The sequence below is a fragment of the Manis pentadactyla genome, chromosome 14 (assembly GCF_030020395.1).
Source record: "Manis pentadactyla isolate mManPen7 chromosome 14, mManPen7.hap1, whole genome shotgun sequence".
NCBI lineage: Eukaryota > Metazoa > Chordata > Mammalia > Pholidota > Manidae > Manis > Manis pentadactyla.
The window spans coordinates 12,713,169-13,794,218 of NC_080032.1; the positions used below are offsets into that span (position 1 = coordinate 12,713,169).

The window sequence follows — 1,081,050 nt, forward strand, 5'->3', positions numbered from 1 at the left end:
ATACTTGGCTTTTTTTTTTTTTCTTTTCAGTTTTGCCTTTCTATTTTGATGAAAAATATGTGATGCTTGATGTCACTGCAAACAGAAGTCTGGCTAACTGCACAATTTAGATTGCTGATACTTTTGGTTGTTCAAGCATTTTGGCAATACTTAAATTTTCTTCCCTTTACAAAATTGCTGGAGGGAGCAAATGCCCCCTTCCCATACCTTGAGCCGGGATTCCCAAACTACCCCTTGAGAAGCACAGGTGGACTCCTAGGGTCAGGGGCTCCCTTAGGCAGTCTATGCCCCCACCATGAGCCCCTGCCAGGATGGGATACAGATCTTGGCAGGGGTATCCCCCTGAAACCTGTGAGTGTGCACACACACAGAGCTACTCTCAGACCTGGACTGATTAAAGTCAGAAGGGTACATAAGGGCCAGATTAAATATGTGTTGATTATGAGAGCTTGCATTCCTGTTTATTCTCATAAATAAGACATGAACCCTGTTTTCTACCCTCCAACACACACACACACACACACACACACACTTCCTGGGGGTGATATTTTGTTGTATGCAAATCAGAAACTGAACTGGGAGAAGTAATCACCTGCTTATCAGATGGCAGGTGGATCAGGCAGAAAATAATAACCCTGGGTAATGGCTCCGTATCTATTTGAAAGTAGACCATGTAGACCTGTCTGCATTTATTGTACCTTGAGTCAAGGGCTGGACCTGGGACCCGATGACCCTCTGCCTGGTCAGGCCAGCCGGGAGCCCTCGGCTCCACCCACTGGTATTTTCCAGGTCATCGTGGGGAGAACAGCACAGGCATTCACAAAGCAGAAAGGTTACCTGAGCACAGCGGCTGTCTGCAGGCAGGACAGGCAGAGCAGGTTCAAATGCATGATCTGCTGCTCCTAGCTTTGTGACCTTGAGCACGCTGCTGCACTTCTCGGGGCCTCCATTTCTCTATCTCTGAAATGAAGAGAATCACAATTCCAGTCTCACAGGGTGTTGGGCACATGCAAAGATTCAGGCGTGTCTGGAGCGAGGCCCTTGGAGTCACTCTAGACCTCTTTCTCTTTCTCACGCCCCATTTCTGCTTGCAAACATTTCTTGAATGTGAACATTGCCTGGCACCATGGAAGAGCCTGATAAATGCTGTCATTGTTCGGTCTTTGCCCTGGTGTCACCATCTCTCCTAAACTGACCATCCTGGCTTCCCTGGCTTCTCTCCATCTCCTCCTCCATTCCTTAGCCTCCATGGCAGTGAGAGGGCTCTTTCTAATGTTAAAATCCCATCATCACATTGCTCCTCTGCTCAAAAGCCTGCTGTGGCTCCTTAGTGCTCTTGACACAGAAATTTCCACACTCCTCCTGGTGAGCCACTAGGACCCCCGGCCCAGGCCCGGCTGACCTCAGCAGCCTTGCTGGCGGCCTCCTTCATACTGCTCCAGCCTCTTGGATCTTTTTTCAGGTCCTTAAACAGACCAAGCTTGCTTCTTCCCCAGGGCCTTTCTCCTTGTTGTGCCCTTTGCCTGGAACTTTCTGCTTCTGGTTCCTTTTCTAGGAAGCTACTTAAATGTCACCTCCCCAGGGAAACCGCTCTATCTAAATTAGGTCACTGCTGGCTATCCACTCTCTCTTGGAACCTTGTCAGTTTCCTTTATGACACCGATCACAATTTGCCCTAATGTTATTTAGTTGCGTTTAGTGGGTTGTGGCTGTCTCTCCAGCCAACCTGAGCTTCAGAGTGCAGACACTGGGTCTGCTTTGCTCACCAAGGTGGTCCGGCTCATCTGATGTTTCATCAGAGTAGCTGCTGCACGGATGCCCTTTGAAAGGCCATGGGTATGACTAGAGAGGCAGAAGGGTGCTCCAGGCTGGGGGCCATGTGCCCAGAGAGGCAGGGGCTGGACACCTGGCACCCTGCCAACTCCAGGGGCCCCCAAGGGATGTTTTCCTGCCTCTCCCTAATGACCTGACATACAGGGTCCTGGTGATAAACCTCCCTCTGATAAAAGATGCAAAACTAACATCTGGCGGTTAATTAATAAAGAGCAGCAGTGTCTGGCTGGGGCACGTGGTGTGCTGACGCTGGCATTTTCTTTGCCGCCCCAAGAGATGCTGATACCATGTTTGAAAATGGGGGAAAAAGATCGATTTGGAGCAGGCCCTGCTGACAAGGCTCCTCCCAAGAGGCAGGACACTCTCTCGTCCCCTCTCTGGGGGGCTGATGTTTGGCCTTCCACCAAAGGACACTGGGTGGTGGGAGGGGAATCTCATTGCTTGAGGACCTGTTATGTGCAGAGCTCTGTATCTCACTCATTCCTCCCAGCAATCTGGAGAAGTGAAGTTCCCATCTACATAGGCTCAGCCTGTCCCAGTACCTAGGCTCCTCCTACCACACTAGGAATAGGGGGTACTGGGCAGGGTCCTCTGGGGGAAGTCACTGTGGTTGCCTGCCACAAATGCAGATTCCAGGGCCCCAGCACCCTGGAGTAGCACCCAGGAGTCTGTATTTGCAATAAGAGCCCCGAGGGATTCTGAAGTAGAATGGGCATCTCATCTTGGAAAGTATTGAGGTCTTATGAATGCAATCAAACATTTATTGAGTACCTACTATATGCCAGACCCCAGGCCAATCCCAATCAACACTGAGGAAGGAAGAACTATGTCTCAAGTTACAGACAGCGGCTTAGAGAGGGCAAGGGATTTGATCAAAGCCACACAGCGATGCAGGCAGGCTCCAACCCTGATCCTCCGACTATCCCTGGCCTCAGAGCTTAAGGGATTGCCTTCCAGGTCCGGGTCACTGAAATATTCAAAAAGCCAGTGTTTTAATTAATGCCCGGGCAACCTTAGCTGAATGTGAGCAGCAGGGTAACCTAAAGCAAGTGGGTGGGGTCCCACCTAGGAGCCTGTGGCTAGTACCTGGGGCTTCTTGGGCTGGGCAAGCAGGTGTCAGAAGTCCTATTTGAAGGGATGGGAGAGGTTGTAGCCAGGCAGCTCTCTACGTTGACTGGGAGGCCATGGGACTGGGGTAGGGTAGAGGGTGGACAGGAAAGTGGGCTTGAGTGTGGGTCTGAGGTTTCGGAGAGGGGCGGACAGTGGGCTGCATGGGATTAAGATCAGAATGACTTATGTCAGAATCCCGGCTCCTCCAACTCTCTGTGGGGCTATGCAAGGCCTCACCCTGAAACGGCACCCAAGGAGCTCCCAGAGCTGTGGTGAGAAGGCCAGGCACCGGCTCCGCCCTGAGGCTTGGGTGTAGCCCTGAGTTACTCTTGGAGGCTTGCGGTGCAGGCAGACAGGTTCAAACCTTAGCCTTGGGTTGCATGAACTAGACACCTCACCTCTCAGGGCCTCAGTTTCCCCATAGTCCCTGCTTATGGGGTTCTTATGACAGTTATAAGATATAAAATGCCTGGTACAGAATAGAAGCCGTAGACACTGTCAGACTGACAAGTGTGCTGTTGGCTTATTACTGCTATTCCGATTGTTATACTGAGAGCTCATAAGCGCACACTGCCTACCTGTTTGGGGGTTTCCTGTCCCATCTGAGCCCAGGTGGCCCACTTTGTGGCTCTCCCTGCTCCAGGACACCTGCTTGCTTGTGCCTGAAGGATGGCATGGTTATCTGCCATGGGAGGGGGCGCCAGCCTGCCCAGAATCCCTCAGCTTAATTGAATTGTTACTGACTTGCCCTTGTGACTCTGGTCCACAGACATGATAACGCTCCCAGGGGCTGAGCCAGCTCTCACCTTGGAGACCTCTCAGCATCCTGGACGGCAGCCAGATCAGGCTAGGAGCTGGGGGCCCGTGGGAATAATAAGATAGGTGTGGACTTGGGGTCCCTTGCTGCCACCGACTTGCTGTGGCATCTTGGCCAAGTCCTTTACCCTCTATGGGACTCTGTCTCTGCCTCTTAAGTCATCTCCTACATCTGGGACAGGGGCAGGAAAGGGTGGGGGGGAGGAAAAAGGAGCCTTATTTTGGGCTTTTTTGAGGCTTCTCTCCCATCTCCCCCAGCCCTAACCCATTTTCCTCCTTGACCTATTCTCAGTCCTACCTCGCAGAATCCTTTCCTAATCATAGCAGCTAACATTTCACTGTCTGCAGAGTAGATCTCGGCACTGACCCCATTTTTCAGCTTGGCTAACTGAGGCTCAGAGAGGTAAGGTAACATGCTCAAGGCCCACAGCCAGGAAGTATCAGATCTTGGACTTGCACCCCTGTCTGTCTGGCTTTCCAACCTTTCTTCCTACCCTCCCTACTATCCTGCCCTCCTTTCTGCCCCATCTACCTTGGCCTGGCCCCCTGCCCCGCTTTCCTGCTTTCCTAGCCACCTCCCTCCTCCCCCTGCCCCCTCTCAGTCCTGCCCTGGGCAATCAGTTTCTTCAGAAATGATTTGGGATTCTAATGAACGGAATGATTTGGCATTTAAATAATTATCCACTCTCTGTTAGCGCTGCTGAGTCGGGAGAAATTTCCGCATCTTATTTATGAATATGTTTTTTTTCCCCCTCATCAGGTGGAGATTTCCCAGCCCACCCCCTCCCAGCACCTCCTCTCCTAAATGCCTTTTCAGCAAGCATTTCCAGTGGTGCTGTCCCCACACGAGCCCCTAAGTGGCTATTAACAACTTTCCCCTTCCGCTATCAGCACCCGTTCACGCCCCTTTTTATCTTTACATTTCAATATCATTACAAATCCTAGTGTTATTCAAATTGCATCAATTATTCAATTTCTCCTCCCGCAGTGGAGGCAGTGGCTTCCCAGAGGCTGAGCAGGAAAAAGCAAAAGGCCTTTCAAGGAGGGTTTGAAATCCACCGGGGAGTCAGCCCTGTTCCATTAACCTGGGCTTTTTGGCTCCCACAAACCATGGAATTGATTAAAACACACACACAGCTTCAAATTGGTTTGGGGAGAAAGCCTGCTGCCGAGAAGCACTGAAGACCAGTTGGGGAGATCAAATGCTTTTGCTGCCCCGTAATATTCATTCGCTGAACATTTATTGAGTTTCTGCTGTAAAGAGCAGCCACCATTTATTGAGCACTTAATAGGTGCCAGATACCACTTCAAGGTCTTTATACAAGAGCTCCTCCAATCTTTGAGACAAGCTGGTGGGGTAGTTGTCACTATACCCACCCCCATTTTACAGATGAGGAAAAAGACTCAGAGAGGGAGGTCTCTAGCCTAAGGCTGCACAGTGGTAGGAACTGGTTTTGTCCTCAGCACCCGGTCTCTTAATCATTATACCATCAACCATGGTTGTAGGGTTTGGGTGACCCCAAGGGATAGCCAGGGAAGAGACTGAGGGAGCAGAAAGAGCATTAACCCTTCTTCTCACAGGGCCCTTTTTTGAAGAACTGCATGAGAAATCACATCTTCTGATCAACAAAAGCCAGTTTTTTTTTTCTTTTTTCTTTTGGTATCATTAATCTACAATTACATGAGGAACATCATGTTTACTAGACTCCCCTCATCACCAAGTCCCCCCCACATACCCCATTATAGTCTCTATCCATCAGTGTAGTAAGATGCTATAGAGTCACTACTTGTCTTCTCTGTGTTGCACAGCCCTCCCCGTGCCCCCCCATTATACATGCTAATCAGAATGCTCCCTTTCTTTTTCTCCCCCTTATCCCTCCCTTCCCACCCACCCTCCCAAGCCCCTTTCCTTTTGGTAACTGTTAGTCCATTCTTGGGTTCTGTGAGTCTGCCGCTGTTTTGCTCCTTCAGTTTTTTCTTTGTTCTTATACTTCACAGATGAGTGAAATCATTTGAGACTTCTCTTTCTCCGCCTGGCTTATTTCACTGAGCGTAATACCCTCTAGCTCCATTCATGTTGTTGCAAATGGTAGGATTTGTTTTCTTCTTATAAAAGCCAGTTTTTTAAAGCAATTGGTAGCTTCTCTGTTTATGGTCACTAAGAGTCATATAATGGTCACATTTCTCTTTGCTTTGGCTGCCAGGAAACTCAGAACCAGATGTGCAGGCCACTGCTTACAGGGCCTTACCCCACCATGCCATCATCCTGGTCCTCTCACCTAGGTCCTCTCTATTTTGGCATATAATGTATATTTGTAAACCACTTCTAAGCCTTTTTGAAATGAGGCCAGATAAAAGCACCTTCAAAAAAACTTCTAAGCATCCATTTTGAAGTGTGCATTTTACACAAGTTCTCATTTAACCTTGGCAAAGGGTTTATTCCCATTTTATAGATGATGAAATTGAGGCCCAGGGAGGTTATGTGTCTTGCCCAAGGACACACAGTAAGTGGCAGAAGCAGGATGGGAACATAGTCTTCAGGCCTCTAGTACTGCCCTCTTTCCATGGCCCAGGGGAAACAGAAGGTCAGGGAATGTGGTCTTGCCACAGGTCCCTGCTCTAGGTCTTAGTGTGACGTGGAAAGGGCATTCAGTTGAGAATTAGCAGACATGGATTCCACCACTTCACTGTGTGACCTTCATCTCTCTAGGCCTCAGTTTCACCACTGAACAATGATGGGCTGCCCTCCAAGGCCCCTTGCAGCTCTGACCTTCTGTCACTCTGTTTCTGCCTGTTTTCCCAGGACATGTGCCAGCATCTGGGCCTCGCTGCACCTTTGAGTCCCAGCCACCATCCCCTGAGGCAGATGCAGCCCTGGGGAGCTGTGCCACCTGGTTCCCAGGGTCTCCTTAGCCCACAGACAGGTGGAAGGAGTAGCTACAGTGGTGACAAGGCTGGGACTCGCACCTCCCACACCAGCCACCTGCATGCTGTGTGATCCTGGGTCCCCAGGCAGGTAGCACCTTCCTGGCAAGATGGAACCTCCCAGGATGGGGACGGAGTGGGGATGAGGATGGCAAGAAGCTTAGATATGGGAGGGCCTTATCTCTTCCTGAAATCTAGGGCTCTAGGTCTTGGGTCCTGGGCTCCAGCCCAGCCTAGAATGGTCTGACCTCCAAGCAGGCAGGTGGCGACACAGCGAGCTGAGGGAGAGGCCTGGAGACCAGGGACAGAGAGCAACTCCCAATGAAAGGGCGCTCATTTATAGAGCACCTACTAAGTGTGGTGCATTACTTTCCCCCAGAACTACAAACTGGCAGTCCATAGGTCAATTCAGGCCATGAACATGGCTTCTTTGTGTTGTTAAAAGATTGAATTCATTTCCAATACTTACAAATAGGGATATCCTACATAAAATCAGGATTTAAGGTTCTCTTGAGAAGTTGGACTACCAGGCAACACTGAGCCCCCTTTTCCCACGGGGCTGCTGGGGGTAGCTGCCCTTCAGGTGGCACTTGCCTTTTCCCAGTGCCACAGTGCCCCACTGGGCCCTTGGGGCATCTGAGTGCTGACTGCCTCTTATAACCATGAGTGCCTTCTGGATGGGTGCTATTACTCCCATTTTACAGATGAAGAAATTCAGTGCCTCAAGGGTACATCCATCAGACCAAATCCCACAGCAGGGGGGCATTGGAGTCAGGATTTAACCCACCCCTCGGCCCCTCAAACCCTTACTGCTTCCACTGCCTCGCCATCCCCCACCCAAGGAGCCAGCTCAGGCAGCCCCAGTAGCCTCCCTTTGCAGTGGAACTCTAAAGTCCTCCATGCTCCTGTCTGTAAAATGAATGGCCTCTGAAGTCCCTTGCAGCTTTAATGTGGCGTGTGGCTAATTGAATTTGGCCCCCAGGAACCAGAATCGAACCAATCATCATGCAAGACAATGCTATTGAGTACTCAGGCTCTGCTGGGAACTTGAACACACCATCTTAACCCTCACAGCTTTTCAGGAGGGGGAAACTGTCCTTTCCTTCCCTCTCCATGGTCCAGGGCCTCTGGCTTGCTTTTAGCTCTTTGATGGTATCCTGCCCCGTTCCTACCTGAGGGCCTTTGCCCACACTGTCCCTTTCACTTAGAATGCCTTACACCTGCCCCCATCATGCCTTCATCATCCTTCAGCTCTGCCATGGCTCTCTGAAAAAGTCTGGTCCCCCTGATATTGCCTCTTGGAACTCCCCATACACTTCATAGAATTAATAATGATAGTAACACTAGCTAGGACTTACTGATCACTTTCTATGGGCCAGGCACTGTTCTAAGCCCTTGAGTTACATCATCCCACATAATCCTCTCACAGCCCTCCAAAGTGGCTATGATCATTATCTTCAGTTTATAGATGAGGACATTGAGGCACAGAGAGGTTAAGTAGCTTGCCCAAGGTCACACAGCTAGTGTTGAAATTTTTACCTTATGTTATATGACTGTTTGATTGACATCTGCAGGGACTATGTTCTAGGAAACCGGTTCTTGATAAATAAATATCCTTTAAGTGAATGAACACACCAGGATATGGTTCCAAATTCCATGCCCATAACCACAATGGTATATGACTGTCACCTCCATGCCCTGTCAGAGAGTCTCACCACTGGAGCTTCGCTCAGCCCCCACCTGACTTCCAGGGAAGTGCTCAATTTGAGGCTTCCCCTGCCTCACACCCAGCGTCACCAGAAAGAGGAAGGTGCCAGCAGATTCAGCACCACGGACAGAGTCACACCCCATCCCCTCCATGTAACTGCCCCTCTCCCCTAGCTGGGGCTGTGAATTAGCCTCTGGGAAATTCCCAAGGAGCCCTCCACTTTCCCCTTGTACCCCTCCTTCCTCAGTGCCTTCCCCCGCACCAGCTTACTGCCAATGACATTCAGATAAATGGCTGCTGTCAGCCAGGCCGGTCCCAGGGAAAGGCGTGTCGTGTGATGTATGGCACCATCTTCTAGAACCACAGGACTCACTGCTCAGGGGCTCTGAGGGGGTGCTCCACACCCCCTGTCAGCCTCTGACCCTGGGCCGCATCTGGGCTTTGGGGTCCTCCTCCTGCCCAGCCCTGAGGCTGAGGCCCCCATCAGACACAATTACTAGGGTCTTTAATCACATGCCTGGCCCACTCCCCTACTCTCAGGGCTGCTATGCAATCCCAAACCCAACCTGCATTCCTGTCTTTTATGAGTATGCTCTTCTGGATTGTTCTGGGACTCAGGCAGCTGTGTGGGCAGTGGCCACTGGGCTTTCAGCTTCTGAACGCAGAAGGAGGAAATCTAGTCCAGCCACCGGTAGGGCAGCTAATGAAACCCTGGTTTACAATTGGGTATCCTTTCACTCAACTCAGCTGATTGTGGGGAGATTGGGGCAGGTAATGAAGCTGCTACCCCTTGGGACCTGCCAGAAGCTGATGTCTGAAGCCACCCTGTGCTCACACCTCAGGGGGCGCCAAAATGCCCTCTCTTGCCCCTGGGCTTCTGCCAGCTGCCAGCTCTGGTACCAGGTTTGTCATCTTTACAATGGGATTAATAGCTAACACTTCATAGCACTATGCAAATACTTTATATGCAGTAAAACCCCTGTCATAATATTTAAAAGTGATGCCAAAGTATTCAATTGCATACAGTACAAAGTCACAAGGATTGTTCACCAAATGACAACAGCTGGCCAATAGGGAGTTCTGGGGAACCAATTCTATTATATTCAAACACACACCATTGTGTTTTACATTTGGTCCTCAGAACAACTATCTGAGGTGGTTACCATTAGCCCATTTCACGGATGAGGTAGAGACCCAGAGACTTTCACAAACTTGCCCAAAGACACACAGCCAGGAAGTTGCAGGGCTGGGATTTGAATCCAGGAGACCGGGCTTCCGAGTCCCTGATTTTGCCACCCCCACCCCAGGCTGCCTCCTGGAGCTAGAGTGACAAGTCAGTGAGAACCAGCAGGGACAGAGGCCTCTTTCCACCCTGACCCTGGGCACCGATATCACCAACAGTAGATGCTCCCGTGGTCCTCAGTGGCCAATCTAGCCTAATCTACCCCACACCCCTCTGGTAGAACTGAATAGCCTTTTGTACATCCTGGTCCTGAACTGTGGGGGATCTGTTTCCTTGCACCACTGCCAGGGTGCCGAACTGGTCACCCACCCCTTACTGGCAGAGGTGATGATGAGAAAAAGCATGTCCATAGCTTTTGATTGTGCCAGTGAAAACCAGGGAGAACCTACCAGGCAGGCAGGCAAATAAAGACAAGGGCCCCCCAGATCTTGTTCTTTATAAAAGTGACTTATTGAGCACCTACCATGTGCCTGCACTGTGCTGATGGGAAAGGGGAATGCAAACAGCTCTGAACTGCTCCCAAGCTCACCATGTGCTTCAGTCAGCTTGAGCTGCCACAACCAAATACCAGAGACCAGGGGGCTCACGCAACAGAAGGGTCTTTTCTCGTAGTTCTGGAGGCTGGAAATCTGAGATCAAGGTATCAGCTGGTTTGGTTTTGGGAGCCTCCCTCCTCGGCCTGTAGATGGCCATCTCCTCCCTGAACTCCTACATGGGCTTCTCCCTATGCATGTCTGTCCTAATCACTTCTTTTAAGGACACCAGTCATGTTGAAGTAGGTCCATCCCATAAGACCTCATTTTACCTTAGTTACATCTTTAAAGGCTCTATCTCCAAATACAGTCACATTCTGAGGTCCTGGGGGTTAGGACTTAAACATAGGGATTTTGGGTGGGGGCACAGTTCAGCCCATCACAGTGCCCCACCCATACCAACTGGGTGCACACTAGTCCAGCCCCTAGCTACCAGCACCTACATTTCTCTGCCTGAAGGCTTTCTCTGAAGCCAGCTTTGCCATCTGTATAGCAAGCCAGAAGTTTCAGGAAATCCGTGTTCCCTGGAGCAATCTTAATGGTGATGGAGTTGATGTGCAAGCACCCGGCTCCCAGCTCCTTAGGCGGCTGCGTGTGCCACACGGTGTCTGAGAGTACCCTGGCAGGATTCTGCCCCACTCACCCCAGGGAGAGCTGGGCTTTATAAGGCACTTATTATTGGCTGTCTCCTCCCTGGACCCTCACCAGGGAGAGATCCTGGTGTGAGCCTCACTTTCAAAATCAATACTTGCAGACTTGCAATCAAACACTTGTCTCACAGTCTGGGGAACCAGCAGATGACTTGTCCCTCCATGCCCATGGGAGTCTGGGGACAGTAAGTGTTGAAGACTGTCATGGAAAGGGGCAGGCCAGAGTGAATGGGTCCTGATAGTAAAGCAATAGTCAGAGCGACCATTTGTGGAATGTTTCCTTTCCCCAGGCATTGTGCCTAGCACTTTAGTGGCCTTCTCTTCTTAAGGTGGCCCAACAGCTCTGGGTAAAGCAAATTCTCTTCTTAGCTCCCTTTTACAGATGGGGAAAATGAGGCTCAGAGAAGTGGAGTCACTTCCCTGAGGATACAGAGCTAGGTTCTCAGCCAACACTCTATCTGCCGTCCTGTAAGGCTGGGATCTCAGTCGCCCTATGTCTCAACTTTCCTAGGGTGACAGCTGCCCGGGGCCCTCTTGGTGCTCTCCAGGGCCCATACAAGTCCCTGCCCCACGTCCCCCCCGCACTGCCAGGACCCGTTATCTGTTTTGCGCATGGCCTGCACCCGTCAGGGTAATGGACTGTGCTTGTCCTAGCGGAGGTGGCCTCTGGCAGGGATGATGTATGAGGCGCTATTGTTTGATATGAATGCATTAGGCGACATTCCCGATAAAGACTTTACCAGCAAAGCTGTACTCGCTGGCAGCAACCCCCGTGGAGGGAGGCAGGCAGAGACAGAAGCCTAAGTCCCCACTGAGCAGGACTCCAGGGGGTCTGGGCATGGGAACCAGCCACCTTCAGGGAGGCAGAAATTGTCTGGTTCTCTCTTGCTTTCAAACTGCTGGGTCCTGAGCCCCGTGTCTCACACCCTGACCAGCAGCAGAGTGTAGACAGTGGATTTCACTTCAGAAAGCAATGGAACTGACTTGGGATCTGGCTAAAAAGGCAGCGTCCTGGGTCCCAACTGGGGTCCATTGAAACAGAACCTCCTGAGCAAGGCCTGGGATCTTGCCTTTTCAAACCAGTTCCCATGGTGAATCTAACATCACAGGGTCAGAGCCTGAAAGTGGTCCCCCAAAATGGTGTGGGATGAACAGAATGGGGTTTGACGTTAGAAAGCCTTGCATTTGAGTCTGGGCTCCTCTGAGAAGCATGAGGGAAATCTTAGGCAAGCCACCCGGGCCCTCGGGGTTGTGATCTCCTCCTCAACAAATAAGCCTCAGTTTCAGAATCTGCAACTTGGGTATAGCGGCATATCCAGAGGCACAGCAGCGGCTGCCTCCCAGAGCTCAAGGGGACAGGAGCCTACCTGTGCTCTGTCCACAAGCTCACAGCTCCCTGGGGAACAGAGCAAGTCTGCGGTGCCTGCAGGAGAGGCCAAGTGACCAGCTGGACACGTGGCCCTGGAACGTGGGGGTGAGCTGAGGGCTGGGGATAGAAGCTGGGGCATCCCAGCACATAGATGGTAGTTAAAGCATGAGATGGGATAAGATTCCAGGGACTTGTCAAGGCAGAGAGAGGGGTGAAGAGGGCAACAGCCCAGCCCAGGGCCTTCCATCCACAGCAGTGACATGTCGTCTTTGTATCTCTACAAAGGGAGAACTCCAGCTCTTTTAAAAATGAAAATCTGAGGTTGCCATGTGTATGAGTTTCCTGTTGCTGCTGTAACAAATGACCACACAGCTTAGCAACTTGGGACAACACAGATTTGTTATCTTACAGCTCCGGAGGTCAGAAGTCCAAAATGGGTTTTATGGGGAAGAATGAAGGTGCAGACCTGCCTTCTCATCTGGAGGCTCTAGGCAATTCTACTTTGGTGCCTTTTCCAGCTCCTATAGGCCTTCTACGTTCCTTGGCTCATGGTCCCAAATCATTCCAACCTCTGCTTCTGTCAGGGTCTTTCCCTGACTCTGACCCTCCTGTCTCCCTCTTATAAGGACACTTGTGATGGCATTGGGCCCATCTGGATCATCCAGAATAACCTCCCTATCTCAGCATCCTGACCTTAACCATAACTGCAGAGTCCTTTTGACATGTAAGGTAACAGAGTCACCGGTTTGGGCTATGAGGATGGGACCTCTCTGGGGGGCCATGATGTGCTTAACATTCTTCTGCTTAACATGCCCCAAGGGCTTCTCTTGTGGTCAGAAGGACATCAGAGCCTCTCATGCGGCCTCCAAGGCCAAGAGCAATCTCCCCTGCCACCCCAGCTCCATTTCCCGCTTCTCCCCACAGCCCCAGCACCGACTCTGCATGTTGAGAAACTGCCCACCTTTCAACCAATAATCATTTAACAAACATGTATGGTGCAACTGTAGCATGCCCGGCCCTGTGCTGGGAGCTGCGGGTCAGCACGAACCAGACGGCACGGTCCTTGTGCTCAGGGAGCCACTTCCCAAATGCCACCTCCTGGCAACCGACCTCCTTAATCTCTTAGGACACTAGCCCACAGTCTGCTGCCCAGTTTGGCTGCTCCACAGCTGCCTCCCCGACTAGAGAGTGAGCACCTTAGGGTCGGGGACTGTGTCTCATCCATGTCGGGTCTCCAGTGCCTGGTGTGGGGTCTGGAGTATAGTAGGTGCTCAAGAAATGGCCTGGGAATTTGAATGAAAGAGTGGGTGTGTGGCTGTTAGGGTAAGTGCTGGCCCTGTATACAGTAGGTGCTCAGTACTGAGTGACACCAATCCAAGGCAGCCCTGCTGATTGGGCCAGGTGGGGAAGAGGAGGCCCTGGTTCCTACCCTCTGACCCCGGGTTGGGGGAGAGGCTGCCCCCACCCCACATTCACAAAGACACTCTCACACACACATGCACCCTTACACTCATCCATACACATATGCTCGCATGCACACACTGTGCAACACCCTTTTTTGATTGAGTGTAGGGCGAGACAGCAAGGAGGAGTCAAAGCCCCTGGTTTGGGTACTGGGCTCCTAGGAGCCCAAGATCCTCAGATACCCCCTAATGGGAGGGTCTTAGCCCCTCAGTTTCTCCATCTGTGAAATGGGGATGATACAAACCATCCTCACAAGAACATGGTCAAGATTAGATGAAGTGAAATGAGCTACTTTATGTAACAGTCTGGCGCATGGTGGCCCCGGGCTCCCCTCCCACCTGTCTGGCTCTGGGTCTCCCAGCTTGGTGTGAGGGCAGGTGTGTGGGGGCACGTGGGTAGCTGGCTCCTGCTTATGCCCCACTTCCGAGGCCCTCTTAGCCACTCGGTCCTGCCCCCAATTTCCTTCACGCCCAGGTGTCCCACTCCACCTCCTGCACCTTTCAAAGCACATCCCTTCTCGGTCCACATCTTCACATGCTGATTCCACGACTTGGGAAAGAATTCCCTGTCCAAGGGTCACGAGCACAAATACACTTCAGCTGAAGCTTCTAGATACAGCGAAGCTCACGGGGTGGTGTTCCGGGCCTGTGCGGAACCAGCTTTGCCCTCCCGCCCCGACCCCAACCCCCACTCAGGGTTCGGCAGGAAACAGGCTGCAGCGCTGCGGCTGCAGGTGTGGTTGTGAGCTAATTTATGCTCCGTTTACACAGGCTCCAGATGTCACGGGCTCCTCGGCGCATTTATCCAAACGCCGGGGAAGGGGGGAAAGGCCGGGGGCTGAAGCTGTAGCCCCCTCTCCCCTGCCTGCCTCCTTTTCCTAGTCCAGCTCTGAGGGCAGCAATCCGGTGGGGGTTCCTCAGGCCCTCGTGTGCCTGCTGGGCCCCAGCCCTGTTCGCCAAAGCTTCTGCTATGCGTTTTGGTTATGGACTGTAGGCTCGGGGGGACCAGGAGCCTCACACCTGGGCCAGCTCCCAGGGCAATGAGGTGCTTATTAAATGCCTCTAGTGGTGAGATGACAGTGGGCCAATGGCTATGTTGGGCAGCCGTGTCCCCCCAAAATGATAATGTTGAAGTCATGTAAATGTGACTGTATTTGAGAAAAGGGTTTTCACAGACGTGATCAAGTTAAGATGAGGTGGTGTTGGATCTGCGTGGGCCCTAAACCCAATGATTAGTGTCCCTGTGAGTTGAGGGAAATCTGGACACAGACGCAGAGAATGCCGTGTGATGACAGAGGCAGAGACTGGAGTGCCACAGCTACACACCAAGGACGCCAACCATCACCAGCTACCACGGGAAGCTCGGAGAGGGGCATGGAACGGTTTTGACCTCAGAGCCTCCAGGAGGAACGGACTCCGCTGACACCTTGACTTCAAACTCCAGCCCCCAGAACTGTGAGGGAGGACGTTTCTGTTGCTTTACGTCGCCCAGCTTCCCGTGCTCTGTTACAACAGCCCTTGCAGGCTCATGCGGTGGGAACGAGGGGGAGCTGTCCGGGTGGCCAGCCCGGCCAGGGGCTCTTCCTTTGCGGCTCCCAGGCCCCTCCCTCAGGCCTCTGCCCTAGGTGCAGCTGCCACTGTCCTCCACCAGCCCCCAGGTCCCCCCACCTCCAGCCTGCCGGGCTCAGGTTTGTCCCCTCCGCCTGTTCCCCACCCAGCAACCAGGGGAAGCTTCCCAACTCCCAGCCTGGTGCCTTCACCCCACTCTCACCTGCCACTCACTCCCCAACCTACTGCGATCTGCCCCGGCCTCCTGTCCGCTGAGGTATCGCCTCCAGCCCTAGACATGCACCAGCCCCACCTCCCGGCCTCTCTGTGAGGTCGGATGCCGCTCTGAGTCAGGCCTGGCAGCCCTCTCCTCCCTTTGGGTCTGGGATGCCTTCTGTCTTTTCTCCCCCTGCCTCCCTAGACATGCTGCCCCATCTTGTATGTACGCAGCCTCACTCCCTCTGCCTGCCTCTTGAACGCAGGTGCTCCCCGGGGCTCTTCCCTTCTCCCTCCTTCCTTCTCCTCCCACACATGGTAGCGGTGACGTAGTGATGGTGGTGATGGTCGTGGTGGTGATGGAGGTGCTGGTGAGGGTTGTGGTGGTGACGATGGTGTTGGTGGCAGTGGTGACAGTGGTGGTGGTGACGGTGATGGGGTGGTGGGGAATGACACTGGCTGTGATGCTCATGGTGGTGGTGATGGTAATGATGGTGGTGATGGTGATGGAGGCAGGGGTGGCACTGGTGACAGTGGCCATGGTGGTGCTGCTGTGAAGGGACTCTCTTGATACAGCAAGTACACTGAGCCAGGCTGTGCTGAGGCCCAGGCACTCAACCCTTTGTGTTTGTGCATCTCCTTCTCTGTCTCTCTCCTTTCTTGTCTTTCCTCTCTTCCTTACACACATGTGTGTGCACCCACTATACTAGTTTGCTGGGGCTGCCATAACACACCAGGTGGCCTATAGTACCAGACATATATCTCTCGCAGTTCTGGAGGCCAGACGTCCAAAATCAGGACACCAACAGCCATTCTTCCCGTGAGACGCTTGCCTTGTGCTGGCTCCTGGGGGCAGCCGTCAATCCGTGGCACCCCTCGGCTTGCAGCTGCATCTGTCCAGCCCTGCCACTATCATCACATGGCGTTTTCTCTGTGTCTTTCCTCCTCCTCTTAAAAGGACACCAGTCCTGCTGGGTTGGAGCCACCCTAATGTCTTCATCTTAACACTATGACCTCTGCAAAGACTCCATTTCCAAATAAGGTCACATTCTCAGGCACTGGGGGTCAGAATGTCACATAGCTTTTGGGAGAACACAGTTCAAGTTCAACCCATCACACTCACACACACACAGCTCTTTTCCCCTGCACCGTTCTGTCAGATTTCTGTCATTTCCACCCCCCATCCCTGGTACCGTCAGACATTTGCTTCTTTCTGCCAAGTTCTGCACAGGGGAACTGGAGACACAGAGACAAAGGTGACACACATGGTCCCCGTCTTCAAGGAGCTCACCGTCTAGAAGGGAGGGTGAGGCTGCACAGGCCATTGGCCAAGCGGTCCCATGAGGGTGTGGACAGGGGCTCAGGGGACTGTGGGCACACTCGATGCAGCCACACCAGCCTGCCCTTGGTTCTCTGTGCCCCTCTCTCCTTCCTGTGCCATCTCATCTCCGGCCCACCTCCAAGACATGGCTCCTGAGGCTGCTCGGATACCCACCTGCCTTCTGGATGGGTCCGTCCCCTCAGGCCCAAAGGTTCCTGGGGTATGGGCACCTCATCTTGTGCATGCGCACTGCTCTGTCTCCCACCTCCCACCCCCTCTGCGCATCTCTCACTAGAGAGGCTGAAGATCGCCCAGCCTGTCTCTGGGCTGTTCACTGAAAGGGCTAAATGATATGCTGACACCTTAATTATGGGCCATTGTCACGGAGCGCAGCAGAAATTGCCTGAGTGATCCCTGGAGAATGGGCGCTAAACAGGCCCGTCAGAGCCTTTGATTCCCTGTGGCAGATTGGAAAATGACACAAACGGTGGCTTGCTCCAACTGTGGTCCGTGGGTGACAGATGTGGACCACCCCTCTCACACACCTGCCTGCGTGGTTTCCACAGGCAAGGAGTCCCGTGGGCGAATAGTGCCAGGCCCACAGCACAGCCAGGGGGTCTGCCTGTGGTTTCATTCCTCTGACCCGCCTGCCCGCTTTGGTCCACTGCAGGGTAATTCCCCAAACCTCCTCTACCCATCTCTTCCATGGCCTCCCACAGCTGGCCTCAAGGCTGGGAACATTTGTTGCTATTTACTGAGTTCTGCTCTGAGTCAGGCACAGGACATGGAACCCCAATATAGATCCTCACCACAGCCCAGTGGGGTGAGGACTGTCATGCTCCCATTTCACAGACGAGGAAACAGAGGCTCTGAGTGTTGAAGTCATCTGCCCCATGTTCCCCGCCTCTCGTCAGAGCTCCCAGCCTGGGTCCTGGCCACTGCAAGATATTGCCACTGTACACATGCGACTCAGTGCCTGGAGGGGTGGGGTGTGCCAAGGCCACTGGGGCCACCCACAACAGATAGGAGCAAGGCTCTCCCTCCCGCTCCATGACTTCTTCCACCAGAGCAGCATTTTGTGACGTGCATCTGTGGGGGACGTTGACAATAATAATAACAGGAACAGCAATGACCTGTCATAGAGGTTGACAAAGCATGGGCTCTGAGGCCCTCAGCCCCAGGGGATTTCAGCTCTACAGTCACTGTGCTGTCTTTGTGAGGACTGTGTGAGCTGGCGTGGGGACAGAAAGTCAGAACGGGAGAGGCCTGGTGCCCCCTCCCCACCAGCTCACAGCCCACAGAGGGCAGGGGCTGATTCCTGGCAGAGCAGAGCTTGTCCACAGGGGAACAGAAATCACGGCCCCCTCCAAGCCAGGCCCCTGACCAGCCCACCTTGTGGGCACCCCTCCCTCTCCTACCATTTCTGGGTGGGTGAGGGGTGGCACTGGGCACCCGGTACTCTGGACTTTGAAAATCTGGCTGTCGTAATGCCATCAGAAGTGAGAGGACCTCCTGACACCACTAACTGGCCCCATCAGCTAGACAGTGAGTGAGGGCATCTCTGTGCAGAACAGACAATCATTCAGCACCCTGAGGACAGGCAGAACCACGGGGCCAACCCTCTAGATGGCTGCGCAGGAGAGGACTGACAGCACCCAGGCTGGGAACAGGCGAGGGCAGCAGGAGATGTGCCCTCAAGTTCTGCGAGGGCAGGACCTGCCATGAGCATGTCTGCCGCCTCCACTCCTATCTGCCCCCAGCACTATCCCCATGGGGAATAAGGGCGAGGCGGGAGCTCTGTCTAGAAGCTTAGGCCCTGCACGTCTTCACATTTCACAGATGAGGAAATGAAGTCACTGAGTCGTGCATCCTTTCTGAAAAATTACTGAGTGCCCCCTCTATGCCATGGGCTATTCTGGACTCTGGGGCCACCTCAGGAGACAAGATAGACACAGCCCTCAGGAGACGCACACCTACAGAGGGAGCCTGGCTTCCTGCTGCATCATATCCAGCCAGGAGGAGGCAGCACCAGGCTGGCTGCAGGTTGAGGGAAGGGACTTAGTCTGACAGGTGCAGGCTGGCTCTGAGCTCAGCAGGCGACTTCACTTCCCAGCTTCCTCGGCTGCAAAATGGGCACCACAATGATGCCTCCTCCCAGGACAACACGGTCAGAGACCACAAAGGCTGGCTCTTCCCTCTCCAGCCCCTGCTGGACCAGCAGCACTTGACAAGTAGTCGACACAGCATTTCCAGGGCCCTTCCCACACCTGGGCAGGAGAATGGTTCCGAGTGGGACTACTCCCCCCGTCTGTCATTCTGTGGCTCCCAGCAGCCGTGGGAGGTGCCTTGATTGTCCCTGTTTGGCAGAGGGAGAGGCCAAGGCTCAGAGATGGTCGACTTGCCCAGGTGCCATGGCAGGTGGTCCCCACCTCCTGCTCTGTTCCTCAGATCCCCCAGCCGCGCCACTGCCTCTCAGCACGGGCTCCTCCCCCGCCACCCAGGTGAGCTGCCACGGTGCCATCATGAAACCCAAGCACACGTCCCAGCAATTCCGCTCCTCACATGCTCAGAGCAGCATTATTCATTAGAGCCCCTGAGTGGAAACAACTCGAATATCCACCACCTGAGGAACAGGTAAACAAAATGTGCTCTGTCCGTACAACAGAATATTATCCAGCCTTAAACAAGAATGAAGCACTAATACATGCTACCACGTGGGTGAACTGTGAAAACATGATACCAAATGAAAGAAGCCAGGCACAAAAGGCCACACAGTGTATGACTCTGTTCCCACGGAATGCCCAGAACAGACAAATCCATGAGACAGTAAGATTAGTCGTTGCCAGGGGCACAGTGTGTGTGTGTGTGTGTGTACGTGCTAATGAGGAGATTCCTTTGGGGGGAAATGATAAAGATGTTCTGAAATTGTGGCACAGATTGCAAACCTTTGTGAATATACTAAAAACCTCTGAATGATTCACTTCAAATGTGTGAATTACATCTCACCAAAGCTATTGCAGAAAACAAAGACCAGGAATGCCAGTGAGTAGACCCCTGCCCAGAGTCTCTGTGGTTCACACTCTGCTCTTGTGCCAAAGGGACAGCCCTGCTGGAGTGCCCCCAGGCCCTCAGACACCCCATGAAGCTGGGCAGGGCCTGGTGGCACAGCCCAGGAAGTAACATAGGGAACCACTGCCAGAGACCAGTCCCGCACCCGACCTGCTGGTCAAAACCCATTCAGCGTTCCGGGCCCTGTGCTGCGGCTGCAGTCCCGGTGCGGAGCAGGAACTGTGCGGTACCTCCAGGAGGCCACAGATGGGTGGTGCAGGGAGGGTGGGCGGACGAGTAGCAGAAATGACAGCCCAGAGTGACACTGCTGCCACCGGGGCCAGCACAGAGAGGAAGGGGCCCTTAACCCACCCAGGTACAGGATGGTCTCCCAGGGAGTCAACACTGGGGGCAGAGACCCAAAGGAGCTAAGAAGGAAAAATAAAGCGACTCAGGGACAGAAAAGTATTTCAGGCAGAGGGAACAGCAGGGGTGAAGGCCTAGAGGTAGAGGTTTGGGAGAGAGTGGCATTTTCAGAGAAAATGAGGGAGGGACTCAGGAAGACCCCATGACTGTGTCAAGAAGGGCAGGGTAGGGGAGATGAGGTGGAGCGGCCCACAGGCCTGCCAGCCAGCCCTGGGCTCTAAGCATCCCCTTCCCACAGGAATAGAGTTATATGCTTCGGAGCATGGTAACAGGCCACTTAAGGTGGGGTACTGGGGCCAGGACAGACAGACCAGCTCCAGGCCGCCTCCCCTGCCCTATCGGCCCTTCTTGGGCTGGGTGTCAGAGACCCCACAGGAGAAGGCATCCAGCCTGCACAGCTGGGGCCCCCTGACCTGCCCCCCAACCTCCATGCCCCCCTCACAGTTGTGTCTCCCATGCCCTGTGAGCACCGATCACAGAGGCTGGAAAAGTCAGACTACATTTTAATGAAACATCTCTGGGATGTCTTAAGCTGCGTTTAAAAGCCCCTAAGCTTCCCGTGACAGGGGGACCCATGTGAGGCAGGGTAAATACTTACAGCTCTACCTGAAAACCAGGCCCATTTTTCATGCAGGATTTTAACAATATAGATCACGCCTTGAGTGAGACACAGAGGGAAATGAAACCTTGGGCAGTCATAGTGCCAGGGCCCTGAATTATGGAAATGAACCTGTCCCCAACTTCTTATTTTTAATTAAAAAGCCCTTTTCAGTAATTCCATTAAGAGGCAGCAGCAGTTTGAGAGCCTCTCGCTCGTTCCCTTTAAATTATGCAATGTCCCAACAGCTCTTCCAGTTCTAGGGCTGGAGGACAGAGTTAGGGGACCTTGAGGATTCAGGAAGCCACAGGCCAGGCCCAGCAGGGGCTCTGGGCCCTGAGACCTCCCACTGCCATCCTGCTCCTCCTCTGCCCCACACTTCAGCCAGACTTGTTCCAGTGCACCTACTATGTGTGAGGGGCTCCCCACTCCCGTCATCTCTCCCCACTCACAACAGCAGCGTGAGGTCAGGAGGAGAGGGCCTCGTTTACACAGTAGAGGGACCTGAGTCTCAGAAGGGGAAGGGACAGGCCTGAAGTCCTCTAGCAGGTAGGGCTGGAACTCGGACCCCAGGCCACCTGACTCAGTCTCCTGCCTTTGCCACCCCCTCCAAGGATGGAGGGGGACCAGAGTTCGCATCCCATCCACCAGAAGGGCCTGGTGAGGGATGGGACATGCTGGGGCCTGGATTGGCACAGACCTGGGATCCAGGGAGAGGGCTTCTGCCTCGGCTGCTGTTAGCATAAGAACATGCATCAGTTCAGTAAACAATCTCTGAGCACCTATCCTGTATGGAGTCCCAGGGCTGTATTGCCTGCCTGTGAGGAGCACACAGCACCCACTTCTCTGCTGATCTATAGCTCACCTCCTCTTATAAGTCTTCCCTGACTACCCTGGCCATCGTTCCTCCTTTCATCTGCCATTCCCTTCCCCCTGCTACCCAGACCCTCACCTCATACTTACCCACCTCTCCATCCTGCCACCCACCATGTATCCATCCATGCGTCCATCATGAAAAGGCACTGACACATCTCCAGCCATTAGTATGTGTCACTGCACGTGTCTCCCTCATCTAATTCTCATAGCACCTCTGCCAAGCAAAGTCTGTCATCTCCATTTTACAGCTGGAGAAACTGAGGCTGTGAGTTGTTCACGTCTCTTGCCCAAAGGCAAGGGAATAGAGTTATATGCTTTGGAGCATGGTAACAGGCCATTTAAGGTGGGGTTCTGGGGCCAGGACAGACAGGCCTTCCAAAGCCCACAATGTGGTGGGCTGCCCATTCCCCTTCAACCACCTCCATTCCTGCGCCCTTTGCTCCCAGGCTGGGCATGGCTGCCAGGGCCATCCCTCACCCCAGGGTGGTGCAGGGAGAGGCGGGTCCCAAACACAGGGTGCTATTGTGCCCCTCCCAGGAGCACAGGCTTCCATTGTCTAGAGGAAGCTGCAGGTGGGCGCTGAGCTCCTCCTGAAGCCCAATGTCTGGCTCTGGCTTGGACAGTCACCATTGTGTGGCCACAGCAACCTTTTGTCTCTGACAGCCTCTCTGCCTTCCCAGCCCTCCCCAACCCCATCATGGTGATTTGCACTCAGGAGGGTAGAGAGGCTGGGGAAGGGTGGGAGAGAGCACTGGCTTGGGAGTCCAGAGACTCCAAAACATTACACCCTCTCTCTGAGCCTCAGTTTCTATCTCTGTAAACGGGCTGATAAATTCCTGCCATGCCTCATCCGTATTGGACACACTGGAGGGGATGGAGGGGTTGTCCTGAATATGGATTTGTTCTGTTAGTCTCTTGCTGTGGGGCCTTGAGCAAGTCGTTTGCCCTCTCTGAACCTGTTTCCACATTGGCAAAGTGAGAACAGAAGAGGGCCTGCCTCCAAGGCAGTTCAGCAGCAAACCCTGGACCCAAGACCTGGGCTGAGACAGGAGCTGCCATGTCCACGGTTACCAATGGCGCCAGCAGCAGCCCTCTGAGCACTGCAGAGCTCCAGGCCATGCAGGGCATTCTGCTGTTTCTGCTCATTTCCAGATTGTCACGCCTTTTCTTAGGTCATGACATGTCTCAGTCCAGAGAAGTTATTAAGCAGTATATCCAAGGTCACACAGCAAGGGGTCGCCAGGCAGGCTCATAGATCCTGTCCCAAGTTCCTTCTCCTCCTATTCAGGAGGCTTCAGCTGCGCTGTGGGGCAGGGGTGGGGGCCCCAAATCTGAGGGTGGCCTAATGGGGGTGCTCCTGGCCTGAGCACATGGTGCTCAGTGAGGGCAGGGACTTGACCGAATCTCCTGGGACAGGCTTGGCTCATTGGTAGAGCTCGGCAAGTGGATGCATGGAGGGTCCTGGGAGTCCCACAGCGGCATCACGTTAACAAATGGCTGGGATGACGTCTAGCCCACGATGGAGGGCCCTCTGCTGCTGCCCCTGAGGACAGAGAGGTGCTGGGGAGAGGTGCCCCCTGTGTGGAGTCAGCCCTGCCCAGCCACAGGCACCATGGTCTGTGTGGCCGAGGACCACGGCCTTTGTGGTGGCTTCCCCTACTCCAGGGCCCAGGCCTCAGCATCCAGGAATGGCCAGGTGGGTGGACAGAGTGGCTGGGGTTGCAGAGGTGGACCCATCAGTCACCAAGCTCTGCCAGCACCCAGGGCCCAGCATGGACTCTCGGCCCTAGAATGTAGTTCCACCTGGACGGCAGCACCTGGACAACAAGGTCACCCAGCAGGGTCAGAAGACATGGATAGATAGTGTCACACAGATAACTTGGAGTCACACAGCCATGTCCTAGGGTCATGGATAGACACAGTGTAATGAGACCATGTCAACCCAGGGGAAGCAGTGCCCGTGGTATCCACTGGTGTGATTTGCCAGACACATTATCATACAGTGTGGGACATAGCCCCTGCCCTTCAGGAACACGTGGTCCTGGCTCATTCCTCCTTCTGTTTCCCCCTTCCCGCTCTGAGTCCCAATCTCCTCCTCTGAGAAAGGAACAGCCATCCACCAAGCTTGAGTGAAATAAAGTGCCCACAGGGCCTGGCAGAGGCTGGTATACTACAGGTGCTCATGAAGATCTGCTACTTCTAGTGTGACTGGCTGGGGAAGGCCCAGCCAAGGCGAGGCGTATGGGCCTCTGGTTCTTCCTGGCAGGCTGTGGGTGGGCAGTCCCTATATGGTCACCATGTGAGGGGCCCCTTGGGGACTTCAGGGACTGGCCTTGGGCAGGGAGTGGGGTGGAGGGGAGTGAGTCCAGGGCACCCACTCACTCCACTCCCAGGAGCAAGTCTGGTAGGATGGCAGCACCACCTTGGACCAGGGCCACCTGTGTCTTACAGGGCCAACCACATCACTTCCCACCAGGCAAGGAATCTACAGGCCAAGGGCACATGCCCACCAGGAGCTTGTGTCTCTATTAGCCACATTCAGGAAGCAAGGGTCCTGTTTCTGAGGCGTGAAAGGCCTCTTCCCAAGGCCCATCTGTGGTCCATCCTCCCAGGACAAACCTGCCACTGATGTGAGCACCCCCAGGCCTGAGGTGTGGGCAAGGGACGACCATCTGAGGGGACTAGTGTAGATCCAGCTTGGCCTGGCAGGCTGGTGTTTCTGCTCAAGGCCCTTGCTGTTATGGATACAGCCCAGGCTGGGAAGAGAAGGCCGGGGGTGGTGGTGCTGGGGCTTCCCTCTGCACCTTGATCCAGACACCTCCAAGTGTAAAGGGTAGGCCTTGTGGGGAGCTAGGCCCAGGACTGGAAATGGCAACCCTCAAGCTACTCTGCCTCCCAAAGACCGCACGAAGCTGTCAGGGGCAAGTGACATTCTGGGCCTGGGACTCTGTCCAGCCTCAAATCCCATCAGGCTCCTGGCCCCTTAGCCCTGCCATGGGATCCCCCCCATATGACCCGGGAATTCCAAGTCTGAGCCCTGGAGCCTGCAGTCAACCCAAACATGGCGCACAGAGGATGTGAATCTAGAGTTAGTCTGGAAGCCCTGGGCCATTGCTGGAAAAACTTGAGACTCAGAAACCATCAGGCCTGGGTTCCAATCCCTGTTCCATCTGGTAGTGAGTGTGCAACACTGGAAAATCTGGGGGGTCTCTCTGAGTCTTCGTTTCCATTCTTTGGGAAGCTGGAGATAAAATTTGACTCCCAGGGGTGTTGCTAGGATCAAATGTAATCATAGCTTTGAATCTTCCCTGTACCCAAAGCCTACACACATGCCTTTGGCCAGTCCCAGGGAAGTGTTTGTTGAATGAATGATTTTGAAAGACAATCTGGAAAGTGGGGCCAAGAAAGCCGTACATCTCTGCCCAGCCTCCAGCTCCCGAATCCCTCCCTCCAAGCAGCTGCAGTCCCTTCCTGGGGTGGGAACCCCCTGCCACAGCTCAGAGCCCCTCCCAAGCCACAGGAGGCCCAGACGCATGTTCGGAGGGGGCATTATCTGTGCTCAGTTGACTGTAAACGTTTAAGCGGAATTGACTGTGTACTCAGCCACTTTCAAACACAACTAATCTTCATCGGGGCGACGGGAAGTGAAATATGTTATTGTCGGCAGCAGTAAATTACCCGTGCCAGAGCTGGCTCGTGAGGCATTACGGGCCTTGGCCGGCGCACTCCTTCACCCGGCCGCCACCCACCCTCAATCCATTACCGCAAACTGCCCCGGTCACCTCCTCCCAGGGCCCAGGGGTGTGAGGCCAGCTGCCAGCTGCCCAGGCTGGCCCCCACCCACCCGGGGCAGCAGAATGAGAAGGGTGGGGGAGGGCCTGGCTTTGTGCCCATCTAGCCTCTCAGATGCCTGGCAGGAGACATGAGACCTTTGCCCAGTGGGCTCTTAGAAGATTGGGAGAATAAGGCCCCATCAGGAAAAGGGATTTGGTCCAAGGCCTTCTGAGCTGCAGTTTCTGCATCTGTAAAATGGGAGCTTCATTCATTGTTTTACGGTTTTGCAAATCTCTTCAATGTCTGGCTTAACAGAAGGCAGCTGGATTCTCACATCTGCTTTGGCATTCAATCTGTTGCAACACGGTGTTGTAGCTGAAGTATGTAAAGACTATCTGGCCTCTCACACAGATACGCAGCTAGAAAAGGGAAGAGTATTTTAATAGCCCTCAGAGATCATTATGGATATTGTTCTTTGATACTAAACTCAAAACTGCCCCTGCAGTGGCTTTCTAAGGGTCAGCAGTCTGGCTCCTGAAACCACATCAACTAACTCACACTCTGTTCATGAAAACCCATCAGTCTATTTTGCACTGAGAATGGACCTTCTACTCATCTTGTAACACATTATGTACTGGCCGTTGGGAAAATATTAATTTCCTGAGTTATGCAGCTCTTCCAAATGTTGACATATTTCATTATACAATATCAAATAAAAGTCACATTTGCTAGTATTACCACCAGTCTCTTCAGGAAAGTATTTCAGGAGAAAGCTGTCAAACCCACAGTGGCAGGTACAAGTTCTCCAAAATTCTAATTTTTGCCTGAAAGTCAGATTTTATCATTGGTAACAAATACTGTCAGTTGACAGGCAACTTTGTTCACTTTCAAGAAAATATCTGCCAAATAGCTACACCTGAAAGGCTAGCCTGTCGGTCGTTATTTCAAGCAAAAACGGCATTCAATGAGCAAAGAGGCTGGCGCAGCTCACCACCAGTCACATGGTGCTTCTGGAGCAAGGGGATGGCGATGGCCTTTATGTATGTACTTCCTGTCTATTACACAGAATATTTAAAAGATGAGCAGTCAAAGGCGGAGATTTTTTTTAAACATTAATAATTCTCACTTTTCAGCAGGAACACACTTCAGTGAAACTGCTTTTTAAATTTTTTAATTGAGAGGGGGTTTGGGGAAAGAACCCAATAATCTCTATTACGGTTTGGTACCATTGCTGTGATTCATACTATGAGACCAGCAGTTTACCCACCCATTGCGTTTACACCGTCAGTGCAAATGCCAACACGTGAAAAAGGCAAATAATGTCTTCGTATTATTAGGAAAAAGGTTTTGATCTCACAGGCACTCCTCTGGTCAATGCCCCAGAGCCAACAGGGGTGTTTGGAAGACATGGATAAAGTCTGATGGCTGAAAAATCCCTACTGAATAGTCCACGTCATCAAGTACCATCAACCCCACCTTTACCATCTGGAGCCTCCTCCTCATTCCTGGGGGCAAATGCACCCCATCCCCATGCCCAGATCCTCCCCCAATCCCAACTCTGACTGAGGCTGCTGAAGAAAGCCCTGGGGCTCTTTCAAAGCCCAGCTCAAAGTCACATTCTTCCAGAAGCCTTCTTGAACATAAGCCTTCGGCGGGGATCATGTTTCCGTCCTCCTAACCTCCTGTCCCCTCAGCATCTCCCTTCCAGCCTCAGCGCATTCCCAGTACTCTGCTGACACAATAAGCCCTCAACAGACCCAGGCCAATCTAAAGGAATGAGATGGAAAGCGTGGGTCGGCCAGTGGTTGGGGCTGATTAGTGACACTGGCTAACAGTGCTGAGCAGGCCAGAGTGTTCTGGGAGATCCTGCTATGAACCCCAGAACATAGGTGTGTCCCCAGAAGCTGAGCACGAGGGACCAGCACCCTGTGCGGACAGGGATGGGTGGGGCCTGGAGGACAGGAAGGAGTCGCAAGTTCTCTGAGGGGTTAAGTTTCCTGACCTAGACAAAAACTGTGACCTTGAGGAAAATCAGGGTCCTTCTTGCTTTTGCAAGTCACTAACCTCTCTTGAGCCTCAGTTTCCTTATCTGTCAAAGGAAGAGTTTGGACCTAAAGATTCCTTATAGCTACCAAATTCTATGAGTCAATGATATTCACATGCTAACAGTCCATGATGTTGATGGTCCAACTTCCTAAGAGAGGAACATCCACGCTTATGGATCCACTGACTTTTGAATGTAGCATGATGCTGACATTCAAATGTTCTGTGACATCATCCAATGACATTGACATCAAACAGTCTATAAGGCTAACATGTGAAAAGGTCCAGTATGCTGACACTCAAACATGCTGTTGCTGATATCAAGGTTAATCGAGTGCCGGTCCCTCCAACACCCTGGGAAACCTAGGAGTCCATAAACCACCCCTTCTCAGACCTTTCTTCTCCAGGTATCTAGACCCCCATGATGGTACCCAGAGAGTGAGTGGCTTAGGGAGACTTTACCTGCGCCCATCCCCCACAGTCCATTCTCTTATATGAAGGATGGATGTCATCTCAAGTAATGCAAATACAACTTTAATACAAGTCCTAGGGCCCTTCTTCCAACCAGATTCTGCCCCCCAGAAGTTCAAAGCCATCAGTGCTGTAGCCCCAGTTCTGCAAGATTTCCCTGATCCCTACTTTCTACCCAGGGCCTTGCCAGCTAGGACATACTGGTGAGAGGGCACTGAGGAGAAATCAAGGCTCAGGGAAGGACCCACAAAGGGCTGTGGGAGGAAAGCCCTGGGACTGTGGCTCAGCCCTCTCTCCTGCCCCCTCATCCCTCTGGCTGAGGCTGGGGGCTCCTGGGGGCTTCAGGAGCAGTCACCACTGCTCTCTAGGCTGCTACCTAGACAAAGATTCCAGGCCCTGGACTGGCTTTGCCTCGCCTGCCTCTCTTTAAAAAAGAAAAGAAATTCCTGCAAGTTGAACAATCCTTGTGTTGGATTTGGGAGATGTTATTCCTAGTGACAGACAAGGGCAATTATCTGCAATCCGCCAGCAGTTTTAGCCTAATTTCATTACTGCTGTGCAATTCTCCCTGAGCTGCTAGTCTATCAATGTCTCGCAGAACGGATTAGCGGGCACTTTCTTCATCTTCAAATGAATTTTAGTTGTCATGCCCTTGATGAATAGAGCAGGGACAGGCAGCTGACCTGGGCCTGGGAGTGGCCAGGGGCAGCAGGCAGGTGGCTTCAGGGCCAGGAAGGTGGGGGGCAGCCCCATGAGGTGAGGGGATAGAGAGGCACCTGAGAGATCCAGCCTTCCTGGGCCCCTGAATGCCCAGGATATAGGGCTGCTTAGACCCATCTACTGGGGTTTTGCACACTGAGCCTGCCATCCACGGACAGCTTCTCAGGTCCTGGGATGAGCATACAGGGTGGGGGTTCCTTCCAGACTGATGCCAGGGCCCCCAGCCTGCAGCCCTCTGAGACACCCCCACCATAGCACCCAAAACCCTGGAAACTCCAGCTTCAAGCTTGCCTCCCTGAGACACAGTGGACCCCACAAGAACAGAGTCGGGTGCTGTCTTGTCACCGCCATGTCCCCAGAGCTCGTAGGAGAGATGCTCCGTCAGTTTTCACTGTAGGACAAATGAATCTCAGTTTCGCTGCAGTTTGCAGTCAGGGCCTGGCTCGCGCCTGGCACATGACAGGAGCCCAGTCACTGGGAGATGAATGGGTGATGGCACCGGGCTTATTTGAAAGAGGGTGGGAAGGGGGAGGAGGTGAATGCACTATGGAACACCTACTATGTGTCAAGCACTGTGCTGACGCAGCCTCGTTTCATCTCAGAGAGGGTGAACCCACTAAGCCCAAGGCACAAGCTAGCAGGGAACCAGAGAACCCAGGCCTGTCTGGCCATCCCCTACAGCACCCAACGAGCATTCTGCTTTGGGAGCACTAGATTCGAAGCAAGATCCTTAGGAGCAGGGTGAGCCCAGTGGAGAGAGGTCACATGGGGCCTCCTGGTGTGGCAACATGGGGTGAAGACCAGGTCTGCTTCGGATCCCCTGGGCCCCACTTCCACCCAGAAGCCTCCTCTTCCCCTCTAAACTTTTCTAAATTCCTGGGAAGAGGGCTGTGTGGGTTTTGTCTTTTTTCCACCTGTCCCCACTTTCTCTGCCTGGCTCTGCACCCTGGGAAGCTGACCTCCACAGGCTTTTCCACCCTCTGGCTTCCAGGAGGGATCATCTGATGGGGGATGGGAGGGGTGGGAGAAGGGAGAGGGAGGGGTACCTTTGCCCTGCTCCGCCTGCCTCCCCTAACTACTGGGCTCTGGTAGCTCCATTTATGCCCCTTGATGTCTAAGTCCCTCCTGTTTCCAGGCCCTGGAGGTCTCAGTGTCTCTGGCTGGCTTGCACTTCTCAATACAGAACCATCCAGCCCTGCTGGCGTGCCAGCAGATGTGCACGTAGTGGGAACTGGAGTTCACTGTGCAACAGCAGCTCCCATTCACCCACACCTGCCCTGCTGAAATGGCGGGGAGCCAGGGTTTGATCTGAACTTTGTCCACCTGACCCCCAGCCCTATCCTCTTGACCCCCAATCTGCACACACTCGGCTCTGCCCCAGCTAGAAGCCAGAGCCAGCAGAGAGCTCTTGCTGTACATTGATGACTCTTTGGAAAGACCGGGTATATCCCCACAACCTCGAAAGGCGGACATGGTGAGTCTTTTACACTTCCCTGGCCCCAGCAGGCTTCCACACCAGCAAAGGGAAGTCAAGCCCAAGAGAAGAGTAGTTTCCTCAACAGCTGCCACTCCACCAGCCCCTGCATCCCCAGAGAGTCTGGGAGCAGAAGCCCAGCCCCCATTCTACATGTAGGGAAACCGAGGCACAGAGAGGCAAAGGGACTTGCTCAAAGCTGACAAGGTATCATGCAGAGCTGGGTTTCAACCCAGGGAGCCGAGTGGCCTTCTCCAGGGCTGGGAAAGAAGGCTCAGACCTGCCAGAGCTGGGCTTCCTTCCCCGCTTTCAAGTTCTGGTCCTTTCTCCAGGCGCCCAGGAGCGTCTCCCAAGTTTATTGATCGCCAGGGCAGCCTTGAGTCAATATGGTGCAATTTGCTAATTAATCTTTTCCAGGTAATTGCAGGAAATTGGTTGGTGTGCAGCGGGGGTAGAGAGGTCACCTCTGCTTCCCCGACTCCCAGAGTGGCTTCTGGCAGAGCCCGGGACACCAACCTTGACCCTCTGCACAACCTCCTGCCCCTTACTTGCCTCTCTCTGCCTTGAACCTGGTGCACACGAGCCCTGTTCCCTCCTGTTCCCTACCTAGCCCCCTTCCAGAGTCCTCAGCCCAGGAACCCCACCAAGCCAGCTCTCCCAGTGTTGCTCCAGCATGCAGGGGGAAACACAGGTAGCTGGGATGGTGCTGGGTTCAAATTCCGACCTCGGCAGTTATGAGCTGTGCAATCTTGGGCGAACTGTTTAACTCCTGATCCTCAGCTGAAAAACAAAACAGTTCATGATCTCTGCATCACAGGCTGCTTCTAAAGATGAAACAAAAGGTGCCATTTTAATACTGCCCTATTATGACCTCTACGACCTATAATGACTCCAACAGCAACAGCCAGCACTGAATGGGGCTTTGCCACATTCCGGGTAATGTTCAGTGTCTGATGGGTGCTGTTATTATCCCCAATTTACAGAAAGGGAAGCTGAGGCCCCAAGCGGCGGTCAGACAGCGAGGGGCTGGGACTGAATCCTTGCTCAGCACCTGGGATGCAGATCTCTGCCTCACGCAGCGTCATCAAGCCCAGCAGAGTGCCTGGCATAGAACCGTGTCACCAGGAGCCTCCGTATGCTCACCTAAGAAGCCAGGGGACACTAGCCCAGGGTGGGGAGGCTATGGGGTGGGATGCCAAAGGCACCACAGGCCCCAGAGGTACCCACAACCTCCCACTCCAACCTTCCTTACCTGCAAAACCCTGGGCCCACCTCAAAGGGCCTGAGGGAGTCACTGGGCCAGTGCGGCCTTCGGAGGCCCCGGGACCTCCCTTAAGCCCCGTAATAATTAACGAAACTGGATATTCCTGGATAAACTTTCCCAGCCCTTTGAGGTTTCTCTCATTCTCCCAGATATCGTTTAATATATCACCTCATCGGGCTGTATATACCTGTTCCTAATAAACCTCTAAGACTTTAATGAACTAAATAGCAAATTACTTTTTTATTCAAGAATGAAATTTCATCATATTCATAATTCATATTTTATTTCAGACATCTGCTGCTGATTACATTACATTTAACTAAAATTAGATGATGCTCAGAATGCAATTAAGGCTCTGCCAAATTCTTCGGCCCACCAATGCCGGCGGAGCTCAGCGGGGGCCGCGAGGAACCTAATATGTAATTAGGAGCTATTTTCTAGCTGTTTTTAAAGTCTGAAAATTAGCTGCCTTTATTAATCACACAGACAAATATAAAGTGGAACCAACGCTTGCTGAAATTTCTAAAAGGGATTTTTTGTTTAATTATACACCACAGAGCGCTGTGACTCGTTTTGCATGTTGATTTATTGTGCACTGACATTTTGACAACTGGTTCTCAATTTGTCTGTCGTAGTTAGGCAACAACAAAGCCGACGGTAATACTTTAACTTTCAAAACCTTCAGTGCGCCGGGTAGAGGGAGAATGGCATTCCTCGCTGCGGGCCTGTGGCTCGGGCTCTCGAAGCCACGGGGGCCAGAGACCCAGGGAGAAGAGCAGGTGAGGGCTGGAGGGGACTCAGATGACAAGCTGGGTGGGGAGGTGGCTGGAGCACTGGACCAGCAGTCTGGAGGCTGAGGAGCCATACCCAGCTCTGCAGGGTGGCTAAGAAAGGAAGCCTTCCCCGATCCAGGCCTCAGTTTCCTCCTGGGCACCTATGGGGGTTTGGAGTCAGAGGTCTTTCAGGAGCTTTTATGTGCTGAAACTTTGTCTTCTTTCCTGTGTGCCAGACCCTGGGCTAAGTACTCTCTATGCGCTACATTTAGCCCCTTGACCCAGCAAAGGGGACCTTTTCTTATCTCACTGTACAGAGGATAAAACTGAGTCTCAGTTGAGACTTGTCACCAGCCAGTAGGTGGCCACCCCAGAACTCAAACTCAGATCTCATTGACTCCAGAATTCATGGTCTAAACAACTACGTTCACCTGCCTGGCTCGCAGCCCTAAGCAAGGTTGGCTCTCTGGGCCTTGCTTCCCATTTGTGCAGCTTGGACACAGTGAAGCACCTTTGTAAGGCCTCAGTGTGATGCTATAGCCAGTTGACCTTGCCCGCTAGGTAAGTGACGGCTGTACCCCCAGTCCTGTAGGGGCCAGGGAAGGGGTGCACAGAGGCCATGGCATGGAGCGGGATAGGACCCCTGACTGGGTCCTCAGCCCCTGTGCAACCACTAGGCTTGCTCCAGGCCTCAGAGGCCCCCTGGGCCAACACCACCCAGTGATGTCTGGAGAGTCCCAGGGATGGGAAGGCTGCCAAGGGTCCAGTTCCAGCCCAGCAATGATAATGGTGGACATCACTTCCCCATGTGCCTCCCGGTGCTGCGTGACACTTTACTGCCTGCACTCTCCCACAGATCCCACTAGATGGACTCACAGCCGAGCCTGGAGCCTCACAGCCGAGCCTGGAGCCTCACAGCCTGGGTTCAGTCTGCTTTTGCCAGTTCCCAGCTGTGTGGCCTTGGCCAGGCTGCCTCACCTCTCTGAGCCTTGATTTCCACACCATTAAAGTGAGGACCCTGACAGCACCCAGCAATGTGGGCTCTGGCGGGGACTGAACCGGACATGGGTACCCAGCCCAGATGAAGCCTCAGCCAAAGGGAGCTGTGTTACCAACCCACCTGACAGATGGGGCCACTGAGGATCTGCAGGGTGAAGCCCTTGTCCTAAGGTGCACACGGCTGAGCTGAGAGCTGCACCCAGGTGGTCTGATTCCATGGCGCATGCTCCCTCCCCAGCACCCTGGGAGGGTGGGAGAAGGACCTGAGGACCCGCCATGGGGGGTCGGGCTGCCTCATCTGGCTCCCATGGCTATTTTCAGGGGCCCTCAGTGCACGCTCCTCTCCTGACACTCATTTCCCTCCCATATGGGAGGGGATACGGAGCAGTCTTTGGTACTCATCACCACAGGGGTCCTCTGCCCCTTGGTGCCCCAAGGCTGGCAGAACCAGCACCTCCCACCTAACAAAACCTGTTTTCAGGAGCCAACCCCACATCCTCCTCCTGCCCCCAGAATCACCTGATGAAAATGCCAACAGAGAAAACGCTTTTTTTTTTGGTGCCAGTGAAACTGCCAATAACATCTCAAAATACGGGGACCCCCAATGACAATTTCACTTACTCTGACAGTTTAGATTTTGCAGGAAAATGAAAGTGACAGGCATCTTCTCACATCAACACCGCTTCTTTCTGAGAACAACCCACGGGAAAGGTGGCCCCGGAGACTTCCTTGCCCAGATGCCCTTTGTCAGGGTGGCCGGGGGCAGCCGTGGAGAGGTTGGATGCCCTCACTCTATCCACTCATTTGCCCATCCCTGACTCCCCTCTGAGCATTGACATATCCCAGGCTCTGTGCTGGGGCCAGCAGGTGCAGAATTGAAGCAGAAAAACTTCTGCTTGTAAGAGTGCTGTGAGTTCAGTTGTGTCCCCCAGAAAGACACGGTCAGGCCCTAACCCCTGGTACCTGTGAATATGACCTTATTTAGAAATAGCAGATGTCATCTTAGCAGATGTCATCAAGTGAAGAGGAGGTTTTAGGATGGGCCCTAGTTCAATGTGACTAGTGGCCTTGTAAGAGGAAATGTCATGTGAATAAAAGACACACAGGGAGAAGACGGCCGTGTGATGACAGAGGTAGAGACTGGAGGGTCACAACTGTGAGCCAAGGAATGCCAAGGACTGACGCTACCACCGGAAGTTGAAAGAGGCAGGTAAGGATTCCACCCAGAGTCTTAGAGGTAATATAGCCCTGCCGACATCATGATTTCAAACTCTGCCTCCAGAACCATAGGGAATACATTTCCTTTGTTTTAAGCTGCCCAATTTACGGCACTTTATTACAGTGGCCCCAGGACACTAACACAAGGGGCATCCATGCCAGCTAAGAGGCCCTGCCCTTGGCAGCAGGCTACCAAAAAAGAGGTGTACCCACCTGCTCCCTGGACAGGGGAGACAAGCTGGCCTCCGAAACTGAAAGGCCCCTCTAGGTCCCTATGTAATCCTCCCATCTGTCACTTCCTCTCCATCCATCCCTAATGCCATTGCTCCCTTCCAGCCATAGCCATCTCTCCCCTCCCACTGCCCCCTTCCATCCATCACACCATAGCCAGAAGACTTTCTAAAGCATAATTGTGACCTCCCTTCCATGCCCAATTCCCACCATGGCTCCCCAGGGCCCTCAGGCTAACCCTCGCTTTGCACGGACCCAGGCCCGCCCTGCTTCATACAACAGATACCATCTGAATGCCGTACTATGTGTGGCTTCCCTGCACTGTAGCAGTGCTCACCTCAGTGCATTTGCTGCCTGGAATGCCCTCCCTGACCTCCCAGCTCAGTCAAATCCTGCCTGGGTACCTCCTCCTCCTGGAAGCCTTCCCTGACTCTCTTCCCACACTCCAGTTCAGATATGTACCACCCTTCCCTGGGTTCCCACGATAACTTGGAACCTGCTGCTCTTTACTGTCATTGTCAGTTTGCTTCATTAGCTCTGCTCTGTGAGCCCTACAGGGCAGAGACAGGTCTCATTCACACCTGAGACTCCAGTACTCAGCACATAGTTTGAGCTCAGGCAGTACCTGGGCCAGAGAGCCTCTCATGCCTGTGACATTCTGTTAAGATTCCCAGAGTCAGGGGAGAGAAACTGGCTCTGGGGTCAGAGGGCTTGGGCTTGAGTCCCACTTACCAGTTGACTGGTCTTGGACATGCTGTTTCCTCTCTATGAGCCTCAGTTGATCCTTATCTGTGAAATGGGAAGAGCAAGACCTATGATATGGGCCTAATTATAGAGATTATTAATGGTTATTATCATTATAATGATGACTGATTCACTGTAATTGTAAGATTATCATGTGGACTTCTGTTTCCAAAATCCATGTGTCCTTCAAGACCAGCCTCCCTGACCCATTCCTCAGAATTATGAATCATACATGCACCCTGTAAGAGTGTCCAAATGTTACTGGGCACTGGATTGTAGAATTCCTCAGTTCTTGTGTTCTTGAAGGAAAGAATTCAGTCAAGAGACCTGATAGGGGGTTAGAGCCACAGGGCAGGGTGGTTTATTTAGCACACCTTAATGGCAGGAGTAGCAATCCAAGTCACAGCACCAAATATGTGTGGGTCGAGTTTGTTCTGGGTTCTCCTGCAAAAACAAAGAATTGAAAGACAGAGACACAATAGCAGAGGGGAAGTTTAATTTAAATATACTCCAAGGGAGGAGTGGGTGAGAGTCAAAGTAGACAAAGGCCCCAAACTTTTAGGGGATGGTCTATTTGTCATATCCTAGCTGGGAGACACCTCTTTGATTTACAGGGTGAGGTCATTTGTTGACAGTTCTGGTTGTACACCCCTTCCTCTTGTTGTGCATGTCTTTTCCCTAAACGTACACAAAATAGCCCATGGTGGGGGGCGAGGAGCAAAACTGCAAGTTTATTTTAAAGAGATTATGATGAGGTGTGGTTTGGGCGGTTCTTAGTTTTGCTTGACTGCACCTTCACTGGGATTTGATTGGGACCTGTTTGGCCTGGTCCCAACAGGCAAGGAAGTTATCTCCCTGCAAAGCCTTTGTTGTCTTCAAGTGGGATCCCCTAACTGGGCAGTTTTTTCCTTGAAGCTTATCTTCCCCTTCCCCAGCTGCTCATGTCTATCTTTCCACCTAATACAAAGATTCTATTTGTCTTTTAACTTTAGTAACTCTTTATATTAACATGTTACCCACCCTCTCAATTGGATGACATCTCCCTTACCAGTACGAACAGTGTCATACTTCAGGGCCTCTTGAGGGGCTTAACAATTGCTGCTTGATTGATTTGACACCTCACAGCCAACCCAGGGCCTAACACAAATCTAGGCACTCAAGCTGAGGAGGAAACTGCAGAGTAGATGCTGCAAACTAGATTGGAAGTCAGGCAGACCTATTTCTACCTGGCTTTGCCTTTAACAGGCTGTGAGACTGAGAGCCAGTCATTTCACTTCTCTGAGCCTCAGTTTCCCTTCTGCAAAATGGGGGTCCAAATATCCACTTCTCAGGACATCAGGAGACAATGTATTTGGAGGTACCTGGCACACAACAGATGTAATTAAGTATGAACAGGTATTTAACCTCAAAGTCTTGGGTTCTATCTCAGTTCCACTCCTTCCTGGCTGATGATGTGGGGCATGCCCTGCCACAACTCTGAGCCTCACTTTTCTCTTCTGGAGAATGGAGACAATCCCCACCTCTGAGAACTACTCTGAGAATGAAATGCAGTCATGCATGTCAGGCCTGACATGAGGAATGCATGCAGGAAGGAGTGACTCTTATTTTATTACACTGAATTTTGTAAATGTTCAGACCTGCACCCCCCCAGAGCCACTTTGTACCCCCAAAGTCTGGTAAATGGAGTGATGAAGCATCAGCCCCTTCCCCAACAATGAGGACATTTCCTATGCCTGGGGCCTTCCAGCCCCACACTTCAAAGGACTTTAGAAATGCTGTTTGTCTCACCAGCCCCCTGGCTGCTGGGAAAGGGAAGGTCTGTGGAGGCCCTTTCTCTTTGAGTGAAGAAGGGATAAGAATGGAAGTACCCACCCCTTTCTGACGGAGACTCCAACCCTGCTCTATTCTGAAACCCAGCAAACCTCTTTGGAGGGATGGAAAGGTGGGCTCAGGGCAGCTAGGTTTCCTGAGCTGAGCAGGTAGGCATATTGCAGGCAAGAGAGGCCACTTTCTGTCTACTTTCCTTATTCATTCATTCATTCATTCATTCATTCAGAAGACGTCAAGCTCTTATGTGCCAGGCACTGTGCTAGATGTGGAGAGACAGCAGTGAGCCAGCCAGCCATGATAGCTGCCCTGGGGGGCTGGCAATTTACTGGGGAGACAGGTGACATAATGGCATACATAATGGCATAGGACTGCACAGTTTGGAAATAAAACAAAGGGAGAGATCGGGTGGAGGTGGGGGTGTTCCAGGCAGAGGAAACAGCAGAGGCAAAGGCCCTGTGTCTGTACTTGTCTCTATCATCACCACTACCATCATCATCTTTGCTCTCATCAGCCCAGCATTCCATGTACTCATGTACCACCATCAACGAGTCCATGTTAATTTTCCATCTCCTGTACTGGAATATGAGCTTCCTGAAGGCAGGCACAGGGTCAGTCTGCTGGTCCACCATTACTTCCTTGGTGACTCAGACCAGAACCTGACACTGAGTTATCACTCAGTCATATTTGTTGAGTGAATAATCATAGTGAATACACAGACACTGTGCTAAATGCCCTATACCTGTTATCTGGATTCCCACCACCACCCTACTAGTTGGTTGTCTGATGAAAAAACTGAAGCTCAGAGAGGTAAAGTTGCTTACCCAAGGCCACACAGCCAGCAAGTGACAGAGCTGGGATAAGAATCCAGTTCTGTCTGGGCTCTTATTCTCAACTGCCCAGGCCCAGAGTGGGGGTTGGGAGAGTGTGGGTGTGCAGCAGACAGCAGGGCCCCCGGCCTCCCCAAAGGAAGCAGATCTGAGAGGGATGCAGGCTCCATAAATAACCTGGATCCCTGGGCCTTGCTGGCGGTTTAGCAGCCTGAGAGTGTGTGTGTAATACAAACAGCTCTAATCCCCTGTCAGTTAAACTGGATATCAGAGGAGACAAGCTTCCGAGTGGCGAGGCCTAATTGAATCGAATTGAAAAGGCGGAATGGGCAGCCAGGCCACAGAGGCGGGATGCTGGGGAGAGCAGGCCGCAGTGCAGCTGTCTGGACCTCCCCGGCCCTGGTCCAGGTGCTCAAGCCCCTGCTGCAGAGAGCCGGGCCTTGGGGGGGGGCATCACAATAACGGTGGGGGGCACCACAGCCAGGGCACTCCACCCCTCTCGCCTCCCCTTTATCTGCTGGCTCTGCCATTTTCTCTCCATTGCTGACCCTTTTTCTGTTCCCTCTGTTATCTCGAATAATGTCACTGCCTCTTTAGAATCTATTCATCAGAGCAGAAAGAAGCCAATGCTGACACTGATAAAAAAAAATACCATCTGTGCCTCACAGGGAAGAGCTCTCAACCCAACCTCTGGCGCCCCCGCCTGCCCCCGCCCTCCTGCCATTTCATGGGGGCACCCAGGGGTAATCAGATTCCTCGCGGGCAGGGTGCCCTCCCACAGGTGGGGCCCCACTCCTGAGCTCACCTGCAGAGCAGGGGGAGATGGTTTCTGAAAGAGGGCTCAACCCTGGGCAGTTTTCTGTCTGCAGAAGAGCTTGATTTGGCCACTTGGGCTTTTTTTTTTTAACTGTTTTTTTAAATTGTTTTTTTTCTTTATTGGCTGATGATACTTAAAAACCAGGGCATTTTACAAAAAAAATCCAAAAACTAGATAGAAAGGTTGGGCGACAGTGGGTCCATCTCCCCACAGGACAGTTTGTCTGGGGCTTGGGAAGGGGGCCCTGCATTCTCCCCGGACCCTGATCTGTGTCACCTGCCTGGCCCTGGTGGCTGTGAGCAGAGGACCTCTGAGTGGGCAGGGCATTTTTCACAGGGCTAGAAATAATATCCTCAGAAATGATAGGAGACCAAGGCCCAGAGAGGGGGAGCCACTTGCCTGAGTCACACAGCATGTCAGAAATCTCCCACCTCCTGGACCATGCTCTCCTCAGCCACATGAGGCAGGTGGGGAGATGGCCGGGGGTGGGGGAGTCCTTACTCTGGCCCCACCACACCTCCCCTCCCTACTCCCCATTCAAGCCATTAAGATTCCTGTGTCCATGCACATGCCGTCAGCCCTCCTGGGAGCAGGCCCTGGCCAGGGCTCCCTAGGGGCACGGGCAGAGGTACGAGCATCTACCAGGACAAGCAAGGATACATCAGTGGCCCTCTTGCTTCCTTTCCTGGCCTTGGAAGGCCCCATCTCTGCCTGTACCCTCAGCTGGTCGTGAGGCCTCAGTTCGGGCCCCAACTCTGTAGCAAACACACTGTGGGACTACAGGCAGATCATTTCCCTTCCCTGTGCCTCAGTTTCCCCATCTGCAGATGTAGGTCCTTGTGGCTCTATCAGGGAATGCTCTTGATGGAAGGACATTCCTTCTCAAATCCCTTCTCTCTGAGGCAGATGGCAGGACCTGGGAACCTGGGGTTAAGGAAGTGTCCTTCCCACCGATGCCTGCTAAGGACAGGCCAGCTGTGCACACTGCAGGGTGACAACGTGGGCCTGTGAGAGGGTCATTTCATGTGCCCCCACCTCCAGGCTGGCTGTGGTGAAGAACTTGCCCTCCCTGTGAAAGTCAAAAGGGGTACAGAGCAGATGTGGCTACTGTCTTGGCACCAGAAGGCACATGCTTAGTTCAAGGGGAGCCTCTTCCTCCAGGGTCATGTCCCCCAACTGCCAGACCCATAATAATCACTGGCTGGCACTGTGGTCTCAGGGACCACAGCATCTGCGGCAGCTCAGCCAAACCTGCTTCCTCACCCAAGTCCCACCCAATCTTCTCCCTCTTAGGGCAGGACGTCAGCAAAATCCAGCCTGGCCTGGTGAGGGAAGCAGAGGAAGCCCTGGGCTTTGGAGTCAGGCACCGCCTGGTTCCCACCCCAGCGTGGCCACCTACCTCCAAGCTGTCACCTGAGACACCGCCTCTCTGAGCCTCGGTGTACCCTCTGATAATAGCAGCAGCTCCTACCTACCGTGCTCACTCTGTGCACGAGGCTCCCAGTTCCATGTGCGATATACATTGTTTTGTAGTATTTCCACTTTACGCATGAGAAAGCTGAGGCTCAGAGAGGTGATGTGGCCAGCCCAAGTCACTCACCTCTTGGTGATCAGGCCACAGAACAAGGCCAGACCTACCTGCTCCCAGAGCCCACAAAACAGTCACTACTGGGAAGAGGAAACAAGGACACAACGGCCAAGCTCCTGGCACAGCAAAGGGCACCATTATTTCTCTGGATGGGGAAACCAAGGCCCAGAGAGTGCAAGAGACCTACCTAAGGTCACACAGCGAGCTGCCTTTTGGGTTTTCTCCTCATAGCGAGGAAGAGCACTGTGCTTGGAGTCCAGAGACCCATCCCAGGGCCTAGCTTCTGCATTTGCTGAATGTGTGGATTCTAACTACCCACAACGGACCATCCATGCGGCCGACGCTGAAGACCACTGCCCTTGTCTGTTTCAGCTGTGAGAAGACACAGGGTGTGCTGCTTGATGAACCCAGGGCCCAGGCTTTCCCTGGATGTGGGGACACGGGGGCTCCTGGCACGCTGCCAGGAGAACACGTGCTCTTCAGCATTCAGTCGGTCTGTCCATCTGTGTTGGCAGGACCACAGGAGCCTGAGGGATGGGCAGCAACGAAGGCGAATACATGCACATACACACACCACTACTCTTTTTTCCCTGGTACGTGGATCACCCGAGAGGCCTGGCCAGTCGCCCGACAGAGCGTCCAGTCTTTGGCACTGCTCACTCAGTCGAATCTCTCCCCACGAGCTTGCTGGCTCCCAATCCCTAACAGGCCATCTGAGCACCTGCTCCATGCCCAGCCGGGCTCCTACAGCTTTATGTGCCTGATCTCTGGTAGAATAGGTATCATTCTTACTCCCATTCTGTGGATGAGTAAACAGAGGCCCAGGGAAGGGAAGTGACTCACCTAAGGTCACAAGGCAAGCAAGCAGCACAGTGGGGCTCGATCCTAGGTCTGTGTGTCTTCAGAGCCCTGCCTCTCAGCCACCATTCTGCACCGTTTCTCCAGAAGAGAACCATCGACCACCAAAGCCCCCTCCTCACTTCTGCGTAATTGTCATCACTGAGTTGTTGTTGCGTCTGACCCAGAGGCCCCAGCTCAGCTCACCTGCCCTGCCCCCCACTTAAGTCCCAACAACTGCCTGGTGCAGGTAGGACAAGACCACAGTCCCTTACCAGAAACCCTGGGGCCAGGTGTGATTTGGAATTCAGAATTTTGCAGTTTTTGGGATAGATACCTGTGTTCCATCCTTCGTGATGTCTGGGACAGCAGCTCTCCAGACTCTGCAGCAAAAGGTGTGGGGAGTTAAGGTCATGGTATGTCAATCCCTGTTGCGTCTGCTCCAAAATGAGTTTTGGTGCCAAGCTTCTGGATTTTTGTGTCTTGGGATTTGGGGCCTGAATGATCTTCCCATATTGCTAAGCAGCAGACAGATGCTCCTTCAGAGGGAAGTTCACTGCATTGCCCAAGGCCATGGAGCTAACAAGGGGTGAAGCCTAGGCTGGAACCCTGTCTGTCAGGTTGGCTGTGACTCCCCTCACTGCAGAGTCTGACCAGGGCCCACTTTTTCTGTCAGGGTGAGGGGTCTTCGCATCAGCTGTTGAGGGCCTAGATGCTCTCTTGCTTGCTTGGTGCAGGCTGAGGGCAAGGGGCACTGGGCCCCGGGCCCCGGGTACACTGGCTCAAGCTAGTTAAGCCAGAATCATCCATCTTATTTGTTTTCCTACCATAAAGCTTGTAATGTGACAAACAAGACCACCTGAAAGTGGCCCATAATGGGCCCAGGCCTCCGGTTGCAGGGCCCAGGCCCTCTTTGGAATTTGCTTCTTCCTGCAAAGCAGGGGTAGAAACAGGGAGCCACAACCAAGGGAGAGAGGAGAGGCCTCCTTTCCTCTTGGGCCACCCCAGCCCAAGAGCAAGCAGCGGGAAGGGGTGGGAGGGCCCAGGGTGTCAGTTCTCACCACAATCGTGGGCTAACAGGGAGCAGCCTAATCACACACACAGGGGAACAGACAGCAATCGGGCTGCTTTCGCAGGCTGCACTGCCAAACCCCTGGCTCAGGAGATTAACTGGGTCTGTTCTCATCCTATATTTTAAATCTGATAAGGAAAATATCTATTTTGAGGCATTAGCATAATATATCAGCTGAGGCCAAGGTATGGCCCTGGATGTTGATGGGGGCACCTATCCTCCTGGCATCCTCCCTGCCCGGAGAGAAAAGGGGTGCTCTCTAACCCCAAACTGCCAAGGGCCATGGGCAGATCCTGGCCCTGAGCTCACAGACACTAGTTATTCAGCACATGTGCACCTACTACATGCCAGGACCTAGGCATGGGGCTGCGTCTACGCTGTGGGCACACTGGCCTGTGGCTCTGGGTACTTTCACATGTGTTCTTTCCACTCACACCCACAGCAAGCCTGTGAAGCAAGTGTGCTGAGCTCCATTTTACAGATGAGGAAACTGAGGCCCAGACTAGGGAGTCCCTACTCTAGGCCACACATTCAGCAAATGCAGAAGCTAGGCCCTGGGATGGGTCTCTGGACTCCAAGCACAGTGCTCTTCCTCGCTATGAGGAGAAAACCCAAAAGGCAGCTCGCTGTGTGACCTTAGGCAGGTCTCTTGCACTCTCTAGGCCTTGGTTTCCCCATCCAGAGAAATAATGGTGCCGTTCGCTGTGCAGGGAGCTTAGCCATCGTGTCCTTGTTTCCTCTTCCCAGTAGTGACTGTTTTGTGGGCTCTGGGAGCAGGTAGGTCTGGCCTTGTTCTGTGGCCTGATCACCAAGAGGTGAGTGACTTGGGCTGGCCACATCACCTCTCTGAGCCTCAGCTTTTTCATGCGTAAAGTGGAAATACTACAAAACAATGTACATCGCACATGGAGCTGGGAGCCTCGTGCACAGAGTGAGCACGGTAGGTAGGAGCTGCTGCTATTATCAGAGGGTACACCGAGGCTCAGAGAGGCGGTGTCTCAGGTGACAGCTTGGAGGTAGGTGGCCACGCTGGGGTGGGAACCAGGCGGTGCCTGACTCCAAAGCCCAGGGCTTCCTCTGCTTCCCTCACCAGGCCAGGCTGGGTTTTGCTGACGTCCTGCATGTGTGTGTAGCATCGCTATGCTAGATTAAAAGAGAATTTAGGACTATAACAGCCAGATGTATGGTCCTGGACAGGATTTTGGACATTTTGGAGATAAATGGGGAGAAATGTGACTATGGCCCGGGGAATTAAAGATGAAAACATATTGTAGGCATGTTGCTTAACCTCTCTGGGCCTTGTTTTCCTCATCTAAGACAATGATTGGGCCTGCCACACAGGAGGTGCTAAGAAACAGCCAAGAAGCTGGCCCAAAATTAGCTGGAAGCCAGGAAGGGCTGGGGGAGGAGGCACCTGCTAGGTGCTGGGCCCCAAGTGAGGTGCATTATAAAATGAATGAAATGAAATGAGAATGGAGACCTCCCTCGAGAGGCAAAGGGATTGGCCCAAACACACTCGGCTGGAGGACAGGGCCCCGACCATGCCTGCTGGCCTGCAGCCAGCTGCCCACCTCGACAGGCTGCCAGCAGTCCAGGGGACGGTCTCGGGGAGAAAAACTCACCCACAGAAAGAACATGGGTGTCACCGCAGCAGCTACTCTGTCTGGTGTGAACCACAGTATTTGCTGCCTGTGTGCCAACACGAAACCTCTGCCAGACCAGCGGAGTTCTCTGTGAACTTCAGGCTGTGAGGGTGGGTGTTAAATCCACAATCAGCTGCAGAGGCTGGATTGCAGCTCCAAATGCAGCCTGGAGAAATTGCTGCTTTCCAGCCGGCAGAGGGCGCCGGGGCTCTGGGACCAAGTGCCTCTTGGGGAGGAAGCCAGGAGGATGGAGAGCCTGTCGGCGTGTTTCTCCAACAGTGACCCCAGGGACCTCAACAGAGGGTCTGGACAAACTGGGCTGGGTGCTTCTACCCAGCTCTGAGCACCATTACTGAAACTGCTGGGCTCTGAGAGACACCCTCTCTCTCAACACAGGACAGTTATAATAATGAGCTTTTACGAGTACTTACTATGTGCTAGGCACCGTGCCAAGGGCTTTACATGCATTTTCTCCCTCAGTCTTCACGAAACCTCTATAAGGTGGATATTACTATTATTTCCATCTTCTAGACGAGGAGACTGTGGCCTCCAGAGGCCGACTGGCTTGCCCAAGGTCACATGGCTAGTAGGTGGCACAGCTGAACAGGAGCCCAGGCAGACGTGAGTTCTCAAGCACAATGAGGGCCTGTGGATGTGACGTGAGAGGTCATCCAGCTCAGGGTCTTCAGCCCTAGCTGCACATTAGAATCACCTGGGGGCTTTTGACAACTACTCCTGACCAAGTCCCGCTGAAATTAGTTAAATCAGAATGTCTGGGGCCAGGCATTCCTGCGTGGTCTTGACTGGGAATGAGAACTAGTTTGCAGGCAATGACAAGGGGCGATGCTTGCTGCAAATACAAATTGCCTACAAATGTAACAGCAGAGACAAGTGGCCAGGACTGGGTGCCAGCAGGCCCATGGGGTGGCCGGTGGTGGTACTTGGGATGAGGTCGTGCTGGCCAAGGCATGCAGATGGCTGCTTCACTGGGGCAAGAGTCACAGGTTGGCCTCTGCTCCAGGAGTGACACCTGGTTCTCAGGGAGTGAACACGAGGAAGCATCTCTGGATGCTTCCCAGGAAGCCCTGGACACTGCCATGGGCATCTATGTGATGCCAGGGAGCTCCCAGGCCTGCTTCCTGCAGTGTGACAAGGCTGTCAACCAGCACCATCCTTGAGAAAGCACCTTTAGGCCCTGGCTGCTCATTCAAATTGTGCGGGCAACTCTGGAAAAACACCCAGGCCCAGGACCTACTCTGACCAAGTACATCAGAATCCACGGGCAGTAACAAGGGCAAGGATGGAAAGCCACAAGAATCACAACAAACCTGTCCAGGCAGAGGCTTGGAGGGGCTGAGGGCAGGCGCTAGAGTCAGGCCATCTGAGCTGGAATCCTGCCTCTGCTGATTAGCTGTGTGGTCTTGGATGAGTTGTTCAGCCTCTCTGAGTTTTGGTTTCCCAATTTGTAAAATGGGGCCAAGACTAGCAACCACCCTGCAAAACTGGAGTAGATTGAGAGATGGTGTATGTACAGTGCCTGGCACATGGTAAGTGCTCAGTATTAACACTACCATTTCATGCATTTTGGGTTTTCAAGAGTGGAAGCAGGCAACCCCCTCTCCCCATCAGTGACATCAGGGCCATCTTTTCCAGACAGCCTGGAGCAGACAGCCCTCAGGACCCTGGCAGCAGCAACCCCAGGCAGAGCCCTGAGCGGGGAGAGAGGCCTGGCCGAGGGGGCAGAGCTCAGATTCTGCTCTTTCAGCCAGTTCACCCTCCCTATGAGAACGCTGGGAAAGGGGCCAGCTGCCCCCTAGTGGCCAAGGGTAGAAGCGCACTGAGCCATTTTAACCAAATTCTGAAATCCTGGTCCCAGCCCCCAACTTCCTGCCAGGACTCTCGCAGGTCCAGGGCTGACCTGCTGGAACTTCTGCTGGCAAAATATTATCTACAGGGTTTTTTTTGATGGATTCTACCATTTTAGAAAGAGCCTGGACTGGTAATATAAATTTCAAATAGGACCAGGTGGGTGCCAGGCACTGGGCTACAAGCACTTAAGTCTCTTGGCCACCCAGGCAATTTCAGAAAGTTTTAAGACCTACAGATTTCTATTTCCAAGGCTTACAAAAGCCTGTGAATTAGTAGACGTTCATGATTCCAGGAGACAGGGAGCTTAAAACTTGCCATTTTTGGAAAAGCGGGCTGGAGATGTGCTGGTGGGCCAAGAGCCTTAATATCCTGACATCAAACCGGTCCAGCCAAAGCCCTTTGGGAAAACCCCACACCATCTCTGAGACACACAGCCAAGGGAACCAAAGCCCTCCTTTTTGCCAATTTCCGAAGAGCTCCACTAAGAGAGTGGCTGGAACAGGGACTGGAGCAGAGGAGTCAGGTGTGGGTGGGTTGCCTCTGCTCCAGGAGTGACACCTGGTTCTCAGGGAGTGAACACGAGGAAGCATCTCTGGATGCTTCCCAGGAAGCCCTGGACACTGCCATGGGCATCTATGTGATGCCAGGGAGCTCCCAGGCCTGCTTCCTGCAGTGTGACAAGGCTGTCAACCAGCACCATCCTTGAGAAAGCACCTTTAGGCCCTGGCTGCTCATTCAAATTGTGCGGGCAACTCTGGAAAAACACCCAGGCCCAGGACCTACTCTGACCAAGTACATCAGAATCCACGGGCAGTAACAAGGGCAAGTATGGAAAGCCACAAGAATCACCACAAACCTGTCCAGGCAGAGGCTTGGGGGGGCTGAGGGCAGGCTGAGACACTCTGCTGTCTTTGCAAGGAGTGAAGTATTGTTTACTCAAGAACTTTTTATTCCCCTTTTGCTGTCTTTTCTGCAAACCCCTCAGGTACAGACAGGCAGAGACTGCAAATCAACCCTGCTTTCAGCCAACCCTGCCTTCAGCAAGCAAAGACCATCACCTGAATGCCCCCTGGGGGCCCATGGTCTAGCTGGAGAGATGAGGAAGCCACCAAAGTGCTAAAGAGTTCAAACAGATGGCAGGTGTGCAGGGAGGAAGGCACAACAAGGATCACCCTGCCAGGGGTCAGGAGGACTTCCTGCAGGAGGTGGGAGAGGCCGGGGACCTGGGAGACGGGTGGAAGTACAGAGGTGGAGGGTGGGGAAAGGCACGTTGCTCCAGAAACAGACCCTTGCACCTGGCACCCAACTAAGTGGGCCTGGGGGTTGAGGCAGAGGCCCAAAGCAGATTGGGTCTGTGGGAGCTTCAGAGAGGACAGGACAGCCCCTCACTTCTCAGGTCTAAAGTCTCTGAGGACCCCACACAGCCCCACTGTCTGGCCAGCTCAAGAGAACGCAGAATACACCATGTCTTCTGGGCAGCCCAGCCACTGCAGGTTCCAGGCCCCAGTGCTGGGACTGGAGGGCCATGGCCAACAGGAGAGGCATCAGAGGCTGGGGGCCTCTCTGTCAGTTTCAGGAGCCGCATGCCCATTGGCCAGCGCAGAGGCCAAATTCAGTACCCATAATAATCCAGGAAGGGGCTTCTTGGTGGGGCTGCAGCATGGGCTCATCTCACAAGCCACCCAGGGCTTGCTGGACGGGGGTGTCCAGGGAGGTGTCCAGGTGGACGGAGACACCAGAGGCACCAATGCTAGTCTCCCAGCAGTCAAACCCACAGCTGGTCAGCGCCTGCTTCGTGGCCTCTACATCTGGCAGCTCCAGATCTGGAGGGGAAGAAAGGAAAGCAGCAGGTCACCCCTGACAATCATCCGCTACCTTGGAGGATGTTTATCCCCATTCAAAGGCCTGGGGACCAGGACTTCCTGTTGGAATGCTGAGCCTTGCATCCTCTCTGGGGGAGTTCTGGAGCATAGTTAAAATCATGGGCTCCGGAGTTACACGGACCTGGCCTTGTCATGTATCAGTCATGGGGACTCAGACAAGTAACTGCCCCTCTGTAAGCCTGTCTCTTCATTTGGGAGTGGGGCTAATGATGATACCTACCCTCAAGGGTCACTGCATGGCTTACATGGGAAAATGCAGGTAAAGTGCCTGGCATAGCACATGGTACACCACACACGCTCCAGAAATTTCCTCTCCCACCCTCATCATTGACCCTGAGCTATGAACCAACAAAGTCTGCTGAAGTCATGGTGTGGTGACTGTCTGAGGCCTGGGAGTCCCAGTGAGGGGAGGGGAGGCCTCTGCAGCCACTGCGGGCATACAGCAAAGCAAACGAGAAAAGGTGGGGTGACAGGGGGAGAAGGTAAAGAAGGAGAGAGGAAAGGCAAGAGGAGGGGACAAGCACAGAAGGAAATGCAGGTGGATGGGGGCATTTAGTGCCAGGTCCTGAGGCAGGTGTGGTATGTTGATTAAACACACCGGGAGAACCTTGCTGACCCCAGCATCAGTGCAGGGGCTTCTCCAAGCCCATCACATGGCCCTGCTCTTTCCCTAAAGACTAAGGGGAAAGAAAACCATTGGGGTTTCTTTTAGGCGTTTTTCATTTTGATTCTTTAGAAACCCCTTTGTTTTAGAGCAAGTCGGTCCCCATCCTGGCCACATCAAGAAGTGAGAGCAGGGCATGTGAGGCTGACTTGGGTAGATGGGTGGTGATGATGTTCTGGTTATTTCTCAAGCTTGTGGGAGGCTTGGCAGGTGGAGAGGCGGTAGGAACAGCCACTACATGAGCCCCTACCACAGCCTAGCCCTGCGCCAGGCTCTCTACATGCATGCTCCTCCTTGAATCTGGACAATAACCTTACAAATTAGATGTTCGAATTCTTTACCAATTTAGCAACAAAGGCCTAGAGAGTTTAGTTAACCTGACCAGCGCCACAAAGAAGAGGGGAGGATGACTGTTAGCAGACTTCCTCCTCCCCAGGGAATTGCCCGGGTAGAACCTTTGTACGAGCCCAGCTGGCAACCCTGCCCATTGCCCCAAACCCGTACCTGGCCTGAGGAGCGTGATGCCACAGCCCCCGCCGCCCGCGCCAGTGAGCTTGCTGTGCAGTCCATGGGCCATGGTCACCCGGCAGAGCTGGTCCAGCGAGGCATGGCCTACACCGAGGGCACTCAGGTGGTGCTGGTTCATGTCGATGAGCTCCTGGAGGAGGAGGCTCAGTCTGTTTCTGCTTGGCCTGCCTGAGGCTGAGGTCCTCTGTTCATCCCAACCACTGGACAAGCCACTGGTTTGGGAGAGCAAGTGGATTTGCCTACCAGCACACTGGAGAGGAGAGTCCCTCTCTGTTGGTAAATGGACTTCTCTGCCCTGCAGCACTTCCCATGGGACTGGGATGGAGCTGGTGGAGAGCCCGTGTCCTGGCCTGGCCAGTGAAGCCTCTGGCCATGGTGACTGGTCAGGGATGGGCCAGTGACCCAAGCTGGGCAATCAAGGCTCTCCAAGGGTTTACTCTGCCTCTTTCCACAGGAGCTGCTAAAACTGACTGACTTCAAAGGTAGACAGCCAGAGTTATCTGCCCTGCACATGCTCAGAGACTACACACAAGATGGAGAAATTTCAGACTAGACTGTTTTGGCCCCTGGATCCAACTATGCCTGAAGCTGTTCCCTCTGGTCTTCTCAATTATGAGCCAATAAATTCATTTTCTGCTAAAGCCTGTTTGAGATGGATTTCTGTCATGTGAAGAAGTTTTAAGTAATATGCCATCCTACAGCTGCCTCTGGTACTGATTTTCAGAGTAAGACCTGCTTTGTAGTTCCAGCATGGTCACAAGTGGACAAAACAGTTAAATGTTCAGATTGCTCTGATTATGCATAATAAAATTCCTGCTCTCCCAAGGACCAAGTGAGATGCAGGCTGATGGAATAATAAAACAACCTCTATCTCTGCCCAGGCACCCCTTATTTACATTTCATTTACTCCCTCAGCATTTGCCAAATAACCTTCAATGTGCCAGGTACTGTGCTAGATGCGGAACTTTCAGAATGCACACCCAGCTATGGTCCCTGCTGCTGGGAAGTTAAGAATGTGGGACCTCGAGTCAAGTAGGCCTGAGTTTGAGTTCCAATTCTGCCACCTCTTGGCTGTCTGTCCTTGGGTGTACGTCTTGGTCTTCCACTCTGAACCTCAGTTTCTCCCTTTGTAAAACAGGGATTATAAGAATATCTGCCTCATTGCTGCAAGGAAGAGATGAAGTGCGTCTTTCACACAATGCCAGGTGAGTACTCAGCAAACAGCAGTTGCTATAGAACATTTATGGTTACATCACCATCATTCCGTTTTACAGAGGGGGAAACTAAGGCTCAGAGAGGGAAGTGGCTGCCTGAGGTCACCGAGCTAGTAGAGTACTGAGCTAGCACCAGAAGCTGGATCTGCCTGATGTAAAGCTCACATTACCCTGCCTCTGAGAGGGCTCTCAGCATTGCTGCCGCCACCTGCTTCTTGCATAGGTGGCTTGACGGTGTGCGGCCAGGAGTGCCCATGTGCCGTGAGGGTTGCCAGTCACCGAGCTGTCTGCTGAGGCCCACACAGTTCTCCCACTCAGAGTCGTCAGGCAGGGTCGGGTTAGACCTCCCCTGCAGCCCGCCTCACACACCCCAGCACTTCTGACAAATGGGCAGACAGGCGTGATGGCCCAGTGGTGGCCCGGGATGCCTTTCACCAGCCCCGAGGGCTGGATGTGAGGGAAAATTTCTGGGGGCCTCTCTCTGCGCCTGAGCACCAGGTGTCACGTTGCGGAGGCAGGTTTCAGACACCTGTCATATTCTGATCCAAAATCTGTCAAGGATCAGATGACAGGTTGTGACACTGGAGAACTGCTCGCTGGTTGGAGCACAAAGCTGTCCAGGAGCTGAGCTGCACACTTCAGCGGCTGCCACAGCTAAAAATATACACAATGTATAATCAACGTGCTGTTCTATGCATTCTCTGGAGGCTCAACAGGGTATATTTTAGGCAGTACTCTATCATTATTAATTTCCTACTCAGGAGAACTGTGTTCCCTCTTTTCTACGTGAACGGAATTGAGAGCCAGCGAGGCAAAGGCTGGGGGAATGGAGGCCAACGGCTGGGGGGATGAGGGCAAAACCACAGGAGGTAGATGCAGTCCCTGCCCCTGGTCCACAGAAGGTGCTCATTAAGGACTTGTTGACTAAAAGAATAAACAAAGTCAGTTTGACCCTGGCTCGGCCACTCACTGGAAACCCTTGGAGAAAATTGCTCTCTGTAGGTCATTTTTTGTGTCTGTAAAATGGAGGCAACATACCTACATTTCACAGGTAGGTTGTTGTAGGGATCAAGTGAGAAATCATTTGTGAAAAGGCTTGGCAGAGCAGTAGCTTCCATTTATGAAAAAGGCTGCAGGTCAAATGTATACAAAAGGACAGGGAGGCACCAGGCGACAACTGTGGCAGCTGTGGGTCAAATTAGGGAGTGGTGGGGACTGTGGAGAAAGGAAGCCTTCAGGCCTTTCTCGAGGGGGCACTTTCTGCACCTCCAGTTGACTGCGGATGCACAGCCATGCCAGCTGGGACTGCCTGGTCCTCTGACTCCTAAAAGGAGGCCAGATGGCTTTTTAAACATCAAGCCACATTCACCAGGCCAGATGGCCCGTATTGAGGATGAACCTGAGCCCTCTGCATACTGAGCTGGTGGCTCATCAGGCATTGTGCTGTGTGTCACCCTCAAGACCTCACTGCACCCTTAAGACGCTCCAGGGAGGCCCGCAGGGGTGGGGTCGGGATTCAGTCCTGGGCCTCATCAAATCCAAAGCATGAGGTCTCGACCTTTACGCTAGAATTATGCAAAGGGTGGTGGCTGGGGGAAGACGCTGAAAGAGCACTTTTAGGATATGTCCGATCCAAAGCATGCAGGTGATACTCACTGAATGAACAAATGCAGTTAGCAAAATTAGCTGAAAAGAAGCGGCCAGGTCAATCACTCCTGGGCCTATGGAAGGTGACGGCAGTAATATCCCAGTGCTCCTTACACGTGTGAACCCAAGCTTGGCCCATGGCATTCAGCACTTCATTTTAGCTCCCAGGGATTCTGAATGCAGACTGGGGGGCCCCTGTCTTAGACAGTGGTGCAGGTGAGTGACCCCAGGTCCTGCAGATGGGCTCTTACCTCCAGCACAAGGTAATGCTCTGGGGCCGGAGCCGCTGCCATCTCTCCCAGCACTCGCTCACACTCCAGGGAAATGGCATCTATGGAAGTCAGGAGGGGGGCCACGATCTCTGGGAACTGGAGGGAAAGGAAGCAGGGAATGTGAGGCCTAGGGACAGGCAGACACTGGACAAGCTGCCCTGGCAATGGTCGATGCCTGCCCCGAGGAAACCTCCTCTCCTTCCAGCCTGGTCTCTGCCTTGCCCAGCTGCCCCTGGAGGGGATTCTTGCTGCAAAGCCAGCATATCTACAATCTCCATCCTGCCTCCCAGCTGGGGTGTCAACAGATACCACCTCCTCTTCTGCAAAAACTGCCTCCCCAAGTTCCCACCACCCCATCCACTCCTCCACTAACCCAAGAGGCAGAGGGAGAGCTTGAACACCCAAACGGGACTGCCACGGCTCAGCTGGAAACCCGCCTAGGAGTGGAACAAGAAGCACCTTAAGCAGCCTGCTCCTGACAACTGCCACCAGGGCCTTGGTGCTGCGAGGGACTCTGGTGTTGGTCAGCAGGATCTGTAGAGCTGGTGGCCTGTGGGGTGAAGGGGGTCCACAGTGAGCTCAGGATGGAGGAGATGGGTCAGGGGTGGCAGCAGTCCTGGACTCCACCTCACCTCACAGCGGGGCAAGCAGAGACCCAGGGAGGTGGCATCATGGGGGAGCTGGGGGAGCATGGGGCTCCTGACGCCCAGCCCAGTGTGCCTGCCGCCGACCCCAGAAGCGCCTCTGCTTCAGCCCCTAGACAGATGGCCATTTTCCCTTGGTTTGTACCTGCTCACTCACTCAACTTCAAGTGGGCACACCTATTATGTGCTAGGCACATGTCAGGGGGCCTAGCTCAGCCTGGTGGTGGTAGAACATTCCACATTCATGGAGTCGGACATTCAAAGTCACCACATCAGGGTATAAGAAGGAGCCAAGCTTCTGTCATGGAAAACTCTGGAGATATAGAAAGAAAAAGCAATGGGACCCAGATGGTCCCAGAGGGGGTGGAAGGGGAAGATGTCCAGGTCAGCTGGTGGGGTCAACACTGGCGCAACAAGAGAGGGCTTGCAGAGATGCCGGCATCCCAGCATGCTGAGCCCATTCCTGCCCAGCCTCAATGTGCCCAGACCAGTGGCTCTGGCACAAATCCAGTTGAGGTTAGAGGGAATCAGTCACCCATCTGGCTGCCCTGGGTAAGAGAACAGAGGATGCAGGGTAGCATAGCAAGCCCGCTCTTTGGCACGACCCCACTGCCCTCATCTGCCCTCTGAGCGTCATGATTCCTCCTAAAGCCACAATCCCAATTAGCTACCTTTGGGGATTCAAGCCACCATTTATTTTCATCCCAACCTGTCTTTCCGGAGACCGGGGATAGAGGGCAGAGAATTTGGATGAGCTCTGGGCCAAGACCACTGAACACAGGCAAATCCCTTGATACCTTTATTTGCTTTTCACAATTCAAGACTGTAAAACCCAATAGGGCTGGAAAAGGCTGCCAGAAACCTGCTTGATCTCACCGCCCATAAACCCATGAAATTAATATTGATTCTCAGCCTCGGAGGCCAGCTCTTTTCTTTTTTTTAACTTTACAAAAGATGAACATTCTGTTTGGCTTTTCTCTTCTCTTTACAGATAAGCCATTCCTCAGAAGGGCAGCATTCTGGAGGCCACATCTTGATCCACTTCGCAAACAATGCATTTTTTTAATGGAGCGGCACCATGTGTGGTTTGGGGAGAAAAGGGCTCCTCCTTAAGCCATCGGCTGGATTAATGTGGAGTCTGACCTCCTGCTTTTCGGAGAATCCACCATCTGCACACCGTGGCAGCTGCCACCAGCAGCGACAGTGACCTGCTCTGTGTTCCCATCCATCGGGGCAGCAGCTTGCTTCATCTTTCTTAGACAAGCCCCCTGCAAATGGGCCTGCTGCCAGCCCTGCCCGCCCCACAAAACCAGGGTTCCTATGACAACCAGTGATCACCACCCAGGGCCATGCCCTCCAAGTGCTTGTGTGCACTCAGCCCGGCTAATTCTCCAAACACACCTCATCCCCACCCTCCCTGAGTGCTCACTCCACTCAGCTGCTCTGGCCTCCTAGCTGCCACTCAACACGCCAGGCAGATTTCTGTCATGGGGCCTTTGCACTGACATTTCCTCTGCCAGGGACTCACCCCTATCTTCCATGATTCACTTGTATTTCAGGTATCTGCTCAAATGGCATCTCATCAGCGGCCTCCCTGACCATCTAGCTACTCCCTCCTTCCCCTCCGGCCCCTTGCCCTGCTTTCTCTGAAGGCACTTACGACTGCCTGACATACTCTTCAGAGCAATTCATTTGTTGGCTGTCTCCTCCCACAAAATGTGAACTTCAGGAAGGCAGGACTTTTTGGCCCCTGCTAAGGCCCCAGCAGCCAGCATGTGGTAGTTATCGCAATAATATTTGTGGAACAAATGTCTAAACTTAGAAACGAGCTAAGCACTTTATCGATACCATTTCTGATTTCATGCTTAGGATGAAATCAGAAAATTTCAGAGGCCTCAGGAAATTTGACTCATCCAAGGGCACCCAGCTGCCAAGTGGCAGAACTGGGCTCAAACCCAGGCCTCTGGACCCATCTCTGTCCAACATACATACCATCACCAAGTAGCCACTAAGAACGCCTTAAGCCTTTCCCTGTCTCCCTCCACCATGGAAACCCTCCACCACTCATCTCTTGATTCCCCCAAGGGGACTGGGGATGTGCCCGGGCCATGTCTTGATTGGTTTTCTATTCCTGGGGCCCAGTTCTCTGCTTAGGATATACAACAAGTCCTCAGGAAACACTGAATGACTAAATGCTACCTCCCCAAGGAAGGCCCCCAGATCTGCAGCCTGACCTATGATACCCCTCACTGTCCTCCACAGTGGCTTTAGAACCCTCGGTATGCCTTCTGAGGACAGTCTGCCTGCCTCCTCCAGGAGACTGTGAGCCCCAAGGGGCCCAGGCCTACACATCGCAGAATCCTGCAGACTTCTACTCCTGCTGCACGGGAGGGATTCAGTCCCCCGGGCAGAGCTGACCCAGCCTGGGCCCTAGGCTCCAATGCCACCGATTCCAGGAGCAGCCAGAGGAAGCTGTCCCATGCTCCTAAATGGCTCTGCTTCCTTCTCTATATAGAGCAGATGTTGTCAACCAGGGAGATTTTGCCCTCCAGGGGATAAGTGGCAATGTCTGGAGACATTTTTGGTTGTCACAACTGGGAGAGAAGGGAAGTGCTACTGGCATCTAGTAGGCAGATGCCCAGGGATGCTTTTAAACATTCAATAACGTACAGGACAGTCTCTCTGTATAAATAATTATCCAGTGCACAATGTCAACAGTACTGAGATTAGGAAACCTTAATGTAGAGCCTCAGAAAGGCAGCCTTAGCTACGGGAAGCCAACAGAGCTGAGGCAGGAAGATCTCAGAGGTGCAGGTGTAGCAGGAACGCAGCACCATCTCATGCCAGGTCGCTGAGCCACTAACGGAGTGGCCCAGCTGGCGAGGGCAGCGGGCCAGGACCTGCTGCCCACCTACAAAGAAGACTGCCTTGGGTAAAGACGTTGAGAGAGGGCCCTGGGACCCTCATGGCTGTGGAAAGACCCACCAAGGCTGCAAAGTGCCCTGGGACAAACACCATTACCCAACTTTATCTAAGGCTCAGGAATAGCCCCAAAGCACCTGCCCCTGCGTGTCCCCCAGAATGCAAATAGAACAAAGAATGTGGAAATGTAAGATGCATGTCTGTAATTCCAATTACTCCAGAGGGAGGAGGTAAAGAAACAGAACAGGCTGAAAGTTGTTAACTGTCACCCCAGCTTTCAGCTGCTCAATCCTCCCTCGGGCTTCAGCCCCAGCCCTGCCTTGAATGCCGGCATTATGGCAACTCTCACACTGTCTTGTAGCGGCTTTTGTGTATATTGTCTCTGCCTCTCTCCTCCCCAAAATTGTGTCCAGGATCTCTTTATACCCTCACGCCCTAGTACTATACCATCAGGAACGCAGGAGGACATCAATTCTTGTTTGCTAAGTGAGTAAGATGAATGAATGAATAAATGAATGAGCAGCTAGGGTCTAGGGCAACAGCCACTTTCTGGAAGGCAAATGACATGGGCATGCATGACTCCCCCCTAATCTCTTGGCAATTTAAGAGCTGAAGTGGAGAAGGAAAGAGCAGGGCTTCCTCACAGCTGATGGCCTAGGAGGGCCACATCGAGGGAAAGCCTGTGGGCATCTGCCCCCCAGGTTACTTCACAAAGAAATAGAGCTCCGCCGTGAGATGCATCACTGCAGTCACGATGCGAGGTGCTGCTCCGCCCCAGGGTTACCTCTTTAGGGGTGAAATCTTCCCTTGTTGGTACCGGAGAGCTCCTCCTAAAGAGAGAAGGCAGCGGGTCAGAGCTGCAGGTGCTGTGTCTCTGCCTCTTGGGGGAGAGGCTGCATTCCAGGTGGGGTTAGAGGTTTACCCCACCCAGGGATAGAATAAGCACTGTAACTAGTCATTTTAGTTACAAAAGGTCCGGCAGGGCACGGAGGCACTCCTCACCGCACCGGGGAGCCCTGCTAGGCCTTGGGCTCCAGGGTCTCTCCCATCCCTGCCAGCTTCTCTCCCACAGGCCATGTGGTGAAGGTGGGGCTCAGAGCTGTGGCCAGGTCCAAGAAGCAAGCGTCCTCACCAGAGGGCAGCCATAGCTTGGGCGGTTTGCAAACTCCGTAGCTGTGGCTCTTTGGCTTTAATGTACACACCCTCCCCAGCCCCACCCCAGAGCTCACTGAAGCTGTAGGTTCGCAGGCCCCGGGCCAAGCCCCTAGAAATTCGGATTTAGGAGGTGTGATGCAGAGCCCTAAGATTTCTCCCATTCCCCCCCAAACAGGACAATACTATTTTCCTCAGAATGCATAAGTTCTAATCACCCAAACCAACAGAGCCTGGGCATGTACGATTGTCATTAGAATTTTTAAGATAATAAAAATAAATAAGCCTGAGGCAGCACCTACCCCAGGTGCTGACTGCGTTGTCCACTCCGGAGGGGTTGCCATGAATCACCCTCTCCCCCTGGAAGGCCCACTTGTTGATTAATTCCAAATCCTCCGTGGCCCACCTGAAGAAGACACAGAAATTCACCTTTACAGTGGTGGTCAGTGGGGAGCCAAGTGGTCACCATGGGCAACAGAGAGCAGGGTCCACAGATTGGTGGGGACCAAAAGGCAAAGGGGCTTGGGTCCTTCAACTCAGACAGAGAAAAACATGGCTCAGAACCTTCAGCTATAGAACATGCCACACATTCCCTTCCTGTCCCTTCCAGCTGGCAGAGTGGAAGGCGCCATGGCTTCCAGACATACGGTCCTTTTTGCCTCTTACTAGCCGAGTGGCTCTGAGCTCATTATCTAAGCTCTCGGAGCCCCACTCTGTGCATCTGTAGAATGGAAACTCAAAGGCCAGTTGTGGGTGTGTCAAATGACAGCAAGGTGCCCTGCAAACAGCAGCCAGCAGTTATTGCTATAAAACACTCCTACCTAAGCACAACTGCTCTGGAACCTCGCCCACCTTTAAGAAGAGCAAGCAGAGGCGTGACTTTCCCAGAGCCCTGCAAATAGCTCAAAAGAACGACCATTATCAACTGCATTCCAGGTGCCTCAGACACCCCTGGTGGGCCAGGTTTGCTCTGGCCATCTCTGGATCTCTCCCAAGCCCGTGGCCATGCTGCCTTCCCTGGAAGGGGTGTAGGCTCATTAACAGTTTCAGCGAACAGATCTAAACACATGAGTGTCAAACAAGGCCAATGATCATCCCACTGCTGGCCTAGCTCTCTCAGCTTGTTTCCTTCCTGTTGATCCCTTGCCCATGGAATAGCAGAAGCCAGCAGTGGGGTTTTGCAGCCTCTGAGTGCAGGGCTCAGTGGCAGCCCCTCGGTTTTCTTGTCAGTAAAATAGGGACAACAGTGCCTCCCTCACAGAGGATATGTGAGATGGAAAGAATATGCAAGTCCTTTGTAAAATGCCCAGGAGTTGGTATGTGCTTTACATAAAAGAGGCCACCTAGGAACATGGCTCCCATATTCACTCCAAGCCCACTCCAACCATTCATTTGCTGTGGACCCTTAAGCAAGTCAATCATCCTCTCTGAGCCTCTTTCCTCATCTGTCAAATGAGGATTTTATGGACCTCCAACTCACATGGTGGTCGTGAGGCTGTGACTGATCATGAGTTACACTGCACGTGTTACTGACTACCAAGTGCCAGGCATGGTGCTGTTCTCAAATGGGCATTTGCTGTAATCCTCACCATAACCCTGCAGGGAAGGTCAATTACTATCTCCTGTCTTACAGAAGAGGAAGCTGAGGCTCAGGGGGGTAAAATCGTGTTGCCAAGAGCACAGTGCTACTCATGGAGACTCACTCATTTGTTCAGCATTTATTGACCATCTACTATGTGCCTGTGATAAAGTTCACAGCAGGGAGCGAAACAGACAGGGCCCCTGATTGCCTGAGCTTGAAGTCTAAGGGAGAGAGTGGATGTCAGTAAGCATCAGTGTTTGTGCCTCAAGAAGGGCACTGCAGGCTGCGTGGAGGACGCCCCATTCTGACAGTGGGGGAGCCAGTGGGTCAGCAAGGCAAAATGTTGGGGGAGAGCATTCCAGCCCTAGGCTAGGCAGCCAGTGTGGTGTCTGGGACTGGACAAGAGCTGGCCCTTTCCAGGACCTAACAGTGAGGGAGTGAGAAGGGGAAGGGGCCCTTCAACAAACACAGGTCTGCCTCCAGCTCTGCTCTGCTAGCACAGTGTGTCCCTCAGGGGGCTCACACTCCTAACCGAGTCTTCACAGAGACCACATTCCAGCTCCTGATCTGGAAATGCTGGGGTTGGGAGGGCAGAGCTGCTCTCTGCAAAGATTCTGAGAATGACTGGGTCTTCGGGGAGGTGGGAGAATTGGTTGGAAAGAAACAGCATGAGAAAGACCTCACCCACCTACACACACACACACACACGCACGCACGCACGCACGCACGCACACGTCAGCTATGTCTCTTGAAAGGCAGAGCTGGTCTGTTGGCCTGCAGGTAGGCTGTCTCTGCAGGGGACCTGGGGCGACCAGCCCTGCATAATGCCAGTTATAATCAGCCATCAGCACACAGTAACAAGCAGCTGTCCCAAAGCCTCTTTCCTGAGTCACCATGTTAGGACAGGATCACCAAATGTCAAGGCTGGAAGTGGAAGGTCCCCTGAGGGATCATCAGGTGCAGTCCCTCACTTTCAGATGAGGAAACAGAGCCCCAGAGAGGAAAAGGGGTCACCCAAGGCCATGCAAACCTTTTTTGGAATTCCTGAAAACTGGCCCCTCCTGTCATCACCCACAGGTCCCTCATCCTGCTGGATCCTGTCCCCAATGAACAGCTGCCTCTTCCTGCCTCTCCCCACCCCAGCTTCTCTCCATACGCAGCAGCCCTTCAAAGTGACTCAGGGGAGTGCTGCCAGACATATAACATCAGCAGTCTCCCGACCAGCGGTGGCCACGAGGATCAATTCAGCCGCCGGGCTTAATGTGAATTCAACTGTATTTTGACCTCCATGTCTCAGAAGAGCAATGACTGGCCGTGACAGGGTGCCCAACAGGGCCTGGGGAAACAAAACCACAGTATTTCAGTGCAAAGGAAGAACACCTTAATTCAAAACCAAACTCAGGAAGACACAGTTCTCCAGCCTCAGGCCAGGGCGGCGTGTTCTCTGGGTCTTGCTCCTCTCTGTGCATGGAGGGCCCAGAGGTGCTGCTCTGAGTAGCAGTACACAGTCTGGCAGCCAGCACTGTCTAAGCAGGTTTCTCTTCTGCTGGCCATGCTGGAGGTGGATGAGGCATGGCACATGGGCTCCACACAGCTGCTATGCAAGGTCCCCAGCGGAGGGCTCCCTTGAGACAAGTGGGTCCAGAGACAGGCCTCCCCAAGAGGCTGCCAGGCTGGACTCTGGGGCCTCAGACCCAACTCTTGGGGTGGAAGGGGGCCAGGGAAAATTGCATAACCCCTGTGCTCAGGGTGGTTTCTCCAGGTGCTTTCCCCAAGTGACAGAAACGGTCTGCCAGCAACCCCATCCTGACAAGCCTCACTGACTCCCAGTGAGAACTGCTCTGCCTGGATGAGGGCTTGTCAGAGGGGAGATGCCCTCAGCTAACGGACACACCCTTGTGGTTGTTCCTTGGCACATGAAAGTTCTTTCCCATGACCATCTGGTATTACCTGGCGACCCCCATCTCAGCATTATCATCACCATCACAGAGGACACTGAGGCCCCGAAGGGGCAGTGGCCCGGCCAGGTCCACAGCGAGCTGAAGGTGGAGGTGGGCCCAACGGCCCATCTAACCCACTGCCCCCTATGTCCGGGCTCAGGTCCTGAGCCCCTGAACCCAAAAGAGGCAAGGTCGGCATGGAGAGAAATGGGGGGTGGGTGGACAGAAGAGGTTCAGCACAGGGGTGGAGAGCTCAGGCTCTGGATTCAGACCACCTGCGTCCAAGTCTCGTTCTGCCATCACTAGCTATCCTGGGAGAGCCGTCTGGCCTCTCTATGCCTCAGTTTTCTCATCTGCAAAATGGCCACATGACACCTCTCACCTCACAGGGTGGCGGCAAGTTCTCAGTCCAAGGACCTATACTCAGGTCGTGGCGCTCAGGAAAGGCAACAAGACCAGGGTGAGGGCCAGTTACCTGCTGGTGGACTCCCCACCCCTCAGGGGGTTGGGGATCTCCTCACACGCAGTCAGAAGGGCGGCTGCCAAACACACGGAGTAGGCCGCGCTGGAGCCGAGGCCAGCGCCAGTGGGCAGCTCCGACCACACGGTGATGTCCAGGCTGGGCAGGGCCCTGAAACACAGCAGGAGCAGGGCAGGCAGTGAGGTGCCAATGCTGAAACACGGCCCAGGAAAGGACGTGGGCAGGGCCCGACTCCAAGCAGTTGGCTTAGTTTTCTGAACTCAGGAAGATTCCCCAACCCCAAAAGCATCCCTACTGGATGGCAGAAACCCATGGTTAACAGACAACTTGAAAACAGGTGCCAGCATCATTTAACATGCTATACTGTCCAGCCAGAGCTCTTCCTAAAGTGCCTTGGGAACCACCAACCATTTCTCTATAAACTCCTGCTTCTCCACACAAGGGAAGCTCTTTCATGGCCCTGCTCAGGCTGGGCCGCACACGGGCTGGTCCCCCTGCCCAGGATGGCTCTGCTCCTCTTTACTCCCCCAGGGAAATTCCTACCCACCCTGCAAGGCCCTTCTCAAATGTCCCTTCCACTGTGCGGCTTCCCCTGGCCACCCACAGAGGCCTTTCCAGCAAGCCCAGCATGTACTCTTTCATAATCTTTCTCCACCTTGTCGCAGTGTGCTGTGTGTTCAAGGATGCCCCACCACCACCCCTACCCTGGGCTGGAGTTTCCCAGCTGCAGGTAATCCTGGCCTGCTTATGTTCACTGGAGAGCCTAGAATCACTGCCTCCTACTTTCCCCCAAGTGAGGACTGTCAAAGTTCGTGTTCTGTAACTCCCACTGAGTAATTCTCCCATTTTCCAAACAAAATTATAATACTAAATCTGCCTTTTCAAACTATACATGCCTACCCCACCCAACTCAGGGGACTCCAAAGTGCCTGCTGCTTCCGGAAGGGGACATGCCCCCCCTCAAGGTGAAAATCGTGGCACTGGACAGCAAGTGTAGAGACATTTATGAATGTGTCCCCTGCACAGTGCCTGGCACCTGGTGCTCGCTTAGCCAGTGTGTGTCTGCTGCACAGGTGAAGAGCTGCCTCTTGAGGTTTTCCCTTTGGGTTCTGGACAAAAAGTAATTTTTATAACTAACATATACCAAGATATGTGCCGGGCTCTGTGTCACTTAACCTCATAAGAGCTGTACAGGGTAGGTACTATTACTACCCCCATTTCGCAAATGAGGGCACTGAGGCTCAGGCCGGGGAAGAACTTCCAGCAAACTAGTAAGTGGCTGCCTTGGGGTTCGAACCAATATCTGACTCTCTGCCCTGCTCTCTACCACAACATGACATGCCCCAACAGTACTGCCACCCTCATAGAGCTGGCTTCCAAAGGGCAAACAACCCAGATCTTATCTCGAGGGGTGAAGTAGACACAGGCCTTCTCTCTGCTGATCATGGAGTTTCCCTGGAGCCTGTGGAATGTGGAACAAGGGTGTCTCTGTGGACATGGCACAGGAAGAGCCACACGGTGTATCCAAGAATGAAATCCGGCTTTGGTTCTCCTGAACTGAAGAGGCCAGAGTCGTCGATGTTGGGTTAAGAATGCAAGTGTTGGTATTAAAGTGAGTTGATTTCTCAGCTCTGCCACTAACTAGCTGTGTGGCCCTAAGTGTATTGATCTGAGTCTGTTTCTCCCATTGCAAAATGAGGATAGTGCCTCTCACATGCGGTGGTTGTGATCATTATTAAAAGCAGACCGTATATCAAGTGTCCAGCATGGTGGCCAGCACATGGTGATGGCCAATGGCTACTATTACTAGAAACCAGGAAGGGAGGGTGAGCATTCTCCAGCAGCCCAAACAACAGAAACCTTAGCCCATTTGCTAGAAGAGACTGAACCAGGACTCCTCCCCAGACCACACACCCACCTCTGCTTCCGGCAGATGGACAGGTACAAGTACAGGAAGGCCAGCACAGCCAGGCCCTTGTGGTTGGCAGAGTCCTCGGGGAGGTCCACCACCTCCTTCAGCTTCTCCACCTGCTCTGGGGTGGGTGTTGTGACGTCACCTGGCTCTATCACATACGCAAAGAAGCGACATGGATAGGTGAGAGGGCCTCAGGGGCTTGGACAGTCACCAGAACACACAGAACTGTAGTTTGACTCCCACAAGTAGTCATGGGAATCAGACTCTAGATGCACATGGTCTGAGCACCACCACCAAGTCTGTCAGTGGCCTTCAGGCTTCAGAGGCTTTGTGGCCTTAAGCACATGACAACCTCTTTGAACCTCAGTTTCCCTCCTTGGTAAAAAGGGACCACAGTGCCTCTTCACAGGGTTGTCAAGAAGATAAAGGTAAATAAGGTGCACAGAATCCCCAGAATGGCTCACAGGAAGTGCTTAGTTAACAGTTGTTTTAAAACACACATACACAAACTGAACACTAGCTTCATTGCTCAAAGGCCTGGACCTCCACTGTACAAAACGAAAACCAAAGGCAGTATTACCTTATTCCCCAAATATTTTCCTCTCCCAAACACAATTAGCAAGAGCAGGATATTCAAATAAAACCAGTGAATGTGAAATATTGAGATTTGGGCAAGAGGCAAAGGCCAGGTAACAGTTTCTTTTCCAGGGCACAGAGGAGGCGGAACAAGTCGGACTGGCTTTTCTTTACAGAACACTCCCTGGGCCCCAGTCAAATTCTGAAGGGAACATAAAATAAACCGAGCTGGGTGTGCCTGTGTTAGGAAATTTTGGGGTGGGGCACCTATTAAGTACTGTGTTTTGACTGAATTAATGACACATGAAAGGCCAAAAAGTGTTCCTAGGGTTCTGTGATGGAGATGCAATGGTTTGTTAAGAGCCTAGGCTTTGGAGTTCAGAAAGATCTGGGTCAGAATCCTCTCTGTATCACTGCCAAGCTGGGTGACTCAAGGGGTTTGGCCCCTAAATCTCAGTTTTTTCATCCATAAAATGGGGATGAATACCTCCACCTACTGCCGAAACAGTACTAACATACATAACACACTAGGTCAGTAACATTTTCATTGCATGAAAATGCCCTATAAATGCAATTGTGTTTATTTCTATTAGGAGGCAACCAAAGAACAATGAAGAAAAAGACAGCAAATCCTTGCAATCTAGCAGAAAACATGTCTTCAAAAGTCTCTGATTTCTGTCGCCTCCTTAGAAAGGTAACTAACAAGCCCCCCACACAGGTACTGCTCCCAGCAGCACAGGCCTGCACCCACCTCTGATCCTGCCAGATCCTCACAGCAGGCCTCCCAGGCAACACGACTCTGCTCAGCTAAGCTCAGAGGGTCAGGTGACCTGCCCGGGCCCACCCAGGCAGTCAGAAGTGGTGAGACATGTGTCACAACACCTGGCTGCTTCCATTTATGCTACTTAGACATAAAAGCAGCAGCCAGTCCTTGGGGAACATTTCCAGCCTGGCTGGGCAGCCCTGTACACCACAGAAAGCAAAATCCAGGTTGTTCCGGATGGCTGTTTTCTGAGGCATGCTTCAAAGAAGTAGCCCTTAATTGAAGGCGTCCCTGGAATCACCCAGGGGACCTACTTCAAAATACACATGCCTGGACCCCTACCACCACTCCTGATTCTCAACAGGAGAGGGGCAGGGCAAGGAATCCATCTGTATTGCTAAAAAAAACAAAAACCTCTCGAGGGGATCTCAAGGCGGGATGGGGTTGAAAATGATTGCTCAAAAATGGGGGTTTTCAACTGACTCCATCTCCTTACAGCAGTGGGAGTGGCTGAGTGGCTTGCTCTGGACTAATTCTCATGGGGGACAAGGAACAGTTTGGAAAACAGCCCTAGAGGATTATCACTGGCCTGGCCTATGCTGCCTAAGAAACACTTTTCCAAACCACGAGGCATCAATCCAGAGGAGACAGCAAACTGAGAACAGAAAACACACTCCAGCTTCGGGGCAGGTTTTTTCTGAGCGGACACAACATTCCCGATGTTACCAAAAATGAGCATGGAGGTCTTTATTTATTGGCATGGAAAGAGAGTCCTGATATACTGAAGAAAACAAACTCCTACACATTTCTGAAGAGTTTCTGTGGCCTGATCTGATTTTGGTTAAAAAATATTATCTCCATATGTCAAAGAAATAATCAATCTTCCCATGTTTTCTTCCGTCTGCTACCTCTATAGCTTTTCCTCTTCCTTCCTAATTACAAACCTTAAATAGAATTCGTGCCTCAAATCGAATTTACCAAGTATCATAATTCTTCCAAGTGGCAAAGATACCTCAAGACAAATGCTGGGCATAGAAGCCACAGGGCATAAATCTGCAAAGAAGTAAAAAGCTAACCTTTTCAAACAATAAGGCTTCTCTCTCACTTACCAACTTTACATTTCCCTGTATGGCCCCGGAAGATGACTGGTTAGCCAGAGACGGGTAAGATTCCTCAAGGGAGGAACAACCTAAGACAGGCACAGTCGCAGGGGGGCCATCAGGTGAGAAATTGGGGATCAACAGAGGTGAGGCTTAGAATCTCACCCCCCCTGTTTTGAGAGAAATCTTCTGCATCCATGGATGTTTTATTGTCCTTGTCTAGCATGGATTAATACTTAGTCTAGAGGCACAGACCTGATCATCTACATTTGCTCTCTTACAACACTAAACTATGTTTTCTACCTTTATCTTGTATCTACCTACCACCTCAGCATTTTATTAAAAATAATAATAATAATAAGGGAGAAATGTGGGATTCACATATAAATCAAGTATAAAAATCAAACGAATATTCATATTTGACCTGATTGTTTGTAATTCACAATGCATGATCAAAACCTAAAGTTTCTGTAATGACTGCCCTTGTACTGTTCACCATGTAAGAACTTATTCACTATGTAAGAATTTGTTCACCATGTAAGAACTTGTTCATTATGCTTCAGAAGATTGGAGACTGACGAGAATTAGGCTTGGGGTGGATTAATGATTGTGCATTGAGTCCCCTATACAGAATTTTATTGTTGTTAACAACCATTTGATCAATAAATATGAGAGATGCCCTGTCAAAAAAAAAAAATGTTATCTCCATATCCGAATCAATCTAGACATCTACAGAAAATAATCCAGAAGGATTAACACCAAAATGCTTACAGTTACCATGGGGGTGGAGCTGGGGTAGGGAAGAGGGGTGGGCAGCGATAACAGATTAATTTTTTTTACTAGCAATGTTTCAGTATTGACTGTATTTTCCAATAATAAGCAGGCTACTTTTATTTTTGATTAGTACAAAATGTCAAGACATTCTCCTTATTAAAACATCATAGAAGGAAGGTTCCCTTTCTCCATTGCATGAACCTAAGGACCAGGGGTAACTAATCACCAATGTCAGTTGAATATATGTAATCCCAGTCTTTTCTTATGCACTTACAAACATACTGATACTTAGTTTCATTCCTCAGCATACGTGTTTTTTGCATTTTGCATTTTTTTCACTCAGCAGTAAGCCTTGATGATCTGTCCACAACAGTCCACAGAGACCTAGTGCCTCACTTTATGTTTTTACATTTTTAAAAATTATAAGTGCAACTAATTTTATGGGGTCAGGAGAGAAAACACCCCTAGAGTGGATGGCCTCTGGCTCCCTTGGGGACAGCCATCCTCTTTCAGGCCCCAACCTCTTCCCACACCTGGTTCCTTCTCCTTGCACTTACCCAGAAAGCTTGTGTCCAGCAGCTGAAGCCTGGCCACATCCCAAACCCGCTTGATGCCAGTGTTTGGTAAGTTAAGGCCCACTTTCCCATTGCTGTGGGGCTGAAGTCGGAGGAATGTTCTCAAGTTCAAGGCCACAGCCAGTGCTACCTGTAGGATTAAGGGCAAAACCAATTAGCTCCCAGGGGTGCAGGTGGGGGGAACGAGCATGGCTCCTGTCTTAGGAAAAAGAGAGGTCAGAGTCAGTGTGCGGAGAACAGAGAGCATATCCTAGCAGCACAGGCCACTTCCACTCATGCCTTTGTCAGACGCTGCTAAGCAACGTTGGCATGCTCTCCCACTAGGCCTGGCTACTAGCCACTACCAGTCAACCAGATGTCAACATTTATTTATATCTGTCCTCTGAGTGTAAAACTTCAGAGGTTCTCAACACCAAGGAATGGTTTCCCCACAATGACCATGTTACAATCAAAGATAAGTATGTTAAGAACATAAAAAGTGACAGAGTGGAAGAGCAGAAAAAGCATGAGCTTTGGGTTCAGACAGACTTAGGTTTATTCCTAGTTCTACCAAGATGTATGGGACCTTGGTCAGGTTACCAATCCTCTCCTAAGCCTCAACTTCAGTGTCCATAAAAATAGGATAATAAAGTTTAACCTCCAAAGGTAGAGATATTGAGATACATTAAATGAGCTAATGCATGCTTCAGACTCTGCTGGATCCTACTCATCTTTCCGGCTTCTAAACGTTGGACTACCCCATAGCTGGGCCCTCCAACCTCTTTTCTTCTCTCCTGAAGATCACTTCCTAGGTGATCCCATTTCACCTGCAAGACTTTACAAATCATCTTTTTGCTATCTTACTGAGTGAGGCCAGAGATGCCCTTTAGTGGACATAAGACCTGACCTTTCCTTGCCTTGCAGAGGAGAAACAGACCTCCGCTCTGATATACTCCTAGGTTATGCCTCAAGGCTCCATTTTAGCTTCTTTTAAGGTTAGCATCAGGGAGAAGTGATGCCCAATCCTGGAAGGCTCTGGGGGCCTTTTACCTTGCCATGGACCACGGCATGCTCTCCATGGAGGATGACTTTCCCTGGAGCAGACACCAGCAGGGCTTCTGACAACATGGCTCCCAGGAATCCTGAAAGGGAAGCCAAAGAGAGGGTGGAAGGTCCCCAAATCTTAGAGAATGCTTAGGTCAAACTCATCATTCCAACCAAAAAGGGAGCTACCATTCAGCACTTGCTCTGTGCCCACAAGACAGTGAGTGCAGCTGTCAACTAGACATATTGGGAAGACCAGGGTTCAAATTGCAGCTCTCCCAACTCCCTGGTGATACCATCTCGGCTAACTCCCTCAAAAGGCTATGCCTCGGTTTCCTCATATGTTATAAGGGGACAATAACTGTACTCACCTCAGAAGGTTTTGGAAAGACAAATTAATGCAAGAGAAACAGTGTCTGACATATAATCATTCTATTACTGATAGCTATTTACTACTGGCTCTGTTCTTGGTTCCAGCTTATATTATTACTTCTACAAAAGGTAAAAAATCAAATGAAATCATGGACCAGAAAGAACACCTTTCCGGATAGTTGGGCTGTTTCCAATGTGTCACAATTAGAAACAAGCTGCAGAAAACCACTGCCACACCCTTTTTTGCACACTTATGCGAGGACCTCTGCAACACGAGTCCTAGAAAACAGTCCTAGCAGTCTCCCTGCTGGGTCTAAGGGTGTGCGCACTTCTGGCTTTTATACATAATTCAGTTACCACCCATCAAGGATTTACGTGCATTTCCTCAACATAGTAACACCTAAACAGCACTGTGAGCTAAGTACTATCGTGATCCAGTCTCAGGCTGGGAAACTGAGGCTCGAAGCGAGGAACCTATCTATTGCTTGTCCGAAACTCACAATCACCGCAGTTAGATTCGAGGTCGCCGACCCCTCAACAGGGAGTCTCAAGAGTTGGAGAAACTGAGCCAGGGCAGCCGGAAGCCCGCCCGGGGTCGCCCGGGGTCGTCCTGGGTCGCGGCTTCGTACCTCGCACCACCCGGCCCCGCGATGACAGCCTCTCTCCTACTGACACAGCAACTCTACGCGACAGCCGAAGTAGCTCCGGGACTTGATAACCAAGAGCCGGAGCCTCGGGGGCAGGTGGCAGCTTCCTTCCATCCAGCCAATCAGAGTGCGCAAGCCCTTTACCAATTGGCTTGAGCATTGGCCAATAGGAATTGCAACCAAGCCGCCACTGGTTTCCCCGCCCAGCTCCTCCCATGAACCGATGGAAAATAAGCCTCTGGGACTGTCCCTCCCTCGGGCGAGAGCCACGGGCCAATGGAAAATGGTGGTTGAAAGGTGGTGCGGCCGGCGGTAGGTGGAGTCTCCACGACCCGGACGGGAGCCGGGCGGGGTCAGCCCTGACGCGCGACGCAGTGCATGGCTGTGTGGGGCCTCGGAGGCCACCTTGCCCTGCGCAGGTGCCTCGGCGCCGGCAGCGGCAGGCTACTATATCCCCGTTTGCAGAGCCACGGCCCCCAGGGCGTGGAAGACGGGGACAGGTGAGTTCCTGGTTGGGAGGGTAACTCAGACACCTGCCGTGAAGTGTGGTGTCGTCGCCACGGTCACGTCACACCCGTTAGGTCACTGCAGCAACGGCCAGGTGACGTCCTCGCTCAATCCTGTCGTCACCATGGCAACGTCGCTGCCGTGGAAGCCAGATACCGAGATATCTTTGCACTGGACAAGTCCAAACGAAGCCCAGCTGTCACCCATAAGGGCAGGGCATATCCCATGTGGCCAGGAGGGGCCTCGTTCAGATTTTGACCTGTCTTCAAAACAGTTTATACTTTAAGACACAGAGGCACCAGCATGATCTAAAGATGGCTGTCATCATAGACCCTGACACTTCCACCACCTTCCCAGACCTGTAGAGTACCAGAATAATGGATTAATGTATCTCATAGATCCAGTAACTTAACCTCCGAATAACTTTGTAATGTCTTATTTTAATGTTGAAGTCTGTATTAAAGGTATTATGTAACTATTTGAAAATGCCAGTTTTCAATCCCCGTTTTGGCAATTCTTCATTTCTGAGTATACTTGAAGCTTCATAGAATGGAAATAGCCCAAGTACTTTTCCGTTCGAGAGACCCTGACTTGGTGGAGGAGAGGGTAAGAGTTTCTGAAGGGTAGCGGGTTAACAGTTTGGGATCAGGAGTAAGATGGTCTGGGCATGACTTCCAGCCCTACCTCTTCCTGCCTGGGTGACCTAGGAATGTTGAGTCTCATCGACTATTAGCTACAGTTTCCTCAACAGTAAAATGAAGGTCATACGTGTGCCTACCTTTGGGGCTGAGAGATGATTCCAGGGATAATTCCAGGAGATAAAGATGGTAGTCCATTTAGTACAGTGCAGGGACTATGGAAAGTGATCGATAAATTCTTTCATTGAATATTTAGCGCACATCTGCATTGAGCAGGGCACTATATCAGCTGCTGTGGAGATGCAGATATGGGCGAGACAGAGCTTGCCCACAAAAGGCTTAAAACTAACTGAGATGGATGGGAAAGGTGTCAGGTCCAAGCACGGGGGAGGAGTGCTAGGTGCTACCTCAGATTACAGCAGGCTAGGACCTGTTGAAGGAGGAGCTTCATTGTGCAAGCCACCCCCACTCACCATCTCTTGATGTCTATTTCTCATTAGGCCACAGATTTCCTCGAAGACACCCAAGATACCCAAGATTTATACCAAAACAGGAGACAAAGGTAGGGTGGGATCAGGTGAAAAAAGCAAAGAAAGACATGGCAGACTGCCTTTTAAAGTTCTTCGAAATTCTTTGCAGCCATTAAAAAGTATGTGACAGATCTCAGTATACATCACCAAAATGTGTGTGAAATGAAAGATGCTCAAGATATATTAAGTGATGATAAAAGCAGATTGTAGAAAAATCCAAATAATCAGAACCTATTTGGAGAAAGTTGTGTATGTGTGTATATATATGTGTGTGATCAGATGTGCACAGAACAGTCTGAAAGGTTCTATATTGGACTATTACCTGGGAGAGAGGTTGAGCTGTGGGAGAGGGGAATGAACAGAAGGGCTTTTGTTGCCTGTATATGCTTTTCTATTCTGTTATTTTTTATTATGAGCATATATTACTTTGGCAATTTAAACAATACAAGTATATAATGTACCCACAAAAGTAAGATATAGAAGAATATATCAGGAGATGTATTTTTCTAAAGTTTAAAACCATGCAGGTCACTAGTATATATTGTTTCTTGGATATATACTTAAGTGGTAAAAGTATAAAAACACACATAGGATGTATTTAATGTTTTTGAGCTATATACTAAAAATAACTAAAATGGTAAATTTTATGTATATGTTACCACAATAAAATAAAAGAAAATATGCATAGGCGTGACAAACAGAAGGTAGTGTTGATGCCTTCCATCCAAAGACCTCCAGAGATTATCTGGTCAGATAAAGTTGGCTCATTACAGCCAGGGAGATGGCACACCATGGGAACAGTGCAGCAGCTCAGAGGGTGTTGGAAAGGACTTACAGGAGTGGGCTTGCATTAGGAGATGTGGGGAGAGTTCAAGGAAGTGGGGCTTTGCTCTGGATTCGATGCTGTCAGGAAGCTGGGCTAATTCTGTAATTGGGTATCTTAATCACTTTTATCTAGGAGGTGGGCGGGACAAGGAGAGACTAAAGCTGTAATTGATAAAGCAGCAGCAGCCACTCACATTAACCAGGAAAGGGGGATGTTATGTCATTTTTATAGTTTGGACAGTGTTGTGGGCTCAGATTATGATTATGGAGTGGCCTTGATTCATCATGGTCATAGATAGAGTGGCTTGTCTGATGTTCTGTGAAGTCATTCAAGTTCAGCAGCACCTGGCAGCCCCATAGCCTTCTGACTAGTTCTAGGCCAGCTCCTGGGCTGTCAGGAGGAGGTTTTCTATTTCTCAGTGGTTGGGGGAGAAAGGTGAGAAATGTGAGCTAGGGAGAGATATAGAGGACTTTGATGTTATGTGAAATATAATCATAATGTGTACATATATGTACATATATCTTTTGTTATCTCTTTAGGAGGATGGTTATTACATGACTGTTAAGTTTAAAATGAAAGCATATCAGGAAACAAGTGAGGATAGTGGTTACTCTTGAGGGGGTAGAGACTGAAAGGGGGTGCATGGGAGCCTATGGGTGCTGGTCATATTCTGTTTCTTGGTCTGGGCGCTGGTCACTGAGGTATATTCAGTTGGCAGCAATTCATCAACTTGTACTCTTATGATTTGAGTGCCTTAATGTGTATATGTTATGCTTCAATTGGAAAGTTTTTTTAAAAGAGTATATTGGGGGAAAAATTCTTAATTTGGGCTGCTAAACATTCTTTCACAGGGTTTTCTAGCACCTTCACTGGAGAAAGGAGACCCAAAGACAACCAAGTGTTTGAAGCTTTGGGAACTACAGATGAATTAAGTTCAGCCATTGGGTAAGGAGACAGGATTGGCCTTGATGTTGAATTTGAATTGGGTATTAGTAAATGTGAAGCTCTCGAGAGTGTTGGCTAGCCCTGGGGACTGCCAGCCTTCAATGAACCTGCCTTGGCCTGGAAGCACAGGGCATCTGGTCAGCCCCACAAGGCTGCTGGGCTGCAGATGCCATTCCCTCTGGCCTGTCTGCCTCTGCTGTCATTTGTCCCTTGTGGTGTGAAGATGTCTGGCCCCTCGATCCCTGGCTCCTCTCAATATTCAGGTAAGTATGTGTGTGCCATTTGAGGCGCACATTTCAGTTGAAAGAGGTAAGTTGAGCACAGTACACAGGACATTAGTTGTGATCCCTTTTGTGAGTCTTGTGCTTTAAATAACTATATCCACAGCCAGAGTTTAGAAGGTGAACTCAGGGAAATAGTCAGGATTAGCCAGGCTGTGCTGAGGAACAAAAGCCCCCAAATCCCATGGCTTATGGTATAGTTCTTGCTCTTTCTTTAAGCCCATCATGGGTTGAATGTGTTTCTGCTCCATGTGACATCATTCTGGGACCCAGGCTGACAGCCTCTGTCTAGAACAATATCAGCAATTGTGGCAGAGAGAGAAGAGATCATGCATGCTAAAGCTCATAGAAGTTTCCACAAAGGGACACATCACATCTGCTCACATTTCATTGTCTAGTCCCAGTCACACAGACACACCTGACAGCAGTGGGGTGTGAGGGGCAGCAAATGTTTGAGAACAGCAGTGTAATCCACCATGCTCAGCAAGCTGCCAACAGTGTGAGCGGCAGTTATCTCAAACGCTGGTTTGCGACCTCTGACATGGCCCTGTGGATGAAGGTCATGGGAATCTGGCAGACCTTGTTCAAATTCTCTACCACTGTTGACTGGCTGTATGACTTCAGACAAATCACCTGGCCTCTGAACCTCAGTTTCCTATTCTGTCAAATGACCACAGTAATATCCACCTCATTAGGTTTGTATGAGGACTGAATAAGATAATTCCATGTTTCACCCTTAAGACAGTGCCTAGCCCAAGTAGTAATAATGCTAGCTGTTCTTATTAAAATTATTGCTATTACTGAAACTTACTGTTCCTGGCTACCTTTTCTTAATAATGGGCCTGCCTAGGTGAGATGTTCAGGACAGATAAGGGAGACAGTCTGCCAGCAGAGTAGAGAAGCCTGACCCTTGGTGTGTGTAGGAAGGTGTGTTCTGGCATCAGCTGTTTAGAATTAGTAAACCAGCAACCATCACCTCTCAGTTGATGTGGGGCAGGAAACTGGGGACACCTCAGTGTGGATTCTTCCTTTGTCAGGTACTGATTGAGCATCTCCATGTGCCAGCCCCTGCTAAGTAAAGAGCCTCAGCCCTGCCTTCAAGGGGCCTGGAGTCGGCAGGGTCAGGGCTGGGCAGACACTAAAGGGGCAATGACAGGTGGTGGAGCTGGGATGGAGCAAGCACCAAGGGGGGCCTGCAGCTGGCCTGCAGTACAGGAACATCCTCAGGGAGCGGATATTCTCGAGCACCTACTCTGTGCCGGGCATGAGGACACTGCTGTGATGAAGACAGACCGTGTCCCGGCCTAGCCAGCCCTTCTCTGCAGTCCAGAGGGGAAGACCACACCACATCACTAATTACATTTTTGCTTAGTTCTAACTGTAAGACAGGCTGGGAAGATGCCCTCCCTGATTTTCTTTGCCCTTTCAAAGCTATTTTCCACCCTTCGTTGCCTCTGTGCCCAGGCTGGCCTTTATCACCTGGTGAGTCTTCCACCTGCTTCCCTGTCCTCTGCTCATGGGCAGGTCCGGCCTTGGGAGGCATCAGCAGGAGATCAGACAGTGGGTGGAGGGAGGTGTGGGAGTATTTACTGCCCTGGTCCCCAGCTGTGTGTGGCTCTGGCACTGGCTGGGATCTCTACCTGCTCTTGGCTAAGCTGCATGGCTCCCAGAGGGGGCTCCCACCAAGAATCCAGCTCTCCAGGATCCATAACACCTTTGACCCCCACTCCCTTCCTCCTTCAGGCTTTTGCTAACTTTTGTCAACTTTTGCCATCCATTGCCAGTTTCTGTAACTTCCACACTGTCAGTAGTCCTGTCACAAAGCTTTCCTCTGGAAACCCTTTGGATGCACCACTGTCTGTTTCCTGCCAGGGCCCTGACTGGCACAGAAAGGGAGTGCAGAGCTCTGCAGGAGGGGGAGCCAGGGTCCCAATTGGCATCTACAGCACTTTGCTTTCCCCACATCCCCTGCAGTGCCAGGGAACTCTTACTCAGCCTTCAAAGCCCCACCTCCAGCATCACTTCCTCCAGGAAGCCCTCCCTGAGCCCTAGCTGAGGCCATTTCCCAAGACTTGCACCCTTCAGGTCACTGACCTCAGTTTGAAGCATCACATTCAGTCATGTGATCCCATTCACGGCTCCCTGTCCTGTTGAACAGAGCCTGTATCACTTTTCCTCACCACTGAATTGCCTGGGCCTAGCCAGAGCAGGCTCTGAAAAAGGAATTGACCAGATGAGTTAATGAGTATAAGAAAAGGCATTTTGAGAAGCAAACTCCCCTAACCAGAGAGATAGAAGGTTATGATATTCTTATTGTCAATAAGAAAAATAACACCAGGGCTGTTGAGTTAGCTAAGTGACTTACCCCTGAGAATCTATTGTCTTACAAGAAGACAGAACCTTGGGGACATTACATTAGAGGCAAATTCTTTTTATGTCTCTTCCTAGGTTTGCTATGGAATTCATCACAGAAAAGGGCCACCCATTTTCTGAAGAGCTTCAGAAAGTGAGTAACAGCATCTCTCTCCAAGTTAGGATTTGTTATCCCTGAGGTGGCTGGAACTGGATTTGGCATCTGACGATCACCTCCTCTCTCTGTGACCTGAAGCTAGTCACTCTCCCTCTGTGAATCTCAATTTCTTCACCTATAAAATGGGGACATAGAGAAATAATCCTTTACAGGCGAGCAGTGACCATGGCACTAGAGAGGGAAATGTAAAGCACTGTGGCCTCAAACTGGGCGATTCTCCTTCCCAAAGGACACTGGGCAATGGCTGGAGTTATTTCTGGATGTCATAACTGGAGGTAGGGGTGCTCTCCCCACCCCACCCTCCGCACAACCCCTATCCTGCTGGGCACAAAGTCAGAGGTGGTCATTTGTCATGCAGGGCCTGGTGTTCTTTCAGGAGAGCTTAGCAGGCCACCTCTGTTCCAAGCAAGCCTGTTCCATCCTATCCCTCATGGGGTAGAGCACGGGCCTTACCCAGTCATGCATCCTGCCCCAGAACATTCCACACACCTCAGCTGAACATGTTCTCATACATCCTTATCCTTTATGGTTTAGAAAGCACTGTCACATTTGGGCTCTTGGCCTAACTGTTACAGTTTAGGAAACCAAAGCTGTCAGTTTAGAGCAAAGAAAAAGACCTCACAGGGCCTAGGTGTGTGGGAGAAGAGGATTGGGGTGACCATCACTGGGCACTTGACTCTCACTGTATGTGTAACTCAGATGTCCCAAAGGAACCAAGCGCCCTCTCCAGAGGGCTGGTGTCCAATGCAGACATGCTGAAGGTTCAGACACAGTTTGTTAATTAGCCTTTACATGCTAGCTAATTAAAGGTTCTAACAGTCCCCAATAAGCCAGCAGCTGCGCGCCTTGCCAGCGTGTCAGGTGGCACCTCTGCACAGGGACACACGTCATTGCTACTTGGCCCACCACGAATAGATCCATTTGTACCTTCTGTTGCTTTCCAGATCCAGTGCTTGCTGCAGGACATCGGCTCTGCCCTGGCGACCCCGCAGTCCTCGGCCAGGGAGGCTCACTTAAGTAATTCTCTCTGTGAACCTGCTGTGTGTGCTTTTGGGGGCCTGGGATGGGGCTCTCTCCCGGGCGTCACCTGGGACCCCTGTCAGCCTGGCCCATAGACCCTGGGCAAGAAGGTACCCTCTGAGCCAGCGGAAGTGGTTTGCAGGGACCCAGGCGAAGGCATGTGGGGGGTGTTCTGTGACAGTCCAGTGGGTTATGTGTCTCACGGAAGTGTCCTGCCCCTTGACTCCTCAGAACACACTGCGTTCAAGGCAGGGCCCATTCTGGAGCTGGAGCAGTGGATCGACAAGTACTCCAGCCAGCTCCCTCCTCTCACCACTTTTATCCTGCCTGTAGGTACTGGGTAGCCTCAGCCTGGGGCCAAATGTATTGACAGAAACACACGGGGGTTGAATAAGTCCCCCCCTTTAATTTTTAACAGTGATGGGAGTCTCCCCCTGTGCCCCAAGTCCCCTCCAAATACCCTCAACTTTCCTAACCCTGCCCACTTTGGAGGGGGTGCCCAGTGGGTGCGCCGGGCAGGGCGCCCTGGAGGCAGAACACTGCCCATTGCAGGGCAGGTCCCGTGTATTTGTCCATCCAAAGGGCTCCCCTGCAGTGGGCACAGCTGCCCACCCCTCTGCTCCAGCCAAGGCTACTACTTCTCTTTCAGTCTGGAGGCAAGAGCAGCTCCGCCCTGCATTTCTGTCGGGCAGTGTGCCGCCGAGCAGAGCGACGGTAAGGGGGCGGGGCGAGGGGAGGGGCCGACGGGGGCGGGGTCAGCTCCGTGCCGTCCAGCCACTCCGGGACCGTCCACCGTCACGGTGCCCGGTGGACGCTAGGCGAGACCAGGCTCTTGCCCTCGGTGCCCTACACTGTGGAGGGCAAACAGTGATCTGTGACCAGATGTCAGATGATGTGACTACACATCAAGAACAGGGCTTATGGAGAAACGCAATTACAAGTGAACAGGTCGGGGAGGTCCTAGTGGGTCTAGCTGATTATTTATTACACTCAATGTGGTATGAAAGTCAAAGGAGTATTAACTGAAAATTCTCCCTCCCCTGTGCCCCAGCGCCCCCCACCCCTGGGGGTGAATGTAAATGCAGTGACATGAGGTGAGCACCCCTTATTGGGAGAAGGGCTGTGAGAGGGGCATGGGCACGGGGCAGGGTCCCTCCTGGTCATGCTGTGTGAGCCAGCTGCTGAAGGATTAGGGGGGCAGGGTGTGTTGAACAGTGTCCAGGACAAGGGAGCAGCAAGGGCAGAGGTGGCAGTCTGCACTGAAAGGACAAAGGAAGCTGTGTCTGGATCCCCATGCGGGGCACGATGAGGCCAGGGGCTGAGCCCAGGCCAGGCTCAGCAGGGCCTCTAGACCCAGAAGGTCTGCCTTCATTCTGAGAGTGACAGAAAGCTGTTGGCGGGTTTTAGGCCATGGGGTGACATGAAAAGACCCTGCTGGCTGCTGGGTAGAGAAGGCCCAGAGGGACCTGTGTGGTTGGGGATGCCCAGGTGGAAGCTGTCAGGAGACAAGCCACCTGCTGCCCAACACCCCTAACTCAAAGTCAGGGAAAAGAAGGACCCTCTAAAGCTACTGGCAGCCTTTTAAGGAAACTTTAAATCAGTTATTGCAAAATCTCCATCTATGCCACTCATAGACCAGGCTGCCCCCCAGCTTTACGAAAAAATGGAAGTAAAGCCTTACTTTTATATAACAGGTAGGGCTGTGCCAGGCACCTTATATTCATTATTTCATTGATTCCTCGTGATAACCTTAGGAGAGCAGTGATGGCAGCCCCCAGTTACAGGAGACAGGAATTTGAGGCTTAGAGAGGTGACATCATGACCAGGGCCACCCACATGGTCTGACAAAGCCCAGGTCTATCTGGTCCAGACCTGAGCTCTGTCCAGAGCCCCATGTTATAAAGGCTTCCTTCTTCATGAAAGGCTCTTGGGCCCAAGTGGTTCCCAAAGGGATCCTGGGTAAGAGTGAGCCTTGGCTTCAAAAGAGAGCAACAGTCATTTGTACAAAGCCATCCATATAAGCAGTGGTCATAACAGCAAAAAACTGGAGACAACTTCAAAGGCCTAACTGTGGAATGGCCAAGCAGAGGCTGGGTCCTTAGTACCCCAGGCAGGGAGGTGGAGGCAAGCACATGGGACCCTGAAGGTGGAAAGCTCCTTGGGCAGGGACTTGGGTTTGGGGAGCACCTGCCAGCAAGGGTTATGTAGCCGAGGGTAGGTGCCTGAAGGGCACAGCAAGGGCCTGCCATGTCGCTGCTTGGCAGCCAGCACTCTACTGTCTGGAGGGTCTGTGCACAGACTGCCAGGAGCCCCAGGGCAAGCTGCAGTGCGCTGTCAGGTGCTACCTTTGGACATAGCCCTGGGTCCCATGGTGTGGCCATCCCGTGATGCTCTGTTTCCTGCCTTTCCAGCGTGGTGCCTCTTGTCCAGATGGGTGAGACGGACACAAACGTGGCCAAATTCTTAAACAGGTACTTTGATGGAACTGGGAGAGTCTCTCTCATCTGAAAAACTAGGCACATTGTGGGAAGTAACAACACACGGGCCTCCTGCACTCATTCATTCCTTTTGTACTCACTGAGGATCTGCTATGTGCCAGGCAGGGGGACATAGCTGAGGGCAATGCAGGTACCATCCCTGTCCCTCCTAGTGAGCTGAAGGTCTTGGGAGAGGCTGCTATAAAGTGTAAGGACAGATGACAGCATGGGAGCAAGGGGCCCACTTGGAGGCTGGGTGACCCGGGAGGCCTCAGAAGGTACTGTGGCTGTGACTTACCAGGGAGCCCAGGCAGGAGTCAGGCCCCCTCAGGCCCCCTCCCTGCATGGCGGCGTGGCAGTGTGAGCTGAGAGGAGACAGCCCTGCAAAGCCAGCTCAGACCACGTGGGCCCAGAGCCCTGGTGCAGGTCCCGGTAGCTGGGCTGGAGGAGGGAGGCTCCTGCAACCTCATGGTCAGCCTCTGCAGCAGGGCCATGGCTCGGTTGGCCTGCTTTGCTGGACTTTGCTCCAGCCTTGGCTACAGCAGCTTGTGTGGGCAAGGCTGGGAGCTGAGGGACCCCTGGCAGCTGTCCTGGGTGTCCAGAAAGTGACCTCACAGCTGGCATCTGGCCTGTTAACTGGGGTCACTCCTCCCACTGTGCTTTCACGGGACCTGACCTGCTCCTTTCTTCCTGGGAGGGGACTGGGGCCCATGGAGATTGGGGAATGTTCCATTACTACCACAGCAGGAACCCCTGATCCTGTAGTGTATGGGCCAAGTCAGTTCGTTCCCTCAGCAAATAAGGCATCACTGAGCAGCTGAGAATCAAGCATGTCACCCCCCACCCCAGAAGAGGGAGACAGCCAGGGAAGAATCTCTTCCACTGTCCCTCCTCAGACAGCCAGGTGTGAGGAGGAGGGACACCTAATCCCGGCGGGGGTGTGGGCCAGGGACCCACAGGACCTGGTGTGGAGCTGGCCCCGGGGGGTAGGGTTGGGGCAGGGAGAGATGGAAGACAGTGGGGGTGAGTGCTCAGCATGAAAAGAAGGAAGAGTGTCGGACAGCCAAGAGGTGGGGGCTTCGTGAGCTCACCGCAGGCCCCTTCAAGGCAGGCATCTCCTCTTCTATTTCTCTCTACCCTCACCTGTGCCCTGACACCCCATCACTAGTGGTTCAAAGACACAAGGGAGAGGGAGACCAGGGTCTAGCCACTAGAATATTCTAGGCCAGTGCTTCTAAATGGGACACGTGGCAAAGTCTGGAGACGAGTTTGGTTGTTACAGCTGGGTGGGGCTGCTCCTGGCATCGAATGGGTGGAGGCCAGGCATGCCGCTCATTGTCCTACACTGCATGTGACAGACCCTCTACCCTACCTTGATTATCCAGCCACCAAGAATGGTCCTGAAGGTCATAGTGCCAAGGTTGAGAACCCTGCTGTGAGCCCCCTCTAATCAAAGCAGGGTCTCTTGGGTGCAGTTTAGACCTGCTGAATCCCAGGCCTTGCCCAGCCCTCCCAAATCAGAATCTGCATGCCACTGGGGTCCCCAAGTGACTTGTGTGCATGCTTCAGTTGGGGAGGCACCAGTCCTGGTCACTGGAAGGGGCAGAAACCAGCCCAGGGAGTGGCCTAAAGTCGCCAGCCCTGTGAGATCAGGTGGTAGCAGCCTTGTCCTACAGGAACCATGGGCCCTGGTGCCAGAGTTGGGCGCTTGGCTCTCACAGAAACTGGCCCTGCGTGTCATCCATCAAGCCCAAGTTGGCCGAGCAGCCGCTGTCATGTCCGGTGCTTCTCGGGCATGTGATCTATATTTCCTCCTCGAAGGCTAATGTGGGAAGGACCCAGTTAGCATTGATCTCTCATTTCAAATCCTTCCTTTTGCTTCTCTGTGCCCCTCCAGACTCAGTGACTATCTCTTCACGGTAGCCAGATATGCAGCCATGAAGGAGGGGAATCAAGAAAAAGTATACAAGAAAAATGACCCGTCAGGCCAAGCCTGAGGTGCTTGGAAACAATGGAAGTGGGGAGCTTTGTGGACCCCACCCCCCGGCACCGTGGTGACAAGTGAAGAGAAGAGCTTGTGCGTTGAGTCCTAGTTCCTGGAGCTGTCACCCAGCGGGGGCTGGAAGCTGCTCTTGCCCAGACTGGGCTTCCTGTCAGACCCCCTGCCACCTCTCTCAAGGAGCCTGGTTGTTGGACGATTCTGCCCCAACCCTGCGGATCTCCTTGGTCTTGGAAGTGGGGATAAATCCAGTATTGCAGAAAAGGAAAGTGAAATGCTGCAAATAAAGCCACGTGGGAAAAAGTAAAGTGGGAAAAGCTTGAGCTGTGAGTGTGTGTGAGACAGAGAGAGAGAGAGAGAGAGTCATCGCGCCCTTCCACTGCCAGCTTGGGCTGGGCATGGATTTGGGATGGTAACAGTGGCCCTTGGAAATGTAATTGTGATTTACCTGTGCCAAAGGGGCTTCAAACGTCCTTTACAGTGGGAAGGCAGACAGGATTTGGAAGTTCAGTTACCTCTGCGCCACCCATCACCACCTAAATGTGGGGGGAGGACAGCTGAGATTGACAGGTGAAGCCTCAGGAACAGTGACTTGGATTGAAGTGTGCGTGGAGGGGGGCCCAGCCTAGGGAATTCTCTCAAAGGGGAGTCTTCCTCAAGGGATAGAGACCCCTGGCAAATGAAACAGTGCCGCTCAAAGGAGGTCATGTCTTGCCAGGCAGACAGCGTTCAGGGTCTGAAGTGGAGTGGATTCAGCGTGAGACAGGATCTTCAGTTTCCAGCAAGGCTGACGCAGACAAGACATTTCTCTGCTGTTGCAGCTTGGCTTGCTTATGCCTCTGAGTTCCGTGCCACGGCTGTATTTCATTTCAGTTGTCACCACTGCTCCCTCCCACTAGGAAATGACACTGCCAGTGCCAGCTGTGTCCTTGGGAAGGGGAATATTTATGAAGGGCGAGGAGGCAGTCCTGAAGAACTGAGGAGCCCACGCTGCTAACTGCAGGAAGTGACTTGGGAAGGGCAGGCTCTCGCTGACTGGCAGGGCTGCGATGCCTGGTGCACTCCCTGTGGCGGCATTTATTTACTGAGTGTCTGCTTAGCACGAGGCACCCACTAGGCTCAGGAAGCGTGGTCACTCTGCCTGTCCTTGCAGGCAAGGCAACAACCATTAAAATGACCAGTCACATGCAGGTTTTTGCTTTCATTCTTAACCACCCCGCCTGCTGATTTTCCTGGAGGAACAGGTACATTTCATCCATCTGGCTCCCTTGGTTCCGGGCAGGCTGCAGTGACCCTTGTAAGCCTGGGCAGAGCAGCTGAGGTGCAGGTGAGTGTGAGTGGAAGTGGAAACTCTCCTGGACACAGCCATGTCCAGGCCTCCCCTGCCTGCCCAGATCTGGTACACAGCAGGTGCTCAGAACTGAAAACAGTAAAAGCCCCAGCACTGCAGGAGGGGCCAGAGTGGCTGACTGCCCTGCAGGCACTCAGGCTGCACAGGGAAGAGTTTGTTCTGACAGTTTGCGGCGAATCCCTCAACTCCCTCAATGCTGCCTACTCCTCAAAATCTTTCTAGAAAGAGCAGGACACACATAGTAAAACAGTTCTGTCCTCTTAGCCATGGTAAAACATATCCTACAAAGGACGAGAGTAGCTCTTTAGTAAATACAGCATCCTGAGGTGATGACTTTCAAAACAACGCAGCTGCCTTTTGCCAAATCCTGTCCCCACCTGCCCTTGCTGGGAGGGGCTGTCCCAGGCCCTGCCTCTGCATCTGCTCTTTCACCAGCAAACATTCCCAGAGAAGCAGCCCAGGTGCAGGCCAGACTTGGCATTTCTGGAGGCAGGGGGCTCTCCTGTCTTGCCAAAACTTTGGGGCCCAGAGGATGGGTTGGTTTGCAGTGTTTGCTCTTCTGCAGTGCCTTGCAAAGCCATACTGGAGTCTGAACAACAGAAACAATGTGTACCCCTATGTACACTTATCAAAATATCCTCCATGTCTTGAACCCAATGGGAAAAGTTAATGCAAGCTCCACAATCCAAACACGATTATATATAAAGGCCACATTACCAGAGCTCTCTGCACACCACTGCCAACCCTCATAAATGATCATCCCCTTGCACAGCAATGCAGGGTTGGGAAAGACAGCAGGCTATTTTTATTTAAAATTATTGATACCTTATTGATCATAGATCTTTTGCATAATTTTGATTTTTTAAAACACTGCATGGGGGAGGGGCGGAAGATGGCGGCGTGAGTAGAGCAGCGGAAATCTCCTCCCAAAACAACATATATCTATGAAAATATAACAAAGACAACCCTTCCTAGAATAAAGACCAGAGGACACAGGACAATATCCAGACCACATCCACACCTGAGAGAACCCAGCGCCTCGCGAAGGGGGTAAGATACAAGCCCCGGCCCCGCGGGAGCCGAGCGCCCCTCCCCCCAGCTCCCGGCGGGAGAAGAGCAGGCAGAGCGGGAGGGAGACGGAGCCCAGGGCTGCCGAACACCCAGCCCCAGCCATCCGGGCCAGAGTGTAGGGCCCTCGATACTGGGAAAACAGGGCAGCAAGAACAGTGAGCAGGCACTGGAGGCTGGGCGACAGAGGACATAAGAAAAGCGCGCGACCATTTTTTTTTTTTTTTTGCTTTTTTGCTGCTTTGTTTTGGCGAGCGCTGTTTCGAAGTCTTAAAGGGACAGGGACCCCAATATTAGGGAAACAGGGCAGAAAGACCGGTGAGCAGAGGCCTGAGGCTGGCACCGGAGAATAAAGAAAAACGAACGACCACCTTTTTTTTTTTTAAATAAAAATTTTTTTTTTTTTTTAATTAAAAAAAATTTTTTTCTTGTTTTTTTTGTGGTCGTTGTTTTGTTTTGGCGGGTGCTTTTTGGAAGTCTTAAAGGGGCAGGGCGGGCCACTTAATCCAGAGGTAGGGAATCCGGGACCTCTGGGCACCCTAACCCCTGGGCTGCAGGGAGCAGGGAGGCCCCTTACGGAGATAAATAGCCTCCCAGCAGCTCCTGCTCCAACGCGACTCCACCATTTTGGAGTAGCTGCCCGAGCCAGGCCACGCCCACAGCAACAGCGGAGATTAACTCCATAGCAGCCGGGCAGGAAGCAGAAACCCTGTCTGCGCGCAGCTGCGCAGCACAAGCCACTAGAGGCCGCTGTTCTCCCAGGAGAGGAGGGCCACAAACCAACAAGAAAGGAAGTCCTTCCAGCCGTCACTCGTCCCAGTTCTGCAGACTATTCCTATCACCATGAAAAGGCAAAGCTACAGGCAGACAAAGATCACAGAGACAACACCAGAGAAGGAGACAGACCTAACCAGTCTTCCTGACAAAGAATTCAAAATAAGAATCATAAACATGCTGACAGAGATGCAGAGAAATACGCAAGAAAAATGGGATGAAGTCCGGAAAGAGATCACAGATGCCAGAAAGGAGATCGCAGAAATGAAACAAACTCTGGAAGGGTTTATAAGCAGAATGGATAGAATGCAAGAGGCCATTGATGGAATTGAAATCAGAGAACAGGAACGCATGGAAGCTGACATAGAGAGAGACAAAAGGATCTCCAGGAATGAAACAATATTAAGAGAACTGTGTGACCAATCTAAAAGGAGCAATATCCGTATTATAGGGGTCCCAGAAGAAGAAGAGAGAGGCAAAGAGATGGAAAGTATCTTAGAAGAAATAATTGCTGAAAACTTCCCCACACTGGGGGAGGAAGTAATCAAACAGACCACGGAAATACACAGAACCCCCAACAGAAAGGATCCAAGAAGGGCAACACCAAGACACATAATAATTAAAATGGCAAAGATCAAGGACAAGGAAAGAGTGTTAAAGGCAGCTAGAGAGAAAAAGGTCACCTATAAAGGGAAACCCATCAGGCTAACGTCAGATTTCTCAACAGAAACCCTACAGGCCAGAAGAGAATGGCATGATATATTTAATACAATGAAACAGAAGGGCCTTGAACCAAGGATACTGTATCCAGCACGACTATCATTCAAATATGACGGTGGGATTAAACAATTCCCAGACAAACAAAAGCTGAGGGAATTTGCTTTCCACAAACCACCTCTACAGAACATCTTACAGGGACTGCTCTAGATGGGAGCACTCCTAGAAAGAGCACAGCACAAAACACCCAACATATGAAGAATCGAGGAGGAGGAACAAGAAGGGAGAGAAGAAAAGAATCTCCAGACAGTGTATATAACAGCTCAATAAGCGAGCTAAGTTAGGCAGTAAGATACTAAAGAGGCTAACCTTGAACCTTTGGTAACCACGAATTTAAAGCCTGCAATGGCAATAAGTACATATCTTTCAATAGTCACCCTAAATGTTAATGGGTTGAATGCACCAATCAAAAGACACAGAGTAACAGAATGGATAAAAAAGCAAGACCCATCTATATGCTGCTTACAAGAAACTCACCTCAAACCCAAAGACATGTACAGACTAAAAGTCAAGGGATGGAAAAACATATTTCAAGCAAACAACAGTGAGAAGAAAGCAGGGGTTGCAGTACTAATATCAGACAAAATAGACTTCAAAACAAAGAAAGTAACAAGAGATAAAGAAGGACACTACATAATGATAAAGGGCTCAGTCAAACAAGGGGATATAACCATTCTAAATATATATGCACCCAACACAGGAGCACCAGCATATGTGAAACAAATACTAACAGAACTAAAGGGGGATATAGACTGCAATGCATTCATTCTAGGAGACTTCAACACACCACTCACCCCAAAGGATAGATCCACTGGGCAGAAAATAAGTAAGGACACGGAAGCACTGAACAACACAGTAGAGCAGATGGACCTAATAGACATCTATAGAACTCTACATCCAAAAGCAGCGGGATATACATTCTTCTCAAGTGCACATGGAACATTCTCCAGAATAGACCACATACTAGGCCACAAAAAGAGCCTCAGAAAATTCCAAAAGATTGAAATCCTACCAACCAACTTTTCAGACCACAAAGGCATAAAACTAGAAATAAACTGTACAAAGAAAGCAAAGAGGCTCACGAACACATGGAGGCTTAACAACACGCTCCTAAATAATCAATGGATCAATGATCAAATCAAAATGGAGATCCAGCAATATATGGAAACAAATGACAACAACAACACTAAGCCCCAACTTCTGTGGGACACAGCAAAAGCAGTCTTAAGAGGAAAGTATATAGCAATCCAAGCATATTTAAAAAAGGAAGAGCAATCCCAAATGAATGGTCTAATGTCACAATTATCGAAATTGGAAAAAGAAGAACAGATGAGGCCTAAGGTCAGCAGAATGAGGGACATAATAAAGATCAGAGAAGAAATAAATAAAATTGAGAAGAATAAAACAATAGCAAAAATCAATGAAACCAAGAGCTGGTTCTTCGAGAAAATAAACAAAATAGATAAGCCTCTAGCCAGACTTATTAAGAAGAAAAGAGAGTCAACACAAATCAACAGTATCAGAAACGAGAAAGGAAAAATCACGACGGACCCCACGGAAATGCAAAGAATTATTGGAGAATACTATGAAAACCTATATGCTAACAAGCTGGGAAACCTAGGAGAAATGGACAACTTCCTAGAAAAATATAACCTTCCAAGATTGACCCAGGAAGAAACAGAAAATCTAAACAGACCAATTACCAGCAATGAAATTGAAGAGGTAATCAAAAAACTACCAAAGAACAAAACCCCCGGGCCAGATGGATTTACCTCGGAATTTTATCAGACATACAGGGAAGACATAATACCCATTCTCCTTAAAGTCTTCCAAAAAATAGAGGAGGAGGGGATACTCCCAAACTCATTCTATGAAGCTAACATCACCCTAATACCAAAACCAGGCAAAGACCCCACCAAAAAAGAAAACTACAGACCAATATCCCTGATGAACGTAGATGCAAAAATACTCAACAAAATATTAGCAAACCGAATTCAAAAATACATCAAAAGGATCATACACCATGACCAAGTGGGATTCATTCCAGGGATGCAAGGATGGTACAACATTCGAAAGTCCATCAACATCATCCACCACATCAACAAAAAGAAAGACAAAAACCACATGATCATCTCAATAGATGCTGAAAAAGCATTTGACAAAGTTCAACATCCATTCATGTTAAAAACTCTCAGCAAACTGGGAATAGAGGGCAAGTACCTCAACATAATAAAGGCCATCTATGATAAACCCACAGCCAACATTATATTGAACAGCGAGAAGCTGAAAGCATTTCCTCTGAGATCGGGAACTAGACAGGGATGCCCACTCTCTCCACTGTTATTTAACATAGTACTGGAGGTCCTAGCCACGGCAATCAGACAAAATAAAGAAATACAAGGAATCCAGATTGGTAAAGAAGAAGTTAAACTGTCACTATTTGCAGATGACATGATACTGTACATAAAAAACCCTAAAGACTCCACCCCAAAACTACTAGAACTGATATCGGAATACAGCAAAGTTGCAGGATACAAAATCAACACACAGAAATCTGTGGCTTTCCTATATACTAACAATGAACCAACAGAGAGAGAAATCAGGAAAACAACTCCATTCACAATTGCATCAAAAAAAATAAAATACCTAGGAATAAACCTAACCAAAGAAGTGAAAGACTTATACTCTGAAAACTACAAGTCACTCTTTTTTTTTTTTTTTTTTTTTTTAGATAATTATTTTTTATTGAAGGGTAGTTGACACACAGTATTACATTACATTAGTTTCAGGTGTACAACACAGTGATTCAACATTTATATACATGATAATTCTAAGTACCAGCTATCACCATACCAAGTTGTTACAATATTTTGACTATATTCCTTATGCTATACATTACATCCCGGTTGCTTATTTATTTTACAATTGGAAGTGTGTACTTTTTCTTGGTTGTTGTTGTTAGGGCATCTCTCATTTTTATTGATCAAATGGTTGTTAACAACAATAAAATTCTGTATAGGGGAGTCAATGCTCAATGCACAATCATTAATCCACCCCAAGCCTAATTTTCGTCAGTCTCCAATCTTCTGAAGCATAACGAACAAGTTCTTACATGGAGAACAAATTCTTACATAGTGAATAAGTTACATGGTGAACAGTACAAGGGCAGTCATCACAGAAACTTTTGGTTTTGCTCATGCATTATGAACTATAAACAGTCAGTTCAAATATGAATACACATTTGATTTTTATACTTGATTTATATGTGGATACCACATTTCTCTCTTTATTATTTTTAATAAGATGCTGAAGTGGTAGGTAGATACAACATAAAGGTAGAAAACATAGTTTAGTGTTGTAAGAGAGCAAATGTAGATGATCAGGTGTGTGCCTGTAGACTATGTGTTAATCCAAGCTAGACAAGGGCAATAAAACATCCACATATGCAGAAGATTTCTCTCAGTACAGGGGGGGTGAGGTTCTAAGCCTCACCTCTGTTGATCCCCAATTTCTCACCTGATGACCCCCCAGCGACTGTGCCTGTCTTAGGTTGTTCCTCCCTTGAGGAATCTTACCCGTCTCTGGCTAACCAGTCATCTTCCGGGGCCACACAGGGAAATGTTAAGTTGGTAAGTGAGAGAGAAGCCTTATTGTTTGAAATGGTTAGCTTTTTATTTCTTTGCATATTTATGCCCTGTGGCTTCTATGCCCAGCATTTGTCTTGAGGTATCTTTACCACTTGGAGGAGTTATGATACTCGGTAAATTTGATATGAGGCACGAATTCTATTTAAGAATTCGTTGTAATTAGGAAGGAAGAAGAAAAGCTATAGAAGTAGCAGGCGGGAGAAAACATGGGAAGATTGATTATTTCTTTGACATATCTTCTTGTAGAGTAACTTTACAAGTCACTCTTAAGAGAAATTAAAGGGGACACTAACAGATGGAAACTCATCCCATGCTCGTGGCTAGGAAGAATTAATATCGTCAAAATGGCCATCCTGCCCAAAGCAATATACAGATTTGATGCAATCCCTATGAAACTACCAGCAACATTCTTCAATGAACTGGAACAAATAATTCAAAAATTCATATGGAAACACCAAAGACCCCGAATAGCCAAAGCAATCCTGAGAAAGAAGAATAAAGTAGGGGGGATCTCACTCCCCAACTTCAAGCTCTACTATAAAGCCATAGTAATCAAGACAATTTGGTACTGGCACAAGAGCAGAGCCACAGACCAATGGAACAGACTAGAGAATCCAGACATTAACCCAGACATATATGGTCAATTAATATTTGATAAAGGAGCCATGGACATACAATGGCGAAATGACAGTCTCTTCAACAGGTGGTGCTGGCAAAACTGGACAGCTACATGTAGGAGAATGAAACTGGACCATTGTCTAACCCCATATACAAAAGTAAACTCAAAATGGATCAAAGACCTGAATGTAAGCCATGAAACCATTAAACTCCTGGAAGAAAACATAGGCGAAAACCTCTTAGACATAAACATGAGTGACCTCTTCTTGAACATATCTCCCCGGGCAAGGAAAACAACAGCAAAAATGAGTAAGTGGGACTATATTAAGCTGAAAAGCTTCTGTACAGCAAAAGACACCATCAATAGAACAAGAAGGATCCCTACAGTATGGGAGAATATATTTGAAAATGACACATCCGATAAAGGCTTGACGTCCAGAATATATAAGGAGCTCTCACGCCTCAACAAACAAAAAACAAATAACCCAATTAAAAAATGGGCAGAGGAACTGAACAGACAGTTCTCCAAAAAAGAAATACAGATGGCCAACAGACACATGAAAAGATGCTCCACATCGCTAATTATCAGAGAAATGCAAATTAAAACTACAATGAGGTATCACCTCACACCAGTAAGGATGGCTGCCATCCAAAAGACAAACAACAACAAATGTTGGCGAGGCTGTGGAGAAAGGGGAACCCTCCTACACTGCTGGTGGGAATGTAAGTTAGTTCAACCATTGTGGAAAGCAGTATGGAGGTACATCAAAATGCTCAAAACAGACTTACCATTTGACCCAGGAATTCCACTCCTAGGAATTTACCCTAAGAATGCAGCAATCAAGTTTGAGAAAGACAGATGCACCCCTATGTTTATTGCAGCACTATTTACAATAGCCAAGAATTGGAAGCAACCTAAACGTCCATCAATAGATGAATGGATAAAGAAGATGTGGTACATATACACAATGGAATACTACTCAGCTATAAGAAAAGGGCAAATCCAATCATTTGCAGCAACATGGATGGAGCTGGAGGGTATTATGCTCAGTGAAACAAGCCAAGCGGAGAAAGAGAAATACCAAATGATTTCACTTATCTGTGGAATATAAGAACAAAGGAAAAACTGAAGGAACAAAACAGCAGCAGAATCACAGAACTCAAGAATGGACTAACAGGTACCAAAGGGAAAGGGACTGGGGAGGATGGGTGGGTAGGGAGGGATAAGGGGGGGAGAAATAGGGGGGTATTAAGATTAACATGCATGGGGGGGTAGGAGAAAAGGGAGGGCTGTACAACACAGAGAAGGCAAGTAGTGATTCTACAACATTTTGCTATGCTGATGGACAGTGACTGTAAAGGGGTTTATAGGGGAGACCTGGTATAGGGGAGAGCCTAGTAAACATAATATTCGTCATGTAAGTGTAGATTAGTGATAGCAAAAAAAAAAAAAAAAAAAAAAAAAAAAGGGCAGTTCCTGTGTGGTAACCTCCAACGAGTTCTACACAAGGGTATAAAGGGCATATAAAAGTGTAGGCAAAGGGTCTGTTTGTGTTTATACAGAGGATCAAAGCCTAATTGGGCTACCCTGAAAATGAACTAAGATACGATATGAAAAAGAACTTCCAACATCTGCACTCTCTGGAAGACTCATGCCAGAAGATGATCATCAAAAAACCCCAACAAAGATCCACGCACTGCTACAGCTGTAGATGCACTCATCCCACCAGTTCCTGGACCTGCCATGGGAATGAGGAAGGAGATATCTAAGCTGGCCTGTGCATACAGTAAAACAACAAAATTGGACTGGATCTATACTGTTGGAACTCAACCAAGAATTTGGAGAAGTGCAAATTGTAGCGCTCCAAAGTCTTACAACTACAAACTATTTACTGTTAAAAGAACATATGGCATGTGAACAGTCCCCAGGAATGGGTTGTTTTAATTTGTCTGATTTCTCTCAGACTGTTCAAGTTCAGTTGGACAATATCCACCATATCATAGATAAGTTTTCACAAATGCCTAAGGTGCCTAACTGGTTTTCTTGGTTTCACTGCAGATGGCTGGTAATTACAGATATGCTTTGGTTATGTAACTATACTCCTATTATGTTAATGTGTGTGTGCAATTTAAGTAGTAGCTTAAAACCTATACATGCTGAAGTTACTCTACAAGAAGATATATCAAAGAAATAATCAATCTTCCCATGTTTTCTTCCGCCTGCTACTTCTATAGCTTTTCTTCTTCCTTCCTAATTACAACCCTTAAATAGAATTCGTGCCTCATATCAAATTTACCGAGTATCCTAATTCTTCCAAGTGGTAAAGATACCTCAAGACAAATGCTGGGCATAGAAGCCACAGGGCATAAATATGCAAAGAAGTAAAAAGCTAACTTTTTCAAACAATAAGGCTTCTCTCTCACTTACCAACTTCACATTTCCCTGTATGGCCCCGGAAGATGACTGGTTAGCCAGAGACGGGTAAGATTCCTCAAGGGAGGAACAACCTAAGACAGGCACAGTCGCAGGGGGGCCATCAGGTGAGAAATTGGGGATCAACAGAGGTGAGGCTTAGAATCTCACCCCCCCGTTCTGAGAGAAATCTTCTGCATACGTGGATGTTTTATTGCCCTGGTCTAGCTTGGATTAACACATAGTCTACAGGCACACACCTGATCATCTACATGTGCTCTCTTACAACACTAAACTATGTTTTCTACCTTTATCTTGTATCTACCTACCACTTCAGCATTTTATTAAAAATAATAATAATAAAGAGAGAAATGTGGTATCCACATATAAATCAAGTATAAAAACCAAATGAGTATTCATATTTGAACTGACTGTTTATAGTTCATAATGCATGAGCAAAACCGAAAGTTTCTGTGATGACTGCCCTTGTACTGTTCACTATGTAACTTATTCATTATGTAAGAATTTGTTCTACATGTAAAAACTTGTTTGTTATGCCTCAGAAGATTGGAGACTGACAAAAATTAGGCTTGGGGTGGAATAATGATTGTGCATTGAGCATTGACTCCCCTATACAGAATTTTATTGTCGTTAACAACCATTTGATCAATAAATATGAGAGATGCCCTCACAAAAAAAAAAAAAAAAAAAAAGGACAGACTTCCAATGGTAAAATAAATTAGTAACCGGGATGTAATGTATAGCATAAGGAATATAGTCAAGATATTGTAACAGCCTGGTAGGGTGATAGCTGGAACCTAGAATTATGAATATAAATGTTCTACCACTGTGTTGTACACTTGAAACTCATGTAATGTAATACTGTGTGTCAACTACCCTTCAATAAAAAATAATTATTAAAAAAAAAAAAAAAACAAAAAAAAAAACACTGCATGAAAATACTATCTATCTTGATTATTAGGGTTTTTGGCACTCTACATTCTGCACCCAAGAAAGTGCCCCACCTGACTCCCCCAGTGCAGGTCTGGCTCTTGCGAACACACTGAATACCCTTGCCAGAGACGAGCTGGCGGTTGGATATCTCATGGGCGAGAACCTGACAATAATGCCAGCCAACATTGTGGAAGGGCTTGCCTTGTGCCTGGCCCCCTGCCAGGGCTCCACAGACAGCATCCCATTTAAACCTCACTACAACCCGAGAGAGGCACTTTCTATGTACTCTCTCTTTGCAGGTGGGAAACTGAGGCCCAGGTGAACCAACTGGTGCCAGGGAGTCAGCACCAAGATGTGGGCCCAGGACATGGCCTTGGGACTCCAGTCCCAGTACTCCTGCCTCCCTCTCCACCGCCACTTGACAGTCGCTTTAATCACGACCTGGGCCACCGAGAACACTGTCAGGAACTAATAGATTCTGCTGTCTCATTTCTCAACCTAGTTTCCCTTAACTGATATTTCATGGCTATTGTTAATGTGCATTTTTCACTGAGTAATTTTCACAGCCCGAACTTGTAACATCCCAATGACAAACGTTCTGGTTCCGAATCCCATCAGCTGCAATGTCACCCTCTCCTCCTCCCTGACACCTTTCTCCGACAGCCCATCCAGTTTTATGATTGCTCTGTCCCAGTTATCACTACTGAACCTTTAAGAATCCAGATGCACTTCAAGTTTAATTGAATAAAATCCTTTGTATAATAAATTGCACATGAGTGCTACATAAATCAGTGCCTGGAAGGATTTGTGGCCCGTCCCTCCCTTCATCCAGGCCCCAGAATCTTGTTGGCAACACTGGACCCAGGCTAGTCCAATCTTGCTTATCCAGAGGACTGAACTTACCTCTGCAGCTCAGCACGGGGTGTAGTTTTCATTTGTCTTGGCCTGTGGCTTTTGTTCTCTGGGAATTGCTTCTGGAAGACAGTGCTTGAGTCTGAGCAGAGGCAGGGGATGGGCAGGCTGGGGGCAGTCCTCCCACTCCACGGAATCAGAAGCTTCTGATGAAGGCTTCATGCACATTCTCCATAGATGGACATACACACGTGTTCACGGTTTGCATTTGAGGAAGTCCATGGAAGCCCTAGGGAAGAATCCATGTTCTGAAATAACCAGTGCAGCCCGCTCCTCAGGAGCTAAAAGCATTCACAAGGCTGCCTGCCCCGGTGGCCTCTTTGTGGAGTTCTATAGCTCCAGCCTTGAAGTGTGAGGAATATTGAGGCTGGCTGGGGAGGCTGTCAGATGACCTTTGATGCTTGCAAAACTGTAGGGCAGTGAACAACAGTCAAACACACAACTTGGGCATTGGCCTCAGGCAGACTTGGGTTCAAGACCAGCTCTGTCACTTGCTAGTATCGTGACTCTGGGCCAAGTTATTCCTTCTTTCTTGGACTTCGTCCTTCATCTGTAAAATGGGACTAATACCATCTATCCCATAGGGCCACTAGGAGAGTCTAATGAGGCAGTATTTAAATAGACTTAGCACAACATATCTCCTCGGGTAAGGGAAACAAAGGCAAAAATGAACAAGTGGGACTATATCAAGCTAAAAAGCTTCTGTACAGCAAAGGACACCATCAATAGAACAAAAAGGTATCCTACAGTATGGGAGAACATACTCATAAATGACAGATCCGATAAAGGATTGACATCCAAAATATATAAAGAGCTCACATGCCTCAACAAACAAAAAGCAAATAATCCAATTAAAAAATGGGCAGAGGAGCTGAATAGACAGTTTTCTAAAGAAGAAATCCAGATGGCCAATAGGCACATGAAAAGATGCTCCACATCACTTGTCATCAGAGAAATGCAAATTAAAACCACAATGAGATATCACCTCACACCAGTAAGGGTCGCCATCATCGAAAAGACAAACAACAACAAATATTGGCGAGGTTGTGGAGAAAGGGGAACCCTCCTACACTGCTGGTGGGAATGTAAATTAGTTCAACCATTGTGGAAAGCAGTATGGAGGTTCCTCAAAATAGAAATACCATTTGACCCAGGAATTCCACGTCTAGGAATTTACCCTAAGAATGCAGCACTCCAGTTTGAAAAAGACAGATGCACCCCTATGTTTATCGCTGCACTATTTACAATAGCCAAGATAGGGAAGCAACCTAAGTGTCCATCAGTAGATGAATGGATAAAGAAGAGGTGGTACATATACACAATGGAATATTACTCAGCCATAAGAAAAAAACAGATCCTACCATTCGCAACAACATGGATGGAGCTAGAGGGTATTATGCTCAGTGAAATAAGCCAAGCAGAGAAAGACAAGTACCAAATGATTTCACTCATATGTGGCGTATAAGAACAAAGGAAAACTGAAGGAACAAAACAGCAGCAGAATCACAGAACCCAAGAATGGACTAATAGTTACCAAAGGGAAAGGGACTGGGGAGGACGGGAGGGAAGGGAGGGATAAGGGTGGGGAAAAAGAAAGAGGGCATTACGATTAGCATGTATAGTGCGTGGGGGGTACAGGGAGAGCTGTGCAACACAGAGAAGACAAGTAGTGATTTTACAGCATCTTACTACGCAGATGGACAGTGACTGTGAAGGGGTATGTGGGGGGGACTTGGTGAAGGGGGGAGCCTAGTAAACATAATGTTCTTCATGTAATTGTAGATTAATGATACCTAAATAAATAAATAAATAAATAGACTTAGCACATTTCCTGGCAAACATTCGCTGCTATTATTTTAGTTGTTATTATTATTGTTGTTTGAACTCAAGTTCCGGCTCCACCACCTCCTAGCTGAGTTACCTTGAGTAAATCATTTAACCTCTCTGAGCCTCAATCCTCATCTTTTACAACTGAGAATGATACCAACTCCCAAGTATTCAGGGAGTAAGCCCACAGGTCTGGCACACGGCAGCAGCTCAAAAAAGAACAGCTATTGTTCTTGAATCCTGTTGTATTCTGTTCAAAGCATTTGCAAATAGCTCGGGCTCAGGTGAAGCGCAGAGGACCACAAGCAGTGCCTCTGGTTTGTTTAGACTTGCTGAGGGCTGGGGGAGACAGCTGGCCTCCAGAGGAGGCTAGTCCCAGTCAGACCAGGGGCACATGGTTTCAGGAACACCATGCCAAAGTGAAGGGAGTGGTGACTCAGTCCCAGAGCAATGAGAGCCAAAAGGGATCTCAGAGATCACTGACCCCATTTTACAGGTGAGAAAACTGAGGCTGAGAGAGAACTAAGTAAATTTTAATAATGACCATAAATTGGAGCATTGATTGTGACCAGGCATGTTGCTAAACCCCTTACATGCCATAGTCTATTTAATTCATTCCACAGCCCATGAAGTTGATATTATGATACTCCTATCATCCCCAACTTAAAGATGAAAATACTGAGGCCCAGAGAGGGGAAGTTGCTTTCTCAAGGTTGCACAGCTCTAGGAGGTGAAGCTAGGCTTTCAATCAGGGCTCTATACTTCCAAACACCTCGACTAGCATTTACTCAACACTCAGCTGTGTGTTCAGTCATACCAAAATGCCACGTTTTTTAGGCCTCTTGTTTCTCAGAACTCCACGAGGTATGTAGTTTTTCTCACCAATTCACAGGTGAGGACATTGAGGCTCACAGAGGTAAAGGCACTTGCTCAAAATCAGGGTGTCTACTGGGGTGATGATGATAGTTATCATATAATTAATAGCTGACATTTATAGAGCTCTTATGTGCAGAGCTTTTTAAACCATGTCACCAGAGCAATACAAGAGCAACGTCTGTAGGTACTTAGCATTTACTCCCCAGACAGCCCCATCATGTAGATATTAGTATCTCTGTTTCAGATACAGACATGGATACTGAGGCACAGGGAGACGTGTCATGCAGTGAGTAAGAGGCCACACATGAATGTGCACTCGGATCTGTCCCCAGCATATTCTTACCTTTCCATGGCAACTCACGCTGCCTGAGGTCTGTGAGTAGCAGCAGAACCAGGACAAGGACCTCAGTCTTCATTTTCCTATGTGGGAGACAGTGGTGATGAGGACGTGATCGACAATTAAGTGGGGTGGGGAGAAGTGGGTTCCATAAACCTGTCAGGACCCTACTGACCCTGTAACAAGCCATCTCTCCAAGGGTGAGAGAAAGGCACCACTTCAGGGTGGCACAGGGGCAAAGGCAGCCTGGAGAACAGATGGAATAAACAGCAGAAAGGTGTCCAGCTGACTCAGGACCCGGGGGTCGCCAGGTGGCCTCCCCTACCATTCCAGACACTCCCAAGTCACAGATCCTTCGGCCCTCATCACTGGCCATCTGCAGCGCCCACATCCCTCCCCGGCGAGCAGGTGCCTTTATTTACGATCACCTTGGAACAGTCGAGCAGACATATGTTGCTAAGGGTCGTTTATTCTTGTTTATAAAATTTATGGCTTCACCTCGATTACACACTGTCAAAACGGGGAAGGATTGGCCCCAAAGTCTCTTGCCGCATGACTGCCTCAGACGTGCGTACATCTGTTCACTCTGTAGGAGCTGTAGAGGGAAATAAGGTTGATGATAACTCAAAAGCTTGCTGTCCCATCACAAGGGTGGGCAGCAGGCCTCAAGGAAAGACATTCAGGCATCTATGTGGAAAGGCGGAGGTTAGGGTCTGTGAGCCGCCACGCCTGGTGACAGCAGGACCCTGCACCTGGCTGGCAATGGACTCTCTCAGGGCACTTTGGGTCGGGGAGTGCGGGAGGAGGAACTTGCTTCCTATGGCCACAGGACGTGCCGGCTGGAGAGTTCTGAGCCTGCGGATCCCCACCTGCAGCCGTCAGCAGGAAGGAGGAAACGGTGACTCCACTCCTCGGGGACGGACATAGGCATGATCTTTCAGGAGGGCAGTTCGGCAGCGCATACCAAAGTCCTAGAAATCTGTGTCCTTTTGGCCCAGTGACTCTGTGTCTGAGATTTTCTGTGGAGGAAAATAGATACACTGGTGGAGCCATAAGAATTTTTTTGTTTTGTGTTTTTTTCAGGGCAGTCCTGCTCATTACAGTGAAAAATTATAATAGGGAGCTAACTATTTAGTAAGTAAAATATATAACAATAAGGCACCATAAGAAACATCATAAAACAACTGAAAACGATGGTGCCTATACATTACTATGGAAAAGTGTTCGTGATCTATTAAGTGTGGAAAAAAAAAAACCCAAGTTATAAAATGATACGTACAGAATAATCCACATCCTTGAAAAGAAATGTGTGTAGGTATATATACCATAGGAAAACAATGCAAGGCTCAGTTCCACATGTTAATAATACTTATCTCTAAGTCACTGGGTTATGGGTGATTTTAACTTTCAGTTTGTTTGTCAGGATTTTCTAATTTTTTTTTTTACAATGGATTTTGGGGTGGATTTGACAAAAGCTCACTTGTGAAATAAATGAGTGAAACAGAAAAGAAAGTGACAACTGCTTTCCCTACCTGTAATAAATCATTTACCTCTCTTGGGAAGGGAGGGCGCCGTCCAGTAGCCAAAGCCGTGGGGCCCCTGCTAAGTCCAGGAGGCTGGAGAATCTGCCCTGTGTTCGTTCTGTTGGAGAAGCAGGCTACCTGGAGGGCAGCCCCCGGCAGCCGGAATGCGGATGCTTGGCTTCCATTCTAGAGCAGCAGAGGAGGGAAGAACAATGATCACAGCCCCGTGAGGTCAGCCCCCGGAGGGCGACCACACCAGCTTTCGCAGGAGGCTCAGGATGTCGGCATCCCCCTTCTCCTCTCTTGGCTGCTGCAACTTTAACTTGTAGCTTTGAGAGTAGACAAAGGACTTTTACCTTTTTTTATCTTATACAGATTTTCATCCTGGATTATCACCCTAACTTAACCTGGACAAACTGGCGCCCCACCCAGTACCATGATGAGTTCAGTGTGCCACAGTCAGCAAGTGGCAAAACTAGCATTTAACCTGGGCTTTCTTATCAAAATCCAGCTTTCTTTCCTAACTTTGTTCTATTGGAACAGCAAAAGGCTTTTCCCAGGGGTCAGAAAGAAATGCCAATTTTAATGGACTGGTAGTGGCTTCCCGCGGGGCTATATTCAGAAGGAGCCTGAGGCTGGATCCAGGTTCAGTGGAAGGAGTTCGGTGACCCATTAGAAATGGATCACGGGATGCAGGTGATGCCATCGCTTCTGATGGAGGTAGTGGAACAAATGGTGTGTACTTGACATTTCTGGATTCCTGGGCCAGAGTCCTCACAGATTTCAAAAGGGTGGGGACTTCAGAGGCAGGTAGAGCCTCCAGGCTGCTTGCGAGTGGTCAGATTGTTCCTCCAAGCCAGCCCTAAAAGCGGCTCTCCGACCCCACAGCTCCCCAAGAGAGGAAACTGCCAGGACGGATTTCTCAGAGCTCTGAGGTGACACATCAGAGTCATAGGGCTCTGAGGACCAAATACTTATAAATCTAATTGATTAGTCAGCCCTGACAAGCTTGCCACCATAATTCAGAATCTGTAATTACATTTTGCATTAAGCACGCAAAATTAAGATTAAAGCCAGTGAGAAATGGCATAGTACTTCCCACCCTCAACCCACCTCCAACCTCTGCCACATCATCTGTCCCTCCTCCTGCCAGCAGAAGGCCTCCTAAGCGCAGGGGCTGTAGCTCTAGAAACCACTCCCCTTTGGCTGCTTTTTCTTTTGGTTCCCCTGGTGTAATTTCCTGCTGTGCCAGGCACCAGGTCCAGCACCCCCTCTTAGGTGCTGTGTTTGAAGCAAACACTTTGTTCAGGGGAATACTTCGAAGTTTATAATACCTTTCCACTAAAGGCTGTTAAGAACACACCTGTAGTTGAACAAAGTCCGAGTGACTGCCTTGTTGCAATGAGAGCACACATCATGGGGACCTGGTTCAGAAGGTGTTAGAAAGGACGTAGGGGATGTTGCCTCATATTGAGGGGTGCATTCAAGGAAGCAGGGATAGTTCTATGATTAGGTCTCTTAACAAATCTTACCTAGAAGGAGGGAGGAATGAATGAGGCTAAAACTGTAATGGACTACTCCGGCGGGTCAGGCAGCCATAGCCCCCCAACCTCGAGGACCTGGCTTGGATGATCCATGTATGTATACAGACACACACACCCAAGATGTGATCGAGTATTTGGCATGGGGAATAACTCACTCTATGCCAGGCATAGCATGCATGACCTCCTCAGACCTCACAGCACCTCTCCAAGGGAAGATCATCCCTATTTTGCAGGCTTGGAGAGGTTAGGTGACTTGCCCCATGTCACGGTAAGGAAGTGGCTGAAGCTAGATTTGAATTCTAGTCTAATTCCAGTACCTGAATTCTTACCACCATCCTGCAGGCCAGAGCAGGATTTGAAAGCCCTGAAAATGGCAGGAACCCCCTCAGGGATATTTGCTATATTTGGGGACCCAATATCCTGTTCCTCTTCTCTTGATAGCCATGCCTCAATTTCCTTTAGGGGATTTACTTTTCCCCATGGGGTAAATCTCCATGCGGCTCTTATTTCAATACATCAGAAATTATCTTATTGGTTTCCTGTTTCGTGTTTGTCTCTCCCAGAGGAGACTGTATCTCAGTGCCTAGAGCAGTGCTCAGCAATGTTTACTGAGTGACTAAACGGAAGAATGACACCAGTGCCCTCTCCATCTACTTTCACTCCCTGAATTTCCCTGAAGACTGTATGATCCAAGCGATGACAGGCTCCTGGCTGCAGCTGAGCCATCCATGCCCACAGAGTCCTGAGAAGACCCAGCTGCAGCCTGCCACCCAGGCGCCCTGAACTGCCCTGGCTCCTGTTCTGGCTCAGGCCTGGTCCTCTAGTCTCAGTATCTGCCAGTAAACATTTCTGTTTATGTGAGGCTGAGCTGGCTTCTGCTGCGTGCGGTTCAAGAACCCTAGTTGATAGAGACTACCCTTGATGGTGGCTGGAGGTGGGCAGTTTCTAACTTCCCAGCTTCACAGGGTGAACATCTCCTGGGACAAGCCAGCCAGCTTGTTGACCAGGAGCCAGTTATGGTAAATCAAGAGGGAAGACCAAGGCCCTGTGGCCACTGCTGTGGAAGCAGTGGCAAGTTCACCATCATTATCAAGATATTTTGGGGGCTGAAGGCTCAGGCCTTCAAGAAGCAGACACTGCCGTCTTGAATGCATCATGTTCCCAGATGCACAAGGAACCACTCTGGATCCCTGCCTGGGTCCCTGCCTCTGCTGGGGAGGAGAGGGGCTCAGCTCACTGGGATAGGAGGGATGGGCTAAGTGGTGAGGGTCCTAAAACACCGGCAGACACCTTCCAGGTGGGGAGCTTTGATGGGTGGAGAGAGGTTGGGGGATGGTAACACAGCAGAGCAGGTCACCCCATGGTCAGGCCACTCCCAAATCCAACTCTGCATCTTTGGCTCTATAGCTGGCTACAAGTGCTGTTCTGCACATTGTCACCTCTCCTGGTTTTGCCAGGACTCAGGGAGACCACAGTTCTGGGGTTTAAGCAAGTCCTTAAAAATGCTGCAAGGTCTTATTTGCAAAGCAGGCACAATTTTGTCTCCAGCAGCCCCCTCGAGAGTAGTTGAGACAGAAACAGCAGGCTTTGGAGGAGGGACAGAACAGCCCCAGAGAGCTGCTCAAGCTTGGCCTACAAGGCTCTCCCAGCCTGTTCTGCCTGCTCAAACTTGGTAAGGGCTCTGGAGTGTGGCAGACCAGGGTTTGAATCTTGGCTCTGCCACTCACTGACTCTGGGACCTTGAACAAAGAGCTTACCATCTCTGATGCTCTCAGTTTTCCCAGCTGTGAAGTGGGCATCCTAACAGTGTCATACTAGGCACTGGGGATAAGTTATCAGTTTGTGGTCAAACATCTTCTCGGATTAGTTACACCTCTGTCCCCTCCCCATAGTGAGCTCTTTGAGCCTTAACTCCTTGGCAGCCTGGCTTTCTAGGCCAGCTCTTACTGGGACACCTGCCAGCTGCCAGGCCCATCTGGCACCATCTGCAATGGTAACAAAGCCATCCAGGCTGCATGGTGGAGTCCACGCAGCCCCCCACTGCCCCATGCAGGGTGATGCCCCCTTCCCTGAGTTCCTGGGTGGGACAAGAGCAGATCAGGGGGAGTCAGTGGGGAAAGGATCATGGAGCCTGATATCTGGAACAGGTGCCCAGGGCAGGCAAAATTGTCAAGACAAAGCATCACTGTGCCCCCCAACCTGGTCTCTTTGCTCTCAGCTTCTGACTCCCCTGTCTCCCCCTAGATGTCCCTCTCCTGAGCCCCCCTCAGTCTGTACCCAGTGACTTCTAACCCTGCCTGGCTCCCTCACCTCCGGCACCCCCCACTCACGGAATGTCCAGCACAGATGCTTCCCTGTGCCAGCAAAGCTAGTGCAGCTTGAAGGGGGGCCTTCTTAGTTATAGATCTAGGGCCAAATCCTGCCTCTAGCACTGTCTAGCTGTGTGGTCTCATGCCAGCAAACCCATCTCTCTGAACCTACCTCCATGTCATCTACTCCCAGTGCCCTGTGTCCCTTGTGGATTAAATGTGACCACTTGTGCAGAGGCTGAGCACAGCACTTGGCTGTGGGATGGCAGCTACTGCCATTGCATTTATGATGACACCCCCAACTCCTGTCCTTGGTGACACATATCTTCTAATTCCCACCATTCACTGTCTCTACATTTTGGTCTGCTTGCTTCCTCTGCCCTGAATGCCTCCCTTCCTGTCTCCAAAATGCAAAGCCTCTGTTCATGTGAAAACAAAATAACACATCCTTTATGGCCCCTTCTCCCTAAACAGATAGGACCCCTCTTCTCTGACCCCATACTTGTCCCATTACTATGAAGATGCTTTTTAAGGTGTGATACATGATGCCCATTTCTCAGATGAAAGCGAGGCTGGGGAGAGGTGGCCAAAGCTCCCACAGCCAGTGAGTGGAGCCCATGTTGCAACCACTGCCCCAGTGAAGTTGATTCAGGGCAGTTGTTATTATTTTGGGTGGTGGGACAATTTTACTGATGAGGAAAGAAGGTTCACAGAGTTGGACACTTGTTCTGGGTCAGTGTTTGATACCAAGTTCACAGTCTTAACTCACCTGCCTATAACGCTGGGCTGTGGTAGACAATGTGCTCTGATCCTTGCATCCCAGAGTATGGTCTGTGGTGCAGTGCAGCCTGTCATGAATGCAGGATCCTGGGCCCCACAGAGACCTGCTCAGTCAGGGTCTCCCTGGTGACTCGTATGCACAGGGCTGGGAGGCTCTGGTTTGGGTTTACATACCTCTGGCTTCCTCGGCAGGCTTCTTGCGGGGCACATCTTTGGTGGGACTTCTCCTGCCATCATGGGGTGGATTCTCACAGTCTGGCTCTCCTGGTAAAGGGTCTGTGCACTGACACAGACGCCGTCCCATCCACCAAGGCTTTGAGTCTCCTGATGGCTCAGAAACCACCCACTGCCAAGGGCTGAGAAAAACCACGAAGGGAACGTGGCTGAGAGTCCAGGTTTGGGGAGATGCTACATCAAAGTGCATGTGGGAGCTCAGGGCGTGGCAAGGGCTCAGGCAGAGGAGCAGCCAAAGACTGGAGGCTGAGGGTGAAGCCAGGCAGAAGCTCATTGGAATGGCCTGCTAAACATCTGAGGACACCAGTAACAAGGAATCTGAAAAACAAAGATAACTCCAGAGAGGACATCAGTTAGGTTCCTGGAATAAAATCATGATGACAGTTGTGACGGTCGTGAGTCCCTGAAGGTCAGCAGAGCCCAGCGCAGGCTGGGGCTTTTCAGGCAATGCTGTGGCAGCTGCTGCCACTACCCCCATTTTATGGAAGGTGGAACAGTAGCCCAGAGAAGCCAGGGGCATTGTCTTTAGCCTTAGAGCCAGTGAGCGGCAACACTGGGTTGCGAACACAGTTCCAAGTGCTCCACAGCCCTGCTCTCTCCAGAGCCCTCAGTTGGATCTACAGTACTCAGCTTGGGGTCTGCAGTCAGTTGTGACTCTTGAAACGAAGGCTAGCTCTCAGGATGGTTAGCACGAGGAAGCTTTCGTTCTGGCTGCACGTGCCACAGGCTGTTGACAACTGCGGATCCTGTCTGGGCCTCTGGGCAGCCTCTTCTCCCTTGCAGTCTAGCACTGAGTGTGTGTGTGTGTGTGTGTGTGTGTGTTGGTTGGTCACAGTTGGGGGACACAGCGAGGCACAAGCCTGGAGCCTCTGGCAAAAGAACTCTTTGCTTGTGTCTCTCCCACTCAGCTGACTCCCCACAGGCAGTACAGACAGTGTGCCTTTCTCCCATTCTGCAGAAGGTCCACAGGGGAAACAGGTGGCCCTTCCCCATGTAATTTCTCTTCTCCCCGCTGCAACTGTTGGTGGCAGCAGAAGCTACTCTGGAAGCTTAGCTAGAGCCTGATCAACAGGTCGTGGGCAGCTCTGTTTGCTTAAAGCGGAAGGCGAGAAACTGCAGGAAGGTGACTAGCATCTGAGTGCCGACTCGGAGCCAGAACAGAGCTCGGCGCACCGCATACATTACTTCACTTCATCTCAGGTGCCGCTGAAGTAGGTGTGACTCAGGAAACATGCAGAGAGGCTGCCCCACGGGACTGAGAGCCAGCAGGTGAGGGACTGGCTTGGCAGCTCCCCTCTGCCGTCCACAGCCCTCACTCTGCTTCTTGGAAAAGGGCACCCCAAGAACCACTTTCCATGGTTCTTCAGCCCCTTACCAATTTAGTAAGTTTCCAGGAAGTAAGTCTGAGCCTAAAGGAGCCCTGGATCTCCATGTTAACCAGGCTGAGTGTGACCTATCTGTCCAAGCCCTGTCACTCGATTTTAGCAGCGGGGTAGCTGTTAAATGAACAGGACAGAGATAGCTGATGGCTTTGCTGCAGTCAGAAACATAATGGACACCAGTGTTTCTCAGACTGTGTTTTACCTAAATATTCCTAAGCACTTGCAAGTTCTGTCAGTATGTTAAAATTGCCTTCATCTTAATGATAATTCTAAAAAACCCATTTTTCCTACTTACAGACTTTCTCTTTGCAGTGATGACTTGTAACTAAAGGCCTAATGTCATGGAATTGCCTTTAGGCGTTTAGGCAGGCACGCCTCACACTGGAGGCTCTGAGGCGTTCTGGGTCTTGGCGGTGTTTTCTCCTTCCATGGCATAAATGCTCCATGTTAAGAAAGCCCAGCACAGACGAATTCCTCAAATGCCAGGCATCCAAACTGTTGTAAAAGGGCTTGTCAGGCTTTCAAAACCTCTTTCCTGAATCCCTAGATTTCAACAGGCCTGACTTGTGCTCAGACCCTGAGGTGCCCCCGGGCCAGGGGAGGTAGTGAGGACTCACAGGGTGCCATGGGTGAGGGATAAGCCCTTCAGGGTAGAGTTGGAACAACTGGCCGGCCAGAGGTGGGTTTTTTGCTGAGTGTAAATCTGGGCTTGTTAATGGAATGAGACAGGGCTTAGTGTCCTGCAAGTAAGGTCCTCAGTGAAGCAGAAAAGCAGAATATACCCAGTTGTAGCTACAAAATTTTACTTCAGACACTTTAAAACTATCTGGGTTCTTCTCAACACACACCTATTATTTTTATACATTACTGTGTGAAATACATAATCCAGGGTGATGGCTGCCTCCAGGAGGCAGGTGCGCGGAAGGGACAGGAGCATGGATGGTGCTGAAGAGGACTTAAGCTTTATCTGAAATGTGTTACTTCTTTAAACAAAAGTGGAAGCAAATGGAAATGACAAATTGTCAACCAGCTACTAGCTCTGGTTAGTCAGTGCGACTTAGATGTCTGTTATACTATCCTTTGTATCTTCTTTCCACTGGGGAGCCCATGTGTTCCTTAAGCCCCAGGTGCCCCATCTCAAGCTATCCACAGGCACGTGGTGGGAACATGCACCCTCTTCAGACAAAAGGAACACAGCCATCATGTGCTGAAGTACAAATTTAATAAAGCCTTTGATCTATAAGTTATCTATGAAACAAAAAAGCCCACAGCGTTTTAGAGCCATCAAGAGCCATCGAGGTGTGAATGAACACCAGCTATAAAAGTACAGGTTCAGTGTTTTTAGATAGTGCAATATTTCCAGCTGTTGAAGAGAAGAACTTAAATGAAATTACAAACTACCCCTCCTCGTCAAGAAAACTAAGTTGATGTTGGTGTTTAGAAACTACTCTCTCCCCATTCCCCCACTGGCTGATTCTCAGGTAATAAAAACCGAGATGGGATCAAACTTCTTTGTGCAGGTTGACAATTACTTGGCCCCTGCATAAATGTACAAACCTGCTCAATGTACACACACATGTTCAGAAGATATCATCAAAGGAATTGAGTGTTTCACAAAAAGTGGCAAATCCATAGAATCAGAGGTACTAACAAATATTAAATAATGTAAGTAAATTCCTGTTTGTCTTTAGATTCCGTGTCATCTTCTTCCATCAAAGTAAAACACGCACTCTGTTCTCCAGAAGCCAGGGACTCTAACGCAGCCAGGCCTGCACCCTGGAACCCTGCTGAGGTCCCCTTATGGAGGCGATGGAAGACAGGTCTTGCCCACTTTGCTGCTAACATGAAGTTTCTTGCTGGAAGGTGTCTGGCTGCTTGGAAGAGAGCTGCAAGCCCTCAGCCGGCTCCGCAGAACAGGTGGGGACCTGGCCCTCCTGGCTTTTATTCTAGCTTCACTCTCAGTGATGGAGACGCACAAGGAGAATGACAAGGCAGGTGAGGGTGGATGACTGTCAGCACAGACCACCAACTGGCCTCGGCCTCAGTTCCCTGGATCTGAAGTTAAGTTCTCATGATAAAGGTGAAGAATGAGGGCAGAGGAGCACAATGGATTGAGGAGAAAACAGAGTAAAAAACAGCAACAAAAAAACCCAACCCAGAGGGTGCATGGGTTTCCTCAGCCTTGCGAGCCTCCTTTGGTGTAAAGGGCTCCAGGTTCCCTGACAGGAGGCGAGACCCAAGTCTCCTGGAAGTTTACACCTACGGAGTAGAGCCACTGCCCGCATGCCCTGGGCCTAGGTACCTTCAGCTAGTGTTTGTTCCTTACTAGATAACAAGCAGGCAGACAAGCAGGGGAGAGGCAGCTGCCCCTGTGGGAATCAGTGAGCTTTGGGTGACAGCCAGTGCCTTCTGCTTTTTCTCCCAAACCCAGGATGCCAACGTGAATGCACAAGATGGGAACGAGCCAGTGGAGGCCCCCTGGCAGCCTGGCCCGCGGAGGCCTCAGAGCATTCGCTGCGAGAGTGAGGGGTCGGTGGGGTGATTGAGTGCGGAATGCGTGGCTTTGAGGTGGGGCGGTGCTTTAAACTTCCTGCAAGCAGGCACCTCTGCCTCCCTGGGGCACAGGCGAGCCTGCTGTCTGCAGCGAGGCCACTGCGATGGGACGGAGGCAGAGCTTTGTCGGGTGCATAGAGGCTTGGCAAGGCCTGACCTGAGTAGAGTTTTCAGAAACGGAAGGAGAATGACTCATGTGTAGGAGGCTTCGTGCACTCAGGCCCACATCACAAAAACTACTCTGGACCCTTGGAGTTCCTGGGCCTTGTTCATGAACAGCTCACGCAGAAAGTTAAGGAAAGAAAAAGACTCACAGACCCATCCATCAAAAAGACCAGCCCCTCTGCAATCACAGGTCTGGGCTTCCAGCCACTGCAAAGGAGGAAGAAGGACTGATGCTGGCAGAATCTGGAGGTTTATTTTCTACATTCCCTTTCCACTAGTGTCACCTGGAGAACGCTCTGTAGAGTCGTCATGTGTGTCTAAAGTTCTTGAGGCTGCAGGGGAGTCTCATGGCTATAGAGAGGTCTGGGGGCTGACATCACTGGGTCTGTGGGTCACACTCCCAGGGGAAGGCTGCTTCCCGAAGCTGAAGGTCCCTGGTAGCCCAGGAGTCTGTGCGGGTGGGTGCACTGTAGCGGGAGCTAGGAGAGCTCGAAGCCCGTGTTCATGCTGATGGCGTAGCGCAGCTTCTCCCGGAGGACGCTCTTCTTGCTGTAGTTGGGCAGCTTGAGCAGGTTGAAGCAGGTGGAGGAGGTGGGCAGACGGCCACCTGGCTCCCGCTTGCGGATGGTGAAGAAGCCCCGGAGGACACTGCCCAGGGTGTCCCCAGTGTCCTGCAAGCACACACCACAGCCTTGTTGAGAGGTACCTGGGCTGTGCTGTGAACGTGCACACCACTGCCTGAGGGCACCCCCAAACAGAGGACAGCTGGCCTTGAGAGTGGAGTGCACAGAAACAACCCCAGGGCCTCAGGTCCTACACAGGGGAACCTTTATGCACTCAGAAATGGGGCCTCTGGTTAACCGCTGATTATGGGTTAACCAATTTTAAAAAAGCAAGAATACTGTAAAAACACTTGAGGTACCAAAACATTTCTGAATGCAGCCTAACATTTCCTCCCTGCCCTTGCCGGTGCTGTGGCCTGTGGCAGACTGTAACTTAGAGTGCCTTCTTTAATTAGGCAGGGGCTGAGGATTGTCTAGCATGAGAGTGACGTGGAGCCCAGACTGCAGCATCCTAGAGAGCAGCTTTGCTCAGGCCACTGGGTTTTATGCCAGGGATGGGGGCCGGGGTGGGTGGGAGGTGAGATACTTTTCACAACAGCTGCTATTTGAGCACCCCCTACACAGCACAGTAACCCCTACGGCATTCACTTCCACTTTACAGATGAAGAAATGAAGCAGCTGGCCCGGATGCGCACCGCTAACAGGCCAAGGAGTTGGCATTCATGTCTGAGCCTGTCTAATCCTTAAGCCCTCATCCTTACCCCTCTCCCACACTGCCTCTCAGACCAAAAGCTCCTAAAAATGCCCCCCAGGTATTCTTCCTAAGTGAGAGCTGAGGCCCCAGCGCAGGCCGAGGCCGTGGCAGCCTCTGCGGGGCCAGCCTGGCCAGAGAGCTGCAGAACCTTCTCACCAGCTCTGGGGAGCCGAGCTGCTCACCCTGCAGACATAGACTCAGGGAAAGGCCTACCTGGTGGGCACAGCAGAACACAACCAAGAGGGACCGCCTCGTCCCCCAGCAGTGGTACCTGATCGTCTGACACTTCGACACAGCGGATGGAGAAAGGAGGCTTGAGGTAGGCGAATCCCAGGAGAGGGGGCCTGGAGCAGCTGGTCACAAACTGCAACACAAGGCAGGGTCGGGGAAGGAGTGGGGCGCATGCTCCCTCAGTGGCGGGCCCTGTACAGCCAGGCTGTGCTCTTTTGCTTCTCTACCCACTATCTCATTAACTACTGCTCAGCTGGCAGGATGCGTGATAGAGGGTCTGCTTGGGCCAAGAACGGAACACAACCCACATCTCTCTTCAGCATGCTGTTCTCTGGGGCTAAAACACATGAGATCCAAACCCACAGATAGGACTAGTCATTTGTGGGAGTCAACCCAGGGCTGGTGGAGAATGTGTGGCTGAAGAGTTCAGGAACAACACAGAATCCCATCCACGTGACTGAGCTCCAGTGGGACTGTCATGTAGGCAGCAGGAGTGACATCTGCTGACTGACACCCTTCCTTAGAGACACACCTTGCAACGAGACACTGGGAGGAGAGGGTGAAGTAGAAGCCAGTGGTGCCCACTAAGTGTGGCACCAGAGCCTCAGGCCCTGGAGCTGGGGCACAGGGAGCCCTGGGGTGATGACACCACCAACCGCACTTGCTCGCTTTGCAACTGGCTTCCTGCTCAGCTTCTTAGCCACACAGGGAAGGATGGGCAGGCGTGCCCACCTGTGTACTTTGTCCTGCTGGTTTGCAGAGCTGTCTCTGTGAGCTTGGCTTCTGGGGGCCCTTCTCTGACAGACTAATCTGCTCTTGGCACACTAACAAAAACCAGCCTTAGGAGCCAGTGAGGCTCGGGGGCAGACTAAGATACTGGGCATCTGAATTGGGGCCTATGGGCGGCAGCCACACTTCCCTGCTATACTTTTGGAAGTCCTTGCATATTCCAGAGGGCAGCACCTGTGTTATGTCCCCAGATGTGCTAGCTCACACCTGGACAGGGGCATCTGAGCAGCTTGGAAATTCAAGTGATAACTGGCATAAGAAGTCCTGAGAAACAATTCACTTTCTTTAATTGAACATTAGCCAAAAATGCTCTCCCTTCACTAGGGATAGTAGGGACCCGCTACTTATAACATCAACCTGTGCTTCAAAATTCCATGGCAAGTTGAGTGAGTGAGTCTTAAAATAAGGAGTACCATTTAAACAATGTTGTAAATGATTGTGAGATTCCTGAGATCATTCAAAGACAGTTGATTAGTACCATGCTTCAAAAGCAGTTTTTACAAAAAGTATCAGCAAGATATATTGCTATTCTAATATATTCTATTTTCCAACATAAAAACCATAGCAGCAGTTTCTATTTAAAACGCACTGCTGAGTTGCCACCCTGTGCTGAGTACTCTGTGAACCGACCTCATCTAACCAGTCCGTGGATACTGTGTGACACCACCTGTTTTAAGGATGAGGACACAGAAGAGTGCACATCCCGATTCGGGCTGCTGAGACCTGCTGCTGGCCAGGGCTGGTCAGAGGACGGAGGGCTGCTTCACCCCCATGGGGTCACCCTCCTGGGACCAGAGGAAGAACAGGGGGCACTGGAAGCCTACTGATGCTCTGCCATCATGATGTTTAAAGAAAGCAGTCACATCACTCCTGTACACCTGTTCTGCTTCTGCCACCGGGCTCTGGGGCCTGTCCACACCTGAAGAGAAGGGCAGGCACACAGCAAAGAACTGCAGGTTTAGTGACAGACTATTCAGAGACAGAATCGCACCTGCTGTGTGGGGCCAGGGCCGTGTGGGTGCGAGATGCTAGCCTTCCTCTCTTTCTAGGACAGGCAGGGGTGACCAGTTTACATGGCGGCAGAGACTGTTTTGCCTACAAGGGGCACTGCTGGAAAAACTGGACCAATTCTCCTAAAGGTCAACTTCTGAATTTTGTCTGCCTGCCCGCCCGGCTTTCAGATCTGCACGGATGGCTGGTGCATGTCTGCATCTGTGGACTGGAGTGAGGGCCTCGATGGGAATGAACTCTCCTCAGAACGAGAAATCAAGGAGAAAGACAACCTGCTGCCATGGCTTTCTTGCCATGTTGCCTCAACAACTGAGATCACACGAGGCCATTCTAGAAACCCAAATGTCCAAAAGAAAGTATTTCAAGACACTTACGTTTACCACCAGAATATGATAAAATGTTCATGTAAGACATCAAATAGGAGAGCAGATGGGAAAATGGTATGATTCCATTTTTATAAAAATACACACATGCCTAACACACACACAGACAAGTGTGTGTGTGTCACCCAGTGTCATATAAAACACTATGCCAATGTCAGAAATAAAAAACAACTTGAGGGCATCAGGGGCACATTTTGAACATTCGCAACTTTAAAGACGCCACTACAGGAGAACTGGTTAATGTCAGCCACTCTACCTGCACATTTCACACTACTGAGAAAAAGGGTACACAGAGGTAGTCCCTGGTGAGCAGGAATGGAGACTGTTAAGTTTACTTGTCTGTATTTTCTTAAGGAAAGGTAATAAACACCATTGATTTCTACCCTGAAAGCCAAGGAATGACATGCTAGCGAGGCCAGCACGGGTGAGTGGGGGGATGGAATGCTGAGCCCGACATGCGAGCCTGCCCGTGCAGGCCTGTCTCTGCGGAGTGCTGTCCCGGTGCTCTCCCGCTCTAGGCCTCTGCCTCACCTCGAGCCCCTCTCTGGTTTCTGCTTGACCTACAGAGCCGGCCCACTCATGGGAGAGGACATGCTGATATGAGGTCCTCTGGATCATTTTTTTTCCAATGTAAATCTTATCATCTGGCCTTCTAGGTTTATGAGAATATGTACGCATGAACGCATGTATAGGTAATGTGTAAAATACCTTCAGAAACATAGCTCTCTCGTCAGGTGTGAAGTCGGAGGCCAGAATATCCCAGAGCCAGATAATGACCCTGTGACTTCCATGAAAACCACCGTAGTACACTGTGTGCTTCCTGAAAACAATCCAGACAGTGGGGTCAGCCACACATTCTGATGGGCACGAAATATGAGACATCAAATAGAAAAGTAGCTGGCGAAGTGGTATGATTCCATTTTTATTGCCTTCAGCAAGGCAGCACAGAGAACTCTGGTAGGTGTGGGTTAACTACTAACTTCTACTAAAACCAGAAGTCCATGTGTTAATAACCCCATACCCCTGGAAGCTAAATGCGCAGGAAGTTCAAAAGCTGGCCCTGCTATTCCCAAGAGGAAGCTAACAGGAGATTTTGCAATACTGCTTCCTAGAACTTCCGAGTGCCCAGCAGTCTTCCATTTGCTTCCACTTCTCAGCCTCTAGGCAGACAAGTGGTTGAGCTTTTATTCTAAAGCAATTTACCCAGTGATCAGGGAGGAGTACATCTGGAGATGGGCCCCTGAAAAATCCCTCCAAAGGGAACCCAGAAAGGGAGCAGCTTGCTTTTCAGGAGGCCTGAGGTTCCACCGCCACCCCCCTTGCTTCTTACTTTAAATCTTCTAGATCAATCTCAGCATTGTCACCGGAGATGAGTCTCTGTAGCTCAGGGGTTGAGAACATCCGGGTCCACTCAGGCTTAATAATGGAGCGGAATCCACTAATGAGGGCAGCTGTCTGGTTTTTGATTTGAGTGTGCATTCGAAAATGTGCCATCAGATGGATGTAGCTAATTCTGTTGCCAACATGAGAAAACAGTGGAAATTAAAAGGACAGGGCAGGCTGTTACCAAAAGACTGAAAGATGAGTCCAGTCATTTCTGAACCATCTTACAAAAACTAACAGTATCAGAGCGTTTCACCGGAACAATGGTGATGCCAGTGATGACAGCTCTCCTGAGTGGCACATTGTTGCCACTGTCGATGCCTTAAGCATTCAAGGGCATTACCTCATTATTTCTCCCCAAAAACCAATGGGTACACCATACAACAGGATAACACTCCGCTGTGTCAAGAATTAAAGTAAGACATTCTCCAGGTAGGGAGAGGACCTGTCTTAGTATAAAGGGTGCTTTTTGGACTTCTATTTAATTTCATCCTTTTGGACATAAACCAATTAAGATATAATTCAATCATCTACATGTGCTCTCTTACAACACTAAACTATGTTTTCTACCTTTATCTTGTATCTACCTACCACTTCAGCATTTTATTAAAAATAATAATAATAAAGAGAGAAATGTGGTATCCACATATAAATCAAGTATAAAAACCAAATGAGTATTCATATTTGAACTGACTGTTTAGAGTTCATAATGCATGAGCAAAACCGAAAGTTTCTGTGATGACTCCCCTTGTACTGTTCACCATGTAACTTATTCATTATGTAAGAATTTGTTCTACATGTAAAAACTTGTTTGTTATGCCTCAGAAGATTGGAGACTGACAAAAATTAGGCTTGGGGTGGAATAATGATTGTGCATTGAGCATTAACTCCCCTATACAGAATTTTATTGTCGTTAACAACCATTTGATCAATAAATATGAGAGATGCCCTCACAAAAAAAAAAAAAAAAAAAAAAAGGACAGACTTCCAATGGTAAAATAAATTAGTAACCGGGATGTAAGGTATAGCATAAGGAATATAGTCAAGATATTGTAACAGCTTGGTAGGGTGATAGCTGGAACCTAGAATTATGTATATAAATGTTCTACCACTGTGTTGTACACTTGAAACTCATGTAATATAATACTCTGTGTCAACTACCCTTCAATAAAAAATAATAATTAAAAAAAAAAAAAAAAAGATATAATTCAGTCCTTCAATAAGCTTTAAAGCAGAGAAAAATTATTTCATGTTGAAACTTCAATCAAAACCTTGCTAATCCTAACCAAGAGTCTAGGCTGTGAAAAGGTAAGTGTTTAGGAAGTTTTACCCAGAGGCAGCTGGCTTACATTTAGGTTCTACTGGGAAGTCAGGGCGCTAACAACAGTTCCAAGCAGATGGTCTTCTGGGTCTGCTTTTATGAACACAATGACCTCATCTACAACTGTATAACGGAATACAATTATTTTGAACAGGGTAAATACATTCTAATAGGCCTGCTAGTATCACCGATTTCTTAGCCAACCATTTACTTAGAAGCCAGAAAATGAGGCCAGCCCAAATAAATGTTTACTCCACAATTGCTCAGATCTAAGTTATTGACCTTGAAAATATCTGTATTAAAAAAAATTATCCGGCAGCAAACTTGCACACTGATATACCTTAAGTATAACCTCTTCTATTATTGCTGTTCCTTTTGTGCACTATTTGAAGCAGGTAACTAAATACTGTTCCTCAAGAGAGAGGGGCTGTGGGAGGCTTTCCCATTGAACACCCAGCAAGTGCAGGATCACGTATCACTACCAAGGAGGGGAAACTGGTGCTGCCAAGCCTTTTAAGGTAAGTCTGCAGAACTGAGCACCTTTGTCCTTATACTGAGGTTTCGTGCTAAGAACACATCACAGTTTGTGAAAGACTTTCCACAAAGGAGGTTTCCAGGGAACTTCACTCCAACACAGGCTGCATCGACCCTCTTCCTCTGGTTCATACACACAGCTCCTCCCACCACCCACCTGCCATAATGCCTGGCAAAATGGGGCCAATTTGAGGGTGGTGGGCTCCATGTGACCTGTCACATATCCAATGACAGTAACAATCACTGCTGTCCTTTAAGGCCCTCCTTTGAGTCAGACATCCTGAAGGTGTCTTACATGTGTTATCTCCCATGAAGCCCTCTGAAGGCATGGCTACAGGGCACATGGTGAGTAGGGTCAGGATCTACCCCTGCTCTGATGCCCTAGGCAGCTGCTCCCAACCTGTGCTCTCTATTCTCAGTTGCCAAACCAACGCCCCGAGGCCAAGCGGCAAAACTGGTGCATTTCAATCATAAGAATCGGGTCTGTTCTTCTGGCTAGACTGGCAGTCTAAATAAAAAGCTCCCTAAGCACGCAGACTGACCAAACCACCCGACCAGAGAGGAACACAATGCTTGGGAATAGTGGGCTATAATATGCACTGGATCCACACGACTCACCACATGAGACTGAGCTCTCAGTTGTCATTGAAGAGAGTGATGTTCAGATTAACAGTTCAGATGCTCAGCTGAGCCTGGCCATAGAGATTGACAGATTGACGAAAGGGCCAAGATCTACTCCTCCAGCCAGGTTCTACTGTTTTAATTTGGTAAGAAGAGAGCTGGGTAGAGACAGTACATTGAGGGGTTTTGCGTCTAGGGACCAAAGAGGTTGACATTTATGATAGATTCCTAAAAGCCTGTTATCTGTGACAATAGCTGCCGGGTCTCAGACTCTCCCCATGTCTAAGGACCTGTCTACTTTATTTGAATTCATCACTGTGCCTTCTCAGGAACGGTGTTTTGTACAACTGCCACATGTTATCATTCCAAGATGACCTGCCCCTCCAAGGTATCTTTCCGCCTCCATGCCCTCTGGGTTCAGGACTGTGTGCTTGAATGGCTCAGAATCCATCTGTCTGCATCTACAGCCGTCATTAAATTCCTAGGAACACTGTGACCTGGGTGCCTCTGACCTTAGAAGTGCTACTGCAAAAAATAAATCGTCAATTCTTATTTTGCAAATCGAATTTAATACGATTTTGGCCTATGAACTGTAACCAGTAAATTCCATTATGATATTTATGGCCTCTTTCTACTTCAATTTATCTTAATAAATTCTCAAAGTAAGCCTAGAGAGCCAGAATGAAGTCCTTTCAAGTGGTGACCTTAAAAATCGAATTGCTATACTCACTTATTTTCATTCGTAACAGGAATGGTCTTCCCTCCAGGAATCAGTTCATGGCAGACAAGCTAGGGGAGAAGATGGGGAGCAATTATTTGAGAGAATTCCAATGGGCAAATAAAATTTTGATGCCAACATCTGTAATAACAACAGAACTAAGAAAGGACATATTTGGGAACATTTTCACAAAAAGCCAGGCCTTAAATATCAACAAACAGACCCTGCACAATCAATATGAAAGGTTTCTTCTCATCTGGTCCCCCGACATTTGTATTATGCCTTTGGGATGTCATGGAGGCGGACGTGTTAGCGTGTAAGAACACAGTGGTCTGTTTAAAAAAATGCCGGTATAACCATACCCTTGGAATACTATGCAACTATTCAAAAATATGATGCAAATGTGTATTTATTGAAAAAGTCGGGGGAAAAGCATATTATTATAAACAGCATAGTATGCTATTTCTGCAAACAAGTGTGTTTGTACACCTACGGAGAAAAGTCTGGAAGGACACGGTCACATTAATACTGGTACTCTCCTGGAAACATCCTTGTCGGTGGTTTTCACTTTCATCTTTATGTTCATATTAGAGCTGAACTTTTTCTTAGGAGTTTGCATTTTTTTTTTTGTCAGGAGAGAAAATTAAGAATGTCAGGAAGCAGGCTCAAGATTTGATTAAAGATTTGAAAATGCTACAGAATCAACTGCTTTTCTCAACTCCAAGAACTGTGGGTCACCTGAAAATCAAAGAAAGCCTAGTTTTAAAGCTAATTTTAATAAAAATTCTATCAATATAGTATGCTATCATTCTACAGATGTAGAGAGGAGAAACAGTGACCTCTAAACCCACTGCTGTCAACCCCTGGGGGCACCCTGAGGGATTTTAAGGCTGGAAGGACCTTTAAATCACCCAGCCTGGTGTTTCCCACGAAGGGCTCCAGCAAACACCTTGTCTATGAGCTCTCATTTGCAGAATCACTCTGTGAGACAGCACTCTCTCTTTCTTTGGAAGAAGACTTCCACAGTCAAACGAGCTGGGGAAAGTCGAGGTTAATGCCACTACAGCAGGTTTCCTTCCCAGACTCCTCAGAGCCCTGGTATGCCAGCATGCTCGGTGGCACAAGCAGGTGTTCACAGTGTCTGTGACGCGGATCTCAGCAATGACTCACTCAGCAGACGGTTGCTTGTGTAAGATAAGGAGTGTGGCTCCGGGAGACTGAGTGACCTCTCTGAGGAGACACAAGCAGGGCTCCACGAAACCAGCTCTGCACATATGAACTCATGGCCTGTTTCTCCAGAGCAGCCCTCAGAGCACGTGCAGAGGCTCACTCAGGTCACGGGGGTATAACTGGAGGGGGCTGAGGGCACTTCAGAGAAAAGCTGAACAGAAAGCTCTGGGAGAAAACCCCTCTGCCACCATGATTTCAGGGGCCTTTTCTTCCTGCTCTGCCCTCCATGGCAAGTATGAACACGGACGGGATTCTGTCACAGGCTCTTCTTTCCAAGTGGCTTCATCCCCCTCTTTAAGTCACAATCTTCCATGTGTAACAGCTAATCTTCACCATGGCAACAAAAAGCCATGTTACAAACAGGGAATTACAGCTTCCATCAGGAATGACCCACTGTGCCATCTAAGCAAAGCAGGGTCTCTGTGGGGAGCTGCCTGAGGGGCAAGCAGGCAAAGGCCAGGTCAACTGGGAATGAAGTAGGGACGCCCTCCCTCCTGGATATGCAGAGGAGGAAGGGCAAGGGAGACCATGGACTAGAGGACACAGCCTCAGTTTGTGGCCCTCCTAGGGAAAACAGAGTAGGGCAGGTCTCAGGAAGCCAATGGAGGAAGGGAAGAGAGCTCGGCCAGAGGCTCACCTACCTGACCCATGACGTCCTCGTCATATGACAGCGTCAGGCCCAGGTCAGCAATGTCCCCATCATAGCGCTAATGCGACAGAGAGGGGGAAAGTGTTGGTACTAAGAAGCGCCAAAGTCCTTGAAGGCTTTAACACCTCCCCTTGGTGGGCAGTAACTACTGTGGCTGCACTACAGCTTGAAACCAACAGAAAGGCCCCTCATCACTTCAAGGAAGGAGGCTGTGTCAGGCCTGAGAGGAAGTGCTTAGAAGGGGACGTGGGGCCTGCAGTGACTACCAGGTGGGTCCCTTTGCCACAGCAGAACATCTCATTCCACCACACGATGATGAGGTAAAGTTGAGCCTTATAGGGCTGCACTTCACTGACTTCACACAAGTACCCAGCACCCAGCATGGCTCTCCTGACATTCCACAGACCTTAATGGAGGTGAGGTTTTTATAGAACTCAGAGTCCAGGGAAGGAAGTTCGTCCACAGAGCTGTAGAAGATACTGTGGTGGTGCCCAAGCAGCTGGCTCAGGAAGAAGGATGCAAAAGGCACATCTACCACAATTCCCTGGGAGAGAAGAGAGACAAGCTTGCCGTCTGCCACCAGGATTCCCTCTTAGGGATCCATCGGGGGCGGCACTGACTGCAGAGGGGGGCTCTGACGACACCAGTGGCATCTCTAGGCACTTCCTACACTTCAGTCTGAGGAGCACTACCTCCCCATCACTTAACAAACACAATCAAGGGCCTCCTGGGGACACAACAGCAGAGTGAAGGACACAGGCGTTGTAGCTACACAGCTGCAGGATCAAATCCCAGCTCCACGGCTGCCAGACCATGGGACATCAGCTTTCTCCTCTGTAAATGGGGACGGGCACAGCCCCCCAGTTTTAGGATTGAACAGGCAGGTTGCAGAGGAGCACAGAGGAGAGGCTCTCTCCTGGAGGCAGGGCAGGAGGAGGTATCCAAGCTAGTCCTAAAGGAGTGCGAGGCCCACAGGCCTGCTGTAGGGCTAGAACACAGCCCAGTGTGTGAAGAAGGGAAGGTGACTGATGCAGCCGGAGGCGGCAGGGCCGGACCAGGATGGGCCTCATAAGCCCCCAGGAGTCTGAATTCTACCCCAAGGGCAGCAGGGAGCCCTGAGAGGGCGCTAGGCAGGGAAGTGCCAGGTTTGTACTTTATGCAGGAAATGGACGGGAGGAGGAAAACAGGAGGCAGGGATACAGGCAGGAAGCCCTCATGAAATGCCAGGGAGAACCACTGACAGACTCCAGGTGGAGAGACTTAGAAGGGACAATCACACTCAGTGAGGGCCTGTCACAGAGGTCACGGGGTGAGTGAGGTGAAGCGTGCTGCTCCTCACACAGGGCCCGCACCTCCTGGTTTCTGTCATCTGTACTTTACTGTAGGAGAGGGAGCAGAGACTGGGCCCAGGAATGGGGGAGGATGTTCACAGAAGCCAGGAGGTCATGCTTTTCTGGGTCTCATCACAACTGCATGTTTAAAGGGAAAACATGGCATGTGCCCACGCAGGTTCTCAGGGATTTTTTTTACAACAGGGATCAACTGAGAAATTGTTTCCATTTTCCAGACATGGGAACAGAAACATAAAGAATGAGCCCAGCACCAACCAGTCTGGGGCAGGAGGGCAGAAGGGTGCTTGGGCAGGGCCCCACTGGGGCACCTGACTTCCTCATGGCCAGGGCTGAGCCCGTGGCCAGGGGCTGCTTACCAGAAAGAATGATGGATTAGTCAGGAGTCAAGGATGTTCTCCCGCCCCCTTTATTGCCCCTTTTTGCTGTGGTCTGGAACCAAAGTGGCAAGTCTCTGAGGTGTGCCTGTCCTTCTAACATTTTATTTTCCGTTGCAGTTGAACACTTCCTAAAGTGCCTACCTCATACACAGCCTTCCCCAGCATCTTGCCCACAAACTCAAAGAGCTGCAGGTAATTCTCATGAATGTAGGATGTGGGCGAAGGGTAGAGTCTCTCGTCCCCACTGGTTGTCTGCAAGACAAAAGGATGGATAGAAGCAGAGAGGTTAAATGCCTTGTCATGAGCAAGACCAGACTTTCACTTCTCATTTGTCACCTCAAATTTGGCTGCTGTCAACCCCACTCTAGCTCTCCTTCAATACCTTGAACAGGTTGAGTGCTGGGTCGAACACCCTCTTGATGATCTCTTCCAAGAACTCCTTGAAAACACCATCTTGATCAATCCCGGCCTCGTCCACCCCGAGGTCATTGACAAACTTCACACGGATCACGCCCTTCATGGCGTGCTGGGAGAGCTGCCGAAGCTGCTCATAGCCATCCTGCCAAGGGCAGAATTACAGTCCATTAGGAACCCAAGGCTTTCTGCATAATCCAGGGCTTCTCTTCAAGGCTCTTTTCCCCCTGAACAAATTTTCTTTCTCAGTGTAATTACTGTATGTGCAAATTAGGATGCCTGGGTGCATGAGAAGAACAGTTCTCACCTGCTTTTAAATGAGTCTGTTAAAAGGAAATTTCATTTTTGGGGATGTGACTGTGGCAAGAGGAGACTGCCCTCAAGATGATGCAGAGCAGGACAAGGGAAATAGAATGAGTCACAAGCTCTCAGCCATCAGACAAAGGAAGGGAGACACTGGGACAAATCTCACTCTATTTTAATGCCAAGAGTATCTTTTAGCTCATGGTAAAATCAATCAATCAATCAATCAAACTCACAGCCTGCTACAAGATGAAAAGTAAAAGTAACTTCCACCCTTCAACTCCTGGATGTTTCCCTAGAACATGAAAGGCCTTGTGAGTCATGCTAAGAAATTTAGGTTATATTCTGAGGGCAATAGGGAGTTTAAACACAGAAGAGTTTAGGCAGAGAGTGAGATGGCTGGCTTTGTCTTAAAAAGGTCCTTCTATTGGCAGCAAAGCGGATGGATGGCAGGGCACAAAGGAAACAAAGAAACAGGGGTACAGGAGTCACCCGAAGGAACGGGCTCATGGTTTTGGGTGCACAGTCCTGAAAAGTACTTTTTATATACATGAAGTTTGGAAACTATTATGCTAGATAAACAGGAATGATGCTGGGCCTGGACAAAGTCAGAAGCAGTGGGAGGAAGAAACCTCAGCCCAACTCTGGCTTGCAGTCAGCTCTCCCAAGACACACAGCCATTCCACATGTCTCCCCTATCCAGAACTCCAGGTCACAACTTTAGAGTTCTACTAAGTCATCTTGTTATATTTGTCTTTTGATTCTAATCTGTCGAGTTCTTCCTGGCTCCTGATTCTGTCATCAAATGTATTCCTGCCATGTGGGCACTGATAAGCAAGCTGCTCAGGTTTTCATTTCAGAGCAGTGATTGTAAAAAAGTGTTGAATAGGACAGGGCCCAGGGAGGAGTCTTTTGGTCCAACATGAGAGGCCCCACCACTAGGGTGAAACCGGTGTCTTTAGATTCTGTCACGGAAGCTGCAAATGAACTGCAACACCCTCCTGAGGCCAGCCCACACGGCTCCATCTCAGCCACACCTGCGGTGCTGTCAGACGTTTTGCTAACAGGAGACAGGTCGTCTCCATGGCATCCACTTGTCTGCCAGTCTGGGCCTTTGTTACAAGGCAAATGAGGACAGTATGGCGAAACCTGTTTTGGGGAGCCTTGCTGCCTTCCTGCCAATCACATTTCCCTTGTGTTCACCTAGTGAACCGAAGGACTGTTGGATGGTGGCTCCCAATCCTATCAGGTGTTAGGCATGGGAAACATTTCCTCTGAATGTCCCCTGAGTCACCCGAAGGAACGGGCTCATGGTTTTGGGTGCACAGTCCTGAAAAGTACTTTTTATATACATGAAGTTTGGAAACTATTATGCTAGACGGAAAAAAAAGGAAAAACAGGAAGTCACCATGCAGCTGCTGCAGTATTTAAACCATTCTGCCTAAACTTAGGATAATTATATTGGCACTGAGTCAGGGATGGGTGGAGAATTCCAATGTGTCCCTGCTTGCCTGCAGGATTTCTTCCATTCTGCTTTAAAATGATGGCTTCCTAACCGTAATACACGTTAGTAGGTATCTCAGTGGTAAGAGGACTAAACAAGCTGGTAATTTTGAAAGCCCAGCACATGGCAGGTGCTCAGGGAATATTTGCTGGAGCAGTTTTGCTTGGCTAGTCCTACATTAGCCTCCTCTTTGAAAAGTTGTAGACTGGGATTTTCCACCTGCCACCTCTGACATCGTTCCTGCTGCATGCCACTACCCCTGGGCACCCTGTTGCTGTGTGAGGATCATTTCTGTGTCCTTTGGGCCGGTGACTGGGAATAGGGCATGGCTCTTCTCTACTGCCTCTCAAGGAGCAGTAGACCTGGGGACAGGAGAGCTGGTTCCCAGACCCAGCTCTGCCAGACACGCAAGTGACCTTGACTGAGAAGCTAACGTCTCTGGCCTCAGTTCTGCCTTTGACAGGGCAGGGGGGAAGGGCTGGATAAGAGTATGTCTAAGGTTCCTTCAGTGGTGCCATGCTGGAGTTCCAGCCCCAGTGCACCCTCTGTGAGGGGAAGCCTCCTGCAGGACTTCAGACCTGGAAGCCTAAAATAGAAGCACTGCCTTCAATACAAACCATAAAGAGGAAATAGAATAAAAGCCCAGAAGGTCATGAGTCTAATACCATCTTTTTGATGCCCCCTTGTGCCCAAATCAAGCAAAGGCTGCTGGGCTCTCATGTTCTAATAAACAAACCACCAGATCAGGAGAACAACTGCAGTAACTGGAGAAATGAGCCTCTCCCCTTCCAAATTCAGTGTGAACACAGTGACCGATTTCATGACAAGATACATTCTAACGGAATGTAAAGAGGAAAATGGACTTTGCCTGAAATCTAAGGCAGATATCCTCCTTTGACATTCCTGAGGGATGTGTTTTAAAAAGCAAGCCCAGGGCAACCAGATGTCAAGTGAATTTCCTACAAGCAGTGACACCTGAGGAGAGAATCAAGGACTCTGTCACTCTCAGGGGACACCCTAGTCTCTGCTACCCCAGACTTCCCGTTGGTGCTGGCCATGTCTGAGTGGGTATGATGGGCAACGGGACTGAGGACTTGAAGGGACAGGAGAGGTGAGTCATGTATGATGCACCAAGTGCTGGGAAAGGGAGTTTTTACAACACAGTTGAGCTTTTTCTTCTTTGAGTCAAAGCAAAGGTGGCAAACTGGTGGCCCACAGGTTGAATTCACTGGAAAGACGGGTATTACCTGACCTTCCCAGTACTTTACAAACGTTCATTAGTTCACAACATGAAAGATCTGGGGATTTCACATAACACCTGAATTTTGGCCTTCTCTTAAAATACCAGTGCATTCTGGGGCCCAACTCTGCACACAAAAGAAGTCAGGTGGAGCTGAGTGGAGGTGGCTTCTTTTGGGGTATATGTGTTCTCCACCTACCTACCCCCCTCTACTGCTCCTCAGCACTGAGGCTGGATGTCAGCTGTCATTTGTCAACTCACTTCTGGGTTTGTTTGTTTTTTTGAGTTACCTATATTGAGGGCTGCGTTGCAAGAAAAACAAGAGAGCAGTGGAAGTGCAGAATATTTCTATTTTTTAGCATGCAAACAAGATGCTCCTGCACTGAGACACACTCAGCCAGCTTAACCCATTTCCGTGACCTACAGGATCCCTGTAGGCAGTTAAATTTCTTATCCCACATTTAAGAAAGTAAAAAACATCATCTGTTCACCACATGTGCCTCCCCAGCAGAATTCAGTGTCAATCACCAGTAAGAGGAACCTTTTAAAAGAAGTTCCCCAGGAAAGAGAGTGAATACCCCGAAAGAGAAAATGAAAACATGTGAGGAGGAAGGGCTGCTGTCATTGCTACTTGTTGGTGGCTGGCTGTGTGGCCATGTCCTGCCCTCGGATCCCATGACTGCCCTAAACTGCTGAGTATGCTAATGAGGAACTATGGTGGGAGTCTGATAAAAGGTCTAGAGAGCAAGCATGGGCAACTAAACCAAGCCAAGCCTCCCCTGGAAAAGGGGATGTGGGGCTCAGTCACCAACTCCACCACTAGCAAGACCAGCACATATGGGCAGGCTGTGCACTGCAGAACACTGGGGGAGAGTGTGGTACGTACAATGCAGTCATTGCAGGCTTGTATAAGTTACCCCAGTGTTTTCAGCAGATGGCAGTCAGGGTCTTGTTCCAACAAAATCAATATATTATGACAATTTTCTGACATATGGAGGTAAAGTGTTCTGAGGACAGGCACCTATTTCTAACTCACATGAAGTCATCATATAGTGGTAACCCTGGACATGGGATTTGGCTAAGTGGCCCACTTCACTTGTGCCCCTAAGTTCTGTCTACAAAGAACTTCTGGCTCTGTGATAAATGCATTTCTCAGTATGGCTCAGTCAACTTGACACCTCCAGTCCAGTGTCCACGCTGGTGGCTGAGAGTCTGGGAAAAGTGCCCGTCAGGACAAATGGGGTCCACACAGACACGAGAAGGTCTGCCCTCATTTCAAAGGGGCATGAAGTGCTTGCAGCTCGGGCCCAGGGTCTCTCACGGGGAAAAGGAAGGGAAACACTGCACTGCGCATCCCCAGCACTGAGGACACATTTAACCAAGCAGCTCTTCAGAGAACACACAATAGGGCAAATGGCCCCGTTCCTGCTCCCAGAGCCTTGATTTCTGCGTCATTAGATGGAGGAGTGATAAGACCAAATCCTACTGTTCATTGAAAACCCTACATTTCACAGAGCACACATCTCTTTGTGAAAGGCTCCTCACCTCCAACATCCGAGACCGTCGGATAGTAATGTGAGTGACGTGAGGGGAGGCCGAGCTGGTTTCCACAAGCCCCAGTTTCTCCTTCTCCTTGGTAACCATGTTTCGGAACAGGAGAACTCTCTGAAATGAATGAAGGTGAGAGCAGAAACAGGGTCAGCAACTGATGATTCCCTCAAACGTACTGTATAAAATTAGTGAAATTTAAGTCACATGAGAAGCAACCAGACTGGGAACTTTGATATGTGTTACAGGTTAGAAGTGTCTTCTGGGAATGGTAAACATTCCTAAAAACAATCTCGCAAATTAGAAATACAGCTCAGTACCTGTCAAGGAAGAAAAGTTCCAGAAAGAGTGGTCTGGCTGAACCCAGGGTCCAGCTAAGAATAGTCTGGGAGAAAAATCATTCTCCTCATTCAGTCAATAATCCACTGTAAAAACCTGGCAACCAGACAACTTAGAGGCTGCTTTATATAGCTGTGTCTGCCTTAAAGGAAATCAATATTATGAATTTAAAAAACAGAAACATTTCAAAGATAATTTTTTTCAGTGTCAGAAATTTTTTAAATGATCCCGTGGAATAAAGGTCCTTGACCTTTTATCTGCGTCCTCTGTGCCCTCAAGCACACGGTAGTCCCACGAGCAATACCTCTCAATTATTGTTTGAAAAGAACCTTCTCTCTCTATTCTCAAGATTCTGGTCAGCCCCTTTAGGAGAGCTGACAGGTCTCCCCCTTTCCTGGGTGTGAGAAGCACTGCCCTAGCTGTGCTTCTTCATATCAGTGAATGAGGAAATCCAACCACGGCTACCTTTTTAAAAAATGGGAATCTCCCCAAAGTCAAGAGTTTTGTTAAACAGAAATAAGAACAGTCCTACCGGCAACAGCCTGTGTGGGGCCATGTGACACGAATGCTTGTGACCCCAAATCTCTGGCATGATCGCCTGAACAGGGGTGACACTTTATGGAACAAAAGGCAGACAAAGTACTTCACGTCTGGGTTATTCTACGATGGGGCAGAGAAAACATACACAGAAGCAAACTTTGGGGGTGAGCATGAGAATGCCGGCCCCTCAAGAACTAAGGGAAGCCTGGATGGGGCACTGGATCTCCATGTGGTGTCGAAGGTGTGGGGCAACTGTGAGGAGCCCTCCAGAGGCTGGGAGACCTCAGTAACCACAGCAGACACCTGGGTAGGATCATTACCCCCACTTTGCAAATGAAGAAACTGACTCACCCAAGGTCACACAGCTGGTGGGCACATTCAAACCCAGAGCCCATGTGCAGACCACCACACCACACAGCACTGTGCACCCAACGGAGAGCTAGCCTTCTGGCCAAAATGAGAGAGAAAGAGAGAGAGAGGCCTTATGTCCCCGTGGCGAGCCAAGCTGCACATAAATGTGTAGAAGCAATATAAGAGACTGCAGAGAATCAGGTGCTGTGTGTGTGACCCCGGCAGAGTGGAGGCCTTTAAAAATGTTAAAGAAAGCAAGACAGGCATTGTAATCACCCACTCAAGTGAGACCAAGAACAAGGGAGAGGGTCAGCCGTCAGGGCAGATGGCATAGAGCTAACAGATGAAAGCAGAAAGCGGGCCTGGAGAGATCTGCTGCCCTCCTGTGGGCCTCAGCAAGAACATCTCAGCAGCTGAGGGCAGCCCACACCCCACTGGGCGGGAAGTGAAGGTGGAGACTGAGGCAACACAGCATCCTCATCGCCCTGACACACAGCACCCTCCAGGCCTGCTGGCACCATCACAGGGAGGGCAGGGCCCGGGAGGTAAGGAAAGGCCCTATTTTCCCAAGGGAGGGAAAGATTTCATGAGCCACGGACAGCCTTGATGGCAATCTCCCAAACAATAACAAAAAAAAAAATGCTGAGGATCAGAATACAGCCTGGACTTACAAGTCATGCAAACTGATGTCAGAGGTTCTTTCTTGCTCACAGCACCCCTAGTGGATGGCTCAGTAATTATGTTTGCACGGCATTTCTGGGGCACAAGAAATACTTAACAATTCTATTTACTAGGTAGTCAGGCTCCTAACAACTTAAAAAATATTTATGTGCTAAGAACTTAGTAGTGGTATTTAAAAATACACATATATTGAAATAGAAAATATTTTAATTTCATTTTTCAAATGCAGTTTAACAAATATGCTGAAACTGTGAGCTCAAGCTAGTACTTCACATAGTGTCCAACAGATTTCACTGTTTCCCTCAAAAACCTAGGCACCCCAGCACCCCATCTGTGAGCTGCAGATACACAGACATTCCAGACTCTGATACGGGAATGCTACGGTCCAGGGCTCTATTCAGACACATGGTCCGGGACGAAGTGCTGTGTTTGAAGTCAGACTCCACCAAACTGGTCTAGGCCCAGGAGATGAAGGACTGGAAGCCACTTCTACAGGGAATAGTTGTGGAAAGGAAGTTGCTGCCCTTGGAAAACGGAAGATTCAAAAGGCAAACAAGAGCTGTTTGAGAACCTCAGAAGATTTAGAGATTCCACTTTTAGTGGTTGTTGAAGAACCAAAGGGTAGAAGTTATTGAGAAGCATATCAACTTAAGATGGGGAAGAATGTGCCATCACTGGGAAGTGTAAAGCAATAGAATGGCCTGCTTTGCAAAGCTGTGCCTTCTCTACCTGAGGCAAGGTCAGGCACATTATTGAAGGGGCTCCTTCATGGAGGGCACGTTTGACTAAGTAATCTCCACAAAGGTCTTCATTTCTGAGAGCCTCTGCTGTCAAGTGCAATAACAATGTAAACAACTGTTTGTGAATCACTGCTTGAGGGTAGAGAATAGCAACCATAAGTATTAACGTCAAGGTCAAAACAGTATGGGGAGCAGTGAGGAGTAAGTATCCATGAGAAGTGAGATTTAGTTCACAAAAATGTGACATATGTTCTTTTTAAAAAATATCTACTCTGTCAAAAAAAGAGAAAGGAAAGGAAAGGAAACACAGAGCTCCTTCCGAAGGAGAACAGCAGTGTCCCAGCACCAGCAGACACGCGTCTGAGGTGCTCACTACACACCAGAGCGTGAGCAGCACCTTCCCTCACTTCCTGGAGGCTCATGACAAGTACCTGACCATACACCTCGTGTCCTCGGGTCTGACACCCACTCTGCTGGTTTTCTTCCTCTGATGACACCTTCTCTCCTTGTGCTGGCCCTTTAAGGAAGATCCCGCAGGGTGCTGGCCTCTGTCCCCTGGTCTTACCTCTTGTGAGTCCCTGACCTCCTAGTCCATGTCCATGAGCGCAGTTAGGAGATCTGGGTGCTGCCCACATGTGGAGTCTCTCTCCAGCCCAGTCCTCTAGGCTGAGCTCCAGAGCCCTGTGTCCAGTGGCCTCGTGGAGTCACAGATACCCCACATGCTACCCGCCTGAAGCCGACCTCAGCGTTTCCCAGACCTGCTCTCGCTTGTTCTCCTACCTCAGGGAATGCCTCGCCCAAGCACCCAGGTGCCAAGCCAGAAAACTGAGCATCATCTGAATCCTTCCTTTCCTTCTCCTCTGAGAGCCATCATTCTCTAAGGCCTATAAGGTGCTACCTTGTTAAAAAAACCTCTCAACTTCATCGTCTTCCTGCTCCTGTAGCCCCACCCAAGTCCAGGCCCTTGATTTACAAGATCCTTCTTGTTCCAGCTCCTATAAACTTCAGCTTCTTTCCTCCCTCCTCTATGTTCTCTCCAGTCAGACTGCACATCTGGCTCTTCGATCACACCACAGTCTCTCCCACCCCGGGCCTTAACACTGTCCACTTCTGCCTCTGAAGCCTTCTCCTGACCCCCTGTCCCTCATTCCCAGCTGTGTCAGGTCCCTTGTCTGGGCTCCCACAGCATCCATCTCCCCCACCCCCACCAAGATTTGCCAGCTCATACTGCCTTCAACCTTCATATTGCCAACTGCTGTAAGGAAGATGGAAAGTCAGGAGCTGCATGGTACAGCAGAAAGATGTACTAGGAGCCCAGCTCTGAGCACAACTCACGTTTTTGTGAGGAATGACATGAGGGAGGTACTGCAGGATCAGCTGTGCCCGTTTCCTGTCCTTGTCGAGTTCTTGGAAGAGCACACTAGGTTTGAGATCCCTTAGGAAGACAGACATGGGTTTGGGATTGTTAAAACAAGAAAGTCGTGCTCTGGTGCTGGGCTGGCAAACTAGAGCCTGTGGCCCAAATCCAGCCTGCTGCTCGGTTTTGAAAATAAAGTTTTAATGGAACACAACCACACTCATTCATTATGTATTATCTACAGCTGATCTCATCCTACAGTAGCAGACTTGAGCAGCTGTGACAGGGATTATCTGGTCTGCAAAGCCTAAAATATTTACCATCTAGCCCATTACAGAAAAAGTTTGCCAGTTCTTGCTCTAGAATTACATAAGAGTTGACATGTCATTGATAAAAAAAATTCAGACATGATCTTCTGTTTAGTTATTTATTGCAAGAGGAGTTCCACCACACCCCCTCAAAAAACCTAGTTTTTATACTAAATCTTTTGACAAAAACTTCCATTTAGCTCTCATATCCTGTTGCACAAATCAGCTCAAAGAACTTTTCTTTCCAGTTTGGATAAGAAACATTTGCTAAATGGGATCTGGCTGTGTCACCATGACTGAGCTCTAACCCTCTTCAGTGTGAGCCCGGCGGCCAGGTGACCTGTCCTAACAGGTGCTTCACGGGAACAGCAGCCCTCCCAATGCAGACCAGGGACGAAGGAGAGGAGCACACAGGTGCTCTCTGAGCACCTGGGCAACTCAGCAGTGTGATGGAAGGGACTCTGGCTCCGTGGACCCCCTTTCCCACCCCGGCCCTCACTTTCGCAGCCAGTGGTCCTCGGGGGCGAAGCGCCGCCGGCAGTCCCGCTCATACAGCACCATCAGCCACCCATGGACGGACTGGAACAGCTCCAAGGTCTCGCCCTTGGCATTCTCTGTGGGGTAAACAAACAAGGAGTCACATTCACAGGTCGGATGAGGACTGGCGAAAGCAGGGAGGACAGCCTCTGCCTCCTCCGGTCATCAAGTCCCACCAAGACCTTCCTCTCCCTCACTCTGTTTTACATGGAACCAGTGGAATTAAGAGGCACTCTGGGTGTGTTCTAAGTGTCTGCAGGACCCAAGGATCTTTAAGACACAATCATTCCCACTCATCCCACTACTGAGTCATCAGAATACAAAGCCCTTTTTAATCTAAGGGCTTTGTACTGAACAACTGGAAACAGTTCAGAAGGTGAACGCTAATTTGAATGTGACTTGGCACTTATCTTATTTTCATGGAAATCAACTCAAATAATAAAAAAAAGATTCAGGGAAAAGTTAATCATCACTAATAATCCTTCACACATGCATGTAAATCCTGAAGATTTACATCCACCTGGGAGAATACATCCACTGGGAAGTTATCTCCACCTGGGAGAGAACTTCCATAACCACACTGTTATTTAAGTGGTCACGAGTAGAGAGTGAAGAAAAAAAACTTCCAATTAGGTGAATAAATACACATTTTCAATTAACTTTGATAATAAAGCTAAGAATCAGTTGCTGTTACAGATGGTGTCCTCCCTGTGAATAGCAATTAAAACAATGGCTGACATCTTTACCTTACCTACAATTCCATCCCAGATCATCTTAAACACAAAGGAATTCAGAAAAGAGGAGATGGTGACCAGCTCTTCCAGTTTGAATGAAATTTGTTCTTCATAAACTTCAATGTCATCAAGAATCCTACATCAGACAGAAAATTATTCATAATTTCCCACTGAGGAATGGAGAAAAAAATGATGAGATCTGTACCTCTTAGTAGATATAAAAAGGTTAAGAAACAAGCTCTATCTTTTAGATAAAATTTACAGATAAAATGATGTGACATCAAGGACTGGCTTCAAAATGACCTGGGAGAGGAGAGTGGGGAGGTGGGGTGCAGATGAAGGAAAACTGGCCATGAGTTGGTAACTGCTGAAGCTGGTGATGGGCATGAGGGTTTATTACACTATTCTACTTCCTGTTTATTTCAAATTGTCCATAGTAAAAAGTTAAAAAGCACAATTGAGAAAGATGACAATAATAAGTTCTACTCTATACTTTTCTTATTCTTAAGGATCTGACTGCTACATTTTCTTAATTTATGCCTGAATTCATGCTTTATTCAAACCTAAGTATCAAGGAATCTTGACTGAGAGTCTGTATCCACTGAGGAAAGCTGTGGAAGCTTATTCTGCATCTATGATAGTACTTACAAGTAAATGATTAAATATCTGAAAAAAGATATAAATAAATGGACCATTTAAGATAGAGCTCAATCATAAAACTTCCTAAAACTGTTCACTTCCTTTAGAGTTGTTCTCGGATCCCCCTTGACCCAGCAATTCGGGGTGCCTTCACCAGCCCTACAGACCCCTGCTCTCACCTCCAAATATTCATCGAGCCCCTTCCTTCACGATTCTTACTCAATTTGCCACCTACATGTCCCTGACCCCTCCTGTCCATGTCTTCTGTCCTAAAGATAGTGCCTGAGGTCCACTCTATCTTATAATTCTTCACCGAACTTTTGGGAAAACATGGAATTTAAAGAATATTAATATACAAGTAGATACATAACCTTAAAAAACAAAGGAACTGAATGGAACTAACATTTGTTAATTTCTCCCTCTGTGCCAGGCACTGTACTAAGTACTTGACATTCCTTTCCTTATTTACTCCCTATCAGATGGGTAATATTATCACCACTCTAGTAATGAGGAAACTGAGGCTCAGAGAGGTTAAGCAACTTGCCCAGAGTCAGCTTGGCAGTAACTGCCAACACCTACCGAATGCTCCCTCTGCGCCAGAACTGTGCTAAGCACTTTGTGTGCCGTATCTTGTCTAATCCCTACACACGGCCAAGGACAGGTGCTGTTATTCCCACCCACAGACAAGGCTCAGGCAGAGCCCCTTGCCCTCTTGCCCACGGTGTCTCAGTGAGTGGCTGACCCAGGATTTGGACCCTGGCTTTCTGGCTCTGGAATCTTCCGGTGAACTACTAGCACAGCGAGTAAATGGCCAATGTATGGTTTGAACCTAGCTTCAGGAGACCCCCAAAGCCCACTCTCCGTCAAACTGACCCAGTTCTCCTGGAAGGATAGGAACAACTGCTTAACTCCAACTATATGCCACCCACTCTGTAAATGTCTTCTTCTCTAACTCTTCTAATGCCTCTGCCACATAGGTCTGAACACTTGCAGTAATTCCATCAGCAACTGCTTCTTGCTGACATTGTAATTTGGTCTCCGCATTCTAGCAAAGGAATTCAGCCCAACAGCAGTCAACCTACGTGATGAGATGCCGGGAACAGTCACAGAACAGCATCAGCATGGCCAAGAGCTGCTTGGACTCTTCAGTGTCATTGTTGAGGCATTCCAAGAAGAGCTTTAACCCTCCGTGGGGCCCCAGCTCACAGATAAATGCCCACAGTTTGGGCAGCAGGTCATCAAGGTAAGTGAGACCTGGAAAATGATAGAGAAACCCAAGCTTCAGGAGGGGGCTCCATCTGGTCCATTATTTCTCCTATCCATCTGGAAAACAAAACACTGAAACCTGCTAGTGGACATTTAATGTGTGTGAGAGAAAGAAGGTGCAATTATTAAGAAAACCATGATCACCATAAGAATAATAATGGCTAACATTTAATGGGTGCTTTTCTGTGTTCCAGATACCATTCCAAGTACTTTGCATGTATTATCTCCTTCCTACCTTATGAAATCCACCATTCTCTCCACTTTATAAGGGAAAAAACTGATGCACAGAGAGGTTAAGTAATTGGTCCCAAATCACAGAGCCAATAAGTGTCAAAGCCAAGAACAGAAACCCAATCTGTGTGACTTAGTGCTTATGTTTTAAATCAGGGATCAGCGATTTTTTTCTGGAAAGGACCTAAGAATAAATATTTTTAGGCTTTATGTGCCTGACACTGTCACAACTACCAAATGCTACCTTCTTAGCATGAAAGCAGTCATAAATACTTAAATGAATGAATGTGGCTGTGTTCCAACAAAACTTTATTTACAAAACCAAGTGGTGGTGTGGCCCACAGGCTGTAGTTTGCTAACCCTGTTTTAAACATCTTGCAGGCTCACCCACATTAGCAAAGCTTTCCTCTCATCTACTTCTATTATTCTATCTCTGTGAAAAACAGAAAAGCATTGAATGACTGTGGCAGAGATACTCTGAAGGGTTATACAAAAGTTTAACCTTGGGTGAAACAGGATATTTTAAGTAGGCCTCCTGATGGCTATAAGGCCTCAGACACACAGGCTACATTACCATTATATTTTAAGTCTAATGACTTAGAAAGTCTGCCTCTGAAGTTCCATGTGTCATGAATATATAGTAAGGTGCGTCTTCCAATTATTCCTCATATTTTAGCTTACATTTGAGTTCTTCTACTATCTCTCATTTTATAGGACACTCTGAATTACTTAACTTGGAGCAAAGAACTGTTTGGGGAAGATAGATTAGCCTGGGGCAGGAGCGGAGATAGGACAGCAGACTCAATCAACTATGGATGCTTAGAGGGTGAGCTGAAGGAACTGTAAAGGAGACCAATGTAATGTCCATTTAGTCATTATCCCTAAAGGTTTGACCCCACAGATTCGAGCCTGGCAGGATGTGATCAGAAAATGCAGAAAGCTCACAATTTAAGAGTAGTTAAAAATAAAAGAACAAGTAGTTATATTGTGGCAATCACAGATATACTCTCACTGAACAAAGGAAAGCAACTGCCTTCACATTCTGTGGATGGGCATCAGGGTGTGGATGAAGATACTCATTTAAGCATCCTACATGGATTCAAGGGGGGCTGCACTGGGGCAACTTAGATAGAAGGGAGCCAAAAACTTCTTTTTGGATTCTCTCATTAGGACAAGGGAGGGGGAAATGCTTAAATTTGTGGTCCCTTTAAAAAACTGAACACAAGCCATAACCTCAAAATTATCTCACTCAATGTGCTTCTCAAACCCTCACCTTGAGTGCTAGGGTGCCCCTTCTCTTCCCCTTCTGCACTTTCCTGGGGAATGTGCCCTAGGCCCAGGACTTACATACCATCCCCTTACTCATGAGTACACGCATCAGCCTGCAAGTCTGGCAGGCACCTTACAGTCACCACAGCCAAACAGAATTCTCCACCTCCCAACCCGAGATGGTCATCCCCAGCTCAGTAAATGTCAGCACACATCTGGCATTATCTCTGAAACCTTTAGTTTTCACTCCCACAAATCCAATCTACGAGTAAGACCTGTAGACACAACCTCTAAAACGTATCAGAACTCCTCCCGTTTCCACGCCCATCACTGCACCAGTCCAGTGGTTCTCAACCAGGGGTGATTTTGCCCCCAAGGGACATTTGGCAACCTTTAGAGACATATGTGGTTGTCACAACTCAGGGAAAGGTGCTCCTGGCATCTGCGGGGCTGTGAAACACCTTGCAATGCATAGACAGCTTCCACAATGAATTATCTGGCCTAGAATGTCAACAATGCTGAGGCTGCAGCACCTGCTCTAGTCCAAGCCATCACTGCCCCTCATTATTTCCCTTGTTACGGCGCCCATCATTACATTACATATATGTTTCCCTTGCTTACGACTGGTCTCCCCACCCCTAGAATATAATCCTTTTGGGAACAGCCATCTTGGCTGCCTTATCCACCTCTGTATCCTCAGTGCCTAGCATACACAGGTGCTCTATAAATGATTGAAGATGAATAAATAAATGGGAAAGAGACAAGAAATGGCAATTTAGGATCTTTAAAAAATGTGAAAGGTTCAGAGAAGACAGGTAGTGTCTCCATAGCATCTTACTATGCTGATGGACAGTGACTACATTGGGGTGTGTGGGGGGGGACTTGATAATAACCACAATGTTGCTCATGTGAAACCTTCGTAAGATTGTATATCAACAATACCTTAATAAAAAAATGTGAAAGGCAACAAAGAAGTTACTCCTTTATGTAGTAAACAGCTTTATGGCTTATAGACCTGTCCTCTTAATACCATTTCACACTAACAACTCCTGCTCTGCAACTTAGAGCCCCTGACACCAGAGTTCTGTGATCAGAGGCGCTTTCCTCCTTGCTCAGCTAAAAATGAAAATGGCGGGCATATCCATGCGGCTATCGTGCAACCAATACAAATGAGGTTTCTGAGGAGTTTTTAACAGGATGAAATGCTTCTAAAGTGATTAATGGAAAGGGAAGGATAAAACTGTATATCAATCTATCTATATATATATATATATACCCTCAGGCACAGGTGGGTATCTGTGGATTGTGGGATTAAGAGTGGTCTAAGTTTTCTTTTTTCTGCTTCCTTGTCTTTTCTAGTTTTCCATTTAGAAACATAGTAGCTTTTGAAAAGCAAATTGTACTTCATAATGAAAATAAGGGCCAGGGCACAGGAACTAACTGGCAGTGCAAGGCCTGGGGTTAGTTTGAGCTACCTAACTGAGGTGTGCCAACCTCTAAGAAGCACAACTCAAAAACACCCTTCTTCAAAATCTACTGTCTGAGTCAAGGAAGCCAGAAGAAAATCAACTTTTTCTAAGAAAAACTGTCTGCCAAATGTGAAAGATGGAAGAAGCCTCAGGCTCCAAACCTGTGAGTATCTGCAGCCGGATCTGGGTTAGAGTTGTCAGCGAGGTCTGGTAGAGGACACAGATGTTGCAAACTTTCTGCACCTCTGCAGAGTCAACACGTTTACCCCCAACAGGCCTGAGTATATTCCGAACTGATGCAGACTTCTGAAACGCACGCTTTAGGAGATCTGGTGTGGAGAGAAGAAAGTGTGAGCAGAAGTTCAGCCATCTGCCAGATTCCACCCTGCAAAGAGCATTTTAATAAAGCTCCCAATTTACAGTCAGTACCAGACAGTGGGACTCCTGCTTTGATTCAAGTCAAGATGATTATAAGTTATCTCTTTGGGATAACTTAGAAAAGCATGAAAAACAGGTTTTTAGGGGAACCCAAAGACTTCTTCGAAATATCAAAAAATTACTCAGAAGCAGCTAGTCATATTCAAGTCTCACAGGGCAGTCTTTTGCTGCACCACTTAACTTCAGAACCCACAAAGGTAAAAGTTCCAAGGACTGTATTAGGGGAAGAGGGGAAAAGGTGGGGGCCTGGATGATTCCCAATTTTCTGTGCTTTTAGAGGGAAGCAGGGGTTATCAACCTCCGGTACCGATATTCGGTTTGGTTTATACTCAACCTGAGTTTTAGACCTTCCCATTTATATCCTGCTGAAGTTACACTGAGCCTGTGATCACTAACGGCTATAAGACAGAGCTTTGCAACATACTAGGTGGCAGAAGAAAAGCCCCTCCGACCTGGAAATCTGCCACGGGCAGTACTCCACGAAGTATGTACTAGGGGCATTTCCTTAACCTTTACCAGAGTAAGCAACAAGGAACCTTTCTGTGGGACCTGTGACTGACTCTGCAATAGGGACACTGCTGAGGTGGTAGCCGGGCAATGACCCGGTGTCCCCTATATAAGAAGCCCCATCTGGGAGATTTCTTTTATGATTAGGAACTCAGAAAAAGCTCTACTTCCCCTAAAGGAGTAGGTCTCCATCCTTCCCATTAATGAGGAGGATGACAAGGTCAACAAATCCCTTTTCCTTCTGGCTACTAGAAATTCAGAGCCAAATGAAGTTCAGAGATGACCAGAGCAGGCCTCATCTATCTGCGGACATTCTTCCCTATACATAACCTTGATCTTGTTCACCTACTTATATTTCTCTGTGCTTGTTTTCTATTCCTGAGGATTTCCTGTTTTGGTAAATGTAAACTTGACTTAAATAGTCTTACCATCTTCATGGGAGAAGTCAGAGTATCACACAAACAGAGAGGAGATAGCACATGAACAATCAGGAGCTGCACTTGGGCCAAGCAGAGCCACGGGGGTCAGGCCTGTTCTAGCCACTCACTCTTCATGGGAAGCACGTTCTGCGGGGGTGCCGGCTGCACGGGGGCTGGCTCCTGGTTCTCTAGCAGCTTCTTGCTCAGGATGTCACTGAAGAAGATTCGGATCAGAGGCACCCCCCAGAGGAACTGCAGCTGTCTGGTGACCAAGGGCATTGACTCATTAAGGCTGGGGGAGAGCGAGAGAGCAGGCATGTCAGTTTTTCCTGATGGATGCCTAGGGAAGGCCACTCAGCTCCCTAATGGCCTTCCACATGGAGGGGTAGCTAGGGCCTGCCACTCAGCATGGCAAATACAATGATATTAAAGGAAAGTGGGATCCATAAATTGCCATCAAGGGTCTAGATGTGTAAGGCATTGACCTCCTTATCTTCTCTGTCGCTCCACCCAGGATTCCTGTGTGTCCAACACCATTGCTGCTCTCCCCAGGTCCCCAGGCCCCACATGTCCGTCACCTCCCAGACACTCTCTATCTGTTCTTCATCCTAATTCTATCTCATTTACTACCTGGTGGACAAAAGCTATCTGATGTACGCTGTGCTGTCCTCTTCTTCACAGCCAGCCTGCAGGCCTGACCCACAGATCTTGACTCACAAGCCTCCTGTGAGACCCCTGCCTTCGGGTGCTCCTTTCTCCACTCCACGCTGCACCCCCAGTGTCAGACTCACACTCCTGAGAGCCGCTTGAGACACTGTAAAGGCTCCCATCTTCCAGCATCACCGTGGTAACAGCCCCTTTACATACATGGTCTCATTCAGTCCTATGAGACAACCCTGTCAGAGGCACTGCGACAATTATCCCCAAGTTTCAGATGAGGACAGCGGGGTAAAGCGACTTGTCCAAGGCCCCTTGGAGGAGCAGGGGAGCTGAGACCAGGCTGCCCACTGTTGTGCTCCCTGCTCCACCCGCCTCCCAGCATCCCTCCTGCTCTGCTCTCCTCGGGCTAGGGTGTCACACTGGGGCAGGTCATCAGCTGGCAGTCTTTTTCATTGGATGTCACTCAGGTAGGAGGAAAAGGGAGAAAATCCGGGGATTGCCTTCCCTGGCCCTGACTTTTTTGCTTCAAGGGCACCTGGCAAGGATGTCCCCCGGGTTCCAGGCAGATGTCTGAACAGGAAAACAGCTGGGCTCCACCGCCGCCTGAGCTCCCACACCTCCTTCCTCTCAGCCCAGGCTACATGTTTTGTTTCAAACTTGTGCTGCCACCTTACTTAGATCTCTCTTCTAGCCTTGTGTTTTTAATATTTTCAAGTTTGCAATTTAAATATTTTATGTTCCACCTCTTAAAAAGGATCTGAGGCAACTTACTAGTCCCTTTAAATCATATTTTATTTTAGTATATCTAAAATATGGCAATCTAGGTGATCACAAAAATAACAGTGATAAAGATAATATTAATGGATAGTGTTCAAAATTTACTGAATGAGAATGAAATACAAAATGTGATTTCATTTTTGTGAAAAGAAAAAAAAAAAAACAACGATTGATATTTACAATTAAGGAAAAGACCAAAAGGATGCTCACGCAGGTTGTCTTTATGTACTAGCATTATGGGGTAGGTTTGATTTTCTTTAGGTCTTATCTATATTTTATACAATGAATATATACTATTTTTGTAATAAAACAACAGAAATTGGAAGAAAGAGTGGGTAGGTGGTGGGAGGAGACAAGAAAGACAGCAATTTGCCCTGGGACTCACCCGTAGTCCACGGGTTGGGAGAACCAGCCAAGGACAGGGTGCCAGTGCGTCAGGTTGGATTTCTTCTGGGACACATACTTCTGACAGTAGCCCAGCATCTGGGTGAGCAAACCCACAAACCCGTCCGTCTCCTCCTCCAACATGCTAGGGCGGAGGGAGCCCAAGTGCAGAAGGTTGCCTACAAAGAGAGAAGGCTGAGTGCGCGGGCCCGGGCAGGCATGCTTTGCCACCTCAGTGCCGCCCTCTGCCTGTGGCTCAAGCAAATACGTCTATGTGCAGGAAGAAATTCCACGCAGAGAAGCACCTGTCAGTGCCATCAGTGTGGTGCAGGGCTAAGAAACAGGCCGACCTGGCTTCAGATCCTAGCTCTGCCACAGACGAGGTATGTGACCCTCAACCCATCTCTACAATCTGTTTCCTCATCTGTAAGACTGGAATAGTGATCCCCATTCTTGATGTGAGGATTATATGAAACAACATGTAAAATGTCCAGCACACAGGGGTATTAGATATTTAGTTAGCATAACACTTTAATATTTTAACACTAGGATTTTAAAATCAAGGGTCCACATAAGAAATGACCTTTTGAAGAATATCTGAATGTCCTGGAAAATCACTGTTATTCAATGTTCACCAATTATTTAATATGGCTGTGTGAGGACTCTTAATATACACTTAAAATTTAGCCCAAGAACCTTCTTCTTTCTGAGATAAATTTCTTATTAGGCAATGAGAATTATGTATCACTGCTGTTCTCAAGTGCTTCTATCCACAAACCCTTTCTTCATCTACAATGAAAATGTTGTTAAACATATGACACAGGCCCTACTTTGAGCTAAGCTCCACTCAGCGCACCTCCCTTCTCTCTTGAAATGGGAATTACCAGGGCAATTCATCACACTTTCATTTTTCCCTTAGCTGCCAGGAAGCTAAGGGCTAAAATTTCACATTTATTTACAATCACTCAACTAGTTTGCCAGGTTGATATATTTGCCATGTAATTTTCAATTTTACACGTCTATTTTAACTGTCCATCTGATTACATGTCTCACTGTGAGAGTTTCCAACTGTTACTAAAAAAAGCTCCTGCTCTCCAGAATGGTGAAAAGCAAAACACCTGGGCTTTTCCTGCTGCCCAGAGCACAGTCAGATCCCAGCAATAGATACTTACCCATCAGACAAAGCGTATGGCATCCTTCTAAACTTTCACAAACGTCACGGCATCGAGCTTCATCTCTTAAAAATGTGATGAATTTACGAAGCATGTCATGAGATTCTAAAACAGTGAGACGCTGCAAACAATTGCAGACCGTTAAAGTGGAAACTGACAGGAAGCATTCCTGCTAGAACATGAACTTCATCACCTGCTGTTTACCCGCTGGCTGAGAAATGTGTTACCAATCGCCAAGAAAACAATGAACATAAATGAAAACCTGTTTCTTTGGGCTACTAACATGAGTGTCTGCAGTGGCTACAGAGAAAAAATATGAGAAGAGGTGGAAATTAACACAGAAAACATTTTACTTTCTAATTTCTAAGAAGAAAGGCAAAAATGGACCTGGGGGTAATTCACAGAACCCACTTACCTCAGGGGTCACGATAGTGAGATGGGTCACAAGAGCAGGCACAGACATGATGTGGATGAGGAATGGACGAATCAGATTGTCTGAAAACTGTGCAGCAATCACAGGTCTAGAGACAGACAGATCACCTTATTCAGATAGGTTTGCATGTGAACCTGGAGTGGAAGAACAACCCTACTAATGTCTCAAATCCCTTGAAATGATGCTTCACAGGACTTCTAGGAAAACTAATGGCTGGAAATGGGGACATTCACTATGGGAGTGGTTGAGTCAAGGACATTACACTCATATGATGCAGCTATGAAAAATCAGTTCTGAAGTTTTACTGACATGAGAAAATACTCTTGTTACAGCAAACTTAAAAAAGCAGAATAAGAAATTACATACATGGGAAAGGAAGGAGAGGGTAGTGACTGGGGGAGAGAAAAAGTGGGGCTTCTGGAGTGCTGGTACTGTTCTAGTTCTCAATGGGGATGGTGCTTACCCAGGTGTGTTTACTATGTGGTATAACTCATCAATAACTCATACTGCAATTACACAATTACTACAAATATATTATGATGTTAATATAAATATGTATATATAAACACATAATTATAAAAGTGTAAAAAAGACCAGGAAGACAAGCAGAAAAAATGTTAATATATCTCTGGTTGTAGAATCCTGAGAAACATTTTTTCTCTCTTACATTTTTGTTTTATCCAGATGTCTACAAAAAGCATGTATTACTTCCACAATCAGAAAGAGAGATAAACATCATTAAAGATAATGACCCCTGCCTCATACCATATAAAAAATAGCTCAAAATGAATCACAGACCTAAATGCTGGGTTTATAATTAAAACTACAAAACTCTTACAGGAAAATACAAGAGTAAATCTTTGGGTTAGGCAGTGATTCTTAGATATGACACCAAAATCACAATTAAAATTTAAAACTTTGTGCTTCAAAAGACACCATCAAGAATGTGAAAAGACAACCCACAGAATGAGAGGAAATTTTTGAAAAGGGGCTTTTATTCAGATCAAGAATGCATACAACTCAATAATAAAGGATGAATAACCCAATTGAAAAATGGGCAAAGAATCTAAATAGACATTTCTCCAAAGAAAGATACACAAATGGTTAACAAACACATGACAAGATGGTTAAGATAATTAGCTATCAGGGAATTGCAAATCAAAATGACAGTGAGATACCACTACACAGCCATTAAGATGGCTATAATAGAATGATAGCCACAAGTAGTGTTGGTAAGAATGTGGAGAATTTAGGACCCATATTCATTCCTGGTGGGAATGTAAGATGGTGCAGCCACTTTGAAGAATTTGGTAGTTCTTCAAAAAGTTAAGCATAGGGTTATGAACCAGCAAATCTATTCCTATGAATATAAGAGAAATGGAAACATATGTCCACTGAAACACAAATGTTCATAGCAGCACTATTCATATTGGCAAGAAGTAGAAACAACCCAAATGTGGGGTATCCATACCATGGCATGTTGTTCAGCCATAGAAAGGAATGAAGGACTGATTCATGCTACACCTTGGATGAACATATGCAAAGTGAAAGAAGCCAGTCACAAGAAACCACATATTGAAGGATTACATTTATGTGATGCCCAGAACAGGTAAATCCAAAGGGACAGAAAGTAGATAAGCTGTTGCCAGAGGCTGTGGAGAGGGGAGAAAGGAGTGTGACTACTAATAGGTATGGGATTTCTTTTTGGGGTAATTAAAATGTTCTGGAATTAAGTGGCAATTGCTGCACAACTCTGTAAATGTACTAAGAACCAGTGAATTGTATACTTTAAATGAGTGAAACGTATGACATGTGAATTGTGCTTCTATAAAGCTGTTACTTAAAACAACACCCAGAGGCCATGGAGAAAGAAAAGATAATGAGAACAACTTACGGGAGGAAAATAATCTTTCTAGCTAATGTACTCCAATAGCAATAAGCAGATATGTTACTGGTATTGAGACTATCAGCACTTATATCATAAATTTTTACTTTCTAGAGTACCATTTTTGGGACAGGAAAATTTTACAAGGCTGAAATGCTCAAAGTATCCGTGCCTCTGTTAACCACCTGTCTAGGGGACCAACCAAGCTAAACTCGGTGAACTGAGTTGGACAAAACAGAATTTTCTAAAAGAGAATCAAGTTATTTTCTGCCTGTGGGAAACAGGTTTAAATTAGGGCTAAACAATTCCCAAACAGAAGAAAACCACGAGAGAATGCCACTGAAACTGTTAATGCATCACTTCCCAGTTCCACGGGGCTGACTGCATCATCACAGGGGCACAAAGGACAGGTGCCTTCTCTGAGAGTTAGCACGGCCTAAGGATTCCACCGGGAGACACACCCCCAAGTAACTCAGCCTGACCTACCGGATGAAAGGCATGGGAGGATGCAAGGTTGCCTCCAAAGAGCACACAGACACACCAAACATTGTTTCCTATTATCTATTTCCCCAGCATGAGGTCATCAAAACCTTTAGCTTACTTACGGTCATTGCACTTCAGTCACCTCAGGTGACACATTCTACAAATGTGTTCTAGTTGGACGCTTAACAGGGTGTTCAGCACAGCAGTGCAGGAGGGTGAAAGAGAGGTATGATGCATAGCTGCTGCCAACAGAGAGCTCATGCTGAGGCCAGGGAGCTAGATAGGCACACAGGGAGCGACAGAAAGCAGGACCAGTGGTACCTTCACATGGGCAAAAAACAGCCCAGATAGTAAATGCAGGGCGAGTTTGGGAAGGTTCCCATGTGCTACTAATTCAACAAATATATACTGTTCTTAGAACATAAAAATGTGCCCAATGTGGGAGGCAAGTATAAAGAATAAGGAAGAAAGAGTATAGGCTCCAGACTCAGACAGCCTGGGTTTAATTCCTGGCCCTGCCACTCCCTGCTGTGTGATCAAGGGCAAGTGACTCAACCTCTCTGAGCCTTCCTTCCTCATCTATAACATGGAGATAAGAGAATGTGGTGGTGAGTCAGTTAATGTGAGTATAAGTCTTAAAACAACATGCAGCCCATGGATATTAACTATTCGTATTATAGGAGTTGGTGATCCTGTCTAAATACATCATTTATGATTTTGCAGACTATAAGTAATACATCCCTGTAGAACAAAAACCACTGAATACCTTCTTTTTAAAAAAGTTCCTGGTCATGTTCATGTTCATTTACATACAAATATTCAGAGGAGGTAAAAGTTACACTCTAAGAAAAAGGCTTTAGAGCAGTCCAGCTTTGAGTGAGTCAATGGATTCTAACATATATAGAGAAAAAACCTAAAATGACAGGTACTATTGTATTCTTAAAGGAAGAGAAATGTGGTGGATGATAAGCTGCGACCCTCTGAATACACTGTGTGTTGCACCCACGTTGGGGCAGGGAGGGAGGCTGCAGCTGAAGGACAGATGGACTTGTGTTCTCAGGACACAGAGGAGGAGGCGGGCTGCCTGAGACCCAGCGCTCAGGCATCTGGTGCTGACCTTCACAGCCTCCGAGGGAGGAGGAGAGCCGGCGATGCTGCTGAGTGAGCCGCCCCAGGAGGGGACTTGGGAAAGGGAGTCGCAGTACACCTGCTGCTAGGAAAACCTGTTTGTACCTAGGAGCTATAACTTGCTAACTACGACTCTTTGTAACTCCTTCCAAAGTACAAAACGAAGGTATCATTGGCTGCTAAAACATTCGCTACCTTAGCATAACTGGGTGAATCCTGTTATGAGAATCATTCCTCTGGTATGAGCGTGTAGCCTCTAGAGGTGTTCAGTCCAGTCTAGTAGCCACCGGCTGGGTGTGGCTCCTGAGCACTTAAAATGTGGCCAGTCCAAATTCAGACGTGCTCTAAGTGTAAAATATACACCAGTTTTTGAAGACTCAGTGTGAAAGGAAAAATGATAAACTACTTTTAATTAAAATAATTTAAAAATATTGATTACATGTAGAAATAGTATTGTGGATAAACTTATTTAAATACATTGTTAAACATAATCTCCCCTCCCTTTTGTCCTTTTTAATTAAATATGGTTCTCATTACGTTTCTCCTGGGCAATGCTGCTCTAGACCAGCCTTGTCCAACAGACCTTCCTGTGATGATGGAAATGCTCATGTTTATGCAGCCCTATTTCTGTAAGTTTTATTGAACACAGCCATTCTCATTGGTGTATGTATTGTCTATGGCTGCTTTGAGCTACAATGGCAGAGCAGTTGTGACAGATGCTGCATGGTCCACAGAACTGAAAGTATTTACTAGCTGGCCCTTCACAGAAAAAGTCTGTTAAATGATGTTCTAGACTATCATTTTCCAAGTTGCTGTTCCATGGAAAAGAATCCATGGGATATTAAATAGAAATGCTCTGCCATCCAAAACTTGGGCAAGGGTATCCAATATTCAGATACCGTTTGGGCCTTGCTACCGTGGCACTTGTCAGAGCTCTAGGCAGGCAGGCACTCTGTGGATGAGCAGGAAAGAGCAGAGCAGGCAGCTCTACCAGCTGGTTTGACCAGGACACTCCTTAACTGAATTACCATCTGGGGAATTAAGATGATCAGGTTATCTTGTTAACATCTCTCCAAATTAGTGTTGTTCTCAACAATTTAAGAATGTTCTATCCTCATTAACAAGCACAGTGTTTCACATGGCAGTTCTCAGAATTACAGGTATAATTTCTACAAGGAAATGTTCAGCTACTTATGTATTTCACATCTCCGAACTAAGTGAAGGCAAATATCACATCGTTGCTGGTCCTCCAAAATTCTAACACTTTAAACCCATGTTTACAACATTATTGCCTTAACCCTTTTACCCTGTCCTTTGCTGGGTCTCCCCCAGCTCTTAGGGTTTCCTATATTTTATCAGTTAAAAGCTCAAAAGGAAAAATGATTATCTTGGCACCTGGCAGAATGAAAGCAATTCACTTTGAATAGCTTCCTTCAAATCATGATACAAAAACATTCAGGGACACTGATGGAAGATTAAGAAAAGGAGCAGTCACAGCTTTGTCACTTTCCCCAACAACAACACTTCCTACAAATTCTGATAAAGTAGGAAGCCCAGACCTAACAAGAGACAAGAAAAGCAAGAGGGGGAAGCCCTCAGAAGCATGCCAACCCCTCAGCTATGGTTTCCTACTTACCGCAATGCTAGAGAAAAGGCTGCAGTTAAAGTGCCTTTGGACAGACAAGGCCGGGGTCTTGCCAGGCCACGGTTTAACAATACCTGAAAAAGAACATTTTAACTGGTGAGGGGACAATGCCAACTTTATGTTCATTTTTCATTAAAAAAAGCATAAAAGTAAAACTAGTAATTCAGGTAACAAAATTTTTTTTTAAAAAGGAAGGGACAGAAAAGAAATAGGTATGGAAGTCCATTATACCACTCTCTCTCTACCTTAAATATTATGTTTAAAACTTTTAAGTACCAGTTAAAAAAGTTAACAGTCAATAAAAAGACTTAAGATGTCAAGACACTATTCTTTTAGAAGCAGTTCAGAGTCCTGGTGTCACATAGATGCTTTCTCACTGAAAGCAACTGTTGACAACACCACCTTTGGCCGTCACACCACCACACGGGGTTATTGTGAGGAGAACACGAAGCCCAATCGGAAGGAGCCTGTCTCAGCTCCAGCCAGAAGGAAGGGTTAACTCAGTGTTCCTTCGCAAACTCAGGAATTTCAAAGTACTTTTAAACAGAGATTGGATTTCTGACAATTCCCTGGATATAAGAGGGGCACAATAAGGCACAGTGTGGACAGAAAGCTGTTCAGAGACACAGAGGTAGAAAGAGAATTCCAGAGTCTAACCAAGAAGGACCCTGAGGGAACAAGGCCTGAGGCCTTCTTCCTGACTTTTAATTTCAAGTGACTGAATTATCCCTGTAACCAAAAATGTAGTGTAATAAAGGGACCCCTGTGCCACTGTTCTCCCTGCACAAACCACAGTGACTCAAGGCCAGGGGGCCAGGCAAGGAGAGGATGCTAGGCATTCAGCAATTCCCACAGAAAGTGTTTCTGTGGGGTAGGTACTAGATATGCTGAAACCACATGTAAGAATCCTAGTTCAGGTGTTGGAGAAAGAGGTCACATATTAGGGGATGGGGTCACAGACCTGCAGCACAGAATAAAATCCATGCTGGTTGAGATGTCCCATTATGTTTGCACAAATGTGGTTCATGGCTGGTCGAAGACTCTCACCTAAACAAAGACAAAGGTGTGAGAAAAAAAAAATCTCTGGCCATAATGTGGGACAGAAAATCATGCCCCAGGCCCAAGGCCAACAAACAAGGAGACTTTCTCAGGTTCACCTCCTACTCGCCTCAGGTCTGGTGCCAGAATACAGGGTGACGCCTCATCTCCTGAGTTCCCTCTCTCCGGGAAGGCCAGCTCACATGTGACCTCTTAGGAGGTGGGTCCCATCATTTCCCCAACCAGGAGGGCCCAGCCTCCAAGCTCCTGGAGTACTTATTCTAATTCCCTTTGAGGGCCTGGTACATTCCCCTCTCTGTGGCTGCCTCCTCTCCCCACTGGGTTACAAGGTTCCTGGAAAGGCTCAGAAATCACTTTTAAATCTTCCTGGAGCCCAGGATGTCTTGAAGTAAACGCTTCGTCCTGGCCTGGAGCCCAGGCAAATGCTGTTTCCTCTGCTTTCAGTTTTGTCTCTCCCCTTCACTCTGTGAACTCTGACTCTCCCTCTTCCAGCTCGTAGCTCAGACCCTGCTTGTTTTGGAAAGCCTGAGCCCCAGGTAGAGCAAGGCCAGCCTCCCTGACCCCACACGAAATGCCATCTTTCTCTTGTACTCTTCCTTCTGAGCACCACTTATCACACTATTGTCATGACATATATGTGTTCACATGTTTGTTATTCATGTATATGTTCCTATTTGTTACTCATATAAATTCACACATACATATGCTTCTCTTTAATGTCTGTCTCCCCCCAAGTTCTGTGAGGAAGCACAGGCACACAGCAGCAGTTCAGCACCAAGGGCTCCTAGCAGGCTGTGGACTTTTCTGTATCTCCAGTGCCTGCACAGTATCTGGCACATAGTAGGCTATTTGTTGCATGGATGAATGACGTGACTATATGGAACATGTATGGTTAAGTACAATATTCAGGGAAGGAGGCAGCTTTACAATGCAAATTTTATGGGCAAAATAGAATTATTTGCTGCCAAATGATTCTCCCAGTGAAATGACAAGGCCCAAAGGAATATCATCACTTGGAGGCTGAGGTACTGTAGAAATTATAAAAAAGGAGATCAGAGGGACTGTGCCATTAAACACGAATTCCAAGAAAGAGCACAGTATAACACACAATCCTGAACATACTCTGGGTACTACAATGCAACCTGATGGGAGTGCCAGGGCACGTTCACTGCGTGGTTTCAGGGCCCTTCCTGAAGTTTGTGGTGACAGAAATGCTACTTAAGCAGGCAGAAAGGTCCCCAGGCTCTCTATGAAATGTGACTTAGGAGAGAGTTGGAAACAAATCCCACAGACCTTTTCCCCGGTGAATTTTCCATGTCGAAGTGTCCGTGAAGGTGACAAGCATCGTGAGGTACAGTGTGACAAGTCTGGAGTCTTGTAGAATTTCAGGCTGGAAACCATAAAGAGAGGCTGGTTAGGACACATGCCCTCCAGCTCCGGAGAGTGCAGCAACCACTTCATAGCTTTTCAGGATACATTAAGGCTCAAATAAATGAGTTGGGATTATAAGTGAGTCTTTACTCCTTTTCTCTTGGGGAATGACCACTCTAGGAGTTACACGTTAGAGGATTTTGCACACCAGCGGTTGGCCATGGAATCTGAAATACTCTTGGGAATGGTGAACTGAGAATTCTTGGGGGAACAGATGCTGGGGCTGGCTTGCTGTTCATATGGACTTACATGTGCATACAGGTACTTATCTATGTGCACCGGAGCAAGAGGGTAGGAGGGCCACTGAGCATAACAGGGACTCTGGTTCAGACTTCTGGCTTTATCCTTACTAGCTGTGTGATCTTGGGTAGGTTTCTTAACCTCTCTGAGTTTCCTCATGCACTAATGAGATAGCAACCCTGGTTTTCTCAAAGGGTTGTTGTGAGAAATAAATAGGTTAATGTGTTTAAAGCACTGAAAATTGTTCTTGGCACACAGATAATAACCCCATGTAATATTGGCTGTTATTGTAAACATGGTGGTCATGTATGCTTGCTGCCTGGCCAGGGCCAAGAGCCACTCAAAGCCCCTCAAGAGAAATGGCTTGGAATGGATCACCATGGGCTCTGGGGGCATTTGCCCCATTGCGCAGCTGCAACCTAAGTCCTTGCCAAGCCTCTGCCCTAAAACTTTCCCTCCCTACATGCAAAGCGGAAATAGCTGCTGTTTGTATTCACTCACACTCCTGTCCACCATCCCTCCTGCCATGGTTGTGACCAGCTGATGGTGGACACCAGGATCCCGCTGGGTTTTTATAAGTTTTCCCAGATTTTTGAACTGGTGGGGGAGTCCTCTCTTTTCTCTTTGGCCAAGACAGAATAAGGACGAGAGGCCAGAACTGCTGGCGCCATGATTATAGCCGGACAGGACAAGGTGATTCCAAAGGAAGCAGAGATAAAAGAAAGGAACAAGAGGGAGATTCCAGAAGGCCCTGTCTTAGTCACCCCCAGCTGCCATGTTACAGAGTACATTCAATAACAAAATATCCTCCTTCTTCCCTAGCTTGTATTTATCACTAGCTGCACTCATGTTGGGTTTCTGCACCTGTAACAAGAGGCCTGATTAGTATAATGATATACACTATAAAGTATGAAAGGAGGAAGGCTACAGATATCCCAGCATTAAGACTATGATAAGTGCAGGTCAATGTTCAAAATATTGTATATGAAAGAAGTGCTCATACTGGTAACTGTAGCTAACTCACTCTCTTCTAGAACAGGGGTCTCAATAATTCTTTATTAGACTCTGACTGACCCATCTCCAAAGGTTTAACCTATGAGGGAATCTCATGAGGACTCTGAAAATATATTCTAAAGGCCTCATATGGGAAATATTTACTTTTTTGTTTGTTGTTTGTTTTTTACCTTGAGCTGCTCAAGAAACTCACAGCAGTGCCACAGAATGTCTTTGATTTGTTTAATCCACAGGAGAGTGAGATCCTTGGACAGAGCCAAGGACACATACCACACCTACAGGCAGTAAAAAGAGAAACGTGATGGGCTACTACAGGGGTGGGATTATATACATTCTAGATATGGAGCAGGACCGACCAGCTAGGCCCAGTGCCTGATAAGGCAGTGGGGATGAATGGGTGAGTAAGCAGCAACAGGACTTATTTTAACACTAAACCCAAAGATAAAATAGCCTAGCAAGGGAATTTACCATCCTAACAGGCAAGAGAGAACATGGCTCCTTAGATGAGGAGAGACAAGGAAGTGTTGTACTCTGCTATTGTTTTAACCCATTACTTATTCACACGTGCGTGTGAACATATGCAAAGTCGTAACATTCAACAGGAACCTTCAGAGCCAAATAGGCTGGCCAGGAAGCTTGCGTGAGACTTTCCCACCCCACTTACCTTGGGTTCATTCTCAGCATCCATGCTGCTCAGGATGCAGCGACACAACTTCTCAAATCTCTGCAAAGAGGCAGAATGGGGGTCATAAATTCCCACCACTGATACGGACACGGGAAAGAGGCAATGCTCCATGGGCACCTGGCACATGCAGGCATTATGTCAGATGACTCACATACGTGATCATTTTTAATTCCGTCTTAGAGGTGTGGAAACTGATGATCAGAAACGCTAAAGAAAGGCTCTCAAACTGGTAGGCCACAGGCTCGATGAGCCCTATGCACATGCTTTAGATTGGGTCTCCTTCTGACACTAATAGCTGTCTCCTAAATCACTCTCCTTTTGCCGCTTTGTAAGCACAATGGATACTGAGCTTTACCTCACTTTCAAGATCATCTTTTTTTATCTTGAAATGCAAAAAGGAAGAAAAGTGGTATAACTGGAAACAAGGTTACACTCGGATTACACTAACCCTGGATCCATCCGCAACAGAGGTGTGACCCTGGGCAGCCGCCCTGCCACACTGTGCTGCAGTTTCCTCCTCTGTGAATGGGGGTCAGCTCACTGTACCCGCCTATCTCCACCTATGTGACTCTGCGTTCACGGTCAGATATTCCTCCCATTCCTGCTGGGTTACAGGCACCACGAGGGTAGAGACCTTCCCCACCTGGTTTCCTTCCACGGCCCCCTTGCCTAAAAGAGGGTCTGGCACAATGTGAAGCATAGCAGTAATGAATGCCTACCCACTGGTTATACAGGGACAAGCCTCAATGATATCATTAGTACTATTACAGAGAATTACCTTCTCCCCTGGAATTGTATTTGCTGTGCTGATCCTTCTAACCTTGAAGGTACAACCAGCATGTTTTGTTTGACATGCAGAATTTAAGAGAAATTTCAAATGAGCTACCAATTTTTACAAATCAGAGAACTGAATATAAAGATCTCCAGCACCTCTTTAAAAATCAGAGTGATCTGCCCACCACTGGCTGGAGCCAAGCAGCAGCTGCCCCTTCTGGAAGGCCATGCCACAGACCCATCACTCCCTCAGATGTCTTTACTGCCAGTTACCATCTATGTGACTTGTATTATGTTTCATCTCAGAAATGGCTTCTTTCAAATGACTCCTTTGTCTAACCTGCCTGGCTCCTGCAGGCACCTGAGTCCATGCACTTACAACAGTCAAGGTGAAAACAATCACGATGCTTCCCAGAAACACTGAACATAATCCCTACAAAATGTGTCCCAAGGAAACGAACAGTAAATACACAAAAACATAAATCCCAAAGGGGTGGCATGTGGGCTAACAGGACTGATCTCACAGAGTTGCTGTGACTAAATGAGTTCATATTTATAAAATCTGTATCAAAAGACCTGGTGGATAGTGAGCATGACATATGTTTACTATTGTTATTTTACCTCATTATCCTCTTTAATTCTGAACAAGAATAGCAGTTTCCTGGCAACCTTGAAAATACAAAGTGCGCTTCTTTTACTGGGCCCAGAGTCATCTGTTCTAAAAAACTCATCGATCTCTCTCCTAGGGAGGGAAGGGTAAAAAAAGAGATTTTTAATTGAAGTTCACAGCAGCTTGAAGGCTTCTCAAGAACTGTGAGAGAAAAACCTTTTCTTGCTATTAGATGGAAGCAAGGAAAAATGTGCTGAGTCCCTGGCACCCACCTGATTTCTCTGTGTAGTCGACTCCGACAGAGAAAACTCCGTACATGGGCCTGAATCTCAACGGCCGCCCTCTCCCGCTCCTTCTGCACAAGCCTTTCCTCTCGAGCCTGACGGGCTCTGTCAATGAACCATGCTCTCGAGGTCTGAGAAGCAGTGAACATGTTTGCAAACATGCACAAGCCCTGCAAGGCAAAAGGCAAAAGGCTGGTGCAGGTTATTATATGAAAAACCAGCACAGAATAGGGCTCATGGGCAAAGGGCAGGCAGGGATGGGCAGCAGCAGAGCTACTCAGGACCCTCCAGCACCCTTCAAAAGACTAATCGCTCTCCTGGCACAAGTCCCAACTTCCTATCGGCTCCTTTCATGCAGCTCACCAAGACCAGTGGTGCTTTTTCCTGTATTAAATAATTGCATTTCTAAGAGACAGCACAGTGTCTGGCATAGGGCACAGGTTCTGTAATCATTTAACAAATGAACAAAGCATGAATCAATTGCATCCACAGAGCTCTAATTCAAACCAGGCATCCTCTAAGTCAAAGGTTTCTAGATATTTGAATTTTCTGAAGCAGTCCACAATATCTGGGAAGTCAATACTGAGCATTCAACTTTTATTTGCCAAAGAGTAAGACTAAAGGGGAAAAAAACCAACATAGCTATTTACTGTCACCATTATTTTATTCACCTATTCACTCAGCAAATATTTAACAGTACCTACTTTGTGCCCATCACAAAAGAAGCCTGTCATTTAAAAAAAAAGGTGGTGGGGGGGAACTAAAGATTCCAGACTGCAAAACAATATATTAAATTAAATATGTTTGGTTTTATATATAACTTACTCTGTTGTCCTTACTATTCCCATCCTGCCACAGGCTGATAAAGACTTTAGAGTAGAACCTCTGCCATCCATTGATTCGCACTTTTTGGACAGAAGCTCTAAATTATCAACTACATTTTTAGCTAAACCATGAGTAACTATTATTTCTCAAATGATGGCTTTGGCTATCAACCTAGAACACCCAGCACTGGTCCACGGAGCCTCCCACTCCAAGATGGTTTCTTTAGATGCTTGATAACTTTGTAATTCTATGCAAAATATGTAATCAACCCAGCTCACAAAAGCACTGAAATGAATTATTTAGAAATCTAGTCTTCTAGAAAACAATATCTTTACCAGGTTTCTTTACTCAAAACAGTTTCCACCTGAAAACATGTCAACATATGGATGGACTGCTGTGACCCCTTTGCAATACTGACTCACATCTGTTACACAAGACTTTTTCAATTATGGGTCTCTTGTCAGTAATTCTCAAAACAAAACAAAGCCCACATGATCACAGGAGGAAGGGTCAGAAAGTAAGAAGGCCAAAAAGAAGAACACAGCAATCTTCGAAGTCATTCACTCTTTCTACCTAGCAGTGGAAGTCTGAGCTCACCTGAGGACCTGCCTATGATCCAGAAATACCAGGTAATCATTAGTGATCTTGCACAGGACTCACAGCTGAGGGCAGCTTCTCACTTCAGAAGATCCTGTCTTTTCTGGCACACGAAGAAGGAAAACATCCAGATTTAGGGCTAAGTTTTACCCATAGAACATTATATATGAATAAAAGTAATAAGAACAGTGTCTTTGGTTTTAAAAACAAACACTTGTCTCCCCTTTAGTTAATGTCTAATCTAAATGTTATGGACTGTATCTCCCCAGTGCTCAGTTTAAAGGGAAGAGGCTTCAAATAATTCCAAAGAAGTTTTTGAGTTACAGCTGTACATGCTTTGTGATGGTGAGAATACTGGAAGGGATGGAATGTTCAAAAGCCACAGAAAATTATGTTTGACATTTTAAGCGATATGGAAAAATGTTTACGCCTAAGAAAAAAGGGCTGCCTGTGAACCAATATGATCCCAGTTACATAATGAAAAGGAGAAATGCATGTGCATATAGATACAAAACGGGGGAAAAATACACCATGTTAGAATGATTGTTCTGAAGTAGTAGAATTTTTGCTTCCTTAGTCTGGTTTCTAAAGTTTCCCCAGGAAGCACATGGTAAAGTGGCATGTTACTGTGTGAGACACGCATGCTATGGAGTCACACAGAGCTGGAGCCAGTCCCTAGCTGTGCCGTGTACTACAGGAGATGGTTTAGAGCCTTTCTGTCAATTGCCTCAGAGGCAGATCATGAGGACTAAAAGGGGTGATATACATCAAGTACATATTGGGGTGGCTGACAGAGTACACAGTCAATAAATCTAATTGATGTATTAGTTTTACAGACACAAAAATTTCTTTTTTAAAAAAGTCTTCAGCACAGATTCCCATATGTACAGTCACTAAGGTTCTTTGGGTAGAAAATAATGCTGGAACCTTTACATTCCTCACCCATTAAATTTTTTCCTATCCCTGGGGGCACTAAGACTCACCAGCCCTATCACTTGGGCTATAAACCCCTGGTTCTGTTTAGACTGGCTAACAGCTTCAAGCTCCTGAGAACTGCAAAAGCCAGGGCCCAGGAAATGAGCACAATGGTATGCTCTTCCCTTAACATGTAGACAGGCCGTCATTTGGGGGACTGGGAGGAGCGGAAGAGGAAGCCTCTTCCCAGTGAAAAAACAGGAGGTTGCATGTCAACTGTGATGAAGTGCCTGTGAGACTATCTCAAAACTTTCATTTCTCCCAGGGGGCCTTGCAAGGTAAGATCTCTTCCTTGAGATTATCATCCCTTCAGCAATGCTATATGTTGGTTTCTGTTTACACCACATAGTAGTCTATATCTTGCAGTTTTTCTAATTATTTCTTATTCATCTCCTCTACCTCTTATGTCTACTATAGTTCATCAAATAAGACACATAATGAAGTACTTACTCTACCAAATGCCATGGTGAATCAAAGCAAAGGCTTACGTAACAGAAAAGGCCTTGGGTTAGACAAAGCAGCCCTTGGTTTTCGGTTCTGAGTCTACTTCATTTGGCCAAGTTACTTATCCTCTTTAGGCCTCAGTTTCTTTATCTGCAAATTGAGGATAATAATAGTAATTACCTCTTAGCCTTGCTAAAGAATTCAACAAAATATTGATCCTTCTTGAACCTCAATTTAGTCATCACTAAACACTGTGACTAGGATTAAATGGGAAAATATTAATAAGGAGTATTTTCCCTTACTGAAAGCACATAGCACACAAGTGAGCTTTACTGTATTGTCCTTAAGAAGCTTACAATCCAGTTAGGAAAACAACGATAAGGTGAAAAGATTAAGAAATGAGGTTGGTGATATGATCACTTAAAAAGCAAATGGGAAACATTTTGATTGAGTACCCACTATGTATCAAGTCTTCTATGTGATCTTATCTAGTAAGAACAGCAACCCTGTGAAGTCATTTCGTCTATCCTATAGTACGGGTTATACCAGGTAAGGGGCAGAGCCAAGATTTTAATACTAAGAGACAGGGCTCAGATGCTTCTTTACTTCTATAGTCCTATGAGACTGGCTCAAATTCAGTCTTTTCTGGATGAGGCCAACTTCACGGAGAACTATGAAAGCACATGACAGTCCAGAAGTGGTACTGTCTAAAGATGAAGCACCATAAATACTAACTGCTGACTGAGCCCAAAAGGATTCTCCCCACACTGTGGGAATAGCTGGGCAGCCAGGTTTAATGACCTCCATGAGTTGTGAATGGTGGGTCACGTATCAGACACTGTACAGATAACCAATTCTGTCCTTTTAGTTCTGTCAGGTCTCAGTAGTCCAATTTTTCTTAAGAATAGGCAACAGGACTTACACTATTAATCCTAACAGCTATCATTTATTGAAGGCTACGGCCTATCTAGGTGTGTGCTGTTATCGATCCCATCTTCACACACAGAAAATGAAATGCAGAGGATTATGACATGTCAGAGTTTGCTAGGCTCTTGAATTTGAAGCCATATCTAACTCCAAATCAATGATTTATTTTAAGTGAAACAGACATGACCCAGAGACTCGCCCATTCACAGAGAAAAGGTGAGAATGCAAAGCTGCCGGTGGGGCTGGGTTTAGAGTCAAATTACGATCACGTTTTTCTTTATTGAAACCGTTTACACCAGCTGCCTTTATTGAGAGCTGGGTGTCAGGCACAGCATTAAACCTTTTATTACACAACATCCTCTGTGAAACGAGTTAATGACTCCATTTTATGGAGGAGCAAACTAAGGCTCAGAGAGGTGCGAGAACTCACCCAAGGTCACAGAGTGAGCGAACAGGATTCGAACTCGGGTTTGGGTGACTCCTGAGGCCCGGCGTCTTTCCTTGGCATCAACAACCATAATAACAAATCTTTTTCACCCAGCATTAGTCCGTTTATAAAGGCCTTATCACCCCAGGGATGAAAAGAGGTGTAAGAGGCTGCCGAAAGAACCCCTGGAGGGCCAAGGCAAGCCCCCAGCATCTGCCCCTCTGACCAGGAGAGGCAGGGACCCGCTCACAGGGACACCTCCCTCCAAGTCCCCAGCCCCACCACCCGGAGAACCCACGACCTTGTTCCCATTCGCTACCCGCAGGCCGTAGACCTTTACCCGCTCGAGGCCCCCGCGCTCGGGGTCGGGGCCGCTGCTACCGCCGCCTCAGCCTAATACTCTCAAGCTCTGCCAGACCCGGGGCAGCGGCCGAGGTTCGACCGCAATCTTGCCCCGGGGTGTGCGCTCTCAAGAGCTCCTCCGGGAAGCAACTATCCAGTTCCGGGAAACAACAGTTCCGCAGATATTCTCCTCCAGAAAGGACAACCTCCCTGCACCTTGTCCTCCTTTTTGGGATCTGAAAAAGCGAAACATTCAGAAGCGGGATCAATGCCTGACCCAGCCTACAGAAGATGTAACCCAATCCGCCGAAGAGGGTGGAAGGAAGCGGCGGACGTCTAGACCAACTGCGGATCCTTCAGGCAGGTGCTCTCTGCGGGGCGGAAGTGGGCTGCGGAGAGCGGAAGTTTCCGCCCCGGCCCCGCCTCCGTCCCCGACTTGCGCGAGCTGGGTGTTTCCTGCCTCTCTCAGTCCAGGTTCGAAGACTGGCGTCTTGCTACTTTTCATGGTAAGGAGGGCGGTGCCCGCTGACTGGCGGCTCTAGGCGGCCAAGACAGCCGGGCAGAGGCAGAATAAAGGGGGAAGGGACAGAGAGGACGGGATACGATGAGGAGCTGTACCGATAGGGGGGAGGCGGCTGGGGGATTGGATGGGGGCACGGCCAGGGATGGGGGAAGGGCTTTGGGTGGAGAATTGGGGGTCCCTGTATGTTGAGGATCCGGGAAAGGGCATTTGGACTTGGGGAGTAGATATGTGTGTGAGCTGGGGCGGGGGGCGGTCTCTGAACCTTGAATGCTTGTTGGAAATGATTGTGAAGAGAACAAAGAAATGTCATTGTAGACGGACATTGGGGTGAAAATTAAGAGAGATGGGGGGCGCGTTGGAAGGAGAATGGATAGGTTATGAGAGGACGGAACGGGATTCCTTGGGCGGAACGTTTGGCGTTCTTGGAAGTTGTGACTGGAGTCGCTGGGTTTCGGGGAAGTGGAGAAGGGTCATGCAGGTGCGTGTGAACATAGGGGCGAGCAGAGCGTAGGAAAGAAACAGAGGGAGCCGGTGGGCGGGTGTGCATTCTGTGATTGAAACTCCGCGGAGGGGTGCTAGGAGCCTGAGGTCAGGGAACTTAGCCACGGACCAGCGCCTCAGCTGGCACCTGATACCTACGGTACCTATCTAGTCACTTCCGTTGAGGTCCGGGGTGGCCACACCTAAAGAGCTGAGGATGTCTCTCAGTTGTGGGAAGGTTTCTGTTTGCTTGTGATTCTTCACTGATGTGTTCCTTAAATAGCACTTTGTCCCTGGGTGGGAATGACCAAAGTTCAGCCTAGATCCTCTTTTACTTGCTTGCCCTGTGTTTTTTCCCTAGAAAATGCAGTCTTTAGGGCAGATCAGTGCCAAGGACACTGCTAAAGAAAACTGAGTCAACCTGTGTCTGCCTTTGATCTCTCTATTTTGTGCAAAATAAGGACTATCCAAGGGGAAGAAGGCATTAAACCAGTGCTTCTCAAACTGTGGTCCCCAAACCAGCAGTAGCAGCTGCATCGCCTTGGAATTTGTTAGAAATGGCTGAATTTTCAAGCCCCTCCACTGAGTACTGGGGGTGGGGCCCATAAATCTGTTTTAACAAGCCCTGATGGGGATTAATGATATCTTGATTTGGGCTATGTAATGAAAGGGGCAGGAGAGTTGGAGTCAGAGGATCTTTACAGTTTTGATTCTTAATTTTCTCCCCTAAAATGTGGAGTAACATCTTCCTCACTAGACTGTTGAGATAATAGGCCAGTAGTTTGAGTGCTACACAAAGGAAGAGAATGTAATTGGGCAGAATGTTTGGAAATGGCAGTTGTCCTATAAGCAACTTTGGAGGCAAGATAACGCTACAGTTATGTGGCTGATTCGCTTCAGTTTGATTGAAATGGAATGGCAGACTTCTGAGTTGTAGAAAAGTTCTCAACTTGGGGAGTTTTTATAATCAGCCTCAAGACAGTAACTTTTAGATCAGACTGGTTAAAGGAACACTTTAGCTCTTAGTTCTGGCCACACATTAGTATTATCTGAAATGCTTTTTTAGACACAACTAAGCTGCCTCACCCTGCTTCTTCCTGATGCTGGCTAATTGGTTTGGGGTGAAGGCCAGGCATCAGCACCTTATAAACGCACCCAGGTGATTCTAATACAGTGAGGCTGGGGGCTTCTATTTTTGAAACTTAAGGGACAGAAAGAAACTACACATAGGACCGGGTGCCATGTACTGTAACATTCATCCCTGAGGGTTATAATGAAGATTATGCCTATAACTTCATATTACAAGTTAGGAGACTGAGACTGTTAAATCATTTGTCAGAACATCATGCAGGAAGTGGTGGGGCTGGGACTGTAGTCTGGGTTCACCAAACTTTCCATCAACCCTTCCACGCACACATCTCACGACACATACAAGGGAGTCTGTTCTACAGAAATCTGTGTAGAAGACAGTTAAGGGTGAGGGGTTTGGTACCCTTTTTTTTCCATTGTACTTCCCTGGGTCTCCTTTCAAGTCAGTGGCTTTCCCCCTTGGGCTGATTTTTATTTTAAGCATGCATCCAGTTGCTTCCTGTCTGTGCCCCAAGCTGTGAAGTGTAGGGGGGGCTTTTGCTTATGATGCTTTGTTTTTATGTGTGGTCAGGAATTCACTGAGTCATCAGAGCAAGATGTTGGGGAGCTCATCCAAGACCATGAGGTTAATTGTAGGCTAACTAAGGTGTACAGAATTTTTTAGAACAGTGAATTGCAATCTTGGTTACTCACTGAAATCACCTAGGGCAGTTAAAATAGAAAATGCTGTTGCTCAGGCCACACTCCCAGACCAATTACAGCAGTTTCCATGGTTTAGACCCTGCCTTTGGTATTTTTTTTTTGAGTGGAGAGCTACTGTTTAGAATCAGCAACATTATACTAAGGGGAGATGTGAAAGAGAGAAGCCTTGACTTACCCCTCTAACTGGAATACACTTCTTTTCTGATTGAATAACATGGGTAACTAGTACCTAAAGTGTTAATTACCACTGTGTCTTGTAACCAGTTTTGCTGTCTCTTGCACACACACACCCAACCCGTTAATAATAAAATCAAACCTTTGAAACAAGTTAAAAAGTAGGACCCCAGTATCGATGGCTGGGGAGTCCTCTGTAGAGAGGTTTGCTGTGAGAGAGGCTTATTGTCCACTGCTATGTGTCATCAGCTCACTGTAATGTGGACTAAGGGAAGTGAAGCCAGAACTTCTTCTCTAAGGGTGTCTCCTAGTATTGAAGTGACTGACCTTTGGAAGGGTGGGCTCTGGAAGATTCAGAGCTTTCTTTGTCATTTCTGGCTTCTCAAGCTAGATCAGGATGGTTTCTGCCTTTATCTCTTAGTAATTCAGTTGAGTGTCAGTAGCGCTGGAAGCAGTCTACAAAGAGGAGAAGATAATTTGAGACTTTGAGAGCATTCTCAAATAATCATGGTTTGTTTCACGTTTGAGTGTTTGTTCTGAGTCCGAGGCTGTGCTGAATTCTCTGTGGCATCCCTCACTGCTGCCCTGGGAGGGAAACCCCGCTGTTGTCCCTATTTGATAAATGGGACTAGACTCACACAGATGACCCAGAGCTGGCAAAAGGCAGGGCTGGGCGCTTGGACTCAGGTCTGACTTCCAAACCAGGCCCTTAACCACACATTACCTCCCATCTTTTTGGGGGGCTTTTTTGTATTTTCTGAAGAGGGGGGTGGGGCTCTCCTTTCTCAGTTTATATCTCATAGCTCTATATCTATGAAGTATAACTGTTGATAAAATCATGGTCTCAAGGCCAGGCAGGACTTGCCCACATCTGTCATTGCTCTGTCACTGACCTACCTCTGTCACCAACTTAATTTGAGAAGTGGTTACTTCTCTGGGCTGTAGTGTCCAAATCCACAAATGGAGATAACAATAGCTGTCTTCCAGCGTTGTTTGGAATTTAAATGGTTATAATGTGGTGGTAGAAATGAAAACAAATGGCATGGAAAAGGGGCATTGAGGGGCTTTCTGGGGCCACGGAAATGTTCTCTATTTTGATTGGTGTAGGGGTTACACAGATGCATTTATTGACCAAAACTCAAACAGTACACTTAAAATATACTGTATTGTGTGCAAGTTATCTTTGGAAAGGTAATGGAAAGCAAAAAAAAAAGTGTATAAAGCACACTTAATGACCCTTTTGTCTGATTCATGGTATTGCCTTACAAAATGCTAGACCTTTTACAAAAAGTTTTTTTGTGTGTATAAATTTGGATCTGTAAAGGGTGATTTAAAAAGTATTTCCATTTTGGAACAGATTTCCTTAACTAACCCCCCCAACCCCCAACCCCGGCAAACACTGCCACCACCACCCTCCGCAACAAATAAGCCTTCTCCCCTTCCAGGTTCAGTTCTTTAGAAACTCTTTATTCCCACAAGCTACTTCTGTCATCCCCAGGAGAAAGAGCTTTGCTGGGGAAATGGTTAGTGTATAGGGTTTCTGGGGACTGTTTTCAAAGGAAAGCTAGAAGGGAAGGGTCACCGCTTCCTCTCTGCCTCTTTTCTTTTATGTTTCGCATCAGACCACAGAGACCCCAGGTTAGCTAAGCCTGAGCTTTTGAAAACTTACCTTCTTTGTGGTGTTTTCACTTGATGAAGCAGGAACAGTTTCTTGAGAAAACACTTTTCTTTCCAGGAGGCCATTCTCCTCTGTATCTGCAGGACTCTGACATGAGTCCCCCAGTGAGTGATTTCCAGGCCGCTCTCTTGGGGAAATGGGGGTCGAGAGGGTTGGCTATTGCCTCTGCGATTACCGGTAGATAGCAGGTTGCCACCCATTTGTCCCTTATCCCATTGAAAAAAATAACATTTGCATTTTACTAATGATAAACATAATCAGTGTTTCTTTTGGGAGATCTGAAAAAGAAAGGTGTAAGAATTAAAAAAGCAATCCTTTTTCAGTTTCAGGGTATAGTGTTTTGAAGTTTCATTCTGTCAGTGCCCTCCAGCCAAAGCCACCAGGGGCACACCTGTAGCTGGACAGAGCTGGGTTATGTTCCATGTCGCCTTGAGGGAGAATTGCAGGGAGTCTCAGGAGTTGGGCTTGAGTTGGGTGATTTGGGGGAGGATCCAGGGAAGTGGGCTTTGCTCTGTGTTGAATGCTGTCAGGAAGCAGAACTAATTCTGTGAGTGGGTCTCAGTAATTTCCATTTCTGAAGGTGGCAAGAATGGATTGTGGCTAAAGCTCTAATTGTTCAAGAAGCAGCGGTGACTCATGTTTGGCAGGATACAAGGATGTTTGGTCATCTTTGTGTTTTGGACCATATTCTTTTTGTCTGTGTTCAGGCAGAACTACAGAGTGGTCTTGTCTGTGTCTTGAGCCATCAGCCACTGCATGGCCTTGTTTGATGGTGATGTGCTATGAAATCACTCATGTTCAGTGGGAACAGGGGAGCCCAGCTGTGCGTGCCAGGCCAGGCCCTGCCTGTCAGAGGCTGCTTTTTCAGTGCTCAGTCCCAGAGGCAGTAGATTCAGCCCATCTTGGACATCTTCTCCAGCTATAGAATGTTACTGTTAAGAAACATTTGCTTTGAGCACCCGTGTGCCAGGTGCTGGCCTCCTTTCCTAGGTAGGTCTGCCTCAATGACACTACATCCATCTCTCTAACTGAGATGGACATGAGAGCTGGCAGACCATTGGATCTTGCTATTTTGGGTGGCGCTAGTACAGGAAGTTTCTAATGTTGCAATAACTTGCTTCCAATGGTTTTTATGCCTGTTGTTTAGTCCTCAGAACACTTTTTTCCGTGCAGGAAATATTAGGAGTCTAGTTGGGATCCCACTCAACTTCATAAAAGCCCATTTCATCTGTACTTCAGCTGAAAGGTGCTTTCAGCAGAGCAGGATGCATGGTGATAAACAGAGATCTGGGCGATGCTTTAGGCTGCGGCCAAGAGTGTGCATATATATGGGGAGTGGGCAGAAAGGAAGTCTTTGTAACACAAGAGTTGCTGGTAAGCTTGTGCCTACGGGGTCAGCAGGTGAGGTCAGTGTACAAGGCTATCTGGGCAGACTGGCGAATGTGTGCCCCTCCTCTTGACACAGTCAGTACCCTAGCTCCCACCAGTTGTTGGCCTCTTATTTTAAAGAAGCCAGAAATCCAGACTTTTCTGTGAATTCTCTTGTGTTGTCAACCTTGGGAGCAAACTTTAAGTTTTAAATGCAGTATATACTTGGACCAAGCAGATCACACCTGGAGACCAGATTCAGCCCACGGCTGTAAGAGGTAAACCAAGCCTTGTGCCATGACCCTGGTGACCCTGTGTTTTCTCCCCGGCAGGAAGAGATGTCAGGAGAAAGTGTGGTGAGCTCAGCGGTGCCAGCAGCTGCTACCCGCACCACTTCCTTCAAGGGCACGAGCCCTAGCTCCAAGTACGTGAAGCTGAATGTGGGGGGAGCGCTCTACTACACCACCATGCAGACACTGACCAAGCAGGACACCATGCTGAAAGCCATGTTCAGTGGGCGCATGGAAGTGCTCACCGACAGTGAAGGTGAGCCCGCCCTCGGGGCTCTGGGGCCCTCTGTGCTTGAGGGCTTCATTCTGGTTCGGAAGGCCAACATAGAAGGGCGGGTGCTCCCACAGGTGCCGGTTTCTGGTAGTACTCAGCATTATCACAGTGTGCAGGAAGCCTTGAGAGTAACAGGGAGGCCAGGTCTAGTCTGGGGGCTGTGCTAAAGGAGGGCTTCCTTGAGCGAGGGACGTTTACTCCACATCCTGTGGGTGAGTAGGAGTCACCTGGACGAGGCCTCATAGTCTTGACTTAGTTGTTGACTTGCTGTGTCGAAAGTGCTTCCCTCACTCCAGGCCTTAGCTCTTTAAAAGGGCCCTTCCGGTTCTCCCCAGATGATTCTGTGACTTCAGAGTGACATGCAGGTGTGAGAGGCATGAGCTTTTTGCCCTTGTCCTCCTAGGATGGGGTCCCAACACACCCACAGATCTGGATTTGAGTTGCAACTTCCTATTTAATGTCTGGTGATCCTAACCAGGTTGTCTAAACTGTTGATGTCTCATTTTCAACATTTGGTGAAATGGGCACAATGATATCCACCTCGTGGGGGCATTGGCACACAGTAAATATTCTCTCTTTCCATATATATATTTATATGTACAACACATATACATGTATATTCAGTGCGTGTTTTCTCTTTTTGTGTGGTAAGTCATGTCAGTGAAAGTCAAGGAATCGTTTAGAGTGGTCTTACTGTACATACTGCTTCCCACCCCCACCCATGGGAATCCTAAAAGCCCCTGGCAAGAGGGACATCCTTACCTGGCTGGGTTTATGGGGCAAGTCACCTGGGGCTTAAAGATGGTCCTGTCCTTCATATCTTGTCCTGAGATTACTTCAGACCTGGCCAGGCCATAGCCTGGCTCGACCCTCCCGCACCTGTTTCTGAGGCTGGCGTCGTGCTGATGCCCTGCCTTCCCAGGGACATTGGTTCCTGGGAGGCGGGCAAGTTTTGATATAAGTAGGTGGGGCTGGGAGCCCTAAGCCTGGTGTGCACAGTGCGTCCTCTGATTCTGAGAGGCTCGGGCTGTCCGCTAGGGAGGGTGTTTCCCTGGGCTTCCTGTGAACTTGCGTTTCTGGCCCAACAGCAAGTAAATGAGGTCAGAGCCCCAGAGCTACCTTCTGCGTCTCAGCCAGAAAACACCAAGCTTTTTGAGTGGGAGGATCCCCTTTGCTGTGCCACACCCAGCACTGCTCAGGAGTATTTGTGGAAATCAAGACAATAGCACCCCAGCTGCTGAAGGAAATAGACTTTATCTGAGAAGCCAGGATCGGAGCTTTTCTTCCACCCGCCTGTCTCTGGCGGGGCTCAGGAAAAGCAGCTGAGTTGCTTTAAGTGATGTGGAAGCCTCATCTCCTTGAGAGCCCTGTCTTGCTGGCCTAATGCCATGTTGCAGGAGAGACAGAGTCCTCAAGCTCTTCCAGCCCCCAGCTGGGAGAAACATGGGAATAGCACCAGGGGGCCCGCTTAGGCTTCCAGACAGCTGCTAGGGGATGGCCTTTTCCAGCGGTTCCTGGAAAACCCAGCATCTCTGGGGAACAAGTGTTGTCATTGACAGTCAAAATTTCGGCTGTTTTTGTTTCCCTACAGCTCCCTTCATATCCATGTGAAAAGCCCATGTATGGCATTTTTATGGGTGTTATTTAGTCTTCACCTTAACTCTCACCTAACCCTTAACAGTGGTACTGTTACCATTTGCTAAGTGAGAAATCCACATCTCAGGGGGATTGCTGTTTCAAAAACTACAGGGCTTTGAAAAACAAAAACAAAAACAAGTGGAGCTATGGAACCTAGGCCCTGCTGCCTCTCACCATCTGCCGTGCGTGGTAGATGTGAGCCCCACCCCCAGGCCAGGTCTCCTGAGCATAACAGTCTTACGGTGCCCCACAGCCTTCGCGTTGGAGCCCTTTGGGACCCTGGGAGGACCTGGGCTGTCATATCAGGCTGGGTCTCTGCTCTTCCAGCCAGCGCTGTGCCAGGCAGAGTAATCCTGTTTGCTTCTGGTGGGGCAAACTGCTGCACAGCCTGACCCATCCCCTGAATGTTGCTTTGGCTACATCCCTGGGTCTACAAATCAGGATAAATTTCCTGCATCTCACAACTTCACCCTGGACTTCAGACAGGAAGCCTTTCAACTGCAAGGAAATTTGCCACAAACACCAAAGGCCAAAATACCAAGTGCAGCTCAATCAGGCAAGTAGATCCAGCAGTATGGCCTGCTGGCTAAAGAACAAGGCCTCTGAGGGCTCCTAGTAGCATGCACGTTGTGTTGCTAGAGATCTCTAAAGGATGCCAGAGAAACTGGTTACTTCTGGGGTCCGGCATGTTGCCCTTCTGCCCATTTGAATTTTGTGCTGTGTGCATATAATTCCCAAACAGAGAAGTTGGGAGTGAGTGGGTTGGGCCGTTGGAGTTAGGTGGACCTGGGTCTGACTCCGGGCTCTGTCACACGGTAACAGTCACAGCTAACATTTATGAAGCTGTGTGTATATGGAACCTTGTGCTAATGTAGGCTCATTTGCCGTGTACTGGTAATGTGACACTGGCCAAGTGACTTTGTGAGCCATTTCCTCATTTCCAAGTTGCATGCTTTTCAGGGCTGTTATGGGGATCAAATGAGGACATTAGAAGGTACTTGATAGAGTGCCTGACCCATTGGGAGACTCACTAAATGGGAGCTGTTCGGTATGGCATGTGGCCAAGAGCACTGGGGAAGAGCAGGTCGTAGCACATGTTAGGGAAAGTGGCCCGCCTTGGGTTCTGGGGTGAGTGTGCTGCTGGTCTCCGGTACCCCCTGGGTAGTGGTCCCAGACCTCTCCCCAGAAAGCTTCAGTTCTTAATGAGTCCTCATCAGCGTGAACTTATTGTGGCACCTTTTGTAAGGAGAGTTCCGCTCAGCACACACCTGTAGTTGTCTGTTTCATCCCAGTTGCTTGATACCATATTTGCCCTCTTAAATGGTATTTGGTCTCTTGCTAATGATTGTAAAGTGAGTAGTTTAATATAAAGTAGATTAAAGATAAGAGCCATTAGTCTTATCTATACACACTTCCTAGAACACCAGTGGGGAAAGCTAGGTACTGTGTGGGAAAACTGCTGAACCTGGGGGGTTTGCCTGAGTTCTCCAGGCCTCCTGCCTTGAGTTAGAATGCACTCTTTTATAAAATTCTGAAATACACTGAGAGCTTCTAAATTGTGAATAGTAAAACAGACTCCCCTGTGCTCTGACTCTGACAAGGAATAAACATCACCTGGACTGACCGGACCTCTCTTAAGCCTCTTTGTTTCCCTCCTCTCTCCCTTCCAGAGGGAACCACTAGCCTGACTTTGGGTCACTAGGTGGATTTCAACCTTGACTGCACAGTGAGTCACCTTTGGAGCTAAATTCTGATGCCTGTGCCACCAAGAGAGCACATGTATTTGAGTAGTGTGTGGTAGGGTGCGAGGACTTTAAAGAGCCTTCCAGGGGATTCTAATGCGTAGCCAGGGTTGAGAACCACTGTGCAGATCTTCCCATGAATGACTTTTCCTTGGTGTGATTTCAAACATTATATATATAAATGGCATCACATCATTTGTAACCTTTTTTGCATTGTGCTTGTCAGATCAAGCTGTAAATTAAAAGCCCTAGTTCAACATTTCCCTGTTGTAGAGTGTTCCATTCTAGAACAGGCTGCAGTCTGTGGCTCCAGATCCTGGCGATGGCTGTTCCGATTGCTTACCACAGGAGTGTCTGGACACTGCTGCTGCCCTGTTCTCCAGCGATGATGATGACATGTGTAAAGGGCTCATCATCAAAGACCTAATTTGAGAGCTGCCAATAGACCCAGCATTGTGCTGTGTTTCCCGTACATTCTCTCATTACACCTTTATGCCAGCCCTTTAAGGTACCATTTTTAGAAGAGGAAACTGCTGGGTGGAGAGGTTAAATGAAACACCAGTGTCACTCAGCAAGTAGGTGGCAGAGCTGGGTTTCCAACCCAGCCTTTGCTCTGAACTCCTGCGCTGTGTTGCATCTCTCAAACCATCCCAGAGCCTCGGGGTCTCCACCCGCCTGTTGCGTTCTCCAGCCTTTGCTGAAGAGCCGTCAGATCCCAGGCTGCCCTGATGTGAACAGCCTTCCTCCTAAGTAGCCCATGTACTCTGGCAGCAGGAAAGACAGGCAGCAGGGAACTGCTTGACTCCCATTTGCTTTTCTCCATGCTGGGCATTTGAGCTGACTGTTGCAAAGGGATAGATTCTGGCTTCGAAAGCAACTAAACTATTTCAAAGTCAAAATGCTAATTGAAACCGCATGGAGAGTGTGCTCGGCTCCTTTGTCCTTATTTGTCCAAAGTATGATTCCTTCACCACAAGCATTTCCTGATGGCATTCTTGAGCTGGAGCCCAGTGTCTCGGGCCGCCTCTTCGTTTATGGAAACTCTGGACCATCACTTGGGTAATTGATTTCAGGGGCCCTGCTCTTTCAGAGCAGCTGACTTGTCTGGGCAGCAGAGGCAGAATGTGGACGTTTTCTTCCCAAAGCAGCTGAGTTGAACTGCTTGCCACTTCTCTTAAGACTGAGGTTCTACTTGTCCTCTCAGTCCTGGTGAAGTTTTCCTATGAGTTTCTGTCTGTTCTTTGCAGTCTAGTCTTGCCTCCTCCTGCTGCCCTTGGAAATGTCACCAAGCCTCTGTGAGTCTCTGTTTTCATCCGTGGAAAATTCAGGGAAATGAGCCTCCCTCAAAAAAAAAAACAAAACTGTAGGGAAGATACTGCCATCTTTCCATGCTGTATCAACTCATTGAAAGAAGCGCTGGCTCCAGTACCACAGAAGTTGCAAGTTGGGGGCCTGCAGGTCCAGTACTGCAGATGTTTTGTCCTGTAGAGTTTTTGTAAACCTTACTTTACCATTCTTTAAAAATGAGGAGATTTCACAGAGAAATCTGCACTTTGGGCTTTGCATGGAATATCAGAGGCCTGTGCAGCCCTGGGCCCACATTCCTGCCAGGCCAGTCTGGCTGGAGTGAGAAGCACACCCCTCCAGGGGCAGGGTACGTGGTCTCTGGTCAGCCACCAGCCTCAGCCCCGGCCCATCTGCCTCAGTTCTGCTGCTTTCTCAGGGCCCCTGCAGGCATCTGAGCTCCCTAAGGGATACCAAGTGGTATTTTGTTGTCTCAAATGCAGAAAGGAGTGGTGGGTGGGACGATGTCCAGCAATTACTGTCAGGATGGTGTGATTTACCACACCTGTGAAGGCCTCTTCCTCTCTCTAAAGTGGGGTTTGACTCCAGGCCACACATTTGCATTGTATTTGCCCCATTGGGGATGATTATTCTTACTGTAGGCAGGAAATGGTACCAGTGTGGAAGCCCCTGGAAAGATAAGACTAGACCTTTAACCAAAGCTGAGTGAGGAGTATTTGCAGGACAGGGGCATGGAAATGGCCCCATCACCAAACTCTCCCAGGGCCTTGCAGATACTGAGTAGTGCACTAACACCTCGGGAGTGCACTTGGCAGGGCTGGATTTGGGGAACTGTGGCTCTGGGTACAAAAAGGTGTCTTTGCCATGCTTGGCTTTTGTTGGCCTCTGCTGCTGGTGCAGGGGGAGGTCTGAGGAGGCCATGGGGCAGGGCGCAGTGGTGTCAGCTGTGGAAGTATGGCCCCTTCTTCCAGACTGAGCAAAGGGAGGGGGAAAGTGGGGCAGGTACTACTGATTCCTGTTTAAACCTACCTGCCCTGTGCGTGTTGTCCTTTCCCCTGTAATGTGGGAAGCCCCTTACCTGGGGAAGCCCTGCTGGTCCAGCAAGGCTTCCTGCCAGTGCTCACCAGCTTCTGTTGAGATGTGCCCCATCTTCACTCCCTCCCTACTTCTCTCTTTGGCCCCTCCGCCTCTTGCCAGGCCCCAGTCTCGTTTCCTTCTGCAAGCACCACTCCCAGGGACACCTGCACCTCAGGAGAGGAATTGTGAAAGCCCATGGCATCTCTGGTAGAGGAAAAGCAGGCCAGTGCTGGGGATGGAGAGGCCATTGAGAAGCCCAAGGGGTTGTCCGATGAGAGTTTTCCACTGTGCCTGCTTCTAGTCAGCTTTGGGGCATTTTTCCATAGCTAATAAGGGCAAGTTCCATCTGCCCGTGTTGGACTCACTGCTTGCAGACAGTCTATCTCATTCACCACTTTGTCTCAGTGGCTGTCACTAGCCTGTAAGTGCTCGTTTGGGGAGTTACCTCTAGAACTATCCACGGTGGTGCTGGCGAGCATCTGGGGGTCACCCTTGGGAGCTACAGATTGCAGTCTGAGGTGATGGTCTATGGGAATGAGCCTTCTGCTTCCTTAGAAATGGTTTTGTCCTTTGGGAGTCTGTAAAAATGGTTGTAGAAAGAGGGGGTAGGTATTTTTACCCCATAAGCCTTTCCCTTTTCATTGTGGTGTGGTCATTTGGATGCATGTTATCCAGGTGTGGTGCACTAGGGCCCTCTTGGGATGTACATGTCTGAGGGGTTTTTGAGGGTACTTTAGACGTGTGCTTTTAGGCCTCAGGGGCCCTTGTGTCCAGAAGAGCCTGAGGTCCGATGAGGCTGAGGTTGTGGTTGTCTCCGGCCAGTAAGGCCGATCAGCCCTTTGCTGGTAGCTAGGCAGGTGGGGCCGCAGCCCTCTCGGTGGCCCTGCTGTCCCCTGGGGGTGGAGGGAGCTGAGAGACACCAGATCGCTTCACTGCCTTCCAGAAGAGGAGCGCCCAGGTAACCAGCCGCCACTTCCTCCTCCTTCCCCTGCAGGCTGGATCCTCATCGACCGCTGTGGGAAGCACTTTGGTACGATACTCAACTACCTTCGTGACGGGGCGGTCCCCTTGCCTGAGAGCCGCCGGGAGATCGAGGAGCTGCTGGCAGAAGCCAAGTACTACCTGGTCCAGGGCCTGGTGGAGGAATGCCAGGCAGCACTACAAGTGGGCATCACCCTTTCTTCCTGCCAGGGTGGGGAGGCGCTAGACCTACCTGCCTTCCTCACCTTCTCCCTCTGCAAAGTGGGAGCGGTTTTGACATTGCTGAGATGTTATGAGAGTTAATGAATTAACCCTGGAGCCTCTCCCCTTTGGTCAGAGTGATCCCCGAGAGGCCTCCCTATAGTGCTGAGGCCACCGAACTACTCGCTGGCTTATTTCAGTCCTGATGGTCATCTCATAATGTATATTGAAACCTTTCAGTACTGAGCCATAGGATGTAAACTTTGATTCAGTTTCTGGATCCATCTTGGGACTTATTCTCACCCACAAGTCATTGTTTGGAGCCTAGTATGATCTCTGTAGACATAGACACCCCTCTCTCAGCTGGACCTGGGGCAGGACCACTGGGGTCAAGTCTAGGGATAGCAAAATCCCTATAAAACCAAAAAGCTTCAAGATGCAGCCAGCAGCTGTCTATTTCCAGTGAAGTTCTGACACTGTAGAGAATCAGAAGAGTTCCTTTCGGATGCCATGGGAATTGGATCTGTATACCTGAGGCTCTGGTTTGTGCCTCCTGCAAGCCACAGGGCTGTCTGGCCCTCTGCTGGAGCAGCGCACATAATGGCTAGCTCTTCGAGGAACTCTTGGTTCACGCCACCGCCACACCGTGTCTGTGAACTCACTGTAAATCTAACTGAATATTGTAGCCTTTACTTTAGTATTTTTATTCCATTTTTGTTTTATCAAAGTAGTGCATGCACATTATTGAAGAAATCACATAGTATTGCAAGGCTGAAGTCAAAAACACCACTCTATGCCCTTGCACCCATCCCACTGACAGCCTCTTTAAATTTTTTTCACAAGTTCTGTTTACTTTCATGTTTGTTATACTGCTATTTATTGACATTTCAGTTTTCTTTTCAACATTACCTATGGGCATTACTATAGAAAAGTAAGATTTAGTTCATGCAATGCCCTACCCCCAATCACTACCAAACTTACATACACACATTCCTTCTTCCATTCTCCCAATATAGCTTATCACAGCTTTGGTTAACTCAGGATTCAGATTTACACTGTAATGTCTTAATAGTCTTAAGAGTTGAGCCACAGAGTATACAGTGATTATTTTCTTGGGGAAATTTCCAGTTTGCCAGGAAATCTCCAGAGTTAGTGATTGTTTCATTGTTTTGTTTGCTTGGTTTTCTAAATGCGTTCTGCTCTAATTCAGCCCTGAAGTTTCAGAAGACCAGTCTCCTGTTGTTGGTGGGTGCAGACCTATCGGTGGATCTCTGTTTGCCCTGGAGACGTGCCCTCTGGGTTCTCTTTCTGTGGCTTCTGTTAGTCTGAGGTTAAACCTCCGTGACTGGTATCTTCTGAGTTTCTGTTGCTTTATCTTTCTCTTCTACTTTCTCAGAGGTGCTTTTCAGCCCTTCTATTGAATTTTTCATCTCTGCTATCATATATCTAATTTTCAAGAGCCTTTTCTTATTCTCCAAGTGCTCTTTACACAGTATGCTGATCTTATTTCATAGGATGCAGTATCTGCTCTCATCTGTCTGATGATACTTGTTGAAATTTTTTTTCTGTTGCCTTCATCATCCAATTCCTTGTTTGAGTTTTGGTCTCACTGAAATCTTCTGACAGGCTTTCCACATATAATTTGATGATCCTTTGTCTGTTGAAACCTAAGAGTAAGGCTCTGAAAAGATGTGTGTGCACGGGAAGTCCTTGTGGTCTGGTGGGCTTCAGTCATGGTGATAAGACTGACCTTTACTGTGGGAACTTCCAGTGTCAGAATCTGTAAGCCTGCTTTGGACAGGTCAGGTCCCCAGGGAGGAGTCCACCAGTCTCTTGCCTGGTGGGAATAGACCTAACCGGCTGCCTTCTGAGATCTGAGTTGGGGAAAAGGCGAGGAGCCTCACCATTTAGTGTGCAGGCCGTTCCCTTTATCCCTGTTTTCACAACGCAGCTCTGTCTTCTCCTGTACAGATCACTCCAAGCAAGTGGACCTTCATTCTTCCAGGCTGGGGTAGGGGATCCTTCTGGGGTTCTCACTGGTGCTTCTGCCGACTGGCAAGTAGTCCTCTGCCTTTGCCCTGTGCCCACCAGCCTTCAGGGCTGTTCTTTGAAAATCTCCAGGGTTCTTTCCCATCTGCTGACTTAGGTTCCAGCTTTCTCTTTCTCCTTAGTTATCCCTTGCTTTCCTGCCTCAAATTTTTGACATCTTCTATCTGCTGACTTCACTTCTCCCATATTTCTTCTCTTTATGGGCTTATACTGTTTTAGCCCTTTGCAGTCATTGCAGTGGGCTTTTAGGAGTTTTGATGCAATCGTATTTCCTCTGCCATGTTTCAGGTTTAGTTTTGAGTGGCTTCCTAGGCTGTGGAAATGGGTCATCGTTGTTAGTATTTACACTAGCATGTAACAGTTCTGCCAAAGAACAGAGTTACTGGAAAACTTGACTCTTGGTCAGCCCCCATCCTAATTCACTGGAGGTAAGAATCTCCTCTCTTCCCAGCTGTGACACCCCCACCTTCCTTCGCCAGAGCCTGTCTTTGCCCAGCAGGCCAGCTCAAATAATCCAGGGCTGGGAAGGTCTCCTAGGCTGAAAGCCTGTTTTGTTCCAGCAGAACAAAGATACTTATGAGCCTTTCTGCAAAGTTCCTGTCATCACCTCATCCAAGGAAGAACAGAAACTTATAGCTACTTCAAATAAGGTATGTTGGAGGCACTCTTATGGTATTTCTCTTTTGCTACCAGAAATGATGGAGGTTCTTCTGAATAAGTTTTGAAATGAAACTGTGTGATTGCCTGAGCAAGGCCCAAGAAGAGGTTGAGAATGGGAACCTCAGCTCATCTTGTGTTCCCCCTGGAACTGGGCCATACAGTCTCCCTCTCCAGCCCCACCACAGCCAGCGAGCTATGCTCGGCTGCCTCTTGGACTTGGTGGCAGGGCCAAGCCTATGGGAAGTCGGTGATCCACTGCACCTGCTCTCCAGCTAACTGTCTTCTTCCTTTCTTAAAACAATCCACAGCCAGCCGTGAAATTGCTCTACAACAGAAGTAACAACAAATACTCGTATACCAGGTAAGGCGGGAGCCAGAAAAGACACATCCGCCCACTAGGAAAGCCTCCACTCACAGTAGCCTGGCGCAGTTCCTCTTGCTCCCCTCAGATGAGGGTGGCCCGTTGGCACCTCTAGGATGCCCAGATAGGGGGATAGAAGGAAAGGTAGATAGATGATAGATAGAAGATCTAATTCACATATACCATGAAATTCCCTCCTTAAGGAACAGTTGACTCTTGAACAACACGGGTTGGAGGTGCCAATGTGCTGTGCAGTTGAAAATCCATGTATAACTTCTCCCAAAACTTAACTACTAATAGCCTACTGTTGACCAGAAGCTTTAACATAAATAGTCAATTAACACGTAATTTGGATGTTATATATGTTATACACTGTCCTTACAATATAGTGAGCTGGAGAAAAGACAGTGTTTTTTCAAAGTGTCACAAATCTCCAAAAACTTTTCTAGTTTATTTGTTGAAAAAAATCAGCATATAAGGGGCCCGTGAAGTTTGAACCCCTGTTGTCAAGGGTCAATTGTATAGACAATTCAGTTTTTAGTATATTTACAGAGTTGTGCAGCCATCACCACCTACCTAATTTTTGAACATCTTCATCACCCCAGAAAGAAACCTTGTGCCCATAGGAGTTACTCCCCATTTCCCTCTAACTCCACCCCCAAGCCCTAACCCTAGGCAAATGGTACCCTTTCTGTTTTGATGGGTTTGCCTGTTCTGGACACTTCATATAAGTGGAATATTACTATAGGTGGCCTTTTGTGACTGGCTTTCACTTAGCTTACTGCTGTCAGGGTTCGTCCATGTTGTAGCATATATCAGTACTTCATTTCTTGAATAATATTCCACTCTGAGAGTATATACCATATTTTGCTTATCCATTCATCTGCTGATGGACAGTTAAGGGTTGTTACCACTTTTCAACCATTATGAATAGTGCTATGAACATTCATGTACACTTTCTGTGTGAAAATACATTTTCATTTCTCAGATACATATCTAGGAGTGACATTGTGGGGTCATGTGGTAACTCTAGGCATAGTCATTTGGGGTCCTGCCATACTGCTTTCCAATGTGGCTACTCCGTTTTATATTTCCACCAGCAACACATGCAGGTTTCTAGAACGCCTTGTGGCTCTTGGGAACATTTGGCTCTTCATCAAGAGCCTGAGGGATATGGGGGAACTGAACGCAGTTCCTCAAGACCCATAAACTGACCCAGGATGCCAAGTCTCCCTTGGGCAGACGCGTTCTGCTGCCGGTCCTGTGGCTCAGCTCTGCAGAGCAGAGCAGCCGCTGTAGTCTGCTGGCTCAGAGCACAGGCTGAGGGGTGGGAAGCTGTCTCTTTTGAGGCCCAGCTCTGCCATTTATTAGTTTTTGGCCTCGGGCAAGTACCTGATTTCTCTGACCCCCCCCTTTCCTTCTCCGAGCAGTGGGGGCTGTTGTGCCTTTCTCGTGGGATCATCTTGAGGCTGAAATGGGCCAGTGGAGGTAACGGCCAGCGTATGGAAACAAGCAGCTGTGACAGTTACTACCAGCCTGTGGTCACCTTATCAAATGCTCTTTTACAGCAATTCCGACGACAATATGTTGAAAAACATTGAACTCTTTGATAAGCTCTCTCTGCGCTTTAACGGAAGGGTCCTATTCATAAAGGATGTCATTGGAGATGAAATCTGCTGCTGGTCCTTTTACGGTCAGGGCCGCAAGATTGCCGAAGTCTGTTGTACCTCCATCGTCTATGCCACTGAGAAGAAACAGACCAAGGTAAGGGCTGGGCGGGGATGGTTCGGAGGGGCTGGTCTGAAGTATGTACTTGTACAACTTCCCTTTCTCCATGGGCAAAATAAACTTAAAAGAGGGAAGGGCTTTAGAAATGCTTTCCTTTATTCGTGATTGCTCATTGCAAAAGTATTCATTATCTTTTGGACCAAATGTAGGTCTTGGAGAAACAGAATGGCATTTCCTTTCTGACACTGAGCACGTCGGCAGTCATACCACACTGAAGTTCCTTTGCCATAAATGTAGATTCAGTTGTATCCTTAGAGTTGTGTGCCATCCTGCTGCCAGCATGTTCTCTCCGCAGCGATCTGACGCCGCCCGTGCCGTTCCTTGCCCACCACACCGCACTGCTTCTCACCGGCATAGCCCCATCCCGTCTCACCCATCAGAGCAGCAGTGCTACCTTTCATGGCCTAGACCTTGGCTTTCTAGTCGTGACCTACTACTTAACTTCCATCTGTCTGTCCTCTGACCCTCAACCTGGAGCAGCCTTCCACCCTCCCAGGGTCCACTTGGCATTCCTTAGCTCCCAGCCTTGGTGGCTTCCGTCTGAGCACTGGACTCCCTGATAGGTCCATTTTTCTGTCATCCTCTCCAAACCAGTAGATTTGACCTCTCCCTTGCCTTCTGTCTCTGTGCTGCTCTGCAAAGCTGGAAGATGCTGCAAAGTGCTGTTTCAGAGATGTGGTCCACTGTTAACCGGCCTTCCCGTTAGGCCCTCTGTTTGTTTGCCCTCCTTGGCCTATGCAACTTGTTTTTCTCTCCTTTTTTTTAAAAATCATACAGTACACTCTGCCATTTTCTTCTCAGCCTACCTAAGGGAACTCTGATTACTAGGGACTTGCTGTAGGTCTGCCATGGGTACATTTTCAGGCCTCTAGATTACCATGTACAAGTCAGTAGATCACCAACTGAGGTTGTTACTGTGGCTGCAATAGCACATATTTCTCTGCACTTCTCGAGCTGGCCTCGGAAGCAAAAGGCACATGAGAGAAAATCAGACCACAAAGTAGAAACCAGTATTTAAATTTTCTTTTTTACTTCTTAAACATTTTATTCAATAGTATTTAGAATACATCCTAAATGATGCTGTTTTAAGGTAGCCAAGAAGAGAAAAACACTGAGGTGTTTTTTTTGTTTTTTTTCAAGATAGCAGGGGAACCAGAGTTGTAGGCTCCTCATTAGCAGGGCACAGGCCTCTTTTCTCCCGTGAACTTTCTGGGCTATGAATTCCACTTTTATCCCATTTTGTCACAGTTTGTTTTTTTCATATACATGAGTTGCCTCTGTCCTTGCATATTAAGGGATAATCATATTGATTTTACATTTTTTAGAGCTTGACAAGGAACGAAGGATTTAGAGATCACATGATCTGGTCCCAAGTGTTGTAGATTAGTGGACAGGATCTGGAACCCGCCTGTGCTTGTGTTTGTGAGCTGGCTAGTGACAGGGCCAGGACCCCTCTTTCTGACTCTTTTGCTCTGCCATCCTGGCCTGAAGGGCTGCTTTCTTCTCCAAGAGGAGTGTGTGACTTTGGCTTTCCAGAGAGTCGGTGTTGGGGATGGCTGCCCCTACGGAGACAGGTTCCTTGAGCACAGACCTCTGGGAGCTGTGCTTTGGAGCTGAGACTCATGTTCTGTTGTGTCAAGTAACTGTACAGATGGTCCATTTGGGTTTACATAGTTGGTATCTCATCTTCCGTTGTACAACATTCCAAGTGCTTTCTAATTGTTTTACTCATCATTGCACTGTCTTTGGTGGTTAAGATGGAAAGTGTGTGGCTTAAGCAGATGTTTAACAACACATTGTCCATTTCGGCTCTTAGTTCTTAGTTACTTAGGACCTGGTGGTAGTTAAGCACAGAATCCTGCCTTCAGCAGTCTTTCTTTGTTCTCCCATTCGGATTGTATCACGTGTATCTGTCTGTCTGCAAGTTCACTGACTCTTTGCTCTGTCATCTCTGTTCTAGTATTGAGCTCTTCCAGTGAGTTAGTTTTCTGCTTTTGTGTTTGTTTTGGTTATTGTATTTTCCAGTTCTAAAATTTCCATTTGGATTTTCTTTGTCTTCTTGCTGAGACTTCCTATGTTTGCATTTGCTTTAAGAGTGTTTGCCCTTAAACATTTTTACAATAGCAGCTTTCAGGTCTTTGTCAGATAATCCCAGCATCTTGTGTCATCTTGGCTTTGGCATCTATTAATTATCTTTTGCCTCAAGAGCTAAGATTTTTCTAGTTCTTCATATGTCAAGAAATTTTGAGTTGTATCCTGGGCATTTTGGATGTTGTGAGACTCTTGTCATGTTTAAATCCTATGAAGAACGTTGATATTTTTGTTTTAGCAGGCCATTGACCCAGTTGGGTTCAGGCCACAAGTTCGAACTAGCCTGCTGTTCCAATGACAGTTTTCAGAGCCCTCATATCTGCACTACCTGTGTGCCACACTGAGGACAGTCTATGTCCCGTGGCCCAGTTCTTAATGTCTAAATGTGCTGCTGAGAGTCAGGTCACCAGCGGGGAGTGAGCCCAGGAGTTCATGCACAGCCTCCAGAAACCGTTTTCCTGAGCTTCCCCCTCACAATCTCCTTCGCATTTCCCCTTCCCTAGGGCACTTCTTTTTCAGTCATTGGGTCAGAAAGCCAATCGTGGGGCTGCAGTTACCCTGCTCTGCCACACACTTCCTGTGGCTTTGACTGTATCTGGAGCCAAGTGGCATGAAGATGGAGAGAAGCAACGGCAGGGATCCCCCATCCTGTGGCGACCATGTTTCTTCTAATCAGAAAGATAGGTTCCCTCCAGAGTTCTGACTCCCGCAGGCTCCGATTGCGGCCACAGCTGCTGCTGCCATGAGGTTGCTTGAGGGCTGGAGTGGAAGAAAATGGAGAAAAGAGAAAAAGACATACAGGGAACTGCCTGCCTCCACCAGCTGTCTAGATGTTGGGAGGCTCCTCTGGCCACCAGGGATGATCTCCTGGAGCCTGTTCCAGGGCCACAGGCCGCGTTGAGCCAGGCTGGGGCACACTGGCACGGGAAAAAGACTAAATTCACTCCTGGTTAGGCGTTACTTCAAACTCTGGTCTTTCCCCACACTCCATCTGCCACTATTTACGTCTCAGTCCTCAGGTGACTGCTGTGAACAACCCTGGTTTTGTAGCCTCAATGGGAAAAGCAGGGGCAAGTGTGCTCAGTCCACTTCCCCCAGAACCGGAAAAGCAGGCTCCTGTCCTTGAAAGCACAGCCTCTGCTCTGTGAGTCGTGTGCCTGCGACCCACCTGTGCCGCGCCTCCTTGTTCACAGCCCCTAGAGCCCAAGGGCAACAAGCAAACACAGCGCTTTACCAAGCAGGAGGAGGGGTCGTGTCCATTTCACGAGGGTCCCCAGCTGGTCCCTGTTCAAAAAGGATGCTGCTTTAAGGTGTGGAATGGCTGTGCACACGGGCTCAGCTCTGTTGGTTAGCGGCACCACACCGGATATGACCTCAGTTTTCCTCAGCATGAGCTGGGTCACTGCACTGTCACATTCTTTATGATTCCTTGATGTGGAACAGTCTCCAAGTTCAGTTGGGGAAAAGAACAAGAGTCTGGTGAGCCACCTTTTGTGTGTTTTAAAGTGTGTGAACACATATGTCTTTATATTTACGGGACCCCTCGGAGAGGGTAAATGATAAGCATTGTCTTTGAGAAGTGAAACGGAGGGGTGCAGGGAGACCTATTACATTGTTTCCCGTTTGTATCTTGTGAATTTAGCACCACGTGTAAGTGTCCCTACTGACAATAATGACTACTTTAAAAATGCTGGTAACAGTCTGAAATGGAGTCCCAGGAGCCTCACTGAGCCGACAGCCCTGCTCGTGTTGTCCTGGGTGGCGGCAGGGCTGGTGGGGGGTGAGTGTATAATGCTACTTACCTGCCCCATATTTCGTGGGGATGCAGGTGGAGTTCCCTGAAGCCCGGATTTATGAGGAGACCCTGAATATTTTGCTGTACGAGGCCCAGGATGGCCGGGGACCTGATAATGCGCTCCTGGAGGCCACTGGTGGGGCCGCGGGGCGCTCCCACCACCTGGACGAAGACGAGGAGCGGGAGCGGGAACGGATCGAGCGTGTGCGACGGATCCACATCAAGCGCCCGGACGACCGGGCCCACCTGCACCAGTGAGCAGACAAGCTCCAAGCCGCTCGCCGTCCTCCCTCCTCCTCCTCCCTGCTGTTCACTCAGATCCTCCGCAGGCTCCCGGGCACCTTCCACTTGCCCTGGAGTCTGGAGATACTTCTGTAACAAGCCAGATGGTTATTTTGATATTTCTTGACAAGGTGACTGTCTTTACCCGGGTAACTGCACCTGCGAGCTGTGTCGGGGTCTCTGCTTTTCATGAGAATCTGAGAATCCCTGAAGCCAGGCTGTCTTGGTTCTCCGAGGAAAAGTATGAATGGTATGAAGTGTACATGAGAACTTCTGTTTGCAGTATTTATTTTTGTGGGTGTTGACTACCTGTTTGTTCTTCTTGGGTGGCATTCCTTTCAGGGCTCAGTGTGACAGCTCTGAGAGGGCTGGCGGCCACCAGAGGCGTCTGTAAGCTTCCTGTCTCATTGCCCTTCAGCCCAGCTCACTGGCTCCCAGGCCCTGGGCACTAGACCGGGCACAGTCTCCACAGCTTTGCCAGAAGTCTGTTCCGTAACAGGCTTTCGTGTGCCTACAGCTCATTGGTAAATAATTGTTGCTTGAGCTTTGTGCCTCTAAATCGTTGTTCCTAGTGTAGCTCTAGCTCTGGATGCCTGGCTCTGTTTAAGGGGAAGGCCTGTTGCTGCCTTTCTGATCTGTGGTCGGGCTTGTTGGGACCCCACCTGACTGGCTAAGGGCAGAGCTGTCTTTGGCAGCAAGTCCTCGGCTGTGTTCCTGGCTCCTTCCCTGCCCCTCCAGTTGCCCTCCTCGTCGTCCCACTCTGCCCCGGCAAGGCCATCTGGCCTCATCACAGGCAGAGCTCACAAACCACTGCTCTGTGTGATCCAGTCCTTTCTCCATGGCCTTCTTTCCTGGTAAGCTGGGCTTACTGCCCAAGTGGATGCCCTGCCTTTTGCTTGGATATGAAATGTGGCCCAGACTCCCAGCCTGGCATCCAGGCAGGAACGCTACTCGCACCAGCAGTCTCAGGGTAGCTTGCCTGCTGTAAATGCAGCCATCACCTGGAGCTCCTCTCCCTGGCTTTACCTGATTTTTACACAGTGTGGAGGGGCCCCCAAGTGAGCAGAGTATGTGCGTGTGTGCAGATCCTTTGGGGTCTGTTTAGTGTCCGTGTTCATGTTTGTTTAAGGGATGTGTGCAGCTGGTGACAGGGATGTGCATTTGTGGGACACAGGTGCTGGAGCCCGGCGGTCTGCACGGCGCTCATGGAGGACAGATGTTCTCGGTTACCTACCTCCCAGTCTCCTGTGCACCTGTGAAGGGACAGAAGTGACTTGTGACAATGTGAGTGGTTGAGACTAGACTAGGTCTAGTTATAAGGAGTTGTGAATGTGTGTAAGGTGGTGGGTGGGTTTTGTCTGCTTTTCAAGGGAAACTTTACTGTTTTATACCAAAGGTATTAACTTGGGCAGCCTTTGACACATGTATTCCAAAAAACGAGTTTATATTTTGAAATGGTTTTTACAGCTTAGACTTTGTGTGTACCGTGTGCCCTACTTGGGACAGTTGTATGCCTTTATTTTGTATCCAGCAGCAAAGCCTTCAATAAAACTTGCAAACAATCATGACTGAATCTAAACATGTATCAAGTAGATGATTTTTAAACTGTTGTGTGGGAAACTTTCATAGTAGGCCATTCAGATTTTGTTGCTAAGGATAGGGGGGCTAAAAAAACTTTTTGTAAAAAATATTTTATACTATTTAAGTTTGAGACCCCAACCCTGCCATTTGGGTTGAACTTTTTTAGAAGGTTAAGTGAATGTCAGTTCTGATGTTTTCTGTTGGAATGGAAAAGCCATCATATAAATTTTTTTAAATGTTTATATGAAAAGTTTATGGAATGGTCTGTTTTGTTTGGACTTCTCCACCTTATGACCTAATGTTTCTGGCAGTCTGCTTTCATTTTTCCTCCAACTTTGCACTTGTAGTTTTGAGTCTTTGCTTCCCTGGGATAGGAACAGGTTCATAAAACAGTCCCTGGTGAATGATACTGTTAGCTGCACAGCCATGAGCTGACAAACTGTTGGCCGGTCCAAGCTCTGTTAGCAAATACCTACAAGGAGCTGATTTTCTTACGCTAGCACTAAAGGCAAACAAAGGTTTTACATTTAACCATCCAAGTAAAACACTGGCCTGAGATTTGGTGAAGACTAACATTTCATTGCATTGTAATAGTTTACAATTAAAAAAATAGACCAGCCTTTGGTCTTTTGTAATCAAGTTTTGTTTTGTTTCTTTTTTTTCCAAAGAAGTTCCTGTTTGTTTGTGGTGACTGGGGACCTGTGCCCGAGACAGCCCCAGGCGCCTCTTCCATCGCCCCCTGCGGTGGCTGAGCACATTGGTCACAGTGCAGGGACGCCACCTGTCCCTCAGAGCAGCCATTCAGGACCCAAATGTGTGCTCTTTAGGGCTCCACCCAGCGTCCTGGGGCACATCTGTGTGTCACTAACCTTTCTGTCTCTATATGCTATGAAAAAAATGCTGTATGCTTTAGAAGTAGCCACTGTATGTTGTACAAGCATCGGTGGACATATGTAAAATAAAAATCATAATGCTTCATTCAAATCTGTTTTCTGGGTCTTTTCAGAAACACCCAGCACAATCAAGGCATTGAACAGAAGTGTAATTTATAGCAGAGGGAGTAAGGCAGAGGTCCTACATTCTACTTTATCTCCTTAAAGGTACCGAGGGTGGAAAAAATGAGTCATTTTTCTGTAGTGTTTGAATTTAAACCCTGAAAGGAAGTCTTGGGTAGAAGCGCTGCCGGGCTTGTGGAAAAGCAGAATGAATCAGCTGGTGTTGTCACTACCTTAATACTGGGGAGGTCGGGTGGGAAGAGGTAGGTTCCAGGCTTACCATCTGGAATCTAAAGAGTCTATCAGATTGCTTTAAATGAATGGAACTTGAAACCTAAGTTCAAATTTTACAGCTTTATGAAATTCACTTACTCTCAGACCATATATAAATACATAAACATGCCTCAGGGACAGCTTGATAAAAGCCCAGAATCTGTTTCCCACCCTATAATGACACGTTCAAATACCTGCTAAGTGTAGGTCCTATTTGGGACTCTTTAAACCACACGCCTTTGGGTGACTTGAGGTTGGCTCTCTGAAGAGGACATTTTAATTTGGTGCCACAGGGCAGCTGAGAAGCTGGAGCTGGGCTTTGGTATAAGATGGCCACTCACTTTTCTTAGATGTGATGCTTTCCGAGCTGCTGTGATCTTCCCTTGGATGCAGAGCTTAACTGGATCAAATTCCCACCTCCTGGGTACTTTCCTCAGTTGGAGCCAAAATGGTGATGAGAGAGGTCAGAGGACTTCATGCGGATGGACACCTTGGGAGAGAGGCCACGTTGAGGTTTAGAGACCCTTGGCGTTTGCCTTGTGGAAGAAAGCAGTATTACCCAACCGTCAGCATCATCAACGAGAAGCCAGCCCTGCCACCACCCACACCCCCCTTGCCACTCCCCAGCACCCCCCATGAGGCAAGCCACACTTAGAAATGGGCCCATGAGGCCTGTTAGCACCTTCGGCTGAGCTGACCAGACAGTGTGACTTCTGAAGACAGACCTGATCCTCAGGGCGCAAGGTTTAAGACAGCAGGTAAACAGAAAAATCACCTTGCATTGTGCTTAGGGGAAGTTCTGTTTTAAAAGACTTGTATACAGTTAACACCCATGAAACAATTTTATAGTTAAATGTATATAAATTTAAATGTGTGCATGACAATACTCGGGGGTGGTGTGTGTGTGTGTGTGTACACGTACAAACTACATCTTGAAGACTCAACCTGTTCAGCTTTTACTGTGTCAGTTTCCAGCAAAACTGGATCAAAATAAGTTCTGTGAACTACTTGCCTATGAGGACTGCCAGGGAGGGCAGAGCACCAAGCCCCCCGCCTTGACTTCCTAAGACAGTGGCTCCCAGGCCTCTGCTCCTTAGACCTGGGATCGCTTCCCTTCCAAACACCAGGCCTCCCTTCCAAACACCAGGCCGCACACACCCCAGCCTGTTACATCAGCGTCTGGGGGTGAGACTCGAGCCCTGATAGGTTTTGAAGCTCGCCAGGAGATCCCAGTGTGGAGACCTAGAGAACCACAGTGATGAGGCGGCGTAAGTTTCACCATCTAGTGAAAATGTGGGTTTTGACATTTAAAACTGAGAAGGAATTAGTGTCAACTTCCAGTTCTTGGACAACTAAATATGGTAAACCTCTTCTCTCCCTTTTCTTCCAGGGTTTGAATCTCTCTAGTATCAATCTATTTTTGTTTTTCAGATGTTGAGTAAGGAATAGAGGAAGACATGAACTATATTGTGATTCTAGTCAGTATATAAGGAGTGACAAAGTGGTAGAATTTTCATCTAGTTTCTCATTTAAAATTGGTTACCTCCCTCCCCAACGCAGCCACTCACCACTGTTAGCTGTCCATTTTTATCTTTATAGATTTGTTCTTCTGGCCCGGTGTCGAAAACGATTGTGCCTTCTTTTCCAGGACTAATATAAAACTGTAAACTTAAAATGCACAAAATGATGAATCACTTTGTTTTTCTCCTTCAGCCTTTGGTCTGCAAAAGAAATTCACTTATGAAGCTTTACTAGTTTCAAGATTGAATTCCTGTTTATTGCAGTTTTATTGCATATCTAAGTAACGAAAGGACAGTCATGTCCACAACCAGGAAGTGACACATTGAATCCCATAAGGGGCCAATGTGATGTCTGCAGAACCACCTCTACCTCTTCAGGCTGGAACTCACAGTGGGCTGGGTCTTCCCTCAGACGTACAGCCCAACAGAAACACCACTCTCCAAAGCACCCCCTCACTCTCCCTGTCCACAGGGGAATTTCCTCATCGGATTATAAAGACTGGAGACTGAATAGAAGTAGCCTGCTTTCACAGGGGCTCTGTGCCTGCTTCAGTCTGAGAATGAGAACCAAGCATGGCCTTAGGATCCATTCACTGTCCCTGACTGGCTGTGTGACATTGGGCAGGTTGCTGAACCACCTGGTGCCCAGGAAATGGGAAAGGTGGCACCTGTTGAGTTGTTGAGAGAATTGAGTAAGAATACTTAAGTACTGGGTATTTTTCATTTACGTCTAAAAGAAATTATTGCCCTTTTCCTGAATCAGTCTGTAAGCAGCCTGCAAAGCTGAGGCCCACTGTGCTCAACCACCTGTCCCCAAAAACAGGCATCGACAGCAAAGTGTGTCATCTGCTCTGGCCCAGAGGTCTCTCTTTCACTTGGTGACAGCTTCCCTCTGGGACAAAAGCACCACCTTTGAAAACTGGATGGTAAGACCCCTGTTTCCCTAGGCAAGGGAGGGATCACTGACTTGCCACTGGCAACTTCCCTTCCCCAGCCCTTACTGGCAGGCAGAGGGGAAACTGTCAACATTTGCTCCTTCCCCGATCCATTAATAAACATATTTACTTGTTTGACTTAACATATTAACTTGAATGACTTCCTGAGCTAAAGCTGAAACCACCTACCTTCCCTGAACAACATTTACAACGTTCTCCTTATTAGCCAGCATGACTAGTTTAGTAACCGCTTCAAATAGGTGCTCACACTGTAAGACAGCGTCCCCCTGAGGTGGAGAGAGGACACACTGGGGTCAGTAGTGGCAGGTTAAAGGAAAAATGCTCTCCAGCACCGAGGTTTCACGGTGGGCAGTGAAGTGACGTGGCAGTGTTTCTGTGGGCCTGGTGACCTTCCCTTACCTTTTGCTTGTTGCCCTCTGGCGAGACATGAATGACGAAGATTCCGTCACTAAGGTTGCTCGTAGAGACACCTTAAGACAGATCCAAAGTTAGGGCCCAGGAATTGAACAGCTTGACATTAATACAGGAAAAAGAAGCACTCCTATGGGCTCCCTGACCCCATGCATTTTCCCTCCCAGCTGGGCCCAGCAGGACAAAGGGAGTCCAGCAGTCCGCATGCTGCCTGCTACGGGGCTGTAAAGGTCTGGGCTCCGAATAAAAAACAGGTCACGGAAGATGACTACTGTCCAACCTGGGTGGCTGAGTGAAGGAGGCACCATGCATATTGATGCCAGACCAAGAAGCCCAGGCTGGGCCCAGGCAGCCCCAGGCTTTATGGGCACTGGCACTTAGGTCTTCCAGCTGAGGGCCCCTTCATTACTGGTGTGCCCAGAAGCTAAGACCACCCAGTGAATCGAAGACCCAGTGATGGCCTGCTTCTTACCTTTGAGTGTGAAATACTCTATTTTCTGTTTGATTTTGGCAAGTTCCACCACATAAGCTGCTCTCTGAGTCAGAATGAGCTGCCGCTGTCGCACCTTGAAGCCTTTCCTGTCGTATTTAATGACCGGGATGCCATACTGCAAGGAGGTCACCATCACTACTCAGGGAGGTTACTTCATGGGGGGACGGGAGCACATGGCCAAGTTCCTTGTCACTCAGACTCTGGTAAAGTTGCTTAAAACACTCAGACAGGGACGAACAAATTTTACATAGGCTTTTTTCCTGCACCCTAACTCTCTGCAGGGTAGATTTTGAGTCCCAGCTCTGCCCATGGCATTGCTCTTCCACAGAATTCAAGGCCATGGCCACCTGCCTCACAGGGCTGCTTTGAGAGGTCAACAGAGATGAAAACGCTCTGCAGGCACCGAAGCCCTCACAGCCAGAAGGCAGTCCAGTCCAGCACAGGTTTGTTCTGGGAACCAAAAGTGGCAGCAGCCCCTGGAGCCACACTCACCAGCCACTTCATGCCAGGTGGCATCCTGTGCACTCACCCATCAACCCCGTCAGCCCCTCAGGCACCCTGTCATCCCTATTCACAGAAGGACAGAGGCCGAGAGAGCTTAAGGAACCTGCCCAGGATCGTGCAGCTGCTAAGTTACAAGGCCTACATTGGCACCCTGCCACCTTCTCATAGGGCATGTTTCATGACTAAGTTCACAGCTGAAATCCACTCAGTTTCATAGAAAGCCAAACACGGTTCCAGAGTGACAGATGAGGACCGAAACGACGACAGGCATCTAGTACTCACGCAGCCCCTGCAGCCTCAGTGATACGCAGAACGTGGCAGTTGAGAGCCCAGCCCACCCACAGGCACCTCAGCACTGAAACGGCTTCCAGACACTCTTCCCGTGGAAAACAGACCCTGTTTGCAGACTCCGTAAGGGAATCCCATTTGAGGTGAGGACACTCGTCTTCTTACCTGGATGTTCTCTTTGCTGAGGATTTGAAACACTTTGGGGTGAATGTCTGCTTCATCTAGGGAGGGAACCAGAACACAGCAGACCATCACTAAACACTACTCCTGTGTGCGAGAGAGCCCATGATATCACGGCCGTCTGCGACCAAGGGCGCAACTGGGGAAAGGGCAGTCAGGAAATGCTACGAAGTCCAGCTTTTGACTTGTCTTAAAATAGGAAAAATGAGAACACAGATGAAAAAGTGTACTTACCTATCCGAGTGTTGGCAAAGGGTTGACTTAAACTTTCTGCATAGCCTTCCTTCTTCCCCCTGAATATTTCACTTGTAACCATCTTTTGCTGCATCTGGTAACAGATAATCGAAAATACAGAAATGGTAGCCACGAGGCTCCTTGGGACAGAGGACCTTTAGGTCCATGGCGGTGCTTGCTTTCCTGGAGAAGCTGGGGGAGCCTCGTCACACTGCCGTACAGAAGTCGGAACACATTCCTGGCTTTGGCCAAAGTTCCCTAAAACATACCAGTAGAGACTCCACTGGCTTGTCTCTTGCACTGGCTTCCTTGAAGTGGAATTCTCAGAGTTTCAGAGAGCGGTTTCTTTCCTTTAGGTCAGAGACTGGCAAACTACAGCCTGCGGGCCAAATCCAGTCCGCCACCTGGTTTTGTTAGTAAAGTTTTTACCATTCATGGAAATGAATGCCATTCATTTACATTGTCTCTGGCAGCTTTGGGGCTACATCAGCAGAGCTGAATAATTGTAACAGAGATCCTGTGGCCCACAAAGCCTCAAATACTATTCTCTGGCCCTTTCCAGAAAAAGCTGCCCTGCAGAAAAGCATAACCCAGACTTCCAGCAGAGAAGGGGTCAGGCATTCTCTGTAATGAGGGGGCCATGTGGATCCCATACCAGAGGTGACAATGTGAGCGATGCTACTTAAAACAGATGCCATTTAACAAGGGCTCTGTGCTACTGGCTACATGGGTTTAATCCTCAACACATGTACAAGGCATGGGCCTGGTGTGACCCTTGGCTTACAGGTGAAATGCTAAGGACTGCTGACTAGTAGTTTCTCTGGCCAGCACCCACCCTTCACTATTCTGCCACCCACCTGCCCACCACGTCCCTACCAGCACTTTCCTCTCGGCTGTGATCCCATGGCAGTAGTTCTGCACCAGGTTCCTTGTGCACATTTTCCTGAGCAGATCCGATGCCTGCATGGAGAACAGACTTCTTTTCCACTTGCCTTACTCATTCCCCCCCACCACCTTGGCCTCTGGCTACCAAAACAGAAGCTTAGAGAGCTCAGTTGAATTCAGTTTGGTTTAAAGTACGGTGTTAATATTCAATAATCAAAGAAAACAGAAAATCTTGCACTAACATCACTATTGCTAAATAGTGGTTCTTAAACCTGAATGTGTTCTGAGCAACCTAAGGACCTGGCTAAAATAAGACTCCTAGAGGTGCTGCCTCAGTGGATCCATACTGGGGCCCAGGAATCTTACACTTGCCCCAGTTTGTGCTCCAGACTCAGGGATGTCCTCAGAACATTTTTTGAGAAACACTGTTCTAGGTGGCAGTCGCTAAACCCATCTGGAAGGCTCCATCAAGGATAGAAACCATTCAGAAGTGCTCTGTGTAAAAGACCTCTGTTGGCTTTATAATTCTAGTGAGGATATTAAAATTCAGAGGCATGAGATTTCCTGTGCAGCATGCTTACAAGGAAATGCTTCGCTAAGGCAGCCCTTTCACGCCAAGGGAGGCAGAACAAAGGAATACAGAAGTTAAGCTCCATCAGGGCCTGAGCCACTTGCAACAGTTCAGTCCTTACATTTTCCAACAAGCCAGGAGGCCTCAGCCAGCTCTTGTCCAAGACATTCTTTGGGACATGATACCGAAGGTTCAAGATATAATTCCTGCGCACCAACATGATAAACTCCTCATTGTCAGGACAAAGGGGCTTGTTGCGATTGATGAATCCCTTAATGAACCTGAACAGGAAAGTGTTTTGTTAGTTTTCTGGCCCATTTCTTCACTGCAACTTGCGTTTCCTCCCCATTTGCTGGATTCAGAGGAGGCCAAAATAGTAGAAATTACCTTGATCTCCATGTAGGGCTATATATTAAATGTAGCCCACAGGCCAGATCTGCCCCCAAAGATAGGTTCTACTTCACCCACACTATTTTTGGTTTTGCTTTGTTTAGTTGCCCACAAGAACAAATGGAGAGAAATTACATGAAAGTCTTCCTTTCCAGCTGTCTTTGGGAGGAAAAAAAAAAATCAAAAGATGCAGCAACACTAGCCTGGCATTTGTCCATGGCAGCGGTCAGCTAAAAGGAAGCAGTGACTGCCCCTCAGGTGCACTGAGCTTTCTGGTTCGCCACAGTCCCCACCATACCTTACTGTCTTATCCCAGCTCATGGCGCAAGACATGGCTGGCATCAGAAGGCTTCTGACTTTGTGACTTTTGAACTAGGCTAAGAGAAACTATAAAACATACTGAGTTGTGATCACCATCAAACTAGGCAGCTCAGAGAAAAGAAATGGGGCTGAATTCCTGAGCTGATATCCTGAAAGGAAGATTACCTTTCTGAACAAAGCCAAAAACCTCAACCAATGCTCTGCATGAAGTCCGTGACCATGCTCTGCAGCCCACCAGCATTTTGGGACTTCTCCTCCTTACTGTACCCTAGAACTTACCTCCTTATAATCTGCACGGCCCACTTTCTCCTTTTGGCCTCCATGCGAGCCAGGGCTCCATGCCAGTAAGCTTCAAGTTTGATGGCTGAAAGAGTTCACTGCTGGCATTAGAAGGTCAGCACAGTCACATTTAAATACCAAAGGCTTTTTCAGAATTATTCATCCACTCCGCAAACATTTGGGTGCCCACCCAGAGCACTCCAGGGATGGAAGGTCAGGTGTGTGTCATCAGCATTTCCCCAGGGATGCTCAGATGGACAAAGGAACACAAGGTCCAAAGGGAAGCCCCCCTTTTTATGCAAGGGAGCCAGTTTCCTAAGGTCTTTGAGGGCAAGAAGGTATTTGTGATGGCAGATTAGTCTTGGACTACATTTGTTTTGTTTCACCCAGTGCTTGTTTGATTAAGTTGTCTATATTTAAAAGTTGGGATACACAAATCAAGACACACACAGATTTCTGGCTTATTTCCCAATTTTTAAATGCTCTTCAGATTTTTACACTTATTCAGATTTTTCTAAATACTTTTTATTCCTCAGAGCAGCATTGTTTCTGTTACCAAAGCAAACAACTGGAAACAGCCCAAATGTCCATCAACAGAATGGCTAAATCGTAGTGTACAGCACAGGGGTCAGCAAACTACAGCCCTGGGGCCAGCCGCCTGCTTTTATAAATAAATTTTTATTACAACACGGCTGTGCCCATTCATTTATATATTGCCCCTAAAGCTACCTTCATGCTACAATGGCAGAGCTGAGTAGTTGTGACAGAGACCATATGACCCACAAGTCTAAAATATTTACCATCTGGCCCTTTAAGAAATAATTTGCCAAAAATGAACAAACGGACTACATCAAGCTAAAAAGTACACCATCAGCAGAACAAAAAGGCATCCTACGGTATGGGAGAATATCTTTCTAAACAACATATCCAACAAGGGGTTAACATCCAAAATATATAAAGAACTCAAATGCCTCAACACCCAAAAGGCAAATAATCCAATTTAAAAATGGGTGGGGGATATGAACAGACAATTCTCCAAAGAAATTCAGAATGCCAAGAGGCACATGAAAAGATGCTCCACATCACTAATCATCAGAGAAATGCAAATTAAAACCACAATGAGATATCACCTCACACCAGTAAGGATGGCCTCCATCCAAAAGACAAACAACAACAAATATTGGCGAGGTTGTGGAGAAAGGGGAACCCTCCTACACTGCTGGTGGGAATGTAAACTAGTTCAACCATTGTGGAAAGCAGTATGGAGGTTCCTCAAAAAACTAAAAATAGAAATACAATTTGACCTGGGAATTCCACTCCTAGGAATTTACCCAAAGAAAACAAATTCTCAGATTTACAAAGACGTATGCACGCTTATGTTTACTGTAGCACTATTTACAATAGTGAAGATATGGAAGCAACCTAAGTGTCCATCAGTAGATGAATGGATAAAGAAGAGGTGGTACATATACACAATGGAATACTATTCAGCCATAAGAAAGAAACAAATCCTACCATTTGCAACAACATGGGTGGAGCTAGAGAGTATTATGCTCAGTGAAATAAGTCAGGCAGAGAAAGACAAGTATCAAATGATTTCCCTCATTTGTGGAGTATAACAATGAAGCAAAACTGAAGGAACAAAACAGCAGCAGACTCACAGACTCCAAGAAGGGACTAGCGGTTACCAAAGAGGAGGGGTGAGGGGGTGGATGCGGAGGGAGGGAGAAGGGGATGGAGGGGTATTATGACTTGGTGTGGGGAGAATTATGGGGAAGACAGTGTAGCACAGAGAAGATAGGTAGTGACTCTGGGATCATACTACACTGATGGACAGTGACTGCAAATGGGGGGGACTCGATAATATGGGTGAATGTAGTAACCACATTGTTTTTCATGTGAAACTTTCATAAGAGTGTATATCAATGATACCTCAATAAAAAAAACAATAATTTGCCAACTTTTGCTATAGTAGAATACTATGCAGCTATGAAAATGAATCTATACATATCTAGTGGTCAAATTCAGAAACAAAAATGTTGCAAAAAACATACAAACAGTATAATTTCATAAAGTTCAAAACATGCCAGCCTATAAATATATTGTTCAATGATGCAGTCATAGATGGTAAAACTATAAAAAAAAAAACCCACAAGGGAATGATAAATGCAAAATTCAGAAGAGTGTTGTCAGGGTAGAGGGGACTGAGAAGTGATGGGAACAGAGGGAAGGGCACTCATGGTGTTAGTAATGCTTTTATAAAGATTCTTTAAATATGCACTTGTTAGGGATCACATGAAACACGTCCGTGGAACAAACAGGACCCAATGTTATATCCTCGTCACTGGAGTAAAGATGAAGTACTAGACCCCAAGGCTGCCCCATGCCAAGGTCTCAAGGTTGGGCAGCGGGAGGGAAGGCACGAAGGAGCCTGGGCCTCCAGGGCCACGTGGACGAGAATGAAGCCTCGGGGCTCTGGCCCAACCCAGACCGGCAAGTTTCTGTTTAATCCTTACCCGCTTGTCTTTTTCTCACGTATGCTCTCCTTTCCAGGCAGCCTTTGTATGTGGCTTGAATTCTTGCAACTTAAAATAAAACAGAAGTTTTGGTGAAAGGGCTTTCTTGGGCACCTTTGTAGCTGTGACCTTCACAAGGGACACTGGCAGGGGTCCTCAGGGTGCGCAGTGTGGAGCTGACAGGAGGCCGACGCGGCAGGGCGGAGATGAGAGCGGCTGCTCACACTGGGCCTGGCTGTCGGCACTCCAGTGACTCGCGCTTCCGCTTTCCTCCCCGCCAGGGTAAGGATCAGACCCACCGGCAAGAGTCCCGGGTCCTGAGGGCTGCTGGTCTCTGGTTCGGTGCTAGCATTAGATTCCATCCTTACACCCCACCCCGCCAGGCGGGCCTCAGCGCATGTTACACACTCGAGTGCAGACTCGGGGTGAAGACCACGTGGGGTGCGAGGCAACGCAGCTCCTCAGGCATGTGGGCGCAGGGCTGCGGGACCACACTCACTGGCCCTTGGCTTCTCCATTCTCTGCCCGCAGGCTCCACACAGTGCCCCCGGGCTCCCCACAGGCCAAACTCACCCAGGGCCCTGCTGCCCAGCAGCGTCCATTCCCTGGGAGCTGGCAGCCACCACCTGCCCATTAACCGGGTCCCGGTGATCTGTGCCCACTGCTGTCAGGGTCCAAACATGAGACCACCAAGCCCAGTGCTTACAAGCCCAAGCCTGGAAGCCAGCCAGACCTGTGTTCAAACCCCAGCTCTGCAGCTTCGTAGCTGTGTGGCCTTCAGCAAGTTACCAACATCTCGCGGCCTCAGGTTTCCTGAATGTTAGGTGGAGACCACATCACTCCCTTGGTGTGCTCTGAGAATACCATGAGACGGTGCGTGTACAGGGCTTTGTGGGCGCCTGGCACACAGTGAGCACTCAGATTGCTCCAGCAGAGCTGTTCGCAACAGTTTAGATTCCAAGGGAGAAGCCCTTATTCCCCTAGTAGTTGTGATTTTTTTTCTGCATTCCCCCACCTCCATCCAATTTTCTCATTTACCATTCACAACCGCACATCCTAGCTGTAGGCTTCAAAGAACACCTTCCAGTATCAGATACTTACACAAATGAGGTTTCACAACCTTCATTTAAGGTCTAGTGTGGCACAACGGAGTTGGATCTAAGCTAGAAAAGGGGCAGCAGTCCAGGTTCCAAGTTTCCTCCAAACACTCATGAAGGCATAAATTCTTATGCATCTTATCATAATCACATATCTTGTTCTGGGTTCCCAAGTGAATGTTTCTAATAGTACATCAAACACCTGTGTTTAAGATGTATTCCAAGCTAAGCATATGCATTGCACTTTCTATTGAAATCAAGGCAGAAAAATCATACCTAGTTGATGTTTACTAAATTCAAAGGCATCTTCAGTAGCAAACAGAGTTCTGGGGAAACGAATGAATATTTTGGTTCTAGAAGTAAAAAAGAAAAAGTTTTAGTGATCCCTTGGTTAATTGCCATCCGTATTGGATTGAAAAGTGTTGTCCCCCCTCCAGCTTCACGTCTACTTATTTAGAAACAGAGTTTCTGCAGATGTACTCAATGTAAGGATTGAGGTGAGGTCATACTGAATTGGACCCTAAATCCGATGAGAGTGTCCTTATACATGACGGGAAAGGAGGCAGGGAGGTCCAGGCAACAGGCCCTGTGAAGACAGAGGCAGAGACTGGAGTGATGCGGCCATAAGCCAGGAGCTGCTGGAGGCCAGACTGGGCAAGGAAGGATCCTTCCATAGAGGCTTCAGAGGGAGTGTGACCCTGAAAACACCTTGATTTTGAACTTCTAGCCCCAGAACTTGTGAGAGGGTCAATTTCTGTTGTTTTCAACCAGCCAGTCTGGGGTACTTTGTCAAGCAGCCCTAGGAAACTAATACACATCCTAACCCAGAGTTACCTCCCTGGGCTTTAAAAAGTAATGACAAAGAAAAAAAAAAGACAAACAATACGGATCTAAGCAAAGAAGAAGATCCCATTAACCAGCAAAGATAAATTGTAAATACTGATCTCATGTTCTATACCCCACGCTCTGAGGGGAACTTCCCAGGGCAGCCACTGGGAGGCAGCGTGCACCACACCAAGTGGTCCCGCTTCCCCATTTGAGCTTAAGGAATGGGGACAGATAACCACCTCTGACCTCCAGGGCCTGCCTCCCTCAGGATATGCTAAGCCCAAGTCCCTTCAGGAGCTGGCTTGGAAAAGTAGCTGATTCTTGCAGCAGGCCCCAGAACAGAAGCGTAAAGCTGGAGAGGGGTCAGGGTGGCCATAGAGGGCTGTGTACAAGTGGGATGTAGGCATTGGCACGCAGACCCCATGGGCAGATTCAAAGACGGAGATCCCTGCAGCTGGAATCTTCATGGCCTGGAAGTAAACCCTCTACATACTTGGGCACTGTTCCTTATGAGCAAATGAACCCTGACAATATAACTAACAGAACAGACTAAAATCTTTCCGGCTCACCCTACAGAGTTCTGCCTCAAGGCTTCTAATGCGTACCTAAGTTCTGCTCATGGACAACCACAATTCTATAGTAGCAATACTCGGGGGTTCCAGAATACCACTTCTGGGATGTTAGAGAGCCTTTACACCCCGTAAATCCCAATATCCCCTCTGAGAGGTCCTGCTTACATTTGAACAATAAAAGATTAGGACCCCAAGCTTAGGGGATTCATCCTGGTCTCCTCCCTCTTTTGCAAGCTTGATCCCAGCCCCATTAGGCTGAGAACACAGGACTCCTTTATAACATAATCTCCCCCCAAAAGGTAGTGATAGAGTCCTTCTAACCTCTGAGGGTTTGTAATGTTGAGATTTATATTAAGATATATATTTGGTGTTTGTCCCATTCTAGTGTCACACCTCCCAAAACCCTTGTAATTTCCTATGGGGTTAGGGGCATCTTTTTCTACAATATTTGGTGTTTGTTCCTGAAATAGCTGCAAAGTGATCAAAGTGAAATGGCTGCTTTTTATACTTCATGACAGACCCCTTTCAGCTGAGCCACACCTGAGTTTATGCTACTGAAGGGATGTTTGGAAGGCCCTAAATAAACTAAGGATGGGGCTGGTTGCCAGGGGGGCCAATCTTGAGATCAGAGGGCTGGAGCTTTCAGCCCCACTTCCTGGGAAGGCATAAGGGCTGGAGGTTGAATTAATGACCAATGGCCAATGATTTTATCAGTCATGCTTATGTAAAGCTGCCTCTATAAAAACCCAAAAAGAACGTGGTTTGGAGATCTGCATGCACCAAAGGAGGGTATGGCAGCTCTGTGCCCCTTCCCACATAGCTTGTCCCATGCATCTCTTCCATCTGGTTGTTCCCAAGTCATATCTTTTTGTAATAACCTGGTAGTCCAGCAAGTAAAATGTTTTCCTGAATTCTGTGAACTGCTCTAGCAAATTAATTGAACCCAAGGAGGGGGTCCCGGGAACCTCTGATTTATAGCTAGCTAGTCAGAAATACAAGTGACAGCCCGTTCTTGCACTTGGTGTCTGAAGGGAGGAGGGATGGTCTTATGAGACCCCGCCATTAACCTCCAGATAGACAGCATCAGAATTGAGTTACATTGTAGGACAGCCAGCAGGTGCCAGAGTATTGTGGTGCTCTGAATTTGGAGTATTGAGTAGGGGAGACCCACAGGAGATTTTCTGTGTTAAAGACCTGCATTTAAATTGAGTGGATAGAAGTAACTGCTTGTAAATCTACATAAATTCCTAAGAAATTAATTCTCCAGGCTCTAGATGGATACAGGTCATTGCATGAAACATTTTGACAGCAAATTCCCAGCCACTTACCTCCCTAACTTGTACTCCTTAGGTTTGTACCCAATGTACTTGATCAGCCGCTCTACACCCTCTGCTGGTGGCCCGTGCCAGTGCGGCCAGGTGTCTGGGCACAAGGACTTGTACCTAGGGAGAAGAGAGGCACAGGTAGAAAGATGTCAGACCTAAACACTAGCACCTTCTAGAGGTCAGCTTCATTCTGCTGTGGCGTGGCAGCCACTCAGCATAATGTAATAGACTCATCACTCTAACTTTCTTAAAATCAATGATATACACTTGGGAAGAAAGAAAAAAGGAATAGTTTCAGTAAGATAGAAGTTTTAGCCTGCTTTGTAGAACAATGACATCATTAGACACCACCCAAGAAACTCAATTCCATTCCTAGGTATGTATGTAAGAGATGTGAAAACATATGCCCATGCAAAATTATACACCAGTGTTCATAGTGTCATTATTCATAACAGACAAAAGCTGGAAACAACCCTAATGTCTGTCAATGAACAAGTGCTAAACACAAGTGGTCCAGCATGCGCAGAAAAGGTACCATGCTGGGTAAGTGAGGAGGGATTTTTCAAGGATAATTTGGGACCTGAAGTTGACTTATGAAACTGATTTCAGCACAAAGTAAATGGAATTCCCTTCTAATATGTGGTCACTGTAGAGATAACCATGATATCTGTAATATAATGAAATAAGAATTCGAAAGTGCTTGTGGACCAAGGCTAGAAGCAATCAAGCTGAAGCCTCTGGACTGGAACAGCACAGCTGGGCATGTCATTTCCCCTCCTCACTTGTACAACGTGAACAATCTAAACTGTACAAACGTGGGCTCCCCCTAGGGAGCCTTCAAAGGCAGTACTGAGGGTGGGACTGTCTGTAACTGTTTCCACTGTTTCCAAAACCCAAAGACAATTATGTCATTTCTCAGAGTAGGACCACACAAGTCAATAAAACCCTAAGTGTGTTTAGGGGAAATTGTATCAACTCAAAAGGTTAATGCTGGTTATACCCATCAGAGGTTCAGATGCAGCAGGTATGTAAATCATTAAAGTAACAGTGAGGAAAGAGATTATTAATAAGTGCATGTAAGGAGATCTCAATGATCAGGACACAAGGTTCATGGAAGAAAAACAAGCACAAACCTTGGTAGAGAAAAATCAAGATCCTTCAATTAGGGGTTAAAAAAAGAGCAAGAAAGTGCTGATGTTTCAAAGTGCAGGATCTTGAGGTAAGTTGCAATGCAAGGAATTCAGGTAAAAATGTAAGATCACGTACATGATTTTTATAAAGCTGCACTTCAAAGAAAGCCTAATAATAGGTTGAAATATGAAATTGCTGATATTCAACTATATTAACCTACAGAAACGATTTTATTAGCTTCTCTTGAAAGTGTGCGAATGTTTCACTTTCTCAGTAGCACAAACTCACATGCAGCTCACAGCCAATGAAATATTGGTGCACAAGCAATTTGGGCAACAGTAGTGGTGTGGTGGGGCTATATCATTAAATCCTAGGAACTTCCTGACAGCAGACAACTGAATCCCCATCTTATGCATAACAAAATAGTTGCAACTAGAACAGGTAGAATGAAGATTCCCACCCACGTTTGTGTGGCGCCGGTGCCCATGTTCCCATCACTCCAGTCATTTCTCTCAACAGCCCATGTGGCCAAGGGATTGCTTCCAGGCTGACTGCCCGAAACCAGCACTTGGGGTCACACCACGGGAGGCTCTTCGCCAGCGGAGAACAAACCCAAGCGGCAGACTGCCCACGTCTGCCCCCTGGTGGCCTGTCTATGCACTTGCCTTGAGTTTTCCTGGATTCTAGGAAGTTAGGGGGCTTAGTGAAGGGAAGGGAAGGTGGTAAACTGAGTCAGCCTCCTATTCTCTGAAATGTCAGGGTTCATCAGTGTCACAGATCAGCAGTTAAGAGCCAACTGAGCTCCCTGGGAGGTGGCCTTTTATTCATCACATCTGGAGATTTGCACATAGTGGGTGTGTGATTTTACTGGTTTCAGATCAACAGCTTTACCTTTGCAAGAAATGCTCATATTTCCGCCGGTACGCGAAGCCTGCCCGTCTCACCCGCAGGTGCTCCATCAGCCCCAGGTATTTGACCTGATGCCTTATGAGGAAGTCGTCAAATTTGCCTTTGGAAACACAGAAGGGAGAGTGACAGTAAAGGACCCACTGGCTCTGTTTCAATCAAGACGGGTCAGAGGTTGCAAGCTGTTTGCTGGGTCTCTCCACAGACATGTCTTGTTAAGTCCCAATTGTGTGTGTGTGTGTGCGCGCACGCGCTTAATGACGGGATTTTACAGGAAAATATGTATTTCTGGTTTCTCTTGAAAAACCATGAGATCTGGCCATTCTGGAACTAGAGTCTCACATGGCAACAACTGGCTGGAAGGAAGTAGAGCTGTCCCTTTAGACAGGGTATGCCCTCTCCAGTTTGCCACAGTCCCCATCACTCTCTGTTGCCTTACACACAGTCGGCTTCACGCATTTGCTTTTCCCGCCTGGCTTCTGTAAGCCTTTGACTGTGTGGTGCTATCATAGACCACGGCACAAGCTTAGAAAATACCCAAGTCATAGACCATTTTGAAAGATTGTTCCCTGGCTAGAGAGAAGCAATATTGCTTCCCCTTACCTCTGAAATCTGTCTGGCTGAGCTGTGTTGCTCCTGAAATTCACCAGGCTCTGAGGAATGCTCACGCAGAACCACCAAAAGAAGGCTCCCTCCCTATTCATTTACCTTCTATTATTTAAAAATGAAAACAAATTCATGTACGGAGGACAAGGAGCAAGCCCATAGTGGTTTTCTGGATTTAACCCATTACCACCTTGGTTTTCCTCCCTGTTCAATGCCCAGGACAATTCATGACTCACCAGGTTCTTTCCTCTCATTGGGCTTGATGCAACGAATGTACGAAGGTTCCTTGGAGATGAGAATTTCCAGAAGGCTGCTCAGACTGGTTTTAAACTGAGTCCCCACCTGCAGAAAGAAAACGAGCTAAGGAGACATTGCTGCTCCCAATTAATACAGGTAGGACAGAAGGTCCTAGGTCCAAACTCTGAGCAGATTGTCCTACCTGCTACCATTTTACCCATTAAGAGAAGGCTTTGGATGTCCTGTCCTGAGAAGCTCAAGCTCAGTCTGGTCAAGCAGAGACTGGTAATATCTGTCCAGGATGCTTCTCCTACTTTGCAATTACGTGATGAGTACCTCATAGGAGCTGGCATCGCTCCTGAGCCCATTACCTCCACCACCTTCCTGTTTCCTGGGTACCAAGCTTCCTGGACGACACTCACACAATTACAAGTTCTTTATTTGATGGCATCTTCCTATACCCTCTCCCACTAGATTGTAAACCCCATGAGAGCAGGGACCTTGCCTGTTTTGTTATTGCTAAATCCCTTGAGCCCCCGCACAGTGCCTGACACACAGTAGGTGCTCAATGAACGTCTACAATTGAATGCACTCGTGGCTAATCTTGGAAAGTATATATTTAAAGAACCTGTTAGAGAGTGATACTCCCAGAAAGGGAAGGGTGGCTTAAAAAGGGTAGGTAACTGGAGATAATTCCATCCTCTGGGGGGTTTTGGCCACCTTTCCAGTTTTGTATGGGCATTTTTCCTGCTCACCGTTGGTGGCCTTCTCCGGTTCTCTAACTCAGCCACTAGGAAGCATTCTCTCAGGATGCTGTTTCTGGACCTGCATAGCACCTGGAAGTAAAGAGAAATGAGCTCCACATTTGCTGCTACAGTAATCACTTAGGGGTCTTCAGGAAAGCTCATGTAAGTGTGCACAGCAGACCACAGTCATTTGCTTTGTGAGCATTTGAAGAAAGGGGTAAAAAAAATGGTCACATGCAGAAGGAAATGTTTAAATACTAAATCCACTGCTCTGTCTACTTCAGGAGGCCATCTGATTGCTCTTCCTCTGAAGGATGAAGCAACCATTGTTCCCAGCCCAGCCACCACAGAATACTGAGGTTCTTTAAAATGATCTCCAAGACACAATGTGGAATGAATAAAGCAAGATGTGGGACCACGTGCACAGTGCATGGCTGTTGTATGAAGAGAAAAGAAAAAGGCGATGCATCCACACACAACCTGGCATTTAGTATTCCTGCAAGGATACACGATACACTGGTTAGAGCCACTGACTTTCAGGAGAGGGACTTGGTGGCATGGGGCCATGGACACCAGCTTTTGTACTTCGACTGTTTTCCCCTAGACACATATTTTCAAAATAATCTATATTACTCAAACATCTTTAATGTTTAAAAATTTTAATTCGACACTACAATTTCTCTCCTTATATCCATACAATGACTTGTTCGTTCCGCCTTAAAAAGGAAGGAAATTGTGGCCATGCTACAACATGGATGGGCCTTGGGGACATTATGCTGAGTGAAATAAGCGAGTCACAAAAGGACACACACCATATGATTCCTTATATGGGACACCTAGATAGTCAAATTCATAGAGACAGAAAGCAGAATGGTGGATGCCAAGGGCTGGAAGAGGAGGGAATTATTGCTTAATGGGAATATACTTTAAATTATTGTTTAGGGGGAAATTATGACCTAGTAAATTGTTTCATCAGTTTTGTAAGGTGAAAACAGTTCTGGAGATTGCACCACAATGTGAATGGACTTAACACCTGAACTCACACTTAAAAATGGTTGAGATGGTAAATTGTATATTATGTATATTTTACCACAATTAAAGTTTTATTTATTTTTTTCAATTTTTATTTTTTAATTTTGGTATCATTAATCTACAATTACATGAAAAGTTTTTTTTTTTAATGAAAAAGATTCTCTCATTCAATCCATTCCAATTCTGGATGTACAGTGGCATGAAGGAATAATTAGCAGGCAGGAGAGAAAAAATTAGACATGGCCCATCTTCAAAGTCAAACAAAAGCATAAGGAACTTCAGCCCTGGTGAGTGAACTGAACTCAAGGTGTTCTGCGCAGGAAGCACCCTCCGCCGATGGGTTTGTGAGGAGATGGGCATGGCCCACGGGGGGGAAACCATGAGAGGTCTAAGATCTTCTTTTGTCAGCCAGGCCTCGCCACTACTCCGAGAGGAAGGGGCCATCAGAGCCACTTCACTGATGGGGAGATCTGCCTGAGACCCCCAGCCAGGAAGCGGGTGCTGAGACTCGGACCCAGGCAGCACCTCCCGGAGCAGGTCGCAGCCTGAGCAATCGCAGATCTGTCCTGAATCCCAGAGTGTGGGAAGAGTGGTCCTAGAAGAGGTAGGCAAACCTCGGGAAGGGCAGGAAACACTCCTGAGATGAACTGTTTGCGTGTTCATTTGGAAAATGTCTCCCTAGGTTTAAGGTTTTTATAAACAAAGCTAATTAATAAAGTCCAATTTTTACAAACCGGTTAACTACTTCAATACAAAATAAAGGCTTCAAAAGTCCAAGGTTTCTCTGACTGGTGAAGTAGATGGAAGGAGACTGGGAGTTTCAGTAGCGGCCCCAGGAGCTAATCTCAGCTCCAGCCCCACCTCAAGATGGTACCTCAAGAAGTCCACACTTCTCTGGGTGTGTTTGCTTACCCTCGGTCGATGTCACCCCACTGTATTCCCACTGCACCAAAATAAAACCTCTAGTCCTCCCTGGGGCCCTCACCTGTTGAGCCCTCAGTCTCTGCTCCTAACATTATATCCCTCACTGAATACATGCTGAACTGGTTAGGGGGCCCAGGGCCCTTGCACATGCTGGTCTGCCTACCGGGAGTAGCCTCTAAGCTTTCCATGGCCAAGATCATTCTCATTCAGGTTTCAACTCGAAGTTACCTCTACAGGGGTGTTTTCTCAGATTCCCTAAACTAAATTGAAAATGCCCTCCCTCAATCATAGTTCTTGTTTATTTTCTTCATAGCACTACTCACTGATGGGTAACTTATTTGCATATATATTTATTCTCAGCCACTCTCCTTCTACTTCTCCCCACAATATAAGCCCCCTGAGAACAAAGACTATCCCATTCATTGTATTTCTCCTTTGAGAAATTCCAGAGCTGGCCTAGTGCCTGGCACACAGGAGGGGCACCATGCACATCTGAATAGATCTGTTGAGTCAAGGTTTCCTACAGATGATCTTAAATGTCTCTTCTGTCCATGATATGCTGGAGTTCTCATGTAATGCACAGGACAGAAAAATCCAGAAAGCCAAATCTACCCCCAAATCACTGTCATGGGCGATACCTTGTAACCTACAGAAGCACATATAGCTGGTTATGTTTCAGACTTACTTCTTTCAGATGTCTGTAGAGGAGATCATTGTTTTTCTCCAAGAATCCTGTAAAACATTGAATTAAAAAAAATTGAACCAATGGCTTTGTCTTAAAAAGAGAAATCCTAACATTAACCTCTTGGGACTAGGTCAGAGTTTCCCAGCCTTGGCATTACTGACATTGGGGCCCCGATAACTGTTACCGGAACTGTCCTGTGCACTTGGGGCGTTGAGCAGCGTATCTGGCATCCATCCACTAGATGGCAGTAGCACTTTCCCCAGTGCTGACAACCACACAAGTCTCCAGATACTGCGTATGTTCCTGGGGGATAATACCATCCCTGGTTGAGAACCAGGTTCTCAGAACTAAATTTATGGCCCACACACTATCTTCTAAACCCTGATGAGCTATCACATGAATGCAGAGCCTTTACACTAAGGACTGCATAGGCATCCTAGTCTAGTAACAAAGGAGACGTACAATGAATTACATTGAAAGAATGTAGCATTAATGAATTTCAATGGTGGCCAGGTTAGACTATGTAGATGGATGAGAACAATCATTTTTACCCTTTACAAAAATCAGACTCAAGCACCAGGGATAATGGTACCCAATGACACTTCATACAAAGGAAGACATGTCATTTCCAATGTTAAAACTTGGCTTATAAGTGCTCACTTCAAACCTAATCAGTTAATAACTAAATTAGTAACTAAGTGACATTGTAAAAATCAAAACCAGCTGAAAAAGATACACAACAGAACAGAAAGATACGCATCAAAAATGTCTAAGATACAAACTTCTGAGACGACTAGAGTTCTCAAAACTAATATTTTTTATTGTGATAGAATATACATAACATAAATTTTACCTTTAACTCTTTTTAAGTGTACAGTTCAGTGGCACTAAGTACATTCACATCACCACCGTCCATCTCCAAAACTCTCCTCCTTTCCCCACTAACACTTTGTACTCATTAGACACTAACTCCCTCCTCCCTCCTCTCTGAGGCCCCTGATAACCACTATTCTGCTTTTTGTTTCAACGAATTTGACTATTTTAGGTAATTTGTATAAGTGGAGTCATATAGTATGTGTCCTTTTGTGACTGGCTTATTTCACTTAGTATGTTTTCAAGGTTCATCCATGTTGTAGCCTGTCACAATTTCCTTTCTCTTTAAGACTGAATAGTGTTCCATTGTTCATATAGATTCATTTTGTTTATCCATCCATCCACCAAGGGATGCTCTGGTTGCTTTCCCCTTTCGGCTTCTGTGAATAACAAGCATTTGTTCTAGTCCCTGCTTTCAATTCTTTTGGGTATAGATAGAACCTTTAACCCAGAAATGTCTCTCCTGGGGATTTATCCTATGTACAAAATGTGAACACACTGGCCAAGTGAAATAGACACCAAACGCAGCAGTGTTGACGAGAGACAAAGCTGGAAATAACCAGTGTTTAATAAATGGATGAACAGACACAGTCCTGTGGTGAGTGCCTGTAGCCTTTTGAAAGAAATGTGGTGAAATCTGTTTGCTGCTGTGAAGAGTGGTGGAGGTCTGGAGGCAAAGGGCCTGGGTCTGAACCTCAGCTCTGACACTTGCTAGTTATGTGGCCTTGGGTTACTTAACTTTTCTGAGCTCAGATGCCTTACAGATTAAAAGGGGACTAATAATGCTCCCATCTCACAGGGTCACTTTAGACAAACAACAGAAGTCAAGCACTTGGCCTGGCACCTGGCCCATAGTAAGTGCTCAATGTGTGTTAGTTGGAATCCAAATGATCTTCAATATTCATGAAATGAAAAATGCAAAATAGAAAACACAAAGTAACAATCTTTGTTCTTTAGGTGTGCATGTGTGTATATCCCCACATATGCAAGTATATGCATGAAATATTTCTATTTTCCTGAAAGCAATTATAAGAAACTATTGTTTCTTATAGTTACGGAGACACTAAGAGTAAAAAGGACTTTAAGTTTTCCTTTCATACATTTCTGTACTGTCAGCAATTTTTAGCCTTACATGTGCATTATTTTATTCTTTAAACAAAAATCAACAGATTATCTGCACAGAGATTCACCTATTTAAAAAATTTTTTTGTACCACTGTATTTGAGGGGAAAAATCCTAATACATGTTATACTACTTCTTGACGATTCTTAGAGAAATAAACTTATTTAGAAGTAAAAACAATTTGGAACCGAAAGCAGAAGTAATGAAAGAAAATGGTTAGAGAAAATGTATAGAGACAGAAAAAGAAATGTTTCATAAGAAAATGTTCATAGCAGTATTATTCAAGATAGCTAAAAAGTATAAACAACCCAAATGCCCATTACCTGAAGAATGGATAAACGAAATGTGGTCTGTCTATACAAGGGAATATTATTTGGCAATAAAAACAGAATGACAACATGTATGAATCTTGAAAACATATGCTAAGTAAAAGAAGATAAAGTGGACTTCATCAAAATTAAGAACTTCCATGTTTCAGAGGACACCATCAAGAAAGTGAAAAGACAACCCACACATTGGAGAAAATATCTGCAAATCATATATCCAGTAAGGGACTTACATTTAGAATATATAAAGAACTCTTACAACTCAATAATAAACACACAAAACACCCATTTAAAAAATGAGCTAAGAATCTGAATAGACATTTCTCCAAGGAAGATATAAAAAATGGCCAATAAGCACATGAAAAAGATGCTCAGAGTCATTGGCTACTAGGGAAATTGAGCCTGAATGAGACACCACTTCACACCCAACCAGGATGACGGAATCAAACGACAGACAATACCAAGTGTTGACGAGGTAAACCAGCACCCTCATACACTGCTGGTGGGAGGGTAAAATGGTGCAGCTGCTTTGGAATCAGTCTGGCAGGTACTCAAGAGATTAATCAGCGTTATCGTATGACCCAGAAATTCCATGCCTAGGTATTTGCCCAAGAGAAACGAAACATACGTCCACACAAAGCATATTCAGGCATGTGCATAGCAGCATTATTCATAACAACCAGGAACTGTGAACAAGCCAGTTGTCTATCAGCTGAGGAATGGATAAACAACAGGTGGTCTATCCATACAATGGAATAGTATTTGACAGTCAAAAGGAACGACACCATGAGTGAATCTTGAAAATATTCTGCTAAGTGAAAGAAGCCCCACAAAAAAGTCACATGTTGTGTAATTCCATTTATATGCAATGTCCAGAGTAGGCAAATGTATAGAGACAGAAAAAGATAAGTTTGTAGCCCAGGGCTGTGGGGGATGGGCTGGGGAGAATAGGGAGTGACTGTCAAGTTTTTTGGGGTCGCAAAGTGTTCTAAAGTAGACTGTGGTGATGTTTGCATAACTATCTAGAAAATATACTAAAAACTAATGAATTGTATGCTTCAAATGGGTGAGATATATGGTATGTGAATTATCACAATAAAGTGGTTATACATAAAAGCAATAAAAACTTTTCAAAGGGCATGCTTGCATGCAGGACTAGGGAATATTTGAGATGGCTATGCAGCCATTTCTTCAGTGGACACAGGGGCACCTGCAGGGCTGTCACCTGTGACCTGGGTATTCACCTGTGGTGCAGTATGTGACCTCACCCGCATAGTGGAAGAGTTGGAACTCCATCCAGCCAATCCTCTTTCGGCCCTTTGGACCTGCCAGCTTCCGGCTATAACCAGACAGACAGAGAGATGCACTGAACATTTCCACTTCGCTGAAACAAAATGCACCAGTATATAAAACAAAGCATGACAGAGAAGTCCGTGACAGGTTGTCTAGGAAAGCTAACCACACCTGGCAGCCCCCAGGAAGCACCCCCCAGATGCCACCACCTACTTCATCTGGCTATAGACCAAGGTCTAGATTAGATCCTTCCTTCTCATAAGAACTGAGGAGTGAAAAGCAAACATGAGTCATAGAAACACATTTATTTATACGACATAACTTCTATTTCTTCAGGTGATGAACAAGTTTTGCTACGTTACATTTTACGATGTTAAGAGACTAATATTCTCATGAAACGTCATTTTTTTCAGATTCTGGTGATTCATAATTTATACCTTTTTCTTGAAATGTATACATCTATATATTGACACTGCACATTTCCAAAGTGTAGGTACAGTTCAATTAATTTTTGCAAACTTAACACACCCGTGTAACCAACACCCAGTCAAGAAACAGAACATGACCTGTCTGTGAGAATGCCCCACCTTGAACCCTCTCCAGTAAACGTGACAGCTAGCAAAATAGATTGATTTTACCTGCTTTATACTGTATAGAAATGGATTCATATAACATGTACTCTTCCATGTCTGATTGCTCTTATTTACATGTTTGTGCAATTTACCCACATTGCATATAGTTATAGATTGTTCATTCTCATGGCTATGTATTATTTCATTTGTGACTATACCACGAGACATTTCTCTATTCTTGATCCATTTGCTTATCCAACTCCATTTACTTACCCTTGCAATATTCTGCAAAAGGTTTGATAAAGCCGCTATCACTTATTGGGACTTTACCATGGCCAGAAGTTACACCAGGCAATTTATATAGTTATTTACTAAGCAAGCTGGTCACGGAAGCTGCAGAGTGTCCTTGGGAAAACTTCAGAAATATGGGTCAGGTGGGTGGGGAAGTCGACTTTGCATGGAAATTCCCATCCATCTGACCCATATTTCTGAAGTTTTCCCAAGGACACTCTGCAGTTTCCTTGACCAGTTTACTTAATTGCATAGTGGTACATGGTAGGTGTACTCATATTCCATTTCACAGAAGAGGTGATTTAAATGCAGAAGTACTGTTTGCCCAAGGTGTTGTGTCTAGTAAGTGGTTGAACTGGGATTCAAAACCAGGTCTTTAAGACTCCAGAACATATGAGCTTAAATTCTCTCCTTCTGTCTCAAAGACTGTTAAATTTCTAGTTAATTTTCTGGGATGCTGTAAATGCTCTAAAACTTGATATGTGTAGTGGTTATATGAGTACCCACAAATGCAAAAATTTATTGAGTTATATGCTTTAGATCTACATGCATCACTCTATGTATGTCCTACCTGACTTTAAAAAATACAATTTCATGCATGTGGGCATGTCCACAATGCAATGATCATGAATAAAGCAAGACATTAAAATCACAAAAAAAAATTCTACTTGGGATTCATCTGAGTTTGATTTCTACTAGCAAAAGGCATGCGTGCATACAAATCGGTGTATCATGACGCTGTTTCTATGAATGAAGAAGCAGCTGTACTCTCAGGAAGCACTGCCCTTGCCCCAGAAAATGGACATACAGTGATCTTCCCCCAGGCAACAGCTTGTCAAATGAGATGCGTACGTTTGAAAGTGTGCGTGCTTGCCCACTCTCTCTTCCAATTTCTCCAGGAAACTCAAGTCAGTAGCAGGACCAGGGCGAATACACTCTTCATCCTTCAAAAGAAAAAGAGGAGCCTCGATCCATAACATCACATGCCACCAATTCCAAGTTTAAATGCTTTCACCAGCCAAGGCAGAATGTACGGGACTGAAATCCTGTCATCTCACGTGAGTCAGGTGAACATAGGAGGTGGGGGCAGTAATCCACTGCATGTGCCTAGCTTCTCAGAGACATTGGAATTTCCATGCAAAGTCGGCTTTCCCACCCATCTGACCCATATTTCCCAAGTCTTCTCAAGGACACTCTGCAGCTTCCAGGACCAGCTTACTTAAACATACAGCTACATTTTCTCTTAACCGGTCATTTCTGGCCAAGAACTTACTCTCTTTTACTAGAAGCAAAGTCCTCCTGGAAAGAAAACTATGAAGCATAGTTCTAAGCCCTCTGCCTGTATTATCTCCCTTCATTTGTCCTCACACCTCCTGAGGACTGTGATCACTATACTCATCTAATGATGATGAAATTGGAGCTCAGAGAGGTTAGACACTTGCCTAAGGTCACACAGCTAGTAAGTAATGGGGCAGGGATTTAAATCCAGGTCGTGCCCGTGTTCCTGGTAACGACAGTCACCATCCATTAATGTACCTGCTGTGCCTTAGAGTGCTGGGTTCACAGAGCAGCTAGGTTGTAGAGGGGAGCAGTGCAGGAAGAGGAAGGGGGCCAGTTATTTTCATTAAAAGGAAGGCAAACTGTGGAGCAGATGAAAAGCTTTTCTTCCCCAAAGAAAAGCAAATCAAGGAAATCATTTCTCATTGACCTTTAGGATATATTTTTTAAATGAATGAATTTGCACAGCTATGGATTTGAGGACACTGATGATCTCAGAAGCCACAATAGTTAGGAACAAGGTCAGGGCCAACTCCAAGGAGCCTCAGTTCAGGACCAATGGATGTTCTTTGGGAAGCTGTCCTGTGCATCAGTTTCCTGGCGTTCTGCTCAGGACTAAGCATGAAAGCAGCTCTTCCCCAGTCGCCACCAAGCACCTGCCTCCACTGGGCCCCTCGTCCCCAGGCTCACCTTCCCATGTCTATGGAAGACTGACATGCATGCTTCCATTTCAAAGGTCTTTCTTTGCTAGTCCCCATGGGCTGTAATTTAGGTCTGTGAGTCTAAATGAGAGGAAAGCTCAGCCTAGAGCTCCGAGCAAGAATTCAGCAAAAAAGCTTCATTTGCATCCTTAAATCATCTAGTGGATTCCACACAGAACCCTTTTCAAGCCTGGGAAAAAGTCCTCCATGTGCTGTAAACACGGTGTGAAAGGGCTGCAAGTCAACATTAATTTTCTCACCAGAATGGAAATGATTCCTTTGTGTCTCTCTTCTACCAAATCACAGATGATCTTGTTGTTGAAATATTGAATTGGTTCCCACTAGAATGATGAAAAAGAAATAATTCTCCAAGAAGGATTTTGAGGAGCATAAAGTCGATTGCTTTTAAATTGATTTTCCAACCTTTTTTTTCAAAATCTGATTTTGATGTCTAACTTTAAAAAATACGACTTTATGGATATCGAAATAATTTCCCAGGAAATAAGCAGAGAAGAAGTGAAAAATAATGCTTAATACTAAGCAGGAAAAATCTCTGATGAAATAATATTTCTCAAGTAAATGTCTTTCATTAGATGAAGAAAATCAGATGAGGAGAAAATAACATTTACCTCTATACCTTCCATTTCATATTCTGTCTGTTCCGCTTTTAAGGTACTCTCAATTAACAGCTGCTGGAGTTTCTCATTGCAGTAATTTATGCAGAACTGTTCAAAACTAGAGATGCAAACGATTTAAATAAGTAAAGCTATGTGAGCAGACCAGTTTTGTTTTAATTGTGTTTACTTATTTTTTATGATGCTTTTAGATACAGAAAAAGCAAAGTCTTTATTCATCAACTAATTTGCTAACTAGATCAGAAGGGTCGAGCTAAAAGACATTTGTCTATTCAATGGCCATGCCACTTGCAGAACAGTCTATCAATTAGGGGCTAGAGGACTATGGAGAATTCTGGGGAGAGGAAAATCAATTCCAATAACGTTAGAGATGCTCCAACCAGTCTCAGACCTTAAATTAAAACCGAGGATGGCTGGGTACCAGCAAACTCACCCATTCTTGTCGAAGACTTCAAATCCGTAGATATCCAGCAATCCGATCACAGTTTTTCTGGTGAAATCCTTGTCAAAATAATACACACCGTTAATTGTTACGTTTTTTTACTTTGTGACACTCAAAACCAGTAGCTGCCCCCCAAGCTGGGACTTGGCTACACAGCTCACTCCTTCTCTCTCTTCAGCTATGGCGCACACAGGAACCAAAGGGTGGAAACAAATGTCCCAGCCCGCACCTGCCTGCCACCTGACAGAGCCCTGGAGCTTCCGTGCAGTCACTAGAGAAATGAGATCTTCCCTTTCCGATTTGATTCCTTGCTTCCGCCCTCTGCAGTCTCCCCAGCCCTTATTCAATCATAGCGAGACACAGACAGACACCTACAGATGGCAGCCAGGGAGATACTTATTCAGGAGAGAGGACAGGTGGACAGATGGTATGGATATAATTTTAAATGGAGGACCTAGTGCTGTCCAGTGATGGATATTTAAAGAAAATAAGCTTGCTTTTTGTGTTTTTTTTTTTTACACAACTTAACATTCTGTTTGGGGTACTGAGTGAATGCCTCCCAAATCTGCCCGTTGCATCCCACCTCCATGAATTTCCCCCCACATATTCCATGCTCAGTATCATTTTCTTAATTTCTAGCTTTGAGTAAACTCCCTTTTTCATTTAAGTATCTCCACTGAAAAACAAAACGTTCAACGGAGTCATTGTTTTGTTTCTTATATGTGTTGAAATAAACTATTAAAATTAAAAGTTTCTCTTACACTTAAAACCATCTGGCATACTTCAAATGGGTCACACTGAAACAATCCCTTGGCATGCATTTTTGTGAGTCTCACACTAGAAATGCAGACGTGAAAAGATAATCACCCCTGCCCATCAGGAGCTTACACTGAAGTTTCTCAAATTCAACAACGTTGATTAATGGAACATTAACTCCATTAGTGAGAATAAGTCACCGAAAACGTGGGGACTAACCTTGTTCACTAAGGAAGAATTGATTTTATTGACCAGCCAAGTAAATGTTCTTCCATAGACAGCCTTTGCCATTGCGTCTCTGGTGTACACAGAGAGTCCTGGCGTCAATGGGCAGACCACCTGGGAACAACAGGTGCATCATTAGAGAGAAAAAAAGCTCTCCAAGTTTTCAAATTAGTCTTCAATGATGACCAGCAAAGGCTCCGTGCTAGGGAAAGATGCCACCCCTGCAGGTACCCGGTCATGCAGTAGTTATTTCTTGAGTGCCCACTACGTGCCAGGCATAGTATGAGGCTGCTAATACAGCCATAACCGAGACAAACAGTTCCAGTCTTTGTGGGCTCACAGCTTAGATGTCCTAAGGAGATACATGTGGTGCTTTCAGAAGTGTGCGGGGGTGATCAGGGAAGGCTGCTGGAAGATGTGAGCACCGGGGAACTGAAGGATGAGGTGTTAACTAGAGGAAGCACAGGGAACAGCACATACAAAGGCCCTGTGGCAGGCAGGCATGGAGAACTAGTAACGGGGTGACAGGGTGGGGGTGGTGGGGGTTGAGGCAGGAGACCCCGCAGGAGCTGGACCACACAGGACCTGCCAGGCTGGGTTCAGGGGTCCGGCCTCCTCCAGGGCCACTTCCACCCTGTTATCCAAGGGAGGCAGCAGTGGTAGAAAGACAGGCACATCTCCATCTAGAGCCATTTTTACCTCCTCAGTTTTGGCTTCAATCTTCCTATGAGTGAGAGCTTCCAGAAGGACCGGTGGGTGGACCCCCAGGAGCTGAATAAATGGGAACCAAAATGCCATTCAGCAACTGGATTTTGATTTCTGCTAACTTATAAAGAGTTTGTGGATTTCCAGGCCCAGATTTACTGCCCTGACAGAATTAATTGTGTTTTAACGCAAAACAGATCACAGTTGATCTTTCAACCAACTGGCTTTTACCAGCTCCCTTCCCTGTCCACACTATGGAAACCTGACCAGTATGGGCTGGAAGAACATGGTTTTAGCCATTCGGGACGTAGGCATCCAGCCTCAAGCTCCCCTCCCCTGCCCCTGGGGTCTGAGTCTGGGTTCGAAAGTGGAACATCACCTTGGCGATCCATTTGATCTCGTGGGTGTCTGGTATGGTGGCACAGCCTTGGTAATTCTCTCCAAAACAAATGTTCCCCAGGTGTAGGACACTGGCAATAATTCCAAAGAGATTCTAGGAATGTGGGAAGAGGTGAAAACAGAGAGAGAAAATGGTGGCTGCCTAGCTATGCCATCAGAGGAGGTACTGAATGACAATCACCCCAGGTTTCTTCCTTCCCCAGGAATCAGCCTCTTATCTACTTCAGATAGTATGGGAAGTTGGGGCGAGAGCTTAGCAGTGGGTGGGGAAGATGCCTCACTCCCTCTCTAGCACACACTTCTATTTTTATATCTTCCCCATCCCCTCCCCAGCAATAAACCATTTAATGTTCAAATGCCATATTCTCAGATATATATATATATACATATATATATATATGCGTGTGCATGTGTGTATTTTTAAAATTCTATTCTGGTCTATGAAAGAACAATAGTTTTAATCATCAAGAAAAAGGACAAAGATGTAAAAAAAAGTTTATAAATCCTACAGTTTGTTCCAGTTGTTTTCCAAATAGAAGCATCAGTAAGTGATAATCCCGTAGTTCTAGGGGATCTAAATATCTGAGACTGGTCTTGGAGGGAAGGGAAACGTGGCTTCCTCCTTACACACAACACGGGAAATTTAGGGCTGCCAGATTAAATGCAGAAGGCCCATTAACATTTAAATTTCAAATAAGCAAGGGCTAAGTTATCAGTATAGTTTTTCCATTCCACGCAATGATAGGACATACTCATACTAAAAAAAAGTCATTATCTGAAATGAAAATGTACCTAAGCGTCCTGTGTTTTTATTTCCTGAATCTAGCAACCTTACTACGAAGTCCCCAGGAAACCAGGATTGTTCCCGCACTCCCCAGCCATACTGACCGTTCTGCACTCAGGACCCATACCTCAATGTCATCCTCAGTAAAATCGATGACAGAAAAGGCACTGGAAACAGTTCTCCAGTCGTTCTTGTCATTAATAGATGACTCTTTGGCACAATGACCCTGTTGATATAAAATTGGGTCACTTGACAGCACTTTTATGACAGGTAGGCGTGTGAACACGTATTGCTAAATCAAAACGGTTTACTCTACGAGCGTGCAAGAGCTAGCGCCTGCACTGTTCTGAACTGTGAGAAAATGGGTTTTACTCTAACTGTCTAGCATATGATTATGATGATGATTTGCCAGCCGCTGATTTTTTCAAGTTTATTTGGAATTTTATCTGTTTGGGGAAAACTTTCAAAGTTACATATTCTTGGTATATCTCTTTGTATGTGTTTCTAAAAACTGCTTTTGCCATTTTTGCTAAGCAAATGGAAGTTGTTTGTCTGAGTAAACATCTGCTGAAACACCAAGGAAATTACAGTGCTTCCATCCAGAAAACTATCTTGACGCACGTAGCAACCTCCAGCAGAAACTTCACTTTAGGACCAGCTGGAAGGAGACCCTCGCTCAAGGAAGGAAAGCCAGGCCTGTAGAGAAACACAGACTGTACGGATGTGATTGCCTGCAGAGGTGTGATAAGAGTTTGCCCACTAAATCTAGAAGGTATCTTTTAAATAAATAACAGACCTTCAATGTCACAATTTAAAGGGAAAGCATTCTAGAGTGTATTCCCAGTTTCCTGGTTATCTGAAGATTTGTTATCTTAAGAGATTTCCTTGTTGTGTGGGGAAACGAAACACGTCATACCATGAAAATATTCACCAGTGAACTGGCCAGGGCTACATCTGCAGCCTCCCAAATATCCCTGCTCCCACTCAACCAGCAGCATCTGCTCCCACACCCGCAAGGGTAGGGTCAGCTTAAGTCAGTCCCTGGAGGACACCTTGAGGTTTGGAAGCTGGGCAAACACAATGCAAAGTAAAGCCACAAAGGTTGCCAGGGTTTGGGGAGATCATCAGCATGATCAAAATAATACTGGAAAATTGCCCAAACCATTTCCAGAGCCACTGTGGCATGAGGAAATCATTCCAAAAGAAAATGATCTGATCATCAAAGGCTTAGGAGAAGCCCTTGGGAAAACGAATGAAGCCCTCAAATATTTTTACAAATGGATCCTCTCCGGTCATGCTATGAAAAGCCAAATGTGATGCTACCACACAGCTCTGTTGGAAAAATTAGGTCCTCAAAAAGAAAAAAAATAGAATTTGATTCATTCTTCATTCTAAGAATTAGTACATTTGTTGAATATAAAATGAAATGATAGGATTCTTTTATTTTCATTATTTAGCTTCATTTTTCAAGATAAACTTCAGTTGTGTCTGCTTTTTCCCCATGGCTTGCTATGAAACATTGGTCCTCATTTTACAATATTCGCTTTATAAGATCTTATTCTCTTTCTCAAATGAGGTCCCTTCTTGCACTATGCCAAGTGACTTCCGTTCAAAGCCAGGCCCAATGAGAAGAGAAAGACCCAAAAATCTTGGGGCAAAAAAGTTCTAGTGACCTCAAATACTGATAAAAGCTACACAGTCTGGGTATTCTAGAGCCTCAGTGCTGGCTGCAGAAAAATTAGTGCTGGGAAATTATATTCCGAAAGTCAATTTTACATCACTAGGTCCCAGGAATCTGTATGGGCATGGCCTGAACTGTTTCTGCAAAGGAGTACATCATTTGGCAGCTAACAATCCTAGAGTAGCAGGCAGGAAGGTGGAAAAAGTCTTCCAAACTCGTTTTGAAAGCAGAATGAAGCAGCACAGTTGTGGGCACAGATCGACAGCGTGTGCTGTCACACCTAGCCCTGCAGTTCCCCACTGGGCTGTGCATTAGAATCACCAGGGGATGATGTAAATATCTTTAATCACAGGGGAATGTCTAAAACAAGCCTGATGTTCAGGTCCAACCCCAGGCCAATTAAATCCAAATCTCTGGAGGGTAGAGCCCAGGCATTTGTGTGTTTAACAAGATGTATGGGTGACTCTGATACCAGCCAGGGCTGAGAACGACTCATCTAGATATTGGCCACTCTACCAAGATGATATGGCTGCCAGGCACAAGTAGAGGGGCTATGATAAGTGTCAAGAAACCAGTGAGGAGGATACCTCCAGAATAGTAATGAGGAAGTTCTTGAACATTCCAGAGTACTCCCTAACCCCACACAAACTACCCCAGATCCTCCCCTGCAAAGGGCTACCAAAGCTAGGTACTGGTTCTTCTGACCTGTGAGAGGTATTTATAGAGCTGGGGGTCTCGCTCAAGTCCCAGGTAAGCCAGAAGGTCCTCTTCGCCACCCTCTAGCAGCTGGTAGAAGATGTGGAAATTCCTCTCGCCCTGGTTTTGATAGACGACTCGAGACTTCTCTATCAGGTAACTGATGATACGCCCGCCTACGGGAATGCCCTTTGAAATAGAACAAAAATATGTGGCAGTGACAACTATCAAGCCACTCTCTTACTGGTGTCTTCTGATGGACAGAAATTCTTAATTTGAATGAAGTCCCATCTATCAATCTTCTATGCTTAGCATTTTCTGGATTTTGTTTAAAAAGACTTTGAAATAAAAAATTTTTTTTAAGATTTTTGCCTACCCAAGGGTATGAAGATAATTTTTATGTTCTTGTCTAGAAGCATGATTGTTTTACTTTTCATATTTAGGGCTAAGATCCATCACTATTTTTGTACATGGAGTGAGGTAGAAGTTCAAAGACCTTTTTATCTGTATGGATTTCCAATTGACCAGCACCATTTATTGGAAGGACAATCCTATCCCTACTGAATCACAGAGATGCTATTGTCATAAGCATAAGTGACCATATCCATAGGGATCTTTCTGGACTCTATTCTGGCCCATTAGCCTGTTCATATTCTTGTATCAACATCACACTGTCTTATTATTTTTAATATATCCATTAAAGAATTTGTATTCCAGAATATATGTAGAACTCTTGCAAATCAATAAGAAAAAAACAGCTCAATTAAAAATAGGTAGAAGACTTCAACATCAAAGAGGATCTCTGAGTTGCCAATGAGCAAAACTTCATTAATACTCAGGGAGATATAAACAAATTATAATGAGGAGATATAAACAAAAGACCCCATCAGACTGCCTAAAACTAAAGAACTGACAATACCAAATGTCGACAAGGGCGTGGAACAACTGGAACTGTCATTAACTATCATAACATTGCTGTAAGAACCCAGCAATGCCACTCCAGGGTATATACCCTGTGTAAATGAGTGTTTTGCATCTACGAAAAGACATGTGCAAGGATGTTCAGAGCATCTTTTGCAACAGCCTCACCTTGGAAACAACCCAAACGTCCATCAACAGGAGAACAGGTGTGATAAGAGTTGTACAATCAAAAATGAACTGCTACAGGCATGACATAGATGAATTTCACAGACATGTTGATTGAAAGAAGCTAGACACAAAGCATACTGTATAACTCCATTTATATGAAATTTAAAAACCAGCAAATTAATGTGTGACCATAGAGGTCAGAACAGTGGCAACCTTTGGGAAGGGGAGAATTGTCAGAAAAAGATGGGAGAACCTTCTAGATGCTAGAAATTTTTATATCTAGATCTGCATGGTGGCCGCACAGGTAGAGATATGTAAAAATTCATTGCACTGTATTCATGTCTTTTTTCCTTTTCACTATGTGTGTTGAATTTCCATACAAAGTTTGAAAACATACCTATTAATTTTTTTTTTCAGACTCTATATGCAATCCACTAGAAGGCCACGTACCAGCCTCTGGGAAACATTGAGCCAGTCATCCTCATAACTATATTCAACATTCAGCCTGCATTTGTTCTCCAGTCGAAGTGTCACTTTGTCACTTGCAATCATATGTCCTTGAGAGCTTCCCACTGGCATTATTAGCCCCATCTAAATTCTGGGCACGACACAACCACAGTCATTCGTAACGTCTTGTCTCTGGCTGCTTTTGTGCTGCAACAGCAGGGCTGAGTAGCTGCAACAGAGGCCCTGTGGCCCACACAGCCTGCAGTATTTACTATCTGGCCCCATCTGAAAATGTTTGCCAATCCATGCCATATAGTCATGTATGCCTAAACAGAATATTATTTACTTTCGATTGTTCTCAAGCTTTGTAAGAAATGTCGTCACACTGACACAGTGCGTTCCCAAGAGCCGCCCACGTGGTGTAGCTGTTTTTCATTGGCTTCCACTGCTATAAAATACCTCCCTGTGCGACTGTCCCACAGTTCAGCTGTTCTCCTGTTGATGGACATTCAGTCCTCTCCATATGTGGTGTTGTTACCAGTCCTTTGATCATCAGGAACCTTGCACATGTGTAGGAATATCTCCAGGAGTGAAATGGCTCCACCTGAGATTATGTGGTTTCAATTTCACAATATATTGTTTTCCAAATGGGTTGCACCAATGTGCATCCCACCAGCATTATGTAAGAGTTCCTAAGGACTCCCAACTTCCCCATCACCTGAAATTATCAGACTTCTTAATTTCTACCCATCTAGATGGTATAATATGGTAGTTCAGGTGGTCTTTGTTTGCATTTCCTAAAACTAGCCCTAATCCTGGATTTTTGACTATTCGAACCAGTGAATACCCTTCTGCCCCTAAGGTGCCTTGGGTTGGGAATCTGCCACTGACAAGTTGAGGGGTCTCTATGAACCAGCAATAGGAACTTCCATGTACCTTAAAGTCAAACTGTATGTCCATGTATTTTCCAAATCTGCTGGAGTTGTCATTCCGGAGTGTTTTGGCATTTCCAAAAGCCTTGGAATACAAAGCAGGGGCAGAGACTGAACCAAATTATTTTCTACTGTCATTTAAGCTCAGCATGCTCATCAGATTCCTAACTCCAAATGATATGCTTATTATGAAACTGGAGGAGGGCGGGGAAAGCCAGGGATAAAAGCTGTCTTAAATACTTTACCTTCTAAGAAGGAATCACGATGTACAGAGGATTTAATGATAAACACATCAATATTGGTCCCAGAGAAAAGAAGGGAAAAATATCTTCTCTCTAGAATCCAGTCTAGGACTAGATTAGAAATGGCCTAAGGAGAGGATTATAGGACCCTAGGCCCTTCCTATTCTAGAAGGTACAGTTGACAGCCTCCATCACCAGACCCTTTTTGTATCAATGAGATAAATTGTTTAGCCCAAAGGTCTGCTGGGAAAATTCCTTCAACCCATAAACATCTTTCACATGAAGGGCAACAAAAGCTCAGGAGAACATAACATTCAAATCATCAAGTCAGTGGACTGCAACAGCAGAACTAATAATGAATTGATTTTCATTAAATAAGAAAAAATTAATAAATAATAGAGCATTATGCCAGTGCTGCGTATTTTTTATGCATTCATCATGTTTAACCCTCCAAACTTCCTAAGAGGCAGGTACCCTGTGCACGCATGTAAGTGTCATCACTACCGACACCGTGACCCGACTGCTTCAGTGAGCTCCCCGGGCAAAGGGCTCTCCTTACTCAGTGACCTCCCTGGACTGCCCTCTCGCGGTCCTCAAAGATTGCTTACCTCCAGCACTGGGTTGGAGAGCAGTAGCCTGTCACGGGCTACTTGGAGTGACTCGGTCATTGGGCAGGTCACTGCAAAATACTGGAGAATCTTCTTGGAGGCTTCCGTTTTCCCTGCCCCACTTTCTCCGGAAATGAGGATGAAGTGGTTATTTAGCTCAGAGCACATCGTGCGGTAAGTGTTGTCAGCTATGGCATAGCTGCGGAAGGAGTGGGAAGCGGCTCTGACACCCACAAGAGCCTAAGGGCAAAGGCCCCTGCCTCCAGGAAGCCGCATGCATACTGTTGGACAAGGACACTGAGCTCAGACAGAGAGCAACCCCCCACCACGACCACTGGCTGATCACACATGGCGTGTACTAGATAGCGAAACTCAAATAGTAGAGAGTTGAAGTGAAGAATTTAAGCAATAGGGGAATTATTTTTGAACATTTATTAGTTTATTTTTTTAAAGCCACCAGCATTGATATCAGAATGAACCAGATACTAAATTACATCCCAAAGAGATGTTCTATTCACTGTAGGTGGAAATGACATCTTGTCTAAATATTAAATTGGATAGATAGAAGATCTCATGTTCTCTCCTTCCCTCAAAACCTAGAATACTGAGGATACAGACAGGAAACCAAAAAGATTTTTAAAATTTCTGTGCTATATTTAGGACAAAAGGTAAAACTATGGACTTTACCTCCAAGATCAGAAACCAAAGGCTGAAGGTCTCCCAAGAGTATAACCTGGCCAAGTTTGAAAGATGGCTATTTCAGAATCACTGATGGTAGTGATGCAGAAGTTTGTAAATGCTTTGGCAGGTGAAATAGCTGCATCACCAAGATAAAATGGAGGGAGAACCCAAATATTAGCCCAGACGTCAACCAGAAAGGAGAAATGGGAAATTCTGCAAAGCTGAGTCACATATAGGCCAGGCAGGAAATTGCTTGTCTCTCAGATCAGCCGCCCTGGTGAATTTCTACCAATGGGCCTTCTTAGCCCCCTTGATACTCAGGCACCAGTAGAGGGACTGTAGCAGCCCACTTCCCAGAGAAGACGCCTCTCGAGCCATTGCTCTTGGATTCCTCCGCAGTCACACAAGGATTCCATTTCTTATCATATCTGAGCTGAGATTCCACAATAATCTGATGTTTTCTACTGCATTGAAAGACTTATTTCACAAGAAGGTGGGTACAGTAAGCTAGGCACAGAGCCTAATGAATGTTTATCAAGGATTTGGATGGATGGATGGATGGATGGATAGATGGATAGGAAGGTGGGAGAGAGGGAAGGAAAAAAGAGAGGATGGAAAGAAATAGAAAAATACTCCTCCTGATGACCCCATGGGGGCTACTTACACATGTGGTGGCAGTTCAAAGAAATTGACCCCTTGATAAAGTCCCATCTGGCTCCTGGTGTAGATTCCAAGCTCTTGGTATGGATTCACAGACACAAGGAGCGTCCCGATGTATGTCTAGAGGAGCGAACCAAAGCAGCGGTGAGGAATTCCGGAGTGCACACGGCTACGGCCAAAGGTCCCCATGCATTCGTTCAGCGCTGGGCACAGAGCATGACAGATAAGACAAGTGCCGTCTCTGCGCCCAGGGAACTGCCACTGAGTGGAAGCAGGGGCGTGGGGCAGACAGCCAAGGGGTGAAGACTGCTACAATGGGGTGACAAAGGGGGAAACAGGGTAATGGGAACAAGCGGCTGAGTAAGACTGCCTTAGCCAGTGGGCGCGGGGAAGGCTTCTTCAAGGAGGTGACATCTGAACCCAGACTTGAGGATGAGGAGCCAGTCATGAGGAAAGTCGGCAGGGAGGGCATTTCAGGCTGAGGCAACAATTTTGGCAGGCTGGCTACTTCGGAGGCCAGGGAGGGAGGGGAGGATGGGAAGTGGTAAACGATGGGGATGGAGAGGGAGCAGGTTCAGATCACACAGGGCGTGGAGCCCTTGGGGGCTTATTCCTAATGCAGTGGTGGTGGAGACCCACTGTCCCTACTGAAGTGAAAGGCCTGCGTGCCATGTAACTGTGAGGTGAGGCGGACGGCTTGAACAGGGAACGCCGTCGTCTGACGTACGTTCCACAAAGGGCTCTCTGGCCACTGCGTGAAAGGGCGAGTATGCATGCCAGCCATTTCAAGCTGGGTAAGCGCTCCCACTACTGGCCTTTACTTCCCTAGATTTCCGTGGTGGGTTCTATTACTCTTCAGCTTTTTGAAGTACTTACATTTGTAATAGGACCACGAATGCAAAACTTCTCAGAATACAATTATGAATAAACCAAGCGCTAAACTCATATAGGAAAAAGAAACATATGTGGGCTCCTTTGAAAAAGCATTTGGTGTTTTCAGATTCTGAGTTGGTTGGTGTGTTCTCATTCCAGAGTCTCAAATACTGGCGGTACTCAAGCTTACAAGAAATTATGCTAAAATCATTCCAATGAATGTTTCCAAATCTCCAGGACAAAGTTGAACAGAGAACTGGAACAGAGACGAGTATTTTGACTAAAATCCTGCATTGCTTCAATTGGTAGATACCTTCCAGGGTGGAGTGTAGTTTCTGAAATGTATCTGTTCAAACTGGGAATATTTAGTTTATTCATGATGATCTGCCATCGCATTTATACCTCTGCATGCTATGGTCTTTCTCTTGGCTTATACATAAGATCAATTTACATATAAAATCTACTTCTACAACTAAAAATACGTAGTCTGAGAGGCACACTGCTTGTTTCTCCTGGTAACCTTGCTTTCAACATGTAGATTAAGTCACAGAATAACTGCAAGATAAATTTTTTAAACTGCTTCTGATTGTCTTACTCTTACCAAAGGTAATAAATCTCAATAAAATTAAATACATTTAATAAACACCCGCTACACACACAGAGACACTGTGGAGTTTACCTAGATTTCCGTGGTGGATTCTATTACTCTTCAACTTTTTGAAGCCCTTACTTGAAAAGTGACCAATCACATAAGGGTGTGTGTGTGTGATTCATAGAAAATTTAATAAAAATGCCCCCAGAGCAATCCAAGAAGAGTTCTGGCCAAGGGTTTTAGTCTTGACCCTGAAAGATTCATGGGACAGTAGACATCTCTTATTTCTGTCTTCCTGGTCTCTAGTCCCCTTTTATCCAACAGACTCCTTTGAGGAAACTTCTAGCTCTCAGTCCAGAGGGTCAGGGCAGCCCTGGCCTCAGCCTTCACCTCCAGGGCTGGGCCTGGGTATAGCCTGGCCAACCAGAATATCCCTCATTTCCACCTATGGGCATTGGGTCAGCGATAGACACATGACCCAAGATGGGCCAATCAGGGCCAACCAACATCCATCTCCAGGAGGACTTGCCATCTTCTCAGTGGATAACATGTCTAAATTAATAACGTACCAGCGTGGTCCTGGGGACAGTCATCTTGCCACTGAGACAGAGAGGCTGTCCCAGAAGGAAACTAATGCAGAAGAAAGCAGAGAGATGAAAAAGAGTCCTCAAGATAGCATCTGAGGCCTTAGATCTATTCCTGGCCCCTAAAGTTACATAGGTTGACAGATTCCCTCTTGGGGCCTAGATTGGGTTCAGCTGGGCCTCTGTCACTGGCAGCCATAAAGGCCTTAACACAAAGGAACAAAGTGCATCAGGCCGTGATCCCTCAACATCTCCCTTAATGGCTAACCTAATACAGTGATATTGTTAGAGGGCTGAGTTGGTTCTTGTTCCTGCCACAGCAAAGAATTGAAGGGCAGACTCACAGCAGGGAAGCGGAGCAAAAGCTTTGTTTGAATACACTCTAAGGGAGGAATGGGCCAGAATCAAGGGAGACAAAGGCCAGTTTATTGGAATAAAGCAGAGAGGAAGGGGAAGCTCATTGACAGGAACTTGCAAGCAAATCAGAGCTCTCAGGAGCTCCTCCCCACTTATCTGAAGTGGGACAGAGAGAGTGAAGGTGTGTGCTTAAAGTCTGGAAAATAGAATGAAATAGCAAAATGACAAAGACACCACTGGAAGAGGATAGAGACAAATGTAGTAAGCCGAACAGTAAGAAGCCTTAAAAATACACATTCTGAGAGAGTGTGGGCAACCTCAGAAAGGAGGTGTGTTTAAAAGCTGGGATTCTGTCTTTTAAGGATTTTCAAGAATAGAATGAAGGTAAAGGGTCAGGGAGCATAGGCTTGTCAGGCGGTTTCATGATGTCTATCTTTGGTAAGAAACACTGTTATTATCCACAGTCAGTCACCTAGACAATTGTGGAGGATAAACTTGTTCTCCAAGGGAGTGGCTACCCCCAAGTGCAGGGACATCAGTTAAGATGGCTTGCCCTGCCTGAAGATAGGTTGTTGGCTGATTACCAAAGAATAAGTTAGGAATCTAACTTTTAAAATGGAATCTTAGCCTTAAGGTAAGTCCCTCCTGTTCTTACTAGGCTATTCGTCTCTTGGCATTTTTAGGAAAATTAACCATGATGCTTGTCCCATGCTCGGCCCTATCTCACCTGCATTGGCTAGAGCAAGTCTCAAGGTCAGCCCAGATTCAGAGCATGCGGAATGAGCTCACATGGCAAAGGGCGTTGACTCAGTGAGTCCTTTCTGGATTAACTCCCTGAGTTCTTGGTGGGCCCCAGCCTCTTTTCATTCCACTCACATCTGTCTTTCTGCCAAACAATATTGTGCATGATTCTCAAGGCTGTGAGGGCAGGAAAGGAACTGCCACCATAGGAAAACAGCTGAGGAATGGGTTACATTACATAGATAAGGTTCTGGCTGAAACGCTTCTGAAGATTGTCCAGAAAAGCAGATTCACTGGTGTACGCATCCAAGAGCACAAAATCCTGCACCCCGACCTTGTCCCGGGCGGTCAGTGCGCCTTCCATGTGCAGACGGATGTGCTTCCTCCTCACTTCTTCTTTCTATGGGAAACAGAACATTCCTCAGCAGCTCGCTTCTGCTGTAATTTCTACTGCACTTCTAATATGGAAATAGCCAAACACTGAACCCTGGGGGTAGCAGAGAGCTGGGATTAAATTATCCTCTCTTCATTAAGATCTGGTTAGTGGTACGAGATGATGATAACAAAAGCAACAGTGATGCAACAGCAGCAGCTGACAGGAACTGAGCATTTACTATGTTAGGCACTATGTAAGTGCTTGACATGCATTGTCTCCTTTAGTCCTCATTTTGACTCTAAGAAATAAGTTCTATTATTGTGCCCATTCTACAGATGAGGACACTGAGGACAGAGAGGTTATAACACATGTCCAAGACCTGCCAAAAGGCAGAGCCGGGATATGAACCTTGATAGCCTGGCCTCAGTGCCTGCTTTTCTGACCATGTACTCACTAAGTGTTGGTGGCCTAAACTCAGTATGTAATTCCCAGATGGGTAGTGAGGAATTTGACCAGAGTAGGAAATTCTTGTTACAGAGGAGTATTCAAGGAAGGACAAGTTAGGAGGGTCCCTTCCCCAAGGCAGGGAGTCAGACCTCCCTGGAGAAAGGTGTTACAGCCCACTGGAGAGCGGACAATCTCTCTGGGTTGCCAGGACTGGAGCTGGTCTGAAATCCCTGGGCAGCAGAACCCTGCTGGGCACAGGCGAACACAAAGAGTCAGATCACTGCTGGGCGGGAGACCTGACACTGCCCTGTTGAATCAGTAGGGTGGGGAAACAGCTCTCCCGGGCTCAGGCAAGCTGAGGCTGGAGGTTGTGCAGAGGGAAGGCCGTGGGGCTGCTGTAGCAGGCAGCCTGGAGTGTGGGGTGTCTGTTGGGATGGCTGTAGCAAGGTGGTCAGCAGGCTTGGGCCTGGGCCTTGGGCTGTGAAGTCACCAAGGGACTCTGTGCTCTGGGCACATAGGCAGTGCATGTCCCACTCACATGCCGCTGTGCAGCTGACTGTGCTGAAGAGCAAGACACAGCAAACTTTGCAAAAGGAGCCAAAACACAAATCCTGCTAGAGAAATGTCCCTCAAGCGCCCTCGGCTGACAAAGATTAATATCATGCTCACTTCAGGGAAAAGTGCCTGCATTTACGATCACAACACAGATACTGAAGGGTGCATTTGGACTTGAGAGACAATAAATTGACAATAGGCATCTATGATATGCAAAGGTCCTAGACCAGCCAAAACAACCTTGAAAAAGAAACATAAAACTAGTGGGTTTACACTTCTTCACTTGAACTAAGTAAGACTGTGTCAGTTGATTTTTGACAAAGGTGCCAAAACAATTCCAGTGCAGAAAACAGAAATATTTTCAACCAGTAGTGCAGGAATAACTAGGTAGCCATAAGAAAAAAATTAAATTTCAACCCATACCAGATATATATTCAAAAAACACGTGTTAAAAATTTTTTAATATATTAAACCCTATCGCAATAGATTTTATATTTCAAATAAAATATGTATTATGAAATGATATTTTAATAATATTATATATCTTATAAATATATTTGTTTATATTTTTATATGTGTATATCCTATGTTTATTATATATGTATGAGATAGGGGTTGAAATGAAGTTTTTTTCCTTATGGATATCAAGTTGGTCATGCATCATTGGTTGAAAAGATTTTCCTTTCTTGTACTGAATTGTTTTGGTAGATGGTTTGTGTGTGTGTGTGTGTGTGTGTGTGTGTATTATATATATGTATATATAAAATATACATTTATATATGTTTTGTATATCCGCAAATACATATTATAGTACAAATTTAATTTATAACATATATTTTTGATATATACTTAATATATAATATATATATGCTATTATATAAAACATATATATTATATATAAAACCATGTGTATATTATATGTAATTGAAACAGATCTTAGATCTAAGTGTAAATGCAAAATTTGTAGAGATACAAGGAGAAAACAGAGAGGAATATCTTTGCATCCAGAATAAGGAAAAGTTTTCCTATGACACACGAAGAAATAGCCAAGAGAAAAAAGAATAAGAAATTAGACTTCATCAAATCTAAAACCTCTCATCAGAAGACACTGTTAAGGTGAATAGGTGACTGGGATTAAAGATGGTGGCATGAGAGGTGAGACAGAGGCTTCCTCCTAAAACTGCATGTAATATGAAAATATAATTAATACAACTAATCCTGAAAGAGCAACAGGAAAGAGGACTGCACCAGACTGCATACACCTGCAGAAAAGAGCAGACCTCACAGAACAGGGTCACGTACCAAAGCTGTGGCCCAGCAGGACCCAAGCCCTTCCCCGACCCCAGCTCACTGGCAGGAGGAAGAGAAACAGAGCAGAGAGGGAGTGGAGGCCTGGGACTGCTGAATACCTAACTCCAGAGATCTGCTCTGGGAGCACAAACCTACATTTCATGGTGCTTTCATGATACTCTAATGATTAGGGGATTGGAAAGCTAAGACAGGCAGAGTTCCTGGAGAGACTGAGATTCCAGCTGCTTATGGAAAGCAGGGATCCATATCTGGCTGCTCTGGGACAAAAGAAAGGCGGGCAGTCTGAGAGACTTCTTTACAAGAGGGCTGCTAAAGGGACAAGGACTGCATGGAGCTTCCTGCTCAGGAGAAACGACAGGTAGACAAGATTGTCTGGGTGCACTCTGCCCAGCATGTTAGGAGCTTTCACGATTTCCAGGTGCTCCAGCTCCCCGGCTGGTGACACAGCTTAAATGACCCCCTCCGTGATAGGCAGCCTACTGCGCCTTTCTCCCGGCCAGCCCCAACTGGCTTGCAAACCGGCAAACCCTACCCTGGCATTAGGCCAACCAGAGGGAAGATTTGTCTACAGCAACTACAAACGCAAAGCATAGAGGCTTATACCTGTGTGCTTGGCTCACTGGTTCAGGCAGTGGAGACAGGCATAGTGGCTGGGAAGCAGGAAACAGCTCTTTCCTCCCCCCAGGCACCAATACCACTCCCCTGCAACCCCCAACATTGCTTCAGGGGCTGAGCAGCTCCAGATAGTAGAGCTTCTGGGCCCTAGAGGGCACCATATAAAATATGAAATGCCAAAGGAACCTGGTTCAGAGTAAAATTAATATAACTCCTGAGAAAGATGACATGAACCTCATGACTCTTCCTGACAGGGAGTTCAAAATAAAAATAATTAACATGATAATGGAGGTATGGAAAGATACACAAGAACTCAGGAATGAATTCCGGTCAGAGATCCAATCATTGAAGAGCGCAACGGAGGGTATTAAAAGCAGATCAGATATGGCGGAGGAGACGATAAATGAAATAGGAACTAGAGAAGAGAAATACAAAGAAGCTGAGGCACAGAGAGAAAAAGGATCTCTAAGAATAAAAGAATATTGAGAGAACTGTGTGACCAATCCAAACGGAATAATATTCGCATTATAAGGGTACCAGAAGAAGAAGAAGAGAGAGAAAGGGATAGAAAGTGTCTTTGAGGAGGTAATTGCTGAAAACTTCCCCAATCTGGGGAAGGAGATAGTCTCTCAGGCCATGGAGATGCACAGATCTCCCAACACAAGGGACCCAAGGAAGACAACACCAAGACATATTATAATTAAAATGGCAAAGATCAAGGATAAGAACAGACTATTAAAAGCCAGAGGGAGAAATAAGATCATATACAAAGGAAAGCCCATCAGGCTATCATCAGACTTCTCAGCAGAAACCTGACAGGCCAGAAGGGAGTGGCATGATGTATTTAATGCAATGAAGCAGAAGGGCTTGGGACCAAGATTACTTTATCCAGCAAGATTATCATTTAAATTTGAAGGAGGGATTAAACAATTTCCAGATAGGCTAAAGCTGAGAGAATTTACCTCCCACAAACCATCTCTACAGTCTATTTTGGAGGGACTGCTATAGCTGGAAGTGTCCCTAAGGTTTAATAGTTGTCACCAGAGGCATTAAACCACAGTAAAGAAAGTAGAACAGCTAATTACTAAGCAAATGCAAACTTAAATTAACTATCCCCAAAGTCAATCAAGGGATAGACAAAGAGTACAGAATATGATACCTAATATATAAAGAATGGAGGAGGAAGAAAAAGGAGGAGAAAAAGAAAAAAACCTTTAGATTGTGTTTTTAATAACATTAAGTGAGTTAAGTTAGACTTTTAGATAGTAAGGAAGTTAACCTTGAACCTTTGATAACCACGAATCTAAAGTCTGCAATGGCAATAAGTACATACCTATCAATAATCACCCTAAATGTAAATGGACTGAATTTAGTCACTGAATAGACATAGAGTCACTGAATGGATAAAAAAACAAGACCCATTGATATGCTGCTTACAAGAGACTCACCTCAAACCCAAAGACATACACAGACTGAAAGTGAAGGGATGGAAAAAGATATTTCATGCAACTAATAGGGAGAAAAAAGCAGGAGTTGCAGTATTTGTATTAGACAAAATAGACTTCAAAACAAAGAAAGTCACAAGAGACAAAGAAGGACATTACATAATGATAAAGGGGTCAATCCAACAAGAAGATATAACCATTATAAATACCTATGCTCCCAACACAGGAGCACCTACATATGTGAAACAAATACTAACTGAATTAAAAGGGGAAATAGAATGCAATGCATTCATTCTAGGAGACTTCAACATTCCACTCACTCTGAAGGATAGATCCACCAGACAGAAAATAAGTAAGGACACAGAGGCACTGAAAAACACATTAGAACAGATGGACCTAACAGACATCTACAAAAGCAGCAGAATACACATTCTTCTCAAGTGCACATGGAACATTTTCAAGAATAGATCATATACTAGGCCACAAAAAGAGCTTCAGTAAATTCAAAAAGATTGAAATTGTACCAACCAGTTTCTCAGACCACAAAGGTATGAAACTAGAAATAAACTACACAAAGAAAATGAAAAATTCCACAAACACATGGAGGCTTCACAACATGCTCCTAAATAACCAATGGATCAATGACCAAATAAAAATGGAGATCAAGTAATATATGGAGACAAATGACAACAATAATTCAACACCACAAAATCTGTGGGATGCAGCAAAGACCGTGCTAAGAGGAAAGTATATTGCAATACAGGTCTACCTCAGGAAAGAAGAACAATCCCATATAAGCAGTCTAAACTCACAATTAATGAAACTAGAAAAAGAAGAACAAATGAGGCCCAAAGTCAGTAGAAGGAGGGACATAATAAAGATTAGAGCAGAAATAAATAAAATTGGGAAGAATAAAACAATAGAAAGAATCAATGAAAGCAAGAACTGGTTCTCTGAGAAAATAAACAAAATAGATAAACCCCTAGCCAGACTTATTAAGAAAATAAGAGTCTACACACATTAACAGAATCAGAAATGAGAAAGGAAAAATCACTACAGACACCACAGAAATACAAAGAATTATGAGAGAATACTATGAAAAATTACATGCTAACAAATTGGATAACCTAGAAGAAATGGACAACTTTCTAGAAAAATACAACCTTCTAAGGCTGACCAAGGAAGGAAGAAAATCTGAACAAATTACCAGCAATGAAATTGAACTGGTAATCAAAAAACTACCTAAGAAAAAAACACCTGGACCAGATGACTTCACCGCTGAATTTTATCAAACATTTAGTGAAGACCTAATACCCATTCTCCTTAGAGTTTTCCAAAAAATAGAAGAGGAGGGAATACTCACAGACTCATTCTATGAGGCCAACATCACCCTAATACCAAAACCAGGCAAAGACACCACAAAAAAAGAAAATTACAGACCAATATCCCCAATGAACATAGATGCAAAAATACTCAATAAAATATTAGCAAACCAAATTCAAAAATACATCAAAAAGATCATCCATCATGATCAAGTAGGATTTATTCCAGGGGTGCAAGGATGATACAACATTTGAAAATCCATCAACATCATCCACCACATCAACAAAAAGAAGGACAAAAACCACATCATCATCTCCATAGATGCTGAAAAAGCATTTGACAAAATTCAACATCCATTCATGATAAAAACTCTCAACAAAATGGGTATAGAGGGCAAGTACCTCAACATAATACAGGCCATATATGACAAACCCACAGCCAACATTATACTGAACAGCGAGAAGCTGAAAGCTTTTCCTTTAAGATCAGGAACAAGACAGGGATGCCCACTTTCCCCACTTCTATTCAACATAGTACTGGAGGTCCTAGCCACGGCAATCAGACAACACAAAGCAATAAAAGGCATCCAGATTGGCAAAGAAGAAGTTAAACTGTCCCTGTTTGCAGATGACATGATATTGTGTGTAAAAAACCCTAAAGAATCCACTCCAAAACTACTAGATCTAATATCTGAATTCAGCAAAGTTGCAGGATACAAAATTAATACACAGAAATCTGTGGCATTGCTATACACTAACAATTAACTAGCAGAGAGAGAAATGAGAAAACAATTCCATTCACAATTGCATCAAAAAGAATAAAATACCTAGGAATAAACCTAACCAAGGAAGTGAATGGCCTGTACTCTGAAAACTACAAGACACTCAAGAGAAAAATTAAAGAAGATACCAATAAATGGAAACACGTCCCATGCTCATGGATAGGAAGAATTATATTGTCAAAATGGCCATTTTGCCAAAGCAATCTACAGATTCAATGCAATCCCTATCAAAATACCAACAGAATTCTTCAACAAATAGAGAAAATAATTCTAAAATTCATGTGGAACCACAAAAGACCCAGAATAGCCAAAGCAATCCTGAGAAGGAAGAATAAAGCTGGGGGGATTATGCTCCCCAACTTCAAGCTCTACTACAAAGCCACAGTAATCAAGATAATTTGGTACTGGCACAAGAACAGACCCATAGACCAATGGAACAGACTAGAGAGCTCAGATATAAACCAAACCAATTAATATATGATAAAGGAGCCATGGACATACAATGGGGAAATGACAGCCTCTTCAACAACTGGTGTTGGCAAAACTGGACAGCTACATGCAAGAGAATGAAACTGGATTATTGTTTAGCCCCATACACAAAAGTAAACTCAAAATGGATTAAAGACTAGAATATAAGTCATGAAACCATAAACTCTTAGAAGACAGCATAGGCAAACATCTCCTGAATATAAGCATGAGCAACTTCTTCCTGAACGCATCTCCTCCAGTGAGGGAAACAAAAGCAAAAATGAACACATGGGACTACATCAAACTAAAAAGCTTCTGTACGGCAAAGGACACCATCAACAGAACAAAAAGGCATCCTATAGTATGGGAGAATATATTTGTAAATGACATATCTGACAAGGGATTAACATCCAAAATATATAAAGAACTCACATGCCTCAACACACAAAAAGCAAATAATTCGATTAACAAATGGGCAGAGGATATGAAGAGACAGTTCTCCAAAGAAGAGATTCAGATGGTCAACAGACACATGAAAAGATGCTCCACATCACTAATCATCAGGGAAATGCAAATCGAAACCACAATGAGATATCACCTCACGCTAGTAAGGATGGCCAGCATCAAAAAGACAAACAACAACAAATGCTGGCTAGGATGTGGAGAAAGGGGAACCCTCCTAACACTGCTGGTGGGAATGTAAGCTAGTTCAACCATTGTGGAAAGCAGTATGGAGGTTCCTCAAAAAGCTCAAAATAGAAATACCATTCAACCCAGGAATTCCACTTCTAGGAATTTACCCTAAGAATGCAGTAGCCCAATTTGAAAAAGACAGATGCACCCCTATGTTTATTGCTGCACTATTTACAATAGCCAAGAAATGGAAGCAACCTAAGTGTCCATCAGTAGATGAATGGATAAAGAAGATGTGGTACATATACACAATGGAATATTATTCAGCCATAAGAAGAAAACAAATCCTACCATTTGCAACAACATGGATGGAGCTAGAGGGTATTATGCTCAGTGAAATAAGCCAGGCGGAGAAAGACAAATGCCAAATGATTTCCCTCATTTGTGGAGTATAACAATGAAGCAAAACTGAAGGAACAAAATAGCAGCAGACTCACAGACTTCAAGAATGAACTGGCAGTTACCAAAGGGGAGGGGAGCAGTTACCATTCATGTTGTTGCAAATGGTTGTTGCAAATGTGGTAAGGCGGGTGGGGAGGGAGGGCGAAGGGGACTGAGGGGTATTATGTTCAGTACACATGGTGTGAGGGATCACGGGGAAGACAGTGTAGCACAGAGAAGGCAAATAGTGGATCTGTAGCATCTTGCTGCCCTGATGGACAGTGACTGCACTGGGGTGTGGGTGGGGACTTGATTATATGGGTTAATGTAGTAACCACATTGTTTTTTCATGTGAAATCTTCATAAGAGTATATATCAATCATACCTTAATAAAAAAAAAAGATGAATAGGCAAGCCACAGCCTGGCAGAAAATGTTCACAAAATATATGCCTGTAAAGATTTGTATCCAGAACAAGACTCCTTCAGCTCAGTAACAAAAATTCAAACCCAGTAAAAATTCGGCAGGGGACTTGAATGGACACTTCACAAAGGAAGACAGACAAATGGCCAATGATCACGTAGAGAAGCAGTCCACGTCATTTGTCATCAGCGAAATGCAAATCGGAGCCACAGGGAGATGTCAGTAGAATTGTTCAAATGAGAAAAACTAACAGTATCAAATATTAGCGAGGATGTGGAGGAAACGGCTTTCTCATACATTGCTGGTAGGAATGTAAAGCGACAGAGTCACTTTCGAAAAGGTCTGGCAGTTTCTAATAAAGTTAACCATGCCTCTACCCTTTGATCCAGCAATTCCATTCCTAGGTATTTACATAAGAGAAATGTAAACACATGTCCACAAAAAGACTGGAACATGAAGGTTTACATCAACTTTATTCATAATGGCCCCACACTGGAAACAACCCAAATTTCCATCAACTGGAGAACGGCTGTGGACATCTACACAATAGCATGGCCACGGTGATAGAAGAGAAGCGACTGGTTCACACAATGGCACGGGTGACTCTCTCAGACATTATGCCGAGTGAAAGAACTCAGACGCAGACGGGCGCATGCTGTATGATTCCATTGACATGGAGCTCCGGGACAAGCAGGACTAATCTACAGTGAAAAATCAGAATTGTTCCCGCTTAGGGGATTGTCTGGCAAAGGACATTTTTGGAGTGATGGAAACATTCTTTCTCTTGGTAGGGCTGGGAGCTACACGGGTGTATCTATTTGTCAAGATTTCTTGTTAAGATTTTGTGCATTTCAACATCCGCACTTTTTTTAAAGAACTGCAAAAAAAATAATTAAGCGGAGAGGGGATGAAGAGTGGATATAGGCATAAGTGAAAGCAGAAAGACACAATGATAATGATTGTTGAAGCTGGATGATGGGTACAGGGGGGATTTATTATACAACTGTTTACTTTGTATTTTAAATTTTCCATTATGAAAGATTTTAAAAACAGAATGGCCACCAGGTGTCTCCCTACACTAGCTAAATGGAGCTAGAATCAATCACCTGCTAAGGATGAAAACGATGCATTTGGATCAAACAATATTTTAGTGATTCCAAATACTCCCATTTTAAAGACTGTTTGCTTTTGTATAAGAAGGGCAGGATAGGATAGTGACTAAATACAAGGACTTTGAAACATGAGCCTGTCCTGTTTCAAATTCCATTTCTGTCACTTCCTGGTGGTGGTACAATCTTGGGAGTCCCTTACTCTTGCCAAGCCCCCATCTGTTTCATGTCTGTAAAATGGGCTCATAGTTGCAACTACTTCAAGAGTTGCTGGTTTGAACAGACCCATGAAAGTACTTGGAACAGTGCCAGACACAATGTCGGCTCTGTGAACATTTGCTTCTGTCTTCATTAGTATCAATAATAGGATTATCAGAAGAATATAACAAAGCAAAAAATCGTATTAGCAGTCAACAAGCCCCTATCAAATTGGGAGTAAGCTAAAGTTGGAAATAATGTCTGGAGCTGCACCCACAAATATTCCTGCAGTCAGAGCTCTGCAGGTGGAGGGTTCAGACATGAACAAACCTTAACCCAGAGGGAACAGAAAGGTGGTGTGCTTATTAGAGTGAGCCCTGCAGGCAGCCCCAGGGCCCTCTGCGACTTGGCAGCCCAAAGAGATTTGACAAAATCTCGAAGATTAAGGCATGTGACAGTGATTTTAACTTGCAAGAACCAACATGTACTCCATCCACTTCAGAATGGAGTTCGGTTTGCCACAATGTTTCAGTTCAAATATTTGGATTCATTTTATCTAGCTCATTTCAGTATATCTTGAAAAGAGCATGGGGAAAACTAGGGTGTCCTCATGAGAGTGACAAAATGGCCAGAGGGATATACTGGGCAGAAGGAGACAGAGGAATAGAGAAATTGAAATAATTTAGCATTGGCCAAAAAGAACATGATAAAGAGACTTTATCATGAAGACAATATTAAATCCAGAAGTGACCAAATGAGAGGTCTTTATGACTCTGTCTTTGACGTGCTGGAACTCTGTAAAGGGCCATTCTGTGCAAACCCAGTGGGCAGGCTCACAAACCCTGCTGCCTACAGGTTTTGTACCAGGCAGGTACCAGAGTTAGTCAAGCTGCTGGGGACTCGCTTAGACCAGGTAATGAATGGCCTTCTATGGTGGGCAGCCATTGCTTGGCTCCAGCTAGTTGACACCAGATCTGAATACAAGGCCTGTGTCACCAGATCCTCTAATCATTCAAGAAAAATCAGAAATTTAGAATTTTATGGGACATCTCATAACCTGTATTTATCCCTGCAGGACACTAGTTTGTAACCTCTGCAGCAGACACTCTAAAATAAAGCAAGCCACCTTTTGTCTTGGATGGTTTAGGTATTTCACTTATCTCATGGTAAAGGATTCAACGAGATGCTCCTGCCAGGATCATAATTTTGGAAACGTCGTACGCTCAATGATCATCTGGTCATGTCACGTTTTATGTAATCTGGCACTTGACTGTGTGTGTGTGTGTGTTTGCGCGGTTCACACAATGGGTATAAAATGGTGAGATGATATGGCAGAGACGAAGTGCCTGCGAAATATTCCATGGGCTTCCTGACATTTCCCTTTGCAGTTATGTAGAGTCACATGACTACTTCTTCTGCCCAACAGGTTGTAAAGAGAAGTGACATTTGTGCAAACCCTCCACTGGGTTGTGAGAACTCCTTCAATTCTGCAATTACAGGATTTCTTTGTTGAATGGGCTGGCCACAAAATAAAAATAGCCTGGATTTCTGAGTAATCACATGAAGGAGAGATGTCCTCAAGAATCATCCAGACCCACAGTAGACTTTGTGTAAGCAAGAAATAAACTCCTGTTATGGTAAGCTTCCGAGAATTGGGTTGGGGGGGGTGGGTGCTGTTTGTTACTGTAGCCTAAGGTTTCTTATCCTGACTAATACAGGTTCTCAAAAGGACGTTTCCACTGGGGGGAACAGCAGTTTGAATGTGAGTCACAGCTCTTGCACATTAACCTCAGCTGTTTTGTCTACTAAAGTTTGGAAGATAAGAAGAGAGCCTTTTATTAAGGGGAGAAGATAAGCCCTAGAGTCAGAGCATTTGAATTTTATTTTATGTTTTAGAACGCTTTGTTTAAGGGAAGCCATAAGAAACCTCAATATATAAAATTAAGGAAAGCAGAGCCTTTCTGATTAAAGGAAAGGTGAAAGTCTCACTGGGTTGCCCGTGGACATGTGGGAGACAATCTGGCAACTCCTGGGCAGCAGAGAGTTTGCAAAACCCCTCTGTACCCCCTTGAATCATGTTCCCCAGGCTTTATTATTTGAGCACTTCCTTTACTTTTATCGTCATACCCATACACAACCAGTACTATTTTTTTACTTCGTATATTTCTTTAAATAACTTTTCTTCCTATACAGTTAAATCTTTCATTATGAAAAATGTTCATCCCCAAAAGTATCAAAGCAAAACAAACCAAAACAAACCATTACCCAGCTTCAATAAATACCAACCTGTGGCCTCTCATATTTCTGCTGTGCCCCACCAACTCCTCCCAGCAATGAATACTTTCAAGGTAAGTCACAACTATCATAACACTTTACCTACAAGTATTTCAGTAGGTATCTCTATAAAAACTATTTTAAATATATGTACCCAACACCATTATCATACATAAAGGACTTCACAATATTTTGTTAATATATCATCCCAGTGTTCAAATTTCTGATTATACTTTTTGCAGTTGGTTTGCTCTTATCAGGATCCAAGCAAAGTCCACGCATCCCATTTAGGTAATATGTCTCTCAAGTCTCTTGCTCTGCAGAATCCCTCCCCCCACCTTTTTTTCTTGAAATTTGTTGAAGAAATTGGATGACTTTTGCTATAGAATCTCCCACATTCTGGATTGTATTCACTACATTCTTATGGGGTCATTTAACATGTTCCTCTGTCTCCTGCATTTCCTGAAAACCAGTAGTTTGATCTAGAGGCCTGAGGAAATACAGGATTGATTTGTTTTCAATCAAAGAGTTCATAGGCAGTGAGGAACAGACTTCCAGCAGAAGACACGTAAGGTCTGGCTGTCTTTTAGAGATGCCATTGTTCTCATGCACATTGCCTGAATCCAAATTTTCTAGGAGTTTGCAAAAGAAAAATAGTAATAGTCCAGTTCTATTGTTCCTTCCTCATGTATTAGCTGGGATCTTTCTTAAAAGAGAAACTTCCATTATCAACCATTTAGCTACCCTGAGGTATAGCTTATATGGGAAAGACAGGATAAATGCTTGATTTACTTGTTTTCAGAATAACAATTTGGTTCTGTAGCATCCTCCAAAGATGACAATGAGTTTTCTAAATCACCGCGAATTCATGGATTTAAATGTGTCTGTTGTGTTTCACTCTGTGGCAATTATTATCCTTATTGATGCTCAAAGTACCCATTTTTGGCTTAAATTACCCATTTTAGGACCTACTGGTGAGTGCTTGGGTCCTTTCTACATGGTCTTAATAGCCTTTGATAATTCTTTATGAGGATTCTGAGTTATCTCAGACTTATCTCTTATGTTCATAATCCAGACCTCAAATGTGCCCATGAGCTCTGCTTTCTTTCAGTAGGGAAGTGGCAGATACCACAATCTGACACTAGGGGTGCTCATTGCTACTGGGTTGGTCATTATTTCTAAGCCTTTGCAGTAGAGAGGACAAGAAAGTTTTCTTTTATGGTATCATTTTACTTTTTTTTCAGATAATCTGTTGTTAGTGTATAAAAATCCTATTGATTTTTTAATGTTAATTTTGTACCATGCAACTTAATTGAACTAATTGAATAGATATAACAGATTTTTGGTGGAGTATTTAAGGTTTTCTAATACAAAATCATGTCATTGGCAAATAGAGCAATCTTCTTTCCAATTCTGATACCTTTTATTTCTTTTTCTTGCCTGATTGCTCTGGCTATGACTTCCAATATTTTATTGAATAGGACTACTGAAAATAAGCGCCCTGTGTTGCTCCTGATCCTAGAGGAAGAAAGAATTTTTTAAATAAAATACATCATGTGTTTATTCTGATTCTACCAATTGAAATACATAACTAAGGAGTTTGTACTTTGTTTTTCTTTCATCTCTTCCCCTGTCTCCAACCAAAAATACAAATTCAGTGACACAATCAAATCATTGGTTTATGCCACAACACATATACAATAGTTTCAAAATAACAATACCAATGCTGTCACCAACATGATTACCAAAAAACAGTTTGAAATTTTAAAAATATTTGTCTTCAGAGTGTAATTCACTGGAGTTGCATAGGTACAGTACTGTGCTTTTAAGCTCTCTTGAAAAAGTTACACACTAAGGTTCATTTCTTTTGTTATATTCCTTATTTGGGGGGGTATTACTTTTTAAGTTTTATTTTATAATTATGTGAAATTTTTAATGGTTCCAAAGAACAAAATAAGGCATATTCAAAGACCTAGCTTCTATTCTGTCCCTTGTGTCTTATTCACCCTCCCTTCTGTGAATAACCATTTCTTTTCTTAAATGAAAGCAAACACATGTGTAGATTTCTTTTGCTCCTTTCTTAGGCATATATTTGCAAACTCTACATACTATTTTTCTGCCTTGTCTTTTCACTGGGAAGTTTACCCTGGAGATCGCTTTAGAGCTGGTTACAACATTTCTCCTTCCTTTTTTAGAGCTGCAAAATATTCCACTGCACGCATGCACCATACTATAGTTTACTCAGATAGCCCCACAGTGGAAGCTTTTAACTAACCTCTCTCAGAAACTGACTGGACACAATGCAAAACAATCAGTGGAAATTCTAAAGGTAGCATTTTGAAGTTTCTAAAGATTAAAACATTCTAAAGATAGCTTTTAGATAGAAAATATAAACAATACAATTGACTAACACAAGTTTAACACTGTACACAACAATCGCAAGGTATACATTTTGTTTAAAAAGCATATAGAACCGTGTACAAAAACTGACCACAGCCTGGGCTATAAAGCAAACCTCAAATTTCAAATGATTCAAGTCATAGGAAGAATCTAATCAAGCCTCTAGACTACCACTTCAACAGAACCTTCTGAGATGATGAAAATGTCCCATGGGTTCACCGTCCAATACAGCAGCCACTAGCCACGCCCGGCCTCTCAGCATTTGAACTATAGTGAGTAGGACTGCGGAACTGAAATCTTAATTTAATTAGTTTAAATTTAAATAGCCAAAGGTGGCTAGTAACTAGCGTTTATACAGCACAGGTCTACTTTAAACTTCTAATGCAAAGGATGACGAAGAATGAAAAACACTTTAAGTAACATGCAGTTTACATTCACCTAAATCCAGAATGGGAATCTCTGTAGGACAAAGAGCTAGCACCATACTTAATAGTAAACAGAGAAGCATACCTCCCTAAGTAAGGAAGAAGACATGAATGTCCTTTATCAACCTAGTTAACATTGTTCTGGAGGTAACAGCCAATGTGATTAGACAAGAGGAGAAAATAAGAAATAGAAATATTGGAGAAGAAAAGATGGAAGTATTTGCAGATTGTCTAAATGCTTACCTGGAAAATCTGAGGAAATCAAACAAAAATTGTACATGATGTATACATACAGGCCAAATGCAAAGTTAATAATCATAAATCAAGAGCTTTAACATAACCAAATAATTATTAGTTAGAAATCTTATGGAAGAAGAAACTTTACTGAAAATATTACAGAAGAGCAAAATATAGGAATAATCTTATCAACAAATGTGCCAGGTCTACATAAAAACAATTTTTACACATTCCTGAGGACCACAAAAGATGTGAATAAATGGAAAAACACACCATATTCTTGGAGAAGAAGACATCAGTTACACTAAATTCAACAATAAAGTAAATAAAATCCCATTAAAATTATTTTCATGATTTTTAGGTACTAAAATACAGTCTAAAGTTCACCTTGGAAAGGTAGGTAAGAATATCCAGGAAATTTCTGGAAAAAACAGGAAGATTAATAAGAAGGTACCAGTCTTAATCAATAGGAAAATATAATGATTAATTCATAGCATATGCTTGCGCATAAATAGACAAGCAATTCAGTGTCTCTGAATACAGAAGCTAGAGCTTGTCCCAAACTTACTGGTGAATTTATAAAGTAATTAAGGTAGGATTTCAAATTCATAGTCAGAAAATGAATTACTTAAATGGCATTATGCAATTGCGAAAATTCAGAAAACTCTTCATCTAAGAAGGGTGAATTTTACTGCATATAAATTATACCTTTATTAACTTAACTTTCAATATTTGTACTGAGACACTAGATAGATCTGTTTTTTTAAAAAGGTAGATGCCTACCTCATACTTTATACTAAAACAAATTCCAGCTGGATTAAAGATTCAAATATCAAAAAAAAATACTAGAAGAAAATATATGTGAAGGAATGCTTTTCTAAGTATGATGTGAAATTAAGAAGCCACAAATATTAATTAATTCAATGACAGAAAAATTTCTGTTTAGAAAACGCCATAATCAAAGTCAAAGGACAAAAATGATTTTGGAAAACATATGCAGCTCACATGCCAGACACGTGACTAGTTTCCTCCTTAATACATAGAGCTTCCATAAATCAGTGAGAAAAGTCCAACCCCTTCCCCAGATACACAACAAAAGTAAACAAAAGATAAAAACAACTCACAGAACAGAAAATGAAAGTTTGTCTTTTAAACATAAGAAAAAGATACTCAGCTTTATTCCAAAGAGAAATGCTATTAAAATACATTGAGAAACCAGTTTTCATTTTTGGCAATCTGATAGGTAAAGTGTGAGAACATATGCTTGGTAGGAGTGGGGCAAAGAAGTACTGACTTCTACTACAGGTAGGAGGGTATGTATATGTAGAACCTCTATGAAATGTAATTTGATAATATATTTGAAAAATTAAATACATATTCTTTGATGCAGTAACTTCATTTCTAGATATTTATCCTATAAATATGCTCTCACATCAACAAAATAAAAATATCCATTAATAGAGAACAGGTAAATTAAATCATGGTACATGCAATACAACAGAATACTTTAGAGATATGGAACCTCCTGAATAGATTATCATTTTTAAGGCAAAAATATATATACATGCACATACATATGTACTTACAACTTCATGACATCTCCCTGAAAATATGGCAAAAGAAATTGGCAACAGTGGCTGCTTTTGGAAAATGTCGCTCGAGTTTCACTGTATAGCTGTTTGTGCCTTTTGAATCTTATATCTTACATTTGTAATATCTATTTAAAAAGAAATTTTACAAAAAATTTTATTTCTCTGTACCCTATTTATTTATTTCACTTTCTACAACTTGCAGCTATTTTAATTACATGATTTCTTGATCTTAGGCCAACACCTTCTAGAAGCCTCTCTAAGGTAAATCTTGTTCACTGTGGCATCCCCAGCTTCTAGTTCAGGTCTTGCCACATAATAGGAGCCCAGTAAATTTCTCAAGTGGGTGAATCAGAATTTTATTCCAAGTCTGTACCTTGATATAAGTTGGAAACAATCTAGAGAATCTGAAGAGGAGTCACTGCAGCTAAAGTCCTTGGTCTGGGAGAAAGCACAGGTTAAAGAAAGATTATCAACATTGGTGTATCCAAATATATTCCTCCTGCCAATAAAATGTAGTATTAAAATGGGTAGCCGTCTTTTCTATTTATTGCATTTGTACTATGTACAGTGCACGGTGTCCTGGCAATTTACAAATATCTCTGTCATACAATATCTGTGACAACTCATCACATAGATGGCCTTTCCCTCATATTGTGAAAGTAAAAACAGAGAAGTGACAGGGAAGCTGTAGGAAGGTCCTGGGATTGGGACCTGTCTAAAGCCTAGCCCCACTGCCAAGCTGCTGCGTGACGCTGACCTGTCACTGAGGCCCTTGAACCTCAGCAGGGTAGACAGGAATTGCCTTCCCACCTACATCTCCTTCCTGCTCCCACTGAATTCAGAGGTGAGTAGAACTGGTCACAGGGGGGCCAGGGCATGGCCCTCCCCTGGTCTCAGCTGGGGAGGGGAATAGGCCTAAACTGGGGGAACAGAATCTGGCCTGGTAATCTGGTTTGGGGAGCTTATGGACCTAAATTCTCTTCGTCATGGAGACATGAATTGCAAGGTTATGACAACAATGCTTCTGGCCATGCTAGCCGACGTAGATGCAAAGGTAGCAATTGGCTGTCCTAGAGACAGACAAAGATACACTCAGAACCGTCCCATAACTTCTTGGTTCCCATTAGATCTGGCCACCTTTTGCAACTTGGTGTACATGTGTATACTGTGGGGAGGGGGGAGGCTCTCCAATATTAATATAATACCTGTATGATTTTATAACATTTTATTGATGTATAGTTGACATATAATATCTGCAATTCTTAAATGTTAAACAATCCCCCCCCCCAAATTTTTAAAAAGCCTTTCTCAACTCTTTAAACCTTAGGTTTTCTCCTCAAAGGTTTACTACTGTGCCTCCTGAAAATTTATGCATATATAGCATTGGATTTTTCTATTTACGCAGATGGAACCACATACTATCTGGCATATCGTATCTGCTTTTTGCCTCACTTAACAATATATCCTAGATTTATTATTATAATACCAGCATGAATAGCACCAGTCTTTTCAATGACTGCATACTATCTCTTTGGTTACCACCTTCAATTATCTACTAATATTCATTAAGCCCTTCTTATGTGTCAGGCCCTGTTCTAGGGGCCTTTGCTTGGGATGCATCAGTGAACAAGCCAGAAAATCATCCCCATCCTTGAGGAGCTGTCATTCCTACAGATGGACATGAGGTTATTTTTTAATTCTTAGTGTCACAAAGCATTTGTAAGGGGCATCCTGCCACTTGCAATATGCCCTCTTTCGCAAGGGGACCAGCGGGAAACATTGGCACGGGAAGAAATGCTGGATCAAAAGAAATTTGGAAGCCAGCTTAGCAAACACACATTCAAAAGATGGCTCCAACTTCCCCTCAACAAAATGGGTATGAAAATGCAGTTTCTCCCCAAATCTCTCCAATACTACTATCAAGGATCTTTTTAATTATGAAGATGAGAGCATTTTATGAATGGCAAGTAGGAGGGGGCATCTGTTTGTTAGTTTATTGGGTGCTTGTGTTTCTTTTTCTGTGACCTGCCTGCTCATATCCTTCCTTAGATTCTAAAAGAGAACTTATTTTTGTCTTTATGTGAACAACTTTTTTGTGAATTTAGGAAGTTAGCCCTCTGCCATGTGCTGGGAATATTTTTCCCCGTTTGCCCTTTTCCTTGACTTTGATTATGGAATCTTTACTGCAGAGAACTATCTGATGCAGTTAACTGTATGAAAATGATTTTTCTCCTTTAAAGATTCCATCACTATTTACCTCTTCTTGGATCCCTTTGAGTTTCCTGTGACCTATAACAAAAATAAACTCTTGAATTCACTGGACTGGGCTTGTATTTTCTAAAACTTGGTAATATAATCCTCTAGCTCCTTATAAATTTAGGTCACAATATTTAACAGATTTGTTGTAAGGATAACAATATTTAACTAGATACAGCACCAAATAAAAAAATAGTCCTTCCCCCAGTAGGACTGGATAACAAGATAATGATAAAGTAATAAAAAGAAAGGATTCAATTCCTAAAGCTGGTAAGGGGTGGGGCTGGGATTCATCCTACATCTGTCACTCCAAACTCATTCTTCTTTCCTGTTCAACTCCACCTCTTACACAGAAAATCCAAGTGTTTTCTGATGTCGTTTTGAATGTCCCATTTTTATCCCTTTGAATTTATAATTATTTGCATCTGTGAGAAACACAGATTTGTACTGCATTTGGATCTTTCGGTTCTGTAGCAAGGATACTGTTTTGGAATCTTGAGTAGGTTTGCTCATCCTACTAAACCCACAGAATGAAAAATCCCAGCTGCAATGATGTCAAGCCAACCCTAAAGCTGTTTAAAGGGCTCCTATGTGTTTAGACTTGGGTAGTACAGAAAGACCCCTATCTTTTCCAAACTTTTTTCCGTCTTGGATAAACTGCAGCATTGGCTAAAAATTCACTACTGGACCCCTTTGCTTTGGGCTACATTGAGATGCTTAAAGCTGATGGGACACAGGTTTAAGGCATTTTGGGGAAAAAAAGCAAATTGAAAAGGAAAAGTATGTTTTCTTCCCAGGAAGACACAGCTGTGTGGTGACCCCTCCCATGGTGTGGGTGGTTGGGTGGTCACAGAAGCATTCATCTGCCACTGTCATGGCTGATGGGCCCCAAATGCAGCCCTAGGTGGCCTCACTCATGTGGATCATCTTTCAATCCCTCCAAAGCCCCTGTGGTAGGTGTCTTTCAAAAGACAAAACTTTGGCTGAACCAGCCACAGCCCACCGGTGGCAAGCGAGGGAGGCAGGATCCGCACCAGCAGCCTGACTCCAGAGCTCTTGCCTCCAACCTCGTGCTCACCATCTCCAGAGAGGCTTCCAGGCACCCACAGGGAGAAGGATGAGATAGAAGGAAAGTGCTAAAGAAAATTCCGAAGCTCTCCTTCTATACAGAAGCTTGATCTACTTTGGTTTTGCTAGATTCCACTGTCTGCCTTGCCAGCATTTTCAGTTTTGGAACAAAACTGGAAGGAGGAGGTGGCATGCCCCATGTGGCACTGCCTCACTGCTACTGAAACGCAGTTCCTGGCATCCTGACCAAAGATGACCTTTTGATGCTCAACATCAGGAACAATTAAATGCATACAAATGAAAACAGCAGCAGTACCATGTTATTACCATAAAATGACAAAGGGAAAAAAATAATACACAATACTGGCAAGGTTGAGGTAAAACTACAACCCAAATGTACTGCGAGTACTGTAAAGTTTGACCATCCCTTAGAAAGGCAATGTCATACGTGAAATGTCATTCAAACTATTATATTATTTGGCCCATGAATACTATTCCATAGAATTTCTACTAAGGAAATACTTCAAACAATTAAAGCATTAATCTATGTTTCTGTGGTATTATCTAAAATGGCGATTTACATTAAATTTACCAGAGTAAACAAATACATGACATCGACTAGACAGAATATGAAGATATTAAATTAGTGCTTATGAAGATTATGTAATGATTCTCCCTTTTAAGTGAGAGCAACAGAATACAATTGGATACATGCACTATAATTACAAAATATGTATGCATGTGGACCCAGACTGGACTGGGACATGAGGGGGCAGGGGCAGCTACTGGGCTGTGCACACCATTTCCATTTCTGGTGTCTGTCTGCTTTCCCCACTGACTGGTCAGACACTGAGTCCAAGGGAGTTTTTTTTTTTTCTTATTGTGGGGTTAAATATCTGTTTTTGCCCTCCTGGCCCTTGTACCTCCCCCTGTGACTTCCCCTGGGGGGGTGTCCTCTCCCCCACTGGAAGGTCTTGGTTGGGACAGTCCAACAAGATGCTCCCACCTCTGGCCAAGAAGAGACAGCACAAACATTCAGATTTCTCTCTCCACTTAGATCTCAACTAGAAGGATGTAAAGAAGCTGAATGGCCATTGCTGACAGCCTGGTTTGGGAGCAGCCCAATGTCCATCACTAGGGACTAGGTTAGCATGGGAGATGTACCCTGGGAAATATTCTCACAGCATGGAGGAAAGATATTAAATGCGTTATGAAGGAAAAAGAAACAAATGTACCATTTAACTAGCATGCTATTAATTAATATGCAAAACAAAGCTATGTGTTGCACAGGGAGATAGCAGTATTTAATGCACTGGGGCAGGAGTCCCTAAATGGGAAGGTGAATTAGAAGGAAATGAAAGAAGCAAAACAAATCAGGAGGGAAGCTTTAAAAAGACCCCAGTGCCTGTGTGATGGGAACTGGGGACACTCCATCTTTACTACCTGCATCAAAGGTCAAAAGAAGAGAAATAAGTAATTCCTTGTTGGAATAAGTTGGGGTTGTTTCTAACACTTGCAACCAATGAAACAAAACAAAACATAGTGGCTAGGGTTTTTTTTAATAATCACTTTTCAATTCAGAAGAGAAAAGATTATTTTTTGGCTCACATTAGAGCTCCAGTTTATAAAACCACACATTGAATGCAGGGCTATGTCTCAATAAATTCAGTCAGTGGAGTCCCACCCTCCCTTGACAAAATAACTAAGGACACACCGTTCACCCTGATGCTTCTCAACAATTATTTAGGGACTTGAGGTTGATGGGAAAACACTCTCATTTTTTCAAGACAGAATTACAAAGCCTTTAGGGGCTGAGCAACAAATCCTGTTGGCTGTTTGCTTTCTCTTTCCAAACTCAAACACAATGCAATCCACCCCAATCCAAAAGACAATCATCAATCAATCCTGTGGCGCCACACTTCTGTTGTGAGTTTTGCTGTGTCAAAGTCTCACTTTTTCCATTTTGACTCCATATGTTTTATGTGTGCATGCGTGTTTTTGTTTGTTTTGCATTGATGAATGACTAACAACGGAGCTTATTTTAGTCTTATGCTAAGTAATAGTATCTCAATACCGATGCATTGGGTTTCCTAGTTATTTTTTATGATATACATTAAGATATAACTATGCTCCTGTCTGTACCAGTTAGAAGTCATCCAGATGCTTCCAATTTGTGAAACTAGTCTGACTTTTTAAAATTGTCATTTTTTTCTTGTAACCGCTCAGCAAATGATTGAAGAACAAGTCATGAAATCCAAATAGTGGTTGTCTTTAGTGGGTAGGAAGTGAGGGCATTGAATGAAAGAGGCATTTGAAGGGTGTCTGGGGTGCTAGAATGTTCTATGGCTTGTCCCAGATGGTGGCTCCATGAGTGTGTGCCTTACAGTAGCTGAGATACACCTTGGTTTTATGCACTTTTCAGTATGTGGGTGATATCCCACAATAAAAAAGCCTTTTAAAAACATCACATGTCCTGATACTGTTGCGTTTCCTTTCACGGTAGAGGCTACGGGACAGCAATGCCCATGAAGAATGCCACTTCAGCTTTCACTCATTCATTTTAAAATTGTACAGGGGGAAGCCAAATTGCTGAGAAGTCTTGTTTCATTTGAAAAACTGGTTAGGCTTAAGGAGGTAACAGGTGAATAGGATAAATCAAAAGAGAACAACTGGTGTTACACTCATGCGTCAGAAACGAGAATATATCAGTTCTGTTGTACTTTTAAGAAATGTTGATTTTTGCTTCTCTCTTCTCTAACCGAGAATCCTGGAGTTGTCTCATGTCTAAAGCTTAAAACCAGCAAGGGTTTGAGGCAGAGTCTTGCCACCAAGATGTATTCACAGAAGAGAAATACTTCCCATTTTTTATTATCATTTATCTTTCTTCCATACAGTCATTCCCACGGAGAAACACTAGACTGTGGGTGTTTTGGGCTCCAGTTCACACAACCTCCAGTGAGGACCAAAGTTGTTTTTTCCAGGGGACTAACACATCTACCTCTATCCTACGAAGGCAGATGACCAGTTGGGAATCTACACCTTTCACAAAATTTTAGCCCACAAGTATCAGCAAGGTGCACAGCTACCCTTGTCTCCAGCTCCCTTACATTACTGGTAAAGTTCCAGAAGGAGAGGGAAGACCCTTGCTATGGCGACTGTCTCATGGATAAGAGAACAGCACTGAAACTCTGAAGCTGACATCTCCACACTGATCCAAGAAGCACAGAAACTCCGGTTAGTTTTGTCCTAAACCGATTAGAGCCGGTGCACAGACCCGAGCGTCTCAGGACTTAAGACGTTGAATAGCCACTCAAATCCCAATAGTTTCCCTAGTAAAATCCACTGGGAGACCCTTAATAAGTTCACAACAAGGTGACACTTGAAATTCCCTGCAATCTCATATTTATCCACACACATTGGGGAAAAAAAGAAGGAAAGAACATTTAGCCAAAGAGAAAATGCCGACCACCCACTCCCGGGACCCCTTGCATATTTGTTAAAAAATAGGCTCCAAGAGGCTTGTAAAGGCTGACCATTCGGTCGCCGGGACAGAGGTCGGGGGAGCCACTGCACGTCCCCAAATCAAAAGGAGGGAAAGTAAGTGAGAAGATCTCCCGAGTTCAGACATTCCTTTAAAACCCACTACTTTAAATACTAAATGTGTTTCATGGCTGCCATCTTGAAAAACATTAGTTTGCCAAAGGCGGCCTTTGATTCCCACTTGGGTTGGAAACGCTTGCAGATAATCCATTGAAACAGGTCGGCACAAAGGCCTTTTTGCAACAATCAGGGTGCTTGTGAAGGACAACATTTTTGTGCGCAAAATAAAACATTTTCATGCGCTACAATCCATTACACATATAGTCCTCCATTTCCTTTCAGGAATTATTCATTAGAAAACATTTAACGTCACTGTGCATTTCACACTGTGCTGTCTGGACACAAAGAACAAGAGATGGCCCATTTAGGAGGCGCCGGGGCCTTCTTTTCTAATCTGAGAAACTCCAAGGAGGTGGGGCCTGCAGGACACAACAGGCCGGCTAAATTGTGCGGTTAACGGTCAAAGCCCCCTGCCTACTTTGACACTCATTTAAAGATGACAGGGGACAAAAGAGATTTGTTCTGTGCACCCTTTCTTGTTACACAGTCTACATCGGTTCCACACATGAAGCCGCCCGATATTTTATTCCACCTGCCGGCTCCCTCCCGCGTTCCTCGGCCACTTTGCTTCTCTTCCCACTTTAACACAAAGAGACAGGTAAAGAATATCGCTAAATGCGGCCCATTCAGCCTGTCAGCTCTCATAATACAATTGCCCGTCAGGTTCCCTATGAGCTATGGGGCGCTCAGACATCTGAGTTCAGGCCAGAAACGCGGCCCGCAGTCGGGTTAGTTAGCGGGGCACCTCCCACCCTCCCGTCGCGAAGGGCCATCTCCCGGGGCAGCCCCCCAAATCTGTCATTAATAACTACAGTTGGAAAGATTTGCTACATCAGCAAGGGATGCACACACCGACTCCCGATAGACTAGATGTATATTCCCTTAATGTCTCCGTTTTTAAATTTCAGACCCAAAGACCTAGAAGCCTCTCTTAGTAGGAGAGGTTGGGAAATAGTTGTCTTATAGCCGTTTTCTAAGACGTTCGAGAAGACCCTTCCCAAAGTGGTGGGAAAAAAAACCAATCCTGACAGTCTGGCCGGATTCACTTGTGAATGTTGCTGATCATACAGGAATTGTACAGACCTAAATACTTCTAGTGTCATTTCTACTCTGCATATGCTACAGGGTGTGTGTACCTATTGATGTTTCCAGAAAGCGCTGATAAAGAGCCACATGGCTTTCATAGATTCTCAAAAATGACTCATGCCAATGTATTGGTATTTTTCCCTAATATAGCAAGCCTGACATTTGCACGCTACATTTACCTCTCTTCATCATCCGTGATGTGTTATTTAAAAAAAAAACTACCTCTGGTCACAGAGTCAAACAGTAAGATAAGATACTAGATAAGCTCAGTGAGTAGTTAAGGAAAAAGCAAAATTCATAATGAAGCCAAGCCTAGAAGCTTGGCCAGTGGTCAGTGATACTCTAAAAACAGTTTTGTTGCTCTGTATCAGAGAATAGTAAATGGTGGCCCCCAGGCCAAATCCAGACAGCTGCCTGTTTTTAGTTTTAAATGGTTGAGGGGGAAAAAAAATCAAGAGAATATGAGATGACATGAGAAATTTATATGCAATTCAAATACCAGTGTCCATAAATATTTACTGGAACACAGACATACTTATTATTTGTATGTCTGTGGCTGCTTAGATACTACAATAGATAATGTGTAGTGTTTGCAGCAGAGGCTGGATGGCCCACAAAGCTGAAAATATTTATTATCTGGTCCTTTACAGATAATATTTGCTGGGAAATCTTACATCCTGGTTAGCACCTATTTTCCTTAGGAACTAGATTTCTGAATCCATGGTATTCAAAAACCACGTGTACCTAGAGAAGCAAAGTGGAATTTCAAACATAAAACCCTTTCCAAGGAAATGTTTAAAGGTTTATGATATATCCCTCAACTTAAGAGCTGTGTTACTTAATTAAGATCTTTCGTATTCTCGACTTTGACAGTGCCTAACAGTGTTGAAAAATAAGGTCATTCGGAACCCAGGTGGAGAGGTTACCTTTCCAAACCCATTTTTGATCCCTCGCTCACCAAACACAAACCGAATTCACTGCAAACAGCAGGTAGCAGTTTCTGGAGCAGAACCTAATGAGGGTTTACTCCACAGACAGACAGACAGACAGACATGTCTAGCTCTCAAAGTAACCCTTCTGAGGGTGCTGTCTCCTGTTCTGAGTGGCAGTACTCAGCGGCAGCTAAAATTTAAATGAATCCTAAAAGAAAGGCTGCTCCAGTATTTTGATTCAAGGGGTCTTAGCTGTGGAACCAACAAGGATCAAACTTGAGAGATAAAAGCATCATAACACTGCAAGTTTTCATGTATCTGATTTGCTCAACACTGACAGCTCAGCAGTTAAAATGAGGGACCGTCTTTTTTTCTAATGACAAGAAGACTGTTGGTGTTTTATTATCCAACTGCAGCCTCTTAATCGCTACTGAATGAGTATAATTATGATTATCGGCAAACAGAATAATACTTCTAAATTACCTTAGGGATTGGATGGTCTCCTGAGAAAAATTAGAGCAGTTCATGGATTCTTAATTGCCCCATGGGAGTTGCAGGTAGAGAAAAACATTTGTAGTTACATGACCGTATTTTTTCAGCCTAAGTAGGGACTAAAAAATATCAAGCTCAAGGCCTAGACTTCTCTATCTCCCAACAATAAATGTTAGGAAGAAAGATCTCTGAAAGTTTATAGTTTTTGTCCCCTTCACACACACTTTTTAAATTGAGATATAAATGACATGTACCATTCTACTAGATTCAGTGCACAATTAGATGAAAAGTATACTTACTAATTAAGCAACTATTAAAAGCCCCCCCATGGATATAGCTCTTTAAAATGCTATCTTTTTTGTTGTTGTTGTCTGACTTTAAAAGATTTACATGTTCATTTTAGACATTCTGGAAAAATGCAATAAAGAGAATAAAAATCATCCGTAATCTCACCACTCAGAAATGATCACTGTTTTCATTTTGGAATATCCCTTCTAGTGCTTCTCAAGCCTGTACATGTGTGTCTGTAAAAATACTGAAATAATGTTTTATATATGGTTTTATGTCATTTAAAAAAATAACATGATTAATCCTCATAAATTAAGAATGACTCTAAAAATATCACATAGTGTGAAATCATCTGGATTTGAACAGCCAGAATTACAAGGTTAGAAATCAAAATTCAGACAACAGTTACTTTCCCAGTAAGTTCTATGAGCCACAGTGGCATTGCTTATCAATCTTCTGCCCAAGTACTCCTGATTCAAGTATTAATACTAAGGATAGAATTATTTTCATCAATAAATGTCATCTTTTAAAACCTCTATTGAAAGTGAAATTATGAGCAGAGCCACGCTTTTGTGATAACAAGGGATCTACCCCTGGAATGAAGGGGGAAAAAAACTATCATTTTCTAAACTGTCTTAAGAGTACCTTCTTGTTCCATTCACTGGGAAAATTCTGAAGCAAAGAAAGAGAGCAAAGCTTTATCTGACAGAATCCTGATTATCTAGGAAAATATATGGGAAGGAAAATAGATTCAATTTCTCTGACAGTGGTAATTTTTTAAAAAGCAAATTAGAACCAGCTTCTCCAACTACCACAGAATCTTCTGCTGGATGATGCTTGATATAAGCAGGGACAAAATGAAATAACTGTGTAACAATTATTGTTAAATTCAGTTGCTCAACTACTATTGGAAATGTTGGCTATAGAAGCTGTATTGTCAACTTAAGAAGCAAATGATCACATTAGAAAGTTGAGTGATTTTAATAATATAGGGGGACACAGGCATGATGGAAACCATCATAATTATGGGGGCTTTCTTCCTTTTTTTTCACCTGAACTCAGCACTTGATCAATCCATTTCTGAGCATCTACTGTGTGCAAGGCATTATGGGAAGAATTTGGTGATCAGGAATGTACAATCTCTTCAGAAATAAAACACAATTATAGGAACAGTGAACAACATGGACTCAATGCCTAACCTTTTAAATGGCTTTTACTCAGATTCCAATTTTTAAAAATGGCTTATTAGGAAGTTACATAAAATAGTGTCCTAAGTCTCTGCTGTAAGACTGTGTGTGATTTTGCTTTTCAAGATTTCCATGTAAAATGCTTGTCAGTCAAAAGAGAATGGGGGTTGTTGGCCAAAGGAAAGCATTCATAGTTTTTACACACCAGCCTGGTATAGACATGGCTTTGCCTTTAAAATAGCCATGTAAAAATCAGTTGCAAAATCAAAAATGAAGATTTGGAAATAAGATCCAGGAGGCAGCTTATTTAACCCAATTCTCCTCTGAACCCAACAGATGACCTGGATGCCACTGTGCCTACCTTCTCGTTAAACTGCCTCCTGTCCTAATATGAGGACGAACCTGCTAAAGACTTAATGGCTCTAATTAACTAGCATTTGATCCTCTAAAAATAATTACTCTCCATAGTAGTGATTGTTCCACAAATCTCTAGATATGATAAGACGGGGTAGAACTACACACGCACATCATACCAATGTCATTTGTCCTGGTTTGAATGTTGTACTACAGCTATGTACGCTATAATCATTGAGGGACACTGGTGAAGGGTATGTGTCACCTCTCTGCACTATTTTTGCAACTCTTTGTGAATCTATAAGTATATTGAAACAAAAAGGTTTTTGAAATTACCCATTGCATTTTGATTCTTTGATGTGTTATCAAGTCACAAAAATAGACAAATTCACAAAAGTATATTTGAACCATGGCAAAGAACCTATTGTTTTAATATGGGGAAGTCATCCTCTAGGAACACTGGACTCGGATGTGTCCTTCTTATCTGACAGGGGAGCTTACTGATTTCTGACAGTCTCTACAGTCCAACTAACCTGGAGGCTCAACTGTCCAGATGATTTGCAGAAAGTGAGATTTTGAATGAATTACCCAAGAACTAAATATGCCAATGTGTGGAGGATGCCCAGTCAAAAAGCATAAAGCACATGCTGGGTTAACATCAGCATCATTATTCATTTTGCTTTGTTCATCAAAGCCAGCTCCTCTGAGGTCATTTCTGAATGGCTCTGTCTCTAATATTTCCAAATAAGTTTAACTTTTTATCTTGAGATAACTATATATTCACAAGAAGTTGCAAAACTAGTACAGAGAGATCCCATGTATGCTTTAGCCAGCTGCTCCCAAAGGTAAGTAAATGTAGGACCAGGAAATTGACACTGGGACAATCTTCAGACTTTACTCAGATTTCACTAATCCTTATATGCACTGTTGTGTGTTTCTATCTAATTTTATCACATGCATGCAATCATGTAACCATGACAATCAAGATTCAGAATTGCTCCATCAACCCTAAGGATAGTCATACCACTCAGTTTCTCTAACTTCACAACAAGTAGTATGTTCTCCACCTCTATAATCATGTCATTTTGAGAATGATACATACATGGAGTCATATAGCATTTAACCTGCTTTTATAATAGTTTTTTATTAAAGTATCATTGATATACAATCTTATGAAGGTTTCAGATAAACAACACAGTGGTTTCAACACTCACCCATATTATCAAGTCCTCACCACCCCCCATGGCAGTCACTGTCCATCAGCGTAATAAGATGTTATAGAGTCATTACTTGTCTTCTCTGTGCTGTACTGCCTTCCCCATGACCTACCTATATTGTGATTGTGAATTATTGTGCCCTTAGTACCCTTCTCCCTCCCTAACCTCTCCCCTTTGATAACCACTAGTCCCTTCTCGGTGTCTGTGAGTCCACTAGCATATAACCTTTTGAGGTTGTCCTTTTTCCACTCAGCATAACGCCCTTGAGATCCATCCAAGTTGTTGGATATATCAATAGCTAGCTCTTCTTTATTATGGAGTAGAATCCCACTCAAATAATGTTTTACCAAGGGACTCTGGGAATTAATTGACAAAGAAAGACGGCTTCATTCTTTTTTTAAAGTACAACTACACATTAATAAATCTGCATATATACCAGCACATGACCTGCACAGAGCCACGACAGAATATGCCACATGAGACCTTGTTTGCAGATGGGACTTCCAGGTACATTTCCTCTGCAAGACTTGTTCCTCTGCCACCAGTCAGCTAAAGTATTTCTCCCAGTGCATTATGCTTCCTAGAGTTACAATTATGAGATGTACTGCAGGAATGGTAAGTAAAACCAGGACCTCTAAGAGGTCAAATACATTTTTGATCAAGGACAATGCCATTTGAAGTTACCGTCTCCAAGGCAACATTGTTAGGTGCTATAGAAATGGATCATGGACTGAATGGATCGATGACAGACTGCAGCTAGAGTTTCTTCATTGTGCATGAGGCTTCTGTGACCAGCTACTAAATTATTCTAACATATAAATGCTTCTATAACCTTTTGGGCTATCTAAAGGAGAAAGAATCCTTCAACAAAAAATATTTTCTAAACAGACAACATGTGAGATGATTACGTAAAAGAAAGGGAAAAAAGAGAGACCGGAAAAAACTGTCCTTCTCAATCTTTATGCCTTTAATTAACTCCTGGAAAAAATGCAATAGGTTTGACACTCAAATTCTGCCTCAAACTGCCCCACAAACATTTTTTCATCGTCTACATGCTAGTGAAAATAGCTCAGTTCTAGCTTCTTACGGGGATCTTTGCCTGGGACAACTTGGGGTTACCACATCTAAAAGTAAATAAAATATATCTGGGATTAAAAAAGAAAAGTTATGAATAGCCTTACATGTAAGGGCAATTATTACAATTTTCTTCAACATCAGATCACCATCTATTATTTAAGTTTCTACTGCGCTACCCAACAGGACGGCCAGTAGCCACATGTGGCTACTGAAATGAAGTAACATTTAAAACTCACTTCCCCAGTCCGCAAGCCACCTTTCAAACACTCACTAGCCCTGTGTGGCCAGCAGCCATTGCATTAGACATGGAGAATATAGACAATTTCCATAATCACAGGAAATTTGGCAGAACTGCTCTAGACCAGTTTGAAATGAATGGGTAATACTCCACATTTCTGTTCTAAACGACCACACCTCCTCCAGCCAATATGTGTGGGCCTCTAAAGATTGTTTCAAGTGAAATTTTCACCAAACACACATTCTTAAGAGAATGAACCCAGGTCTCTCTCCATGCCTACTGGAGGCCCAGTGGCCACTGCCATTTAGACGACACCTGGTGAAAGAGAGGGCATCAGAGGGAGGCCACCTCCCAGTCACAAACCTGGGACGTCATCCTGCACAGAAGGACAGTGAGTCGTTAACAATTATTCCACCTCAGCCATTCACAGCTTGCTTCGCACTGGCTTATGATCCTGCAACGCACGACTCTCAGCAAGGTATGAGGCGATTCTAGCTCACTGGGTGGAGCAGCATTCATAATTCATCGCGGGAGGCGGTGACTGCCTTCTCTGGCCACCCACCTGTGGGCACACAGGGCTGCTTGGGAAGTAATAAGAACTGGAAACCAGACCTCCCTTGAGATTACATTGCAGCCACTGCTGATCACTGATTAGTCACTTACATTCCTGACTAGTCACCGACTGTTACAGTCAGGACCCTCAGGGAGCTACAAAAATAAATAAATAAAAATTCTCCTGACCTCGCAGTCTAGATCCAGCGAGGTCCTCAACGAACAGACACTGTCAACAGAGAACCAACCAGACCGAAATCAGCCTCCATCCCAACCTTTAGTTTCCCAGGTTTTTTCTTGAAATTGATCATTTGAACAGTTTCTTCTATGTTCTTCCACAGTCCTTCTATGCTTAAATACTTATACATATAGAAATTTGTGTATCACTTAAAATACATGCAACTGGGAGTGTACAACATATGCTCATTCTACTCCTTGCTTTTGATTTTTTCCTTAGTCATACCTGGGGATCATTCCATTGTGTTAACACACTTTCAGAGGTGTACGGTGGGGGGGTCGAAACCCCAGGGGCACCCAGAATTTACAGATCATAATGAAACCAACTAAAAGTCAGTCTTGCTTTTTATTATCACCAGGCACCAGCAATTCTAGACAATGTCAGTGATAAAATACTCCTCCCCTCAAAGAAGCTTTTGTTGGTCCAAGTTTTAAATGATTATAGCTCAACTATTTCTGTTGAATTTTAATAATCCATATATAAACTTCAAATGAGCACATTTTTGTGGCTTATCCTTTACAAAGCATTGAACTCTACATAGAAGTTAATATGGAGAATTCCTAGTTATGTGTTCACCCTCTGACACACGCAGACTCAGTTACATGTGCCCCTTTTGGAGAGCAAGGTCATATTGAATCACAATTTTTCAGCCCATGTTGGGTACTGTGTCTCCAGTCCTTGTTGTTAAGTCCCTGAGCTTAAGCTGTGGCTTAGAAATAATGATAGCGACATGCAATTTTTTCTTTTCAGAGTTATCTTTTTCTTATGTGAAGTTTTAAATGAGCTTAATCAGTCATTAAAATATTTATGAAGAGCCACAATGAGCCTGAACACCGCCTTTAAAACTGTCCCCTAAAGATCCTCACACAGAAACTGTGTGACAGCCATTAACTATGCATCAGCAAAGGGTAAAGAATGGATATATACAAAAAAAAAAAACAAATTTCAAAGAGTAGCAGGAATCAAAAAAGACAAGAAATAACAATTGTTGGTGAGGATGTGGAGAAAAGGGAACTCTTGTGCACTGTTAGTGGGAACGTGACCTTGTGCAGTCACTATGGAAAACAGTATGGAGGAAGTTCCTTGAAAAATTAAAAAGAGAAATACCATATGATCCAGTAATTCCACTTCTGGGTATTTACTCAAAGAAAAACAAAAACACCAATATGAAAAGATATATGCACCCATATGCACCCCAATGCTTACTGCAGCATTATTTAAAATAGCCTAGGTATGGAAGCAACCTAAGTGTCCATTTGATTGATAGATGAATGGATAATAAAGAAGTGGTATATATGCACACTGGAATATTAAGCAGCCATAAAAAAGAATGAAGTCTTGCCATTTGCGACAACATGGATGGCCTTAGAGGGTATTATACTAAGTGGAATAAGTCAAAGAAAGACAAGTATCCTATGATTTCACTTATATGTGGAATCTAAAAAACAAAATAAAACAGAAACAGACTCATAGACACAGAGAACAGACTGTCAGAGAGAAGGGGGATGGAGGATGGATAAAATAGGTGAAGGGGATAAAGAGGTACAAATTTCCAAATACAAAATAAGTCACAGGAATGACAAGTACATCATAGGGAATATCATATTATTATTATATAATATTATATTATTATGCAATATTATATGTATTATATAACATTATAATACATATAATATTATAATAACTTTATATGGTAACTACACTTATTGTAGTACCCCTGAAACTAATATATGTCAACTATATTTCAGTAAGTAAATAAGAAAATGTAATAAAAAAGAGATTTTCAGAAGAACCAACAAAAGATACTGGTTTTACTGGCAGAAATAAAACAGCTGTGTTTTTATTTGCCTCTATTTAAATGCCTCTATTGTTTCCACTGACAACTGGAGTTTTGTTTTAAAGCAAAGGATGAAATAACATCAGTATTATGAGAGAATGACTATACAAATGGATAATGGCCAGCGCATATATAAAAACAGAACTCTAACCGACAACCTGCCGCAACCTGCCCAGGACACCAACCCATTACCTCTAACAAACGCCCAGGAAGCCAGCCTGCTATCAAATTTTCAGGAGGCCAGACTGTTATCTATCTCTATTAACAATCCAGGAAAGCAAAACCTTTATAAGGACTGGCTCAAAATGGCCAGGATTTGATTCATAACTGCCAACTTCCCTAGTTTATGTTCTTATTTCCAACTTAGGACTGACCAGAGGGAGCCAGATAAGCATTCTAGCCAATCACACAGGATGCCCTGTGTCGTGAGCCTGCCTCCAGCTTCCCTGGGCCAACAGCCTCCTCTCAGAGCTTACTTGAAGCCTTCCCTCTCTCCCAGGACTCTGCTTGCCTTAGAGGCTCTGCCAAAACACAAGTGCTAGTGGTTGACTCCTTGTTATAGTAAGCTCTGAATAAATAGCCTTTGTTTTCATTTAGTTGGTGTCTGTTTATTTCTACAGTTACTATCATTCAGCCATTTACTCTGATATTTGTAGAAGAAAAACTTTGGAAATTGTTACTAAATATAATGCATTCTCTAGTGAAGTTATTTTAGTGGAAATTTTTGACTATGGAAACCTTTGAAAGCTGCAACAATTGATCTGAGGAAACAAAGACATGGATAATATTGCCATTTCTGGACTGTATTGTAAAAGGAATTTTTATGAATCTCTATCAAACTTCTGTAAATCTTTTCCTATTTGTATATCTGTTGCTTCATATCTATTGAACACACATGCAAAAATGATCAATCAGTATTGATGAAGTCATTGACAAGTTTGCAAAAGACTTAAAAACAAGTATCATTCATTATTGTGACAGACAAATATATAGGTATAACTTTTCCCCTTTTCGTCAAAAAAGTACTAAGTATAATTACAAAGTACTAATCCATTACTTCTTTTCCTGTTTTGTACTGCAAAATTTATATTAATTTTGACATTTTTTTTGCTGGTGTGGGAAGGAAAATTTTTCCCTTACCCTTCAAGTTTCTTTTTGCTCATCCGAGAATTAAATTGATGTGAGACAAATTAACAGGAGAAAAATAAATTTAATTTCATATGTACATACATGAGAGATTCAAAGACAGAAAGGTGAAATGAGGTATACATACCCCATTCTAAGCTAGGAATAGATGGGGACCTGGGACTTCAAAGGGGAGGAGGGCAATTCACAGGGCAGCAACAAGAAGAAATGTCTGGTAACTAGATGTTTGCCCCCCATAGATATGAGCCACTTGGAAAAGGGTTTTTACCAGAAAAAAATTTTATTTTGGAAAGACCTCAATTTAGATTTTTCTGGGTATATAAGGAATGAGCAAAAGTTTCTCTTGAGCTCACATAGCCTTGATGGCCTTCAACTCAAAATAGTTAATGTGCCAAAATGGCCCATTTGAGAAGGCTTGTTCTGAACCCCTTCATGGGCATGGTCTTATAGATACAAATTTCAGTGAAACAAATTTCAGTCTCTCCACTTGTTTTCTGACCATTTTGCAATTTTTTCATTTCATAATTGTCACTGAAAATAATTTTGTTGTGTAGAAGAGAAGGGTATAAAAACTGCCCTCTGCAAGTGCCAGATACTCCAGATATGCAACTATATGGTCTAATGTTTTTTCTCACTGCCATGTGGGATCCTGTTGTGTGGCTGTACCATCACATAATGAACCAGACCCCAGAGGTTAGTGGTTAGGTTGTTTCAAGTTTTTTGCTACTATAAATAATGCTGTACATCTGACTTTGAGGCACAAATATACGGAAAACTGTAGGATATTGAATTCCTAAGTGGAATTGCTAAATCAAGGTTAAAATGCCAATAGCATTTTGCTTCGTGCTGCCAGACTGTCCTTCACCAAGGATACACAAATTTACATTCCCAGCAGGGACTGAGGATGTGTGTGGTTTTCATCACAACATGGCTTGCTGGCTACAGGTCTGTATTATCAAAAGTCTAACTTGTGGCATCTGAGGGACAGAAAGCAGCATTTTCTCAAATGTAAAGCAGGTTGGGCCTCTTTTCTCATGCTTAAAATTCATGTGAATTTCTTTATCTTTAATCCTTCATGCTTAAAATTCATGTGAATTTCTTTATCTTTAATCCTTCATTTGCCCACCCATTCCCACTTTGGACTGTCGAACTCTTTCTAATTGATTTGTAAAAGCGTCTTATAACTTAAGGAAATTGGCCTTTTGGCAAATGTTTCCAGTTATCTCAGTTTTTCTTGCCCTTTGACATTTAGGATTTTTCAAGATGTGTTTTCAATTGACTATAATTAAATCTGACTAGAAGTCTTTTCCTTTATGGTTCTAGGCTGGGATTTTGCTCAAAGAGGATCTATGGTACTCTAAGGGCTCTAGTCTCTGAGGGGGACAACAATGGCTTCAAGAAGAAATAGTAACTTATCAATGGGAAGCCCTTGTTTCCCCCTGAAAATTTACCTATGAAATGATGAGGTGCTATGAGTGAACCACTCTTTTATGGGAAAATATACAAGATTTTGAAAGGGTCCTATAAGCATAAGCACTATGGTAGTGTGGGGTAAATGGCAGAATATCCAGAATCTCCCACCTACCCTTAGTTCATTTATATGCCAATGGCTGAGCCTCCGGTGGGTCCAGGGTAAGAGGTGGAGAGAACACAGCCATTCTCTCCCCAGCTCCATTCCTAGTATGTAATTGGTCTGGCGTCTGTCAGTCACCAAGGACCTGCCTATGGGGTTCCTCCCAGAGGGGGCGGGTGGGGAGAAGCGAAGAGTGCTTTGGGGCCAGAGGCGCGGGTGCAGCCATTGCCTCCTCGTGAGCAATGAAAAGGGTTTCTCCCAGCCTGCCCTTTCCCTTGCCTTACTTCAGTTTTGCCGGATTCATAGGAGAATTTGCACCAGGAAGGAGACCCCTTCCCGCAAGAGCTACAGTTAGGAACATTATTGTTGCCTTCCCACTCCCAACAAACAAAGAACAAAGTGTTATCCAATTTACTTCAAGAAAACAGGGAATACTATAGGGGAAAAGGCCAAAGAGTTTTGGACACCAACGGGCTGGGTGTGAGGTCTATCTCCACTATTTCCTAAGTAACTTTGGGAAAGTGTCTTAATCCAGCTACACCTCAGTTTTCACATCTGTGAAATAGGAGCAAACAATATTCCCTACCTCACAGCATTGTCTTTGGATTAAAGGAGGTAATTAGCCCACAGAGCCCAGAATGATTTCCTGACTCATTATCGACACCATTTAATGAAAGTTGGAAGGATGTTGTCAGCTACTCCCATTTATTAAGCAGCTACTGTGTAGGAGGTAGGAGACACACAGTCACCCACCAAGCAGCACAAAATGCAAGTGATTGGATGAGGCAAGACTACAAGTAACCAATATAGCAGGCCAAGAGAAAGAGGTGGGCGAAGGGCTATCCATGTGCACGATCCATTTCCAGCCTTTGTGCAGGAGGGGATACTTGAGATGGTCTTTGAAGGGTAGGGTAAAAAATGCTTTCTAGGCAAAGGTAATTAAAAATTCGCAGAAAAATCAGCAAATGTTTAGCTTTGGGTAGAGTTCAGGATACCTAGAAGCAAGCAGCTGGCTAGACAGGCAAACTGTAGTGAGTCTCCTGTGGTCCTCTGTGAGGTCTTCCAAGCATAGAAAACAACTCTTTGCCCTTCACTTTAGGTTGCCGAACAGCAAAGACCTGATATGGCATGTTTCCCTTCTGTTCAGGAAACACTTCCCCAGCTGTTAGCCAGGCACATCACGGCCCAGCTAGAAATTACATTTCCCAACCCTCCCTGCAGGTAGCAGCAGCCACGTGACCCAGTTCTGCCCAACAGAACAAGGGCAGAAGCGATGGGCGCACATTCTGCATCACTTCCCTAACTGGAGACTGTGTGGCTCCTTCCTCCCACCTTTCCTTTTGCAGTGGGCTTGGATTACAGACCTGGTGGAAAGCTGGCTTCAACCATGTGAAAGAGAAGAGCCCCTAGGGGATGGCAGAGCCGCAGGATAAAAAGACCTGAGATCCTGGACCTCAGACATTGTCTGTTTTGCCCTTTGAGTCGCTGTCATTCACTCTACAGACTTCCTCTTAAGAGACACTCAGATACTGGGCCTACAGTTTCTTTTCTCCAGGTTAAAGTACAGTACACCAAAGCTCCTCGTGTTTAGTGAATGGCTGATAGTTTAAATAATTTTAAGCACTTTACCTTTTAAGAGACATTTTCTCCTTTTTCTTTGCTTAAATGGCCTTTTCAGTTTCTGATACAGACTGCCCCTAAATCGAACCCTTGCTAAAGTCTTGGCAACTTTTTGTATCTGTGGAGAGATCGTGTGTACATTCATATAGATATCAGAAAATCATTGCAGTGCATCCTAACTTTCTACTGATTAAGAAAGGTCAAGTTTTGATTGGTTAGGATGACAATAGATAATAGAAAATATTCTGATTGAGGGGGATTTGTGCTACCAAGATATTAGGAGATTGCAGAGCTCTAAGAGTTCTATGTTTATGTATATAGTTGCACAACTCTGAATATATTGAAGATGATTGAATTGTACAGTTGAAAGTGGCAAGTTGTAGGGCACGTGAACTGGGCATTGACTGCAGCTGACACGAGGCTGATGCCTGGTGATGAATCATACTCCAAGGTGAGGCAGATGCTAGGTACCCTTTCTTCTGTGAATGGTGTGAACAGTCACCATGAGGCCCAGAGAGCCCAGGTGGGATGCCCATATGCAATCATTAGTGTATCCTTTAATAAATATTTGTTGAGGACCTACTGTGTGCCACATACTAGAAATGCAGGAGTAAACAAGACATGAGATGCCTGACTTCAGGGAGCTCAGGGGCCAGCAGGGCCAGCAGTAGGTTGAGGCAAATGAGACTTAACATGGGTGCAAATTTAAGAGAGGGTCAAAACACTCAGCAATTGTCTCAGTCAGCTAGGACTGCCCTAACAAAATATTACACATTTATTTTCTCGTGGTTCTGGAGGCTGCAAAGTCCAAGATCAAAGTACCAGCTGATTTGGTTTCTGGTGAGAGCTCTCCTGGCTTGCTGATAGCTGCCTTCTCACTAGGCCCTCGCATGACCTTTTGTGGTGCATGAATGAGAGAGCTCTCTGATGTCTCTTCTTAAAAGGACACAAATCCTATCAGATCAGGCTCCTACTCTCATGACCTCATTTAACCTTAATTACCTCTTTTATAGGCCCAATCTCCACATAATCACATTGTAGGTTAGGGCTTTAAACATATGAATTTGGGGGTGGAAGGGCCCAATTCAGTTCACAGAAGGAATCAAGATAAATAATATTTTAATGCAATATTTTATGAAGCAAAATTAATACAAAATATCCATGATGACATACCATCAAGAAAGTGAAAAGACAACACTCACATCTGGGAGAAAATATTTGCAAATCATACATCTGACAAGAGATTTCGATTCAAAATATATAAAGAGCTCTTACAACCCAATATTAAAAAGAAAGATAACCCAATTAAAAAACAGCAAAAGATTTGCTAAAGAAGATACACAAATGTGCCAATAAATATATGACAAGATGTTCAACATTATTAGACATTAGGGAAATTAAAATCAAAACCACATATATGGATGTTAACTAGACATATTGTAGTGGTCATTTAGCAATATATGCAAATAGCAAATCATGTTGTACACCTCAAACTAGTGTTATATGTCAATTATATCTCAATAAAACCAAACCACTCAAACACAAAACCACAATGAGATACCACTTCATATCCACTAAGATGACTAGAATCTATAAGCTAAGCAATAGCAAGCATTGACGAGGAGGCAGAGAAATTAGAATCCTTGCACACGGCTGGCAGGAAGGTGAAATGGTGTGGCCACTTTGGCAGACAGTCTGGAAGTTCCTCAAACAATTAAACACAGTTATCAAACAATTAAACACAGTTACCACATGACCCAGCAATTCTACTCCTGTATGCGTTCCCAAGAGAAATGAAAACATATGTCCACACAAATATTTATTTATGAATGCCCATAGCAGCATTATTCATTATAGGTAAAAAGTAGAAATTACCCAAGATGTCCATCCAAAATAAATGAATATAATGTGACATAGTTATGTAATGGAATGTTAGCAACAAAAAGGAATGAAGGATTGATGCATGTTAGAATACAGATGAACCACAAAGACATTATACTAAGTGACAGACAGCTGCTACAAAAGGGCGCAGGTATGATTCCACTTACATGAAATGTCCAGAATAGGCAAATCCATATAGAAAATTGGTCAATTGTTGTCTAGGACTGACAACTCTGAATATACTAAGTCATTGCAATATACAGTTTAAATGGGTTTGAATTAAATTTCAATAAAGCTGTTCTATAAAACAAAATCCATGATGAATGCAATGATAAAGACAGGATCTGACCCCATACCCACATGACTCACCTCACTCATTTCCCCATAATCCCAGCCCTGTTAGGTCCATTGGGGCAGGAACATAAATAAAGTACTAATGGAAATTTTGGAGTATAATAACAGCAAGGAAGGAAATAACAAGAGCGAGATGACCCACAATATCCAATGACAGGAGGGAGAGAAGGCATGGCTGGGATTGAAACTTGAGACACCAAACTGTGAGAAGACCAATCAAGGGAGGTGTTATTGCTGGGCTGGTTAAGAGTTTTGGAGAAAGCTGGAGTTCAGGAGAGGTTTTATGAAAAAATTCCCTTAGGAAGGGGGTCTTTGAGGCTCTTGGCTCTCCCTCATGGGCACAGTCTACCCCCAAACACTCATCAGATAGGTGCTCTCTCTCTGCTAACACAGTGGATACCTTGCTTGAACATTGAACCACGAATGTAACAGATATGTGTAGCTGCCCATCCAGCTCCCGAGTCCTACTTCCTCTTCCTAGCAATGAATGCCCCAGCCATAAGGATGTGTGGAAGTGAGTCCATCCCTCCTGCTCTTGGGCTGAACTCTGGTCTCAGTCCTCGACTGTCCCATGAGCAGATAGTGCAAATGGGGCCAACTGGAAACAAGGAAACATTTTAGAGAAGGAAGATTCTTCCAGAAAGTAAGATTCTCATCTCTTTTACAGAAACAACCAGCAGTGGTTCTTTCCTTCCTTTTGTTGGTGGAGTATAAGCCCATGAGGTCTGGCGTCCCTGCAGTTACTAATGCTACCACGAGAGGACCAGCCTGAGAATGAGGCCACACATACAGCAGAGCTGAGAGAACCACTTAGAAACTGAGGGCTGGTGGGAGGAAGGGGGTGCCCTTGATACCATTATGCAATGCTGGATCAAATTGTGCCTGAAGCCCATCCTGTCTCTGGAATTTTCAATTATATAAACCTGATAGCAACCAAAAGACTTCTGATAAAATGGGAAATGTCTCATTCTTTAGATCAACTAATATTTTATGTCAGCTGAAACTTTACTTCACTATGTTTATGTTAAGAATAGAGAATATGCTCTGTGTCCATGGTTTCTTTTAGAATGCTAACTGGGCTCATGGTGTGTCCAAGGGCCTTCTGCCCTTTCTGTCACCCAAGGCTCTCTCCAACCAGTGACTTTACCCACTCTGCCTCCTTGCCTTGCTTGTGTCCACCTGCAATTGTTCAGACTTACTTGTCTGGATCATCAGTACCTCTAGGGTGGCAAATAGAAGTGTTAAAGACAAATTCCCATTTGTCTGAGACTCTTTCCCTCCGACCTATTCAAAGGGATGAGGAAAGGAGGTTTTGGGGAGAAAAAGAGCAGTATTTCCAAGTCCCTGCCCAAAGGACCTGTTCATACATCAAGGTCTTTGGAATATACTTGGTGTGTATATATAAAATAATCCTGCCAAATTCCTATTCATCTCTTATGTCTTATGACCACTTAGAAGTCATTCCTTCAGAGAGGTCTCCTGGACATCTGCTCCTCACCAGCTCCATGGGCTCAGGCTCCTTAATATGTATATTTCTCTTTGGTAGCATTTTCCACAAAAATAACTCATTAATTAGTAGTGTAACTCTTTAATATCTGTCTACCCCACCCACGAGGATGTATCCTCATGGCTGTGTTGCACCCAGGCACAACTGCACCTCCTACACCATAGATGCATACGCAAATGAACAGGTATTGATGGTTGTATGGGTGACCCAAGAATTCCTTAAATGTAACTACTTATTTTTTACAAAGTTTATTCTTCATTTCCTTTAGCAATACCCAAGATTCCTATGGGCATAGGGTTTTTCTTTACAATAACTATTATTTTAGGTACATGAATAGACATGAAAAAAAGTTAAAAACCACTCAACTTGTCTGATACCTAAAACCACCTTAAATCCATGAAGTGGGTAAACTCTGCAATTTCTGATTTATTCCATGAGATATACGTTCACTGAAAATGTTTGGGAATGAGCATCATTCTGTGTTGTTACTTTTCTTTGCTTATGTGTGTCACTAAAAGAATGCCACGTGGTAGAAACAACAACAAAGATCTTATTCTGATGGGCGGTTCTGGGGCACCGACTATGTCACCCATCACAGTCTGTGTCTAATATGCAGGTATTTCAAAGGTCACATTTTGAAAATGCTAATTTCTAAGCATTTTAACACAGATGGTCTTCTCCTTCCAACATCACCGTTATTCAGATTTAAGGTAGTATATTCAAGGCAAAAAGGGGTGCATAATTAATATTTGGGCTCATCAGATACAGTCATAATTGCCTGGAATTATGTTCACATGGTAAAAATATGCTACCCCAGCCTTTTTCTATTTGGGATGTGAGACAACAGCAGCCACCATCTTACTAAGCGCTCTGTATGTGCCAAGCAATGTGTATACATTTTGGCACTTAATTCTTATGTATTAGAATTCTGTAGAGAAACAGAACCAATAGGAGATAGGTATTATATATTTAAATATTATATATAATTATATATTATTTATATAATATGTATATTCTATATGAGAGATTATGGGAATTGGCTCATGTGACCATGGAGGCCAACTAGTCCCATAATCTGCTGTCAACAAGCTGAAGATCCAGGCAAGCTGGTGTTACAATTTAGTTTGAATCTGAAGGCCCGCAAACCAAGGATGCTGCTGTCCTAGAGCAGAAAGGGAAGGGTGCCCCAGCTCAAGCATCAGCCCTGCCTCTGCCTTTTTGCTCCGTTCAGGCCCTCAGTGGACTGGGTGATGCCCACCCCCCTGGTGAGGGCAACCTTCTTTACTCAGCCGGCCAACTCAAATGCTGAGATCTCTTCCGGATACAATCTCACAGACACACCCAGAAATAATGGTTCACTGCCTGCCTGGGCATCCCTTAGCCCAGTCAGGTTGGCAATAAACATCGCACCTTCTAAGCACCTCCTGAGTCAAATCTTAGCAACCCCGTTTTGTGAGGGGCAAGCTACAGATCTGAGAAATCAAATCACCTGCCTGCGGTCAACCAGCTAGTAAGCGGTGACAATGGGTACGCTCGAGCCGGTACACCTGACCGCCACGCGGGGTGCCGGGGGAGTACAGCCAGCTCTCATTCAGCATGTCCTGACATGATCAAAACAAAAACTTCTAGTGATTTTTTTCTTTTGTGTAGTCTTTGTGCTACCTTAGAAAGGCTAACTCAGCATTTTCAACCATCTTAGTAAAGACTAGATCAAGCTAGAATCCTCAACGGATACCGAATCCAGGAGAAAATTTTGACGAGTTGCAGGATATCCTCCCACAGATTGCAAATTAACAGAAAGAGGAAAACGGTCATTAAACAGCGGAGAAGTCAGTCTCTGTTCGTTGATAAAAGTTAGCATCACCAATGAGGGGCAAAGGGACATCGTCGGCATCCAGATGTGACTCCCCGTGAAGGACGCAACAGCATCTCTGAGTCTTGTGGCCAAGAATGCAAAACCAGAATCAAATCCTGAGGAAACGTCAAACACAAGACGAGGGATGTTTCTTTCAATAAAATGGGGGTGAGAGGCACGGTGTTCTTCCAAAATGTCAATGTAGTAAAGACAAAGGAAGGCCACAAAAAAGTTCCAGTTACAGGAGGCTAAAGAGACATGATAACTAAGTGCAGCACCTGACCCTAGACTGAATCCTGCACGGGAGGGGAAGGGATGCTAGAAGGAAAGTGATGTGGGGGTAAAGGGAACACAGATGACAAGCAAATGGGATGAAGTGTTAACAAGGGGTGAATCTGCACAAAGGGTATATGGTGGTTTTTGTACTATGACAATGCTGGCACTTATAATTCTTGCAAATAGGTTTTTAAATTAAGAAACAAAACATAACCACTCTTTCTTTTGACCCAAGATTTGGTTTTGATATGTGTCTGATAATTACAAGACTAAGTTATATTGGTCATATTCCTAAAGAAATTCCTAAAGACTCTTCTTTTTGTTTTCTGGTCACCAAATTCCCATGTGAGGAGGCAGGCTCCCCACATACATAACAAGTGATTCTTGGGATACCAGCTGGGTATCCTACAGTCCAGCTCAATTCTGACACTATCTACCCAGAGACAGCATCAGATTCCACAGGTTAAGGGCTCAGTCCTATAAGAATGTCCCCCACAACCCTTCAGCTGCCAGTCGTCATCCCAGGTGGTGGGTTACCTGTACTTCTGCCTGACTGGCTACAAACCGGAGGGTCCTGTAGCCCCTCCTTGGGTTCGATTATTTGCTAGAGCAGCTCACAGAACTCAGAGAAACATTTTACTTACTAGATCACCAGCTTATTATAAAAGGATATAACTCAGGGACAGCCTCTCTGAGCATCGCTCTCCCCAGATCTCCATGTGTTCACCAACTGGGAAGCTCTCAGAACTCTGCCATTTTGAGTTTTAATAGACGCTTCATCACATTGTTACAGAAAATACTGTAAAACCTGGACTGGGTCACTAACGGAAGAACCAAGCGGCACTCGGAGGTCTTGGAGTGTTGAGGTTTATTTTACACCGGCGGGCTCAGAGGGAAGTAATCTCCCAAGGTCTGAGCCCTGAGCACAAGCAAGGGGAGCAATTTATATTATTTTGATATGTGGCATTTTGGCATGTGCAGGGCAAAAGAGCCTGGAGGAGAGGAGTAGGAAGCTGGGAGTGCTTTGCCAACTGGAGGAAAAAAGTGGTTTGCTGACCTTCAAGGCTGTGTTGAATATTTTCCTTATCAACATAGGTATGACTGATTAAATCACCGGCCATTGGTAACTGATTCAAGCCTTCCTGGAGGTCAGGGGGTAGGATTGGAAATTTCAACCCTCTAATCACAAAGCTGGCTGATTGGAAACCAGCTCCCAACCTTGGGTGCTTTCTGAAAGTCACCTCATTCACACACAAAAAAGACTTTTTGACACTCTTAACACTTAGGAAATTCCAAGCATTTGGAGAGCTGTGAGCCAGGAACTATGGACAAACACCAAACACGTACTTCTTATAAATCACAGTATCACACCCTAAACTGTCTTAAACATTGAACTTCCTTTGCACTTTTCTTTGTTGGCCAAAAAACAGGCCCTCCTCCTCTATTCCACCGAGTCCCAACATGCAAAGGTATATGTGAGACTTACTTCTTTTCCAAGTGTTCTTGCCTGCATGTGGATCTCACAGAAACCGGTGTGGTGCCAGCACAGAGGTCTCAAATGTTTCATTATAGATTCAAAGTTCTCTAAGGTTTGATTAATATTCAGAAGTAGTATATTACCAGTAAAGAGCTTGGTCATACTGTGTGGAAGATACAGTATTTTTGTGATATTTATCCTATCTTTTTTTACTTTTATTTATTCTTTGTGAATTTTTTTCATCAATATTGACTTTTAAAAATATTATTTATGTTGAGCTTCTTTTTTGCCCACCTGAAGCTATTGTCTCATTTGCCTCATCCTAGCCTGCTGAGATTCAAAGCTCATCGTTAAAAAAAAAAAAAAAATCAGAAATGGATGGAAAAAGTATGGCAGAATTCTGGTGAGGGTCTGCATCTGGTAGGTTTCTTTCTCATTTGTGATTGATTCCTTTTACACTATGAAGAGAGTAATTCTGCACAATATTGTCAAAAAGGGAAGGAATATGTACATAGTGCTAGAAGAAATGCTTTCATTTGCCACAAAGCTTCCTAATCCAGTCAATTCCCAAAAGACCATAGAAATTATGGACGAAGTTATGTAGCATGAAAAAAATAGCAAAATGTCTATAAACAAACAAATGTGGTATGCCCATAAATGGACAAACAAAGGTGGTATATCCATACAATGGCATATTATTCATCTATAAAGAGGAATGAAGTTCTAACACATGCTATAACGTGGATAAACTTTGGAAACATTAAACTAAGTGATATAAGTCAGACACAAAAGGTCACATACTGAATGATTCCATTTACATGAAGTGTCCTGAACAGACGGATCCAGAGATAGAAAGAAGATTTGTGGTTGCCAACAACTGAGTGGTGATGGGAAAAAGCAGTGTTGCTAATGGGTATAGAGTGTCTTTTTGAGGTGATAAAAATGTTCTGGAATAATGGCAATGGTTATGCAACTTTGTGAATACACTAAAACCCACTGAATTGTACACTCCCAAAGGGCAAATTTTATATAAGCAAATTATATCTCAATAAAACTTATAAAAAAGCAAAACAGTAATAAACAGGGAAGAAAAATTAGCCACACAACAAGCACGCTAACTATAAGGAGAAGGGGAGAAGTTTATCAGTGAAGCAGAGGCATCTAGATACATGGCCAAGGGAACATCCTGCTGAAGAGGAGGAGACTTGAGGTGGTAAAAAAGTGTAGCAGCTTCAGTTGGCATTTCCAATGGATCTAGTCTTGGCTTTGCTAATTGCTTAATTTTTCTGAGCCTCATGCTCTCATCTGTAAGAATGTGGATAAGAATATCTATTTCCCAGGGTTGGTACGCAAGTTCGTGAAGTTCATATGAAGACCTTGGCACACAGTAGGATCACAACTCATGTCAGACACAGGTATGTGCGTCTGTGTGCATCTCCAGGAAAAGAATAAGGTGGCAGGGACCAGGCTGAATAGGAAGAGGCTGTAAGGGTAAGAACATTAGGGGAGACTGGACGGTGCAGAGACAGAGAGAAAGCTAGCACATGGACAAATAGAAAGAGAGGGTAATGAGTGAGCGAATGGCTGAGTCGTTAGAGGGCAGGATGCAGCACAGAGCAGCTAAGGCCTCTAGGTGCCACCTATCGTGGGAACGTGGCTTGAAGAGGACTGAGGTTCATGAAAATCCTGCCGCCTTCTGGTAATAACAGCAAATCCCGACCCAGCACTTACTCCGTGGCCAACACTATTCTAAGCATTTCACTTCATTTAATGCTTATAACAATCACAAGATAGATCCTGCTGTTCTTTGTTTTTGAGGAAACAAAGCACAGATGAGATAAATAATTCACCCAAAGGTCACATAGCCGGGGAGTCAGCTCTAGAACCTAGTTCTTCTATACTCCACATGTTCTTCAGTTATACCTTCAAAACGTTCATCTTATAAGGTGTGATAAAACCAAAATGTTATTTATCAACTTGTGTCAGTAACGGGTTGAAATGATTTCTTAAGAGCCATGCAGATAGCCGACTTTTCAAACATGCTGTGAGAATGAAGTTGCAAGGGTATAAAACACACACGAACCTAGTGAGCAAGTCTCATCTGAGCATCAGACACTGGGGCTCTCCTGCGGGCGGGAGACAAGCCTGGCATCCCTCTTACATGTGTTTCTGAGGGAACAGTGAACAGGACCCCTTCTTAGGGAGAAATACAGCCAGGCACCTTACGGCCAATTCTGCTGTGAAAAGGATAAACTGAAAGATGAATGTAAGGTCTAGAGAATGTCCTCAGTGAATAGTTTTGTCATGATGTGACCAAAGGTTTTCCCACACATTAGAGAGCATGAGGTTATATTTTTCCCCCTCCCTGCAAAGGAACAAATTTCGCTGATCAAGAGGTACACTGGGCTGATACCTGGAACTGTAAACATGTTCCACGCACATCGAGGAAAAATAGCGCCTATACTTGTGGAAATCAATGACTATCAACTCTGACATTATTTTACTCTCCTCCGCATTGGTAAATATTCTTTGAGTATCCATGGAGCAAAGAGGACTGCAAGACACATTCCTTCTGTTTATTAAAAAGTGAGATATCAGTCTTCAGCTGCTCAGGATTAACTCAGAAAGATCTGTGACAAGTCCCCATATTTTATGTCACCAAAAGGCATAGCACCAAATCCCGTATATCTTTTAAATCTCAAACAGAAGTGTGCACCAGAGAATCCTTACGAAAACCAAGTTAAGCTGTATATATGCTACAGAACCACACGAAGTAGAAAAGCATTAAGAGCAAATTAAACAAAAGCCCTTCATCTCCAGTTTTAATACAGGAGCTATGCTCTAAAGCTGAGTGTAGGAGAGAGAAGAAACCATTGCATGGGATCAGAAGGAATGGACCCCAGCATACTGACCTTTTCACTTCCATGGAAGGCCCACCCTGGACTTTTTTCTTGTTTCTGAAAGGTCTACAACAAAAGTCTCCCTAAGGAGGCAAAGCAAAAGCCACTCCTAAAATTCTCCTTCCAGGGTGGCCTGCTTTGGTCCCAAGCTCTTGGTTCTAAGAAGGGCCCAGACTTTCTGTCTAAACATTCAGCAGGGCATCTGGAGACCTCAGTGTCCCCAGCCAACATGGGCATGCCCTCTCAAGGGCTGTGATCTGTTGGATCGCAGAACTTCTTCCTGAAGACGTCCTCAGAGAGCTTTTAGAAGGCATACAAGCTTGTCACAGAAAGGATTATTTGCCATCTTGGATTGCTAATATATTATGAAACCTGGGACGATGGAAAATGCTCAAAAATCAATAGTGGAGACAGACACTCTCGTGGATTTTCTAGAAAGGATTTCTTACTTTCCTACCAGCTGGTGATTTGGTAACTTCAGGACAATATTAAAGAAATGCAAAAGCATATGCTATGTGAAGCCCAATCTATTTTATAGTAAATTCAAAGAATTAGCAAAAATGAGTCCCTTGAAACAGGGAAAATTTATCCATGGCATAATGCCAGGCCCGAAGCAGCATTTAAATGCTACATAAGTGAGCAATCTGTCAAATTATGTCCTGGATTATAACATTCATTAATTTTGAAAGAAAAGCTTCCCCCAGTGTCACCCACATGCCAAAAACAAAAATAAAACAAAAAACCCTCTGACATTAACATAGACAGTCCCAATCCAATGATTATTTTTGGTTTAACCACCCAAGACTACAACTATAAAGCTAGGTGAAACAAAAGGATGGGGAATTGTGTGATTTCCTAGAACTCCCACAACGCAATTTCACTTTGAACTTCCAAGCAAATATCGGGGCATGATCTGCATGAAACTGGGTGGCGTTTCGTTCTAGAACGATGGGCCCCAATTAAAAATAATGAGGCCTGTCTCCAGCTGCCAGACCCAATTAGCAGTAATGAGGACTGATAGTTCCTGAAATAGATTCATTTTTTTCTGATAGATGAATTGGGACGGGGGTTTTGGTAGGGGTCACTGGGCAAGGCCTGGCAACAAAGTATGGGTCACTCAGGCTTGCAAAGCCCTTACAAATCCAGTTATTAAATAAGGAAGCAGGAGTAACCCCGTGAGACGTTCCTCCATCAGCCACTTATACTCCACCACATTCGGATATATACTTTAAGCAAATGGCGCGTCTATTAATATTAAAAACTTTTTAATAATGACCATATCATTTAAATGTTTAAAAGATACTGAAAAAGAAGTACAGCTGACTTCATGCAGGTCTGTGTGTATGCATGTGTGAACGCATACATACACACATGCATTTTATTTGGAATAATTTTAGCTTATAAGAAAGTTGCAAAAGCAATACGGAGTTCTCAAATACCCATCACCTAGCTTCCCCTAAAGATAGCATCTTACATAACCTGGTACATTTGTCACAACTAAGAAATGACATAAACATTCCTGTCAACTAGACCGGCTAGCCTGGGAATGGAAAAGGAGAGACAAAGACGGTGTGATGGGGTTGAGTGGTTGTGGAGGGGACGCAGCAGGAAGGAATGCAGAAGCATACAGACTGCTGAGGTCCTGGGCAGCGGGGACAGGGCTGGACTCCTTACCTGTGGGAGGGAACACCTGGACAGGTACAGACAAGCAAGCAGGGTGCTCCCAAGGAGTCTGATCAGGCTCTTCAGGCAAAGGCCACTACAGGCCGACAAGCCCTCGGGTGGCACAGAAATGCTTTGTAGACAGGGCCTTTCTCCAGGAATGAAGAGTAGTTATCAAGGATGCAATTGACTTGTGTAGCCTTAAAGGAAGCAAAACAGAGGCTCTCTGGGTGATCAACTTGGAAAGAATTCAGTGTGATTCCATTACCTCCAACCCTAGTTGCCTGAGCAAGATTCGAAACTCTAATCAAATGACAGCTTTAATAAAAGTTGTATTGAAAGGATGTTGTGGTTTGTCAAAAATGTCTTAATCATACAGAGGGGAAAAAAAGCTTTAAAATTAAGTTTGGCAGATTGGATTTTCCAAAGATGATCATAACAATAGCTCTTATTCCACCTGTTCTTCTAGATCTTTCCATTCCCCTATAAAAGGTATTGTCTAATTCCCTCTCTTGAATCTATGTGGGCTTGTGACTCACCTGTAACCAACAGAATGAGGCAGAGGAGAGTCTGTGGGGCATCTGGGGCCAAGACAGAGATCAGCCACCATGCTGTGAGGAAGCCCAGCTATACGGAGAGGCTGTATGCAGGCCTGCTGGCCAGTAGTTCTAGTCCTCCATCCCTCCAGCCAGAGGTCAGACATGAGTCCAAACAAGTCTTCAGATGGTTCAAGCCCAGCCCTCAAGTCACTCCCACCCCAGCCTTCCAGTGTTCTAGCTGAGGACCCAGACATCAAGGGACAAAGAGAAGCTCACTCCTCTGTGCCTTGCCTGAATTCATCACTCACAGAACCAGCAAGCATAAGGAGAGGATGGTTGTTTTATGCCACTAAGTCTGGGGTGGCTTGTTACTCCCCAATAATAACTGAAACAATGAGGAATATAATGTCTTAACAACATGCATGAACGAAATTCCAAGATGGGCCATTGCTTTCCATACCCTGCTGAACAACACACTGATGGCACCCAGGCCTGCTGGACTCTCAAAAGCAGCAAGAGACCTTCTGGAACCTTGTTGCATAAGGTCTGGGACCAGCAGCAGCACCATTTGGGAGCACTTAGAACTGCATGATCTCAGGCCCCATCTCAGGTCCCATCTCAGACTTACTAAATCAGAATCTACCTTTTAATAAGATCTGCAGATGACCTGTATGCACTACAAAGTCTGAGAAACAGGGCTATCTAGAACATTCATGAGTTTCTGTCCCCACCAGTTGGACTGAATGCTTAAAAGTCACCTGTATTTGTTCCCAAACCTATTTGTACCTATTAAACTTGCTGTTGTAGTAAATTCATTTCAACATCAGGTAAACCAATGAAATTTGAGTGCGCAGACATCTCTTGATAAGTCTTACAAAGATATTGTGGCCTGGGGGTTAATTTCTATTAAATTAAGTAGGGGGAGAAAACAATAAAAGATTTAGGGTAAAAATCTATAGAGATTCTATTATGGACTGCATGTTTGTGTCCTTCCCAAATTCATATGTTGAAGCTCTAACCCCCAGTGTGATGGTATTAGAAGGTGGAGGCTTTGGGGGTAATTAGGTTTAGATGAGGCCACAAGGCTGGAACCCTTACACAGGGATTAGCGCCCTTATAAGAAGGGGGAGAGGAAAGGCATGTGAGCACAAAGCAAGAAGATAGCCCTCTGACCCTCACCAAGAACCAAGTCTGCCAACATCTTGATCTTAGACTTTCCAGCCTCCAAAACTGTGAGAAATTAAATGTCTTTTGTTTATGCCACTCATTCTATGGTGTTTTGCTATAGCAGCCTGAGCAAACTAGGAAATATTCTGTACTCAGTTCCTTCTATAAACAGTCCCTGCCATATGATGCAGAAATTAAGTTCTGGGTGTACACCCAAAAGAACTGAAAGCCGGAACTTGAATAGATATTTGTATACCCATGCTCATAGCAATATTATTTGCAATAGCCAAAAGGTGGAAGCAACCCAAGGGTCCATGAACAGATGAATGGAAAAATAAAATGTGGTGTATATTGTGTGTGTGTGTGTTCTCTCTTTCTCTCTCTCTCTCTCACACACACATACACATACACAGGGACATTATTTAGTCTTAAAAAAGAATGGAAAGAAATTGAGACATACTATGGTATGTATGAACCTTGAAGACATTGGGCCAATGTGAAATAAGCCAGTCACAACACAACAAGTATTATGATTCTGCTTATATGAGGTTCCTAGAACAGTCAAAATCATAGAGACAGAAAGAGTAGTGGTCACCAGGGTCTGGAGGGAAAGGGAATGTGGAGTTAGTGTTTGATGGGTACAGAGCTTCAGTTTGGGAAGATGAAAAAGTTTTGGAAATGGATTGTGGTGATGGGTGCCAAAATAAAGTGAATGTACTTAATGCTACATAACTGTATACTTTAAAGTGGCTAAGATGGTAGGTTTTAAGTTATGTATACTTTACTATCAGAAAAAATTATCCCATTCACGAAAAGTATTTCTTTCCATTCATTCCTGTCTTTTTTCCAGACACTTAAAAGTTTTAGACCTTTTCTCCATAAAAGTCTTTTACAACAATGAACTATCAGAAAGATAAATTAAGAAATTAAAGAAAGTAATACCATTTATAATAGCATTAAAAAGAATGAAATACTTAGGAATAAATTTAGTCAAGGAGGTGAAAGACTTGTACACTGAAACTGTAAGACAATGATGAAAGAAACTGAAGAAGCAAATAAATGTAAAGATATTCTGTGTTCATTAATTGGAAGAATATTGTTTAAATGTCTATATGACCTAAAGCAATCTACAGATTCAATACAATCCCATCAAAAAATTCCAAAGGCATTTTTTACATAGAAAACACAGTTCTAAAATTTGTTTGTAACCACAAAAGACCCTGAATAGCCAAAGCAATCTTGAGACAGAAAAAAGCTGGAGGCATCACATTTCCAGATTTCAAACTATATTATAGAGCTATAGTAATCAAAACAGTATGGTATTGGCATTAAAACAGGCACATAGATCAACGGAACAGAGCCCAGAAATAAACTCATGCTAATTTATGACAAAGGAACCAATTAATATACAACAAAGGAGCCAAGAATATACCACAGGGGTAGTCTCTTTAATAAATGGTGTTGGGAAAACTGGAAAGCCACATACAAAAAACTGGAACACTATCGTAAACTATACACAAGAATCAACTCAAAATGAATTAAAGACATGAAAGCATAAAACTCCTAGAAGAAAACAGAATAAGCTCCTAAACACTGTTTTCAGAAAGAGTTTTTTGAATTTGACACCAAAAGCAAAGACACTAAGAATAAAAACAAACAAGTGGGATGACATCAAACTAAAAAGCTCTGCACAGCAAAGGAAACCACCAACAAAATGAAAAGGCAGCCTACAGAATGGGAGAAAATATTTGCAAGTCATATATCCCATAAGGGGCTAAGAGCTAATCTACACAAGGAAGAAATACAACTCAGTAACAGAAAAACAAATAACCCAGTTAAAAAAAAAATGAGCAAAGGACCTGAATAGACATTTGGCCAAGGAAGACATAAAAATGGGCAATAGGTACATGAAAAGATATAGTCATCAGGGAAATGCAGATCAAAACCACAATGAGATCACCTTGTCCCTGTAGGAATGTCTTATCATCAAAAAGACAAAGGTAAGCAGTGCCAGCAAGGACACAGAGAAAAAGGAACCCTCATGCATCCCAGAAGCTGAATGGGAATGTAAAATGGTGCAACCGCTATGGAAAACAGTATGGAGGTTCCTCAATAAATTATAAATAGATCTACCATACGATCCAACAATACCACTGCTGGATATATACCCTAAGGAATTGAAATCACTATCTAGAAGAGATACCTGCAGTCCCAGGTTCAATGCAGCATTATTCACAATAGCCAAGGTACGGAAACAACCTAAATGTCTGTGGATGGACGAATCAACAGGGAGAAAATGTCTCATACACACGCACACACACAATGTTTTAAGAAAGAACAATAAAGGAGCTAAGACTAATGTTTGCCCTGATCGTTGATAGGTAGGCAAGCACAACTCACATGCGTTTTGTTTTATATCCTCCTTAGCTTTTTTCTGACTAGGGCAGTTGTAAGCAGGTAATGAGGGTCAGTTGGGTTAACAATTAATGGCATGGCTAATGGTGGATCTACTCTGTCATCCACAATCAACATCACACCCATTTGTAGCTTGGAAAGCACTTTAAAGTTCGGTACACAGGCCAGATGCAATGAAAAATAATATAGGAAATAAGCTAAGCGTCCTGATCAGCACAGTCAAGGGAACTTTCTGTGAAGATGACAGTGATCCCTATCTGCGGTGTCAAATATGGCAGCTGCAAGCCACATGTGTCCATCAAGCTCTTGAGATGTGGCTAATGAACAAAGAACTAAAACTTAAGTGTTATTTCAATTATTTTAAATAGTCCCACATGGCTAGTGACTACTGTATCGGGCAGTGAAGGTCTAGATTAAAAAAAAAAAAAATCTGTTTCCTTTCCAACCCAGTCTTTCAATAGGCCAATAGTTCTCAGCCAGAGGCAATGTTGCCCCTGAGCCCCAGAGGACACTTATCATTGTCTGGAGACATTTCTGGCTGTCACAATGAAGGGAAGGGGTGCTCCTGGCTTCTCACGCCACAGAGATGCTGCTAAAAATAAACATCTAAGATACCCAGGACAATGCCCCCATCCCCCACAAACAAAAAAATCATCAAGCCCAAATATCAATGTCAATGGCGCCAAGGTTAAGAACCCTGTCATGGGCATTTTTCATGGTAAGCTAAGGTTTTCCTAATTCACACAATTGTTATATTTCCCTAATCCTCAAAACAAATGTCTTAAATTGTGGTAGAAAAAACCATAACATAAAGTTTACCATCTTAACCATGTTTATGTGTTTAATTCTGTTATTGTACAACTGATATCTAAAACTTTTTCACCTTTCAAAATAGAGACTCTGTACCCATTAAACACGAACTCTCCATTCCAGCCCCAGGCCCTTGATACTCACCATTCTACTTTGGTCTCTATGATTTGACTGCTCTAGGAACCTCATAAAAGTGGAATCCTAGCAGTATTTGTCCTTCTCTGACTGGCTTATTGCCCTTAACAAAATGTCCTCAAGCCTCATCCACGTTCTAGAATGTGTCAGAATGTCCTCCTTTTCTAAGGCTGAAGAACATTCCCTTGTGTGTATGTATTATTTTATTTATCCATTGTTGGACCCTTGGTGTGACTATACCTCTTGGCTATTGTGATTAATGTTATGGAGCCTGGATGTTTCATTTACTTAATTTAAAATAAGCTGCTTTAGAATGATTTTAGAGTTACAGAAAAGTTGCAAAATTATACAGAGAGCTGCTCTACACCCCTCCCTAGTCCTCAATGCCATAACTTCCCATTACCACGGCACATTTGCCACAACTAAGAAAGCCAATGGTGGCACGTTTCCATTCCTTAGACTCCAGACTTGATTTGGTTTTATTGATTTTTCTAATGTCCTTTTTTCTTCCAGGGTCCAGTCTGGGCACCACACTGCATTTATAGCTGTCATGCCTGCCCAGTCCCCTCCGGCCTGGGACAGCTTCTCATTCATTCCTGCTTTTCATAACCTTGACAGTTTCAAAGGGTAGTTAGTGATCAGGTGTTTTTTAGAATGTGCCTCAGTCTGGGTTTGTCTCATGTTCTTCTCACAAACAGACAAGTTAGGAATTTGGAAAGAATATAACAGAGGTGAAGTACCCATGTGCCTTCTCACCCTCTCGTGTCCCATCAGGGGCAGGTCATGGCATCCACATGCCATCTATGCTGATGTTAACCTTCACTGCTTGGTTAAGGTTGTGTGTGTCATGCTGCTCCACCGTAAAGGTCCTATTTTCACCCTTTCCCCTGCTATTTGGAGGTGAGTTAGTAAGAGCAGCCCACCAGTGAAGGAGGATGGGGAAAGAGGGAGTATAGACCTCAGTTGCGATTCTTCTGTAAAGAATATTTGTCTCTTCTTCATTTATCAGTTTCTTCAATCATTTATATGTGTATGTACTCATGGATATTTACCTTACACTTTGGGTTATAATCCAAACTTTTTGGATTATAAAAACTTTATAATAATTGTATAAAGTAATAATTGTAATAAAAATTGCCAAAGATTTTTGGCCATTCCTTTCCTTTTTAAAACAGTGTATCAACAACCATATAGTTTGCATTCGATACCTTAATGTGTTTCAAAGCTGATAAAAACAAGCTTTTTCCAAAGAATGAGCCTTGCCTCAGTGTTACTAATGTGGGCAATAGCTGTGACAATGAAGGCCACATTGATGATTCTGAACTAGATGTTATCCAACCCAGTGCCTCAGGGACAGGGCTGAATTAAGGTCCAGTTGCAAAGCACTTGCAGAATAATCCTGAGAAGGTTATAAGTGTCCCCCCAAGATGGAGCTGTGAGACCCTCCTGGGAAGGTCATTCAGGTGAGTGAGTGAGAGAGAGAAGACATCACTGTTATCACTCAGCTGGCCCATCACTGTCAGACATCGCTAGGTTTGGGGAAAGCAATAAAACCCGTGTGGGATGCACATGCATCGCTAGGTTTGGGAAAAGCAATAAAACCCTTGTGGGACGCACATGCCTAAAAAGCAAGACAGTTCCTACAGTCAGACATAGACATGACGTCCACTTGCACTTTTATTTCCCTTGAGCTGTATAACAAAATAGTGTTTGGAAAAAGAACATTTGGCATAAATAAGAGTTCATTCTGATACAGGTTTTTGTCTTTGAGCACCAAGCCCTAAAAAGCCAAGAGCGTTGTGTGAAATTCCTTCAGCATTCTGGCTTTTTGGTTTTCTTCTGAAATAACCTGTTCTCCTGAATGGAAAGTCATTTCTCACTTTTGCATCTGAAACCAAACCAGAGATTCCAGGGGAGAACTTACTGGGGTGTAATCAGAAGTTGTAAATGAATCTACATTACCACAGAAATGGCTACTCTCTGATTTTTTTTAATTTAGTGAATATTTAAAAAATATAAACGTTTTCAAAGAAGACAGCCTTATTTGCTTAGAGTCCCAAGCACATGCTGGCTGGGCATTTCCTGTAACATGGTGCGTATCCAAGACTGTGGGTACAAGTGTGCCCTTTTCATTCTCAAAAGCAAACACACCATGGGGTTCTCAGTCTGTGGCTCTGAAGAATGACAAGTTTCGCAATCAGGGGCATTGTGCTTGAGTCCTTTCCAATTCAGGGTGCAGACTGATTTATAAAGGTGAACCCTTCCCAGTCCCCAGTCCACTCAGCCAGTGAGGACTTTCTTCCCAGCCATTAGGGAACAGCAGGTATTGGTTTTGATAAGGAGCTCTCACCACTGGGCACACCTGCTAAATTCCCAGTGCACACTCCACCGGGAAGCGGCTCTTTAAACAAATTCTAATGGAGCGTAGGTGCAAGCCAAGCATACGGACAGAATGCTTCTGCATACACACTTGGCCAATTTCAAAGCACACAGGATGCATCGCAGAATCTCACATAGGCTAGGTGATGAATGCAAACATTCTTTGGGACCCAAGTATCCCAAACAAGTCAGGCACTAGGACCTCCACTGTATTCTCCAGGCAGAAATTGTGGAGGTCTTTTTGTCCGTTACACCCATGCATGTAATCAGCGATTGTTCCCATTGTAAATCTCAGATTCACCATCTGTATGCTCCAAAGGGCTGGGTGATTGTTAATACCCTGTCCCTATGGGATTAATCTGCAATTTCACACTAAATGATTTTTAAGTATAATTTGTTACAATGATACAACATTACCATTTCTAAAACAAACAGCCGGGATTGTTACCTTGCAATAAAAAACGGAAAGTGTCCATGGGGTGCTATATTCTAACAAGTTCTGCTGTTCTCCATTCACTTCCCTTTGGACACAAATGAGAAGAGAGATTAAAACAAAACAAAACAGGAACAGTCCAGAACCTGGGGAGGGGGTTTTTAAGAAGCAAAGACATTGCCTTTGGCTTTTTGTTACTGGGAAACAGAATCTAAGCAATCAGTACTGGTAAGACTGTGAGAGTGCTTGGAGCAGCGTTTTAAAACCACTCAGTGTTGTTTGGTATTTGCTGGATAAAGCTGCTTGCCGTGGAAAACCTGTTTGGATTCTCTGTTGAGCAATGAACTATTAAATGCCTTTTTGTGTACAAAAGAGGACCCTCCAAAATCAGTCTGTGATAGTAAAAAGCGCTGGCTTGAAGCATGCCGAGAATTTATTCCTTTCCATGAGGCACCTTTCCATGTCTTAGATTATTACACAAAAGGTAATACTCCAAAAGTTATAACTATGAATTTCAAAATATGTTATCCAAAAGGATACCAAGCATTGGGACATTTTCATCTACTTTACTAACAATGAAGCCTATCTATTAGATTGAAACAAATACAGGTATTTTGTTTTCCTGAAATTTTTGTGGTAGTTAAGGATAAGATGGTTGAGATGTTAGAACCAGTTCCTTAACAGAGTCATAAAGTGGTCTATGCAGTTTGCTCAACTCTATTTTTTAATTTACCTCATTAACAAAATGCATGACCTCTATGGGATGCATTCCCTGGGATGGAACTGTATCCTTACTGGTGGGACCTGCCTTATCCCAGGCCATGCAATATTAAGAGATGCCTTAAAAGTCCTGCCCATAGGAAATCATATGGTGCCAAAAAGTAGGAGGGAGGAGTCCTATGTACCACCTCCTCCCCTCCCGACCCTGGCAGAGATCAGATAAAGTGAGCTAAATCGAAGTTCTTTCCTCATCTCTCCTATGGATGCAGTAACACCCACCTCACAGCATTCTATCAGGAGGACTCAATACCTTGCAAAGCACTTGACACATTGTTGAGCCGAGTAAGTTGTACAAAAAGGATAGATTATTTTTATTTGCTACTGACAATCTTTCTGAGGTTTTGATAGTAACATGAGCACCCCCAAAATTTACTTGTGCCTTTTTTGTCTTAGAAAAACAAAGACCAGTGAAAAACATGTTCAAAGACAAATGGCAAAGATGGAGGCATTGGAATTGGTTGATAAGGAGTGGTGGAGCCTGTGGCAAACTGGAGCGTATCACCATCCCTCTAACTGGGGGCAGCTGCATGCAGTCCCAGCTGCTGGCTGCCTTGTGGGACTGTGGACCTACTGTGACCCACTTCTCAGATTTGTCTAGAAAAGCTAGAAATCCCAGCTGAAGGATTTTAACATGCTGGCTTCTAAGTCAAGTGTCTTTCTTTTTAAACTTTTTTTCAAAGCTGTAAACCAAACAAAACCTGTCTGGGGCTGAATGTGGCCTGTGGACCCCTGGTTCAAGATCATCCATAGAAGCCAACAGGAAGCAAAGAAAATGGGTTATAGAATAGAGTAATAGTCACAGTTCTGTTTAATAACAGACACAGATGAGATGTGGAATTGTACATTAATCATACCCATAACACAGATTTAGAGACTGGAGTAGTATGTCCTGCCCTGTGAGCAAATACAAGAGATACACAAAGTAGTCAGATTACATCAATGATAGAATTTAGGGGTGAAACAGCTCTCCCCCAGTGGTGACTGCTGAGGGGGATTTCCTGCTGGAATCATGAAGGGAAGGGTTTTGATTGGGTAAAGTGATGGACTGGGGCAGACGATAAGGGTGCTGAATATTTTTTAACACTGAATGCATCATTGTCTTGAGGGAGCTTAAGCTCCTTTCTCCCTGGAGGCCAGGTAAAGGCTGTGTCAAACCTTTCAGATCAGCAGAGAAACTGTGTGCAGACCCAGATTCTACTGGTTTACAAAGCTGAGAGAGCCTCCTAAAGTAACTTGGCTGATGCCTTATTTTCTCCAGGAGAATCTTGCTGCCAAACAATGAGAAGAGTCTCAGGAGACACAAAAGCACTTGAAACACCCCCGCTGTTGGTTGAGCACCTACTGTACACATCCGGTGCTATCTCCAGCCTCTCAGGGCCTGGTAAGATGGGTATTGCTCTTCCTTTTTTAAGAGGTGGGAAAACAGGCACCAGGAATAACTCACCCAAAGCCCCTCAGCCAAGAAAGGTCAGCACAGAGATTTGCACCCTGGCTGGGCTCTCAGCTGAGCCATCACGAAGCCCTCCTCTGCAGAGCTGTCACCACGTTTAGAGTCTGCAGGGAATGGGCACTTCTGAATAAATATTCTAATTCACAAGGAATTGCTATGTTAAAATGACAGGGATTATTCACTTTCCAAAAACAAAATATGGGTGAGGTTAAGATTACACCAAATGACTTGAAATGTCGGTTTTGCTTCAAAAGGTATCTCTGAGTTTTCCGGGGCCAGATTAATATCAGTTAGCATTATAATGTAGAAAATCAGTAATACCAGCCCAAGAAATGGCCCAGTTTTAAGACACTGTTTCTGTGAGGAGCCCGTTTTAGTCTCTAAACTCTTTGTCTTGCGCTTTTAAACTTAAGCCAAGTAGAAAGATAAACCACCTAGTAGTTTCAGTGCAGTCATTATCAAGATGCATGAAGACGATACAAGATTATTTCAAGTTTCTTCTCAAAGCATGTATTTTGGCACTCCTCGGAATTACTACAATTAGATGTAAATATAGAAGTTGTTAAAACATCAGAAACTTGATTGCCCACATTCAACAGAAAATTTGCTGTTTAAGTGCATGGCCTTGGCATTGAACTTCAAAGATGAAATGTAGAATACTATGGAATTTTGGCATTGGGTGGGCCTCACAGGTCCACTCCAACTTGTCTGTCTGGTTTGCGAGTTCCCCTTCACCTGAGCTCAGTATCTGCCTCACCAGCTCGGTGAAGGGTGTGTCCTGCCATCAGAGGAGAAAAGCTGGCCTGGGATCACTCTAATTGTTAGAAAGCTTTCTCTTATACCAATGAACATAAGCCACGGAAACTACAATCTGGTCATCTTGTCTGTTTCATGGAACCACAGACAAAAAATCCTCTGGTTTTTATTCTTTTGACTCTCAAGAAAAATCTCAAAAGAAAATTTTTTTCATAGAGGAATGCCTAGACATAGGGCCAAAAACAACTACTAAATGAGGTTATTAGAAAAGGCAAGAGAAAGGAAAGCATGAAAAAATAAAGACTCTTGCAGTTTGCTCGGTGCACATTAATAGGCTTCACTTAATTAGCTACTAACCACCTTCCTGAGGAGGACAGAGGATGAACTGGGGCTGAGCGGAGGCAGTAGACTATCATAAAGATACAAAAACATCCCTTCCTGGAAACATCCAAGGGTTGAGTGTCTTTTTATTAAATAAGATGCATGACAGCAATTGCAAGCAGCAGTTCCTCTACAGACCATTCCCAAAGAGAACCGTACTGCACATATCAGTCACGCTAACAAGAGCAAAGGGGATCAGCCATCAGGGTACTTTCATTGTCTCCCACAAGAAAAAAAAGATTTCTGCGTTCCCATCTTCAGAAGCTGCACTTAGACATTAAACAGTGGCTTCCCAGAGATACGGAAGCGACATCTTAGGAAATCAGAATCAGAAGCTAAGTTTGGAGGTGCCCTGATCCTTCATGGGTGAATACTGGGTAATCTTTCCGTTGAGAATCTTCTTACAAGAAAATGCTATCTAGCTAGTTTATAGCAATTGGCAAAGAAAACAAATCTTAAAGCCTGCTAATCTCCTGAGTACCTACTACGTGCCAGATGCAGTCCAGGGTGCTCCAGTCTAGGGCAGTGGTTGTAGTATAAACTGGTCATGCAAAAAACACTTTGATATTTCTGCTTCACGGATATGCCCTGCAGTTCACCACACCAGCCAGGGGTCAGAGTGGAAGAAAGAAAACTGATTATTTATGCCACATAACATGTATCGCTGGCCATGCTCCCTTTCTCTCCTTACTACCCAAAAGTCTGAATAAGCAAAGTGAAAGTCCAAGGAAAAGAAATGGGTATGGCCTGTAATAAAATCGAGCTTCTTCTTGATCAAACAAAACGTGCTTTCAACTTTCTAAGTGAGTTAATAGCTTTTAATCCTTCAACATGAATCCTGTACCTACACATTGCATATGAGGAACTGGTCTTCCCAGTTACGGCTGAGTTAAAAGTTCATCACCAACATTACGAACAAATATTTCTTACATAGCCATGGGCTCCCTGGCTCTGAACAGACCAGGTAAGTCACTCTACCGCTCAACTATCAAAATGTATCAAACATAGGCCCAGATTAGAGCATTTTCCACTACATCCAACGAGATAATAAGAAAAGTCGAGTATCTATTGCTTTTGCTTCTGTATAATTGGAAATCTGGGAAAGTGGGTTTCTGTTCAGCCTGGTGGAAATCTTGCTCGTAGGTACATCTGCAGAGTCAGGACCAATGTCAACACTGCCTCCCCAGAAGCAAGTGATAAGGTGCTATATAGCTGTGGACACAGGTGAACTTCACATTCTTTCATTAAAAACAGAAAACGGTACTGGCCATCTCTGTAAAGGAGTCACCCAACGAGTACATGTGCGCACACTTAATTGATCACAGAATCACCTTTGACCCTTGTTAAAAAATAAGGATTCTCTAGCTCTTCCCTTTTATGGTTCTAATTTCCAGGCAACTCTTATAATTCAGGCGGTTTGTAATTGTATGAAGGTAACAATCCATACAGTTTATAAAAGGGGAAAATACATTAATGCGAAAGAAGAGTTTCTGCTAAGTTAGCCAGGTTTTCTGAACAACTCAACAGTAGGAGTTTGAGAGGCAATATTTTTACCAACCATTCCAGAAACTGAGAACTCAAAATCTCGATTTGCTAGTAAACTGGCCACACAATTCCCAGACAAAAATCCAGGCAGAGAAGCCAAGTCCTCAAAGGACAAGAGGAGTTTTGAGGGCTGCCCATAACATCCTGAATTTTTATTTATTTGTTTGGTCTCTCCATGAAAAGTCCTACTCTTTTCCACAGTGCACGGATTTGCAAAAAACTCACATACCGGATACCTTTTAAAAAGCTTTACTGAATCCATCAGCTTTCAGAGAGACTTTCTTTTCAAACCACTTTAAAAATATACTTTAATGAAAAAGACTGCTATCTCAACAACAGGTTGTCAGGTCACCCCTGTTTATTTACAACTCCATTAAGGATTAACAGAAATAAACTCAAATGCTTTGAGTACTTACAACTTAACCCGTGAATTAATTATAGGTCATTCAAAGCAACGGTAAACTACCTTCATAGCCGGTCAAAATACAAATTTTAAATATAAGCAGGTCAGGGAGAAACTAAAACTGAGAAAGTTTCATGACCATGACCTTAACATCTGTAAACTACATTCCCTCCCTCACCCCCCGCGAGAAGGCAAGCTGATCTATTTACTCCTGGCAGAGAAGAAAGGAGTAAGAGCACCCAGGTGTTGGAAGAAAACCATTCAGGAAGACATGGACCAGCGCCAAGGTCACAGCCCACCTGAATGAAAAATGAAGTCCAGGAACACCCAGCCTAGGGAGCCTGGTCTCCTTCCTGAACTTAAACACAGAGGAGGAGAGACTTCCCGACAACGGTGCAGAGACGCGGTTCCCCCGCAGGCTACGGGATTCAAAACGCGAGCACAGCGGCGAGAAACTCAAGGAGCGCTGGCTGCCTGGCCTGACTCAGCCGGGGCTGCGCGGACTCGAGTCGAAAAGTCCACCAGCAGGTGCGGGCGTTTGTGGAATCCTGCAGACGGGGGTTCAACTCCCGACTGGGCCACTTCCCGGCTGGGCGCCCTTGGCCCCCTAGTGACCACTCAGAGCTTCAGTTTCCCCACGTGCAAAAAGGAGATCCTCTTACCCCCGGTGTGAAGACTAACCGAGAAGGCGGAAATAAATATGTAAATAAAAGGGGACCGTGGCTATTATATTGCTGTTACTATGGCAAATCATTCCAGCGAGCGCTCAAGAGTTAGGGCGCCAGAAATGCAAACTTTCTCAGGGATCGAACTAGTGCAAGCCCCCTACGGGGTCTTGGGAGACCTTTGTCCACGCTCGGCCCGACCCGGCCCCGCGCGCCCGCCAGCCCGCGGTCCGCGCCACCTTTCCCGCGGCGGGCGGGGCGGGGCGCCGGCGGCGCGGGCAGGGCGGCGGGGAAGGCGGGAGCGCGGGCGCACCGGCGGGCCGCGGCCCCCAACGGCTCGGCAGGCTCCGCGGGACCCCGGGCGCCGCCGCCGCCGAGCCCGGCCGCGCTCGCTCCGAGCGGACTCCCTCTCCACGCGGGGCGCGGCGCGCAGACCGGCCGCGGCGCTCGGACAGGCCTCCCCACGGCCCCGGCAGGTGGAGGCGCCCGGCGAGCGCTCCCGGCCCCGCAGCCCCCTTCCGCCGCGCGCCCGCCAGCGCGGGCGCAACTTTCTTAAAGGGACAGGTGGCCGGAATCCGCGTCCACCTGGGGCTGCGCCTCGGCCTCCCGGCCCGTCCCCCCCTTGCGGGAGAGAGCCCCAGACTTCCCCGCCACCCACCTCCTTTCCCCTGGGCAGTGGCGGCTGGCAAGTTTTAATGCACCCAGCATCCTTTGGCAACTTAGTTCTTTTGGCCTTAATCACCCTCCCACCGCTCCTCAACGCATGCTCGCGGGCACGCAGTTGCTGCCACTGCCGGCAAAGTTTGAAGAGAGGTGTCTCTACCCCTGCGCCCCGCCCCGTCCCACCCCACCCCACCCCACCCGGAGCCCCGGGGCGTGCAAGGCTCGCGGCTGCTGGGAAACGCCCGCTGCAAACCCCTTGACCCTGCCCTGTAACTGACCCTTGGGGAAAAGCCCCCCGCACCGCTACTGCGCATGCTCTGAGTTGGACAGCTCCAGAGAGGGAAATTTAAAAACGGTTCGAGCCGCGACGGCGACCAAAGTGCGGGACGCGAGGGGCGAGCGGGAGAGAAACCCCCCTCCGATCCCCCCTCCCGCCCAGGAGCGCCTGCAGCGGCGGCCGGCGTGGATCGGCTCCAGGTACCGCCTTGCGGGGTCGGCTTTGCTCCCTCCTTCCGGGCAGTGCCCTGCATGGCATCCCCAGGGTGGAGACCCCGGGCGCAGGGGCTGTGGGGGCAACTTCTCTCAGTTCCCCTTCCCTCCTTCCCGGGAATCCCTGGTGACTTTGGGGTCTCAACTGAGAGTCTTTGGTGGATTTCCGTGTTCGTTACAGGCTTGGAGTTCGAGAAACTTAGGGAAGTTTTTTTTTTTTTTAAGCCGTGTTTGCGTGTGGCAGGGGTGAGCAAGGCATGTGGCATTTCTGCAGGTGTTTTCCAGGGCCGGTGCTCCCCCGGGATTATTCCCCTTGTGAGTGGGAATTTGGCTCCTCAGGAAATTGATGGCACGTCAAGCTCTCCCTTTCATTTTTTATTTTCAAAGTGAGCACAACTGAGCTGCGGTTGAAAATATAAGGCATGGAAGGGAATCAGGGTTTTCTGATTCCTATTTTTCGAGTCCACATTTTCCAAGACCTGACATTTGGAGTCTAGAGCCTTTCTCCGCCCTTCCCCCATTAGGTCGAAAGAACCTGGAATTTCATTCCATTCTCTTCATTTGCTTCTAAAACCCTGTAGAATTGCCCTGGGAAAGTGACCTGTGACGCCCAGAAATCCTCTAGTACTTTTTTTTCTTTTTTAAGTATTCTGTTGGTTGGTTGAGCTCCATCCTTCTGAATTGTGGGAAAACTGTGGGTTTCTGCCCTGTCCACTTCGTTGCTGATGGAAGCTTTGTTTTCTGCTTGTCTTTTCCCCAAGGAGATGATAGAAAGTGACATCTCATCCATGATGTCAGGAATTATTCGAAACTCGGGGCAAAATCACCACCCCTCTCCACAGGAATACAGGTGAGTTTCAGCAATAGCAAGGGATCTGTTTTTTAATTGTTCAAAGCGTTTATGCGCTGTTTGTGGTTTCTGAAACTGACCCAAGAACTACTATTACATTAAATTCTGTGATTCTTGCTGGAGAGCTAGAAGATCTTGATTTCAAAGTAGATCTCTCTTGGGATGTGTGTGCTTGTGGCCTGGGGCAATGGGACCACTAACTGCTTGCAGTCTTTTGTGGCCTCCAAGAGCAGTCCCCTCCTGGGTGAGACTGGGCATTCTGGTGAAGGTTAAGATGACAGTAGCAGCTATTGGTTCCCTCCAGGGGCCCCAACAGGGCTCCAGGAATGCCCTCCCCAAAGCTTTCTGGGGGTGGGGGAGTTGGTTTCCCTCCTCCTAGGATGCTGCAAACGCTGGGAGAACTCCTGGGTTCTGAGCCCTGCTGACTGACTTACGGCAAGTTCTTTGCCCTCTCTGGGCCTCGTTTTGTTGTTCAGTTAAATGGTGCTCTTAAATTAGATGATCCTCAAGTCTCTGCTGGGTCTGGAGTATTTGAAGAATATATTAGAGGGAGACTGGTGCTCAAATAAAGAATTTCTTGGGACAGAATGAAGATACAAATGACGGGTTGGGGGTAGCTCTTCAGAGCCCTTCATCTTTTTTGTCTTTAAACCTTAGAGCTGGAAGGGCTCCTAGGGGGTCAACTGGTCCAGCCCTCTTCTTTTCTAGATGGGAAAACTGAGGCCGAGAAAGGAGAAGGGGCTTATCAAAGGCCACATTGCAAAGGGACGGAGGGGGAGAAAAGGTAGGATCTAGAGTCCTCCCAGACCCTCTCCCTTGAGCCTAAGGCCTGACTGGGTTCCTAGTGCCCCCCACCCAACCCCCCAGGGCAAGCACCGTGTCCGTGCATTGAAGGGCCACAGCTCAGATTATGGAGTGAGGACAGGACAGGGGCTGGCCTGGGAAGAGCGTGCTGTCACCCTGGATCAGCCCTGTACCCAGGGGCTGTCTGGCCCTCCAGGGCCATTGCAACTCACCACCAGTGCCTTCTGGGGGAGAATGCAGCCCTCAGCTAGAGGGAGACTGCTTCCAGATGGCTGTGGACCTGGAGACTACCTTCTGAGACCCAAATGAAGACAACAGTCCAAACAGGTATTTGCTGAGAGTCTACTGTGTGCAGAGCTGGCACCCCAGATGTGGGTTAGGCACACGGCAGCTTGTGAGCACCTACTGTATGCCCGCTTTGGGAGCTGAACGAATGAGCCCCCATTTACAGGTGAGGAAACCAAGGCTCAGAGAAATGAAGATCTTTTTCCCAAGATCACACAACCAAGGATGTCCGGGCTTCCTTCCAGCACTGAAAGGGTTTAAATAATGGCAGGTGAAGTGGGGGCAGCTTAAGGGTTAGGAGCTTGGGCTCTGAAATCAGTTTTAAACTGTGATTATTCCCAGCTTCTCTGGCTGTGTGGAGCTCTCTGAGCCTCTGTTTCCTTATCCATAAAATGGGAATAGAAATAGTTATCCACTGCATGGAGTTGTTACAAACAACGATTTCTGACACAGCCACTTGCCAATTATATGATCCTCGGTAGTAGTTTCACCTCTGAACCTTCATGCATTTTTCAATAGGGATAATAAGAGCTGTGTCGCAAGAGTTTTAAATGCAGCATCTGTGAAAGTACGCAGCACCCAGCAGGCACTCCATGTATCTGGGATGACTCTCCTTCTGTCCTCCCAGCTGGAGGTCTGAGAGCTGGGCCTTCCCCTGGAACGGTTGGAAAAGTCCTAACCATAGATTCTTATTGTTGCCTAAAGTGCCCCTTAAAAGCACCCAGGACACAGTCAGATGGGTAGAGCAGTAGCTCTGGAATCAATGCATGTTCAACGTCCAGCTTTGGATGGTCATGTGACTTGCTTTGGTGTCCTCATCTTTAAAATGGGCATGATTAGGGCATGTCCCTCTTGTGGTTGCCGGGAGAACTAAGTAAATAAGCTTGTGCCGCAAGAGACGCAGACCCAGTAGTTGCTATTGTCTTACAACTTAGTTACGTGAATGATTCCAGCTTTCTGCAAGAGACAGGGTCTGTGGAAGGAGGGCCTCCAGGGTGGGGCTGCAAAGGAATGAGGGTTGGGGGGAGAATCCCTGAATCCCCAAAAAGGGCTCCCCCCAGCTCCAAGCCCTCGGGTCTTCGTCCTGTGACTACTGGACAGTCCAACTGGCAAACTGTCTAGGGTACTGGGCAGCTGTCCCTCTCCAGAAACAGGGCAGGCAGTGAGCTTACTTGGGAGGACCTGGCAATGCCTACCCAGGTCACCAACCAGCTGGCAGAGGGGTGCGGAGATGTAGGGAAGGAGGAGGCCGTCATTTGCTCGGAATCCACAGTTGCCCAGGGTTCCTGCCATTCTGTTTGCATGGATTCAGGGTTTTTTTTTTTGTTAAATAGCTAGCATATTCAGAAGGCAGCATAACAGAGTAATAACAATAATAATCACAGCAGCTGGTGGCTTCTTAACCTTTACACTTGCTGCCTGCTCTGTGCCACAACCATCCCATGAGAGGAGCACTTTCATGCACGTTGGGTAGAGTGAGGAAACCAGGCCCAGCCAGACTAAATGGCTGAATGCGATGGTGCAGGTAGTTATGGGTAAAGTGGGACATGAACCTGAGGCTGTCCCATCAGAGGGTATCAGACAACCCCTCCCATGCCCTATGGGTGAAGAGTGCAGGGGCTGGAACAGAACAAGTTGCTCCACCATCTGACAGCTGTGTGACCCTGGACAGTCACTGTCCATCTCTGTGCTTCAGTTTCTTCATCTATGAAATGGAGCAATGAGAGAACCTAATTCACAGGTCATTGGGAGGATTCTGCACTTTCCATCTGGAAAAGGTACTTAGCCAGGCCTGGGACAGAGCCCTTTCTCATGGTGACACATGATGCAGTGACTTTCATGACCATGCAGTGACTTCTCCACCCCTTCCAACCACTCCCATTTTTCTCCCCCAAATAATAGCCCGGGAGAAGTTTATGGGCTTCTCATTTGCCCTGTCACCTGCAAACAGCTCCAAGGACCACTCAGGCTGCTGGTCCAGCCTGGTTCCAGCCCCACACAGCCCTCCACACAGCCGCCTGCCCTTCTATCCCCAAGGACTGCCTGTGGCCGTTAACTTTCAATGGCTGTGTGCGGGGAGGGAAAGGGGTGAAGTGGGGTGGGGGGACAGCAGCTGGAGGTGACTGCCCTGTCCCCAGGGAGCTGTTGAGAGTCAGGGGCTGGGCCTAGACAGCAAATTGGCAGCAGCCTCCCCTCCTGCCATGCTGGGGCCAGGGGCTGGGGGGTGGGGCAGCCCTGGCCTCCTGGGTAACAGCAAACAGCAAACAGCTCATGCTTGACATGGTAAGCCCATCCCCCCTTGGCTCAAAGCTGGGAGGGAAGTCCACCCTCAGAAGTCCTGGAAAACAATCGGTCACCAAGCACCCACTGTGTGCCAAGCACCTGCTAAGCTCCTTAGCAAGTGCACCATCCTGTTTCATCTTCAGTAACAACCGTGAGGTGGGTGCTGGAATTATCCCAATTTACAGGCACAGATGCTGAGGCCCAGAGACATGAGGCTCAGGCATACATCCGCGAAGGCACAGGACAGCACATTTCAACCACCTGCCCCAACTTGGGGAACTTACTCTAGAGGTCATGTCCGACCACCAACTATTACAGATTAGGAAACTGAGGCCTGGAGAGGTGAGAGAAGACGAGATGCTGGCTCCTCGGCTCCTCACCTTCTCCCAGGGCCGTGCGGCTCAGTGCCTCTCCTTACAGATCCTTCTGCCAGATCCTCAGTTCCTCCTCTAAGAAATGAGGTGACCTTGGGCAAGACCCTTCTCATCCGTGACCTACAGTGCCAGGCACAGGGCAGATGCTTAATAAATGTTCATTGGGTAGATGGCTGTATGACTGTCACATGAGAAAAAATATATCCATGGAAATGCAGAGAGGCTTCATGCTCAAATGATGACAAAACCGTGTCGCGTGCACCAGGGCAGGCAGATGCCACCTGCCTTTCCTCTTAAGCCCCACACACTGAGCCGCGTCTGGGGATGGTTTAACCCCCATATCAGTGTGGGTCCACCCATCAGTTGCAACCTCCTTGCAGCAGGGAGGGGGAGGGCTCCATCTGTCAGGGGCGGTGACCATCCCAACATCTTGACACCCCTTCACCTTCAGGGTGGCCAGAACAACTCCTCAGGCTACCTTGTGGGCAAGGGAGAGAGAGGCAGCCCTCTTTCGGGTCCAGCCCTCCTTTGGGGTCTTGCAGTTCCACCCCTGCAGAAACATGTGCAGGCATTCTCTCTCTCTCTCTCTCTCTCTCTCTCTCTCTCTCTCTCTCTCTCTCTCTCTCTCTCTCTGTCTCCAAATCCCAAACCAAGTTCTAGAAAGGAAAGATTCTGTTTTTCAAATTCCTAATCAAGCCATTTCACATTGTGCTCACTCTTGGCCCATTTGAGAATTTCTGAACTTGCTGAGGTGTTCTTGGTTTTCTTTGTCCTGTAAACGGTTTTAAAAAATATTACAAAAGGTATGTTAGCTAAATAAATACCTCCTGCATGCTCAATCCCTTTTGTGTAAAGGCTGGATTAGAAACTAGAACTGTTTGTGGTGATGTAACAGTTTCTTCATAACCACACTTCCAGAAGGCAGGTGGAACCTCCTCGTTGTAAACACAGCAGAAGTGACATCCCAGGCCCAGCTAGATATATCTTTTCCACTGGGATCTGACCCCCCCACCCCGAGACAATATTTGCCAGGCAACCCCCCCACCAAGGACTATGCAAAGCAAGAGCAAGAGGAGAGAACTCACTGGGGAGGAAGGAACACGTTTTGAGCACCTGCTGTGTACCTGTGTCTTACAGGTTATCTGATTTTATCCTCACAGCTGCCCTCTCTGGTGGGAACTCTTATTCCATTTTACACATGGGAAAAGTGAGGCACAGAGAGGTGAACTGATTTGTTCAAGGTCACACAGCTACAAAGGGGATTAGATGGGATTTGAATCCCAAACAGATGTTCTTTCCACTTCACAATTGCTGTATCAACTCTAAGGAACCCCAAGACAGGACATAAAAAGTTAAGTGTGGATTCTGGACTTCAGCTCTGGAGGCAAAAATCACTGCAGAAAATGTGATCTATCCAATATGTGAGGCCCTGTGCAGGCACCTGCCCAGCCCCTCAGCAAGTGCACCATTGCATTTCACCTTTACGGCAACAAAGGGCAGTGGCTGTGTGGGTCCAGTTTGCCCTGGGGGACAAATCTTTGTCAAATGAAAGGATGAAAGCAAGCCTGGTCACTCTGGGTGTATAATCAGGTGTAAGACAAAGCCATCCCTGTTCTTCAAGAGTTTAGCATCTAGAAGGCAGGGTTAGATAAGAACACATACCTGAATAAAATTAATGGGTGATCTCAGGAGCCTATGCTATGTGTAGACATTACTGACATCAGTCCCAAGAGATGGAAAGACTAGGAGACACTGGACTGGTCTGGGAGGGCTTCCTGGGGGAGGTGGTGTCTAAGCTGGGTAGGAAATAGAGATTGGGCAACAGAAGCTATGTTGGAGCTGGGCTGGACTGGGGGTATTTATTATGTACCCTGCTAGAGTTGGTATGTAATAAATACCCCCAGGGTGCCAGGTTCTATACTAGGTGCTAAACAAAATAGAGGGCCTTCTCAGTCCTTGCCGTCCTAGACTGGAAAGACTAGAAACATGTATAAACGAATGCCTTATTGAAAAATGGTAAATTTTTCAATGCAGACACACACAGGAAGGACCACTGGAGGTGGGTGGCCAGAGAGGGCCTCTCAGAGCAGGGGATATTTAGGCTGAGACCAGAAGCATGAGGAAGAGCCAACCATGAATGAGTGTGTGAAATAGCATTCAATATAGAGGGAACAGCATGTGCAAAGAGAACTTAGAACATTTGAAGAACTGAAAGACAAACCGGTTTGCTAGAGCAGAGGGGATAGGAGAGAAGGGGTGTGGAGAAGGGGAAGGGTGACCAGGGGCCAGATCACAGCAAGGAGTTGGACCATTACACCCCCCAATGGGTTTTAAGGGCAGTGACAGGTTCTGAAGTCCCTTTTAAAAGGTCATCCTGACTGCTGGCTGTTAAATCCGTCCATTCCACAAACAGTTGTCTAGCACTTGAACCAAACACTGTAGCGCACCCTTCCTGTGGCTTACCTACCATGAACAAGAGGCTGGTTATCGCCTCTGTTCCATACATGAGGGAATAGGCACTGAGGCACCTGCACAAGGACCCCACTAGGAGTGGAGCTGGGACTAGAATCCGGGCCCCCCTGGGCTCACCCCTGCAGTGCCCTGCTCTCCTGGCTCCTCTTGCATCCCTCTGGCAACACGGCAATTAATTAAGGACACCGTTCACTAATATTGTCAGGTTGTCCCCCCAGACAGTGTAGGATGGCAGCCCAGACCCCAGTGGTGTTTTCCTTTGCCCAGGGTCACCACAGTGTCCCCTGATCAGGGGCTCTGTCACCATGGAGGCACCTAGCAGATCCTTCTAAAAACCCTGAGGATGGTTTGCCCTTCCTCTGCTGATTTATTTCAGCCAGACTGGCCGAGTGTCCAAGGCACAAGGCTCCAGAGAGGGCGGTTTAAATCCCAGCTTCTTTGCTGACACGCCATGTGGCTGAAGGGTATCATTTACCCTCTCTGGGCCTCAACTGTCACATCTGTAAAACAGGTATAAGTAGTCATGCCACAGGCTGTCCAAATGAGGGAGGTAGAGACCTAAGAGGGCCAGGCACAGCGTGGGGAGGCTCTCCCCTTGTCTGTGCTGCTTGGTCAATTAGAAAGTTCTCTGCTTGGACAGAGGGACTTTCATAGGCTTGCCACAACAGGGCCTGGCAAGTTCAGGAGCTATTTATGGGATGAAACCTGCTTACTGAATGTCAGACACTCTGCCAGCGGCCCTCCCAACGGAGCCCATTTCACGCTGAATTCATACTCCAGAGGACGTTTACTGCAGTGTGATCCACCACCATGCAATGCACACTGATGGGCTGGGTGCCCCCCTGCACCATCTCCCTCAACCCTTATACCGTTAGCACCCCACTTTACAGGTGAGCAAACTGAGGCTGAGAGGTAGCTGACTGCAGACCAGTCTCACAGCAATGAAGTGGCTAAGTGGGATTCAAACCCAGGCCTGGTGACCCCAGAGCCTGCACTGGTAACCACGACACTGAAATGCCGCAGAGACAGCAACAGGGGGGTGGGCTATGGCCCGAGCTCCCCACTGGGATGGGCTCAGAATGTGGCACAGTGGAGGCCCTGGGCCTTCCAATGAGCCCAGAGCCTTCTGAACAAAACTCCCAAGGTGCACAGGTAAGACAGGTAAAGTGATAAACACCTGGGAGGCACCGGGACAATGTGGCTGGTACCGCCTCGCTCCTAATCAGGGCCCCTCCAGCATGGGACCATCCCCTTCAGCATCCCCCCGCTTCTCAGCAGAGGCAGGCTGCCCACCTCCTCAGTCCCCCACCCTGAGAGGCCCTGCAGGCAAGTTCACCTGGCTCAGCCTCACCTTTCCAGCCATGAAAGAGGTGATGACGCCTCCCAGGAGTGTGTTTTCATAAGGAAAATGAGGATGTAGCCAGGCTTTGAAAAGAAAGAATTGCCCCGTGTATGGGGTGGTGAGCGGTTGGTGACGACTGAACTCGGAAGGAGACTCTCGAGCGCCAGATACATCTCTTCATTTCCCTTTTGTCCCCAAAGCTCTCCACTCACTGATGAGGACCCCCTTGTAGTGACAAATCCCCCACTTGGTTTGAGAAGGATGCCTTGTTTGGGGCCAGCTCTGGGGTCCCTGAACTAAGAGTGGCGCCTGCCTCCTCAGCAGAGAACGTGGTCGGGTTTCACCTGGTGCTTAAATCAAACCGACACTGACTGTCATCATAGTCACAACAGCCCCCTTAGGGCAGGTGCTGGTGCTATCTCCATTTACACGTCAGGGAACTGAGGGCCAGAGCAGGTAATGGTGACCAAGCCAGGAGGAGCTCACGCCTGCTCCTAACCGCTCTGCTGCTCTGCCTTCCTGGAGCCCAAGCACCAGCAGGGCCCTGAGGGACCCTCTGTTCCACCACTGCTGCATACAGATGGGGAAACTGAGGCCTGGAGAGAGAAAGGGGGCTTGCCCAAGATGACAGAACCTTAGAAATGCAGCCAGGGGGTTTACCTGCAGATCACTCCCGTGAATTATAGGGTCTTTGCATCCAAAGGGACCGGGAGGCTGTTTGGGCTCGTCTTTCATCCCACAGGGGCCTGACAGGTCATCCCTGCTTGCATGCTCCCAGGGTGGAGAGCTCACTACTATGTGAGTTCCTTAGCATGTGGCTTCCCCCCATTTTTACAGCATCCTGTCCTGTACTGGCCATGCTTGGTGGAGGGGGCATGGGGGGGCGGGTGAAGTGGGGGAATCTTTTATAATAAAACATACTAAAACTCGAATTTCTGTGAAATCAGCTCCTGAAATTTCCAAACTGAAATCACATTTCCAGGTGTTTTAAGGCAATGTCGAAACGCCACTGATTTTCCCATCAGGATGGAAAAGAATGTTCCAGACCACTGCCTCCTAGTAGAACTTTCTGGGTGATGGAAATGTTCCACATCTTTGCTGTCCAGCGTGGCCTGGCAGCTGCTGGCCATGCATAGCCATTGAGCCCTTGAAATGTGGCTGGTGTGCAAAGAAACTGAATCTGTAATTTTACTGCATTTTAATGAATTTAAAGTTAAGTGGTCATGTGCAGCTACCTAATGGATAGCACAGTGCAGGAATTCTCTAGAATTCACAGCACATTCTTCAACCCTTCCCTGCAGGGGGGCGAGAAGGGGCTGGGGCATCTGGAAATAGCTGGGTCTGTTGGCTCATTTGTCCAGTCTGTGAGGACTTCCTGAGGACCCTCTGCGTGCCTGGCCTTGTGCTGGGCTCTCGAGGTTCGGGTCCTCCCTCAGGGGTGCGAGGTTCCCTTCAGTGGCCAGTCCCCCTTGGGCCACCTGCACGCAGCACTGGCCCCTGTCCTTGCCTCCTCCCCTCCAAGACCTGGGGCTATAGCCCCTGCCCTCCCTACAGACACCTCAGGAGAAGGTGGAGACTTATCGCCAATGAGGGGGCTCCCTAGGGGCTCAAGTCAGGGGACCCTGAAAGGTCCAGAGAGGGAGAGGGAAAGGCAGCCTTTGTGAAGGAACAGAAGTTGTGCATGCACAGAGGAAGGCACAGCGGCAGTGTGCAGGAGGGATGGGGACAACACCTGGCCGCACCTGGGGCCTACAGCGCACCCTGGGCCAGAGAGCCCATCACATGTCACGACCCTGGTGGAGCACGGGGCCACCTGAGCTGGCTGCAGGTCGGGGCTGGGGCCACAGCTTCCCAGCCCTGGGCACGCGAGGTGCGTGGGGGCAGGGGGGTGCTGACTGCGGGTGCTGGCCTCATCGCCAGGAGGCCTGACCCGGCGGCTCTGGGTGGCCCTGATGGTGGGTACACGGGATTGATGGGTGTGTGGAATGCAGTGGTTCTGCAGGACCAGGGAACCTTAAGCACATGTCAGAGAGCAAGGGGGCAGAGGAGATGATGGGTATTTGCTGGGAGCCTCCGTGGGTGTTCTGCCTTGACACCACAACTCCCTGCTGCAGATGAGTCGTCAACCGAGGCTCAGGAAGGTTTTTCTTCTTTGGAAGCACATCTGATGCCACCGGGCAGGAGGAGTGGGGCCAGGACTTCATCACAGGGCCCCCCATCACAGTGACAGAGCCTCATTCCCAGAGAGAAGGCAGAGATACAGGCAGAAGGAGGCACAGAAAAGGAGAGAGTGGGGGAGTCAGAAAAGAGGGGTGGGGTGGCACGAGGGCTGGGGAGAGGGTGGGCGCGGCAGGCGGACACAGAGGGCTCTCTGAAGTCTCCTTCTTGCAGCCAGCTCTGGAGGTGACTCCGGGGGGCAGGCGTCAGTGACGTGGGGACCCTGGTTTAGGAGGGGCTCACTTCCTCCTCACCAGAGCCAGGGGGCAGGACTCGTCCTGGGAGACCCCAGGGCAGTGGGGCCAGGTTTGCCTTTTCCTTTGAATCACAAAATGTCCTGTCATTTTCCAGCAGAGGAAAACCCCCTCAGGAGACTGAAACAGGGGCTCACCAAGCCCCTTCAACTCCACACCCCATGCCAGTTCTGGGGGGTACGCGGTAGTGCTATTATTATTTGTGCCCATTTTACAGGTGAGAAAATTGAGGCTGGGGATTCATTGCCCTTAACAGGGCCTCTGGCCGGGAAGCCAGAGTGTTTCCTGAACCAAGACATCTTGCTTGTGCCATAGGTCAGGGACCCTGTGGTTTATGCCATTTGAAGTGAAGCACTAGGAGACAGCAAGAAGCAGACACTCCAGGGGCATGTTTAGTGAGGGAGCTTCACATGCGACCGGGGGAACAGCTGTGCTCATGTGCTTCTTTGTGGGGACAGAAGACAGGGGAGGAGAAGGGGTCAGGGATGGCCGAGGACCCAGGCCAGCCAGTGGCGGGTGGGATACTCTCATCTAGGCCCCGGCACATCAGCCCTGCTTTCTGCCCAGTGAAGTGCTGTCCTGAGCACCACATGATCCTACGAGACAGCAGGAAGCCAGCCAGGCTGTGGGGCCAGTGGACTCCCAGCTCGGAGTGTCCACGTCTGTGGCAGGAGAGCAGCAGGGGGGCCAGGGCCATGCGTCAAGCCCCCTGAAGCAGGCCTGGGCGGGAGGGAGGCCAGTCCATCTTTGGGGTGCCTGAGGCAGCCGGGAGAGCAGGGCTTGGTCACGGACCCCCATGAATAAACAGCGAACCCCCAAGAAGGGAGAATGGGGGACAGGCTCATGTTAGAAGTGAAATACGCTTTGGCTCATTTGATCCTCACAACCACCCAGGGACATACACTGATGTCCCATTTTCCAGATGAGAAAATAAAGGCTCAAGGACCTGAAGTGGTTTATCCAAGGTCACACAGCCAGGGGGTGGTTACAAGGACTTGAACCCGGATGTGTCCAATCAAAGCTTGAGCTGTGCCCAAGCCCTTGCCACATCCCCTCAGGGCTGCACTTGGCTGGGACCTGCTACAATACAGCTTCCTGGGGGCAGGACCCCAGGGTCTGGGCTGGGCCTTGGACTCTGCCTCTGAACCAGCTCCTGGGCAATGCTGGTTCACATAGGTCCGGCTGAGAGACCTGGACTGAGGGTGGGGACACCTGCCCCAGAGGACATCTGATTCTCTGCCTGTGGTGCCACAGGAACAACCCGAGATCAGAGCAGACGACCCAGCTTCAAGTCTTAGTCACACCTTTGCTTTCACCTATCTGGCCTCAGTTTCCCCATCTGTAAAGTGGGGCTGCCTGTTCCCTGTCCCTGTCCCCATCCGTGTCCTGAGGTTATCAAAAGGACTTGAGGGGGCAGAGGACAGCTCTGTGAGCACTAAAAGTACTGGACGTGACAGTCATTGTCACACCATTCGCTGGGTTAGTAGCCTGGGGTCAGCGTGTTTCAACCAGCCAAGCAGGCATTTAAGTAGCCCCACTGTGTGTGGGCAGAGATGGCAGTGTAGGACTCACTGGCCCTGGCAGGGTGTGGCCGCAGTCAGAATGCAGAGGGGCCCCTGTGCTTGGGGCTGGGTGACAGGGACTTTCCAGAGGGACGGCCACTCTCGGGGCTCCGCACCTGAGGAGCCGGAGCCCCAGCCCTGGCCCTTTTCTGCAAAATGGCCTCCCTCCTCTCGGCCTCAGGTTCTGCAGGGGTAAAAGGAGGGGTGGGGTCGGTGGGGTCTGAAGGGACTTTGCAGTGACAGGCCGGAAGACAGAATCTGAAGTGAGCCGAGCCTCTAGGGGTGGGCACGGTGTGAGGGGGTGGGGGGGAGCACCCCAGGCACGGGGTGCAAAGGCCTGGGGGTGGGCCTGCTCTCCAGGCACCAGGGACAGGACGGACGGACACCAGGCGGCTGCAGTGGCTGCTGCTCCTTTCTGCATGGGGCCCAAGGGACGAGGAACCAGCTGAGCTCACAGACAGCAGGGGAGAAAGAGCGACTGGGATGTCACCATTCACTCGGCCCTACCAGGCGCTCGGCTCATGGTCACACTGGGTGCTCCTCCACTCTACGGGAGACAGTCTGCTTCTCTGTAAAATGGGGACAGCCTGTAGCCCAGGGTCGGGCATACAAGAAGTGCTCAGTAAGTGGAAGCCACTCGTGGCTGCAGTAGCAGGGGCAGGTCTGTGTGACCCCAGAGCCCAAAGCTTCAGTGCACTTCCAGTCCTCTGGGGACCAGGCTACTATTATCTGTAAATTAATATAGATATTAGTAATGACAACTGAGACACTGTTCCAAGACGTGCAGTGACACTTAATTTTCACAATACCCTATGAGACAGGAACTGTTATCATCCTCATTTCACAGATAAAAAATAAAGGCTCAGAGAAGTTAAATCAGGGCCCAAGGCGCACAGGTAAATGGAGACTAGGATTAGAACCCAGAGCTCACGCTCTAAATCTTCATGGCGCACCTATCAGATTTGCCCACTGTCAGGGGCCTCTGTGGGTCCCCTGCCTTGAGAAAACTGCCGCAGGGCTCACCTCCATTGCTCCCTACCTCCCCAGCACCAGGCAGAGCGGCAGGGCCATGGGGAGCCACAGCAGGTGAGTGAGCAGGAGCAGGGCTCACACCCCCCAACACTGGGGGGTCTGCGGCCGTGGGTGGGGACTGGCCAGGCATCCTGACAGCGGGCAGCACACCAGGACCTCCCCTTGCCTCACCCCGTGGTCTCCATGGGGCCAAGGGGACAGATGGCGTCGCTTAGGCCTGGGCCGTGGCTGTCACTAGGCCAGATGAGTTACGAGCTGGCTGGAAGGGCAGCAGCCGGGGGGGCTGCAAAAACAATTGCATGGAGACCCCAGAACAATGGGGGCCACGTGCCACGGGGGCAACAGTCGTTTGTCACACAATAGGCCGCCAGGGAACAGCAGCCAGGCCAACTGCTGCTGCTGACATGGGCCTGCCGAGTTTTCAAATCATTTCCAGGCCCTGTTTTTCTTCGAGGCAGCCAATCGCCGAGGCAGCCGGGCAGTCACCTGATGCCAGCTCGGTGGGCTGAGGGCCCAGGCCCCGCGACAACTGAGCAACGGTGGCCATGGCAACACTAATTGTGGCCCTAAAACATAAGGAAAGAGAGCAGGAGAGATGGGAAGGAGGTGAAAAGACAGAGAGAGAGACAGCGAGACGGGAGAGGGAGCACCAGCTAGAGACAGCCTCCCAGGGGGCTGGGGACAGGCTAGTGTCCCACTGGGGACCACTGCCATTTGCACCCAGAAACCAGAGACTGCATTTGTTCTCACTCTGTCCTCCTTTCCAAGAAGCCCAAGACACCTGTTTCTGAAACCTGCCCCGTAGACTTTGGGTCCTGGGCTTCTGGACAACAAACATGAGCTCCCTGGGCCTGCGGGGCTGGGAGGTGTGGGGGGTTGGCCTGGGCTCCCAGCCTGTTTACAGACACATTAAAACATGGGCGAGATGCCACCGTGGGGCCCAGAACCCTGGGAGCCGTGTGGCAGGCACGACCGCAGGGTGCTGGGGAATCATCACCCCCAATCGGGGCCCCTGCCTGGCATCTTTGGCAGCCTTTTCCCTTCCCTGGGAAGTGATGCTTTTGCTCATGCACCTGGTGAGGGCGGTGGGCCTGGGTCCCAACTGGAGCCTCAGGGGCTGCCTTGGGCTTCAGGCTGCCTGGGTTCCAGCCCCACCACTTCCTGTTCTGTGTGACCTTGGGCAAGTGACTCAGTGCTCTGAGCCTCAGTTTTCCTATCTGTAAAAGGGGATGTGGGTATATTCCACCTCCCAGGGCTGCTCTGGAGATTGAACGGGACTGCCTATTGCCCATAGTGCCCACTGCCTCAGTTGCCCCATCTGTAAAATGGGAAACTGCCTCCTGGAGCGTGAAATGGGTTCATACCTGTGACGGTCTTGATATGGTGCATGACACATAGTAAGTGCGCAACAAGCAGTAATGTTCATTGTTTTCAGGAAGGGGCTAAGATGTGTTAAATAAGTAGGTGAAGGAATGGTTTGGAGATGTGTGTTCTGGCAACCTAGGAAGGCGTCCTGGGGCTTGGGTTCCCATGCCCAGCCCTGGGCAGATTGGGGTGGCTTACAGAGGGGAGGGGTCAGGGGGTGATTCCAGAGCTGGGGAACCCCCCCAGGAGCTGGCCTGAGCTCCCCGCCCCGCCTGAGCTCCTGCCCCTCCCTGCAGACTCCTGGCCACTACCAGTGATGATGACTTTCCTGGGGACCTGCAGTCGCTGTCGTGGCTCACGGCCGTGGATGTGCCGCGGCTACAGCACATGGCCAGTGGCCGTGCGGGCCTGGGCGGCCCCAGTGCACCACACCCACACCCAGGTAGGCTTGGGGGCTGTGTGGGGGGTGACACGGGAGGGGCAACACCCCCTGCCACCTACCCACTGTGTGTCTGTGGCAAGGGCTCTCTCTCTCCCTCTGTTTCTGCATCTGTAAAATGTGACTAATTGTACTTTCTCAGAGAGAGGAGGTTCACTTCCTGGCTCGCCACTGCGTGCCAGACTCTGTGAGCCAAAGATTCAGTGGAGAATAAAGACAGACTTGCCCCTACCCTGGTACACCTTGAACACCTAGAGCAGTTGGCAAACTATGGCCTGCAGGCCAAACAGCCTGCAGCCCGCTTCTATGCAGCCTTTATGTTAAAAATGGTTTTTACAATGTTTGTAAAAAAAAAAATGTTTTTTACACTTTCCAACAGTTGTAACAAAACAAAGAAGGCAGAACCATATAGCTGGCAAAGCTCAAAATATTTGCTCTCTGGTCCTTATTTATAAACAAAATATTTGTTTACTGATGCCATGTCTGTCTGCAAAGAGGCAATACATGGACAGTGCTGAGCATAGGGCCTGGCACACAGCAGGGGCTCCATAATAATCGCCAATTACAGTCATAGCAAGTGGATTAAATGCTGAGAGGCACAGAAAGCACTGAAGAAAAACAATCAACAAAAACAGTCGTCACAATACGTGAGAAGTACCAGTAGTTGAAAAGTTATTGTCTAGGAGAATTTCTTTCATTGAGCAAATTGTTCTTGGCTAAAACATCTATAGCAGCGGTCAGCAAACTTTTTCTGTAAAGGACCAGGTAGTATGTATTTTAGACTGCATAGGCTATCCAGTCTTGGCTGAAACTATTCAACTCTGTCGTTGCCATGCAAAACCAGCCATAAACAGCCTGCAGGTGGGTGCAGTTGTGCACTAAAAAGCTTTATTTACAAAAACCTGCTGTGGGCTGGATTTGGCCTGCTAGCCATAGTTTGCCAAACCCTGATCTAGAATCTCTAGAGGACAGCTGTGTGACCTTAGGGAAGTACCTTCCTCTCTGACCTGTTGCCTTCTCTACTGTGTTGCCCCACACGTGTTACTGTCACTCTGCCAGGCGTTTGCACCCCTGAGTCATGTAAGATGTGGTTTTGGCTCTCAGGCAGCTGAGGGTCAGGGTCTGGGTCTGGTCGAAGAGGACAAAGCAGACAGACCAAAGGCACAAAGGATGAACCCAGGTAGCAGCCAGAACTCGAGGCAAGCTGGGGCAGGGACCCAGAAGGCTTACTGGAAGAGATGACCCCAGGGCAGGATCATCTTGCTGATCAACTTTTTTGATTGGAGGTGACTGCCTAAAATCAGGCTGGTGCAGGGAGAATATGGGATAGATTAGCAATGTCTGTCACAGGCCCAGCATGGGATTGGGGGTATGTACATATGTATTTCTGTTATTCCTGAGCTAATCCTTGGCAGGAGAGCAGAGCTTGGCAAAGGGGAAGGAAGGGACAAAGGCATTTGGGTCTAAACCTAGAGGCAGTGGGGGGAACCAAGGCATGTTTTTGAGGAGAGATGAACAATAAATTGATGTTTTAGTTACATGAAGGGCAAGAAACCAATGTATTAACTATATCTTTATCACTGTTATTATTATGGACTCATATTTATTGAGATATTATCACATGCTCAGCAATGTGCTAAGCAGATTATAGACATTATCTCATTTAAGCCTCACAACAACTTTATAGGTTGGTAACCTCAGTAGCTCCATTCTACAGATGGAGAAACTGAGGCTGACCCAAGGTTACACAGCTGGTAGGAACCCACTTCACCACTACACCCAGGGAAGAGATTTTCCGAGCACCTACTAAGCATCTGGTCCCAAGGGTAGGAGAAGTCTCCTGCTCTGGGGGTCCCAGGGACCGAGCTGTCCTTGTCTGCAGCCACCATGCCTTCAGCCCCGCGGCATCTCTGTGCTTCCCTCCTGCAGGTGCCTTAGCCAGGACAGCTGACCTGCATATGGGAGCCACCCCAGGTCCACTGCTCCATGGCCTGGCTGGCACGGCCCCCCCAGGCGTGCTGGGCCTGGGCCCCATGGGCAGCCACGGAGCCAGTGTAAGCACCTCCACATGGGCCGGGGAGCAGGGGTGGGTGTCCTCCAGGACTGGGGTGCCCCACCGCCATCCTGACCTCTGTCTCGCCCTCTCCTGGCCCCAGCAGATGAACCAGCTCCCTGTGGGGGCCCAGCCCTCATCCGGCCTGCAGGAGCCACCACAGCTCTACTCCCCCACCTCCCAACCACAGTTCCCACTCCCCGCAGGCACCCAGCAGGTACTGCAGCTGTGGGGTGAGGGCGTGGACTCGGAGGCACATGCCCCTGGTGTGGGCTGGCCAGGGAAACTCTCTGAGCCTCAGTTTACCCATCTGGAACATGGGGGTAACATTCTCCACCATGCCCATGTAATGCAGTGGGGTTGTTCATTTAGTTCCCCCAAAACTATGCACTGGGCAGAGACAAGATTGTCTCCGTGGGCTGTAAACCTCCCCTCGCTTCAAAAGCAGACTGGGCTGGGCGGGGTGGGCTGCAGTGGGTGAGTGTTGCTCTCTCTGCCCTTCTCTGCGCCGCGCTGCCCCTGCCTGTGGAAGTGCCCTTCTGTGGGCCTCTATGGCTCCCCATTTGGGGCACGGCCTCTCTACCCCCAGCCCCGCGTGGCCATGCATTCATCTCAGGAACTGCACCCGAAACACTACCCCAAGCCCATCTACTCATACAGGTGAGGTGCAGGGTGGGTCGTGGCCTGGGGGCCTGGGGGAGAAGGGGGAAGGTGCCTTCAGGTGGAGGTTGTGGGGGCAGCCTGGTGTGGAGGCCCAGAATTCCAACAGGAGGTTTTGGAGAGTGGGAACTCAGGTGGGCCCCGCTCTCAGAAGGGCCATCATGTGCTCAGTCAACTCCCAGACACAGAGCTCAGTGCTCCACTCCATCATTCATAAGCTGTGTGGCCTTGGGGAGTGGCTTGACCTCTCTGAGCCTCAGTTCCCTATGATGCAAAAGGTCATCAACATAACAGTATTGGGTACCTCACAGGGGCTTGGGGAAAGGGGAAGCAGCCTAGTTAAAACTTACAGGCTCATAGAAATTAATTTATGGGGAAAGGATAAAGAGAAAGACAAGGTGTCTCAAGTCAGTACCAATGGCTGAGCACAGGGTCAAAGGGGAAGGGCAGGGGATAGGAAAGACACAGGGCCATGAGGAGATATCGAGAGCTAAAACTGTCAGGGCTGGTACGAGTGGGGTCAAGAAGGGCAGCCTTCCTGGTGGAGGGGACCTTGGGCTGTTAGCCTAATATGCCTTCACACACGGCCTGCCCCACTTTTTGCCCCCAGCTGTCTGATCGCCATGGCCCTGAAGAACAGCAAGACAGGCAGCCTGCCGGTGAGCGAGATCTACAGCTTCATGAAGGAGCACTTCCCCTACTTTAAGGTGAAGGGTCCCAGCCCAGGGTGGGGGGGCTGGAGCTTCTCTGGCCTCCCGTGGCACTGCCAGAACCCAGGACTGGTCCTGGGCCAAACTGAGCCACCCTTTAGGCCCCCTGTTATGTCCATAGGTGCCTGTCTATGTACACCCACACAGACATGGGCAAAGAAATCCAGAAAGGGAAGGGGACACTTGAGCTGGGCTCTGATGGAGGAAGAGGAGCTCATCAGGCATCCCAAGGGGCAAAGGGTAGAGGGGCAACCTAGCAAAACATAATGATGCAAAACCCAGACCTGACGACAGCCTTTGCTCTCTGCACCTCAGTTTCCTCATCTGTAGGATGGGGAGAATAATACCCACCTGGCAAAGTTAGTGAGGATTCTGCATGTAAAGGGCCTGGTAGCTCCTGGCACATGGTTGGCCATTAGTAATATCTTCCCTGTTGGCACTGAAGCACACAAAGGAGCAACTGATCGGAGGGTACCAGACTTGGAGTCCCCAGTCTGGACAGTATCCTTAGCAGAAATATTACAGCAGAGTGTGTGTGTGTGTGTGATAGAAAGGTGGAGGGGGGAGTGAGGGAAAGTGGGAATGAATAGGGTGTGTATGTGTGTGTGTGTGTGATAGAAAGGTGGTGGGGGGAGTGAGGGAAAGTGGGAATGAATAGGGTATATGGTGCATTGTAACAGCTGGTAACCTAATAATAAATTATAAGTATTTGAAGATGATTTGCGTTTAATACACTCTGCCAGTTATGCATGTATTAGCATCATCTTGCTTGCTTCCTGAGTGGGAGAGAAAGAGAGGAAGATCTGGCCACCCTGGGTATTGTTCCACGTAGTAACCATTGGCTGGAGCTGATGCACAACTGCCCCTCTAATCAGGCATGGCCTTCCAGTTTGCCACAGTCCCCACCACTCTATTTTGTCTTCCCAACTCAAGGTTGAGCATTGGATACCCATTCTACCACTGCCACTGTTGTTCCCTGTCCCTCTAGGCCTGAGTTTGAGATCCCCCTGGAGACAAAGGGTTAAGGGAGCTCTCTGAAGGGAAGGGGTCCTCTGAATGTCCATTTCCCCACACAGACGGCACCTGACGGCTGGAAGAACTCAGTACGGCACAACCTTTCCCTGAACAAGTGCTTCGAGAAGGTGGAGAACAAGATGAGTGGCTCCTCGCGCAAGGGCTGCCTATGGGCGCTGAACCTGGCCCGCATCGACAAGATGGAGGAGGAGATGCACAAGTGGAAGAGGAAGGACCTGGCCGCCATCCGCAGGAGCATGGCCAACCCCGGTGAGGCCAGGTGCCCCCCGCCGCGCCACCCCCAGTGCAGCCCTGTTCCGCCTGCATCCCCCCAGCCAGCCGCAAGTCTCAGCCACACTGGCGGGGGACATGGATGCCTAGGGAACTTCCTTCCCCCCCTTCATGCCCTACCCAGTGGCTGGGAAGTTGAGGCCTGATCAGAAACATGAAGAGCTGTTGGATCTCACTGAGCAATCCCTAGTTTCTCACACAAAAATGCCCAACTGAACAACCGTGGGATAACATTGCTTTCTTACTTTTGTATCACCACGTTGGCACAGATTTTTTTACATTAAAAAAATAATAATAATACCCAGTGTGGGCTAGGATGTGGAGAAACAGGCACCTTGAGGTGTAACTTGGCAGGAATGTAAGTTAAACTTTTCCTGGGCAAAGTCATGTATCAAAACCCTGCAAACTGTACCAATTCGCGGGTTTGGTTATTCTATTTCAGGCAATGTATGCTGAGGAAATCAAAGAATTTGAGCAAGAGGTTTATGAATAAAGTTATCCATCACAAAATTATTTCTAATAATGAAAAACTGAAAGCAATCTAGACATCCTGCAATAGGGGATTAGTTAGATAGATACATTATACCATGCAAGTATTAGAATAAAAATATTTTTGGAATATAAAAAAATGCTCCCAATAAGTGAAAAAGAGGTAATAAATCAATATACACAGCATGACATTTAAAAATGTCTGGGTGTCCTTCCCATTCATGTACATGTGTGTGTATACACATATAATACATACATACACATACATGTATATATAGATATACATATATCCACACCCATATATATGTATATATGTGTATATATACACATGTGTACAGAGAGACTAGAAGAAATATACCCAGATCTTTCCTGTGAATGGAGAGACTGCTGATAATTTTATATTCTTCACATTTCTATATTTTCCAAATTTTACACCCCATTCATGAATTACTTTTATAGAAGGCAAATATACTGCATCTGCTTTTTTTAAAATTAAGAGATGTGAAAGGAACAGACAAGTGATATATGAATGGAGAATGTGTGAAAGGAGGCAAATTTCACCCAACCTTAGGAATATTTGGCCTAGGCCTATGGATTTGGGTAGGAAAGGGGATAGGAGTACCGGTCAGAGATGAGAATCCCAGAGAGCGAGGAAAGAGCCGAGCAGGACCCAGGAGCCCAGGGAGCACCACCGGGCATCACCCCGCGGCGCTCCGGGTCCGGCCCGAGGCGCAGGGCTCGCCCTGACACAGACTTGCTGTGACTTCTGGAGCAAGCCATTTTACCGTCTCGATTTCAAGTGTCCTCATTTTTTGAATGGGTCCAACCCAAATAGATCTGGAACCTTAATGGTCCCATCTCAAACTGGTGTTACATTCAATGAGACACAAGCCAACAGCCAGAAATACTTTCAGAGTAATTTCAGTCTGGTTTATATCCAGGAGCAAGAAGGAGGATCCATTTTTCAGCCCACAGCAACGGCAGGGAGTGACTAGGACCGCTCGCCTGTTACTAAGCTTTGCCCCAGTCTCCTGGGATTTGTAGTCACTGCCTTACCTCCCCTCACAGGACTGTGAGGAAGTTCAAGTGAAGCCCCAGAGTGATAGTACTGTCCTGCAGGCACTGTCCCAATGAGAGGAGCTGCTGTTATCATCTGAGGCCCATCTGATTTCCCAAAGACCCTACACAATGTGTGATTTCTTTACATTTCTACAACTCTGTGCAGAGTGTATGATGCCATCCTTAGAAAGGACTGATGTTCAGAGTCCAAGGGGCTTGCCACGGCCACACAGGTGGTGACGTTGGGGCCTGGGAACTGCAGGGTGGCTCTGAGTGACCTCTCCCACTTGCCTGCAGAGGAACTGGACAAGCTGATCTCAGACCGACCGGAGAGCTGCCGACGCCCTGGCAAACCGGGGGAGCCCGAGGTCCCCGTGCTGACCCATGCAACCACCGTGGCCATGGTGCATGGCTGCCTACCTGTCTCCCAGCTCCCACCCCAGCCACTGATGACCCTGTCTCTGCAGTCGGTCCCCTTGCACCACCAGGTCCAGCCCCAGGCACATCTCGCCCCGGACTCTCCTGCGCTGGCCCAGACCCCACCCCTGCACACCCTGCCGGAGCTGAGCCCCAGCCCCCTGCCCCAGCCCGCCATGGGAAGGGCGCCTGCGGACTTCATCAACATCAGCACCGACATGAACACCGAGGTGGACGCCCTGGACCCCAGCATCATAGACTTTGCCCTGCAGGGTGAGGCTGGAGGAATGGGGTAATGGGAATAGAAGGGGGATGGGGGGGGTTGGGGACCAGAGAGACGGAGGAGGGTGACGGAGAGGAGGGCTGTCTGCATCTACCCCTCTGCTCATTCCTCCACAAACACTTCCCAACTACCTAATAGTGGGGAATCACAGCAAGCATGGAACGAGCACGTACTGTGTACCAGGCACCATCCCATCTCACCCTGGAGCAGTCCTATGAGGCCACTGCCATTTCACATCCCCATTCTGCTGATGAGAAACTGAGGCAAAGTCAAGTCACTGGCCCACAGTCACCTGGCTAGTAGGTGGCAGAGCCAGGATTTCAACAGGTCCATCTGACCCCCAACTTTTACTCAGTAACCACAACATGCATATGCCAACCTCATGCCAGGCCACATGCTGCCCTGCATCCTGCCACATGGTCATCCTCCATATATGGGAACTGAATGAATGAACAAACGAATGAACAAGAGAAGTTCAGGTTCCATGACTTACCCATTCGGCAATACTGGTGCACCTACTGTGTGCCAGCCAATGGCCGCGACCTCCTCCATCCTCAAGTTCTATGTCTAGAGAGGGAAATGGACGAGTTAGCAGGTTAGGTAGTTAGCTAGTCAGGGAGTTAGAGCTGTGAAATGGGTATGTTAGAACCTCCCTGCCTCTCCCCCAGGATTATTGTGTAGTTAGGCTGTGCTGAGGAGAGGGAAGCCATTGTTCTGTCCCCTGGCTTGACCACGAGGACACCACTTAGTGAGAACCAAGTACTCTCCACACCTCCCCTTGTTCAGGCCTTGGGTGGTTTCCCTGGTCATCTGCATTTCACCAGGAGGAGACTGAGGCTCCAAGATGCAAATGCCGTCCCCAAGGACACCCAGTGGGAAGGGTGGGGCCAGGGCCAGAACTCTGGCTGCCCCCTGCTCTCCTTGTGCAACACCTGACTTAAGTCCCACACATGGGATTCAAACTCACACCTGTTTGGCATGAAGCCAGTTCACCCAAATGCTTTTGTCTTTGAAAGGAAACCTCTGGGAGGAGATGAAGGAGGAGGGCTTCAGTCTGGATGCGCTGGGGGCCTTCGGAGACTCCCCACTTGGCTGTGACCTCGGGGCCTCGGGCCTGACCCCCGTTCCTGGCAGCAGTGACCAGTCCTTCCCAGACTTGCAGGTGACAGGGCTCTACACCGCGTACTCAACCCCAGACAGCGTACCCGCGTCAGTTGCCACCTCCTCCTCTCAGTACCTGGGTGCCCAGGGCAACAAGCCCATAGCCCTGCTTTGAGCCGAGAGCCTCGCCTGCCCTGGAACCGGGGCCCAGGCAGAGCGCCCACCCAGCCAGGTGTTCCCGGAAGCAAGGCCCCTCCTGTCCCCACAGGCCTCTGAAACTTTGGTGGGGCTGCTGGCTTACAGGCAAGCAGTTCCTGTCGGCGCCCCCGGCCCTCACACCTCCGCTGCGAGCCTTGAGGCCTCCCCAGTCGGGGGGACAGAGGGTGGACAGGCATCCTGGACTCCCAAGCTCCCTGACCCTCCTCCCAGACCTGAGACACGCCATCTCCAGCCTGGTTCCCAGCTGTGCTCCCAGCGACCTGCTGCCTGCTTCGGGACTCACTGGTGTGCCGGGGAAACACCCCAGCTGGAGGGCCCTTTAATTTATTCTTCTGGGATGAAACCTCCTCCTTAGCCTCCAGCGGACAGGCTCTGAGGCTGGGAGCACCTGGCAGACCTTTTGACCAACAGGCTGAACTCTGAAATGGGTGCCCCCTGCGGCCTCCAGGCCCACTTCTCCAGTAGCCTGTCAGACCCTCACAGAGCAGATCCCCTGGCCCTGCCAGGCACTGTGACCTTGTGTACATTTATTTATATTTATTGGAGCCCATCCACACAAGCTGTTCAAACCCCGCCCGTGGGCCCTGGACTGAGACTCCCAGGCCCGCCCCCACACCTTGCAATCCTAACACCTAAATCATCAATGACTTGCATCCTCTGCTGGCTCTCCCACCCTCTGCAGACTTGGGCTGCTTTTTAGAACAAGCACTTCCGATACTATCAAACACATTGTTAAAAATCTGAGACCAGTTATTTTCTAACTGTTCAATCATGATTCAGATCTCTTCCCATGTACGCCTAAGAGGCAAGGCGAGGAGCCATAGTTTGAAGTTCTGGAGCTTTCTAAGGCAAAGCAGGATGGGAATGGGAGGGATCCTGGGGGCCTCCTTGTACTGGAACTTAAGGCACTCCTGACGGAAAAAAGAGCGGGGCTCCCGCAGCCAGTGCAGAGGCAGCACAGGTTCGTGTCTGCCTAGCCACTGCCCCACAGCCATTTGTACATACTTTTTCTCTCATTGCCAATTCCCAGTTTTCCAAGTGGCGGGTTCTGTGGACAGCTGGGTTAGTGGACTGGGGAAAAGAGAAGGCAACCAGGAGTCTTCCAGCTACACTGAAACAGAAACACTGCAGTGGTGGCTTACAACACTGTCCAAGCTTGACCAGCTAGGGGCTTGGCTCTGAGTTCCCAAGCCCTAAAGACAGAATTTTTCAATTCATCCAGTCAGCCAGCCAGGGAGCTTTGATATTTAGGCCTGTCTTGAAAGGCCATTTGTAAGTACTCCTGTTTCTGGAACTTTCCACCGAGCATCTGTCATCCTCAGACACAGCCTGGTGCTGCCCATCTGGCCAGCCCTGCTCAGCTGCCTGTGTGACATGACCCCTGATAAGTTAAGGTGTCTGTTGTTAATGAAGAGTCATGTTTAAGGGATACAGAGACTGTAAGTGGGGCGTAGGAGAGCTGACTTCTGTTAATAAAGGCTGAACAGCGGCTCTGTGACTCAGAGGGAGGTGTGCCACTCACCTCTCACAGGGGAGACTCCCACTAATAGATGGGGAAACTGAGACCCAGAGAGGCAACACAACAGCAACACTGAACTCAGGTCTCTGATACCTGGCTCCTATCACACTGGAAACGGAGGGGTTGTTGTCATCCATAAAATTAGCATAGTCGCCATTCGCGGTCCCTCAGTGCCAGGCTCTAGACAGGCATTGTCTCAGGCTGGCATGTGAACTCCATTTATCACTCAGAAAGTGGAGGCTCAGGAGTTGGTAGGTCTCGGGGACAGGTGAAGGGGCAGGACCACATCTGTGTGCCAGGCTCCAGAGCCGGAGCCCAGGGGTGCCATTCCATGCTGCCTCTTTGGTGCAAACCCGGGAAGGTAACAAGGTAGGAGATGTGTCCTTATCGGCACCCGGCCCTGGGCTAGTCACTGCTATTCATTAGCTCAATCTTTGCAACAATCCTAAGAGGCAGGGCCTAGTTAATACACCCATTTTGCAGATAAAGAACCTGAAGCTCAGAGGAACAAAGGAGGTGACTTGCCATCCAAGGTAACAGCAAAGGGTATATCAATTAGGAGTCTATCGAACTCTTCATCCCACCCAGGAAGTGGCTTGTAGGCTCACTGGGGAGATCAGATTCACACACATGCAATGATTAGTAAGGAAGGGTTAGGGGATCATGGGGCTGGTGGGTGGAGGGGGGCAGGTATCAGGAAGTGCTGTGTGAGGCCCTATCTCAGGGGAGACCAGGCAGGTGGCAGGGAGAGGGTGCCTGTAGCACTCGCTCCTCAGCTTGGCTTCAGGCCCCACTGTGACCCAAGCCCAGACCAAAATAGTATCACAATCCCCAGCCACCCCCAGTGATCGGCTGGGTTAGGGGACAAGAGCCCACAGCCAATAAGCATCACCTGGGGACTCTAGAAGCTACAGGACAGGGGCATCCTCCTCCTGGGGTGCTAGACTGGGAGGATGAAGCCTGAGTGGCTGGAGAGGGCTGGGGAGCCCTTACCCGGATCTGACAACCATTTCTTAGCACAGGCAAGTGGCGCCAGGTCTGCACAGGGTCGAGGCAAAAATGCCAAGGTACAGGCTCACAAGCTGTGGGCAACAGCCCCGGCCACATCAGAGCCCCACCTGGGCAGGGAGCAAGCTGACATGAGAAGCAAGCATGGAGAGACCCGGGCGAAGAGGCTTCACTGAGGTCCCTCTGCAGCTGGGCAACTAATAGGAGCAAAATGCTAATCTCTGCCCTGTGAGTACCAGCTGTGTGCTGCACCAAGTTCAACTCCCCGAAACAGCACAACCCACCGTCGGTGGGATGGTCCCATTTCCCAGATGAGAAAACTGAGTCTCTGAGCTTGTGATCATGCATCTTTTCTCTCCTCACCATGAGAAATTATCCACATTCCAACAAGAAACCAGCACAGGCTGACGTGTATGCGCTTGCTCCACGCTGCGTGCACCGTGGCTTGGATTACCTCGTTTATTCCTCCTGCTCCCCATAGGGGAATGCTGCCAGTGTAGGCAGAATGGTCCCCACGGTGGCCACTTCCGAGTCCCCAGCACCTGTGATTTTGTTACACGGCAAGGGGCATTAACGTAGCAGGTGGCATTAAAGTTGCTCATTAGCTGCCCTTAAAGCAGGACGCACCTGGATTATCCAGGTGGACTCAATGTGAAGAGAGGGAAGAATCCAGAGGGGAGCTGTCAGCTCTGAAAACTCTACTGGTTGGCTCTGAAGGAGGAATGCAGCCTCCAGAAGTGAAATAAAGCAAACAAAACAGATGCCCTTATGTGGGGAGGTTGGGGTTCCTACGGAATCCTCACTGAACTTAAACCACCTGATGATGTGAATGGCCTGTTGCTAGGCTACCGCTTCCACACCTTTAGGCAATAAGCTGTTACTGTGCTATTCAGAGTGCTGGCCCAGTGCTCTGGGCGGAAGCAGAGACGCTACGCTCCACCTACCGCCGAGAGAACAAGCCGGGTAATAAACCCCTTTACCCCAAAGAAACGTTCCACTGTCATTTCTTTGGTCACACGGAATCCGCAGCGAATTTGCTGGGGGCTGAAACCCATTGGCAAGACACCTTAGAACCCCCCGGGGGACCGCAGCCCTGCCATTACCTGGTGTTAGTCCAGTGAGACCTATTTGAGACTTCCAAGCCCCAGAACTGTAAGAGAATAAAACTGTGGTTTTATGCCCCTGTTTGTGTTGTTACAGCAGCTGCAGAGAACCAGCACCCCTATTTTAGAGAAGAAACTGATGCTCAGAGAGGCTAGGAAGTTTACCTGTGATTAGTAGGGGGTAGAGATGAGGTTCCAGCGACTCTGCTTCCCCACTGACTATAATCCATGTCAGCGAGCGCTGATGCCATGTGCTTGCTGGTTGGAAGAGGAGCAAAAACTCCGAGATTACACAGCGGAGGCTTAAGCTCAGGTCTGGAAATCAGCCAGCCTCTGCCACAACACCTCGCTGCCTGCTGTTGTGTTTGCGCCCGAAGGGCAGCTAGCTGGTGGAGGTTTAGGGAAAGGGATAAATGAGCAGAGGTGGGAGAGGAGGGGGTGGAGCCTCTGGGCGATGCTGGTTGTGTAAAGGCTGTTCCTTTGAGGGCGGATGCTGAGCCTTTCATCGCTGGAGTCTCAGCCCCCTGAGCCCAGGGGTAGTAGGACAAAACCAAGCTGGCAGATGAAACATGGGCAGCTTCCTCCTCGGAAAGAAGGGAGGCAGGGCAGCCGGGCAGGAGCAGTGGGTGGGCGGGGCAAGTGGAAGCAGAGGCAGAGGAATCCCGGATTTAAAGGCTCACAGATGGGGTCTGCGTGTCCTGTCCATGACGTTTGAGGGATGCAAGCAAAAAAGGTTCAATGGCTTTTGAGTAAAAATTACTTCTAATTTTTACTCCACCCATTAGGATGGCTACTATAAACACACACATGCACACACACACAGGAAGTGTGGAGGAGGGTGTGGAGAGATCAGAGCTCTTGTGCTCCGGTGGTGGGACTGTAAGATGGTGTAGCCCCTGTGGAAAACAGGGTGGAGGTTCCTCAAAAACTAAAAACACAGAATTGCCATCCCACAATTCCACATCTGAGTATTTACCCCAAAGAAGTGAAAGCTGGAACTCGAATAGGTATTTGCACACCCACGTTCACAGCAGCTTTATTCACAGTAGCCGAAAGGCAGAAGCAACCCAACTGTCCGCTGATGGGCAAATGGATAAACAAAATGTGGTCTGAATGTGTGTGTGTGGCAGGAGCAGGCAGGGCCTTTGGGAGCCCCCATGAATGGGATGAGTGCCCTTGTAACAGACTCCAGAGAGCTCCCTCACCCCTTCTGCCAAGTGAGGGCACAGCGAGGAGTCTGCCACCCAGAAGAGGGCCTCACCTGGCCATACCGGCACCCTGATCGGGACTTCCAGCTTCCAGAGCCGTCAGCAACGCATTTCTGTTGTTTATAAGCCACCCAGTTTGTGGCACCTTGTGACAGCAGCCCAAACTATGACAGTGGTACACACGTGCAGCGGAGTGTTATCCAGCCTTATAAAGGAAGTTCTGACACATGCTACAAAATGCGTGAACCATGAGGACTTTATGCAGATGCAGTAAGACAAAGACAAACACTGTATGATTTCACATACATGAGGCTCCTGGAGCAGCTGGATTTGTAGACAGAAAGGAGATGGTGGTTGGCACGGGCTGCCCAGCACAGGGAAGAGGGAAATAGGAGTTAACAGACACAGTTACCATTTAGGAAGATGAAAATGTTCTGGAAATGGATGGTGGTGATGGTTGCACAACGTGAATTTACTTAATGCCTTTGAACTATACACTTAAAAATTTCATGTTATGCCTATTTTACCACAATAAAAAAAAAGGAAAAATTCTAGGTTCCTGCCCTCTGCTCCTGGATGTGACACCACTCAGATAGACCCCATAAGTTAGGGGATCACCAGATACAAGGTAACATGTGGCGTTTTACTTCATCTTCCAGAAGGGGACCATCTCTCTGCCAGTAGACTGCTCTCCAAAATCCACCCTCAGCTCGGCAGCCAGAGGGATCTCTAAGTATACCTTTCACTTTCAAATCCACATTTCATATACAGCATACAAAAGGGGGAGCACAGAGGCTGTGGGACTAGAGGATGGGCTCCTAACCCACTGCAGAAGTGGTCAGGGAAGGCTGCCCTGAGGAAGCATCATCTGAGTTGGGTTTTGAGGGATGAATAGGAGTCAGCCAGGCAAAGGCCAAGGGGGAAGTGTTTCTAGCAGAACCCATCTGTACTCACCTGGAGGTGAACAAGTGAACTGACAATTGAGTCTGGTTGGTGGGTGATGACAGGTTCAGTGGGAAAGGAGTGGGGGCTGGGACTGGCTCATGCCAGGCTTTATGGGATGGAGTAAGACCTTTGTCCTGGTGCATTTAGAGCAAGAAAGCATTTGGGGGAGATCCTCTGGCTGCTGAGCAGAGGATGCATTACGGAGGGTAGACTCTTGGCAGAGAGCCTCAGCATGGGTCAGAGCATCAGCTGCATGAGCAAAGCCGAGTGGGTGGGATGCCCACACTAGTTGGGTACTACACAGACTTTCCTGTGCCTGGTGGTCATTTGGGGAAACTTCCTGTGGTCTGTGTGGGTGATCCTAGTTCCCTTCATCGCATACCTATCACAGGCATCTTGAAAGGTGGACCTGTCTCTGAAAGAAACAGGACATCAAAACACATTTTGACATTTGTGGATTTAAAACTGTTTTGAGTACTTACGACCTCTGAGGTCTCCGCATGGTTAACCACTAACAGCTGTTGGGAAACCTGGACGTCAGCTCCTTAGGGCAGGAGTACGTTATCTTGCTCATGGCTGAGCCCCCTCACATGATGCTTGGCAGAGAGTACATGCTTGATAAATAATGATGAAACTACCTGGCTGGGGCCACATGCACTGCAAGGCTAGAGAATCCCTCTCCAGCCACACAGCTGGCCGCTTTGTCTCAACACAGCTCTGTCATTCTCGGTGGCTGCAGATAAGATCAGGAAGTGATTTAAAGAAAAAAGTGTCTTGGAGTGAAAAAAATAACCCTAGAGAAGTATGCTAATGCCTACAATTTGCTCTGAAATGTGTCGACATAAGAATGGATCGAGAAAAGAAAATAAAAGAATGGATGGAGAGATTGACAAAGGGATGGACAGATGGACCGACAGGCAGTGAAGCAAATACAAGAGGACTGTGTCTGTGACAGTGTCAGATGGTGGGTAATCTGGAGTCTGCTGTAAATAAATCCAACTTTTCGGTGTTTAGAGAATTTTGTATAAGGAAAAAAATGACCCTGGAATAAAGGCCAACTGACTCTTGGAGCTGAGAATGAAAATGAAGTAGAGGTTAAAGGAAGGGGCAGAAGCTGGGGTGACTCAGCAGGGGGGTGCCACGTTTGGCAGCACCTCACACTCATGACCTAGAAAAGCTGTATGTACGAGGACATGGGGTTCATCTGAGTGGTTTGGGGGAACCAGAACTGCTGATCGAGGAAGAGACTTTGGTGAAAGGATATAGGGCAGGTCGTCCCAGCGTGAGGCAGGGAAGTGAGATCTTGAAGAGGATCTGAATGGTGACATTGGCTGCGTTAGCCAGGGAGAGAGGGAAGGAGTGGGGCCTGGTCTGCAGCGTTCCCGCACCGCAGGATGTAACCCTTGGAACGGTTCAGGATTTAAGGGAATGCACACATAGTGGACTGGGTCTGCCTCAGCCTGGATGCCGGGCCTCACCTCTTCCCAGCTTGACCTTGGGCGAGTGTGTTCATCTCTGAGCTGGGTTTTCTTGTCTATAAAGGTGAGGGTAGAGTAGCATGCACCTCGGAGGCTCATGAGGGTCGTGTGGGACGAGGCTAGGGCATTGCACACAGCCTGCAGCCATTGCCCTGAGCTTTCAGTTTGGACCCGAGCTGCCCACCAAAGCCTCCGTCCACACTCAGGGGTCTGCTCCTTTCTCCTTTCGCCGGAGACACCTGTACTAAGTCCCCGCACAAGGAACGTCATCAGGGAAGCCACCAGCAGCTGTCTCCAATGGGGTGAACTCAGTATCCTCAGCGGGCAGACAGCCACTTATGTCTGTATTTGAAATCAAGCGGAAAAGACTAAGTAGTCCCCTGCGGCCTTTGGGATATGAACTTGACTCAGAACACTGTCCTCCTAGATGGGGACTTGCTCAAGATCTCAGCTGGTGTAGGAGGCCGCAGGCCTTTCCTGGCCCAGAAAGTAAGTCAAGGCCAAAGTGCTTTCTTTAAAAATCGCTTTATTCCACACATCTCCTGGGAGGTTCTCCCACCCACGGCTCCTAGGTAGCAGCTAGCCATGAATGGAGTTTCCCTCCCGAACTAATGGCCTTCCCACACACAAAACGATCAGTTCCCAAAGCAGCATGGACTCCCCCAGCCCACTGGCTGCAGGGTAGAACAACAGATGGCTCACCTTCCTCACTGCCCCATGCCACCTTCATCTGCCAGAGCTGTCACTGGCTGATGACCAGACTTCATAAACTCGGACATCCTCCAGCACCCCGGCTGGTGGGGCTTCCCTGGGCAACCCTGTTGGCCTCCAAACTGGCCAGGTGTAACATGGTGTCCTCAGACAAACTGCCCGGCAAAGCAGCAGAGAAGGGCCACATCCCCCCATCGCTGGCACCCAGGACCCGTCATGCTGACTCTGTGCCACCTTCAGTGCCAGGTGCTGCTGTGCGAGTCACGAAGGCCTCCCCGAGTAAATGGGTGCAGTCTGGTCCCTGGGAATCAACAGCTTTGCCTGGCAAGGGGGTGATGGTGGCCTGAGTGGGCCCTCCGAGGGGGTGGTGGTGATCGCAGGAGGGACGTTTGTAGGCAAGTGGGGCTGTGAGTTTGTGAAGGCTTCCCTTCTGCCTCGGAGCTCCCGGCCCGGGCAGGAGGGCCTGTGACTGGGGAGGGGGCTGGTCCTTGTTCTCCTGGGAGCAAAGGAGAGGCGGAGGGCTGTGAGCCATGTAGAAGCAGCCTCCAAGTGCCCTGGAGCTTACGGCCAGGAAATTCTGCTCATCTTGCTTTCTCCCTCTTGAAAAGAGAATCTCTGCTAATAAGGATTAAACATGGTCTGCCAACAGAACATTCCTAGTGATTCACTAGGGACCATTTGGGGAACAAAATACCATTTGATGCTCTTAATAAAAAATCATCTATACCCTTCTGTGGATAACTTGCCAGCATGCAAATCAGCATCATTACAAAAATAAGGTTTTTCTTATCCCTGTAGTTCTTCCCTTGGCCTGTTTATTCTGCTGAAATATTTAAGATGCTTACATCCAGAGTTGGTCTCAGAGTAAAAAAATAAAAGATTCCATGATCTGATACAAAACGAACCTGGTAAGAACATCTAGATCCTGCATGCCAGGCATTGGAAGGCCAAGGGCAATGGAGTGGGGGGGGGGGAGGGCTGCGTGTTGCATCCTGCTGATCCGGGGATGCAGCAAAAATGCTGTCCCAAGACACAAGACAGAACCCACTTCCCAGTCACGGAAGGAGGCTGCTGCTGCTTGGGAGGAGGTGCTCCGGGGCCTTTTATTGAGACAGGCGTGAGCTGGGGGCCTGCAGCCCTGCAGGAATGCCCAGCATCTTTTCTTCTTAAGGCAACCCCCCTAGGTCCCGGTGAGGGCCCGTGTGTGGTTGGTGGGTTGGCATGGTTTCTCTGGCCCGTGGTCCTGCTGGGGGGAGCCAGGTCAGGTGGAGGCTGGGCTGTCCATGGTGGACAGGAGGTGAATGACTTGGGTCCGCTCGGTCGGGCTGAGGAACTGGCTCATGTATACTATGCAGTCCACAGCCACCTCAGGGTTTTCTTGAACCAGGCTGCAGAGGACAGGAGAGAAGGCTTGGGGTCATTCCTACCATTAAGTTCAATGGGCCCTAGGGTGGCCCCTCAAATCCCTGTGCAGTGCCTGTCACATTCCTGGGGGCCATCAACCCAGAGCTCCCGTATCTCCTGCTGCGGTCACCTCATAGGGGACAGTCCCGTGGAGCACGAGGGGATATGGCGTGGGGATCAGAAGGCTTGAGAAATGACAGAGGACCCTGCTGGTCACTCAGCGCATGACCTGAACAAACAGCACTTCCCCTAAATCTCAGCTTCAGTCACCAAATAGGGTCCCACGTGACCCACTACCTGCCTCAGAGGGGAGCTGTGGCAATGAGGGAAGAAGTCCTCCAGAGAGGCTGATGCTAAAGGGGGCAAGCAGCCTAAGGCCGGGGGTGCCAAACACTCTCTAGCCACAACCCTGCACAAGCTCCCTTTATACTCCCACAAGGAATGGAGTCCTGAGCTGTGGACCCAGCACCCGAGGCCCGGCGACCACGCAGCGTGAAGGATTCGCGTGGTCATCGCGCGTTTGGTCAGGAGGCTGGAGGCGAATCCGGCTCCGGGACTTGCAGTAAGGGTCAGGGACGGGCGGGCGGGCCAGGGGCCACTCACCCCTGGATGGTCTTGAGGATGGAGTCCCGCCTGAGGTACCCGATGTTCTCACGGATGGTGGAGTGCAGGCTGTCCCCCGCCTGCCAGTGCTGCTCCAGCCACTGCACCACCATCTGGTTGTTGTCCCACAGGTAGGCCTGGGGAAGGGCGGCCGACCTCAGAGGGGGTCCCCACTGTGGGACAGGCCAGCCCTCATCCCCCATAGCATGTACCCAGCCCCGGCCCCGCCTCTGCCCCAGGCCCACCTTGACGGCCCCCTCGGACTCCACAAACCAGCGGCGCAGCATGGACTGGATGTGCGCATGGCTCAGCTCACTGCTGGCCCGCAGGACCTCCTGCGTGACCCGCTCCTCCAGCAGGAGGCGGCGCAGACGCCAGTACAGAGTGGTGCGGGAGGTCTTCCACTCCAGGACATCCTGCGGGCAAGCCCCAGGTCTGAGCCCCAGGAAGGCGCAGGAGATGCAGGACACTGCCTGGGACCCGGCCCCACACTGGGTGCAGGCTCTGTGGATCACTTTACAGCCCAGGGAAGTGGGGCGCCTTCCAGGAAGTGGCAGAGCTGGGACTTTGTCAGGCCTCTAGACTGGCTTGCCAGAGGCGTGGAAGGCTCGCATCAGCTGGAAAGGAGCTCTGGACACAGGGGTGGTGGAGGACTGCGGGAGGCCCTCTCAGGGGTGGGGCGGTAGGACAGGGCTGTGACCGTGATGGGTGAAAGCAGGGAGGGGGAGTAATGGTTCCCAAATCTAGCCCGGCAGTTACAGTCACACAGAGGCTGGCGGTTCCCAGACCTTGTTGCCTATTGGAATCACTTGAGGATTTGAAAAAATACTGATGCCTGGCTCCCACCCCCAGACGTTTGGTTTGGAAAGTCACCAGAGCACTAGGAATTTTTAAAGCTCCCTGGATGATTCTAACTTGCAGTGTTTGAGCCCAAATCTACTCCGTGTGTTGGAAAGCTGGTGCCCTTCGGATGGGCCGTGCACACTGGGCGCTGCAGCCTCGGGCTCTTACTGAGATGATGCCCTTCTCCAGCAACCTGCCAGGCGTGTCGTGGAGGTCAGCAAAGTGCACCGCCACCTGGTGGTACATGGGCAGCAGCAGGTCCTCCCGGGCCTTCAGCTGGCCCTCCAGGTCCTTGCGGTCCTTGTCGGAGAGCTCAGGCATTCCTGCAGGCAAGCGCCCAGAGCAAGGTTTGCAGGACAGGCCTAAGCTTTCTCTGTGATGGTCCCCCTTAATCCAGTTGCTCATACAACCCCCAAAACACACTCACAAGGGGAAAACAGCATTGCACATGCAATTTAAAATTTGCCCCTTTTATCAAAGCTACTGTGCTATACGACACTATCAATTACTATTTTTTAATACATATTGTAAACTATAATAAGAAACTATTATAAACAGCTCTATGCCAATTGAACAACTTAGATGAAACAGACACATTCTTTGAAATAGACAACAAACTCCCAAAGCTCACCTAAGAAGAAACAGATAACAGGAATAGTCCTATATATAGTAAATTAGATGAATTTGTATTAAAAATCTCCTATCAAAGATTTAAAGAAATAATGACAATTTGAGTTCAGGAAATAGGCAGGAACACTTCCCAACTTATTTTATGAGATCAGCATTACCCTGACACCAAACCAAAGAAATTATACACACACACAGAGTAATGAATCCCATGAATAGCACAGTTATAAAGACATTACCACATAATAAGGACTTTTAAAGTGAATTACATCTAAGGTTACAAGTGAAACAAAGCTATCATTCAAACAAAATTGGTAAAATATTTTATGTCTGATTCGAAATTGGGACATTTTGCCATGAAAATTCTTCATTTGGCCTAAAATGTTCTTCATTTGGCCTAAAATACCTCAATTGTTTTATGTTATGTGTGCTGAAAAATAAATTTACTAAGGCATTATTCATATTTTTTAATGTTAAAGGGGTTGATTTGCTATATGAGGAAATTTAAAACATCCCACAATTTTTGTGGCTGTGTTTTAATACGTCTTCACTTGATTTTTAACATACTAGAAATCTCCAATAACAGAGAAGGCTGAGTTTCTCTTAGAGGTCACTTCTCAGAGTTAATGCATTTCAGACTCTCTTACCTAGCTGTTGCACGAGCTTCTGGTAAATTGGGTCGATCCTCCTCATGGTCTTTATCAAATCTTTCTTCCGGAACTTAATCTCTACTGTTCCCTCTGGCTCCAAAATACTCTGCCTGAAAAAGAAGAGGTTGGGGGGTGTGCATGAAGGGTCCCCCGACAAGCAACAGACATAGAGGCAGGAGGGCCAAGAAATCTGGGTGTCATTTCTCAGCTCTTTCATGGACTCACTGTGTGACCTTGGGCAAGTCACTTACCCTCTCTGGTCATCTGCTTCTATATCCATAAAATGAGAGACAGAGCCAACTTTTTAAAACAAAGTTTTCTGAATTCTGGAAGGCTCTTTCAGCTCCAAGAGTATACAGCTTTCTCCAGAACAGTATAACCTCCTGTTCTTCAGCCACAGTCCTTTCTGACTTTCCTAATTTCCACTCTCCTTGACCCAGAGCCTGTTTCTTCTCTCCTTAAGGCTCACACAGACACAATGAGGAGTTCAACATGGTCCAGTATGAGCTGACCTCCCATTTCTAGCCCTTTCACTCAGCCCTCAGTCTCCCGCTGACCCCTTTTTTTCCTTGATAGCTTGGAAGCCCTTAAGAATACTGTATGTAGCTCTGAGCTTCCTGGTGGCTGGGGTGGAAAGTTAAAGATGACCTCAGTTGAGGCTGCTCATGTCCTGCATCTTCCTAGAAAGCTGACCTCAGCAGCATCCCATGAGAATCTAGGTAAACTGAGAAGGCAAGACAGGATTGGCTCATTTGCACCATATTACAGTGCCAAACATAATGACTGCTACACAGTAGGTACTTGGTAAATATTCATTGAATTAATGAATGAGTAAGAATGGATACAGTAAGGAGGTGCCCATATTGGGGCAGAAATACTCATGAGGCCTTTGTGTCTTGCAAGACATGTCGCAGACTCTTCACCTTGAAGGTACTCAAGGTGCTTATACTGGACTGTAAGTACTATTGTCATCTTTTCTATAAGAGTTCCTGAGATGACTTCCTCCTAAAAAGAGTGCCAAGAAAGTTTTCTCTCACCTAAAGAACTGATATCCTCTCACGGAAGTATTTAGTCAGTCATTTTTTCAGCCAGTATTTCCCAACCACCCACTAGGGGCCAGGCACTGTGCTAGGCCCTGAGTTATGAAATGAAATAAAACACAGCCCTTACTGGAACTAAAAGTTTGGGAGATGCTCAGAACCAAGTGAGAACTAGATGACTGCTCACATTCCCCTTTTCATCCTGGCTACCAGGAAGCTCAGGTCTTTTAGATCTTTCCTTATTTTTTGATTGCAAGTTTTCTTGGGAAGCAGATGAATATAAGTTGTGAAAGAACAAACAACAATTCCTCTGCCATCTTGGAGCCTAGCCAGAAACTCTACTGAGAAAATTTAACTGCATACTGGATTTCTGCTAGTTTCAGACTGGGGCTCTCCATCCTTTAGAAACTCAGAACACCTCCATGATTGCCAGCCAGTGGCTCAAAAGTGATGGTGCCTTAGAACTAGGAATGAGAACAAGTGAAGGCTAAGCCAAGCTGAGGGTGATACACCCACCTGCTGTCTTTGTCTGCGTAGATTTCTATGCACAGGGGGTTGATGGAGGCATCCAAGACCACCCAGGAGCCCCCCCGGAGCTCTGCACAGAGTGGGATATAGATCAGGATCGGCTGTTTGTACTGCCTGAGGCCATCCACGATGTAGGACCCAAACTTCAGCACCTGGTCATACATGTCTGGAAAGCAAAGCAGCCACTTGGTGAGGCGACTGTGGGCTCCAGCACCCAGCCACACGGAAAGCCAACAGCCTTCATCGTCCTGGGGGTCCTGAGAGAGCATGTTTAGCTGGGGGGCTTCACAGTGGAAAGAGCACTGAGCTGAGAGTCAGGAGGGGGAACCAGGCCTAGATCATTCCGTAACTGTCTTGTGACCTTTAACAAGTCACTCTTCCTGCCTGGGCCTCAGTGTCCCCACCTATAAAAGGAGACGTAGGGTAATTCCTAAGATTCCTTCCAGCTCTGACTCTGACATGCACTCACCCATGACTGCCCCTCCCTACCCTGCCGTGGCTAGCACCCAGAACCCTCCCCGACCATAACACAGGCCCGGCCCTCCTGCCCACAGCCAGCATGGCCCTTATTTTCTACCAAGACGGCACCCTGTGTGGTTACAATGATGCAATAAAATGAACCATAACTAATCACGCTGGGAGCTAACACCGTGGGCCAGTGTTTGGCTCATCACATCCTCACCTCGGCCCTCTGAAGTTGGTCCTGTCCTTACCCCACTTCACAGAGGAGGGAAACAGACCAGGAGAGGTTGCCCAGCCAGCCAAGATTCACACCAGGTCCGCCTGCTTCCCAGTCTGGCTCTTTCTGCCACTCCACTGAGAGCCACTGCATCTCCAAAAGCTCAGGAGGCTTTAGGTCCCTGGGGCTCCGAGTGGACCCGAGGAAGGCAGCACAGGCGTACCTCCTCATTCTACCAAGCAGGGAGGTAACGGTCCAGGTCACCGGGCAGCTTCCCAGGGCCACCCCTGCCCCCCAACGCCCGCAACCAATGGCGTGACCTCCAGCAAGTGACATGGGAAACCCTCAGTCCATCACTTGTGAAGTGGGTGGATGTTACCTGAACTGCTCTCATCTCTCAGGATTGTAGGGGGGCTCGGCTACAGCAGCAATGGAACTGTACTCATAAAAACAATGTCACCACCCTGAGACGGCTGCCCTGTCCTGGTGCGGACCCGCAACTTCAGGTACCCACAGTGGGGTGGCTTTACCTTTCGTGCCACCAGAGAAGCCCCTCCAGTTGGCAAAGATCATTAGGGGCAACTTCTCCCTGTTGAAGTCCTTGATGACCTGGGCCGTCTTGTAGGCCGAGTCTGGTAACCACACCTGGCCCGCCTGCTGGAGTATCTGGAACACAGAGCAACTGGAATCAGACTCCTTCCTGCAAGAGCAGCCCCAGGATGCAGGGACAGCCACTCGCGCTGCTCCCTGGAGGGTGGGCAATACGATCCGAGCGGGTGCCAACACCAGCGCCAGGGCTCCAGGGAGCAACCTGCACACTGCAGCTCAGGGACGTTCCTGTGACCCCATCTGCAGACTGGGCGGGTGGTGGTGGGGGTAGCGCCATGCTAGTAGAGTGACAAGGGCAGGCCCAGGCCCCGCCCTCTGACTCCTGAGCTCCTCCCAGTATGTGCTGCAGCCCATAGTAGCAAGGAGTAGGGGGCACGGAAGGCAGGAGGGATGTCTGGGGACCTGTCATCCCCTGAGGAGGGAGGAAGACAGTGGGGAACATGCATCCTACAGAGAGAGAGCCAGAAGAAAAGGCAATGAGCCCCCAGGACCAAGGGTTCCTCTCAGTCTCTGAGCTGGAAAGACAGGCATGCGACCACCCAGGACCCACTCTGAGCAGCTGAGCCGGAGGAAACAGCAGCCCCAGATCCATGTCCCCTTAACCTTGGCCTCAGAATCCAGGTTGGCAGGGTCTGCAGGCACCACCACCTCCACAGTCCGTGTCTCCACGGCAATTACTCCGACAGGGATCCCCCCAAGCCTGCGAGGTGGGGAACAGGGAAGCAGGGCATGGGCAGCACGCCTATGGACCTGGGGACAGATGGGCCCCCCAGCCCTGGCTGTTGTTCTATGGGCATTCTGGGTACATGCTCGCAAGGTCTGGGAGACGGCATCACAGGAGAGCGCTGGCTCCACTCTGGCAGGTTATTTTACTGGAAAGATAGAAGCTCCCCAAAGCAATACAAGCCTCCTTACTAGTTGGCAGGCTGGGAAGCTGTGCCCTTGGGGCCACAGCCACTGGGGGCTGGGGAGGCTCAGGCCACTGCAGGGACTAGAACCGTGCTGTCCACTAGAACTTTCTGTGACAATGCCATGTTCTCTCTCTGCACTGCCCAGTACAGCAGCCATGAGCTGCATGTGGCTACTGAGCACCCTCTTTCATTTTAACTAATTTAAACTTGAATTGTCATATGGCCAGCAGATGCCATGCTGGACAGGTCTAGAAGCCAAATCACATTTGGAAAGGGTAGAGGGATGCTGAGATGGAAGGGGCTTCTGCTCAGGGGATGCCATGACATCTGTAACTGTCTGCTTGCTACCGGCTGGCCCTGTGCAGGGTGTGTGTCAATGAATCGCTTTCCTTTACAACGTACGAGGCCAGCAGGGGGAACGCAGTCTTCCAGTAAAGGAGGGGCTTCCACATGGGAGGAAGAGATTCATCTCAGGCTTTAAAAAAGCGTTTTTAAAGTAAAGCACTTATGGAGAAGTGACTAAGTGCCAATACTAGGTTTTGTATGGAGTACTTTAATATTTCTCACCCAGGGTGTAAATAATAATAACAAGATGACTGCAGCCGCTATCGCTTATGCAGCATTTATGCTATTTTAAGTGCTTGACATAGGTGATCTCTTCTAATCATCACAGCAATCCTCTGGGGGTAAAATTATCATCCCCATTTTACAGATGAGGATGTGAAGGTCCAGAGAGGGTGAGGGACAGAGCTTGACCTAAAGTCTGACTCCAGAGCCTGGACCTGTGGCAATGACATCACTCCAGGACTCTGGGTGCTAAACTGTGAGGACACTCCTCTGGGCTCTGTATAGGAAGGAACTTTCCGGTAGCCGGAGCTGTCCAAAAAGATGGGCTCCATGGCTGAGGAGTGAGCTGCTCAGCTCTAAAGGCATCCAGGCATTTAGCCCTCCACCAGCTGTGGAATGCAACCGAGGTCCTGCTTACGACCCTCCTAAAACGGAATCCACCGTTTTGAGTGTCTGTGTAGTTTTCCGGTGAGAGCGCCCAGGGCCACCTTCTGATTCCCAGGGATCTGTGGCCCCATGGCAGGGAGCCCTGTTCCAGGGGTGGATGTGAGGGCAAAGGATCCTGGCCCCCAGAAGGAAGTTAGCTGAGATGGCTTCTAAGGCCACAGACAAATCAGACTTTATGAAGAAGCTCATCGACCAGAACTGCATCCCCTATATTAATTCTTCCTTTCAGAAAATCCTGGAACCAAGAAGAGAGGGTCATTGGGAGCCACCGGGGAGGAAAGAACCCCTGGCCTGGTGCCTGGGAGTTCCAGCACCCGGGGCAGCCGGGTGCATGCAGGGCTACCTTGCTCGGCCCGTCACCACTGTCTGGGCCCAGGGTGCCATGATTTCCTTGAAACTGCCCTGGTCGAAGAATCCACTCTGCCAGGATCCCTTCAGAGCTGCAGGCAGAAGAACAGAAGCCCAGGTCGAGGGCCCAGGTTGATGAATGTCCCCAGGGTCCACCGGAGGGGCAGACTGCTCTACAGTCTCTTTAAGGGCAGCCTGACCACGACAGCTGAATGCCCAGATCCCACCCCGCTTCCAAAAAACCAACACAAACAAACCTGAGCTGCTGCAAATATACCCACTTAGGAATTCAGTCCCTATGGAACGTTTAACCACATCAGCTCCCATCAGTGCCAAACACATGCAGATCCTAATCACAAAGGTCCTCCAAGAGGCAGAGAGAGCTCATGACACCTTCAGAAGGTGAGATCTCAGGAAGGGACCACCTACCCCGAAAAATTCATCCCCCATCTGCTGGCTGCAGCTTAATAACCATTATTTAATTGGTTTGAAATAACCATTTAACAATGCTTATTTAATAACGATAGAACTGGCAGGAAAGCTTTCAGTTTCTGAGAGAGAGAGAGAAAGAATATAAGAATGTGATGGTGCCAAGTGCAGCCATCCCTGGAGAAGGAAGGGCAACTTGAATCCTCACCAGGGAATAATGAACTGCAATTTGGACATAAGAAAGGAGCCAGGCAGCAAGAGGGGTCTCCCATTGCAGGTGAGAGGCTGGAAATGAAGCAGCCCATCTTTTCTCTAAATGGAGTAAACTGTCAGTAATAAGTCGACATTTAAAAAATCAAGATAGTGCTAGCCCTTCAGTGTTCACAGGTGAGAAAGCCCAAGAAAAATGGAAGACAGCAAAGCAGCCACAGGGCCTCTTTTGTTGGTAGAGTCTGGCATGCTTCCGAGAGGCATCTCTCCTGCACCACGCATCTGGACAAGCAGGCTAATTTCTAAAGGTGGCTGCATGTGAAATTCTAGACTTGGGATTATGGTAACGGGGGTAGCTCAGCTTTCCTGCTCTGTCTGCCTGTTCAGAATGTAATCATATACCTCCAGGAGACATACCTGCCCCTTTCAGAGAGAGAGAGAGAACATGTGTGCATGTTTATGCATGTGTGTTCATACTGTGTGCGTGTGTATGTGTAGAAGAGGCTAAATTGCCCCTCCCAGGTAATCTGCCGGAGAGTTACCTTATTAAAGTTAAGCCAAATAGAGAAAGAAAGTGAGAGAGCAATGCCTTCGTCTCTGAAACTCTGATGTTTCAGCATTAGATTTTCCACCTATGCAGCCAGGTTAGGGAGGGAGGCCATGACCTCTGTTGTACTTCACCTCCATCTATCAGCACTAGACTCTGGAAGCTGTTTCCACCCCTTTTTGGTCAATAGTTCAGGAAAAGTACAGAAAGAAATTCTCCCTTCCTCCACTCTCTCTGCTTTTGAACTCTGATAGCCCTCCTGGGATATCTGGCCCAACAGCAGTGCTCCCCCCTAAGCGGTCCTTTATCCCAGATGCAGGAAAGAAAAAGACCCAGGTCTCAGGCCAAGCACTTTGGGACTTACTTGGGTGAGGCCTTCCTGCAAGCAACCAGCGGGGGTCGTAGGGAGTCCTGGTTGGGGTGAATTCGATTTCTCTGTCAATGGGGTCCGTGGGTGTGATGATAGGGACTGGACTGTGGTTATCCTAAAAAAGAAAGCCAGGTCTCCAGCCCAGTCTCCTGTGCCTTTCCACAATGCCTGTGACCTGCTCTTGGTGCTTCTCTCCTCTATGATTATGCCTGGTCATGCAGCAGAAATCCAACGGACACCAGACAATCATCTCAAGTATGAGTAGTATTTGGCAAAGCCCTACCAAGTGCTGGGCTCTAAACATCATTTCAATCAATCATCATGATAACACCAGGGGCTTTGTTATTGCAGTTTCACAGATGAAGAAACTGAGGCTAAGATTAAGAGTCTGTCCCAAGGTCTCATTGCTGTGGAGGAGGAAGCCAGGAATCCAGTCCAGCCTGACTGCAGGGGTTGAGGATTCTCTATTGTGCAGATACTTGTTTTGACAAGAGCCAGTGCCACCCCTTTTTAAAGGACTAACAGCATCTTTACAATGGCATTGGGGTAAAAAGCGAAGAAAAGCTGGTACAGGGCTGGGTGTGAGGGGGAGAGAAGGAGTAAAGAACCCTTAACCCTCACCACCACCCAGCGAGGGAACCTGGTCACAGTCTTCCGGGCTCTCAGCTGCAGGGGGGATACTGCACCTTTGGCATATAGGACAGCCACTCCAGGATGGCACAGACACCCTCGAAGTCGTCTGGCACGGTGATGTGGGAGACACCATTGTAATACATGATCTGCACACCGCCGAGCTGGTTGTTGGACGTGTACACCTCTCTGCCCAGGACCTGCTTTGACACGGCATGGTTAGCAAGGTCCTGCCCAGCCCAGGGCCCTCCTGCTTGGAAACCACACCCCTTGGTGGTCCTCCCTGACTGCATGTTAGAATCACCCAGGAGCTTTCAGAATTCCCGATGCCCAGGATGCACCCAGACCAATTACATCAGCATCTTTGGGGCTGGGACCCCACACATCAGTATTTTTTTTTTTTAATGTCCAGATAATTCCAATACACAGCCCACTTTGAGAGGCAGGGATCCTGCTGACTGCTCTGGTTATCTCAAAAACAAACCCCTACCTAGAATTTCTCATTCGCGGGTCTGGGGTGGGGCCTGAGAATGTGCATTTCGAACAAGTTCCCAGATGATGCTGATGCTGCTGGTCCAGGGACCAGACTCTAAGATTCTCGGTGGGATTTTACCAGACATGTATTATGGAGGTTTTCTGGCAATGTGGGGAAAGTTTTAATACCATGAGAAGAGCAAAATGCCAAACTACCCCTTCTCCAGGAGTCATATAAAAACAGAATAGGGAAATATACCAAAATTATAATAAAATCAAAATCACTCTTTTTGTCTTTTTCAAATTCTCTGCAAGGTTCAATGCCATTTTAATAATGTTTTAAAATGTAGTTTTTAAAATTTAAATGTTGGTAATTTAAGGAGTTACTTTCACCAAGAGAGCCTAATAGTTGTTTCTTTTTCTTTTCTTTGGCTCCGAAGAGGCCCAGATAACTGCAAACTGGAAAAACAGCTCATACATTAGTAGGAATAAAACTGGTTTCATGTTGAGAAAACCCATCAGAGGGAAACGGGGATGTTCAGATGAGCCCTGGCCCTGCACTTCCGTGCCCCACAGGCCCCGTCTTGGTCACCTTGTTGAGAGCACTTGCTCCCGTCAGGATGATGTGGGAATTTTCCACCTGGATCACTCGCTGGCCCAGCCTCACCAAGTAGGCCCCGATTCCGAGGGCTCGGCAGGTCACCTGTAGAGACACAGTAGCATCGTGGTTCTGTAATAAAGGCGGAAAAGTTTTCATCCAGTGAAGTTCCACACTGAGGAACTTTACAGAGGGCAAGATGTGAAGCGGGTTCACTTGAAAATACTCCACAGCAGTGGGGGTGGAGGGGTTGGGACGATGGAATGGCTGCACTCTGACCATTGCTGGAGCTGCATGATAAGCACATGAGCTCATTATCAATTCTCTTGTCTTTTGAGACTATTTTAAAATTTCCATAATAAAAAGCTGGACAGTAAAAGGCAATAGAATAGGAGACTCACCAAGCTGATGGTGACAATCTCGTCATACGCCAGCGAGGACTCCCCAGCAATCATACCCGAGCCTTTCAGGTTCTCCACGCCCAGGCCATTGTCCTTCCCAATGATATCCGTGATGACGTACCTTCAAGAACCAAACACGGCCTACAGACCAAGCTCCAGCCCAGAAAGACCCAAGGCAGGTGTGTTTCCCCAGGACCCAAGGCAGGAAGGATGGGCAATCAAGCAGCCAGAGGTGAAGTGAAAAAGCAGGGGTCTAGGACCCTCACAATAGGCCCTAAAGTTTCTAAAAGGGCAAGTGCAGTATCAGTAATTATCACCCTCTAACCAAAGATGTCTCCCTATCTGGAGGCTGTCATAATAAAACATTACCCCTACCCCATATTCCTCCAAAGGTAATCTAGAATAGCGTTTGGTCTATACAGAGATGAGGATCTATAAGAGGAAGCCACTTAGCTCACAATCCACAATCAAGATTCCATGGCCATGTGAGAGACACTGTACAGGTGAACCCCTGTTAGATTCACAGGACATCTCACACACTGAAGGCTCTGAGAAAGCCTGCAGTAAAGATGCTCATTAGATCTCATTTAACCCAGTGCTTTCCAATTTTACTTGACTATGGAAATTCTCCCCTCCCCACCAATTACCAACTAACATTCTAGAAAACCCAGCCTGGCAAATTCTGATTTAGTGAACTTCACTAAAAAAACCCTAAAACGTTCCTTGGAAAAGAGAGCAGGCAGCCCCTTTGATGTTCTTATGGAGTAGCCTCCTACCCTGCCCACACCTCCCCAGCTTGCCAAATCACCTCGGTGCCAGTTTGGCTAATCTGGTCACCAAATGTGAGTCTGTAGGTCCAAGGACATCGAGCTATCCAATCTAACTCTCCCTATGTGATATGCTACTTTTGTGAGACTCATGACTCATTTTGGAATGATAAGGATGGGTTCACTCTGGAGAATGGCCCAGGTTCCTAAGCCATCAGTGCCCAGAAGCTCTGAGGCCCCACTGCGCAAACACCACCACCCATTTGAAAATAATTGCCGGGAGGCGAAGAGATGGATTCCCCACCGGTAGCTGAAATGAACCACAGGTGAAGTGAGGGAGCTGCCTGAGGATTTACCTGGATTCTCCCTCCTCCTCGATGTGTTTACAGTGGACAGAGTTCAAGGAGCTGATTTTGGTGTAGTCTTGGGGGGTCAGGTACAAATATTTAAATCCCTTAAAAAAAATATACTCTGGTAAGGCTATGAATCCAATTTCCTGTGCACAACAGCCACTGTTTTTAAAAAATCATCCACACTGTAGGGGCAGATTTAGTAACAGGCCAACAATGATGTGTTAATAACACAGTTAACATGTCTGATGTTAATACCATATTAATAACAGCGACAAACAGAAGGTCTGCCCTGTGCTAAGTGCTTCCCACTCATCCTCACTCCACCATCTTGCTATTTTCCTGGTCTCTCTGATTCAGTGTTTCTCAATCATCTTTCCATTATCACTCTCCTAAGGAGCCTTTTCTGACATTTTTATTTTCCTTATTGCCAGCTCCCCAACAATGAAATTTTATTATAAATATATTGTTTATGTACTATATGTATGGCTATATATGTATATATGGGTGTGTATGTATACGAATATATACATATGCTTTTTACATGAAAAAAAATGTGCCCTTTCTGGTAGGGATATTATCCTCCCCTTGAGAATGCATGCTCTGGCTGCAAAGAATGACCCTGTGCCCTGCACATGCACATCACAAAATGCATGTTTTTCTCTCTTTCATTTGGCCTTTTATTGCAGCCAGATGATTTTTAAGAACTCTCTGAAGCCAGAGGCTATGTCTTCTTTACCTCTGTGATCTCAGGGCACACTGCACCCAGGAGAGGCACAGTAAATACCAGCTCAGTGTTTACAATTTCTCTTCATTATCAGTCCACTAAGGAGTTTTGATAGACATTTGTTTCTATTTGCCACTCTCTCCCATGAAATTTTAACAACAATATACTGTATGCATGCTTATGAACTGTATGAATATCTGGATTTTGTACATAAAGAGTAATAAGATTATCCACCCTCTTTGTGGGCACGACTGCCCCCAAGGAAAACACAATCCTAGCGGAGTGAGTCACACCACCGCCCCGGCTTCGTGACGCACCTTGTAGGGGTCTGATGGGTCCACCCAAGCCACCTGGAACATGTGTTTGATTTCCTCTGCAAGGCCAATACGGGCCCCACTGTTGGCTGCGATGTAGATTTTGGGGATACCCTCCGCCCGGGCCATCTCAGATGCCCGCAGGTACAGAAAGTCTTCTCCCAGGCCAAAGGATCCGATGTGGAAGGTGATGTCATTGCTGATGACAATTATGTCCCGCCCTTCTGGATACTCTGGGGTCTTAAGTCTCATTTTGAAGGCCACCATGCCCACCTGGTGAGGAAATGAATGAATGCACAAGGAGAACAGACTTGTTTCTTCAGGGGGACATTTTCTGAATGGGCGATTCCAACCTGGGGCTGGGGTCTGTGGAGTTCTTACCTCGTTTCCTCCAGGAAGTCGATTCATCTCCACCAGCTGGCCCTGAGGGTCCAGCACCAGTTCAGTGTATGTCAGGATGTCTTTGGGGTACTTGTCTGGAGAGCCCCATAGTTTAAAGAGAGCCTGGGGGAAGAGAGAAAAGAGAAACACCTGAAGTCATCAGCAGGGAGGCACAATTTCCTTTTTTAATCATGAACTATTTCAAGCACACAGAAAAACATGAATAAAAAAATAAAGACCCAAGTACCTATCTCATACTTTTCCCAAATCATAATTTTTCCATAGTTGCTTAAGACTTTTTTTTTTAAAAGAAGAATGAGAATGAAACTGGATTACTTTCTAACTCCATACACAAAATTAAACTCGAAATGGATCAAAGACCTGAATGTAAGTCATGAAACCATTAAACTCTTAGAAGAAAACATAGGCAAAACCCTCTTGAATATAAACACAAACAACTTTTTCATGAGCATATCTCCCCAGGCAAGGGAAACAAAAGAAAAAAATGAACAAGCAGGACTATATCAAACTAAAAAGCTTCTTTACAGCAAAGGACACTGTCAGTAGAACAAAAAGGCATCCTATGGTATGGGAAAATATATTCATAAATGACATAAATGATAAGGGGCTGAAGAAATTCATATGGTCAATAGGCACATGAAAAGATGCTCCACATTGCTAATCATCAAAGAAATGCAAATTAAGACCACAATGAGATATCACCTCACACCAGTTAAGACGGCCAACATCCAAAAGACAAACAACAAATGCTGGCGAGGATGAGGAGAAAGGGGAACCCTCCTACACTGCTGGTGGGAATGTAAAGTAGTTCAACCATTGTGGAAAGCAGTATAGAGGTTCCTCCAAAAACTAAAAATAGAAATACCATTTGACTCAGGAATTCCACTTCTAGGAATTTACCCTAAGAATGCAGCAGCCCAGATTCAAAAAGACAGATGCACCCCTATGTTTATCGCAGCACTATTTACAATAGCCAAGAAATGGAAGCAACCTAAGTGTCCATCAGTAGATGAATGGATAAAGAAGATGTGGTACATATACACAATAGAATATTATTCAGCCATAAGAAAACAAATCCGACCATTTGCAACAACACGGATGGAGCTAGAGGGTATTATGCTCAGTGAAATGAGCCAGGTGGAGAAAGACAAGTATCAAATGATTTCACTCATCTGTGGAGTATAACAACAAAGCAAAAACTGAAGGAACAAACAGAAGCAAACTCATAGAACCCAAGAACGGACTAACAGTTACCAAAGGGAAAGGGACTTGGGAGGATGGGTGGGAAGGGAGGGATAAGGGGGAAAAAGGGACATTACGATTAGCACACATAATGTAGGGCGGCGGGCACAGGGAGGGCTATACAACACAGAGAAGACAAGTAGTGGTTCTATAGCATCTTACTAGGCTGATGGACAGTGACTGTAATGGGGTATGTGGTGGGGGCTTGATAAAATGGGGAGCAATGGTGTTGCTCATGTGATTGTATATTAATGATACAAAAAAAAATTAAATGACTCATGATACCAAACAAACAGAAAAAGAATCAGTCCCTTTGTTTTTTCTACTCTCTAAACAATTTGTATATAAAGGGAATTATCTGTCCCTTGAAGGTTTGACAGAAATTATAAAACCACCTGGGCCCAATTTTAAGATAAATTTCTTTGAACTATTAATTCAATTTCATTAATGCTAGCAACCTATTTAGATTTTCTATTTTTTCTTAGTTTGGATAAGATATATTTTTCTTAGAAATTTTCATGTTTTCAAATTTATGGTTGCCCATAGTATTGTTTCTTTATCTAAAAGAAACAAGAAAGGTGATGGATTTGCTCCTGGTTTGTCTCTTATTCTGTGGTCCTTGAGGTCTGAAGCAAAAGGATATAGATAACGACATTCTTAATTATAAATGTTTCCACTTATTAAGCACCTACTGAATACTTTACATATATGTCTCATAATTTTGTGAGGTAGGTACTATTAATATCCTGATTTTACAGAGGAGGAAACTGGCCCAGAGAGGTGAAGGAACTTGCCCAGGGACACACAGGAAGCAAAGGAAAGGACAAATCCAGGATTCAAGCCCAGGCCTGAGTGACTCTAAATAGCAGTGTTTTCTACTATTCTGCATTTCCTATGCCTGAAGTGAGCTGATGTTTTCCTGCCTGCAGGAGAAGGTCCAAGACTTTCAGTTTCATGAACATCATTCACAAGGCAATGGGAAGGGAGGTAAACAGACATCCATGTCACCAATGCCAGCATTAGCATGCTCAGTCTCTTTGAAAGGCCCCACATAAAAAAAAATAAAGGCATGGAAAAAATTAAAGGAAATACACTAAAATGATACTATATTCATCAATGATGGATAAATTATATATGGGTGAAATTTTATTTGCTTATTCCTATTTTTCTGTGTTCTCCAATACAGTTTAATAATCAGAAAGACATTATCTTTTAAAAGTAGACTAAACATTCCTCAGAAACAGTGACTCCACCTTCTTCCTCATGATCTGTTCATCTTTAAAAGGGTCACTAGCAAGTAGTGGGTACTGAAGAAATGAGTATTAAAAATAAGAAATGAGACCAGAAGGAAACATATCAAAATGTTAAGCAATCTGTCTTTAGGACATAGAACTATGAGTCACTTTTTTCCTTCTTTCCACTTTTATTTTCTGAAGTTTCTATATTACTTCTATTGTTGGGATGACATTAGGTCTATTTTAGAAAAAAATACTGTGAAGTCATCCCCAATTTAATTTCTTTTTAACTTCATGAAGGCCTTGTTCTTCATCCAGGGGTTTTCAGGAGAGTAACTAACGACAGGTGGACGTCTCTAAGGGGACCCGGGGTGGTGCCGCCCCAGAGTTGTAGGACTTGCCTGCCTGAACATTTCTGGGAAGTCATACACATAGGTGGTTCCCAGGGACTGGGCCTGGAAGCGCTTGGCCTGAAGCAGATCCTTGGTGACATAGGGAGTGTTGATCAGCATCCCGTGCTGGGGTCCCTGTTTGTTGCCAAAGGAGTGAAACAGGATCTGGACCAAGAACAAAGAGAAACAGTGAGGGAGGCCCATCTCAGAGAACCGTGCTCCTGCCCAATTTATTTCTACCCAGTCCTCTACGGAAACACAGAGGGAGGAAGCAAAGCCTGTCACGTCAAGTGACAGAGGGTGTCTGCAGGGAGAGCTCCACTTCTCTGCCACTGTGGGCAACCAGAACAAGGAGCAACAGCGAGAGGTGTGGGAACAGCTCCAAAAATGTAATTATCATAGTATTATACATGCACAACACACACCTACACAAGAGTGCATAAAAACTAGTGAAATCTGAGTAAAGTCTGTGCTTGATTTAATAGTACTGTAGCAATGTCAATTTCCTGTTTTGACAGGGTCCTATGGTTATGCAAGATGTTATCATCAGGAGAACTTGGGTGAAGGGTACATAGGAACTCCATACTATTATTTTCCCCCTCTGTACTACTTTTACAACAACTTCTTGAGCATCTTTAATTATTTTGAAATAAAGTTATATATATATATATATATAAATAAAACATTATATAATGTAATCATATAGGCAGTCAATAGGGTATCTAATTCACTTTACAAACGTGTTCTAAAACATGGCTGGGGGAAATATCCGTATTTCTCTAAGTGAGCTAATCTGGCAGCTCATTTATAGTCAACCAGGGTACTCCACATCTTAACCTAAATATGGTCCTAGAATGGATTAAACTTTGGATTTATTCTCCTTCCCAGGAATGAACAACTGGGATTCAGAAGCTAACATGTTCAGCAAACACTCTGAGAGCTACCGCAATCCAGCACGGCACTGAAGGCAGTCACCAAATGTCATTTTAACCTACATCTTGGTCTCCCCAGTGACCTGCCTCTGCTTTGACTCGGCTCTCCGTGGCCCCGCCCAACCTTACGTTTCCAGATCTGGGGTCAGTGACTTCCTTGTAGAGGCTGATGTCCAGGTAGTAGCCGGACTCGTTGGTGATGAACAGGCGGATGGGAAAAGCCCTGCCCGTGGTGGTCTGTCGGATGTTGATCTTGACCTCAGCCTGTAGCACGCGGAGTTTCCACAGACGGCTGCCATAGCGCATAACCATGGAGCGCACAGACTCCTCGATCTGCCCCAAATCACAGCAATTCCAATTTGAGAGTCCGTCCCACACATGTTTATAATAGTTATAACACTGTTTATAATAGTTATAACACTGATAATTTTAGGATAAGATATCTTGAATGCAAAACGCCTGGACTTAGTAGCCAATAACTATGAGTTAATAATAACCAAAGGCACTTTTCTAAGCATTTAAAGCATGTTATCTTATTTCACTGTCGTAATTATTCCGAAAGATTGGCTTTTTTGTCCCTCCTTGCCAGATGGGGAAACTGAGGCTGTAAGGCACAGAGCTGGTGCTCCTTTGTTACATCATCTTTATCTCCATCATTTATCTCAAGCCTTTCCATTTTCTTTTCTGTTCACTATGTGGACTGGTACAGTCAGGGCATCAGCATGGGCCTCTGTGCCCCACAGATGCCAAGTAGCTGTCCCAGGACTTTTTTCATTCCAAAATCACCACCATAAATTCTGCCTGCTCATGAAGATCCAGATAGTGGAAAAGAGTTCTCTTCCCCGACTGCCCCACATGCAGTCCCCAACAGAGCCTGGGGCCGGGGACAAAAGTTTGTCTTACAAGATATTTCAGACATGTGTGTTGTCCTAAAAGTGAAGCATGCCCATGGAGGGTGAACATCAGTACAGGGATAAACCCAAGGGCACTGACTAAAATAAAATATGGCTCTAGAATTAAATGACACAAGGTTTGTTCTTCACCCACAGCAACTGAGGCTCAAGCATGCATAAAAGTATCCTGGAACTCAGGTCTTGAGTGCCAAGCGATGACACCCAAGAGCGGCAAAGCATGGAGAGCCAGAGGTCCTGCGGGGGTGGGTTCCAGAGCCCGGTGAGATACCCTGAGGTGAGACCTTGGAGGGGTCCATGATGACGGTGGGCACGAAGTTGAGGAAGATGTGGTTGCAGTCCGTGCGCACGGCCGTGTTGTTGAATGCCACCTCCAGCTCGTCCATGGCCTCCAGGAGAAGACGCTCACCCTCGTTCTGCAGGTACTCAAAGGAGGCTTCCTGCCAAAGCAGAGGGGCAGGCACTAAGGCAAGGGTGGGGGGCTTGAAACGAGGCCTCAGAGAGGCAGAGGGAGAGGAACTTGTTCCCCTTCTCCAGAAAGTTCACTTGGGGAGAACTGCAGGGCTCTGGCTCCACGGTGAAGGGCTGTCAAGGGCTGCCTTGTGTATCTGCTATGTCTTTCACCATCTGGATCCTGATGCTTTGGCTTTGGGGGCCTTGCTGACCTTGGAAGGCCTGCCCCTACCAGGACCACTCATTTCTAGAGATGGCAAACAATGCACCCATGAGCACAAGCCTAGTCACTATCCGCCTGCTCGACTCACCCCAGGCCCAGCTACCAGACATCTAGAAATAGTCCTTGTGCCCCAAAGCCAATGGAAATTATTCAAATTAGCCAATTCTAAGCATGCTTACCTTGCCTCACCTGTTCCTTCCTGCAGAAACCATAATAAAGGTTCTTGCTCATGTTTCCCCCTCTGCCCCACCTCCTGACCAACCCTGATGCTCCCCAACATGGCCCCCTAGTGTGGCACACACCCTCCTCTTGGGATCTGTGAGTAACAAACAATCTTTCTGGTGGCAGCTGTCTCCTGATCCATTGGCTTTACTGCACCTGAACAATACCAAAACCTATTCAAATATCTAGTGGACTGAAGCAGCAAGAATCTGAGATTAGGTCAACGTGCATCAAGAGAGGACTAGTAAACGAACAATCACACACACACACACACACACACACACACACATGGCACATCCACGCAAGGAAACAGATCATCTTCATTAGCATGGAAAGAATTCTAAAAGTAACTGGCCAGTCAAAAAGCAACAGTCTTCAAATCATCTGTCCACCCCAAGCTCGCATCTGTAACATCACACCTACAATTTTATGTATGTAATTACAACTAAAAAGGGGGTCACCAACAGGACTGACCCAAGTGGCAGGATTCTGGGTCCTTCTCCTTGATTTTTAAAAGTGGTTTTCAGTATTACTTGAAATATTCACAATACAATCATGGAAAACTTTTATAAGTGCAAGAAACAATGAAAACTGATCACGTTCTCAAACAGTAAATATGAGAAATGCCCTGAATAAACCAATATCTTTCTATTCTGTCAATTCTTTCCTTATGCAGAGAGATCCACACAAAACATGGAAACAGACCTGCAGGGCACCAGCCGACACAAAAACAGGCCATTTTGCTGTCTGCCTGCCCCCAAGGCCAGAGTGTCACAGCTGCGGGCTCTGTGTACTCAGGGCACCCCGTGGTCCCCAGCATGCAGCTCAGAACAGGAACCCAATGAAGGGAAGGCCAGCGCATGAGTGACAAACTCAGAGGGAGAAAGAAAGCCTCCAGGACGCTTTACCTTTGTGATCAGGTCCGAGTGCCTGATGATGGCACGGATGAAGAACCTATGATCTGTCACTTCTGTGCCTTCTTTGACTCTGGCAGCACCCAGGTAAAGGTGCATCTTGTGGTTGGCACAGGGCACGGCGGTGAGATCAAAGTTGCGCATCCGGCTGAGCTCCAGCTGGAAGGCCAGGGCGGGCTCCAAATGACGGTAAATGCGATCTTCGGCAAACTGCAGGCCGTCCGGGGAGAGCAGACACACAGACACGGAATTTGACAATGGGGTCCCCTGACTGGTCTGCACCCCGTACTGGTCACTGTAAGCAACCCCCAGAGCTCACGAGATCTGGGATTTTGCATAGGTCCGGAGGAAGCCATGAGCACTGCAAGTCTGGTGTGCTGGCCTTTGCCACAGCTGCCAGGTGAGCCTGGCTAGTCCGCAGCACCCACCGGCACACCTGGGCTACTCTCCAACTGTCACAGCACAGAGCATTTCTCAACAAGTCACTAACCCCTGGTTTCTTTGGGGAAATTGGTCCCCAAAGGGAAGCAACTCACAGTGCTGGAACCTGAACTGGAGAGAAGATAAAGAACCTAAAGAAAAGCTGGGTCTTAACTAAGGCTTTGGATAAATTAAAATACAAAATACTGAATTGGGGGGAGTCTTGAATCTTCGCTAGGGGCAAGCCCACCTATTCTAGAGCAGGGTTCAGCCAGGTTTTTCTTACAGGGCCAGAGAGGGAAGGTGTTGGGCTCATGGACCATTAAGTGTGTCCCAACTACTTGATTCTGCCGACGGAGCGAGAAAGCTACAGTAGGTAAGATGCTATCAAATGGGTGTGGCCATGTTCCAATCAACAGGAGGCTGGCCTGTAAGCCGTGGCTTGCCAACCACTGTTCTAGAAGAACATAAGACAGAGAGGTTGGGAAAACTGGCCTGGGTACACCAGCAGCCACAAAAATTATCCACATGAAAGAGAAGCTTATAGAAGGCTGGCAGGTGGGAAGCACAAGGTCTGAGCGCCACATCGAAACACAGGGCTCTCATCGGAATCATAAGCCCAGAGGAAGCCTGGAGTCTATACAAAAGTTGCATATTTCAGAATATGGGGACAATCAGGAATGGAGACTATATTCCTCCTGAATATCAAAGGTGCCAGGAAGACAGAACAATGTCATTCCTTTTCATCATACCTCGTCTCTTGCTCTGAATGTGAAAAACTTGGGAAATTCTTTCTGCAAAAAGAAATCCATACAAAAGGCAATTAAATCAAGCAAGACTGATGTGAACATGTGTATACTTGTTTGGTGATTTTAAACCATAACCCAAGTCACTTCTAGCATGAATCACTGGGGAAGCTGTCTCTTCTCCAGAGATTGATCTCACCCACTCCATCTACAGAGTCTGGAACAGAAAAGGCTCATGCGGATGCGCGGAGGATCGGACTGACCTCTTGGGCAATCAGGAACGTGATTCTTCGCAGCCCATAATCCACAAGGATGTTTTTCTGCATTAAAAAAACCAAACACACCATGCAATAGTATCAGCCACAAAAAGCAATGATGCGCTGGTACATGTCACCACACGGATGAACCTGAAGACGTGATGCTGAGTGAAAGGCAGACAGAACACTGCATACTGTCTGGTTCCATATATGTGAAATGTCCAGAATAGGAAAATCCATGGAGATAGAAGGTAGATCAGTGGTTGCTGAGAGCCGGGGGAAGGGTGTGGGGCTGAGGGGAAATGGGAGTGTTCACTAATGCGTACAGGGTCTTTTTTGGTGGGAGGTTGGGAGGTGAAAATGTTCTAAAATATAATTATTTTGGTCACCCACACTGCAGGATTCCTCATGGCTCACACCTTCCATGGGTGGTTCTGGCATCCCTCCCACCGCCCTCTCAGGTAAATGACACCAAGTACCCAAGTGCCATTAGATTTGGTTAGGGGGGAGGGCAAACTCTCCACCAGCTTGAAGGTCACCTTATCTATGCCAGGGAATGCCAAGTTGAAAATTCAGGAAGGATGTCAGCTCTGTCAAGAAAAACCAGGCTGGAGGGAAACAGGCCAATATTTTCATCACGTGGCTGGATGATGATGGGGTGGTGGGTTTGGTTTTAAAACCTACTTTTCAGATATGTCTGCAACCCTAAGTATTTTCTACAATGAACATCATTATGTTTGTTGATTAATCACAGAAAAGCTGAGTGAATCACCAACGATAATGTCCCTGAGCTTTCATGGCACTATCCTCAACACAGCATCATTTGCCCAACATTTCCTGTCTAGGAAATGTCAGGCCAGGTTCCCTGAGGGATGCCAAGTCAGAGGACGTAAGAGGTGTCCTTCTCACCAGATAATAAAGAAAATACAACACATAAATAGAAAAAGAAACTAAAAAGCAAAGTGTTCTTGGAGACAAAGTCAGGAGGGTCAAGAACTAACAGCGAGATAGCATGTGTGGCAGATCTGATTAATTTATGATAATCTAAATGTATAATTTATTAAGAATCTCAGCATCTCCTTTTACATATGGGGAAAGTAAGGATCTGCTCCCTATGCTTGCCACGCTGCTCCACATCCATCTGTCTGCAGCTGAGGTCCTCAAGCGCATGTAACAGCTGTCCCTACCACTGGGGCAAGAATATATGCCAATGGCTTCCATGTATTTATAAAACCACCTGTGGCTATTTACATACATGGCTGTCAGTGTAAGTAACCATCTGAAAATTATGAGTTTTCTGGGTTATCTCAACAAAAACATCCCCCCAAATACAAAACTACCTATGGTATGTGTCTTCTGTCTAAGTGGTGTATGTACTGTGTCACTTCATCATTGCAACATCCTCAGAGAGAGACATGCCAGCCCGGTGTTACTGGGAAAGAAGCTAAGACCTGCCATGTCCAGCCACCGCTGCCCACAGTCTCCGGCCCCAAGGAGGGGGAAGACTCGGCTGGGGCCAAGTCTCTAGCTCTAAAGCACCTAGCAGGACTTGGGCGCACGGGACGCCTCACCCAAACAGCCCCTCCTCCTCCTGCAGGGACCAAGGCACAGAGGCATGCCCAGCATACCTTGGACTGTGCAAACGTCCGGAAAATCGGCACCAGCTCCTCATCCTCCAGGTGGTCTGCGCACTGGATAGCCACGTTTAGGATGTGGATTGGCTCGTCTCTGAGGCTCTGGGAGAGCAAAAGAGGGCGGGTGGTGGAAGGGCCTGGGGCCCCACCCCGCCCCCTCCTCAGCCTGCTCCCCACTCGGACACTTACCGTGCTGTCGTCCTCAGAGTACAGGGATGCATGGGCCTTGCTGAAGAGGGGGATGTCCCTGGGCATGTTGGCGAAGCAGGAGATGACTTCGTCAAAGTTCCTGGGAGCGTGGGAAAGAGAGGGAAGGCTGAGGGGCCGCTGCCCGCGTGGCCATAGGTCAGACCCTCCTCTTTCCCACCACCACGCTGTGAGCTCAGCCAACTCCGTGCAGCCTGCTCAGTTCCGAGGCGCCGCCGATTTGGTCTTTCCCAAAAGCGAAGAATGAACCTATGTGAGCTGAGATTGGGCAGGGATGTCCACCATTCTTGGGCATCAGCTGGGCTCCTGTCAGCAGCTGGGAGGTCCTCCCAACCCCACCTCACCTCTCCGAGTCAACTAAGGAGAATACAAGGGATCGCTACACCTCCTGAGACTGCTGTGAAGACACAACAAAATAATCCAGGCACAATGCATCCCACAGAGGAACGGGTTGGAAAAAGGGCAATAATATTAGGACTGACAGCTAACATCCAATGAGCATATTATTTAGATATTAACTATACTTTAAATACAATGTTGAATATATACTATCTTGTTTAATTTTCATGGTGACCCTATGAAATAGGTCCTTCTCTTATTTGCATTACACAGGTGGGAAAACTACAGAACACAGAGGTTAAATAACTTGCTCCTGCTTACAGTTAGGAAGCTCAGGGCCAGGATTCAAATGCAGGTGGGATGACCTGAAAGCCCACACTCCTGGCTCTGATGTTATTATTCTGCTATTACTAATTCACCGTGCCGCACCCATCCTGTGTGTCAAAAGGACCCCCAAAGGCAGGGGAGCAGGAGAAGCTCGCTCGGCCCCTCTGCTCAGGGTGCTGGGGAGACCGGGCCACGCTGGGTACCTGGTGAAATCCTCGAATCTCCGGAAGGCGACCATGGCGCCCATCCGCTGGCACAGTGGGGAGAAGCCGCTGTCCATGAAGAGCTCAGTGCTGTGCCTCAGCAGATCAGGGTTGGTGACACTGATGGGCACGGCCATCCTGCAGGGAGAGGGAAAGTGGGGAGTGAGGTGGCTGGTCGCAGAGCTGGCCGCAAGAGCTGTTCCTGCCCTGGAAGCCTCGGTGAGCCAGACCGGCATTAGAGCCCTCCCACATGGGTGCTTGAATTTGGGGGTGGGAGGAACTGATGTCGGGGCAGGGGCAGAGTCTCATCTGGTTCCTCGGGACCTGGTGCAGACTAAGAGCTCAACAAGTGAGGGGCTGAGCAAATGACACATGCGAACAAGTCCGGTCCCAACACGGTCCCCAGGGAAATCCAGGGCGGTGAACTGAGCCACAGAGAACGAGCACTCAGCCCCCATTTCTCCTGGAGACCCCGTCCCGGGCGGCTGGTAAGGGGGCAGGCTTGGTTTTGAGGTTGAATTTGGCCCACAGATTGATTTTGGTCCATGCAGCATTTTTAATGTACTCCTATATATTAGTTATTGAAAAGTTGAGGGATTTTTTTTTTTAAGTCTAGATATTTTGTTTCTCTTGGAGAAAAATGTGGAAAGATTTGGCCTCATTGGGCTGCTCCCCTGGAGCCAGAACAGCAGCCCCTCCGGCAGGGCCACGCTCTCCAGCTCCCACCTCTGGGCTGCGCTCACAGCCCCTTGGGCCTGGACCTGTCCTGGCTGCAGCCCCCACAAAGCCCTGCTGGCCTCTCATCTGACCTCCCCCGAGGTCCTCTGACCCAACTCACAATGCTTCCGACTCTAACACATAGGTGTGGAGAGCCCATCCAGGCCTTCTGGGGGTGACACCACTCCTCATGGCCCTTCCCGTAAGGAGGCCTTGAACAGCAGAGGTGTGGGGGCGGCAGCAGGTGGCTCTCCTCAGAGGCCGCGGCCCAATGTGGGCTTCCAGCACACCCAGCTGACAGCGACAGCAAGGACCTGAGGGGGTCAGGGAACCCCTCCAGGACTCACTGTCTCTGAGGGTCAACACAGCACCCAACACCCAAACTAAGGGCCACAACCAACAACACGACGCAGTGCAGGTCACTCCTAACAAGGCAGAGCAGCCCACGGACTTCAGGAGAGCCACGCACCGCCGGATACTATTCACAGCATCTGTGATCATCATTATAGGGTTCCTGACAGTCACCAACAACTTTCTGCAGGCCAGGCACTGTCCTAAATGTTGTATGTGCCTTCTCTCATTTGCTCCTCATGATGGTCCAGGACAGCACCACCCAACAGAACTTTTCTGTGATGGAATGTTCTTGAACTGCAATGTCCAATATGGCAGCCACAAGCCACATGTGGCTATTGAGCACTTGGAATGCAGCTGGGATGACTAAGGAAGTGGATTTTTAATCTAATTTTCATTCATTTTCATTTAACTAGCCCACATGTGGGTAGTGGTTACCATATGAGACAGTTCAGGTGTACAGGGTAGCACTGGATTATCTCCATTTTGCAGAGGAGAGAACGACAATGTGGGAAGGCCCCACAGTGCAGAAGTGGGGCTCCTGACATCTCCCCAGCAGTGTTCCCAGACATACGTGCTGGGTCCCTCCAGGGACAGGACCGCAGGGGTCAGGTAGCAAAGAAACACCAGCCCCCCCACCCCACCCACCCAGTGCGCACCACTCCATACCGGTTCGGGTGGGAGGAGGGCAGCATGAACTGGAATTCTACGACACAGGTGTCGTCCGGGAGCTGCCGGTGCTGCAGACTGTTTAACTCATAGGCGATGTAGCCTCTCCTCACATAAACCTAGTGGGGCAGAAGCGCAGGAGACATTCTCTCAGTGGGCACCACCCAGTGCCTTCAAAACCTGACAAAACTCAGACTGCAAGGATACAGGAAATGACCTCTAACTGATCTCCAGGCAGTAGTTAAACAAGCAAATTTGCTCACATTTCATAATGTTACTTTCTCTGCAAAGGGCTGGATAGTAAATATGTTAAGGCTTTGCGGGATAGATAATCTCTATTGCAACTAATTCTGCTGTGGGAGCATGGAAGTGGCTACAGACAACATGTAAATGAATGGGCATGGCGGTGTTTCAATAAAACTTTATTTACAAATCAGGCAATGGGCAAGATGTGGCTCATGGTCTATAGGTCGCCATCTTCTGCTTTAGGGTAACACTGTCCCAACAGAAATGGAATACTAGCCATGTAGGTAATCTTAAATTAATTTAAAATTTCCTGGTAGCCACTTAACAAAAAGGCCACAGGTAAAATAATATTAATAATATACTTCATTTCATCCCCCAAACCTAAAATATTATTATTTCAACATGTAATCAATACAAAGAATTATAGAGGTATTTAAAATCCTTTCTTTATACGAAGTCTTTAGAATCTAGTGTGTATTTTACACTTACAGCACAGCTCAATTGAAACTAGCTACATTTCAAGTGCCCACTAAGTTACATGTGGCTTGGGGTTGTCCTATTGGACAGCACAGTTCTGGAGTTTAACAATTGGGAGTTTTTTAACTCAATGAGGAATCCAACGATTATGCCATAAGAATTAACATACAGGCCTAATTGCCATCCTTTAAAAGGCCTGGCTTGCAAGGCTGGCCATTGGCTAATATCTGGGATCTTGGATTTGGGGAACAAATAAGAAAGGTTCATGGCACCTAATGTGCAAATACTGATTTATGTTGAACATGTGCCTTCTTTCTGGAAGTTTAGAATTTTGGTACATAGTAGGCAAAGAGTGCCTCTGTGACCAGCCACCAATAAAAACCCTGGGTGCTGAGTGTCTAATGAGCTGTCACAACCCGTTGCTTAGGGAATTAGAAGTGCCTGGAGGACCACTGGAAGCTTGTGCCTGGTCTCCTCTGGACTTCAACCCATGCACTTGTTCCCTCTGCTCTGTGCCTTGTGTCCTTTTGCTGTAATAAATCACGGCTGTGGGCACAAAACAATATGCTGAGCCCCGCGAGCCTCCCTAGCAAATCAAACCTGGAAATGGGGTGGTCTTGGGGGCTCCAGACACATTTAAAGCAGAACAAAACTCTACATATCTCAAGAGCCCAAGTAATAATGTCATGTTCACAATGCTCATCTTGAGTCATGGAGGAAAGGTTGGATTATGTTTAATCAATCTGAACAAAGTGATGGAATGCATAAAGCCCTCTAGAAAATTCCCTAGAAATAAATGGGATTTAGCACTTTGAAAATGAGAAACACAGGCTGCTGCTTTCCACCTGACATAGGATCCCCCCCAAATAGGTTAGATGCTTGGATGACAGGCAGCAACAGTGATCAATACGCACTTCAGATGCTCACTCACTCACCTGCACATCATCCTGTGAGGTAGGTATCACCGCCTTACTAAAGCATGAGGCTCTCAGAAAGTCCAAAGAAGGAAAGCAACTTGCCAGACATCATACAGCTCAGACCTTGCAGATGTTGCTCTCTCTGCCTGGAATCTCTCCACTTCTCCCTCCCACCAATTTGTACTTGCTCTTTATATGCCTCCATATGACTCTCTCATCGAAGCCTGAGTTGAAGCTTTTTGTAAGGTGAAATCCTGCTTTCCAATTCTCCCCGAGGCTGTATTTTCCCTCTGTAATGACCCGTGTGTAACTAAAGAAATATTTAGTGTGTCTTTCCCCAGACACAAAGAAGCTTCAGGAGGGCAGAGACTATGGTTGTTCTCCGCTATATTCCCAGGGCCTGGCATACGGTAGTAGCTCTCAAAAAATGCTGTTGAAAATTGGAGAGAGGATAGAAAAGCATATAAGAGCTGCATTGTGTCTCACTGCTGAAAACGAAAAGCAGGTCCTGAGCAGGACTCTTTTGAGTTGAAACCAGGAAGGAGGTAAAAACTGCAGGTCCAGGAGACTCTCTGGCTATTATATACTCACAAGCCCAAAATGGTCTCCATGGAGACCCAGTCAACCTTCCAGCATCAGGACGGGTGACCCAGAGTCTAAACGATGTTAGAAGGCACCGTGGCGGCCACAGGGCACCAAGACTCAAAGATCATAGCATGAAGAAGTGAGAAAAAACCACCAAGGGAAGAGAGTCCAACTGGAAACAGGACATCATCCCCTATTTCCTTGAAAGGATTCTCAAGGAGCAAATTTAACTCTGTGCTGCCTTGAAATTAACAGAAAAGCTTTCAGTCCCTGAATTCAGGAAGCCCAGATGGGGAGTAGGTGGCCCGGCTCTAAGCGGGGTTTTGCTGCTTGTCAGGCCCTTCTCAGCCCCGTCCCTCAGGGAGGGCACCTTAAATCATCTCCTCGGCTCCTTCCAGCACTTGTGGTTCCAAGTAGGAAGGTCTTTCAAGGGTATCCAATGCAAGGGAGCAGGAAAGTTTGGAACGGTACCAGGGACTCAGCTTTTGGTGGCCAGTACGTAATGGTGCCCTACCTAGATGGCACTAGAATGGCACACGAGACAGCAGGGCTTACCAGCAAGGACTCTGCATGGAGACCTAGCATGAATCCTGGCTCTGCCTCGTCCTAGCTGTGTGCCTTTGGGGAAGTTGCTTCACCTCTCTGAGCCTCACTTCCCTTTTCTGTAATAGGTACAGTAATGGTACCTACCTTGTAGAAAGATTGACAGATCACATTTGCAGGGCCTGAGGCCTGAGGTCAGGCATGTGGCAGACAGACAGCAGATACTGCAACTGGCATGTCAGTACTGACGCTGCTATGTGGGCCTCTTGCCTACTTACCTCTAAGGATGCCATGCAAACGACTTTGTTAGCATGGTAGAAGAAAGTGGGCAGGACATCAAATATGGTCGTTTCTGAGAGTATTAATTTCTACAGGAAATAGGGAAAAAAGGAAATAGGAGGCTTTAACCAACAGTCAGATGAGCTGTGGGGGGCAAGGAGGGGAAGCCAGTGGTGTCATCATTATCACGAAACGCTGCCAGTGCCCCAGGCCTGTAAGGTCTGGGACAGGAAGCAGCCCTGGATGACTGTACCTAGGGCTCTCAGTTTCCCACAAAGAGAGGGTGCCTGGAAGCTTGTTAATGAGCCAGAGTTGCGGGGTGGGGGGGCCCTGTAAAGATGAAGCCATGTCTCAGCCATGTGAGTGCTAGCAGTTTCAAACATGCTCCATCACATCTGAATTGTTTAAATCATACTCCTGGGTGAGCCTTGCCACCTGCTGCTGTCCGTCCTGCAGGGTGGAACTTCTCCCAAAGCTTCCCTGAGGCCCCCTGGGGCAGCCCTGGCCATCTGAGGGCCAGCACATATAGGGCAGGGGCAGCCACTTCCCCGAGGGCCCCCTGGGGCCACAGTGCACACTGTGGAAGGTGGATGGAAGGACAGGAGACAGCCTCACCTTGAGGTTTTCTGGGCAGAACTGGTGGCCATACATGTCGATGGCAGAGAGGAAAATGGACTCCACCTGGTTGTGCCTGAGCTCGTAGGAGGGGAGGTGGGAGGCAATCAGGACCTGCACAGGGAGGAGATGGAGGGGCGGGGGTGACCCAACCTCACAGGGGAGAAGCCGAGGCCAGGCCATGCAGGTCGGGCGGGGGAGGGCAGCAGAGGGGCTGTGCACAGCGGGGATGATGGCACCTTGCGGCCCTACCTGTCTGGCTCTGAGGGCCACCTTGCAGTGCTCGCTTTTGCTCAGCTGAGTGAGCTCGTTGAGGATGGAGGTCAGCTCGTCCGACAGGGAAGGGTCTGGGCCACAAAGCTCATCCTTTGGGGGACAGAAGCCCAAGCCAAATGGCTTTTATCCGCCACAAGGAAACATACCAGCACTCACTCACCCACGCCGCGGCTGCCCCATCACGCCAGACTGCTGCTCAGCTCTCTGAACACACCTGGTACAGCCTAATAAACTCTCAGCCACTGGGCACTTGCACCCACCATTCATCTACCTCAAAGCATGCTCTAAACACCCAGTAAGAAGAAAGAAACAAGTCTCTGCATCACTAAGAGTAGCCAGTGATTTTGAGGTCCTTACTATGTGCCAGGCAAGACCCTTTCATATTCATGTCTCCAGATTCTCCCAACTCTGAGGAGTTACTACCATGATCCCCATTTTACAGATGTGGAAACTGAGACTGGGAGGGGCAATATGCCTTGCCCAAAGCATGTCGGGATGCCCAAGGCCCAGTAGGTGCTCTGTGAGTGTTAAATTACAATCTCCCCCAGGGGGGGTGACAAATCCCACCCACTGTCTGGTTTTACAAACAAAGTTTTTAAGCAGAACACAGCCATCCCTTTGACTTATGTTGTACAATGGCAGGGCAGCATTGAGAGGTCAGGACAGAGACTCCCTGACCAGCAAAATCTAAAATATTTACTCTCTGTCACATTCCAGAAAAAGTCTGCAGACCCCTCAGTCACCCCGGCTCTGGGTACAGGGTGCCCTTTCCTGCTTACAATCAACATGATCACCAGCTGGTTCTTCTTGGCCACCTGCGAGTGGGAAAAGATGCAGTCCAGCACCTGGGACATGTCTGGCTTCAGCTGCTCCCTGAGGTTTATCACACACTTGTCATAGTGGGCTAGAGGGAGACAAAAGGCCACAGACGTTAGGGCTTGGGGTCCCCTCATGCTCTGTGGGCTTGTCACCAATGCCAGTGGAGACCCTTGCCTTGTTGGAAATGGTGCTCGACGCTTAAGTATCTTCGCAGGAGATCCAATACCACTGTCTTCATGTAGCCGCGGGTTCCGCTGCGGTATCTGGGGAGGAAGGCTGCTTTAATGATCAACTCCACTTCCTGGCCTCCCTGAGTATCTACAGCCAGTGCTGTTATGATTTCACAAAAAAGAAAACAGACATAAAGTATCTGGAGGCTGCATGCTCTAATCCTCATGCCTGTGAGGGATGCATGAGTCAGCCCATCTGCACTAACCCTGCAGGCCAAAGAGAGCACGGACTTGCCCAATGTCAGACATCAGACCAGAGGCCACGCCTGAGCCTGTGGATGGCGCCTGTCTGCTCCCAGAGAGAAGGAAAAATACAGATTTGGGATGCTGAAAGGTGTCAGCAGGGTTGAAAACAAAAACTACCAATTAACCATCCAAGGTATAAAGTTTGAAAAAAAAATTAAAAAGACAGTATCAAGAAGATCCCTGTGTAAATTTCACTTCTTTTTTAAAACCAAATTCTAACCTGGATGCTTCCTAAAACATTTCCTCTTCTAAATAATTTCTGAACTCAGGGAAATGAGTTTCTTAGGAGATGGGACACTGAGTTTTAGGGACGTTGAAACCAGTTTAACCTAAGAATCATCAAATGACAATGATAGAAAAAGAACCTACAACATTCATTTAGTCAAATGTGACTTAAAAAAAAAAGGCCACACAGGACAGAGCTTTGATATTTATGTGTAACCTGCAAAAATCTGCTAGGGAATCTGATTAATTTGTCATTTTTTCATTTATTTTCTAGGCATTTCTCTGAAGCTAATGGATGGGTTTAAGGTTAGCGGTTGAAGTGTTCTGGAGAGGGACTCCCCTCCTAACCCTGGGCTTTGAGATCCTCTCTTCGTGGGGAATCCCCACTAAGATCCCCTTCCTCAGCTGCAACCCTAAATTGTCAACGAGTCCCCATGAGCCAGGGAGCTCCCTGAAAAGAAGGGCAGTCTCCTCCAGTCCTACATTCTCTGCACTTCTGGTAGTTTCTGTACCTGGTAAACATGCTCTGAATTAATTCACTGCAGTCTGAGAATAAGCAAAGCTTTCTTGCTAGGGAGGGTTTTCGTACAAAATGGCAGTTCTTTTTATCATCAGAACAGCTCTCTGCACTCAACAGCTACTTAAGACAAACTACAAATTCTTCATCAACTCTCCTTTGCAATGATCCTTAAAAGACAGCCCTGATAATTTACATTGTTCTTTCTGGCACATAAAGCATTTCACCCAATTGTCTCATAATCAAAACTACCACGAGTACTCGTTATGTGTCAGCACTTTACAAAAGTTAATCCACTCTTAACTCAGAATGACTTATTGTGTGTGATGTTGTTGTTTTTCCCATTTTACAGACTAGCAAGTTGAGATCTGCAGAAGTAAAGTGCCTTGCCCAGGGTTTGTTGTTAGGAATGGCTATGCCAGGGCCATAATCAGGGTCTTTGGACCCCATGTGCCATCTCCTGGTTCAAGCCTGCCCTTAAGAGAGCCCCCAAGCACCATATTAGGGCGACACATGAGAGGAGTCAGTGTGACAACTGACACTCCGTGGGGGACCCGGGACTTACCTCTGGACCAACTGCACGATGCTCTGGGTATTCATGAAGAAGACCTCCCGGTCGGCCTTCCGCTGCAGGGTGGCTGCGTGGCAGTCCAGGATGGTGGCTATCTGGGTGGGAAAACAGGACAAGGCTAGCCACTCACAAGCACACAATTCTGCGGCTGCACAGAAGTCATGGGAAGGGCTCACCATGGGCTCTCAAGGAGATTCTATTCCCCAAAATTCCAGCCCCAAAGCCTTCTGGCCACCCAGAAACAGCTCTCTTCATCCTGCTCAGACAACAGAAGATGTATGCACGTTCATACTATACCTCTCCACAGACAGGAATGCTCTGGGGAAAGAGGAGAAGGGAATTTCCAACCTCAGGGAGAATAAGGGCACTCGATGAGGGTTCTCATTTTATAATTAAATGTAATGTTACAGGCGTATTGCTTTTGTCAACAAAAAAAAATTTTTAAGAGAAAAACCTGCATCAATGACAAATTCCTGAAAGGTCCAAGTGTGTACTTTTCTCAATCAGGGTCCTTTAGAGTTTTGTTTTGGTTATTTTTTAGTTGAGATATAATTCACATACCATAGTATTTCCCCTTTTTAAAGTTTATGATTAATTCAGTGGTTTTAGTATAGCCAGAGTCGTGTGACCATCACCACTACCTGAAAGCATTTTCACCACCCCAAAAAGATGCCCTGTAACCATTCACAGCCATTCCCAATTCCCCTCCCCAGCCCTGGCAGCCACTAATCTATTTTCTTTCTCCATGGATTTGCCTACTTTGCACATTTCACCTAAACGGAATCATGCATGGTCTGTCATGATTGGCTTCTTTCACTCAGCAAAACAGCTTCAAGGTTCAGCCGTGTGATGGCATGAATCAGTATTTCATACCTTTTTATGGTAGAACAATATTCCACCCTCTAGAGTGGTTGACCCTGAGAATGATCTGACCTACGCTGAACTCTAGCTCCCCAAATCACTCCTGGGGGCAGGGGAGTGACAGTGGTAGGTGGCTCTAACCACACAGAGGGCAGAAGGTGGTTTGGCACAGGGGGCTCCTCCAAATGCAAATTACCTTTAAAAGGCTTGACAAAAGAAACCAGAAAAGCAAAAAAAAACCCACCAAAAAAATTTTAAAAAGAACAAATGAGGCCAGCATAGACTGACTAGCGATATTTTATACACCCCTGGGAATGTTTCCAATCTTAAAAAAATACTACATATACATATAATCCTAAGATCACTACCTTGAAAGACCAGAGGAAGAGAAGCTGCAAGCAAAACTCACACATGCCTCGATTGTGGCCAGCGCGTTTTTGGAAGACATTTGCTCTGTTTGCACCAACGGCTTGCTGCTATTCTGAATCTGAGTTTTACAGAGTGAGGCCTAGCAACTGTTCATGTTTATCTAAACTGCTGCTGCTTTGGGGAAAATGCGGGGATTCTGCAGAGGAGGCTCAAAAGAACTTTCAGCTCCCCCACATCGGAGGCCCAGAGTCCAGACAGACGGAGGTGAGTCTCTGAGGAGGCACGGGGGCTGGGTGGCGGACACACACCTGCTGGCTGGGGAACTGGCACAGCACTGAGGTGATGTTACTGGCATACTGAGCCATCACCCTGCGCACCGCCTTCTCCACGGGGCCAGGGATGTGGCCCGACACGCTGGTCATGATGTCCTGCAGCTCCAGCAGCGGCAGTGACGGGTGCCGGAGGGTCACCATGAGCTTCTGCACCCACTCCTTCAGCTGCAGCGGAAACACAGCATTGGCCAGAGGCCCTGCAGGGGTGTGGGCACCATGACCCACCATGGGGCACCCAACACACTCGACTGGCGCAGGCCCCACATGCTCGAGTGGCCAATGATCTGGACTCAGTGGTCTCTGGAACAGTCCAGGATGGAATGGCCCCCTGACCACCAGGGGAATACCCAGTTTCACCACCCAGAATGCCCCACTCCCCCTCCATGCATGGAGACGGCCAGTGGGGTGAGGGGATAAAGGTCTCATTTATGACAAGCTAACATTTGTGGGACACTTGCTTCGTGCCAGACACTGTTCTAAACCTGTAAGTGCACGTTCTCATTTGATCCTCAGACATAACCCTGCAAAGTAGGTAAATTATTATGCCCACTTACAGTTGAGGAAAATGAAACAGAGAGGCTAATTAAGTTACCCAAAGACACCCAGCTAGTAAGAAGAAAACTCTGGCCATGTAGCCCCAGAGACCCTTAACAGCTGTCCTAGGGTCTACCAGCAGCCAAAATGCCGACCGCCTCTGAACGAGAAGGATAATAATGGTCCTGACCCTGTAGCATGGCTGTGAGGCTTAAAAATGAAATGCTGCAGGCAAGCACAAAGACTAAATAATGTTGCAACTGTAGCAAAATCAATTAGGCAGCAGAGCATAGGAGCTAAGAGCATGGGCCTGAAGCCAAAAAACCAGGGTTCAAATCCCATCTTTGCCTCTTCTTGGGTGAAACAGGGCAAGTTTCTTAACCTCTCTGGGCCTCATTTTCCTCACCTGCACAATGGGAATAGAAGGAGTTCCTAATTCACAGGCTGATGGGAGGATTAAATGACTTAATACATTTTAAGGGCTTAGAGCAGTAGCTGGCACACAGTATGTACTAGATGGGGGCTGGCATTATAGGCCCCGCCTCATTATTAGCAGCAGCACCACGATCTGTCACCACCACCACCGCCACCACCACAATTTGCTGTTCTGAGATGCAGCTCAGTTTCCCTGCTATGGATGTTGAGTTTAGCACTACAGGCCTTCCACAGAGGACTGTGAATATGTAATTTCTTATTTCTCCAGAGAGCGAGTAGACAGCCTCTGCCCAGATGATGAAGAACCATAGCACTGTTTCTGACAAGAGCCCCCCCACTCTCTCTTTCAGAGGGTGACCCATATGGACTCCTTTCTTCACTTAGGACTGAACGTTCTAGGTGTTGAGCTGTGCTGAGTTGACCACAAAAAACTAATGCACCTTTTACAACAGTTTACCATCAAAGAGAACCACAGACCAATGGCTACAATCCAACAGAGGAATTCCCTGAGAACAGGTCCTCTATAAAGAGAGCAGAGGGCACCCGACGTTCTCATGCGTTGCTTCCCAGATGACCTCTGATCTCACGGAGGGAATCCTTCCGGCTCTTGACAGGGACCTGCACACGGGGGTAGAATACACATCTGCCCTTCACCCGTGACCTACCTTTATGCTAAAAATAGGCTCTGGCAGACAGTAGCCACTCATAATGTTGGTCAGGTTTTCCAGGACCCCGTGGAAAACCTGGTGCAGTTTCTCCCCAAGGATGGGCAGGGTTTGCTGGGAAGGGAGCTCTCCTGTGAATGGCTTGGCCTGAGGAGACACAACAGGAAGCAGAGGTCAAGGACACCACGGCCTCCTGCATGAGACAAGACAGCCCAGCCATGAGGCAGATCTACCACCGCACGTATAGACAATATAGTTCTGAAGAAGCCTGAGGAAAAAAACTGAAAAAAACATCCACTGGGAAAGTTACAACTTAGGGCTTCCCGAACATTCTTTGCAAATGCCACAGTCAGTTATTATGTACCCCAAATAATTTTGGAGGGGGTTAGATTCCTTCATTTTGGCTTTCTAACCCAGATTATCTCCCTATTTTCTCTATTTATTTTCAGTCTTCCAAAAATAAATGCCCAGCAGGCTGGAAATTTATGAAATGCTTGTATTAATCTACCTGCTTTCTGTAAATCATAACCATTGAGCCTTAGAGAACCAAAAAATGGAAGGTGCCCCAAAGGGGCAACACTGACTGGTGTGCCCGCTCATCTGTTAACTCATTCTACAACTGTCCACTGAAAGTCACCCTGTGTGAGGCACGGAGACCCAGAGGTCTGAGACGTGCTGCTCTGCTGGCCCCCAGCCCTGCAGGCTCCTCTCGCCCTTCAAGATTAACCACAGGGGGGCAGAGCCAAGATGGCGGCGTGAGTAGGACAGTGGGAATCTCCTCCCAAAAACATATATATTTTTGAAAATGCAACAAATACAACTAATCCTAAAAGAGAGACCAGAAGACACAGGACAACATCCAGACTACATCCACACCGGCGAGAACCCAGTGCCTGGTGAAAGGGGTAAGATACAAGCCCCGGCCCGGTAAGACCCGAGCACCCCTCACCCCAGCTCCCGGTGGGAGGAGAGGAGTCGGAGCGGGAAGGGAGACGGAGTCCAGGACTGCCGAGCACCCAGCCCCAGCCATCCGGGCCAGAGCGCAGACACAGTGCATGCGTGGGGTGCTGGAAACTAGGGAAACAGGGCAGCAAGACCTCTGAGCGGGTCCCGAAGCCGATACCCCTGTGACAAAGAAAAGCGAGTGCTTTCTGAAAGTCTTAAAGGGACAGGGACGCCACAGCTGGACGGAAACATCCCAGGTCACAGTCCAGCAGCTGGAAATTCCAGGGAAATCCGGGCACACTAAACCCCAGGCAACAGCTCTGAGAACCCTCACGGAGGTAAACAGCCAAACAGCCCCCCATTCATTACCTCTCCAGGGCTCCACCATAGCAGAACAGCAGCCTGAGGCTGGCTACACCCACAGCAAGGGAGCTTCAACACACCACTCACTCCAAAGGATCCACCAGACAGAAAATAAGTAAGGACACAGAGGCACTGAACAACACACTAGAACAGATGGACCTAATAGACATCTACAGAACTCAACATCCAAAAGCAACAGGATACACATTCTTCTTAAGTGCACATAGAACATTCTCCAGAATAGACTACATACTAGGCCACAAAAAGAGCCTCAGTAAATTCCAAAAGATTGAAATCCTACCAACCAACTTTTCAGACCACAAAGGCATAAAACTAGAAATAAACTGTACAAAGAAAGCAAAGAGGCTCACAAACACATGGAGGCTTAACAACACTCTCCTAAATAATCAATGGATCAATGACCAAATCAAAATGGAGATCCAGCAATATATGGAAACAAATGACAACAACAACACTAAGCCCCAACTTCTGTGGGACACAGCAAAAGCAGTCTTAAGAGGAAAGTATATAGCAATCCAAGCATATTTAAAAAAGGAAGAGCAATCCCAAATGAATGGTCTAATGTCACAATTATCGAAATTGGAAAAAGAAGAACAGATGAGGCCTAAGGTCAGCAGAAGGAGGGACATAATAAAGATCAGAGAAGAAATAAATAAAATTGAGAAGAATAAAACAATAGCAAAAATCAATGAAACCAAGAGCTGGTTCTTTGAGAAAATAAACAAAATAGATAAGCCTCTAGCCAGACTTATTAAGAAGAAAAGAGAGTCAACACAAATCAACAGTATCAGAAACGAGAAAGGAAAAATCCCTTTCTCCCCACAGAAATACAAAGAATTATTAGAGAACACTATGAAAACCTATATGCTAACAAGCTGGGAAACCTAGGAGAAATGGACAACTTCCTAGAAAAATACAACCTTCCAAGACTGACCCAGAAAGAAACAGAAAATCTAAACAGACCAATTACCAGCAACGAAATTGAAGCGGTAATCAAAAAACTACCAAAGAACAAAACCCCCGGGCCAGATGGATTTACCTCGGAATTTTATCAGCCATACAGGGAAGACATAATACCCATTCTCCTTAAAGTTTTCCAAAAAATAGAAGAGGAGGGAATACTCCCAAACTCATTCTATGAAGCCAACATCACCCTAATCCCAAAACCAGGCAAAGACTCCACCAAAAAAGAAAACTACAGACCAATATCCCTGATGAACGTAGATGCAAAAATACTCAACAAAATATTAGCAAACCGAATTCAAAAATACATCAAAAGGATCGTACACCATGAGCAAGTGGGATTCATCCCAGGGATGCAAGGATGGTACAACATTCGAAAGTCCATCAATATCATCCACCACATCAACAAAAAGAAAGACAAAAACCACATGATCATCTCCATAGATGCTGAAAAAGCATTCGATAAAATTCAACATCCATTCATGATAAAAACTCTCAACAAAATGGGTATAGAGGGCAAGTACCTCAACATAATAAAGGCCATATATGATAAACCCACAGCCAACATCATACTGAACAGCGAAAAGCTGGAAGCTTTTCCTCTGCGATCAGGAACAAGACAGGGATGCCCACTCTCCCCACTGTTATTCAACATAGTACTGGAGGTCCTAGACATGGCAATTAGACAAAACAAAGAAATACAAGGAATCCAGATTGGTAAAGAAGAAGTTAAACTGTCACTATTTGCAGATGACATGATATTGTACATAAAAAACCCTAAAGACTCCACTCCGAAACTACTAGAGCTAATATTGGAATTCAGCAAAGTTGCAGGATACAAAATTAACACACAGAAATCTGTGGCTTTCCTATACACTAACAATGAAACAGTAGAAAGAGAAATCAGGAAGACAATTCCATTCATAATAGCAACAAAAAGAATAAAATACCTAGGAATAAACCTAACCAAGGAAGTGAAAGACCTATACCCTGAAAACTATAAGACACTCTTAAGAGAAATTAAAGAGGTCACTAACAAATGGAAACTCATCCCATGCTCTTGGCTAGGAAGAATTAATATCATCAAAGTGGCCATCCTGCCCAAAGCAATATACAGATTCAATGCAATCCCTATCAAATTACCAACAGCTTTCTTCAATGAACTGGAACAAATAGTTCAAAAATTCATATGGAAACACCAAAGACCCCGAATAGCTAAAGCAATCCTGAGAAGGAAGAATAAAGTGGCGGGGATCTCACTCCCCAACTTCAAGCTCTACTACAAAGCCACAGTAATCAAGACAATTTGGTACTGGCACAAGAACAGAGCCACAGACCAATGGAACAGAATAGAGACTCGAAACATTAACCCAAACATATATGGTCAACTAATATTCGATAAAGGGGCCATGGACATACAATGGTGAAATGACAGTCTCTTCAACAGATGGTGCTGGCAAAACTGGACAGCTACATGTAAGAGAATGAAACTGGATCACTGTCTAACCCCATACATAAAAGTAAATTCGAAATGGATCAAAGACCTGAATATAAGTCATGAAACCATAAAACTCTTAGAAAAAAACATAGGCAAAAATCTCTTAGACATAAACATGAGTGACCTCTTCTTGAATATATCTCCCCAGGCAAGGGAAACAAATGCAAAAATGAACAAATGGGACTATATCAAACTGAAAAGCTTCTGTACAGCAAAGGACACCATCAATAGAACAAAAATGTATCCTACAGTATGGGAGAATATATTTGAAAATGACAGATCAGATAAAGGGTTGACATCCAAAATATATAAAGAGCTCACACATCTCAACAAACAAAAAGCAAATAATCCAATTAAAAAATGGGCAGAGGAGCTGAACAGACAGTTCTCTAAAGAAGAAATTCAGATGGCCAACAGACTCATGAAAAGATGCTCCACATCGCTTGTCATCAGAGAAATGCAAATTAATACCACAATGAGATATCATCTTACACCACTAAGGATGGCAACCATCCAAAAGACAAATAACAACAAATGTTGGCGAGGTTGTGGAGAAAGGGGAACCCTCTTACACTGCTGGTGGGAATGTAAATTAGTTCAACCATTATGGAAAGCAGTATGGAGGTTCCTCAAAATGCTCAAAATAGAAATACCATTTGACCCAGGAATTCCACTTCTAGGAATCTACCCTAAGAATGCAGCACTCCAGTTTGAAAAAGACAGATGCACCCCTATGTTTATTGCTGCACTATTTACAATAGCCAAGATATGGAAGCAACCTAAATGTCCATCAGTAGATAATTGGATAAAGAAGATGTGGTACATATACACAATGGAATATTATGCAGCCCTAAGAAAAAAACAAATCCTACCATTCGCAACATGGATGGAGCTAGAGGGTATTATGCTCAGTGAAATAAACCAGGCGGAGAAAGAAAAGTACCAAATGATCTCACTCATATGTGGAGTATAAGACAAAAGAAAACTGAAGGAACAAAACAGCAGCAGAAGCACAGAACCCAAGAATGGACTAATAGTTACCAAAGGGAAAGGGACTGGGGAGGACGGGTGGGAAGGGAGGGATAAGGGCGGGAAGAAAAGAAAGGGGGCCTTATGATTAGCATGTATAGTGTTGTGGGGGCACGGGGAGGGCTGTGCAACACAGAGAAGACAAGTAGTGATTCTACAGCATCTTACTATGTTGATGGACAGTGACTGTGAATGAGGATGTGGGGGGGACTTGGTGAAGTGGGGAGCCTAGTAAATATAATGTCCTTCATGTAATTATAGATGAATGATATCAAAATAAATTTTAAAAAAAAGATTAACCACAGGGTTTACCTCACAATCTGACGCTGGCTTCTCCGTCGCAGACCCCACAGCCAGGGCCCAAAGGCAGCCCCTCCTACTGCATTCACTGAGTGACAAGGGCTTAGCTCAGGCATATATGAGCCTACAGGGACTAGTGGCTGGGCCCTATCTCAGGAACCGTGCCAGGAAATGTTGGCTCAAAGGAGTCATGGTGTAGGTACATAGATCTTCCCAGTGACCTAAAAAGGCTCAGTCTATTTCTGGTTTAGGGAGCCCCCTAAAGAGAATAACTTTTTAAATGAGGAAAAAACAAACAGAATAGAATATTCTGGAGAAAAGAGATAATTTGATTTTTTAAAATGCTTTTTTAGCATTTTTTTCTGGATACATATACTAATTATTGTAGAGAAAAAAATAACACACACATGACTGTCTGGCTACCTCCCTGTATGCATGGCTTTCTTAGGAGGGTGGAGACATTCATTCATTCATCACCAAGACCTGTTCTTTTCTGAGTACACTCTATGCTCTCAAGCACTGTGCTGGGCACCAAGGATACAATGATAAAAAGAGTAGTCCTCGACCTCAGAACTCAGTCTTAATAACAGGAAGGCTTAACAAACGCTGAACGATTAATTAACAAGATCTAAATCGGAGGTTAGCAGGAGCCTGAGTTTGAGGCCACACAACAAACAGTCGCTCACCATCTGCTGGTCCCCAGGACAGGATGCTGACCCACGGCAGCTGTACCTCTGTTGTATGTTTATCCAGCAAATACCCACAGAGCACCTACTATGTGCCAGGCCCTGTTTTAGGAACTGGGAATCTGCAGTGGTTAAGAAAAATGAAAAGCAGTGTTCTCACAGTGTTTCTAATCTAGTGGAGGCCAAACAAAATGTCAATAGGACAATCAGTGAGGTACATCCTCAGTGTGATAGTGATGAATGTTTGGGAGAGGATATCAAGGGGAGGACAGGAGTGTGAAACAGAGGGTGTGTGTGTGTGTGTGTGTGTGTGTCCGTGTATGCACGCAACTTTAAAGAGCAGTCATATGGAGATATGACAACTATTAATAATGCACTGACCCAGACAGGATCGTGGACATTAGTTATAGCTAAGGGGATCATACATCAAGTTCACAGCAGCATTATTCCCAATAGTCAAGGTAGAAGCAGCCCAAGTGTCCATCAACGGATGAGTGGATAAGCAAATGTGGCATACCCACACAATGGAGTATTATTCAGCCTTAAAAAGGAATGGAATTCTGGTTCATGCTCTAACACGGATAAACCTGAGGACATTATGCCAAGTATGTATAATTCTACTGTTTGTGGAGTAGCCAAATTCATAGGGACAGAAAGTAGAATAGCGGCTGCCCGGAGGTGGGTGAGGTGGGATGGGGAGTTAAGTGTTTCATGGGGAAAGAGTTTTAGTTTCATAAAATAGTGTGTTCTGGAGATGGATGGTGATGATGATTGTACAACAAGCATGTACTTGACGCTAAAGAACTGTACACTTCAAAATAGGTAAGACAGTAAATTTTATGTTATGTATATTTTACCACAATTTAAAAAATGAACTAAGGAAATCTGCAGAAGGTGTGTGCTTTAGTTAGTAACATACCAATATCGCTTCACTGATCGTGACAAAGGTACCATCTAATGCAAGATGTTACCAACAGAAACGCTGGGTGGGGCATATAGGAACTCTCTATATTGTCTGCTCAAATATACCTGCAAATCTAAAACTGCTCTAAAATATATATATATTGAAAAATTTTTAAAGGTGGACCAGAAAGGCCTCAGTGGGGGGATGACATCCCAGTGTAAACGCTTGTGGGAGGCAAGAAGGTGAGCCCTGCAAGGAAGGGGGAAGGTCCTGCCAGGCAGAGGGGGCAGGCCCTGTGCAGAGGGGTCTAGCGTGTTCTGCTAAGGGAAGGAGAGTGGATGGGCCTAGGAGGAAGGCAGGGAAGACAGCACATCTGGGGTCTTGCTGGTCATCAGAACTTGGATTTTACTGTAACTGGGTGGGGAGCCACTAAGAGGGATTTGAGCAAAGGTAGCCTTGTTTCTGCACCCAACACGCTGGCTGCTGGGAGCAGTTACAGCAGAAGAACCAGCAGTCTGACGTGCTGTGTCAGGGGCTACATACCGGGTGCACTTTAGAAGGATCATCAAGCTCCAGCCTGGCCACCAGGCAGCCTGCTTCCAGCATGGCCCCGGGACGCTTGACGTATCTCACCCGGCCACTTTCCTGCACGCTCAGGGCCATGACCATCTTCATCACCTGTTTGGCAGAAAGAGTAAATATAAAGGAGCCCAGCAGGACTGGCCTGTGTGTGTGACACCCAGTCACTCAGAACTAGTAACTCTAGCATGGGAACTGTGTCATTTAAATAGAGTGTCTCCCTGGGCAGAGTTCAAGTGGAAAGGCTGGAGGGCACTAGCATTTACCAAAGACTCCTGTGTGCCAGTGCTGTTCATGAATCCTCTCCATCTGCAAAGCTGGCTGGGAAGGTGAGTGTTTACAGTGCCCATTTTACAGACAAGGAAACTAATCTCTTTTTCAAAAGTAAAGTCTCTCTCTTAGGAACACACATAAATCATACTACATAGGGTGATTACTAAAATGTGCATTCTGTGACCAGCTTCTTTTTTAAAAGCAGTGAGAAAACCCTCTGGGCACACTTTGTAAAATGAAGAGTGTGTTTGTTGTATAGTCATCAGCCCCGTTAAGTGGCCTGAGGGTCTGCATACGTGGATGTGATGAGCTTTGTTACGGTGGTGTGAGCGGCAGACAGTCAGGGCTGGTCTGGCAGTTCACAGCTGGGGCACCCAAGTCAGCCAGGCCTGGGCTGGAACCCCAGCACCCCACCCATCACTCCATGATCTCCAGCCAGTGCCTTCCCCTCTCTGAGCCTCAGTTTCCCCACCCATAAAGTGGGGAGTAACACCAGTCTTGCCTCATGGGGCTCTTACAAGGATTAAACAAGATGAAGAACCTTCACATGGAAGGAGGCCAACAAATCTTACTCCTGCAATTGCTGGATTTTCTTTGCCGTTATCATTACTCTTTTCCTTGGTAGCATGGGAAAGAGGCCGGGTCTGAATTCTGATTTGTGTGACCCTGAAGGGGCGTGCCTGGGCCCTGCTTCCTCATGCATAAAATAGGGATCATATTTGTGCGTAATCAATCCTATGATTGCTAAGAAAATTAAAGAAGGTAATTGAAGATAGGTAAAATGCTTTTAATAGTGCCTGCTATGTGGTAAGTGCTTTGCAATGTTGGTGCACCATTTTTTAATTGTCACCATCACTGATTAATCAATTCTTGCTCATTCCTAGAGAGGTGTACATTTTTGAGATTTTTCCTTTGAATACTGCAGGGATTTGGGGCTAAACCCTCCACACTGGCCCTCTCAGGACTTTGCAGACAACAGCCCAGATGACAGTGAGGCCTGTGGGTGCAGAAGCAATGCCGGATGGCCCTCCCCGGGGGAGCAGGGGTTCAGGGGAAGCCTGGCTACAGCCCCACCCCAAGGGCCAGCCCCGTGCTCACCTCAATCTCAGCGTAGCTGCTCCCAGCCTCGACATGACCCCCATCCTCCACCATGTACTGCATCAGCTTCCCAGCCGAACGGGACCTCAGGACTGTGGGATCATTCTCCTTCTCAAACACGCATGTCTTGTTGCCGATGGTAATTCGGTAACTGAGTGGGGGTGAGGGAGAGTGGATTGGGGGGTACTATTGACCCAACATGCCCAAGTTAGGCTTTTGACAGTATTTCCCCCTTCCTATAAGCAGCCATGAGTACACCCTATGTTTTGGGGGAGTCCACTTTCCCAAATGGTGGTTTGACAGTTACTGTAGAGATAATGGGAGTGAACTGGGTGAGCAGAGGGCACGACCCTTTTCTGGCTAAAACCTAGTTCCTTTGCTGACATAATTCAAACAGGCGCAGAGAAAGCAATCGATAAATATCGTTCAATAAATATTTACTGACTGTAAGTCTTCCCCTTGTAACTGGGGAAAGCATGCCCCCTGCGTGGGGCCAATGATAATCTTGAATATTCTTGGCACACAGAGCATGAGTACAGAGGTAATAAAACACTGCTCTGCCTGGGATGAATCTAGTCTGCCTTCTTCCAAAACCTCGAGGATCAAAGGGAGACTCCACTGTAGCTGGAGCTTGTTCAGGCATGGGGCCTCTGGCACCCCCATTCCTACTCCGACCCCATTCTCCTTGGCTGCGGGGTCTGTGCCGCCTGCTCAGCAGGGCTGGTCTACAGTTCAGTGCATGAGGTCAGCGGTCAGGCACACCGGAAAGGAGGGTCTTTGGGTGCTTCCAAGGCGTTCTGTATTTCATCCACCCAGGCACACAGTGACACTTCCTGCCACTGTCTCCTTGTTTAATGTGGGGGCCATGTTCCCCCACAGGTTCCAAGAGTCATGACCGTGGTTCTACCCCAACCCGTAGCCCTGTGCCCAGTTCAAGCAGAGGCTCCACTATCAGCTGCCGCCCTAACTGGATGGCTGCATCCCCTCCAAGCCTGTGCTCGGATGAGTGGGGACACTGCAGCTCAGACACAGGGCAGCTGGCATCTGGTCACACACTTCACAGGCCATGGGGCTGAGAGCCTCCCATGAATATCTGCCAGTTGCGTGGAACTCCAGCCAAGAGATTAACCTCTCCAAGGGCCCCAGCATTTATAGGAGTAGGCACTTTGGGCTGCACACAGGCTGGCTTTGTATTTTGGAACCCCATGGGAGAGGGCCGGCTCTGTGTGGCCCCCGCCCCACATACCTGTCGACCTCTTCTTTCATGTAGGTGGTGTAGCTGCTACCGTTGTAGGACAGCAGCAGTCCACCGTCATTCAGCCGGTGGGCATCAATCTCAATGTGACAGCCATTCATAATGAGGACAAACATGGTCAGAGACTGCCGGGCCACCTGGGGAGACAGGAGCAATGTCCCCACCTGAATTCAGGATGCCTGCTTGTCCCCGTGCCTCCAGAGCACTGTCTGGCCCCCTGCCAAGCAAGGGCTAGTGTCCCCTACAGGAGTACCAGGGTGGACCCCTCCACCTCTCATTTCCCAGCCTTCATTCCCCACACGGGAGCGGCCAGGGGGGCTGGCAAGAGCCTGGAATGAGTGCACCACACCTGCCCCATGGGTAGGCTAATGGCCATTGGCCACAGGTATAGCCCCCGTCTGGCCATCCCTGGCCACCTGTGCGCCCTTGGGGGCTGGGGGCTTCCTTCTAATTCCCGCCTCCAGGCATCCACCCCAAGCAGCAGGTGGAGGGGGTCTCGCTGTGGGTGAGGCAGCCCTGGAAATTCCACCAGTAACCAGGGCTCTGCCCCCGGGTGCGAGAGGTTTGGGACACTCAGGAGAGGAACAGGAGGCAGGTCCTGGCCTCTGAGTTTCAATCTGAAGTACCAGCCCTGACTGGCCCTCGGTTCAATGTGTGTGTTCTCTCTCAGAAAAAAAAACATCCTGAAGAGCCCTCAACCTGTAAAACACATATTTTAAGACAGAGAGACAGCAAGGAATAAAGAAGTATTTATTGCAACACTATTTATGGCAACAGTAAGAGTTAGAACCAAACTAGTTATCAACAACCTTCCAATGAAATACTCGAGACCTGCACTGTCAAATAAGGTAGCCTATAGCCACCCACGGTTATGCAAACACAAATTAATTAAAATGAAATGACACATAAAATTCAGTTCCTCAGTTACACTGGCCATGTTTCAACTGCTCAATAGCCACAGGTGGCTCACACTGGACAGAGGAGATAGAGAACATTCCCATCCCTATGGAAAGTTCTATTGGACAGTACTGCAGACACTAAACTGATGTTAAATTTGTTAATAACACAGCGAGACTTTATGCCATGCTGACATCAAAGCAGGAAAACTGTATTTGCACCGTGATCTCAACTTTGTAAAAGCAATGGGTAAGAAAAAAAATAGAAAGAAATCTGCTGCAATGTTCATAGGGATCATTTCCAGGGGTCAATGAGTGGTGGATTTGTCTTTCAGGTCCTTTATGCTTGTTTGAAACTTTGAAATTTTATGCAATGAGCATGTGCTGTATTTAAAATTGAATTGGAGAACCCAGGTCCCCAAAGGCAGCCAAGAAGCTTGGAGGAGTAGGGGTAAAAGGGGACTGGTTTTACAGCACACCTCATGGGTAGCATGCTCATTTGGCTGAACTAAGATTGAAAATTGCCAAAGTTCAAAGTTCAACATGTGCTTAGCAATATTAGAAATGAACCTGTCATCTTTTCTCTCCCTAGAATGTAAAGTTGGGAAGTGCCAGGCTGGCTTTGTCTTACCAGGAACACTATGCCCCACAGGTTCCCCAGTTTGGACCCAGGACCTCACCCTGTGCCTGCATATCTCAGATATTCTCTGACAATCTCCACTGAGTTGACCTCGGACAGCCCAGGAAGGGTAACCTGATGCTTCTGACAGAGGAAAGCACCCCTGAGCAAGCTCCAAGGAAGCCAGAGGTGGACCAGGAAGAGGTCAGAAACCCACACATTGATTCTTGGTGCAGAGACACAGGAAAAGGCAGCCTCAGAGCCTGAGGACCTGGACACGATGCCAGCTCAGCAATGGTCCTGCTCACACAACACACTGAGTTGGACAGCGTCCCCCAAAATTCATGTCCTTCCCAAAACCTCAGAATGCGACCTTATTTGGAAATAGGGTCTTTGCACATGTAAAAATGAGTTCATACTGGATTAGGGTGGGTCTTAAATCCAATGTGACTGGTCTTCATGCAAGAGAAGAGACCCAGACACACAGGCATCGAAGGAAAACAAAGTGGAGACAAACACGCACAGAGAAGGCGGCCACATGAAGCTGGAGGCAGAGACGGGAGTGATGGCCTACAAGCCAAAGAACACCGAGGCCTGCCCAGAACCAGGAGGAGCTAGGAAGGAACAGATTCTTCCCTGGAGCCTTCAAAGAGGCCACACCCTGGACAACTTTGATTTGGGGCTTCTGGCCTCCAGAATTGTGAGAGAATGACTTTCTGTTGTTTGAAGCTATCAGTTTATGGTATTTTGTTAGAACAAGAAACTAATACACACTCCCGGTGCAGACTGCTCAAAATAACCTGTTCAGAAACCCAAAGTGCTTAGTTTCAAGGTCATGAGACCACACGGGGAGTCCTGGGACCCAAGCCTGAGAAAAGCCAGTCCAGGAATGGCTCATTGCACAAATAAAACTCCCTCAAACCTCCAGAATGTTAGAGACATCAGAGAAACATGGGGTGTTTACCTTGAGAATGTACTTAATGCCTCCATAAATTAATTCCACGTCCACGATGTTCAGCAGAGAATCTGCAGGGAGGACCTGGCCCCTGAAAGAGAAGACAGACCTGCCGTCAGCCCTGGGAGTCACTGAGAACTCTGCAGGCATCCTCTGGATTTAAGAAAATCTCCCAGCTCTTTGCCCCTCCTAAGCATGTATACCTGGCCATACTAAAAAAGCTAAATCTGATTAAATGACAAGGAACCTGGATAATCCCAAGGAACCTGACATTCCTCAGAACGTAAGGAAACACTTGCTGAAGGATGGAAAATTTCAAAAGCGCTTTCCAGGAAGCAAATTCCATAATGGCTTCTTCCTGGAAAAAATCCACTGCCTGGGAATCCTGCCACCTGATTAGGAAAGAAACCAGCGCACGCATGCATTGAGATTCTATTGCCATTCAAGAGCATGACAGCCAAGTACTGAAATCTTTTATCCTCCTCTTCTTTTTGGTACTTTCATCTGCCATCACAGTGTTTCTCAAACAAGTGCAATTTTTGCCTCTACCCCTGGGACATTTGGCAATGTCCAGAGACATATTTGATTGTTGTGACTTCCTGAGGTGGACACTATGGATGGGGCCAGGGATATGGCTAACCTTCCACAATGCCCAGGACAGCCCCTACAATAAAGAAGGGCACCAACCCAAAATGTTAATGGTGCCGAGGCTGAGAATGCCTGATCTGCCCTAATAGTGGGCACCTGACGGCTTCCGTGCTGGTCCGCTTCACTAGCCACCTTCTGGTTCAGGTGAGGGTCTGGGAAAGAACCGTGTGTAGAGGTGACTTACAACACACTTCACTTCTCAAACTACCTCCTCTCTACCTCCTGAGTGTTGTGATTTTTACCCTCTACAAGCCGTCAGGAGTACATACGATCTGTATGCTGACTGCTGCCTTGGCCGGGAGAATCCCAGCCCCACCAGCCTCTTGCAGGGCAGCCCACGTTTATCCAGGAAATTTCAGAGGCAAGCAGACAGGTGGGATGTGCTAATTGCCTGGTGACTCATTGGCAAACAAAGCATGTTCTGCCTTACTTGCCCCTGACACACACCCCAAAAGGGGAAAAGAATTCCCCATGCACCCCACCTTTCCAGGGAGTGTAGGAAATCCGTCATGCAGGTTCTGAACATTGCATCGGCCACATTCAAGGCTCCGCACACCACCCCGAGCATGATATCTGGCTTCTCAGCCTAGGAAAGACTGTGCTTCAGGGACCATGGCAACCAAGCTCACAGGGAGCTGGGGCGATGGGGATGGGGGGTCTCTGTGACCCCAAGGGGAGGTGCCAGCAGCTCCCGACCTGCACTTTCTCGGCGATGAGGTGGTCCAACCACCCAGTGTCGATGTCATTGTTCTGGAAGCTCTCCGTCTCCAGCAGGTTAATGAGATACTCTACGGTGGTCCTGAAGTCACCCCGGATGGAAAGTTCCTTCAAAGCCACCACCATGTTCCTTGAGAGGAAAGGCATAGATTGTTTCCCAAATTTATACAGGTGTCAATAGAGTTCCTGCTGGTTCTCAGAAAGCCAGAACGGCAGGGAAACTGAGAGGGCCCTGAGTCAGCCCAGGCAAAAACCCAGCTCCTTCCAGGACCTACTGGCAAGTAATCTTAAGCAAGTGATGTAACTGCTTTGGGCCTTGGTTTCTTCATCTGGGAAATGGGAACCGAACCACTGCCAGTTGCTCTGCCTCTCTTCTCCCCATGACCTATTCTAATGTCCATGCGCTGGTGCTGCTGGGCCGGCTGCTCTGCCCAGTGAGTGCAGGGTGCACCTGTGGATGGCCGATGCTGTTACCCCAGTGGGGCGTGGTGGTCACCAGCCTGCATGTGCCACAGTAGTTGGTCACCTCCCACCTACCAGAAGGGCTGCCTCCCCCCACACTGGGCCTCCAGGCCAAAGGGCTGAAATCAAAGGGAGCATCTGGGGGCAAACGCTCAAGAAAAAGAGGCATTAGAACGCTTCTCTTCCTCGGAGAGAAGAGCCTTCACACCTGTTCCCGGGGCTGTTAGCAGGTGTGGCAGAGGGACATAACCCCAGCTGGGGGTGAGAAAATGCAGATGCAGTGAGGTCAGATGAGGGCATCAATAGGTTACGGAAAGTCAGTTTGGGGATGGAAACCTGCATCTAAGACGCAAACCACTGGACTCAAGGGTGACCGGGCTGTCCCAGCTCGCTCAGGACTTTCCCAGTTTCTGCCCCAAGAAATCCCACATGCTGGGAAACCCTCAGTCCCATGAAAACTGGGATAGTTGATCCCCCCTCTGACAAGCAATAGGAAAAGCTGAATCTTTCCCTATGAATTCTGTTAGAGTTACTACTGGTCACTCACAGATGGGACAAGCCACAGGCCATTTCATTCTGAGTGGACAGGGCTGCGTGGCCTCCCTCTCACCTCATTTGCTGCAATCCTTCTTCAGCTTAAAGGGCTCAGTTTTTCACCAAGCATGATTAACACTAATTATTTGAAGCTAGTAAAGAAAATCCTCTCATCAAAACCACTAAACCCAATTTTATTCATAATGACTAAGTGCTCTGGGCCAGACAGATTTCAATGCTTTTTAAACAAAATATCCAAATGTTTTTGGGATTTTTCACCCTAAAGGACAATTATCTACCCACACAAGAATGTTTCATTACAAAGGGAACTGGTTTTCACCTTTTTGTGCACAGGTCAAGGCAGGAGAAATGTAAGATGCAGGGGCCCCGTGGTCAGTGTGGGTTTCTCCAGGGACTGTTCGTGGGGTTTACATTTAAAGGAGTACCCACCCCCGCAACACACATACACACTTTTTCTTATAAAGCTATAGTCCTCAGCACCTTTTAAACTTTTGGAATCAACCTGCATATTCTCTGGATCTCCTTCAAGTTCAGCCTGTAATAAGCTCAAGACCAAATGCCCTTGGTGAGCCCATGGTCCTTCCGGGACCTCCAAGACGGGAAGAAAGCAGACTTTGATCTTGGACTTCAACTTAGGGCATTTAACATAGTCTGCTCTGCGACTCAGCTCCCTTGACCTAAAGTGCTCCTGCGTCTGGAGTCACAGGCTAACTTAGTTTCCTGAAGAAAGGGAGGGACGAGGGAAAGGAGGGAGGGAAGGAGAAAGGGAGATACTGACGAAATGGCCTCTTCCCGGTTTTCTCCCCAGGAGAAGCAGTGCCCGAACTGGGAATCCGCAAATTCGTGTAAGCCACCAGTAGCAGCCACGCTGAAGTACCCCCACACATTCTTGCTGCTGCGGAAATTCAACTCCTGGACTGTTCCGGAGCTCGGCTTAAACCCCTGGAGTCCAGACAGAGAGAGCCAAATGGAAGACGTCGTTACTCCAAATGCAGTTTCATCAGAATTAAGTCCTGGGTAGACCTAAGAATCTGCGCCATGACAAAGAGCCCAGCATGATCAGTAACACATTGGTACCTCTCATTCAGGGTGTGGGCATATCCATGTGAGCACAGCAGGACATACTGTTTTGACTTCAAAAAAATTCATAAAAACAAATAACCAACTTGGGAGGAGGGGAGAGGTGCAGATTCAATATGACCAAGTGCTGATCACTGATGAAATTGACTAAAGGCACATTCTGATTTTGTACACTTGACCTTGCCAATAATAAAAAGTTATATAAAAGAGAAGTTGAATTTCCAATCCCAGATTACGAAAATCCCAGCAGATAAAGAAATCTAGTACTAGCTCTTGCTGACACTAATACATATCTAATTCCCTTTGGGGGAATGGCCCATCCCCTCTGGAGTATAATTTTGGTAAAGAGGGTGGACGTGGACCCTCTCTGTGGGATTAGGCCTCCTGAAGTAGGAAACAGAGGCAAGTATTTTGGAAGAAGTGGCTGGGTGTGAGAGATGGAGCATTCCAGGTGCCCAGGCTGTTTCCATACCTGGACCTCCATCCTCCCAGGCACCTGTAAAAAAAGCCATTATCCTCTGAAAAATTCCCATTTGCTTGTCCACCACCGGAATCAGTTTGCCTGCAGCCAAAGACCCCAAACTAATACAGCTACCGTAGCTTATAATTCTTTAATCAAAGTGGGGAGAGGAGGAAAATAACATCTCTTAGCCCAAGTTTCCTGAATTAATCATTAAACAATTAGGTTGTGGTGGAGTAAGATTATGTGACAACCAACATCACAGGCACGTAAGCGTGTAAACAGTGAGAGATGCCAGATGGCTGGTTTTTGAGGCACAAGTAAGAAGGCGGCACAGAGAAGCTCCTTACAAAGGGCCAGACTGAATTTATGCTGCAGCAAAAAAGTACGTGGGGCTAGAAAGCTACAGACTTGGGTTCTAAACCTGGCTGCTCATCCCAAATGTGGACATGGCCTTCAGAGTCCACAAGGGGGCTCAGCAGGTCCCAGGTGTGAAGCAGTAACCCCACCTCCTGAGCTGGCGTTCGGGTAACAGTGCCCAGGGCTGACATGTCAGTGAGCAACGAGGTGCACAAAGGGATCTGCCTGGTGCCTGGCAGACATTATGTATCAATAAGTCTGTCCCTTCCCACACCTCAGTTTCCCTGTAAACTGAGAAGATTGGGTGTCTCGTCCAAGGCTAACTTTCGGGTCTGCCCCACACAGAGATTGGAAATGGCAGAAGCACAGCAGGCCCCACAACTTGCCTCATCTGGGTTTTCACTGGTGATTCTGGCTGCAATGACGTGGCCTCGGGCGAGGGGAGGGCTGGAAGAGGTCTCAAAAGAAATAGGTGTCACCCCCCATGGTGACTCTCCATACAGAAGCCGGATATCCTTCAGCCGGTGCAACGGCACACCCATGGCGATCTGAAATCAAGAATCCCATCCCACAGACTGTCAGTCACGCTAGAACCCTGGCCCCCAAACACAGAGCACAACACTGCGTGCAGTGGCGGAACAGACGTAGTGAATGACTTCAGATGAAATGTGTGCCTATGGTGCGTACAACACTGTGCTACAAGGAAAGAGAAATGGAAGGCTTGACTCTGCTCCCAGGAGCACACAGTGTCCTTGAGAAAAGAAACAACATTCATGAAACATCATGCCAGAAAATATGCATGTCAAATGAAAGGGACAGATTCCTAGTGCCGTGGAAAGTGAGGGGTAATGGCGTCCAGCTGCAGAGTCAGAGGCTTTTCAGAGGACTCAGAGAAAGCTGGCCTCGAAGAATGAGTAAGCAGCAGAAAATTATAGACACCAGCTTAACCGAATGATAAGATTTAACATCCTGTGTCTTCGGATGCCACCCCAAGGAGGACCCAGTGCACCCGGGTGGTGTCCTGACTAAAGGCAAGACTCCCATCAGGAAGAAGCCATCGGGCAGGTCCAAACTGAGGGACAATCTGCCTGAACTCTTCACGAATGCCAAGGTCAAGAACAGCAGCCACAAAAAACTGGGAAAACTGTTCCAGGTTAGAGACTAGAGACCATGACAATGAAACGAAATGTGTTGTTCTGGATTGGATCCCGGATTTTAAAAAACAAACAAGCAAAAGACAGCTATATAGGGACATTGTTGGAACAATAGGGAAAATGATGATGTGACTAATATTAGTCAAATACATGGTAGCATTAAGACTGTATTTCCCAAGTGTGTTGATTTTATTATGGGATTGCACCAGAAGGGCCTTGTTCTTGGGAGGTCCTTTTACTCAGGTATTCAGAGGCAAAGCGCCACAAAGGTCCAAGTCAAGACATCTCTCAAAAGGTGAAGCCAAAGAAATTATACAAAACAGTAAAAAAAATTATTTTTTTGAATTACATACATATAGAAATTAAGTAGGTGAGATGCTAATAACAGGTAGAGCTAGGTTTGGGGAGTGGGTGTCAGCTGTATTATTCTTATAACTTCCCTGAAATTTCTCCAACTAAAGAAAGAGACAAAATAAGAAAACAGAAATTCTGGTAGAGGAAGGAAGAAAGAGAGGGAGGAAGAGACATTAATAAAACGAAGGTGAGTTCCCATCAGGAGTTCCTGACTCCGGCCAGGAGCCCTCCAGAGGGGTGATACTAACCCCAGGGGGGCAAATATTTGCTCTTGGGGGTGAAAAATCATACTCCTCGTATGTATAAAGCACAGACATACTGACAATTCCCAAACAGATATACAGGATATCTGCGATACTGAAATTTCATGGGGGAGAAATTAGGAGGGAAAATGTCTAAAAAGACTCTTAGTGGGGGGAAGGGGCAATAATTAAAAAAAAAAGGTTGAGAAACACTTCTCTGGGTCTATGAATCAGAGGGTGTCAGGGAGTCCATGAATGCCTGAAAAGTGTATATTTCTTTTCCAGGGAGAAGGTCAACAGCTTTTGCTGGCCCTCAAAGGGCTACAGGGCCAGACAAGGGTGGCAAACTACGTGGCTCCCAGTGCTACTCACACATCGTAACAGTCATTCCCCAGGGACAGCCAGCCAAGACATGGGCAGGAAGGTCTAATCTGAGCAGGACAGGGCACCCCGTCCCAGGCAGAAGAAGCCCCAGGGCTTGGAGCCCATCCCTCACCTGTAGCTGGGCGGCTGGCAGGTTGACGTCAGCGATCATTTCCGTGCAGGGGTGCTCCACCTGCAGGCGAGGATTCAGCTCCAAGAAGTGGAAGCTGCCGTCCTGGCTATAGAGGTATTCAACCGTCCCTGCACTCACGTAGCCCACAGTCTTGGCCAGGTGGACTGCACACTGTAAAAAAAAGAGAGGAAGGGTTTCTACTGGCACTCTTGGGTAGTTTCAGTGGTGGCTTATTAGTTCCCCCACCAAATACAGACTGAGCACCTGCTGTGTGTCACTTACCCTGGGACCTCATACATCATACTCCTATAAGCCCATGCGAGGCTGAAATCGCCTCTGTGATGGGCTCCTGGCCTCCTGTTGGACGCCCATCCCGCTTCGGCGGAGCACATTGTAGACAGTCCTCGCCAGCTCTGATCTGTGACGGCCCCCGTGCCCGTGACCTCAGCAGGACCCACCTGCTCCATGAACTCGAACACAGCTGGTGTGGCGATGGTGGCCGGTGCCTCCTCGATGATCTTCTGGTGCCGCCGCTGGATGGAACAGTCACGCCCGAACAGAGACACGGCGTTCCCGTACTGATCCGCGAGGATCTGGACCTCCAGGTGGCGGGCGTGCTGGGCCAGCTTCATGAGAAAGACCGTGGAGCCTGGGATCTCACTCTGAACCTGGGGGGAAGGTATTTACGGGCCTTACATTATCACTGCTCTAGGTCAAACATGGTCAAAATAAATGCTGAAAAAACTGAAATTTCCCTACAATCCCATCTCTTAAAGACAATGTGCCATTAAGAGTTGGGTACCAACTGGTTTTCTGCTACACATTCAGTAACACACACAGAGTTTCTTTAAGATAAAAATAGGACCAAAACACACTATTCTGGAGCTTTCTTTGACTCCTATTTAATGCCCTCTGCCAGCCAGCTCTTCACGGTGGAACCTACAGACAGACTAACCCCAACCCTTTAATGGCTAAAAGGCATTCTCTTACAGGCATGTCGTCCAGAGATTCTCAAAGAAAGAAGATTTAAAAACTAAGAATGCACATGGAATGATTCCTAAGACAACTTTTGTAAAAAAGCAAGCAATGACATATGGGATGACCCCACTTATGTGAAAAATAATAAGGCAGAATTGTACGAATGTCTATATAAAACCACACAGTAAAAGTGCTGGGAAGAAGCCCAGCTGTCAACTGGGGCCACAGCTGAGAAGGGGAAGGGGCCGGAGGTGATGATAAAAAAGGGAATTTTCCTTTTTTTATTTTTAACAAGTCACTGAAGCATTTGAGTGTTTTCTAAGAACATTTTCCTATTCCACTCATGAAATTAAAAGAAAAAAGCTTGGGAGAGGCAGTGCATTGTGGGGCCAGTGAGGATGTGCGAACTCTGCACTTTCTGCTCAGTTTTTATGGTGAACTGAAAACTGCTCTAAAACGTAAAGCCTAATTTTATAAAAAGAGAGAAAAAAAGCTTTAAAACCTAGACAACCGCTAAGCATAATGTAGGTTCCATGACTGAATCCTGAAACAGGAGAGGATATTTGTGGGCAAAAATGGTGAGATCCGAAATAAGTCCGGAGTCTACTTAACAGATACGCACCACTGTTATCTCTTGGTTGTGACAGACATAGTTACAGATGCTAACAAGGGGGAAACTCAGAGGAGGATGGACGGGAACTGTGCACAGTACCTTCCCTGAAAATATAAATTCTTCTCCCCAGAGTACCCCAAAACCCATACACCCCAACAGAAACCCATGGTAGTGAAATCGCTGCTTCATGTAACACTCACATACTGCTAGCAGCTGCATCACTGGTGAGCCTTTTTAGAGGCAATTTATTGATATGTATTAAGTGCATGTAAGGTGCGTGTTATTTAACTAAGTCCTTCTCCCCCTATGATCTTCACCCAAGAAAATGATTCAGAAGAAAAAGCTAAGCATTATTTATAGTAGTAAATACCATATCATACTATAGTAGACTTATTCAGAATAATGAAAATGGGAACAGTTAGCAAAAAAGAAAGGTTTGATCAATAAGGGAACAGCCACACAGGGAATATTGTACAACCATCAAAATAATTGTAAGGACTGGAACAATATGGTAAAAAGGTTCATGATCTACATAATCTACAATCACAACACAGCAACATTCCAGATCTCACAAACATCTTGATTGTGACCCAGGAATGCTAATGGAAATAATCTGCTGGCCAACAACTGGATAAACACAACTCCCAAACACATATGAAAAAATAATGTAACAAGAACAGCTCACTTGTCTGAAAAGGATTGGGAAGTCCTCGGCACTATCCGCCTTCCGTATTCCTTTCCCTCCACCACCTTCAGAAGCTTTGATCATCAACGGAAAACCAATTTTTTCTGCTGCCTGGGGACAAAGGACAAAGAGATCTCTTTAGAGGTTAGACAGTTTCCATGAGACCAGGACGGTGAGAAGGTTCTAGCACGTTGGCCCCCAGGCTCTGTGTTTACCTCCAAGCCTTCCTCTACATCTTTCACACAACCCTGGTTGTACACATCTTCTGGGACATTGATTCTTTTCCCCTGCTGCAAACTATCTTCTGTCCACTCCACCGTCAGACCTGGAGAGTCATGGAGAAGGCTGAATCCTCCCAAGGATGGCAGACAGACACACAACCCAGAAACCACAGGGCCTCTCCTCAACCACACTGCAGTAGACCTGGCCTCTGGACCAACAGAACACACACATGGTCCTTCGGCTTCCCATGTAGCTTTTTACTTTCTTAAGGAATGACTCAACCTTGAATGGGAAGTCAAGCTTAAGAAACTCAGACTGAGTCTACCAAGAACAACCCTATCAACCTGAATCCAAAAAAAAAAATCCCAGTTCTATCTGGTGGAGTCACTGACACGTGAATCATTTTTTATTTTCCAGAACCCTGTGAAGAATAAAAAGCAGAAACAAAGGCAGAATTTCCATTCCAAATTTAAAATTCAATCTTTGGAGGAAAAAAATCTAATTGAATAGGAAACTCCTGAGACTTTTTCCTATTTATTTTTAAATGTATCCTAGAAATTCCACTTTTGGGAATTTATCCTAAGGTAATGATGAAAATGTACACAGAGGTTTAGCTGTAAGATTAACAAGGCTCTATTGCTTTGAATATTATTATAATTAGAGCAAAATAACTGGAAACAACCTAAATGTATAACAGTGGAGGACTGTGAAGTAAATTATGGTACAGCTATCTGACATAATCCTATGCAAGCATTTTAAGTGTTGTAAATGTTGATATAGGAAGATAAGTGTGAAAAAACAAGTCACAAACCAATAAATATAAGGTCTCTGGTATTTTTTAAAGGATGTGCCTTAAAAAGGGGCTGGAAAGACAGATACCTACAGGGTAACAAATGTTCAAAGCCAAGTCGTAGGATTATGGGTGACTCTTATTTCTCTTTTCTACTTCTCACAGTTTCTAGGTTGTCTACAATAAAACCGTATCACCTGTTAAACCAAATATTTAAGTGAAAGAATAAAAATGCATCCTCTGGCCACCTCTCTGCGCACATCAGCAGGACTGGGCCGAGGAGTTCCCAGGGTGAAGCTCAGGGCCACTTACCGCTTCCGCTCCAGGGCAGCGTTGGGATCTTCAGCGTCTGGGCCACAATGGTGGAGGCGATCTTATCTCCTAGGGCCCACATGGCCTTGCTGGGAGGGCCTGAGGAAGCGGGGACAATGGGGAAGGCAGAGTCAAGCCGGCCACTGGCCCCTCACAGCCAACGGCCAGCCAAGGGCACCCAGAAAAGCACTCGGGTCCCAGCTCCTAGGGAGTGTGACATCAAGCCCAGGAGGGAAACCTCTGGTGGGCAGTCTGGCACTTTGTCAGGTGTGGATGAAGTGTGCAGCTTTCCACACATGTGGAGTATAAGCCTGGCCTGAGGTACACCCTACGCTGGGTGGCATACCCAGAATTCACTTTGGGGCGAGAGGGCAAAAAGCGAGACCAAGGGGGCAAGCTGGGCACCTCGGTAAACCAGACCATGGGTCAGCAGACTTTCCCTACAACGAGCAACTAGGAAATCTTTTCAAGCTTTGTGGGCTGCTTGTCTCTGTCACAGATATTCAAGTTTGCCAGTGTTGGGCAAAAGCAGCCTTGGATGATACATAAATGAATGAGCAGGGCTGTTTCAATAAAACTTTATTTATAAAAACAAGCAGGGGACCAGATTTGGCCCATAGGCTGTAGTTTGCCAGCTTGTGGGTTGGATCATCAACCTCCAAAGGAGATAAAACTAAGGGATGAGAGTCCCATGTGGCAGCTAACCAAGGATCATAGACAGAGAAAAGCATCAGTGGGGAAAGGTCACCAGGCAGACCCTCAGAATATCAGGTGTTAATTTGCACTGAGCTGCGTCATATGTAAGTCTGTGTTGCAAGCCCAGAGGTAAGGAGCAGCAACAGGGATTTATTATGCATTATTATCACATAATTAGGTAACGACTTCCCTAAACCACACAAGGAGGTCAGATAGCTGATAATTATTACAATTATTATTATGTGCAATTAGCTGCCAGATGTCAGACAACTGCACACATAAAGCTTGCAAACACAAATACAAATACTGAAACAAACAGATGCCACCGACAATAAGTATCACTTTGCCCAGTAAGCAGTAGAGATGAGGGCTCTGGGTCCCAAGGGGTTAAGGCATTCCAAAGGCCTGGGAATAGCCCCAAGCCAAGGCGTGGGCCTATCAGAAATGTGATCACCAAACCCAGTCAGAAATCTGTCTGTATACGACTGGTGTCTCAGTACCAACAGGAACACCGGCAGAGGGTTGTTTGCCCCAGCATCAGTCCACTGTGGTAACCATGGTAATGGCTCCTCCTTCCCTGGGCTGCCCACCCACTCCTGGACTCACCTGCCCCCTAACAATGAAAGTGTGAGTGAGAATATCAAACTCCCCTCACCTTACAGGGCTGCACTAAAACAGAATCAGGCCTCACAGAGTGACCTATCAACACCCCAATTCCCACGTATCTGATGGAGACACGCTACCTAAGAAAGCAATCTCGTGCTTGCACAGGAGCTCCGGAAGTTTGGGGTTTTCAGAAGCATGGCCCCAACCAGCCCACACCGCCTGCAAACACAGAGAGGTGTGAATGAAGATCTTTCTTCAAGAACTCACCTCCCATCACACACCGAAAGCTCTTTGCTGTGCTATATCAGCCCTGGATGTCAAAGTCTTGCAGGACCAGCCTCCCCCACCCCTTCCGAAATGCAGAATTGAGTTGCTCAGAGGTCAGGGCATCATTCCCCAAGGGCAGTCTGGGGCACCCCATCCGACCTACCTGCACGGGGATTCTCTTGGCAATGTCCACAATCAGCTCCACGTTGGCGTAATTGTTGTTATTGGGCCCTCCTGGAACAGGAACGTACTGATCTGCCATCTTGATATACTCTGGAGTTAAATGGGAGAGAAACATAGAGACCAACTGAGAGAATGGAGTGTATGGGCTGCAGGACGTCTGTAAGACGTCACCATGTACGGCCGTGAAGGATAACCATGAAGATTCTATGGCAATGCACAGCATGGTAATCAGAAGAAAACTGAGTATAACTTTATTAATTATGACAATAATTATACATCTGGGCCAGGCCCAGAAGAGAAAAAAGAAGGAAGCAAGCTATTAGGGTAGTGGAATTAGAGGCAGGGTTTTATTTTTATTCCTATTGAAGGTTTATCTCAATATTGTTTTGCCATGAAACAATACAATGTTTGATTTTAATCACAGTAAAAAACACATAACATAAAATTCATCATCTTACTCATTTTGTTGAGTGTGCAGTTCAAAAGTGTTAAGGACATTCGAGTTGTGAAACAGATCTCCACAACATTTAGATCTGAAACTCTATACCCATAAAACAACTCCCCCCTTCCCCTCTTGCAACCCCCACTCTAATTTCTGTCTCTAGGAATCTATCTAGTGACTTCACATAAGCAGAACCCACAGTATCTGTCCTTTGTGACTGTCTTATTGCAACTTAGCAAAATGTCCTCAAGTTCACCCATGTCATAGCATGGGTCAGAGTTTCCTTCCTTTTTAAGGCTGAATATAATACAATGTTTTCATTAAAATATTCATGCTCTTTAAACCAGAAATTCCACTTCTAGGAATATGTCCTAAAAAAAAAACCCCGCTCATCAGTGAAGCCAAAGAGTGATGCAAGAGGTTGTTTATCAGGCCATGTTTTGAACTGTGACAAGTCAGATTCAATCCAAAGTTGAGGGTTAGTGCATTTGCACTGCAGAATTCTCTATATCCTGAGAAGAAATAGCGTGGAACTTTATGTGCAGCCTTGGAAAGAAAACCAAGAGGTTCCTTCTGATGTTTACGGAACACGTGAGTGTTGGCCACTGGGGATGTTCCAGAGGTTATAAAGCGAGAAGTCAGACACACTCCCTCTCTTCTCGTCACGTGTTATTCTAATGCTGGAGAAGACGAGCAAGAAACAAACACACTAACCACTGACTGTGGTTGGTGTCAAGGCTCTGAGAGAGATGCACAGAAGGGCGAGACCTGAAGGTCGGTGCAGGAGGGGAGGTGGCCTGCTGCCAGCACAAGGTCCAGCACATCCCATGTCTCTGCCACAGGAAAGAACCTGGCTGGGCCAGGAACAGGCCAGGCCAGTGTGCCTGGGACCCAGGGATGGACGGTGAGGCATGCGATGGGGCCAGGAGGTGGGCAGGAGCCAAGGTGTGTGGGGGCTTAGCTGGCCTAGGGGAAGATCTGGAATTTTAGTCCAAGCATGATGGGAGACCCCACAGGATAAGGCTGAGAACTGAGCCCAGGGTTCCAATCCTGCCGTGTCACATACCACCTATATGACCCTGGGCAAGTGATTTATATCCCTGTGCTTCAACTGCCTCCTGCATAAAATGGGGCTGACAATCACTGTCCTCACTGCTTGCTGTGAATAAAAAGGAGGCTGCATCTGTGCAGGGCAGCGCCCACGGCTTGAGCTCTGGAGGGCTCTGAGGACAGAGCAGAGGATGCTGGTGTTAGGGATGGCACCGCAGCCTCTGAAGCGTTTAAGGAGGGGCTGACAGGATAGGTCTGTAAAGGGATGGACCATTCAGGGGAAAAAAGCAAATTGTCCAACAGTTACTGATTCAATACTCATAGACACAGAGGAGTAAGTAAATAGAAAAATGAATGAATGATTGAAATACAGTACATACATTTGCAAGAAAAAAATATCTGGAGGAAAAGACACCAACCTGCTGTGACATGGACACTTCTCAAAGATGGCATTTCTACTTTGCACGTTAACCATTTGCATTTTTATAAGGCCCATGGGTTGCTTTTGTTATCAGCAGACATTTTAATCAAATAATGAAAAGGCAAATAAAAGGCTCAAGAGAGGTATACTGGGACTCCAAGGTCCAGAATGGACTTCTCCAGGTTGGGTGGAGGGGGTGAGGGCAGGTAAGGGTGGGGCACGGCAGGAGGAGAGGGAGTCAAGGCCCAGGTACCTGCATTAGCCTTCAGGTCCTCTGGGGTCACCATGACTACAAACCGGATGGCCCGCTCATTGCGGAACATCTCATAGGCCCACCTGCGGATGGAGCGCATGCACTTCACAGCGGCGATGCCATTGTTGGCGATGAGCACCTGGACAGGGAAAATGAGGGAGGAGCCAAAGCTGCACACTTACCTCTGCTGGGGGCTGCACGTACCCTGGGGTTCATCTCACAGCTGCAGAGCGTTCTGCAGTACCTCTTTGTATTTCTACAGCATGCAGCCTGGCACAGAGCAGGTGCTCAAAGTCTGCTGGCTGCATGAATATGATCAAGTGGATGGATGGATAGATGGATGGATGGATGGATGGATGGATAGATGCATAAATGGACGGATGGGTGAATGGATGGATGGATGGATGGATGGATGGATGGATGGATGGATGGATGGATGGATGGATGGATGGATGGACGGATAAATGGATAGATGTATAAATGGGTGGATGGATGGATGGATGGATAGATGCATAAATGGATGGATGGGTGAATGGATGATGGATGGATGGATGGATGGATGGATGGATGGATGGATGGATGGATAAATGGATAGATGTATAAATGGATGGATGGATGGATGGATGGATGGATGGATGGATGGATGGATGGATGGATGGATGGATAGATGTATAAATGGATGGATGGGTGGATGGATGGATGGATGGATGGATGGATGGATGGATGGATGGATGGATGGATGGATGGATAAATGGATAGATGTATAAATGGATGGATGGATGGATGGATGGATGGATAAATGGATAGATGTATAAATGGATGGATGGATGGATGGATGGATGGATGGATGGATGGATGGATGGATAGATGTTTAAATGGACGGATGGGTGAATGGATGGATGGATGGATGGATGGATAGATGTATAAATGGATGGATGGATGGATGGATGGATGGATGGATGGATGGATGGATGGATAGATGTATAAATGGATGGATGGGTGGATGGATGGATGGATGGATGGATGGATGATTTTTTTATTCCTCTGGCACCATGATCACCATTTAACGTTTTTTTCAGTATTTAGTATTTACCAAGTTATCACACAATGTTTTTCACCAACATTATTTCATTCCATCCTCACAACAGCCCTTTAATAGAGGTTGTATTGTTATCTCTACTTGGGGTTAAAGACATTAAAATTCAGAGGAGTTAAAGCACTTGTCCAGGGTCACACAGCTATTAGGTGGCAGAGCTAGGACATGTGAGCACTCCAGTGTGACCTGTGCTCTGAACTGCCCCCTGTGGTGGCCTCTGCATCCTGAAGGTTAAAGGTCCCAGATACAGTATGAAGGAAAAGCAGTGACACGGGCTGTCTCCAGCAACAGAGGACAACAGAAGGGATCTTGGATTCATGAACTTTCCCAGAGGACGTTAGGCAGTTTCCTTTCTGCTCTGAGCTTCATCTGAAGGACAAATCCCATTAGAGATCTAGAATGTGGCTGCCTCTATCTTACAGAAGAGGAAACTGAGCCCAGATGCCCTCTCCCATAGTGGCCAAGAGCAGCTGGACCCCAGAGCTCCAGTTCAGCATTCCTTCCCCTCTTCAAAAATGCCTCTACAGGAGTGATGCAGAACAGCTAGGCTTCAGCTTTCCCCATCTTACCACCAAAGCAAGGTTTGGTCAAGAGGGAAGGACTACAGTCAGTTTCCCTGGGCCCTATTGTTCTAGCACACTCTAGGGGCCCCCGGGTGAGAAGGCCACTGCAGGCTGGCGTGCTGTTCTATTCTCCACAGCTGCAGCTTTTCCGCGAGGAGTCCAGGGAGAGGGCAAGCCACGGTCAGCTCCAAAGCCATGGACTGTGCTGCTCTGGGCTGAGGCTTTGGCAGCCACCTTAGCCTCTTGACTCCTGAGGGCAGAATGCCAGCCACAAGGTGGGCTGGCTGCAACAGTTCCCTGGCGAACGTGGTAAGCGTGGCAAAATGCAGCCTCTGGGTCCCCACCTGGGAGATTCTAACTCCAGGGGTCTGGGATGAGATGGAGGAATAGTATTTTCAGCCAGCAAGATGGATGGCAGCTACGTTTGGGAGCCTGTGTGAATCTCTACTGCAGAGCACTGTACTTCTGATGCCTGGGTGAGGGCATGGGCTCTGCAGTCTGACAGCCAGGGTTCAAATCCCAGCTCTGCCACTGACCAGCTGTAAGACCTAGGCAAGCCAGCTCCCCTTCTGGGCCTCAGTGCCATCTGGCTGGGCTGTGGGCATGGCTAGGTGAGATATGATGATATAAAACAGTTGACAGGATGCCTGGCCCAGAGTAGGCCCTCAATAAACCATGGCTGATGCTATTATTATTGTTCTAATTGCTGGTTTTGTTACTATTATCATCACCCTGAAGTATTATTATTATTATTATTATTGTCAGTGTTCATGTTACCACCACACTCAAGTAAAATAGCAAAGAACAAGGCCTTCTAGTCAAACTGACTTGGGTTCAAACCCCAGCCCCAGCACTTACTAGCTGTGGGATTTTGCATAACCAACCAATACCAAATCTCTGAATCCTAGCTTCCCCATGAATACGATGGGGATATCAAACAGTCTGTGGCCCAGGGCCTTAAAGGGATGGAATGGGAAATGATGTGGAAAGCCTTCATAAATAGCAAGTTACAATGGTTTCCTTTCGAGGACATGGGTCTCCTCTGAGGAGCTGCACATGCCTGGAGGACAGGGCTGGGTTTCATGCTCTCCCAGTAACCTAGAAAGCAGCTCCCTTGCTCAGGGTCCTTGGAGGGAGCCTCCCAACCTTGCTCAGAGGCCTCAGTCTCCTCTCTGTGAAATGGGGGCCGTGCACCTGCTACTTCAGGCTGTCTTACAGGTAAGAAGCTGACATCCGGCGCCCAGCATTAGCAAGTGCTCACAGAAGGGCAGGCCTGGCCCTTTCCCTGCAGCAGGAGGATGAGCCTGAAGCAGAAGCCCCCACTTCCAGCTAGGGGGAGGGGGCCCCACCCCATGCCAGCCTTCAAGGACCCCCATCTGTACCTTCTCGATGACCCGATCCCCACCAAAGCGTGTGACAAACTCAGCCGGGGAAGCTACGGTAAAGTCTCTGTGCAAGTCCAGCTTCTTCTGCTCGCGGCCCCTCTTCTGCAGGTGGAGCCCTGACATGCTGGGCCTGCGGAGGGAACAGGCCAGACTCCAGTGAGCCAGGGAGCCAGGATGCACACGGAGGGAGTCAGGTGCCTGGCACCTCTGGAAGCAATGTGAACAGAGAAGCTGAAGCCCATCAGAACCCCTGTTTTGCAGTCCCTCTCAGGAGACCTTAAAACATTTATTTCACAAGGACACTCAAGCAGCTGGCCCACGAATGAAGCAGGATTGATCCCTTGACCTGCCCCAAGCTGTACGCTTAGATTTCTAATCCTAAATTAATTTTTACTTTGTATGCTCCTAATTTAGGAACTCAAATACTACTAAAAAGCTTATAATGGCAGGGAAGTTTATGATCAGGGAGAAAGTTCACACAGTCTAATACTTAGACTTGTTAAACAGTATCAATGCCTTTTGTGTGTGTGCACTTTTCAGCATGTGTATATCAAATTATTTTAAAGACTGAAAACAAAAGGCGTGTTAACAACAAAAGAGACTGCTTGCCCCTGTCCCCCTCCAGAACCCCACACCAAAGGAAATCACCTCTCTGGCATTTATACACCTCCACAGTTCTGAACAATGTCTGCGATCTTGTGGGTCATCCATCTGAGATGCCCATCGACAGTCTTCCTACCTTGAGAGATGAGAATTTAGCGCTCTTATGCAGCCATCTCGTCCACTCCCTTCCCCCAGCCTCTCAACACAGGCATATTACATTTTGGAAAACTCAGTACTCAGTGTTTTATGAATCTAAGATCATTATTCACAGATGAGGTTTGTGATAGACCCGATTTTTCTTTCTTTCTTTGTGACTTTTTTCCCTTGGAGTTAATGGTTTTCTTTCATTTACCTAGTTTTCCTCACACCTGTTCTAATTCATTCCGCTCCCCCTATCCTCCCAATACACGTAAGAACAACTGACGGGTTCCATTGTTTTTCCACTGGCTACATCTCCTTTCATCCGGACTGACTGTTCACTAGACCCCTACACAGCCACCATTCTGGGACTTCCCTTTGCTTACGTCCTTAGGATTCCCTTTGCCTTTCCTCGGACTTTGACCCGTAATTTGAGGGATTAGAAGGCTCCCTCTTTTTTGGTGGACTCCCTTGTTTTGCTGGGGTGTATCTCCAGCAGTTTCATCCTACTAAAAAGATGATACAATGGCAGGGCACATGATGATGGTGCCCTTGCGTGTAGCTCCCACTCTTGGTTGCGCTGGGTCCCCTTGTCAACATCACCCTGAAGATTCCCTTTGATTCTATGTCGGATCTCTGTTTCCTAGCTCCCATGTGCTGCTCTTCTTTGGTTTACTCTCTTGTTTCAGCAGAAGCCATCCTTCAGGAGCTTTCTAAGAAAAGGTGTTCAGCAGGTAAATGTTTTTGCAGCCTTCCAAGTTCTCATACTGTCTCTCTTCTACCCTCACATTTGACCCTATCATTTGGCTGTGTATGGAATTCCAGGAAGGAAAACCCCCTTCAGAATTTTGGAAGCCTTGTGCCATTATGCTGTGGCTTCCAAGGATGCTAGAACCAGAGCTCTACTTGATCCTTGATCCTCTGTAGGTGACCTGCTTTTTTTTTTTATTATTCAACAAATATTTATTGGATGCCTGTTATGTGCTAGATATTGTTCCAGGTACTTGGGACACATCAGAGAACAGACCAAAGGTCCCTGCCCTATGGATGGTGACCTGTTTTTTCATACCCAGAAACTCATAGGACCTTCCCTTCCTCTTCCACATCTACATTTCACAGGGCTATGCTCAGATACGTGTGTGTTTCCATTAATGAAGGTGGGAATCTGCCAGTCTCCTTCGATGTGGAAACTCATGTCTGGGAATTTGTCTTCAAATATTTCCTTTGTGGTTTCTCTGCCTCCTTGTTCTCTATTCTTTCCATTACTCCTATTATTTGGATGTTGAAATTCCTAGACTAGTCCACTAGTTTATGTATATTTCCCTCTCCTATTTTCTTTTCCCTTCTACTTTCTGAGAGATTCCCTCAGCCTTCTAACAGGGGAGTTTTTCACTTCTACATTTTTTTAATGTCCAAGAGCTTGCTTTTAGTCTGCAATTGTTCCCTTTTCTGCATCCTGCTCCTAAGTGTGCAGCATCTTAACCAACCGGATAAGGGTATTAATGATAGCTAATCCATAGCTTCTCCTAGCATGCTTTCTGTTCCTTCCAAGTTTCCCTGGTCCCTTTGTTTGGGGTCTGCCTTCTATATTAGAGACTGCACCCACATGTTTGGTGGTCCTCGGCTGCTTCATGACCAAGAGCAGGAACTAAAGGGCTGATGAGAATGAGCACGTGGTGAGGCCAGTGGACCTGAACTCAATGCAGGGTGACCTGGGAGGCCTGTGTGTTGGGAAGCACCCCCCACATATCTTTACAGTTCCTCCCTTGCTGGTCCAATTCCCAAGTGGCTAGGAGCCTAGGGAGTAGGGGCAGAGGGGTAAGTGGGACAGGTCTGGGAGGCAAGGTAGGTTTCAGGATTCAGCACGTACACAGACCCTTACCTTTTTGTTAGGGATGTAGGCCCCACACCTTTCACTGTGCCCATCAGCCCCCGTCCCAAAACCCTCTGCTGTTCCTTCTCCAGAGAATAAACCACGTGACTTCTGTTAGTGGGGAGTGGGCAGCCCCCAGCCTCCCAGAGCAGGTGAGGGACCTGAGAGCCTTCCCCCCAGTCTTTCTCGTTTTGGTGCTCCCCTTTCCCCCTACTGCAGAGGCACCTGATGCTGCCAGTCCCTGCGCTTTTTGGGGTACAGAGCCAGTAGGTTCTCAGCCTTTCTCGCTGCTGCTATATGGCTTGACCCTCCTGGCTTTGCTAAGCCAGTTACCACTTGTCCATATGCTTTTAGCTTCAGAATGTGGTTGCTCATCTCCCCTCCTGCTCCACCAGGCTTGATGGTGTCTCTCTCTCTTTTAATCTCCCTGCTGTCACTTGGTGGGGTTTTGACAGGAGCAGAATCTGCCACATATGTTCAGTCCACTCTCTTAATCCGGCAATGGGGTAAGCTGGGAGCCGTCCGCAGAACTAGGCTGGAGGTTAACCACTCCGCGGTGTGTCCACCTACTGTGTCATCAGGTCTCTTGGGGGGCTGAGTGGGTTCAGGCAGCCAAAGTTTTGGTGGAGAACTGACCGATCATAAGGAACACCACTAGCACACCTCCATCGACAGTCTGAGCAGGGAAAAGCAAAACTGAAAGCAAATAAGCAGTCGAGGAAGAGAAATTCCATCTTGATAGATGAGCAAACTGAGGCCTGGCCGGCAAAGGGGTCACCAAGCAAAGCAGTAGGCCTGGAGCTCTGTCTGCTACACCAGACCTTTTCCTTCACTCTGCAAATCAGCAGGCCTGGGATTCTCTCCACCAAACCAGGAAATATTGGGTACGGCCATTTCCTGCTATATAAAGTGTCTTTGTCCAGTCCAGGTCCCCATGGGAAAAGCTTTTTACAAACCTACAGTCTGTCCCCTGCTCCCATGTGAGCCCCCAAAGGCTCTGCCTATCAGAGATGAAGAAACAGATTTCCAGGCCAGGGGAACAAAAACAGGAATTACATTTTATAGGCCACAACAAGGTATGTATTTTCAGCTAAGACTTTCTCTGCCTACCTAGGCTTGTGCACGCTGCCTCAATGAATAAGCAAATGATTTCAGGCCCTTGGGATGACTCTGCTGCCTCCTATAAACTGCAAGCAGCTTTTCTACTAAAACATCCTAGGATTGAGTTGCTGAATGAAATGGGGCTTAGAAGAGTATTTTGGAAGGTTAGTATAATTTTGCAAATGTGAACAATGCTTTTATCATAATTATATTCCATTAACCAGCAAGTAGTTCAGTTTGTTTGTTTGTTTGTTTGTTTTTTTAAATAATTATTTTTTATTGAAGGGTAGTTGACGCCCAGTATTACATTACATTAGTTTCAAGTGTACAACACAGTGGTAGAACATTTATATACATAATTCTAGGTTCCAGCTATCACCCTACCAAGCTGTTACAATATCTTGACTATATTCCTTATGCTATACATTACATCCTGGTTACTTATTTATTTTACCATTGGAAGTCTGTCCTTTTTTTTTTTTTTTTTTTTTTTTTTTGTGAGGGCATCTCTCATATTTATTGATCAAATGGTTGTTAACGACAATAAAATTCTGTATAGGGGAGTCAATGCTCAATGCACAATCATTAATCCACCCCAAGCCTAATTTTCGTCAGTCTCCAATCTTCTGAGGCATAACAAACAAGTTCTTACATGTAGAACAAATTCTTACATAATGAATAAGTTACATGGTGAACAGTACAAGGGCAGTCATCACAGAAACTTTCGGTTTTGCTCATGCATTATGAACTATAAACAGTCAGTTCAAATATGAATACTCATTTGGTTTTTATAGTTCAGTTTGTTTTTAAGTTTATTTCTTTATAGTAACAAGCAGATTGGCCTGAGGGTCATCATCTGCAGGACCCTGATCTAGGGAAATAGACACCAAAATGCTAACGGCAGTTATCTCAGGATGGCCAAACTATGAGTGTTTCTGTTTTCTTCTCTTTGCCTATATTTGTTAACTTCTCTGCAATGATGTATTATTTTCAGTAAGAATAAAAAGCTATTAATTTTGTAATAGGGATACTGAAAAGCCATGGCTGTTCTGGTATCCACTGGGTAAGGCACTCAGTAACCTCAACTGTAAAATAATAATAGCACACACCTCACTGGGTTGTGAAGATTAAATAAGTTAATACCAAGAGACTAAAAGATGGCGTGTGGCAACACAGTCAACTCTGTATTATTATTTCAGTGCAGTGATGACAAGAGGACCAGGAGCAGCTAATCTCCCCAGACTCACCAGGGAAAGCATCAGGCCACTCCTCTGCCCGGGACCTAATCCCCACCTGTCTACTCTCCCGACTCTGTCTGTGGCTATCCCCAACCAGCTGGCTGGACCCTTTGGCTTCAGGTAGTCTGAGACATCCCATTTCCATACACACAAACATTAAAACGTTAGTCATTTGACCTAAAGCACAACAAAGGAAAAGTCAAGCATTAGAAAAACTTTGTGGCCTGGGAAAAACCATTTGTGGCCACCATTTTGGCTTCAAAACTGGTGACAGCGTCCCGCCCTCAGTGGGGGTCACAAGTTCATCACAGCAAAGTTGGTGGGCGAACACACAATGCTGCTGAAGTGGCCTTGCTTCAGGCCCTGTCTCCAGGCTAGTGGCTATTTTTATTCGTTTTTTAAAAACCTGGAGGCAAATACTGGCTCTGGAGGGCTGACCTTCGGCCAGCATTTGTTCCAAGGCAAGTGTGGAGGCTGAACTATTCCATGGGGACTTTGGAAATGGCTTTGGGTACAATCAACTACGCAGCAGAGCTGTCAGCCAAACACCAAACCCGGTCTGCTGCTCAGGCCCCGGACCAGGCAGAACCACACTGGGAAAGAGGGGACATTCTCCAGTGCTGCTATGGATCAGAACAAGGGCTTCTCACTGCATCCCCACAGCCCTGCGTGGGGGAGGCCATCATCTCCTGCTCATGAGGAGGAAACTGAGCTCAGTGGCACCGCAAACTCAAGTTCCACAGCTAGAAAGTGGCAGAGCTTGGCTTTCAAACTGAGTCTATCTGACTCCCAGAACCTAATTTCAAAGCAGAAAGATATCTGCAATAAATGGAAGTACCTCTTCTGTCTAGACTTTACAAAATAAGGACTTAACATTGGAGAGGCAATATGTATAATGCAGGGGTTTCAACTGGGGGCAGCTTTGTTCCCTGGGGAACACGTGGCAGTATCTGCAGACATTTTTTGGTTGTCACAACTAAGAGGGGCACACTACTGGCATCTAGTGGGTGGAGGCCAGAGACGCTGCCTGAGATCCTATGATGCCCCGGACAGGCTCTACCACCAAGAATTACTGGGTCCCAAATACATCATCACAGTGCCTCAGCTGAGAAATCCTGCTAGAGCAGAGCCATCATCCCAGGCTTTCAATCTATAATCCAGTACTTCCGACCTCTATAATCTCGGGCAAGTTACTTCAATACTCTGCCTCAATTTCTTCACACTATGAAAATATTAATACTATTACTAATACCTCCCTCACAGAATGTGTGCCCAGGGTTCAGCACTGGGCCTGGCCTTGAAGCTGGAAAAGCAGCCAGAGGCTACATAAACAATGAACGTGGCTGTGTTCCAATAAAACTTAATTTGTAGACATTGAAAGTTGAATCTTATGTAAATTTTCACATGTCACACCAAATAGTATTCTTCTTTCGATTTCTTTCCAGTCATCTAAATATTTAAAAACCTTTGCTTGCAAGCCATGCGAAGTCTGCAGGCCATGGTAGCTGAGCCCAATGGTAGAGTACTTAATGGTGACTGAAAAAGTTACAATACAATGTTCTGTATACTTCAAGTCCATAAGCTAAAATACACCTACATGTTAAAAAAAGGCTGCTGTACCTCAACTGTTAATAAAGATCATGGGGGGCCTAGTTATAGGTGATTTTTGTTCCTCCCTTTTTGATCCATACTTTTCTGAATTTTCAACAACAAACAGAGCATCATTTTGGTAATTTTAAAAACTGCCATAAAATGACAAGAAGGAAACAAAACCAAGCTGGTGTGGCTAAGAAGCACTCAGGCACAGAAATGCCCACACTAACTGCTCAGAAACTAACCTTGAACGTGACGCCAAGTTGGGTGATGTGATTTGAGCGGACCTTCACAATCACTAGGTTTCGAAAAGACTTCCACTACCACCGCCTTTATCAAAGCTAAGGGGAGGAGGCGGCGGCCAGCGTCGCCCCAACCGGTCAGACGCGGGCCCTCCTTCGATCCACATCGTGGCCAGATCCGGCCTCCCCTTCAACCACCAAGGCCAGCTCGTGTTTACAAGGCGAGCTCCCTCTCCCCGGCGGCCAAACTAAAGTCTGCATTTCTTTGCGGGGAGGGACGAAAAAGGGGTGGTGCTAAGAGTACACACAGCTTGTCTTCACTGGGGCGAGAGGTTGGGGGGACGCCGCATATTTGGTGAAAGTTAACTTAGCTGTCATTAAGATTTCAGGCTTACTTACTTTACTTTGCGATCAGGGAAACAGACGTTGCACTTGGCAGGACTCATGTTGACCGCCCCGCCATCCAATGCCACCGGGCTCCTGCTGGGATGCAGAGCATTGCACTCTCTAAAACCCTGAAGCAGACTCCAGCCCCAGGGCCCAGATTGCCCCAGGGAGGCGAAGGCGCGGTTCTAGAGCACCTCCGGCCGGACCGTGGTGCAGCCCGCAGGGCACCAAATCGGCGCCGCGCTTCCTCCATCCCGAAATGCATCCTGCGCGCAAAAGTCCCTGGCAGACGCGCCCGTTCAGGCCCCGCCTCCAAAGAGGACCCGCCCCTTTTCCGACCCCGCCTCCCGTCCCAATCAGACCTGGACCCCGCCCTCTCCCGATGAGGTCCCGCCCCACGGACCAGCCAATTGCAGAGCCGCAGCTGACCTTGGGCCCGGGCAAGAACCTCGAAGATTAGAAAACCTCTTGGCTGCTTTCCTCTCCAGCTGGCATGCCCTACGCGCTGGCAGCTGAAGAAAAAACTCGCAAAAAATTAATGTGCTTGAATACACACACAATAGGGAAGTGGTGGAAAATGTGGGTTACTTAAAATGTGAGTCAGATGTCACCACGGTGCCTGGTAAATGCCCCTGTTGTCAACTTTTGTCTTCCAAGTTCTTATTTTGCTTGCTTCTTTCACCTCTGCACACACTTTGAACAACCTGGGTCCCCTAGAAAAGTGAGTTCTTCAAGACAGGGAAGACCCAGCTGCCCTGGTGACCCTAAATACGCTTCTGTCTGGTAAGATTCACATAGGCTGAGTGCTCTTTTGTGCCTTTGCCTTATTTAATCGTCGAAGCGGTCCTACTGATTTTATTCCCATAACGCAGGTAAGGAAGAATGACCCACAGATGTATGTTTCCCAACAGCGCCGGGGACTTGAACCCAGGCAGATTGATTCCAGTTAGAATAAATGAATAAAAGCTTCTCCAAGTAGTTATGATTTTAAAAAGGGGGGGGGAGGGTGATCCAAAACACTGCCTAGAAAACACTGCAATAATAATGAATGTGTACTGTGTTCACAGCAAACAAAAAGCAATGTACATGTTTTCAAATGAATTCCCTTCAAATCCAGGGCCACACCTCCAGGAGGCGCTGTCCACACAGTCACAATTTGAAGTCCCCTAGGAGTTGTGTAAGCAGCCCTGCCTGAGGGCATTGGTTAGCTGTGCTTTAACCATATATTAAATAATGTTTTAACAATGGGTCTAAGAAAAAACAGGTGAACAAAATTCTCAGTTCTTCAATTTCTAGGAGGTTCTTCATGGCCTTGTCTTCACTCCCTCCAAAAAAGAAACCCATCTCATGCCTATTTTTTAAGTTTCAAACCAAAACCAAAAGTATTCATACCCCTCAAGTGACCCAAATTTAAACGTTAACTACCTCAAAATAAGGAAAACAATTAAAATCAAGCAATGAAGGTATTTCAAAACACCCCTCTCCTAACCAAAGGATCATTTAGGAGGGAAGTCTTACCAGTTCACTTGAATTGCTCTAGATTTTTATCCCATATTGTCAAACCCCAACACTTGAACACTGTGTAGATATATGAAAGTCTCTGCCAATATAACCTTAGAGACATCCTAACACATACAGCTCTCATGAAAGGAATTTCTCTTAGATGGCTGGGCTTTGCATGCCATCAGAGTGATAATGATTTGGATTTTTCTCTGCCTGCCTTATTAGGGAAGAGAAGATGGGAAGTAAAGAATAATATGCAACCTTATGCACAACACTACCTCTATACAAACACAAACATCGATACTTGTGATTCTCCATGAAACAGTTCAAACTTGGCTCTAACTGCAGTCTCATGCTGTAAGTCCTCCTCAGACTCTTCAGAGGCTAAATTTAACTTGTTGGAATTGCTGAGGGAAAAGCCAGGTCAATGACAACACACGCACAAAATCAACAAGAATATTCACGTGCAAGTGACTAAGAGCAGGAGGAAAGAACTGAGCCATGAGTGGCCTCCAGCAAGCCCCTATCCACTGTGCGACCTTGAGTGTATCCCTTCTCTCCACTTCCCCATCTGTAAAGCCATTCCCATACGTGTGCTTTCATTAAAAGAAAAACACAACAATCCCTTTCAATTTGTGATGGGGGAAACATTACATTAAGTATAGAGCTGATGTGAATGATTTTTCTAAGCAGGATATTCATGCTTAAGGGAGAGGAGAAAGTCAGAGTGTTTAGTTGCTTTGGACTCTGTATTATTAATAGTCAACCTCCCCCCAACCTCAATATCCATTACACAAACAGAACAATGCAAAGACAGGGACTCTCTTTCTCCCAAACTCTCAGAAAACATCTTAGGAGCTAAAAAGATTTGAAAATGGAGTTTCTGCCAGTCCCTTCCTAAATTTATAAATGAATAAGTAAAACATTGAAAGATCTGTGGCATTCCATTTAAGGACAAATAAAAGTATTTACAGACGATTTAAGGTTTTATGACCTGATCCCTACCTGGAGCTAATGAGGTACAGAAGGCAACTAATCAGGAAGGAGCTGGGGGTAGGGAGCACCCACTGCAAGCCCACCCAGGAGGCTATTTGGGATGGGAGGCTGAGGCAAGGTTCCAGGGCTCAGTTGGCTTTCCTGGTGTTCCTGCACTCCCAGGCAGAGCTCCTCCTTCATGCACAGAAGCCACCAACCTTCACTCACCTTCCTGGGATCTGAGGTCTGCATTGCAAAACCTCTTTTAAACTCAGCTCCCAGCAGGAAGTAAGCAGTTTAGGAGATGGCAGGGGAAAAGACCCAACACCTATATACTACACTGTATTTTATCCTTTAATCAGAAACCTGCTTCTCCCACTGTTCTTCCTCTGTGGACACAGGATGCTAAACCTTAAAGGTGTATGCCCGGCAGGGCTTGGGAGCAGCCATGGCCACAGGTGAGAACTTTGGGAGATGCCCATTCAGCTAATGGTAACCGAGGCAGCCTCTGGCTTCCTCTCTCGTGAGCTCAGCATGCTTCTGAGGTAGACACTACTATCATCCCACTTCAACAGAGAAGGAAGCTGCAGCTGAGAGAGGTCATGGGACCGGTGTGAGATCTGAACCCAGACCTGGGCCCTTACTATGACGCTGTGCTTTGCGCTGAATGACAATGATCACACTGCTTTCAGTGCTGTGCAAGTAAGCCTGACACCTGCCCTGTGAGGTGGGTACCACTATGACCTCCTTCTGGAGGGCGCTGAGGCACAGAGATGTAACAACGTGACCCCAGATCACCTGATGGCCAAGCAGTGGAGTCAGCCGGCCAGCCCTCAGCCAGCCTTCAGCGTGAGTGCCTAACCACTTCACCACTCTCTCCACCTGGACAGGAAGTGCTCTGGGCTGTGGCCTCTCAGGCTGAGTCTCACCGTCTCTGCACCCTCTGTGCCAAACACAGTGCCTGGCACCCAGCAGGGCTGCAATAAATGCTCCCAAGCTCATGAAGGGACACAACAAACCTTAGCTCCTCACTTGACCATTTCATCTCTTAGTCACCCTTATGCTCACCTGGAGCCCAGACCACCTGTAATAATTGGCCAAGAAGAAAACGGTTAACAAACTTCTCCCAGTTTTCCTGCCGCTCTATTCCCCCATCTCGCAGCTCCCCCAGCCCATCCTTCCATAACAAAGAAAACCAGAGACTTTAGTGCTGCAGAGGACCTTGGAGCACCCTGGGTGTAGTTCCCTGGGTAGGGAGATGACATTCCCAAGGTCACACAGCTTGATGGCAGCCCTAGAAATTGCCCCATCTCCCAACTTTTCCCACTAAAGGAAAGAACAAGTTAGGAGGGTAGAGGTGCCCTTGCTGAGGCCCACGTTAGGCAGAAACACTGGAGTTCACAGACCATTTTCTGATCCACATCTGCTGAGGGCCTGGGTTCAAACGGCACTCTGGGCCTACAGTCATCCTGCTGGGAGACCTCCCACACAATCCCTGAACCTCTTTGGGCTTCAGCTTCTTTATCTAGGAAGGGAGATGACTGGTTCACTTTTTCCCCCAATATTTTCTTATAATGTTTTATTATTAAACAATGTTAAAACTTCTATAACAATATTTACAGCAGGACATTAGGAAATGCAAAAGAAAATTTAAATTTTTCCTACTGAAGACAGTGAATATTAACTATTTTCAGACACTCCTTATAGCATCTCCAGCCACACACACACATATTTATTAAGCACAAGCATTTTTTTGTGCTTACTTTGTGCTAGGGAATGTTCTAAGCACATTACATACATGTGTCCACAATTCCTTATCCAAAAACTCCCAGGGCCTGATATGTTTTGGAACTTGGATATTTTTTTTTTAGGAAGGTTAAAATTTATGTCACATTTTCGTGTTAGTACTGAAGGCATGACTATTTACACCACGTGGGATAAACAGAGCTCACAACTTCACAGGTTTTGCTGCTAAATGAGCTCACTGCCAATTTATGAACTTCAGTTCTGTAAGTTCGGATTTCAGAACTGCAGCTCTGCAAACATGAACCTGTCCTGGTGGCAATGGACAGGCCTGGGAAAGGAGCTGTAGAGGAACCTATGGCTTACTAAATACCTACTGGGCACCTAACTCCGCATGCTTTACAAACATTATCCCATTTAATCCCTTGAGTGTTTTACAGAGAAGGAACCGAGGCTGGGAGACAGGGCGGGCTGTGCCCAAAGGTGACTACACAGTGCAAGTTGGCAGAACCAGGGTTGGACCCAACTCTGGGTCAACTCCAAAGATTGCTCTTTGTGCCAGACCCTGAAGCCTCCTCTTCCTTTGACCCTCCCGACACTCAGAATAGTCTTGCCCTGAAGATAGTCAGTATAGGGAATGCTTGCATTTTCTCTCTTCCTTATCTCCTACTTCCAGCAATCAGGATTAAAAATTAAGCCTACTAGGGACATGGGTGCCACTGGAGGAACCCATTTCCTCCTCTAGATTTTTCTCATTTGGTAGAGAGGGTGCAAGAGGCTTAAAAAAAGAGCCAGCAACAAAGGAACTGAACAGACGGTTCTCCAAAAAAGAAATACAGATGGCCAACAGACACATGAAAAGATGCTCCACATCGCTAATTATCAGAGAAATGCAAATTAAAACTACAATGAGGTATCACCTCACACCAGTAAGGATGGCTGCCATCCAAAAGACAAACAACAACAAATGTTGGCGAGGCTGTGGAGAAAGGGGAACCCTCCTACACTGCTGGTGGGAATGTAAACTTGTTCAACCATTGTGGAAAGCAGTATGGAGGTTCATCAAAATGCTCAAAACAGACTTACCATTTGACCCAGGAATTGCACTCCTAGGAATTTACCCTAAGAATGCAGCAATCAAGTATGAGAAAGATCAGTGCACCCCTATGTTTATCGCAGCACTATTTACAATAGCCAAGAATTGGAAGCAACCTAAATGTCCATCGATAGATGAATGGATAAAGAAGATGTGGTACATATACACAATGGAATACTACTCAGCCATAAGAAAAGGGCAAATCCAACCATTTGCAGCAACATGGATGGAGCTGGAGGGTATTTTGCTCAGTGAAACAAGCCAAGCAGAGAAAGAGAAATACCAAATGATTTCACTCATCTGTGGAATATAAGAACAAAGGAAAAACTGAAGGAACAAAACAGCAGCAGAATCACAGAACTCAAGAATGGACTAACAGGTACCAAAGGGAAAGGGACTGGGGAGGATGGGTGGGTAGGGAGGGATAAGGGGGGAGAAGTAGGGGGGTATTAAGATTAGCATCCATAGCGGGGTGGGAGAAAGGGGAGGGCTGTACAACACAGAGAAGACAAGTAGTGATTCTACAACAGGTTGCTACGCTGATGGACAGTGACTGTAAAGGAGTATATAGGGGGGACCTGGTATAGGGGAGAGCCTAGTAAACAAAGTATTCGTCATGTAAGTGTAGATTAATGATTAAAAAAAAAAAAATGCAGTTCCTATGTGGTGACCTCTAATGAGTTCTACACAATGATATAAAGGACATATAAAAGTGTAGGCAAAGGGTCTGTTTGTGTTTATACAGAGGATCAAAGCCTAATTTGGCTACCCCGAAAATGAACTAAGAAACGATATGAAAGAGAACTTCCAACATCAGCACTCTCGGGAAGACTCATGCCAGAAGATGATCATCAAAAAACCCCAACAAAGATCCACGCACTGCTACAGCTGTAGATGCACTCATCCCACCAGCTCCTGGACTTGCCATGGGAATGAAGGAGATATCTAAGCTGGCCTGTGCATACAGTAAAACAACAAATTTGACTGGATCTATACTGTTGGAACTCAACCAAGAATTTGGAGAAGTGCAAATTGTAGCGCTCCAAAGTCTTACAACTACAGACTATTTACTGTTAAAAGAACATATGGCATGTGAACAGTCCCCAGGAATGGGTTGTTTTAATTTGTCTGATTTTTCTCAAACTACTCAAATTCAGTTAGATAATAACCATCATATCATTGATAAGTTTTCACAAATGCCTAGGGTGCCTAACTGGTTTTCTTGGTTTCACTGGAGATGGCTGGTAATTACAGATATGCTTTGGTTATGTAACTATACTCCTATTATGTTAATGTGTGTGCGCAATTTAAGTAGTAGCTTAAAATCTATACATGCTGAAGTTACTCTACAAGAAGATATGTCAAAGAAATAATCAATCTTCCCATGTTTTCTCCCGCCTGCTACTTCTATAGCTTTTCTTCTTTCTTCCTAATTACAACGAATTCTTAAATAGAATTCGTGCCTCATATCAAATTTACCGAGTATCATAACTCCTCCAAGTGGTAAAGATACCTCAAGACAAATGCTGGGCATAGAAGCCACAGGGCATAAATATGCAAAGAAATAAAAAGCTAACCATTTCAAACAATAAGGCTTCTCTCTCACTTACCAACTTAACATTTCCCTGTATGGCCCCGGAAGATGACTGGTTAGCCAGAGACGGGTAAGATTCCTCAAGGGAGGAACAACCTAAGACAGGCACAGTCGCAGGGGGGTCATCAGGTGAGAAATTGGGGATCAACAGAGGTGAGGCTTAGAACCTCACCCCCCCTGTTCTGAGAGAAATCTTCTGCATATGTGGATGGTTTATTGCCCTTGTCTAGCTTGGATTAACACATAGTCTACAGGCACACACCTGATCATCTACATTTGCTCTCTTACAACACTAAACTATGTTTTCTACCTTTATGTTGTATCTACCTACCACTTCAGCATCTTATTAAAAATAATAAAGAGAGAAATGTGGTATCCACATATAAATCAAGTATTAAAATCAAATGTGTATTCATATTTGAACTGACTGTTTATAGTTCATAATGCATGAGCAAAACCAAAAGTTTCTGTGATGACTGCCCTTGTACTGTTCACCATGTAACTTATTCACTATGTAAGAATTTGTTCTCCATGTAAGAACTTGTTCGTTATGCTTCAGAAGACTGGAGACTGACGAAAATTAGGCTTGGGGTGGATTAATGATTGTGCATTGAGCATTGACTCCCCTATACAGAATTTTATTGTTGTTAACAACCATTTGATCAATAAATATGAGAGATGCCCTAACAACAACAACCAAGAAAAAGTACACACTTCCAATTGTAAAATAAATAAGCAACCGGGATGTAATGTATAGCATAAGGAATATAGTCAAAATATTGTAACAGCTTGGTATGGTGATAGCTGGTACCTAGAATTATCATGTATATAAATGTTGAATCACTGTGTTGTACACCTGAAACTAATGTAATGTAATACTGTGTGTCAACTACCCTTCAATAAAAAATAATTATCTAAAAAAAAAAAAAAAAAAAAAAAAAAGAGCCAGCAAGATTCTACCCCCAGGGAAGGAAAACAGCCTGGATGAAAGAACACCAGAGCTGGAGTAGACTTCTCTCTGGCTGGCAAAGTTATGGTTGGTAGCTCTTTTCTTCTCTTTGCTCTTCTCTGTGTCCCAGGTTTTCTACCTGGAACTATTGTATTCTGGTTGTAATCCGGAGGTGGAGGTGGCAAAGCTTGATGACAACAAAAATCAAAGCCACCAGCCGCACCTCTGAGATGGTCCACCCTGTAATGGACCTATAGGTATTTGTTTCCAACAATCAAATTTATGGATGTGGTTACAGTATTTGAGTTTCTGCTTTTAAAGCATCACTGGGAGAATGTGTGTTTTTCAGTTGTTAGTCGCCTGTTTAATGAACAAAAAAGTAAATAAATATCTTTTCAGGAGGCAGGGAAACTGCGCCTTCCTCCAGTCTCCCATCTGCCCTGGTGACTCATTCAGCTCAACTTACAACTAGTTACACACAAGGTCATCTTTCCCTGGGCTGAGATCTTCTAGAAAACCAGTTTCCTGGCATGGGGCCCTGTACACACAGTCAATGCTCAATAAATGACTTTGAAAGGAGGAACGGAAGGAGAGAAGGCTGAGGTCTTCTACTTTCCACATAGATACCCTTCAAGTGTTGGCATCAGAGGAAGGCTGGACTGAGAGGGGAAGGGTGCAGACTCCACCTGGTCTGCGCCTCCCAGTTGGGAGGACAAAGGGCACATTACCTTAGAGTGGGGACAGGGGTCTCAGGCTCACTTGCGGTCCGAGCAGCCTCCAGAGACAGGGCCCCCAGGCTGGCTCGGCTGCCCTTCCGCGAAGACTCTCGGAACCAGCCGGCCCCGGGGTCCTCGTCGGAGGAGTTGTCGTCGAAGGAGCCCAGGATGAAGTTAGTCATCAGCTGCCTCTTGATGTGTTCCTGTTTCTTGTCATCTTTGGAAAGGGGTCTGGCGTGCTGGCCCTGAGACCTGGCTGGTGAGGACAGGCCATTGGTCTCTGGGGACTTCATGCCTTCGGGCCCCATCCCATTGGCTTGGGGTGCTGGGGAGGTGTCATCAGAGGAAAGGCTTTCTTGGGGAAGATCCGGGCAAAGGGGTGGCTCGGAGGTTCTGAGCCGACAGGCATCTGTGGAGCCACTGTAGGAGTTTGGCTCAGCCTGCTTAGGAGTCTTTGGCAGAGAGCTGCTGTCATTTTTCTGCAGTGGCTCCTCTAAGCTGTCTGGGGCTGGAAAGGGCTCCTGGCTTGGAACAGAGCTTGCTTCCAAATTACTCTTGGCAACGTGCTTGGGGTCTGTCATTTTACCCCAGATTTTTAGCCAGGAAAAGGTCAGGCAGGAGAAAAACAGAGAAGACAGAAAAAGAAGAAGGATCATTCACAAAATCTGTAAGGAAAAAAGGAGAGATGTGTTAGGGTCTACATAACTATTTCTCTCTTAAGGGAGCTAGTGGGGTGAAAGGCAGTGGGGTTGTGTGTGTTCAGCTAAGAGATCCAGACAGGAGAAGCACAGGGCGGAGAGCAGAAGGGGCTCTCCTTCCAGCTCTGTCCACAATGTGCTCTGTGGTCTTGGGCACATTCCTAAACCCCTCCGGATCTCCATTTCTCACCCCTAATATAGGTATACTAACACATATATGCTGTAAATCGTACACAGGCATGTGAGAGAGGACTAAATGAGATCATGTATGTCAAAGGACTCTTGTTATAGCATTCTAATATCCAAAAAGTAAAAACAACCCAAATGGACAAACAAAATGTGGTACATCCATACAATGGGATACTATTCAGCCTTGAAAAGGAATGAAAAACTGATTCATGCTACAACATGAATGAATCTTGAAAACAGTACACTAAGTAAAAAAAGCCAGTCACAGAAGTCCACATTGTATATGGTTCCATGTATGTAAATTTTCCCACCATAGGCAGATTCATAGATAGAAAGAAGATTAGTGGTTACCTAGAACTAGTGGGATATACAGTTAAAGGGTATGTGGTTTTGTTTGGAGTGATGAAGATGTTCTAAAATTGATTGGGGTGGTGGGTACACTGAATAAAACTCTACTCTGAAAACCATTCAATTGTACATTTTATGTAAGAGAATTGTATACTATGTGAAGTATATCTCAATAGAGCTGTTACATAAGACTCTTTACTATATTCCAATTTGTAGATATAAGGGAACTGTTGCTTCTGTCGCCACCACCTTCATCACCATCATCATCGTCATCGCTGTATTACTGTATTGCCATCATAGCCACCATCACGGCCCTGCAAGGAGGACAGGCACCATGCCTGATTTTCCTCACAGCACTAGCACACCCAACACAGGGAATACTTATAACTAGAATGAAAGTGCAACCAGACCAATGAGAGTCTGTTCTGGTCCAGAGTTTAGGACAGTGCCTGGTAGAGGGGAGTGCTCAACAAAGGACAAAACCCATTTTGTTGAATAAATGAATTCAGATAGTCTGATTCCTAACTCATGCCTCTTCCCATCCGGCTAATTGTGCCCTATGAGTGAGTAGATCATTGTTATTGGAAGGAAATATTAGTAATAAGCAAACAAATAAAAACATGACCTGAACATACTGAAATTTCTGAATCAATTTTGCGCCAGATGGTGAGGTGGGAGCTTCTGGGGACAGTGTCTATTTCTGACTCATCTCTTGCACATAGTAAGTCATTAACAAAAGCTTAAAGAGCAGTGGCAAAAAAGGTCAGTGTTCCTGAAACTGCCAGTTCACACATGCCCTCAGGACAAATTCTGAAATTATTTCCTGGCAGACAGCATCATCAAAAATGTTAGTTACAAAGGCTATTCTCACTTCCTCTGACTCCTAACAGGTTAAAGTCCTATACCCTCCCCAGGTTGAAGGACTAAGAACAACAAATGCTGATGAGGATGTGGAGAAAGGGGACCCTCCTACACTGCTGGTGGGAATGTAAGCTAGTTCAACCATTGTGGAAAGCAGTATGGAGGTTCCTCAAAAAACTAAAAATAGAAATACCATTTGACCCAGGAATCCCACTCCTTGGAATTTACCCAAAGAATACAACTTCTCAGATTCAAAAAGACATATGCACCCCTATGTTTATCGCAGCACTTTTTACAATAGCCAAGATATGCAAGCAACCTAAGTGTCCATTAGTAGATGAATGGATAAAGAAGAGGTCATACATATACACAATGGAATTCTATTCAGCCACAAGAAAGAAACAAATCCTACCATTTGCAACAACATGGATGGAGCTGGAGGACATTATGCTCAGTGAAATAAGCCAGGTGGAAAAAGACAAGTGCTAAATGATTTCCCTCATTTGTGGAGTATAACAACAAAGCGAAACTGAAGGAACAAAATAGCAGCAGACTCCAAGAAGGAACTAGTGGTTACCAAAGGGGAGGGGTGTGAGAGGGTGGGTGGGGAGGGAGGGAGAAGGGGACTGAGGGGTATTATGTTTAGTACACATGGTGTGGGGGATCACGGGGAAAACAGTGTAGCACAGAGAAGGCAAATAGTGAATCTGTGGCATCTTACTACACTGAAGGACAGTGACTGCATTGGGGTATGGGTGGGGACTTGATAATATGGGTAAATGTAGTAACCACACTGTTTTTTCATGTGAAAGCTTCATAAGAGTGTATATCAATAATACCTTAATAAAAAATTTAAAAAAAAAAGTTCTAGATCTCTGCCACATGACCACTCCCCTCCATACCCTCTTGGCCACAGAGGCCAAGTGCTTTCACAACCCGGCAGCTCACTCCCTCACTCTCTCAGAGCCCTCTGCCTAGCTCACCCTGACTGACTTAACCAGTGAATATGACCTCCACTGTGGTAACAGAGACAACAGCATGGAAACAGCCTGTTTATGGGTCTCCCCTGGCTGATTCAGAGGCCCTTGGGACATGGACCAATTGTCATTCATTTCTGAATCCTGTGACCAGCTTGGTGCTCAGTACATAGTAGGTGCTCAGAATATGTGTACTGAATGAATGGTAAGTCCATGCATACACACTGAGCACTGACTGATGTCTTGAGGAGAGCCGGAGTTCTGATGTGACAGTCTCATTTTTGAAAGTGTATCGGGAATGCCAAGTGAACAAGCTGGGTGTCTCCAGGGCAGGTCTGAGTGCCAAGCAGGACACTTTATACCAATGTGGCCAGTTGTGGGCACATTTGAAATGTGCACATTTTAAATTATGAGATAGAAGAAATCGTAAGTACATAAAATTGAAATGCTGGGCATCCTCCTACCCCAACACTTGAGGTTTTCTACTTCAAAAGAGCAACATCAAGGCAAAAATATGCTCCAATGATTTGGGATTTAGGAGCCCTGAGAATGCATTCTCTACATTGGTTCCCATTGGAAAATCAACCAAATGATGCCAATTTTGCAACAAGCTCTTTGGGAACTTGCTCAGGAAATCCTGGCTGGCTGGAGGAATGCATAGCTGATTGGAACTACAGGAGGAAGGGTGGACGGCTGGTACATGGAGAGGGTTTGTGTGGATGGGCAGATGGGTAAGGTGAAGAGATATATTTATGGTAGGCAATCAAGGGATGGTGGGTGAAGCTGCCAAGCTCTAAATTGAAAGCACTAATGAATAGAGCATCCAATATTCTCTCCCATTTGGCCTCCTCTCTCCCTCTGCAAATCCTTTAAGACCTGTTGTTATTCTGATGGGGGCCAGTTGATCGAACATCCCAAACCTACCTTGCAAAGGTTACCTGGCCAAAAAAAATCACCTCGGGGTTTTTCATTTTTCTTTGTGGAGAAAACATGGGATCCAAAGGTCACAACATAAGAAATTTTCCCAAGCAAGTACATGGAGACAAACAGGGATCTGTTTGAGACAGCCCCCGAAGAAACTCTTTGAGCCTCAGTTTACTCATCTATGAAACGGGAATACTAGTTCTTGTTTCACCTGTTTTACGGCTGCTCTTTGGATAACGTGTAAAAATACACAGCACTTACACATACATAAACCATCAAAATGCAGAATGCCTTCCAGCTTCCAATCCTCAGAACAACTTGATGGATATTATTGTTGCTGTTGTCATTATTTTACTCCCATTTTACAGTTCAGTAAATTGTAGCTCACACAAGCTGGGTGTCTCGACTGTGCTCAAATCCAGGTCCTACAACCATACCTTTCCTGCTGCTCCACCTCCGAAACTGGATATAAATTCCATAATGTGGAGGATGTTACAAGCATAATCCTAAAACCAGACACCTGGCTGTATCCCCAGAAGATGGAGCAACAGGTGACGTGTCAACTAACAATGCCAAATGTGCACAGTACCCACAAGGAAAAATATGCTTGTGATTTGAGTCCTGGGCGGTCAAGGCCAGGGGAGTCCTTCTAGTGAACCTCTGCGGACCAAGCTGCTGCCCTTCACTGAAATAACCCAGCTGACCTGAAAACCAAGCAGTGGGCAAAGCTATTTTTATTTCTTGCAAACTGAACCCAAGCAAAATAGCTGCCAGTGCCAGAGCAACCAGGGCCCTGGCTACAATGAATGCAGGAAACTGCTCGGTCCCAACAAGTGCTGGGCAGCAGCCAAACAAGGGCTGGTGAGGGAGGGCACCATATACTTTTTCCCCAGCTCCCGCACCAACACACACCCATACCGGGCAAGGTCTTAGAGGGGCCAAGGCACAGAATGTCAGCATTAAACCAGCAGTCCTGCTTCGCACTTGGATTTTTCATCCCACCAGGATGAACTTCCAGGTGCTTGCTGCCACTTACCGTCACTGCGGACACAGCCATCGGCTCCATTCTCTTGTGGGCTGACAAGTGCCCACAGGGTGACTAAGGGAACCTGTCCCATAGAGTGTCACCTTTCAGCGGGAGGCTGGTTTCATGCATCAGGCCATGGGGGAGGAGTCTGGATGGGCCAGTGCTCCAACACGGGTGATTTTTCCTCTCAGTCAGCTGTGCAGCATGCCCTTATCTGTCACCTGCAAATATAAGCCACTCGTGAAGGTCCTTGCTCAGCTATCCCCTGTACTTAACAGTCTGTCTGTGTTCTTGGGCTTGCCAGCCCATAGGTTACCTCCCTCTGGCTTGCCACATTGCTGAACTCAGGCCCACTTTGCTGCTTGAGCAATCGCCCCTTGCCCAACTGTGCACCTCGAGAGTATGTTTTAAACACCCCCATAACCTCAACAACCTCTTGTTCCTACACGTTCACTTATCAGGGCACCTATCTGGAGGGGAGGGTAAGTCTCAGCAGAACCTGGCTTTGACCAAGTTGGGTATGATGGAAAGAGAAATTGTCAGGGCAAAGAGTGGGTGGCCAAGGACCCTCCAGCTGGCAGGTGGATGGCACAATGTCCTTTTGCAAATTCAGGGATAATTAAGGTGACAGAAGCAAGCCCTATGAGGCTGCCAGGGTGTTCCACACTGACTGGTGTACACCTTAACCTGCAAGCAGGCCCACGGGTGTGTTACAAGTCACAGCATTTCCCAAAAACCACCTGCTTCAACCAGTAACCTAATGGGAGATACTTGGGGATTGGCAAGTTCAGTGTCCTTGTTTTATCAATGAGCAGAGGCCAGAAGTCACATGTGAAGTTAACACCACAGCCAAGGCCAGCACGATGGTCCTGGCTCCAGGCCAGTATTTCTTCTATACTGAGGCATCATTCACAGCAGAAATCAACTAGCCCCACATTCTTTTCAAGTGGACTAGGAATGTTCTCTAGGATAGATTACATGTTGGGCATGAAACAAGCCTCAAAAATTTTAAGGAAACTGAAACTGTATCAAGCATCTTTTCCAACCACAATGGTATGAAACTAGAAATCAATTACAAGAAAAAAAAAACTGGAAAAAATCACACATGGAGGTGAAACAACATGCTATTAAACAATGAATAGGTCAACAGAGAAATCAAATAGGAAATCAAAAAATACCTTAGGACAAATGCAAACAGAAATACAACAGTTCAAAATCTTTGGGATGCAGCAAAAGCAGTTCTATGAGGGAAGTTTATAGTGATTATAGGCCTGCCTCAAGAAACGAGAAAAATCTTAAAACAGTCTAACATTGCACCTAAAGGAACTAGGAAAAGAAGAACAAACAAAGCCCAAAGTTAGTAAAAGGACAGAAATAATAAAGGTCAGAGTGGAAATAAAAGAAATAGAGACTTAAAAAAAATCAGAAAAGATCAATGAAACTAAGAGCTGGTTCTTTGAAAAGTTAAACAAAATTGATAAGCCATTAGCCAGACTCTTCAAGAAAAAAAGGAGAGGACTCAAATAAGTAAAATTAGAAATGAAAGAGAAGTTATGGCACCACAGAAATACAAAGGATTATAAGAGAATTCTGTGAAAAATTACATGTCAACAAATTAGATAACCTAGAAGAAATAGATGAATTCCTAGGAACATACAATCTTCTAAGACAAAAAAGGAAGAAATAGAAAGTCTGAACAGACCAATTATAAGTAATAAAATTGAATCACTAATCAAAAAGCTCCTCCAAAATAAAGAACCAGAGGGCTTCACAGGTGAATTCTACCAAATACTTAAAAGGGAGTTTATACCTATCCTTCTCAAACTATTCCAAAAAATAGAAGACAGAATGCTTCCAAATTCATTTTACAAGGCCAGCATTACCCTGATACCAAAACCAGACAAAGACACTACAAAAAAATACTGAAGACAAATATTCTTGGATGAACATAGATGCAAAAATCCCCAACAAAATATTAGCAAACTGAATTCAAAAATATATCAAAAGGGTCATTCACCATGATCAAGTGGGATTTATTCCAGGGATGCAAGGATGGTTCAGCATCTGTAAATCAATCAACATAATACACCACATTAACAAAAGGAAGGATAAAAACCAAATGATCATCTCAACAGATGCAGAAAAACATCCATTCATGATACTCAATGGTAAAAAGCTGAAAGCTTTTCCTCTAAGAAACAAGACTCCTAATAAAGCAGAGAGAGTGATTTTCTGTCATTAGTGTCTAGTAAGTGTGCAATCTGTCAGAGCCACTAGATATGAGCTTTACATGCATGATCTCATCAAATTCTCCTGCAACCCTCCACAACAGGTACCACTTCTTACTCCCCTCCTATAGGTGAGGAAACAGGCTGTCACTCCCCAGGTTCATACTTTGGGGACCCATGTGGCCTCACTTGGAAGCCCATGCTCCTAATGCCTTCTTGGTCTATGTGCAGAATGTCCCTCCAAGCCTTGAAAAAGATCTCAACTCAGAGGCAGGTCCTGTCGAAGTGTACTGTTTGGTTTCTTAGAGCTGTGGGTTTGTTTTTAAAACTCTGTGTCCATTCCTAAGGAACTAAAATACATCCATGGAATAAATAACAAAACTACTTTATACATGGGGTCTTCTCCTGGGAAAGCTTTGGGGGAGGCAGGAGAGTTCTGCCCAAATAAAGAAAAAGCCTTTCAAATCAAGATCTAGCCACTAGAATCCTAGAATCATGAAAAGCCACTTCTGGAAGGCAGTGCAGAAAGAACTCCTTCCAGGGGTAGGGATGGGTGGGAGGAAGAGATAATAGGAATCATCCACTCTGGGCCTTTCAAGGCTGGGTAAGAGTTCACCAGCTTGCTAATAGGACATCTCCAGAAGAATTTACTTTTGGTGCCATGCAACCTTTGCCAGCAAAGGTGGGAATTCTGCCAGTTACTAAATCAGGAGCAGCAATTAGCAAATTGGTTCTATTGTGAGGGATAATCATTTGTTTAATGTATTTGCATCTGAAGAAGATATGTGACAATCTTCAGATGACAGTGACGTACCCTCCCTATAAACATAAGACTTGAGAAGACTCCTGGGTAATCGAGAACCTCGTCTCCCCTGTGATTGTGGCTGAAGGCACTGGTATGATGTCACAACTCCTTAGCCCAGAGGAGGAAAGGCTTGGGGACAGCCAGCCCTCACCTCCAAGACACTCTGCTCTTTGTACTCCCTAACCACCAATACTAAGGTGCCTTATACTAATAATCAGTAATGACACCACCTTCCATTGGCACCACGTAACAAGGGTGTTGCATTCAGGATCTCATTTACTCTTCTCAGCAGTCCTACAAGGGATGGATCATCTTTGTTCCATTTCACAGAAGGGGCATGAAAACCCAAAGCCCAAACAGGAGTGACTTGCCCAAAGTCACACAGCTTGGAGGTACATGGAATTCAACCCTGCTTGGCCTGACTCCAGAGCGTAGATTGGTAATAGGTGTTGAGCAAGCTGTTGATTGAATTCATTAATCGGCTACCCTCACGGATGGGTAGAATCAGAAGTCTGGAAATGAGACCCAGAGTCGGCAGTTCTCAAACGTTTATCACATGCCAGAACACCTGGAGGTCTGAAGAATCCCAGCAAATACTGTTAGAATAAGCAGAAATATCTCCATCTCTATGGTTTTGTGCCAAATCCCAAACTACTTGATCCTAGAGTCAAGCAGGAGTGCAGCATGAGGGGCTGCCCACCTGGGGACAACTTCAGGGAGGAACTTTTCAGTGAGAAAAGTCTGTGAATTTCAGCTTTCCCCCAGTCAGGAAACGGCTCAGGTTATCAGAAGTCCCAGGGGCCTCTGGGGGCACTGACCTAAAAAGGAGCACTTCCAGGGTGCCTGGCACACTGCAGGTGCTCAACTTCCTCCTGGGAGCCAAACCCATCTTCTGATGGTATTGATCTGCAGGTCCAGGCAAAGCTGGCCTAAAGGTGCCAGCCCTGCCCCTGTCTTAGAGAAATGTAAGAGGGGCCAGTCCCACAGCTTCAGTGGAAAACTTGTTCCACTGTCTTAAAGGGCTTATCAGCTCATCTGTTCCACTAGCGTCCACTTGAGCCATCTCTGCAGAAACCGTTGAAGTTGACTGTCCAGCACAGCCTAGGACCTGGGCCACTGTCATCTTTGCAGACGGATGATTCCTGTCTTCCTCTGTTCCTTCTGGACCAGGAATTTGCCTTCTTCAACCATTCACTCATTCATCAGCGGGTATTCACTGAGCACGAGGCAGGCGTGGTTCTGGCTGCTGGAGACACAGCATAAACAGGAATGCCCCTGCCTACACCGGGTTTACAAACTCACTGTGTGAGACAACAGACCAAGAGAAGGGCACAGCCAGGAAAATCGCCACCGAAGAGCCCCTGCTGTGCCACAAGAACACATCACAGGGGACCCTGCCCTGGTCTCTTGAGGTGAGGGAAGGCTTTTTCAAAGCAGGATGTTTCTGCTGAGCTGGGAGGAAGTGTGACTTAGGGAAGGGGCAGGGGGCGGGAAGGTGGAGGAAGTATTGGAGGCAGATGGCGCAGGAGACATAAAGTCCAGAAACAAGAGGAGCCTGGCACTCCTCAGTGCTGAAGTACACTGCCACAGAAATCTTGAGGGGCAGGGAGAGGCTCTGAAGATGGCCCAGCCCGCAGGCCCCACGCTGGAATCTCAGTATACAATCTGATAAGTGTAAACCAGCCAGCCTCACCAATGGATCAGGTTTTATGCCCAAACTTAATCTAGGTAATTTTTGAGTTTGAAATGAAGACCCCTCTAGGCAACAGTTTATTGGTTGGAGTATGGAATCTGGAAGTGCTAGATTCAAGTTCTACTTCTGCCTTTTATTTCCTGTGTGACCTTGACCAACTTTCCTTACCTCTCTAAGCCTTGCTTTTTTACTTACTCAATGGCGACAATAAGAATGCCTTCCTCTTAGTTTTGGTGAGGTTTACATGAACTACAACAGCAGAAATAATGAGAGTGTGCTAACAATTTACTGCACTCTCCATGATGTACCAGGCATTGTGCTTAGTGCTTTAACTTAAGATCAAGTTCAAGCCTCTGTTATCTCTCACTTGAATGACTGCCCAAGCCTCCAGCCCCTTCTCCTGGCCTCACTTCCTCCAGTCCATTATGCAAAGAGAAGCCAGGAGGATCTTGTAAAAAAAATTTCAAACTCCCTTGGTGTCCAGATTATGATTTCTTCTTTATTTCCCACTAAAAGAAACCATGACTACTTGGAGAAATGGCTGATTCCAGGGCTAAGGCAGAAATGTACACAATGCTCTGATAGTTCTTGTCCTACGGGAAAGCAAAGGACCCTTGAGGGACTTGCCCTGCTGAGGAGAAGATACTTGGGGCTGCAGTGATTGGAAATAGGTCAATTTTCAAAAATCAGGTCGTAAGATTACTCAAAACAACCTCACTGACACTTTGGAAGATTGCTGTGACACTAGTCATTACTCTTAAAATTGACTAACAAAAAAGGATGTAATCAAGCATTTATCCTGCCTTTCTTACAGGAAGATGCTCTATTTCAGGGTCATCAAATGGTTGATGAAAGTCGTCTGTTAGAGAACAATGAAAGCTGATTAATAAGGTAGGATGATAGAAGTAGAAAACTGTATTTGCAATAATAATGATCTAGGCTCTGATGATCACTGGCTTGTACAACTATTTGGTGAAAGGTTGATGGGGAACCTTACGACTCACTGATGATTCAACATCACTGAAGTGGGAGGCCTTGGTATTTTCTTCTTGATGTGATGAAAGAGAAAGCACACAGCAACATCTTTGTAGTCTTGCCAAGGATTTGGTCCTGAACTGACTCAAGCCTCTAAACCTTAGTACTTATTTTAAGGACAGATGAACATGTCAAATGACACTTGGAAGATCATCGGCCAGATCCAGAATGTGGAACATTCTCCACACACACACACACACGCAGTCTTTGAGCCCTGCACAACAGCTCGAGCCTGGGAACCTTACCCACTCCACAATCCTGCCTTCAAGGATTCTGAAGGGAAGCAAGAAAGGTATGAAATGAAATTGTTCAGTGTTTCTTAAGTGGCTATGGGATACCAGCCCTGAAAGATGGTCCGCATCCCTGCCTGATCCCAAAGGCACATGTTGGAGAGGCTCACTGCAAGGAAGTGTAAGAATGAGAATAAGTTAGCATAAGAGTAGCCATCTTAAGGGCCTAGAAGCAGTTTTCTGAAGTTGTGACTTAAAAGAAAAAAAACTGGAACTGAGTAAGGCCTTGGAAAACAAGTTAATCATGAACACCGGGATGGGGGCAGCTGTGGCCTTCAGTCAGCTAACCTTGGTCAGTTAATCCTACATACCAAGCTTATCGTGCAGAACCTCCCTAACAATTGAGGAGTGGTCTTACCTTGCTCTCGCTTAACCCCAGGATGTATGTCTTGCAAAGATAATGTGCAGCTGTGGAAAATTACTAAGAGTTAAGTGTTTTGAAAATGCTATATAAACCCTTGGTTTTGAGTGCTCGAGGTCCTTGTTGAGACCTGCTGCGTCGGGCTGACACTTGGACCCCAGCTAGCTGGTTCCTGAATAAATTCCTCTTGCTTATTGCATCAAGAGACGCCTTCTGTGAGTGATTTAGGGTAGCGCTCTCCTCTGGGAAAAATCCAACATTTGGGGGCTCGTCCGGGATCTGCGCTCACCCCGCTTCACTCCCGAAGTCGCTCTTGGAGGAAGAGGTAAGATTAGTGGCGCCTTGGGTTGTCTGTATTCTGTTTTCTGTTTTTCGGTGAGACCGGTCAGAATTCTGAAAGGGTACCCGTTGTCTGGCAGCCGTCCCGGTCCCGTAAGGGGTCGCGACTGCGGTCGGTAGACGTACTAGGAGCACCGCAGGCTGCAACCCTGGGGGACGCCTCGGGGAGGTTGGGGGGCCAGGGACGCCTGGTAGCCTCCCGTCTGTTTTTCCGGCAAAGTGAACCTGATGAGATAGGGTTGGTTTTTGGGCGCCGAGAGTATCAACCCTCTGATTCCTTTCGGTTTCTGTTTGAGACTCTGAGGAGAACTAAACGCGGCCGCTGTGTGTCTAATTTGTGTGTGTCTTTGTTTTTTGTGTCTTTTACGTGTCTAATTATTGTTATACTGACAATGGGACAGACGCAGACGACCCCCTTGTCTCTCATGACAGACCATTTTTCTCAGACGTTAGGGAGAGAGCTCACAATTTGAGCACGGACATCAGGAAGAGAAAATTTCGTGTTTTCTGCACCTCAAGTGGCCATCCTTTAATGTTGGCTGGCTGCCGGAGGGAACCTTATCATTATGTCTCAGTCTGTATGTTTGTGTGTCTAGGTGTGTACATGAAAATATCTTTCTACCTCCGGATGGTATTAATGAAATTGATTTAAAGACAAGCGCTTGTGAAAATTGGGCATTCTAAAACTTCCAGAAAATCTGATGGAAAATGTTAAGCATTAATGCTAATTTGGGTTTGCCTGAGGCGGGCATGTCATTGTGGTTATCAGCTGCCAAAGTTTACTTAAAGTCATTTAAGTTGATGTTACCAGTTAAACATTTCAAGAAAATGCTTGAAGGAAAACTTGACTTTGTCTAATGTTTAGTAAAAGTTTTCTAAGTAATCTGGCATAGTTGCTAAAAATAAGTAAACAAGTGTAGCAAATAAACATCTTAATAATAATACTGTATTAATGTATAAGTGTGTATGTATGCAAACAGCTTGAGAATTTTTGTGGTAACCAAAATTTTTAAAGTTTGCTAAGTTATATAGACATATTTTGTGCCTAATGAGAAATTGTGTTGTAAAGCACATTTCCAAAAATGATAATATATGTTCATAGATGAAGAATGCTAGTGTAACAGTTTACGGTGGCCTGTTTTTCAGTGTTCACTGAAAGTTAAAGTATCAAATGATTTTAAGTTCTAATGAAAACTACTTAAATAAGGAAAACATTTCTCTATGCTAAAAGATGTATGTTTTAATAAGAGAAGGTATAAAGAATGGAAACTCATCTGCATGCTAAAGAATGTGTTTTTTGATAAAAGAAAGTAGCTTTGTTCTAAAGTGCAGCTGTTTATGTTAGAGAGGGACGGAGAACAGAGAGAGAGCAGTGTGGTGCAGCAGCGTGGTGCCTTTTGTTGTAGCGGATCCGCTCAGCCTGTTGCTTTGGAGGAAGGTCAAGATGTTTAGAGATAAGGCGGGACAAACCCCGGCAAGCCCAGGCATAATTCTCACCCGTTTATGTGCTTGAGACCATGGGGCAAATGAAGAATAAATTACTATATTCTTACAGATATAGTCATGCTATGTGAAATTAAAGCAAGTGAGTCTTGATATCAAGTGCACAGCAAAATTAGAATTTTGTTTCCAGTTAAAGAAAACTGTTGTTTTTTTTTTAACTGTTAGTCTGCTCTTAATGTTGAAAGATTGCAAAGAGTTCTCTAATTGTTTTATCAAAGCAGTTTCTCATGCTTAAAGTCTCAGTGAGTTGCCAGAATATTTTTTTAAAAAATGAAATCTTAATATTAAAAAGACTAAAAGCTAAAGTTTGTTAACAACTGTGTAACCTTTATTTGCCTTTGAAATATTTTGTTATTGAAAATGATTGCATGGCATGAGAAATTGAATTATTTATTCCTTATATTTTTACAAGTAGAAAAATCTCTCTAACCAACAAATGATTAAAGTTGTTACTGATTATTTGTTTTCTTAATTTATCCTCCTAAGCAGAATAGTAACAAAGCTTTTTTTAAGCTGATTAAATGCACTTAGTTAACAAACCAAAATTTATTCTTAAAAATTAAATTGTGTAGAATCTGGACAAGATTATGTTTCTCCCAGAAAAACAGGTTTCACTGTAAAAGTTTAGATGGGCAAACGTGTGACCACTTTTGAGGAAAGTTGTAATAGATTTTTTTGAGAACCACCAGGTCTTCTTGTTTAATTTATATGCTGTGGATATGTTTGTATGTTTTAAAAAACATGGAGGACTCTCCATATTTTTTAATGCAAATGATCTTATAAGTTGCTATGCAAATTCTATTAAAAGCTCTATCTACTATTAAAGAGTAAAACATTCTTGAAGCTTTCAGGGAAGACCTGTAGACTTAAGCACTTTTTCTGCTTTTTTGTATCTGGTCTTAGACACTTATGCTGAGTTATGTTCTTATTATTTTCACTGTTTGTAAGCTATTGATTGTATATAATCTTTAAACCATCCAAATATCCAGCATACATTTCCATGTCACCACAACCCACTATTGACGCCATGAATGAAATAGCTGGTTAGAAAGCCAAAGGTCATCATTTCTCAATCCCTAAATGAAGAGGTAAAATGCCTGATCTCTTTCATCTCAAAGCATATTTCTGGTCAAATCTGAACATCTGTGTGAAAGAGACATTTAAATTTGAGATTCTGCTTAAACTTTTAAGTTGAATTTGACTATAGCCATATTCATTCTTTGTATGTATCTCTAACAGGTCTTTTGTATGCCTGGTGATATTATAATCTGCCTTGAGTTTGGACAGTTCTTTCAGCTAAATGTGAATTCTTATTGTAGCTTTTTTCCCCTCCTGAAGATGAAAGCAGAAAAATCTACCATCTGCTACCATTCTCTCAAGAATGCTTGGTAACATAGATTATTTTGACTTTGTATATATTGTCTTTAAAAACTGACAGCAGCAGTCTCCCCTGCTGCCCCACCTTTTTAAGATATCTCGTTTACTGTGCTGGGTATATAGACAATAAATGTGTAATGATAGACAGTTCTAAAAGAATTAAATGCAAAAAAGTGCTTTTACCTCTAGTTAACTCTGATATTTTCCAGAGGGCCCCTGGAACATGTCAGAAGAATTTTTTCTCATTAGAGAAAGTATTTGACTAATTTGGCTTATTTATCTGATATATATATATTTACCAGGAAAGCACTGTCAAAGAGAATAATGCTAAACTTTGTTTGTGTCTTTTTGTTTCGAATGTTGCTGATAGTGTTTTAAGCTTGTTCTCTTAAGCTGACAACAGTTTAGTAGATAGCTGTCTTTATAAGCAGAATTGAGACATCCTTCTCTCTACCTGATCCCTACAGAGTTTAAAAACTTTTAGTGACTGTTTTTGTATTCCATGGCAGTATGTTTATTTGCATGAGTTTAGTAAGAATCTGCTTTCCTTGTGAGAAGACTAATTAAGAACACTGGTTATACTGCCAGAGCTTTGGCTGGAATGTCATACCTGAGAGACATGTGCATGGACTCAGATGTGAACAACTTTAAAGAACTAAGATTGACTTTATAGGGCCAACAAAGCCCCTTGGAAGAACTAGCCTGGTACCTTGCTTGCAGAGTTCCCAGCAGCCTTACCAGGTGAGTAAAGAAAGTCGCTTCCTGGCAGGTGCAGAGACCTCGAGAAGAGAGGAATTCATCCAAATCTACAGGTACTGCAGGCAAAGCCTGATGGCAGGTCTGGCTTGGCTGTCTAGCCTCAAGAGGCCTTTAAAAGTTCAATCTGAAGTTCCTTGCAAAAAGTTCCAGCAAAGCATATTTAAAAGACCCTGTGTAATCAATTGCTCTTCTTGCTGCACTTGTGCAAATAATCAAGCTAGCTGTTAATTATTTTCTTAACCTAGTTACTTCTAATAAAAATGAAAGTGATTTTAAAGTATTGTTTCAATAATGCAGCCTCCTTCCAGAATAAAAAATCCAACTCCAGATGTTGCTACATAACCTAATAACACAATTTGTTTTATCTTGCCTAGAAGCCACAAAACTGCAAATAGTAATAGAAACGAAACCCAAGATAGAAGCGCCAGCCTTCTGAAGCCCTCTCAACTGACCAGTGATAGAGACCTAGCTGCACCCTTTACTGCGCCCTCTTCTCAGCACGAAGCAGCCAGAGCGGTCATCGCCCCTTTTCCCTAGCAGCAGCTAGAGTCTCTACCTGTAGAGAAGAGAATGAGACAGGGACCATAGGCTTAGACAGAATAAAGTAAGAGCCTCTGGAAGAAGCGGGGCGGGATATTTGCAATCAGAGCAATGTAACTACATGCTGGAACTCCCCCCCTACTAGAACTATGTTAAACATGAAACTCTAGAATCATTCTTCAGTGAGATCAGTTAATGTTCCCCAGATAGAGAAGAGTAGCACATGTTTTGTTATGCTAGTCATTTGTAATCGTGTATAAGATTCACTTTGGCATACTGGAGGGCCTGAGCCTGTGTGCTGTCATTCCTCCTTCAGATCTGACTAGGTAATTTTGCAAGCTGAGCAATTGACTTAGCATACAGACCCAGCTGTAGACGACATAGTAAAAAGCAAGATTCTTTAGCAAATAGACAATATCTCAGCCCACCTTAGAGGCTGGGCATGCAATCTTTTGATGTGCACCCGAACCAGGGCGCCAGTGTCCCAGAGAGAAATCAAGGAAAGAAATTATCTTTAATATTCAAAGACCCCTTCCCCGTTACCCAAACTGACAGCCGCGATTTATATAATAAGTTAAAAGCTCTTCAGGCAGTCCAAAGAGAAGTGTAGACCCAACTAAAAGCAGTCTATGAGCCCGGCACTTCAGAAGCAGCCCACCTGTTCCAAGTTAAAGACTTTGTGTTTGTAAAGCGACACCGAGCGCAGACCCTTGAGCCACGGTAGAAAAGACCCTACTTAGTGTTACTGACCACCCCAACAGCAGTCAAAGTTAGTAAGATTGCCACCTGGATCCACGCATCTCATGTGAAACCCGTTGTCTCAGCCGAGACAGCTGACGACCATCTCACGTGGAGAGCCCAACCTACTGAGAATCCTCTCCAGCTTAAAAATCACCAGAAGACCCCTAAAGTGACCAGGTGCGCGTCCAGAGACACCAACGCTGTTTAGCTGACCCACACACCGTTCTCAAAAACTATTCCAAGATAACCACGTCAGGACAAAGACAACCTTCAAAAGCTAAGACTGCGCCGTTCATATTGTGCCTTTCCCCTATTGCACTACCAAACAGATGACCTCTAATTTCATGATTGAAATAGTTACAAGAAGAAGAGGGGAATGTAAGAATGAGAATAAGTTAGCATAAGAGTAGCCATCTTAAGGGCCTAGAAGCAGTTTTCTGAAGTTGTGACTTAAAAGAAAAAAAACTGGAACTGGGTAAGGCCTTGGAAAACAAGTTAATCATGAACACCGGGATGGGGGCAGCTGTGGCCTTCAGTCAGCTAACCTTGGTCAGTTAATCCTACATACCAAGCTTATCGTGCAGAACCTCCCTAACAATTGAGGAGTGGTCTTACCTTGCTCTCGCTTAACCCCAGGATGTATGTCTTGCAAAGATAATGTGCAGCTGTGGAAAATTACTAAGAGTTAAGTGTTTTGAAAATGCTATATAAACCCTTGGTTTTGAGTGCTCGAGGTCCTTGTTGAGACCTGCTGCGTCGGGCTGACACTTGGACCCCAGCTAGCTGGTTCCTGAATAAATTCCTCTTGCTTATTGCATCAAGAGACGCCTTCTGTGAGTGATTTAGGGTAGCGCTCTCCTCTGGGAAAAATCCAACAGAAGCACATTAAAGGCTCTGAGAAGTCCTGCCAGAAAGGTCTGGATTCCCCACAGGCAGCCCAATGTTTCCCAAATGGATTGGAACCAGAGCCCCTTTTTCCTTGCAAGCGTTATCATTCCAAACAGGGCTCCAAAAGTTCCACTTCTTTGCGAATGCAGAAATAGGAGACCACAGCCTTTTTATAACAAAGTGGGGCAAACCTGTGAAAGGGGGTGCTCTAACAACCACTTTTCTAGTTACTACTGGAGCCTGTGACCAATTTACTTCCAAATAGAAAGGTGAGTGTCCAGGACTCTTTCCTACCACTCTCACTCCTGGTCTAATTTGAAAAGGAGGTGCTTTAGTCCACAGAACCTCAGGCTAATGAAGAGTAGCTGTTTCCTGGGGTCCCAGCACAGGTAAGGGTGCGAGGTAGGCTGGGCGGCCCAGAGAGGACCACAGAGCAGCACTCCAGGCGTGAGGCTGACCTGGGTGGAGACTGCTATTCTTCATCTGATAGACCTGAGCCTGTCATGAAATTCTCCGAACCCTGGTTTCCTGGTCTGTGGAACGGAGTATACAACACCCCCTCCTAAGATGGCCCTAGTGTGAATTAAACACCTGGTGCATGCCAATTGCTCAATAAGCCATACCTCAGGTCCCTGCTGTGCCCAGCCGGACTGTCCAGTGCAGAGCCCTGGAGATCCATGAAGTTAATGAATGCGGCTTCTCTTCCCAGAGAACCACTTTTACGCTTTGGTCATAAGTTTACCAATATAACAAACAAAGTGATCTATCAGAATAGAATGTGAATGAGCATAGTTATCAGATAAAATGTAATATTTCTTACTATGCTTCCAGGCTTCCCTCAGTACAGATGCGCTCCCCACTAAAAAATAAAGATATCGGAGTTGAAATCCAAAGGAAGTTTTGGGATAAGGATTCCCAAAGTTTCTACATAGACAATACGGAGAAAGCCTCCATTTCAAAAGATTAAAATGTGTTTCCCCATAACGATCAAGTATGTCATGAAACATTAACTCTAATTTTTGTTCTAGATCTAAAGGTGATTAGCCCAGGAAGGAGTTTACACTGTACCCACCAATAGAATTCCTTTGCATAAACATTAAAAGCCTCCCTAGAGCTGCTCAAGGAAAGTCATGAATTGGGGAAGTTTCTACCTTTGATCACATGATTTAGGCCTGGCTGGGTCTTTCCATTTAAAACCCGGATAAGTCAGTAAAGAAATCACACCTTGTAAAGATCTCCCGAGACACTATTATAAGGAAAACACAATTTATAAAATGATGCCTATACCTTCCAGGTTCCACATGGAAAGCCTCACTTCCCAGGACTTCCCCTCACCTAGGCCAACTTGGATGACTGGTCACTCTACCTATGGAGAAGCCCATTTAATTTAACAGCGACAGGCGTGGAGGATAAAGCTGTGTACCAGGTGAGTGCACAGAATGAAAGGTCCTCCGGAAACAAGGCCTGGGAATTTTTACACCCAACTGTGTGCTACCTGATTTTACTTTATAGTGCACTTTTTGAGAGTTACAGAAAATCTTATCTTTCTAGCAATACAGGACCACTACACATGCTTTATGCTCAGAGTCTGTTTTTTAAAAATGACCAACAGTTTGAGAGATTGGACATCTATGAGAAACAGAATACTCTTCCTTAAGACAGAAGCTTTGGAGACATAGTAAATCACAGAGCAGTCTTGTAGGTAAACCTAAAACCCAAACCTACCATTTCGTTTTGTAGAACTGAGGAAAGACTTTGCAGAGATTCCCAGCAACATAACCATTTATAGAAGCGAAGAAAGGCCCTTCTCCTCTATAGTACATTTCAGGCAGGCCCTTCAGATCAGCTTCCTGCAAATCTAACAGAACTGTTTCACCCTTGGAAACCTTGCGTGCATACTTCTGTACAGGGGCCGCTCTCACTGAGCACTGAAACCCTGCTCACGTGGACGCTGACTTTATACCAAGTGACCCAAGGGAGGGCTGAACTCACCACTTTTCTTTCCACCTTTTCCCATGTCCTCTCCCTGTGTGCTCAGGGTTGTTTTCCAGGTTCCTTGTTTGCTGAGAGCCTGAGTCTAAGCCAGCTAGCTGCTCACTGCTGAGACTGTAAATGTCACTTTTAGATTAACTAGCCCCTGCTGTTTAAAAATATCCCGGAGCACTTAACCTTCAGGGTGCTGAAGAGCAGTAAAAACACCAGGCAAAGCGAAGGCTCCTGCACCAAACCACTTGAAGGGGTTGCCATCCACGGTGTCCTGCTTTCCACCTTTCCTCCCCCTAACTTGCTTTATTTCAAAATTCTTAGATATCTAAGCCATGTGGGGTCTGAAGTCCAAGCTGTTGTAAGCAATACAAAGTCATTCTAACCCTCCTCTGGCCTGCTGAAAATTAACTGGATACAGGTTGTTCGTCATTTGGAAAATGGCTTCTGGAACAGTGCATGGTGAAAGCTTGAATGGGTTAGGTGATCACTATCAGAAGATCGCTGGCTTCTCTCCCCAGAAAAGATTTGGTAAAACCCTCTCAATGAAAAACACCCCTCAATGAAGTGTTTCCTATTTCTTGTGACTTGGTGGGGAGGGGCGGGGAACAGCTTCATTCCCACTCAGGGTCAGCTGGCTCTCGCTCCAGCTGGGCAGAGAAGATGGAAATCCAGCTTCCGCTGCAGTTACAGAATGTTCTGCAACATGGGGAGGGCTGGAGGCATGTAGGACAAAGGTCACCTCCGGGTCCAAACCAGAGCGTGTAAAGCAGAGGCCACACAAAAGGGCATTGTTCTGACAGAAGGTAAGGGGAAAGAGCACTTCAGGGGCCCCAATTTCAGTAAACCAGAATGGCCCTCCCTCAATGGCAAGTGGAAAAAAACCCCAAAATGCTGAATTTAGGCAAAACGATTAAACAGCAACTGTGACAACAGGTGCAGCCTTCACTCTGCCTGGAGCAACTTAATCTGTGGGCTTGTTTTCCAAGAAGGGAAAATTACCACACAGCAGATTTCTTGAAATTTCTCCACTGGACTTAGAAGCAGGAAGTGCATCTCTTGCTGCCCCCTGGGTCCTCTTAATGCCCTGAGATCATCAGCCGTAACCTGGGAGAGCTTCACTTATTTTACAGCAGTTGAGGATGAAATACTGCAGTTTGAGGGCTTGGCACAATGCCCACATACCTTAGGTTCTTGATAATCAAAGCCCCCCAGACGGATGGTGCTTAGTGATTTGGCCAACGGTACTATAGAGTAGCTCATGCAATCCTTGGAAGAAGGCACCTTTCAAACTAGATGTGCTTCCTGGGAGAGCTCTGTGACTCAAGGGAAATTTCTTTTATAAGCTTCATGGAAAATTCTTCCCAATTATGTCAAATAACAATGATCCCGGCAGCATCTACAGTGGTATAGGGTTTTGAAATCAGGTTGACGTGGGTTTGAATCTTAGCTCTGTTACCTATGGCTTTGGGCAAATGACTGAGTCTGTTTCCTCATCCAGCTACTTCACCATATGATTGAGAAAATTAAATAAAATGATATACATTGAGCTTCTAGTACAGAGGCATGCTCACAACTAGCACTTAATAACATCTTTCTAATGAAACTTCTTACTTCCACAGACTAGCAACACTCACCTGCTCCCCAACCCCGACACACAGATCAAGTACTCTCTGGCAGCTCAGCCCTCCCTTGACACTCTCTACAGCATAGGCATCTTCTAGAAGCCAAACGGAAGGCTTGAAACCAAAGCTATTCATAAACTTTTTGCACCAAACACAAGAACGTTAATAGAAAGACGTATTTCTTCAAACACATCTTAGATTCGGAAAATTATACTTATCAACTTAATTGACCAAATAAATAAAGTTGACCACATGGCCCGAGGAAACTGGGCAGCTGGAAAGAAGCTGCTGGCCCTGCAAACTGGGTACTATGCAAATGCTGACATCTCTTGCTCCCAAGGGCCAGTTCAATCACAATTTCTGGGAGTGGGCCTGGCATCAATATTTTTTCACTTTCTCTTGATGAGCTTGGGGTTAACTAACACCTTGATTGAAGCCTCCAGATCCCATTCCTCTCCATCACACCAAATACACTAATTGAGAAGGACACTCAGACACAGGAAATAAACAGCTGAGTAGCAAAGCATGCAAATTACTGATCTCCTGTTCTGCCCACTCACCACTGTTTCTACTTCCAAACGCACTTCAAAAATTTGAGAACCGGGTACAACTCAGAGAACCCACAAGGTAACTTTAGGTTGTGAGACCCAGATTAAAAGTGTCAGAAGGACTCTAAGTAGGAAAAGAGGCTGTCTGCAGCAGGCACATGTTCTGATCTTTCCTCAGCTTGAGTCCCCATCAGTCAACACACCACGGCCCTCTCAGGTTGCCCAGAGCCCCCTACCTGTTTTTCCTTGTACATCTAGAAGGTGTGACAAGGACGCGAGGCACTGCCACACATGCACACCCGAAGCTGGCTTCTCTGATCCAAAACCACTTAAAGCATCACTACACTTCTAAGGTCCAATATATTAAAGGAATAATCAGATTAATTCTTCATTTATGGAAACTCAAAAAACCAGGAGCAAACCAAAGCAGAGTACATTTTTAAAAGGGAGGGAATGGATTATCTAATAATGGAAGTACTAACAGCATGCTAAAGTCTAAAAAAAAAATCCCCGTCTCCTGACCTTGCCCTTGCTGGACTCACCTTACTGATAATGACTTTCGCACGCTAATTTTACAACTTGGGGTTTGTAGGCCAGGACATTTTGTGTAACTGACTTCCTTGTTTCCAAATGCCCTCGAGCAGATACTCTTCTCCTTGCCTGAGAAGGGAGAAGACAGGAATCCTCTTTGCCCAGGTTCTCACATGCTCCCAGGGCAAGGCACACACAACTGTCCAGAGAGTAAGAGGGACCCACAGACGGCTGTCCCTGGGGACACCTGAGGGGGAGCTCCTGGAACAGGTCCGCAAATTATGGTCCGTATGGCCTGTTTTCCCATGGCTCTCAAACTCAGAGTGGTTTTCACATTAAGTGTTTGAAGAAAAAAAAAAAAAAAATCAAGATTTCATGACATGAAAAATGTATTAAGTTTCAATTTCAGTGTCCATAAATTTTATCAGAACATAGCCACACCTGTTCAATTACATTTTGCACATGGTTACTTTCTCTACAATGCAGAGTTGAGCAGTTCCCAGAAACAGGATGGGGGCAAAGCCTAAAATATTTACTATCAGACCCCATTACAGAACAAGTATACCAACTCCTGACCTAAAAGGCTAAGACTGCCTTTTATTCATTTTGCACACCCAGTGCTGTAATCATAGCAAAACCGAAAACACGTGAAAAAAATTACAAATACATACCTAAAAGAAAAAGTTTATCAGAAAGAGCCTTTTTTCTTAAAAATCAGAGATTGAATTTGTATTTCTTTTGTATTTGGTGGGGGAGGTTGTTCATGGACCATTTAACTTTGCTCTGTCCTGTTTAAAGCATCACTATACTTCTAGAGTTCAATATATTAAAAATATGTAGTCAGTTTGCTTTTTGACTTGTGGTAACTCTATAAAGTTCACTGCTTGCTTCCTACTTAGTCCTGCCTTGGGAGAAATGTCTAAACATAACTGAGGGAAATAGCATCGCCTGATTTCTCCCTCGGATAACGGAGTCCATTGAAATGCTTGGTGCTGGTGGTGGGGGAACCCCGAAGTTACCAGAGGGCGAACTGAGAAGCCATCTTTTTTCTGCATCCTCCTTCTTAAAAGCCTGTTTCTGATGCCACTTGGTAAATCCTTCTTTTCATAAGAAAACCAAGGCCAGGAAGGGAAGCAATATCCTCCAGCAACAGGGAGGTTTCCAAATCCCTGCGCTCATGATAGATGCGGTCTAGGTGTTCTCACTGGAGACATGCTTTCTCACCTACCTGAACACCAGCACACGCGTTACCAGACCTCACACTCCTGGCTGTCTACACCTGCCCCGAGGAGTCCAGCCTCCATCCTGATGACTCGCCTCAAACACTATACCCAAACGCTATGCCCAGGCCTCACAACTCAAGGGTGGATTCCCAGTAAGTCCACAACTCCAAGAGGAGGGTGGGGGAGTCCCCAGCACTGTCCCAGGGCTCGGCAGGACACGCAGCCATGATGGGTATGCTAAGACACCGGAAGAAATGCTCTCCCAGCCAGCAGCAGCACCCAGAGGGTCTCCGCGGATCCTGCCCCCGGGCAGCCCTAGTAGTGTCAGCGTGCAGGCCCCTCAGGTCCTCCTTGGCCCTCCCAGGACCCCGCCCAGCGCTTACCCAGGCCGAAGCAGGGGTGGGCGGCTCCCGGGAACGGAGGGCGGGGACAGAAGGAAGGGCGTGCCGGGGCAACCCTTCCGGCCCACAACGGTTGCCATGGCGACACGGGCTACCCCGGTCCAAGGACGGCCCGAGGGCGCCTGCAGAAGCCCCTGGGCCAGAGCGAGCGCGGAGGGGCGGCACTCAAGAGCACTGGGCAGAGCGAAATGTCAACAATCTTTTATTACCAAACTTGTGCAGGGTCAAAGCTTTAACCCGGCTAACAGCAGAACAGGCTAGAAGTGCAGACCTAATAAAGATTGTCCGTTAAAGAATTAAAATATATATACATACATACACACATTGGTACATTCTTTAAAAAAGCAGAATTTAACAGTGTTCAGAAAGATTTCCTCAAAGTGATTTCAGTCCATAAAAAAATGCATCTGGCAGCTGCCTTAAAATGTCAACTCAGGATATACCTAGAAGAAAAGCATGTATGCTCTTTAAAAACAAACAAACAAAACCCCTTTCTTCTTCCTATTTAACTTCCACTGCTTATTCCTAGAAACATCTTAAGAGTAACAGCATAAACAAGACCCAGCTCACTTCTGCCTCTGCTTATCTGAAGGCACACACCAAGAATCATCGCTTAGGAATTTTCACCTCCACTACAATCAGGGAATTGACCCGTACTTTGGGGAACTTGCAAACCATCCTCATGCTTCCTTCAAGGAGGGGTCTCAGGGCTGTTATGATCGAAGGGGCAGTGTACCTGGCCCAGACTGGAATGCTGGGCTATGGGCAAAGGGGGGCTCTTTCTAAATAAAAATACCCAATACCTAATAACCTGAAGTCTAACCAAGGAAAAACAAGCAGCAGTGGGCCATACCCAAAAGGTGCTTCTCTCTTCCCACTTTAACCATACAGGTAAAGGGGAGGACAGTCTAGAGTATTTGACCTCATCTCTCTTCCAAGAACTTACTTGACAACATGTGTTGGGCCAAAGGCACGTTGAAAAAACACATTAGGTCACAGGGTCCAGCCTTTGCCGCTTCTCGCTGGATAAGCTGCCACTCCTGGGCAGCCTGGTACATCATGGCTGCTGTACTAAAACTTTCCCCTTATGCAGAATGCTTAAGAAAGACTAGGGAAATTATTTTTTCAACCCAACTTTGTAATTGACAAATACTTCAAAAGCATCTTCTAGAAAACTACCCAGAGACCCCCTCCAGTTCAGGGTCACAGATCCTTCCAGTTGATGGGAGCCTTGCCAGACTTCTGCAGCAGCTCGTTGGTTTTAGAGAAATGTCTACATCCGAAGAACCCTCTGTACACCGACAACGGGGAGGGATGAGCAGTCTGCAGCACGTGGTGGCGCTTCTGGAAGAGGACAAGAATGAATGAATGAAAGGTGGCATATTTGGGACTTAAATAAAAAAGGACTATGGCTTGCACTCTAAGACAGCTGTCTTACCCTAACTTCTCCCTTGCCCACTCTAAATTCTCCCACTTTTCAAAGTGCATCTACTCAGCATCTATACTAGAATATCAGTGCATTTGTTCATTCGTACGGCAACTACCCTTGCTAGTGCTGATGGAAAGAGGGCCAGTCTCAGCCTGCAACTGGGTACCATCTTTTGCGGTATCTTATGATCCAGCAACTCCCTGCTAGGTAGGAATTTGCTAATAAATAAAGGACCCCATGATGCCCATACCTACACAAAGATGCAGGTATGAGGTTCACTGCAGCACTGCTTACGTCAGGTAAAACCTAATGTATGTCTGTGTCGCACAACTAAGATCTTTCTAAAGCTCTTACAATGGAACACCACAGGACTACAAGAACCAGGTCAGGCTATGTATGCTGAGTTTGAAGGAAGACCTCCAAAATACATCAAGGGAAAAAAAAAAAAAAGAGAAGTGATAGTTGCCCTAAAAATGGAGGGTGGAGGTTGAAATACCCGAGACACTATTTTAGTAGTTCCTTTAGGGGAAATAGTAGAAAGCATCTACTTTCTATTTTGTACCTTTCTTTAAGAAACAAAAATGGAGTATTTTGTCTGAATTGTTGGGGCTCAGGTGCAACTCTTGACTGGAACAGGGCCCATCCCAGAGCCCCTGGCCACTGTCCAGCTCACACGCTCCCCGGAAACCCTGCCTGGGGCTTAGCAAGGGCTGGTGAAGGGGTGAGTGGCTCCACTGGAGCAAGGCGGCCTTGAACGCTCTCACCACAAAATGTCAGCTGTAGTTAAACTAAGCAAAGGAGGAAGAGTAAGGACCATTTTGTTTTTTTCCCCCATCATTCTTTTCTGTACTTAAACAAAAGCCACCTAACAAGTAATTGTTCTCAAAATATCCCTGCCTTTAAGTACCTCGGTCCAGGAGGGGCCATAATTAAAGCCAAGCAGCTTACTGTGGTTACGAGCACAAAGCCAGGAGCCAGCTGCTGGGGTTCAAGTCCTGGTTCTGCTGCGTAGTTTTAGCTATGGGGAAGTCACCAAATCTCTAAACTACATCTCATTCTTCATCTGTAAACTGGTTAGAAAAGCACTTAGCTTATGAAGTCAAGAACAAAAAGACAGACCATGTGTACAGAGTATTAGAAGTGATGCAGGTCAAGCACCATTGGCATGCAGTGCAGGCCCCTGGAAATACGAGAGGTGCTTAGCTTTGAAGGATGAGTTGGCCTCTGGGGAAGGAAAAGCCCTCCACCTTCTGGACAGAGGAAGCAGGACGTTCAATGGGACAGACAAGAGTCGGGTCAGTCCAGTTAGCCTGGAGTTCAAAGTGGAGAGAAGGGAGCTGTGGCTGAGGGGTAGACTATGATGAAGTTTAATTTATGAATGAGGCACAGTAAGAGATTAACAATAACTAATAATAAAATAGAACATTTAAAATTAAAATTATATACTCACATAAAAATGTGAATGTGCTCTTTCATAGTATCTTATTGAGCTGAACTCACTGTTCTTGCTATGATGAGGTGATAAAATGCCCTTGTAATGAGATGAAGTGAGGTACATGGATGACACAAGTTCCCTTGGCGTCAGTGACCTGCTGTCAACCCTCTGGTCTGGGAGATGACCCTCCTCCTGAGGTGGCATTAGAAGGCCAGTTAAAGCCTAACACTCCATCTCAGTGCCTGTGTCATTCACCTCACTTCATCTCATGATGTAGGCATTTTATCATCTCATGCCATCACAAGAATCTTTACAGAGAAAGAAGCCTTTTAATTGACTTAAACCCTCTTGCTATTTGCTTTTCTATGCATAAAAAGACACTGGCCTGAGACATCAATATAAGCCAGTGCTCATCTAAGCCCAGGAACAACAGCAGATGGGACCCAACTGGGAGACTTCTTACAACACAACTTGGTATCTTTTTCTATTTTTTAATCATGTGCATCAAAAATCTTAAAAACAACCCTCAACTACAAAATAAAGGCCAATTCCCTTTAAAAGAAAACAGAGATAGGTGACCTACGAGTAGAGTTGGCAGACTCAAGACTCCACGCCTGGCTTAGAATCCGAGCACACTCCCTGTGGGCTACGCAGGGCTCTCACCCTGGGCCCAGCCAGGCTCCAGGGCAGGCTCTAACCTCGGCTCCCCGAATTCCTGGCAGCTTTGGGCAAGTGACTTAGTCTCTGAGCCCCAGTGCACAGTGGGGACAGAGTATGCCTATCCTCCTAGCCTCTGTGACAGTAGTAGGCAAGATCCTGCATCAAAAGTGGTTGATTAGGTGCCTGACAAGGGGAAGGGGACAGTGTATCTGCACATTTTTGGTCCACTAGTTACCTCTTGCTGATACACGACAAAGTACTGTTGGGTGACCTCAGTTACTCCCCTTATTTCACTTTTAATGTTCACAACCTCTCCCCCACCTCCACTTCTAGATTCGGTGTCTCTCCAGCAGCTCCAGCTGAACACTCGCTCTTGACTCCCGTCTCCCTCTAGCCCCCATCTCTCTTCCTCCGCTACCCCATTCTCCCCTGGACCGCTGTCATGTCCAGTTATCCTGGAGAAGCAACAGAGGCTCACCCCAGAGTGGCAGCAGTGTGACTGTGAGAAGCAGTAGGGCTGGGATGTTTTTAGGAGGCAAGGCGATAGGATTTACTGACTGGACTTAAAGGCAGGAGGTAAAGGACAGGATGCAAAGATGACTTTCGGTTTGCCACCACAGCAACCAGGTATGTAGGCGCTGTCATAAGTAAATGGCAGAGAAGGACCTCATAGAGAAGGATGGTCATGTGGGGGTAGTGTCGGGTACTGGCTTAATGATTATCACCAACAGCATTCTCATGGGGGGGGGGATTTACACTCGCGATGAAGTGGGATTCTTGGTGTTTTCTATATACTCTCAAACTTCATGAAGGCAAAAAAGTTACCCTATTCGTCATTTATGACATGATTTGTTAAATGAATGGTACCCAGGAGCTGTGTATCTTCCTATGTATATGGCAAGTTGATGCCTATATTACAAAGTATTTAAACCACAAGCTGGCCAGTTGCTTTTCTCATCCTCAACTAAATTTGTCTGAATTTTGCTCAGTTTTCAATGGGAAACCCAATGCTAATAACAGACTTATGGCAAAATAAATACTATCTTGTGACATGGATTCTCCAGAACCACAGAGCAAGGACTGGTATAAACTGATCTGAAGTGTTAAAAAAAAAAAAAAAATCCTACCCTATCAATGGCACTGCCCTTCTTTTGAGCATAAGAGCCCCAGAGCAAGAAGACGAGGCCATCTGAGTTCTGATTCAGCCAGGACACAACTGCATCAGTGAACTGCTCCCAGCCTCTCTCCTTGTGAGAATTGGCCTGATGCGCGCGGACAGTAAGCACAGCATTGAGGAGGAGAACGCCTGTGAACACACAGAAGAGAGGGGTTGAAGGTGGGCTGGAAGACTCAGCCAACACCCAACGGGCTCACCCCAAGGTGAAACCATTCATTCCCAGGATGGAATACACTGCAGCTATCTGAAATCAGGTCATAACTACAGAATTACGACATGACGGGTGGGTACAGACAGGGCCAGGTTGAGGGCATTTTACTCTCTCATGTGCCTGTGCACTTTCTACATCAGAGTTTATAACAGTGAACGTGCGTTCTAGCAGTCATCAGAAAGATTGTTTTAAAAAAAATATCCTAAATGATAATGAATAACCCCAGGCCAAAATGTTTCACTGAAACAAAAATCTACCTTCAAGTATAGCATAAGGAATATAGTCAAGATATTGTAACAGCCTGGTAGGGTGATAGCTGGAACCTAGAATTATGTATATAAATGTTCTACCACTGTGTTGTACACTTGAAACTAATGTAATGTAATACTGTGCGTCAACTACCCTTCAATAAAAAATAATTATAAAAAAAAAAAAAAATCTACCTTCAAGAAACCAAAGAATAAATACTCTTTCCTTACTCTGGTTATAATTCATTTGTTAAGAAAGGAAAAAAAAAAATGAAGTCCTGCAGATAAGTATTAAACACATGAACTAAGGCCTGTGTGTCGAAATAAGGCCAACTTCTGAGTGGTCAGTTAGGTTAAGTGGATAAACTTAAAATACTAGTACCAAGGAACAAGCTTTTCTCTTTCAAATTATGATTAAAACATGAGAGATAACACTGGCTGAAGGATAAAATTTTTGACTTATATAAATGTAGCCATTTTATCAGCACTCTCTACTTCTTCACGGCTGTCTTCTACGAACAGAAGCAAGCAGGACCGAAAAGAGATTGTTGAAATCCACCAAAACATATCCAGCAGTGGACTGTTACCTTGTTTGGCCCATCCAGACAAATCTCCATGGCCAGGATGAGCAAAGCCATCTATGTCTGTACACAGCTCTTTATAAATGTTTTCCAAACTGAAAGCAAGCCAGAAAAAGAACAAAAAAGACATGTGAGCACAATTCTGAAAGTTCAATATATGGCCTGGAAAGCCAGCCCTTGATGAGCATGTTGAGACAAACACCAGTGATTAAGGAGCAAACACCATCATTCCTTCTGACAGAAATCCTGGTTGAGACCTTTACTTTGGGCTGTGCGTGCACCAAGAACGGCACTTTGGAAAACCTCAGTAAACCAGCCCAGAAGTTACAAGCCCCTCCCAAATGATGCTGGGTCACAGTTGTATGTATTTTATGTATTATATTTACATATACAATATGTAAAATCCTCTAAAGCAGTGGTCTTAACCAGGGTTTTTTTTGCCCCCTCTCCCCCCAGGGGACTTCTGGCAACATCTGAAGAGGTTTTTCCTGGTCACAACTAGGGGGGCAGTGCTGCTGGCATCTAGTGGATAGAGGCCAGGAGTGTTGCTACAGAAGCCTACGATGCACAGGGCGGCTCTTCTTCCCCCCCAGAGACCCAGCCCCAAATGTCAACAGTGCCAAGACTGAAAACTCCTGGCTCCAAAGGCTAGTAAAAGACCCCCTAACAGGTATGCCTGTAATTTGCAAAGTACACATCTAAAAGTAATCACCATTGGATGAGTCACCTGTAAAGCAATCGTACCTGGGCGGAGGTGGAACAGGTCTCTGGACACTAAAGCAGAGCCCATGAGCTTGACTGGGTCCATGATATGGATCCTGCCCCAGGATCACAACCTTCACCTGCGAATACCAGGTGGCAAGAAATTAAACACTGTAGCATAGACAGTTTAAACAAGCACTTGGCTGACTGATATCCATATATCCCTATATAAATATGTACCTATACAAAGTGACATAAAGAGGAAAAGGGCAGCTCCCTCCTGACCCCAGGGAAAGGTCACTCACTGGCAGCACCATTGATTTCCACTGCCAAATTCTCTTTCACCCACCACCCTGCTGCACCACCCCCACTCCCACCTCTGACATAGCTGCTTGAAGCAAGTTGGGGTGAACTTTGCTTTTTATCCCTTTCATTTTTCAAATTACAAAACCAAACATGCCCTTTGCACAAGTACAACCATCCAGAAACATGAAGTGGCTTATTATTTCCTGGCCATCCCATCCCATTCTGACTCAATCATTTTTAAGTGCCTACATAACTAGGGTTATTGTAATCATCATCCTACATTTTTGTGTTTCTCACATCATACGTCTTGGGCATCCTGAAGGATGAGAACTCAATCACTGGTGGGCAGCCAGCTTGTTTCCCAATTTTTTTTCACTCCATTACAAAAAATATTGCAGTAAATATCCCAGTACTTAGATCCTTACATACTTTTGCTTTTATTTCTATGGAATAGATTCAGTATAGTATAATTGCTGGTCAAAGGATAAGTGTATTTTAAGTTTTTGAAAATACATGTCAAATTGCTTTTCAATGAGTGGAAGCAATTCAAATTCCTCACCAGCAGCATACAAAGGTACCTGTTCCCCTGTATCCTATAAGGTATGAAACCAGAAGAGAATGAGGCCAGGTCAAACCATGGGAGATGACTAGATGCAATGCAATGGAGAGTCATGGGATCACTGTCACAGGCGGTGCTAAAATACAGCAAGTCCTTTCGATCCGGTACCTGTCCACTCTTCTTCATTCTCATGCTTCTGCCCATGCTGATCCTTCTTCGATCTTCTACCATAGTAATATACACTATAACCTTCAAAGTCCAGCTTCAGGCCTTCCCACGATCAGCTTTCATGACCTCTCTGCTCTTCCCACTAGTGGTCACAGCACCCTCAGCTTATTATCCCTAGCTAAGCAACCTGTCCCAGTACAGAAGCTTTTGGCTCTGGTCCTAGATAAGGGGTGACCTTGGAGCAGCCACTCTACCTCCTTGACTCTCCATACATTCATCTGCACACACACCTCACTGGGCCATCTGATACATGCTTTTCTTTTTCTTCCCTATTTATAATGATCGCTGGTATTCAAACAGAACACACCGTTCAAACAAGGGATAAACTAGTACTGAGGAACAAGGAGCGATATTCAAAGTACTTGTTCAAAGACAAATTTCAAAGTTTGTTATTAGGTATTGGCATTAGGTGTGGCCACCTTATCAAGATAGCTTATTCACCTATTCCACTTCTATTTGACTTAACATGTATTTATTAAATGGCAGGATTCCAGCCCTTAGCTTACAAAGTGGGGGAGGGAAAAAGGATAAGAACACAATATAAGGCCTCCAGTTTAAGCAGATACCAAATGAACCGGAGGTGTTTAGAGGGAAATCAGATCACAAAGGTGGTAGGCAACAGCTTGAAGAAGGTAGCACAAAGGGTCTAGTTGGTTTTCAAAAGACGGAAGTGAAGAGAGGGTTGCCACACTTCCAATTCTCAAGCAGGAGAATGGGAGGTGGGGGTAAGGCTTGGAAGTAGGACACAGCCATATGTATGTTCAGCTCTCCTAGTTCATACAATGTGAAGCCACAAACAAGCTTCTGAATAGCAGACTCAAGTGACCAGTCACCAGCTATTGTGTAAAATAAACAAAAGCAAAGTGATTTGCTAACAGGACACAAAACTGTTCAGGCCAAAGAGCTCGAATACATTAACAAAACACAGTGTGATCAGACAGAATACTAAGCAGCACATCAAGGTGGGGTCCACTATAACCAGCAGAAAAAGATCAACTGCCCCATGCCTCAGTTTCCCTATCATCATCACAGTAACACAAAACACTGGCATGGCGTTGGTTTCAGGATTAAAATACAAGAAATCAGAGCATGTAAACCCAAGGTCTACATACAACAGAACATGCTGAAGTTAAAAAATATGTATAGGCTAAAGTATAGCCAACCACACCTCACAATTTCAGTATTTTACTTGCTACTGACTTATGGACAGTAACTAACTCCAGTGTACCTAATTGAGAAATATTATTTGATTCCCAGTCCTCTTGTATTAAAAGTCGTCAACAACTTGTACTTACATCTCTTATGTCACACATTTGGGTCCATGTGAAGACTTGGTGTGGGGGTGGATAAACAGTATAATGTTTTCTTTCTTCTGCAACGAATCCCATCAGCTAATTTAAATAAATTTAGGTTTAATCAGATTGGCACTGGAAAGGGTAAGAACTCAGTGTTTCCAACGTAACTGAAGCATTATCTAGCTCTTCGCCAAGATTTATATTCAAATCCTTTCATAAAAGTAACAAAGAAAAACCGAACCTGACCCCCATTTAAGTTGCTCCGCTCTTTCAAAACCCTTTTCCTTTCCTGGAGCTGGGTAAAGCTGATTGGTCTGGCTGCTTGGATTTCTTTTGGTGCCAACCCCTCCATCTTTTTTTTTTTATTTTAAAGGCCCAACTAGGTTTCATTCAGTCCCGTTTGTGGTTTTGCCCTGCCCCAATTTCCTGGAGTACAGACTATACAAATAGATTTAAGAGATGCCACGGTATCATTTCACAGTCTCTTAAAAACCTTAAAAGAAATGTGCGGTTCACGGCTTTACTTTTATCCTCGTAGCTTGAAAAAAAAACGTTGTAGGGGGGGAAAGAGGGGCGGGCCTACGAAACCAATTTCCTATATAGTGGGTGGGGCCTGCTACACTAACAAGACAAAGAGCCCCAAGTCTTCACGCTTACCTTTATAAAATACGGTTTTCTGAACTCTACGCTGAGGTGCTTCTTCCAGCTCTCACCGAAACCCACCGGCACGTTGCGGGCAGCGAGTCTGAGCAGGGCGGCAGCCTTGTTCCTCTGGATGCGGATTAACTGCTCGGGGCTCAGCGGCGAGGAGGGCGGCGTGGAGGAGTCCTCCTCCGGCCCGGCCCGGGCCTTCTTGTTAGGGTTGGCCTGCAAGTGGTCCCCGCAGAGGCGGGTCACGAGCTGCAGAGGGCCTCTCCCGGGCGCCCGCAGCTTCCGCCCCCTTCCCAACGGCCCACAGCAGGAGACGCCCATTCTTGGGGCTTCAGCACAACCCGGCAAGTCGGAGCAAAACTGGACTCTGGGAACACAGCCCGGAACTAGCAGGCCGCTGCCCCAAAATTCCAGTTTTGTGGGAGGCTGTGCACAGGGTTCGCGGCGTCTCCAGAAGGGTTCGAGGTAAGAGAAGTCTTGCACCACCGCAGGGCGCGGAGTCCGGCCCCGCGGAGCCTGCTGGGCCCGCCACTTGCGTCCCCACGCGTCCTTTTCGCGGCAAAAACCCTCCCCCCGAGGGCCCTCCCTCCCCCTCCTCTGACTGGACGGCGTGCCGAGCAGGGAGGGCCCCTCGCCCCTGATTGGCACAATGGGCTCCTAAGCTCGTCCCCATTGGCAGGCCCCAAGGCATGGCCGCCGACAGCATCTCGGCGGCTGTTTTGAACACGTGGAAGCTGTTTGGAACACGGGGACTCATTTTACCCGACCAGCGGCGCGTCCCTGCAATCCCTTGGTCGCACGGGGCCCGCCGCCCTCCTCCCTCTCCCTTCCCCGTCCCCACCAGCGGCCCCCGCCGCGCCTCACCGCCTCATCCCTGCTCTCAGCTACCGCCGCCACGCCGGTCCCCGCGTCGGCCGGCTCGGGGCTGCAGGCACGTCGCTTCCTGGCTGGGCTCGGGGAGAAGAAGGAGTAGAGTGTCTTCTGGCCGATCATCCCGGAGCCGAGGAGGAAGCAAACACGCGCCGCCGGGAGACCCGCGAGGCTGGCGCTACCAGAGGCGGTTTACAATTGGCGCCAAGCGGCCCGCGCATGCTCCGACGATGGGGGACGTGGGACTGGGCAGGGGGCGGCGGAGAGCCTAGTGCGCATGTGCAGGAGGGGGCTGCTGAGCGACAAGCCAGGTGGGGCTTACTGTACAGTGGCCGAGGGCAAGGCCTTCGTCGGGTTCACATTTATTTGTTCTTTCATTCATTGTATTCACTCATTTACCTCTGCCTTAGGGAAGTCTCCACCTCTGCGCCGTTGGGAAGAAGTACCTGGCCTGCAGGGTATGAATTTAGCATTAAAATAGTATTTGGTTTGCTCATAGATACACGATCTCAGCCAATTTTTATAACCTATTTTACCGACTGCAAACTATGGCCAAGAGCGGACCAACATTTCGCATAACGTGTGGTTTCAAGTAGTCTGAGGTTGTGAAAGTTAAACCAGTACGCTTAGGAACACCTGGGATTCTTCTCTCCCTCCCTCATCACATCCAAACCATCAACAGGTCCCCTTGGATCCGTCGGCAAAATAAACCCTAAATTCGACTGCAGCTCTTCATCTCCTGACTACAGTCCCAGCTGGTCTCCCCTTTCCTAGCCAAGTGGTCCTTTTGAAACGCAAATTACATTATGACAATCCCCAGGTTAAAATCCTCTTCTAGTTCCCAAATAGGCTTAGAACAGAACTCCTTCTTACCCTGCTGGCAAGGTTGCTTCCCTCTCTGACAAAAGCCCCTTCTACTGTGCCATGACTGAATCTGGCTTTTAGCATATCCAGTGGCATATCCAGCTGGTCCCTAGTGTGGCCTTTACACCCTTGCACATGCTGTACCCCTGCCTGGAAAGCTTCAGATCTCAGCTCAGGACCTTTGCTCTGAAAGGCCGCCTCCTGACTTACCTTCTAGCTTGTCACTCTATTGATAGCTTCTGTACTAAGATGACTGTTTATTCTTTCCTTGTTATTTTCTGTCTCCATCTCCAAAATGTGACCTGGGTGAGGGCAAGGACCTTGTCCTTTCTGCTTTTGTGTTCCAGCGCTTAGGACTGGGAGCTTGCTGTGAAAGGAGAGCAGCTCATAATTTAAAATCATTCGCCCTTATAGCCACTTTGAAAAGCAGTGCAGCAGTTTTGTATAGTGAAACATTTACCATGTGCCCCAGCAAGCCCACTCCTGTGTCTTCACTCCAGTGAAATTAAAACTTATGGTCACAAAAGCTTGTGCATGAATCTATATAGTAACTTTATTTGTAATTGCTCCCAGCTGGAACACAACCCATATGCCCCCCAATAGGTAGGTGGGTATGTTGCCGGGCAGCTGCATCTGGAAGGTGCACTAGCTGAACTTCCCTGTGCACTAGGTGAACTTCAACTTGGACAGGGGCAGGTTCTTGACTCTGAACGAGACTTTCTTGAGCAGATCAGATGAGTGTATGTAAAGAAGGAATTCATTACAGCAAGAGTAGTAATGAATGGCAGTGGCCTTGCAGGCAGCTGAGGGTATGAAAGTGCAGCGGGAGGGAGCAGGAGCTTGCTGAACTTCTTGGCATAGGGCAAGCTCCCTCGCCAGCTCCAGAAGCCAGGGTCACCTGGTGTCCCATATCCACTTGGATTTTTGGATTTGCAGTGTGGGGGCTAGCCTCTACCACCCCAGGACTTGGGGGAGCCACGGGGCACAGGATGAAGTGAGATTATGTTCTGAGAACTTCCCACAGGCAAAGAAAAGAGATTTTCAGGTAGGCTTTTAAGGAACATGATCGTAAAGCTGCAGTCCTGTCCAGGTCGTCCAGGTGACAGGAACTTGCAAGCTCCAGATCAGAGCTCTCAGCAGCCTCTCCCTATTTATCTGAAGTAGAACAGAGTGACACACTCAGAGAAGGGCGAGTGTGGGCAACCTCAGAGAGGAAGTGTGCCTAAGGGTTTGGGGTCTTGGGTTTTCTAGGTTTTTAAGTATTTTTCAGGAATGTGACAAAGGGCCAAGGGGTGTAGACTTGTTAAGTGGTCTCAAGATCCTTACCTCTGGTGAGAGACATCATGTCTCCTCTATTATCAGTCCTCCAGCTAATTTGGCTAAATAAATGTATTGATCTGGTACCTTCCCAGGATAGTGACTTCTCTCTGGGTGTACTATCAGTTAAGATTGCTTTGCTTTAAGGTGGGTTATTGTCTGTTTATACTAAAGAATACATTAGGAATCTCAACTCCCTGGGTTTTAAGATGGACTCTTAGCCTTAAGATGGAATCTTACCTGCTTTTACTGTATCTTGGCTTTTTTGGGGAAACTAATCATGATGCTTGTCTCCTGTCTCTGCCCTGCATCAGGTAAGCAAACTGTGGGCTATCAGTTCAATGGAACATTGCTCAGCAGTAAAGAGGAATAAAGTGATAGAAATACATCTTAAAGCATTATGCAAAGTGAAAGCCAGACACAAAGGCTATATATTTTATGATTTCATTTGTAAGAAATTCTGAAAAAGAATTTCTGTAGGGACAGAATACACATCAGTGGTTGCCAGGTGCCAGCTGGGTGGGGATGGGAAATTGATAACTAAGAGGCTTGGGGGAATTTTGTGAGGCAGTAGAACTGTTCTAGATCTTGACTGGCTGGTGGTCGTTCTTATGGGTTGAGTTCATTCTTGTCAGCCTTTGTCCCCAGTAGAACAAAGAACTGAAAGGCAGGGACACAGCAGCAAAGCAGAGGGATGGTAGATAAAGGCACTGAACTTTTAGGGGAGGATCTATTTATCACCACCTAGCTGGGAGGCACCTCCTTTGATTGACAAGGAGGCCATTTGATTGACAGCTCTAGTTCTACACCCATTCCTCTTGGTGCCGTCTTTTCTCAGACCCCGGGTGGGGGTGGGGGAATGACGCAAAATCACAACTTTAATGAGATTATGAAGTGTAGTTTGGGTGGTTTAGTTTGGTTCGATTGCACCAGAGTTGGGGTCTGGTTGGGACTAGTTTGGTCTGGTCCCGATAGGCAAGAAGTTATCTCCCAGAAAGGCCTTTGTTGTCTTCACAAGGGACCCCCTACCTGGGCAGAGTTTGGGCAGGTTTTTTTTTTCCGTGGACCTTATCTTCCCCTTACCCTGCTGCTCAGGTCTATCTTTCTACCTAACAATCCTCCTCAAGCAGGTGGGACCCAATTCTTTGGGCACTGGGGCAATGACCACTCTGGCTGCTTCCTGATGAAGGAGGGGCAGTGCACATGGATTGGGTTCCAATGCTTGCTGTCAGTTGCGGTTTGGGGTTTATGACTGGCTGGTTGAGGCCTGTGGGGCCCAGGATCTGGACATTATGCCCAGATTAAGGTTCTAGTGGATCTAGAGGTCCCATACAGATGGTGGGTAAGGAGGTCTGAACTGGCTGATAGATCTTGAATCATTGGCAGATGGTAGAGTCTGAAGCCGGGAAGAGAGAAATCAAATAAAGAGGTTAAGTAAAGGGGGTCCAGCAGCAAGGGCTACAACAAATAAAAACAGGGAAATGCCAAGGGTGAAGGAGGGACGTTAGGCTCCAGCTTGCGGCCTCCTTGTCCAACGTTTGAATCTTATCCGTGGAGTCTAGGATCCTCTGGATGTCTCCTTGTGCTTGGCCTGATGGTATAGAAACATCATTCTTCCCTTGGGTATAGGAAGGTTCCTCTCCCACTTGCAGTGAAGAGGTCTAATGCTCTGCAGTTTTGAAGAGCCACCAGCAACTGTGTCTAGATGGTTCCAAAGCTCTGTCCCGGCAGCAGCTGTTTGGTGGACATTCTATTTCCTGGGATAATTGGGATTGAATCCCTAGGGAGGAGCCTCCAGTGGCTGCCCCTGCAGTTCCCAGGAGAGCTGCGAGCCCCACTGCTGGTGGGAGAAAGGATATCACCAGGGAAGGACGTATTGGCAATAGCTAAGGGTGTGTCTGTTACTGTAAAACCCAGATAGCAGTATCTAGTCTACCCCCGAGGGAGCTTCAAATAGGCTCTCTGCCCACACACCCAGTGTCGTCCCCAGGAGGCGGGCAGATGGGCAGTGAAAGAGGCAATGGACAGGGGAGTGAAGGGCAGAGGGTTGGCTTACGAGTAAGTCCCAAGACAGTGCAGGCCTTGAGGTGAGTGGTCTGGAGAAGGAAGCCAGAACAAGGTAGGTGGCCCCAGTATTCAAAGGCAAGTGAGCATCCTACCTGCCCCATGCACTGGTGCCCTCGGCTCCAGGCCAGCGATGGTGATCGCCTGCAGCGGGCCCACTGGAGGCGGCTGCATCAGTCCTGGCTGAGCAGCTGCAGGTGTGCGTCTGCCTCAGACACCCACCTCCCTTCAGTTCGAGGGACAAAAGGCAGCCCAGTGCCCTGCCTTTCCACATCTTGGGCAGGCAGTGACAGGTGGCCTCTTTGGGGACATTCTTCAGTCCAGTGTCCTGCCCGGTGGCAGATATGGCACCTTGTGGAGCCATCCTTGGGTGTGGCTGGAGCACCCATGGGCTGCCCTCTGCCCTGTAGGGCCGCCATCGTCTGGGCATGTCTAGCCTCCCTGCTGTTCCTCCTCCTGAGCCCTGGCCTCCACAGCCTGCTCTCGGCTGTAACACAACGGGGGTGCTGCGGTAAGCATGTCATCTGTCGTAGGCTCGGACTCCTGAACTACTTTTTGGAGTTTCCTCTTAATATCCGGTGCTGACTGAGTCAGAAATCTATCTTTCAGGATGACCCTGCGCTCCTATGAGTCCAAGTCTAGCTTGGTATGTTTACTGAACACCTCTTCAAGCCTTTCTAGAAAAGCAGCGGGTTCTCAGTGGGCTCCTGGGTCACAGCAGAGACTTTTGTACAGCTGACGACCTTCTGCCTGCCAGCCTTAAGCCCTGCCTTTATGCAAATCAAATAATGGTCCCGAAACCAGCGTTGGTCAGATTATAGTCCCATCTGGGATCCTTGGAGGGACAGTGTATAACCATCAGGATGGTCAGTGTAGCTTCCGGGGTCTTTTTTTTATTACAATTTTTTTATTAAGGTATTATTGATATACACTCTTATGAAGGTTTCACATAAAAAACAATGTGGTTACTCCGGGTCTGTTTTAAGTTGTTTAAGTTTGGTGAGAGAGAAGGACTTATGGACAAGCGGGGTTGGGGGGCCAATTCCCCTGCTGCCTCCACAAGGGGGCAGACCCTCTGTGGACGTAATGGTTGCTGTCCCATGGTGGGGCGGCCCTCCAGAGCAGGGGAACATCTGGGGGCACAGGGAGAACTGGAATATGGGAAGATTTGGGAGCAGCAGGGTATTTGGGTGGGGTTGACGGCCCCAGGGGGTTGCAGTCTGATGAAGGGCAGGGTAAGGGGGCAAAGTGGGACAGAGTAGAGGTTTCTCAGAGGGCACTGGCTTGTTTGGATCGCTGCCCTCTGTAGAATGCTTAGGTTCTGGGGTGTCTCAGGGGAGGCCTGCAGGGAGTAGAGCCAGTGTTGTTAGTTTGCATTTATGGAACAGATCTCCACTCTCCCAGAGAAAGGCCTGGACATAGGGGACCTCTGGCTATTTACCATGCCATCTGCAGACTAGGTCTACTTGCAGGATGGTATTGTAATTTAGCTTCCCTTCTGGGGGTCAAGTTTCCCACTGGGGAGTTTGTATTGGGATCAGGCTGTCACCCATAAATTTGAGCCTTGATCTCCTCAGGGTCTGGGGGGGTCAAAGCATTCCCAGTATTGAGGATGCAACCCGAGGGGCTATTGCAGTGAGTCGAGTGCTGGTTCCCCATCTAGAATGGATGGGAAGGACTACTGAGTGAGAAAGCCCAGCATCCTGAGGTTGTCTGTCACTCAGTGGCCTAGTATTCATCTGCTCTGGATGGATGTCCCCACGCATTGTGTTTGTGACAACCGGTGAAATGGTACCTTTTCACTGCCATCGGTTCCCATGTATCTAAATTAGGGCAACTCACTAAATTAGGGCAAGGCTCAGGATCAAAGATGGAGATTCCAAGTGGTGCCTCTTGGACATCCGCAGGATGGGGGGCCATGTAAAGAGTCTGGCGAACCCTAGTCTTTGAAATCTGGAGGGACGGCACCCCCAACGGGTAACACTCCTGGCTCCAGGATTCCCTAGGGACCTCACACATTAAGCTGAAGCATTGCACTGAGTGGGTGGCCCCTGTGATTGTTTGCCCTTATCAGAAGGGGCAGGGGTGGAGCCACCTCCAATCATATGCACAGGAAATGGGAGAATAGGATTCTAGAGGAGTGACCTTCAAGGTAACTTTGGTCTTTACACCTGCTGGGTCTCTATTGATCAAGGTTTTGTTAGCAGCTATAGGTGCCAGGGTAAAGGAAGAAGAGGACGGAGGCAGCTCTCAACTGAAACCCCCAGAGTCAGCAGAACACAAAGGAGGGTTCTGGCTAGGCAAGCCTCCTGGAGATCTGAGAGCCTAGTCAGGGGTCAGTACGAAGAGGCCTGAGTCAAGGTCCGGAACCGAGAGAGGGCATCAAACTAGTTAGGAAAGACGGTCTCGGGCTGCCTTGGGCTAAGGCAGCTGTGAGAAAAAACCTGCCTTGCTGAGGAAGAGGATTTGGCCCTAGACTTTGTGGCTCCCACAGACGCCTGCTAGGCAGGAGCGGAGGGCTCGCGGTGGGAGGGCGGAGTCAAGTCAGACCTGAAAATCCCATCGCAGAGCAAACGTCTCTGTTCCTCTCTAAATGGAAAACAGAGCAAACAGCAGGAGCGGACGCGCCCATCTAAACGCACAAGGAGCAAAGGGTCTTAGGATCAAGGCGAGTGAGAAGCCTCTCAGCTCCCGTGGGGCGCCCTTGGGAGAGTAAGGGGAGATACCGCGGGCTGCTCCGGGCGACCTTCCCGAGGACGCAGTTTTCACCCGCCTCCTGCGGAAGGGTTCCCGCAAGCCTCGCACCCGTGGGCACCGCCTCCGGCCGGTCTTGCGGACCTCTCACGGGCTGAGGGCATCATGAGATGGGGTCTCTGTGGGGTCGTCCCAATTAGCTGACCGGTAGGTGACCCAAAAGTGAGGAGGGGAGGAAAAGAAACGCAGCGAGTAAGAGAAATATGAGAACACAGAAAAGGAAGGGAGGGGAGGGATTCCCAGAGAATAGGTAGGTGGTGAGTGCCCCCGGCCAGGGCGGCGAGGCACACGCCGTTCGCCGGGAGCGGCTATCCTGAGACCCGGCGCCAAATCTGTTGGAGATTGACTTCGTTCTCCCCGGTCCTTGTCCCCGCAGCAACAGAGAATTGAAAGGCAGAGACACAACAGCGAAGCAGAGGGGAACTTCTAGACTGCGCCAGGCTGGAGGTGGACTAAGGCGCGGAACTTTGGGGGGAGGGTTTATCACCACCTAGCTTGGAGGCACTTCCTTTGATTGACAGGGTGAGGTCATTTGATTGACAGCGCCAGTCTTCCACCCATTCCTCTTTGCCCGGTTCTCTTCCCAGACTGCACACAGAAAAGTCCATGGCAGGTGGGCGGAGCAAAACAACAATTTTATTTTAATGAGATTATTAGAAGGTGTGGTTTGGGAGGTTCTTAGTTTTCTTCGATTGCGCCTGCGTTGGGACCTGGTTGGGACAATTCGGCCTGCTCCCAATAGGCAAAAAGTTATCTCCCTGCAAAACCTGTTGTCTCCACGTGGGATCCCCTTTCTGGGCAGAATTCGGGCAGTTTTTTTTTCCTTGAACCTTATCTTCCCCTTCCCTCGCTGCTCATGTCTGTCTTTCTACCTAGCATTCCTAACAGTCGTCACACAACTCCGTACAAATACACATTTGTCAAAATATGCAGAACTAGATACTAAGATTCAAAACAAAGCTCATGACCTCACAGCGTTTTCATTCCATTGGGGGTCACAGCAAGTAAACAAAAAAGTAGGAGCAATAATACAACTGTTAGAAGAGTAGATATGGGCGGGGTGGAAAGAGAATAAGGCCAGTAAAGCCCACTGGAAGGGACTCAAAAGAGTTAGCCAGTTAAAACTAGAGAACCAGAAGACTCAGAGAGTTAATCAGTTAAAGCTTAAAAGGCCAGGAGGAACTTGGCCTGGAATATTTGAATATTCCCCAGATAAGGAAAAGTGTCTGAGCACAGCCCATGTCTTCATTGTGTCAATTAGATCATGCATTCTAAGATTCACCTTAGCCTGCTAAAAGATCCAGCTTATTCTTTAACTTTACCTATATGGTGTATTTTCCTCCTCCAGCTCCTAATCAAGTCATCAGCAACTGGGCAAGAGATGAGCATCACAATTAATTTAGCACAAGCCCAGCTATAAACAGCATAATAAAACAGGAAAGATTCCACCTTAAAGTTAAAATTGCATTTTAAACCCAGGAAGTTAAGAACTAAGATTCTTAACATACTCTTCAGCAAACAGACAATAAACTTAGCCCACTGTGGGTGGCAGGGCAGGCGGTCTTGATTGATATGTTCCCAGGGGGAAGCTGCTTTCCTGGGAAGGAATCAGAGCAGTAAATTTCTTGTGTTAAGTTAATTTTGCAGAATTACCTGGAGGACTATAAGAGACTTAATGTCTCTCATCAGAGATAAACATCTTGGGACCACTTAACAAGTCTACACTCCCTACCCCTTTGTCACATTCCTGAAAAATCCTTAAAAGGGGGAACCCCCAGCCTTTTAGCACACACCTCTCTCTCTGAGGTCACCCATACTTTCTAAGTGTGTAGCCTTAAATAAAATTTAAACCTTCCAGCACCTCTTCTCTGAGGTAGCCCACACTCCCCTTTCTCTAAGTGTGCACTTTTTGCCTTAAATAAACTCCTCACTGCTCAACTTCTAACGTTTTGTCTCTGCACTTTAACAGTGGTGTCTTTGTTACTTTGTTTTTTCATTCCAGTCCTCAGGATTTAAACTCAAATCTTCGCTCTCTCTGTCCCATTTCAGATAAGTAGGGAGGGGCTGCTGAGAGCTCAGATCTTGGCTTGTAAAACTACGGTCGCCTGGGTGACCCAGATGGAACTGCAGCCTACAGCCCTGCTGTCTGGTAGCCTGCCTGAAGGTCTCCTTTCTTTGCCTCTAGGAAGTTCACAGAACCTAATTACTCCATCCAGTGCTCTGCAGCTCCCCCAAAGCCTGGGGTGGTAGGGACTCAGTTCCCATGCTGTGCAGGTCTAAGCGGACACTGGACACCAGGTGACGCTGGCTTAAGGAGTTAGCAGGGGATGTGCCCCGTGCTGAGTAGCTGTTCAGTGAACTTCCTTCATCATTCTTTTCTGCAACTCCCTGACAGTCTCGCTTTAATGAATTCCTTCCTCACCTTTCACTCTGACTTCCCTGCGTCTCTGAACCGACTTCCTCCCAACAGAACCTAACATTTATTTGGAGCACAGAGGCATTTCTCACACATCCTTTCGTTTAATCCTCATGGTGCTCCAGTGGCATAGATTTTATGGTCCACACTGTACAGATAAGGCAATTCAAGCCCAGAGAGGTTAAATGACCTGTAGGAGGCACATAGCCAGAGTGGAAGAGACAGAAAAGGGAGCCACGGGGTCAAACTGCAGAACTCGTGCTGAACTACCTGCCACAATATGTTAGTGGCTCAATTCTCAAGTTAACCCCCAGGGAGAGGAGACACCAAACAACAGCTCCCCAAACACAGATGATCCTCACTCAACAGTGACATTACTCTGAAACTGTAATGCTTGCTACGCTCCCAGAAGGCCTACAGGTGGCGCCATGAGACCGCCCGCTACCCTCTTTTGCAAATTGGCCTGCATTTCCTAGCTTGCAACCGGGACCTACCCGGAAGCAGTGCTGCGATCGGGGGTGAGTGTTCTCTTTCCTGCCAGTCTCTTATAACGTTGTTGCAGGATCGGAGCTTCGCTATTGCCATCATAGATTTTAATGAGAATACTCGCTGTCCCGACCCCACGCACGTTCGTGTTTTCCATCAGAATTTGGCGTGTATGTATAACCACGTTTAACTGGTTTACATTTAAATTCTGAGTCCTATCCATTTCAGGATCACTATACTTATTTCAATACAAGTGTAGGAAGGCCGGTTATAGGTGAAGTGGACAGAGCCACTGCTTTTATGAGTGACTTCAGGCAAATCCTTCCCCTTCTCTCGGTATCAGTTTTCCTACCAGTAAAATGACGGTTTGGATTGTACTTTCCAACTTTTTCGGTGGCATGTGCATTCCTGGGAAGGGAAGGGCGGGTCTCTTAAAAAATTCAGGGGTTTGCTGGTGCAGGGCAGGTATTTGGGTTTTTGCAAGCTAGCCAGCCGGTTCTGGTGCATAGCCAGGCTCCCCCCACCCCACCCCCGAACTCCCACCCCACCCGGCCCCCCAAATCATCCCAAGGAACCCTTCCATTTTCTTTTCCTCTACTTCCTTTCTAGGACATGGTGTTAAACTTTAAAATAAACTTAAAAACAGTGAGGAGGAATACTGCTGTGGAATCTTTCTGCACCAAGCAAGTTTTTGCATCTGGTACAGAGCCTGTGCAAGCCCTCTCAACCCACTCATTGGCAGTCGGGTCTTTGCTTTGTGGAGACAAGATGGACAGATTCCTGGTGAAGGGAGCTTGCGGGGGCCTTTGGAGAAAGAAAGAGCAGGAGAATTCTGGAGAAGGCCCAGCAGAGTTGGGAGGAGATGAGGAAAGCAGCAGGAAACGGCCCAGGAGAGAAACCCCAGGGAATGGGAATGGAACTGACTTAGCAGGCCCCAGCTGGCGGCGCATTCGAGCTGAGGGTCTGGACTGCGATTACACAGTCCTGTTTGGCAAAGCTGAAGCAGACAGGATTTTCCAAGAGTTGGAGCAAGAAGTGGAATATTTTACAGGTAAGCCTAGGATGGAGGGGTGTGGGTTGAAGGCTTGGTTGACCAAACTAGTGGTCTGTGTTTTGCAGAAATCTGAAATCAGGAGCCATTAAATATTGATGAGTCCATTAACTCAGTCAACACTTATTCTCTGGGCATCTCTGGGCCAAGCATCTTGCTAGGCACTTGGGATACAAATTTGGGAAAAAACAGGATTGCCGTGCTTGGCCTGCCAGGAGCTGGCAGGTGAGAGTGAATTGCTACCTGGCTACTGATTGCATCATCTGGGAAGATTAGAAAACTACTAGGTTCTACCCAAGGCCAGTTGAATCAGAATAGCTAGGGATACAGCCTGGGCCGTCAGTGTTTGGGAAAGCTCTCAGGGGATTCTAATGTGCAGCCTGGGCTGGGAAGCACTGGTCCAGCAGGAGAGATGGCTGATAGCCAGGTAATTCCAATGCGGAGGGGTTCTCAGCGTCTCCTGGAGGACTTGCTCCTTTTCTATCCTGAATACTGAGGAAGCAGGTGCAGAGAACTCACCTGCCTGGTTTTCTGAGCTGCCATGTTTCATCTGCACAGGTGCACTGGCCAGGGTCCAGGTGTTTGGGAAGTGGCACAGTGTGCCCAGGAAACAGGCGACATATGGCGACGCTGGGCTGACCTACACGTTCTCAGGCCTTACTCTGTCTCCAAAGCCCTGGGTCCCAGTTCTAGAGCACGTCCGGGACTGCGTTTCTTTGGTGACTGGAAAGACCTTCAACTTTGTGCTTGTCAACAGGTGAATGTTTTGTTTTGTTTTTTAGGCCACTGGACTGAATTTAATAACTCTTAACTCTTGCAGGAGGAAGAGGTTAGGGTTCCACCATATTTTACCCATTTGTACAATAAAGAGTTCTTTGGTGTGCCAGGGATGTAATACACATGAGCATTCACTCTTGGAGCTCCTGTGCATGGGGGGTGAGGGCTGATTGACTGATGAGCAGTAGAACAAGACAATTTCAGATGCAGATGAGCATCTTGAAGGAAATTAAACAGGCTGAGTTGACTAAGAATGGCTGGAAGGGAGGGGTCTGGATTTCTCAACAACAGCACTATTGATGGCTTCAGCCAGATAATTCTGTGGCATGGTGGGATGTGAAGCATATCTCTGCCTGGCCTCCCCACTCTAAAAGCCAGTAGCACCTCCTCCCCCAGTCATAGCAATCAGAATGTCTCCAGATATTGCCTGCTCTTCTTGGGGGGTCAGATCACCCTGGTTAACAACTCTGGGTTTAGGGGAAGGTGGTTAGAGGAGAAGCCCATAGCTATGGAGAAAGAGCTCAGGCCACACAGACATGGGGAGGAGGAACAGAGGGGGCGTGGACTATCTATGGAGCAGAAACCCCAATATTGCCAGAAAGCAATGAATGAGAGAGAGGGGTATGGCATGAGCTCAGACCAGACCCTGCAGGAAATATGGATTTTATTTTAAATGGAGGGAGAAACCATTTTATATAAGTTTAATGTATGAACCAGAACTAGAAAATGTGTTTTTGGCTTGTACTGGTGTTAGGTTTTCAAGGATCAAATAGGACTAGATAACAAAGTAAAAATGGTTTGGTTCAGGCTTGGCTCATGTGTAGAACTGGAAAAGGGCCTCTAGCAGGGACACTCACAGCACCTTCCAGACTGTAAGAAAATGACGATTCTGCAGTGTTGGTGCATTTCAGCAGAGGGCTGTTTTCTAAACCATGCTGTTCTCACTGCAGGTACAAAGATGGCTGTGACCACATTGGTGAGCATCGTGATGATGAAAGGGAACTGGCTCCGGGCAGCCCCATCGCCTCTGTCTCCTTCGGGGCCTGCAGAGATTTCTTCTTCCGGCATAAGGATTCTCGAGGGAGAAACCCCTCCAGGAGGGTGGAGGTGGTCAGGCTTCAGCTGGCCCACGGAAGTTTACTTATGATGAACCCCCCGACCAACACTCACTGGTACCACAGTCTCCCTGTCCGAAAGAAGATTCTGGCTCCGCGGGTCAATCTGACGTTCCGTAAAATTCTGCCTACTAAGAAGTAAAAACATGTTTCACATTGTGTAGTTCTCTCCTTCCCTCTCTACTCCCAAGAGGGAGCTGGGCTTCCTTTTACCAACAGGGAACAGAGAAAAGGTTTAACCCAAGAATAGAGCTTATCACATAACAATGCAGAATTCAGAAAGAGGACGTTTGTATCCAGTTAGTAAATTATGAAAGAAAACCAGTTGCTTTTTTGCTAACAAAGAAATCCTTTTATTGCTATAATACACAGCAGATACAAAAGGTACCTTTAGCAAATACATAAATCAGCAGTTCCTATGGTATAAACTACTAATTTAACTTAGGTCTTTGCTAAAAGAAGCTACCTTGTAAATAACTTAAAAGTAGAAATAAGATTATTTGGCTGCTACTTGATGTCTAATAACTTACGAAATGAGGAAGTCAGCTTTAAGTCAGGTCAAGAGACTTTGCACATATTATCATTCACATTTACAACCTTGGCTCAAACCCTGGCCTCTGACCAAAGAAGTTCAAAGGATTACCCCTTTCCTGGCAGCCACCTCTCTTCAGTGGCAGATTTCAAAGAGTAAAGCAATGCAGAATAGCAGTAACTCAAAGCTACAGCTTGGCGATGCAGTTTAAGGTCACACACTGGGCATGTGTTCCACCAGACTCGGATCAGACAGGCATGCTGACTTCAGCTTCAAAGCCAGGGTCTGCAGGGAAATCAGGAAGGGATGTCGGCAACGAACATTCAGGTGCTTCAAGCTGCAACCTCCTTTGATGTCTGTGGTCTGGACAACCTTCATAGTATATTCTATAGGTAGAGTTTTGAGTCCCCACGATGCATGCTGGGCCCAGCGGAATGGTGATCACCTGGGCCTCTTGGGCTTTTTTTAGCTGACCCCAAGGCATTGTCTCGAGGTGTCCGCCAGCTCGCCCCAACAGAGGAAGCAGGGTTCTTCGCCTCACTTCAGGTGACCTTTTGGATAGGTCTATTCCTTTCTCTCTGAAGAGACAGTTTGAATTTGTTTGTTTTTTTGATTTAAAAAAGCCTAGCTAAAAGCATAGATACTACCATGTCATCACAATGCCTCGGCCCTGGCCTGCACTCAGGAGACTCATTTGGAAAGGGAAGACAATGCTCACCCTAGTCTTTTTGTATTAGGCTCCTGGAAATGAACAGATGTTCCAAGGTGGATCTATAAGAAAATGATACTAAGTATCAGCTGTAGTAATATGTTTTAAATAAGACTGAAAACTTTCTTCTATTTTGTGGAAATGGCTGGACTTTGGTGGCTATGAAATCTAACTCTTCACTCTACAAATGAGGACAGCCAAGTCCGGAGAGGCTGCAGCCCCAGTGTCAGCACCCTTTCTTCCCGGTCCAGCTCTCAAACCAAGGCAGGGGCTGTCTGTGTACACAGCCCGTGGCTTCACCTGTAAACCTGAGGAGCTCTCCATGGGCAATAAGTAAAGAGGTGAGAAAAACCACCCAGTGGACTCTGTGGGGGAAAGGGCTTCCTACAGAGCAATTTTAGGTGTTGGCGATAATGCTCAATTCTGACTGTTTGCACAGTTTTATAATACATAATCACGTCTCAGCCCAGTAGGTAAAAGATAAAGCAGCAAGTCAGGGATCACTTAGAGTTGACAAAGTAGTGAAAGGATGTCCCCAAGGAGCAGATCTGGCAGATGAGCTTTTACTGCATACAAAGAATTGAAAGATTAGAAAAAGACATACAAAAGGGAGGGCAGGTATTCTTTAGGCATCTATTAGCCGCCCTCTGCCAGCCAGTGAGTACCTTGGGGAGGAATGGAGTATTTCAAAAATTGCTTATATGACTCTTAGATACTGTGTATTTTCCAGAATGGACGTGCTACAAAAGCAATTGAAAGTGAAAGGCACTTTTTCTTCTCAATTGTTGCCTTTAATTATTTTACTAACTCTTGTCAACAATTTTTATGGACCTACTTATTAAAAATAAGAGATCTATGCTGAAACATCAGAGGATTAGATAAAGTTAACTCCCTTTTGAGGACACCTAACATATTAGAATATAAAAAAGGTGGCTTCCAGAGTCTGATTTATTTTAATTACCTGTATCAGGTGAGTAAAAAGACACTCTGGACACAATGGACGCCTTCCCAACACGATGCGGACACCTTCCAGTGCACACCACGCAGCTGCTCAGGGAGCCTCGCTCGGTTTGAACTGGGACCACGGGCTCCCAGATGCAGCCTGCTCCTCAGACACACCGGGAGGCTGAAGGGCTCTAGTGGGGCTGCTTGCACACACACACATACATGTCTGGTTTTGCCTTTTTCCTGGCCAGTTTGGACAGTGCCATCAGCTCTAGCTTTGAGGCTGGGGCAGAGTCATTCTTCAGACTTGTACTCCTGACTCTGGTGCTGTGTCTTGGACAGAACACGTTCGTAGAACAGTAGGTAAGCACTGGAGGACAGGACCTCCTGCAGGCTAGCCTTGCGGACAGTGTCATCAGAAACCCATAGCCACTGGTTGCTGGTTGAGAAAGGGTTCTTGGCCGAAGGTGGAGACCGTCGGTAAGTCACGAAATGTCCAGAGTGCATGTCTCCATGGTGGACGACAACTGCCATCAGCCGGAAGAGGTATGTGGAGGAGCTGAGCAGTAGGAACAAATGCCGGTGGTTTACAAACAAAACAAAGAAGGTTTATAAGCAAAATGAGAAGTCAAAGATTCCTAGTTGTTCCACAATAGGGGATTGATGCAGTGGTACATCCGGACAACTGAACACTATTCAACCATTAAAATACTTGAGCAATAGTTGTTGGCATGGTAAGATGTCCACTCTGTGAGTATACGAACATTGTATAGTATACAGACACCCACACAACTTCACAGGGCTGAAACCCTTAAAGATTTAACTAGTCATCTCTAGGTGGTTTTCCCAAGACATTTAAAATTTTCTCCTTCATGCTTCATTTATATATAGGTTCATACATATCTACATGCATACACATAACATATACATATTTAAATTTTATGAGCTTTTATAATTCTTATGTTTAAAGTGGTTTACACTTTGGACAAAAATGGCAACGTGTAGTAGTAAAGTTCCACCTTAAAAGGGAAGAAAACAATTTCTGCAATGTCGCTTATTTCTGTGAAAAGCTGATTTTGGAAATCAAGAGCAACTGCAGCCTGCGATGAAGAATGTGCTTCCCAAGAGCAGCTCACCTGTAGTCGGGAACAACTGGGAGGGGGAAGGGCAGTGAGGCTGGCAGCGTAGGCAGCAAAGATGGGGAGCAGGCGCCATTCATAAAAATTTGGGTTTTGGAGCCCCCTGGGTGACTCAGAACTGCAAAAGAAAAAAGGCCGAGGCAGTTAAAATTAGCAGTGGCTTTGGGGAAACAAAATGTGGCTTTGATTGCCTTGAAATTTAACTCCCTGATGATGCTACAAAACAAAACCAAGTATTTCACTTTGGTTACATTAATTCATAAAATTTCCTGCCTTTGTGCCCCTGTTTTAATCCCAAATAGGAAAAGTATATCTAGCTCCTGGTCTACTGCTCGCTTTGTGAATCTTGGAGATTCTTACCCTTGTTTGCTGAAGACAAGTCAGAGTTAAGCAGTAGTTAATTTACTGGCATTGTGACCTAACCCAAGGCTTCTCACCCAGGACACTGTTGCCATTTGGGGCTGCATAACTGTGGTGGGGCCGCCCTGGGCACCCTAGGATGTTTAACAGCTTCCCTGGCCTCCACCTACTAGATGCCCGTCAAACCCCTTTCCCACTTGTGACTACCAAAAGGGTCACCAGCCATTGTCTGATGTCCCCTGGGGGGCAAATCTCCCCACTGAGAACCACTGACCTAAACATCCCCTCTTCTTTAATTATCGGCTTCTAAGGAACATCAGCATGTACTGACTGGAGTTAATGTCTAAGAGTGTAGATAAAATAATTAAGGAGATATTCACAGATCTTTTCCTTTCAAGTGTTGTATGTGGGGAACTTTAAACACCAGGCAGGTCACTGCTGGCCTCTTCAACCATTGCTGCTGTGCTGTGAGCATGAGTAGGCCGGCGGCCACCCAGGAGAGGGCAGCTAGGCAACAAGGGCCTAGATTTAAAGCGAGGCCAAAGACTCAGCCCGTTTCCCTCCCCAGCTGCCCCCGACATTAATCTATGGATCTGTTGGGAAGGATGTCCTGCCAGGCCACACAACTGTGGAGGCAAAAGAGAATAAAAGCAGCAAGGGATGCTAAGTCAGGAAAGCCCAGGGTGTGGGGCAGGCAGCCCCGACTCAGGGGAGCACCATGCAGGTGTAAGCTGAGGCTCAGAGCCCTGAAAACCAGTGGGTTTTCCTCACCTCTAACTCTAAAGAACTCAACGAATTACAGAAAATACCTTTAAAACACTGCCCCAACACCACCTTCTAGGGCCTCTTCTCCCAGAGGACTGATGTAGCCCTAGGGGCAGTCACATCCCCTCCTGGAGCCTCAATCTTAGCCAGACTGAGGATCGTAAGAGCAACCCTGCTCCATGGGGACCCATCCTTATGACTAGCTTCCAATGAGGACAGTAACGGAATAGGTAAATAAGTCATTCAGGAAAGAAGTATCAACCCAAATAAGATGTTCTTGGTCTTCAGCCAGAATGTTCTCTCCTGCAGCTCCTGTATAACTGAGATAACTGTACTGGGGGAAGAGAAGAAACTCACCGGAATGATGGGAGCCAATTACTGTTTAGTCAAAAGACCAGAAAGCAATCGTAAGCTTTTCTTTCTATATTAGTTCATCTGTGATCCAGTTTTTTAAATTACACATCTCATCACTACATAATTTTAATCTCTTTTAAGAAATCTTCCCTCTGCGGCTCCCAATCCTGCTATTCTCAAGAATGTAAGCAACCACTGGACAAACCTCGCCCTCATGGCATAAGAGCTTAGAAGGTGATGTCAAATTCCTTTTCTCTGGGCTGCAAATTTCAGCTGCGTTAACTCCCTGGCACCCACCTGACCTGGGGGCCGCCAGCCCATCCTGCAGTTCCAGTGCAGGCCCTGTGGTCTTGTTCAGCTTAGGGCTGTGTTGACCGGGCTTATGTCCGAGGAGATGATACTTGTAGATGTCCATCATCAGGAACTCATTAAACTGCACGTGCTCGTGCCGTTTCAGGGGCGCGCCATGGCTGGACCAGCTCAGCCGCTGGAGGTGAATGCATAAACACTGAGGGAGCTGCATGTGGGAGAGACCAGACAGAGCCATGTGTCCACAGCAGGACACAGGGCATCCTTGAGAGCAAAGCCGACAAGGTGTGTGGGGTGTGCTCACCTTCCCTAGTTTTAGCTGTTTAACAAAAGTGGTCCTCTGGTGTTCCACCTTTTCCCCATTCAACGTCCCTTTGGCTTCAATCTGAAATAAAAGAAACATCTCTCTGCAGAAATTCTTGAAATAGGATGTGTATGTAGAGCTGCAGGTCAGGTTGGTATTACACCTGCATTCACCTGGCATCTGACTTGTATCTGCTCAAAGAATGCAGCTGCCCAGCTATTTGTGAGTTGTTTTCCCTGTTCAGTCATTTATGTAACTGCGAGTAGAGGCAAGAGGAATGAAGCACAACACTGAAGCTCTGACAATGGCACCTAGTCTTTTATTCTGTGTCTTCAAAAAATTTGTTTTAAAATATTCTGTTCCATACAGTTTTTCTTAATTCAGAGGATGAAATTCAATTGCTTAGGGGCACCAGGCAGGTAGTGTAGGTAAGGAAGGTGTGAGACAAGCGGGAATGGAGGGGGCTGTAGCAAATTGGAGAAGGCATGTCCCATCTCAAAGCAAAGTGTCCAATGTTTTTCTTTAAATGTTCTGTGGATGAAATAAAACTCATCTGGGAGAGCAATTTGGTCCATGGGCTGCCAAATTCCTAACCACGTTAGGCAGAAATGGCTATGGCTGAAAAGGTCCTCTGGGTATAATTAGAAGAGCACAGGGCCAATGATGTGAGAGGCACCATATCAGGACACACAGGCCAGTTGGGGAGATGCCATTTGGGGTTAAAGGCATACCTTTGTACAGTTGTCACATACAACATCCCGCACAGATTCTGATGAGATGAAGTGGTGAAGGCAGTGATCCAGGGTCAATGGATGACCCTACACATGAGAGGAAGAAAACTCATTATTACAACTCAAAGGAGAGCTACACTGAAACTATTAATAGATGGCAATGTGAATCCCACAGCTTTATCTTTGCTTATGTAGGTAATAAAGCGTCAAATACACAACTGGATGTTTCCTGAATGAATGTGGAGTTCAGAGTACCCTTAGCACCCTATACTTGCTACTACGGTTAGATTCAAGGGTATGAGGACATAACACTGCAGAAATGTATGGGCTTCTTAGATATCTTTGAATTTGAGTTTAATATGTGTGTGTGTGTTTCCATTTAAAAAATAATCCCAAACTTCTGCAGCAAGAGGAAACTGCCCACCTTCTTCCCCCACAAACTGGGCCATGGTGCCACACATAAAAACTAAGACGGTTCAACCATGTGTCTGGGTAACACATAGTATTTGGTGACACAAAATGCCCCCAGCCCCTTTCAGATGTAAATGTCTCCAAAACAGACCCAAAATAAACCATGCATCAGTACATACCCATGTGGCAGCTGGAATACTTAGTGAAAGGCTATCAAAGGTATCAAATCGAACAGGACTCTGAAACAAATATTGCAGAAAATCCAGAAAGGATTTAGGTTCAATTCAAAGCTTTACAGATGGGGAGATATATGCCTGTGAAGCAGTTTAATATTTAGATGCCAACATAAACATAATGAAATATAAGGTACTTACCTAGAAGTAAATTCTATTAAAATACAACCTTATATACAAACATTAAGAGGTAACAATAATACTAAAAGATAGTTTGGAAAAACTCCAATATACCTGACCCAGCAATTTGTCAACTTTACCCTAAGGAAATAACCATGGACATAGCTACAGGGATGTTCATCATAGCATTATTTATAACAGCAAAATGTGAATAGGTGAAATTCTAGGGAATGAGTAAATAAATTATATCATGTCTACAGAATGGAACACTGTATCAAAAATAGTGTAGTAGAAGAATGCATGAGTATGTGGAAAAATGTGCATGTTATATTATTCACTGCAAAAAAACAGATGATAGGATAAGAGTTCTTGGTTTAGGAGACTGAGAGCAGCTTGGCTAAACTAACTCTCCTTAAGATAACAACTATAAAATCTGGACCAAAACAAAATAATTTGAATGATTGGAGAGCTACCAAAATCAGGCAGAAATGGAAAAGGAGTCAACTCTTAGAGAAACAGGAACTCTAAGAGCTGGGTGAGAGCTGTCCTGTGTGGCTTTCTGCCTGGGGGTACTCCCCTGATCTATACAGTTCAGTCTTAACAGGACGGAGATATCAGAAGAGAAAGTTCAAGGCTAGTGCAGAGGCTGGGGGAAATCCCTGTAACAGCAGAGCTCTAGAAAGGATCAGCCCCCAAATCGGTGTATAAATTCCTACCCAATATCACGCTGATCCCTGAACCACACAGGGGCCTGGCAAAAAGCAGCAGCTTGAAACTGAAAAAACTGAGCAAAGATTTTGCTGTCCAATATAGGGAAGACACAGTTTGGAGTTGAGGTCAGCCAAATTAACTGCCCACCAGAACAGAATTCATTATTTTTTAGAGAAATGTAACAGAATCCAAAGTCTCTACTTCAATGTTAAATATGCAATAAAAAATTACTAGACATAAAATACAAAGACAGAAGATGTGACCATAGTAAAGGGAAAAATGAGATGACCTGGATGTTGCAATTAGCACAGGGCCCTTAAGAAGAACTATTACAAACATGTCAAGAACATAAAGGAAGATAGAGTTATTTAGTTCCAGTGGAGGACAAATGGAGAATCTTGGCAGAGAAGTCAAAATTATAAAGAACCAAAAGGAAATTACGCAACCAAGAGGCATAATAACTAAAACAAAAAATTCACTGCACAAGCAAACAGAGACTGCAGATAGAAAACAGTCAGTAAACTCAAGTATAGGCCAGTGGAAATTACCTAATTCAAAGGACAAAGAGGAAAGAGGTTGAAGGAAAATGAACCGAGCCTCCAAAACCTAGGGATTAACATGGGACTGACAGTGAATGGGGCATAACATTTTTTGAAAAAATAATAAAAGAAGTTACAAATTTGGTGACAAAACATAAGTGTACAGATTTAAGAAATTCAGCAAACTCCAAGCAGATATAAAGAAACCATACCTATGCACAGCATGGTCAAACTGCTGGAACCCAAAAATGAAGAGAACATCTCGTAAGCAGCCAGAGAAACAAGTGACACTTCATTACAGAAACATATGGATGATGCTGACTTTGCATTAGAAAAAATGTCAGGCCAGAAGACAACAGAAAACAATGCCTGTAAAACGATTAATTTATAATAAACCAAACCAAAACAACAGCAACACTGTCAACCCAAAATTCTATAGATATAAAAAATAAAAGCAAAACAAAAACATTTTCATATAAATAAAATTCTAACTGAATTTTTGCCAACAGACCTGCAATAAACACTAAAGGAATCTTTTTAGGCTGAAGGGAAAAAACATCAAATGGACTTGGGTCTATTGAGGAATGAAGAATACCAAAAATGGCAAATATAAAATTTTTTTCCTTTTAACTTTTTTAAAAACACATATACCTATTTAAAGCTAAAATTATGATGGCATTGTGAGGTTTATAATGTATATAGATGTAAACATATATGACAAAAATAGCACAAAGGATGAGGTAATAGAACTACACTTTTATAAGTTTCCTGTACTTTACACAGTTTAATACTAACTCTAAACAGCCCATGGTAAGTTAAAATGCCATGTTATAATCACACACACATACAAATGTAAAGAAGGATAGCTAAAAAGCCAACAGAGGAATTACAATGTAATACTAAAAAGTATTCAATTAGCCCAAAAAAGGTGAAAAGGAGGAACAGAGGAATAAAAAATAAATCAGAAAACAAGTGGAAATAGGCCTAAATCCAACCATATAAGTACTTCCATTAAATGTAAATGGACTAACATGCCCACTGAAAGGCACAATGAAAAGCTGGATAAAACAGCAAGACCCAATTATACGCTGTCTACAAAAGCCACATTTAAATACAAAGACAAAGATAGGTAAAAAATAAGAGAACAGAAAGAGATCTACCATGGAAACCCTAGTTAGATGGAACTCATCAGACAAAACAGACATCAAGACAAGAAGTCTCCCAGAGACGAAGAGGGACGTTTTATCATGACAGTAACTCTTCATTATTAATACATGTGTATGTGCCTAATAGCAAAGCCTCAAAAGGAATTCAGCAAAAATACAGTTAAAGAAAGAAAAAGAAAAAGACAAATTTTAGCAAACATTTAAGGAAGAAACAATGCCAATATTAACCAAAGCCCTTCAGGAAATGGAGGCAAAGGGAATACTTCCCAGCGTATTTTATAAAGCTAGTATAATCCTTATAACAAAACCTGACAGAAACATTACAAGAAAACTCTAGAACAAATATTCCTCATAAACATAGATACTAGTATCCTTTGGAAAATATTAGCAAATCAAACCCACTTGTATATAAAAAGAATAATACATCGCAATAAAGCGGAGTTCCTCCCAGAAACACAAGGTTAGTGTAGCATTAGAAAAATCAGTCACTGAAATTCTCACTACATGTGGAAAAAAGCATGACAAAATTCAATCGCTATTCTTGATAAACACTCTCAGCAAACTAGGAATAGAAGTATCTCAGTGTGATAAAAGGGACATACTAAAACCCAAAGCAAATATCATACTTAATTATGACACACCAAATAGTTGCTTCTTTAGATTTGAAACAATTCAAGGATGTCTCCTATCACCACTCCTATGCAACTTTGTACTGGAGGTCCTAGCCAGGGTATTAAGGCAAGAAAAATAAATAAAAGGCATAAAAATTGGAAAGAAAGAAGTAAAACTCTATTCACAGACAACATGATTGTTTACATACATGGAGAACTTTAAGGAATCTACAACAAAACTAGAACTAACAAAGGAATTTTTGTAAGTTCTCAAGGTACAAGGTCAATATACAAACAATTATATTTTTATATAACTAGTGGCAAACAATTGAAAAACATTTTTAAAAATTCCGCTTACAATAGCACCAGAACACAAATATATTTCAAGGAAAAAATAAGAAAGATGAATGGGCAACTTCTAGATTAAAAGACATTTAAGACATATGAATTGTAATGTATGGACCTTATTTTATTAAAAGAGAGTCGGTATCATCAGTCATCAGGGTAATGCCAGGTAAAAGCACAACGAGACGCCACATCACACACACTAGGATGGCTACGACTGAAACGTAAGCTATTAAGTGTTGGTGAGGACATAGAAAAACTGGAAACCTCATTCACTGCTGGTGGGAATGCAGAATGGTACAGCCACTTTGGAAAACAGTCTGGCAGTTCCTCAGAATGTTAAACACAGAGTTACCAGATAAGCCAGCAATTCTACTCCTAGGTATATACCCAAGAGAAATGAAAACATATGTTCACATAAAAACTTGTATATAAATGTTCATAGCAGCTTTACACATAATAACTAAAAAGCAGAAACAACCCAAATGTCCATCAACTGGTGAATGGATAAACAAAACGTGGTGTATCCATACAATGGAATATGATTTGGTAATAAACAGGAATGAAGTATTGATACATGCTACAACATGGAAGACCCTTGAAAACATGCTAAGGAAAAGAAGCCAGGCACAAAGGACCATACATTATATGATACCATTTATATGAAATGTCTGAAACAGGTGAATCTCTGGACACAGAAAGTAGATTGGTGATTGCCTAGCGCTGGAAGTAAGGGGGAAATGAGGAGCAACTGCTAATGGGTATTTATTATTTTGGGGTGTGCTAACAATATTCTAAAATTGATTGAGGTAATAGTTGCACAAGTCTCTATTTTGGGATCATGCTGAAAAGTTTTCAAATAAACAATTATTTTAAAACCTCAAAAACAAAAAGCCAAAACAACAGTCCTAGAATCTGTTGTGTCCATTGTCAGTATAGATCCAACCTTAGGACTCAGATTCTTGCCAATCCACAATAGGGTGCTGCTCAAGACGCCATCTGAGGATCAAATGAATGTTAGCAGTGACTTCAGGAAGGCATCCGTCTGCTAAGTGTGCAGAGCCCAGACAATCACAAATGCCATATACCGGTGTTGGCCCACACTCGCTCGATCCTTCATGAATCTTAAAGGAAAAACTGCCAGAAAATATCAAGTATTGGTACCATACCTGGTGTTCACAGTGTTTGCAGACCATATTACTGGTAAGTCTTCCATGAAAAGGGTGCTGAGATTTCCAGTGATTGGATGTGGGATGAGGTGACCCTGGAACACAAAACATCTTTTGACATGCCACCTTAAGACCTATGGTACCAACTTCAAAATTCACCTTCCTTTTTAGTATGTGGTAGAAACCCCCTCTTTATTAAAAAATGTTCCTGAAAAGGAAATGGAAATTGCTTTCCTTATTGACTTCCATCAAAAAGCCCATTTCCTTCACAGGAGAATTTATACAGGTTTTTTAACATGGTTTCTGTATTATGAGGACAGCCACATTTAAAAAAGGAATTTGTGTTAATAACGTCTTTTTACAAACATATACTTAAAATGTTTGAGATGTCAAAAGAAGGATTCCATAAGTGAATATTCCATAAAGTGAGATAAACTTCTGAAATCATGAGAATAAGCAAGTTCTGAAAAACTGGAGGTTGTTCTGGGTAAAAGAGGGGGTTAGTGGAATAAACAGTGTGATATGTTAGTTAACAACACAGACCTGGAGTCAGGTGGCCCTGGGCTCAGTCCTGGTTTGCTTACTAGTTAGGTGCCCTGGGAAGTCACCTCATCTCTGTAAGCTTTGGTTTGCTGAAAATGGGAATAATTATTATCCCATTATCTCCAGTTACCATCAACTTCATAGTGCTGTTTTGAGGCTTAAATGAGAGAATGCAGCATCTGGCACACAGTATGGGCTCAAAAGCTCATGGTTCCTATTACTGCTAACGCACAAAGGAGTTAATATGTCTTTTTTTCTTTTTGAAGTCTTAACAATTATTTCCTTCTAAGGACTGAGATAATTTTCAGTAACACTTGGTCAAAGTGGACATGCTGAGGACATGACAGTTTCAGCTTTGTAAATTCCTCACAAGGTCAATTCCAGAAGTAAAAAGAAAACCCTTGTTTGAAGTAGAAATAAGCCTATTTGGAGGAAACTGTATGGTGAGGGAACAATTCAAATGTTCACCAAGAGAATAACTGAAAGCTGCTCTAAAACACAAGTTCCACCTGGATTCAGCAAAGTTGCAGGATACAAAATTAATACACAGAAATCTGTTGCATGCCTATACACTAATGATGAACTAGCAGAAAGAGAAATCAAGAAAACAATTTCATTCACAATTGCTTCAAAAAGAATAAAATACCTAGGAATAATCCTAACCAAAGAAGTGAAAGACCTATACCCTGAAAACTACATGACACTCCTAAGAAATTCAAGAGGACACTGATAAGTGGAAATTCATCCCATGCTCTTGGGTAGGAAGAATTAATATTGTCAAAATGGCCATCCTGCCTAAAGCAATCTATAGATTCAATGCAATCCCTACCAAAATACAGACAGCATCCTTCAACAAACTGGAACAAATAGTTTTAAAATTCATATGAAACCACAAAAGACCCTGAATAGCCAACACAAACCTGAAAAGGAAGAATAAAGCAGTGGGGATCTTGCTTTCCAACTTCAAGCTCTACTACAAAGCCACAGTAATCAAAACAATTTGGTACTGGCACAAGAACAGACCCACAGACCAGTGGAACAGAATAGAGAGTCCAGATAATAACCCAAGCATATATGGTCAATTAATATACGGTAAAGGAGCCATGGATATACAATGGGGAAATGACAGCCTCTTCAACAGCTGGTGTTAGCAAAACTGGACAGCTACATGTAAGAGAATGAAACTGAATTACTGTCTAACTCCATACACAAAAGTAAACTCGGAATGGATCAAAGACCTGAATGTAAGTCATGAAACCATAAAACTCTTAGAAGAAAACATAGGCAAAACTCTCTTGAATATAAACATGAACAACTTCTTCATGAACATATCTCCACAGGCAAGGGAAACAAAAGCAAAAATGAACAAGTAAGACTATATCAAACTAAAAAGCTTCTGTACAGCAAAGGACACCATCGATAGAACAAAAAGGCATCCTACAGTGTGGGAGAATATATTCATAAGTGACATATGTTGCATTCCTATACACTAACGATGAACTAGCAGAAAGAGAAATCAGGAAAACAATTCCATTCACAATTGCATCAAAAAGAATAAAATACCTAGGAAAAAACCTAACCAAGGAAGTGAAAGACCTATGCCCTAAAAGGGGTTGACATCCAAAATATACTAAGAGCTCATGCACCTTAACAAACAAAAAGCAAATAATCCAATTAAAAAATGGGCAGAGGATCTGAACAGACACTTCTCCAAAGAAGAAATTCAGATGGCCAACAGGCACATGAAAAGATGGTCCACATCACTAATCATCAGAAAAATGCAAGTTAAAACCACTTTGAAGTATCACCTCACACCAGTTAGGATGGCCACCATCCAAAAGACAAACAACAACAAATGCTGACAAGGATGTGGAGAAAGGGGAACCCTCCTACACTGCTGGTGGGAATGTAAATTAGTTCAACCATTGTGGAAAGCAGTATGGAGGCTCCTCAAAAAACTCAAAATAGAAACACCATTTGACCCAGGAATTCCACTCCTAGGAATTTGCCCTAAGAACACAGCATCCCAGTTTGAAAAAGACGAATGCACCCCTATGTTTATCGCAGCACTATTTATTATAGCCAAGAAATGGAAGCAACCTAAGTGTCCATCAGTAGATGAATGGATAAAGAAAAGGTGGTACATATACACAATGGAATATTATTCAGCCATAAGAAGAAAACAAATCCTACCATTTGCAACAACATGGCTGGAGCTAGAGGATATTATGCTCAGTGAAATAAGCCAGGTGGAGAAAGACAAGTATCAAATGATTTCACTCACCTGCAGAGTATAAAAACAAAGCAAAAACTGAAGGAACAAAACAGCAGCAGACTCACAGAACCCAAGAAAGGACTAATAGTTACCAAAAGGAAAGGGACTGAGGAGGATGGGTGGGAAGGGAAAGATAAGGGGAAAAAGGGGCATTACGATCAGCACACATAATGTGGGGGATGGGGGCACGGGGAAGGCAGTGTAGCACAGAGAAGGCAAGTAGTGATTCTATAGCATCTTACCACGCTGATGGACAGTGACTGTAATGCGGTATGTGGTGGGGACTTGATAATGGGGGGAATCTAGTAACCACAATGTTGCTCATGTAATTGTATATTAATGATACCAAAATAAAAAGAAATTACTAATAATAAATAAATAGATAAATAATAAATAAAACACAAGTTCCTCAGCAAGGACACACAGTTCAAGCTGGGTTAGACGTCACCAGAAAAAAAATTTTTCTTAAATAAGCACATTATTGTCACATCTAAAGCCTACCTCTTGTGCGGCAGGTTATTTGTTTGGGGGTTATTTCTGACTGCTGCTGTAGGGGAAGAAAAAGAACCAGACTGAGCACCCAGCTGCAATCCTCCCATCACTCTCTTCCCACCCCTAACTCTTACGCGTTTCTGTGCTGATTGCACCACTCAAAAGGCATCTTCTCATAGAGGATTCTAGAAGGAGCCTTACTTATCCCCAGCTCAGTGACTGGACCTATTCTTTCATCAAATGCAATTAACACACATTTCCTCTCTGAGTGTTTACCCTAGCTAACTTTCATCAACTCTCTAACATTTATAATGTTCCAGGGAAATGAGGATTCATTCAGCATTCCTCTGGCTCCTTGTTCCCCTGTATTAAAAAGGGGAATACATTCTTTCTTCTCAAAGCCAACACGATCTGCAGTGATGGATCGTTTTAAAGAGCCCTGACATCGTTACCCAAAGCCAGCAAATGCAAAGTATGCAGTTTGAGCCCCTCCCCAGCCCCATACCCACTACTGATTTTTACTGAATCTTACTTTTGAGTTTAAAGTTGTACAAAGTATATACATGTGGTCCCTACACCTATTAAATACGTACAAACCACATTACATGTATTGAAAATATTAATAGTTTACCTCCAGGGAATGCACATCAAACAAATGTGTGACCCGGGTCTGCCGGTCCCGCTCATCTTCCAAAGATGAGGTAATAACATGGAATAACTCGTGAGCGTCCTGTCAAAGGGCAAAGCATTCTTCAGCAAGGCCGAGGAGGCCGGGCAGCCTCAGGACCACCCTCACGTGAACGACCAGGGAGATCCCCTGCTGCCACTGGGGCAGAATGCGCTTTCCCCCCTTTCAAGGCCCAGCTCATTAAACTGGAACCGTCGCGTCCTAGACATTTTCACAGTAAAGATCCTCCAACAGAGAAGCCCAAGGGGGGAGAGAAGGAAAGGAAGACAGTGCCAACTGTCTTTGAGCATGTTTTGGCTTTATCGAGGTGGTCCAGACGTCCATTCTACCCGACATCTTTTTTTTAATTATGGTAAAAGACACACATTACATAAAATTGACCATTTCAACAATTTTTAAGTGTACAGTTCTGTGGCATTAAGCATGTTCACATCATTGTGCAGCCATCACCACCATTCATCTGCAGAATTTTCTCATCTTCCCAAACCGAAACTCTGTCCCCACTAAACTGTAACTCCCCACCCCCCTCTCCCAGCCCCAGCCAGCCACCTTCTCCTTTCTGTGTCTATGGACTTGACTGCTCTAGGAGCCCCATACAAGTGGGAGTATACAGTACGTGTCCTCCTGTGACTGGCTCATTGCACTACGTGTAGGGTCTTCAAGGTCCATCCAGGCTGTAGCCAGTGTCAGAATGTCTTTCCTCTTTCAGGCTGAGTAACATTCCTTGTATGTGTAACATAAGTATATACCGGTGTGCGTATACATACACATGTACACACAGTTTATTTATCTGTTCACCTGTTGATGGACACCTGGGTTGCTTCCGCCTTTTGGCTACTGTGGGTAATACTGCTGAGAATACGGGTATACAAGTATCTGTTTTGAGTTCCTGTTTTCAGTCCTTCCGGGTGTACACTCAGGAGGGGACCTGCTCCATTACATGGCAGGGACTGCCCTTTATAACCCAGCTCAGATGCCCCTTTCCTCTAAAGCTGAAGCCTCGCTCTTCTGGAGGGGCAGGTCTCTCCTCCCTGCACTCTGCAGGCACTGACTCTCACCAGCCTGGCTTCTTCCATTTGCAGTCTTCTCCAGGGTCACCAGTGTGATCTTTAAAAGGCAAATGACTTACTCTTCTGCTTTCCACCTTCCAAGGCTCCCCTGCTAGAATAAAGCACCCCCAAGTGGCTGATCCGGCCCAGCACTCTCTCCCTCACTAGCCCTGCCAGCCTCTTTTTGCTGCCTGAAAGCACCAAGATGGTTCCCATCTCAGGACTGGGTCTCTCATGTGCTCTCGCCTGTGAAGCCTGGTGCAGACCTCTACGTGGCTGCCTCCTCCTCAGCCTTCAGGTCGTCCCCCTCAGCTGCCCCAGCCCTGGCCAATTCAGCCACAGTCCTGCAGGCTCTGCCTCCAAAACAGACCCGAGATCCCCGAGGCCTCGCTCCCTCCCCACCTCATCCTGTCTGAGCCATGCCACCATGGCCTGGATATCTCTCACTGCCGTCCAACTGTCCTCTCTGCTTCCATCCTGCCTGCCTCCCATCTCTCCTGTACAGAGCGACCAGTGCAGTCCTGTTCCAACATCAATAGGATCAAAGCAGTCCCCTGTCCAGGGCCTCTAGTGGGTCCGCACAGCACCCAGAGCAGAAGCCCAACCCCTGTCTGCAGCCTCCCCGGCCCTGCCCGAGCTGCTCCCTGCCAACCTCTGCAATGCCCTCTCCTCTGCAGCGCTCCCCATCCAATCCCAGCCACTGCTCCAAACACTGCATCCTTGTTGCTGTCTCAAGGCTTCCCCCTGGCTTGTCCCTGTGTCAAAACACTCTGCACCCAGATCTCTACAGGCCTCACTGCTTTTTAGACTTTAGGTCTCAGCCAAAACCTCTAGTCTCCAGCAGAGCCTTCCTTCCCCATCTAAAGTAGGCTCCCCATGGCTTTTCAATCACCCCAGCTCCCAGCCCCCGACACTCACACCCTGCAACACCACCACACTTATTTTCTTGTGAGCACACCTTGTAATTCCCGCTTACCGCCCCCAGCCCCAGGAGAGTGTGAGGCCCTGAGCAGCGACCCTTTAAAGTTATGTTTGCTGCTACAACCCCAGGCCCCCAACAGGCCCTGCCCCAAGTAGACACTCAATAAGTACTTGGCATTAAGTACTTTAGAATCCCCTCCTAGGCTAAGAACAGGCAGTTAGCAAGTGAGTGATGGAGATTCAGAGATAAATAAGGCACCGCTGTTGGAGAGACCTACAATCCAGGGCTCGAGTGGCAGCCTAGCTGTTAGCCATCAGCACAGCGTTCCAGCCCTGTTCCCACCAAGGAGCCCAGGAGCCTGGCGGAGGATCAGCTCCTCCTGGGAGGCCCAGGGAGCACTTACAGGTAGGCATCTGGGCCAACCCTGGTAGCATGAGCAGGGGCTCCTCAGGGAGAAAAGTCCTAAGACAGAATGGAGTTGGACCCAAACCCTATGCTGTCACAGTCAGCAATGTAACCATCTGGCCTTGAGAAAAGGAGCATTTCACACAAGACAGGGAAGCTGAAATGCATACTTCTCACAGACTGGCTCGAATCCTGGCTCTGCCACTTAGAGAGCTGCCGGACTTAGGGCAAGTCACTTCATGTCTCAGTGCTCACACTGGTAAAACAGGGAAATAACAGTAACTCCCTACAGGGTTGTGAGGATTAAAGCAGATAATCCACACGAAGCGAGCCTCAGCCCAATGCATCCCCCACAGCTCTAGCTTTAAAGGCTGCGAGGTGGCTGAGTGGAGGTTTGCTGCTGACTGACTAGGTTAATCATGAAAATGCAGACAAGGCCCCGTGCTGATGCTCTCGATGCCTTCAAAGAGGAAGAGATGGGCAGACATACATGCTCATCTCCTTTCCATCCAGACTACAGAGCTCCATGGCTCAGTGATTACACGAACTGAACATGTTGGAAATACTTCCAAGGAAGAACTGAGACTTAAAATGGGTCCTTGACAGAAGAGCAGGACTTAGAAAAGGTATCTGACATCTTTGGAGACTAAATCTTGTTCACTCTCTCAGTTTAGAGAAACAAAAAATGCAGCTAAATAATTCCAGTTACTAGAGGAGGGTTTAATGAGAATTTTCTGAATGGGTAAACCTTGCAACATACATTAGATTAATCAAGATGCATTGTGGTAAAGTACAGAAATCAGCAGCATCATGTTTAAAAAGTAACACATACATGGCTTCATATTAAAGTGGAGACAGATAATCTTGAAAAATAAGGGAGCTAGAAAGCCTTCCCACCTCACTCTTCTGGGTTTTTAATGCTTTTTGCTCAGCCCCACACTTTTGGGAACCCAAAGGCCAGCTCCCATTTCTCTGGTCTGGTGTCTGGATGGTGGAGGCAGAAGCAGCCAACACAAAGCTAGATGTGGCCTCCCCAGTCTAGGCACACAGAAGTGTGCTGGGGAGCAGGTGCCAGCGCAGCCCTGCCTAGTGTTAGGCAGAAAGACAAGATATGAGCCAGTGGAGGGAGAATAAGGCCAGTGGAGTGCCCTAAATGGGACTCAGAGTTAACCAGATAAAACCAGAGAGCCAGAAAGGACTCACAGAGTTAAAGAATTAATTAGTTGAAGTTTCAAAGTCCAGGAGCAACTTGGAACATCCAGATATTCCCCAAGTAAAGAAAAGTATCAGACAGTAGCCTCAATTAGATCACTCCATTGTAAAATTACTTGGCTGCTAAAAAGGCCCAGATTATTCTTTAACTTAATCTATATGCTGTTCTTCATCTTCTTCCAGCTCCTTAATCAAGTGACTTTGTAACCAGGGCAGGAGACAGACCTCCAAGTGTACCTTTGTGGACTAAGAATGCTGAGATCTGGACCAACAGTCACCTAAACAACCGTATTCTTAAAAAAAACTTCAACGGAACAATGATCACCATATACATCATGCTTTATGCTGACTCCTACCCAAAAGGCCCTATAACACTCCAAATCCTAAACCCTTAAGGGCACCTCCTCTCTGAGGTTGCCTGCACTCCCCTTTCTTTGAGTGTTCACCTTTTTGTCTTGAATAAAGACTTCTTACTGCTCATTACACTTCGTCTGCAAAGACTTGTCCAGTGGTGTGTTTGTTACTTTGCTATTTCATTCTGTTCTCCAGACTTAAGCACAAGTCTTCACTCCGTCTCTGTCCTACTTCAGATAAACATGGAGGGGCTGCTGAGAGCTCTGATTTGAGCTTGCAAGTTCCCGTCGCCTGGGTGACCCGGATGGGTCTGCAGCTGTACAATCCTCCTCTTTAGCAGCCTGCCTGAAAATCTCCGTTCTTTGCTATGAAAGTTCCCAGAACATTATGGTAATGTGCTCTGTGGCTCCCCCAAATCCTGGGATGGTAGAGACTCAGTTCCCATGCTGTACTGATTCAAGTGGACACTGGATGCCAGGTGACCCTGGCCTTAGAGTTGGCAAGGGATCTGCCCTATGCCGAGCAGGAGTTCAATGAGGTTCCCTTCCTGCCTCTGTTCTTCCTTGCTCTCTGCTGCCTCCAAGTCAGCTGCCATTCCCTGCTATTCTCACTTTAATGAATTCCTTTCTCACCTGGTACTTGACTTCTCTGCACCTCCAAACCAAATTCTTTCCCAATACTAGAACTTCACTCTTTCAGCACTGGCTAGGAATGGCTGGAAAAAGGCCCGGGAGTTGCAAATGACAGCTGCTCGAGGTTTGGGGCCACCTGAATTAAACTAGCCTCTGAAGAATGATTTTTCTTTTTTTATGACGGTGTGATCCAAAAAAAAGGTCTTACCTGAACGTCCAAACAGCTAAGGTAAAGCCACCTGCCTCTCTCTACAGATCCCAGGTACTCCTATCATTCACTGAAGTGCAAAGTCATCCCAAAACTAAAAAGATTTTTGTTCTTTGGCACCTGTGTTTTATGCCCTTTCCTGCTAACCTTTTCATCCATTGGATGAAAAGCTGTATTTCGTCTCTGCTGATGAGAACAGGAACACAGTTTGTGATCTGGTCCCAGAACACTAAGGCTGTCCAAAATGTCACAGAAATGTACACTCAGGCTAGGCAACTGTATGGTCAATACTGGCATTTATTCTTCATGTTGTAGCAGCCATCATTGTGAGCTCAGGCCCCAACACATTAGTGGGAAGGATTGTTTTGAATGTATGTTCACCTGTTCTTCAAATGAAGAGATCTGCCATCTGTACATTCTTAAGACATCCAACAAGCAGCTTGCATCCAAGACCTCATCATCAGTAACTTCCTGGCAGGACAAAGCTGGGAATAAAAAAGTTAACACAATTATTAAATTCACCAGCAAAGCAACTAACCAGAAAACCTGCACAGCACAACATATCAAAGCTAATTAAAACTTTAAGGACTATAAAATTTGCCTTGGAATTATATCTCTTTTATTATTCTTCTTTATAGTCTTACTTAATGCTTTGTCCATTACTAGGCACTTTGTGTTTGTTGAATGAATATAATTTTTCATGAGGCTGCAGCACTTAAATGAAGTAACTGATTTTCAGATATATGAATTACCATAATCAATATAAATATATTGTTGCAAGATTCTTATTGAATAAAATGATTTTAAGTTACAACTCTTAGGAGCAGGAGGGACCTTAAACATTCAAGTAGTCCAGCCCCACACTCAGTGCTTAACTCCTCCCTCATAGGACTCTCTGCCGTGGCCAAAGGCCTTCACTTGTATTTGTCTGCATCTGAGTTTCTGATTATCACTGCGAACCACCAAGCTGTATGTGGCAGACTGAAAGGTGTCTGCTGGGTGGTTTGCTTTTCAGTCATTGAGTAGAATCAAGCCCCATAAACAAAACTAAAAATTTGATGGGCTTATGAATTTATAATTACATCTAGATCAAGCATTGGAAAACTTTTCTGTAAAGCATCAGGAAGTAAATTTTTCGGCTTTAAGGGCTGTATGATCTCTAGCAACTACCGAGTTCTACTGTTGTAGCATAAAAGCTGCCACAGAGAGTAGGTAAACAAATGGGAATGGCTGTGTTTCACTAAAATTTTATTTATAAAACCAGGTGGATCCTTAATATAAAATATAAAAAATAAATAAAAATAAAAAATTGCAGGAAAAAAAAAAAACAGGTGGTGGGCCAGATTTGGCTCATGGGCCATAGTTTGCTGATTCCTGATCTTGATCACCGCCCTTCATTGTATACCAGGCTGGACCAGTACTGCTGGGGCATGGGAGATAAAAGCACAGGGCCTGCCTTCTCAGTGTAATTTCTAGGAGGTTCAGTGACACATAACGCTCCAGATATTAAACGAGCCTGTTTCTTCTCTCTGATTTGCAGTGAACTTGAGAGATTCCTTTGATGACCTCAGGCTCTTGTACTCTGGAAGTTCTAAACCACCCCCTGTACGTGGTTGTGCTTGGGTGGTGACCTGTGCAAGTTCAGCAGCCCTAGCAGGCAGGGCCTCAGACTCCTCAGAGTCCTGGGGTGTGTCTTACCAGTGCAGATTACTCTGAAGTCAGGTATCTACCCCCCAGAACAAAGAGGGCCCCTGAGAGCAGGAACTGTACTTCCTTCTTCCTCCCATACTCCTCTGGCAGTCCTTCTGTTAGCTTTTATTCTCCCGAGGTAAAGTTTAATGTCCCCTTTAGCCCAATTTTGACTAAAACACTGTGAGGCAATTTGGTAGTGTCTACAAATATTCACAGCCTACAATCCAGCATTTTGACCTTCTCAGGATCTATCCTATGGAAACAAATGCTCATGTGCACACCAGGCATGTACAAGAATGTTCACTGCAGCCTGGATGACACCCAATGACACTGGAAGGCCCCAGATGACAAGGCAATGGCTAAGGAAGTTGGGGTGTCTCAATATTATGGGTACTGTGCAATCATAAAAGTGAATGAAGATGGCAAATCACATATCTAATAAGGGATTGATATCCAGAACATAGAAAGAACTAAGACTCAACAACAAAACACAGACAACCCAGGTAAAAAAAATGGACAAAGGCCCTGAATAGACATTTATCCAAAAAAGACATACAAGTGGACATAAGTCCATGAAAAGATGCTCAACCCCACTTATCAGTAGGAAAATGCCAATCAAAACCATAATAAGATATCACTTCACACCCATTATGATGGCCATTATCGGAAAGACAGACAATATCAAGTGTTGGTTAGGATATGGAGAATTAGAACCCTTTGTGCCCTGCTGGTGGGAATGTAAAATGGTTCAGCTACTAGAGAAAAAAGTATGGCAGTTCCTCAAAAAATAAACAGAATTACCATTTGGTCTGGCATCTCCACGTCTAGGTATATACCCAAAAGAGTTAAAAGCAGGGACTTGAACAGATATTTGTATACCCATATTCATAGAAGCATTATTCACATTAGCCAAAAGGTGGAAACAACCCAAATGTCCATTGACTTATGATGAACTATACATATATACACATATACATACACACACACACACATACACACACTATTCAGTATTATTCACAGTCAGCCTTAAAAATGAATGAGATTCTGACACATGTTACAATGTGGATGAACTTCAAGGATATTATGCTAAGTTAAACAAGCCAGACACTATAGGGCAAATACTGTGATTCCACTTACATGAGGTGCATAGTCAAAAGCAGGAAGAGAAAGCATAATGGTCACTAGGATCTGGGGCTAACAGAGAATGGGGAGTTACAGATACACAGCTTCAACATGGGACGATGGAAAAGTTCTGGAGATAAACAGCGGTGATGGTTGCACCACAATGTGAAGGTACTTGATGCTACAGAACTAATGCTAGCACTTAAAAATAGTTAAGATGGTAAATTGTATGTGATGGATTTTTTAATACAATTTTTAAAAATGGGCAAAGGATATGGGCAAGCAATTCATAGGAGGCAAAATACAAAAGACCAATAAACTCACAAAAATAGAGAAAAAGTGAACAAGGTAGAGTTACAGGTACTGAAATGGAAATTTCTCTAATGTGTATTATGTTATTTGGTTATGAAAAAATATAAAGCAATATACAATTTCTATGGGTACTTAGAAACATAGTTAAATGCATTCTGGTCTGGGGGAATGCACTTATATTTTACTTTTGGGAAAGAAGGAGAGGAATAGGATTGGGGTAGTGATAAAGGGAACTTTTGCCCTATCTGTGATGCTTTACCTTTTACAAGAATTGATTCATGCATTACTTTTATAATTAAAACTTAGCTCCAAAAGCCAATAAAAGACATTGAGAAGCAGATGCAGAGAAGGGAGCACATATTCTAGGTGTTGCCTCCCCGGGATGGCTCCGGTCCCCAGCACTGGGTCATGTGTGTAAAAAGCAAGGCAGGAGTGCTGCGGTCACCATCAGGACAGCTCCTAAACCTGCACAGAACACCCATGTGGACGCTTCGGCTTTTCAGTCTCCGCAATGTTTTTTTCTTTGTTAAACAGGGTCGTAAAAGAAGTTATTTTCAAATCGGGTCCTATACAGAAGACCAGAGCCTGTTTCTTAAAGATTTCTGTGTCAAGCTGAGGTCACGTGGGAAAGTACCTCAGGGAAGCAATATTAAGTTGAGTGGGGTTTTTTCCCCCTATCTCTTTTTTTAATTGAAATATAGTTGATATACAATATTATATTGGTCTCAGATGTACAACATAGTGATTCGACAATTATATACATTATTAAATACTGAGTGTTTTTTAAATCCATTTTATCCTGATTGTGAAGGTAACATATGCTCATTGCTGAAAGTTTGAGAAGTGCAGTTAGGGTTTTTTTTGTTCGTTTGTTTAATGGTTTTAAACTATCAAGTACACAATACCAAAATGGCCATGGTTAACATTTTTGGTCTTTTTCTGTCCAGCCTTTGAGGAAAGTTTTGCTTTGCTGAAGTCAAATTATATTATATTTTGTATCCTGCTCCTTTAAATTTAATATTATAGCCTATGCCCTCTCCCAAATTAAAAAAAAAAAAAAACTTCATAAAGATGGTTCTTACTGGCTCCGTAATATCCCATAGATTGCTTATTCACTCTACTATTGGGCAACCACATTCTTTCTTTTTCACCGCATTATAACTAGTGTTATAACAGCATTTGTGCATGTAACAGCCCTTCCCAAACTGTCTTCTGTGGAATGTCCTCAGGATCTTAACAGATGTGAAGGGGAGGAAAAAACAGTTTTACAGTAAAAAAATGGTTGAAAAATGAAATTACATTTGTACCTTCTTAAAAGCTTTACCAAACTGTGTATACTGTGACTCTTCAACCTTGGGGCCAGTGTTGGTCATTCCCAAACTCATTTGCTAGTTTGAACTCCATTTCAGGCAAGTGTAAATCATGGTCCACAGAATTGCTAGGTCAAGTAGCACTAGACATTTTGTAAGCTATTACTGTGTAGTTCCAAACTTCTTTCCAGAAACACTGCTTTAAATTACACCACCACCAGTGTGTATGAACATGTCCACTGGTGGTCAGGATTGTGCATTTGTCCGTCTATCTTCGTTAACAGGCAAAAAAATAGTACCTTACTATTATGTCATTTATATATCCTTGATAATGGCCATGTTGAATATTTGAATGTTTGTTAAGTCACTTTGTATGTATCTAAATACAATTTCTCTTATTTCCTTTGAAAATTACCTTATTTGCTAGGCTAAGAGTACTTTTTTAAGAAAACTTCAATATTTTTGAAACCAGAGTACAATCAAAATGCTTAAGTGGCAATGGATTCTTTTCATCCCTTAAAAGCTGTTACTAAACTGACAACTTTAAAAATAAATAGTTACATCTTTGATTTTTAAAAATATCTGTTTATATTATTGGGCTCTTCATGTTTTTTGCAATAATGATCTGTATGATCTTTTTCTACACAAAGGCTATGAACCCTCTGCCTGTCATCTGGGCTGCTGCTCTGAAAATGCACAGAATCCCCTTTAGATTCCCATCTAGATACCTTTCAACAGGTGCAACAGTGTTAAGGATAAATACTGGTGTGCGGGGGGCTCCTTCTGCTCCCCGGTGTACTGCACAGTAAACTCTTCTAGCCACCTGACGAAAGCAGGGCAGGCAGACAAGCCTTGCAGCAGGGAGTTCATGAAGCAGGTGTTCCCCAAGTTGACAAGGCCAGGCACAAGCCCTTAAAAAAGTGGGGAGAAGAAGAGAAAGTACATCACATTGACCAGCTCTTTTTCCTTCTCCCATTTAGGATCCCAGAATTTCTGCCCTATGGCCTTGAATATGAAATCCCAGTCTCAGAAAGTCCTTATCCACAGGGAGGAGGTGGGGGGGCACCCCTGTTACATGTTACTTTTGAAAGTGTCTGGCACAGTTTGGTTTTACACTGAATGTACAAAAACACTTATTTAACATCTCTCTTTCCCCCATCCCATTCTCTCCCCCTGCCTCTCTCTCTTTCTCTCAATGTTTCTCACAACAGAAGAAAACAATTGTTCCATTGTTGCTCCCCGAGACAATGATTTTGTTCTTATATAATCAGTGGGAAAGCCACCACTAAGCAATTCTGATCATCTTTCTGCAAAGAGATCCGCAAAATACATCCCTCTGACTTACTTCCCTCTTCTGCCAAAAATTTTTTAGAACTTTTTAGTATGAAAGTTCTCAAACATGCACAATACAGAAGATATACAATGAACCCCAATTATAGCCATCCCCAGATTTAACAGTGATCCACATTCTCCTACATTCTATCTCCCCTCCACACCCTCTCCCTCCATTCCCAGCCTTTTTAGATGAATTTTAATCAATATAGGTAGAGTAACATTTACAAAAGGGGGCATTTTTAAAAATGAAGAAACAGATATTTGTATTAATGAAGACACAACTTCAAACTAGCAGCTAGTCAGTGAAACCATAAATGTTAGTCAGGAAAACCACAAATGCGTCATGCAATTAGTCAGCTGTACTACTGAAAAACACAATTGCCATATTAATGAGAACATGGCAATTAAGCCACGAGAAATTTTTCATTACACAGCCACGTCTCAACACTTCTAAAGGGGATGAACTATAAACCTTTTTACCACAGGAGATAAGATAATGAGTCATTAAACTCCTGCATTAAGCAAAGTCCAGTTATAAAAGTGAAGATCTGAGAGAACCAAACACGCCCACCTCTTCTGGTGCCATTTCTGCATAAGAAGGGTTTGGGACAGGTCTGTAGACCATGATGCAGTGGCCTCCTCCTTACCTTTTCTACGCTTCTTTCTTTCTGTGATGGGACCCCAAATGACATATATTCCTGCTGCAAGAGCAGCAGCAATTCCACCTATAACACCCCAGTTCTTCATGACTTTATATCTAAAAAAAGAAAACAAGTTTACTGTCTTCCCTCATCACAAACACAACATGTGTATATACAGACATAAGTACACAGAAATAACATTTTGTCAAAATAACCCACAGGCCCACCAAATGCCTAATGTTCGTGTTAAAGTAACATACAGGTACAGGATGATGTCTTGAATATCTGCATGTTAAGACAGAAGGATTTAAAACCCAAGTCAGAGCACAACCTTCCAAAAGGCCCAGCTGACTCAGAGGAGAAGCCAGGGTTCTCCTCCTACCCTGCCTCTCACTCCCCTACCACCCTGGCCTGGCTCCTGCCTCAGGGCCTTTGTGCCGCTTTTCCCTCTGCCTGGTGTGCTCTTCCCCCCAGATCACTGCTTGGCACATTGCCTCACTTCCCCTGCACTTGTAACAAACGATTACAACCTGCACTCTTGGTCCCTTTTACCCAGTTCTACTTTCCCCCCCCCCCTTTTTTTTTTTTACATTCACTTATTCACTAATTTGAAACATTTATAAGTGACTGGTTTACTGTCTGCCTCCCTCACCCGGAACGCAAAGTCTCTGAGGGCAGAATCTCTGTTTTACTCCCTGATGTATCCCAAATGCCTAGATCGTGCCTGGCACTTAGTAGATTCCCCACTTAAAAATATTTATTGAATGATTGCATACTGGAGAAAATATACAGAAATGAATTCATTGTTTACATTATTAGATGGGGATGGGACATAAAATGATATAGAAAGTTTTCTAGATTTAAAAAAATTTTTTTAATTTTTTAATTATTTTGGCATCATTACAATTATATGAGGAACATTACGTTTACTAGACTCCCCCATCAGCAAGTTCCCCCCATATTCCCCATTGTAGTTATTGTCCATCAGCATAGTACGATGTTGTAGAATCACTACTCGTCTTCTCTGTGTTGCACAGCCCTCCCTGTGCCCCCCCACATTGTACATGCTAATCATGATGCCCCCTTTCTCCCCCCCACTTCTCCCTCCCTTCCCACCTGTCCTCCTCAGTCCTTTTCCCTTTGGTAACTGTTAGTCCATTCTTGGGTTCTGTGAGTCTTCTGGTGTTTTGCTCCTTCAGTTTTTTCTTTGTTCTTATACTTCACAGATGAGCGAAATCATTTGGTACTTGTCTTTCTCCACCTGGCTTATTTCACTGAGCATAATACCCTCTAGCTCCATCCATGTTGTTGCAAATGGTAGGATTTGTTTTCTTCTTATGGCTGAATAATATTCCATTGTGTATATGTACCACCTTTTCTTTATCCATTCATCTACTGATGGACACTTAGGTTGCTTCCATTTCTTGGCTATTGTAAATAGTGCTGCGATAAACATAGAGGTGCATTCGTCTTTTTCAAACTGGGCTGCTGTGTTCTTAGGATAATTCCTAGGAGTGGAATTCCTGGGTCAAATGGTGTTTCTATTTTGAGTTTTTTGAGGAGCCTCCATACTGCTTTCCACAATGGTTGAACTAATTTACATTCCCACCAGCAGTGTAGGAGGGTTCCCCTTTCTCCACATCCTCACCAACATTTGTTGTTGTTTGTCTTTTGGATGGTGGTGATCCTTACTGGTGTGAGGTGATTTCTCATTGTGGTTTTAATTTGCATTTCTCTGATGACTAGTGATGTGGAGCATCTTTTCATGTGTCTGTTAGCCATCTGAATTTCTTCTTTGGAGAACTGTCTGTTCAGCTCCTCTGCCCATTTTTTAATTGGATTATTTGCTTTTTGTTTGTTGAGGTGCATGAGCTCTTTATATATTTTGGATGCCAACCCTTTATCGGATCTGTCATTTATGAATATATTCTCCCACACTGTAGGATGCCTTTTTGTTCTATTGGTGGTGTCCTTTGCTGTACAGAAGCTTTTCAGTTTGATGTAGTCCCACTTGTTCATTTTTGCTTTCATTTCCCTTGCCCAGGGAGATATGTTCATGCAGAAGTTACTCATGTTTATGTCCAAGAGATTTTTGCCTATGTTTTTTTCTAAGAGTTTTATGGTTTCATGACTTACATTCAGGTCTTTGATCCATTTCGAATTTACTTTTGTGTATGGTGTTAGACAATGATCCAGTTTCATTCTCTTGCATATAGCTGTCCAGTTTTGCCAACACCAGCTGTTGAAGAGGCTGTCATTTCCCCATTGTATGTCCATGGCTCCTTTATCATATATTAATTGACTAATATATATATTAGTATATAATATATATATTAATTAATATATATGTTTGGGTTTTCTAGATATTTTTTAAAGATTCTTAATTTTAGGCTTAAAAACCAATGTTATTCTTTTACTACAAATGAAGAAATTTCACCAGCAATTTAAAACATTTCTTATACAAAGGTATGTACTCCATTAAGACAAAAAAATTCATGTATGTATATATATAACATAGACCTGCACATATATGTAATACATTCTTATTCCACGATTTGGATCATGTGAATAATTGTTTTGATCTCAGCTCAGTCAACATTAACTTAATGAAGAGTCACTAGTGACACTAGTTAAGTCTGTCTACAATGTTGTCTACCATAACTGATAACTGAATTCCAAATAAATCTTTGTTCTCCCAAGACAGAGTCAGTAGAACATCCACAGGACTTGCTTAAGAAAGTGGAATGGCATTAATCTGGTTCTATTCCCTGGGGCATCATTTTTCCTTCTAAGCTTCAGCTTCCCCATCTGTACAACAATCATGAGACCTACTTCATGCAGTTGTGAGGATTAAATAAGCGCTAATGCATAGGTTGCATAGTAATTGATTGATCAATGTTAGCTGCTAAGATTATTAAGTATTATAATCTCAGTTTCATTTACAAAAGTTATTCTTGAAGTCTCTCAATGCACCATTGTGCTGACTTTTACAAAATAGGTATAGTCATAAAAATGCCTGGAAAATTTCAAAAGGACCATTATTGAAATTCTACAGCACTTTACAAGTGCTTTTAAATCCTCAATCAAGCACTAATATTTAAGGGCACATGCTCTGTGCCAGGCACTGTGATAACCTTATCTCATTCTTGAAACAATCCCATGGAGGCAGGTTCTACTATCATCTCCACTTTTGTAGATGAGTAAACTAAGAGACACAGCCAACTTGGTCAAGTGAGTAAGGCAGCTGAACTCCTGTCTGTCAGGCTGCCAAGTCAGTGCTTGAAATCACAAAGCTCATGTTGGAAGCTGAAGGACAGAGTGTCAAAGGGGTGGGGGAGAGGACTTGCCCTGGTCCTTAGCAGGGCATGGACAAGAAAACCCAGGGGCAAGTGGTGACTCTGGAAACCCCCTTCCTCTGCAGAGTGACAACACAAGGAGAGGAGTGGGGCCTGGGTGTGAAAAGATCTGGCTTCTCCCCCCAGCCATTGGACTATAGGTAAGGCTGTCTCAAAGCCTGTTTCCTATCAACAGAATGGGAGCACTGGACAGGGCAACCATTGAGGGCTTCCATCCCTGGGATAATGAGCTCTTTAGGCCCACCCGAGTTCCAGAGGAAGGCAGCTGACCTGAGCAACAGGTCTCAGTCATATAGGGTCAGTAATGAAGGTTGCAGTGCTCATCTCTGACATCTGGAGCCCAGGGGAGGGCAGATAGCAGAAGGAAAGGAAATACAGGGGTCTTGGCAGGATTGGGGACCCATACTATTGGGGGTCCTAGCACAAATGGGGGGCCTTAACAGGTTAAGAGGCCCTGATTGGTTTAGGGATCCTTGCAAGATAAGAAGTCACCAATAAGACTGGCAACTTATATAGAATAAGGAATCCCTGGCATAACTGGGAGTTGGGCCCTGACAGGAACAGGGGTCCTGACAGAATGTGGCAGAGTCGGGGGTAGGGGGTGCTAGCAGACCCGGGGCACTTTTTACAGGATTGTTAGCACCATAGTAGGGCTGAGGAGCTTGACAAGATTGAGGGGCGCTGGCAGGCCAGGAACTGACATGACTCGGGAGCCCAGAAGGATTGTGATTCTAAAGGACTAAGGGGTCCTGGAAGGCCTGCGAGGCACTGAGAGGTCCTAGGGACACTGACAGAATTCGGCGCCTCGACGAGCCTGAGGGTCCCTGAAAGTCCTGGGGACAATGACAGGATGGAAGAGGCACTGGCAGGCGGGGGGAGAGCACTGACAGAATTTGGGGCGCTAGCAGAACTGGGGCGTGCAGCCAGAATTGGCGTTGTCAAAGTGGAGGCTCTAGAGGCCGGTCGCCCCTCCCGCCTCAGGGCCTGGGCCTCCAACCTGCCGGACGCAGAAGCCTGCGGAATGCTCTCTCCGGCCCTCGGGACTCTGGCTAGGGCGTGAAAAGGCTGCCTCAGACCGCGGCTGGGAACCCTGGTTCCGGCCTCTCCGCCCGCCCCGCCCCCCAAAGCTCACCTGACAGCCGCCCCGGTCCGCAGAAAGCGCTGGATGGCCCTGTCGGCCGCAGTCATCACCGCCTCGGCCCCGGAGTTCAGCATCGCTCAGGGCCGCGTAGGAGGCCCGCCGCCACCCCCGCCGCTGTCCCCGCCGTTACCACCGCGGCTGGACAGAGGGCTCCCCGGGCTCCCGAGGCGGCGGAACCTGCGGCCGAAGTCCCAGCTCCTCCAGGGAAGGTAGACCGAAGCACGGACTCCAGGGAGAACCGGAAGTAGCTACTATCGGAGAACAATAGACGACGGACCACGTCCTTGTATTTTCTTTTCCCCCTTAGCAACGGGCCCCGGCGTCGGTTACTAAGGGAGGCCTTGCGGTCGCGGACGCTTGATTGGCAACTTTTGCCCCAGCTCCCTTCATAAATACAGATGTCCCATTGATGCCCGGGTTCTTGTTTGCTGAGTCAAAGAATGAACTTAGCAAACAGTCAAGGTAGGAGAGCCAGGGAGACTTATTGAGAGAGAGAGTGAGAGAACAGAGCGCCTGGCGCGAGCCAGGAGAGGACAAGAGAGCCTGGAGTGGTGCATTGCCTAGGGGTTTTATAGGCAGTTGAGGATTTTTGGAAACCGGATAAAAAGCTTAGGGGTGTGGACTTGTTAAGTGTTCCCTGAATATTAAAACTTAACACAAGAAATTTACTGCTCTGATTTCTCCATAGGATACTGGTGTCTTGGTCTAGGAACAGATCAAAGGGCCGCCTGCCCAGCTCCTGAGGTGGGCTGAGGTATTGTCTGTTTGCTAAAGAGTAAGTTAAGAATCTTAAACTTCCTGGGTGATAAAATGAAATCTTATTTTTAAGGTGGAATGCTTCTTGCCTTTTATTATGTTATTTACACCTCGGTCTGCATGCTAAATTAGTTGCCCAATTTTGCAAAATCACCTCATCAGATCTGAAGGAGGAAAGACAGCACACAGGCCTGGGCCTTTTAGCATGCTGAAGTGAATCTTACACATGATTACAAATGATTAGCATAATAAAAACATGTTCTACTCTTCTTTACCTGGGGAATATTAACTGATCTCACTGAAGAATGACTCTAGAGCTTAATGTTCAACACAGAGTTTTGGTAGGGGGTTTTCCTTGCATATAGTTACATTGCTCTGACTGCAAATATCCTGCCTTGCTTTTTCCAGAGGCCCTCACCCTATTCTGTCTAAGCCCATGGTCCCTGTCTCACCATTTCCAGAAAGGACTCTGGGTCATTTTAAGTTTTCGGTGTGAAGAGGCCTCGGCCACCATATTATTGTCGTCAGAATGGAAACAGGTCGCAGAGGAAGGACCTTTACCGAGCATGTAAAGAGCCTGTCTCTGAAGGCATGAATGGAAACTGAGGCATTGAATAAAAACAGCCACCAAACGTATTGTTTACTTAAATGCACTGCTAAGTACATCACATGCAAAATTCATATTCAATCTTTACACCAACCCTGCCTGACATTACGCACATTTTACAGCCCAGGAAACCCAAAAAGGTTAGAGAAGCAATGTCTTGTAATCCAGCTTGTAAGTGGTAGAAACAAGATTGGCAGTCCAGACCGTGTGTCTCCAGAGAGCGTTGTCCAATAGAAATATAAGGAAAGCCACATTTTAAATTTCTAGTAGTCACATTAAAAATAAAAAATATTTAAAAATTTTAATTCATTAGTTAAAAACCCAGATGAAATTAATTTTACCAATAGCTTTTATTTGACCCAATATGTCCAAAATATTGTCCTTTATACGTAAAATTTATTAATGAAATATTTCCATTATTTTTTTGTACTAAGTACATCTTAACTTGAACTAACCACTTTTCATGTGCTTGATAGCCACATGTGGCCAGTAGCTACCACATTGGACCACACGGCTTATAGAGCTAGAGAGAATTTGCCTCCCTTTTAATCACTTTCCCCAACTCCAGAGCAAGTAATTATCATTGCTTTAGTAAAGAAATCAGTGCTTTACTCAGTGGGTTCTCAAAACTTTTGATCTCAGGACCCCTTGGTAGGCTTAAACATTATGGAGAGCTTTCATTTATGGGGTTATAGCTAACTATACTTATATTATTAGAAAATAAAATTGAGAAATAATGTTTGGTTTTTTAAAAAATTAAAGTATATTTTATACTATGTTTAGTGCGCAGTTCTGAATTTTGGCAAATGCATAGTCATGTAACCACTACCATAACCAACATATAGAATCACCACTCCCCTAAAATCATTACCCCCTGTCCCTTTGTAGTCAGCTCCTCTATCCAACCCGAGCAGATGGAAACCACCGATTAAGACTGAGAAAAAATTTTAAACCCAGGAATACCAAAGCATACATTCCATTAAACATCAAAGCCATGAGCTCATCACATGTTGTGTAGTCTCTGGAAAACTCCAGGGCACACTCATGAGTGAATGGAATGGGAAAGGCAAATAATGTCTTAATGTTTTGTGCAAATGGTTTTGACCTCAACAACCCCCTGATGGGTCCCCCAGAAGGGCTCCTGTAACTATGCTGCAGCCACTACTTTAGCCTGCTGAGTGAATACCCTGATTTCCCATCCCCATATCTGCTCGGAATCTACATTCTAGGCTCTTTTAAGTAACTGGCATTTATAGAGTATAGCCAATCAATTCACAAATATTTTTTAGCATTTTACAAGCCTTATCTCTATTGAATTCTCGTAATGACCACACGAGTCACAACAGTATAGACAGTCCCTGGCTTAAAATGGTTCAGCTTAACGATTTTTCTTCAACACTGGGTATTCAGTAGAAACTGTCCTTCGACTTTTGAATTTTGATCTTTTCCTGGACCAGCAACATGCGGTAGGATATTCTCTCGCAATGCTGGCAGCAGCTGAAAGGCACAGGTCCATCAACCAGGCAATCAGCAGGGTAAATAACCCACACATTTAGAACCATTCTGTATGCGAACAGCCATTCTGTTGCTTACTTTCAGTACAGTATTCGGTAAATTACTGGAGATATTCAACACTTAATTATAAATTTGGCCTTTTTTTACAGATGATTTTGCCCAAATGTAGGCTAATGTGTTGTGAGCACGTTTAAGGTAGGCTAGGTAAAGCTATGATTTTCAGTAGTTAGGTGTATTAAATGCATTTTCAACTTACATTTTTAATTTACGATGTATTTATTGGGATGCAACCCCATCTAAGTGGAGGAAGATGTGTATTCCATATTACAGAAGTTAACAATATTTCCTGTAGCTTGCTGTTCCTCTCACCAGTAGGATGTGGCTGTCACTAACCAACAAATGTTTTATAATAGTGTTTATAGAAATAATCAAGAAACTGGGAACACTGTTTGCCTCTGGTAAGGAAACTGTGTGACTGAGGACAGGGAAAGAAATTCCTTTGTCCTTTGTGAATTTTGTACCATGGGCATGCATTATTTATTTAAAAAATAATTAAAAATTTAAAACTTGAAGACATAGAGGAAACATAACATCAAAATTGACATTCCTTCTTGTCAAAAATGCTAAGGCTTAAAAAAAGTGGAAAAAAACAAGCCATCTGATACAGAAATATGATCTCGAATTTGCAAAAAGATATTTACATACAAGTGTCCTGGCATTGACAAATGACTGGAAGGATATCCAAACTGGCAACTCTGATTATCTTTGTGGTAAATTAGTAGTAATTTTTATTGTCTTCTGAATGCTTTTCTGTATTATCTGAACTTCTACAATGGGCATTTATTGGTTTTATAATTAGAGAAACAATTTTTAAAAGACGACTCTTTAAGTTTGTCTTTCTTTATGCAGTAGTTCTGAATTGTTGTAGCCTTGTAACTTATATCCTCTTTGTTTTGGTAGATCTCCAATCTCTAGAGAGATTCTAAAACGCAGCTTTTAAACTATCTTACCTCAGATCCTCATAATAACAAACCCACATTTAAGCTTTCCTAGGTAGCTCTTCAATATAAATCCTTTATAAAAATAACCTGCAATAATTGCAGTAATCAGTACCTAATTTATATGATTGATCAACTCCTACATCACATATATTCACTTTCTTAAATCAGCAAGCCCCTGTAGGCTTTTAAGAACTTAGATATGGTTAATTGTGCATGTTTCCTCCTATTTGATGCTAATTCATGTGTTGTCAAACAGTGACTAGAGTCCTTTTTTTCTCCCCAGTAATAATGGCATTAACTTCAAAGTCACTTCTTCCTGTTCAAACAGAAGGCTTTAGCACATTCCTTCAAGAAACTGCCAGCTTTTCAAAAGTGTTTGTATCTGCCCCCAGTTTCTGCCACAGAGCTGAAACCCTTGTAATTTCCTAAGTGATAAGAGCACTAGCACAGTCGCAGGGGGCCATCTGGTGAGAAAATGGGGAGCAGCAGAGGTGAGGCTTAGAACCTCCCCCCTCATGTTCTGAGAGAAATCTTCTGCATACATGGATGTTTATTGCCCTCGTCTAGCTCGGATTAACACATAGTCTACAGGCACACACCTGATCATCTACATTTGCTCTCTTACAACACTAAACCCTGTTTTCTACCTTTATCTCGTATCTACCTACCACTTCAGCATTTTATTAAAAATAATAATAATAGAGAAATGTGGTATCCACATATAAATCAAGTTTAAAAATCAAATGAATATTCATATTTGAACTGACTGTGTATAGTTCATAATGCATGAACAAAACCGAAAGCTTCTGTGATGACTGCCCTTGCACTGTTCACCATGTAACTTATTCATTATGTAAGAATTTGTACTCCATGTAAGAATTTGTTCGTTATGCATCAGAAGATTGGAGACTGACGAAAATTAGGCTTGGGGTAGATTAATGATTGTGCATTGAGTATTGACCCCCCTATACAGAAATTTATTGTTGTTAACAACTATTTGATCAATAAATATGAGAGATGCCCTCACACACACAAAAAATGTTTATATATATATATATATATATATATATATATATATATATATATATATATATAAACACACTTCCAATTGTAAAATAAATAAGTAACCGGGATGTAATGTATAGCATAAGGAATATAGTCAAAATATTGTAACAACTTGGTATGGTGATAGCTGGTACCTAGAATTATCATGTATATAAATGTTGAATCACTGTGTTGTACACCTGAAACTAATGTAATGTAATACTGTTGTCAACTACCCTTCAATAAAAAATAAAAAATAAATAAAAAATTATCCTCCTCCAGTGGAGGGAGTTAAAACAAGGAAAAAAAAAAAAAGAGCACTAGGAGCATCTTTTGTTCTAATGAGGTGACTCTGGGTGGGCTCCTGGATGGCTCCTGGATGGGGGCTGGTCACCAGAAACACCAAATCATGATTAGAAGCCTGGACTCTTCAGCTCTAACCCCCATACTCCAGAAAGAAGAGAGGGGTTAGAAATAGAGTTAATAATTGATCATGCCTACGTGACGAACCTCCATAAAATCCCAATAGTAGGAGGTTTGGAGAGCTTCAGAGTTGGTGAATGCACCCCAACTCCATGGAGACAGAAGCTTTTGCACACTTGGGACCCTCCCAGACCTTACCCTATGTATCTCTTTAATAGCTGTTCATTTGTATCCCTTATTCACATCCTTTAATAAACCGGTTAATGTGTTTCCCTGTGCTCTGTAAACTACTCTGGCAAATTAATCGAACTGTGGAGGGGGTTGTGGGAAACTCCAGTTTGTAGCCAAATGGGAAAGAAGTGGTAGGCAACCTGGGGGACCTGCTAACTGTGATTGGCATCTGAAGTAGACAGTATCAGAATTGAGTTAAATTGTAGACAACCAGCTAGTGTTGCAGAGAATTGCTTGGTGTGGGAGAAAACTAGACCTTCAGACTAAAATGAAAGGACAGTAAAGAGTAATTCAAACCCATATGAAGAAATAAAGAGCAACAGTAAAGGTGTCTATGTAGGTAAATATAAAAGATGGAAAAAATTTATTTTTTGTTTGTAACTCCTTTTTGTCTCCTGCCTGATTTAACACAACTGCATAAAGCAATAATTATAAATCTTCATTGATTGGGCACACAGTGGATAAAGATGTAATTTGTGATAATAACATCTTAAAACTGGGGGGAGAAAAAAATGAAGAAATATAGGAGCAAAGTTTTTGTATACTCTTGAAGTTGGTATTAATCCAAATTAGACTGTTAAAAATTGAGAAGTAAAGTTAATCTTCAAGGCAACCACTAAGATAACTAAAAAGTATGTATTAAAAGAAATGACAAGTGAATTAAAATGGTACACTAGAAAATACATATAAAACACAAAACAAGGCAGTGATAGAGGAATTGAGAAACAAAAGAGACATAAAACAGGATTTGTTTTCTACATGATCCATGACTGATCTGTGGTTTAGTTACATTAAATTTAAATGGATTAACTCTCCAATTAAAAAACAGAGATGGAATGGATAAAACAACATGATCCAATTATATGCTGTCCTACAAGAGCCTCATTTTAGATTCAAAGACACAAACAGGTTGAGAAAATATAAGGATAGAAAAAATTTTGTCATGCGAACATTAACCGAAAGAGAGCTGGACTTACTATGCTAAATATTGACAAAATAGACTTTAAGACAAAAATTGTTCTAGAGACAAAAGGACTTCTTATGATGATAAAACGGTCAACCCATCAAGAAGACATAACAATTGTAAGCATACATGTACTTAACATCAGAGCCTCAAAATACTTGAGAAGAAAAGAATAGAACCGAAAGGAGAAATAGACAATTCAGAACTAATGGTTGGAGACTCCAACATCCCACTTTCAGTAAGGATAGAACAACCAGACAAAAGATCAACAAAGAAAAAGAAGACTTTAGCAACACTGTAAGCCAACTAGATCTAACAGACATCCGGAGACACTCCTCCTGAAAACATCAGAATACACCTCCTTCTCCCCTGCACATGGAACACTCTCAAAGACAGACCATATATTAGACCATAAAACACATCTCAATGAATTTAAAAAGATTGAAATCATACAAAGTATGTTCTCCAACCATAATGAATGAAATTAGAAATCAATAACAGAAGGAAATTTGGGAAATTCATAAATATGTGGAAATTAAACAACACATTCCTAAATAATCATTAAGTAAAAGAAGAATTAACAAGGGAAATTAAGAAGTGCTTTGAATGAATGGAAATGAAAACACAAGTCACAATACTTTGAAAAGAAGACCACCATTTCTTTGATGACTTCTCAGATGTCTTGAACTGCTTCTGGTCATTAACTTCTTCCCTAGGTCTGGACAGGTCTACTGGCCCCTAATTCACCTCCACCTCTTGCTTATTTTACATCCTTCTGGGAACACATCGTCTGAGGGATCATGGTTTTATTAGGAGAGTTTCAGAGTTTGTGCTTTGCATCAGCCGCACAAATGTTCTCTGCCCTTTTCAGGTCTCTCTAGTTGTTGGATTAGACATCTTGTATTTCATAACAGAATGGGACATGTGACTGAGGGACTCTTAAGTTGCATGCCTTTACATTTTTTAACAAAGGCTTAACCTCTGAGCCCAGTCTCCCCTTTTAGCTGGCTCCTGGGACAAATCAGGAGGAACTTAACAGCTTCCAGTATATGCCAGGGTTCTGGGAGTGACTACAGGTGGAAGGGCCGTGCCACCAGCATGGCTAGCAGAGCAGGGATCTACCACCAATTGTGCCATTTTGGTTTTTTAAATCCAATTTCAGTTCCAAGGGAAAAAGACAAATCTCTTTATGAGTTTAAATCCATGGGCTTCCTTTTCTTAAATTAAGTGCCGTTTTTCTAACTGGTAGAATATTGTCTTGATAAAAATAGAATGTAGAACACAGCTGATTGGAGAATCACTTGTACATAGCACATGATTTTATATTCAGTATTTCAGGCTAAGGGGCAGCTTGTCAATCTTTATTCCAGGCTCTATTTAAAAATTTTCGGTTTTGTTTTAAAATTCTAAGGGGGGAAATCATGATGTGAAATAAAACCCATCTGTTTTTTGGCATGCCCCAGTTTCCCAGATAGAAGGATAATGTGGTTGGCTGGAAGAAATTACCTTTATACTATCCCTATCTGCTCAAGGATGTCTCAAAGATCAGAGGTATAAACAAACATGGACCATATTTTTCTTGGCTTATAATCTCATCCAGATAAATAACTTTAGAACAGGGGTTCTTGGTATGGTCTCCAGACTAGCAATATCAGTATCACCCAGGAACCTGTTAGAAATGCAAATTCTCAGGCCTTACCCCAAACCTGCTGAATTAGAAACACTGGGAGTGGGGCCCAGCCATCTGTGTGTTAAGTCCCCTGGGTGATGTTAACCCACACTCAAAGGTGAAAACTACTGATTTAGAAAAAATATAACCATATTTCTAAGAAAGAAGAGAAACATCATAGCAATTCATTCTCTAAGATTTTTTTTGTATCATTAATATACAGTTACATGAGGAACATTGTGGTTACTAGATTCCCCCCATATCAAGTCCCCACCACATACTCCATTACAGTCACTGTCCATCAGCGTGGTAAGATGCTATAGAATCACTACTTGTCTTCTCTCTGCTATACTGCCTTCCCCGTGCCCCCGTCCCCAACATTTGTGTGCTAACCATAATGCCCCCTTTTCCCCTTATCTTTCCCTTCCCACCCATCCTCTCCAGTTCCTTTCCCTTTGGTAACTGTTAGTTCATTCTTGGGTTCTGTGATTCTGCTGCTGTTTTGTTCCTTCAGTTTTTCTTTGTTCTTATACTTCACATATGAGTGAAATCATTTGGTACTTGTCTTTCTCTGCCTGTCTTATTTCACTGAGCATAATACCCTCTAGCTCCATCCATGTTGTTGCAAATGGTAGGATTTGTTTTCTTCTTATGGCTGAATAATACTCCATTGTGTATATGTACCACATCTTCTTTATCCATTCATCTACTGATGGACACTTAGGTTGCTTCCAGTTCTTGGCTATTGTAAATAGTGCTGCGATAAACATAGGGGTGCATCTGTCTTTTTGAAACTGGGCTGTTGTATTCTTAGGGTAAATTCCTAGAAGTGGAATTCCTGGGTCAAATGGCATTTCTATTTTGAGCTCTTTGAGGAACCTCCATATTGCTTTCCACAATGGTTGAACTAATTTACATTTCCACCAGCAGTGTAGGAGGATTCCCCTTTCTCCACAACCTCACCAACATTTGTTTGTCTTTTAGATGGTAGCAATCCTTACTGGTGTGAGGTGATATCTCATTGTGGTTTTAATTTGCATTTCTCTGATGACCAGCGATGTGGAGCATCTTTTCATGTGCCTGTTGGCCATCTGAATTTCTTCTTTGGAGAAGTGTCTGTTCAGATCCTCTGCCCATTTTTTAATTGGATTATTTGCTTTTTGTTTGTTGAGGTGCATGAGCTCTTTGCATATTTTGGATGTCAACCCCTTATCAGATATGTCCTTTATGAATATATTCTCCCATAATGCAGGATGCCTTTTTGTTCTCCTGATGGTGTCCTTTGCTGTACAGAAGCTTTTTAGTTTGATATAGTCCCACTTGTTCATTTTTGCTTTTGTTTCCCTTGCCCGTGGAGATATGTTCATGAAGAAGTTGTTCATGTTTATATTCAAGAGAGTTTTGCCTATGTTTTTTTCTAAGAGTTTTATGGTTTCATGACTTACATCCAGGTCTTTGATCCATTTCAAGTTTACTTTTGTGTATGGAGTTAGACAGTAATCCAGTTTCATTCTCCTACATGTAGCTATCCAGCTTTGCCAACACCAGCTGCTGAAGAGGCTGACCTTTTACCATCTCTAGGATGTTTTTAAATGCCTATGATATACTAAGTACTATTCTCCCAGTTTTCAGGGTATGTCCCTCAAAATTATCCGGAGCCCAGGCTGGGAATATGAATGTGCAAAGCTTGCCGTGGCTGGCTGCAGCCTGAACAGTGCCAGGCAGACTACTTTCAGGCCCCCATTGCTAGTGACCAGACCCTTTGGAGGAACACTGCCTCTCTTTTCCCAAGAAGATGATAATCCTGTTAGATGAAATCATTCTATTTAAATGTTGGAAAAATTGGAAACCAACTTTAAAAATAATTATTTCTTTTAAAAGGGCAGCTTTATTGAGATACAATTCACATACTATACAATTCATCCTTTTTAAGTGTACAATCGATGTTTTTTGGTATATTCACATGGCTGTGCAACTATCACATCTAATTTTAGAGCATCTTTGTTCCCCCTAAAAGAAATCTCACATGCATTAGCAGTTAATCTCCATTCCATGTTCCCTAATTTCACTCCTAGGCAACCCCTAATCTACTTTCTATATCTATAGATCTGCCTATTCTTGATATTTCATATAAATAAAATTATATGCTATGTGGCCTTTTGTGCTTGGATTGTTTCACTTAGCTTAAGTTTTCAGGGCTATTGTCATGCTATAGCATGAGTCAGTACTTCATTTATGTTTATTGCCAAGTAATATTCCATTGTGTGGATAGACCACATTTTGTTTATCCATTCATCAGTTGATGAACATTTGAGTTGTTTCCATTTTTTGCTATCATGAATAATTATGCCATGAACATTCTGTAAAAGTTTTCATTTCTAGGTGTGGTATTGAATTGCTGGGTCATGTGGTAACTTTGTGTTTAAATTTTTGAGGAACTGCCAGACTGTTTTCTAAAGCAGCTGTGCCATTTTACATTCCCACCAGCAGCATATGAGGAGAGTGTCCACATCTTCACCAACACTAGTTACTGTCTGTCTTTTTTATTCTAGTTATTCTGGTTGGTGTGAGGTGGTATCTCAGAGTGGTCTTGATTTGCATTTCCCTTATGACTAGTGATATCAAGTGCTTATTGGCTATTTATCTTCTTTAAAGAACTGTCTATTCATATCCTTTGCCCCATTTCTAAACAGGGTTATTTGTCTTTTTATTATTGAGTTGTAAGAGTTCTTTATAGATTTTGAATCTGTCTCTTATTAGATGTATTATTAGCAAATATTTTCTCCCATTCTTTGGGTTGTCTTTTCACTTTCTTGATAGTATCATTTGCATCAGAAAAACTTTTAACTTTGATATAGTCCAATGTATCTTTTTATTTTGTCACTTGTGCTTTTGATGTTGCATCTAAGAAACCATTGTCTAACTCAAGGCCATTAAGATTTACTCCTATGCTTTCTTCTATGCATTTTAAAGTTTTAAGTCTTACACTTAAAAGTATTCTTTTAACCCTTCAAGCTACTCAAAACACATCTCTATGTTGGATCTGTGTTATACCTGTAGAGTAACCAACTGCCAAGGTTTGACTGGGATCAGGGTTACTCAGGATGTAGAATTTTCAGTGGTGAAACTCAAAAGTCCGGCACAAACCAGAATGAGTTGGATACCCTACCAATAGACTTCCCAGTGCCACCTTTGATATAAACCATGCCCCGTGCAACCATGACTTAAAATAAATACTGAATCCCTCCTCACCTTTGTGATTTCAGTTTCATTTATTGAGTGCCCACAATGCAAAGCCCTGGGATCAAGTCTAGTGAAGAATATTTAAATTCCAATTTCAGTGTCCATAAATAAAGTTTTATTCTTCTTGGCCCTTGGGGACACATCAACAACCTTTATGGAGATTAAGTTGTAAAGGGAGCAGACATTCTAGTGAGAGGAACCATTGAACTAGATGGGGAGTTTTTTGAAAGTAGAGATTTGGTTTTATTTATCTTTGATTCCTCAGTGTCAGGGCTGTATCAATCACTGGTAATGCTTGTTGAATGAATGAGTGAGTGATCTTTGGCCTTCACATACTAAACTTTTTTTCTTGATTTGTTTCACTAGACCTTCAGGTCTGTGATGACAATAACATGACTAACTTGTGCTCTTGTCATATGCCCAGCGCCCATTACAGTGCCTGGCACACAGTTGATGCTCAGTAAACAGTACTTTAATGCACGAATATATCCTTAAAACTTCCATTATCTGCATTTGTTATAGCAGCCTGGGTTTCAAAAATATTATACTGATACCAGCATTAACGAACCCTCACAAACAAACATTTAGAGAGGCGTCGTCAACCAAAGGATACTCATTGGTACCTCGACACCTATTTCATGGGCTCGAGTGCCCTCCAGGCACCCCAGTAAAACACCACCAGCCACAGAGAACCTGTAAATTCCTCTAATCGGAAGGGCTCTCCCCGCCCCCTCTCCCCGCGCAGCTAGTTCGGCCCTCCGCCTCTTCCTCTCCGCCCACCTCCCCGCGGCGGCGGCTTTGTCTCGTGGGTCGGTCCCTGGCGGCTTCCTCCCCAACAGCTGCCGCTGGAGGGAGGAAGCAGCGCCGGAGCTGTCCAGCACCCCGGTGCTGAAACCCCGAGCGCTCGTCATCCACCACCACCATGTAAGAGCCATGAAAAGGGCTCGTCCTGGCGCAGCGCGGACATGGAGGAGGACTTATTCCAGCTAAGGCAGCTGCCGTGAGTATCCTGGGGGCGAGTGAGAGGCAGACAGGCTTTCCTTTTAAAAATGAAAATCCTGCAGGGGGGCATCTCTGCATGGCTTCTTGAATTTAAAGGGAACTGTTTCAGAGGAGAAAATTAGGCCTGGAGGAAACAAGCCATTTTCCTACCCCAGCAGCCCAGCTTCTTGTATTTCTTAGTTCGATTTTTCAGATCCGTCAGAATCTTACGAGGAGTTATGGGTGTTATGTTTTCCTTTTTAATTGCTCTCAGTCCTGAAGGGATTTTGAAGTCTGTGTGCTTTAAGAAAGCATTAGCTGCTGTTTTGAAATGGGGACTGAATTGAGGAGTCCATGCAATGACATCGGTTTTTTCCAGACCTTATCCTATGCTGTGAAATTCCTGATTTTTCTGCAAGGTCTTTCGGAAGGGAAGGATACCAGTGTTGCAGACTGGTTTCCAAAAAGCTGGAATTCCTTCCTAGAAAAGGCTTGGGCAAAGTCCGGTTTATAAAGTGAGTGAATGAGAAGGCTGTGCATAGTCTCTGAAACCTCTTGCCTTCTTCTGAATGAAAGGTTTCTGTAACAGCCAGCTGGAGTGACACTCACTGTCTACGGCTATCCTTAGGAACATCAGGAATACGCTGCTTGGAGGATGGGATTTTTAAGGCATACCAGATTTGCTCTCACAATCTCGGGGGAACCCAACCAAGCAAGTACAGGGGCCTTACAGAGGGGCTTACAGATTTTTCCTACCACAAGCCAATGGTAACTTGTTAAGCAAATCCCAAGAATATGAGATGGGGCAAGATCATTAGTGAGGATTTTTGTTTTATTTTTTAGAAGCACTAGCCATTTAGATGGTAAAAGTGAACACCATTTGGATTTGTTGGAAAGGATACATTATTGCTAGGATGTGTGTATTTCCTTGACTTAAATTTTTTTTCTCTCTGAGTCACTGATGAATTCTCCCAAGTGACTTTTAGTGTGAATGATACAGCTCTCTGAGGCTCTGAGTACTGAAGAATATTGCAATGTTTACTTCTTAATCAGTGTGAAATTAATTTTTATTTAAAACATTTAATTAATTAAAAGTTTACTTTTAAGCTTTATTAATTAATCCTCAAATAGTATATCTTATGTAATTCAGCATTATTTCACAAATGCTAAAAGATGTTAAGTTATAATGTACAGAAGATATGCATGAATATAAAAAATGTACATATCCAAGTGTAAATTTCTCAAGGAAAGCATACCACTTCATTGAAAAAAAATATCATGTTCAAAAGCCAACCTATTATATCAAAATAACAAATAATTCAGAAACTGAAATACAAAATTTGGTACTGAGAATAAGAATACAATTCATATTGGAGCTATAGTTTTACTGGGATAAATTTTCAAATAATGTCATGCTTACAAAGCATGTGAACTTTGCAAATTACTCAGGTTCATGTGTATTTAATCTACTAATATAAGACATGATGCCACTGTGACAGTTCTGTCCTTAATAAAAAAAAGTGAAAATAATGTGAAGATTTTACTTATTTAAATTTATAAATTAATTTAGCTTCTATACTAATATATAATGTATAGTATAATCTATAAATAGGGTAAATGAAGTTCAAAAAGAAGTACAAGAATGAACAGTAAGTCTTTCTTCCCAAACCCCTGTATTGTGTCTTGATTACTCTTTCTGATATTTTATGCATGCAAATACAGGGAATATATATTAGAAACCTCAAATTGCATACTGGTTAAGAACATTGGCTCTTGAGTAAGACAGACTTGGGTTCAGATCCTGACTGCCACTTGCTGGTTATGTGGCTTGAGCAACTGACTTAACCCTACTGAGACTCAGTTTCCCTAGAAAATGGAGGTTATAAAAGTACTTGATTCATAGGGCTATTGTGAAGTTAGATAATGTAATGTGCGCTAAATGCCTGGCATTTACAAAGCACTCAACACATCTTAGCTATGATTATTATTACATCTGAAAAATAATTTATAAAAGCAAAATATATAGGCTCCCTATGCTGGACTCACAAAAATTGTAATCTGTAAACCCTAAACTAAAAATTTGAATGAAATCAAAATTAACTCTGAAATATGTTGGACCTCGATTTATAAAAAATAAGTAAATAAAAGAAACAACTATATGAATCTGAGTGGGTTTACAAATCACTACTTAGATGTTCTCAAACCACACCCTGTGTATATTATGCACAGGTTGCAGGCAGCAAATTTCCTAAGAGCAATACGGTTTTAAAAAATCATAGTACCTTGTAGAGGGTTGGCAAGTGGACTTTGGAACAGGCTCTGTCCCATGGGATGCCAAGTGTTGAGAGATTATAAATCACTAAGTAGTTTACAGGGTCAGGGAAGAGGGAAAGGGGATGAGAGTGCCTAAGAAAACTGCCTTTACTTGCACTTTAGAGGCTCCTTCACAGAGCTTGAGGATGGTTCATTTGAGACCACAAACAACCTCTGCCTTTCACCTGCTGTCCATGCACAGAATGTTCAAGAGGCTGAGATTTCTATCTAGTTCTGCCTCATTGTGATACCTTGTGCAAGTCAGGGTCTCTGTGTGACTGGGTCTCTCCTAAGATGATTTTTTTTTTCTGGTGAAATCAACAAACATTTATTAAGTTCCAGTATCCATGAGATGACAGAACCTATTGAAAATTGTTTTGCAAGGGTTTTATAATTAATTCTTCTGACACTCTGTGAGATAGGGATTAAAACATTTTTTTCCATTCTTTTACTTTTTATTAAAGTATCACTGATATACAATCTTATGATGGTTTATATATACAACACAGTGGTTCAACTTTCACCCATATTATTAAGACCTCACCCCTCCATTGCAGTCACTGTCAGCATAGTAAGATGTTACAGAGTCATTATTTGTATTCTCTGAACTGTGCTACCATCCCAGTGACCTAACTATATTATGACTGTGAATTATAGTGCCCCTTAAAGCCCTTCTGCCTGACCCCCCACACTCCCCAACCCCTTCCTTTTGGTAACCACTAGTCCCTTCTCGGTGTCTATGAGTCTACTGTATTTTTTTTTCCTTCTGTTTTGCTTTGTTTTTTTTGGTTTTTTTTTTGAGAGGGCATCTCTCATATTTATTGATCATATGGTTGTTAACAACAATAAAATTCTGTATAGGGGACTCAATGCACAATCATTAATCAACCCCAAGCCTAATTCTCAACAGTCTCTAAGATGATTTCTTGAAAGCAAGTTTTGCAGACTACATCGACTGATTGACTGATTGATTTATTCATTCATTTATTCAGTTCACTTGGGCACCATCCTAGGTAGAAGGAATTCTACAACTGAATAAGGCTGGCATACTCCTTGCCCTTGAGGAGCTCACAATCTAGGGCTGCAGCTGGTAGCCACTAGCCACATGTGGCTATTTAAATTTTAATTATGTAACCTGTATATAAAATAATCTCTATAGGATAATATACAAATTACAATATAATTTATAAATAAAATATGTGAAATTTGAAAAATCAATCTCTCCATTGCACAAACCACATTTCAAGTGCACAATAGCTACCTTTGGCTAGTGGCTACCATATAGGACATCACAAATCTAAAACATTTCCATAACTACAGAAAGTTCTATTGGAGAGTGCTGGTCTGATGGGAGAGGCAGCCATTGAACACATAATTGCACAATAATTATGAGGACTGTCTTAAGGGCTACCAAGGACAAGTGCAGGCTGCACTGAGACTTGTTCTAGATGAGGGAGGGAGAGGATCGGAGAAGGAAGTGACACGGCAGCTGAGCCCTCAGAGATGTGTAGAAGTCATCCAAGGAAACAGAAGGGATGAAAAGCATTATAGACAATGGGAACTGTGTGGATAAAAGTCCCAAAGTGGAAAAAAAAGTGGTGTATCTCAAAATCAGGCCAGTGGAGCAGAATACCAGTGGCTCAAGGGAAGGCTGAGAGAATGGCAAGACCCAGGCCTTACGGGACCCCGTAGTATGAAGCAAGGAGTTGGAACTTCGTTCTGTGTTTGTTCAATCCAGTCTCTCTCTCTCCTTTGCTACAAACCCTGTCTTTCAAGATTGAGTTTATGTTCATCTCTTCAATGAATCTTCCTCTGACGCCCTGGGATTAATCAAGAGCAGGGGTAAAAGTATGGGTTCTGATTCAGGCAGACCTGGGTTCGAACACTGGGCTAGTGACTTCGTCTCCCAAAGGCTGGGTGCCCTCTGTCAAGTTGGGATGATGGCATATCTGCGTGGCAGGGCTTTGAGGACAAAGGAGATGATCAGCAGGAGCTGTCGGCACGGTGCCTGGCTCCAAGTATGGTCTCGGTTAACAAAGCTGGTGTTATTTGTCTTCCTCCATCCACTCTGGGTTTGTTTCCCATGTCCTCCAACACATTCACATAGCAAAGCACCTGGAAGTCATGGTCTCCTTTTCAGAACACTAAGTAAATGTCCCCAAAAGGGGAGGATAGGATCACTGGCCAAGGAGGAGAGATAGGGGTTCATTGTCACCCACACAGGCAAAAAGTAGGGAGTTATTGAATCCTCAAGGTTAATCCAGCAAAACCCTTTAAGACCTCAAGCTCAAAGCTGCTTATATGCCATCATTTCAAACACATGCCAGCCAGCTTCATGAACTCTAGACATGTATGTTTCAGTGACTTAAGGGGAAGAGTCTGGAGTCCAAAGAAAGAACTCCTTGCAAAGAGGCCATTGCTTGGATGTTCTTAGGTCTTAGGGAGGATGGTCCCAGGGCCTGATGGCCCAGGTGGTGGCTTTCCAGCTCCAGCCAAGCTCATCTCTGGGTTATCTAAAAGAATTATGTAGATCTGCATGTGAATCATTGTGTGATCTTGGGGCCATTCATTTAATTTCCCTGAGACCTAAGCAGGTGCCTGGGCATTTTCAGCTTTAAGAGACTATGGTTCTAAGCTGTCTAGATGAGTGTGCCTGGTACCATCCTGGATTATGGCACTTGTTCTGGTGCACGTACTAATAGCCCCTTGCTCATTCTTTAATGAAGGATTTCTCAACCTTGACGCTATTCACATTTTAGGCCAGAGAGTACTTTGTGGTGTAAGCTGTCTTATGTACTATAGGGTGTTTAGCACCATCCCTGGCCTCTAGCCACTTGATATCACAGCCACCCTCCCCTCCAGTGTGACAATCAAAACTGTCTCCAGACATTACCAGTGTCCTCTGGGGGACTAAATCACCCCACATCGAGAACTGCTGCTCTAAAGTGTTCTAATTTAGACAGTAAGTTATTTGGTCTATTTCTAGAGCATCTTCAGATCTTTCTTTAAATCTCACTTCTCTTCCCTTAATAATGTCAAGACCTAGCACGAGTTCTGGCAGCAACTCGCACATCTTCCTCCATCCTTGGTAGGCCTTTGGGAAAAGACTATAAACCCCGTGAAGGCAAGAATTTAGTCTGATACATAGAAGGTTCCTCACTATGTGTTTGTTGAATGACTGAATAAATAAATAAGTTACAAAAACAAACTACCTGGAAAGCTGTAGACAGGCCTTCTGCTCTCCCTGGTAGAAGTTACCCATCCCCCTCCAGTAAGGCCATGTCCCAGAATGATTAAGTGCAAGAGCTCTCTATGTAAGCAGACCTGGATTCAAATCCTGGCTTTCCTGCTTGCTTGGGAGATAACCTTGGGCAAGTTACTTTTCTTCTCCAGTCCTCAGTTTCCTCATCTGTAAAGTAGGGATGGCAGTGGCACCTACCTTATAGGGCGTAAGGCTCATGAAGTGCTTAGTGGAGCTACCAGCACATGGTAAGTTTAATGAATGTTAGCTATTATTTACTTGTCATCTTTACCTTTTGTCCAGAATATAAGCTAGTGGTCCACCATCCAGGGAACAGGGTCAATGCTATTCAGGTTGTTGGGGATGGCAGGAAAATGCAAATAAAATAAAATCCACATAGAACTAAGGTTTCTTTTAATTGTAGACTTCTAGACATTCAGGAATGGAAGGGACCTTAAAAACCATCACATCCAACACTTTGTACATCATCTCCCCAAATCGGGCAGAAAGGCATCAAGTGGTGGCTTCAAATATCTATGACCACTTTCAACAACTTACTAAAAATCAGATTCCTGGGCCTTACTCTGCAGAGATGTACAAGTATTAGGCCTGGAGAATGGCCCAGTAATCAGCATTTTAATTGGTTCCCTTGGGGTGTTCTTGGCCTCAGAGAAGCATCAGCAGGTCGGCTAAGACCAGGGGTTCTGGAGCTACTCAGGTCAGGGACTTAGTACACTATGTGCTCTCCAGCAGACCTGCACCAATTGGTGTGACTTCTCTGAGCCTTGGTTTACTCATCTATGACCTGGGAAAATTAATAACGCCTCCTACCTAGGATTATTGAACAGATTGCACAAGATAGTAAGTATACATAGCTCATAGGCTTGCCTCTGGGATGCTGAAATGTTGCATATTAAACATCATTACTCCTGAGTAATGATGGATTTAACACATGGATGCCAGCCTCTCCTTGTCCACCTTTTATGAAGGGGATCCCACTACTATTATGGCAATCTGTATCATCTCTGGACTTGACTAAGAAGGAGCCTTATATTGAGTTGAAATCTGCTTTGTACTTTCTTCATGCTCTGTTCTTTGGGTCCAAGTTGAACAAGCACCTTCTTTCACCTGCCAGAACTTCAACTCTTTGAAGACAGAGGTCCAGCCCCTGAGAAGACACTTCCCAAATCATACAGATCAGGACATGGCCAGGTCTTGTCTTGAAGGAGACAAAACAAGTCCATTTTTTAGTGACGTTAGCAGTTTCTGCTCCTTTGGGTCCACAGCATCTAACCCCCTTTGCCACTGGGAGGCAGATTGCAAAGAAGTCACAGTGTGACATAGCTGATTACCAAGGACAAAGCTGAGGGGTGCCGGTCATCATGTTGTTGACTGACTGAGCTCCCCAAACATGCGGACACTTGTTATAACTTGGCCCTTTGCTGCTTAGCCTTGCAGATGGGCCTCCCTGTGCAGATGTCTTCCTCTACTAATTGGAGTGGGGCAGTGGGAGGGAGGATAAATAATAAAAGCTTCAGGTTCTTCCCCTGCTGTAGCACCCCCCACCCCCGTTCCTCCCCACTCCCACCCCCAGTCCAAGCCACCATCACCTGTCACCCAGCTCCGCACACATCCTCTTCCCTGGTCTCCCTGCTTCCTCTCTTGCCATCTTTATGTGTTAACCGTGCCTTTTATTTTCTCTCTTCTGATGTTTTGACATCTTGGGGTCTTGCTAACCTTGGAGGGACTGCCCCTCCCAGGTTAACTAGTAACCTACTGCCAGTGCACCTTTCATAAGCAAACAGTCCGGAGCCTCATCACCCCAGGGCCCAAAGTACCAGACAACTAGGGGCAGCCCCTGTACTTCAGAGCCTGCACAGATTATTCAGAATAGCCAGTCTGCAACCTGCTTACCCTGGTTGGCCTGTTCTTTCCAGCAGAAACCACACTAAGGGCTCTTGCCCACATTTTCCCCTCCCTTCTCTGCCTCTTTACTGACCCTGATGCTTCCTCTATGGCTCCCCAAGGCTTGTTGTGCCCTTGGGATCTGGGAGTATAACTGAGTATATGTTTTCAATGGCAGTTGTCTCCTGGTCTGTTGACCTTGCCATACCTAAATACTAATAAAACCTATATTTCAAAACACTCTCCACTAGTCTTCTTCTTGTGGAAATAAAATGTGCCTGAGTGGCCTTCTCAAAACTCACCTCTGATCATCTTCCACCCTCTCACCTTTCCATGGCATCCCACTGGTCTCAGGACAACATGAAGAATCCTCACTGTGGTCTCCAGAACTCTGAGTGATCCAGCCCAACTCTCTGACCCCTACCCCTTGGTTCTCCCCCAGGGACTTTGCATTAGCTGTTCTCTCTCTCTTCCCTCACCTGTGCAGGCTCTCCTTGCCCTCTGGACCTCAACCTCCTCAGGGAGGTCTATGCTCACTATTTCTCCCTCCAATTGCTCTTTATCTCACTCTGTTTGTTTCCTTCTCAAGAGCCTTTCATTTGCAAATGTATAACAATTTCTTTGTTTACTTGTAAAGTAACTATCTCCTCAACTACAGTGTCAACCTGAGAGCAGGGGCCACTTCTATTGGTCCTCCTTTGTATCCTCAGCCCAAAATAAGCACTTACTGAAATACTCAATTATTGTACCAAGATCTCTGTATATTGACTCCTTCCACCTCTGTGGCAACCTTGTGTGGTAGCAATTACCTACTCCATTCTACTAGGGAGAAAACTAAGAGTCAGAGGGGTAGAGTAGCCTGCCCAGAAACTGAACGGCATGGGCAGGGACTTCAAACCCCTGTCAGTATGTTTGCCACAGCTGGGCTCTATTCTTCCCTCTGGCAGACCACCTCTCTTCACACAGGACACTAAATGCCACTCTGCAATAATCACAGTCAGTTTAAGCTTCCTTTTCAGTCTGATTGACTGATAAACTCAGAGGATAAAAGCCCAGAAGCTCAGATGAAAAGAGAAAACAGTTCCTTATCTAAATACCCTAATCAAGCCTCAGACCCTAATTTAAGGGTACTGAAATGAATTACATGATGGTACAAACAAGATCTTTAAGTTGACAGATATTTCCTCAAGCTCTTCTCTTCTTTAGATAGCAAAATTATGTAAAATAAATGTTCCTTGCTATTTTGGTAAATTATATCCTATATATATATATATCCAACAAATGCCAAGAAATTGTGAGCCAGCCTGTTTCAAAGCCCTCGTGTATTTAACATATGCCACTGCTATTTTCTTTTTCTTTCATATTGCATTTTATTTCCTTGGGAAATCTTGGCTTATGTAGTTGATAAATACTTTTAGGAACCCAACCAATTCAAAATGTAGTCTGGCTTTCTGAGTATAATTTAATGTCAAAGGTTTCTCTTTACATTCTGTCTTGAAAAACAAGTGTTCATAAATAAAGATGCCCTGGCTTCTAGTGGGTTTTCAGGAGGAGGAATGTGAACAGATTCTGGTTTAAAACTGCAGGGAGCTAAGCCACTTTCTCAATGTCTCATTTCACAAAGGTCAATGATGCTCACTGCAGAAAGATGACTTAAGTGGGGCTAGGTCAGAGGGGCACTAATATTTACTCAGTACCCACAATTTTCCCATTCATCAAGCTCAGTCAGTCTTCACAATTGTCCTACAAGCCTATTTTGGTTCCCATTTCACTTGCTTAGCAGATGCTACATGATCAACGAGCTCATATGTGGTTGTTTCAACCACTATTGTTATTTATATTTATTATTAAAGTAATAGATGCCTATGTTAAAAATGGCAAACATTACAGAAATGTCCAAAATGAAAAGCAAAAAGAAATTCCTTTCCTTCAGAACTCCCCAATTCCATCCAGTCATCCATCCCAGAAGCAAACCATCTGCAGCTTCTTAGGTATCCTTCCAGAAAGTCTAGGACTGTAGAAGCATACATACTGTATAGCTGTTCCTCTCAGACTTGAACTTATGTACACAGATTGCTTGGGGTCCTGGTTGAAATGCAGTTAGGTCTGATGGAGTCGGTCTGGGTCAGGGCCTGAGACTGTGCATTTCTAACAACCCCTTAGGGGGTGCTGGAGCCCCTGGTTCAAGACCACATAAATCTTAGTAGAAGGACCTAGATCACAGAAGGTTTATTTTAGCATATTAATAAGGAACCCCGCCAAATCTTTCCCTGTTGGCTCTTATAGATCAACTTGTGTGTATGTTTGTGTGTGTGTGCGTTTATTGTGAAAAGGTACACATAACATAAAATTTACAATTTCAACGATTTTCAGCATACAGCTAAGTACATTCACAGTGTTGTACAACCATCACTACCATCCAGCTCCAGAAGTCTTCATCTCGCCCAACTAAAACTCTGTCCCATCAAACACTTAACGCCCCATTCCCCACCCCAACCCAGCCCCTGGTAACCACCATTCTACTTTCTGTCTCTGTGAATTTTACTATTCTAGGCCTCTTCATACAGGTGGAATCATACAGTATTTATCCTTTTGTGTTGGGCTTATTGCACTTAATGTTAATATCTTCAAAGTTCATCCATGTTGTGCCATGTGTCAGGATTTCCTTCCTTTTTAAGGCCGAATAATATTCCATTTGTTTACCATTCATCTATTATTGATGGACACTTGGATTATTTCTGCCTTTGGCTATTGAGATACAAATAAACTTAAATTTTTTAAAAACATTTTCTTAAGTAGACAGACCATTATTTATTTAATTATTTCTCTCCTGGTGATTGTTTCTAGTTTTGTATTATCACAGCAAAGGTACAAATAGCATGGTAGCACTAGAAGGGAATACAGTAGAGTGGCCGGAAGTGGGGTCTCTGGAGTCAGGTGGCTTTGCCAAAGTCTGGCTTAGACACTGTGATCTTGGGCAAGCTTCCGGCCCCTCTGTCCTTGAGTGACCTCATCTGTAAAGTGGGGATAGTGAAAATGAAGATTGAATTCGGCGATTGGTACAAAGCGCGAGCACTGGACCTGACACATGACAGGCTAACAATCCGTATCAGCTGTTATTCGTATGACAAATTGTTGGCACTTGTGTCTCTTCCTTCAACAAATGCCAGCAGAATGATTCTGGGTGGGAGCACAGAGCACTTAAAATTTTGAAAGACATCACAGATTACCTTCCAAATAGGTTGCAATAGTTGCTATTAGTACAGAAGGGAGTATGGAGCCCTGGCTGATCCTTGAGGAGAGGGTGTGATAAAAACAGAATTCAAGGAAAATTATCAGGTCACAGAATTCATTTTCTTCTGTGATGTTACCCTCAGCGTCAAGGGCAAACCATTGACCTTCCCTTCATCTCTGAAAATGAAAAGAGAATGCACGTAAATGTTCATTTCCTTTGCCTAATAATTCTCTGTATTTCTATCTTCTGTGAATACCTTGAGGGACTTCTCAAGTTTCTGATTTTGGGGGTGCTTCTTGGTGTCAAAGGGTCCTGCTCATTGGCCATTCTCTTCCTGGAACCCGCAGGGGGTTGCAGAGTTACAATGTCACCCTCTGGCTAGCCTTTCACTGTACCCAGCTTATTCTATTTGCAGCATTTCTCACAAGATACATCAGTGTAGTGATATATACATATTATATATGCATACGCATAAAACAATTTCTAAGGCCTGTCTTCCCCTGGCCCTCCCGGTAGACTGGACACGGCAGGAAGGAGCCTGAGTCTGGCCATGTCTGGAATCCCAGCAACACCCTTGGGTCTGATACAGAGCTAGTGCTCAATAAATATTTGTTAAATAAATGAGCAAATGGATTCTAGTACCATCCATGGCAGTGCTAAGGTCGAAGGTTTGGGTTTTTGGGTATTTTTTGCTGCATATACAACATAAAATTTACCACTTTAACCCATTTTTTAAGAGTGCATTTCTGTGCATAGAATACATTCACATTGCTGTACAATCATCATCACCACCATCCATCTCCAGAACTTTTTTCATCTTCCCAAACCGAAACTCTGCACCCAAGAAACACTAACTCCCCTTCTCTACCCATACTGACAACCTCTATTCTATTTTCTGTTTCTACACTAATTTCACTTTTCTAAGTATCTCATGTCAGTGGAATCATACAGTATTTGTCCTTCCATGGCTGGCTTATTCACGTAGCATAATGTCTTCAAGTTTTATCCACATTACCATGTGTCAGAATCTCCTTTCCTTCCTTCTTAAGGCTGGATAATGTTCCCTTGAATGGATGTACCACATTTTGTTCATCCACTCACGGATGGGCATTTGGATTGTTTCTGCCTTCGGACTGTTGTGAACACTGCTGCCATGACCATACGTGTACATTTGCAAAGGTGTGTAACCATCTCATCTTCCTAGTTCCAGAGCATTTCCATCGCCTCAGAGGAAGCCCTGTGCCTGTTAGGCAGTCTCTCCCCATTCCTCCCTTTCCCAGCCCCTGGCAACCACCGTGCTCTGTCTCTGCGTGTTTTCCTCTTCTGGATACTTCATATAAATGGAACCAGACCTATGCGACCGTCTGTGACTGGCTTCTTTCACTCAGCGTCATGTTTCATGGTTCCTCCATGCTGTGGCGTGTCGGTGGCTTGAGGACTTTGTACAGTGGTGCACTAAGATGGCTCGTGACAGCTCTGCAGAGCAGACTGATTGTTAAATAATCAGGAATTTTCAGGGCCTGTTATTTAACTGTTGGCAGCTTGTAATTGGTCCTGGGGGGGAGTACTCACCCCACAGATACTGGCCAATGCTGCACATCAGTATGATTTGGGGAGTTGAATTTGAGATTCGATTTGTAGGTAGCACTGCCATCAGCTCCATCAGCATTCTCCCAAAGGGACCCCAAATAAACACGTACTCTGAACAGAGCCGTATTTTTGCTGGGCGAGTGCTGCTTAAGCAAAGCCCCAGATCCCATCTTCTAACCAGATTTCCAGACCTAAGGCAGTGTCTCCTGGCCTTCGCAAGGAATACCCCTGCTCCAGACAGCAGGACATTTGTCTGAGTACTGTCATCGGGGTTCTGGGCCTCTTGGGGAGCTGATCCTCTGCATAATTGCTTCATGATGAAGAGTGGAGGAGGGGGGAGAGCAGAGCCATTTGTTGGATGCTGATGCATCAATCAGTCCCCGGATCAGCAGCTGCACCACCTGGGTACTGGGTACTCTGGGAAATGCAAAATCCCGCTCCCCATCCAAGACCTCCCAAATCAGACCCTCTGGGCGTGGGGCCCAACCATCACTGTTGTAACCAACCCTGTGGGGTTCTGAAGCTCCATCCAGTTCAAGAGCCCCTGCACAAATGTGATTACCTAAAGAGTTGTCAGTCAGATTGGGACTGAGCTGTGCCTTTCGGTTTCTGCTCCAGAAAACACCATTTTCCTCTGTCGGGCAAGTCTCCCACACAGGCCAGTTCAGTTCAGGCTTTGAATTCATCCCCCAGACACATGATTTCTGGGGAGTGGCACTGATGCCCAGTGGTTAGGACCCAGATCTCTAATACAAAAGATAACTGGGCTGAAACCTTGGCTTCTTCAAGCTGATTTTGCATGAGTGCCTTAACCTCTCTGAGCATTTATTTCCCCATTGGTAAAATGGGGATAATAATAGTACTGGATTCATAGGGTGATTGTCGGGGTAACAGGAGAGAATGTAAAAGGCTTATAGCATAGCTCTTAGCAAATAGCAAGTGCTCAATAAATAGCTATATGGTTTGAGAGCTATCATCTAAGAAGTTTGAGGGAGAGGAATTCAATGATTCATCCCTCATATGTGTACAGTGCTGTAAAATTTGTTTGCATAACAACTCTGGAGGGGCTTATTTGCAGCAGATACCATTGGTCCAGATGCTCCTTCCCAGGCTGGTGCATCCCCCAGCTGCTGCCAGGGGTGGCTGCTCACAGCTCACACCTGGAGTCTCCTCTAGTAGATTGCCCTTGGTTGAGGAGAGCCACCTCACCTGAGGATGCCTGGGATGGTGTGCTAAGGACTGACTGACATGAGCCCAGCCCCCAGACATCCGGGTAAAACACTCTCAGGGGTACAATTCATACTGCAGAGCTCCTCATGGGATCAGATTCCAGCAGAAATCATATCATTGCTTAGTTTTTTTCCCCTGTCTTGACCTGCTTCCTTTACTTCACAATGGGTTTCTCTTGAGAGGTTTCCTCAACAAATCACTTGCACAAGAATTCCCATCTTATTTTTGCAGAAATAGAAAAATTCATCCTAAAATTCCTGTGGAATCTCAAGGGACACTGAAAAGTCAAAATAATCTTGAAAAATAAGAACAAAACTGGTGCTTTCACACTTTCTAATTTCAAACTTAATATAAAGCTACAGCGATGAAAACAGTGTGGTACTTGCCAAGGGAACAACTACATAGACTAATGGAACAGAATAGAGAGCCCAGAAACAGAACCTTACATGTGTGGTCAAATGATTTTTGACAAAGGTGCCAACTCCATTCAACGAGGACAGGACAGTCTTCAGCAAATGGTACTTGGAAAACTGGATATCCACGTACAAAAGAATGAAGTTGGACTCTTTCCTTATACCATATACAAAAATCAACCCAAAACAAATCAAAGAGCTAAACCTATAAAACTCTTAGAAGAAAATACGGGAGAAAATATTAATGATACTAGATTTGGCAATGATTTCTTGGATATATATATGATACTAAAAGCTCAGATTGAAAGTGAAAAAAGTTGGGGTAGGTTGTAGTATATAAAAATTTAAAACTTCTGTGCACCAAAGGGAATGTTAGTAGGGCACAAAGGCAACCCAAGCAATGGGAAAAAAAACCTTGCAAATCATATATCTGAAAAGGGATTGATATCAAGAATGTATAAAGAACTCCTACAATTCACAACAACAAAAAACAAACAACCTGATTTAACAAGGACTTCAATAGACATTTCTCCAAAGAAGATATGCAAATGGCCAGTAAACACATGAAAAGATGCTCGATATTAGAGAAATGCAAATCCAAACCACAATGAGATACCATTTCACATCTATAAAGATGGCTATAATGAAAAAAAAAGGAAAATAATAAGCATTGGAAAGGATATAGAAAAATCGGAGCCCTTGTTCATTGCCTAGGGGAATGTAAAATGGTGTAGTTACTATGGAAAACAATATGAAGGTGCCTCAAAAAGTTAAATATAGAATTACCATAGGACCCAGCAATTCCTCTTCTGGGTATATACCCAAAAGAAGTGAAAGTGGGGATTTATTTGTATGTCCATGTTCACAGCAACATTATTCACAATAGCCAAAATGTGGAAGAACCAGTAGATAAGTAGATAAACAGCTGTGGTATAGCCATGCAGTGGAGTATTATTTAGCATTTAAAAAGGCAGGAAATTCTGACATGTACTAAAATATGAATGAACCTTGTGGACATAATGCTGAGTGAAATAAGTCAGTCACTAAAGGTCAAATGCTGTATGATTCCACTTATATGTGGTTCTTAAAGTAATCAACTTCATAGAGACTGAAAGGAGAGTGATGGTTGCCGAGGGCTGGGAGAGAGAGTTAGTATTTAATGGTTACAGAGCTTCAGCTGGGGAAAATGAGAAAGTTCTGGGGATGGATGGTGGTGATGGTTGCACAGAACTGTACATTTAAAAATAGTTAAAATGGTAAATTTTATGTTATGTGTATTTTACCACAATTGAAAAAAAAATTCCCATCGTAAGCTCTGCATCTAGGGAATGTAACCTACGGCACAATTATGACACCTGATTTATAGATGAGATAAACTGAGACTTAGAGCGACTGTATGTATATCTTATCCAGTGGGGATGATGATAGTCACTACCGCCCAGGGTTATTATGAGGATTAAATCAAACTAAATCAAATAAGATTAAAACCTGTAAAGTCCCCTGATTAAGGAAAAGTTATCACCTACAAAGATGTGAAAGAAAGAGGTTGGCAAGGAGGCACAGTGCCTTCAGGACAGTTGTGGTCAAGTGTTGGCAATTTCATATGGTTTGAACTAACACTAGTGTTTGGTCCTTAAGCAGAAATCTTTCTCTCATTGTTATCTATATAATTTTATATGCTTTAAATATTTCAAAATAAAATATCTTTATAAAAAATGTCAGAATAAACAGGGAGCAATGGAAGGGCTTGGAGTGGTAGCATCCTGCCTTTGGCTAGGGTTTTGATCCCTGTGTGGCTGTGCCAAGTCATGTGATGAGTGGGGCCTCAGGTTTTTTTGTCTGTAAAATGGTGACAATAATACCAACCTCACAGAGCAGGTGTGCAGATCAAGGGCAGGCAAAACGACACCTAGAGTGAGGCACAGAACACAAGCTCAGTGCCACTAGCTGGTGGTGGTGGTGCTGGTGCTGGTAAGTGGGATGGAGTGTTAGCTCCAGGCTTCAATCCCAGCTGGTCTGCCTGCAAACCCTGTGATCTGTGCTCAGCCCCACATTTCTAGCCCAAGATGAGCTTGACAGCTCAGGCTTTCCAAGCCCAGCCTTGGCAACGAGTGGTGTTTCAGGTATTTATAATACTGCTGTGATTTCATCAGTCTCTTCTCTTCTCCAACTTCACAAGCAGGACATATGCCCCATGCTTCTGAAATTTGAAGGTTTACCCTTTCTATGCCAGAGCACTAGTTATTCTTAGGTGAAATACATGGAATAATGCAACAATGAATTATTACTAATAATAATGGCGGTATATTTTATTTAGATATGTCCCCTTTCTTGCCTTTTTAAAGTATTGCCCAGATTTGCCCTCCAGTTGCACATGTAGCCCTCTGCCATTCACGTCCATGACATCCCAGGTTCTCTTTTCAAAGCCCTGATAGAAACGGACATTACTCTTTCCATATTGCTCTCTCCTGCAAGAGCAGGGACATACCTGTCTTGTCACTGATGTGATGTCAGAACCCACTGCAGGGCTGGCAGATAGCAGGAGCTCTGTGTTTGGGAGAGAGGAAGTTGGAAGGAGACAGATTATTTTGTCTCTAAGTCTCAGATAAATTGCTGCTCAGAGAAACCAAGGCTTTCCCACAGTAACAAGAAACAGCACAGTGTAAGGGACTGCATTGCATGAAATGGAGTCTCTGGGGTCTCAAATTCAAATGCCCATAGAGCCAGACAAATGGCGAAAGTGCCAAATGAGAGGAACGCAGAGCAAGTGCCAGGATATGTGGCAAAGGACCCCCAGGGCTGGATTTGGAGACAAAGAAACTGTGATCAGTGTGGAGTGTGTCCCATTCACAGGGGCACACTGCCCAGATCCAGACACCCTGTTCAGGAATGTGGGCCCCAGATAGCCAAATACTCTACTCTCTACTGAGATGTCAGGAATCTGACTTTTCAAGTAAATTCTCTCAATTAAAAAATGTTGACATCCACCTTAACTTTTAAAAAATATATATTGTGTAGACAACTTTTTGTGAGCATAATATAACCCTTAGATAACCACATTACCTCTGTTAGATACAGAGAGATGCATCTAAATTCTGAAACGTGTTTCCAAACAGTTTTCAGGTCTAGAACAAAGATATACTCATTCACATAGCCTGCCGTGTGAATAGGGTCCTTGTCGAGTTGTGTGTAGTGCCCAACCTATACAACTGATGGATGGCCCTGATAGGTGATTCTGGAAGTTGTCACCCACATCCCCATAGTTCAGCTCAACAGGAATGCCAACTCCCCCACCCATTCAGTTCTATGGACCATGAGAAAGGCTTCCACCTGTCTTGGGCACAAGAGATGTGCAGCAAGGCCACTGAAGGGGAATTCAAGCCATCATGACCAAATTTGCTCTGTCCCCTAGGGTGGTGAAATTCCGTCGCACGGGCGAGAGTGCGAGGTCAGAGGACGACACAGCTTCGGGAGAACATGAGGTCCAGATCGAAGGGGTCCGCACAGGCCTAGAGGCCGTTGAGCTGGATGATGGGGCAGCTGTGCCCAAGGAGTTTGCCAATCCCACTGACGGTGAGGGGACCCTGAAGTTGGGGTGTCAGCACAGATCACAGTCAGGGGCTCTGAAGTGCCAGGTTGCTTCCCCAGATGGTGCTTTCAGAGGGATCTGGTGAAAGGGCAGTAGGAGGGCCCAGAGGGCCTAGGGGTGACACCAGAAGTGTGGGCCAGGCCTAAATGGCTCACTTCAGCAGGCAAGGTTACATGACCATCTCTACCAGTCAGCATCACTGTGTAACACCTGGCTGAGGACAGCAGTAATGATAGTGATGGTAGTGGTGGTGGTGGTGGTGGTGGTGATGGTGGTGGTGGTGGTGGTGGTGGTGGTGGTGGTGTGGTGGTGATGGTGGTAGTGATGATGGTGATGGTGAGGTGGTGGTGATGGTGAGGTGGTGGTGGTGGTGAGATGGTGGTGGTGGTGGTGTGGTGGTGATGTCAGTGGTGGTGGTAGTGGTGGTGGTCATGGTGGTGGTGGTGAGGTGGTGGTGGTGAGATGGTGGTGGCGGTGGTGGTGGTGGTGATGGTGAGGTGGTGGTGGTGGTGAGATGGTGGTGGTGGTGGTGTGGTGGTGATGTCAGTGGTGGTGGTAGTGGTGGTGGTCATGGTGGTGGTGGTGAGGTGGTGGCGGCGGCAGTGGTAGTGAGATGGTGGTGGCGGTGGTGGTGGTGGTGATGGTGAGGTGGTGGTGGTGAGATGGTGGTGGTGGTGTGGTGGTGATGTCTAGTGGTGGTGGTGGTGATGGTGGTGATCATGTCAGTAGTTGTGGTGGTGATAGTGGTGGTGCTGCTGCTGGTGGAGGTGGTGGTGGTGAGAATAGTGCAGGAGCAGCTGACATTGGCTGAGGATTTACTCTGGGCCAGGCACTGTTCTAAGCTCTTTACACATATTGCCCACTTAATCTTCACAAATGTCTCAGCTGAAACTATTACAATCGTTTTCCCCATCTTGCAGAAGAGGAAACTGAAGCACGGGAAGCTTAAGTGTCTTGCCCAAGGTCGCACAGCTGGAAGTCAACCACGCTGGATTTACACCCAGGCCTTCTGGCCTCAGAGCCCACATTCTTACCCATGACCTTATTCTGCCTTAGAGCAGAGCTGGTCAAACAAGGGACCTGAGGCGGTGCTGTGGGACCACGTGATGCTGATGGTTGAAACACCCCATGCATTTCTGAAAGGCCTGGATCCCCAACATGAGAGAGGATTGATGGTTTGAGCCGAAGACCTGGTGTTGGTGGATCTCAGGAGGCCATGACTGTGGAGGGAAGGCAGTGGTTAGGAGCAGCGGCTTTAATCTGACGCTTGCCTAGACCCCACTCCCAGAGCTACAGTGTGCTGGGCCCTGTGACACTAGCGACACTGTCCGCCTCTGTAAAACGGAGCTAAGACTGGACCTGAGCTAGCAGTTGTGACAGGAACTAATGAGATACTGTGCATCAACCCTTAGTACAGTGCCTGGCACATGGTGAGCACTCAATAAACTAACCATTATATTATTATTACCATTCTTATTATTGACGATGTTGTAGGACTCACTCTGCTTTCTCCTTGGTATTTTTGCTGGAGGAAACGACCCCTGCTGGTGTGATAAGCCCCAGCTCACACTTCTGGAGAGAATTGTGATTGAAGTAAGAGGCCCTTGATTGGAATTCCAAAAAGATGACTTACAGAAAAGTTGCAAAGATAGTTCAGAGAGCCACCATATCATATACCCTTCATGTAGCTTCCCCTGGCATTGACCTGTTACCTAACCATGGTACATTTGTCAAAACTAAGGAAAGAATATTGGCATAATGCTATTTATTAAACCCCAGACTCTGTACAGATTTCACCAGCTCCTCCGGCATGCTGTCACAGCACACATTCTAGCAGACCTCATTGTATTTGTTCTTTCAGTATTTTTCAAAACACTTAGCTTATAAATTATATCCTTGTTTTTCTTGAGCGTACAAATAACATGTTTATTTGGAAAAAATAACATGTTTATTTGGAAAGCAGACATTATAGAAATGTACAAAGTAGGAAAGTGAGCTCTGTCCTCACAGATGACCCTGTTGACCTTCAGTCTCACTTGCCGGGAATGGTGCACACACGTGTACATCCAATTGTATCGCAAAGAGAGCTCTGGTGACACCATGCCCTCCATAGGATGCCTTTGTCACTCACCAGTATGGGGTGAGCATCTGTCCATCAGAGTGCAGATGAAATTCTGCTTTTACAAGGCATTTGCTTTATTTCCTGATTGTGAAAGTCATAAATTAGCAAGAAAGCTAAAGTCTCCTATGGTTTCTCCCTTCCTCCCTCGAAAGACAAACAAAACAAAACCATAATGTAGTTTTGTGTATATATTCTAGGCATATGCATATATACACACATGCATACATTTCCAAGAAAAGAACCATACTAATTTGTTGTCTATTTTGTTTTGTTTTTAAAAGCTAACAATATATTGTGTGCCTCTTTCTGTATCTCCACATTCTTAACAGGACACATTTCATAATGTGGCTACATAAACATTCATATATAATTATAATATATATAATGATTTTTTTTAGTCAACCCCTGTTAATAGACATTCTGGGTTTTCCAGTTTCCCTTTTGTAAATAATGTTTCAGTGGACTTGGCAGCAAGATATCTCTTCACACTCTCTGGAATGTTTTTCTAGGATAAGGTCTAGAAGTAGCTTAATGAGCTTGGCAGGGACCCCCCCGCTCCCCGAGACTAGGACAGCTACAGGATGATTAAGTCTTCCTCCCCTCCCCCTTTCTCCTTCCCAGATACTTTCATGGTGGAAGATGCGGTGGAAGCCATTGGGTTTGGAAAATTTCAGTGGAAGCTGTCTGTTCTCACCGGCTTGGCTTGGGCAAGTATATCTGGGGGCAGTAACCTCACATTCCTTCTGCAGGGAAACTTCTTGCTGCTCAACGGGGTCTCCACGGCTTAAGGGAGAACACATTTCCCTTCACACAGAACCATTGCTTGAACTAGCAAAGTTTAAGTTGGGTGGCCCTGGTCATAATGAAGGTCTCTACTTAGGGGGAGTCGGCATGGTTGGCGATTGCCCTCCACAACTGGAGTTGAAGCTTTGGGTTAACTGAGTGGTTCTCAATCTCTGGAGTTTAGGGCTACTATGAGATTATGATGTCACTGTGGGGCTCACTCTAGAAAAACTTCAAGAGGCTCATGATACCCTGTTAAAATCCCCTAATCTACCTACAACAAAGAACGCATCCAGACCTTTGATACAAATGTTTGTGAATAGTGCAAAGTAGTAAGCTAACTGCATATTTTTTTCCAAATGGATCTAAGATGTCCCCACATCATTTTCTCCATTAATTTGAAAGGCCACCTATATCATCCATCACATGCCCATGGCCACACAGGTCTGCTTCTGGACTCTCATTTCTGTCCCATGGTTCTATCTGTCTAGTCCCATGAAGGTACCACAGTGTCTAATTGCTAGGGCTTCCCAGTATATTTTAATCTAGTAAAAGGTTATACTTATTAAATATATTGACAATTCTACGTGAAGAATGACCTATTCACCAGAGACAGACTAGTCTTTAATTGAGCTAAAGAGTAAAGATCATTGTCTTGCTACCTCTATACAAATTTTTTTTTCTTATATTTCAGAAATATGATGTTTTCCTATTTCATTCAGGGAATGCCTCTATTTTTTTTAAACACACACACACACACACACACACAGAATGTTAAATGCCTGTTTGTCAATTCCTGAATATCCCATACTGTTTTTCACTATGTTTTGATGTGTGCTAGGGCGCTCAGCAGGCAGTAGAAGACGGGTTCTCTCTGGAGTCATTGGGTTTGGCGAGGGGGGCAGCATCCTGGCCTCATAAAGTTGTCTTCCCCCTGCAGATGGCCGATGCCATGGAAATGATGATCCTCAGCATCCTGGCACCGCAGCTGCACTGCGAGTGGCGGCTCCCCAGCTGGCAGGTGGCGTTGCTGACCTCGGTAGGCAGCCCAGCAGCTCTCTCCCGCTGTGTATAGCCCTGTGCCCTGGCGTGTTCTACGGGGTGCCCCCTCCTCCTGCTGTTGCCAAGGACTCAGCAGAAAAGAATTAAGCCCTGGACGGAAACACCATGCCCCTGGCTGGCTTCCTTTGCTCCCCACCCCACCTCTTACATCCTGGCAGGTTTGCAGCCAGATCCACTCCACCCAGGGGTCCAGCTACCTGGAGGTCCCAGACACCCTCCTCAATTGCTGGGAAGGTGGAACTCTTCCTGGGCATACCACTCTCTGCCTTAAACCTTGAACCCTGAAGGCCCACTTCTCTTGATGGCATGAAGGAGATGCCAATTCCTCCCATGCTAGGGTGATTTGAAGATCGGAAACAACACAGTGCAGGATACATAGTAGATGTTCAATAAATGGTGGGATGCTCCCACTTCCTCAAATTAAGACTTGAAGGAGAGTTAGGCAGAATCCTCAATTTTTATTATTAATTTGTATTAGGGGGAGTTCAGCAGCAACCTTCTAAAAAGGAGGGGAAAAGACAGGCTGGATAAGAGGATAATGATAAGGATATTCACTAAAGCTAATATTTATTGAGCACTTACTGTGCAAAAGGCTTTACATATACCGTATGCAGTCTATGCATAATATGCATTGTGCTCTTTAATCCTCACAGCCCTATGAGGTAGGCAGTATTATTTGCTGAGGAAAATGAGGCACAGAGAGGTTAAGTCATTCCTGAAAGGTCAAACAGCCTAGCTAGTGTCAGAGTAATTGCTAAGAATGCTTCCCAGAATGCTGTTTCTCTGTGGATAACTGATCTGGAATAGTTTGAGTGCCTTCAGCAATATCAGGCCTGATATTAACTCTGATATTAGCAATAAGGTCATACAGCTCAGTGGGAAGAGTTTCATAAACACCTACACCCAGTGTTTGTGGTTTAGTTACCTCCTAGTTGCATGACCACAGTGAAGCCCTTTATAGCTGTAATTCATCACCTGCAAAATGGGGGTGATAAAGCCTGTTTCTCTGTGAATGGCAACAAAATACACACAGTGCCTAGCACATGGTAGAGCTTGAGAAATTCCTTCTTACAGTCTGCATTCTCACTGATGGCCAATGAAGAGTAACCAGGGGCCTGTGTTTTTGCAACGCAGGGCCTTTCTGGTCTCTTGCCATTGGTTCATAACACCCACCATTTATTGAACACTGGTTCTGTGCCAGGCTCATACATGATCTCTTTAACACTCTCAACCCAGTGACAGAGGTGCTAGTATTATTCTCAGTCCTACAGATTAGGAAAGCAAAGCTCAGGGAGATGGAATGACTTGCCCAACCTCACACAGCCTATAAGGCAGAGCCAGAGGCAGAGGCAGAAGTGAGATCCGACCTGGCAGCCTCGGAGCCTCTGCTCCCGGCCACTGCCCTGGGTTTCTTGCTTGTGGTACAAAGTTTGGACTCATGGGCTAGATAAAACTGTTAAGTTCCTTGGTCAAGTTTTCACTGGAAAAGTTAGAACACTGCCAGAGCTGCTTTAGCGGCATGACATACAGAAGGAGGGTGAGATGGACTGTCATCGCCGTCGCAGGAAATCCTAGGGGGATTACTGCAGTTACTCTGGTATAACTGGTACTCTGCTGTAGCTAAATCCCTCCATTGGGCAACAGAGAATGGGGAAAAGCCATGTTTGGAGTGATCCTTAATCCTTTCAGGAGGCAAGGACATTACTTAATATCTGACTACAGTAACACCTTATCCCAAGACAGTAATCTTCACTAATCTAGAAAAGAATTGTGTAAAAATTATGCAGGTTCTCAAAGGCTTTAAAATGGACATTAAGTGCTTTTAAATGGTAGGTTGCAGGTTATTTAACTTCCAATGTATTGAAAAATTAGACATTTAAATAAAATTTCATATCCCTTTTTAAAATGTGTCTAATGGAATTGAAATACCTGAAACCCATCACCCTCTGCTTAAAAATAGCATGAATAAGGTGTTCAGAAGAATCTGGAAAATTTGTATTGTCTTGTTTTCTTCTTGAACTGGTATTTCCATTCCATTTCTTCACGTAAGTTATCCATAATATTTTACTATGTTTGGAAGTATTTCATTTACCACCCTCTCATGATTTTCTGGGACAAAGTATATATAAATTTTAAATGATTGTTTTTAATTTTCTGAGATCGTGTGACTATGAAAATTTTTCTCCTGCACTGAATTATCATAATTTTCAGTAATATGCAATAAATCAAAACAAGAAATAATTAATTTTGATAAATAATTGTTAAACTTAAGTAAATTTTTACCTGGAATGTACCTCCTAATGAGGGGTATGGAGTATTTCCCAATTATGTCACGTATTCTTGGGTGACTTCTTATTCCTCAAATGGGACAGGATTCAGAGAGTGATTCCACTCCTGTTTTTCATTTTTACTGAATGGATGAGAATATGAAAAGCTTTATTCACATATAAAAATTGGGGGTATTGAAAGAGTTTTGCAATCACTCAATAAACTAATGCCACTGTATTATTTCAACAACTTCCAAGTTACATGCCAAAGAACACAGGGCCATCGCTTATGAAAAATTATTTTTAGTGATCTAATTTGGTGACAGTTTGAGCTCTCCTTCAATTTGCTTAAAAATAATAAAAAGGAATTGGAATTCAGATGACTTGTAAAAGGATTTGTAACTGTGTGTGTCGCTGATGTCCCTTTGAAGGCTTCCTTCAAGGTCTCGCCTCAACAGGCAGGGTACTGTGAGGTGCACTCTTTAGATGGGGAAGTGAGAAGGGGGAGGAGGTGGTGGAGAAAGTGAGGGAGGGACAGGGAGCAGGTGAACCCTCTGAGCTGTCCTCAGGATAGAGTCTGTGCACAAGTTGAGGACCTGGAAATTAATTCCTTTAAATTTAGCAATGTCTGCTCCTCCCTTGGAATACCTCTGCGAGGCCCCCATTTGTAGCCTGCTACCCTAGGACACCTGCAAGAATGCTTTCGGGGATCAGACCACCCTGGGCAGTGCCTTCCCCTCTCTGGGCCTCAGTTGCCTTATCTGCAGAGTGGAGATAATAATAGCACCCATCTTGTAGGGCTGCTGTAAGCATTGCTAAGATGTGTGTATGAAGCATTTAGAGAGTGTCCGCCACTTGGTGAATCCCCAGGGAAAAGACAGAGCACGGTGGTAAAAGCTCTGGACAGGCTGCCTGTGTGTAAGACCTGTACCCACTCCTGCCTGGGATACTGAGTAGGTTTGTTGAAGGGAAATCCAATCTGGGAGGTCTCCCTGTGGCTAGGTGAGACCTCAACCCTGGAGAAGAGTTCATGAGCATCTTGAGCAGGTGTAAGCGGTTTATTAAAGCAGAAGCACAAACTCAAGGAGGGATCCCAGCATGCTGGAGAGGTGAGCAGCCCAGAGGTGTGGTGGTTTAGGGGTTAAAAAGGGTCTGATTAACTATGGGGTGAATATTCATGTGTGCAGGGGAGGGTAATTTGCCTAATTGGCTGGGGTACACAAGCCTAGTAGGGGAAAGAGAAGGTGTTTCCTCTTAAGAGGAAATTGACTTGGTAGGCAGACCATTAAGACTTTATTTTGGTATGTCCAGGCCTGCAATCATCCTGTTTTGAACCCTGAGAATCCTGTTACTTTGTATTTTGTAAGCATCCTGTTATCTCATACCTTCTGATTTGAACTCTGTCCCTCTGCTCCCTATTCTAGCCTGCCTCAGTTTTCTTAACCCTCCTGCGCCTGAGGCTCCCCATCTGTATGAGTATAAAATTCAACTGCATTAGTTCTGTTCAAGGATGACTCTACCAGGCACACAGGCATGAACCCATGAGTCCGTTCCCTTACCGATAGCACACAGTTCCCATCCCAACCTCCTATCTCCTGTTCTTCATATCTTCTAAACTCTCTTGCAATCTTTGATATTTTTCTTAGCAAGAGGGCAAGACATTTCTTTGGTACGGTGAGAAATTCGTGAAATGCTAGCTCTGTCATCATACTGCCTGATCCCAGCCCAGGCTACGCCAGTTATACCTGTGTGACACTGGCCAAGTGACCCTCCCTCTCTGAGTCTCAGTTTCCTCATCTATAAGATGGGATAATAATTACACCCACCCTGTAAAATTGTCTTGAGGCTTAAACGGTAACATGAAGCACATAGGATAATATTTGCTTCTTAACAGGATCTCAGTAAATGTTGGTTCATTGTTATTATGAGGGTGTGTTGTCACTGGCTCAAGTTGTTGTTCCCTTTCTCTGCGATGCTCTGTGTCACTGTCTAACAGAAGCTGTCTGTGCACCCACAGGTGGTCTTTGTCGGCATGATGTCCAGCTCCACCCTCTGGGGAAACATCTCAGACCAGTATGGCAGGAAAACAGTAAGGCGACCTCCTCTTCTAAGCATGAGTCCTCTGGGTTATCCCCATGATGGTTGACATGTAGCAAAAACCTGTGTTGCTCGAGCACCTGGGAGACCTAATTAGTCGCTATGTTCAAATGCAATGAGAAGAGATTGCATTGAGGCTGGAGTCTCTTGGAAGTCACGTTCCTAGTGGGGCACCTGCATGTGCACTTCAGAATGTGGGTGATGCTATTGATGCCCACCCTGACCCCCTTGGCACTCACCATACCCTTGCACGGGACTAGTTAAAGACATCAGCTTTCTTGCCCTAAAGTAGATCAGCTGTTGATCCTGGCTTGAGCTCCGGGGCCCCTGCTCATGAAGGCACCTGGACTGTCTCCCTTCCCTGTCCCTCCTGGGATCACCGCCGAAATAAACTATTTGTACTAGAATCCTTGTGTCAGGGTCTGCTTTGGGGGAAGCCCAGCCTAAGACATGACGTGAAATAGATTTGCGAGCAAGAAGGAGGAAGGGAACTTACAGGTCTGGAATTGCATGGAGCTCCTAGTGTTTGTTACTTTATGACTTTGACAGTCCCCTTTGTATTTTATGTTGCTCTTATTCCACTAGACTGCAACTGGGCTCTTTGGTTCTTTCAGCACGTGGGGCTACAGTTCTCTAAGCTATAAACTAGGGCCTTAGTGGGGGAAAAGATCTCCATAGATTCAGGCAAGCTTTACTTCCTCAGGAAAAGCCACCGCTTCACCAGAGCACATTCTGAGCTATCGCACCCCCTGACTGCTTTATTAGTTCTCCTTGGACTTTTCTCATCAGCCTGCAGTTTCTCCAGAGGCAGGGTGGTGTAGTGGTTATGTGCTTGGGCTTTGAAGTCAGGCGAACCCTGGTGCAGTCCCACCTCTGCCACTCCTGGTTGTATGACCTTCAGCAAGAGAACTGACCTTTCTGAGCACCGATTTCCTCACATACAAAAAGAAGAAAATGACAGGATCTACACTGAAAGGTTGATTAAAGGCCATGGGTAGAAATGGTTTTGTGCAATGCTGGGTATAGCATAGGCATGGGACACACGAGCTGGTGTTGCAATAGAGCATTTCCAGCAAGTTCCGTGCTGGTCCAGGGACCACACTTTGAGAACTGTTGGCTTAGAGTAGTAAATATCTATTCCCTGGAGCTGGGAATGGTGCAGATATCTACACAAACTCAGAATTCTGTCAGGAAGGAAGATACGGGTGCTGAGTAGGTAGTAAATAAGGCATACTACAGCCAGCATCTGGGGGACTGAAAATAAAACAGTGCCCTGTATGGCAGGCAATGTGCCCTCAACCCCCATAACAACCACTGAAGTAAGTACTGTTATCACTATGATTTTTCAGAAAAGGAAATAGGCACAGAGAGTGGGCAACTTGCCCAAGGCTGCAGTTTGTGTGTCACAGAGCAGGTCTCACTCTAAGTTTAGACTCTAACCTTAACCATGCTGTGCACGGCTCGAATCTGTGGGTGCTTAATGAATGTACTTTGGCTCGATGAATGAATTGATGTTTGGACAGTGCTGTACGGGAAGTAGAATCCAGCTGCAGGTCCTCCCCGTGTGACTGGACAGGAGACCCGTGGGCCAGCAGGCACCTGGGAGATGGTGGCTAATCAAGCTGCCCCAAAGGGGCTGTGGCAGGGCCAGGGGCCGAAAAGGTCAGGTGGGAAGACCTCCTCACGCCTCCTGAAGAGAACAGGAGGGAGCCGGATCACTCTGTCAGGGGCAGCTCTCTAGACTTTGCCCCCGCCTCCCCTCCGCCCCACTTCCTGGCTCTGGAGGGTGTGATTCGTCGCGCTCGTGATGCTTTTTGATTGGAAGACAGAGCAGAGCCAGAGAGGGACAGAGATGGGGAGGAAGAGCATGTGGAAGGAAGGAAGAGAGAAAGGGAGGGAGGGAAGGAGGGAAGGAGAGGCACCTCTTGAAGCAGAGCCATGTGTTTGCCGCGGCTGCAGCAGGTCTTTAACTGTAAAACTGTGGCTTTCTGAGGCTGGACCTAACATTAATCTTCCCGCTTCAAAATAATCACAGGAAAAGCTCTTGTAAAGTCTCACCATGGCTTTCTCCTGCACAGTCTGGGCGTGGAGGTGGCTGACTCCTTCCTCTGTCTCTGGCTAAAAACATTTTTTATTTACTTGTTCCTATGGCAAACATGCATATGCACAAAAAATGCAGGAAGCCATAATGAGAAATTTTACTGTGCCCCAAATTCTATTAGCCAATTGCTGAGCCATGAAGCCATGAGGAATACAGGGTGATGGAGTAAAAATACCTTAATCTGGGGCATGGATCTGCCATTGGATGGTGAAACAAGTCATTCCACCCCCTTGGGCCTCAGTTTCCTTAACATCAGAGGAGATTGGATTAGATAAAAGTTCATATTAATTGAGTTAATATCAACTACCATTGCTACCATTTACTGAATTCCAAGAATTAAGGAGAAAAATGAGCTTTTGCCCCTTGTGTGTATTCTAATCATCAGTAGGGAATGCTAGGCACATGGATTTGAGGAGTCAGAAGGCTCTGGGAGACAGTGGTGTGATCCATTAGTGATGTCTGCCATGGGCACAGGACAGGCAGGTGGTCAGGTAAGTTTAGTAAACTCCATGAGGAAAGGGGCTGTGCCTGTTTTGCTCACTAAGGTGGCCCCCACACCTGACATAGCACCTGCTTTATAGAAGACACTCAATAAATATTTTTTGAGTGACTGAGCTGGGTGGATGAAAATTAGATCATCCTTTTTTCACTTTCTGCCACTCTCTCCTCCCATCTAGACCAGAAAGTAATTTTACTGATGAGTGTTCTTTGTTTACCCAAAAAGCCCGTGAAGTTCATTAGCTTACAATCCTGACTTCCCTTGGAAGAGAATGTTTGTTCTGCTACAAACATCTGTCATTCCCGTGGTGTTCCCAGGAGGTAGCACTATAAAATACAGATGTCTCCATGTTTATGATGGGCCTCAGAGGACAAAGCTATATGCTTAGATTTTAGAAGGATTCATAGATGAGTTTTCAGTAACACCATTTACTGAATCTTGTGAATTTTCAATACATTTGACCTTCTAAACCAGTCGTTCTCAGAGGGGTTGTGGACGGGCAGACTTTGCCTCCTCTCCCCTCCCAGGGGCACTTATTAGTGTCAGGAGACATTATGGTGGTCGTAGCTCAAGGGAAGGTAGCTCCTGGCATCTAGTGAGTAGAGGTCAGAGATCCTGCTCTTTACCCCAAGGTACGCAGGACAGTCCTCACCCTAAAGAATCACCAGGTCCCAGATGTGAATGGTGCCGAGATGAGAATAGGCTCTAGAGTAAGTGGCAAGTTGCAGTATTGTGAAGAGTTATTTCATCAGGTCACTGTGTCACCAGGGACTGCTCCTCTTTCATCTCAGTGTTTACCCAAGGGGCTCATTTGGACCAATGAAACATTAATATAACATCATTGTGAAAAGCATGGGCTGGGAGGCGAGATTGCTCGGGTATACATCCCAGCAACTTCACTGATAGGCTGGATGACCTTGAGCAAGTTACTCATTCTCTGCGCCTCAGTTTCCTCATCTGTAAGAGGGATAATAATAGTCTCTCCCACAGGGCTACTGTGAGGAGTAAACAGGCCTTTGCACAGAAAGCTCTTGGCACAGAGGGTTTCATAAATGTCCATTATTATTATTCCTTCCGTTTCCAAAGCTCATGGTGCCAGTAACTAACAATGCCAGTGTTAAAATGCAGGTGGGTCTGGCTGCAGGGTCCACATTCTTCACCCTGACCTTGGTGGCAGGAGACGTAACTGGATTATTCCCCAGGATTCCATCGAGCAGTTGGACATTGATCCATCCCAAACAGATGGAGCCTGGGGGGCTGCCTGCAGAGTGCCCCTCCAGCTCTCCTGACCAGCTTGCTGGATTCCACAGCCAACATCAAGCTGGCATGACCGGAGGCAGAGGAGAGAAAGCCCCCCCAGGTTGCAGGGCCCCGTCCTCCCCTCCATGGAATTCTGGACCAACCGCAGGAAGGATGGATCAGCCCTAATTATAAAGCTTCCCCAGAACTCTTCCAGGAACAGCGGGTGAGCCGGGCAGCTGGCGAGCTTTGGCAAGCGCTGAGAATCTCCTCTTTCTTAGCTCCTTGATCTTTTTTGGCCCAGCTGGGAGGTTTTTGTGAGGGTGTCCGCTGTGTGACTTTGCAGGGGAATCACACATGAGGTTAGGACTCAGTGGGTTACTTTGATTCCTCCAGAAGTTTCTACACCCTGGGGGCTCATGGGAGCCACAGAAAGGAAGGACACATGTGCGTGTGGCCTCGCAGGGATGGAGGTCAACATATCTGGGTTCCTATCCCAATGCCGTCCTGTCAAGCAAGGTAACCTTAGGCAAATTGCTTCACCTCCCTGTGCCTCAGTTTCCCCATCTTCAAAATGATGTTGACAAGAGTAGTAGCTCAGGGGCTACTGGGAAGATTAAATAAGAAAGTGTTTATAATGCACTTAGAACAGTATTTACTGATGCATTGTTAGCTCACAACCAATGTTATCTATTATTAGCTGGTCTCAGCTTTTAAAATTTCAGAATATGACTGCTTCATTGTCTAGTTCAAAGCCTCTAAATCCATGTTATATCTAAGGAGGAAAAGGAGGTGCTGGCAGGCACTAGGCCTCTCATTTCAATATTTTGAAGATCTCTGGGTCTCCTTGCCTGTGAGTATTTTCCTTGTACTTGAGCCTGATTGGAGGATACCAGGGGGGTGTGAGTCAGACAGTCTACCAGGGACGCAAATGCTCATGAATTGATAGTACCATGCTCCTTTTGGGGGTTGCAGGCCTGGCGCCAAAGTAGCAGCCAGACTTTTAGCTTCTTGGAACAGAAGCTCAAAGCCTTTCCAGGCTACAGGTTGCAAACTAGTGATCCATGAGCCAGATGTGGCCTGCAGGTGTGTTTTATTTATCCCATACAATGTTTCTTAGAGTTTTGAATCAGTTGCCTCTATCTTGAAAATGATGTCTTTTGCATAAAAATAAGTTATAGGTGTTTTTGAAAATTGGGTTATCTGGCAGCCTAGGATCCATATTCTATGATGGCAACTTCTGGCTAGAGCTGAATAGAGGCTGATAAGATGGGGCAAATTCTCTTCCATTCACCCGGGCCCACCTGTCCTTCCTGCATTATGCCTGTGGCTGGGGTAATGGGCAGCCATTAAGCCCTGGGGGTGGCGGGGAATAGTGGTGCATTCAGAGTTGTAAGTCCCAGCTGCATTTTTGACTGCTGGTCCTGGACAAATCACTCAACAGTTTCGACCTTCACCGTGCTAATTTGTAAAGTGGAAATGAAAATAACCTCTTTCTACTGCTACGAGGATCCAGTGTAATGATGTGACAGCGCTTTAAAAAATACAAATGAAAACTCCATAAAGTCGGAGACTCTGGCTGTCATGTTCCCTGCTATAGTCCAGGACAAAGCCCAGTGCCTAGCAAACAGCGGGCATTCAATACATGCATGGTGAATGAATGGATGAATGAATAATAGTATGAACGAATGAATGAATAATAACATTGACTGCCAGGCACACAGCAGGTGCTCAATACATGCATAATAAACAAATGAATGAATGATTCCTACAGGAGGAATCCGTATTTTCAGTGCTAGATACATGTCAGGTACTCACTATGTGTGTATTGAATGAATGAATACTATATATCAATATCTCTAGTGTCTGGTGTACAGCGAGCACTCAGTATATGCTTATTGTTGAATGAATAATTGAATGAGCAAATTAATGAATGTATATGCATCTATCTATAGAAGCTGGCATTACAGGAGATGCTCAATAAATGAATATGGAAGGAAGGCAAGAAGGAACGAGAGAGAGGGAGGAGAGAGGGAAAAAGGGGCTAACAATCTAAAAGGCAGGACAGATGTTAGGCAGAATGAGAAGTGTAGTTACTGAGAAGTCTAAAGGCCCATGAGACATTTCTGCCATCCCCTAGCAGTGTTTGGATGGGGCTCGCTTGCAGTAGCCATGACAAGTACTTACAAATGATTGCTGAATTCTCATTTTCTGGGCAGCTAGCTGGAAAGCCCTGGCATCAGCGGGCAAAGGCAGAGCCAGCTGCAATCTACTGTGACCCAACAGGACAGGTCCACGTGCCCATCTTTGCTGCTTGGCATGGATCGTGCAGTCACCTCACTGGGCTAACACAGCTCCCTGCAGCCCCTTGAGGGAGGCTTAGCTTCCATGAGCCTTTTCTCTTCCCTCTTCTCTTCTGTTTTCCTTCTTTCCTTTCATCTTCTTTATTGCTAATGATGATCTGTTTCTGACTCAAGACTCCTTGAATTTCAGGGAAGAATATCCCTATTAAGTTAGCTTAACCCGAAAGGAAGGTATTAAATATACATGTGGCAGGTACCAATTTCGTAGTCATGGATTTAGAGGTGCAGAAATGCTGCTATTTTATTATTGCAGTAGATTCAGAGCTTCCTAAACTTTAGTAATTCCTGTCTCACCTGTTCTCTTACATACTTGATATCTTTATATCAATTAAAAAACAAACACCTGAATTGTATGTTTTTGGAAAAGGAAACTTTATAGAGAGTCTTAAATGGGAAATCAGTAGCAATTACCCTAAGTAGGAAATGCCTGCAGAAATAAATACAGTGAAAACAAAACAGTGTCACTAAATTCTAGCTGGGTATGGTTAACCCATTGCCCTCTCTGTTAAAAAAAGAGTAGGTGTTTTAAAAGGTTTTAAAGACAGACCAACACTACATGGATACTTTCTCTTGGATATGATCAGAAGAACTGAAGATTGAAATGAAAAAGAAATCACTTTCTTGCAAGGTGATGTAAAGTTATTTAAAATAGTCTCTCTACCACCTAAAATCATTTTCTGAGAGAACTGAAACCATCTGGTAGACTTCTGAATTTCCTCTCTGGTGCCTTTTAATTCATTTTAACCTTAAAGCTAAAATCAGTATGCTTCTCACTTGTCCCCTAAAGTGTCCCCAGTGGGGCAGGAGGGTGAACTCAACCCCAGAGATCTGAGATTGCTGCTAGGGAGAGAGACCTGAGCAGATCTCATGTTGTAATTCTGAAATTCACATAAAACTTGCATCGTGGTCCCTAATACATTTGGTGTTAGTTGTGATATAACAACTATGTTTTAAATTACATTCGCCCTTAATTTTTTCCCAATCTGTAAGGGTAACTAACAGCTCAGAAATACACAGCATGTCCTACAACATTGTGTCACTGCGTAGTTCTCAACCTTGTCAGTGTCCCCTTAACTTAAAAAAAGCTATAAGGTTTTTACTAATGTCTATCCAGAAATAATTTCAAATATAATATAGTCACATAATTTAAAACCGAAATCAGTTATAATGCCCTAATTATGATATGAGGGAGAAATGTTTGAAGGAGAGTAATTCATAAAATAAAATTTATTTTCAATATGCAAATGTTCATGCACAACTCTCTGTAGATAAGGAGAAGTAGTACATATTTGTTCCTGATTATAAATAAGCTTGTATTTAACTGAATCTTGTGGATTTGACATGATGAAATAAAGTTCAGCTCAGTCTACTCAGAGGTGTACATGGAAGCCCAGGGAACGCAGGTGAATACTGAGATGTTCCCTCAGTGACTCATACCATACATAGTGTTGCCATTGACAACAAGGTTTTCTGAAACGATGAATGATTTTGTAAAATTCCAGATAAAACAAAGGCACAGTCTTCCTTTGATTTACCCACAACTTACATTCTGAAAAAACTAAGTGTATATTTCAACTATGTCCCCCACCTCCCAAATCCTGTTTATAAGTAAAATAGAGTAAAGGTTGAGGTGCAGATAATCATAAGCAATTTTCAGCTGTATGGGGTTGAGTGGGACGTTTGATTTGAGCTGGTGCAGGACTAAGACAAGTCTTCATTGGGTCTCATGTGCTGTGGAACATCTAAAACTCTGAGTCATGTCTATTAAATGCCAACCATTGGGACAACCAAGAAAGCCCCACAGTTTTCCTACACATCCTGTAGGCATTGGCACCACCCACATAGAAAAGTCCTGGCATCCCCTTGGATCGTGGGTTACCTTTCAGCACGATCCTGTTGGTGATTTTAAACGTGCAGGGGCCATGTGACCTGGAGGTGCTGAAAAGCCTGTGTCTCGGTGTCTTCCTTCTCTGCAGGGGCTGAAGATCAGTGTGTTCTGGACTCTGTACTACGGCATCCTCAGTGCTTTTGCGCCCGTGTACAGCTGGATCCTGGTGCTCCGGGGCCTCGTGGGCTTTGGGATCGGAGGGGTGCCCCAGTCGTAAGTAAATACCCAGCTCTGACCATCCAGCCAGGCAGCCAGGCAGCTATGCTGATGGCTTAGGAGGGATGCAAAGATGGGCTTCTGGTTTCAAGGAGCTATGATGCAGCCAGAGAAGGGCATCATTGTTAGTATTATAATGATTAGGGACAACAAAGCAACAGGATAGCTGGAAGGTCATCAATGGGAAATACTAACAACAATCTAGCATTAATTGGACATTTCTCTCTGCCACACTGCAGCAGCCCCAGGAGGTATGGATTATCCAAGATGGCAATCCCCATTTCACAGTTGAGGAAACAGATTCCGTGGGTGAAGTCACATGCCCAGGTCACACAGCGCGGTGGAACTAAACCCGAGTTTGTCTGCCTACAGCAGCTGCGCTCTTCTGCCATGCATGCTCTCACCACCTTCTAACCTAAGCGCAAGGCAGGGGATGGGGCTAACTGTATGTGAGCTGCGTGCCTTTTGCTACTGTGCGTAAGGTACCGAGAGCCGTCAGTTATAGGAAGAAGTCACTCTCTCCTGGGAGACTGGGGAATCCTAAACAGAGATTAGCAAACAATGTCATGTGGGCCAACTCTGATCTGTTGACTGGTTTTATAAATAAAGTTTCATTGGAATATAGCCACACCCATTCACTTACATATCATCTGGGCCCATTTTCGTACTAAAGCAATAGAGCTGAGTAGTCTCAGCAGAGACTCTATGGCCTGCAAACCCTGAAATATTTACTATCTGACCCTGTATAGAAAAAGGGTGTAGACCCCATCCTGAAGGATAATAGCCAATATTTAGTGTTTACTAAGAGGCAGGTGCTGTTCTGAACAGTTTACCAGATTATCTAATTTAACCCCCAAATTTTCCCTATGAGGTAAATTCTATTATTCACCCCATTTTACAGACAAAGAGACTAGACTGAGGCACAGAGAGGGAAAGTGACTTGCCCCAGGTGTCACAGCTAGGAAGAGGCAGAGCGGGGATCTGAACCCAGGTGGGATCGCACATCAATGGGTCAAATACTTGAAAGCCCTCAGATCACTGTACTGGCTGGGGTCCTGTGGGCAGGAAGCACAAGCCAGTACCCGGGGTTCATGCCGGTTCCGGGCAAGATGAATCACTTCTCCTTGCAAAATGGAAGACGCCCAGCGTGAATGAGTTGCCACCAAATAACATGACGGTTCTGTCCTGCGGGCTCCGTTGTGGTCTCAGCAGCTGGCAGGCTGGCTTTTTGGCAGCAGAAATAGTGAGGCTGGGTTTGGTGGGTGAGGATCAGGGCTCTGTACCACTGCCGTCCTTGCCCTCGGAGAGTTCATAGTTCCGTGACTGGCTCCTGGAGCCTGCTGAGCGTCAGGATGGGGAGCCTGGGAGAAGTGGCTAAGAGGCTAATGCTAATGCTGAAGTCATGTGGCCAGACCCTGGACTCTGAAACTAGATCCCGCAGGCTCGGATCCTGACTCGACACATAATGCCTGTGTGTCCTTAGGCAAGTTGCTTAACCTTTCTACGCTTCCGTTTCTTTCGTTTCTAAAGTGCACACTATAACCTACCTGCCTCATGGGGTCACTTAGAATATTAAGTGACAGGACATGTGAAGTGCCCAGGACAATTAATGTGAGCATGTGTTTGGTCTGCTGAAGACTCTGGTGAGAAGCTCAGGTTGTCAGTGTGACAGATGATGGACTGGGTATGTAACTGTGGGAAGAATGAATGGGGAGAGGGAAGGTGTGACCACAAGGATTTAATACAGGAACCAATCCCCTGACTCTTTCTGCCACTTAGAAACTGGAAGAACAGTGAATGACTCCATTATCCTCAGCCCTCCCTCCCTTATTCATTATTGATCCTTCCAGGGCTCTGCAGACTAGGCATGAGACATATACTCCTGGGCCTGGGATGGCCTTAAAAACTACTGGAGCTTGAAGAAGAGGCCATTAGGCCAAACCCATAAATCTGGGCTGGCAGGGACTTGTGGCCAGCGAGCTCCACATCTGGCCCAACTCCAGAAATTCCTGCAGACACAGCCACTGGCCCATTCATGAGTCATTCACGGATGAGGGGACAGCTTTGCCCTTGTGTCTGGGGGGAAGGCACTCACAGGAATACACAGTAAATTCCTTTGCTGGGATGTTCGCATAGACAGGGAACTGACCTCCAAACCCCACTTTGATCTTCACCCCAAGGAGCGAAGAGAAAGAAACTGAATACCAAGAAGGCCCGCAGTGACTCAGAATGTCTGGGATGGTGTGATGAGAAGCACTCGTTTCTACTTCCTTTTCCCTCACATTTTCTGAAAATGACTTGAAAGGTGTAAGCAATAGAATAGATATTTAACAGAGCTGGACAGCAAGGAGTGGGTGCCCCGAGCAAACTAGTTCTGAGGAACCTGTGGAAGATTGTAAGTAGATGGGATTCCAGTGGCAGAATAACTAGAGAGAAAAACCACCTCCTGAAACTGCTAAGGGGCGTGATCTTCAGGGAGAGAGGACAAGACACTGCACCATAAAATAAAGGACACAGAGCTTCCAGGAAGGTCACTAAACATGTCTTGTGCAGTATTCTGAGTGACCCTATGAGGTATGTATGGGGTTTTTTATTTTTTATTTATTTATTTTGAGAGGGCATCTCTCATATTTATTGATCAAATGGTTGTTAACAACAATAAAATTCTGTATAGGGGACTCAGTGCACAATCATTAATCAACCCCAAGCCTAATTCTCAACAGTCTCCAATCTTCTGAAGCATAATGAACAAGTTCTTACATGGTGAACAAGTTCTTACATGGTGAACAGTGCAAGGGCAGTCATATCACAGAAACTTTTGGTTTTGATCACGCATCATGAACTATAAACAATCAAGTCAGATATGATTATTCGTTTGATTTTTATACTTGATTTATATGTGAATCCCACATTTCTCCCTTATTATTATTATTATTATTATTTTTTTTTTTAAATAAAATGCTGAAGTGGTAGGTAGATGCAAGATAAAGGTAGAAAACATAATTTAGTGCTGTAAGAGGGCAAATGTAGATGATCAGGTCTGTGCCTATAGACTAAGTATTAATCCAGGCTAGACAAGGGCAACAAAACATCCACAGATGCAGAAGATTTCTCGCAAAACAGCGGGGGTGAGGTTCTAAGCCTCACTTCTGTTGATCCCCAATTTCTCACCTGATGGCTCCCCTGCGACTGTGCCTGTCTTAGGTTGTTCCTCCCTTGAGGAATCTTACCCGTCTCTGGCTAACCAGTCATCTTCCGGGGCCATACAGGGAAATGTGAAGTTGGTAAGTGAGAGAGAAGCCTTATTGTTTGAAAAGGTTAGCTTTTTCCTTCTTTGCAGATTTATGCCCTGTGGCTTCTATGCCCAGCATTTGTCTTGAGGTATCTTTACCACTTGGAAGAATTATGATACTCGGTTATTTTCTATATGAGGCATGAATTCTACTAAAGGGTTGTAATTAGGAAGGAAGAAGAAAAGCTATAGAAGTAGCAGATGGAAGAAAACATGGGAAGGTTGATTATTTCTTTGACATATCTTCTTGTAGAGTAACATAAGCATGTATAGGTTTTAAACTACTAATTAAATTGCACACACACATTAACATAATAGGAATACAGCTACATAACAAAAGCAGATCTACAATTACCAGCCATATCCAGTGAAACCAAGAAAACCAGTTAGGTACCCTAGACATTTGTGAAAACTTATCAATGATATGATGGATATTGTCTAACTGAATTTGAATAGTTTGAGAAAAATCAGACAAATTAAAACAACACATTCCTGGGAACTGTTCACATCCCATATGTTCTTTTAACAGTAGATAGTCTATAGTCGCACGGTTTTGGAGCACTGCAACTTGCACTTCTCCTAATTCTTGGTTGAGTTCCAACAGTATAGGTCCAGTCAAATTTGTTGTTTTACTGTATGCACAGGCCAGCTTAGATATCTCCTTCCTCATTCCCATGGCAAGTCCAGGAACCGGTGGGATGAATGCAGCTACAACTGCAACAGCGCCAGGATCTTTGTTGAAGTTTTTTGATGATCATCTTCTGGAATGACTCTTCCAGAGGATGTTGATGTTGGAAGTTCTTCTTCATATTGTATCTTAATTCATTTTCTGGGTAGCCAAATTAGGCTTTGATCCTCTGTATAAACACAAACAAACCCTTTGCCCACACTTTGATATGACCTTTATACCATTGTGAAGAACCTATTGGAGACCACCACACAGGAACTGCTTTTTTTTTTTTTTTAAGAGAAAGGAATATTATCAGAAAAATGTACTTCCATAGCTGATCATCTGACACCCTTTAAAAGATCAAAATTAAGGATATGTAAAGCGTGCATTAATCATTGATTTGCAGTTAGTTTTATCCTATCAGGGAGTAATCCCCCTTTTCTTTCTCTTTTTTTTTTTGTTATCATTAATCTACAATTACATGAAGAATATTATGTTTACTAGGCTCTCCCTTATACCAAGTCCCCCCCACAAACCCCATTACAGTCACTGTCCATCAGCATGGTAAGATGCTACATAATCACTACTTGTCTTCTCTGTGTTGCACAGCCCTCCCCTTTCTCCCACCCCCCACATTATGCATGCTAATCATAATACCCCCTTTCTTCTTCCCCCCCCTTATCCCTCCCTACCCACCCATCTTCCCCAGTCCCTTTCCCTTTGGTACCTGTTAGTCCATTCTTGGGTTCTGTGATTCTGCGCTGTTTTGTTCCTTCAGTTTTTCCTTTGTTCTTATACTCCACAGATGAGTGAAATCATTTGGTATTTCTCTTTCTCCACTTGGCTTATTTCACTGAGCATAATACCCTCTAGCTCCATCCATGTTGTTGAAAATGGTAGGAATGTTTTCTTCTTGTGGCTGAATAATATTCCATTGTGTATATGTGCCACATCTTCTTTATCCATTCATCTACTGATGGACACTTAGGTTGCTTCCAGTTCTTGGCTATTGTAAATAGTGCTGCGATAAACATAGGGGTGCATCTGTCTTTTTCAAACTGGAGTACTGCATTCTTAGGGTAAATTCCTATGAGTGGAATTCCTGGGTCAAATGGTAGGTCTGTTTTGAGCATTTTGAGGAATCTCCATACTGCTTTCCACAATGGTTGAACTAATTTACATTCCCACCAGCAGTGTAGGAGGGTTCCCCTTTCTCCACATCCTCACCAACTTTTGTTGTTGTTTGTCTTTTGGATGGTGGTGATCCTTACTGGTGTGAGGTGATATCTCATTGTGGTTTTAATTTGCATTTCTCTGATGACTAGTGATGTGGAGCATCTTTTCATGTGTCTGTTGGCCATCTGAATTTCTTTTTTGGAGAACTGTCTGTTCAGTTCCTCTGCTCATTTTTTAATTGGATTACTTGTTTTTTGTTTGTTGAGGTGGGTGAGCTTTTTATATATTTTAGATGTCAAACCTTTATCGGATCTGTCATTTACAAATATATTCTCCCATACTGTAGGGTACCTTTTTGTTCTATTGATGGTGTCTTTTGCTGTACAGAAGCTTTTCAGCTTAATATAGTCCCACTTGTTCATTTTTGCTGTTGTTTTCCTTGCCCGGGGAGATATGTTCAAGAAGAGGTCACTCATGTTTATGTCTAAGAGATTTTTGCCTATGTTTTTTTCTAAGAGTTTTATGGTTTCATGACTTACATTCAGGTCTTTGATCCATTTCGAATTTACTTTTGTGTATGGGGTTAGACAATGGTCCAGTTTCATTCTCTTACATGTAGCTGTCCAGTTTTGCCAGCACCATCTGTTGAAGAAGCTGTCATTTCCCCATTGTATGTCCATGGCTCCTTTATCAAATATTAATTGACCAAGTATGTTTGGCTTAATGTCTGGTGTCTCTAATCTGTTCCACTGGTCTGTGGCTCTGTTCTTGTGCCCGTACCAAATTGTCTTGATTACTATGGCTTTTTAGTAGAGCTTGAAGTTGGGGAGTGAGATCCCCCCTACTTTATTCTTCTTTCTCAGGATTGCTTTGGCTATTCGGGGTCTTTGGTGTTTCCATATGAATTTTTGAACTATTTGTTCCAGTTCGTTGAAGAATGTTGCTGGTAATTTGATAGGGATTGCATCAAATCTGTATATTGCTTTGGGCAGGATGGCCATTTTGACAATATTAATTCTTCCTAGCCAAGAGCATGGGATGAGTTTCCATCTGTTAGTGTCCCCTTTAATTTCTTTTAAGAGTGTCTAGTAGTTTTCAGGGTATAGGTCTTTCACTTCTTTGGTTAGGTTTATTCCTAGGTATTTTATTCTTTTTGATGCCATTGTGAATGGAATTGTTTTCCTGATTTCTCTTTCTATTGGTTCCTTGTTAGTGTATAGGAAAGCCACAGATTTCTGTGTGTTAATTTTGTATCCTGCAACTTTGCTGTATTCTGATATCAGTTCTAGTAGTTTTGGGGTGGAGTCTTTAGGGTTTTTTATGTACAATATCATGTCATCTGCAAATAGTGACAGTTTAACTCCTTCTTTACCAATCTGGATTCGTTGTATTTCTTTGTTTTGTCTAATTGCCGTGGCTAGGACCTCCAGTACTATGTTAAATAACAGTGGGGAAAGTGTCTTATTCCCAATCTCAGAGTAAAAGCTTTCAGCTTCTTGCTGCTCAGTATGATGTTGGCTGTGGGTTTATCATATATGGCCTTTATTATGTTGAGGTACTTGCCCTCTATACCCATTTTGCTGAGAGTTTTTATCATGAATGGATGTTGAATTTTGTCAAATGCTTTTTCAGCATCTATGGAGATGATCATGTGGTTTTTGCCCTTTTTGTTGATGTGGTGGATGATGTTGATGGACTTTCGAATGTTGTACCATCCTTGCATCCCTGGGATGAATCCCACTTGGTCATGGTGTATGATCCTTTTGATATATTTTTGAATTCGGTTTGCTAATATTTTATTGAGTATTTTTGCATCTACATTCATCAGGGATATTGGTCTGTAATTTTCTTTTTTGGTGGGGTCTTTGCCTGGTTTTGGTATTAGGGTGATGTTGGTTGGCTTCATAGAATGAGTTTGGGAGTATTTCCTCCTCTTCTATTTTTTGGAAAACTTTAAGGAGGATGGGTATTATGTCTTCTCTGTATGTCTGATAAAATTCCGAGGTAAATCTGTCTGGCCTGGGGGTTTTGTTCTTGGGTAGTTTTTTGATTACCGTTTTAATTTCTTTGCTCGTAATTGATTTGTTTAACTTTTGTGTTTCTTCCTTGGTCATTCTTGGAAGGTTGTATTTTTCTAGGAAGTTGTCCATTTCTTCTAGGTTTTCCAGCTTGTTAGCATATAGGTTTTCATAGTAGTCTTTAATAATTCTTTGTATTTCTGTGGAGTCTGTCGTGATTTTTCCATTCTCATTTCTGATTCTGTTGATGGGTGTTGATTCTCTTTTTCTCTTAATAAGTTTGGCTAGAGGCTTATCTATTTTGTTTATTTTCTCAAAGAACCAGCTCTTGATTTCATTGATTTTTTTCTATTGTTTTATTCTTCTCAATTTTGTTTATTTCTTCTCTGATCTTTATTATGTCCCTCCTTCTGCTGACTTTAGGCCTCATTTGTTCATCTTTTTCCAGTTTCAATAATTGTGATGTTAGACTATTCATTTGGGATTGTTCTTCCTTCTTTAAGTGTGCCTGGATCGCTATACACTTTCCTCTTAAGACTGCTTTTGCTGCGTCCCACAGAAGTTGGGGCTTTGTGTTGGTGTTGTCATTTGTTTCCATATATTCCTTGATCTCTATTTTAATTTGTTCGTTGATCCACTGATTATTTAGGAGCATGTTGTTAAGCCTCCATGTGTTTGTGAGCCTTTTTGTTTTCTTTGTAGAATTTATTTCTAATTTTATACCTTTGTGGTCTGAAAAATTGGTTGGTAGAATTTCAATCTTTTGGAATTTACTGAGGCTCTTTTTGTGAGCTAGTATGTGGTCTATTCTGGAGAATGTTCCATGTGCACTTGAGAAGAATGTATATCCTGTTGCTTTTGGATGTAGAGTTCTGTAGATGTCTGTTAGGTCCATCTGTTCTAGTGTGTTGTTCAGTGCCTCCGTGTCCTTACTTATTTTCTGCCCAGTGGATCTATCCTTTGGGGTGAGTGGTGTGTTGAAGTCTCCTAAAATGAATGCATTGCATTCTATTTCCCCCTTTAGTTCTGTCAGTATTTGTTTCACATATGCTGGTGCTCCTGTGTTGGGTGCATATATATTTAGAATGTTTATATCATCTTGTTGGACTGAGCCCTTTATCATTATGTAATGTCCTTCTTTATCTCTTGTTACTTTCTTTGTTTTGAAGTCTATTTTGTCTGATACTAGTACTGTAACCCCTGCTTTCTTCTCTCTGTTGTTTGCCTGAAATATGTTTTTCCATCCCTTGACTTTTAGTCTGTGCATGTCTTTGGGTTTGAGGTGAGTTTCTTGTAAGCAGCATATAGATGGGTCTTGCTTTTTTATCCATTCTATTACTCTGTGTCTTTTGACTGGTGCATTCAGTCCATTTACATTTAGGGTGACTATTGAAAGATATCTACTTATTGCCATTGCAGGCTTTAGATTCGTGGTTACCAAAGGTTCATGGTTAGCTTCTTTAGTATCTTACTGCCTAACTTAGCTCGCTTATTGAGCTGTTATATACACTGTCTGGAGATTCTTTTCTTCTCTCCCTTCTTATTCCTCCTCCTCCATTCTTTATATGTTGGTTGTTTTATTCTGTGCTCTTTCGTGTTTCCTTTAACTGCTTTTAGTGGGTAGGTGATTTTATTTTTTGCTTTTAGTTAGTATTTGGTTGGTCTGCTTTCTTTGCTATGATTTTATTTTCTCTGGTGACATCTGTTTAGTCTTAGGAGTGCTCCCATCTAGAACAGTCCCTCTAAAATACCCTGTAGAGGTAGGTGGTTTGTGGGAGGCAAATTCCCTCAACTTTTGCTTGTCTGGGAATTGTTTAATCCCTCCTTCATATTTAAATGATAATCGTGCTGGATACAGTATCCTTGGTTCAAGGCCCTTCTGTTTCACTGCATTAAATATATCATGCCATTCTCTTCTGGCCTGTAAGGTTTCTGTTGAGAAATCTGACGTTAGCCTGATGGGTTTTCCTTAATAGGTGATCTTTTTCTCTCTAGCTGCCTTTAAAACTCTTTCCTTGTCCTTGATCTTTGCCATTTTAATTATTATGTGTCTTGGTGTTGTCCTCCTTGGATCCTTTCTGTTGGGGGTTCTGTGTATTTCCATGGTCTGTTCAATTATATCCTCCCCCAGTTTGGGGAAGTTTTCAGCAATTATTTGTTCAAAGACACTTTCTATCCCTTTTTCTCTCTCTTCTTTTTTTGGTACCCCTATAATATGGGAGGTATGTATGTTTTTATCCACATTTTAGAGATGAAGAAACTGAGGTGTAGAAAGGTTTAGTGACCCTTCAAATGTTTTCTCTTACTTCATGTCTAAGGGTCCTCAGCTTGCCTACCTGTTCCCCACTCCCACACCCCATGTCACACTTCCTCATGCAGCTGTTCATCTATTTAATATACTCCAGCCCTTCTCTTTATTGAGTGATTACTACATCCCAGGCACTGGATCATGTGCTTTCTACACATGGCCATTTAAAAACTCATAAAACCTTAAGACATAGGTATTATTATCTCCATTTTTGCAGATAAGAAACCTGGGGCTTTAAAGAAGTAACATACCCAAGATCACCCAGCTAATAAATGGCAGATCTCTGATTTAAACATCGCTTGACCCTCCAAAGGTATTCTCTTAACTACTCCACTCGATAGCCATTTTGTCCATGAGGACAGCAAATAAAAACCGCAAACAAAATTATGGAAGAAGTATTTAGCCACCCAAGAGAGCCCCTGGCTTCCCAGAATTTTCACCCCAGCCATTTACATAAAAATAATCACATCTTAATTATGAAGTGTTCTTATCTAGTTATAAAAATGGCCCCCTTATGTTCATTATTTGGAAATATTTAGTTGAAGATATTTTTATGTAATTAAATGTCACTAAGAGTTACCATTCGTTTAGGCTTTGTACCACCTCACAAAACCAAATGAATAAAACTTTGCTGTATACTTTTTAAAAGCTCAATAGCCAGAAATATTTAGAAGGTACTCTGAATGTTTAATATAAATACAAATTACATTACTTTTTTAATTAAAATAATTTAAAAATGTTTTTCAGTTTTATTGAAATATAATTGACATATAGCGCTGTAGACATTTAAGGTATACAGCATAATGACTTAAGCATCTTGCAAAATGATTACCTCAGTAAGTTTAGTCAACATCCAGCATCTCATCACAAGTTACATTATTAATAAGAAGTGCATTCCCTCTGCCCTGATCTGTGCTTTTCTAGGTCCCTCTTTCTCTCCCTCTCCTTCTTCTTTCCCCCAAAATAGTTGTTCACATTGGTTCTTGGTAATTGCAACAATGATAATAACATTAATGGTGATGCTGATAATAATAATGTCAAATGAGTGCTTACCAAGTGCTTGGCACTATGCTAAGTGCTCTCTGCATGCTGCCTCATTTTGCCCATCGACAATCCTATTATCCCCATTTTACAGATGAGAAAACTGAGGCTCAAAGCTTGCAAGTGACTTGCTTATGGTCAGATGGTAATTAAATGGAGTGTAGAGTTATCTTTTGCTTTGTGACAAACCACCCAACAGTTCTGGCTTAAAACAACAATGACTTATTTAACTCAGTTTTGCAGTTTGGCAATTTGGTTGTTTTGGTCAGAGTGGGGCTTACTTATATGTCTTCAGTCAACTGTGAATTGGTTGGGGGCTGGCTAGGCATGGCCGCAGCCAACTCATCTATGCGCCACAAGCCTTTCAGCCTCCAGCTGGCTAGCCCAGGCATCTAGTTGCATGGCGCCTGGGCAGGGGTCCAAGAGAGCAAGCAGGAGCCATAAAGCCTCTTGAGGCCGAAGGCTAGAACTGGCACAATATCACTTCTGCAACATTCTGTTGATCAAAAGCAAGCACAAGGCCCAAATCAAGGGATGGGAAAATAGACTCTGAATTCAGTGAGCTACAAAGTCACAGTGCATGGGAGCATAGATACTGTCTTGCCAATGGGTTTCAGCCCCGGGCAAGTTCGCTATGGGTTCAGTGTGACCAAAGAAATCGACAGCAAAACGTTCTTGGGGTGAAAGGGTTACACCCAACTTTATTTCCAGGTGGCAGGTCAGTCACTAAAATCCTGTTCACTCAGAGCAAGTCTGCATGCAGCAAGCCCGTCTCTGCCTCTGGCCTCTCTGCCTACACGGCCGTCCTCTGGGCCTCTGTCCTCGGCACTGCCAGCACCCCAGCCTCTGCTCTCCTGCAGCCTTGCAGCCCTGCCACCTTGTTGTGCCCAGAGCACTGGGTGGAGCTCTTTTTATAGAGTCAACAGCCATGTATTGCCCACAGGTGTGCAGTGAGCTAGTCAACCACGGCCAGGTGAGAATCCTGGCCACAGGAACTCTCATTTTATCCACAGATACAAAGAGGGAAAATAGGGGGGCAACTTTTGCAAACCATCCACTGCACGCAGACTAGGTTCAAATCCAGGTCTGTCTAGCGCCAGAGCTTTTACATTTGAACAAATACTGTGAAAGGGTTCTGAGCTTGTATAGTCAGAAGGTCCTGGTAAGTCTTGAATGCCTACTGAGTTCCTGGTACTGATTTGAAGGTAATACTGGGAATGCAAAACTGGTGGTTCTGAGCAGGTTCTATTGCCTTTAATTAAGACAGCAAAAAGGAATCACTTTTAGGATGCTGAGTAATTACATTTTCTGTCCATGGAGGAGTACAAAGACAGTAATTCAAGCAAAAGAGTTACACATAACTTTATTTTTATCATAAAAGCAATGAATACATTTTTGTTTTAGAAAATTTAGAAAATGCAAATAAGCACCAAAAAGTAATCATCATCTTTTATTGCATGTAACGCCTACCAAAATGTACAAGATACAGATCGCTGGACAGCTACATGTAGGAGAATGAAACTGGACCATTGTCTAACCCCATATACAAAAGTAAACTCAAAATGGATCAAAGACCTGAATGTAAGCCATAAAACCATTAAACTCTTGGAAGAAAACATAGGCGAAAACCTCTTAGACATAAACATGAGTGACCTCTTCTTGAACATATCTCCCCGGGCAAGGAAAACAACAGCAAAAATGAGTAAGTGGGACTATATTAAGCTGAAAAGCTTCTGTACAGCAAAAGACACCATCAATAGAACAAGAAGGATCCCTACAGTATGGGAGAATATATTTGAAAATGACACATCCGATAAAGGCTTGACGTCCAGAATATATAAGGAGCTCTCACGCCTCAACAAACAAAAAACAAATAACCCAATTAAAAAATGGGCAGAGGAACTGAACAGACAGTTCTCCAAAAAAGAAATACAGATGGCCAACAGACACATGAAAAGATGCTCCACATCGCTAATTATCAGAGAAATGCAAATTAAAACTACAATGAGGTATCACCTCACACCAGTAAGGATGGCTGCCATCCAAAAGACAAACAACAACAAATGTTGGCGAGGCTGTGGAGAAAGGGGAACCCTCCTACACTGCTGGTGGGAATGTAAGTTAGTTCAACCATTGTGGAAAGCAGTATGGAGGTACATCAAAATGCTCAAAACAGACTTACCATTTGACCCAGGAATTCCACTCCTAGGAATTTACCCTAAGAATGCAGCAATCAAGTTTGAGAAAGACAGATGCACCCCTATGTTTATTGCAGCACTATTTACAATAGCCAAGAATTGGAAGCAACCTAAATGTCCATCAATAGATGAATGGATAAAGAAGATGTGGTACATATACACAATGGAATACTACTCAGCTATAAGAAAAGGGCAAATCCAATCATTTGCAGCAACATGGATGGAGCTGGAGGGTATTATGCTCAGTGAAACAAGCCAAGCGGAGAAAGAGAAATACCAAATGATTTCACTTATCTGTGGAATATAAGAACAAAGGAAAAACTGAAGGAACAAAACAGCAGCAGAATCACAGAACTCAAGAATGGACTAACAGGTACCAAAGGGAAAGGGACTGGGGAGGATGGGTGGGTAGGGAGGGATAAGGGGGGGAGAAATAGGGGGGTATTAAGATTAACATGCATGGGGGGGTAGGAGAAAAGGGAGGGCTGTACAACACAGAGAAGGCAAGTAGTGATTCTACAACATTTTGCTATGCTGATGGACAGTGACTGTAAAGGGGTTTATAGGGGGGACCTGGTATAGGGGAGAGCCTAGTAAACATAATATTCGTCATGTAAGTGTAGATTAGTGATAGCAAAAAAAAAAAAAAAAAAAAAAGGGCAGTTCCTGTGTGGTAACCTCCAACAAGTTCTACACAAGGGTATAAAGGGCATATAAAAGTGTAGGCAAAGGGTCTGTTTGTGTTTACACAGAGGATCAAAGCCTAATTGGGCTACCCCGAAAATGAACTAAGATACGATATGAAAAAGAACTTCCAACATCTGCACTCTCTGGAAGACTCATGCCAGAAGATGATCATCGAAAAACCCCAACAAAGATCCACGCACTGCTACAGCTGTAGATGCACTCATCCCACCAGTTCCTGGACTTGCCATGGGAATGAGGAAGGAGATATCTAAGCTGGCCTGTGCATACAGTAAAACAACAAAATTGGACTGGATCTATACTGTTGGAACTCAACCAAGAATTTGGAGAAGTGCAAATTGTAGCGCTCCAAAGTCTTACAACTACAAACTATTTATTGTTAAAAGAACATATGGCATGTGAACAGTCCCCAGGAATGGGTTGTTTTAATTTGTCTGATTTCTCTCAGACTGTTCAAGTTCATTTGGACAATATCCACCATATCATAGATAAGTTTTCACAAATGCCTAAGGTGCCTAACTGGTTTTCTTGGTTTCACTGCAGATGGCTGGTAATTACAGATATGCTTTGGTTATGTAACTATACTCCTATTATGTTAATGTGTGTGTGCAATTTAAGTAGTAGCTTAAAACCTATACATGCTGAAGTTACTCTACAAGAAGATATATCAAAGAAATAATCAATCTTCCCATGTTTTCTTCCGCCTGCTACTTCTATAGCTTTTCTTCTTCCTTCCTAATTACAACCCTTAAATAGAACTCATGCCTCATATCAAATTTACCGAGTATCATAATTCTTCCAAGTGGTAAAGATACCTCAAGACAAATGCTGGGCATAGAAGCCACAGGGCATAAATATGCAAAGAAGTAAAAAGCTAACTTTTTCAAACAATAAGGCTTCTCTCTCACTTACCAACTTCACATTTCCCTGTATGGCCCCGGAAGATGACTGGTTAGCCAGAGACGGGTAAGATTCCTCAAGGGAGGAACAACCTAAGACAGGCACAGTCGCAGGGGGGCCATCAGGTGAGAAATTGGGGATCAACAGAGGTGAGGCTTAGAACCTCACCCCCCCGTTCTGAGAGAAATCTTCTGCATACGTGGATGTTTTATTGCCCTGGTCTAGCTTGGATTAACACATAGTCTACAGGCACACACCTGATCATCTACATGTGCTCTCTTACAACACTAAACTATGTTTTCTACCTTTATCTTGTATCTACCTACCACTTCAGCATTTTATTAAAAATAATAATAATAAAGAGAGAAATGTGGTATCCACATATAAATCAAGTATAAAAATCAAATGAGTATTCATATTTGAACTGACTGTTTAGAGTTCATAATGCATGAGCAAAACCGAAAGTTTCTGTGATGACTGCCCTTGTACTGTTCACTATGTAACTTATTCATTATGTAAGAATTTGTTCTACATGTAAAAACTTGTTTGTTATGCCTCAGAAGATTGGAGACTGACAAAAATTAGGCTTGGGGTGGAATAATGATTGTGCATTGAGCATTGACTCCCCTATACAGAATTTTATTGTCGTTAACAACCATTTGATCAATAAATATGAGAGATGCCCTCACAAAAAAAAAAAAAAAAAAAAGGGACAGACTTCCAATGGTAAAATAAATTAGTAACCGGGATGTAATGTATAGCATAAGGAATATAGTCAAGATATTGTAACAGCTTGGTAGGGTGATAGCTGGAACCTAGAATTATGTATATAAATGTTCTACCACTGTGTTGTACACTTGAAACTCATGTAATGTAATAGTGTGTGTCAACTATCCTTCAATAAAAAATAATTATTATAAAAAAAAAAAAAAAAAAGATACAGATCGGCACCAGGGCAGATCCATTATTGTTTCCAGTAGAGGGTGCTGTGTACTTCCTCAGAAACACCACTGTGGATCAAGGGAAGATTCCTATGGTCAGGATTCTCACCTGGCCCTGGTTGGCTAGCTCACTACACAAGTGTGGGCAATACGTTGCTATTAACTCTATATAAACATCTCTGCCCAGTACTCTGGACGACACAGTGGCGTGGCCACACAGCTGCATGGCTGCAGGAGAGCAGAGACTGGAGAGCTGGCAGCGCCAAAGACAGAGACTCAGACAGCTGCAGGGGTAGAGAGGCCCAGAGGCAGAGACTGGCTTGCTGCATGCAGACTCGCTCTGAGTGGACGGGATTCTAGTGCTTGACCTATTGCCGGGAGAAAAAGCCGGGTAAAAAAGCCGGGTAATAACCCCTTTCACCATAAGAACGCTCCATTCCTCAGTCTCACTAAATCCATAGTGAACTTGCCCGGGGCTGAAACTCGTTAGCAGACTGCCACTTACCTAAGAGTCTGAGATGCAAGGCTGTGGTCACTGGCACACTACTTGTGTTTTAGCCACTCTTAAAGATTTTATCCCAGGTAGCTGCCCACCTGTTCTACCTTGAAACCAGCCTCCTAAGATTCTTCAGATTGGGCTCTAGGATGCATTTGCTCACAAACCTGTCCTTGGCTCTGCTCTTTCCCCCAAAGACCAAGCAGAAATGCTAACTGGAGATCACAGGTCATTTCTTCCCAAGCATGTGATCCAAGTGGCAAATTCCTAATTGCCAAGTGCTGTCAGTGCAATTATTCACAGTAGCAATTTATGCCAGTATTGGCTGCGGCCTGCATTGCCAATTTCATTGCTCAGTCTTTTATTCTTTGGTGTGATTGTAATAATCACCATACTTTGGATGAAGATCAAACAGCTTCTTTTCATCATGAGTTGCTATAAATAATGGCCAAATGTGGGGCACAATTACAGGAAAAGGTGTTCTTTGAGGCACAGGTTGCAAAAACAAGAAATTGAAAACAATCGAAGTCTTAATCCAAAGGGTTACAGCTGTTAAAAAATAGCGCAGTAGATCTATGCATGTCAACATGGGGAGATTTCCAGGCTGTCTTATTGGAAGCGGATCCTGACACAGATGCAAGAGCAGGTAGTTTACTCTGGCAGACTCTGCAGCAGCCATCTCCAAATTGTGCAGTTAGAGGGACAAGGGAACTGCCGTTTGTTGAGAGCTGCTCCTGGGAAATTTAAATTCCTTGGCACTTCTGGTCAGCCACACAGGTTGGCAAAGCAAGTTTCAGGGACCAGAGAAAGCGTTCAGGGAAGAGTGTCAGCTGCTGGCAATTGGACGTTGGGCTGGCAAGTTCCGAAGTGGTGAGATTCGGGGCACTATCTATGGGTGGAGCAGCAACAGTGTGCCGCATATGTTAAGAAAAGGAAGGAAAAGGGAAAGGAAGAGAAAAGAAAGGTATCACATTGCTTACATTTATTTATTTCCACAGAGAAGGGGTTGGAAGGCAGCAACAGCAACTCGTAGGCAGGGATTTTAGGGAGGGGATGGGAGTAGGAGTAATGGGGAAGAGGAAGAATCATATACTCTTGTGTAGCTGCATACTGTAAGTTTTACAATGAGAAAGCATCATGTACTACTTCTGTAACGAAAAAAGGAGACTTCTTGCTATAGGTTCATTATAAAAATAAATCTTTGATAGCTAAGGACAGGAATAGCTTTGCCCTTAGATGTTTCTGTACAGTTTTGCATGGTTTGACTTGAATTTGGTGGGGGAAAGGTAAACATGCTTCTCATTCTATTATTTTTAATTTTTAAATATAAGTACAGCACTTGGAGAATAGAATAAAATTTCAAAGAAGCCATCATAATAATCACTGATCTTTTGCAATCACTGTCATCTTGGTCTCCATTCTCAGAGCTGCGTTAATGAAATTGCTGATGGTTTTTGTTGATAGAGGTGCTTGTAGGAATGTTAAGTTGGATCAACATTTTTGGGAACCAATTTGATAATATGTATCAAAACTCTTAAAAATATGTATGCCCTTTGACTTCAAATTCTACTTACAGGAATCTATCCTTAGGAAATCACGTGAAGACAAAGATTCCAGCCTAAAAGTGTTTATTGAAGTATTGTTTATAATTGTGAAACCATCTAAACAGGAAACTGATTGATGAGCTGCATAATATAGACAGACCTGGGTTGAAATTCTGGCTCTTCTACTTACTGACTTACTAGCTGTGTGATCCTGGTCAACTAATAACTTAAATAGATAAACCTAAATATGAAAATGGGGATTAAAGATACAGGGTGGGAATTATAGTCACCTAGCCTGTTGACTTGCAATGTCTGTATGTTTATTGAGTGAGATAATCCATGTAAAACATCTATGAGTGTTTGGCACATTGCAGGTCCTCAATAAAAGATAGTTATTATTAAGAAAAGTATGATGCATGCATATGATGAAATATATGTTTGTAGAAGGATTGGAAATGGCACAGAAATAACAGTCTGGGCTTGCCCTGAAGAAAAGGGGTGTAACTCCCAGGTACCTCTGTGTGAGGCAATACTAAGAAGGTTGCAGGTATGAGCCATTAGCAGCAGGAACTGGGAAGTGGGCACACTGATCTAGTAAAGGGATCCCAGGAGATCTAGATGGGTCACCAGCACCATCTGCCTCAAAAGGGTTAATTAGCTTCCCTCTACCCACCTCCCTTCTGAGGAGCCAGGAGTAACATGAAGCCATGTAGTAGCTTGGCTGCTTGGCTTAGGTGAGAGAAAGAGGAGGCCTTTCCTTCCTAGCAAAATGGAAAGCAGCATGAGAGTGTAGCTTAGAAGTTTCCTTCTCTTAGCATGTCCAGGTGTGTGAGGAGGGGCAAGGGAGGGGAAGGAGTGCAGAGGTAGTAGATGGAGGAGGCAGCCAGTGCATTTAAGATGTTGATTACATTCAGCAAATGAGTAACCTGAGCACATAAGAAATACATTGAGGATAATTAGACCCAGGTTTCTCAGTGTTGGAGAAGGGAAGTACAAGCATGGAAATTGGGAAGGTTGGAAAGAACTTTAACTGTCTGGTTGGACTGGAATTGAAATTATCCACATGAATGCATTGTTTTTTTTAAATAGTTATTTGTAGATAGATACAGAAACAGATATAGATGTATTGTGTGCATGTAGAAAGAGAGAAATGGAAAGACAGAGATGCATAGACATAGATCTCTTAGCTTTGTCCACTGAGAGGGCCAAGAAGCATTGGCATCCCTGTAGCAATGAGCACACTGAGCATTCAGATCTTGGTTTCTAAATACTGTCCTCTCACAAAAGGAGCCAGGACTTCTTAGAAAAAAGCTGACTCCATGGCTGGAGCAAGGAAAATACAAGATGATGCTGGACATCTTGTTGTGCCAGAAAATAAGAAAGAACTTAAGGAATGATGGGGATATGTTAAAAAACCACAGGAATAAGCTTATAAGGTCTCCTACAGGCCAGAATGGGATACTCTGACCATCAAAAGAGTAAATCGTAGTATTGGGTTACAACCCATTGAATAAAACAGGACTCCATAAGCCCATAGTGATTAAATGAATAAAGCCCATGCTCAAGCCAATAAGTAAATGATAGATAGATAGATAGATAGATAGATAGATAGACAGATAAAGGGGAGACAGGAAAGCTCTTCCTTAAAGTAGAATATCAATTATAAATGGGGAAAGAATGATAGAAATAGAAAAATGCCATTTGTTACCATCAGAGTTGTGGTTGATTCAGGCAGAAATAGTCAATGAATGGGATACTAAATCTGGTGGGTAGAGGTCTATGGAGAACAGAACATTGATGTAATCTCTAAATTTTTCCCTACAAAGTACTTATATTAATCACAAAGAGAAAAAATGACAACTTTATTGTAGAGAAATCTGTCAGACACCAATCTGGTCCAGTGATGGTTAGTAATGGATTGACACCAGGAGCTCCTGATAGGAAGCACGGGGAAGATTTCAGCATTATTTCTGTGGGGTTCCTGCCCAGAAAACATGGCCTGAGTCTGGTCACAAGGAGGCATCAGATAGACTCAGAATGCTAGGCCACCTTCAGAGCGACAGGTCTATGCTCTTTAAGATCATTCAAGCATAAGCATCAGGAAAAGCCTGAACAATTGTTCTAGATGGAAGTGCTCATCATCCCGTCACCCTTTTCCCCCTAGATTTATTGGGTTGTGAGTAGTTCTCAATGACAGGAATTATTAAGTTTGAGAATCACGTGAGGAGTTAATTAAAAATGGTGATGCCATGGCCCCCCTCCTGAAAGCCTGTTTCTGAAGGTCTGGGTCGGGGCCTGGGGATCTACACATTTAGCCATCATTCCAGGAAAGTCTGATGTAAGTGCTTCCCAGACCACCCTTGGAGGAATGCTGGCCTAGAAACTCGGAAAACTGTATCAATCTTCCCACTCAGGCGTGACCGTAACTCCTCTTCTGTCTCTTTGCTTTCCCAGGGTGACACTGTATGCTGAGTTCCTGCCTATGAAAGCAAGAGCTAAGTGTATTTTGTTGATTGAGGTGAGGAGGGTGGTCTGGGTTTCTAGAGTAGGAGGTTGTCATGCGTCTTGAGCCACAGGACAAGAAACAGGGAGTTTAAGAAAAACACCAGACTCAGTGTGCAAAGACCTAAGAGGATCAGTGATCCCAATGCCAACACGGTTGTTTTGCAATATGGATAAATTCTTCAATGGACAAGAAAAGTCTATCTACTAATCTTTATAAAAAATGGTGACAGGCAGGTGGTATGTCCTTCTTAAACTGGAAATGACTGTTATCTGAGAGTTGGTATTGAACAATGCAGGCTGAGCAAACCCGACATCTGCCGCCTTTCATATCCCCCCTACCCCTGTTTGTATGTGGGCTCACCAGTGTCTTGTGTGAGACCCCCAGTTGTGACCACCTCTGCATTAAAACTCTTGGTCCAGTCCCTCTCAAGCCCTCCTTCTGCCAGGCTCTAGTGACCCATTTTCCAGTCACGGTCTGGAAGACCTCAGGGCAAATACGTAGCTGCTGCAGAGCCTCTCCTCTGGGCAGCGGCAGTGTACTTTATCTGTCTCTGCTGGACACTGATGTCCCCCAGGATGGCTCTGATGCCGCTCTGACCTTCCTAGTTACCATGGCCACACTGACCCCACAGCCCAACATAAACCCTCCCAACCGCGTCCACCCTGCCCAGTCAGGATGGTAGTCAGCTGGTCCACACTGGTATGGATGAACCAGTTGTTAAAATATTGGAATGCATCTGTGCCAGCTGATCCTGAACCCTGACTGCCTCTCAGTGCCTGACACCCCATCCTCTCTAGAACCGCTGGAACTCCCCATGATCCAGCAACTAAAGAATTAACCCTGGTTAACCACCCCTGGGTATCAGCAACAGAAATGGACTGTGGTTAATTTAAGCGAAAGAGAATTCAGAAAGGTTCTTGGGGGCTCCCAACACCGACGGGGAAGCTGAAAGACCCTGATTTGGAGCGAACCGTAGTTGTAGAGTCAGGGTCCCGGTAGGAGGCAGCATGTTTAAATTAGGATAATTTGAAGAAGGTTTAATAAAGGGAGTATTTATAAAGTCCCTGTAGGGGTATTACCACCCCAGGTGAAGGGGCAAAGGGTGGAAGTATTAGCAGCCCAGGGAGTCTTGTGGCAAGGGCTGACGGACAGGAGCTGTGACTTTCAGCTAGGGATGCAGCCAGCCCATGGCCAGCCTGGTGAGAAGGAGCCAGGGGAATAAATGCCCAATCTCTCCTTCCTCTCTCTCTCCCTCCCATTTCCTGTGGGGCTCTCTACTGGCTGCCCGGAGTGGACTGCCAGGAGACAGGGAGGCCTGTGGATGCAGTCCACACAAAGAACAAGGTGGAGAAGGATGGGGTAACTTGGAGAGGCAATCAGAAGATATTCACCCCCACAGGGTAGAGGCAGTTCCAATAAAGGATGCTAGGGCACTACTGGGCGAGGGAAATGGATACAGTAGACGAAAACCATTGTTGACTTCATACAACATTGATCATATTGATCACTGTAACCAGAGCTGCCATACTGCACACTCTGGTGGGTGCCATGCAAATTTAATACAGTTTGTGTGACACCCTGGGGAGATGGACAGTATGGCGGCCCTGGCCCAACCGTATGGCCCACAGGAAAAGTGACCTTGCTGATCCCCAAGGACCCCTTACCCACATCGATAGTCTTTTGTCTATAATGACCCTGAAATTGCTCTCGGTGTTGGCCATGCTTCCCCCATCACTGAACCCCATTCTCCTGTGCCAGGTCTTCTGGGCCATCGGGACAGTCTTCGAGGTCGTCCTGGCTGTGTTTGTGATGCCCTCCCTGGGCTGGCGTTGGCTGCTCATCCTTTCGGCTGTCCCGCTCCTGCTGTTTGCTGTCCTGTGCTTTGTAGGTATCCTGTAAGAGAGCTCAGCCGTTGCTACTTGGCCTCCTGCTGCTGGTGACTAGATTTTGGTGGAGGGAGGGTGGAGGAGGGTCCCAAACCCAACTTTTTTTTTTTTTGAAGTAGGATGAAAGTTTTATTTGAATGCACTCCAGGGGAGGAGCTGGCCAGAGTCAAGGTAGACAAAGGTCTCCATCTGTAATGTGGGAGGCCTATGTATATTGCATTCTGGCTAGGAGGCTCCTCTTTGATTGATAAGGTGAGGTCATTTGATTGGCGGGTCCACCAGTATGGTCATCCCTCTCAGTGCGCATGTTCTTTCCCATGATGAGGCGTGTTTTGGCAGTCCTTAGTTTTGTTGGCATTGCAGCCACATTGACATCAGGTTGGGACCAGTTTGGTCTGGTCCTGGTAGGCAAAGAAATTATTTCCCTGCAAAGCCTTTGTTGTCTTCATGTGGGACCCCCTACTTGGGCAGAGTTTTGGCAGCCAAACCCAACTTTTAAGATTATTTTTGAAAATCAGGAAGGGAGACAGGGAAGAGGGCCTACCCAATACAGAGTGTTGGATATCCTCCAGACAGACACTGCTGGGAGGTTCTTTAGGGAGACAGCAGAGGATGAAGGGATACCTTGGCCCCACTACTACAAGACCCTTAAGGTGACTGTACTGGAATAGTTGAGATTCTCAAGTTGTAAGAGACAGAAACCCAAATCAAACTGACTGGAGGAAAAGAGAGGATTAAATATCTGGCTTCAGGCATGGCTGTGTCCAGAGGCTCAAATGATCTCTCCATCTGAGCACTGCATAAACCACACCCCCCAGCAAGATCACACCACGCTTACTTCATCTGTAGACCACAAACAGAACACGTTACAGCCAGTGGGCCCCAAAATAAGCCTGTAGGTGGGTAGGTCCCCATTTATGGTAAATAATATAATTCCTGGTAATGACAATAGGTATTAATAATTGCTGAGCATAACTGTGGAGTAGGCTCTGTGGTAGGCTCTTTGCATGTATTATCATATTTATTTCTTCCAATAACCATATGAGATAGGACTAGATGAACCCCTATATCAGTTAGGATGACACCAGTTGCTGCAACAAGTAAAGCACACATTCAGTAATTTAACACGATAGGAGTTTATTTCTCATTCACGTGACAATCCAGAATGGGTGTTCCTGTTTGGCAAGTATGAGTCCAGACCCAAGTTCCTTCCAGCTGATAGCTCTGCATCCTCTAGGGCTTTTGGACTTTTCTACATGCACACTGGGGAAGCAGGTGGAGATGCCGACTCAGTTCTTACATAACTTGGCCAGAAAAATTCTGCTCATCTCCCATTGGTGGAAGCTTGCCTCATGGCCTCACCTAGAGGGACGAGAGGCTGGGAAATGTAGTTCCTGGCCAGGCAGCCATATCCAAGGACAGCTCTAGGCTATGGAAAGAGAAGCACAGATTTCAATGGCATTAGCAATCTCTGCCACATTCTCATTCTACTAATGAGGAGATTGAGACCCAGAGAGGCTGGATGATGGGTCAAAGGGCACACAGCAAATAAACAACAGAACCAAATCTTCTAACTCTAGCTCTCATGTTCTCTCATTTCACAGATTGCTATTGCTTCTGTTTCACAGAAATATATTTGTATAGTCACTTGGGATTGTAATTCTATTAGGCCTAAAGATCTTCCTGGTTTTTTTCTGTCATTTAGATTGAGTTTGCAAGGTGATGCTGAACACTGGTGAGGTGTAGTTTCTTGAGAGATGGGGAAAAGATTTCTGATGATGGTGAGAGTGGCAGTTTTTTTGGTGTTTTTTTTTGTGGCAGTCTTTAATTTCATTCAGCCTTCACCTGGAACTCTGACAACAGCACCAAATAATAGTAACAGCAATGGCAACAATAAGTACATTAACCCATTCCAGGCACTCTGCTAAGTACTTTGTCTGGAGGATCCCGTTGAATCCTCTCAACAATCTTAAGAGGTAGGATCTATTATTGTCCCTATTTTGTGGATGAAGAAATAGAGGCACAGAGAGGTCAGGTAACTGCTCAAGGTCAACAACCAGTACAGTCGATGGCAGAGCAGGGATTTGAAGTCAGGACCTGGCTCCAGAACCCTCACTTAAAGGGTGCACACACAGATGGGGGTGGGGGCTGGGCCCCCGTGTTCTGTTCCACCCTAACTGGCCATGCCTGGTACCTTGTCCCCACAGTGGCTGCCGGAGAGTGCAAGGTATGATGTGCTCTCTGGGAACCAGGAAAAGGCCATTGCCACCTTAAAGAGGATAGCAACAGAAAACGGAGCCCCCATGCCACTGGGGAAACTCATCATCTCCAGACAGGTCAGTGCCTGGCCAGCTGACTGCAGCATGCATGTCCATGAGCATGTATATGCGGTGGGCCTGCGTGCGTGTCTGTGTGGTTGTGGGTGTACATGGAGTGGGTGGTGGTGCAGTCGCCCTGCAAGAGGAATCTGGCAACTCCATTCTGTTGTGTTTTCACTGCCAAGTCCTAAAAGTGCCAGCTAGAGAACTTAGCAAGAAATGTCATGTGGTGCCCGCTAACGGAACCGGTAGCTGCTCCTGCTTCAGATCCACCTTTCAGCACGAATGAAGTCTGATTAGCAAATGTGATCAATCGATAAAGGCTGGACAAAAAAACCACATTAGAAAGTGCTGTGATAGGCTCAGATCCAGGGGACCAAACCATACCTGTGTAGACGTCCTTAATGGATGGTGTCCCAGTCCCCCAGCCACACTGTCAAAGAATCCACCACAGTGAAAATTTATAAGTACCTACCACATGCACGGGCATGCTGCGCACACGGAGAGAAGGGACCCTGCTTAAAGGATATATAGTCCCTGCCCTCATCTTGAGTGGCTTGAAGAACATGACAAATACCTTAAGCAAACAACAGCCTTTACAAGGCAATTATCTTTTAAAATAAAGTTACATTTGATTGTTTCTATATTATGTAAAAAAAGAACTGAATGGAATTTCACCTGATTGAGAGGAGGTCTTGGGCACAGTCTGACTACAGAGGCCTGGAGACATGCCCAAATACCCCTCGGGACTGCAGGGGTGGGTGGGGGACATCTCAAAGAGCCCAGAGGGCAAGAGGCCTTTGGGGGAGACTCATGTGCCTCCCATCCTCACTGCATCGTCGTGTGGAGACGCTCTGGCTGGAGAGAGTACACAGTGGGTTCCCAAAGAGAAAGTGACAAGGCTGGCTCCAGCTGGGGGCTTCCCTTGGAAGGCAGCTGTCACCCCTGGGGCGTCTGTGTGCTCCCCGGTACCCAGCAGCAGGAGTCCATCTTTTTTGATGGAGGTCACTGGGGTGGGTACTTAGCAGGTGCAGCCCCGGGGATCTTGAGGCCCATGGAGAGAGAGCTCACTTCCCCTGTGATCTTCCAGGAAGGCACCAATGGGGTGGTAAATCCCCAGACAAGCAAATAGGGGAGAAGAAGGGCTTTCCAGAAGCAGACCAATTCTCTAATAGCCAATTTTCCTGAATTAACTTGCTGATATATCAATTTACCAAGATATAGTTTTCCTATTATATTAATACATCTATTCCTCAATATACTCTTTACAAATATATTAATGAACTATTCAAAAATATATTCAATAAATAGAGAATTTCTCGAATATATTCATTCAGTAAACATTTAATGAGTATTGTGTTTTTATTTAAGAAAACGGTGTAAAAATATTTCTACTCAGGAAGATAACATCCATAGGCAGACTAAACCACCAATGATCTGTAGCCTTTTAAAAACACTTCTAGCATGTCTAAATAAGTGAGCATTTCTCAAACTGCTACTAAGAAAAATATGTTCATTAAATATATCTGAGAAGAATATCAGTCATAGAATACATATTTTTAAGAGAACATTGTAAAGCAAAAGGTTGATAAATTCACTAGAATTTATCATATGAATTTGGCCAATTAGTCATTTAGTGAATTGGCTTTTTGGTGAATTGATTTTCAGCACATTAATTTTTGTCGCTTTGACCTAGAGCCAGCTTTGAGGGGAGCGTGAAATGGTTGGACACCCTTTGGACTGGTTTTCTGCTCTCTAGGTCCATGGGACACCCCTAGAGGCCTTGGGAGGTGGCCAAGCCTGAGGGGGTCTGCTTCCCAGCCCCCGCATTCCAGGTCAGGGGTGGGGGTGGGGAAGATGATGAGCATCTCCATCCATAGGGAATCAAGTCTCTGGGTATTGCTGGGTCCTGGCTAGCGAGGCTCAACCTGCCTCCCTGAGGGTTTGAGTCCTGGGGTCTTGGATCCTGAGTGTCCAGCCCACCAGAAACCTCCCAGCCATGGGTGTTCACCAGTCTCAGGCCACCAGCCGGTGGCCGCACATCTGGAGGCGAGGAGGGTAAATGTCACGTCCTTGTCTTGAAACAGGAAGACCGAGGCAGAATGAGGGACCTTTTCACGCCCCATTTTAGATGGACAACCTTGTTGCTGTGGTTTATATGGTAAGTGCTGTTTCCTGATGTTTGATCCCCTTCATCCGTGCCCTGTTTGCGGATTTGTTTTAATGCGGTGCACAGTGAACTCTGATCTAGAGCATCATTTACAAAGTTCACTAGCTTGAGCATCATTTTCCTGATTTCTGCCTTATCTAGGTATCACCTGTACTATTATTTTCTTAGTCTTGTTCTTGCGTTTGACTCACTTTTTACTCAGATAAATGTTTTTTAAAAGGAAACTTTAGTATGCTTTAAAAGAGAAAACCTTAATTGCAGGCCAGAAATAGAAGTCACTCAAAGATAAATACAGTCAAAAGCTAGATTGATGGTTTGCCAAGGCTCTGGAGCCTCTGTATTTAAGAGACAGAGAGGGGAGGTGTTAAGGACTCATTAGCACTTGAGTGAGACTAGGATATGATCACAATCATGGAAAGGAAGGTGAAAGGGGAATTCTTTTTCACAGTGAGATTTATTTATGGTATATCAGTTCCCCTCTCCTCTCGCATTGTCTTGGGGACCCCCAGTGGCATAGGCCTATATTTTGGGGACCCCTGATTTGGTCAATATGTAATTCTTAGAACTTTCTGTCCCAATCCTTCTCTACTTTTCATAAATAACCACCACTAGCAATGGCTGGAGGTTGGGGGTGGAGGGTGCGTTTGTGGAGAGTAATTACCTTAAACTCCACAACTGGTCAAATTTCAGCTCTTCTTTGAACTCCCCTGGCTGAGTCTGTGTTCTGTTTTAACCAGTTCTCCCTTCACTTTTTCATCTTTGAGCAGAGGTGCTAGTTAGCAGGGAGTGTCTGAAAGTGGTCAATTTTAGGGGGTGGGGGGAACCTTTGATAATATTCAGAACTGGGATCAGGCTCTACCCCACCCCTGCATTCCTGAGAGCTGAATCAACTCACCAAGCCTTTATTAAACACCTGCTGTGTACCCAGTACAAGTGGGAAGTCTGCAGGATTTTTCCAACAGGAGTTGGGGAGGAGGAGACAGAGTTGAGGGTATCTGTCTTTGAGTGCTTGTGGTTCTGTTGTGTCAACATTGCTTGCTTGCATACTGAGGCAAGGAAAGACTTCATTTTTTCACACTATGGAAATCACAAAATTTGCTAGCACACATTGGAACCCAAGGAAATCAGTCATCGATGTCTGATTATGACCGAGTTCCCACATAACTGTACTGCAGGATGTGAATGCTCTGACCCTATGGACTTGAGTTGTCTGGTTCCTGGGACAGTGGGGAATTAATTAGCTGTGTCAATCTGATGTGGAATTCTAGTGAAGTCTGCAGACTCCACACTGGTACTGGGCACATGGCAGGTGCTTAATAAAGGCTCGGTGAGTTGATTCAGCTCTCAGGAATGGGGGGCGGGTAGGGCTGGAGCCCAGTTCTCTATATTACCAACACTTTTCCCTTCTCTTCCTATCCAAGTTGGCCAACTTGACTCAGAAGCCCTAACAGATGTCAACAATGATGGTTTTCTTCCAAATTGTGGTGCCCCAAACCTTTTGAGTAAAGAGCCTTGCGGGTGGCATGTCTGTGATATAATACAGTTCTTGGTTTTTCAGAGGACGTAGATCACATCCCTTTATCACATCATTGTGCTTTGGACCCCAGGAAAGCCTGCAAAGGCCAGGGTGGCCCATGCCCAAAGGCTGGCTCCCTCCTGAGGCTCAGATCCTTCCTGAGGGGATGGGGAAAGGGGACTTGCCTTTCTCTGATCGTTTCTTTACCTTTTCTCGCTTCCTTCCTGGCAGGTTTTCCAATGCATTTTCTTACTATGGATTAGTTCTGCTCACCACCGAGCTCTTTCAGGCCGGAGATGTCTGCAGCAGTGAGTATGAGCCCCTCTTCACCAGTCCAGTCCCAGCACACACGGTCATACACACATTCCCACCCCAGGTGTTAGTGGTTGATTTTGTTCCCTGGTTCTCGCCGCACCAAAGGCAGAGACACAGTCATGAGGCAGAGCAAAGTTTTATTGGAATAGGCTCCAAGGGAGGAGCGGGCCAGAGGCAAGATAGACAAAGGCTTTACTTGAATAAAGCAGAGAGGAAGGGGAAGCTCATAGAAAGGAACTTGCAAGCTCAATCAGAGCTCTCAGGAGCGCCTCCCCACTTACCTTCAGTAGGACAGGGAGGGAAGGCTTGTGCTTAAAGTCTGAAAAATAGAATGAAATAGCAAAGTGACAGAGACACCACTGGAAGAGGACAGAGACAAATGTAGTAAGTTGAGCATTAAGAAGTCTTTTAAAAATACACACTCCAGGGAAGGGGAGTGTGGGCAACTTCTGAGAGGAGGAGGCGCACTTAGGGGCCTAGGATTCTGTCTTTCAGGGCCTTCAAGAATGGAATAAAGTAAAGGGTTAGGGGCATGTAGGCTTGTCATGCAGTCTCATGATGTCTTTCTCCAGTGAGAGACAATATGTCATTATCCATAGTCAGTCCTCCAATCTGTAGGATAAACTTCCTGTTCTTCTCCAAGGGAGTGGCTATCCCCAAGCACTGGGAACATACCAGTTAAGACTGCTTGCCCTGCCTTAAGATAGATTGTTGGCTGATTACCAAAGAATATGCCAGGAATCTAACGTTCCAACTCTTTTTTAAAATGGAATCTTAGCCTTAAGATAAGTCCCTCCTGTTCTTATTATGCTATTCATATCTTGGCAGTTTTAGGAAAATTAACCATGATGCTTGTCCCATGCTCGGCCCTATCTCACCTGCATTGGCTAGAGCAAGTCTCAAGGTCAGCCCAGATTCAGAGCATGCGGAATGAGCTCACATGGCAAAGGGCGTTGACTCAGTGAGTCCTTTCTGGTTCTCTGCCTTTATCTGATTAACTCCCTGAGTTTTTGATGGGTCTCACCTTCTTTTCATCCTGCTCATATCTGTCTTTCTGCCTAACACAGGGTCTATCCTTAGCAGGCCCGGCCTCACACAAATTCCTGTGTCTTTAGCCCACAAACCCCAGGGAGAATGTTCTGCAAAATCTAAGCACAGAAGATCTGGGCTGTGGTTTTCAAGATGCTCTGTAGAAACCTGGACAATCTTGTCATGACAGCAGTGACCTTACAGCAGAGTCACATCTTATGTCCTCTGAAGAGTTCTAGGAGGTCCAGCACTGACTTTGATGGCTATGGCCCCACACAGCAATGCTCATGGGCATGTTAAGTCTGAGAGACAGCTTGGATCTCAACCCTGGCCACACAACAGAATCACCTGGGGGAGCTTTTAAACAATGCAGTGCCCATTGAACGGTGGCCAGACCAATTCAATCAGCATCTCTGGGGGTGTGACCCAGGAATTAGTGGGTTGTAAAAGCTCCCCAGATGATTCTATTGTGCAGCTGGAGGTGGGAACCACTGAACAAAAGGAAGAAGAATAAAAAGCAAAGTCTATATACAGATGTCTGAGCTCTCAAACCATTCAGTCTCTAAGCGTATGCTAGATTCCGATGTTGAACGCAGGATGGGGGATAAAGGGATCAAGTTCTTGCTTGCCTCCAGGATTTGCCCAATTGTCTTTTTCATATTAAGCATCTATAATCTTAGTGAATAGTTCTGTTTATTGGTATAGGGATTTAATGAGACAGTAGAGTCGCATCTCCCTGGGAGGTGTGAGAGTCTAAATAAACTACTCTGAAAAATTGGCTCAGTTGTAGATGTAGGGTTTGGTATTGATGGAGCAAAAATCACATGCCCCTAACGGCGGGCGGACCTGCTTACGTAAAGCAGAGGATCCGGGGGAGTGATATAAAGCAGGGGTTATATCAACTCTACTTCAACTAAAAAAAGAAAGAAAAGAAAAGAGGGGGGAAAAAAATAAAGCAGGGCTTGGCAAATTTTTTTCTATAAAGGGCTGGAGAGCACGTGTTTTAGGCTTTGTACAAGGGCCACACACTTCTGCCACTGCAGCAGGTAAGTAGCTGTATGAATGGACGAGCACTGCCTGTGCTCCAGTAAAACCTTATTTATAAAATGCAGACTTGAAATTCAAATCACTTTTTACGTCATAAAATGTAAGTTCCTCTTTTTAAAAAAATAATTAAAAAGTTAAAAAAAAACATTCTAAGCATGCAGGCCAGGCAGAAACAGGCAGGAGACCGGGTTTGGCCTTCAGGTGAGTTTGCCAACCCTTGTTAAAAAATCTCTCTTTTTTTTTTTATTGAGGTATTATATTGGCTTCCAGTCTACAACATAGTGATTCAACAGTTATATACATTATTAAATCCTCACCCCAACTAGTGTAGTTGCTGTCAACCTAGAAAGATGTTACAGAACTAATGACTATATTCTCTAAACTGTACTTTCATCCCTGTGACTAATTTATATTATGATTGAGATTTTGTGCCTCTTTATCCCCTTCACCTATTTCCCTCACCCACCCCAACCCCTCCCTCTTGGTAACCACCATTCACTTCTCAGTGTCTGTGAGCCTACTGCTGTTTTGTTCATTTTGGTTTGTTTTGTTTTTAGATTCCACATATAAGTGAAATCATATGATATTTGTCTTTCTCTGCCTGGCTTATTTCACTTAGCATAATGCCCTCTAGGTTCGTCCATGTTGTCCCAAATGATTAGGATTTATTTCTTTTCTAAGGATGAATAATATTCCCTTGTGCATACGTACCACATCGTCTTTATCCATTCATCTATTGATGGACACTTTGGTTGCTTCCATTTCTTGGCTATTTAAATAATGTGGCAAAACCATATGGGCGCATACATCTTTTTAAATCAGAGATTTTGCTTTCTTTGGGTAAATTCCTAGAAGTGGAGTCAGTGGGCTGTATGGTATTTCAATATTTATTTTTTTGAGGAACTGCCATACTGCTTTCCACAGTAGCTGCACCAGTTTACGTTCCCACCAACAGTTTAGAAAGGTGCCCTTTTCTCCACTCCTCACCAACATTTGTTATTTCTTGTCTTTTGGATGGTGGCCATTCTGAGTGGTGTTGCTGTGAAGTAGTATTTCACTGTGGTTTTGATATTCATTTCCCTGATGATTCGTGATGTGGGGCATCTTTTCATGTGCCTATTGGCCATCTGTTTTATCTTCTTTGGAAAAATGTCTGTTCAGGTCCTCTGCCCATTTTTTTTTTTTTTTGTAGATAATTATTTTTTATTGAAGGGTAGTTGACACACAGTATTACATTACATTAGTTTCAGGTGTACAACATAGTGATTCAGCATTTATATACATGACAATTCTAGGTACCAGCTATCACCATACCAAGCTGTTACAATATCTTGACTATATTCATTACATCCCGGTTACTTATTATTTTACCATTGGAAGTGTATACTTTTTTTTTTTGTGAGGGCATCTCTCATATTTATTGATCAAATGGTTGTTAACAACAATAAAATTCTGTATAGGGGAGTCAATGCTCAATGCACAATCATTAATCCACCCCAAGCCTAATTTTCCTCTGCCCATTTTTTAATTGGGTTATTTGTTTTTCTTTTGGTGTTGATTTGTATGAGTTCCTTATATATTTTGGATGTTAACCCCTCATCTGATAAATCATTTATGAATATATCCTCCCATACTGTAGGTTGCCTTTTTGTTTTGTTGATGGTGTCCTTTGCTGTACAAAGCTTTCTAATTTCAAGTCTTACTGTGGAACAAACCCACAGCTGGACGTCAGGGAGCCTGGGTTCTAGCACCAAGTAGCTGTGTGGTCTTGGGCAAGTCATTCATTCAATAAGTATTTTCTACATGTCAGGTGCTGGTCTAGGTGTTAGGGTACATCAGTGCATACAAAAGACAAATATCCCTACCCTGTGAGCTTATATTTTGTCTGGGGGAGAGAAAACGAGAGTAGGAGGGAAAGAGTAGCATAATAAGTAAGGAAATTATACGGCATGTTAAAAGGTGATAGGTATGTTAAGGAAAAAATTTTAAAGGTAAAATCATGCCTCTCATACAAATATAAAATAAACACATGTCAAATATTCTATTTTAGTTAACTCATGATTTAATGAATGAACCAGTTGTTAAGAACAGTGAAATGTGTGAGCTTTTACCTATTTGCAAGCTAACAAGTCAGTATTTCAGTTTCCACAGATGCTAGCAGAAGACATGACACTTCTGGGTCAGAGACAAAAGACCTTATTACTCACAGTAGTAGCAGCAGCTTGAGTATTAATATTTCCTTACATCAGTTCCTTGAGCTTCAATTCCCACAGGGCAATGTGAGGAGGGGAGGGAACACTAGCAAAAGAATTGGAATATATATGAGAGAGGAACCCTAAGCTTAAGGCACCCAGATCTTTTATACTGGATGTTAAGCCTGCCTACTCTGCCGTGCAGGGAGACCCTATATCTTCAAAGGCTATAAGCAAATCTGCCCTTTGTTCCAAAGGGAAATACTCTATTTTTCAACACTGTTTGCTAAAAAGAAGTCCTTGAAAAGAGTGCAGAACAAAGGGAGCCAGGGCCTCTGCTTATAAAACATGCAAAAATGTGAGAGATGTGTGGAGAATTATCTATTAACACCAGTAAGATATTAAGACTGGTTCAAAGGAAAATGCAAAACGCACATTCATATGGGCAATAAAAAATGCTGAAATGGATTTACAATTAGAGGCAATAACCAAACACATCACCACCAGACACAATTTGCATTTCAATGGAAAAAATAGTTTGCATTAGTATGAGTATTCTGTAATGTGCAGAGTTGTAAAATAGCTCAAAGATAAGGAAAGGTGAGATAACCGTAAGGGTATGTGAGACAGGACATTTTGCTCATTTCAAAGTCTTTCACCCTATTTCCTAGCAAATAATATGGTGGGAAAAGATAGTAGACTAGGATAAGGGAGGTCAGGAGTGTGGCGCAGAGCGAGGGGCAGTGGGTTGGTTGAAGTTTTAAATGGGGTGGTCAGAATGGCCTTAAGAAGGTGATATTTAAGGAAAGACTTGAAGGAGGTGAGGAAATTAGTCATGGGGACATATAAAATGAAATCCGGAAAGAGAGGGTAGCCAGTGCAAAGGTCCCGAGGGAGGAATGTTGAAGGAGCAACAGGAAACCTTTGTGGCTGGAGTAGAGTGAGCAGAGCAAGGGAGATAGAAATAGAAGATGGGTTCAGGTAAGTAACAGGGACCACCCTAGAGTCTGTCTGCCACAAAAGCACCTAGTATAGGTCAATTCTGGGCAAAGCACGTGCCTGTGCCCAGCCTGACTTCACTCTCTGAACCACCTTGGCTGGTGGTTTTATTAGCCCTTGTTTTATGAGGAAACTGAGGCTCAGAGAGATGAAGCGGAGGATTGAGTCTGACTCCTGAGCCTGGGCTCTGTCCATAGCACCCCCGCTGAATCATACCCAGGGAAGGAGATCTGGGGAGCAAAAGGGTGTTCACCCAAGGCTCTGTACATGGCACTCGCCTGCTCTCTCTTTCCCACCTCCCAGTCTCCAGTCAGAAGAAGGCAGTAGAGGCCAAATGCAGCCTGGCCTGTGAGTACCTGAGTGAAGAGGATTACATGGATCTGCTGTGGACCACCCTCTCGGAGTTCCCAGGTGAGGGGCCTGGGTGAGGTGGGGCTGGGGCAGGGAAGTCTGAAACTGTGGCCCCTATTCATCTGGTGGCTCTACCTGGTGTTACCTGCAAGCAAATCCCATTTCTACAGGAGCTGGAGATTATTTTTTCAATGCTTAGCTGCAAGCTGTCCAGAACCGTGAAGGAGCTGGTATTTTGCTCCAGGCTAACAAGTTAAGCTGCCCAGTGTCAGGCATGCGGGCAGAAGACACGAGACTTCTGGGTCAGAAACAAAAGATTATTACGCGTGGCACAGTAAGCAGCATGCTTAGTATATTAGTGCAGTGGGTTTGTAAGACAGCTGTGGAATCTCAAGCTTAGGGAACCCAAATCTTTGATAATGGGCTGCCAAAAACCAGCCTAGCCTTTGCTCCAGAGAGAAACATTATCTTTATTATATCAAATAGTAAACAGACCTGTCCTTTGCTCTAGAAGGAGACAGTATCTCTACCTTCCAACGCCATTGGCTATACATACAAACAACCTATAACAATAATATCTGGTATTTATTGAGTGCTTAGTTTGTATGTCAGAAACTATGCTAAATGTTTTATAGATATGGTCTCATTTAATCTTGTGAAGTAGTATAATTATTCCCATTTTATGACTAAAGAAACCAAGGCTTGGACAAGTGGAGCAAAAACTTCCTACAGTTGGCAGTTGCCAGTATCTGCATCTCCATGCCTGAGGTGTATCTCAGGTAGAATGGAAAGCCTCAGTGTCTAAAAGCAAGCAAGGGGGGCCAGAAGTGCCAGTGAGTTAACACCCAGAAACAGCCTTCCAACAACAAACGCAGGAGGTAGTGTATAAGTACCGCAGCCCCCTCGCCTATCAGGCAGGAGAACTTGAACACGCATGCCCCACCCTGGCTCCCAGAGTCCTCCAGGGGAATGCAGCAGCAGTTGCCTACAGTGGTAATCTGCTTGGTATGCACTCTTGCCCTCCCTTCCCCGTCTTTCTTGCCCCCTCTCCTACTGGTGCTTCCTTGGGTTACCTTGCAAGTAAACACTTGCACCTGGACACTTGTCACCAGATCTACATCTGGGGAAACCCAGCTAAGACACTGAGTGTCCTACAGCCGGCACAGCTACGAATTGTGGTCCCATCCCAAAGCCCAGAGTCTTCACTCCTTTCTTAGTCTAAGACTATCATTCTTCCAAAACCCTTTCCCCATACAGCTTTGGGTATATCTTATGGGTAGGATCTTATAGGTCAGATTAAAGGCTCTGGACCTAGACCCAGCATTGCCAGTTGCCATACCCATGACTTTAAGCACTCACCGTTTCCATGACTGTACCTTTCTGAAACTCAGATGTTTCCTTGTTGATTACGTTTATCATTTTGTTGTTTTTGTTCACTGATGTATCTCAAGTTCCTAAAACAGTTCCTGACACACGGTAGGCACTTCATTTATTGACTGAATAAATGTGAGAAATGGGGCTACTAATAGCATTTACTTTAGAAGATTGTTTTGATGATTAAGGGAGGTAATAGATGTAAAAGTGCTTAGCCTAGACTTAATTATTGTTAGTAGTAATAAGTACTATGCTATACTGTCTCTACTGAGGTAATAAGTACTATGCTATACTGTCTCTACTGAGGTAGAGGTACTATTTTTATTTAGTCCCATTTTATAGATGAAGTAACTGAGGCTAAGAGAAAGCAAGGGATTAGCCCTAGACCACATGGCCAGTTAGCAGCAAGATGAAGCCTGAAAACCCAGGTGTTTCTGACTCTCAGGTGTCCACTACCTGGATCTAGTGAATGCCACTCCCCTTGGTGCCTGTATTAGTTATCCACTGCTGTGTAACAAGTTATCCCAAATGTTAGTGGTTTAAGATGACACATATTTACTACTGACAGTTTCCGAGGGTCAGGAACCTGGCAGTGGCTTACCTGTGTCCTCTGCTTCAGCGTACCTCACAAGGCTGCAGTGCAGGTATTGGCTGCAGGCTCATCTGAGAACTCAGTGGGGGCAGGATCTGCTTCCATGCTTACTCACGTGGTTGTTGGCAGGATTCGGTTCCTCCAGAGTTCTTGGACTGAGACCCTCAGCTCCTCCCTGACGGTTGGCCAGGGGCCGCCTTTAGTTCCTTGCCAGGGGGCCTTCTCCATCAAGGCACGTGCATACAAAGAGCCCTGAAGGGAGAGAATGCCAGCAAGACAGGAGCCACAGTCTTCCACCATTTCCTCTGAGAAGTGACAGCCCATCGCTTTTCTGTATTCTAGTCATGAGAAGCGAGTCATTGAGTTCAGCCCACTTTTTTATGGGGTGTGCCTACCAGGAGGTGGGGGTCATTGGGAGCTACATCAGAAGCTGCCTCCATGGTGATCCCGCTGCTTTGCAGGTGTCCTTGTGACTCTGTGGATTATTGACCGCCTGGGCCGCAAGAAGACCATGGCCCTGTGCTTCGTCATCTTCTCCCTCTGCAGCCTTCTGCTGTTTATCTGTGTTGGAAGGTGGGTCATGAAACCAGCTCTCTCTCTGATCATGGTCAGTGGCTCCTTGGGCCTGCAGGTGTGGATTACACCCCATGGGCATCATCTGAGGGGTCCCCCAGCCCCTTTCTAGGATTGAGGCTCTTGGCTGCATAACTGACCGAAAACTCAGGCTCAAACTTGGGGCTTCTGATGGGGGTAGGAGTGGGCAGGTCCCCACTTTGGTTCAGGTTTTGCTCCAATGCCATCACATTTAGACTTCTGACATCATCTCCCAGTGAGTTCATGCATATAGCTGTTTAGTTTACGTATGGGTTGAAAGTGTTCATTTGCTCAATGGAAATATTTCAAGGTCCTGTTTTATAATCTCCTTTTGGCATTTCTCCATTTTTCCATCCATCAAGAGCCTCAAAATATGGAAGTGGCCTGTGCCACTCTTGACCTCTGAGAAGCCCCAGACCAAACCTGATGAAGAATCTGGAAGGTCTGGAGATATAGCTTAGCCCCTGAAACAATGGTATTCTTAGACATTTGTGAAAATAATAGGGCAGAGGAAGGAGGATGAGGATCATTCTAAAAATAATGAATAGAAGTTTACTTTCCCTGGCTCAGCTAGCTCCTGACTCAATTCCTGTCCCCACAAAGTCCTATCTGGGTTTTTGATTATTTATATCCCTCCTCCCCAACTTTGCCTCCAACCCAAGCACCACAGATGTTTCCTCTCTCAGCCTGGCACTTTGGAGAATGATGAATGTCTACAGGCAGGCTTTTAAGAGGGCACTGGGATTGCATGCCTGCATGGCTGCATGAATTCTTGGGTGCAGGTGGGCTTTGCCAATTTCCAGGATTTAAATTTTGCCTGGGACTTTATTGAAACAAGCTGGTAGAAAAAATACCTGCTCACCTGCTTTTTTTTTTCTTTCCTTAGAAATATGCTCACTCTGTTACTCTTCATTGCAAGAGCGTTTATTTCTGGAGGCTTCCAGGCAGCCTATGTTTACACACCTGAGGTAGGAAGTGTGTCTGGGAATGGCTGGGGTGGGAGGGAGGGAGGGAGCTCTGCCCCCAGAAACACCCAGCCTGGGCTCCTCCAGCTGAAATTTGTCCTGGGGTCTGCGTGGTGACTGTGAACTTCTTCATTATTTCAGGCTGTCTTTCATTTTTTTCTGCTTATAAAAGGTAACATTCAGTGTAAAAGTTCTAAATGCTACATAACTGAATAAAGCCAAAAATGAAAGGGCCTCACACACCCCCATTCCTACAATCTTCTTGAATTGGTCAGTGTGTATTCCTCCAGATTTCTTTGAGGCACATAGTAATGTTAGTGCATGTATAAATTTGAGTAATTGAGCAACTGAGAATAGTTTAATAAAGCGCCTAACTACAATGGCATGGGGCAGGGCTTAGAGAAACCCAGAAGTGATAAAGCAGCACCCCAGAGCTTGCATTGGGGTGAATGTGGCTGGGAGCATTGCTACCCCCCAAGGCTGTTGGGTGAGGAGAGAAGGGTGTTATAGGGTCCCAGGAGAGAGTTGCGTAGAGAGAAGATGTGACCTTTAGTTGAGGTAGCCTGAGCCAACTTGGAAGGGAAGGAACAGGGGAATAAATACCCCAGCCTCTCTCCTCCCTCCCATCTCTCTCTGGGCCTTCCCATTGGCTGATCCTAACCAGAAGCCAGAAGGTCAAGGAGCCCTATGTGGTCCATATAGGCCAGGCCCTTGGACAGAAAATGAGGCAAGGAGGGGTAGAGAGAGGTTCTGGGGTGAAGATGGAAGGCAGTGGGCATAGGTTACATGGATCTACTTTGTTCTTTTTAACAGCTGCTACACTATACTGTATTGTACTATATACTACCCTATACTATATATGTACTGTATATATGGTATATATACTTTATATTATATTTTACTATACTATGTAGTATCATACTATATATTACTATAATATAAAATGCTGTATATTCTTTACTGCAGTGTATATATACTACATATACTACTTTTACTCTAGCATATAATACATGTACTATATATTATATGTATACTTTATATACTATATGTATACTCATGTATAGTATATATACTATATATTTATATACTATTCTTTACTATGCTGTATATTATAGATACTATTGTATAGTATGGACAAATCCTAATTTTATAACAATTCTCCTGCTAATGGACATTTTGGATTGCTTTCTAACTTTTCACTATTACAAACAGTGCTGAGGTAAACAGCTTTATGTATCCTTGTGCACAGGTGTGCTTCCTTTAGAATAAATGTCAGGATGTGGAATTGCTGAGCTAGTGCCTGTAAGCATTACAAACATTGAAAGTGCACCCTCTAAAATGTTGCACCAACTCACACTCCACACAGTAGTGCCTGAGCATATCCATTTTCCCGCACTCAGGGACCACAGCTTATTTATTTTGTGTTGATGGGATTCCGTTTCATCTCACTTTAGATGGGAGCAAAAGAAGGGAGGAGTGCATGTGATGGGCCAGATGCTGTGCTGGGGGAGGGGTGTGTCTAGATTGTCCCTCCTGCCCGCAGGTCTGCATGGCACTCCAGAGGCCTCACTCTGAGTCGCCATCCTGAACCCTGCTCCCTCCAACCCACCTTCTGGGCCCAGTTCCAAACCTGCCTCCTACAGGAAGTCCCCCCAGATTTCCGCCTCCCCTGACCTCCTTTTGCCCTCAGTGTCTGTGGTAGTTTGGGTAATTTTGGTCATGCCAGACAGCCGGTCCTCCAGGGAGACCCCTACTAAGGCTCCCTGTGGGCAGGGCCTGGGTCTCCCTTTTGACTGCCTTATGGGTCTGGCCTAGCACTGCCTCAGCAAAGACTCATGGATTGATTGCGGGAGCCTCCCAGGAGGGCATCAGGAGGCACTAGAAGGCTGCGTGCCCTGCAAGGACTGGCAGCCCATGGTCTACGATGCCGTACACCAGGGCTCAGCAAGCTACAGCCCGCAGGCCCTATCCAACCTGCAGCCTGTGTTTGTGCAGCCCAAGCCCTAACGGTGGTTTGTAAATGGGTGAACACAAACTTGAAAGAAGAATATTTCTTGACATGTGAAAATTATATGAAATTCAAATTTTAGTGTTCATTAATAAAGCTTTATTGGAAGACACCAGGACATAGTCATTCACTGTTAATGTCCACGACTGCTTTTGTATTTCAGTGGCAGAGCTGAGGCCTTGTCAGAGACCATATAGCCCACAAAGCCCCCAGTTTTACTCTCTGGCCCTTTAAGAAAAAATGTGCTAATTCTTGGCTTAAACTAATCCAGCTGTAACAATGAAAAGTTGCTTAAATAAAGGACTGATCCAATAGACGGTCACTTATATGAGCAATATGGACATTCAAATGTCCACAATCTTTTTCTTAAAGGAAAAAGCCTTCAAAGCAGCATGTACAGAAATGTCTAGTGGAGAAATTATCCACCTCTGGGACTTGCTTCAGTATAATTCAGGAGGGAAAGGAAGTGAGTGAGAGGGTGTGATTGAAACTAACACGAGGCATTGTGCTTGAGACTAGAGTTCATTACATGTTCTGCTTTAGTCTGTGCTTGAAGTTCACCAAGACAGAAAGGAAAAATGGGAATCTAGTACTATTCATTCATCCACTTGAAAAAGTTATGAGTGCCAATCATATGCTAAACAATTGCATATATATTACATAGTGCATGTAATTATATAATATACATTATATACTGCACAGACATATTACATATATAACATATATAGTGTATATATGCATAATTTCACACATTTGTATATATTGCATGTATGCAATTACATGTATTACTGCATATAATTATATATATGTTACATATTTTAAAGTACACAGTTACATAAATATCAGACACTATGCTATATATATGTATGTTATATATGTATTGCCTAGCATATGCTTGGACTGAATAACTTCTAAATGGATTATTTATATATATACTATATGTTGTACATTATCTATCTATGTAATTGCTGCTATGTTAACATGGTTGGTACTCAGTAACTCCTACTAAGGAATATATTTGTATTGTTTTCCAATTTTTCAACTATTACAGTGCTGACGTGAACTGCTTTAGAAATTCTTGGACACATTTGTACTTCCTTTAAAATGAATTTCAAGATGTGTAGTTGCTGAGTTTTATTATATATGATATATAGTCATATAATATGTTAATATGTAAATGTATAATGCACTAATTTACATTAATATCAATGTATAAATTATTTGATATATTAACATATATACCTATATATATAGTACACATTCACATTTTGTTATATATGTTTTATATGTATATATATACACACATATATAATACACACACACTTAATATGATGTCCATCAATTTATTGAACTGTAAACTGGAATATCCGTTGTGGAATACAATTATAGCAGCCAAAAAGAATGAGGTAGGTATCTATACTGATGTGGACAGGATTTTAAGACATATTGCTGAATGAAAAAAGCAAGTTGCACACTGATGTGTATGGTATGATACCATTTATATTTAAAAAGCATTGCTAAATATGTTCTATATTGTACACATATACTTCAACACAGCTGGGGGAATACATTCCAAACTTCATAATAGTGGGGTCCTATGGGGAGAATTTTCCTGAGAGAGAGAATGGATCAAACAGAATTGAGATGTTTTAATTTTTTTCAATGAGAGTGTATTTATATATTGTTTGTGTCATTGAATGAATTAAAATGTCATACATAGATGCATATGATATGCATTCAAAAAGTATTTGTTGAACAAATGAATAAATGAACGGGTACATATGTATATATAATCATAGAAAGAGTAGAATAATATACATGCAAGTGTGACAGTGGTTATCTCTGAGTGTTGGGATCCTACATGAGTTTTGTTTTTCCGCTTAATGCTTTTCATTCTCTCCAGGCTTTCTGTACTAAGTACCGTATTGTTAGAGGCATGCTAGCTGCTGTAACAAGTAACTCCCCTAATGGAATGTACTGATGTAACAGAAGTTTCTCACTTATGAACCAGTTCAGTGTAGGTGTTCCAGGTTGGCAGACAGCTTTTGTTACCATAGTGATTCAGGGACCCAAGCTCCCTGCATCCTGCGACTTTCCTTAATCATGGGTGATTTTACACTGCCCCTTACCCCCTTCCAGAGGACATTTGGCAATGTCTGCAGACATTTGGGGTGATCACAACTCAGGAGCGCCGGGGCGGATGTGCTCCCGGTGTCTAGTGGGTAGGAGCTAGGGATTCTGCTCAACTTTCTGTAAGGCACAGGACTGCCCCCACCGCAAAGACTGATTCGTCACAAAGTGCCCACAGTGCCGTGGCTGAGAACCCCTGCCCCAGGGCCTTGCAGTCATCTTTCCGGCCCACACACTGGGGAGAGGAGTGAAGAAGACATGCCCACTTCTTAATTTCCTTGGCCTGGCAGCCGCATGGTCCCTTCCCACTTTGCCTACAGGAGAGCCAGCAAGGAGCTCTCCTGGGTACAAACTAAGAAACCAGGCAAACCTTTCAATCTCTTTCTTCATGAAATGCCTTGAATGTCTGTGACCAGTGCTTCCAGATGAACTAACAGAAAGTGGCGGTAGAACACTGTCTGGCTCTTGAATGTGCAGTGGTTCCTGGTGGAGTCTTCAGGGACCACCCAGGACAGGGAGGACCCCATTATTGGACCCCACCCACAGCTTGCTCCTAGCTCTTCGGAGATGAGACTCCCTACCCTGGTTTCCCACCCCTAAATAGGGTCACCAACACCTGAGGGATTCACCCTAACTTCTGGCCCACTGGTGGGGGTCAGTCCCATCATTCCTGAGCTAGAGAGGAGGGAGGGACCTGCATTTTCTCAAGTCCACACTCGTGGCTGTGTTTTCAGGTCTACCCCACGGCAACTCGAGCACTGGGCCTGGGCACCTGCAGTGGCATGGCGAGAGTGGGTGCTCTCATTACGCCGTTCATTGCTCAGGTAGGTGTCATCCCCGAATACAGAGGGGATGGGCATGACAAAATGCATTGCAAGCATTTACTCTGTGCCAGGGCTTCTGCAGGGCCCTCTGTGCACATTATCTTATTTTATCCTAACAATTCAGGCTGTGAAAGGACTATTGCTTGCAAATGAGAAAACAGAGGCTCAGAAGGGTAAGGGGACTTGCCCAAGGTCATGCAGCTGGAAAGTAGAGAAGCAGGGAGTCAAGCCCAGGTCTTTCCTATGCAGAAGACGCTGGAGGTGCTTTGTGATTTGGCCAAAAACAATGTGGATGAAAGCAAGTAGGCCAACATGATTTCGTGGGAAACGGATGTCCCAGACCCCGATTTCCGAGTTGGATAATTAGGTGAAGCTGCAGAATCCTGCGGCTGTTGATGTGACTTGAAACATTTCTGTCCATTTTTAGGGATCTTATTTTGAAGTCTTTTTGTGTTTTTAATATTCAATTTTTTTTTCTGTTTTTATCACATTTTTTTTATTAAGGTAAAAAGTCCCCCAATACGAAATGAACCATTTTAAAGTGAACAATTCAGTGGCATTCAGTACATTCACCGTGGCGTGCCACAACCACCTCTGTCTAGTTCTGCGACCTTCTCATCACCCTCAAATAAAACTGTACCCTTAGGCAGTCGCCCCCCAGCCCCTAGCCCCTGGCAACCACCAGTGTGCATTCCATCTGGATGAATTTACCTCTTCTGGATATTTCATATAAACAGAACTCCCAACACGTTTTAGCCGAGTATTTCTGGTCTGCACTGTGGTGTTTGACCCCTGCATGTCACTACTTGTATTGGTGCGATAAGGGCTTGCCATGTGCCTGTATGGGGCCAAGAGCCCCTGAAGTATCCTCTGGTTAGGAGGTGGATACGGCTCTTATGCCCATTTGGCAGGTGAGGAATTGAGGTTTAGCTCTGCTGTGTGATTTGCCCCATGCCATAAAGATAGGACATTAAAGAGAGGATAGTTATAAGGAATATAAGACTCCTGAGCCTGATGGGGTCTGGGTACAAATCCCAGCCCCATCCTCAGTACCTGTATGAACTTGGGTGTGCTACTTAGCCCCATTGAGCCTCAGTTTTTCCCTCATAAAATGGGGTGAAGTACCTGCCTCACAGAGCTATTGTGAGGACGAAATGGGACACTCACACAGAGTGCTTGCAAGAGGACCTGGTGTTACAGAGATTCTCTGAATGTTTGGAGGAGCCAGCGCTTTAGAAGGGATATTCTCTCACCAGCATGCATCTCCCTCCCCCAGGTGATGCTGGAATCCTCTGTGTACCTGACGCTGGCAGTTTACAGTGGCTGCTGCCTCCTGGCTGCCCTGGCCTCCTGCTTTTTGCCCATCGAGACCAAAGGCCGAGGACTACAGGAGTCCAGCCACCGGGAGTGGGGCCAGGAGATGGTTGGCCGAGGGACGCATGGCACAGGTGTGACCAGGTCGAACTCTGGCTCTCAGGAGTAGTGACCAATGGGAGGCTGAGCTGGTCTTTGAGGCTACAGAGTGCAGGGAGCTGGTGGAGCTCAGCTGGGGCACCGACCATCACTGCCAACATCGAGAACTCACCCAAGAGTCTACGTGGACCAACAGAGTTTTGTGTCTTGACTCCGTTCGCTCATATTCATCGAGATCCACCAGGGAAGGGGAGGCATTTGCACTGGGGGGCTCTGTGTGTGTGTGTGGAGGTTTGTTAATCACCTGTGAATGTGAACAATCTGCATGGGGAAACTGCCACATCGGAGTGCCCGGTGATGTCGGCAGCCAACCAGAGTCAGCTGGTCACACCCTTGGTGAACAGCCAAAAGGTCTCTGTAGATACAGTCCAGGCCCAGAGCCCTGGGAGGCCTGCCACCCAGTGAGTCCACACCTGCTGCCCACCCACTGGACCTGTTCAGTAGGTTTCTCCCAGACCCCTGGCCCCAGGCTCTGTTCTTTGGAATTGCAGGTGGCCCGGGGGTGGCCTGAGCAGCTTTTTCCTGGGTCTGAGGAATGCTCCTTCAGGTGGGCCCCTCGGTTTGCCTCCCCAGGGCCTGACTAGTGGAGACTCTGGAAGATGAACATGCATTTGACCTTGAGCCATGTGCCCCCACCTGGCCCCCCTCTGGAGTGGCTGTTCCTGGCTCCAGAGGATCCAAATAGGTCCACTGGGACAACTGGACTTGCACCAGATGACAGCCTCAGAAAGCTGTTACCCTAGGAACTGGGGATGAAGGAGGTGAGAATCAAGCCCAAAGCCAAAGCAGGGGCCTCCCCTTTGGCAGCACTGAAGGCCATTCTGGGCCCCATCTGGGTCAGGCTGATTGGTGACTCTTGGAGGAAGAAAATATTAACTCAGGTTTCAGCGCTTCAGATTTTGAGCATGGGTGGCTTGCTAAATGGGAGGAAAAACTGAAAAGATGCCAACGCCCAGCTCCCATCGGGGTCTGGAGACCAAGAATCCTTCCTGCCCGGCCCCTCTGCCACCCCTGCTGTCAAGGGCTGGCTTGGTCTTTACATGAGGCAGGGGTTCCAGCACTGGTCCTCAGGAATGCGAGGCTGGGGAGGAACAGGAGGGCCCAGATGTGTGAAATGGGTACATTTTCAAAGGAAGAGAAGAGGGATCAGTTGGGTTTCGGGTTGGCCTCGGGAAAAGAGCTGATGCTGTGTCTCTGCAGACAACATCCACCTCCAGGATATGGTTTGCTCAAGCCTTTTCCCCATCGTGAAAGCAGGGAACCTAGAGAAGGAGGGAGGAAGCTCCCAGATCCCATCAAAGGCCGGAGAAGACTGACCCTCTGCTGGGAGATATCTGCTTGGGTAAACACTGGGACAAAGCCAAATGTATATGTTCATCTCTTATTAAAATGTGTTGGTGATGGACATTGCCAGGGTTGAAGTTCGTTCGTCTGTCATGATGTCCTGACACTTCACCTCGACGGTCTTGCCAGCTTTGTCCATCCAGGGTAATCTCAATGCTTTACTATGATCTTTAATAATCTTTTAATAATCTTTCCAAGAAGGGAAAGTTGCACAGTTGACTGCCAACATCATGACTTTGAGTTGTTGGAGAAAGAACTTTCTTCTGATAAGGAGGTCACAGCGAATGACTTCTTCAAGCTCAAGTCCTAGATCGACTGCAAACAATCCCATGTCTCTGAAATATGGGCTGCAACCTCCTTGGCCCAGGCAGCCAGAGAGAAGGCAGCTTGGCAGATCTCTGTCTCCCTGACAGTCACATCTCCTTGAACCAGGAGTGGCTATAGCTCTAATTATTTCTGGTCTGCTGAGCTGTAACTCCGGGGGGAAATCCTGGGGCAAATTACCTTTGAAACTGAAATCAGTCAAAGGGAGAAATAAAGTGGGAGAAACCCATTTATTTCTTACAAGCAGTCCACTTCCCACTCTCCTGTGTCTCTCACGATCCAGCGGCCGAAGAAGAGACCCAGCCCCCCACCCAACCTCTCTGGTACAGATAAGTCCTTGCTAGTCCTTGTAATTACCTACTGATAACGGAGATGGACTACTTCTCTCCACCCTTTGGAAACACCTATTGTATGGAGATGCACTAAAGTCAGGCGAGAGATACTAGAAATATTGCAATTTTACCCACATGAGCTCTCCTGGGTAACAAACCTTTCCTTGTCTTTTTTGTTGTGCAGATGGCCAGACTCTGCCAAATGGCCATGTCCACTCCCATCACCCTCAAATAACCTGGAGGAGCAGGGGCTGGGGTGGGGAAGGGGTGTTTGGTGGGCAAGAATGTTTTGCAAGGGCTGGGTGATGTAAAGGAGCTTGCAGTGGAGGGCCTTCTCTTCTTGGGAGAATGAAAGTTGAAAACTCTTTGCCTTCCAAATTGCCTCCTCTTTTTTAAAAAAATCAATATTATTGAATGATAACGAGAGCTGCCACAGAGGTTGCCCAAGCCTCTGAAATACACAAGGCCTTTAGCTAAAGGCATTTGTATCTAATTTTGAACTATCCAAAAGCTCCTCTTTCCATTAATGGAGATGTCATCTGTTTCTCTTAGTGTTAGGGAAGATTTCAGAAAATGGCAAGAGGTGTTCAGTGTGGCCAGGGCTATAAGATTTCTTTATTTCCTTTACTTCAATATTCTTAGGAACACATAAATGAGATGTGTTGATAAGGAGATAAAAGGGTATCTTAGGGATGGACTTTGAAATGAATAGGATATTCATTATTTTTAAGTAATGTTAAGGAACAGAGAGCCCTGAAGGATGAGATCAAGAATCTCCCTATTAATGTTACTATTAATAAAAATCAAAGGACTGGCATAACCTTGAGCTATAAGCAACAGTAAGAACAGTCAATAGTAGCTTAACCTATTAGAATATTAATTGTTCATTTAACAAGCTTAGAGTCAGGCAATTCCAGGGAAGGTTCAACAGCTCAGTGATGTCATCAGTAACCCAGCTTCTTTTTTGCCTTTCCTCTCTGCCATCTTCTGCATCTTATGCCATTTGACCCTATGGCTGAAACCTCATGGTCACAAGATGGCTGCTAAAGTGCCAGGCATCACATTTTTTTCAAAGGAGGTAAAATGGGGAAGCAGCAGTCACAAAAGGCCTGCTTTCTAAAAGGTCTGTTGTTTGGGTTGGAAAGGGAAGTCTTCTGGCAGATTTACCATTGCTCTGCCTTAGTCAGACCTGGGTCACATGCCCATCCCAGCATGAGTCCTCACTCACTAACATGAGGGCTGGGGAAGGAAGGCCTACACCCCACAGCATCAAAGGATACTCACAGCCTCTTGAACACACGGTTGGGATTCTGTTACACGAAGAAGGAAGGTGATAGAGGTGGGCCAGGGAATGGTAGAGAGGGGCCTTGCCACAGAGCTCCCATCAAGGCTGTTTTAATTGCAAGGAATAGAAATTGGACTCAGGTTAATTCAAATTAGGAGTACAGCTTTATTATAAGGTTGGGATTAGTAGTTAATATAGGGAACATCAATGTGTGAAACAGAATTATAAGAAACAATAGGAGGAGGGCAGGATTGTGGCAGAGTAAGAGCACAGGTCCTAAAGAGGGTGGCTACTACTCAGCCCTAGGTTTGTTGCTCAGTGGGAATCTTCCAATTTGCAAGACAGGAATCTGGATTTTTATGTGAAATCTCCAAATGTTAATATATTGGATCAAAACATTTTAAATGATGTGTGAGCCCTATGCAATCTCTCTGCAGGCCAGGTTTGGTTAATGGGCTGCCAGTTTTCAGCCTCTGAAAGGTTAGAAAGTTCTCTGAAATAAAGTGCAACCTCACACAATGCAACAGGGTACTGGGAGCTACCAAGGCCCGAGGCAGCCCCATCTCTAGATCTGTGGGCCTCACGTCTACCCTTCTCTACAGACCAGCCTCCTTCTGCCTCCTTATGGCTAATACTTATGCCTTCCCGTGCACATGGCTTCTGCTCACCCTGGCTCAGCATGCAAACATATCCGACTTGGCTGTTCAGGGTCCCACTTCCAAATTCTCAGGAGAGGAAGCTGATGTGCCCAGTGTAGTGTTGGGTCCAGGCCTAGTGCAATTAAGTTGGGTCAGAGAGGGGCGGTGTCAAGAGGTACAAACATGGTGGCTGGCCTACCCTTTCAGCAAGGTGGCATAATGATTGGTATGTCTGGAGCCCACTACACGCATATGTAAACTCTTGAGTCTGTTCATTATAACTGTCTTCCAATCCTAAAGCCCTCGATCATCCTGAAACCCCTTTGGACTCTTCAAAGATTCAGTGACTTCAGTCAGACTTTAGTCACTGGTGGTACTTTATTGTATTCTGATTCATAGACATTTGAACATCCAGATACTTCACATATAATCATCCTCGGTTAATCAAGACTATCTGATAAGGAACCACTTCAAATACTCCTGCCCCCACCATGCCAGAGAACAAAGCACTTTCTAAACTCATCAATAAGAAACCAATTCCACTTACAATGAGATCAAAAAGAATAAAACACTTAGGAACAAAAGGAACATTAAGACTTGTACAAACTATAAAACATTGCTTAAAGAAATTGAAGATCTTAATAAATGGAGACACATTCCATGTTTATGGATCAGAAGACAAAATTGTTGAGGGGTCAATCAATACTCCCCAAAGTGATCTGTAAATTCAGCACAATCCCTCTCAAAATCCCAGCTGGATTTTTGTTGTTGTTCCAGAAATGGGTGAGCTGATCCCAAGATTCACATGAAACTACAACAGCCACCAAAAAAACAATGTTGGAAAAAAACACAGTTGGAGGCCTCACACTTCCTGATTTTAAAACTTATTACAAAGGTACAGTAATCAGAACAGTGTGGTACTAGCATATATGGATCAATAGAATAGAAATGAGGGTCTAAAAATAAACCCATACATTGATAGTTAATTAATTTTGACCCAAGTGCCGAGACAGTTTAGTGAGGAAAGGTAATCTTTTCTAAATTCATCAAGCTGCTGAGAATTCATTGCAGAAATGTGGCTACAGATCACCTTCATGGAAGGGGTAGGAATGTCAGGTGAAGGGAAACTGAAGCCTTGCCAAATCTCCTACCATGTGCTGTGGGTTGCAGAATTCCCCCCTATTTCTTCTATTCTCAGCTTTAGGACAGAATCGAGAGGCAGCTGCATTGCAAAGAGGTCCTTATCATTTGCAAAAAGAACAGGAGGGTCACTTTGGGTCTGAATGTGGACTTTCCTGCCCCCAGATATTTTTCTGAGTTCACTGTGTTGTGAGTCCTTTAGAGTTTCTGCTGACAGCTGACTTTGACCAGTAGGGGTTGGTCTCCTTGGGGAATTCTAAGCTGAGTAAAGTAATGGCTTTGGTCAAAAACTAAATGATGTGTTCATTCCCAGCACCAGGAAGTGCCCCTTCCCCGAATCTTCCGAGAGTCCCCTCCTAGTCTTGGCCCAAATGCGGCTATGGGAAGGAGAGAGCTAGGTCCTTTTCAGTGTGTTTTGCAGACAGCCTTGGGGAAGAAGGCTAAATGATTCCCTCATAACCGTGTATTGGCGCCCCCACCCAAGCTGGGATTCAGTGTTGTGCAGTGGCTGAAGGTGACACCCTAGAATCACATCATTTCTGGCCCTGCATCTCCATTCTACACCTTCCTGGCTGTTGAACTGTACTGCCTCTCTGTACCTTGATCTTCTCACCTATGAAATGGGAATAATAGCTACTTCACGGGGCTGCAGGTGGGGGCATCAGGATTCAATGAATAATGCATGCAAGAGTTTAGCACTGGTACCTGGTTAGAATGCAAATGAATTTTTATATAATAATAGTTATAATTATTAAATATTATTATTATCATTATTATCACTATTAGGGCAGAAACTAACTTAGATCCCAGTTTTCTCACCCTGCTTAGCTTAGGGCTGGCCAAATCATGGCAGGTGCTTTATGAAGAACCCATCAAGTGAGAGGTCATGGGAAGGAGCAGACAGTAGGGGCATGGACACAGAGGGCATGGCAGGCATCCATCAAGACCTCTTCGCAGCACATAGGGTGTCACTAGTCCCAGATGCATGAAGACTACACAGCTCTGGACTTTCACAAAAATCCAGACCGATGAAAATTCAACCTCAGAGGCTGAGGCAGATGATGAGGGATGGAGATGCTAGGCAACTTCTAGCTCATTCGAGGCTTCCAAAACCGTCTGGGAGCCTGCTTGCCATCTTGGGAGGTAAGAGAGATGTTAGATCTGCCCCCCAAACAGGGAGTATGCTCGGTGAATTTAGTTCTCGATAAAGAGGTTCCTTGTGGGTTGCTCCCTCCAGTGGCCCCTCCTCAAGGTTTCCGTGGTGCCCATGGGGCCCCTCGGGCAGCTGGTGCCATTTGGAATCCTGGATATGGAACGGACATCATGTGTTACTCGTTCATGTCTTACCTCTTCTGCCTCCTCTACGCTCCGGTCCTACCTAGAACTTCCTGCAGCAAGATCACGGCGTTCCCTCGAGTGCGTTCTGTGGCATTGCTGTTCTGGGAAAAGGGTTTCCATGGCCAGATAGGTTTGGGAAGACTGGATTAAACAACATTGGATAGATGTCGTTGCTGCAGGACATTTCAGACCCTTTAATATGTTAGTGTGATTTGTCATCAAGTTACTTAATCTCAATGATCCTCAATTCTCTGCTTGCTTCTTGATTTTCTGAGCTTTCCTTTCATTTGAGGGTTCATGGAGTAACAGCCTTCAGCTATTTTTCATATGTCAGACCCACAGAGGGTAGAGGGACCTCAGAGAGGCCCCCAAGTGGGGCCAGAGTCACCTCCAGGGACTGACCTTGCAGTTTCATCTCATGATTCTTAAGGAAAGAGGCGGAGTGGGGAGGGGGTGAGCACGTACAGAGGAACGCAGTGATCAGCTGGCCAAGGGAAGTGGGGAGCTCCTGTGGGGAGGGGGCAGTAGTCACTGGCATCTTCAGAGGTGGGGCGGCGGCATCCTGAGCAACTTTCTTTCTTCCAGAACTTTCTGAAAGAGCTTAGCCGCCTCCAGGGCACAGCCCCAATGGATGGTGAGCCCGTAGCCTCCGTGACCATAGTTGTGGATGACCTGGAAAGACAAGAGAGAAGGTGGCCAGGTCTGCTTTGGAAGGTTCCAGAGCTTCCTGAAGGGTCCTGGGCAGAGGCATGGTGCACTGGAGCTCCTCTAAGAACACTGGGGGGCTGGCGGGACCCCAGAACAGCAGTAAGAGGGGTCCTTTGGAGAGCTGGAGGTTGGCACCCTAGACTCCTCTTCTGCTAAGGAGATGGACCTGCGTTATGAACTTAGCACACGAAATGCAGAATCACCTAGACCTTGAACTCAGAGATCCCCCATCACATCAAATTGTTTGAAGTTCCCCAAATCACCTTCCTCATTTCCATCCTGCTCTGGACTCTCGGCCCTCCTGTGCTAACAGATAGACTCTTCTGCATAAGCAGAAGGTAACTCAGGAGGAGAGAAAAGCAGGGGTGCCGCACGGGTGGACTCTGTTTGGCAAACTAATTCATCCTGGGAACAGAGGCAAGACCGCTGGGGCCATTTTCAGAGCTAAAACCATCAGCAGGGAGTTCAACTCCACCTGTGACTATCCCCATTACACACACCACACACCCGGGAAAAGGGAGGATGGCTTTCCTGGCGGGAGCCTAGCCAGCACCCACTCCTGGGGTCAGTTCCTTCAGCCCGGGACAGCTCCTGCCAGTTTCAGTGAGCCCAGCTCCTGCCCAAGTGGAGGGAATGGGGGAGGGGGACCCCAGAGAGATGACAGGGCAGCCACCAAATGGGCATCTGGGAGAAGGAGTCAGATTCAAACCACATCCCAGCCATGGCCATCACCCTTAGTCTGATTCAGGCAAACGATTTCACCTCTTAGACCCCCAGTTTTCTCATCTGAAGCAAGGGGAAAACAGTCCCCAGCCCAAAGAGCTGTAGGAGGGAGTCAATAAGGTCGTTCATGTCATGGGCACAAAGTTGATGCTCCACTAGTGCCCATTTTCCTTCTAGTTAACCCCAGGCTTTAGCAAACTGAGCCACTGCCCTCTATGTAAACTTGAGCAGGTCCTTTCCATCACTAAGCCTCAATTTCCCCATTGATAGAAGAAAGGATGTTGGCACTACCCCTGCCTGCTAAGAGGCTGTGTGCAGCTGGAGGTGAGGCGAGACTGTTCCCTGGAGATCCCAGAGCCCTCTTAGGAACAGGGGAGGGCATTGCTTTCCCTGCCAGGAGATCATACCTCTGTGACTGAAGATCCAAAGCAAAGCTGTTCTCTTTCTAGCCGAACCTGGGAGCGTACTGGCCGGAAACCAGTCCATTCGGCAACAATATTTGCATCCTGGAAGGGAAAGTGTTAGTAATTCATCTCTAGATTTTTTTTTTTCCTGATGCTGCCATCTTTGGGCGATAGAGAGTTAGCTTTGGGAACCTCATTATCATATCAAAAACAATACCACCACAGTCACTTTATTAATCTCCACTACCATCATCACCACCTTTATCAGCCACCAGCGTCCTTACTATCACTACTATCACCTCACCACCAGTTCTACCAACTACCCCAACCTTAACCACCACACTCTCACCTATGGTATTATCAGCAGTGACCACATCATCGCTGCCATTATCACCAGCCTAGGTGTTTTTATCACCATCAACCCCAACCCCTACTTCAGCCCCCACCTTCACCACCTTCGCAGCGGTCACTGCCACTAGCAGGCAAATGTGAAAACAGATTTCGGCAACAAATACCTCTCCTCCTTGTGAAGACAAACTAAGTTGTTTTAGGGAGGCCACCTCAAAAGAGAGCATTTTTTCCCTTTGGACAGGTAGGTTTCACCGGCCCCCAGTGGGACTTCCCTGTACACGGTCAGAGTCTGTGCATTCCGCAGTCCCTTGCTGGAACTGACTTGCCCCAAGATCCCCGTGGCGGTGCCCTCCAGTGCCCTCATGATCAGGCTGCCGGGACCTGGTCTAGCACACCGACGCCCCCCGCCCTTACCTTCAGGGTGGGCTCCAGTCTGCAGCAGCCCTCCCAGATGGTGTTGTGGTCTTCGATATTGTTTACCTCACTCCAGTTCCCCAGTTGGAAGATGCCTCCAAGAGTCACTGCCTGGATCCTACATAAAAGGGAGAGGAGTCAACGATGAAGGAGAACAAAGCCTTTGGGATGCGTGCGGGTCATCACCATGCTCACCTTTACCACCATCTCTACCATCATCACTACCAACCTTGTTATCTCTTCTAATGCACATCGTGGTGACCGTGGTTAACAGTACTGACATCCCTGAAAATTGCTCAGAGAGTAAGTCTTCAGTGTTCTAACCACACATAAAGAAGTCGTAATTATGTGAAGTGATGGATGTGTTCACTGACTTTATTATGGTGACAGTTTCTCAACATATATGTATATCAAATCACCACGTTGTACGTCTTAAATGTACATGATGTTGTATGCCAGTTATATCTCATAGACAATGTCATTTCCATCAACATCATCTTCACTACTGCCTTCCTTGCTACCACTGAGATGTCATCACCATCCACCCCATTCACCATTTCCACCACCACTAATGTCACCACCGAGATAGTCAGCACGGCCACACCATTAACATTGTTTCTGAGACTGTCTCGCTGCCATACTATTAGCATCATCATCAATAGAATCATTTCCATCAGCACAAATACCACCTCCACTTCCAGTCACTGCCACCACCATCGACCTCTTCATCAATGCCACACCACCGCCATTAACATCATACATCTACCAGCATGTCGCCATCACCACCCCCACGATCAGTGACTTCCTCATCAACAATACTATCTCTACTGCTATCATCCCACTGACAATATTGTCATCCCATCAACACCACTGTCATCCGCATAACATCAGCACCTCCGCCATAATGTCACTGCTGCCAACCCGATCACCGTTCCCACTGCCATCCCCGTTACCTACATTCACACCACTTCTACGTCACTCCCATCCCATCTACTACCTTTGCTGCAGTATTACCACTCCTGTCATCCAAAAGCATGTTCAGAATAGAGCCCAGTTAAGGCTGAGTCCTGCCTTCCTTCCCAAGGAATATTATGGATCAACCTCACATAAAAAAACTGAAGAAAAAATCTACAGGGCCTGAGCTGGGCAGCATGAGCATACGGAGGGCGTGAGCGTGCCGCAGGATGTCAGAGTCTTACCCTGGAATGATGTACGGGGACTGGTAGATGCCTTTCCCTGGGTCATGGGTGATAATGAAGTTCTTCATCCAAGGGGCATCCACCTGTGGATTGAGAATGGAGAAGTCTCATCAGAGGAGGTGGGCCAGCGGGCTTGCCTGCCCTGTTCCCCTCTATGACCAGATGTTCTGGCGGGGCCACCAAGTCAGCACCTTCGCCCTCTGCCCCAGGCCTGCAGCTGACTGCTTGCTCTTGAGGGAAGAGCCACCCACTCCCTGAAGCACTGCACACTGTCACCCACAGGTCCACAGAAAGGCCCAGCGCCCATGCGTAAACACCCATACACCCCCACACACCTGTGAATGCATGCATGTACACTCCCACATGCACACGTTTCCACAAATAGGCATGCTTCACAGAGGCAACGTGGAATGATGCTCACAACACAGGCTCTTAAACCAGGTTGCCTGGGTTCTAATCCCAATTCCACAACTTATGACTGTATGAACTTGTGCATATTCCTTAATTCCTCTGTGCCTCAGTTTCCCCATCGTACAAGTGATGATATGATAGATCCTACCTCAAAGGGTTGTGGTAAGGATTAAGTTATTAACACTGTAAAGTGCTCAGGCCTGTGCCTGGCACTTAGTAAACCCTCAGTAAATGTTGGTTCTTCTTTTTTTATAACACAAACATATGCAGCTTCCACATATATACAAACATTTACGCACATGCTTTGCTATTGAGGAGAAACCCCAAAGAGAATGTTGGGGAGAGTTGTGCTGGTCCTTCTTGTTTTTTTTAACACATCATTCCTTAAAGACTGGGGACTTTTCTAACAGATGTCTCTGTCACGTCCTCTATATTTGGAAATGAAATAAGCAGGCAGCTACCATCTTTCTACCAACAAAATCAGGGCATCTCAGCCTTCACCTTCATACTCACCTTAATGATCTGCCCCCGGCCTGGCTGCAGCAGGGGGTCTGGTTGCAAAGCCCCAGCCCACACCCCGGTGCAGTTGATAATCACATTGGCGCCTTCTCTCGCCACCTGGCAGTAACCAACAGGTGTGAGGGGGTGAGGACCATGGAAACCCCTCCCCTCTCTTCCCTTTCCTTCTACCCTGCAGCACTCTGCTCCCTGGGGGACAGTGGGGAGGGGTCTCAGGGAAGAACCCATGGGCCTGGCTCCAAATATCTGCTCTGCAATTCACCCACTGTGTGACGTCAGACGTGTCCCATCACCCCAAGGCTCAGCCGCCTTAGCTATAAAATGGAGCTAGTAATATCTTTTTATAGGCTGCTATAAGGATCCAGTGTGGCTCTGGGCATAAAAGTGCTTGCAAAGGAGTACTCTGGGAGGGGAAGACTTCTTGGAATCTTCTGGAAGACGATGCAAGTCATCTGTCTGTTGGGACCCCTAGTTCTGTGTGTGTAAGGGATATTTGACAGCTCAAGGATGTAGGATGATGGACACACAACCTCCCAGCCCAGCCCCAGTAGCTCCCATTACAGGTCAGTCATGGGACATGCACACATTGCAAGGTACTGTTATCGTTCATGAGCCAGGGTTTGCTATCCTGGACTGTGAGCTTCTTGGGAATGAGGGCTGAGTCTGAGTCAATTGAGTACTCCACATGCCTATGGGGCTCAACCCAGGGAAGCTGCTCACTGTATAATGCTAGTTGCTACATGTACTAAGTGCCTTCCATGTGCCAAGCACTATTCTAGGTGCTGGGACTGAGCAAAGTCATACAGCAAAGCTCCTGGTACATAGCCACTGCCTGACGATGGGAGCTGCTCCTATCATTATTATTGATGGTGGTATTACTCTGGAGATGAATCAGCTGAGAGCCTTGACTTGGCAGAAACATTAATGCAGATTTTGGTAGGAAGCAACCGTGGAGGCAGGGTACAGCTGATACTGGTAAGAGGCAGGTGGCTCTCTGGCCCCAAAACCCAGAGACTTAGCTATAGACTAGCCCCTCAGGGCTACCATGATCCCACAGTCGCTTTGTTTCTGCCACCAACATCAAGACAGAATGCCTGAGTCCTTCTGGGATTAAGAAAAGGCTTAAGGTCTCAGGAGGATCTTAGGAGCCTGAGGAGGGACCCCCCCACCCAACAACAGGAAGCAGGGGCCTCCCTCTTCACTCCCTCTCACAGTCAGCCCCTTTCCAGCCCTGCAACTCACCTCCTCAAAAGACTCCACCTTCCGCTGGAAGAATTTCACTCCCCTCTCAGTTAACCTGGAATAATCAGACCCATCAAAAACCCAGGTATTCAGTTCTCTGTCCCATCCCTCCAAGAAGATGGCATGGGGAAAGTTTCCCAAAGAACTTTCTGTGGATATCAGTCCCATAACATGTTCCTAAGAAAATGCCTGTGCAGTCAAAGCAATTCATGAACGTTTTGGTGGACTAGTGGTCCATGAAATGTCACTTGGGAAACCTGAGGTGGTCCAAGCCTCCGTAGGCAGATGAAGATGGGAGAAGGGCCTTGCTGCAGGTCATGCAATGAGTCAGTGATTGGATTGGAACTCAAACCCAGGCCTCTTAGTTCAAAATGCTTCCTCCTACCACCACATTGCTTTGTGTCATCAAAGGGGATGAGATATGAGGTTGAGAAGGAGCAGAATTGGACCAATGTCAAATGCCCCTTTGTCAGAAGCAAGGCATGAGAAGAGAGGTGGGCTGGGAATACCTACATCTCCCTCTAAATGTCCCAGAGGAAAAATATCTGTCATTATTAGCAATGTAGTAGAAACATCAAAAATATAGGAAGTATACCATATAAAAGGTGATATATAACCTCAGGACTATTGTATCTACATGGTTTTCTCAAGATGGAAAAACTGGAATCATTCCAACCAGAAAGAGTCTTGACGGGAGGCATAAGTGTTCCAACGTTAGGAGAGGTATAGCCATGTTTTAATACAATGGTTTCCAAACCTGACTGATATTAGAATCACCCAGGGAACTTCTTAAAATGCAAACTTCTGCGCTCCACCCAAGGATCTGATTTCAGTAGATATAATGTGGGGTCCTGAAATCTATATTTTTAAAAAACTCCCCAGGTCATTTGATAAACCATCCATTCCAGATTTTTTTAAATCTTAATAAAATAATAATATATAGGAAATATATAGAACCTTCCTTAATATGAATGTATGTGAATATAAATATGTGTATCTCTCAAGCTAATGTTTGCTTATCTAGAATGCTACAAGGTACCTATTAATAACAGAAACAAGGCAGAAACCTCCACTATCACTTGTATTAGTTAACGTTTTTCTGAAGGTACTGGCCACAGCAGTTAGACAAGAAAAAATAAAAGGTATAAAAATAAAAGGCAACTTATGTTTTGTAGATGTAAATATATCTGTAAAACTTAAAATCTATTTACAGCCAATATACAGACTTCTGATTTTAGTGAGGTCAGTAATAAATACCACATGTAAAGAACTGCCCACGTGAGTTGATGCCTGACTAGGTATGGGAACCATTGCTTCAGTGCACAAAGGTGATCAGAACTGAGAATAGCTCCCACCAAGCCTAGGGGTTTCTTTAACATTTGGAGTTGGTTAATACAAAGACGAATCCCATGAACAGTCACCTCCTATAACGCTGGTCCCTGGAAGGTGCTTTCCTCAAACTCAAGTTGAAATTCTCACCTTTTAGTCAGCCACTGCAGGTACCTCCTCCCCTCCAGAAGCACACTTGTGTTGAACCAGCCATAGCTTGAGTGACAGCAGCAAAAGTGGGAATAAAGAATCAGAATCAGAGCTATTTTTGAAAGCTGTCAAATGGAGGTGGGAGCTGTCTCATTTGGGGGCCCCTAAAGGTAGAGCTAGAACCACTTTTGAACCTGGTTCAAAGGTTCAAGTGGGGAGTGGTTTTTAGCTCAATACTAGGAAAGATTTTCTATCAGACAAAGCCATCCCTGACATTGGGATTTGCAAGTGGCGATTGGACGCACGTGCATAGAGTAGATTCAGGCGTGGGGTGGGGTGAAGAGGGACTAGAGAGGCATCAGGCTACAGGGAGAAGAATAGAGGGGTTTGGAGTCATACAGACTAGGTTGGAATCCCATTTTGGTCACTTGGCTGTGTGGCCTTGGAAAGTCACTTAGCCTCTTTGATGCTCAATTTCCTCATCTGCAATAAAGAGGATAGTGATACAGAGCTTCTGAGCTTCTGTATCCCCCACTTCTGTAGCCCAAGGCCAAGTAGGGGTGGGTGGTCTCTCTGAAGGAGCTGGACAGAGCATTAGGAGCCCAGGGTACCAGGAGCTCTAGGCCTGGGATAGAGTCTTCACTGTTTAGTGCTTTCACCTGCTGCTGCCTTCTGGACAGGTCTGTCTGAATTGTGGGGCCTCAAGCCCTTTGTCCATGATAATTACCTTACCTGTAATCAGGGAACATGTCCAGCTCTCTGGGGGTCAGCCTCCGAAATCCCAGAACTGTGTCCTTCCAGAAAGGATCCTACAGAGGAAGAGAGAGGGCAGGACAGGAATGGGTAAAAGTCACCAATAACAATAATATCAAAAGCTTACCTAATACTTGCTGTGTGTAAGGCCCTGTTTGAAGCATTTTACTTCTACCACTCCATTTAATCTTCACAATAATCCACTGAGGTGGATACTATTTTTATCCCCATTTTACAGATGGCCCCGTTCAAGCTTAGAGAGGTTAATACCTTGCTTAATAGGTGGAGAAGCTGAGATGTGGACCCTCACAGTTTGGCTTCTGAGTTGCTGATCTGAACCATTGTGCTATCGTAAGGTTCAGGGTAAAGATGGGAGTGAGTGATAGGGTAAAGGGGAGAAATAGGGGAGAAAAAAAGGGGCAGCAATGAGGGTCACCAAGGGATGAGAATGGGAGGAGCAGAAGGTAGGGTCAGACAACCTGGGTGGAGATTTGGGCCTCACCACTGACCACCTTGAATTCTTTGAGACTCAGTTTTCTTGCCTGTATAATGTAGTTAATAACCAGTCTTGGTTCCATGAGAAGTAACAGATAACTTGGGCAATGCCCTTAGCGCAGTGCTAAACATTAACTAAACTTGGAGTGCTGGCTTGGGGTTCTAGGCACCCAGCCAGTCCACCCTCTCCAAGCAACTTGAGAACATCCCCCAGGGCTACATCCTTCTTAGCGCATGGGCACCACGTGGTCGCAGATTGCCTGGGTTCAAATCCCAGCTCTGGCATTTAAGAGATTTGCGGCTTTGAGCAAAGCCTTCCATTTCTCTGAGCCTCTATATTTCTCACCTGTAAAAAGAGGATCCTGACAGCACCTACCTCCTGGTTATTATGAGAATTAAATGAGTCACTAGTTGTAAAGTAGTTAGGACAGGGCCGGGCACATAGTGCTTTAGAAGTTTGTGCTCTCTGGCGTGTTTTAGTCCATCTCGATGGAAAGCCCTGGGATCTCCAGGAAGTCGGGAAACTTTGCAGCATTAGCACCAAGGACCCAACACTGCAGGATTGTCTGGGTCGCACCCATACCGATCAGAGGTCAGTTCCCCCCCATTTATCAGAAGATTCTTTGGTCTCTGCCAATAACAAAATTGGAAACAAAAATATTTTAAAAGCAAAAATAGAATTGAAAGTAAACCTGGTTTGAGCATAGGAGCTCAAAGTATTGCTGTGAATCAGGGCCCCAGCCCTGGTCTCTGATCAAAACTCTGCCCCTTGGTCAAGGACCCCTCACTCACCGGAACAGCTCCGTGGAAGAGGTTGTAGCCTGAGATTAGGGTCAGGCCCATGTTTGCAGCGTTGGGAGAATGGATGTGGCTCAGGAGATAGTCAAAGGTCTGCTGGTTCCAATGCCTGGAAGGAGCCCCCAGAGTCTCAGTCACCTAATAGCTCAAGCTGGGCAGGAAAGCTCCAAGGCTTGGCTTGCACGGGGCTGTGGTCAGGCTGGTGGGGATGTGTCCAAATCCAGAAATCACCACATTCACTTTTGCAGTGTCCCAAACGCCTAAGGGCCTTCCCCCTCCCCAAACTTTCTAATAGTTTCCCATTACTAGGATAGAGAAGAGAGGGAACAAAGGGTGCTCCACCACGACCATTTGGAGCCCACCTCTGACTTGGGATCTTGTTGCTGTGAGTTTAAATAAACGCTTTGACCTGCTTTGGGAATGGAGCCACACAGTTCAGGCTCTCTCTGGGCACCCTGCACTGTAAATGCCAGCAGCAGATATTGACTTACTGCTCCCAAATGATTTCCTCTCCCCTCTGGACTCAACTGCATTCCCTGGACTCCTTGCCACTAGGTGTGGCCATGTGACTGCACACTGGTCAATGGACCCTAAAGACTGTACACACGAGGTCCTCAGGCTGTGTGTCCCTTCCACAATCACTGCATGATGACATCAGAAGGTACAGTGAGTGGCACAGGCATGGTTGGTGACATCAGAAGCCACAGAGGAGGATGACAAAGCTGTGCAACGGAAGGAGCCTGGGCCCCTGAATGGCCGCCCACCGATCAGGAACGTTGGTTTTGGAATTTATGGGAGTAAGAATGAAGCCTCTGTTTATTCATTTGAGAATTCCTCTGTTGAAGCAGCTGGCAATTTCTAAACTAACATAATAACCTTTGCGACTTCTTTGCTAAACCTGAGCATCAATTCACCCACTCAGAAGTATTCCTGATTCATCAATGTGTATGGCACCAACAGGCCCCCAGTTTAGGGGAGGAATGCCAAAGACTCCATTCACCTAGCACATAGTAGGGGCTTAACCTGTATTTGTATTTTCTTCTAAGCCTTGATAGGGAGCTTGTTTGGGGTGACAGGAGCCCTAAGAGGGGGCATACCCTCTGCAGACTCAGCCCCTCCAGCTCCCAGGCCACCCTGGGGGAACCTCACTCACGCCTCCTGTGGGTGGCTGGGTTCAGAGAGGTAGGGCTGCCAGAGGCCTGCAGCCACGTCGGTGTTGGTGAGTGGTGTGAAGCGGTCTGCATAGATCTTCACATCCAGGGACGGCAGGACTGCGTGGTAGTGCTCATGGATGCAGAGGGCGGTGGACAGCCCAATGATCCCTGCTCCCACCACTACCACATGCATCGTGCCAGCCTGCAGGAGAGGAAGGGGTGAGGCATGTCATCATCACCATCAGCTATGTCATCACCACTACCTCACTGCCACCCACTGAAGGCTTAGGGAGTGCCAGGTGCCACCAAGCCCTGTCTGTATGGATCTTGTCAATGACCTTCACAAACGGAAAAGGCGAGGCGGAGGGGCAAAGCAAGTTGCCCGAGGTCACACAGCTGGTAAGTGATGCAGCTTTCTCTGGGCTGCACGGCCATCATCATTCAGCTGCCCTGAACATCCCATCCCCAGGCTGGGCAATGAAAAGGGCATAGCAAAGTACCCGGCCAGCTGGGGAGTCTGGTGGTTAAGATAAAGGGCTCTGGCTTCAAATCTCAAGTCCGCTCTGCCGCCTGCTGGCCCATGACCTTGGGCAAGATGCTTCATGAGCATCAACTTATTCTGGAAAATGGGAAAAATAACTCATGCCTTGGAGAGTAGATGGGAGATTTAAAAAGACGTCAAATGTAAAAAGTTTAACACGATGTCTAGGGCAAAAGAAGTGGCTTTACTGACATTTGTGGGGCACCTACTGTGTGCCAGCTCCAGAGCTAAATGCTTCCCATGCTTTCTTTCATCTAAGTCTCCCAACACTCTTATGAAGGAGGAACTGGTGTTACTCAGAGAGGGAAAGTAACTTATCTGAGGCCACACAGCCAGTCAGTGGTATTGCTGGGATTTAATTTCAATTCAAGTCAACTCAACACACACTTATTGCACACCTACTGCGAGCCAACTGGCAGCTGGTGGGAGCAGCTGGAGCATGTGAGATGCAGTCTCTGGCCTCAGGACTGAGATCCCCCAGCATACCCACTCAGGGCCTGCCCTGGGATGCTAGACTGGCTGGGTCGTTGGAAGTTTAGAAGACCTAGCAGCTTTTGCCCTTGAAGCTGCTTGGGCCTGCACAGCAGGGACGTATTCTGCCGGCTCCTGCTGAGGCAGAACAAGGGGACTTTTTGTGCCCTGAAGGGCCAAATTCAACTTTCCCTCTTCTTTACTCAACAACCCTCTTCCCACAGACCTTGCCTCCTGGCAACTAGGGCCTGTGGCCCTGAACAGCAGGATGTTCTCAATATGGCCTAGTTTTGAACAGGGGGAAAATCGCTCCAGCCCGCAGGAACTGGACTCTGTTGGGGTTTCAGCAGCCAAGTTGGAGATAAAACCACAAAATGGAAAGGCATCATTCCTCTGGGCAATTCTTCCAGCTGCAAGCTTGGCTTTGGTTGCAGGGACAGACCCTCTCACCGACCCCCAGCCTCCTCCCTCCCCTGCTTCCCCATAGGAGATGCAATCTGCTCCTCTGTAAAATAGGGTTAACCCCGATCTCACAGAGTCATCCTGAAGATTAGACGACTAGCTTGGCAGAAGTTCCTAGTACAGGGCCTGGCACAGAGTAGGCCTTCCATACAAAGTGGCAGCTTCTGTCCCCAAGCACCTTGGAAATAACAATGCAAAGAGTAAGGGATGTAGAGGAGGAGACAGGAAGAAGGGAGAGTCAGACCTGGCTTCCCTTCTGGCTCGCGGTGTGACCTTGGCCACGTTACTTCTCCTCTCTGGGCCTTCTGACTGTCTACATAACTTCTGGAGAGTTGACCACTTTTGTATATTAACAATAAGAAGACAGGCATAGAGGGCTTTCCTGTTTTTTCCAAATTCTCCTTAACGAATCCAGGAGGCAGTGTGGCATGGGGAGGTGGCAGTAACAGCCCAGGCTGGGGGGCAGACATACCCAGGCTCACCGCCTGGCTCTGGCAACACCAGCTGTGTGACCCTGGGCAAGCTGCTTAATGTGATCCAGCCAGGGCGAACCAACCTCCCTGGTTTCCCAGGACTGAGGGTTTTCCTGGGATGTGGGCTTTGGGCGCTAAATCCAGGAGAGTCCTGGAGCAAACTAGGATGAGTTGGGCATCCTGAGCCTCAGTTTCCTCTTCTATAAACCTTAAAGTGCTAACAAAGCTCTCTGCGTATTGTCTCAGCTCCAGAATATCAGCTCCAGGGGGGTAGGGATTTTTGTCTCCTGCTTTATCCCCAGTGCCTGGCCCATAGCAGAGACTCTGAATGAATGAATGAGTGAACAAATGAAGGAATGAATGGAGTTCTTATGAAGAGTAAAAGAGAAAATACTGGTTAAGTCCTCAGGAGATCATAAATGACAACAGTGGATTAAAATTGTTCCCATTTTACAGACAAAGGAGCTGAGGCCAGAAGAGAGCAAGGTCAACTATCCCAGGTCTCAGAGCAAGAGCCAGAGAAGGGCAGGGTACGAGCCCAGCTCTGCCTTTTCCAGGGCCGGATTTTTTCCAATTCTCAAGCCACCTAAGAAAACAGCAAAGGACTCAGAGAGAAAGGAGCTGCTTATGTTATAGAAATGTGTGAGGCGATTGAAGGAGAGTGTTTGAAAGCCCATAATAGGTTTCTGGGTTGGGAGGAAGAGGCTGCAGACCGAAGCAAAGCTGTCACATGACAGGTCTCTCCTTACAAGTCCAATAAGGTGCATCAAAACTTCTGATTAGGGGCGGTGGCGGCCTATGCCCAAGAGAAGAGCATGAGGGAAATCCCAGAGCAATTTGTGGAACTAAATGGCCAAGGTAAAGAGGGACAAGTAACGACACGGGGCTGTTTGGCCAGTGCGTAAAATTCTAAAGGTGAGCTAGACTTGTTAGACAGAAGGGGAAACTAAGGCCTGGAGAAGAGGAGAGCCTCAGCCAAAACCACCCATTGGTGACAAAAGGGCTCATGGAGTCTTGGGATTAAAAAGTCTGTGAAAGGCAGGAATAGGTTGAGTCAAGAAAAGGACTGGCATCTGGAGACAAAAAGAGCAGCTGCTAGCTTCTCGGCTCCCAGTATGTGGCAGTCACCATGTGTCTTCTACTTTCATCTTCTAACAACCTTCAGGGTTGTTGTTATGCCCATTTTACAGATGAGGAAACTGAGGCTCAGACCCCAGCTGGGAAGAAGCAGAACTTCGGCTGACCCACTAGCCAGAGTGCTTAAACATCTTTCAATGTTGGCAATTTGCACAATTTGAAAAATCTGAGGGTCAAGCAGGTGGAGATAAACAGCCAATATTTCAGGGTCCTGCATTGAAGAACACATAAAATATAGTATCTGTGGGGATTTTTAGTGTGTTGGTGATATGCATAGAAAAGAACTGAGAAGGGAAAATGTGCATTCTAAGCTGATTATCCTAATAACTCGGTGACTCACATTTGATCCTTATTATAGCAACTGTGTGTATGTGTGTATTAAAATACAATATAAATGCATGAGATTCTTACGAGAAGTGAAAGCCAGGCTGTGGGATGTGACAAACCTGGCCTCAGGTAAAATCATTCATGCATGTGGGTAATGAACTTCTGGGCTCGCATGCACCTGTCTCAGTGGTTAAGCCAGCCATTTTCTTGTTGTTGCTGACGTTTTTATTAGTGTTTCATTTCTCCTTTTCCTTTATGCCATTCCTTCAACCACACATGCTTGGATTGTACATCCAGGAAGGTGCAACAGCTGGGGTTATTGCATTTATCTGTGTGTGTTTGTGTGTGCACATGCATGCACATGTGTGTGTAAGCATGGAGCAGGAAGGGAATTTTGGCTGGCTGCTATGCCAGACATATGTAGATGCAGTACAGACTTCTTCTTAATCCTCTCACGCTCTGGGAGGTTCTACAGACCTGGGACTGAGGTTCAGGGAGACGAAGTCACTCTCCCCAAATCACACAGCCTATGTGGGGCAGCGTTAGGACCAAGCTCAGGTCTCCATGAGCTTTCTTCACTGTGCCGTAACCCCATTCAGGCAGCCAGCAGTAAGGCTTTTCTGTTTTCCGAGTCTTGTGTTTGTTTGCTTATAACCTCCTTTGTCCGTAGAAAGGGATTTGAGGCAGCCAATGCCTTTGATTGCTACATGTGCATAGCAAAAAATAGGAAAGACTTGTCATAAGAAACCAGTAAGTCATGGGTGAGGTGTTTAGATGAACATAATCAGCTCTTCCAGGTTGTGCCATGTGGCTACTATAAGCTGACATTTTTAAAGTCTATCTTTAAAATGGAACAGATTCTATAAATGTTTGACAACCAGGATACCAGCTTCCAGTCCCCAAAATAATAATTAGCATTTATTGAGCACTTGCTATGTGCCCAGTTCTGTGCTAAGCATTGTACATTCACCCCCTCTTTTAATACTCAAACTCATTCTGTAAGAGGTGATTATGACCCCATCGTCCAGATGAGGAAACTGAGACTTGGAGGTGAAGGAAGGCATTTACCTGCCATCCCTGCCTGACCCCAACGCCTGCCTCTGGCTCTAATGTGGAGCCTTCTGTATTGATACTGGGAGGCCCTTGAGTTCTGCTGCCCCCCCACCCCCACCTCCACTCACCTGGTGTGCCAGACTTCTGGAGAAAAGAGGCAGTTGCTGTGCGCACAGGCTCCTGTCTCCCCAGAGGAGGCTCCCGATTCTGGGCTATCCTGTCCTCAGGCGAGACTGGAGTTCAGGGTCAAAGTCTGGAGTTACAGACAGGGCACAGCAGGGGTGGGGCTTGGGACTTCACTGCTCACAGGCTGAGAGAGACCGCCCCTCCCCTCCATGTGGTCCCTGAAAAGTTGCCTGACTTTTCTGGCTGATCCCAAGCCTCTGTGGACAGGCCTTGGGGGAGGGAGGAGGCAAGGCTGATGGGCACACGTTGGTCTGTCTCCCGGGCCAGCTGGAGACGATCCTCTTTCTTTTCTCTTCCTGCTGCCACCCTGGGGGAGGGGAGGGTCATTCTCTGAGCCACTGGAGGCCTGGCCTGCGAGGTGGGGGTGGTCAGCCTGGCATCCCCCTAGGGACCGAGGCTCTGAGGACCAGCTGGCCAACCTAATGCCCTTCTGAGATGTTGGTGGTCGGGGCCAAGGAGACACTCAAGGTGACGCCTGTTTGGGCCATAACGGCTGTGTGGCTCTTTGCTCCCGTATCCCAGAGACGAGAGGGGCAGGACTCCAGGTCCCTCCTCTGCTAGAGCTGGACCTGGAGCTGTGATTATCGGAGCCCAAAGATCAGGCACCTCCCTGTACGAACATGGAAACTGGGACCAACCAGCCCTGGGTGAGTCATCTAGCTCCCACCCCCCTACCTTCAGCACTCAATAAAAAGGTGAAGATGAATAAGAAAAAGCTTGCAAAATATTTAATGCATAGTAATCTTCTTTAATAATAACAAAAAGGATGGGGCGAACACCACCTGTTACTCTCTATACGTCTATTATATTCAAAGTTTTTTGGTGCATATGTACACTGTATATGTATTTTATATCACACCTTAGGAAAATTCCTTGTACCTCTAGTTCATCACAGGAACATTTAAAAGTCAACCAAAGTTAGCCAGATATCTTCATGGCCCCCTCACTCCCATCCTAGCAGTGATGTGTGTTTTGTGAATTTAAACGAAGTGCTGTTATTATTTGCTCTCCTTTAACTTCAAAAACTTGCTCCTAGTTTCCACAGAAACTAAACAAGTGTCTCAACCCAGCCATCCTAGTCAAGCACAAAGTCAGGGGAAACGAAACACACATGAACTAAAAGATTTGGCTAAGAACGTCATAGCCCCCAACTGGGAACAACCCAAATCTCTATCAGCTAAAAAATGGATAAAACAATTATGTGTTCAGACAATTCATACCATGATATATTACACAGCAGTGAAAAAGACAAATCCTGCTATACGCAACATACCAAAATGAGTCTTACAGTCATGGTGTTGAGCAGAAGCCAGACAGGAAGGAACCCATAAGGCTTGCTTCCATACAAATGAAACTCAAGAAAAGGCACAACTAATTGAAGGTGATAGAGAATGTAGGAAATGTGATTACCCCTGGGGGAGGTACTGACTAGGAAGGAGCCCAAGGAAATTTTCTGGGATGCTGGAAGCATGCACCTTAATCTGGGTGGTGGTTCCAGGAGTGATTGCATATGTACACGTTCATCAGGCTGCATGTTTAGGATTCAGATTAATGTGCTTGACACAGAAAGAAAGAGAGAGGGGGCAGGGAGAGGGAGAAAAAAAGAGGAGGGAAGGAAAGAAAGGAGGGAGGAAGGGACAGAGGGAGGAAGAAGGAGAAAGAAGAGAGAGCTTGCTCATAGTAACACTGCTTATAGGCAGAGGCCCAAATTTGCACCCAGGTTAGGATTGCTATATGTAGCGATTAAAAATACAGGACATCCTGCTTTTGCATTTGATCTGGTGGCCATCACCCAGGCAGTCTGTGTCCAGAGCTGGAGCCCTCAGCCACCATGCGAGAGGGCTTAGCTGAGAGTGAAAAAAGGCCCCCGGCACCAGGAACTCCCCACACTGCAGGGCTGGAGGTGAGCTGTGGCCTCGGAGTCCTGTGCTGTGTGCAAAAGCATATTCATTCTTATTATTTAATTTTAGAAAACGAGCTGAGGAGATACCTATTGTTTTTATGATACAAACTACAGAAAATTGAACAGAAAATGCTTGGATATGGAATTAGGTGGGAGCTATCAGGAGGTATGTGAGATTTTTTATCTTTATTAGAAAGTTGAGAAGTTGAAAAAATACTGAGCTGGCTGCATCTGCCCATTCTACAGCTGAGTAAACTGAGGTCCAGAGAGAGGAAGGGCTGTGCCCTAAGTGCCACCGGGGTATAGGGCTCACTGAGTCTGGTGAGGGCAAGGCCGTTGAGAAACTACCCGTGAAGTCCAGAGTTCACGGATAATACTGATAGAAGGTCCCCAGGAGTCCCAGGGGACTTTCGGAAGCAATTTCTGTTTATTTGCCAGGGTTGGAAGGAGCCAAAGAGCCTTCTGACTCACTGGCTGGTGGGTAAACAACATGGCCTCCTAGCAGTTCTGAAATACATCCCTACAGGGCAGAAGGATCCTTTGCTGGGAGAATTCGCTGCACAAAGTGGAACTCTTGTTAGGGACCATGTGAAGTTACAGAACATCAAGGTAACTCACACATATTCTCTCTCCCATGAAATCAGCTTTATTATAACTTTTAAAAGTATTACGGTAGTCAAAACGTCTGCAAATGTATATACGATCAGAGGCACAGGGAAGAAGGGACTCATTACCTGCCACCAATCCCACCACCAAGCAACTGGGGCCTTTAGCATTTTGGGTGAATATTCGCAGAACAAAAATGAGACAGTGTTATGTGTGCTGTTGTGTGTTCTGTTCACTTACCGACATGGCACGCACTGAATTTCTCTGATCATAGAGCTGCAGCACCTGCTTCGCACAGGATACCGTTCTATACAGATGCAACACTTTTTAGTCAGTGTCCCTGTAATTTTCTGATATTACAAACAAATATCCTGGATGTATTTCTTGGTGCACTTGTCCTTAGGGCCAATTCCTAAAAATGGAATTCTTGTGCCAAAAACTTTGCCCATTTAAAATATTGATCCATTTGGCCAGATGGCCTTCCAGAAGGGCTCCATCAATTGACAAATTTAAGGAGGTGTCCACCCTCAGGTACCCACCCTTCTCATTCTCAGATTAAAAGCCTGCTTCAATTTTGCACCCTCCCCCAACCGCTTGCCTCAGCCTAGTTGCAGCCCTGCTTGCTAATGAGACGGCAGATCATCTCATACGTTGCTGGACCTTTTGAATTTCTTTATAAAGTGACTTTTTGTTGACAGTATTTTCTCCAACTGGTTTGCTGTGCAAAGGCTTTAAAACTTTTTTGTGGTCAAACCTATTTTCCCCTGTCATATTTAGGAAACTTGCTTCCCCTCCTCCCTGCCCTGTATTATAATTATTCACACAGACTTTCCAGAACCTTTGAGGGTTGGTTGGTTTGTTGACATTTGATTCAGTGGGGGTTAATTTTGGAGAATAGGAGGGGAGCAGGTTTTCCTTGCCAGTTTTACTCTTAGCTTTACTTGCTAGGCAATAACACCAAAACCATTTATGGAGTCATTCACGTTTCCTCCACTGATACCTACCTGATTTTATCATTCACTAAACTTGCCTGTAGAGTTAGGAGTTAGGTCTATTCCTGGGTTCTGCATTGCTCTGACTGCGGCTTTTGCAGCCAGTACCCCTTCTGTTCTAATTTCTGCAGCTTTGCTATGTTTTAATATCTGGTAGAACAGATCCCTTTCCTTTATTCTTGTTTTTCAGTTTGCCTGCCTCTTCTCCCAAGCTTACCTCTCTGGCGGGGGTTAGTGATTAAGGTATAGGGACTCCGGAGTTGGGCAAGTGGACTCGGTTGGTGCCCCAGCTTTGCCATCTCTACTTGTGTGGTCTTGGCCTGGTATTTAAGGAATGCAGTGTGCACTTGGGAGGCCACATGGCAGGAGGTCCAAAAGCACACACTTTACTGTCAAATATGACTGTTGTCAACCCCCAGTTCCACCCCTCATGGTCCCCAAGATCTCAGACAAGTTTCTCCTTGAAGCCAATATGTGGAAGGTGTGGAGAGGGCGAATAATAGTACCTTACTATTGGAAAAATTAAATAACTAGAGATTTTCTCCTATTGTGGAATTATGATGAGAGAGTGGTGGGCACAGGACACGGTGCACAGTATGTGCCCTATAAATGTCAGCTTGTTCAGTTTTCTCTTGTCAGGATCTCTTATGCCCCAAAAAATCAGGTTGGGATTTTCATTTGAATTGCATTTAATTTAATTTAAAGAGATTGATAATACTACTAAAATGAGTTTTTCCATCCAAAATCAAAGCTTCTCCATCTCTCAATTTGTCTCTCTTTTTGTTCTTCAGTAGAGTTTTTTTTTAACTCTTTACATTTTCCTTCCAAAACTGGGATCCTGTCATATACTGTTTGATGATCTACTTTTTCCTCCTATCAATTATTTTATGAAAATATTTTACAGTTGTGCTCTGTTTTATAACATATTTTAATACGGCTGCTGTATCAGTTTTCTATTGCCACATAACAAATTACCTCAAAATCTAGCAGCTTAAAAAATGTTATCTCATATATTTCCTATGGGTCTAGAATCTCAGCTGGGTAGTCTTTGCTCAGTGCCCCTCATGAGGTTGCAGTCGGGATGTTGATCATGACTGCAGTCTCCTCTGAAGGCTTGATTGGGGCTGGAGGATCCATTTTCGAGGGAATTCACTCACATGGCTGGCAGATTGCTGCTGGCTGTTGGCAGGAGGCCTCAGTTCCTTGCCATGAGGACCTCTCTCCATAGGGTTGCTTGCAAGTCCTCAAGATATGGCAGCTGGCTTCCCCCAGGGTGCGTGATGCAAAAGAGAACAAGATGTAAGTGTCTAGTATGACCTAGCCTCGGAAGCCGCATGCTGCCCATTTGTCATATCCTAGTGTTCCATAGGTCAGTCCTCATTGTGGAGAGGGCTCCCCAAGGCATGAATACCACAAGATGGGGATCCCTGAGGGCCATCTAGGAAGGCCATCATATGCATGTACCCAAATTTATCCCTTCAATGGGACCCTGAATCATTCCACCTTACAACTTGAGATTGCAAGGCCCAGCAAGGATTCCTGTGTTGCTTGTGGTCGCACTTCAAGTGAGAGGCCGAAGCAGGCTAGCCCAAGTCTCATGAGTAACCCACTGGGGAGGCTAGGGGGGTGCCTGGAAGGAAGCAGAGTTTCCCTACCTATCAGGGAAAACCCACAAAAGCAGGTTAAATCAGAGGGTAGGCAGAGGAAAGGAGCCTTTAGCCAACTCTACACAGGAACATGGAGTGCTAGGCTGCCTGGCTGCTGGAGTGCATCAACCCACACAGGGAGATGCCCAGGCAGGAGCTCTGCATGCCAGCAACTGCCAGATCAATCCCTGGACACCGTGCCGAGAGGCCAAGGCTTTGAATCCTCGGAACACTATTCCCTGCACAGGGGGCACATCTAAACTGTTACTTCTCAGGCTAGAAAAGCTGGCAACGTACACGTGAGCCCTGGGGGCTGCTCGGCCTGGGTTCAAGTACCAGCTCTGCTCTGAGCCTCAGTTTCTGAATCCAAAGAAATGATAATTTTGGGTGTATTTGTTTCCTAGAGCTGCTGTAACAAAGTACCACAAACTGGGTGGCTAAAACAACAGGCACTTGTTGCCTTACAGTTCTGGAGACCAGAAGTCAGAAATCAAGCTGTTGGCAGCATTGATGCCCTCTGAGGGCTATGAGGATCCGCTCCATGGTTCTCTCCTGGGTTCTGGTGGTTTGCTAGGAATCCTGGGTGTTCCTTCGCTTGTGACAGTGTCCCTGCAGTCCGCACTTGGTGACTTCCCTGTGTCTCTGACTCTGTGTCCAAAGTTTCCCTTTTCATGGGGACACAATCACGTTGGGCTGCAGCTCACCCTAGTGACTTCGTCTTAACTTGATCATCTGCCCAGACCCTAATTCCAAATAAGGTCATATTCACAGGTCCTGGGAGTCAGGATTTCAGCATCTTTTAGGGGGGACACAATTCAACCCATGACACGAGGTAACATCAATGAGCAGGACAGCACCTGTAACTTTTAGTCACATTACTGCACTCACACCTCATAACCAGTCCATGAAATAAGTGCTGCCATCCTTATCCCCATTTTACAGGGGGCATGCTTCACCTGGAGCCCTACAGTTCCTAGGCTGGGGGTGTGGGGGGCAGTTTAAACCAGGCAGATCCCAAGGTCTCTGCACCTACCTGGTGGGGTTGTCATGTGATTCCTCTGCTCAAATGTCACCTTGTCCAGAGGTTCCCCTGACCACTTGTCTAAACAGCTCCCTCTATCCTCCTCTCCCCTTAGCCTGCTTTGTTTTTCTCTCAAGTCCTTTAGACAACTTGACATCATGTTTCATTTATTTGATGCTTATTTGTGCCCGAATTAAGAACTTTACTGATATTAATTCATTTAAATACAACATATTTCACATACATTATAGCAAATATGTTTGCTTGTTTGTTGTTTGACTATATCCCCCACTTGATTCGATGCCCTCCGAAGACAGTAATTCTGTTTCATTTGCTGACAGACCCCAAATTCTGAGTCTAGTGCCCAGCAGAGTATAGATGCTTCACCACTGTTTGTTGACTAAATTGAGGTTGTGAGGAAATGATTCAATGTCCAAGGAGTGCCTGGAACATATTGGATTATGATATGGTAAAGTTTTTTTTTTTTTAACAGTACATGTGTAGTTTGGCTTTTATATTCATTTTCTATTGCTGCTCTAACCAATTACCAGAAAGGCAGTGGCTTAAAACAACAGAAATTTACTGTCTTGTAGTTCTAGAAGGTCAGAAGTCCAAAATCAAGGTGACAGCAGGGCTGCATTCTTTCTGGAGGCGATGAGGGGGAGAATTGTTTCTCAGGCCTTTCTCGCTTCTAGAGTCTGCCTGCATTGCTTGGCTCTTGGCCTCCCTCGCATCATGCCTACCTATTGCTTCTGTTGTCACAGCTCCTACTCCTCACTCTGATCCTCCCCTCTCCCTCTTACAGGGATTCTTGGGATTCTGTGCAGCCCACCTGGATGATCCAGGGTAAACCCCTCCCCCCACGTTAACAGCTTTAATCTAATCACACCTGCAAAATCACTTGCCATGTCAGGTAACGTAATTCCAGGTTCCTGGGATTGGGATATAGACATCTTTGGGGGACAGAGGCATTATTCAGCTGACAAGAGCTTTATGACCTCTGAATTTCATTTCCGAATAGTTAAGGAGGAATTGCAAATTAGTTGCTCTAAAAAGGGAACTAGCAGTAGAGTTCTCTTCCCTCCCCTCTTCTAGACTGTCCTGGAGAACCTCTGTCTTTTGATGGAAGCAGAAAAACGTGAATTCCAATCCCAGCTTTACCACCCCCTAGCTATGTGACCTTGGGCATGTGATTTAACTACTCTTCCCATCAATTTCCTTATTCATGAAATAAGAATCACAGCAGTGTGATAAGAAACAAATAAAGCAGTACATCCCAGGACTGGGCACTGAGGCTGCAGAAGCACAGAAAAGGGTTACCAAATCCAGCCTCAGATCTGGGAAGGCTTCCTGGAAGAGGTGACCCTGGAGTACGCATGGGGGACATTCATGTGTGAATAGACTTGTTTCTCCAGCACACTCACAGAGCACTTTGCATAATACCTAGCAGACAGCAAATAACTCAGTAACTTGTCATTTTTAATAGTTACAAAATTAAGCTGAGACTACAAGGATGAGGTCAAAGATGATTAAATGAATTATGACTTAAAAATTATGGTGATAATGAATGAAAAGGGCTTTACTGGATGTAAGAAAATTTTTAAGCTGCCTCTTCTAGCTGGGTCCCCTCCTCCCCTTCTGGGGTCCCTTGAGGCAGACAGATTGAGGCCTGGAGGCTTTCATTTCTCCATTCCTCCCCCTACAGCCCTACCGCTCTTAAAGGCCACAGAGTTCAGTCCACGGAACATTTCCACAGAAGGGCTTAGCATTACAAAAGTTTTAAATAAAGACAGGATCAAATCATGACAGGATCAGTGACACTGCCCTGCTGGAAACTAAGGTAAAAGGAAAAATCAGTAATAACAGTACTGATTCTACTTTTATTGAAAATGTTGACATTTTGTTCATTGTGGATTTTTTGGCATTAACGTTGATTCTCCAAAATGTTGTATCAAAATAATATTTCTCTTGGTTACTGAGGTTTTTTGGTGCCCCCTTACATTTTGTATCCTCACCCTGGTCTTAGCCCTGCTCCTGAGATTTGTCGTTGGGACCGTGTGACAAGACAGAGAGGTAGTTATGAAAACGCCCAGTGACACCTGCTGTGTGTTTGCAGGTAGACTGGGGTGGGGGGTGGGGTGGCTGCGGAATCCTGGGAAGGACACTGGACTAAGCCTAGGGGCTTTTGGAAGGTGGTGTCCAGCAGGAGTTAGCTGTGGGAGGGAAGAGGGCCTCCCAGCTCTAGGAGGAAATGAGAAGTGTTAAAAAATAAAATTCATCCAAGTAACTGTGAAGAGCTAATGGGCTTTATTAAGCAATTCATCAATCGGGCAGCATCCTTGCTAGCAAGTAGAGAGATGCCCCAAAGGGCTACAGAAAGGAAGAGGTTTCTTAAGGCAGAACAAGGAAGTCATTAAAAGAAAAAAAAATATTTTGGATGACATCACCTTCATCTGGGGACAAAAGGGTCTCATTACGGGGATTCCTTTGGGGGATGGAGAGGACACATGGGACATTCTCTTATTGGAGCTGACCAGGAAATTCCTGACTGACCACATTTCTTGGGGAGATTGAAACTGCAATTAAGTTAGGTGTTAAACCACAGTTTGGCAACTCGGTCTAGCAGAAGTCAGACCATGCTGGCTCTGTCTTTTTAACAGAAAGACTGGATATGACCTCTGGAAAAGTCATCCAAGCTCCTCTTGGTATGGATTTCTTGAAGGATTGGAGAGGAAGAAAAGGGAGAGAAGACCACTAGAAAGGCCTCAGAATTTTTTTGGGCAGTGGTTCTCAGACTGTAGTCCCCAGACCAGGTCCATTGGCATCACCGAGGAATTGTTAGAAATGCAAAATTTCCAGTCTCTCCCATAACTGGGAGAATCAGAAACACTGGAGGGTGGGATCTAGAAGTCTGTGTTTCCTTTAGACTTTCAAACAAATTTGAGAACCTCTGGCCTAGGGTTCTTGACCCTAAAAGCCACACCCCTCTTACAAATAGTTTGTGATTACTAACCAAAAACAAAATCCACAGATAATCAAGCCTACCTACACATGTAATATAAAGACCCCAAATCTATAATACCCTAACTGTAATGTGAAGGAGACGTAAAGGAAAGTAGTCATAAGGAAACATGCAATTCAATATGTAAGTACTTAGTAACAAAGTCACAGAAGCTTGTGTCTGTTTTTAATGAGTGTATTTGGATTTGAGAAACAAGATATTCACTATCCAGCTAAATTGTGTCCACAATTTTATCTTATATTTGATATTTTTAAATAAGTGCTAAATAAGTATGGCTGTCTGTCTAAGATGATAGCTACAAATGCAAATCTGTTGGGTCAGCTGCTCTGCTATTCGGGGTGGTGTTGTCCTCTATAAACTTTTGGCAAATAGTGAACAACTGACAAAGCTCTCCAACAGGACAGTCTATTTTTCCCTCTACATGAATAGAGTTGCATTTTTGAAAATTCAGTGAAAGATCCTTTGTGTTGATACATAAAATGGAGTTAGGTTTTGGCTTCAGATAATCATGAAAGGGTTTTTCACCTATGCAGGTGTCTTGTGGGAATGGAGCAATTCTTCTTTGGGGGGACTGTCCAGTGGACACTCAGGACTTTTAGCCTCCTGGTTCCTGCCCTCTAAATGTCAGTGACTCTCTGCTTTCCAGCTACTCACCAAAAATATTCCCCTTAATTAAAAAAAACAACCCAAAACAAAACACTCCAAGGGGCTGTAGTATCCCCATTGAGACCCATCTTGGAGATGAATGGTGCTGAGAGCCAGACCTCAGGAATACACAGGAGATCCCAGCCCCCGGATCTGAGGGAGGCAGAGGGAGAGAGCCAGGTGACCACCTGGGTTTCTGGGTGACAGTGAGATGGATGGTGAGCCCTTTGCTAAGATGCAGAACTGGACTACTGCATGCGGGGGTCCTTGTGCAATGCCCGTGGAGACAAAGTTGAGGGAGGTTATTTTGGATGAAAGAGAAGCTTCCTATTACCAAGTCAAGCCAGTGCCGCTCTCTTGGTATCTTACTCCACATCCCTCTCTCCAGCCCCATACTGGTCATCTCTCCTCAAGATGACAGCAGCAGCCCCCTTCCTGGTCTCCCTTCACTCCTCCATTCTTCATGCAACACCCAGAGTTTTCTAGAGCAACTTGCCACTCTCTCCCTCCTCCCCTCCCTGGGATCTGGCCTCTGATGGGCAACCTCCTTCCAGTTTTAGGGTCTGTCCCCTACAACCCACTCGGGGCTGTCTCTCTTCCCTTCACCCGTTAATCCTGCTCATCCATCAGTACTCAGAGCAAACGTCCCCTTCTCAGAGAATCCTTCCTCAACTTCCCAAGGTGTTGATGGGTTTATGGACAAATAGAAGACATTCATGTATATAAGAATCAGCAAAATAATTTAAAAACATACTTAGTAACTGGATTCACCTCTGTAAAATCCCTGAGGGCTGGCAAAATCTATTTTGCTCACTGTTGCATATCCATGCCTGACACTTAGTAGATGCTCAATAAATATTTCATAAACAAATGAATGAACGAATGAATTTCTGTAGACTGCCTGTCTGGGGTTCGCGGCACAGCGACCAGGTCTTTATTTCCTGGTCCCTGCACCTCCCCGCCCGCTCCTGGCTGCGCAGTCGCCGGGCCTCAGTTTACCCGCTCGCGCAGAGGGCTCGTCTGCAAAGACGGAAGTGTTCGCGGCCGCGCGCGGTCCCGGTCCCCAGGCAGGCGAGGGGAGCGCGCGGACGGGGGCGCGCGCGCGCGGCGCGCGCAGGGGACGTGACTGGCCCGCTGGGTCTCGCGCCGCCGTTCCAGGATCCCGCGCCGCGCACGCGCACGCGCGCCGCCCCGCGCCCCGCCCCGGCCACCCCGTCAGCGCTCCGGGCACGGCGCTCGCCGGCGCGGGAGGCGGGGGCGGGGGCGCGGCGGGCGCCGAGGGGGAGGGGCGGGCCCGCCCGGCTCGGCCCGGCCGCCAGCGCGCGGCTGCTGGAGCGCCCCGGGCCCGGCCCGGGCGGCGGCGGCGGCTCTATCCTAGGGTCTCGGCGGCACTCGCGCGCCGCGCCGCAGCCATGGCCCTGGTGACCCTGCAACGCTCGCCCACGCCCAGCGCCGCCTCCTCCTCCGCCAGCAACAGCGAGGTGAGCCCCGGGCCCGCGGCCCCCGTCCGGCCCAGCAGCCGCCGCGCCAGGCCTGGGCCGCGAGTGGGGGGCGGAGAGCGGCTGCGAGGGGGCGGGGCCTGCGGGGACGCGCTTACGACCCCGCCGGGGCAGCCAGCCGGGGATTTCCGTCTGGGAGACCGTGTGTGCGGGTGTCATCCCGGTCCGGCGGTGACTGCGCGGTGTGACCCCTGTCTGGGGTGACTGTGCAGCGACTGTGTACGGGCGTGACACCCGTCCGGGGTGACGTGTGTGTGACCCCCTGCCTGGGGTGACTGTATGTGAGGGTGTGACCCCTGTCTGGGGGTGACTATGCATGAGATTGTGTGATCCCGTCTGGGGTGACTGTGTGTGTGTGTGTGACCCTCCCTCCCCCTTGCTGGAGTGACAGTGCGGGTGCGACCCGTTTGCAAGTGTTTGTGGACAGATGTGACACTTATTTGGGGGTGACTGCAGTGAGGCTGTGAGTGTGACACCCGTCTGCAAGTGGCTGTGTGTGGGTGTGAACCCCCTCTGGGAGTGACTGGGAGGCTGGGTCTGTGACTGGGTCTCCTGATTGATGACCGTGTGAGATGCTGGTCTGTGACTTGTGATCCTGGGGCTGCTCGGGCCTTTCCCTGTGTGCCTGACTGTGTCTGTGACACTGTATGTGGCTTCACTCGTGTGGCTCTGTGACCTGTCCTCTGGGAACTACCTGTGATGCTGAGAGAGAGGCGATGGGGTGCCTCGTGTCAAATTGCTTCCCTGACTGCACACCCCTCTGGGTCTGCCTCTTGGTGTGAGTTGCTGTGTGACAGTGACTGAGTGAGCTCAGCGTGCTGTGTACCTGTGTGTCTTAATGTCTGTATACAATTGAATCTGGGTTTTTCCTCTTTATATTATCATTTGGGGCTGCAAAATTATGTGTGTCTGTCTATGGCTGCAGCCGATTCTCGGGTTTCTGTGGTTGCAGAGGTGCATTCTGGGGCTCAGAGTGCATGGCTGCACCGTGCCAGTTTCTGTGGGACTGCTTTTGACCTGGCCTGGCTTTGGCCGGCTGCTTCTTGCTCTGGGCAAATTGGGGAATTGGTCCTCTGAGTCCACAGTTGGTCTGGACTGCGCTTGGCTGGGCCTCAGGCTTCTGAGCAGGTCACTCCTGCAGCTACAGGGCTGACCCTACCATCTCCCACGTTCTCTTAGAGAACTCTTTAAGGCCTCTGCTCAAAACTCCTGCCCACGGCGAGGCTGGGTATTGGCCTGAAGACAGAATAGCTGGATGGGGAGCCCTGCAGGTCCAGGAAATGGCCCTGCCAGTATCTGGGTGACTCAGGCCCCTTCTCTATGGGAGAGCACCGGGAGGTTGACTGATAACACGCAAAGGTCTGTGTGTGGCTGGGAGCAGAAGAGAAGAGGAACCTGTCTTTACCTCAGCAGCCCTGGCTGTCCTTCAGCTCCTGGCAGGGTAGCTCTTTGGCCTATTGTGCAGGGACTGGCAAGAACATTTTCAGAGGCTGCAAGATTGAACCTCCCTTCCCCTCTTCTCTCAAGGAGAGGCCGTTAATGAGTTATCTTGTCTGTAGGCAAAAGATTCTAATAGTCTCTCTTATACACGCTTAATAGAGGCAAAGGAACATTGGTGGCCAGTTACCTGCAACTGAGAAGTTAGGCCGCAGTAGCTTCTCTGCTTCCTGCAGAGAAATCTGCACTTCTACATCATTACCATTACTGCAGTTTGCAAAGTACTTCCATGCACTTAATCTCACGTTCCCTTCTCAAAAACTATAAATGCAGGATGAGTGAAGATTTGGGGCACAGGAAGAGATTACAGAAGGACCTCTCAGTTTAGGTCTCTGATTCTAAGCCCCTCTTGCCTGTGTTCCTAAGGCCTGATCTATTCCTAGGTCTTAAGACATCTTATACATTTTATTTTATTATTTTTTAGCTGAGGTATAATTCACTTACCATAAATTCACCATCTTTAAGTGTATAATTCAGTGGCTTTTTCATATATTCACAAGGTTGTGTAGCCATCACCACTGTCCTATTCCAGGACATTTTTATCACCCCAGAAAGAAGCCCAACACCCCTTAGCCACCATCCAAGGCCCTCCTCCCCACCTCCCTACCTCCCCTCCTGGTTCTTACCAACTCTGGGCTACACTAACGTACTTTCTGCCTCCATAGATTTGCCTACTCTGGGCATTTCCTATGAGCAGAATTATACACTATGTGACCTTTTATGCCTGGTGTCTTTCACTTATCATGTTTTCAAAGTTAACCACATTGTAGCACGTATTACTACTTTGTTCCTTTTTATTGCCAAATAATATTCCACCATATGGATGAACCATATTTTGTGGGACATAGGGGTTGTTTCCACTAGACGCATTGAAGCATCATTTTTACAAAGTGTCAGTGGCCTGATTAGCATAGAGGAAAACTCAGCCAGCTTTGTTTGACTTTAGTCCATCAGCAGCATCAGTCACACAGTGAGCAGAGTCTGGGATGTTCCCTGGAAGGAGAGGCTTTCCTCCAGGTGGGGTGAAGCACGAAGAAGCAAGACAATAGAGCAGGTACTTGCACCCCGAGTCCGGAGATGTGGGTCCAGACCGGCTCTGCCTCTGGTCTTCGCTGCCCTGGGCCGCCTCTGAGGGGGCTGGTGTCCCTCTTAGATATGTTCCTTGGCATCCACAGGCTTTTCTGGAGTATCTGACCTTACACTGCCTTTCCTCCTGAGGACCTCAGAGAGTGACTGAGAGGTCAATGGGTTTGAAGCTTCTACTCCCTAACTCACTTCCTCACTCATCAAAACACAGCTCCTTCGCTGGGTCAGGGACTCTTAAAGAGCAGCTGTTTCCTGACCCCGCCCATCCTGCCCCCCCCCCCCCCCCCCCGGGCCTGGGAACGGAGGGAGATCACAGCCTGACCAGCAAAGCAGCCCTCTTGTCTTTCTGAAAAATTTCCCCAATCATTAACTGTCTCACGCCTGTCATTTTACTGTTAATTTTGTGTCATTCCTTTGCGGGAACAGGCAGAGAGCTCAAGAGCAGGTAGAGTAACTTTCAGGAATGGACTGTAATGTTGTTTTTGACAGAGATTCAGGGTGACTAATTTTTATGGGCAATCTCCAGTCCCCCTTTTTTGGGTTAGGTCAGGGTTTCTCAATCCTGCCACTGCTGACATTGGGGCCCGAAAATTCTCTGTTGGTGGTTGTCGCAGGCATTGTAAATGATTAGCTGCACCCTAACCTCTACCCACTAGATGCCAGTAGCACCCTCCAAATAAAGGCTGTAGACATTGCCCAGTGTTCTGGTGAGAAAAATTTTCCCCAGCGGAAGACCACTCGGTGAAACCCAACATTCTCTTTGGCATTTGTTGGTGGCGGGTGAGTTGTTTATGCTTCACTTGGGGCAGAAGCACATGGCCTTGTGGTCAGCAGGCCTTGCCTGGCTTTCCCATTTCTCCTTCTGTGGGGTAGGGAGCCTGAGAACTGACTGGCCACCAGTGTATGCCTCTTTGTAGCAGTAGACATACATTACCCTAATCACAGGTGGGGATCCGGGGACGCTCTGGTTTCCTCATTCTTCCTTGGAATTGGCACCTCTGGTGTGTGTCCCATGCTGCCCAGGCCTGCCCCCGATTCCACCACCACCACCATTAGCTCAGTATTCTTTTCCCATTGCCATCAGCTTCTGTCTGGTTTCTGTCCTCGATCAGCCTCACATCTCTCCCAGCCACCACTGCTTTCCAGGTCTCCTTTTCCCATTCCGTGGGCCCCTCTGTGTGACATATCAAACATGCCAAGTCCCAGCAGTGCAGAGTTGTTTGAGGTGGTGGGGGAGAGTTTCTTCTCATTTCAGTTTTCTCCTTGAAAGGACAAAGAAAAATGGCAGTTGGAGCCTAAGACTTATAATTACTATTGAAGCCTAACCCTCTGAGCCTTTAAACTTAAAAAAAATTATTAAATGTCCCTTTCTTTCATTTATATAAATAAACCAATAGCTTACAAAGTTTTATATTAAACATTTAAGGCTTTTTGAGAACCACCAAGAGCTTTGGAAACCCACAGACAGCCAGCCTAATCCTGGCCACCTTCCATTGTGAAAGACTTGTCCAGAATGGTTGTTTTTTTTTTTTAAACCCATGTGTTGGGGCTTAAAATCGTGTTGATCACTCAGCTATTGCCTAGCTTGATGGAGGAAATGGATTCTCTTAAAACATAGCTCCTTCCCCTTAAAAAACAGTAAGATCCAAAACAGCCCTGGAAAGCTGAGAAGAGGATGCTGAGTAAGAGTGCCAGATAGGAATGTGCAGTTGACAGCGGCCGTCCACAACACAGTGGCAGGACTGCGGGTAAACATTGAGAAACTTGAAAATTCTTCCACGGAAATTACTCAAAGAAACAGCAGAGCAGGATCGGTAAGGAAAGGGTGTGGCTGTTTGGAAACAGCCAGGTTTCCTGGACATCTGTATCTTTTTCAGACACCAGAGCAGAAAATGCGAGACTTAACCTGGGGTTCGTTGCCAGCCGTGTGACATTCTCTTTCTTTCTCCGTAGTTGGAGGCTGGCAGCGATGAAGATCGGAAGTTAAACCTCAGGTAAGCAGGCTTTCAATTTTCATTCTTAAGCCTTTCTTTGAAGCAGCTAAGAAATACTCTTGTTCCTCTCAAAAGGGAGCAGTCTCAAAAAAGAATATAGCAATTTTTCACTAGTGCTTTGAAAACTATACAGAAAGCATATACTGTAGTGCTTTAAAAATTACATGTATGTTTACCTTTCAGCCGCCTTCATAACATTGTAGAACACAAAGACAAGAAGGAAAACAATTGCCAGTATTCACCACCCTCCAGATTTTATATCTGCTTTTTAGAGAAATAATCATTGTACTATGCTCTCGTTTTTCCATCCTGCTTTTGGTAAGGTATCCCTTTAGAGGTAAGCACATTGCTGATTTGAAACAGATATTCAACCCCTTACGTTTATTAATTCAAGGTGTTTTTTGTGCTTGTGAGAAATCTTGAGGTATGCTCATTTAAAAAATCCCTTAAGGTGTGGTCCTCAGTTGCTGTCTTCAGACTAGACAACCAAAAGCATTTCTGTTCTTGCCAAAAATTAAGGCCTTCCCACTGCGTATTTGGTTGGTTTACAGAAAATTTAGCGCCGCATTATATAATATATCCTTATACAATGTATTCTGCACCAAGGAGCTAGTCTTTAACTCTCAGGGTTTAAAAAAGTAAACAAGAGTTTCAAGGATATTGTTCTTTTTAAAAAGAATGTCTGTTTCATCTTGTGGGGAGGAGGAAAATTAATTGGAAAAGGAAACGTATTCAGAAACTGGGGTCAGCCACTCTTTACCCAGAGCAGCATGTTCTCCCGGTTCATCTCACATGCAGAAGTGGCAGAAATGTGTTGAGCCTGTCTTTGAAGTTTGTGTGTTTGAGTAAAGGGAGGGAAAATATTCACTCCTGTTGGGGCATGCATTCTTTCTGAAGATTGTATGTATAAGGGAGGAATAGCTTGCAAAAGTCAAAGATATGTTTTATTTCAATCACTGGTGCTCATTTTAATGTTATGCTCAAGGAAGGACCAGTGATGATGACAAATTGACTCTTTCCCCTGGGGCTTTTTCTTGCTCCGGGCTAGCTCAGGACTGGAAGGCTGGAATCAGCCAGACTTCCAAGAGGGGGCAGTAATGGGCCACACTGTAGATCAGTCTCTCAGGTTCGGCTCTCTGGGTGAGAGTAGGTTAGGGAAGAAGTGGAAGTCTGCTCTTTGGGGGCTACTTGGGACAGGAGGTGCTGGGAGAAGGGCCTGCTGGCCCCTGGGAGGCCTTCAGAGCAGCTGCGTCTGTGCCGAGGCCCCTACAGCGCTGGCCCAGAGTCAGGATCTCCTCCATCCCTTAAGCCCTCCCTTTCTCCCAGGGCTCTTGCCTAGGAGATAGCAGTTAGCGCTTTCACTTATATTGGTTGTAGGGCAAAGAACAGTTTTTGTCTTTTTAAATTGCCCTTCATAAGCTGACAGCATAGTATTTTTAATTGTTTCAGTTTATAAGAACTCAGAAATAGCAATGATAGGAAAATACGTGTGCCTTCTGACCAGTACCTTTCAGGGTTGTGGCATGGTTTGTGGGGCTCTGTGCACAGAGCTAGGTCCACGATGAGCTTGGGGAATGGCTGCTCCCTGTGGTCTTCCTAAGATGAGCGTATAGGTGTTGGTTCACAGCTGGGAATAGAGGGTTTGACTCCTACACGTGCTGTGTCCACTGTGTCATGCTGGGTAGGTCCCTAGAGGGCCATCACCTTGAATGCTATGTGATATGGAGCAGCCTATATCCTTTCCCAGCTACATCCCTGTAAGGTACAAACAGGGACATAAACACTTTGCAGAATCAGTGTTGTAATTCAGACAGTTTCTCCGAAGGCCTTCTGGGAAATGTCTCAAGAACTGACCGTCTCAGGCCCAGAATGAAGCTGACTGATGCAGAGCAAGATCGATCCAGTTCTCTCGCTCTTCCCCTGCCTGCTGCGTGTGCAGGCTGCTGCAGGCCTCCTCTGATACCCTCTGGAAGCTATGCTGTTCAGACTGTGGGAACTGGTGAGCAGGTGGCTTTGCTGGCAGCAGCTCCTGGCTCCCTCACCATCCTGGGAGCCGCCTAAGTCTGGCATGAGACGTAAGCGGTTGTGTGCCAGGCAGGGCCCCGGGGAGAGAATACAGTTGTGTTGTTTCCAGAGTGTGGATCAGGGGTGAATTTTTTTTTTAATCCAGCGTTTCCAAGTCAAGCACAGGAAAATGTTCATTAGAGTTTAAACAATTTTTTTTCTCTTGCCTGCCCAAGCAAACACGTAGGCCAAAGCAGCAGGATTTTGGCCTCCTTGTCTTAATCTGGTTTCAGTGGTAAACCGTAAACTCCCTTACACCCCTGCCTCATCCTCCATGCTCCCTTCCCCTTTTGGCCTGGACTTGGAATTCCCCAGAGGAACCCACTCTGCTTATGACCGTCTGAAGTGTGGTGGTGCCTTCTCTCCCTCCCCGACGAGGATGGGCGAGGGCTAGATGTCTGTGCTCCCCAGCGATGCTTTCCATGGCCATTCATTACCTCTTCTTTTGTGCCTGTCTACCTGTTGGTGTTTCTTACATTGAACTTCCCTGTCCCTGTTGACAGTCTGTCTGGTTAAGTCCTGCCAAAAGGTGTCGGTGCGCAAGTTGCCTTATCGGTTATCAGCTGCGTGTAACAGGTTACTGAAGCTCAGTGGTTCTAAGCAGTGCCCAGCTGTTGTGTCACGTTGCCATGGGCCAGGAATCCAGACACAGGTGAAGCTGGGTCCTCCGCTTCAGGTCTCACTCGGCTGCAGTCAGGGCATCGGCCAGGGCTGGGGTCTCATCTGAGGTTCAGGTCCTCATCCAGGCTTACATTGGTTGCTGGCAGAATTTATTTTCTTCCAGCTGTAGGAATCACAGCAGCTTGCTGCTTCAAGACAGCAGGAGACTCTGCCACCGCAGGATTTGTTAGGGACTGCTGTCACAGGAGCAACCCTCCCGTCACCTGGGCCATACAGCATATCCTGATGAAGGGAGCGACTGCCTCACCCCGTTCCCTGGTCTCACCACACTCAGGAATGGGGCTCTCCCATGGCACCCACACCAGGGCCCGGAGTCTGTGTCCGTCTCAGAATTCTGCCCACTTGTCTCAGTCTGGGTGACATGCCAAGTCTAATGTAACAAAACAGACATATAAACAAATAGATTTCTGTTCCATTTACAGATATGACAAGACAGGAGCATTACGAAAATTGATGCCAACTAAGGGATGCTCAGTCCCCCTGGGAAGAGGCCAGGAGCACTGGGGAGCCTGCAGGGTTTGACCACCATGCAAATGACTGTCCCATTCTCTCCACTCAGCAACTACACGGTTGTTCACACTTGCAGCTGGCATCTCTAGAATTCGCTCCCACTTTGAATATTTGGCCTCTGAACTACCACCTCTGTTGACCCTTACATCTTTCTCCATGAATTTTGGCCTTACGGAGGGATAGGCCTGGGTTTGGCCCCCACTTCTGTCATTGGTTGCCTCACTCGGCTATCATATGACCCTGGGCAGGCCTGAGTGTCCACTGGGCAAAATCATACACAGTGTGTAGAGTTGTTGTAATTCTGATAATTACATGAATCTCCTCTCCCACGGAGGACGTTGAGCTGATGCTGGCTGCCTGTACCTCCATCAGGGACCAGCTTCTGTAGGGAGTGACTTGTGGCTCTTGCTTTTCCTTCCCGTGTGCATTTTTCTCTCCTTCATATTTTCTTGGGTCTTGCTTTGTAGTATCTTTACTTCAGTACGGAGATGTTTTCCACTAGCAGGCCTGGCTGCATAATTGGTAGAGCCTGGTTGCAAAATGAACATTGTGGAGCCCCTTGTTTAAAAATGAAGAATTCTAAGAGGGCAACAGCAGAGTATTAACCAAGTTGAGGGCCCTCCTGAGCCCTGGGCCTTGGTGACTGCACAGGGCGCCTGCGCACGAGACTGTGGGCCCCCATAAGGGTAGTGCCTTCCTGGCCTCTACCTCACAGTGCCTGGCATGCACTGGACGGGCCGTTGAGGTCTCATAAATTGAATCTTCTGTGTTCTGTTTCACGTTGAACTCAAAGTGGCCTTAGATGACATATAGGAAACAAAGGACAAAGAGATTTTTCCTGCAATTTCCCCATGCAGTTTGCCATTATAGTCACTGTTATATCAAACTCAGTACCCCTCTGTCTTAGTCTGCCGGCTTCTGAGCCATTTATTCAACCAATATTTACTGAGCACCTACTGTGTGCCTAGTGCCATATTTCTAGGAGCTGGGAGTATGGCAGTGAACTAAACAAATAAATCCCTGCCCTTGTGGCTGATTCTGTTGGGGGAGACAAGAGAGTAAATAAATACATTAATAGTGTGTCCATACGTGCTAAGGAGAAAGAGTGGCACAGGGACAGAGGACCTGCAATGAACCCTTTAAACATGCTCTGTGAACCACCTTTCATGCATCATTTCATTTAATCTATGCAGAAATCCTGTAAGGAAGGCACCATTTTTATTCCCATTCTTTAGACTAGAAGACTAAGCTTCAGAGAGGTAACTGGCTTGATTTCATATCATAGGAAGTTAGTAGTGCCAAGACTTCATGCTCCATGTCTCTTTGTCTCAAAACCTGTCCTCTTAACCCCAAAATTCAAGAGCCATCTCTACTAATCCTCTTCACACGGTTCAGGTCTCCCAGCAGGAGACTGAATGAGTTTATCCGGAAGAACCATGGTTTTGCAGCCCATTCTTGAGGCTCGAACCCTAGTGGTCTTACCATGAGTGGTGTGCTTGAGCCAAGTGCTGTCATCCCACCTCCCCGACTCCACTTAGAGCAAGCATTGTCAAGGATACCCCTTCCGTGATTCACCTGGCAGCACCCGGGGAGTACTCACTTCTGTTTATCGGGTGCCTGTAGGTGCAGGCGCTGGATTTGGGACTTGGTGCATTTAATCTCTTTCCGTCACTGCAATGACTGTGAAGTGACTGCCTGCCTCATTTTAGGGAACTGCAGGCTGGTGGGAGGCCGGGGCCCAGGTTTGAATGCAGGTTGCTGTGACTCGGAAACCCTTGTCTCTTCCTGCTCTGATCCCGCACAGGAGACTTGCAAATCTGTGTTCAGCTCATCCTTTGCTGTCCCTGCTTCCCCGATTATAGGCAGTAGTCTTTCATTGGCTCCAATTTTAAACACTGGGGTCCACAAACTTTTTAAATTCTGGGGCCATCACACTGTGTGCGGCTGCATCTGGTTTAGCTCGGGTATTATTTCTGGTGGTTTGCTGGAACATCTGCCTTTAAAATCCGAACCTGCCTCTGGTATGTGTTAAATTTTGTTGTTCAAAAACTCATCTGAGTAGAAACAAATGGGGACAGAGGCGAAGAGCTAATTTGATTCTGGTGGAACTTAATTAAACTGATTAATGAGGTTAACTTTAACTGAATTTTGCTCAGAGTCTAGTAGATTTTGTTAAACTTCCAAAATACCAGCACTTAAGAGTTCAAAATAATGCTGTGGGTCTCTGGTTTCATCCTTCCCATACACTAGCATGCTAGGGGAGTATGTGCACACACCAGGAATGCCCGTGCTCTTTCTTCATTGGCAACCAGCAACCACCCTTATGGTAAATGGAACAAAGCTGTGAGAGGGAGTCAGAGAACCTGGGTTCTGTCCCAAGCTGTATTATCTGCTGTGCAACCTTAGGCAAGTCACTAAGTGTCTCTAAGCCTCCACTTCCCCCTTTGTAAAGTTGAAGAGACAAGAATAGATTATGGTTTCCAAGTCCAAGCATGAAGTCCTCAGACCACCCCCACCCCCCATCTAGATCTGTGTTACATTGCACTCCTGTTCGCTGTGGATCTGTAACGGTGGTTATGGCAAGACATGGAGCCAGTGAACCACGAGGAGGAAGCGGGCCCTTGCACAGACCCACCTCCTTCTCAGTGGAGTGGTGAGCCAGCCACTCCGCACCCTCAGCATCAGGGCCACACACACAGCAGCAGCCACTGAGAAAGGGCTCCTGCCTTTAGAACCCTTCTTTGGTACACGTGGTGAGGTCAGATCTCTGGATTTGGACAACTTATTAGAAAATTCCTAAGACTCAGAGAATATCCAAATGAGTCATTCTGCTTGAAGGAAGGCTACAGTAAGAAAACAGAATTAATCAAAATGGGCTTAGCTGACATAAGCAGTGATTGAGCTGAGGGCGGGACAAGACTGTGAGTCTGGCCTGTGCGGCTCCCACTCCCGGGGTGTGGCCAGGACGGGCGGGGTTCCCATGGTAGAGGTGTGTGCTGATGACACTGCGCCCGCCTGCCTTGTGGGGTGGCGGGGAGAATCACAGAGGTCGTGCAGGCAGGCCTGTGCCCGGATCAGGACCCAGGCCCCCCACCCAGTGACTTGGGCAACTGTGACCTTGGGCCTGCCAGCTGCCCTCTCTGGAACTGAGGAGAAGTCCTCACTCTTAGTGGCTTGTGGGGCTTAGGGAGAATCCATTCTGGGCTTGCCCGGTACTGCCTGACACATGGTAGCTCTTCTTTGCACTGATGGTACTGAGAACCCTTCCGGCAGCACTTCCCGACCTTCTTCCCCTCCGTGGATGGACAGAAATACCAGAAGGCCAACCAAGCTGAATCTAGGCAGAAGAACAATCAATGCTTGGCCTAAAAACTGTTTCAAAGAAGCCATCAGAGTCCCAGACCCTGTGTTAGGAAATGTCTGGTGCTCTCCCTGCTGGGGGCCACTGGGCACTGGCAGAGGAATTCCTGGTCAAGGTTGGCACAAGCTTGCCAAGAGTTCCTAAGGTGTGTTTCCCCAAATCTGGGCCTGGTCAGAATTCCCACAAGGGAGGGGACCATTTGTGTAGTTTGGAAAGAGCCAGGCCACCTGCTGCCTCTAGAAATCCCTTGTCACTTCCAAGATGTCCAGACATCCCTATTCTGTGCTGGGCCTATAGCAGGTGCACATGGCAATGGCTCTTTGGCCTGGGGTTGAGCCTGTTCAACCATGTAGCAAGAGAGATCCCCAAGGAGCCTGTTCCCCAGGCCTGGGCACGCCTCTGCAGACCCCACATGGGGGATGGGAGAGAGAGGTATCTCTTGGGAAACAGGCTGGTAACAGAGGGAGTTTTTATTTAGTTATTTGCTTTATTTATCAATTCAGACAACATGTATTTAGTGCCTACATATGTATTGGATTCTATACTCACTGCTGAGAATTTCTTGTTAAGTCAGAAAGAGTCCTTACCCTCCAGAGGTTATGTGTGTGTGCTGTGTCTACCATAGCTCTGTCCAAAGGGATTTGAAACAGCTTATTAAATTTATAGCAAGCAATATAACCTAAAATTAGTGAGAAAAGTAGGACATGGAGAAAGTAAGGGAAATAAGATGAAGTTAGAGGAAGGTTCGTATATGGAAATTATGGTACAATATTTGTATGGTTCTCAGAGTTTAGCTATAATCTGACTCTGAGCTTCCTAGGAGGCAAAGCAAAGAGAGAAACAAGATCTCTTGCTTGACTCATGGTGTCCTTAAAAATACCACCAGGTCGGTTCCTCTGAAGAATTCTTGAAAGTCACCTGTGGGTGTTCATAAGAAGACCCAGTGTGATGGGTGGACAAGCAGGCTGTCTTAGGTTTGGCCCTGAGGCCCACAGGGAGAGCTCATGCTGCGGGCCCATCCCACCAATTAATCTGGGTATCTGTGGTCATGAGAGTGAAGTCAGCAGCAGTGCTCGGTGCCAGAGCTGCTGGCCGCCCCAAACATTGAAAACAGGATGCTGAGTCACATCCTGCAGGCCTGCAGCATCCTGACTTATGTGCCCTTCACAATGGGAGGCTCACGGGCAGGTTAGCCCCCCACTGTTCCAAAAGCGTGGTCTCCGAGCAGAGAAATACTAAAATTAGGTTTTACATGGACCCAGGCTGTGTGTGCGCGAATCTGGACACACACAGCCCAAGGAACCGGGAGAGTGGGACTTCCTGTCATGCCCCACTGCCTTCCACACGAAGCAAGGCTGCTCCTGTTCTGGAAAACACAGAGGGGAAGGGGTCCTGAGGCAGGGAGAGATCTCACTGGTGGGGACAGGGGTGGTGGTAAAAAGCATCCAGAGGTTAGAAGAGGAAAGCCTTGAAATATGCCAGTGACAGACCAAGAAAATGGTCTAAAGCTTTCATCACTGGCCAGTGAAGAAAAACTGCAAGTACTGCTTTACCAACATCCAATTAAGTGGAAATTTTTAAAATAATTTTTTAGATTTTGTAACAATTTAAAACTTAGAAAAAAGCTGCAAATATAGTACAAATTATTTATTTTCTGAACTAAGTTGCCAGCCTGATGCCATCACCCTTTGACTACAGGCAAGGACCTTGTACAGAGCAGACCTTGACCCTGATACACGACTGCCATCTAATCTTCAGGCCCCATTTAAGATGCACCCCTTGTCCTGACAATGTCCTTTTTAGTGGAAGCGTCCAGTTCAGGATCACCCGCTACATGTAGTTGTCCTGCCTCTTCAATCTGGGACACTCCTCAGTTTCTAACTCTCGTGATCGGGACACTTCTGAAGGTGACAGGCCCATCATTTTTGTAGAATGTCCCCTAGTTTGGGTTTGTCTGATGTTCCCTTGAGATTAGATTCAGGTCACATGTCCTTGGCAGGACTAGCACAGGAGCGACGCTCTGCCCTTCTCATTGAATCCCATCAGATGGTACATGATTTGGGTCTGTCCGATTACTGGTAGTATCACCGAGGTGGGCTTGCGCGGCTTCTTTACTGTATAGTTACTCTTTTCCTCTTTTTCATGAAGAAGTATTTCTTGGGGGGATACTTTAAAATTATGTTAATAGCCTGTCCCCCATCAAGTTTTCTGTTTATTTACACCTGTATGGGCTCATGTTTGTCTATTTTATCCAGCGGTTTATAATCCGTTAGTTGTATTCTTGACTTGAAAGTTCACATTGTCCCCAATTTGGCCAGGGGGATCTCGTTCAAGCTGGCTTCTGTGTCCCTTGACATGTGCACATCATCTTTTAAGCACTTCCTTGGTCGCTGGCACCAGATGTTCCAGGCTTCATCTTGTGCTTTCCGTACCCCATCTCGGGAACCAATCATTTCTCCATTCAGTGGGGAATGGAATTAGAAGCTGAGGTAGGTGCACTATTCCCTGTGGGGTGTTGCCATCCTCAGGCCCTCTCAGTGGGTAGAACTAGGGAATATGTGTCTGTATGTGCATATGCATGCATGTTTGCATCCAGGTGTATTTATTTAAATGTGTGGAAAACCATGAGTTCAGACTGATGCCCTCAATTCTGATCCAGCACCTTGGGGTTCTTTCTAGTTTTCCCTCCGTTATTTCTTACTCCCTTCTCTGATAGTGAGAAATCCGGCTCCCAGTTGTCCCTAAAATACTTGTTGGGTTGGTCTCAGTGCCTGTAACCAACCTCCCATCCCTGTAGCCACCTCTTCCCTATGCTCCTTGCCAGCTTATCACACCCCCTCCCAATCTGAGATGCCTGCTTTGCTCTGCCCACCAAATTTTAGGGCTGAATTGGTCAGGAAGAGAAGTGGAATTTTTGATTCTGTGTTTTCCTGAGGTGTCAATTCAGCAGAAGTACAATGCTTGAGAGTCAGGATTCTGGTTTCCTTTCTTGGCTTCTCCACTTGTTGGCCATGTGAACTTGGGCAAGCAACTTAACCTCTCTGAGCCTCAGTTTCTCTATGTATAAAATACTCACAGATGGATGCCAAGGATTAGGTTAGTTAATGTGTATAATGTGCTTAGCATGACACTCAACAAAGATACTTGTGTTAATGTTACATTTTCTGAGTGTGCCCTGTCTTCTGGGCACTGAGAGGGACCCAGGGAGGAGAAGTCATAGCCTTAGCTCTCAAAATCCCCAGGGTGATATGGAGAACTTAGTTGTGTTGTCTGAAGCACCTGGTCGCCTGGAGGACCCAGCTGCCAGCTGACTGTACACCCCCTACAACATTTACACAGCGAGTCTTACTTGTCCGGTTCATCCTGTGTGTGCTGAGCACCCAGCATTCCAGCTGCTCAGAGATTACCAAGGCGTCTTAGTCATGAAATGCTTTGAGAACAAGGGGGAGGACAACTTGGTCCATTTGTTTATGAGTATTTTCTTAAAATCTGTATGTCAGTTGGGGAAGGAGATTTAGAAAGTTATATGTGTCCTGGCCCTTAAGTTCCATTTGCAAAGTCTAAATATACTGGTACTATGATAATTTCACTACCAGTGACTAGGTACATAGGTCCAGGTACACCATTTGGGAATTGGGGGCCTTGGGTTCCTGTCACTTTCTGAGGATCTAACCTTGGACAAGTGACTTGACCTCTAAGCCTCGATGTCCTCACTGTAAAATGAGAAAAGGTACTCCAGGATGCTGACGGGGAAGAGCCATGGTTTGTAGCTAGGGCAGTGAGAGAAGGCTTCCTGGAGAAGGTGTGAACATTGGAAGGTGAACACAACGTGGGGAGGCAGACAGGATCAAGAGAGAAAAGACTGTGAATAGAGAGCCAGAGTGGGAGAGTTTATGAGGACAATACGTAGAGAGGGAAAGAGCAGAGAATGCGTGCGGTATGAGAGAAAGAGTGTAAGAGGCACTGCAAGGAAGGTTTTTATATAAATCACTTTTTCTAATGGTATTATAAGCGCCTGAGGTCAGAGAGTATGAGATGAATGACATTTAGGTTAACCACATGTAATGGCTAATTGTGGCTACCATAGAACGCTAACAAAAGAAGTTTGGATTCTGGAGATAATGTCACATCATTGAAAGTTCTGAAACTGGTAAATGATGTAACAAGAGCAGTGGTTAGGAGCTACGCAGAGTGGTTAGAGGCCAGAGGTCTCTGCCCTGATGCTCATTAGGCTGCAAGCTGCTGGAGCCTTGCTGCCCATACCATAGCGGCTAGCCCCACGTGGCTCAGGAAAATTGAATTGAATTGAAATTAAATAGAATGACAGATTCAGTCCATCAGTAATGCTCACCATATGTAAGTATTCAGTAGGCACCTGTGGTTAGTGGCACCGTACTGGACAGTGCGGGTGGAGAACATGTCTATTCTCTCGGACAAAACCGCCCTGCAGGGACATTCTGAGTACCTAGCGTGGAGCCAGGCACACAAGTGATGCCTGGGACCCAGTGGATGTTACGTGGCTCGTGGGGATGAGAAGGGCCAGACTGGGGTGGGGACTGAGGGGCTGGGAAGGAAGTGGCCCCTGGAAAGGTTAGGACTTGGAGACCAGTGAATATGGAATGGGGCTGCACACTGAAGGAAGGCCTAAGCCCCTGGGACCAGTTGAGACAATCCGTTCTTGGAATTTCTTAGCTGCTTTGAAAACGTCTCCTTCATGTGCCTGTTATTTCTGACTGGCTAGGCTGTCTTTGCTGCCATTGCATTTTCCACACAACGCAGCCTTTCTACCTTCTGCCCTCACTCAGGGGCTCGATCCTGGTATACCAGGTGTACAGAGGAAGGTAGCACTAGCTCTGGCTTCTGCACACAGGCCTGAGGGCTCTTGGGGTGCTATCGGGGAACTATCCTAAGGTTTGTTGAGCCCACTCAAGGCACATCATTTGCTGTCTTACTTATGTGTGTGTTGAGTGGGGGAAGTCCTGCTTTTGCAAACCTGCTGGTATATTCAGCGGCTTGCTCCTACCCGTTGGTATGAAGGATAGCTGTGTAAGCTGGTCTCAGAGAATGTCTCTTACTGTCTGAAATACTTCTGGACATTCTTTCTCTCTGAGAGAAGCCTACGCCTTCTAGCCAAACAATACATGCCCCAGCAGCAGAGACATTTGTAATGAGCCCTGCCAGGGTTTCTTGCCTGTGACCCCATTCCCTGCAGAGCCAGAATCTCTGTATTCTCAGCATTATGTGTTGAGGGGAAGAATTTGGGAGCCCAAGCTGATAGATGGGTCAGGTGAGTTACCTGTTCTCTTGTGCTCTGAAGAATGGTGTTTGGGGCGAGGCCCTGCCAAGTTCCACTGGGAAGCACAAAATAAAAAAGAACAGGGCCTTGGTACAACTCAGGATCTTTGTGACTTACACACGTGAGTTCCAAATGAGGGAAGACTCTGTGGGAGAGCCATGGAAAGAAACTCCACCTCCACTTGCAGTCTTTGGCCCATCTCTCTCCAGATAGTGTCTTCAGTCTTCTTTATATCTTCATAAACTCCTCTTTGCCTAGGAATGAAGTTCTGAGTCCATCCAAACCATCACCAGTAGTGGTTCTGAGGTCGATCTGTATCCATCCGGCTTTACCTGCTGCTATGTTGCTGTAGTCAGACCATCCTGCCCGCTGATCTAGAGATTCTGTGGGAAGGGCACAGAACTTGGAGCCTCTCAATCCAGTTCTGCCACATACTAGCCATGTGACCACAGACCAGTCAGTTGTCTTCTCTGTCTTGATTCTTTTATCAGAAGAATGAAATTGTAAGAATTAAGTGAAAGAACGTAGGAGAAAGCTCTCTGTAAACTATAAAGCACCATTCAGATAGAAGGTATCATTTAAAACAACAATCCCTGAGTGCCTATGACATGTGAGTGTCCTAGACATTTAGGAGCTGAGAACTTACGTTGACAGCTTGATGGATCAACCATAAAGCCCAAATAGCTTTGCACATTCTGAAACTTGTATTAATTAGTACACTCTGAAATGTTCAAGTTCTGAGAAACCAACTTATGTAACCAAATTTATAAGAAACAGATATATAAACCAGAATAGATATTTATGAATTCACAATGGGGCCTTTCATAACAGAGACCAAATCTTTCTCTGTTCACTATATAGTACGTGTAACATAATCATACTGTCTTGCTCCCCTCTCTTTTTTGCTGACTGATCCTTCGAGGCCCAGCTTTGTGTTTTTTCCAGGGAGATCTCCCTGGACCCCTAGGCTGGGATGGGCATCCCTCCTCTTGTGTGTGTGCATGTATCCTGATGGGCATGTATCTGCAGCATCCGATACATTCCTCCACTGTGGAACTTGTTTGCCATTGCACTTTCTGACCGGCGTCCATCTGACCTACTGGAAGGTAATGTTCCTGTAGGGTAGGAACCGTGTTTGTTTCATGTCTGAATTTCCAGGGCACTGACTAGGCACAGTAAATATTTGTTAATCTAAATGGAATTAATGGAACCTTCTCTTGGACAAGTGCTCATTGGCATCCACCTTTTCTGTAGTGACAACTGTACCTTCGTTCCTTTTTTTTTCTAGAAGGTATCAAGTCCACTAGAGAACCACAGTCCACTCAGTAATCTCCTTGCAGGGCCAGGTGCAATCGGGAGTTAACTATCATCCATAGAAAAGTAGTTCAGGTCGTTTCAACCTGTCCAGTCAATTTGGAACTCTTGTTAGGGCCTCTACTTGAGGCTCATATTCTCCAATTTTGTGTGAGCTTTAGCGTTAGAAATGCTAAAATCATGCCATTTAAAATGTATACTGTGTCCTCATCTATAAGATGGGGATGATAATGCCTGCTCAGTCTGCCTCGAAGAGTTCCACGAAGATCAATGAGCTGACACTCTCCAGAATGCTTTCTCAACAGCAGAGCTCAGGGGCGTGGCCTAGCATCGTAATGCGTGTCCTTCAAACCGTTGTGCAGGGCTGTCTTTCAAGAGCAGGAACACTTGTCACTCTGAAACTATTTGGTGGAAAATGGGCACATGCAGTTATTTGCTAACCTGTTTTGCTGCTTCTAAGGAGGGTGTTGTTTTGTTTTTTGACCTAGCGTGACCTCCTCCCTTCCCTGTACTGAATTGTGTTACTCTCCTTCCAAGAAGATGATGCTTTTTTATTGTTGTTATTTTTTTACCCACATAAAACATTTATTTACTGTGCACCTACTATGTGTAAGGTGTTTTTGTGGAGCCCATGGAGGAAGGCAGTTTTCTGTGTGTCTTCTATTACTAAGTTCAGGGGTCCTTAACCCTGGTAATGCATCAGTAGCATTTCTGGAACTTTTTAAAAAGTAGATACTTGGACTTAAAGTAGACATTTTGAAATAGAATAGGCCAAAGTTAGGCCTGGGTGTGAATATGTTTTAAAAGTTTCATAGGTTCTTCAGATGTATAAACAGCTAGAAATTGGGGCACAGCATAATATTCTGTAGTGTAGTGTCTACATTTCTGTTTTTCAAGGCATTAAGTTTCCAGGTGGCATGGCAAACACCCAGACCACCCAAGCATGTACCCACCACTTAAAGAGGATGGTTATCTATCTTTGCCCTTATCAACAATTGGGCAGGCTTGGCTTGGCCTGTATTCCTTAGTTCGCAAACATTTGGTTACTTGAGTGAATGAACAGACCTCTTTAAGTGAGTATCAGAACATGCATTTGATAAACCATAAATTAGAACCCATAAATAGGGATTCCCAGACCATTGCATTTTATTGTCTTAAACCTCAGTGTGCACCAGAGTCCGTAAGGGAGTCTGTTAGCAATGAGGCTGCCCTGGCTCTCCCTGGAAACTCTACTGCAGGAGCTGGCCTGGCTTCCTTCGTTTGTCATACGAAGAAAGTAATGCCTGCCCACAGAGCTGTGGGAACTGGGTGCCAGGGCATAGCTGAGCACCTGGTGCAGGCCCAGCCACATGGCAGGAGCTCCGCAAGTGACAGGACAGCTGGTGGAAACCTGCTGTGAAAGCTTCTTGGTCACGGTGGCGGTGCCACCCACAGAGCTCCTCCTTGGGAGGGGTCTAGTCCTGAAGGACCAAGTGAGGTGGCCTGTCCCATAATTGTGACGGTGGCAGTCCCATAACAGGAGTGGCGGAAGGACCTGGCGCTGAGTGTGCTCTTCCTGTTTCCCTGAATCATTCCTTCTCTCTGTTCCCTGCACGATGATCTCACACGCTGGGAAGAAGGGCTGAAGACACATCTGGATTCCAACTTATTGGTGACGTTGAGCTTTAGCGGAGCCAGAGCAGCCGCACTGCAGTTTCCTGGCAGGGCAGTGGCTCTCATTTTCACTCTGAAGAGTGAACCAGGCATCCCAGGGGTTAAGAAGGTGGGCATGGGAGAGAGAGATGTGCATCTAGTCCCACCTGGTAAAGATGTATGTTCCTGGGCAAGCTGTAGTTTCCTCATCTGCAGACTGAGAGTCATCGTGGTATGTGTCTCACGGAATCCTTTTGTGGGGATGAATTTGTCATTGGGGAGCTGGGGGGAGCTTCCCCACAGGCTACTCAGCGCTGTCTCCTTTGTGAAGTGTTCTAGAATCCCCCAGCTGGGTGCTTGCTCTTCCCTCTTGTAGACACTGGCAGGGTCCGTCTCTTAGCGTACTTACCCCATTCTGCTCTGCATTATGGTTATTCAAATCCTTCATTTAGCTCACTGGCCTTAAGAAGCGCCAAACACACAGACAGCTCCTGGCCGGCTCCTGCCAGGTGGGTTTTGGGGTCTGTGTCAGGCCCTCCGGAACCTGGGCCCGCTTTACCTCTGCATCCTGCCCTGCCCTGGGCCCCTCTTGCACTTTTCAGCTCTGTGTGTGCATATGCAGTTCCTCTACCTGGAATGCTGCCCCCCACAACAGACCCCCACCACCCAGATCTGTCTCCTTACAGACCAATTAGCATGACTGAAGAATTTTCAGAATGTGAAAGTGCTTTGAAAATTGCGGAATAACTGTGGCAGCTGCCCACTGCAGTCTCTGTTGAGTGAATGGATGGTGATTTGAAAGAAATAGAAACCTTTCAATATGTCGATTTTAACAAGAATAGAGTCCTCATTGCTTGGGATTTGTGACTTGGCGGCCAGCTGTTTTTCCCTCCTGATTTCTAATACACACCCTGTTGCTTGTTCCTAAGGCCCACAAAAAAGCAGTAGGAGTAAAGTGATTAGAGGAACTTCAGCTGTTTTGCTCTCTCTGAATGGCCCTCTTTCATCAGGATATGCAGGGACAAGGGCCTTTTTAAACCCAAATATCAGGGGAAGACAAGAGTTCCATAAGAGCCAGTTGCTCTCGGGGTGGGAGCACCATCTGAGGATGAGGACTTCTCGCTGGAGGACTCCAGCTTCTGCCTCCCCTTTCATCTCCGGAGGGCATGGAAGGCAGGAGTTGGGAACAATTAAAGATGTGAATTCGACAGTCACCCACCTTTTTTATTTTACTGACTTCTGCATCTCTTATCAGCCAACTCACTACTTCTGCTCTTCAGAGGTTTGCAGCCCACATTAGTACGTATCACCACCCCTTATTTCTGTTTTCCTACCATGTGTCAGTTTCTGGATGGCACTGGCTGTTTGTGCTCTAAGGACTGGGGTTTGGGAGGTGCAGTGATTGAAGGTTCCCTCTGTCTTCAGTGCCTTGTAAAAACTCTATAATCTTGTGTCGTCTTCTAAAATGGCAGTAACCAGCACCTGAAACCATGTCTGTAGAGATAAAAGCTGGGGATGGGGGCAGGGAGGGCAGGGGCTCAACTTGTTTTTAATCCCCTATCAAGATTTTTTCTTAAAGGGAAGGAGGAAAACAGTTTTTGCTTGTCGGGGTCTGAGCTTCTGGAACTCTAGTTGTACGTTTTAAGACTCCAGCATCTTTTGGGAGAGGCTGGTTCTGCTGTAGCAGGGGTGGGTGTGTTTGTGCTTCCTTGCCCCCAGAACCTAGTAAAGTGAGTGTGCCATTGCCAGCATGGATTTCTTAAGGGACATCCCTGACAGGGCATCCTGAGGCTGATGAATCAGGGCACCGTGACTCTCAGTATGGGAAGCCTGGCAGGAGAACCCCACGGGAGCCCTGACAGAGGGGGGTTGTGTTCGCATCAGCCACCCAGAGGCCATATGAGGCCGTGGGCCTGGAGGGAGCTCAGAACAGAAGACGGGAGACAGGGTCAGAAGAATACCTGCATGTTGTTTTCAGAAGTCCTGTGACTGCCCGCGGTGTGTAGCCTTGGCCCTGGGAATCTATCTGGTGCAGTTAGTCTTGTGCTGCACCTGCTTACTGTCTCCCCAGATGCAGGGTGGTCCCCCAGGCTTGGGACAGTGTGCTCTGTGGGCTTCCCCACAGCTTTACATCTCGCTCTTTACAGTAAACGCACATGCCTGGTTGTGGTGCCAAGGACAGGGGCAAGTGTTCCAGGGCCCCATCCCTATAGCCCCCTGACCTCATGTGTAGATGGGAGGCCCGATTCTTTATCAGGCTCAGGAACACGGGAACCACTGCCTTGTAAGTGATCACAGTATAAAACCAGCCTATTCTTTTGCATTGTTCCCTTTTTTCCCAAAGGAATGTAAGGGAAACCAAGGGGAATTTTTGCCCGTGATTTCCAAGGCAAAGGTCACTGTTAATGGCTGGCTGTTTCCAGAGTGCTCAGGTTTCTGGTCAGTATGGATTTTTTTTTTCTCTTTTTTTTTAAACTCATAAACAAAAGAGGTTGATGTTGCCTTGCAAAGGTTTTCCCCAGCTGCTTCGGTGAACGGCTTGCTGTTTGAAGTTGCAGGGATTTTGGAGTGGGCAGCTCTTTCAAATTTTGATGGGACTGAGTCGTAAGTGATCTGTGTCCACAACAGAATATCTCAGAAAACGAACTTGGTGGTAAAACTTGAAGGAAGGAGGGTGGCAGGTTTTATGGGTGGCAAAGTGTTGGGTGATTCTGCAGCCTGCTAAAATAAGTCAGTCTGGATTTTAAACTGGCCATATGGGTGCCCAAGAGCTTTTTGCATCCCCTGGTGAGAGTGAGACTGTAAAGGAGGCTGCTCGTTTCTTTCGTTATTTATAATCCTGGGTGCTTGATCCTTGAAATTTGCAGCAAAAACATACAATTAACAGAATGAAAAGGATGGCTTGGCAGCACATTTGCAATAATAAATGAAGAAGTGCTGTATAGATGTAAAGTATTGATTTTGTGAAATACATAAAACTGGTTTCAGTAATTCAAAGGCCCAAATAAGAGAGGCAGAACTCAGCCTTATTACTTGATATTTGAGTAGTCACTATTTTTAGCATGAGAATTCAACCAAAAAAACTGATCTATTTTATTGTGGACTTAATATTATAGAAAATAACTGATTTTCTGATTTCAGGAACTGCTGATATAAATGCTAGTTCATGTGGTGAATTTTCTTAGCACCTAGAGTTTTACCTTAGACTCAGCTGAGTTTTCTATTCGGAATTAGAACATTTAACCACCCACATTAGATTTCTGGGGCAAAGGCGATCTTGCTTTTTTATATTACAGAAAAGCCCTTGTATTTCTTTCAGGAACTGATTTGCTTTCTATTAAAATGAAAAAACGTGTTTTTTCTTAGTGATTTCCCTTCAAATCACTTATAAGTTACCTGGTTGCTCAGAAGAGAGAATTAATGATTTTTACATTCCCTATAATTTGAACTATGATCTTCTTTCACAAAATTAATAAAAGTAAAATGTTTCTTCCATTATAATGTATAGTACATGTTTTGTATTACTTTAAAAATCAAACAAAAAATAATCACTTAAAAAAGTTAACATTTGCTCAACAGAGAAAATTAGGAAGATACAAAAAGTAGAAAAAAGATAGTTGTGTGAGGTCCAACCCCTCAAAAACACTGTTAATAATTTTGGTGTATTTTATGGGTAATTTTCAGAGCTGATGCTATTCTTTAATAATTGGTAATTAATAGTTAATGCAGTCTCAATTTATACAGTCTTAATTTCTATATAAGCTAAAGATTTTTTTGATAGCCAAATTATGAAAGTGAAAATTTTTTAGTTGTAATTTTTTAAAGTTATGGGTTGAACCTAAAAATTATTGCTACCTAAAGTAACAGAGACCAGAGATTCATTCTCTTGAGAGATTCATTAGGTCACTTGAGATTTTCTCTAGTAATAGTGGACACAGCAGCCCGGACAAAGTTAAATCACAGATCAGTAGTCACCCACTTCTCTTAAGATATAAGTGAACAGTGAAGGTGTAATTTCCCCTTCCTGGTAGCCCATTAAGGGAAGGCACCAGGGGGCAGTGAAGTTGTTAAAAGTCAGGGAGCTAGAAACACAGATCAACATCAGGAGTCTGAAAGATTCACAAAATGAATCACCCTCTCCTAATCAGAGGGTTAGTCTCTATTTTTAGATGCTGTATTACAGTGAGATCCTTCTACAGTATCCTGCAGGAAGGGGCTTTTGGTCCTGGAAGAGTCCACAAAGAACCTTGGGTTTTTTTAGCAAAAGCGTAATTTCACATAGACTGTCCAGCATCAAGCGTGTAGCAAAGGTTTGGGAAGAGTTTCACAGTGTGAAATTGTTGCAAAATCTATTTTATCCCATTTGCATCTTGCATGCCATGTATCTACACTAAAGCTTGTCCTCTGCAGCATGTCTTTGCCCATTTCCCTCTTTGAATTCCAGCCTAAAGAGGCTCTGGCTTTATTCTTTCCAGCTTAAGTGAGAGCTTTTTCATGGTGAAAGGAGCAGCCCTCTTCTTACAACAGGGAAACAGCCCTCAAGGCCAGAGGAGTCTTCAGCATCCCCACAAGCATGCAGGTAAATTGAAGTTCTTTATTGGAACAGATTTTCTGTACAGCAAAGGAACCTTCCTTTACCAGTGGTGAGCAGTTTGCTGGTTTTCGAGGCCAGAGAAATAGTGGAACACAGACTTGTAATGACTAGTGACAGGCAGAAGCTCTTTTCTGAAGCACGCCACATGTGTTTTCCAGGGGGCACCAAGAGCTAGCAACCCTTTTGACCACACGTGTCTACGTAAGAAGTCAGGCACTTAGCAGTGTTGTGTTTGGATGTGAAGATTTCCTACTCATCAGTGAACTGCAGATTTTAAGTTACAATATGACTCTTGAACAAATGTACCAGAATGCATTATAGCTGGATGTTGTTCCCTTGAAAATACCAACTTTAGGTTGGTGTGTACTGTCTCGGGGGACTCTGTCATTTCTCTGAGCCTTTGGAAAACTCTCATTTGGGGAATTTGTTTATGAGCCTTTGGCATGTACTGTGGTGGGAAGTTTTTATCATCTAACAGTGGGTTAAGTTTTTGGAAGTAGAGAGAACTAATAAAATGAGGATCAAACTGAGTATTAGGTCCAAAAGCAAGCAAATAAATGCCTGTGATGGAATAATGCCTATCGTTTTCTTAGGTCACTTGACTCTGAAACCAAAGGCAATTTATTCAGAAAATATTTGTATATAAGTGAGTCTTTGTAGCGGTGGATAGCTTCCCAGGCACTTCGTGGATGGGCAGCACACATCTGAACATGAGCTAGAGAGGCCTTGGACGCTCAGAACAGGTGAAAGAAAGTTTTGGATCAGAGCACCTAGGTTAGAATTTCTTATCTTACAATTTATTGCAAACACTAAGACACCATCAGTATTTTCACATACTGATACTTATAATCAAGATTTAAGTCTGTTTCAAGCTAAGAAAAGAATTGTCCTGCACAAGGAGGCCTCTGATCCCAGTTCTGCACCTTACTGAGTAGTCATGGTCAGCTTCTGAGCCTCAATTTCCTAATCTTCACAATGGGCACAAAATACGGGTCCCTCAGACAATAAGGAATTTAGAATATATGCAGTAACATACCTCCTCATGTGCTTAGGGTATGGTAGCTATATTCATCACTACAGTGACTTCTAGCACAGTAAAACCATGAACAGAACCTACCTTCTTGAATTTGCTAATGGCTCTGCCCTATTAGGAATTTAACCATTGTTCATGTCTTAACCATAATACGTACACCAAAGCAAATGCTCAAGTATCAAATCTTGTTCCCTAAGTATAAAATGTCTCCTAATTCAAGTAATATTTTCATACTGCATGTGTGTTCAGGGATATAAGTGCAAAACCATCTTGTAAAAACCCTCAGTTAAGCTGGCTCGTGCATCCCTGGAATGTACATGAGAGTCGAAAGGGAGCCCCTTGTTGCCTCTTCTGCCCCGAAGTCTGGAATGGCTGGTGCACTCGAGAAGGCAGGGGGACTACTGACTGTCCGGTGACTCTCAGCAAACGGCCCTGGGGCAGGCACAGACCAGACTTTACCTCAGTTCCTTTTTTTCTAGAATTACCACAGGCCCGTCAGTAATCACCACGCAGAGCTGAGCACACTTGAAGGCTAATTCCACATAAAAGTAATTCAGGTCATTTCCACCGGTTGCATCAACTTGAGACTCTTTCTAGGGCCTATGCTTTGGTCTTAGTTCTCTGACTGTTTTGCAAGTGCTCAGTGAACACTTCGGCATGTCAAGGCAGTTGTGGCCCTCAGCAATCCCTCATTTCCACAAACAGTTCCACTGAAAGGAGTATACTGGGAAGATGTCCCTTTCATGTAGGCACTCATCAGACAGAGGAGCTGGATTCTGCTTCCATCTGTGTGCTTCTGTGACTCGGAGTGGACGATGGTGGGGCCCTGGCAAGCCAGGAGCCAGCTGTGGTGGTTGTGGCCATTGCAGTGTTGGTGACAGTGACAGGTGAGGGTGTTGCCAGGTAGAGGAAGGGGAATGGGAGCTCTGTGCCCTTTAATGGGAACCATTCCCTCCAAACCATTCCCTCTGGAAAGTGGCACCAGGGTAGTGTTTTACTCCGAGGAATCCTATCACGGAGAGAACAGACCGGAGGAGCAAGCTCCTAGCGACCTGATTCCTCCTGGAGGCAGGAGGTCCAGTTTGGACATCCTGTCAACCTGCCTCAAAATGTAAAAGATGCTTTTGCAAAAGGAACAAATCCAATGTATTGATTCCTCTGGGGTTCTAATTGTGATCTACAAAGTAATTTTTTTTAAAGATAATTTCTATTTCTTTTTGATTAATATATATATTTTCTGAGTTACTCACACTCAGATAGGTAAACCCACAGGAATATATATTTGTGAGTTACTCACACTGTTCTTCTAGATCAGCATTTTTACAGATGAACCTTTTCTTCTGAAAGAAACCCATGCAGGCATTTTTTTTTTAATGTATAAGCTAGGAGAAAAGTGTCATCAGAGTCACCCTTGCTACTTGCCCAGTATGAGCCTCCGTGAGGGGCCCCCACGCCTGGGGGCTGATGGCCCTGCGTGGCCAGGGAGACTCCATCCCAGAGGCACATTCTGGACCCTGGGGCTGCTAAGAAAAGTTTGAAATCTGTCATTGCCTCTTTTAAATAACTAAAGGATAAAAATGAGTACATAATTTTTAAAAAAGAAAATGACAGATTGCTGTTGACTCAAATTACTTCTCTGGGCATCTAACACATATCTGCTCTCTGTAAAGTCACTTAAACATTTCCCCTTCTGGTTACAGAAGTAATAGCTCCATTACAAAAAATGTAGAAGAGTTTAAAGACCTTTTTCTTTCAGACCAACTCTTAGCACATCCCCTACTCTAGCCTTTTCTGTAGTTTCTGCTTCCCCACCCTGCAAAATAATGTTTGCTTGAATTTAGCAATTTCTCCTCAAGGCTTTGTCTGTAGTTTCCAAATTTTGCATTAAAGAAAACCTGTATTATGAGTATTTCAGAAAATAAAAGCAACCTTTAAAAACATGGCAGTTAGCTCTATCTCACCCATTCTCATCCTGCAACGTTCAGGAGTGGAGTGAGAGAAATTGAGACTTGGAGGTTTTGTGGTATAGACAGGGGAATCTTAACTTCTGTGTCTTCCTCCAGACCCTTAAAATCAGCTTCTCCTAGGCTTCTGCCTTTTCAAACTTTCTTCGTTGGGCCAACAGGTGACTTGCCCCAACATCTTCAAGTAATGATCAACCTTCTGCGGTGTGAAGATAGAATCAAGCTGGTAAGAAGAGACGATAGTGGCAAGTTTGTAATTTTTAATTGTGAAATTTGATAGGGAATCATTCCTGAGGAAGGGGGTGTGTGTGGGAGGAGCTTTTGTATTACCACAAGTTCTCCCAAATTGTTCACCAAAGCTGAAGCCAGATTTGCCCCTCAGTACACAGAAGGTCCAAAAAAGGGATATGTTAGGTTTCTACGTTGGTCTGTGCAAAGTTGGTATCTTCATTCTCTGGATTTTATTTGTTCACTTATTTAACAAATTGTGGAGGTTTCTGAGCCAGGCACTACCTATCCCTTGTGCTGGAGGTGTAAACAAAACGTGGCTCCTGTCTATAAGAATCTCATCTTCATTCCTAAACCCACAGGGGGAAGGGGAGAAAACAAAAGTCCTTAACCTTGATTTGGCGAAGTTAGGGGCCACCACCTGGAAAGGCAGGCCAGTGAAAGCGTCTTCGCCTGTCTAGGCTGTGCGCTTGGAGAGCGCCTGGGCGGAGCGGGTCCGGTACATGGTGGTGGTGGACAGCAGCGGGCGCCAGGACACTGAGGAGAGCATCTTGCTGGGAGTCGACTTTTCCAGTAAGGAAAGGTGAGTCTAATGGGCTGGTGGTTCCCTTCTACAATGGGGACAAGAGGTTGCTGCTGGATAAAGGTTTCTCTTTATCCAAAGAGATGATGGTGGGAAGCATAATGGCAGGTGGCACACAGGTGATCAGGCCCTGGGAATAGTAAAACACACCATTTCAGCTCTTGCGTGCCAAGCACAGTGCTAGATCCAGTCTCTGCTCTCAGCCGAGGGTCTACCAAGAAGAAAGAAAAATTACACTGTGGTTAGGGGCTTAACACCAGGTGCTGTTAGTATGCTATATAAGAAGGCATCTTAGCCTGGAAGGCTTCCTGAAGGAGGTGACGACTGTGGTGAGCACCCAAGGACCAGCAGGAGCCAGTGAGGGGAAGCATTGAAGGCACACTCCAGGCAGACAGGCCCTTGTGGAAGTGTGTAATTGATAGGAGTCGTATCGAGCACCTTATCCAGTATTGCCATCTCATGGACTCCAGGTCCTTGTTGACCACTCCTTGGTCAGAGGCTTGAAGCACGGTTTGGAATTTCCCAATCACTGGAGGAAGGTTAGTTATGTCATAGCCCCTGTTATGTGTGTGAAATGTGGGTGGATGGCTCTTTTTACATCTAGATGTTCTTGTGTGTGAGATCATTGCAGAACCTAGATTTGTTAAAACTGGATTAAAGTAGACTCCCTTTATTCATGTTCATTAATCTACTCATTCATTAAGCAGATGCCTTGTATGTGAGGCAGTGGGCCAGGCCCAGGTCCTCAGAGGCAGCAGTACTGAGCTCTCGACTGCAGGGTGCCTATCAGCTCAGCAGGAAGAGAGCCAGACCCAGGGGGCTGGTGGACAGGTGCATGGGGAGAGTGTGGGTGCAGATGGGGCACGCCAAAGCCATCTGGGGCTGGCAGTGGCTAAGCTGAGACTTAAAGACGAGTGGACAGTTGGGCAAGTTCAGGGGTAGGGGCAGAGCAGGAGGTTGCACCCAAAGAGCATTTCAGACAAAACTGGAGGGAAAAAACAGCGGTGGTGATGAATGGCATGGCAACCAGGCAGTGCCGTTCCCGTGAGGTGGCAGCTGTTAGTCACATGCTGGGACCAAGACTTTGTTGCTTTTTACAAGTAGGCGCACTGAGGGAGATGTGTGTGAGCTGGCCCTGCAGCCTCAGGCTTGGTGGGACATCTGGGTCTGGAAGAATCTGTAGCATGACTTGTCTTCGGAGCTGAGCTCTGTAGAGCCCCATTGGAGACCAGAGGGCTCAGTACTTGATGTCAGGATACCACGAGGCAGGTGTTCTCAGCCATGAGCAGAGAACACTCTTATCTTTTTTGGCCACTGTGGTATGGTTGTGAGGCAGAGAGGTGTTTAGTATTTGACTGAGTTGCTGTTGTATTTGTTTGAGTGATTAGCCAGGCTTTCTGAATCCTTCAGGGGCAGGGACTCCCCTTACCAAGTGTGGTCTAATCCAGCAACACTTTCTGGCCCTGTACTGAAGCCTCCCTGTAGAACATGCCCATTGTCTCATCCCAAACTGCTGGAGGTCTGCCCTCCTCCCTGTCACCTCTGTTCCTCTAGTTGGAGAGTACAGTGCAGTTGAGAAAATGCTTCACCAGCGTCTCACTTAACCCTCAAATCACCCTGTACGGTGGACAGCCCTAAGTCACATCTTAAAAGTGAGGAAGCTCAAGAGGTTGGGGTAGTTACACCAAGGCCATCCTCGTACAGAGCTAGGACTCAGAATCAGGGCTTTTAGTATAGACCTGCGGTGTAGACCCCTTTCCTTGAAATGTTGCTGCTGTCTCCTCTACATGCCCCTATTCATTCATTTATTCATAAACATACTATATACATACTTTTGGCACTTTGGGTATGCCCACCACCCTGCCAGGTGCCGGGGCCACATCAGTGAGAGACACAGCCTCTGCTGTTTCCGAGCTCATGGCCTGGAGGGCATGGCCATGGCCTCAGATATTTCCATCTGTGTTCTTCACCAGCTGGAGTAGACAGGCCTGTGTGTGTGCTCATTCTTATCCACACATGGAGGTGCCCTTTCCTACCTTTGCCGGCTCTTGGCATCTCCCTTCTGTTCTCCTGGGGTCCCCTCTCCCTGGGGCCTCTGGTCTCCGCTGCAGGCTGTGCTCTCAGGCCAGGGTTCCCTCCACTGTCTGATTCTGAGCCACAGCCTGAGCGCAGTGCTGACCAGCGCTGATACCTTGTAGCTGGGGAGGTAGGTTGAGGGGCTACAGAGAGCGTGCGGGGGTTTGGGAGCTAAGTGGTCCTCCCTGCGGGTCCTGTGCAGCTGTCTTCCACGCCCAGGCCTGTGGGGGCTGGGAACCAGGCGTTCTCCTGCAGCTCCTGCACTCCCAGGCGCCAGGCACTTTATACATCGCTGGCTTGGAAACAAAGGCCTGGTCCTTACAGAAGCCTTTGGTCTGTTGAGACCTTGACATGCTTACTTTTCTAAACTCCTACTATGAGATTTTGTTACCTTAGTCCAAAAAAATAAAAAAAGAGATGACCATTGTCCCCAAAGGATGACTTCAGTGAGTTCTCAGGGAGAGGCAAGAGAGAATGCAAACCCTGAGTTCTCTCTGAGTCTTCTTTCTGCACATGCTTCCTGGGAGACCAGAGCAGCCACCCCACAGGTCCCATCTTGGATTGCTTTTCTTTCCGATTTGGGTACACCTTGAACACCAAGAGCACGTACAGTGGCCCCCACTTGGTGTTCTGCAGACTGTAAAGGGCCTTCACAGTGCATCTTGGGACAGGCCTATCTCCTGCCTGGACCTCGAGTCCTCACCTAAGCTCTGCTGGCTTCTCTGTCCTGTGTGCAGACTTGAAACTGCTCTCTTCTACCACAGTTGTCTCCCCCCACCCCGCCACTTTTTCTTTTAAGACCATTCTTCCTCTAAAGACCCAGTATCCCTGACTACATATCCCTTCCCTGGTTCTCAGATAGGTAAACCCACAGGAATTGTTGAATTGTTGTGTTGCAAACATGTTAGTGTTGACCACTACAAGACTACTGGAAACTCACAAGAATAACAGAAAAGGAAATGTCAGGGAACTTGTAGAGTTGTTACGATCGTGTCATGGGCCCTGCTCTGTGCTCTTGACTTGACTCCAGCTTGAGGCCCTGAAGGAAGTTCCTTGGGGACTTGTGCCCTCTGAGTATAACTCATCTTTGGGCCTGAGGGCCCCCTCCATGCCCCCCAAGCACTGATATGACCAAGTAACCTGGAGCTCTGTGCGTCTCCATAAATTTTATTTTGAAACTCTACAAAGGACCTAGAATTAGCCCATCAAGAATGGGTAGGAATGCAGGTGGGGGACCTGAGAATTTGCCTAACGTAAAAGACTCAGTCTAATCTGATCCGAAGGCTGGAAACCACCTTCCCCACAGTTCAGAAGCAGAGGGTGGGAAAGAGTCCCACAGGGTCGCAGATGCTGGGGGGTGGGTCACATGCTGGGAGCCCCGCCCCATGGCTGCACAGGCACAGGTCCTGTTTCCCCACCCCCCACTCCCCGCGGGCTGTAAAGTGCTGGCAGGCATGTACATGCAGGCTCCCTGGAGGTTGTCAGAGGTGGTCTTGACAGTTACAGCGGTTTTTTCCAAGCAGACTCTTTTTGAAGTGCCTGAAGAATTTTCATTATAATCTGAGGAGACCCTCCAATAAAGCCCCTTTTTCCCCCTGTGTTTCCCACCACACCAGTCTCTAAATTCATTAAGCATCATTTCACCGTGGAGATGGGCCACACAAAACAAAGCTGGTTTTTTAAAAGGCAGTGGTACAAAGGTACCGAAGCAGAGGTCCGGAAATGAACTCGAGTGGTGGTTGGCACTGTCTCTGCCCCGTCGCCCTGGGACAGGAGGCTGCAGTTCGTTGGCTGCCACTGCTCGCCTGTGTCCCCTGGAGTGCATGTTGCCTGGTGCCCGGCGCGCGCCAGCCATCAGCGGCCTGTCCCCCGCTGCAGTGCAGACGTGTGGTCCACTGGCTGGTCCTTGCCCCCTGAGAGCCACAGCTGAGACCTGGCGTTTATGGAGCTACATCCACACCAAAAGGGTGGGGCCACAGTATCCTGTGATTCTCCCCAAGGGGGTCACTGGCGACTGCCTCTAGCAGGGCCATCCCAGACTCGAGTCTTCTAGAGTCCAGCGGTGAGTGGTCCCTCCCAGATGGCCCGAGAGCTCCTCCTTATACACACTCAGCAGCTGGACTCAGGCCTCTGTGAGCTGGGTAGGCTGGGTGGAGACACAAGGAGGGAGGACCGTGTGAGTGGGTGACCCTAACTAGACGTTTTCTCTTTCCTCCCGAGTAGTAAAAGCTGCACCATTGGCATGGTCCTTCGACTGTGGAGCGACACAAAAATACACCTTGACGGAGATGGGTAAGAAGATCTCTTTAAAGACTCTTTCACTGTAGACTTTGAAACATACTTGGTTTGGGCACCGTTGGATAATCATTAGCAACAGAATCACATGTGTGATTTATGTATTACACCAGGAGATGAAACATGCCCTCCAGGGAGTCCCACAAGCAAGGGGACATTTCGGGCATTACGTGAGGGAGTTTGGGTCATGAAGTATTGACCCAAGAATATTATAGCAGAGCCTCTGCTGTATGAAGGTTGAGAACAGTAGGAACTGGCATTCTTTTACCTGGATTTGTTAATGTTCACTCTGAGCCCTCCGTGTGGTTCACAGAGGAACATGCCAGCAGGAGCTCACAGCCTTCGGGGCTGAAGGGAGGGACATACAGCCGACAGACAGAGCAGGGTGTCAGGTGCCTCTGGTGGCTGCAGAGGGGGAGCCATTCAGCTCGTCCTGGGCAGGTAGACGGGAAAAAAGGACCATCTGGGTTCCACAAACATTTGTTCTTGGGAAAGATACATGGTCGACAGCAAGTGGAAAGAAGCTGAACAGACGTTGTCCCTACACAGAGATTCCACAGTGACAGTTAGGTCGCCTCATATAACTGAGAGAGAAAAGTAAGAAGTGATTTTTTTCTAAAGAGGCAGAATTATGGTTAATATTTTTCCTTTTTAGAATTTTGTCTACCATTAATACATTTTCCATGCAATTACAAAAAGAAAATAGGTGAGGTATGCAGGGCAGAAAGTAGCTGGAGGTGGGACCGTTGCAGGAATGGGATGGCGTCGAACGCTGTTGCTGCCTTGTGCCCTTTTCCGGAGTTTCCATTTTTGGTAGACGTCGCATTGCTGGGTTACAAACAAGTCTCCAGATTTGAGAACATATGCCTTTTTCTTTTTCTCTATTTTTGCTTTTGCCCTTGTCTGACACAGCAGACCTGTAGGCCCTTGTCAGACAGCCTGAGCCACACCTGTCCTCAGGTGCTCAGTGGACCCGCCCCCATCACAGGGGTGAGTTAGGGGGTCTGCTCTCTCACCGGGGTTACCTTTCTGTTTCTCATTCTCAGTGGATTCAGCGTCAGCACAGCAGGAAGGATGCACATCTTCAAGCCCGTATCCGTCCAGGCCATGTGGTGAGTGTGGTTTTAGGGACTATTGTCTCTTCAGAAATGTTTTCCTGGCTGACAGCATAAATAGAAAAACCCCTTCTATGTAAAAGTTCATATAGGTGCATTGATTTTGTGTGTGTAGCAAAATATACATAATGTAAAATTTACCATTTTTAAGTGTACAATTCAGTGGCATTTAAGGACATGTAATGATGTTATGCAGCTGTCACCACCATTCATTTCCAGAAGTTTTTCATCATCCCAAATAGAAATTCTATACCCATTCAATACTAGCTCCTCTCTCCCCAGCCCCTTGCAACTTCTGTTCTGCTTTATGTCTCTGTGAATTTGCCTCTTCTAGGGACCTCATATAAATGGAATCATATAATATGGTCTTTTTGTGTCTAGCTTATTTCACTTAACTGCAATGTTTTCAAGGTTAGTTCATGCTGTAACATGTGTCAGAATTTCAGTCCTTTTTAGGGCTGAGTAATATTCCATTGTATAGATAGACCACAGTTTTGTCTATCCATTCATCTGTTGATGGACACTTGGTTATTTATACCCTTATTTAGGCTATTGTGAGTTAATGTTTCTATGGGTGAACAAAGTATCTATTTGAGTCCCTGCCTTCAATCCTTTTGAGTATATACCTAGAAAGGGAATTGCTAGAGCATCTGGTGATTCTGTTTCACTTTTTGAGGGACCACCACACTGTTATCCAGAGTGGCTGCATCATTTGACATTCCCACCAGCAGTACACAATTTCAGTCCACTTTCTCCACATCTTCTCCAACACTTGTTGTTTTTTATTTTTTGTCATAATAGCCATCATAGTGGGTGTGAAGTGACCTCACTAAGATTTTGATTTATATTTCCCACATTAAGAATTGTCAAACATCTTTCCATGTGCTTACTGGCTGCTTGTATATCTTCTTTGGAGAAATGTCTATTCAGGTCCTTCAGCCGGTTTTTCACTGGGTGGTTTTGTAGTTGAAGGTATACTGTTTTTACATATCTATAGTTTCTGCTGACAAAATGTCATTCCAGCACATTTGCCTACTCACCGCACCTGGCACACAGTAGGCACTCAGTTTGCTCCATGAAGGAAACCTCTGCTAGGCTCTGGGCACCTGGGAGCATTCCTGTCTTTGTGGGGTTTCCAGTCTGATGAGGGAGGTGGCATAAACACAGGAGCAAGCCGTGTTATAGCAATGAGGGCTGGGAAGGCATTTTCCCAGGGTGCTGGGCTACAGGGTACTTCCTTCAGGGCCTGGGCAGGGGTAGGGCCTCCATGGACACTCTGTTTTGGGGACGAGGTAGCGGTGGGTAAAGGCTGCACACAGCCAGAGCTTCCCTGAACCAGACACACACCATAGAGCCTTTCTTGTCCTCGGGGGGATTGCACCCACCACTTATGCAGCAAAATCAACATTACGATCTCTCAAATAATCTGGAAAATACTCAGGAGAAAGCTGGTGGCATCTGCTGAGAAGAGTTCTGCCCAGTGTTTCAGAATAAGTACTCTTTAGTCTGGGACCGTGAGAATTAATACAGTTTCCCCCTGGACTGTAAGTTAATACTGTGCCTCATTTTCACCTCTGTTATTCCACACCGCAGTCAATTCAGGATCACTTAGGGGAAAAATCGTGAAATCATAATCCTCTAGGTGTGCCAGTTGTTCCTTTGTATCCTGGGATAATTTGTTATCTCCTTCTCTACAGGCCAGTAAAAGTTGGCCCATGTGTTTTTCCAAAACTTCAGAACCAAAACTAAATTTAGTAAATATTCAGCTCAAGTTTGTTCCCTCAGCCAGCCCTGAGATAGGACAAATATGTGTGACTGGGCAGTGACGTGGATGGCAGCAATTTTTACAGCAGTGTTGAGCCGGTCTCTGATGACCCTCTCTTCGTCCAAGGCTTCAGCCTTCCATGCTTCATTGCTGCCTAGTTCACTCCATTCACTGAGAAATTTTCAGCCTATATTTTTGTAAAAAGTAAAAATAGATGATTAAATTGACTATTACAGGTGTTTCAGTATTGTTTCTCCTGCCCTGCTCTGCCTTCCTGAACCTCTTCTTCATTGAGTTCCTGTATTAAAATGAGTTGCTAGAACTCATTTCCTTGCAAAACCCAAGCGTCTAAGCTATTATAACATTGATGGCAGGGGGTTAGAAATTAAGTTATTTAGAACACAGTAAAATATCTCTGCTGCCTATTAAAGACTCTTTCCCTCCAACTGCTTGGCTTAGTTGTGGTTCCTACGTTCAAGGTTAACCACAACCTCCAGAGTAAATCTTAATTCTTGGGAGTTGATAAATGGCATGCGAAATGGTGCATGAACCAGCCTGATTGGGAGAGTTAGGGAGGTTTTGTTACCTTGTTGGAAATGCTTTTGCATCTGCTTCAGTGCCTACATCACAGGGACTGGCTCTGTCACCTGGTAGGCTGTAAGTTTGGGGCTGCCTTGCATCCCCCACATGTGAGAGTGACCCTGGGACTGAGTCCTTTGTGGACTGCCCTTTCCCACCCCGTTGAAACCCTTATTGGAGGAGAAAACCCAGCACTCCTTGTGTGCCCCCCAGACCTGACGCTCCTCCCTTCCTCACCCCAGGTCTGCCCTGCAGGTCCTTCACAAGGCCTGTGAAGTGGCACGACGGCACAACTACTTCCCCGGGGGTGTGGCCCTCATCTGGGCCACCTACTATGAGAGCTGCATCAGCTCTGATCAGAGCTGCATCAACGAGTGGAACGCCATGCAGGACCTGGAGTCCACGCGGCCCGACTCCCCAGCCCTGTTCGTGGACAAGTAAGTGCGGCACCTCCGCAACCCCCATGCTCCCACCCCCGGGGACCCGAGTCTCCTCAAGTTATACCTCCCCTACAGTCCCTGACTGAGGGCCTGCTCCCCCAGAACCAGCACTGCAAGCAGTGGAGCCTCAGCTGTGGCCCATGGGCAGTCTTTGGCTGGGGGGGGGGGTCTGTGGCCACCACCCACCTTTTAAAAGGATAGACACATTTGGATGTGCACGTATTTTTGGGGAACAGCTCCGACACTTCATCAGATCCCCAAAGGAACACATAGCCCACGTTATTACAGCTCTTGGGCAGTGCTCTGTGGTCTGGCCTTTCCTCCTCTGGTTGACAAGACTGAATGTCCATGGCCTCTTCCTCCACTCTTAGGAGTATTATGAATGTGATATCCAGGCCCCAAACACACCTGCACCAACGCAGGCTGAGGGCAGCCTGCCTTAGAGGAGCAGTGGTGAAGCAAGTGGCCTGTGTCGCGTGGCCACCCGCAGAGCTCATGAGGCCTGGGACCACGCTAAATTAAAGTCCAGTTCCAGAGGAAGGAAGTGGCTTGGTTAGGACCCTCCTCCCCCAGAGCGTCACATTCCTCTGGGATACTTCATTTAAAAGGGCTGTGGATGGAGGGGAGAGACTTGAGTGAGGAGAGGACCAGAGCCACGTTACACGAGGCCTCAGAGAAATTCCGAGAGGGTTAGGGAGAAATGGTAGTCGCCTTTGAATATATGAAGGATTATCCTGGTCCCTGTGGCCCCAAGAGTTAGAACCAGGACTGATGGGCAGAAGTTAAGGGAAATACGTGGGTTTTCCTTGTAAGAAAGATAATAGGAGCTGGACACAGTTGGGACAATGGGCTGACTCTGGACGCAGTGACATCCTTGCACCCGAAGCAGAGACGGAAGGGCTCAGTGGCGTGGGGATGCTACTGGGGTGGGTGCAGCATTCTGCCCCAGGAGTCTGACTCTCTGCAGGACCTGAATGAGGAGTGTGCGTCCCAGCCACTGTTGGTCCGACCAGTCTGCCCTCCACTGGGTGTTCGCCTGTGGGAGTTCTAGACACCGAGCAGGACTTCTCTGACCCTTTCCCTTACCTGAGAGCGTGCACACCCAGAGGTTAGCTCTGTGAGTCCAAGCCATGCTCTGCTTAACCCAGGAACACCTGAGGTTTCTGTAAATGCTGCCCTCAGGCTTCCTATAGTTGTGTACTTTCCTGAACGGTATTTCTTCCCAGGCCAACTGAAGGGGAAAGGACTGAGCGCCTCATCAAAGCCAAACTCCGGAGCATCATGATGAGCCAAGATCTAGAAAACGTGACCTCCAAAGAAGTAAGAGAGCTCTTCCCTTCTTTGCTGGCCAGAGTCACACTGTGTTTGTATGTCCTATTGCCCAAAGCTCAATGAAAGCAGGTCCCGCACCTGTCCTCTGTTCCCAAGGGGCACCAGCTCTCAGAGGCTTTTTCCTGCAGGGCTTAGCAGAAAGAGCACAGGCCTTAGAGTCAGACTCTAGTTTGAATCCAGCCTGTGGTGTACCAGCTTTGAGACCTTAAGCAAGTTGCCTGACCTCTCTGAACCTGTAAGACTTCGATGAGGATTTCCTGAGACCTCCCGTTTGCACCGGGAAGCACTTCCCTGTTAGCACCTACTCCTCTGCCCTGTCACCTTATGTTTTCCTTGAGCTCCAGCAAACTCTTATTTGTTCACAGGATTACAATGAAGCCACAAGTTGCCTTCCCGCTGCCTTTTCATGCTTTTCTAGCTCACTTTTTTTTTCCAGTTCTTTTTTGTTCGAGAAATGCAATGAATTATAACAACAGCTATAAGTTAGGTAGATGTAAGAGGTTGGAATGGCCATTTAAAAAGTCATATACATAATCTTTTTTTTATTAAAGTATCACTGATATACAATATTATGTTGGTTTCAAATATACAACAATGGTTCAAGTTACACATGTTATATGTATTCTTTTTTTTAATTAATACACTTAAAAAATCATATTATGATACTTTCCATAGCAAGGTGAAACTGATTTTACATTTTCACTGTGAAGTATCTGATATTTAAATTGTAAAATTATAAGTGCCATAAACCTAATAGAAAAGACCCCACGGGAGTCAGATTCCTTATTTGAAATAATAAACTTCTCCCAGCCAAAATTTACTTTGAGGCTGAGTGTCCTGCGTTCCCATCAAGCACGTGTTCATGGCATGTGACTAAATGCATATGTGCTAACTATGAAAACAACACCTTTTTGAAAACAGATACGATTCATTGTGACTTTAGTTCCTTGGAGGTGGACAGCTGTCTTTGTTGTTGTTGTTTGTGTTTTTACAAAATCACTCTTCCTAATACTTTCTGCTCCACAGATCCGTAATGAGTTAGAGAAACAGATGAACTGTAACTTGAAAGAATTCAAAGAATTCATAGACAACGAGATGCTGCTTATCTTGGGACAGATGGACAAACCCTCCTTGATCTTCGATCATCTTTATCTCGTAAGAGGCACAGCACGTGGCAGGGTCTGGTTTGGGAACATCAATCAGACCTGGATTGTTTGGAGCTTGCAAGTGAGAGAGGGGGAGAAACTTGAGTTATGGGATCCTCGATCCTGACTGTCAGGGGAGCTCTCCCAGTTAACCCCGCCTCTGGCCTGCAGCCTTAGTGGTTTGCCCTCAAGCCAGATGTTGGAGATGTGGCTCCCGGCTGAGCAGCGTGGAGTTGTTTGAAAGCTCTCTGGCACAGTCAACTGGTGCCTGCCTTCAGACCCTCTCCATCCTTTGTCTCCTCCAAAGAGTTTGCAGGCTGAAACCCCCAGCTGCTAAAAGGCGCATGCTCGCCAAACCCCAGAATTATGCCTAGGTGTCCCAAGACATGAGAAACAGTAGGGAAGACAGACCAAACATCTGAAACGCAGTTTCCCCCTGGACAGCTCCTCTCTTTGCTGCTCCCAGAGCCCACAGGGTGTGGGCCTCACTCACCAGCTGGGGGGCAGGGGCAAGGGGGTGGCTGTGGGATTCTCTTCACCTCCATCCCTTGCTGACATTTTCTTAGTGCTGTAAATCTCCATAGAAGGCAACTGGCAAGTTTCCCAAGTCAGAGAGACTATAGAGGAAGGCATGTTACTAAAATTAGAGAGGCAGCGCAGTGTAATGAAAATCAGACCACCAGGGCCGAGTTCCCACCCCCAGCCTAACTGGCTACGTGACTGGGGGCAAGTCTCTTCCTTGTGTCCTTCAGCTTTATGCATGAGATGATTATGAGAAGTGAAATGCATATCTAAAGCACTGCGCACAGTTTCTGTAGGCGCTAGTAAATGGTCACATCTTTAGGAGCAGAAACCGATTCCTGGGTAAGCTGAGAAAGTGTATTTGCTGCCGAAGGCATGACCAGCTTTGTTTTCTGTCCTAGGAAGTCATAGTTCTCCAAATGCATATGTCATGATACATATAAATATATTTACATATATATGTATTTATGTATATCAGTCTTTCCATATATTAAAATATATGAATGTGTGGATTTGAGGCCTCTATCTTGAAAGCTCTGGGGCAGCCCTGGGCTCTGATCTCCAAGGCAGTTACTATTTTCCCTGGTGGAAATGGATCAGAAGGCATGTCAGCTCCTCTCTCCACTAGGTGGTGATCAAGGCAAGAGGATGCTCCCAGCCTTAGTGGTGCTTCTGTTAATTTTTTGGTGCAATTTGGTGCTTTATGTCACTTTTTCCATGAGAGATACTAAAGGAATTTTTATGCCTGAGCCTCTCCCTCAAGTATGAAAACCCAGCTAACACCCACACGTTGCCTGCTCCATCAGGGCCCGCGCGTTCTGAGGGGTCTGCCTCATGGCTAAGTTGATAGGAAGACTGTAAAGATGGGTTCTTCTGCAATGTTTATGACTGTCATTTGCATTTCCTAAAAGCAGAGTGATAATTTTTCTTTTTTCCCTTCTGTGTTTTTTGCATGCCCAGAAAGGGAGGGTTTGATTTTTTTTTAATATGAGTTTACAAGTATTAAAACATGTAATAGAAAGTGAGGAAATACAGGTAAATCTAATGAAGAAAACAAAATGCAGTCTCAGTTTTACAAATTCAGAGGTAGTCACTGTTAGCGTTTTGGTTTATTTATATTCCCATCTTCTAGTTTTTTTTCTTTTTATGCCTATATAGCTTCTTAAAGAGAAAGAGAAGGAAAGACTCATACTCTTTATGTAGTTTTGTAAACTGCTTTCTTTAAAAAAAAATTTTTTTTCACTATGTGGTTTTTCCCTGTATCATTAAATTCCACCAAAAGTATGATTTATTTTCAACAGCTCCATCATACAGAGCCACCATCATTTATTATAATAATTTCTCCTTGTCGGACCTTTGGGTTTTTTCCACTGCTTTGTTATAATTAACTGTAAATATCCTTGTACTTAAATCTCTGTACAAATTCTGGGTGTTTCCTCAGGGTAACTTTTTATAAATGGAATTCCTGGGTCAGAGGATAGGAACTTTTAAAACTGCTTCCCAGAAAATGTAGACCAAGTCCTGCTTTAATTAGTGGGTGTGAACATGCCCTGTCCTGAGTGAGAGGTCAGAGGTCACTGCCTCTGGTGCCAGGCCCCTGCTGGAGTCTTAGCAAAGGAAGCAGTGGGTTGTGGGGGGGATGGGGAGGCAGGTTTTTCTGAACTTGCTCCTTCCCTGAAGGCCAAGGGGCCAGCGAGGGCCTCCCACTCATGCTGAGGACACTGTGAATGCCCCCGGAACTCCCCTTCAGTTCTCTCTGTTCTCTGAGGCCAAGGGCCCGTGAAATAACCACCACCATCAGGCCTAGCATGCCCTGCATCCTGTAGGCAGCTCTGAGGCTGACATGTGACATTCATGGGTTTGTGTGATCTGTCCCCCAGGGCTCGGAATGGAATGCATCCAATCTGGAGGAACTGCAGGGCTCAGGGTGAGTCTGCTCCCCTCGTTGCCCCTCGTCCCTCCAGTCTGTGTAGAAACCCTTGGCTGTGCCACGGAGGTTGAGCTCTTGTGCTGCCTGGCTGTAATCACCCTGCACCCCGTCCCCAAAGCAGCTGCTGGGCTGATTTGCATAGCTAAACAGATATGCTTCAAAATGCCACCTCCTGAATAATTCATGGATTTTAGATTTTACTAGGGTTTTGTGTGATTGTGTGTGTCAAGAGAAGGATTCTTAATCACACTCAAATGGTCTAGGACAGCCTGGATGCTGACAGTTCCATGAGCCCCCCTCCCTTTGCCCCACTGCCCAGCAGAGGTGCTGGGAATCCTGGTGTGAGCACACATATCTGCTGGGCCAGTCAGCAACTCCGACCCCCTGACCACTCCTGGTTCCATCTGAGGTTACACATTTGGGCCTGATGGGAATCTTGTGACTGAATACTCAGTGTTGGCCAGAAACATATGCCTGTCTTAGTCTGAGAAATGCTCAGCAGCAAGAATAAAAAGTGTTTAAATCTAGACCTTCAAGAACAGATGTCTGGACTTTTTTTTTTTTAAATAACACAGCCACAAAATCACCATTCTGTGGGTCTGACAGGATGGCATTCTTGAATTACTGCGTTTAAAAATCAAGACTAAACAAATCTTAAAATACATTTTTAGAACTACTAGTTAAAATGTGTCCTTTCAACAGAAAGTATTCATGAAATGTAGGGTGATCCTGTCAGTGCTTTTTCTCTTGCTGCAAATAAAGAAATGATTTTTAAAGGTATTTTTAAAAGCACTTAGAAGTGCTTTCTGAAAATCTATTTGAGGTGTTCTCTAACTCCTAAAATTGTTTTGGTCTTCCAGGAATTTAAGTATTACATTTAGAAAACTACAGAGCCTGGGTTAGCGGACCCTCTCAAGTATTTATTTATTTATTTATAGGCTACCTTGTTTCAAAAAGGATTTAAAGCAGTTCCCAAGGACATAAATAACGGGTAGATATATTCTGCTTTTTAGCTATCTCAAAGTGGAGACTCTGTTTTTTTTTTAGAGCGTCTATACACTCTATATAATAGTTAGAAATTTTGAAATTTAGAAAAGTCGAAAAATGTATTGAAGTAATAAATGTATCTACTTTCTGGATTGCTTAACAATGCTTTGGGCTGAGTCTTCTTCTACACGTGTTTTATAAAGAGATTTGCTTTTTATTAAAAGTACATGGGATCCTCGATCCTGACTGTCATGGGAGCTCCCTCATCCCATAGAGGGCATTTAGAGAAATACAAAAAAAACACTATTAAGGAAAAATAAAAGTACTACCATCAACATATACTCTTTATTAATGTGTGTTTTGTTACTCTGATTTTTTGCAGTTCCGCATGCTGATTCTCCAAATTTTCTCTTTATTTTTTTCTCATTGCAGTGTGGACTACATTCTGAATGTCACTAGAGAGATAGATAATTTTTTTCCTGGCTTATTTGCGTATCATAACATCCGAGTGTATGATGAAGAGACAACTGACCTTCTTGCCCACTGGAACGAAGCTTACCATTTCATAAACAAAGCGAAGTAAGTGTGCGGAGAAGCCAAAGAAACCAGGCTGAGGCAGAAACTGGCAGACACCGGGTGGGCAGAGATTAATGACAGTCCCAGACACAGACTTCTCCTGGTCTGTGGAGGCTTTAGTGTCTGGTGGACTTCTGATTTTAGACCCCAGAATCCCGAGCACCAGAGGGGCAAAGTTTATCTTCACCAGGAGGAGGCGCCACTGAGCTTGTTATCTTCCATCTAGTGTTGATGGTGACCTTTGACCCCAGTCTCATCATCAGCACTGGTTCCAGCAAGGATCTGATACTAAGTGGACACTCTTAGGAGCTCAGCCCGCAGGGAGTCAGTGAGCCAAAGGAGGAAGGAGGGTAGGGCCCGTCGCCCGGGACTGAGCCCCTCTGGGGCCTGGGGCGAACGCCCTCGGCCATGGCCTACGCTTTCCATCTGAGTCAGTGCATTTGCCTGTTCGTGGACTGGGCCAGACCATCAGAGGTCCCCACTGCTCCAAGCCTGTCACCAGTGTCACCCATCTTGCCCTCACCTTATTCTCCTGCAGAACAGCTCTTATTCAAGAACAGAAAGAGAACCCTTGGAGATGCAATCAAGAGAAACCCCATCTTCTGCTTTGTACCCCTCCAGGTCAAAGCACAGAATCCCTTGCCAAATCTTAGTTTGCTTGCATTCCCAGGGGATAGACTTCAGACCAGCATTCTAAAAAAAAACCTGAGATTTGGGGTCAGATTTTAGGCCTAGAGTGTAGGGAATGAGCCTGTTCCCACCTGACCGACAGATTGCTTCTCACATAAGCAGGCAGGGTGGTCGGTCTGCCTCCTGTACAAGAAAAGCTTCACAGGGGCAGTGCAGCCCCTTCAGTGTGGAGTTCCCTCACTGTCTCGGGGAAGTGAGGCCTGAAGAGCCACTGTCCCGGCCTTACCTGTAAATTCAGCCAGGCCAGGGCCAGTGCCGCCTCCTTGCAGACACCCTGAAGGCCCTGTCGTCTTTGGCTTCTTTCTCTCCCGGTGGGTCTCGGCTGCTGCTGTGCTTGCTCCAGCATCCCAACGCTCCTGTCTGGTGAGCATCTCGCTGTCCCCAGGGCCTGGCAGGCTTGGGTTCGCTGATCCCATTCTTCTACAGCAACCGGTTCCCCGTCTCCATCTGCTCCAGCAGCTGAATAGCTTCCGCAAAGATCCCTTTAGCTGCTCGGTTGCTTCCCGCAAAGGAGGTTTTGTCACTGGCCTATCCCAGCCATGTGGGAAGACTCCCACTTTGTCCCTGAAGGAGGCCTGTCCCATTTTGTCCCTAAAGGTGTGCCAGATTGGGGAGCTCCCCTGCAAAACTTGGCGGGCAAAGACAGGTTTATCTCGATGTCCCATTGTGTGCTAATTGATTTTGCAGTGAAGTTATTTCCTTTCCAGGGTGTGTGGACATCTGCTGCGTAAACATCAGGACCTACAAGAGTCTGAGCAATGAGGGAACTTCAGGGTTGGAAAAAATCTGTTGGGTAAAACCCGAGATAATGTTGTTTAAGCTTTCAACCCTTTCCCCCTCCACACCCCTGCAGGAGGAACCACTCCAAGTGCCTGGTACATTGCAAAATGGGTGTCAGTCGATCGGCTTCCACCGTCATAGCCTATGCCATGAAGGAATTTGGCTGGCCTCTGGAAAAAGCTTACAACTATGTGAAGCAAAAGCGCAGCATTACACGCCCCAACGCAGGCTTTATGAGGCAGCTGTCTGAGTATGAAGGCATCTTGGATGCGAGGTGGGTGACCGTCTGCTGAGGACTGGCAGACCCAGCTGGAGAAGCTGCACAGCCAAGCCGGCTGGGCTGCCACCCCAGTCCTTCCACCGCTATGCCCCTGGGGTTTGAGTAGTGGTTTCCACAAGGGATCTGTTTTGATTTTGCTGGCACACCGGAAGCTAGTTTGCTGCTGGAGGGAACGGTGCCTGACTTCTAACCCAGGGCGTGACTCTATGTGTGTCAAGGGCATGTTGGACACCCATTTGCTGAGCATCTGCTTTGTGCCCAGCCCTGTGCCAAGCTTCACAGCATAGCATTCTCCCAGACTGCAGAGCAGACCACGTGCTGCCACTGATGAGCTGGGCAGCTTAGGGCAAGCTTGTCAGTCACCCTCACCCTCAGTTTCCCCTTCAGCATTAAGAATTGAAGCCCACCTGACAGGGTCGGGTCGTGAGATTTACGTGAGTACTGAACAATCTCACCTTTACAGGCACTTTGCTGGACCTGGCTCATGTTAATAATAATGTGGCTTCTTTTTAAATGTCTAATTCCTACCCTAAAAAGCTCTGCAAAGTACAGGTTATCCCCAACTTACGGGAGACTGAGGAGCTGATGCTGGAGGGTGACTTGCCCCACATCACACAGCTGGTGGGTGGCAGAAGGGAGACACATGTCCGGCTCTGCTGGCCTTCAAAGCTCCAGGGCAGGCAGGCCCTGAGGTTTTCCTGTCCCCTTGGGGGCTCCCCACCTGCTGGCCCCTGGCGGATCCCTTTGGACTCTGGGACTCACTTTCCTCCATTTCCTCTCTGTTCGGTCTGTATAAAGCCCCTCTGGATTATTTCTGACTGGATTGTGAGGAGACCGCAGACCAAGTCCACAGATAGCCTCCTTGCATGTTTGAGGAGGCGGGAGTGCCTCACGGGGTCCAGTCTGGGGAACAGCTCTGGGTATCCCTGGACTCCATCATTCGCAGCCAGAGGGTGGCTGGACACACCCCAGGGCGGGGCCCCAGGAATGGGGTGGACGTTTTGCATCCTGCTCTACCTTCCCTTGTCTCTTTGTCACTTGCTGCCATCAGGGCTTTACAGCCCAATCCGAGGGCCCTCTTGGCCTTCCCCGGAACATGCATAAGGGGCAAATGGTCAAGAATGACAGTGGTGCTCCCTTGCATTGAAGAACAACCGATAATCCTCAGCTTATGCCGTCCTTTCACGTTCACTTCTCTCTCTTGTCCTGACCTTCAAAGCCCCGTGGCGTTGGTATTGCTCTGAGGTTCCTGGAGGCGACTTATTTCACTATAAGCCTTTCTCTTCCATCCTCTTCTTTTCACCCTTATGTTAAAAATGTATTATAAAAATAATACCACATTATTATAAGACATACTTTAAAAACTGACCCATAGTCTTTCTGACCTAGACAAATATTTCCAGTTTTCTGAGATCTTCCCAACTTTATTCATGTGTATTACGTGCTTACATCATCATGTTAGCATTTATAAATCTTATTTACACTCTGTCGTGATCTCCATTGACTCTCTACAATATAGGTAGGAGAGAATTATTCTTTTTTTTAGGAGAGAATTATTCTTTTTTGGCAAATGGAGAAACCGAGAGGTGAAACGTTACGTGGCATGGCTAATAAGTTCACAAAATTAGATGGAACAGTAGGATAGTGATAGCATTTCAAGCCTGGACTCTCCTCATATCATCGTCCCACGACAGAAAGTCGTTCAAGGCTTCCCATGCTGGGAGGCCATGAGTCAGGGTCCTAGTGTTATTTCTGTCGTCCTTGTGTTTCCTGGGGACAGATGAGTAGAGAGCAGCTTTACCTAAGTGAGCCTCTGGCATCCCCGAGCCTTGTCTGTCCCTTGCTAGCTCACCCCCACCCTCCTCCAGGACACGGTAGGCTCTGCCCTCTGCTGACCTTCCTCTGTCCTTCCCTCAGCAAACAGCGGCACAACAAGCTGTGGCGCCAGCAGACCAGGAGCTGCCTGCAGCAGCCTGTGGATGACCCTGCAGGGCCTGGGGACTTCTTGCCAGAGACCCTGGATGACACCCCAGAAGGCCAGCTGCCCTGCTTGGACGATGCCGCCCAGCCTGGTTTCCCAGGCAGCAGGTCCTCAGGAGGACCCGCTCTCCCCTGCTGTTTCCGGCGACTCTCAGACCCTGTCCTGCACTCCCTGAATGACGAAACAGGCAGCGTGGTCCCCCTGGAGGACCTGGAGAGGGACGCTCTGTTGGGGGAAGCAGCTCAGCCAGCAGAGGGGCACAAGCCTGCCAGACATGCCCAGGAAGGTTCTGGACTCTGTGAGAAGGAAATGAAGAAGAAACTAGAGTTTGGGAGCCCCGAAGCCCGCTGTGGCTCCTTGCCACAGGTGGAGGAGATGGAAAGGGAGGAGGGCCCCGGAGGAGGGAGGTGGGGGCAGCCCCCAGCCCAGCTTGACAAAACCCTGCTCAACTGCGAAAACCTAAATAACAACAACAGCAAGAGGAGCTGTCCGGACGACTTTGAGGTAAGCCTGGGCTGGTGTGTGGGGGCAGCAGGCCACAGGCTTCCGTCCTGCCCCGCAGAGCAGCTCCCCCACACCTTCTCTGGCACTCCTCTCCACCAGCTCGGCAGCCCTCACCCCCAGCAACCAGGGGGCTTATCTCAGAGTGATTCTGCAGGCTAATGGGGTCTGTAGACATACTGAGGATCAGGGATCCGTAGGGGACACGACTAATCCCTGCACGCCCTCTTCACCCATGCACCCTGTTCATGTCTCAGGAACAGCTTCCAACTCTATTTCAACTTGGAGAAGAAGGTAAATGAAGGATGCAGCCCTCCTTTCCTGGCCAGAATTTGACTGAATGGGTGACATTATCTAGGGTGCCAGACCTAGAGACAAACATTCATTCATTTGTTCAACTCGTTTATTAACTGTGTGGCCAGGTTGGTAGGGGGATACAGCTGTAAGATAACTAGGGACAGAGGGTCAGCACATAAGGCTGTAACACAGGTACAGCTGGTGGTCAGCAGTGACAGAGAAACCGTGGCATGGTGGGAAATAACTTGGAGGGGAGGAAATGAGAAGGAGCCAGGAGGAGGGTCTTCCTGGCCCAAGGAGCAGCAGGTGCCAAGCCCCTGAGGGCAGAGAGGCTGGTGGGTGTGTGAGGGACAGGACCTGGGTGCAGTCGTTGAGTGGCAGTGGTCTGAGGTGAGGTTGGACAGGTGGCCGGGATTCGTGGAGCCTTCCAGCATGATGGCAGGACTCTGCATGTTCCAGGGCACTAGGAAGCCCTCTGACTGTGGTTTTCAGACAGACTGGGAGAGACTGGAAGTGGGAATCCAAGATGACAGTGGTTCAGGATGGGGTGAGGACAGACATCCACAGCTTGGGAGGTGTGTGGGGACAGAGCTCTGCTGCTCCTTCTGTCTTGTTCTCCCTTCTCCCCACCCCAGGCCCTCTGCACAGCTCTCCCTCTACCTAGCCTCTGTTACTCACGGTCGGTTGGGATCCGAGCACTGCCGTCCGGCGCCTGCCCTGGCCTCCGATGCGCTGCTGGTCTGTCGTGGTCTTGGCTCAGAGCTGCACTCTCATGACGTTCTTGTCCCCTTTCAGCACGCTGCCCTTTTTGGGATCCTTAACAAAGTGAAGCCTTCCTACAAATCCTGTGCCGACTGCATGTACCCTACAGCCATCGGGGCTCCAGAGGCCTTGGGGGAGCGGTGCGAGAACCCCTGTGCTCCTGCCATCTGTACCCAGCCAGCCTTCCTGCCCCACCTCACTTCTTCCCCTGTGGGCCACATGTCTGGTAGGTCCCGAGCTTTGGAGAAGCTGGCCTCTGGACCAACCGAAAGTCCCCCATTTCTACCACCAGCAGGCTCAAGGAGGCCAGACTCCAGTGGTTCTGGGGCAGGGGCTGTCCCAGAGCTACCAGCTAGCCTTTTGGAACCTTCCAGAGAGACCCAAAAAGTCCTGCCAAAGTCCCTCCTTTTGAAGAACTCTCACTGTGATAAGAACTCTCCCAGCATGGAAGTCCTGAAGGAGGAACCACCATCTAAGAAAGATCTGAAGCCGGCCAAGGACCTGCGTCTGCTGTTCAGTAAAGAATCTGAGAAACCCACAACCAACAGCTACTTGATGCAGCACCAGGAGTCCATCATTCAGCTGCAGAAGGCAGGCTTGGTCCGCAAGCACACCAAAGAACTGGAGAGGCTGAAGGGCATGCCTGCAGACCCGGCGTCTCCCTTCAGGGACAGCGCCACCAGCAGGCTGGAGGCCAGCATACCTGAGGAGAACCAGGATCTGGCTGCTGTCCCTCCCCTGGGACCCCCGGCTCCACCCAGCGTTGCTGGGAGCGAGAAGTCAGACTCTGCCCACCCCCCACCAGAAGGGACCTCGTTGAAAAGCCCCACTCCCTTCCTCTGCCGCCTGGACCACACCAGTCATTTCTCAAAAGACTTTCTGAAGACCATCTGCTACACACCCACCTCCTCCTCCATGAGTTCCAACCTGACCCGCAGTTCCAGTAGTGACAGCATCCACAGCGTCCGTGGGAAGCCGGGCCTGGTGAAGCAGCGGACGCAGGAGATCGAGACCCGGCTCCGGCTGGCAGGCCTCACGGTCTCGTCCCCACTGAAGCGCTCCCACTCTCTTGCCAAGCTCGGAAGTCTCAACTTCTCGACCGAGGACCTGTCCTGTGAGACCGACATGTCCACAATAGCCGACTCCCAGGGTGCCAAGCTGAGTGAGTGTTCCTTCTTGCACGCATCCCAGGCAACCGCAGGGAACCCAGCCGCAACCTCTAAACAGTCAGGGAAATCTGCCCCAGAAAACTTGAGAAGCTCCTCGTCGATGAGCAAAAGCTGACCCGCCTTTGCTGCGATTGGACTTACATTTTCACATGATTCTTCCCTTAGTTTCACTGTGCATTTTGGTCAGCCCAGTACATCTTGATTTCTCGTAACAATTGGCATTCTCCTAACTGTTCTTCCCTTCTTGCCATCAGGGGAGGTGAAGGAACAAAAATAACCAACACGTAGCACAAGAAGAAAGGGGAGATGTCAGTGGTGTGGCCTGGGGGAACCAGAAGCTGTCAACCAGTAGACACAAAATTCTAATCCCCAAGTCATGTGTTTCTTTTTCAAAACCAATCATGTTGAAAGAAGAGCATAGACAGATATGCACACATACTGAAAAATATTCCATCTGCAACATGCAAAAGAATAGTTGTGGTGACGGGATCATCACCCTGGGGCGCGTTCCTAGCTCATTCAGGCCCTCTTGGGAAAACTCTTGGATGGCAATATAAGTCCTACCTCTGTTCCTGTTGTGCTTTTGATTTTTAAAATACAGTAATGACCAAGGCTCCTTCCAGGGAATAATGCTGTGTCAGAAAACAAAATTTGTATTTTTTTGGTTTGGGACCCCAAAAAGTGTTAAGACTTTAAAGTGGACTATACCACATAGTGCCAGGTAAAGTCACACACAGGCGTAAATGCTGTGGCACCAGCCCTGTGGTGCGTGGAGACCCTCTGTGCGGTGGACCTCTCTGGCCTGCTGTGTTGTCGCAGCTGAGTGATGTGCGTCTGTCCTGCGTCTGACCTGCAGTGGGGGGATACGTATGTGATGTCCTCCACTGAGGCTAATGGTGAGGTTCAGATTGCTCCCCACCTGGCCTCCAGAGCACTGTTGAGTCTCACCTGCTGCTGAACCCAGTGTGGCTGTGTGGTTTCGAAAGCGCTCGCGTGTCTGGCAGGGGTGTGGTTCTGAGATGGGGTCACCCTGCCAGCAGTCCGGCCCGCAGGTTTGTCAGGCCCCACTCCTGTCTGGCGGGAAGAGGAAATGTTGGCTGGCAGTGAGGCTCTCCTGTCAGTCCCTGTTCAGGAGCAACTCAGAAGCAGCTTCTCTGTGAGGAACTGGACTGTAGAGAAGCTTCCCGGATGTTTACTGCTTCCTGCTTGTCTCCCACTCTTCTCAGCAGTGAGGATGGAGTGAAGGAGGGGTCTGTAGTCCCTGGCTGGGCTCGGGGGCAGCACCTTTGAGAATCAGGTAAGCTTTGTGGGACATGCTGCCGCAGGCTCTGGCCTTGAGTAGAGGGACTCACTTGCTGTCAGCAAGACAGGATGATGAAATATTCTGAAGAGAGGGAAGAGGCTTGGTAGAGAAGGCAGGAAGTTTTAATTCAGGGGTCAGCAAACTATGGTGTGTGGCCCCATGAGCTGAGAATGGTTTTTACATTTTTAAGGGATTATTAAAAAAGAAGCTAATACACCACAGAGACCATGTAACCTGCAAAGCCTAAGATATCTATTATCGGGCCCTTTGTAGAAAAAAATTGCTGACCCCTGGTTTTATTTGACAACACAGGCCTGCCCAGAGCCCTCCAGGAAGAAGCTGGGTAAATTTGAAGGCCTCCCCTGCCTCTTCAACATGTCATGCCAAGCCCTTCCCTCCCCACCACCCGAACTTTGTCGCCCACCCATGTCCCTGCAGGTGGAGTGGCTTTGTACACACAGGGGCACTGCTCGCTGAAGTGCTCCCACATCTGCAACTCGCTCTCCGCTGGGTCAGCCAGAGTGATTCAGTGACACCAGAAAGCCTCCAAAGGCCAGCCCACTTCTGAAAGTGGGCGAATGAGTCGCCATCGTACACCTTACATTGGTCAGAACTGGGCCTCCCGAAGCAGCCATTCCAGAGAGCACCCCAGGCAGGGTCTTCAGGAGCAAGACTAGCCCCCATTTCAACGAGTGGATAGTCATTGCAAAAACCCTCTCTCCAGGACCTTTTTCTCCCTGGCATTGTTTTCTGTTTTTGTTTTTGTAAGCATACATTATTTCACTTTATACCTTAAGAATTTATTTTTCCACCACTGACAATTGAGATAATCTAAAAAGGTGATTACCCACTTAAACCCTGTTGAGTCCCCCTCTTCCCTGCCAGCAAAAGCATATTCTCATAAAATATATCAAGTTCAATGTTTTGCCAAAGTAAATTTCATGTGGTGGATCAATTTTTGTGTCAAAATAATCCTTTAGATTCGGTGATGACAGGCTTATGTTGGTTTTTTAGGCACGTCTGTGTATGAGAACAGTATAGTTTTAAAAACTTTAATTTTGAAAGCCGTAATTTTTCTTAACCAGTTAAAAGGTGGGGGAGGATTACCAATATGAGTGGGTCTTTGGCTTTTGGCAGACTTACCCATTCATTTTCAGAAGCACAGCTCGCACAGCAGCAGCTGAACAGACCAGGGCTCAGGTGCCCATCATCGGAGCAGAATTAAGCGTGCTCGCGCTGACAGGTGTCACTGGGGCCTGGAGAGAAGGACCAGTGTTTCTCCCAAGACCCAGATTGGCTGCATATATACATATGGCAAATTGCTCTTGAAAATATACTGACAGAATGAGCATCCTGCCAGGCTTGGGGGCACCTTGGCAAAGACAGATTCATACCAGTCTCTGAAAAGACAGTTTGCACTGTGAGATATGCCATATCTTGGCCAATGCTTTACCTGAAGTCCTAGCTGATGGGGAAGATTCTGAACAGTAGTGGCAGGGTGAGAGGCAGGGGTTTATGCTGGGAAAACCATTGATTTTGGTGACGGCCATTTTCAGGGAATGCCTTTGCTGAATTAGCAGAGAATGAAAACTTCTGAATCTTGATTGATACGCTGTGTATTCAGCTGCATTTCATCTTTCACTTTGACTGACTTCCACTTTCATTCATGTGGCATACCAAAAGTTAGGCTAAACTTTTCTAGATCTCCTTGCATTGATACAGGGAGGTCTGGCTGGCAACCAGGCTGTCCTCTGAGCATGATTTGACAATGCCAACTTTCTCTTATGGCTGCTTCAGGGTCGTGGAGCAGTGTCCGTCATTGCATGACCTTAAGAACGAGGTGTCCTGCTTTTAGTATTCCTTGCTTCTGTGATCTCTGTGTGGGGACCCAGGTCCACCTTTGGGCTTCTGGGGAGGGGCACCCTGTCTGTCAGGCATTCAGAGTACTCACAGGTGCTCACAGGTGGCTGCACTGTCCAACCTCTTCTCCACCCAACACTCTCCAGCTAAGAAGCATTCCAGCCCATTCTAAAGCCCCTTGTGGGTAAGCGCAGAGGTGCCATGGGATGGAGACAAAGTTGCAATAGAGTTAACATCTTCAGTAAACCCTGTACTTTGGCACTCTTACCTCCACATGGGCAGGATGCCAGAAGGTTGACGACTGCCCCTCTTCCCTGGGGTCATTTCTCCCTAGTGAGAACAAATGTGGCACCATTTAGTCAAGATCACACACATCACCTCACCCAGGGTGTCTGAAGAGGGACTTCTCTGTTGACCAGAAGTGCCTGGTGCCAGAATATATTTCACCCAACCCTACTCTGCTCGCCACCTACCAGGGCTTCCCCAAAACACATGACGCAGCAAGGGCGGCGGCCTCTCTGGCAGGAGAGCTAGATGGCCCAGGAAATTAGCGACACGGGGACAGCACAGTGCAGTACCTGCTCTGGTCTCACCCCTCAGGGTCTTGCAGATGCCACATGCCAAACAAAAGCTGATTGACACCCCACCCCACCCCGTGCTCTACTACTTGGTTTTTTTATTGTCTGCTCTGCAATTGAATACCCACGTGTATGAGTCCACTGCGTGTATAGATACAGATATATTTAAAACTTGAACAAGATCATCTTGTGCATCACTTCTCTCACACACACACATGCTGCACCACCGAGCATGAAGCAGGCCACCTTGACCGATTCAGCGTGACACCGCACAGCGCTACCCTCGGCAGATCTGATGCGACTGCCTTGTCTTGCGGTAGGTGCTATGGCCCCAGCTTCAGTCAGTCCCTCAGGCAGGGGTCTTTATAACCAGACCTCCAGTTCCCTGCTGCCCTTACATTGGCCGTGCTGCACCAGAAGATGGCTGCTTCCTCCCTCTTTTCCTACACTGTAATTATTGTTTTACAATGGAGTGCCTTAATAATAGTTTACAAATACTGTGTATTTATAAGGGAAACTGTTAAGCTCTCACTTTCTGTGATTGGAAACTTTGCCTTGTCAGTGGTGGTTGGCGTTTGGGCTGGAGCTCGCCCATCCCTTACTCGTGCATTTTGACACGTGTGCCCACAATGGCCTGAGGAGCATTGCTAGAAATGGCACTGGTAGTTCCCGCAGGCAAGGCAGGCATTGGCTCACACTTCGTCCCATTGTAGCGAGGAAAGAACAGAATTTGGTTTGGTAGCCAGCTGGGGGATGGTACAGTCCATGGCCCTGTCTGGACTTCAGCCCAGCACATGTACCCCCACCGACCCCCTGTTTCCCCCATCACATAATTGTACTCTTGCTTAGAGGAGATTTTATTACCACCTAGGCCACCCTGTTTTCCTCTCTGTTGGTGTCCTGAGCTCTTTGCAGCAAAATGTAGGTACAAATAATACCCCCCACCTCAAGATCAGGAGCTCCACAAGATAAGTTCTTCAGGTTTCAGAAACTGCCGGTGGGTTCCAGCGTTTTGCATTATGATATTGATGATTTTTAATTATATTGCTTTCCTTGTTTTTTTATATTATATATTTAAAAGGCAGTATCTTTTATACTGTGAATTTGCAGTAGAAGATGCATAATGCACTTTTTTTTTTACTTATGTTGGTGTGTACTGTATATAGTCTGTGTGCTTCTTGTGATGAAAATAAACTTTTTCTTTATAAATGCCGGTGCCCTGTGAATTGTGCAAAAGTCAGCTGCCTCCCTCAACCCTTGAAAGGATAGTTGGATGCATCTTCATCGTCATGATGGCCAGTCTTTACTAAGCACCTGCTGTGTGCTAAGCCCCTGCTAAAAACCTGGACCAAAGAAAGAACCAAGGGAAGACATGTTCACTTCTCCAGGAATTGTCTTTCTTCCTCCTGATTTATCAGTAAGGAAAAACAGATCCACTGGTGGGTGGTCATTTGTACACCACAAAAAAAGTGTCTTCGCCAGGGTGGGACTTGGACTTTGGGTGGTGTCTCTTCCCACACAAGCAGAAAACATAAAGCCAGAGTGGGCTCCAGAGACCCACCGATGCTCTCCCACCACCCCTCATGGGAGAGGGGACCATGGCGGCTGATTATTGCCAGTGGCCAAGGCAGGAATCCCGGGGAGTATCTGTCTCTGGACACGGCAGGGGCTTGTCCTGTGCCCATGTCACAGGCCACTGCAGCTCAGGTGGCTCTTCTCCCTCAGTGACTCACAAAGCCAGGCAGCTTCCATTTAAAACTGCCGTCTTGGAGTTCTTAAGCTTCGAGCTGTGCAGTCAGGGGAAAAAGCGTGGGAACTCACATTCACTCAACTGCTTCTGTGTGGATGTGATACCTCACACTATTTACGTTCCAATAGGCGAGACCTAGTCACATGGCCTCACCCTGACTGCCAGGGTGTTGGGAGATGTGAGGTGCACACACTTGGTGAGCACCGGCCATCAGGCACAATACCTTGGTGTGACCACTAAATTCCAGAGCCTGCGGAACATGCCAGAAATACTTAATTTAGTTCACCTAGACTTGCTCTGGCTCTCACTTGGACTCACAGGAGACTGACGGATAAGTCAGAATGCAAATGTATTACTCTACAATAAGAAAGCTGTCCAGCAGGCCAGATGACTCACTTGCCAATTAGCACATTGCATCCTTCTAGATAAATCTATGCTTGAAGCCAAATTGTGGTTAGGAATTGCTTATTGAGTATGAAATCAAAGCAAAAGACTTAGTGGGATGATCTAATGGTAAATGCCACCAGGCTGCAATGCAGCCCTTTCTGGAAGATGCTTTTGAAACAGAACCACTGAGGGTCATGATTCAGCACAGTCTTCATTGGCAAGGCTAGGGACACCTAACGTTTTCTTCAGGCTCCAAATGTGAATTCAAGCCTGGGGCTGAGGTCCAGCACTCTCTGTGTTCCTGATGGAGTCCCTGGGAATTCTGATGGCCAAATTTAGAAACAATCGAAATAAGATGATGCAATCGAGTAGGCTTCCACTTTGCTAGTTAAATCACATTCCACACTTGCTTTCTGGAGACCCACATCATCTTAACAGAATACAAGTGTTACCAAAACTTGTCAGATACTCATTTTTACCAAGGACCCTAGGAGAACGTTCCTATAGCTGGCTGCTTTTTACCCTAACTTTGTGCTCAGAACAGTCCCAAGATTGAGCATGATCCTAGATCACAACTCAGTGGGGCTGGTCATGCAGGGGAGGACCTCCATGCTTGCTTGTGTTTACGCCTAAGAAAGCCCCTCTTGGCGAGATGTTCACAAGAGGCTCCAGAAGGCAGAGCTTGGAGGATGACTGGTCATGGTGGAGAAGCCTTCTCTAAAGGAGATGTCCACCAACAGCACACAAAGTGAGCCCTACCCAGAAACCACCACCCACCCACCCATCCTGCACCCTAGCAGGAGGGGGCAGATCATGATTCTTCCATGCCTTGTGTGTACCCAGCATTTTACATAAGGAATCCCGTTGAGTCCTCCCGCCTGCCCTGTTAACATTATCCTCAGTCTACAGATGAAGAAACGGGTCCTTAGAGTGTAAGTCATTTGCCCAAGGTTGTATCTCAAAAGTCATGAAGCCGGTTGGTACAGCTTCTCCACCTGAAACCCTTCCCCACCCCAGAAGTAGAAAAAAGCAAGCTGAAGCTGCATCTTGACCTCCCTTTAGCTATCAGCAAGAAAACGACTCAGAAACGAAGCTTCCAGACCCTGGGAAATCTGACCCACATTGTGCTCCAAAGGCTATTTGGGCAACACAGGTGTGTCTCTCTCCCCCAGATTGTATTGATCTTATTTTGCCTTTAGAAGGAAACTGTTCACACATCCTGAAGTCTGTAAAGGGTCCAGTTTCAGCCTGAAATTCTTTTTTCTTTGTAAACTATTCCAGCCGAGAAAATGGTGGTGTTGTGAGCAGCCTCCCAGCATTGGAAAGGATACACAGGGTCTGGCACTGAGAGACACACTCTCCCACAAGTGCCGCATTGGAGGTGGCAAGCTCCTTCTGGTTTTGCAGTTGGCTATCAAAATGGGTTAAGGACAATGCCACCTACCTCATGGGGCCAATTTTTGAAGATTAGCTGATAATGTGTGAAACCCCATTCTGCCTGGTGCGCTGTATACATGCTGAATCGGTGGTGGCTGTTGTTATTGGTACTGGCAGGAGGGATGGAAGGGAGGCAGGCAGGCAGGAAGGAACCTATACTGCGCATCTACTAATTGCAAGTGTTGCCCAAGTATTATCAAGTTGAGCCTCACAACAGATGTGATCGCACTTTACAAATGAAGAGGTGGACGCTCAGAAAGGTTAGGTAAGATGGGTCATGGCCACACCGCCAGGAAGAGGCAGAGGTCCAAGATGCCTGATTCCAAATTCATGTACTTTTTAACCCACCATCTTCTCCCCAAAGAAAATAGTCTTTAATGTACATAGTGCAATGCCTAGCGTGGAGTAGGTGTTCAATAAATCTTTGATGAGAGTAAATGATTGAAATATGTTGTGAAAATGAGTCCCAGCTTCATTCACCAAGGCTTGGAATGCTTGGGGACACCCATGAATGCCAAAACCAAGTTCCTGTGGAGCAGGGCAGTGTCTCAGTCACCTCTGGGACCCCAGCAAGGGCTTGGCACATTGCAGTTACCCTACGATCAACATTGGCATTAGCTATAAATCAAAGAATCCTGCATTTTGCAGAGTCCAGAACAATCTAAAAGGTCATCCAAACCAGGGCCCTTTTATAACATCCGTCCATTCCACCTGCTAACAGGTTGGATGGGTAGAATCCAAGGTTTGTGTTTTTTCCTCCTTTTTTATCTATTTTCCAAAATCTTTGCAACAGGGTTTTGTTATCTTTGTAATAAAACAGGAAAATGTAAAGAGTTTAATAAAAGGATGTTTTTGTATTGAGCTAAAAATTGCACTCTAAACTAGGCTCATGGCCCTAGGGAATTCAACACAGCATTTTAGAGAGAGGAAGGGTCCTTTCTCCCCTCTGGTGAGGTAGCATGGGCCCCCTAGAACAGACATAGTGCTCTCAGATCGCTGCAGCTCAGAGGTGCCAGGCGGGGGTCTGAAGACCCTGGGCCGTGAGCCTCTCCAGGCTGATCATTCCTACCCCTCCGAGCATACGGCAGGCAGCGGGGCAGCGTCCAGGGCTGGCTTCATGAGGCTCTGCACTTGTAAGGGCACTGGGGTTGGTTTAACACTCTGAATTCTGTAACAGAGGCCAGGCCTTTTCATGTTGCACTGGGCGCTGCAAATGATGTAGCTGATTAAGGGCTTTGGAGCAAGACAGCCCTGGGTCCCCGATCCCAGCTCCCTAACTTACCCACTCTGTGACCTGGAGCAAATGACTTAACCTCTCTGTGCCTTAGTTTCCTGCAAAATAGGAATAACCTCAGTGTGGCATTATAAGGATTAGCCTGTGGAATTAGCACAAAGCAAATCTGAATTTTGACATCACTTGTTATATGAAGTACTTGGACCACAGTGAGATATCACCTCACACCAGTAAGGATGGCCACCATCCAAAAGACAAACAACAACAAATGTTGGTGAGGATGTGGAGAAAGGGGAACCCTCCTACACTGCTGGTGGGAATGTAAGCTAGTTCAACAATTGTGGAAAGCAATACGGAGGTTCCTCAAAAAACTAAAAATAGAAATACCATTTGACCTGGGAATCCCACTCCTAGGAACTTACCCAAAGAAAACAAGTAATCAGATTCAAAAAGACATATGCACCCTTATGTTTACTTCACCAAGATATGGAAGTAACCTAAGTGTCCATCAGTAGATGAATGGATAAAGAAGACGTGGTACATATACACAATGGAATATTATTCAGCCGTAAGAAGAAAACAGATCCTATCATTTGCAACAACATGGATGGAGCTAGAGGGTATTATGCTCAGTGGAAAAAGTCAGGCAGAGAAAGACAAATACCAAATGAATTCCCTCGTTTGTGGAGTATAACAATGAAGCAAAACTGAAGGAAGAATATAGCAGCAAACTCACAGACTCCAAGAAGGGACTAGTGGTTATCAAAGGGGAGGGTGTGGGAGGGTTGGTGGGGAGGAAGGGAGAAGGGGACTGTGGGGTATTACGATCGGTGCACATGGTGTGTGTGGAGGGGGTGCACGGGGAAGACAGTGTAGCACAGAGAAGACAAGTAGGGACTCTGTGGCATCTTACTACACCGATGGACAGTGACTGCAATGGGGCATAGAGGGGAACTTGATAACAAGGGTGAATGTAGTAACCACATTGTTTTTCTTGTGAAACCTTCATAAGATTGTATATCAATGATGCCTTAATAAAAATAAAGGAAAAAGTTAATAAATAAAGTACTTGGTACGAGTCCTGGCACAAAGTAAAGTGAGTAGCCTCTATAAATCTGGGAGAGACATTGGTGGGCCCCTCCCAGACCAGACCCTGCTGACAGGCAGCTGCTCTTCCCACCCTGTTCCTGAGCCTGGCTCAAGGGCAGAGGGAAGCACAGGCGAGCTCACTGGAGGAGGAGGAGCTTAGCCCGCATGTGCATGCTTCCACCCCCCCCACCCCACCCCCGCACCCAAGCCGCTGATCCATCGGGAAAAGGACACTGGCAGTACAAACGCCATGTGTCCCCAACCTGGACCCAAGTGGTTCCTCACAACAAGGGTTTGGGGAGGAGACCTGTGTGGGTAGCCTCTGAGCGTGGGCTCATCCCTGCCGAGATCCAGAGGTACATCCTGTTCTGGCGTTGCCATGGCACAGCCAAACATCTGCCATAACAGACAGCGGGGGCTGGCAGCTGGCAGCGGGGCCATGGATGGCCGAGGGCTGGTGGGGTGTGGGAGGGTGGAGTGGGCAGGGGGCAAGAGCAAGCCCTGGAGCTGGACAATGATCTGGGAAACCTCCCTGAAACCAGCCCTCCCCCATCCCCAGGAACCACTCATCCCGCTCCGACGCACACACACACGCAGGTGCACAGTGTGTCTGGAAGGCAAGGTGGCCTTCCAGGACAGGCAGATTTCCCACAGGGAGGACCTGGGATCTCAAGCACACAGCCCTGGCAGGACCGGGCCCTCCTGAACTCCCATCCTTATCTAGCCCACGGCCAGGCTCCAAGAGGCGCCCTAGGCTCCATCCTGTTCCCAAAATGGAATTTGCTTTCCTGGTTGTTATCGTTGTTTTTCCTCATTAGAAAGTAAAACACAGTCATTATAACAAAAGCACATGATGGAGGAGCGACAATAGCTGCACTGGTGGTGTGTGAGCTAGCTGCTGTGCCATGTGCCTCTCTTTAAAATACACATGCATGAAGTGCTTAGAACGGCACCTGGCCTGTGGCGCAAGCTATGCACGCATCTGTTAAATGATCTGATTCCATGCATGTGTGTAGGTATTAGGAACACATTTTCATGAGCAGGAAATTGAGGCTCAGAGAGGTGACCACCTGCTTAAAGACCCTAATGAGTGTCCAGTCTGGGTCTGATTCCAGGTTATACCAACACTACAGCTCTAAGCCCAGAATCTTCCCTACCACCTCCTTTGCTGCTTCTGTTACTTCTTGAGAGCCTCACCAGGTCTCTTCTTTCCTCATGCCGCATGCCCACAGCCCTGACCTCATTCCTGCTGGAGGCCCTGGGGGTGTAGCTGAGGTTACAGTTCTTGTCCTGGACTCATGGAGGCCACACCCTGTCTGAGGCCCTTGGGCATTCTTTTCGAGGTTTGCCCTCTGCTCCTGGGATCCAAGAGTCTCAGTCCTCCCTGCCTGTCCTCTCAGTGGCATTACACCTCTTCCCTCCCTTCCACTTTCCTTGCCCTGCGGTGGGGGCTTGGTTGAGATCATAATGTTAGTTACAACAGGTGACACCTCTTGAGCCACACTGGACAAGCTGGGCTTGGTTATCACAATTTTTCAGGTGAAGAGACTCAAAAACGTAATGACTTACCCAGATGGCTTAGCCAGAAGGAAGACAGAATTCCAGAGCCACCTCTTCCTGGAAGCCATCCCTGACAGCAACCCCCTAACTGGAAGAGATGGCTGTCTAGTCTGAGTACCCTGTGGGCATATTCAAGACCATGTGAGTCTTCTGAGTCTGGGGGATGGTCAGGTTTCTTGTGGTCCACCCAGTGCCTGATATATTAGGTACACAATAAATATCTGTTGAATGAATCGATCAATAAATGATGACTAATGGGGCTGATCTCTTTCCCCTTTAGGGCCATGAGAGGTTTGGGGGACTCAGGCAGACCTGAGTTTGAATCTTTCCTCTGCTACTTCCTGGCTGTGTGACCTTGGACCACTTACCTAACCTCTCTGAACTTCATTTCCCTCTCTGTAAAATGAGGGTATGTTCTGTGGGGAGGGTTTGAGATGACCCGCAATGACTGAACCTAGTGGGTGCTCAGTAAACTACTATAGAGAGAAAATTCAAGCCCCAAGTCAGGCTGTGAGGGTTCAGATCTCAGTTCCAACATTCACTAGCTGTATGACCTCAGACAAATCACTTTTCTTGTCCGGACCTCATTTTCCAGATATGTCACTTGGCATGGAGAGGATTAAATGGGAGTGCACGTAGGAAGTTCCCCATAAGTATGGGCTTCTGTGATTTCCGGAGAGCTCTTTGAGGTATGGGCTTCTCCCACTCTTTCTGCCCCACCCGCAGGGCCTTGCTCCATGCCAGGCACACTGTAGGTGCTCCGACTGCTGTAGGATCCACATATCATTTCTGCAGCTGTTGGGCTGCAGGCCCAGAGAGTCAGCACAGGCCCCCAAGATGCCCTCCCACCCAGGCCGCCTGGCCTGTGTTCCCACCTCACTTCCTGACTGCGTGGGGACAGGGCAGCTGAGCTTCTGCCTTTGCGCGAGCCTGGTGGGGGAGGGGCAGCAGCTGCTCCTCCCCACAGAGGCTGGAGAGGAGGTGGGGAGTGGGGCAGAAGCCCCTCCAAAGTTAGCCCCGTGCCCCACAGGACCAAGCTGCTCATGGGGGCGAGGGGGCTGACTGAGCCCCACTACGCCCAGCTGTGTGAGGGTGGACGCATCACCTCACCTCTCTGAGCCTCACTTCCTGGGGCTGTTGATACTGGCGGCCCCCAAGGGTTGCTGGGAAACAGATAAAGGGTGGAGCATACAGGAACTGCTCCATAAATGTACCAAGCTCTGCGGTCTCAGAGTTTTCACAGAACAGCTCCTATCTTCCACAGATGGGGAAACTGAGGCCCAGAGAGGGCCAGTGATTTATCCACGGTAGCAGAGCCTATATCTGGCTGGTTCTAGCTGTGATCTTATCTGCTCTCCCCGGTCACCAGGAGGGCTGGTACGGTGGGTGGGGGTGGAGGAGAGCAACAGTGACAGCCCCCTTCGCTGAAAGCCTTTGTTGTTTTCTCACTAAATCCTAAAATACTCTATGAAAATTCTATGGTATTATTGTCACTTCCATTTTACAGATGAGGAAATCGAGGCTCAGGGAGGTGAAGCCCCTTGCCCAAGCACACAGTGGGGGAACGCAGCTTGACCCCAGAGCCAGATCTGTGTGCTAAATGGAGAGACAGCAGCCATCCAGGGACACAGTGAGTTCTGTGGTTTGGGTTTCAGCCCCGGGGAAGTTCGCTATGGATTCAATGTGACCAAAGAAAAATTGACAGCAGAACGCTCTTTGGGGTGAAAGGGTTATACCCAACTTTATTTCCAGGTGGCACGTCAGTCACTAGAATCCCATTCACTCAGAGGGAGTATGCATGCAGCAAGCCGGTCTCTGCCTCTGGGCCCCTCCGTCCTCACAGCCGTCCTGCACAGCCGTCCTCTGGGCCTTTGTGCTCAGCGCTGCCACCACTCCAGCCTCTGCTCTGCTCTCCTGCAGCCTTGCAGCCCTGCCGCCGTGTTGTGCCCAGAATACTGGGCAAAGCTCTTTATATAGAGTCAACAGCCATGTATTGCCCGCAGGTGTGCAGTGAGCTAGTCAACCAGGGCCAGGTGAGAATCCTGGCCACAGGAACTCTCTTTTTATCCACAGGGGAGTTCAGTCGACCTCCCCACCCTGGGAAGGAAGGCGAGGGGGAAGGAAACACAAGGTCAGAAGCATTTGGGGTGTTATTAGAAGCTCCCAAAGTGCAGGGTAGGAGAAGCCCTGTCACCTTATCCCTCCACCCGCGGGTCCAGAGCCTCCCAGCGTGGTAAAAGGGTGGCGAGGTGGCTTCCGCAGCCCCACGGGGCAGGGCGGGGTCGCGCTGGGCCAGATGGAGGGATTGGGGGACCAGAGCTACCCCCGCGACCCCGCTAACTGGGCACCTCTGCCCGCCGCATCTCTGCGCAGCGCCGCGGGGCCCTATTGCAGATGCCCACTAGACCCCTTCCCGGGGGGAGCCGGGGAGCCGCCCGCCCCTGGTGCGCAGGCCGTGGCAGAGCGCGCGTGCTCAGAGTCTCCACGGGGAAGGCCCAGGGGCTGCTGGCCTCCGGGTGCGTTGTCTCCAGTGCGCCCCCGAGAGGACGTGGGGAGGCATCACGGCCTCCGATTCCCCCGGAGAGGGCAGCTGGTCCCAAAGTCCCACAGAAAGAAGGCACAGTTCTTCACCCACCCGAAAAGGTGAGCACCTTGGAGGTCTCCCAGATTGTAGGAACAGTTTTCCTAGGGGCTGAGAAGACCTTGGAAGACCTGCATTCTCAGTACTGCTGTCCACTTGCCCAGTGATTTAGGGCAGACTCCTGACACTCTTTGACCTTCAGCTCCCTTATCTCTGCCTGAGTAGTTGGACTTGATCTTCCACCTTTAAAACTGAAAAACAAGACTTCATTTCCTCCTCCTTCACAGGGAGAGGTCCCCTCCTGGGGCCCTGTAATTACAGGGCTTGGTGCATGCCTCTCTGTCCCCCTTCCAGGGAAACTAGGGGCTTCAGAGCTTCTAGCCTGCCCTCCTATCTTACAAGGTCTGATTCTCACAGTAACACCCAGGGAGGTACTTTGACCCCATTTTGCTGGGATGAAAACGGAGGGTCATAGTGAGTGGATGGGAGCTGCAGAAATGGGCTCCGACCTCCAGTTCTGTCTGACTTCAAAGCCCCACTGTCTCTCCACTAAAAATGCTGCTTCCTCAGATAATTTCCTCAAACCCCGCAGGACTGAGTTCTCAGAGGAATGGCCCGGGGTCCTTGTTCTTGCTGCTGGTGCTATTATAGACTAAATGTTTGTGCCCCCCCCCAAATTCATATGTTGAAACCCTAACCCACAGGGTGACTATTTGGAGATAGTTGATAAAAGTTAAATGAGGTCATAACTGTGGGGCCCTAAACCTATAGGGCTGGTACCTTTATAAACACAGGAGGAGACACCAGCGCTAGTTCTCCGCCGGGTGAGGACTCTGTCTACAAGCCAGAAGGGAGCTCTCATGAGGAACTGAATGGGCCAGCACCTGGATCTTGACCTTCGTAGCCTCTGGAACTGTGAGAAAATATATTTCTTTCATTTAAGCCCCCGAGTGGGGTATGTTGTTATGGCAGTCTGAACTAATGCACACATGGTTAATTCAAACTAAATTTAAAAATTCAGTTCCTCAGTTGCACTTGCCACATTTCAAGTGCTTAATAGCTGCAAGTGGCTACTGTATTGGTAGCACAGTTATAGAACATTCTCTATAAAGTTCTATGGAAAGCTTTGTGCTAGAAAGATCACTCAGGGTTCTGGGTGGAAATATATGCAGAGAAGACCAGTGAAGATGGCATGTCAGGAATCCAGTGAGAGATGCTAGTGGCCAGTGCCTAACACGGTGCCTGGAACACAGTAGGTTCTTAGTAAGGGTCTGTTGAATAAATGAATGGCCTGGGTTAGAATGAGGTGATGGGGCTGGAGATGGAAGGGTGATCTCAAGAGCCCATCAAGAGGCTGAATCGATAAGCCAGGGTGACTATTCAAAAGTTAAAGATGACGCCTCAGTTCTGGCATGGGCAGCTGAATGGATGGTGGAGCTGTTGCCTACAATGGGAGCCTGGGAGGGAGGTAGTAGGTGTGGGGGCCAGGACAAGCTTGTGTTCAAGTTGTCACACGAAGAAGTCTAAGAGGCCGTTGCATCCTTGGCCTCTGGGAGATGGCTGGGCACATGCAGGAGAGGATACCACTGCAGGAGGAAGGGAGCAGGCAAGGGCCCTGGGGTCACGGATGGTGGAGAGGTGCCGGGGGGAGCAGGAGCGACGCCAGGAGAGAGCAGTGCCGGAAATGCCTAGGGCCTCGGGCAGGCCTGCGAACAAGGACTGCAAGGCCCTGGACACAGCCATAGGAGGTGGTTGGTGACCTGGGACAGAGCAGACAGGGTACGGAGGGAGAAGCAGCCAGCCAGCCAGCCAGGTAGACCAGAAGTGAGGAAGAGGAGGCAGCGAGTGGCTTCAGCTCTTGAGAAGCTTGGTGAAAGGGTTAGCGCTGCCACAGAAGGGTTATGCAGGGGAGGGAAAAGGAATTTCCTCGAGATGGGAAGACCTGAGCCTGTTACCAGGGTACGGGGAAATGGGTTTGGAAGCAGCTGAACACCAAGGCAGAAGGTAGGTGTGGTTCATACAGTGAGGTCCAGTAGGTGGGGTTCAAACTCGCTTGACAGTCTACACCAGATCCTGCAGCGGATCTGAACATCCCAGCACGGTGGGCATGTCTTATTTATTCCCATTTCCAAGATGAGGAAACCGAGGGCCTGGTCTTGAATCCAGCTTTTCTAGTTGTGACCCCAGGGCACATCCTTCACACTTCTCCTCCTTTTGGGAAAAAGCACCACAGTTCCCAAGTGGAAGTAATTTGGGCAGAAAGAGCAAGGAATACTCTTGTTACTGGTGGTACTTCCAAATGTGCCACACATATATCTTGTTGCTGGCCCACTCCTGAATATGGTGTAGTGTGTATCTGCAGTAATATAATCCCCAAAGCCATTTACTGTGCTCTTGTTGTGTGCCATATACTGTGCTAAGCATTTAAATGTGATCTCATTAAACCTCACAGCAACCTAGAGCAGAAGATCCTGACTGTCTCCTTTTTTAAGGTGAGGAAGTGAAGGCACAGAGAGGTGACATGACTTGCCCAAGGCCACACAGCATGACTTTGGTAGAGATGGAAATCAAAACGGTTTCTGTTGTTGCCATAGCATGTGCTCATCAGCCAAACTGCTTCATCGGTGTTAAAATGACAGCAGAAAATTCCTTTTTCGCTGTCACCTCCAGCTTGCTGACTGAGGTGGAGGAACAGTTAGTATCCAACTTTCACCCAACATCCTCTTCTCCTGTAGGGATGTAATTGATTGGCTCAGGCCCTGAGAAAGGACTTGGTTTGATCTGCAGGGAGACTGCAGCAAGCTGGCTAGGAGAAACTTGTAATTTGCATCTATTAAAATATTTTTAAGACCTGGGAGCCTTAGGGAATTAGGGACAGATGGAGCCACAGATTTCTTCCAGAAACAGCCTCATTTTCTTTGCAATCCCCAGATAATTAATGTGTTGGGGGTCAAGAAAGTGGCTAGTCATTTCCCACTGAACTGGTGGAGGGGAAGGGGGCAGGAAATGAATGGTTTTTTCTAATTAACAGGAGGAGAATCCCCGTGGCCCTTCCTTGTCCTAGGTGCTGGAGAGAACTCTCAGTGTCTTAATCGATGGGCTAATGGAGAGGACTAGGGAACTGATCCCTGATATCCAGCTGGGCCATCTACTCCTTGGAATCAAACCCTATATGGGGCTGATAAAACTCTGGCTTGAGAGGCTATATCTAGGGTAAAGGGGTGTTTCAGCCATGCAGGTATTCAGACACCAAAATGGTCAGCTTCAATTTTCTAGGAGTTTTAAGGAGACAGCAGCCCAGCAGGATGGATTTATAAATGAAGTGCCAACTACCTTCATTGGTCCCATATTAGGGTACCCTGAGCCTCAATTTTCAACCCATACTACTCAATCACATGCCCACCCATTGCTCAGAGTGTGTGATTCTTTCTCTGGGCATCTATAGATATATACAGTAATCACCATTCCATTGCATGGCTGTGCTAGAGTTAACTCAACCCATCACATGTAGAAGGAGACATAGGTTGTTTCCAATTTCTTACTATTGTAAACAACTCTGTGATGAACATCTTTATACCCAAAGCATTTATAACACCTGCTGTCTCCCTTTAGACCTGATTCTTAGAAATGGCAGCCTACCTCCACAGGGGCCCTTAGAAATACATACCTCCTAATAGCCACACTCTTATGTAGTCACCTTCCATACTGAGTTAGAACTGGCCTGAGAGGGCAGAAATCACAAAGTGTGACTTCCAAGGCTACGTTATAAAAGACATTGCAACCTCTGCTTTAGACTCTTGAATCTCTCTATCTGGGGAAGCCAGCTGCCATGTCACGAGGAGACTCCCACCTGACGAGGAACTGAGGCCTCCCATCAACAGCCACATGAGCTTCTCAGATTTGCAGGTGAACCAACTTGGAAAGAATAATGGGGTCTCAATCAAGCCTTCTGCTGACTGTAGCCCCAGCTTCCATCTGACTGCAACCTCATGAGAAGCTCTGTGCCAGAACCATGCAGCCAGGCTGCTCCCAAATTCCCAACCCACAAGAGATGATAAATGATTTTGCTGTTTTAAGCCAACACATTTTGGGTGTTTTGTTTTGCAGCCATAGATAACTAATATACCGGAACAAGACCAGAGCATTCCTAAGACTCAGCATGAAGAATGCCATTTTTCCTTGCCTTTTCTTATTACCAGATTGTCAGCTCTTACACCGGCATGTAACTGGCCTGGTGATCTACAGTAAACTCCTGAGAAGAGCTCCCGTCGGCTTGAGGATGCGGAGTATATTTGGAAAGCCCCATTTGTGACCAATAGCCCTCTCCACACTGTTCCCACATGAAGATTGGTTTTCGATTTGTGGCCGTGAGCACTTCCAGGGAGAGATGTTCACAGCTTGTTTCTGTGCCCAGCTAAACCATCTAATAGCCCAAGCAGGGCAGCAGAGAAAGCCCAGCCTGTTGTAAGTTAATTGCTCCTTTCTTTCTCTGGATTCTCAAAAGCTTTTAAAGGAATGTAAGCAAAAACATCTGTCTCTTGCAGGAGTATTTCATCAGAGGCCATATAACCAGAATAAGGGTTATGGTAAGAAAGCTGGCTTCCATTTCTCTGGCTCACATGCTCAAAAGATCCCCCACATGATGCAGGCCCAGAGAACCTGCACAGGCACTTAGAGAAATATTGAGGGTTCTATTCATCTAATCATTAATATGTTTAGTAAATATTTAGCATCCAGACACTTGAGGACATTCAGAGGAGTGGAAATCATGGTCTTTGTGCTTCTTATGGTTCATTCAGTCAGCAAGTTGAGTAAAAAGCCCATAGATATTGTAGTTTATACTAGATTCAAATCCCATCTACTAGCTGTGTGGCCCTCAACAGGTTTCTGTACCTCTCTGAGCCTCAGTTTTGTCTTCTAAAAAGAGATAATATATATTTGCGATGTTCTGAGGAGTAAATGAGATTTGCATATGAAACAAATACTATTGGACCTGGAGTATGGCATGTGTTTAACCATTGCTGCATTTATTATTGTTAGAAGTAGAAGGTCCCACAGTGCTTTGAATGAGCCCACATCACAAAATAATGCAGACCCATATTTGAATCCCAACTGTGTGTCATGAATCAAATGCCTTTACCACTCTGAGCCTCAGTGGCTTGGACTGTAGAATAGGCTGAGTTGTTTCTTGTTCAGGTTAAATAAGGCAATATGTGCATATGGATGCTCAGTACACAGAGATGCACAATATATGGTAGCTATGTCTACTGTAGAGGAGATAGAAAAGCAAATAATTGCAATACAGTATAATAAATGCTACAAAAAAAGTCTTTCCCCTGGGTTTTGAGGGCTAGGTGTGGATTTCTGAGGAACCAGCCTGCAATCCATTTCTGTAGTTAGGACCTTAAAGAGCAAGTCCTCAATTGACTTTGGGGCAGGAACTCTGGCTGCAGAGGTAGGACTGTGTGGTGGGCAGATGGTCCTGGAACTTCCAGAAGCAATGGGTTTGTTATTAAGAGTCTGTCAGACCAGGGTCCAAAATTCAGCTCCACCATCGACTTAGACAAGTGAACTTGATCAATGTAATCACCTATTTGAACCTTTGTGGCTTCGTCTGTAACATAATGTTAATGGTGACAGCTTATATGTATGGAGCATCAGCTGTGTGCTGGACCTTGTTTCAAGTACTTCATATTAATTAACTCATTTGTTTTCATAACAGTTGTATGAAGTAGGTGCTATTTTATATCCCCATTTTACAGTTGGGCAAGGTGTGGCACAGGGAAGTTAGATCAGTCACTATTAAGTGGCTGAGTCCCCAGCCAGGGCTCCAAACTTTTAACTCTGCAGGTTTGGGGGAAGATAAAGTCAGACGACACGAGTAATGTGCTGAGCTCAGAGTAACATAGGGTTTGCTCTATAAAGGAAACTGCTGGGTATTTTTTGCCTTTATTATTCTTTCTAGTCCAAGGAAAGTGTTTTTCATTTTGGATAGGTCATAAATCCACCCTGTGCTAGCTGTCAGTTATACAGAGTAGGTGTCCAGGACACAGAGGGACTGATGGACATGTAAGGTCCCCCAGTGAATGGTGAGTTCTCAAAGAGGCGCTATCCTCTAACTCGCTGTGTGGGTCTCTGCCCCAGGTTCCGGGCTGGACATATCTCCACAAAGCTTCTAAGCAGCTGATTATAGATCCACCAGGCTAATGAGGCCAAGGGCATGGCCAGGGTCTCCCAGCAGGCCACTGAGCTGAGGCAGTGAGCACAGCCCTTACCCATCAGTTTTCTTATCAATAACCGGCCCTGTTTCAGGGTTAGAGATGGCACAGGGGGCCTAACTGCATGGTGTAGGGAAAAGAGGCTGAGTGCCAGCTCCATGGCCGCAGACAAGCCTGAACCTCAATTTCCTCATCTGTAAAGTGGGAGGATAAGTACTATGCATCTGTTATCTACTGCTGTATAACAAACCACCCCCAAGTGGTAGTGGCTTAAAATAATATACATTATTTAGCTCATCCCTTGGGGGCTGGCTTGGCTGTGGATTTGCTCTGCACCTGTGGTCAGCTGGAAGTTCAGCTCACAGCTGGATGGTCTAGTCTAGAATGTCCTCATTCATGTGTGGTTGGCTGTCCAGGGTGACAGGGTGTGTCTGGGCCATGGGACTCTCATCATTCAGCAGGCTAGCTGCTTCTCCCTGGGCTTCTTTACATGGTGGCTTAGGATCCACATACAGCAAGAGAGCACAAGATACACACACAAACATTTATCAATTCTTTGCGTGTGTCATGTTTGTTAATGTCCCATTGGTCAAGGTCAAGGCTAGAGTTAGAGTGAAGAGCAACTCCACAGGGCATGGCTGGATGGAGGAAAACAACTTGTGACCAGTTTTACAATCTGCTTCAGTGACCCTGGCAGAGATATTGGGAAGAACAAATGAAAAATGATAGGGTTCTAAGTAGTAGTTAATAAAAATCATTTATTTGCACACAGTAGGGACACAAACATACTGAATGAACAGTCCTCACTTTCTAGGTAAGAGAACTGTTGTTCAGAGAGACTGAAAACTTACCTAGGGTCACATAGCTAATTAGTGAAACACCTGGACTCTGAACCCAGGCCTGTCTGATTCCAAAGCTCATGTTCATAGCTATCCCTTCAACTGCTTTCCCAGCACATGTAATTCAGTTTAAACATTAATAGGGACTAAGAAGCCTCTATCTGGGTTATAGACCTGGTTTCTCATGCTCTACCATGAAGGTCTGGCCTCATTTGAAAGAAGCCAGCTGACTACTGCTTGTCCTCCAGGATTGAGCACAATTGATCCTGGCACAGAGCACGAACCAGAGAGCATTTGTTTGAATAAAAGATGTTGTCCCCTATTCCCATGAGGATTTATGTGCGCAGGCACACACGGAGAAGTTGCTTTGGCTCCCGCGTGGCAGATCGTCCCTTCCTCCTGCTAACATCGTTGGTAGCAAGAGTGTCTGTTTCAGAGTGGATATTCTCCAATCTCAGCTTTCCTGTGAGAAAAGCCATTTTGTCACCTCTTGGAAAAGGAGATGACACATCTTTGGGGAGAGAACAGATGATCTTACACCTACCTCTTCTGCTGGAAAGGCCACAGCTGATGGGGGCTATGATCAAAACCTATAAACCTATAAAGGAAAAGGGAACGAAGTCCCTTCTGTGTCCAGAGGGTGAGCCTGGTGTGATTTTATCCTGGTGTGTTCGGAATTCTCGATTTTGCAGGAGAGCATGATGACCTCGAGGTCCCCAGTTCAGCTCTGAAGGGGGCTCATTCGATTGGTTTCTTTGTTTTCATTTTTATCTGAAAGTTGCCATAATTAAAAAAACAAACAGCAATAACAAAGCAATTTGGATGCAGAAGGTGGGGAGGGGGGAGCCCAGGCTCTGAAGTCAGAAACGCAATGCCATTCTCGACTCTGCAAGATACCGCTATACAGTCTCAGGTTCCTTCCCCTCGCGAAGCCTCAGTTCTTCTTCTGTAAAATGGGCATGATAGGAGGTCTATTCCCTAAAATTGCTGTGGGGATTAAACGAGGACTTCCTATAAAGCTCTTCGCCCAGTGAGACTTAGTAAGGCTCCATGTCTGAGCCAGGGTTTCTCAGTCTCACTACCATTGACAAATGAGGCCTTATACTTCATTGTGGGGCATTATGGAAGCTGTCCAGGGAATTGTAGGATGTCTAGCAGCATCTCTGGCCCATACCCACTAGATGCCAGGACCACCCCTCCTAGTTGTGACAACCCCAGATGTCTCCAGGCAGTCAACTCCAAATGTCCCCTGAGTTGGGGGGGAGATGGGCGCTGGTTGAGAACCACTGGTCTAAGCTTTCATTGTTATCATCAATGAACAATAATTCCCTTCGCATGTGAGGCTGAGATACCTGATCTGCGAGGGGAGCGCTAGCCGGGTTGGGCTTTGCAGGCTGTAGCTTGTGCGGCTGCAGATGGCACAAGCAGTTGCATGGCTTACTACTTCAATAATGAGATTTCCACGGATGAGCGAGCACTTTTAGTGCCAAGATTCATATTTGGATTTTGAAAATTTTTCATAGAACCTTGGGAGTTTTGACAGAACACCTTGAACTTACATAATTCCTTCTCCTCCTTTAAAAAAGTACCTTCTTAAAGTTTTAAACCGTTGAATGCACCCTTGCAGAAAAGTGAGAAAAAACAGACCAGGAAATGTGAAAAAGGAAACTTACCCATAATTTGAATCCTGTCACTCAGAGATAATTTCTACCCCTTTGAGTGTGTGTGTGTGCGTGTGTGTGTGTCTGTGTGTGTGTGTTTTATAAAAATGGGACATTCTGCTTTCTGACCAGCCTTTTTCATCTAATAGCACATCTGGAGCACCTTTATAATCATTAAGCAACACATAGTCTTCCACAAAATTCTTTTATGTTTCCTGCTTAAAAACCTTCTGTGACTCCTGGGAGACTGGGAATAATCAGGCTTCACAAGAGGAAAAGTGGTGAACTATAGTCCTTTACAGGTGTAATCTGGACTCATGGGGCCAGAGACCACAGACCTCATGAAGACAGAAGGCAGGTGTGGGGTTCTAGGAAGTCGTTTTTGCCTCCAGGATGAGGTTCAGACGTCTTTGGCTGCTGTCCATTTTCTCCAGTGTCTAGTCTCAGTCTGCCTTTCTGACTGTATCTCTCATTTGTGGCCTTCTGTCCAGTTACTGCCCTGGAATGTATCTGTCCATCTTGTCCTGTTTCCATCAAGGGTTGTTTCCAAGGCAAACAGTGGCGTAATATCCTTACACATATACAGTTGATCCTCATTGTCCACAGACTCTGTATTTGCCAATTCAAATACTTGATAAAATTTATTTGCAACCTCAAAAGCCATACTCATGATGCTCTCGAGGTCACTTGTGAGCATGTGCTTGCAGAGTGGGGAAAAATTTGAGTCGGTCAATGTATACATTGCCAGCTGAGGTTGAACAAGGCAATACTCTGCCTTCTGGTTTTAGCTCTTGTACTGTAAACAAGTGTCCTTTCATGGTAAATTTGGTGCCAAGTTTGTGTGCTCTTAGGACATAATTTTGTTATTAAAAATGGCCCCCAAGTATAGTGCTAAGTACTGTCTAGTATTCCTGAGCACCAGAAGGCTGCAGTATGTCTTATGGAGAAAATACATATGTTAGATAAGCTTCATTCAGACATGAGTTATTGTGCAATTGGCTGTGAGTTCATTGTTAATAATCAATTATATATATGTGTGTTTGTATAATCAACAATGTATAATTAAATAAGGTGACTTTAAAACAAAATACATATAAAACAAAGTTACATATTGATTGGTTGATAAAAATGTTGTGAAGAGATTCTGCAGAAACCTAACCCTGCATGTATTTCCCCTGGAAGCAAAGATTCAGTATTCATTAATTCAGTATTTGTGGTAACTTTTTAGATTATAACTATAAAGTTAATAATGAGAACTGACTGTATCTTTGCATGTGACCATGATTATTGCCTTAGGATGAATTTATGAAAATGGAATTACTGATCCCAAGTAGAATACCTTTTCCTAAGTCTTTTGAGTTTTTATCAGTCAGCTCTTGCTGTGTAACAAACTTCAGCTTACTCCTCTATAAAATGGGGATTTAAAAAAGCCATATTATTTTTTATCAACTTACTATGAGGGTTCATTGAGTTAATGCCTAGCAAGTTGGTAACACTGGGCCTGGTAAGCAGTAAGTGCTTAATAAGTATCAGCTCCATTTTAGTATTTATTTGTATTGAGTATCTGTGGCAAGTGCTCTCATAAACATAATCTCAGGTTAGCATCATTTCTCCCTACTGAAGAGATGGGGAAACTGAGGCCCAGAGAGGTGACATGATTCACTCAAGATCACAGAGCCAGGACCAGTAACAGAGCCAGTTGTCAGATCAGGGCTTCTACCATCAGCTTAATGCATAGGGCTATCATGCATGGACTCACCCCCCAGTATGTGCTGGGCCCTGAGCCGAGTGTGCAACCTGCATTTTCTCATGGATGCTCCTGCAACACTGTGAGGAGGTATCAGAGAAGGCTAGGTAGGGAGTGGGAACTTTATCCTCACTAGGTGGTCGTGAGGCCCCCCCAACCATTGGTGTCACTGGATTTCCACCCCAACCTGACAGAAATGATGTGCTCATCTCTCTCCTTCCGCATGGATCAGAGGAGGCGTAATGGAGAGTCTGGACTTTCACCACTGTCTGAGAACACCTTCCCAGGCTGTCAGAGGATGCTAATGATTGACAGCTGAAGCAAAAATGACAACACTGTTCGTATGGTTCTAAATGTATGTAGAGGAAATCTTTAGGACAATTATATTACAAACAAAAGGCCGTAAAGGGAGATAAGGTCATTGTACTTCACTTGAACTGGTAAAATGATGACACCAGTAGTCTGTGAACATATTTATAGTATATAGATGTAGATATAGATTGATATAGGCTTTTCTCTATAATAGAATACTTAGAGCAATCATTAAAAAAGTATACATGGAGATATACTCAAAACACTCTAGATAAGTCAAAATGGAATTCTAAAAAGTGTTCAAGTAACCTACAGGAAGACAGTGAAAAGAAAACACACTGAAAAGTAGAACAAGTGCAAAGCACAAAACGTCAGATTAAGTCCTAACATATCAATGATTAAGTGTAAATGGTCTAAATACACCCATTAAAAGACAGAGCTTGGCAGAGTGGATTAAAAAACATGAACCAACTATACACAATTTATTGGAAACTCCCTTTAAATATGCTGATATAAACTGGTTGAAAGTAAAAGGATAGAAAAAAGACAGTATCATGAAAACATTACTCAAAAGAGTGCAGGAATGGCTATGCTAATATTAGATAAAGTATACTTCACAGCAGAGAAAATTACCAGAGAGGAACATTCTATAATGATAAAGGGGCAGTCAACCAAGAAGGCCCAACAATCATAAACGTGTACACACACCAAACAACAGAGCTGCAGAACGTGCAGAGCAGAAACTGATAGAACTAACAGGAGAAATAGACAAATCCGTCGTTATAGTTTAAGATTTTAACATTACTCTCTCAATAGCTAAAAGAACAACTTGACAGAAAATCAGCAAGGAACCACCCACTAAGGATCTGATTGACATATACGTAACACTTTGCTGAACAACAACAGAATACACATTCTTTTCAAGTACCTCAGGACAAGATAGACTATATGCTGAACCATTAAGTTTTTTCCAACAAACTCAAAAGAATTAAAATTATACAGAGTATTCTCTGACCATGATGGAATCAAATCAGAACTCAGTACCAGAAAGATAACAGCATAATCTCCAAGCACTTGGAAACTAAGCAACACACTTATAAATAATTCATGGATCGAAGAGGAAGTATCCAGGGAAATTTAAAAATTGAACTGAATGTAAATGACAATATAAATATCAAAGTTTGTGGCAAACAAGCTAAAGCAGTGCCGAGAGGGAATTATATAGTACTAAATTCATATATAAGAAGAAAAGTCTCACATCAATACTCTGTGCTCCCACTTCAAGAATGTGGAACAAGAAGAGCAAAATAAACTCAAAACAAAAAGCAGAGGGAAGGAAATAATAACATAAATCAATAAAACAAAACAGAAAAACAATAGGGAATATTAATGAAACCAAAAGCAATGCTTTAAAAATATCACTCAAACTGACAAATCTCTAACACTGACAAAGAAAAAAAGAAGACGCAAATTACAAATACCAGGAATGAAACAGGGCTATCACTACAGATCCTGCAGATCTCAAAAAATATTTTAAAAAATCTACAAACAAGTCTACACACATAAATTCGACAACTTAAGTGAAGTGGACCAATTCCTTAAGAAATACAAACTACCATAAATTCCCTCATTATGGAATAGGTAATTTGAATAGCAATATAATTATTGAGGAAACTGAATTTTTTATTTAATGGCTCCCAGAAAAACGAATCTCTAGATCCAGATGGTTTCACTGGAGAAGGCTGCCAAACATTTAAAGAATTAACAACAATCTACAAAATCTCTTTTAGAAATGAGAGGAAGAAATACATCCAACTCACTTTATTCTCATATTGAAAGACAGTGCAAAGAAAGGGAAACTACAGACCAATATCCCTCATTAGTTTAGAAACAAACATATTTAACAATACGTTATTAAATAGAATTCAGCAATATATAAAAAGAATTATATACCATGACCCAGTGGGGTTTATTCCAGTATGCAAGGCTGGCTTAATATTCAAAAATCAATCAATGTAATCTACATTATTAATAGGCTAAAGAAGAAAAATCACATTCTCGTATCATTTGATGTAGAAAAGTGTTTGACAATATTCAACATCTATTCATGATAAAAACTCTTAGAAAAATAGGAATAAGGGGAACTTCCATGACTTGATAAAGAGCATACATAAAGAAAATCTATAGTTAACATCATAGTTAATAATGAAGGATTTTCCCCCGTAAGGTCAAGAACAAGGCAAGGATGTTTGTTGTCACTACTTATTCAACACAGTGCTGGAAGTTCTATCCAGTGAAATAAGACAAGAAAAGGGAATAAACAGGATACAGATCAGAAAGGAAGAAATAAAATAGTCTCTGTTTACAGATGACATGGTTGTCTACATAAAAAATCCCAAGGAATCTACAAAACATCTCCTAGAACTAATAAGTGGGTTCAGCAAGGTCACAGGATACAAGTTAAACATGCAAAAAAAAATCCATTGTATTTCAATATAGTAGAATGAACTCACAGACACTGAATTTGAGAAATACAATGTTATTTATAATTACTAAAAAATTAATTAGGTGTAAATCTCACAAAACACATCTGAGACTTATATATACTACACAACACAAAAAAATCAAAGATCTAAATAGACATGTGATGTTCATGGACTGGAAGACAGCATACTAAAGCTGTCATCTCTCCCCAGATTGATGCATAGGTTTAACACAATTCCTATGAAATCCCAGAAAAATTTTTTGCACCTATAAACAAGATTATTCTAAAATTTATATGGAAAGGTAATGAAGCTGGAACAGCTAAAACATTTTTTTTCAGCTAAAACATTTTTTTAAAAGAAGAATAAAATGGGAGGAAAGTCTACCTAATTTCAAGATTTATTATATAGCTACAGTAATCATGACTGTGTAGTAAAAGTAAAAGATAGATACATAGATCAATGTAACAGAGTAGAGAGTCCCTAAAGAGACCCACACAAATATGCCCAACTGACTTTTGACAAAGGTGCAAAAGTAATTCAATGGAGGAAAGATATCCTTCTGAACAAGTGATGCTGGAGCAATTGCACATCTGTAGGCCAAAAAGAAAAATGAGCCTCAGCCTAAGTCTTAAAAACTTTATACAAAAATTAATACAACATGGATTGGAGACTTAGATGTAAAATATAAAAATACAAAACTTTCAGTAAAAGCACAGGAGAGGATCTTTGGGATATAAGCAAAAAATTATTAGACTTAATACCAAAAGCATGATCCATAAAAGGAAAAATTGATAAATTGGACATAGTCAAAATGAGGATAAAAAACAGACTACAGACTGGGAGAAAATATTTACAAACCACATATCCATCAAAGGACTAGTAGTGGAATATAAAGAACTCTCAAAACTCAACTGTAAAAAAAAACAGTCCAATTGAAAAATGGGCAAAACATATGAAAAGACATAAGGATGACAAATTAGCACATGGCAAGATTTTCAACACCATTAGCTATCAGAGAAATGCAAATTAAACTGACAGTGAGATATTAACACATACCTTCCAAATGGCTAAAATAAAAAGTACTGAGAACATCAAATGCTGGTGAAGATGCAGAGAAACTGGATCACTCATAGACTGCTGATTGGTGGGGATGTAAAATGGTACAGTCTGGAAAACAGTTTGGCAGTTTCCTAAAATACTAAACGTACAACTACTGTATGACCCAGCAAAACTGTATTCCTGGGTACTTTATCATGGAGAAATGAAGATTTGTGTTCACACAAAAACCTGTACATGAATGTTTATAATGTTTGTAGCAGCTTTATTCATAAGAAATTGCTCCAAACAGGAAGCAACCAAGGCATCTTTCAATGGGTAAATGGTTAAATTGTGGTATGTCCATACCATTCAACAGTAATAGGAAACAAACTATTCATACATACAGCAATCTGGATACATCCCCAGAGATTTATACTGAGTGAAAAAGGCAATCCCAAAGGTTGTATACTATACAACTTCATTTGTCATTCTTGAAATGACAAAATTATAGAAATTGCAAACAGGTGAGTGATTGCCAGGGGTTAAGGAGGGAAGTGGGTATGACTATAAAAGAGCAAAGAGGGCTCTTGTGGGGATGGAAAAGTTCTGTATCTTAACTGTATCAGTGTCAATATCCAGGCTGTTATATTGTACTATAGTTTTGCCAGATGTTACCAATAGGGGAAACTGGGTAAAGGGTACATGTGATCTGTCTTATTTCTTATACCTGCATGTGTATCTACAATGATCTCATAATAAAAACAATTTAAAAAGAGGCAATCTATCTGTAGCCAGGCAAGCATTTCCAGCTCCTGTTTTGCAGAAGCAGCACTCACAGAAGTGAGAATCAAGGTTTATCGATGTAGGGTGAATTTTAATAGTGTCTGAGCTTTGTCCTCTTCTGTCACTCAATTAGGGGTCTTGCCTTCTGAGATTACTCTAGGGGCTTCCAGTCTCTCATTTATTTATTATTATTATTATTTTTTAATGCTTCCACAGGGCTAACTCACTCAGCTTTCAGGTTGCCTTGGAAACCCAGGACTAATGTCCCCATTTGGTACTAAGAGAAACTAGAAATATGATTTGCTAAGGAGCATCTGAATGCAGGTCCCACAATTCTTTCTTCTTCATAGATAAGTTGGCACTTGTATCATGTGGGATTTGGATTCATTCTTATTTTTCCTGATCATTAAATTCTTCTTCATCTAGTATCTCTCTTAAACCACTTCAGAAATCACCAGCTAGAGCAGCAAAAGACCCTCAAATCCAGCATCTTACATGCGCTGAATGCTTCCATTTAGGGCCAGCTTGGACATAGTCAAGATTTCCTTTGGGCCCACAAAAGGATTGCTGTGGATTCAAGGACAACGAGATGATGGAGGTTTTCTCCCATCAAAAGGTTATGCAATTTTCCCGCTGCTTCTGGGAGTAACCACTCTCAGCTGACCACATTTGGAGCAGGTTTTGGGGTGGGGGGCTGAGATGCCATCACTTCTGGCTTTAGATGCTTCTTGTGCAAGAATCACTTCCTCCAACCCAGGGATAAAACTAGGAACTGAAACAGGCAACTGGTAGGCAAAGGCCTTGGGGTCTTTTCTTCTCAGCCTGTTTCCACGTTTGCTGTATGGTGATGTCACCTGGGGGGAGTTTATGTCATGGGAAATCTTACATCTAATTTCATCATTTAATGAATTGGGAGAAGGGAATCAACATGTTTTAACAACCTGCTATTGTGGGGCACTGTACTGGATGCTTTGCTCTGCCTTAATTCACTAAATCTAAACTCCTGAATCTCCAAAGGATTTGGATGAATCCTACTTTACAGATGAGGAGAATGGGGCTCAGAGAGGGGAAGCGATTTGCCCAAAGTTACACAACTGGTCAGTAGTGGAGCCTGAATTTAAAGCCAAGTCGGTCAGATTCCAAAGTCCATGTTTTTTCTATCCTGACATCCTGCCATAGAGGCTATTTAATCCAAAGAGTAGCTGGCTAAGCGTGCAAACCCTGCAATTAGATAGATGTAGGTTCTATCATTAGCTCTGCCTGGTTCAAGCCATGTGACCTTGGACAAGTAATTTAGCTTACTTTCTTCACCTTTAGAAATGAGGATTAAGAATTGTTTTTGTGGCCATTGGATTGTGAGGGGATTCTAGGAGGATGTGCACTTACAGCACTCAGAGTCTGGAATATGTAAGTGATGGAAAATGTTAGCAATAATCTCTTTCCGAAGAGTATGCCAGCTTTGTACCCCGTTTCATCTCAAAGCACTTTATAAGCTTCCTTTTCCCCACACCACTCAGAACTTGCCTGCTATCAAGGCCTTCGTTTCATTAAAGATAGGAATTATAATAATAGCCGGTAGTTTTATGCATCACCAAATATCTGACATTGCGCTGGGCGCTTCACCACTTTCATCTCATTTAAATAAAGTGAGTGGTGAAGACGCTGCGGAGGGTGCTCAGGTCCCCCTGTGAGCGACGGCCGCCTGAGGGCAAGGTGAGACTCATCCCTTCATAATGTCGGGCACAACAGTAGCAGCAACAGTGGCAGCAACAGGTAAGTGACTCATCGGCTCATCATAAGTCAGACACCCTGCTAAGTGCATTACTAAGGTGAGCTCATGGAATCCTTCCCGGGAGCAGCTGCTACTATCCCTACTTTACCGTAAAGAAACTGAGGCTTAGAAAGGGTAATTTGCTGTGACAGCTGTTTTGGTTTAGGTGGACGTTGATTTACACAACTCGCTTTTCTGAGACTGATGCTTAGAATGAAAATGCCCCCCACTCACTGCCCCTGTAAATTGCAAAGATATCTTTTTTATTTGCGAAGATATCTTGATTGGGAAATGAATAGCTCTATCCCACAGCAGGCTTGCTTTGTTAATTCAGTTGCTCAGATTCCTCAAATCTTGGTATTTCAAAAATGGACTCTGGTTATTAACAGGACAATGTCACGCTAAAGATCAGGAAACTCAGGCCTAGAAAGATACAGAGAACTGACTTAGGATATATAGTCTGACAGCAGCAGAGCTGGGACTCAAGTCCTACTGCTTTTTCAGGCCTGGGCGGCCCAGTTATTAAGCAGTGGGTGAGGGACTTTGTCCCGGAAAAGGAAGGGAGGAACCCCGTATCCCTCATTTCCTCACCTGAGAAATGGGGTCAAGACACGACCTCCTTGTGCACTGGTGGTGATGACGTAGGTGTGGCCCAACCCAGGGGCAGCCACCCTGTACTACTAGGAATTTGACAGTGGAAGGTGGTAGGGGGACGGGAGCGTCGGGAGTTCCCAGAGATAGTAGTGGGAGGGTGTGATGGGACTGGGGGCGGGGCTTCGAAAGCCAGATACCTGGATCGAGACTTAGGGGCGGGGCTTGGACTTTGGAGCATTTCAATGAGCGGTGGGCGTGGCCTGTTATGTTGTGAAGAGGGTTGCTGGCCCGTGGGTGGGGCTTCTAGAAGTGGGACGGGGTTTCGTGGCACCAAAGGGCCAGCCCTGAAGCAATGGGAGTGCAGCGGGTCTTAGAGAGACAGGAGGCTAGCTAAGGGTTTGGATAGGGCAGTGGGCAGCACCCACAGGGTGCTGATATTCTGGTTTTAAGGGGCTCTGGAGGAATCTGAGGAGCTGGGGGACGTAGCCCTAAAGAGCCAAGCGGGTCAGTGGGTGGAGCTCTAAAAGAAGCTTCTCTTGGCTGGGCGGAGCAGTGGGCGTGGCTCGGAGGCGCCTGTGGGCGTGGCCCTCCGGCCACTCGGATGACTAGTGGGCGGTGCGTGCGCTTGGACACTTGCAGCCTTCCGCACGACCAGAGGGGGCGCTAGGGAGAGAAAGAGCGAGGCGTGGAACGGGGTGGAAAGAGGGCTTCCCCTCCCGGAAATGGGCGTGGCGCCCGCAGCCCGGAGGCCCTGGTTGGGCGCGGCGCGGCGCGGGGGCGGGTCTTCGGGCGGTGCGGGGGAGGAGGCGGCAGCCCGCGCCCCTCCCCCGCGCGGCGCTTAGTGCCAGGCGGGAGGCGGCAGCGGTTGGATCTTTCGCTGGGCTTTGCTGCGGGGACTTTGGCGGCGGCGGCGGAGGCGGCGGTGGCGGCGGAGCCTCAGGCACCTCGGTCCTGGTGAGCAGCGCGCGCCCGGCGGGGCGCTCGGGAGCGAGCCCGCGGGCGGACCTGTCCTCCCAGCATGTGCCGGCTCCGACTGACAGGAGCCGGTGTGGCGTGGGTGTGGTGGGCGCGCAACCGTGGGCTGGGGGCCCACCCTGGCCGTTGTGCAGGGCGTGGGGCCCGGGGCTGCTACCGAGGCTCGGGATCCAGGGGGAAGGAGGGGAGTTGGGGCCAGAATCGCTTGGCCTGGGGAGGATGAACCGAGGTCCTGTGGGGAGGAGGCAGCCCAGGGCAAGGGAGGCTTTTAGGGGTCCGGAACCTCCGTGGCCGGGTGAGAAACCGCGGGCCGAATGCAGACGCGGCTGCCCGAGGAAGGTTTTTCGGGGCCAGGGACCCGTCTGCTTGGGTGGGGTAGTAGGTGGGGAGGGGCATCTCGAGGGTAGGGCTCAGAGCCTGGGGGCGCCAGCCCGGAGGGCGGGGCTAGAGTCGCTCTAGAGAGCGAGTGGCTGGGGGTGGCCAAGGGCCGGGCTCACGTGGGGTCGGGGCGAACTGGCCGGGCGTGGGAGGGGCGCGGCCGTCCGTCTGGCCTGGGGGTTTTCTGGCTTTGGGTGAGAGGCCGGCCCTGGGCTCCGAAGATCTAGGTTGGGGGTCGGAAGGGCGGGGCACCGCTAGAGCTGGAGTAGTGTGGGTGGGGGCGGCTTGGAAGAGGATGAGCCCCGCGGTGGGAGCTGAGGGCTGGGACTGGCGGGGGGTTGGGAGAGAAAGAACGAAGCCGGAACCCCGCAGGGTCGGGGGCCTGGAGCGTCAGAGTGAACTGGGTGATTCAGAGATGTGCTTCCCTAATAGCGGAGCCCCTGGCGAGGAACGCAGTAAAAAGGAGCGAGGTGCAGGTGGGGCTCTGTTGCGCCCAAATGACTGAGGATGAGGTCAGATGTTGAGGATGGAAATATAGGAACCAAGCTCTCCCGCCTGTACACACAGGCGAGCACACACTAGCTCTCGGTCTCTCGTTTGATATGAATGTGTTGGGGGAAGTGGCAGGCTGCAGGGGGAGCCGAGAAGAAAGGGGCTTCCTCTTGGAGGGAAGCGCTGGCCCTGCCGTCCTTTTTTGGGAGTGTTCAAAGGGTTTTGATGGCTGGAAAAGGAAACGTAGGCTTTTACTGCATCATGGTTTAGAATCACATTCTATATTTGGCCTTACTGTAGGCTGCCCTTATTTTGTGGTGTTTGAAGACCTTGCTCTACATGTTGCAAACGTGGGATTCAGTGTGAGAAGCAAATTGCAAGTTGTTGATCTCCCCCAGGGTAGCAAGATACAAAGCTTTTCTTTCCTGTAAGACATTTAAACAGAATAGAATATAGTGCCTGTTTTTAAACTGATGCTGGGTGGTGAATGTATTTACTTTTGGAAATAATTATCACAAAATATTAGGCCCTCTTACCTGAGTTTTCCTGCCTGGGATTACATTCTAAAAAAGCACTTGTACGGTTCTTAGTCACTCTATATAATAGTGCATTTCATTGTCTTTATCTGGCAGAACTCTCTCCTGACACCAGGGCCTGCTAGAATAGACAAAAACATGATTAAGTATAAGCAGTTGCTTTGTACCGTCTGTTCAGTTGTGAAGGCAAATGGAAATGTTTATATTATTTCCTGCATTCCCTGTAAAACTGATGAAATGGGAAAAAATTATTTTGGACTTGATTATATTACAGAGAGCTACTATAAGGAAACTGAATTATTTTTTATTTTTTATTTTTATTGGCTTGGAGATACATTTTGGAGTCTCAATGTTTGGATTTGAAGCCTAATAGAAACCGTTGGATCTGAAAGGTTGCATAAGTAAATAGATGGAAAAAAGAGAAATAAAACTGGAATTGTGTTGTATATTAGGTCTGGAAGTACAGTGCTTTGTGGTAGGTGATAGTCATGTGAGACTGAGGATTGAACAAACATTGGTATAAAGGTCAGGTACACAACTTTTTGACAATTACAGAGTGTGCCTTGTCCGTGTTTGTGGAAGGTACATTAAAGCTTGATGAATTTTAATAGACATATACTAATGAGGTAGCAGTGCACACAGGATTGAATTTTTCATGACCGTTTGTTACTTTGCCTGCACGTTGTGCTAATTTAGCGTGTATGTCCATTACTTTATATATAGTTTAGGATTAGATTCAGGGTTGACAAATAGCATTTTTTATATACACTGCTGGATTTTTATTTAAGTTTCATGCTTAATGCATCTGTCACTTTTGGGATCCATTCCAACCATGAGGAGAGTCACTCTAATGCCTATGAAATGAAATGTTTAAATGTTCAAAGGGATGAATGATCAGTTCTTATTACATAACTGGGAATGTGGAGACTCAGTTCTTTATGATAGCAACTCATTTCTCAATACTTTGAATGTCACAAATTGGTTCTTTAGAAACAGACATTATTAACTGGGCTGTTTTACCCTTTGACTTCTTTTTCAGAGGTGGAACAGTAGTAAATTGGGTGCCATTTCCATATTCAGGGTACAAATCCATGTTTGTTTTCCATTTGACAACTTCCCTGTGTCCTATTCCTGAGTTATGAAAGCTCTTTTCTGATGCTTGTGAGTATGTCTTTTTAAACTTAAGATGCCTTTTCTGTATTAAAACACAAATCCTCATGAATATTTCAGTATGACCTAGTACCTAGAATGTTAAGTAATAGAATCTCTCTGGGTTTTCATTGCCCTAGTTCAGATCCTTTAAAATGAGTGAACAAGATTCTTCACTCCTTTTTGGGAGCTTATTTTGTATTTCAGTAGTGCATAATGGAATCTTTTTTATTTTATAAACACTTTACTGAGATGTAATTCATAAACCATGTAATTCACCCATCCAAATTGTATAATTCAGTGGTTTTTACTATAGTCAGAGTTGTGCAGTCATTTTTAGAACGTTTTCACCAGCTCAAAAAGAAACCCCATACCCATTTAGCGGTCCCCCCTTCCCTGCCCCAGGCAACAACTAATCTACTCTTCTTTTTATGAATTTGTCTATTTTGGACATTTCGTTTAAGTGGGATCATACAATGTGTGGTCTTTTGTATCTGTCTTTTATTAAAAAGCATAATATTTTCAAGGTTTATCTGTATTGTAGCATGTGTTGGTACTTTGTTCTTTTTTAATGGTTGAATAATATTCTGTTGCATGGATATGGCATGTTTTGTTCATCCAGTCATCAGTTGAGAGACATTTGGGTGTTTCCCCTTTTTGGCTATTATGAATAGTGCTGCTATGAACATTCATGTACAAGTTTATCTGTGGACATATGTTTTCATTTCTTTTTTGAAATTGCTGGGTCATATTGGTTACTCCATGTTTGACTATTAGAGGAACTGCCAGACTTTTCCAGAGCAGCTGCACCATTTTACAGTCCCACCAATAGTATGTAAATATTTCAATTTCTCTACATTATTGTCAACACTTGTTACTCTATGGCTTTCTGATTCTAGCCATCTTAGTGGGTGTGAAGTGCTATCTCCTTGTGGCTTTGATTTGCATTTCCCTGATGGCTAATGTCCATTTGCAAAAATTTTCTCCAATTCTTTGAGTTGTCTTTTCACTTTATTGATGGTGTCTTTTGAGGCACAAAAGTTTTAAATTGTGGTGAAGTCTAATTTATGCATAATAGAGTCAGAATTGATAATAATAGAGTTAAAATTATTTAAATCTTAAGTCACATCATCATTAATATTTTGGTTATATAAATCAAAAGCCAAATGTGAAAGGGACAGTAATAGATTGGAAATAGTTCTAGATCAAAAAGGTTCACCTGTCGTATATGGTTGAAGTTCAGACTTCTTACTGTGGTTGTGAATCAAGGCGAACTGGGCCTGAACTTGCTCTTACTGTCTGAAAGGCGCCTTCCTATGGAAGGCAGCATGTGAGAGAGAAATTCCCATGGAAGTCATACTGAGATTCTTTTACTCACAGCTAGGTCTTCACTGCCTACTTGATATTTGCTGAGTGAAGGATTATTGAAGTTAGTTGGAAAGATCTCTAAGCGCGTTTCTCTGATTATTATTTACAGCTTTGTTGCCTGTGTTAAAATAACATGAAGTACAGGGGTAAGTTCCCTCTGCTTTTCTGTTCCCCCGCCCCAACCCAGCTCTTAGCAAATAAATTGCACAGATATAAAATTGTTTGCAACATTTTCCGGAGGGCAGAGCATTCTCATCCAGGTTCTTTCCCCCTAATGAACACTGATGAACTGGCACACAGCCTTCTCAGTAGGGCAGATGGCCAGGGAACACATTTAGTTTGGTAGGACTTAGCCACACCAAATGCAACAGGCCCGCCCTGATGGTATGAGTCAGTCAATGCTGAAACTACCCCTGTGTGTGCCTGATAATGGGGATAAACTGGGTTTTACACTTTCTTCCTTTTCATTCTTTTGTTCATGCTCCTATTTCTCTGAGAGCATCTGACTCCCAAGAGTAGTCTTTATATTTTGTGTTATGTTCATTTATAATACTTTTACAAATAGTATCTTCCTGAGAGGAGAAACCAAGTGGTCACTGGGGGGTACATTTTCCTTTTTTGTGTTCATTGAAGTGGTTGGGTTGTAGTAACGTAATAAGAGAAGAAGAAAAATAAATTTCACATTTCTTCTTTTGTCTCAGGCTTAGCAAGCTCTCCATACTTTCTTTACGTAGCTTCTTGAGAGAGTTTTGTACTTAGAGAACGTGAGGCAATTCAGGGTGCAGGCCTTTAGAGCCAGGGTTCGCGCTTGGGTCCACTTCTTAACATCTGTGACTGGCAATTTGCTCACCTCCCTGAGCCTCAGTTTCCTCTTCTGTAGGATGGAGATGTTAATGGTACCTTTCTGGGTTATTGATCGACACAATAAATTTACATTCCCTCTGTCTTCATTCTTAAATGTCTGCTCATGAGTGGAACTGGGAAGAATCAAATAGAGTAAGTTTTAATACATTTTATTTCTGATGTTATGCTATTAATGTATGGATTCCCCACCCACCTCAGCATTTTAGACTTTGAATCAAAGTTGAATTACTGAAGAGGAAGAAAAATGTCTAATCTGCAGAAAGGAAGGTTGTGTTAAAAATGAGGCAGTTTTTTGCCCTCTGAATTGGAAATGTCCACTGAGACAAGCTTTTCTTATTCAAGGCCTTAGGCTTGTATTTGATGTCTTAAGTCTTTCCGTTTTAAGGAAGAAGGTTTAGTTCCTCTAAAAGATCGATCTTTTTAGGGTTTGGAAGGAGATTGCACTGTGGCGTGAGACATAGTCATCTGGTTAGGATGTGAATGGCAGCATTGTGGTAAAGTGTAGCATTCTACGTGGGAAAAAAGAACAAAGCCTCTGTAATTTCATGGGTCGTTAAATTAGGCCTGTCATTTGAATCTAACATTAATAACAAAAAACAGTTCCTCCTGTTTGTCACAGTAAAGAGAAGTTGCATCATATTAATGTAAAGATCAGAGTGGCAGAGAGAAACTGGAATGTAAATGGAAGTAGGAAGGCTTATATTTTGTATGTCCGAAGGCAGTAATTTCACATTGCACATTTCACCCCCTTTGGTCATGCAATTAGCCACATTTCTTTTTTAAAGTTATGAATAATGGATCATATGTAGCCCTAATATCTCACCACCTTTTAAAGAATATATCATTTTTAGGTGGGTTTGGGAGATCATTTCTCAGGTCCAGTGGTCCTCATTCCTGAGTGCCCATGAGGGTCAGCTGCAGATCTTTATAAATACAGCTGCCTGGGCTTGAGCTCCCTGGTGACTCTGAAACACAGCTGAAGCGGAAAGAACCTAACTGGTCTATTCCTCATGGAACCTGAGAGACTTGCCCAAGATCAGGAACTTTAACTGTCCCTTCCCTCCTCCCCCACTTCCCTTCCACCTCCTTTTATTTGTGGTGTGAATTCATTTTCATAGTTGGTAGATTTATAGTAGAGTGTGAAAACATTTTTTTTAACATGGTGTGAACCTGGCATGCTTTCCCTTTTTAGTCCTTGACCCAGTGTAACGGTTCCCTCTTGACCTTCCACCATGGGCTTTTGCCAGATCTACAAACTGAGCCTGTTCACAGAGTTTATCTTTTCTTTTCATCATCACAGGTAGTAGTACAGTGTTTGTGGGTTTTTTCCTCACATCTTTGGATTGTACATGTATTAAACTATGAAGCTTGGTCCAGATTTTCAGGGTTGTTTAGATACATTTTGGGGAAGCTTGAAAATACACAGAATCTCTTAAATAGCCCTTTGGTAGACTTGATTTCCTAGTTTTAATGCTAAGTTCCTTGACAGTGTCTTATCAGTCCCTTTTTAATTCCTCAGTCTTACAGTCTGACCACTAGTATAAGCAGTGGTTGGAAGAATTTATCTCAAATGTTTCAAAGACCAATTAATACTGCAAAGGTGCCCTTGCAATTGTGTCTTGCCACAATAGTCTGCACCATTAAGGCCATATGTTTATGAAAATGCCAGGTTTGACAGGAGCAGTATGCATCCAGTACTGGAACTACACAGATTGTAAGTGGAATAAAAACCCCTTGGAATTAGCAGAAGTAGATCATTGCTTCACAGTGTGGACATTCTGTCTCTGGGGAACTCAGACTGGGAATCTGGTCACATGGCAGTTTGGTGTAAGAGCCTTTTTTTACCCATTGTGGAATCAGATGTGTGTCCCCATGTTCTGATAACTGCTAAGGTCTTCATCCTGGAAGAAGAAAACTAGGTTTTCGGTTTCATAAAAGGCCATAAAAACGCATGTGGGAAAGGAAGTGTTGGGAAAGTGAAGCCTTTGGGGGGTATATTTTTCACACTTGACATTGTAGGGGTTCTTGACAAATTTCACAAGCACCTCCTCCTTAGGAGAAATGTTTAATCTCCATTATTTGCTTACTTCACATGAAAGATACTTAAATTCCTTTTCATAATGGTCAAGCATTCTTTTCTCGTTAAAGATTCTAATTCCTTTCATTCTTAAGAACTTAAAGAATTGAGTCTGATTTTGTTAATATAAAAACTCAAATGCTGCCTGAGTGGTGACTGAGAAACACATATAAACTTGAGCTATCATCTCCGTTAAGCAGGAGGATTTATTAGGAACTAGTCACTTTACAAGCTAGATGGTAAATTAATTTTGTGGTTAGTAGTGTCTTTAGCTTAACATTGTCATCCTAATTTTTCTTGGCAAGCAAGAGAGAGGCCAGAGCCAATGAGTGCTGTCCACAACTCTTTGGGGTGATATTTAATAAGATGCCTGACAATCTGTTTTAGAAATACAGTAATCGTCCTTTAGGCTCTTATTATGTGAGCCACTATTGCTTTACAGTGCAACTATAGGAAGAGATATTGGAAGTCTTTTTTTTTTTTTTTAACCTAAGACTTGCAGGTTTTTTGTAGTGTAAACATATCTTGCATGCACTGGGCTGAATTACACTTCTTAAGTGGAACAAATAATGCATCTTATCTGCAAAGCATAGCTGTGAACCATCTGATTCTCTAAAAGTGAATGGTTCAGAGCTCAGATGCGATTTCTGTTTTGGAGGCAGCATGTACATTCAGTCCTCAACCCAGAATTGGTTTGTGTTCCAAAGTCTAACTCAGTTATTTGGAACTCAGATGGCATTTTTTTGTAGATTCAGTATTATAAGTGATGGGTAAGTTCCCAGCCAGACTGAAGAAATCTGTTTAATTCACAGTACAGCTTTTTAAACTGTTAATAGTGGTACTGGAATTCTGGATCTTGGGTGCTGTGAGTCATGTGGAACGGAAGTCAGGAACTGTTGTCTGCCTGCCAGGTGCCTGTCTATGCAGGTTGTATGGCATCCAGTGACCTCATGGCATAGCAGCCCTCCAAATTCTTCATTCTCCTTCTCTTGTGGTTTGAAGCTTCTACTACCCTGAGTAAGCTGATCTCCTTTAAGGTAGTAGCAAAGCAGATGGTTCAGATTCAGTTCTACTGATGTGTTGCTAGATGGCCACCGTTTCTACTAAATTACCACTATTATTCAGTGCTTGGATGTCTATAGGCTTTATTTGTATTATCTAATCTCATTTATATCCCTGAACCTTTTCAGAGGTACAGTATTAATATTTTTTAAAAGGAGATTCCCTTATTGATAAACAGATCATCTCAGTAAAATTTTGGTGTTCAGTCAGTGTCAAGGTTTCAAAGGAAAAGTTGAGCAAAAGTCTGTGGGATCAGGCAGGGTCCATACACAGGCTGCACTGCAATCAGGAAGAGGCCCTGCCTGCTTTTGAAAAGAGTCTTCCTGTTACCGCTGAAACAGTGAGTCTGCTGTTTTTTCCAAAATACTCATGATCTTTCTCTTTCCATGTGGGAACCATGGCTTGAAAGGGTCTTCGGTTTTAGCAGTGCCTGATTTTGGTAACCTTGAGAAGTGCATCAAGCAGGGTAATGGTTGAAAGTTTGGACAGCTTGTGCTGGCCAGTGAGGGGCTGATATCTATCTATATTTTTTGTTCTCTTACAAACTCTAACCAAAAAGCCCCTTCTTTCCTCAAAGAATGAGAAATAATTGACCTCTTCTTTTTGTTTTTGGTTCTTTGAAGGGTTTGGATTGTCTGGTTTCCAAGAACTTCTCCTTCAAACATAGTGTGATGTTAAGTGTTATAGGGATTCAGGACTTGATTTCTCTGGTGCAATTAAAAATAAAGTCTGACAAAGTGTCAGTGGCAAGCTTAATGTGTTGTACTTTTAAAATGTTTGAAAATAGTTTTTAAAATCTGTTACAAGCTTCCTTTAGCCCTCGTGTACAGATCTGATGCTGAGTTCTGCAGGGTGCTGGAGAGCCAGTGTCTGTGGGCCCTGCCTGAGAGTGTGCGAAATAGCACTGGGCTCATCTGGAACAGGTGTAATTGGGGAAAATAGTGTAAGACGGGTAGGGGAGGAGGCCCAGATTGTGGAAAGTCATGATAATAGAATATACATTTATACAATGCATTTGAATAAAACGTAAATATAGTTTAGATACGGAATTATAAAGGTAGATGAAAATGTAATTTGTGGGCATCACTATTGTTAGTGATTTCTATGCTAATACTAATAACGTTTTGGGCTACATGACTAAAAATTTAAGAATAAATACAAGTATGGAATTATATTTCAGTTTGTGAAAATGAACACTAGTACCATCGTATTTCACATCCCTTGAAGGCAGAGGCTGTCATACATTTTTGGTGCCTCCATTTGCCAGCACATGGCCTAGCACATGGTAGGTGCTCAATAAATGTTAGTTGAATAATTGAATTTCAGTTTTGATACAGTTATGATAGGGTTGTCTCATTCTTCCCATTTTCCTAGAAGATGAATAAAGAGGAAGTTTTCTGTGGTGTGGAAGGGCTGCTAATTGTAAGCGTTTGCTTAATTATCTTACAATAAGCTAACCTTATACTTTTCATTATAAATAAATGTTAGTAAAGTGTGCGTGTGTATACATACACACAAATTTATTCATTGAAACACATTTTATTTTGCAAAGCAAACTTTGGACTTCTGGTTATTTAAAGCATGAATTATAATGAAAAAGGGAGATATTACATATTGTTACTTCATTGCAAATTTACTTAACTGACTTCTTGAATAAATTGGAAATACTGGTAGTATGGGGTTCTTAGGGCTTGGTTTTGTAGGGTAGTTAGCAGCTTTGCCTTGAGAAAGATGCAGCAGAGGAACCTCCTAGTGGGGGCACGCTTTCATTCTGAGAGTGTTGGTCAAAACAGATATGGGAAGAACCATAATTTGCATCAAGATGAGAATTTAAATGTAAGATAACCATGGAAAAAAAACTTTCTTTTTGTTTTTCTGTTCTCCAGTTTTTTTCCCTTAATGCACTGACTGACTGTAAAGTGTCCACAGTGGACCCCGAGGGGCTTCCAGGCCCAGACCCAGAGGAACCACAAGGCAGGTCTCAGGTCATTTTAGTGGCTCCTGGAACCAGGATATACTGTTTGGATTCATTTGACTTAGGAAATAGGAAATTGACAGGAACTGAGTATGTGAATATAGGGCAAATGGTGCATCATTTCAACTGTTGAATCATTTAGGAGTTTGTGCAATACTAGAATTTGCAAAACTGTAGGCTTTAGTTTATATTGTATTGATGATATGTGATAACAGAAAATAATAGTTTTGTAATTGTGATAAGTGATCACAAGAAAAGAATTGTGTTGTACTTGCATTTGTGTGTGTGTGTGTGTGTGTGTATTTCTGGCATTTCTTAGAGATCACCACAAACCGTTAAGTGTAGGGTTTCTTGTTATTGGGGGGGCTGTTGTATAAAGGTCATTTTTAAGGAGTATTAGGGATGGGAAGCCTCCCACTCCCCATTCTTCCTGCTATAGCTTTCTACTCACAAAACAAGGATTCTTCCTGTTTCATTTGAGGCATATAGAATTTTTCTTTTAGTAATATTGTGCAATCCAATTAATTTAACATAAAGAATTAAGGGCTATGATTTTCTTTTCAAATATTCATACAGTTTGGAAGAAAACTGGATTTGGGATGTTTTCCTCCTAAAAGTGGGCCTTATTTGTTTGTGTACAGTTCCCTGGAGGTATTTCCATTTTATTGGTGAAATAAGATGTGTAGTGTTCTCCTCCTAAAGAACCAAGACCTTAGGAGGGTATTGGAGTGGTGGTAAAGTATTCATTTGGTAGTAACTACCTACATTTTCACCAATGAAATTACATTCTTACAGTTTCTTGTACTCTGTTGTAGGTACTGATATTCCGTAGGGTTTTTATGTTTGTTTTTTAACCCCCTTTAGAAGAGAGGTTTGCTGACAAGGAAATGATTTTTAATTTTACTAAAAAAGGGTTAGATAAAAATATTTGTTCTAAGGTGTAGTAAGAGTTTAAGAGGTGTACTTTTGCATTTCTATATAATGTCTGAAAATTCTGGAAACGGAGATTTTTATTCTAAACTGTTACTTTCATTTTCAAACAGCATGCTCAGTATGTTTATTTTCAAGGTCTAGGTACCTCCCTGGGCAAATACCTCATTTTTAAAGGTGCAATCCAGTCATTAATCTGAAAAGGTACAATAAGTAATTTAAATATTTTCCCTAGGATTTTCCTCTTTTCAGACACCCTACTTGTAAAGAGAAGGCTCTATGGCGCTACTACCATAAGGTAGTTCTTGCCCTGGCCTTTGACTCCCTCCCTCTGTGTACTTTTGCATCCAGCATGAGTCACAGCAGCACATTAGTGTGTGTGTGTTTGATAGCGGTGTGTCTCCTCCAGCAGACTGGGAGCTCCGTGAGGGCTGGGGCCAGGGCCCCGTGCTCATCATTGTGTTTGCGACATCTAGCATGATGCCAGGTTCATGGTCAAAGCTCAGTAAGTACTCGTGGAATAAATGACTAGTGAATGGCTGGGATTAAAGACCTGGTGAGTATTCACAGTTGAATGTATGTGTTAACTCTATAACCCTGTGGGTGCTAGTAACTAATTCAGTTCTTAATGAATTGTGTGTGTTTTCTCCGGGAGAATGTGGACTGGATCCCAGTGAAAGAAGCATTCCACATAGGTTTGTAAGCTTTAGATTATAATAGGACCCTTGAAATAATTTACTTTAGTTCTCCCATTTTATAGATGAGAAACCAACATCATAGGACCAAAATGACTTACTGTTTAGGTGACTGTGTCAGGATAAACTTGTGTCTTGCATCCAAGCCAGAGTTTTTCCTACTTTACCTCACTGTTCTGTTGAAACATTGTCAAGAGTATTTTAATTTAGTAACTGCTTACCAGGGTATAGGGTATTGAAAAGGGAAGACTGAAACTCTTCAGTAGAAGGTGATTATTTTGTTCTTTGACATTGCCAGTTTTGCCTGTGACTTAACTTATGAAGATCTTCATAAAAATGCCTTAAAAAAGATCTGGGAGTCCAGTAATTTCATTTCCTGGTATAAGTATATTACTAAGGAATTACTAAAATTTTATTCCAAGAGAAACTTCATCTGACTAAGCAGTGGAAACAGCCTTAGTAAGTTTGGACACATACACAGTATACTTTTTACCAGTTGTTGATAAGAAAAGTAGGTCATCAGTATAGAAAATATTTTGAAACACATTTGTCATTAACTTTTAAGTGAGATTGCTGTGTCTGTCATGTCTGTAAAAGTTCTGCAGTTGGTATGAGGGCTCTTGGGACTAATTTGGCTCTTTGAAGAGAGAGGCAGAGTTCAGCTTTTCAGCCTGCTCTCCTGGGGTGCACTTCAGGGAGATGCCTGCAGCCCCAGAGGGTTTTATTAGTGTTCTTTGGGTAGGTAGAGCCTGCCCCTCTCACTGTGACAGAGGTTTCTTCAGCAGTCCTTTTTCAAAGCTCCAGGGATGGGAGAGGTGGTTGTGTTTATAAAGATGCTGGTGATAAGCAGAAAATGGGGAGATATTAGGGATTGTAAACATGTCATCTCTGCACATTATCTTGGGAAAAACCTGCTCTTATTTTGATAGTGTAATGAAAGATACATATTTCTGTTACTGAAGAGTTAGAGATGACCCCTAACACCTTCTAATTTCACGTTTTAGTAACTGCAAAATTTCTATAATGTCTTTTGGTTATATTTTAAGTGAGTTACAGGCCCTATTATGGCATCTTTTAGTTGACAAAGGGTCTCTAATACAACTCTGTGAGAAAGTTAATTTGAGGGTTTTAATTTTTTTTGTATTTAGAATCTTTATATGTCACTCTTTTGCTGTTCATATCATTCCCATTTAATTTCTTTTAAAAACATTTTCACTTTATTGAGGTATAATTGACATATAAAATTTATAAGATATTTAAAGCATACTTCATGGTGATTTGATTTCTGTATATAGCACATTTCACTTCTTGTCAGACTTTGTTTTTAGCAGTTATTTTCATAGCTTCACATTCTCCTCCAGGTCCTCAGCAAATGTTTATGGGTAGTCTCCAACCTCTCTTTGTAACAAATTCCTAAATGGGTACAAAATTGTAAAATGTGTAAAGTACAAGTTCCCCTGTTAGAAAGCTTTAAAAAGTATAAGCCTTACCTTTTCAGAAATTGCCCTTGATGTGTAGATCCCCAGCTTTCCATGCATGGTCTGTCATGGTTGTTCTGGAGAGTGGAGCACATGGTCCACTGGAGTTAGTCTAAAGGGTTTTCAGTCAGAAGTAAAGCTTTGCTTCCTTTGGCATACCGAATGCTCTCTGCTGTTTGTCTCAGTATATTTGAGTGCTTAGAGCCAGTGTCTGTATGTTATGAAATGGGAACAAAGTGCAATTTCATATTTAAAAGTTGCACAAACAGGCCAGGTGGAGCTGTTGGCTGTTGAGGCAGCACCCCCATGAAAGAACTGAGTGGCATTATTGGCTGATGTGGGGAAGCCACATTGTATGTGTGATGGGGAATTTATCATTGAAAAAGTATGAAAGTTCAGAGGGTAGAAAGTTGAACTTGCCTTTGTGGTTCGAGGTCTTTGTGTCTTTCTCAGAAGTCCCTTATCTTTGGGCGAATCACATAATGTTTCTGGGCTGAAAATGAAGGGCCTGGAATAGATGAGCTTTGGAACTCTTTCCACTCCAGGCTTCTTTAAAGACAGAGCCTAGATGCTTCTTGGTAGATCTGACTTTTGTTTTTTGTCTTTTCATTTTTATTTCTGTTCTTAACATGTAAAAACTAAAATGATAATCAAGGAAGGGATTAAAGATGGAGGCATGAGAGGTGAGACACAAACCTCCTCCCAAAACCACATATAATATGAAAATATAGCAAATACATCAAGTCCTGAAAGAGCAACAGGAAAGAAGGCTGCAGCAGACTGTCTACACCTGGGGAAACCAGCAGACCTCAAGGAAAAGGGTAAAGTACCAAAGCCATGATCCAGAGGGACCCAAGCCCTTCCCCTACCCCAGCTCACTGGAGGGAGGAAGAGAAACAGAGCAGGGAGGGAGGGGAGGCCTAGGAGATCATGGACCCAAGCCCTTTCCCTACCCCAGCTCACTGGAGGGAGGAAGAGAAACAGAGCAGGGAGGGAGGGGAGGCCTAGGACTGCTGAGCAACCAGACCTGGAGATTGGCTCTGGGAGCATGAACCTAAATTACACGGTGCTCTGGAGATTAGTGGGGTTGGGAAACTAAGACAGGTGGACTTCCTGGAGAGACTGAGATTCCAGCTGCTTGTGGAAAACAGGGATCCACATTGGGCTGCTCTGGGCCAATAGAAAGGCGGGCAGTCTGAGAGACTTCCTAACAGCAAGAGGGCAGCTAAAGGGGCAAGGACTGTACAGACCTTGCTGCTCAGGAGAAGGGACAGGTAAACAAAATTGTCTGGGTGCACTCTGCTCAGCAGGTTGGGAACTTTCAATAGCTTCAGGCACTCCATTCCCCCAGGCTGTCAACACAGTTGTGAGGCCCCCCCATCACAATGTGCAGCCTCCTGTGCCTTCCTCCCAGCCAGCACCAGCTCACAAACCGCCTGTCCCAGCCATTGTGCCAGGCCAGCCAGAGAGCAGCCCCGCCTACAGCAGCTACAAGTGTAAAACAGAGAGGCTTTTCCCTGCATGCTCAGCCCACTGGCCCTGGTAGTGGAGACAGGCACTGCAGCCGGGAAGCAGGAAAGAGCACTTTCCTCCTGACAGGCACCAGTGCCACTCGCCTGCGACCCCCACCATTGCTCCAGGAGTTGAGCAGCTCCAGAGAGTAGAGCTCCTGGGCACTAGAAGGCACCACCTATAAATAAGAAATGTCAAAGGAACCTGGTTCAAACAAAAATCCCACAAACACCAGAAAGAGGGCCAAGTGAAACTGAACTTATCAATCTTCCTAAAACAGATTTCAAAATAGAAATCAAAAACATGCTCACGGAGCTACAGAAAAATATTCAGGAACTCGGAGGAATACAGAAAAGAGATACAAACATTGAAGAATACAGTATCTGAAATTAAACATGCAGTGAAAGGATTTAAAAACAGATTAGATGAAGTAGAGGAGACAGTAAATGAAATAGAAATTAGATAAGAGGAATGCAAAGAAGCTGAGGTACAGAGAGAAAAAAGGATCTCTAGGAATGAAAGAATAATGAGAGAACTGTGTGACCAATCCAAATGGAACATTATTTGCATTATAGGGGTACCAGAAGAAGAAGAAGAGAGAAAAAGGGATAGAAAGTGTCTTTGAGGAGGTAATTTTTGAAAACCTCCCCAATCTGGGGAAGGAGATAGTCTCTCAGGCCATGGAGGTACACAGATCTCCCAACACAAGGGACCCAAGGAAGACAACACCAAGACATATAATAATTAAAATGGCAAAGATCAAGGATAAAGACAAAGTTTTAAAGGCAGCCAGAGAGAGAAAGAAGATCACATATAAAGGAAAACTCATCAGGCTTTCATCAGACTTCTCAAAAAGAAAACTTCCCTTAGAAGGGAGTGCCATGATATATTTAATGCAATGAAGCAGAAGGGCCTCGAACCAAGAATAGTCTACCCGGAAAGACTATCATTTAAATTTGAAGGAGGGATTAAACAATTTCCAGATAAGCAAAGGCTGAGAGAATTTACCTCCCACAAACCATTTCTATAATGTATTTTGGAGGACTGCTGTAGTTGGAAGTGTTCCTAAGGCTAAATAGCTGTCACCAGAGGAAATAAACCACAGTAAACAATTAATTACTAAGCAGATACCTAATATATAAAAAATGGAGGAGGAAGAAAAAGGAGAGAAAAAAAAAGAACCTTTACATTGTGTTTGTAATAGAGTATTCAGTGAGTTAAATTAGACTGATAGTAAGGAAGTTACCCTTGAACCTTTGGTAACCATGAATCTAAAGCCTGCAATGGCAATAAGTACATACCTATTGATAATCACCCTAAATGTAAATGGTCTGAATGCACCAGTCAAAAGATATAGAGTCACTGGATAAAAAAACAAAGCCTGTCTATATGCTGCCTACAAGAGACTCACTTCAAACCTAAAGACATACACAGACTAAAAGTGAAGGGATGGAAAAAGATATTTCATGCAACTAATAGGGAGAAAAAAGCAGGAGTTGCAGTACTTCTATCAGACAAAATAGACTTCAAAACAAAGAAAGTCACAAGGGACAAAGAAGGACATTACATAATGATAAATAGGTCAGTCTAACAAGAAGATATAACCATTATAAATATCAATGCACCCAAGACAGGAGCACCTACATATGTGAAACAAATACGAACAGTATTAAAGGGGGAAATAGAATGCAATGCATTCATTTTAGGAGACTTCAACACACCACTTACTCTGAAAGACAGATCAACCAGACAAAATAAGTAAGGAGACATGAGGCACTGAACAACACGTTGAAACAGATGGGCCTAGCAGATATCTACAGAACACTCCAACCAAAAGCAGCAGGATACACATTCTTCTCAAGTGCACATGGAACAGTTTCAAGAATAGATTGTATAATAGGCCACAAAAAGAGCCTCGGTAAATTAAAAAAGATTGAAATTGTACCAACCAGCTTCTCAGACCACAGAGGTATGAAACTAGAAATAAATTACACAAAGAAAACAAAAAAGCCCACAAACATGGAGGCTTAACAGCATGCTCCCAAATAATCAATGGATCAATAACCAAATAAAAAAAGAGATCAAGCAGTATATGGACCGATAACAACAATAACTCAACACCACAAAATCTGTGGGACACAGCAAAGGCCGTGCTAAGAGGGGGGAAGTATATTGCAATACAGGCTTACCTCAAGAAAGAAGAACAATCCCATATGAACAGTGTAAACTCACAATGAAACTAGAGAAAGAAGAATAAATGAGGCCCAAAGCCAGTAGAAGGGACAGAATAAAGATTAGAGCAGAAATAAATAAAATAGAGAAGAATAAAACAATAGAATCAGTGAAAGCAGGAGCTGGTTCTTTGAGAAAATAAACAAAATAGATAAACCTCTAGCCAGACTTATCAAGAAAAAAAGAGACTCTACTCACATAAAGAATCAGAAATGAGAAAGGAAAACTCACTATGGACACCACAGAAATACAAATAATTATTAGAGAATACTATGAAAAATTATATGCTAACAAACTGGATAACCTAGAAGAAATGGACAACTTTCTAGAAAAATACAACCTTCCAAGGCTGACCCAGAAAGAAATAAATCTGAACAGACCAATTACCAGCAACGAAATTGAACTGGTAATCAAAAACCTACCTAAGAACAAAACGCCTGGACCAGATGGTTTCACTGCTGAATTTTATCAAACATTTAGTGAAGACCTAATACCCATCCTCCTTAAAGTTTTCAAAAAGAGTCTAAGAAGAAGGAATACTTCCAAACTCATTCTATGAAGCCAGCATCCCTCTAATACCAAAACCAGGTAAAGACACCACGAAAAAAAATTACAGACCAATATCCCTGATGAACACAGATGCAAAAATACTCAACAAAATATTAGCAAATAAAAGACATCAAAAAGATCATCCATCATGATCAAGTAGGATTTATTCCAGGGATGCAAGGATGGTACAACATTCGAAAATCCATCAACATCATCCACCACATCAACAGAAAGAATGACAAAAACCACATGATCATCTCCATAGATGCTCAAAAAGTATTTCACAAAATTCAACATCCATTCATGATAAAAAGTCTCAACAAAATGGGTATAGAGGGCAAGTACCTCAACATAATAAAGGCCATATATGACAAACCCACAGCCAACAGTATACTTAACAGTGAGAAGCTGAAAGCTTTTCCTTTAGGATTGGGAACAAGACAAGGATGCTCACTCTCCCCACTTCTATTCAACATAGTACTGGAGGTCCTAGCCATGGTATTTTAATTTTTTATTTCGTTTGTTAATGTATTATTGATACACACTCTTACGAAGGTTTCACCTGAAAAACAATGTGGTTACTACATTGACCCATATTATCCAGTCACCCCCATACCTCATTGTAGTCACTGTCCATAAGTGTAGTAAGATGCCACAGAGTCACTACTTGTCTTCTCTGTGCTACACTGTCTTCCCCATGATCCCCACACACCATGTGTACTAGTCATAATACCCCTCAATCCCATCTCCCTCCCTCCCCACCGACCCTCCCCCACCCCTCCCCTTTGGTAACCACTAGTCTCTTCTTGGACAGTAGTCCGCTGCTATTTTGTTCCTTCAGTTCTGCTTTGTTGTTGTACTCCACAAATGAGGGAAATCATTTGGTACTTGTCTTTCTCCACCTGGCTTATTTCACAGAGCATAATACCCTCTAGCTCCATCCATGTTGTTGCAGATGGTAGGATTTGTTTCTTTCTTAAGGCTGAATAGTATTCCATTGTGTATATGTACCACCTCTTCTTTATCCATTCATCTACTGATGGACACTTAGGTTGCTTCCATATCTTGGCTATTGTAAATAGTGCTGCAGTAAACATAGGGGTGCATATGTCTTTCTGAATCTAATAACTTGTTTTCTTTGGGTAAATTCCTAGGAGCGGATTTCCCGGGTCATATGGTATTTCTATTTTTAGTTTTTTGAGGAACCTCCATATTGCTTTCCACATGGTTGAACTAGCTTACATTCCCACCAGCAGTGTAGGAGGGTCCCCCTTTCTCCGCATCCTTGTCAGTATTTATTGTTCCTAGTCTTTCCTATGTTGGCCATCCTAACTGTGTGAGGTGATATCTCATTGTGGTTTTAATTTGCATTTCCCTGATAATTAGCAATGTGGAGCATCTTTTCATGTGCCTGTTGGCCACCTGAATTTCTTCTTTGGAAAATTGTCTGTTCATATTCTCTGCCCATTTTTTAATTGGGTTATTTGCTTTTTGGGTGTTGAGGCATGTGAGTTCTTTATATATTTGGATGTTAACCCATTGTCGGATATGTCATTTACAAATATATTCTCCCATAATATAGGATACCTTTTGTTCTGTGATGGTGTCCTTTAGTGTACAGAAGCTTTTTAGCTTGATGTAGTCCCATTTGTTCATTTTTGCTTTTGTTTCCCTTGCCCTGGGAGATGTATTCAGGAAAAGTTGCCCATGTTTATATTCAAGAGATTTTTGCTTATGTTGTCTTCAAAGAGTTTTATGGTTTCACGACTTAACATTCAGATCTTGGATCCATTTCAAGTTTACTTTTGTTTCCCCCTTTTTTCTTACCCCTCTTAATGTCATTATAAATTGAACCGACCTGGCAGCTGTAACATACTTGCAGTCAGTTGTCTTACATGGTTAGTAGTTGTTTTAGGGAAAAAAACATTTTTTTCTAACTTTTTTCCAGTTCAGTGTCATCAAGTGGACAAGTGTCTTTCAGCCATTGCTGCTGTGTAGGAGGTGGTTGTGTATCTGACTTCCTGAGCAAATGCTGCATGTGGTTTTTTATTCTCCCTCTTCCAAATATTTTTCCTTGGGATGTCTCATGTGAATCTTAATTAAGGAATTGGGTGCAGTGAAAATAATTTGTTAGGTGAACTCTTCAAGTGTCACTGGTAGGTTTTCTTTATGAAAATTTTGTGCAGCTCAGCCATCTCCTGTCCAGCAATGATGAATGTTGAATTTTTGCATTTAGTCAAAATATTTGCTTTGGATGACTGCTCTCTTGTGAACATATATTCTACATAAGCTAACATTACATTTCCAGCTTCTTAAAAGGAATTTTTAACTTGCCATTGCATTTAAATAGCTGGTTTTAGGACATTTGTTTCCTCATTTGCTATCCTACTTGCCTTTTTCTATTAAATAATGCATCTAATCTCTCCCACATTAAAACCTGCCTACCATTAAAAGCAGCAGCTTAGAGGGAATGTGTTCTTTCCCTGTTGGGACATTCTGGAGTCTTCCTGCAGTTGGTCTGGCTAGGGAACTTTCTCAGTCTGCTGAGCAACGGAGTAGTTGATGCTGTGCAGTGGCCTCAGCAAATGTGCAAGCAGGATTTTGCTACTCATAGGGGTTTTCCTGTATGTGTTCCTAGCCGGATGCATTTCCTTTTATATGAACCATAGAAGTACATCTGCTGGAATCTTTAAACAGATACCTTCTCAGCAAACAGGAAAATGTCAAAATTGTGGTCATTTTTTTATGAGATCAATGGAAGTAGACATAGAAAATGGTAGCATTTATTTAGGTGTTTTGAGTGATTTTATTTGGTACCGTTACAATGTAAACACCCTTTCTTGTCTACATCTTGTCCTAACACCCAACACATTTCTTACATGGCCTATGAAATAAATTTTCTATGTATAGCTTGATGTGGCAGTACCATAAGAAGCCTTTACACTCTCCTAGAGGCTGAGGATGATCAGCTGACTTTACGATGAAGTTTTATTCTGAGAATGATTTCTAGCAAACTTTCCACTGACACTTAAAAAATAAGTCCTTAAACCATAGAAGTAGACCTTAATTTTAGAGCTTGTTATTGGTTAAGATGTTCAGCCAACATGTAAAGGAAATTTTAATTGTTTTTGTTACCTTAGATGAGTTAAATAATATGAATATCAATAGTCAGCTTTTAGATTTTTCTTTATTTGAAGATAAAAAATGGAAGTATATTATCTATTGAATAGAAATTTGTGTGAGAATGGAAATTAGTGTGACAACTATGAAAGCAGTATGAAGGTTCCTCAAAAAATTAAATCTAGAACTACCATGTGATCCAGCAATCCCAGTTCTGGATATTTATCCAAAGGAAGAGAAACCACTATCTTCAAAAGATAACTGCACCCCCATGTTCACTGCAACATTAGTCATAATAGCCAAGACTTGGAAACAAACAAAGTGTACATCAACAGATGAACAGTTAAAGAAATGTGATACACAGAGAAATACTCTTCAGCCATAAAAAAGGAAATCCAGCCATTTGTGACAAAGAGGGCATTATACAAAGTAAAATGATACAGAGAAAGACAAATAGTGTATGGTATCATTTTTATGTTGAATCTAAAATAAGAACCCACCTTGACCTCATAGAAACAGAACAGGATGGATGGTTGCCAGAGATGGGGAAAGAGGGTAAGGGTACAGATTTCCACTTCTAAAATAAGTCCTGGGGATGTAATCTATAGTATGGTGATGATTAAAAATATAAAGAAATTTTTAAAAAGTAAGAAATGTATTATGATAGTTGCTGGACAGTTGAGACCTAACCGTTAATCCTCTTTCTTGGCCTTGAGTATCACTGGAAACTTGTTCAGGTCCATGTTTCTAAAATAGGGGTTTCAACCAGTTCCCACAGAGGAACATTTCATACTTGAGGCTGTGCTCTCAGCCTATTCTCACCTTGTCTTTCAAAGACATACCAGTTCGTAGTGTAATGAAAACCATTTTAGAATAGACCCCCATCTATTGGAATATGGCCAGAATGATAATTACGTATTATAAGGCCTTAGGTAACTATTATTTCCCAAAGTTTGTGGAAATTAAAAACCATATTTCATTTTCTCCCATCTAAAGTCAATTTATTTTGAAATTTATAAACATTTCAAAAGAACTTTTAAGTTTGATGATAAGACTTCTTGGAAATTTGTAACACAAAAAATTGGTGAAACACTAATACCATTTGATAATTCAGGCAGCTCTCTTGAGTGGAGTTTTTCTATTTGAGATAGTTCCCATTTTTTCCGTCTTTTGAGGGAAAGTTAATGTGTAGTAGATACCTTGCTGAGGTGGGGGAACACGAAATTAAAAAAAAATTTTTTTATTAAGGTATTATTGATATACACTCTTATGAAGGTTTCACATGAAAAAACAATGTGGTTACTGCATTTACCCATATTATCAAGTCCCCACCCATACCCCAATGCAGTCACTGTCCATCAGTGTAGTAAGATGCCAGATTTACTATTTACCTTCTCTGTGCTACACTGTTTTCCCTGTGATCCCCCACACCATGTGTACTAAACATAATACCCCTCAATCCCATTCTCCCTCTCTCCTACCCACTCTCCCTCCCACACCCCTCCCCTTTGATAACCACTAGTCCCTTCTTGGAGTCTAAGAGTCTGCTGCTATTTTGTTCCTTCAGTTTTGCTTCGTTGTTAAACTCCACAAATGAGGGAAGTCATTTGGAACTTGTCTTTCTCTGCCTGGCTTATTTCACTGAGCATAATATCCTCCAACTCCATCCATGTTGTTGCAAATGGTAGGATTTATTTCTTTTTATGGCCCAATAGTATTCCATTGTGTATATGTACCACCTCTTCTTTATCCATTCATCTACTAATGGACACTTAGGATGCTTCCATATCTTGGCTATTGTAAATAGTGCTGCAATGAACATAGGGGTGCATGTGGTTTTTTTTGAATCTGAGAAGTTGTATTCTTTGGGTAAATTCCAAGGAGTGGGATTCCCGGGTCAAATGGTATTTCTATTTTTAGTTTTTTGAGGAACCTCCATAGTGCTTTCCACAGTGGTTGAACTATTATGTTCCCACCAGCAGAGTAGGAGGGTTCCCCTTTCTCCACATCCTCGCCAGCATTTGTTGTTCTTAGTCTTTTTGATGCTGGCCATCCTTACAGGTGTGAGGTGATATCTCATTGTGGTTTTTATTTGCATTTCCCTGATGATTAGTGATGTGGAGCATCTTTTCATGGGTCTGTTGGCCATCTAAACTTCTTCTTTGGAGAACTGTCTCTTCATATCCTCTGCCCATTTTTTGATTGGATTATTTGCTTTTTGTGTGTTGAGGCATGTGAGTTCTTTATATATTTTGGATGTTAACCCCTTGCCAGATATGTCATTTACAAATATATTCTCCCATACTGTAGGATACCTTTTTGTTCTGTTGATGGTGTCCTTTGCTGTACAGAAACTTTTTTAGTTTGATGTAGTCTCATGAGTTCATTTTTGCTTTTGTTTCCCTTTCTCGAGGAGATGCGTTCAGGAAGAAGTTGCTCATGCTTATATTCTGGAGATTTTTGCCTGTGTTGTCTTCTAAGAGTTTTATGGTTTCATGACTTACATTCAGGTCTTTGATCCATTTCGAGTTTACTTTTGTGTATGGGGCTAAACAATAATCCAGTTTCATTCTCTTGCATGTAGCTGTCCCATTTTGCCAACACCAGTTGTTGAAGAGGCTGTCATTTCCCCATTGTATATCCATGGCTCCTTTATCGTATATTAATTGACCATATATGCTTGGGTTTATATCTGGGCTCTCTAGTCTGTTCCATTGGTCTATGGGTCTGTTCTTGTGCCAGTACCAAATTGTCTTGATTACTGTGGCTTTGTAGTAGAGCTTGAAGTTGAGCATAATCCCCCCGGGTTTATTCTTCCTTCTCAGGATTGCTTTGGCTATTCGGGGTCTTTTGTGGTTCCATATGAATTTTAGAACTATTTTCTCTAGTTTGTTGAAGAATGCTCTTGGTATTTTGATAGGGATTGCATTGAATCTGTAGATTCCTTTAGGCAGGAGGCCATTTTGACAATACTAATCCTTCCTATCCATGAGCATGGGATGTGTTTCCATTTATTGGTATCTTCTTTAATTTCTCTCATGAGTGTCTTGTAGTTTTCAGAGTATAGGTCTTTCACTTCCTTGGTTAGGTTTATTCCTAGGTATTTTATTCTTTTTGTTGCAAATGTGAATGGAATTGTTTTCCTGATTTCTCTCTCTGCTAGTTCATTGTTAGTGTATAGGAGTGCCACAGATTTCTGTGTATTTTTTATCCTGCAGCTTTGTTGAATTCAGATACTAGATCTAGTAGTTTTGGAGTGGAGTCTTTAGGGTTTTTTATGTACAATATCATGTCATCTGCAAACAGGGACAGTTTAACTTCTTCCTTGCCAATCTGGATGCCTTTTATTTCTTTGTGTTGTCTGATTGCCGTGGCTAGGACCTCCAGAACTATGTTGAATAGAAGTGGGGAGAATGGGCATCCTTGTCGTGTTCCTGATCTTAAAGGAGAAGCTTTCAGGTTCTTGCTGTCAAGTATAATGTTGGCTGTGGGTTTGTCATATATGGCCTTTATTATGTTGAGGTACTTGCCCTCTATACCCATTTTGTTGAGAGTTTTTATCATGAATGGATGTTGAATTTTGTGAAATGCTTTTTGAGCATCTATGGAGATGATCATGTGGTTTTTGTCATTCTTTTTTGTTGATGTGGTGGATGTTGTTGATGGATTTTCGAATGTTGTACCATCCTTGCATCCCTGGGATGAATCTCACTTGATTATGATGGATGATCTTTTTGATGTCAATTTGCTAATATTTTTTTAGTATTTTTGCATCTATGTTCATCAGGTATATTGGTCTGTAATTTTCTTTTTTTTTGTGGTGTCTTTACCTGGTTTTGATATTAGAGTGATGCTGGCCTCATAGAATGAGTTTGGAAGTATTCCTTCTTCTACTCTTTGGAAAACTTTAAGGAGGATAGGTATTAGGTCTTCACTAAATATTTGATAAAATTCAGCAGTGAAGTCATCTGGTCCAGGCATTTTGCTCTTAGGTAGGTTTTTGATTACCAGTTCAATTTCGTTGCTGGTAATTGGTCTATTCAGATTTTCTGTTTCTTTCTGGGTCAGCCTTGCAAGGTTGTATTTTTCTAGAAAGTTGTCCATTTCTTCTAGGTTATCCAGTTTGTTAGCATATAATTTTTCATAGTATTCTCTAATAATTCTTTGTATTTCTGTGGTATCCATAGTGATTTTTTCCTTTCTCATTTCTGATTCTGTTTATGTGAGTAGAGTCTCTTTTTTTCTGGCTAGGGGGTTATCTGTTTTGTTTATTTTCTCAAAGAACCAGCTCTTGCTTTTATTGATTCTTTCTATTGTTTTATTCTTCCCTATTTTATTTATTTCTGCTCTAATCTTCATTCTGTCCCTCCTTCTTCTGGCTTTGGGCCTCATTTGTTCTTCTTTTTCTAGTTTCGTTAATTGTGAGTTTAGACTGCTTATATGGGATCGTTATTCTTTCGTGAGGTAGGCCTGTATTGCAGTGTACTTTTCCTCTTAGCATGGCCTTGGCTTCCCACAGATTTTGCAGTGTTGAATTATTGTTGTCATTTGTCTCCATATATTGCTTGATCTCTGTTTTTATTTGGTCATTGATCCATTGGTTATTTAGGAGCATGTTGTGAAGCCTCCATGTGTTTGTGGGAGTTTTCATTTTCTTTGCATAATTTATTTCTAGTTTCATACCTTTGTGGTCTGAGAAACTGGTTGGTATAATTTCAATCTTTTTGAATTTACCAAGGCTCTTTTTGTGGCCTAGTATGTGATCTATTCTTGAAAGTGTTCCATCAGCACTTCAGAAGAATGTGTATTCTGCTGCTTTTGGGTGTCGAGTTCTCTAGATATCTGTTAGGTCCATCTGTTCTAATTTGTTGTTCAGTGCCTCTGTCTCTTTACTCATTTTCTGTCTGGTTGATCTGTCCTTCAGAGTGAGTGGAGTGTTGAAGTCTCCTAATGAATACATTGCATTCTGTTTCCCCTTTTAATTCTGTTAGTATTTGTTTCACATATGTAGGTGCTCCTGTGTTGGGCGCATAGATATTTATAGTGTTCATATCTTCTTGTTGAATTGACCCCTGTATCATTACATAATGTCCTTCTTTGTCCTTTGTGACTTTCTTTGTTTTGAAGTCTATTTTGTCTGATACAAGTACTGCAACTCTTGCTTTTTTCTCCCTATTAGTTGCATGAAATATCTTTTTCCATCCCTTCACTTTTAGTCTGTGTATGTATTTGGGTTTAAAGTGAGTCTCTTGTAGGCAGCATATAGATGTTTTTTTATCCATTCAGTGACTCTGTGTCTTTTGATTGGTGCATTCAGTCCATTTACATTTAGGGTGATTATCGATAGGTATGTACTTACTGCCATTGTAGGGTTTAGATTTGTGGTTACCAAAGGTTCAAGGTTAATTTCCTTACTATCAAAGATTCTATCTTAACTCACTTAATATGCTATTACAAACACAATCTAAAGGTTTTTTTTCTCCTTTTCCCTCCTCCTCCATTCTTTATATTAGGTATCATATTCTGTTCTCTTAGTCTATCCCTTGATTGACTTCCAGGATAGTTAATTTAATTTTGCACTTGCTTAGTAATTAGCTGTTCTGCTTTCTTTACTGTGGTTTTATTACTTCTGGTGACAACTATTAAACCTTAGGAACACTTCCATCTATAGCAGTCCCTACAAAATACGCTATAGAGATGGTTTGTGGGAGGTAAATTCTTTCAGCTTTTGCTTATCTGGACATTTAATTCCTCCTTCAAATTTAAATGATAATCTTTCCGGATAAAGTGTTCTTGGTTCAAGACCCTTCTGCTTCATTGTATTAAATACATTATGCCACATGGAGCTGTGTAGCCAGCCAGGGAGTTGGAGCACCTGAAAATCTTCTGGCCTGTAAGGAAGTCTGATGATAGCCTGATAGGCTTTCCTTTGTATGTGATCTTATTTCTCTCTGTGGCTGCTTTTAATAGTCTGCCCTTATCCTTGATCTTTGCCATTTTAATTACTTGCCATTTTAATGTCTTGGTGTTGTCTTCCTTGGGTCCCTTGTGTTGGGAGAGCTGTGCATCTCCATGGCCCGAGAGACTATCTCCTTCCCCAGATTGGGGAAGTTTTCAGCAATTACCTCCTCAAAGACACTTTCTATCCCTTTTTCTCCCTCTTCTTCTGGTACCCCTATAATGCAAATACTGGTCCATTTGGATTGGTCACACTGTTCTCTCAATATTCTTTCATTCTTAGAGATCCTTTTTTCTCTGTGCCTCAGCTTCTTTGTATTCCTCTTCTCTAGTTTCTATTTCATTTATTGTCTCCTCCACCATATCTGATCTGCTTTTAATACCCTCCATTGTGCTCTTCAATGATTGGATCTCCGACCAGAATTCATTCCTGAGTTCTTGAATATTTTTCTGTACCTCCATGAGCATGTTAATGGTTTTTATTTTGAACTCCGTTTCAGGAAGATTCATGAGATCCATGTCATTTAAATCTTTCTCAGGAGTTGTATTCATAATTTTACTTTGAACCGGGTTCCTTTGGCATTTCATATTTGTATATGGCTCCCTCTAGTACCCAGAAACTCTATTCTCTGGAGCTGCTCAGCCCCTGAAGCAATGTCGGGGGTCGCAGGGGAGTGGTATTGGTGCCTGGGGGGATGAAAGAGCTGTTTCCTTCTTCCCAGCCACAATGCCTGTCTCCACTGCCTGAACCAGTGGGCCAGTCACACAGGTATAAGCCTCTATGCTTTGCATTTGTAGTTGCTGTAGACAGGTCTTCCCTCTGGCTGGCCTAACACAGGGTAGGGTTTGCTGGTTTGCGAGCCAGGTGGGGCTGGCTGGGAGAAAGGCGCAGTAGGCTGTGTATCACGGAGGGAGTCTTTGGAGCTGTGTAGCTAGCTAGGGAGCTGGAGCATCTGAAAATCATGAAAGCTCCCAACCTGCTGGGCAGAGTGCACGCAGACAATTTTGTCTACCTGTCCTTTCTCCTGAGGAGTAAGGTCTGTGCAGTCCTTGCCCCTTTAGGAGCCCTCTTGCTGTTAGGAAGTCTCTCAGACTCTTGCCTTTCTTTTGTCTCAGAGCAGCTGGATATGGATCCCTGCTTTCCACAAGCGGCTGGAATCTCAGTCTCTCCAGGAATTCTGCCTGTTTTAGCTTTCCAACCCCCTAATCACAAGAGTACCATGCAAGCACCATGAAATGTAGGTTTGTGCTCCCTGAGCAGATCTCTGGAGTTAGGTATTCAGCAGTCCCAGGCCTCCACTCCCTCCCTGCTCTGTTTCTCTTCCTCCTGCCAGGTGAGCTAGGGTAGGGGAAGGGCTTCGGTCCCGCTGGGCCACAGCTTTTGGTACATTATCTTGTTCTGTGAGGTTTATTCTTTTCTCCAGGTGTATGCAGTCTGGCGCAGTCCTCTTTCCTGTTGCTCTTTCAGGATTAGTTGTATTAATTATATTTTTGTATTATATGCAGTTTTAGGAGAAAGCCTCTGTCTCACCTCTCACGCTGCCATCGTTAATCGGGAACATGAAATTTTGTAAAGTATTCTTGATAAGTGATGCTGATTTTCTTACGTAAAAATTATGCCCTCAGCCTATAGTCAGTAGGGAATTGGGTTGGATTTTTCTCCTTAGGTAGAGAAACCTATTAGTTAGTGGGCTCCTAAATAATAATTGCTAACATTTATTGGACAGTGCTTATTACTATGCTCCAGATTCTGTGTTAGGTACAGTGCAGATTTTTTTAAAAGCAGCTTTATTGATATACAATTCACATACTGTACAAATTCAACCATTAAAGTGTATAGTTCACTTGAAGTGGTTGAATTGGTTTTTAGCACATGTGTTCACAAATATGTGCATTTATCACCACAGTCAATTTAGAACATTTTCATTACTTCAAAAAGGAACTCTCCTCTGGCTATAACCTCCTATTCCACCCCCACCCCCACCCCCCAACAAACACTTACTTCCTTTCTATGTCTATAGATTTGCCTATTCTGGACTTTCATATGAATGGAATCATAATATACAGACTTTTGTGATTGGCTCCTTTTACTTATCATAATATTTTTAAGGTTCATCCAAGTTGTAGCCTGTATTAGTACTTCACCCCTTTTTTAAAAATTATTTTTTACTTCATTCCTTTTTATTGCCAAATAACATTCCAGTGTATGGATCTATCACTTTTTTTTCGTGTTCGTCCTATGGATATCCAATATGTGGGTTGTTTACACCTTTTGGCTATTGTGAATATGCTTCTACAAACATTTATGTACAAGTATTTGTTTGAATACCTGTTTTCAATTCTTTTGAGTCCATTCCTAGGAGTAGAATTTCTAGGTCATGTGGTAACTCTGTTTAATCATTTCAGGAACTGCCAGGCTGCTTTCCGAAGCAGCTGAAGATTTTACTTTCCTGCTGAGGGTCCTGATTTCTCTACATCCTCAATACTGGTCATTCTCTTTTTGTTTCTAGCCATCTAGTGGGTGTGAAGTGGTATTTTTGTATTGATTTACATTTCCCCAATGACTGATGATGTCTAGTGTCTTTTCATGTGCTTATTGGACATTTATATCTTCTTTGGAAAAATATACATTCAAGTCCTTTGCCCACTTTGAAATTTGATGAATTTTCTTTTTTTTTGAATTGTAGGAATTCTTTATACATTCTAGATACAAGTGCCTTACTGGGTACATGATTTGGAAAACTTTACATTCTATGGGTTGTCTTTTCACTTCTTGATTGTTTCCTTTGAAGCACAAGTTTTAAATTTTGATGAAGTCCAGTTATCTCTTTTTATTTTATTGCTGTGTTTTTGGGTGTCCTACCTGAGAATCCTTTGCCATTTTCATTGTCGTGGAGATAAACTCCTGTGCTGAAGAGCTTTATAGTTTTCGCTCTTGTAGTTAGATATTTGATTCATTTTGAGTTAATGATTTTATATGATGTGATGTCAGGTTCCAGCTTTTGCATGTGGAGATCTAGTCATCCCAGCACCATTTGTTGAAAAGACTGTTCTTTCCCCAGTGAATGGCTTTGGTACCCTTTTCAAAAATAGCTTGGCCAAAGATGTATGCATTTATTTCTGGACTTTAAATACTATTCCATTGCATATGTCTGTCTCTGTTCTATGTAGTACCTCACTGTCTTGATTTCTACTGCTTTGTATTAAGTTTTGCAATCAGGATGTGTGAATCTTCCTAATTTATTATTATTTTTTATGGTTGTTCTGGTTATTTTGGGGTCCCTTGCAGTTCCATTTGAATTTTAGAATCAGTTTGTAAATTTCTGCAAAGAAGTCAGCTGGCATTCTGCTAGGGATTGCATTGAATATATATAGCTCAGTTTGGGGAACATTGCCATCTTAATGTTAAGTCTTTTGACCTATAAACATGGGATGTCTTTCCTGAATTGTGTCTTAATTTCTTTCGGCATTGTTGTATGGTTTTCAGTATACAAGTCTTTCACCATATTGATTAGGTTTAATCCTAAGTATTTTATTCTTTTTGATACTATGAATGGAATTATTTTCTTAATTTCGTTTTCAGGTTGTTATGAGTGTACAGAAATACAATTGATCCTTATGTATTCATCTTTTATCTTGCAACCTTGCTGGACTTGTTTATTGTAATAGATTTTTAATGGGTTCCTTGGGATTTTCTGTATGTAAGATCATGTGATCGGCATTCAGAAGTGGTTTTACTTCTTCCTTTCCAATCTGGATGTCTGTTCTTTGGGAGAATTTCTGTTAATTCTTTAAATGTTTGATAGTCCTTCCAAGAAGGGACTAGCAGTTACCAAAGGGAAGGAATTGGGGAGGGTGTGTTGAGAGGCAAAAGGGGATTAAGGGGCACTATAATTCACAATCACAATATAGGTAGGTCATAGGGAAGGCAGCACAGCACGGAGAAGACATTTAACGACTCTGTAGCATCTTACTATGCTGATAGGCAGTGACTGCAATGGGGGGATGAGGACTTGATAATATGGGTAAATGTTGAAACCACAGTGTTCATGTGAAACCTTCATAAGATTGTATATCAATGATACTTTAATTTAAAAAAAGTTTGATAGTCTTTGGTGGTAGAGCCATCTGGACCTGGGGTTTGTCAGATGTTGTTTTTAGTTCTTATTATAGGTATCTCATTTTACAGATGAGAAAACTGAGGCTCAGAGAGGTTAAGTAATACACTAATAAGTGGCAGAACTGGGATTGAAATCCAGATTATGTCTGTACTTTATCTCAAGTACTACTATGATAACAATAGCTGACGTATATTTTGTAATTAGTTGTGTCTAGTCATACAAGGTACTTTAACATATGAATCTCCTGCTACAATCCCATCATCAAGTGCTTATTTAATGATAACTTCAACTTTATATGTATTGTACCCATTTTCAGATAGAGTATCTGACACTTAGGGAGATTGAGGGGCTCTCCCTGCTGAACCAGACCAGGACGTGAATGGTACAGCCGTGCTTCTCACTCACGCGGCTGGCTGGCTGGAGCCTGTCCTCGGAACCGCTGTTCTCTCTTGTGTGCAGCAAAGCAGCTGTGCCATGTGTGGACAGCTGAGCCCAGATCAGGTTCAGCCTTGGATGTGAATGGGCTCTCGCTGCCATTCAAGCTCCAGAACATGCCTGGCTCAGTCAGCATGCTGACGAAGCACCCTCTTTCTCACTCACTCTGTGCCCTGTAGCTAACACTCTACTCCATGGTTGTAGTGTATATGATTCTGACTCTGTGTAGTTAGGATGAAAATAAGTTGTCATTATGGGTAATACAGAAATGACTTCTAAAGGTATTTTAGTATGTAAACCAGCTAGCAGATTTGTGTAATATCTTGCAATGAAGATATTCAAAGCACTTAACTTGTTCCTATTAATATTCATATTGCTGGTGAGATTAGATAGTATCTAGCCTATTGAAGTGAAGAGGAATGATTGCCTCCATTCTTCAAATTAGAGGCCTTCCTCAAAAGTCCATTCACATTTAAAAGTGAACCCCAAAAAGCTAACCTGATACCTGTGTGGGTGTGAGGCTTGTTCAGTGATGGACCCCACAGGGGAACTGATCTCCTGAAGGGTGGGGTTGGGGGTATGTAGGCCAAGGAGCCAGTGTTCTGGGAGCCCTAGAGCAAGAGGCTGGAGGCTCCATTGTATGGAACAGGTTGTCAGTGTGGTACCTGCTCATACGTGTGCTCACCTAATGCTGGGTGTCATTCTCTCAAGGGCCTGCATGCAGTCTGGCTTCTGCTGGGGTGAATGTCAGGGGGTGCCCTGGTTTTGTAGCACTGGAGGAGGGGATCTGGGTGTCTAGCTGCTCTAATTTAGGCAGTCAGTCCATTTTCTGTGAGCCTTTCTCCTACATCCCTATCTGTAGAGATATAGTTTCTCTTCGAAGTGCTCTGAGGTTTCACATGGGCCTTGACATCCTTTTGTGAACCTCTTGTCCTGAGACGCTCAGCTGAGTGGAGAATACCTCAGTCCGTTACACATGCACCGTAGCATAGCATTCCATCTGCAGAGTCTGCTGTCACATTTTATTTCTTGTAGGCTCCTTTCCTGTGTCCTTTCCCTTGTCCTTTGGTGTTTATACCTGCTTTTATTTCTTTACTGTCATTTTATTAGGATTTTAGGCATGTATTTCTTTTGTGAATTATCTCTTCGTGTCCATTGTGTAATTTTCTCTTGGGATATTTATGTTTTGAATTTGTAAAAGCTTTATATATGAAAGATAGTAACTCATTGACATATGGTGCAATCCTTTCGTCTGTGTTAACTTACTTTTGAAGCACTTGCTGGAAGGTACTGGCAGGGATTCCAGCTTTTGCTAACTTGTGCAGATGGCTGTGGAGGGAAGTGGATCCTGAGAGCAGCTGGCTGTACATTATTTTTTGTTATGGATGTGCTTTTCTTTTGGTTTTTACCACTTCATGGAAGCTGTCTTACCTACTCAAGCTTGGGAAGTATTCCTACTGTTTCACAAGTGAAGGACCCTGGCCAAATGGAAGTGAATCATTTGCCATCTCCTATACCAGGTGTGGTCCTGGTAGTCAGCTGGAAAGGTCTGGCACAGCTGGGCTGAGGAACGCGGTGCTCACCTGCCTGCCAAGGGTCTGTTGTCTCCGTCCAGTCACTTGCCCCAGGCTTGGGGAGAGGCCACTTCGCACATGCCTTGGAAGGGTAGAAGGAGGCTCTGGTAAAAATAAAATGACCTTCCTCTGCATTTAGCAGTGGGCCCAGAGTCATGAGGAATTAGCAACAGGCTACCATGTGTCCCATTTGGCATGAGTGGACAGGTGTGAGCCCTGCTCGGTATGTAGGGCTCAGGAGAGCTGGTTTTCAGCTGAGTTGTCAAGGTTTGACCGTGTTCCATTTCCACTTAAGTTTTCATTGGGCTCCTATCCAACCTAATATGAACAGAATGTCCTGCATTAGCAGATAAAAAAATCACACTGGGTGCAGCCTAGGAAACCTAGGGCCCAGTTGAGTGGGGCCTGGTGATCCTAAGACATGAAGCTTTCAGTACCCATATCTGTTGGACAACCTAATGGGATTTGGACTCTGAAATGACCCGTGAGGAAGCCCAGGAACACCAGATGGGGGTCCCTTCCTCTCCCCCGGGGTCCCTGGTTTACTTGGGCAGTGACTCTGGTGAACAATGAACTCTCACATGAAAACTCATCCTCGGTTTGTTTCCCCCCAACCCAGAGATTTCCCTTTCCTCTGGCCCCTGCTCATGCCATAATCATCCAGGCCTTTCTTAGGCTGGTTTAGGGTCATAGCTTCTTAGCCCAGCACCTTGCTGCTAGCTGCTTCTACTTCTTCTCTCTGTATGTCCAGTATGCTACTGTAACTTCTGGGTTTGGGGTTTTTTTTTAAGCTTCAAGTCTACCAGATAACTTTACTTTGGAGTTTTCAATAAAAGGGGAGGGTTGGAGTGAATTATCTTTCAGTTCCCACCCAACCCTTGGAAGGCTAATTTTCTTAATTTTTTTGCCTTGATCTTTCTCCTGAAATTAAAACTGATTAGGTGTTTCTGGATCTTGAATAAGGAATTTTTCATTTCTTTGTAATTCTTTCCCCGACACATTTTGCAGTTTTCTCTGGGTATGTGCTGCTTTAGAAGGAAATTTGGATTTGCCACTTGGCTACCTCTGAGGAGTGCAGACAAAATGCCATACCATTTTTTTTTTCTTGGAGTTTTTCATTTGTAAAACTTAAGTTTTCAGTTAGGTACATGATTTTAACATAATTTGTGCTCTTCTACAGACACAATGAGGCGAGTGGTACGACAGAGCAAGTTTCGGCATGTATTTGGACAAGCAGTGAAAAATGACCAGTGTTACGATGACATCCGGGTTTCTCGAGTGACCTGGGATAGTTCCTTCTGTGCTGTCAATCCCAGGTTTGTTGCCATAATCATAGAAGCCAGTGGGGGAGGAGCATTCCTCGTTCTTCCTTTGCACAAGGTAAGTAATCTGACTTTCCATTCTACTAGATAGCCTCTCGTAATCTCTGTTTATTCCATAATAGATTGATTTTGGAGATTGATAGTTCACTAAGAATAAGATTGATAATACACTGAGACTATTAGATTCTAGTGTAATTGAGGTTAAGTTCCACATGCTTTACTAACCACATCAGCTTTTCTGTAGCAGAATGGTGAACTCTGTTCTGGGCGTGCCCTTTATGGATTAGAAAAGGTTATTATAATGATGCTGTGAGTGTGGGCATGCACAGGAATGTTATGATTTGGTTTGTAATCATCTACTTTTCACAAAAGTTTTTCCAAAAAGTGCAATTTAAAAAAGTTACCTTTTTTAAATGGTCAGAAATTTGTAAGATAATCTCTTTTTTTGTAAAGTCATAGGGACTGAATCTTCTTGTTTTGTTCTTTTTTTTTTTTTTTAATGGAAATGGGATGAGAACTCAAGAAAATGTCCCCTAACAATGCACATTTCAAGTCTGGACAGTAGTAAGTGGTAGCAAGTGGTAGAAATAAAGGATCTTTAACTGAAAGTGGTTCCTTGTGACCATCAACTTTTAGTGGACTTGCCATTCCTCCACTCTCCTGACTTTGTCATTCCAGAGAGCCCTCTCCAATGTGGTGGAGAAGATAGGAGATCTGTGACTTTTTTTACTATTCTTGAATATTGTAGATGAAAATCTGTACTTGCTTTAACAGGAAATCCCAGAATTGCAAATGATGTGGGGAGGTGATGCTGTGAAGAGAGCAAGCCCGGAAAGAGTCATTTTCTAGTTAGCTGTTAGGAGGAAAATGCATTTGGCGAGTCCTGAGCTCTCATGATAGGAGCTCAGTGCCGGTGAGAATGTCACGTTACAGCTGTTACCACTCTGCCGAGATCAGTGCGTCTCCGAGTCTGCTTTGCGCATGTTAGGGGTACATCTCATCATAACGAATGACGTGATTCTGAAAGTGGTTACAGTAAAGTGAATTCCTTTCAAAGTATTGTTTGTCATTACAGTTTGGTGTTTTTTCCTTAGGAAAACTCACTGGGAATACCTCCAGTTCTTTCTCTCAGATGCTCATGACTGACTTGCTTTATTTTAACATGTGATTTTTACCTTAGTGGCCAGATTGATGTGATATTACACAGCTATCAGGAGAAATAGGAGATGGATACCTTTGGGGAACAAGTTTGATATGTGTTTTCAAATTGGCAAAGTTATCGATCATATTTTAAAGGAGAATTTTACCACGTTGAAATTTAATTTTCTGCTTAGATACTTTTACTTCTGTGGATAAAACTGCAAATAATAGGTCACACTGTCACAACTACTTACCTGGTTTTGGAGTGGGAGTTTGGATTTAATGCCACTTGCATTGGTCTTCATCACTTTCTAGTTTGCTTGTTCACCAAGAGCATGGAGCGTTTGGAAAATCCGCTTCTTAGGGTGGGTTTTTACAACAGCCAGCTGAGAAGACACCTCAGCTTGTCAGCCAGGGATCAGGCAGTGGAGCACCCTGATCTTTTTGGAGTCAAGAGTTTTTATTCCCCCTTTTACAGGCGGAGGGATTAATGTAATAAATTTTTTGCTTCAAAGAAATGGAACAAGCCAGTTAAGAAGCCCAAAATAAGTTTTGAATGGCTCATCTCTCTCTGTGTGCAGATAGTTCTCTTCAGGGTAGTTCATCTTTCCTTTAACAAACAACAGGAAACTCTTTTAAGTTTCATTTATGCAGTTTAAAGGGAACCTGTGTGCAGTCCTAAGATAACTGGATCTTATAATTTGGCTTTCACTTGCCCTAAGTGACCTACATTTAATAAATAGATTTTAGTGTTCTGTTGTTTAAGCAGCCATATAGGAATTAAGGTTTGGTAAGTTGCCTTAAAAAATTATAGATGAAGTGTTGATTGTTGGAGGAGCCTCGAGGGTCTTTTTCCCAGGCTGAACTATATTGTCTGTGTAGCTTTGCTCCTTAAATATTCTTTTTGGAGGAGGTGACATTGGTGTAAACTAAGCCCAGTGACAGCCACTGGAAGTAAAGCCAGTTTTTAGGGTTATTGACTTTTAAAATTGATGGGCTCCCATGTACTCTGTGGGGTTTTCATGTATTAAAGTGTGTGTATTTAGTCCTGAGGGTCAGTGTGGTATAGAGGAAAGAACACAGATCTGGGAACTAGGGAGCTGGGGATTCAGTCCTTGCTTTAGTCATTAACTTGTAGGGACATAGATACGTCACTCTGTCCTTGTGCTCTTGCATTTCTGTATCTGTAACACGAGGGGCAGTATATAAAAGTGATTTTCTGCCTTGGTGATGATCTGAGGTGATCTCAGAAGTGCCTCTCATCTCCTGTGGTCCTCAGTTATAGAGTGATTTCTAATGCAGCTGATTTGGTATCCAACATTCAGCAAAGGAAACACCATCATTTCATTTTTTCCTTCCTTAGCCCCAAAGTTTGGAAAGTAGATGCCTTTTTACTTATGGCTGCTTTTCTGTCAAGACTGAGCCTAGCAAAGAAGAACAGTCAGTCTTGTGACCCCTGCAGATGGTCCTGTGCATGGGGAGTTCTTAGAAGGATCCACGGTGGTGGCAGAGCCTAGGCTTGAGCCCTGGAGTGTCAGTTGACACTCCCCTGTCTTTCCTTCCTAAGACCCTATCCCTTGACTAGTTACTCCATCAGTAGATGCTAGAAAATAGAACTATGCTCCACGTTGTCAGAATACCTACATTTCTATCTGCTTTATGGATCTGACCTCTTGGTTTCTACCTATCTTATAATTTGGGTATAATAATGAATATTTGAATAAGGGTCATAAGTTTTACATTTTTACAGGTGATATTTCATTGTTTATACAGTACAAAGTGTTTATTGTTCTGACTGTTCATGTGGGATCAGATGGCTTGATCGTCTTCTGTGAGCTGTCTGCTGGATGCCAGCACCTCTGTCCCCCAGGAGCGCTTGCAGCTAGTTTCCTCTGTGGTTGGTTCCCTAATTCCCCCCCCCCCAGAAGATTGCTGGTCCTGTGGTGTCTGTCCCCTCTCTGGGATTGCAGCCTGAAGGAGAGAAATAGTGGGGACCTCAAGTACATGGTGAACCCATTAATCCTAATATAGGACTCTGCCCTGGAAAGACATTTCTACAACTTGGCAGCTTTGAAGTAATTTTATAATGAGGTGTGCTGCTTTTGTTTAAAAGCAAAGAAAAACCAAATTCCCACATAGAATATATCGTGATGCTTGAAATCAAGGTTGTAGGAAATGATGCTCTAGGTGTGTGTTGAGCTCCAGTATGTGTGATAGCCGTCTGGAATTACTCTAAACGTGAATTTTAAGAGATGGGTATGGTTTTTCATAACTACCAGAGACTTCTGGTAACGTCTTTTCCCCCACCCCGCCTCTGGTTATAGACAGGTTGGTTTTGATGGTGCTTTGGGGGCTCTGTACATATTAATGTTGAATATGCATGTATTGTGACTCTTTCAGAAAAGTTCCTCTATTTAAAAACGTGGCCTTTCGTGAATTTCTCTTCAGAGCTAATTAGTATCAACAGTAAATAGGGCTTGTTATTGGCAACCTCGTGAGGCTTGTGGTTAGCTTCTTGGGAGAATCATGGTCTCTGTCTTGCAGGACTTAAAATCAGAAGTGGAAAGAATAGTAGGGACAGTTACATTAAAACATACATGCAGCAAGAGGGAAGCTTAAGAATGAATACATGTTTATTTTAAGTGTATAGGTTTAATAGGTTTGTGTTAGGTTTTATCAGAGAAAATGGATTTTAAGAGGTCACTGCTGGAGGAATACAGAAAGTACTCAGCCCTGAGGTGGGGTAATTTAAAATTTCATGGATGATTCAGGATCTCTTGTAATGCTTCCGTCAAGCTGTGGCATGCCATTCTGTCATGACTTCTCAAGGTGTGGCTTAGTACATTTTCTTACTCTTTGGTCTTTCAGAGGATGAATAATAGCAGTCTTGTTGAACAGAAATTGGCTTTGTGGTTTTGGCTATAGGGATTTTTTCCCCCATAACTGCACAGGCTGCCTTGTCACAAGATCACACAGGTTTCAGCCCCTTGTGCACTCTACCACGTGGGCGTGAACAAGCCTCTTCTGTGTGGAGACGCCGCACTTGTGATGTGGGACTGAGGCATTGCCATCCCTTTTATGAACTGTGGTGGCTCACACAAGCACACCAATGTTTGGGGCTTGGTGTACACGTGCACACAAACACTTAAACCTCAGATCATAGTGAACCTGTCAGTCCTAACTGAAACAAAGAAAGTCCCTGATTTGAAAAGATACATGCACCCCTATGTTTATTGCAACACTATTTACAATAGCCAAGATAATGGAAGCAACCTAAGTGTCCATCAGTAGATGAATAAAGATGTGGTACATATACACAATGGAATACTATTCAGCCATAAAAAGAAAAATCCTCCCATTTGCAACAGCGTGGATGGATCTAGAGGGTATTATGCTCAGTGAAATAAGACAAGCAGAGAAAGAAATACGTGATTTCACTTACTGTGGAATATAAAAACAAAGGAAAACAGAAGGAACAAAGTGGATCCTTCAACCTTAGCTGACACCTTGACTTAGGAGAACCCTGGGCCAGCACTGCCCAGATAAGCTGCTTTTGAATTCCTGCCCCTCAACTGTGAGATTGTAAATGTTTTTGTTTTAAGCACGTAAGTTCTAGGGTAACTTGTTAAGCAGCAGTTGATAGCTAATACATATATTCTCAGAATATAGTGCTTCACCCATAATGTTAGGTCATACAATGCATTAATAAATGAGTAGTTTGTAATGACCAAAAGGCCTGGTAGTTTTGAGCACTCTTCCCACTTCTTTAAAAACTCTATGTAGATAGATATATATGTGTATAAATACATATAGGTATATAGAATTCTAAAATCTTGAATAAGAGAATCTGTACAGTAGTAAGTGTTATATTGTATGATAATGTTTGGTTATCCAGTATTCGATAATGCTTTTATATAATCTAAAAAATGTTCATAAGGTCATAGTCAGTTATTGGTTTTTGGGAAAAAGTCTGGAATGTGTACACTGATGGTGGGACTAAAGGTGATTTTTATTTTCTTTATAATTACCTGTATACTTTTTCCAAAATGTTTTACCATGAATGTATTACATACACAGATTACTTTTAAAAAGTATTATCAGCAATATTACCAAAGCATATGTAAAGAGGTAATTGTTGTTTAATCTTTGGTGAAGTCTAAAAATTATTTTTAAAAAGTCATATTCATTCATTCACATACTCAATCCTTAGACATTTTATTACCTGGTCTGTGCCAGGACCTGTTTTGGTTTCTTGCTCTTAAAAAGCTTTGATACCAGTTGACTTTAGTCTTTCCAGTGGGGAGCTTGGTGTGCATAAAGTGCTTTGACTCAGCAATGAGAGATGAGTTCCAACTGAGACTCAGAAGTCAGGAAAGTCATCACTGAGAAAGTTGTTGGACTTCTGGTTTCACCTGTGTGTAGGAGCGAGGAGCTCTGCTCCTAGGAAGGCAAAGAATGAGATGGGGGCCACATTCCTCCTTCGGATTCCTGGATCTCTGGGTGTTGAAAAGAACTTCTCTAGTATTGGAGAAATGGGTGTTTGATAGGAGTGGTATAAAGAGCTGAAGGGTAGCTTTTTGGTAGAAAAATCACATATTTCTTAGATCTTTTTTCCTTTACTTCCAGTGTATATAGTGTAAAATTAATGTTTTTAATGTTTTGATCATTATATGGAGAAGAACCAGAAAATAAGCACTGTTCTACATTTTAGGATTATTGTTATAACTGGATCAACATATCTTTCCTCTGTTTCTACTTCAGGGAAAGGCAGTGACTTCATGTTATATTCCTAAAAATGTGAGACACCTAAATGTTCATCAGAATGTGGTTGGAGGGTTCCCTTTGTAAATGGTGTCTTGGTTTTTTCACATGGTGGGGTTGCTGTCATACCTCTGTCCTACAGTTGCAGAAATTGGAACTCAGAATGAGTGAAATGCCCAGAGCTATGGGTCTTTTGTGGATTAGAACCTAGGTCTCTGATTCTTTATTGGATTTTACATGTGTATTTTTGATTAATGTTTTTTCTGCACTGAGTGTGAAAGATTTTTCTTTATGGAAACTGTGGTCCAGTTGATAGTTAATCCTTGGCATTCTTTCTCTGGGATTAGAAGTCTTAATAACAAAAACACTGGCTTGTCAGGACTTTGCTTCTGTCAGCTCAGAGAATTGTCTTAAGGTTCAGAAAGTACATGTTCTACACTGTACCTTGAGGAAACTGACAATGATGAAATCACAGCAGTTCACATTATTGAGGGCTTCCTTCAAGTGCCAGGCGCTGTGCTGGTAAGTGCCTTCTTTCATGGACTAGTTCAAAAAGGCATGGCAATCTCCCGATGGTGCTTTTCTCTGTGACCTCCAGTCACTGCCAGCACCTGCTGGATTTGCATCGGCTGCATCTCCCCCTTACTGTACACTGCTGACAGGCAGTTTCCATTCCCACAAATAGCAGTGCTCCATTTTGGCAAGGGTGGCAATGCCAGTAACCCTTTGTACAGATGTGGACATCTGGCACATGGCAGCTTTGGGGTTTGGGGCAGGAGACTATAGTCAGTGCCAGCGCCCTGATGTATTATAGGATGTCCATTCACCACCTCCTGAAATAGATGCTATGCTGTCTGATGCCCTGAGCACCTTAAACTGTCAATTGTATGAGCTGTGAGAGACTGGGAGGCGGAGTGGGGGAGGAGGATGCAGGGGGAGGCACCAGGTGCAGAACAATGACTTCCAAATTATGTCACGAGCTGCCAGCCACAGGAGCCCTGCACAGCCTCATTACCACATGAAGTGCCACAGAAGGGCCTTTTCATTTTCTCCCAGTGACTGTTTTCCATAGCCTGGTGGGGGCGGGCGGGTGGAGGGGTTACCCTACTCACCCCCAGTTAACAATGGAGCACAAAGTCCTGGCAGAAGGAACTTCACAATGCACCCTGGGGCTATTTTTGATTACAGTGAGTGGCTGTGACTCAGAGTGTGCCCTGGCAGATGACGACTTCCACCCTCCCCTGGAGATGAGCAGGCAGCCTGTCCTTTGTGCGAGTTTCCTTGGCCAGCTTCTCCTGCTGCAGTTCACTGATATGTCCACAGCCGGCCGCAGGCCTGACAGGGCTCTGACAGTGGTTTTTACCATATATGGCCATCAGAGCTCTGGGGCTGTCAGCTGGCCAGGGTAATTTCCTTCCTTTGCTTTGATTGGCTGCTCGACCGCTCAGAGAATGGTGGGATCTGGGAGCCTGTGGTGAAGGGAAGCCACTGAGTCAAGTGCAAAGAACGTTTAACTCTTTCCTGGTGTTTCTGGAGCCTGAGTCCATACTGAGCACACGGGCAAGTGCTGCTGGCGGGAGTCCTCAGTGTATGAACATAACCCGGGTCTGGAAAAGCAGCAAAGAAAAGGTGTCTGAATACAGATTACTGAAATAGACTCCAGGTTTAATAGACACATTTCCACAGTCCTGATTTGTCCAGAAGCTGCCCTGCAACCATATGTAGCAAGTTTTCTGCTCCTGCCAAGTGGAATTATCTGCGCTGGCTGTGGGTGGGACCTGAGTGGCATCCAGGGAAGGCCGGGCCGGGAGGCTGAGTGATGGAGCACGTGTTGGCCTTCTTGGAGGAGCAGTGACTTGGGTTTCTTTTCTGGCTGAGCTTTAGGTCATGAGTAAATGACACCGTCTGCTGAACTGGGCCTATCCTCTGGGCCTCCTGCTTGTTTACAGCTGCTGCAAGATTTGAACTGCCTTGACCATGGGGTCTGAGACATTTACCTAAAAAAAAGTTGATATTTTTCTGGTTTTCATCCCCACTTACAAGGAGGGTGGATTTTTATTCTGAGGCTTGTGGGAAAACCAATACAGAGCTGGGATTGAAAGGGGTGGCAGCTCTGGAGTTGTTCAGCAGTCACAGAGGGTCCCTGGGGGAGGGATCTCCAGTGTCCTCTGCTCGGTACAAGGGGCTGGGCAACAGGGAGCCTCCTGTCTGATCCATAGTGAGTGCTTTGTTTTGCTTTCCTATATTTGCCCTTCTATTGACAGTTCTTTTGCTTTTTCAGCTTTCAAGCTGGATTTTGACTAGGTTCTGCCTCATCTTGGGTTCCTCGTTTTTGTTCTCAGAAGTACATGGAATTGTTTGTCTCCACTGTGAGGTTTGCACTTAGAAATTTTTTGTTCAGTCAGGAAGTTAGGAAATACAGTGTCTTCTCTATTTGCTGTTGCGTATTCAGGCATGATTGAGTCAGGAAATGTTAACTTTTCTACTTTTTTGCTCTCTGATAATAAAAATCCATAGTTTTACAGTAACTTCCTTGGGTCTCTTACTGGACTTTTAAAATGGTCTATTCAACATTAACTTCAGTCACTGGAGAGGGCCTGTGGTGCCACGGTGGTTCGGTCGGCGTTTTCACTTGTGCCCATGAAGGCTGTTCCTTTTCACTTGCAGGCAGCGAGGCCTCCACAAAGCACACTGCCTCTGCCTGGCAGCCGTAGTGGCCGGCTTACTCTACAGGACCCGGTAACCCAATCTCTACATTTTATTCCAGGGCACCTCCTCTCGCCCTCAAGGTTGGTGTCTCTGGTTCCCTTAAAGTAAACGACCTGCTCAGAATGTTTTATTGCCGGGCCGTGAGCTGTCACTTTCAGTGACCAGCCTGTCCAGCAGGTCAGGTACTGTGCTCCTCAGGCTTCCTGGTCTGCTGCCTGAGCCCCTGTCTTGTTAAAAGCGCCGCTCATCTCTGTCCAGAGCCAGTCGCCAGAGCTCCTCCCTGTGGAGCGATGGGGCCATGAGAGATTGCCACAGAACTTGCCGCCGCACAAATAATACTGTTACAAGAATACGGAAGTTGAACAAAGAGGAAAACCCACTTCAGTAGACGCCCTTTTTGGACTCCTTTGAACCCAGCACAGTGTGAGTGGAACTTTATACCCGTGCTGAAAACTTTTCCTTTGCTTCCAACTACACGATTGACTGGATTCTCCTTGCCGAGAGTTCAGGAGTTCTCGGTGTTTACTCTGAGGCCAGCCAGGCAGTAAGGAGTTATTTCAGTGCCTTTGTAAAAATCTCTCTCAATGTATGGACAGTGATAAAGTTATTGAAGTTGTGGGCACATAAAGTGATTTTGATGTGCATTTTTTCCTAAAATGAAAACTTATATGAATATAAAGCAGGGATGAGCAGTTTGTAAAATCTTTATGCCTTGTTCCTTAAAGTCAGGATGGGGTGGGGGCTGCTTGTTTAGGCCCTTCCATCTGAGGGTGGAGGGTGGTGTAAGTCTGGATAATAAGCACATATTATAACAGGTTGTAAGGTAGCTGGGATAAGAAGAAGAGTGCAGATTAGAATTTGAGCAGAACTGGGAAGCTGCCTGTGCTGGGCTAGGTTAGGTAAGGGGCAGTCAGGGCCCAGTGCCCTTCAACAGTTTGAGTTTATAATGCTTGAACTCCAAAATGTAAGATAGAAAGGTACTGTATGTGGGATGCCTTGAGTATCTTAAAGGGGAATATTTGATTTGACTGACAAAACTAATGTGTGTCACTTCTGAGCACCATGGGAGTGTCTTAACTTTGTGGAAACATGTTGTTTGTGAGAAGGAGTAAGCCTGCAGGGTAAAGTGTTGTAGGGCTTTAACAAAATGTTACATGTTGAAGGAACCAGATGGATTATTAGATTGATCTTCCTGAGCACCAGTTTGGTAGCATCTTCACCCTGATACTGAGCAAGCTAACGTGTGGCTTGGAAACGATCATGTGAGGGCTGGTCTTACAGTAAGAAACAGTTATTTGGATGATCTTTTATATAATGCATAAGTCAAATTAGTAGCATCCCAACACTGAATTTTGAGAATCCAGGAGGGGGAAATGTCTATGGATACATCTGTAACACCATAAGTGTCTTTAAAAACACAATCCAGAGAAGACTCCTGTACATGTTCATGTATTTAGAATTTCTTGATCACACAGAACTGCCCTCAGCATGTGGTTTGAGTGCCTGTGTTGAGTACAGACTCCTTTTTAAAATGAGGTGTGAGACATAAATAGGATACACCATTAGATGTAAATGGAAGCAGTTGTGACTACCCTTTGAAACTGATGGTAAATGTCTTTGCAGCTAGAACTTTGATTTCATAAGAGTTACATTAAGTTTGTATACCTAAAGACAAATGTTTTGCAAAGTTAATTAAAACTACTGACATTCCTTCTGAGGGAGCAGTTAGAGCAGGTTACGAATTCACTGATGGGTACATTTTTATTAACACCCCTCCCAGCGCCTCTTAGAGGGAAGTGTTGCCAAACCGTGTGGGTTCAGCGGAAGCATCAGTCTCCAGGAGCTCTCCTGAGTCCTTTGGCTGCTTTGAAATCCCCAAACCCAGAGTAAACTACAGTATGGGTGTCTAGGTGGTTTTCTGCCACCGAGAGGGTTGCTGGTTGGAGTGCGTCAGAGCCATCAGCCTCAGCTGGGACCAGCCACATGGGAATTATGCTGTCAGACCTCTTGTGCCAGCTGTACACATAGTTTGGATGCTGGATTTTCCCTGGGGCTTATGTTGCTGTGCCCCTTGTGGGCCACCAGCCCTTTTAGATAAGAATAGTCTGTTAGCCAGTGCTAATAGCCCTGACCTATTTCACTGGTGTCCCATAGGTTTATGGACTGGGCTGTGGGCCAGAGTTTGGTAACTTAACCTTGCTCGATGCTGGTCATTTTCTCCCTTTGAGCAACTTGCTGGTAATTCCCATCACTTGGAGTTCTAGCTAGAGACATACAATAAGAGCTGCCCTATGTCATGTAGTTGGGACTAGTAAATACTCAGTATGTTTTTAAAAAATTATCTAAAGTAGGTAATTGTGGGTAAAACTGTAACATTTTCAGAATATCTCACCTGGCTTTGGTGCATTTGCATATCTTCAGGGGTGGAGAGAATTTCATCTCCATGTCAATGGGTATTACCTGGGCCACTGAGGGTGTGTCCAAACCTGAGAGGTTAAGGGGAGGGGCTTGTTTGCTTGCTTGCTTCTTCTGGAGCAGGGGAGAGAGATGGCACTGGACTGCAGTTTGTAAGCAATAAATAGGTTTTAAACTTTATTTCTCCCTTTGACTGATTTTGATTTTTAGAGGTATTTTGCCCCGGGATTTCCTATCCCTGGACTTACATCTGGTGTAATTGGCAGGATTCCTTTGAACCTGAAATCTGTCATAATCGGTGCAACCTTTGGGAGGTCTGCTCCTGTGGATGGCGGGGAGGCCTCACTGGATGCAGCAGCAAAGGGTGCAGCTTCACCTGTTACTATCCCCCCCAGCTGTGGGGCTTCCAATTTGGGAACCCCTAGTGGGGAATTGGTTTAGGGTAAAGTACCTCTTAGAGGGGCAGAGCCTTCCCCAGGGGAAGGGTGGAAACACTGAAAGTTGCAGAATTAGCCCTCCATGAGTTGGAAGACTGCGTGGAGACGTTATGGGGCCAGGTAGTGGCTGGCATTGTAGGTTCTCTTTTCATCAAGATAGTGGAAAATACTATACAGGAGAGAGAGGGACTTAGGCGGGAGAGAGACACACTTCAGCATCGCTTGGAGGAGCTGGGCGGTAACCTATGGGATGCTGTTAAAGAAGAGAGACAGTTACTGAAAAGGCAGGTCGCGCTCCTAGAAGACTCCATAGCAGCAAGTGGGGAGGCAGCAGGAAAAGCCTTGCTGCAGGAGTCGGTGAGGGAGGGGGAAGAAAGAGTACAGCCTTCAGCCCCTGAAATAGTGGAGGAGCCATTGGTGGAGGAGCCCGAGGGAGAAGAAGAGGAGGCAGGGCCATTGGCGGATCTGCTACCCAGGCCACCACTGGAGGTACCATCTTCTGTTTTATTAAAGGCCCACCCAGCTGTAATTAAGAAAATAAAAACGAAACAACCGCGGGCTCCTCAGGGGGAGGAGCAGCCCCCTCCCCCGGTTGTGGGGCACTCCATGCTCTCTCCCTATACCCAGGATGAGCTGGTGGACATGAGCGTCCCATATAGGCAGAGGCCATAGGAATCTTTGCCTACATGGCTTTTATGTCTCCGGAATATGGGGGTGGAAAACATTGTTGACGGGTACTGAGATGAGTAGAATGGCTTCCCTGATGACTCACCCTCCCCCCTGGCAGCGGTTGCAAAATGCCCATCATGCCTCAGGGAATCAGACACTCCTGGAATGGCTGACAGCTGCCATCAGGGTAGTTTGGCCTAATCAGGGTGATTTACCATATTTTCCAGTAGTTGGAAAATGTATGCAGAGCTCCAACAGGAACTGCGGGAATTGGGTACGAAAAATATCATATATAATATGGACCCCCAGGGCCCTGATGAGGAGGTGTTCACTATAAGAATGAGAAACCTGGTGCTGCATACAGTTCCCACATCTCTCTTTGGGTCCCTAGTGAATACTCTTGCCCCCCACCTAGGGCAACCCATAAGTGAGGATACTCGTACTTTAGCAGATCTGGTAAAGATTGAAACAATAAGGGCACAGAGGGAAGTACGGGCCATGACTGAAAGGAGAGGTACAAAAGGCCCCAATAAGGTCTTGAGGACCCAGATGTGGGTTGATTTGATAAATTCCAGGGTAGGGAAAGAAAAACCCGATGGGCAGCCCAATAGAATATTGTTAGAACTGTGGCGCCAATTAAAGCCAGAGTAGCAGTTCCAGCCGCTGAGGTCCAGGACACGGAAACCAGAGTCAAGGCCTCATGCCTGGCCTGTGTCCCTGCAAAACGTCAAGGGAGACAGTACTCAGGATTTGCTTGAGTCCTCACCCCTACAGGAGAATGATTGGACATCACGTTCGACTGAAGGGGTGGGGGGTTAAAGTCCCCACCTTGGGGGACATGGTGGGGACCAGAGGCCACATGTAGAATTAGCAATTCATTGGTCCCCTGTGAATATACAATGTGTCCTGGCACCAGCGGACACAGGAGCTGAGTGTTCTTTGATTCATGGCAACTCTGAGCATTTTCCCGGGACCCCTGCTGTGATGGATGGTGATGGGGGGTAAGGCAGTTGGAGTGAAGAAAGCCCAAATCTCACTGGGGTTAGGGTGTTTACCCCCAAAGGAGTATACCGTGTACATTTCTCCCATCCCTGAATATATTTTGGGGGTGGATATCCTGCAGGGCCTGTGGTTACAGACCACTGCAGGGGAGTTCAGACTGCGGGTACGTGTGGTAAAGGCAGTTCTGAGGGAACACGCGAAGCACCCACCTGTAGCTCTGACCGTACCTTGGTGGGTGACAAATACTAAGCAGTATAAATTGCCTGAAGGGCACAAGAAAATTGGAGAAACTGTACAGGAATTGGAAAGGGTGGGCATCATAAAGCCCACTCATAGTCCTTTTAATTCCCCAGTGTGGCTGTGAGAAAGCCAGACAGCTCCTGGCATATGACTGTGGAATTGAATAAAGTCACATTCCCTTTGTGTGCTGCTGTTCCCTCTATAGCAGACATTCTGTACACCTCAGCCATGAGCTGGGAATGTATCATTGTGTAGTAGACCTTGCTAATGCTTTCTTCTCTATTGACATAGCACAGGAAAGCTAGGAACAGTTTGCCTTCACGTGGGAAGGCCCGCAGTGGACATTCACTGTCCTTCCACAGGGATACCTCCACAGTCCCACCATCTGTCATGGGCTTGTAGCCCAGGACTTGGCCACATGGAAAAAACCACAAGCAGTGCGGTTGTATCACTACATTGATGATACTATGCTCACATCTGATTCTCTTTCAGATTTAGAAGGGGCAGTTCCTAGGCTGTTGCAACTTCTGTAGGAAAAAGGATGGGCTGTGAACAGCACCAAGGTTCAGGGACCTGGTTTGTGTGTGAAATTCTTGGTGGTTTTCTGGTTGGGTAAAACTAAAGTTGTTCCTGAAGCAGTTACAGACAAGGTCCAGGCTTTCCCCACCCCTACCACTGTGGCAGTATTACAAGAGTTTTTGGGTCTTTTGGGCTACTGGAGAGTGTTTATTCCACACTTGGCACAAATTCTGAAGCCCTTATACCAGTTGGTACAAAAGGGCATCAGGTAGGACTGGGATGAGGCAGGCAGTGCAGCTGCTTTTACTACTGCCAAGTGGGCAGTCAGGGCTGTTAAGCCTTGACTGTAATGGACTCATCAAGGCCCTGTGAACTGGATGTTCATGTAACTGAAGTTGGTTATGGATGGGGTCTTTGGCAGTGGCTTGAATGGATATGCCAACCTATTGGATTCTGGTCACAACTATGGAAAGGAGCAGAGTTCCGGTTCACCTTGATAGAGAAGCAACTGGCTGCTGTGTATCTCGCTTGCTGGCTGCGGGACCCATCACCAGAACAGCTCTGACCAAGGTAATAATCATCTATCCCGTTGCGGGGTAGATGTGAGACTGGACCCAAAGGCCATGGAGCGGCATGGCACAGACACCTACACTGGCCAAATGGGGCGCATATTTACGAGGAGCAGCACAGCACCCTCTCTACTAGCCCCTTAAGTGGAGAACTCCAACGCTTATTGGGGCCAGTGACCTATACCAGTGGGAAGCAGGAAGAACTTGCTTTTCAGCCCTTGGTAGCTGAGACTCCTTATCAGGAGGGAAAAGCCCCTATACCTGGAGATGCTTGGTACACAGATGGCTCCAGTCGTGGGCAGCACCTGACGTGGAGGGCTGTGGCTTTCCACCCTAAGACTGAGACAATATGGATGGAGGATGGAGAGGGGAAGAGCAGCCAATGGGCCGAGTTGCAGGCAGTATGGCTCGTGATCACGCAGGAGCCCTCCCCCATAGTTGTCTGCACTGACAGCTGGGCCATCTATCGGGGCCTGATCCTGTGGCTACCGATATGGTACCATGCCAGCTGGATGGTTGGTCACTGGCCCCTTTGGGGGCAAGAGTTGTGGCAAGACCTATGGCCCTCTGATCAGACTAAGACTGTTAGTTCCATTCAACTACTGCCCCTACTGCCTTAAGCCCTGGAGACACTGTTGAATGGAACTGGCACTGTATATCATGTGACTGGCCGTTTGCCTTTGGCATCCCCAGGGAATGATGAAGCAGACACATTGGCCCAGGTGCGCTGGCTAGAAGGAAAGCCTGCCTCTGATGTGGCCCAGTGGCTACACCAGCATTTGTTGCATGTGGGGCAAAAGACAATGTGGGCTGTAGCCCATAGGTGGGGCTTGTCGTTGACCTTTGAAGAAGTCAACAAAGCCCAGGAGTGCCTTGTGTGCTCTAAGAGGGACTTACACCGAGTCCCACAGCAACATGGGACAATAATAAGGGGGTCAGTATCCCTTGTCATGTGGCAAATAGACTACATTGGGCCTCTGCCCATATCAGAAGGACATCAGTATGCCAGGACTTGTGTGGACATGGCTGCTGGACTATGGTTCCTTTTCCTGCACATCGTGCAGATCAGCAAACCACCAAGAGGGTCCTGGAGTGTCTCTTTGCAGCCCACGGCCAGCCACAGGTGACTGAGAGTGATCAAGCCTCCCACTTTACTGGACATGCGTTATAAGAATGGGTGCAGCAATTAGGAAAAAAGTGGAAATTTCATGTACCATATAATCCTACTGGGGCAGGCATGATAGAGAGGTACAACGGTGTGTTGAAATCTGGCCTGAAGTCGGACACCAATAGTCTACAGGGTTGGTCAGTTCGCCTATAGACAGTGCTGTGGCATTTGAATGAGAAGCCCTGAAAAGGAGCTTTGAGTCCTGTGGATATGCTCACACACCTTGCAGCCTCTTGTATACAGTTGTACATACAAACCAAAGAAGAGCTACTGAAGCCAGGATATGGCCAGTAGAGCAATATCCTGCTGCCAGCCCCTACTGCCTTAAGCCCTGGAGATGCTGTTGAATGGAACTGGCCCTGGACATTTCAACACATGGAACAACAATGGCTGGCCCTTCTGTCACCTTGGGGAAAGGCCTGGAAGCTGGCCTCGTGTGTATTCCTGGAGTAACAGCTCAGTGGCCCCCAAAAGTCACAGTAGTGTACCCAAAATGTCCAGGAGGTAAGAGCATCTTGCGGGGAAGTATTTTATGGCCAGTGCATGTACCTCCTGTAGCCCTATGTAGTAACCCATCTTTAACTCCCTTAACTCCCACAGGGAGCAGGGTGAAAGTCTGGTGTACTAGACCAGGATGAGATCCCATTCCTGCCATTGTTTTATCACAAGACCACTCTCTTGCATGTGTCCTACCTGATGGATAAGATTTGCCTATGCTAGTGTCATTAGAACATGTATCTTATCGCCCTTAAGGTTATTTTCTCCTACAGTCCTTGTGCCCTGAACGCGCCCCCTGGCTGCAGCTGCCGCATGATGATTGCTCTGAACCCTCAGCTACTGCCTGCCTATGGAATGGACGGGCTGTGGACTTAATCTGCACATAAGACTTTGAACCTAGCCGAATCCTCCGTCTTGAGGATTGTCATAATTTTATTGATGTTGCTATTGTTATGTCGTTAGTCTGGTCACAATGCTCTAGTTTTCTCGCCCAAGGGACCATTGCGGAAGAGGGGGAAGGAGTAGATTGTAAGGTGAGATTTCTGGAGGGGTGGCCTGTGGGTAAAATCGCAACATTTCCAGAGTATGTCACCTGGCTTTGGTGCATTTGCATATCCTCAGGGGTGGAGAGAAGTTCATCCCCATGTCAATGGGTATTACCTGGGCCACCAAGGGTGTGTCCAAACCTGAGAGGTTAAGGGGAGGGGCTTGTTTGCTTGCTTCTTCAGGAGCAGGGGAGAGAGATGGCACTGGACTGCAGTTTGTAAGCAATAAACAGGTTATTTCTCCCTTTGACTGATTTTGATTTTTAGAGGTATTTTGCCCTGGAATTTCCTCTCCCCAGACTTACAGTAGTCTAAACAGCTGACTGACTATACTCAGCTAAATTTTCAATTCCATGCTAGAAAAGTAGTAATATTTTAGATGATGCAACCGAGGTGACACATCCTTAATGGAACATGGACTTATTTGTTTAGTAAATGAAATATTTCTATATATAAGCCTTGGAAAATTGATGAGTGGTTTTTAAATCACCGTTTAGTGAAAAAGAGATACTTAAAAGCTGGTATTAAACTCTTGTAAATCTTCCTTCCAGCCCCAGCATTCATTTAAATTCATTTAAATTCACTGCTTAGAGGTGCAGGTGTTGTCACCATGACTTGCAATGGGTGAAGTTGTGACTGTTCCTTTACAATCCAGCAAATTAGTATTGGACTCCTCAGTTATTCACTGGATGATAAATGAGGATGTGTCATGGGTATGAATGAGAAATGCATTCTCATTAGGTCCTGGTGCAAGATACCTCAGAAATGGTGTGTCCTCATCTCTACCATATAAGGCCATCATTGTATGGTTTCCTGCAGTTTACATGTACTTGATCTCTCAGCAGTTTATAATTGCCCAGCTCTAGCCGTGTTAATACCATATTCTCATTGGGTGAAATCTGTTGTGCTTTTCTTCTGATTTGATTTTGTTACGGGTAAGAAGATATTTGGAAGCATAAGCCCTTAATATCAAGACAGCTGATCATGGCTTGCAAACATCTTATATGTAAAACAATCCTTGCACATTTTAAATGCCAGTTCTTCTCACACTTTCTTCTCCTTTATCACTATCAGATATTTAGTCAGTTCCCATTTTGTTGGGCTGTAATATGATGCTACTTTCCAGTTTTATTTGTTGTAAGGATTTATGCTGATAATACAACCAGAAGGAGCAGCTATTCGTGAGATACCATTTTTTATTGACTCTGTTTCTGATGATCAGAAGCCAGCAATTTCAGTGTTACTTCTGTGTCTTTTTTATAAACCCTGTGGCATAGTGGACAATTTCTCTCCCTGTAGAAATCTAGTATGGATGCTCAGTGATATTTTAGATCTCTGCTTCTTGATTTTCTCTATGCCTCAGTTTTCTTTATTTAGAAAATAGGAATAATAAAGTCACTATATTGTAAAGGTAGTTGTGAGAATGAAGATACGAAGGTCTTCATACAGTTCCTAGTATGCAATATAAGTACTCTGGAAGTATTAGCTGTATTTATTATTTGCTTTTGAAAGAAAGGAGGGGGGCAATGGCAGTTGCTCTTTAAATGACATTCACGTTTTTCTGAAGATGTTGGGCTCTAGTACTTTTATGTTGCTTGTAGACTTGTCAGGGCTGAGTTGAGAATGGCAGAAAGGATTATTACTATTCTTAAATATCTTAACTTGACTGAAGAATACTGGTGAATAACTTAACTTTTAGCCAGAGTTGTGTGATTTTAACCTAAAAAAAAAAGTCATTCAGTAAGCTTCTCGGAATAATTAAGAGTAACTAGTATTAGTGCCCACATTCTCCTCAACATTGCTTTATAATTTGAGCAGGAGGTCTTCTTAGCCCAGATTGAAAAAAATATTTGGTGTCCTTGGAAGTTCAGGGTTCAGTGACCTTTTGCCATTAAGTTGGCTGGGTCTGGTTTTGTTACGGAAAATCAGAAAACCTGGACTGGATCACTGATGGAAGAACCAAGCGGCACTCGGAGATCTTGGAGGGTGGAGGTTTATTTTACACTGGTGGGGTCAGAGCAGAGTGATCTGCAAAGGTCTGAGCCCTGAGCACAAGCAAGGGGAGCAGTTCATACTTTGATATTTGGCATTTTGGCATGTGCAGCAAGCAGGGTGAAAGCAGCCCAGAGGAGTGAGGGGAGGTGGTCGGGAGTGCTCTGCTAACTTTGCCAATGGAGAGCCCGGGGGAGTGAGAAAAAAAATAAAGGGGGGCGGAGGGTTTTCTGCTGACCTTGATGGCTATGTTGAATGTTTTCCTTATCAGTTTGCTGGAGAGAGCCTAAGAGTGCAAAGACGCTGAGGTAAAATAATTCAGATAGAAAACCTTTTTTCCTGGGGAGTAGAGTTTTTTAAAATGCAAAGTTCATGACAATACATTGGTTTCTCAATTTTGTTACATTTTAATTATTATTATTTTTTTAGAAAATAGGACACTCGACCCACAAAATTAAAGATGTTAATATTTTGCCATGTTTGTTTCATATCTCCCTTTTTTAAAAAACAAAGTACAACAGATGTAGCTAAAATACCATTCCCCTTTCTTCTTTTCTCCTTACCCAGAGGTAATCATTTCTTCAGAGTTTGTGTGTATCATATTTCTGTACTTCTATTACATGTATATGTATCTGTAACATAGACGGTTGTTACGTTTGTCAAACTTTTATGTAGGTAATACTTATTCCCATACCAAAGGACAGTTAGATTGAGTCTGCTTTTTAAACTGTCACAGTCCCAGCAGGGATGCAATTGATATTATTCTTGTGCAAAACACAAGTACATTTCTCTCACACACACCTAGAAGTGGTACTGCTAAGGGGCGGGCATCCTCATCCCAGCTAATAACAGATTGCTCTCAAAAGGAATTGTGGTAAGATAGTCTCTTGTGAGCAGTTTTTATGAGTTACTCTTTCCCAACACTTGTATTTAGACTTGTAAATTGTTGCCAATTTTAATAGGTGTAAAATGTTTTAATTTGCAGTTCCCTGGTAACCAGCTAGATTAAGTATCTTTTCATACATCTTTTGGCTTGTCGGGTTTCCTTCCTTGTGACTTCCCCATCATTTGCCCTTTATCCTTTTATGTTTTTTGTTGACTTTGACAGGTATGTATGTTGCATATGTATCTTCTCGTCTCTGCAACTTGTCTTTTCACTTTGCTGATGTTTTTGAGAACAGGCCACACTGAATTTGGTTTAGTTGTACTGTTTCGTTGAGGGGTCTTTGCATCAGTATTTTAAGTCATGGGCTTAAATTTCATATTGCTTAGGTGATGAGTTCAGCAGTGCTCCTCTTTTTTCTGTTCTCTTGGAAGACTTGTCTAAGATGATCTTTTTCTTGAATTTTTGGTAAAACTTACCTGTAAAGCCATCTGGGCCTAGTGATTTTTGATACTGTGTGACCGATTAATTGATTGGAGGGGGTCAGTTGATTGAATAAAATCTTTGTGGTTCTAGAAATCTGGATCCTTATAATTTGAAGCAGTGTCCTTCGTGTGGTAGCTGTTTATAGAAGTAAAAGGTGATGGTTCTTGCTAGTTGACATTGACTGGTAAGGTCATCATATGAAGGCATGTGGGAGTTTTTAGGTGGCAGTAATAAAAGAAAAGTGGTTCTGAGAAAACACACAGACTCTGGTGTTGATGTTACATTAACAGGTTTGTTTCTCTCTCCTTTCAGACCGGTCGAATTGACAAATCCTACCCTACGGTATGTGGCCACACAGGACCAGTGCTCGACATAGACTGGTGCCCACACAATGATCAGGTCATTGCCAGCGGTTCAGAGGACTGCACGGTTATGGTAAGCTCCCAGGGCGTGGCATGCCCACAGGCCAGTGAGATTCACCTCCTGCTTTCAAAGTGTTTGTGTATGTAGAGGCTTGAAAAGCAGACATCGCAGTCTTGGTTGTCCATTAGGGACATTATGAAGTTTAACTATACAGATAAGCCTTTTTTAAGCCTTTACATCAAGAGGTTGTATTATATTGTCTTTTTTTTCTTTTGTATGAGTGAGTGAGTGAGAGAGAGAGAGAGAGAGAGAGAGAGAGAGAGAGAGAGAGAGAGAGTGTGTGTGTGTGTGTGTGTGTGTGTGTGTGTGTGTGCGTGCGTGCGCACGCGCACATGCGTGGATACATCTGCTCTGTGGGAAGGTTTTAGAGAAAGTAAAATGATTTTCCAATAATTCTGTGAATGCTGCTGGACCAGATGACTCCTTCTCCCCCCGAAAAAGGAAAGAAAAAGCTACTAGCATGAATTATATGTGATGGTGAAATAAGAAGGTCATACAGATAAAATGAGATATGTAACAGATATGGAGAGATTTAAAGACTTTTTTTGCAAGTGCTTGTTTCCAAACTAATGCCTGAGGTGTGTTCTGTCTAGTGGACTCTGCTAAGTCCTTTTTTTGCAGATGTACAAACGACTTGAAAGATTTTAAAAATAAGTTATTTACATTCCCTCATTTAGATTCCAAAAGTAGGTTGTATATGAAGCCAGGCTTTGGGGTACTTTTTAGTGCAAAGCTTCTTGATCTTGATTATGTTCTTGTTAGCCCTAAAATGTAATTATTGGTTTGGATTAATTTTGAATCCTAACCCAAAATATGTTGAAAAGGTTAGGTGTAAAGTAAGTACAGATAGGGAATGGTGAAATAAGTACTGATAGAAGGCTTGCAGCAGTGTTTTTAGGAGGGCTCTATTTATTAAGATTATTTTACATAAACGTAAATTAATTCCTGAACTAAATGTGTTTAAACATTTACACATTTTTCCTCATGGACTTCTGGCTGAGGACAGCTCCTCCTGGGATCTCATCATTTTGGCAGCCAAAGCATATTAAAGAAATATGCTGCTGTTAAAAGGAATTGTTCTGATTACTGTGCCTGCTGAGCTCATCATTTTAATGGCTGCAGACACATTTTGCTGAGGATGAGGAACATTACGTAGACCTCATGCCAAAATCTTAAACTGAAGGGTCTCACCCTCTCTTGAAGAAGAAGCTGTGATCCATCCCTTAGTGTCTCCAGCATTGTTACACAGCCCTTGTAAAAAGATTTTTGTATTATAAAACACACTGAACAGTTTAGTGAATTCAGGTGAGTTAAGTGATTTATTACAAAGTGAACCCCTATAGCTACCACCAGTTCAAGAAATAGGACTCTTCCGTCCATTCCGACTCTTCCTGTGCTGTGCCAGTGACAGCTCCTGCCTTCCTGTATCCTGACCTTTGTGATACTCACTTCCTTGCCTTTCTGATGATTCTAACCACCCAAGTGTCCATCTCCAGACCCTCTAGCTTGTCTTGTCAGTTTAAAAAACTTGGTGTGTCTTTTAAGTAGGTTTGCCCTCCATCATTATCTTGTCCTTAACAATGAACCTGTTGAAGAAGCTTGACCTTTGACCTGTATCTTTCAGCCATCTGGATTTTGCTGATTGCTTGCTTATGGTGCAGTTTAGCAAGCTCCCCTGTCCTCTGAATTCCCTGCACATTGGCAGCTGGATCCTGAAGTGTGATCAGATGTAGCTTCAACCCCTTAGACTGTAGCTAGTGTTACGTTCTTCCATCAGGAGGCAGATGATGTCAAGATGTCAGGGTTTTGTTCTTTTTTATCTGTGAAGCTATTGAAAGCACAGCTAAATCCAGCAATCCATTAGGGGTCACAAAATGGGGATACTAATTTGTATTATTTTATGTTCAGTTTTTAGCTGGTAAAACTTTTTTAAGATGATGCTCTCTTACCTGCTGCTTAGTTACCCAGTAGTAGGCTTTATATAGGAAAGCAGGATAAATGCTTCTTTTCTTTTACTTACCCAATTTTCAAGATAATGAATTGACTCTCTATGTTCCTCAGAAGATAACTAGCTTCCCCCACCCCTTTCATTTCATTTTGAACTCATGGATTTGAGCATCATGGGTTTAGGTGCATTACATTCTTACCTCTGCTCCGTCATCCAGTCTTACTGGGAACCTCTTCAAGGTCGTGAGTCCTTCTGACGTGGCCCTCATTGTTTTTGGTAGCCCCCTTGCTGTTTGGCATGTTAAGTTGTTCCAGGTTCCTCTTAGACATCTTGCCCCACACCTCAAATCAGCCATTTATCTCAGAAGCTTTGGTTTCTTTTAATGGGAAAATGGAATTTCTAGATCACAGTCCGGATGCTAGGAACCCTCATTGTTAACCAGGTGATCATTGTTTTTGACACTGCAGTAAATGGGCTAGAATATACATAAATATGTAAAGATATATATAATACCTTGTGATTTCATCTTAATATTTCCTATTCAAATTGAGGACTTAAAGAATTTCAGCCTAACATCTTTAATGTTATAGCTCTATCTCCTTTCTTCCACGCTGAGAATCCCAGTTCTCAAAGGACTGCAGAGGATGAATGAAATTACCCTGATGTGTCTCATGTGCTTCATCACAGTGCACATACAGTAGACTCAGACAAAATATTAATATCACCGCCAGTTATGATTACTGAAAACAGTTTTTAAAAAACACTTTAAAACCTATGCTATCTCTGTTCTCCTTGTTAAAAAGGATATACTCTGAAATTTCAAGGTCACAGAGCCATTACATTTAACAGCCTACCCTGTCTTAGTTTAGTTCTGGAAGTAACTACATTTAGTGCTCGCCGTCCATCCTTAGGCCAGCGTCTCTCTAGTCAGTTGGCTCATCTGAAGCTCCTTCTCTGGAAGATTCTAGACCCCAGTACACTAGAAACCAACCAGAGAGGGCTTCTTCTAAGACAGGCCCCACCCGGAGAGAAATTCCAAGGAATCGAATCAAATAGGGAAGGCTCATGGAACAATATTTGCTAAGTTCTTCTGTATCAATAATAGCTTATTTGTGACTTTTATATACTTGAAGGTGAGTTTTTCTGGATATAAATTTCTTGGCTCACAGCTTTCAAGTATCTAAATATAGTATTCCATTTTCTTTTGGCATAAAGTATTGCTGTCAAAAAAAAATCAGATGATAATCTATTTTTCTTTCCCTTGTAAACTTTGTATGTTCTTTTTGCCCAGAAGTTCATGTAATTTTTTTTCTTAAAATACAGTAATTTTACTAGAATATTGTTGGTTATTCTGAGTTTGTATTTCTAGGTTTATAGTGTATTCTTTCAATGTATAGTTTCTTTTTCTGTGAAGTGTACTCAGATGACAGTCTTTAATATTTGTTCTGCTCCTTTGCTTTTCTTTTTCAGGGACTCCTTTTGTCCTTATGCTTTGCCTTCTTGACCTTTTTTCAATATTTGTCCATTTCTCTCCAAACGTTCTTCGTTACTCATTTCTTTTAGACTTCAAACTTTTCCTGCTTTTTACCTTTTATTTTTGGGGGGCATTGTTAAGTTCTGTTTCATTTTATTTTTTCATTGTTAAGTTTTTGATGTGTTGTTTCTTGGTTAATCTTCATTTCTAAAGTGATTTTTCTTTTTTTTTTTTTTTTTTAATAATTATTTTTTATTGAAGGGTAGTTGACACACAGTATTACATTACATGAGTTTCAAGTGTACAACACAGTGGTAGAACATTTATATACATAATTCTAGGTTCCAGCTATCACCCTACCAGGCTGTTACAATATCTTGACTATATTCCTTATGCTATACCTTACATCCCGGTTACTAATTTATTTTACCATTGGAAGTCTGTCCTTTTTTTTTTTTTTTTTTGTGAGGGCATCTCTCATATTTATTGATCAAATGGTTGTTAACGACAATAAAATTCTGTATAGGGGAGTCAATGCTCAATGCACAATCATTATTCCACCCCAAGCCTAATTTTTGTCAGTCTCCAATCTTCTGAGGCAAAACAAACAAGTTTTTACATGTAGAACAAATTCTTACATAATGAATAAGTTACATAGTGAACAGTACAAGGGCAGTCATCACAGAAACTTTCGGTTTTGCTCATGCATTATGAACTATAAACAGTCAGTTCAAATATGAATACTCATTTGGTTTTTATACTTGATTTATATGTGGATACCACATTTCTCTCTTTATTATTATTATTTTTAATAAAATGCTGAAGTGGTAGGTATATACAAGATAAAGGTAGAAAACATAGTTTAGTGTTGTAAGAGAGCACATGTAGATGATCAGGTGTGTGCCTGTAGACTATGTGTTAATCCAAGCTAGACCAGGGCAATAAAACATCCACGTATGCAGAAGATTTCTCTCAGAACGGGGGGGTGAGGTTCTAAGCCTCATCTCTGTTGATCCCCAATTTCTCACCTGATGGCCCCCCTGCGACTGTGCCTGTCTTAGGTTGTTCCTCCCTTGAGGAATCTTACCCGTCTCTGGCTAACCAGTCATCTTCCAGGGCCATACAGGGAAATGTGAAGTTGGTAAGTGAGAGAGAAGCCTTATTGTTTGAAAAAGTTAGCTTTTTACTTCTTTGCATATTTATGCCCTGTGGCTTCTATGCCCAGCATTTGTCTTGAGGTATCTTTACCACTTGGAAGAATTATGATACTCGGTAAATTTGATATGAGGCACGATTTCTATTTAAGGGTTGTAATTAGGAAGGAAGAAGAAAAGCTATAGAAGTAGCAGGCGGAAGAAAACATGGGAAGATTGATTATTTCTTTGATATATCTTCTTGTAGAGTAACTTCAGCATGTATAGGTTTTAAGCTACTACTTAAATTGCACACACACATTAACATAATAGGAGTATAGTTACATAACCAAAGCATATCTGTAATTACCAGCCATCTGCAGTGAAACCAAGAAAACCAGTTAGGCACCTTAGGCATTTGTGAAAACTTATCTATGATATGGTGGATATTGTCCAAATGAACTTGAACAGTCTGAGAGAAATCAGACAAATTAAAACAACCCATTCCTGGGGACTGTTCACATGCCATATGTTCTTTTAACAATAAATAGTTTGTAGTTGTAAGACTTTGGAGCGCTACAATTTGCACTTCTCCAAATTCTTGGTTGAGTTCCAACAGTATAGATCCAGTCCAATTTTGTTGTTTTACTGTATGTACAGGCCAGCTTAGATATCTCCTTCCTCATTCCCATGGCAAGTCCAGGAACTGGTGGGATGAGTGCATCTACAGCTGTAGCAGTGCGTGGATCTTTGTTGGGGTTTTTTGATGATCATCTTCTTTCATGAGTCTTCCAGAGAGTGCAGATGTTGGAAGTTCTTTTTCATATCATATCTTAGTTCATTTTCGGGGTAGCCCAATTAGGCTTTGATCCTCTGTATAAACACAAACAGACCCTTTGCCTACACTTTTATATGCCCTTTATACCCTTGTGTAGAACTCGTTGGAGGTTACCACACAGGAACTGCCCTTTTTTTTTTTTTTTTTTTTTTTTTGCTATCACTAATCTACACTTACATGACGAATATTATGTTTACTAGGCTCTCCCCTATACCAGGTCTCCCCTATAAACCCCTTTACAGTCACTGTCCATCAGCATAGCAAAATGTTGTAGAATCACTACTTGCCTTCTCTGTGTTGTACAGCCCTCCCTTTTCTCCTACCCCCCCATGCATGTTAATCTTAATACCCCCCTACTTCTCCCCCCCTTATCCCTCCCTACCCACCCATCCTCCCCAGTCCCTTTCCCTTTGGTACCTGTTAGTCCATTCTTGAGTTCTGTGATTCTGCTGCTGTTTTGTTCCTTCAGTTTTTCCTTTGTTCTTATATTCCACAGATAAGTGAAATCATTTGGTATTTCTCTTTCTCCGCTTGGCTTGTTTCACTGAGCATAATACCCTCCAGCTCCATCCATGTTGCTGCAAATGATTGGATTTGCCCTTTTCTTATAGCTGAGTAGTATTCCATTGTGTATATGTACCACATCTTCTTTATCCATTCATCTATTGATGGACATTTAGGTTGCTTCCAATTCTTGGCTATTGTAAATAGTGCTGCAATAAACATAGGGGTGCATCTGTCTTTCTCAAACTTGATTGCTGCATTCTTAGGGTAAATTCCTAGGAGTGGAATTCCTGGGTCAAATGGTAAGTCTGTTTTGAGCATTTTGATGTACCTCCATACTGCTTTCCACAATGGTTGAACTAACTTACATTCCCACCAGCAGTGTAGGAGGGTTCCCCTTTCTCCACAGCCTCGCCAACATTTGTTGTTGTTTGTCTTTTGGATGGCAGCCATCCTTACTGGTGTGAGGTGATACCTCATTGTAGTTTTAATTTGCATTTCTCTGATAATTAGCGATGTGGAGCATCTTTTCATGTGTCTGTTGGCCATCTGTATTTCTTTTTTGGAGAACTGTCTGTTCAGTTCCTCTGCCCATTTTTTAATTGGGTTATTTGTTTTTTGTTTGTTGAGGCGTGAGAGCTCCTTATATATTCTGGACGTCAAGCCTTTATCGGATGTGTCATTTTCAAATATATTCTCCCATACTGTAGGGATCCTTCTTGTTCTATTGATGGTGTCTTTTGCTGTACAGAAGCTTTTCAGCTTAATATAGTCCCACTTACTCATTTTTGCTGTTGTTTTCCTTGCCCGGGGAGATATGTTCAAGAAGAGGTCACTCATGTTTATGTCTAAGAGGTTTTCGCCTATGTTTTCTTCCAAGAGTTTAATGGTTTCATGGCTTACATTCAGGTCTTTGATCCATTTTGAGTTTACTTTTGTATATGGGGTTAGACAATGGTCCAGTTTCATTCTCCTACATGTAGCTGTCCAGTTTTGCCAGCACCACCTGTTGAAGAGACTGTCATTTTGCCATTGTATGTCCATGGCTCCTTTATCAAATATTAATTGACCATATATGTCTGGGTTAATGTCTGGATTCTCTAGTCTGTTCCATTGGTCTGTGGCTCTGCTCTTGTGCCAGTACCAAATTGTCTTGATTACTATGGCTTTATAGTAGAGCTTGAAGTTGGGGAGTGAGATCCCCCCTACTTTATTCTTCTTTCTCAGGATTGCTTTGGCTATTCGGGGTCTTTGGTGTTTCCATATGAATTTTTGAATTATTTGTTCCAGTTCATTGAAGAATGTTGCTGGTAGTTTCATAGGGATTGCATCAAATCTGTATATTGCTTTGGGCAGGATGGCCATTTTAACGATATTAATTCTTCCTAGCCACGAGCATGGGATGAGTTTCCATCTGTTAGTGTCCCCTTTAATTTCTCTTAAGAGTGACTTGTAGTTTTCAGAGTATAAGTCTTTCACTTCTTTGGTTAGGTTTATTCCTAGGTATTTTATTTTTTTTGATGCAATTGTGAATGGAGTTGTTTTCCTGATTTCTCTCTCTGTTGGTTCATTGTTAGTATATAGGAAAGCCACAGATTTCTGTGTGTTGATTTTGTATCCTGCAACTTTGCTGTATTCCGATATCAGTTCTAGTAGTTTTGGGGTGGAGTCTTTAGGGTTTTTTATGTACAGTATCATGTCATCTGCAAATAGTGACAGTTTAACTTCTTCTTTACCAATCTGGATTCCTTGTATTTCTTTATTTTGTCTGATTGCCGTGGCTAGGACCTCCAGTACTATGTTAAATAACAGTGGAGAGAGTGGGCATCCCTGTCTAGTTCCTGATCTCAGAGGAAATGCTTTCAGCTTCTCGCTGTTCAATATAATGTTGGCTGTGGGTTTATCATAGATGGCCTTTATTATGTTGAGGTACTTGCCCTCTATTCCCATTTTGCTGAGAGTTTTTAACATGAATGGATGTTGAACTTTGTCAAATGCTTTTTCAGCATCTATGGAGATGATCATGTGGTTTTTGTCTTTCTTTTTGTTGATGTGGTGGATGATGTTGATGGACTTTCGAATGTTGTACCATCCTTGCATCCCTGGGATGAATCCCACTTGGTCATGGTGTATGATCCTTTTGATGTATTTTTGAATTCGGTTTGCTAATATTTTGTTGAGTATTTTTGCATCTACGTTCATCAGGGATATTGGTCTGTAGTTTTCTTTTTTGGTGGGGTCTTTGCCTGGTTTTGGTATTAGGGTGATGTTAGCTTCATAGAATGAGTTTGGGAGTATCCCCTCCTCCTCTATTTTTTGGAAAACTTTAAAGAGAATGGGTATTATGTCTTCCCTGTATGTCTGATAAAATTCCGAGGTAAATCCATCTGGCCCAGGGGTTTTGTTCTTTGGTAGTTTTTTGATTACCACTTCAATTTCGTTTCTGGTAATTGGTCTGTTTAGATTTTCTGTTTCTTCCTGGGTCAATCTTGGAAGGTTATATTTTTCTAGGAAGTTGTCCATTTCTCCTAGGTTTCCCAGCTTGTTAGCATATAGGTTTTCATAGTATTCTCCAATAATTCTTTGCATTTCTGTGGGGTCCGTCGTGATTTTTCCTTTCTCGTTTCTGATACTGTTGATTTGTGTTGATTCTCTTTTCTTCTTAATAAGTCTGGCTAGAGGCTTATCTATTTTGTTTATTTTCTCGAAGAACCAGCTCTTGGTTTCATTGATTTTTGCTATTGTTTTATTCTTCTCAATTTTATTTATTTCTTCTCTGATCTTTATTATGTCCCTCCTTCTGCTGACCTTAGGCCTCATCTGTTCTTCTTTTTCCAATTTCGATAATTGTGACATTAGACCCTTCATTTGGGATTGCTCTTCCTTTTTTAAATATGCTTGGATTGCTATATACTTTCCTCTTAAGACTGCTTTTGCTGTGTCCCACAGAAGTTGGGGCTTAGTGTTGTTGTTGTCATTTGTTTCCATATATTGCTGGATCTCCATTTTGATTTGGTCATTGATCCATTGATTATTTAGGAGCGTGTTGTTAAGCCTCCATGTGTTTGTGAGCCTCTTTGCTTTCTTTGTACAGTTTATTTCTAGTTTTATGCCTTTGTGGTCTGAAAAGTTGGTTGGTAGGATTTCAATCTTTTGGAATTTTCTGAGGCTCTTTTTGTGGCCTAGTATGTGGTCTATTCTGGAGAATGTTCCATGTGCACTTGAGAAGAATGTATATCCCGCTGCTTTTGGATGTAGAGTTCTATAGATGTCTATTAGGTCCATCTGCTCTACTGTGTTGTTCAGTGCTTCCGTGTCCTTACTTATTTTCTGCCCAGTGGATCTATCCTTTGGGGTGAGTGGTGTGTTGAAGTCTCCTAGAATGAATGCATTGCAGTCTATATCCCCCTTTAGTTCTGTTAGTATTTGTTTTACATATGCTGGTGCTCCTGTGTTGGGTGCATATATATTTAGAATGGTTATATCCTCTTGTTTGACTGAGCCCTTTATCATTATGTAGTGTCCTTCTTTATCTCTTGTTACTTTCTTTGTTTTGAAGTCTATTTTGTCTGATATTAGTACTGCAACCCCTGCTTTCTTCTCACTGTTGTTTGCTTGAAATATGTTTTTCCATCCCTTGACTTTTAGTCTGTACCTGTCTTTGGGTTTGAGGTGAGTTTCTTGTAAGCAGCATATAGATGGGTCTTGCTTTTTTATCCATTCTGTTACTCTGTGTCTTTTGATTGGTGCATTCAACCCATTAACATTTAGGGTGACTATTGAAAGATATGTACTTATTGCCATTGCAGGCTTTAAATTCGTGGTTACCAAAGGTTCAAGGTTAGCCTCTTTAGTATCTTACTGCCTAACTTAGCTCGCTTATTGAGCTGTTATATACACTGTCTGGAGATTCTTTTCTTCTCTCCCTTCTTGTTCCTCCTCCTCGATTCTTCATATGTTGGGTGTTTTGTGCTGTGCTCTTTCTAGGAGTGCTCCCATCTAGAGTAGTCCCTGTAAGATGTTCTGTAGAGGTGGTTTGTGGAAAGCAAATTCCCTCAGCTTTTGTTTGTCTGGGAATTGTTTAATCCCACCGTCATATTTGAATGATAGTCGTGCTGGATACAGTATCCTTGGTTCAAGGCCCTTCTGTTTCATTGTATTAAATATATCATGCCATTCTCTTCTGGCCTGTAGGGTTTCTGTTGAGAAATCTGACGTTAGCCTGATGGGTTTCCCTTTATAGGTGACCTTTTTCTCTCTAGCTGCCTTTAACACTCTTTCCTTGTCCTTGATCTTTGCCATTTTAATTATTATGTGTCTTGGTGTTGCCCTTCTTGGATCCTTTCTGTTGGGGGTTCTGTGTATTTCCGTGGTCTGTTTGATTACTTCCTCCCCCAGTGTGGGGAAGTTTTCAGCAATTATTTCTTCTAAGATACTTTCCATCTCTTTGCCTCTCTCTTCTTCTTCTGGGACCCCTATAATACGGATATTGCTCCTTTTAGATTGGTCACACAGTTCTCTTAATATTGTTTCATTCCTGGAGATCCTTTTGTCTCTCTCTATGTCAGCTTCTATGCGTTCCTGTTCTCTGATTTCAATTCCATCAATGGCCTCTTACATTCTATCCATTCTGCTTATAAACCCTTCCAGAGTTTGTTTCATTTCTGCGATCTCCTTTCTGGCATCTGTGATCTCTTTCCGGACTTCATCCCATTTCTCTTGCGTATTTCTCTGCATCTCTGTCAGCATGTTTATGATTCTTATTTTGAATTCTTTTTCAGGAAGACTGGTTAGGTCTGTCTCCTTCTCTGGTGTTGTCTCTGTGATCTTTGTCTGCCTGTAGCTTTGCCTTTTCATGGTGATAGGAATAGTCTGCAGAACTGGGACGAGTGACGGCTGGAGGGACTTCCTTTCTTGTTGGTTTGTGGCCCTCCTCTCCTGGGAGAACAGCGGCCTCTAGTGGCTTGTGCTGCGCAGCTGCGCGCAGACAGGGTTTCTGCTTCCTGCCCGGCTGCTATGGAGTTAATCTCCGCTGTTGCTGTGGGCGTGGCCTGGCTCGGGCAGCTACTCCAAAATGGTGGAGTCGCGTTGGAGCAGGAGCTGCTGGGAGGCTATTTATCTCTGTAAGGGGCCTCCCTGCTCCCTGCAGCCCAGGGGTTAGGGTGCCCAGAGATCCCGGATTCCCTACCTCTGGACCAAGTGACCCGCCCTGCCCCTTTAAGACTTCCAAAAAGCACCCGCCAAAACAAAACAGCGACCACAAAAAAAAAACAAGAAAAAAAATTTTTTTAATTAAAAAAAAAAAAATTTTTTTTAATTAAAAAAAAAAAAAAAAGGTGGTCGTTCGTTTTTCTTTATTCTCCGGTGCCAGCCTCAGGCCTCTGCTCACCGGTCTTTCTGCCCTGTTTCCCTAATATTGGGGTCCCTGTCCCTTTAAGACTTCCAAAAAGCGCTCGCCAAAACAAAGCAGCAAAAAAGCAAAAAAAAAAATGGTCGCGCGCTTTTCTTATGTCCTCTGTCGCCCAGCCTCCAGTGCCTGCTCGCTGTTCTTGCTGCCCTGTTTTCCCAGTATCGAGGGCCCTGCAATCTGGCCCGGATGGCTGGGGCTGGGTGCTCGGCAGCCCTGGGCTCCGTCTCCCTCCCGCTCTGCCTGCTCTTCTCCCGCTGGGAGCTGGGGGGAGGTGCGCTCGGCTCCCGCGGGGACGGGGCTTGTATCTTACCCCCTTCGCGAGGCGCTGGGTTCTCTCAGGTGTGGATGTGGTCTGGATATTGTCCTGTGTCCTCTGGTCTTTATTCTAGGAAGGGTTGTCTTTGTTATATTTTCATAGATATATGTTGTTTTGGGAGGAGATTTCCGCTGCTCTACTCACGCCGCCATCTTCCGCCCCCTCTGATTTTTCTTTTAATTCTAATTTGTGAAAAATTTCTGTTATCTTGTTTTTGAGTTTTTCAATTTCTGATTTATAATATTTCTTGTTTTTTTATCTTATTTTGAAATAGTAGGTAATGGTTTTTCTCTTTTTTGAGCATGTCTTCCTAGCATTCTTGTATTGTCTGTAGGGATGTTTCTGCACCTTATTCTTTATTTTCTTCTTACAGTTGTTTGGAACCTTCATTTTTTCTCTCTCTCTTATTTTCATGTCAATTTAGTGTTCTGAGCTTTTAGAAGATGGCTTGGTTCACATAGCTGTTCTGACTTCTCAGGGCGCCCCCTTCTGTCATTTTCAGGTAGTGTTCAGAAACATGACTCGCGTTCTGAAATTTCCTGGCCTGCCTCTTGTTTGGTCTTTCTCATTCCTTTGTTGTTCTTATTTCTGCCCTGCTGAGATTTGATTCCATTCCTTGGAATTTCTCCTCAGGGTGGGGCCTGTCTCGAAGGGGAGCCCTTTCTGGTTGATTTCTAGGGCATGAGTCTAGATTGAGGCCTTCTTGAACACACTTGCATTTGCGGGTTATCACCTAGTTTTACATAAATATTGCCCCTGGGTTTTTGTTTTATTATCTGCTCAGTTTTTTTATGGAAGGACTTGGGAAGATCCCAAAACTAAGCTGCCACTGACACCGTCTTCCAAGAATCCTTTAATGTTGCCCCTTTATGGGTATTGCCAGAGTGAGCATTTTGTAAATGAAATAATGCTTTGGGATAAATCCTCGTGTGTTGTTTGTTTTGTTTTTTTTTTAAGCCTTTAAATATGGCACTGATACTTCCGTTGCTTATTGTCTCCCAAACCAGTTGTTATTATTGGGGTAATTACAAGAAGTTTTTATAGCGTAGCAATTGAAATGAAATTTTAAAGAAGTATTGGATCTTCTCCAACTCCACCTGCTTCTTAATATTTCATTTTCTTCTTTGCTCTCCTGAAGGTAAAAGAACATATGATAGATTGAATGGTTTCAAATAACACCTTTAAAAACAAAACAAAACAGGGAAGCCCGCTGAAGTTTCCCAAGCCTAAGCTGTTAGTGGTAACCCTTGAGGTACAAATAGTAGATGTTACAATGATGCTATAGTTCTAGTAGAGAAAGGACATCAAGAAAAGCCCAAGACTGGGAGTTCTGAGCAGGTGCAGGCTGCTTAAATGCTCTCAGCCTCAGTTGCCTTACAAGTAAGGTAATAATAATAAAGCCAGCTGAGAGGATGCAGGAAGGAAGGAATGTACAATGAGTTGCTATTTTTTTCAGTGAGTTTTGATGTGTACCTAGAGTGGACTCATAGGAGTAAGAATGTCTTTAGCAAATAATTCAATAGGAAAAATATAGGAGAACCAGTTTATCAAATGATCTTGTAAAAGGGTTAATTTTCAAAGCTGCCTTTTGTATTTATAGTATGATTCCATTAAGGCGTAAGCATGTCAGCACTGATTTGTTAATTCTGCAGCATTGATTCAGTGACAGTGATGTCAACATTGGTTGTAGCTTTAGACGAGGAATGCTGACCTGATGGTGCACTCCTCCATCTTTTGGAGATGACTTCTTTAAGCAGCCTAAAAGTAGATTATATTGGCACAGTTCAATGTACTAGTTTTTGAAGCAATGTTTTATACTGCTAAGTAGCAATTATATGAATCCTCCTCCCAGAAACTTTCCTCTGCTCCTAGGTTTTCCAGATTTTTGGTAACGTGAGTTCTTTTCTCCCAACATTGTCCTCACATAGAGTTTTGAAGATGTGGCTACTAAGTGTTTTACTTGGAAAAATGTGGGCTCTAAGAAAATAAAAGTGATTCAAAATAATACAAAGAGCAAGCAGGTTGTTAAGTCCAGTGAATGATGTTGATTCAGCATCAGCTCTTACCTGCTGAGTAATAATCAAACACAGATGCAAAAAAGGGCTAATTCAAACATTGGGGTTGCATAATTGTTCCTTCCAGAGTCTGGCACAGGGAGCAGTCTTGCAGGCAGAGTAGTCTTTGTCTCCAGCTTGATGTTCCGAATGGTCCCAAATGATTATATTTAAATGGATGCTTTCCCTTCTCCCAAATCAGTCTTACACTCCTGTGGAAGTCAACAGAAAGGAACTCCCTATTTTACACATTTTTGCTTCTGTTGTAAGTTTTCCAAAACAGGGTTCACCTTGAAATAAAAACCGAAGTGGTGTCGTCACTTGTGAAGAGTGCACATTTTCTGGAATTCCTGCGCCTCCGTGGTTCAGTGGAGCTTCATGTCACATCCACTTTGTACAGATTGCCCCTGGGCCATTTGCCAATGGGTATTACAGTCTTGCACCTCAAAACCCAACTCTCAGTTCTTAAACTAGTGTTCTCAGTGTCCTGGTTCATTAGGAATGTCTTGAGGCCCCTCCATGCTACTCCTTGGGGTTACTGGGTCAGCCGCTGCTGCAGGGATCTGCCAGCCTCGGCCTGTCGCTTAAGAGCATCTCTTTCTTCATTCTCCCTTCAGAATTGGTTTTCTTAAACAGTATGGCCTTTTGAGGGGAATAGCGCTTTTTATGGCTGTAACTCTAGTCTCCAGCCCAGTAGTGAGTTCATGATGGGTGGTTCAATAGGGGAGCAGTGAATGGGAACCCTTTGTGTGCATTTAAATTTGCACTATGCTTAGAAATAAAACCATCAAATAACTTGCACTTTAAAATTGCTACTTGAGAGGAACCCAAGTTTCTTAATTTTCCCTGCTTTTTTCTCATCAGAAGTGTTCTTTTCAGTTGTCCTTGTTCCGTATTCAGAATTTCACATGTGAAAAGGATGCAGTGATACAATAGTTCTGAATGTGTGCTTAAAGTAGTTTTTTTCCCCAGAACCACGATGGGTCTTTGCTTTTTACTTTTTCATCTGGAAGCCCTTGAGACTGATAAGGTTTTTTTTATTTTCTCCAAACAAAACAAGACATGGCCATAGCAGTGTGTTGTCCAAATAGGAAATTTCAGGGAATGCACAGTTGTATTTAAAAAACAATACAGAACAAAAAGTCAAGTGGAATGGGGCTAGCATGTATCCCCCACCATGCTGAGGTGCCCACTCTGGGCAGAGGCTGTTGCATGCCTGTTTCCTGCTGTTTTTGAAAAAGCTTCCTGGTATTAAAATGCTAGCCTGTAGCCCTGGTACAGAGAAAGACTAACTGGCCTGCACAGAGATCAGAGCTGTCCTCATTTGTACTAACAGGCCCAGGCATGAACTGGAGCCTTCACACACATGATATCTTGGACATAGAGAGTTGGGCACAGTGCAGCATTAATTTAAAGACAAGACTCATGCCTAAAAATATATGTTGGAGTCAAACAGCAAGAAAAATAGTAATGAACAGAGAGTTGACAATTTTTTTTGCCAAGTGCGGCTTTAAGTCTTTAAGTCTTTATGGGCATAATTATATTTAATCATTGTAACAGCAGTTAGGCAGGAGTATGTCCCATTTTACAACTTCAAAAACACAGGCCCAGGAGTCACTGTTTGGTCAAAGGTCACCCTATTTACAATATTTAACATTAGGGTAGTATTTTGGTCATACAAAATGTTTTAGCTGACTTGACTCTTCCAGGAGCCCCTGTAAGCAGAACAGATGCTGTTTGTTCCTAGTATCAAACAAGATAATTGAAACTGTAAGAAGTGAATGCTAACATGGCCAGTCAGCGCCCCAGCTCTGCTGGGAGCCTGTGCCTTCTGACGTCCAGGCCAGCGTCTGCTCCGCCACACCACGCTGTGTCACAGATGACACACAAGATGACTGAACTTCTGAGTGGGACTTCTGCTTTGCTGTCCTTGTGCTGCAGGAGGAAGACCTCCTCACTCCAAACTGGAAGCCATAGACAACCCTAAAGAGGGTGGAGGGCCACATAATGACAGGCCTGTGAGTGGGGCCAGGGGTGTGTGTGCTTCATGTGGACAGACAAACAGACCTCCCAGCTCTTTTCCACAGTCCCCAGTGGAGGACACCACCACCTTTTTGTATCAGCAAGAGTTCTGTCATCTTTATTTGGTTTCACAGACTTTTCCAGGCACTTTCTCCTTCTACTGTAAATACTCATGCCTTGTGTTACCTTTTTTAAGGGGTGGGGCCTTTTCCCTGTCAGCCCCTCAGGCAGCCTCTGGGCACCCACTTTTCAGACAGTTGTGATATGCATCTGTTTTTCTTTTGAACCTAGAGACTTGATTTCCTTCCTTGCTCACCCCTTCCTCCTTTTCTCCCCTTCCTGTCACCTGACTCCGGTTCATCCTGAGAGGCCATCCCCTCAGGGGCTCTTCTGGATATACCAGACTTGGGTGGCCAAAAGGTGACCTGTGACACTTGCATTCTTGTTCTGCACTTGGCTTATAACCGGCAGGGCGTTGGTTACATACACTGTGGCTTCCTAGTACAGAATGCCAGCAGTCACAATGGCGAACGGTCACTGAGAGCCTCTCTTTATGCCAGGCGTTATTCTAAATGCTTTAGATTCATTTTATCACATTGGTCCTCAGAACAACCCCAGTGAGAGCATGGTCATTATTATTCCCATTTTATATATGAGGAAACTTAAGGCCCTAACCTAACGAAGGTTAGGTGAGTATCCCCAAGGTCTTACAGCTGCTGATAATGTGTCAGTTAGGAACTGAATACTGTTCTCCTTCTAGAGCCTGTGTTCTTAACCGCTGCACTGTGCTGTTTGTACATTTGGGGGCACTGATTGTATGCCAGGCACTGTTCTAAGGCGTGAGGCATTGCTGACTCACTGAACTCTCCCGGCAGCCCTGGAAGTCCAGGCATGATGTTGCCTCTGTGCACAGTGGTTTGAGTGGTTTGTCCAGGAACATCACAGTAAATGGCCCAGGTAGGATTTGAACGAAGGTCTGTTGGCCCAGAGCCCATGCTCCAACCGTCCACATCACACCACTTGTCTTTACTGTCTTTGATTTTCGGTCTCCTAGAAGTCTCTGCTTTCTGTTAGATATGTACCCCTCGAGAGCAGGGCCTGTGTATAGTCACCCTTTCTGCCTTGCCTGGTCACAGCCTGCCTTAGAGAAGCTACTCAGGAAACATGTTGCTTTGAAGGAGTATCCAGGGTAGCAAGATGGATTAGGTACCTGTATTAAATGCATAAGTCTAGTTGAAGGAACCATTGAATCTGCCAAAAGTGGGGTAAAAAAAAGGAACAAACTGTCCTCATTTTTTAAGTTATATAATAAATGTTTGCTCCACCATTAAAATTTCCCCACAATCCAAGGAAGAGATGAGATGGATGAAGAAGCTAGGAAAGGAAAAGGTGAGGTCTCGTTATGAACTCTGCTTCTGCCCTCCTATTTGAGATAGGAAATACTATTATAACCAAAGCTTTCCATCACTGCACACCTCATTGGCAATTTAGAAAACGCACTTTTTCATCATAGAGGCCGGCACAGAGGTTTTGCAGTCCTTGCAAGAAAACCCAGCAGCCCGTGGTTAGGATGCCATCTGGAGGTGGCAGGTGGTGTTACCACTCTCAGGTCTAAGCATCTTGCAAAATACATTTCCTAGTCAGTCACTAAAGTCCCGTTTTGTAATTGTCTCTCTGCTGAGTTCAGGCTTGGATCAAATCAGTAGTTGTTTTCTGTTCCTTCTGTTCAAAAATTCTATCCTGTATATTCAGATAGCCAAATCCAATTTGGAGCTGTTTCACTAAATTTAAACCCTTGAACAAAAGTAGTGAATATCATCAGTATGAAAGCAGACATACAATGCTGGGGTGGTAAGCAAATATCCTCATCCCAGGGGGGAGAGATGTGGGTCACAGTCTGGTGGAGAGATGCTGGGGTCTGGGTGAGGAATGGAGGGATAGAAGTTTTCCTTTTGCCTTATATGCTTGTTGGCAGCTACTTTGTTAAGATTTGCTGGATGATGCGGGAAAGTAAGTGACAGCCTACACCTGGGTCTTCAAAAGGCAGGTTTATTTGCCAGAATTTGCATAACGGATTCTATTTAGCCTGGGCAGAGTTTAGCTGTAAACATGAGTGATCACCTAATTCCTGATTTTTTTCCCATTCTTCAGGATGGCAAAATTTTTATTCTAATTTTTTGCAGGACAACAGAACTGAGCTGAGCCATAAATACTCATTCAATCCAGATCTCTGCCTCCCACTAAGCAGTTGAAACAGACAGTTATTTGTCCCCTCCTTTAAAATCCCCAACAAAGGAAAATTCTGTTTCTTACTTGTTCCACTGTTGAGCATGATTTTTCCCTGTCAGGTCTAAATTTTTCATGAACTAGTTCCTTAAAATCTTTTTTATGGTAAATTTACTTATTTTAATCTTCACATATAAGATGAGAAGTATTTTAAACTTTAGCTTTTTCAAAAACAAATATTACTGAATATCTGGTTGTCTACAGGATTCTTGGTGCTTCTCCACCTAGTGTGACTCAGTCCCTTTCTTCATAGAGGGTATTTCTTAGCCTTTTGAAACCCAGGCCTTCCGTTGTTAAACATGAAATCTCTTCCTTCTGCTCTGATACTTTTCCTATCCCTCTGTCCTCCTGCTGCCCAGCCATGGCCCCACTTAGATATAGTGACTCTTCTGTGTGTCTTCACCAGTCAAGAGGATTTTTTCTAAACAGCTTTATTAAGATATAATTCATATATAGTTCACCCTTTTGAAGTGTACAATTCAGTAATCTTAGTATCTTCATAGACATATTGTGCAATCATCAGTACAGCCAGTCTTAGGACATTCTCACCACCTCAAAAAGAAGCCCTGGCCCATTAGCTATCACCCTCCCCTCCCAGTGCCCCCAACACTGAGCAACCACTGATCTACTTTCTGTCTTTCTATATTTTTCTATTCTAGACATTTCATATATACAGAATCCTATAATACATGGTCTTTTGTGACTGGCTTCTTTTACTTAGCATAATATTTTCAAGCTTTGTCCATGTTTGTATCAGTTCAAGCATGTATCAGTATGTAATTCCTTTTGTGGCCAAATATTTCATTGTATGGATATATTACATTTTGTTTATCCATTTCTCAGTTACTGGACATTTGGGTGTTTCCATCTTTTAGCCATTATGAATAATGCTCCTGTGAACATTTGTGTATAAATCTTTGGATGTATATTTTCATTTCTCTCCAGTGGATATCTTAGGAATGGTATGGCTGGTCATACAATTATATTTAATCATTTGAGAAACTGCCTGGCTATTTTCCAAAGCGGCTGGCTGTGCCGGTTCCATTCGCACCAGCAGTGTATGAGCGCTCCGATTTCCCCACATCCTCACCAACACTTGTTGTCCGTCTCTTTGATTCTAAGGGTGTGTGATGTTTCCTTGTGGTTTCGATTTGCACTTCCCTAATGACTAATGACATCCAGCATCTTTTCATTTGCTCTTTTGCCATTTGTGTACCTTCCTTGAAGAAATGTCTTTTTACATTCCCTGCCTGTTTTGAAAATTGGGTTATTTTCGTTTTATTGTTGCATTGTAAGAGTTCTTTATGTATTCTAGATAAACGTTCCATATCAGATATATGATTTGACAATTATTTTCTCCCATTCTGTGAGTTGTTTTTTCACTTTCTTGTTAGTGTCCTCTTAAACACAAAAGTTTTTAATTTTGATGGAATCCAATTTATCATTGTTTTTCTCTTGCAAGATTTGTTTTTTCTTTGGTTCATGTCACAGAACTGTTGGGTATATTTTCATTTCCCAAATGTGAAATTACAGAAAACACAGTGTTTAAAAAACTGCAAAATACAAATCCCTCCACTACCACTCAGAACCATGGACTGAGCCAGGGGTTTTCTCCCCAGTGCTTCTTTTTATAGGTCCTTCAACCATTTTGTATTTTTCTTTCAATTTTTTGCTTGCTTCTAACTCCAGAATCTTACACTTAGCAGGGAATTCAAAATAAAATCTCAACTAATATTTAAAAAAAGAGAAGAGGTAACATTTTGTAGGCCTTATGGATGTTCTAAGCTTAAATACCTGTTAGATTTTTAAAACAACTATACATAGTCATTTCATAATATTCCGCCTTCCCAAAGACCACTGTATGTTCCTACTGTACAGAGCAAGTCTTCAAACTGGACGGTCACAGGGAGTATGAGAGTGAAAGGCAATAGCTCTCACATGGACCATCTTTCTTCCCTTCCAACAGGTGTGGCAGATCCCAGAAAATGGACTCACCCTTTCCCTGACTGAGCCTGTGGTGATTTTAGAAGGCCACTCAAAGAGGGTTGGCATCGTGGCCTGGCATCCGACAGCCCGCAACGTGCTTCTTAGTGCAGGTAGGAGCTGAGCGGTCCTCTCCTCCCTCCTTGCCAAGGTGTCTTGCAGCCCCTTGTGTGGAGGAGAGCAGCAAATGTGGTCTGATAGTGTCTGTACAGTTTTGAGGCAGGTTCTCAGGAGTCCGTGATGAGGTGCTGTGATGTGGTGGCTCTCCAACATGCACGTATGGTTAAGGCCATTTTGACCGTCTGATGGATGCTGTAGTCACCCTATGTGGAGAAATGAGCAAATACATACCTACTTACCTGTGATTTCAGCAGGTTAATGGTACCTTCTGGGCCCCCCCAGGGACCACGTTCTTAACTATTCCTGATAAACCAGAAGGAAACAGGGCAGGAGTTGGGAGCCCTGGGCTGCCAACTCAAGGGGTGATCCTGGTAGGCAAATATTTTCCTGCCTTGCAAAATATATTTTCATTTTTCTCCTTTAGTACATGTATGTCACAGAAAATATATATTAGCAAAAGGAAGAAAATGAAAATCACTTGTAATCTCACCACCCAGAGGAAACAACATCATTCTCACTGGATGTTTCTTACCACATTTCTGTGCACATACATGAATGATTTTACACACCCAAGTGGGTTTAGACACTACATGTGACCTGCTTTCTGCACTCATTGGTATGCCATGGTCCTTCTTGTGTGCCATTAAGTGTTCTTCCTGTGATATTTTTAACAACACCATTAACAGTCCATTGTCCAGATGCCTCCGTTTATTTAATCAGTCCCCTATTTCTGGACATGGAGGTTGTTTCTGATTCTTCACTGTTAAACAGCACTGCAGGGAACCCTTGGGATAAGTTCTAATGTTCTTACTGGTTTCCCACTCCAGTAGTTTCCAAGTTTTATCTTATAAAAATCTTTTCCTTTCTCTAAAATTTGACATTTCATCTTTTTTGAATTGCTTTTCTAGAAACAATTCAAAGGACACAAGGCTTAGTGGAACAGTGGAAATGTTCTATATCTTGATCATATGATGGCCACATGAATATGTACATTTGTTGAAACTTAGTAAATCTATACTTAAAATGAGTGCATTGTATTGTATGAAACAAACTTTTAATAAAATTGGTTTATGAAGGAAGGAATACTAATGTTAGTGGCAGAATTCTAGAGATCATTCCCCTCAACAATAAAAAGGAATGGGGAGTGGGAAACGGTTCAGTTTTTAACTGGGAGTAGAGGATGTTTATGATATAATAATTTAAATGAGAAAATGTACTGCCAGGTACCTATTAAAAGCAAGGACTAGTTTTTTTTTTAAAGATGCTACATATAGTTTTCTCTTTTTTCAAAATCACGATTGGACTACATCTGGCAATCCTTCTGATATTCTACTCAGAACTTCAGTCTGCTAGGAGAGAAAACGATCCCAAAGGTTGAACTCCATCCTGGAAATGTCCTGCTGCCCTTCTCATCAAGGTCACACACACGGTGCCGTCAGCAGCCTGACCCCCACTCTCCCTTTCACAAGCAAAGGAGAATAGGTGATTGCAGTGCTCAGCATCTTTTAAGACAAAACAATCCATCTGTGGTGACTGAAGTTACCTGTTTGCCTGTGATGAACAAGGCAGAGGAAGGGTCAAGTCTGCATCCAAGTTCAGCTCTAACTTTCATCCTGCTGTGTGGTTTTTTCTTCAGTTGTACTTCTAACTTTTAGGCAACTCAGGTGTCCAGATATTATGGCACACAAAAAGGACCACGGCATTCCAGTGAGTGCAGAAAGCAAGTCACGTGGAGTGTCTAAACCCACCTGTGCATGTAAAATCATTCATGTATGTGCGGAGAAATACCCCCAATTTTTCTGAAGTACCTGCAAAATGGAATTCACCTCTAGGATGTCCATGTCTTATTTTGCTTCATCCTTAAACTAATGTCCTGGAAGTTAGGTGCCTCTTTTTAAAGGAGCCTCAGGGACTTGGGGGGAACCTTGAAGGAAGGCGGAGCTGAGGAGCCGCGTAGTTGTGGCTGAGTTGGCATTGCGGCCTCTTGGGAGCAGGGCCAGTTTCTGAATCCACATCATACTTGATTATAGTTTACGGTTTGGACTTCTCAAATCAGTCCAGTGTTAGCTTATTTTTCTCCTCTTTGAAAGGTGGTGAGCAAATGGTTAGGCCAGTCTTTACATTTCCTTCCCACTTACTACAACTTACTGTGCTTTAATCCAAGACTATGTCTCAGAGCATTATTGGTTTGAATAACCTGCCATCCAGCATTTTTGTTGAGTGTGCTAAACAGTTATTTACATTCTACTCTTAGTTCCTCTGGGAAAGAAAAACCATTCTGATACTAGTTTTACTAGAAAAGGAAATGTACCATCACTTGGGGTCCACCAGCCCAGTTAACTCAAAACCATGGGATTCTCTTTTCTTGCAGTTGTTTGTTGGTGGGGTTTGTTTGTTTTGTGTGAACCCAGACGTAAGCTGTGTTACTCCTTAGTACTTCTTTTATACAAATGTCTTTTTTCTTTGTCACTTCAGCTTTTAATTCACAGTAAGTACATACGGCTTCTTAATATAGGCACCTTCTTTTCCGTGAACATATATCCTCACTGTATGTGTAGTTTTCACAAATGTGCTGTTGTACAGGTGTTTCTAATCTCTGAGGGGTGTGGTTTTGCTGGCTTTCAGGCTGTGATAATGCCATCATCATCTGGAATGTGGGGACAGGAGAAGCTCTTATAAACTTGGATGATATGCATTCAGACATGATTTACAATGTCAGCTGGAACCGGAATGGCAGTCTGATCTGCACGGCTTCCAAAGACAAGAAAGTGAGAGTCATCGATCCTAGGAAACAGGAGATTGTTGCCGTAAGTATTTGTAGGACAAAAACCCTGGTGTTTACAAGCACTTCAGTGAGTGAACTTTCTGGTTTCCCAGGCAGGCCCCAGTTTAATAAAGGATACCGTAAGGGATACAAGCTAACAGTCAGGGGAAGAGAGACACAGGGCGGGGTCCCAAAGAAAGGAACTTCTATTCTCATGGAGCCAAAGTTTTTATCAGTTCACCAGAGTCCTTAAGAATTTACAAGTCTAGATTAGCTAACTCAAATAATTAACTGCGGTCCTGGCTTAGTACAGAATATTAATGAATTGATACCCTACCCTGTTCCAGAAATCATCACGAAGATGTGTCACAAAGGTGCACCAGGTTCTGTCATCAGCTCAGTGTCTTAGTTTCTGCCACCCAAACTAGGCCTCCTCAAATCCCGAACCATGACAGAAGATCTGGGACTTTAGTGAGGGTTGAAACCGTAAGTGTTGAATCCAAGAATGCCTCATGACAGCCCCATGCCGAGGCCCTGGAATTGCGCCTCTCCCCGATGAGATGGTTCTTCGGCAGGATTACTTCTTGAGGGTCGGGCAGTGATTGTGGCTCGTGCATTTCGAGGACTGGTGCCCCGTGCAGAGTGGTTTCTCCACTAGAACCTTTAAGAGCTAATGCCCGTCCATGTACTCTCACCGAGCAAATGAGGTTAAGGAATTGGGTTAATAAACTAGACTTCCTCTGTCCTACACAATTGGTGAGAACTGCAGATTCTATCCAAGTATTAGGTTATCCTCATGAGAAACACATTTGGCAGAGCCCTTTCATGTGTTTTATTTTTGCAGTGCATGGCCTTGGGATGGCAGCTGGGTTTGGTGGGAGGATGGAGGCCTTCTTGCTTGCTAACTGGCTGAGGGACCTTGGCCAGATCACCTGACATCTCTGTTTCCTCTTCTAGGGAGGGAGGTGGTTAACCCTCCCTCTCTCTCTCTCACAGGTGGAGTGTGGCTGGATTCTGTGTTTGAGCCCTCACCCTCCCACCCTTCCTTCTTGTAGTTTGAATTTTCTTTTCTCCCCAGGAGAAGGAGAAAGCACATGAAGGAGCAAGGCCCATGAGAGCCATCTTTCTGGCTGACGGGAATGTCTTTACCACTGGCTTTAGCCGCATGAGTGAACGGCAACTGGCTCTCTGGAATCCGGTATGCCCTTTTGCGGCCTTCCCACTGGCTTACACTTGAGCTTTCTCTTTTCTGAGCAGGTTTTTGGGGTTAGTAAGTAGATTATGGGCTTCTTAGTGTAGTTTTCTGAACTCCTGCTTATCTTAAATTGGATGTGATGTTCTTATCCTCATTGGAGACTTATTTGCTAAATGTGTTACAAAAATGCATTCTTGATATGCCCAAGGAATCTCTGTCTTGACTATATATTTTTAAAAGAATGCATGAAGAATCCAGTGTTTTTAGACTTGGGAAATAAGTTCTAATAAAGTGCCTTAATCAAAGTAGTCATGCTCAGGAAAATGTTCACAATAGCACAGTGAAAAAAAAAGATTCTAAGAAATAATTCCAATCTGTGTGTTTACATGTGTGTCAGAAGGAACTAGACCAAAAAGGTAATTGCTTCTGCCACCCACTGGACTGTGGGATTATGAAATATACAATGACTTTTATATGCTTCCTACATCTTTAACTTTTTAAAGAACACATATCTATTTTGTAATAAGGAAAAGTACTTGTATAAAAAAGAAAGTAGCCACAAAGGAGAAGGGTTCTCATCTTTGTCATGGAATCACACTGATGTGTGCATTAATTATGTTGTCAAGTCACAGTTCTCAGTGGGTTGGCACCCATTTAATACCCCTATTGGTGTTTACATGTATGAATATTATATGTGCATTGTTTAAACTTTCATTCTTGGGAAATGGCTAAACCTAATTAGGGATAAAAGAATGTATGTTACAAAAATTAATCTCTTAAAAATGTGTGTGTACATGCATGTATATACCTTTTTCCCCCAGAAAAATATGCAGGAACCAATTGCTCTTCATGAAATGGACACTAGCAATGGGGTATTGCTGCCGTTCTATGACCCGGACACCAGTATCATTTACTTATGTGGGAAGGTAAACAGGAACTTTGATATTTGATACTAAATTTAATCCTGTAAGAGGCAGAGTTTATCCTTCAGAGATTTAGTAGATGGACAATGTTTTGTATCATTTTAATATCTTAGTTTGTCTGATTTGTATGTGTGTGTGTGTCTTAAGCTAAAATAAGGACAGGTGATCTCAGTATGTTTGAGGTCTTTAGACTGGCCCATTAGGAACATGCCAGCTGTGTGGCTGAAGCAAGGATTGAGCTAGGGTGCTGGAGCACAGGCCGGCAGAGAAATCTGGGCTCAGGTTGCTCTAGTAAGAAAAAGAGTTCATGCTGGACTTGTAGAGAGAATAGTGCTTTGTGGGTATAAACTTTGAGGGCCTCAGAGACTCCCCAGAGGGTTTTTGTTTCTGGAGTTCAGTGTGAGGGCCCTGGGGTTGAAAATATGTGGCCTGACTGAAGTTTCAAGAGATGGCAGTTGTTACAGGAAGACTCCCACGGAAATTTTAAAAACCCACCTTCTGCCTTATGATCTTACCCAACTAAAGTGTCGATAGCTTTATTTTTATTATTACTTCATTTTAGCAGGCAGGAACCTCAATATCCTTATTATTTTAGATATTTAATATTCCTTAGAATTTTGTAGTTGGAATAAATGGGTTAATAAAACTGGAGCTGTGATGTAATTCCCCGAGACCTGTTAGATGGCCCGTGCAGGGGAGAGCTGGGGCTGCCCTTGTCTGGTAGCTGACTGAGGAGCCCGCTGCAGGCCTGCACTGCAGACTTGGGAAGTCGGTTGCTAAGAAACTGCAATCTTGTCTGTTTCCTTGAAAACTATTTTACTTCAGATATTAACAGCTGCTATAGATTACATCAAACAAACAAAAGGAGCATTTACCCAGATGTTATTAATAGTAGGAGGAAATTATTTTGAGTTTGCAGAAAATAGTATGTGTTTAGCTTCGTTACCATTGCTTTAGGTATTTACATCACTGAAACAAATGGAAATCATAAGGATTGAGAAGAGTGGTGAGGGCATCATACCGCCCAGCTACTGTTACCGTATGCGTGTATCTCCCCTCTACCAGGAAGGATTGCCTTTACCACTCAGGTTGGTCTGTGTGGCAGTTATTTACACTTTAGGGAAACTGCCATGCTTCAGATCTCCAAGAAAGTCTGACCATTCTAAGCACAGTTACTCTAGAATGTGATACATTGCAGTCAGGTAGCACTACCTTCGGAAGTTAATGGATACTCACTACAACTGGTATTTCTTAATTAGAAAAACCTTACTTTTTATGTCACCTGCATATCTGGGGTTAGTGCCCTGGCACCTGGAACATGCGGGTGAAGGAAGACTCAAATAGTAATTGTCCTCCCAGAAGTCCTCCTCGTCTTCTGTTCTGTTCGTTCTTGAAGTCGAATTTGATGCAGTTGTTTGGACAGAGGTGTTCATATTTCACTCTGACTCTGACTTGGTGTCTAGGCTCAGTGAGTAGAATTTGAGCCTTCAGTAGGAGGCAGAGGAGACCCCAGTCAGCGTTTGGTAAGTGAGGCTTTACTCCCTGCCAGGAAGACAGACCACTGAATGTCTCAGGCAGACCTCTTCGGAGGAAGAAAAGGTCAGCCGCTATAGCCGAGTTCCAGTTAGGCTGTCTTTCTAGGGCAGGGAGACACCCCCGTAATCCAGGTGGTTCATTTAACTTTAAAGGCAAACTTGTCTCTGGTTTCTTATAGGGTGACAGCAGTATCCGCTATTTTGAGATCACAGATGAATCCCCGTATGTCCACTACCTCAACACATTCAGCAGCAAGGAGCCTCAGAGAGGAATGGGCTACATGCCCAAGAGGGGACTTGATGTTAACAAATGTGAGATTGCCAGGTAAAGAATTGGTGTCATTAAGTATTCAAATTGTTTACACCATCTGTGTTATTTGTGCAACAGCAATAGGAACTGCAAGTAATGCTGTAGTGCCCGGGCCTTTCTACCCTTTGGTTGTGGTGTGGAGTTGGTATCTCATTTCCTGCCCGTGCTTAGCAACATGGAGTGTTAGAGCAACAAGGAACCTTTCAAAATCATTTAATCCTACCAAGCCTCTCTCCATTCTTCAGATCATCTACCTTGAGGTGCACCAGTTAGGTGGCTTAGCTGGGGTGTACTGTACACTGTTGAAAGCGAAACCTTCATCTCTTGTCAAGTGGAGGCTGTGGCCAGTGTTCCTGGGGGGCATCCAGGGGAAGCCTGTCCCTGGGATGGGAACAAGGGAGGACTTTCCTGCCCTGTGGGGGGATGAACCAGGTTCCAAACTGGGTTGTGGATCCTAAACTAGAGAAGCCAGAGGTCTAGAGTGGGGCATTAGGTTAGCTCAGTTTAGGAAATTCAGTGAAATAATTCCTGCCTTTCTGTACTACTATGGGTTTTTAAAAAATTTATATTGCATAATCAGAAGATTGGAGACTGACAAAAATTAGGCTCGGGGTGGATTAATGAGTGTGCATTGAGTATTGACCCCCCTATACAGAAATTTATTGTGGTTAACAACTATTTGATCTATGAATATGAGAGATGCCCTCACAATATATATATATATATATATATATATATATATATATATATAAACACACTTCCAATTGTAAAATAAATAAGTAACCGGGATGTAATGTATAGCATAAGGAATATAGTCAAAATATTGTAACAACTTGGTATGGTGATACCTGGTACCTAGAATTATCATGTATATAAATGTTGAATCACTGTGTTGTACACCTGAAACTAATGTAATGTAATACTGTTGTCAATTACCCTTCAATAAAAATAAAAATAAAAATAAAAAAAATCTGTAGGAACAGAAAAAAAAAAATTTATATTGCATAATGCTAGCAGGCTTCCTAGGGGACAGGCTTTTTTCTCATACCAGTCAACGGAAGACTCAGACTTATCGACCACTGACCATTTTAAAACAACAGGATAATAGCACTACATTACTCATTAATGAGGTCATGCCACACATTTGTATATGCTCTTTTGGTCACAATTAAATGATTGACACATCTTTAAAAAATAAAAAATTTTATAAGCCATTTTTATATGAATCCCTGTGACTTTTAAAAAATATATTTAATTCTCTATAGCTGGAGTAATGAAGGAAAGCTGTCACAGATAATTCAAAATTGTGGTTTAAACCAAACTAATCAAAATATGGTTCAAAGTAGATTGAATCCAAATTTAAGAGTAAATTGAGTGTTTTGGGAAGGTATTTATTTGCTGGCATTTTCAAGTTTAAAAGACTGTCAGCACAATTTTTTAGGACACCTCCTGTTACTGTGTTACTTGGGCATTCAGTATATGCCAGGCACTGTGCTAAACATGCTCAGTCGACTGGCTCCTTTTCCTTCTAGTAACAGCCCTGTGAGGTAGATGCTGCTTTTGCCCCCACTTTGTGGATGAGGACCTTAGTCTTGCTGAGGTTGTTAGCACTGGGGTGTTGTAGTTGAGCTCAAAGTCAGGCCCCGGCTCAGTGCTTCTCACCACTGTGCAGAAGCGTCATGCTTCATGTTCCCACTCTTTCCATGTTTTGGATTAATTTCAGATTTTTCTTGAGTGTTATGCATGATGTAGTTTCCTTGGATGCCAGATTTTTAATTCCTAGGATTTTCTTTTCCTTTTTAAAAATCATATTTACACAACGAATGTTTGCCTGTCTCACGTTGGCAGACCTGACATCCAGGCCATTGATACTCTCTAGTATGTAGGCGTTTGACTTGGTAATTTTTTTCAGAAGTGAGTTGTTGGCGCTGGTGCTAACATTTCCACCACAGTTGATCTGCCACCACGTACCTGGAATTTGTCACCATAATACATAGACCATGACTCCCGGTTCTTGTCTCCAGTCTGTCATTCCTAGCCTCGCTGCTCTTGGCTTCTGTTTTCTTATCTGCAAGTGGGGAACGTGAAGTTCTGCCTACTCCCTAGGTGGCTCAGCTGTGGTGAGGGCAGGCAAGCACTTCATAGCCCAGCCAGCCTGTAGAAGAGCAGTTGTTACTAAGCCTACTACTTGGCCTGTTTCTTAGTGCAACTTACTGCAGCTTTGCCTTTATTTCCCCTTTCAAGATTCTTCAAACTTCATGAGAGAAAGTGTGAGCCTATTATCATGACTGTTCCCAGGAAGGTAAGTGCCCAGTTTTCTAGGCGATCTGTATACTTTGAGAAAATTCTTAAAATCCCAGACCTTTCTACTGCCTTACCTTTTGGGTTTTCCCAAAATGTCTCTTACAGTCTGACCTTTTCCAAGATGACCTGTATCCTGACACGGCGGGGCCTGAAGCAGCACTGGAGGCAGAAGAGTGGTTCGAGGGGAAGAACGCAGATCCAATCCTCATCTCCTTGAAGCATGGATACATTCCAGGCAAAAACAGGGATCTCAAGGTGGTCAAGAAGAACATTCTGGACAGCAAGCCCACTGCAAACAAGAAATGTGACCTGATCAACGTCCCCAAGAAAACTGCAGACACAGCCAGTGTGGTAAGGACCACACGGGAGACAGGGATGTGCTTGGCTGGCTCAGACCTGTCCTCTTGAAAGCTCCTTCTTGTCCTGGGCCTCGGTGGGTCTGTTGCAGACAGGACTTTCTGTGAATGGTAACACGTTTATGAGAACCTCAATCACTTGACATTCAGGACTATGTGGCTGCTTGGGGCTCTTTTTGCTCTTTTTATAAAGACCGGGATAGAAGTTGGTCTATTGTCTGTTTCTGGGAGTAAACAGGAGCCCTTGGGTTTTTCTTAACTGTCTGCCCAAACTGTTTCCACCCATCTGGTTTGGGTAGAAATGAAACGTGAAAGCATGGAGGTCACAGCTGCCAGGAAGAGGTGGTTCCCAAGAGTGGTGGGAGGCTCAGATATTGCCCAGCCTCCAAGCGACAGAAACTTAAGAACAAAAACGACTTTGGGCATCTTGACACAAACTGTTTACATGTTGGTTGGGGAGCTGAAGCCTGATGCAGGGACCCGCCTGGCCACCGGAGGGTGCTGCTGCTGGGCAGGCAGGCTCAGGGCTGGAGGACAGGACAGGGCAGCCAGGGCCGGGAGTTGTCAGTGAGGTCAGCAGAATGAGGAGGTAGAGGAGGAGCTGGAATGGGTCACGACTGAGGATACATGAGGCACCATGGACTTTGGTGACCACAAGGTTTCCAGAAGAATCAGCCTCATGTTGGGGTCGGCTGCGGTCTCTTTAGAAAAGTTAGCAAGCAGGGCAAGGGGTAGAACCCTCCCTAGGAGGTAGTAGGAGCCTGCAGCCTCTGGAAGCCCATGCCTCCCCCTACTCATGTGGCAGCCACACCTGATGGAGTCGCACGATTGTGCTGGTTGGGTGCAGGATGGCTTTGGAGGAGTCACCTTGGCTTGCAGTGTCCTTGTGTCCCGAGAACACACAGGCACGGGGTCCAGAAGCAGAGCTGGCATTCACCGCTGTTTGCTGTGGGCTGCCAGCCAGACTGACCAGTGTCAGTCACTTCCCCGTAGGCCCAGCACGGTGGCTGTGGCTCACCACCTCCAGAGTGGACAGTCCTGTCTTCTGCCTCACAGATTCTTACCTGTGTTGGACTCTGTTTACTGCTTTTCAGTCACCTTCTTCCCCTCCCCCCTTTTTTGTTTCCTTAGCAAAATGAAGCGAAGTTGGATGAGATACTAAAAGAGATCAAATCTATAAAAGACACAATCTGCAATCAAGACGAGCGTATTTCCAAGTTGGAACAGCAGATGGCGAAGATAGCAGCCTGAAGGCCCACGGCGCCGCGGGAGCAAGGACTTGCGCTTGGTGGCTGGTTGCCGGTGTGGTCCCGGGGGTGGCGAGGGGGGCACTGCCATTTGGAGACATCCCACTTCAGATTCGTCAACCAGCGATAGGCCGCATTCCAATACGAACTCAGTTCGTCCCCCAAATTTGCGGAAACAAAATGTGATTTAAAAGCTGAGCTTTTTTATCAGAAAGTTTTTTTGATGTTTTAAGTGTTACGTGACTTGTTGAACTTTTAAAAGACAAAGTGCTACTTTTAAAATCCCAGATATTCTGAATTTTAGAAAACCAACCAATTCCGATTCAGTGTCGTGCCCAAGTACCTTTTTTTTTTTCTTTTTACAAACAGGGACCAATGCCACATTGCTTTTTATATTTCTTTTTTTTTTAATGTTGCCAAAACCAAAAGTAGCTTTTTTTCTTTGTATTTTTGCTACTTTGCAGTATTTGTGGGGTTTTTTTTTTTTTCCTTAATTTGAAAGGGACAGCACTGTGTATGTTTATAAACTAAATGAAGATATTATTTTGTATAAATGTTCATCTGAACAATCAGAGCAGTGGCCACTGTGTGCTGGCTCACTTGCGGCCCAAACCCAGTCACCTTCATGGCTGTACGAGAGGAAGACTTGAAAAAATCACACGGATTCGTATTACCACCCCCATCATTTCATTGAGTCTTCTGATCAAAAAAGCTCATAGCGAGCGTATCGTTTCCCGTCTTCCCTTTCTCTTTCCTAGAGATTGCGTGGTTATACCAGAATGGAATTTTGCTTCTTGGTTATCCTGTGCTTCAGATGATTATACTCTAACCGAAACTAGCATGTGTTTCTGCAGTTCTGTTATCCATGGAGAACCTACTGCATTCCTCACTTGAAACATCATGTTTCAGGTTTTGGTCAGTACTTGACAAGGGCGCCCGGGACAAAAAGCCCCACGTACTGTGGAGTGTTCCTTCCTGCCCATTGCAGCAGCTTGCCTAGCCCTCGAGTACAGCAGGGGACTGCAGACCAGGGCACTTGGAGGGGAGTGTTTGCCCCATGCGATCCTCTGTTTTCCCTCGTCCTGTGCTGTGCTGGGGGCAGGGGTGGCTCTCCCTGCACTGCCAGAGCTCCTGCCCTCCCCTCTTCTCACCTCTGCGGCCACCTGTCTCAGGGCTCCCCCCAGCCATTCCTTCTCTTCTTCCTGCCTTTCAGCCCTAACCACTCAGCTAAGATGAGGCTGGGGTTGCTACTAAATATTGAGACTGAGGAGAATAGTCTAGAAGGGAACAAGGCCAGGAGCACAGACCTGTGCTATAGCTTTAATGTGTACAAATACATCTCTCTGCACCCTCCATGCAAACACTTGCTCCACCCCTCCAGCTTACCCCGGGGCTGTGTCAAAGCACAGAGGCTCCCCAGACTCAGTGGGGCCAGAGGCTGAGCTCTGATCACCCGTTCCATTACTAGGTTAGCTAGAACTTCTCTCCATTTCCATTTTCTCATATTGCATGCTTGAGAAACAAGATTTAAGGAGCCTTTGTTTTGGAAGGGCTGAGTGTCTGTGATGGAATGTGAGACATGTAGTGCCATTGGGACCACGCTGGGGACTCGTGCACCTGCTTGTGCTGTAGGGATGAGGCTGGTTGGAAGCATCTGTACACAGGGAACAGGACGGAGGCAGTGTGGGGACGCTGGTTGGAAGGCACAGCCAAGCAGGGGTGATGTCTGTGTAGGAAGGGCACTGCATTTTTTCCCGATATTGGGATTGCTGTCTCCACAATTTCAGGGCCTCAGAATGTTTGGTGTGGTTGTGTGTGTGTGTATCTGTATGTTTTTAATATTGAAGTGGATAATGAGATGTAAAGACAATAATTACAGTGACTTATATTCAAACCTGTATGTGTTTCTTTATCAATGTAATCTGCTGAGGACCTTCATTTTTAAGATCCAGGAATGTTTTAAGGTTCTGATATCAAATTAATTAAGTAAACAAAATTGTTATCGATGGTGATGAAGCACCATAGGGCATGTGGTTCCAAGAGAAGAGGGAGGGCAAGGAAAAGTTTTTCTGGTCTTAGTGTGTAGCTCATGACTTATTTAATGAACAGATGCCCCGCCAGGCTCAGAGTTGCCGCCTGAAGCTTTGTGGATTACTTTTCCTGTTTTGTCTTTTTTTTTTTTTTAGCCGTGCTATCCCAGAGGAGAACCAGTGAATTTACTCCTAGATCGGCTCTTATAGAGCGGCCATAGTATTCTGTCAAAACACTTGCTTCCATTTTCAAAGATAAAAAATCATTGATTACAGAATGGTGTCCGTGTTTATTTCACACCTCAGCTGTCTTCAAGGCAGCCCACACCTGTCTGCCTGATGCATGTCCTCTGACCCAGAGGAACGAGCCAGGTGACTTTTTCCTCTCTCAGGGTAAGTACGGGAAGTGTGGGTGGGCCCTGCTCAGCGCCAGCAGAGTGGAGTGTTTCCGGGCCTTTCCGACCTGCTGATGTTTACCTCCCGCCTCCGGCCTTGCACAGCGGTGTGATGGGGCAGATTCCTAATCTTGATGAGTCCCTTTTGTTACTGAAAGAGAAATGAGAACTGCATACAGTTTGGAAGAGAGAGAAATACTCCAGCTTTGGCCACACAAGGAGCCCTCGCTGCACTGCTGCTGCCGTTGTTAAGATAAGCTGATGCCCTCACAGGGCTTTGGAAAGCATTTTTTTCCTTCAGTAGAAGTACAGTTCTCTGTGCTTGGCTGTGATTTTTATCCCAACAGAAGGTTTTCAGGATCATTTTAATTTCATAGTTTTTTTTACTTCCTTTTTACACTAAAACATTGTCTCATGACTTTTCAGTGACTGTAGGAAAGAATTTCCCATTGTTTGGTTTTTCTAAATGTTTGTAAATATGGTGAATAATTGGCTTGAAGCCCCCCTCCCCAACACCTTCTCCTAAAGTTGCTGTAGTCTGTGAGAATGGCAGCCCGGTTTTGCGGTCAGCCCGAGCGTGGTTGTAGGAAGAAGAGGCTGGCAGCTGCTGTCTGTAGCCCCTCGGTGCCCACAGTCAGGGGGCAGGCGCGTGGTGGGAGGTGTTTCCGACTGGCTGGCTTTCCTCCTCCGGCCTCCTTCTTTGCCAGAACCCTAAGGTCACCATGTTAGCCCCCAGACAGACAGCCAGACCTGGTCAAGGGAGAACTTCTGTTTTCTAAAGGTTACTTCCCTTGCTGTGCTCAGTGTTTTACTGTCCAGAGGAACTTCCTGTTGACTCTGAAGAATCTGTTAACTCTGAATGGCCCTTCTCTCTGCTGGCACGCTGGAATGTCCCTAAAGCTGTCCGTGGGTCACGGCGTGCATCGTGGTCCAGGACGCACCCTCTCCTGCAGACGGGTAACACTTGCTGTCCAAGCTCGGCAGTGCCCTTGGTTCCTCCTCTCTTAATTTTTAAAATTCCATTTAACTTCAAAAAGTCCTTTCCTCCACTGCTAGAGGGAGGGTGTGCAAATCTGTGCAGCCTTTCTAGAGGGCAGTGTGACAGGGTCTATCAGAAGTCTGAAATGTTCTGACTCTTTGGCCTAGGATTTTAATCCCTGGGAATTTTGTCCCAAGGAAACTAGTGGGAAATATATTCAAGAATGAGAAGAGTAAAAGTTGGTCCAGTAGGGTTGGTTATAATTAAGCACCCCAAAACATTGTTTTTGACAAACCGTTTAATGGATATAAGCATATACAATGCATATTTATGTGTAAAATAAATACCATAAGTGTTGCTATGTGGAGGTAGCCATTGTGGGTAATTTTTATTTAATTGGGTTTTCCTGAATTTCCTATAAATAATATATTTCATTCCCAGATAGAAGTTACTAATATTAACGTATGAATGGTAAATTAATACACTAAAGCATCATAAATCAGTGGTGGGGAAGGAAATCGGCCAAGGACATTGAGTAGCTCTGGAGGTGGGAACACCTTGCGGCCTCCCAGCAACACCAATATACATTCTTACTAATGGAGTGAGTAGAAAAGGAGGGAAATGTTTTTTGCAAGTTTGGAAGAAGAAAGTCCCTTTTTACCTTAGGAACAAAGAAAATATTTTAAATCTCAAAGCAATGGAATAAATCATGAAGGGAAAGGTTAGCTACATAATCAAATTACCTAAGACTTCAATATGTCAAAAAAAATGAAGGCCATGGAAACTGGTAAATATATTTCGTACACCTGCGAACAGTTTATCATAAACTTAGAAGTGAAAGTTTGCTAGAACACACTAGTCACAGTGAACTTTGTGAAAGTTCATCAATTGCAAGCTTCTGGAAAAGGTGAAAGAGAGAAGTGGGGAGTGAGAAATTGCTCCAGATGCAGAGATACTCAAGGATAAGGTGGCTGCTGGTTTTGTTAGACTGGTTGGAAGGCAGAGGAAGGTGAGTTTAAGAGAGGCTGCTGGGATATTTGACATTTATTGGAAAGGAAATGGTAGGAAAACTGGTTTTAAGAGGCAGAGTTGGCAAGGAGTTCGGGTAAAGAACACAGCTCATGGGAAATCAATGCTAGTCCCAATGCCTGGGGGCCGGGGGTCAGAAGGTAAGAGGTTGGCCCACTTCAGTACCTCAGCTCAGGAGCTTGAAAGGCAGTTGAAAATCAAGTAGACACATCTTTTCTCTTACCAGAACCACGGGGGTTTAGTGTTGTGCTTTCTTAACAGGGGCTTTCTCACACTGATCTCAAAGACTAAATGGATATTTATGGACAGGATGACATGGCAGGTTTGGAGCTGCGGTGGGGAGAAATGATTTCGGACAAAGGCTGAGCAGGCAGTTGCAAGTGTAAGGACAGCTTCGGTTTGAAAGGGACGAGCAGCTGTGCTGCAGAGTGGAAGATTGAGGAGTTAAGCTGGCCCCAGGTTCTCCCAGTGTGCCAGGGCTTCAAATACAAATGAAGAACCTCCCCACCTTCATGGTCAGCAAGTCCAGATTTATCTGTGCACACAGATGACAGTGTGAAGGGGCCATGCACAGGGTGCCCAGGGGCCCTAAGGTTTTGCAGAAGGGCTGCCAAGTTTGTGGAGCTGCACCTCCACTGGGTGCATCTCGGGGCCCCATCAGCAAGCTTCACTTTCATTACAGCCCTTCTCTTCTCATGGGTCACTAATAATCTCCCCAGTAGACACAGTTTTATGCACCTTGGTATTCACTGGGTAAATAGTTATTTCTACAGTGAGAGTGTAAAGGTCCAGGAGAAACTTGTAGTGGAGCAAATGACCAAGTGGTCCGACAAGGAAAGGTGTTGAGACCAAAGCTCGGTGCCTTGAGGGTCAAGAAACCAAGCACTCGAATTTCAGCAACAAAATCCCAGCTTTTGGCCTATAGTGACAGTCTGAGAACTGGGACGTTGCCCTATAAAAACAGGAAGTTGTTGCAGGTTCATTTCCGTGCTGAGATGACACTTGGATTGTAGAAGGTTGACAGAGCACCTCATAGCTAACAAACAGCTGCTTACTGCCACCTGCCACTATGGTTCCCAAAATGACAAATGATTTCTTTTCACTCTGGCCAGTTTCTACCAGAGGCAGGGGATTAAAATGTCACGGAAGATGGCAAAGTGGAGAATCCTATCTGGGCACCTGCCAGAAACTTCCCTTTGTCAAGAGGCCAGACCATCCTTTGAACAGCCTTGTAACCGGCTCCTCTGCCTCCACCTCCCTGTTCCCTTTTTGCTTCCAGGGTGATGTTTTCCACAGTAGACTCTGTTAAGATCTCTGAGGGAGACAAGTGGGGCCCTTCTTGTCTCTGGATGAAGTCCACCCTCTTCGGCCTCCTCTGACGTGGCCCCCGTCTCCCACCCCACCTGATTCCTGTCTCCTCAGATCCCACAGGCAGGCTGTCAGCCGCTCACACTGGCTCTAACTGCAGAAATCATCCGTATTCCAGCTGCTGCTTGCACCACCCCTGCTCTCCCTGCTGGTCCATGCCCGCATCATCTGTGATGTGGACCGAACTTCTGTATTAGAGTTCTCCAGAGAGACACAACTAATAGGATGTGTACATAGAAAGTGGTAAGTTACAAGGAATTCGTTCACAGTAGTGGCGGCCCACGAGTCCCAAGGCCTCCAGTCGGCAAGCTGGAGACCCAGGAGAGCTGATGTTTCAGTTTGAGTCCAAAGCCAAAAAAAAAAAGAGTCAGTGATCAAAGGCAGGCAAGAAATTCCCTCTTAATCTGCCCTTTTGTTTTAGGCTGACCTTCAACTGCTTGGATGAGGCCCACCATCAGTATCTGCTCAGCTCACCTCTTACCCTCTCTCCCCTGCTGTCCTCTTAACACCTTATTACCACCAGATCTATCAACTCACTGAATTTTTTACTGTCTCCCCTAAATCTAATGTAAACTGGAGCACAGGAACTTCATTCACTGTGGTACCCCCAGGATTTGGCACATTGTGTTAATATTTGTTGAATTAATTAATTGAAAATACGAACTTTGTCTGGGATCAAGGCACTCTTGAATTGTCTGCAAGGCAGTACTTTGCTTCCAGAATACAACCCTCCCCTGACCACAGGTAACCCCAGGCTGGGCCAGGGAACCCTTGGAACCACCTCCCATGACACCAAATAGGAGTTTTCCTGTACAGGGACCTGGGATTTTGGGGTGCCTGGGATAGAGCAGGCAGAGCATGCACTGACAGAAGGGGCTTCTGGGTCCCTTCCACTCCCTAACTCCATGCCTAAGACCCAGCTGCGTTTTTGGTCATAATGTCCATGAGATCCTCCAGGAATCCTATTGCCACGTAAGCCGATTTGAGTTGTCTCCGCAGCCAAGACTTCCTCATGTGGTTCTGTCTCCATCAGAGCCCCTTAAGGTCTGAGATCTGGAGCTCTTCCTCTCTGCCCTGCTGGGACCAAGCCCAGGCCTGATGCTCAGAGTGCCTGTTGGAGGCATTGATTTCTTCAACTGCTGCTCTCAGAAAAATCAGAGTCTGGAGCTCATTTCTAGATTTGATTGCCTGTTGGCCTTCCGGGTCAGGGACCAGCCCCTGTGCCAGGCACCCTGCAGCACCCTAGCTGACCCAGTGGGCCCTGGGGAGTCCCTGTTCTCGTTCATCCTTGGAGGAATGGGCCCACTTTGCAGGCTCCCATTCCTGAAGCCCGCTCCCAGGGCTGCCCAGAGAGGCAGTCAGAACCTGCGCTGAATGTGAACTCGCTGAAGTTCTGTTCCCATTTGAGAAGGGGAATTGTGCCTTGGGTGCGGTGGGCCCCAACGTGGGTGGCCATTTCCCCTTTAGATGATTCAAATTGGTAAATCGCAGCTAGTGACCCCTCCCTCGAATCCAGGAGGATGTGCGTGGGGGAGGGGCGGGCAGTTTGGTATGACCCCTGACCTCCCTTCCAGGCTGGGCCTTTGAATAGAGCTGTTCTGTTCTCTCTTTTATGAAATCTTTGCTTTTATTTGCACAGGGCCCTGTGGCAGGTAAATTTGAACACTGCTGCCCTGGGGAAACAGGCAGCATGGCCCACTGGACTCTTGTTTAGGAGGAAGATGAGGCTTTGCAGTGTGGCCTACCTGGGCTCAAGCCCACCCAGGCCTTTCCTGAGCCTCAGATTGCCAGGAGGCCTAATGGCCCCTTGGAAAGGCAGGCATGATCCTATGAGTCACCCCCATTTTTCTGTGGTTTTCCCCATTTTCAGGGAAATGGGCACAGGGTCTTAAGCTGTGGGCATCTTGTGGGGGTGGAGCCACAGTGAGTTCCCAGCCAATTACAAGTAGATGATCGGATCTCAGCTATACCCATCCTATCAGGTATAGTCCTTGTCCATCTGTGTATATCTAGGATTCCACAAGCTTTTAAATATTTTTTTCTTGCATTCCCCTCAATAACCAGATGCATAGTTGACCAGCTTACTCTTGGTAAATACCAGATTGAAGCTCAGCTTTGCTGGGTCAGGCTACTAATGCTTCCTCTGTTGCTATAGCATTGTTCATTAGAGCTAGTCTTACACTGATGTCAATAGTTCCCCACCCAGAAACAACAAAGGAGCAAATTGCAACGGAATAGGCCACGGAGGCTGGTGTGAACACCACCTGGCAGCAGCTGAATGCATTTTCACGCATCAGCTAATGTAAGACAGACCAGACCGCAGTGAGCACGTGGACGATCGTTTAGGAGTGTCCGGGTCTAAGGAGACTGCAGGTTGTCTGGCTATTAAATTTTCTGTTGTCTGGGGGCCCAATGAGCCTCCCATCTCACTTTAAGATGGGGCCGGCCACTCTAGCAGTAACAGGCGTTAGTTAACCCCAGGAGCACATACTTCTCAGAAAGCCCATAAGTGGTCCTTGTCAGAAGGCTAGCCCCCCATGCTCAGTACAGAGAGGAACCGAACGAACGCCTATGGGCTTTGCTGATTGCAGTTCCTCTCCCCGCACACCCCGGCAGCTGCCTCGTGCTGGAGAGTGGGGAACATTGCCTGCCCTTGGACCAATCACAGCAGGCAGGGTCAGCAAGGAGAATCCAGGCTGATTGGCATTTTTATTCAGCAAGTATGTACTGTGATCGAATGCAGGTTCAGTCATCGCCTGGGTTCAACCAGCTGATTCTACCACTTACTAGCTGTGTGACCTGAGGCAAGTTACTTAACTTCTCTGGCCCTGGGTTTTTTCCATCTATAAAATGAGAATACCAGTAGTACCTACTACTTCTTGGGGCAATTGTGACAAATACGTCAAGAGCCGAGGCTAGTGCCTGGCATGACAAATCACCTGATGAATATTAGCAATTGTTATTCCTACATGCCTACCACTAGGTTGTGCCAGCCACTCTGCTTGGCCCAGCAGATGCAACAGGGACCAAAACACGGTTTGCTCCTGGAGCTTCCAGGGAGATAGACATTTAATCGCATGTATGTGGGAGAGCAGCACGGTGTTCTGAGAAAAGGGAGTGGGGATGGAAGTACTCAGAAAGTTCTCAAATCCCTCCCCCTCTCTGAGTTTGGTAGGAAGCAAGGAAGCCAAGGAAACAGGGTTTCTGTTAAGGCTTCAGGAATATAAAGGAATCACAAGGTACTTGAGATTAAAACAATGTAACAATGTATCCCCCACCCAAGGGGGACTCGGTGGTATGGAACAGCTTGTTAATCATAGCCATGGAAGCCCATTAGTTTATAATATGGTATCCACATAACCTTTACAAAAATAGATGAAAATATAACTAGCATTCTGAACACACCTATAGTGTGACCTAATAGCTCCTACTTCAACAGTTTCTGGGTGCTGACTACCCCCGTAGCTTTATAATAAATGTATAAAAGTCATGGCTCTGCTGTACTCGGGGCTCAGACCTTTGGAGATCACTGTCCTCTGGGCCCGCTAGGGTAAAATAAACCTCCACCCTCCAAGACCTCCGAGTGCTGCTTGGTTCTTCCATCGGCAATCCAGCCCAGGTTTTTGCGGTGGCCGGGAAAGGCTTTCCCTAAGGGACAGCACAGGAACTGGGTCTGAATTGTGAGGAGAGGTTACCCAGGTGATGAGCGGTAAAGAGGGCTCTAGGCAAAAGGGATTGCACGTGCAAACATCCTGTGTCGGGAGGAAGCGCTAGAGCTGAAGGAAGGAGCCAGAGCAGAGCCCAAGGGACGTGTGAGGTGAGACGAGGCCGCAGGAGGACGGGATCAGGGCATTGCCGGCCTGGTGGAGATTTGAGTCTTTATGCATATGGAGAGAGTTCCTGCACTTGAAGCAAGAAAGCAGCTTCTGCTAGTATACATGGAGGGCCACACTCAGACCCATGACAAATTTTGTTCTTAAGGTTTAGATTAGATGGACTCTTGCGTAGAGGTGAGGCGGTCAGGCTCTGCCTACGTCAACCCAGCCCACTTTCAGACCTTTACTGAGTCCTTTGCATTTTGCACTGAGCGTTTAGATCTCCCCTTTCCAGGTGAGGCAGCCTGTAGGAGCTCAAGTGAGTTCCCTAAAGCCATACAGCAAGCTCAAAGCAAGGACCCAATTCTCTCATTTTATGCCTCTTTTCCACCCAGCCATGTACAGTGACTCTGGCTGGTGACTTCTGAATGACCACTAATCTGAAGGCCCCAAGAGGCAAGGACGGTGTGTGTTCTGTTTGTGGTTCATCCCAGTGCCTGGCTTTTGTTGGAGCTCAATAAATGTACCCTGTGCAGAGAAAGCCAACAGGTCTTGGGGGAACCTTTTGTTTCGACCCATCAGTGGGGACCTGATGAATCACTTTGGATTCTAATCTGGTTCTCCTCATAGCCAGTGTAACATTTTTCTAGGGCAGGAGTCAGCAAAGTGTAGCCTGTGGAACAAATCCGGCCCGCTGTCTGTTCATGTGTTCTTGTAAATAAAGGTTGCTGCCGCACAGCCACAGCCATATGAACTATGGCTGTTTCCATGTTCAGTGGCAGAGTTGAATAGTAAGTCAGATCCCCAAAGTGAAAGCTTTGCTTTCTGGCCCTTTACAGAAAAAGCTCCCTGATCCTATTCTAGGGAATGAGTTTTAAGTTTGAACTCATTAATTAATAGTGAGGCAACCTTGGGTTAAATTAAATTCATTAATTTAAAAGTTTAGTTTGTGATGTTTGAGCAGGTTCCTAAAACCCTAGGCATGCAGAGAAAATCTTTAGAGATCTTTCATAGGTGAAGAGCGTTCAGAGAAGAGATAAGACTGGCCTCTTCCCTGGGGCCAGGAAGGCTTGAGAAACCATAATTAGGGCCCTCACAGCCTCCACAAGGATGGACATGGACAAAAGCTGCAGATATCCAGCCATCCTGAAATCTAAGGTGTCTGTAAAGTCTTTGCACTGTTTAACATCTGTTTCCTGATAATAACATTAACATCATTATATACATTTTTCTATTAAAAAATGTGGAGAAGGAAAGTATATTGAAAAGGAAAGGGCCACCCATAACTGTGCCACCCAGAGGTGAGCACTGTGAGCATTTCAGTCTGTCCTCCTAACACCCACACCCAGATGAAAGTAAGCTGCTGATACACTTCTGTGCCCTGCTTTCCCAGCCAGCAAGTACTTTGTAAGTATTCAACATAAACACTTAATGCCTGCATCATATTCCATCACGGGATAGGCTTCCACAGTACGGGACTTGCATGTTTTTTCCCAATGCTGTTCTTCTGTTAAACACCGCTTCCATGTTTGGAGGCATGTTGGAGTCTTTCCTGGGCTCTGTGTGTGCAAGTGGAAACCTGCTCACTCTGAATACTTGCATCTCACAGGTGTTGTGTGTCATGAGATGTGTTTTCTTTCTGGTCTTCACGCCAGCAACATGAACTGGAATCTTCTTAGCAGTGATTTCTCCTCTGCCAGGCAAATGTAGGTGTGCAAGTCTTACCTTGAAATAGCTTACCTGCAGCTAAGTTAATCCCTTCCCTTACATGGAGCGCTTGCTGGTTACAGAGAAGATTGTTCTGCATGCCAGTCCTCAGCCAGCGGGATCACTGGCCAGGGGTTGAGACCAAAGGCTTTTCTCTGGCTGCTTGGACGCAGCTTTGCCACTTCCTCTGTGACCTTGTGCAAGGCACAGTCTCACTTTGAGCCTCAGTTTCCTCATCTCCAAAGACTGCTCTCAGCATTTTATGGTGATGGATGCACAGCATCTGGCACATAGCATTTGTATTATGAGGCTTTGCAGGTGAGGAAACAGGTTGGAGAGAAGTGACTTACCCACGGTCATACAACTCATGAGAAGCTAGTTACCAGACCATCCAGCTCCTAGTCTTGTGAGTTGTCCCTTCATGGGCTCTGCACCCAGATGGTTTGTTTTCAAACCTAAGGGACAAGGGATGGGCTTGTGGCAGATTTATCTTCCCCAGGCTGTGCCTGACACTCCTGGGAAGTGGCTTGTGACTGCCTCATGGTCAGGGAGGAAAGGACACACCTGGGGGGTATGGGGCTCTGTATCTGCTCACTTCAGACCCCCTGGCCTGTCCTCCACCTCCATGCTGCAGGTGGGCCTCCAATACCCCATTCGGAGTTTAATGAATGACCCACTGCCCTGGCCCCATGGTGACCAACTCATCCTAGTTTTAGCCCTGTAGTGCTGCATCCCAGGAGCCTCTCAGTCGCAGCCAGACCAGGATGGTTAGTCACCCTCCATATGGCTGAGGCACAGAGAACGCCTTGTCAGTGCCCAGCCTGACTCACTGGGTCTTTCCTCCTGCCGAGTCAGGCCCACCCCCTTCTCCACCCTGACAGATGGGTGACTGGCCCCCTGGACGTTTCCCTCCAGACCTCCTTCATGTCCCTCTGGGCCTTTGGCATTCTCGCCAGTTCTTGGAGAACCTTCCATCTTTGGAAGCTTCCCATTTCACAGATACAGAACTGAGGCCTAGATGGGGAGGCGGCCAGGGTCACACACGGGCCTGACAACAGGCTGGCCTCCCCTTTTCCTCTGTGTCTTGGAGATACTCCTGTTGGCTTCAGACCTGTGGGTCTGGTGATGGACTCTGGTTCAGGATTGGCTGGGTTTCAGGGTGAGGGGTTGGGACCCAAGGAAGTCCCTGGCAGGACTGTCTGCCTCCAGTGTGCTTGTGAGCTCAGGCTGAAAGACTGAATTGGAATGCCTCTAAGTGGAGAGTGTCCTCCCGCCCTGGTGTGAGTCTGGTGGGAGTTTCTCAGCCCAGGCCCCTGAGAGCTGTATTTCAAAACCTGCTGGTCAGGAGTGGGAAGTTCTGACATTCTCACTTCCGCTCTGGGTGGGGGCCTCAGTTTCCTTGTCTGTACAGACTGGGTGAGTTTTTGGCCCCATCCATCTGTAGCTTCCTAAGGTGGCTGAGGTTCTGTCGTGAACACCCACTGGGTCTCTTGTTTTCATTTGAAAGCAATCTTTGTGGAAGGTAGGGCATGATCCTTCTCTGCATATGTCCTGAGCCCCATTTTGTGCAAAGCCACAGGCCAGAGCCTGGCAGATGACCCCTTCCTTCACTTCCTTGAGAGTTCTGTGCAGTCTTGGGCCTCCCAGCCTTTGTCCATGCTGTGCTCCCTGCCTGGGGTGCCTTTACCTTCCTGCGCTGCCCGCCCAGCCCATCCCTACTCCCCACCCCTCCCCAGGGGCTGTTATAACAGTCTGTTTACTTGTGTACTTGCAGGCTTCCCCACCAGATGAAGAGCTGTAGAAGGACCAGAGCACAGAATCTCAGAGCATCTAGCAAACAAATCAGGATAGAAAAGTAAAAGAAGAAGGTCACGCCCTGGTGAAATTTGCCATCTCGCTCCCCAGAGAGGTTCTTGATTACCGCCGAAAGGGCCCCTGGGACCCTTGAGTGTGCGCTCCAGGAATGACTGCCTCGGAGCTGCAGACTTAGGCAAGGTCCGTTTCTCTTTTCTTCTCTGACCTTCTTCGTGAACAAGAGTTCATAGCATCTTCCTTTGCATCTCTGCCACTCCCTACCTTCCAGGGCAGGGTGCCCTCCACCCTCACTTTCTGTCACCTGTGCAGTAATGCTGTGGCCTTTCTCAGGATGGGCCCCTCACCTATTCCTCCCCAGAACGTGTTCATGTGGTTCTCCGTGTTTGCATGGTTACTGGGATCCAGGGTGACATCAGCTCAGCAGGCCTTATCTCCCACTGCCCACCTCAGCTGGATCAACATTGTCACCAAAGCTGTCACAAACAAGTGGGTGTGGGCCATCACGTGGCCCCGTCTGAGTAACCACATTCTAGCTTCCTTCTTTCATACACGGCCGTTGGGGGTTGGCGGGGTCTGGGACCACGGCAGGGGGTGCCACAGCAGTGCCTGGCAGTGTGGGCCAGGTCCTTACCTCTAAAGCAGAGAAGCCACTTCTCCTGGGCCCACGAGACAGCTGTCCCATGCTCTGCTGAGCTTGGTAAGTGCCAGCTTGCAAAACCGCAGGGATTAGCTCCGGGGTGGGGGGTGGGGGTAGGCAAGCTGACTAGCAGGCCTGCCTCATAGTCTAGCAGAACTGGGGACTGGCCCGAGGCAGGACCTGAGCTACAGGCCCTGCAGGAGGCAAACCAGAGCTCTGGGGCCCAGGACCAAGGGCTGCCTGGAGGTTGTGGCCTTGTTCTGCTATCTCTTCCAGATCCTGCTGTTCTCAACTGCCATCCTACCCTCCCTGTCAGGCCCACCAGCAGCGGCTGGCGTGGGGGCATTCTGAACTAGAAAAGTTGGAGAAATCAGCAGCATTTCCCTAACAGTCGTTCCACGCTTCCTTTCCTGGTGGGAAACTGAGGCCCAGAAAGGTGAAGGGATTTGCTCAGAAGTGAAGCTGGGATGAGGTCCAGGAGATTCCAGGAAGGGGGAGGCGGTGTAGGCTGTGTCTTGAAGCGACATAGGCTGTGGACCCTTAAAAATACTGTTTCTCAGGCTATGTCCTTCACACATAAGATTTAGAACATGACATTTGTAGGTACCAAGTTATTAAATTATTAGAACTAGGATACTATTACTAGCAAAAGAGAAAATAATAATAATTAGAATACTCTTACTGATTTGTATTTGGGGTGCTTTAGGGGCATAAAGGAGAATGGTAGGGGGCTGGTGGCAGAAGCAGTGCCCCCCCTGCACACACACACACACACACACACACACACACACACACAGACAGTGATCAGGGGTGTGGTCGCCTGGAATTCTCTTCCTCCCTCCGGGACCCTCTTGGGTTTTCTCCCTTTCCCGTCCCTGACTTTGAGCACCGCCAGGCCAGGCCTCTTGCGGGGCAGGGGGCTCAGGTGGTGACTCCCCTGGCCCCAGGCCCCAAGGTGGTTCCTCTGGGGCTTGTGGGTCACACCCGAAACGGTAGCTGCCTCCCTCACTGGGCTTGGCCGTCAGCCAGGAGAGACGGAAACCCTGACGGTGAAAGGGGCCGTGCTGCCGGGCTGAGCGTCTCCTGGGAACCTTGGCCTGTCTGAGTAGGGCCTTCAGAGGGGCTCTGGGGTTATTGGCGACCCCCGTGCCCACATTTTACAGATAAGAAAACCAAGGCTTAGAGAGGAAAAGCAGCTGCCCCAGCGGCGCGGCTGGCCAGTGGCCAGCTCAGACGACTGTGGTCCCGGCGGCTCACAGGAGCCTTGTGGGGCCCCACTGCTGAGCCTGGGCCTGAACGGTGCCGGGGGCCCTGGGGCTAGGAGGAGATAGGATGACTGGTGTGTGAGTGTGTGTATGTGTGCTTCTCTGTCTATCCGTCTGCCCAGATATGCTGACAGTTGTCAGTTGTTCACCTGAAACCAGGTGTAGGTCTCACGGACTTCATTTGCCTGGGGTACCTAACCTCCTCTGTACCAGGCCAGTCAACGTGGGACCCAACAGGTAAACGCTGTTTTTTGGTAAGGTGGGTGCAAAACAATTCTAGACATCACTATGGTTTGTGTTCCTGCCAAGGGCCCCAGAACATTAAACAGGCACATCTGTGGATCTAAATTTTCATGGGGGCCAGTGGTAATTAGGAAAATATGTCTGACAAGGTTCCTTGATGGGGGTGGGGCAGGTGACGAGAAACAGTTGGGAAGCGCAAGCTGACAAGCTCAGTACCAGAAGGCTGAAGATGGCAGGTCCTGGGCCAGGGGGTGTTGCTTGCCCCGTGTCATTCACGGCGTCCCCCCCTGCAGGCCTGTCTGTCCCTCCCTGCTTCTGACCCGCAGACAAGGGGGGAGATGCGATGAGATATCGAAGATCTGCAAGGACCGGCCAGGGGACTAAGGCTTAACCACGCAAGAGTGGTGCTGAGGGCACCCTTCGTATTTATTGAGCAAATACATGTTAACAACAATAGAATTCTGTGTGGGGACTTACCAGACAACCATTAACTAACTCTAACCTTAATCCCCGGCATTCTCCAGGCTCCTGGGGCCCGATGTCTTTCATGGTACTGAAACTGTAGCAAGAGCAGTTAGGTCACAGAAACTGTTTTGGTCTTGTTTGTTCTCTTCTTGATCACTTATCAGAAATTATAGAATAAATAATCAAGTCATATATGATTATACATTTGATTTCTATGCTTGATTTATGTATTAATCCCACACAGGCCTCTCAGTGAGGCCCCAGGATGCCAGGCCTACAGGCACTGGGGATCCAGCAGGGACTCCACCCTCCAAAAGCAAGCAGTGCTTGAGCTCCAATGGGTAAATGTCATATGCCTGCTGTATGCCTGCCTGTCTGCTAAGCCCAGGACATGTAGCATGAGCAGCAAGATGTGTGTGGTTCCTGCCCTCTTGGGGTTTATGGGCCAATAGGAATGAATTTGTAGAAAGAAAAAAAACATTTTAAAAGGTTTAAACAATAGGAGTGACTAATCATGCTGGGGCAACCCAGGGCAGCTTCTTGGAGGAGGTGGTAATTGCCTTGGTCCTGGAGAATGGACATAGCCTTGTTCATGGGTGATGAGGGGCTGTGACTGTGAGGTCCACACCGCCCAGGTTCAAGTTCCTGACCCTCTCTTACTGGCCGTGTGATTCTAGGCACCAAGTAGGCCTCAGTTTCCTCATCTCTCTCCTGGGGCTAATTGGAGGAGATTGTGGGGCCAAAGTGAGCTAACAATTCATATATAGCTCTTAGAACCGTGCCTGGCACTTCGTCTACACTCAATACATGTGATGTACAGACCAGAGGAGGCCAAGGCTGTGCATGGTGCCCAGGATTAGAGGGCTCCCTGTCCGGCCCTCTCTGACTGTCAAGGTCAGGGGTGTGTCAGAACTGGCCCAGGGTGGGCATTTTTCAGGGATATGGCCCTCAGCACAGAATGACGATGACAACAGCTGGCCTTTATTGAATGCTTATTACAGGCTAAACACTCAACCTGGACCAGCTCGTTTCAACCCACATCCCCAGGAGGTATAGACACTGGTGCTGTCCTTGTGCCCCGGACAAGGAATCAATGGCTCAGAGTTCAGTTGCCCCCGGCCACACAGCCTGTAAGCCACAGAGCTGGGACAAGGTCTGCTTTGATGCTGGATTTAATTCTGAGTTGGGCCAAGGCCTGTCCTGTCTGCCAGGACTTAGACCTGCCCTGGAATTTGGGGTCCCCTAGGCCTCAGTTTGGACTAACGTACTGATCTGGGGCCTCCTATTTGGCAGCTGCTCAACCCACACCCTGAGACAGTGTCTTTCAGATCCCTAAGATTCCAAGCCCTCCTGGGGTCCAAGATCCTGAATGGGGGTCCCAAGCTTCTTGGAGCCCCATAGGTGTCTTTCCTGAGCAGTCCAGAGTGGCCACACAGGTGCTCTTTGGAGCTGGGGTGCATGCCCCCAGCGGCCTGCAGATCCGCACAGCCTGGGAGGGGCTCGGGGCGGAGGCAACCTGGTTCTAGGGTGCGAGACAGGAAGGAGGCGGTGTCTGACCACTCCAGTAGGCAGGCAGCAGGACAAGTAGGATGTGGCAGCTCTTTGCCCCTCTCTCGGGCCCGAGGGGTCCTGCTGCTGTGGAAAGGGACTGTTGTCCTGCCCTCTGAGGGGAGCGGAGGGGAAAGGGAGGGCCTGGGGAAAGTGACTTCACCACTCTGAGCCCTACTTCCCTAATGTGTGTAATGGGAATCCTAACAGCCGGTGCTGGAGGGAAGATGGTGGGGCCTCCCCCATATGATGAGAGGAGGAGCTAATCCATCCACCGCAGGGCTTCCTAATGCCTATTCTTGCCCTAGTACGATAAATCTATTTTGGCAAACATTGCAGCTGACACCCTACCAGCCACACCAGGCGCTTGCAGTCTGCTCTTCTGCTTGCTACCTGTGTGCGCCTCGCAGCCACCGAACCTCGGGGTGCCAGGTCGCCTTCCTGTCAGTGGCTAATGCCTGCCCAGCAGCAGCCTGGCTCAAGGCTGCTGTACCCATGGTCCCTTTCCTGCAAAGCCCACAGGGTGGCACTAGGCTGGGGTGACCAGCTGCCCCAGCTTGCCTGGGACTGAGGCACCAGGAGAGGGGCAAGGGGGTGAGAGGTTTTTGGTGCCAATACTGGGAACGTCTGGGATGTGCTTGTCACCTTAGACAGGCCCAGGCAGGAAGATAGGCTCTCCCAGCACACCCCATCTTATTTCAACAGACAGGGAGGTCTGTTCTCACACAGGACCCCAACCTTCCCTAACTGCCCCCTTACCAGGAGGTAAGGGGGTCATGGCTGTATCTGTACATTCCCTGAGTTTGAGGTATCCCTTTCCTCTGCTCCTCTGTCCACAGCCCCAAACAGGGCCCCCAAATAAAATACCTCCTGATGGATGCTGGCATCAGGGACCTTCCGTGCAGCATCTCATCTGATTCTCAGGACCATTCTTTGAAGCAACATCACCCAATTTACAGATGGGAAACTGAGGCTCAGGGTGGGTGAAGTGACAGGCTCAGTCACACAGCTGCTAAGAGGCCTCTCTCAGGGCACTGTGGGCACGGACACACAGCAGGGGGCAGCCTGGGGAGAGAGTCCACCGCGGGGAACATGGCTGCGGCCCCCTCCGAAGCATCCTCCAGGCTGCCGGGCCCCCCTCTCCCCCAGTGGGTGGGGCCTTTTGTTTTTGCCCCACCCTGTCTGCTTCCAAGAAGTGGCTGAGGGCACCACCTTCCAGGAACTGAGAACTGCTGGAATGGGCGGTAGGTGCAAGTCTTTTCATAATTATGAAATACGTCTCTGAGCTGGTGGCTTTGTCCTTAAGTCCCCTCCCCCAGGAAAGCAGGGCCATCCCCTGTGTAAAGACGCTTTGCCTCCTGAAGGCAGTTGGGAGGCAAGGAGTGTGTGTGCATGTGCGTGTGTGTGTGTATGACACATTTATTAAGCACCTACAGTGAACCTGGAACGTCTGAATCCATCACCTTGTTGCATTCTCTCAGCGTCCCTAGGTCATAGGAACTATTTGTTACTGCCATTTTCCAGATGAGAAAACTGAGGCCCAGAAAGGCCAAGCTCTGTGTCTAGTTCATACGGCTTGTAAGGGACGGAGCTGGGCTCAGACATCCCTTTGTCTGAACCCATAGTGTGTACTTTCGATCCTGTGCCCTGCAGGCCCTCGGGACCTATGGGGCTGGCCTTTCTGGGTGACGTGGCCTGCAAGGTCCTCCTTATTCTTACTCTGTCCTCCCTCTCCTTCTGGGTTCCCAACCCCAGCCACAAACATAGCAAGCTAAGCTCTCTTCTAAGCCTTTGCTCCTTCTGCCCCCTCAGCTAGGTCAGGTCTCTCCACGAAGCCTTCCTGAATCCTCACTGGGTTTGAATCTGCCACTCTCCAGCTGTGTGTCTTGGGCAGGTCCCTTTACCTCTCTGAGCCTCATCCCTCCTCAGTAAAATGAGGATAATAGTGAGGGCCAGATGTGTCTGGTGCAAGTATCATAAAGTTTAGTTTAAGAAATTATTTTAATATATGATCAGACTGGTAGTTTAGAAACCAGCGTAATTCTAACTAACATCTGAAGGAGTTCAGATTGAGCCTGGAAGCTGAGGGGCCTACGAGTAAGTTATAGTCACTCAAGGAATGATAAGCAACTGCTCTCTGCTCTGAATTATGTGAAGTACAAGGGAAGGTACTGGAAATTATCCAGGCTCTGCCCCAGACACTGTGATTGGGATTGCATACTGATAAAGGGTTTTATGTCCAGGGAACCCAGGAATACATAACTCCTGCCCCAGAACATAGCTGTCATTCACCAGAGGATTCTTAATGGCAAGATTCTGTAGCCCACAAACACCAGCCAGTGCCAGGGGTAGTGTAAGGGGAGAGAAAACAGGAAGCCCAAGTGCCAAGAAGACCAATGAGATGGTCAAAAGTAGAGGCACCCCCCTTTCTGGCCACCAGATCGGGAGGCTGCAGGGTGAGTCCAGAGAGGATGGCAGCTTTGCCCAGAGGCAAATGAGATGACTGTCAGCTCCCTGAGGGCAGGACTGGTCTGAAAAGATGTGAGTTTTCTCCTGGCCCCAGATAGTGCAGTTGATGGCTCCAGGCCCTTGAAGACTTACGGGATAGGTTTCCTGGAAGAACCAAAGTAGCTGTCCTTTGCTGGAGCTTGTGATAGGAGCAAAGTGTTGAGGGCTCTGCAGGCTTCACCTATCCCATCCTCAATAATCTACACAGAAAGTACTGTCATCCCAATTATGTAAGCGAGCCCACAGCCAAAGGGAGCAGAAAGCTGAGACATGGAGAAAGGATGAGAACAACTGAGAATCTGGGGGACATGTCAGGGCTGTGTATGGAGGGAGCCAAGATAGGAGTGTAGAAGAGTGTCAGGATCAGACTCCAAGATGCCTCAGAAGTGTGAACAAGCAGCATTGTCCTGCAGACCTGTGGTCTCCACGTTCTTTAGCTTATGGACTCTGTCACTAGGCAATATGTATGTACTGATCTAGATGAACTGTGTGTAGGTACTGCTCCACTCATGATATAAATATATGCAAAACTAGAAATTTAAAAAGGTGACATACAAGTTACTATAACCAGAAACTAGTATTTCCTTCTATACCCCAGTGGATTGTCTTGCCCACAATTACAAAGTTTTAATCAAAAAGGATAGGGAGGCAAATAAAATTTCTATGCACTGAATAGAGGGGTTTGAAAGGCCCCCTGGGTAGATTTATTAGTGTTGATAAATAAAAATAGCTGCTATTTGCTGAGGGTCTACTGTATGTACACCAGGCACAGCTGGGTCGTGAGGATGCCTAAACCTAAGTTCCTGTCCCAGACCAAACATACTCTCAGCTGTGACTGTCTAAGATTGCAGCTGTGGGTGCTTGGAAGGCCCTGGGGTGAAGCTGTCCTGATGTCCCCCCGTCTGTTTCCCTCCAGGTGCCATGCCTCTGCAACTCCTGCTGCTGACCCTGCTGGGCCCTGGGAGCAGCCTCCAGCTGTGGAGGGCCCCAGAGGATGGAGCCAAAGAGACCCCAGGTCTCCTGCTTGCCCGGAGCTGGGTCAAGGTGGACAGGGACTTATACTCTGATATGAATGAAGACTATTTCACAGAAGGCACGGACCTTCCAGAAATATTTCAAAGTAGCCCTGCGTCTGTGACCCTGAGCCACAAGCTTCTGGCTGTGCTGGGAACCTTGGGGCAGAGGGGTTCTGCAGGGCCTGGAACTCCTGAGCTAGCCACTCTGGCCACAGGGAACCCCACTGACATAGATGCAGGGAGGACAGCTATAGAAAATCTGAGCGCACAGCTGGCCACAAGGGGGATTCCTTCCACACGAGGCCCTCTAACCAAAGAGCAGGTTATTGTAGCATCTCCCGTGATGGATACTCCATCAACAGACAGGGCTCCATCCACAGAACTGGCCACCATGGAGGCCCTGTCCATAGGATCAACAGACAGAGAGGCCCTGTCTGTGGAACCAGCAACCACAGAGGTCACCACACAACCCACAGCCTCAGAGGCCCTGCCCATGGGGTCCACTGTCATGGGGACCCTGTCCGTGGGACCAGCAGCCACAGAGGCACTGACCACACAATCCACAGCCTCAGAGGCCCTGCCCATGGAATCCACTGTCGTGGGAGCCCTGTCCGTGGGACCAGCAGCCACAGAGGCACTGACTACACAACCTGCAGCCACAGAGGCCCTGCCCATGGAATCCACTGTCGTGGGAGCCCTGTCCACAGAACCCACAGCTACGGAGGCCCTGTCCAAAGAACCAACTGCCACAACAGCCCCTTCCATGGAGCGCACTGCCACAGAGGCACTGTCCACAGGACCTCCTACTACAAGGGGCCTGACCACACCCCTTCTCATGCCTTCTGGTACTCACCACACCACCACTGTGAGAGCTGGAAGTTCATCTAATATCTTCATCAACCAGCGGAAAAATCACCAGGACCTTTTCCCCTGGAGCTCTGCGGTCCCTAGCCCCACGGAGGACCTGGACCGCATCCCTGTGAGGCAGTGCCTGCTGGCCATCCTCATCCTGGCCCTCGTGGCCACCATCTTCCTTGTGTGCACCGTGGTGCTGGCTGTCCGCCTGTCCCGCAAGAACCACATGTACCCCGTGCGCAGTTACTCCCCCACCGAGATGGTCTGTATCTCGTCCCTGCTGCCTGAGGGGGGCGAGGGGCCCGCTGCCGTGGCCAATGGGGACGTTCCCAAAGCCAGGGGCCAGGGCCTAAAGGCGGGGCCTGGGCAGTGCCACGAGGGGGACGACCTCGCCTTGCAGAGCTTCCTCCCTTAGCTCCCACTGCCCGGCCGCCTACAGGACCCCGGCCTCCGCACTCCTGCGGGCCCGCCGGGCCGCCGCTGAGCACCCGGGCTCTGTTCCACAGGTATGGGCTTCCTTGCAGCCCCTAGGGATGGGATCTTCAGTGCAGGACCCCTGGCCACCCCATCCAGAACCGAGGGCAGTAAGGTCCTGTGGTCAAAGTGGGACTCGCAAGCCGAGCGGCCTGTCTTCCTCCTGCCTCTAGTGGAGGCCAGAGAGATCCCTGCCGCTGCCGCGTCCCCCATCCATCGGCGTTTCCTCCTGCCTCCCCTGTGCTCCTCCCTCTCCTGGCTGCCAGAGCCCCACCCCACACACCCAGGGGCCACTCAGAGCCTCTGCCCCCACAGTCCTTTTCTTCCAGTCGCTGTGGTTACTGCCCAGGAAGGGAGGCCTGAGCCATCTCCTGCCACTACCGCCCCTCCAGTGTGGGGCAGCTTGGGTCTCGGGCATCTCCCTGGGGAACCCAGGGTGCAGTCTCCGCCTGAGGGCTGGGGCCGGCATGGAGCGCCGGGACTGTGTTTGGGACCGTGTGGCCCAGCGAGTGTCCTTCCAGTGGCAGAGTAACCCCGTCCTGCGACCCAGCCTTCCTCTGTGCCCATATTCAGGGCAGTACGTGCAAGCAATAAATCCCCGAGGAACAGTGATGGCTGAATGTCTCAGGGCATCCAGGCGTCTCCTTCAGGCTGGAGTGGGTCGTTTGGTGCTCGCCTCCTCAGGGCGCCCCTCGCCCGGGCCATGAGGCTGGCCTCAGGGTGGTCTCTCGGACCGTGGACACATGTGACTACCTCCTTGGGTGGCCAGGGGAGGTTTCAGAGGGGGTATGGGGCTGCCCCTGAAGACAGCCTTATTCAACTCCCCCCATGACCCCATTCTGGCCTACAGAATAGTTCCCCCTGAATCTCAGACCAATACTCTCTCTAAACATTAGTGCCATCCTCCCCAGAAGCCCGCCCTGACCTTTCCATTCCACATGGGGCCCATCTCCCGTTTAACACCCAGTGCCCACTCCTCCCACAGGGCTAGAACGGCTGCAGCCTACTAGACTTGAAAGAACTCACAGGAGAACTGACTAGCTGTCCTTTAAAGTTTGGGACCAGCCAGCCTACTCTTAAATGACAAGAGCATAAGTATTTGAGGCCATGTGGTCTTTGTTGTAACTGTCGTCATAGCCAAATGCAGCAATTGACAACATGTCATAAATGAATGGGTTTGGCTGAGTTCTAATAAAACTTTATTTACAAACAGGTGGCAGGCGGGATTAGACTGTACATGTGCTGACCCCTGATTCAAGTGTGACCAGATGCCTTGGTTTGGCTGGGGCTTTCCTGATTTTAGCACTGAAAATACCCTATTATGGGAAACTCATTAGCCCAGCGAATCAGAGAAGTCAGCTGCCCCATTTAAGCAACACTTACCATGTGTGTGCATTACCACATTTGAAACCTATATTGACCCTGAGGGTCAGGTCAGAAAGCTGAGGCTTTGAGAATGGTCCACCCACAGTGACTGAGCCCAAACTCAAAGTCTTTTGCCTTCTATTGCCTTTAGTCACTTTAGGAAGGAAATTCCTGCTTGATAAGCTCACTGTTCTACCTTCTAAGAGAGGAATACAACTCATTTCAGAGAGACGGGTTTTCTAGTAAATGCATCCAGTGGCTGCTCTGGGAGTGAAGGAACCCTCCACTTCAGGGTATGTCCTGCAGAGAGAGAGCTCAAAGGGACGGCTGAGTCCAGAGGTATTGGCTGCAGCTCCGGAGACAGGAGAGGAAGGGAAAAGGGCAGGAGGGGACATGGCAGGCCACAGAGCCGTGGGGACAGAGTCATGAGAGGTGGAGGATGTCTGCCCCTCCCCTGAACCCTCTAGAGCAAATGTGAAACACAAAGAAAGTGTGTTGGTGGCGGTGCTGGAGGGAGAGCTGACCTGGAGAACGTGGGCTTTTGTGTTAAGAGAAACATAAGCTCACGTTCCCTTGGGAGTGATCAGAAAAATCAGCTGGGGGTCTCCCCATCACAGAGTTGGGGACCCAGAGGCTGAAGGACCTGGCGGTGGCATCTGAGCAGTATCCCCAGGGTCCTGTCATCCGGTCCTCCTGGGCAGGGAGCAGGTGTCCGCGTTCCCCTGAGGGTTTCTGGAGCGCCTCTGCTCAAGGACTCTGGGCAACCAAGCTCCTCTTTGGTGTAGATTCCAAGTCACCGTCAGCGTCAAGGTGGGTTCTGGAAGCAGCCACGAGGGGGCGCCCGCCACCAGCTCTCGCTGCCATTGAAAGCCAGACGCTCCCCTCTATCCAGTTTGAAGATGGAGAAAGAGGTCTTGTTTAGCCAAGAACCAGCTGCAAACCCAGTGGGGTGCTGGGTACATGTTTACCTACTGTCTCTTTGAGTGGATCTGTACCTGAGCCGTGATTCGTGATGCTTGCCAGTTTCCCTGGTGTAAATACGTCTATGGCCGATTTTTTTTTTTATTAAGGTATTATTGATATACACTCTTATGAAGGTTTCACATGAAAAAACAATGTGGTTGCTACATTTACCCATATTATCAAGTCCCCACCCATACCCCAATGCAGGCACTGTCCATCAGTGTAGTAAGGTGACCTATGGCCAATTTTGAACAACCAGCCGTTTGCTAGTAGATACAACAAATGTAAATAATCTCAGGAGCACAGATAACAGTAGAATGTAGTAAAATAATTAGGAAGTGATGAATTTTGAGTATTGAAGACCTTGGTTTTTAATATACTATGATTGAACTCACTAAACAACCAGCTTACAAAATTCTGAAAATTTGACAATTGCCTCTCAAGGACTGCTCTAGGCTGGCTCCAACATATCCATGCCTTTTCCCTTTCCCTTGAGCATCACCACCTGAATCACCCCATTCATCCATTCAGGAAATATATCCTGAGCTCAAACATCTGCAGTCACACCATGAATCCCCTCAAACAGCCCAGGAAAGAGGAACTAGTATTCAAGCCATTTTACAGAAGAGGAAACTGAGGACCAGGGAGGTGAAGTCACCTGTTCTAGGTCAGGCATAAGCACTGGGATTGGAATCCAGGCTTGAATCAGAGAGCCATGCTTTTACCACTATGTCACACTGTCCTTAAGATCACAGCAGGGCTCTGGGGCAATGCCATGCCCCAGACTCTCACCCCTACTGACCAGTCCTGGCATCTGGCAGTCCCCATTGTCACCCTTTGCAGTTCTTAGTTGCTGAGGCAAGGCATTGGTACTCGGAGGGGGACAGAGTTGAACCCATCTCCCCACTTGGAGAGAGCAGGACGCATCAAAGCTGGAGCCTAGGACAAAGGGAGATGGCTAGAGGCAAGGAGCTAGCATTTATTGGGCACTTACTGCAGGCCAAGCTCCATGCCAAACACTTTATCTGCAGGATCTCATTTACAGCTTACAACAATCCCTGAATCAAGTACAGTTATGATCCCACTTTACTGCTGGGGAAACAGAGGCTCAGAAAGCTGGTTCACTTGCTCCAGAGGTTGCACTGCTAAGAACCCCGACTCTGCTGACGTCAGCTCTGGGGCAGGGAAGGAAGGAGGATAGACAGGAAATCAGGAAACAGGGTTGGGGGTGGCATGCTGAGTTTACTCTAGGTCCCTAATGTCTTATGAGCTGGGGCTGCCAGCCCTGTGGGTGGTTCATCCAGTAGCTGATCTGGGAAGAGGTCCCCCAAATCTCCCTCCATATCTCACCCCCATCTGCCACACAGGCAGTCCACATCACTTTAATTTTATGGCATGTCCACTCTGTGCCAGGTCCTGGGATGCCACATGGGCAGGACAGGCCTGGCGATGTCCTTTGGGGCTCACAGTCTAGAGGGAGAGAGAGACTCATGGAATGATCACCCAGAAAAACGTCAGATGGTGGCTGGGCCCACAGCCCCAAAGGAGAGGGGCTGCGGCTGTGAGCGCCAGAGCTTGGGGTGGGGTGGGGAGGAGGAGTCAGGAAATGTTTGACCCCGGAAGGAGGCAGACTTGTCCTGGGAGGTGGGTATAGGGAGAAGAACGTTCCAGGCATTGAGAACAGTGTGGAGAGCAGAGGACAGCACTGGGAGGGGGACAAGGCTGGTGGCTGGAGGCAGCCAGAGGAGCTGCAGGAAGAGGGAGGGCTGGGTGGTGATGAGGCATCCTGGGCCAGAGTGGGGCTACCAGGAGGCGAGGAGGCGTGGAGGAAGGATAGGAGTGGGTGATGGATTGGAGCAGAGATGAAGAGGAGAAAGACACCGAAATCTCAGGTTCCTTGTTTGGGCGGCTGTCTTGATGCGGTGCCATCAGTAGAAGGATGGGTTGGGCGTTAGCCAGGCATCTCCAGGACCTGTTGATTTCCAGGTGGAAGTGTCAGGAAAGCTGGAAAAGACGCTCCACATCATTCGCCACCAGGAAAACGCAAATGCAAATGGAACAGAGGGCTGGGCGTCTGCCTGGAGGATGCCCGAGCAGGTTGTAGCTGCTGGGCGCCCCCACCTGTGTCCTGTAGAGAGACCCAATCCTCCTTACCTTCGGTGGCTGCTCCCCTTCTCAGACACCATCAATGACTCCCTGGTGCCCAAGTTGCAAAGGAGTTCCCAGCCTCATTACATGCTGCCCACTAACCCAAACGTTTCGCTCTCCAGACAGACCAACCCCCTCGCTCCTCCTCACACGTGCTTCCTGCCTGGGGTTGCTGTCACCCCCTCCCACCCACAGCCTCCTCGTTCTCCAGACCCCCAGACCGTCTTGAGCTTTGGACCGATCCAGCCACACCTTGGGCCTCCTCCTTTGCTCGCCCCTCCTGTCGTCCCTCTGCCCCCAGCCCTGGGCACAGAGACCAGCCTGGCTGACCAGCAGAGAACTCCAGGTTACGCCTCCTCCACCAGGGGCCCCAACTGCTCCATCTGTGAAATGGGTGTTCATGTGTCTGCTCATGCCACTAAGTGGCCGCCACTCACACATCGGGACCTCCCACCCTCCCACTTCGGTGAGAGCCACATGAGGCAGGGCTTGTGGACTTTCCATTCCCCAGAGGACTCAGGAAGGAGATCACCCTGATGCCTGGTCCTGCCTCTGCTGTGCCTCTCTCAGCCTCCCAGTTGCCATCCTTAATACGGGGGGCATGGTCACAGCACCCAGGGCACTGTGAGCAATAAGAATGCTGTCAACCATGGACCAATAGCCATGGAAGTGTAGGGGCAGCTCACTCTTGTGTGCTAATTGTGCATTCACTCTGTGCTGAACTCGTTGCTTGTATTTTCTCATTTGATCCTCACCCTGTGAGGTAGGCTCTACTTAAAACCCATTTTACAGATGAGCAAACCGAGGCTCAGAGAGGGCCAGCTGCTTGCCTGACCCCACAGCTTGAAGAATCACAGATCTCAGATGAGACGCCAAAGACTTTCTAGGGGCACTGGCTGCCAAAGGCTGGTTTCTTGAGGAGGGGCTGGGAACTCCCCAAATCTCCGTGGCTCCAAGCCGCCCCCTGGGCCTGACCTCGGTCGGCTGCAGAGCACAGTCCTCCCAGGAGGCTGTTCTGCCCAGGCCGTCCCCCTCTGAGGGGTGGGAGGTGCTGGGAGGCAGTCTCTGGGCTCTCCCCACACACTGTGCTGCACAGTGCCACGGACCAGGGACGAGTGGTGCCAGAGGGACACGGGGGCAGAGGCATCACCTCACTCCACCGCCCTGGACACAGCTCTGTGAGGCCTCAGGCATGCCACCACCCTCTTTTCCCTTCTGTAAAATGGGCATATCTATTAGCTCCCCACTGGAGGAACAGTTCCGAGGGGCCGGAGGCAGATCTGGAGGGAAGGGACTGAGATGGAGTGGCTGGTGGGGAGGGCACCCAGGAGGCAGCATGAGACGGTGGCTTGGGAGAGAGAAGGCCTGGAGGTGGGCCTGTGGGAACATCCGCCTGGGGGTGGGACCTGAGGCCGTGGGTGGGGATGGGATTCCCCAGAACATGTGAGCCATTTCCAATATGGTGCCCCTTTGTCACAGGCCAGAGATACTGTCCGTCTCCACATGGTGGGGCATTTTCTCGTCCACTGGGAGAAATGATGACACACAGCTGCTGTGTGACCCACTCTTTCCAGTGCATTTCACTGTGTGTAGCTCAGCTGCACCTGGAGACAGTGAACAAAGGACCAGACCGCAGGGTGAGAGGTTGTGTGAATTCAGGGCCCATGACTGGCCTCGAGGATGGCAGTCCCCCTGTCACTCGGCCTACCAGAGGGCGGAGTCGGGCAGAGCCCTGGCTGCCGGGCTCCTAGGGGCGCAGTCCCCTGGCCTCCTGCTGCTCATCTCTCACTCCCCACGCAGCCCCCGGGCACGAGGTGGGGCTTGCCTGCGGGTGGGACTTGCGCCTCAGCCTCTAGTGTGGTCCTGGCCCAGCGCAGGTGACTGGGGAATGTTTAGGGTGTATCCCAACAACTGGGCACAGGTAGAGAAAAATAAGGCCACCACCTCAGAATGTTACTCAGCAATGGAAAATGATGTTTTTGAAGGGTAACATGGAAAAATGCACAAGAGGTAATGTTAAGTGAACTCAGCCTCAGTTTCCTCTGCTGTGAAATGGGATAATAATAGCATCACATCCTCGGGGCGTTGGCAGGATTAATGAGGCAAGGTGTGGAAAGCGCTCTGCCCAGTGCCTGGCACAGGGCACATGCTCAGTGAGCAGATGCTGCTGAGAGGATTGAGTGTAGAAAGACGACTGGGTGGAGGTGCACCGCGTGATGGAGAGAGGTTGGCCCTGAGTGTGGGCTTATCGGTGAGTGTTATTTGCTTCTTTTTGACTTTTCTGTGTTTTCCTGGTACTTGTCCATGGAAAGAACAAAACTGTAAGTGTTAGGAAATCTGGGGGCTCCAGGGCTCCCCTACAGGTGAGTAAAACCACCACCCAATAGCTCTGGAAGCCCACACAGGAGGCCTCTGCGCAGTCCTCACCTGGGGGCGATTTGTCCCCCGGGGGATGCTTGGCAACATCTGAAGATGCTTTTGGTTGTCACCGCTTGCCCGGGAAGGAGGCGCTGCTGACACCTAGAAGGTGGCCAGCGTGCTGCTAAACACCCTGTGTGTACAGGACCTGGTCCAAAATGCCAGTAGTGCAGAGTCGGAGACACCCTGCTCTTCCCTCAGGGGTGGGAGACCACCGAGCTCCCGTCCTCCAAGGCTTTTGGAAACCCAGAGGGGCTTCTGTGTGGCCGTGAACTTCGTTGTTGAGCATCCTCTTGGCGGCTGCAAGGCTGTAGCCACAGCCGTCCCAGCTCCTGCCACCTGGGGCCCCTCAGAGCTGATGCCCGCATGCCCAAGGCTGCAGAATGAGGGCACTGTCGCTGAGCCCAGCAGTAGGAAGACCTCTGTGCTGATTTCCCCAAGGAAGGAGGAGGAGGAGCAGCCCCCACACCACGGTGGTGCAGATACTGTCCCCTCATGGGGCTCAGGAACCTGCCGGGGGCGGGTGAACCGTGCTCTCCCCCAGCCTCGCCCCTGGTTCTGGGCTGTGCCCCGCTCCCTTGGGGTCGTTCTTTCCGGAGGCCCCTGTTGTCTGGTTTCTGGGCTCCCCCGAATGGGACAGGCTTCAGGTGATTTCCTCCTGAATTTCAGCAGCCCCTCAGCAAACTACTCGGTACAATTTAATACACAGGACGAAGGCTCCCCTAATCCCACCGGCTGAAACTTCTGGACCCCAACTCCTGCCCTGCTCAGACCCCATGCCCCTTACTGATGGCAGGCTGGCTGGCTGGGCGGAGGAATGCGGCTGTCCCTGGCACTCTCGCCCCTCTTTGGCCCTGCAAGCCTGCTTGCTCTTTCTTCTTTCGTGCTCCTGCCTTAGGACCTTTGCACTCACTGTCTCCTCTCCCTGGTCTTCTCTTCCCAGGTATCTGCACGGCTGACATCTTCTTCAGTTCTCAGCTTGACTATCACCCGCTCAGAACGTCCCTCTCTGCAGCCCTGCCTGGGGCTCTTCTTCACCACAACCTTCTTTGTCCCTTTGAGGCACTGACGACTGTCTGAGTGATATATTGGGTTTGGCTGTGCAAGGGTGGGGGTTTCTCCCCCTCACGTTCACACTCCGTCTGTCATTGCACAGTGCCCGGTACACAGTAGGGGGTCAGAAGACCTTTACTGACTGAGCGAAGGAGGCTTTGCAAGGGCGCGAGGATGGAGGCAAAGCACAGGACCGACAGCAATCTGAGCGCCGGAGCTGGAGATCGGTGGGGCCTTGGGGGTAAGGCTGGGGTCGGATGCACCTGGTTCGAATCCCCCACTCCACTGCTTACTAGTTGCCTGATGTTTCTAACCTCTGGGAGCCTCGGCTTCCACACCTGTGAAATGGGAAGAAGAGTTCTTACTGCTCGTAGGCCTGTGGGAGGTGGAAGGAGCAGGGACATGGCTGGCACCCTGTAGGTGCCCAGTTGGTGTCCATCCAGAGAGATGCTGCTCCGGCTAGGGGCAGGCACAGACCGTCTGAGGGACACCCCAGAGTCCGCTGCGTCTCCCCAGGCCTTGAGGCCCCACCCCTGCGGTTTGGGGAGCAAGCCCCCGCCCTGCTGAGTTCTCTGTCTTTCGGCCTAAAATTAGATCACAAATTCCTTCGCTGCCTGGCTGGTGCTTCCAACGGACAATCCAAACCAGATGTTTCCAGCTGTGGAGGCCCATCCCCCCTGGCCAGCGTCTGCGTGTGTCCTGGCTCGGGGAGGTCCAGACGCAGCCGCTCAGTTCGCTTCGTGCACTCAGGAGGCCTGGCTGCGTGGCGGGTGTAGGGGGAGGCGAGGCCCAGGCCTGCACACTCCCTCCTCTGAGGACTGGCCTGCCGGCGGCAGGGAGCTGGGATAACCGATTGCTCTGCCCCTTTCCATCCACCAGCCTTATGGAGCACCTGATGTATGCCAGGCCTCTGTGTTCACTGCTGCCCAGATGGTGGGATAAAGATCCTCTGTCCCAGGTGCCACATGCATTGCTGCTATTCTGAGCATTTTTATTTAGTGACAGGAGTCAAGACTCATTGCATTCTCACAATAAGCCAGGGAAGTGGGTGGTTTTATTACCCCCATTTTACAGACGATGAAGCTGAGGCTCGGAATGGTTGAGTAACTTTGTCCAAAGTCACCCAGCCCCAAAGCAGTAGAATCCAGAAGTCCCTGAAGGGCGGGTGGTCTTGGCTCATCCTAGGGGGGTGTCACCTCCTTGCTGTCACCCCTGCCTATCCCTCTCCCACATGGTGGCTGGAGCTGGTTGTCCTGGAAGATCCTCTCTGTGGTTTGGTCCCTGGGCTTATGTGCAGAAGGCTGACTCACACAGCTGCCGGGACAAAGTGGTTCGTGAGGAGGCCCCTGGAGCCAGGTTTTTGGTCCCAGCCGAGTCAGAAGCCTTGATGGGGTTGGAAAGAGAGGAGGGAAGGGCGGAGGATCCATACAGCCTTCATGGGGGCCTTATGCGGAGAGCTTTTCCTGCCCCAGGGGTGGGATCCAGAGCCATCTCTTGGGAGAAAGGGTATATGTGCGAATGTGGGGGGGAGTAAAAAGGAGAGTGGCCTAATGCAAGGGGAGGAGAAGCGACAGGAAGCGTTTTGCACACACAGGGGACTGTGGTTGACCTCCTTCACTTGCAGGAAAAGCCAAATCCCCCAAATGCCTTGCATGATCTGGACCTAGTGCTCTCTGACCTCACTTCCTCCCACTCTCTCCCTCGCTTGCTCTGTTCCAGCCACACCAGACACTTCTCCACTCCTTGAAAATGCCAGTCACTCCCAACCTCAGGACCTTTTCACTTGCTCTTCCCCTGCCTGGATCAGGGGGAGATAAAGATCAGTGGGATATGCTGATCACCTCTGATCGCCTCCCTGACTCACCTGCTCACATCATTCAGGCCTGTGCCTGAACGTCACCCTCTCTGCTCTGTTCTTCACCATAATCCCCTTAACACCATCGGCCCTATGGGATATACATTACTAAGTTATCTTTTGAATTATCCTCTCTGCCCCACCAGAATGAAAGCTCCATAAGGATGGGGATTTTTATCTGGGATGGTTTCTGCTGTAACCTGGTGCTTGGGAAGTGTCTGGCACATAGTATGTGCTCAGTAAGTATTTGGGGGCAGGGAAAAAAGGGAAGGGAAGAAAAGAAAGAAGAAAGGAAAGGAGCAAGGAAGATGAGACAGAAGGTCTTAGTGTAAAGTGCAGGGCAGATAGGAGAAATGTGGGGTGACATATTGAAGGTTTGGATGACTTAGGACTCCTGAAGTTCAGCTTCAAGCCTCCTCCCCCACCTCTCACTCTTGGCCAGCCCCCTGTGCTCAAAGACGGGGAGCAGGACAGGGGCCCCTATTTCCAAAAGTGCTGCAAAGGAACTTCAGAAGCACCATCTCAATTCCTTCTCATGATGGGGGATGGAGTGTGGGGCAGGGGGCATTAGGGGCTACTGGGGAGCGACCTGCCCGAAGGCACACAGAAGGCCAGGTCTGCAGTGTGGCAGCGCACACTTACATTCCTGCTCCACAAGACGGCTTCCCTTCTGTGTGGGGCTAATGAGGCTGCTCCTTGCACGGGGCCCTGAGGAACGTCAGTGTTTACAAGGCAATGTGCAGCTGGCCAGCCCACCACAGCCACAGGAAACCAGAGACCCCACCAACGCCAGCAACTGTCCCCCGCCTCAAAAGAGAGAGATGTAGGGGTTTTGTTTTGTTTTTAAGACTGAGTCATAACCTGCATAAAACTCACAAATCTGAAGCATGCAACTTGATATTTCCATGTGCTTGCATTCATGTGACCATCACCCAGGTCTGGACGGTGCTGATTTCCAGGCCCAGAAGGTTCCCTTGTGCTTCCTTCCAGTCAATTACCCAAGTGTGACTGTTCTTCTGACCTCTGTCCCATAGCTGAGTTTTGTCTTTGTTCTAGAACTTCATGTAAATGGAATAGCTCAGTGGGTGTTCTTTGGGGTCCAGTGTAGCTGTGGGATTCATCCAAGTTGTCACGCGTCTGGCTCTCGTCTCCCCCCTTCGTGGCCAAGCAGTGTCCCCTGCGTGAACACACTGCAGTCTGTCTATCCATTCTTCTGTTGCTGGACATTTGGGTTGTTTCCAGTTTGGTGGGGTTTTTTTTTGTTTTTTGTTTTTTGCTATCATAGATAAAGCAACAATGGACATTTTTGTCTTTGTGTGGATGTGTGTTTTTCTTTTCTTGGTTAGCTCCTTAAGAAAGAAATTGTTGGGTCATCTGAGAAGTGGATGGTTCACTTTATAAAAACTGCCAGCTTATTTCTCTCCCCCATTGGTAGTGGGTGGTGTCTGGTTGTTTGCTGGTGGTGGGCAAACAAGTGGGAAGTTTATTTAGAATCACAGAACAGCAGAGCTTGGAGGGGCCTCTGCTGAGCCTTCCCAGGGCAGAGCCACTTCCAGGCTCTAACTACCCACTGGGGAGGATGGATCAGCACCCAGTCTTATTTCCCTGGAAAAGGCCCCCTGCCGAGCCCTTTCCCACTTCAGGACCTTTGTACTTGCTGTTCCTTTGGCCAGGAGACTCTTCCTCCTGTTCCTGAGTTCCTGGTTCCTCTCATTCCACAGGTGTCAGTTTGGACACATCTTCAGAGAGGCCATCCCTGATCACAGTTGCCAAAATAGCTGCCCAGGCACCTGCCCTCACCTCCTTCCAAGCTACTCCCTCTCCCCTCATCCTTTTTATCTCCTTGATAGCATTTCACTGTATTGGGTTATCTTCCCAATTTGCCAGTTGACTTGTTTCTCACCTATCTCACCTGCTACAAGCCGCCCGAGGCAGGTTCCTGGTCTGTCTGAATTTCCATGCAGGAGCTGGTGCAGAGCAAAATAATGTCAGTGCATCCCCTCCCTGGGCCTCAGTCTCCCCATGTATAACATGGGCATGTTGGACTAGAGTCATTCAGCCAGTGCATCGACATTTACTGAGCACCTAATATGTTCCAGGCACTGGTGCTGGGGACACAGTGACAGAAAAGGCCCTGATTCTCGACCAGAGAAGCTAACATTCTAGAAACACATACATAGGCCATTACAGCCCAGTGTGCTCAGCACTCTGAGCAGGGAGCTGGGGGGTGGAGGAGCATAGAAGCAGCTAATCTCCCTCACCAGGGGCTGGGGTTCAGGGAGGGCTTCCTGGAGTGGGTGGCGACTGAGCTACAGGATGTGCATGGGGGTGGTCAGGCAAGGGGGAGCATGGAGGACAGTGCTTCAGGTGGTGGGGACAGCCTGAGCAGAGGTGTGGCGGCATGTCTCATCCACAGTCCTCTCCATGTTCGGTGCTATTCCTGCGCCCATGGAGGTGCATGGTAAGTCGCTGGGGAATAAGTGAACACCTGTCATTTGCAGATGGGGAAACCGAGGCACAGAGAGATTTCACAGTACACCTAGTGCTCTGGCCTGCCCGGATGAGGCCCAGTCTGCCTCCTTGGAGCACCCGAGGGGAGGCCATTCCATGGGAATCCCTCTGAAGGCCAGGCCAGTACTGTGATGGGGCCACAGCCCTGCCACATGATAGGCTTGGGGATATTTTTGCCCAGGGGGCAGGCCCCAGTGGCTACAGAGGCTGTGTAATTAGAAGTGGCTCTGAGCCCAGAGAGGCCGGCGCTGGGGGCTGCGGTGGACCAGGCGGCCTGCCCCAGGCTCAACTGGGAAGGACCCTGGTGGAGACTTGAGGGGGGCTGAGTCTTTCCCTCCCTCTCCCTGCTTTGGCTGTGGCTGTTCGCAGGGCGGGGGTGTGCAACTGCTAATTGCACAGTGAGTGCAGGGTGGTGTGTCTGAATTGCTTCAAGGCTGGGCAGAGGGCTCCTTGCTCTCTGCCTCTGAAATTACAGGTTGCAAGCAAGTGGCCCTGCCTGCTCCATGCCACAGGCATGCCTGCATCCCGTGGAGCCATGGTGGTGCAGGCCACGGGGATCATTTGCCTGGGTCCCACAACAGGTCCTGGAACTGGAGAATGTGGAATGTGAGACCCTTAGACCCAAGAGGAGAGTCTGGAGCAAACTCTCAGAGTGTTAGATTGTCAAAACCTGGGAATGCGAGAGTGGAGGTCAGAGTGATCATTCACACATCAGCAAGCATTTAATGAGCACCTACTGCGTTTCAGGCACTATCTTAGATGCTGAAGTTATGGCAGTGCGCAAAACAGGAAAAGCCCCTGCAGACCTGGCTCATCTACTCATAGTTGATACTAATCTTCAGGAACTGCTCTGAAGGTGCTGGTTCCCATCCACTTCAGGGCCTCTGCATATGCTGTCCATACTGCTGGGAATCTTCCTGCATCCTTTTCTTCCTTAATACGCTCTCCTCGTCTTCCTGAGCCGTGAAGGATCTTAGATGGGAAGATTATCCTGGATGATTTGGATGGGTGCAGTGTCATTACAAGGGTCCCTGAAAGTGGGACAGGGATTGGAGGAGAGAACCAAGGGGTGGCAGCACAAGGGCTCAGCTGTCTGCAGCTGGCCGTGAAGATGGAGGAGGAGCCTATGGGCCGAGTAATGCAGGTGGCTTCTAGGGGCCTGAATGGGCAAAGAAATGGATTCTCTCTCCTAAAGTCTCCAGGATGAACACAGCCCAGCTGACACGTTGATTTTAGCCCAGTGAGACACATTTCTGCCTTGCAGCTGCCAGAATTATGAGAATAGATCTGTATTGTTTTAAGCACTAAGTTTGTGGTCATTTGTTACAGCAGCTATAGGAAACGCATACTCTCTAAACAACGGTTTTTTATTGCTGAGCATGTTCGCACCTCCAATTCCTTAGGTTTTTCTCAGCAGCCTGTGAGCAGTAGAGAGTCCTTATCCTCATTTTACAGATGAAGAAACAGAGGTTCCGTGAGGCTTAGGATTCACTAGAGGTATGATTTGAATACATGTCTGTCTGCCTCTGGGCCTGGGGCTCCCTGTGGAGGGGTACAGAATGGGACTCTGATGTAGGCAGGGACCTCCGGTCCAGCTGTGTTGGAGCCGGTCCCTGTGTGGGTTGGGTGAGTCCCTGCCCTTGGTTTTCAGGCTCAGATTCCTGCGGCCCTCAGCCAGTCTGTTGGGGTGGTGGCTCCTCCCCTGGTCAGGGCCTGAGGGGAGGCCTGGCTGCTCCTGGTCTAAGGCAGGGCAGAGGGGGCTGGGACACCCCTTGGCCATCTGGAAGGGGGGTGCAGGTGCTGCATGTCTATGGCTGGTACCTTGTACCTGTGTGTGTGTGTGTGTGTGTGTGTGTGTGTGTGTGTATGTATTGGCAGAGGGTCCCCCATTCCCTCTGGATGTGGTATTTGGGGTGATCTCAAGAGGAGATGGGAAATTCTCTGGTTTTATTTTCCAAACAAATGTTCTCCTTTTTGGAGGTGAGTAGGGGCTGCTGGGACCATCAGAAGGAATAAGGAGAATTTAGAGCCCTGGTTCCTAAAGGGTGGGCATGAGCTGTTCATTCACACGCTCCCCTGTTCCAAGCCCTCCTGGGCTCCCTTCTGCCTCCTGGATGAACGATGTTCTGAGACTTCGGCCAGGCTTTTGCTGACTTACCATCATCCCCTGCTCCTCCCTTGTGTCTATTTCATGCTTCAGACTCATTCACGAGGGTGCCTTCTCCGTACGCGGCATTCCTGGCCACAAGGCCTCTGTCGGCCGGGTCCCACAACCTGGAAGGCCTCTCCAGGGCCTCCTCCTGCTCAGACTGCCTGTTCTCAGCCAGGTCCGCTTCCCTGCCTCTTTCTCTCGGTGGACAGCTCTCTACCCTGGGCTTCCCTGAACGCTTGGCCTGGCCTCTCTTCTGCCACAGACCCCTTTCTGTTTCGTAAAAAAGTAATTTACACGTGTGTCCTGCTCCCTGGAAGTCTGCAAGCTCCTTGAGGGCTAGGCTGCATCTGATTCACCTCTGCAGCCTGTGTGACACCATGCCTGGTGCACCGTAGGTGTTCATTATATGCCGCATGGATGAGGGGATGCAAAGGGCTGCCGACCCACTGGGTCCCTGAGGTCAGCCCAGGGTCTTGGCTCGGAGCCCACCAATGACTCGTCTTGGTTCCCTGGTTGGATGGCTGGCGTCCACCCTGCTCCCCTCTCCCACCTGTGCCAGGGGGCCGTGGCTCCTGCTCTAGCTGCCCCACACGGGGTATTGTGAAGTCCTGGGTCTTAGAACGTCAGAGCCAGAGTGAGCCCAGAAAGCTTCCCACCGCCCTCCTGAAAATGGGGAAACTGAGGTCTGGAGAGCCGAAGAGCCCCACCAGGACTGGACAGGGGGTGCCAGCACTCCGCTCCTGGTCTCGGGTCTTACCCTGCCTCAGGCCGCTGCTCAGGCTCTCCCTCAAACACTCCCTGCTCCTGCTCCGACCCGGAGCCTTGGAAAACCTGAGTCACCGCTGGAACCAAGGCCGGGGAATTTTCCTCCTCACTTCTAGGGGCCCCCGGACTTCCCTGACCTTGTCCCCTTTGAAAGCTCACTGTTCTGGGGGAGCCCTGAGGGCAGCCCTGTTGTCTGTCTGCCTCAGCCTGCCCTGGGGACCCAGGGCCGGGGAGGAAGTGCCCCATTTGGTTGTCCCCAGAGCGTGGAGGGGCGTCCGCGGGAGTGTGAGTGGCGGGCGGGGGCCACTGAGTGTGGCCCAGGCAGCCCCTCCCCTCCCCCTGCCCCCACCCCAAACCCTCCTAATGAAATCAAGCTGGCCCCACAGCGGGGGAGGGAGGCAGGAGGGAGAGGAGGGAGGGGGAAGGAGGGAGGAGGCGGGCGCAGAGGAGGGTGGGCGGCGGCGCCAGCCCGAGCAGCCGGGCACTCGCTCTCGCTCCACCTGGCGGGAGCACCCCGGCCTGTGTGTGGAGGAACTGGTGAGTCCTGGGGCCCCCTCTTCTGTCTGGAGAGCCTGTGGGTGTCCTGGAGTTCAGGGACCGGGGACTGCAGGCACTTCAGGAGGCGTGTTGGGTCTGTATGAGTTTGGAGGTGTTGTGGATGCGCTGTGTGTGTGTGTGATCTGGGCTCAGGGGCTCAGGATGAGGGTGGCAGGATGTGTGTGCACTTCTGTGTGTCCCGTGTGCCGTGCTGGGCCAGCTGTAGTGTGTGTAGTTGTGGCCTTGCTGTTGGGGAATGTGTTCTTGGGAAATGGACACTGGGGTGGTCAGTGGGCAGGTTGTGTGGATGGGTTTGTCCCCACATGTCAGGGGTTGCATACGTGTACGTGGTGTCAGAGGAGCAGCCTGTTGTATGTCTGTGTGCTGTCTCCGTGTACCCATGCTTGTGCACTGTGCGACTCGCGGGTGTCTGGGTGTTGTGTGTCCCTGCTGCTGCGTGCATGTGTGCTGTGAGATGGGTTGGTGTGTCTGTGCGTTTCAAGTTGGTGGTGTGTGTCTGCATGTTGTGTGTCCCTATGCTGTTCTGTGTGTGTGTGTGTGTGTGTAGCCCTCAGGAACCCCTTCCTTCCCTAGGCCTCCTTTCCAAGGGGCCCCGGTCCATGTCTTTGGCTGCCCCGGGGCAAGGGGTGCATGCTTCAGCCAGACCCCTACCCCCAAAAGCCACTAATTGAAGCCAGATTTTGTGGGCTGCCCCTCCCCTCCTGCCCCAGTTCCTGGATGGGGGTGGGGCAGCAGCTCCAGCCTCACAGCCTCAGGATTTGGGGTACCTAGGCCTTGGGATGGATTTGCTATTCCTGACCTCAGATGGAGGCCATCACATTTTAAAACCACAAACCCTGTGTGAGATGGGCTCTGAAGAGAGGTCCTGCTCCAAGCTGGAAGTCCTGGGCAATAACGTGGTGCCCCCTAATTGACACCTATGTGCCAGGTGCTGCTAGTTCTTGTCCAGTGGTAGTCCGCGGAGGTGGCCTTATCCCCACTGTACAGGTGTGGAAACTGAGGTTTGGAGAGGTGACATGCCCAGCATCAGGACACAGCTGGAGTGGCCGCCTCCTGGATATTCCGAGCTGTCTCTCCATTCAGGGCTCCACCCCGACCAGCTGTGCAACCCCGGGCAGGCCTTTCCCAGTCTCAGGACTGAGTTTCCTCTTAGGTAAAACGAGAGGGGTTGGCCTCACCCCAGATCCCAATAGCCTGTGAGTTTCTGAATCCTGGAAAAAAATTCAGGCCCAGGAAACGAGGCTAACCTTCTCCCAGAGGGAGGTAGGGGCAGCTGACGGGCTTAACAATCATTTTAAAACCTGTCCTAGTCAGTGTCCCGTTCGGTGGGCAGGAAACTGAGGCCCAGAGAGGGCCCAGCTTCGAGGCCCAGCTGGCTCACTTTGCTTTGCTTGCACCCTTCCCAGGAAGGCAGGAGGGGTTGTCAGGGTGTGGGGGATCCGAGAGTTGGGGTCTCAGCTTTGAAGAGCCAGTGAGAATTTGTGTGGCCTCTTTCCTTTTCCTCTGCCCCTGACCCCAAGGCTCCAGGGGGGGTCCTTTCCTCTGTGCAGCCCACTGCATGTGTCTGTGTGCTGTGTGGACTCTCACATCCCGGCTCTGGCACCATCTGTGTGTCTTTGGGCAAGTCACTGCCCGGCTCTGGGCCTCCAAGGCCTTATCAGTAAGAAGGAGACACTATAATAGCGCTTGTCTCGGGGCTTCTGCAGGATGGAATCCAGGAAGAGCAGAGGCTTAGATGAGGAGCCCAGGAGGAAAGGACAGAATGACCATTAAAATGGACCCCTTAGTAGTTTTGCCTCTTTTTATGTCTTTGAATTATCTTTTGTTTTTATCATCTGAGCCAGTTTGCCCAAATTTACATTGGTACAATTAATTTCAATTAATGACACTTTATTGGGAGGCCCCAGGTTACTTGGAATAAGCCACTCCGTAGCCCAGCTCATGAACCATCTCATGTCCTAAATCCCCAGTTCACAGGCCAGAACAGAGCTTGAGGCCTGGGCACTCAAAGATGCTGGGAACCTGACTTCCTCCTCCGGCCCAGGAGCCTGCTGTGTGGCCTTGAGCCTGCCCCTTGCCTTCTCTGGGCTGCTGAGAGAGGGCCTCAGACAGGGGTTCCCAAGTTGTTGCCATCTTGGAGCTTCTAGCCCCATCCAGTGTGAGGGTCCTGGGCCCTCGGCTGGGTCGGGATGGGGTTCTCAGGAGATGGCCTGGGGGCACAGAAAGGAGCCCCTGGGTCTGTCTGAGTACCCAACCCCACTGAGGCCGGCGGGGAGAGTTAGTGTTTGGAAGCCTGGCTCCGTAAACCTGGGCCATGAGGAATGTGTTAGTCAGCTGGGCTGTCTGGGCCAGATGGGGTCTGGGGGTTCATGTCGGAAGCAGCCATGCGATGGGGGGAGGGAGGTGTGGGGTTCATCTGGTTCCTGTTTAGTGGTGGCCACAGGACTCAGGCCCCAGCAGGCTCCTGCTTTGTCTCAGGCGTGAGGATTTCCCCCGGGGCTCCAGGGCCTGCTCGGAGCCTGGAGGTGAGGGTTAGCCCTGGGGCAGACGCGCTCAGCATGCTCCTGGCATGCAGGCCCTCTGCTGAGCTCAGAGAATCTGGAAGCTTCTGGAGAGGGGAGCAGGGCCCCAGAGGGGCCAGGGGCTGCTGGGGATGGTTCCCCAGAAGAGGGGGACTACCCCCCTCAGTGACTCAGTTCCCCACACGCTCAGCCCGGCGGTCATTTCTCCCCCCACGCCTGCATCCAAAGCCCAGCTCCCCCTCAGGAAGTCACTCACCCGCTCAGAGCCCCAGTTTCCACACCTGGGAACAGGGGGTAAGAATAGCATCTCCCCCTATCGGGTGGCCCTCAGGATTCAGTTAGAAAAGCCATGTAAGAAATTTATAGCACCCGGCACATGGCAAGTAAGAAAGAGTAAGTTATTATTAACTCAGCCACATCGGTCAAGACACATTTATTGAGCATTTACTGTATACCAGATATGGTGCCAAGCCCCAAGGATGCCACGGTAAACAAAATGCAGTCCCTGCCCTCTAGGTCCTGGGGAGTGGAGGGGGTGGTGTGAACCCCACATATGAATGATGGGGTCCACTGTTTGGTGGGGAAGGGAAGCAACTTGCCAGAATGTTATGGGTCCCCTGCACCCTCTCAGGGTCCCCTGAGACCCTGGAGTCCCACCCAGACCTCTCTCCTGCCTCGCTTCCCCACAGGTCCCTGGCAATATGCTCTCTGTGGTGGGCCCTGGCCTCGTCATGTCTCTGCTGCTGTTCCAGAGGGCCCTGCCCTTGGCCGCCCACTCTGTGCCCGCCTTCCTGGAGGACACGGGGGGCAGTGGGGAGACTGAGGGCTCATCAGCCTCCTCCCCAAGCCTCCCACCACCCCGGACCCCGGCTCTCAGCCCCACATCGGTGGGGCCCCAGCCCACGCCCCTGGCGGGCCCCAAGCCCCCCATCAACTTCTTGGACGGGATCGTGGACTTCTTCCGCCAGTACGTGATGCTTATCGCAGTGGTGGGCTCCCTGGCTTTCCTGCTGATGTTCATCGTCTGCGCCGCTGTCATCACCCGCCAGAAGCACAAGGCCTCAGCCTACTACCCCTCATCCTTCCCCAAGAGGAAGTACGTGGACCAGAGCGACCGGGCTGGGGGTCCCCGGGCCTTCAGTGAGGTCCCGGACAGGGCTCCCGACGGCCGGCCCGAGGAGGCCCTGGGTTCCTCCCAGCAGCTCCAGGCTGACATCCTCGCCGCCACCCAGAACCTCAAGTCACCCGCCAGAGCTGCCCCGGGCACTGGAGACGGAGCCAGGATGGAGGGCAAGAGAGAGGACGAGGAGAGAGGCAGCCAGCAGGAGGACCGGGAAGCCCAGGGGTGTGGGGTCCCCGCGGAGAAACCAGAGGTGCCGGAGGAACCATGCCCGGCGGTGGCAGAGGGGTTTCTGGTGGCCAGTGAAGGTCAGAGGGAGCCAGAAGCAGCTGCTTCAACAGCCCAGGAAGCCAGGCAACCGGCCGGTCCCCCTGAGAGCCCCTGCGCATGCGGCAGTGTCACCCCCAGTGTCTGACAGTCCTCCGGGGCTGCTGGCGCTGACTTAGAGCCCTAGCGGTCGCCTCCCTGGGCACGGAGAGGCCCTCGGCCCTTACTGCTCTCTGACAACCCCTCCCTGGCCAACCCCTGCTGCAAATCCCAGCGTGTCCTGAGCCTCCCGCAGGCAGACATGCCGGTCTCCTGTCCATCCCAGGAATCTCATCAAGTTCCAGAAACATTTGCCCCTGCAGTCCCAAAGGGCTACGTCCCAGAGCCCCGCTCCTCTGGGGAGGCGGGGATGGGAAGTTGTCCCCGTTACAACCATGATAACACGGAGCATGAAATCAGCCACGTCCATTGTGAACCGTGTACTGTGGGTCTCTGCTTTTCCAAGGAGGTAGAGAACTTCACAGGTAACCAGGCGTTTCTGAGGAGGCTGAAGGGCTGGGGTTGGTGCAGTTTAAGTCAGGTGCCCCTGCAGAGGGGGTCTAATTAATCGGGAAACTTCTGAGGGGCCCCTGCACACATCATGACAGGGCCTTACAGGAGCAATTCCCAAACTGGGTTCCCTGAGGCCCTTCATGGAAGTGAGATTTTGAGGTGTAATGAGTTCAGGAAACACTGCCTCTCTGCCCCCGCGCCCCCGCCTAGAGCCCTCCAGGGCTCTGACAAGTCCGACAGGGGAGGCCCCTGTGGAATCTGGTTTCACTTAATCTGTCCCAAACTGCTTTTGACCTTTTGACCATGGAGTGCTTTTTTTTTTTCCTTTAAACACTCTGGAAATGTGTCTAAATGTTCCTGAAGGTGCCCGCAGTTTCTGGTTGTTCCGGGGTTAGGGATGTGGGGGCATCTCTGCCTAGGGACCCACTTCTCATCCAGGCCCTACTTTGGGAATGGAGTAAGTGAATTGAACCTTTCTTGCAGGCCCCCAAAGCAGCCTAGAAGCGGGATGGCTATGTGTGAGGGGCCCCCCAGCCTGAGGGAGTCTGAGGGGAGGGGTTCCCACCGCACTACACCCACACTGTGGTCTGGCAGCCTGTGTCCACTGCCCTCTGCAGTCCTTGACGAGGGAGCCTGAGCTCCGTCCTGATTTGGGGAGTTTCTGGGGAGTCTACTCTCCTTATGGCGCCCCCCAACCTCTGCACAACTCTCTAGGTGCTGAGATATGACGAACCAGCACAATAAACGTTTATTTCTGGCCTGCGTAGCTGGTTTTCTGAGGGAGAATAAGGCCAAGGCAGGGAGGGTGACTGGGGTGGGGAAGGGATGGAAGAAAGGGGGTCCCCATGGGAAGTGGGAGTGGGAGCCTGTGTCCCAGAGGCTGAGTGGGCTTGTGGCCATGCAGACCCCAGTTACGGGCACAGCTCTGCTATGTCCTGTGGCCAGGGCAGGGCCCCCCCGTGTCTGTCTCCTGGCAGCGTGAGCACTGGAGGGGCCCCCGGCTGAGGTGTCAGTCTCTCATCCCCCAGCAGAGTGGCTGAGGACCGGATTGGATCCCAGCGAGAATGCCAGGCTCACCGCACCCTTGGTGGGTGCCTCGGGTTGGAGGCAGGCAAGTTTCTGTGGTCACTGCCTCCCCTCGGCCCTGGAGCTGCCAGCTGGAATCCAGATGTGGCCGGGTGGGGGGAGCGCGTGCTGGATCCCTGGGGTGATGGGGGCAGGGAGGCCATCCCCCTGCAGCCCTTCTCCTCTGCTGACCCCACATCCGTCCGGAGGGGGCCAGGGTTTGGGTTTCATAACACACAATGGCCTCTGTCTCACACAGTGGGAAAGGACCCTCCCTCTCTGTCCAGACCAGCTCCCGCCCAAGGACAGAGGAAGAATAGAATGCCAACACCCGGATGCTGTGTGGCTCGGACCAAGTCATTCCACCTTGCCGAGTGTGACAGGCCCTTGCCTTGGTCCTGAGCTCCTGTGGGGTCCTAGGCACTGGGGCCTGGTGGGGAAGTGCATGAGCTTCCCTGCGACAGGCAAAGACTAGGTAAGACAGAAGTAGACTTTGGAGATCCCTGGGGAACAGGCAGGGGTGAGTTTCCTAATCAGCAGCAACCTGGTCAGTGTGTCCCCATTAATGCTCAACGGGCCCTCCAGAGGACATAGAATGTGTGGCTTTAGCCATAGCTTGTGTTCCCAGGACTGGGTGGGGGCATAATGGAGGTGGTGCAAGTCCTAGTACAAAAGTCCACATCTTAAAAAAAAAAAGTCCACATCTTCACTTATGAGCTTTTATAGCTACTATTCCCTCTGCCTGTGACACCCTTCCACCCGACTCCTTTCCTTGGTTACTACCCCTCATCCTCTGATTCTGGCCTAGATGTCCCCTCCTCCTGGGAGCCTTCCCTGTCAGTCCCCACCCACCCTCGTTGCACAGTCCCATGGGCTCAATGATAATAATAATTGCTCACAATTAATGAGTACTGTTCTGTGCCGGACACTGCTCTAAGCCCTGGACATCATTTATCCATGGAGACTTGCAACCCTATGAGGTGGGCACTAATGTTATTTCCATGTCACAGATGAGGAAACTGAGGACCAGCAAGGTACAGTCAGTTTCCCAGGCCACACAGCCAGGATTTCAGCCCTGAAGTCTGATTCCAGAGTTTGAGTTCTCCACTGAGCCCTACCGTCGTTTGGATGAATGAATGAATGAATGAATGAGTGAATGAAGCCCCCAGGGAGGGGACAGCAGGGCCCCCACTCCTGCTTACAGCCTTTCCCACCAGCTGCCACACCTTTGATGGAGTGTCCCCAGAGGGGCCTGTCTTGGGAACACATCTGGCCAGCGCCAGCAGAGAGTGAGCAGCGGCAGGGGGCGGGGGAGACCATGGGTGGGGGCACCTGTGGGCTGGGGCTGGGTGGGGGGAAAAGCTGGGTTTGAGTTGGGGGTAAGGGCCCCCACTGCTCCCAAGGATCCAGGAGTCTGCCAGGACCTGAACAGGCCCCCACTGTCCTGGGGCTTGTAAAACCGCACAGCTGCCCCCAGCCCAGGAGTCTGTCGTTGGGCCAGGCCTGCTGTCACTGTGTAGTGGGGGGAGGCGGGGAGCAAAACCATCCCAAGACATGGACCCTAGCTCAGTGTGGGAGTGGGAGCTTTTGGTGATGTGGTTGGGGTGTGGGGTGCTGAAGAAGCCGCCTGCCCTGCTCTGCTCTCATCAGCCCAACGTGCTGGGCATTCCCCTGGCAGGGGGCATATCCAGGGTGAGGGCAGGTGGAGCAGGGCTCACGTCGCCTGGGCTGCTGGGCTCTGGGCTTCTTTTCTGTGATCCTCTTAGGGTGGTTTGGGCCCTGAGGTGAGATTGCTGGGTGATGCCTGGCTTAGAAAGTGTAGCGTTGGTCAAGTCACCTCTCCTCTCTGGGCCTCTCTTTGCATGTGTAAAGAGATGATCATACCCCACCGGGCAGGGGTCTTGATTGCACATTTGGATTACCTGGGGGCTTTAAAATTCCTGACTCTTGTGTCCTACCCAGACCAGTAACTCAGAGCGTCTGAGGGTGCAGCTGGGTAGTTGTCACTGCCAAACTGCAGAGTCTGCAGGGAGAGGGGCCTGGGGGTCTGGCTACCACTGTCTCCTAGCCCTTGGCATGGGGCCTGGCACACAGGAGGTGCTCTGTCTGTGCACATGTGTGCATGCATGTAAGGCTGCAGGGAGACATATATGCCAGTACATCCATAGCCACATTCAACCCTCACAACACACTCCACAGAGAGATGAGCAATATCATTATCACCATTTTACAGATGAGGAAACTGAGGGTCAGAGGGGTGCAGTGACTTGCCTGAGGTCACACAGCCAGGCATAGTTGGGATTTGGACCCAGGTCTGTCTGGCTCTTCAGCCCAGGCCCTTCAGTACTGAGAATCCTGCCTCACTTTAGAAAGTCTGTGGTCCCATGGCTGCACCCCTCTGTTAATGGTAGGCTGCAGGGCCATGGCATTTTCTGTCCACTGCATTTCATCCTGTGTCCCGCATCCTTGCTTCAATCCTGCCTTGCCCCCTGGGGCGTTGGCAGCAACTGCCCAGCACTGTGGGTCCCGCCTGGCTTGGTTTTCATTCACAGAGGCTTGCTGTCATTGTCTTCCCCAGTTGGGATTAATTTACCCTCTGGGTACGGAGATGGCCCAGGAGCAAGTAGCAGGGTGACAGACCCTTTGTTTGTCAACCACAACTATTTGACGTGTGGCTAGTGTGTGCCAGGTACTGGGGAGAAAGTGTTAGCAAAACAGATCTGAGGCTATATCCTAATGCAGGAGATGAAAATTAATAACAGGAATAATTAATATTAACAATGATTAATAACAGGAATAGCCACCCTTGATAAATTCAGCATTATGCATGGGTCTAGCACTTTACCAATATTACTTTTTACAGCTTACCAAGGTATAAATGACACACAATAAAATGCACATACTTAAAGTGTACAATTTTATAATTTTGACATAGGGGAACACTCACAAAGCCATCACCACAGTCAAGATAATAGACATATCTTTCACCTCCAGAAGTATCTTTTTAACCCTTTGTAGTCTTATTGCCCCTCTTTATTCACTGTCCCCAATAACCAGGCCACTATTGATAGGCTAGCCATCACTATGATTCATTTTTATCTTCTGGAATTCTTTATAAATGAAACCATACTGTATTTTTTTTTGGGGGGGAGGGTGGTCCTGGTTTCTTTCATTCAGCATTTTTTGAGATTTATTCATGTTATTGTATCTATCAGTATTTCACTCCTCTTTGTTGTTAAGTTGTATTCCCTTGTATGGATGTACCATGGTTTGTTTATCTGTTCATCTCCTGATGGATATTTAGGTGGTTTCCAGTTTTTGGCTGTTACAAATAAAGCTGCTCTGAACTCTGATGTTATTTCATTTCTTCCTTACAACTGTCTTTCTCACCATTTTACAGATGAGAAAAACAGAGACTCAGAGAGATCAAGCAGCTTGTCCAAGGTCACACAGCACAGAACCTTAAATAGTGGGAATGCTTGAGTTATGCGCCTTTAGGGAATCTCTAAAGTGCACAGGGTCTCAGAACCGATGATCTAACCAGCCCCCATTTTATATGTGGGCATCTGAGGGCTAGACAGGAGCTGGGATCCATCCAGAGCTGGGCAGGAACCCAGGTCTCTGGTGGGCAGTCTTGGGCTGCCTGCAGCTCTGCTGTGCTTCATCTCTGGCTCGTCATCTGGGGCTAGGGAAGTACGGGGCCTGTCTGCAGCGGGACCGGGATTGGCCGTTTTCTCAGGAGGTTTTAATTTCAGGATTCCTCTGGCTGCTCAGAAATAGCAGGAGGATTTGACACTGGCTCCAGGGCCCAGGAGGTTCCCCTGCAGCTGCTCTCCCTCCCTGAGTGGGTCCAGGGTTTATAGTGACAGCTGCAAAGTGTAAAATAGCCCTGCTCTTAAATATGCTCTTGCCAGGGTCCCAATGCCAGAGCATCCGCAGTGCCCAGCATGGGCATTCCATCCCCCACTGGGGCCTGCGGACACATCTGGGGGTGCCCTGGAAGGCTGGAGGGTCCAGGTCTAGAAGTGGCCACCTGCGGCCTCTCCTGGAGAATTTGGAGAGTTGGACTCAGCTGGAGGGTCTAGAGGGAAAAAGAGGGACTGGGTGCATAAGGGTTGGGGACCGGGGACAGGAAGGGGAGGGCAGGGCAGTGGGACACAGAAGTAAGTAGCCAGGAGACCCAATTAGGCCCCTCCAGGCTGTGTGACTCTGGGTAAGTCACCTCTTGGGCACAGGTTCCTCACTTGCAAAACCAGGGCCACAGCCCTTGCCCTGTCTCTCCCCCACTGCAGAATGCTCTGAGGTTAACAGACGGGAATGCACTTTACTGTATGTAGAGTGGGTTAGTACGGTGGTTATGGATGAGGTTTCAAATGACCTGGGTTGAAATCTCAGCTCTGCCATCTCCCAGCTGTGTGACCCTTGGGCAAATCACTTAACCCCTCTGGGCCTGAGTTTCCTCATCTGTGGAATGGGGATAATGTTGGTACCTACCTCAGAGGGTTGGTGAGAGGTGAGTTCATTTACTTGCAGTACTTAGAACAGCCCTCCCACCCACCCCAGGCCCCCACAGGCACTCAGTACATGTGAGCTTCTGTTAGCTGTAAACTGTGAAGTGCCGTACCTGAAGAAGAGAAGAGGGGGAAACTTTTGTCTCTAAGTGTCTGGTTGTTCTTCTAATAACCTCTTTTTTCCAGGTCTAGGTTTAGAACCTTCACAGTCTTAAGATCAGTGATTCTCAGATGCTTAAAACTTTAGAGTCTTAATGTCTTTTCTTGGGGGGCAGGGCAGAGGGTCCTAAAAGGGTTGGTGAACCCAGAACAATGTCAGCAGCTAGGGAAGTCCCGTGAACTCCAGGGAGAGGGTGAGGGATGTGACCAGGGAAAAGGACAGGCTCACACTGCCCTTTGGGTGGTGGAAAGGACCCCCAGCCCCACCCTACTCACCCCCGTGCAGGGGTTTGGCGCCCAGGGGGGGCCAAGGGTCATGGCGCAGCTGTTCCCTGTCTCCCTCTGGGGTGTGGTGACCCCAGCCAGGGCTTAGACACTGTCTGCATGAACGTGGCTGGGGACATGGCTGATGACGTGGGTTGGGGAGCCTGGGGACTGGACCCACTCGGGCAGGCGCCAGGGCTATTTCGGGGGTGGGCTGGAAAGGTGGGAGCTGGAAAGGTGGGAGAGACCCAGCCTGGATTAGTTGCCAGGTGACCTGGACTATCTCCCCTCCCCCAGCTGTAAAACAAACCCAGTATCAGCACTGAGTCTGGGCAGGAGACTCCTCCAGGGACACCGGGGGAAGGTCATGCAGTGTCTTCATCCTGGAGGACTTGGGATCAAATCCCAGGGCTCGAATCCCACTTCCAGGCCGCGTGACCGTGGGCGGCCTCCGCCGCGTCTTGGTGCCTCAGCGCTTCGCCTGTGAAACCACAGATCCTGTCCTGCTGCGAAGCTCACGTGCAAAAAGGCTCCTCAAGTGGGGCCGGGGTTGGAGAAACAGCTCCATTTCTGTTGGCTTTTCTGGTTATCTTTGTCGCTTTTGCTGTGGGGAAGCTTCAAACAGGGCGCCGCGGGCAGTTCTGATCCCTGAGATGCCAAGGCTGTGCCCCCGAGCCCTATGGGGCAGAGTCCAGCACCAAGCAGGGTACCCAGCAGGTGCTCCAGGAATGCCGAGGTGGAATGACCTGTTCCCTTCAAGCTGCTCCTTGAACGAGGAGCAGAGGGGAAGGGGGACATTGGGGGCATGGGACCGCTTCTCTGTACCTGTCCTGGGGGAGGTCGTGATATGAGGGAAATCCCCTCAGTCCCCAGATCTCCCACGTCTAGCCGTCCTAGGGTTTACATCTTGTTTTCGTCACTTCCTGAGGATCCACTGTGCAGCAGGCACAGTAACACAGCAGTTTCTATACATTGGGTCCTCATAAGGCTGAGGGAGTCACAGACATTATCCACCTTCTATAGAGGAAGACAGGGAAGCTCAGAGAGTCCGAGTGACTTGCCCAAGGTCACAAAGCCAGACAGTGCCTGGGCTGGGCTTTGAACCTCCTGGGGCCCTTGCCCATAGCCAGTGCAGTAACCACTACTTGCAATCCTATTCCTGAATGAATGAGTTCATGAATGCATGCTAATGGGTTGGGAAGAGGGGCCCGAGACCGTGTCTCCAAACTTCCTGGTGGCCCCCCACTTGGCGGCAGTGGTGTCTAACAGCCCCAGAGTGCTGAGCCCCCCTTGGAGGGAAGAGAAAGGCTAGAAAGAGCTAGGGCTTTAACAAAAGGCGGGCCCTTCCGGGTCGCACACGGCGCATGCGTGCGCCCGGGCGGGGGACTCCCGCCCGCCCGTGGAGAGCTGCTTCCTGTGGAGTCGCACCGCCACACAGGAGGCAGGCTTCATCCCATTTACCCAGCGCGTGGAAGGGGTCAGCCCAGCAACACGTGCCCGGTGAATGACCAAGCCAATCTGTTTGACTCCAGCATCCTCGGTCCTCCCAGGATGCTGCACGGGGGGGAGACGCTGAGAGTGGCGAGGCTGGGTCTGGAGTGCAAGCCCGCAGCCCTGGGCCTCTCCCGACGTGAACGCGGAGGTGGGGGCCCCACGGGCCCCGGCTCTGGGTCTGGAGCCTCTGCCCCCTCCCTGGCTTGCCCTTTTTGGGCCTCAGCCGACTTTCCGACAAAGGGAAGGAGGTTTGCTCTGGATTTCAGCCAGCTGGGCTCCTGACTGTGTTCCTTCCGTGTGAGGCCTCGTGCTCAGCACCTGGGAAGGGGCTGCAGGATGCGGTTTCCCCCAGAGTAAAAGGAGCCACTCAGTTCTTGGATAAGAAGGTCTTGGGAGAACCTGGCTTCTTTTCCCTGCTTCAGTCCATCCCAGAGAGATCAAGCTCCCCCATCTTCAGAGACGCCGAGAAGAATTCTCCCAGCACCTCCAGTCGTCTCTTCAGCCTCTGAACAACCATCATTATCAGGAAATCCTTCCGACTACCTAACCTGAGTTGAACAGGCTGGGCCCAAGGGCCGCTTTCTCCACAGCCGGCCTAAGCAGATCTCTGGCTGGAAGGACTGGGTCAGCCATTGGGGAGTCAGAAGCATTTTTTAATTTTTCCCATGACCTCTCATTAGATAAAAACATCTTGTCTTTGTCCAGAGCTGATCTTCACACTGTCTGGTTTTGAGCAGACTGGAGTGAGGCATAAATGGCCTTCTGGAGAGTCATATGGCAGATTCTCCCAATATTGTAAATGTCTTTGCCCTTTGCCCCAGAAACTCTTTTTCTGGAACATTTCTCCAGAAATACCTGTATGTGGGCCCTGAGGTGGACCCACAGGGATGTTCGTGCCAGTGTTGTTTAGAAGAAGTGAACAAAAGAAAACCATCTGTGTGCCCATCAGTGTGGAAGGATTAAAGAGATGGTGCTGCTGCCAAGAGGATATTCAGAGAATTTGCTTTGGGGCCAGGGCCTGAAGCATAGTCAGTCTTCCCACTTTGCCGGTCACATAAATGATCTTGTTTGAAAAACTGCTACAGAGCTGAGTTGATCAACCTCAATTTGCTAATGAGGAAACCATGCCTACGCAGCAAGTTGTTGACAAATGAGGCACCACTGAAGTGAGGTGACTTGTCCATGGTCACACAGCTGTGAGTGGGAGAGGAAGAGGCTCCGGTCCTCAGTCTAGCCTGGGAGCTCGACCTCCTTGTGGTTCGTGGTCTATCACACATGAGGAGAAGGAGTTCTGAGCTCCAGGGGGTAGCCCTGTTGTGATGGACTTGCATGTGAAGGTCACCTGTTTGTGGTGTGAGCCTAGACTTTCACTCACTTGGGCTTTGGGTGTCCCTAGAATGGAGACATTTTAGGGTTCCTCTGAGTCCAGTGTGGGGGTTGGAGTAAGCCCTAGGGAAGCCCACGAAAGAGGTCACAGATGGCGGGGCTGGGTGGCCCTCTTGCCATCACGTTTCTGAGGACATCCTGCATGTGTGTGTCCGCAGATGTGGGAATGGTCCTGCGTGCTAGGTCCTAGTTGGTGGGATTGCTAGGTCAAAGGGTACATGCCTAGCATTTTCAAATGTGCTGCCAAATGACTTCTAAAATGCATCATCTCTTTCCATTACCATCTTGGTCTAAGAGTTCCTTTTCCCCATATCCTTGATGACTCTTTAATTTTCAGTCTTTTTTCTAATCAAACAGGTGAGAAGTGGTATTCCATTGTTTTGGTTGTGGTTCTCTGATTCCTGGTGAGATGAGGACTTTTCCTTAGGGAGTTCCTCTGAATTACCTGCTTCTTTCTTTAGTCTCCACTTGTACTGTTTTCACCTCTTTTGAGCTAGAGAGTCTTTTGTTCAGATAAAGTCTTACAAGGGTTTGTAACCTAAGCCGAATGAAAGCAGAGCTGCCTCCCTGAAAGGGGGGTGGGATACCTAGAGGCACCTGTTTGCCCCCCTGCAGGGGCTCCTAGGGCTCAGTGGAGCATAGTTTGCAAACAATTGATATAGTTCTACCACCCAAGCTACAAATGGGGAAAGTGAGACCCAAAGTCACCCAGAAAGGTAATAGCCAAGACAGGTCTCCAGCCCAAGTCCCCTCACCCGGGGATTAGTATTGATTGGTGGTAGACATGGTGATGGAGGTGGTCATGATGGTGGAAGTAGAGATGGCTGTGGAGGTGGTGATGGTGGTGGTGGAGGTGATGGTGAGGAGTTGGAGATGATGGTCCTGGTGGAGGTGGTGGTGATGATGGTGCTGGTGGTAGAGGCAGTGATGGCGGTGGCGGACATGGTGGAGGAGGTGATGGAGGTGGAGGTGAGGACGGCAGAAGTGATGGGGGAGGTAGTGGGGGTGTTGGTAGTAGTGGACATCGGATCCTTGCCTTGTTCCTGATCTTAATGGAAATGCTTCCCAAGTTTTCCGGACAATATGGTGTTTACTATAGTTTTCTGGTAAATGTCCTTTTTCACGTTAAGGGAATTCCTTTCTATTCTTGGATTGCCAAGAGTTGTATCAGGAATGGATACCGAAATTTATCACATGCTTTCCAGTGTCTGCTAGGGTGACCCAGTCCTTTTTCTCACTGTGGGCTGCTGGGGGAGAGCATCCCTCAGGCAGTGGGAATGAGCTGGTTCTGCGCCAGGCATGGAGCCTCCTTCCCTCCTGTTCACTTCCCCCGTCTCTTCTTTGTCCCTCCCTAGGACGCAGAAGCTTTTCAAAGCCGGGGGAGCTGGACATCAGAGGGTGAGGCATCCGAATAGAAATGATCTCCTCGTGCTGGGTCAGCACTTCCTGCCGGCGGGACTTCTGCTGCCGTTTCCTGTCCTAGTCCCCGGGGGGTGAGGGGACAGCACCCCCTCCCACCTCTTCCAGACATAGACAGAGACATTCTGAGGTTGTGTTAAAATGCTGGTGGCAGACAGATGGGGGTGGCAGGGGGTGGTTGGGTGGGGGGTGGGCCTAGTGGGGGGCGTGAAGGCTTGCATTCTTTTCCGGGATGCCAGGGGAGGAGGTGGAGGGAGGCTGGGTGGTGTGTGGTGGGGAGGCATTTTTTTGGGGGGGAGTTGGTTTGGAGTGTGGGGACAAGGGCTGGTTGCTAGGCAAAATCGGCAGAGATGATTCACATTCTGGCATGAGCTGGCTGTTGGCTAAAATAAGAAGTTGTCCAAGTTTGTGGAATCTTTTTGTTTGAGCTGGAAAGAAGTAAGGATTCATCGGGTCCAATCCCTTCATTTTGCAGACAGAGAAACTACAAATACAGAAATGGAGAAAGGTTTGCCCAGGGAGTGAGGAAGGGTGTCTGGTCTCCTAGTTTTTACCAGAGCCTGTGGCCAGAGCGAGCCTTGGAAAGCACCTTCTGTATTGTGTGCAGTACTATTCTAGGCATCAGAGATTTAATGGTGAATCGTCAGACACGCTGTCCCTGAGAAGATAAATCCAGAGGGTATTGTGCTGTGAAGAATATGAACAGTGTGATGGCCTACTGAGTAGGTGTAGTTTTATACTTAAGCCAGGGTGGATGGGCAGACCTGTCTGGGGAGACAACATTTAAGGTGGGACCTAATGAAGGAGGCTGCCTTGTGAAGCTCTGGGGAAGAGGGCTCTCGACAGATGGTCAGCAAGTGCAAAGGCCCTGGGGTGGGAATGAGCTTGGTGAATCAGACAGCAGGGAGGCCAATGGGACGGGAGTGGGCAGAGTGAGGGGAAAGGTGGGTAGGGCCTTGGAGGCCAGAGAGAGGTTTGATGGGAAGCTCTTTCTTGGCATAAATCAGGGGCTTGATCTGCCTCCTGACTCCTTCTGCCCTGTGGATGAACGAGTATTTAATAAGCACCTACTGTATGCCCAGATGTCCTGGGCACTTGGCCCATGTGATCTCATTTCATCCTGCAATAGCCCCTTTGAGGTTATCTAAGTGAGGGACAAATGAGACAGGCCCACACTTGCGTGTGGCCACCCAGTGCAGGTCCTGACCCAGGCTTTCTCCCCGAGTCCCTCAGCTCCATTAGCTCAGCCAGAAAAGGACTCACTCACAAGAGCAGATTGTCCTTCAGTCCAGCTCCCTAAAAAAAACGAGTGGGAAAGGTCAAGAGGAGACTCTGATACTGCTGGCTGTCCAGGAAGGCTTACCAGGACGCAGGGCCGTGCTGTCCCGAGCCTTGGGGGTTGGAATAGATGAGTGCCTGTGTGAAGGGAGATGGTCCCCAGGGACCCTGCTATTGTGGGAAAATGAGCAAGATTCTGGGGCTGAAGGGCAGATGGGACAGTGTGAGCAGCTCCCCAGATAGTAAGCTCCTCAGATGCCTGGAATTCCACCATGAATGATTTATTCACTGGTGGTGAGCATGGCCTTTGGCCCCTCTTCTTGTAAAGTGCAGATCTCCTTTGGAGAACATGTGGGAAGATGAAGTCTCAAGCCTAACATTGCTGGAAGTTTTAGAGGTTGTGAGTGACAGGGGCAAGGAAGACAGCTCTGGGGACCTATCATATTTAAGGCTCCTCATGGGGCCGGGGAGACTTTTACTGGGGCTGAACTTCCATTTCCTCCCTCTGCCCAGGCCTGCTTCCTTAACTGCCCTTCCGCAGGTGGTGATCCCAGGCTCAGTCCTGAATAAAGGCTGTGTGTGCTCATTTCCGTTTCACAGTCGGCTTTCCAGGGAATCAGACCTGTAACAGTGATGGTGCTGATGGTGGTGGGGCGTGTATCAGTCTTCTTGGGCTGCCATAACAAAACAGCAGATTCTGTGACTTAAACAATAAATGTTAATTTTCTCAAAGCTCTGGAAGCTAGCAAGTCCAAGATTAAGGTTCTAATAGAGCTTACTTCTAGTGACAATGCTCTTCCTGGCCTGTGGATGGCTACTTTGTCCTTACATGGCCTTTTCTCTGAGCAAGTGTGGAGAGACCCCTTCTTATAAGGCCCCACCCTTAGGACCTCATTTAGCCTAATTGCTTCCTAAAGACCCTATCTTCAAATACAGTCACACTGAGGGCTAGGGCATCAACATATGAATTTTGGGGCCACACAACTTAGTCTATAGCCATTTCATCACCATCACCCCCATCCCCAGCATCACCACCACCATCTCATCACCACCATCCCCATCATCACCACCAGCATCACCGCCATCCCCAGCATCACCACCACCATCTCATCACCACCATCCCCATCCCCACCATCATCACCCCATCCCCACCATCCCCATCATCACCCCCATCCCCATCACCACCACCATCACCAACCCCATCCCCATCACCACCACCATCACCAACCCCATCCCCAGCATCACCACCACCATCTCATAACCCCATCCCCATCATCACCCCCATCATCCCCATCATCACCCCCATCCCCACCATCTCCACCGTCACCCCCATCCCCATCATCACCCCCATCCCCACCATCCCCATCACCCCCATCCCCTCGTCACCACCATCATCACCCCCATCCCCATCACCACCACCACCAGTGATGATGATGACAGTGTTGCTGCTGATGGTGGTGCTGATGGGGATGGGGGTGATGATGGTGGTGACGAGAGGATGGGGGTGATGGGGATGGTGGGGATGATGGGGGTGATGATGGGGATGGTGGGGATGAAGTGATGATGGTGGTGATGATGGGGATGGGGGATGATGGGGATGGGGTGACGATGCTGATATTGTTGGTGATAAGGGGGATGGCGGTGATGCAATGACAATGATGTCCATGATAGTGATGAAGGTGGCGGTGACAATTTTGATGACAGTGGTGATGGTTGTGATGATGATGATAGTTAACATTTATTGAGTGATTACTACATGCCCGGTTCTGTGCTTTTATCACTTTACGTGTAATAATTCATTTAATCATCACAACAATTCTCTGACTTAGGAGCTAGCATTCTGCTGATTTTTCAGATAGGGAAATCAAGGCTCAGAGAGGTCAAGTATATGCTTAAAGGTCACATGCAGAAATGGCAGAACTGGGATCAGAACCCAGGTCCCGAAGTCCCCGTCCAAGGTTGTTCCCTAATGTCCTGTGGTCCTGCTCAAAGGGGCCAGTGACCCAGGATTCTATGTGGTGGGAGGGTTTGGGGCGGGGGCGGAGTGCAGCCCAGTTTCCCCACTGGGGCTTATTCTGGCCCATCTGCCGGAGGCCCCAGGGGCAGGATGGGAGTTCCCTGGAAATCTTTTTGTACCAGCAGCTCCAAGGCAATGAGGGTTGTCCTCACACAGGGGCCCTTTTGGAGTTATTCTGGGAACTGGGTGAAGCCAGGGCTGGAGTGTCTAACATCACATTTCCAAAGATAGCTGGGTGGGGATGGTGGCAGTGGGCTTTGAGGCTGGACTGGGGAATAGCTGTGCCCTGTGGCTGGCCAAGCACTGCAGGGTGAAATTGTCCAATAAGCCACATGTGAGAGAGTCACATATGTGTGTCTCATGCCCTGCTGCAGCCAGACAATAGCCTTGCTTACTTTTGGAAGCCTCACTATGAGGGCTGGTCCCCTGGCAAACACACCACAGGTTGGAAGCCTTGAGGTTATAGTACTTTAAAAATAGTAATAGGGGTAGTATTAGTAGCAACAATAACAGTAACTATTAGTAATGCTAATAATACCAGTGCGAATAGTAACAATGACAGTAGCAGTAGAGAGACTAGACTAGAGTGGTGGCAGGCAGACTCTCGGGTTCCGGATCAGACCCTTGGGCTTGAATCCCCAGCCTCCACCACTTTTTGGCTATGTGATCTTGGAGATACCACTTTACCTTTCACTCTTTTCTTCTGTAAAATGGGATAATCGTAGCACCTCAGCATTCCTGTGAGGAGTAAAACAGCTGATCTATATCAAACACCTAGCAGTTGTGCCTGGTATCAGGGCTGACGTGTCACATGTAATCATGGCAGCCACTGTAACTACATGCTTTATGTGCATTGTCTCATTTAATTATCAAGTCAGCTCAACCAGGTAGGTACTGTTGTCATTTCCACTTTGCAGATGAATAAACCGAGGCTTGTGGTTGTTGAAGTCTCTTGCTGAAGGTCGCACAGTGGTAGCCGGCATTTGAACCCACCCTGACTCCAGTGCTCCAGGCTTACTCTGCTCTGTCCTGCTGTTGTCTCCCTGTGTGGTGATGGCTCTTCTCTGGGGAGGTGGCTTTTTGTGCATTGGCTGATGTCATCTTGGAGGGTGAAGACATCAAGCAGACAGTGAGGAAGAGCCACTGATGAGGGGTGTGCTCCACATCCATCTGCTGGCCGGGGCTGGATCTTATCTGCAGGGGCCCCTAACTCTACCGAGGCTCAGTGGGATCTAGAAGTCTTCTGTCCTGTCACGAGGATGGACACAGAGTCTGGACACCTGCCTCAAGTTCAAGGGTCCTAAAGAGGCGCCTCTCGTTTGCTTGGCTTTTAAAGAACACTCTGTGATAGAAACATCTTGTTCTGACAAGACAGTGTGAGATTCTAAAACTGCATTTTGATGTGGTCCCAAGTGGCTAAAATCCAGGAATATTAGGAAAGGTTAAATTAGAGATGTGGTCGTAGCTGTGGTGTGGTGCTTTGAAGGTGGGCGGGAGGCAGAGGACCTCAGCAGAGCTCAAACTCCCACTCCCTACCTGTGTCATCTGGGGCAGGTCACTTCACCGCTCTGAGCCTCTGTGCTCCCTCCAGCCCTCCACCCACTCACCCATCCATCAGCCCACTACCTACCTATGTATCCATTCACCATAAACCCACCCATCCACTCACATGTGTGTCCACCCATCTACCCACCCACTCATCCATTCATCCACTCACATATCCCTTTCCCCTCTTCTGTCCATTCACCCACCCATCCATCTACCTATCCACTTATCCACAAACCTACTAATCTACCCACACCCCCACTCACCCACCAATTCATCCATCCGTCCATCCATCCATTCACTCGATGAGCATTCATGGAGGCCCTAGTAAGTCAAGAACTGTACCAGACGCTGGGTCCCATAATTAAGACACTGCCATGGAAACCCACACAATTATTAATAGAAGAGTAAATTACAAACCATCATACATGGGAAGCTGTGTAGTTGTTAATAAGAATAAGGCAGGTCTATAGGAACTGATATGGAATGACCTCCAGATATATGGCTAAGAGGAAAATAAAGATGTAGAAGTATGTGTGGTATGCTATCATCTGTGTAAAAAAGAGAAAAAAGGGGATGGTCTATTTAAACATGTGTGCTTGGATATGCCTAGAAAATTTCTGGTAGGACACCTAAGAAATGAGTATCAGAGATTGCCTCTGAGGAGGGAGACTGGAGAATTAGGAAGGAACCTTGTATGTCACTCTGTTCCATTTCAGGGTGCTTGAATTAAAAAAAAAAAACGTTATCTATTTAAAATTGAGACAAAAAGTGATATAAAAAAAAGTCTCCGAGTAATGATACAGAAAGACAAGAAAACAGCAAATTACAATGCTGTTCATATGTATGTGATTAGGGAAACAGAGGGGATTGTGGGAGCAGAGAGGGGCAGCCTGAGGGAATCAGGGGAGGCTTCCCAGAAGAGGTGATGCCTGAGATGAGGCTCTCTGGCTGAGTGGAGATTAAGGGAAGATGCCAGTGAGGGCATTCCTTGGCAGGAGGAACTGCATGAGCGAAGGCGGACAGGTGAGGTTCAGTGTGGCTGGAGCAAAGCCATCAGTGTGGTAGGAAGTTTGGAATTTGTCTGAAGCACAACAGGGGGCCAGGGATAGGTTTAAAGAGGAGTGACAGGGTTTGAGTTTTGTTTAGAAAGACCTTCTGGCAGTCATGTGGGGAATGGATCCCAGCAGTGAGGCTGGAGGCAGCGAGACCAATGGGGAGGCCGGGAGAAAGATGGTGGAGGCCTAGACTAAGGCAGAGAGAAGGGTGGGAGAGCTCTTTTGGAAATGGGAAGTGCTACTTCCCCCAGGACTGTGGGCATCCACTGAAATAATTTTAGCAGATGGCTCTGCAAAGTGTACAGTGGTTCTCACCATGCGTGCACACAGGAAACTCTGGGGGAGCCTTAAGAACACTCATGCCCAGGCCCCACCCCAGGACATCAGATTTAATCAGGCATCAGGATTAAATTGGGCTCCCAGGTGACTGATGCACAGCCAGAGTGAGGGCTACCAGGCTTGGTGGCACGTTGGCATGATGAAGGAACTGGGGCTCATCCCGTGTTGGTTCCCCTCCTTCACGCCAGTGCTTGAAACAAAGGTGAGCCTCTGGTGTGTGCTAGGATCCTTGGGGTGTCCTCCTGAAGGAAATGAGGAAGCAGCATGGACTTGGGGTCACCCAGCCAAGCTAGTTGGCTTGACAGCCAGTTGATCTCTTGAACCAGTTTCCTTGTTTGAAATGTCCACCTCAGAGGTGTCATTATAAGGGCCTGACACAGAGCACGGGACCCTTAGACCTTCTGTCAAATCTCCCACGGAAGAGGTTATTCTGCCTAGAGATGGTGAAGACCCACTGGAGGCTGCAAAAATCCCTAGACTTAAGCTCACCGAAGGGCACATGATGCCCTCATGTGGTTTTAAGTAAAAAAACACTCTTTTTAACTATATAACCATGTTTTGAGGTTTGGGCTATTCTGGTAATATTGCTGTGGCTGTTCATGAGCAGTTTCTGATGTGTATGTAGAACTTCAGTTTCAGCTCTCAGAGGATGCTAACCAAGACACAAATGCCTCATTTAAAAAATTACAAAGGAAAATAGTGGGTAATTGCAGTGTTGCCACAATATAATAAAGAAGAAAAAGATAAGCTCCACCTCGGGGACTGTGGATTAAATAGAACAGGCCACACAGAACAATTTGACATGGTTCTACCTGGTGGCTCTAATTTGAGATTTCTTATATAAAGGCCCGGCTCTGTGACTCTCTCCACAGGCTGCAGAAGAATAGCCTTTGAAGTTCTGTGCCCTTCCCCAGAACTTGGAATTTCTGTCTTACTTTTGTAACAAAGGAGGTATATTTAAGGGAAGAGACAGCCAGCCCATGGCTGAACAAAAAAAAATCAGAAAAAAAGCAAACACATCTGACTTTTGAAGATTTTGGAGACTTGAGACTTTAAGCTTGTATTTCAAGATCATGTTCTCACTAGAAAATGGGCCTCCTTTAGTTGATTTTAGCTGGTGCAGGACTGTGGGTCCTTGGAATGGAATGCCCTGCTCGTCAACCCCGAGGACACATGGGGGTTAGGACAGTGTAGAATGTCTGTTTTTCAGGCCTGAGCCAGGTGTGGAATGTTTTTTAAACTTCAGGTCACTGCACACTTAGATAGTTCAGATGAACTACTTAAATGTCACACCTGTGAGGACAGAGAATGGACAGAAGTTTGTTCCCTATGGCTGGCCCATCTACCACCGGGCAAAACCACCTGCATGGCTATCAAAGTCAGGGGCACTGGAGCCACCAGGCCAGACCCAAAGAAGAACCCTGGGCCTAGACATCTACATTCTTTACTCATGCCCCAGGTGCTCTTTGTCTGTTTGGTCTGAAGCTCAGGGTATTGTCTAAGCCAGCGTTTCTGATTTCAGGATTTCACAGACCAGTGGAATTCACAAGAACCCTCCGGACTCACTGTGAGTTGCAGTCTGTTCCTGCGTGAAGAATAAGGAAAAGGGGTGGCCATCTCCCATCACCTTCACCCTGGTTTCCTAAAACACGATGTGCGCTTGCTTGGCTTCGCAAACACCTCTGCACTAGTCTTTACTCGCAGTTTGCTCAGAAAGGAGCATGTGTCATCACGGTCCAGCACCTGGGAACCCCAGGGGCCCCGGGCACTTCCAGGTGAGTGAGGGACCCAAGACAAGGCTTACCAGAGAAAAACATTCTTTTATTATATATATATATGCAAATCTGTCCTATGTACAGTAACTGGTTCTATCAAATAGACCAAGGCATTCTTTTGGTAGTCTTCCTCAAAACAGATTCAGGTAAATTAGATATTTGTGCTCTTCATGAACTACCAAAACCTGACACTTCATGAGTGATTTCAGTTTTGAGACCACAATTCAAAATATACATGAACTAGTGAAGGCAACAGAATGGGCTGAAGGAAACCACAAGATTTAGCACAATTAAACTGTGTATTTTGCTCATATTAGAGTCACAATGTGAACAGCACATATGTGTCTCCTAGTCTGTTACTGTAGCGTGAAGGGCCTGTGAAAATCTATGGTGATTGCGCTGTGGGCAGGCGAACAGCTGACATGACCTGCTTAGGCTTCGCTGAGGACTCATTTCTTTTCCGCCTCTCCTTTCTTGGGTTCTTGTTTCAGTTTGTAATCAGCCAGGGCGGCCTTGATTGCATCTTCAGCCAGCACTGTAAGTAATGGAAGGAGACAGCCTAAGTTTCTAGCATCTATGGTAATTGTCTTAGGTATGGTATCTTTAGGAGCTGGAGAGCAGCGGTGCTGGAAGGGGCTTAACGGAGTCCCCTGGCTAGGGGGCTGGGGCTGAGAAGGGAGCTGGGAGAGCCAGCCAGCTGTTTCCTGATCTAGTTACGCCTGCATGGTGGATATGGAGACAGACAGGGTTTTAAACACCTGGGACTCTAGGTAAGTTCCTCAGCCTCTTAGAATCCACCTTCTCTTCTGTAAAACTGGGACAATGATGCTTTTCTTGCTGGGGTGGTGTGAGGACTTACACAAAGTATCTGACACATAAGGGATACAACAGATGTTAGTTCTTGTTGGCTCACATTAAAGTCAGGAATAAATGTAGTGGATGCTGGTTAAGCTAGCTGGAATAACTTAGGTTATGCCAATTTGTTGATGGGATGGCATCTGCCACATCATTCTCTAGTGATCCCAAGTTTAAAAATTTTAATTCTGGAGTTGATATTAAAGTGAGGCTATGGGAAAAAATAAAAATCAAGAGAGCTGGAATGACAGTGGAAAGTAAGGAAACAGTAGAGAGTATTGACTGAAAGTTTCAGTATCCCAAGAAGGCCTAATGAAAAGGCTGGTTTTTCTGAAACCATATGAAAATGTTTATAAGCTATGGCCTTTACTCATGGGTACTTGAAATCCCAGCTCAAGCGGAAAGAACTCTGGTCTTAGCGGACTTCCTGAAGACTGTGTTAGTGTGTCCCTGCCCCAGCACTCAGTTTTTCTGTGAGTCTTACCCTGGCAAGAGGCCTAGCTCTCTGCTCATTTTTAACTAATTTGGTCAGTAAACCTCCATCAATATGTTTAGGCTATTGTTTCTCTGTCCCTCCTTCCCCTAGAAGGTTGAGAAAAGATGGAAAAAGCTTTAGATTTAAGACAGAAGACTGAAGTAGAAAGCCAAGTATAAGTCTAAGGCATCTGGGCTTTTTCTTAGGACAGTGTCGAGGGGAATTTTACACAAGTGGGCTTAGTCATTCCATATGCACAGATGCAGGCCCCGATAGTAACAGCATCTGGAAAGGAAGTGATGAAACACACCACAAACCGGATTATGGTGAAAGCTGAATTTTCTCCTTTACTGGTCCTGACTTAGGGTAGGAACAGCATGGAGTCAAAGATGGTGCTTAGATCCTGGCTCTCCCAGTTAGGAGTTGTGTGACTGAGGTGTTCTAATCTGAGCCCCAGCGTCCTCACCTGTAAGGGGAGAAGTAATGACACCTGTGGACGAGGGGATGTTTCTGAGGTTTAGAAATGATGCCATGATGTGCTCGGCACGATGCCCAGCACATACCAACACCTGTAAGACTCTCCTGGAGATGGCTGGGACCATGGGCTCTAACCCTCTGTGGGTTATAAAGGCGGACTCCATGACCAGAAAGGACTCAGCATTACTGTCACAAAAGCCAGCTGGTGCCATTACAGAACGACTCCCACGTGTCTAGGCTTGCTGGCGCTCTGGAGAGCAGAAACTTACTGGAGCAGTGCAGTTTCACAGGGGGCAGGCAGAGCTCCTTGGCGATATCTGTGTTTTTGATGGTCAAGGCTTCCTCCACCTGACATGGGAAAGACAAGCAACTTTAGCGCTGCTCTACTTAAGGGACCCACAATAAGGAAGGCAGGCCAAGGAGGCCCCAAGGACAGCATGGTGGGGGACGATTTCCTTTAATAACCCTAAACAAAGGACTCTGCCTGCGTGTCAAGGCTGCAGCTGGGATTCTCAAGGACAAGTATAAACCTCTGCATTGTTTGGTTTGGTGAGCGAGGCCAGCAAAGACGCTGCTATAAGCCAGGAGCAGAACCTGTGAGAAGTTTCTTAGGGATCTGCTTTAGGCCAGCAACACAAGTCTCTAAGCAGTGATTTCCTATGTTGGTTTTGTGAGTATCAGCCTCTCTGATGTCCTTATACCAAATGCTGAGAATAAATCCCTTCTACTTAAGTGCTGCGTGGTGTCAGGGAGGACGGAGGTGGCAAACATGCCAGTGCCACTGAAGTGCTGTGGCTGGGGCAGAGACAGCTCCTGGGCTGAGAGTTTTTGGGCTCATCCACTGCTGAAAGGAGAATCTGTCTCCAGACAGAGAAGGATGCCTGGGGTTTGGTCACGGGCAGGAGAGCCAGCTTTCCCCACTTGTTCCCGTTGCCCAGTCCTGCCAACTCCACTGAATTATGCTTAAGTCCTGTTCCTGGAAACTCAGATGAGAGGATCTCAAGGTTAAAGAAAGACTCTCCTCCCACGCTTTCTGAGCACAACTCGCAGCACCCGAAGGGCCAGGCCCTGGGAACACAGGTGCCTTGCTTGCTCACTTCCCCTTTCCCTGAGGACAGTTCTTGACAGTTAATCACTTCAGATCCACCTCCCGCCCAAACAGGTTAGGTCTGTGCTTCCTCAACCCAGAGGAGCTTGCCAGCCAGAACGCCCCGAGCCACGGGAAGCAGGTGGCATGTGGCCTGGCATCCCACTTCGCTGCAGAACTGCCCAGTGGCCCAAGCATGCGCCTGCGTGACTCACACCCTGTACTTGTCCCTGGGGCTGCAAAGATGAGCACCCTGCAGTTTGGCTTTTCTAAGGTTTTGATGGTGTCTGGACTTCAGAAAGTCCAGCTCTTCTCTGGGCTTGGGATTTCTTACCTCTGCAGCTGCTGGGGAAAAAGGTTTTGGCAGAGAAAAGGATGGAAAAGATGTTCCAGCTTTTCTTATCTCCAACCTGAGGGGACCTGCTGACCAGCCTCCTGGCTCACTGTTCTGATTTATTTGTTCACTTTGCCCCCCCTCTCAATGTGTTTGATCTCTGATTCCTCTTTTAGCACAGGCTAGTTTGTTATTTCATGAATCCTTGTACGCCACCTGCAATCCTCCTTGAAACAAGATCGGAGGAACTAAAGAAAACAGACCACTATACAAGACCCCCTCATCTGACTTAGATTCCTAAGAAATTGTATCAGCTACCTTGGAGAAAGCCAAAAGATTTCTTTTCCATTCTATTTTGTTAGATGGAGAGGCAAGATTCTTTCTTATATTTAAAACAAAACAAAATACCAACAAAATATCACCAAAACCCCCAAACAAATACAAATGCTCAACAACAAAAAACCCAAACATGAAAAAACACTTAATAAAATTATTCATAATTCCCAATGTGGAGAAGAATTTAATGAAAATCTGGGTAAGCAAAATTAAAAAGAAAACACGTAGAATATTTTGAAAAAAATCAGTTACTTTTTTTCACTAACCAGACCTTTCCCTTAACCGAGAGCCAGGATTGTGGGGAAAGTAATTTAATTCTGTCCAATTTGCAGGCAGTCTTACCGTCTTCCCTTTTACCCATTCCGTGGCTAATGAGCTGGAGGCAATTGCAGAACCACAGCCAAATGTTTTAAACCTGGCATCCACAATCTTCCCCTTGTCATCCACTTGAATCTAGAAACGAAGAGGTAAGCAGTGATTCTAGGCACCGCTCATGGAGGTTCACTGGTGTTCTCTCCAAGAGCTTTGGTCTTGCTTTCTACACTTTAAGTTTTGGCAGGAATTACTGAGCTTTCTTTGTTTTAATGATGAAAAGGTAAACGTAGAAGCAACTACATGGAATTATATAGGCTTAGCTGGCAAAAATTCAGCTGAAAATGTGCCCCCTCCCCAGTTTTTGTTTTGTTTTTGCAACCCTAGACTGCTTTGGCTATGAACGTCAGCTCCTGGCTGCTGGGTCAATATGCAGCTTTAAATAGGGAATCTGCAATTAAGGTCTCTGGTTAATGCTTTTTTCTTTGCACCAAACTACCTCGAGTGGCTCCCTCTTGCCTGTTTTTGTTTTTTGAGATAGGCACGAGATCTCTGGTAAGGTTCCCACCCACAACTGTGAAGCAGATGTGGCTAAAGCTACAGTTTACCCAGAGTGCCAGTCTCTACTTTCATGTTGTCTCCAGTTTGGGGGCGGTTTGATTTATTGCATTTCCTGTCTCACTGGGATTGCTAACTGAATGGTTATGGTTTTCCTTTGATCAGTAAAATTTGCAAAACCTTTTACCTTGCCGAAGTTGGAATTTACGTTGATACAGTAAATAGAAAAGTGAGATCAACTGCTGCTTCAGAAAGGGCCAGCAGACTGTACTGGGAGAACAAGGATTTAGCACCTGCTCTGATAATGTGTAGCACTGACTCATCCCATCTCACAGCAGTCAGGATGGAGATCAAATGAAATGCTGTATGCACAAATGATTTGTAAACTACGAAGCACTGTATTAGGAAAGGGATTACCATCAGTACCGCAAACACAAATACAATTCATACCTGTAATTTCATTACGTCACCACATGCTGGAGCTCCCACCAATCCAGTTCCAACACTTTTAGATGTCTTATCAAGGGACCCCACATTTCTAGGGTTTTCATAATGATCAACAACCTGAAATGAGAGGATTAACAAAAATTATGACCACTGTTTGGCGTTGGTCTCTCTGATGTGATGATAAGTTTCTTCATGTCTTCAAACTGAGTAAGGCAGCCAATCCCTAAATACCAAATCTCACCTGGATGGAAAGGCTTACAGTCACGCCAATAACCATTTGTGACCCACAATCTTTTTCTCATCTGATCTCGACTTACCTTCAGAGATTTGAGACACTGGAGAAAAATCAGCAAACTCATGTCTCAATTCCATAGGGTTTTTAACCACAAATAATTACTTGACCTTTATGTTACCCACGTAAGTCACCAGATTTGGGCTCAAGCAGCATTTTTGTTACTTCCAAATACAATCCATTCTCAAAGGATAACGATTACTGTTCAAAAATTCTAAAAATAAGTATGGTCCAGAAATTGTACTGTTTCCCAGAAACCTCTAGAAGACTGTTACAGGAGGAACAATGCTATGCAATGTGTCCATTTGTGTATGACGTTATTGTATTTCAGGGCTCTGAAAAGACGTGGTGCACCAGCGTACCCTAGTGGCTGAATGGCTGCTAGCTCACGTTCATCGAGCGTGTAATGTCAACAAACACACCCCCGGAGGGGGAGTGGAGTCCCTGGCAAAAAAGCTGAAGCGAGAACAGAGTAGATATCTATGCATATTGGCACACACAAAGCTTTAATAACCTTGAGGTTTGTTTACCAGTTAGCCTTAAGTATCCCAATCATCCAGTCCTCTTTCCCCACCTATCCCACCAAGGATTTTGACTGCAAGTCCCCCAAGCATCTACAAGATAATATCCAATCTGGATTTTTGCCCCATGTTGATTTACCGCATTCTTTAATTGGTCATTTCCCGAGTGAGAGTCTCAAGAATAGGGGACTTTACGTCCCCGAAGGCAAGGGCTGCAAACTACACATCTATCCATACCGCATCCTGCCCCCGCCAAAAACCCAAACAAAAATAAAAAGATATGACTGTTTCCAATCGGAGGGAGACTATAACTCCTTTAACAACAGTAGCTGTGCCGTAAGCTCTCCATGTGCTAGGCACCATGCCGAGGACTCCACAAGCATTATCTCTTACAGAGGACTGCTAACACACAATCTTACAAATGGGGAAACAGGTCCAGAACATGGCAGTGACTTGCCCAAGGTCAGTTGGCCAAAGCAGTGACCTGGTTGAAGCCGGAGCCCCCGTCCCTGTTTGTGTGTCTGTCCCTGATCAGGCTGGGAGGTCATAACAGGACCCTTCTTCCTGGGTTGTTAGGAAATTTAAAAGTCTGGGATGTATGAAATCGCAGCCAGCGGCGGGGCCCACGGGAAGTGGCCGATGGATGACAGCTGTGAATCTATTTCAGGCGCAATTCGTGTCACTGCGTAGTAAGGGAAAGTTAGCTGAGTATCGCGCGAGCGGTCCCTACACAGAGGGCTGGGGGCCACCCCTACCCCTGGTGGCACTGGGCTCTCCCCAGGAGGCGCAGAACCCCGCGACCACTCCTCCCTAGGCTGGACCTTCTCCGGAACGACACGCCTCGGTCCCCTCGACGGTCTTGTACTCTCGCCAGCCCGGCCGGTACGGTCCCGAGCACCTCCTTGACCCCCCTACCTTCTTGTGGTAGAGTCGGGCCGGAGCGGAAAGCTCGCGGACCGGCAGGCGCGGGGTCCTGAGCAACAGGGCAGAGGCCGCCCGCCTCAGACGGCCAGCTCTAACCGCCGCCATCTCGCGGGCAGGCGCCTGCGCAGACAGAGAGCGAAGCCGAGCGGAGGGGAGCTCCTGTTGCGTCACCGCGACTTTACGCCTGCGCTCTCCCGCTCCGAGCACGTGTCTGTGCTGTGGCCCCGCCTTGATCTCGCCCCTCTGAAAGGCAGGCCGGGTAGCATAAAGGTTTAAAGTCGCTCGGACGCTTGTCGTCTGTGCTTGGTTCTGGATTTGAAGATTTCAGGCTGGAGTGCGGGACCCAAGTTTACGTTCTTAAAGCTCCCTGGAATGCGGCGGAGAGGATCATCCAGTCCACCTTTCTTAACTCTATTTTGCAGCTTAGGTGTTCAGGTTCCGCAAGTTTAGTCGTTTATCCAAGGTTGCCCAGACAGACTCAATTGGGATGTAAACTTGGATAATCTGAGTTAGAATCCTGGTTTTGCTCTTTTCTGACCGTGTGACCCTGGTCAAATGACGTCATCTCTCTAAGCTTCGATCTTATCTTTTGTACTAATTCACGGAAAATTCTTTCGTTTTTTGAGGAAATAAGTGTTGCGTAGCCATCATGTTTCAAGGCTTCGAGGGTCCAATGAAAAGGAAAGCGACGTGGTTTGTTTTCCTGGGATTTTTTTTCAATATTAAATAGTTATGTATTAATACCTAATATTTAGTGACTTAATACTTAAGTATACGTTAAGCTTGCTAATGAGGGAGGAAAGCAATAAATACACGTTATCAATACCTTCCTACCTCAAAAATGAGAAGCTTAGTTGAAGGAGTAAGCACCATGCCCTGACTTTTAAAAATGTATTTGTTTATGTCTGTATTACTATATGAAACAGCGAACGGTCACAATTTATATGGCAATGTCTGGCAATAAAAAATTTCAAAATAAATGCCTAGTAATATTCATTACGTTGGTTTGCAGAAACTCATTTAAAAGCAGAAAACTAATACATGTATTGAACGCTTACTCGGTACAAGACATTACATAAAGGGGAGGAATCTGGGAAAAGGGTTTTTTTTCACGAATGGTGCAATCGATCCTTCCCAGAGCACTTGGAGTTTTCTCTGCTTTTGAGGTTTAGTTGTTGGGGAGGCAAAACCACGCGCCAAGTCAGACTCGGCAGTAAGTGAATCATTTATTCCAAGGATCAGTTTGACCTTCTCAAGATGACTCCGAATCCATCACAACAATCACGCTCGCTCCATGACTTCCTCTCTGGACTCCACTTCCTGTTCAAAGACCTAATTTCTGTCCGAAGTTGTGACGGAACACATGTCATATTAGTGAGGTTTTTTTTCCTCTGCGAGAACTTCCACAACTACATAAAAATAATACTAGTTTCGTGATTTTGAAGATTTTCCCGTCACCCGAGGCTCACAATTTCCCTTTAGGTGGCACGCGAGCTGGGTTTTGATCAGGCGCCCGCTGCGGGCAGCCTCTCCTTCAGCGGGTCTTTGGCGACCGAGTGAAGACCCGAGAGTCACTGGAAGCGCAAGATGGCGACAGCGGCCGCAGCGTCTCCTTCAGAACCAGAGGCTGAGCCGAAGACTGGGCCCAACGCTGAGGGAGAGGAGGATGAGGTTAAGGCGGCCAGGACGAGGGGGCAGGTGTTGACGCGGGCGGTAGCCGCTGCGACGTACAAGACCATGGGGCCGGGGTGGGACCAGCAGGAGGAAGGCGTGAGTGAGAGCGATGGAGATGAAGAGTACGCCATGGCTTCCTCGGCGGAGAGCTCCCCGGGGGAGTATGAGTGGGAGTACGACGAAGAGGAGGAGAAGAACCAGCTGGAGATCGAGCGGCTGGAGGAGCAGGTGCGCCGCGGGGTGGGCATTGGGCCCCTTTCCTCCGGTTCCCAGGCCCGACCCTCCTCCCGGGGCCAAGGCCGCCAAACCGCCGTTAATCCCCGTAGCATCAGTTTTTTGCGCGCCTTCTGCTTGCTGGGTGCTTTGCAAGCGTCATCTCATTGGGACTGTGAGTTTGCTATTTTAGAGCGAGAGAAAAAGATACAACGGCCCAGTGAAGGAAATAGTGTGTTCTCCGTCTTACGACAATAAACTAAACCGAGGCTTCTCGTGGACGGAATTCTCTTGCCCAACACTTATGCAAGTCGCGGGTCAGGCTTTTTGAACTTTGAGCCGACTCCAGAACTCCCACTCTTAACCACACCACACCGTTAAACTCTGTCCATCAGTAGGAATCCTTGTGCATAAGAGATTTTTTTTTTTTTTGCACTGTAGGATATACGGTGTGGTAGAGAAAATAATGACCGTGACAGTTACAGAAACGGGAATGCAGAGATTTCAGTGTCTGGCGGCTAAGGCCCCAGTTATAGCTGTTCCATGCCTGTGTGTGCTTGGGCGAATTTCTTAACATCTCTGAGCCTCGGTTTTCTCATCTGTGAATTGAGAGGAACAGTTTCTGCATCACGTAATTGTCGTAACAGTAATTATAACCCTGTGTGTGGCACCTAGTAGTAAATTGATTTCTAATCTGAAACTGATGAGATCCAGTGTCCCAGCAGGAAGTAGGTGGCACAATCAAATAAGGGCTGTTTGAGAAAAGTTTAATAGAGACTATTGTGTTTATAAAGTTGTGGGCAGGAAAATAAGGAGTGAAAGTTAAGTACCCCGGGACTAGTAGTAGGAGGCCTTTAGGCCGGAAAAGGTGAGGGAGTGACCCATTTTCTGATTAGTTGTGTGGAGGGGGCACCTGAGAGGAGTCCTTTGGTCAAGGGGATGCAGCCCTAGTTCCCATCAGGGATTGCGGTGCCCTGACTACCTCCTTTTCCTCTCTCCAGGTGGGCCAGAGACACCCATCAATGTGGTCCACACACGGGTGCAGGATAGGGAGGGGCACACAGGAGATAGAGCACGTTCTTATTTTGCAGATGAGGCAACAGGCTCAGAACAAATGATAAAATGATTTGCTCCATGTCACTCATCCAGAGGTTTGAACTTTTCATGGCTGTCTGTGGACCAAATGCGACACTGGATAGGCAATCACTTAGTGATGTGAAGTTGTTAGCCTAGGTTGCTCACTTAATTTTGCTGGGCATGCGATTCCTTACAATGTCCTCTCTGGCAGTGATATTTTTGTTAGGTTGTGAAATAGCGATACCATTCATTGGTCTAGCTTGTTTCGCATGTCATCACATTTGAAAGTCAAAGGAACCAGTTGGGGTAGGCAGCTGGTTTTTATAAATAAGTATACACAGATGCTCATCCAGTCTTATATTTATTCAGCAAATGCAGTATAATTTGGGGGGGTGCCAGGCTGGCTGTGCCCCTTTCCCGTGGGTCTGTATTTCTGACTTCTAGACTTGGGCTTTTCAATGAATCATTAGCTCAGTTGGATTTTACTGTCAAGTGAGGTAGGGGAAATAGGATTATCTCTTTTAGTGGAAATTCGGGAGGTTTGGAAACAGATAAAGTCTTTCATGTGGACAGAGCTGAGTTCTGGCTGCTGGGGTTCTGCAGTTGTCTGCCCTGCCTCAGGCCACTGAGGGTGGGGTGGAGCTCGGCCACACACGCTGGCATCTGGCAAGTGATGGTGAATGGAAGAGCCTCTGGCCTTTTCCTCTTTGTTCCGGAGTCTTGACTGACTTTCTCCAGTATTTCCAACCCCCACCCCCTACCTTATCCTGATCCACAGCTTTTAGCCCCTGCTGTGAGTAACTTCCAGAGAGGTCTGTGAAAGACTAGGCCTTGCAGGATTTGTGAATTCCAGGTCTCATCTCTGAGTGTGTTTTATGAAAGCTTGCAACTAGCTATGGAATTTGTTTCTGTTCACAAAAGCAAAGGTTTTCTATTATTTGTGTTTGTGTCCTGAAACTAAACTATGGTGCCTTCCAAGTTATTTCAGCTCTCTGAGCCTACGGTGTCCCAGTTGGTAAAAAGATAGTTGTAATAGTCCTCCCTGACAGGGCTGTTATGGGACCTTAAGTGACACGGTGGGTAAAGCTTCTGCCACAGTCTGACGCATAGTAGGTGCCATGCCACAGCCTGCTTCAGTTCTCCTTTTCCTGCCTTCCCTGTGATTACAGCAGTGTGTCCTTGCCACTAGCTCTCTCTTATCTCCCCACCCCCATTCCAAGTCTAGGTCGTGCACTTAGGAAATCAGCCAGCTCATCACTTTGTGCATTGGCCAGACTGCCTTTCTTTATAAAGCATCCTTTGTTGTTAATGGTGTTCTGACCTGAATAGACGAGTGTAGGTATTCATTTGTCAGTGCGGGTTGAACTCTGGAAATGTCTCAGATGCATCTCAGTGTGCATTTAATATGCATTCAGAGTACTTCTCCATATGTAACAAAATTTGGGCCTAAGAATCAGAAATTTAGACCAAAAAGCAACTTAAGAGGCCGTTCCTCTTCTTCAGTGATGTTTATACCCTTTTCTTCTGACCTCACATGATATTCCCCATGAGGGGCACTCGTTATACACATTACATTAACCCAGCAAGGGCTCCCCCCTCTTTTTCATGCTCAGAAAACATGTTTAGACCCAGGTGTCAAGAGTGGTGGCCTTGATGCCGCGGTTCTTGTTTGAGGAATCGAAGAATGAACTTAACAAACAGTCAAGGTATACAGCCAGGGAGAGGCTTTTATTCAGAGATACAGTGAGAGAATAGAGCTCCTGGCTCTCTCCAGGAGGGGACAAGAGAACCTGTGGTGGTGTGTTGTCTAGGGGTTTTATAGGCAGTTGAAGATTTTTGGGAACATGAAAAAAGGCTTAGGGGTGTGGACTTAAGTGGTCCCTGAATATTTGGAATTAACTTAAACTTTGTGCTCTGATTTCTCCTCGAGATACCAGCTTCTTGGTCTGGTAGCATATCAAACAAGGCCGCCCCCAAGTATTGTCTGTTTGCTGAAGAGTAAGTTAAGAATCTTACTTCTTAACTTCTTGGGAGTTATCTTTAAGGTGGAATCCTTCCTGCCTTTTACTATGTTGTTTATGGCTGGGTCTGCATGCTAAATTAGTTGCCCAGTTTGCAAATAACCTCATCAGGTCTGAAGGAGGAAAGACAGCACAAAGGCCTGGGCCTTTTAGCATGCTAAAGTGAATCTTACACATGATCACAAATGATTAGCATAATAATAAAACATGTGCTACTCTTCTTTATCTAGGGATATTAACTGATCTCACTGAAGAATGACTCTAGAGCTTAATGTTTAACACAGAGTTTTGGTAGGGGGTTTCCTTGCATGTAGTTACATTGTTCTGACTGCAAATATCCTGCCTTGCTTTTTCCGGAGGCCCTCACCCTACTCTGACTGCGCCCCCACGGTCCCTGTCTCAGGGTGACAGGGAGAACCTTGAATGTTCTTTAATGAGGTAAGGACATTTCACAAACTTCACTTCTTTAACTGTTGTTACTTGTATGACACTACTTGACAATTTTGAAGCATCTGTGTCATGACAGTGCATTTGAGAACCAGAGGTTTACTCCGTCTCCTCCCTGGTTCAAATGAGGAAACAAATGAGGAAACAGAGCTGGTGGTGATCAGAACATTTGTGTCCTAACCTAGTCCATTCCTTTTCAGCTCCTCACGTAATCATGCGATAGGTTCATCTGGTGGTTTTGTTAAGTCCTGAGCAGGAGAATATTGCTGAAAGACTTAAGACTTAAAAAAAGTTAAAGGCCTTGTAAGTCCTGGGAAAGGAAATCCCGGGGCAAAATACCTCTAAAACCAAAATCAGTCAAAGGGAGAAATAAAGTTTAAAATCTGTTTACTGCTTACAAACTGCCGTCTGGGGCTGTCTCTCTTTCCTGCTCCCGCAGAAACAAAAGCCGGCCCTCCCCCTCACCTCTCAGGTACTGATAAGCCTTCCGTTGCCCAGGTAATTACCCATTGATGTGGAGATGAACTTCTCTCCACCCTGAGGATATGCAAATGCACTAAAGCCATACTTCTTTCCACTTCTGAACGCCTGCTGATACGCAGATGTACTAAAGCCAGGCAAGATATTCTGAAAATATAACAATTTTACCCACAGCTATGCTCTTATCTGTTACTGATTCTTCTTTATTATCTTTTACATTAAACATAATTCACATCTGTGAATTATGAAGTATGGCGGTCAAATGAACACTCCTTATCTGCCACTCAGAGTTGGAGCTTCATCAGTGTTGTTGCACGCACTTGTTGGGCTTCTCCCCTGACCCTCCCCGTCACCCCTCCTAAAACCCAGATAACTACTTCCTTGAATCTTGTGTGCTTCCTTCTCTTTTAAAACGTGCATAGTTTTATCACCTAAGTATGCATCCCTAGGCAGTATGTGGTCCACTTTTGTTCAGTTTTGACTTTTTATAAAGTATCATGTTGTTTGTAGTCTCCTGGGACTGCCCTCCACTCAGCAGTGTGTTTCTAAGATTCATTCATGTGACTTGTAGTTGCAGTTCATTCATTTTGACTATTGTGTGAGTTTGGCACAGTTTATCAGTTCTCTGGCATTTGGACTTGTTAGGCAGGAAAATAGATATGAGCGGGGTGGAAAAGAGAAAAAGACCTTAAATTAATCAATTAAAGCTCAAAAAGCCAGGAGCAACTTGGCCTGGAATGTTTGAATATTCCCCAGATAAAGGTACCTCAGTATAGCCCACGTCTTTATTGTGTTAATCATGCAGGCCCAGCTTACTTTTTTTTTTTTTTGGTAGATAATTATTTTTTATTGAAAGGTAGTTGACACACAGTATTACATTAGTTTCAGGTGTACAACACAGTGATTCAACATTTATATACATGATAATTCTAGGTACCAGCTATCACCATACCAAGTTGTTACAATATTTTGACTATATTCCTTATGCTATACATTACATCCCCGGTTACTTATTTATTTTACAATTGGAAGTGTGTACTTTTTTTTTGTTGTTGTGAGGGCATCTCTCATATTTATTGATCAAATGGTTGTTAACAACAATAAAATTCTGTTTGGGGGAGTCAATGCTCAATGCACAATCATTAATCCACCCCAAGCCTAATTTTCGTCAGTCTCCAATCTTCTGAGGCATAACAAACAAGTTCTTACATGGAGAACAAATTCTTACATAGTGAATAAGTTACATGGTGAACAGTACAAGGGCAGTCATCACAGAAACTTTCGGTTTTGCTCATGCATTATGAACTATAAACAGTCAGTTCAAATATGAATACTCATTTGATTTTTATACTTGATTTATATGTGGATACCACATTTCTCTCTTTATTATTATTATTTTTAATAAAATGCTGAAGTGGTAGGTAGATACAAGATAAAGGTAGAAAACATAGTTTAGTGTTGTAAGAGAGCAAATGTAGATGATCAGGTGTGTGCCTGTAGACTATGTGTTAATCCAAGCTAGACAAGGGCAATAAAACATCCACGTATGCAGAAGATTTCTCTCAGAACTCAGCTTACTTTTTCCTTTACCTATATGCTGTTTTTTTTTTCTCCTTCTGGCCCTAATTAAGTAGCTTGTAACCTGGGTAACTAATTTAGCATGCAGGCCCAGCCGTAAACAACACAGTGAAAGGCATGGAGGCTGGGCAGGCAAGCTGTTTGATATGCTCCGAGACCAAGACGCCCGTATCGGGGAGAAATCAGAGCAAGAAGTTCCTTGTGTTTTAAGTTAATTCTGACTATTCAAAGGCCACTTAACAAGCCTGCACCCCCAGCCCTTAGTCACATTCCTAAAGAATCCTTAAAAGGGGGAATCCCCGGCCTTTCGGCTGCGCGTTCCTCTCTCTGGGGTCGCCGGCACTTTATAGGTGCGTAACCTTTTAACTCTCTATTTTCAACCTTTCAGGGGACCCTCCTCTCTCTTAGGTCCCCCGCATTTTCTAAGTGCGTAACCTTTTAACTTTAAACTCTCTCTTTTCAAGGTTTCACAGGGGCGTTCCTCTCTCAGGGGTCACCTGCACTCTCTAGGTGCATATCCTTTTAACCTTTTCCCAACCTTTCAGGGGTGCCTCTTCTCTAGGGCAGCCCACACTCCCCTTTCTCCGAGTGTGCTCCTTTTGCTTTACCTAGACTTCTCACTTAAACGCATTGTCTCTGTGCCTTTCCAGTATTAAGTGTTTTATTACTTTGCTTTGTCATTCTAATCATTCGAATTCCGGCTTTAACTTTCACTCTCCTATTTCAGACAAGTAAGGAGGGGCTGCTGAGAGCTCAGACCTGTGCTTGCAAATTACCGTTGCCTGGGTGACCGGGAACTGCCGCTTACAGTCTTGCTCTTTAGTAACCTGCCTGAAAGTCTCCCTTTTTTACCTATAGGAAGTTTGCAGAACATAATCTCACTCCATCCAGTGCTCTGCGGCTCCCGCAAAGCCTGGGGTCGTAGGGACTCAGTTTCCAGGCCTTGCAGATCCAAGCAGACGCTGGACGCCAGGTGACCCTGGCTTAAGGAGTTGGCAGGGGTCGTGCCCCATGCTGAGTAGCTGTTCTGTGAACTTCCTTTATTATTCTGTTGTGTCATTCCCTAACACTGTTACTTTAATGAATTCCTTCCTCACTTTGTCCTCTGATTTCCCTGCGTCACCGAACCGAACTCTCCCTAACAGACTGTTTGCAGTTTTTTCCCCCGTTGCCAACAAATTACAAGGAACATTGTTACTGTTGAATTATGTATGAGTTTTTCAAAATCACCGTTTTTCAAATTGGGATTATGGTCATGGGTCATGAATTCACTTCAGTGGATAGAACCAGAGCCACATCTATCATGTATTTTCTCTTTGCATGGGTCTGTTTTGGGAACTCTCTTGTTCTGTTGTTCAGTTTGTGTATCCTGTGTCAATGCCATGATCTGATTCATCATTCCTGAGACTTGCTCCTGCAAGACAAACCTTCCTATGTGTATTTTAATGCAGTTGCTAATATCTAGATTATTTGAGTACATTGTCAGATGGCAGAGTGTTAGTTGAATGAGGTATAGGTATTCTGCTGTCTCTGGAGAGGGAATGTTTATTGCTGAAATGTTGTGGCAGATGTTGGAAGAGTGGATACTAGTCTAGTTAGTCTCTGAATAGACTTAATGTTACCCCACACCCTAGATTGTATAAAGACTTTTTAAAAAAATGAAGCTTTTTATTTTGGGGTAATTGTAAATTTCCCTGCAGTTGTAAGAAATAATTGATCCTTGTGTATCCATTTCCCAGTCTCCCTCAGTGGTGACCTTTCGTAAACTATAGTATAATATCACAACCCAGATACTGATGTTGACACAGTCAACACAAAGATGTCCTTGTCACCTGTGGGATTAATGGATTAATACATAAATCAAGCAATATAGAAATCAAATGTACAAATACACATGACTTGATTATTTTTCCTACAACAGAATGATTAGAGCTGAAACAGTTCCTACAGCTCGGGATGCCCTCACATGGTTCTGGTATCCTTGAGGAGCGTCATGCCCTAGGGCTAGACTCAAGGTCAGATAATGATTGTGTGTTGATCATGTGTTGAACCCCCTACTCAGAATTCTTTAGATGTTTTAAGTTCGTTTGCTCAATAAATATGAGGAGTACCTTTTCGGTGTTACTTGTGCTGTGACTCTAGCCTGGCTGCTGATCTCAAAGTCCCAAGCGACAGGTTCCCCTGGTTCCCCTGCGTCTCCCTCAGTGGATCCCCCAGCTCCCCTGGGAGCCGGGAGAGTCACCTGAGTGGAGGCCAGGATTCCCTTTCAGAGGCCTCTCCTTGGATGGGAGGGACTGAGGAAGGCCGCGGGCACCTGCGAGAGTCTAGGCTGAGGCTGCACTTCAGCGGCTTCTCAAAGGCCCGCGTGTCTGGAATCAGACCCCGACAGCCCGACTGGGTGTCGTGAGGAGTGACTCTCTTTCTCTGACTTCCAGCCTGCTGCTTCAGGCCGCCCTGGCCTCTGAGTGAGGCAGGGGATGTTCCTAACTCTCTCCTAACTTCATCAGTTTCACGGAACCTGATGCCCACCACCATAAGGTAGGAGATATACAATATTATAAGGTTATGCAGCTTAATTTATTTTAATGCAAGAAAAGAAAATAGTCAAAAGTCCCATGAACTACTACAATATGGAACTAGTTTTCTAAATTATTTTGGTAAAAATCTATTCTACTTACTGGGTTCATCATTATCCTCAAAAATTAGGTTTTTAAACTAGACTCCCTGAAATGGAAGAAATTTATCTTATGCAATATAGCCTGATTTTAAATAACTGGTGTTAGAATTGTAGTTGCATTTCATTTCCAGCCCCCCTAGACACCCAGAGTCCCTTATCAGTTCAGAGCCTTTGTTGGCCCTGTTTCCCTGTTTGCCTTGGGCCATCTAGACCTTAACCCGGTTACGTAAACTGCTCGCCCTCAGAGTGTATTCTTGAAAACTGAAGTACTTTTAATAAAATAAGCTAAAAAGAAAGAAGGCAATTGGATATTAGTAACTCAAATCTTTGTATCACGTTATCTGTCTGTATATATGTTCTTTTATGAAAAGTGTTGCTAACTGTAGTCATCACGTCTCAATCTGTGTGTCTAAGTGTGTAAATGAAAAATATATTCTACCTCCAGATGGTATTAAAAAGAATTAATTGATTTAAAGACAAGTGCTGGTGAAAATTGGGCATTCTAAAACTTCCAGAAAATTCTAATAAAAAATACTAAGCATTAATGCTAATTTAAGTTGAACTGAAATGGACATGTCCTTATGGTTATCAGCTGCCTAAGTTTACCTAAAGTCATTTAAGTTGATGTTGTCTGTTAAATCTTTCAAGAAAAAAATGCTTAAAAAGAGGCTTGACTTTGTCTAATGTTTGGTAAAGGTTTTGTGAGCATGGTTGTTAGGAATGAGTAAACTAAGTAAGTGTAGCAAGTAAACATCTTAATAATTGTGTTACAGTGTGTATATCTATGAACAGCCTGAGAATCTTTGTGGTAATCTAAAATCTTAAAGTTTTGCTAAGTTAAGTAGACATATTTTGTGCTTAGAGATTGTGCTAAAGCATGCGGTTCCAGGAATTATAAAATGTGTTCACAAATTTGTCAATCTAAAGAATGCTAGTGTAAGTTCACAATAGCCTACTTCTCAGTGTTCACTGAAAATTAAAGTTCCTAATTGTTTTAAGTTCTAATTAAAGCTACTTAAAATAATAAGGAAAACATTTCTTTCTGCATGCTAAAAAATGTCTTTTGATTAAAGAAAGTAACTTTTCTAAAGTACAGCTGTTTATTTAAAGAGGAAGAATTCTAAATATAAAAAAACTGTAGAAACGGTAGAAGAATTGATATAATCATGCTATGTAAAATTAAAGCAAATGACTCGATATCAAGAACACAGCAAATTAAAATTTTGTTTTCAGCTAAAAGGACAAAGTTTTCTTAAACTGTTAGTCTGCTTTTAATGTCGAAAAATTACAGAAGGTTTTCTAATTGTTTTATCAAAGCAGTTTCTCATGCTTAAAGCCTCAGTGAGTTGTCTATTTAAGAAAATGAGATCTTACTATTAAAAGGACTAGACTAGAAGCTAAACTTTGCTAACAACTGTGTAAAAGTCTGTATTTGCCTTTGAGGTATTTTGTTGTCATTCTGGTTAAATAGATAAATATTACTTCTTGGCAACCTATAATCTTATTTAAGCAAGTGCCAAAGAACTTTCTTCTGACAGCTTCCCAAAATCAAATTCAAAAAGGTGCTTTTACCTCCAGTTAACTGATAGTTTCCAGAGGGCCCCTGGAACATGTCAGAGGAATTTTTTTTCATTGGGGAAGGTATTTGGCTAATTTGGCTTATTTATCTGATATATAATTACCTGCTTAATTACCTGGAAAGCACTGTCAAAGGCTAAACTTTGTTACTAAGTGTTTTGTGTTACAGATATATTCAAATTTCCTTATGTCAACTGTCTTATAGTAAGCTCTCATCAGATCTTTAACCATCGTCATTTCTAAGTCTTTTGTCATTTATAGTCACTGTTTTATTACTCCTAAACTGGTAAAGAACTAGATTTCAGCAGAATGGTATTAGTTACATAGGATTAAGTAAACTAAGGAAGATGATTTTGTGGCTTTTTGTTTCAAGTGTTGCTGATAAATGTTTTAAACTTTATTTCTTAAGCTGACAACAGTTCAGTAAATGACAATATCTTTATAAGCAGAATTGAAACATTTATCTTTCTACCTGATCCCTTCAGAATTTAAAAACTACTAATAAAAATGAAGGTCATTTTAGAGAAAAGTATTGTTTCAATAATGCAGCCTTGTCTAAACTGAATCCTAATACTAGTTGTTGGGATATAAATTAATCCAGAATTCTAGTTTCCCCAAAATTTCTGGCTATAAATTCTCCAGATGTTTTAGTTTTCTCTTATCATTTCCATTAAAGTTTTACTATTTCTAGTTCTCATGTTCAGCCATGCATTCTTAATCTTGTCAGGTTGATCCAAAATGGAAAATCCAACTCCAGATGTTGCTACTTAACCTAATAACACGACTTGTTCTATCTTGCCTAGAAGCCATAAAATTACAAATAGTAATAGGAATGGAACCCAAGATGGAAGCACCCATCTCCCGAGGCCTCTCTACCCACCAGTGATGGAGACCTAGCTGCACCCTTTACTGCGCCCCCTCTCAGCACGAAGCAGCCAGAGCGGTCATCGCCCCCTTTTGCTAGCAGTGGCTAGGGTCTCTCTGTAGAGGTGGGGAAGGAGACAGGAACCTTGGGTGTAGTCAGAGTAGGGTGAGGGCCTCCGGGGGAAGAAGCAAGGCAGGATATTTACAGCCAGAGCAATGTGACAATGGGCAGAGAAGTCCCTATGAAACTCTGTGTTAGGCTTTATGCAAAGTCAAGGTCACACTAGTTCTCATCTTCATTGAGATCAGTTAAAGCTCAAAAGGCCAGGAGCAGCTTGACCTGGAACGTTTGAGTGTTCCGCAAATAAAGAAGGGTATCTCAGCTTAACCTGTGACTTCACTGTAAACAGCCCTAGCAAACAGACAATAACCCAGCCCACCTCAGGGACAGGGCAGGTGGTACAAGTTCACACCCTAAGCCCTCTCTTCACATTATCAAGGTATATGTGGCGTGAGTCGCATCCTTCCTGCTTTAATAGATTATCCCGGAAATAGTCATAAAAGATTTCTGCCATCTGATAGTGATGACAGCTTGAAGCTTTTAGATCCCACCTCTGTTGCTGTTGCAGTGGCATTCATCCTGCTGGTTCCTGGGCTTGTCGGTAGAATGCAAAAGGAGATACCTAAGCTGGCCTGTGCGTATAGCAAGACAACACATTTGACTGCTTCTTTATTATCTGAACTCAGTCAAGAGCTAGAAGAAGTGTGAATTGCAGTACTATTAAAAGAATGTATGGGATGTGAACAGTTTCCAGGAATCTGTGGTTTTAATTTGTCTGACTTCTCTCAAACCATTCAAAATCAGCAGACAATATTCATAATATTATTAATAAGTTTTCACAAATGCCTGAGTTACTTAACTGGTTTTCTTGGTTTCATTGGATATGGCCCTTAATTGTGGGTCTGCTTTTGTTACGTGTATTCCTGTTCTGTTAATATGTGTATGTAATTTAATCGATAGTCTGTTAAAACCTATACAGGCTTCTGCTACTCTGCAAAAAGTTATGTCATAGAAATAATCAATCTTCTCACATTTTCTTCCGTTTGCTACTTCTGTAACTTTTCTTCTTCCTTCTTGAATACAGCCCTTTTTCTAGAGTTTGTATCTCATACATAGAATTGTAGTGCATCAAAGCCTTTCCAGCTAATGAAGATAAGATACCTCAAGTGCTGGGCATAGTAGCCATGAAGCATCAATTTTGAAAAAGACAGAAAGCAAAAAACACTACTTCTCTCTAATTTACCAACTTTACAGCTCCCTGTGTAGCCCCAGAAGATGACTGGTTAGCCAGAGACGGGTAAGATTCCTCAAGGGAGGAACAACCTAAGACAGGCACAGTCGCAGAGGGGCCATCAGGTGAGAAATTGGGGGTCAACAGAGTTGAGGCTTAGAAGCTCATCCCCCCAGTTTTGAGAGAAAACTTCTGTATCCCTGGCTGTTTTGCTGCCCTTGCCCAACTCAGATCAAAACCCAGCCTATAGGCATAGACCTGCTCACCTGCAATTGCCTTCTACTTGCACTAAATCTTTCTATCTTTAATTTACATCACGTAAATTCAAGAAGTAGTACCGCGTTCGCCCCTTGTGGCGGTGACGACAGCGATACGTACACAGACCTGGTTCACTTCAGTTGTTTATTGTTGCTCGGAACGGGAGAAGGTGAGTGAGAAGAAGCAACAGCTGGAGGGAGCGAGTGAGAGGAAGAATGAGAGGAGAGAAAGAGAGAGTAAGAGTGAGTGAGAGAGAGAGAGTGAGAGAGAGAGAGTCCTTCTCTTTCCTGCTTTTGCCTTATATAAAGGAAGCTGGCCTATGGTGATCAAGATCATGCGTGACCTTTAAGCTGATTGTTAGCATGCCTTCTGCGTGAGTTGAGCACGAGCGCGGAAGCATGGGGCAAGCCTATAGGAGCAACTTCCTTATGCTAATGCCACCAAACCAGGCAGGGTGGCGCCCAGGAAGCGGGCGCCATCTTAGGGCATTGGTCAACTAGAGTGGAAGGGCGGTGTTCAGCCATAGTGGGACTCAGCCTCGGCCATAGGCCGTCCCCTACAAAGTAGACTTTTATTTTACACTGCAGAATTTGGAGAAGTAAATTATGTTAAAAAGCCTTCTGTTAGAAACTGTCTACTTGCTACAGTCTTTATTATGTCTATCTTCTTCTTAAAAGAAAAGGGGAAAATGTGGAATTAATGGGATTAATACATAGATCAAGTAATACAGAAATTACATATGACTTGATTATTTTTCCTACAACATAATGATCAGAGCCAAAACAGTTCCTACAAAACTCATGACTGCCCTCACATGCTTTTGGTATCCTTGAGGAGTGTCATGCCCTAGGGCTAGACTCAAGGTCAGATAATGATTGTGTGTTGATCATGTGTTGAACACCCTACTCAGAATTCTGTACATGTTTAAGGTCATTTGTTTAATAAATATGAGGAGTGCCTTTTCGGCATAGTTGAGGGAACGGTGTGTATTTTCCTCGGTCCTTGTCCCCGCCACGACAAAGAATTGAAGGGCAGAGACACAGTAGTGAAGCAGAGTAAAAGCTTTATTTAAAGTTACTTAGAGAAGTGCAGCAGGCAGCCTCAGCAAGGAGAGGTGCCCGAAAGATTGGAGAGAGAAAGTTTTAAGATTAAAAGGTTACATACTTAGAAAGTGTGGGCCACCTCAGAGAGAGGAGCGCCCCTGAAAGGTTGAAAAAAGTTTAAAGTTAAAAGGTTACACACTTGGAAAGTGCGGGTGACCTCAGAGAGGAATGCCCCAAAAGGTTGGGGGTTCCCCCTTTTAAGGATTCTTTAGGAATGTGACCAAGGGCTGGGGGTGCAGTCTTGTTAAGTGGTCTTTGAATACTTAGAATTAACACAAGGAACTTCCTGCTCTGATTTCTCCCTGGGATACCAGTGTCTTGGTCTGGGAGCAGATGAAACAGGCTGCCTGCCCAGCCCCCAAGGTGGGTTGAGCTATTGCCTGTTTGCTAAAGACTAAGTTAAGAATCTTAAATTTTTAACTTCCTGGGTATTAAAATACAATCTATAAGATGGAATCTTTTCTACCTTTTACTATATTGTTTACGGCTGGGCCTGCATGCTAAATTAGTTACCTAGGTTACAAACTACTTAATTAGGGCTGGAAGGAGAAAAAAACAGCATATAGGTAAAGGTAAAGTAAGCTGGGCCTGCATGGTTAACACAATAAAGACATGGGCTATGCTGAGATACCTTCCTTTATCTGGAAAATATTCAAACATTCCAGGCCAAGTTGCTCTTGGCTTTTTGAGCTTTAATTGAATTAATTTTGGGTCTTTTTTAGTGGACTTCCTGGCCTTTTTCTGTTTCCACCCCACTCATGTCTATTTTCCTGCCTAAAAGCATTACTCTTGCGCTGTGACACCTTGAGTCCCCTGGCTGGCCTTTCAGGTCTTCAGCATTCCATTGGGTTCCCTCCAAATCTGCGGGTCAGAGGCAGGGGGGAGCCAACAGTCACCACAGGGATCCCTCCTGTAATTTTGTCATTTCAAGATTGTTACATAAGTGGAGTCAGATTTTTGGGATTAACTTCTTTTCACTCAGCGTAATTCCCTCAATGTTCATCTGAGTTGTGTGTGTAATAGTTTTCTCCCTTTTATGGCTGAGTGATATCGGTTACCATGGTTAGCTTAACCGTTCACCTATTGAAGGCCATCTGGGTTGTTTCTAGTTTTGTCTGTTAGGAATAAAGCTGTTATGAACATTCATGTACAGATGTTTGTGTGAACATAGGTTTTGTTTCTGGGAAAAATGCTCGAGGGTGCACTTGCTGAGTGTTAAGGTAATTATGTGTTGAATTTTATTAGAAACTGCCAAATTGTTTTCCAGAGTTGCTAACCCCATTTTTCATTACTGTCAGCAGTGTATGAGTGATCCAGTTTTTTTGCATCTTCTCCAGTATTTGGTGGTGTCACTTGTTTATTTTAGCCATTCTGTTAAGTGTGTAGTGATATCTCATTGTAGTTTTAAGTTGTATATTCCCGATAGCTAATGATGTTGTACACTGTTCATGTGCACTTATTTACCATCTTTTTATCCTCTTTGGGTATACATGTTCATTCATGTCTTGCTCATTTTCTGATTGTTTTTACTGTTGAGTTTGGAGTTAATATCTTTTAGATATTAGTCCTTTGTTAGATGTGTGGTTTATAAATGTTTTTCCAGTCTGTTGCTTGTCTTTTTATCCTCTTAACATTCTTTTATAGAGCAAAATTTTGATAAGTTCCTAACTGAGAGTTTTTATCATGAATGGTTGTTGGATTTTATCAAATGCATTTTCTGTATCAATTGATACTGTGGTTTTTGTTCTTTAGCCTGTTGATTTGGTGGATTACAGTGATTGATTTTCAAAGATGGAACTAGCCTTTGAATACCAGGAATAAATCCCACTTAATTGTAGTGTATGATACTTTTTATATATTAAATTTAGTTCTATGAATTTTCCTCTCCACACCACGCTGGCTATATTTCACTTTTTTGATTTCCTGTATTTTCATTTTCATTCATTTCTGTGTACTTTGCTTGAGCGTTGATCTTTGACCCATAGATTATTTAGAAGTGTATTGTTTAATTTCCAAGTGTTTAGAGACTTTCCTGCTGTTAACTGATTTGTTTTGATTCTGTTGTGATCAGGAGACGTACTCTGTATGATTTCATTTTTTTTAAGTTTGTTCAGGTTTCTTTTAATGGTCCAGGATGTAGTGTCAGTGAATCTTCATGGGCACTTGAAAAAAATGCATATTCTGTTATGGTGCAGTGTTCTATATATGCCAATTAGATCATGTTGGTTGATGGTATTATTGAGTTCTTCTCTATCCTTGCTGATTGTCTAGTTGTTCCTTTTAGTTGCTGAAGGTGGGGATACTGAAGTCTCCAATATAATTGTGGATGTGTCTATTTCTTCTTTGAGCTCTCAGTTTTTGCTTCATCTATTTTGGATGTCTGTTGTTTGGTGCATACACAATTAGGATTGTTTTTGTCTTCCTAGTGGGTTGGTCCATGTTTTCACACAATGTCCCTTGTTTTCTTGGGTAATTTTCTTTGCTCTGAAGTCTACCTTATGTGATAATAATATAACCACTTTTTTGATGAATATTTATATGGTATATCATTTCCCATCCTTTTACTTTCAGCTACCTGTGTTCTTCAGTTTGAAGTGAATTTCTTGTAATCATTAGTTGGGTGTGTTTTTATCCACTTTACTATTCTCTGCCTTTTAATTAGACGATTTACGTTTAAGGTAATTATTGATATGTTAGGTGTCCAGCCCAACATTTAATTATTTTCTGTTTATTTCCTGTTTCTTGTTCTTCTGTTCCTCTTTCCTTGACTTCTATAGTTACTTGCACACTTTTTAGGATTTCATCTTGGTTTATTTGTAGTGATTTTTACTGTATTGTTTTGTATAGTTTCCTAGTGGTTGTTTTGGGTATTACAGTGTATTTGACTTAAATGTATCTGTTTTACCACTGCGTGAAGAGTGAAAATCTTAGTTCCCTTTAGGTCCCCATATCATCCTTACTTTTAAATAGCATTGTTTGGGTATCATGTAGTCTTTAACATTTTTGTTTCGGTTGTCATACACAGTTTAGAGAACTCATGGGGAGAAGGACCATATGTTACACTTACCCATATTTTTGGTGTTCCTCTTCCTTCCTGATGCTTCAGTTTATCATTTCCTTTCTGTTTGAAGAACTTCCTTTAGCTGTTCTTTAGGAGTAAGTCTGCTAGTGACAAATTCAGTTTTCCTTGGTCTCAGATGTGTGATATAGCTTTTTAAAAAATTTTTTATTTTGTTATCATTAATCTACAATTACATGAAGAACATTGTTTACTAGGCTCCCCCCTTCACCAAGTCCCCCCCCACACACCCCATTACAGTCACTGTCCATCAGCATAGTAAGATGCTGTAGAATCACTACTTGTCTTCACAGCCCTCCCCATGCCTCCCTCTACATGTTAATTATACATGCTAATCGTAATGCCCCCTTTCTTTTTCCCCACCCTTATCCCTCCCTTCCCACCCATCCTCCCTAGTTCCTTTCCCTTTGGTAACTGTTAGTCCATTCTTGGGTTCTGTGATTCTGCTGCTGTTTTGTTCCTTCAGTTTTTCTTTGTTCTTATACTCCACATATGAGTGAAATCATTTGGTACTTGTCTTTCTCCGCCCGGCTTATTTCACTGAGCATAATACCCTCTAGCTCCATCCATGTTGTTGCAAATGGTAGGATTTGTTTTCTTCTTATGGCTGAATAACATTCCATTGTGTATGTGTACCACCTCTTCTTTATCCATTCATCTACTGATGGACACTTAGGCTGCTTCCATTTCTTGGCAATTGTAAATAGTGCTGCGTTAAACATAGGGGTGCATCTGTCTTTTTCAAATTGGGCTGCTGCATTCTTAGGGTAAATTCCTAGAAGTGGAATTCCTGGGTCAAATGGTATTTCTATTTTGAGCTTTTTGAGGAACCTCCATACTGCTTCCCACAATGGTTGAACTAATTTACATTCCCACCAGCAGTGTAAGAGGGTTCCCCTTTCTCCACAACCTCACCAACATTTGTTGTTGTTTGTCTTTTGGATGGTGGTGATCCTTACTGGTGTGAGGTGATATCTCATTGTGGTTTTAATTTGCATTTCTCTGATGACTAGCAATGTGGAGCATCTTTTCATGTGTCTGTTGGCCATCTGAATTTCTTCTTTGGAGAACTGTCTGTTCAGCTCCTCTGCCCAATTTAAAAATTGGATTATTTGCTTTTTGTTTGTTGATGTGCGTGAGCTCTTTATATATTTTGAATGTCAACCCTTTATCGGATCTGTCATTTATGAATATATTTTCCCATACTGTAGGGTACCTTTTGTTCTATTGATGGTGTCCTTTGCTGTACAGAAGCTTTTCAGCTTGATACAGTCCCACTTGTTCATTTTTGCTTTTGTTTCCCTTACCTGGGGAGATACGTTCATGAAGAAGTCGCTCATGTTTATGTCCAAGAGATTTTTGCCTATGCTTTTTTCTAGGAGTTTTATGGTTTCATGACTTACATTCAGGTCTTTGATCCATTTCAACTTTACTTTTGTGTATGGGGTTAGACAGTGATCCAGTTTCATTCTCTTACATGTAGCTGTCCAATTTTGCCAGCACCATCTGTTGAAGAGATGTCATTTCCCCATTATATGTCCATGGCTCCTTTATCGTATATTAATTGGCCATATATGTTTGGGTTAATGTCTGGAGTCTCTATTCTGTTCCACTGGTCTGTGTCTCTGTTCTTGTGCCAGCACCAAATTGTCTTGATTACTGTGGCTTTTTAGTAGAGCTTGAAGTTGGGGAGCGAGATTCCCCCCCCCCCCCCCCACTTTATTCTTCCTTCTCAGGATTGCTTTGGCTATTCAGGGTCTTTGGTGTTTCCATATGAATTTTTGAACTATTTGTTCCAGTTCGTTGAAGAATGTTGTTGGTAATTTGATAGGGATTGCATCAAATCTGTATATTGCTTTGGGCAGGATGGCCATTTTGACCATATTAATTCTTCCTAGCCAAGAGCATGGGATGAGTTTCCATTTGCTAGTGTCCTCTTTAATTTCTCTTAAGAGTGTCTTATAGTTTTCAGGGTATAGGTCTTTCACTTTGTTGGTTAGGTTTATTCCTAGGTATTTTATTCTTTTAGATGCAGTTGTGAATGGAATTGTTTTCCTGATTTCTCTTTCTATTAGTTCATTTTTAGTGTATAGGAAAGCCACAGATTTCTGTGTGTTAATTTTGTATCCTGCAACTTTGCTGTATTCCGATATCAGTTCTAGTAGTTTTGGAGTGGAGTCTTTAGGGTTTTTCATGTACAATATCATGTCATCTGCAAATAGTGACAGTTTAACTTCTTCTTTACCAATTTGGACTGGTTTTATTTCTTTGATTTGTCTAATTGCCGTGACTAGCACCTCCAGTACTATGTTGAATAATAGTGGGGAGAGTGGGCATCCCTGTCTTGTTCCCGATCTCAGAGGAAAAGCTTCCAGCTTCTCGCTGTTCAGTATGATGTTAGCTGTGGGTTTATATATGGCCTTTATTATGTTGAGGTACTTGCCCTGTATACACATTTTGCTGAGAGTTTTTTTCATGAATGAATATTGAATTTTGTCGAATGCTTTTTCAGCATCTATGGAGATGATCATGTGGTTTTTGTCTTTCCTTTTGTTTATGTGGTGGATGATGTTGATGGATTTTCGAATGTTGTACCATCCTTGCATCCTGAATCCCACTTGGTCATGGTGTATGATCCTTTTGATGTATTTTTGAATTTAGTTTGCTAACATTTTTTGAGTATTTTTGCATCTACGTTCATCAGGGATATTGGTCTGTAATTTTCTTTTTTGGTGGGGTCTTTGCCTGGTTTTGGTATTAGGGTAATGTTGGCTTCTTAGAATGAGTTTGGGAGTATTCCCTCCTCTTCTATTTTTTGGAAAACTTTAAGGAGAATGGGTATTATATCTTTGTATGTCTGATAAAATTCCGAGGTAAATCCATCTGACCCCGGGGGTTTTGTTCCTGCGTAGTTTTTTGATTACCGCTTCAATTTCTTTGCTGGTAATTGGTTTGTTTAGATTTTGTGTTTCTTCCTTGGTCAGTCTGATATAGCTTTTTAAGGAATTTTAATTTATTGTTTAAACTTCTAGCTTGAAAAGGCTCAAATATAAAAATAAACCTTACATACCTATTACTCAGCTTCGACAGATAACAGTCTTGCTGTTCTTTTTCCTCCCAATAGGGACTTTTGTTTGTTTAATAGAAATCTTCCCTATGTACCTGGCAGGTGCTAAAGCATGTTTATAAATTATCTTTTAAAATCTCCACAAGAACCTTAGGAGCTCGAGCCCAGTGGTACCACCCCCATTATATAAATGAGGAAATAGAGGCTTAGAAAAGTTAACTTCCCTAAGGTCACACTTTGGGTTTATTCATTTGTTTCCTTAGAATGTTTTCTGTATTTCAGAGAGAACCCAGGTGTGTTCTGACAGGAACTGTAACGGAGTTGAGAGAACTTTATTTTTTATTAATAATGAAAAACCCCTTTCATTGATTTTTTTTCTTCCTCTTCCTGAGGGTAAATGTTGCATTGCTGTTTGCAGTGGCTCTCCCAGATAGTACATTTACTTTGTGCAGACATGTCTGGTGTTAAAGTGGTGAGAAAAGCTATTTTAATGAGGGCATTTTACATTTCAGCTTCTGTTCCTTTTCCTTTTAGCTGTCTATCAACATCTATGACTACAACTGCCACGTGGACCTGATCCGGCTGCTGCGGCTGGAAGGGGAGCTTTCCAAGGTGAGGACGGCCCGCCAGAAGATGAGCGAGATCTTCCCCTTGACCGAAGGTAATGCTTTAGCAGTTTGGCTGCTTGTGTAAACACAGAGAATTGAAGTATGTTTTTTTTTTCAATGCCTAAAATAGGACATGCTTCTTATAGAAAAACTTTAAAGAAATACATTATCCAAAGTCAGTGATTTTTAGTTTATCATCCTAGAGTTTTTTTGCAAAACAGTTTTATTATACAATGCTGATTAACATTTTGAACCCTAACTTATTTGTCCTAATTTATGTTAAAACTTTTCTGTTTTGTTAAACTTTTCTGCTTGCCTTCTCTTTCCTATTCCAGTATTTGTTTTCCTATTCCAGTATTCCATTCTCTCAGAACCAGGTAATTGTAAATGTATTACAATTAAGCTTTTATAAACAACTTTTAATGTAAATGTTCCATACCTTATTTGTTCCACAATCTCTGGACATATAGGTTATTTCTATGTGGTTGCTCATTTGAAACAATTATACTGAGCATCTTTGTAGTTAAATCTTCTGACTCCTGAGAAAGGAGACAGAAAATAGTGGTTCTAGATCCGTCTCTGTATCCCCTTCCTCCCGGAAAGCATAACACTGCTGAGTATAGAAGCTGAAACCGGATTGCTCATATTCACTGCTGGCTGTATATCTAATTAGCTTCAGAAAACTGTAAACATTCAAAGACTGTTTTTCCAGCAGCAAAATGGGGATAACAGTAATTTTTGCCATGTAGTACATGGATTGAAAGAGATACTCTGTGTGCACATCTGACACATGCCTGGCATGTTGTAAATGCTTAGCTATTAATATTACTATCACTTACCTAGTAAGGTTTGACAGATAGAATGAGAAAATATGTATGTAAGTACTTGGCAAAATGTACAGTGCCTATTGGGTGCAGGATATTATGATTTTAATGATTTGCTCTTACCTGGTAGCATAAACCTTCTATGTGCTTGGTGCAGGTTTTGAGAACTGAATTTCTGTGAACTGTGTGCAGGATGATGAAATGTTTGCAGGCTGATGACTCAAGTCAGGTCCCTGTGCCTAGCCCAGCCTGCCCTTTGGTGAGGGAGCTGGTAATACAGGAGGTGCTATTATCTTTGTAGAGCTCTGGCTGGAGTGGCTGCATGATGAGATCAGCATGGCCCTGGATGGCCTGGACAGAGAGCACGTGTACGACCTCTTTGAGAAAGCCGTGAAGGATTATATTTGTAAGTTCCCTGTGGGCTTTTTTGAAGGTTTCTGGCAGTGGCATCCAACTTAGGTCTCTGCTGTCATGGGCTGTACTGTGAGATGTTGCTACCCAGAAAAGAGAGCATTGGTCTAGCAGAAGAAAGTTTGAGTTCAGTTATTATCATCATTGTCATATTTTCACTAGTATCACATACTCCGTGGTGATTTCAGGCTCTCCAGGTGTTCAGTGTGCCATTAATGGGATATGGCTGTGGCCTTTTGGCTCTTCAGAGAATTTGGGAAGCAGGTTCCATATCTTTGGAGGAGCCTATTGCGGAGGCTTCATGCCTGTTTTAGAATGTTGGGATCTAGCGGCACATTTCTTTTATTTATTCCTCATAGTTGTTATGCACCCTGCACCCGTGGGTTTTCTGAGTTTAAAATACTGTTTGTGATATTTGCCCCTCTCTAGATTGTTTAAATATTGGGAGGAGCCATCACCTAATCTGTTGAAAATTATCTTCCCTTTAGAGGAGGAGCCATTTCATAGACCATCTGTAAACTTAACTTCCCTCACTGAGGACTGCTGCTCCAGGAGCTAGCTCAAATCCATTTTTATCTTGCAGCCCATGTTGAAGCTCTATATTGGTAAATGAAAACAGAGTAGCCAACATGGTTTGGCTAAGTTCTTTGAAATAAACCTATTTTCAATGAAAAAGCAAGCCTTAGGAAAACATACAGTAATTCTCAAATTTGTTTCTTTATCTTTTAGTATTTTTATTTTACAAGGTTAGTATATAGGCATCTGAAGTTGTTTTCATATTTCTGAAAAGTGACTTAATAGGCAAAGTGTATATAATAAGAGTCAGTGCATTCATAAAGAAGTTAGTAATTCATTAGTCTAGCTTTAAGCTGCAGGAGTGAATATATACAAAGTTTAAAAAGAAAGTGAAAAAAACAAAGCAGCCAGGCCATTGTTATTATTGTTTAAACATTAAAAATAGAGTTTAAACTGTGGGTTTCTAGTGACAGGACTGGTGCTTTTAATCTTGTTCTTTCAATATGACCAGAAGTCTTAAAAACAAATCAAGTTTCAAAAGTTGAAAAATTGTATGTGTTGAAATCTTAGAATTTGTAACCATTTTCACTGAAATCTGTTACTGGGTTCCTTCAGTTTTAATAAATGGTCTTTATAATCATGGTCGTATTGCATACTCACACCTAACATATAATATTTATGTAGTAAAATCTCAAAAATTATACTCAGTAGGAACACTGTTTAAGAATGCTTGCTTTCAGGGCTGCAGTGTAAATGTGGGTAAACTGGGCTGCTTATTGATGAGGGTCTTACCTTTCTGTATGAATGAGTACATTTTTTGGTGGGCACATTTCTTTTGATATGCATCAAAACAAGTTTTGATATGTGGGCATTTCATATCCTGATCTAACAGAAACTTCTCACTTTTAGGTCCAAACATTTGGCTAGAGTATGGCCAGTACTCAGTTGGCGGGATTGGTCAGAAAGGTGGCCTTGAGAAAGTCCGTTCTGTGTTTGAAAGGGCTCTCTCATCTGTTGGTTTACATATGACCAAGGGACTCGCCATCTGGGAGGCTTATCGGGAGTTTGAGAGTGCGATTGTGGAAGCCGCACGGGTGAGTTCCGTTCCCTGACCAGTGCTTGCCTTTGAATAGTCAGGGCTGTTTTTGTAAGGAGTCTTGGGGTGGGCTGCAAAATAAATGAAAGCAATATCTTTCTGGAATAGCAAGAATGATTTCTTTGACTAAAAAGCAGATGACCCTACAATTTTTCCTGATGCTTAAAAATACTCTTGTTTGAGTTACAGGTTCCAGACAAATGTACAAGAATAACCATGTCATTTAAAAAAAAACAACCGAATCCAATAGTAACTGTGACAGATTTAACTTCATCATAATTGTATTTTTTAGACTGTGATTAATAGGATTTTACAGTCCCCTTCCCAGTGTCCCCTCTCCCCAAGTTTGTATTTGCAAAGAGTTATTCCTGGTACATAGTGGAGCCCTCTGATAGTTAGATCATTATGATTAACTTGGCCAGGTCCCTTCTTGATGACGTCCCTCTTGAAAATCCTGCAGTGGTGCCTTCAACTTACCATGGCTGAGGCACCCAGGCTCCCTCCTCTGCCTGACATTTGTGGCTCTCTCTAGTGTCAGACACAACCCTGCGTCTACTCTGCTCCCTTGCTTACCCTCAGCATTCGTGCACTTCCTGGCCACTGTACTTTAATTCATGCTGTTCCTTTAACTGGGAGTCAGTTTCCTTTTCTTGCTTTCAGTAGTAAGCCTGCAGACACATCCCAGTTGCCAGCTCCTCCAGGAGTCTTTCCTGATTTCCTGCTTTCATAACAGTAAAACTCAGTCCTAAAAACCTGTTTGAGTTAAAGCCAGCCACTTAAATCCACAATACTTGGGGACTTGTGATACTCTGCTTTTATGATGCTCATGTTCTGCTGCATTATAGTTATTTGGGTATGTTTTTTATATTCCTTCCTTTACCCCCATCATAAATACTTAGTAGCAGAGAGAACATGTATTTTTGTACCTCTTGGAGCATTTGGCACAATGCCTTATATATAAGAGGTCATATGCATTTTTTTTTTAGTTTGAACAGATTAGTTGAAATACTTTTTGAAGTAGGAAGAGCCATTTACTGTGAATTTGCTTCTTTAGCCCATAGCTGGTTTCCTTTCCCCTTTTGACCGGGAACAAACCTTTGATTCACAGCTGGAGAAAGTCCACAGTCTCTTCCGGCGACAGTTGGCGATCCCACTCTATGGTAAGAGACCCTGGCGTGTCAACAGATGGCCCTCATTTTTAAAAACACTTTGGGGTATGTTGTGTAATTAGGCCTTTTCGCAGTGTGTCATGAGGCAAGGGTGTCCGGTGTTCTTACTCTCACTGGACGGTGTGACTGTGGGTGAGGCCCTTGGTGAACACATATCTTGAATTGTTAATACTCGAGGGTCAGAGACAGGACTAGAAAGAAGACCTCCTGACCTCCACTTTCTTACATTAAGATGTTGGAGAGGCAAAGATAGAGACTCTGCAAGGAATTGGGAAACTGAGCCCCTATATTTTCTGGGGAAACGTGATTGAATTAGAGGTCCCCTAGGAGCATTTTGTCTTCAGGAGTAACCTCTTCCGTAACAGAAAGGGGATTTAACATGGGCTTGCATAGCGAGCATTCTTCTGTGGGGGTGATACTGGTTTAGTTGATTGAATGTATTCTTACCTGAATTTCTTGGGAGTTTGATAAGGATTCTCCTATTTTGGCTGAATGTATTTTTGGCAAGCCAAGCCTTTGAGGTCCTGGTGCTTGAGCATGAGCCACGCTGGAAGGGTTTTTCCAAGCATGGGGAGAGTTTGGGGCTGCCGTCTTATTTGTTCTGTGGGCATGGCTTTGGGTTTTGCACTCCATAGGCCTCAGAACCTCTAGGCAAGTTTACTTGAGCCCAGATGTTACTCCTATTTTTACTTTATGGTTTATTTGGATTGGATTTAACAAATTATAAAGTGATTCTCCAGTCAAATCCTTGAGTGACATGAAAAAAAAAGATAGAACTGAGCTGGTTTGTAGATGTCATCTCATGTGTCAGTATGAGGCAGCAAAGCATAGTGAGTAGAGCATGAACTTGAACCACACTGCCTGGCTTCAAAGCCTTGCTCTCCTGTTACCTGTAGACTTGACATAACCCCCTCTGCTTGCATTTCCTCAACTACAAAATGGGGATCAGGATAGCATCTACCACATAGACTTGTGAGGATTGAATGAGTTAATGTATGTGAAGTGTTAGAAAACAGGAAGCACTAGGTAAGTGTTAAAGCATTGTTATCAGTTCAGTTAACTTGGCTTGATTAATTAGTGGGTAGGGCTGCCCGGGGCAGTGCTTTGAGAGTCGAAGGCCAGCAGAAGAGCTCAGGATTCAATCATAAGAATTGCTGTGGTCTCAGATGTGGGAAGAGCCAGGGGCACTTGAGTCTCACAGTTTAATCTGTGTTTGAGCTGATAAAACCTAATGTAAGACCCTGGGGATGAATCCATCTTTCAATAGATATGGAGGCAACATTTGCAGAGTATGAAGAGTGGTCAGAAGAACCAGTACCAGAGTCAGTAATTCAGAACTATAACAAAGCACTACAGCAGTTGGAGAAATACAAACCCTATGAAGAAGCGCTGGTAAGTGTTGGCTTCTTTTACAGTAAACTTCTATCGACATACTTTTCCCTAATCAATAGTCAAAGTAATACTGTGTCTTTAAAATTTGTTTTAATAGTGAAATATATAGAGTGTATAAATGTATACATACAGTTTACATCCTAATAATAAAGTGAACGTCCATGTACCCACCACCCAGGTTAAGAAATAGAACATTGCCAGTACCTTAGAAGTCTCCTATGTGCCCCTCTCCGATTGCCTCCTCTTCCCTCTCCCGAGAGGTAATCACTTTCCTGACTTTTGTGATAATCATTCCCTTGCTTTTCTTGATAGTTTTACAACCTATGAACATATCCTTAATTAACATACTGTTTAATTTTGCTAATTTTTGAACTTTTGTATAATGAAATTATGCTGTGTTTTCTTTTATTCAACCTGTTTTTGGATTTTACTCATGTTGATATAGTTACAGTCCATTTGTTTTCACTACTGTAAAGTTGTATGTGCACACCACAGTTTATCTATCCACATTCTTAGAGGGGCTTCCAGTTATTTTTGCGAGGAGGAGCAGCGTTGCTCCCACCATTCTTGTAGGTACCTTTTGGTACATGAGAAGAAGAGTTTCTCTAGAGTGGATACCTGGGTGTGGAACTGCTGGACCACAGGGTCACGCTGAACCGTTTCCCAGGCTGTCACTTCACGCTACCAGAGTTCCCACTGCTCTAGCCAACTTTGGGTATTGACACACTTAAGTTTCAGCCGGTCTGATGGATCTGAAGTTACAGTTTTAATTTGCATTTCTTTTATCCCTAACTAAGTGGAGCAGCTTTTCACATCTGTTGGCTGTTCAGATTTCCTTTTTTGTAAAGTGTCTTAAAGTCTTTGACTTACTTTTCTTTTGGTTTGTTTTTTTCTAATTGATTTGTGGATCTTAACCCTTACTTTTGGTTGTATGTATTGCAGATGTCCCCCCACCCAGGTTTGTGGTTTGTCACTTTTTACTTTTTTTAATGGCATCTTTTGATGACCAGTTCTGAATTTTAATTTAATTGGATTTATCATTTTTCCCTTAAGGATTTGTGCTTTTGTTATGCTTAAGAAATCTCTTCATACTCTGAAGTGATGAATATACTTAGCTCTGTTTTCTTCTGAAAGCTTATTCTGTATTTTATTTACATTTAAGTCTTCATCTAGGATTTGTTCTTTTGGTAGGGCAATAGGTAGGGTCCAGTTTCATTTTTCAGTATGGGGAGCCAGTTGTCCCAGCATGGATTTTGATAATTCACCCCCCCTCACTGATGTGCTGTCCCATATCTGTCAGAGAGGAGCTGTCATTTATGTGGGGTCTGTTTCTGGGCTCTCTGTTCTGTCCCACTGATTATATGACACTCATAATGTTAGTTTTATAATAGGTTTTGATCCTAGGTGCCATGAATCCCATCTGCTTTCTTTCTCTGCAAGAGGGTCTTGGCTTTCCATAGCTCCTAAACTTCTGTTGAATTTAGAATCAAGTTTTCAAATTCTATTTAAAAAATTTGAATTTTTGATTGGAATTGCACTGAATTTTGTAGATTAGTTTGGGGAAGAATGACATCTTTTTAAATATCAAATCTTCCAATCTGTGAACATGGTATAGGCCTCTGCTATTTAGGCCTTGTTATCCATAAAGTTGTATAAATTTATAAATTCATCTGGTGTCTGGAACGCGTTTTTTAGAAAAATTTCTAAGGTTTTTGATGCGATTGAAAAAGATAGTTTTTTAAGATTTCATTTTCTGATTATGGTATAAAATATAATTGTTTTTTTAATTAGTTTTTTATAAGACTGGTATTATTACTAATGATTTATAGATTCTTTTGGTTTTTTTATATTGACAGTATATATATATTTGACAATAATGGTACTTGTAAGTTGTATTTTTACCCTTACTGGATTTGGAATACTCATTTGATTTATCAGGCCTTAGACTTACGCTCTTGTTTTCTTATGTTTTTGGCCCACAAGGTATCATTGTTAGTTGTGCTTTATACAGTCCTAGTTTGTTTGCATTTACTGCACGCGTTCCCTGCTCTTTGTTCTTCTTTTGAAGCATCCGAAGTCTCTCATCTGTAATCCCTTTGCTTTTACTTGAAGTCCATTTCACTGGATTTTTGCTGGTAACAGATTTTTCTGGTTTTGTTTGTTTAAAAAGGCCTTTGCTCTCCTTTTTGAAAGTTAATTTGTCAGGATTTAGAATTCTAAACTGACAGTTACAGTTCTCTCAGTAGTTAAATGTATCTTTTTGTCTTTGGCATCTGTGGTTGTGGAGAAGTCAGCTGTCTAACTTTTGCTTCTTTGAAGGTAATCCTTGTTTTTTCTCTGGCCAATTTTAAGATCTCATGGGTTTGTTTTAATGTCCCATAGTTCTGTAAGTAAGTTTAGGTGTAGATATCTTGTATTTAACCTTCTTGAACTTTGTTAGGTGTATTGGCCCTGTTTTTGGTATTTTTTTATGGTATAGTGAGTGAAAACCTGTTTTTGAAACCCAGTCTGCCTCAGGTTTGAATTTTAGCTGTACAACTTACAACTCTGACTTTGGGCTGCTACTTAGCCTCCTTGTGTCTCAGTCGCCTTGAATGTGAACTGGGGGCAGTAATGATACTGCCTCATTGGGTTGTTGAGAAGATCCACTTCTTAATAGATCTTAAGCCAATGAAAGCTTACTATCTTCACTTGGCTTTATACTGCCTTCACTTAGATTTTGTTCTTAGTATTTCTTGTTTCGTTGCTAGTTTGTTGATGATTTTCAAGAAAATGTTTTTATATTGAACCCAATAGTTTTAGTTGTTTTCAGTGGCTCAGTGTATTGGGGTAACTAACTGTCATTATTACTAGAAAGTGAGGCTCTCGAACATCTTTATGTCCAGAGCATGTGTGCTCTGTTGCTGGCCTGCGTATACTGCTGCTCCCTTTTTCACATGTGAATGATTTGTGTTTAGTTGTATTTCATCGAGTGTCATTAATGAAGTCCTCAGCCAGTTGAGTTTTGTTAACAGCAATCAGCAGAGTATGGCTGAAGAGAAACCAAGTTGAGTAAGAGGATATTGCCTCTAAAGAATTCTGGTTGTCTCCTCTTCCAGCTCTGCATGTACCTGCGCTCTGGCAGGAGCTGATACTTGGAATGAGAAGCCTGAAATAGCACAAGGCACCAAATTACTCCAGTGCATTTGTATTCAAACCACTCAGTGGACCAAGAAAATGACTTCTGTTCTGGAAGGATGGCTAGCCAGTGGTCATTAGCAAAAGTGTTGCTCTTTCATTCAGTTCCCAATTGATTAGAGATTTAAATTCCCTGTGGTCCAGGGGTGGATTTAGAAAAGGGTTTACAGAGTCTTTGTAACTATTGCTCTGGAGAGGCACTTAGACTCTTACTCTGCCCATGAAATTATCGACTTTGATGAGCAGAGGTTTTAGAGTAGGGGTTTGTGATTCTCAGTTTGGTGTAGCCAGTCTCACCAAAATTTAGTATGAAGATGTGTTGTGCTTCCTGACAGTACCAAGTAGCTCATTTCAACTTCACTGCAATTCTCCTTTGCCCCAGTTACAAGCAGAGGCCCCCAGGCTGGCTGAATATCAAGCATACATCGATTTTGAGATGAAAATTGGCGATCCTGCTCGCATTCAGTTGATCTTTGAGCGTGCCCTGGTTGAGAACTGCCTTGTCCCAGACTTATGGATCCGTTACAGTCAGTACCTAGTAAGATAACTGTTATAATTTCATTTCATTTTTACCAATTTAGGATCTATTTAAAGCTATCAGTAAGGGTGCTGGGAGTTAGTTGCATGCTGTTCCTCTCTGCTCTTATTTTCTTTCATTCTCCTTCCCTTCCTCTTTGCCAACTCATTTAAGTTCTAGTGTTTATTTTCTTAAACTGATTACTAACTGTAAAAAAAATTTGTGTGATTTTACTGTTGAGGACTTTGTAACAGATTAATTTCTTTTAACTGTTTAACATGAAAAATGTAAACACATAAATGTAGACACATTAGTAGAATGAAGCCTTATGTATGTACCTATCACCCAGCTTCAACAGTTAACTGATGGCATTGGTCTGGTTTGATCTCTGTCTTTACCTGTTTTCCCTGCCATATTATTTTGAAGCAAATTCAGAAATCACATTTTGTTGATGGATATTTCAATAGGGAAATTGAAATATTTGAATCAGGCTGTAAAAGATTGGAATCAGGAATCCAAACAAGTCCAGATAGTAGGCTTGGCTGATGTTCCCTACGCTGTTTGAGTCTGTAGGTTCCCCTCTCCACCTGGCTTCTTCCCCTTCTCCTTGTGGTTTCTTTGTTGAAGAAACTAGTCACAAGAGACACTTTTAAGGGAATTTCTTCTGTCAATTGGTTGTGCTGGAAATGTCTCAGATTGTGAAATCTTAATAGTAAAATTTTATCTCCTAACCCTGGAATTCTTTATCATAGGATCGACAGCTGAAAGTAAAGGATTTGGTGTTATCTGTACATAATCGTGCTGTTAGAAACTGCCCCTGGACAGTTGCCCTATGGAGTCGGTACCTCTTGGCCATGGAAAGGCATGGAGTAGAGCATCGAGTGATTGCTGGTGCGAATGTTTTCATGGGAAGACTTCTACACTTTTTGTCTCAAGTCAGAAACATAGGGCTTTGTCAGATCATTAAATCTGCATTCCCAGGGTGTTACTTTGGGATACTGGGGATTTGACAATAAGGGCTCTAAGTGGGAGATAATACTGCTTATATTTTTGGCTTCTTAGAGCTTTTTAACATGCTGATATTCATAGTGACTTTTCAGAACATCCTGGTCTTTTATCCAAACTCACTTGACCTGGAACTCTTATTGCAGGATGTCTTGTAGAAGAATGTGCCCTTCCTAGAATAGTCTATTTAGTGCTTGTCTTTCGACCATTTCTCTCTTGCTCATTTCACTTTTATTGCATTTTATTATTGTTTTAAAATCATACAATATTTTATAGTCAGTAGTCATCTTTATTATAATCTTGATAACTTTATAATTGCTTCTTTTTGAATTGGCAACAAATCCTGGGTTTTTCTTCAACTCTAGTGACCTTCGAGAAAGCTTTGAGTGCCGGCTTCATTCAGGCCACCGATTATGTGGAGATTTGGCAGGCGTATCTTGATTACCTGAGGAGAAGGGTTGATTTCAAACAAGGTATTTTGAGTTCATGTATTTCATACCAGAACTGAACTTTGTCTTAATACGTCTTGGTGAGATGTCCTAGTTGCCCAAATACATTGTGATTGGGCAAATGACGTAGACCAGCCATTGGTAGCTTCCCCCTAGAAATTTTAGCTATTTAAGTCTTCAGCCAGTCATGCTGTGGATTGTGCAGGAAGAGAGTAGTGGTCCTTATGTTTTGTGTTAGTTCCTGCTAGCCTCTTAGTTTTATTTCTCATTTCTCCTTCTATAGATAAGATTGCTGTGCTTCTTTTAAATCTTTGAACTTTGCAGGATTTCTTGCCTTCCTCACCCTCAAAGAAAAAAAGAAACAGCAACCAGAAGCCCCTTTCTCACTGGTACCTGCACACATGCAGGTGGCCCTCAGCCATTCCCTTGGCTTGTGGAGACCCTCTTCTGTCGTGTGACACTCCACACCCTGTGCTTACCTGGGTTGTTGTGACTGTCTGTGATGGGCTCTCTTCCATTGTCTTTGTCCCCCACTGTGTGATGAGGGCAGGGACTGGCAATTTTATTTTTGTGTCCCCAGAATAATGCCAGTTGTATAATAATAGGTTCCCAGGAATTTCAGTGTAGGATTAAAAAAAAAAAAAAGACATGGTTTGTGTTTTATAAAGCCAAGCCTCTTTTGCAATTTCTAACAGACTCCAGTAAAGAGCTGGAAGAGCTGAGGTCCGCATTCAGTCGCGCTTTGGAGTATCTGAAACAGGAGGTGGAAGAGCGTAAGTGTGGCTCCCGCCTACTGCTTTGTCTGGCATATATCCTGTTCTTGGTTGATGTGCCCTTTCGTGTAAAGGCTGCTTGTTTCTAAATTACTTTATAATTTTGACTAATTCTCTTCTTAAAGGTTTCAATGAGAGTGGAGATCCAAGCTGCATGATTATGCAGAACTGGGCTAGGATTGAGGTAAATGCTTTTGACAACTCTGCCTGTGTCGTCCACCTCTGAAGGACCTTTTTCTAATAGTGCTGCTAAAGTCAGGTCAGCATCCCAGGTGATGGCCTAGGCTGTGTTAGGATTCATGTTATTTACTGAGCTTGATGCATAGTCATTTGTATCTTAATGAAAATATTAGCTCTCATTTATTTATTTTATATCTTAATGAACATTTTATATCTCATTTATTCATTTATATCTTAAGAAAAATACTAGGCAGAAATTGTGCAGTGAATGAGTGCCAGACATGCGTTTACTTCTTCCTCCATCCCTCTCTCGGTGCCTCGGTAATGAGTGCAGATTGATGTGTACTGTTTGCCAGGCATTTCACTCTCTGTGCTGGGCAGTGAGGTAGACCTACTCCCTGTGCTAGTCTGGCTTTAATCTGGAGTGGAAGACAAATGATTTGACAGAAAGTTAGAGCATATAATGGGCTGAGTGTCATGGCTGGACCAGGACTCCCAGGTGAGGAAGACATGAAACCTGCCCTTGATCAGCTCATAAAATTCATAATATTATAATTTATTTGATGGGGAGTCAGGTCACAAAACTAGTATTTATCAGCTAGTTTCTGGATGGGAGGTTTGTGTTATAACCAACTTAAAGATGAGGCAGTCAAGGCTCAGAGTTTGTCATTTGCCCAGGTAATTTAGTAAGTGGCAGAGGTGACCTTGTTTCTCCATCAGTCTTTTCTGTGTTGCCTCTCAAATTAAACACTTGTTGTAGTTAAGCTTGATAAAAATAAAAAACAAATGGCTAGCCAGTAGTATCTTAGTGCTGCCTGGGCTCCTGCTGTTCTCTGTCAAGAGGTGTAGGCAGACAGCTTGAGACTTGTCATTGCAGAAAGGCGAAGTGGTTGGGCCAGGTTTGTCATCATGGAGGGCAGCCCAGGGAATGTCCAGGGAGTTATGTAACATAACACAGGTAGTTGTGGGGTGCTCTTCAGGCATGTCTGTCTGAAGAGCATTTTGTAATGGGTGTTGATGTCATAAGGCTTGAGTCCTTTCCTAAGTTACTTTGCTAATGCATTTTAGGCTCGACTGTGCAATAACATGCAGAAAGCTCGGGAACTCTGGGATAGCATCATGACCAAAGGAAACGCCAAGTATGCCAATATGTGGCTGGAGTATTACAACCTGGAGAGGTAACCACCTTGGGAACACGGGGGTGGAGCTTGTTGGGAGTAACCCGTCCTCAGTGTTTGCTGACTTCTGCCAGCTTAGGCTTGCTCCTTAGAATAGGCTGCCTGCCTTTTTAGCATCCTGTTTCAGAGGTGGTTGTGTGTTTTTGGGTGGGGCTAGAGAACCAAAGAAAATATTTTGTGCCTGGGCTCTTATGGCATGCATTACTTTCAATTTATTATTTTCGTTTGTTTTCATTTTTGGACTTGGATTTTTGAGGAGCTTTTTTTGTTCAATAGAAAATACTGGAAAATACAGAGAAAAAAAACGCCAAATTATCTGCAGTGACAGACCCAGACATAACCACTATAAGATAATGATTTGAGACTTTTCTATGCTTAATTTTTTTAAAAATGAAAATGCAATTATAGAGTATATATTATAAGCCTCTAAAAGTTTTAAACGAAGATAGGCCCAATATTTATAATACACAGAAAAGATAAAGAATATGACTAACTTTTCAGTGTAACTTGAGCATTGCACATCATTAGATTTCTACATTACCTTTCTTCTTTTTTGAATGTTTTGTTTATTCCCCCAACTTAAAAAATAATGTATGCCTAAATTAAAATAGAGCATTTACAAATCTATGTGCTAGAAAGTGAAAGTTTCTTTCCATCCCAGCCCCAGAGATGACCACTATTAAAGCTTGCTGAATATTCCTCTAGATCAGTGGTTCTCAACTTCTTGGTCTCAGGACTGTTACACTCTTATAATTTGAGAACCCTAGAAAGCTTTTGTTTATGTGAGTTACAGCTATTAATATTTACCATATTAGAAAATAAAACAAATTTTTAAAATACTTCTATTAATTCATTTAATAAAAACGAGTCTATTACACTTACTATAAATAACACTATTATGAAAAGACTGTTTCTAAACCCCAGAATAATTTAGTGAGAAAAGTAACTATTTACTTCTCTATTTTTGCAAATATCTTTAGTCTGGCTTAGAAGATATCTGGATTCTGTGTTCGCTCTGTTGTGATGCTGTCATTGGAGAATGTGAAGAAAATTTGATCTCACATAGTTATGAAGTTAGAAAAGAGAAGGGGGTAGTTTAATAGCCTTTTCAGATAATTGTGGAATTTCTAAGTACAGCAAAATTCAACAAGTGCTGGTTTCTTAAAAGTCATTTGCAATGTGGAATCTGAAACCTTACTGGTGAATTTTTTAAGACTCTGTTAATTAATATCCATTCATTTGTTTTGCACTTAAATGGACCTTTTACTCATGCATGATTCTCTGACATGGATTGTTCATTTGGAAGATACTCATTCACTAAGTTAGGCATCTCTTCCACATATTGACACATTTCATTACACAGTATTAAAAAATTGGATTTGTTCATAGACTCATTGACCTTAGTAGAAGTCTTTACGGAGGAAGCTGTCAGACTCACACCTTTTTCAGGTGCTCAGGTCTCAGTAACCATAGTTTTTGGCAATCAGCTGTTTTCTCAAGTAAAAATTGTATTCCATGAAAAAACTAACTAGTTCAGCTTGTACCCCAAACAATAACATATGGTTTCCTTTGTGTCAGCCATTGTGCTTTGGGGTGTGGAAGAAGTGCTTTGTGTGTGTACATCCACTTTTGCCACACATAATGTTAAAAACATGTAGTGCCTTGATTTGTGTGAAGGGCCACCTAGCTTTTGCACTGTGAGTGCAAATACCAATACAGTGAAAAAGTTAAGTTATGTTTTGGTACTAGAAAGTAATTTTGACTTTGCAAATGCCCTGAAAGAGACCCTGGGAGATCCTCAGGGATATATGGCTCAGATTTTGAGAACCACTGCTCTTTTTCTTAGTGTTCTAATATGTATTTATAATATTTATGTATATTCATAATTTTTTAAAGCAGAAGTGGGAGCATAAGTTTCTAAAGTATTGTAACAATGTTACTTTATAACTATTGTGTTTAGCAGCATATCATCCCATGTCAGTACCAGAAGGTCTGACCTTAGGCCTGAAATTTGTCCTCTTGATGAGTGATTGTCCCCTTGGGTAGGACTGTGTCCTAGATTTTCTGTAGGGACTTTGCCAGGTTACATGGAGTTCTTAGACTGCCCACATGTGTTGCATGTGCGAATGCTGTAAAGGCAGAATTACCTGGCTGCAGACTGTGGTCCCAGGTGCATTTTCTAGTAGCACCTACTTGCCAAGGGAAAGAATGATTTAGGAAGAAGCCTTAGTTTTGACTGGAGGGACTCTCATTGAAAAAGGAGAAACCATTAAAGTTGTTGGAGGAGGAGGAGGAATAGCTGTGAGTAGTTCTGGAGGCTAGAGTCTCCTCAGGAGCTAGAGTCATGGCAGAGCTGCGGATTCTGTGGCACTACCTGTAGGAAAACTGCCCCTCTGTGTGCCTTCTGCTTTGCATCTGGTGGTAGCAACTGTTTGTTTTCTGCCCTAGGGCACATGGTGACACCCAGCACTGCAGGAAGGCTCTGCACCGGGCTGTGCAGTGCACCAGTGACTACCCAGAGCATGTCTGTGAAGTCTTGCTCACCATGGAGAGGACAGAAGGTGGGGACCCTTGGCTCACTGATGCTGACTTGGAGTCTGTCCCATTTGCCATTTGTCTTAAGACTGTAGTCTGTAAGGACAGAGAGTTTATGGGTGCAGCCCCTCACATGGCACTTTGTGATTAGACTATCCAGTGGTGGTCACCGGTGCTCCGGCTACTCTTCTCAGATTCTCCAAATACAGGAGGACTCTTGATGTTGCTCTAGTACAGGTTCTCAAAATTCTATATGGTGGGGACCATCTTCTCTCTACCCACTAGGTACCAGTCCTCTCTGCCCCGAGTCATCATGGCTAGAAATGTCTCCAGACGTTGCCAGATATTCCCTGGGAATCAACGTTATTCCACTTGGGAACCTCTGCTCTCTCTCAGCATCACGCATCCATACCCGTAGGCATGCTGAGCAGCAAACAGCTGTGTTCTTTGGTCATATCTACATCCCTTGTCAAATTCCAGAGCCTTAATACACAGTTTCCAGTAGGAAAAGAGTGAATTTATCTGTGGGATTAGTCTGGATTTTGGTCTTGGATTTTATGAACTCCTCAGAAGTGGAAATAAAATACCCAAATAACAACAAATAAGAGAAAAACACCCCAATATGTATTATTTGAGGAGCTCTTAAAATCCTCCAGTCTTGATGTAAACATCTTGTACCTTTTGCATTTAATGTTTTCATAATCTGTCCATGGAGAGCCCACAAGAGATTTCTGGTTTTCCAGTCTCTCTTTTAAAAGAGAAGGGATGTTCTAGGCAGGCAGAACATCCCCAAGGACAAGGTCAAATACCTGTTCATTCATTATTTCCCATAATTAAAAGTGGGGTGAGGGAGAATAAACATCCTGTCCTTGAGGAGCTTAGAGACTAGGGAGAAAATAAATATGCAAACAGACAATTCCAAAAGAGTGTAAGTAATGCTATGACAGGAGAGTCTAGGGTTATAGGTGGAAAAGGCAATTGGAGAGGAGTCGGAGAAGGGGAGTCAGGATAGCTTCCCAGAGCTCAGGATCTAAAAAAAAAAGGAAGGGATTTAAAAACCTGGATTTTAAAAACCTGGAAGGACTGTTCGAATTCTAAAACTTCAAGCCTGCACTTATGGTTCTCTTAAAATGGGAAGCTGACTCTCCAGTTCTGTCTAATGGGAGAGATCTTTTCTGGAGCTGTGGGGAAATTAAAGAAATTTTGTATTATTATATCCCTCAAAATCCTGGAAAGTGAAATTTTGCTTCTCTTTCTATCAAGGTACTTTAGAAGATTGGGATATAGCCATTCAGAAAACTGAAACTCGATTAGCGCGTGTTAATGAGCAGAGAATTAAGGTAATGATACTATTTAGTCTTTGAAATATTTGATAGCTATTCTGATTGTGTTTGGTATGAATATTCCTTGTCAAAACCTTTGAGGTCTTCCTAAGAAGTATCTTTTACTTGAGTATTAATTATGGCATATTTGAATCAATATTTAAGGCCCTCTTGTATCATTTTTTAGATCTGTTTAAAACTTAAGCCCCAGTGATAAATGCTTTTTATATGTAGTGGGGGAATTGTAGCCCTAGAGTTTATTGGAATCGATGATAAAGATAAAAAAGGAGCTTCACTTAGCCCAGTGATTGGAACATGAACACTCCCAAATTAATTAGGGCTCGAATTTTATAGCTTATTTTCTTTCTTTGGGGAGTGATTACCAGGGATATTGCAAAACATCCTGTAGACTTGAGATACAGAATCCTAAGAAGGTGGAGGATCCCTGACAGGCCTGTGAGCACCTTCTCTGCCTCTTTCATCATCAGTCAGTAGATTTTATGTAATTGCTGGTTCCAGTGATGCGTCACATCCCCACTTTTCCAGGCTGCGGAGAAGGAAGCAGCCCTCGCCCAGCAAGAAGAAGAAAAGGTTGAACGGAAGAGGGCCCGGGCTGAGAAGAAAGCATTGAAAAAGAAGAAAAAGACCCGAGGCATGGACAAGCACAAAGCAGATGAAGATGATGAGAAGGAGTGGGGCGATGATGAAGAAGGTAAAGCGTTCTAGGAATTTTATTTTGGACCATTTCAAACTCCCAGAGAAGTTGCAAAGACAATATGAAGAACTTTCTCCCTGAGCCATTTGAGAATAAGTTGCTCCATTACCCTTCCTGTCCCTGCCTGCCCTCCGTGTGGGTACCCTCCATGCCCTGCACTGTGCCGTTGATACCACCACCTTTCTGCATGCTGCCTCTTGCCCCGCTCGGGCTCCCGTTAATGCCACGCTGGCCCTGTGACTGCCCCGTGCGTGGACATCCTTCATCCACTCAGGCTCCAACTTTTTGCACCACACCTGAAGCCCTGCCCTGCACAGACACTTGTCTTGTTGAGTCCCACCTTATGGTTTGGACTTGATAGAATTTTCCAACCATGATTCTGTCACCCCTGCCTTTCAGGAATGGGCAGGTGTGAGCCACATTTATTTCAGTAAACTCAGGTCAAGAATTCTCTCTAGACCTGAAAAGACCCTAGACGTTTTCCCAGTACAAGTTGTCAGCCAGAGGGAAATAGAAACGGAGTCATCATCCAGTTAATCTTTTTTTGCTCACTTGTTTGGGGTCTATAGAAATGGCCATGAATAGCTCATGGCACTTCAGGGGTCCTGTAAGGCAAATGTGACATGTGACCAGAGGGGCATTAACTGAAACTGTAGGCAGTGGAGGTGTGAATTATGGTGGAGGCCAAAGTGGGTCAGCTCTCTGCGGGAAAGACTGTGGGGAAGTGACACATGCCCTTCGGGATCTGGGAGAGGAGAGCGTAAAGTGAAAAAGAACAGAAGGGTTGAGCCAGACAGCCAATGTCAGCAGAGCATGAGGCGCAAAACACCCTGGTATATACTTGTAGCAGCAAATAGCTGAGTTTGAGCCCTGAGGCAAAGCTGAGGGCTGGGTTCTAGGGTAGGTGCTGCTGGAGCAGTAGGCAGGGCAGCCGGGCAGGCCTCAGCAACGCTCTTGAGCGCAGTGTGCAGTGGTCAGACTTCATCAGGAAGGCAGCAGGGAGTTGATGGAAAGGTCTGAAAGTGGTGGTGGTGGGCAGTGCCAATGGATCCCAGTTTGGCTCTTTTTTTTTTTTTGGCAGTGGCGAGAATGGGCCAGTGTAGAATGTTAAACACCCAAAGGACACAGGGCACTAGTGAATGTTTTTAGGAATTATAGTGCTTTGTGACGTGTGGTCTCTGGAGCAGATACTTGAGAGCCACCTAGGGTGCTTGTTTAAGCTCAGGTCCCCAGGTGCCATCCAGCCCTTGCTGCCTTGGGCATTGTAGAAGGACCCTGGAATTTGCTGCCTCAACTTTGAGAGCCCCTGGCATTTTATATAATTAGGAGGGGACAGTGGGGACTTAGTTCCCACTTCCACTTGATTTAGCCCACTAACCCAGATGGAATTGGGCCCAGAAAGTAGTGGGACAGGTCAGGTGGGTTAAGAAAGACTTGACGGGGTGTGTGCACCACAGCATCCTGAGAGAGGAATGGTAAGCACGTGCAGCTGTCGCGGGTCACCATTTGTAGTGGGGAGAGCTTTCTGACTGTAATTGCCCTGACACTGGACAGCTCACTGAAAAGAAGAAACAATTAATGGCTGCTGTTTTTCTTCTGGTCATCTTTAGAGCCACCTTCCAAACGCAGAAGAGTTGAGAACAGCATCCCTCCACCTGCAGAAACCCAGGACCTAGAAGCAGAAACTGGACTTTTTGGGAAAAGTGTGCCCGTCGATGTTGACCCCCCCTCAAAGCAGAAGGAGAGGGCAGCTGCCCTGAAGAGGGATGTGCCCAAGGTGCTGCACGACAGCACCAAGGACAGTGTCACTGTCTTTGTCAGCAACCTGCCCTATAGCATGGGCGAGCCAGACACCAAGCTGCGGCCGCTCTTTGAGGCTTGTGGGGAAGTGGTTGACATCCGCCCCATATTCAGCAACCGGGGTGATTTCCGAGGCTACTGCTACGTGGAGTTTAAAGAAGAGAAGTCGGCCTTGCAGGCACTGGAGTTGGACCGGAAGAATGTAGAAGGGAGGCCAATGTTTGTTTCCCCCTGCGTGGATAAGAATAAGAACCCTGACTTCAAGGTACGTTTGTGGAAAAAACAATGCCTTTCATATGGGGTTGTGGCAGACAGACTGAAACACTTCTCCCATAGCAGCTTATATTTAGAATATACATGGAATATTTATACCCTTTAAGAACTAAACTTCCATGATAACCAAGGGTCTGTTCTGAGCAGGTTTACTGAGGTCTGACTCATGGCCTGGTCATTGCAAGCTTGCATTAGCTGACAGATGATGATGCAACGAGAAATTGTCATAATGGCTGCTTGCCATCGAATGCTTGGAGTGACAAGGACTGATGTTTTTGTATAACTTTATTAGATCCTCACCCAAACTCTGAGAATAGTGACTTTTATTCTTGCCTTTTTACAGAGGAGGAAGTAGAGGCTTCGGGAGGTTGAGTGACTTGCCCAAGGTGACCCAGTTAACAGATCACAGCACCCTGAGTGGGCTCTGGTCTGAGACCCGTGGGCAAGGTTGGAATCAGCTAGAGTCCGGTGTGCTGGGTAGGGCTTTGAGTTGTTGATGTTCTTTCCCTCCCTCTTCCTCTAGGTGTTCAGGTATAGCACTGCCCTGGAGAAGCACAAGCTGTTTGTCTCAGGCCTGCCCTTTTCCTGCACTAAAGAGGAGCTGGAAGAGATCTGCAGGGCCCATGGCACTGTGAGGGATATCAGGCTGGTCACCAACCGGGCTGGCCGACCGAAGGTCGGTGTGTGAGTGGGTGGCTTGGGTGGACCAAGTTTTACATCTATTCAGAGGTTATTCGGCTCTACAGTGGGTTCCTAGTTGGTCTGCTAAGGAACAAATACTAACAGAAGGATAGGTAGACTTGGCTGTACTTGACTTTGGAGTCAGATTAACCCATTTGTAGCTAAGTTTACTAAGAAGAGTAAGGTATTTGAAAATAAAACGACAGGAATCAGAGGGCTGCCGTGCGGAGCCCTGGCTGTGAGGCTGTCCTCCCCGCTCCTTCCTGCCCAGACTCCTTTTTCACTGGGCCTCCAGCCATTTCTCCCTAGGTCCCTCTTTCAGAGACCCCCCCACATCTTCCCCTCTCACTCCTTCAGCCTGTTATTAAATCCTTTGTGCACCATATTTTGAGTTACTGTATAATATAAGCGAGGTTCGGATTACCTGTCTTCCTCCCTTCCCCTTACCCAGTTACTGGAGAGCTGAAGAGTAAGAAGTGAGGGAGGGGCTGAAGGCACGGACATTGGGGCCCACTTGGGCACCCAAACTGCCCACTGGGTCCAGGCCCCTTCATCCATTTGCTTGCTGGATTTATACTGGTCCTCCCATCTTTTCCCTTTTCTTTTGGCTCGAGCAAAAAGAACTTAAAAAGGTTATGTGAAGTTACAGACAGTTGGAAAAGCAGGGACGAGGAGGAGGGTAGGGAAATAAACCTAGAGAAAGGATGGCAGCAGTGGGGAAGGTAACCTGATGGCGGTGCTGCCCCATACTGGTTGCTGGACCTGAGGGAGGAAGTTGTGTCCTGGCTCTGGGGCACATGACCTTGTTCTGGATTTTTGCCTGTCTTAGGGGTTGGCCTATGTGGAGTATGAAAATGAATCCCAGGCGTCACAGGCTGTAATGAAAATGGATGGCATGACTATCAAAGAGAATGTCATCAAAGTGGCCATCAGCAATCCACCTCAGAGGAAAGCTCCAGAAAAGCCAGAGGCAAGGAAAGCCCCGGGCGGCCCCATGGTGCCACGGCAGATTTATGGCGCGTAAGTGTTTGCATACTGGCGAGTGCAGACTTGACCTGGCCAGCACCACGATGAACTCATTTCCTGTTAATACAGCAAGTTTAGGACAGGAAGCGAGGCCTGCTGTTCCTGGTGATGCTCAGTCATTCACCAGGGCGCAGGGTGTCTTTAGCAAGTCCATGCAGAGTGCAAAGCCCAGAAGTGGAACCCTTCCTGGTGTTTGCAGATTTACTTGTGATTTATTTAAGGTCAGGTGTTTTTTTTTTGGCAGTGATTAAGTCCCCTTTGGAAGTTAAATCTGTGTGGATATTCAAAATGCGACAACTGTGTGTTGCCAGAGTAATCTAGGGCTCTGCCTCTAATCATGTAAAAGCTGTGTTTGACCTGATAGGGATGGGACAGAAAAAATTGTATGGTTATTTGGTGAGGTCTGAAAGATTATAGCACTTTTTACCCCCTCATGTGTGAGTCTACGGTCACACAGGTGGGTTGTTACCAAAATTTTGAAAAGGCCAAGGTTGTTAAAGTGATTTTTACCCAGTAGCCAAAGTCGAGAACAGGGATCATCTTACCCTTCTTGTCTTTGATTTTTCACCTTTTAACTTGGGTAATTTAAGACTATCCTGGCTGAGTTTTGAAAATAAACAAGGGCCACGAATTGTTGCTTTGAAAGGGTACATTCAGTGTTTGCTCTTCCAGGAGGGGGAAGGGAAGGACGCAGCTTGCCCTGCTGCCTCGCGCCCTGCGACGCCCAAGCGCTCCAGGGGCCCAGGCCGAAAACGGCCCCGCTCCGCAGCCGGCAGTCCCCACCTCAGCAGCCACCGAGGCGCCCAAGATGTCCAATGCCGATTTTGCCAAGTTGCTGCTGAGAAAGTGAACGGAACTTTGAGAGGAGGAGGGAGACGCCTTACTTCATGCTGGCCAGGAAGATCACCAGGCCCTTGGCTGTACCCTGGGTATGGAAGGGCCCCAGGGCAGCGCCTACTTCCACAGATTTTCCTCTGGTTTAGACAGAAAGGGAAAAGGGTGTCCAAGGAAGAGCCTGAAAGTGCTCCCTCATATTGAGGGCGAAGGAGGAAAACGATCACTCCACAAGTTGGGCACAGGGTGTAATTCCCTAAGATATTTTTGTGTCTTAGAAAGGGAGAAACAGAAGTGAAACTCAGACCCACCGTTTTGAGAACCACTTGTCCAAATGTTTTTGGCCACGTCTGGCCCCTTTTATAAGACACTCCTCTTACACCCTGCAGAGCACACGTGCCACCCACTCTTTTAATTTTTAAAAGATAAAACAGCAGATGCTAGTAATTCACCAGAATGGCCTATTTTAGTAAAGGGGTGGGGACAGGGAAGTCACATAAATATTTGATGGGTTTTTGTTCAAGGGGGCTGTGTGTTTTTATATTATGTATTTGTAAATGACACATCAACTCATTGTTTTGTTTCCTGAAAACAAAATATTTGTGACATTTGTTTTATATAGCAGTTGTGTGTGCCACCTGCTGTGGACCATTTTCTTTGCCTAGTGACTAGTGAACAGTGTTGCTCTTCAGTTTTGTTTAAATGCCGTGTCAAGTGCAAACTTAAACTCTCCTCATTTAGCTGTTTATTAAACTGAAGTTCTCCTAAAATCTTCTTGTGGGATGGTACTTGGATGTGCATTCAAATATGGGTGTAATTTTGAAGTGGGTTTCCTTGCTTTACCTAACAGATGTGTAAATAGAACTTTTGTAAGTCAGATCCTTTGGCCACTTTGATTTAAATCATTTTTGTGATGTGTCTTCAGTTTTAAACTTTAAGTTTGCAGCGGTGGGACACTTCAGCTTTTAAGCTTTTTACTTGTCATCTTTTATCAAATAAATAGGCATTGCTTTGAAAGCAACATTGCCAGTTCAGTAGGGAAACTGACTTTATATATAAAGGTATTTTAGGGCAAAAAAATAGGAAGTTCTTTCATATATTATGGAAATCACTTTTTTTAGTTTCTGTGAGTTAGCTAGGCTTTACTGAATTTTTTAATGGAAAGTTTTAAACTTTATAAAAATGAATGGTAAAAGAAACTCCATGTGTCTGTCCTTAAGCTTCAGCTTTTCTCATCTCCTAGCCCATCTTCCTTCATCTGTACCCCCACCTCCTTCCCTTTTCCATGATACATTTGAGGGATAGTCCATTCCATTCTCCCAATAACACCGTAGCGTGTATCTTTAAGAGATAAGGGCTTAGAGGGCATAGTTTTATCATTATTCCTAGAAACATTAGCAATAATACCTCAATGTCATCAATTACCCAGATATCAAATTTCCTACTCATAAATGTCAGTCTTACCCCTGTTAAGTTATTGTTGGTAAATCTCAAGTTTTTTAATCTTACAGGTTCTCCTCTACCATGTCTTTCTCTTCCGTACATAACATTTTTTGTTAGATGTTATTTCTGAGTTAAATTCAAGCAGTGGTTTTGGTTGTTCCCCGCCACTCACTTCCCCGTGGAAGCCGAGAGGATTTGGGATGGTCGTGTGAGCCACAGGTATTTCCCTGTCAGCCAGGTTAATGTGTCTATTCTTTGCTGCATCACATTTAATGGTTTTGTTCTCTTGTTGGCTAGTCCTCTGACCTCCCACTTCATACTCTCAAATATCTACATAGGCTCCTTACAGAGTTGGACCTTTTAGACTTGAGCAGGAAGGACCCTGTTTCGGTTCAGGCTGTTGACTGTGGTAGAAATGGATTGTCAGGAATATGGGTGGGTTTATGTGTTTTCCCCAGAAAAATCAAGAACTGATGGTAAGTAGAAACAAAAAAACCACTTCAGTCACTTGAGTATTAGTGAACGATCAGTAATGCACACCTGTCAACCTAGGTAGGTAGCTTATCTAACTAGTTCTATCTTAACGTTCCTGTTAAAATTACTATCTTGGATCTGTTCTTTTGCCAGAATATTATAAAAAGGGTTTCAAGTTCTGAAGGAATCCTTCCTTCATCTTTATGACAAATGGAAACATCTCTTGAACATGATAGCAAAGTCTTAGGCATTTATGTAATAAAATACTTTATTAGTCAGTAATTTGTTAAAATACTATCTTTCACATAGAGCTAAAGTGCAAATTTCTCTCTATAGAACAAAGCAAGCATTTCTGTCAGGCTTTGTGACTTAGAAAACCCAAGAATATAGAAGAGTTAAGGTTTAAGAAGTACCTTATGGCAGCATACAAATATGAAAATATTTTTTATAAAGGTACCATCACTTGGGACCATTTCATATGTCTATACACTTTTTTACTTAATTGTTCAGGAAACTACTGTTACGTAATTAAATAACTATGAACACTTATTACATCAGAATAACGACCTCATTATCAGGATCTGAATTCTCAACTCAGACAGTACTTTGTATAGTCACCGTCAGACACTGACAAAGAGCAGTCAGTGTGAGAAACATCACTGGCTCTGTCCCTGGAAAAGGAACCAGTGGTTTCTAACCACTGAGACTCGAAATAGCAGCTGTCGGGTTGGCACCTGTGCCACGGGTGATTGGAAGGGAAGATTCTACTTACGCAGCATGACAGCTTGGGACCGTGGCCATATTACATACATTTTATCATTTGACAAGTTGCTAGAAAAATAAGGCCTCTCCAAGGCACTCTATTCTGCTTCCCTAAGGGGCGCTGGACAGCACAGTGCAATGGCTGTGGGAGGTGGGAGTCGGGGCAGCGAGTGGATAAAACTGCACGACAACAGGGACACGTCCTGACTGTGGTCAGAGGTTCTTCTTGGTTCAGTAGAAATTGGCACTCTTAATTCATTGTCAAAAATACTTATTTGCTGTTGAAGTGGCATGTTTTTTCAGATGTGTTCTTTAACATCTGTAGGAGGGGTCACACTGGGGGGCTGGGGGGCGGTAGGGTAGACTTGCTCACCTGCGCAATACCTGATTTGCACCATGATTCAGTTGTTGTTCAGTAACAAACCCAGAGAACTTTTAGACTAAAGCATCTGGACTGAGTTTCTGCAAATGATGTGTGAGAAACAATGACACACAAATAAGACCTGCCAGGCCACTCCCCTATTCTTAATTAGAAAAATAGTCTTGATAGGGAAAAATAACAGCTTTTGGCACTAGTTTGCAAGCTAAGTATGGCTCAAAGACTCTTGAAATAAGCAAGTTATCGACCTAGAAATGTTAGCAACATTCATTTCATATCTCAAAAGATTGCTTTAACAGAAAATTAGCCCCAACGCTAATCTCTGTAGGGGAGCAGAAATGCCTTAAGAAAGCTAGCTTTCAATCATCTTTCACAACTGGGCCGGGCCCGGGTTTTCCCCAGGAGTGCTGATCTCTCAGTCAGTTTGAGAGAAAGACTTGGAGGAGTTACCCTACGGTCTGGACCTCATCACACAGCTCCCGGCCTCTCCCCGCCTTAGTGCAAATTCTGCTCCAGAACCTCTGTCCTGGTCACACAAGGAGCAGTGAAGTTCCGAAAGCCTGCTGGAACCATCAGAAGAGCAGAGACCACCAGCAGACAGTGGACACCACACTATGTTTACTAGCTTAAAAGGAGAAAATAAATAACTTGGATGAACTATAAGTTACCTTAGAGACAAAGCTTAATAATTTAGTTTGTTTTTTTAACTAAAAACATTTGGAGGTACAGAATGTGTAAGTTCCTTACTGTCTCCTTTTGCTTTGGGAGACTACTAGGTTTTGAGAAATGCTAAGTTTCTTTGATTTCTTTTCTCCCTGGGACATCCCTTGTCACCAACTGCAGATTTACAGGGTTAGGGCTTGACAGGCAGTGTCTCCTTGAACCCAGAGTGGTTGGGTTTGGCCTCTGGCAGCGCCACTGGGTACTCTGCTGTGGCAAAGAGCAGTGTGTCCAGGGTGGTCTCCGTACACTTGGCGATGAAGCGGATGAATGGCCTCACGTCGCCTTCGTTGGCATCTTCCAGTACATCGTAGTATTCAGATCTCTGCTCCTTGCGGATGGTGATGGGCGGGTAGCCTGCCTGCATCAGGATAAGGTTCATCAACAGGCGTGAGGTCCTCCCATTGCCGTCAATGAAAGGGTGGATATAAACGAGTTTATAATGGGCCAAGGCTGCAAACTCAACTGGGTGCAGGTTCATGGCATCCTCAGAGTTGAGCCACTGTATGAACTCCTGCATCTGCTTTTCCACATCTTGAGGATGGGGAGGGATGTGGTGTCCCACAAAGACCTGTGTTGTCCGAAACCTGCCAGCTTCCACAGGATCCACATAACCCAGCACCCGTCTATGAATCTCCAACACATCACTGGTGGTGACAGACCCAATGCGGGAAACCAGGGTTGTATTGATGTACGTCATTGCCGCATGCAGGCCAATGACCTCGTTCTGCTCCTCCAGGCTTTTCCCTGGCACAGCATAGCGGGTCTCCAGGATGTGCCTGATTTCTGAGAGGGTGAGGGTGTTACCCTCAATGGCTACTGTATGGTAGATGTGATGGTAGTATGTTTCTTCCATGACCCTGCGCAGTGCAGAGTTGCCCTTGGGGATGGACATGACCTTCTTCACTTTGCTGTCGATGATGCTGAAATACCGTTGGTCAATCTCCTCTACCAGTGGGAGCATCCGGTCCCGATTGACTAGTGCTTTCTCGTGGTAGGGCGAGATGGTCAACGCTCTGGTGTATAAGTAATCTGCCTGGATGATGTCTTTGTCTTCTTCTGAAAAGATGCCAAACTCATTGAGCGCATCTACGAAGTCCGGGTCGATCTTGAGGGCGTGCAAGAAGAGCTTGTGGGCTTTCTCCCGCTTGCCCTGGCGCTTCATTTCCAGGGCTTGGTTCAAAGCTGCTTTGGCTTCCAACTTACCAGCTAGAAAAGAGCCAAGGAAGCATTGTCAGGGAGGGCAGGGAGTGTTAAAGGACGCTCAGGGGAGCGGTCATCTGTGCTGGTCCCCCAGGGAAATTGTGGTCCCGGGGGGCTCATTCCAGCCACACCACTCACTCTGCAGCATGCCCGATACCACTCTACGTATATGGACACATCGTTCCCCTCAGGCCCATGGGGCAGTATGCTGGTTATTGTCTATTTGTCCCTGGACCCATTCTCTGTCCCCCGAGAGGGAACATCTGGGCTCCCTGCCCCTGCCTTCCAACTGCTGTAGTGGGTGGCTGTGCTGCTCTGAGGCTGTACAACAACTGGTAATGCTTGTCCCTGCCCCTGCAGGTCATGGCCCCCCCACTAGTGCTAGACCTGGGGGGGGGGTTTCCCATCCCTGGGCTGCTCTTTGATTCTTCGAATCTAGTGGTCCTCAAGCGGGCAATTTTGCACCCCAGGGGACATCTGGCAGTGTCTGGAGACAAGTTGGGTTGTCACAGGTGAGGGGCATGTGCTGCGGGCATCCATTGGGTAAGACCAGGGATGCTGCTCAACATCCGCAGTGCACAGGACACCCCCCAGAGGACGACAGTGCCCTGCTCTAGATCTAGCCCCCTCCCCGCCCAGCTCCAGCGCCCCCAGGCTTGCTTCCCCTCTGGTCTCTGCCCGGAGCGCTGTCCCCACGTGCCTTTTCCCTTGGGTCACTCCTGCTCATACTGCAGTCTCAGCTCAGGCATTGTCGCCTCCAGTGAGCCTTCCTGGTGTGCTCCCATGGCCCCCCTCTACTTCCCCATCATGACACTACTTCAGCCACCTGTTAACCTGTCTTGGCTGGGAGCTCAGGGCTGATTCATAATACCCCCGTGCCCTGCACACAGGATATAGGAGGCACTCTAAATACCTATTGAATTAACAAGCATTGAAGAGAGATGGCCAGCCTTACCTGGAGAGGCCTTGGTCTTGACCATAAGCAGCACTGCATCTCTGGAGGTGACACTGAGCTCTGTGGATGGGATGGTATACTTGGTGACGGCATGCTGCACCCTGTCCAACTTGCTCCTGAGCAGGTAGAAGCCTTTGAGCATGGACAAACACTGCTCCTCCACAGCCCCGGGCGGGAGCAGCAGGGCCAGCAGGGACCCCAGCACCATGGTGAGCAGCGTCACCCATAGGAAGCGGCCCCAGACTGAGACCCATTTTGGTTCAGTCATGGCCATCACTGAAGCCATCGGCATGAGTGTCATCTGGACTCGAGTGGGCCCCTTGCATGTGCCCACAGTTCCCTAAGAAAGAGCACAATCTGCAAGGAAGAGTTGTAGGAGATGAGATGGGAACATTGAAGATGCATTTCTGACTTCAGCTGGGGCTTGGAGACCACCCCACACCCCTTAATGCACTATAACCAGTGGGTGATGGCAAGGCAAGGAGTGGACATAATGGAGAGGGGCCAGCCTGGGAGGACTGGTGCCACTTCCAGGGTAGCATAACTAAAAAGGAATGCCACTGCCACCCAACATTTATTGAGCACTTACTGTGTGACAGGCCCTGTGCCAAGCATTAAGGATCTCACACATACTATCTCTTGCAGTCTTCAGCAGGAGCTGATGCTTTCGTCATCCCACTCTCCAGATGAGGAAATGGGCTCAGAGAGGTGAAGTCCCTTGCCCAGTGCCACCCAGTGAGTGACAGCTGTAAGACTTGAATTCAGGAACCCATGGCTCTGAAGTCTCCCTCCTCCACCACAAATCTCCCTGGCCTCTGACCCCAAATATGGGGTGTTTGGAACATAAATAATAAATACCCATTTCCAGATCCACCAAGGCAGTTCTGAGGCCTAGGCCTACTCTTTGATAAACACAACAGTTTGGTGATGTGTGGTATTAGGACTTACTGCCATATGGGTGCCTGCCTCTTTGTACTCTCACCCTGATATTAGCCAGCATGCCAGTCCCTTTTCTCGCCTTCCTTTCCTGGCCTGTCCACCAGGGATCTTGCCTAAAAGCTTGGGCTGTGGCAGAGTGGGTGAGCACTTGCCCTCTGTGACAGTGGGCATATGCTTGTGGCTGGCAGTGGGAATGGAGGGGTCAGGTATGCAAGCCCATTATGCTAACAGTAAGGATTTATTGGGCAACTATGGTGTGCTGAGCAGAGCGGTCAGCCATGCTCAACCCTCACCACCTTGTGAAGGAAAGCCACCCCAGCTCCATGTTACAGACAAGGGAAACTTAAGGAGAGGTAAGTCAACTTCCATAAGGCCAACAGGGAGTAAATAGAGGCATCTGGAAAGAATCCCCAGTGCGCTTCGGTTCAGAGAGCTCAGGTCCCAGCCTTTGTTTTCATAACCAGGGACCGTGCATCTGCCCTGGGCTAGTGGTGCTGGGCCTCTAGAGACCCAGAAATGACTGACGAGGTTTCTGAACGCTGAGGGCATAAGAGTCTAGTTGGGGAGCCTGGTTCGCTGGTACTGAATATCCGAGCGGCTTGGTACGCGTTCTAACGGGGTAAGGAAGAGGGTGTGGGTCACTACTTTGTCCAGGAGGTCCGAGCGGGCTCCCCGAGGGACAGGCTCCTCGGCAAGGCTGGAGTTCGCCAGTGACGCTGCATTCCGAGGAAGGATGCAGCGTCCCGGGAGGTGCGAATCTCACCTCTTGCTACCCTAAGGAAGGGGAGAAAGGCCCAGAGAGGCGAGGGACTGGACTAAGGTCACTCCATGCAGCCTGCCCTTTACGAACCCTGCCGCGCGGTACCCTCCCCGGTTCGTTCCTTCTGAGCTCCTGGAGCTCACCCCCTCCTCACCCCTGCCGCCGCCTTCCCGGCGGGCGCAGGATCCGAGGCTGCTGTCTCCCAGGACCTCCTCCACCGCAGGCCTTCTGGCCTCGCCCTCTGGCCTCGCCATTGGATGACCAGTCGTCCGTCCCAGCGGATTGGCTTCCCCTACTTGCCCGCCCCTCGCATTTCCGGGTTCCCGCGCCTGCGTCTGCTTCCCCGGGAAAGACGCGCCGTGGGCCACTCCCATTGGCTGTCTCCAGTGTTGGTCTCGTGCCCGCAGCAGCTAATCAGCAACAGGAGTGGGTGGGGCCTTGACGGAAGGCGGGAGTAGCGGGTGCAGAAAATCTAGCGCTGCTGCGGTTGTCGCGCGAGGTAGGTGTCGGCCCGGGGAGCTCGCAATTGCGTCCACCCAGAACTGCTGCCCCTCCCTCAGGTCTCCTTGCCCGGTGCCGCTCCTCCTGAGCCTCAGTTTCCTTAGGTGTAGAGAGAATGCTGATGGTTACCCCACTCCACCCTGTCAGTCTGGTTTCACAGCCTCTGTTCTTACCCTCCACCCTATGTTACCAGTGCTGCCCTCTCCCTTTTTTCTCAACGTCTCTCCCTTTTCCTCCCTGATTTTTTAATCTGCAGTTTCTCAAAAAGGACCTGCTTGGTTCTTGTGATCCCCGGATATACAGAAGATTTTTCCTTGAATCAGAGAGCTGAAACCTCCATCTTAATTCATGAATATTGAAATTAAATTTCCAGGACCTGCCAGAAATGCTAAGCATTAAGACATTAGCAATACGGATTGTGGAGTCAGTGACCCGGGCTCAGATTCAGACTTGTCACCTACTCTCTGTGTGATCTTGGACAAGTTACTGTACGCCTCAATTTCCCCATTTGTAAATTGAGGGATAAACAGCTAACCTCGCCTTTAGCCTCCAGTTTGGTATTTGCAGAAGGCCTGATGCTTCAAGATCTGACCTCCTCCATGACACACATTCCCCCTGGGAGCCATTACCAAGCGGTGGCTGTGGGTGTCACTATCAGAGCCACACAGCCCTGGGTTCAAGTCCCAGCTCTGCCATTTGGATTCTGTGTGAGGTCAAAGTGAGATCGTACACATCTGGTATAGAGCAAACACTTCATGAGTATCTGCTGTTGCCATGAGTCCTAGAACAGATACCAAGGCGTTGCTGTTTTATTTATTATCTGCAAAGAAACTGTCAGAGCTATAGTTTGCTCCAGCCTCTGGGGAGAGACCTCATTGTCCTTTCATAGATCTCATAGATTCCAGTTTGGAGAAGCCACTGACTCACATTATAAAAGGAAGTGTCAGGCCTGTTATCAAACCAGACAAACTCAGGTCTGTTTGCCTGATGCACCGCAAGCCAAGCACTGACACCGGGCTGTAGTGAAAGAAAGGTAGGTGGGTTTATTGCAAGGCACCAAGCAAGGAGAATGGGACACTGACGCTTAAGGTCCTGAACTCCCTGCTGGTTTACATGCAAGGGTTTTTAAGGGCAAAATTATGAGTAAGTGTTGCAGGGTATGTGATCAGCTTGTGCACATTCTTCTGATTGGTCAATGTTGAGATAATGGGATTATTTCAGGAATTTTCGTTGTCATTTTCCTGGCTCCAACAGTCTGGGATCTCTGTGTGTGTGGTCAGCAGGTTGTCTGAGTTCCTGCAGAACATCTGGAGGATACCTGTGTTAAGACTTTATCTGCACCTTTTGAGGGGGAGCAAAGGATCCTGTGAATAATTTATGCTTATTACAGAATTTGCTTTACCTTGTTAATTTATATAGCGTTTGCTTTACTTTGTTACCGCAAACTCCCCTTTCCTGAATCCTTAACAGCATAAACTGATTTCCACATCTGGATCACCATGTAACTCAGAGCCTTGGGCTTCTCTTTGATTTGTTAATGAGAAGTCTGAGGGGCTTCTCCATGGGTTCAGGCACTTGGTTCTAGGTGCAGGCCAGAGATGTGCTGTCATTAAAGACACCAAGAGGAGATATTTCGAGATGAGGGACAAAACAGCTTTGGCCCTTGCTGGTTGGGCTCCCTGTTTATATCTAACTGGCCCCTAATTCCCCCAAATCCCAGCCCTTGGCATGGAGTAGATACTCAAGAAATATAGTAATCACATAGTAGATGCTCAAGAAATTTTATTGACTTGAATAAGAAATATCTGAAGCAGGACAAACCAGGGAGTTTTTAAGACACGAAATCAGGATAGTTATTTCTGAGACTTCTTATTTCTATCTTTTGAACAAAGGCCTTGAACATTGTTCTCCTGGAGTTCCCTGAATTTCACTTCTGATAGCTAAAGCAGTAACGTAACAACCTATCCCAGAGGAGGGCTTGCTGTGCTGTGCAACCAGTGAATTATGGGAGATGGTTGGTGGAGTGCAAAGCACTGAAGCCCTGGGTTCACACAGAGGTGTTTTTAAATGCAGGGCATACCACTTATTCATTGTCAGGGTGAGCTTGAACAAGTCACTTATGCTCACTGAACTGGGTATCATGGGCCTTGTGGACTTCTGTCCTCTCCCAGGCACAAGGTGATATACTCTGCTTTTAAAGGCACCATCCTCTTTCCACTCCTTGGGACTCTCTTTAGTGAGTTTAGGCCACAGGCAGCAAATCCAGAAGCTACACAAGATCGGCTAATGAATAAAACTGCCAGGAGTGATACAGTAGGGAGTGGTGGGGAGTGTAGAGAATGTGAGAGCAGCTTCCTTGTCTATAGTGGGCAGCAGTTTCTCAGTCTAGCCTACATTTTCTGTGCTGGGATATAATCCAAAAGTTGACAGATTTCCAATTTTTCAAAAGAAATGTCAGACCTAGATTTTTAAGCAAACCTCCAAATGTTTGAACAGTTGATAAATCTGCCCGCTGGCTGCATTGGCCTGCCAGGTTGTAATCCCTCTTTTAGGCTTCTAAAATGCAGGAGATGGTGGCTAGGGAACACAGGAAGAAACAACACAAATGACTCTCAGCAAATGATTGCACCACTGTCTGGCCACCAGGGGGCAGTGATCCATTGCCGTTACTTTCATTCAATTCCCTTGTCAAAAGATTGCACTCAATTTTCCTTCTTGACTTTGTCTGCATTCAGCTGTGTTGAATGCACCAAATATGGTCCCTGAAGCAATATTGAAAAGTTGGCTTTCTTCATCTTAAAGCATTCTGTACTGGGTGGAAATTGCCTCCCCATGGCCCATGGAGGAATTGTCTAAAAGCTTACCTTGGCACTTGACAAAGAACTTGGAAATTGACTGCATGGGAAATGTGTCCATTATGCAAAACAAAACAAAACAAAACAAAAACCCTTATGCGTCTTTAAGAAACAGCAGTCAAGTGCTTCTTGCTGGCAGAGCCCATTTCTAGTGCTTTAGGAAACACAAAACTCCCCAACTTGAGGCTGTGTTAAATGGCTCCAGAACGACTCAACTTCACTTAAAAGAATGTGCACCCCCAGTTCCCTTCTCCCTCACTCCCAGATCCCTCTCATTTCCCAGCCTGCTTGGATTTTTTTTCTCCTAACTTAAAACTGCAGAAGAAGAGGTCCCTAGACCTCTGATTAATCTTCATTGTGTGTACCCTGTGGGGTCAAGCCTAGCTTCTGAGGCATCCCCAAGAGACCCTGAATAGGTGTCCCTGAGCTGATGGTTAGTGTTCTGGACCCAGGATGATCCCCCTGTCGTACAGTGTTGAATTGATTTTCACCAATATATTGGATTTCAGGCATGGAAGTAAGTGTTGTTCTCAGAGCAAGTCACTTGGGGAAGGGATATTTCTTACTGTCAAAAATTAAACATAACTCCTTTTTTTCTTGTTAAATAGTCAACTACTTTATTTCTTAAAAGCAAGATGGGATCATAATAGAGAAGGTACAGATAACCAAGACGAAGAAGAAAATTCGAATGCACAATTGTATTAGATATTTTCTATTATGAAATATTTCAGGCATCGAGAAGTAGAGGTAACAATGGATACCTGTGTGCCTGCTACCTCGTTTAAGAAATCTCATGTCATTTTACATGTTACCAATGCACTGAAGTCAGAGGGGATCCTCTACCCCATCCCATTTCCTTCCCTCCCTCCCAGATGTGACCACCACCTTGAATTTGATGCCTGTTAAACATATGCATGGCTTTTTGCTTTTTACCCAGATGTATATATTCCTAAATAATATATAATGGAGTTTTGCATGTTTGTCCACATTATATATATATATATATATATTCTGTATATCCCTCTGCATTTTTTTTTTTTTAATAATTATTTTTTATTGAAGGGTAGTTGACACACAGTATTACATTACATGAGTTTCAAGTGTACAACACAGTGGTAGAACATTTATATACATAATTCGAGGTTCCAGCTATCACCCTACCAGGCTGTTACAATATCTTGACTATATTCCTTATGCTATACATTACATCCCGGTTACTAATTTATTTTACCATTGGAAGTCTGTCCTTTTTTTTTTTTTTTTTTTTTTGTGAGGGCATCTCTCATATTTATTGATCAAATGGTTGTTAACGACAATAAAATTCTGTATAGGGGAGTCAATGCTCAATGCACAATCATTAATCCACCCCAAGCCTAATTTTTGTCAGTCTCCAATCTTCTGAGGCATAACAAACAAGTTTTTACATGTAGAACAAATTCTTACATAATGAATAAGTTACATAGTGAACAGTACAAGGGCAGTCATCACAGAAACTTTCGGTTTTGCTCATGCATTATGAACTCTAAACAGTCAGTTCAAATATGAATACTCATTTGGTTTTTATACTTGATTTATATGTGGATACCACTTTTCTCTCTTTATTATTATTATTTTTAATAAAATGCTGAAGTGGTAGGTAGATATAAGATAAAGGTAGAAAACATAGTTTAGTGTTGTAAGAGAGCATATGTAGATGATCAGGTGTGTGCCTGTAGACTATGTGTTAATCCAAGCTAGACCAGGGCAATAAAACATCCACGTATGCAGAAGATTTCTCTCAGAACAGGGGGGTGAGGTTCTAAGCCTCACCTCTGTTGATCCCCAATTTCTCACCTGATGACCCCCCTGCGACTGTGCCTGTCTTAGGTTGTTCCTCCCTTGAGGAATCTTACCCGTCTCTGGCTAACCAGTCATCTTCCGGGGCCATACAGGGAAATGTGAAGTTGGTAAGTGAGAGAGAAGCCTTATTGTTTGAAAAGGTTAGCTTTTTACTTCTTTGCATATTTATGCCCTGTGGCTTCTATGCCCAGCATTTATCTTGAGGTATCTTTACCACTTGGAAGAATTATGATACTCGGTAAATTTGATATGAGGCACGAATTCTATTTAAGGGTTGTAATTAGGAAGGAAGAAGAAAAGCTATAGAAGTAGCAGGCGGAAGAAAACATGGGAAGATTGATTATTTCTTTGATATATCTTCTTGTAGAGTAACTTCAGCATGTACAGGTTTTAAGCTACTACTTAAATTGCACACACACATTAACATAATAGGAGTATAGTTACATAACCAAAGCATATCTGTAATTACCAGCCATCTGCAGTGAAACCAAGAAAACCAGTTAGGCACCTTAGGCATTTGTGAATGATTTGTGAAATCTATGATATGGTGGATATTGTCCAACTGAACTTGAACAGTCTGAGAGAAATCAGACAAATTAAAACAACCCATTCCTGGGGATTGTTCACATGCCATATGTTCTTTTAACAGTAAATAGTTTGTAGTTGTAAGACTTTGGAGCGCTACAATTTGCACTTCTCCAAATTCTTGGTTGAGTTCCAACAGTATAGATCCAGTCCAATTTTGTTGTTTTACTGTATGCACAGGCCAGCTTAGATATCTCCTTCCTCATTCCCATGGCAAGTCCAGGAACTGGTGGGATGAGTGCATCTACAGCTGTAGCAGTGCGTAGATCTTTGTTGGGGTTTTTTGATGATCATCTTCTGGCATGAGTCTTCCAGAGAGTGCAGATGTTGGAAGTTCTTTTTCATATCATATCTTAGTTCATTTTCGGGGTAGCCCAATTAGGCTTTGATCCTCTGTATAAACACAAACAGACCCTTTGCCTACACTTTTATATGCCCTTTATACCCTTGTGTAGAACTCGTTGGAGGTTACCACACAGAAACTGCCCTTTTTTTTTTTTTTTCTATCACTAATCTACACTTACATGACGAATATTATGTTTACTAGGCTCTCCCCTATAAACCCCTTTACAGTCACTGTCCATCAGCATAGCAAAATGTTGTAGAATCACTACTTGCCTTCTCTGTGTTGTACAGCCCTCCCTTTTCTCCTACCCCCCCATGCATGTTAATCTTAATACCCCCCTACTTCTCCCCCCCTTATCCCTCCCTACCCACCCATCCTCCCCAGTCCCTTTCCCTTTGGTACCTGTTAGTCCATTCTCGAGTTCTGTGATTCTGCTGCTGTTTTGTTCCTTCAGTTTTTCCTTTGTTCTTATATTCCACAGATAAGTGAAATCATTTGGTATTTCTCTTTCTCCGCTTGGCTTGTTTCACTGAGCATAATACCCTCCAGCTCCATCCATGTTGCTGCAAATGATTGGATTTGCCCTTTTCTTATGGCTGAGTAGTATTCCATTGTGTATATGTACCACATCTTCTTTATCCATTCATCTATTGATGGACATTTAGGTTGCTTCCAATTCTTGGCTATTGTAAATAGTGCTGCAATAAACATAGGGGTGCATCTGTCTTTCTCAGACTTGATTGCTGCGTTCTTAGGGTAAATTCCTAGGAGTGGAATTCCTGGGTCAAATGGTAAGTCTGTTTTGAGCATTTTGATGTACCTCCATACTGCTTTCCACAATGGTTGAACTAACTTACATTCCCACCAGCAGTGTAGGAGGGTTCCCCTTTCTCCACAGCCTCGCCAACATTTGTTGTTTGTCTTTTGGATGGCAGCCATCCTTACTGGTGTGAGGTGATACCTCATTGTGGTTTTAATTTGCATTTCTCTGATAATTAGCGATGTGGAGCATCTTTTCATGTGTCTGTTGGCCATCTGTATTTCTTTTTTGGAGAACTGTCTGTTCAGTTCCTCTGCCCATTTTTTAATTGGGTTATTTGTTTTTTGTTTGTTGAGGCGTGAGAGCTCCTTATATATTCTGGACGTCAAGCCTTTATCGGATGTGTCATTTTCAAATATATTCTCCCATACTGTAGGGATCCTTCTTGTTCTATTGATGGTGTCTTTTGCTGTACAGAAGCTTTTCAGCTTAATATAGTCCCACTTACTCATTTTTGCTGTTGTTTTCCTTGCCCGGGGAGATATGTTCAAGAAGAGGTCACTCATGTTTATGTCTAAGAGGTTTGTGCCTATGTTTTCTTCCAAGAGTTTAATGGTTTCATGGCTTACATTCAGGTCTTTGATCCATTTTGAGTTTACTTTTGTATATGGGGTTAGACAATGGTCCAGTTTCATTCTCCTACATGTAGCTGTCCAGTTTTGCCAGCACCACCTGTTGAAGAGACTGTCATTTTGCCATTGTATGTCCATGGCTCCTTTATCAAATATTAATTGACCATATATGTCTGGGTTAATGTCTGGATTCTCTAGTCTGTTCCATTGGTCTGTGGCTCTGCTCTTGTGCCAGTACCAAATTGTCTTGATTACTATGGCTTTATAGTAGAGCTTGAAGTTGGGGAGTGAGATCCCCCCTACTTTATTCTTCTTTCTCAGGATTGCTTTGGCTATTCGGGGTCTTTGGTGTTTCCATATGAATTTTTGAATTATTTGTTCCAGTTCATTGAAGAATGTTGCTGGTAGTTTCATAGGGATTGCATCAAATCTGTATATTGCTTTGGGCAGGATGGCCATTTTAACGATATTAATTCTTCCTAGCCACGAGCATGGGATGAGTTTCCATCTGTTAGTGTCCCCTTTAATTTCTCTTAAGAGTGACTTGTAGTTTTCAGAGTATAAGTCTTTCACTTCTTTGGTTAGGTTTATTCCTAGGTATTTTATTTTTTTTGATGCAATTGTGAATGGAGTTGTTTTCCTGATTTCTCTCTCTGTTGGTTCATTGTTAGTATATAGGAAAGCCACAGATTTCTGTGTGTTGATTTTGTATCCTGCAACTTTGCTGTATTCCGATATCAGTTCTAGTAGTTTTGGGGTGGAGTCTTTAGGGTTTTTTATGTACAGTATCATGTCATCTGCAAATAGTGACAGTTTAACTTCTTCTTTACCAATCTGGATTCCTTGTATTTCTTTATTTTGTCTGATTGCCATGGCTAGGACCTCCAGTACTATGTTAAATAACAGTGGAGAGAGTGGGCATCCCTGTCTAGTTCCCGATCTCAGAGGAAATGCTTTCAGCTTCTCGCTGTTCAATATAATGTTGGCTGTGGGTTTATCATAGATGGCCTTTATTATGTTGAGGTACTTGCCCTCTATTCCCATTTTGCTGAGAGTTTTTAACATGAATGGATGTTGAACTTTGTCAAATGCTTTTTCAGCATCTATGGAGATGATCATGTGGTTTTTGTCTTTCTTTTTGTTGATGTGGTGGATGATGTTGATGGACTTTCGAATGTTGTACCATCCTTGCATCCCTGGAATGAATCCCACTTGGTCATGGTGTATGATCCTTTTGATGTATTTTTGAATTCGGTTTGCTAATATTTTGTTGAGTATTTTTGCATCTACGTTCATCAGGGATATTGGTCTGTAGTTTTCTTTTTTGGTGGGGTCTTTGCCTGGTTTTGGTATTAGGGTGATGTTAGCTTCATAGAATGAGTTTGGGAGTATCCCCTCCTCCTCTATTTTTTGGAAAACTTTAAGGAGAATGGGTATTATGTCTTCCCTGTATGTCTGATAAAATTCCGAGGTAAATCCATCTGGCCCGGGGGTTTTGTTCTTTGGTAGTTTTTTGATTACCTCTTCAATTTCGTTGCTGGTAATTGGTCTGTTTAGATTTTCTGTTTCTTCCTGGGTCAATCTTGGAAGGTTATATTTTTCTAGGAAGTTGTCCATTTCTCCTAGGTTTCCCAGCTTGTTAGCATATAGGTTTTCATAGTATTCTCCAATAATTCTTTGCATTTCCGTGGGGTCCGTCGTGATTTTTCCTTTCTCGTTTCTGATACTGTTGATTTGTGTTGACTCTCTTTTCTTCTTAATAAGTCTGGCTAGAGGCTTATCTATTTTGTTTATTTTCTCGAAGAACCAGCTCTTGGTTTCATTGATTTTTGCTATTGTTTTATTCTTCTCAATTTTATTTATTTCTTCTCTGATCTTTATTATGTCCCTCCTTCTGCTGACCTTAGGCCTCATCTGTTCTTCTTTTTCCAATTTCGATAATTGTGACATTAGACCATTCATTTGGGATTGCTCTTCCTTTTTTAAATATGCTTGGATTGCTATATACTTTCCTCTTAAGACTGCTTTTGCTGTGTCCCACAGAAGTTGGGGCTTAGTATTGTTGTTGTCATTTGTTTCCATATATTGCTGGATCTCCATTTTGATTTGGTCATTGATCCATTGATTATTTAGGAGCGTGTTGTTAAGCCTCCATGTGTTCGTGAGCCTCTTTGCTTTCTTTGTACAGTTTATTTCTAGTTTTATGCCTTTGTGGTCTGAAAAGTTGGTTGGTAGGATTTCAATCTTTTGGAATTTTCTGAGGCTCTTTTTGTGGCCTAGTATGTGGTCTATTCTGGAGAATGTTCCATGTGCACTTGAGAAGAATGTATATCCCGCTGCTTTTGGATGTAGAGTTCTATAGATGTCTATTAGGTCCATCTGCTCTACTGTGTTGTTCAGTGCTTCCGTGTCCTTACTTATTTTCTGCCCAGTGGATCTATCCTTTGGGGTGAGTGGTGTGTTGAAGTCTCCTAGAATGAATGCATTGCAGTCTATATCCCCCTTTAGTTCTGTTAGTATTTGTTTTACATATGCTGGTGCTCCTGTGTTGGGTGCATATATATTTAGAATGGTTATATCCTCTTGTTTGACTGAGCCCTTTATCATTATGTAGTGTCCTTCTTTATCTCTTGTTACTTTCTTTGTTTTGAAGTCTATTTTGTCTGATATTAGTACTGCAACCCCTGCTTTCTTCTCACTGTTGTTTGCTTGAAATATGTTTTTCCATCCCTTGACTTTTAGTCTGTACATGTCTTTGGGTTTGAGGTGAGTTTCTTGTAAGCAGCATATAGATGGGTCTTGCTTTTTTATCCATTCTGTTACTCTGTGTCTTTTGATTGGTGCATTCAACCCATTAACATTTAGGGTGACTATTGAAAGATATGTACTTATTGCCATTGCAGGCTTTAAATTCGTGGTTACCAAAGGTTCAAGGTTAGCCTCTTTAGTATCTTACTGCCTAACTTAGCTCGCTTATTGAGCTGTTATATACACTATCTGGAGATTCTTTTCTTCTCTCCCTTCTTGTTCCTCCTCCTCGATTCTTCATATGTTGGGTGTTTTGTGCTGTGCTCCTTCTAGGAGTGCTCCCATCTAGAGCAGTCCCTGTAAGATGTTCTGTAGAGGTGGTTTGTGGAAAGCAAATTCCCTCAGCTTTTGTTTGTCTGGGAATTGTTTAATCCCACCGTCATATTTGAATGATAGTCGTGCTGGATACAGTATCCTTGGTTCAAGGCCCTTCTGTTTCATTGTATTAAATATATCATGCCATTCTCTTCTGGCCTGTAGGGTTTCTGTTGAGAAATCTGACGTTAGCCTGATGGGTTTCCCTTTATAGGTGACCTTTTTCTCTCTAGCTGCCTTTAACACTCTTTCCTTGTCCTTGATCTTTGCCATTTTAATTATTATGTGTCTTGGTGTTGCCCTTCTTGGATCCTTTCTGTTGGGGGTTCTGTGTATTTCCGTGGTCTGTTCGATTACTTCCTCCCCCAGTGTGGGGAAGTTTTCAGCAATTATTTCTTCTAAGATACTTTCCATCTCTTTTCCTCTCTCTTCTTCTTCTGGGACCCCTATAATACGGATATTGTTCCTTTTGGATTGGTCACACAGTTCTCTTAATATTGTTTCATTCCTGGAGATCCTTTTGTCTCTCTCTATGTCAGCTTCTATGCGTTCCTGTTCTCTGATTTCAATTCCATCAATGGCCTCTTGCATCCTATCCATTCTGCTTATAAACCCTTCCAGAGTTTGTTTCATTTCTGCGATCTCCTTTCTGGCATCTGTGATCTCCTTCCGGACTTCATCCCATTTCTCTTGCGTATTTCTCTGCATCTCTGTCAGCATGTTTATGATTCTTATTTTGAATTATTTGTCAGGAAGACTGGTTAGGTCTGTCTCTTTCTCTGGTGTTGTCTCTGTGATCTTTGTCTGCCTGTAGCTTTGCCTTTTCATGGTGATAGGAATAGTCTGCAGAACTGGGATGAGTGACGGCTGGAAGGACTTCCTTTCTTGTTGGTTTGTGGCCCTCCTCTCCTGGGAGAACAGCGACCTCTAGTGGCTTGTGCTGCGCAGCTGCGTGCAGACAGGGTTTCTGCTTCCTGCCCGGTTGCTATGGAGTTAATCTCCACTGTTGCTGTGGGCGCGGCCTGGCTCGGGCAGCTACTCCAAAATGGTGTAGTCGCGTTGGAGCAGGAGCTGCTGGGAGGCTATTTATCTCCGTAATGGGCCTCCCTGCTCCCTGCAGCCCAGGGGTTAGAGTGCCCAGAAATCCCGGATTCCCTACCTCTGGATTAAGTGACCCGCCCTGCCCCTTTAAGACTTCCAAAAAGCACCCGCCAAAACAAAACAACGACCACAAAAAAAAACAAGAAAAAAAAATTTTTTTAATTAAAAAAAAAAAGGTGGTCATTCATTTTTCTTTATTCTCCGGTGCCAGCCTCAGGCCTCTGCTCACCGGTCTTTCTGCCCTGTTTCCCTAGTATTGGGGTCCCTGTCCCTTTAAGACTTCCAAACAGCGCTCGCCAAAACAAAACAGCAAAAAAGCAAAAAAAAAAAAATGGTCGCGCGCTTTTCTTATGCCCTCAGTCACCCAGCCTCCAGTGCCTGCTCACTGTTCTTGCTGCCCTGTTTTCCTAGTATCGAGCGCCCTGCACTCTGGCCCGGATGGCTGGGGCTGGGTGTTCGGCAGCCCTGGGCTCCGTCTCCCTCCCGCTCTGCCTGCTCTTCTCCCGGCGGGAGCTGGGGGGAGGGGCGCTCGGCTCCCGCGGGGCCGGGGCTTGTATCTTACCCCCTTCGCGAGGCGCTGGGTTCTCTCAGGTGCGGATGTGGTCTGGATATTGTCCTGTGTCCTCTGGTCTTTATTCTAGGAAGGGTTGTCTTTGTTATATTTTCATAGATGTATGTGGTTTTGGGAGGAGATTTCCGCTGCTCTACTCACGCCGCCATCTTCCGCCCCTCCTATATTCTTCCCTCTGCATTTTTGGGGCTCAGCATTCTATTTTAGAGATTTATATTCATATTGATACATGTGATTTTGGTTCATTAATTTTACATTGCCATATAGTATTCCATTTACAATTTAGTTCCCATTTACCTATTGATGGTCATTTGGATAATTTCCGGTCCTTCTCTATTACAAGCAGCCCTGCAGTGAGATTCTTGTATGATTTTTTTTGGCACAAGTGTGGAAGTTTCTCTAGGGCAGAGTTTGTCAAAGAATCACCTGGGGAACTTTTAAAAGACTCACCCATACCTGGGCCTGCTCTGGACCAATAAAGTACTCTAACCTTTCTGATTGTGCTGTATCTTAGCTATAAGTGGAAATAATTATACCTGTCATGCTATCTCATTATTAGTAGTGGTAACTACTATTTATTAAGCACTTACTCTAAACTAAATAATTTATAGGTGTTATTGTATTGGGTTTTTGTAACAATGCCACAAAGTAGGTATCATTAAGCCCACTTTGTGAAAGGTGAAACGCAGGCTCAGAGAAGTTAAGCAATTAGCCTGAAGTCACAAAGCAAGCAAGAGGCAGAGCCAGGGTTCACAACCAGTGTTCCTGAGTCAAAACTTACAGTTTTAACCACTGTGAGACCCGATGATTTCAGAGCTGACAGGTTACGTTTTCACTCTTCAGTTCCAGAGTTGGGGAAACTGAGTTAAAGGGAAAGGACAGAGCCAGGACATAAATCCAAGTCTCTAGACTCCTTCTCAACACATCACTTCTTTTTATTTTATTAAGGTATCATTGATATACAATCTTACGAAGGTTTCATATGAGCAACATTGTGGTTACTACATTCACTCATTATCAATCCCCCCCCACACACCCCATTGCAGTCACTGTCCATCGGAGTACTAAGATGCTATAGAGCCACTACTTGTCTTCTCCATGCTGTATGGCCTTCCCCGTGCCCCCCCTATATTATGTGTGCTAATTATAATGTCCCTTAATCCCCTTCTCCCTCCCTCCCCACCCACCCTCCCAATCTCAACTTCCCATATCACTTTCTTATGTAAAAGTGTTGGGGAGCGGAGTGAGGGGCAAAGAGAGAAAAATTTTTAATAAAACCATCTTTTCTTCTCAAGACAATTTCTGGCTATCCTAGGGGGCATCTGGATCTAATCTCTTATCAGCTATCCATTGCTGTGTAACACCCCCCACATTTAGCAGCTTAACACAGCAATAAACATGTATTATCTTGGAGTGTTTGTGTGTCAAGAATCCAGGTGCAGCTTGGCTGTCCTGTTCTCAGGGTCTCTCTTGAGGCTATGGTCATCTGAAGGCTTGACTGGGCCGGGGGTTGATTTCCAAGGTGGCTTGCTCATGTGGCTGGCAAGTTGGTGCTGGCTGGTGGTCAGGGGCTTCAGTTCTCTCTGTGTGGGTTGCTCCATAGGGCTGCTTGAGTATCTTTAAAACATGGTGGCTGGCTTCCGCCAACGTGAGTGATCCAAAAGCATAGTGTCTTTTACAACTTAACTTCAGAAGTCACACATGTCACCTCTTCTGAACTCTGTGGGTCACAACACGGACCAATCTTGGTATAGCCTGAGAGAGGACCACCTAAGTTCACCAGGAGGTGAAAATCACTAAGGTCCATCTTGGAAGCTGCTTACTGTTCACCCACTGTGCCCGCGCCTTCTCAGTCCCAACGGCTCTGCCCACCAGCCCACAGTGTGGACTTGAGCCCCCTTTGGCTTCATGTGGCTGAGTCTTGGGTGGGCCTCCAGGCAGGGAACTTCTGCAGACAGTGATACTCACCTGTGAGAGCAGTGGGCTCCCAGTTACCGACCGCCTTTCCCCGGCTGTTTAATGAGAAGCCGCCTACTTCTGCCTAAAAATATGTTCATGTTGACATGCAGACTGGCTCAGGTGCTTAAGATGCCATTTTAGATCACAGCCTCTAAGAGATGTGATTAACACCCTCTCCTCTTCCCGCCCGGTGAGGTGACGCGGTGGCCGCTAGGGGGGGCCGTGCAGTTACTCTGCATCTTTCCGCTTCTCAGATATCCCTGCTTCACCAGATTCCAGGCTGCCCCTTCCTCAGCTTCCATCAGTGAGACACCAACTGGTGGGTTGCTGCCTGGGGGCTGCTGGGCAGAGGGGCTGCAAACCACCCTGTTCCAGACTGTAGCCTTCTTTGGATGCACCCCCAAAAGCTTTCAGTGGAAGCGCTCCGTTGCCATAGCAACGTGCAGACAAGGAACTTCACAAGGGGACCTGGCTAGCCGAGAAAGCTAAGCTTTCGATACTCATTTCCCTCTTCTAAATAGATAAGAATCCCTAGGAAGCCTTTGCATGGACATCCAAGGGTCCTCTCTGGGCATTGAGAAAAGCTTTTAAAACACTACTGTGAAATGAGTGCAGCCTTAGTAAAGAGATGGTCGCAGCTCGGGGGTTCTTGGAGGAACCAAGACGTAAGTTCAGAGCCAAGGCAACTACTTGTTGTTCTTAATAACAGCTTTATCGAAATTGAATTCGCCTACCACACAATTCACTCGTTTAAAGCGTACAGTTCAGTGTTTTTTAGTGCATTCCTAGAGCTGTGCAACCATCTCCACGGTGACTTTTAAGGCCCCCCCCGCCCGCTCCCAGCAGTCATTCCTCATTTCTCCTCCTCCTGCCCCCCTTAACTCCTGGCAACCTATTTTCTGTCTGTATAGATTTCTCTGTTCCGGACATTTCCTATGAATGGAATCATACAATATGTGGTCTCTTGTGACTGATTTCTTTCAGCATTTTCAATCTTTGCCTTCAGGTTCTCCATAGCTTCTCCGACAAAGGTGTCTCCGTTCTCTTTGAGAACATTCCATTGTCCTGGGGAGCTGCCAGATTAGCCCACAGGATGGAGATGGATGGGAGGCAGCAGATTCCTCCAATACCACCAAGCCTGGCCCTTCCTGTTCTGTCTCGCGCCTTCCTGGCTGCTTCGTGACTGTAGCAGGGACGGTGTGGCCCCTCCAGAGCGCTTTGGAGCGGGCTGCCATCCAGCACGAGCTGACGTATTCCACGACTCCCCCTTTCAGAGGCCGGGGTAGGAGGACTGGAATCACAAGCAGCCAGTGTTCACACGGGCCAGGCACCCTACCAGGAGCACCGCGTGTGTTAAGACTAGATTGTTACAGACCTTTGGGGTTTTTTTTTCCTTTTTATGGGATTCGCTTAAAAGCCACCTCTTCTGCTTTATGTGGATGTTTTGCGGAGGCTATATATACTCTGACTCAGTTTTCTATTTTTCAGCCATAAATAATGCATATAGAAATAATCTCACTTTCCACCCTCTCCTCTTCGAGATATTTTACTTGTTTGTTTATTTAATTATTATGATGTTAAAATACACACAAAATTTACCATCTTACCTATTTTTAAGTGTAGAGTTCAGTGGTGGCAGACACATTCACACTGTCGTGTGGCCATCACTACTATCCATCCCATAACCCTCTTCATCTTCCCAAACTGAGACTCTTAATACCCCTTGAACACTAACTCCCCATTCTGCCCTCCCCCCAGCCTGGGCCACCACCCTTCTACTTCTGTGATTCTGACTACTCCGAGTGGAATCATATGTCTTTAATCCTTTTGTGTGTCTGACTTTCACTTATAATGTCCTCAGGGGTCATCTATGTGGTGCCATGTGTCAGAATTTCCTTTTTAAGACTGAATGGCATTCCTAGTATTCACTTTTAACATGTCCTTGTTAGAGCCGAGAGGCCAGCCTGATACCATTTTAGAAATTTTATTTTAAAGATTTCATTTTTTTAAAGCAGTTTTAGAGCCACAGCAAAATTGAGAGGAAGGTACAGAGATTTCCCTGCCTGTGCCATGCCCAGCCTCCCACACTAGCAGCCCCCTCCACAAGAGGGGGGCAGTTGTTAACAATCGATGAGCCTACAGTGACACATCTTGGTCACTCAAAGGCCTTAGTTCCCATTAGGGCTCACTCTTGGGGGTGTGCATTCTGTACGTTTGGACAAATGTTTAGTGACATGTATCCACAATTATAGTATCATACAGAATATTTTTTATTATCCTACGTGTCCTCTGTACTCTGCCTATTCATCCCTTCCCTTCCCCCCAAACTCTTGATCTTTTATTGTCTCCATAGTTTTGCCTTTTCCAGAATATCACAGAGTTAGAATCATATAGCCTTTTCACATTGGCTTCTTTCACTTAGTAAGATGCATTTAAGATTCCTCCATATCTTTTCATGGCTTGATGGCTCATTTCTCTTTAACACTGAATAATATTCCATTGTGTGGATGTACCACTGTTTTTTTATCCACTCACCTACCGAAGGACATCTTGGTTCCTTCCAGGTTTTGGCAACTATGAGCAAAACTGCTATAAACATCTGTGTGCCTGTTTTTGTGTGGATATGTTTTCAATTCATTTGGGTAAATACCAAGGAGCATGATTGCTGGATCTCATGGCAAGAGTATGTTTAGTTTTGTAAGAAACCACCAAACTGTCTCCCAACATTTTGCATTCCCACCAGCAATGTGTGAGGGTTTCTGTTGCTCCACATCCTTGTCAGCATTTGATACTGTCAGTATTCTAGATTTTGGCAGTTGTACTAGGTATGTAGTGGTACTCATTTTAATTTGCATTTCCCTGATGACATATGATTTGGTGCCTGATATAATTTTCCTGTTGACTAGTCTCTGGTAGATTAATTGAAAGGTTTGGTTACAATCAAACATTTAGTGAAGACCTAATACCCACCCTCCTTAAAGTTTTCCAAAAAGAAGAGGAGGGAATACTCCCAAACTCATTCTATGAGGCCAGCATCGTTCTAATACCAAAACCAGGCAAAGACACCACAAAAAAAGAAAAGTACAGACCAATATCCCTGATGAACATAGATGCAAAAATACTCAACAAAATATTAGCAAACCGAATTCAAAAATACACCAAATGATCATCCATCATGATCAAGTAGGATTTATTCCAAGGATGCAAGGATCTTACAATATTTGAAAATCCATCAACATCATCCACCACATCAACAAAAAGAAGGACAAAAACCACAGGATCATCTCCATAGATGCTGAAAAAGCATTTGACAAAATTCAACATCCATTCATGATAAAAACTCTCAACAAAATGGATATAGAAAGCAAGTACCTCAATATAATAAAGGCCACATATGACAGACCCACAGCCAACATCATACTTAACAGCGAGAAGCTGAAAGCTTTTCCTCTAAGGTTGGGAACAAGACAAGGATGCCCACTCTCCCCACTTGTATTCAACATAGTTCTGGAGATCCTTGCCACCACAATCAGACAACACAAAGAAATAAAAGGCATCCAGATTGGCAAGGAAGAAGTAAAACTGTCCCTGTTTGCAGATGACATGATATTGTCCATAAGAAACCCTAAAGAATCCACTCCAAAACTGCTAGATCTAATATCTGAATTCAGCAAAATTGCAGGATGCAAAATTAATTCACAGAAATCTGTGGCATTCCTATACACTAATGATGAACTATCAGAAAGAGAAATCAGGAAAACAATTCCATTCACAGTTGCATCAAAAAGAATAAAATAACTAGGAATAAACCTAAAGAAGGAAGTGAAAGACTTATACTCTGAAAACTACAAGACACTCATGAGAGAAATTAAAGAAGATACCAATAAATGGAAACACATCCCGTGCTCATGGATAGGAAGAATTAATATTATCAAAATGGCCATCCTGCCTAAAGCAATCTACAGATTAAATGCAATCCCTATCAATTCTTCAAAAGCATTCTTCAATAAACCAGAGTAAATCATTCTAAAATTCATATGGAGCCACAAAAGACCCTGAGTAGCCAAAGTAATCCTGAGAAGGAAGAATAAAGTGGGGGGGGATCTCGCTCCCCAACTTCAAGCTCTACTACAAAGCCACAGTAATCAAGACAATTTGGTACTGGCACAAAAACAGACCCATAGACCAATGGAACAGACTAGAGGGCCCAGATATAAACCCAAGCATATATGGTCAATTAATATATGATGAAGGAGCCATGGATATGCAATGGGGAAATGACAGCCTCTTCAACATCTGGTGTTGGCAAAACTAGACAGCTACATGCAAGAGAATGAAACTGGATTATTGTCTAAACCCATACACAAAAGTAAACTCAAAATGGATCAAAGACCTGAATGTAAGTCATGAAACCATAAAACTCTTAGAAGAAAACAGGCAAAAATTTCTTGAATATAAACATGAGCAACTTTTTCCTGAACACATCTCAGGCAAGGGAAACAAAAATGAACAAATGGGACTACATGCTAAAAAGCTTCTGTACAGCAAAGGACACCATCAGAGCAAAAAGGCATCCTACAGTATGGGAGAATATATTTGTAAAGGACATATCTGACAAGGGGTTAACATCCAAAATATATAAAGAACTCACATGCCTCAACACCCAAAAAGCAAATAATCCTATTAAAAAATGGGTGGAGGATATGAACAGACAATTCTCCAAAGAAGAAATTCAGATGGCCAACAGGCACATGAAAAGATGCTCCACATCGCTAATTATCAGGGAAATGCAAATTAAAACCACAATGAGATATGACCTCACACCAGTTAGGATGGCCAACATAGAAAAGACTAGGAACAACTGCTGGCAAGGATGTGGAGAAAGGAGAAGCCTCCTACACTGCTGGTGGGAATGTAAACTAGTTCAACCATTGTGGAAAGCAGTATGGACGTTCCTCAAAAAACTGAAAATAGAAATACCATTTGACCCAGGAACTACACTCTTAGGAATTTACCCAAAGAAAACAACTTCTCAGATTCAAAAAGACAACATGCACCCCTATGTTTATTGCAGCACTATTTGCAATAGCTAAGATACGGAAGCAACCTAAGTGTCCATAAGTAGATGAATGGATAAAGAAGAGGTGGTATATATACACCGTGGAATACTATTCAGCCATAAGAAAGAAACATCCTACTATTTGCAACAGCATGGATGGAGTTAGAGGGTATTATGCTCAGTGAAATAAGTCAGGTGGAGAAAGACAAATACCAAATGATTTCCCTCATTTGTGGTGTATAACAACGAAGCAAAACTGAAGGAACAAAACAGCAGCAGACTCACATACTCCAAGAAGGGACTAGTGGTTACCAAAGGGGAGGGGTGGGGAAGGGTGGGTGGGGAGGGAGGGAGAAGGGGATTGTGGGGTATCATGATTGGTGCACATGGTGTGTGTGGGGTCATGGGGAAGACAGTGTAGCTCAGAGAAAACAAATAGGGACTCTGTGGCATCTTACTACACTGATGGACAGTGACTGCAATGGGGTATGGGGGGGACTCGATAATATGGGTGAATGTAATACCACAGTGTTTTTCTTGTGAACCTTCATAAGAGTGTATATCAATGATAACTTAATGAAAGAAAAGTTTGGTTACAGCAGATAAACAGAAAAAGTTATATCTTAGAATATTTTATTTTACAAATACACCTATATATTAATTTGTATTTTATATATTAATTTCCCAATATTAATACTGAGTTAATTAATTGATTAATGTTAGGTCAATTGATTATCCTAATTAATTAATGTTGGGTTAACTAATTCACGATAGGTTAATTGGTTGAAGTCTTATATCATCTTTTTCCTACACAAATCAGATGATTGTCTCTTTTGGCTTATTTAAATGTAATGAGAATTTAAAGACATTAGCAAAGCAGCATACAGAGTCCTTCCAGATTTTTATAACCCTCCTCCACCAACCCATTTTTTATACTTGTCCATCCCTACAACTAGTTCTTCATCAGTTTCTATTTAGGAACTTGATTTTCTTAGGGCTTTCCAAAGTTGTAACTTTACATAGAAACAACTTTCTTTTTCCCTCATATTTTTTTTTTTTTTTTGTTTTTTTTTTTTTTTTTTTTTAATAATTATTTTTTATTGAAGGGTAGTTGACACACAGTATTACATTACATGAGTTTCAAGTGTACAACACAGTGGTAGAACATTTATATACATAATTCTAGGTTCCAGCTATCACCCTACCAAGCTGTTACAATATCTTGACTATATTCCTTATGCTATACCTTACATCCCGGTTACTAATTTATTTTACCATTGGAAGTCTGTCCTTTTTTTTTTTTTTTTTTTGTTTTGTTTTTTGTGAGGGCATCTCTCATATTTATTGATCAAATGGTTGTTAACGACAATAAAATTCTGTATAGGGGAGTCAATGCTCAATGCACAATCATTATTCCACCCCAAGCCTAATTTTTGTCAGTCTCCAATCTTCTGAGGCATAACAAACAAGTTCTTACATGTAGAACAAATTCTTACATAATGAATAAGTTACATGGTGAACAGTACAAGGGCAGTCATCACAGAAACTTTCGGTTTTGCTCATGCATTATGAACTATAAACAGTCAGTTCAAATATGAATACTAATTTGGTTTTTATACTTGATTTATATGTGGATACCACATTTCTCTCTTTATTATTATTATTTTTAATAAAATGCTGAAGTGGTAGGTAGATACAACATAAAGGTAGAAAAACTAGTTTAGTGTTGTAAGAGAGCACATGTAGATGATCAGGTGTGTGCCTGTAGACTATGTGTTAATCCAAGCTAGACCAGGGCAATAAAACATCCACGTATGCAGAAGATTTCTCTCAGAACGGGGGGGTGAGGTTCTAAGCCTCACCTCTGTTGATCCCCAATTTCTCACCTGATGGCCCCCCTGCGACTGTGCCTGTCTTAGGTTGTTCCTCCCTTGAGGAATCTTACCCGTCTCTGGCTAACCAGTCATCTTCCGGGGCCATACAGGGAAATGTGAAGTTGGTAAGTGAGAGAGAAGCCTTATTGTTTGAAAAAGTTAGCTTTTTACTTCTTTGCATATTTATGCCCTGTGGCTTCTATGCCCAGCATTTGTCTTGAGGTATCTTTACCACTTGGAAGAATTATGATACTCGGTAAATTTGATATGAGGCACGAATTCTATTTAAGGGTTGTAATTAGGAAGGAAGAAGAAAAGCTATAGAAGTAGCAGGCGGAAGAAAACATGGGAAGATTGATTATTTCTTTGATATATCTTCTTGTAGAGTAACTTCAGCATGTATAGGTTTTAAGCTACTACTTAAATTGCACACACACATTAACATAATAGGAGTATAGTTACATAACCAAAGCATATCTGTAATTACCAGCCATCTGCAGTGAAACCAAGAAAACCAGTTAGGCACCTTAGGCATTTGTGAAAACTTATCTATGATATGGTGGATATTGTCCAAATGAACTTGAACAGTCTGAGAGAAATCAGACAAATTAAAACAACCCATTCCTGGGGACTGTTCACATGCTATATGTTCTTTTAACAATAAATAGTTTGTAGTTGTAAGACTTTGGAGCGCTACAATTTGCACTTCTCCAAATTCTTGGTTGAGTTCCAACAGTATAGATCCAGTCCAATTTTGTTGTTTTACTGTATGCACAGGCCAGCTTAGATATCTCCTTCCTCATTCCCATGGCAGGTCCAGGAACTGGTGGGATGAGTGCATCTACAGCTGTAGCAGTGCGTGGATCTTTGTTGGGGTTTTTTGATGATAATCTTCTGGCATGAGTCTTCCAGAGGGTGCAGATGTTGGAAGTTCTTTTTCATATCGTATCTTAGTTCATTTTCAGGGTAGCCCAATTAGGCTTTGATCCTCTGTATAAACACAAACAGACCCTTTGCCTACACTTTTATATGCCCTTTATACCCTTGTGTAGAACTCGTTGGAGGTTACCACACAGGAACTGCCCTTTTTTTTTTTTTTTGCTATCACTAATCTACACTTACATGACGAATATTATGTTTACTAGGCTCTCCCCTATACCAGGTCTCCCCTATAAACCCCTTTACAGTCACTGTCCATCAGCATAGCAAAATGTTGTAGAATCACTACTTGCCTTCTCTGTGTTGTACAGCCCTCCCTTTTCTCCTACCCCCCCATGCATGTTAATCTTAATACCCCCCTACTTCTCCCCCCCTTATCCCTCCCTACCCACCCATCCTCCCCAGTCCCTTTCCCTTTGGTACCTGTTAGTCCATTGTTGAGTTCTGTGATTCTGCTGCTGTTTTGTTCCTTCAGTTTTTCCTTTGTTCTTATATTCCACAGATAAGTGAAATCATTTGGTATTTCTCTTTCTCCGCTTGGCTTGTTTCACTGAGCATAATACCCTCCAGCTCCATCCATGTTGCTGCAAATGATTGGATTTGCCCTTTTCTTATAGCTGAGTAGTATTCCATTGTGTATATGTACCACATCTTCTTTATCCATTCATCTATTGATGGACATTTAGGTTGCTTCCAATTCTTGGCTATTGTAAATAGTGCTGCAATAAACATAGGGGTGCATCTGTCTTTCTCAAACTTGATTGCTGCATTCTTAGGGTAAATTCCTAGGAGTGCAATTCCTGGGTCAAATGGTAAGTCTGTTTTGAGCATTTTGATGTACCTCCATACTGCTTTCCACAATGGTTGAACTAACTTACATTCCCACCAGCAGTGTAGGAGGGTTCCCCTTTCTCCACAGCCTCGCCAACATTTGTTGTTGTTTGTCTTTTGGATGGCAGCCATCCTTACTGGTGTGAGGTGATACCTCATTGTAGTTTTAATTTCCATTTCTCTGATAATTAGCGATGTGGAGCATCTTTTCATGTGTCTGTTGGCCATCTGTATTTCTTTTTTGGAGAACTGTCTGTTCAGTTCCTCTGCCCATTTTTTAATTGGGTTATTTGTTTTTTGTTTGTTGAGGCGTGAGAGCTCCTTATATATTCTGGACGTCAAACCTTTATCGGATGTGTCATTTTCAAATATATTCTCCCATACTGTAGGGATCCTTCTTGTTCTATTGATGGTGTCTTTTGCTGTACAGAAGCTTTTCAGCTTAATATAGTCCCACTTATTCATTTTTGCTGTTGTTTTCCTTGCCCGGGGAGATATGTTCAAGAAGAGGTCACTCATGTTTATGTCTAAGAGGTTTTCGCCTATGTTTTCTTCCAAGAGTTTAATGGTTTCATGGCTTACATTCAGGTCTTTGATCCATTTTGAGTTTACTTTTGTATATGGGGTTAGACAATGGTCCAGTTTCATTCTCCTACATGTAGCTGTCCAGTTTTGCCAGCACCACCTGTTGAAGAGACTGTCATTTTGCCATTGTATGTCCATGGCTCCTTTATCAAATATTAATTGACCATATATGTCTGGGTTAATGTCTGGATTCTCTAGTCTGTTCCATTGGTCTGTGGCTCTGCTCTTGTGCCAGTACCAAATTGTCTTGATTACTATGGCTTTATAGTAGAGCTTGAAGTTGGGGAGTGAGATCCCCCCTACTTTATTCTTCTTTCTCAGGATTGCTTTGGCTATTCGGGGTCTTTGGTGTTTCCATATGAATTTTTGAATTATTTGTTCCAGTTCATTGAAGAATGTTGCTGGTAGTTTCATAGGGATTGCATCAAATCTGTATATTGCTTTGGGCAGGATGGCCATTTTAACGATATTAATTCTTCCTAGCCACGAGCATGGGATGAGTTTCCATCTGTTAGTGTCCCCTTTAATTTCTCTTAAGAGTGACTTGTAGTTTTCAGAGTATAAGTCTTTCACTTCTTTGGTTAGGTTTATTCCTAGGTATTTTATTTTTTTTGATGCAATTGTGAATGGAGTTGTTTTCCTGATTTCTCTCTCTGTTGGTTCATTGTTAGTATATAGGAAAGCCACAGATTTCTGTGTGTTGATTTTGTATCCTGCAACTTTGCTGTATTCCGATATCAGTTCTAGTAGTTTTGGGGTGGAGTCTTTAGGGTTTTTTATGTACAGTATCATGTCATCTGCAAATAGTGACAGTTTAACTTCTTCTTTACCAATCTGGATTCCTTGTATTTCTTTATTTTGTCTGATTGCCATGGCTAGGACCTCCAGTACTATGTTAAATAACAGTGGAGAGAGTGGGCATCCCTGTCTAGTTCCCGATCTCAGAGGAAATGCTTTCAGCTTCTCGCTGTTCAATATAATGTTGGCTGTGGGTTTATCATAGATGGCCTTTATTATGTTGAGGTACTTGCCCTCTATTCCCATTTTGCTGAGAGTTTTTAACATGAATGGATGTTGAACTTTGTCAAATGCTTTTTCAGCATCTATGGAGATGATCATGTGGTTTTTGTCTTTCTTTTTGTTGATGTGGTGGATGATGTTGATGGACTTTCGAATGTTGTACCATCCTTGCATCCCTGGAATGAATCCCACTTGGTCATGGTGTATGATCCTTTTGATGTATTTTTGAATTCGGTTTGCTAATATTTTGTTGAGTATTTTTGCATCTACGTTCATCAGGGATATTGGTCTGTAGTTTTCTTTTTTGGTGGGGTCTTTGCCTGGTTTTGGTATTAGGGTGATGTTAGCTTCATAGAATGAGTTTGGGAGTATCCCCTCCTCCTCTATTTTTTGGAAAACTTTAAGGAGAATGGGTATTATGTCTTCCCTGTATGTCTGATAAAATTCCGAGGTAAATCCATCTGGCCCGGGGGTTTTGTTCTTTGGTAGTTTTTTGATTACCTCTTCAATTTCGTTGCTGGTAATTGGTCTGTTTAGATTTTCTGTTTCTTCCTGGGTCAATCTTGGAAGGTTATATTTTTCTAGGAAGTTGTCCATTTCTCCTAGGTTTCCCAGCTTGTTAGCATATAGGTTTTCATAGTATTCTCCAATAATTCTTTGCATTTCCGTGGGGTCCGTCGTGATTTTTCCTTTCTCGTTTCTGATACTGTTGATTTGTGTTGACTCTCTTTTCTTCTTAATAAGTCTGGCTAGAGGCTTATCTATTTTGTTTATTTTCTCGAAGAACCAGCTCTTGGTTTCATTGATTTTTGCTATTGTTTTATTCTTCTCAATTTTATTTATTTCTTCTCTGATCTTTATTATGTCCCTCCTTCTGCTGACCTTAGGCCTCATCTGTTCTTCTTTTTCCAATTTCGATAATTGTGACATTAGACCATTCATTTGGGATTGCTCTTCCTTTTTTAAATATGCTTGGATTGCTATATACTTTCCTCTTAAGACTGCTTTTGCTGTGTCCCACAGAAGTTGGGGCTTAGTATTGTTGTTGTCATTTGTTTCCATATATTGCTGGATCTCCATTTTGATTTGGTCATTGATCCATTGATTATTTAGGAGCGTGTTGTTAAGCCTCCATGTGTTCGTGAGCCTCTTTGCTTTCTTTGTACAGTTTATTTCTAGTTTTATGCCTTTGTGGTCTGAAAAGTTGGTTGGTAGGATTTCAATCTTTTGGAATTTTCTGAGGCTCTTTTTGTGGCCTAGTATGTGGTCTATTCTGGAGAATGTTCCATGTGCACTTGAGAAGAATGTATATCCCGCTGCTTTTGGATGTAGAGTTCTATAGATGTCTATTAGGTCCATCTGCTCTACTGTGTTGTTCAGTGCTTCCGTGTCCTTACTTATTTTCTGCCCAGTGGATCTATCCTTTGGGGTGAGTGGTGTGTTGAAGTCTCCTAGAATGAATGCATTGCAGTCTATATCCCCCTTTAGTTCTGTTAGTATTTGTTTCACATATGCTGGTGCTCCTGTGTTGGGTGCATATATATTTAGAATGGTTATATCCTCTTGTTTGACTGAGCCCTTTATCATTATGTAGTGTCCTTCTCTATCTCTTGTTACTTTCTTTGTTTTGAAGTCTATTTTGTCTGATATTAGTACTGCAACCCCTGCTTTCTTCTCACTGTTGTTTGCTTGAAATATGTTTTTCCATCCCTTGACTTTTAGTCTGTACATGTCTTTGGGTTTGAGGTGAGTTTCTTGTAAGCAGCATATAGATGGGTCTTGCTTTTTTATCCATTCTGTTACTCTGTGTCTTTTGATTGGTGCATTCAACCCATTAACATTTAGGGTGACTATTGAAAGATATGTACTTATTGCCATTGCAGGCTTTAAATTCGTGGTTACCAAAGGTTCAAGGTTAGCCTCTTTAGTATCTTACTGCCTAACTTAGCTCGCTTATTGAGCTGTTATATACACTGTCTGGAGATTCTTTTCTTCTCTCCCTTCTTGTTCCTCCTCCTCGATTCTTCATATGTTGGGTGTTTTGTGCTGTGCTCTTTCTAGGAGTGCTCCCATCTAGAGCAGTCCCTGTAAGATGTTCTGTAGAGGTGGTTTGTGGAAAGCAAATTCCCTCAGCTTTTGTTTGTCTGGGAATTGTTTAATCCCACCGTCATATTTGAATGATAGTCGTGCTGGATACAGTATCCTTGGTTCAAGGCCCTTCTGTTTCATTGTATTAAATATATCATGCCATTCTCTTCTGGCCTGTAGAGTTTCTGTTGAGAAATCTGACGTTAGCCTGATGGGTTTCCCTTTATAGGTGACCTTTTTCTCTCTAGCTGCCTTTAACACTCTTTCCTTGTCCTTGATCTTTGCCAATTTAAGTATTATGTGTCTTGGTGTTGCCCTTCTTGGATCCTTTCTGTTGGGGGTTCTGTGTATTTCCGTGGTCTGTTCGATTACTTCCTCCCCCAGTGTGGGGAAGTTTTCAGCAATTATTTCTTCTAAGATACTTTCCATCTCTTTTCCTCTCTCTTCTTCTTCTGGGACCCCTATAATACGGATATTGCTCCTTTTAGATTGGTCACACAGTTCTCTTAATATTGTTTCATTCCTGGAGATCCTTTTGTCTCTCTCTATGTCAGCTTCTATGCGTTCCTGTTCTCTGATTTCAATTCCATCAATGGCCTCTTGCATTCTATCCATTCTGCTTATAAACCCTTCCAGAGTTTGTTTCATTTCTGCGATCTCCTTTCTGGCATCTGTGATCTCTTTCCGGACTTCATCCCATTTTTCTTGCGTATTTCTCTGCATCTCTGTCAGCATGTTTATGATTCTTATTTTGAATTCTTTGTCAGGAAGACTGGTTAGGTCTGTCTCCTTCTCTGGTGTTGTCTCTGTGATCTTTGTCTGCCTGTAGCTTTGCCTTTTCATGGTGATAGGAATAGTCTGCAGAACTGGGACGAGTGACGGCTGGAAGGACTTCCTTTCTTGTTGGTTTGTGGCCCTCCTCTCCTGGGAGAACAGTGGCCTCTAGTGGCTTGTGCTGCGCAGCTGCGCGCAGACAGGGTTTCTGCTTCCTGCCCGGCTGCTATGGAGTTAATCTCCGCTGTTGCTGTGGGCGTGGCCTGGCTCGGGCAGCTGCTCCAAAATGGTGGAGTCGCGTTGGAGCAGGAGCTGCTGGGAGGCTATTTATCTCCGTAAGGGGCCTCCCTGCTCCCTGCACCCCAGGGGTTAGGGTGCCCAGAGATCCCGGATTCCCTACCTCTGGATTAAGTGACCCGCCCTGCCCCTTTAAGACTTCCAAAAAGCACCCGCCAAAACAAAACAACGACCACATAAAAAAACAAGAAAAAAAATTTTTTTAATTTAAAAAAAAAAAAAAAAAAAAAAATTTTTTAATTAAAAAAAAAAGGTGGTCGTTTGTTTTTCTTTATTCTCCGGTGCCAGCCTCAGGCCTCTGCTCACCGGTCTTTCTGCCCTGTTTCCCTAATATTGGGGTCCCTGTCCCTTTAAGACTTCCAAAAAGCGCTCGCCAAAACAAAGCAGCAAAAAAGCAAAAAAAAAAAAAAAAAAATGGTCGCGCGCTTTTCTTATGTCCTCTGTCGCCCAGCCTCCAGTGCCTGCTCACTGTTCTTGCTGCCCTGTTTTCCCAGTATCGAGGGCCCTGCACTCTGGCCCGGATGGCTGGGGCTGGGTGTTCGGCAGCCCTGGGCTCCGTCTCCCTCCCGCTCTGCCTGCTCTTCTCCCGCCGGGAGCTGGGGGGAGGGGCGCTCGGCTCCCGCGGGGCCGGGGCTTGTATCTTACCCCCTTCGCGAGGCGCTGGGTTCTCTCAGGTGTGGATGTGGTCTGGATATTGTCCTGTGTCCTCTGGTCTTTATTCTAGGAAGGGTTGTCTTTGTTATATTTTCATAGATATATGCTGTTTTGGGAGGAGATTTCCGCTGCTCTACTCACGCCGCCATCTTCCGCCCCACCGACTTCCCTCATATTTTATCCTACTACATACTATTTAACTGAAGTATGGGATTTCAATAAGAAACACAACTGGCATAAGCAGGTTTGGGAGCAAACAACTAATTTTGGGAAGCAAACAGCTCACCTGGTGGCAACTGGCGGCTTACTGGTCCCTGGTGTTGGATGTGAAATAACTCAATCTAATTACAAGAAAGCGTCACATGAACCCAAACTGAACAAAGTTCTACAAACTCTCGGACCACTACTTGTCAAAACTGTCCAGAACTTAAAAGCCAAAGAAAGATTGGAATTGTTACATATTGGATGACAATGAGAAAATATGACAACTAAATGGGCGGCTGATTCTGAGGTGTATCATTTTATTATAAAGGCCTTTTTTGGGACAATTGGTGAAACTTTAATGGGGTCTGAGGAGTAAATGCTAATAATATACCAGTGTTCAGCTCCTGCTTTTAATGGTTGTCTTACGATTCTGCAGCAGAATTGCATGCTGTACGCTCTCCCCCCAGCTCACAGTCTCTCCTTGACTAGCCAATTGGGGAGGAGCAAAGGGGGGTTTAGTGCTGGGGTCACTCACACTGTCACCATATCACCTAAATTGTTTAACGTTTCGCTTTATACGGCTGGATCTGATCACTCGGGGATGGGAGTGTTAAATCGCGCATGTTGGACCTTACAGCTTTCAGAGGCGCATTTGGAACAGGAGTGGAGGGCAAATGAGTTTCCAATGTGATGGAAAGGAACAGAGGCTACCTCAGAAACTGTGGAGAGAACAGTGGTGCCCAATACCTCCTGTGCTGCTGGAGAAAGAGCCGGAAGCCCCACTCATAGTAATAAAAACAATAATAGCATTTGTACAGGGGTGATGTAATGAACCCCTTCTGCATGTGCTGTCTCACTGGATTGTCATACTAATCCTGTTGTGCATGTGCATGTGCATGCGTGTGTGTTTTCTGTCTGTGTATACCATGCAGGCATTATTTCCATTTTACAGTGGAGGAAACAGAACTGGGGGGTTATGTGATCTCAGGGTCCCACAGGATTTCCCTCCTGACTTCAAGACTAGCTCATGGTTCCTTCGCTTTTTCCCTGGTGCAAACCCCCAGTGGGTGACTTAGGGTGCTTGCTTTAGAAGTGACAAGACGCAGTGCCGTGCAGTGGTTTAAAGGAGGGGCTTATGGCTTATGGGCCAAATTTGGCCCAGTGCCTGCTTTTGTAAATGAGGTTGTAGTGGAACCCAGCTATCCCACTTGTTTACTATTGTCTATGCCTGCATTAGGCTACAATGGCAGAGTTGCCTTGTTGCAGCAGAGACTGTACAGCTCACAAAGTCTAAAACATTTACTTCTCAGGCCCTTGAAGAACAAGTTAGCTGACCCCTGATTGAGAGCTTGGGCTCTGAAACCAGACCGTGGGGTTGGAAACCCAGCTTTGTGAACTGAGCACTTGTATTGGCTTTGGGCAAGTTACTTGGCTCCCCCTGCTCAGTTTTCTCCTCTGTGAGCTGGTGGGGATCATCGCGTGGGTTCCTGGAGCAGTGATCAGCTCTTGGCTATCCATGGGAGTTGCCGCTGCTCCTCTGGGCAGCGGGCTGGCCTGGGGTTGGAAATGAAAATGTTCTGAGTTGCTTCCCTGGCAGGAGTGCGGGCAGGCTTACATCGTGGCCACAGGCATGGTCACAGGCACCGCACTCGAGATCAGCCTTGTGTAGGCAGAGGGAGTAGTTGTGGGTTATTTGGGGGAATTCCCTGTGGCGGGAACCTGGCCATTTCCATAGGTCCCTGAGTCAGGCCTTGTGTGAGTGGAGTTCTTGGCCCCCATACGTAAGGAAAGATAGGAAATAGGCTGCCCTAAATCCTCAACCCGAAAACATGAGCAAGGGGAAATTGCATAACCTCTTGGCACAATTTTGTAGAGGGGAAGTAAAGTGATTTTTGGCAGCTGGCAGCAGAGAGCCAAGTGTTAGGATGAAATGTGTCACCTGATATATCGCCTTGCCTCACCCTGGTGGTTCGGATACCAGCTCTGGGCTGACCTGGGTTCAATCTGGACTCCACCGTGTCCCAACTATGTGACCTCAGACAAATGGACCTCAGTTTCCCTGGCTATAAAATAGGACTGATAGTAACACCTACATCAGGGTCCTACGGGAGAAGGAACCTCATCGTGCTTTTGTCCATGTGTGAGTCACCTTTTTAATAATTTGCTTACTTTTCTTTAGATCAACTTCTAAACAAGGAGCTTCATCCTAATGCAATAATGCTGATGATGCCATAGATGCAGTTCTTTTCCTAACACACATTGTAACTATAGTTAAAAAAATGTTTGTTCCACGAGAAAGTAAGCTACACACGGCCAGAGATTTTTGCATGTTTCGTTTGCTGATCTATCTCCAGCACAGTGCATGACACATAATAGGTGCTTAGTAAATATTTGTTGAATGCATAAATGAATGAACGAACGAATGAACAACCGTAAGTCATCCTTCCTGCTTTGGGAAACAATGAGCTAATGCACAGAGGGTGGTTCACTTGGCTCCGGGCCATGATAAGCATTTGATGCATGTTTGCTATTATGATTATTAGTTTGGGCAGTCAGAGGAACATGGGGTCCTTGGTTTGGAAGGCCACCCCTTCTTCCCCCTGCCAGCAGCCATCTTCCCAGCCCTGTGGTTCCGTGTTGGTGGACCCAAAGCCAGTGAGCCTGAGATGTCCTTTGGCTACAGTGAGCTCTTGGTCCAGATGGCTGGGCCGAGCTGAACCTTGATAATTTGGAGAGAAGCCGTAGGGCCTGGAGAGAGATGTTCATGGTACATGGGGGCTCAGGGTATGAAATGGCCAGATCAGTCCTTAGCCGTTATTTATTCTCGCTGCAGGCATTTTTGTAAAGGAGATGATGGCAGGTGTTTGGGCACATAGCTGCTTCCAGATGTCTGCCATAAACGCTCTGCACTTGCTGAGTTCCCAGGAACATAAAACCCGCTGTCAGTGGACTTGCCCAGAGCCTGTATTTGCTGCATTTTTGTTCTTGTTTAGTTATTACATTAAGTCTCCTGTGATTACAGAGCCGACAGCTGGTAAGGATTTGCATATGGCATGAAATTAAGTTAGTTCATTTTAATGTCTAAACTGAGCAGGGTGTGAATTTGTCTGGTGAAGACTCCGTCTCTTATCTTTGTTTGCACATCTGCTTTTGGCACTAACCTCTAATGTCTTAAAGTTTGATTTCTCTCCACTTCACCCAGGGAGGACAGGGTGATTCCAGAAGGGATTTTGCACTCGGGGCTTAGACTGTTCTCTTTCAGGTTTCAGGAGGAGTTAAGACTCCAGGGCTGCTGTAAAGCAGCCAGCATTCTAGTGTCCAGCCTGCTGTGGTTTCCTTCTGTGTTGCCTTGGGCAAGTCACTTTCCCTCTCTGGGCCCCCGTGTCCTGATCTGTCAGATGAGGAATTGGAAATAGATGAATGTTCATCTGTGGAGGTGCATTTGGCATTTGGAGTGGGACGATTGGTCATCGTGTAGGACCAGGTGATGTATATTGTACATTGTTTGGCATCTCTGGTCCTCTGGCATCATATACCAGTATCCCACCCCTGCTGATCACAGCCAACCCCAGAACACCTCTGCACACTTCCCAGTACTTCTGTAGCAAGCACGACCCTCCCACATCCCCAGATCCCTCTCCTCTTTTCACACACACAGTCTCCCCACAACTGGCACCTATGTGTCTTGGCTAGAGCCCTGCCCTCAGATTGCCAGAATCCATTTTACTGGGAATGTATGTTCCCTACCCTGTGGACAGCTCTTGACTAGTGACTGAGAGGTGAGGAGGGGAACTGAGCGAAGGCTGTTTACATGGGACTTTGCCTTCTGGTTTGTTGTGGGAACATCACTTTAATGCAGATTCTTATCTTAGGACCTGCTTCTAGAGAACCAACCCAAGCCAGCCTCCAGCGGGCCTTATAACGCACCATTGATGACCTCTGAATTAGATAACCTCTCAGGGATTTATTTATTTATTCAACAAATCTTTGGAGTCGAATATGTGCTGAGTCTAGGGCTGGACGATTCACAGTTGTGAACAATGTATGGATCTGCCCCAAGTGAGAATGATGGACACTAATCAGTAAACTGAGATGTCCTGTGATGACCATAAGCCAGGGAGCTGTGTGAGAGAATAGAAAGTGGAGACAGGCTTTATGGTGGATGACTCAGGGAGGGAGGGCTTAAGAGGGGTCATTTATGCTGGTACCTAAGGGAGGAAAAGGAGTGGGCCAGGTAGTGCAGAAAAAGAGTTCGTCAGTTGAGGGAAGAGCATGTGGAGTGTTTGAAGCAGGAATGACATTCAAATTACATTTTAAAAAGAGTTAATTCTGGCTGTTGGGTAGAAAATGAACTGGAGTGGGGAGTATATCAGTCAGGGGTCTAGTCTAGGAGTCTAGGTGTTTCAAATAGAGGATATTCATTCTAGGGGATTGATTACACAAGATTTAGAAATATTTAGAAGTCAAATTAGGGGACATTGAGGGAACCCATAAATGATCAACAGGAGGAAACTTCATTGCACTAATGGCCAGAAGAACATCAGGAAGAGGTGGTGACTGGAGCCTAGGAGCTGGAGTCATCTGGCAGGGAGGAGAACGGTGGCTGGGGCTTCCCTGCTGGAGCTGGGACCTTGGAAGTGCCCAGGGATACCACCTGAAGCAGGCAGAGGGGTCAGGAATACCTCATTCTCCCTTCATCCTTCCCTCTCGTTTCCCACTGGTTGAATTTATCCTGAATCTGTAGAGCAAAGGGGCCTGGGAAATGTAGTTCCTTGTGATGCAGAGCAGGGCAGAGAAAGGTAGGGATGGGATCTGAGTGCAAACAGGCAAAGGGCAGGCCTAGGGGCCACAGTGGAAGCGCCTGCTGGAGCCGAGCTGAGAGGGCATGACAGCCCGAGTCATAGTGTGGGTACCGAGACACGTAGGGTTGGTCCACGTTGGAGCCAGAACCGCAGGGCTCGGGTGGTGGTGAAGGAGAGGAGGAATCACCAGGGATTCTGAGACTTGCCTGGAGCAACTGGCAGAGGAGATGGTTTTCAGGTTGAATCAACAAGCAGGTCTTGGGCTTCAGCCCACCCTTGTTCTGTGCTAAGCGGCCCTGCTCATTAAAGTGAAACACCGGGGGGCCCCAGAGACTTTCCTTTGGTGAGAGTCTCTGCACGGGGGTGAACTCTTGTTGGGTATACCCTTATTCTGTCTGACCATCCTCTTGGGTCCTGAGTAACTCTCCTGGGTGACCAGAATTCTTACGTTCACAAATGCTTAGGGGATTCTGAGGTTCAGAGCATCACTTCTGAATGAACACGTAGAATCCAAGTCACTTCTCCACTTTCCCAACAATGCGCTGTGAAGAGCAGGTGCTCCAGAGTCATTCAAACCCAGGCTTAGATCCAATTCCAGCTTTGCGGTCTTGGGAAATTTACATAACTTCTATGAGCTTCAGATTCTTTTGGAAAATGGGAATTGTATTCATTCGGATTTTTTCACCCTATGTGACAGAAACTCAACTTGATTAAACAACAGCAACATTAACAGAGGTAACATTTTAGGAGGAGGTCAGTCAAGCTCGGGGAAGCTCAGGGACACAGATCCCACCAACTGGAAGCTGATAGGGCTTCTCCGTCTACTGCTGCTCTCTTCACATTGATTTCATTCTCCTCTTTCTCTGCTTCCCTTTATGTGCTGATTTTATTCTTTCAGGTTTCTTTTGAGTGGCAGGAATATATGCCTGGCAAACTCAAATTTTCACCCTTTTCTCTCTGACCCCAGAGAAAAAATCTACGGCTCTAATGGGAAATTCCCAGGAAGAATTCTATTAGTCCTGCTTGAGTTTCATGCCTACCCCAAGCCAGCCTGGCTTGGGTAGGGTTCTGTGAAAGACCATGCCTGTTGCTGTGGAGGCTGTGATTGACAGCCCTACTGGGAGGTCATGGACTAGAGGTCAGCTCCCACAAAGAGCATACACAGAGCCCAAGACCACAGTGTCCACTGTGGTCTCTCCCAGGGTTAGTAACAAGCACATAGGTCACACGAAGGCTCCGAGAGTTTGTGCTTATTGTAGGGGGAGCAGAAGGGAAAAAGCTAAGACTACATCTCATTCTGCAGTAGTCCAAGGAAATGAGAGAAAATGGTGTGGAAAGAGGGGATGGTATCAGACAAAAAAAGCCCAGTCATGGTAGAAGAGGCCTGAACAGCTGCAGAGCTGTGATCCTAGCCACTCACCCAGCACGGCCCCCTGGACCTCAGCGTGGGACAGTTGGGCCCTGCCCCTCAGTGGCAAGGAGAAGCACCGGCAGTGGTTGTATTTTTCAGCTGAGCATGGCTTCATGGTCCCTTCCTGACTGGAGCCTTGCCCATAGGAGGTGACATCTTTATGACAAGCCATCAGAGGGAGGTACGGCTTACCTCGAACTGCACAGCCAGCCCCCGCCTCAAAGCAAATCAGCGTGGAGGGCCAGGTCACTCTGGCACATGACGGGGCCATTGTTCATATTCTAGCCATGGCTACACTGTGCAGGCTTCAGCCAACCCTGCTCAGGGCTTCTGTGATGCTGTGATGTGGGACTCCCTTTGGAACCTGCTTGGACCTCTGCATGTGGCCTCTGAATGTGCAAGGGAGTTAGTTGGTGGGTGGTCCTTGACCAGTGGGGCACAGGAAGGGATGGAGCAGGGGGTGCCCCTTCCTCCCCTAGATGGATGGTTCTGAGATGCACTGCACAGGGGTCCTCTGAGAGTCCTGTGGGGGTGAGCCTCTCATCACAGATAGTGGGGGACAACTTGATAACGCATCCTTGTGGTGCCTTTTCCTCCTTCCCCATGGGGCCCCTCGCTCCTGCTCCCTGAGGTCACGTTCTTAAATCAACTACCTGCACGAAAGACACTGCGTTAGGTGACTCGTTTCCAATGGTCACTACCGTATTAGTCAGTGTTCTCCAGAGAAGCAGAACCAGAACCAGCAGGAGCTTATCCATCTACCTGTTTATCCATCTGTCTGTCTATCATGAGGCATTAGCTCATGTGATTGTGGAGGCCGAGAAGTCCCACCATCTGCAGTCTGCAAGCTGGAGGTCCAGGAAGGCCATTGATATAATTCAACCCAAGTCAGGACGCCTGAGAACCCCAGGAGCCAGTGGTATAAATCTCAGTCCAAAGGCAGGAGAAGATGAGATGAAATGTCCCAGCTCAGTCAGCAAGGCAGAGACAAGGGGTGAGTTCTTCCTTCCTCTGCCTTTTGTCCTGTTCGGGCCCTCAACAGATCGTATGATGCCCACTCTCACTGCGGAGGACAATCTGCTTTACCAAGTCCACTCACCCACATGCTACTCTCCTCTGGAAACATCCTCACGGATACACCCAGAAGTAATGTTTGAACCTGGGCAGCCCATGGCTAGTCAATTTGGCATAAAATTAACCATCACAACTATAATGAACGGCGCTGCAGTGAACATCCTTGTACTTAAGAGTTTTTAGGTTGTGAAAGTAGTTCTGGGGAATAAATTCCCTGAAGTGTTATGGCTGGGTTGAAGGGTTCGCCCATTTACCAGTTTGATGGCTGTTGCCAAATTGCCCTCCAAGCTGCTGCAGCAATTTGCATTCTGTAGCTTCCCCAATGTTGCATATTAGTAACCTTTAAAATTTTTGACAAGTGAGCAAAGGGAAAATAACACTTTATAGTTTTAATTTATGGATCTTTGATTGTTAGTTTAGAGGCCATTTGTATTCCTCTGAAATTGCCTGTTACATCCTTTCCTCAAATTTCTTTTGTTGGGTTTATGCACTTTTTTCTTACGGACTGTAGCTTTTTTTAAAAAATCCCTTTGTCTTTTTTTTTGTATGTTGCAGATATTTTTCACAGTTTGTTATTTTGCATTATGTTTTCTTTCCTTATTTGCTATATAGATATTTAAATTTTGATGTGATCAAATATGTCAGGATTTTTGTACATCTGGACTTTATATCATGCTTAAGACATCTTCCTTCACTCCATGCTTATAAAACTATTCCTTGGGGTTTTTTCTGGGATGTTTTTGCTTTTTTTTTTTTTTTTTTTACATTTCAATTGGAATTCATTTTGGATATTATTTTATTCAACTTGCTCAACAGCCCAACAGCTTTGTTGTCAGTTGGGCAAAAGACTTGAGCCTTAGCCCTAATTGACTGAAGGAGAAATGGAAGTTCTGGGGTCAAGAGATTTACCTCAGATCATTTAATGAGTTAAGAACTAGAACTTGGATGTTGGAGCCCCCAGCTTATGTCTGGATCTGAGGACCTTGCACCTGGGGTCCGTGCCATGCATTTTGATCCTTTAAGCCCCAGATGGTCAAGTAAGCAAACTGCTCGTGTAAAAGAGAGCGAGGGGGACCAACAGTTACCCCGAGGACTTCGCCAACAGTCCTTGTCTCCTTCTCGGCATGGCTCCTTCTCTCGTCCCCCCTCTTTCTTGGCTTATTCAGGTCTTAAATCTGTAGTGTTTTCAGCTCTTGCCTTCCCAATAGGCTTCTTCTACCTGCTCAGAGTTGGAGGCCCCAGGATGTTCACCGCAGTATTGTTTATGGATGTGAGAAACTCAGAATAGTCCCAGTGTTCAACAGTAAGAAACCTGTGTCGTAGGCAATTCTGCAGCCACATGCTGGAATTTCAAGGAGTCATCAAAATGCTGTGTCAGGGTCCTCACAGGATGTGCACCGAGCAGCACAGGGCTCACACGCATGAATGCCCGTGGACCGGGCACAGAGATGAGAGATGTGGCCAGAGGGGAGCCTGGGCCTCCCTGCGCGGGGCTGCCCTGACCCACCTCTAGCTGATTTTACCTTGCGACTTCACAGGCCAGGGGTTGCCCAATCATCCTGCTTTCCACGAAACCAGAGATCTGCCTTCAAATGTGAAGTGTCCGGAATTAGAAAATTTGAAAACTGAAGGGATTTGAGAAACATTATTTGGAGTAAACAAAACACATCTGCAGGCTGCATCCTGCCAGAAGAGGCCGTTTAGGACCTCTAGTTACAACAGCTCTGCTGCTGCTGCTGATGGCAAATATTATCATTGTATATGCCAGGGACTACTCGAAGGGCTTGATGTGCATTAACTCAATTAATCCTCAAGACCACTGTCTAAGGTATCATCCCCGCTTGGCAAGTGAGGAAACTGAGGCACAAGAGAGGTGAAGTTATTTGCCTCAGTACACGCACTAGTAAGTGTGGAGTCAAGGGCCACATCCTGGAAGTCTGGCCTACAGCCCCGCTCCTAATGCCTCTCCTATGCTCTCCTTATTCTATATGCGGGATGGCCCTATTTTTGTTTAAACACATGCACACTGGCTGGAGATGTTCCAATATGTTGACTGCTTTTTTTTTTTTATCTCTAAGTTATCTTTGTTTTAAAAAAAAAAACTGCATTGAAACATTTTTATACACTGAATGTATATAAATTGACAATAAAATAATAAAGGTCAAAGAAGGCCAAAGGGCCTTCTCTTCTCAGCCCTCCTGCCATGAAGTCTCCATTTATACTCCTGCTTACAGCTGCCCCAGAGCTGCTGGCGGCTTCCCTTAGGGCCTCCCTGAAGGTGGGATTTCCACTGAGGCTCTGGGCTCTGCCTGGCTCCCACTGTGCCAGGACCCGGGGCAGAAAAATTAGCCTTGTTATAGGGCATGTGTCTTCAAGTGGACTTGGTCTTGGGTTGGGTTTCCCAGAAGAAGACCCTGAAACAGGGATTTATGTGTCCCCCAGGAGATGAGTGAGGCACTAGGGAGACAGAACAGGCTAGGAGAGGAGGCCAAAGGAGGTATAGCTTCAGCAGTCTCATGGAAGGTAGCCTCTGCTGGCTCTTGGGTGGGTGCCCTGGAGGGTGAGTCACAGCCCAGACTTCCCTGTGCCTCAGAAGGGAGCTGGGCATTCATTCACACGCATCTGACAGCCACCAGTTAAGGGCTGTATTCCAGGAAGAGCTGCAGGAACAGCAGGTAGAGGTGAGCACACATAGAGGCTGGCATAGATGGTGGGCATGCAGAAAAGGTCAAAAAGGATCTCAGTGGATCTGGACAGAGCACCAGTGTATGGTTTATCTCAGCCTCTCTGAGCCCCAGTCTTCTCATCTGGACAATAGAGGTAATAATTTGCACCCCCATTCCAGGGCTTTGTAAATAAAATACAATGCAAATGTTAAGGTGTTTCCCTCTCTCAGGGTTGGGGATTTATTTGTGTCATGTCTTTGTTCTATATTTTAAATTGAATGGGATTGTGTATTGTATTAGTTTGGGCTGCCACAGCAAAATACCGGAGACTGGGTGGCTCACATAACTAATTTATTTTCTCACACTTCTTGAGGCTGGAAGTCCGAGGTCAAGGGGCCAACAGGGTTGGTTTCTGGTGAGAGCTCTCCCCTCGGTCTGCAGATGGCCCCTTCTAGCTGTGTGCTCTGGTGCTCTTTCCTCTAATTCAAGGGGGCGGCAGGGAGGATGCTCTCTGGTGCTTCTTCCTCCTCTTATAAGGATGCCAGTCCTATTGGCCTAGGGTCCTGCCCTTATGACCTTATTTAGTCTCAGTTACCTCCTTGAAGGCCCCATCTCCAAATACAATCACCTTAGGGGTTAAGGTTTCAACATAAGACCTTTTTATGTGTGTGTGTGGGTGGCACAATTCCATCCACAGCATGTATATAACATGCTGCATAATGTATAGCAGATGCTCCGTAAGTGTTAATTTCTCTCCCCTTCCCTCCCTTCTCCTTTTCCTTCCTTCTAAGCAGTGTTATATTCCAGGTACACACTGTTCTGATCTGGGATCAGAGTGGTAAACAAGATAGATGCAGTTCCTGCCTTCAGTTCCTCTGAAAATATCTAACCTCTCATCCCAGGGAAGCAAAATCAATAAGCTGGAGGTTGGGCCCAAGATCCCAAATGCAGTGTTTGAAACCAGAGCTGGTGGACCTAAGTCTGACATTTGGGTCTGCTCCACGGCACTATTTCTTGCGGCCCAGGATGCATTTAAGGAAAAAAAAGAAGTGGCTAACTTGCAAATATGATTTCCCTTAAAAATGTCTGTTTCTAGCTTCTCTTGAAATAATTAGATGAGCTGGCAGCTCTGGGCCTGCATTCTTGTGAGGACTTTATTGGCTTGAGCTGCAGAGCGGCCACCTCTAGGGAGATGGGGAGTGGTTTCGATTCACTCCATTCCCTGCCTGGACTGGCTCAGTAATTACTACCTGCCTGTCCCTCTAGGTATTAAGACTTGCAACTGCTGGTTTAAATAAATATGACTCTAATTGAAGAGCTTGACTTTGGGGCCTTTCTTTTCCCTTATGGAGAATGGGGTCAGTAGAACCTTATATTCTATTCCTTTTTTGTGGGCTTAAGACCACTGAAAGTGGGGTGGGGTTTGGGGTGAGGGTAGGGGCTGATGGGAATCGGGTATTTTTACTGAGGTAGGCTGGTGGCATTGATGGTCTCAGTTAATGTCTTCCCTGTATTCACACCACTTGTCCTATAATTCAGTCTCCTCCTATTCTGGCTCTGGGATGCCCATGTGACTTTCTTTGGCCAATGGGATATTAGCAAACACAGTACAAGCAGAAGATGGAAAGAGAGCTGGCGTGTTTCCACTTGCTCTCTTGGACTCCTTCAGTCACCATGAGGATGTGCCTGGGCCAGCCAGAAAACATGTCTGGACCAGAATATGAAACACACATGTATGTGAGAGCCATGTGGGAAGAAGCCCAGTTATCCCAACTGATGCCATCTGCTAATAGCCAGCTGACCGCCAGACATGTGGGTGAGACTGGCCGAGGCCAGAAGAACTGCCAACCAACCTGCAGACTTTTGAGAAGTAATAAAAATAATAGTTGTTTTAAGTCATTGAGTTTTGGGGAAGGTTGTTACCCAGCATTACTGTAGCAGTAGGTGACTGATACATTTATATTCTATATAGATAGGGTCTCTCCTTCCCTCCCGAGCTCTCTCCCTTCCTCTCCAACTCGTATTTGTTGATCATCTAAGGTATGCCAGGGATATGGTGAACAAAACTAGCTATGGTCCTTGCCCTAGGCTGTTTACAATATTGTTCTATTTCTTTCATCCACCTTGAAAGACTGAACTTCAACAAGGAGGTAACATATCATGGATTGAACAATGCATTCTGCTCTAGGCCAATTTGGGGATGGGTTTCATTCTCATAGAGTTCTCTGTTACAACTTCTTTCTTTCCCATTTAATTGTTCCCTCAGGCACTGCAAAGATCGCCACTGGTAGAAACAGCTCTTCCCAATCCTTTCCAAAGTGATGCGTACAACTGGTATGTTCTTAGGTAATTTATGGAAAGACTGAGCAAGTCCTTGTATGTTTTCATAAGGTGGGGGAATTTTATGTACTGTAAAGTTTATGTATTGTGATAATTTATGCTTTGGTCTGAGGTTTATACAGAAACGCTCAGTATTTCTTTGAGTTCTGGGAAGTATACTGTAAATAAAGCAGTGGTTTATTTCTTGGCTGGGCATTTCCTCTAATAATGTAAAGAGATGTCAACACCCATTTCTTAAGGGCAAAATATGAGGTTCTTCTCCCATCTCAACACAGAAAAAGAGTGACTAGAGCTTGCTGGTTCTTTAGACTCTTAGAGCAAGCAGGGCCTGGTCTAGAGTCTGTGTCCTGCTCAGTGTATGGTCCCTAGGCTTCCAGCTGACCCATCTGAGTTCAGGAGAGTTAAGGAGGTCAGCACCAACTGACCCTGGGCTCTTTCTAACTCCTTCTTCCCCTTGGACATCTTTCCCAAAGTTGTGCCAGCTCTGTTTCAGCCTGCTGCAGGCAAATCCCCCTGAGAAAGTGGAAAGGCTAGTCATGGTCCTGATCCTAGCCTCAGTTTCCCCATCTGTGTTACCCGGTGATAATTCTCAACCTCCCTAGCTGTAATATTGTAGCAATAAGCCTAGCTGGAATACCTCCCCAGGTTGATGCATTTGTTAGATGAATCTTGGAGATCGAAGGGTCCCTAATGGTGGCATTGCAGGCAGTTATGGAAAGTGGGAGGTCGTTTTGATGTGGTGTGTGTTTGGAGAATGCTGTTTGATGTCCCTCAAGCAATGTTATGTAGCTGGATGCCTTCACTGCCTGCATGCAAAGGAACGATCTCTGAACTGGGTATGAGGCCTGCGTTGGTCACTGTACTGTGTGGCTTTGGTAAAGTTAAGCCCAGTCTCAGGCCTGTGTTTCTTCCTCTGTATAACCAGGTGGCTCTTCCAGCTGCCGTTCTGGAATCTACTGAAGCCAATAACATCCTCACCTGTGTGAGTGTAAGGGGGTTTTCCTCTAATTCCCGGTCTTCGTCTTACAGATTGAATCCAGAGTGTGGGAATCAGGATGCTTTTGATGGGAAGCCTTAGAAATTCAGACTGACAGAAGCAAGGTAACTGGCTGAAGGGACTGAAAAATCCAGGGATTTGGCTTCAGGCGTGGCTGGCTGATCTAGATGCCCATCGGAAGGCACTGTGACTCGGGCTCTGTGTCTCTCATCTCTGCTTCCCCCCAGGTTGGCCTGTGCTCCTAGGCAGGCTCTTCCCATATAGCAATGAAGAGGACAACCAGCAGTGCCAGACCTTTATCTTACTAGTTTAGTAACCCTGATAGAAAGGGAAAGCCTTTTCCTCAATCTAGGAAAAGTCCTGTGGCCGAATTTCACTAGCTTTTGGCTTGAGTCGAACACCCACCACTGAACCACTCTGATTGGCCAGACCTGGGCCAGGGGCTCACCTTGGAGCTGGGGGCAGGGTCAGCCGCACCTAAATCCAGTGAGGGGGCAGAGGTTCCCCATAGGGAAATGAGGCTCCAAAGTCAGAGGAATAGAGAATGGGTGCTAAGCAGATCTGAACGGATGCCCAATCCTGGGACCAGCTACAATCTTAGAGAAGGAGCCCCAGAGGCTACTTTGCATTTTCATTCCTGCAGTCCTGGGATGTCAGCTCAGGCCCTCTGGCTCAACCCCCTTGCTCCCAAGAGCACACTGTGCATGAGAAAACGGAGGCTCAGGGAGATGGGGCCTTTTGGCAAAAGTCCCGGAGTCATGAACCACCCAGATCCTCACAGCCTGAGAGGGTGGGTGGCCACCGGTCCAGCTGATCTCTGGATCTCTGAGTGGCTCATACCCAGCACCCCATGGGATGGATCCTTAACCAACAAGGACCCTGCCCAGGCTGCAGCATCCTAGCACAGACTGTGTACCACGTACCACTCAAACCTAGAGATCAGCATCAGCCCTGCCTGGAGCAGGGAGAAAGGCAGGGTTTCAGGCCCTGCCCCAGACATGCTGAACTGGGACCTGTGCATGGACAAGTCCCCCTGGTGACCGTGTGCACGCTGAAGTTTGAGAAGGGCTGGTGTAACCACAGACAGCGGGTTTCTGGGTGCCTGTGAGATGCTCTGCTCTCTCATCCGGGCAGGATTCCAGCCAGCCCTGGAAAGGGCTCTTCTCTTAAACCCCCTTGCGGAAGAGGAAGACATCACGCCCAGATGGTTGTGTGCTGTAGAAAGTTCTTGGTCAGGAAGGCCTTCCTTGAACCTGACCTGCCTCCTTCCTGTTGCTGTTTCAACATAATTGCCTCACACTGTCCTTTCCACCATCACCACCAATGGTGTGAGAAGAGGGGTTGGGGTCCTGAGACCCAGGTTCAGATCTTGGGGGCTCTTGTGAGCTGTGTAACTTGGAAAGTTCCCTCCCTGGGCCTCCCTTTCTTCTTCCATGAGACAGACTTAGCAGTTCTTGCTTTGCTCTTATAGACTCAATGCAAAGATCACGTGAGATCAAGGACGTGGATGTGCAATGAAAGGCCCAGAGCTCCGCACACATCCACTGTCACGTTCCTTTTCCCTGCGGTGAGTGTGAAGTTGTTTCCAAGACTGTCCTCTCTCTTCTCCTCTCCTGGACTCCTCAGCCGACTGGCTGGGCGAATGTCATTGTTACTGATATGGCCCAGGCCATTAAGAGCTCTACCAGACAACATTAATTACCATGCTTGTCCCATGTAGTGCAGACTGGATGTGGCTTCTGTCCTGGGCCCAGGAACCATGTCTGGGAAACAGGAAGCCGCATGGTGTTTCATCAAATGTTTATGGCTACTGGTTTGCGGGGGATGAGTTTACAAGGCCCTGCAGGCTGTGCACTGGGAAATTAAATTTCTTGCGTTTAGACTGGGTCCTAATCAGCTGCCAGCCGTGGGATTTATGAGGCTGTAAAGTCTTAAGCATATCGTGGATTGGAGGCCTTGCTTCTGGCTTCTGGCCTATGTCCTTGACAAGAGGCGTCGTCTAGGAGCTCAGGGCTCAGTGGTCCACGTGTTCAACAAACATGCCAGGCACCTGCTGTGTGCTGGATGCTGGGAGCATGGTGGGAGCCGTGGGGTCTGCCCTCTTGTTGCCCGCAGCCTCCTGAGGAGATGGGCCTTGCTCAGTGATTTCACAAATAAATGCCAAAGAGCAAACGGTGGTTTAGGGAGGGAGGGAAAGGTTCAAGATAATATGAGAAGGTAGAGTGGGTTGAAAATGGCCTCCAAAAACCTGGAACCTGTGACTGTGACCTTACTTGGATAAAAGGATCTTTGCAGATGTAATTAAGTTAGGGATCTTGAGATGCGATTACCCTGGATCATCCAGGTGGGCCCTAAATCCAGTGACAAAAGTCCTTAGAAAAGAAAAGAGGAGAAGGACACATGAGGATAGAGACAGAGGGTGGGGTGATGCAGGCACAGCCAAAAGATGCTGGGAGCCTCCAGAGCTGGAAGAGGCAAGGGACAATTCTTTCCTGGAGTGTCCTTGGGATCAGGGTCCTAGTGACACCTTAATTTCAGACTTATGCCCTCCAGAGCTGTGAGAGATTGAATGTCTGTCATTTGAAGTCACCAAATTTGTGGTAATTTGTTACAGCAGCAGGTGTATTAACAAATTATGGTTTCATTTGGAAAATCAAGGAAGGCTTCTGTGAGGAAGTGACTTTTGAGCTGGCAAATGTAGGATAAATTGGAGTTAAATTGGCAGAAGGGCCTGGGCTGAGGTAAGGGTGAGGAGACACAGAGGGGAGAGGGTTTTATGAACAGCATGTGCAAAGGCACTGAGGTGGTAGGAACAGCCCTTGCTCCATCTATAGCCCCTTTGACTATTGTCCTTTCAGTGTTTCAGAACCATAAAACTCTGTCCCACCTCAGGACCTTTGCACTTGCTGTTTCCTCAGCCTAGAATGCTCTTTCCTCCAGCTGTTCCTTATGCCTGGCTCAAGAATTCCAGGTTCTGATTCCTGCTCAGGTTGCTTTAAAAACAGAACAAAACAAAACAAGCCACCTTTTTAAATCTCTCTTTTTGGCCAGGCCAGAAAAAGATTTCTCCTTCCTGTTGATAAGATGATTCTGCTACTGATGTGAAATCTTCACTTAAACAATAAAAAATCAGGGTGGCCTATTCAACAAATGCTGCCTTTTCACAATTCTGAGAACTATAAGGTAAAATCTCAAATTAGTCAGTGCTTAGGACTCACTGTTTTGCCATTCTTGGTGTGGATGCCCAAAGAAAGCAGCAAAAGACCATGTACCAAATCAGAGGGAATGTGTCTCTGCATGTTTTTTTCTCCTAACGGAGATGCATCAAGGTGGTTGACAGAAATGGTAATTTGTGCCCCTTAGAGATTGCACAGCCTCCTGACCTTGGTCACAGCCTGGCCCAGAGGAGGCAGGGCCGAAGCTGAGGCTCTGACAACCTACCATGTGCAGACACCCTGGGGAACACGGGGCAGCTGGTCTGGGGAGCCGCTGGTCGGCGCAGTCTTTTCTGTCAGGAGTCAATATTTGTCGTGGTGGTTGAATCCTGCAGGTGGGGATGTGAGCAAGAAATAAACTGTGACTGTTAGCAGTAACTAACTTATAGGGATTGGTTGTTACTGTGGCACAACGCAGCCTGCTCTGCCTGTTACATGCCTGGGTGCTGTGTGACAGGGAGTTGTTGGGGCTGGGAGGCCTGCAAGGAGAGCTTTGCGAAGGCCATTTCGTTCCTCAAGGTGAGAGAGGTGGTGTTGGGCCAGAGTAGTTACGTGGAGTGGGGAGGAAGGAATGGTGCTAAAGCGACCCTGACTCACAAATGGAGAGCTTCAGAGAGCTCAGAAGCTGGGTGAGCGTGCCTGTAAGGGGAAGAATTACTTAGGCCGGGCTTGCCTGTGACTCACCACTTGAAGAGCTTTCAGACCATGAGTCAGGCTGAAAGTTCCTGCCCCAGTCTCATATCAGAGAATGACTTCTGCTCATCTTCTCTTAAGAAACAGGTCTCTGTTCCCACTTTTCATAAAGGGCAAAAGGAAGTTCACCCCAGAGCAGCGAAGGGCCTAGACCTGCCTCTCCCTTGGCCAAGGCACTTTCTGTTGGCAACATCATCAATTATAACCAAACATGGCAGGTGCCAGTCAGCTTGCCTCAAAGCAGGCATGTGGGAAATCATCTTTGGCTTGATTATATTACCTGGCTGTCCCCTGAGAAGTGAGAATATTGACCTGAATCCCTCTGGCTTTATGCCCCATGCTCTCTCCCCCTCTTCCCGTCCTTGCATAAGTCATGGCTTTTTAGAACAGCTGCCATGAAAATGGGATAGCCAGGGAAAATATTAGTAGAGGGGGAATTGTGTCAGGAGAGGAGAGAGATGCAATTTAGCACTGTATGTTCTCATGAAAATGGTTGTGTATTTTTGTAAAGGAACAGCCCTAATCTTTAGACAGGACAAAGGAGGGAGAAGCCCTGTAGAGGATCCTGGAGACCGGAGGTCAAGGGGCATATGGCAAAGGTCAGGTCAGCTTTGGATGTGTGGTTCGCTGCTGCCACTGGCTGCCTTTCTCCAGAGAGCTCAGAAGCTGGGTGAGGGTGCCTACGTGCCCTAGCCTGTGTCCCAGCATGTAGACTGTGCTGCCCAATGTGGTAGCCACCAGCCATTTGTGGCTATTCACATTCAAATTAATGAAAATGAAATAGAATGAAAAAAATCAGTCCATCAGCTGTATTAACCACATTTCCTAAGCCTCAGTAGGCACATGTGGCTGGTGGCCACATTGCCAATTGGCACATTGGACAGCGGGGATATGGAACACTCCCTTCATCCCAGAAATTTCTTTTGGGCAATGCTGGTGTCAGCTGTCAGGGAGACCTAAAATGGAAGACATTCAAACAAACAAAAAACAAAACAGGGGGCCTTTACTGGCTGTAGCTCAAGGAGTCTATAGGCCTTCACGTCTGTCCCCCAACAAGTGGCAGAACTGGGCTTAGAACCCAGATCTCATTTAGTTCCAGAGGCCCCCCATCTTTAACCTCTGTGTCACATGGACTGCCCAAGGGTGCTATGAAGTGGCTCATTTTGCTAAATATTTCCTGAGCGAGGGAGCCGTGACGTTCATCCACTCACTCTGAGGAATGCTCTCCTGGCAGCGCGGGCAGCATTATTTCCAGGCACTAACGACCTGCCCTGGGCAGCCCACCGAAGCCCACGGCTGCCCGGGCCTGGCGCGGGGGTGGGAAGTGGGGCCGGGGTGCCTACACATGGTGCATATGGGGGGTGGGGAGAGCCCGCAGAGTGCCTGCTATGGCTGGTGAGAGAGTGAGGCCGGAGAGGTCCTGGGTATGAGGGACACTGGCTTTGCAAGTTGCTCGCTCTTCGGCCCTGCATTTTCTCTTCTTGCCCCATCTAATCTCTCTCTGCAGTTTCAGAGTTTCTCTAAAATATGAACCATATCATGTCACTTCCTGCAATTTCCCATCCACTTAGAATCAAATCCAGATTCTGCTAAGACCTGCAAAGGCCCACGGGATCTGACTCATTGCCTACTCCCTGACATTATCTTCCTTCACAGCCTCTTGTTTATGTCTTCAAGGCTCTTATCACCAGCTGGAGTGATTTCCTTGTGCACTTGCCTGGTTATTGCCTGTAGCCCCTCCTAGACTGGGAACTTCATGAAGGCAGAGCATGCTTATTTTATTCCTCACTATATGCCCAGTGCCTGGCACAATCCCCAGAAATGCAATAAATACTTGGAGAATAGAAGAAGTAATGGTCTTGTGCATGGTGCTTAACCTCTTTGAACCTCAGTTTCCTCATCTGTAAAGTAGGAATAAACTAGGAATGCTTTGAAAAGTTATATTGTAAGGTAGAAATGGGGTCATGAAAAGTGCACAGCACACAGTAGGCACCCAAATTGGCAGTTATGTCCATAGAAAAATTGCAAGTTCAATACAAGCAACTTTTACTGAGCCATTTGAAAGAAAGTTGCCAACCTGATGTACCATCATCCCCGAATACAGTAGAGTCTATTTCTATTTCCTTAAAACAGGAAGGCACCCAGATAATCACAATCAAACTATTAGGATCAGGACATTATCCCTGATACATGGCTGCCATGTAATCCCCAGACCCCATTCAAGGTCTGCCATTTGACCCAATAACCTTCTCTGGGGTCCAGTTCAGGATCTCCTGTTCCCTGTAGTTGTCCTGTCCCTTGAGTGTCCTTCAGTCTAGAACATGCTTCAGTCTCTCTCTGACTCTCATGACCTGGGCACTTTTGAAGGGAACATGCCCGTCATTTTGTAGAATGTCCCTCAGTCTGGGCTTGTCTGCTGTTCCTTCCTGATTAGATTCAGGTCACGCACCTTTGGCAGGAACAGCACGGAGCTGCGTCCTTCTCAGTGAATCCTGCCGGGTGGCTCGTGATTCACGTCTGTCCCGTTACTGGTGACGTTCGCTTTGGCCGAGTGACTGAGGTAGTTTCTGCCAAGCTTTTCTACTGTGAAGTTACTCTTTTACTCTTTGTCTTTAGTAAGTATTTTTGTGGGAAGTTTTTTTTTTGAAACTATGTAAATGTGGTCATCAAATATTTACTTCGTTCATTCATTTTTATCAGTATGAACTAATTCTTGGCTATTTTATTTAGCAGGTTATAATCTGTTTCTATTGTCAGTTATTTTGGTGCTTAAATTGCCTCACTTTTGGCCAGCGGGGACCCCTTCAAACTGCCTCTGTGCCCCTTGACATGACCTCCGCATTTACTCTGAGAGGGCCTTTGCTTCCTGGCACAAGGCGTTCCAGGTCATCTTGTACTTTCTCTGAGCCAGCTCTGCAATCATTTCTCAGAGGAGCCCTCATTCAATTTAGTGGACAATATCTAGAAGAAAAGATCTTGTTCTTAGTGTGTTTACTGCAATGGAGGTATCACAGCTCCCAGAGCCCCTCGCTGGACAAAGAGGATGTATGGTGTGTGTGTGTATACACATAGATACATGTTTACATCTATATTTCTATTTTTTCTATATATTGAAAGCCATAAAATCACATTGATACCTCTGCTTCTAATCCATCACTGCAGAGTTCATTCTGTTTTTCTCCCTTCCCATATTTGTAACTCCCTCCTCCAGTGGTGAGACATCTGGCTGCTATTGCCCTCAGGCATTTAACCGTTCAGGGAAGCAATGCTTCTGGCACAGCTGCCACCCCTACTTGTGTGGGTACCCTTGTCACCTGCCTGTGCGCTGTCCCACCTAGGCTGCACCCTCGTGTGAATGCCCTCCTCATCCTGCCTGGGCTCTGGTGGGATGGTCAGTACCATTGCGGTCATTGTAGTTATCCTCGGTAGGTTGGTGGGGCAGTGGACTGGCTGGGGTGCTTCTCTCATGCAGATCATCAGCCTTTGTCTCACCAAAGGAGCCATCCTCGGGGCTCACAATGCGTTGTTTTTTATATTCGTAAGATGCTTCTCCCTCTGAGAGGTCAAAGCAATTAAAAATCCTTAATAATTACCCAACATTCAGAAATTGATGGCTGATGTGGAGAGCCAGGTCTTTTATTCTTTCTCCTCCCCTGCAGAAATCTAAGGGAGGCAAAACAAGTAGCAGCTGAAATGATCCCCTGCTCACTTTCTATAAAGAGGAAAATTAGCTGCTCTAATAATCATGAATATTAATGTATAGCCAATTTCACTCAATTAAAATGATGATCGGTAATTTTGCATCGGAGTTTCATGGAGGCCATTTCAATGACTACTGAGTGGAGTTGGGTGCTTTTCAGAGTTGATGGGTTTGGCTTAACTCTCTCAGCCCCCATCACCGGCTTCCATGGAAGATGGGCACCAAGTTCTTTGCCCTTAGAGTATGTGCTTTCCCTGTTTTTAGGGTCTAGGATGGATTATTATCATGGCAAGTTTGTGAGATTCTGCATAGAGCACCCTGATTCCCTTTTTCTTGAGAATGCCTCCCACCTGGCCCCGACATGTACAGGGCCCGTGGGAGGTGTGCCCAGTGGCCGTATTTGTTCAATGTAGTTCCATTCTTCCTGGCCAGAGCTCATTGGCCAAAGAGGGAGCCCCTTAGCCCAAGATGGGCTAGTTGGAGCCTCTTCCCTGGGAACTTGGGATTGGGACTAAGAAGGTCCAGTTTCAGAGGGATGCTTTTGATCAAAACTAAAACTCAGGAGCTGTAGGCAGCTATCTTATCTTCCATCACATGAACTGGGAAGCCTGTGTGCAGAGAGAGAGACAGGCTGAGGGGCAGAGAGAGAGAGGAAGCAGGCCTTCTCATTCAGGTCTCTCCTGAGTGCTGGCATATCCCCGCCTCGGGCTCCTTGAAACACATCGGTATCCTTACACTAAAGTTGCCTTTTATTCCTATTGTTAGACTTAGAAGGCGTCTGTTACCTGCATCCAGAGAGTCCCAACTAACACAACTGTCAATGGACAGGCCTCTGTTCTTGTTCCTGGGACCTGAGTGGGCATTCGTGCCGATCCTCCCTGCTGCCGGCGGTGCTGTCTTAACCAAAAGGCCAGGGAATGAATGAGCCTCAGCTCTAGCCTCCAGCTCTCAGATTCTATTCTGTCTATCCACAGACAGCTCTGTTAAAAGAGAAAAAACAAGACAGCATAAGATCAGTCCAGTGGAGAAAATTACTCAGAAGGTTTGGTAGTTTGGATGCCAGTGGGTTGCCTGACATGTTATTTTTCAGCTGGTTGTCTGGGGTTCTTGCAGACGGAGCTGCCATGTGTCAGTGGCTCTTTTTGCTGTTTCCTTGTACCGTCTGTCACTCTCCGTCCCCTTCCTGTGCTGTGTGCCTCTTAGTACTCTTCACTGCCTGATACCGTAGTACCTATTTGTTAGTTCATTGTGTACTGATTGTTTCCCTCAGCTAGTGCAGGGACCTTGTCTATCTTGTCCACTACTGTATCCTACTATCTAGAATAGGGCCTGACCAACAAATATTTGCAGAATGATTGAATGAATGAATGAATTTAACCTCTCTTTGGTAAGCTACCAGCACAGACTCTGGCTAGTGATCAAACCACCCCAGGAGCTGGAATGTCCTTTTGTTTAACTTTCTTCCCAGTGCACAGAGGCCAGTCACAAGGACATGTGCCTTTCCCCGGTATGTGTAGGGAATGTGGCTTGGAACTCAGTCTTCGGATTCAGCACCCCTAGGTTTGAAATGCAGCTCTGCCATACTAGCTATGTGCCCCTTGGGTAAATTCCTAAACTCCAAGCTGCATTTCTTCATCTTTGAAATGGGGATGATAATAGTTTCTATCTCATTGGGTTGTTGTACAAACTCAGTGAGCCAATGAATGTTGTTTCCTCAGCCTTGTAACTGGCGTATAATACTTGCTCAATAAATGTGAGCTCCATTAAGAGACATCACCCTCCATTGTTGAGTATCACTGGTTCCTCCGCCCACTATTCAGTCAATACTGAATTGACTAGCTGACTCAGCCAACATGTACTGAATATTTGTAGGTGTATCAGGTTCCAGGGATGTGAATGTGGTGGTAAGATGATTTGCCTCTCCCAGAAAGAATTTGTACCAATGAAGAGAACTCTCAGAGAGATAGCCTAAGGCATGGTGATCTCATACATACTCCAGGTCCAGCAATGCAGGTACTTGAGGCCGGGTCTTGAGGTAGACCCAGAGCAGTGCTGAGTGGTTTAGAGAAATCTTGGAGTCGGGAGACATGGGTTCTGGTTCCAACTTGCTGTCTGAACTTAGGAAATGTATTTCGTCTAGACTGGCCCATTTTCCCACCTGGAATATGTGGGTGTGGCACTAGATGAGTTGGCCTCAAGCCTTAATGTGCATCAGAGTGAATTGACCCAATGTGTTAAAGTGCGCAATACAAGGTTCTACCCTACGAAATAATTCAGATGTCCAAAGGAGTGGTGCTCCAGGTAATTCGATGCAGGCCCTTGGAATACACTTTGAGGAGCTATGAGCTAAATGATATCTAAAATTTCCTCTCTGGGATTCTGGCACTTTTAAACACAGCACAGTCCCCATCTTTAATAATCCGAGGTCTGAAGAAGTTGAGGATATGGTGCAGCCTTCCTGCTTAACCTTTAGCTCTGTAGGGAGCTTTCCGTGGTCCTGAAGTCAGCTCTGGGGCTCTGCCAAAATTTCCCGTTGGCGTCTTCAGAGTGGCTGTTCCTTCACAAAGGGAGATCAAATCAATGTTAAGGCCTCCTCTTGCTGCCCTGCAGTTGTCTCAGCCTTTCCTCTGCTTCTTGAAGAAGAAAACTGTGTTATTGTTTCCATGCCCAGTTGCCAATGCACTGGTTTCCATGACAGTAGAGAGGCAATGAAAGCCAGCCTCTCACGTACAAAGGAATTAAAAGCCACCCTCTTGGAGAACAAACAGTGATTTCAGGAGAGTCCTGGAAATTGGAGTCTTGGGTTTTGATTCATCCATCCTCATAGCAAGGGGCTCCAGGAGGGAGAAGATATGGGGAGTACTGAGGGAGGGGTGGTTTTGTAAGGGCTTTCATGGGGAGAAGGGTAAATAATGATAATGGCAATAGCAATGGTAACATCTCACAAGTCCACCACACTTTAAAATTTGTGGCAGCCACTTTAGAACACCCTCACTACATCCTATGGATTTTACTTGGGAGAAACGGGGACCTCAAGTGGAGAAGTGATTCATACACTACTTTCATGCTGTCTCTTTAGTGCCTGGGGCTTCTCTTCATTGACCAGGACATCTCCAACAGTGGCCATGCACTGACTCTCCTCCTCCTCATCAAAATCTCCTAGTTTCATGTCACATTCCCCTCCTGATAACAGTGATTCATCTGAGAGGCCAATCTTAGCTAGAGAGCAATAGTGAACTACAGGGATAATTTTTCAGGTCAACTTTATCTCTGGAGGCAGGATCCTAATCCAAACTGGTGACTCCAGTGGCAGTAGTACCAGGTCAGGGAGAAAAATAATTCTGAATGCAGGTGCATTTCCCCATTCTGGTTACACACATTGCTGCTCTTATTCACATAACCTTGGAGAAGTAGTTTCATCTTCTATATATCCTCAGGACAGCCTTATGTTAAGTACTATTATCTACATTTTACAGATGACGAACATGAGGCTCAGAGAGACTAAGTAACTTGTCAGAGTTCATGCAGCGAGGAAATGCCAGAGTGGGGATTTGAATCCAGATCACTGACATTCCAGTTGGACATGAGTGTCCAGTTCACCTGGGCAAGAGCTGGGATAAACCCCTCAGGACACCCAGCTTGCTTGAAGCCAAAGAGCATTTCTGGGGTTCTGCTATGATTAATTTCAAAGTGGCTTCCTTAATCTGGAGGATTTTGATCATAGAAAGGCATCTAGGGAGCAGGGGATTGGGTTGGGTTTTGGAACAATTGCCCAGCACAGGGTGACATGCAGTTGACTGAGTCCTGAGGAGGGTGGTAAATATAGAAGCTTCTTGGTTACAGCAAAAAACAAACAAAAAACCCAAAATTCCTCAGTTTCATGCTTTGCCATTCTGGGAAGTCCAGACAACATCTTTAGACTTATCTCCTCACACCCCAGAAGGTTGGGTGGCAATGTCAAGATGAAATTTTATCTTGTGGAAACCACAGTGTTGTGACCTGGGGAAAGAATTAGGATATTGCAATCATAAGAGTTAGGACCTTTAAGTCTCAGAGATAAATAGATCTTTAGAAGTAGTCAAGTCCAATGTATAACAAAGTATTTTTATATTGATAACCAGGGATATATAAGATGATTTAGATGCTGCATTAGTCAGGATAAACTCACTAATGCTGCAGTAACAAGCACTCCCTGTGGCTTAACACAGCAAAGCTTTATTTCTCCTATTTGAATTCTGATGGGGTCAGTTCATGCTGTAGGGCAGTTGTCCTCTATGCAGTGACTCAAGGATTCAGGCTGTGCTGCTTTTTGTGATGCTGCCATCTCACCTTATAGCTGTGGGTCATGAAGGCCAGAGAAGAGAGAATTGAAAGGCTGTGTGTGTTGAAAAAAACAAAGATTGCAGGCACAGACTTTTGAAATCTTTGCTCTAAATAAGAACTGACTTGCAGGAAGGAAGGAGGAAGGTGTTCACCAGCTAGGGGCTTGGGGACCACCCATCTCACTTTCTTAGCATATTACAATCACAGATTTTCATTTATCCCTCTGGCTACCTCTAATATTTGCTCTGTTGTCAGCATGGGAGAAGATACCTCAACATTCAGGGAGGGAAGATGGGCTTCATGGCATTCAGTAAGGGAGGGGAACATGGACCTTGTAACAAATGCCCACAAGGCTATTTGAAAAGGACCCTGACATTATATATTTGAAAGGTGTTGCCAAAGACAGAAATACAAACACATGCATACTCAAAGATATGCAAACACACTGAGGGTGACACACAATACACACACACATCCAAGCACATGTAGGCACACCCACACCCGTGATACACCACCACTTGTGTTCCTCTCTGTGTGATTAATCACTCCAAGGTTAGGAGGAGGGGCCAAAAGGTCCCTGAGGTCCTGTGGGGACAGTGAACGAGGCCTGGAGTGTATAAATCTGGGGTTGGCAGAAGAATGGGCTCAACCACCCCCATTCCTCTCCTGCTGGTGCCCCATAAATCTCCCCCAGCCGCTGGCCCCCTCCTGGCTGCAGCCCTTGCTGCCACCTCTCCCAGGTTTATTGGATTTATGTGCTGGAATGGTTTGTTTCTTCCCAGCCCAGCAGAGCCTGCCTGACGGGGGCAAATTTACTGTCCCTGAAGCCTGCAGAATCGATATAGCTTTCTCCTTGCCTAGGGGAGAAAGTGGGATTTGGGGGAACCACCCATGGTCGGTTTGACCTGGACCCTGTTCCTTGCAGAAAAGGGGATGGGATTTTTGATGCAGGGTGGGGCTGATCCTCTCTCCAGCTCAGTGTGGGCCGCCGAGCCTCCTATATGGCTACCCACCAACCCGAGGACAGAAGATAAAGCTTTTTGGCACAGGGCTAGACCCTGGGAGATGGAATTCTATAGGTGTGGGCTATTTTCCTGAGATTTACAGTAATGCTCTATAGTTAGAGTGAGGTAAGAATCATAAACCCAGCTCAAATAGAAGCATTCACGATGATGTTATAAGCTTCAAAGAGAAAATGGCTGCAGAGACCCCACTCACTTCATTAGGAGAGGCCCTGGTCATTCTGAATATGCCTGGACCAGACTCGCTGAGGGCCCAAGCCAAGCGACAAAAAATACCCCTTGTGGTGGTGGTGTTGGAAGGGTGGCCCTGGCTCAGGGCCTGCAGGCCTATTTGGTTAACTGACTCTACTTAAGTGTTCAGTGTGGAGGCATGGATGTTACCACGACAAGCCCACATGTGTCTCCCTTTCTCTTCCTCCTGCCCCTTGTCTTCCCTTTGCTTCTTCTCAGATATTTATTGAGCACCTACTATGCACTGGGAGCTTGAACAAAGCAGACCTGTTTCCTGCCCCCATAGTGTGTATGTGGTGGTCTGGGAGACAGATAATCCACAAATAAGCAGCTAGGTGAACAAGGTGATTTCTGATGGTGAGAAGTTCTTGGGAGAGTAACCCGGGGGATTTGACATGTACTCCAGGAAGGCTTCTCGGCAGAGGTGACTTCTGAATTGACACCTAAAGAGGAAAAAGCTGGCTATGCAGACTCCCAGCAACTGAGAAATACAGGCAGAGGGAGCAGCAAGTGCAAAGCACAGGAAGGGGTGGAGGGAGAGCTACGGGCTTTTCCTGAACAGAGAGAAGGATGGCATTAGTGAGGGGGGGGTGCCAGGGGTTGGGCTCTGATCATGTCTTGCCTTATAACCAAGGTGAGAAACAGAGGCTTTATTTTATTGTTTTTTTGAGGGGAAAAGGGTTATACCAACTTTATTCCCGTGGTGGCAGGTCAATCACTAGAATCCCGTCCACTCAGAGCGAGTCTGCATGCAGCAAGCCGGTCTCGGCCTCTGGGCCTCTCTGCCCCCGCAACCATCTCAGTCAACAGAGGCTTTATTTTAAGTGTGGCCAGAAGTCATTTGCAGGAGGCTCCAAGCTGGGAAGAGGCACGATCCCACTTATATTTTAAAGAGAGGACTCGGGGGGCTGTGTGGACCAGCCTGTGGAGGGGCACTGGTGGACGCTGGGAGAGAGGGGGAAGGTGGCTGCAGAAATCCTGGTGCCTGGACTGGGGTGGCCTCATTTGCAAGGAAGAGCTGAATTCCCAATATATTTTCAAGGAAGAGCCAGCAAGACTTGCTGACAGGCTGCCTGGCCTGGGGTGAGGGTGATAGACTTGAACTTGTCTGTCTTAATTTAGGTCCAATTCCATTTTCATATTAACCTTCCTAAGATGATTAATGTTACTGCGCCTCAGATTCCAGGGAGGGCAGGAGGAATGAGCTGTAGTGGAGACTCCAAGTGCTGTCAGAGATCTGGGGTGTCGCTCTGCTACTGACTTCAGTGATGTCGGCTAAATCATACCTCCACTCCTTCCCCTAAACGTGCATGATCATCGCGCCGCGGCAGAGGGAGACTTTGAGGATAAATCGAGTTCAGGCACCATGAACATCCAGAGCATAGAAAGTGGTCAAAGAGAAGTGCGGATGGTAGGATTATATCGGGAGGTGTTTGTCTCCTTGCTGGCTGAGCCTTCCTTCCCTCTGTTGTCTCACTGTGCTTCTGAGGACCCTTCCCTTCCTGGTCAGATGGTACTAAACAGGGTGATGGATGGAAACATGCAGACGCCACGGGGAGAGAGAGATGGGTGAGGGAGTCCTCTGGGCACTGCCGTGACGTTCAGCTCTGGCGCCTGTGCTGGGAGAACGATGTTGCCCCGGGGGGCGCTCTGGAGCCCCGACAGAGCTGTTTCCCACTGACCAGGCCTTTGTAAACAAATAGGTTTCCTTTTCCTTTCAGTGAATAGGGTGTTCATGAGGCTGCTCCTTAGCTCTGACCTCACCTTCAGAGCGGCTCTTGGGTGTTGGGATGGGGGTGGCAGGTGGAGGGGCATGGATGGGGATGTCCTCTCCCCATGCCTCTTGGCCATCGCCTCCCTCCCATTTTCCCACGCTGGGCACGCCTTTGTCCATCCCCCTCTCTGTCTGTCTGAGTCATGCTGAGCCAGCCAGGGAGGACTCCCTGCTTTCCAAAGTGACAGTTCATTGTTGGAGTCCCTTGTTTACATTTGCATTTCACAGGTGATGGGAGACCAGTGAGCTATTCCTCTTCAGTGTTTTAACAGGAGCCTCCATGAACACAAGATTTAATCGAATGAGTGACTCTAATGGAGAAATTTCAGGTATTCTTATAGCCCAAGGGATAGAATAACTTAGGGCTAGGTAGCCGTAATGGTTGTTAAATAACATTTTCCCTTACTTATGAAAGTTGTGTGCGCTCAATGCATAATACTTGGAAAATAGAGAAGGGCACCAAGAAAAAAGTAAATAGCAAATTCCTCTGTAATTCCTCCAGTCAAAAATTACCTCTAGCAATACATGCACACATACTATATATCTATGTAATATAATATACAAACATATATACTTACCAAAATATAAAAAATATATATATATATTTACCAAAAAAATAGCATACTTTGCATATTCCCCTATATTCAGTTCTTTTCACGTAGCAGTATATTGTGAACATCCACCCACAACTACATCTGAAAGCATGATTTTTTTTTCTGAATGAAACAATTTCAAGCACAAAACATAAAAAATAAAGGTCTGCCATTGTCACAGTCCTCAGGGTAACCATTATCACTTAATATTTTTTAGGCTTGTTTTCTTTGTATATGTGCACTTGAGTGTAATCCCTATAGAGTGTTAGCTTGTTTTTTCCACCACCGTGTCCTCAGCACTTAGAATAATGTCTGGCATGTAGTAGGTGCTTAGTAAATATTGTTGAATGAATGAAAAATGTAAGTGCATATTTAATAGGGTTCCTGTGGTAGAATCACCTTGCACATTTTTTTGGAAAGCTTGGAAAACTCATTTAATATATTACATACAATTTTCTGCTTTCCGGGAAGGAGACTGGAGTTTACCTTTGAGAAAGAACCATCCCTGGTTCTGGGATTGAGCACTTCCCTGGTGAGCAGAAAATAAGAAAACTATCTATGCATGGTTCAGTCCAAATGCTGACACTGCAGACAAAGCTGATAAGCATTCTCAAGAGGTCCTAATGCAAACTGTATGTGATGGCAGAACGTGCCCCTGCAAAAGACTTCCCAGCTTCCAGGGCCGTGAGAAAAAAGGCTGGCTGTTGACCTCACCCCGTCTTTGGTGTTTTTCTTGTAGCAGCCTGAACTAAAACAACAGGTTAGGCCCATTCAAGGTGGGAGGGGCCTACACACATGGCTGTGGACACCAGGGATTCTCTGGGAGGCAGGAATCACTGGGGGCGACCACCTTGGAGGTCGGATGCCCCAGCCTGGGCTGTGGGAGCGAGGGGTGAGGAATGCTTTGTGGTTTATATGTACTGTGGAAGTGTTTGGACAATCCTGAAAATGACCCCAAGGGCCTGTAAGTGAGCTTTCTAAGAAAAGACAGAGGGCAGATTTGCTCAGTAGTTGAGGGACTCCTGCTTTAGAGTCAGACAGAATGGGAATTTGGATGATACTTTACCCTTCTGAACTTCAGTTTCTTTGTCTTACAAAGTGAAAGTAATTATTACAATGTGCATATGACCTTGAGATTAAAAAAGGGCGAAAAAGCCCCAAATGATCATTTGGGGGATCATAGATCCCCTTGAGAATCAGATGATAGCTGGATCCTGCAGGAGCATCGGTTGTGCATGCCCGCCTGGCATACCTTTCCCCCCGTCTGGTAACATCACTGACTTATTATGGGGACCCATCTCCGCTTTGAGTCAATGGGATTTGGATTAACCTCATTCTAGCCTCCCTGGATAGGCAATGTTAGGTCTGGCCAATCAGTACCTATTGCACCCCCACCGCACTCCCAACCCCACCCCAGCACAATGATTGGTTGAGATAAGACACATGACTGCATAGCTGGGGCTGTGAATTCCAGGACTTCTGAGATACTGACACAGGGGCATCCTTTTCTGCTGGGGTCCCTTGCATGTGGGAAGTAAGCAAGGAGCTGCTGCCAGTCATTTTGTTACACTGGGGGAAACGCCTGCCTGTGTATGAAGCCAACACAGATAATAAGAAAAGAGCCAAGTCTTGATGCTGCCTTATGAGCACCTGGATCCAGCCACACTTGAACTCCAAGTTACACCAGTCAATAAATTTCCCTTTAGGCTTATTCACTTTGAGTTGGGTTTCTGACACTTGCAAAGTTTTGCAAAATATAGCAACTGAGGTGAAATCATTTTGAAATGCTAAAAGCCCCAAATAGGTGCAAATTATCTGTGTTAAATTTTCATGCATTTGTTAACTGTTGATGGGGATGAAGCAAGATGTTTTCCTGCTTGCCCTCCCATCGCCTCAGGAAAAGAAATCATTTTATTTGCTTTGAAAGGCCAGACATCTGGCCATTCCCAGAGAAATCATACAACTTTGTTTCTCAAAGCATGGTTGTGTCTTAAGAATGGCATTATCTGTTCTGCTGGGCTGAACATGTATTGAGTACTTATTGTATACTGAAATTCGCCTCTGCAGAAAGTAACTTATTTCTAGTTTACTGAAATAAACAACAAATCCCCAAATGAATAAAATTTATAGTCTGGCTTTTTCCTCCATCCTTTTTCTGCTAGATCATTGGCTCTTGCTACTAGCTTATATTAGAATTTGATATGAGACAGTGGTTGATTTAGCACAAAATATTATGAGGCAGGATAATTTATTGAGAGATTAATTTGTGTTTTGTTTTGCTACAGGAAAAGAATCAGAGTGGCAGTTACTTGTAAATTCTCAGTACTGAATACTGTTAGGAAAGAGGAAAAGAAAGGACACTAGGTAGGCAGAAATACAGTGTCTGCTACTGTTGCTACTCTAGAAACATTTATTTCCTCCTCTCTTTCCTCTTCTGTCTTGTTAGACGTCATGACAAACTGGAAGAGCAGTTGTCTGCAGGCAGAACTGTCCCAGGGAGAATCAAAACCTGCTCCTTAGCCAATGACCTACATGCAAAGCCTGTGCATTCACATCAGGTGGAGGGCTGGGTTGCCCAGAGCGCTCAGGGATTCTCTAGGAGACTGCAGGGCTCTGACTCCACTGCCTATCACAGAACATCACCAGGTCAAGCATTTGCAGCCCAGAGGATGCTGGCAGCCCAGGTGCTGCAGAGCCCTTTTCCGGGAAGGCACTCCGTTATCTCAGGGAGGGAACTTGGTGCGTTCTGTTCATTCTTCAGTTTGCAACTTTTGGCTGATGTCTGAGGGGAGACAGATGAGGGACTTTGAAGAGCAGGGAAACAAACGCAGAAGCAGTGAGAGTGGAGGGAGATTCCTCATCAGCCAAGGGGTTGGTTGACGCTCTGCAGCTGCCATCATCCCGCACAGGATCCTGGGAGATGGCTGGAGCCCCGTGGTGGTTGGGAAGGGGAGGCATGGAATGATGGCTACACTGAAGGAAGCTGGGCCCTGGGTAATGGGGCTTTCAGCCTCTACAAAGATTTCTGTGGCTCAACTTAAATGATCCTGTAGAGTTGGATGATAGCCGTCAGAAACACATGGGAGACTAAAGCCCAGAGGCCTATCCCTTACTTCCTGAGTCCCATGGTAGCCTCTCAGATTCCAGCATGACCTTAGGGAGGTGGAAGGACATCCCAAAATATGGAGATTGAATTTCTCACCAACTCCATGTGATGGGGGCTCAGAGTTGATTTATAAAAACAAGCATGGCATTCATTGCACATTTGATTTTGCAGGCTGGGTCTTTCATACAGAGCTATCATTTAGTGAATGTTTACTAGCACCAGGCACCGTGCTGAGTATTTTAACTTAGAGTATGGTCGTTACCCCTCAAAGCAACCCCATGATATTAGATATTATTACATTTTATAGATGAGGAAACAGAGTCTCAGAGTGGTTAGATTTCTTGCTGTAGCATATGTTGTTGGTGCCTCACCTCACTTACCCTCCTTGGATCTTACCATTTCAGGGTCCATGGGCTGAATTTTCATCCCCCAGCATTGGCAGTATTTTGCTGGAGAGCTCTCACCAGACCAGAAGTTCCAGGGAGTTAATGCCCCTGGTGGCAGCCCTCCCATAATGACTTAGAGGAGCTGGTGTATAAACACCCCAGCGTCCTTGCTCCTTGGATGAGTTGCTACTGAGGCAGTGTTCAACACCAGCTCCCAGGGGTCCCCAGCAGAATTCATCTCCAGTTGCCCACCTTGGTAGCTTCCCTGATAGACACCCTGCATGGCTCCTTCTCTTCCCTAGTCCCCTGCTGATGCTTCAAGAGGTCACCTTCTAAATCAACTACCTGTACTTGAACCCTTATCTCAGAGTAAGTGTCTGAGGGACCCCAAACAGAGACATTTGCCCATGATAAATAGTGAATCAAGGAGCTAGGATGAGAACCCTGTTCTGCATGTTTCTAATGCCTGTGTACTTAGCTGCCACTTTCCTTTAAGCTCGATATACCAGCATTTTGAGTGTTTGCAAGGACACCGTCATGTACAAGTTCTTTGCCACTCGACAAGCTTGCAAGCAGTGATCTTGCCGGACATCTCCATGTAGGGTGGTCATATTCCACACAGACCCCCAGTCTTCTTTGTAATGGAGGTGGGAGGGAGAACAGCTTCCTCAGGCCAATCCCAGGATGGAGTTCTTCTGCTTTCTGTCGGGAAGGTGGAGGGAGAAGTGTGTTCCTCCAAGGAAGGGCCTGTGTGCCGATGTCAGCCCTAGTTAGCACGCTGCGTGAGCACATCTTCTCCAAGCTGGCCCTGTCTCAGCTGGGCAATAAAATAATTTAACTGGGGCTGTCTTCCAGGCTAGAGCTCCTGGAGATTGCTTATCATTTATCACAGAGCAAATATCGGGAACTGCAGCCCTTGGGCCGCCAGCAGCATCTACTGTATGTCGTCGATCTTTGAATGGTGAGCTTCTGTGATGGCTAATGGAGTCAGAACCTGTAAGCTCCAGCAGCCGTGAAAGCTCTTCTCACCCCAGTCCTCTGCCTGATGTGAATTCAGACTTTGTGTTTAGTCATTGGCCACGGGGTGGGAGTTGATGGACCCTGGGAGGATTTTTCTGCCTACAGATGCCTTTTCTGTTGGTTTGTCATGATGTATCTCAAAAGAGAAGGGAGAGGCAGAGTGAAAGAAATTTTTTTAGTACTATTGCAGTGGAAATTGGGTGTTTGCCTAAATGTAGGGGTCTGTAAACTTTTCTGTAAAGGGTCTGAGAGTAAATAGTGTAGGCTTGTGGGCCATGTGGTTTCTGTGGCAACTGCTCAACCCTGCTATTAGAATATAAAAGCAGCCGTAGACAATATGTAGACTAGTGAGTATGGGTGTGTTCTGATAACATTTTATTTAAAAAAAACAAAGTACAGTGGACTGGATTTGGCTGGCCAGCCAACCGTGACCTGTAGCACCCATTCTCTCTTATCCTCTTCCCTAACAGCCCCTGATTTTCATCCCACCTTTCCCCATGTGTCCCTTATGCTTCTGGGAAACCGATCCCACCCCCAACTATCAGGGGTAGATTTTGATTGACTTAAGCTAATGAGCACATTCCATTTCCCTGGACACTGGTTGCTTCAAGGGTGGGCATGCGACCTAAGTCCGTCTAATCAGAGTGAATGTTAGGACTCTTGCTTGTAATGTTGGGAGGAAGACATTCTTCTTTTGTGGATTGTGTGGGTTTCAAACATGAGACCTGGAACTTCTGCAGCTATTTTGTTTTTGTGAAGAAAGCCTGCTTATGGGGGAAGTTAACCACAATGAGGAAGTAAGAACCAATAGAATAAGAAATAAAGAATGGACTGTGAGACTAATTATATATTACTTTTTTAAAAGGCCATTCTGAGATGGATTTTATTGTCCTTATAGTAGTAAGGACAGTGAAAGTCTTAATAGACTTTGACATGGTTAAACATTGTGCTTTATCAATATCATCTAATAGTTATAACTCTATTCACAAGGCCTTCTAATCCCTATTTGAAAGATGTTTAAACTGAGACATAAAAACATTAAATGGCTTGTCTAAAGTCACAAAGTACAGACCCCTTGGGACCCCTTCTCCATTCCCTTATTCTAGCGCCAGACCCCACGCCCTGACTACTGTGACTGGTGACTCTCAAGAGCAGCATGTGATACAAGCTGAGCCAGTCAGAATCCTTCCCTGAGATTTTCCTCTCTGGAGCTGGAGGAAAAGAGCCCTCCTCTGGTTATGCAGTTCCCCTTCCTAGAAATTTATTTTCCACCATATCCACAAGATTGTACAGGCAACAGCCATGTTTCAACATGACCCTACCTCTGGTCATAGCTGATTGGTTCAAAGCCGAAAACTCGGCCAAGAAAGATAAAACAGCCCTGTGGTATTTTAAATATATAGCCACAAGTTTTTGACATTCCTTCTTTCAAGAGGTAAAATCTAATTTCCCTCCCCTTAAATGTGGGCTGCACTTACTGCCTTGATTTTAATGAATAGAAGGATGGTATGTGACCAAAACTGGGCATAAAAAGGATAGTTTCTGCCTGATGTTCTCTGTCTTGGGTCACTCACTTGTCAGGGAGGCGGCTGCTGTGTTGTGAGGACACCCAGGCAGCCTACAGAGGGACCCGCTTGGTGAGGATCTGCAACGACCCTCACTAACTCACCAGCCACGAGAGTAAACTGTTTTGGAAATGGATTCTCCAGCCCCAGTCAAGCTTGCAGATGATTTCTAGCATACGAGAGACCCTGAGCCATGACCACCCAGCTCACCCAGCTAAACTTCCCCTGGGTTCCTGACCCACGGACACTATGTGAGATAATACCTGTTGGTGTTTTTTTTTAAGCCACTTAGCTTTGGCATAATTTGTTATGTGGCAGGAGATAACGATACAAGACCTTTCATTGAGACTTTTGGGTTTGGCATTGAGAGAGTCAGCCAAGTGGATTTGGGATCTGTTGGCAGCCATATTTTCCACCATAAGGATCAGAGTATCTGAAGAAGACAGTTTTCAGAGCAAGGGGAAATGAGGAGAGAGAAAGAGAGAGAAAAGCTGGGGGGCTGGGGGGAGCTTGAGGAAAGAGGTGAGCTGTGGTCGAGTATGTTGTGTCTGCCTGCTTAGCATCTCTTCTGTCTGTTTTGGTCACAGCATCCTGATTTGCCTTTGCAGGATTTCTCTTTCCACCCTTTGAGTCTATGTGGGTTGGGTAGGACTAATTCCACACTCTAGATTCCAAGGTGAACATGTAATTTATGTAGTTTCAGCACCAATATGAAGGAGTTGCTGAAGCCACAGTTGTGTGAGCCAATAAGTGACCTGCTCCTCCCCAAGTTTTTTCACTAAAGCTGGTTTGACTTGGGTTTCAACTACAAGTGAAAGAGATTACCCTGAAACAGGAGCAGAGATGAGCAATGGATGGAGACAGTGAAATTTCTGGTGGTGTACCATTTCCTAGATCCAGCTGTTCCTGAAACCCAGTCAAATTCTGCCTTTAGTAACAGCTGCAGAGGCAGCAGCATTTACAGATAATCCCTGAATTCTTATAATAAGTTCAACCTTTTGCTAATTTAATTTCTTTTACTTGCAACTAAGAAAGTCTTAAAGAGTACAATATCCACTGTAAAAATATCTGGAAGAAGGGAAAATGTGCCAAGGGAAATAAAATTTAAATCAAGGCTTCCAAAAAGTGACAAGTGGGAAATCATGCAGGACTCTGTCATGTGTAAATTTTGCCTAGATCTTCTCTGTGTTTAGGGCACCTTGTGGTGGGAGCACAGTCCCATAGGGAGGCCTTAATGGGTTGTGATGCCAAGCAGATACAGGCTTGGTGAGTGGGCAGAGGAGACACAGCAAGCTGTATGTCTGAAAGCCTTCTAAATATTTCAAATCAGGAGCTAAATCTACTTTCTTATTAAGAATGGCAGGGATGAGAGATGCTGTTGGAAAGGAAAGGTTTTTAAATTGATAAACTATTTTTTTCTCCCTTATTTCTGTGTGTTTTTTCTTAGATCTTGTTTCTTTTTTGTATAGGATACCAAAGTACAAGTCCTCCCCTCTCTCCAGAGGTATCCACTTTAAAAAAATGTTTTCATATTTATTTTATTTTTTAGAGCAGTTTTAGGTTCACAGCAAAATTGAGAGGAAGGTATGTATAGCTCCCATATGCACCATGCCCCGCATCTGCACAGCCTTCCCCACTATCAGTACCCCCACCCCCAGAGGGGGGCATTTGTTACAGCTGATGGACCTGCGCTGACATATCAGGGTCAAAGTCCACGGTTCACATTCAGGTTCACTCTTGGTGATGTTCTACAGGTTTGGACAAACGGACGACATGTCTCCACCATTACAGGATCATATAGACTATTTTTGCTGCCCTAAGATTCCTCTATGCTCTGCCTACTTGTGCCCCAGTCTCCACTTTTTAAGAGTTATTTACACACCTGCAGGGTTATTTACACACCCGAGTATGTGCCTGCATGTAGTTTGGCATTTCTTTTCTTCCTAATAATACTTAGCATAAAATACTTCAGATCTTTGACCTGCTTTTTGTCCCTTTTAAGTAGATCTTGTAGCACAAGATCTACTTCATTTTTTCAAGAGATACTTAAAATTCCAGTGGAAGATTGTCCATGTCCCTGTTGATGCACATTTGTTTCCAGCTGTTTTGTGTGTTTGTTTCATGCACGTTCTTGTCCATACAGGTGTTTTTGTAGACAAGATGCGTCCTAGGGTTGGGAGGGAGAAGGTTATGCAAATCCTGACTTTTTTTAGCCTGCTGTTGCCCTTAGAAAGGATGTGCTGGTTTCTACTTTCATCCTGGGGAGTTCCAGCTCCATTCCCTTCAGCCCTGTCAAGGGAGGGCAATTGCCTGTTTTGTATTTACTGATCTGATTGTCAAAAAGGATATCCTTTTGTTGTTTTAATTTGAATTTCCTTTTTCAACTCTCAAACAACTTCCTTTTTCTTGACTCCACTCACCATCCCACTTCCTCCCGCTCTCAACACCAAAGTTCCTTTTTTTCTCTTCAAATGAGCCTGGCTGACAGAATTCCTTTCAAGGCATGAGGCTCCAGGGCTGGGTTCCGCAAGGGCCCAAGTATCATAACCTAACCTGTGGCTTTCAACTATTCACTATGTTCCTTTCAGCACTGTTCTTAAGGAAATGAGGTAGAAGGCTCTGATCACTTTTAGGAGGCAGTGGTGTTTTCTGGCCTTTCACCTTTGAGATTTCCCTGTGGGGTTGGCGGCCACTGCCTTTGGCAGAAAGGATGGGGTGGGAGTTTTGGGAGCCTAGATGGGCTTCCTGGAACCCCAGGGACATCCTGACTTGATGGTGGTTTTGCTATCAGCCGCGAAAGATAGATGTATAGTTCAGGGTTAGGGGTGTGAGTGTAGCTGGCTCGGAATGGGAGTGGGAATGAGAGGGGGTGGACACTCAGTGGAATACATAATAAATAAGAATTAAAATACAGAATGTACCTGTGTCAGCACAGCACTGAGGATCTAAAATGCATGACCTCGTTTAATCCCCACCATAACCTATCAAGTGTTTACTAGTGTTCTCCCTTTTGTAAACGTGAAAGGCAAGGTTGAGAGAGATTAACTGCTTTGTCAAGACCACATGGCAGGTAGGTGACCGAGTGAGGACCCCAGCTCCTGTCCTCTTGTCCCCTCTTAGCCATGACAGACACTGCCTCCCACCCCAAGGCAATGGTTCGCTAGTCCTGGGTAGCCAATTGATGCACTTGGACCTATGTTATTTCATTTCACATAGACTGCCCGTATGGTAGGCTTGTTCTTCCCATCTTACTGCAGAGGAAACTGAGGCTCAGGAAAGGTGAGTGATGGAATTGTGACTTGATCCAACCTTTGAATTTCCAGCTGAGTTATTTTGACCCCTTCACATCTGAGTAAACCAAAGCCCCTTAAGGTCAGATTTTTCTTGTTGGATGTTTATTCTAGCCTTGCAGATAAGCACAGACCACTCAGCAGGCAGCACTCCCACATGCTGGTAGGTTAATTAAGAAAAAAACAATATTTTTAAATAAATGAAATAACTTATGTTTATTATTAAAGAAGTAACACATCCCTGGAAAATTAGAAAATAGAAACACCCAAAAAGTGTATTAAAATGATCCATAATCTTACTATCCAAAGTTAAGATAATTGCTTAGTCTTTTTCTAAGCATACCCCTCACACTGGTTTTTAATTTAACAATATATAATGAATATATTTTGATAATAACATTCTTTTCAGTTTGCCAGGAATAAGTTTGTTTACATGTTGAAGTCATGTGTATTGTCAAGTCTTAACCTCTGGGTGCTGAACACGAGAGAAGGCCCCTACCTCATGATATATACAGTCTAGCTAGACAAAAACGATTTAAATGAGCAATTACCCAAGAATTACCTACAGTAGTCCCTTCTTATCCATGGTGAATACATTCCAGGACCCCCAGTGGATGCTTAAAACCACAGATAGTACTGAGCCCTTTCTTCTATACATACATACCTATGATAAAGTTTAATTTATAAATTAGGCAAGTGAGAGATTAACAATAACAAATAATAAAAGTGAACAATTACAACAATATATTGTAATAAAAATTGCATGAACGTGGTCTCTCTCTCTCAGAATACCTTATTGTACTGTACTCCCCCTTCTCGTGATATGAGATGATTAAATGCCTGCATGACAAATAAAGTGAGGTGAATGACACAGGCACGGTGACATAGCTATTAGCTACGGAGTTGTTGACCCTGTGACCCTCCATCAGGAGGAGGATCCTCTACTTCGGGTTGACCACAGGTGACTGAAACCATAGGAAGCAACTGTGGAGAAAGGGGGTGCTCCTGTGCTCACACCTGTGGCAAATGTTACAAAGCCAAAAAAAAAAAAGAGGGGGCTTTGAGAATATATAATAAATTTACCGAACTTGGCTGTGCGGGACCCGGGAAGGAAGGGCTTTCTGGGCAGGGGGGCCTGCAAGCACACACGCTTTGAAGGGGGAGGGAGCTGCCTGGGGAAGATGACCGGTGGGGCTTCGTGTGGGGAGCAAGGCTGGATGTGAGGGAGAGGAGGGATGGTACAGCCCGAGGCAGGAAAGATGAGTAGGGGCCAGACCTCCTTTTATGTTCTAAAATGTAAAGAATTTGTCCTTAATCCAAAATCAATGGACAGCCATTGAAGGACTTTAAAACAGGTATGCCGTGTAATCAGATAGGCGGTTTAGGAAGATCCCCTGGGCTTTTGAGGGGAAGGGTGGAGAATAGAGGTGGTAGATCCATTCGGAGGCAGTCTAGTGATATAAGAGCTGATGTGGTGCAGAGCGGCGGAAACAACAATGGGGAGAGGTGGATGGGACCCAGAGATTTTTAGGAATGAGAGTGGAGATGGGGACGTGGACACGGATTGGATGGAGAGAGGTAGGGGAGCTGTTTAACTCCACGGATGACGGGAAGCACCATTTTCTGAGCAAAGCTACAGGAAGAGAAGCACGTGGGGGGCGGGGCCAGAGTGGGGATGCAGACGAGCAATTTAGCATTGGGCAGGTTGCCTCCGTGGCATCTCTGAAACACCCAAATCTCCAGGCGCTGCCATCAACTGACAGATCATTCCTCTCCCTGCAGGGTGGCAATTTATGATGCCTAAAGCTGATTTTGTTACCATAATCAGGAAGCACATAGGAAAAAGTAAACAACCCAAACTTCACTGTGGACACTCAACGTAAATTTCATTCAACTCTTATAGCCGCGGTAGAGAACTGTCCCGCAGGGGAGCAGACAGGGAGGGGTTCTGCTTTATTCCCATTCTTGAAAGACTCTAGGAAAGAGGTCACTGGTTCAGTGCAATTTAACTGAAATAAATCCTCAACACCTCCTGAGTACCTGTTAGATGGCAGGCTTAATGGTGAACATTGAAATTCTGTCTTTCTCTCAATGTCTCCTGGGGGAAGACTCAGAAACCATCCCTATGTGGTCTGGAGTAGAGACCTTATGTTGGAATAGAGGCGAAGACCAAAAAAATTTAACCAGGACAAGTAATCAAAACTAAATTGAATCCACGTGCTAAGTAGGAGCTCCACCATCTCTGCTGAGTGATTAGGATTAAATAGAAATATCTGTTATCTTTTGCCCCTCTTCAACCTTTTGCTGGTGGTGTTTTTTCCCCTCTAAAAGTAAAGAGAAGTCTTAACAAGCGCCTCCTGAATGATGTGGAGTTCTCTTGGAGTTTTCAATTTGGCTGTATTGATTTATAAGGTCTTTTCAATTACTGAATTCTTCTTGGTGGCAGTGCGTAGGACCCGAGTACGTGAGAATCACACTCTATTGACCCCCGGTACTTAGAAAGGGGGCATTTGTGTGTCTGCTTTAGACTGATGAAGTTGCAAATAATGAAGCTTCCCACACAGCATTTATTAAATGAAAATCTAGAATTCATTAACATGAGAACTTGTCTTGTATTAGAAAAGAAGAGGGGGGGCTTGAGAAAAAAATAGGGACTACAGTAGTTATCATGAACATAATATATGAAGCAATTTGAATTTAAGAAAGGCAATTTGGAATCTTATTAAATTTTCTTCTCTCCTTTTATTGTGTGAGCACAGTTGGGGGGCTTCTGGGGAGTCATCCATGAAAACGCAGGTGCGTGGGGAGGTGAGGACTGGAAAAAGAGACCAGTTCCAAAATCCTTGTTCTAGTTAAAATAGGAGTGCTATCCAGTGTCTAGTATCTGGCTCAAATCAGGAGCTCAGTAAATATGAATGATAAAGGATGAATGAATTAATGAATGGATCAGGATTGGGAGAGGCCACTGATCATTAGATGTCCTTGTCAAAGAGGCTAGCACAGCTATTTAGTTAAACCCTGTCAGATTCCATTTCCAATTCATTTCATTCATTCATTCATTCATTCTCTCACTGACTCAACAAATATTTATTGAGAATCAACAATGTGCAAGGTACTATGTTAAGCACTCTGCTAGTTTTCTAAGGCTGCCCTAAGAAATTACTACAAGGAGATGGCTTAAGACAACAGAAATTTTCTCACAGTTCTGGAGGCTGTAAGTCCAAAGTCAAGGTTGACAGGGCCACAGCCCCTCTCAAGGCTCTAGGGATGAATCCTTCCTCGTGTCTCCCAGCTCCTGGTGGCCCTGGGCATTCCTTGGTTTGCTGCAGCGTCCCTCCAGTCTTTGCCTCTGTCTTCACATGCCATCTTTGCTGTGTATGCCAGTCATTGGATTTGGGGGCCAGTCCAATTCCATATGACCTCATCTTAACTTGGTAACATCTGCAAAGACCGTATTTCCAAATAAAATTACATTCACAGGTTCTGGGCGGACATGAATTTTGGGGGCACACTATTTAACTCAGTACAAGCTCTATAGAGAAAACAGATTGGTGCCTGCCCTTTAGTGGCTAAGGATTAAGTAGGGGAAATAAGAGAAACATATATTCAGCATAAAAACACAAATACAGGAACACTTGCCAGCTTACAGCATGTCCAGCTGATGGCCTGATTTAACCCTTCCTGCAACCTGCTGAAACAGAGAGGATGATGCTACTTTTTAGAGATGAGGAAATGCAGGTTCAGAAAGGTGAAGTCACACAGCTGGGAAGTGGCACAGCCAGGTCTTGCTGGTTTTCCATTGCTATGGAAGGTCAGGGAAATTAGAAAATGCAAGTAAGCATAGAGAAAGAAAATGATCCAACTTCACATAGCTAAACCCTGTTAAATTTTGGTGTGTGATCCTGGAATTTGCTGTAGATATTTTCCCATCTGATGAGCATCACCACTCCCATCTTCGGAACTGGCCATCTTCCTGTCCATGGCAGGCTCCTGGAAGCCATACCTCGGCAGCATGGCCCAGACCTGGCTACAGTCATTTATGTCAGGCATGGGCCCCCGACCCACACTGAGTCGGTTAGAGCCTTGACCAGGAATTTGGAGTGGACGCCAAGAGGCTCCAGCCTCATTCTTGCTGATCCCTGAGATGGAGCCACGCTGCACTGTCATGCAGGCTTGCAAGCTGAGGAGAGCGGTCTGCAGCGAGGGAACAGGACAAGGCCCACTGGAAGAGTGTCAGAGATGATTCCCATAATCCAGCCACGTCTTACCTTCGAGTCCTCTATCTTTATGACAAACCTCCCTTTTCCAAAGCAATGTTTCTTTTACTTGGCAGCCAAGAATCCTGTGGCAGAAAACACACACACACACACACACACACACACACACATACCCAAACTAAAAGTAGCTGAAACTACAAAGACAATTATTTATTTATTTACCAACATGGCTAGAGGAAGGTAATTCTGGGATGGCCTGATGTCCTTAAAGTCATAGATATTTACTATCTTTTTGTCTTGACTTCCCTGGTGTGTAGGCAGTGACTCCCCTTGTGGTCACAAGATGGCTGCTGCAGCTCCCAAAATCATATCATCACGAGATGGTGTCCAGAATCAGAAAGGGAAGACAGCTAGAGCAGCAAAAGGGCTTTCTCTGCACGTACATCATGGTTGAGCCCACAGACTTTGGACTGGGATGGACCTTGTTTTGAATTGTGGCTCTGCTACACAGAAGCAAGTTACTTAATCTCCACAACTCTGTTTCCTCACTCACAAAATGAAGATAACAATATCTATTTTGCAGGTTATAGTGTAAATTGGAGATGATGTATATAAAGTGAGTAGTAGAGAGGCTGACAGTGCTACTGGTATTGGAGTACGATTTTCCCAGCGACTGGTTCCTTTCCTTGCCTCCCATCCTCTATGTGGAAGAAGGATGGAGGACAAGTGTGCCCCTCGATTTTCTCATCTGTAAAGATGGAAAAAAGTTAAATGGGATGTTGTATGTAAAACACCCAACATATTGTAAGTACTTGGTAAATGTGAGAATTACAATAGCGTCACCACTACTTGTGATAGTCTGAGGTTTCTTTATGCATTTAGCAATTATTTGCCTAGTGTCTCCCTGAAGCTGTGCCCCGTGCTTTCTTCTGGGGGTTTAGCAGTGACCCCAACAGGGACAGGGATGTGCCATGCCTCCTGGGAGCTGAGACATTCACTTTTGACTGGGGAGTAGACATCTGTGTGCCAGGCCCTTTAAACAGAGCTCTCTCTTTGGCACCCCCTGGAATCACAGAGCTGGGAAGGGATCAAGATGGGTGAATGAGTAGGAATAATGATTCTGTCAGGAAGAAGCCAAAGCTATCAAATGCAAAGAGACATTGAGGTCCCCCTGTTGTGGCATCAAGGGGTAGAAGCTCTCTTGGGCAAGCCTTCTGCAGCCCCAAGGGATGGTTAGATACATCCATCTCCCTGGGAAAAATAAGCCCAGATCTGAGAGTCACAGCTTTTTTGGGCCGGAGACCATGAGCCCTGTTCAGAGAGTTCTGTGGGAGCAAGGATCCACCAGTCTTCTTGGCTGCTGCACTTGACTGGAATAGGCAGGCCATGTTGGAAGGATGCTGGGAAAATAACATTGGCCTATTTTTATGGTTGATTCCAGTTTTGACTGGTCAAGAGCTTGGGCTCTGGAGCCAGAATGCCTGAGTTTGACCCTCTGCTTCTCCTCTAACCAGCTGTGTGACCTTAGGAAAATCACTCTACCTCTCTGAGCCTCAGTTTCCTTGTCTGTACAATAAGGATGAGAATTATACCTACCTCACAGGGTTGCCACAAGGATTAAATGAGGCAATACACTTGTAATGCCAGTTATCTCATTAGGTCTGCACAAGACTCTGCGAGGCGATGCAGGATCTCTGTGCTTATTTCACAGATGGGAAAACTGAGGCTCAGGGAACTCCTCAAGGGCAGATGCTGGGCTGTAGCTCCCTCTGTTTGTCTGGTACCTATTAAATCCCCAGTAAATGGTGGTGTCACATATCATTCTAGGCAAGTGACCACTGACTGCATTCATCCTGGGTTTGCACCCACTGATGACATGCAGTCAGTGAGCACCCGGAAAGACCCTGATTCCAAACCCAGTGTCCATGTGAATGACTCAGTGGAGACAGGGAGTGCCAGGTGGGTGGGAAGTATACTCATCCATCAGGTGGTGGTGTTGGTGAGAATGCCTGCTGCTGACTGAACGGTTACTGTGTGCCAGGCCTCATACCAAACATGCATTCCCGTGGGATGCTCCAAGTTGCCCTATGAGTAAGTACTATTATTTATTTCCATTTCATAGATGAAGAAACTGAGCCTTATGAAGTAAAAAACTTGCCCAAGGCCACTCACCTGGTGGTGTCAGAACTGGGATTCCCACCCGGGGGTACTTGTCCGACACCAAGTCTGAGCACCTGGTCTATCCCACAGTGCCCAGAGAAGGGCAATGACTCGCCCAAGATCGCACAGCGAGCAGTGGTGCAGCCAAGGTAGGAGGAGGAGTCTGGCTGCCCTCCTTCAGTCCTGCCTTCTCTGCCCCCCAGCCCTCCCTCCTGCAGACTGCAGCCCACCTCACTGTGTCGGGCACCCCTTCAAAGCCCCAGGGAAGGACAGGAAGCAGGAGGCAGGGTGGGGGTTTCAGCTGTTCCCTTTAGACTCTTGCTGTGGTTGAGTGATTTTCCAGATTGGATCTGGTTTCCAGCCAGAGCTGAAATGTGTCAGGCATTCAGCAGCGACAAGCCAAGCCAGGCCACGTGCAGTGGGGATGGAGGGGGCTAATGATTTGCCAGTGGCATCCAATTACCCGCAAATTGTCAGAACATGCCGGCTCAGGAAGATGGTGTCAACGAAGGCTCCGTGTCTGGGCCACATAGCTGACTTGGAGCGAGAAGGGGGCACTCCCCCAGGGCTAGTGCAGTTGCTCCCCAGTGGGGCTGGCATGCCTTTCCATCTCAGATACCAAAGGCAGCAAAAGAAATGAAAAAAAGAAAAAAAAATGGCTGGAGTCTCGGTGGGCTTGTGGCCCATGGGATCCTGGAACAGAAACATCATATGTGTGCGGGAGGCAGGTGAAGTCATGCTTAGGAGCAGGGCTTTGAAGTCAGAGCTGGGTTGACCTAGCTGGGTGACTTGAGCTTATTTTTTATTTATAAAATAAGAATTTATTTCTTAATTTATAAAATAAGAATAATGCTACCTCTCTTGTAGACTTGTCAGGTAATTTAAATGAATGAGTATGATAAATGGTGCCCAGCATTTCACAGCAGCCACGGGGGACCTGGAGCTATTTCCACTCTACCTGACACCCCACTTGCTCATCCCTGGCCCTCAGTCCTAACCACTCAACAGATACTTATTGAACAGTTCAACAAAATGGCTCTTGCATATCTCCAATAATAGGAGTTCAAACTGCCAACAGAACATTGCAGCACAGCTTTGTTGCTTGACTAATTGTCTGGGCCCTTATGTTCTTCCTTTCACGATTTCAAGGGCAGGTAGATGGTGGCTTGAATTCCTGCCCTGCCACTTATAACTGTGCGTGACCTTGGGCAAGTAACTGTACCACTCTCGCCTCAGTTTCCTCAGAGGTGACTGGTAATTCTTCCTTCTGAGGGTTGTTGTGAAGTTTAAATGAAGTTTAAACTGATTTAACTGTGTGTGTGTGTGTGTGTGTACATGTATATACATACATACCTATACAGATACATACACGTGTCTGTGCTTATGTACATGGCACCTAAGTACATTCCACAGAGTCTGGTAAATAGCATTCCTATCTAGCGTTGGCTATTATCATTACACCAGGCTGAAATCTGCTCCCTTGTGGTGCTTATCCACTGGCCTACCCCATGCGGCTGGATAGAACATTCATTTGTTCTACAGTCAACATCCAACAATAGTCCCTGAGTATCTGTAGTGTGCTCAACATGCAGGGTTCTTGTGGCGGCTGCAGGGGCTCACTGCTCAGACCCCCTTGATGGAGCTAAGTTGACCGACAGCCTCCCACAGCTGCATTTTTTATGTTCGCGCTGAACTGTGCTTCTCCCAAGCACCCCCAGCCGAAGTCTGAGCACCATGGGGAGACATAGCATTTGCTTCCGGAGGATGCCGTAACAAAGGGCCATAAACCGATGGCTTAAAACAACAGGAAAGTATTCTCTCCCGGTCATGGAAGCCAGACGTCCAAAGCCTCCGCGCCCATAGGCCCCCCCCACGCTCTGCTCCCTCCTCACACCACCATCTCCTCTCCTTCTGTGCCTCTGTCAGTCCAGTCCCGGCTCCCCTCTTTCCTCTTACAGGTGAGAGGCCTGGGATCTGGTCTGAAGTCTCTCCCACTACCCTTGCCTTCTCTTCCCTTAGGCTTCACAGGTGTTTCTCCAGTAACTGCACGTGAAATCCTTTCTTGGCATCTGCCTCTTAGAGGACCCAAATCTGGGTGCTTTCTCGTCCGCCTCTCGTGGGGCTCCGAGACCCCCTTGCTTAGAGAGATCCTTGGGATGGCAGCTTGGGGCGTTGGCTCATTGATTTGGTGACCCAGTGGGATACCGTCCAGGCCAGAGGTTCCAGCCCCAGTTGGATATGTTAGCTCTGTTTGGTATTTTGGTCAAGGTGTCTGTACCCCCATGTAGTGCGCATTTGTTTTGTATGACCAGCCCTCTTCTTTCTCCAAACAGAGCTTTCTGGGGGCTTCTGTTTTTCCTCCTCCTTCCTGACTCCACCCACTGATATGGAGCGTCAGCGGGCCGCCGTATTCTTCCATCCTTAGCCAGTGATAGGTCTGGGAGTGAGCACACGACCCAAGCCAGCAAATCAGAGCCCTGTCACCGTGCTGGGTGGGCAGGAAAGGACGAGAAGAACCTAGTCCTCTATGGTCCCAGACCCACCGGCTGTGTTCCTGGGAATTCTTGGGGCCCTGCTGTGGACCTCCCAGAGACAGCCCGCCTGAGAGAGCTGAGCTCAGTGCAGAGGCCAGCAGAGGTGAAAGGTGCAGGGAGGGAGGAATAGACTGGAGCCGTGAGCCGCTGGTGGTGTTTCCTCCAGCAGTGTGGAGGCAGTCCCCTACCCCCCGCCCTTCCCCCACCAGGGATACACAAGCCAGTCGGGTTTTTTTTGGCCTATGCTGGTTTTGTTCCTTGAAACCAGAGGCCCTGACCACTATAATCTCTTTAGGAATTTCTGCCTTTAAACCTCTCCCAAAGAGGGAATAAGAGTGTGGGTATCTCAGTACTACTTTTATTGAGATGTAACTGACATGCAATTAATTGCCCATATTTAAGGCGTATGTTTATATGAAACCATCACCATGATTAAGATGGGGAGCATATCCATCACCCTTCAAGTGTCCTGGGCCCCTTCATCATCCCTCCTGGCCCTTCCAAGGAACCACCGGTTTGCTTTCTACCGCTGTTGAACTAATTAGCATTCTCTAGAATGCTGTGTACATGGAATGATACAGCACGTGCTTCTTTAGTTTGCCTCCTCTCACCCCACGTAACTATTTTGAGATTTAACCATGCTGTTGCGTGTAATAATGCCAACTCTGACTCTTAAACGAGTTTTATTTTTGTGAGGCTCAAATAGGGTAAGAGATGTGAAAAATACTTTTTAAATAATAAAGACGCATAAGAAAGAAACAAACCCTACCATTTGCAACAACATAGATGGAGCTGGAGGACATTATGCTCAGTGAAATAAGCCAGGCAGAGAAAGACAAATGTCAAATGATTACCCTCACTTGTGGAGTATAAAAACGAAGCGAAACTGAAGGAACAAAATAGCAGCAGACTCAGAGACTCCAAGAAGGAACTAGTGGTTACCAAAGGGGAAGGGTGTGGGCGGGCGGGTGAGGAGGGACGGAGAAGTGGATGGAGGGGTATTATGTGTAGTACACATAGTGTTGGGGGTCATGGGGAAGACAGTGTAGCACAGAGAAGGCACATAGTGAATCTGTGGCATCTTACTACACTGATGGACAGTGACTGCATTGGGGTATGGGTGGGGACTTGATAATATGGGTAAATGTAGTAACCACATTGTTTTTTCACATTAAACCTTCATAAGAGTGTGTATCAATAATACCTTAATAAAAATTAAAAAAAAAATAAAGGCACATAGTTGTTATATGGGGTGATTCCTGACTACCTCCTGCCTAGAATATCTATCTGCCCTTCCCGCTTCTTGGCCTGCTGAACCCCTCTTCATCACCATCCCAGGTATACTCATGCCCAGCTGCTGTGAGTGTTGGCAGATGATGGCTCATGGCTACCCCACGCTCTTGAACTGCCTTTGCTGTGTAAGATCCACCTACCCCAGGAGGTTACCTTCTCCCATAGCAGCTGCTGGCAGCCAATGACTGACCCATCGAGGTGGGGGACAAAGGCTGGGGTGCAGCTCATGCTCTGGGACTCCCTGTGGGATCAGACTCAAGCTAGACTCCAGCAGAGACCACATCTTTGCTTAGCCCTCCCACACACTGCCCTGCTTCCCTCGCCCCCTTTCTTTCTCAACAAATCCCTTGCACAAATGCTCAGCTAAGGCTCTGCTTCTAAGGAATCCACCTTAGGATATTTGGGGCCCGAAGTGACCCTAAGAAACCAATTCTAAGGGTGGGATTCTGGAGTTGGAGCACTTGCCTTATGGGACATGAGTTGCCCATCCCTGGGAGTAGATGTAGAACTGATGGGTCCTGATGGGACAGCTGCTCGGACTTCCACCTGCGGTGAATTGGGGTGGGTCACCGTGGAAGGGGAGCAACAACTTGTGCAGTATCTCTGGCATTTGAAAGACATGGGGCAAAAAAAGCCACCATAAGAATTATATGATTCAATTACAAAATGGAATCACTGGATTCCCTGAACACCAAAAACAACAGGCTCTAATCTATTCATTATAATTTAAAACTAAAGGTAAGAGTCAGTGACCCTCCTTGAGAACATTTGAAGAAACCAGCCAGAAGGCAGACCAAGCTGAGGATCAGGCATAAGACTAAGTGTGAAAGTCACTTAACTCCAGAGAAAGCTGAACTCAGCCTGGGCAAGCATGCTGTGCCAAAGCCAGCTCTCCGAGAAGGAAGAAGGGGATGTTTGGGAAGATGCGCTTGAGCACTGGAGCCCTGTGAACCTGCAGAAGCAGCCCACAGCCCTGTGAAAAGACATCAGCCTCCCTTCACTTGAAAATGGTGTAGAAAGCTCAATCAAGACAGTTTCCTATAGGATAGTGCATTCCCTTCCCAGCATCTGCCCTTACCTTCCAACTTGGACATCAGACTTAGGAATGGTTAAGTCCCAGCATGGCTTGACCAGAGAAATGCTGGATCTGCTAAGGGAAGAGAGTCAATAAACTCCAAACGATTGCAGACCCTGGAATTGGGAGAGCATGCCTCAGAGTGACTGCTGGGGGTGTTAGCTCAAGGGGGACAAGATAAGAAGGTGGACAAAAGAGAGTTTATCAATACAGGGCATTCTTCCCATCTTGTTAAATAGAATTTAACTTTGCGTCCAGCACACCAGGTGCCAGTCCTGATACACTCTGGGATGCTCAGAAAACTGACTCACACTCAATGAAATAGAGGAGGCCATTATTCTGCCACTGCAGCGTCCAAATAAAGGCCACACATTGTGTCTCATTGATATAGTTCTTAAGTCTTATATCTTAGACTTATATAGATATAGTTATAGAGGATCCCTCCTCTATAACTTTTTTGGTTTTTACAATTTACTGTTGAAGAAACTGGGTTATTTTTCCTGTAGAGTTTCTGGTCTTGACTTTGCTATATCCTCATGGTTATTCTTCTGTTCTGTGTTTTCTCCCGTAAAGTCCTAGTGGATCTTGAGGCCTTACGAGATGTATGTTCATTTCCTTTTGTAAGACTGCTTCATAGAAGGAACAAAACAGCGTCAGACTCACAAACTCCAAGAAGGAACTAGCAGTTACCAAAGGGGAGGGGTAGGAAAGGGTGGGTGGGGAGGGAGGGAGAAGGGGATTCAGGGATATTATGATGAGTACACATGGTGTTGGGGGGGATCATGGGGAAGACAGTGTAGCACAGAGAAGACAAGTAGTGACTCTGTGGCATCTTACAACACTGATGGGCAGTGACTGCAATGGGGCATGGGGGGGACCCCATAATATGGGTGAATGTAGTAACCACATTGTTTTTCATGTGAAACCTTCATAAGAGTGTATATCAATAATTAAAAAAATGTTAAAAAAAAGACTGCTTCATAGAAGTTATTTTGTCTTTTGTTTATGTGTGATAATTGTAGGTACTGATGCTCAATACCTAAATCTATTAATTCTTTGGGGGTTGCAAAATAGTGATATTCCAATTCTGTAATTATGTGTTCATTATCTGGAATATATCTATAAAGTATCATCCTCTCTTTGGCTAGCCTGTGGTATAGTTCTTTTGGGAGAGTCAGGATAGATGCTTGCTTCTTTCTCTTTATTTTCTATTTCCACAATACAGAGTTTGTCCACTAACATCCTCCATCCATAACCAGTGAGTTTCCTTTTGAATATCATTATGAACTCAAGGAGTTAAGCATATTTGATGTCAAACTCAGGTCTATATTTTGGTTTTAGAACAGTGGTACCTAAATTTCCTCTCACTAAGAATCCTGCTGTTCTATCCCCAAGCTTCCTTAATTGAAAATATTTTGCTCACTAAGTTGACTGCATGAAATAAGAATTCATTAGTTGCCCAAATTTTCATAAATTAAAGACATAAGCAAGAGTCGAATAAGGTTATCAGCAGGCAACTTTCCATGTCACTGTACTGTGTCGCCAGCATCCCAGCCAATAAAAGATTCCTTAGTCAACCTTGTCTTACTCCATGTGTTAGCCTCTCTATATTGAAAATAGCTCAAATACCCTTGCTCACATTATTTGCTCCAAGAATCCCTTGTTTAAAACCATTGATTTAATAATATCAGCCAACATTATTGAGTTCTTACTGTAAAATAGGCAGTGTTCTAAGAACTTCGATGTATTGACTTACTTAATTTTCACTGGTACCCTAAGAGATAGGCCTTATTATTATCTCCATTTTGTGGATGAGAAATAAGTCATAGAGAGGTTAAGTGACTAGACCGAGGTCACACAGCTACTACGTGACAGAGCTGGGACTGGTAACCCTGGGCCCCTTCTCCCCAGTGCTATTAGTGGCTGAGTACTAGCTGCCTCCTTTAGACTGGGCAGGTGCCCTTCAGTTACCGCAGTACCTACCTGGCCCTCTGCATTCATGGATGTTATTTGCCTGGGCTCTGCAGGCTTTTGAGTCTGAGATCTCTGACATGCCTAACCACACCTTTCGTCTTGTGATGCTAGGAAGCTTTAATTGGGTTGGTAATGAGAATGGATGCCTCAATCTGAGCCTGTCCACGGAAGGGAGTTTTATTTGTCCTGGATCCCATGCTGGGCTGGATTTATAAAGGCAGAATCCAGTGCCAAATTTAGCAGAGTGAATTATTTGTTTCCCAAATGTAGGCCACAGCATCTAATTTGAGCTGTAACTTAGTAACTGTGTGTTCAATTACCCAGCAAGGTGATGGGTGATGGACACATTCAAGATGGGCTCTGGGAGCACTGGACCAAATAATTTCCTTTTTTCTTTCTCCTGCCACAAAAAACAATTTTCTTCCCTGTTGACTGTCCTGATGATTTTAGCTCTTCGTTTGGTCCCTGGAGACAACACTGAAGGTGTAGCTCAAAAGTTGGCAACAGACTATGAAACTCAAGCCATCCACCTTGCTTGTTGGCTGTACGATTTGGGTTTATTTCCTGAGGTTCTCTGGGACTGTTTGCTTGGCAACATAAAGAGCCAGAGGTGTTTCCCTTGGGTTCTGTGAAATACGTGGAGGCTGTAGGGCTAGGTTGATGTCATTTCCATTCAAGTTACAGGATTTGTCTCTAATCATGCACCTACTACATGCAAAGTATTTTACACACATTATTGAGAACACACAGCGACACAACACACACAAACTGAGGCTTAAAGAAGTTTAGCTGTTTGTCCAAAATCACATAGCTAGTAAGTGCTGAAATGGTCAGAGCCCATTAAAGCAGATTTATCGGGATGCATAGGACTTCCCACCAGAAGGCTGGACAAGGACTTTGCAGGGACTGCGGGATTTAGCCGGCGGGGAGGGAGCTGGTTAGTGAAATCCCCTCTCCTTTTAATATTCTGTGAACTCAGAGCTCCGTGACAATGACATTGGAAGCCGAGCCTTTTTGGCAACTCTGCTGCTTCATGTCCAGGTTCTGGCTTATGAAACACTGGACTCTGTGCCATCGGGCTCCTTGGAGTTGATAGGAAGAACTAGAACCAAAGAATAGGTGAACAACAGGTCCCAGGAATGGAAAGGGCTTCAGTGCTCTGGGGACCCAGGAAGCCGTAGAAAGCAATGGCTCCAGGCTTTGGTGGTAAGGATGTATCAGCTCCACCTACTTCTAATCTGCCTTCATTTTGTTTAAGAGTCAGATTTCTAGGAGAGAGCTGATTGGCCCAGATTGAATTATGTGTCTGTCCCTCAACCAAGATAAGATGGGGCACTTTGATTGACAGCTCCCATGCATTCAATGGGATGGGCGGGCGGGAACAGGTCCCTGGGTTAGAATTCAAGGTGCTGGTAGCAGATGAAGAGGAAAGGATGCCAGCTAGGCAAAACCCAGCAGAGGTCCACTGTAGAGGCCTTCCTGGAGATGGCCAGGGTGCTGGGGGTCTAGGGCAGCTGCTTTTGGATCTGGGCTGGTGATTGCTGGTTCTCCCTGTCTGTAGAATGACCTCATTGGAGCACATGGACTCTGAGGATCTCTGTCCCATTGTCCTTGCTCGCCACGCAGGGCCCCCCCCCCCCGGCTCTTTGACTGAACAGCATCTGAACCAACCAACAGTGCTGATTTCCTAGGCTCCTGCCTGGGTGCAGTCCTGGGAAAGAGCTACAGCTGTCCCCTAGATCTTCCCCTGTCCCTTTGTTTACCAAACATCTTGATGAGATGCAGGAAAGGATCTTTAACACTGGACACTTAGCGGCTGTAATTGTATGCCCTAGAAGGGCTCGTTTCCCTGTCCCCCATCATTGTGTACCCATCTCAGTCCTCATCAGGCTTCCTGGTGCATGGATAATAAGGAGCCATTGGGCTTAGACAATGATAAGTGAGGGAGAGAGGCTACTGGAATCGGGCTGGGGTGGGACCTGCCTTCTGGCCACCTCACACCTCTCTCCTGTTGCCTGCCTCTTGGCTGAGGCCTTTATCTCTTTCCATTGCTCCTGCCCCCTCGGCAGTGAGGGCTCAGGCTCTGAGCCAGCGGTTCTCTTCCACAGCTGCAGATCGGAAGTGCTGTAGGGAGCTTAAAATACTGAGATCTGGGACCTCACCCCCAGAGATGCTGGTTTAATAAGTCTGTGGTGAGCTGTGGGCATTGGTCTGTTTAAAAGTCTCCTCAAGTGATTCTGATGGGCAGCCAGAAATGAGAACCTCTGACAGGTTATGGGCCAGTACTTTAGGTCACTGGGTCTGCTGCCTCTAGTTAAATGAAGATTCTGGGATAGCCTTGTCAGGGGGCTTTGGAAGTGCTTTACAGTGGCACACCTATAGAGTGAGATAGCCCTGGGTTCAAGTCCCAGATCTTCCTCTTATAGCTGTGTGCCTTTGGGCAAATGCCTTAGCTTCTTCATCTATAATGTAGGGTTCATAATAGACCCTCCCTTATAAGGGTGTCATTAGAATTAAATGAACTAGTGTATACAAAGCACTTGGCATGATGCCTGGTATAGAATCACTCAATAAATGCCAGTTGTTGCCATCATTATTATTATGTGGCATTTCCAATTTTTTATCTGAATATTTGGATACGTGGTGTGTCACTCTGAATAAGACAACTTCCTGAGGGGCCCAGTTCCAGTGATATGCAACACAATCTCTGGGGCCTCATCCCTGGGAGCAGCAGTGCCCCCCTCCCAGCCCCACGGACTGTTAGGAATCAGAATCAGGCCCCACCCCAGGCCTGTGAGCCCAAATCTGCATTTTAACATGACCCCATGTAACCCACATGTCCATTACAGTTTGAGAAGTCTAGGACTAGAATACGCTGCACCTGGGGCCTCAGCTGAAGGTAATTCTCCTCTCTATGACCTTAAACTGAGGTATTTAGTGGTAACATTTCAGGCACCGAGATAAGGAGATATTTCTGATGGAAGGGGCTTCAAGATCATCCTGTCGGATCGCCGGGATGCTCGTGCTGACGCCTCTCTTTGGGACCCCACCCGCTGTCGCACAGCCTCAAACAGCTCTCTATGATAGGTACCATTACTCCCTTCACTGACCATATAAAGAAATTGAGACTCAGAGAGGTTAAGGAACTTGCCTAAGGTCACACAGCCTGCTCAACTGGACAGTCTCTCGAAGCCAGCTCCAGGGCTCTGGGATGTCCTCCTCTGCTTTGAGCTTACTCGGAAGCAGGAGGTAACTCCCAGGTAATTCCCTACTCCCATTCTAGGAGAAGGGGAATGTGGCTGCTTTGCAACTTTCCTTCTGTGCTTTTCCCCGGAGTGGGAATGTGCCAGTTTGAGACACTCCCCGCAGCAGCCGCTCCGAGCTGTTATGCAGAAATGGCTTGATTATGATGCTACTCTTTCCTCCCCATAAAGTTAATAGATGTTCACATCCCAGCTTGATCCCTACGAGCCATGGGCTGAGCGGTTGTGAGACCTGACAGGAGCACTGTAGAGATGGGGCAGAAGTGCTCCCCAAAGCCCAAGCAGAGAATAAAAACCCCATGCTATCTCAGTGGAAGGGCTGAAGGGTCCTCGACGGTCCAAGGACTATACAGCGCGCAGATGCAGCTCCTCTAAGAGCACTAACATTATCTGACTCACAGGAGAATTTAAGGAGTTGAGTGAAGAGAGAAGCAAAACCCACACCAGATGAAAACAGGGGAAGAGGCTGAAAAACTCTGTCCATGACGCTTCAGTGGTGGAGGGAGCTGTGGCCGTGAGGAGCACCACCTTGTCCCCTGCCGTTAGGACAAAAGCAAAGGTGATCCTGAGCAAGGGAGCCGAGCTGATGAATCTTGACGATGATCGTGGTTCGTGTTGAGAGCTAGGCTATTCTGGGCATTGTGTGAATTCTGTCAAGTACAACCCTGCTGAATCCTCTAGACCTCACCCTTCAATATGGCAGCCACTAGCCACGTGTGGCTTTTTAATGTTAGGATGATATTAACCAAAATTAAAATTAAGCTCTCAGTATGCTAGTCACATTTCAAGTTTGCAGTAGCCACATGTGGCTAGTGGCTACCACATTGGACAGCGATAATGTAGGACATTCTCACCATTGCAGGAGGCGCTATTGGGCAGTGCTGGTCTAGACCCTATCTACTCAACATGTGGGCCATCACTAGGAGACATTTTCTGGTAAAAAGACAAAATCTCAGCCCTTTTTATGGAGCTACTGAATCATATGGGAAGATTTTGGACATTATCTCTTCAAATATATTTTTTTCTGCAGCCTTGGGCTGCATCCTCTGGATCCTCAGGCCTTGAGGTGGCAAGATTTCTATGAGAAATTTAGCTGCTCGGCACTGAACCACAACTGTGGCCTGCCCTCGGACCAGCGTAGTAAAAATGAGAAACTCATCCCAGGCTAGTAGTCCTTTCCTCCAAGATTTGACTTCCCTTTGAAGTCTACCTGCTTTTGCCATACTCTTCAGAGACCTGAGGTAATTTCTTTTTTGTATTTTGTTCAGAGTTTATAGTTGTTATATGTGGCATGGTTAGTCTGTTAGGATCTAACTCTGCCATATCAGAAATAGAAATGGATAGAATCTTCATTTTAAGAAGATCCCAGAATGATTCAGTGCAGCTGAGAAGCATTGCTCTAACCCACCCTAAGAGGAAGGTACTTCTCTATCTTATTCTGATTTTACAGATGAGGAAACTGAGGCTTAAGAAGGTTTCATAAAATGGCCAAGGCCACAGAGTGAGTAAGGAGAGATGGGAGTCAAACCCATCCAGAGTCTGATGCAAGAGTGTAACCACAGTGCTGCAGCCCTTCTCTTCCTGGACCCAGGTAGGCTTCATATTACTTTGAGGTGTGGTGGGAATTGAGAGATCACAGAGGCAATGGGAGAAGACTGCAAGTTAATGCCTCTGATCGTGCACCGGGAAACAGATGACCCATCGCAAATTGGGAATTAGACTGACCTCATTCACTCATCCATCTTTGCTTGGTCACGGATCATTGGGATTTAGTATTTTTTGAGTCACAAAATCTGGTGTACAGTGCTAACAATCCCAGGAGACTTGAATCTTGAAAACCTTGAGTTGGAGATCTATTTCATTTTTCAGTTGTTGCAAGTGACTGGCTCACAACGTAGAACATTAAGAATTAATTGAACTTGAAAATTAAATTGCATTCTCATTGTTTCAAGGAGCTCCAACGTGACTCCTGCCTTCCGAGTTAAGAGGCCGTGTGTATTCTAACTGTCAACTGTAAAGAAGGTTTATTTTTGGTATCCTATGTAGTGGGCCAATCCATCAGCCAAAGAAATGTTTGGGGGACATGAAATATATGTCAGCAGCCATGTTATCTCCTTTCTCCAGCTTTATTCTAAGTTTCTGTCCTCAGTAAAAGGCTACTTATAGGCCATTCGGATTGGCATCTAAGTAATACCTATAATCTATGGAGAAAGTTGGAACTGACCTGGGAATAACTTGGAAATGTCTGCTCCAAACTCATCCCGCTTTATAGATGAGGAATGGAGGCCAAGAGAAGGCAAACGTCTTAGCCAGGTTCACCAGCTATTAAGGGGTAAAGCCAGATGTTCAGATCTAGTCCTGGCCCCAACCAACATAAATTGGGCAAATGAGGGCTTGGGAGAAGATGTGGTCGTCTGGGTATGGGTCAGAACTGATTCTTGACGCTGGCAAGAAAAATACACTGCTAGGGATTTTAGAGCAAATGACATAATGGGTGGTAGGAAATGGGTGGTATCTGGGCGGTGTTGTGGCAGCTGTGGAAAAGGTCGGGGGCAGCCGGAGAAACTGGAAATGGCCTTCACCCTAGAGAGCTCCGGGACACAGAGACCCAGCATCATGGACGACGCCAGGGACTGCTGGGGCCTCAAAGAGCGTGTGGACACATGGTCTGGAAGCTGCTGAAGGGCAGTCTCTTGAAGGGCCAGAGCCTGTTAAGACAGACCCTCTCCCCTAATATCAGTGGCCCCTGGTGCTCATGTTTGTGGCAAGTCCTCTCTTCTTTGGGGAGAGTTCTTCGTGGGGACTCAGATGCCCCATACACTCAAGGGGATTCCATTGCTTTCAATCTCTTTTTGAGGGGGTGGTCTCTAGCCTGGGGCTTCCTCCTCGCCCACATTTCCCTTGGTGTCTTGCACAGTGCTGGGCTGTATGCAGGTTTCTCAATCTCTTCTAGAAGGTCAGAATTGTGTGTTTCAACTTTTCTCAAATATCTTCTTTCGCACTCACTCAAACTAGCAAAAAGTAGTCGGATGGACCAGGACAGTGGTGGGTGTTCAGGTCCCCATGCCAGACTTACTGGGGCTCACTTCCTGGCTCCGCCGCATACTGGCTATGTGATCTTGGAAAGGTCACTTAACTGCTTTGTGCCTCAGTTTCCTCACTGTAAAACGGGGAAAGTAGTATTGTCTTCCTACTTTATAAAGTTGTCAACATAATTAAGATGGATTCATTTACGTCAAGTAGAGTTGATTCTCATTATCCGTGGCAGTTATATTCTGTAAGCCACTGTGAACTCTGAATTAGCAAATGCTGGACCATCACTCCTGGGGGAAATACAGCATTTGGTTCCTGCAAGCCTGTTGTCACAACATTTTAATCAACCAATTTAATACATAACCTGGCTTTATGTGTGTTTCTGTTTAAAGATGGCTTGTTTAATACTTACTGTTGATTCATTAACATTGATCTCATGGCCAAGAGCACTATAATTCGCGCCTGAATGAAGCTTATCTAACACATGTATTTTCTTCCTAGAGCACACCATAGCCTTCTTGCACTTAGAAACACTAGACAGTGCTTCAGCACTAGGCTGGGGGGCCATGTAAAACAGCAAAATTAACGGAAAGCACAAAATGCAAAATGCCAGATTAAACAGACTGCGAAAAGGACATGTGTGCAGTATGAGAGCTGCAACAAGAAGGCAAAGTGTTACCTTGCTCAGTCTCAGCTGGGAATGTGCATGTTGGGAAACTCAAATGTTTTGCTACTCTGTGCATAGCCGTGGAAATGCTGCATATATTGACTTTGGGGTCACAAATACATTTTAGTGAGTAGGCAAATTCTTATATATGGAATTCATGAATATTGAAGATCAATTACACTTGGATAGAGCCTGGCATACAGTAAGTACTCAATAAAGGTTTCTTATAATTATTAAGAGCTGGAAAGTAGATGGCCCATGGGGCTCATCAGTCATATCTCTGCAGGGAAAGAAATAGCAAAAGGGAGAAAACCTCAGCCCAGACTTTCTGACACCCGAAGGAGGGGGTCCTCAATGACTTATGTCAAGTCACCCTATATATTTAACCTCCAGAAATTCAACTGTGTGTGTGGATCAACTAGGTTATCTTGGTTGCAAAGTCATGGAAGTTGACTTTTATTGCCTAAAGCAGAACATAAGTTTATTGGAAGGGCTCTGGGGATTCCCCTGAATTGGTGGGAAGGTCGGAGGGCCAGACAAGAAGAGAGACCAAGCATGGCCGAGGCTCGGCCACCCAGCTGATGTGTCTAGGGCGCCACACGGGGCCCAGCCACAATGGGCTCCTGACTCAGCGGCCTCTTGCAACAGCGGGCTTTTCTCCCAAGATTCAAAGCTGGGCCAGAGCCCAGTGGTGGGCCAAGTTGAGTCACTCGGCCGGCCGCTCTCTGGGTCCTGGCGGCAGGAGATTAGCTGTCATCTGTAAGTTCCGCCCCTGGAAGGTGTGGCTTTGGCACTGTGTCGTGGTGTTTCCTTAAACAGGGGTGGTGCCTGGGTGCCAGGATGGCAAATGCCCACTATGGTGTGGGTCAGGAAGAGCAGGGAGAGGGAGAGAGAGAGAGAGAGAGAGAGGGAGAGAGGTCCCCTCACACAGCAGATGCTCCGGGTGACGGAGGAGGAGACAGGGAGTGCTGTCCTCTCACGGTGGCACCTCAGCTCCCGGACAGCCTCATGTTTCCAGGATGGCACCTGAATGCAAGTGAACCACTTCCTCTGCTTCTCCCCAAGATAAATGTCAGCTAGTTTCGCCCCAGGGTAAAACTGGCTGTGTGGTTTTGTGGAGAAGGGTTTGCATCTTCCTCAGGTATTTCCAACAGTAGCTTTTTAACTATGAATGATTTCTCCCCGCTACGTGCTGGTGGAAGGGATGATTCTGCCTGCGGACTTGCTGTGACAGGCTCTTAGGGGCACTCTGCATACTTTCTCTCTGATCCTCACTCAGTCCTATTAGGTAGGTGTTACCGTCCACATCTTACAGATGAGGCTCTGAGAGGACATGACTATAATATAGGGTTTGGCTTTTTTTCTGTCTTTACCTGGTTTTGAGGCCATGGCTAGAGGCTGGTTAGTTCTTCTTGAACAGCTGATTAAATTCATCCTCTAACCACATCCTTTATCAGGATCTCACACTCCAGGGCCACTGTGCACCTTGCCCTACTCATGCCAGTGCCAAGTACCAGACATCTAGGGACAGCCCACAAAATTACTCAAACTGGTCCATCCCCAGGGAGTCTGGAAATCTTTCTGTCACTCGGCCCAGGGTGCAAGTCCCCACAGAGCCCTGCATGGTGGCCTTCTGTTGTTTGCAGATCTATGTAAGGAAGATTTCTGTCTTTCATCTATCCAACTGTCTGTGTGTTTTGTCCCACCATCAAAAGGATCTTTAAATCTTATAAAACAGTGACGCACTCCACCTTCCTATATGCCTGCTGCTGGAGAGATCGCCATCTAAATGGAATGATCAGAGAGAGTTGTCAGTTGAAGAATGTCCTCTTTAGTCCATGGGATGCACAAAGTCCATGGGCTGCAATGTCTGTCCTAGTCGTGGCTGTATCCCCAGCACCTGCCGGTAAAAACACCAGTTTAACTGAATGGACTGCAGGAATTATACCCGGTCCCTGGGGCTGTGTTAGATGCATAGATGCCGTCATTGACCTGGCCGAGCAACAATCCCATGAAATGGCAATCCGTGTGTAAGAAACGCAAAGAAACTGAGCAGCACCGTGCACCACCCGTGGGCTCCCATGCGTCTGCCTCTGCTTGGCCTCAGGATTCAGTCTACAGGGTCCTTCAGGCCCCTGGCAACCCGTCGCCATTATAGTCTGTGACAAAGTCGGCATGATCTTCTACCCAGATTCCCCAAATGCTAATATTTGCCACATGAGCTGTAGCGTTCTCTCTCTCTATATATATACATGTCCATATGAATATATGTTTATTAGTTTCCCACTACTTTTTTGGTCTCTTTCAGCATGGAGCACTTTCTCGGTCTTTCATGACCTTGACCTTTTGGAGGATTTCGGGCCAGTTACTTTGCAGATTGTCCCTCAGCATGGATTTGTCTGTTGTTTCCTTATTAGATTCAACTTGTACATCTGAACGCAAAATATCACAGAGTGACATCGTGTCCTTCCCAGTGCATCACATCAGGAAGTACCTGATACTGACTTGTCCCTAAATTAATTTTGATCACTTGGTGCTATTTTAATGATTGTTCTGTATGTCTGAAAACTTTTTGACTTAAAGCAATAATATAATAGTCAAAAGGGACTTGGATTCTCAATCCTGCCTAGACGTTTCCTTTGTAAGAACTGTCATTTCCTTGGATTCTTATTGCATTCCAGGCCCCAGGCCAGCACTTCCTGTGCACCTCTTCATCTCCACAGTATCCCCTTGAGATGGGTATATTTGGCCCATTCTACAGACAGAGGGCCAAAGACTTCAGGAACTTGTCCTGAGTAACTCAGCTAGTGGGCAGCAGCCCCCGGAGCCACCTGGTGTCCCAGGGTTGGGGGGTCAGTCTCCTCCCAGTGGGGAAGCCAGGAGGCAGCAGGGAGTTTGAGCAGTGGTTCTCAAAATGTGGTTCCTGGACCAACAGCATTGTTATCGCCTGGGAAATAGTTAGAAATGTGACTTCTTGTGTGTCACCCCAGGCGTCCTGAATGAACACCCTAAGCATTCCTAACAAGCCCTGCAGGGGCTTCTGATTCTGATACTCAAGGGTGAGACCCCCTGCTTAAAGGGCTGGTGCTTGCTGCCTGGGGGCAAGCATCAACTCTTTGTCACTCTGCATTATTTATGAGGTTTCATTAATACGCAAATTTCTGCTAGTTGATTGGTTTGCTTGGCATGGTTCCATGCATCTCATAAATCAGAGGTTGCTGTGCTTTCTTGGTTAGTAATTCTCCAACTGTGGACCATTCTATAGCTGCAATGAGATCAATAAACCTTCCACGCAGAGGGAAATGAGCCAGGGTGGCTCCCATATGCCCAGAATTCCTGCTGGCTTGAAGCTCCTCTGGGTCCTGTGAAATTGCAAAAGGCTCCTATAACCTGGGGCTCTGAAATTTGAAGTGGATTAAAGTTTGCACTTCAGACTTTGTCAGTTACTGGCTGTGTGAGGAGAGGTGACCACCCAGCCCATTTCCACACCTGTGAGTTGGAGGTGGTGGAATCTTAGGACTTATCATATAAAAGTGCTTCGTCCTTGCTTTCTCCCAGTCTTGGCCTCTGAGGGGTTTGGTGACATGCCCAGCATCACACAGCTGTCTTGTAGTGTAATCAGGCTAGAAGCCAGGGGTCCTGGGCGCTTGTCCAGTTTTCCTTCTCCCATATGAGGACTCCTGGCCCTTCGTTAACCCATCTGGAAGCTGGTGTTGCATGTAGTTTTGCCAAGTCAGTGGTTTTGCTATAACTGCTGACTGTTTGGGGAGAGGGGTCAGTTTCCGGAGTCTGGACACGTGGCCACTAGCTTGGCCCTCTTTGGAGATTGAGGGACAGAGCAGGCAGGAGACAAAGCCAGCTGGTGAAGGTAGCTAGTGCCCTCACCTTGAATACAAACCCTGGCCATCTGCCTTCTTCCCAACTTGTCTGCAGGCCGCCTGCTTAGAGGGAGCACTCAAGCCCCGTATGTTTGTTCTGTCCTCTTCCCTGTTGTGTCCAGGCCAGGGGTGTTCCAAGCTGGTGAGCTGGTGGTGGCTAACAGTGTTAGAGTCAGGCTGACAGAGTCATTGGTGCCTTTGTGCCTGTAGAAAAATTGTTTAACTTCCCTGGACTCTGCTTCCTCATCTGTAAAGTGGGACTAGCCACAGTCTCTACCTCACAGGGTGGTGGTCAGAACTGACTGAGACAACCCTTGGCCCATCACATGTAACTTTAGTTGGGTGTCCGCCTTCTCTGTATTTTCCCTAGGGTGGGAGGGGTGGAGGATACAGAAGAAAATGTTTGATTACACAGTATATCTGTACATAGGGTTTAACCAGAGAAACAGAACCAAGTGAGAAATCTGTATGAAGAGATTCATTGCCAGGAATTGGTTACGCGATTGGGGGCTGGCTGGGCAAGTCTGAATGAAACGCATAGAGCAGACCATTGGGAAGGGCAGGCTGCAACTCTTGGGAAGGAGCAGCAGCTGCCGTCCACAGGGAAAATTTCTGCTGTGAAACCTCAGTTCTCCTCTTAAAGCCTTTCAATTGATTGACTCACACCCACCCAGATTATGTAGGATAATCCCCTTAAAGTCACTTGACTATAAATGTGAACGACATCAACAAAATACCTTCACAGTGATGGGATGAGCTTGGGACACCTGCCACCCTGGAGCCAAGGGACAGGTGGATCTCTTGATTGACAAGCTTCCCAAAGGACTTGGAATGGGGGAGAGTCCTTTCTCAAAACAAAGGCCAACACAGGGTTCCACGTAAGTTGAATTTGGAGCAACAAATGGAAGAGTTCTACTACTAAATGAAAAAAGAAATCATTTCCAGAGCTCTCTTATTTTGTGTATAAAGGTAGGAAAGGAGAAAAACAAACAGGCAGATGCCTTCCCAGCACCTTGATTGGGCTGCTGGATTTGGTTTTGAGTAATGAGGTACTATAGCCTAGCCAAATTGGCACAGAAAACTTTATGTGTCATATATTATATCCTACAGATTATGTGCACACACACATGTGTAATGGATTTATGCTCTGCCTTTTGCCCCACAACTTGCCTTTTTAAAAAAATTAACAATACATTTTGGCCATTTCTCCTAATTCCTTTCATGTCAGCACTACCTTATTCTTTCTACGCTGGCATAATATTCCTTGGGCAAGTGACATATCCTCATTGAGCCTTGCTATTCTCATCCGTAAAATTGGGATAAAGACAGCACCTGTCTCAAAGTTTGCTGTGGTCTCACTATTATTACTGCTAGTCCATTGCATGGATGTCTCCTAATTTGTTAACTAGTCCCCTACAGGGGGACTTCTAGATTGTCTCCACTTTTTGCTAGTGTAGGTCCATAATCCCTTATTCCATTCTCTGGGGCTACCTGTGTTTTAGGACTCAGTACTTTTGGATTTTGGACGGGTTATAAAGGTCATACAATATACACTATGTAATACCATTAGGTGGTCTTGAGGTCACACCCTAAAACCAAATGCACTAATAAATTCTTCAATGAAACCCATAAATATTCCCACTAGGTAGGATAAATGAAGACTAGAAATAGCCTCACTGGTTCAGGGCTGATTTTGCTGCCAAATGTGTATTGGCTCCAAACTTACCAAAACACATTGTTTTCAAAGCCTTTGGAATCTGAATTATAGCTGAAGACATGACTGTGTACTTGGGTGAATATTTCTGTAAAATAACTTTACATCTTTATAATCATTTATAAGTTCCTGTCCCAAATTGTCCTCCAAGTGGTGTTAGTTCTGAGCTGGGATTGCTCTGGAAGTGGAGGCCACAGGTCCCGCATCCCGGGGTGGGTGTTGGTCTCTGGGGGGTGGTGAGGCCTCACCCACCCTGAAGTCCTTGGGGAGAGTGCTGAGTGGAGGCTGCTCTGTGCCCCTGCCAGGGAGATGGATCTGTGCCAGTGGAACACGGAGCCGGGCCTGGAACAACTGAAGCTCAAGGAAATGAGATCCGAGCTCCCTGTGGCCTGCGGAGAGGCGGGAAAATCATTTGGGCAGCCGGCCTTGAAGTCTGGAGCCCAAGTGAGACAGCTGGTGTCGGAATTAGCTCTGGCCTTCTTCCCACCCCAGAGTCATAGGCTGCAGGGCAGGGGCTGGGCTGCGCTCCCCTGCAGGTTTCTCCATCTGTTTTCATCAGAGGAAGAAATGATTCAGCATAGAGAAGGAAGTCCTGCTGTGGTCACAGCTGGTGGAGTGGGTGTCATCGTGCAGGCGTTAGGTGGGCAAGTGTACAGGGTGCATTTGGCAGGTGCTGGGTGCCCCCTGTATTTGGGGCACAATGCAGGGACATGAAAGAAACAGTCAATGGTTCATGATCTTCTGCCCATGGTAGGGCTGGAACTGGCACATGCCTACCATGTACAGAGAATTTCATATGTAATTATATGGAAGGAAGAATGGAAAGAAAAAAATAGCTGAGTGATTTTAGCAGGTCAGAGCTAAAATGGTGTTTGAGGATCACCCTATGTTCCCATTTTACAGATAGGGAAGTGAAGGCCCAGGGGGTCAAGTGGCTTGTCCAAGGCCACCCAGCTGTGGGGCCCTTCCAAACCCTCCCTAGCCTCTTCTGTTGAGTCAGCCCGTCACGTTGGCCTCAAGTTCCCCACCTGTCAAATGTGTTCCCTGCTGTGGGGAAAGAATCAAAGTTGACCACAGCCCTCCCTTGCTTAAAAACCTTCTGTGGCTCCCCATTGCCCTCCAAATAAAGACACGTGTTCCTGACATGACTGACCTATTCTGTGTGGTCTGGCCCCCACTCCCACTCGCTGTCCTCCCAGCATCAGCCTGCTCCCACCCACTCCGTCTCTGCCTTCCAGCAACCCTGCCCGCTGGCAGTGCTTCCGCCTCTCCCCCTCCTTCCCACCACAGGACCTTTGCTCAGCCCTCTGCCTGGTGACTAAGTACCCAGATGCTGGAACACCTGCTTCAAATCCCAGCTATGCCACTTCCCTGGGGACAACCTCGGGAAAGGCACTTCCCCTCTCTGGGCCTCAGTTTCCTCATCCAGAAAATGGATCTGACAATGATAAAACCTGCCACAGGGGATTGTGATGACTAAAACATCCATACGTGTCCAGAATGAGCACTTGATCAGTGTCAGCTCTTATTGCTCCTTCCCATGGGCCCGGAAACTCTCCCGCACTGCTCAGCCACAATGGTCATTCCCTCCCTCTGTGATCATGTGGCTAGGATCTGTCACTCTGCCACTCTGCTAGAGGGTACCTCCAGGAGGGCAGGGACAAGTCTGTCTCCTTCATAGCTGTGTCCCTAGCACCCCGCTCAGTGCCTGGCCCGTAGTAGGAGCTCTGGAAATACCCATTGTATCCCAGTGAACTGTGACATGACTTCACAACTGTGTCCATGGGAATCTGATTTCTCTAGGTTACGTGTGTCCAACAAGCCCCAGCCACCCCCTCCCACCCCCAGACTGTTTTAAGAAAGACAGTGATTGCAGCAGAGTCTGCTCTGCCTTGTGCCTGGGTCCCCCATCTGGCTGCAGCCCCAGTCTGGCAGGCCAGCCCATTTAGCACGATCCGATTGCTGCTTGTCTAATTAGGTCCATCAGGATGAAGAGGGAGCAGCAGCTCATTCTTCACGCTCCCAATTAACTCAGGGGCACTCCCAGCCACCACTGCAGCCACCTCCGGTCTCCGTCCTCTGGGTCCACTGCATCAGGGAGCAGGAAAATGCAATTATTTCCTGGCCATGTGGTTGGAGGGAGTTGAATGACCCAGGCCAGCCTTTCCTCTTGGTCACCGCAGGCAGAGTCCTGAGGGGGATACAAGAAAAGGGACATAAGGCCACCGTTCCCAGTACCAATTTCCCCATTGCCTTTGCTTTCATTTAGAAAAACAACTGTGGACATGAATGTAATTGATTCGCCCTGGACTGGCTGTTGAAGGCAGGATCTTCCATCCACCTTGTTATACCCTTCAAGTCCTTCGCCTCTCCAAGCTTGTTACCTCTGACTGGTCATGCTGTCTGCACTATTGCCCCCTGCAAACCATGCTCCCTCCAGCACCATCACCTGCAGGGCCATCTTCCTAACATGCACGTCTATCCCTTGTCTGTTTATACTCTTGCACGGTTCCCTGGATAAAGCCCAAGCTTCTGATGAAGGTCTACAAAGCCTTTCATGATCTCTCCACTTCTACTCCAGCCCCTTATGCTTTATGATTCAGGCAAACAGAGTGTGTTCACTCTCTTGACTGAGCTTTGCCCACTGTCACCTTGAGGCTTTTGCACATGCTGTTCCCTCTGCCAGGAACACTGTCCTGCCTGGGTGCCTGGCTGAAGTCAATTCATCCTAAAAGTTTCCTGATACCCTCAGGGTCTCCTCCATCACACTGCACATTACTGAATCACTTGTTCAGCGCTCTGTCCCCTCTCCCAGACTCTTAACTTTGCAAAATCAAGGACCAAGCCTCTTATTTACTCGTGTATCCCTCGTGTCTGGCACATAGTAGGTGTACAATAAACATTAGTAAAATGAATGTGAATCTGAAAAATGAATGTTTTGGACCGTATGACTCTAAAGAATCTGGTGATGGTGGTGGTGGTGGTGATGAGATGATAGGAAGCTAAGGTGGGTGTTGTCATCTCCATTTTACTGTTAAGGGAATGGAGGCTCAGAAAAGGGGAGTGTCCCAAGGTGGGAACTTCACAGGGTTAGGGGAGGACAGGAAATTCAGAGCCATCCCACCTCCTCTGTTTATATTGATCTGGGAGGCCACTCCCTGCTACAGTGGAAGTGATCAGCCCCTGCTTGGTGCAGGCGTGTTCAAGCCTAGGAAGATTCTCTGATTGCACCATTCCTTTCCCATCTCACTGTCCCAGTCTGGGTCCTGTGTCTCATGCAAATGATTACAGCAGTGTCCCAAGAGGATTTCTGTACTAGATCTCCCCTCTGGAATCTGCCCTGTGTGCACTGCAGAGGAGTCAGAAATCTCACCTGCTTTCATATTTCCAATCTCAGCAGCCCTCAGTGGCTGCTTTATGCCAATGGGATGAAGTCCAGACTCCTTGGTCCTGGCACTGAAGACCCCTCAATCCCCCTTCATCTAATCTCCTTTCCCACTGTTTATTTACCCCACCATCCTACTGCCACCTGCCACTGGCAGGAGGGGAAATTCATGGAAGTCATCCAGAACCCCAGGCGAGAAGCAGAAGACTGGATGGATCCAACCCCATCCTCAGCCCCAGCCCCGTCCCATCACCCCTCTTCCACTCTCTCAAATCCTCCCTGAAATATCTTTGCTTACTTATCTTAACTAGGGTCTGTTCTTGTCATGTATTGTCTCCTTTCTATTAATACAACAGGTATTTGTTTTATTAAGTCTTAATTTGTTCCAAGAAAGGGGTTACTTGCTTTGAGAGATTTGTATTTGTTATCTGTGGCCGCTCAATAAATTATCCCAAAACTTAGTGGCTTAAAACAACCATAACATTTATTATCTCACAGCTTCAGAGGGTCAGGAATTCAGAGCATTGTGGCTGGGTGGTTGTGGTTTGGGCCTCTCATGAGGTTGCAGTCATGACGCTGGCTGGGTTTGTGGTCACCTGAAGACTTGATTGGAGCTCCTTCATGTCACTGGCAAGTTGGTCCTAGCTGTTGGGAGAAGACCTCAGCTCCTTTCCATTGGTACTTACCCATCAGATTGCTTCAGTATCCCTACAACAGAGTGGTTGCCTTCCCCCAAGAATGTTTCAGGAGAGAGCAAGGTGGAAACTGCAATTTTCAAAATGACCTAGCCTCAGAACCCACACATTGTCATTTCTGCAATATCCGAGTGGTTACATAGGCCAGCCCTACTCAGGGCAGGAGAGGACTACACAAAGGCCATCTTGGAGGGCAGTTAGCACAGTTTGCCCTTGGGTCCCCTGTAACTCACAGTTCTCCTAATGTCAAAATACAGTCCTTCCTTTCCTTCTCCCACAACAGTCCCTAGAAGTTTCATCCCATTAAAGCATCAGCTCAAAGTCAGAATCTTATCATCTAAATCAAGTGCAGGTCTGGATGGAGCTCCTCAGATGTGGTTTCGTTTGCACAGCTTCTTAAGTATTGCTCCTCTCTCTCTTTGAATATCTGTCAACTAAGTTCTCCTATATACACATCATACAGTAGAGGGTCAGGCATGGGACAACTGCTGTAGACTCCCCTGTTCAAAAGTTTGGGTGGGATAAAGGAGGCACACAGGGGCTGCTGGTCCATAGCAATTCTGAAATACGTCAAGACATAAGTTGCCCATTTTTAAAACTAGGACTCGAGGTCTGGGAACAAGTCTCTATGGCTGTTGGCTTCATCCTCTGAATACTTGGTTTCACCCTTTGATTCATCCTTCTCCATGAAACAAACACAGGTAGTCTGTGTTTGTTGATGAGCTGTTTTCTCATCCTACTTTCTTTCTGTGGAAGTGTGGGTGTCCAAAGGCCTGTTTAATCTGTGTAGTTGCTGTCTTTTTCAATCCAAGCTGGCTGTGATGTTGCCAATACATTTCTCTTAGAAATTTTGTGAATCTTTTGTGAATTTTATTACTGGTTCATTCCATTTAAAAAATGTGACCACACCCATAAATCTCATTGAGATCAACTCTTCTCTACTTTGACTTGCTGAAAATCCCAAGACAGCTGAGGCACAATATCCTTAAGGTTATTAAAAGCTGTGCTGTTTGATTACTTGGATATAAATGGGACATTAATAAGGAATTTTACAGTCACACCCTCAATTTCATCTTTATACTCTGTTTCCTGAAAGTGCCCTGGATTTGATCTATGCCTGAAGACATTTAATTCTAGCATTATTTACCATCTGGAGAAACAGGCAATTTTCAAAGCCATCAAGTCCTCTCCTCTTTTTGTTTAATGGTCATTCCTTTAGCTTAACTGTCTCCTCTCGTGTGTTACTATATGTATCAAGAAGAAGCAAGTGTCATCTTCAGCATTCTGCCTGGAAATATCTATCTAGATTACTAGACAGACTATATATTGTCCAATTTGCATGTTATCATAGGTGAAAATGTTGCTAAACTCTCCGCTACCATATAACAAGCATCGCCTTTCCTCTAGTTAATCATTTATTAATGCATGCACTCACTCATCATATAATTAACAACCAGTATTTATATACTCAAACATGTGGTTCCAACGATAACACACAGTTTCAGGACCTACTTGCATGAAGTTTATGTTCTATTAAAATCTTATTTTGTTCCCCTCCCTTCTGGAACTCTATGAAGTAGGTATTATTATTATTTCTATTCTGCAGATAAGGAAAGTCAAGCTCAGGAAGGTGAAATCAATTGCCTAGGGCCTCACAGCTAACAACTGGAGGAGCTGGGATTTGAACCCAGTTCTGTTTGATTCCAGAGCTCTAATGCACAGGTACTACCATTATAATTCCCTCTTCTGGAATTTAATTCTCACTGCCTTTGTCCAGTTCTGGAGCTATGCCTATTTCTTCCTTGAAATTCACTGGGAATCAAACAGGTGGCTTCCCCCTATGGATATACTTTTTCAGATAGAGATGAATAAAGATGTACATATAGGAGAGGGCAGGTGGATAGGGTTGCTTTTTCATATGAGGGCTTTAGAAACTCCTCACAAGATCTCACTGTCCCCCAACACTCTACTCACTAAACAGGAAAGTTGGAGGTGTTCTGAGCTTCCCCTTGGGAGTGTAGGACCATGATAATTTCTTAAAGTGCTGAGGTCATTGACTTTTGAAGGACGCCTTGGGGAAGAGACAATGACTCAGGCAGGAAAACTAAATTATGCGGTTATAAATTCTCAGAAAATTGCTATTTTCTCCCCCACACCCTCCCATCTTACTAAGTCACAAATGCTCTTAAAAGCTTAATAACACCATCAGATCTAGGGCAAGACATGTGCTTAAGGGAGAGCACACCTTGTTCCCTGGATGCTGTAAAATGTGCTGCTTCTCTTTGATCTTGACCTTGGATTAGAAATCTGGGAACCTTTCATAAGCTGTAGAAAAACTGTTAGTTTTCTGAAAAAGAGGAGGAAAAATGAAAACCTATGAGGGCATCCCAAGAGATACTGGCCTAACCTTCAGCTGCAAATGTGGGGCTAGGGCTGCAGCTTTTGCAACTGTCCACAGTGGAGAAAACCTGAGGTTTATGCCTATGAATTTTGAGGACACAGGCAGGGAATCTTCACTAGCACCTTAACTTTTCTCCAAGATTTAGTTTAAAATGCAACCTGATTGCCAAGATTCTGAATGAGCAGAGCCCTGTCTCCTGCTCACGCCTCTTCTGCTGTTCTCCCCTCTTTCACTCTGCTGCAGTCATGCTCACCTCCTTGTGATTCCTTAAACATAAAAGGTTCTTTCCAATATCAAAGCTTTCGGACTTTTTATTTCCTCTGCCTGGCCTGCACCTCCCCACATTGTCCTGCAAGTAGTTCCTTCTCATCCTTCAGGTGTTAGTTCAATTGTCACCTCGTCAGAGAACCTTCCAGCCATCTTATTTAAGGTGACATGTTTCCTATTATCTTCTTGTCCTGTGATGAGGACCTTAATAATCTACCCTCTTAGTGACTTTCAGATATGCAACCCAGCATTAACTATATTCACCATGCTGTACACTACATCCCTGTGACTTTGTTTTATAAGTGGAAATTGTACCTTTTGACCCTCTTCACTCACTTCTCCACTCCCACCCACCACCTCTGGCAACCATCAGTCTGTTCTCTATATCTATGAACTTGGTGTTTTTGTTTTTGTTTAGATTCTGTATATAAGTGAGATCATATGATATTTATCTTTGTCTGACTTACTTCATGTAGCATAATACCCTTGAGGTCCATCTGTGTTGTTGCAAATGGCAACATTTCATTCTTTCTTATGACTGAATAATATTCCAGTGTGTATGTATGTGTATGTATGTATGTATGTATGTATACATAACCACATCTTTATCCATTCATCCACTAGTGGACACTTAGGTTGTTTCCATATCTTGGCTATTGGAAATAATGCTGCAATAAACATGGGGTGCTTATATCTTTTTGAGATAATACTTTTATTTTCTCTGGATAAATACCCAGAAGTGGAATTGCTGGGTCATGTGTTAGTTCTATGTTTAATTTTTTGAGGAACCTCTATACTTATGGTGGCTGTACCAGTTTACACTCCCATGGACGGTGCACAAGTTTCTTTGTCCAGTGTACATGTTCTCCCATTACATTTTGATCATATCTCCCTGTTTTATTTTTTTACACCACCTACATTATTCAGTCTTTAATTATTTAATTTATTTATTTTACTTGTTTACCTGTCTTTTAACCTGTTTACTAGTGCCTTACCATAAGAGAGAAGAATGGAGGCTTGTCCCTGGACCCTACATTTAGAAGAAGAGTTTCAGGACTGGGACTGTGTGGGTGGCCTCATATGTGCACTGCACAACTCCAGGGGTCCTCTTAGATCAGTGGTTTTCAAGCAGGGCTGTCCCCGGCCCTTGGGGACATCTGGCAATGGCTGGAGATATTTTTTATTGTCACAACTTGGAGGTGGTGTGGGGCAGTGGTGGGTAGAACCCAGGATGCTTCTAAACAACCACACTGCAAGAGCAGCCCTCCACAATTATCTGGCTCAAAATGTCAATAGTGCCAAGGTTGAGAAACCCCCCTGACTTAGTCTATAAGTGTATATGTTACTCATTTATGTACCTGGGTCTTCACGCAGATTCAGGCAATTTCCCCCAGAGAATCCCAGCTGCTTGGCGCTGTCTGTGGTGCTGAAACGGACCTGCACTCCTAGCTCAGTCCTTACAGTTTGTCCAAATCTCAGCCTTTCTTGATACCGTTTGGATCTCTGTTCCCAATTTCACCTCAGACTTTTGTATGTAGAAGTATACATCAGAGTGGGACTATTCTTAGAAGTCAGTAGTCTAACTCCCCCTTTTTTGTATTAAAAGGAAATTGAGGCCTAAGAACCCAGATTTGCCACTGCAATGGAAAATGACATTGCAACAGAATGTCATTTGCCTGCAGCTTATGAAATAGAGGTGTCATTCACCTGGGGCTGTCACTGCCCAGAACAATGTGGTTAATGATGTTTTGCCATTGTTAATGGAGCAGTCCCCTGATTGAGAAACTGTGAAGCATCCTGTCCTTTAATCGTGTTGGCAGTAGAAAGAAAATGACTTTGAAAATGTGTGCCCACAGTGCTCAGGGAAGCCAGGGTGGGTAGGCCCTCACTGGGTGCCCTGGGGCTAGACAGTCTGCCAGTAAGCTAACTGATTCTTTAGGTTAGCACTGTTTTGTGTGCAGAGACAAATCTGGGCATCCATTCTGCTTAATGTGACGCCAAGTGTTTCCTAAGAGTTCTGCAGTCCCAGGCTTTTGCTTCTGACTTCATGGAACTCTGCTTTGTGAATCCATCACTTTATTCACCCATCAGAAAAGTGAATTCCAGGAGGCTATTTTGTTGGCGGTGATCTTCACTGAAAGCATTATTTTCATACATCTTGAGGGCTCTGTGACCTAGAGCTGCCTTCTATTGAGGGGCTACTAAATATCAGGTGATTTATATATTGTCTCTGATCTTAACAACTCTGGGAAGTGGATGTCATTTGCCCCACTTTAAGATAAAGGAACTGGGTCTCAGAGAGGCCAAGTAGCCACCTAAGGTTACAGTGCAAGAAAATGGCAGGGCTGTGATTTTTAACTCCATCTTTGTTGTCTTTCTTCTGGATTTGTTGTTCTCGAAGCAGGGTCCCCAGATCACCAGCATCAGCATCACAGGGAACCATTTTTCAGTCCCTTTGTTCAGCCAATTTTCAGGCCCTTCCCCACATGTACTGAATCAGAAACTCTACGGCAGGGCCAGCAATCTGTGTTTTATGAAGCCCTCTAGGTGATTCTGATGTTTATTCAAGTTTGAGAACCACTGATCCACTGATTCAGAGCTTCCTTCCTTTTACTCCTCACCAGAACTTTCTGCTAGGGAGATAAGTGAGCCAGCAATGAGGAATCACCTGGTACTTCCTGAGGCAGGAGAGTTTAATCCCTCTGGAGCCCTTCTTCCTGGGAGCAAGTCACTGGGAGTCTTGGCCTCCTTGTCCTTAATGGGAAGGCTTATCAACATGAGCTGCCTCTGTTTTCCCAATGTGATGAGCTTCTAAGAACAAAAAGAGCCCTTGCTTGAGCTCCCTGATGACTGGGAACTTCGCTACCTGACTTGCCCACCACTGGGTCTGGCTAACCCCACAATGTTCAATAAATAGCTGAGGGATGCAGGCGGAACAGACCAGCCCCAGGGGCAAAGGAAGCTGCAGCCACAAGGGTATTTGTTCCCTCTCGGAATGGGGACAGACTCAGAAATCCTGAAAGGGCTCTGGCCCCACCTGGTGCATCACTCACCCATGTGGCACATCAGCAGGACTGCAAGGCACATCCCTCAGGCTCTGGTGATGTTGCATAAATCAAGGCATTTTCCATTTTTGCCTCCTCCAAAGGGCACAGAGGGTTTGTGGTGGCAGCTCACACTTTCCTGGCAGTGATAAAATCTTTCCTAGGTTGGGTGAAAGGTGTCTGGGCAGACCTTCCTGTTCCTCAGGCCAGCTTTTCATCTTCTAGGACCTTTTCCCAAAATGATGGTGGCAAATGGGAACTTCTATGACTAATACTAGTAGCATCCACTTATTCATGTGCCTGGCCCTGGGCTAAGGGGCTTTCTGACCTCATGGAATCCTCAGCACCACCCCACAAGGTTGGGATTATGATTCCCCATTTTACGGATGAGAAAACTGAGGCTCAGAGAAGTCAGTGTCCAAGGCCCTGCAGCTGGCAAGTGGCAGGGCTGGGGACAAACCCAGGTCATGCTCATCCAAGTCTGCTTTTGATCCTCATGTAACTGTTTTATCCTATTTCACAGCCACGAAAGTTGATGTGAAGTACCTTGTTCTTCTCACACAACTTGGGAGTGGCAACTGCAGGATTTGAATCCAGGTCTTTCTTTTGGAGGCCAAGTTTGAGTTTTGGGGTCTGTTTGGCCTCTAGAACTTGGATCTTGGTTCACCATCTCCATAAAGGGAGCTGATGTGGATCTAAGGATCTTGCAGTGTCTTTAGAGTAAATGTACATGGCCTTGGGCAAGCCATTGATCTCACCCTCTGCCTCAGTTTCCCCATCTACAATTACACAATGCCCATCAAGCTCATGTATTTTTTGTTATACTCCAATGAGATAAGGATTCTGAAAGATACTTTACTAATAACAATAGCAGTGGCTGTGCTTTATTGAGCCCTGGTGTGTGTCAGGCATGATGTCTGGAGATCTGTAGGTACTATGTCCTCTACTCCTAGGTGCTTTGATTCCTTGGGGTGAGCTCTGAGCCTCAGTGCTTTCATCTGTATGATGGGGATGATATGGTAAGTACTGCTTAAGGACATTTGAGTATTAAATTTGTTAATGTATGTAAGTGATCAGAACAGGACTTGTCACACAGTAAGGACTATGTAGTGTCCTGTCACCCTGCACATCTTACAGCTGGGGAAACTGAGGCTCAGAGAAATAAACAACTTTCACAAGACCACATAGCTGGGAAGTAGCTGACCTGTGGCTCGCGACACCAGCGCCCACAATTCCTCCTTTCTGTCAGGAGTCCCCTATGCGGCTGTGCCTCTAGTGTGGGTCCCTTGTTCTGCCCCAGACATCAGCACCAGCATGGGATACCCCGGCTCTGTGGCTTTGGCTTGTCCTCTTTTGCTCCATGGAAGCCCCACGCTCACTCTCTGAGCCTCCAGGGACATGGAAATAAACTGCAGAGCCTGAGAAATAAATAAAAAATTAACTTCAGCTCCCAGTGTCTGGAGGCTGTGGTGGCATTGAATCATTCAGGCTGTTTGGGTGTGCGCTGTTAGTTTTCTGCTGCTCTTGCCTTGATGGCTGCCCTGACAGATTGATGAATGAGCCAGTAAAACACTCAGAGGCCAGGAGGAAAATTCTTAGTCATAACTCACTGACGGGAGTGAGTGTTTTTCCTGGGCTGGCAGCTCCAGAGGCTCAGCCTGGGCTGTCCCTTGCCTTCCCCTGATGAGGCTGGAGATGCCAGTTGCAGTCATGCTCGGCAACCAGCTGAGGGCCTGAAGCAGAACTTTTAAGAATGGAGCTCTTTGTTCATTTTATTTTTTTATTTTTAAAAATGAAGGTATAATTCACATAAAAGGCACAAAATCTTAAGTGTGCAGTTCGATGAATTTTTACCTTTGTGAATATCGTGTAACCAATTACTCAGATCAAGATCATGAAACATTCCTATTTTTCTAGAAGGTTCCCCTTTCCAGCTGATAAAATCTCTGCTCCAGGAACTATGATGCTGTTCTGACCTCTAGCATCACAGATTAGTTTTGTCTTCTTTAGACTTTCATATAAGTGGAATCATATCATTGGTGCCTGGCTTCTTTCACTAGCATTTGTGTGTGTGTATGTGTGTGTGTGTCTGTGTGTGTGTGTGTGATTCATCCATGTTGTTGCATGTATCAGTAATCTGTTCATTTTTATGGTTGAGTAATACTCCATTATGTGAATGTATCACCATTTCTTTACCCATTCTCCTATGATGGATACCTGAGACATCTCTAGTCTTTGTCTAGGTTAAACAGAGCTGCTACAAACATTTGCACACAAGTCTTTGTATGTACATGTGTTTTTATTTCTCTTGGGTATATATACTACATACAAGGTTGTGCTTGAGGGCATTTGTTTAGTTTTATAAGTAACAGCCAGACACTTTTCCAAAGTGGTTGTACCATTTTACAACTCCTACCAGAACTGTTTGGGAGTTCCAACTGTCCCACATCCTCACCAACACTTGGTATTATCAGCCTTTTCAACTTTAACCATTCTGATGGGCATGTAGTTTTTCTCATTGCGATTTTATTTTTGTGTGACCAAAGCTGTTGAGCATCTTTTTATGTGTTATTGGTTATTTGCAGTTTCTTTCCAGTTCTCCCTCAAGCCTGGGCAGCTCTGCTTCTCTGCATGAGGTCTTCCTCCCAGGACTTAGGTGCTCTCAGGTAGGCACAGTCTGGAAGTGTGAGAGAATTAACATCCCAGGGCCAACCCTCAAACAACAGAGATGGAATTTGGTAGATTAATGTCACAGCTTCTCATTCCCTCAGTGGGTTGACTCTAAGTTGTTTCCCAATGATTTTTAGAAGGGCCCAGGTGCCCATCAAGGTTGCCAGCCTTTCGTAGCTTTTATCCCTTCTTACCTCATTTCCTCACCCTGTCACTTGTTTCTTGGGGGCACCTCCCAATAAACTGCATACACCCAAGGCTTTGTTCCAGGATTGCTTTGAGGGTAACCCAAACTACCCAGGAGACATCCCAGAGATGAGCAAGAGCAGGAAGCTGCTGCCTCCCCCAGGGCTGGAGAAACACAGGGAGGGGGTGGTGTCACTGGCACCCAGGGGTTGGGGTAAGCTGGCTGAAGCTGGAATTACAGTGGGCTTGTTCTGGGCAAAGTGATGCCACCAAGGAGTCCAACACTGTTAGCCTCACACCCAATCAGAGCAGGAAGGGGGGAAATGTCCTGGCCCCTCCCTTCTCCCCGCCCTCAAATCTCCTGCCTGAGCTTCTCCCTGGAGTCCAGGCAGGCCCCAGCTACCCAGAAGCCTGGGAAACAGCCCTTGAGATATAGAGCAGAACCAGGGAAAGAAGAGGCATGGTTATGGGGGCAAACAGGCCCAGACCCAGCAGGAAGCAAGTTGGCAGGAGGAGTTTCCCATGTGCCCAGGGATGACTCACCCTCTTCTTTTCAGTGGGGGTCCAGGAACTGCCCTCTCTGCTGCTGCTTCTCCCACAAAGGCTCTGTGCAGGATGCTCTGTCTCTCAGCCACTTGGGTCCTGAGCGTGTCAGCTGCCCCTTTGTGCCCAGGCACAGGGCATGGCCTGGAGCCCCTTCTTCCTGGGCCACTCTTAGGTTTTGCTTTCCCTGTGGTGGCAGGACACTTAGGTATCTTCTGTCTGCAAGATTAAAACCCACCTGGGTGGAAAATGGCAAGGTGGGATGCCAAGAGAAAGGATTCCTTCCCACCACAGCAGGAAGGGTGGCCCTTTGAGCCAGGGCCAGGGATACCAGATGCCTCTGCTGGCAAGACCCCTCCTGGCAGATGGAATTTACAGACCTTGGTACCCTGCAAGGGAACAGTGAGACACAGGAGAAAGAAATCCCGACTGGGGCCTGTGTGCCCATCCCAGCCTATCCACTGACAGATCATGTGACCTTGGACAAATCTCCTCAAATCCCCCAGCCTCTGCATTCCCATCTGTAAAAGGGGGTCATGAGCCTTTAAAAAAATATTTTTTGTGGGGTGTTGAGTGGATTCATATACAAAGAAGGCACCTGTTAATAGGATTAAGATAAAGAACTTAACTTTTGCCTCTACCCTTTCTTCTACACAGAAAAGGTGACATTGTGAGGAGCATTGGCAAGTCCAGTCTGTCTTTAGCACAGGCACATGGTGGGAAAACTCTGATGTGGCCCCCAGGGATTAATGATCAAGTAAGTAGGTGCTTAAAAAATGTTTGCTAAATGCATGGACACATCAACACCAGCCCCTAATCATTGTTAAATCAGATCTGAATTAATATTCAGAAGTTAAAGCGCCTGTGTCCTGTCCCAGCCCTTCCTACCCAGCCCCCTCTCCCATCTCTCCCATTGCTCCTGAGATGCAGCCTGCACCTGCTGATGTTTGCCGTCTCCCTGTCCTGCTGGCTTGGCTGTGCCCCTCTCCTTCAGGCCATAGCTTCAGTCGGACAGTCCTCTCTGAGTTCTGTAACCAGTTCCTCCAATGCCCCCCAGTCCTTCAGGCCTTTTCCAGACCACCCTGTGCCTCTGAGCCACTTTATCCCATCCCTGGTTCCCAATAGTTGGGGAGGATTTAGCTAAGGAGAAGGATTGAGGGGAGCATTTTGGAATGGGGCACAGCATAAGTGAGGACGTGGGGTGGAGACAAGGAGGGAGAAAGCGGGGAGGAGATGGGCCAGATTAAGTGGTAGGTCAGGTACCGAGCCCCCATTCTGTACTGGGCATGGTGCCAAGCTCATTACACAAACCCTCACTTACACTGCTGCGGTGTCTTATGATGACCCCTGCATTACAGTAGCTAAGATGGCCTAAGAACATAGCTCCTCCACGTCCTGGGAGACTGACCCTGCAAGAACGTGGCCTCATTGTGCCTCAGTTTATCCACAGAGAAAACAAGTGATGTAGTGCCTACTCACGAGGTTCTTATGAAAATTAGGAGTTAATACACGGGAAGTGATTAGCACAGGCCTGCCACACTGTCATTGCTCAATAGATGTTAGTTATTATTAGAGTCTCTAGACTTGCACTGTCCCACATGGTAGCCACTAGCCACATGCAGCTGTTTAAATGTAAATGAATTACAATCCAATAAAATCCAGAATTTAGTTCTTCATCACATCAACCACATTTCAAGTGCTCAGGAGCCAGAGTTTTAGAGAGCACAGATGTGGAACAGCTCCGTCACTGGAAAGTTCTATTAGAGCTACTGGGGAAGGATGCATAGGAAGCTGGTAATAGTGGTTACAACTGGGGAGAAGGACTGGGAGATGGTAGGGACAGGGATGGGAAAAAGTCTGTCTTCCTTTGGGCATTTGCAATGTTTTTATCATGAGCATTTATTACTTAGAAAAACACAACAACAAAACACACCTTACAGCAAAAATTTTTAATAGAGGAGAAACTGGCTCAGAGAAGGTGCCAGGCACACAGTACAGAAGTGGACAGGCCAAGGCTAGAACCTCCTGCCTGACCCAGAGCTTGAGCTCTCCATCATCAGGCAGCCAAGATGGGGGTTCAAATGGAAATGGGGAGGCAATATTTCAAAGGGTCCAGCCCTGTACACTCCCAAGACCTACTTTCCTCATTTAGCCCTGACCAGGGCCCACCTTGTAAAGCCCCTAGGGACAGGTCAGTCAGATTCATGGAGCGCACATTATGTTGACTGTGGGGAAGAACTCAGGCTCTGGTGTGTGATGGTGCTGCTGGTTCGAGTCCAGGCTCCTCCACTAAATAATGTGTGGTCTTGTGCCTCAGTCTTCTCATCTGCAAAACGGGGCTGTTGCCAAGATGAAGTGCATTGCATATGGTGAGCCCATAACATGAGTTAATTTGTTACTATTATTATTTTATTAAACCTTTGAAGCTGGCCTCTGAAAAAGGAATAGGTGAAGGGAGTCATTTGCAGCCCCCAAAGCACCTGCTCTTTCCATACCCCTGGGAAGGGCAAATGGAGGTGGGAAAAGGGAGGAGGAAGCCTGTAATTCTTCTCAGTTATATGATCATGCCCAGCCCAGCATGTCCCCAGTGGTCCTGCAAAGCATAGACAGGAAAACACTACATTCTCATGACACAGGGTGTGGCAAAAGGCAGGACAGGCCTCAAGGGATACTTACAGGGCTGTCCCACTGGTGTTCTCCAGATTTCTCTTGAGTCCCAAGCTAAAGGGATAATTTTGTATCTTCCATTAATCATGCAGATAAATGCATGAAGTGGCCAGAGCTGGGAGTTTCATATTAATTGACTGGGGCTTCAGAACAGAGTTCAGAGCTCATCAGGCAGGGCCAGGAGCCGTGCGCCCACTGAGCTCATTTTGCGGCGTGGTCATTTTGTGGCATGTGCAGCCTGCAGTGGCCCTGGCCTATTGGTAGGTGATGCCTGGGGCTCCCCACCAGCACGGGGGCTGGCATCCAAAACCCCAAGGGGCTGCAGGGAGAATGGCAGGCTGTGGAGGACCCAGGGTGGTTCCAATACCTGAGTGATCTTGGGGTTTAAAAGAATGGATGCTTGCACTTGGGAGTCAGGGTTTGAGTCTGGGTCCCCCACTTTCCACCTGCTGGAATTTGGGTCACTGTCCCTCTCTGAATCCCTGGTTCTTCATCTTTGTAATGGAGATGATGCTAATGCTTAGTACTGAAGGTTACTGTGAGGGTTCTGTGAACCAATTTCTTAAGGTCTCAGGGAATACTGCTCACATAGTAAATGCTGCTGTGGGATGGCTGAGCTGCTCCCAGTAATGCCCCATCTCTCAAAAATATACTTAAACACACCATGGACACCCCAGGGTGGATAAAGGGTTGAAGGACAGGGTTGTTTGGGGAATGGGGTAGAAGCTAGGAGGCACTGGGAGCCTGGAGGGAGTGAGAGAGGACCCCTGACGTGGGTACTGGACTTCACAGTTTACATGGAACACGTATATCCATTGGCTCATCTGCTCACCCCCCAAGTCAAGAAATGGACAAGCAAGCTTAGGCGACAGCAACTTTGCTCCTTGTCCTGCCCTCACTTGCACTAGCATCTCTCAGTGAATCTCATTTCTCCGTCCATGTCTCAGGCCGTCTGCTAGGAGCCCCTTCCATCATATGTCTGCCCCTTGGCTCAGAGCCTTCTTCACAGCTCTGCTGTATGCATCCACTCACTCAACCACTCACTCATTGTTCAACCGGACAATTAAGGAGCCAGCCACTGAACCCACTAATCATCTAATCAGCCAGTTAGCTGATCAATCAACGAAGTGACCGTCCATCTAGCCAACTAACCACTCAGTCAAGTAACTGAATAACCCATTAACCATGAACCAACTGACTAACCAACCAGCTAATCATCCAACTTGCCAACTAATCCACAAACCAACTGACCAACTACTCAACCATTCAATGAGCAACTAATAAATCATCAAACCAAACCAGAGACCAACTGACCAATCAAATAGCCATTAAGTTACAGATCAAACAAACGGTAATGGTTTTGGTAAATCTATACAACCAGACAATGACTTAGCCAGGGAATGAGTTGTCGGCCTCCTGTCTGGGCTTTTAGCAGCCCTCCTGGAAGGGGCCTTACTCGTATTCTACCTCCCTGACGAATTCTTCCCTTTTGGGCCTGTTCCCCCATCTGACTAGAGCAATGCTCTGCAAACTGGGTTCCTTGGGGTCTGGGGTTCTGTGGAGGGCCTGGGGACTGCCTTGGGAAGCAAGAGGCAGCCAAGTGGGAGGGTGCTGGGGTTGTCATCCCTGTGTTCTCCTATTATCTGTTTTGTATATTGGGATTTTGAGTAATATTTTGATGGACGAAAGGCTTAGATGTCTTAAAAACCCATTTTTAAAAATGTTTAAAACCAATCACACTGGGTCAGCTTTTCAGCTCTAAGGATGAGTGATTGTGTCCTTGTGGGTGTGGGGAGAGGCCTGGAGACCCTGGGCTCTGGACCAGAAGTTTCCAGTGGGCAGAATATAGTGACAGCACAGAGGCAGCCGTCTGTGTCCCTAGCATGTGGGACTGAGGAGAGCTCAGTGTACTTAGAAGCTCTCAGAGACCCACATGTCAGCCAGGGGCTGAGCATAGGCAGCCCCTAATTGCATTTTCTCACTGCTTCCAAGCCTAGCCTGCTTCCCGTGATACAGAGTCCACTAGAATTTCCAAACAGCTCCTGGTCGGGCAGAGGATGTGCTTGGACGCAGGACCCGTTAGGAACTGACTCAGCCAAAGGATCTTCAGCCATGGTTGTGGCCGCCCATCTGCCTTTGCTCGGGAGCTGCCAAAGGAGAGGGGATGCTGAGTCTGGGAGTGTGTAGGAGGGTCATGTGGGTCACAGCACTGCTCCTGCCCTCAGAGGTCCCTGGGCGGGGTGTGCGTTGGGGAATTCCCTGTGGCTTTCCGCTCCCAAGAATTAAAAAGCAGCCAGATAGGGTCCAGGTTTCCCACTAGGGGGGAGAAGGCACAGTGCTGGGGACTCAGCCTTGGCTTGAATCCTTATTCACTGCCAGACCTTGAATAAGTCACTTCACCTTTCTGAGCCTGTTTGCTCTTCTGTGTAATATGGGGCCAGCCAGTCGTTACTGCTGAAAAGTGCAAGGCCGTGAGTAGGGCACATCTGTGTTTGTGGGGACCCCACTTTAGAGATGGGAAGACTGACCAAGTAGAGGATTTGGGAACAACTAGGATTACAACTGGGGTTTCTGAGTTGATGTCTTTTCTTAATCCTGGGGCATCTTTTCCTCTCTGGAGGCCGTTTCCAATAAGGTAGAGCCAGCCCTGACTGGGAAAGCTTAGGTCTGATTCTGTCCAAACATCCAGGGGTGCCTCTGGGGGCTTGTTGATCTCCTCACCACGCTCCCTGTCTTCTCGGCAGTGCCTGCCCACCCCGGCAGGGCACGAGCTTAGATTTCTCCCAAGGCACAGGAAACATCTCCAGCCCGCCTGCCCGCTGATCCGAGGGGCTATCATTTATTCAGAAGCATCCCTGGGAGTTTCTGATTTATTGGCGATGGGTCAGCTATGTTCTTCAGGCAGCTGATGGTTGTGCCATTACATTTTCAGAGATTAAGAGATGTTGGGGAAGATATATTTAGTGATTCTGGGGATCTTGGGAGAACAGGTCCTAGGAGGAGTCCCCATGCCCCTTCATGCTAACCTGGCAAAAAGCGAGTTCCATTCTGCTGCTTTTCATGATGATTTGCTCCCAAACAGGAGGATGTCCGTTCCTGGAGTCACAGGGTATGCTAATGTCAGAATCATAGAATATTTGATGAGTTTTCACAGCCTTTGGAATAACACAAGTTCTTCAAATCATGCAGTCTGCCCTCTCACTGTACTGATGAAGAACGTGGGCCCAGGGTAGGGAAATGATCATATCAGGGTCTTTTACTTACTCCAGTCCATCAGAAGGCTTCAACCTTCTGTGCTCCTTTTGGGGCACCAGGCTGCCTTTCTGCTAGAGGTGGAGGGGAAGGACTTTTGAGGAAACCTTACATCTTCACAAGCTTTCCAGAAAAAGAAACCAAGGTTCTGAGAGGACACTTGAACTCCTGACTCAATTTCCTAGAGACCCTCAGTTTTGCATTACTTGTCTAGCACCCACGTGAGAACTTAGAACATAACAAGTACAATAACTATTTGTTGAATGAATGAATGAATATTTGTGAATGAATGAGCAGATCTGGAACTTGAACCACGTGACTGAGAGCCTGCACATGGGCCCAGTGGCCAGTTTCGCCAATGGCTGCCTCATTGCCGCACAGCCTGTCCTGTTTCGTGTATTTCCCATACAGTGATGAGCAGCAGAAGGGGAACTGGAATTCCCACAGGTGGAAGCTCAGCCTCCAGGATGGTGGGAATTTTCTTCTAAGGGCTTTAAAAGTCCCCAAGGAACAACAAAAGGGGTGGAACAGTGCCCCCCAGTAGTACTTAGCTTTGGGGAGATGACCCCTCCTCCTGTTCAGTTGAACTCCACTGTAAGGTAAGGTACTCTGAAGGCTCCAGTGCTAGGACAGGCTTCTAGGGACAATCTGAAACAGATCCCAGAAGGGAGGCACAAACCTGAGAGCTGGAGTTGGGTGGGGAGGCAGCCAGACCAAGAAGCAAGAGGCTGCAGAGTCAGGGAGCAGAAGGTGGGGAAGGCTGGGGGCTCTTTCTCTTTGCAGACCTGCCTGGGTGATTTAGCACCAACCTAACAGAATGATGAGGACATTGCCTGGGTGAGGACCCTGCCCCAACAGAAGCCATGAGCCAGTTCTTGAAATAGAACACAAAATCAACTGAAATAATAGCATCCAAAAACTGGACAGCTACATGCAAGAGAATGAAACTGGATTATTGTCTAACTATGCAAAAGTAAACTCAAAATGAACCAAAGACCCAAATGTAAGTTATGAAACCATAAAACTCTTAGAAGAAAACATAGGCAACAATCTCTTGAATATAAACATGAGCAACTTTTTCCTGAACGCATCTCCTCGGGCAAGGAAAACAAAATAAAAAATGAACAAGTGGGACTACATCAAACTAAAAAGCCTCTGTACAGCAAAGGATACCATCAGCAGAACAAAAAGGCATCCTACAGTATGGGAGGTTATATTTGAAAACAACATATCTGACAAGGGGTTAACATCCAAAATATATAAAGAATTCACATGCCCCAGCACTCAAAAAGCAAATAACCCAATTTAAAAAATGAGCAGAGTTTATGAACAGACATTTCTCCAAAGAAGAAATTCAGATGGCCAACAGGCACATGAAAAGATGCCCCACATCACTAATTATCAAGGAAATGCAAATTAAAACCACAATGAGATATCACCTCACAGCAGTTAGGATGGCCAACATAGAAAAGACTAGGAACAACAAATGCTGGCGAGGATGCAGAGAAAGGGGAACCCTCCTACACTGCTGGTGGGGATGTAAACTAGTTCAGCCATTATGGAAAGCAATATGGAGGTTCCTCAAAAAACTGAAAATAGAAATACCATTTGACCCAGGAATTCCACTCCTAGAAATTTACCCTAAGAATACAGGAGCCCAGTTTCAAAAAGACATATGCACCCCTATGTTTATCACAGCACTATTTACAATAGCCAAGAAATGGAAGCAACCTAAGTGTCCATCAGTAGATGAATGGATAAAGAAGATGTGGTACATATACACAATGGAATACTGTTCAGCCATAAGAAAGAAATAAATCCTACCATTTGCAACAACATGGATGGAGCTAGAGGGTATTATGCTCAGTGAAATAAGCCAGGTGGAGAAAGACAAGTGCCAAATCATTTCCCTTACTTGTGGAGTATAAGGAAGCAAAATGGAAGGAACAAAATAGCAGCAGACTCACAGAACCCAAGAAGGGACTAGTGGTTACCAAAGGGGAGGGATGGGGGAGGGCGGGTGGGGAGGGAGGGAGAAGGGGATTGAGGGGTATCATGATTAGTGCACATGGTGCGTGTGGGGTCACAGCAAAGACAGTCTACCTCAGAGAAGACAAATAGGGACTGTGGAATCTTACTACACTGATGGACAGTGACTGCAATGGCATATGAGGAGGACTCGATATAAGGGTGAATGTAATAACCACATTACTTTTCTTGAGGAACCTTTGTAAGAGTGTATATCAATGATACCTTAATAAAAATAAAGAAATAATAGTATCCAATTCTAGTTAATCTAATTCACAGAGGCTTTGTTTCAACATAGATATTTTCTGAGTACCTACTGTGTGCTGGGTTTGGGGCAAGGCACCTTGGGAGTTGAGAGGCAGGGCTGCATATAGTTAAGAGAATGGATTCAGGTTTGAATCCCAGCTCTTCCACTTACTAGCTCTGTGACCTCAGGTAAATTACTTAACTTAGCTTCAGTTTCCTCATCTGTAAAATGGGGGTAATAGTACCACGCACCCCACAGCATTTTGGGAGGATTAAACTAGTTAATACATATAAAGCACTTGGCACAGTATCAGCACATAGTACATGCTCGGTAAGTACTGTTGCTCTTAAGAGGTAACTGGAGCGAGTGTCCCTGATGTCATACAAATAAGGCTGCAGGGACAGAAATGCCCGTATCACAGTGGCTCTCAGCCCCTACTTGCCGGATCTTCCCCAGTGATTTCCCAGAGGTCTCCAGCGGCACTTCCCTTGTGCTCAGGACGTTGTCTACCCTTGTTCCCCTGCTCTGAGCTCCCTGAAATAGTCCCTGCTCACAGGCCATTTAAGTCTCCGGGTAATCCTGTTAGGAAGGAAGGAAGGAACTGTGGTTGGTGTCGCAGGGGAGTCAGATATAGTGAGATGAGAAACCAAAGTCAAGCAAGCAAAGTCGGTTTTACTGCACTCTGCAGAGAGGAAGATCCGTGAGACAGGCCTGGATGCTCCTTCTGAGGCTGCTTTTATGTGGTTTTGGCAGGGCAGAGAGGTCCTTGATTGACAGCTCTTGGCTCTCTAGGCGTGTTCTGATTGGTGAAACGGGGACAGGGGCTGTGCCGTGCCTGTGCTTCTGATGCTTCTTATCTGGGGGGTTCCCGGGCATTTCCTGCGTCCTTCTTGGACCCGGTGGCTTCATCTGATCAACTCCTTGAGTCATTTCTGGGGGGCCCTCTCTCCTTTTCATCCTGCTCATTTCTTTCTTTCTGCCTAACAATCCCTACAGTCCATGTTTCTATTTCAGGGGTTACTTATTGGCAATCTGCCCTCCATATGTGGCTCTCAGACATCATTTTGATGGGTGGCATGGTGTTTCAAAACAATTTAAGACAGCTTCTATTAACCAGCAGATTTCAAATTTAAAGAAATTATATTTTCAGAAACGAAAAGGAAGATCTGGCAAATCCTGTAGAGATGAAGAAATGGGTCTGCATTTCTGTTTGGCAGTGGAGCACTGGAAATGAGTGGCCACCACCTGATGGGGTCAGGGCACCGAGTCTCCACTTGGCCCCAGCCCCGGGGGCTTCCTCCTCCACCCCCTGCCCAGTCCACAGGTCTGGCCAGCCTGGCCCCCACAAGCCTTTGTGGCCCCTGATCGATTCCTTTCTGGCTCCTCCCCAGGAATTCATTACCCAGGAAGTCAGCTCCAAACCTTCTCGCTCCCAGTTTCCATGACATCCCTTGCCCTCGGAGCACAGACTTGTGAAAACACGCGTGATGGATTTACCAAGGACCTCGATTCATTAGATACGAAGACTGGCTGCGCAAAAGCCTCGGACACTTTTGATCGCTGCTGCTTCTTGAATTCACGGCCTTTGTTCCGGCCCCACATGGGGGAATCCTTAGGCAACAGGCATACAGATGGTTTGCTATTTATGACAACCACCGACCCAGCACCCCTTCCTCGGCTCCTCCCCCGCACCCCTCCCTTTCCTCCTAGCTCCGCTGTGTGCTCTGCGGGTGCGTGTGTGGTGGGAGTGGAGGGCTGTCGCAGGGCTTTGGGGCCGGGGGAAACACAGCCCCAGGCCTGGCAGGCTGCGAGGGTGCATTTTGTTCTTCCCCTACACTTTGCCATCACCTGGAGGCCATGCTCAGGACTGTCGGAGGGTGGAGAAAGGGTGAGGGAAGCTGAGAGTCTTCCTTCAGAACCTTGCCACCCACACCCCAAGCGGCCCTGGGAGCTCACGGGAAATGCAGACTCCTGGGCCCCAGCCCTAGCCCTGCTGAATCAGAATCTGCATTTTAACCAGATCCCCCAGGCAATAGGTGTGACCGGAGCACGTTTTTCTTCTGTATCTTGGCTCCACGCCATTGGCTCGTTGAGGGCAAGGGCAGCCTTCTGCAGCGGTTCTCAAATGCGGAGGGATCTGATTCTCACTACCTCCCACCCTGCGCCCAGCCCACTGCCCGGCACATAATAGGCGCTCAGTAGGTTGTTGTAGATTTGGATCTGCCCTAAGGGTTCGGTTCCCTGTGTGTTTCTCAGCGTTGGCCTCTGCCACCCATGGGACTCCTCTGGGGAGCTGTAAACATGACCGGTCCTGGGGCTCCCCCCCAAAGAGTCCATCCAGGGTGGTCTGGGCGTGGCAGGGAGACTCCAGAGCTCCCCAGAGTCCCAAATGCAGCCCCGTCTGAGAACCATGACCGTCGTGCCTTGAGTGGTCACATCACTCTTTCAAATCCCACAGGGAGGCTGACGATGGAGGCCCACTCCTCATCTGTACTTCCTTAGTGTTGGGATTGGATAGCCATTTCCTATTGAAGAATGGGTACCCTTGCTGGTTTGCATTTAGGGACCAAGAAATATGGAATACGTATCTTGGAATACAAGGACCACTTCATGAGAGGTGCATGGGAAGTGAGAGCTCATCCACGAATATGGCTGCGTCTGCCTTTTTACCTCCCTGTCTTCTTCCACTTCCTCTGGTTAATTCCTATTCCTTCTTTAGATCTCAATTTGATGGTCACTTCCTCCAGGAAGCCTTCTCTGACCACTTCCAGGGTAGGTAGGTTCCTTTGTTAACATGTTTTCCAAGAAATGTGTTCTTTCCAGAGCCCAGCTGGCAGGCACTCAGGTGTGTGGTGTTGGGCATGATGTCTGGTGCCCCCTTATGATCTAGAGGCTCGCTGCAGTCTTTCACTGTATTTCTATATATATGACAGGGGCTCAGTCAAAATTGTGATGGATGGATGGATTGCAGTTCTGCATACACAGGTGGTTGAGTGTGCCAGAATTGGGAAAAGGCTCTACCTTTCCACACAATTTCTATGTAGATGTGGGTCATCCAGTTACCATGAGGTCTGCCAACCCTGCGGTGTGCACTGAGGCATAGCTGTGTTTCTTAGGTCTATAATTTTCAAATAATTAGACTTTCCTGCACGTATGTCTTGTGGTTTGAAAATGATTCAGTTATATCTCTGTTGCTAAAGTAACTGCATACGTAAACCCTCAAAAATTTGCTTTAATAGTGATGGGCTACTGTGAATTTGTGCTATTTAGGTAATTTACAATATACTCTCAAGACAATATAATTACATGGCTGGGTTATTTTTAATTTCATGGGGCAGTGTTTCTCAAGCCTCAGTCATTCCAGTGCCACCTTTTTTATTTTTGTCCTGCTTGTATACCACCTCTGCGGTGTCACGAATTTAACATTTTTCTTTAAAACTACTCATTAAAGATGTCAGTAAATGTACTCAGCAAATACTGGTAAAGGGAGCTCAAAAGGAAAATTTACATGACCACAGCAAATAGAAAATCAGTTATCACTTTCCTCGGACAGAAGATAACAATAAATTATCACCACCCTGCAAGAGACAATGGAAATAAAACAATGTTATTGAATGTTAGTTAGATTCTGTTGCTTGCCCAAGGCTCTGAGCCTGATTCCTGCTCTTTCTTTGTTATAAAGGGGGATTGGTGAGTATTAGAGAAAGTGTGAAAGATTTTGTTAGCACCAAATTGAGACTTTTTTCTAGGTATAATTAGGCGAACTGGAAAATAATTGAAAAGAGAACAGGTTTTTCTCATGTGTGAGTCAAAACGTATTTAGTGTCTTGTCCATATTATAGGGTATTGTTCTATCATATAAATTTGTTGCATGAGCCCATAGTTTGTTCTTATAAAGTCAATATCAAGTCTGATGTTTTGGCATCAAGTTCACTTGCAATTTATTTTATCCTTCTCCAGTTCTTTCTTACAGTCAAGTCAAGAAGGTAGGAGTTGGGTGGGTCTTGAGGCCTTTTGTACTTCCTAAACTCTAAAGTTAAGCACTGACAAATCATGAGTAACTTGGAGGTATAACCAACCAGGGAGCCCTGGTTTTACCACTTGTTGGTTCTGTGACCTTGGACAAAGCATGTCATTTCTCTAAGCCTATGTTTTCTCAGTGGTGAAGTGTGAATAGTGTCCGCCTCACAAAGGACTGATGTGGGGTTTATTAAAAAGTATTGCATGTGAGTCCCCTCTTGCACAGGACATGTGGTCTGTCGTTGGTCGTTACTGTCGATGCTGTAAGCAACAAGAAAGCAGGACAGTGTGGTGTCTGACTGCCACGGCGCCGGTGGCCACCACCTGGCTGATGCTCAGTAAACAACCTCACGCTGACCAGGGTCAGGGGTGCAGGGGGTGGGGGATGCTGTCTGTTCACACTGCCTTCTTCAGAAAGTCTTTTCCCATGAGGTGGGTTGAAAAGTGTCATGTGGCAGTTTAGGGATTGCCTTTGCAGGCAGAATGGCCCTTGAGATTCTGGGGGCAGGGTCTGTGCTAGCAGTCAGTGTGAAGAACTTCAAACTGTTTGTTACGTGGATGGAAAGAAAGATATCAGATGTGAGATCACTGCATCATAAGCCATCAGAACTAGAAGGGCCCAGCATTCTCATTTTTGAGAGGGGGAAACTGGGGCCTGGAGAGGGGAGCTGACTTGACTAAAGTCATCCAGCTGGTTGGAAGCAAAGCAGAGGCTTGAACTTGTGTCTCCTGATGGCCACCTGGTCCAGAGCTCTATCCCCCACACATGGCTAGTCCTTATTTGCCTCCTTCAGCTGTCTTCATATAATGATGATCTGCTTGTCTTTCTTCCTGGAACTTTGCAAAGCTTCTGACTTCATCTCCCCTCTGGGAATAAATGCATTCCCCACCAGCACCTGCAGAAAGCAGGGGATGCTGGGAACCTCCATGTGGGCCCGTGTCATTCCACTTAGAGCCCAGCTGTGATCCTAGGGGTGTCAGTTGCTCCCACCAGAGGGAAGGCCATGCCAAACCATCTCTAGAAAAACATTGCCTGATGACTTCCCTCCTGGGTCTCATCTGTTGGACTAAAAAATGTTTATTCTTTAATATTATGCAACATTTATTAAGAATATGGAAAAGGAAAAAAAAGTATCATGAAATTTTTAAAAAGTTGCAGTGCAGTCCCGCAACCTGGAGATAACCACAGCTAATATCCTGGCATATTTCCTTCCACTCTTTTTTCTCTCCATGTATATGTACTTCTTTTCCCCCCACCCCCGAGTAGACTCATACCCTGTCCACAGAGCTTTATACTTGCTTTCCTCCACTTACCATTATGTTATGACCATTTCCCCATGTTACTAAATATTTCTTTTTCCTAGAACATCAACTTTATTTATGGATTTGGAAAAAATTAATTGTTTTTTTATATGAAAATGAACACAGCCGTATTTTGAAATGGAAGGCAAAATGTGCCTTCCATTTTATAACTAAAACATAAGGCTTCAAAGAAAAATAGGCTTGAGGTTCAGGCTCCACCCCAGACCCTCAGAGCTGTACATTCATTCTTCTTTGCCATTTGGTGAGTTGGCATGAGATGTATCAGTCTATTTCAAAAGATTTTTTAAAATTTATTTTTATTTTTTTATTTTGATATTGTTAATGTACAATTACTTGAACAACATTATGGTTTCTAGACAAAAGATTTTTAAAAATATAGTACTCACTAAGCATCATTTGCTATATGCATGTCAATAATGCTGCTATGAACATTTGTTTTTATGTGGACATATATTTTCATTTCTCTTGGGTAGATACGTAGGAGTGGAATTGCTGGGTCATGTGGCAACTGTTTCTCCTTTTTAGGAACTGCCAGAATTTCTTTTTCCCCAAGTGGTGGTGTCATTTTGCATTCCCATCAGCAGCGTATGAGAGTTTCGATTTCTCCACATTCTCTCCAAAGCTTGTTACTATAGTCATCCTAGTGGGTGTGAAGTGGTATTTCACTGTGGTTTTGATTTGCATTTCCCTGATGACTAATGATGGTGAGCATTATTTAATGTGTGTATTGGCCATTTGCATATTTTCTTTGGAGAAATGTCTATTTAAATCATTTGACCATTTTTAAATGGGGTTATTCAGTTGTCTTTCTATATCGAGTTTTAAAAGTTCTTTTGATATATTCTAGATACAAGTCTCTTAGCAGATATATGATTTGCCATCCTATAGGTCATAATTTCACTTTCTTGATGGTATCCTTTGAAGCACAAACGTTTTTTAATTTTTATGAAGTTTCAAGAGTATTTCCAAGATATGACTTTATAATATGATTTAATATCTCGTAGAGGTATACCATGATTTGTTTCACTAACACCTGTTGTCGAACTCGTGTATTGTTTCCAGTTTCTTTGCTATTATCAATCAAATTAAGCTATCTATTGCCGTGAGTACATCTTTGTGCACAATTCTGATGGTCTCCTTAGGACCAAGTTCTAGAAGTGCTATTACTCTGCCTCAGGGTATGCATGCTTTTGTGACTCTTAGCAAATTGCTTTCCAAAAAGGTAATGTCTCTATGTACCCTCCTCTGCCCACCACAAACCCCTACAGGCATTTGAGTGCCTATTCACTGCATCCTCTGGTACTATTATTTACAAAGGAAAACTTCTTCCCTGAATTCACTGAATTTTCAGATGTATATTTTCTAGTTCATCTGGGCTCTGCTGTGCTAGAACCTTACCTGGGAAAAGAATTTCGAGGTCCATCAGAGGTAAATCCAGGTAGAAGGGGTGACTAATTTGATGCCAGAATATCTTTCAAGAGATCAGTCGCATTACTTTTGTGTGCAGACAGCATTCTGAGATGAGAAAGCAGCTCCTTCATAAAGTTCAATCCAGGAAATCCGATTACCAGGCAGTTTGGCAGTTTTTGGTTGTAAACAGTTGCCCAGTGATTGATCCAGCAAACATTTCTTGAGCACCTATCACGAACCCACTGTAGTACTAGACTTTAGGGACACAAATATGGATCCGATTTGTGGTCTCATGGTTATAATTATTTGAGGGCCTGGAGCCCTTTTGAAAATGAGATGAAAATGTTGGACTCCTTCCCCAGAAAGCCTTGTGCCCAACACACAGAATGTTCTGTGTGTATGGCCTCCTCAGAGACCACCGATGGACTTCCTGGAGGGGCCATGGATCCCAGGTGCAGAATTGTTGTTCTATTCTAATAAATGAAAGAAAGATGCCATTTGTGTCACGTTTGTGTCATTATACTTATGTAACACCCTGGAGTGTGACTCCTGAATCAAGAATTTCCTTCTTTCTGCTAGGATTTGTAGACCTCACCATTTGAATAGCAGTTCCTAGGCTCTATGTGTGTACTGTTTGAAGTGCTGCAGCCTTAGCAGAAAGTCCAACAGACACGGTCCCAGCCCTCGGGGAGCCTGCAACCTGCAGAGCCACGACTGTCCTCACCTCTTAGCAAATTGGGTACACCTCCGGGTACCCTGGGGACACTTGCTGAATCTCAGCAGGACATTTGTCCTCTGGCTCTCACCAATGATGTGTAAGGAAGAAGCAAAGGTGAATATTTTGAAGAGGGGACATGCAGGTGACGGGGGCATCAGCGTTCCTGGATTTCACCAGTCTTGGTGACCCCCAGTCAAGACAGTAGCTGTGGATGACTGAGTCCAGCCTGACCTTTGAGATGATGTCAAGGCTTGTTCAGGGTTTGGGGAACCTATAGGCCTGAAATGGTAGAAACCAAGGTAGACATTTGTGGGCATGAAAGGAAGCCAAGGAGCATGGCCACCAAGATCTGGGAGGTCCACAAAGTACTTCCTGTGCAGCTTGCCTTACCGCACAACCCAATCCTGTCAGACCAACAAGGAAGGGAAGATTTTTCTGCCTGCCTTCCAAAGGAGTGATTCCGATCAGAGACAGAAGACATCTTTCTGGGGTGAATAATTCAGAGGCCTCCTTTGCTGAGTTCTCGCTGAGCTCTTGGACACCCCTGTCTCCTTTCTCTTTGCCCAAATATCACACAAAAGGAATATGAAGAGCACCGGCAGCCAGCTGCTTCAGAACAGGCAATAAAACAACACTAAGAGAAACCTTATTTATGAACACTTATGTCTTGGTGTCCTGGAGTGGGTCTGTCTGAGAACTGGAGGGGGGTGTTGATTTAGACAGGAGGCAGCTCCTCAAATGCTTATATGCTTGTGGTCGTGGTCTTCTCATCAGTCACGGACACCTCTGAGAAGCCAATGACACCTAGGGACCCTTTCTTCATACACGACTACTACAAATAATTGAAGAGGTTTCTGGACCACTGGAGCTAGAGGTTCCTGGAAAGCAAACCTCAACTTGTGTAGTCCTTTGAGGGAGGTGGAATGTGTATGTACCACAGTTACTGCTGTTAAAGATCATAAAGATAAAAATCAGGGAAACTCTTTCTTATAGGGTCACGTAGTAAATGTTTTAGGCTTTGTGAGCCCTACAGTATCTTGTCTCAACTACTCAGCCCTATTGTAGTGTGAAAGCAGTCCAGGACAATACATAAATGAGTGGGTGTGGCTGTGTTCCAATAAATCTTTATTTACAAAAGAGGCAGTGGGCCGAATTTGGCTCATGGGCTCTAGTTTTCCAACCCTGATAATAGCAATAACCTCCAGTGTTTAGGAACACTCACCGTGAACTAGGAGCTGAGCTGTGTGTTTATATGATCATTCCCATTTTACAGATGAGGTATCAGTGTCTGAGAGGCTTTGTAACTTGCCCAGGGCCACTCAGCTAGTCATTGAGGGAACTAGACTCTGATTTCATTGTTTTGATCTTAAGAGATGGTCACAGAAAGTGTTTTGAAGGATAGGAGTCAGGAGATGACCACGATGATGATGGTAAACATTTATTAAGAGTCTGCTCTGTGCCAGGTGCTATGCTGAGGGCCTCATACGGGTTAAAGCACATCATCCCCACCACGACCCACTGCTACTAATATTACCTCTGAGAGGAACATGAGGCACAGAGAGTTAAGCCCCTTGCCTTAGGTCAAGAGGTGGTAAGAGGTGGGCAGGATTTAAATGCACACTGTGCTCTCAACCCCTGTCCCAACCAGTTCCTGTCACGAAGCCCTCTGGCTGCAGTGACATCCCTTTTATCATCTGACCAGCCACTGCCCTGATGGATCACAGGCAGCCCTGAGTCAGAATCCTGCACCTCCTGCGTGTCAGCCGTTGTGCCTTCAGCTCCTGGCTCATGGAGTGGTCTTAGGAGAGGGTCCCGTGTAGCTGGGGTTCACCACTTGGTTAGGAGACCTTGCGACGTTCTCAGAGCTGGTACAAGTCCTCCAGCCATGCACCCACACCATGGGGCTGTTCCCAGGAGGCACGTCTGGGTGGGGTATGTGGATGAGCGGAGTGGGGGCCCAGGTGGTGACCAGAAACACCAGGGGCATCTGAGTGCCCAGAGGACATGCCTGTGGGGGGAATCTGAGGCCTGGGACCCCTGGGCATCACGCGCCCAGGCCTGGGGCCAGGGACCCTCCCCCACCACCATCCTGTGTCTTCTCAGAGGCAGGAGACTGAGTCCTGAACTGGCCTCTGAGTCAGAAGTCCCAGCAGGAAAATAAACTTTCTGTACTAACGGAAGGAGGGAGAAGCTCAATTTTCAAAAATAGGAGAGGCAGCCCCGTTGCTATGACGAATCTCTTATGTTGCTCTGTGTTTTTAAAAATTTTTTATTTTTTTTATGACCCACATAAAAAGGTACATACAGCCTCCTTGTAAAAATACACGGAAAACCCTCCATTTTATGCCCAATCTGAGTGAGATTTTAGGTGCCATGGAGCCAGAAGAGCTTATTTTAAAGCCTTTGAGGGCTCCTGGGTCTCTGACATTTTGGGGACCTACTCCACATCACAGCGAACCTCAAAATGTCCCTCCAGATCCCATCACACATAAGCATTTCTTGACAAATACCTGCCATGGTTTTAAAAGAATTCATACAATCTGGGGTTTTATGAAGAATGAATTATTCACAGTGTTCCCGTGATTTGTGCCTGTCTATTTCCAAAGACATGCGTGCTGTCAGATCGCAGTTGACTCGCTAACACGTTGTAGATATTTAATCAGTCACTTGTGAATATTGTGTTCTCAGTTGCCTTTTGGTATTCTGGGGTCGATTTGCTTGTGATTTCAAGTTTCAGATATCTCTGCAGGCCTTTGACAAGCTTGTGACTTCGGATCTGGGCCTTAACTGTGACGCCAAGGGGCCAGGGACACTAGGCCACTCCTTGGGCCTCAGTTTTCCCATATGCAAAATGGGAGTGATCCAGGGAAAGGATGTGCGGAGAGACAGAAGAGTGAGGGGGCGAATGATCAAGCAAATGGGACAAAATAGAAATATTCAGTGACTTGGGGGAAGGTACAAGGGGGTTCCTTATACTATTTTTTTGTAAGTTTAGAATGCTATCAAATGAAAAATAAAATTACTTTGAAACGAAAAAGTCCCCCACCCCCCACCTCCACGGTGATGGTGGTGTTGGGGGCAGCAGATTCCCCGGAAGCTTTCAGGCTGTGCTCAGACGGGGCCTGGGGGAGGCAAGGGACCCGGGGATCCGGTGCACTGAGGGCTGTGGCTGCATGTCCTCTGCCCCCCGTTAAGTGGAGCAGTCTGCTTTCATATGCTGTATAGTTTGGGGGTCCATATGAATTCTTCTGGAAGAAAGTGGTCCTCTAAAGAGAAAACTAGTAATCAGTGGCCACAGGGTGCTTAAGGACACAAAGTCTAAGGACCTGAAGAACTGGCAACCACCTAGCAGTGAAGGGAAGAGAAGCCCGAGTCCCTGGTTGTAACTGACGGGTGGTCGGGGGTGGCGGGGGGAGGCAGTGGGAGGAGAGCCACGGTGGGGGAAGGAGTGGCCCAGAGGGGGAATTCGAGTCTTATTTCTGCCCCTCTGCTGGCCAGCACTCAGCACCGGCCTGAGGCTGCCCTGGGAAACTCACAAGCACCAACTCTGCCAGGTGGGGTATTACTATTACTATCCCTACCTTACAGAGGAGGAAACTGAGGCTCAGAGAGATGAAGTCACTTTCTCAAGGTCACATAACCCAGAAATGTCAGAGCTGGAATGCAGATCTGAGCACCTGGCTCTGGAATATGGCTTTACTTCCTCTGTGTTTACAACACAGCGAGAACAGGACTTTGGTGAGTGATGCAAAGCCAGAGGCAGAAGGGAGGGTAGAGGGAGACGGGCGTTCAGAAACGTCGCGGAGTTGTGGCCACACCATGAATGGAGTGCTTACTCTGAGCCCCAAGCTATACTCACCACATGCATCATCCCAGGGAGTCCTTCCAACCAGGCCCAGGAGGTTGAGACTACCACCCTCATTTTACAGAAAGGAAAGGGAAGCCCAGAGAGGGCAAGTGACTTACTCAAGATTGCACAGCAAGAAAGTGTCAGGACTGGGATTCAAACCCAGGTCTTTCTGACCTCAGAAGGCCATGTTCTTGACCACCAGGCTGAACTGCCCTAAGATGCATTGGTTTTGGTGCTGCTGATCCATATCTGGTAGGTCACAGTAACAGCTGGCTCTGGAGAGGCAGGCGGGGGAATAGGGACCAGCTCATTTCATCAAACATTTCTGGTATGGGTGGGTCAGGTCTGGTGGGTTGGCAGCCGGGGCAATAGTACTGCAGGGTGATGATAGAGGTGTAGGTAGTAAAATGAAAAGGCAGTGTGATCTGAGAAAGGAGAGATGTGTTGGCTAAGTACAGACTTCCCCACCCCATGCAGAAGGGGCAGGAAAGAAGGGGCAACCCTGGAAGTCTGAGTGAGAGAACATTCGAGCTCAGTTTTGAAAGACAACTGGGTGAGGCAAAGGGTGGCAAGGGAGGGCATTGCTGGCAGAAGGGGAAGCTTGGGAAAAGGCACTGAGATTCGAAACTTCATGAAGGTGTGAGAGCAGAAGATGGAGAAGGGGTGAGCCATACAGCTGGAGAGACGGGCAGGGGCAAGGTCACAAAAGCCTGTGTGTGCATGCGTGTGTGTGTGTGTGTGTGTGTGTGTGTGTGTGCGTGCGTGTGTGTTGCAGGGGTGGAGGAGTTCTCTGGCAGTTGGGAGGAGGGGCTGCTCAGGACTTGCTGTGTGGCTTTGAGCAACTGCTAATCGTCTCTGGGCCTCCAGAGTCTACTCCCTGGAAAATGGAAGCTTTGCGTGCAATCAGGCATCAGCTGGGAATTGGAGGACAGCTGGCTTGGGCTTGAGAACAGGTCTCAGGCGTGTCTGAGCAGCTCCCATCCCCAAACTGGAGAAATGAGCTGGGGCAGCTCTGCCGGTGCTCCCGCCATTCCAGGCATCCAGAGGGGTCCCACCATGCCCCTCCTAGTGGAAAGCTGTCTCTTTCAGTAGCAGGATCTGGGAGAGTGGGGGTCCCCAGGGTTCACTGGGGTGCTGTGGGCCCTGCCACCCCCACTGGGAAGCCCCTTCCTTCGAGTTGAGGTGTCCTTACTCCTTGTCCCACCAAGGCTCTGCCCTGTGCTGTTAATCTTCCCAGGCTGGACCAAAGCCCGGGGGCCTGGGAGCAAGCGGGGTGGGCAGATTTGACTGGACCGCCAGCATCCTCCCCCTCTTCCTCCTTCTCAGTTCCCCAAACTCAGCTTCTCGCTTCTGTGCTCCGTCCGTCCGCCTCAGGCAGTCCCCCAGAGCTCGAGGAACTCACCCCCACCCCGCCTCTCTGAGCCTGGTCTGCAGGACAGGAGAATCACCTTTGTCCTTACTTGAACACATACAGCACAGACACAAACCTCATTTCCAATAAAAGTTTCGGCTGAGGATGTTGTGAGTCTGATGATGCCTGGCCCAGCTCTCGGTGCCCCTATCTCGGTAACTTTGCAGTCCTCTCGGTGGTTAAGAACCAGAACTTGGCTGCCAGGAAGAAATCTTTGGGTCCTCAGCTGGGATGAGGAGGTTGCTGATTTTGGTCATCCATCTGTTCATTTATTTAACGAATATTTATTGAGCAGCTACTGTGTGCCCAGCACCAGTCCCTGCCTCCTTGGAGCGCTTGGAGCAGGAGATGCATGGTGTACTCATAATGCAAATGATGGCTGCATTATGAGTGAGGTTGGTGCTTCATGGAGGACAGAGTGCTACAGGCACTGACCAGTGTTGGGGGTCCAGAGAAAGTGACATTTCAATTGACGTCTGAAAGTTTGGCTCCTCAAGTTCTCTTTCAGCTTTGTTATCCCTTCCTAGGAGACGAGGTTGGCAGGAGCTCGGTTATGGGGGATTTTAACGACCAGAGGAAGACAGTGTACTGGGGAGCTATGGAATGTTGTTGAGCAGTGGAGTGACATTGAACAAAACAGAGCATCAGGAAGGCAGCGCTAGTAATGTTCTAGGGGAGATTAGAAGGCCTCAAGTAAAAGGGGAATGCCTACTAAAAGGAGAAAAAAAATCCAACATTTATTGAGTACTGTGTGCCAGACTCTGTTCTCAGCACATTGTGCGCATCAACTCATTTCATTTTTCCAACAGTTTGAGGTAGGTACTTTATCACTCTTGAGTGCATAGGAAAAAGTTGAAATTCAGAGAAGTTAGGAAATTTCACAAAGTCACCCAGCCGGCCAGTGGAGCAGGGATTCACACCCAGACCTTCCTGCCTCCCAGGTCCGTGTTCTGGTATTCTCTGGAACAGCCCAACATTAATTTCTTACCGTTCTGCCAATTAACTCAAATTTAGTGGCTTAAAACAACACACATTTATACTACTACAGTTCTGTAGGTAAGGGGTCCAAAATGAGTCTTAAGGGGCTGAAATTGAGATGTTCTCAGGGTGGATTCCCGCTGGAGGCCCAGGGGAGAGTTGGTTCCACATCTCTTCCAGCACAAAGGCTGTGCACACTCCTAGGTTTGTGGCCATATCATTCGGATCTCTGCCCCTTTGTTACCTTACTGCCTTCTCCCACCTCTGACTGCCTTCCTCTTAGAAGGACCCTGGGACAACACTAGGCCCCACCTGGGTAAGCCAGAGTAATCTCATCTCAAGACTCACAACTCTATTCACATCTATAACTGACCGCAAACTAGAGATGCTGAACTGAACAAACTAGAGATGCTACGTGACTTGCCTCAGCCATAGCCAGTCACTGGCTGACATGGAGCTCTCACTCCATTGTGGCCTGTCCGTACCTTAAAGAAAGTCCAAAATAGAAACCATTTAGACTTCCAGAGAATCCTTTGTGTCACAGACACCATCTTCGTAGGTTACTGTCATTTGAGAGCCACTCTGAGCCTAGTTTAGCGACTGATGATGAGGGAGACGAAGAAAACTAGTTAGCTTTAACTAGAGTGTTGGGAATCCATGAACACCAAAGTTCAATCAGAAACAGATACAAGGGGTGTAGAAATGAAGGTAGAAGTTCATTTGCGCTGCAGTTGGCTGATACCTGGGACAGGACAGGACAGGATCAGTCAGAGTTGGAACCACACCCTAGCCTCCTGGGCCACTGGGATGCCTTTAGTTGGTGGACAGAGTGAGATGAGAAGGGCACAGCCTTCTTCCCCAGGGGCAGGGGCAGGCACTGCTAAGTGACCACCATGCTCTTTCCAGCCAGGTCTGGGGGTGGCCTCAGTTTCCCTTGGACACAGGCTCTAGAATTCCAGAGCTGACCAGCTGGAGCTGGGCATCAAGGCAAAGCTTGACCCACCACCTTGGAACTATGCAGAGTTTCCAAGGGAACCAGGAGAAGCCTCTTTGCCCTGAAGGCCACCGCCTCTCCCTCAGGCCCATTATCCCTATGTCAGGCCTTAGATTTCAGAATCCTATTAAAATAAAACCCCCCAAAACAAGCAAACAAAAAAAAACCCTCACCCCTTTCCACTCCAAGGAAGCAAAAGCCAACTTCTCAGCCCTGTGCAGAATGGTGGCCAAAGGCTCCTGATTGGCCCGGGCAGGACTCTGTCTGCTCCTCACTGGGGGCCCCGCATCCAGAGGCCCAGCTGGCCCTGAGCCCAGAGCCCTTGCTCTACCAGACGTGGCTCCCAGCTGATAAGCCCAAGCCTCATGACAGCCTCGGGTTGGCTTGGAGGTGAGAGGCCTCCAGGAGGCCTGCAGAGTGGCGTCCAATGTGAAGATGCAATTTCCCAGGTCTGCCTGGAGACTGGGTTAACACTGCTCCTCTTCCAGGATCTCCTGAGGGTTCCCCATCATCCTGGGGGGGCTGCTGCCCTTTTGCCCCCTCCCTCTCCATCCAGAGGCTCGGAGAGGTGAAAGGACTTGCCCCTGTCCCACAGCTCACAGGGGTGGAGACAGGGATCCAGTCAAACTAGGTTTATCTGATCCCAGACACTCCATGCTAACTAGTCTATGGATTGACAAGGTAACTTGCCCAGGATCCCGAATTCATTCCTAGTGGAAACGTCTGTATCCGTGGTTTTCAAACTTGAGTGAGCATCCAAACTACCCAGCAGCTTATTAACACGCAGCTCACTGGGTCCCAGCCACAGAGGTTCTGATTCTTCAGGTCTGCAGTGAGGCCAGCATCAGTGCTACGTGGGGTGGGGGTAGCCAAGGGGGGCACAGAACAGACCCCAAAGGGCTTCTGGGGAGGTAGCCCCGAAGCTGAGACCTGAAGAGGGCACAGGAGGCCCTGGAAATAATAAATAAGTTCATAGAAATTTTGCATAAGAAAATATTTGGGCAAGTGTGAAATGGTGTGTTTATTATAGTCAGAAGTTGAGATAATAACCTAACCAGTCACCAAAAAAGTATTGATTAAATAAGCTATGGTGCATCAATTCAATGAAATAATTAGCAACTGTTAAAACAGGGAAAGGTATATATGTATAATATAGATCTTATCATTGAATGAATGAAAAAGCAATTTACAATATGATAGTGTATGAGCTGTTTTACATTTATATATAAAATGTGTGTGTGTGTATATGTGTGTTCATACCAAAGTGTTAATAATATTTATCTCTGGGGAGCAGGGTTTGGGATGAAAACAGAATTTATATTTCAACAATGCAGGGTGTGAATGTAGCTAAAAGTTTTGATACATTTTGTCAGCTCTCCAGAAATGGCATATGACTGTATATTCCCATTACATATAAGATTTGTGCTTCCCTATAACATGTACTACATTTAAACATTATAAAACATTTTAATCTTTGTTCATTTGATACTTTAAAATATTTTGTTGCTGTTTTAACTTAGAAAAAGAAAAAAAAAAAGAGCAGGTGGTCATCAGGCTGCATGAAGAGGGGCAGGAAAGGCATCCAGATGGAAGGAACAACATGCACAGAGGCTGGGGTGAAGAGGCTGACCAGGGTGGTGGGGTATCCGGCAGCCTGTCTCATAGTCCGAGCTCCTGGGGCCCTTATTGGGAGCGGACTTGCTTCCCACAGCTGCCCGGGGCTCACATGGGCTCCTGGTTTGAGCTCAGACAGTGGGCACAGCTCCGCCAGAGGGGCGGGTCGTCCCAGCAGGCATTGCCACCAGCCACCGCCCACAAGCCTAGTCCCCTGCTGGCGAGGACAGCCTCCCCTGGCGGCCCGACTCCACGCAGCTGCCTACCCCCTCGGTCAGCCCAGTTTCCTGCCCCTCCCTCCTCTCTCCTCCCTCCAGCTGTTTCCCTGGCAGGGTTCCGGCCCATTCAGGACAGCAGCCTCAGTGAGCTTGGAGCTCAGCACAGAACGGGGGCTCTCTGGGAGCCTCCTGAGGGATGAGGATGTTCTGGGGGGACTGCACTCTGGAGGGCTCCAGGGCATCTTGAATGAATAGATGAACTGCTTTCTGGGCAAACAGCCACAGCCAGAGGACGGTGTGATTGGGAGACAGAAGTTGGGCAAACACGGTTTCCTGCACAGCCTCGAGGGACTGAAGTCCTGGGAAACGCTTGGAAAGACCTGGGCGGAGACCAGCCACAAGGTATCAGGCTTGGCGTTGACATCATGGGGGCGCGGGGGGCAGAGAGGGGACCTACTAGTAGAAGTTCTTTGGTTCTTAAAATTTGATTTTTGTCCAGATGAAAATATTTCTATTGTGGTGTTCAGAGTTCCAAAGTAATGTATGTTAATTGTAAAAATACACGAAGGTCACCATATATTTTAAGCAGCAAGCTCAGTGTTTTCCTTCGTTACTTTGTTAACACTCATGGCAGCCCCACGAGGGAGGTGCTTTGTCCTCATTTTACAGGTGAGGAAACTGAGGCTCAAAGAGGGGAAGGGAAGGCACTGGCTCAGGGCTGCAGAGGTGGTAAGCTGGGGGGCCGAGACTGGAAGGAAATGAGGGTCTATGCAGGCTACCTTCTTGGCCCTGGGGCTGTATTACCTCTCATTATGGAGGTGAAAAAGGAGGTCCTTACCCAGAGGCAGCCTTCTGGGTGCCTGTCCATCAGTTGCCCACTCACCGATCTGCCTGCGATGTTTGGTGAGCGCCTACAGTGTATCGGACACACGTAAGTATATAAATGGGGACACACACACACACACACACACACACACACCTCTCCAACATCTTGTTCTTTACCACAGACTGTGAACGTCCATCTGTACTGTCTATACTCTTCCATATACATTTTAATGACTGAATGGGAAGGGTGTCTGGGATTTATTTCCTCACTGTGCTTGCCTTCTTCCTTTCTCCCCCTGTTATCATAAACCCTGAAGCAATGACCGCTCTCGTGTGTCAGATTTGCATGTTTGTCTTGTGCATGGAAACCTTTCCAGAGGCAAAGTCTCTGGGTCGAAGGTTTGCCAGTTTTTAAGGCTGTTGAGGCTTTTGACCACATTGCCCCTGAAGGTGGTGCTCCCCTGGTGCAGGATTGGGATGTGATGTCCTCGTGGCCTCACCCACAGTGGTCGCTACCCATCTTCTAAAACATCTCTGATGAGAAAAACGAGAACAATCCTTGGATGCGCACCTCACATTGCTTTGTTCATGCTGACGGTCCTTTATAATCCTGTGGTTCACATTTCTTTTATGAGGATCCTGTTCAAGTCCATTCCCATTTTTTTCCCTGTTTGCACGTTTATCTTTTTCTTACTGGTATGTATTGGTTCTTTGTATATGAAGGACAGGAACACTTTGTCAGTGCTTACGTGTTGAAAATATTCTCCTCTCTCCCCTCGGCTTTCAGAGGAGCACATGTTCAATAGGGAAGCCACAGAGACCAGCTTTTGGCACGATTACAAGCAAACAACACATCGTAATTATCAAGTAACTGTTACCTGACGTAAGTCTGGTCATCCAGGCCTCTGTAAGTGTGATCACTCAGACCTCGCTGTGGTTCAGAGGCCAGCGAGGAAGTGGCCAGGCCTTGGGTCTGTCTTCTCTTTCCACGAGGGGGCCTGGCCCCGCACTTCCCTTTTGGCATCCCCCTACCTCCTTTTCAAGCTTAATCTTCCCTGTGGTTCTTGCTGTCTCTCCTGCTTCCTCCAGACGGGCTCAAAGGAAAGACTCCTCTAACTGCCCCAGCTGCTGAGATAAACATGATTGGCTAATCCAGGCCTCCGGGGGTGGGAGGAGGGTGTCTTGACATCCTCTTAAGGAAAAAGGTTTAACTCAAACCAGCGATGCTCAAGTGGTGGGGTGTCAAGCTCTGAGAAATGCATAGAAAAAGTTCTCTCTTGGTACCCAGAGACCCTCCTTTGGCTTCCTCCAAAACTTCTGGGCATCGATGAACTTGACTTGGAGCAAGTCACCCTCTTCTCTGGTGTGACCCCTTCTGGGAAGTCCCCTGTCATTTGGACCACGTCTGCCCACTGGGCCCTCTCAGTGCTCAAGTCCCACATCACGGTGGCTGTCACACTGTGTGGTACTTGCCAGTTGCCTTGTTTGTCTCTCCTGCCAGCCTCAGAGCTCCTTAAGGCCAGACTTGATGTATCCTCAGTCCCCGCTGCACAGGACCTTAGCACATAGTGGGTGCTCGGTGACTGTTCACTGAATAAATAAAGCAGCCAGGCCTCAGTGTCACTATCTGTAAAATGGAATAGGGGACTTGGACTAAAGTCTCATCTCTTAGATGTTTACTTCATATCTCCTCTTAGTTTGCAAACCATTTTATCACCATGGTTTTCTTTCATCTTCACCATATGATAAAGATTTGTCTATGTGACAAGGATATTATTAACATCCGCATTTTACAGATCAGGAAACTGAGGCCTGGAGAGAGGTTTTGATGTTAGACCTCCACAACAGGCAACAGAACATTGTGACTATAGGGTTGGGTTCCGTCGGGTGAGTTTGAACCTTGTCTGCTGCCTGCCAGCTGAGTGACGTGGAACAAGTTATTTCTTTATGCACCAGTTTCCTTATCTATAAAATGGGGATATGAATAGTAGCTACCTTCAGATGAGCATTATAAAGGTTAAATGAGATTATACACATGGTACACTTAGCAGAGGGCTTGTCATAAAAGCTCTATACACGTTAGCTATTATCCTATTATAATTTCTATTTCACCATGATGTCTATACCTGTGACACCCATATGAACCAAATGGAAATTATTATAGATTTCTTTACCAGTAGATTATTAACACTCAGGTTCATGACTGTGTCCAGGAAAACTAAAAGCCTATTTTGTCTTCTTTGAGCTATCCTGCAGGGGGTGCGGCTATCACTGCCAGTTTCAAGGCTATGAAGTCGACTCAAGACTTCTTGAAGTGCAATCCTGGGACCACTGGCATTGGAATAATCATGTATATTTCTTAGAAGCTTCAGTTTTTAAAAATCAGAATCCTTGAAGGTGGGGCATGGGAGTCTGAATTTTGAACCGGCTCCCCAGATGATTCTGATGCACCCCAAAACTTGAGAACCACTCAGCTAGAGTACTTGAAAATCTTTTCTTTTGCCCTTTGCCCAGGTTTCTTGGTTATTTCCTGCAATGAGGTTTCTTTTTTTCCTTTCTAAGCAAATATCTGTGTACTTCTGCCAGTCTCTATGTCCTGTGTCAGCAGTTGAGGCCAAGAAGCATGGTGGAGAAGAAGTGAAACTATGTCTTATAGTACTACAGAGAGTCAGACCATACTTGCAGTCACCCAGTGTTTGGGCTTTGAAATTATTTTAACCCTTTCCTACAGTGAAAATATATGAAGTACAAACTGAAAACAGAGAAAAGTGGTATTTTATTCTGGTTCAAACAGAAGTGGAGGATTCCAGACCACAGTTCACTGAACCTCACTCCCCTTGCTGATGGGCTTCTAAAAATTCCCTTTGCAGCTCTGTGCAGCAGGCTGAAAACTGCAAATCTACTTCAAATTGATGAGAGACCAAAGGTCTTAACATTTGCTGTGTGACCTTAGGTGAGGTACTCTCACTCTCTGGCCATAATTGCCTCCTTTGTAAACGAACAGGTTGAATGTTGTATTAGTCAGGGAAGCAGCTGCAGTGACAAACACACCCTAACATGTACAAGAGCTCAAACAAAACAGATGTTTATTCTTAGGCAGGTACCTCTGAATGGGGGTGATCCTCTTCATGCAGTAATTCACTGCCCCATCTCATGGCCCCACTATCCCCCTTGGACATCATCACCGATGAAAGAAAGCACAGAGGTGACATGCTGGCTTCTGAACTGCCTTCTGCCCCATGTGAGGGCTAGTCATGTAGTCAATCTGGTAGCGCAGGAGGCTGGAAAATGGAGCTGTGGGCGAGGGTGGCTCTTCCCCAGCTATAGCCATGTACTGTGGCAGTACTTTTGTGGACAGCTAGCTGTCTCTGCCACAAATGTGGTGGCCTCTATGGTCTCTTCGTTCTCTGATTCTAAGCCTTAATTTTCATTAGTTGATCTTAAAATTAACGTGGTGGTGCTCGACCAACAAATACTTTCCTATCCTCAAGACAATCCCTATCAAATATACTGAGTAAATTCTTACATTCCAGGCACCTGAATATGGATTTCCCTGGAGCTTAGGCAAGTGCTACTCCCTTTCCCTCCTGGAAGAAGGAAATAAAATAACAATTATATTGAGCATAGCCAAAGGTTTATTTATTAAGTCAAAAGTTTTTGTATTCATTATCTCACTGAATCCCTACAATCCTACATGGAAAGGCTTTATGATTATCATCCCCAACTTACAGATGAAGAAAAGGAGGCTCAGAGAGGTAAAGGGACTCACCCAAGGTCACACAGTTCAGAAGCAAAAGGCCTGGGATTTGAACTCAGAATATCCCACTCCTGTCCTTGGCTCCCTTTGCACATTGGAGTGTGTATGTGTGCAAGTGTGTGTGTGCATGCGCGTGTGTGTGGTTAGGGTGGGGGTTTTCCTTGGGCTGTATTCCCCTAGGGCTGGGCATAAGGGAAGTGGAAGTGCAGGAATCATTGTCCACATCCCTCAAACGGGCTGAGCTTGCGGATAGTAAGGCAGCTGGGTGGTTGTCCTGGCCTGAGGATGCCCAACGTGACTAAGTATTACAGACACTGACCATGAAAAAGAGACAGGATGGCCTGTGGGGACACAGACTGACAGTGCCCGTAGCCCTGGATGACTCTGAGGCCTGGGTTGGGCCAGGCACATGGTGGGTGCTCGAGAACAAAGTCCTGCGTGAACAGACCTGGGGGAGTGGAAGGGGTACCAATGCGGGAACTGACGATGAAACCAGTGCAGTCTGTATTCTAAGGCCCTCAGGAGGAAAGAAGGCAAACTAGTAACAGATGCTTTTATTCATTCATTCAACAAACATGTATTGGCGGCTACTGCGTGTCTGGAGCTCCACAAGGCAGAGCAACGAGAATAGAATTCTTTTCCCACCCTCATGGAACTCTGGAGGGGCTGAGGGGTGGATTAGGACCTGGGGCTCCTGGTTCCTAGTCCAGAACTCTTTCTATGCCCCCAGCTGATGGGGAGGCCCTAGATCAGGCCTGGGATGCAGGGACCCGGCTGTCTGGGTTGGCAGTCACTCTGGGCTCTTTGTGGACTCCAGAACATGCTGGCTTCAGACATAATTAGGAAGCCAGTTAGTTTACTGCTTTTTTGAGAACTCTGTAGTTTTGCAGTGATGGGCACAAGAATGGGAGAGAAAGAGAGTTTCTTGCCTCATGAATGGACCAGAGAGGCAGTAATTCTATGCGGTGCTGTCAAAGAAAGAGATACTAATGTCTGGTTGGCCGTGATTAGCAGTGTAATGTCACAGACTCCACAGCCAACTGCTCTTGAGTTCATATCTTGTCTTTGCCCCTTCACCTCCTGCCACCTCAGTACCCCCATCTGTAAGGTGGGTATACAATTAGTACCCACTTCGTAGGGCTGTTGTGGGATGAAATGAGTGAATATACGTAAAGCCATGATCAGCTCCATGAAGGCATTTCTATTTTTGTTGTCAGGAGAGTGGGCACTGAAACTTGCCTTTGCACGTCTGGGTTGGTCTGGGCGTCTGGCGCCTTGCCCTCCTGGGTTCCCAGGCTGGACGAGGTCCATTGTGGCCAGTCTCCTGGCTTTGTGCCTCACCCTGTGGGAAGCCTTGGGCTGCGGTGGTGCGGGAGCCTTAGGCCCTGCCCCACCCACCACAGACGCACTCCGCAACCTTGGAAGGGCCAGTGGCTGACTCAGCACGGGGGTCAGCTGCTTCTCAGGCAGGGTGTCGGAATCGGTTCTGCTTTCTTGGGGTACATGACTTGGGTGCTCTGGTCCCAGCCCTGGGCTCCCACTGAACACAGCTCTTGGGCAAGTAGGTGAAGGGGATGGTGGAGAGACTGGTGCAAGAAACACAAGTTGGTACACTTGGTTTTTCCTCCCGGGAACTAGGGGTCAGAGAGACAGGAGAGCTGTGGGGAGGGAGTGAGGTGCTGCCAGGCTGACCTGGGCTCTGGCCCTGGGTTTGGCACCTGGGTGAGCTCAGGGAAGTCATGTGACCTCTTTGAGCCTCAGTTTCCCCTTGTCTCGGAGTTGTTGAGAGGGCTACTGATTGCTCTCAAGTCTACATTTCCATTTTTCAGATTGGAAATAGAGTAGAGAAGGACTTGTCTAAAGGAGCCCAGGAAGGTAGCGAGAGAGCTGGGTAAAGCTTCCATGCACTCTACCAGCATTTACTGAGCACCTACTGTGTTCCAGGAGCATGGGATACAGGAAGACACAAGTCATGCTCTCAGAGGCTCCCAGTCAAGCAGGAAGATGGGTGTGCAAACCGAGGGGGCAGGATGGGGTCCGTCTAGCCAGAAGTTCGGCTTTGATTGACATCAGGGTACATGGGGCGTATTGCTCCTGGGTCACAATTGCCCATAACAATTCCATCCATCATCCATTTGGTACAGCAGGTGATCCCTGGGCCATTTTGACTGGGAGCTGATTGTTCAGTACACTCAAATCAGTGCCTGCCTGGTACCTTCAGTGCACCAAGTACTGCAGGAGCAAAGAGGGGGTAGCTTTGATCAGGGAGGCCGAGAAGGAAGCATGTATTTGAGCTGCTTCCAAGGATGAGTTGGCCTTGAGTGCCTGGAGAACTTGGCCAGATATAAAAGATGTCTCAGGTGGGCAGAGCAGCAAGAGCAGAGATTTGGAAGCTTGACGAGTGAGGATTGTTTGGTGTGGTGGGCGGAGGCAGGGAGCGGCCAGAGGAAGTCTGGGCGCTCTGCAAGGGCCCGGGAGGGCCCATCCAATTTTCTGGGTGGTCCAGTACTCCCCCTTTCACAGGAAAAGCATCCTGGGGTCCCCAGGCCCCGCCCCCTCCAAACTCAGTGCTTAACATTCAGACAGTCGAAGATTCCAGACACTCCCAAACTGATTGAGTTGGAGATTCCAACTTGGCAAGAGGGCTTGTCGGCTAGTGGCTTTTTCTCCCGGTTGTCTGGTGCATAAACCAGCTTGGAGGAGAGACCATTTCTTTGCGTTGGCGGCTCTCTTGACTGAATGATGGGTCGCCTCTCCCACCACGCCCAGGACTTGCTGACAGATGGAGGCACGAAGCTTGGGAGAAAGGAAGTGTTTTCTGGAGGGTTAAAGGAAGTTGATTTCTTTCTGTGGTTGACCTGTGATGGGTTTACTGGTGAGGGGAGACTTTGCCACGCCTGCTGGAGCCAGACTGAGCCAAGCTGGGCATTAGAGGATCCACTGGCCTCCCAGCAGCAGGCGGGTAGAGCGGACTGACGTCAAGAGAGGGTCTTCAGGGAGTGTGGGCACTTGCAGTCTCTTTTACGACAGTCTCAGCTCACAGGGGCCTTTTCAGGGATTTGGGTCAAGAAGAAATAGGGCATCTCTTGAGCAAGAACGGAATGGCTGCCTGGTGGGTAGAGGCAGAAGTTTTGCCGGCTTGCAGACCTGCTTTGAAACCCATTCCAGCAGCTTGCTGGTCGTGAGGCCTGGAAAAGGTCACTTACTGTTCTGCACCTCAGCTTACCCCGCTGTAAACTGGGAATCAAAGAAGAGTTTTCCTCAAAGGGGCATTGTGTGGCTTCTGTGAGATCATGCATGTCACAGAGTTGGGGCCCTAGTGTGAGGGGATTGGCTCTGGTGCAAGGGGCAGCGGTGGGGACCAGAAGTCTTGAGCCACGAGAGGCTAAGAAATGCCAGGTATAGACGGTACCAGGGTCAGAGCTGCACCCCAAGCTTTCCCCTTCATTTCCTGCCTGAGTCTGAAAACATGGAGGTGGGCAGGGGTGGGTGGAGATCTTGAACCATGGGCCTATCTTCTTGGGGAAGCAGGGCCTGACTGGCCTAAATGGGCTTTTCTTTTTCTGTTTTACCCTCCCCTCCTATGAAAAACCTCAAACATGAAGGAAATCAGTAACCGGGCTCTGGGGAAGGACAGGGCGGCTTCCCGGAGGCCGGCGGGCGATGCCCCTCACCTCCATCGCTGGCTCCTGCCAGGCCCTGGGCCGCCTCCCTGTCCCTCAGGACTGGCCCTGCTCCCCTCTTCCTGCTCACAGTTCATTCTCGGCCTTCTCCTGGCTCTGGCGTGTCACACTTCTCAGAGCTGGAAAGTCAGCCGATGCCCAAAGTTCCTCCTTACGGGAGTCTTTTATGTTGCTTCCCCGGCCCAAGGAGACAGGCAGCTTTCCCTCAAGAGTCCTGGCTGGGCTTCTGCCTGATTCCAGCTCCTGCAGCCAAGGGTCCGCTGCTCCTCTCCCGGGGGGGATCCCACAGACCCACTGGAAACATGGAGGTGGGGCCAAGGCTCCCATTTTACCGCCGAGGAAACTGGGGCCCAGGGAGATGTGCGCCCACTGGCTTCTCATCCTCGGATTCGCGATGGTGCCTGTGTTCGCCAGGCCCCGGCTCTGCCTTTGAAACCGCCCGGCCTCCAGTGGCCCTGGCTCTTTGCGCTTCACGGGGCCCGTGGGGCTTAACAGTTCACTCTGAAGTTAGAGGGGCCTGGTTTTGGACCCTGTGTCCCTTGATGCCCAGCTGGGTGACCTTGGGTTAGCTACTCTCTCGCCTGTTTTTCCTCTTGTAAGTGGGAGTGGTGACAGGCTCTGCCCTGCGTGAGCTGCATGGTGAGGATTACTGCTTCAGGGCTTAGCCCCGGGCTCCACACTTCGTAGGTCCCTGGAAAGGCCCACACCGTAGGCTTCTGGGCCCTGGCAACAAGATCGAGTGTGTATGAGGTCCTCAGGAACTATTCACCGAACTCTTGAATTACCCCCTTCTGCTCCAAACCCCAGCCCATTAGAAGCCCTGTTTCGCTGTCCAGGATGAGGCTCAGAGAGGTTAGTCGGCTGCCTAAGGGCTGCACAGCTCATAACACAGGGACACAGGTGTTTGACACCTCGTGGCACACTTACCCGTATATCGCAAAGGCTCTTCTGATCCTCTTGACTCATGCCTTCCTCCTTTGTGATTTCCAGGCCTTTCCACTCTACCTACGCCACAGATCTCCCGTCTCCAGCTAGTGCTATCCCACATACCTTGGAAGGCTTATTCACAACTTCATCCATCTCAGCCCCCATTCCCTCAAAGCCTGTTCTCGTCCAGACATCCAGCTGAGAACCAGAGCAATCAGCTCTTTCACAGCGGAGTGTGTGCAGCTGATGTCAGCTGACAGCAGTAGGGGTTGTGATGTAATGGCTTGAGCCAGCAGAGAGGGTCCCTGGTGGGGGACATCCAGGCACTGTGGGCACAAGGTGAGAGGAGCTTTTTGGCCAGGGATCCTCAGACGCGAGTAAGCAGCAGCCTCCCCTGCTGCAGTGACCTGAGGACAGGAAGTGACTGAGTCAATTCCATAGAAGAAGTTTGTCAATACAACTTCCTCACACCTCCCCTGGGGCCTCTCTGTTCCTCCCTTTTCTAGTAGATGGAGTGCCCATAACTGGGTTGACTTTTTTTTTCTCTATGTAACAAAGCCACACATCAGCAGAGCTCAGGGAAACAGGACAGGCCTGGGAGGCTGGGGGGGCAAGTGTCGCAATCTTGGCACACCCCTTGTCTACACTGCCTGCCCACCAGCCTGCCACTTTCTGACAGAGCCTGCGGGCAGAGGTGTTTGTCCCAGCTGTGTCCTGTGTATTGGAAGAGGAGCCTGGGGTCCCCATCACCCTCTGCTGAACTGGTAAAACTGTCTTCTCGCTCCTGGGCATCCCTTCCTCGTGTGCATGTCAGGGATGGCGCTGGGAGAGGCCAGGGCGGTGCCGGCTGGGCGGGGCAGGAAGCATATCTCATCAAGGTGTGCTGGGGAGGCCGGACGGCAAGACAATTGAATCTTCTAGAATCCGACTGCTTGGCTCAAATTCTTTGACTTCCTAGCTATGCAGCCTCAGTGTCCCCATCTGGGAACTGGGGAGGGGATAACACTGCCTCACAGTGTTTTTGGGGTGGGGATATGGGGACATGGATCTAGGAGAGGGCACACTTATTTTACCTTTTTTGGTCTCTGCTACCAGCTGTTGTTTAGACAGAATCTGGAACTGTGGAAGTTGGAACTGGGATATCATATAGGGGATGCACTCAGCAGGGGCCCTGTGCACAGGGAGTGCGTGGCATTGGCCATTTTGTCACTGGCTGTCCTTAGTGATGGGTGGGCTTAGTTGGAAGCTCTGCACTTCCTGTCTGCTTTCTGGCCATGGACCTTTGGGCAAGTTGCTTCACCTCTTTGAGAGCCACGTTCTTGGTCACTGGGCTGCTCAGATAGCTCCCTCCCAGGTGGCTGCAAGGATGCAGGCACGGAGCCAAGGGAGCCTCTGACCCCAGGGCAGCGATAAGTTTCTGGAACCATCTGAAAGGCCACACTGGGCATCATCTGCCTCCCCAGGGGTGGTGGTGGCCAGCTTGTTTGTGCCCTCAGATGTCATACGGAAATGCTGGGGGCATCTCTAGACACTCAAGTTCCTAGGAGGCTCCAAAGCTCATGGGGTTCTGGGTTGCCTCCCCAGACCTGGGGTGCAGAGCAGGGCCACTGTGAGGAGCCGGGTCAGAGGCCGGCCACCCAGCCCTGCCTTCTCGGTGTACCTCCCTGGCCCGTGACCCCTCCACCCCTTCCTGATCTCCCTCCTTTCTTCTGCAGCCAGTGCTCGTAAGTCTTCCAGAGGTTGAGTGAAGCATCTTCGGGCAAAACCAGGCACTTACTTGTCTCTGCTGTTAAGGGTGCTCAAGGTCCCTGGTGTCAGCTGAGTTCTTGATGGCTTTTCCCTCTGGGACCTGGTGTGATCCGATTCTGTGAAAGGAAGCACCCCTCAGCTGTGCAGGAAGTGTGCCCCACACCTACCACCCCTGCACCCAGCCCATCGTGGGCACTCAGTAATAAACACCAGTGAGGGAATGAGCAAATGAGCCCCATACTTTGGGGACCAGAATCTGGGGCATAAGGAAATGGAGACCCTGCTTTCCCTTAGGGAAAACCAAACCCTTACTGAAGTTATTTTAAGGTCATATGCTTTATTTTTAAAACACATAAAAATATTTCAAGGGCGAACACTTTGTTTAAAAAAAAACACATGGGAAGGTTGCATTCAGTGCCATAATATTCCCGTGCATTTAAAGACAAACCTTGCAGCCCTGAGAAACCTTCAGGGTGAGGACCCTTGTCTGTGTTCTGGGTTCCTGCCTCTGTGGCTCATCTGGAGAAGCCTGGGGTAGAGAATGCATGGGTTGTCAGGTCTGAGGGGCTGCTCACAGACGACTATGTCCTCTTCCCTCACCTCTCCATTGTGTACATGAGGAAATAGAGGCACAGAGAGGTTAAGTGACTTGTCCAAGGTCACACAGCTGGTAAGCAGCAGAGCCAGAGCTAGAACCCAGGCAGCTTGAACCACAACACTTGCAAAGGTGCCACTTCGGTGGGCTCTGTTCCTGTCTACCCCCCTGTGGCTGGGCAGCTGGGGCACATTTCCTGGACAATTCTTTCACAGCGTTACCCTTCATGCCTCAGTGAGCAGAGGGAGGAACCACCAAGAACCGGCAGGGGCCTTCCACTGGGGACAGGTAAGCGCTTAGTTTGCCAAGAGATGCAAACTCTGGGGTCCCACAGCTGCAGTCCTGGATCTCCGGCCTGGGCTGGTCTCTGGACCCACTGATGTCTCCGGAACCGGAACTAGCCCCGTTTGTCTCTCATCGGAGGCGCTTGGCTTCAGGCCCAGCCTCGCTCCAGGCGGATCAGCTTTGCTGCGTCCCCACCCCTCGGCTCCTATGCCTGTCTGTGCGGCACCTGTGAGTCAGCGCGGATCCTCGACTCACTTCCAGAAGTGGGAACGAAGGCCCAGGCATGATGTCAGAGAAGGAAGCCTGGTGTCCAGTCCCACTTCTCCAGCTGCCCTGGTTGTGAGCTCGGGTAGGGCCTGTGCCCCAATCCTCCACGCCGGACCAGTGGGCACCTTCCAGCTCAGCGTCGTCTGAAAGACTCACGGGCTCCTGGCTCGAGGAGGGAAGAGACTTGTGCAGGTTTGCTGGCAGTTAGAAGCAGAGCTGGGACCAGAACCCAGGTCTCCCGCCTCCCCAGCCCCTCATTTGCTCCTCAGTCTCCCTCTAGGGTCATCCAAGGACCCAGGTGCGGGCGGGAAAGACAGAGCTGCTCTTGGGGGCTCAGTTTTCCCTGATATCAAATGTTGGGTCGACCACCCCTGTCCACTGAACCTGTATCTGGTCAAGTTTTTACCAGTCTGTAGAGAAACAAAAGAAAATACAGACAAGAGAATGGGTTTTTCAATCAAATGAGATTTCTTTTCAGCTGAGAAAGATGAATCTCTGTCCCACTGATTTTACTGTTGGTGTCCACCTGTCGTTGCTCAGGTGGGGATGGTAAAGGACAGTTTCAATTTTGTAATGTCCTCACTTGACAAACAGAAGGATGACAGCTCTAGGACAGTCTTAAAACTGTTTGGGAAAAATGAAATCCCAACATTTGGAGTTCACTGAGCTAAGGCAGTCTCTGGGGCTCCTTCAAGTTCAGGGAGAGCTCAGGGAGGCACAGGTGTGGCTGAGACGGGGCAACCGGAAGGAGCTGAGGTTCCAGCTGCCGTAGCCAGAGCTGGACTGCAGAGCAGGTGAAATACCTGCCACATAGTAGGTGCCCGACTCGGGCACCAGGATGCAATGCTTAGCAGGTGAGTGCTCAGTTCCCAGCTCACAGTCAGGGCAGTGAATGGTGACAGAGAGGGTGAAAAGGGCAGGTGTTGATCTTAGGTGAGAAGGACAAAGGAGGCTGATGGGAGGGGGAGTGGGAGGGGAGATGAATCCTGCCCCGCTGGGAAGGAGAGGTTGTGGTGGGAAGAGGCTATGTGGGGAGCAGCTGAGAGAGGGGCATCAGGACCTCTGAAGAAGTGAGGATACACAAGAGAGGAATGAGTAAAAGGAAGTTCTAGGAAGCCTAGAGTGGATTCTAAGCTGGATATTTGCTTTAGGTTGGGTCCCCCAGGGGCAGAGCCTGAGGCAAGGATGTGGGTCAACATGAGGTATTGAGGGTATGCTCTCAGGCAGGGTGGGATTAGGGTGAGGTGAGTGAGGCAGGGTCATGCACGTTCAGGGTTGGAGCCCATCTTTATTTAAAATCTTGATATTTTGCTCATCATGCATTGTATGCATTAGTTTTGATTTTGAAAAAAATATTGTACTCAAATATTTATTTTGATTGGTGACTTTTATGGCACACCCTTGAATTTGCATTCAAGCTCAGGGCAGGAGTTGGAGCTTAGCAAGAATGTGGTCTCAGGTGGAGACTGGCCTCAGCCTGATCCCATGGGCAGCTCTGGAGACTGAATTGTACCCTGTGTCACTGGGGAGAGAGGCAGCTCCTTCTTCATTGAGAATGATTCTCAGGAGAAGGGGGTAATATGAGATGGGTGCCCCAGAAGGTAAAGAATATCTGAGCTGGGCGCCAACAAAATCTATCACCACAGTCTTTGTTGGTCTTTGAGAGATGGCAGTAAAAATCTGAATTATTTTTAAGTGCTTTTGGCTCTTGGACTGTTTCTTTGGCTGTGTGCTGGGGCTTCCAGGGCCCAGCTTCTGTTCCTGTAATAGCACGGATGAATAACACATGCTTTCGAGCAGGGGGGTGCCCTGGGCTGGGGAGAGGGGAACAGGAGGGTGAGCGGGGCTGGTGTGGACGTGGCTGTGGCCTGAGGGTGGGCTTGTTCTAGTTGCTGGCTCATGGCCTCAGAGGGTGGGGGCAGGGGCGAAGAGGGGCAGGGGAAAGTGTCTGATTCCTGCCAAGGAAGGAGAAGCAGAGGGAGGAAGGTGAGACTGAGAGGAGGCAGGCACAAGAAAGCAGGAAGTGAGGGCTTTGCCCCTGGGTAACCAGGTAAGTAGTGAGGGTCTTAGATGTGGCCTGGCGATTCTGTCTCCTGCGAAACTAGGAAGCAATGGGAGTGCTGGAGGCCTGAGGCCTGGGATATGTGGTTCTGAGTCCCAGATCCCTGGAGTGGATTGGGCTTCTTGGCAGACTCAGGAGAAAGCACCACAAACATTGTATGTTACATACCTCCCAGGGCTCAGGGAGAGAGGAACAGGGTTTCTCTCCTTAATCATGCCTTCCCTTGGGGATTTTAAAGAGATGCCAGGCCTATATGTTCTTGTTAAAACTCTATACCTCTTCTCTGCAGTTTCCACTGAACTTCCACCATCAAAGCTCTAAAACTCGATGCAGTTTGTAACATTCTACTCCGGCCGTAGATTATGCAAAGTTCTCACACCTCTGAGCCTTGGCTTGGGATGCTGGCCTGGCCAGTTTGCTCTTGTCCTTCAAGGTCACTTCTTCCTGACTTGGCAGCTGGAGTTGATATTGTGCCCATGTGTTGACTGACTTGTTGACAGTGTTCCCTACCTGGCTTTGGAGTGAGAGCTCTAGCTTTGTATGCCCGGCTCCTTGCCTGAAACCTGGCAGATAATGTGCGCTCATAAGGTCTATTGAATGGATGAATGAGAAATATATAATCTGTGATCAGATGTGTTTATACCTCAGTGTGAAAGAAGCTTTGAGTGGAGAACTTTTATATATATCACACTCTTATGACTGTACCACATTTACAGTGGGGCAATGTCATATAATCATAAGAATCAGAATCATACTCAACAGCAATAACAGAAATAGTAAGAGATGACATGGAGAACTTACCCTGGGCCAGGCACTGTTCTAGGTACTTTATATTCCTTATCTTAATCCTAATACCAACTCTATGAGGAATGTCCTATTACTGCTGCATTTTACAGATAGGGAAACTGAGGTACAGAGAATTTAAGCAACAAAGAGGTCTCTCAGATACTAAATGACAAAAGTGGGGTTTGAATTCAGAGGGTCTGGCTCCAGAGCCTGTCCCCTTCACCATGACGCATTGACCATGGCTGTGGCTTCAAGTCCTGGCTCTTCTGTATTTCAGCTGTGTGACCTTGGGCAAATTGCTTGATCCCTCTGAGCTTTTGTTTCCTCGCTGGGGAAGTGGGAGTGGTGATCAGGGCTGTTGGGAGACTGGGGCAAAGCGAGGGACGGGAAGGACCCTGAGGGCTGACCGTGATGGTTTCCACAGCTCAGCATCACGGCCATTTCCAGGGTCTTTGCATGTGGCTGTGCACCGCGGGGCCCTTGAAAAGCTGCACCAGTGGGGGCGTCACCAGGTTTCTTGGCAGGAGGGCAAGGAAGCAGGGAGGAGACAGGCTCTGCCGGGCACTTGGGCGGCCCCGAGAGGTGAGTTGGGAAGATGCGTGTGCTTCAGGGAGTCTTGGGAAGGAAGACTCCTGCCTAGGGGAGGGATGGGCACGCTGTTGCCCCTCCCAGGAATGCGATCACTGCTTTATTTTAAAATGAAATCAAAGCAGAAAACAGCTTCAAGCTGGTGGCTGCTCAAGGCCAGCTCCAGAACGCGGTGCCCTGTGGGCTTGGGGCCCAGCCTCTGAGGAACCTGCAGCTGGCCTGTCACTCCACTGGCTCTCTGCGGAGCTGGCCTCCTCCAGCCTGACTGACTTCTTCTCTGGAAACCCCAGGGTCCAGATCTACCCTTGGAGGCTGCAGAGGGGGTCCCAGGCATAAATTTGTCTTCCTCACAGTGTAGATAGTTTTATATACTTGCAGAATTCATTCCTGATCTCTAATCCCCACAACAGCCCTGTGAATGATTATTATTTTCCTTTGATGAATGTGGAAACTGAGGACCAGGATTTGGAATAGCCGGTACGGCTGGGATAAGAACCAAGGTTTCCTGACTTCCTGAGAGACCTTGAACCACAGACATGGCTTGGGCTCAGTGGGGACTCTGTGGGGAATCTAAGTGGCTCTGACACATTTTCCTGATGAATTAAGACAGCATAGCCAGTGCAAAGGGAAGGCTTAAAACTTGTTTGCTTCTGACAAAAGTTAAGGTTTTTGGGAGCCCTTGACACTATTAAAAATAAATAAGAAATACACACGTGCACACACAGAGACACACAGATTGGTTGTAACATTGTAACACATACACGATGAACTGTAACAGTAAGTGACTGGAAACGAGCCAAGTGACTGTCCCCAGGAGTCTAATTCAGCAAATGATGGCAAATCCAACAATGGAATATTATGCAGCCGTCTAAAAGGATGGATACTTTTTACATACTGATAGGAAGTCATCTCCAAGATATCTTGTTAGGTACAAAAGACAAGTTGCAAAATAGTGTGTATTGTATACTATCTTTTATGCAAAACAGGAGAGAAATTAGCATATCCATTTATATTTACCTAAAGAAACTCTGGAAGGAGACATAGTTGATGGACAGATGGTGGCAGGACAGGGGCAAGGATCTTCAGTCTAGCCTTTTTGTAATTTTAGATAGTTTTGAACATCACCGATTAGACGGAGTTGTGTTGCCTAGTCAAAAACTTAATGAAAAAAGCCAAATGAGAGTCACGAATTCATGTCCATTAGGCAGGGTCCAGTCTTTAGTCCTGTTTCCACTGCTCATCCACCCAATTATAACTAACATCTGGACTAGCCTCAAGCTTCTAAGGCACTTCTACTTGGCGGACATCCTTCAACAACAGAAGGTAGTTGCCAGATTCGCTCCCGTTTTACAGATGAAATAAACCAAGCCTCAAGGAGGCCAAGTCACTTGCCCAAGAGCCCATGGGTTATGTGCCTGGACTGAAGAATGCTTCCTCTCAGATCTGAGCATGTAGGGTCCTCGGCAGGCCTCCTTCATATCTGTGAGCAAAGGCTCTGTCTTTATATATATGAAATAGAGGTCACGAGACTAGCCATCCCTGTGCAGAACCAACGACTTTCTAAATCATTGGTGCTGGCATGTGGCTATCTGCTTAAATAGTAGCCATGGCCATTTCTTCATCTGCCAAATGGGGATCGTGGTAGTACCTGCCTTACAGGAGCTTTAATGACACAGACACATGCTTTGGACCCAGGGATGAACACAGGTGGGTGGGCAAGGTCACACCCAGGAGTTCCTAGTCCACTGGCCCCTCTCCTTCTGGGGCAGGTTGAGGAGGTGATTTGTGAATAAGGAAGCCATTATTGTGCAAACTGGGGCACGTTGAGCATAAAAGGGACACTCTTAATAAGTATCTTGGGACAGGAGGTGTAAATTGGGATATAGGGAGGCATGGATGTCCTTGTCAACATCCATTTCCATGAACATGGTGACACACAAGCAGCCTGGGGGAACGGGCCTCATGACACCCCTGGCCCATCCCCAGCCAGTAGAGAGCATGACTGGGTTCTAGCAAGTGCCAGAGAATCACCACCCACTTATTGCTGCTAATATCATGACATCAGGTCAGCGAAACGGCATCAGGGAGAATTCCTTAAAGACCACATGGTTCAGGCCCTCTTTCAGATATTCTAGAAACATCTCAGATTAAGCCAGCAGCACACAAACCTGGATGTCTAGACTGAAATGTGTAGTGACTTCCTCCTTGGCACGGCTAAGAAAATGGGCTCCGACAAAGCCCTGTTAGGTAAGGGGTGTCAGTTTATAGAAGGGGTGCTGTATTCAGGCAGTGAGTGCTTTGATGCCTCTCCAGAAATGTCAGGAACCTTGAGCCTGCGTCCTTGCTCAGGGCATCATTGAGGACGCTGATCACGGCATCACACCGTGTCCTCTCTGCTCAGACCGCTGGAGAAAGTCCTTCTGCTCCTAACCCCAGGAGGGCCTGCCATTCCCTGGAGTGGGCTTGTTTTTAGCTAGGGGCATGTGGCTCCCATAACTGTCTCCCTTTCCTGGACTAGGACTCTGGGAGTCTGCAGTGTGGCCCACCCATGCTATTTAGGAGATTACTTATCATCTACATTTTTCCCCCCAGCCCTGGCTCTGTTTTCTGTCTCCACCCACGCTTCCCTTCTTCATTTCACTCTCACTTTAATTTATGTTCCCCTGTACACATGAGCCTCTTTAGAGATTTGTTTTCCCCTCCCTTCTGGACCAAGCAGACAAACAGACAAACAGACAAGCAAAAGCATCCTGTGGCATCCCTCCCCGTGCCTGGGTAGAGTGGTCCCAGCTGGTATCAGCCAGCAGGCAAGGGGTTAGGAATGATGCAGAGGAAATGCTGGCCAAGGTCCAAGTGAGGAAGTGACCCCTGCCAGGGGAAGTAGGTGGTCGGCTTATCCTGTTTGACTCCAGGGGGCTGGACCAGGCTGGAGATGAACATGGCAGGTTGCTCGAGTTCAGTTTAGCAAAAAAAGGAAGAGCTTTCTAATGACTCGGTGGTTTTTCTAGAAATTCTGCTGGTGGGGTGGGGGAGGTGAGAGAGGGGCGACCTGCTCTGGAAAATGGCAGAAACCAAGGAGAATTTATTTCGGATCATTTTATTTTTGAGTATTGGCACAAGGTCCCATGTGGAGGGCCACCCAATTGCAAGATGAAATTAAGCCTCAGAAAAGCAAAACAAAGGGCACCCCTTCATGTCTCCTGTGTGATGTCTTATGGTTGTCTTCCTGCCACAAAGTAAGCACCACCAGGCAAGGGTTTCTGCCCATTTTACTCTCCTCTGTGACATCCACTAGCACAGTGCCTGGCACACTGCAGAGATGTGTCAAATCGATTGAATGGAAAAACAAAGTTTATGATGGCAGAGCTAGAATTCAAACTTGATTGAGATTATCTCACTCCAGAAATTGTTCTCTTTAACCAAGGGGCACATTTGGTGGGGCCAAGCCATCCCGGTTTGCCTAGGACATTCAGGTTCTTGCACTGAAATCTCTGCATCTCGGGATTCCCTGAACCCGGGTGACTGGTCACCTTCCAGGCCCTGCATTTGTGATCTTATTCTTTACACTGATGCACTTGGCAGATAAGGACACTGGTTCTGGGGCCCAAGGGGAGCCAGGCTGGCGTTGCCGTGTGGCTTTGCTGTGGCCTTGAACTCTCAGCTGTCCTGAGCTGCTTTCCTTTTTCTGTAACATAAGCGTGGCAGACCCCTCGATCCTAAAGCTCCTCCAGCAATGGCATTTAGGATTCTGGAATTTTCCTCTGGGTTTCAAACAGCTGTTTTTCCGTTGAAGGTGGGGGGCGGCTTCCCCAGCAAGACCATTGCTGCGTCAAGGCTTGAGCTTTGCCATGGGAAAGGTAACAGTGCAGTGACTGGGTTGAGGGGGAGGGCAGCCTGTCCCTTCTCCCCCAGCGCCTGGGAACAGGGTGGGAGCTCACACTCCGCCATCCTGGTTGCTGGCAGCAGCGCCAGCCCTTTGTCAACTGCCTGGGCTGGAGCCAGGGAATTCCAGAGGCCAGAACATGCATGAATGCCCCAGGGCCCTGTGCCTGGGGCTGGAAGCCGGGGTGGGATGCAGCTGGGGCAGCTAAGGGCTCCGAGATCTCGCAGGGCTCCACCTGGCTGGACAGGCCTCTGCAGCCCCCTGCCTACCCTGGAACCTGCTGTGTGGCGACTGCGCTGCCCAGAGGCAGGTGAGTCTGGTGACTGGGGGCTCTTTGAGTTGGGGTTGTGGATACTTGGGAGACACTGCAGACCTGCCAGCCTGGTGTGCAGGCGAGGTGAGCAGGTGCAAGAACACAGGGCCGTGTCCAGTGGGGTCCCCAGCAGGCAGTCACAGAATGTCAAGGACAGTCATGGGGCTCTGGTGTCAGACAGCCAGGGTCAAATCCCACATCTGCGGCTTCCTAGCTCTGAAATCTTGGGTTAGTGGCCTTGCTTTTTGTGCCTGAGTTTTCACATCTGCAAAATGGGAATGAAAATGCCCACCTTGAAGGCTGGTTCTTAGTAGAGGCGCTGGGTAGAAGCAGTCAGCTCCTGATAAGTCAGGGTTACTGTCATCACCCTGAGCCTCTCTGTTTCTGCTCCTCTCAGCCCGGGACTACACCCTGGGACCCTGGGGCAGGTGAGGGCTTCCAAGTCCCCACGGAGAAGCCTTGCTGGTGAGATGTAAGGGAAGTCTGGGGGAGAGGAAGGGCCGCCGTTTGAACACCTGTCACAGCCTTGTAGTGGGAGGGGCCTGCAGCCCACTGGGGGGCCTGGACGTGCTGTGACAGGACAGAGGCCATGTTACACAGCTGTGTGTGTTGCACCTGGGGCCCCACGGGTCTGAGTTTGAGTTCTGATCCTCCAGGCACTGGCTGGTGGTCCTGATCCCATTCCTTTCAGAGCCTCAGTTTCAATACCTATCAAAAGGGGATTAACAGCCTTTCCCTGCTGGGAGGCCTGGTCAGGATTTGGGGAGGTAAGGACAGCCAAGCACCCAGCCGGACACCCACATGACCCTTCTCTCTTGGTGTCACCGCTGTCCTGTTTCTCTGCTGACATGGAGTGCACTGCGAGGCTGGGAGGTGCAGAGCGGACAGGAAACAGGATCCCCAGAACAGGGACTGCAAAGGCCCACATACCTTGACCACCACACCAGGGGTCCTGGAGCACAAATGAGCAGGTTGGTTTGAAAGGACTTGGGCTCCGACTTGTCCACTCCTAAGGACAGTGGCCCCTACCTGACCCTAGCGCACTTCCCATGAGCCCTGAAGCCCTGCCCCTGCCCAGTGACCCTAGGTTGCTGACCTTACCCAGCTGGCCATGGGGAACAGAGACCAGCGTGCACACCCAGGGCCCTCCCTTCCTCCCTCTGCAGCTTATCTCCCCCCCACATCCCCACCCATTCCTGCCCTGTTCTGCCTTTTCCCTCAGCTTCCCTTCCTGAAGCTTTGTGATGTCAGTATAACCCCCCACCCCCAAGTACACATTTTTAATCTTTTCTTCATCAATAGTGAGATAGCAAAAGCCAAGAGCCATTCTAAGAGCTTTATGTAGGTCTAGTTACTTAATCTCAGAACAGTTCTGTGTAAGAGGTACTATGATTTCCCCATTTTATAGATGGAGGGACAGAGGCACAGGGAAAGTAAAGGGTTCTGCCCAGGTCCCACAAATACCTGGGGCTCACCCAGGCAGCCTGGCTCCCGAGAAAGGTGTTCACCCTCCACCACACAGCTTCGGAGCAACCTGAGTTTGATAGAGGTTGGAGGATGTCCAACCTTTCTCCAAAAATCTGTTTCAACAAATAACCGATTACATCATGCAACATTCCTACCCATCCTCTGTCCCAGGCGGCTGCCCCCATACCTCTGCGACCTGTGGTTCCTCCTCACCCACGTCCCAGCTCTCTTTTCTGTTACTGTCTTTCTCTCCTTTTTCTGTGCCTTAAAGTTTTCTCCTCCCTGTCCAACCTGTCTACTTTAGAGATGTGGAAACTGGGGCCCGACCAGAGAGGGAAGGTGTTTACTTGAAGTCACACAGCAAACCAGGGGGCCCTGCCAGTTTGATCTCTCAGTTCAGCCCTCAACCCAAGCCAAGCTTTCTGGAGTGGAAGATGGAAGGGGAATCAAGTTGTATCCTTGACACGTCCCCCATTTAGCATCAACCATTCTCTGCCTCTCCCTCACAGACTGGGTGGCTTATAAACTGCAGACATTTTTTTCTCACAGTTCTGGAGGTTGGGAAGTCCAAAGGGAAGGCGCCGGCAGATTTGGTGGCTGATGAGGGACCGCTTCCTGGTTCCTGGACAGCCTGTGTCCTTACGTGGTGGCGCCGGGGACCTCTCTGTGGGTCTCTTATAAAAGCCATAATCCCGTCTGGGGCCTAAGTACCTCCCACAGGCCCCACCTTCTCATGCCATCCAACTGGGCATTAGGTTTTGACATAGGGATTTCAGGGGAGGGCACAGATGTCCAGCCCCAAGACTCATCATCACGAATCACTCCTTTAATTGGGGGTCAGGGAGTTAAAGTAGAACTCTAGTGGCAAGGAGCAGGGTTCACCAGGCATCAGTCTGGCTGGGGAATGCCTTTCTGGAACCCAAGTCAGCCCCCAGAGACGGCTCCCTTATCCGCACGCAGGCTCATCCCCCGGGGGCCTTTGGATCCCCTGCCTCCTGCACCCATTCCAAGGTGAGCACGTGCGGGGCACTGCTGGTTCCGGCCGCCCCTGTCGGCCTCGCCGTGGTGCCCAGATGCGATCTGTGCCACCCGGACTGCGGGGGCAGGGGAGGGGCCTCAGTCCCTGGGACTGGCCCCGCGGGCCCCGCTCTGTGTCCCGGCTTCCCTCACGGAGACGCATCTGGCTGCCCCTGGTCCTCACTCCTCTGCGCATCTAAAACCTTTCTTAAAGCATTGCCATGGCAACAGCTCTTGAGGCAAATCCACCCACGCGGGCTGCAGAAAAATTCCTCAAGAAAGTGGGGCAATTGCCAGACGCCCCAGCTCTCTCATGGGGGCCCTGATTCCTGGAGCCTCCCAAGACTGTCACTTCCGAGTCCCACCCGGGCCTGCAGGAAGAGTGGCCCAGCTCGCCAAGCTGCGTGCTCATTGCTTGCCTCCAGTCTCCCCAATTCCACCGCGGCCCCCGTATCAGCCCCATGGGTTAGAGCTGGGGTCATTTTAGAAAGATGGACACCCGCTGCTTAAAAAACGTCCATGGCTCCCTATTGCCCACAGGATAAAATTGGTGTCTTCAGGAGTCTCACATTCTGAAGCCGTCTTGTTCTCAGGGCGCCGTCTCCTGTCATCCCTCCCTCCACGCACACTCTCTAAGCACGCTTCATCAGGCCTCTGTGCCTTTGCATACACAGTTCTGTCTGATGGGTGCCATCTCCTCCCACTGCTCCATCGAACCCACTCCAAGGCTCAGCTCAAACATCACCTTCTCCGAGGAGCTTCCCCTGATTTCCCTAGTCACCTGCCCTCTGCTTTGTACAGAGCCAGGACCACAAACTCAGCTACCAACAGGGCAAGGCAGGAGACACGAATGACTAACACAGGACATCCTTCGCTTCTGCAAAGAGTTACACACTCTCATTAAAGGTGAAAGTGAGAACAACCTGCTTCATCTTCCTCTCACCAGATTGCTCTTATTTCTGCAACAGTACAGACCCAGGGCAAGCACTCTGGTGAATTACAGCTGAGTCATTGCCCCAGAGTCAAGGAGTAATAGGGAGGGGTGGGGACTATGCAGGCCCAGTATGGCCAGTTTCCTTAAATCCAGACTTTAGATGACACCTCAGATCTCTGACAATGCTGTCACTTGTCCCTGCACGTACCTCCCCTACATGAAAGCAGAGACAGGGTCATCACTCCACAGCATCTAGCAAGGAATGTGGCTCTTAGAAGGTGCCCACTAGCTGCCTTTTGAATGGATGTTTGAATGCATACGTCTATGCTGTTTCCTGAACCTGCCGAAAGGGTTCCTGCCTCAGGGCCTTTGCACTTGCTGTTCCCACTGCCTGCCATGCTCTTCAATCAGATAGGCACAAGTCTCCCTCTTCCTTTATTCATGTCTCTGCTCAGAGGTCACCGTCTCAGAAAGACCCCTGCACACTCTATCTAAAACAGTACCCGCCATCTCTAAGCTGTATTCCTCTTTATATCTTTTTTGTAGTACATATTGCCACCTGCCATTATATTCATTTTTATTTTTCCAGCATTTACATTATGCTTTCAATGAACCAGGCATGCTTCTAAAACATTACTGATGTAAATTCATTTAATCCTAACAACACAGGGAGGGAGGAGCTACTTGCACCCCTGGATTTCAGATGAGGAAGCTGAAGCACAGAGAGGAGTGGTGACTTGCCCAAGGGCACACAGCTGGTGAGTGGCCAAGCAGCTATTCACACCCAGGCAGTCTGGCTCCAGAGGTGTTTGTTTATCTGTTACCCATTCCTCCCCCTCAAGAATGCCAGCCCTTCGAGGGAAGCTATGTGTCTGTTTTGTTCCCTGCTGTACCCCATGGACCCGGCTCTAGGCCTGATGCCTAATAGATGTTTAATAAACATTTCTTGGAAGGACGGAGGGAGACAGAAGAATCAGAGAATTGGAGTGGAGAATCCTGGGCCTTTAGAGTTTTCCATTAGCCCAGTGTGAAGACCATCTTGCTGAAATTTCTCAGCCTCCTGGAGGGTTTGAGTCAGCCTGTCTGGGAGGGGCCCCATCCCACCCTCTCCAATAGGGCCTCTGTTTTCTGACCTTTCCCAGGCAAAGGTGCCAAACCACACTCCTGGAACCCGGAGCCCATGCTGAGCATACTTCCTCCTGCAACAGGGCCAGGGAGGAGAATGTTCCAGGCCAGAGGCAGGAAGTCTTGGAAACAAGGTGGCCTGGAGTGAACAGGCCTGCTGGGCAGACCGCGAGGGGCCCGGGGGGGGGCTGTCCTCGGCCAGATGTGCTCAGGGACCTCGGCACCGCTCAGGGCACAAGCAGAAGGGACATGAGGAGAGGCGGGGAAGGAGTCCGGGACCCGACACTGCAGCCTCCTGTTGCCCCCAGTTTATCCAACGTTCCCTGACATCTGACCCTGTTCTGAGGAGTTCCAGAGAAGGCCCATGCCCCCCAAGTTCCCTTGAGCCCTAAAATAGTAGACTCTGCTGGGGGACCAGCAGGGACACTTTCCCGGTTTCACTTTCTCTGTAATAGTAGTAGTCAGCACGATTGTGACAGCACTTTGCCAGCGTCGTGTCTCACTGAATCCTCACAGCGGCTGTGGGGATGTAGGGAGGGGAGACGGGCCCAGCTGAAGGTGGGGATGGCCAGAGCTGAGGCTTCCACATCCGCCCAGGACAGTGTCTGCGCTGGGAGGAGGGGGCTGAGAGTGACCGCTGGCTGCGGCCCGGCTGCCGTCTGTCCACTGCTTCCAGACACAGTCCAGGCGCATCTTTGAGCCCCATTAGTTTCTGGAAACACAGCTCTTTGCGTTGGTTCACAATCTGCAAACGGGATCAGTCCAGCTCGCAACCCACGGTGAGACAGGGATGCTGCCGGTCCTGGCAGTTGTGTCACTGTCGGGCTTTTCTGCATAAACGCTTGCTGAGCACCTCCTGTGTGCAGGACACTGTGTCTACCTCACTGTTGCATGACACGCTCATGGTGACTCTAGGAGGGAGGTAGTGCCAGCCCCATTTTACAGGTGAGCATGCTGAGGCTCGGAGAGGAGAGGTAATCTGTCCACAGTCACTGAACTAGGAAGGGCCTGCGGACCTGGTGTCTGACTCCCGAGTGTGGGCTCCTTCAGCCACAGGGTAGCGTGGAGTTTGGGATGCGTCTGGGACAGCACTGTCACGGTCAGCAAGGACTCCAGACTTGCTTGTGGGTGGTGAGAGGGAGGCTTATAAATTAACCTTGAACCTCTGGCCCAGAGATCTTAGAACTGCAAGGGGTCCCATGAGATCACTTCATCCCCTGATTTTCTGAAAGGAAGGTTTTACTATCATTTCCTAGGTAACCCAACTATGGCTCAGAGAGGTAAAGCAACTTGCTTAGGGTCACACAGCATGGAGCTGAGCCATGGTATCTTTTCACTGGCACAAGGCTGCAAAGACAGAAACTGGGCCCGTTTCACTATGGCATTTTTTAAATCTGAAAGGGAATCTGACACTATCAGCTCCAGGCTCCTTGTTTTAGAGATGGGGAAGCCGAGGCCCCAGAGTGTGCAGGGATTGATCTAAGGACATGTGCCAAGTACAGCCTGTGCAGGATAAAAGAATGACCACTGGCTCCTTCATCTGGGTTCAAACCCCACTTCTGCCTCTCAGCAGCTATGTGACCTTGGGTGAGACCCAACCCTGTGGGCCTCTGCTTCCTCAGCTCTAGACCAGCCATAACACTGGCTTCCATCCCATGGGGTCTGTGCAAAGTAATGTGCATAAAGTGCTTCTCAACATCCTGGTACACACAGCACATGCTTAATAAAATATTGTTAATTTGGAGGTTATGATTAATAATCTTTAACCCTGACATTCTAGGGTCGAAGCTCCTTACCAGGGTGATCGGCCGAATCTCACCTACTTGGCCTGGGGCTCTGATGCATGTTTCAGGGGCCTAGTGAGATTCTCATTCATCTGACAGAGGAACAGGGAGGGAGGGCACAGAGCCTGGGGGCTGGAGACTAAGCCTGCATGAGCACCCGGGCTGGACCTCCGCGCCCCTGCCCTTCTCTCCCGCAGCAGGCTGGGGCCCCCATGATGAGGAAATTCCTTCGGCTGCCACCTGCCAGGCGTTGCAAGGTGCCAGGCGGAGAAGCCATGCTTTGGGGCAGTAAGCCTGGCCCTCAGGGCCGAAGGTGGGCTGTGCTGGCCTCGACTTAAGGGGACAGGGGCTAGGACAATGACTGGGAGGGCACCCCGGAGCACCCCAGAGTGTAGGCTCCAAGCCCACACTGAGCAGGACACCGAGCCCATACCCTGGCCTGGCTCCTGGTGTGGTGAGACTGTGACCACCATGGGCAGCCCTCTCAGACCACATCCTGAGCGGCTCCTGTAAAGCACCCAGTGCCTCCTGCCTTCCAGATAAACTGTATACACAGCTCAGGGATTATTGGTGAGAGTGGACTCAATGCTGACTTCAGGAGATTAAGGGAAGGGGTGCTGGGCCTTGTAGTCCAGTGGGATATAAGCAGGGAAGAAAATTTGTCTACAGGCCATCTCCAGGGACTGGGGAAGTATTTATGGGAAGAGGCACAGGATCTCTGCCCACTGGCTTTGGACACAAGCTGAGTGGTCAGGAGGACACATGATATTTGTGCCCTGCACCCCTTGTTAATGGGCCAGAGTGGCTTTTCGGCCTGGAAGGAGAGGCCATCCAAGCACCCTTGCTGGTGGCCTTTGATGGCTGGGAATGGCTGCTGGGTCTGCAGTAAAATAGTGGGCTGGGCTTGCAAGGAAGCATCTGTACTCTGCCTGGGTCCCGGAACCTGCTGCTGAGTCAGGGATCCACCTGGGACTGGGGTGCAGCCTCAGCTCCGTCCTGGGGGTAGGCAGGGGCCCTAGGGACTTTGGTAAGGGCTTGGTGTTATTCTAAGAACAAAGATAAGCTCCTGAGGGCTTTTAAGCTGGGAGTGATGCAATGTGGTTTGCATTTTGAAAAGATCTCTCCAGCTACTGGGTGGAAAGTGAAATCATAGTTGAAGCAAGAGGCTGACTGGGGGCCTCTAGCTGTTACCCAGGTGAGCGGAAGTGATGGACAGATCTGTAAGCTGTTTAGGAGACAAAAGGGTCAGGATTGGATGGATGTGGGGGTAAAGGACAGGGAAGCCAGGGAAGTCTGGTTTCTAGGTCAGGGTCTCAGCAGGACCCGGATAGCCCACTGAAAGAAGGGTATTGATGGGAGCTTTGGCAAGGGAGGACTTAGAAGGGGTGGGCAGTGGGAGGGGTGGGGCAGCACTCCAGGTCTGGGACCAAGGAGCCTCCTGCCCCGAGAAGGAGGGGCCAAAGGGAATGGTGGAGATCCCGCAGGGGTGGAGCTGGAGCTGGGAGAATAAACCCCTAATCTTGCTCTCCTCCTGCCCTGCACCCACTGTCCCCATCCCTCCTAGGCCTCTCACTGATCAAACCCAACTAGAGGTCAGAGGGCAACGAGCCTGTGTTATTCCCACTGGCCAGCCTGCATGGCGCAAAGCAGGGGAGCATGGATTCCAGGACGGGCACCCTGAGAAGGAAGGAGTGGCATTCCAAGGGGTGGGGGGCGCCAGGCAACGGGGTGGAGGTCTCGGGGATCTCCTGCCTCTGTGCTCTGAGCAGCTGCTGCTGGTTTTCTGGGGCCTCTGACCTCAGAGCAAGAGGACTGGCAGGTCCAGGGCCGGAGGGTCCCTGCCTGTGCCCACTTCTGCAGCGTCCCACGCTCAGACACGGGCCCGTCCAGATCGGAAGAAAGTGGGGCAGTCTGCTAGGCAGTCAGTGGCTTCTAGCAGCGCTGCAGTGACTCAGCGAGAGCTCCCGAGTGTGGGCGTGGGACCAGGGAGGAAACCGTCCATCCCGGGGTGGCAGCCGGGCCTGGGGCTAGGACGTCTGCTGGCGCTGTGTGGTTTCAAGGTTCCTGAGGCCCTCAGAGCTGAGGATCTAGGGATGATAAGCCCTGAGGTGTCTCTCAGCACAATCTGTGGGGATGGGAGGCCACTCCTCTCTGCCCTGTAGAGTGAGGAACCCCTGGATGGGATCAGCCTGGGAACTCTGGTGGCAGGCACAGCCGTCAGGGCCAGGGATGCTGCAGTGGGGGGACATTTGTGAGGGCAGAGTAGTACCAGGAAGGCCCCATTATGTTTCAGCTACTGGCTAAGGTTGTGATGCTGGGCAAGGAGAAATAGCAAAGGTTTTGGGGGTCAGAGAGACCTGGGTTCAAATCATGGGCTGTTGCTTAAAGGCTGTGTGAGACTGGGCTAGTCACTTCACCTCTCTGAGTAAGCCTCCATTTGCAAACCTCTACAATGAGGCTAGAAGTGGTGAGCATAAGGTGTATGAGGTGTATGAGGTATGAGCCAGGTAGAGTTCTAGGCTCTGGGGAGACGCCACACACAGGATAGACGGGAACCCATTTATCTAGGGCTTAAGGAGGGTCACTTGCTCTCTCTGGACCTCAGTTTCCCCAGCTACAAAATGGGATGCTCTCTGAGGGGCCTTCCAGCAACTAACATCTTTCAGAGGCCGAGAGAGCTGGAGGAGAAGCATCTGGGCCTTGCAGCTGGAAGCTGGAATGTCCGGGTGGGCCGTGGGGGAAGTGGGAGAGGGAATCAAGCCAGAGGAGAGCTTCCAGTTTCCCGACGGGCTCCCACGCCCACGGGCCCCATAAGGGCCTGCATGGGGCCTGGGGCTGCCCCAGGAGAGGCCGCGGGTTGGGAGAGCAGCGGCTGTGGGCCTCTGGCGCCAACTAGGCACACAGGTGAGTGACATGGGCAAGCGAGGGGCTGCTGAGCCTCCCAGAGGGGAGGGAGTGGGGAGAGGGAGGCAGAGAGACAGTGGATGAGACAGAGAGGGGCGCACAGAGGTGGGGGGGAGAGAGAGGCAGAGAGCACAAAACAAAGGCAGCCGGAGGGAGGGAGAGGTGAGCCCAACACACTCAGATGGACAGACACCAGAAAGGGAATGAGTCCTTTGCAGACTTAGGGTGTCCATGGGGCCTGGAAAATCCCACAGAGAGGAAGCGGGAGGCACACATCTGCTGCCCAGATGCCTCTGGGCCCTGCTGTCCCCTGAGCCCGAGAGGACATAGGCCAGCATGCGGCAGCTGGAGGAGGTGGGGCCCTGGATTCATAGGCACCCAGGTCCAGGTGTACAACACAGTGATTCAACATTTATATACATGATAATTCTAGGTACCAGCTATCATCATACCAAGTCGTTACAATATTTTGACTATATTCCTTATGCTATACATTGCATCCCGGTTACTTATTTATTTTACAATTGGAAGTCTGTTTATATATAAAAATATATATATATATTTTTTTTTGTGAGGGCATCTCTCATATTTATTGATCAAATAGTTGTTAACAACAATAAATTTCTGTATAGGGGGGTCAATACTCAATGCACAATCATTAATCCACCCCAAGTCATAGGCACCCAGGTTCAAAACCCTGCGTGGCCACTAACCAGGCAAGTGGCCTCAGGCAAGTGATGCCCCCCACACACCTCAGATGTCCCTTTGGTAAATTGGGACTGATGACAGCGATCTTGCAGGGTTAGGAGGAGGTCCGGGGCAGGAAAGGCAAGCCTGCGGCACTCCAGCCTCCTCACCAGGCCCAGGGAGCAGCAGGCTCCACCCATCCTTGCAGGATGGGTACATGGATGGATGAATGAGCCCCACCTCCCAAGGGCTTTTCCCACAGCACCCGGGATCAGGACAACCCATTCCAACCACTAGCCAGAGGCACGGGGCTTGGTGGGAAAGCCCCTTGGCCCATCTGTAAAATGTGTGCTCTGAACCCTGCCAGACTGATCTTCCGGGGGCTCTTGGGAGATTCCACTGGGGCAAAGACCAGAGGATTCTGGAATGTTCTAAGGAGGTGAGGCATTGGACGGGGAAAGAGTGTGGGTCTGGCAGGTTAGTAGGCTCTGAGTTTGAAGCCTCACAGGGCACCTGCCTGCTCTGAGCTTCCGGCTCTGTCCAGAATGACTCACTGGGCCCGTCTTGTTTACCTGGAACTATTTGTGTCATCTTGGGCACACTACTTACTCTCTTTGGGCCATGGTTTCCACATCTATAATACGGACTATTATATATGAAGGAATAGTGCCTGGAATATAGTGAGGTCTATATACATGTGTGTTCAATAAAAGTTAGGCAAATAACAGCTGCCTGGGGTTTTTGCTCTCTGTGGCGAGAGGAAACAGATGTGACCTCGAGCCGCAGCCCCTTCCCCAGCGAGGGTCCGCTGTGGGGCACGGGCAGGGCCGTCTGTGGTGAGGTCTGCAGCCTGGTGGCCACCGGGTGTCCGGCAGGGGCTGGGCTCGCCGAGGAGGAGACAGGACCGTGGCCGCCGCAGAGCCGTCTCAGTGCCGTTACTCCTGTTGGCTCAGGCAGGCTCATTCCCATCTGACAGGAGGGCAGCGGGATGGGGCGCTGAGGGTCCTCAGGCTTGTTTGGTCCTTCGCCTGCCCAGTGTGGCTGCTCAGGGATTCAGTGACCCAGGCACAAACCGCTAGGCATGGATTTGAGGTGTGTGTCTGTTTGCCATTGGTTTTTCTGCACCTCCGGAGAGGGAGGGCTGACATAATGACACCCCTCCAGCCATCTCATCTGCACCATCGGCCTCTTGAAGCTCCCACATCTGTCTTTTTGTCTTCCTTTGCCATGTTCATTTCCTTTCAGCCCCATTTTCTCCCCTTCCGGCTCCCGGCCCTGCTCCCACGGAGCCATCCTAATCCATTCAGCATGTATCTTGTTATTTGACGCATTTGGTGGTGTTTTTGCAAAACGTGGTACTGTTTTACGTTCTGCTGCTTTTGCATGCATGTTTTCAATGTCCCTCGGCACTATTTGGGTGGGTGGCTTTAAGATGCTCCACGTTCCATGCTGTGTGTACACTTGATAATCTGTTGCTTCTAACAGCTGCAGAGCATTCACCCGTCCCCTCCCCGACAGTGGACAATCAGGGTCCTCCAGTGTCCGGCCATCTGCACACACATCTGTGCACTGCCCAGGTCCCCTAGACCTCTGACCATTTTTTGTGTGCACAGTCTCCCTGTGGGCACTGCTCCTGACAGCCAGCGCCTGGAGACCTTGGAGGATTGACCCCAGAGGCTGGGAGTGCCTGGGAATGCACACCTCCAGGGCAGGGTGGAGGGCTATAAATACTCAGCCTCCTGGAATGTGACCTCCATTGTTCCCTAGACACAGGCCAGTGCCAACCCTCTGCACCCTTGCCGGCCTCCTCCCTTCCCAGCCCTACCCATTTTTCTCAACTGCTTCCTTAATAAACCACTTTTGCAGGAATCCTCATTTGAGGTTTGCTTCTAGAGAACCGAAGCTAAGGCCTGCCCCTGCAAACACTGTGTGAGCACCCCAGTGCACGTTTCTTGTAGGGCTGTGGGGTGTGCAGGGGTCAGGGGACCCTGCGGCATGGCATGAGAACCTGTGCTCCCACCCCGCCAACCCAAGGTGTATCCATGCTGGATTTCTAGCCTCTGGCACAGTCTACTAGGCACAAAATGTTGTCTGGCTGTGGTTCTCATACATATGTCACAGAGCATCAATTTGCCCTATGCTTGGGGGTGGCGATTTCTGTCCGGTAAATTACCTGTGCATATCATTTGCACATTTTTCTTTTGGGGTTGCTGTCATTTGAATTTGTAGGAAGGAATTCCTTGTACATTCTATATGAATGCCTTATTGGGCTTGAAGACTTTAAATCTCTTCCTCCACTGAAGCCAAGGCTTGTGCATGTGTGTGTACATGTCTATATGTGTGTGAGCACACAGAGTGAGTATCTCTATGTTTATGAGTATTTGTGTGTGTGTAAACCCCATAATAAGGATGGTCATGGGTCCCAGCATGGGTGAGCCCATGGGGCAGAGAGCTGGGGCGAGATCCCCCAGCTCAGAGTGAGCAAGGTAAAAGAAATAGCAATGCTCATTTGTAACAGTAATGACAATAATGTAGGGGTTACAGGTTGAATTGTGTCACCCCCCCAATTCATATGTTGGTGTGCTAACCTACAATACCTCAGAATGTGATTGTATTTGGAGCCAGGGCTGAAGAGGTCATTAGGGTGATCCTAACCCAGTATGACTGCTGTCCTTGTGAGCATAGATTAGGACCCAGACACACAAAGAGCGAAGACCACAGGAGGACACGGGGAGAAGGCAACCATCAGTAAGCCAAGGAGAGAGGCTCTGGGAGAAACCAGTCCTGCCCACACCTTGATTTTGGACTTAACAGACTCCAGAACTGTGAGGAAATAAATGTCTATTGTTTAAGTTGTCCAGTGCATGGTACCTTGTTATAGCAGCCTGAGTCGGCTGACCCACACAGTAGGCATGAAGCTTGATGCCTCCCCATTGTAGGGCTGTTGTCTGTGACATTCCTAATGGGCTTGGCATCTGCCACATACTAGGTGTCCAACAATTACAGTGCCAGTAATGAATGACACAATTTAGAGGCCATCTCCCTCCCGGTGCTGACAATAAAAGCACCTTTCTCACCTCAACTCACCCTCCCAGCAGCCCTGAAATATAGGCAGGGCAGGTAAAATTATTATGAATTCTCATTTTGCAAATTACACAACCGAGGCCCAGAGAGAAAAAGCAACTTATTCGGGTGGCACAGGGGCTCTCCTGCCTCCTGCACTACCTCCTCCCTGGCATCCCCTCCCGCAGACCTGTGGGAACTGTACAAAGGAGAGACCTGGCAAGACTGGTCTGGTGTGGGGTCAGGGGATCTGTCCCAGGAGCTCTTGGTCCAGTTCCAACTGGGTGCAGGTTCAAGGTCATAGGAAGAATCTGGGAGCCTAGACAGGATGGCTCATTGTGGGAATTCATATATAAAGTATAAAAATCAAATGAATAATCATATCTGACTTGATTGTTTATAGTTCATGATTCGTGATCAAAACAAAAACAGTTTCTGTGATATGAGTGCCATTGCATTGTTCACCATGTAAGAACTTGTTCGTTATGCTTCAGAAGATTGGAGACTGTTCAGAGTTGGAGTTGATTAATGATTGTGCATTGAGTCCCCTGTACAGAATTTTATTGTTGCTAACAACCATTTGATCAATAAATATGAAAGGTGCCCTCTCAGCACCACTCTTACGCTGTTACGCCTTGAGTCCCCTGGCTGGTCCCCCCAGATCTTCGATAACTCATCCTGTCTCCTCCCTTATCTGCGGGTCAGAAGCAGGGAGGGACCAACAGCTCATCTGCCCCCTGGGCTCTCTGGGGAGCTGAGTGTAGAAGGTATAGGTTGGCTTTAGGTCTATGGTGGACAATGTATGCCCAGACCTCAGCTAGATGTCAGAAAATCTGATGGATTTTTCAGTTCCTTAAGGTGCTAGGAAAAAGGGAGCAATGAGGGGATGTCCCTGGAAGGTGGAGCTGGGGACTCTGGGACATTAGGAAGGGTGTGAACAGACATGGAATGATGTGCTCCACTTTCTGGAATGCAAGGTTCAGAGCAAGGTTCGAGTCAGAGTAACCTGGGTGTGGGTTGGCAACTAGCTTATGTGACAATAGCCTCTTCTCCTCACCTTTACCTTGGGAACAGTAGCAGTACCACTCCTGTAGGGTTTTTTAATTTTATTTTATTTTTTTTTTGTTATCATTAATCTACAATTACATGAAGAACATTATGTTTACTAGGCTCCCCCCTTCACCAAGTCCTGCCCACAAACGCCATTACAGTCACTGTCCATCAGCGTAGTGAGATGTTGTAGAATCACTACTTGTCTTCTCTGTGTTGCACAGCCCTCCCCATGCTCCCCCCACATTATACATGCTAATCATAATACCCCCTTCCTTCTTCCCCGCCCTTATCCCTCCCTTCCCTCCCATCCTCCCCAGTCCCTTTCCCTTTGGTAACTGTTAGTCCATTCTTGGGTTCTGTGATTTTGCTGCTGTTTTGTTCCTTCAGTTTTTCTTTGTTCTTATACTCCACATATGAGTGAAATCATTTGGTATTTGTCTTTCTCCACCTGGCTTATTTCACTGAGCATAATACCCTCTAGCTCCATCCATGTTGTTGCAAATGGTAGGATTTGTTTCCTTCTTATGGCTGAATAATATTCCATTGTGTATATGTACCACCTCTTCTTTATCCATTCATCTACTGATGGACACTTAGGTTGCTTCCATTTCTTGGCTATTGTAAATAGTGCTGCAATAAACATAGGGGTGCATCTGTCTTTTTCAAACTAGAGTGCTGCATTCTTAGGGTAAATTCCTAAAAGTGGAATTCCTGGGTCAAATGGTATTTCTATTTTCCTGTGGGGTTTTGAGGATGCATGAGCTAATACCATTCAAGAGCTTACAGTGTTGGGCTATTGTGGGTACCCAATCAATGATTCTTTATCACAAGGAATTAAAACCAATATAAAGTATAACCCATCAGCAGTAGACATAAGGAACCACCAAACCCAGCACAGAAACTTCAGACCAGCAGAGTTAATGGGGTTGCTGCCTTTGACCTGCAAAGGTGACTCTGAGCTCCCTTGTCGCCATATCAAAAAGGGAAATATGATCAGTTGTAGAACTTAGGTTATCAAGAATGAGGAAGCAGCCTAATTTCTCAGGGCAAGCAATCTTGCTCCTTACCCTGAATTCTCCAGGGCATCTCTCACTGAGAAGGGGCTTCATAAAGGGCACCACAAGAGAGCCTGTGGGCAGCATCATTGACCAGGACTTATAGCACTGCAGGTAGTCACTTTTAGGGGCCTTGAAGGAAAGGCAGAGGGAAACATCAGAAGGTGGCTCAGGGAAGGCAGTTCCGAGGGAGGATCAAGAATGTGAGGAGGGTCTGAGCTCTCAAGATTCTAAACTTTTAAGTCTCAGAGTGGTGGGCTAGGAACTGCTAATCCCTCAGAGAAGCAGGGGGAGTGCCAGACACCTTTCAGCTGGGATCAGACTTCCCAGATGTGTGGCCTTAGGCAAGTGGCTTCCCATCTCTGAACCTCAGTTTTCTCACCTGCAAAGCTGACTTATGCTTTCAGAGCTGTTGGAAGCATGGCATGGAATCTTGCCTAGCAATATTTGGCATCTACTGAGCGCTCAAATAAATGTTCATCACATGTATACACATATTATGGATCTATAGTTATACATAATTTTTCATAAGCTTCCTGGTGGTGGACAGTTTAAGGAATATGAATACCTAGAATTTCATAGCTCTTTAAAATGTGCAGTTGGCAAAGGATTCGTTGGCATTTCACACGACCTTCCCCACAGCATGAGAGAGGTGTTCTTATCCCTATTTGAGAGATGAGGAGATTGGAGCTTAGAAAAGCCAAAATCCTTGCCTATGTTGCCCTTGACCTGCCCTTGAACCCAGAACTGGGGAGACAAGTGGACAGGATGCTTGTCATCTGGCCTTCCTGGGCAAAGGACATTTCAGGAGGGAGTTAAGAAGTAAAAATAAAAAATAATAACAATATCAGCAGCAGCAACAGTAATAGTAACAGTCTAGTGCTTACCGGTCAGCAGGCTCTTTCCTAAGCATGTCACCTGTGATATTTAGTCACAACCATTCCGTGAGTTAGAGACTATTATTTTACAGGTAAGACAACTGAGGGGCAGAGAGAGAAGATAACTGACTTGCCCAAGGTCACAGGGAGTTCATGCAGATGCAGGATTTGGAAGCTGGAGGTCTGGCCGGGCCCAGAGACTGTCTTGACCGCTGTGCCTCGGCTCAGGACAGCAGGGATGTGTGTCAGACAGAGTGGAGGCGGAGGGCCTCTCTCCAGGGCTTGTGGAGAGGGGACACGGACTCACCCAATTCCTGGTGGGGTAAGGGCTGAGGGGTGGACGGACAGACATGCCCAAGGATGTCAGCGCCACGCTTGCCGGCCCAGCCTGGCCCCTGCTCAAGTATGAGAAGACATGGCCTCTGACCCTGAGCTGCTCCCAGCCCAGCTGGAGAGCCAGACGTGATGTTACTTGTGCCCGGCGCGTCTGTGTCTGGTGCTGGGCTCCCTGCTCCTCTTCCCCCTCTTCTTGGGGCTCAGACACCCACCACTGCCCAAAAGGGGACTGGGGGCGATGGCGGGAGACAGCCCAGTATGGCCTTCCTCCTCCCTCCTTCCGTGTCCAACTCTTAGCTGTCCTTTAAAACCCAGCTCAGGTCCCACCAGCCCCGGGAGGCCTCCACAGCCCAGGCTGGGGATGTCTCTGGGGACACTCTGGCCCTGCCCCAGGCCCAGCATGTCTGTCTTGTGCCTTGGGACCGGCTGTGACCCTGTGGGAAGGGACCCTAGGGGAGCTGCGTCCTCATCCCTAGGGCGTGCACAGCCTAGTCCAGGGAATGCAGACACGATCATTTCCTCCTCAAGGGCACGCTCAGAACGGGGTTTCCAGACAGTGGGAGTGACTGTAAGGGCCCTGGTTCTGCAGACCTGGCTCAAATCCCGGCTCTCAACCCACCACCTGGATGCCTCGGGCCAGGGTCCGCATCTCCCTCCACCTTGCTGCTGCCCTTCGTGGGGCTGGGCGAGACCACATGGATTAAGTGCTCAGCCCAGTCCCTGGCGTACATCATTATCATGAACACCAGTCACAATTCCCCAACTATGGGGTGGGGGCCCTGCAGCGTCTGTCTTCTCTCTGCATTCCAGTGTGACAGGACGCCCTGGGGGCCCCTCGCTGGGCTCTTCTAGAACATCCCCCAGCCTGCAGAGTGGGATGACAGCCATGCTCAAGTTCTGAGTCCCTTGAGCAGAGAGACCACCGTGGAATTTTCCAAGTGGCTTTTATTTAGTAAAAGCAAAACAATGACTTTCTGCCAATAAAATAAAACCTCAAACCCATTAATAAGCAGTAGTGAATTTATACGGAGGAAGGTTGGAGGTATTTGCGATGAAACATCGATCGGCAGTCTTGCCAGGCTGAAACACCTGGTTTGGAGCTCATCTGTTAGGATGGGGAAAGCTGGGTGGTGGAGAGTGCATGGGCTCCGGGCTGTCAGAGCCCTGGGTTCAAATTCCAGCTGTTTCCCCTGTGCCATGATGTAATCACAAATAGGTATGGCAGGTTTACTAAGTGCCAGCACTGATCCAAATGCTCTGATTCCTGAAGCCTGTAATTCTTACAACCATTCTGTGAAGCAGTGAGTATTCCCATTTTACTGATGAGGAAACTGAGGTTCAGACAGGAGGAGTCGTTTGTCCAAAGCCACACAGCTGGCTGGTGGTCGAGGTTGGGTTTGAACCATGCACAGGACCACTGCCTCCAAGACCTCCCAAGTTTGCAGACTCCCCAGAATCTTAGTTTGTCCTTCCATCAATTGGGAAAATACCCAACAAGGTTGTGATGGGGATTGTAGGAAGTACCGGTTGTCTGGAACACAGTAGGTGCTCAGTGAATGTGTTTGTGACTGTCTCCTCACTGGATTGCTGTGACAGCAGGGTCTATGTCCAATTCAGAGTACCCCCAGGGCCTGGAGAATGCCCAGTGAGAATGAAACTTCTCTCTCTGGGCCTCAGTTTTGTACAAGATCCATGACATCTGCCTGGCAGAGCCCCGGGGAGACTAAGTGAGATGAGGGAACTACAGCCATAGGCACATGGTGGGAGCTCTAGGCGGCTCTTCTTCTGTCTTCCGGGTACCCAACACTGCCTGGAATGGTATTTTCTGGGTCCCGACTGGCAGAGGATTTGCCTCGAACTATCCACGCTCTCAGTCCTGCCTCTTCCCCTGGACCCGCCCCTGACTCAGCCTCTCATCTATGGGTGTGCTTAGGTAGGGGGAAGGGAGGCTGAGAGGAAGGGTCCAGCAGTTAATCTGGCTTCAAAGGGCTCCACCACTGCCCAGCTGAGTAACCTGGAGCATCTTACAGCCTTTCGGAGCCTCAGCTCCCACGCCACCTCCGTAAACGGGGAGTAGTGACAACAGGTCCTTATCTCCGAGTCCAGACCCAACCGCTGCTCCTTGTTCTTCCCTGCAGGTGTTCCCAGCAGGGCACAGGGGCTGGCTGGCTGAGGACCCACACTGGAGAGCTTTGAATACCAGAACTGAACAGTGAGGGACTCTTGTGGGCTCCAAAGGGCACAAGCGGGGGACGCCTGGCAAGTTGGGGGCACTGGAGAATGCCAGCACCGCTGTCCCTGGGTGGAATCGAGTCCCATGCCTGGAATCAAGTTCACAGCACTATGGACCCCTCCTTCATTGCACTTGGTCATTGTGATTTTTCCATGATTTGGGGAACTTTTTGCCAAATGTTCATCTGCCCAGCTGGCCTGGAAGGGGAAGGGGAGGGTCCCAGAGAGGCAGCAAAGGTTGTCAAGTGGATAGACCCTGAATCTGGAATCTGACTCTCCACACTGCCTTTTCCCCATGTTATGGCCTCACCAAGTGACCCAAGCTCTCTGCCTAAGTTTCCTCATCTGTAAAATGGAGCTTGTAACCTACCTACCTCACTGAGGTGCTTTAAGGATGGAGAGTTTATGTATGTTAAGCCTTTAGAAAAGTGCCTGATAAGTAGGAGGTGCTGGAGAGGTGTTTGTTACACAAATAAATTAGCAAATCAGGGACTAGTTAAGCCCCCATGCCAGCCTTGCTGAGAGCCAGGAAGATCATTGTTGGTCTTGCTGGTATTGGTCAACCTCTTAAAGCCAGTTCCAGTCAAGGTTCACCTAACGACCCCTGTCTCCCCTTGCAGAGAATGGAGGGTGAGGATTACAACACCTCCCTCATCTACGATGATGAATACCCCAATGATTCCTACCCCATCGTGGTTTTGGAAGAGGTTTCTTCCATGGAGGACAGGGTGGCGAAGATCTTCCTGGTGGTGGTCTACAGCATCATCTGTTTCCTCGGGATCCTGGGCAATGGCTTAGTGATCGTCATCGCCACCTTCAAGATGAAGAAGTCAGTGAACACTGTCTGGTTCCTCAACCTGGCCGTGGCCGACTTCCTGTTCAATGTCTTCCTGCCAATCCACATTGCCTATGCTGCCATGGACTACCACTGGGTTTTTGGGACAGCCATGTGCAAGATCAGCAACTTTCTGCTCATTCACAACATGTACACCAGTGTCTTCCTGCTGACCATCATCAGCTTTGACCGCTGCATCTCTGTGCTCCTCCCTGTCTGGTCCCAGAACCATCGCCGCATCCGGCTGGCCTACATGGCTTGTGTGATTATCTGGGTCCTGGCTTTCTTCCTGAGTTCTCCATCCCTCATCTTCCGGGACACAGCCAAGCTGCATGGGAAAATATCCTGCTTCAACAACTTCAGCCTGTCAGCAGCCAGCTCTTCCCCAGGGCCCACCGAGTCCCAACAGCACATGGCGGTGACCGTCACCCGCTTCCTCTGTGGCTTTTTGGTCCCGGTTCTCGTCATCACAGCCTGCTACTTCACCATCGTCTGCAAGCTACAGCGCAACCGGCTGGCCAAGACCAAGAAACCCTTCAAGATCATCGTGGCCATCATCATCACCTTCTTCCTCTGCTGGTGCCCCTACCACACGCTCAACCTCCTGGAGATCTACCACACCATTGTGCCCGGCTCCGTCTTCAGCCTGGGTTTGCCCCTAGCCACAGCCATTGCTATTGCCAACAGCTGCATGAACCCCATTCTGTATGTCTTCATGGGTCAAGACTTCAAGAAGTTCAAGGTAGCCCTCTTCTCCCGCCTGGTCAATGCTCTGAGTGAGGAGACAGGCCACTCCTACTACCCCAGCCACAGGAGCTTTACCAAGATGTCATCGATGAACGAGAGGTCTTCGCTGAATGAGAGGGAGACTAGCATGCTTTGAAGCTCATCTGGGAACCCCCCAGTAGACAGGCCCTCCAGCCTTGGAGGCCAAAAGCTATGCTTTCTCAAGACCGCAGCAGAAACCTCTTCAGCGCCCACCAGTGCCCACTGTATTTTGCATGGGGCCGAGCAGTGGTTTGAGCTGGGAGTCCAGGGAATGGAACCCTTTTCTTCAAGTGAGCTGGTGGACAGGCCCTGCTGTGCTGCTTACAGCCTGGGACCAGCATCCCGGGCTTCTTGGGAGACCAGCCTTGACTGACACAAAGCAAAAAAAGGAAGACTCTCAAAACCACTGCCATGAACTAGAATCAGCATCAGATGGCAGGATTATGCTACCTACTGTGCGCATTCCAGGAATGCCACAGGCACTCTACAAGGTGCATTCCTGGTGTGAGCAGAGTTGGTAAGAGCAGACCCAACATGACACAGACCATGCCTCACCTGCTATACCTACATCAGTAGCAAGCCAGACATCCTGCTGCCGAAGCCTTTCCCCTGGTTCGGGGCAAGGGGAAATGCACAGGTTACTGGGAGAGGAAGGTGACGTGAGCCGGTCAGCAGCCGGGACAGTGGATTTGGCTTTCAGAGCAGCTGGGAAGGCCCAAGAGAGGTCCCGAGGAGCCATGTAGGCAAGACCAGCAGGGCTGCCCTGAGGACTTCAGGCCTGGGGAGGAACGGGGAAGCAAGACCTTTCACGGGTGCGGCTCAAAGCAGCTCAGCCTACACCTTCCTGGGTGATGGCTACTCTGGGGGTGGACCAGGCTGCCCTTGCCTCAGGCACTGCTCTCCTCTGCATTTGCTGCTTGGGGCCAGCCAGGTCGCGGCCAGCAGCGACTCCTGCAGCCCCCACCCCGTCACAGGGGTTCCTCCCTCCTTCCCTAATCCTCTGGCTGGAGGTGCTCAGAATACTATACCCGGGGGGCATCTCCTCCTCCTCACCCTCCTCAAAGCCTTGCTGAAGACTAGTCCAAAATTAGCCTCTGGAGCCCCAGGAGCATCTTGCCGGGTGAAGAGTGTGGCTACGGGCTCAGTCACTGAACTCAAGCAGAATCTGGCGTCTGCCTCCTTGAACTGTGCTCCTGAGATGCTGACTGTGGTGTACCACTGGCTCAGAGCTCCTTCTGTGGGAAGCCGTGTTCTTTTCGCATCTAGGAACGTCACCTACCTGTGCTAGAGGGCCATTGTCCCATTTACAAATGACAAGGCTGAGGCTCAGAGGAGGGAAGTAACTCCCCGTGTCACACAGCTATCCAGAGGCATATAAGATCTGCACCCAGCTCTGTCTGGTCCCAGAAAGTCTGTTCTTTTGTGGAGAATGTATCTATTGAGGATATTCTGGGCTATACCGATAGCTTACATATATTTAGCACTTCCTATGGTAAGCACTTTATATGTGTTATCTCATATATTCCTCACAGCAGCCCTGAGTTACATACAGTTATTACTTCCCTTTTATAGATGAGGAGTCAGGCTCAGAGAGGCTAAGTAACTTGCCCAAGGGCATCCAGCTGGTCTCTGCCAGAGTCTAGATTTGAAACTAGGTCTATCTGGCTCAAAAAAGGCTGCAGAGTCTTGGAGTTTTGACCATAAATATCGATTCTTCAGTAGGCTAATGTAAACATCTTAATGACTATTAAGTCGTCTTTCCAAATAGTTCTGAAAAATGATCCAACATGGCAGAGAAAGTGCAGTGGGCCTCCAGCTCCCGCCAGCCCCATCCCCCTGCACCCACCATAGCTCCCACCTCTTGCACCACTGACATCTCCAGGCAAGGCAGTGGGGAGAGGAGCCCGGCAAGAGGCAGCCTCCCGTGAGTCCCTGGCCCTTTGGCCTCCAAGTGTCCACATTCCATCTCCTTCCAAGTCCTTTCTTTGTGAAGCCAACACTCCAACAAAATGCAGTGAACAGATGTAACGTCTACACAGCACTGGGCAAGCTCCCCAGTCCACAGGCTGTTTGGAATCCACACCTCATTAAGAGACAAACTGTTCCCTCCCTGGCTGGGCCATTATGCTTTGGACAAGGCAGCTCTGAACTGACCCCAAGTTGGGGCCTCTGATTGCTTCCAGAAATGTGGACTGGGACACACTGAGAATGAAAAGGGGAGCTTTAAATATTGCCCACTGCCCCCTGTCATCCCCTCCCCCAACTTCATGGAGGAAGCAACTAAGGCTCAGGATGTGTCCCAGGTCCCAGAGTCACCAGCCACTTGGGCCTCCAGCCACCGGGACAGTGGAGGGGAGGCTGCTTCCTCGGGCTTAGCTACTCGCTTCCCATGGGCTGCATGCTGGCCAAGCCAGGCCCGGGGGAGCCAGGAAGTCATGTCGACATTGGAAAAGTTCTACAACAGGAGCAAAACTGAAGCAGGCTGTTTGCCTCCTTAGGACCAAGCGTCCCTTTCTGGCTGCCTCCCTGTCTTCCTGTTCTGAGTCTAGTTTCCCATCAGATACTTAAATGCAACCATGAATTCCCCTTCAATCTTGTCCCTGCAGCTTCTCCCAAGGACCTACATGGTCACACACCCGTGAAGTCCCTGTGGCTCACAGAGGCCGCTCGCCTGCACTACTCCATGGGCAGCCAGCGTGTGTGTGCCTGAGAGCCCTCCCTCCGGGGCCAGGACCCGGCGGTGGGGTCTTGATGCTGCCTCCTGGGTGGGGTGGGTGATCCCAGGGCGTGCAGGGAAGCAGGCAGAGGGACAAGAAGAGAAGATGCTATTTGAGACGGGATGGGAGAAGCCCAAAGGAAATAGAAATAATGATGAAGGAAAGGACTTCCCTTATTCAGCATCTGCTGTGTGTCAGGCACAAAATCTCATCAAACCCTCAAAACAATTGAAAGAAGAGGACCATCAGACCCACATGGGTAATGCAGAAAGGGAGATTCGGATGGCAGGCCCCACTTGTTCCGGGTCACACAGCTAGTAAATGGTGGATCTGAGCCTTGAACCCAGTGCTTCCCCAGCTCCTGCTACTGGCCTTCCTTTCCCATTCCTCTCTAGCATGCTATGCTCTGGCTGGATCCAGGTACCCTAGGCCTGTGGATTTGAAAAACTGCTGCTGTGGGTGATACCCAGGACTAGGAGAAGCCAGGAAGCCACGTGTCCAACTGCGGAACAATTCAGTAGGGGGCCTGGGGCTTGCCCCCTTCCTGTCTTGGAGGACAGTTTCTCTTGAATCAAGAAACAGAAGCAAGAGTGGGGCTCATTGCTGGACATTCCTGCCCCAAACTCCCCCTTGCCTTCCCCACCCACCTCACAGACTAGCAGGTGAGGCTCAGAGAGGTAAAGGGTCCTGTCCAAAGTCACATAGCAGATGTTATGAGACAGCAGGAGAAACCCTGAAACTCCAACCTACCATCCCCCAGCTTTTGGACTTTAAGGAATCTGCATTTTGAAAAACATTCCCTCCACTTATTTCCTTAGCAACCAAGGATAAGTGATGGTGAGTGACCTACCCAAGATAACAGCAGATAGGAGCCTGAGACAGAGGACTCCTCACTCCCCAGTCTGAGCTCTTCAGCACCGCCACCCAAGGACAGAGGCCCCCATCCACCCATCCATTCATTGGCTTAGCCATCTCTATTTCACCCATTCCTCCAGTCCATAAAAATCTATTTAATAGGCACTCTGCCAGGCCCCATGGTAGAAACAGGAATGCAGGGATGATCAGGGTATATACAGTCCCCAGTGGGACGGACAGCCACCCACTTTGAAAAACACGCCCTGAATGGAAACCCACCCCAGTAAGGGCTCCACACATGCTGCTGAGGGTTCTGACCCTTTCCAAAGGCCAGGGAAACTTCCTCAGCGAAGAGCCACGGGGCTGACACGGGAAGGATGGGTAGGCATGGACTGGGTGGCAGGTGCAGGAGAGAGGCTCCGGGGCCGCTGGGCTCATGCTGGGGGCTGGGGGCAGGGGCGGTCAGGGTGATGGTGGGAACTGAGCGGGTGGGGGCTGCCGCTGAGTGAGTAGATAGGAGGGAGACAAGGCAGGCTCGCCCCGAGATGAAGGGGAAGCCATGCGCAGGGGGGTGACATGCTCAGGCCTGCACACTGAAACTGCTGATGCCTGGGGCTGCTAGAGGAGGGTGGGACAGGGAGGGGCCGGAGGGGTGCCAGGGGGCCACTGCAACCTCCAGCTGAGTGCCGTGGTGCCCAGACTTCAGGAGCCAAGGGAGAGAAATGGACTATTCCAGGCTATTTAAAAGCTACCCAATCTCTCTCAGGGGAGTGGTTAGCAGGAAACCAACCCAGGGCCCATTTCAGCTGCACAGAGGCTTCCGTGCATTGCTTTATTGATGGAAATTAATTGTAAATATTATTCAAATTTACCTCCCAATGCACAATTACATTTCTCAGGGGAGCCTTCTGAGCACATAATAAGGCCCTATAAATAAAATATATATTAACCTAAGAGGAACAGAGGCATGTTAATGCTGCAGGTGGTGGGGGCGGCTGTGGGGAATTTATGCAGTCAAGACTCCAAGTACTCGGATTTGGGTTTTAACTTCCAAGGTCACCAGAGTTCTGACCCGGGCATCCTCCGGATGTCTCTCCGCCAGTGTCCGCTCTGAGGAGGTGGAAGTAGGGATTCTGAGAGACTGCTTTCGCTTCCTCACAGCCCTGGGAATCTTAGGATTGCTGAGTTTAGAAGAGACTACTTCATCAAGTTCATCCCTTCTCAGTCTCCCATGTGCAGATGGTGAAACTGAGGCTTCTCTGCAAATAAGATCGGGACCTCCTACCACACTGACTGCTGTGAGATGGGACGTGTGTGAAAATAGCACCATTGCTCCAGAGAGCTGGGCGTTCCCCAAGCCACCCTCTTCACTTCTTAGTTTGTTGATAAGGGCTTTGGTGCTGGTCTGCCCTGAAGGACCCCTGCCCAGAATCTGTGAGGTCACTGAGGCATTTCCAACAGGACCCTGGCTGAAAGGGATGCAGGCGGCTTTAGAAAAACCTGGTGCAGGGCTGAGACATGCTGTACTGGGGGCATGAACATTACCCTTCAAAATTGTCCTGGATATGTGAGTGAGGGCTGCTGTCCTGACCTAGGTGGTAGTTACAAGGCTGTCCTTATAAGTAACAAACCATTTATTGGTGCATATGTGATTACTGCACTTTATTGTAGCTAAGTTATGCCTCAATAAAAATATTTTTTGAAATAAAATAAGTTAAAAAAATTCATAGTGTCTGGAAGGAATGACTTCCCAACTCCCAGAGTCCTCTAGACAGAACCAGATCTGTCTCTGATTCAAGAGAGCAACCCAAAGGGAGGTGTTCCTTGCATGGTCCACTAATGAGGCAGCCTTTCAGGAAGGACTGAGCCCTCCCAGGAGCCACCCCAGCCCTGTCCCCTGACACAAACACCTTTGATACTGATGACACAGAATCACATGGGCTCAGGAGTCAGGCTGCCTGAGCTCGGATCCCAGCTCCACCCCCTACATCAGCTAGGGTTAGGGCTAGGGTTAAGGCTCTGTGACCTCAGGCAAGTGACTCAATACTGCAGAGCCTCCATTTTCTCACCTGCAAAATGGGCATAATAACAACTTGCAGCTCACACGGTTACTGTGAGGATTAAATGATATGCCACATGTAAACATTTAGCAGGTGCTGGGCTCTCACACACCATCCTCATCCATCTGGACATGCATCAGCCTCCTCACCGGTCTCCCCACCTCCAGCCCTGCCCCCAGAGCCCACACTCTTCAAGATGCAGCCAAAGCAAGCTCCCATCCTAGAGCACTATGACTCAAACCCGTGACGTGGCTTACAACGCCCTAGAGGGTTGGCATTGCTTCCTCTTGCATCTCATGCTGTTCCCAGCTGGCATCCCTCTCTGACTCTCACCAACAAAATAAAGCAAAGCAAACAGACAAGCAACAGCAGCACCTCTGAGATACTTGTTCCCTGAGGCCTTTGCATGTGCTATTCCCGCTGTTCCTGGACCACTGCTTTTACGTGACTGGTCCCTCCTCCTCCTCCTCCAGGTCTCAGCTCAGATGTCTCCTCAGAGAGGCCCTTCCTGACCCCCCCCCATTGAAGGTAGCGCCCAGCTCCGCTCACCATCCTCTAGATCCCTTGTCCTATAGTCAATATAGTACTTCCCACTACCTGGAATGATTTTATTTATTGATGTGTTTCGCTGCCCTACGTCGGGGCCCCTGCTGGGTGGTGAGCCCCACCAGGGCAGGGGCCGGGTCTGTCTTGCCCGCCTCTGTATTCCCAGCCCCAGAGCCGTGCTCAGCACAGAAACAGTGCTCATAGTTTTCTGTTGAACAAAGACAACTGTAAGCAGACATTATTTTTCACCATCCTCATCATCAAATTTCATGACAATCGCTACTATAATACACCATTTCCAAAGGGTTTTCACATATTTTCCTATCTCGTTGAAACTTGTGGGGCCAGGTTATCCCCCATTTCACAGACATGGAAACCGAGGACCCGGGTCACTTAGGTCGGAAGTGGAGGGGCTGCAGAGTCCTCTCCCTTATGACATGAGGAGCGGTCACAAGTGGAGGAGGCTTCCCTTAAGTGCTTCCGTCTCCCTGGCCTTTCCTTCCCCTTTAATTAATTGCAGCCTGAAAATAAAAGAACCAGATGCCTCCCCCCCGCCTCCAACCCCTCGTTGTTTCGCAGCTCTTTTCCGGACCAGGACGCCTGTTATGGACTTGGCTGCTACAACCGTGACCACAGATTTCCTGTGTTTATCCTTCCACTTAGAAATCATGGAAGGAGCAATCAACTGGATGCCAGGTCTGTGCTGGGTACTGGGAGACACCACAGCAAAAAGCACGGCAGGCAGGCACATCATGCCCACAGTGTCCATGGCGTCCAGGTGCCCAGCTCTGGGAGAAGTGGAAACCAGGGCCGTCTTTTCCTTGATTTCCACCATGCAGATGTTTGGCCCCCATACAGCAGATATCTGCATGATCCACTGAGTTTCTAGCTGGCTCCCAGACGTTGGTGCCCCGGAGCAGGGACACACAAAGGGGGTGAGAAAGGGGGCTCTCAGCCTGGCTGGTGGCTGGTAATTAGCTGGTAAGCTCCTGGTGGATGGCAGGCAGTTTACAACACCCAGACCACTGCGTGGCGCTTTACTGGGAAGGACTGACTTCAATGGGCTTTGAGGCATAGTGACTTGCAACCAGAGGCAATTCTACATCCGTCATCCCATTTAATCCTTATTAGAAACCTGAAGAGTAAACTACCTTCTACTTTAGACAGGAAGCTGAAGCCAAAGGGGTCAAGCAAGTTTCCCAGAACCACACTGATATTCATCCCTTGATTTTGTTATTGAGCCTTTACTCTGTGCCAAGCACTGTGCCAGACACTGGGGATATGTCAGCAGCCACCATTCTTACTTGCATCAGTCTTAGAACATACCAGTATGTAGAAGAGCTGGGATTTCAACCATGTCTGTAGAGCTTTGTGGCTTCACTACTCTTTCCTAGATGTGCTGCTTTCTGAGATAAATTAGGTACAGAGTAATTAGTACAGAATGAAGAGAAAGGCTTTCTGTTATAAAGCCTTGAAGCCTCTTGGAAGTTAGGGAGAAAAAATTCCCATCTCGGCTGGGAGGTGCTGAATTGAAATTTTTTCTGGGAGTCAGGATGCAGCTGTCAGCAACTGCTCCCCCGTCCCTGACTCCTCAAAATAGGAGAGCAATCTGGTCCAACAGCTCTTTCCCTCCTTTGCAAGAGCAGCAGGGAGATGGCACTGCTTCACCCAAAAGACCAGGGAGCTGAACCAAAGCAGGTGGAAGGAACAAGGGATTAGGAACGGAGTGGGGTGCCAGACTCACCAGGGGGACAACTGGGTTTCCAGCTTGTTGGAATGTCGCCCCTTTCTAGTTCATCTGAAATGTCACCCCTTTCTAGGGTGATTGTAAAGCTCATCCTGATCCCCGACTCTCAACATCTTCAAAGATGCAAAGAGATCTATGGAAGCAGCCTGTTCAGTCTCAGCGCGTTAGATGACGAGGTCCTTCTGTCAGTCTAGGACCCCTCTGCAGGACGCTTGATGGGAAATTAGTCTCACAGTCCGTCAGAGGTGAGCCAGGGCATGAACCCAGATGGCCCCACACTCAGCAACTTGGTCCCTGCTCCTCAATATCAACTTCCATTCCCCTCCATGTCTTTCTCTCACATTTTGGTTCAGACCTAACAGTCGATGTAAATTTAGGAAGCAGAGAAACAGAAAACCACTGTTATCTTCAAAGGCTAGTAATATAAATGATAGGAATACAAGTCCTGGTAATTTGTACTAGTTGGCATTCATCTTCGGACTCACAGTTTGAAGTAAACCAAGAAAGAAATAAGATTATATATCAATTAGGATGCATTTGGCTGAAACCCCAGCGGCTGAAGCAGTGAGGCAAGTGTGTACCTTCACGTAATAAGATCCCGCATGCTGGGAATTCAACAGCTGAACGGTGACATCAGGGACCCAGAGTGTTTCCTTCTCTCTGGTCTGTCACCTTGAGAGGCTAGGCTTTGTCCCCGAGATGGCATCTCTCATGGTCATTAAGACGAGTTTCCGTCTTATGCCACACTGAGCAGAAGAGGACAGAATGTTTCAGAATGCTGCAAGGGAACCTCTCTCCGAGTCTCTCTCACACCTCTTTGGCCAGAACCAGGCCCCATGGCTACTGCTAAGCCAATCACTGACAGGGAAGGGAGCAGGCTTGGACCAATCAGGATCTACCCAGCAGATTCTACATGGGGGAGGCGGAGACATCCAAGCACAACCAGGGCTCTGTGCCTGGAGGAGGGGGTGTGTTTTAGGGACAGGGGTCCAGTGGTGTCTCCTACACGGAAGACAGAGATGCCCTGAAAAAAAGTCCACAGGTTCACCTTATTACAGGGAACAGCAAATTCTCAGCTCTGAGCAAAAAATGCAGCAGGGGCAGAGGAAAGGAGAGTTCTTAGACATTAAGAAGAACTTATTTCTTAGAAAATCAGAATGCTTTATCCCCTGAGAGTAATGATTTCCTCCTTTTCTTTATATTAAGTAAGGCATGATCTTTGGCAAAAAATTACAATCGACGAACAAGCAAAACTGAAGTAAAAATTAAAGGAGAATCACTTATAATTCCAGGGATCACCCAGGTGTAAGCACTGTCATCATTTTAATCTGTGATCTACGATCTAGTCTATATGTCTAGATCTTTCAATACCTAGCAACAAGATTTACACATATATTCTGTTCTACTTGGGGGAGGCGGATTTTAAAACATGGATTGTAAATCCATGTTTTAATCAGGTCATCAAATGTTCCCGTATATAGCCTTAATTATCCAAGCGATTTCCTCAAAGACCTAGTTGAAGGGCCATAATTTACTTAGCCAACCCCACTTGATGGACATTTAGGTTGTTTCCCCTTCAGAAGTAGTATTATAATCGCTGTTGTCATTGTGATTCCTGGATGGATTCACCCTGGAGAAGTTTTGTTGCACTGAGCTGCTTCTCCTGCCCTGGGAAGCCCACTGATCTAACCAACCTGTTTCCTGCCCACTAGCCCAGCCTCCGGGTCCCTGGGCCCACCTTTCTCCTTCGAGCAGAGGGAAGAGTTGTTTGGAGGCTTTAAGAAGAAGTCCGCCAGCTCAGGAAAGGGGAGCTGGTGGAGGGGGCAGTGATCGCAGGCCGACTCTGGAATCAGGCGGTATGATTGGGCAGATGATTTTCCCTGAGCCTTGGTTTCCTCCAGATTGGGAGTGTAATAGAAATGCCTTAGAGGGTTGCATGAGGATTCAATAAAATAATCCGTGTAAAGAGCTTATCACACACCTCAAAAATATTGTGTACTTTAAAAGTGGCTAGCTTTCGCTATTGTAATACTTTATTGCATTTTTTTCTTTTACTGAGGCTATGAGACTGCATTTTCTTTGTTCTGTCTGAGGACCGTGCCTAATCCAGGCCACTGATTCGGGAGGTTGCACAGATCTGTCTGGATTATATATTGGGGTTGCTCACTGAATACTTGCTGCAGTCTTGGTGTGAGAAGAGAACGTGTTTTCTTTGTGGCTTCTGATCTCCCTTATGACACCCTTCTCAACCCTCCCACGCCTCCTTCTGTACTGGAAACAAAACTAGACCAAAAAAAAACCAAATAAACTTAAGCTTTACCCAGATTATGGGTTGAATTGTGTTCCCCCAAAATTCATATTTTGAAGTCGTAACCTGAGAATGTGACCTGCTTTGGAGATAGTTTTTGCAGAAGCAATCAAGTTAAAATCAGGTCCTCAGGGCAGGTCCTGATCCAATATGACTGGTGTCCTTACAGAAAGGGGACATTTGAATACAAATACATGCAGAGGGACGATGACATGGAGAGACGCAGGGAGAAGATGGCCATCTACAAGCCAAGGGGAGAGCCTCAGGAAGAGCCAACCCTGCTGATCCCTTCATCTTGGGCTTCAGCCTCCAGAACCGTGAGGCGCTTCATTTCTGTTGTTTGAGGCTCTCTGTCTGTGGTGCTGTGTTACGACAGCCCTAGCCGGCTAATGTAACCAGTTTTGACATTTTAGTTCAAATGTTAGTTTTAGGATTCTGAGCTAAGTCTCCGCTGGATACACACACCCAGCCTCTCGGGGGCACTGCCCTCCCCTGCTTTGCTCCTGGGCTGGTTTTGGGCATGTGGAGGGTGGGGCTTGGTCCAGTGGTCTCAGTGGCAGGTAGAATCTGGGGCTCTGCCAGTCCTCCGTCCCTCTGAGGGCAGAGGCGTGCCCCCACTCTCCCAGGTCCTGCAAGTGTGAGTGGAAAACTGTGGAAGGGAGGTCTCACTCTGGGCTTGGCAGACTAGTGTCCCCTCAGCTCCCTCAAACATAAACATACCATCTCTTGTGCCCCTGCACTGCCCCCCCACCCCCCAAGCTTGGATTGGGAGGCGGCATCCCAGCTTGTCTGAAGGTCACCCTGCCCTATGACTGCCTTGCTTGCTGTCACCTGCCGGGTGCACTGAGGGTGCCCGAGAAAGCAGCGAGGTGTGGCTGTGACCCAGGCAGCACCCTGTGCCCTCGCAGTTCCGGGAACGAGGCTGCAAGGGGAAGGTCCACACTCCAGAATCCTCCTGTCCTTCTCCTTCCCCAAGTCCTGGTTCTGGACAGAATCAGCTTCTCTCTGCCTCTCCGCACGCTATGTTCTCCTAGCCTCTGGTGGTAAGTAAGCCTCAGAGTTGTAGAGGGAAGGGAGTCTGGCAGAATCCAGGAGCTGGGCTTCCGGGCTCAGCTTTTGTGTATTAAAGGGAGAGAATAAAAGAAGCTAGGAAACCCTCCCTCAAAGCAGTAGCCTGACTTGAGCCCCTAGCCTCGCTCCCCTTTGGCATGGCACAGCAGAATGTCACATCTTTCTTTCTTATATAGCCAGTCCTGCCCCCCCCGCCCCCACCCGTGCAGACGGATTCTCGGGCCAATCGAGCAGAGATCTTGTATTTGGAACACTAACAGTAACAGCTCTCGGATACTTTCCAGGAGAGCCACCCATTACCATTACTGCTGGACTCTTCCTGCTGCTCCCAACAGGCTTTGGGGCTTAAAAATTAGAATGAAAAAGACATAATGACCACTATTCAGGTAATTATTAATAATTTCAGTAATTGCTGACAATCAGTCCACATTTCCCAGATGGAGAAGTGGAGGCTGGGAGTGGGGAAGTCCCTTGCCCATGGTGACCAGGCTGGGGAGGTCCTGCAGCCATGGGAGTTGACCGCCCCCCTTGCCTGACTTCACACTGTTAAGATCTACAACAAGATCATTGCATCATTGCAGCCCAGGAGGGTTTGCATCGCTGTAATGAGGCTCCTGTGCAATTTGCACAGGATTTTTCTGCTCCCTTCATGGGGAGTTGCTTACCAGATTTCTGAGAACCTGGGGATTGGCCAGAGACAGGATTGGAGACGCTCTGTGGGAGGAGGGGTGCTCCATGTGTCCCCTCAGGATCCTAATGTATCTGTAATAGGATCAGTGTTGCCTGGAATCCTGGGCGTCTGCTCGGCCTTCCTGAGCAATCTGCATCCCCTGGTCTGAGGGTTGCCAGGAATCAGAAACCCATCCTGGGTCTTTGGAGACTCCGAGAATAGGTGCTCAAGCTGTCCCCCAAATGTTCCATGTGCTGTGCTGTAGGCAGACAGCGGTTCTGGCTGACATGAGATTTTCACCTGTTTGACCTCACTCCACCTCAAATGGTCACTGGGACATGGGGAATGAGCCCGGGAACCAGGTGCTCAAGGAGGTCAAGGTATGTGCCCAAGCAATGCAGCTGAAAAACGGTGGTGCCAAGACCTGAGTCCACGGCCCAGGGGCTGTGGAGCTCCTGTGCTCAGCAGTGTCACGCACACATTACGGATGTGGAGACCCAGCACCCAACTGGTCACCCAGTGCCTTCTACACTTTGTGCCTCCACTTTTTCATCTGCAAAATAGAGATGCAGCTCAGGGTCTGGAATGAGGTGCTAGGCCAGGGGCCCAGAGACTTGGGGTTTTCCCAGCTCTGTTATGGGGTCGCAGTAATCTTAAGGAAGTCACATTCCCTCTCTGGGTCTCAGCCTTCCCTTCTGAAACACAGGAAGGGGAAGGAGATGGGTTTTAACAAGAACCCAGGAAGTTAGCATTTAGCAAGCACCTACCATGCGCCAGCACCTAAGATGCCCATCATTGCATTGGCTCCTCCCCAAGCCCTGGCAGGCTGGCAGTGTCATGCACACTTTATGGATGTGGAGACCCAGGCTCCTTCGTTTCCAGAGACCTGCTCTTGGCTACATAGCCTCTGTGGACCCTTTAAGCTCCAACACTCCAAGAGTCCAGAGAGTTTAGGCACATAGGGTTCAAATCCTGCCTCTGCCAATTTCCAGCAATGGGACCTTCTGAACAGGTTCTTTGCCTCAGTTCCTTCATCTGCAAAATGGGTCTAATTGCACCCACCTTGCAGAGTTACTGAGATAATTAAAATGATATGTTACAAGTCCACTCTCAGGCTCATGGAAATGGTGGCTCCTTTTTCCTTTTTCCTACAGGGACTCCTGGAGAGGTGCCATGCTAAATGAGGAGGCCAGAAGATCTCTTCTCTCCCCAGCAAAACCCTGCCCTCTCCAACCTTGCTTCTGTTCTGCTCTGCCACACTCAAGTTCCAGCAGCTGTATTTAATTGCTTTTAAGTTAATGGTTTTATTGATGCCTTTTGGTTTAGGGGACAAAGAGGGCTCTGGGTAATTTGCACATTTTTGACAAACCAAATAAAAAGCTGATAAGCATAAACAAGTCCGTTTTAATTGGATTAAGGGGTAGCTTGGATTGGGGATTGCAAATCACAGAGGAGCAGGAGAAAAAAGGATTCTGAGATTTCACATTTTCTGTTTTCCTAGATCCCCAGAGCCCTCTGCACAAGGTGCTGGTTTCCTTCTAGTAAATTGTGCACTGGCGTATTTGCGTCCGAGTCTTATTTTGTACATGAGGTGCCAGCAAGTCTCCCCTGACCTCCTTCCCACCTGCTGTGCGCTGTATGACAAACCATTCAGTTGTTGGATTGGATGCCTTGGGAAGGGTATGCACGACTTGGGTGAGGCGGTTCTCTGCAGTTGAGTCAATCCCTTGGGGGGCTGACACCTTTATTGAAAGAATATTGAAAGGGGCAGCACATCCCCAAGTTCTCTACACTACCCAACAACCATTCTTGACCTCTTCCTTGCCACCAGAACTCTGATTTGCATGACAGTAACATGACCAGCCTCAGCGTTTCATCTATCTCCCATTTCCTTTTACCACATATCTGCGTTTTCAGCCAGCCTCCTTTACAGCCAGCAGTGGTCATGTGACCTTAGTGCTGGCCAACAGTGTATAAAGAGAAGTCTGCAGGGACAGGAGCAGTATGGTTCTCAGAAAGATAATTTTCTTTTGAATTAAAAGGGACAGGAATGATAAAAGGAAGAGTTAGCTGGCAGCATCTCTCCAATTTCTTCCTACCTCAAGTGTAGGAATTGATGCCTGGGACTGTGGCAGCCATTTGAGGCCATGAGGCAACAAACATGAATTCATCAAAAGATGAACAAAGAATGGCAAAAAAAAGTGGGGGCGTTGGGGTCTGGATCCTCAGTGTCATGATTGATTCATTGAATTGGGCTAGAATTGTCTGCCTGTAGTCTTCTTGATAAATGGAATAATATTCTGTAAAGTACTGTGGGTCTCTCTCTCTCTCTCTCTCTATATATATATATAAAATAGATATGAAACTAAGAGTATGTCTGAAATCATCAAAGGAGACATAAGCTAAAAGTCTTGGAAACCATAGGTTGGTCAACAGCAAAGGCAATGTGATCAGGTGCTTCCAACACAGCCAATGTACTAGGAACCACAGTTGGATTGTTGAGTCCAGTCTGAAAACACAGTAGCACCATATGGTGTAGTAGCCACAAAATCAACAGCTACCAGCTTTGAACCAACTTGTCAACACTACACCTTCTACTGATTTGCTGTTAATATGCAAGTAGAGTCAGATCTTATCAGAGACATAACATGCATAGTATAATTTAGCATCAAGGAAAGATCCAAGCAGCTCCCACCAATCTCCTGTGGTGGCTGGGAATGAAAAATGTTTCCATGAGCACCATTCTCTTGGGTAAGGAGCTGACTTACTTACCAGATTCCTATCTCTTGGAAAAGATGTCTAAGTTACTAAGAATAGACACAAGGATAGTTACACTTCTAGCTATATAGGTGCTAGGAATTAGGAGACCTCTAACTGCCTGGGTTCATAAGAACACGTGGAATTTAAACAAAGATTTCTTAAACAGGATGCAAGAAGTAAAAGTTAAAATAGAAAAGCTGAAAAGTCAGACTTTGTTAAAATGAACAATTCTTGCTCTTCAAAGACAATGTTAGGAAAATGAGAAGGAAAGCCACAGACTTGAAGTGAACTGCATGTATCTAGGATACATAAAGAATAATTACGATTCATTAACAAAAAGACAAACAATTTGATTTTTAAGAAGGGCAGAATGTTTGAGTAGACACTTCATCAAAAAAATATACAGCTAGTAAATACATGAAAAGATGCATACCCTTGTTCATCATTAGAGACATACAAATTCACCCTGCATGGGATATCACTCACACTCACCATGCAATTTTAGAATATCTAAAAATAGGAAGACTGACAATAAAAACACAACCAAGAGTTGGTGAGATGTGAGCAACTGAACTCTCATACACTGCTGGTGGAAACACAAAATGGCACAGCCTTTTTGGAAAACAGTTTGGCAGTTTATATATATATATAAAGTTAACTATTCACTTACCATGTAACTCAGCAGTAATTCCACTCCTAGGCATTTACTCAAGTGGATGAAAACATATATCCACACAAGACCTATAAGTGAACGTTTATAGCAGCCTTATTGATAATATTGTAAAACTGGAAAGAAGTCAAATTGTTCTCAGTTGGTAATGGTTAAAAAAAGTGGTGGTATATCCATACAAGAAGTACTGCTCAGCAATGTAAAGGAATGGGCTGCTGGAACATGCAAGAACTAGATAAATCTCAAAAGCATTATGTTAGCTGAAAGAAACAAGGTTTGTATCCTTCCATTTATATGAAATTTTGATAAGTTATAATGAGAGAAAGCAGACCAGTGGTTGTCAGGGGCCCTGGGGGTGGAGTGATTTGACTACAAAGGCCTTAAAAGAAAATTAGCAAATTTTGTTGTATGTAAAATATTTTTCAATAAAGCTGGTCAACAAAATAAAATAAAACACAAAACTCATGTTGGAGGGAATACTAACATTGAGACAGTAAGAACAAAATCTCTCCCTGGGGTCAGGCACTCCACATACATCTGTCTCCTTTCCTGGACTAGGAAACTGATGCTCAAAGACAGGAAGCAACATTCCTGAGGCCACACTTCTGGGAAGTGGCAGAGCTGGGGCTTGAACCTGGGAAGGTGGAGACACAGCCTGTACACTTTCCACAGGACCCCTCAGCAGCCTGCCAGCCTCTTGGGAGTTGGATCATTTGCCAGGGAAAGATGCCATCCTAACACCTGAGGGGCCCCTGGTTTCTCCTTAGGAATTAGCTAACAATTACTGAATCCACACATTTAATGAGGTGGAAAGTGGCCTATGATAATAATTAGCACTTAAACATTACTCTTTAACATCAGCTCACTTTAAAGGCATGTTTATTAATTAAACACCCTGCACAGCCCTGGGAGGCAGAGAAGGGTGGGAAAGCCAGCTTTCTAGGAAAGCTGACCAACCAAGGCAGTGGGTGTGATTCCTCTCAGGTCTGCCTCCAGCCAGCCTCCCATCAGGGTGCAGTGGCCTCGGTTCATTCACACACACAGGGTCCTTGGTGGGGGGACTGTTTTCCAAATCATAGTCCTGACAACAGGGCAAGTAAGTGTGAGATAGGGGGTGCCTTTGGGCCAAGGCCCTTTGCCTCTCTGGGCCCTGTTCCCCAAGTGGGTTGGTTTGTGTATTCTAAGTCCTGCCTGAGCCTCTGGTCTTTCCATTCCAGGGGCTTCCCAGTTCAGCATCCTGATGTCACAGAGGTGGGGACTGAGACCTGGAGAGGCTGGATCTTGTGTAAGTAGACTTTCTGCAGCAAAGTGCAGTTCCATAATCAGGGAGGATGGAATGCATGGAGTTGTCACTGAAAAAGCCACTTTGTGCTTTAGCCCTTATGGGGCAGACTGTGCCTGAGGCAGGGCTGGTCTTGTTTGTGGAGTATGTTGTATAAAGAGAGCTCACCAGTGAGTGAGTGAGGACGTGGTAGTGAGTAGAAGTGTGAGCCAATGGCTTTCTAAGGAGTGGGTGAACATGCAAATGAATGAATGATGGATGGTAGGTATTTGAATACTATGAATGGATGATATTTCAAGAGGCAGCAGCCTCAATGGGTAGCAGTCAGCATCTCTGTAGATTAGGGTTTTGGAGGAGGGTCTCATTATAAAGTGATATTTTACACAGGTGTTGCCTAGATGTGGGGGATCCATAGGAGATTATGGTAACCTGGGGCTGATACCTAAGAAGGTGTTACCACCTGCAGGCCAAAAAGGAGGAAGGAAGGAAGCAGTTTCTGGAAGGAGAGAGTCATTCAAAGAAGCATTATCAGTGCTATAACACAGAGTAGATCCAGCCCAGAGCCACCCTGCAGGAAGGAAGCCAGGAGACAAAAATCCTCCTTCCATCCTGATCCCAGGCCAGCTCTCCACTTTGGTTAAATCTCTAATGCCAAGGACTCCTGCTGCATCTTCTGTGGGTTCATAGAAGGGGAGTTAGGAGCCCCAGGGATAATTCTTGACAAGTGAGATAGGTCAAAAAAAAAAAAAAAAGAGCTCTCAACTCCACTCTGTGGATGGTCCTGGGAGGCATTCTGCACGCTCCTCAGGAAGCTCTAGTAGAATAGCCCCAAACCACCTCCCATGACCTAGACCTTAATAATATACCTTACACAGGCTTTTTCTCTTCTTGTCTCAATTCCCCTGCTTTCAGGTGTCACTTTTCAATGAAATGACCTGCACATAAATCCTTGCCTCAGGCTCTGCTTTCAAGAGACCCCAAACAAAGGCAGGCAACTTAGGTTTCTTAAGGTCCATCTCAAAGAAACTAAGAAATTTAGGTTTCTTAAATCAAGATCCACCCCAAAGATGAGTCATGGGGTTTGAATTGGTGAATGTGGGAAGTGCAGGTATACAATTATAAGGTGGATTGTTACACTAACTGGGCAGACTGAGCATGCCCTCAAGGGGGTTGTCCGTCTTCTTCAGGGTAGTCCTTGTGGCAAGTTTCCCACTTGACATTGCTGAGAGAAGCTCATACATTTTAGGGCTAGTTAACAAGCTACACAGTTTGTTTTCAGCTTGACAGGACACCTCTCACTATCATCATGTCCATTCAGGCTACTATAACAAAATGCCACAGACTGGGTGGCTTAAACAACAGACATTTATTTCTCCCAGTTCTGGAGACTGGAAAGCCCAAGGTCAGGGTGCCAGCAGCTTTGGTGTCTGCTGAGGGCCCTCGTCCTGGTTTGCAGGTGGCTGCCTTCTTGCGGTGTCCTCACCTCATGCAGAGAGAGAGCTAGTGTCTCTTCCTCTTCTTTTAAGGGCACTAACCCCATCATGAGGACCGCACCCTCATGACCGAATCTAATCCTAATTACACCCCAAAGGCCTCACCTCCTATAACCAAATTACTGAGGATTAGGGCTTCAACACACACATTTTGGGAGGACATAAACATTCAGTGCCTAGCAGTCCTTGGTCCCCCAAGTCAGCCCATAGCAGATACTTCTCTGAGTTACTGCAAAGGGAACCCATTTGTGAAATCTTCCACAATACCATTAATAATAATAGTGGTGATACTAAAAATAATAATACCCTTGGTCTTTTGTGTATATAGCATAGTACTGTGTCCAAGACAAAAACCCCAATAGTGTATTTCAGGATAACCTCAGGCTCTTTTAAAGATGAAGAAACTAAAGCCCAGAGATGCTCAGCCGCTGGCCCCAGGTCACACAGCTGAGTCTAAGTGTGAGTCAGGTTTGCCAGATGCCAGCGGCGCTCTGAACCTCCCTCCCCACCTGCTGAGTGAATGAATGAGTAGCTCCGCTGCTCTGTATCCCACTGGGGGTGGGGGTGGGGTCAGCCGTGGCAGTACTGACCCTTCGGGTCGGCGGCTCTCTGCTGCGGCAGGCTGCTCTCTGCTGAGCTTCCACCCACTAGATGCCATAACATCTGCTCCTTCCCTCATGTACTTGGAAATCAAAAATACCTCCAGACATTGCTAAATATCCCCCAGGGCACGAGAGCCCCCCGATGGAGGGCCGTTCTGTCGGAGATTAGGGCATCCCATTTGGTCTGGATTGAAGGCAGGCTTCCGTTGCCCTCGTTTAGAAACCACTGGGTTGGATGGTTTTGAAATTTCCTACTTCAGGTCGCAAGGGCCCTCAGTGTTCCCTGAAACCACGTCCTCCGTGTCTATGGCTACCCGCGCCTGCTCACTCTTTTCTGGGGGGACAATTAAGGGTCTCCATGAGATTTTTAAGGCTGTCTGAGACCCCCTCCTTCTGTGGCTCCTTCCCAGTCTGATGATTGGACCTTTGAGGTTTTAAGCTCCTCTTTCTCTATTTTTTCTGCCTCCCAGTCATCTCTCCCTCCTCAGTCGTCATAACGAAAGGGTCTCAGGCAGCCCTTTCTTCAGCACGGTCTCTCCTGGGGGAGGGGCTGTCCCATCGCCTCCACAGGCTGGGGCAGTGCCAAGGGAAGGCGGGCGGGAAGAATTCCGGAGTCACCAGACTGTGCAGTAGGACGATATTGCTTGGCAGTCGCCATAGGAACCTGTAAACCCGCCTTGCCGCTCAGAACCCAGGGTCTCCGGATGAGCCATCTCCCAGCTGCTTCCCCAGGGGCAGGCCTGTCCCCAACTTCACCTCACCCGGGGCCTCAGGCCCAGAATCATGGTTGCTGTCTTCTCTTGTCTCTGATGCTGGGGCCGTCTTCTCCCTGCTCCTTCCTTCCTGGCTCTGGGCTCATTTCTCTCCCTAGGATGCAGTACAGGGGTTAACTATATGGACTCTGAAGCCAGGCTGCCTGAGTTCAAAGTCCAGGCCCATCATTTCCCAGCTGTGTGACCTTCGGAAAGTTACTTAACCTCTCTGAGCGTCAATTTCCCTGGCTGTAAAGTGGGGAGACTGAGTCTCTGCCTTCCAGGAGTCTGGCGATGGTTCAGTGATGTTATATATGTGAAGCTCCTAGCACAGGGCCCAGCATCCAGTTAGCACTGGATGAATAGTACACTATCATCACCATGAGCAGTTCCCATTTCCTTTTCTCCTTGACCATTGCCTGGGCGGGGAGACGATCCTTCTATCCATTCACTACAAGCTTTGCAAGAGCTAAGAGGTTGGCGGGTGGTGGTAAATGTAACCGATATATTTGTACTTTCATTGGCTAAATATTTGCTCATCACCTAGTCTCTGTCTGGAGGCACATGGGAGTCTGGAGGAGGAGGCATGGTTTCTTCCCTAATAGAGCTTGTGCCTTGGTAACACAGAGGCAGAGACCCCAAACTACTGATGTGACCGCAAGAATGGCGTGTCAAGCATTGTCATCAAGAAGGTAAAGGAGGAGCTGGTCAGGGGAGGCTGCCTGGAAGAGGAAGAGCCTGCACCCAGCATTAAGGAGGTGAAGACATTAGTCGGATGCAGGTGTTCCAGGTGGAGAGGGCAGTATGAACAGAGGCATGAAAAAGGTGAGAACGAGCACACTGTGCGCCCGTGGGCTTTGGGCAGTGGTGTGCTGGGTAATACTTAACAACTGGCTCTCCCACCCCCCACAAAAAAACCCAAAAAAATCAACAAAAAACCCTGCCCGATTTGTACCATTTGCCAGTTTCCATGGTGTAAATACTCTCACCACAGTCAATTTCAAAATGCCAATGTGACATCACTGAATGTGAACTTGAGGAGAGATGTGCACAATTGGCTCTTGAGAGCCAGTAGGACTGGGCTGCACCACGCCACTGGCTCTGGGGTCCCAGCAGTGGGTGGGTGGATGAAAAAAAAAGCAGTTCAGCATGACTGCAGATAAAATTCAAGGCATCTCAGGGAAAAACTTAGGTCTGCTTTGGCTGATGACTTGTGGCTTTTTTCTGAGTACCTTTTAATATTCCTTGATTCACTTATTCAGAAAATCCATAAGCATTTCCTTAGCACTTACTGTGTGCCTGGTCCTCACCGACCAGTTCTTGGGATATGTAGATCATGATGCTTGGGAACCCACGGACGCAGGGATGATGTCCATCCTTTGTACGCTTCTGCTGTCGTGGTGCCCAGACTGGCTGGGCTTATCCACAGAATGATTGTAAACACACCTTTGCCTCCAGAAAACTCACAGGATCTCTCCCACCCACCCCTGAGCTCCATCTGTTCGGAAATCTGATTCAGAAGGTCTGAAATAAGATGTGGGCATGCCAAGTTTTGGAAGCCCAGGTAACCGTGATGGTGGGTTGGTCACCTAACTCAGGTCTTGGAAGAGAATGTGGCTCCTGAGTGCCCTCCTCCTCCCCTTTTGTCCCCTGCTTTAGGCCACATACAAGGCTTGCTCCACCCAGATGGACTCTCTCACTTCTGGCTGAATGTTCATGCCCCATAATTGTGTAGCAAACGACTCCGGAATATCCAAAAATCATTTTGTTGCAACAAATTACATTTCATAATGACTGTTCATTTCAATTAGCTGTCAGAGGTCTGAAAGAGAGATGTGTGGCCCTGCTCAGATAAATCACCACCTTTTTTTTTTGAAATTGCATTTAAGGCAGCCAGGGTGTGGGTGGTGGATTGAGGGGATAAATATTTTATCGTTTCTTCCTCTTCAGGGTTCTGCCAGTTTGTTCTCATTTCTGTGTTTCTCCCCCTGCACACCGGCAGATTGCAGACAGTAAATTTGAGGGGAAATAGTAAACGTGCAAACATGATAAATAAACATGTTGCTTTTGCAAGGACTGATATTATCATCCAGATTTACAGCTCTCCGCGCCTGCACATTTTATTGCATTTGGGGAAAAGCTGAGCGGGGTTTCTGTGTTACATTGATCAACTTACTGCCCTTCGCCCCCATCACCCCATCTGAGTCATTGAAATATCAACCTAGACTGGGACACAATTCATCTCCCTGGAACTGAATGCATCCTGACAGGAGTTTCCTTTGGGGACAGTTATTTATAGCTGCAAAAGCCATCATACTGTGGGGCTCTTGTCACCTCCCTCCTCCTCTCATTTCTCTAAAATTGAACATATTTTTGTTTTCCTGGTGGGAGAAAGTGCCAAATCCATGATTTAAATCGTCCTCTCTCCCTCTGTCTCTCTCTGTGCGTCTGTCTCTTTCTCTGCCTCTCTCTCCACGTCTCCATATTCCACTCTCTTCTCTCTTCCACCTTCCAGATGGGCTCTGGATGGGTCCGAGGTTCCAATCCAAGTGTTGTCACCAACTTTTGTGTCACCTGAGCAAATTGCTCCCCTTGTCTGAGCCTCTCACCACCCTCAGAGCTGTGCTCGGTCTCCCGTGTTCCCTGTCTCTATCTCCAATTCATAGGGAGAGTTAAATGAGATATTTATGTCTGTCTCCACCTTCCCTTCCCCAGTCCCTCCCCAACTAGATGGCGAACTCTTGGGGACAGGGCGCTGTCAGCCACCATCTTTCCTCCCTCCCTGTCCTGCCCCTCTGCCCATCCCACCCCACCCCTGCCCATGTCCTCTATTGCAGAGAAAGGACCTCCTCCTGGGGGGTCAGGGGCCAGGCCTTAGTGGCCTCTTTGCCTTCTTCTTCCCATATAAGCCTCTCTCTGACCCCTCAACCCAAAGCGCCAGGCACTGAGCTGGTCTCGGCCAGTGCCCCCTCTCAAGGGGACCACTGTGGCACTGTCTTGCCCTACTCACTGTCCCCAGGCTTGCCGCCCCCTCCCCCTCCCAGCACTGACAGCACGTGCTCAGTGGAGCGCGCACGTGCTGCAGATTGATTCTGTTGCTAAGGAAACCACTTCCGTGGTTACCGGCCTGGGTAGCATTTGTCTCACTGTGCCTGGAGCCTGCTGAGTTGCCCCTGCTCTCCAGGAAAATGAGGAAGAGGTGGTGGGAGAGGACAACAGTGTTGGGGCAGGAGCCAAGAAGAAAGGGCACAAGAGGCAGGCCGAGGGACAGTGCACAGAGGTCAAGGGACAAGATGGAGAGACACTTGCATAGAGGCAGAGATGGTGAAGGAGATAAGGATGAAACAAGGGAGAGGGAGAGCAGGTGAGAGGGAGAGGAGAGGGAGGGAGGGGGGAAGAAGACAGACTAGGAAGAAAGAGATTTAATGAACAGGTGGAGGAAACAAGCCTCAAAGAGGGAAATTGAGACCAGGAGGCAGTGAAAAGAAAAACGGAGAAAGGGTGGAGGGATGGGGAGAAAACACCAGTGCAGGGGAGAAAGAGGGACGGGGAGAGAAGCTGGGCCTCTGGGAGGAGGTGGGCCCCCACGGGACCTGCCCCCACACCCCCTCTGCCTCCCTACCCTTCTCCCCCTCCCACAGCGTCCACCAGGAATACGTGTGCAGCAGATACCAGGAGGAGATCCCAGCGCACAGCAGTTGCTGGGCCCCACCTGCTCTCGAGTCCTGGAGCCCCTGCAGGCTGGAGGAAGCCAGGCATGTCCCGGGCACTGGGGGGCCACTGGGCTCGAAGCTCTCCTTCCCCTTCTGCGCCAGGGTGCTGTCACTGTGTGTGGACAGGACTTTTAGGAGAGGGTGCTGGCTAGCCCAGTTCTGCTACTTCCCTGTGACTCAGGCCGGCCGTGGCTAGTGTGTGGGTGCACCAGTGTCCCCCTGTGCAGTGGGGTTGATAATAACCTCCGGGCTGGCCAGGAGCCACCCGAATCCTTTTCCTTCTTTGACCCACCGTCATCTCCCCAAAAGCTTTCTGATCACTTACAAGTGCCTGCTTGGTACCTGGTAAAATATAAACTCTTCAGGAACAGGGATTTTTATCTGTTTTGTTCCTTTGTAAAATCCTAGAAGCTAGAGCAGAGCCTAGCACACAGTAGGTGCTCTGTAAATACTTATGAATGAATGCTGCTACCTTGGTTCCTTCTGGGTCAGAAATACAGATCTGATTCAAGATGGTTGCTGAAGTATGATAAACATGGCAGCGACTAGCCAAAGAAGAGGGTGCTAAACTGCCCATCTCAGCCCCACTGCTGGCGTGGAGGGCTGAGACCCCTTCCCCCCTGCCCTGCAGTGACCTGGAGAAGGAGGAGGACAAGGCATAGAATCTGAGATCTGAGCAGAGTCCAGGAAAGCTTGGAACCAGAGGCTCTGTGTCTTCCTCACTTCTAGACAGGGAGGAATGGATATGCATTAGAGAAGGAAAGGAAATTGGCAGATTTGTTCAGGGTCCAGCCTGGCACCAGAGTCCGGGCTCCATCTGATGTCAGGTAAGGCTCAGACCAAGGGCAAGGTCAAGACTCAGAGCGACCGATGTCAGGACTCCTCCAGGGCCAGAACTGGGGCTTGGTCTGCAGATGCAGGTTCAGTCCAGACACTAGCAGCATTTGTTCTGGGAAAGGTCAGGGCTCAGCCTATGACCTCGGCTGGAGTGCCATCAATGACCAGGGTCAAAACTCACTATGGGTAGGCCCAGACTTGGGACTTCGGCAAGGGTTAAGGTTCAGTGTGGAGCTGGGGTCAGGGATCAGTGAGACCAGGATCAAGGATCAGTCTGTGATCAAGATTAGGCTTAGGTGTGACTCAGGATCAAGATTGGGTGACCTTCAGGATTGGGGCTCACTCTGTGACCAGGTAAAAGGTGGTTTGAGATTGGGGTCAGAGGTTAGCCTGCGGCCAGGTGAGTCATTCCTGAAGGGGGATTTCCGGAGCTCCCAAGGAGAAACCCCCTGCCCCTGGTCCTGGAACCCCCTCATGCTCTCCCCTCTCTGAGCCCTTCCTTCCCCTCCCTACTTCAGAGGGCCCAGTACTGGGGTGAAGGCCTCCTCCCCTCTCCCTCCCCTCCCTCTGCCTGTCTCAGCTGCTAGCCGCCCCCTCCCCGACTGTCCACATGCCAGCGTGGGGACACTGTCCCTCCCCGGCTGGGAACAGCCCCCTCCACAGAAGCCCTTCCTTCTGGCCCCTTGTGCCCTCCCCAGCTTCCCTTCTGCACATACATGTGCACGGCACCGCACACCCAGGACCCTCTTTCTCTCATGCACCAGGTACTCCCAAATCACAAGAAAGGGACCCCTCCCCTAGGTGGCCTCTTCCATACCTGCGCACATACCGGAGCAGGGACACAGCTCTAGCGGTCCCTTCCTACCCACCCACCCCCAGTTATCAAGGACGAGGACAACAGACACACTCCTGGTGCATGTGGCTCCCACC

General features: G+C 46.3%; 20 protein-coding genes and 2 long non-coding RNA genes across 66 annotated transcripts; 13 read left to right on the top strand and 9 right to left on the bottom strand.

Moving 5' to 3' along the window:
• Positions 1-711: 711 nt before the first annotated feature.
• Positions 712-68,689, bottom strand: MVK (mevalonate kinase). Of its 4 annotated transcripts, XM_057492297.1 has the most exons (13): positions 68,534-68,689; positions 67,539-67,630; positions 66,492-66,639; positions 62,725-62,869; positions 60,801-60,956; positions 57,106-57,209; positions 56,436-56,481; positions 52,545-52,635; positions 52,065-52,181; positions 48,929-49,082; positions 35,383-35,439; positions 33,323-33,443; positions 32,330-32,363 (listed from the first exon to the last, which is right to left on the bottom strand). In XM_057492297.1, exons 2-13 carry the CDS (start codon positions 67,614-67,616, stop codon positions 32,345-32,347), a joined length of 1,236 nt encoding a protein of 411 aa, XP_057348280.1. In that variant the 5' UTR covers positions 67,617-67,630; positions 68,534-68,689; the 3' UTR covers positions 32,330-32,344. The 4 variants fall into 4 exon arrangements, with proteins under 4 accessions (XP_057348281.1, XP_057348282.1, XP_057348280.1 ...); XM_057492298.1 differs by lacking the exons at positions 32,330-32,363; positions 33,323-33,443 and adding an exon at positions 712-960; XM_057492299.1 differs by lacking the exon at positions 33,323-33,443 and having other exon boundaries at positions 32,164-32,363.
• A 188-nt stretch (positions 68,690-68,877) lies between these two features.
• Positions 68,878-80,612, top strand: MMAB (metabolism of cobalamin associated B). The gene is made up of 9 exons (XM_036904028.2): positions 68,878-69,051; positions 70,197-70,258; positions 71,904-71,997; positions 74,727-74,784; positions 75,753-75,825; positions 76,060-76,157; positions 76,478-76,542; positions 78,240-78,299; positions 80,203-80,612. Exons 1-9 carry the CDS (start codon positions 68,930-68,932, stop codon positions 80,300-80,302), a joined length of 732 nt encoding a protein of 243 aa, XP_036759923.2. The 5' UTR covers positions 68,878-68,929; the 3' UTR covers positions 80,303-80,612.
• A 24,223-nt stretch (positions 80,613-104,835) lies between these two features.
• On the bottom strand, positions 104,836-154,458 carry UBE3B (ubiquitin protein ligase E3B). 17 transcript variants are annotated; one of them, XM_036904015.2, is made up of 30 exons: positions 154,298-154,458; positions 153,961-154,092; positions 152,648-152,753; positions 151,185-151,287; positions 149,751-149,932; positions 149,490-149,610; positions 148,074-148,133; positions 147,580-147,684; positions 146,018-146,114; positions 144,627-144,712; positions 143,657-143,739; positions 138,507-138,612; positions 138,092-138,212; positions 136,921-137,098; positions 135,227-135,390; positions 133,896-134,063; positions 130,582-130,753; positions 128,878-128,996; positions 128,089-128,203; positions 127,260-127,359; positions 123,271-123,390; positions 118,647-118,823; positions 118,406-118,516; positions 116,942-117,079; positions 116,528-116,593; positions 114,669-114,727; positions 111,410-111,592; positions 110,788-110,899; positions 107,937-108,029; positions 104,836-107,019 (listed from the first exon to the last, which is right to left on the bottom strand). In XM_036904015.2, exons 5-30 carry the CDS (start codon positions 149,921-149,923, stop codon positions 106,828-106,830), a joined length of 3,219 nt encoding a protein of 1,072 aa, XP_036759910.2. In that variant the 5' UTR covers positions 149,924-149,932; positions 151,185-151,287; positions 152,648-152,753; positions 153,961-154,092; positions 154,298-154,458; the 3' UTR covers positions 104,836-106,827. The 17 variants fall into 17 exon arrangements, 16 of the variants coding, with proteins under 16 accessions (XP_036759910.2, XP_057347976.1, XP_057347982.1 ...); XM_057491993.1 differs by having other exon boundaries at positions 152,610-152,753; XM_057491999.1 differs by having other exon boundaries at positions 135,227-135,360; positions 153,957-154,092.
• A 208-nt stretch (positions 154,459-154,666) lies between these two features.
• Positions 154,667-178,420, top strand: KCTD10 (potassium channel tetramerization domain containing 10). Of its 2 annotated transcripts, none has more exons than XM_036904026.2 (7): positions 154,667-154,805; positions 160,646-160,859; positions 167,634-167,803; positions 170,431-170,520; positions 170,839-170,891; positions 172,460-172,655; positions 176,599-178,420. In XM_036904026.2, exons 1-7 carry the CDS (start codon positions 154,803-154,805, stop codon positions 176,821-176,823), a joined length of 951 nt encoding a protein of 316 aa, XP_036759921.1. In that variant the 5' UTR covers positions 154,667-154,802; the 3' UTR covers positions 176,824-178,420. The 2 variants fall into 2 exon arrangements, with proteins under 2 accessions (XP_036759921.1, XP_036759920.1); XM_036904025.2 differs by having other exon boundaries at positions 170,434-170,520.
• A 1,118-nt stretch (positions 178,421-179,538) lies between these two features.
• Positions 179,539-307,507, bottom strand: MYO1H (myosin IH). The gene is made up of 32 exons (XM_036904014.2): positions 307,462-307,507; positions 220,157-220,318; positions 216,776-216,891; positions 215,431-215,629; positions 214,585-214,665; positions 212,122-212,301; positions 209,863-209,961; positions 208,932-209,045; positions 208,547-208,618; positions 207,842-207,961; positions 206,858-206,925; positions 206,419-206,524; positions 206,050-206,130; positions 204,663-204,754; positions 202,899-202,993; positions 199,334-199,380; positions 196,702-196,782; positions 195,946-196,051; positions 195,089-195,206; positions 193,070-193,183; positions 190,618-190,694; positions 189,245-189,313; positions 186,729-186,813; positions 185,860-186,019; positions 185,159-185,242; positions 184,283-184,376; positions 184,034-184,089; positions 183,056-183,191; positions 182,572-182,642; positions 182,341-182,438; positions 181,265-181,364; positions 179,539-180,186 (listed from the first exon to the last, which is right to left on the bottom strand). The coding sequence occupies exons 2-32, from the start codon at positions 220,280-220,282 to the stop codon at positions 180,130-180,132; spliced, it is 3,102 nt and encodes a 1,033-aa protein (XP_036759909.2). The 5' UTR covers positions 220,283-220,318; positions 307,462-307,507; the 3' UTR covers positions 179,539-180,129.
• FOXN4 (forkhead box N4) lies at positions 284,419-309,155 on the top strand. 3 transcript variants are annotated; one of them, XM_057492003.1, is made up of 10 exons: positions 284,419-284,701; positions 285,475-285,563; positions 299,850-299,995; positions 301,922-302,046; positions 302,149-302,262; positions 302,578-302,705; positions 303,316-303,412; positions 304,492-304,699; positions 306,566-306,958; positions 307,985-309,155. In XM_057492003.1, the coding sequence occupies exons 2-10, from the start codon at positions 285,478-285,480 to the stop codon at positions 308,242-308,244; spliced, it is 1,557 nt and encodes a 518-aa protein (XP_057347986.1). In that variant the 5' UTR covers positions 284,419-284,701; positions 285,475-285,477; the 3' UTR covers positions 308,245-309,155. The 3 variants fall into 3 exon arrangements, with proteins under 3 accessions (XP_057347986.1, XP_036759908.2, XP_036759907.2); XM_036904013.2 differs by lacking the exon at positions 284,419-284,701 and having other exon boundaries at positions 285,299-285,563; positions 302,152-302,262; XM_036904012.2 differs by lacking the exon at positions 284,419-284,701 and having other exon boundaries at positions 285,300-285,563.
• Positions 309,156-316,055: 6,900 nt separating this feature from the next.
• ACACB (acetyl-CoA carboxylase beta) lies at positions 316,056-418,611 on the bottom strand. 2 transcript variants are annotated; one of them, XM_036904003.2, is made up of 54 exons: positions 418,405-418,611; positions 404,130-404,341; positions 399,109-399,761; positions 383,343-383,475; positions 380,302-380,440; positions 378,116-378,225; positions 377,823-377,904; positions 376,384-376,482; positions 375,275-375,384; positions 375,060-375,170; positions 373,242-373,451; positions 372,784-372,954; positions 370,924-371,085; positions 369,416-369,579; positions 367,600-367,750; positions 367,386-367,489; positions 366,265-366,346; positions 363,777-363,922; positions 362,531-362,681; positions 361,124-361,258; positions 353,872-354,018; positions 352,214-352,402; positions 350,670-350,770; positions 349,061-349,149; positions 348,847-348,971; positions 348,044-348,157; positions 347,792-347,905; positions 347,176-347,265; positions 344,130-344,248; positions 342,393-342,530; positions 341,506-341,605; positions 341,311-341,418; positions 339,689-339,745; positions 339,432-339,473; positions 338,254-338,469; positions 336,732-336,887; positions 335,666-335,869; positions 334,614-334,769; positions 331,715-331,837; positions 331,337-331,606; positions 330,299-330,396; positions 329,176-329,296; positions 328,769-328,879; positions 327,759-327,902; positions 327,067-327,187; positions 325,512-325,608; positions 323,847-323,943; positions 323,165-323,300; positions 321,944-322,121; positions 320,385-320,497; positions 319,279-319,433; positions 318,513-318,683; positions 318,268-318,404; positions 316,056-317,648 (listed from the first exon to the last, which is right to left on the bottom strand). In XM_036904003.2, the coding sequence occupies exons 3-54, from the start codon at positions 399,750-399,752 to the stop codon at positions 317,522-317,524; spliced, it is 7,368 nt and encodes a 2,455-aa protein (XP_036759898.2). In that variant the 5' UTR covers positions 399,753-399,761; positions 404,130-404,341; positions 418,405-418,611; the 3' UTR covers positions 316,056-317,521. The 2 variants fall into 2 exon arrangements, with proteins under 2 accessions (XP_036759898.2, XP_057348180.1); XM_057492197.1 differs by lacking the exons at positions 399,109-399,761; positions 404,130-404,341; positions 418,405-418,611 and adding an exon at positions 390,533-390,781.
• On the top strand, positions 410,401-429,469 carry LOC130680803 (uncharacterized). Its single transcript, XR_008993845.1, has 3 exons — positions 410,401-410,857; positions 417,974-418,105; positions 429,188-429,469. It is a non-coding gene; the product is annotated as an uncharacterized LOC130680803 (long non-coding RNA).
• Positions 423,118-433,940, bottom strand: UNG (uracil DNA glycosylase). The gene is made up of 7 exons (XM_036904002.2): positions 433,337-433,940; positions 432,479-432,688; positions 431,822-431,917; positions 429,476-429,573; positions 428,738-428,826; positions 427,642-427,820; positions 423,118-424,334 (listed from the first exon to the last, which is right to left on the bottom strand). The coding sequence occupies exons 1-7, from the start codon at positions 433,463-433,465 to the stop codon at positions 424,194-424,196; spliced, it is 942 nt and encodes a 313-aa protein (XP_036759897.1). The 5' UTR covers positions 433,466-433,940; the 3' UTR covers positions 423,118-424,193.
• On the top strand, positions 432,821-446,345 carry ALKBH2 (alkB homolog 2, alpha-ketoglutarate dependent dioxygenase). 3 transcript variants are annotated; one of them, XM_036904001.2, is made up of 4 exons: positions 432,821-432,937; positions 443,853-444,294; positions 444,853-445,051; positions 446,022-446,345. In XM_036904001.2, the coding sequence occupies exons 2-4, from the start codon at positions 443,856-443,858 to the stop codon at positions 446,326-446,328; spliced, it is 945 nt and encodes a 314-aa protein (XP_036759896.2). In that variant the 5' UTR covers positions 432,821-432,937; positions 443,853-443,855; the 3' UTR covers positions 446,329-446,345. The 3 variants fall into 3 exon arrangements, with proteins under 3 accessions (XP_036759896.2, XP_036759894.2, XP_057348183.1); XM_036903999.2 differs by lacking the exon at positions 432,821-432,937 and adding an exon at positions 442,603-443,275; XM_057492200.1 differs by lacking the exon at positions 432,821-432,937 and adding an exon at positions 443,309-443,411.
• A 166-nt stretch (positions 446,346-446,511) lies between these two features.
• On the bottom strand, positions 446,512-477,549 carry USP30 (ubiquitin specific peptidase 30). 5 transcript variants are annotated; one of them, XR_005028554.2, is made up of 14 exons: positions 477,320-477,549; positions 472,838-472,947; positions 471,584-471,766; positions 466,801-466,904; positions 461,581-461,679; positions 460,959-461,004; positions 457,640-457,734; positions 452,925-452,984; positions 452,335-452,421; positions 451,604-451,684; positions 451,288-451,507; positions 449,509-449,629; positions 448,389-448,931; positions 446,512-447,296 (listed from the first exon to the last, which is right to left on the bottom strand). XR_005028554.2 is itself a non-coding variant. In XM_036903995.2 (13 exons), the coding sequence occupies exons 1-13, from the start codon at positions 477,400-477,402 to the stop codon at positions 448,667-448,669; spliced, it is 1,551 nt and encodes a 516-aa protein (XP_036759890.2). In that variant the 5' UTR covers positions 477,403-477,549; the 3' UTR covers positions 446,512-448,666. The 5 variants fall into 5 exon arrangements, 3 of the variants coding, with proteins under 3 accessions (XP_036759890.2, XP_036759891.2, XP_036759889.2); XR_008993844.1 differs by having other exon boundaries at positions 446,512-447,489; XM_036903995.2 differs by having other exon boundaries at positions 446,512-448,931; positions 460,959-461,001.
• On the top strand, positions 476,136-569,502 carry SVOP (SV2 related protein). Of its 5 annotated transcripts, none has more exons than XM_036903993.2 (17): positions 476,136-476,327; positions 478,017-478,103; positions 507,102-507,262; positions 510,022-510,107; positions 511,124-511,222; positions 515,530-515,601; positions 523,788-523,912; positions 543,659-543,722; positions 545,469-545,594; positions 547,804-547,932; positions 550,002-550,075; positions 551,832-551,908; positions 557,486-557,593; positions 559,961-560,072; positions 560,980-561,061; positions 565,931-566,020; positions 567,297-569,499. In XM_036903993.2, the coding sequence occupies exons 4-17, from the start codon at positions 510,030-510,032 to the stop codon at positions 567,501-567,503; spliced, it is 1,443 nt and encodes a 480-aa protein (XP_036759888.1). In that variant the 5' UTR covers positions 476,136-476,327; positions 478,017-478,103; positions 507,102-507,262; positions 510,022-510,029; the 3' UTR covers positions 567,504-569,499. The 5 variants fall into 5 exon arrangements, 4 of the variants coding, with proteins under 4 accessions (XP_036759888.1, XP_036759887.1, XP_036759886.1 ...); XM_036903992.2 differs by lacking the exon at positions 476,136-476,327 and adding an exon at positions 477,624-477,790; XM_036903991.2 differs by lacking the exons at positions 476,136-476,327; positions 478,017-478,103 and adding an exon at positions 489,529-489,781 and having other exon boundaries at positions 567,297-567,468; positions 568,067-569,499.
• Positions 569,503-574,068: 4,566 nt separating this feature from the next.
• On the bottom strand, positions 574,069-589,289 carry DAO (D-amino acid oxidase). Its single transcript, XM_036903997.2, has 11 exons — positions 589,137-589,289; positions 584,544-584,746; positions 583,385-583,499; positions 582,077-582,153; positions 581,345-581,410; positions 579,866-579,920; positions 578,618-578,722; positions 577,694-577,776; positions 576,495-576,612; positions 575,733-575,831; positions 574,069-574,566 (listed from the first exon to the last, which is right to left on the bottom strand). The coding sequence occupies exons 2-11, from the start codon at positions 584,735-584,737 to the stop codon at positions 574,435-574,437; spliced, it is 1,044 nt and encodes a 347-aa protein (XP_036759892.2). The 5' UTR covers positions 584,738-584,746; positions 589,137-589,289; the 3' UTR covers positions 574,069-574,434.
• An 11,010-nt stretch (positions 589,290-600,299) lies between these two features.
• Positions 600,300-654,233, top strand: SSH1 (slingshot protein phosphatase 1). 5 transcript variants are annotated; one of them, XM_036903987.2, is made up of 16 exons: positions 600,300-600,510; positions 605,065-605,105; positions 624,439-624,542; positions 627,716-627,780; positions 628,244-628,365; positions 632,665-632,733; positions 633,783-633,848; positions 636,438-636,632; positions 637,862-637,955; positions 638,994-639,122; positions 641,515-641,561; positions 642,984-643,130; positions 644,671-644,871; positions 646,795-647,362; positions 648,452-649,580; positions 651,203-654,233. In XM_036903987.2, the coding sequence occupies exons 1-16, from the start codon at positions 600,442-600,444 to the stop codon at positions 651,235-651,237; spliced, it is 3,081 nt and encodes a 1,026-aa protein (XP_036759882.2). In that variant the 5' UTR covers positions 600,300-600,441; the 3' UTR covers positions 651,238-654,233. The 5 variants fall into 5 exon arrangements, with proteins under 5 accessions (XP_036759882.2, XP_036759880.2, XP_036759879.2 ...); XM_036903985.2 differs by having other exon boundaries at positions 652,048-654,233; XM_036903984.2 differs by lacking the exon at positions 651,203-654,233 and having other exon boundaries at positions 648,452-650,156.
• A 27,379-nt stretch (positions 654,234-681,612) lies between these two features.
• Positions 681,613-769,103, top strand: CORO1C (coronin 1C). Of its 2 annotated transcripts, none has more exons than XM_036903980.2 (11): positions 681,613-681,769; positions 715,476-715,675; positions 735,963-736,085; positions 756,025-756,154; positions 758,787-758,968; positions 760,004-760,123; positions 760,942-761,046; positions 762,758-762,903; positions 765,133-765,190; positions 765,298-765,543; positions 766,680-769,103. In XM_036903980.2, the coding sequence occupies exons 2-11, from the start codon at positions 715,481-715,483 to the stop codon at positions 766,797-766,799; spliced, it is 1,425 nt and encodes a 474-aa protein (XP_036759875.1). In that variant the 5' UTR covers positions 681,613-681,769; positions 715,476-715,480; the 3' UTR covers positions 766,800-769,103. The 2 variants fall into 2 exon arrangements, with proteins under 2 accessions (XP_036759875.1, XP_036759874.1); XM_036903979.2 differs by lacking the exon at positions 681,613-681,769 and adding an exon at positions 709,385-709,403.
• An 11,368-nt stretch (positions 769,104-780,471) lies between these two features.
• Positions 780,472-790,156, top strand: SELPLG (selectin P ligand). Its single transcript, XM_036903981.2, has 2 exons — positions 780,472-780,630; positions 787,516-790,156. The coding sequence occupies exon 2, from the start codon at positions 787,521-787,523 to the stop codon at positions 788,883-788,885; it is 1,365 nt and encodes a 454-aa protein (XP_036759876.2). The 5' UTR covers positions 780,472-780,630; positions 787,516-787,520; the 3' UTR covers positions 788,886-790,156.
• A 14,484-nt stretch (positions 790,157-804,640) lies between these two features.
• On the top strand, positions 804,641-809,951 carry TMEM119 (transmembrane protein 119). Its single transcript, XM_036903978.2, has 2 exons — positions 804,641-804,711; positions 807,944-809,951. Exon 2 carries the CDS (start codon positions 807,956-807,958, stop codon positions 808,787-808,789), a length of 834 nt encoding a protein of 277 aa, XP_036759873.1. The 5' UTR covers positions 804,641-804,711; positions 807,944-807,955; the 3' UTR covers positions 808,790-809,951.
• A 6,629-nt stretch (positions 809,952-816,580) lies between these two features.
• On the top strand, positions 816,581-829,328 carry LOC130680800 (uncharacterized). The gene is made up of 4 exons (XR_008993837.1): positions 816,581-817,857; positions 819,428-819,621; positions 827,251-827,503; positions 829,199-829,328. It is a non-coding gene; the product is annotated as an uncharacterized LOC130680800 (long non-coding RNA).
• ISCU (iron-sulfur cluster assembly enzyme) lies at positions 827,556-834,269 on the bottom strand. Its single transcript, XM_036903977.2, has 5 exons — positions 834,113-834,269; positions 832,388-832,501; positions 831,410-831,520; positions 829,580-829,658; positions 827,556-828,038 (listed from the first exon to the last, which is right to left on the bottom strand). The coding sequence occupies exons 1-5, from the start codon at positions 834,224-834,226 to the stop codon at positions 827,953-827,955; spliced, it is 504 nt and encodes a 167-aa protein (XP_036759872.1). The 5' UTR covers positions 834,227-834,269; the 3' UTR covers positions 827,556-827,952.
• A 1,390-nt stretch (positions 834,270-835,659) lies between these two features.
• Positions 835,660-878,780, top strand: SART3 (spliceosome associated factor 3, U4/U6 recycling protein). Of its 2 annotated transcripts, none has more exons than XM_036903972.2 (19): positions 835,660-836,023; positions 856,064-856,190; positions 857,263-857,367; positions 858,798-858,982; positions 860,039-860,144; positions 861,421-861,545; positions 865,105-865,260; positions 865,992-866,130; positions 866,610-866,717; positions 867,389-867,466; positions 867,592-867,650; positions 868,715-868,824; positions 871,273-871,385; positions 872,623-872,699; positions 873,228-873,393; positions 875,007-875,461; positions 875,993-876,145; positions 876,980-877,170; positions 877,849-878,780. In XM_036903972.2, the coding sequence occupies exons 1-19, from the start codon at positions 835,709-835,711 to the stop codon at positions 878,024-878,026; spliced, it is 2,946 nt and encodes a 981-aa protein (XP_036759867.1). In that variant the 5' UTR covers positions 835,660-835,708; the 3' UTR covers positions 878,027-878,780. The 2 variants fall into 2 exon arrangements, with proteins under 2 accessions (XP_036759867.1, XP_036759868.1); XM_036903973.2 differs by having other exon boundaries at positions 835,663-836,023; positions 860,093-860,144.
• Positions 878,781-879,710: 930 nt separating this feature from the next.
• Positions 879,711-885,933, bottom strand: FICD (FIC domain protein adenylyltransferase). 3 transcript variants are annotated; one of them, XM_036903976.2, is made up of 3 exons: positions 885,751-885,876; positions 883,947-884,303; positions 879,711-882,997 (listed from the first exon to the last, which is right to left on the bottom strand). In XM_036903976.2, the coding sequence occupies exons 2-3, from the start codon at positions 884,245-884,247 to the stop codon at positions 881,922-881,924; spliced, it is 1,377 nt and encodes a 458-aa protein (XP_036759871.1). In that variant the 5' UTR covers positions 884,248-884,303; positions 885,751-885,876; the 3' UTR covers positions 879,711-881,921. The 3 variants fall into 3 exon arrangements, with proteins under 3 accessions (XP_036759871.1, XP_036759870.1, XP_036759869.1); XM_036903975.2 differs by having other exon boundaries at positions 879,712-882,997; positions 885,800-885,933; XM_036903974.2 differs by having other exon boundaries at positions 879,712-882,997; positions 884,536-885,878.
• Positions 885,934-1,016,290: 130,357 nt separating this feature from the next.
• CMKLR1 (chemerin chemokine-like receptor 1) lies at positions 1,016,291-1,058,368 on the top strand. 4 transcript variants are annotated; one of them, XM_036903970.2, is made up of 3 exons: positions 1,016,511-1,016,581; positions 1,027,931-1,028,003; positions 1,055,055-1,058,368. In XM_036903970.2, exon 3 carries the CDS (start codon positions 1,055,058-1,055,060, stop codon positions 1,056,150-1,056,152), a length of 1,095 nt encoding a protein of 364 aa, XP_036759865.2. In that variant the 5' UTR covers positions 1,016,511-1,016,581; positions 1,027,931-1,028,003; positions 1,055,055-1,055,057; the 3' UTR covers positions 1,056,153-1,058,368. The 4 variants fall into 4 exon arrangements, with proteins under 4 accessions (XP_036759863.2, XP_036759865.2, XP_036759864.2 ...); XM_036903969.2 differs by lacking the exon at positions 1,016,511-1,016,581 and adding an exon at positions 1,025,994-1,026,135; XM_036903968.2 differs by lacking the exon at positions 1,027,931-1,028,003 and having other exon boundaries at positions 1,016,291-1,016,581.
• The last annotated feature ends 22,682 nt before the right edge of the window (positions 1,058,369-1,081,050 follow it).

Coding starts and splice junctions, on each gene's coding strand:
- UBE3B (XM_036904015.2), bottom strand. CDS start 149,923: ATGTTTGCAAACATGTTCACTGCTTCTCAGACCTCGAGAGCATGGTTC. Junction 138,213..138,506: donor TCACTATCGTGACCCCTGAG/GTAAGTGGGTTC, acceptor AATTGTTTGCAG/CGTCTCACTGTTTTAGAATC. Junction 118,824..123,270: donor GACGGTCTCGGATGTTGGAG/GTGAGGAGCCTT, acceptor TGCCCTTGGCAG/GATGGCTATGAGCAGCTTCG.
- MMAB (XM_036904028.2), top strand. CDS start 68,930: ATGGCTGTGTGGGGCCTCGGAGGCCACCTTGCCCTGCGCAGGTGCCTC. Junction 74,785..75,752: donor TTTCTGAAGAGCTTCAGAAA/GTGAGTAACAGC, acceptor GTTGCTTTCCAG/ATCCAGTGCTTGCTGCAGGA. Junction 76,543..78,239: donor TGCCGCCGAGCAGAGCGACG/GTAAGGGGGCGG, acceptor CTGCCTTTCCAG/CGTGGTGCCTCTTGTCCAGA.
- SVOP (XM_036903990.2), top strand. CDS start 489,747: ATGGAGGAGGACTTATTCCAGCTAAGGCAGCTGCC. Junction 507,263..510,021: donor GTTTGCCAATCCCACTGACG/GTGAGGGGACCC, acceptor TCTCCTTCCCAG/ATACTTTCATGGTGGAAGAT. Junction 560,073..560,979: donor CTGTTTATCTGTGTTGGAAG/GTGGGTCATGAA, acceptor TTCTTTCCTTAG/AAATATGCTCACTCTGTTAC.
- KCTD10 (XM_036904026.2), top strand. Junction 170,892..172,459: donor AACAAATACTCGTATACCAG/GTAAGGCGGGAG, acceptor GCTCTTTTACAG/CAATTCCGACGACAATATGT. Junction 172,656..176,598: donor CTGAGAAGAAACAGACCAAG/GTAAGGGCTGGG, acceptor GTGGGGATGCAG/GTGGAGTTCCCTGAAGCCCG.
- FICD (XM_036903976.2), bottom strand. CDS start 884,247: ATGACACTCATGCCGATGGCTTCAGTGATGGCCATGACTGAACCAAAA. Junction 882,998..883,946: donor CAAGACCAAGGCCTCTCCAG/GTAAGGCTGGCC, acceptor GCTCTTTTCTAG/CTGGTAAGTTGGAAGCCAAA.
- USP30 (XM_036903994.2), bottom strand. CDS start 477,402: ATGCTGAACTCCGGGGCCGAGGCGGTGATGACTGCGGCCGACAGGGCC. Junction 471,767..472,837: donor AAGAAAGAAGCGTAGAAAAG/GTAAGGAGGAGG, acceptor CACTTTTTTAAG/GGCTTGTGCCTGGCCTTGTC. Junction 461,680..466,800: donor TCTCTTCATTTGAAGAACAG/GTGAACATACAT, acceptor GCCCTTTGACAG/GACGCTCACGAGTTATTCCA.
- SELPLG (XM_036903981.2), top strand. CDS start 787,521: ATGCCTCTGCAACTCCTGCTGCTGACCCTGCTGGGCCCTGGGAGCAGC.
- SSH1 (XM_036903984.2), top strand. CDS start 600,442: ATGGCCCTGGTGACCCTGCAACGCTCGCCCACGCCCAGCGCCGCCTCC. Junction 605,106..624,438: donor GATCGGAAGTTAAACCTCAG/GTAAGCAGGCTT, acceptor TATTCTTTCCAG/CTTAAGTGAGAGCTTTTTCA. Junction 636,633..637,861: donor CCAGCCCTGTTCGTGGACAA/GTAAGTGCGGCA, acceptor ATTTCTTCCCAG/GCCAACTGAAGGGGAAAGGA.
- TMEM119 (XM_036903978.2), top strand. CDS start 807,956: ATGCTCTCTGTGGTGGGCCCTGGCCTCGTCATGTCTCTGCTGCTGTTC.
- ACACB (XM_036904003.2), bottom strand. CDS start 399,752: ATGATCCTTCTTCTTTTTCTGTCTTCTCTGTTTTTCTCCTGCCTGACC. Junction 373,452..375,059: donor TCCCAATCCTTTTCAGACAA/GTGAGCTGTTCT, acceptor CCTTCCCCCCAG/GTTCAGAGTGAGATCCCAGG. Junction 329,297..330,298: donor GAGGAGGAGGGAGAATCCAG/GTAAATCCTCAG, acceptor TGGTTCTTGAAG/GTACGTCATCACGGATATCA.
- DAO (XM_036903997.2), bottom strand. CDS start 584,737: ATGCATGTGGTAGTGGTGGGAGCAGGGATCATTGGGCTGTCCACCGCC. Junction 579,921..581,344: donor CTGCAGTGGCTGACTAAAAG/GTGAGAATTTCA, acceptor TGATTATTCCAG/GTTAACTGAGAGGGGAGTGA. Junction 576,613..577,693: donor TCCCCGTACATCATTCCAGG/GTAAGACTCTGA, acceptor CCTTTTATGTAG/GATCCAGGCAGTGACTCTTG.
- MVK (XM_057492297.1), bottom strand. CDS start 67,616: ATGTTGTCAGAAGCCCTGCTGGTGTCTGCTCCAGGGAAAGTCATCCTC. Junction 66,640..67,538: donor ATGCCGTGGTCCATGGCAAG/GTAAAAGGCCCC, acceptor TTAATCCTACAG/GTAGCACTGGCTGTGGCCTT. Junction 52,636..56,435: donor AAGATTTCACCCCTAAAGAG/GTAACCCTGGGG, acceptor TTCACCCCACAG/GCCACCAGCTCTACAGATCC.
- FOXN4 (XM_036904012.2), top strand. CDS start 285,439: ATGGAAGCTTTGTTTTCTGCTTGTCTTTTCCCCAAGGAGATGATAGAA. Junction 302,263..302,577: donor TCCCCGCAGGCACCCAGCAG/GTACTGCAGCTG, acceptor TGCCTGTGGAAG/TGCCCTTCTGTGGGCCTCTA. Junction 303,413..304,491: donor AGCACTTCCCCTACTTTAAG/GTGAAGGGTCCC, acceptor TTCCCCACACAG/ACGGCACCTGACGGCTGGAA.
- SART3 (XM_036903972.2), top strand. CDS start 835,709: ATGGCGACAGCGGCCGCAGCGTCTCCTTCAGAACCAGAGGCTGAGCCG. Junction 836,024..856,063: donor TCGAGCGGCTGGAGGAGCAG/GTGCGCCGCGGG, acceptor TTTTCCTTTTAG/CTGTCTATCAACATCTATGA. Junction 873,394..875,006: donor GTGGGGCGATGATGAAGAAG/GTAAAGCGTTCT, acceptor GGTCATCTTTAG/AGCCACCTTCCAAACGCAGA.
- CMKLR1 (XM_036903968.2), top strand. CDS start 1,016,435: ATGAACTGCTTTCTGGGCAAACAGCCACAGCCAGAGGACGGTGTGATT. Junction 1,016,582..1,055,054: donor GGGCGGAGACCAGCCACAAG/GTATCAGGCTTG, acceptor CTCCCCTTGCAG/AGAATGGAGGGTGAGGATTA.
- MYO1H (XM_036904014.2), bottom strand. CDS start 220,282: ATGGAAGGCGCACTGACCGCCCGGGACAAGGTCGGGGTGCAGGATTTT. Junction 212,302..214,584: donor ACATACAGTTTGACTTTAAG/GTACATGGAAGT, acceptor TCTATTTCAAAG/GGCATTCCCGTAGGCGGGCG. Junction 184,377..185,158: donor CAGCCGAGAGGAAAGTGCTG/GTAGGGACGTGG, acceptor ATCTGTTACCAG/ATGCAGCAAAAGATGGTTAC.
- CORO1C (XM_036903979.2), top strand. Junction 760,124..760,941: donor AACTGGCTCTCTGGAATCCG/GTATGCCCTTTT, acceptor TTTTTCCCCCAG/AAAAATATGCAGGAACCAAT. Junction 765,191..765,297: donor TCATGACTGTTCCCAGGAAG/GTAAGTGCCCAG, acceptor TGTCTCTTACAG/TCTGACCTTTTCCAAGATGA.
- ISCU (XM_036903977.2), bottom strand. CDS start 834,226: ATGGCGGCGGTTAGAGCTGGCCGTCTGAGGCGGGCGGCCTCTGCCCTG. Junction 832,502..834,112: donor CCCGACTCTACCACAAGAAG/GTAGGGGGGTCA, acceptor CTCTCATTTCAG/GTTGTTGATCATTATGAAAA. Junction 828,039..829,579: donor TGTGAAACTGCACTGCTCCA/GTAAGTTTCTGC, acceptor CATTACTTACAG/TGCTGGCTGAAGATGCAATC.
- ALKBH2 (XM_036904001.2), top strand. CDS start 443,856: ATGGTGTTAAACTTTAAAATAAACTTAAAAACAGTGAGGAGGAATACT. Junction 444,295..444,852: donor AGAAGTGGAATATTTTACAG/GTAAGCCTAGGA, acceptor TCATCTGCACAG/GTGCACTGGCCAGGGTCCAG. Junction 445,052..446,021: donor AACTTTGTGCTTGTCAACAG/GTGAATGTTTTG, acceptor TTCTCACTGCAG/GTACAAAGATGGCTGTGACC.
- UNG (XM_036904002.2), bottom strand. CDS start 433,465: ATGATCGGCCAGAAGACACTCTACTCCTTCTTCTCCCCGAGCCCAGCC. Junction 429,574..431,821: donor AAATGTGTGACATAAGAGAT/GTAAGTACAAGT, acceptor TGGTATTCGCAG/GTGAAGGTTGTGATCCTGGG. Junction 427,821..428,737: donor GTCTGGATGGGCCAAACAAG/GTAACAGTCCAC, acceptor GTGTGTTCACAG/GCGTTCTCCTCCTCAATGCT.